Source organism: Equus asinus, chromosome 13 (genome assembly GCF_041296235.1).
Source record: "Equus asinus isolate D_3611 breed Donkey chromosome 13, EquAss-T2T_v2, whole genome shotgun sequence".
NCBI classification, from domain to species: Eukaryota; Metazoa; Chordata; class Mammalia; order Perissodactyla; family Equidae; genus Equus; species Equus asinus.
Genome location: NC_091802.1, coordinates 61,356,180 through 62,365,000, shown reverse-complemented (window position 1 = coordinate 62,365,000; position 1,008,821 = coordinate 61,356,180). Strand labels below are relative to the sequence as shown.

General features: G+C 51.3%; 19 protein-coding genes, 1 long non-coding RNA gene, 1 other non-coding gene and 1 pseudogene across 88 annotated transcripts; 11 read left to right on the top strand and 11 right to left on the bottom strand.

Moving 5' to 3' along the window:
• Positions 1-47,173: 47,173 nt before the first annotated feature.
• On the bottom strand, positions 47,174-71,170 carry LOC123276378 (uncharacterized). 2 transcript variants are annotated; one of them, XR_011493993.1, is made up of 7 exons: positions 71,089-71,170; positions 66,178-67,842; positions 57,626-58,051; positions 57,370-57,455; positions 52,591-53,078; positions 52,295-52,354; positions 47,174-50,988 (listed from the first exon to the last, which is right to left on the bottom strand). It is a non-coding gene; the product is annotated as an uncharacterized lncRNA (long non-coding RNA). The 2 variants fall into 2 exon arrangements; XR_011493994.1 differs by lacking the exon at positions 71,089-71,170 and adding an exon at positions 67,954-68,084.
• A 55,458-nt stretch (positions 71,171-126,628) lies between these two features.
• On the bottom strand, positions 126,629-141,542 carry METRNL (meteorin like, glial cell differentiation regulator). Its single transcript, XM_014862947.3, has 4 exons — positions 141,130-141,542; positions 135,507-135,892; positions 128,283-128,342; positions 126,629-127,111 (listed from the first exon to the last, which is right to left on the bottom strand). Exons 1-4 carry the CDS (start codon positions 141,288-141,290, stop codon positions 126,795-126,797), a joined length of 924 nt encoding a protein of 307 aa, XP_014718433.3. The 5' UTR covers positions 141,291-141,542; the 3' UTR covers positions 126,629-126,794.
• A 23,088-nt stretch (positions 141,543-164,630) lies between these two features.
• On the top strand, positions 164,631-318,155 carry B3GNTL1 (UDP-GlcNAc:betaGal beta-1,3-N-acetylglucosaminyltransferase like 1). Of its 23 annotated transcripts, none has more exons than XM_070483908.1 (14): positions 164,888-165,046; positions 166,586-166,702; positions 166,798-166,897; positions 190,566-190,702; positions 207,036-207,101; positions 222,303-222,359; positions 226,127-226,222; positions 266,959-267,054; positions 273,640-273,764; positions 283,089-283,224; positions 283,305-283,373; positions 283,727-283,801; positions 291,268-291,372; positions 318,021-318,155. In XM_070483908.1, exons 1-13 carry the CDS (start codon positions 165,011-165,013, stop codon positions 291,346-291,348), a joined length of 1,191 nt encoding a protein of 396 aa, XP_070340009.1. In that variant the 5' UTR covers positions 164,888-165,010; the 3' UTR covers positions 291,349-291,372; positions 318,021-318,155. The 23 variants fall into 23 exon arrangements, with proteins under 23 accessions (XP_044600261.2, XP_070340009.1, XP_070340006.1 ...); XM_070483905.1 differs by lacking the exon at positions 318,021-318,155 and adding an exon at positions 291,673-295,005; XM_070483907.1 differs by lacking the exon at positions 318,021-318,155 and adding an exon at positions 293,207-293,339.
• On the bottom strand, positions 296,515-490,797 carry TBCD (tubulin folding cofactor D). Of its 5 annotated transcripts, none has more exons than XM_070483903.1 (39): positions 490,279-490,797; positions 488,821-488,871; positions 474,150-474,247; positions 472,998-473,099; positions 470,457-470,603; positions 468,432-468,487; positions 465,321-465,453; positions 444,096-444,141; positions 442,488-442,620; positions 438,238-438,374; positions 436,748-436,808; positions 435,553-435,627; positions 430,200-430,294; positions 382,685-382,841; positions 372,427-372,484; positions 366,100-366,129; positions 361,238-361,323; positions 354,830-354,910; positions 354,313-354,386; positions 352,375-352,492; positions 350,755-350,836; positions 349,188-349,210; positions 342,750-342,781; positions 327,217-327,279; positions 326,228-326,304; positions 324,700-324,781; positions 321,502-321,620; positions 319,582-319,673; positions 318,733-318,873; positions 315,150-315,233; positions 314,451-314,609; positions 314,235-314,373; positions 311,960-312,081; positions 309,444-309,521; positions 305,160-305,249; positions 304,588-304,675; positions 303,165-303,274; positions 300,591-300,675; positions 296,515-296,790 (listed from the first exon to the last, which is right to left on the bottom strand). In XM_070483903.1, the coding sequence occupies exons 1-39, from the start codon at positions 490,460-490,462 to the stop codon at positions 296,776-296,778; spliced, it is 3,603 nt and encodes a 1,200-aa protein (XP_070340004.1). In that variant the 5' UTR covers positions 490,463-490,797; the 3' UTR covers positions 296,515-296,775. The 5 variants fall into 5 exon arrangements, with proteins under 5 accessions (XP_070340004.1, XP_014720516.1, XP_070340003.1 ...); XM_014865030.3 differs by having other exon boundaries at positions 350,755-350,815; positions 490,279-490,615; XM_070483902.1 differs by lacking the exon at positions 309,444-309,521 and having other exon boundaries at positions 490,279-490,611.
• On the top strand, positions 413,817-423,777 carry ZNF750 (zinc finger protein 750). Its single transcript, XM_014865047.3, has 3 exons — positions 413,817-414,481; positions 420,582-422,198; positions 422,339-423,777. Exons 2-3 carry the CDS (start codon positions 420,772-420,774, stop codon positions 423,048-423,050), a joined length of 2,139 nt encoding a protein of 712 aa, XP_014720533.1. The 5' UTR covers positions 413,817-414,481; positions 420,582-420,771; the 3' UTR covers positions 423,051-423,777.
• Positions 490,798-492,118: 1,321 nt separating the features above from the next.
• Positions 492,119-500,839, bottom strand: FN3K (fructosamine 3 kinase). 5 transcript variants are annotated; one of them, XM_014865087.3, is made up of 6 exons: positions 500,474-500,839; positions 498,299-498,450; positions 497,312-497,403; positions 496,881-496,963; positions 493,406-493,528; positions 492,119-492,516 (listed from the first exon to the last, which is right to left on the bottom strand). In XM_014865087.3, exons 1-6 carry the CDS (start codon positions 500,612-500,614, stop codon positions 492,178-492,180), a joined length of 930 nt encoding a protein of 309 aa, XP_014720573.1. In that variant the 5' UTR covers positions 500,615-500,839; the 3' UTR covers positions 492,119-492,177. The 5 variants fall into 5 exon arrangements, with proteins under 5 accessions (XP_014720573.1, XP_044600267.1, XP_044600264.1 ...); XM_044744332.2 differs by having other exon boundaries at positions 500,383-500,821; XM_044744329.2 differs by having other exon boundaries at positions 500,492-500,784.
• Positions 500,840-506,621: 5,782 nt separating this feature from the next.
• Positions 506,622-515,306, bottom strand: FN3KRP (fructosamine 3 kinase related protein). 2 transcript variants are annotated; one of them, XM_014865008.3, is made up of 6 exons: positions 515,064-515,306; positions 511,333-511,484; positions 510,863-510,954; positions 509,768-509,850; positions 508,147-508,269; positions 506,622-507,861 (listed from the first exon to the last, which is right to left on the bottom strand). In XM_014865008.3, exons 1-6 carry the CDS (start codon positions 515,211-515,213, stop codon positions 507,523-507,525), a joined length of 939 nt encoding a protein of 312 aa, XP_014720494.1. In that variant the 5' UTR covers positions 515,214-515,306; the 3' UTR covers positions 506,622-507,522. The 2 variants fall into 2 exon arrangements, with proteins under 2 accessions (XP_014720494.1, XP_070339995.1); XM_070483894.1 differs by having other exon boundaries at positions 511,333-513,989; positions 515,064-515,229.
• A 12,704-nt stretch (positions 515,307-528,010) lies between these two features.
• RAB40B (RAB40B, member RAS oncogene family) lies at positions 528,011-567,374 on the top strand. The gene is made up of 6 exons (XM_044745323.2): positions 528,011-528,284; positions 553,549-553,609; positions 556,196-556,256; positions 556,981-557,058; positions 557,827-558,049; positions 566,304-567,374. Exons 1-6 carry the CDS (start codon positions 528,143-528,145, stop codon positions 566,573-566,575), a joined length of 837 nt encoding a protein of 278 aa, XP_044601258.1. The 5' UTR covers positions 528,011-528,142; the 3' UTR covers positions 566,576-567,374.
• A 7,925-nt stretch (positions 567,375-575,299) lies between these two features.
• Positions 575,300-596,935, top strand: WDR45B (WD repeat domain 45B). 4 transcript variants are annotated; one of them, XM_070483893.1, is made up of 12 exons: positions 575,405-575,561; positions 579,514-579,588; positions 579,868-579,996; positions 584,784-584,885; positions 588,256-588,368; positions 588,859-588,946; positions 590,023-590,117; positions 592,543-592,733; positions 593,338-593,423; positions 594,418-594,519; positions 594,998-595,119; positions 595,497-596,935. In XM_070483893.1, the coding sequence occupies exons 5-12, from the start codon at positions 588,305-588,307 to the stop codon at positions 595,601-595,603; spliced, it is 855 nt and encodes a 284-aa protein (XP_070339994.1). In that variant the 5' UTR covers positions 575,405-575,561; positions 579,514-579,588; positions 579,868-579,996; positions 584,784-584,885; positions 588,256-588,304; the 3' UTR covers positions 595,604-596,935. The 4 variants fall into 4 exon arrangements, with proteins under 4 accessions (XP_044600249.2, XP_070339992.1, XP_070339994.1 ...); XM_070483891.1 differs by lacking the exon at positions 588,256-588,368 and having other exon boundaries at positions 575,384-575,561; XM_070483892.1 differs by lacking the exon at positions 579,868-579,996.
• Positions 596,936-616,860: 19,925 nt separating this feature from the next.
• Positions 616,861-694,410, bottom strand: FOXK2 (forkhead box K2). Its single transcript, XM_044745979.2, has 9 exons — positions 693,986-694,410; positions 645,554-645,748; positions 641,979-642,126; positions 639,375-639,521; positions 633,783-633,976; positions 632,780-632,955; positions 631,425-631,721; positions 630,995-631,204; positions 616,861-618,708 (listed from the first exon to the last, which is right to left on the bottom strand). Exons 1-9 carry the CDS (start codon positions 694,393-694,395, stop codon positions 618,512-618,514), a joined length of 1,974 nt encoding a protein of 657 aa, XP_044601914.2. The 5' UTR covers positions 694,396-694,410; the 3' UTR covers positions 616,861-618,511.
• Positions 694,411-714,240: 19,830 nt separating this feature from the next.
• Positions 714,241-714,312, top strand: TRNAM-CAU (transfer RNA methionine (anticodon CAU)). Its single transcript has one exon. It is a non-coding gene; the product is annotated as a tRNA-Met (tRNA).
• Positions 714,313-716,284: 1,972 nt separating this feature from the next.
• Positions 716,285-743,474, bottom strand: NARF (nuclear prelamin A recognition factor). The gene is made up of 11 exons (XM_014864978.3): positions 742,919-743,474; positions 741,659-741,739; positions 738,207-738,350; positions 733,616-733,748; positions 729,352-729,486; positions 724,325-724,443; positions 722,661-722,790; positions 721,415-721,478; positions 720,032-720,169; positions 719,600-719,757; positions 716,285-717,931 (listed from the first exon to the last, which is right to left on the bottom strand). Exons 1-11 carry the CDS (start codon positions 742,943-742,945, stop codon positions 717,690-717,692), a joined length of 1,371 nt encoding a protein of 456 aa, XP_014720464.1. The 5' UTR covers positions 742,946-743,474; the 3' UTR covers positions 716,285-717,689.
• A 2,903-nt stretch (positions 743,475-746,377) lies between these two features.
• CYBC1 (cytochrome b-245 chaperone 1) lies at positions 746,378-752,973 on the top strand. 6 transcript variants are annotated; one of them, XM_044744312.2, is made up of 7 exons: positions 746,378-746,712; positions 747,727-747,856; positions 748,699-748,740; positions 749,399-749,472; positions 750,152-750,248; positions 750,878-751,022; positions 751,475-752,973. In XM_044744312.2, exons 2-7 carry the CDS (start codon positions 747,772-747,774, stop codon positions 751,593-751,595), a joined length of 564 nt encoding a protein of 187 aa, XP_044600247.1. In that variant the 5' UTR covers positions 746,378-746,712; positions 747,727-747,771; the 3' UTR covers positions 751,596-752,973. The 6 variants fall into 6 exon arrangements, with proteins under 6 accessions (XP_044600247.1, XP_044600244.1, XP_044600248.1 ...); XM_044744309.2 differs by having other exon boundaries at positions 751,446-752,973; XM_070483890.1 differs by lacking the exon at positions 746,378-746,712 and adding an exon at positions 746,851-747,040.
• A 202-nt stretch (positions 752,974-753,175) lies between these two features.
• HEXD (hexosaminidase D) lies at positions 753,176-781,073 on the bottom strand. 14 transcript variants are annotated; one of them, XM_070483885.1, is made up of 16 exons: positions 780,934-781,073; positions 780,455-780,574; positions 779,509-779,554; positions 778,584-778,642; positions 777,761-777,973; positions 772,912-773,021; positions 770,934-771,021; positions 760,039-760,203; positions 758,589-758,772; positions 757,726-757,797; positions 757,090-757,285; positions 756,093-756,175; positions 754,691-754,769; positions 754,520-754,621; positions 754,237-754,326; positions 753,176-753,608 (listed from the first exon to the last, which is right to left on the bottom strand). In XM_070483885.1, exons 5-16 carry the CDS (start codon positions 777,842-777,844, stop codon positions 753,401-753,403), a joined length of 1,461 nt encoding a protein of 486 aa, XP_070339986.1. In that variant the 5' UTR covers positions 777,845-777,973; positions 778,584-778,642; positions 779,509-779,554; positions 780,455-780,574; positions 780,934-781,073; the 3' UTR covers positions 753,176-753,400. The 14 variants fall into 14 exon arrangements, with proteins under 14 accessions (XP_070339986.1, XP_070339983.1, XP_070339984.1 ...); XM_070483882.1 differs by having other exon boundaries at positions 777,761-777,899; XM_070483883.1 differs by having other exon boundaries at positions 777,761-777,899; positions 780,878-781,038.
• A 68-nt stretch (positions 781,074-781,141) lies between these two features.
• OGFOD3 (2-oxoglutarate and iron dependent oxygenase domain containing 3) lies at positions 781,142-805,586 on the top strand. Of its 2 annotated transcripts, XM_044744307.2 has the most exons (9): positions 781,142-781,281; positions 782,888-783,105; positions 786,444-786,519; positions 787,676-787,718; positions 790,354-790,418; positions 790,998-791,054; positions 795,672-795,825; positions 800,884-801,007; positions 805,258-805,586. In XM_044744307.2, exons 1-9 carry the CDS (start codon positions 781,208-781,210, stop codon positions 805,392-805,394), a joined length of 948 nt encoding a protein of 315 aa, XP_044600242.2. In that variant the 5' UTR covers positions 781,142-781,207; the 3' UTR covers positions 805,395-805,586. The 2 variants fall into 2 exon arrangements, with proteins under 2 accessions (XP_044600242.2, XP_044600243.2); XM_044744308.2 differs by lacking the exon at positions 800,884-801,007.
• A 15,082-nt stretch (positions 805,587-820,668) lies between these two features.
• On the bottom strand, positions 820,669-824,970 carry UTS2R (urotensin 2 receptor). The gene is made up of 2 exons (XM_014865135.3): positions 824,737-824,970; positions 820,669-822,422 (listed from the first exon to the last, which is right to left on the bottom strand). The coding sequence occupies exon 2, from the start codon at positions 822,336-822,338 to the stop codon at positions 821,184-821,186; it is 1,155 nt and encodes a 384-aa protein (XP_014720621.3). The 5' UTR covers positions 822,339-822,422; positions 824,737-824,970; the 3' UTR covers positions 820,669-821,183.
• Positions 824,946-836,948, bottom strand: TEX19 (testis expressed 19). Its single transcript, XM_070483934.1, has 2 exons — positions 836,229-836,948; positions 824,946-825,053 (listed from the first exon to the last, which is right to left on the bottom strand). The coding sequence occupies exons 1-2, from the start codon at positions 836,946-836,948 to the stop codon at positions 824,946-824,948; spliced, it is 828 nt and encodes a 275-aa protein (XP_070340035.1).
• A 51,220-nt stretch (positions 836,949-888,168) lies between these two features.
• Positions 888,169-902,288, top strand: SECTM1 (secreted and transmembrane 1). 2 transcript variants are annotated; one of them, XM_044745425.2, is made up of 6 exons: positions 888,169-888,306; positions 898,563-898,708; positions 898,901-899,215; positions 900,182-900,214; positions 900,431-900,582; positions 901,938-902,288. In XM_044745425.2, exons 2-6 carry the CDS (start codon positions 898,621-898,623, stop codon positions 902,070-902,072), a joined length of 723 nt encoding a protein of 240 aa, XP_044601360.1. In that variant the 5' UTR covers positions 888,169-888,306; positions 898,563-898,620; the 3' UTR covers positions 902,073-902,288. The 2 variants fall into 2 exon arrangements, with proteins under 2 accessions (XP_044601360.1, XP_044601361.1); XM_044745426.2 differs by having other exon boundaries at positions 888,244-888,306; positions 901,076-902,288.
• Positions 902,289-903,068: 780 nt separating this feature from the next.
• On the top strand, positions 903,069-906,255 carry CD7 (CD7 molecule). The gene is made up of 4 exons (XM_014864906.3): positions 903,069-903,373; positions 904,377-904,697; positions 904,940-905,073; positions 905,846-906,255. Exons 1-4 carry the CDS (start codon positions 903,298-903,300, stop codon positions 905,951-905,953), a joined length of 639 nt encoding a protein of 212 aa, XP_014720392.3. The 5' UTR covers positions 903,069-903,297; the 3' UTR covers positions 905,954-906,255.
• Positions 906,256-907,807: 1,552 nt separating this feature from the next.
• LOC106845067 (cardiolipin synthase (CMP-forming)-like) lies at positions 907,808-910,682 on the top strand (annotated as a pseudogene).
• Positions 910,683-952,392: 41,710 nt separating this feature from the next.
• CSNK1D (casein kinase 1 delta) lies at positions 952,393-989,611 on the top strand. 7 transcript variants are annotated; one of them, XM_044744261.2, is made up of 10 exons: positions 952,395-952,808; positions 959,142-959,252; positions 974,210-974,358; positions 974,890-975,118; positions 975,568-975,738; positions 976,239-976,387; positions 978,361-978,532; positions 979,269-979,408; positions 982,753-982,817; positions 983,993-986,142. In XM_044744261.2, exons 1-9 carry the CDS (start codon positions 952,733-952,735, stop codon positions 982,783-982,785), a joined length of 1,230 nt encoding a protein of 409 aa, XP_044600196.1. In that variant the 5' UTR covers positions 952,395-952,732; the 3' UTR covers positions 982,786-982,817; positions 983,993-986,142. The 7 variants fall into 7 exon arrangements, with proteins under 7 accessions (XP_044600193.1, XP_044600196.1, XP_044600190.1 ...); XM_044744264.2 differs by lacking the exons at positions 982,753-982,817; positions 983,993-986,142 and adding exons at positions 964,680-964,827; positions 989,269-989,417 and having other exon boundaries at positions 952,667-952,808; XM_070483873.1 differs by lacking the exon at positions 952,395-952,808 and adding an exon at positions 958,361-958,490.
• Positions 989,612-989,883: 272 nt separating this feature from the next.
• SLC16A3 (solute carrier family 16 member 3) lies at positions 989,884-1,002,163 on the bottom strand. 7 transcript variants are annotated; one of them, XM_014864821.3, is made up of 6 exons: positions 1,002,025-1,002,163; positions 994,525-994,681; positions 993,172-993,419; positions 992,524-992,667; positions 991,450-992,208; positions 989,884-990,664 (listed from the first exon to the last, which is right to left on the bottom strand). In XM_014864821.3, the coding sequence occupies exons 3-6, from the start codon at positions 993,392-993,394 to the stop codon at positions 990,402-990,404; spliced, it is 1,389 nt and encodes a 462-aa protein (XP_014720307.3). In that variant the 5' UTR covers positions 993,395-993,419; positions 994,525-994,681; positions 1,002,025-1,002,163; the 3' UTR covers positions 989,884-990,401. The 7 variants fall into 7 exon arrangements, with proteins under 7 accessions (XP_014720307.3, XP_014720299.3, XP_014720289.3 ...); XM_014864813.3 differs by lacking the exon at positions 1,002,025-1,002,163 and adding an exon at positions 1,001,402-1,001,528; XM_014864803.3 differs by lacking the exon at positions 1,002,025-1,002,163 and adding an exon at positions 998,765-998,973.
• Positions 1,002,164-1,008,821: the final 6,658 nt, after the last annotated feature.

The window sequence follows — 1,008,821 nt, the reverse complement described above, 5'->3', positions numbered from 1 at the left end:
GCGTGGCACTCGACCCCCATCTAGTGGCGACAGGCTGTAACTGCCCACCGAATTCTACCACCATGTGAAAAAACCACTCCTCTACCATCCAGCAATTTATAAAAGCTCCAGACCAGAAGGAAAACAATAAAAACACAGAATTAAGTCCTGAGGACTTGGAAATAGGTAAACTAAGTGAAAATGAGTTCAGAGTAGCTATAATCAAAATACTCAATGAGGTAAAGAGAAAGATAGAGAAACAAGCCAAGTTCTGGAGTTACTTCACAAAAGAGATTGAAATCATAAAGAAGAATCAAACAGAATTACTAGAGATGAAAAACACAATGGACCAGATAAAACAGAATATGGATTCCCTGAATGCCTGTGTAGACACCATAGAAGAGCAAATTAGCATAATCGAAAATAGACAGGCTGAATGGCTCCAGACAGAGGAAGAAAGAGAACTAAGAATTTACAAAAACGAGGAAAATCTCCAAGAGATGGCGGATTCAATGAGGAGAAGGAATTTAAGGATCATAGGAATTCCCGAGAACGGGGGAAAGGAAAATGGAGCAGAAAGTGTGCTTAATGAAATTATAGAAGAGAACTTCCCAAATCTAGGGATTGAGGGAGAAATGTGTGCAGAGGAAGCTTTCAGATCTCCTAGATTTGTCAATGTAAAAAGACCTACTGCAAGGCATATAGTAGTACAAATGGCAAAAATGAAAGAGAAAGAAAGAATACTCAGGGCAGCAAGATAGAAGAGAATTACCTACAAAGGAACCCCTATCAGACTTTCAGCGGATTTCTCTACAGAAACCTTACAAGCTAGGAGAGAAGGGAGTGACATATTCAAAACTTTAAAAGATAAAAATCTACAGCCAAGAATACTCTATCCAGCAAGAATAGCCTTCAGATATGAGGGAGAAATTAAATCTTTTCCAGACAAACAAAAGTTAAGGGGATTTGTAACTAAAAGTCCTCCACTACAAGAAATCCTCAAGAAGGCTCTCATACCTGAAAAAAGAAAAAAGGGAGAAAGGGGTCACAAACCACAGAGTAGGGAGACAGATGGATAGAAACAGAACAGGATAGCAACTATTCAACTACAGCATTAGGATAAAGGCAAGGAAACTATCAAAGCAAAACAATCTTATCACTCTAACTAAAAACTCATAACACGAGTTGGAATAAGAAATTAAAATAATAATTTAGGAGAGGAAGAGCAAAGGGACTAAATCAGTCTAGGCCAAGAAAGTAAGAGACCACCAGGGAACAGACTATATTATACACGAGATTCTAAATACAAACTTCAGGGTAGCCACTAAACTAAAAAACAGAACAGAGCCACAAAACATAAATAAGGAAAAAATCTAAGAAACCCAGCATAAGAAATTGCAGGATTAAATGGGTAGGCTAAAGCACACAGGAAAAGAAACGCAGGAAATCCAGATAATGAGCAACAGATTGACAGCATTAAGTCCACATGCATCAATAATCACTCTTAATGTAAACGGATTGAACTCTCCAATAAAAAGACACAGAGTGGCAAAATGGATTAAAGAACAAGATCCAACAATTTGCTGCCTCCAGGAAACATACCTCAGCTCCAAGGACAAACACAGGCTCAGAGTGAAAGGGTGGAGGACAATACTTCAAGCTAATAGCAAGGGAAAAAAAAGCAGGTGTTGCAATTCATATATCAGACAAAGCAGATTTCAAAATAAGACAGGTAAAGAGAGACACAGAGGGACAATATATAATGATCAAAGGGACACTTCATCAAGAAGAAATAACGCTTATAAATATCTATGCACCCAACATAGGAGCACCAAGGTTCATGAAGCAACTATTAACAGACCTAATGGAAGGTGTTAAAAACAACACAATAATAGTAGGGGACCTCAACACCCCACTCACATCAATGGACAGATCATCCAGACAGAAAATCAACAAGGAAATAGTGGAGCTAAATGAAAAACTAAAACAATTGGACTTAATAGACATATATAGATCACTTCATCCTAAAACAGCAGAATACACATTATTCTCAAGTGCACACGGAACATTCTCAAGGATAGACCAGATGTTGGGAAACAAGGCAAGCCTCTACAAATTTTAAAAAATTAAAATAATAACAAGCATCTTCTCCGATCATAATGCTGTAAGGCTAGAAATTAATTACAAGAAAAAAGCTGAGAAAGGCACAAAGATGTGGAGACTAAACAATACGCTACTGAATAAGCAATGGATCATTGAAGAAATTAAAGAAGAAATCAAAAAATACCCGGAAACAAATGAAAATGATAACATGCCATACCAACTCATATGGGATACAGCAAAAGCTGTATTAAGAGGAAAATTCATCGCAATACAGGCACATCTTAACAAACAAGAAAAATCCCAAGTAAGCAATCTTAAACTACACCTAACTGAACTAGAGAAAAAAGAAAAAATAAAGCTCAAAGTCACCAGAAGGAGAGAAATAATAAAAATCAGAGCAGAAATAAATACTATTGAAATGAAAAAGGTGGTAGAAAGGATCAATGAAACAAAGAGCTGGTTCTTTGAGAAGATAAATAAAATTGACAAACCCCTAGCCAGACTTATAAAGAAAAGGGAGAAAGCTCAAATAAACAAAATCAGAAATGAAAGAGGAGAAATAACAACAGACTCTGCAGAAATACAACGGATTATAAGACAATACTACGAAAAACTATATGCCAACAGAATGGATAACCTAGAGGAAATGGATAAATTCTTGGACTCCTACAATCTCCCAAAGCTTACTCAAGAAGAAGCAGACAATTTGAACAGACCAATCACAAGGAAAGAGATTGAAACAGCAATCAAAAACATCCCAAAGAATAAAACCCCAGGACCAGATGGCTTTCCTGGGGAATTCTACCAAACTTTCAGAAATGATTTAATACCTATCCTTTTCAAGCTATTCCAACAAATTATGGAGGATGGAACACTTCCTAACACATTCTATGAGACCAACATCACACTGATACCAAAACCTGACAAGGACACCACGAAAAAAGAGAACTACAGGCCAATATCACTGATGAACATAGATGCAAAAATTCTAAATAAAATTTTGGCAACCAGAATTCAGCAATTCATCAAAAGGATCATGCATCATGACCAGGTGGGATTCATACCAGGGACACAGGGATGGTTCAACATCTGCAAATCAATCAACGTCATACACCACATCAACAAACTGAGGAATAAAAACCACATGATCATCTCATTAGATGCAGAGAAAGCATTTGACAAGATCTAACAGCCATTTATGATAAAAACTCTGAACAAAATGGGCATAGAAGGGAACTACCTCAACATAATACAGGCCATATATGACAAACCCACAGCCAACATCATACTCAATGGACAAAAACTGAGCGTCATCCCCCTGAAAAAAGGAATCAGACAAGGATACCCTCTATCACCACTCTTATTTGACATAGTACTGGAGGTCCTGGCCAGAGCAATCAGGCAAGAAAAAGGAATAAAAGGAATCCAAATAGGGAGGGAAGAAGTGAAACTCTCGCTGTTTGCAGATGACATGATCTTATATATAGAAAACCCCAAAGAATCCATTGGAAAACTCTTAGAAGTAATCAACAACTACAGCAAAGTTGCAGGGTATAAAATCAATTTGCATAAATCAGTAGCATTTCTATAGTCTAATAACGAACTAACAGAAAAAGAACTCAAGAACACAATACCATTCACAATCGCAACAAAAAGAATAAAATACCTCAGGGTAAATTTAACTAAGGAAGTGAAGGACCTATATAATGAAAATTACAATGCCTTTCTGAGAGAATTGGATGACGACATAAGGAGATGGAAAGACATTCCATGCACATGGATTGGAAGAACAAACATAGTTAAAATGTCTGTTCTACCAAAAGCAATCTACAGATTCAACGCCATCCCAATCAGAATCCCAATGACATTCTTTACAGAATTAGAACAAAGAATCCTAAAATTCATATGGGGCAACAAAAGACCCCGAATTGCTAAAGCAATCCTGAGAAAAAAGAACAAAACGGGAGGCATCACAATCCATGACTTCAAAACATACTACAAAGCTACAGTAATCAAAACAGCATGGTGCTGGTACAAAAACAGGTGCACAGATCAATGGAACAGAATTGAAAGCCCAGAAATAAAACCACACATCTATGGATGGCTTATCTTCAACAAAGGAGTTGAGGGCCTACAATGGAGAAAAGAAAGTCTTTTCAAGAAACGGTGCTGGGAAAACTGGAAAGCCATATGTAAAAGAATGAAAATTGACGATTCTTTTTCACCATTCACCAAAATAAACTCAAAATGGATCAAAGACCTAAAGGTGAGACCTGAAACCATAAGGCTTCTGGAAGAAAACGTAGGCAGTACACTCTTTGACATCAGTATTAAAAGGATCTTTTCGGACACCATGTCTTCTCAGAGAAGGGAAATAATAGGAAGAATAAACAAATGGGACTTCATCAGACTAAAGAGCTTCTTCAAGGCAAATGAAAACAGGATTGAAACAAAAAAACAACCCACTAACTGGGAAAAAATATTTGCAAGTCATATATCTGACAAAGGCTTAATATCCATAATATATAAAGAACTCTCACAACTCAACAACAACAACAAAAAATCAAACAACCCGATCAAAAAATGGGCAGGAGACATGAACAGACATTTCCCCAAAGAAGATATATGGATGGCCAATAGGCACATGAAAAGATGCTCATCATCACTGATCATCAGGGAACTACACTGAGACATCACCTTACACCCATTAGAATGACAAAAATATCTAAAACTAATAGTAACAAATGTTGGAGAGGTTATGGAGAAAAAAGAACCCTCATACACTGCTGGTGGGAATGCAAATTGGTGCAGCCACTATGGAAAACAGTATGGAGATTCCTCAAAAAATTAAAAATAGAACTACCATACGATCCAGCCATTCCACTACTGGGTATCTATCCAAAGAGCTTGAAGTCAGCAAATCCAAAAGTCCTATGCACCCCAATGTTCATTGCAGCATTATTTACAATCGCCAAGACATGGAAGCAACCTAAGTGCCCATCAACAGATGATTGGATAAAGAAGATGTGGTGTATATATACACAATGGAATACTACCCAGCTGCAAAACAGAACAAAATCATTTCATTTGCAATAACATGGATGGACCTTGAGGGAATTATGTTAAGTGAAATAAGCCAGTTAGAGAAGAATAATCTCTGTATGACTCCACTCATATGAGGAATTTAAAAATGTGGATTAAGAGAACGGATTAGTAGCTACCAGGGGAAAGGTGGGGTGGGGGGTGGGCACAAAGGGTGAAGTGGTGCACCTACAAAACAAATGACAAACATTAATGTACAACTGAAATTTCACAAGATTGTAACCTATCATTAACTCAATTAAAAAAAAAAGAAATGATTCAGGCAGAAGAAAAATTTAGGTCAGAAATGTAGATCTACATAAAGAAATGAAGAAATTAAAGGTAAAATAAAAATATTTTATTTCTTATTCTTAATTAATCTCAAAGATAACTGCTTATTTAAAGCTGTAATAACAGTGCAGCAGGCAATTACAGCACATGGGCAAGTGAAACGAATGGCTGCCATGCCACAAAGGATTGAGGGAGAAAAAAAGGGAAGGAGGGAGAAGCTGAGAATGCCCTGGTCTGTGTTGCCTCCACTACATGAAGCAATACAGCTCCATGTAAAGGGGGACTTAGTTAAAAATGTATACTGCAAGCTCTAAGGCAACTACTAAAATGTCTTTAAAAGATATGACTGATATGCTAGAAGAGATAAGATGGAATCATAAAATTCTCAGTTAAAACCAGATAAGGCAGGAAAAGAGGGAAGAAGGAAACAAAGAACAGTGCGCAAAACAGTAAAATGGTACATACCAATCTCACTAGATCATCAGTCTCTCTAAGCATGAACAGTCTAAATGCGCCAATTAAAAGACAGACCCTGTGAAAGCGGATAAAGACACATGATCCAACACTGACGTCCTCAAGAAACACACTTTAAATATAACAGCTCGGATATGTTCAAGTACAGGAACAGAGACAAACAGACCATGCTAACACCACCAAGAGCTGGCGTAGCTATATTAATTTCAGACAGAGCCAATTTCAAAACTAGGAAGATACATAAGGATAAGGAGGGGCATCAGTAATGATAAAGAGGCCAATTCTCCAAGAAGGCATAGCAATCCAAATGTGCACGCACCTAACAAAACAGTGTCAAAATCTAGGAGGAAAACATTGATAGAAGTGAAAGGAGAATATACAAATCCAGGATTATATTTGGAGACGTCAACATTCCTGTGTCAGTAACTGATAGATCAAGAGGCACGCAGAAAATCAGGAGCAATGCAGTGCCTTTGGATGATTGACACTGTGACACAAACCCTAAGAGCTATGAGCAGCCAGGCTTCCTGCCACACAGAACTCAGGCCTGCAGCAGGAGCAAGGAAATCATTCACAGAGACTATCTCTATGTGTTAGAATTCTGGCTCTAGTTGCTCTAGACACTGACACATTCTTGTCTTTAGAGACTCTGAGACAGCCTAGCATTCGTATAACAAATAGTTTTTGTCAAATCAGGGAGTTGAGAGTACAGCACCTCTAAGGTGCTGATAACTGCTTTGCGGGGTCTCTTGCCAGGCTGGTGTGGATCCTCATGCTCATAAAATAGTAACCAAGTATTTACTCAGAATCTATCTGCATTAAGCACTATGCTGGCAACTGTAGAGGATATAGAAGGACTACATAGCCCATCTCTTCAAGGAGCACAGTACTGGAGCCAAAGCTAACACTCAAGAAACAAGAGAAGCCACCTCAGGGCCTGCAGACCATTCATTCGATTTAAGCAGCAAAAAGGAAAGAAATTGGTGCCTAGAAGAGGCAGTGAGTTCAAAGGAAGATCTTATGGATTCAGGCCAGTGTTAAACAATTAGTAATGACAACATATCATACAGAGAAGGCTGGATATTGGGAATGGAAAAGCAAGAGATAAGCTGTATTCTGGGTCTAGATGAGCAGGTAGATCAGTCACCAGGCAGGTGCACAGGGTCCAAACAAGACTAGCTAATAAGCAATTCTTATGTAACAGGCACTGTGCTAAGTTCTCCAAGTGTACCAGTCACAACTCTATTATAAGGTAGATACTAGGTTACCCCAATTACATAAATCAGGAAAGTGAAGTGTAGAGAAGAGCAACATGAGCCACCTGTAAATGCCAGGTGGGACCTCGAACCTGGGCAGTCTTGACTCCAGGGCCCAAGCACTTAACCACAGTATCGTGTGACTTCACACTGACTTATCTCTCATACACACCATACCAAAGGACAGACACGACAGCCAAGGTACGCACCTTGGCTAGATGAATCTAGCCCAAGGAGCTTCTACAGCCTCAAAGACTCTCCAGTAACAATGTGTTCAGTTGGGTTGTGACAGTGGCAACTACGAAGGTATATCACTTATTAAAAAGTTTTTATTGAGCAGCAACTCTAGGCCAATCAGTCTTTTGGAGACTAGAGACACAAAGATGAATCAGGCAGCAGACAGTCTAACAGACAAGCATCTCACTCACTACATGTGGGAGCTCCATAACGGAGGCACACATGGTGCCAGAGAATCACAAACAAGGGTGAACCAGGGCAATAAAACCACTCAAGAGGAATCAGGCCAAAAATGTTAATGAGAAGCTGGGGCCCAGAGAACAGCAAAACATCTAAGAGCAATACCTAGTGGAGCACACCTGAGATTAACATCAGGGAGCCAGTGAATTTCCTTTAAGAATAGAAAATCACCAGCAGGAACCAGACACAAAGCAAACTGACCACAAAGTCAGGTGGCAGTAGAACTAACACCAAACAAGGAAGCTGAGATAAAAAGTCATGCAGAGCAGGTTTCCAAACTACAAGACAGGGCAGCATGATGAGTTTGTGCATCAGCTGCCCTAACAGTGAGTCTAAAGACATCACAATATGGTGAAGTCAGCTAAGGCTCCAGGTCCACTCTCAGAGGCTTGGCTCTGCTCACACTGAGCAACAGTGACATTTTCATTCCATTTCTACCTTTAATTCTGGCCCCAGTGAGTGGACCAGGGCAAAGGGTTGGTTGCTTACCAGTAATAAAATGCCACTATGAGTCATAGGGTATATAGGTGGGAAGTCAGGTCCCAGATTTGATCTTTGGCCCCAGTCTAACAAGAAGCCAAGTCAGCTACACTGATGGTGACTTGGGAAATAGTATGAATGCCGAATTTCTTCACCTTTTTGACTAATACATGGGTGCGGGCAGCCATGGTGACCATAAGTGGGTGGTAATGTCAAAGTTGAAAGGAAACAGATATATGAAAAATATTGTGGATTCTGAATGACTGGAAAGATGTAGGCAGCCATAAGACTAGTCTTGGAGTTTTAAAAGACCAGTGAACTTTTTAGATGGTCCAATCTTTTACATGATCAGGTTGAAAGGACTCAATAGGTGGATACATAAACCAAATTGCCAATACAGAATGATTCCAAGCATTATTGTATAATTTTTTTTCTACTTAATCCCAGCCTGATGAACCAATGGTATTTTGGGCAAGCAGAGCAAAAAACTGGGAAATATGGCCAAATATATAAATCACTTGCATAGTTGTTTTAATAGAGTGAAAAGACCCAGAAATGAAAGGTCATTAGGGCCTGAGAGAATGATTCCAAAGCCCATGGTGAGAGCCTTTCATGACAGGCAGCCTTTCACCTTGGCCATCTGGCGAAGTGGTTAGCATTCAGAGGAGACTCCAGGGAGATGGAGTATCGACCATACAGCCCGAGGACAGACATAGGAGAACCAGTACAATCTATTCAAACTGCTGCTGTTAACAGCTTTGGTGGGTGGAACTTAAAAAAGAAATATTATGTAATGCTATTTTTTTTTTATCCCAGGAGTACAACATTCCTAGAGATTATAATGGTGACCAGAAGAGAGGGCAGCATGGGTAAGAGTAGGTCGAGAAAGGATGATGTGGTCCACAAGACTGTAACACCCTCAGTATGACTTTAAAGTGTGGAGCTGCTGATGTCTGATCAGGACCAAGCTGTTACTATATGCTTTTCCACATCCACTGCATTTAAAGGGTTTCTCCCCAGCACGAATTCTCTGATGTTGAATAAGGTGAGTGCTCTGGCTAAAAGATTTACCACATTGATTACATTCATACGGTTTTTCTCCAGTATGGATTCGCTGATGTTTAGTAAGGGATGAATTCTGAGGGAAGTCCTTCCCACATTCACTGCACATATAGGGTTTTCCTCCAGTGTGAATCCTTTGATGTTGTGTAAAGGTCGAGTGGGCAGTGAATGCTTTTCCACATTCATGACATTTATAAGGCTTTTCCCCAGTATGAGTTCTCTGATCTTGGGTAAGGTGTGTACTTCGTCTGAATGCCTTCCCACAATCATTACATTTATAGGGTTTCACTCCAGTGTGAATTCTCTGATGCTGTGTAAGAGATGGAATATCAGTGAAGGACTTCCTGCAATCACTACATTCATAGGGTTTCTCGCCACTATGAATTCTTCAATGTTGAATAAAGGACGAGTAGTCACTAAAGGCTTCCCCACATTAGTTACATTTATAAGGTTTCTCCTCAGTATGAATTCTCTGATGTTGAATAAGAGATGACTTTACAGTGAATGCTTTTCCACAAACTTTACATTTATAGGGTCTTTCTCTAGTATGAGTTCTCTGATATTCAGTAAGAGAGGAACTCTGGCTAAAAGCTTTTCCACAGTCGTCACATTTGTAAGGTTTCTCGCCAGTATGAATTCTCTGATGATGAATAAAATTTGAACTGTCACTGAAACTTCTTCCACATTCACTACAATTGTAAGTTTTCTTTTTAGGATTTCTTTGCCTTCTACTTGGAGATAGGTTCCACTTGACACTTTTCCCAAATGGATCAAGCATCTGTGGTTTCTCTTCTGAATGAATAATATGCTGTGGAATAAGTTTAGATCTTAGATCAAAACTTCTCTCAAATTCATTAAACTTATGTCCATTTTCCTCAAAGGATATTTCTTCATGGGCAACTACTACTTGCTGAAAACCAGTGGTTTGAGCAAGAGATTTTTTTGAAATTTTGCAAGAAGAGTTCTCCCTTTGCTTTTCTACCTTGGCCTCATATTCACAGGCTTATTCAGGTAAACATCCTTGAGACACATCCCCTCTGAGTCTTTCCATGATGACAGTGATGGCTGCTCACTCAAAACTGTGTTCTAATGGTCCTCTCTTTGGCATCCACTCTGGTCTGCAAATCTGAAAGGAAAAAACATATAAAAGCATCTTTCTGTGTTGGGTTAAGGGAAACTGCACTCAGGAGGAAGAAAATAACCTTACTAAAATCAATACATATTAAATAAACAGTCTCATAATCTGGAAAATAATAAGAGCCAAGGGAGTAGGGCTAAGTAGAGGCAGATGTGGTAGGAAAGAGGCCGGCCCAACAGGCAATATCACAAAGACTCTTAAAACTGCTTTACAGAAAAAGGAAAAGTGCTTTACAGATGTAAAAGTTTAACCTCCTCATTTTAAAGATGAACAAGTTTAGAACCAGAGAGGTTACGTGATTAACCTAAAGACACAGAGGCATTAGTGGGATTGTCAGAAAGAGAACTTGGGCTTTGCCCACTATACTGCGACAGTAACCTAGAGGCTGGGCAGAGCTTCAGTAAGAGAAGGGACAGACACTCAGTCAAAGTAAGGAGGGGGATGCACAGCAACATCAGAAAACAAGCAAAAAGCAGCAGCAGAGCGACAGCACATGGAGAGAAGCTATGAGGACTGTAAAAACTGCATCTGGAAAATAGTGTACAAGGACTAATAACTGAATAGGTCCAAATATGGGCAGCAGGACAGCAGAACTTAAGGCACTAATGAGAGCTCCTTGGATGACCTTTTAGGGATTCCACTCCTTCTAAACATTCACCCCTAAATCATACATTACAGATTTATTCCTCATCTGAATGAGTGCCTCCAGAGACCTCAACGTCTCACAGGATCTCCTCAACTCTCCCCTGGGTTGAGACTAATTTTACAGACTGGGAATCCTTCTCATGGGAAAAGAACATACGCAACAAAGTCACTACTGTCATCATTTAAATTTAATCTTTTGAAATTTTTAAAGCAGTAGCACCATCAGTGGTTAAAGCACATAATCTGAGTTTCCCAGAGTCCTTGTGTTGAAAGACAAAGGCTTACTGTGTCCTCCAGTCAACAGAAAAGACAAGATACAACACCAGAGAAGACTCCCACCAGACTCAGAGGGAGGTGTTAGACTGGCTGGAAAGGCATGGTCAGTGTTGTACAGCTGACGTAAGATCAGAGTGGACGTCAGGGAGCATCACTAACTAGAGGCAACAGCATTCCAGAAATCACAGACTCAGGAGAGGTTCCACCCCAAGAGAGATACTGAGGTAAAGCAGGAGAGAACTGCTCCTCTTTCCTCTCTAACGAATATAAACCTCTGAGAACACAACATGAACGGTCACCCACAACGTGGAAGCCAATACTCTGCTCCCTTAATCAAACAAGGACTTGGTACTCAAAAATTTTCAGCAAGTGTTAAACACATCTAAGAAAGCATTACAGTGTAAGGATAAATGTTAACTACTCCACCATCCTCCAAAGAACCATTGTTTCAAGTCAAATCTGGAGTCACCCAGCAAATCTTCTGGCAGACACTCACCGTCGGGGTCGCAGGCTGTGGCCAGAGATAAAGAACCTGGCCCATCGCCCAAAGCTGCCGTCAGACAGCGCCCGGCTCGGCTCAGTTCAGACTCCCCTTTCGACTCTCCTCCTGAGATCCCCCCTCCTCCCCCCTCCCATCTCCCCATCTCCTCCCTCCTCTCCTCCCTCTTCCTCCCCCACCCCCTCCACTCCTCCCCGCTCCGCTCCCTCCTCCCCACCTCCCTCCTCCCCATCTTTCCCATCCTCCCTCCTCCCTCCTCCTCTCCCGCCTGCCCCGCTGCGCAGGGTGCCCGGGCCTTCGCGGCCTCCGCAGGACGGCGGCTGGTTCTCCGCCGGACCCCAGCTAGGCGCGCCCGCGGCTCCCGGGCGGCACAAGGATGAGAACGCAGGGCTGGGCGCTCCGCGCCGCGTGCCCGGGCCGCACTGGCCTCACGCGAACCCAGGCTACAGCCAGCCCTCCCGGGACGGCGGCCAACCGGCGGCGCCCACGCAGTTCGGCCCTGGGCGTCCCAGGGCGCCCGACGCCGAACTACGACTCCCAGAAGCTCTCGGGCTGCGCGCTGCCGCTTCCGCTTCCGCTTCCGTTCTCAGAGACTTCCCTTTTTCCCAGAAGGCCCCGGAAAATCTCAGCTCCCGGGGCGCTGAGCCGGGGGCGGGGCGGGGGGGCCGGAAGCGTCTTAGCCAATCAGGGCCGCACGCCGGAATCTCCATGGGAACCGCCGCCGCCTGCTCCGCTCGGTGCCGCCGTGGGCGGGTGCTAGCCGAGTCCGCTCCTGAGGACTGGTGTGCGCAGGGCAGCGGCCTCCCTGCACCCGACTGCACAGGCCCTGAGAAGGAACGACAGTGCAAACGTTTACAGACGTTAGAGGACTCTGTGGTCCTTCTTTGGGTACTGCTTCTAACAAACTAATTGTAAAAAGACATTTTTGAGACAATTGGGGACAATGGAACGCAGACTCAGTATTAGATAACATTAAGGAATTATTGTTGAGTGAATGTCACACGTGGCATTTCTCAGCAGACACTTCAAAAGCCATCCAGAGGTTGTCTATGTTCTTTTCTGATCTGCCAAGAACTCAGGCAGCCTGGATGGTGGAGAGAAGAAGATGTGGAACAGAGCACAGTCACGAGGACTGCAGCCCCTCAGTCAATCAAGTCCCCGTCTCAGGGCCACTGCAGTGGCGGCGGGGAGACCCATCCCGCCGTTTATTCTCTCATTTTCTCTCTCTGGGCAAGCCTGCAAAGAGCGTGATAGCACTCCACTGTTGCTGCAAATGTTCATTTCCTGATTACAAATGCAAAAGCATGTTCATTATGGAAAATTTGGAAAACGCAGAAAAATATATGTAGAAAAAAGTACTAGAAGGAAATACACCAAACTATTGACAATGGCTGCTTTTGGCTGCAGGGATTAAAAGTGCTTTTTCTTTTATCCTATATACTTTTCTATATTTTCCAAAATTTCTACCATAAATCAGAATTACTACTTTATCATAAAAAGTTTTCTTAACATATTTTGCAATTTATAGGAAGGTTACATGACAAGTATTAATTCTGCTCGCGTAAAGTTAGACATAAGGCATGGAGGCAGACAGTGCCTCAGAGTTGATCACTAATAAATTGTGCAAAACTGACATAAGGCACAGAATATGAAGAAAGTATACTATCAATGACACTAGCAGATGAAAAATGGGAGAGTGCAATGCACAGTCAATACTGTAATACTTTACTGATGAGAAAAAGGGCCTAAGACAGTGCCCTGAAACACGATGGTGCTCAATAAATACTTGTTGAATAAAAAGAGACAAAAGATTTCAAAATAATTAACTTCTTAATAATTAATGTTTAATTGTCCCTTACTGTATATAACATGGGTAAAATACTCATCAATTTGTATATACCAAATAATACAGCACTGAAATATATAAAGCCAAAACTGAAGTCAATACAATGAAAAGCAGTCAAAAACATAATTGGATGGGAATTGTTACAATATCATTTTTAGTCCTTGTCAAATAAAAAAGACAAAATAAGGATACAGAAGGTGTGAATAACATAAAATTTCTAAATATAAGTAACAAGGTAAATCTAACATATATTTTAAGTAAGCCTTTTATTTTAGTATAGTATATGTCTTAATCCATTTGAGCTGCTATGATAGAGCACCACAGACCAGGAGCTTAAAACAGAAATCCACTTCTCACAGTCCTGAAGGCTGTGAAGTCCAAGATCATGACACGGGCAGTGGCAGCAACTGATGAGAACCCTCTTCTTATCTATAGACAGCGTCCTCTACTCGTAACCTCACATGGCTGGAAGGGAGAGAGTGAGGGATCTCTCTGGGATCTCTTTCATAAGGACACTAATGCCATTCATGAGAGCACTGCCCTCAAGACCTAATCACCTCCCAAAGGTGCCATCTCCAAACACGATCACACTGGGAATTAGGTCTCAAGATATGAATTACGGGGGAACATGAATATTCATTCCATACCAGTATGCATAGAGAAAGGTGCAGTTTGGTGAATTATCTCAAAGTGAACACACCCATACTATCACCTGGATCCAAAAATGGAATACTATCAGCACTCCTGAAGACCCCTCCCCAATTACCACCCCAATCAAAGGTAGCCACCATTCTGTCTTCTAAGTCATGGTTCATTTGGCCTACTTTGGAACTTTGTAGACATGAAATCATAACATGTCCTTTTTTGTGTTTGACTTCTTTCACTCAACACAAATGCCAGGACTCATCAATGTTTTGTTATATATCAGTAGTTAGTCCTTTGTGTTGTGGAGTTGGCATTCTATTCTAAAAATATACCACAATATCATTATGCTTTCTACATTGATGAGTGTTCAGATAATGGGTTTTTGGTTATTCCAAATAGTGAGGCCTTGAACATTCTTGTACATTCTTTTGGGTGGAAGCATTTTTGCTGGGCATATATCTAGGAGTAGAATTGCTGGGTGATAGGACGTGCCTTCTCACTAACATTTAGGCTTGTCAGTCTTTTCATTTCTAGTCATTCTGAGAGGTGTATAGTGGTATCTCACTTTGGTTTTTATTTTCATTTTCCCTGATAACAAATGAGGCTGAACACCCTTTCATGTATTCATTGAGCATTTAGATTTCCTACTTTGATTTGTAGTTCTTTATATATTCTGAATTTGAGGCCTTTGATTATTATTTGCTTTGCAACTATTTTTTCCTGCGACGTGACTTACCTTTTCACTGTCTTAATGGTGTGTTTTGGTGGATGGTAGTTCTCAGTTTTAATTGAATCTAACTGACTAGTCTTTTACTCTATAGGTAGCGATCTCTGTGCCCTTATAAGAAGTCTTTTCGTAACCCAAAGTGATGCAGATTTTGTCATATAGCGTCTTCTAGAAGTCTTATTGGTTTACCTTTTACATTTACATTTTAAATCCCCCCCAGAAATAACTTTTCTTGCACATGTTGTGAGGTAGGGATCAGGTTTCATTTTGGAAATACAATTTACCCAGGACCACATGTTGAAATATTAATCTTTCCGTGACTGCTCTGCAATGCTACCTTAGTCATAAATCAGGTGACTTTATTCTGTTTCATTGGTCTCTTTCAGGAGTCAACAAATTTTTTCTGCAAAGGGCCAGATATGAACTATTTTGGACTCTATGGACCATACATTCTCTGTCATGGCTACTCAACTCTGTCACTGTAGCAAGAAAGCAGCCATAGAAAGTATATAAACAAATGGACATGGATGTGTTCCATCCAATGAGACTTCATTTGTGGACAATGACATTTGAATTTCACGTAATTTTCAAGTGCCATAAAATATAATTCTTATTTTGATTATTTTCCACCATTTAAAAATGTAAAAACCATTCTTACTTTGTGGGTCACCCAAAGGCAGGTGGTAAGCCAGACAGCCATGAGCAAGCCACTGTTTGTCAACCTCTGGCCTATTTATCTCTCCATGAACGAATAACACAGTGTCTTACTCAATGTGGCTTTACTATATAAGTCTTGATATCCAGTAGAGTAATTTCTCCCATTTTATCCCTTTTTAAGCATATCTTGGCCTTTCTTGGCCCTTTGTCTTTATATATAAATTTTACAGTCTGTTTGCTGATTTCCACCAAAAGAAAAATGCCTCCTAGAGTTTTAATGAGGTAACTAGTGCTGGAAGAGGAATCTGGGGAGAAATGAGACGCTTTAAAGTTGATTTCAGAAGGTATTGCAATGCGGACGTGATGTATCCCCTTTTGTTGTCTCCCACAAAACTTTCTATAAAACATAAAATCACCTGCACCTTTGGAGATGAGTTCCCTTCAAGGCTAAAGGAAGACGGGTAGGTAAACAAAAGGAGCAGAACCACACCAGGTTGTGTGCAGAGGCAGGTCACAGAGGTCATCACCCGCTTTGCTGCAGGCTGGGGAGGCCCCGGCTGGTGTCAGCTGCAAGTGGGTGCTAGTGTTCCTCTATCATGGATGCCACAAGTCACAGCGCTTGGCACGGCTCACACCAACTCCACTCTGACGGCAGAGAAGCAAAAACTGACCCAAGGCAGGGCTCATGTGATTTGTCCTCCCAGCCCTCTTGGCCTCTGTGGCCATTCTTTCCTCCAACAGCCTCGTAAAATCACATAATTTGAGTCCCTATAGCTCAAAAATGGGCAGGAATGCTACAGTCATGCAGTTTCACTGCCTTCCCTCCGCCACCTCTCTAAGGACAGCTTCTGCTGGGTGTTGTCGCCTCTCATACAGCCTCTCCCAAGCGGGAACTCAAGGCTGGTGGTGGGGGTGGTGTCGTACACTCACACTCTGACCTTTTGGCGGCCTCCACCCTCAGGAGGCACCACATGGGCAGCCAGCCCTACACCCGAAAGCACAGCCCTCACCCCTGGAAATACATTCCACATTGCCACTCACTGCCCCTCAGCCTGCCCAGCAGGGGACAGATGGGCTTCAGAAAAGACTTTAGATTTTAAAGTGGGACTAAATCTCCTTAGAATGTTGGTTCTGCACTTCCCAGCTGTGTGACTTTGGCCCCACAGGTAACTTCTCTGAACCTTGGCCTTCTTAGCTAGAAAGGACAGAAGAATAATTCCAGTGTAAGCCTGTGATGATGGGTATGCCTGGTTACCCTGGGGCATGGCAGCTGGAGCTGTGGCAGGTAAGCAGGTACAAGGACCCAGAGCCTCTAGGTTCAGGAAGGAGACCCAGGAGCCCTGACTCTCACGGTGGGGGGACAAGTCCTGCCACTATCCCAAACTTCAGTTGAAGTCTGTTGTGCACTGTAGTGTGGATGCCCAGAGGAGGGAAGTCAAGGTGTGTGGAAGCGGAGCCGTGAGCCCAGGACAGAGGGTTCCGAGGGAAGACCGGCTCACACCCCACTTTCCTGGCACCTTGGGCCTGTCTTTTGTGCCTTGTTTACCAAACAGCAAATAGAAGATGGTGAAAGCCAACTCACAGCAGCAGTGAGGTAAGAAGTGGCAAGAAGGAGGACAAAATAGCCCTAAAAGACTGTGTTGGGGTAGCCCACTGTAGGAAAAACACACTACTGCATTCTCCTTCTATATGCTGGAAGAACATGGAACAAGCTACTGCACGCTGGAGGAACGTGGGACAACCTGCTGCATGCTGGAGGAATGTGTGTCAACCTGCTGCATGTGGGAAAACCTGCTGCATGCTGAAGGAACGAGGGTCTACTCACTGCACGGTGGAGGAATATGGGTTAACCTGCTGCATGCTAGAGGAATGTGGGACAACCTACTGCTTGCTGGGAGAACATGGGTCAACCTACTGTATACTGGAGGAACGTGGGTCAACCTACTGCATGCTAGGAGAATGTGGGTCAACCTGATGCATGCTGGAGGAACGTGGGTCAACCTGCTACATGCTGGGAGAATGTGGGTCAACCTGCTGCATGCTGGAGGAATGTGAGTCAACCTGCTGCATGCTGGGAGAATGTGGATTAACCTGCTGCACGCTGGAGGAACATAGGGCAATCTGCTGCATACTGGAGGAGTGTGGGACAACCTGCTGCATGCTAGGAGAACTTGGGGCAACCTGCTGCATGCAGGAGGGATGTGGGACAACCTACTGCATACTGGAGGAACGTGGGTCAACCTACTGCATGCTGGGAGAACGTGGGTCAACCTGCTGCACGCTGGAGGAATGTGGGTCAACCTGCTGCATGCTGGGAGAATGTGAGTTAACCTGCTGCATGCTGGGAGAATGTGAGTTAACCTGCTGCATGCTGGGAGAATGTGGGTTAACCTGCTGCACGCTGTAGGAACGTGGGACAACCTACTGCATGCCAGAGGAACATGGATCTACTCACTGCATGCTGGAGAACATGGTCCTTTTGCCTCTGTTGTTTAGCCAACTACCAGAAGCATGGGTGAGCTCCAGTGAAACCAGCAAAATCACTATGCTATTGAGCCAGCCCAAATTGTCCACCCACAGAATCAGGAGCAAATAGACAATTGTGTTAAGCTACTAAGATCTGGAGGGGTTTGTTAAGGAGCAAAAGCTGAACTAGCAAACAATTATCCCAACACCATTTAACAGGTCTTCTGCCCTTTCTCCCACGGATTTGAAATGCCCCCACCTCATTTAATATGTTTTTGCAGAACCAGGCATCTGTTCTGGGGACTCTGTTGTAGGCCCCCCAGGCCACCTTGTAACCCTCTGCCCACATGCCAGGTCCAGGTGCCTTCCTCTGGGAGGTCTTTGCACTTAACCCCTGGGGCCTTGGGAACTCACGGATTAGATGGGCCTAGAGTGCAGACACCACTCTCGATCTAAAATTTAGATTCTTGAATCTTTGAAAAGGGACTTCTTTACCTGGGATCCTTGGAGCCTCCAGGGGTGTTTTCACAAACTTTAATCTGTGCATTTTCCTGAGAGGGAAGCTTTTCCCTCATTTAAGCAGATTCTCAAAGTGTTACTTGACCCCAAAAATGTTGAGCTGAGCCTGAAGGAAACTGATGCGGTTTTGGATCAGCCCCTCGCTGGGGGCACTGGGTGGCAGCAGAGGGCAGAGCAAAGCTGAGCTCTGACTCTCAAGTGGCCAGGTGTGCCCTGCGTCCCCCTGTGCAGCAGCAAACAAGCTCTGAGCTCTGCTTGGCCGTTGCTGTGGTTTGTTGGTTTCTCCTGCCTCAAGCTGCGACAGGCAGGCTTTGGGCCCCAATGCCTGGCTTTGGTGAGGTAGACGAGGCTTTGGTAGAAGCAGCTGACCCTTGGGGTGGGGCCAGTGGCTGTGGGATCCTGGGTGAGTTACTTAGTGTCCCGGCACTGCTGTTTCCTGATCTGTAAAGGGGATCAGGATCCCTGACGGCCAAGAACGTTAACACGCACAGCGCCTGGCACACGGCAGGCTCTGAGCCCCAGAATTCGAATCCTCTTTCCTTCATTGTGCCCCAAGCTGCACCGCACCCTCTCAGAACTATGCCCAGCACACAGGGAAGAGGATCCCTCCCCAACACGCTCCTGCTCCAGGAACTTGGCACTTTGGGGTGCGAGAGGGGATGAGAACCCCCAACGCACTCAGTGGACAAGACGTGCCTAAGCCATTCTGCTCGTGCAGAAGCAGCACAGCCAACCCCAGTGGCCTAAACAGCACCCTACACCTGTGTCTGTCTTGAGGCTGCAGGACTCTGCACATCACACTTGGGCACCCAGGCTGGCAGGAGCACCCGCTCGGCACACAATAGCCAACACTTACGGCTGAGGAAAGCTTTGTTCTCGGCGCACAGAGCTAGTTCCTGAGGAAGCAGCTGGGTGGCCTGTGCAGCTGGGCAGGGGCAGGGGCTCAGGACATACCCCACTAGCAGAGAAACGGGCTCCCGAGTTTGAGGTTGGCAGCATGCACACTCCAAGCTCCCATTCACTAATTTACTCATAACTCATGTTACTGGGCACCTCCCATATGCTAGCCATCACTCCAGGTGCTGGAGGAGCTGGAGAAAAATGAGATCCCTGTGTCCTGGGAGCTTCGGTTCTTGCAGGGAGACAGATCAAAGACAAGAAAATAAGACGTGAACAGAGACACAAGTGAAGTGAGGGCCAGCCACACACATGCCTGGGGGCAGAGCTTTCTAGCAGACAAAGGGGATGTGCAAAGGCCCTGAGGTAGGGGTGCACGAGGTCAAAGTCTCTGGAGAGCAGTGAAGATGAAGGGGACAGCAGGGGCCACTGCGTGAAGGTCTCCTGAGTATGGTGAAGACTTTGGATTTCATTACAAATGAGATGAGAGAAGAGAGCCATGACCTGGTCTTTTAAAAACGATCCTTCTGGCTGCTGAGTGGACAAGAAGATGTGAGCAGACAAGAAGACAGTGGGGACGGTTGGGAGGCTGTTTACAATAATTCAGGCCCTAGTGAGGTGGCTTAGACCCGCGGGGGCTGGCGCACTGCATGACCGAGCAGTGGTGGATTTGGAACTGTGGGGACCTGGAATTGGCCACCCCAAGATATGTCTCTTTGGCATCAGGATTATTTGAGGCTGATTGCTTTTGATAAACTGGGACAAGGAAGGAGGCTCTGAGGAATGGAACTTGCCCTTTGTTAGGACACCTTTACATTTGTAAGGTAAATCTCTATCTGTAAACGTGCCTCCCTCTCTGTACCAGGAAGAAGAAAGGAGATGACCTTCTCTCTGGAAACTCTTAATCAATACCAAAGGCAAGGACTTAAATCTGCATTTTATTGTGCTTCTCTGGTAACCTCCTGTAACTGACTTCCCTCCCCCTCCCAACGTTGGCATTTTTTTAAGGATTAAGCATCTTTCCTTAGGCTGGGAACCGATTGCAGCTGACAAATAAAAATGGCAAGCAATAGGATATATTGGAGTATATGAGGAAGCCATTTGGTATAAACCTAATTCGGCCTGACTTTTTTTTTCAAAAGGGCCTGACTGTGGCTATTGAGCACGCATTGCATATCTGCTTAGACATTTCCTATGGCCAGAACAAAGGCCCTTGAGATGAAGGTGCAACTTCCCCCACATTAGCATTTCCTTAGGGACAAGCATTTTTCCTTAGGCTAGGAACTGATTGCTGCACTCACCTCCCAGCTCACCTGTGACCACCCAGCTGGAGACAACAGACTGCCACCCTGCTGTGTTCACAGAGACAGAAGACCTACCTGCTATTTCCATCAATCGCTGTGCCGACAGAGCAGTCTCACGACTATTGTAAAAGGGACATTTCAATCCTATGTGAAACATCCTCTTTGAGGGTATATAACCACCCTTATACCCCCACTTCTTTGGAGTGCTCTGTTCCTTTGTGGAAAGACTCTCCCGGGTTATAATCCTCAGATTTAAGCTCAGAATAAACTCACCCAAATTTTCACTTATAGATTGGATATGGATTATTTTCGTCGACACAGCGCTCATCTGTGACCACCCAGCTCCAGACGATAGACTTGCCTCCTGCTACGCCCACCGAGATAGCAGACCCACTACCTGCTGTGTCTATCAAGCACTGTGCTGACAGGGCAATCTTGTGACTATTGTGGGAGGGACATTTCAATCACATGTGAAACACCCTGTTTGGGGGTATATAACCACTCTGTGCACCCCACTTCTTCGGTGCCCTTTCTTCCTTTGGGAAGAAAGGCCCCGGGCCATGGTTCCTCATAAAGCTTTGTTTAATTTTCTCTTGCTATTCTGTCTCATGTGAATTTAATTCGTTCTCCGGCCAGACGAACCCACATTTGGGAAGAGGAAACGTCTTCCTCCCCTACAGAACACACTGTAAAAGCAGAGCCATCAGGACATCAAGGATGGTTGTGGGTTTTATGAGAAAGAGGCGAGTGGAATATGACACCGAGATTTTGGTCTGAGCATCTGGAAGAAAGAAGCAGCCACTTACTGAGATGGGAGGACCAAGGTTCAGGGGCAGATGGAAGGCCATGCTTTGGACATGATGTGTGAAAGGTGCCACGGGACGTCCTGGTGGAGAGTCTGCTTCAGAAGCAGCTGGAGCGGCTACAGGAGCACTGTGTGGGGAAGGCATTAGTGTGAGGGACAGACCACCCAAGGAGGTGAGCCCAGGGGCACCCCAATATCCAAAGGTAGGGGAGCAGGCACCTCCAGCACAGGAGCCTGAGGAGGAGCCAGGAGAAAGGGGTCCTAGGACCACGACGAGGGAGCATTCAGGGGCTTAGCACTGGGGCATCCAGCTCAAGGCACAGAGCTGTGGCTGCTATTCCCTCCTCTTGCCTGCCCCCAACAATGGTGTCCCTGCCCCCGCCCCCCACCCCCAGTTCTCCTGTTTCCCTTCTCCCCCTCCCTCTGCCTGCTCTGGTATTGGGTTTCTGGCTGCCTCCTGTGGTGCCCAAACAGGACAAGCAGGAAAAACTGGCCTGGTCCTGGGGGCACAGTGTCAGGTCTGCTTCTGGGCCTCCAGGAGGGGCTTCACAGCCATCCTCCTGGGAGGGGGTACAGTTTCGGTGTGGCCTCCAGGCTCTGTTATCTGAGAGCCTAGGTCTGCAGTGGCAGAGACAGCCTCAGGGGGCTCAGGAGGCCTCCTCTTGGGCCACCTGTGAAAAGATGCCAGGAAGGCACAATCCATGAAGAGCAAATTCATTTTGTTGTTTGGGTTTTTCTTTCTTTCTTTCTTTCTTTTTTTTTTGAGGAAGCTTAGCCCTGAGCTAACATCCACCACCAACCCTCCTCCTTTTTTTTTTTTTTTTCTGCTGAGGAAGATTGGTCCTAAGCTAACATCCATGCCCATCTTCCTCTACTATATATGTGGGATGCCTGCCACAGCATGGCTTGATAAGCAGTGCTAGGTCCGCACCTGGGATCCAAACTGGCAAACCCTGGGCCACCAAAGCAGAGCATGCAAACTTAACCACTGTGCCACCAGACTGTCCCCTGGGTTTTTCTTTTAAGAAAGAAGAAGAGATGAAGCAGTGTACTCATCTCCTTTAGAAACACACACGGGATGTACGTTGTTCTACAATGCTGCACAACCTAATCAACACAGCTGTTCTGGGCTCAGCGCAGAGCATGGAACTTGGGCAGGAGTTCTGAGGTGGAAAAGGAGAGTGAGGCAGACGGAGAATGCGATCGTGAAGGGGTGTCGGGAAACACAGCTCACACCTCCCAAAAACAGCAGAGCAGAGTCCAGCAAGAGGGACACGGACCCAAGGAGAGAGAGAGACAGGGCGGGGGGTGGAGGGAAGTCAGAGATGGAGGCTCCAAGAGACACACGGGAGGAGATGCAGCTCTTCCTGAGTCTCAGAATCTCAGACTTCTGGTTGGGCCCTGGCTCTGGATCCCTCAGGCACAGCGTGTCCACTCGTGGCAGGTTCTTTGACCTGTTGAACCTCCACTTACTTAGCTATAAAATGGGCCACTGTGAGTGTGGCAAAGACCCCTCCGGGACCAAGCTCCAGCCAGGCTCCCTTGCGCCCTCTTCTCCACCAGGTCTCATCCTTGGCCTGCTGAGCCCAGTTTTACATAGAATCCCCACCCCTGGTACCTAAGGGGACCCTCCTGGTAATTTCTGTCCCCAGCCTCACCTGCCCATTGGCTCTAAACGCCCACTCCGCCCTGTCGTACTGGGGGTTGAATTCAGTCTCTCCTCACTGCAGCCACAGTCTGGAATAAAGTCTTTCTTGCACTTCCTAACACGTGTCAGGCAATAATTTCTCCTTAACAAGGGTTGTGAGAGAGAATGCCAGTGCGTGCCAGGCAGTGGTCTGGCGAGGGCCAGGGCTCGGACCTCCAGCTCTCGTTGCCATCTGTGTGCTGCTCAGAGAGCCTGGGGTCCCTTCGTCTCAGTGACTTTGGGCTCTAGCTGTGTGTCCAGCCTAGAGAGGGCCAGAAGCACATGAAGGAACCTTGAAACAAAGGACAGACCTCCGTGGACAGACACCCTCGGGGTCACAGCAGGGCGCACGTCTGGGACCTTGGCAGACGGACATCCATGGCACACCAGCCTTTAGACACCAGGTGTGTTTCTTGAACTTGAGGTAAATGTGGACATGTCACCTCTCAGTACGAGTCCCATGGGCTAGGAAAAGTGAGGCTGAAGGCAACATCTCTCGTCTCTGTGCAGAATAAGGAACCTTTGGAAACCAAAGTGTGCTAAGGCAAGTTGCTACTCTCCTCCTGGGGCCTCTTCGGCCCAGGGGTGTTAGTCTGTGCTGAACATCCCCAGCCTCTAATCTCAGCCCTGACTGGGGAATTGTGTCGGGGAGGGAGGGTGTTTGACATCCTGGCCCGCCTGGCTAACCTGCTCTCCCAGGAGAAAAAGGTGCAGAGAATCTGTCTACAAGCAAACGTGTGGAGAATTGTGCTGCATCCACTTTCAGAACGGATGCGGATACTTATTGGACCTGAAACACACTCAAACCTAAAATCTACTGCGAAAACTTCAGCGCTAGTTACCAGTGATAGAAATGTGTATTCTTCATGGCAGGTTAATAAAAAATCCTAGAGCCCAGGCAGATAAAAATAAGCTAATAATCTATATTTAGGAAGCAGGAATAGCAGCAGCTGCAAAAACCTCCAGACAGCCCCCAGCACGGCAGAGCCCCTCCCTGACCGTAGAGAGTCCGAGTGTCTAGGGTACCCGGTCAGGATTCCCGGAGGATGTCTAATTAGTAGCCTACAGTGAGTGCCAGTAAAAGTGCCTTCCGGATTGTGAACACCACATTTTAGTAACACGAGTAACTGAGTAGTGGGCGGCCCTGAGACACTTAGAAATGAAAAGATGACAGAATAGTTCCTGAATGTCCCTAAGAAGGAAAGGACTTAGATTTTTAAATCAGCACTCTCTTAGTGTGCTCTTAAGGGAATATTTGTTGACTACATGATGAATAGAGTATATTTGCCTCCCAGTGGGTCACAGGGCTGCAGCCTGCACTCGACAGCTTAGTGATACAGTCAACTGGCTGAATGTCCCTCATCCGCAGGGGAGTGGAGGCAACCCTCCAGAGGGTTTTTCCTGAAGCAAGTGCAAAGCAGTTTTCAAAAGAGTTTTCTGTTGAGCTTGTGGTTTAACCGTGCAGAAAGAGAGTGTTCAAAGGAAAACCACCTTTAGGAAGCGGGAGAGAAACGTGTACGTTCCCAGGCTTTGGGTCCAGGGGCCCTGCAGAGCTGCAAGCAGCCCAGGAAGGCTGAGCCCTGTGGGGATGAGGTTGGGGCCGTTGGCCTTCCAGGAAGTCCTTTCACACGAGCCGTGGGTCTGGCCCAGGTGGCAGCAGGTCTCACATCTGCAGCGAGAGAGTGAGTGAGGCTGATAGGGCTTGGCTACGCGCAGGCTCTCTCCTGGCACAACCCGCAGGGAGGACCCAGCACAGTTCAGCTGGCCACACACAGGAACAGGCACCAGCAGCTACAGAGGTGCTTCTGTGGACCCCAAGTAAGTAATGAGGAGGGCAGGCCAACAGCCTCACAATGATGGTACAAAACAGCATGAAATTACTGTCTGGGCAGGGAAGGACAGCACCACTCGCCCCTGATCTCTCCATCTGTCAGCAGCTCTCACACGTTTGTGCACGCACACACTCAGGGCGCGACTTAAAACAGATTCCAGAAACAGCAACACGAGGAGAGAAGACAAAAGGAACCAAAAAGCAAGCAGCCACTAAGACTCTCCATCTGCTGCTTCCCACAGGGCCTGGGAAGTAATGATGCTGCCGCTCATGGTGCATCGGTGACCCAATCTTTTCATCAGACCAAAATGGGCAAAAACAGTCACCAGACAAGAGTGAAGACAAACCAGGAGACAGCAGTGTCTACAGCACATCACCCACCTCACATGCTTTCAGGCACAGCCTGTGGCCTGAGCTGAGGGTACATTTTAATCATCCCCAGACTCTTACATCTGGTGGCAGAAATCCCACAGAAAGGTTGAAGCTTGCAAAGTGACAGTGAGTTGGTCATTTAAGAAAATGCTGCAATGTTTGTTTTTCCATTAAAATACCAATTACAAATAAAAACATCAGATTGTGTCATTACTACAATCAAAAGTAGAAAATGGGCAAAACATTCAGTAATGTAGACGGTTTGAAAATAAAAGTTTCTTTCCAGAATCTGTGAAGTGGTTTAGGTGGCGTGTGGTGGGTGTAAAGTCACATCTGTGCAGAGCCCCTGGAAGAGGCCCCCCACCCAGGAGCCTCAAAAGGACCCGGGGGTAAGGCCCGTGTCACACAGGTACCAGCGTCTGTGCTCACTGGGGTCTGGGCGCCCAGCGTCCAGCAGATGGGAAGCAGCAGCGGGTCACAGAAGGGGTGGAGAGACAGGGGTGGAGAGACACCCAGGGACCACGTGGAGCCATGGGGGGAGGGGCCCTTCCCTCCAGTGGTCCTGTTTACTACTTCCAACATCAACCCCTGTTTTCTGATGTGGTGTTTTACCACAAAACTATGTTTTATAGGAAAAAGCCATTCTGAAGGTTTGGATATATGTTTGCCTTTAGATCCATCTGGAGCAAGCCCCTGCTCACGCCCACCAAGGGCAGGCTCGGCCACTGAGGGAGCAGGGAGCTCTGAGGGCCCTGGCTGGAGAAACATCGCACACCAGGACTCACAGCCAGCCAGGTGGGCGCAGGTGTCAGCAGGGCTCCTTGGGATGAAACAGGAGCTCAGAAGACTCAGGGATCTGGTAAGTGTGAGGGAGGCGGGAGTCAGGATGTGCAGAGCAGTGGCTTCTAAATGTGACCATGCCCCTGGTCAGAAACACATTTCAAATCATGAATGAGTGCACACGCACACACACGGACACGTGCACAGACACACACATATGTATGCACACATGCGTGCACAATGTACACATGGAATGCACAATACTTGTGAACACACTTGCATGTGCACAAGTAACATGTGCACAATACTCTTACACACATGTGCACACACAATACATGCAAGTGCACGTACATGCACACTCGGTGATAGAATCACTCATCACTTATGACTAGAGGCGTTGCTTTCTGTCGACCGGTGGGCATGTTCCCTCTGAGTCCCTCCATGCATTGTGGGTGAGAGCAGGTGTCACCTGAGGTGTGTGGCCTCCCCACGCATCTTCGTGGAGTGAGGGTCCAGGATGGCAGCTCCCTCCCCAGCACACACCCTGTGCCCAGCGTGCTGGGCCCTTCACTGGGTGATCTCACCTGATCCCATCACAGAGGACAAAGCCCAGGCTCGGACAGACAGCTCCAACTGCCCAACGTTCCTGAGTCGTTGCAGAGCGCCGGGCGGCCTTGGAGTAGCCCTGGGTGTGCTGCGACTCATTCAGTAGTTCCTTCTTTCTGCATAAACAAGCTACTGTGTCTGACGTTTCCCGTGTTGTGGATAACACTAAAGGAGATATCTCTGCACAAACCTTTCTGTACACGTTGGAACACCCTTCATTTAAGGCCCAGAAATAGGAATGCTCCTCAAAGGGTGGGCATTCTTAAATCCCTGCAGTGCGGCACTGACTTGCCCTCCAGAAAGGCTGGCTCAGTTTACCTTCTGTGGCAGACAAGAGGGGCCGTCCCACTCGCCTTTGCAGCCTTGGGTCCTTGCGGCCTCCACACCTCAACCCAGGTCAGCAAAGGATGGAGAGGCAGCATCGGCCTCAGCCTCAGGCAAGTCTGGGGCTGGAACCAACTGACCTCACCTCAGTTTCCTTGACTGGAAACAAGTGGGGATTCGGGGCTGATGCACGTCAGGCCCTAGGCTCCCACCAGCCACGGCCATGTTGCAGATCCTCCCACGGCCACTCTGGGCTTGCTGTTGCTGAGCCCCACCAGGTGGGAGCCCTGTCAGGGCGCACACCGCCAGACACCTGGTGCACCTCAGATTGCCTCACACAGGAGGCTGGGCTAGAAGAAAACCAGAAAAACTACCAAACTTGGCCTCTCAGACAACAGGCTGCTGCAGCCCCACAAGGGCATGCCCCAGTCACTGCTGGGCACACGGGTCTTCACTGAGTTACTCCCAAGCACTGGTATGCCTGTGTCCACAGGGTCCCTAGGTGGGAGGCTGTTGCCAGACTCCCCACTTATCACCGCTGAGTGCTGAGGGGCAGGGGTGAGTGGGGAGGGGACATCACCGGTGCTGGGCTCAGGGAGCACGGCTGGCTGACAGGTGTTGTTCAGGATCCTCTGCGGAGCCTCAGGTACCCTCCAGAGAAGAGCAAGGTGACTGTGGGGGCCCCAAGAGAGTGATTTGCAGAGCATGTGCAGGAGGAGGCCTGGCAGTGGGGGGACAAAGAACTGACCCTCCAGTGTCCACACATTGCAGCGGACGCTGGAACCCCAACAGCCATCCTCTCCTCCTTCCTCTGAACTCAAAAAACATTCTGAATTCCAAAGTGTGTCTGGTCCCAAGGGTTTCGGGGAAGGGACTGTGGCCCTGTGCGACACAGGGTACTGACAAGGGCCACAATTGTGAGGTGATGCTGATTGGGGAGAGAAAGGAGGCAGTGCCCTCAAAAGCCCCTTTGGTCTCCTCACCATCGCAGAGATGATCCACATCCGCCAGTGTGAGCTGGGAATTTGTCATCATAGCTGGAAGCACTCTGACAAACAAGCCACGCCCACATCACCTGGTTCCACGGTAAAGGACTAAGGTGCTCTTTAGCTGGCTAAGTCAGCCATTGGGGTACTGAGGATTCAGCATTCATGAACTGAAATTGGTGGAATCTTGGAATTATTAAGGGCTTTGATTCTGCATTACCCTAAAAAGTCTGGTTGCCAAACATGCTAATGAGTGCAAATCTCCTAGAGCACTTGCACACACGCACTTACACACCCAAATCACATGCAATAGTGTCCCTTATCTGTGGAGGACACATCCCAAGACCCCCAGTGGGTGCTTGAAACTGTGGATAGTACCAAGCCATCTGTGCACTATACATACCTATGATGAAGTTTAACTTATAAATTAGGGGTAGTAAGAGATTAACAACAATAACTAATAATGAAATGGAACAATTGTGACAATATACTGTAATAAACGTTATGTGGATGTGAACCCACCTCTCAAAGCACCTTCCTGGACTGGCCTCGCCCTCCTTGTGACGATGTGCAAAGGTGCAGCACCTACGGGTGAGAAGAAGTGAGGGGGGGATGCAGGCAAAGCTGATGGAGGCGCTGGCCTCTGATCACGCGCCGGGAGGAGGGTTGTCGACGTCCACGGGTGGATGTCAGGAGCAGACGATGTCAGTGTTCCCCGAGCACAAGCACAGTGATATCCACAGCTGACCTGATGACCAAGATGCAGCTGCTAAGTGACTAAGGGAGGCCGTGTCTGCAGTGTAAGCACATCAGACCAAGGGTGCTTCATACCCAGGCAAGACGGAACGGGTGGCATGAGATCTCATCAGGCTGCTCAGAACAATGAGCAATTTAAAACAGCAAACTGTTTATTTCTGGAATTTTCCACTTAATATTTTCAGATCACAGTTGACCAAAGCAGCTGCAAGTGAAACGTGGAAAGCGAAACCATGGATGGGGGGCTGTTGTACACACTCACGCATGCAGACACCCTCTCACATACATCCGTCCTCAGACAGGGACACAGTACTACTGAGCAAGCGTGGGGCCCCACATTGCATGTAGTCCTCATGTCAGCTTCGTCTCCTTCGATCCTAGACCGTTTCCCTGTCTCTCCTGGTTTTCAGCCTCGGGCAGCTTTGACCAGAACTGCTCAGGCACTTTGTAGAAAGCCCCTTGGTTTGGGTTTGTCTGATGTTTCCTCGTGTTTAGACTGGGCTGCGGGCTTTGGGGAGGAGGACACAGGGGAGGTGCCCTTCCCACCACATCGCACCACGTCAGGGTGCACACCACCATCACACTCATGGCGGTGATGCTGACCTCCACCCCTGCTAAGGTGGGTGTGCCAGGTCTCCCCACTGGGGAAGTTGCGCTGTTCTCTTTCCATGTTCCGTTCCTTAGAAGCAAGGCACCAAGTGCAGCCCCACTCAAGGGGGCAGCAGGTGATGAGGCTCCACCTCCTCAAGGGAGGAGCATCCAAGAGTCTGTGCACACGTTAAAGCCTCTGTAGTAGTAAGATATTTTGGGGAGATACTTTGAGACTATGCAAATACCTTGTTTCTCCCAGTTTTGGGGGGTTTTTGCTTTGTTCTGTTTTGAGAGAGAGAGAGATGAGAGAGTGTCTTTTTTCTTTTAAAGCTTCAGTGCATAGTTGTGTATTCTAGTTGTTAGTTTTCAGTTCTCCATGTGAGCCACTATCACAGCGTGACAACTGACAGCCGGGTGGTATGGTTCCACTGACAAACCTGGGCCACGGTGGTGAAAGTGCCAAATCTTTACCGCTAGACCACCAGGGCTGGCTCTCCTAAAGCTTTGCAAACAAGTTTTACGTTCATCGGTGGATCTTGCCTGCAGTGTTATTACTGTGGGGATCTGATGGTGATTTTTCTATCTCCCTCCCACATTGCTATACTACTCTAAAGGGTTTCTGTTCCCTTCTACAATTTTTTCTATTTCCTTATATGTTTATTCTTTGGAATTCATCTGTAAGGAAGATTTGTCCTTTTCTCCTAGTTTTTATTTATTTAATCATTTATTTATATCAGTACAAATTCACGGATATTTATTTTATTCTTTGGGTTACAATCCAATAGTTTTTTAAGCATTTCCTTACTTTCTGGGACTGGAAGGTGCTCCAGGTTCATTTTCTCTGCCTCAGCCCTAGTATCAGACATTTCTTCAAGGAGCCCTGGTCCCTTTTATCAAAGAAAGTATTTAGAAACTAAGGTGTGGGCATGAAGTGTGTCTGTTGCCACTGGGGTGGTACACGCGTCCAGGTCACTCAGAGGGCAAAGCTTGGAAATATGGGTGTGTGTACAGACCCACATGTACACATGTGGACATTGATTCTCTATCTCACTTCATGTGTGTGATGTTCACACCGATATGTCCCACCACAATCAAGCACCATGCTTTCTGAAACTCCCTCATCTGGCTGTGAGAAGCTTGCTCTCATTCTCTACCGTGTACTTATGTACTTGTGAAATCCTAGTGTACATTAAAGTAGGTTCAGAACTAACCTGTACCATTGTGGGAAGACATTTGGCAGCTGGAACTCAGTGTTTATGTAAAGGTGTTTTTCTTCTACAGTATTTGGTTGAAGTGCTGTTTTGCAAAGTTGCCCAGGTCAGCTCCTTTCTGCGCACTTGTTCAGTGAGGGTGTGTCCTCCACCCACCACACCAGATTCCCTCCAGCCTGCACCCCCAAGGCCCCCCTGTCCCGGTTGTTGTTGCTGTTGTTCATACAGTCAAGGTGACTCTGTGATGCCCTATGTGCATGAGTCACATCGGGCATCACATAGTCACATAGGGCACCTCCACTGCAGAACCACACAGAACAGTTCCATCACCCCAAAACTTCCAAAATGCAGCCTTTGGTGGTACACCTGTTACTGCACCAGGTTTGTTTTTGCCCATGGTCCAGAAAGCCAAACACTGAGATGACAATATTGCAGCAGAGAGAGGGTTTAATCACAAGGCAGCCAACTGAGGAAATGGGAGAACGAGTCTCAAATCTGCTTCCTCAAAAATGGAGACTCAGGGATATTTATGGGGTAGGGACAAGGTGGTTTGAAATGTGGAGAGAAGTGATTGGAGGTGAAGAGAGGTGAGGGAATTGATGATTTGCGCAAGCATGGTCAGACTCCATGTTTCTTCATAGGACTCATGTTCACAAAATGGTGGCATTAGCATGATCTGAATGTGGAGTTCTTAGCCTCCTGACATCAAAAGGTCACTTATCAGACATCTGTGTGGGCCAAGTTGATGAGTTGGTGGTCTCAACCGGCCTGAAGTGCACTAGGAGTTCTAATTCCCGAAAAACAGCTCACACACCCATTACCATGATGACCCAGGCTCCAGGGAGATGTTATCTATAGGAGCCTAGTGGGAGTCAGATAGCATATTGCCTAAATAGCACAGCTAACAATGGGTGGGTTAAACAGCTAAAAGTTATAATTAGTAATTGTAAAAAGGAAAGAAACCTTTAGTTCCTAGCTATTAATCATCAATGGCTAAGTGTTTGCTAGTTTCAATCCCCTCTATTCTTTTGTCATTCCTCATTCTTGAGGGATTTGGGGTCAAGACCAATCTAGCTACTTCCTGCTGAATTGGGGCATAGATCTGGGTTAGAGGAATGAAACTGTTTAGCACTCATTTGGAAATATTCTCTTGTTCCAGCTTCAGGTTGACATTTTGCATTATTAGAATTTTGTACCTTGCTCAACAGTTTTGGAACAACATCTAAAGGCACATTTTATAACCAAGTATCCAACCAGAAGGATAAGAAGTATAGACAACCCAAATTTTAACAGTCCCTGAAAAATAGACCTAATCCATTGGGGCCTCCCTCTGATCTCCAGGTGGGGCAGACATCTGCTTTCTCTTCCTGATGGTCCTTTGTTTTACTGGATGTGCATCAGAGACCGGAGCAATGGCCTATACCCTGATCTTTCAGTTGTCATTGATGATGGCCATCAGCATGGGCTCTCTGCCTGGGATCATCACATTCCTAAGGAACTCAGAGAAAAAAGTTATCAACTTATAGCAGCTGGGAGGGGCCACAGATTCTGTAGAGCTCGTCTGGGTTAGTTCACCAGAGGTCATTCAAAGTTACAATATGGTTTCTTTTCTACGACGTGGCTTCCCTTATGTCAGCCTTTTGTTGAGCCAGTATCACACCCATCTCCCCTCACTCAACTCCTGGCAACCACTGTTCTGTGTTCTATCCTTATAATTTTGCCTTTTCCAGGAAAAAAAAAAACAGAGTAAATACGCAAACAGCCTCTGGTGGTGAGATGCACCTCCCTATCGACCCTGGGAAGTGGCACAACTTGGGAAGGTCAGCACACTGGGGGCTGCAGCGAGAAAAGACCTCCCTGGCCTGCCCAGCTGAGACCTGGTGGGACTGGGCAGCCTCCCAGGGCATGAATCCCAAAGTCAGGCACCACACTGGAGCAACAGGGGATGTCCAGAAACGGCATCCACTGAACATTTGCCCTGGTGATGAGGATCAAGGCTGTTGCAGGGAGAGAAGCCCAAGGCACCCTGCCCTACATACCAATCTATATCATCCTCCAGGAAGCATAGGACGTCCTGACCTGATCTGACCTGATTCATGTCCCAAGTTATACAACCACCCAATAACAACACCCCACCTGCATTGATACCATTTTAATGACTTTTTTACATGATCTTTCCTCTGTCTTGTAAAGAAATAACTCACATACCTATGCCTTATAAATTTAGCCCTACCCTCAACGCATTGCAGCTCTTCCCTGCCCATGGGTCCTGCCCCCATGCTGCAGCCCTTCACCACCCATGGGTCCTGGCCCCATGCCTGCCACCCTTCACCGCCCATGGGTCCTGTCCCCATGCCTGCCACCCTTCACCGCCCATGGGTCCTGTCCCCATGCCTGCAGCCCTTCACTACCCATGGGTCCTGTTCCCATGCTGCAGCCCTTCACCACCCATGGTTCCTGGCCCCATGCCTGCAGCCCTTCACAGCCCACAGGTCCTGTCCCCATGCTGCAGCTCTTACTGCCCGTGGGTCCTGTCCCCATGCTGCAGCCATCCACTGCCCATGGATCCTGTCCCCATGCTATTCTCTGAATAAACAAGCACTACTACCAGACCTTGAGAATCCAAGAAATATTTCTTTCGACTCTTCAGCTTGTGGAGCTCGCATCACTGGGAGCAGCGAGGACACAGCCAGGCCAGGTAGAAACAGTGTCCTAGGCAGGGTGGCTGATGGCGTGAAGCCTGAGATCCCCCGGGAGCCACAGGGGTCCCAGTTCCCACAGAGACTGTGTCCCACCGGCCTACCCCCCTCCTCCTCGCCCTCTTCCTCACCCTGCCCTCCCGGCTCTAACAGGACACAGGTGTTTCTCATCATGTGCTGGTCACTCAGTTTCAGCTTCTTGGCTTTAAAGGCAGATGCAGGAAATGTGTGGCTTGTGTCACTCAGAACTGTCACCGACACAAGTTACTTTTCACTGATGTGGCCTCTGGTGTTTTCTGCTGTGTTTCTGGACCTTGCAGACACAGCCAGCCCCCACCTGACTGACCTCTGATGTGCCTCTGTGGCTCAGACACAGGGAGGGTGTTTACGGCCTGAAGCAGTGCCTCTCATTAACCACTCAACACTCTGAAATGCATAAAATGGAGCCATGGACCACCCAGAAGCTCCACAAGCACACGCCCAGCCCTGGCTGAGGTCTGCCTCCAGGAGTCAGCTCTGGAGGGAGCAGCGTGGATGAGCTCCCCTGGGCCTGCATCCCCCACCCTCCTCTCCTAGTCCAGCTCCTCACAGGCCCACAGGAGCCGGCAGGCCTTGCTGTGGGAGCAAGAACTGAGTCGGAACCTGGCAGCCGCTTCCTTTAGCTTCCCAGCAGTAGCACCTCTCAGCCTGTTTCAGGGATGTGGCGCGGAGAGGCTGGCTAAGTTGCCCAACATAGTGGCAGCCAGATGCTCTCTCTCCAGCTCTCTCTGCCTCTCGGTCTCTCTCCCTCCATCTCTCTCTCTGCCTCTCTCTCTGCCCCTCCTCCCACATCTGCTCCATTCTCCTCTCTGCAGGCCAGCTTCCCAGGCTCTTGGTTTCTGCTGCCCTCAGACTGCAGCTTCCCTGTCATGGATGTGTACAGACCATCCTCGTGCGGCTACACCTGGCCTCCCCAGTAGAGGGTTGTTGGCCACCCCTACCCCTGTCTGGTCATCCCCATATCGCTGAGTCCTGCCCTTCATTTTCCTCCTCTCCTCCCTCCGTGCCTTCATCCTCTGTACTGGCATGGGTGAAATAGCATCCTAACTGATTCCCTCCTCCCACCTTGCCCGTCCAGTCCCACACCAACTCACAAAAATGACCAGCCTAAAATTTAGATCGAGTCTCAGCCTGGCCCTGCCCTGTCCACCTGCTCCCCTTTCACTCACAGTCATAACGCAGCCCAGTGGAGGGGCCCCCGACCCCTGGTCCACCACATGCTCCCCTCACCCTAGAGGCTGGGCTGGTGTGGCTCCTCCGGGAAGTGCTGCAGACACCTCCCTGCAGCAGCATTTGTGAGAGGAAGCTGTGCGGGTGCTGGGCAGGCCACGGGAAGCCAGGCAGGCACGTCCTTCCCCTCATGGGCTCAGATCCTGATGAGAGAGACTGACAGCGGGCACGTGGCCAGTCAGTACAGAGCCATAGTTTGTAGAGGGTGGGCCCTGTGGAGGAGACCCCCCAGGCTGATGAGAACAGCGGGGGTCTCCCATCGAGTGAGGAGGGGACTCAGAGAAAAGGGGGACCTTGACCCTTCAGGTAAGGACTTTTATCTAGGGGAAATGGAAAGCCATTGAAGATTTCTTAAAAGGGACTGCATGACTAAATGTCTGTATTTATAAATAATATGGGAATAATTGGACATCAATATCCAAAAAATGAACCCTGACCTAAACCTCAAACCTTACATAATAATTAACTTAAAATGGACCATAGAGTTAAATATAAAACTATAAAGAACATTTCTTTTAGAAGAAAATGTGGAGAAAATCTTCATGGACCTGGATTAAGCAAAGAGTTCCTACACATGACATCAAAAGCATAGTCCATAAAAGAAAGAAGTGACAAATTGGACTTCATCAAAATTAAAAGCTTTTGCTTGGCAAAAGACAAGGTTAAGAGAAGGAAAACACAAGACACAGACTAGGAGAAAATATTTCCAAATCACAAATCTGACAAAGAATTGGATCCAGAATGTGAAAAGAATTCTCAAAATCCAACAATTAAAAAAAATAGTGGGGCCAGCCCAGTGGCATAGTGGTTAAGTTCGCATGTTCCACTTCGGGGGCCCAGGGTTCGCCGGTTCACATCCCAGGTATGGACATGGCATGGCTTGGCAAGCCACCCTGTGGTAGGCGCCCCACATATAAAGTAGAGGAAGATGGGCACAGATGTTAGCTCAGGGCCTGTCTTCCTCAGCAAAAGGAGGAGGATTGGCAGCAGATGTTAGCCTGAGGGCTAATCTTCCTCAAAAAAAAGAAAAATAGTAATCCAACTACAAATTGGGAAAGGATTTGAACAGATACTTCAACAAAGAGGATATATGGATGACAAATAAGCACCGGAAAAGATGTTTAACGTCATCAGCCATTAGGGAAATGCAAATTAAAACCATGACGAGAGACCATAACATACTTACTAAAATGGCTGAAATTAAAATGCCAACAATACTGAGTGCTGACAAAAATAAGCAGCAATAGGACCTCTCATTCATGACTGGGAAGAATGCAAAATGGTATGGCCATTCCTCTCTCTCTACCTATCTATCATCTATTCATCTATCATTTATCTCTCTATACCTATCTATCTGTCATCCATCTGTTGTTTTTTATCATCTATCTAATCCATCTCCATCATCTATTTATCTAATCTATCATCTATCTAAACTATCTACTGTCTATCATCTGTCTAACCTATATCTATCCATCTATCATTTATCTTATATATCTAACCTATCTATACCTACCAATCAATTATCCATCTGTTGCTTCCTATCTATCTATCTTCTTTCTATCATCTATCTATCTATCACCTACCTGTGTGAGCACAGCCAAGTCAACAAGCTCTAAAGTCACATCATCACATAGCATGTTTTCTGCTTCATTGTACATGTGTGTCTGTGTGTGTGTGTGAGAGAGAGAGAGAGAGAGAGAAGATGGGGAGTGGGAGCTGGAAGAGAAAAGACAAAGGAACTGTGTCAAACGCGGCTTTGTCTTGTCTGCCCCAAGGGCCTCAGTTTCCTCACCTGGAATGCAGATGTTCCAGTAGCTCTAAGATGAAAGGAAGGGGGAGGCAGGGCTTGGCCTTGCAATGAGGTGAGCGAGATGGTCCTTTCTAGGGGACCACCTGGCAGGAGAGGCTCAAGCACAGCACCAAGTGGTAACCTGCGTCACTAGCGAGTCTCGATTTAAAGGAGGCAGCAGGTGAAAATCATGGTGCAAATGTCAGCACCGGGGGTGAAATCTGGGATTTTTCAACTCCGAGAGGCATCCAGGTCAGGGAACACCCCTCCTCTGGGGCTGGTTGGAAACCAGTCAGGTGAAGTAATGAGTTAAATGGACTCAACAAAGTGTCAAGTTGCAGCTGAGTGTCCTGGAGACTGGCAATCTGGTTCAAACTTTCCTGTTTTCTAGGTGAACTGTTACTCTTTCACACTGCTGTCTTCAGTTAGAGTTAACTTTTTTAGAGAATTGGGTGGGGGGTGCTGTCACACGAGTCTGGGGGCTTGTGGAGCTGAGCAGGTGGGGACAGGAGTTCAGGCAGAGGGAGGCCAGAAGACTGGAGACAGAGAGACTGTGCAGCTTGGTGAAGAAGCAATGTACAGGCTCCAGTGGTATTCAAAGGTTACACTTATAAGCCACAAAATTTGCAGCAGGTTCCCCAAAATGTTTCTGTTCCGCCCTCTGCAGTCTGTGCACTGTCTCAGGGGGTCCTGCTGAGGATCGCCCCTTGGACTGGAGCTCAGGCCGCTTGTACCCTCCTCGGAGCTCCTGTGTGTCTGACATCAGCCAGCCCACCCTCTCACGGCTCCCATGACCCATGGAGGACACTCTGCTCACCTGGACACTTTTCCATCAAGGAGAAGCGTCCGCTTTGGGGCCAGCAAGGGGACTGGGCAGGCGGCTCAACGTCCAACCTGCCGCGCTGGCGCATCCAAGAGCGAGTCTGGGAACGGAGGCCCTCTGCTTCTGGCTCCCTGACTCTGGAAGTTGGGGCGGGGTCCCTGGGCTCCGGTCCCAACGTCGCCGAGCGCCTGGGACTGGTGCGGCGCAGGGCTCCCCGCGGCCGGCAGGCGGCGCTGCAGGTGCGCTCGGAAGGCCGTCCCCGCGGAGCCGGGTCTTGCGACTCCTAGCGGGGTCAGCTGCAGGGCAGAGGGCTGCACCCTCGGAGGGCGTCCGAGGCAGAGGCTGGGGCTCAGGAAAGCCCTCCACCGCGCCCGGGTCATCTTTTCCTCCGGGCGCATCCCGGATCGATGCTGCAGATGTGGTTCCACTTAAGCAACCTGGTCAACCCTGGATGCCTGTTTCGTGGATGAGAAAGTAGAGGCTCGGGTCGGGGCAGGACCCACGGCACACACGGGGCGGCAGGGGGCCGGGCGGGAGTCAGCATTGGCAGTGCTGGGCCCTGTGCCTCCTTCCCCGGTCCTGCCGTCTCAGGTCTGCCCGTGACCCTGGATCTCCAGCCTGTCCACCAGGCTGAGGGTGTGTGCAGGGCAAGGATGTGTGTAGGTATGTGTGTGACATGTGGGCATGTTCTCTGTGAGGGTGAGTGTGTGTGTGTGCTCTCGATGTATTATCTCTGTGTGTGAGCACGTGTGGTGAGTGTGTATCTCAGGGTGTGTGCCATGTGTGTGTCTGTGCATCTGAGTGTGCATGTAGTTCCTGTGTCTGAGTCTAGAAGCTTCATCTCTTCCTCTCTAAGATATTCAGGCAACTCGTCTCATAAATGCATCCACAATATGGTTCTAAGCCACTTCCCCTGCTGGTGGGGAGTGCCAGCGTCTACAGAGATGTCCCAGCTCTTCTTGTGACTTCTCCCTCTAAGACCTTCAACGCCACCCTGCTGAGCCTGGAGGAGCCCCAGGGATGGCGACTGTTCCAGAAAGGGGACGCTTGGTGGAACTTGGCAACATCCCTCTGCTTTCAGAAGTAGCAGTAGCTGCTCACATTCAGCAGAAAGTCCAAGTTGCCTCAGTTTTGAGGTCATGTGGCCAGGCTTCCGGAGCCAGAGGGCAATTCAGCTTAGGCTGCACCCCACCCACAGCCCTGGAGGCGGCCACATTGCGCCTCTGCCCACGCTGTAGGCGTGCCCAGCCCAGCACAGAGGTTCTGTTCTCCAGCTGCCTTGCCTGACCTCCTCGGGACGCCCCACCACCTTCCACCCCTGCCAGGGTGCCCCCGGCCCCTCACAGCTAGTGGGAAACACGGAGCATGAAAGTGGGGCCTGCAGAGCTCCCAAGGAGGCGATTGGGACAAGCTGGGCACCGGCAGCAGCTGCCTCAGTCCTTCCTCCCCAAGAGCTGGATGACATGGGAAGTGACAGCGATCCAACACTCTGGGTGTCTCCTGGGGAGGCGCAGGGGCCATGGGCACTGGCAGGTTGCCTGGAAAGGGTCTCCTCCAGTGAGAAAACTGGCTTCTCAATGAGTTATAGCTGCTGGAGGCACAAGTGGGGGAGAGGCAGGGGTCACAAGCACCATCTTGGCAGAGTCTTCCCAGCCTTGCCCATTCACATTCCCTAATGTGATGCTCATGGCCACTCTGGCTGGGCTGGGCCAGCCTTGTGTTATCTTCCCCTGGCTGGGAGCCGGGCGGGGCCCGCACTTAGGAGCTGTCAGGCAGCATGTGTAGTGCCAAGCCTGCCCTGTCCTGACTCTGATGGCTTCTGAGCCACCTTGTTACTCTCTGTGTGGCTTTGGGCAAGTTCCTCTCTGGACGTTTCTTCATCTGTAAAATAGGCATCATCAGAGCATCAGAGACGACGCCAGGTCAGGAGGGCAAGGAGGCTCTTCGCTGAGACCAGGCACAGGAGCAGCTAATTACAGGTGCGGAACGGGGAGCCCTGGCAAGGAGCAGGTCCCAGCGTCTGCCCTGCCTGACACTGCCCAGCAGGAGGGATCGGAGGAGACAGCCGCAGCACCACCCAAACACTGGCCGAGCAGGGCACTGCCCCGATCAGCCACAACCTCTGTGCACCCCCAAAGCTCTCCCCAACCCAGGTTCTCTGGTCTGGATCTGGGTGCCTTGGCTTGGGAGGTTTAGGAAGAATCACACCCCTTGTCCCTGAAGATGCCCTCTGTGTCTAGCGGCCAAGCATAGGCACCCCGAGCTCAGACATGCGAGATGTTTGATTCAGAAATCCGGGGAGGTCAAGGGTGAGAAACAGCATCTGCATCCCTGGGTGCTGGGGAGGGCGCCTCATGGCACAGGGGTCAGAGGCCAAAACCAAGTCCACGCCTGGAGGCAGGGGAAGAGGAGAAGGGTCTGGTTCATCCAGGAGTGGCTGCCTGCTGAGGGGCACACCCCACCTGGCCCCAGGAGACCACAGCCAGCCTGGACTATGACCCTGAATGCATGGAGCACAGGGAGGGGCAGGAGTGGGATGGGCGAGGGCACAGGAGCACCGGGGGTAGAGAACACAATCATCGCCCCTCCCAGGGGAGTCACAGCTGTGCCTCCGCATCCTGGGAAGTCGACAAGTCTCGCCTGCCCATTGGGACCAGCGACTCCATCCCACAGCCTTGCTGGGGCTTCGTGAGAGCGCTTGGCGCATAGAGGGCACTCAGCAGCCACAGCACGCCTGAGCCCCTCTGACCCCACCCCTCCAGCCCTAGGGATCCGGCTCCACCCTCTCTCTGCCCGTGGGCCACAGAGCTCGGTGTCCCCTGCCCCGTGCCCTGAGTTCACTTACTTGTCCACATGGCCAGTAGCCAGTGGGCACCTGCTGGGTCCCAGGCAAGGTGAGAGGGGCAGGGGAGGCCAAGAATAGACCCCTCCCCGGCCTCCTCACCTGTACGTGTGCATGTGTGTACGTACACCTGCTTGTAGGCAGATGTATGAGTGCATGTGTGTGCGTGTGTACACCCGTGGATGCATGTCAGTGAGCACACGTGTGTGTGAACACATGGGTGTGAGCGTGTGTGTGCACACATACGTGTGCATCCATGCTTATCTATGACAGTGGGGCCACGCGTGTGTTTGTGATGGGCTGGCAGGGCGGGGCTGCTGTCTCTCCCGCTCACTTTCAGGCCGAGCTGAGCCCAGCGAATGGCAGACTCTTCTCTCTTCCTCTGAGGGCCTCCCTCAGGAGGGTGGGTCTGGAATCTCCAGGTTCCTTTAGCAGTGAGACCCTAAAGTTCAGGGCACAGGGTCCACAAGCTTTTAAAGACATGAAAATGTTGAAACTCGGGGGCGGGGAAATAACTTTTATTGGCTCAAAAATATGAAAAGAAGACTGCTTTTGAGATTCTGTCTTCTCTCTCGGGACACCCCACAGGTGTCTGTTTTGGGAATTTCCTGGGAAGGGTGCCTTCCTAAACGTGGCTCCTCCCCAGCCAAGCTCCCTTCTCCCCTCACTGCCCCCAGGACCCCGCCCAGGAGGAGGCAGAGCCAATGCCCACCCACCTCCTCACACCTTCCCACTGAGCTGACCCAGACGCCCAGAGCGAGGCCTGAGGTAAGCTGTTCGCCCTCCCGCCCCTGCCTCCATGGCCAAGAGCCACGGGCCAAGAGGCCAGTGGGGACCCTCGTCCTTCCTGTTCAGGCCTGAGGCTGTAGAGGAGGCCCAGCCCAGCGCAAGCCCCTTGGGAGGGCCCCCCACCCTGGGGAACAGGCCTTGGTGGCTGCAAGCCTGGTTTCGTGTCCCCTTAGGGGCCTTTTGGTCAACTCTGAGCTGAGTTTTTCTCAAGCTTCATACTCAACACCGACTTGGACTCACGGCCAACAGCTTGCCTGCAGGCTCTGCAGCTCACTGGCTGGTGTTGGGTGGCCCTTACCCTCCCTGGCCTCTTCCCCCTCTGCCCCCACCCTGCAGGTGAGAAACCCATGGCCAGTTCAGGCAAAGGGTCCTCGGCTCATGCTGTGGAAATGCTCCTGACCTCAGCCCAAAGGAACTTGACGCCTGGTCCCTGCTCTGGCCTGCACCAGGTGCCCACAGCCAGGCCTCTCCGGGATGACTGCCCAGTGACTCAGGGCCGGCTCAGCCACCGGGCCTCCAGGGCTGCAGTGGCCTTAGCACCTGCTCCCCTGATGGGCAGAACCGCAGCCGCTACGGTCACAGCGCCTGGGCTTGAAGGCCCTCCGCGCCCGCAATGCTGACACCAGGCTCAGCAGCTGTGTGGGGCGGGTGTGAAGTTTCTGCTCAGCGCTTATGTGACCACATGGGTCTTGCTCCTCACAAGTGTTGCTGGGCGCAGGCTCTCGGGCGACCACCCCGACAGGGCACAGGCAGAGGGGGACACAGTCTCTGTACTGACACCCACCAGGCCAGCCAGCCCAGAGGGTCTGTCCCCAGGCCCAGCTGATGACAGAGGCCTTGCATGTGCATCTTTGGGCCAGGTCAGAACCAGGAGGCAAGCCCAGCTCTCAGCTACATGGGCAGGGGCTCAGCCAGCTCGGGGCCAGCTGTCCTGTCCGGCGGGTACCTCTGCAGGGCCGGGTGTGAGGTGAGCCAGAGGGCCCTGCCTCCCCAAACCCCCAAGGAGGGGCCTGGAGACCACGGACTTTCCTGTTGGTGGGGATGAGCCTGATTCACGTGTTTCCTGTGACAGCCACGACATCATCGCATCCGCTCCGAGAACTATTTTTAACTGATTTATGTATTTCTCATATGAGGAAGACATCAACTTCTGTTTCAGTTCATTTCACAGGAAAGTGTTGCAACCATGCTCAGCTCAGCAACATCCACCTGCAGGAGGAGCAGGGGAAGCCCGTCTGGGCCCGAAGTCTCGCAAAAATCAACAAAGCTGGAAATGTGAGGCACTCACTTTGAAAAGGAGGAAACTCAATAGTCGTCTCCTTCTGTAGAATTCTACGAGCTGTGTGCTTCTTTACATGCCTGGCTACCAGGTCCTGGCAGCGCGGCTGTTGCTGCAGACCCTCCCAGCACTGACCACGTTGAGCCCATTTCTGGACTTCGGACACTCGTCAGGGAGCCTGTGCTACTCTCATCCTTCAGCCGTGGGGATGGGCAGGGCTGCTGGGTGACCGAGTAGCAGAGGGCCACCTTCAACTGCCATCCTCAAGGCAAGAATCTCTTGAGGACCCAGTGGGCGGCCAGCACATCCCTCCCTCTTTCAGATGAGCAGAGGCTCAAGGAAGGGACCCACCGAGGTTGGCGTGCGGTGTCAGCTGTGGCTCCTGCCTCCTGGTTGAGCTCTGTCCCTCAGTGGCCCAGGCCGACCTGACGATGTTCCAGGCAGTGGGGGCCTGGGGAGGGTCCTGACTCAGTCCCCACAAGTCACACGCCCTCAGCTCCCACTCTCGGCAGGCCCCTCCTCTTCTCTCGCTTTTCTTAACCTCTCCCCTTACCCATTTTGGGCCAAGTCAGCGACCACTTCTTTACCACTTTCTTAGCCGGCTTGCCTGACAGACGGCTGTCTACCAGGAAGCACCAGCTACAGGCGGCTCTGAGCGGTTAAGCAGCAGCCGGAGCAGAGGGGGAGGACGGCCGGACCCAGTGGCTAACGGGACAGTCCCCGAGGCCTTGCAGAGGGCTGGGGTTGGGGGAGGGCTGCAAGGGGACAGTCCCGAGGCAGCACCAGAGACGCGGGGGGACAAGCAGAAGGAAGGCCGCACAGCCCGGGGTCAGCCTGACCGTGAGGGGCCTCCTGTCAGGCTGGTGTCCCCTCAGACCCAGACCCCAGGGCCCGCGGCTGGCTGGCCAGCCTGTGGGGAGGGCTTTCCCCTTCAGGAGCATGCAGGAGCTACTTGCCCACAGAGCGGGAAGCTCGTGCCACCACTGCCTCCCGCCAGGAGAAGGCTGAGACCCAGGTGCCCCGTCTCAGCCCCAGCTCCGGGCTCTCTCCTCACTTACGTCATTTCCAGCTTTCGGAGCCTCTCTGGGCTTGTCGAAGTCTGGCTGGCATGACCACACTGTGACTGTTTCCTCCTCAGATGCCCCAGCAGCCTGGCAGGCAGTCTCTGTGCTGGGGTTGCCAGGGCGAGGGGCCTGTTGTGTGCAGTGTCGGTCTCACTCTGGCTGAGATATGTGGAGGCCGCGGGTTTTCTCCCCGACCCCTGGCCCTACCCCACCCCCCTCTCTTCCAGAAGAAGCAGGAAGAGGTGGGGACCCCAGGGCCTGGGAATTGCTTGCAGGCTTCGCAGACCCCCAGGACCCGACATAGGCTCCATCAGACCTGCGTTGTTCACACAAAGGTGCTTGTTTAATCTGCATGCAAACCTTCTGGAGAAGAGGAAACTGAGGCTCGGACAGGCTCAGCAACTGGCCAGCACCCCCAGCCGTGAGGGGCCGGGCATGGCTTCCAGCCCAGAAGGCCCAGCTCCAGCCCCTACGCTATAATTTGTGTCCTTCAGGGCTCGTGGTAGCTAAGATTTAATGTGGAGAAGTGGTTCCACTCTGTCTCACCCCATATCCAAAAATAGACTAAGATTAAAGGCAAAAAGCATAATTATAAAAGCACTGGAAGAAAATACAAGAGATTGTGTGCACATTCTCAGCAAGACAAGCAAGATGCAAAATCCAAGCCTTAAAGGGAACAATTGACAAGTTTGACTACATAAAATTTGAGGACTTCTGTGTGATGAAAAAAACACCATTAGAAAGAGAATGTTAAGCAACAGACAGGGAACGAAAATCTGCAAGGTGAACACAAGTACTGATCCATCGCATGCAAAGAACTCCCACAAATCAGCAAGAAGAAAGCAAGAACCCAGGGGAAGAGTGGCAAAGGAGAAGAACAGAAAAAATACAAAACACCTTAAGGAGCCCAAGGAAATATTCAATCTCCACGTTGATCACAGAAATGAGACGCTGAAATGTGTTACCACAAGACCCAGTGCGGTTAGGCGAAGACACAGCCTGCTGTCAGGTGACTCGGAACCTCAACCATAACTTAAGAGCACGCCCCCGAGCCCCGGCCCCATGGGAGGACGTCTGGGCCGGGATGTGTAAGGCGTGTGTCTGCAGACAGCGGAGCCTGAGAACAGCCCCCGGGGACCCAGCCCTGAGCTTCCACCTTCCAGGGAGACCCGCCACCCCGGCCGGGCGCCTGCAGGGATGCCAGCAGGTGGGCCTGGAGGAAAGGAGGCCAGCCAGCCTGCAGACCCTGCGCCCGGCTGCCCTGAGGGGCTGTGGATGCAGCAGCATGCCCTGGACCCGGGGGGCCACCATCAACCCTGGTGGAGACACAGGCTGGAGAGCAGGGCCGGGGTCCTGGTCTGAGGGAGGTGTGTCCTTCCGCAGCACCCCACTGTCAGGCTCCCCACCCACCCCCTGGCTGCTTTGTTTAGAGTCCCCCATCCCACCTGGCCCTGCCACGCCTGGCTCCCAACCTGCTCCTGCACCAATGGGCGCCCCACTCTCCTTCCTCCAGCCTTCCTGTGGCCACCACCAGGCCACTGTGTCTTCCCTGTCCCTGATGTTCTGGACCTTCCCCGTGAACTGCCCTCCCCTCACTGCCTGCACCAGGGCTTCTGTGCAGTCTCTGCTCCATTCTCACAAGCAGCTGATGAGGAAATGGAAGCCCAGAGAAGGTAAGAGACTCAATGAAGTCACACAGCGAAAAGGTGGCAGATCAAAAGCCACGCCTGCCTGGCTACAGGGCCAGCAGACAGTTAGGGGTTGGCTCAGGGCCTTGCCACAGCAAGAGTTCGGGGCGCTGGCTCAGCTGTACTCTGCAGGCAGGTCCCCCATCCCACCACCCTGGCACTGTGAGGTGTGCTGGCCCGTCGTGACCTCTCCCACTCACTCCTCCCTCACAGGCAGGGCTGTGAGGCCATGGGGATCACACTTGTGTGGATAGCGTCACGCCCTTTCTTTCTGGGCTGACTTTGAATTTCAGGGAGCCACAGCCCCCCTGCATGCATCACATTGGAATGAATTGCGGTGGCTCTGCCTTCTGGAGAGTTCCGTCTCTAATTTATACTCACTATCAGCCAGTTATTTGATCCAGATGCCTGTGAAATGTGCTGTGCAGCAGGAACGTCCTGGCGGGGGTGGGCGGCTGGGCAGGGTTCCCGTCCATGAATCAGGGAGCAGGGTCCCTTCCCTGGGAAACAGCGTGGGATGTGTTCCAGGTGCTTTTCCCACCCCCAAGCCTTGGGCCCCAGGGAGGGCATGGGGGAGTGATGGGCGCCGTGTGGGCTGAGGGACTCGGGGCTGGGACGCCTTCTCAGCCTTCCTCCCAGGGCCTCGGGTTCCTGACCCCACCCAGGAAAAGTGAGGGCCCATCAGCCCAGGAAGGACCCTCTGCCATGGAGGGACTGCGAGGCCATGGGCCAGCAGAGGCCTCATTCCCCGCAGGCCGAGTACTCTGGGTGGCCAGACTGGGATGGCCTAGGGGCACTTGGGCTCCCTGTGTGGGGCCCCAGGGGGTGCAACATGATGCTTTGAGGCCACTCTCCATTCCTGCTCCCCTTCCCTCTCCAAGCTGGACCTCAGGACATTTCCGGAAGCTGCCCATCCCACGGCCCTGCTCCATCACCTCTCTCCCAGCTGACCCCATGGGATCTTCTCCATGGGCCAGTCACAGGGACACTGGACACCTGGACCACACAGCATCTCCTCTGCTGGCTGCCTCCCCAGGCTCCCAACTCACTCAGAGTCAAAGCTGTACCCACCATGACCCAGGGGCCAGCGTGACCCCCTAGACCCCCCACGGGCCTACAGGACCCCCCCATCCTCTGTAGTTCAAGGGCCTGCAGGACATCCCTCCCACTGCATTGACTGGGCCCGGCCTGCACAGCACAGCCAGGTTCGAGAAGGACATGCTGAGGGCTGCTCCCTCTGGTTGTCCCAGAAGCCGACCCCGACCACCATGGGGCACCGCTGCTTAGTGGACTGGGCTTGCTCTGTACATATTTACCAGCCGGAGAACAGAGGCCCCAAGGGTGCCCAGTGCCCCGACTGCCTGCTGAGGCCCTGTCTCCACCCACCCTGGACGGCTCCCTCCCTCGCTCCCTCCCTCCCTCTGAGGTCCCACCGTCTGCCCAGCTCACCCTGCCCATTGGACTACCCCCTCCTCACAAATGGCCCTGTCGCAGCAAAGTGTTTCTAGTCCTTGAAGGGTCCCCCACTGCCTCGATGGCTGAATCTTGGGGTGAATCCCTGGATGAGCTGCTGAAGGGCCTACTGTGCGCCCAGACCCAGCCAGACCAAGAGCCTCACACACGCAGCCCAGCCCAAGCCCATGTGAGGATCCCTCAGGGGCAGGGAGCAACAAGGGTGTAGGGCAGAGTAGGGGACTCTCACTGCCCTGCACGCCCACCACCCTTGCCCAGCACATTCCTGCCCCATGGGTGACGCTGGGTTCCTGTACCTCTGCCTCATGGCCTTAGTCCGCCCCAAGTCAGGACCCCAGGCCAGCTCACTCAGGGGTTCTCAGATGAGCCCTGAGTCTCAGAGCCACCAAAGGCAGGCCTGGTTTGGCCTGGCCTCAAATATGGCTCTGGAATTTTAAGAGCAAAATACTATTTAGGTTAACATGGGCCAGAGCCCATTTCCCTCCCAAACCAAGGTCCAAGGGGACCTCCCATCCCCAGCTAGGGGTGTGTCTGCAAAGAATGACCACAAAGTGGGTCGTGTCCAAAAGACACAGGCCGGAGGGAGGGGCTGGGAGGGGATGGGAGGATAGGGGAGGGGATGGGGGAGCTCCAGGGGGAAGTCTGGGGCACATGGTAGGCCAGGGAGCAGAGGACGGGGTGGGCAGCCTGAGCTCCAGGGCAACCAGGGAGGGTCCTGTTGGGAGCAAGGTGGGGTCTGGATCTCTGAGGACACCAGAGCCAAGATTCCCTCCTGAGGCCACGTGGACCCCTCCTTGTTCACAGCCACTGGGAGCCTCTGCAGTTCCTTCCTCACAGGCTCTGGGGGGCAGTAGACTCAGGCCAGCCCTGCGCTGCGGGAGGAGCCCATGCTGGCAGCCCTGCCCTGCCAGGTCAGGCTGCGGTGTGGCCAACACTGGCCCACGGGCCTAAAGGCCATCAAAGAGCAACAGACTGACTTTCCAGTTAAATCCAAACCCTGGCGTCCACCTCATGCTCCCCGTCCCCAGAGGAAGGTGCCCGGCCTGTAGCAGCTTGTCCCAGCCTCGGTGCAGAAACAAAGACCCCTGGGCTGGCAGGGCCACACCCCACGGCCACATCGCACCCCCACCCAGGCCCCTCCTGCACTCCACATGTTTCTCGCTGACACCCTCGGCTCTGTGACCCACAATCAGGTGGGTTTCTCAGCAGCCCTGACACAGCCTAAAATTGGTCTGGGGTCTCCCAACCCCACCATACCCAGCCCCGGAAACAGGTATTCCCCTGACTCACCTAGCCATTCTTGCAGACCTTGGGCATCACCCCCAAGGTGAACGACACCCTGCAATTCTTGGGGTCTTTCTGGGTCCTGGCCCCAGCTGTTCCTGGACCTCAAATCCTCTTCCATCCCAGCTAGAAAAACCCCCTCCTCTCCTGCACCCCACCCAGCCCCAGAAGGCCTCTTGCCTCACTGGGGTCAGATGCCCCCAAGGCCCCTCCTGGATCCTCAACAGAAAGTCTCGCCTCATGGGCCAGTGGTCTCACCCAGCTCACCCACGAGGGGCCCACGCTCACTGCAAAGTGGCTCAAGCTCTTCCCAAAAGAAAAGAGTGTCCACCCTGGACCCTCTAAACCTGACGACCCTTCACGTCCATCACCCAAGTTGGACGGGGCAGACACTGGGCTCTGCCAATATCGGGACACAGCTGGGGCCTCTCCGGGCCTGGGGCTCACAGGTCCTGCCCATGAGCCCTGCAAGGCACACTCAGGCCTACGGACAGGCATGGCGCCAGAGGAGGTGCCCCTTTCTCGTGTTGGCAGGCCCCAGGAGGTGCACTGACTCCGTGAGCTCTCGGGGGTACAGCACAACTGCCCCCCCGACCCTGTGGCTGCAGCTCTACCCTTCCAGCTATGGACTCCGCCCTGCTGCCCGCTGCTCCTTGGCACCCTTGAGGTCCCCGTGCAGCCCGGGCTCCGTGGGCTCTGCCCCATCCTGAACTCGGAAGCCCCCAGCTCCTGTCAAGGCCCCTTTCCAGGCAGCAACTCCTCCTCTCGGGAGTTTACAGGGTCACTTGGGGACAACCACAGCAGAGCCCACCGGAGCCCTCAGCCCTCCCACCTATGCAGTAGCCAGGGTCTGAACAGCAGCTCCAGGGCCCGGAACAAAGCCCGGCCAACCTCAAAGGAGTCAACTGGGGGAGCTGACACGGTCTCTGGAGCCTCTGGGGAGAGTGTCCACCCTTGGGACCCACCAGGAGTGATGTGGGCAGAGAGACCTGACCCTAAAGGATGAAGGCCTCCACACGCTTCACCTCCAGCGTGGGCAGTGCCAGGCTCCCAGGTGGCCCCTTCAGAGGGGCTTCAGGGACCCCAGGGACAGCAAGGAGGCCAGGGACCTGGAGCCTGGCCACGTCACAGGGTCTGGGAGGGAAAGTCCACCCCCACCGGCACTCTGCCCACCAGGCAAGGCTGACAAGGGATGGGGTTGGGCCCAGAGCTGCAGGCACACCCCTGCACAGAGGCAGAGCAGGGAAGGACTGGACCGCATGGTGGGCAGGGAAGGCCCCACGCAGGTCTCCAGGACAGGCAGCCAGGGAGGGTTTCCATCCCGCAAACCTGCCCGTCCTCATGGGGATGTACAGTTTTTATTTCAGGACATTCACATGTGTTAAAACAGGAAATGAAGTATATGAGAAACAGCATCCCCCGCACGCTCCCGGGGCAGCAGGCTCTTCCTGTGGCCTCAGCCCCACCCACCCCACAGCCCAACAAGGGACCCCAGGCACAGCCCATGCCCCATTCAATCCCCACATTCCTGGGCTGCTTTTTCTCTGAAGCATTTTAGCACACGTGCGTACACACACGCACGCACACCCATGCGCACGCACGCATGTGCTCACACACACACTGGGGTGGGCTTGGCATCTGCAGTGGCCAGTGCTGTGCAGGTTCACGGGGCACGCTGGTTAAGCGGAGGCGTTTGGGGCCCAGTTCTGACTGATTCTGAGCATAGCTCACGTGCAGAGGGTCTGGCCTGTCCTAGGCCAGGGACCCATCCACACTGCCCCATCCGGATCCACAGGCCAGCTGAGGTCTGCCCAGGGCCCCACAGCTGGTGCGTGCAGCTCTGTCCCACCCTCTAGCCAAGTGCCTGGGGACCTGGCAGGGGGAATGTAGTCCAGAAGTTTCCATCTCCCATAAATCCCCGTGGCCCTGGGTGTGACTGTATAATTGAGGCTGGTCACGAATGCTTGGAGGGTTATGTCATCGTGCCTCTGTGAAGTTGACGCCGCTAGTCTCGCCTCCCCTTCTGCTTGAGAAACACCATCAGGCACGCAGTTGCCCCTCTCTGGAGTCACACTCGCAAAGTGGCAGGAACGGCCACGCCTCTGGCCAAAGACCCCACTGACCGTGGCGTCCATCCCAGAGAGGGGCCTGGCCTCTCCCCAACACGCCCAGGGGCCGGCGTGGTGGGCTGGGGTCCTGCAGGCCCCCGGAGGGAGTACACTTAGGCCTCCTGTTCCAGTTCCAACTAGAACGTCCTGGAAGCTCTGTGGCCTCTGTCTGTGGTCAGGCTGCCCAGGCCATGCCCTGCTGCCTAAGATCAATCTTCGCTTGGCCACTGTTGGCCTTGGGTGGGTGGCTTTTGTGGACTCAGCTTCCTGCCAAGCCCTGGGAGGGAAAGCCGCTGCCCACTGCCCCAGGTTATGCCCCCATGGCCCACCGCCCGCAGCACATGGGAGTGCCCCAGCCAGCTCACAGCTGCAGGGATGGCCATCCTGGGGCCTGTCCTTGCCTAGCCCAGTCCTGCCAGGAAGGGCCTGGCTTTCCGCTGCTGAGGCCTCAGCACCAGGCGCCTCCATGTCCCTCTGCAAGAGGAAGAGGAGTTTACGAAGGATGGACAGAGAGGGAAGTAACTAGCGGGAGGACGTCCCTCGGCCGCCCAGCTTCCTCCCCACCCTCTTAGTCCACTATGGAGGGCCCTGCAGAAAGCACGTGCCTCATGGACCCTTGTCAAGGTCGACTGGGGTCAGGAGGAAGGGAGCTCCCCCAAACCAGAAACTTACCTTACAGGCCTTAACATGAAACAAACAAAATGGCTTTATTTTTCTTTCCACAAAGGCAGATTTTGCACCAGAAAAGAGGCCTCGCTCCCAGGAGTGCAGTTGACTTCAGAAGTTTGCTACAAACTAAAGATGTGACTCAAGTTACAGGTCCATGTTTTAATCCATCCAAAGGAGCTCCCACCCCTGGCTGCTGTCGTGTCCATCAGCCGCAGCCAGGACTCAGGCCAGCAGTGCTGGAGCCGGGAGCAGGGCCCACACCCCGGACCAAGGGGCGCAAACAGAGGCCCCAGAGAAGGCTGTGTCCCACGCAGCCAGGCCAAGGCGCAGGCTCCTCTCTCGGCCTTGTTGCTCTCTCTTTACTGCTTCCTTCAGCCTCACTGTGAGTGTGATGTCAGAAGTAAAGGGTCCCATCCCTTCAGTTCCTGTAATGCCACTTCCCTGCAGACAAACAGCCACTTCCAGTGGGGGTGCAAGGGGCCCCTTCGAGTTGGTGCTTTTTATGGTCTTGGGGTTGATGGTCTCTGTGAGACTGACAGGCAGGAAACAGGCACCAAGGGAAGTTCTTTGAGAGGGAGGTCCTAATCCCACTGGAAGGCAGCACGCCAGCAAAGAGGGGACACAGCCAGGAGCAGCCAGGCGGGGAGCTCTCTCTGGGGCAGCAGAATGGATCAGGAGGGCATAGCAGACAGGGGAAGCCCATCCTGGAGGTGGGGTGGGTAATGCTCGGGGCCAGGTGGATGCACGTCCCTTCAAGGACTGAGGTGTGCACGTGTATCTCATTGTATGGTGGATGGATGGATAGATAGATGACGGATTAGATGGATGGATGGACGGATGGATAGATGGATGATGGATTAGATAGATGGATGCATGCATACATGGATGGATGGATGGATAGATGATAGATTAGACGGGTGGGTGAATACATAGATGTTGGATCAGATGGATGGATATATTAGATGGATGGATGGATGGATGGATGGATGATAGATAGATGATGGATTAAATGGATGGATAGATAGGTGATAGATTAGATGGATGGATGGATGGATGATGGATTATGTGGATGGATGGATGATAGATGTAAAAGTGTAGGTATAGAAATTGTGGCTAACTGGACAAATGGACAGACCGAAGGAAAGACGGGTAGAGATAGATGTGTTGTGTGTAGGTTAGGGTTCCATAGGCTCAAAGGAGGCAGTGTTCCACAGTGACTGAAAAATTGGGCTTTGAAACTCAACAGACCTGAGGTCAAGTGTCAGGTTACTGGCAACATGACTGAGCACTCATCCAGGCCTAGTCTCCTTCCTTCTCATCTGTGTGGTGGAGATGCATATTTATATGACACTACGACCCACTGTGGCAGGTGCTGTGAGCCTGAAACACTCGGGCTGCACAACGAGGGGCTGAGGCTGCTGTCTGGCTTCTTACTCTTATCTCTTATCTGCCTGTGCACCAGACATTGTTCAAGGGCTTGGGACAAAACCACAAGAAACAGGCACAGACCCCTGCCCAGAAGGACACCTTCCCGCAGGGAGACAGGCGATGAGATCCAGAGGCCGTTTACAGGTGCTGGTGAGGAGCTCAGGCCAAGGCAGGCTGGGGTCGGGGGGAAGGGACTCGAAGGAGACCGGGGAAGCGTGTGCCTCGTTCCCACCCTGGCGAGGAGGGCCCAGCTGTGGAGCATAAGCAAGGAGGGCAGGGGAGGTTTGGGGTCCAGAGGTTCCTTAAGATCAGAAAGCACCTCAGATTCACTGTGTCCACTGTCCTGAGGAAATGGGACTCCAGACTGGCCTCGCTTGATCTAAAAAATAAAACCAAAAGAAAACAAAAAGCTACGACAGGTCTTGCCCACGGAGATATGGAATGAAACAGTGGGTGGGAGAGTTTCTCTGACGAGGGGCTATGAGGAGCCAGGAGAGAATGAGGAGGCCCCCATGAGGCTCACAAAGGCAGGTGGACAGACGGACCGAGGAAGTGCAGGGCCTCTGGCCTGAAGGAGTTTGACATGTGGAGAACACAGACACCTACACGACTTACCTCAGGACAGGACGGAAGGGGACTGAGCTGCTGGAGGGCTCCCAGACTCACATCTTCCTGGGTTCTCAGGACCCACCTCTAAGGAGAGCTGGAGCCGCAAGCTGAGTGGCAGGTGGGACCCTGTTGACATGGGTCAGGGCCGGCGCTGCCCACTTGAGTCAGAGTGTGAAATATCCATCACCGAGGCTTTAAAGCACAGCACAACGGCAGCTTTCACAGGCTGTGACCGAAACAATCCCAACCGTATTTTCCACAATCACCAACAGATGTTTAAAATTGGGGCGGAATCTCTAGGACCGAAACATTTCTCAAGCGGGGCCCTGGAGCGGCTCCAGGGAACTCACGCCCCGCGGCTCGCGCTGTTGTTCTAAGCGAGCCCTTCACGCGTCAGGAATGTCAAACACAGCTGACCTCAGCGCTCCGAACAGCCCTTGCTGTCCTCTCCAGCAGCAGGCCGGCTCCAGGGTGTTTGTCTAATTTAAAACAAACTATTTGGGCAGTATATTATTTCTCCAACCAAACAATATTGAAGCTGCATGTGCAACGTATTCCTATTGCTTCCTGCTGTGCTCTGGGGCCCTGGCTGAAGTGTATGCATTCGGCAAGCCTGCTCAGCACATTTAGCAAGTGAAAAAGAGATGATTGTTTCCTATTTCGCTGAGAAAATCGAAGTAATCAGAAAAGAACTTCCATGTGCTCCCACCGGCATCAACCCCCCGCCCCCACACACACAAGGGCTCCCACCCACGCAGACTCTGCAGCATGTGCTAGACCCAGCCCCTCCCCCGACACAAGGACCCAGCCCCAGGATTCTCCCGAGCTCTTGTCCAACTGCTCCCCTCGGCTGGGTCACTCAACAGCACTCGTGCTGTCCACTCCCACAGGCCAAGGACACCCCAGCTGCTACCCGTCTTTCCGCTCTTTACCACGAGTCCCTCAGAAACAACTCTTGCCATCTCCAGTTGCTCTCCTCCTAGTCTCTCCTGAATCCTCTCCTATCAGGCTTTTATCTCCCCCAGCGCACCAAAAACACTCTTGCTGCAGTCAGTGACCTTCACTTTGCTAAATGAGGAGGTCAGTCCTCAGCCCTCATCTTGGAGGTCCAGCAACATCCAACACAGAGCATTACTCCCCTTCAGGAAACGTTCTTCTTCCGGGTTCTGGGACTGCCTGTCTCCTGATCCTCCTGCAACACTGACTGTCTCCTTTGCTGGCTCCTTGTCAACATGCCCCTGTATTAGTTTCCTATTGCTGCTATAATTAATTAGCACAATTTTAGTGGTTTAAAACAACACAATTTTACTATCTTACAGTTCCGGAAGTCAGAAGTCCAAAATGGGTTTCATTGGCTAAATCATGGTGTTGACAAGATTGCCTTGCTTTTGGAGGCTCCAGGGAGAACCCACTTCCCTGCCTTTTGCACCTTCTAGAGGTGCCCACATTCCTTGCCTCAAGGTCCCTTCTTCCACCTTCAAATCAGCAATCTCATCACTCTGATCTTGCTTCCATAGTCACGTCTCCTTCTCTGACTCTGACGTTCCTGCCTCCTTCTTATAATGACACTTGTGATTATCTAGGTCCACCTAGATAATCCAGAATAATCTCCCCATCTCAAAGTCCTCAATTTAATCACGTCTGTAAAATCTCCTTCAACATATAAGCTAGCATATTCACCGGGCTTGGGGAGTAAGGTATGGACATCTTTGGGGGCCGTTATTCTGCTGACCTCAGTCTGCCCTCTGGTCTCCAAAGGCTCACATGCAAAATCCCACATGCAAAATACACTCACCCCATCCCAACATCTCCAAAAGTCTTACTCTTTACAATATCAAGTCTAAATCCAAAAAAAAATCTCATCTAAATCTAATGAATTCAAAAATCCCAAATCTCATCATCTAAATAATCTAAATCAGGGGTGTGTGAGGCTCAGGGTACAATCTATCCGGATGCACAATTCCCCTTCATCTGTGAACATGTAAAACTCAAGAAAGTTATCTGCTCCCAAAATACAACGTTGGGACAGGCATATATTGACAGTTATACACATTCCCACTCAAAAAGGGAAAAAATGGAAAGAAAAAAGGAGTTACCAGTCTCACAGCACACGCATGCACACACACACACATATGCACACATACGCACATACGCACATATGCACACATACACATATGCACACATATGCACATATGCACACATACACATATGCACACATACGCACATATGCACATATGCACACATACACATATGCACACATACACATATGCACACATGCACACATACACATATGCACACATACGCACATATGCACACATACACATATGCACACATATGCACATATGCACACATACACATATGCACACATACGCACATATGCACATATGCACACATACGCACATATGCACACATACACATACACACATACACATATGCACACATACGCACATATGCACATATGCACACATACACATATGCACACATACACATATGCACACATATGCACATATGCACACATACACATATGCACACATACGCACATATGCACATATGCACACATACACATATGCACACATACACATATGCACACATACGCACACATATGCACATATGCACACATACGCACATATGCACACATACACATACACACATACACATATGCACACATACGCACATATGCACACATACGCACACATACGCACACATACACACATGCACACATACACATATGCACACATGCACACATACGCACACACACATATGCACACATACGCACATATGCACACATACGCACACACACATATGCACACATACGCACATATGCACATATGCACACATATGCACACATACGCACATATGCACACATACACACATATGCACACATACACATGCGCACACATATGCACATATGCACACATATACACATACGCACACATACGCACATATGCACACATATGCACACATACGCACATACGCACACATACACACATATGCACACATACACACATGCACACATATGCACATATGCACACGTATGCACGCATACGCACATACGCACACATACACACATATGCACACATGCACACATACGCACACATACACATATGCACACATACGCACATATGCACACATACACATATGCACATGTGCACACATACACACATATGCACGCATACACATACGCACACATACGCACATACGCACACATACACATATGCACACATACGCACATATGCACACATATGCACATGTGCACACATACACACATATGCACACATACACATACGCACACATATGCACATATGCACACATACACACATATGCACATATGCACATATGCACACATACGCACATACGCACACATACACATATGCACATATGCACACATACACACATGCACACATACACACATATGCACACATACACATACGCACACATATGCACATATGCACACATACACATACGCACACATACACACATATGCACACATACGCACATACGCACACATACACACATATGCACACATACACACATATGCACATATGCACACATACACACATATGCACACATACACACATATGCACATACGCACATATGCACACATACACACATATGCACACATACACATACGCACACATATGCACATATGCACACATACACACATATGAACACATATGCACACATACACACATATGCACATATGCACATGTGCACACATACACATACGCACACATACACACATATGCACACATACACACATATGCACATACGCACATATGCACACATACACACATGTGCACACATACACACATATGCACATACGCACATATGCACACATACACACATGTGCACACATACACACATATGCACATACGCACACATATGCACACATACACACATATGCACACATGCACACATATGCACACATACACACATATGCACATACGCACACATATGCACACATATGCACACATACACACATATGCACACATGCACACATACATACGCACACACTGTGTGCACATATTGAGTACGTACACACACTCACAGCACATTCATGCACACACATATGCACATACATACACTGCACACACGTATTGTGTGAGTGCACACACAGCACACGCATGCACACATACAGACATATTGCACACATATACACACATACACACTGTGCACACATATACACAATACTGCATCAAGCACACATTCACACACAATACTGTGTGTGCACACACAAATCTCACAGCACATACAGACACATGACATTGGGAGCACACAAGTTGTCCACACAACATTGCACATGCACACATGCAGTCCTGAGAACACACATACGTAATATGCACATACACCACGCATATGTTATAGACAGCCTGTATACACACCAGATATATGTCAACATGCCCTGTGCATACACAGCACACACGCAAACACACACTCTGTACCCAGAGAGAAACACCCCCCATAGCACATCGCATGTGCACACCCACATGAACACCTGACTGTGCTCTGGGGTCTTGCCCCATCAGATCAGAGAAACCACACAAGCAGAATCCAAGAAGGGGGAGCCGGGAGGGGAGACGCGGGGCAGGACAGATGCCCAGCAGAGGAGGAATTGAAAGACTCAAAGCCAAAACACACCCAGGACCCGGTACTCCCCAAGCAGAGGCTGGAGCCCGGGAGGTCCAAGGTGCAGTCTGCACACCACTCAGAGGCCTGGACAGGGCAGCACGAACACCCCAGTGCTGGCTGCATGCCCCCCGCCAAGGAGGAGACGCAGGGACCCACCTCAGAAGACGCCATAAGGAGAGTAGGCTGCTGGTGGACGTCCCTTCTTTCTCCCGACCTTTCGTCCCCAGATGGCTTTCCTTTCTCTGAGGAAAATGGAGGGGAACAACCCTCTGTTGATTTCTCACCGTGTGCCAGGCAGCGTCTCTGGGGGCCCTCAGCCCTGCGCTCATCTGCTGAGCTCCCAGCAAGGCTTGAGTCCACTTCTGCCATGGTCCCTCCAAGTCACCAGAAAGGAGGAGGACCTGGGTCTCACCTCAGTCTAAGGACTGTTCGGAGGGAGAGGCCCAACCCCCGAGGAATGAGAGGTGGACAGGCATTTCCAGTCGACTCCAACACGGAGAAGCCCTGGCGTGGGACTCCACACGAGGCCTTATGTGGGGTCTGCACGGGGACACCAGACCCGCAGCCCGCTTCCTCCAAGGGCCTCGGCTGTCACCCAGCAAGACCAGGGTCCCGCCTCCTCCAGCGCCCTGCGTCAGGTTCTCCAGCTCCTGCACTTCAGCAGCCTCCGTGGCAGGTCACGTGTAGCACAGCACCCTCCTCTTCGGCTGAACTCCTCTTCAGCCGTGGGCTGTTTCGGGGCCGAAGCACAGGAGGTGGAAGAAGGCTGGACTTTGTTCTCACCACTCAGCAGCCACCGTCAGCAAGTCATCTAATCTCTCAGCCTCAGTTTCTCCACCTGTAAAATGGGCACCACACACCTATTGCATAGGCTTCGTGAGATAACTGAGACGGTGTGTTAGGGTCCTGCAGCTGTTGTAACAAATCACCGCAAGTGGGGGCTTAACACAAAAGAGATTTATTCTCTCAGAGCTCTGGAGGCCAGGGGTCGAGGGTCCAGGTGCTGGCAGGGCTGTGCTCCCTCTGACGCTCTAGGGGACGGTCCCTCCTACCTCTTCCGGCTTCTGGGGGCTCCGGGTGTCCCTGGGCTGGTGGCCACCTCCCTCCATCTCTGCCTCCATCTTCAAGTGGCTGCACCTCTTCCATCCGTGTCTCCACTTCTGTCTCAAATCTCCTCTGCCTTCCTCTTAGGAGGATACTTGTCACTGGATTTCGGGCCCACCCAGATAGTCCAGGATGATCCCATCTCAAGACCCTCAACTTAATTACGTCTGCAAAGACCCATTTTCTAAATAAGGTCCCACTCATAGGTTCTGGGAATTAGAACGTAGACATAGCCCTTTGGGGCCACGGTCAGCCTGCTACAGACAGTGTGTCACATGTTCCGTATGGAAGCATCCAGCAGGGACTCGAGGAGGCAGCTGCAGGTGTGGTAACAGCTGTTGTGGGTTGTTCCCAGAGCCCGCCAGCTCCACGGGGCAGGGGCACTTCCTCCTCCACCATCACCGGGGCCCCAGACCCCTGTCTGAGGGGGCGGCCAAACGGATGCTTCTGCTCGTGGGAGCTCACTCTGGCTCTGGGGATCGGGCAGCACAGGACCCTCCATCTGCTCCTCTGCTCCCCAGATCTGACACCTCCCTCGAGATGTGAGCTACACGAGAGTGGGGCCCACGGCTGGCGCGCAGCACAGGGACTCCGTGGGATCTGGTGCCCCTCCACCCATCCAGAGAGAGGGAGGACAAGGCTTGAGAAGTGCTGTCTGTCAGCATCCCCCACAAAGCTGGCATCCGCAGATAGACGCCTGTTTATCCCAGGTGCCGAGGAGGGACGCCCCTCATCACGTTTCACAGCAGACAGAGTGTAGCTCCGAGACACGGGGGAGCGCCTGCCGGGAGAGCACTAGCTGGCAGCACCAGGCCAGCCCAGCTCTGCGCTCTTCCCGCCCAGTCGGGCCAGTTCCGCAAAACAAGGGCTTGGGGAGCAGAGGGACAGGGCAGCTTGGAGGCCATGTCTTTGGAAACCTCGTCTTGTATTGGCTCAGCCCAAATCAGTTAGCCACTCCTGTGGCAGGCAGCCTGGCTTGTTCACAATTCTTCCTTCCTGCCCTCCCCAACATCGTGGCGTGGCCATGTGACTTGCTGTGACCAGTGGAACATGGGCAGGGGGACAGTGGGGCAGCTCTGAGCAGAGGTTTTGGAGGCACAACATGCTTCTGCTCACCTTCCTAAATTCCTGATCTGCCCCACGAGAAGGAAACACCCAGGGAAGCTGCTGCCTCTCCCATCTGGGCCCCAGAATGAGAGGCAGAGCTGAGCCGCACCTGCAGCCTGAAGCAGATTCCGCAGTTGACGCACAAACACATGAGTGGGAAACATTTTTTTCTAAACCGCTGGAATTGATGGCATCATTTGTTATACAGCATTATTGCAGCAATAGCTGACTAGTAGAGAACTTTGTGCCAAAAGTAGAATGCTGCCATAATAAAACCTAAAACATATGGCACTGGCTGATAGGCTGAGTGGTGAAGAAACTGTTTTAGAAAGTTGGAAAATAGCAACTTGTGTTATGTAATGGTAAAAAAAAATCACTAAAACTGATTCCTGCAATAACCTAGAAAACAGGAAACATACCTAATGCAGTTCTGGCTTTGGGTGAAGAGCTTTCCAAGCACACCACCAGTAGAGGGAATTCGTTGCTACCACTGCACTTGATAAAGTACCTCAAGAAAGAAGACGAGCTCGGAGAAGATGGGCTGACTTGCCGCAGACTTGAGAGGAAGGAGGAGCCAGAGAGCCAGCACTTGGAAGATGGAACCCTGAGACTGTTTCTTCAAACAATAATGAGCAAAGCTTAGGAGTATCTTGAGCTGGAAAAGCCCCTGGAAACTGAAGACCCAGCATCAGGGCTGGGGCTCCACGTGCAGACCACTCAGGTGATGTTCCCCAGTGGTCACCATCCAGGGTGACTGAAACAGGGAAACAGGGCCCTCAGAGCTTCAAAGATGCTCTGGGAAGTGAGCACCTTCGTGGTCTCAGAGTCTCACGCGGGGACCTGATCTCAGAGGTTCAGGAGCTGGAACGGCCCTTAGCAGCGGCTGTGTCTGCCATCCTGTTATGAAGGAAACACGCCGAGGGAAATGGAGTGTGAGCCGATGCAAAGACAATAACGGGAGGCGTGCCAAGAGGCGCAGCAGCGCGATCGGTGCCCGCAGATACTAGCACCTCTGCCCCGAGCCGCCCTCAGAGGCCTCCATTCTCACCAAGTGTTTTTATCTCAAACCCACTTAGCCAGGTCACCTGAAGCCAGATAAGGCAGAGGGTGTTCAGACCAGATCCTGGCATCCTTTGCCCCCACTCCTGTAAGGACGCCTCTGTTGGGAACCTGTAATTCCACACGTTGCCCTATGGACGGGGCTCATCCCGGGGAGGGAGGCACTTTTGGAAACCTTAGTCACTGTCTTTAGTCTGAGAAAAGCTGCGTGGCAAAGAAACTGTGGAATTTGAAGCCAGACCTCGTTCAAATCCTGGCTCTGCCACTTTACAGCTGTGTGGCCCTGAGCAAGTTACTTAAAGTCTCTGAGTCTAATATCCACCTACATGGGCCAGAACAGCTACCACAGCTAATCGAGAAATGACATGGAGAGGGCGAGAGAAAACGTGGGTACATTCTCCGGAAGATGCCTGAACAACTGGTCCATTAGAGGCCTCACTGGTGGTGATGGTGAAAGCAGAGGAGGAGGAGGCCAATGACGAAGACGACAACTGTGTCATTAAGGAAGTGAGACCGGAGCCCACAAAACCTCTGCCCTGTCATCATGCGTCACACTCAGCCCTGGCCAGAGCCGGTCAACGTGCCGGGAAGTCCTGACACGTCCTGGCCTCGTCACAGCAACGGACCTTGCTGGAGAAAAGGGGAGACCTCGGCAACTAGTGAAGGCCCAGGCTCAACCCTCAGATGGAGCGCAAGCAGGCCCAGGAACCGAGCCCGGAGGGCTACGTGGGCTGAAGCGAAGGGACGGAAGATGGGAACACATGCAGAGACTCAGCTCTGCCCCCTCAGGTGGCAAACAGCGGCTCAACTGTAGCGTGAAGAAGCATGAAACCTGCTTTCCAGGCATCACCATCCTCACAGCAGAGCCGGCGTTTCTCTTTGCTTGGAAAACAGAGTTTTAAATCAGCTTTGATGTTAGCAACACGATTATGTTAATCTGCCTATTTTGCAATCAAATCTGTCCCTCTGCTTCTCACGGCAAACGCGAAAGATAAACTCCAGCCCACTTTGTCCAAATCGTCACAAATTCAGGTGGGATCCGGTAGGATGCAGTGTACCAGGATTCTTCTCCCGGAGCTCTCTTGTCCGCATGGTGGACGGACACCCTCGCTCCGCTCACCCAGACTCCCCTTTGGGCTCACACCTCCCGCAGGTCTCAGAAGGAGCCTTCCCAGAGGGTAGGGAAGCTGGAGGCTTCGGCCTGGCCCTGTCCTGAGTCGCTCTCACTACTTCCTGTCCATGGATGGGGCTGGACCACAGCGAGACCATGTGCAGTGAGGCTGTCCCTGCCGCGGCCGGCCCAGGAAGCCCAGACACACTCCCTGTGCAGCTTGGGTAGTTCGTCTCTGCCCGGGGTATGTGCCCCTCAAACTGACTAGACCCTGGTCAGGCCACACGGGCCTGTGAACTCCTTCCTAGGTCACCCAGCCATCAGCTGAGCAACTGGCCAGGGCTTTGTCTTCCCCAGAAGCCCAACGTCTTCATATAAAACAAAGGCAACCAATAACTCCAGGACATAACTCAATAACCCTGTGGCTCCAGGCTGTTTGTCTCTGATGATCTGACCTTTTCTGGCCTGATGCCTGGTGAACTGCATCGGCTGAAGCCCTCTCTCAGCCCCAGGCCTGGGCTGTCTGGGCCTCTGAGACTGTCCACGCCAGGCCCTTGCTGTTATTTCCCCTCTCACACCCGAGGCGTGAGTCTGAGTGCGAACACGGGAGGGCATTGCTGCGTCCTGTCTGGGCTCTGTGCTGAGTGCTGAGGGGACATGCAAGCTGTCTCAGCCATTCTTGGAGGCTGCTGACGAGCATCAGTTCTCTCTCATCCATGCCTCTTGCGTCTTCCTCTCACTTACCCCCTCCCCCCGCCAATCCCAGCACACAGCCCCACTCAACAACAGCTGCCTGGAGGCATCCACATCTTGAAACTGTCCTGGTGCAGGAAAGGCCTGGAATGCCATGCTGGCCCCTGGGGCCCAGGGAAGACGATGACAACCACCACTGTGAGACGTGCAGGTCAGGGCAGCAACCCACACCTTCAGAGGACCTTCAAATGTCCTCCAGGGATGCCACAGAGGTGCATCTGGGTGTGGGTCACATGCCACAGGTGTAGAAAGCCAGGCCCACACCCCCCACACAGGACAAACCTCCTCAGCACAGGCTCTCGAGGCATCAGTCATCTTCGGTGCCTGCAGGGCCTCCGACTCCAACAGGAGTGAAAGGCTTCTTTGCTTGCCTGGGTGCCTGAGGAAACCCTGTCTAAAAGGTCAGCTCAGCAAGGAGCGAGCAGCCCCACTGGGCCGGGATGCTGGGGTCCCAGGTGGGCGTGCATCTGCCCCGTGGGGTGGGTTATACGTGGGTCCAGGGAAGCGGACACCTGGCATCTTGGCTGAGGAGTCTCAGTAAAGCCCCCAAGCCTCAACGTGACATGGGGGAGCGAAGATGCACGCTCCAGTGGAAGTCACCAGGTCCCACAGCCGTCAGAGACAAGACCAAGGGCGCCCCAAGCCTCAGGCTTTACACTGGCCCCGAGGTCTCTTCCAGCACACAAATGTCTCTAGCTGGAGGCCCCACAGGAATCTCGAACTCAAGACAGCACAGAACTGAATCCATGTCTGTCCCTTGAACCTGCCCACACCCGACCGTGTCGTTCAGTCACGTGAATAAGAGCTTCAGAGCCCCAGGGCTGTTCCCAGACTCACCTCTCCTCACCCACAGCCACCAACCCCAAGCCAGTCCTACCCCAATCCCTCTTGAATGTGCTCCATTGCTCCACGTGCCGAGAAGCCCCAGCCCCAGCTCAGCAATGCCTCCTCGGCCACTCACTCTGCCACGGCCAGCAGTGACCACATCGCAACTCTGTCCACCCCTCAGGGACAAGGCCGGATCCATCAACACACCTCCCAAGAGCCTCCTTTCATTGCCCTGCCAATTTTCCCTCTAAATACCCACTCTGGCCCTTTCCACATCGCCATCTGCGTTCCAGACTCAGAAACCCGGATGGCGACCACTCCTGATCTGCATGGCGTACGGACAGCTGCTCTGCCAGGACCAGGCGACCACTTCTTCCTACTCTGCTCTTCCCACGGTTCTGCGTCAGGGGGCTCAGCATCGCACCTCAGTCCCACTCCCACGCCTCTTTCCTGCCCAGACATGTTCTGACGTGTTTAATGTTTGACACTTTCTGTAGAACGTGACCAGCTGTTGTGAACGTGCACTGTTGACGGTCAGAGGCGGAGCTGTGCCGTGGACTCTCCTGCCGCCTCCAACGCCCTGGTGCAGGAGCCTGGACGGACACCCTGCTGCAGCAGCCAGCTCTGTCCTTCATCCAGCTGGCCTTGCTGCAGCCCCCTCAGGAGGCCCCTCAGGAGGCCCCTGGGCCGGGCCGTGGGAGGGCTCACCTGTGTCGCTGTTTCCGGAGGGGTCCGTCTAGTCCCTGCTCCTCCCCTTGGGCAGAGACGGAAGCTGCAGCTTTCTGTGGCACACACACTTCAAGTCTGGCAAAGTCGGGTAAGACTGGAGCCACGACACTCCCACCAGGCATCACTCGGCTTCCCGACCTCGTCCACCCAGCGGGGTGAACAGAGTCTCTGCTGCTCTGATCTGAATCCCTCCAACGTCCACTGTGCCCGAGGGCCATTTGCCGCCCACTGGGCCTTCTGCAAGTCACCTCTTTACGTCACTTGCCCATATCCGTGGGGTTCCTGTCTTATCTTGCAGACAGGAAGGAATTTCTTGTATGTTCGAGATGTCAGCTCCTAATTGGTTTTGGAAGTTGTAAATGCCTTGTCCGATCCGTCTTGGTGGGTTAATTCTGTGGTGACGCTTCCACCATCATCCTATTTGATCCCCACAAGTAAACGTAGCGGGGCCATCCCTAAGCCCACTTTACGGATGAAGAAACTGAGGCTCAGCGATGCTGAGTGCTGCTCTGGGTTCCTGCCGGTCAGGGATGAGGAGGCAGGTTCAGACTCAGCCGCCTGCTGCAACTCTGCTGGCCCCGGCCCTGTCCTTTCTCTACGGGACTCAGCTTCGTGTCTGTCTCCCAAACACAGTTGGTACCAGGAGCTCTGGGGCCAAGACGGCTGCTTCGTGTGTGGTGTCCGTGAGAGATGTCAGTGTGTGCAGAACCCAATTTTGGGAGTTATGAAAGGGCTTTTGTTTCCATTGAAGTGCCCAAAAGGTTACATTCAGTAGAAGCAGAATAAAGTGTTTTATACCCAGTGTCATCTCATCGGCTAGACGAAGCACTTCATTTTTCATTCTGATAGTGCAGCCTCGGTGACCTGCCCAGCAGGCCAAGGCCGTCCCGTGGCCTGCCACAGGGCCTGTGCCCCCCACCTTTTCTGGGAAGTCTGGGCAGATCTGAGTGCCAAGAGCCCTCCCCGGACAGAAGGCCAGGGCACCCGGTCTAACCTCCAGCCACTCAGGCACGGCCGTGGTGCAAGCTGCTCCACTGAGCACCATCGGGAGAGTCAGCTTTGCACTGTAATGTCGCTTCCCTCTTCCCCTCACCCACAGCCTCACCACCAAAGCGGGTCCTGATCCTGTGCCCCAGAAGGAAGTCACACCAGACAGCGGCCTGCAGTGTGTCCACGGGGAGTTGGCTCAGACTCACCACTTTTACTAGCAGTGGACAGCCGGGCAAAGCTCTTACAGGAGAAAGGGAACCTTCTGCACCAACTCGAGCCCCCTGGAGTTCCTGAGCCAGCCCTGTGCCAAGGGCTGTGAGCAAAGACACGGGCCCCATCTGGACCTCAAAGCCAAAACCAGCTTTCGTGTCCTGTTTTCTCCAAAGGCTGGCTCTTGAAAGCAGGGCCACCTCCCGGAAAACGAATGTTTTCCACCACACTCACAAAACATAATGACGAGTCTGGCACCCGGGCCCACACCACTCCCGGCCTGAGTCACTGGCCACCAGCCCTAGGGTGGAATGAAGAACAAGCTGGAGCACTTGCACAGAAGGCAGGTGCCACGCACAGCACGGGACCTGTGCTCACAGTGTGGGCACTTGTGAGTCTGTTGTTGTTAATACTCTTTAATGATAATAAAAAATAAGCCTTCCAAGAAGGAGAAGAGAACTGCACCCATCCCTTCCCATTTAGAGAAAAACAAATGAGAGATGGATAAAACCAGGAATAAACGTGCTTCAGGCCGCCACAGCTGTGAGTGTCTTTGCCAGGACGCTCCTCTGTCAGAAGACAGCTCACCCCGGAGGCAGAAGGGCTGGCACACGGGAGCCTCCTCGTGGCCCTGCATGGAGTCCGCTCCCCTCCGCCTCCCGAACAGAGGGGCAGGGCCGGGCGGTGGGGTGGCGGCCCTGAGGACGGTCACCCTTGGCCTCCTCTCCCGCCTTCCGGCCGGGAAACAATAACAACAGAGAGGAGCCAGAGGCGGGGCCCGCAGAGCCCCCCTGTCTTTGCTGTAATCGGGGTTTCGGGGTCATGACACATGGCCCGGGGGAGCCCAGGCTGCAAGTGCTATGGGGGTGACCAGCCACGGGAGCCCGCCAGGCTCTCTCGAACCCTGCATGCGTCGTTTCCCACAGCACGCACCCCTTCTCTCCTCCTCCGGGCCCTCCTTGCCCCGGCCCAGATGTTGGTCATTCCAGAGACAACCCAGAAGTGCCAGAGAACAACAGCGAACATCGACGCAAGGCTGCCGCTGTACTGACGCAGCCTCACAGGGTACTCACCTGAGCCCCACGGAAGCTCCCGGACGCACAGCAGGCTGAGCCCCAAATCCTCCCTGGGACCCGTGGACGGAGCTGCAGGGCTGCAGTGTCGCTGGGCCTGGGTCCAGGCCTGTCATAGGCCACAGGGTCACAGGCCTGTGGTTTGTCCTTGAGTGCTGAAGAAACAGGGCTGTGGGCCTGCGGGTCTCAGGGAGGGCACTCAGCGCCCACCCCGCCTTGAAGCTCCACCCATGCTTTCCCACACCTGCCCCAAGTGCCAGCCAGGAGCGGCCGCCGCAGACCTGAGGACCCAGAACCCAGGCCCACAGGGACGGCCCCTGGCCATGGAGCCCATGTATGGCCTGAAAGGCAGCCTGTGGCAGGCCAGGTTCCCAGAGTGCCAGCTGCCCAGGCATTGAGGCGATGCTTCCAGAGGGCAGGCGATGGTCAGGTCCTCCGAGAAGCAGCGCCGAGTCTGGTTAACCCTGCAAGGACTTGCTGGGGGAGCCACCTGTGAGAGAAACGGGGTGGCCGGGCAAAAAGGAAAGGGAAGGGAACAGGGCCCAGAGAGGAAGATGGGCAGACCTCCTTGGGGCGAGCTGCGGGGAGGCCCGGGGCCGGCCTAGCCGCCTTCCCAGCCCACAGGGCTCTCGTGCACATCCTGTACCGAGCGGCACGGCGCTGAGCTTCGGTGGCGGACAAGGCCACTGTCCTGCTGCCGGGCACGTTTGCCAGCCTTCGGCCTCGCTGCTCAGTGTCCAGAGACCAGTGCAGCTGCAGGGACGTCGAGGCTGGGGGCACGGCGTCCGTTTTCGCTGTTGACTCAGGAGCCACCAGGTGCAGCCGCAGCTCTGGCCCCTGGGTCTCATGTTCCCCTAAACCAACAATCCCAGAGGTGGCCCCAACTCCTCACCCATCCAGCTGGTTCTGCGTTGTCTCTGAGAGCCCCACCTGGAGTGGTCAGGCGGGGTCTGCTCTCACACCGGACCCCGATGGACACAGAAGGAGAAAGGCTGAGCGGCCCACGCAGCTGCTGGGCAGTGCCCAAGCACCTGCCAGGACCACCACGCAGGGCACTGTCGGGGGCCCATACGACACACGGCCCCAGACAGCGACACCTTCCACTCCTGCACCGGGAGCACAGGGAGGATGGCTGAAGGAGGGGTACGGAGGGCGGGTGGGCGGGAGACCCCTTCCCCGGACCTCACTCCAGGCTCCTGGATGAAGACCCTGGGTGCACCTCCCCGCCCCCACCCAGAAACTCAGTTTCTGAAGCTGAACTTGCAGAGCTGTTTCGGGCTGAAAGCGACAGTGCTGGAAAATCCCTTTGCAGAACGGCCTGATGGCTGTTGACCGCGGAAGGGACGCCCCTTCTTTGCCCCCAAGGAGCCCCCAGCACTGGGTGCTCCTGCCCTGTTAGCCATGCACAGACCCGAACGGGCTTGGAAAACTTGTCCCACTTCATCTCGCACATTTCTGACTCGAGCCAAACCCAAATTCTTTGGCCAAAACCCTCATCACCTCCCCAGCCCCCATGGCAATCCACGTGCCTCCAGGAAATGAAGTCCGCGTGTTTCTGAGTCATTTACACTTGCGTCAGCCAGACGAAGAGTGGTTTTGTCCCCGGAGACCCTTCTGAGCGACCCTGCCAGCCTCGTCCGGCTCCCTCCCAGCAGCAGGAAGCTCCTGTGGCCAAGAGACGTTGGCCACTTCGAGAAAGGCTCAGCAGAGCCGCACTGACGGAGGTGGCAGTGTGACGGCCGTGGGACCCGGGTGTCCAGAGCCCTCAGAGCTCACCCAAGGGGATGGTGGGTGACCTGAGATGAGGGGCCACACACCGCGCCCTAGAGGAAAACCGGCCCCCAGAGAGCTGTGACAAACCCTCCTGCACTTCTCTGTGGTCGAATGTGAAGTGAACTTGTCTTCTTTCCAAACCTCGTCTGTTGATTCTGCGAACATGCACCAAGCAACTACGATGAATGGGCGGTCACAGCCCTGACCCCTGACCGTCGGGGGAGGTGCTGCCATGGGTCGGAAACCCAAAGGCCCAAAGGAGAGAGGAGGATTGGGGGCAGGACCCCAGCCGTCTCAGGCCCGGGGAGGACTGGATGCAGATCAGTGCAGCCAGAGCTCTGAGCGCGGGGACGGGGGTGCGAGGGGTCCCCTCCCCTGCAAGACGGGCTGCCTGAGGGGGCGAGGTCTTCCCCGGGGAGGGGGCAGGGCCAGCACCGTCTCAGCCTCTCAGGCCCCGTCAGTGCCCAGTGTCCTGGCAGCCGGGTGGCTCAGGGCCCAACAGGGGGCTCAGTCACATTCTCTGACCACCTTCTCTGCAGATGGCTCCCTCTTTGACAAAGTCCACTCTACTTCCCGCAGCGTCTACAGGCTGTGCACAACACTTGGAGTTACGAAAACCGTTACTATAAATAAATTACGTACCTTAAAGAGTGACCAGTGACAAAGAAGCCAGGCCCAGTGCCTGCCAAGTCACTCCTGCACCCAGCTCTGCAGAGCTGAAAGTGATCCCCCTCGACCTCTGTGGTGCCCACTGTCCTTGAGGGAGCAGTGTCCCCAGCCCCTGGGACTCTGTGGCAAGAGCAGACTTCCTGAAGCCCCTGCTGCACCTTCCACTCACTGCACCTGTGCCCTGTGTCTCCCCACCACCCACGACCCCGAGAAGCCCTGGTTTCCTAGCCTGTGCCCCTGAAACCCAGGCATGGTGCCCCACACAGGACCTGTCCTCCACGGACATCCCAGTGTTGGGGACCCGAGTGTCCTGCTTCCTGGGGCTCAGACTCAGAGCCCCAAAGGGAACAGTCTCCACTTCCACCATGAAGCACCCTGCGGGGGTCTGAGTGATCCTGTGCTGCTTCACACAGGCCTTTGTTCTCAAAAGTGGGGCCACTGAGGGGTGCGCTAGACTGGCTGACGAGGCTAGGACCGTGGAGGCTAGGGGAGCCAAGGGCCCTGGGGGTTCCGGAGGACCCCGGAGTCCCAGCTGGACCCCACACCTTGATGGGGGCTGGCGTTCAGAGCTGTTTAGAAAAATCAAGACCCGTGACTGCCTCACTCCTGAACTCGTGCAGCCACTGCCTCACTAGTTGAAAGCAATAGGGAGCTTCCCACTGCCGGCCAGGTAAAGCTGGACTGGATGCTCCGCGTCCACGGGCCTCAATTCACATTTCCCCTGAACTGGGCAGGGGTGTTGGGGGCCCGTTGTCACAGGTGCTCGGCACAGGCTCAGCCTCACGTACGACTTCCTCACCAGGGTTTTGCCGTGGCGCATTTTCCAGTCTCATCCACAGGGTACAGCTGCATCAGAAGCAGCATGAGCAAGACCCTAAGTGTGCTCCCTCCTAGATGCAGAGGATGGGTGCCACTCGGCCGGAGCATCCTAGGCCTTCACATCACTGTCCAGCCAGTGGAGACTTTACTAATGGGCCACCTGCATTGAAGACCAGCCCTTGGCTGCTCTGTAAATAAATTCTCCCTGGATGTGGATCCCAGCCCTGGCTCAGTGCAAGATCTGATGGTTTTGACAAAAGGGTCTCCATTCAGAAGCATCACCTCTCGCCAGCTGCTATTTCACCATTAGAGATTTATTCCTTTGGCTGAGATGTGTCACTAATATTTCCTATGAAATGTAGGTGTCCAGACATGGAGGGCACCAGCATGTTATCAAGCACCAGCCCCTCTGTGGGCTTCATTTGACTGACACCATGCCACAGAAGGTAGAGCCGAGTGCAGAGATGGAGGCAGTGGCACAGTGGATGGGAAGAAGCCCAATGGTCAGCACAACTGGGTGAGAATAGTGAGAGCAGCAGACATCTTTGAGGTCAACAGACCTAACCTTTGAGAGACCCCCACAAAGCAGGAGAGGGCACAAGTCAGCTCTGGTCCCACCAGGCAGGAAGGACAGGCAGAGCAGAGAGAGCCCTGTGCGCCACAGTCTTTCTGCTTTCACTGGGAGGCACCGCGCACCCTGGCTGCCGAGATTCCTCAGGGACCCTCCCTCAGCTGACCGGCGGTCCCAGCCCACGTGGTGCGGCTGCAGAGGCAGCGGCCACGCTGTGTCTGTCAGCACCGTCTCCCTGAGCACATCTGCGGGGCCGACGGCAGGGCTTTCAGTGGCCGAGGGCCCAGCCCGTCTGCAGAGTGTTTATGGGTTTATGGCAGCCAAAGTAAACCCACGTGTGCGGTTACATAACCCGCTCAGCCAGCCTGAGATGCCCTCCCACCGCGGCCCTGGACAGCAGGAGCAACAGACTGGGCGCCTGCACCTGCGCCTACCGGGGGCAGGACGGTGGGGGTCACCCCTCCAGCCCCTCTGCGCATAGGAGGGTCAGGTCTTTCTCTGGGTTTGCTGCAAGGATGCTGAGGCTGCTGGTGCATATGCACAGCTGGGGAGGGTAAATGCCACACGCAGGCAAAGGCCGGTGAGTCCAGGAGGGAACAGACCCAAGAAACCGTCGTCAGGAAGCCCGGTGCAGGGCTGTGGGGCGGCCAGCGCCAGAAGGCCCGAGTCCACGCCAACCAGGCAGAGCTCGAGACAAGGTCCTGACTCGCACCCTCCACCTTCCTCCGGAGACTGGGCAAGGCCAGCAGGGAGCCACACATGTGAGTCACACACGCACACGTCCCAAGAGAGACAGAGACACAGACAGAGAGAGGGAGGGAGGGAGAGAGGACCCAACAGCCCCCAGAGCTGGTCCCACATCTGGGTCCTGACCCAAGTTTCTGGACTCTAACAGGAGCTCTGGACACAGAAGGACAAACCGGGGTCCTTCCTGCCTGCTCATTGCAGCTCTGCTCCCTGGTCCAGAACCAAGCAGAGGCACAACTCTGCTCCTGACTGTCCACCTCCGGCCGGACAGACAAAGCCTGGGTGATGCAGGCGCCCCACCCGGCCCCTCCCTGGCCCCTCCCAGGCCGAACCTGCCGTGAGCTCAGCGCTCCGTGTGACCATCTCCGCGCACAGACCAGACTGTGCCCCGCGGCTCCCCTTCCTGGCCCTGCCCCCAAGTGTCCCAGCTGGAGGAATGAGGCAGGGACACAGCCGCACCTGAGCGTGCCCTGGGCCAGCCCAGTGGAGAGCGAGGCCCTGGCAGGAAGCCCAGGAGGTGACCACACGGTGTCTGTGGGGGAAACGGTCTCAGTGGGCTGCAGCCATCGTCCCTCCTAACCCTGCATTCTGATGGTGGCAAAACAGCCCCTCCCTCACGGCCCCCCGAGCATTCACAAAGAAACCTATTTTATTCCACTCAGCGCCAAAGAGCAAAGATTTATTGAACAAACATTAACTACTTAGCATGTGAAAAAACAGAAAGCGCCGTGTGAGGAGCGCTGATGTGTGCTAGGGCTGGGCGGAGCGCCGGGCACCAGCGGGAAGCACCTGAACCCAGTCAGCCCAGCACCACAAGGGGCGGCTCCCAGGGAGCCCAGGGCACTTGAGGCAGAAACTCCGAGGAGACTCCAGAAGGGGGTCTGGTACCAGATTTTTCTTCCTTAAGACACAGAAAGTGGGGAGGGTGGGAGAATGGGGCATGGGTGCCACGCCCTGGCTTCAGCGAGGAGATGGGTGGACACTGGAGGGACAAGTGAGAGCGGACTTGAGGCCGACGTGCTGGTCGGGGCACCATCTCAGTTAGAAAAACGAAGGGAGTGAGGCTTCCAGGGGAGTGGGGAGAGGACACGTTCAGGGAATGAGGCATAGATCAATTTTAGTGCTTTTGTCCACGAAAAGTCAAATTTAAGGACTCAGGAGGGTGGGGATGCACTGTGGAAATGGGTAGTTACCGGGCGCTAGAGCTGAACTTCAGTTCCGCAGTGGGAGTGGTCCGGGGTCTTCGGGCAGCAGCTGCAGAGGAAAAGGTCCTTCAAGCCAGTTGGTCTCTCACGGGCGTGGAGGCCGGGCTGGAGGAGGCTGGGCTGGAGGAGGCTGAGCGGCCAGGGCGCCAGGTCAGGCCTGAGGTGCCGGCTGGCAGAAGGTGGAGGCCAGGAGGAGAGATGAGGGGGAAGGAAAGGTCGGAGCAACTTCAAAATCAAGACTAAGGCACACAAAACTTGATCCAGGAAGGACGATTCCACGCTAAAACTGTAATTTTATTCTGTATTATAGTCAGTTAAGAGAAAGAAGACAAAAGGAAATGGAAAAGAGAGACAGGAGAGGTGAGAGAGGGAAGTGGAAGAGCAAAGGAGGGGCAGCGGGAGCCGAGGCCCGATGGGGGGCAGCTCAGGAGGGGACGGCGCCCATCCCTCAGCTGGCTGTGGCCTCTGCTCCTCCCGTCCCTGGAACAGGGCCTGGCTTATCCTCTGTAGGTGTTTCTGCCTTTTACTGTTTTAATTAAACATTTTTACACTTTTTCTGGTTATAGGGGTTTCGCATGCTTGTATTCGTTTTCTAGGGCTGCTGTAACAAACTGCCACAAACGGAGGGGCTTTCAACAAGTGGAATTTATCCTCTCCCAGCTCTGGTGACCTGAAGCCTGAAATCAAGGTGTCCATGGGACCGTGCTCCCTCCAGAGGCTCGAAGGAGGGTCTTCCCTGGATTCTTCCGGCTGCTGGGGGCTCCCTGGGCTTGTGGCCACATCCCTCCTGTCTCTGCCTCCCTCTTCTCGTGGCTTCTCCCATGCATGCGTCTCTTCTGTCTCTTATAAGGACACTTGTCATTGGATTTGGGGCCCACCCAGGTTTAACCCAGGATAATCTCATCTTGAGACCTTAATTACAGCCACAAAGATCGTTTTTCCAAATACAGATCATAGTCACAGGCCCGGCTGTGGGGACATGGCCGTGTCTCTCTGGGGGCTGCCATCCCACCCGCCACAGTGCCTATTGTAGAAAACAAAAGTATGAAGAGGACAGTGTCTACTGCCCCAGATCCCACCTCCCCTAAGGACAGTTAGTGGCATTTTAGCATATTCCTCTGCCTTTTTCCTGTATATTGTAACGTGAGGGAAAGGTCCATATAGAATTTTACATTATACATTTTGAATTGACTTTATTAGGCATAATTTACATACAGTACGATGCATAGATCTTAAGTGCAGTTCCATGAGTTTCGACAAATGTATACACTGCTAAGCACCACCCCATCCACACACAGATGCTTCCCTCTCGCCCTTGGCAGTCACCTGCCAGAACCGGTGACAGGATTTTCCCATCATGCTTTTCCCAGTCTTGCTACAGCCATCTCCCTAATCTCAGACCTCTTCCTCCACCTGATTTTGTTGTGCTGCACAACATTCCATCATTCATTCTCTCGACAGTTATTTATTGAGTGCCCCCTAAGAGCCAGGCACCAGCTGGACTGGGGGTTCAGGGATGACAAACGGAGACACAGTGTCTGCTCCCGTGGAGCTTAAAACATGGCAGGAAGCACAGGGAATGGAGCTGGTCACAGCCCTTATGTCGGGCACCATGTTGTGTCTTGTTTCTCCGTTATAAACGATACTGTGAGAACGTGTTGGTGCGTAAATCTTTGTCCGCATCTGTCTTCCTCGGGATGGCTTATCAAGAGGAGAAGGAATGGGTCCAGAGGTGTATACTTCTTCCCAGAAAGGGGTGCCGGACAAGATTCTCTGTGGCCACAGTGGCCAGCACGCAGGATAAAAGGAAGGGCCTTACTGTTCTGCTTTGCATTTCTTTGATTACTGCTGAGCCCATTTTTTTTCATGTTTATCAGCTATTTGTATTTTCACAGCTCTGACCTACCCGTCTATGACCGTGCCCATTTACCTGCCGGGAAAAGATTGTGCTCTATGGGGAGGTAACTGCGGACTCCTGGACAGGAGACCCCTGCGCTGCGCCCACCACGGGTCGAGCAGGGTCACAGAGGCCCAGGTGAAGGTGGCCACCTGCTAACTCAGCCCCAGGCGTCAGCCCAGCTTCCCTCATCCCTCCAGGCGCCTCTGATGGGTGCCCCCAGCTTAGTGCCGAGGTAACACCGCTTGCCTGTTTCCCAGGGGCCACCCACCAAGAGCAACATTTCTACGACAGTAGAGACTTTGAGCGCAGAGCAAACAAGGAGGGTTGTGCGAGTTTGCCGTCAGCGTGACGAAGCCGACGCTGCGAACCGCACTGGCTGATTAGGCTGAAAGCCCGGTGTTTGGGTCCCGAGGTTCTTCTTCCCAGCCGCAAGCAGCGTGACCACCACATGGAAGACGTGCTGGATGATGGATTGTAAACAGCTGGGGGATCAGGCCTTCCCAGCCCAAAGGACAGCAAATCGAGAAATCCACATTTGACAAACAGATGATGAAGCAGGATGTGAACGAAAGAAGAGAAGGCAGAGCCGCCCTTGGATCCAGCGTTGAGTTGGCGGCAGAGGCAGCTGAGGCTGGGCCTGATCCGCACCCTCGGGCGCAGGACACCAGGCACCCGGCCTGCACAGCGGTTCCCAGGCTCCGGCCGCAGCCTGACCCAGAGGACCATGGCGGCCAAAATCCATCCCGAAACAGTGTGGATCTGGGCCACGCCCTTAGACAGCAGCCGAAATCATGGGGACACCAGGGAAACGCTCGAGAGAGGGGCGTCGCCAGAACCAGCCCCAGCACACAGTGATGCTTAATAAACGTTAGCAACGGGAGGGGGCCAGAGTGGGAAGGCAGAATCTAGGTGGAGCCACCTCATACGACCCCCCCACCACCGCTGGCCCCTCCTCTGTCCAGGCGAGCCCTCCACGTGTCCTGGGCAGGTCTCCCCACCCTGGGACTGGAGGGCACACTGAGGAGGGAGGGGCCACGGCGAGGGGGACTGGGAACTGGTGGTCACGAGAACCAGGGCAAGGAGCTCCCAGAGAACAGGGGGCGGGGTCCAAATAGCACAACTGAAAAGTCCAAGGGCTGGGGCTGGACGCCAGGGGCAGAGCCACCACAGAAAGGTGTGCCTGGAGCAGATGGAGTGGCCGGTGTGGAGTGGGGAGGAAGGGGCAGAGGCCACTGTGGATGTCTTGCTCACGGCACGTGGAGAACACGGGAGCCCCACAGAGGAGAGTGGCTCGGAGAGGGACAGAGGGACAAGGAAGGGCCATCATTAGTCTGGGCAGAGCTGAGCTTGTCCAGAGGGTGAAGAGATGGGCCATCCATGGGGCTGGCCTCGCAGGAGGGAGGGGAGCCTCTGCAAGACAAGGCCAGGGAGAGGTGTGGGGCCCAGGGAGCTTGGGGACAGAGGGACACCTTCTCCCTGAGACCAAATACAATCCTGCAGATACACCTACAGGGGTCGGGAGGGAATGCTGTGGAGAGAAGCCCTTTTTTTGCTCCAGACCATTCCATTTAAGTTACAGCCCCCTCCCCACCATCACTCTCAATTCCACTTGTGCCTCCCCCACCTGTACACAACCCCGTTCAAATGTAGGCTTGAAGAGGGCAGGTGACATTTTTCCAGCACCTGGAAGCTTCCTGACATACAGTAGGCACTCAATAAATGATTATGAATGAGTGAGTGAGCGAATGAAGAACAGCCAGGAAAGCTTGCCCTATAGGACACAAGACCCAGCATCTGCTATAGGGACGAGGATGGCGTGGAATTGGCCAATGGGGCAGAACAGGGAACCCAGAGGCAGCCCCACTAGCGGACGGAAAGCTGGCGCACGACAGAGCTGAAGTGCCGATCAGTGCACGGTACCAGGGAACTGGTTGTGCGTGTAAAAAAGAGAAACCGGATCCCTATCTTAAACCAAACACAAAAAGATTGCTTCCAGATGGATAAGCACTTGTATGTGAAAAACAAAACTTTGAAAGTAAAAGCTTCAAGAGAAGATCTTCCTGCAACGCAGGCTGGAAGGGAAAATCAAGAAGGAAAAGCTAAGTTCCACCACATCCCAATTAAGAACTTCATCGCAAGACGAAAGCAGAGTGACAGGCAGGTCACCAGTGAGGAGAAAGTGTCTGCAACCACCTAGTCGATGAGGGTTCGCAGAGAAACCACGAAGAGCCGTGAGTCAGGACTGAGGTGGTCAGGAGACCCAGAGGCCAGGAAACACCGGCCACCCGATATATTGGTGAAACTGACAATCAGGGAAATTGAGATAAAACCCCAGTGAGAGCATTTTAGACTCACCAGATTACCAAGCAGGGACAGCAGGAGCTCGCCAGCGCTGTGTGAGCCGAGTGGGTGCGGGGAACGCGGGCTCCAGTCGCTCTCTCTGTTACGTGGCCCCCCTGGGCGCTCACGTGGAGGGACCGTGGGAGAGTCCCAGTGTTCTTGAAACTCTCCACATCCATGGAATGTACTGTCTTCCCCCGTGTAGACGACTTTTAAGTAAATAGAAAATTCCATCCTTCTGATTAGAGAAAAATGAATTGACAAATAGGATTCCGATCTCCTATCTACACGGGTTTTAGGTACTTTATGTTGTGTTTCGCTTTTCCTTAAAGATGAAGATTATGTCTTCTTTATACTTTTATTCTCAGTACTTGCTGCATAATAGGTGCTAAATAAACAACTAGAGGCACTGAAAAGAATGGAGAATAAGTTCCCAAAAAGGCCGTCCCCAGAACCCCGTGACTCTGGAGGATTCCAGGTGAGTTGAGGGGAAATAAGTCCAGGGCTGAACCGAGTTGTCACTGACAGTGGGTGAGAATTAGTGAGAATGATGCTCATCTGTATAGACACACTTTTTTAAAAGCTTCCCAGTATACACATCGTCTTTTACCAGAAAGGTTTCTTGTTAGTTATGCTTTACTATTTTAAGGAGTTCAGTTGACATATTCAATAAGAAGCATGTTTATCTGAATCTCAGGTAAAAGTTGTCCCAGGAAAGGGCCCAGCTGCCCCGACCAGGGCCTGTGAGAATCTAGGATGCAGACAGGCACCAAGGAGCAATGGTGGGCACCCTGGGGCTGACTCACGTCTGAGCTGATGCACTGCCCCCACGTTAACAACAGCTCTGGGCCGAAACAGGGGCCACACACTAAGGATCACAGCGATGGTGTGACCTGTTCCTGAGGGGGCCCGGGGCCTGTGGGGAGTGGAGGCAGGGACCCCACTGTCACCTGCTGTCTGATGGGCCCCGGGCCTGTGGGGAGTGGAGGCAGGGACCCCACTGTCACCTGCTGTCTGAGGGGCCCAGGGCCTGTGGGGAGCGGAGGCAGGGACCCCACTGTCACCTGCTGTCTGAGGGGCCCAGGGCCTGTGGGGAGTGGAGGCAGGGACCCACTGTCACCTGCTGTCTGAGGGGCCCAGGGCCTGTGGGGAGTGGAGGCAGGGACCCCACTGTCACCTGCTGTCTGAGGGGCTCTAACCAGAGGGCTGGTCTGGGCACCTGGATTCCTGTGACATGTGTGGCTGCTGGGGGTTGAAGAGGTTCTGGAGCGGGAAAGGTGTTCTCATTAAGGAGCTGGAGGGTGGACTAGGGAGATGAAGAGAGGGAACATGCCAAGGGGGCAAGGAGCCAAGATTCCTCTTTGTAAAACCTGCCCCTCCCCCCATCAGGGGGGCCTCATGGACCTCACTGCCCCTTGCTCCCTGGGAGAGGACAAACAAATTCCAGGATCTCCAGGTGGTGATTCTCTGAGGACAAGTCTCTGGATTGGGTCCTAGAAGGCTCCGGAAGGCCCCTTTACGCTCCCTGACTCCTGGGACTCCCAGCAACTTCAAGGTGGAGGGAGCCCTTCCAGCCCCAGGGCGGGACCCCTCCTGATGCTCCATCCTCAGCCTGGGGGGCAGAGTGCGTCACAGCCAGCACAGTGTGAGACCCGTGGCAGACTGTCACAAGTGTAGAAATGGGAGGTTCCCTTGGAGGGGTGTGGGGGGGCGTCGACAGAGAGTGGGGTGGAGATCCGGTCCCTCCAGACCCACTGATGCCCCCACTCCCTAATGGAGGATGGGCCAGCACTGGGTGTGCTTGGAGGAGCAGTGAGTGCCACAGCTGGGGACCTGACAGGCACTGGGCATGGCACCAGCAGGCAGCAGCCCCACAGCCACCAATCTGCCTGGGCTGGATGTCCAGGGAAGGGGCAGGACAAGAAGGGGTGAATCTGGAAGTGGGGGGAAGCCGCAGGGCAACCTGCCCCTACACGGTGTCCACTGAGCTCCGTCTGCAGGTGGGTGACGGGTCCACGCCCTCGCACCCCTGAGGGCTGAACGGGACCGCAGCTGACGTCGCCCCCAGCACCAGGGCCAGCCACTCTCACACGCACTTTTCAAATCACGAATTTTAATCATACAAAAGTTCCGGGCAGGACACAACCAAATCAAGGGCATGAGACGTGTAAAAGGAAGAGGCCAGCCCAGACCTAACAAGAAGTGGAGAGAAATGGGGAACAGAGAGCGGGGTGGAGCCGCGACTGTCCCCATTAGCCTCTTGTGGTGGCGCTTTGGGGAAATAGACGGTGACGAGGACAATGCGGCTGGAAAAGCAGCCAGTGGGGAGGTGAGCAGATGTACCAGTCGGGTAAATATGGTGACAGTTCTCAACATTTAATAACCTCCTATTTTAGGTCACAATGGAAAAAATTCTTTTTGACAGTGTCTTCCTTACAGAGGCCTGGGGCTGTGAGGACTCGGCTCAGGAAATCCGAGGGTTAAGTCAGCCAACACGGAGTGTGCAGCCCTGCCTCCTCCTCCCCAGCGACCTCCACTCAGAGGGGACACCAGGCCTTCCCCTTGGGGCCAGGACCTACAGGGCCTCAGTTCACCCTGAGGGGCGTGGGCCTTCCCCTCAGTGTGGGGACCTGATGAGGCCTCACCCTGATGCCCCTGCTGGGCCCGTGGACACGCTGCCCATTAGCAGCCCCATAACACGTGCCCACTTCCCAAGACAGAGCCAGGAGCCCACTTCTAGAGCCAGACCTGAGGAGGGAGAGGGCTTTCTCGCTCTGACCCCGTCTCGGGCTGGGCCTGAGTCACGTTGCCTTCAAGGTTGACCTGCCAGCCCTGATCTGAGCCCTGTGCCAACCGTGCTCCGGTCAGTCACGCAGCCTTTTCCAGCTCCAGGCCACCCATCTGCCCGCCTGCTGCACGGGTGGGGCTCCTCTCCAGTTCCCACTCAAGTTCCCTCTCCAGGGACCCCCCTCTGAGTCTCAGCACCCTGTAAAAGCCTGCACAGAGGAATTAGGTCAGACCTGTCTGGACGTGAGGGGAGCCCAGCACCCCAGCATCGTTCCTTCTGCCATTTGTGAGGGGCTGGGTGGCCTGGACCACCTGCTCCTTACCCCAGACCTCCCCACCCTCCACCGGCATCACCATTGCCTGCCGCGTCTGCTCCACCCAATCCTCCTCCGTGAGCCCCTCTCACTTGCTTTGCCCTGGCTGCTCCAACCCTCGCGCTCCCTCCGCCACACTCCTCTCTGAGGGCCCCGACGGTCCCTTCACCCTCAGGTGCAGAGCTTGTCCGAGGCCCCTGCGCCCGGAGTGGGCAGCAGGAGACCCCAAGACGAGGACAGGGCGTTTTCCCAGGATCCCTGCCAAGATCAGGAGAGAGAGGGGGACCAGCCGACCGCAGCAGGTCCGGAGCCTCCTGCACCCCACGTTTCCACCCGAGAGCAGAGAGACAGTGTGCTGACCACCCTGGGATGTCCACAGTGAAAAGCTGTCAGCCCTCAGACACCCTCCCCTCGACCCTCCAGGACCCAGAGCCCCAGCTGTGCGTGGGGGGGTGGCATGCCGTCTCCAAGGTGGGTTGATGTCTGTCTGCACCTCAGTTAGTTCTGTCCCGTCTCCGGCACGAAGTCCCCAGCGGGTCCCAGTTGAAGGCTGGCGCTGGCTGCATCCACAGTGGGGGTGGGTGTTTGAACTTGGTGCTGGTCTCTGCTCCAAGCCCCAACAACGTAAGGAATGTTGGAGTCTGGGGTCAGAATGTAAACAAGGCGTTGTCACAGAACCAGCGAGGGCAGTGACCTCGCCGTGAACTGCAGGGTGTCCTGACGCCTCCCGGGACGTTTGTATCTTTGGTCTCGTGAAAACACACAGCTCAGCTCTTACAAATGCCAAGTTCGTGTCTTAAGCCAATAGCTTTCAAGTTCCAGAAAAATTGTTCTTTTTCTCCTGAGTTTTCTCTCCGCATGCGTGCAGCTCGTGTGAGCAGCCTGACCTGGGCCGTCCTGGCACGGCTGGCGTGGTTGTGTGAGGGTCGACAACATTACCATGACCTCTGTGTCTGCCTGCCCGGGTGGCTGCCCGAGCACCAGAGCAGGACAGGTTGTGTCCCAGAGGGAACCACGCGGCCCGGCCTCTGCCCCAGGAGAATGAGGCGGCAGCTTCGAAAAGGGCTGCTCTGCGGACAGGGCCTCCGTGGAGAGAGGGCTGTGTGCAGACGTCAGGAAGGGAAAGAAGAGGGTTCCGTGGAAGACATCCCATAGGAGGAAATCCAAGATCATTCGAGATTCGGCAATTCTGCCGTAAGAAACAGAAACTTTGATGGAAAAACACAAGCATGAGGGCTTGTTGAACGCAGCTCTGAGGGTGAGGGCGGGACGAAGCGGACTTTCACACGCTGGGAACTTTCTTACTGCTTCTGTTTCTCGGCGTGCATGTCTACTATACGCGTGCCAGAAGGACTGCCAGTGCAAGAGCTGCCGTGTGCGTGGGGCAGTTTGTCGGCCTGCAGGCCGCCTCACCGTCTTCTGGGCCACGGTGGAGACCATGGCGACCCTCATGAGTCAGGCACCTCCCAGGCCCCTGTGGAGCTGCAGCCTTTCCTGGGGAACACTCCCTCCGTTGCCCCCAGGGGAAGGGTGCCTTCCAGGTGTCAACCCATCTGAGATGGTGTTGCGATCCTGTCAGCCAGTTCGATCCTAACGCGAGGAGTTGTCCTCAATCACAGAACTGGAGTTTGGTAGGAGAGAACAGGAGTAAAGTGCATTCTGGGACAAAACTGAAGGTTCTGTAACTCAGCTCCAGGGAAAGAAAGCTGAACCCGACCCTGGATCAAGGGCAGGACTTCATGGCTGTCTGAGGAGGAGGGAGCTGAACCGTGGGGGACCCCATCCCCGTCCTCACAGTGGTCTCAGGCAGTGCGGTATCCTGGGGGCTCCGACTGCTCACCTGGACCTTCCTGGGCAGAGCTGTGTCCAGGGCCCCTATCAGAGCAGGGGCCCGACTAGACCCCAGCACCCGTGTCTGGTTTCCTCCATGTCTCGGAGCAGGGAGGCGGACGTGGCTCCCAGCGTGAGACGCTGCTCCCCGGGGGAGGTGGAAGGAGCAAGTGACTCAGCTGAGGTGCCTGGAAAGCCACCAGGCCTGTCACAGCTGTCACCACATGAGGCCACAACTCATCCCCCAGAGACACGGAGAGCATGGGGGGTGGGGCTCATGGCACAGTTGATGTGGCCCCAGTAGAACCACACGCTGCTGTCCTCTGGGGCCCTTGGGCACACAGCAGGCAGGACCCAGAGAGGGTGGGGAAACCAGATTGGGCCCCACTTGCTGCTGCCCCCACTGGGGCTCCACCGGGAGGTGCCCCCGGGGCTGCAGTTCAAAGCCTTTGTGGCCTGGAGCTCCGTGAGGACAGGGCCTGGACGGGCCTGGTGATGACGTTGGGTGTGTTACTTCGGCTTTGCATGCCTCTGAGCAAGACCGATAGACTGTCACAGAGCAGTAAGATTTCCTGAATCTCCCCAAACAGCTCTCCAAACTTGGGCGCCGGAAACCGGCATTGGGTGGGACCCACGCTCCTCATCTTTGAGTGAAAGCACGAGTCGGCTCTTGCTAAAGAGACGAGATGAGCTCTGCTGGCGGCCAGGCCTCCGACGGCCGTGAGCACCCCTGTCCTTGGGGAGCTCCTGTCCCTCTGTTTACGCCTGACTAGTCTGGACAGGAACAAAAACGTTAACAAGGAGCACAGAAGCCAAAGCCCACGTGGTTCCAACCAACTGGCGAGTTTGTGAGCACGTTCCCACCTGAAGCAGCATCCAGCCCTAGATTCTATTTGATTCAAATAGCATTTTCCTACAGCTCTCCAAGGCACAGGAAAGCAGAAAAGCAAAGATGTGAGGGTGAGCTGGTGTTTCTTATTTGCAAAAGGCCTCTCCCAGGTCTGACTGGGATTCCCGCTGCAGCCACTCCCCACGCTGGAGGCTGGGTCAGCGACAGTGAGTCAGGGCCCAAATCCAGGTGCCCCTGGACCCACGTGGGAGGAGGAACCCGGAACACCGCTGGTAGGGACCGGTCCGGCCTGTGCTCCCACCCGCTGGGTTGGCATCTGTGCTCTGGCCCAGCTCCCATGCCCAGATTGTGCCCCACAGGTGAGCTCCCACCACAGCCTCCATATCGCTACTCTGCCCCAGCCCTGCTCAGAGTGCCGTCCACACAGGGGACAGTGGGAGGTGCCTGCACCAAGGCACACTGAGAGTCTGTCTCCCTGTGGGGGAGGAGGGCGCCTCTGCCGTCCGTGTGGCTGCACTCAGGCCAGCATCAGAGAAAAACACTTGGCGCTTTCGTATCCAAGCCACATGGGGCATTTACTAAAGTCCAGGTAGGCCCTGGGTCCAGGAAGACAAAAAAGGGAGAGGCTAACATTTACTGAGCCCTTTCTAATGCCAGCCAGTGTGCCAGGTGTGTAGCCCTGTCCTCTCATGTGACTGAGAAGCCCAAGGTAGACGACCAACCAAAGGGAGCCACTGGGGATCAGGTCAAGAGGCTGAGACCAAGGCAAGGAGCTGGTGCTTGAAAGCAAAAGCAACAAGAGAGGAAGAAAGATAGGACACAAATTACCAAAATCAGGAATAAAGGAGGGGTCCTCACTACTGACCCTACGGTCATTAAAAGGAGCAAAAAGAACACCGTGAACAACTTCATGCCAATAAATTAGACAGCGTAGATGAAATGGACAGTTCCTAAAAAGACGTAAATTACCAAAACTGACTCAAGAAGAAGTAGAATCTGAATAGACCTATAAAAAGGAAAGAATTGAACTAATAATTAAAATCATCCCACAAAGAAAAGCCAGATGGCTCCATTGGTGCATTTTAGCCAATTTTATGAGAAGAAGTGACACCAATCCTCCACAAACTACTCAAGAAGAGAGAAGAGGAGGGAATACTTCTCAATTCGTCTGATGAGGCCAGTATTATCCTGATGTCATAGCCAGAGACATCACAGAAAAAGAAAACCATAGCCCAACACCTTTCATGAACATAGACGCAAAAGTCTTCAGCAGAACGTTAGCAAACCAAATCCTGCCACATATGAAAAGACTCCACGTCCAAGAGGGATTTCTATCTGCTTACAAGAGGGTATAACATCTAAATGTTGGTTAACGTCCAATATTTAATTAATGGAATATACCATTTATAGAATAAAGAGCAAAAACCACATGGTCATTTCAACAGACTGAGAAAAATAATTTGACCAAATCCAATACTCATCCAAGATAAAACATCTCCACAAATGAGGAATGGAAAGAGAACTTCCTCTCCTTGACAAAGGGGATCCCTGTAAAACCTGCAGCTAACATGAGACTCGATGACAAAAGATTGATAACACTTTTCCTCTAAGATCAGGAACAAGGCCAGAATGTCCTCTCTTGCGCTTCTATTCAGCGTTGCACTGGAGGGTCCAGCCAACGCAATAAAATCATCTGCATTAGGAAGGAAGGAGTGAAACTTCTGTATTTGCAGATGATCTTTATGTGCAATCCTAAGAAATCCACCAAAAATACTAAAACTGTATGATGTAATACGAAACTAAAGATCACAGGATACAAGATTCGGCAATATCACAGGATACAAGATCAATATTCAAAAATCAATTATATTTCGGTATACCAGCAGTTGCAGTTCTAAACAGTAGCAACAAAGCATAAAACTAAGAAGATAATTGCACTTAAAATAGCATCAAACTTTTTTAAAAACTTTAAGAATAAACTTAACAAAAGAAGTTCAAAATCTGTACACTGAAAACTACAAAGCATTGCTGAGAGACATTGAAGAAGATCTGAATAAATGGAGGCGTTCCATGGTCATGGATTAAAGGACTAGACATTGTTAAGATAGCAATTCTCCCCAGATTGATCTGTAAACTCAACGTGGTCCCCACTGAAATCCCTGCAGGCTCTTTTTGCAGAAAATGACCAGCTAATCCTAAAATGCATGTGGAACTACAAAGGACACAGAATACCAAAACAACTTTGAAAAAGAAGAGCAAAGTTGTAGGACTTACATTTCCTGATTTCAACACCAGCTACAAAGTGACAGTGATCAAGACAGTGGAACTGCTTTAATGATAGGTGTATAGTCAATGGAACAGAACCAAGAGTCCAGAAGTAAACTCCGACATTTAAGGTCAATTGATTTCAACCAAGGAGCCAAGGCAATTCAATGGGGAAAGGATAGTCTTTTCAACAATTGATGCTGGGATAATTGGATATCCATACGCAAAAAAGATTAACGTAGACCCTTTCCTCACACCATACACATACAAAAAATAACTCAAAAGCGTTCATAGACCTAAATCTAAGAGCTAAATCTATAAAACTTCCAGAATAAAATAGAAGAATCTTTGTGACCTTGGGTTAGGCAAAGAGTTCTAAGGGACAATACCAAAAGCACAATCCTTAAAAGAACAAATTAACCAATTGAACTTCATTAAAATTAAAAACTTTTACACTTCAAAAGACACCCTTGAAAAAAATGAAAAGGTAAGCCACAGACTAGAAAATAAAGATTATATATTTTACAAAGGATTTGTGTCTAGAATATATAAAGAACTCCAAAAACTCTATAACAAGAAGACAAAAAAACAATTCAATAATGGCAAGAGATTTGAGTAGGTATAATAAATGAATGGCCAGCAAGCACATGAAAAGGTACTCGACATCATTAGTCATTAGGGAATTGCAAATTAGAAACCACAATGAGACACTACTTCACATCCACTAAAATGGCTATAATCAAAAAGACACAATAATAAGTGTTGGCAAGGATGTAGAGAAACTGGAACCCTCATACATTCCTGGTGGGAATGAAAAATGGAACAGCCATGTTGGAAAACAGTTTGGCAGTTTCTTTAAAAGTTAAATATGAACTTACTATACAACCAAGCAATCCCGCTCCTAGGCGTCTGCTTAGGAGAAATGAAAACAGGTGTCCACACGAAGACTTGGACGTGAATGTTCACAGCAGAATTGTTCGTAATGGGCCAAAGCTGGAAGCAATTCAAACGCTCATCAGCTGCTGAGTGAGCGGACAGCAGGGTCGATCCACACCACGGAATCCAGTTCAGCGACAGAGGAACGAGCTCCTGACGGGCCCCAGATGGATGAAACTTGTTTGTACAAAAGACCACGTAGTGCATGATTCCATTTACATGAAATGTCCCCAAAGCTCAAATTTATAAGGACAGAAAGCAGGTCAGTGGTTGCCCAGGGTCGAGACTGGTATTGGGGATTGATTGCTAATGGGCATGAGGCATCTATTCAGGGTGAGGAAAATTTCTAAAACTTTCAGAGTTGTGGTAATTACTGCACAATTTATAAATTTACTAAGAGTCATTGAATTTTACACTTAAAATGGATGAGTTTTATGTGAATTATACCTCAGTAAGGCTGTTTATAAGAAGCAACATCAGGAACTCTGTGGACCAGCCTCGCTGCAGTTTAGAAGGAGGCACAGAGGAGGACGGGAGGAGGCTGGGGTGGCCTCCCTCTCAGAGGACTGACTCACAATAATTTCATTGTTAACGTCACTTTGAGCGCCTGTGTGCCACGTCTGGGTTAGCATCCCTCTTGAGGGTCCCTCCTCGTGGCCTGGCCAGTGCTGTTCACAGAACCCGGCACCACTCTACCTGGAGCTTCTCCATCAGGTGAGCCAACAGCTCACAGGAAATCGCTGCATGGCTGCTCAGACACAAGGCCAGTCCCCAAATCTCTGGGGACCCTGTGGGGTCCAATGAGCTCAAACCGCCTGTCACAGTGTCCAGTCCTGCCCCAGCCCTGCATGCACACAGTGGTTACAGACCCTCGGGACTGAAAGACACCCAGCCTCACATTCCTCTATTCCCTCCACAGCAGGAGAGTCAATCAGGCTTCTGTGGTCAACCGGCGCGTGGCCCAGGCAAGTGGCAAGGAAGGAAAACCCCAGAGTCAGGGCCCTGCCCACAGGGCCTGGCATCAAGAGGGGACCACGGCCTCATATCCTGGTAGCTCCTGCTACTTAGCTTTGTACTGCTGGGGGCAGTCAACCAGGAGTGGCCAGACCACCCCGGAAAAGGCAGGCACACCTGCATTACCCTTGGCGTACTGTGCCCCTGGTGCTCACGCACACAGGATATGGGTGGGCGGAGCCCCCAAGCAGAGGTTGCCAGAAGCCAAAGTCAGAAACACCAGAGTCGGGGCGGCCCAGTGCTCAGTGGTTACATGTGCACATTCCTTTTTGGTGGCCCAGGGTTCGCCGGTTCAGACCCCTGGTGCGGACATGGCACCGCTTGGCATGCCACGCTGTGGTAGGCATTCCACATATAAAGTAGGGGAAGATGGGCATGGATGTTAGTTCAGGGCCAGTCTTCCTCAGCAAAAAGAGGAGGATTGGCAGCAGTTAGCTGAGGGCTAATCTTCCTCAAAAAAAAAAAAAGGAAAAGAAAAAAGAAACACCAGAGTCCCCAGCAGGGGTTCCCAGGCCCCTTCTGAGCTGGGAGAGGGACTAAACCCCCAGCGCCTGGAGCATGGACGCCTCCTGCCCTCTGCAGCTGACTCCCTGGCCCACTGACCCCCATAGAGCTGTGGGAGCCACCAAGAGCCATGTCGCCCCCACGCCAAGAGTGGCCACCCTCAGCCCCCTGAGCCACTCTGCCAAAGAGTGAGTGCAGAGACCTCGAGGCCAGCAGCACCTACCAGGAGAGCCCGTCTGCCGGCCGGTGTGCGGCACCATTCCTGGCCGGTGACAACTCATCTGCAAGGACGGCATGACTCCTGAGTGCCATGTGGGAGGTTTTGGAGAGACGATTAAACTCTTCTTTTTTTCTTAAATTAAAAACAGAGAAGAGGAAACTTTCAAAATACATACAACACACACTTTGGTTCGTTGAGGTTGAGCGGTTAGGCAGGGTGCAGGAGAGACGGCAGAGAGAACAGAGGCAACGGCAGGCCGGGGGACCAGCCAGGCGCAGCTGGTTTCCAGAGGCGTTGGCGGCGGTGCAGCCTGCCATCCCCGTGCACTGGGGCTTCCCATCTTTGAAACGTTCACACGGATCCTCCAGGCCGCTCCAGTTCACCAGTTAGGGTTAGGTATTTGAGCTGTGGCCAAATTTACATCCAACTAGCTTTGATCCAGCAGCTGATACACAAAGCTTCTGACTCGTAATGCTGCCCAGCCACCTCCGCGGACACTGATGAGAAGGCCTGGGGGGCAGACGCGTTTCGTGCAAGTCGACTGAGCCACGCACAGACTGGTACCCACGCGTGCTGTCCACGGGGGAGGGCTCTGTTCCTCGGTTCAGGGGTCTGACCAAGGTCACGGGCAGCAGGCTGCAAGGACAAGCTTCTGATCCAGGGTCTTCTGACCAAGTTCGAGATTCAGCTGCTCCTCGTGGGACAGAAGAGATGGAACTGTAGACCCAACTAGCCCAGGTCTGCAGAGGCCCAACGCCGGGGAGCAGATCCACGAACGGCTTGCGGGTGTCTGAACCCGCTGAATTCAGTGTAAAAGTGTGCGTTTTTCTGGGAAGAGCATCTAGAGCTTTGAAAAGCTTTTTCTTTTCTTTTTAAAATTTCCCTTTACTTATATGCACATACAAGTAATTTTCGAGAAAAGCAGAGATGTCATCGCATCACAATACTGTCGATGATTCTTCAGTGCTGTCTGTTTCCTCTTCCATTTTTGCCTTGCTGATCCTCGTCCCGTCCACCACACCAACCCCAAGCGCTCCCCAGGTGAGCGGGTGCCCGTGCCTGTTTGTCTTGGTGCTGACGTGAACCGTATGTGGTGCTGACCAGGAGGGGAAGCAGGGAGGGTCTCGTCACCAACATCGTCAGCGTCGCTGATACGTGGTGATTATGAAAAGCAGACACACTTCCAGCCACTCATGTTATTGTTTTTAAATTCTCTACAGACAACGTACCCAATTGTGGTCCACATGGCGGCAGACTACACTCGTCTTGCCACCTTGGTAAAAAATGCCCACACACAAAGGTAGACAAATATATGAGATTTTGTCATCCTGTTTTTGTAAAACTATTTCTCACCCCTTCCATGTCCACTGATTTAGTTCTAGTTCCTGCTTTTTAATGGATGCATAAAGGATGTGTTGGGATGAGCTATTATTTTTCCACCATTTCCCCAATGATAGGATTCATATTGCTTTTTTATTGCTTCTTTACTCTTGAAGAATATTCCCTCTGGATGAGTGGGAATGTTCTCCCTGTTTCTCTGAGCAGGATTATCCTCCCCTGGGTACTGAGTCCTTGGGAGACTGGCCCAGAGGGGCGGGGGGCTCACCCCTGAACTTTGACGGCCTTCAGTTCTTTGTCCGTGAAAGGTTTTAGCTAATTCCCTTTTCCACCTCTTTTTCACCTTTTATTCTTAAAACAGTGAGCTTGCACAGGGGTAGGCCTTAATCAGAGTGTGTGTTCCAAGCAGAGCTGGGATGCCGGCCCCTCCCCAGCCCGTGACTTGAACCAAATAGAAAATCTCCCACTTGCTCCCTTCGATGCACCACAGATCACCCATCCCATCCCAGGACGAAGTGTTCACACTGAGGCTGGCCTGAAAAGAAATGTTGGACTTCCCTTTGAAAATACCTGAACTGGAAATTTCAGAAGACATGCAGCCCACACTCTGCCACCACATCATTCCTCCCCAGGGCCTGGGGATGGCCGGGGCCCAGCACCTCTATCTGTTCTCTCCACGAGGTCAACCTTATGACCAGACTAAAGGGGAAACCGGGACCAGACCCAGCCTGGGAGCCTGGCGCCACCATTGGTGCCCTCAGGGCCCCATCCCCAAAGCCCGGCCACCCCCGCCCGGTTTCTGGCTCTTTCCTTTTCCTCCTCATTTTCATAATCCATGCGGTCCCTCGGGACTTTCCCCGGGTTACTCAATGAAAACTTGCCGGGTGGCAGTTTCCGCCAGCGCAGAGTGGAAGTCGGGGTTCTTTAAGATGAAGTTGCACTGAGCTCTTGCCCTGCCTCTCGCGGTCTCTGGACTCAAGGCTCGCTGAGCCAGGTCTCCTCCCCCGGAAGTCAGGCACAGTCACGATTCTCACCTGTGAGGCCTTACACAGCAGTGCCGGAGCCCACACGAGCCCGCAGTCATGACCCCAAGGCGATGGACTGCGGAGGCTTGTACTGTCTTATAATTTATTATAATTAATTTATAAAGTTAACAGAAAACACGATATGAGACGTCAAGTAGAAAGCGTGGAGATCGGGATCTTGAGGGGGAGGAGGTGACGCAGCAGCTCCACAGGGGCTTCCGGACAGAGTACTAACGTCACACAGGAGACCCGAGTCCCAGTCTCCAACTCAGGACCTCTTGCCTCAGGAGCAGTACTGCTGCTGGAATGCCTTTGGGTGTGCTTGGTGGGAAACGGTGGGCGGCCTGCATGCAGCAGAGTATCTGGGTGACCCAGGCTCCTCACCAGCTCCTCATCTCTCCTCCTCCAGGCATAGGAGGCTATTGCTCCAGGCTTCTCTGTCCCGCCCTGTTCGTCCCAACTCCAGCCACTGCCCAGGACCCTCCCCTCCAACCCGTGACTCCAGCAACTTCCTGGGGTTTATTTTAAGCTCAGGCCTCTCTGGGGTAATGGTGTTGGTTCACACGAGGGGGTAAGCCCACTACAGGCATCCAGCAGCCCTAGGACCCTTAGGACGAGCGTGAGGTTCAATTTAGAAGAGAGTGATATTCTCAAGTCACATCAGAGGAGGGAGGAGAAAGTGACTCCAGAATAAGCTCCACGTGATTCCACAGGGTGAGGCATTAAGGGCCCTTCAACATCCCGGACTAATCTCTTCCATTTGTCTGGATCCGATTCAGACATTCTTAGGGGGTAAGTCACCCAGCGGAGCACCATTCACCAGGAAAAGCCCATCCTTTTTGTGTGTAACTACATCTACCCTCCAAGTTCCCTGTAATTCCGACATTTCAACCACGCGAATCACAGAAGGGGAAGTGAGAGCGAGGGAGGGGACGGGTGGGGCTTCCTGCGGGGGATGGAGAACCCTGGGTGGACCCTCCCCCTGCCCACGGCTGCCCCCCACTGTCATCACGGCCAAACCCCACCACCAAGATGGAAACTTCCAGATCTCAAGCCTGATGTCTACTCCTTTGAAGGAATCCGCGATCACTCGTTCCACCACGCGGCAGGGTGTTCTGGACAGGACTGACGTGCAACTCCCTAGAGGGATAAAACTGAGAGTCAGCTGTCCTGTTAAATAAAGCCAGTCACACTGTAGCTCCTGTTCAGGCTTCCAGTCACTGCCGCCTTGCGTTCTGTGCCATCGCCGCCGGCCACCCTCCTGGGGGCAGATGGGCCTCTGTCCACTAGGCGTGCGTTCCACGGAAGGCACTTCCACTGAGCGACCACGTTTCTGGAGCGGGCCCCTCTCCAGGTGTCTGTGGAGTGCTCCCACCAGTGCCGGAGTGCAGCGCGGTCCAGGCCGAGGTCGCAGCCTCCGGTCCAGCATCTCCTGGTCTGTGCGTGAGACTACGACTCGCGGACGTCAGGGCTTCCCGGGAGGGCTTTGGGGACTGGTCAACAAGGACTTACAGGCTTCCTGTCACTGACCCTGTAGGATCCAGGCCCCCAGGCTCCTCAGTGGACACTCCAGCCAGACCAAGCCGAGGGCAAACTCCAGACACCAGGTGGGCAGTTGGCCTGGGTGGCACCATGAGGAGACCATGCTCACTGCCACCGTGGCACATGCAGTCCAGAGGGCCTGGACTTGCTCCGCCCCATCTGGGCCTGTGGCTTCATCACATTCGGCTGGGATGGACAGTCGGGGTACAGAGGACTGCATGGCCCCCCAGCTCCTGGAGGTCCACATACGTGCTCGTCTCAGCTTAACCAACATCAGAAGCTGGGGCAACAGGCTAGGGTGGGAGGCACTTACTGATCTTCAAGTCTCCCAGCAGAAGACCAAGATCCCCAGGAGGGAAAAGACATGAGTCACTGAGACCCAAGAGGATCTGCTGACCACAGGTTGGGAAAGGGAAGGAGAGACCCCGAGAGGCCCCAGGAGGAGAAAGAGGGAGCTGGGGGAGACTGGCCTACTTCACCTGCTTCACAATCGGCCCACGATCTGCACTGGCGGGTGGGTGTGGAGCATCTAGGGGCACGTGGAATGAGGGTGAGGACTCAGGAGGGCCACACAGAGACCCCCCAGTGCCGGGAGGCCCAGCGCTGTACGTCCACCTCCGACACGCAGTGGCACTTGGCCAGACCTAAGTTAGAAGCAAGGCTAGGATTGAGGGAACATGATGCCACGAGTTGCTGATTTGGAAATTGAATAAAGTTGTGCGTGCAGCCCGTCCTGAGCCAAAATGAATGTGGGCAACTCATGACATTCTAAGAGCCACAGGCCCCTTGACTCACTTGCTAAGCCTGGGACCCTGAGAGGAAGCACCCAGCCTGCCTCCCGGCGTTTAGAACTCAGGCAGAGAGAGGCACACAGACACCTCCTTGCAGTTCAGTGGCAGACACCTGAAAAGCATGAAGAGCAGAGCAGTCCGAGAAGCGAAGCTGTCCTCGGGGTCAGGAAGGTCTTGGATGGGGCGCGGGGGTGGTGGGGGGAGGGTTGGTTCCCGAGCAGGCAGCATGTGTTCCCAGATGAGCCCCAAGAGGACACTCCTGGCGGGGAAGGGGCAAAGAGCACAGCGTCTGTGTGCAGCTCTGGAAGCCGGGGAGGAGGCAGCAGAAGACGATAAGGATCTGAACTTCACCCCCGGGTCAGAGAGCGACCAGAGAAACCCTAACCGAAAACTCGTTCCTCTCCAAGATGCGTATCGTGGCCAGCGGTTAGCACGGTTAGCACGCAGCCTCTGTGAGCCCCAGATAACGCTTCGAGATCTGAGCACAGAGATAACAACAGACCTCTTGTCTTCTGGTCATTCCTGCTGCGCTCCCCCAGCAGAGGAAGAAGAGACGCTGGTGAGCGCAGAGGCGCAGCAGGCAGAGCCATCGGCCGGGCCCTGGGAGATACTAACTCGGCTCCTCCATGCTCAGGTCTGCAGAGCAGGGACACGATGGGCCTGCTGCCCGGGACGGCACGGGGCAGACCAAGGCCAAACACACGCGCGGAGCCGGTGCGTGGCAAAGGTGGCTCCATAACGCCACGGAAAAGACGGACTATTAACAGACATTCAAACAGCCAGGTAGCCACCTCAGGCCAGATGCACGCCTTGCACAGGCCCCCTATAATTCCAAAAGGATCAGAAGTGTAACTGTTAGGAGCAGAACCCTGACAGCACTAGGGAAAATATAGGAAAAGCCTTTTATAATCTACAAAACCCAGAAGCCATAAAAGATGAAAAATTTTTACTCAAAAAAATTTTCTCCTGGCCAAAACAATGACCACACAAAGTGAAGAGACCAACGCACGCAGGCTATTCGTATCACAGACAAAGGGCTGATCTTCATGTACAAAGAGCCTCACAGACAGTTCACCAGAAGAGACATACAAACGGCCTTGAACACATGAGATGCTCACACTCACTCATAACAAGAGAAGTGAATATCGAAACCTCACTGAGAATCCATTTTTAATACAGCTAATTAGCAAAAGCCAAGAGTTTGACAGGCAGAACTGGGCACCCTCAAATGTTGCTGGCAGGCGTATCAAATGACACAAAGACTGATGGAGGGAGTGGTTCTGACCCAGCAATTCCACTTCTAAAAAATTTATCAAATCAACATAAAAAATAATGTTTAAAAAAGTACTTATGTTTAATGTTATTTACATCCTAAACGCATATCAGGGAGAAAACTGGTCAAATTAATTATGGCAGGTCCATACAATGGAACACTATGCATGTGTGAAAAAGAATGCAGGCTCTTTCTGTACCACTAGGAAAGACCTCTAAGAAATAAAGTTAAATTAAAAAGAGACATGCATCCCGAAGTGTGGGCTGTGCATGGTGGCTGCACAGGACGGAGAGAGGGAGAAAGAGGGATCTACAACGGAGACACTTGTCTGCCTGGGGAGTCTGATCTCTGGGCCTCATGAGATGGCCAGGCTGGGAGCCTGGCAGGCTGGGCACCATATGGAGTGAAGGCAACCCTCTGCCATGACCCAAATTCCTTTGCAACGAGCCGGGTCCAAGGACCCATCACCTAGGAAGCCGGGTCCCGAAACTGGACAAGAGTCGCTGAGTGGAACAGATGGCAACAGGCCCGACACACGGCACCAACGTGCGCATTCCACAGATCCTCTCCCTGTCCTGTGCTGGGATCCAGAAAACCCACAGCATAGCATCCTTGGAAAACTCTCACAACTGTCAGTAAATCCTAATGCAGACGTAGTCAACATGCCAGACCTCCGAGACTTCCGAGGTGAGAGGACCACCCCCGACCCCACCAAATCCCCGCTCAGCCCCGGGACCTGCCCCTTCTCCCTGGGCTCCCTTCCCCAAGCCGGCTCAGACGAGCGTGCAAGGTTGTCCGGGAGTTAGGACAAGCCTTGATGGCCTCGTTCCACGGCAGCGTTCGTCCCACGAGAGGTGTAGTAACCACGCCTGTAAGGCTGAAGCCGCTGTTGGGGCGTCCACTTCCCAGAGACTCGTGTTTAACCAGCAGATGGCCAGCCTCTCGTTTTGTCTGAGCAACTTAAGTCGTAGCAAGAACTCAACAAATACAGACCAAATGAATATGCTTCACAGAGTTGTTCTGGAGCCCCTGGAAGGTCTCCAGTACCCTGTGGAGGTCGGGTGTGGGACCACCCTTAGGCAGGACACTCCCGGACCCCACCCTTCTGGAGTAGCTGGGGTGGAGGCAGAGGCGTGCGTGAGCAGGGACCCCTGTCCCAGACAGGCTGCAGGGAGAGGGTGTCCCTCTGAGAGGAGTGTGGGGGCCTTTGGGACGACCACAGTGACCCCTCTCAGCAGAGGACCAGAGCAGGGTGGGCAGGCCAGGACATGCCATGGAGCGGCTTTGGGGAGAGGGCCCTGAGTGGGCAGCAAAGGGAATGGCCAGTGATGGGAACGGCCACAGTCCTGCCTGGGAGAGACCGGGCAGCCCCAAGCCGCCACAGAGCAGCCTCTCAAAGGACACAGAGCACCGTGGAGTCCTGTCCTCACTCATTCAGCGCTCTGAGGTCAGAGTCTGCAAGTGGCCTCAAGGCCAGCTGTGGGGCCGTGGTCTGAACAGGCCACAGACCAGCGGCCACACTTGGGGCCTGGCCGCCATCCGCTGCTGGCCAGGGAAGTGGGGCAGAGTCGCAAACATCTGTGTCGTGAGGGCCGCCCGCTGCCATGGCCACAGCCCATCTTCTGAGACGTCCTCCTCCCTCACTTCATTCTCTTCTCTTCAGTGACGATAGTGGGGCCAGCCCCGTGGCCAAGTGGTTAAGTTCGTGCACTCCGCTTTGGCGGCCCAAGGTTTCACAGGTTAGGATCCTGGGCACGGACGTGGCACCGCTCATCAAGCCATGCTGAGGCGGCGTCCCACATGCCACAACTAGAAGGACCCACAACTAAAAATAAACAACTTTCTACCTGGGGGCTTTGGGGAGAAGAAGAAAGAAGATTGGCAACAGATGTTAGCTCAGGGCAAATCTTAAAAAAAACAAAAACAAAAAAGTGCTGATAGTGGTGATGTTTCCAGTTGCTGCTTTGTTTTAAATCTTGGGGAGGAGGGCCCAAATTAAAAGCTAGTAAGCTTAAATCAGGCCTCAGATTTCGGGGGATGTTTAACTGGCCCAAGAAATTCAAAGCCAAAGAGGTGGTTTTCTGGATTTCTGGTTGAATCTGGTTCCCCTCGAGGAACCGGATCCCGTTGTGCAGCTGTGAAGTGGACCAAGTTATAAACCATACAACACAAATGCCTGAAAACCAGAGACAGGCTATTTCTGTAGAAACAAATGCCCAGGTGTCCATCAGAACACACAGGCGGTGTCACTCAGAGAACAGGCCCGGGACGCTGGTCGCCTCCCTGTGGCCAGAACCCTCCGCTTTCTTCACAAACACCCCAAACCATACATCTCACTGTGATGTGCCCTGGAGACAAGCTGGGATGAGCCTGAACCTCCTATGTGAACAGCTAAACCCAAGCCAGCTGGTGCTGACCTCTGACCCACACACTCCGCCACCTGCTCTGAGCTCCTGGGGTAAGAGAGTTCTCAGTGACTGTCCAGGGCAGGGGTGTGGATAAAGGGGACATGCACGGAGTCTCATGGCCATCAGCTCATCCCAGACACCTGGGCCAGAGCAGGTGTGAGTCCTGCTGATCCCGGAGTGCTGAGAGGCCCCAGCCACAAGTCACTTCACCCCCTCACCCTCAGTTTGTTATCTGTGCAACAGGACAGGGGCTGTGGTGAGGGGCAGACCCTCCCTGGCCACCGCTGCGGCTGTGTGACAGGGCCAGAGCTGCCTCGGTTGCCCCAGCATCCAGCAGAGCCGGGGAGCAGCGCGGGAGCCCCGTGCACGCTTTTTGCAGGAATAAATGAACGAGCGACCCGTTCAGACGATCTCAGGAAGCGCCTCAGACTACCGGCTTTAGAGCAGGCCTCACGCTCCAGCCGCAGGGCGTCGAGGCCCCAAGTCCAGGGATGCAGGCGCTGCAGGAGCTCGAGTTCAGGGCCCGCCCGCCCGCGGTGAGGCCGGCGCGGGGCGGGGGCGCGCGGACGGCGGGGAAGGGAGTGCGAGGGCGCGGTCCGGCCTGGTGGGTGGGCGCGGTCAGCTTTCCGGCCTGCGCAACCCCAGCAGACCTCCACGCAGACGCCCGCAGCCCCGCACGTGGCAGCGACCTGCCGACGCAGCGTGTCCCCGTGTTGCAATTTTCTGTCTCAGCACATTTCCAGCGAGCCCGCCCGAGGCCCGCGGCCGCACTCTCGGTTCTCCAAGGCCCCGGCTGCCGGCAGCCGCTCCCACGAAGCCTGTCTCCCCGAGACGCCCTGGAGGACGCGCCGTGCAGGCTTGGGGCGCAGGAGCGAGGCGCCGGCAGAGGACCTGCCCCGCGCGGGCGCCCGGGAGTCTGACTGCGGGGCCTGCGCATCTCACCCACGCGAAGGCCGGGCCCCACCTCGGCCGCCCCCAGCCTCCTGTCACGTCTGGGTGGGGCCCCATCCCAAGCGACAACGACCCCGCACCCCCCCTCGCAGTAGCACCCTACGCGGGCTCCGACACCCATCTCACGCGCGCGCAGGACGCAGTCGGCCCTACGAGGGCGGTGACTCAAACGTTTTCAGTATGGAAACTTCAGACATAAACTCAAAAGGAGAGAAAGCGGTATCGTGAACCCCAATGTCCCCATTACCCGACTTGAGTAATTATCAGCTGCAGCCTGCCTTGTTCTGTCTACACCCCATTCCCTCATGCTCTGCAAAGCAAATCCCATACATTGCATAATCTGTCTGCAAATGCTGCTGAAATATAAGGACTTTTAAAGAATTTAACCACAATATTATTATGACCTCACAATTTAGTAATCTTAAAATCAAATGAACAGTCAACTTCCAGAATTCCCCAATTATCACATTTCTTACAGTTGGTTTGTTATGGGGTTTTTTTTTTAGGGGGTTTTAAATTTTTCTGCTGAAGAAGATTAGCCTTGAGCTAACAACTGTGCAAATTATCCTCTACTTTATATGTGGGTCGCTGCCACAGCATGGCTGATGGACAAGTGGTGTAGGTCCATGTCCGGCATCCAAACATGCCAACCCAGGCCACCAGATCAGAGCGCACCGAACTTAACCACTACGCCATGGGCCGGCCCCTACAGTTGGTTTTTAAAAATAAATCAGAATGCTAACGTCTATAAATGGCAATTTGTTAACACAGCTAGAACTATGTAAATGACACTTTCCTCCCTCTTTGTTTTCTCGCTGAAGGAACTGGGTGGTTGCCCCATAGAATTTCCCGCATCCTGGCTTCCATGGGCTGCGTCCCAGGCTGCCCGACGTCCTCTTGCCTGGATGCCCACAGCCTGTGAAACCCACAGGCTGGCCAGGGTCAGCTTTGCTTTTCGCAGGAGCACGTCTTGGGCGTCACGCCCCCGAGGGGCTCCCGGGGTCTGCACGTGCCTGGTGCCCACCCATCAGCAGGATTTTCCTCTCAGAACCTCTGTCCTCTGCTGGTTACAGTACGTTCGGGAAAGGCTGACACACACCTGCTTCTTTCCTTCATTTGCCTATTTTCATGATAATGAGTTGGTTCCCAGCATCTTCCAAAGAAGACTGAGCCACCCCTTTTTTCTTTTTGCATGTTTTTTGGGTAGCTATGAACTCATGAAATGTAGCTTATTTAACATGTTTCAGCCTGTTTCAGTCATTATCCTTCCTGAGGGTCAGCCGTCCCGTGTGCGAGCAGCAGGGCCCAGCCGGTGGGCTGCATGTCCTTTTGACTGACAGGACCTTGGAGGTGAGGCAGGTGGTCCAGGCTCGCGTGGGCTCGCATACGGAACCACACGGACGTTCCCTACACTCGGCAAGTTCAGTAGTACTGGGTGAATGAGCGAAGCAGTACAAGGATTCTAGACAAAACCAACCAGCTCTCCCTTCTTCCTCTCGTCTTCCATGGGCTTCCGTCTGGGTTCCTGCAGACGCTCCTCTATCTGGATTTAGCAACATGTGACCTCCAGCCTCTCCTCCTTTTCAGCGTGTCAGCCCACACATTGCCCTCTGTGTCTGCTCCAGGTCACATGCTCCATTCTCAATGTTTCTGAGTTCCTGAAATTTTCCTCACAACAAAACAACCCCACGATTGGCAATTCTCCCTTGACAGCATCACTATGTGTCACCTGCCATGACACTCACTTCTGCATGTGCCCGGACACATGTGGGGCAGTGGGGGCGCCTGCCCTCACCCACTCTCCTGCCCCCGGGTCCTCCCACTGAGCCACTCTGACTCCTCTCCCAGTGTGACGCTCCTCAAGCCCTGGTGTGTGCTGGGGGCGATGCATCTGCAGAAGGCGTGTCTGGACCCTGGCTCCTGTGACAGGCAGCTCTCCGGGGAGGATCTCTTGCTTCTTGCCTTTGCTCTCATTCCCCCACTGACTTCTCTACTATGTTTTCCAGCTTTGAAAAGTTGCTTTGGTCACAGCCATTGTGTGATGAAAGTGACATACTTCACACCTCGTTAGTTCTTTGGCTTTGAGTCTGACAGTCTTACTCCCATCCCCCTTCCCCAAAGAGAGGTAAAATAATTTCCAGCATCTGCCAACACCACCTTTGACAGGAAGGCATGCTGCCGTCCTCGAGCAGTTTCCATTTGTGGGAAGGCCGTATGCATTCAGAAAGCAGAACTTCCCACCTTATCTTTCAAATGCAAAATAATCTAAGATCTGGGCTACAGGGTATAGCCTTCGAGCATCCTCATCATTTTGCTTAAAAAAAGCCCCAAAACACACGTGCGCACACTCACACGTGAGTGCAGCTCCCTGTCTAGCGACTGGTGGGAGGAGCCACATGGCTGCCCTCACGCAGAAGCGGTCCCTCCGCATCTCCGCACAAGGCCGTCAGGTGGTGCCCCCACCGCTGCGCAGCAGCTCGTGGCTCCCAGCGCCCTGAGCTATTTACAGCACACGTTCCTGTTTTCGGTTGCAGTTTTACCTGGACCCTGGCTCCGCGAGCTTCCTCTTCCTCTTTTCCTTCCCCGTGACATCCGCCCCTCTCTCTGTCAGGCAGCTTCATTGAGGGAGAATTCACACACCGTGAAAGCCACCATTTACAGTGCACGATCCAGTGTCTTCAGTACATTCATGAGGTTGTGCAACCATTGCCACTCTGATTTTAGAACGTTTTCATCACACAAACAGGAGACCTCATCCCCTCCCCCAGACCAGCTGCATGAATCCACTTTCCATCTCTGCGGATTCGCCTATTCTGGAAGTTTCGTACAAACATGTGGTCTCTCGTGACTGCTTTTTTCACTGAGCATCATGTTTGAAGGTCACCCGCGCTGCAGCGTGTGCTGGTGGCTCACCCTTCTTTGTGGCTGAGTAATGCTCCCCTGTGTGGATGGACCACGTTTGTTTATCCATCTGTCCACTGACGGCATTTGGATTGTCCCCAGTGTTTGGCTGTCATGAATAACGAACAAGTACCAGGTTTTGTGTGGATGTGTTTTCATTTCTCCTAGGTTCGTACCTAGGAGTGGAGTCGCTGGGTCACGGGGTAACTCCACGGTGAACCTCCGGAGGAACCACCAGACTGTCTTCCGAGGCAGCTGTGCCGTCTCACACTCCCAGCAGCGAGGATGGGCCTCCCCCGTCACCCGCACGCACAATGTCTGTCTGTGGCAGTGGCTATCTGACCGGGGGCAGGTACCGGTTCTCGGTTCTGTCCCGCTCACCAACTGTGCTCAGTTCTCTCGAGTCAGCGTCCGCCTCAGGGTGCCCAGGAGCCTCCTTTCTTCTCCGACTCTCCCCCGGACCCCTCTGTGCTCTCTCCCCCTTCTCTGACACGGGGCCTCGGGCCTGCTGCTCCTTTCTCCTGCCAGGCCTGTAGGCTCGCCTTCATGCAGCAATAAACTTCTGCAGATTTCTTTATTAAAATAATTAAGTGTAAATATTAAGAACATGCTTTCATATCAAATGCACACAATGGGTCACCCACACAAGTATGGATGACAGTTGACGTTCCACCTGTGGGCACAATCACAGGCAGGCAAAACAGCTCACGGGAGCACGGCTCACCCCTCGCAGGCCCGGTCCTGAGCTCCAGGCTCCACAGCGGTGTCTCCCAGCACAGCTGGAGAGCGAGGACGGACCGAGGAGGAAGGTCCTGGGTATGCAGTGTTCTTCCACTCCTCGGCCCTGCTGTCTCCAGCCCGTCCTTCCTCACTGTCGTGACGGTTCTCCGATTCTTTACTGGCTCCTCGTCATGTCCCTTGCCAGCAAAACAGCCCCTCACACCTCCCCATTTCCACCAGAACAAAACCCAAATCCCTGGGCCAGGCCTGTTTGCTAACTGTTGCTGCAGAACAAGAATCAGTGACTTACAACCGTGATGAACCTTCACTAACCACGCAGTTTCTCTGGTCGGGAATGCGGGGGCCACTCGTCCGCGCTGGTCTGGGTTCTCTGGCGAGGTTGCAGTCCAGCTGTCGGCACAGGCTGCAGGCTCATCGGGTGGCTCGACCAGGGCAGAGGCTCCCTTGCCAAGGCAGCTCTTCACACGGCTGGGGCTGGTGTGTGGGAGGCTCAGCTCCCCCGTAGACACCTCTCAAAGGCTCTGGAGCAGCCTACAACTTGGCGGCTGGCTTCCCCCAGAGCGAGTGACCTGAGAGAAAGCTGCGCGCAAGCTGCCCTTCCCCGCCCCGACTGCAGAGGACAGGAGCACCGCATCGGCCACGTTCCCCTGCCTGGATGGGACCACCACGTCCAGCCCACACCTGGGGAGAGGAATCAGGCTTCACCTTTGAGGAGAAGGGATGTCAAGGAATTGGCAGATATACCCTAAAACCATCATGCTGGGCACCCAAGGACCCCACAGCCTGTCCCACACACCTCCCCGGGCTTAAGGAGACTCACAAGGAACATTTGCATGCTGAAGTTTCTGACAAGTCTTGCAGGTAAGAAACCTGTTCGATTTTGTTCAGTTCCAAGTTTATGAGCACGCAGAAGACACAAGCCACACGTCAAGGGCCAGTGCTCTGCGAGCAGCCGCTGAGGAAGCCGACAGAGCTCCCAGGAGCCAGGCCCACGGCGCGCACGCAGGCCTCTCGACAACCGCGGCCAAGTGAGCGACGCCTTGGTCAGACACCATTTCCCTCTGCACGACCAGGTCACGCTCCAGAATGGGACCGTCCGCGCGACGACACCTCCGGCCGCCCCTGCTCCAGGTCACAGTCCACAGGGTGAACCGGACTCAGACGCAGGGGCCACCGGGGTTCTACAGCCAGCTTTGACCCAGGTGTGCCGTACAGCTTCCACGAAAACGTGCCTGACGCCCACATGCAGGCCCTGGGGCGCCCGGCCTCCTGCCCACTGCCCTCTGTTGGGTGCGTCCTTCACAAGCCGGGGTGGTCGAGGAGTCAGACGCGTGCAGGCTGAGCTTGTAAAGCAGTTCACCTGCGTGGCCCACGGAAGCAGCGCTGCTGTTTAAACCACATGCCGACCTCGGGCTCCAGCATAAAATGTGGAGGAGCTCTGTCCTGACCCCACCTTGTGGGGTGCCCGGCACCACTGCCCTCTCTGCTTCGCGAGCTGACTCTGGGCTGCGAGTCCAGGTTTCACTTTGCCCCTCCTCCAGCGTCACCCTACGACCTTCAAACGCTTTGGATCTGATCTTCCAAGTCTGAGCTGTCACTACAGGAGACCCACTCCCCACCAGACTCAGCCCCTCCCAGACAGCGCCCCATGTCTGCGCGGGCCTTCTCAGTGCCTTCATTCGTCTGCACTGACGTTCTCCCAGCCTGTCTCCAGCCACTCTGGGACAAGGTCTCAGTCCTGCCCAGGGTGAAAACCATGGGATCTGGCACCCCAGAATTAACCCCCAGGCATGGCTATGGCCCCCGGACAGCGTGCCACTTGATGCTGTCCTACCTGGGGCATGACGAAAGTGGGATCTGAGGCTGGTGAAAGGGGACACCGGCCTCTGAGGAAGGCTGTCAGGACCCGTGTGGGAACCCAGCTTACACGGGAGATGGTGCCACCTCGAAGGATGAGTGGGTGCTGCTTTTCCACCACTTCCCTCCCCCAGGCAGCGTGGGAAGCCCCCAGCGGCCCCACGAGGCCAGCTCAGGGCTCTGCTGTGTTTGCCCTTCTAACCCTTTTCTCAGGCCCGGCGCCTCCTTTCTGCACATTTGGTCAACAGTCCTCCCTCCAGGACAGCTTCCTTGGTGTTTGCCCACCGGCGCTGCCTGTCGGCTGTAGAAAGGGCAACAAAGCCACCGCTGTGAGCCACGACTGTCCTGGGCTCGCTTGGCCCCCATCCGCATGCTCGTTCTTAACTCACTTTAATTTGCTCTGACACCGTCTGCTTAGCCTGGAGTCTCCGGCCTCGGACGCCTGCGGGTCCAGCTCCACGGCAACCCAACAACCCCTCCAGCCAGTGAGAGCTCTGAGTGGCAGCAGGAGGTGCCACCAGAGACGCCCGCAGTGGCCCAGTTACGGCAGTTCTGGCAGAGCCTAGGGTCGCACGGGAAGCTTGCCGCGTCTGGAAATGTCCTGCTCGCCAAACTGTGGGTCTCGCCTGCAGAGTTCTGAGCTGAGCCCTCACCCCGCTCCAGGGCAGGCCCCTCGAAGCCTCCGCCAGCCCCGCGGGACAGCCTCTGCGTGGAACGGGTTCCTCCGCAGAGCTTCGGGGAAAGGAGGGCTCAAGGCAGCAGGGACCCCGGGTACTCGGAGGACTCATGGGAGGAAGACACGGGCCAAGAGCCTGGGAGGTCCACCTGCCCACTGCGTCCCACACCACAGCCCCCCGGGCTCACCTCTCCTCACCGCTGAGAGCCCCTCGGCCGCCTCTCGCCACATGCTGCCCAGGCCCAAGCCACAGAGGCCCCCATAGCCAAGCCTGGGGACAGTACCACTCTGTCCACATCGGGGTCCCCAGCACCCCAGCCCCCCGCCTCACCCCTTTTCCCTGAGGTTGCAGAGACCAGCCGTGTGGCCTCTGAGACTGGCCAGTGAGGTAGGACCCCAGATGTGTTCTCTCTGATTCTAGCTTCCTTGTTATTAGGTAGACATATTGCAAGTGGGGCCATAGGTGCAGCCCTCACCTTCAAACAAGGAGAGACAAAGAGAAGAGGGAAAGCGGCAGGAGCCGCACACAGAGGGAGCTATGCGAGGAGAGCCCACCACGCGCTGGACCTTCACAGCTTCCTGGGGAGGAGGGGTCCTTAGTGAGGCTCAGAGAGGCCAAGCCACCTTGTCCAACATCAAACAGCCTGTGAGTGGCAGCCCTGATGTGAGCTGAGAACCAGCCTTTCTGGCTCACGCTTCCCATTCGGCATTTACGGAGGCCAGACGCCCACCCTAAAGGGGAAGATGCAGACGGCAGAGGCCCCGGCAGAACTCAGACCTGACCATGTCACTGCCGCCCCGCACTGACCACGTCACCACTTCCACGAGACGCACCAGGACAGGCTCCAGCAGCATCAGGCACTGTGGCCACTCAGCTCCCCGTGTGTGGAACAGGCCGGCCAGTCCCAGAGAATGCCCGCCAGCCAGCAAGCCCTTCGAATCGAAGATACCACATCTCGGGTGTCCCCCTGGGAATCAGCACGGGGTGCAGTTTCAGGCCTCCAGGGCCCTCTGAGCTGGGTCCAGCCTCCCCGGTGGGGTTTCCCACTGAGCAGGGACAGAGCACTGGGCCCCACCAGGGCCTGCTCCCCTTCGGACTTCTAGCAAGTTCACGGCTCAGCTCGTGAGCCTGGGAAGAGTAGAATTTCCAAAGCTGAAAGGATTTTCTCTGCTACTTTCACACATTTTGTGTTTTTTAATGACACAGCAAAAACTGGATGGGGACTCGGGTCCTGGATAGCCCAGCCCTGAACAGTACTCAGAAAACCTCCCAGAAAATGCAGATCTTTGAGTTTGCCTAAACCATTGGGCTCCTATAACATGCACCAGGCTCCTCCCTGTACTCAAGCCTCAGCTGCTCAGATGTTCACACCACATCTGGCCCAGCCCCAGGGCTGCGGAAGCAGTTGGCTCCGACCCCAGCACGAAGGGCTGGAGGAAGATTGATGGCAGGGCAGATTAATGCACCCTCTGGGTAAGAGGCCACGTGAGGGTGAGCACAGTCCCCTCCTCCCTCACCGCCCGTCTCAAACGTCAGAAGATAATTCCCACAAGGCTTTTGGGGTTCCGGGGAGGCGTTGATTTGAGGCAGGATTCTTCTTTCTGCTGTCGCTTCCCTTTGTGAATCACGACTCAAAAGAGATGCGATTTTTCAGAAGAAAAGACTTCACAACAGGGTGAAGTGCCACCTCCAAGGCCATTTCGCAGCTTCCAGCTAAAGCCCGCCCCTGCCGGTGTGTGAGTTCTGGGGCAGCGCAAGGTGAATGCTCAGCCCTCGCTCAGGACGGTGCTGCTGGTCGCTGTTGATGGCCCTCTGCTGTGCACGTCGTCCCCGCTTGTCACTCCGCACTGACACACCGAGAAGCCAAGCCTCTCCAGCCCTGTCCAGCTTCTCCTTTCTCGACTGAGGGGACCCTCCTCCCGGGACGGGGTCACAGAGACCCCTGGCTCCTCGTGAGCAACGCTGGGAGGAGAAGAAAACGTCCCTTGTGCTTTCAGAGCAGTCAGGCCCTCGGGGACAGCGTGCTGGCCAACAGGACTCAGATGGGACCATTTGTGTTGTCAAGCTATGTGTGCAGGGAGGTGCCTTCCGAGTCTTACAAAGCAGTGAAATGATTCTCACTGCGCTTTGAAGTTGCACGCGCAGCGCAGAAGCCCTGATCCCTCCTGGGTACCCGACCTGCAGCAGAACAGGCGGCCATCAGGAGACCGGGCTGCTGGGCCTGGTTTTGTGGCTCAAACAGCCAGGGCTCCCAAACATAGGGGCCGTGTGGTGAACCATCCCCCAAAAGGGAACCCAAGCCCCTCCCCAACCCCCCAGGGAGACTGTTCCCTCTGGGACGTAGGGCAGCCCGGGGCTGTCATAGCGGAGCTGTCCCTGGGCTTGCAGGTGGCTCAGGCCCACTCCCAGCTCTAACCCACACGGTCCCCTCCTTTCTCCAAGCCTGACTATGTTCTCCTCTCTTCTGAAGACCGTGACTGCAGCCCTGGCCCACCCATCCGCCCATGAGCCCCACCCACACCTTCGAGACTTAATCATGTCCATCAGGGGACAGCTTCTGAATGATTTCTTGGGATTGCCATTTAACTCATACCATCTTCAATTCCACCTCTCACAGCCCATCAGCCCCAGGTGTGAGGGCCGTGCATGAGAGCAGCACTGGCACAGGCAGGCACTCAGAAAATGAATGAACACGCTTCAAGTTATTCTTAAATACAGTTATTTATGAAAACAGCATAAACCTTTATAAATAAAATAGATCACCTTAAGCCTAGTAAGTTTTACAAGGAGACACCTAATCACAGCTCCATTCCTTTCTCTTCTTCCAGTCCTGGCTCCCCCTCCTCCCCTCCTGGCCCCACCCCCTCCTCTCCTGGCTCCACCTCCTCCTGTCCTGGCTCCACCTCCTCCTCTCCTGGCCCCACCCCCTCCTCTCCTGGCTCCACCTCCTCCTGTCCTGGCTCCCCCTCCTCCTCTTCTGGCCCCACCTCCTCCTGTCCTGGCTCCACCTCCTCCTCTTCTGGCCCCACCCCCTCCTCTCCTGGCTCCACCTCCTCCTGTCCTGGCTCCCCCTCCTCCTCTTCTGGCCCCACCTCCTCCTGTCCTGGCTCCACCTCCTCCTCTTCTGGCCCCACCCCCTCCTCTTCTGGCCCCACCTCCTCCTGTCCTGGCTCCCCCTCCTCCTCTCCTGGCTCCCCCTCCTCCTCTCCTGGCCCCACCTCCTCCTCTCCTGGCTCCACCTCCTCCTCTCCTGGCTCCACCTCCTCCTCTTCTGGCCCCACCTCCTCCTGTCCTGGCTCCACCTCCCCCAAGAACCCAGCTGTGGGAGGGGCAGTGCCAGAGGGGAAAGGGCACATTCCAAGGTCACACTCCAAACCTACAGTTCTCTCTAGTGTCCAGTAAACAAAGGGGAGGTCTGCAGCCCTCAGGAGCTTTGGGGTTTGGCCTCAGGTAGCTCGGCAAACAACATTTTTTGAGGTAAAATCCACATATAAAATTAACTAATCTTAGCCATTTTAAAGTGTGTAATTCAGTGACATTTAGTCCATTCACAATGCTGTGCAACCATCACCTCTACCTAGTCCCAAATATTGTCATCACCCCAAAAGGAAAGCCTGTGCCCATTAGCAGTCACTCCGCAGCCCCCTCCCCAGCCCCAGGTGGTGACCCATCTGCTGTCTGTCCCTAGATTGGCCAGTTCTGGACACTTCATGTCAATGGGATCATACAAGGGTGGCCTTTGGGTCTGGTCCTTTCATTTAGCATCGTCTTTGAGGTTCATCAGTGCCATAGCACGTACTGTGAGCCATCCCCCTCAAGGGATGGAGCAGTGTTCCATTGTGCAGAAGTGCCACATTTTGTTTCTGGGAGCAGCTGGTTTCACCCTGGGACGTGGGCATCCCCAGCTGCTCGGCCTTGCCAGGGCGTCTGGCCCCACAGGCCTATGGATGGCCCCACTGAAGAGCGTCTAGAGGGGTCTGTGAGAGCTGGAGCAGGCAGGGAGTGTCTGATCATTAGCATCTGGGCACTGGATGCTTAATCGTGTTCCTGTGTGCCACTGACCACTCTGTTGAGGAACGTCCTCCATCTTGAGAAAGAAGAGCTGGCGTCTGGTTCTTATGACCGATGTTACGGAAATCGCTGGCGCTCAGCAGGAGGAGGAGCCAGAATCTGTCCTTGCTCGGTTCTGCCTTGGCCTGCCAATGGACAAAGGGTACAACTGCACATTCATCTGTGCAGGAAACAACCAGTGCTGAGTCTTCCTAAAATAAGCAACAGACACCAATGCCTTTGAGAGTGTGGAGGCTTCTAGGCAGGCGGTGGCGTCCACACGATTCATGTGTTGCGGCTCATGTCGGTTTTTCTCCCAAGGCACAGGGTGAACACACACGATCACACACCTTTCCCGGCCACCCGCCTGGGGAGCCCGTACAGGGATCAGGTGCCTCGGGCTCTGGAGCCTTCCCCTCCCTCCTGGGAGCTGCGAGTCTCCTGGTCTTACAGGTGTGATCATTGGTCTGACCAGGCCCCTCTCAAGAAACAGGCGGCTCCTCCTCAAGGAGAACGAATCTCCACCTGTTTCAACCCCAACCAGCTTCTCCCTCTGCACCTGCCCTGGACACCAGCAGGCGGCCTTCGTGGGGGACATGCTGCCCACGGTGGGGGAGCTGCATGTGAGGTTGTCCTGAGCCACATGAATGAGCTTTACGGCCCCCACACTGGGCCCAGCCAGAATGTCAAACAGTAACAAGCAGCCGACCGGCCCTGTTCCTGGTGATGTTGTCATCAGGCTTCTTGAGTTTCAAAGTGAGCAGCCAACACGAACAGGTGGGCGGATTGACCTCTAAGACAGCCTGGTGGGGCTTGAATATCTCAGGTGCACGATGCCCAGGACTGGGGAGGCCAGGAGGGGGAGAGGGAGTCCCCCTCCAGTGGAGCAGGTGGAGCACCAGGGTCTGCGTGGATGACAGTGGCCACGGTGACACCCCTGGGCCCTCAGCCGGGTTACGACACAGCCCCCACCCTATCCTACGGGGCAGCGCCCCCACCTCAGCCCTTTTCCCTGAGGTTGCAGAGACTAGCCGTGTGGCCTCTGAGACTGGCCAGTGAGGCGGGACCCTGGGTGTGTTCTCTCTGATTCTAGTGTCCTTATTATTAGGTAGACATATTGCAGGTGGGGCCATAGGCGCAACCCACAGTCAGACAGAGGCCATGGTCACAAAGTAGAGGGGCCTTTGGCAGAAGAGACTAAGAAAGACCAGAGCTGGACACCAACGGGCACGTGGAGGAGAGCAGGCCCTGCCCACTGCGAGGTGGCAGGTGGACGTGACGCCCGTGACCTCATCCTCCTCTCCCTCCAGATCCTTCTGTAGACCAGGAAAGGGCTTTGCAGCTCAGAAATGTTGCCAAGAGGCCATGGGAGCTGCCATGGCAACAAACTCCAGCACCCGGTGCCAGCCCGAGACCCTCAGGGGCTGTGGAGCACGAGGTCCCTGCCAGCCCCTCCGGCATGCGGCAGCCTCTCCACGCCCTGGGCTGACACTCCTGAGGGTTTGTGTGGAGGGAGGAATGAGAGAAGAGCAAGATGTTCACTGCGGCGTTTATAACGCGAGGAGAAAAAGGAGCTTAAACCCTAAATGTCCACCAATCGTATTTGTGAAATGACATCCTATGCAACCATCAGCTGTCGTTCCTGGTCACGAAAATAATGTCTGCAAGACATTAAATTTCAAAAGTCAAGCCAGAAAATGGTATACATCTTGTGGTTCTCATTCTGAAAAAGCCTGAGAACACATGTATACATGTACACAGGTGTAGAAAATGCTCTCCAACAACAGATTAAAGCAGACTGCCCTGGTTCTGAGCCGTGGAAACTCTCATGCTTGTTTTTATAGCTGGGAGAACAATAGTCATTTCCTGACTTTAGAAAAGGACCCCCTCAAAATCTGTTCTCAAAACTTGTTAAGGAGGGATCCCCATCCCCTAACCCTGGCAGGCCAAGCTACACCCTCCTGAGACACAGCATCAGTTATTGCTGGAGATTCACACACGCCCACACCTGCATGCACACCCACACCTGCACAAACATGCACACTCATGCCCACACATGCATGCACACCCACACCTGCACAAACATGCACACTCATGCCCACACATGCATGCACACCCACACCTGCACAAACATGCACACTCATGCCCACACCTGCATGCACACCCACACCTGCACAAACATGCACACTCATGCCCACACATGCATGCACACCCACACCTGCACGTACACGCACACTCATGCCCACACCTGCATGCACACCCACACCTGCACGTACACGCACACTCACACTCACACATGCACGTGCATGCCCACATGCACACTCACACCGACACGTGCATGCACACATACACCCACAGGTACATGCATGCCCACATCTGCACGTACATGCACATGCGCCCACACGCCCACACATGCTGAAGCCAGCTTTCAGTGTCTCAAAGGAGGCCAAAGCATGGGGGTGGGGAGAGGACCCCCCCCCTCCGCGAGGGTCCACACAGGTTCCTCCAGGGCCCTTGGTTCTGGCCCTCTCAGGGGCGTAGGGCCCTGGAGGGAGCATCTGGACTCCCACCCTCGCCCAGCGCCTCCCCTGGGTGCAGACCCCGTGGGCCTCTCCCTAAAGCCCCTTCTGCAAGCCTTCTCCTGTCCAGCATCGTAGCACATCGCAAGCCCTCCTGCTGGGTTGGACTTTGGGAAACTTGTGCTGCAGTCTGGCTACTTCTACTGCAACATTCTTGCCACGCTCCTTTCAATAAGAAAAGAAAAGGAAATTAAATGCTTAATTTAAGCATTTAATTTCCTTTTAATTAAAAGGAAATCGATCAACGTACTATCCACCCCCCGTCAAGAACTTCCTGCCAGAACGTACAGACACTGGAGAAACAAAAATGGCGCACGTGGCCAAGCCACACTCTGTGGTGAAAGGCGGGGACACAGAGGAAACCCGGGCTTGACCCCTGCCCAGAGGCTCCCCCTCCTACAGGCTGGGGCGTCCTGTCCCCACAGGTCCCAGCCCAGCAGCCGCCTTTGCCCTCTTCTCCTCTTGCTTTCAGACAACAGAGAAACATCAGATGAGGAGGGAACCCCTCACTCTTAGGCAGGTCTGTGGACCCCACGTGCACGAGGGCAGAGAGGCAGCGTTCCTCCCACCAAGCAGCGGGGTTTCAATCACAGCCTGGGCTGAGAGAGAACACCGACTCATTTGCTCATTTGCTGTCAGAGAAAAGAAACTTGGGCTCAGGATGTTGAGGCTGGAGAGACCCTGGTCCTCAGGCCCTCTGGGCCTGGGCCAACTTGGGTCTGAAGCATGCTCCGGCTGTCCCAAGTCCGGTGGTAGCCAACAGAAAATGAGGACATGTTAAAAGAGAGTAAATGTGTGTTGTTTCAGTTTGAACAAAACAATATACAGTGTTTGCATATCCTTGTTCGTAGCAACATTATTCACCATCGCCAAAACCTGGAAACAGCCTAAGTGCCCACTGATGGATGGATGATGAACAAAATGTGGAACAGACGTACAAAGGAATATAATTCAGCCTTAAAGAGGAAGGAAAGCCTGACACTTGTTACAACACAAATGAGCCTTGAGGATGTTACACTAAGAAGGCAGACACAGAACACAATTACTGTACAATTCCCCTCATATGAGGGCCCCGCGTGGGCAAATTCAGAAAGTGGATGGTGGGCGGCAGAACTGGAGGAGGGGAAATGGAAGCTGTTGTCTCGTGGGGACAGAGCCTCAGTTTGGGAGGATGAGAGAGTTCTGGAGATCGGCGGGGGCGGGGCGTGATGGTGGCACAACAATGTGAATGGACTTTACTCCGCTGAACCACACACTTTAAAACGGTTAAAATGGCAAATGTTATGTTGTGTGTGTTTTACCACAATAAATAAAACATTTTAAATATATATACGACCCCAGTTATGTGAGTACACACGCACACGTACGCGCAAACACACACACAGACATACAGCCTAAGCGATCCTGAAAGAAATGCACCAAAGCTTGGCAGCTGCCGGCTCTGTGCTGAGATAATGCTGCTTTCTCTGCTCGGTGCTGTGCTGTGATTTCCAAGTTTCTAAAAGGGGCAGGCGGCACTTTCACGATGGCATGGAAGTTATAACATGCGCATCTCTCCCCGACTGGGCCCACGCCACTAGCCTTTCTGCCGAGCTCCAGACAATGGGGTCATTCAGCCCCTCTGCCCGCTGCCCGCGCTCCGGTTCCCTCGGCCATAAATCAGCTGACGCTAAGCGCTGCCCTGCGCCCCCGCGGCCGCCTTTCTCCTGCCTCCTCCACGTCACGCCACCCACTCTCATGCAGCCCTGGTGTGGCCGCCCACACCCAGGCCCCAGAGGACAGTGACCCCATCAGGGGGTGGTGGGCAGGGCCAGCATCCTCATCTCTCGGAGGGAGGGCCGCCCTCCCAGCTGCGGCACTGCGCTGTCGCCTGGGCTCTCAGCAAGATAAACAGCTTCGGTGGCATCTACCAGGTTTATGTGCATATTCCCCAAACGCATAATTATCTTTCTACGAGGCACATTCTTGGTGCATTGCCATGCCTCCGTGCCAGAACCCAGACTGTCTTCCTGCATTCCTGGGCTGTGACACCACTGAGCTGCGGCCTGCTGCGCTGGGCCAGATGTGCGGGGAGCCGCTCGCTGTGCCTGGCCCAGCTTGGGGCAGGATGGACACTGCAGGCAGGGACGGCGGCCACAGGGGCCAGGGGCTGGCGAGTCCCCCACCAGTCAGAGGCCCCCGAGCCTGGCCTTGATACTTCCCGCCTGAGGCAGGACCCAGCCCAATGGTGGTCATTGTCCCGACAGCCCTGGGGTGACCGGCCTGTTTCCTGTTCTGCAGAAGAGAGGCCCACCATGTCTGAGGTCTGAGGGCAGCCAGCAGGACTGGGGAGGACCCTTCCTCCCAGCCCCGAGCTCCGCTGTGAGTGGCTGTCCAGGGGCTCTGGAGGGTGAAGCAGGAAGGGTGAAGACACGCCCTCTTCAGTCTGCTCTAGCAGGTGGATTAGGGCCCTCTGGGATGACTTGAGCTGACAAGCACATGGGGGGCCCACAGGCCAGGCGGAGATCCCCCCAGGAGCCACTGGAACAGCCCATCCCTGGTTCCTGGCAGGCTCAGACCATCTTCTGAGCTGCTGAAGGAGCCAGGAGAGGGGAGGCCTCTCGCCTGCACGTGTAATTTGGTTATTAAGGAGTCGCTCCTGAGCCACGTTACACCCAGTACACCCAGTACAGGTAATTGTTCCGAATGCTGGATGAGAATTCTGAGTCACTCCTTCAGCTGTGTGACCTTGGGCTAGTGGCTCACCCTCTCTGTGCTGTGGTTTCTTCCCTCATAAATGAGGACAACGATATCCACCGGGTGGTTGCGCTGCTAACAGAATGTGGGTCCCCAGTGCAGGCTGGGCATTAAGGTTCAGTCCTCGTAGTCAAAATCCCGTTTAGACAAAGGCAGCTCCGGCAGTTGATGGTTCTGGTCTGTCCAGTTGGAGGAAAAGGGGGCTGCCTGCCACGACTGTGAGCCTCACAGCCCTCTGACCCCCTGCCTCCCCCAGCTCCTGTGCTGGCCAAGTCCTCCGTCCACGTCACCAGCTCCGTCACTGAGTTCCTGCTCAGAGCCCTCCCGGAAGAAAGAGGGCGGCCACACAGCCTCAGGCCAGAGCCACCGACCCCTATTGCCAGAGCTCGAGTCAGGCAATGCAGTGACGGCTTGTTTTCTCTATTTTCTACTTTCTGACCTTTCCGCATTTTCCACAGCATGTTTGTCCTGTGTTGTTTGAGATTATGAAGCCATTTCTAAAATCCTCAGCATCCCCGTGTCTCCCCTCCTTAGCAAATCCTTCTCTGCTCCTCTCAGCCCCGCCCAGGCATGTCTCCAGGCTTGGCCGTCCCCCACCTCTGCTGGGGCGGCCCGCCATCCCACTGTCTCTCTTAGCGCCCGAGACTACCCCCGCTCACCTCTCACCATCCATCTGCGGGCTCCTCCTGCACAGCTGAGCCCACCTGGAACATTCCTCATTCTCCACGGGCTCCCTGGAGGGGCAACAGGTGACGGGAAAGGAGGAAAACCAGGCCAGGTGAGAAATTTCATCCTGCGCTCCCCAGGCCTCCCCTCCTCCATGACGGGGCGTCCTTTATCACCAGCCACTCTGCCTGGAGTCTTCTGGATCCTGCCCCCAGGAGGAGCCCAAGGAGCAATCCCAGGAGGAGTCCCAGGAGGTGTCCCATGAGGAGGCCCTGAAGGAGTCCCAGGAGGAGTCCCAAGAGGAAGCCCAGGAGGTGTCCCTGGAAGAGGCCCAGGAGGTGTCCCAGGAGGAATTCCAGGAGGTATCCCTGGAGGAGGCCCTGGAGGAGGCCTGGGGGGAGGCCCTGGAGGTGTCCCAGGAGGAGTCCCAGGAGGTGTCCCAGGAGGAGTCCCAGGAGGAGCCCAGGAAAAAACCCAGGAGGTGTCCTAGGAGGTGTCCCTGGAGGAGGCCCTGGAGGAGGCCCCAGGCTGAGCTGGATGAGTGGGGTGAGGAAGCATCTGACAAGAGCTCTGCTTCCCAGACAGCCCCTCACACCAGCCCAGGTGCCCCCATTAGGGGAGATGGAGATAGAGGGGACCCTACTCCCAGCAGAAGTGTCTTCCACCTCCTTGTCCTGTGTGGACCCCTCCCACAGCATCCCCAGACCCCTGGGCTAGCTGCGGACCTGATTCGGTTCAGGGTGTCCCCAGCCTGAGGACTCAAGGAGTCCTTGGCTCTCAGTCCTGAGTCTGGCAAAATCACAGTGGCAGCCCCTTCACCATGTCCTGTGCCACATTTTCTGGGGTGACACTGGCCTCTCAGAGTTGTTTTGAAATCTAGGGGTGCTGCCTTTGGTCTCTGAGCTGCCCAGAGCTCCCAGGCATCCGTGGATGATGAGCCCATGCCTTGGGGGGGAGCACCCACTGTCTGTCCACCATGGACCCCTGGCCTGGACCAGCCTGACCAGCACAGGCACATGGAGTGTGGGGTGTCTAGCCACTTCTTGAGGTCCCTCCACCCAGGGGCCTCACACACCTGGCTGCAGTCTCTTCCAGGTTCCCCCAGAGAGTCGCTGCACACAGGTTCCCCACACCCTGCGTCCCTCGCACACCCATCTTCATCTTCCTCCCCTGGGCTCAGGGACCCCCTGGAGTGCTGACGCCACTCCACTCAGGGCCTCGACAGGGCAATGACCAAATCTTTCTTGTAACACACGGGCCCCGTTCCCACCCACGTCCCGACAGCACAGGCCCACGAGACCAGGGTCGGACGGCACCACCTCCCCACCGAGACCCCCATAGCAGCCGCGGTCCAGCACCTGTTTCCACAAAGGATCCTGAAAGTCTGTTTCAATTACTCCAATTTTCTTCTCATTTTCTTCATGAGGCCTTTTAGATCCAGTACTTCTGGATTTTAAAACTGCTCCAAAGACTGTCATCCTGATGTGACCAGAAGCGGATAATCCCAGGGCTCTCCACCTGGGCCAGAAGGGGCACATCCCACAGGCCAAGGGTCCCATGTCCACACACTCCTCACTTAGGACTGGTCTGGCGCAAGCAGTTGTGCAGCCCGCCATGCCCACCAACGCTCAGTCCTGGTGAGAGATATGAATTGTCAGCTTCAGTCACTCACTGTGCCTGGCAGGGTGGGCACTGACCAGCCAGGGCCTGGGCGGGGTGGGGTGGGGGAGACATCCTGGTGTGTTTTCACGTGTGGCCTTGTCTTGTGCCAAGCCCACGAGCTCCCTGGCCACGGCTGACCACCCAGAGACGCTCTGCGACGTGCTCAGCGATTAGTCCACCTCACCCTTCAGCCTCTGAGGTCCCTGCAGAGCAGGGGGGCGGAGAGGGAAGAGGGGCAGGGGCGCAGTGGCGCAGTGGCATTGCTCACAACCCTCCCTCTGCCCTCACGGCCGCTCTCTGAGGCCAGTTCCGCTCTCCAGGAAAGGGTGTCCCTGATGGGAGAGGCCTGGGGTGTCCCAGGGCCGAGGGGGACAGTTGTGAGTTACCACGGACTCAGTTCTCACATCCGACTCCTGGGATTTCCCTTGTTTGGAACCTGAAGGCCCACAAAGGCCCTTGGCCAGAGCGACTATGACCACATGCCCTGGTGTCACCTTGGAACCACGTATGCGAAGCCGTTTCCATCCACACACAGTCGCTGGCTCAGACGGGGGCCTCGCTGCTCAGGGACGGGTCAGGGCACTTGACTGCCGTCTGAGGGGGACAGGCAGTGAGAGGGGCCTCCAGCCCCAGGCCCACTAATAACAGACTTGTGAGTCCATGAAACAGACCAGGAGAAGGTGCAGGAGCCTGGGAGCGGCAAGCTCTGGGGAGGGAGGACACGGCTGCCAGCCCCCGCCAGCTCCGAGCCACAGACTTTCCAGGAGGAGGACTCACCCTTCGGTTGCTCACGTTCCCGTGGCTGTGGGGCTCCGCCCTCTGCTGTGAAGCCAGCGTTCACACTCCTGACCCACCCAGTGCGCCTGGTCCCCACGGTGCCTCAGGCTGGGCCTCAGGCTCATATGAGGGACGCGGAGGCGACCACATTTCCCTGCTGACCAGCGGGCCTGGGGCATCTTGGGGGCCATCCCCGTCTCGTGGGCCCCCACCCACGCCAGGACCCTCAGGATCTGCCCCTCCTGGAGCAGGGACACCCCCATGATCTGCAGCCAGCACACTTGGGGGTCCCTCCACAGGAGGAGGGCAGTTGCCAGCGTCCAGCTGCCAAGGAGTAAGAAGGACGGTGGGCTTCACCACCTGCTCTCCACCCCAGACCCTCCCAAAGGGCGAGGCACGTTCACACACGACAAGACGCAGCGCATCTGACGGCTGGACCGGCTTGCTCACCCCTCGCCAGAACCGTCCACCACCTCATCGGGAAACGTCAGCCGCCCCTTCCTCGCGGTGGAGGCAGAAACGCCGCTCATGGGATCCGGGATCAGAAGAAAATGCTTCCACCTGGGAGTCGGTGGGGTGGCCGTGGGCTCAGCCGACTCTGCCCCTCACGTTGTGGAATTGTACAAGCTCATGGCTGCATGCGGTCCGTGTGCATCCCGCCTTTTTCTTTTGATTCGCATCAAATGCTAGTGTCAGTGGGTGTTTGGTGCAGGGGCAGGGAGTCGGCGAGGGACAGCCGTCCCCTCCACATGCCTGCAGGGGTGGGGGCCGAGGGCGACTCCTTCACGTGGGCAGAGGGGCAACTGCCCTGAGGAGGGCTGAAGGGAGGCGTGGTCCTCGCTGGAGAGTGGGCGGGTGCTGGGCCAGGAGGGCAAGCCCCAGAGCCTAGAAACCAGAACTTCTGGGAGAGACTGGGGTGGACAGATGGACTGCCTGGGGCTCGAGTGGACAGTGCTGACCCCAGCTTCCACCCACTGAGAGTGTGGACAGTGAGGCACAGACGCAACAGAGCGTCCCGGGCTGTGCACAGCGCCGCAGGCAGAGCCCCCCTCTCGGACCCCAGCCCCGAGACACCGCGGCTCCCTCAGGCATGGGGCCGCTCTGCTGCGCACGGGCTCCTTCTGGCGAGGCTGCAGTGGGTGAAGGAGACCCTGGAGGGTATGGCCCCGAAAAGACTCCTCACCCTTCCCAAGGCAGCCAATCTGGACATGGCCCCCAGGCCCACGAGAGATCCCCAGATGGGCTAGTACCCCACATGCCGCACTGCACTGAAGCTGGGCGCCGTGCGTCAGGAACGCATCTGCACAAGAGGGATGACAGACCGACGTGGCTCTCGGGACGGGGGATTTCATCACCCCCCCAGGGAGCCACCAGGGTGACACCCCCCAGGACCTCCATCAGCACGCATGCTGCCCTACAGGCCTCGTGGACCCTGCTGCTCGCACGCACATCCATGACATCAGGCCCAGAGCCACACTCCTGGCTCTCCTCCAGTCAATGCTGGGCCTGGCCCCTCGGGGATCGTCCTGCTTGGACCTCTCCGGATCTGTCTCGTCTACCCCCCAGCATCATGGGCAGGGTCCACATCACACAGCGGTCAACTCGGGCTGCTGCAGACCACTGGCCACTTGTCCAGCCCTAGAAGTTCCCTTCTCTCTGGCTCCAGCTGCCCTGACAGAGTGAGTGTCCACTGTTCGGAGCACCCGAGCTGGCCAGGGAGCGGAGGCTGGACCAGAGCCACTAATCGCGTGGGAAAACCTTAGCAGAAACCCAACCAAAAGGACTTCCCCTGAGGCCACACCAGCAGGAGAGACGAGGACGCACAGAACTTTGGGGCAGAAAACAGCGTCCCTGCCAGGTAGCCCATGCACGGGCGTCTCCTCACCCCAGTTCCTTATTCGGGGGCAATGGTGCCTGCAGGGCATGCCCTGAGCAGGACAGGACGCCCACCAGGGACCAGCCACCCTGCCCCCCACCCCTCCCACGTGGGTTTGGTCTCAATTCTCTGTTTTCTACATGAAGGCACCAGTGACTAACGAAAGTTTAAACCATAGGCGGTTCCCAAGGGCCTGGGACTGTCTGTGCCAAGGGGCGCTGCTCAAACCCCTGCATGCCAGGCCAGCCAGGGGAACCCAGGGAGGAGCAGGTGAGACTGGTCGGCAGGGCCCCCTGGGTGCTGTCGCAAGGCTGGGGCATCTGTGTGGCCTCCACATTTGCCCTCGCCTCTGCTGCCAGAAATGAGCCCATGAGCTGCAGCCGGTATTACCACCATCCTACTCGAGCATGGAGGAACATGGAGGCCTAAACCCCCGAGTCTGCACCACCACAGCCCCACCCCTCAACCTGGGCCTCCCCACGGTCACACAGCCTGGCTCCGGTGGGAGACGGCTGGACCCGTGGGGCAAGCAGTGAGGAGGCAGGGAAAGAGCGGCGCGGGCCCCAAGAGAGGGGCCGCAGTCCCACGAGGAAGCCCGTGCAACCCCAGCTGGGCCTCATCCCTTTCCTGGCTCCAAGGACCCTCCCAGCCGCCCCTCTTCCCGAGCTCCGCTCACTGTAGGCACAACACCTGCTCCAGACAAGCCTTGGTCTGTCTAGACCAGCCCACAGGGAAGGTCTTTGTCAGCCGCAGGTCACCTCTGACAGGTTCTGGAAGAAGGCAATCCTCAAGGGTCCTCCCAGGAGACCCCCCCCAAGGCATTGCACACCCCAGCACCAGCATCCCCGGGACCCCCTGCCCAGCAGCCAAGCCAAGCAAGCAGACCTGGGGCTGAGGACCACCACATTGGGGGTCCAGACAAGACCCAGGGAGAGCTGGAGAAGTCAAGTGTCCTGGGTGAGGGGGCACTGTGGCCGGATCTGGGCCCCTCCCTGCCCACCGCCCTCCTGCAGGGTCAGTCCCGGGTCCCAGCTGCCCCTGCAGAAGGCGGGAGGTGGGCGAGTGCAGCCCCGGAATGAGGACGCAGAGCCGGGCAGATTTCCGCCGAGCGGCTGTCGGGCTGAAAGCACGAGAAGGGGCCATCCAGGAAGTGTGGCAACTCCGCGGACAAGGTGGAGCCATGCGGACACGGAGCCCTGGAGGCACTTCACGAGTGGCCTCGGCAGAAAGCACAGCCTTGCGACGATTCCATGCTCAGGACCGAGGACGCTGAGGTGGACAGGGCAGAAATGCAAATGATACAGTTGGAGAGAGGTGGGTGGGTGCCGCCCGCCAGCGTCTGGACCTCCTGCTCCACGTCGTTCGTCTCACGGGCCCACGAGCATGGGGGCCCCCACCCTCATCAGTCTTCCTCCCACAGTGCCCCGTGGACCCCGGTCATTGTCGCCGTGACCTTACAGCCTGCAGGTGTCCCGCGATCCAGAGCGTGCCCTTGGTGCTCAGAGCCGTCTGCTCTCAGGGCTCCTGCTTAGACACTTGGGTCCAGCTCCGCGAGGCTGAGGGGAGAGGAGCAGTGTCCATTCTTCCTGGGCTGGAGCCAGCGAGGGCCTTGTGCTCCCAGCCAGGGCGGTAGGGGCATGTGGCCGGCAGAGCCTTCCTCCTGCCCTCACTCCGTAGGACCACTGAGGACTGCGATGGGGCCGTGGGGTCTCCCCACCTCCACCACTCCAGGGGTCGGCCAGGAGGCTGGAGGCCCCTGTGGTTCAGGTGTGAGAGACGACACGGAGCACACACAGGCACACAGACGCACAGACAGCCACCTGCCTTTGGCACCAAGATCCTATTTCCCTGCCTTCCCCTTCCCAGCCCCACAGGGAGCCCTCAGGAGTTTTTTGGGTCTTTTAGCATTTTTTCTCCTTGCCCCTGATCAAATTGATGACTAGGAAAGGAAGCGGTTTGGTAAGAAAACGCCTTCCGAAGATGAGATTCCAAATTCCCAGCCACGGCGACCCCACCGCACAGCCGTGCACCAAATAGCAGCTGTTTCTAGGAGACCCTGCACTCCGGGCAGCGCACCATGGCCAGCGTTGACACTGGCCCCCCGCCCCACGTGGCTACTCGTGCAGTGTAGCCCCTGAGCAGCCTGGGTTTCGCCTCAAGCCCCGTCAAAGCCCACGTTGTTACGTGTGTCCCCACCCTGGAACCTGACCTGGCCCTGCCTCCCAGCCCTCGGTTGGACGCTCACTGTGCCTGAGTGTGGAAGGACAGGCCAGACCCCAGCGGGTGCTGACCCCAGTGGCACCGACCACAGCACGAGTTGCCCCTCAGGAGGGGCAGGACCGAGCGCCTACTGGGTGCTAGCCCCCACATGTCGCGTGGAGAGCTGCGGCCTGGCCTCCCCAGGAAGACTCCCTGGGAGACGGATCCGCCCCCACAGAGGGCCAACATTGTCCTGTGGGAAGGTGCCTGGGGGAAGGGGGCTCTCCAGGACCGCTCGGGGCTGCTTCCCACCTGGACACAAAGGGGCAGCCCCACCGTCGCCAGCACCCTGCCCCTCCCCACTGCCATCTGCACACAGTAGGCCCGCACTCAGGGCTTGCTGAGTGGATGTCAGTTCACACCTCCAGGGTCTCACAGTTCCCCTGGAGCCTGAGCAGTTGCGCCCACGAGGCAGCTGCTAGAAGGGGTAGCCTGGGGGTGGGGCGGGCACCCAGGCCGGCTGGCTGATCTCACCTCGCAGGAGGCCCAGAGCCACCGCCTACGCAGGAAGTGCCCCCAATTTTACTCTGCAGAAGGGAATGCCGGCAGCCTGGCCAGGCCAGTTCCCACACACAGGCCTGAATTAAACAGTTTAATCAATTAGTGAGACGGACGCCTCAGAGTCAGCTGCAGCTCTAACGAGGGGCTCCCCACCCCCACCCGTGGGACCACCGGCCTTCTCCCGGGGCCTCGCAGGCAGGACACAGCCCCTGTCCTCCAGGCGGGCACAGCCCAGGAGCAGGGCTGGGAACCTGGCCCTGCAGCCCCAGCTGGACGTGCGGCCATGTGGTGCCAGGCCCTCCCTGCAGCCAGCTCTCCTTCCAGAGCCCAAGTGGCAGAGCCAGGAGGGACCAGAGGGCTGATGCAACTGTGTCCACTTGTGGATGAGGACACAGAGCTCCTGAGGACACCAGGTGTGATCCAGTGGGACTAAGGTCACAGGGAAGGACGGTGGGTGAGCCAGGACCCCCTCCCACCTCAGTGTTCCTCAGCCTTACACACACACCCACAGATATACACGTTGACACACATGTGGACACATGTACAACTGCGTGCACACACCCCTACACTGCAAGAATGGGGCCCTGTTCCTTCCTGAAGCATTGGTACAGGGGATGCGGCCGGGGCCAAGGCCGTCCTGCAGAGACTCGGGTCTGGAGCCTCCCCCGACTGTCCTAGTGGAGGCCCAGGGTCAGGGTCAGTGTGAGTGCACGTGTGTACATGCATGTGCATGTGTGTGAGCATTTTACATGCATGTGGCGTGTGCACATAAGCATGCATACGTGTGTACGTTGTGAGCACTACATGTGTGACACTTTGTGCAGCAGTGGCATGTGTACATGTGCACAGGTGCATGTGTCTCCGTCTCTGCCTCCCACTCGCTCCCTCCATCTCACCCCCACTCTGTGAGTGACCGGCTGCCTCTGCCACCACCTTACCTGGTGGCTTTGAGCACTGACCACACCAGCTGCGTGTGTCCTGAGAGCTGGATCAGACTTTTCCCAGCCTGCTTGGAGACAAAGGCCCTCCTTCACAGCATGAGGGATCCACCCCCTCGGGACAATTAGAAAGTCGCTCACATATGTACAACCGGGGGGCTGGATGCTTCAGAGCCTGGCTTTGGTGAGTAGAAATGGCCAGGGGCAAACAGAGCAGACCTTAGCCCAGTCGACGTCCTCTGACTTCCTGTCTGAGAAGAGGGGGCAGCAGGTCACCGGCCTCGCATACTGACCCTGGCAGTGATCTGATGTCAATCTCTTCTCTTCCTGGGCATCGCCATGGGATGAAAACCTGCCAGGGGGCCCAGGAGCGTGGGGTCAGGGCAGTGTGCTCACCCCATGGGGCCCTATGTCCCCCGACCCCGTGGGGAGACCCACACCCACACCACAGGCCACGGCTGCAGGCCCTGGCAATGCAAAGGGGGCGTCTCCGGAGCAGGCAGTTTATCAGGAGAAGCCTCACTCTCGTGAGAGGCTCTGACCGGACGAGTGGGTGTGGACCCCCCACTCCCCAGGACGTGCCCCACCTCATCCATGAAGGTGTCGTCTGGTCAGGTGGACAGTGGCCCTGGTTGGGGGTCCCCAACTGTGTCACTGATACATCCACATTGTCCTCAGAAGTGCTGAGGGCGTGGGGTCAAGGTGCAGCCGCCCTCGGCCTGAGCACTGGGGGCAGTCCCTGCAGTGACAACCCTCACCCAGCGGACAATGGGGGGGTTCTCAGGGCAGGAAGGTGCCTTCCCTCCTCCTTCCCCAAATCAGGGGGACGAAGGGCTGAGGAGCTGCTGGGAGGAGCCTTATCTTGGAAAAGTCTCGGCAGCTCTTGGAGCCCGCTGGGGGTAGCCTCAGAAGATGAGAAACGCAGCCCAGCCATTTGTGGGGCCGGATATAGTGCTCGGGGGGGAAAGTCCCAGGCTGGGCTCCCCACTGGCCCTCCCCTTAGAGCTTTCAAGGGAGTTATGCACCCTGAGCCCCAGCATCCTCATCTCAATGTGGGGCTACCCCAGGGGCAAACCCAGCCAAGACCACAGCACGGACCACCCTTTGCAAGCGGGACCCTCGTGTGCCAGAGAGGTGAGTCCAGGCCCAGATCCCCCGCTGTGCTCACACCTGCCCCAGTGTGGCTGTCCCAGCAGGGTCCTCCTGTGCCACCGGGCGCCCTTCTGACCCCACCCTATCTTGCCACGTCTGTGTCATGTGTGCAGGTGAGTGGAGGCTGGGTGTGGCTGAAACGCAGGACTGGGGCACCTGGGGGCAACAGGTGAGGTCCTGAAACCCAGCCACAGAAGAGGAGCTGGGGAAGGTGGGTGTCTGCAGACCTGCGGCGTGTCACGGAGAGGAGAGGGTGACGGGGACAGGGCCCAGGAGCACATCAGCACACGCAGGACCCACGATGGGCCGCCCACGAGCAAGAGGGTCCTGGGGTGCTGGGCGGAGGAGGCAGCCGCAGGTGGGCCCCATGGGGGGTGTTACTGAGGCCGGTGGGAACCACCTGGACTGGTGAATGTCAACGGAGGACCCTGTCCTCACTGCCTGAGTCGAGAGGGTGACTCAGGACAGGTGAGCCCAGGTGTGGGCGGGCGCGTCCCTACAGCGCTGGAACCACACCTGGAAGCAGGCGGCTCCCGCAGGGACTTTGAGGCAGCAAGTTACAATGTAGCTGGTCGGCAAAGAGGAAAAAATGCGAGATCACAGAGGGAGAGACAGACAGAGGGAGAGAGAGAGACAGCAGGAGACAGAGAGAGAGACAGACAAAGAGACAGAGACACAAAGGGAGGGAAAGAGCACAACCCCCTACAAATCGGTGAGGAAACCACACCACCCTGCAGTCTCCACCTCCTCGGAGTCACGCCCCCAAGTTTGAGATTCTGATGAAAGCGATGCACAGAGACACATAATGCAGCACTTTACACACAACTTTAGGGGGACCTGCCCAGACCCCTGACCCCAGGCAAGAAGGCTCATGGGGTCTTCATCTCTTCCAGCCGCTGTAACAAATCACCACTAACTCCTTCGGCTTAAACAGCATGAGTTTATCGTCCCTGGCTCTGGAGGTCTGAGGTCCCACAGGAGCCGCATGGGCTGAGTCAGGCGCCCGAGGGCAGGATCCTTCCGGAGGCTTGGGAGAACGCCTCCCGCCTTCCCAGCTTCTGGAGGCGCCCATCCCTCGCCTCACAGCTCATCCTCCACTTGCACAGCCAGTGTCTCTCTGGTTCTCTCCTCCACCTCCATCTTCCACTGCTCAGGACCCCGTGACAACATCAGGCCCACCACTTGACCCATATCTTGTCCCCATCTGATCAGCAACTTCAATTCCCTCTGCCATGTAAGGAAACACAGTCACAGGTCCCAGGGATGGGGTGAGGATTTCTTTGGGGGCCATTATTCCATCATCCACGATGGGTAAGGATGTGATCAGATGACAGACAAGACAGGGACCACATGCATGGAAACATGGCCCACCCAGCTAGGAATCAAAGAAACACAAATTGTCGACAGGAGACCCCGTTCTTCTATCACAGGGGCCAAGCAACTGTTTTCTCAGTGCTGACAAGAGCCAGAAAGCAAACTTTGTAAAAGTCATGTGGAGCTCCAACCCTCTCCCTGGCCCGTCCGCCACTTCCACCCCAGGACCTTTGCATGGCATGTCTGCTTCTCCCAGATACCAAGAAGGCCGTGACTCTCCCCACCTCAAGGCCTGGCTCAAATCCCACCCCAACCACCATTGTTAAAACTGCAGTTCTGCTGTCCTTGCGCCCCCACACTCTCCACCCAGGCCCTGCTCTGCCCCTTTTCCTTCAGCACCAGCTGCCACCTCACACCAGTACGACTCACATCTGTGGGTTTACACACTAGTGGTCCCCAGCTACCCCCGAGAGCAGGGTCCCAGTGCTGGAGCTGGAGGGACAGTCCTGAGGGTATGTCTGACTCAAAGCCCCATTCTTGTCTGTAGCGCCAACAGGGTGTGTGTTGGGCTTGCCAGCTTGGCCTGGGACATCACTGGGGGCCCTTGCCTGGGGGCCAGCTTGCCACCAGAAGCCAGGACAGGGGCACTCACATGTAGCAGTCAGAGGTTCCCCTGGGTCCCAATGGGCCACGTGGGTGAGTGTGGGCTGTGGCCAGACCCCAGGTGAACGCGAAGTCCCTCACACCTGTGGTCCATTCCACCCCGGCTCCTCCAGGCAGATACCTGGTGCAGGACCCTGGGCACAGGAGGGGCACCAGGAGATGAGAGCCTGCTGCCCACGGATGCATGGGGGGCCGAGGATCTCGGGAAGCAACTGCTTTTCCTGCTCTTGATGTCGATGGACAGGCCCGAACCTGGGGCTCCTTCCAACAGCGTCTGAGGAACGTCTTTAGAAAAAAGGGGTGTCCAAGGCCCCTGAGGCCAAGAGAAAAAGGATGTCGCTTAGGATTTGCCAGGAGGCTGCGTTTGCGGGGTCGTGCGGGGCCTTGGCCGGCCTGTGCCGTGCACCCGGCCCTGTTTGAGCTGGGAAACGCACAGGGAGGAGAGGAGGCTCGAGGCTTCACTCCCTACAAGTGGAGCAGTGAAAGGAAGAGACAGGAGCAGGGAAAACAGTGCTGCGGCGGGCCTGGGCTCGTCAGTTACAGCAGGACAGATGGATACAGGAGGAGGAGGGAGGGGTCAACAGGGGTGTGCAGCTTGGCAGGAGGAAGGTGGGATCTGGGGCACGCCGGGCCCAGACTCGAGGGCTCCTTTGCGCCTCCCCTTCAAGCTGTGGACGGAGCCACAGAAGGGTGCCCATGTCTCCGTCCACACAGTGACCGAGCAGGGACAGAGCCGCTGGTCAGCCAGAGTGCCCTCTGGAGATCCTCCCAGTGTCCAGCCTGGTCCCTCAGGGCTCCACAGTGTGGAGCCTTCCCCAAGGACAGACATGGGAGGGCAGGAGCTCTGTGTCAGAGAGCGGAATGGGGCACACCGTGGCCTCAGAGGCCCACAGGGGCTCTGGCAGCAGGAGGTCACGGGGCAGGGGCTCTGTGCTCCCTCAGAAAGGGTGACCCTTCCAGCCGCTGCCCAGCACAGAGCGGCCCTGGATCGCTGGGGTGCTCTGCTGTACTAATCTCGCAGGCCGTGGAGAGCAAGGCTCCTGCGTGCCAGCACCAGGCACCCCCCTGCAGGGCTGGACCCTCAGCACCAACCCCCTCCTGCCCCCCCTGCTCAGGGCAAAGGCAGGTTCCAGGGGGGGGACGCTTCCTCACCCCTCGAGCAGCCTCCACCCCAGCCAGCTCCAGGCTGCTGCCCATGGCACTTTTTGAAGAGCCCAGGCCTCAGGTGGGGGGAGTGCTGCTGCCCATTGCCATCAACACGCAGGCTCAGGCCCCCCGCCCCCCTCAGGCAGATCCCAGTGTCTCTGCGCCAACCTGAGGACAACCAGCCCAGAAACCAAAGCCTGACCTTCCGGTTCTGCAGCATCTGCTGCCCGGAGGCCCAGAAACCCCAACGCACCATCCCGGGCAGATCCAGCCCCGCCCCACCGTGGACCTGGCACGGCTGCTGCTGCTACACGCGCCCTCCTGGCATGGCGCGTCTCAACGATTAGCCACAGGAGGACCTGCTCCCAACCCGGCTGCCCTAGGTCCTCGCCCATGCTTGTACTTGTTGCGCAGGTGTTGAGCACCTGCTTCTTGTCATGACCTGCAGGAACCCACAGACCTGAGCCAGCACACACCTGATCAGCACACGCCTGAACCGGCGCACGCCTGAGCCAGGCCACATCTGTGTCAGCTCACAACTGTGCCAAGCACACCTGAGCCAGGGCACAGCTGAGCCAGGGCACACCCGAGCTGGTACACACCTGAGCCAGGGCACAGCTGAGCCAGGGCACACCCGAGCTGGTACACACCTGAGCCAGGGCACACCTGAGCCAGGGCACACCTGAGCTGGTGCACACCTGAGCTGGCATACAGTGCCTCCATGTGGCCACACGGTGTGCCCGAGTCTTCAGTGCAGCTGGTGCGTGCCCACTGACCAGTGCTGGCCTCTGCCAGGTCCCCCTTCGGTCTCAGAAGCTGCTCAGGAGAATCATCTGATTCGTAGATGAGGATGCAGGCTCACGACTGATCACCTGACACCCTAAAGGCCCCTGTACTGGGGTGAATAGTGTCCCCCAAAATTCACATCCACCCAGAGCCAGTGAATGTGAACATATTTGGAAACGTGGTCTTTGCAGACGTAATTAGTTACAGTGAGGTCACGGGGTGGGCCCTAAATTCAATCACTGGTGACCTTATAAGAGGAGGAGAGGTCACAGGACACACAGGGAAGAAGCCACGTGATGGTGGAACAGAGACCGAGCGATGCCCCTACAGGCTGAGGATTGTCAGCAGCCGCCAGATGCTGGAGGAGGCAGAAAGGAGCCTCCCCCGAAGTTCTGGAGGGAGCATGGCCCTGCCGACACCTTGGTTTTGGACAAGTGGCCTCCAGAACTGAGAGGATAAGTGTCTGTGGTTTTAAGCCCCCAGTTTGCGGTCAGTTGTTACGGCCGCCCCAGGACACTAACTCATCCTTGAGGATCTGGGGGTCAGCACAGACCAGTCCCCAGGTGTCCAGCTACTTGCGGTAGGCTCAGGCATTTGGAGGAAGCTGGGGTCAAAGGGCAGGCTCTGGGTCAACAGGATGTGGGGGGGTCCTCCAGGAAGGAGGAGGGCACATCTGGCTGAGGCCAAGTCACACTTTCTGGAGTGGGGGGGTGACAGCCACACTCAGAGCTGAGCCCAAGAGAGGCCCAAGGGGGGCACCCCACCAAGCACAGTGCACGCCCCACAGGGCCACGGCTCCATCAGACGCTGGTCCTTATTCTCTGGAATGGAAATAGCCTGCAGCCCAAGATGGCCACAGCTGGCAAAGCACATTCTTTACAAAGAAACAACAAAGCAGAAAAATAAATATTTGGCCCCATAGATTTCCGACGTAAGAAACAACTCTGAATGGTGCCCAAGCTTTGCAAAGCCTGGTGCGAGTGTCCGCGGCAGGTGACGGCCCCAGCACCCACCCCACACACCCGCCAACGCAATGACTCCAGATGCTTTTGAAAAACAGCACGAAATGACACACAAAGGCATTTTAAGACACGAGAGTTTGCTTCCTATGGACGTTTCTTTTTTTAAAAAATATATAATAACTTAGTTTGCATTTTACAGCATTTCCAATCAATCAGTCCTTGGCCGGGACCCTGTGGGGTCGGACGCGGTGTGTGCCTCCGTAGCTTGAGCACTGGGGCGTCCGCCGCGGCACCAGCAGTGGTCACTCCGCGCCCATCTCGCAGGGGTTCAGCCCCGTCTCCTCGGCGTCCCTGTACATCCTCTGGAAGTCCTTAAAGCGCGGGGCGCAGCCGAGCCGGGCCTCCCCAAAGTGCATGTGGCCGGTGAAGAGGAACTCCCCGTGCCCGGGCCTCACACCGCACTCCAGCAGCGTCGTGATGCGGCCCCGCCAGCCGCTGCCCTCCGGGGCGGGCTGGAAGACCCTGCTCTTCTGCCGGTAGAGCCGGCTCACGTGCAGGTGGATGGCCGACTCCTGCTGCTCCAGCTCATGGGTGACATCCTGGATGGAGCCTCGGACGACTGCGGGGGGAAGGAGACAGGGGTCAGTGGGGTGCCCAATGAGCAAATACTGGCAGCGGGTGGGCAGCGGGACCAGGAGCCGACCCTGAACTCTGTGTTCCAGGAGTTCTCTTAAAAACCACAATTCAGCTCTGGCCCAGTGGCGCAGCGGTTAAGTGCGCACGTTCCGCTTTGGCGGCCCAGGGTTCACCGGTTCGGATCCCGGGGGCAGACATGGCACCGCTTGGCAAGCCATGATGTGGTAGGCGTCCCACATATAAAGTAGAGGAAGATGAGCATGGATGTTAGCTCAGGGCCAGTCTTCCTCAGCAAAAAGAGGAGGATTGGCAGCAGATGTTAGCTCAGGGCTAATCTTCCTCCAAAGGAAAAAAAGCACAACTCACATGCATGAGGCTGCCCAGGGCTCGTCCCGCCACACAGACATATCAGGTTTTCTACCGAGGGCCAGCCACGTAAGTGGGGAAGACAGAAGACACAAATCACACTGTGCATCAGCTTTTCAAGTTAGAAGAAGAAAGTGACCACAGTCAACACAAGCTGTGTGGCACTTCCGTATCAGGATCGGGCAGAAACGCTGGTGTTTGGGGAGGAAGGGGACGGGAAGGAGGAGAGCAGAGTGGGCATGGGGACGCTGATGCCCTCCGTGCAGAGCAGAAAGTGACAGGAGCCCGCCCCACTGCCCTTGGTGCCCGGGGCTCAAGCTGGGTCCAGCGCCACAGCAGCGACTCCGCAAGCTCACACGGAGGGCTTCCACCCACCCGAGAGCATCTGGGCCAACATCACAAGCAGGCAGCTGAGTCCCTGACCTCAGCCTCAGCCCCACCGGGGCCTCGAACGCCGGCTGCGGTGGCTGTGGGGACGGGGCGAGGGCAGGCTTCTGATGTGAGGCTGGCACCAGGGACTTCGAGAGCGATGCCTCGTGTGCAAAGGGGTCCCTCAAATGGGAATTCCCAACACTCCCCCTGCTGTGTGCAAGCCCCTCCCCCAGGCCGGAGTCCTTTCTCCAGTGAGGAGGAAGCAAAGCGTTTTCCTACGATCACAGTCCAGAGAGGAGGGGGCACCGAGCCCAGCGCTTTCAGCTGAGTCTCCTCCCCCTGGAGAGTTTGGTACCAGAAGGTTCTCCCAGGCCCACCAGGGCCCCCCAACGAGGCAGGAGCCGGAGCACACTCACCGAAGTCGCTGGTGCAGACGGCCAGGAGCACCTCCGCATCGCTGCAGGGCCGGCAGGGGGCTGCAGGAGAGAAGGGGGTCAAGAGCGGGATCAGATGGGACTGCAGGGGGCTGCGGGGGAGAAGGGGGTCAGGAGCAGGATCAGACAGGACTGCAGGGGGCTGCAGGAGAGAAGGGGGTCAGGAGCGGGATCAGACAGGACTGCAGGGGGCTGCAGGAGAGAAGGGGGTCAGGAGCGGGATCAGACGGGACTGCAGGGGGCTGTGGGGGAGAAGGGGATCAGGAGCAGGTTGGGGGGTGTGGACGTGTGCCCTCATACAACCACGCCCTGTAGGTGCTCTGACGCCTCTGCAGCCAGGGCGCCCAAGAGCAGGAGTGAAAACGCAGCCTCGGCCACACGGCTGGGGGACTGACCGACTCCAGGCCCAGGCCCACCCCGCCACATGCGATGGGCGTGCTCCCCAACTGAGAGTGGGGTTTCCAGCTTGGCCCCACCTGGCTCGTTGGTGCAGCTCTACCCGACGAGCAAGCACTCGACTCTCGTTCAAATCACTCCTCAGTGCCCATCATCAATGCAAAACCCATCTGTGCAGACCCGAAGCCACGTGCCCTAACCAGCCCGGCCGAGAGCCACCCTTGCTCTGGCCTCTGCATCCACACCCCAAAAACGCTGGGCTCACCCACTCCCACATAGCCCGCTCCCCAGGGTCGCACCTGCCGCCGAGATTCTACGGGGGGCAAGGCACCGCCCAGAGGGACCAATGAGGCCACCGCTCTGCTAAAGGTGTCAGTGAACGGGACAGAGCAGTCGCCCACTGTGGCCATGGGGCCCTGTCCGAACGACAGGAGTGGTGAGTTCGAGTCAGAGCCATCAGCCCGGCCCCTCCCCAGAGCCGGAGGTCCTCCAAACACCTTTCACAGAATCCCTCTGAGACCCCAAATCCAGTGGGGCCGCTTCCTCCAACCAGACCAGGCCTGCACGGTGGGCTTCCCCCTGCCTTCACCAGACAGCCTCCGACAGGCGTGCGGCGTGAGAAAGGCTGGGGCCTCCGCGACTCCCCTCCAGGCACGGCACCCCTGTGCTAGGAGATGGATCTCGGAAAATGCAATTCTATTCTCTGGCTCTCATGGTGCACCTTTCAAGGCCTCTACCTCACCTATTTCGAGATTCTAGGTTTTGCCACAAACTCTCCTAACTCAGTAGGAGCTGCTGGTCTGAAATCTCCCTGGGACGACTCTCTCCCGGCCTTCGCACGTTCCGAGGGCCCCGGAACCTCCCTGGCCTTGGTGCCCACCGGGCCTGGATGGAGCTAACCCTGTCAGCACGCCTGGTGGGCTGCCCTTGCTGCCCCTGAACTGGGCTGAGCTGTCACTTGCCTGGGGGCAGCCCAGAGCCCCCGGAAGCAGCAGTGACTCGGGGGGCCCAGTGGGCAGAGGAGCAGGAGCTGAGAGGCCCGCGGCGCCCAGATGTGCGTGGACCACGGCGCCGGCACAGGGGTCAACAGAGACCCTGGGCTTTGCAGCGTCCTGGGCAGCTCAGGGTCTGTAGAGCCCTGGGCAGCAGACAGGCCTGGAGCACTGGCCCCGGCCGTCCTGCCCCAGGCAGGGGTGGACGTGCGCGTCCCAGGCCAGCTCACGGAGCGCCTGACTCACCAGCCCGCCCACTGCCGGCTGTGTCTATTAAGCTGTCAAGGAGCCTGGAGCAAGAACAGCCTGTCGGACGCATCTGAAGTCAGGCCAGTGCACCCGAGAGGCCGCGGTGCCTCCCCCACTCCAGCTCCAAGTCTTGGAGCCTCTGCCACCCGTGGCACTCGGCTCTCGTGTGTGGACCCCTATCCCTCTCGCCTGGTGGGGGCCTGCTGCCCACACAGGGCCTGACAGAGGCCTCTGCCCATCGGGAGTGTTGCAAAAGGGGACATACAGCACTGGGGGCATCTGAGGGGCCCATGCTCCACCCAGAGGCACAGTTCACTCTGACAGGTACTGAGGGGCGCGTGGCAGGGGTGACACCTCCCATCCAGGCCCAGGGGCCAGAGGCCCAGCTGGGGGTCCCCCTGTGGGGCGCGGGCAGCCTTGGCAGCTGTCCGAAGAGAAGGCGGGTCAGCAACCACAGTCGCTCATGGGCTCCCCTCAAGGGGCAGCTCCTTCAGGAGGAGCTGGAGCTGTGGGGTCAGGCCACACGCTGCTGAGGGTCCACAGGAGCTCCTCAGAAGCGTGTCTCAGGCTCCGGGTCAGTGACAGGCCCAGGCTCCACACCGTGATTGGACCCAGCCTGGGCATGCATCCTCAGGGCCCTAGAGCTCTGCCTTCTCCGTGGTCACAGGACCTCGGCTGACAGCTGAGGAGAAAGGTGCAATGAGCTGTCCCGGCACCTGGCTCCACTGCAGAAGGTGCGGGTACCCCGGTGGCCCCGGGGGAGGGTGGTCGGTAGCCTACAGACCCTCCTGCCAGAAGCCTCAGTGAGCTGAGCCAATACCATCAGCAGCTGAGCTAATGAAGTGCCGCCCTGGGGACTTCCCTCCTACAGCCTGAGCTTTACGCCACGCAGGTCACCTTCGCAGAAAATCCAGTCTGTGGACGCCAAGAGAAGCAATCTGGAAACGATTATTAATCGGGTTGGGCTCGTAGAGGCTGTGGAATGTGCTGGTGTCGGACACACCGCATCTCATTCCTTACGGGGAAGATGGGGGGGGCGGCGACAGGCTGGGCAGAATTCTGGCCCCTGGTTCTCGGAGGGAGGAGGGCTGGGGTGTGGATGTCTTAGGAAAATTACTCTGGAATGTGCATAAATGAGCTAAATGGAGAAGAAAAAACAGGGTCTGGGAGGCCCGCCGGGGCCCCCAGGCACCAGGTGAGGATAGCAGGTGCAGGCTGGCAGGGTGGGTGGGTGGCTCCCCTTGAGTCGGGCCCTGGGCACAGGAGGGGCAGCCTGACGCCCAGGAGAGGTCTGCAGATGGGCAGCTGGTCCAGGGGGTGGGACTGCCTGAGTGAGGACGACCAGGGGGACGCACACAATTTCCAAAGGGAAAACCGTGCCCGAGAGCACCTCGGAGTCTTGGACACAGCTGGTGACAGTGGCAGATGCCGCGTTTTAACAGGGAGCAAAGAGAAAGGAGGAGCAAGGGCCGGACTGGCCAGACTGTGGCCGTGGCCGAAGTGAGCTGAGGCCCAGCTGCCACTTAAGGCTCTCAAGCCTCCTTCAACTGTCCCAGCAACCACCACACTCTCCAGAGCTCCAGGCTGCAGGGTGGCGTCGCCCCGAGATGACCCACAGGGCCTGGCAGACTGGTCGTGTCTGTGAGGCCCACCTCTTGGGAACTCTGGTCTCACCAGCCACCTCCTCCTGCTGAGGAAGCTGGGGGAGGCCACACCCTTCCACCTGAAAGTCCAGAGATGGGTGAGATGAAAAATAATTATACAATAATTACAGTGGCTGGAGAAGCCACTGGTGCAGGGAACTAATGATCCTTGGAAAAAAATTAAGTTCTCTCCTTTTCTGTTTCCACGAAATAATAGGTTTCTTTTCACTTCTGAAGTTTGCTGTTCACCCCCAGGACCTACCAAGGCCAGAGGGCTCCTGACAAGGGCTCTGTGCCCCGGGCCTCCCTTCAGGATCTCTCGGCCCAGCTTGTCAAACAGTGAGTTTAAAGTGACAGGAAGATGATGCCCATCAGAAACTGTGGGACCCAGACCACCCACACCACACAGCACCCATGAGCCAGCAAGGGGAGGACTTGTGTGTCCATGGCCAACACAGGGGCAGCGGCCCTCTGCCCACCCCACCCTCCCGCCATGGGTCTAAAACGCTAGTCTTCCCCCAGGCACCTGATCACAGGGGCCTGCTCTGGGTGGCCACAGCACGGAGCCCAAACCCCAGAGCGTGGATGTGGTCACACCGGTGAGCCGTGCTACTCAGCTCCTGAGCAGAAAAGAACAGACCGGAACCCAGGGCCCACCTGGGCTGCCCAGGCAAACGCAGGAGACGGGGTCTGTCTCTGTGTCCTTGACCTCCTCCCTCCTCCACTCGCCACCCTTGAGGGCAGCCCTGCACGCCCGGCCAGGCTCCACCAGCAGACCTCAGCACACAGCCAGGTGTGGCAAAGGCCTCACCCACTACTTAGTGCATCTGGCCACTCGCCAGCCTTCCGTGTCCTGCCAGGTTGTTTCATCGCCAGTGGGAGGAGTGCTCGAGTCACTCAGGTGCCCTGAGGAGGCCCACGGAGCAGGAGGAGGGCCCTGGGGGCAGGTCCTGCCCTCCTGCTGGGCTCACCTCCCACGGCCCCCCTCCCCCTCTGTCTGTGCCCATCGGGGAGCAGCCTGCCTATCCACTCCCAGCTATGGCTGGCCTCCCCCCAACTATGGGTGCTTCTCGGTGCACATGAGGAAGCTGATTATGCAACATGAATGGACATGAGGCCAACACGCTCGCTACAAACGCTCACAGTGGAACCATCAGAGCCCCAGCAGGGGGGCCAGGCTCAGACACACACCTCTCGGCCGGGTCTCCAGCCCTGGAGCCTCTTCTTTCCCGTCAGCACAAACTAGAACCTGTGACTCATCAGGAGGGAGAGGTGAGTCTGCCCTAGCAGGCATCACTGGTCGCACTGCTGGCCGGCCGAGGGCGTGCGCTCACCTGGCGTCACGCCCCAGTTTCACTGAGGTCTCCCGCAGCCACTGCCAGAACAGGAGAGAGCTGGGAGCCACGCGCTCCCGTCTGAGAGCCCACCTGGCCCCGAGCTGGCACCGCTGCCAGATGGCTGGCACCGACATCCCACACGACGTCCCCATTCCTTCGGCATTAAAGGCTTACAGGCCCATCCCCTGATGACAGGCGAACACCCCGGGGAGAAGGGATACACCGCCTCCCCCAAGCCACGCTGCCCCTCGTCTCCCTTGGGGCGGGGGAGCTGGGCCCCAGGGAGGGCTGACACCTGTGCCCATTTCTGGTCCCAGCTCCAGAGCCCTGGGTACATTTGGGGCCCCGTCCTAAGTTCTGAGAGTCGGTGTGTCCCTGTGCTGCCCCGGCCAGCATCTGGGCCACTGGGCAGACGGATGCTCACCCCCCACCACCCACAGGATGCCTGGATCCCTGCGGGCCCCAGAGGGAAACAGACCCTCAGGGCTGGACAGGCATCTGTCGGGGGGCAACAAGGGAATTCCCAGCCAGCCCAACACCCAGCCTAGGCCAAGCACAGGCCATGACCAAATGGCCTATACCCATCACGCAGGGCCCCCTCCCCGCAACCCCACAGGAGCCCAGGGCAGCTAGTCACCCCACTATGGGCCATTCCCAAGCCTGCTCATGCCCCGGCCTGGAAACACGGAGCTGGGGGCACAGACCCTGCCCTGCGGAGCAGGAGCTGAGAGTCAGCCCAGGCTGTGACCGATGCCAGAAACAGTCTGCAAACACAAGCTTTCGGGCATGTGGTGATGAAGCACTGGTCACACCATGGCCTCTTGGCAAAAGTGGAACAAAGCTCAGGCCACGAGAGGACAGGTGACAGCCCCACGTATCTAAGACCAGCGGCATTTGATCAGCGAAGGAAGTACTACTATCTGCTCTGGCAGCCGGCCATCACCACAGTCAGAGACAGGGAATTTGGGGACTAAGTTTTTTCAGATTTTAATTGTGAATTTCTCTCTAGGCCCCCAGAGCGAGGCTGTGGTCTCTTCCCCCAGCTCTCCCACCCACCCTAATCGCCAGTGATCAAGATAGAGACTGCTCTGCTTAAAGTTTTATTTAGGTCTTGAGGTTTACAGCAGCTTCCAAAGCTACATTCCTGAGTGGGGTCCCACCTGGGTGGACAGCATGGGGGCGTGGTCCCACCTGGGCCGTCCCACGCTGAAGCTTTCTAACAGACCAGTTTAGTGTGAGAGAGATTTAACGTTTGGAAAACTGATCTAAGCGAGAACACAGAACAATGAAGTGTAGATTCACATTCAGGACGAAAGTCTAAATTTCAGATCCTAGCAGATCTGCTTCCCCCAGTGGAATCTTTTACCCACCAAAATGTGGAGACTAGACCATTCTGGGAATGGGCCACCCCTCAAACCAGGTGTCTCCGCCTCGGCCCTGCTCACATGGGGGCCACAGTGTGCTCCGTGCTGGGGCGCCCTGAACACTGTGGGTGTCCACACCTTGCCTGCCGGGCCTCCACCACTTGAGGCCTCCACCACCATCCCCGCCGGTCACAGGGCCCCTTCTGGCCTGGCGGTCCCTAAAAGTCAGGAACCCTGCGCCTGCTCATGGCACGAGGACTGAGACCTGCCCCTGTGAGGGCTCTCAGGGCCACGCGCTCCTCGGTCTCCACCCGTGGAACTTTCCGGAGATCAACACTGCCCTCCACACAGGGCCCTGCAAAGCTGTTTGCTCGCCTCAAAAGAAAAAAGGAAAGAGGAACCAAAGAGAACTCGCGTCTCCACGTGCACATGACATCCTTGCTGCCCAGAAACTCGCTCCAGATCCCCAGCAGAGGCGCCCACACTGTCCCAGCCACCTGAGAGGAGGGCCCGCGGCGGGGGGCTGCTTCACAGGACGCCAGGCGCCCGCTCCCCCACCTGCAGCCCCTCTCCCGGCATGTCGGTGTCTCCACGCCACACCCGCGGAGTCCTTACTGACACCCACCCACAAAATGCCTCTGGAACTCGGGACCAGCCCGCGGCTCAGGACGTCGCAGCGGCGCACCACCCTGGAATGGGAATCAGCCGGGGCTCCCACCTGACCCTCCGCATGTCGGGGCTGCAGCCGACACCAGAAACACTCAGCCAATCTGTGTGGCAGGAGAAACGGTGGGGCAGTTTGAACGGTGACAGCTTCCACTTCAAATCACAGCCATGACTAGTCCACGGAGGACGAGCACGTCAGGGCGAGGACCATGGCCTGCCACGGCTCTCCGCTCTGACCCGTGGCCATCATGAGGGGACGCTTGTCTGCCCTCTGCAAACATACTTCCTAGGAGACCAACGCTGTTTCGCCAAGTCAAAAAAACACCCAGAGCACCAATGGGACACCCTGCGTCCAACATCCACTGCACTGCATGGATGTCGCCAGGAGGGTCTGCTGGCACCCGCGGGGCCACCTGGGCAGACCCACCAAGTCTGAAGTGCAGGTGCGAGCAGCATTTTCACAGAGACTATGCTGAGGGGGGACGGGAGGGAATGTCACTGCCGGAGGACCAGGCAGCCGGTGCGGCCAGCCCTTCCCACCCCAGGGGACACCACTCACCTGACAGAGCATGCAGGTCCGACCCCACACGCCGGCTGGTCAGCTCATACTGGAAACCCGTGGTCCTCCTGCTGATGTCCTGCTGGGGCGTCGCCTCCACGAACAGGCCGCCCTGGTCGAAGTCGAAGCAGCGCACCTGGCCGAGCCCACGGTCCCCGTCCCGCACCAGCAGTTTCAGTTCTCCAGTTTTTTCCAAATAAATATTGGCCCCCGAGGAGTCCCTGAGGGGCTTGATGCAGAGAGTCAGGCGTCTTGAGGGCAAGAAGGTGTTGGGCCTCAGGTTGACGATGAGAGCGCCGGTGGGGTACATCCACTCCACAGCGCCCGCGGCACAGCGCAGGTACACCTGCTCCACCTCCTTCCTGTGCGCCTCGTGCGTCAGCCCACTGTGGAGGGGACACTGTCAGCCAGGGCCCAGCCCCACACGCACCCGCCCAGGGGAAGCCCACACACGTGCTGGCCCTCTGGCCCCTCCCAGCAGCCCCTCACCCACAGGCAGCCCGCGCCACCTCGGCCCTGCAGACGGGACCCTCTTCCCGGGAGGACAGCCGCACAGCTTCCCTGCCCACTCCCTCCAGTGCGTCTGCTCCAGAGAGCAAGCGGGCGGGGCCGGTGCTCTGATGCGTGCAGGTGGCACTTGGCTCCCAGGCCCTCTCGACACCCTGACATTCAGCATCTGCTGCCTTCAGGGCTGCAGCTTCGGGCACTCGTGTCAATCAGGGAGGCGATGGGTACAGGGGAGGTGAGAGTCAAGGAAGGAATGGGTCTTCCCAAACAGAATCAAGGAAACACCAGCAGGACTTTGGCACCAGCCCAAGTTCCAGAAGACCCAACGAGGGCAAGGCAATGATGGGAGATTCCCACTGAGTGTGGAAAACATGCAGCAGCTTCAGACTGCAGGAGGTGCCATGGGGCGCAGGGCACACAACAGACAACCTGATCCAGAGACTGGCTCCTGAAGTGCCTAGGAACATGGGCAGTTTGGGGTGAGCGGCCATCGGTGAGTCCGGCCTTGTGCCTTAGGCCTGAGTGTCACTTTCCTCAGTGACGACTTCACTGCTCTTCACTCATCGGCAAACCCGAAGACTCTGCACTGCCAGTTGTACTTTTAACAATAAACTAGAATGTCATCAAAGCGAGACACAAAAGCAAGGCGAGGTCCCCCACAGGGAGGGACACGAAGGGAACGTGTGGAGATGCCCCATACTCCCAGCGGAGTCCTCAGAGTCCTAGCTGACTCCACTCCTAACAAATGCTAAATCGGAAAAAATGAGGCACCAGGCTCGGGGAGACAGGTCTTGAGCAAAGTTAAGTTACGTTTTCAAGAAATTGAAACCATCAAAAACATTCAAGTTTCCCCTACTCAAAATTTTAATCTAAATGCCAGCTTGTGCTGGGGTGACGTCACAGCCACGAGCAGCCCTGGAACTCGAGCAGTGACTTCAGCTTCGTGTTCGGTTACATGAAATTTGGTTCTGATCAGACCTCAGACAGGTTCACCCACATTCTTAGGATTTTTATGTGGAATAAACAATGCTATATTCAGAGCCCTGGCCTGAGCGAGTTACCAGAAACCCTTTCTGCAGAGGAGAAAACACATAACACATGGTTTGCATTTACTGTTGGTGACTCACGCTCCGGGCCCTGAAAAACCTCACTTTTCATACGACGGCCAGCTGCAGGCTGGGGCTGCACAGTCATCCTGCAGACCACATCAGAGGGAGGTGTCAAGGAGGTGAACCCTCCTAACCCCGCTCCCCACCCCCACAAGGCCTTGGGTCACCAGCAGCCAGCCCAGCCTCCGATGCCTACCGGGGCCGCACATGCAGAACAGACTTACAAATTACAGTCAAATAACACTCATAAAAGCTCATCTGACACATACGTGGGGTGGGCATAATTATAGTGCTGGGTGAAAAAATTAGACTAAATGGTAAGTGGTGGCAATACACTCACAGACGTCTATAATCAGCTTTGCTCTTATGCAGCCAAAACAAACTTTATCCTAGTGTCCTTCCTCTCCTGTCTCCAGCCTCAAGGGGCAGTCGGACACCTGCCCCATACCTACGCACCAATCCTCAACTCTCTCCCACAAAAACCATCCTGTCCAAGGCTTCGCTTCCCTTTCAGTGGGGGACAGGGAGCCCTGGGGATCCAGAGAGTGGAGAACCCACACCAGACACCTTGGATACCTCTCAGTAAGTCACTTTAATCTAAGCAGAGGAAGGAGAAAAGGGGGGGGGGCCCATCTTCCACCCACTTCTCAGGCAGGAGCAGAGAGCCCTCATGGGACAGGTGGCCCACCCACGGCGGCCTGAGTCTGGGGGCTCCTCCCCTAGCACGCACAGATGACCATGTGCATCTTGTGGGGTGAACCTGGCTTCATTTATTACTAAGTCACTTGACTAAAAGAGGACCAGGAACTAAATGAAGGTGGACATACAAGAAATATGGCACCCCATTACTTCACCCTTTGACTGATGTCTTCACTGGCACACAGAGAAGGGTCCACGCCCATCCTCAGGGTGACTGTCTGCCACGGCTCCACCCACCTCTTCTCGAAGAGTCTCCTAAAACATCAAGATCAACAAGAACCCGACCAGGCACTCGCCCGGGCTGCTCACCTTAACCCAGGCTGTCAGCAGCGTGTGATAAGCAAGAGCCCCATTTAGACAAACACCAGCTCAGTCCAGAAGAACCACCAGCCCCTCAGCCTGGGGCCCACTGGGTCTCTGGGTAAAGTCAAGGACTCGGGGTCTATCTGGTTCCTATCAGAAAACGTAGTCACATCTCTCACGTCTAAGTTTCCGGCACCACAGCAAACGTGAAGAAACTTCTATTTATGCAAAACTGCTGGAGGTGCAGAAACGCACCCTGTCTGTGATGGTCGTCGATGACGTATTTTGTGATTTTCACGTGACACGCAAATGACACACTAACCAGGCAAAAATAACACAACTGCTTTCCGATGTTATCACAAAGCTAAAAGATGCGGGAAAAACTGCGGTCCTATTCAACCGTACGAAACTGAGATGACTGACTCAATCTTCGATTATCCAAACTGAATTAACACATTTTTCCAAAAGAGTTGGCAAGTGGCACCCCCAGGTGGACACACCTGTGGAGCACCTTCATGGGAAAGATGGCAAATTCCAGGTTGAGGTGGGGATGCGAAGGGGTCAGTGTGGTGGCAGCAGATCCCACCGCACGCACACCCCCAGCCTGGCTCAGACCTGAGGCCCGGGAAGGAAACCACAGTCTCCTGTTGACTCAGATCGGGAAGAGCCTAGGTCAAGCGGAAACCAGAGGCTCTGCTGACCAGAGCCATCTTTCAGGTCCCACATCGCAGAAGAGAGCCCTGCCCATAACAGTGGGAAAGTCCATGGTCCACCTTTATGACCCCTGCCTAATAAAGATCAGGGCGCTGTCCGGCCCCTGCGCAAGGGAGAAGGATTTCAAAACCTCCTACTTTATTGCTTGGAAACACCCAGAAACACATTTCAGCCTGTCAAGTGTGAGAGGCCAGTGTCATAAAGAGCAACTCCCCTCCTATCAGGGGATCAGAATCCACCCAGCATATCAGGGCTCGCACCACCCTGTGCTGTCTTTAGAACAGCTCATAAAAAGTCATAAATGCACGGAGTCAGCAGGCAAACCAGCACACCCAGGTTTCGAGAGCGAGCATCTGTCAGATGATGGTGAAGCATATTGGTGACGGGGGTGGGGGGGGCAGCAATTACAAGGCAAAGGGGTCTTATGCTCCAGGAATGTGGCCTGGCCCTGTCTCCTCCCCAGATCGCACCCGAAGCTCCAAAGGCCCCTGCGGCAGCCCTCTGCCCGGCTCTGCCTTTGGGCTGAGCGGAAGAAAGTGGAGGGAGTCCCTGACCAGGGGTACATCAGCAATGACAAAGGGAGAGGGGCTGCAGGCAAGCGTCCCTGCTTCCCCAGGTAGATAAGAGACTGCACGAGAACAGGAAGGGGGGAGACTCCCCCCCCCAGCCCCCCGCCGCCAAGGCAAACACCTGCTTGGTCCAAGAGCTAGTGGACCCCTGACCAGCTCTCACTCACAGCCCTCTCTGGGCTCCAGGGGAGGCATCCCCTTCCAGGCATACGGCCCTCTAAGAACCTGAAAAGGATGTCAGCTCCTCCTCTGGAAACTCAAGCTCACAGGGTGGGACTGGGTTTCTGTTTTTATCTGTTGAAGCAGGACACCCCAAGGCCTCAGTTTGGGGGTGCACTGATTCATCCAGCAGAGGCTGCAAACCAGAGACTTTAATTACTGGGGGGGAGGGGGGAGGGGAAGGGCAGCCCCAGCAGAGTGTGTCAGAGTCACAGGCTCCCAGCCAGCTCTGTACTGGCGCCAGCATTCTCCAGGCCAACCCTCCCCCAGCTCAGATCTGCGATCTGCCACTCGTGGCCCCAGCCTTAGCCTCTCCATCCCCGCTCTGCTGTGAGCAGGGAGAATTTCAGCTGCAGGGAGGGAGGGCACCACGCGCCCAACCTGAGGAGGCCAGGACCTTCGCTCTGGGAGGGGGGCGGGAGGGAGAGAGGAGCGGGATGACTGCCAGCGACCACAGAGAACTGGGTCTGTAAGTATCCAAGATGACCAGCGGCTGCTCTGCTGACGCAGAGTCCAGCGCACTGGCACAACCCCGACCTTCTCGGAAAACGGTCTTCACTCAGAATAACCCCGTGACACCCCAGCATGAGGTGTCTGCCAGCGGGAATCTTCCCAGCAGACATCATGGCCCGAGGGGCTGAGGGGGGCCCTGCTCCATGAGACACCCCGACACCTGGACCCAGGGTGGCCCCAGCCCACAGCGTTTCCGGAGGAGGAGAGGCGCACCTCCCTCTGAAAACTCCTGAATCGGCAACTTCCGAGACACAAAACTGGCTTCTCCAACTGCGCGTTGCCAGCGCGGGGCCAGGGCGCCCTCGGCGGACTGTGGTCTCATCCTGAGTAGCTGCGCCCTCATCTGAACACTCTGCCCGCGCACACTTGCGCCCTGCACTCTTTCTGCTTGTCACACTTCTGTTTAAAAAAGTCCTCGCTGCCGCGGCGGAGGGGCGTGGAGGGGGGGTCGCCGAGCCCAGCGCGCGGCCAAGGGCGGCCTGACCTTCACAGGGCGGGGGCGGGGGCTCCGGCTCGGGCCGGCCCGCACGCTGCCCCGCGCACAGGTGTCTGCCCGCGCGTCTCCACCCGCACGGACGCCGCCAGCGCTAGGGGCCCCCTCAGTCCACCCAGGCCGCCGCTCCCTCCCGCGAGCCCGAGTGGCCCTTCCCGCTCGGCCCTGAGCGCAGGCCTGGCTCCTCCTGGCCTGGGGCGGGCAACCCGAGGACCGAACCCCGCCCGCCTCCGGTGCGGGGTCGCGGGGCCGGCAGCCGAGACACCCGGGGACCCGAGTGGGGACTGGCGCGCGGCGAGTGGGCGGCCCGGCCGGACTGACCCCGCCGCGCTGCAGGCGCGCCTCCCCTGGGCGTCCTCCGGGCCAGGGCACCGGGACGCCGCGGGCTCTTTTGTTCTAGAACCGCGGCGGGGGCGGCGGCGACGGCACTCGGCCTGGAGCCCAGGGAAGGAAGGGAGCCGAGGGGACCCGGGGCCGGTCGCGCCGCGCGGACTCACCTCCCCTTCCAGCTGCACAGGTCGCTCGAGTACTGCGCGCTCGCGCCACCCAGCAGCACGGCCAGGAGCACGGCCAGCCGTAGGGGTCCAGGGCCCGGGGCGGGGGGCCGCGGCCACGGCTGCCCCGCGCGCCCCCCAGCCGCCCGCGCCGCGCCCCGCATGCTCTGGCTCCGGCTCAGCCGCCGGCCCCGCGTCCGCGCTCCCCGGCAGACCCTCGAGCGGCGCGGCCGCGGGCCGGGCTCCGAGTCCAGGCGGGTCACGTCGCGCGCCCCCCGCGCACCCGGCGCGGCCGCCCGCCCATCCCGGCCAGAGCCGGGGACTCCGTGCCGGTGGAGCTGCCGCAGCCGCCGGAGCCGCGCACTGCCGCCGCCGAGCCTCTGAAGTCTGCGAGTCCGCTGCCGGGTCCCGGCTCAGCTGCGGGGCGGCGCCCGCCCGGAGCCCACGCCCCGCGCGCAGCGACCCCGCCCCGCCCCGCCCCGCCCACGCCGGTCGCCCCGCCCCGCGCCCCCGAACCCCGTCCCGCCCCCAGCGCCCCAGTGCGCTCGGCTGGGCGCTGCGCCACCGGTGTCTGCGGCGTGTGCCGGGGGTGGGACAGGCCGGGACGCCAGGAGAGGAGGGCTCCGCGCGAGGGACGGGGAGAAGGGACCGGAAAGTAGCGTCCAGGGCGGGAGGGGCGGGGCAGCAGCGGGTCCCCGGCCCGGACGAGCGGGGGCGGGGAGAGGCCTGAGCCCCAGCGTGTGCAGACCCAAGCCGAGCGCCTGGCGGGCGGGTCCGTCCGCAGCGGCCGAGGCCCAGGGTGCAGACTGAGCCCGGAATGGACGTGAGCTGTGGCGTGGGCGCCTGGCCTGCCAGTTCTGTGTGACCAGCCTGACCCGTCGGGGTGTCCTGGCGCCCAACCCCCGCAGACTTTGTGTGTGCTCTGAGGAGGTTCTGCGGCCCAGGGGCGGAGCGGGGGCCACTGTGGCTGGTGGTGCGGCGGGCTCACTGCTGAGCTGCGGCGGACCCCGGAGCACCCACCCCACGGGGAGGCTGTAGGTTTGCTGGCCTGAGGCCGCCGCTCCTGTACGTCGTCGCCGCGAGCTCCCCGCACGTCCCCCGTCCCCGCTCTGGAGTGGGTCTGGCACCTGCCTCACCGGTCTGCGCTTGATTCTCGTGGTGAGGACCGTCTTGTGCGCTGGAGAGTTTTAGTAGCATCATGTCGGTAGCACTGCTCACACTCCCAAGTTTGGCAACCCAGACTGTTTCCAGATATTGCCAAATGCCCCTGGATGCAAAATCTCCCACTGAGACCCTTATTCTAGCAGGACCCGGCATGGTGACTACAGCGCGAGGAGAGTGGCTTCCTTCTCCGGGGCCACCATGTGCGTGACATCCAGTGGGGGAGACAGCGGGGACACCAGCAGCCCCAGCAGGGACTGGACAGGAGAGGCGTTCTCTGGCTTGGGGGCCTGACACCGGCACCAGGAGCTGGGTCTGGGTGGGGCCTCAATGGCCTTCCAGAGGATGGTGAGGGTGTACCAGGAGAGGGAGGGAGCCCTGGCACATCGGACTCTGGCGTTGGTCTGAGCTGCAGAGCCTCAGACAGCATCAAATGGTGGAGAAACCTGACCTGCTTTAGCATTTCTCTTCCAGCCAAGATGGATTTTAAGTGACCTGGGGGAGGGGAGTGACTTCCTGTGCCTGTGGACTTGCCTGTCTCACCTCTTCATCTGGCTGGAGGCTTGAAGTCTAACCCCAAGGAGAAGCCTGACTCTGCAGGGCCCCAAACAGCTCAGCTGAGAGGCGGCAGCCCCCGGTGTGCTGAGGTGGAGGCACAGGGTTTCCCTTGGAGGGTCTGTTTAGAGCAGCCCTGGAACTGAGCAGGTCAACCCACCAGCCAGAGCTGGAGCAGGGACGTGCCCAGTCGTCAACAGTGACGGCACGTGAGACCCAAGGTCAGCTTGAGGCCAGAGGGCTCCACCTGTGCGTTTCGGGCTTGGGGACTGAGCTACCCTCCCTGTGCCCCACTGGCATGTGTGCCTCTGCCCCTATCGCTGCAGGCACCAGGGTGCAGAAGTGCTTTGAGAAATGGGCCAAGTGAAACCACCGCCCAGGCCTTTGGGAGAGGAACCTGCTGGATACAAGTCTGGAAACTGCAGCCGCCTCTGTATGTGCTAAGTGTGTGCGCACAGCACGGCGGCCCCTTACCCAGCGCGCTGCAGGTGCTAAAGGGACCTGGCACACTGCACCCTTACAGACAGCCCCACCAGCCTGTGCATCCTGAAGGGCCATGTGGCTGGTCAGGGGCCAGGTCATCACATTGAACAAGGGGCAGGGGCAGCGTCAGGGCCCCCTCGTGTTGCAGACGCAGAGATTGAGTGCTGCGGGCCTGAGTGACCTGCTCAGGGTTTCAATACCCCCAGTGACGGCTGGACCAAAGCGGAGCTGCCATTTCTGGGGTGGCACAGAGCTGGTTCCCATCCCAGCCCCTGGGCTCTGTGACCTGGAAGGCTGCCAAAGCACCTGAGCCCAAGTCCACTTCCCTAAAACTAGAACAGTACAGTGGTGCTTCCGTTTGGCCAAACCCAACCCCTAGAACAGCCAGAGTGAATGATACAGCCTTTAGTGACAATGTATCAATACTGGCTCATCCATTGCAACAACATACACAGGCAAGAGTTTAGTAACCGAATCTGAGCGCTCTGGAGGGAGAACATGGGAGCTCTCTGTACTGCCTGCTCACTTTTTCTGTAAACCTGAAAAATCAAGTCTGTTAATTAAAAAACAAAAGCTAAGGTAATCGTGCTTGCCTGGCAGGGTTCTTGCGAGAACCCGATAGGATCTTGGGAAAGGCCTGGCCTTGCTGCTCTCAGACCCAGTCTCTGTGATAGGCCTTCCCTTCTGGGGACACAGGTACCTCCAGATTCCTGGAGGGTCCCTGAAGCAGGAATTTCCGGATTTCCCTCCTTCTGACAAGCTGCCAGCTGCAGGGTGTGGCCCCAGCTGCAGAACTAGTTCCCGTGGCTTCCTCAGCTCCTGGGGAGGTTTATACTCCAGAAATGCTCCAGGCCTCCTGGGCGTCTCTGCGCCCAGCAAGGTGGGGCTGCCGACCCCCCCACCCCAGCCCTGCAAAGCCACCTGCAGATGAAACATCCCCATGATGAGGTTCCTGGTACCCATGGTGTTAGGCTCCTGAGGGGCGTGTTACATTTGGGGCTGGAGCCAGCAGGATGAGGTGGGTCATGGCTGTCTGAGGCTGCTTAGCAATCACCCACCCAGCTTCTCCACCTAGGGCCCAGCTGGCAACAAAGAAAGACCAGAGGGATCTAGTGTGAACCAAAGGGTCCTTGCCAGTCACAGTGTGCGGGTCCTCCCAGGCGGGAAGGGAACTTGCCATGTGTTGGTGCCTGGGGGCACCTCTTGAAGAGGGTCTCTCTCAGTTCACCCAGGAAGGGGCCACAGCAGCCACCACCCCCCAACCCGTGGTGGGAAAGGAGCTGCACATGACGGGATCCCAGCAAAACCTGGGTGCTTCCTGCGTTCACAGCCTCCAAATGCCACAGCGACTGTCGGGAGGCAGGTGTGAGAGCAGAACCTGCTGGAGTCACCAAGGCGGAGCTGCCCTCCAAGTCTGCTCATGTCCCCACCCTGGTGACAGCAACTGAGGGGACTGGGCCCCCACCATCCAGTCCCATACCTTCCATGGCCCCATGAGACCAGAGTGACAGCACAGGCGGCAGAGTAACGCGAGGCTCAGCAATGACAGCAGGCCCCACAGCACAACTCAGCCTTATGAGGTGGCTGCCACGGAGGAGGCGGTGCTGCAGGGTGAGTGCCCACAGAGCCACCCGCCCACCCCACGGGTCCACACCAGAGCACATAGGGGTGTCCATGGCCCAGGCTCGAGTCAGTACCGATCTTCAGTCCCCATCTGTCCCTTCGCTCACGAAGTGTTTCCCAGGCACCTGCTGGGCACGTCTCTCTGATACGTCCAAGGGCTACAGCCCCTGACCTGGGCCGGCCTGGGACAGCAAGACGTGGCCAGGCAGGGAGAGCCCTTCCCCTCCCTGTGGCAGCAGCAGTGGCCTCCGGTCTGACCACGACCCACAGTGATGACCAAACAACATCTCTGGGCTCCTGGGCATGTCCCTGACCTGGGAGTTTTACAGCTCAAGCAGCAGCCCCTGTGTTTCATCTTCTCTAGTTGTTTTCTCTTCAGGTGCGCAGGAACCCATCACCCAAGGAACGAGACTTGCTGGGGCGGGGTCTGTGGGGCTGGATGCCCTTGCCCAGCCTCTGGATGTGGGTGGTGGGTGCACTTGGGTTCTGGCCCAGCCCCTCGCTGGTCTGGCTCACTCAGGCTGTGGGGTCAGGTCTGCTTCTGAGCCTCGGTGACCTGCAGTAGGTCTCCATTCCTGGGGAGACGCAGGGTCCCTGACATCATCACAGAGCCTGTATCAGGTCGAGTGACAAGCCTGGGCTGCCCAGGTGTCGATCCAGGCGTGCTGGTGCTGCCCTGGCTCTCGGCTTCTCGGGGCACCTCCCCGAGCCCTCTGCCCACGGAGTTCCCCACAGCATGAGTTCCTCCAGCACAACCACGGTAAACGCTTTTGTTTTCTGCCCAGTCCTGAGGTTTTCAAATGTGTATTGATGGACATTCTGTTATTCAAAATACCCGGTTGCCTGAATCTGCCCATGGAAACATCGACTCCCTCCCTTAGAAACTGGACAGTTCCAGAAAACGTTACAGGTTTTTCCCAAATATGTTCCAGAAATTTTCTCTTGGCGTTTGAGAAGTACTTCAGAGCTCGGCCAGCCTCACCCCCTGCTTCGCCCCTTTGTGGTTCCCAGGAAAACACCTGGACCCCGTCTGCCGAGGGCGGTCAGTGCTGGACCCAGCACCCTCCCGCTCCACCCGGCCCCGAGTCATTTCTGCCACGCGGCTTTCCCCTCTGAGGTCGTTGTTGCTGACCTTCCCAGAGGGACGTAATTATTGTAATTGTGTGAGATGACGGGTCCTGAGAAAACTCTTGTGGTTCCACATTTGGCAACTGCAGTGAGCAACGTGCAATTACGACGTAAAGCACCCGAGTGCCGGCCAGCCTCCACCCAACAACCTTCACCAAGCACCTCCTTAACCTAATTTGGTGGCACGTTCTGCTGTCTGTACAGCAAAGAAAAGTGAGAGGGAGAAAGTGGGCAGCCAGTTGGGCTGGGAGCTGAGTCGCCAGTCAGCCTAGGGGGCCATGTGCTGGGCGTGGGCTTCGAGCCCAGGCCGGCTGGCCAGATTCGTGACACGGGGTGGTACCTGCCCTGGGTTGGCTGGTGGCTCAGCAGAGAAGGACGGCACCAGTGGTATGATTATCCCTATGCCATCATTGGCATCATTTTCAGCAGCCACTTTGGGCCATCTTGGCCTGGGCAGCATCTCACTCTGCCTGGCTGTGAATAGACCACAGACCTCAGGGTGGTGAGCTGTGGTGACCCCACAGCTATCACACCAGCAGAAATGTCTCTGCGCTCAGATTTGCTCGAGGCACCACCCCACAAGAATGAAGCGTCCCCCAACCTCGAGGCCGCACCCCTCAGATATGGAGGGCCCCCAACCTCGAGGCCGCACCCCACAGGGAAGAAGAGCCTCCTGACCTCCATGGTCTCAGGAGGGGATGGACAGCAGTAAAAGGTGAATTTGTATGAGGAGGTGATGGCTTGCATCTGAGTAGACCCTAAGTGTGGCCAGTCAGATACACAGAGGCTGGGAATGTGAGTGACCATGTGCTGAGCCTGGCCCGGGTAGATCTGGGTACCTGGGCCTCTGTCCTCCAGGGGCTGACAGACCCCAGAGGCTGGGCTGGGTTATCCCTTCCTGAGCCAGGAAAAGGTGTAGGAGGGAAGAGCAAGGACAGGGGCTGGAATTGAGGAGGGAGGACGTGCCCCGCCAGCAGGGCCCCCAGGACCCTCCCACCTGGTGCTGGGCCGTGGAGAAGCTGGGTCTGCCCTGGTCTGTGGGGCAGGGCAATAATGTGGGTCTGATGGCTCCTGCTGTGCCCTGAAGAAGGGTGGTGTTAAGGGTCCCCCCGAAGCCCGCCTGCCAGAGTCCAGCCCAGCCCTGCACACCCCTAGGCCCACCTCATCTGAGCCACAAACTATCTTCCCAGGCCTGAGCCAAGGGCCAACCCCAGCTCCTGGGTGAGCAGGATCGCAGGTGAGGAAGACCGACAGGGTGGCCCTGGACCCTGGGTGGGCTCAGACCTGCGCCAAACAATCAGCACCACAAAAGCCTCACACCATCTATTTGGTGAGTGCGTGCAGTCCACGGCTCAACAACCTCCTCCTTGCCCACCTCAAGCATTGCTTCTCTGGGGAAGCCTTCCAGACTCGGGCAGGCGCCTCTGTCCCCGGCAGCCCAGCCACAGGCTGGGCCTCGCAGTGTCCCCAGCACATGCACCTTTCTACCACCTCACAGCTGCACAAAGCCTGCCATCGAGGATCCAATCACTGGGCTAGGATTGTCCCCCAACTCGGAGGCTCCAGCCTGCTGATATCCAGAGGGGAGGGTCCTGGCTGCCAGGGGAGGGAGGCAGGGGGCCAGGCACAGAGAACCTGCCTTGGTGCAAATGTGCCGGCTGCAACCTCCACATCCTCACTCGGCACCAGGCTCACTGCTGCCAGTAAGTGCTCCCATGCCCTCCCAGTAAATGCTCCCAGATCCTCCCAGCATGTGCTCCACAGGCCCTCCCAGTAGATGCTCCCATGCCCTCCTAGTAGGTGCTCCAATGCCCTCCCAGAAAGTGCTCCCATGCCCTCCCAGTAAATGCTCCCAGGTGCTCCCAGCATGTGCTCCATATGCCCTCCCAGTAAATGCTCCCAGGCCCTCCCAGCATGTGCTCCACATGCCCTCCCAGTAAATGCTCCCAGATCCTCCCAGCATGTGCTCCACAGGCCCTCCCAGTAGATGCTCCCATGCCCTCCTAGTAGGTGCTCCAATGCCCTCCCAGAAAGTGCTCCCATGCCCTCCCAGTAAATGCTCCCAGGTGCTCCCAGCATGTGCTCCATATGCCCTCCCAGTAAATGCTCCCAGGCCCTCCCAGCATGTGCTCCACATGCCCTCCCAGTAAATGCTCCCAGGCCCTCCCAGCATGTGCTCCACATGCCCTCCCAGAAAGTGCTCCCATGCCCTCCCAGCATGTGCTCCACATGGCCTGCTCCCACTCAACTGCTGGTTGTACCAGCCTCTGAGGGAAGGACGTAGATCCCAGCTGCTCCAGGAGGGAATGTCTGACACAGCAATTACCGTTTTATGTCCCACTTGCACATTTTGAAAAGTCCAAGGTTGCATGGATGCTCAGGTGCAGTGGGCCCAGCACAGAATACCGTTCCCTTCACCTACTGTCAGCGTTGCCACATCTTCATGTGTTTCCTGTGTACACATTCGTACATTTTCCGCTGAACCATTTGAAACTTACCAAAAATGTGATTCTTTGCCCCTAAGTACTTGAGGGGGAGCCGCTTGCCACCAGGACAACGTACAACACCATCGTGGTACCATCGGCACGCCACAGAGCCTCGCAGGGACACAAGATCCCTCAGGACAGTGAGGTCTGAATCGCATGTTCTTAGTTTTCCCCAGAACATCTAGTATAAGGAACAGAGCCCCCCACTGGGGCTGGGCCATGTGGGAGCCCTTCTCTGCCCTTGGCCCAGCCCAGCCCTCTGAGGGGTCACTGGTGGGTGCTGCAGCCCAGCGCTGGAGCCCATCATGCCTAGCTGGTGGCCTGGGGGTGCTGAGCTGACCACCCCATTTGCATCTGAATTCTCAGCCAGATCTGCTAACGGCTGGGTGTGGGGGTAAGAGGGACCCTGTCCAGCCTGCTGTGCTCCTGCACCCCGACATGGTGGCCTGTCAACATCTGTTAGCCCAGGAATCTGGGAGTCTGGAGCGGAAACACTGACACGGAGCGCTCTGGGCCTTCAAGGAATCAAGGTGTGAAATCCCCTTCCCTCTCCTGCCAAAGGGAGAAGGCAAGTCCTGCCGAGGCTGGAGGGCTGCGTGGCCATGCTGGACGAGCCCAGGCCCGCTGAGCTCTCCCCTCCCAGGCCCCAGGAGTGTTGGGCACACCTCAGCCCTGGGGGAAGCTGCAGGAGCCAGGGACAGGGGTGAGGGACAGAGTGGACGGTGTGGTCACTGCCCAGGAGCTGCCCAGCTGGACCGGGTTCTGCCCTCCGTGGTCCTGGCTGGGAGCCCCAAGGGCAGGCCCTCCCTGGGTCAGTTCTGGGCCACACTTAGGAGACAGCCCAGGTGGGCAGCCGGAGCGGCTGTGACACGCCGTCACCCGGAGTCTGTCAGGTGGGCCTCATCACCATGGGTGCAGTAAGCCTCCTCCCTCCCTCGCAGCCCTGGAGCGAGGCCCCCGCGGGCGGACAGCTCAGGGCTGCCCCCTGCTGGAGGGGCTGAGAGCAGGCGCGGGGACGGAGCCGGCCTTGGAGGACGCTGGGGGTCACCCCGCCAGGCCAGTGGTGCTTCCCCACGTGGTGGTGGGACACTCACGAGCCGATGAGCCTCACCTTCCCCGGGCCCAGGAGAGGGTGGCCCACAGGCCGGAGGAGGGAGGCCGGACCCTGCTGGGATGGGGGCTCCTGGGGAGTGGGGGCCATCACGTGGGCTTGGCAGACGCTGCAGTCAGAGGTCAGGGGACACAGGCAGGGGTCGGGGGAGGGGCAGGTGCTGGGACCTCATGCAGGGTGATGTGGGGGCGGGGCAGACGGCGAGAGGAGGGGAGGGGTGGGGAGGGTTCTGGGGGTGGCCTCCCGACATTATGCCTGAGGCTCCCAGGCTGGGCTCGGGCGAGACCAGCCAGGCAGGGACTTGAAGTCACCGCAAACTCGTTCTTCAGCCGGCGAAGCCGCAGTGCGACAGGCTACTCCTTCAGGGTTAGGGGACTCGGGGCTTTAGGGAGGCCCAGGGGGTGCCAGGGGGAGGGTCAGAGCCAAGGAAGCAAGAAGCTGGGGGGAAGCCCCCCAGCCCGAGCGCTCACCCCGCAGCCCCCACCGTGCCCCCCGCAGCAGGGCCCCCGCGCGCCCCTCTCCGAACGCCCCTCCCCCTGCCGTCTGAGGGGATTAATCCCGCGCTGACAGGAAAAGGTACAGGCCCCTCGGAGGCAGCTGCCACGTCAGACATGCTGGTTTGCCTCAGGGCCCACCAGGGAAGCCCCTCTTTACTTCCAGACTTTGTCAACTTCAAAAGTAAATTCACCTGTTATCTATCTCAAAATGAGTTTATTCAGGAATAGTCAAAAGAATCGCAATTTGGGGTGTGCGTGCCATGGGGAACCACAGGCAGATCAAGAGAACAAAGGAGGAGGTGCTTTTACAGAGGAAACGGGGGAGGGGAGGGGCTGCTCTGGAGGAAAGTCCATTGGGGGAGAGTGACAGTTCAGGGCGGCAATGCTTCTCATTGGCTGAGCTTCGGCATTTGTCGTTGGCTGGGCTGCGGTGTTTCTCATTGGCTGAGCTGCGGCGTTTCTCATTGGCTGAGGTGCAACGCTTCTCATTGGCTGAGCTGCAGCATTTCTCATTGGCTGGGCTGTGGCGTTTCTCATTGGCTGAGCTGCAGCATTTCTCATTGGCTGGGCTGTGGCGTTTCTCATTGGCTGAGCTGTGGCGTTTCTCATTGGCTGAGGTGCAACGCTTCTCATTGGCTGGGCTGTGGCGTTTCTCATTGGCTGGGCTGTGGCATTTCTCATTGGCTGGGCTGTGGTGTTTCTCATTGGCTGGGCTGTTGCTGGGTAGGGAGAGAAATCTTCCTTCAGTCCTAAAGTAGTTGTACTTCCTGAGAAAGATGCCACTGTCCTCTCTTCCTGTTTGGCGTCCTTGACCATGTGTGACTGGGGTGGGAGCTCCTGCTGCAGCCCTTCCCCACTCCAGTTTAGTGAAGGTTCTTTATTAATTTCCACAGACTATAACTAGATTCAAGTCCCAGCTGACCCTGGAAGGTGACCCATGAGGAGATGTGCTACATCCCAAAAGAACTACTTGAGTTTTGTAATTTGTGCCCTAATTTGGACAGAAGTCCAGGAATGTGTGTGGGAACGGATACTAGGGGTGTGGGGTAATGGTGGAAGGAAGATAAAGTTGGATCAGACCAAATCCAAAGAAGTTGATATGGTTGACTACACAGGGATTCTGTGTCAATGCGGCAGCTTAGGAAGGGCTCTGAACGTGTGGTGGCTCGGTTGAAACATAGACCAACAGGTGGCCCCCACTGAGCGGGTTAGAAATGCCAGAACTGCCTTGGTTTAATGTAGAGAAAGGGATGCAAAAGCTTAGGCATATTAGAATATTACAGGGGATTTGTCGCTTGAGACCTACTCATCCACGCTGAGAGGGTCCAGAAGACAGACCTTTCACCAGTACTTTCAGAAATAAATTTGTGAGGGAGCCCTGGCATCTTTGAGAAGTCTGTGATGGCTCTTCTCTGCAGGCCAGACCTTACAGAGGGAAACACTGCCAATCAACTGGGAAACATAAACCCACCACGGGTAACTGAACCCTGGGGTGGCAGGGGCCAAATAGTGGCACTCAACTGCCAAAGGCAAGGTGGGCACAGTGACTGCGATGGACAGAAGAGTCCAAGCAGCAATCAGAACAGTCTGATTTGACAGGCATGTGGCCTTGGCTAGTTCATCACGGCGTTCCTAGAAGTGAAACGGATAGGAAGCCTACTGATTCTTACTCGATCCATATAAGCAGAGAAGTTCTAGGTAAGTCAACAAAAGTCTAACTTGAATCATAAAAACAGAGAGTCAGCCCCTCACTCAATCCCCAGACTAGAGATGGTTTACAGACCCAGAATCCCTTGAATAAAGGGGAGGCCAGGTCCTCCTAAGGAAGGACCCTGGTACACTACTGAAAATTTATCCCATTAATCTTTCTCCTAGCCTTCCCCAAAGGAAACTATAGCTTTTTACCAGGGTAACGTGCATTGGGGAAAGGGAAATAATCAGACCTTTTGGGGACTACTGGACGCTGACTCTGAACTGATGTTGATTCCAAGAGACCCAAAACATCACTGGTGGTCCAGTCAAAGCAGAAGCTCATGGTGATCAGGTGATCAGTGGAGTTTTAGCTCAGGTCCATCCCACAGTGGGTCCAGTGGGTCCCCAAACCCATCCTGTTTATTTCCCCAGTTCCAGAATGCTTAATTGGAATAGGCACACTCAGAGCTGGCGGATCCCACATTGGTTCCCTGGCCTGTGGAGTGAGGGCCGTAGTGGGAAAGGTGAACTGGAAGCCACTAAAACTGTGTCTGTCTAGGACAATAGTAAACCAAAAGCCACAACACATTTCTGGAGGGACTGCAGAGATTAGTGCCCCCATGAGGGACTTGAAAGGTGTGGGCTGGTGATTCCAGTCACATCCCATGCAACTCGCCTATGTGGCCTGTGCTGAAGACAGGCAGATCTTGGAGAATGACATGGACTATCGTGAACTGAACCAGGTGGTGACTCCGTTGCAACTGCTGTACTAGATGCGGTTTCATTGCTTGAGCAAATTAGCACATCCCCTGGTATGTACCAGGCATGCAGCTACTGATTCGGAAAGTGCCTTTTTATCCATCCCTGTCCACGAGACCACTCGAAGCTGTTTGGTTTCAGCCTCAAGCCCAGAGAGACACCTTCACTGTTCTCTCTCAGGGGTGTATGGACTCTCCAGCCCTGGGACTCAATTTAGTCCGCAGGGACCTTGCTCACCTTTCCCCTCTACAGGGTTTCACACTGGTCCACTACACTGATGACACTTTGCTGATGGGACTAGTGAGCAGCAGGCGGCAACTACCCTAGACTTCCTGGTACGACGTATGCGTGTTGGAGGGTGGGAGATAAATTGACTAAAACCCCTGTGATATTTCTGGGGGTCCAGTGTGTGGGGCACGAGGAGATACACCCTCTAAGGTAAAGGATGAGCTGTTGCATCTGGCCCCTCCTACAACCAAAAAGGAGGCACAATGCCCAGGGGTCCCATGGCTTTTGAAGGCAACACGTCCTCATTTGGGGGTGCTTCTCCGACCTATTACTGAGTGACCTGAAGAGCTGCTGCTTCTGAGTGGGGCCCAGAACAAGAGCAGGCCCTGCAGCAGATCAGGCGAGCTGCTTTGCCACTTGCACCACGTGATCCTGCTCATCCAATGGTGCCTGAAGGGTCTGTGACAAGTAGGGGTGTGGCGTCCACCATGACCTCTGGCACATTCTGTGTGTGTTATTTGGGGAAGACCGTCTTTGCTCTGATCCACCCATTCCCCATCTGTAAATGGACCTGATGAAATCACGGTGTGGAGCCTGCAGGGACTGTGGGGTGGCCCATGTGGTGCACACAGAGGCTCAGGGGTGGGTGAAAGCCCCGTTTTCCTTTGTGAGTCGGGAGTACAGACCCTCCCCTCCCCCTGTGCTCTCTACTGTCCAGGCCTGGCCCTGTCACCCCAGGGCAGCAGCAGCAGCCAATGGAAACTGCTGGTGTCTGTTTTACCCTTGAGCAAGGAGGGGCCATGGGACGCTGGGTGCCTAGTCCCATCCTCACACTTATGGAGTGTGGCACTTTCTCATCGCCCCCCCCCCCCCACTCTGAGCAGCCACCTGCCTGCCAACTTGTGCGTGTCGTAGAGACAACGAGTGGAGAAGACTGTGATTGAGCCTAGAGAGCTAATTGGAAAGTTTTAAATCACACTTCTTAATTAAAAAGTGAACATGCTTATTGAAAAACAGAATTGTTCCGGAGGTATCAAGAGAAACAAGAGGGATTCCCCCTTCATCCTCCTGGCCCTGCCCCACAGCTGGTGTGTATCCCCAGTGTTCCCTTGGTGTTGCAGGTATGTGTGTGTGTGTGTATGTGAGCATGTGTGTGTTTGCACGCATGTGTGTGTGAAGAGTTATGCATGGGATTTAGTAAGCTGCGTAAGGAGCATCCACAGTGGCTCCATTTCACTTTAATCCCAGTGAAAACCCATAGGGCTTGTAGGGGCCATGAGGCTGGCGCTGGTGCCTGTGAGGCGGGATCTGGATTGCAAACTCAATTTTTAAAAAACAAATCACAGAGTTGGGGGCTGGTGGCATGTTTTGCTTTGTTGTGGTGGGGTTGTCGCCCTGGGGGACACAGTGCCCGGCCAAGGTGCCAGCGTTGGGGTACAGAGGAAAAAGGAGTCAAAGTCTGTTGTGTCAACAGGAAGCCCCTTTGTTGACGTCTTTGAGTTCTGTCTGTTCCCCCTCTTTCAAGTCCAGTGGAGGGCAGGCAAAGCGGCTGCCGTCTCCCTGGCGACCCGCCTCTGAATGTCCACAGTCTCCCTCCCGGGCGGCCGCCCCGCCTGCCTAACCCACGGTCCCTCCCAACTCTTTCTAGGGCCTTAGGGCCCCTGGAGCCCCGCAGCCACAGCAGGGCGCAGGCAGGGACCAGGGCAGGGACAAGAGGCAGCCCTTATGGTGCAGGATCTAGTGGGCCTGGGCCAGTCCCTTCTGCACCTCCTGGCCCCCACCACCTCCACTTCACAAAGGTCTCCTATTGGTCTCACCCCTCCTATCCTCAGGGCAGTTGCCAGAGTGGTGCTGCCCACTGGGCTGGGTGCAAGCGGGCAGGACCTGCCCTGGCCCAGGATGAGTTCCTGGAGGCAGGTGAGTCTGGCTCACCTTCAGGCCCACAAACCCTGCACATGGTGGGTGCTCAACAGGACTTTGAAGCAAAGAGTGGTTTTAACTCCAGCAGAAGTTTACTCAAAAGGCCCCGAGGAGATCAGAGTTCTGAGAGGCCCTCGGGGCGGGGGGAGCCCTGAGAAGTGCCCCTTGGCTGTTGAGGCCCTGCTCCTCATGACCCATGGCTTGGGTCACATGGGCCACGTTCTGTCTCCCTTATTCTATGCACTGTCTCCCTAAGAGCATGCACCCGGCGAGACCCCTTGTGGAGCCCGATTCAGGAGGCCGACTCCAGCCCTGACACCTGTGTCCCCGACTTGCAACAGATTCGAGAAGCCGCAGGACCAAGTGGTGTGCACAGGTGAGCAAGGGTCTGGAGGTGGCAGGAAGGATGGACCCTCGTCCGGCCCCAGCTCGTGGTCGGTGTCCTGGGGCTGGGCCAGCGTGTGGGGCTGCCACACACTGTTTCTAGCACCTTCTGAGGAAGGGTCTTCTCCGGCTCTCACAGGGGCCTGAGCGAGACCCTGTCATTACCACGCACACAGTGGGTGCGGTGGGCAGGGCCACTCGTGGCCTGTTTCCCAGCCCTCTGTGGGCGCCGTGACCCTGTGCCCTGGGCGACGTTGTAGGGCTGACGGTGCAGTGGGGTCTGGCAGCTGTGGGGGGCTGCGCTTGCGAACACACTCTCATCCGCTCTCGTCTTCCCTTGTTTTTTCCATTCTCCTGCTTGCACGTGTGATTTCCGTGGATCGTAAGCAGCTTCGACCATTTCCTGAGAAATTGCCATTTTAGGTGAACCGTGAGGATCTTTTCCTTCTGATGGAGGTGAAGTTAGGGAGGATGGCTGAGCTTCCAGCAAAGTCACAACGCCCTTCCCAAGTCTGGAGAGCCACCTGGAAACTGCCTCATCCCCGCCGGGCACCCCGCCCGTGGAAGGGAAGGTTTCCCTCAGTTAAACCCCGTGTGTCTCCTGAACTTCCAAAAATGTCCAAGCAGGAAGTACTAAACCTCAGAAAGCAAAAACAGCTGTCTCTCCTGAGACAGCCCACGCTCCTGGGGCCTCAGTTACACTTCTTGGCATTTCAGACCTGAGCCGCGCCCACCCAGCCCAGCCCCACGCCGTCCCCAAAAGGACTAAAGGGACGCTGTTCTTAGCTGGTGAGAGGCCTCTGTGTGTGGCTCATCTCCCTGAGAAGCGGTTTGAGGGGCCGACACGAATGACCTAACACAACCCAAAACAAGCAGAGCGCAGGGGCCAGTGGGCTGGGCAGACCTGGTCAGTGAGTGGGGAGGTGGGGCCTTGGAGCCAGCTCCGCATCCCCTCACACACCTGGGACCAGGCAGGGCCAGTGAGACAACGCCCGGGGCTCACAGTGTCCACAGGGTGAAAACAGCCATCCCCAGGGAGGAGGGCCCTGAGAGCCGGACGGGGTCCTCACAAGGGGGCCCTTATGTCAGAAGGAAGGGATGCCGGCGACCCCACCGTGCTGGCATTCTGCCACTTTTTGTAACGTTTGTCCATTTTAGCGGCTGACAAGAAGCTGATGCATAATCCAGTGACCTCACCGTCACCCCCCTTCACAGTCAGGGAGCAGGCCCTGAGAGTGCCAGTCACTCTCAGGCCCCATGCCGGGACGCGGGGCAGCCAGGTGCCAGCCCGCAGCTCCGCGGGGTCCTCCTGACCTGAGCATGTGAAGTGTGTCTGTCTCTCCACTGGCCCTCTCTGGGCGGCCGCGCGTGGCCCAGACCCTGAGGACAGAGCCTGGGGAGGTCACGTGTACTCCTTCACGGGGCCAGGGCCAGGACCAGCAGTGACAGGGCAGAGAGAAGGTCAGCAGAGTGAAAGGCCAGAGCTGAGGCTGAGAAACCACTGCCTCTATTGCCAACATTCTTGCTAGGAAGGAATGCACTCCTCATGGAAATGGAGACAGCGCAGAGGAGGGAATCCCACGGGAAATGGCAGTTGGTGACATTTCAGGGTGTCCTCACCAGGGTGAGGGTGGTGGGACCCAGCAGGAATCGCTGGGTCTGGACTCTGGGGCTCCTCATCCTGGACACAGCCTCAGAAGCCCAGACTGTGGTCCTTGCATCTATGCCCCATGGTGTGGCTGATAAAGGAGGTGTCTATAATTTGGGGCACATCCAGGCAGGGCTGGCCCTGCAGAGGTGATGATGGCCACAAACATTACCACCCAGAGTCACCATGAGACATTCTGGGCCAGGAAACTCTCCCAGGGTGGGCCAACCAGAAACAGGCCAGAGCCTCCAGTCACCGGGGAGAATGATGGGACCTCCACACCCTGGGGTGTTAGAGCGCCCTCGTCGCCACCTGCTGGGGGGCTATGCAGGCTTAGTCCTGTCTGTCCAGCCCCCTCCCTCTCCATAGGGTGCCTTCCCTCTCCCTGGGAGTCCCCTCCCTCTCCATAGCGTCCCCTACATCTCCATGAGGTCCCCTCCCTCTCTGTGGGGCCCCCTCCCTTTCCGTCGGGTCCCATCCCTATCTGTCGGGTCCCTCCATCTCCGTGGGGCTCCATCCCTATCCGTGGGGCCCCCTCCATCTCTGGGGGGTCCCTCCCTCTCCATCGGGTCCCATCCCTCTCCGTGGGGTCCCTCCATCTCTGTGAGGTCCCATCCTTCTCCGTGGGGTCCCATCCCTCTCCATGGGGTTCTATTCCTCTTCACGGGTTCCCCTCCCTCTCCATGGGGTCCCTTCCCTCTCCATGGGGCCATCAAACAGCCCCACGTCTCCCCAAGCACTGGCCATGCCCAGGCCCCATCAGTCAGCCACTGGTTCTTGCTGGGACTCAGTGACCAACCATGCCGGTTTTCTGAGGCTGAGGGGTTTTCAGGACCTGGGACTTTCAGTGCCAAACCCAGGATGAGTTGGGCAAAGTAGGTCTGCCAAAGCTGGGGGGAAAAGGCCTCTGACTTGGGGCGCCATGCTGGGAAGAACTTCTGCTGCTCCCAGCCCCCATCAGGCCTCCAGGGGAGAGTGGACTCCTGCCCACCCAGAGAGGCTGGCACGAACAGAGACAGGCTCCAGCCCTGACGATGGTGGTGGGGCCAGGGACCCAGCTGCACCTGAAGTCGGTCTTCCCACAACAACCAAGCCAGTTGGAACCAGTCCAGCCAGGATTCCTGACTCACACACCCTCCAAGTTGACACGTTGGGTGTTGTGCAGAGTGATGTCAGCTCCACATCTGACCGCCAGATTCGGCCCTCCACAAGAATGTCCCCCGAGGCTCCGCTGACCAGATCCTACCCAGACGCTTCCATTTGTCACCTTGCGTGTCCCGTTCACAGAACCCACTCCATCCAGCTGACCTTTCTCTGAGAGGCGATCATGAGGGCCTCTTGCGGAGTCCAGCGGAGTCGATCTACATGCCGGTTTTTCTCCCTGGCTGCCTCTTCAGCTCCCCCAGGATCTCCCAGCCCCAACCGCCCCCTGGGGCCTTTGCGCCCCTCAGGGATGCACTTTGTTAGTTCTATTTTGAAGGTGGACGTGAAAGCGAAGGGAGATTGTGACGAGCAGACTGGGATCGCCCCTCAAGCCCCTCACCTGCAGTGTACGTTGCTGTCCGGGCTCTCCACGTGGGCCTGGACCTGGCTGTAAATGCAGCTGCCCTGGGACGAGATGATTCGGGGCCTCCTGGGTGCCCAGTGGTCAAGGGACGTCTCTCCACAGCCAGGCCACTCCAGGCCACCCAGGGTGGCAGGTTGGGGCAGGACCTGGAAGGGCATGCAGGGGCTGAGTAGCTTCCAGCTCACCTGGGAGCAGCCAGGGGCAACTCAGAGGCACCAGCAGCGGCCTCCAGAACCTCCCTCAGCTGCAAGGGGAGCGAGGGGCCCACCATGGAGAGGCGAGGCCACATATGCAAGCTCTTCACCTGTTCGTGGCTCCGAGGTCGGGGCCTGCACAGCTCCACAGAGATCTTGTGCTGCTGCTCCCACTCAGCCTGCTGCAAGTCCCTGGCTCACCAACCCAGCCAAGACCCAGGTCCCAGTGCCAGGAAACCTGAAGCTCTCGGAGCGCCAGCATGGGGCCCCTCATCAATGCCTCTAACTTCTTTTAATGGATCCGCCATTCACAGATCTTTGCAGATCGGTAAATCTTCTCAGGAGAAAACACTAACTTGTTTTCCAGCCTGTGTGCCGCGGGCAGACGCAGAACAACCCAAAATCTCTAGGTGGGCTGGTTGCAAACTGGTGATTCGTTGCCTCACTGGTGGAGCACAAAGCTTCAGGCTGCGACGCACTGGCAGGAGCCAGTGTTTAGGAGCCTATGCCTTTCTTCCAAAGTCTGGCCATACCCTGGGTTGTATCATCATTTCTTGTTCTTCTGTATCATTAGTTCATGAAGCAAACAGTGACGCTGACAGGCTGGTGGAGAACGCGAGGCTTGTCCTCAGAAGACGTGTTCTAAAGTACTCCTGCATTTGAGTGTTTGTTTTTAAAAAATTAAACTTGTTCCTGTTTGCTTAGGGTTCTGTCCATTTGGATAGAATACTAAAGCTTTGAAATATGTACAGAACTGATGCCAACTGCCCTCACCGATCAACAGCTGAAGAGCTCCCCACTCAGGAGACCCTCCGTGCGAGCGCAGGTGCAGACGATGGTGGTCGGCTCCCAGGGCCCTCTGAGGGGCAAAAGGCAGCCTCGATACTGTTCCATTCACTTGTCCAGGGAACAGTGGGGCCTGTGCAGGGAATGTGAGAGAACAGCCCCCATCAGCTCCCGAGGAGAGTCCCCAGGAGGGGACAGCGTGAGCCCAGGGCTGCCGTATGGTCCAGGTCTAAGAGAAGTGCTGAAAACGCTCTGCAGCCCCAACACACAGGAGAGGGGCTGGATGGGGCGGGGGCAGGGGCACAGACCTGGGCAACATAAATTCTGAATTATCACCCGACTTTACTGTCCATGCTGATCAAAACAACCAGATAATCCGAACCAGCAGTTTACTTCGGCCAGCACACACCTAGTGTTTGTTGGCAATTTCTGTCCCTATCATGTGAAATTGAGTTAAAAAGCATTCTGAAGATTTTGAGTTATTTTGCTACTATTATTAGGTCTCCAACTCCATCTGTGTGTAGACACCATCTCATTCTCTGGATTTGGCTCCAGGGCGCATTATCCCAGCACTCATTCATTCATTCGCTCTTTCTTTCTTTCACTCATTCCTGAGCACCCATGCAGTGCGGCCACCTTTCCAGGCAGGAGGCTTCAGCTGGCAGAGCCCCATGGAGCTCCCTCCCCAGAGGCGAGGCAGAAGCCCTGCGGGGCATCAGGCACCGTGGTGAGCTGGCAAGAAAGGAGCGGGACCTGTGAGTTCAGGAGCCCTGCTACCTGACCGTGGGTCCAGGATGTGGCGCCTGCCCTGGAGGCAGCATCTGTGTCCACCTCGAGGGTGTGGAGAGCAGCTGGGCCCTCCCACAGCACCCTGAGGCCCGTCCTGGGAACCATCTTGCTCATTTCCTGGCCTCCCCTCCTGGCCCTGCATCAGCAGCCGGCGCACACCGTTGTTGGACTCTGCTGGCCCCGGGAAGCTGGCAGTGGCAAGAAGCCCATCCCTGCCCCCACGGAGGTGGCAGCTTAGGGGAGAGATGGTGCTGGGAGCACCTGACGGGAGGACCTGGTGCACTGGGGCGAGGGTGGTGGGGTCTCTGAGGAAGCGAGCTGTGGGGGAGGCCCTAAAAGATGAAGGCGGAAGTGAGCCAGTGTTTGGACAGGGCCCTTCACAGGCTGGGCTTCTATACACTGATTTCCCTGGCTGCTTCTCGCAGCTTAGTGCCCCTCATATTAGATGGGCCCAAGAGCCAGTCCCCGCAGAGAGGTGCTGGTCAGTGGTACTCACAGCCAGGCTGCTGTGAGGCAGGCCCCAGCTGCGCACGTCCACAGGATGCTGTCCAGAACTGCTGGCTCGAAGCTTTCGCTCTGCTTCAAGCAGCAACACGGCCTGCCACATGCTCACGCGCTGACAAGAGACATGAGGCTTCTGGGTCGGAGATCAAGGAGTTTGCTACTCACAGCAAAAGCAGTGCCAGAGGGCCAGCCTGCGTGCATGGGCTCCCCGAGCCAGCTCCCCAGGGGCGATGGGAATGTGTCCAGACAGACGCTGTGCTGCTAGGGGTACATGAAAGGAGAGGACCTCCAAGCTTTACGGCGGACAGCAAGCAGGCCAGCTCTTCGTCCTGGAGGGCAACATGGTCCTATGCCTCAAGGCTGCTCATGAAAGTGGCCCTGTAACCAGTGGCCAGGGCTGTGCATTCCCGGCATGCCCAGCTTGTGGGGAGGAGTGCGAGTGATCCCAGCAGGCATGTCCCCCAACAGAAGCCAGGTAAGGAAGCTCTGAGATCCAGCCTCAGATCTCAGGGTTCAGGGATGCAGCCCTGGGGGTCAGGGGATGACTGTCCCCAATTCAGATAGAGGTCACTGAGTTCTCGGTGGCTGCTGGATGCCATTCCCCCATCAGTGGGTCAGGGTCCTGCCTGCCCTTCAGGCCCTGGTGACCTGTGAGTGGGCAGTATCACTGCGTGGGGCCGGTCCTGGGCGGCAGGAGGCCTGCCTATGGCTGATGGGATGGACGGCTCCTCACGGGAAGGGACAGCTTGCGTTTCCCTCCCTGCATTCCTCAAACTCTCACTCTGCCCCATACAAGGGGAGCTACTGGGGTGGGGCCCCACTGCTAGACCCAGCCCCACAGTGCACACTGCTTCCTAGGCGGCCTGAGGGGGGCTCCTTGCTAACCTCCTGGCCAGGCGCGGCGGCCCCCAGCTCTGACACTGACCTCGGAGCACTGGCTGCCCTCCCTGAGGCCTCAGGCAAAGTGCTGAGGTCGCCTCCAAACCTCTGGCTTCTCCAGTCCTCCTCTGAGTTCTGTCAGACCTGAACTTAGCCAGGCCCCTTCTCCCGCAAATGACACTTTCCTGTTAATGTTTAGGAGGATGTCCAACTGGCCGCTCCTGGCCTCTCACCTGATACTGTCTGAGTCACGGCCTCAGGTGCTCAGGCACCAAACCCCTGCGCTGTGGCCTCAGCTCCTGCAGGTACCTGTCCACCTGTAAGTCACCCTGGGTTCGAGGGGCAGTTGGCTTAAATCACTTCAGGAGGACGCACACGTGCTCACTGGACACCGTGGCCACTGACGGTGACGCCTGGGGTCTGCTTCAAGTTCCCTTCGCCTCTCTGATGATGCATCGGCCCCTCGCACCTCCTGCTCAGCCCTTCCCATCTTCTTGGTCCTAACTCTGAGTCCAGCCGGGGCCACTGCACCCAGCTCTGGGCAGGCCCACCTGGCCTGCAGTGTGCTGTGTGCTCCAGGGCTCGGGGACACCTGTGAGACCCTGCAGTCACCACCCAGAAGTGCAGGGGAGTAAATCACCAAGGGGTGACCCCAGATGACAGCCCCAAGGGTAAGGCTTCTCTCCTTCGCGCTCAGGTGGACAACTCTCCAGGGCTCTGGGAAGGTCTGAGGTCCAGCTCCAACTGCCCATGTTGGGGATGCTGTCCACAGAGCACGCTGCCCTCGCCCCTCTCCTTCCCTGACCCTCGCTTCCTGGGATCAAAGACCCGCCTGTAAAAGCCCAGAAAGGCTCTGCTTCCTGGACTGAGGGGGTAGGCACCTAGGCCAAGACAAACATTCTACGTGATACTTGAGTGAGTCCATCAAATTCACACCAAATGTTTGCCCAGCTGTTAATTGAATGCTTCCTGTGATGGGAATCTCATTACTTCCTGTGGCTGGTAGGAAGTCCAGCTCCGGCTTCTTAAGTCAACACGGTGAGTCTCGACTAGCCTTTAAAAAAACAAGAGAGTGAGAGGACACCAGCCCATGTCCCACACTAAGATAGCTGGATACTTCCTCGTGAACGGATTTACTATTGGGGTGCTCTGGCCACCATGGGCAGCCAGTCTGCTCCAGTGTGAGCGTGCTGTTCTCCATGGTGTTGGGTGACCCCCGACCTCCCAGCAGCATCCACTGCTGGAGGAGGTTGAGCTAGAGCTCTGCTGGGATTTGTCCCATCAGGAAACTTGGAAAGGATGCTTGCTGAGAGGTCCTACAGCGTGGGCTATCAGGGAACGTCCGGTTGTTGTTGCTGAAGCTTGAACTCGCCCTTCACTGACGCACTCTTTCTGAGGCTGGGCCCAGTGTCCCCGAGCCCAGACCTACGCCACATATTTGCCTCCTACACCAACATGGTGAGAGGGCTGTCGGGGAGTTTTAAAATTTGGAGACCCTGGCAGTGGGCACTGAGTCTTCTGAATACAACCAGGATTCACCAAAAAGTTTGCATAAACGATTAAAAATAAAGTCTCATTGGGCGGGCCAAAAGCTGCCAGAGTTTTACATCACTTCCCCTTCAGGTGCCCTGTGGCCATTCATCTTTTCATTCTACCTCATGACCCCCTGGGTCCCTCTCCGGGGAGTGGGGGGGGGGGATGTCAGTCCCCAAGGCCTGGTCTCTGTTGAGAATTGTCCCACAATGAAGGGAATCATCTCAGGCCCTGGCCAGCCACAACTCTGCATTTCCGAAGTGCCTCTTGGCACTCTGAATGTTTGGAAAAAGCAGATTCCAACAAAATTATACTAGGGGGAAGGCAGTGAAGAGCAAGTTTCTGGCAGCAGATGTACAGGAAGCAGGACAGGAGCAGCCAAACCCAGTTCTGATATCATGTGCTGTGGTGCCCAACAGCACCTGGGAGCCTTATCTCTTCCTCCCACTGATTACTGGGCGGCTCCAGCTGAAAAGCAGACAGCATGTTCTGGGAGCAACAAGGCAACTTTGTACCCAGTCCTTTAAAGTGAAACTAATACACCAAACCCTGGAGAACTTTAGGTCCTTGGAAACAAATTCTCAGATGGCCTTTGTCCCACTGTAAATAACGTTGCATTTGCACTCACCCAACTTAAGAGTTTGCACTTGTACAATAGGCTTTACAAATATTGATGCAATTTAAGGAAAAACTACATTTGAAATGATGCTTAAAAGATCTTAAACAGAAGCTTGGCTTTGCTGTAATTGTTAAGTCTGTAGAATGATTTGCATTTCATCTTAGTTTTGGGCAGTAAAGCATTTCTCCTGGCAGTGATGGCTGTAAACTTGCTCGTCAGTTTAGATCAGTTGGGACAAACCCCAAGTGGGGACACTCTGTGTGTGCCAGCACCACAGTGCTAATCACAGCAGGTCACATTTGTTGAGCTCGCACGTGTGCTAGCACTAGTTTACCCAGCTTACACGAGTCACTGGGTGCCACCCCGCAGCCCTATTCCACCAAGAGGAGCACACCTTACTTGGGGTCACACAGCTGCCAGGATGCAGGCGGCACACTGGTGCAAGGTAAGAGATGGCTTAGGGGTATCAGGGGTCTTCACGCAGGAGGAAGTCACACACAGGCCGCAGTTTTCCTTGGAGGGAGGGTGTTTTAAGCCGTAAGCACTGTGGCCCCAAAGCCCCGGCCGCCTTCCTCCTGCTTAGAGAGGCAGAAATGAAAGTGGATGCCAGTGGGTGCACTAGGCTCCTGTGCCTGCACCATTCCTTGTTGGGGATGCGGGGGAGGCTGGGGACATGAGGGACATTGGGGATGTGAGGGACACTGAAGATGCTGGGGATGTTTGGGACGCTGGGGACGTTGCTGACATTGGGGACATTGCAGACGCTGGGGACTCTGCAGACGCTGGGGACGCTGAGGATGCTGGGGACGTTAGAGACATTGGGGAAGCTGGGGACATTGGGGACACTGCGGACGCTGGGGACGTCTCAGGTGTCCTGGTCTCCCGCCCCCAGGCTTCTCCTTGTCCTCCGCGCAGGTCAAACATAGTTCAAAGGAAATCACCGGCTTCCTTTAACCACACAACAGCAAGGGCACCGGGTTGGGCACAGCGCGGCGCCGTTCTCACAAACCCACCTTGCCCACAACCAGGTGTTTCTACAACATCGGACCTCACCGAGGAGTTCAAAGCTGACCAACGCAGTCGCCAGAAGCGGGAGGACTTCCGGGGTCAAGGAGCCGACAGAGGGCACGCGGGACCGAGGCGCCGACCGCGGGAGCTGCTCTCCCGGCGCTCGGCCCTTCTAGGCCGCGCCTCTCCACTGCCCGCGGGCCGCCGCCGGATCGACGTCTCTCTGCGCCAATCGGAGGCGGCCCCGCCTCGGCCCGCCTCCCAAAGAGCCGCCCGCGCACGCGCCTTAGCCCGGCGTGGGCGGGGCGGGCGGCCGAGGAGAGCGAGGCCATGGAGGCCGGGGGGCAGCCCGCTGCGGCCCACGTGGTAGGTGCCGGGGCCGCGGGCCGCCTCTGCCTTCCCCTCCTCCTCCCCTTCCTGACTCCCCCTCTTCCTCCTCAGCGCTCCTCCCCTCTCCTCCCCTCTCCACTCCTCCCCATTCCTCCCTCCATCCTCCTCCCCTCATCCTTCTCTCTTCCATCCTCTGATCCTCCCCTCATCTCCTCATCCTCCTCCCCTTCCTGACTCCCTCTTCCCCTCCTCAGCGCTCCTCCCCTTCCCTCATCCATCCTCCTCCCCTCCCTTTGGGGCCTCTGTGTCCCACGCCACTTCTCATGGTCTTGCCTGTGACGGTCTCCATCCAAAGCAAGGTTGAAGCACCAGCCGAGGAGTGTGGACAGAGATTCGTCAAGGCCCACCTTTGACAGAAATTCCCGTGTATTTTGTATTGTAGATTTTGAGAACAGTAAAAAATTCTTTCCCTTTCAAAAGTAATTCCAAAGTAAATATGTAAGTAATGGAGGGAGTTACTTTTGTGGGTAAGTAAATTTAGGAAGGGATGTCATTGTTGAATCAGGTCCTCAGAGTAAAGAACTTGACTGAATTATGTTTTCAAAGTTTGTATCGATGAGTTTTTCATAACCATATTCAGATTTAGTATTTTTAGAACCCTCTCTCCATTCTGTATGGATGTGTAGTGCACATACCTGTACGCGCGTTTGTGTGTGCACGCACACATGCATGGGTACACTCCCCTGGACCATCTGCGTTTCTGTTTCTCGCTTAGGAATTTGTCCGCTCCTCTTCATGAGGTATCAGGTCAGGGTCAGGACAGACGGTAATTTCTGTCTTTGGGTGTTCTGTGTTGCTTAGTGGGGTAATGTACAAAATGAGGACAATTCCTGTAATCAGTTGTTTTATTGGCCCTCAGGTTTCACTGGGCTTACTCCATACACTTTGGAAAAGTTTGCTTTATCTGGGCTCCATGAGAAAGGACAGAGCTGCGTGCTGTCCTATGCTAAGAGAGCAAAGGAGGAGAGGGATGGAGCGAGGTCACCTCCCAGTTTCTCAGCACCCCCCCTCATGCTTTGTTAAAGCTTGTGTGGGGGGACTTGAAAGGGTTTCTTTGTTGCAGTTTCTCTATCACCGCCAAGAAAAGGACCAATCAGTGATTTTCATGATTGGGCTGGAAGATACAGATGCTTGTTTCAACCAAAGTGATGATGTTTCTGATCATTGATGGGAAAACATAGGCATTTGTCTTGAATTGGGAAAATTTTTGTTGCCTTTCAGATTTTTGTTTCCTTTTCAAAAGCATCCAAAAGATTAATAGTTCAGGGAAGAAATCTCAGACATAATAACTCTCACGGAGCAGAAGAATGTGAAGAGTTTGGGGAGAAGGCATAGACACCTTTTCTTTGTTGGGGCATATTCTTTCCCTGGAAGCCCTGTTCTGGGAGATTTTGTAGATTGGGCCTTGCCCTCTGGAAGTGAGCACAGTGCCGAGTGGTAACGGGGAGGTAAACTAGAGCAGTGGAAGGGGGTTGGCTTTCACACTTCTTGTTAATCCACCTCTTGTGATTCCAGTCTGTCATCCTCCCAGTCCACAACGCTGAGGCCTGGTTGGACGAGTGCTTGAGGTCTGTGCTGCAACAGGACTTCGAAGACTCCATGGAGCTCTCGGTCTTTAATGATGCCAGTAAGGTATTTATGAACTTCCTGTTGATGATTTAGCCCTGGTGTAAGTCACCTTTGTTCTGAGGGAAGTTTCCTGACCTGCCGAGTCCTTGTGCTTTCAGGACAAGTCTATGACTATCATTGAAAAATGGAAAGTGAAGTTAGAAGATTCCGGTATCCTCGTGGTCATTGGAGGGCATGATTCTCCGTCCCCCCGAGGAGGTCAGTGACCATGTTTAGTTTATTATTCAAGTGTAATGAATCGTTTCTTATCAACTTGTATACTGAAATAGTTTATGTTGTTCAAATCCTGGGTACTTAACATTCACCACTCATTAGGAACCCAGCAGACCTGAATTTCTTATTCTTTGATAGGGATTTATGTAAGGCCACTACTCATTCTTTCCTTACTCAGCCTGACTAAAAGCTGTTGGGTGTTTTTATTTCTGGTGTGATTGATCATTATTGGTCACTTCTACTTCTTAAAATTTTTTCCTATACCATTAGATTTGTTTTTGTTCAATTTTTCAAAATCTTCTTAAAGAACCAGCTTTTGGTTTCATTGATTTTTCTATAGTTTTTCTTTTTTCTATTTTGTCTGTTTTCTGTTTGCACTCTGATCTTTATTATTTTCTTTCTTCTGCTTACTTTGGGTTTAATTTGTTCTTTTCATAATTCTTAAGGTGGAAACTGAGGTCATTGGTTTGAGGCCTTTTTTCTTTTCTAATATAGGCATTTAGTGATACAGATTTCCCTCTGTCACTTTAGCAACATCCTGAAAATTCTCATATGTTGTGTCCATTTTCATTGAGTGTCAAAATACCTTCTGATTTTCTTTTTGGTTTCTTGTTGGACTTATGAGTTATTTAAAGTTTTTTAGTTTATGAGTTTTTAGTTTATGAGTTATTTAGTTTCCAAACATTTGAGGGATTTTCCAGATATTTTTCTGTTGTTAATTTCTAACTTAATTCCTCTGTAATAAGAGAACATACTTTGTTTGGCTTCAGTCTTTTAAATTTGGTAAGATTTGTGGCTCGGGATGTGGCCTATTTTGGCAGATGTTCCATGTGCACTCAGGAAGGTTGTGTATCTGCTGGTGTTGGGTGGAGTTTTCTGTAAATGTGAGTCAGGCTGAGTTGGGGGCATTCTTGTATCAGCGAGGATACAGCAGACTTGAACTGTTTGGGTCGACTTGCTCTATCAGTTATTGAGAGAGATAGTGAAATCTCTGACTCTAATTGTAGATTTGGCCATTCCTTGCTGCAGTTCTATCCATTTTGGCTTCATGTATTTTGAAATTGTTAATATTTAGGATTGTGAAGAATTGACCCCTTCATCATTATGAAATAAACCTCTTGATCTCTGGTAATATTCTCTGCTCTGAAATCGAGTTTGTTTGCTATAACTGCTCTGGCTTTATTTTGACTAGTGCTAGCGTAGTATATCTTTTTCACTTTTAACCAATTTGTGTCTTTATATTTAAAGGGTACCCTCTCCCTCGTGGATTCTTGTAGACAGCGTATGGATCTCGCAGTTTTATCCAATCTGACAGTCTCTGCCTTTTAATTATGATGTTTACACTAGTCGTATTTAATGTGATTATTGATATGGTGGATTTGAGTCTGTCTTCTTGCAATTAGTTTTATATTAGTCACATCTGTTCTTTATTCCATTTTCCTCCTTTTCTGCCTTCTTTTGGATTAATCGTTATTTTTTTTATAACAGCTTTATTGAGATATAATTCACATACCATACAATTCCCCCATCAAAGTATACAGTCAGGTTTTTAGTATATTCACAGATGTGTGCAACCACCACAGTCAATTTCGAAACATTTTTTCACCTCAAAAAGGAACCTTGTATCTTAGATATCCCCCTCCATACCCTGTTCCCCCCAGCCCTACACGACCACTAATTCTCTTTCTGTCTGTAGATTTGCCTGTTGTGAACATTTCATATAAATGGAATCATATACTATGTGCTCTTTTGTGAGTAGCTTCTTTCATTTAGCATTTAAAGTTCGTGGTGTAGCATATATCAGTACTTCATTCTTTTTTGTGAGAGAGAGACCGTTTGTGTAGATATACCATATTTTGTTTATCCATTCATCAGTTGATGGACATTCGGGTTGTTCCACCTTTTGGCTGTTGTGAATGGTGCTAGTATGAACATTTGTGTACAAATGTTTGTTTGAACACTGGTTTTCAGTTTCTTTGGGTATATACCTTGGAGTCGAATTCTAGGTCATATTGTAACTCTGTTTCACTATGGAGAGTGAACTGCCAGACTTTTCCACAGCAGCTGTGCCATTTTACATTCCCAGTGCATGAGGTTCCAATTTCTTCACATCCTCACCAACAATTCTTATCTTTTTTTTTTTATAGCCATCCTAGTGAGTATGACATGGTGTCTCACCATTTCACTCCAGTTTGGATTTGCATTTCACTACTGACTAATGGTATTGAGCCTCTTTTTGTGGTTTATTGGCCATTTGTACATCATCTTTGGAGAAATGACTATTCAAGACTTTTGACCATTTTTAAATTAGGTTGTCTTTTTGTTTTTGAGTTGTAAGAGTTCTTTATGTATTCTGGATACTAGGTTCTGATCAGATATATGATTTGCAAATATCTTCTCCCATTCTGTGGGTTTTTTCACTCTCGAGAGTATTCTTTGATGCATAAAAATTGTAATTTTGATGAAATCCAATTTATTTTTTCTTTTGTTGCATGTGCTTTTGGTGTCATATCTAAGAAACCATTGCCAAATCAAGGTCATGAAGACTTACTCCTGTGTTTTCTTCCAAGAGTTTTATAGTTTGTGTTCTTATATTTAGATCTTTGATCCACTTTAAGTTATTTTTTGTGTATGGTGTGATGTAAGAGTCCAAACTCATTCTGTTGTATGTGGGTATTCAGTTGTCCCAGTACCATTTGTTTAAGAGACTTCTTTCTCCACTGAAAGTCCTGGTATCCTTGTTGAAAATCAACTGACCATAAATGTACGGGTTCATTTCTGGACTCTATTCTTATGCCAGTACCACAGTGCTTTGATCACTGTAGCTTTGTGGTAAGTTTTGAAATTGGGAAGCATGAGTCTTCCAACTTTGTTTTTCTTTTTCAATATTGTTTTGGCAATTTGGGATCCTTTGCAATTTCATATGAATTTTAGGATCATTTTTTCCATTTCTGCAGAAAAACCGTTGGAATTTTGATAGAGATTGCTTTGAATTTGTAGATCTCTTTGGGGAGTCTATTCCTTTAACAATATTAAATCTTCCAGTCCATGAACACAGAATGTCTTTCCATTGAATTAGATCTTCTTTAATTTCTTTCATCAATGTTTTATACTTTTCAGTTTACAAGTGTTTTGCCTCTTTGGTTAAATTAACTCCTAAGTGTTTTCTTCTTTTTTATAGTATTGTGAATGGAATTGTGTCCTTAATTTCCTTTTCAGATTGTTCATTGCTAGTGTATAGAAAAACAGCTGATTTTTCTGGGAGCTTGATCTTGTATCCTACAACTTTGTTGAACTTGCTTGTTAGCTCTCGTAGTTTTTTGGTAAGTTTTTTGTATTTAAGATCACGTAATCTGCGACTAGAGACAGTTTTCCTTTTTCCTTTCTCGTTCGGATGCGTTCTTGCTTTTCTTGCCTGACTGCCCTGCTGGAACTCCCAGGACAGCATGGAGCAGAGGTGGGAAGGAGGCCCCCGGCCTTGTTCTGACCCCGGGAGCTTTCAGTGTGCCCCTGCCGAGCGTGGTGCTGGCTGTGAGCCGAGGGAGTTCCCTTCTATTCCTAGTTTGTTGGGTGTGTTTTTCTTTATCGTGAAAGGGTGTTGGATTCTGTCCAGTCTTTCTTCTGCATCAGTTGAGATTATCATGTCGTTTTTTTTCCCTTCAAATATATTAAGATGGTGTATTATGTTGATTGATTTCGTATGTTGAAACGCCCTTGCATTACTGGGATAAATCGCACTTGGTCATGGTGTATAATCTTTCTAAAATGCTCCTGGATCAGTTTGCTAGTATTTTATTGAGGATTTCTGTGCACGTATTCATAAGGGGTATTGGCGTGTAGTTTTCTTTCTGTGATGTCCTTGTCTGGCTATGGTATCAGAGTAATGCTGGCCTCGTAGAGTGAGTTGAGTGTTTCCTCTTCTTGAGTTTTTTGGAAGAGTTCGGGAGGCATTGGTGTTACTTCTCTAAGTGTTTGGTGGAGCTCATGGGGGAAGCCCTCTGGTCTTTTCTTTGTTGGGACGTTTTGATTCCTGATTCAGTCTCTTTATTTGTTCAGATTCGTTATTTCTTCTTGAGTCAGTTTTGGTAGTTTGTGTGTTTCTAGAAATTCGTCCATTTCATCTAAGTTATCTAATTTGTTGGCATACAATTGTTCATAATATTTTCTTATAATCCTTTTAAGCTTCTGTTAAGGTTGGTAGTGATGTACCCACTTTCATTTTTTATTTTGGCAATTTGAGCCTTCTCTTTTTTCTTAGTCTAGTTAAAGGTTTGTCAATTTTGTTGATCATTTCGAAGAACCAGCTTTTGTTTTGATTCTCTCTGTTGTTTTTTACACTCTGTTTCATTTATCTCTGCTCGGATCTTTATTGTTTCCTTCCTTCTGCTAGCTGTGTGTTTTAGTCTGCTCTCCTTTTTCTGGCTCCTTAAGGTGTAAAGTTGGGTTATGGACTTGAGATCTGTTCTATGTAGGCATGTATAACTGTAAATTTCCCTCTGAGCACTGCTCTTGCTGCATCCCATAAGTTTTGATATGTTGTGTTTTCATTTTCATTTATCTGTAAGAATATTCTAATTTCCCTTATGATTTCTTCTTTGACTCATTGGTTGTTTAATTTTCACTTATTTGTGAATTTTCCAGTTTTCCTTCTGTTATTGAATTCTGGTTTCATTCCATTGTGGTCGGAGGAGATACTTTACCTGATTTTAACATTTTTGAGGTGTGTTTTGTGGTCTGACAAATGGGCTGTCCTGGAGAGCATCCCGTGTGCACTTAGGAAGAGTGTGCACTGCTGCTGTCGGGTGGCGTGCTCTGTGTCTGTCTGCTGGCTCTGGTTGGTTTGCAGTGCTGCTCGCGTCCTCTGTCACCTTACTGGTCTTCTGTCTCGGTGTTCTGTGCATTATTAAGGAGGGGTGTTGAAGTCTTCAGCTGTTAGGGTAGAACTGTCTACTTCTCCCTTCAATTCTGTCCATTTTTGCTTCACTTATTTCTTGTTAGATGTGTATAGTTTTATGATTGTTATATCTTCTTGATTGGCCTTTTTGACATTATATAACGTCCTTGTTTCTTGTAACAATTTTTAACTTAGAGTTTATTCTGCCTAATACAAACCTGATGTATAACCACCCCATCACTCGTTTGGTTACTAGCTGAATGGAATATCTTGTCCATCCTTTCACTTTCAGCTTCTTTGTACCTTTGGGTCTTGGGTAGACCTCTTGTGGATGGTATTGAAATGGATCGTGTGTTCTTTTAGTCCATTCTGCCAGTCTTTGCCTTTTAATTGGAGCAAGTAATCCATGTTTAAAGTAGTTACTAACAAGGAAGGATTTTTGCCATTTCGTATTTGTTCTCTGTATTTCTTTTATCTCTTTTGTTCCTCAGTCCGCCATTGGTACTTTCTTTTGTGTTTAATTGGTTGCTCCTAGTGTGCCATTTTGAGTCCGTTCTCATTTCCTATTCTGTGTATTTTCCCAGTGGATACTGTGGAGATTAAATTAGCACCTTAGATTTATAACAGTCTAGTTAGAATTAACACCAGCTTAGCTTCAATAGTGTGTGAGGCTCTGCTGCTGTCCAGCTCTGTACCTCCCACTTCATGTTGTCACAAATTACGTCTGTAGTGTGTGCCTACTAACGTGGAGTTATAATCACTGTTTGATGTATTTGTCTTTGAGATCATATAGGAAAAAATACAAACTAAAATTAAAGTAACACTGCTTTTATGTTTACCTTTATCAGTGTTTTCCGCTTTCTCTATGGCTTCAAGTTGCTGTCTGGTGTGCTCCTGTCACACCTGCAGGACTCCTGTCACCACCTCTTGTGGGCAGGCCTGTTAGTGAAGGACCATCTGCTTTTGTTTATCTGGGAATGCCTTAATTTCTCCTTCATTTTTGAAAGATGGTTTTGCCAGGTATAGAACTTCTGTATGTTGTAGGCCTAACAATACTTTGCTTGCATACTGTTTTATACAGTTGCTTTTTGAATCAGTTAACAGAAGAAAGGAGAAGAAATAAGCATTTATATTGTCTTTTGTAATAATTACCTTTACTGGTGCTCTTTGTTTTTTTAATTATTTTTATGGATTTGAAATACTCCCTGGAGTCACTTGGGGTCAATCTTTTTAATCTAAACAACCTACTTTAGTGTCTCTTATAAGGTGGATCTGCTAGTAGCAAGTTCTCCCAGTTTTTGTTTATCTGGGAGTGTCTTAATTTCTCCTTCATTTTTGAAAGACAGCTTTTCTGGATGGAGGGTTCTTGGTGAGCAGTTTTCCTCCGGCTGTGCTCCCCACCTTCTGCCTTCATTGTTTGTGTGGAGAAGTCAGCTGTTCATCTTATTGCGGTTTCCTTTTCTTCTTGTCACTTTGAAGACTTTGCTTGTCTTTGGCTTTCATCATTTTTGCTTGGCTATGTCTAGTTGTGAATTTTTTATGTTTATTCTGCTTGGAGTTCGTTGAGTTTCCTGGATGTGTAGATAAACTTTTTCACTACATTTGGAAAGTTTTCAGCTGTTATTTCTTGGAATGTTTTTTCTGCCCTGTTTCCCTCTCCTCTCTTCTTGGTGTTCCGGTTACACATATACTGGTATCCTCAGTGGTGTTCCACATTTCTCCAAGGCTCTGTTTTTGCTCATTCTCTTTTCTCTCTGTCCTTCACATTGTGTTATTTTTATCACTCTGTCTTCAAGGTTGCTGATTCTTCTGCCGATTTAAATGCAGCCTCGGCTGCATAACGGCACTCGCTCAGCAATGACGCATACAGGACAGTGGCCCCACACCATCTGGACCACACAGCCCAGGTGTGTAGTAGGTTTGTGTGAACATACTCTGTGGTGTTTGCACAATGACGAAGTTGCCTAACAACATGTCTTAGATGTATCCCTGTCACTGAGCGACGCATGACTGTGGGCCGTTGAGCTCCTCTGGGGAGTTTCTTATTTCAGGTATTAGACTTTTCAGCTCTAAAATGTCCGTTTTTTTAAGTAATTTGTCTTTTTTTTTTTTTTTCCTGCAGATTGGCACCTGGGCTAACAACTGTTGCCAATCTTTTTTTTTTTTTTTCTGCTTTATCTTCCCAACCCCCCCGTACACAGTTGTATATCTTGGTTGCAGGTCCTTCCAGTTGTGCGATGTGGGATGCCACCTCACCGTGGTCTGACGAGCGGTGCCATGTCCGTGCCCAGGATCCAAACCCTGGGCCGCCGCAGCAGAGTGCGTGAACTTAACCACTCAGCCACGGAACTGGCCCCAGTAATTTGTCTTTATATTGGTATTCTCTACTTGATATGACATTGGCATCCTGTCTTTCTTCACTTCTGTAGTCATGGTTTCCTTTAGTTCTTTGAACCTATTTGTAATGGCTACTTTGAAGTCCTTGTTAAATCTGACATCTGACGCTCTCACAGGACGTTTCTGTGTCTTCTCTTTACCTGGTGTCTGGGTCATGCTTTTTTTTTTTTTTGAGGAAGATTAGCCCTGAGCTAACATCTGCCACAATCCTCCTCTTTTTGCTGAGGAAGATTAGCCCTGAGCTAACATCCGTGCCCATCTTCCTCTTCTTTATATGTGGGATGCCACCTCAGTGTGGCTTGATGAGTGGTGCTAGGTCTGCGCCCAGGATCTGAACTGACAAATCCTGGGCCACCAGAGTAGAGCGTGTGAATTTAACCACTTGGCCATGGGGCTGGCCTCCTAGATTTTCTTGAGGAAATATTTCTTTATTTGCTGTATGCCCATAGGGCCATTTCCAGAGACTGTAAATGGTTGGTGGTTTGTTTTTTTTAAAATAATTTTCACCTGTTTTGCTGGGGAGCAGGCTGTGGGGCTCTCCATGCTGTTGTCACGCCAGAAGCAGAACTCCACTCAAAATTTTTTACGATTCTGTGTTGTCTCCATGGTTGACTTGTTAGCTTAATTCTTCATTTTGCTATTTTATTTGGGGTTTATAGTGTATATCTTCAATTTATCAGATTCAATCCTTCAAATGTTCTTATGTAACTTCACGTATGGCATAAGAGCCTTACAACAGGGTACGACCATTTCTCCCCTCCTGCTCTCCAGGCTGTTGGGGTCATGCACTGGAGTGCTACACGTATTGTAAACTCCACAGTAATTGGTGTTAACTTAGTTTATAAACAGTCAACGATCTTTTAAAGAGGTTTAAATAATAAGAAAGAAAATCACACGTTTACCCATATAGTTACTATTTCCAGTGTTCTTTATTTCTTTGATTAGATCCAGGTTTCCATCTGCCATCGTTTTTCTTCTGCCTGGAGGATTTGTAAAAACATTTCTTGCACAGTCACACATCACTTAACAATGGGACGCTCTGAGAAATGCATTGTCAGGCGATTTTGTCTTTGTGTGAATGTCACAGAGCTGTTGACACAAACCTCGATGGTGTAGCCTCTCCAACCCTGGGCTGTGTGGCACTGTTCTTGTGGGCCCACCATTGTACGTGCGGTCTGTTGTTGACCATGACGTTGTTCTGCGGCGCACGACTGTAGTGATGCTCTGCCAGTGGTGAGTTCTTTCACCTTTTCCTTGTCCTCATCTGGCACATCTCAGTGTAGGCTGGTGGGTCCTGTGACGGAGAAACCTCCTTGTCACGAGCTTTACCGCCTGCCTTAGTCCCCTGCAGCACCCCCTCATACAGGCGAGCTTGCCCCTCACATAACCCTTCCATGCTGCTTTTGTCCTCCTTCCCTCTCTCTTACTTTCCTTCTTCCCTTCCATCTGTCCTTCCATCTTCCTTTGTTCCATGCAATTCCTTTCCCTCTTCAGTGTGGACGAGGAGAAGAGAAGAAGGCCTGAGCTAGCTGGTCTTCTGTGCTGTGGGAAGAGCTGCTCCCTGTTCCCATGCAGGAGCCCCTGAACCTGCTGTTCATCGCTTCACAGTGACGGAGGGAGGGCTGGGCAGTCAGCTCTCCTCAGCAGTGCTGGAGGAGGCAAGAACAATCCAGAAGTTCCTCCTGGCTTGGCCCCTGGGCTGTGGTGTTTGAGTTTCCTCCCACACAGGGTGCAGCCTCCTGTCTCCCATACAGAGTCCTGCAGTTTTTAAGTTGGGCGCTCAGAGCCACGAGGATTGTCTTTTGCGTCTGTGGCATTTCTAGTGTTGGACTTCAGTGAGTGGGTGGACCAGCAGGGTTACTGGCTCACTGTCCTATCCAGCTCTAATAGTTTCCACGTTGTCTTGGATTTCCCATTTAGGCAGTCTAACCTGGAATAAATACTATCCTTTTGTTTCTTTTTTCTGATTTATACTTTATTTTTCACATTTTTTGTCAAGGTAGGAAGTCTGGAAGAGCCATATAGCATAACATTAGTGCAGCATCTTGGTGTCCTGACTCAGTGGCGTGATTCTAGTGTTTCCGTGTTAAGGATGATGTTTACTCTTGCTTTCTGAGAGGTACCTTTGTCAAGTTGATGTACAATTCATCACTTAGTAATAAGCCTTCAGAAAATGAGGTATCGGTATAGAATTTTATTAAATGTCCATTAGGTATCCGTTAAGGTGACTGTTTTTTTACGTAACATTTTTATGTAGTAAATTACGTGAGTGTTTCCCTTAACATGAGCCATTCTTGCAGTGTGAGAACAAACCAGCAGTGGCAATGGCAGTATTTTTGTACAATGGAGTCATTCAGTTTTCTTTAGGATTTTTGCATCTATATACATATGACAGATTTCAGCGGAGCTTCAAGACTAGACAGACTAGGAAGAAGGACTTGGCCACCTACTTCCAAAAGAATTGGCCATGAAACCCCTGTGAATAGCAGCGGAGTGTTGTCTGATAGAGCGCCAGGAGGTGAGAGGATGGTGCAGAAAGACCAGAGAGGGTCCTGCCCTGCTGTCCACAGTCAGGGTCACTCAACGGCACTAACAACAACAGTATGGAAAATCGGTCTGTAGCTCTGTGTGTGTGTGTGTGTCCAGCTTAGGGTGAGCAGAAGGCCTCAGACCTCCTGACATCACATCGTGAAAGCAGCAATTGTGTTGAGCGGTTCAGCTCCCTTGTCTCAACCTCCTGTAAAACTAGCCTTACAGACTGTATTTAGATGACAGAAAAACCGTTTACTCATTTTCCTGAATAAATGTCTGCTTTGAGTAATCACAAATTCTTTTTGAATATCAGCATGTGGTGAAAAGAAATTCAGGCATACGGAAAGGTCTCCGATGAAATGGAAAAGCCCCCGCCCTAGAAGCAGCCAGTGTCTTTTAGTTCTTCCTTGGTTTATTTAACTCGCGAGTGTCGGTCAGGACTTGCTATGAAAGAGGAAACGTTTGGCCCACTGAAAGTACTTCACACTTTCTCTTTGTTCTTCCCTCAGAGTTTTTGTTTGTTACGATATATTTGTATTGTCAGAGTTTATAATCTTCGCCTTCTGTTCTGTAACTCTTGTTGTTTTATGTGCTTTACTAATAAATGGATTCCAAGAGTTTAAACCTGGTAAAGACCTGCGTTAGTGTTATAAGTAAGTGGCTGTTACTCACTGTAGACCACGCAGTGGCTTATGCTCAGGGCAGGAGCTGAAATCCTCTGCTGCTGCACGTTGGGGTTCCCAAGCACCGGGATCCATAGAACCTTAAAGAGTCTGCTTATTCTCTCCTACTTTCTACCCACGTGCCGTTGTTTGTTTTTTTCTCCTCTTTTTCTTTTATTTAATTTTCTTTTTTTTTTTTTTGAGGAAGATTAGCCCTGAGCTAACATCTGCTGCTAGTCCTCCCCTTGTTGCTGAGGATGACTGGCCCTGAGCTAACATGTGTGTCCACCTTCCCCTACTTTATATGTGGGGTGCCTACTACAGCATGGCTTGCCAAGCAGCACCATGTCCACACCTGGGATCTGAACTGGTGAACCCCGAGCTGCAGAAGTGGAACTTGTGCACTTAACTGCTGTGCCACTGGGCTGGCCCCTTAATTTTCTTTTTATACGTTCGTTTTTCATTTTGCTGGAGTACTTCTTCAAGTAATTTTTCCATGTCTGGTATGTGAATAGTAAACTATTTAGAGTTTTTACATGTGTGAAAATATTTTCATTTTGTGCTTATGCTCAATCGACAGTTTGGCTAGGTGTAGAATTCTAGGTACAAAATAATTTTTCTTAGAATTTGGAAGGGATTGCCTCCTTATCTTCTGGTGTCCCCTAATTCTAATAATAAAGCTTATGTCAGTCTGACTCCTATGATTTTAAAGGTATCTTTTCTGAAACCAGCCCAGGTGATCCAGTGGTTAAGATCCTGTGCTCTCACTGCCACAGCCTGGGTTCATTTCCCGGTCAGGGAACCACACCATCCGGTTGTAGGTTGTCACGCCGTGGCGGCTGCATGTGGCTGTGATGCTGAAAGCTGTACCACCACTGCTTCACATACCAGCAGGCTCACCCATGGTGGACGGGCTTCAGCAGAGCTTCCAGACTGGGCAGACTAGGAAGGAGGACCACCCAGTTGGGAAAAAGTCAGCCACGAAAGCCCTGTGAATAGCAGGAGAGCACGTCTGATAGAGCACCCGGGGGTGAAGGATTGCGCAGAGAGATGGGCAGGTTCCGCGCTGCTGTCCACGGGGCACTGGGAGTGGAGTCAACTCGTCAGCACTAATAACTAGTCATTTCTGAAAGTGTTTTGAGCTTTGAAATTTTATGATGCTGGGTCCAGATGTGGTGGTGTTTTCATTCATCCTCATCCTCTGTTTTTGTGTTGAATGATTAGCTTGCATTCTTAGCTTTAATTGTAATATATCGGGCTTCCTTTAGTTTGACTTTAAAGTTTTCCTGTAAGACTTGGGAACAGTCTGCCTGCACAGACTGCTGGGATTGGAGGTGGGTAGGGCAGGTGACAAGTCTGGAGCTGTGGGCAGGTCCCATGGGTTCTGGGAGCCCTGTCTTTCTTTAAGTCGTGGTCCTCAGCCTGTTAGAATCACCTGGGGAGCTTTAGGGTTCCTTATGCCCAAGTCCCTCCCTGAGATGCTCTCGTGCCGTCGGCCTGGGGTGCACCCTCGGCAGTGGGGTTGCGGAAGCTTCCTGAGAGATGCTGAGGCACATCCAGGCTGAGAACATGGCTTAACGTATCCTCAAGATGCACAGCTCCAGCCCTCCATGGCAAGCTGGTCCTAAGGGAATCCTCTAGCTCCCAGCATACTTTGGGGGCAGACAGGCTGAAGGTGGGGTCCCTCTGGCCCACCCCCACGTGAGTGTTAGCTCTGCTTCGAGGCCCTCCTCAGAGCCGCCATCCTCAGAGGTGGCACATGACTTGCAGGAGCGCAGGCTCTTGGCAGCCGCTCCCAGCCTCTCAGGGCAGAGGGTGGCCAGTGGGGCTGTGGGGTGGGATTGACGCATTTGGGTGTCTTTTGATTGGTCAGTTTTGGGTGGTCAGGTGGCTCCTCGGGTGCCTGGATGGTGGCGCCTTCACGGAGGTCCTGCTGTGGTTCTTGAGGTGTGTGCCCCTCACACGAGCTCCCCTGGTTCTCATCTGAGGCCCGGGGCGGGGCTGCCACCTGGAGGACTCGCTCGTCCACAGCACAGCTGGGATCTGAACCCTGGGTCATCTTTCTAGAGCTCCCGGGGGTCCACCCTCAAACAGGCCAACCTTTCTGAACACTGGTTCCCAGTGGAGACAGTGCGCGGCTCCATGGGCGTGGTTTAAACGCGCCCTCCCAACTCAGTGCCACCGAGTGGGTGCCCGGCCTTTGCAGTTTCCTGCCAGTAGCGGGGCTTCTGGGCCAGTGGAGGGGTGTCGGGGGAAGTGAATTAAGGAATAGTGGGGTTTCAAAGAGTGAAACAGGAAATTCTCTCTAGGAAAGTGCTCCCCACCCTGCGTCACTTTCCTAACAAATGGCATCCAGTGTACTCTACTTAGGAAGGCAGAAACGCATACAAAATAGTTGTGAAAAAATTTTAAATTCAAGATAATTTTTGAAACTTGGTCCTTTAAAAAAAAGAAAGGTTTTTTAGAAGAGAGCTTTTTTTCCTGCTGTTTTAGAAGGTTCCTACTGAAAGACTGTCTCCTATGACGTCAGCACAGTAACCTCCTCGCCGGAGGGGGGGGTCTCTTGGGGTTGAGAGCAGCACGCGGATCTGCTTTCCCGGTGCAGCGTCCGAGGCTCAGAGGGATGAAGTGGGATTGGAGGGGCGGAGCAGAGCACTCAAGAGTGAGGGCCCTGGAGCTGGGCTGCAGGTTGGCTCCACTCCACCATGCCTTGTGCCTCAGTTTCCTTCTTTGTGACAGGCCGTAATAGAAGATGCTTGTCTCCGAGTGCTGAGAGGGTGAGATGAGCTCGTGTGTACGAGCCTGTGGGACAGGCTGGCGTGCAGAAACCTCAGCAGCTGCTCCATCGTCATCGCGTCTCATGCATCCGGGGACGCTGATGTTTTCCCCAAGTTATTTCTTGCTTTCATTACCTTTAGTTTGTTTGACAGAGAAAATGTTTTATGGATCACTTATTGTAGAACATCCATTTCAAGTTGATTCTGAGATGCATGTAAACAAATTGTGGGTTTTGAAACTTATATGAGCACCCTTTAAAAATATTCTTTAATTAAGGTGTTTGCGTCTTCCATAGTTGAATGAAAGTAAATTTAAGGCATTTTGATGACTGTTCTGATTGCTTGTCTAATCTCCATTTTAAGAACAAGTTTTGTCTTTCACAAAATGGTTTTTATAGATTAGATATAACTTAAGCTGTATCACACTGATATGTATTTGATCAATAACAAAAAAATTACTTGTAATATTGTGAAGAAATGAAGTCGTCCTGCTGTCTCATTGAAGTTGAGTGACGTTAATTCATGGGACTCCTGTATTACACATTAATGAAAGGGAGTTAATTTGACTATATCTGAAAGGACATATTTTCCTGTAACAATATTTTATTGAATAGGAAAAGTTATATTGACTGTTGGATAACATAGATCCAAAGTGTCTATTTTCAGGAGCACTGGGTTATTTAAATTGGATTAAGATTCATTTATTATTATTTCGTATCATAATAGAGCAAAACATTTCTTAATGATGTGGTCACTGGCTAAAATCAAAATAAAACACAATCGCAGCCTCTTCTCTCCCAGAGTGAGGAATGTTAATATCGCACCGAGCATGAGTTTTTCCTACTGTGACCATGACAACCGGCTCCCCTCACAAAGGGACAGGCCTTCCCAAACATCAGGCTCTGGCACAAACATTTAACTTTCTTCAAGGCAGTGATATTAAAGCAAATTCCTTGTCTTTGCCAAACACAAGATTCATTGTGAAAAACTTCCAGCTTCCTTAGGGAGATGCGTTTTCCTTCATTACCCAAATTCTTGGGTTCCATTTTTGCCCTCAAAAACCCACTCTCATAAGCAACTTTTAAACACACCTCCTGCTGATTTAAATGTGATGGTGGGAAGTCTCTGTGTGTCGCTTCCTGCAGGCAGCTCTTTGGTTCCCATTGCTGGGAGGTGTCTTGGGGCTGCCTTGCTTTGCAGTGATGATGGAGATTTAGCTGCGGCTGCTCCGCGGAGGGCTGCTCATCCGTGCCCAGAGGTCGGGGCCGGGCTCTGCCTCCCCTTGCTGCATCCCTTCTCTGCACTTGCTCAACCTGTGGTTCCCCGAGGTCTGGGCGTCTGCTCTCTGGTTTGGGTTGGCCAGGCTCTAGGATTAACGCTGGAAATTAGGCTGCTGCCTTGTGTGGAAACAGCCCTGCAGGAGCGCAACTCTCTGGTCAGTCTCTGATGGCCTGACGAAGCCGGCTTGTCGCTGCTGTGGGAGGCTGGCAGTGGGGCTGGTGGTGGGGCCCAGTCTGCTCAGACAGTGCCTGAGGAGCGGGAGAGGCCAGCGTTCCTTCCCGCTGGGAGGGCACTCTGCTCACAGCAGAGACCAACGGGGGCACGGGGGCACGGGGGCCTGATGCAGACGTACTTGGGCCCCAGGGCGACACGTCTTCAGGTCGCAGAGCATGACTTCCGGGGGGATGCGTTGTTTGAACTGCACACATCCGTTTGCTTTGGGTGACTTTTCTCGGTGGCACCAAAGCTGTAGGTGTCTGGTGACACGATTCAGGTGTCGGCAACCTCTTCTAGAGGAAGTCCCCTCAGGCTCTCTTCTTGGGCTAAATGCATCCTCTTGTCCGCCCTGCCCTCAGCATGCCGACTGAGCTTGCTTTGCATTATTTCTGCCTGCCAGTCCCTCTTCAGAGACTTTCCTGCCGGGACAGCCCGGTGCCCCGTTGCTCATCAGCGCATGGCTCGCGTCACTGGGGACACTGCCCCCCTTTACTCAAACCCCAGCAGCCGCGGTCCCCGCTCCACCTTGCGCTTTCGTGACCTCCCTCTTAACGAGCCTCCTGGCACTTTCCCAGCACTGTTTATTTGGCATTTGACGCAGGTTGATATTTAATTCTTTTTCCAACTCAGTTATAATCTCTTTGAAGGCAGGGATTTTTAAAAACATTTATTAAAATATGTACACACAGAAAAGTACCCATGTCGTAGCTGTACAGTTCAGTTAACTTTCACCAACGGCACGCCATGTAGCCAGCATCCTGCTGAAGGGCCAGTGTCACTGACCCTCAGAAGCCCCGTGTGCCCCTTCCAGTCACTGCCGTCCCCAGGGCTGCCGCTCTCTTGCTTCCTCACAGCACAGATGGACTTGCGCCTTGGCCTCCGGAGGTGTCCGCGTTGCACATGGCTTCTGCCTGTGCCCAGCTCCCTTTGCTCCACGGTTGTGTGAGTGCCCCCCACCTGTGTATGTGTCCCAGGCTTGTCCATCCTCGTCGTGGGATCTTATCAGCTGTCATTCCACTTTGGGGTTCTTAGACAGTCACGTCCTGGTGGGCGCGTTGCCGTGCTCGGTTGGGTCCCGCCTGGCAGTGGACTTGCTGGGTTGCAGGACTCGCATGTCCAGATGCAGCAGCAGCGACAGTGACTGCCACTGAAACGTGTGTTCAGAAGCTGCCCACAGAGTATCCACATCAGTGAACTCGTACGAACTGACCATGTGTGGGCCTGGCAGCCCTCCCTCCAGGTGATCCTTCTGACTTTATCAGTAGAGACTTCACAGAAAGTGCCTGCTGGTGTCTACTCACACCTGCCCTTTGGGACATTTTAGTTTTGTTTTTGTTTTTAGGAACTGTTCCCCAAGGCTTGGTTGGCACTGTACTCAATAACATGTGCGCGTCTGTTCCCTCCAGTGGGACATCTCGCGGGCGCACTGGCGCTGGGGGCCCTGGTCTCCCGTCCCTGTGCGCATGCTCGGTCATTGACTGGGCTGTGCTTCCCATTTACTCTTTGCATTTCTTCCAGAGCAAACCTGGTTTTTACTTGGAAGTGCAAGGTGTTCCCGGCTTCCGTATAGTATATGTCACACCAAGCTTTATGGAAGAGAATATCCTTGAAATGGAATTACAGAAGAGCTTTTCTTTTTCTTTTTTAAACAGTCGGATATTCTAAAAATCAAGCAATAGCGCAGAGCTCGGGGTCTTACCTTTGCTTTTTGGATTCTGTAAGTAACACTTTTTTCTGTTTAAAATGTATGTGTGTATGTTGAATAATTAAATGATGTTACTTTCTACTGTGGTTCTTGAAAATCATTATTCAATTAATATGTGATGATCAGACTTAAAAGTTAAGGTTGACAGGTAGTTCTGTTTAATTGCCACAGCACTTAATGAGTTAATTAATGATGAATAGGATTACATAAAATGCAAAATTGCCCAGCAGAGAACCATATAAACAAAAATGAAGATAAACTGGGAAGATGTTGACAAATACAACACTTAAAAAATTAATAGCCTTAAGTAGAAATAATTCATGCGAGTTGATAAGAAAACCAAGAAGAATGGGTGGTAGACAAATGAGGGCGTGGAGACTTCACAAAGGTGGGTGTGCAAATGACAGACTTTAAAAACTGTTAGATCATTGAAATCAAAGAAACAAATTAGGGAGATACTAAGTTTAAAAGCCAAATTAACAAAGTTTTCTGAAAATGGAGATACTCAGTGTTTGGAAAGTGTGACTTGCTAGTGTTGACAGCATAATCGTGCATTTTGTATCAAGAACTTTAAAAATGCTTATGCCCTGGACTCGTAAATTTCACTTGTAGGTATCTCTGAAATTCCGGAAAAGATTTATGTACAAAGAAGCTTCAGTGTTATTTACTGTGGTGACACTTTAGAAACAAGGTCGCAGGCAGCAGCAGGGTGGTGGGGAAGTGAGTGGGTAGATCTGAGAGGGAATTGCTGTGATGTTTCTAAGGAATTTAATCACATGACGAGTGATGTAACGGGTGGAGAAGGAGCGAATGATCGCATGTGTGGTGTGTCCTCAGCTATCGATTTTCTTTTTAATCACTTTAAAACACACTTAAGAACATTTATCTGTGTTCAGTGTTCCCTTGGGCTCCTCCAGGCCTGGGGTGCAGGTCTTCCGTGCATTCCTGGGGGTGCTGTTGACTTTCTCCAGGCCACTTCGGGCTCACGGTTTCTGCGAGTGCTGGATAAGTTCACATACGAACCTTCTCTTCATCTCGTGTTGACTCAGCCTTTTCCTTGGGGACCAGGAGCCTCTCACGAGGGCTTGGTCCGTGTGGGAGTCTGGGAGAGTCTGTGGCTGTGAGGTGGCCTGTTAACAGCACTACTCTCAAAAACAAACGCCAGCAGGGCTGCGATTTCCTGTCCTGCTGCTTTGGTCTCTTACATCTCTTCTCTTGCTCTTTTTTCCCTTAGACTAAAACTCCTCAGATTTCTCCATTTTCTTACACAGAACATTCATCTGTCCCCTCTCATGATCTCTCCCAGACCCTGCTTTGGGGGCTGTTTTCACACTCAAATATCCATCCAACATTTTCCTAAACGAAGACAGTTTCCACCAAAGACAGCTACACCTGCCATGTTGAAAACTGTGCTTTTTATGGCCTTTGGGTGAAGGGATATGGTAATCTTTTTTTCTGCTGAACATTGATTTTTCTGAAATATTTTACAAGGATCGTGTATTTCTCTCTAATGACAACAGTAAACCAGCATTTGAGTTTGTGACTGGTGGGAGGTTGGGATCTGCCTGTCCTCACAGTATCTTAAGATTCCCCCGTGCATGGGTCCCACGTGGAGAACTTGGTTTCCATTTTGGGCTGTCTTCGCAGTGTCTTGAGATTTCCCCAGTTTACAGGTCCCATGTGGAGAACTTGGTTTCCATTTTTGGCTGGGCTTTGAAGAAGAAAGGAGAAAATGCTGAAGGGACCGTCCTGTCTGCCGTCTCTCCTGTAGCTTTCTGTTTGTTCACCGAAGGGAAGGAAAGAAAAAGCATGGTGGAGAAGCAGGAAGTCCAATGGAAGTGTTGGAAAGCGTGGAGGTCAGTTTAGAACAGTGAGAACCACAGACGCAGGAGTCACCTAAATAAAGCTGGTGATGGCTGTCAGCGCAGTTGCCATCAACCACTGTCAGAAGGAGAAGGAGAGAGGAGGCTGGAGGACCACCGACCACTGTCAGAGGAGGAGAGGAGGATGGAGGACCACTGACCACTGTCAGAGGAGGAGAGGAGGATGGAGGACCACAGACCGCTGTCAGAGGAGGAGAGGAGGATGGAGGACCACTGACCGCTGTCAGAGGAGGATAGAAGACCACAGACCACTGTCCGAGTAGGAGAGGAGGATGGAGGACCACAGACCACTGTCAGAGGAGGAGAGGAGAATGGAGGACCACCGTCCACTGTCAGAGGAAGAGAGGAGGATGGAGGACCACAGACCACTGTCAGAGGAGGAGAGGAGGATTTAGGACCACCGACCACCCTCAGAGGAGGAAGAGAGAAGGATGGAGGACCACTGACCACTGTCAGAGGAGGAGAGGAGGATGGAGGACCACTGACCACTGTCAGAGGAGGAGAGGAGGATGGAGGACCACCGACCACTGTCAGAGGAGGAGAGGAGGATGGAGGACCACAGACCACTGTCAGAGGAGGAGAGGAGGATGGAGGACCACAGACCACTGTCAGAGGAGGAGAGGAGAATGGAGGACCACCGTCCACTGTCAGAGGAGGAAGAGAGACGGATGGAGGACCACTGACTGCTGTCAGAGGAGGAAGAGAGAAGGATGGAGGACCACTGACCACTGTCAGAGGAGGAGAGGAGGATGGAGGACCACTGACCACTGTCAGAGGAGGATGGAGGACCACTGACCACTGTCAGAGGAGGAGAGGATAGAAGACCACTGACCACTGTCAGAGGAGGAAGAGAGAAGGATGGAGGCCCACTGACCACTGTCAGAGGAGGAGAGGAGGATGGAGGACCACAGACCACTGTCAGAGGAGGAGAGGAGGATTTAGGACCACCGACCACCCTCAGAGGAGGAAGAGAGAAGGATGGAGGACCACAGACCACTGTCAGAGGAGGAGAGGAGAATGGAGGACCACAGACCACTGTCAGAGGAGGAGAGGAGAATGGAGGACCACCGACCACTGTCAGAGGAGGAGAGGAGGATGGAGGACCACCGACCACTGTCAGAGGAGGAGAGGAGGATGGAGGACCACCGACCACTGTCAGAGGAGGAGAGGAGGATGGAGGACCACGTCCCAGCCTGCCCCTGCTTGAAGTCGTGTGCGTGAGCCTCACGGAGCCCAGCTCCCCTCCCCCATGCTCGTTCAGGACCCCTTGTGGTGGCGTCCTTTCTCATTGGCCATCGTGTGAGCAGATCACCGTTGGTCTCTGTGCTTCGCCTTCTCGCCAGTGTCGGTGTCTTCAGCCTTGGTTTTGACCGTCCTCGCAGAAGTGAAGTGTGTTGCGTTTCAGCTTTAATTCACATTTCTCTGATGGCTAGTGATGCTGAGCACCTTTCCATGGGTCTCTTGGCCATTCCTAAATCTTCTTTTATGAAATGTCTATTCAGATCTCTTGCCTGTTTTTTAAAAAATTTGGTTGAATCTTTTATTATTAATGAGTTGTAAAAGATTGTGGTATATTCTGGATACAAGTCCTTTGTCAGATGTATGTATTGTGACTATTTTCTCCCAGTGTGTGGCTTGCCTTTTCCTGTTTTAGTGGTGTCTTTTGATGAGCAGAAGTTTTAAATTTAGATAAAATCCAATTTACTGATTTTTTTTCTTATAATTAAATCTTTTTTCTGAGAAATCTCTGCTTGCTCCACAGGAGAAGTTATTCTTATCTTTTCTTCCAATAGCTTATAGTTTTTACTTTTATATTTAGATCCGTTTCATGTGAATTTCCACGTATCTTGTCAAGTAGGAATCGAGGTTGGTTTTTGTGTGTGGATGATCAGGCACAGCACCATTTGTTGAAGAGACTGCTTTTCCCTGTTGAGTTGCCCTGATGCCTTTGTTGAAACTCAACTGGCCGTGTCAGTGTGGGTTTATTCCAGACTTTCTGTTCTCTCCTGTTTACCGCTGTCTGCAGTTCACTTGTCTGTGGGACAGTGTTCCACAAGCAGACATACTGCCTTACTCATCACTCTGCTGCTGGCGGGTGTTTGGTCTGTCTTTGCTTCTGTGAACAGCACTGCAGCAAGCACTCCTGCACGCGGCTCCTGTGCTACTCACAGAAGAGTTCCTCCCGGGGTCATGTCGGAGTGGGATTCCCAGGCCTCAGGGAACAGGCGAGCTCATCGAAGGAGAGATGCTGTCGGGTGGCTGCAGACATCAGCCCTCCCTGGCCCTGTGGGATCATCTGTGGACCCATGGCTCTCCAGCACGTCGTGTTGTCAGGTTCTTAAATTTTTGTCGGCCGACGGGAGTAAAGCAGGGCCTCACTGTGTCTTGATTTGTGCTTCCTGATCACGAATTGTGATGAGCACCATCTTATGTTGATTGGCCATGTCAGTTTCCTTTTCTCCTGACATGTGTTTGCATCTTTTTACACATTTTTCTCTTTCTAACTTAGAGAAGAGTTGCAAGGATAGTACAAAGAACTCTGTTTTTGTGGCCAGCCTTGCGTCCGTCACCCCAGGCACTTGAGTGTATGTTTCCTGCGACGGGGGATGTCTTCTCCGACCCAGAGCCAGGACATTACGCCCAGCCAGTTCGAGTTTCACCGGAGGACGCTGCTCAGAACTTGTCCTGTCTCTTTCACATCCTCAGTCTGGAACGTTGCACAGCCCCTCCTTGACTTTCCTCATCTTGATGTTTTCGAAGAGTCCAAGGCACTTCTCTCGTGAATGCCCCTCAAAACTCGATCTGTCTGCGCTTTCCTTGTGGCAGCGTTAGGCCATGTGTCTCTGTCCAGAATATCTCAGAAGGGTGCTGCCTTCTTCTCGTGGCCTCTGCGGGGGCATATGGTTTTGACTTGCCCCCTTCCTGATGATGCTCTCCGATCGCTTGATAAAGGTGGCGTGTGCCACGTGTCGCGGTTACGCCATGGGGAGCAGGAGCTCAGTGTGTGGCCCTCACGAGTGCTCCCATAACTGCCTCTCCTTTGGCCCAGCCTTTCCTGGAGGGTGCGTCTGGGTCTGTGGGGAACAGGCCTCAGCATGTCCTTGGTCGGGAGAAGACGATCATGGTCTGCCATAGTGCCAGGGTGCCGAGTGTAACTGCTGTGTTCTGACTCAGCAGGCCGTGGTGCCAGGGCTGCACCAAGTCCAGAACTTGACCACACACTGTACAAAAAAAAATGGAACGTTTGTGCGTGAAGAATGGGCTTGCGAGGCCCCTTCACGGGGCACCAAGGGTCCATTTTGACTTGTTAGCCACCTGGGGTGCAGCCTGGTGACCATCTTTGGAATCCAGGATTTATTTTGTTAGGAGTGATGACATCAGTGGAGACCCAGCTCTGTGCCCTCCTAGTACTGGAGTTCATTCATTCTGTGAGTCGGGACCTGCCATGTGCCGGGTGTGGCAGTAAACAAAACAGACCCACAGAGCGACGTTGGCCCCGTGGCCTCCGCTTCTCCCTGACAATGGCTGCTTCGCCTCCTGCTGCCCTCACCCACGCCCCTTGCTGCCTGTGCTCTGCTGCCTCTCTCGTGCCCTGCCTGGCCCGGCCTCCCCTCCAGCTTCCCAGCGATGTTCTCTCCCTTTTGTGGGTAGGGGGATCCACCTGCACCTGGGGAGCCTACCCCCAGCACTTGAGGTCGGTCACAGTGTGTCACCTTTAATATCCTGCGTCTCTTGTCCTCTTCTCTGTCTGCCTTCTCTGAGAGTGTCAGCTGTGTGCAGTTGGGATTATGGCCTGTTTTTCAGATGTTTCTGAAGCATCTGGACCATGCGCAGCAAATAGCAGGTACTCAGTAGATATTTGTTGAATGAATGAATGGAGTTTTGGGTTTCTGTGTTTAACTTTAAATAGTTAAGTTAGAGTGAATTAGATACTTTTATGGACTTACCTGGGAACCCAGTGATCCTTTGTGGCGCTATTTGCAGGGAAGACGATATTCTGAGTTTCTTCCTTAGGCTCTTTACAAATGAACTTTTAGAACCCGTTGGCCATAACACAGCTCCTCTAGGGAACTGTGCTCACTCAGTGTCTGTCCTGCACGCCGTTGTCTGGAAGCCAACAGGTGACTTTCAGAGATGTCAGAAGGGCCTTCCTGTGATGACCTTGGTGTCGCCCTCAGTCCCAGAGGTCTGAGAATGTCCATATTGAAGGAAAGGGAGTCACACACAGACCCCAGCTACTCCAGAGTGTCCGTCAGAGATGTTTCACGGAGCAGGAGGGGGCTTGCTCTTCCCTCTGGGAGATGGAATCCTCAGGAACAGACCCTGTAGGACCGAGAGGCGAAGCGGGGACTTGCTGTTGGAGGAGTGCTTGTGCGAGCGGGCTGGCGCTCTCCCACATGAGGGCGAGGCTCTGGCCTGTGGCCTTCAGACAGAGGACACTCGACACATGGCACACTGTGTGTCTGGGGCACCGTCGTCTCAGGAAGTTCCTGCTTAGGAGGGGCTGTCCATGGCCTTTCCTAAAAATGTGTTTTGCAAAGCTTAGGGGAAGGCTGTTTCTGTTTATTTAGGTCTTGAGTGTCTTTCATCAGCATTTTGTAGTTTTCAGGATACAGATCGTTTGTGGATCTTGTTAAGTTTGCGCTGATGTCTTTCATTTTCTTTGGAGCAGTTGTAAATGGACATAGTGTTTTTAATTTCTGTGTCCACGTGTTCATTGTTAGTGTATAGAAATGTGATTATTTTTCTGTGTTGCTCTTGCAGTACTCACTCACTGGGGTTTTTGGTAGATTCCTGAGGATTTTCTAGGGAGACAGTCATGTCGTCTGCAAACAGGGACCATTTTATTTCTTGCTTTCTTATCTGTTTGCCTTTTATTTCCCTTTCTTGCTGACTGCCCTGGCTGGAGCTTCTCGTCCTGTGTTGAGTAAGGACGGGAGAGCACAAGTCCTGCCTCCTCCTGACCCGAGGGCAGGTGTTCAGCCCTTGGCTGGTGCGCATGGCTCCAGTGGTAGCTGCTGTGTGTCAAGTTGAGGAGTTCTCCTCTGTCCCTGACTTTCTGAGAGTTTTTATCAAGAATTGGGGTTGGATTTTGTCAAGTGCTTTTTCTGTGTCAGTTGGGATTTGTTGGTTTTTAAACAGTTTGTTACTGAAGATTTATAAGATTTTTTTTCCATATTCTTGGAGTTTGAGAATTTTTCTGTGTGTGTCAGGAGTCATGCCTGGAATTTGGCGAGCTCTTTCAAAGTGTAGACTCAAGATTTTCTCAAATAAGGTTTTTCTATATTAGCTCTTTTTGTGTTCAGGAACCGGGACGTCCTGTTCAAATCCTCCGACAGAGAACAACAGCAACAACAACCGTGACCGTCCCGAGCACTTCCTGCCCGCCCAGGCCCCTCAGTGCCTGCGTACGGAACACCGTCTGCTCGTCTCCACACACTGGGTGGGTGCAGCTCTAGTCCTGCTTCCAGATGGGAGACTGGGACAGAGAGCTTAGGGAACTGCTGCAGGCCCACTAGAGAAGCCGAGTCCAGCCCAGACAGGGGCTCCAGGCTCCCAACTCTGAAGTTCTGGAAAGAGGACCGCAAATTAGAGAGCCAGGCGCAGACTCAGAGGTTGACTTCCAGGAAAGGAGATCAGCTCTTACTTTGTATTTAAAACTGCAAAATAATATTAGTATTTCAAAAACACTTTTTGAAAAGGAAAATAAATTGTCTTATGTTCTCATCCTCCATAGTTACATTATTTTTATTTTTCCATTGTTATTATGGACTTTATTCAAATATGCACAGGATTTTTATATACCTGTAAGCTTAATATAATATATAATTTTGTATTCTATTTATTTTGTTTTTCCACTAAGTAATTCCATATGCCAATGTAGTTTTTAATAATTATACGTTTTTTTGTTCCTTTTTTTGGGGTGAGGAAGATTGTTGCTGAGCTAACATCCATGCCTGCCTTCCTCTATTTTGTATGTGGCATGCTGCCACAGCATGGCTTGATGAGCAGTGCCATGTCCGAACCCGGGATCCGAACCTGCAAACCCCAGGGCGCTGAAGCGGAGCAGGTGAACTTAACCACTTGGCCACAGGCTGGCTCCATATTCCTTTTTTGATTTTTTAATTGAAGTATAGTTGACACAATGTTATCTTAGTTTCAGGTGTACAACACGGTGATTCGACATTTATGTACATTATGAGATGATTTCCACGCCAGTCTGGCAACCATCTGTCGCCATGCAAAGTTATTACGGTGTTAGTGACTGCCCGTATGCTGTGCATCCGTCCGTGACTGTTTCTCCTAGGACTGCGAGTTCGTGCCTCCTCATGCTCTCACCTGATCCGCCCCGACCACCAGGTTGTTCTCTGTGCCTGAGTCTGAGTCTGTTCTGACTTGTTGTTCGTTTGTTTTGCTTTCTAGGTTCCACACGTAAGTGGGAGCGTGTGTGTTCCTCTTTCTCCTTCCAACTTAACTCACTTCGCCTAACATCCTCAGGGTCCATCTGTGTTGTCGCAATGGCAGGGTTTCCTTCTTTTTCATGGCTGCATTGGCTCTTAATTTCTTCTTTTTTATCGTGTCTTTTCCTCTTGGGGTTCTTGTGTTTGAATGTTAGGTCTTATGGTTTGTTCTTTTCGATTCTTTGTAATTTTGCGTCTGACAGTCGACCTTCCAGTCCGTTGGTTCCCCTGGGAGCCGTGAGCACCTGCTATTTCATCCATTGCTTTCCCGAGTCACATACTTTGCTTTCAGTTCCAGGAAGCCTCTCCTCCTTTGTATTAGGGTGTCTGTGAGAAAAGACTCCTCTCCTTGTCTTTTCCTCCAGCAGCTCTGGGGGCTGCTGTTTCGCTCTCCTTCCTGGGTCCTCTTAGATGCGCTGATGGTTGACTTCGTTTGTTTATGGCTCTCTGCACCCTTGGAGGCTGGGCCAAACTTTCTGGGACCGTGGTGGCAGGTGTGCGAGGATGTGTGGGGTCTCTTCTCCTGAGTCCGGGCCCTTCCATCCATGAGGGGGTGGCCTCGGCTGGACCCTGGGGGAGGCCTGTATTCCAGGTGTCCTCGGTTTCTGGCCGGTTCTCTGCCAGCCTCGGGTGAAGAGAAACTTACTTGGCCGGCTTCTCCGTTCCTCAGTCCTCCTGGCAGAAGATCTGGGGGTGTCTTCCTGGTGCACAAAGGGCATGCCAGCCCTCCCCAGGGCACCTGCAGATCTGCAGACCCTGGGCACGGAGTCCCAGTCTTGGGACTGCTGCTGCCCCCTCCTCGAGCTCCTGGACAGTTGTGGCCTCCGCTGCCCTCAGACTGGCCCGTGTGCTTAGAGAAGGTGTCTGGTTGGGTTGGCGGGAACAGCAGCTCATCTCTGGCCTCGTGTTGCAGTGTCATAGTTGTCCTCCTAGTCCCTCTTCCGTTAGCATTGCAGTATCTGCTTATCTGGCTGCAGAAAGTGGCCCAGGCCATGCTCTGACCGTGGGAGGGCAGCACAGGGCCTCGCTGACCTTATCCAGGGCACCAACCACATCGAGGACGAGAGGCTGCCATCAGACTCAGCCCTCATAGCCTACTTTCAGAGCATGTGTATGAACACACTTAGATTTGCAAAGTCCTCTTCATTTCATAGTGGGGTCCACTGCCTGGACCGTCCCCCCCCATTCCCTCCAAGCAGAAAGCCCAGTCTCTACACTGAACAGGGTTGTATACCTAGTAGGCTTCGTCATCCTATGAATTTCGCCTCACTTAGGGATTCGAGGAATTTGTGGAGGGTTGTGAGGGAGCTTGTCCACCCACACCTGCCATTTGTCTGGTGGTGTGAGCTCTGCTGGCATCTCCTTGTGGTCCTGAAACAGTGTTCTGCAACTATTCACAAAAACAACAGACCACCTCCAACAGGTTAAGTTGAGACCGGGGATGCCAGCCTGGAAGGCAGCCCAGCTCAGCAGCTGTTGCTAAGTTGGCCCCAGGAGGATTCACATGAAGGATACAGTTGTGAGTGCTCGTGGGGTCTGTTGAATCTGTTGGTCTCTTCTCTTCCGAGCTTCCCAAGGAGAAGAGCAGAAGCGTTTTGACATCTGACGTTGATGAGATGGTTGAGTGGCCCAGTCTTGCAGCTGTGGGGCACAGAGGAGGTGGTGCTTGCGGGGAGAAGGTGGCCCTGGGCTGGGGTGCCCACAGGCTGCCTCACCACCGGGCATGTCGGGGAGCTCACCTGCAGGGGCGGACCATCTTGACCCGCACGTCATTGGCTCTGTGTCCACCCCTGTCCACCTTTGGCTCTGGAAGATAACAGGCCCCTGTGTCCAGCCACGTCCCGCCGTGCCCAGCCTCCATGCACCTCCAGGTCTCCCTTCACACGGTCTGGCTTTTTCTCCATGAGGCAGAAGGAGCTGGCACAGAATCCGTAGGGGGAGGAAGATCTTTTAAGTGACCGATTTGCAGGTGACTGGGGAAGTGATTCAGCCTCTTTTGCTGTCAGACATTTTGTCCAAACTGCAAGAAAGTAGAAATGTCAACTGATGTAGTGGTTCGGGGTTCGTGTTCCTGCTCCCCTGCCGGGTCTCCTGGGTGCCTCTGGGGAGGGGGTACTGTCGAGACGGAAGGAAAGGGACTGACACCTCCCACCATGCACCTCCTGGGAGTGCAGCATGAGACCTCACACTTCACTTTGGAGGCCTCGTGGGCAAAGCACTTGGCTGCAGGGTGTGGTGGTTGCCAAGAGGCTCCTGCATGGTGTTCTTCTCGCGGTACTTGGAGTGGCACCCTGGCCGGTAACTGACTAAACACAGAGGTTGCAGCCAGTGAGGAGTTTGCTTTTCCTCGTCTCTGCATCACATGCCCCTGAGTCTTATGTGTGACTTGCCAGTTTTAGCCTGGGGTCATGCAGAGGAGAACATTGGTGTCAGCTGTGCAGAATCTGCTACAATACATGTGAGGTCTGGGAGCCACGGCGGCTGGGGACGTGCCAGCCTGTGGCACTGCTTTCCCAGTCCCCCAGGCAGGCGCTGAGGAGCCGAGCAAGAGAGGAGCCGCTCACCCTGACACTGCCAGCGAAAGCAGCGTGGAAGCCCCACGAGACGTGCGAGAGGGGAGGTGCGGCACGTGGGGACCCAGACCCTGAGTTGCACCCTCCAGGCTCACATCTCACCGCTGTCCTCATTGTCCCTGAGGTGTTTCTCCTGTCTCGTAGCTGGTGGTGAGCAGGATATTGCACACGTTTCACGTGAGTGTGTCTGTAATTGAGGTGAACTCAGTTGTTTTCAGATCAAAGGCACTTTTGCCATATGTTAGAAGTCATATTTTCACTCTGTCTTCAACATTGTATCGTGGTGAACAAACATTCCCCTCCATTGAAGTAAACAATTGACACAAAACTCAAAGTTTTCTGTAGGAATCGTTTTGCAGACAAACAGCCACTTTGAGTGTGTTGGTGCCCTGTGAGCTGGGCAGGTGGTGTCACTCCTGGGAAGCTGGGTTGCAGACTTTGGTTCCTCAGAGTCTGTGGGGTTTGCCACCAGGCAGGGGCCGCCAGGAGGAGCGGTTTGGGTGGCAGCACTGCCCACCTCTCCCTCACCAGACACACACACTCCCTTTCCTTTCTGCCCTTTCTCTCCTCTTTCCTGAGAAAAAGTCGTGGGCTTGTGTTTCAGACCCGAGACCCGGAGTGGTTTTAGCTGGTTGAGGAGCAGGGCCACATGATTTTAGGGGCGAGTGTTCCCAAAAAGGCTCACGTTGCATCTGCCAAGAAGCAGATGATGCCTTTAATTGACAAGGTGGAAGGATGGGTGATCTTTTATTTGATGAGCAGCTGCAAATCAGTAAAGATGTGTATGTATAGACGCTTCTATGTTTGTTCTTTGGAAGAAGAGATATTCCTGTTCCTGACTCTCATGTTCAAAAAGGCTTTTCTTGAACAGAGGAAAGAGAGAGATGGTTGAGGAGGGGGCTAATGTGCGCCCTGAGGCATCTCCACATGGAGATGCTCACACTTCTTCCAGGTGGCTTCAGTCAGGTACACGAGACATCTTCCTTTGCTTTTTTGGCACCATAGTGTGTGGTCCTTGGCAAGCTTTTGCTCTTCTTGCCAAAGCCACTAAACTTGATTTTTTTTAAAGAGACTGATGCCTCAGACAGTAGTGGGCTTTTGAAATGTATTTTGCGTAGAGTGTTTTCATTTTAAAACTTAGGAAAGGGGGATGGCCTGGGCATTCATTCAGCTGTTCCTCCAGAGCACTCGCTCCAAAACCCTCTGCCCAGGGAGCGAGCTGGTTGGAAATTCAGATTTGGGACCCACTGCAGGCAGACAGACTCCAGATCTCACAGGCAGACTCTGCTAAAACAAGCTTCAGAGTGGTTCTTGTGCAGCCAGCCCTGGGCAGGATGGCCTTCCCCCTGGGAAGGAGTTGTGTTTCCCCAGCTTCAGGGTGGGTTGGGCTGGGCCTGGTGTTGCCTCCCAGGTGCTTGATCCACGGCGTTCCGAGCCCACCGCCCTCCCCTCATCTTGCCCATCACAGTGTCCAGCTCTTACTGCTCCTGTCCCAATCCCTCTGTCTTACTAAACCGTGGGCTCTGAGAGAGGAGGCCTTTCTGTCTGCTGCCTTCCGTGTCACTGTGACTTGCTGGGCTAGAGGGGACCTGGCCGTGCAGAGCCCCAGCCGAGGCTTGGGCTTGCAGAACAGGCAGCAAAAGTTGTACGGAAACATGGGCGTGGAATCTGCCCTGGGAAGGGCACGGCCTGCTCTACCCACATGCGCTCTGGACGGACCCCAGTCCTGCTCAAAACCGGGCTGCTCCAGGCAGTGTCTGCCTGCCCAGATTCCCTTCGTGCGCCTCCTCCTGCCTGCCCAATCTCTTGCTGCTGGTTGGAGAGGATTCTTCTTGTCCTCTCCTGCAATTAAAGGGAATTCCATTCTCCCCTCCCCTGAGACAGAGCAGGAAGCCTAGGGCGGGGCTCCAGGAGAGAAGGGGCGTGGCTTCAGGTGGGAAGGGGCGGAGCATGGGTCAGAGCAGGGGAAGTGGCGGGGCTCCAGGAGGGAGGGCATGTGGCCTGGTGGCACTTGGGTCTGGGTTCTGTTGGAGGAGCTGTCAGCAGAGGAAAATGCACAACTTGGATTTGTGTGTATTTAGTGAATTATGTATTTGATTCTAAATTATTTTTGTGTTCTTACACTGTAGTTATGACTATAGGAAAATCATATATGCCTTGATAGGCTCTGGAAGAACACTTAGAACAGTGAGCACAGTGCATTTTGGAGATGACGGTATTGCGTAGTACTGACATTTCTGGTGGTGTCGCTATGGAGCTTATGCAGTCAACCCAGAACTAATGGTATTTTTTAAAAGCATCATGGTGTGAATTCAGATTGAATTTTCTTTCTTTTTTTTAAAGATTTTATTTTTTTCCTTTTTCTCCCCAAAGCCCCCTGGTACATAGTTGTATGTTCTTCGTTGTGGGTCCTTCTAGTTGTGACATGTGGGACGCTGCCTCAGCGTGGTTTGATGAGCAGTGCCTTGTCCACACCCAGGATTCGAACCAACGAAACACTGGGCCACCTGCAGCGGAGCGCGTGAACTTAACCACTCAGCCACGGGGCCAGCCCCCAGATTGAATTTTCTTTCTAAATACTGACTATACTTTATTAGAGACGTTATATTTAAAAAATCAACTTGACTGGGATATTACTTCGATGTAATAAAATACACCCATTTTAATTGTAAATGCAGTGAGTTTGACAAGTGTATTCACCCGCATAAAAACCATCCCGGTTGACTTTGGACCGTTTCCATCACCCCAGAAAGTTTCCTTGCGTTCTCTGCAGTCATCCCCCGCTCCTTGATTCAACTATGGATGCAATTTCTTTAGATTAGTAGTCTAATTATCTAATATCTGTTCTTTCAATAGTTCAGGCTCTTCTTTCTCCTGTTCTAGAGCTTCATGTAAATGAAATCATCCAGTGTGCACTCTGGTTGGCTCTTAGCTCAGCAAGATTTTTAGATTTATGCATGTTCTTTCTCACATCAGTGTTTCAGCCTTTCTCAGTGCTGAGTAGGGTATTTCAGTGTGTGGGTAACCAGAAGTTGCTCATCTATATAGTCATCCATTGGTGGACGTTGAGATTGCTTCCAGTGTTTGGCTGTTATGAGCAAAGCTGCATGAATGAACCTTGTGTGCAAGTCTTGTCTTGGACATGTGTGTTTGTTTCTCTTGGGTAAATGTCTAGGGATAGAACTGCTGAGTGATAGAACACATGTATGTTTAACTTTGTAAGAAATTTGGAAACTGTTTTCCAAAGAGGATGAACCATTTACACCCTCACCAGCAGTTTAGGAGAGTTCCGGTTGTTCCATATTCTTACTAACACTTGCAATTGTCTGTCTTTTTAATTTGAGCCTTCGTAGTGTGCGTGTAGTTCTGTCTCATTGGGGTTTTAGTTTGCATTTCTCTGATGACCGTGTATGTCGAACGTTCATTGGGCGCTTACTGATCCTGCATATATCTTCCTGTGTGAAGAGCTCTGCCAATGCCACATTGTAGCTTTATAGTCCATGTTGTAATTTGGTACTATCAATTCTCTTGTTTATTGACTCCAGTATTTTTGGCTATTTTAAAACATCTTGCATTCTTATGTAAATGTCAGAGACTTTTTGTTAATTTTCACAAAATCTCCTGTGAGGATTTTGTTTGGAGTTATATTGAATCTATAATCAATTAGGGGAGAACTGACTTCTTTACCATATTTGAGTCTTCCCAACAAAGAAGATGTGTCCGTTAATTTATTTAGGTCTTCTTTACTTTATCTCAATGACCATGTGTAGTTTTCATAGCAGAGAGCTTACAGTCCTTTGTTAAATTAATTCCTTGGTATTTCATTTTTAAAAAATGTTTTTATCAACTTTTTTGAGATGTAATTCATGTAAAATCCACCATTCAAAGTGCACTATTCAATGGTTTTTAGTATATTCACAATGTTGTGCAACCATCACCACAATGTAATTTCCATCACCACAAAATAAAACCCTGTACCCATTAGCAATCACTCCTCACCCCTCCTCAACTCCCACCCCTGGCAACCACTAGTCTTTCTGTCTGTATGGATTTGCCTATTCTGGACATTTCGTATAAACAGAAGCATGCAGTGTGTGGTCTCTGTGACGGGCCTCTTTCCCTTAGCGTGATGTTTGCAAGGTTCATCGTGTTGTGGCCTGTGTCAGCGCTTCGTTTGTTTTTATTGTTGCGTCCACTGTATGGATAGACCACATTTTGTTATCCATTTGCCAATTGATGAACTTTTGAGCCTTTTCCATTTTTTGGCTATTATGAATAATGCTGCTGTGAACATTCTTGTGCAAGTTTTTGTGTGGACAGTTTCCACTTCTCTTAGGTGTAGACCTGGGAGTGCCATTGCTGGATCAGATGGTAACTCCACATTTAACATTTTGAGGAACTGCCAAAATGTTTTCCAAAGTGGCTATACCATTTTATTTTGTCACCAATAATGTATGAAGGTTATTAGATGTTTTTTGGTACTACTGTGAGTGGCATCATTTAAAAAACTTTGTAGATACAAAGGAATTAATTTACTTACCAATCTTGTATCCAGAAACCTTGCTAAATTCACTTTTAATTCTAACATTTCTCTGTAGATTCTTTTGGATTGTTTATGTACTCATTTTTCCCTCTCCATAATTTTTGTCTTTTCTTTCTTTTTTTAAATTGAATATTTCTTTTTCTTGACTTGAATCTCCAGTAAATTGTTTAATAGAATCATGATAATGGCCATTCCTGTCTCCTTCCCAGTCTCAAAAGAGAGAGCTGAAACCTTTCACTGTTGGGTATGTTGTACACTGTAGGTTTTTTCCATGTGTATCCTTAATAAAATTAGGTAAGTTCTCTTCCAAAAACTGAAGAAATATAGGATATCTTGAGACAGAGAAAGAGTCCTGGGAGAGGGTGGAAATGCTTCAGAAAGTGTCCTTGCTGTTCCCTTGGTTTTAACTGCTCCCCTCCTGCTGTGAGCTTTGTCCCTCAGTGTCTTCATTCCTCTGTGGTCGCGCCCTCAGGACTTCCGTCAGGATCTGTCCTTCAACTTAGCACCAGTAACACTTGTCTCTGCCACTTGATGGGAGGCCTGCAGTGTCAGGAAGGACGTGGTGTCTTCAGGGCCTCACTGGTCAGTGCAGGGTGTGCAACTGGCAGATATTTCCTACCAGTCTCTGGCTTGTCTTTTCACTTTCTTGTTAAATCTGTACCTAAATTAAAGCACAAAAAATTTAAATTTTGATGAAGCCCAATTTCTCAAATTTCCTTTTTATCTCTTGTGCTTTTGTTTTCATTTCTAAGAGTTCTTTGCTTAATTTAAGATCACCAAGATTTACTCAAGTTTTTTTGTGTGAGTTTTTAGTTTTAGCCCTTACATTTAAGTCTGTGATCTATTTGGAATTAATTTTTGTGTATGGTAAGGGTCCACATTCATCTTTTCCATGTGGTGATCACTTGTCCTCTCACTGTTTGTTGAAAAGACTGTCCTTTCCCATGGAGAAGCCTGCAGTCAGCCATGATTGCGGAGTTCTCTCTCTCCTCCCAGTTCTCTATTATTGATCTGCATGTTTGCTTTAGGCCAGTACTCTGGCTTTGTAGCAGTGAGTTTTGAAATCAGAAAGTGCAAGCCCTCCATCTTATTTCTTCCTTTTTTCAATTTCTGCTAAAAGGCAAGTTGAGATTTTGATTTGGATTGTGTTGGGTCTTTAGGTCAGTTTGGGGAGAATTGCTTAGCAATATTGAATCTCCCAGCCCATGAATATGGGATGTCTACCTATCTATTTAGGTTTTTAACTTCTTTCAGCAATGTTTTGTAATTTTCACTGTACAAGTCTTGTACTTCTGTTGTTGAATTTATACTTAGATATTTTATTCTTTTGATGCTATTGTGAATGTATTATTTTCTTAATTTTATTTTCAGATTGGTCAATGCTGGTATATAGAAATACAGTTGGTTTTTGTATGTTGATCTTGTGTTCTGTGACCTTTCTGACCTTATTAGTTCTAGTAGTTTTCGGTGGATTCTTTAGGATTTTCTAAGTACACACACGGTTTTACTTGTTCATTTCCAATCTGGATGGCTTTGTTTCCCTTTCTTGCCTGATGGTGCTGACAGACCGTCCACCCGGTGCTCCTCAGAAGTCATGAGAGCAGACGCTGCTCTGGTCCCCATCTCAGGGAAAGCCTTCCTCCGCTCACCATTAAGACATTAACTGCAGGGTTTCTGTAGATGCCTTTTGTCAAGTTGAGGAAGTTGCTTTTGATTCTTACTTGGTTGAGAATTTTTATCACGAGTGATCATTAGATTTTGTAAAATGCTTTTTCTGCATTCAAGATCGTCATGTAGTGATTGTTCTTTTTTCTGTTAATATGCTGTATGACGTTAATTGACTTTCAGATGGTAAAGCAACCTTGCATTCCTGGAATAAATCCCACTTGGCATAGTATATGGTCCTTTTCGTAAGTTCTAGCTTTTTGTCAGGGACTCTTTCATCTCCATTCATGTGGGATATTGTTCTGTAGTTTTCTTTTCTTGTGATGTCTCCTTCTGGCTTTGGTATTGGGTACAACTTAGCCTCACCGAAGGAGGTGGGAAGTGTTCCTGCCTCCTCCGTTTGCTGGGAGACTGAAGGTGAGAGATTATTTCTTTAAATCCTCAGTAGAATTCACTACTCATGCCATCTGAGCTTGGATTTTTTTTGTCGGGGGAGATTTTTTAATTACTAATTTTTTTTTTTGGTTTTATAGATCTATTCAGATTTTATATTTGTTGTTCAGTCAATTTGAGTAATTTGTGTCTTTCTAGAAGTTCATCCATTTCATCCAAATTGTCTAGTTTGCTGGCATATGGTCTTCATAGTACTCTCTCATGGTCCTTTTAACTTCTGTGGGCTAGTGCTACTGTCTTCTTTTTCATTCCTGACTTCAGTTATTTGTGTCTTCTCTTTTTCTTGGTCTGTCTGGCTCAGGAGTCAACAGATGACAGCTCATAGGCCAAACCCACGGGCAGCCTGTTTTTCTGTGGCCTCTGAGCTAAAAATGGACTTTTTATTTTTAAAGTGTTGTAAAAACAAAACAAAAAACAAAAAAGAATATTGACAGGAACCGTATGTGGCCCGCAAAGACTGAAATATTTACTATCTGCTCCTTTATAGAAAAAGTCTGTTGATCTGTGGTCTAGCTAAAGGCTTGTTAAATTTCTTGATGTTTTCAAAGAACCAACCGCTGTTTTAATTGATTTTCTCTATTTTTTCTTTTTTTTGTTTCATTGATTTCTGCTCTAGTTTGTATTTTTGTCTTCCTTCTGCTTGCTTTTGGTTGAGTTTGCTCTTTTTTGTTGTTTTTTAAGAAATCTTTCTTTGTTAATCTAGACGTTCACAGCTGTAACGTGTTCTCCTGGCTTTGCTTTAACTGCACCATGTTGTGTGTCATGTTTTCAATTTCATTCAGCTCATAATATTTTCTGATTTCTCTCATGATTTCTTCTTCAATCCACTGGCTATTTAGAAGTATGATGTTCATTTCCATAGGTTCATGGTAGATTTCCCAAACTTCCTCCTGTTTTTGATTTCTACCTTAATTTCTTTGTGGTCAGAGAACATACTTTGTGTGATTTTAGTCCTTTAACATTTTCTGACCCTCGTTTTGGGGTCTGGCGTGTGGTGCGTTGGGCTGGTACTCTGCGGTCGGTGTCCGCAGGGTGATGCTGTCACTTCATCCCTCACGTGCTTGCAGACTGTCTGCTTATTCTCATTATCGATGTGGCGTATTCAAGTCTCCGACACTGATTGTTGAATTGTCTGTTTGTTTCCCTCTTCCATTCTGTCCAGTTTTGTTTCTTTTTCTCTGTTGTCAGGTGCATGCATATTTACAGTTGCTATATCCTTCTGATGGAGTGACCCTTCTGTGGCTGTAAGATGTCCCTCTTTGTCTCTAGTGACGTTCTCTTGTCTCAGAGTCTGTGTTGTCTGGGATCCATGTAGCTACCTCATCTGTCTTGTAGGTGGAGTCTGCGTGCTTTATCCCTTTCTGACCTTTTACTTTCAGTCTGTCTGTGTCTTTGAACCTGAAGAGCATCTCTCGTAAATAGCACATGCGTGGATCTTGTTCTGTTTTGCTTTTTAAAAATCCAATCTGACAATGTTTACCTTTGATTCTTAGAGGATTGAGTTTATTCACATTTGTTATTTTTGTATGGTTGGATTTTGCCATTTTGCTCTTGATTTATTGTGTCTCAGGTTATTTTTGTTCCTCTGTTCTTGTTTTACTCTGTCCCTTTTTTTTATTAAATAGATATTTTCTGGTGTCTGTTTATAATCAGTTATTGGCTTTTAACTCTTTCTGAATTGTTCTGGCAGTGGTTGCTCTGTGGGGTCTTCCGTTGTCTGTTGTTTCATATGTCTGTCTTGTGTCCTGGTCATCTGTGTGTCCCGGTTCTGGTCTCCATGAGCTCATTTCAGGCCTTGGATGACCATCCATCCCCTCGAGGATTTTCCTTTGCTTCTTGGGGCCCTGGGAGAAGCCCCTCCCAGGACCACCGCATCCATCTCAAGGCTCCCCACTAGCTGTGTGTCCCATACACCCCTTGCCTTGGGGTGGTGGCCTGCCATGGCCTGCGCTAGAAAATGTAAGGGTCTGACAGCCCCACACACCCCCAACCCTGAGGGACCCCTGGCTCTGATTTCTGTCCCCTCCAGCCTCTCGGGGTGTTGGGAAGACAGTTCAGAATTCTAGCTGTTTCTTTCAACCTTCACGGCCTCGGGGCAGAAGTGGCTTGTTTCCTCTCAGCTCGTGCCTTCTCGTAGCTTTGGGATGGCCCAGCAGTTCCCCCTACCTGTTAACTCTGTTGCTTTCAGGACTTCTTATTTTACACCCCCTTCTTGGTTGAACACAGCAGGCACGTTTGTCTTCAGTAGCTCATCTGTCGCTTCTGCAGGCGGGACCTGAAGGTGTTGCACTTGGGTCTGGATCCTGCCCCAGCCTTACAAGATGAGTAGCAAGTCCTGGCGGATAACTCTCTTTGCGTTTACCTGCTTCTCCTGGGTAGTGTGGAGTTTGGGGAAGCAGAGTTGGGAGGTGATATATGGGTGTCCCTGCCCGCGTGCTGGGGACATGGCTCTCCCTGCGTGCTTGGGTTTGCTCCCTTCTCTTCCCTCCGGGGTCCTCCCTTAGGAGTGTGGCTCGCGAGGGTTGGGGTATGACCAGGTGACTTCCACCTGTGTCTTCAAACATCGTCTAAAAGCCAAGGGAGACTAAGAGCAAGAACAGCAGCAGACCGACTCTGCTTCTTCGCAGAGAGAGGCCTTCTTGGCTGTTGGCTGCACTTCTTCATTTGCAAGTAGCCTCTCCTGCACCCTCGCCGTCCTGGGCCTCTGTCTGCCTGCAGCCTTTGCCTGAACCTGGGTCGTCCTGGAGTCCACAGCCACACGCTCCCAGGACCGTCCTACACTCAAAGCTACTTGACTTGAAACTCCAGGTTTCTTTTAACTCCACATTTCTTGGACGAGATTAGCTTTTTTCTACCCAGTGTTTTTATGGTCAGAAAGGAAACAATATTTCATTCTGCATTAATGTTATTTTATTTTATTTTATTTTTTGAGGAAGATTAGCCCTGAGCTAACATCTGCTGCCAATCCTCCTTTTTTTGCTGAGGAAGACTGGCCCTGAGCTCACATCCGTGCCCATCTTCCTCTACTTTATATGTGGGATGCCTACCACAGCATGGCTTGGCAAGTGGTGCCATGTCTGCACCCGGAATCCAAACCGGTGAATCCCAGGCTGCTGAAGTGGAACGTGTGCACTTAACCGCTGCGCCACCGGGCTGGCCCCTGCATTAGTGTTATTTTTGTAATATATCAAAATTCTTTTCCCTAGGCTTCCAAGAACGTTTCTTAACCAGTTATCTTCATGGAACTTCAGTCAGGCTGGGAGTCTTGCACACTTTGGGGCAGACAAATACGAGGTATTTGAACCTCCTCCTGCAGTAAGAAGAGTCCGTGTCCAGATACCCTTGGGATGAAGACTGACGTGCAGACCGAGCTTCTGTAGCTCATGCTCCATAAGCCTCTGCATCTGTCCTTTAGGGCCCTCGCCTTTGCATTTCAAATGCCAGCTGACTTGTTCAGACCAGCTCTTGGCATTTGGCACCTCTGGGTGGCCTGGACCAGAGCAGGTGCCTTCCTGGGACGGCACTGTGGTGGAACTAGGCCTCCGGGGACAGGCCCACCAGAGAAACACATCCGGGCTTGTTATTAAAACATCACTGGGCTTTTCACATGTAATGAAGACCTCTTCATTCTCCCATCTTTCTGCGAAGTTTCCCCTTTCAGAATGCTGACTCATTGTCAAGGGTGCCTGTGCGTTCCGGAGCGGTCGGGCGCCTGTCGTGCTGTTCGCTGTGGGCTTGAATGGTGCTCACTGCCTTCATCCTTCAGTTTCTTGGCTTAGTGGTCACCGGGCGTCTTAAACATCCTCAGTGTTCTCTCTGTACTCATGGATGTTGACTTTATCCAGGCGCCCAGCAGGGAGCAGATTCTGGTAGAAGAGGTGATGGGAAATGATACTGGAATGTTTTTGAGAGCTAGGAATTTCTGGCAATTTTGCTTTTAGCATAGATCCTCGGACTGTAAAATTGGTTTCTCAGTTAATCCTGTGTTCAAATTTTAACCCAGCTATGTAATTGCTACGAGACCTGGGGTGAATTATGCAACCTTTCCAAACTAGGGTTTCTTTGGCTACAAAATGAGGATAATATTAGCTGCTCTGTCTCCAACTGTAGAAGATTGTGATAAATATCAAAAAAGAGAGAATGTGAGTGTTTTGTGAATGGTGAGCAAATTGAAAATACGATTTAGTCTTGAGCAGACACTTGCCGTTGAGGGCCAGCGAGTACAGGACTGGGCTGCTCTGGTTCGGGGAAGGTGCGGGGCGCCCCTCCCAGTGGACGTCTGGTGTGCTCATGGAGGGCAGGGTCTGGAGGCCAGAAGGTGGGAGGCATGGTTGTCCGGGTACTCCTCTGGGTTTGGAGGCTGTGGGGCTCGTCTGCGCCGTGGTCCTGCAGACCCCAAATGGCAGGCCACGTCCTTCTTTTGCCAGGCCCAGGGTCCCAGAGGCGGTTGTGCTGTGGGACAGAGACGACCCCCAACCCTAACCTAACCTGGGGCTTCCCTTAGCTTCTCGAGCTCCCTTTGTGAAACACCCCTTAGGGCCTGTGCTGGCCTGTGCCCTGCTGGCTAAGGAGACCCTCAGAAATTTGTAGAGTCCTGCATGAGGCTGCCAGACAAAGGAGCTGCTTTTCCAGAGTTTGATCAACAGACCTTTGCTTTCAGGGAAACTTCGCCCCTTTTGTCTCTGCCCTGCCCTTTGGGGCGTGAAATAGGTTGAACGAGGCATAACTTCTCTTTATCCTCCTTACACCCCGCCCCCTCTTCTGCTGTACCTCTTCAGTTTCCCTTATTAAGATCCCCAACCAGGGGTGACCATGCATGTGGCTGTGAGCTGCTCCTGGAGCCAGTGAGGGACTCTGGGTCTGGAACAGCAGCGAGTTCACGGTCGGCTCTCCGCTCCTGTTCTGACAGCTTCTTCTATCCACCTTCGGCTTCCTGCTGCTCAGGGCGCTGCTGGGCCTGCGCAGGTCCCTGCCTTCCTTGCCCTGTCCCCCTCCTCCTCCCCCTCCTCCTTGTACCTTCTCCCCCCACCCCCATCCGTCCTGCTCCATCTCCCTCCCCTCTCCTCCTGCCTCCTGCTGCCTCCTTGCATTCGCTGCAGATTTCCTCTCAGCTCAACTTGTCCACAGGTCATTTGATTACACATTGCTCATAAGGCCATTTTGCAGAAATAAGAGATACAAATACAAGTCTTTTATCTTATTGCTCAGTTTAAAGACAAATATCCTCCGATGACATTATCTTTGGTTCTCCTATTGGGTGTATTTGTACCTTTAAGTAAAACGCTGAAAGCTTTTTGATTGTTCCATCAACTTAAAGCACTGTTTTACTGTGAGATAGAACATACCTAGAGAATAATGCACACACACACACGCACTCTAAAGCTAGATTAGTAGGCACATATCTGTGTGACCACCACTGGGTCAGGATGGAACCTTGTGCCCCTCCTACCCCTGCAGCCAGTGCTGTTCTGACTGCCAGGGTGCTCATTTCCTTGCTTTTCTTTGTAGCTTGCATTACATGTGCATTTCCTAAATAAAATGGTTAATTTTGCTTGATTTTGCACTTGACATAAGTGGAGTGGTGCTGTGTGTATCCTTTTGTCCTGCTGCTTTCACGGGGCGTTGTGTCTGGAACATGTTACCTCGTGCGGAGCTGTCATTTCGTCTGACTGCTGCATGGATTTGTGCAGCTGCACCGTCTGTTTACCCCTCTGTGTCCGTGGACTTGGCTGTGCTTGATCAGTGCCGCGCTGCCATGTGTCTTCTGGTGCATGCGTGTGAGACCATCTGTACCCGTGCTGAAGTCCTGGGCCCCAGTGTCTGCATCTTTGCTTCGCTGGGCAATGCCAGCTGCTTCCCAGATGCTCATGGGATGCTCAGCCTGCCGGCTGTGCGGGACAGCCCTGCTGGAGTTGTCAGTGTTCTCAGTTTTCCCCGCTGTATCCAGGTCATCGTGTGTCCCCCCAGCTGGCAGGGTCATGGGTCCACCGGGCAGCGTCCGGGTCGCCTGTCCTGCTCTCGGTTGTCTCGGTTGCCTGTCGCCGTTGCTCTGAGTGAGTTTAAAGTGTGTTCTTCCCACAGGACGACGCGATGATGCCGCAGCGGGTGAGGCTGCAACATGAAGCTGCTGTTCGGCACCCAACAAGTGTAAGTACTGCTGTCCTTTCCTGTATTGTCGCTACCTTTTGATAAAATTGCTGTTACAGCTTTTTAAATTAAGGTTTTTCTTTAGGGTGGGAAGAGTCAGTTCATGGTGAGACTGCCCAGTCAGAGAGTGACTTGTGGCTGGCATGTCTCTAAACACTCACGGGGTTTTCCTTTGAAGGAAATTTGTCTCTGATTTGGGTGCCACTTGTTACTTTCAAATGGTTGCAGAGGGGTTTTTGGTTTTGTTTTGGTTTGTTTTTCACAGCATTTTAGAAGCTGTGCACCTTGGACATGAAAACACAGGTTGAGAGCTGGAGTGTGTCAGCACTTTAAAAAAATTGTCCTCATTATCTGGGCAGCCTCAGATTGCTGTTCTCATCTTCAGAACGGCTTCCAGTCAGCCCCCAGGAGCTAGGCTTTTCCAGGACCAGTCCTCCTGGGCACTCACTGGGCGAGGATTCTTTGCTCAGCAGGAGCCCCACATGGGGAGCGTCTCCCAGCCCCCTTGGACCTGGAGGGGCATCTCGGGCTAGGGGTCACTCAGCCATGGGTGGCTCGGGGTTTGGGTGGCCTGGGCGGCCAATCCCAGAGCTGGTGTCTGGTCACAGTGTCCACTGCTCAGATGCCTCTGCTGAAGTTTCAGTGGAGATGTCTTTGAATTACTGTGATGATCCTGGTTTTAGGAAGTATGAGAGAAACACCTGCGGTGTCTGCCTTCCCTGGTGGATGGCTCCCTCTTGCCCCTCGCTCCCAGGTTCTGCTCACCTCTGCTGCGGTGCCCTGGCCGCCCTGTGTACGCACGTGGAAGCTCCTGCAGCATCACGTGTGCACGAGCCCTGGGTCTGATTCCGGGCGTCGTTTAGGGCCTGAGACTCTGCGTTCCTTGCAGGCTCCCAGGGTGCAGGCAGGCTCAGGCCATACCCACCTGTTTGGGGCCCACCTGCCTGACCACTGGGCCTCACGCAGGAAAGGGCATGCTCCTGGGACAGGGTGCAGGTACAGACCCTTGTGAACGTGTTGTGAGTGATTCCGGAGGAAAGGTGCAGGGACACACCTCTGCAAGATGCACTTTCTCCAGGACATTCGATGACTCCCTGCACCTGAGATGAATCCATTCTCCTCCAATAGCCCTTGAGTCTGCAGCTCAACTGTATCTCAGCCCACTGATTTTCTGCTTCTAAGAAATGTAGCACCTTATGCTTCTTCCCCCGCTGCCCAGCCCCGTGTGACTCTGTGACTCGGGTGTCCGGCTGCAGCACCTGGCCGGCTGTGTAGATTCGTGTGCTCTGTATGGGCTGCTGGTGTCTTTTCACGGAACAGGGTGTTGTGCAGCCTTAAGTTCGATGCTGAAGACTCTCATTCCCTGAACTATAATTGCACTTACATGGCTTCAATTTAAACATTGCTAATGTAAGCGTGTCCTTGAAATACGCCTGTAAGAAGATAAAGGACTATGTCCTGATAGGCCGCTCCACATCTTCTTAGGCTAGAAGCTTCCAGAAGGCGGGATGTGTGGAGGTTCGGAAGCACCCAGTTGCACTTCTCTACTGAGGAGTGGCCCCTGGGCCGAGGTAGCGTCACGAGGGCCAAAATGTGCCTTGGGGCCTGGACAGCAGGGGTCTAATGTGACCAGCCCTCCTGGGGCTGGTGGAATCCTTGGGGCCCAGTGTCCGTTCTGTGGTCAGAAGCCAGACCAGCCCTCGGGGCAGGGCCCACAGCCTCTCCTCTGGCGAGTCATTGCCCTGTTGGAGGCCCAGCTGCTCAGCGCCATGGCCGGGCTGTCCTCCTCCCCAGTGACCGTCTAGTGCCCCCAGATCCACCTGGAGCATCTCACTCTTCCCAGCTCCCTCCCCGGGCACTGACCAGGGCTTGTGAGTTTGTACATATCCTTGCCTCTGGCCACTTGCCCCTTCACATAGGTGGACACTCTAGGCTTTGCCATGGGGACTCAGGGCCACCCTGAGCAGGGCTGGGCTGTCGTCCCTTTTCAGCTTGTGCTAGCAGACCAGGCTAACCTCTCCGTGAGCCACGCTCGGGTTTCTCCTGCTCTGTCAGTGGGTCCTAGGGCTGCCCCATGAGGCTGTGGGCGTGAGCTGAGGGAGAGGTTGGAGTGCGGGGGGAGTGACCCAGGAGCTGGCGACCGCTCCCACATGTGCCCTTTCCCCCTCATCCCCATGGCTGTGGGGCCACTTTACCTCATGCCTCGGTGGCCTGACAGTACTTGGCTCATAGTGGGCAGTTGTGGTCACTTGGTGTCCATGGTCAGGTCACCTCAAGTGGCCCACACCTTTGTGCCACAGGTGGCTGGCCTGGCCCCAGGATTCTGGGGTCTGAGCTGTGTCTGTGCCCCTGGGGCCACCCATCTCTGCATCACCATCTGCCACCAGCTTCCTCCAGAGCTCGGCAGGCTGTGCCCCTCTGGCTCCACTCACAGCCAGCAGCCTTGTTCCTCACCAGGTCAGGGGTGAATGGGGCCCCAAGAGGATTGCCCAGTCCTGTGTGTGTCTTCGTGGTCCCTCACTTTGGAGGATGTCACAGTGCCCCGTCTCTAGAGGTTGTCCATCCCCTGGGCGGTGTGTCTGACCTGAGTGTCCAGAGCACTTGCCACGTCTTGCTCACAAAGTACAGCAGGGCACCTGCAACACGGCGGTCAGCATGGTGTCCTGCAGAGCGTCTGACAGTGCAGACCTCACTGGAGGATGTTAAGTCAGCAGCAGAGGTGCCCAGGCCCTGAGACTGGCCAATGGGGCTTGTGAGCAGGAACGCGTCTTGTGGTGTCCACGGTCACTCTCCAGGGTCCATCTGCTGTCTGCAGGGGTACATGGGGACCTGACACCACATACTTCAAGCCTCCGAGGTGGCCTTAGTCTCTGCATTCTCTCCAGGGCATGATCTGGGGTTCAATTTACGCTCGGTGAACCCACAGTGAGGACGACTCTGGCCAGGACCATGTTGTCACATGATGCATGGCCCTCACTCCAGTGGGCCACGATGGTGCTAGCATCAGCTGGGACCTTGCAGGACCTGGCTGTCCCTTCCCTGGCCTGAGAGCCTGTGTCCTGTGCATCTACCTTGGCAGTGCTCAGTCTATCCTCATGGTACGGCTTCCCCTTCAGCCAGTGGGTCTGAGTCTGAGAACTGGCTTGGGTCTGGAAATGGTCAGGGGTCTGGACTGTGCTCCTGTGTGCATGAGCTCTCTGATGGCACGGGTTGAACAGTACCCATGTTGCCGCCCATTGGCCTCTCCCCATGGATGCACCGTGTCAGCCTGTGTTCCTCAGACACGCCTCCCGCTGCCTTCCTCGCCAGCTGCCGTCATGGTAGCCACACCCACCTGCTGCAGAGGGGTATGCTGGCCTGGCGGCTGTGCTGGAGGAATGGTTCTGTGACGGCACCTCCTGCTGGCTCGCTTGGCCAGCAGCTGCGACACACTGCCCCTTGCCAGCATGTCTCCATTGCCGTGGTCAGCAGTGTCCTTTCCCCAGTACTGGCTGGCTAGTGGGCCCTCTGGTCTCCTGCTCCTTGCTGTGTCTTCTGATTCCCCCCAGTTGTATGTGCATTTTACACCTGGGATTCACACGCTTTTGCCCAGTGCATGGAAGGAACGAGGTCCCTAAGCTCCAGAAAGTAGTGACAGCATCAGTGGTAATGCCCAAGCTCTGGTAGGTCAGAGAAGGCTGTTGGTGGCCGGCCAGTGCCCACCGTTCTGGCCTCCTGCCCTGCACTGCCGCCCAGGTCCCATGAGAACGCATTTCTTAACACCTTGCTTGCACCTTGCTTGCTTGCACGGCTCCATCCTGCGTGACCCAGCCGCCTTGTTCTTCCTGGGGGACTGGGCTCAGCCAGGACTTACGCCACACCATCGTGTCCCTGTGGTGGTCCACCCGTGGCTCCATGCTCTTCCAGCACCCGTGCATGTGCTGGAAGGTTGGTCCTGTGGGGCATGGCTGTCTCCGTGGGTCGGCCCCATGGGACTGAGTTACTGGGAGCAGGCATCTCGTTCCAGTCATTTTGTGTCTCAAATAAAAATGCTGTGTCTGGTCAGAACTCAGATGTTAGCTGTATGTTCCAGGGAATGGTTTTCAAGTGAAGGAGAAATGAATGCAACAAGAGGCAGGAGTAGGCTGGTGGAGGCAGGGGGGAGGCGGGAGGAGGCTGGTGGAGGCAGGGGGGAGGCAGGAGGAGGCGGATGTAAGGGAGACTGCAAGCAGCCCTGGGAGTGCTGCCCCGGGAGCCAAGGACTGAGGGGCCAGGTGGCATCCGCCGCAGCAGCGGGTCCAGGACAAGGGTGTGTAGGAGTCTGCAGGGTCGGCCTCGGGGGTGGTGGGCGGGCAGGTCTGGAATCCCTCGGCAGGCCTGAAGCCCACATCCACAGCTTCCTTGAGAGGCGCTTCACCTGGTCGGGTCAGGCCCGGCTGTGTCACCTGGGACAGTCACCATCACCCACAGTCTCTAGTTGTGGACTTCAGTCACATCTGCAAAGTCCTTTCATGGCACCACACAGGTGAGGGTCTGAGTGACTGCTGACAGTAGCCCCCAAGGGGACACAAAGCTGACTGTGACGAGGTGGCAGCCACATGTGGCTGATGCAGCCGAGGTCAGAGCTGGAGCCCAGTGCATGAGGAAGGTGGGAGGGGGTGCTGGGCGGCTGGGGACACGGGCACAGGCGTGTGTTTCTGAGGGTGTGAGGGCCGATGGGAGTGGGGGCGGATGCCCTCACAGGAGCTGCAGGCACCTGCCTTGGCTCACTGGCTTTCACGAGATTCCAAGAAAATCACGAGCCAGCAGTTTAAGAGGGCAGATAGGTGCAACTGTGGGCATGCGTCGCAGTCAGTTCCGCAGACTGCAGAAGTGCCTTCTAGAAGTTTACTGTCAGGGACTGTTTGATTCCTTACCCCTTTCTGGCTGGGAAGACCTCAGAAAATACTCTTACAGTGTGGGGAAGTCAGCCATTTCTCCTGGAAGCTGTGGCAGGAGACTGTCCGACTCTGGACAGTGGGCTTGACCTTGGCGCTGAGACCCCAGGTGTTGGGCAGCCCTGGATGACCCTGTGGGGATTGCTAAACCAGCTCCAGAGAGGGGCTGGTGGGATTTCTCGCTGACATGAAAAGAGAAGTTAGGTGCACAAACAATATTTTTTGGTCTGGCTCCTCTGTTGGGAAGAGAAAAAAGGATGAAAACAGTCCTTGTGGATGGATTTCTGTTCACAGTTTATGTGTACAGGGGAAATGCAGAGATGGGGTTTCCAGAAATTTCTCTCATTGGCTCTGATAGTTCCAGAGTGACAAGAGCTTCAGCCCAGTTTGCCCCAGTTTAAATGACACTTGACTGCCAAGCCAGCTGCTCGAACTAGTTCCCTCTGCTTGGAGCCATCCCTGCTCTCCATGCAGCCCTGGGGAGCGGAGGTGGCCGAACGCCCTCCTGGCCCTGTGGGAGACCGCTGTGCACCTGTGCGGTCGGGCTCTTCCTGTGTTTGCTGCGTCTTCCACTCAGCGTGATCTTCACATGGCTGGAAATGGCACGCGGCAGTTTCAAGCATTTGAAGTATAGTCTACATGGACGCTTCTAGAGAAGTTGTAACCAGAGTTGATGTTTTAGAGTGTGAGATACTTTCAGATACATTGGTTGCCATTTGTTTCTTTTTCATATTGAAAAAACTAAGCACGATTGGCTTCGTTTATGAAATTACTGTGGCAATTCTCCATGCATACATTCAAATGGACCGCCATATCCAGGGATACACAGGGGATTTGGAAAAAACGCAGGCTGTGTCAGTTCGTCTCAGCCTTAACTGAACGGCCGTGGTTTGCCTTGTGAAGCTCTAGGTCGGAGCTCTTTGGGCAGCCTCTGATTAAACTCACCTGGTGTTCTGTCCCAGCGTCGGGAGAGACGTGCATGTCCCTCCCAGCTGCGTGGAGACCAGCACCAGGCTGTTCCTCCCACGGGAGGGTCTGCAGCGAGGACTAGGATGTCATAACCGCCTTAGTGGCCCTAGAACAAAATCAGCTTTAGAAAGGTTGTCGCTGGGGACTGGGTTTTTCTCAGTAGTGACCTAAAATATCTTAATTTGCAGTTGCTCGTTGGTGGTTATGTCAATTGTATCGTCTAGTTTGTTTGGAAGGAATGAAATGAATGCCAGGTGTATGGTTGTCCTCGGTCATTTTTTTTAGGCCATTTACAAGAAAACCATTTAATTGTGAAGGAAAGGCCCTGGCGACAGCTTCCGTGAAGGTGCAGCTGCATATTTGCTGCAGGACTTCTGGGATGTGATGTGCTGGGCGTCCTGAGGCTGCTCCCAGGAGCATATCTTTCACCCACTTGTGAACTTTCTGGAGCGGAGAGCAGCCCTGGACAGGGGTTGAGTAGGGGCTGGGGGCTGCAGGCCTCGCTCTGGGCCTTCCCCATGGGGTCACCTGCGCCATGGCAAGCGGTGGAGCTGTGGGGCGTAGTTTCAGGAGTAGGGAGGCCAGTTATGGTGAAGGCAGGAGGAGGCAGGGTGCCACGGGGAAGTGGGAGCACCCGCTGTGGTGGGGGGCCTTCCACACACAGTCACGGGCCCTGCCTGTGGCGCCTTCTGGGCTGATGGCAGGACCTCCCTCCATCCCTGATGCCAGTGAGTCTCCAGGGGCTGGGGAGGGGCCGGCGGTGCCCTGGCCTTGCTCTGCATCAGCAGCCAGCACGGGGCCTCCGCTGGTGGGCGCCGAGTTGTGGGAAAGCTGGGCGGGGGGCAGGAGCCTCCATCTGTGGAACCTACCTCCATGGGGGAAGCTTGCACATCGTGTCTCCCAGGCGGGGAGGCTGAGGGTTCAGTGACGTCAGGACCTTTGTCTCTCTGTCTTCTCCACACGCTCACCGTCCACCCAGGTGCCCTCGTCGCCCCCTGTAAGAGTGGCTGCTGTCATCCCTCCCATGAGGAGCCTGCAGGCCTCGCTCACTGAGCGGCGCTGAGCTGCAGGCAGGAGTCTGTGGCTGGGGGCCGTGGGCACCTGAGGACAGTGCACAGTGCTTGGAGGGGACAGCAAGACACTTACTCGACAGGTGGTGGAGAGATGGGCGGATCCACTGTCAGCACCGCGTGCTGCTCTGAGGCTGTTATGAGCGCTGTCCTTGTCTCTGTGCCCCGTAGGAGCCGAAGGGAGTGACGTACAGGCAGAGGAGGGTCTGTGCACCATCACATAGGACTTGAGCCCCTTGGCTTGGCCCCACAGCCCACCCTCTGCCTCATGGTGTGGTAGACAGGCTGGGGAGGCCCCAGGTCTGCGATGCCCGTGGGTGGGGGTACAGATGAAGTGTGAGGGTCTCTGTGTCTGCAGCTGGCACTGGGCAGTGTCTGTGGGGAGGCATGGTGTGGGTCAGGGTGGGGCCTTTAGGAACGCCTGTTGTTTGGGAGGTGGGGGTGAGGCAGGTGGAGGAGGGGGTGAGGCAGGAGGAGGTGGGGGTGAGGCAGGAGGAGGAGGGGGTGAGGCAGGTGGAGGAGGGGGTGAGACAGGAGGAGGTGGGGGTGAGGCAGGAGGAGGAGGGGGTGAGGCAGGAGGAGGTGGGGGTGAGGCAGGAGGAGGAGGGGGTGAGGCAGGAGGAGGTGGGGGTGAGGCAGGAGGAGGAGGGGGTGAGGCAGGTGGAGGAGGGGGTGAGACAGGAGGAGGTGGGGGTGAGGCAGGAGGAGGAGGGGGTGAGGCAGGAGGAGGTGGGGGTGAGGCAGGAGGAGGAGGGGGTGAGGCAGGAGGAGGTGGGGGGTGAGGCAGGAGGAGGTGGGGGTGAGGCAGGAGGAGGAGGGGGTGAGGCAGGTGGAGGAGGGGGTGAGACAGGAGGAGGTGGGGGTGAGGCAGGAGGAGGAGGGGGTGAGGCAGGAGGAGGTGGGGGTGAGGCAGGAGGAGGAGGGGGTGAGGCAGGAGGAGGTGGGGGGTGAGGCAGGAGGAGGTGGGGGTGAGGCAGGAGGAGGTGGAGGTGAGGCAGAATGCTGGACGGATGGCGGCACGTGGCACCCTGCTGAAGACGGACTCGATTCAGAGTCCTGGGCTGCCAGTTGTCTGGGAGGTGAGGGTGCAGTGAGAAGTGGAGGCAGAGGGTGGCTCGGATTCTCCAGCCCAGAGAAGTTTCACAGGGTGAAGATCACACTGGAGAGCTGTCAGCACCTCCATGCGTGCTCCACATTCCTGCAAACGTCACACGTGGAGTGTACTTCTGTGCATTTAAGTCTGTGTCATGTGGCCTCCGCACACCCCCAGCCACGCCTGACACTCTGTTCCTGAAGAATGTGCACGCACTTGTCTGCCTCTGCTCAGTTCCCAGCCGGGGCTCCGTGCACGTGCATGAGCCTCACGGGATTGCGGTGCTGTGGAACTGCCCCACTGCCCAGTGGTGGTTGTTGGCCAGGTAATCAGAAGTCAATCTGTAAGTAGTCATTTTTTAGAAAAGGTTTCTGATGACAAGCAGCATTTGGGGGTATGAAATAAGGAAAACACTTAATCTAAAATATTAAAAAATTGCTTCCGTTCCTAAATGTATCCACTTTAAGCATTTTAAGGATTGGATCTATAAGACAAATAGAAGTTCTTAGTGAAATATAACTTTTATTTATATTTTATATTTTAGTGGTCTCTAAACTATTTGTAAATATAAATTACAAAGTATAATATGAAACTCTTTAAGTATAGTTAATTGATAAAATTATATGCCTTCCGTTTCTTTTTTTCCCTTTGTTTTCATCTTCAGGCCACAGTTCTGAAAGAGCTGGTGAAAAGAACCTTCTGGAGACCCCGTGGGGATGCTGGGTTGGGGCCTGGCTGCCCGCGGGTCTTCGTGGCCCTGGGTTCCCGAGCTCGTTTCATAGCCTCCCTGCTTGGTTGTGTCCTGGTCTGGGCCTGTGCCCAGAGTTCTCATTTCCACTAACTGCTGAGGTTGGCGAAGTTAAAAAACCCGGTGTCTCAACAGGGTCTTGCAAATGGATGCTCATTCTGGCCATGTTGGAGCCTCGCCACCCCAGTGGCCTCTCCTCGCGGCCCAGGAACAGTGCCCCCTCACGTGGCGCCGGCCTACTCCTCGCTGCTCCGCTGACCCCACAGGATAGGCAGTGGTGTACTTTCCTCTCCGTTTGTCGACCTGTCCCTCTTCTTCCTGCGCCTCGCGTGCTGTCTCTGCGTCGGGTTGAACTGCCGCCGCCTTCTCCCTGGTTCTTCTCCCGCTACCTTTGGTTTAGTTTTGTTTTACAGTTCCAGTCCGTCTCTGCTTTTGATTTGTTAGCTCTGCCTCTGTTCTGTTCTATTTGGTGGCTGGCCTGCGGTTTTCAGGGTGCCCCAGTTTGTCCTGCAGTAGGGAGGTGAGGTTGCAAACCCTGCTTCGGTTACTGCCTCCCGTCGCCTGTGTTCTGCAGCTCCTGTAGGCCTGCACGGAGCCGTCCCATGGACAGCGGTGTGGGGGCCTGTCTGCTGTAGGTGCACACGGGGTCTTCCCATAGACAGCCACGTGGGGGCCTGTCTGCTGTAGGCCTGCATGGAGCTGTCCCGTGGGTAGCTGTGTGGGGGCCTGTCTTCTGCCTGGACGTGTCCACTTGCGTTCTTCACTGGACATCCAGGCGGTTCCTTCTGCCCAAAGATCTTCCTTTCATCTTCTCTGTAATGTCAGTCTTGTTGTGATGACTTATTTTGGTGTTTGTTTTCTGCAAAGGTCTCTTTTGTCTTAATTGTTGAAAGATACAGTTGCCGGTAAAGAACTCTGGGTTGGAGTTTTTTGTTTTTCTTTTTTTTCTTTTATTGAGTTCATAATAGTTTACATCAATGTGAGATTTCAGTTGTACATCATTTCTTGACTGTCACCTCATAGGTGCTCTCCTTCACCCCCTGTGCCCCCACCACCCCCCTTCCCCTGGTAACCACTGAACTGTTTTCTTTGTCCAAGTATTTGTTTATAGTCCACATATGAGTGAAATTATCTGGTGTTTGTCTTTCTCAGACTGGCTTATTTTGCTTAGCATAATTCCCTCCAGGTCCTTCCATGTTATTGCAAATGGGATGAATTTGTCTTTTTTATGGCTGTGTAGTATTCCATTGTATATACATACCACGTCCTCTTTATCCAGTCATCAGTTGATGGGCACTTGGGTTACTTCCATGTCTTGGCTATTGTGAATAGTGCTGCCGCAAACATAGGGGTGCATATGTTACTTTGGATTGTTGATTTCAAGTTCTTTGGATAGATACCCAGTAGTGGGATAGCTGGGTCATAAGGTATTTCTATTTTTAGTTTTTTGAGGAATCTCCATACTGTTTTCCATAGTGGCTATACCAGTTTGCATTCCCACCAGCGATGTGTGAGGGTTCCCTTCTCTCCACACCCTCTCCAGCATTTGTTATTTTTGGTCTTGGTGATTATGGCCATTTTAGCAGGCATAAAGTGGTATCTTAGTGTAGTTTTGGTTTGCATTTCCCTGATGATTAGTGATGTTAAACGTCTTTTCATGTGTTTATTGGCCATCTGTATACCTTCTTTGGAAAAATGTCTGTTCATCTCCTCTGCCCACTTTTTGATCAGGTTGTTTGCTTTCTTATTGTTCAGTTGTGTGAGTTCCTTATATAGTATGGAGATTAACCCTTTGTTGGATATATGATTTGCAAATATTTTCTCCCAATTGGTGGGTTGTCTCTTTGTTTTGATTCTAGTTTCTTTTGCCTTCCAGAAGCTTTTTAGTCTGATGAATTCCCACTTGTTAATTTTTTCTTTTTTTTCCCTTGTCTGAGAGGCCGTGGTATTTGAAAAGATCCTTTTTAGTTCGATGTCAAAGAGTGTACTACCTATATTATCTTGCAGGAGTTTCAGGATGTATCTTCAAATCTTTGATCCATTTTGAGTTTATTTTTGTGTGTGGCGTGAGATAGTGGTCTACCTTTATTCTTTTGCATGTGGCTGTCCAGTTTTCCCAACAACGTTTATTGAAGAGACTATCTTTTTGGAGTTTTTTCTTTAACGATGTCTCTCTCATCTGGCGTTGGCAGCTTCTGCCGAGAATCGCTGTCACCCTTACGCTGGTTTTTGGTGTGTATGGGGTCTTTCTCTCCGACTGCTTCAGGTTTTCTCTTTCATGCTGGTTTTCAGCTGTTTGATTACGATGTGCAAGCACGGGACTTTGAAAGCTTTCCTCTGCATAGCTTGTTGAAGTCCTGGCATCTGTGGTATTGTTGTCTGCATCCGATTTGGAAAGTTTTGACCGTTCTCTCTCCAGGTGTTTCTCAGCGTCGCCCCCTGTCCACATGAGAGCTCATGTGCTGGAGCACGTGCTCCCACCGCAGATACTGGTGTTCTCTTCCCTCAGTGTCTTTTCTCTGAATGCTTCACTTTGATGAATTCTGTTGCCCTGTCTTCAGGGCCACTGGTGTGCTTCTTGTGTCTGATCTGCCGAGAAGCAGTCAGTGTTTCTCATTCAGATGCTGTAGTTTTCTTCTCTAAAACTGCCCTTTGGGGTCTTCTGCCCCTCTTGCTGTGCCCACATTTTCCTCTGCCTTTTTGAGCCTGTGGCATGTGTTTGTGATGCTGTCGGAGGGTCCTGAGCTGCTCTTCTCGCATCGTCTTTGTTGCTTCTGTGTCTGTTTGTAGGGACTTATTTTTTTCCTAGTCACAGGTTGTATTTTCCTGCTTCTTTAAACCTAGTAACTTTTGATTGACAGTCAAACCGTGGAAATTTTACATCCAGTGCTGAATTTTGCTGTTTTCTTTTTTAAAATATTGGATATTTATTCTCATGAAGTTAGGTTACTTGTAGTAAGTTAGATCTTTTCAAGGCTGATTTTAAGCTTTATTAAGTAGATCCAGATAGTCCAAGACCCATTTGGCCCAGCTCCTAAGGTGATCCCACCTCAGGGTTTCACCTGATGCCCCATGTGTTATAAGGTCTTCCTCCCAATGGAGGACCATGAGCTCTTCTCACACTTGTACAAGCGCACTCGGAGGAACTGCTCTGCCTGCTTCTTTTTGGTGCATCTTTCCCACCCTTTGCTGATTTCCTCTTGCTCACGTGCACATTGGTAATTAGTGAACACACGAGGACACCTGGTAAAGCCCCAGTGCTCTGTGTCTACAGCCCCCAGCTGTCTGCTGCCACGCCTGACCGATGCTCACAGCCATGGTCCCCCTGCACCCTCACCTCCGTGTCCTCACTCAGCGGGGTCCTGTGGGGTTCGCACTGCTCATTTCCAGCTCAGGGATCACAATCTTGGCTGCCTGTTTGGGGCCTGAAGACAGTAGTTTCCTTGCTTTGCTTGTTGCTCATCGCTCAGGCAGGACTGAGTGTGCTAACTGGCCGCGGAGGTGACAAAGCACCAGGATGAGGACACCCAGTCAGCCTCTTCTCCTGCTTTTGCCCCTTTTCTTGGCTGTTTTTGATTATTTGTCTGTATTTTTCCAGATAATCAACTAGATCCAAAAAAAGACTTGACAGCGAAGTCCTTTTGGGGAGTGTGCTGGATTTGTAAAGTAACTCGTGGGTGATCCACATATTCCTAACGAGTCTTATCTGGGAAATTGCTTCCATGCCAGATCTGACTTCTGCTTTTCGTTGTCTGTCCTCGTGCAGTTTTGTGTCTTCCTCAGTAAGCTGTGCCCATGTTTCTTGCCCAGACGTTTCCTCTCATGAGTTGTCTATTTCCCTTCCTTCCGTCTTCCGTCTGACTGTGCACAAATGGTGTTATTCCCATGTTAACCTTGCATCCTGCTGTCTCACTAAACTTCACAATGTTTGTATGTGTCCCATTGATTCTTCTGGGTTCCCAGGTACCAGCTTGTGTTGTTGCGGGTGGGAGGTTGTGCTGACCTCCGGCCGTGCGCTCTCCCCTGGTGCCTGTCCCATGGCCGCCGCCTGGCCTGCGTTGAAGGTGGATGAGACCGCTGCCTCTTCCAGTGGCGGGTCTGCTTCTCTCGCCGCCTCAGGCCGCAAACGGCTGTTGCCTCCGCTTCCTGGGGGTACCCTCCCGTCAGGGCTCTCGCCTCGTCAGACCCGCGCCCCAGGGGTCACTGCAACTCAGCACCGAAGGGGCTGTGTGCTCCCTCGCTCGGGCTCTGGCGCTCGCCTTGGCTTTGTCCCTGTGCACGCCTCACTGCCGGCAGCCAGCAGTGGGTGTGAAGAGAGGACTCTAAACTCTGTTATTTCCATGGTTTTTCTCACGATAGTCTTTCTGCTGCTGGTTTGTCGGGGCTGCAAACCTAGACATTCGTCGATTCACACAGAGCAGAAACAGTTCCTGTGCCCGCAGGGCCTCTGTGGCTCCGCACTTCTCGACCGGCCATCCTCTGCGGGCTACGCAGAAGCCGTGTGGCAGGCAAGGCAGGGAGGGAGGTCTGGGGACGCGGCTCTTGAAGCTGCACCCTGCCTTCTCTTCGGGAGCTCGTGCTTCTGTTTTCACAGTTTCCCCTGTGGCCTTTCCAGGCTTCCGTTTCCTCTGACGCTGGTCAGGGGGCTTTGGCCACACAGATGCTCAGACCTCCGCTGGGCCCCGTGTGCTCTTCTCCCTGCGGGGTGCCTGGGGGAGGGCATGATGGACGTGCAGCTATTTGAGTTCCTTGGGGCCACCGTCAGCCTCTATGTGGAGGGGTGGTGGCGGGATGAAGACAGAAGCTGCATGTGTGGCCAGTGAGGGGGTCCCATGCGGGCAGGGTCGAGGCTGTGGGCCACAGGTGCCTCTGGGGCCACAGTGGTCCAGGCACCTGGGTGGAGAACATGCTCCGTGTTGTGCTCACACCTGGGGTTGTGGGCTCATCAGTAAGTGAAAACCTGATTAAATCACACAAGGCATGCTCCTTTCTGTTTTTTTGTGATGACTGAAGAAGTGATTATGAAAAGAGAAGATTCTTATGCTCTGGCCAGCCCGTGGCTCTCGGATCCGCCGTCAACTGCGCAGAGGCTGACTTTGGAGGAGTGGATGGAGAGAGCGTGCATGCCCGCTGCACTAGGGTGCTGGCACACTGCCCTCTTTAGTCTTTGCAGCCGCCCCGAGGCCAGTGTTTTCAGCCCCCTTTAGAGGAAGGAACTGGTGCTGAGAGGGAGAATAAGTTGGGGCAGAGCCTGGCTTTCGCCCAGGCATCTCTGGCTGTATGTGCAGAGGGCGGAAGAGGCCAGCTGTGTCAACAGACCCCTCCCACACTGGCCACTGAGGGGACTGGCCGGTGTGCTTGTGAGGGGCTGAGGTGGACAGGCTGCGGGAAGCCCCGTCTGCTGCTCGAGGCACTGTTGCTTCCTGTGGGCTCAGCTGGGGAGTTCACCTCATTAGACACACTGGTCTATATCTTGGCTGCCCTCGTCTCCAGGCTCCTCCCCACAGGCCGGCACATACACACATAGGCATACGCACATATGTGCATATGCACACACTCATGCACACACACACACAGACACGCAGATGCACACTCTCCAGTTGCACCAAACAGCACTTGCTCCAGTGGGAGGCCCCAGCATCAGGCCAGGGGTGGTGGCGTCTCATGTTCCAAGGGGGAGATGATTCTTGCTTCTCAACAGGAAATGGTGAGCCACACTCCTCACCATCCACATTGGGACCTTAGGAGGGAAGAGGAACTAATGATAAGTCCACTGTGGACGGAGGCCCCTAGCAGACAGTGCTGTGTATCCTCCTGACCCTGGTGGATCTAGGGGAGAAATTGGGCTTCTGGGGTTTGTCAACCATCCAACCACATAGCTGATAAAATACCTCCTTCCAGCTCCAGTCACCACTGCTGTGTAATACGTCGTCCAAATTTAGTGGTGAAAGCCCGTTTGTCACGTGCAGACTTTGTAGGTCAGGAATTCAGAAAGGGCCCAGGAGGCAGGCTCCACTCATGGGGCCTTGGCTGGATGCCTGGTGGCGGGCACCACTTACGGGCCCTCAGCTAGGCATCCAGAGGCAGGTCCGGGTCGCCTGGAGGTGCATGTGCTCGCACACCTGCGGTGATCCTGGTGGTGGCTAGAGCTGCTCCACATGGCTGCGTGGGCTTCCCCACAGCATGGCGGCCAGTTCCAAGGACAGGTCCCGGGAGAACTAGCTGGAGGCTGACTCTCCTTCCATGGCCTCGCCTCAGAAGGGTCACGTAGTCTCTTGGTAGACCCCCTGCGATGGGTCAAGGATCAGGCCAGGGTGTAGTGGGGCAGGTGACAGTCACCGTGGCGGCCAGCCTCCCTTCTGTTCTCAGCACACCTTCTCTTCTGCTTTCTGACCTTTTCTCCAGCCAGACTGCCGGTGTGAGAAGCCCCCATTCACTTCAGACAGAGTTTCAGGATCGTGGGTAAGGATCCCACTGCAGGAACCTGTCCTTCTGTCTACCTGTTGGCAACAGATGCTTTCAAGGGAGTCAGCAAATACCGGTCGGAGCCTGGAACCACCGGCTTCTTCTCTTGGGAAGAAATTGGCCAACCCCGTGCCGGCACGTGCCCTTGGTTCATTCAGCCTGCGTTTATTGAGCACTGACTGTGTACAAGCACTGTGCGAGGCCCAGCTTTGGAGCATCTGAGGTCTCGTGTGGTGTAGGACATTGTGTGTGTCCCTCGTGTGCCATCACCAGCGAGGACGTGGGGCCGTGGGGGTGGCGGGGCCTCCCCACGTGGAGTCCGTCAGCTGCCCTGGAAACAGGGAGGCCTGCACAGCAGAGCTTGGGCCGCACTCTGTGCCTCTGTGACAGAAAAGGCCCTGCGTGGTTTGCCTTTGTCCAGCCTGTGGTCAGGCCAACATTCTTTTAAAACAGTGTTAAAGGCAGATAAAAACATCCTCCTGTTTCTCCCTCGTTTGTGGACAGTGCCCGTGGTGGCTGAAGTCACGAACAGCAGCCTGCCTCAGAAGCTCCAGTGTTGTGTTCTCTCTCACCTGCCCCTGCTTCCCGGCGTGGGAGCCACCCAGCATGCTTGTAGCTTTCACTAGAAGTCCGCGAAGAGGAGGGTGGGGAGGGGCCGGGCCCTCACTGCAGAAGTGGGGTAAATCAGCTCGTGTTCCAGAAAGAGCCGCGTCTGCTGACTCTCGCTGTGTGGCTGGAGGCAAAGTGCTCGGCATGGCTGGTGTGCACGTGGCCCGTCTACCACCGCCAGGTAGCTGTTCATGGCACGAGTCATGGGCTGCGGGGCCGCTGTTGATTTGTGGAAGTTAAGCCTCTTCATCCTTGTGTTTGGGAACAGAAATCTGCCTCCCAGCTTTTGATCAACGTTTTACCTTTCTTCCCTCAAAATCTTTTCTGTTCCGCAATCCAATGCAGTAGACAGTTAGAAAAACGTGTCTTGGTCAGATCAGGTGTGAGGGGACCTCCTGCAGGCAGAGCACTGGTTCCAGAGCCGCCTCCGTTTACGACTGTTTCAGTGTTTTTTCAGGAGAGACGGGAAAGGTTCACAAGACGAATTCAGCGAGATGTGAAACACACCTGTGGCCAGGTGCATCTTATCCCAACCAGAGAATGGAGATAGACGTGAAAAGACGTTTCTCCCGGGAGGACAGACGGACAGACAGCAGACACGCCCACGGGAAGAGGCTCGATATGGTGAGCCCTCAGGAGACTCATGAAAACCATGGCGAGACGTCAGCACACACACAGCAGGAAGGCTGGGATGAAAGCACGAGGATGCCAGGTGCGGGCGAGGGTACAGGCAGCCCGGGCTGCGCACACCACTGCTGGGAGTGTGGGGCTTTGTGGCCCCAGAAGACAGCTTGGTGGATTCCTAAAAAGTTAACCTGCAACCGCACACAAGCAACTGTCACTCTCCAGGACATTCGTCCCAGAGAACGAAGACTTAGATTCACATGAGAACCTGCATGTGAGTGTTCATGCAGAGTCACAGCAGATACAGCAGGGGTGCTGGAAACTGACAGCCCTGACAAAGAAATGGCGTTTCAGCTCCAAACTGGAGTCAGCCCAGGTGTCTGTATGGGGTCTGTCTGAACTATGGGATATTTTTCAGCCTGAAAAGAAATAAAGTATTGTCACACACAACAGCCTGCACAAATCTCAAGAGAATTATGGAAAAAGAGCCAATTCCAAAAGGGTACATCCTGTGCGATCCATTGACACAACATTCTTTTTTTTTTTTTAAAGATTTTATTTTTTTTCCTTTTTCTCCCCAAAGCACCCCGGTACATAGTTGTGTATTCTTCGTTGTGGGCCCTTCTAGTTGTGGCATGTGGGACACTGCCTCAGCCTGGTTTGATGAGCAGTGCCATGTCTGCGCCCAGGATTCGAACCAACGAAACACTGGGCTGCCTGCAGCGGAGCGCACAAACTTAACCACTTGGCCACGGGGCCAGCCTCTACACAACATTCTTGAAAAGACAAAATTACAGCATTGGGAAAACAGGCGCGTAGTTGCCACTAAGGGGGTGAGTGTGGCTGTGAAGGTGCCACGAGGGGTCCTGTGGCAGCGGGCACGCCCGTGTCGCTGCCTCAGCAGAGGTGGCGTGGCTGGTTTTTGGGACCTTGTCATTAGAGGGACTGTGTGAAGGATACGTGGGCTCTCGGTGTTATTTCTTACTACTGCATGCAACTCTACCATTTTCTCAAAAAAAAAGTTTAAAAAACCAACAGCGAAAATACAGGCAAGACCTCCTCACACTCTTCATTGGTGCAGCTGCACTAATGAGAGTTAATCGCCACGTGTGAGAGCGGCTGTGTTGGAGCAGGACGAGAAACCCAGAAATGGAGGTGTGACTTGCGACGATTTCTCCATAAGGAGCCTTGTTCAGTGACGTCCACCTTGTGGACCCCTCAGATGTCCCTTATATTTCCCTTGTTGATCAGTGAGGTGGGGAAAGCGTGGTCCTGGGGTCAGATGGCCTGTGAGCCCCTCACGGGGCTGCACCAGGGAGCAGGCTCTCTGCCTGCGGACACCCATAGCCTCCCTGGCCAGAAGGAGGGAGAGGGTTCCTCCTGAGGGGACCGCCCATCCTCTGCCTCGGAGGACCAGGACCCTGGACAGCCAAGCAGGGACCTGCCCCGATTGTCTGGCTGCCAGGACCCCGCCCTCCGAGCACGACGCTCAAACATGCTGCAGGGAGATGCTCCAGCAGAAAGTGCAGGCCCCCAAGGCATTGGTGGGATGGGTGGTGGGCCCCCTGGAAGTCCAGGCTCTGTTAGAGGAGCTGGCAGGGCTATGGAGGTCCATGGTGTAGATGTTGGGTGTGTGGAGAGGGAATTGTGTCCAAAGCCAGGAGGAGGCAGGGCCAGGCCTCAGGTTGAAGGCCGCAAGGAGGTATAAGAAAATAGGCAGGCCGGCCCTGGTGGCTTAGTGGTAGGTTCAGCGCACTCTGCTTTGGTGGCCCAGGTTCGGTTCCTGGGTGCAGCCCTGCACCACTCGTCTGTCAGTGGCCATGCTGTGGCAGCAGCTCACATACAAAGAGAGGAAGATCAGCAGCAGATGTTAGCTCAGGGCGAATCTTCCTCAGCAACAACAAACAAAAAGACAAGAAAATGAAATAGGTAAGTTATAGGGCAGTGTAGGAGGATTCTGTCCGGCTGGTAGGCACCTGTCTGCTGGCGCGGGGGGCTGCCGTGCAGCCTGGACACATTGAGGCAGCTGGCAGTGGGCTCTTGGCGCTGAGACTTCTTTTTGGTGGGAGGTTCTTGCCTTTGGGAGGCTGAATCGAGGATGTTTTCGAGAGATGGGACTTTTAGACCTGCTGCCCAGAGGCTGCACAGCCGTCTGCTCACCTCCACTCCAGTTACAGCTCAAGAACGCTCTGGAAGTAACTGGGCGTTTGAACCTGCATCTGGTCATTTTAATCCAGTGCATTGAATCGAGGAGTGCGTCTGGTGAGTTCTTCACGCAGCCAGAGCAGCTTGGCGTGGCTGCTGACACCTGCCCTGCGCAGGCGTCCGGTGTCCTGGACTCTGCCTGCCCCACACCAGGCCCATGCCCATCCCCTTTACTCCAGGAAGTTTCCCCAACCTGACCCGGATGCCAGATTTCAGCTGATTCCCCGCTTGGACGCACCAGCCTACGCCAGCTGAGGTGTGTGCACAGGTGTGTGCACGTGGCTAGCAGTGACCTCCTTTTGTTGAGTCCTGTTGCTCTTTTGCAGATCATAGGCTGCCAGGTGAGGAGGGAGCCCCCCAACTCCACCGAGCGATACACACGTTGGATCAACCAGCTAGCGTCCGACCAGCTTCTCACCCAGGTACGTCCTGCCCCGTCTGGAAGGTGGCCCAGGCCACCTGAGGAAGCACATCTTGTGTTTGCCTCCAGCAGCTCTCTGCCCACCTCCCGGGTACAGGGTCCTAGTGGACACCTGCTGAGAAAGGGGTCAGCGTTTCAGAGGAGCCTGGCCTGGGGAGGAGTGGGAGCAGAGGGTCTGGCTGGAGACTGGGGCGCGGGGCAGACGCAGCCCAGCACACAGGCCGAGGATGGTGAGTGGGAGGGAGGGAGATGGGCCCGGGGCTGGGCCTGGGGAGGAGGTGTTGAGGAAAGGCCCAAGTTTCTGGGCGGTCATCCCTGAGGCAGGCCGTGCTGGAAGAGGGTTGGTCTGGGTGGAGCTGGCCGGCAGGTGGTCAGGAGCTGGGAGAGAGGCGTGAGCTGAAATCAGACTAGAGACCACCTGTGAGGGGTGGGCGGCCGGGAGGGAGGCAGGAAGAGGTGCTCCTGGTCTCAGCTGCGGGGACGCAAGTCCTCGAGCCATCGATTGGCCCCTTTGCTGGACATCTGGGGATGCTGAACACAGAGGGGCGTTTTGACAGGGTGTCAGTGGACAACAGCTGAGCAAACCTCTGTTCGTCTACCTTTGAAAAGAAGCCTGTCTGCAGCCACATAATGCTCCACAGCAGTCACCCCAGGCAGACCTGGAACAGCTGGCGGCTGTGTGGTGGGCAGGCTGCTCAGTCTGCCTCTCAGCCTGGGCCCTGGCTGCCCTGCTGATGCAGACACCCCAGACTCTGTGTCCTGCCGGACCAGCCACTCCCAGGACGCCCCACACGCAGCAGGGCTGGAGAAATGTGCTCTGTGGGGGGGGTGGGTCAGGGGGAAGAGGGGAGTGGCCACCCCATGCCTGGCCTGGAAGGGATGCCCCGTGAGTGCCAGGCCTGGATCTGGTACTGAGGTGTCCACGTTGTGGATTTCCTGGGATCCTCACATACGATGAAATGCATTTTTCTAAACTCTGAATTGTGAAAACTGGTCTTGGTAAATGGACTGATTTGTAATGATAACTAGCTCCTAAAATTAGAGTTGCTTGTGATCATGGCACCAGATGTTCTGTTCGCTGAACACAAAAGTGATGCAGAAGAATGCCCTGAGAGTTGAACACTGCCCAGGACAGGCGCTCCCCTCTTCATGGTGCCGGGTCACGAACTCCTTTCGGTAATCCGAGTTACTCACCCTTCCCCATCAGCTTGCCGGATGCTGGAGTCACTGGATTTGGCTTCTGTTGTCAAACCTGCTTCATTGGTTTAGGTTCTGTTCCATAATGTGCTGATTCACACACAAAGCAATTTTACTTTTGGATTTACTTTTCACATTGGAGAAGACGAACATTCCATCAAGGGCCTTTTGTAGGTAAGAGGGGAGCTTATTGGTTTCCCAGAGGCTCCTAAGGCCGTAGCCTATGCGTGTGTGTCTGGCTGGCTCCACACTCACCCATGTTACGTGGAGCCCTAGAGCCGACAGGATCTGGTGGTGGTGGCGGGACCTCCAGGAAGTCACCTGGAGGTGCCTACAGATGTGGACAGTTACCATGGAGCAGAGGTGGCTCTGTGGCTGGGGCGCTGGGCTGCGGGCAGCCCGACTCCTTCCCGTCTACCCTGGGAAGTGGCCAGCCCAGCTGAGTGCAGCACGGTTCACAGACCCAGTGACTGGGTCGTCTCTGTGAGCATCTGGTCCCTTCGCAGTTGAGGAGAACATCCCTCCTGCGGCCAGGATGTGTGGAGTTCACGCAGCACATGGAGCCTTCTCTTCTCCAGGCTGCGAACCTGTGAAGGATGCAGCAGGCAATTTTCCCCATCAGACTTCTGTGATCCAGAGCCGAGAAGGCACTGGCGGCTTTGGTTGCAGCCTTGTGTGTTGCTTTTCTTCTTTCTGTTGGCATTTGGATGTAAGCAGCCTGGGATAGGCCGTCTCCATGCACGTGGAGTGAGGAGGGGAAAGTGCGGTCCTGGGGTCAGACAGCCTGTGAGCACCTCCTGGGACCTCCTGCCTGCAGACACCTGGGGCCTCCCCAGCCAGGAGGAGGGAGAGGGCTCCACCTGTGGGGACCGCCCATCCTCTGCCTCTGAGGACCAGGACCCCAGACACCCAAGTGGGGATCTGCCCTCCGAGCACGATGCTCAAACAGGCTGCAGGCAGACGCTAATCTGGTCCCCTCCTTGTGGCAGGCCGCCCCTCGGGGCTCATGGTTCTGGGACATGCCGCGTTTTACAGGCGTTTCCTCAGGACATGCGCAGATGGTTTCTTGGTTTTTTCTGGACAAAGTTGCAGCAGACTCAGTGGAGAGCTCCTGAGAGCTTTCGTATCCTACCTGGGAGTTAAAATTCCATGCTGAGCGTGAGAGCTGCTAGCCTCTGTCAGCCCAGACTGGGGGCGCACAGACACTCCTTGGACGGGCCGTGTTCAGCTTTGCCCCGCGGGGGGTCTTTGGGGACACTCTCCTCAGCCCAAGTTCAGCGCGTTGCTGCGTGGCGGTCACCCAGTGGGAGGAACTGCTGCGTCAGCTCTGCCCCTGATTTCTGGTAGAGGGTGTCACGTGGAAACCCTGTAACCAATACTGAGTGTGCCATGCAAACACTCATGTCCATTCCAGCCAGAAATGTGAGTCCCTAGCAAGCTGAGGGCTGATGGGTGGCCTTGATTGTGAAGCATCATGGAAATAATTGAGAGGGTCCTCGAATAGTGTTTTTCTTCAGCAAGTTAGGGGAAGTTAAAGTCTGAAGCTTCTCAAAATAAACTGAAGAAGGTCTCTCTTATTTAAGCCATTTCTCAACTGTTAGCAGTGCAGAAATAACACCACTGTCTTAACAAGGTGGGTCAGCCACCAAATCGGTCTAAACCACGTCACGTGTGTACGGTGGAGAGCAGCACAGTTTGGTGTGACACTTAGTGTGTCTACTTGAGATGTTTCTGCTCACCACATGCAAAGGCAAATCAAGTGCCATGAGTTAATGTTCTGCTGATTCCAAATAGACTGAAATGTGGGCTGTCTGTACAAATGGCCTGGGGCAGCTGCCATCCTGAGAACACACCTGTTTTATTCAGGCAGTGCCCACTTTCCACTGTCAGTGACTCGCTGTTCCCAAGGGACCTACAGCTCCTCAATTGGGGAGGGCCAAAGGCAGAGCAGGCCAGACCACCCCCCGCCCCCACCTCTGAGGCTGCCCCTGGGGGGTTCTGGCAGCTCAAAGGAAGATGTTGGGGGTCCTGGTGTCTCTGAGAAGGGGTTGGGGGACCTGGCAGCACTGAGGGGTGGGCTGAGTCCTTACTGAGGCCAGTGTTCGTGCAGTGGCGTGCTAGGCCTGCACTGGGTAACAGCAGGGAGGAGGGAAGCAAGCGTGCGCATGAGGGGCACTTTCTCCACCCGGCCCCACCGGGCCCACGTCCTCCTCCACCTCGGCTCCTGGCTGCCCATACACACTCTCCCTTGGGCATCCATGATCCTCGTGTCTTGCCCGGCAGGGCTGCTGTGGCAAATACAACAGCCATTTATTCCTCACTGTCTGGTGGCTGGAGGTCTGCCTGTCCTCACATGGTCTTGCCCTGTGCACACACGACAAGTGTCTTCCTCTTCTTGTAAGGACACTGGTCCTGTTGGATCAGGGCCCCACCCTTATGACTTCACTTAACCTCAGCTACCTCCTCGAAGGCCATACCTCCAAATACAGTCCCACTGGGGTTAGGCCTGCACCATGGTCTCTGGGGGACACAGTTCAGTCCATAGCACCAGGACACCCTCCTTGGCTCCTTCTCAGCCGCTGGTGCCCCCCCACCCCAGTCTGTGCGCCCTGCCCCCACTGGGCCCCACATGGACACAGTGGTATATGGACAGGGTGGCAGCCTCCCCTGCAGCCTGTCACTTCATGTGCCCTGCTCCGGCCACAGAGTGGGTGTCACACGTTTCCTTCATTTCCCCACAGCATCTGAACAGGTCGGCATGAATGTACATGAGGAAAGTTCACAACCCACGTGTCAGCACTGATGCACAAACTCATGGTTTATCCGGCATGTTAAGGATCTGGACAAGCTAAATGTCTAGATAATTAAAGTTTACCTCTGTGAGTCTGGCCTCTGCATAAACCAGTGCTCCCGAAGTCTGCTTGATCATAAAAATAGCTCAAGAATGTGAAAACCATGCAGATTCCTGATCCACTCCCATGGAGTTTCTGATTTAGTGGCCTGGGCAGGGCCCGGCAATGTGTGTTTCTAACAAGTGCCTGGATATTTTTGATGGAACTCGTTGGAAGTGTGTTACTCCTGACTCTGACCTAGAGGCCAGGCTGCTGGTACCTGCACAGAAAAACTACTTCCCACAGGATCATCGAGTTGTCTTTACAAAGTCTACCCAAGTAAAGGAGCTTGTGTTTTGGTATAATTTCATTCACGTACAAGTTACAAGAATGGCAGAGTTCCTGTGTGCCCTTCACCTCGCTCCCCCTTCCTAACATCTCACAACCACAGTACAGTGATCAAAGCAGAGGATGCGTGTGGTCCAGCCCTGCTGATTCAGCACAGGCCTTCCGGAGTTCACCCCTCCCTGGGAGGAAGGGGCTTCTGTGGAGTTTCGTCACGTGTCTGGATTAACACAAGCACCGTCAGGATGCAGGACTGTTCCATTACCCCGCAGAAACTGCCTCTTCAGCCACACTTTCTCCCAACCCCTGGCAACAGCGTGTCTGTCCCCTTTTGCTATAATTGTGTCATCTGAGAGAGTTACATAATGGAATCATACGCTGTGGCTTTTCTCACTCCGCATAATGCCTTTGAGATCTACCCATGTTCTTGTCTGCATCCCGTATGTGTATCATTCCTTACTTGTGTTGCCGAGGAGCATCCCATCATGCAGGTGCACCACCGCAGGTGTGTCCACCCACCCACTGCAGGACGCCGGGTGGATTCCACTTTGGGGCTGCCTCAAATGAAGCTGCTGTGAACGTTCAGGTCCAGGTTTTGTGTGAATGTAAGTTTTCACTTCTCTGGCATAAATGCCCAGGAGGCGTGCAGTCGTGAGTCGTGTGGCCTCTGTGTCCATGTGGAAATCTACATGACACTGCTGCATTATTTCTCAGAATGGCTGTGCCATCCCCCACCCTACCAGCATGGAGTGAGCGGCTGTCGTCCTCCCAGCCCTTGGTGTGTCAGAGTTTATTTGGAGCCATTCTGGCGTGTGTGTGGAGGTGTCTCTTCATTGCTTTATCTTGAATTTCCTTAAGGACTGGCGATACGGACCATCTTTCATGTGCTCATGCGCCATCTGTGTATCTTTGGCGAAGCGTCTTTTCAGACCTTCTGCCCATTTTCTCGTTGGATTGTTTGTTTTCCTGCTGTTGAGTTTAAGAGTTTCCTTTTGGACATAAGGCCTTGGTTGGATATGTGGTTTGCAAGTATTTTCTCCTAATCTATGGCTTTGCTTTTCATCCACTTAACAGAGTCTTTCACAGGGAATAAATTTTTAACTTTGGTGAAGTCCAACTGATGGACTTTTTTAATGGATGTTGCTTTGGGTATCAATGTGTAGGAATGCTTTACCTCACTCTGTGTCACAAAAATTTTCTCCTAGAAGTTTCACAGTTTCACGTTTTACATTTAGAGCTGTGATTCATTTTAAGTTGATTTTTTTTATAAGGAGCGAGGTTTAGGTCCAGGTGCTTGTGGGTTTTTTTTGCTTACAATGTCCAAATGTTTCCACACCATTTTTGTTGAGAATACTACCTTCCTGCGTAGAACTGCTTTTGGACCTTTGCCGAAAGCTCCTTGGCCATGTTTGTGTGGGTCTGTTTCTGGACTCTGACACCACTCTGCTGTGATTGCTGCAGCTGTAGCATAGGTTTGAAATCACTTGGTGATTCCTCCAACTTTCTTCTTGTTTTTCAAAGTTATTTTTGGCACTTCTAGTTCTTTTGCCTTTTCCTATGTGTGCTTTTTCCAACACTAAGCGATTCTCTAGTTCTGGGTGGACACTGGCTGGGTGTCTTGCAAATCTAACTCAGGCCTGACACTGTCCACCTGGGGTCAGCCTCAGACCCCCACCAGTTAAGGGCTCAGTTCTGATACTGTCTACCTGGGGTCAGCCTCAATCCCCACTGGTTAAGGGCTCAGTCCTGACACTGTCCACTTGGGGTTAGCCTCAGACCCCACTGGTTAAGGGCTCAGTCCTACAAGACTGTCCCCATTTCAGATGCCAGTAGCAAGTCCAGGTTGTCACCTGTGCTTCTGACCGACTGGCCATAAATTGGGGTTCCCATGACTGCCTCCTCAGGTTCAGTGAATTTGCTAAGGTGGCTCACAAAACTCAGAAACCTTTACAGTTTATGATAAAGGATACAGATGACTGATGAGATGAAGGCCTATGTAGAGGGGCTCCAGAAGGGTTCCAGGTACAGGAGCTTCTCCACATGGAACTGGGGTAAGCCACCTTCCCAGCCTGTGGATGTACTCACCACGTGCTCATGAGCTCTTGGTGTTCGAGTTTTTATAGAGCTTCATCTGCAGCCCCCCTTCCCCTTCCTGAGGTCAGTGGTTGGGGCTGAAAGCTCCAAACTCCTAATCGCCCGGTCTTTCTGGTGACCAGCTCCATCCTGATCCAGGGCCCACCTCAGTCACCTCGTTAGCATAAACTCAGGTGCGCTCAAAAGGGGCTCCTTGTGAATGACAAATTGTCACTCAGGAAATCCAAGTCTCAGGAGCACTGTGCCAGGAACTGGGGACAAAGACCAAGTGTGTTTCTTGGTTTACCGCAGCATTCTGTATAAATTTAGGGTCAGTCTGTCTGTCTACTAAGAACCCAGCTGGGATTTTGACAGGAAGTGCGTTAACCCTTGTAGATTGGTTTGGGAAGAATTGACAGCTTTGCTATGTTGAGTCTTCCCTCCATGAATGTGTCTGTCTCTCTGTTTGTTTAAATCTTCTTTGCCACCTCTTATTAGCATTTTGTAGTTTTCACCATTTTGGGAACAATTGTAAATGCTGTTGTGTTTGTAATTCTGGTTTCTGATTGTTCGTTCCTGACATACAGGAAGGTTTGCCAGATAGCTATAGCACTATTCCAATTCTCTGTTTCATCTCAGTTGAGCTTGGGTAGTTTGTGATTTTTGATAAATTAATCCATTTCATCTAAACTGTCAAATTTATGTGTTCAGAGTTATTTGATAGTATCTTTGTTATCCTTCTCATGTCTGTGGTTCTGTCATAAAATCCCCTTTTGTTTCTGATGTTGGTTATTTGGGTCCTCTCACTTTTTAAAGTCAGTCTTGCTAGAGGTTTGTCAATTTCATCGATCTTTTCAAAGAACCAGCTTTTGGTTTGATTCATTTTCTCTGTTGTTTTTCTGTTCTCAATTTTATTAATTTCTGCTCTTTGTTATTTCTTGTCTTCTGCTTGCTTTGGGTTTATTTGGTCCTTTTTTGCTAGTTTCTTAAGGTGGAAGGTTAGGTTTTTGTTTTGAGCCCTCTCTTCTCTAACATAAGCTGTGGACTCCCCTTTACACATGGCGTTAGCTGGATCACATGGGTTTATGTATTTCGATTGTTAGTCAGTGCAATACATGTTTAACTCCCTGAGGCTTCCTCCTTGATCCATGGATTCTTTACAAGTGTGGTGGGGCCACTGCTGAGGGGCGGGGCCCGCAGGCGCCTGCCCAACCACTGTGACTCTCAGGGAGGGGAGTTCGGCCTTGTCCCCATCCCACTTCCCGGCCTCAGCGGGTTCCTCTCCTGTCCAGCTCTAACCTTGATTCACGCTGACAAGGGGATTCTGAGAAACCCAGTTCCCAGCGGCAGCTGATTGACACAGCACAGTCCAGCATAATGAGATTTCTTTTAAGTGGAGGGGAGTAAATTATTCTGTAAGAATAACACAGAAAAACTTCCTAGAACCAAAGATGTGGGTCGCCAGATTAAAAGGACCCCTGGCACTAGCACAGGGAAAGAGAGAAGACCCACATCCAGGGTTAAAAACGGCCTTCGGGGGCCAGCCGGGTGGCGCAGCGGTTAAGTACACATGTTCCGCTTCGGGCGGCCCAGGGTTCACTGGTTCGGATCCCAGGTGCAGACGTGGCACCACTTGGCAAGCCATGCTGCAGTAGGCGTCCCACATATAAAGTAGAGGAAGATGGGCACGGATGTTAGCTCAGGGCCAGTCTTCCTCAGCAAAAAGAGGGGGATTGGCAGCAGATGTTAGCTCAGGGCGGATCTTCCTCAAAAACAAAAAACAAAAAAAAGGCTTTGGGCAGTTTGGAGACAAGAAGACAAAGGAGCAGGAACGCATGGAGCACATGGTCCTGGATTTCTCAGCAGGGGAATCTAGAAGGTCCTGGGGCTCTCATTTCAGAATTCTCCAGAAATGGTTTTGGAATGTCGAATTCTATGCTTAACCAAAATGTCAATCGTGTGAAAACATAATAAGGACTTCTTCGTATAAGGATTCAAAATGTTTATCTCCTCCAAAACCTCTCTCAGAAATTTAGTAGAAGTCACTCCATAAAATTAGGAAGCAAATTAAGGAGGAGGCAGATGTGAGATCCAGGAAACAGGCCTCCCAAAGTGTGGGAGCCAGCGCGTGGGAGCCAGTGCAGCGGCCAGGCCTCCAGACCCGGCCCTGGGGCTGGGTGTACGGAAAGAGAGCAGGGAGCACCTGCTGACTTTTTTTAAATCTGGGAAACGCTCGATTAGGGAGAAAGGACAAGGATGTGACAGAGGGCGGCTCCGGTTCAAGTGCTCGTGTGTTTAACCAGTTCCTATGCTTTGAATGAAACCCTCACAGCCCAGGGAATAGACGGGAGCTGAGAATAGCAGAAAGGTGGAAGCTCCTGTCGGCTGAGATGGAGGGAATTTGGGCGCATAACCTCTCTGACCAAGAGGAAGATGCTAAAGCAGCTGGGATAGCAGCGGTTCCTGTTTCTGTTCTGAGACGTCATCTGGGAAATCGAGGGGAACATTCCACCTGCCTGGACTTCCTGGGCCCCACACTCTGCTCCTCGTCTCCAGGAGGCTGCTGGGCTCGCTCTGCATGTGGAGGCCGGAGCCCCGGGAGCAAGTGGCCACAGCAGGGTTCCCTGCACAGTCGCTGTCCAGCCCAGCATCCCGTGCTGAAAACCACCAACTCCTGTGTTTGCCTGATTTTCTAGTGTCCCAGGAGGGACTAGGTTGGCCTCTGCTCTTTTCACAGGACCAGCTCCTCTCCCAACTCCCCTCCCCAGAGCTGCTCTGATCATCTCCTCTGTATTTGCTGATCCACGTGATTTCTTTTAAAAAAGAGGAAAAGGAAAACTTTTTTTTGTTGTTGAAAAATCTCAAATACACCAAGCGCAGAGTACTTCTCCCTCTTCCCCATCTGGCTGCAGCGCGTAGACCCCGGGAACCCCCCCCCAGCTTCGCCCCCGCTGTGGGCTCCTGGGAGCTACTCCCAGACCTCAGTCGTCCAGTTCGCCTACGGTCAGGTGTAAGAGTCCCTTCCGGGTTCTGATGCTCAGCGGGTTTTGGTCGCTGGTATGAGTGCTGGCTCATGCTGGCCGACGCTGTTCCCTCTTGATGTGAGATTCAGGGAGTGTCCGGGCAGCTGAAGTATCTTTGATTCTAATGGGAAACACGTTGCTAAATGTTCACTTGGTCCTTTCTTCAGCGAGTTGGCGTTTCTGTTGCTTAGTGTCCGCATCACCCCTGCGGTCACCTCTGCATCCAGCAGCCCTGTTCTGGACATCAGCGCTCTCGGTCAGCAGCACCTACCTCCCTGCTTCCTGACTGGCACTGTGGCCACCACCACTCCCCTCAGCTGTCCACCCTGCCCGCACACCAGCATCTGTGTGCCTCTCCAGAGTTGCTGCTCTTTCCTGAGAGGACGGGTCCAGCTCCATCCTGGCATCTAGGCCCAGGGGCAGGTCCCCACCCCACTCACCACCTCCAGATCCGTATCTGCTCACTGACACCACGGGAACTGCTGCCCTCAGAGGACCTCCTGCCGTTGCCCAGAGCTAAGGGCTTCCCTCCACAGCTTCCCCTGGGTACGAGTTAGGACCAGAGGGGACACGGGGGCCACAGCTCATCAAGGAGAGCCATACTTGCTCACTGAACAGAGCACTGTGGGGCGAGGGACACCCCACTGTGGGACCAGGAACACCCTCACTCTGGGCCACGGACACCCCCCGTGGGGCCACGGACACCCCAATGTGGGGTCACGGACACCCCACCGTGGGACCAGGATGTGCTTTGCAGATGTCAGGGCATCTCTGCTCTGAAGGTGCCCAGTCCACACTGAGCCAGGCTGGGCCTTGGGACTCTAGTGGGTGGCGGCTCTTCAGCCGAGCCACATCCTTCGCTTCCAGGGCTCTGCGTCATGCACAGGATTCCTTACCTCCTCAGCGTTGGCCACCCTGGTCCCAGAGGTGACTGATGAAAGTGCCGGCCACGGTGATCAGCTTAAGGATGCCACGTCATCCCTCTCTGTTGACAAGGACCCGGGAGAAGCAGGAGAGGATGCTCTTGAGCAGGCTGTGAGCCAGGCAGTTGGGGCCAGGGGGCTGATGGGTAGAGACGACGGCTCACCTTGTGGGGTCAGAAGCAGCAGGTGATGGTTGGAGGGGAGCACAGGCGGGCTGGACCCTGAGGCCGAGGGCTCAGGCCACTTGCAGGTCAACAGAGGACCCAGTAAGAAAGTCTCGATCACGCCTGGGCCCCTCACGGTCCATATGGCATGGGCACCATGGGCCCTGCCAGCTGCATGACCTCTCAGGTGCTGTTTTATTGTTCGTAAACTGCGAGGGTTTAAGCACAACACCTGGGCTCTTGGGGCTGACCATTCTGTGACCACTCCTTTGAAGATATTCAGCAAAACTAAAGGTAACTTTCGGCGGATTTAGAAGGGATGTGTGGCTGACTTTTGGTCCCAGTGGTTACTTCCCGCCTGCAGGAGCTGGGCCTCCCAACGCACAGGTGACACCCACTCGCACATCTTGCTCGGTTGTTACCTTGGTTTTGAGAGCTTCTCCTCCTTTGTCTAAGCAGCATCGCTCTGCAGCCAGAACTCACCAGGTTTGTCTAAAAAGATTAAATTTCACATACTCATTGATCTCGGTCTCTGTCCCTTAAAAGTTTGTCCTTCATATCTCAATGGTTTTTACGTACTTCTTATCAATTAACATTCATAAAATTTAAAAACTAACATATGTTGAAACAGATTAACCTGTATTTCTTCATTTCCTCGTTTAAAAGGAGTATCGTAAAGTGCTGCCTGTCGTTTAGATCCATGTGAACTAGCAACTTTTAGCATGTTAGAAAAGTGGTTATTTACAAACTTTTTCTAAACCTATTATTGAGAAAGGAAACTTTTTATTAATGTCTGTGTCTAGATTAAATCCAGAAACCCTAGGTTTGAATTTTGCATCAGAGTTTATTCTTGTTCCATGTGAGTGTTGAAATGTCAGAATACTGGGAAATTTGTTATCTGTCTAAAGATAGTATTTCAACAAATTAGAGTTTAGAAATAAGGATAATAAGCCACAGGAATCTGGAAATGAGTCATATAAACTTTGCTGTTTTTCTCTAAGATGAATTCATATCACTTCTTGGTAAGATGCAGCTAATGAGGTCTGTAAATTTCATTAAATGCTTCATTTTCTTTCCTTAACTCAGGGCTTCTCCTTTCTGAATAACAACTGAGCTCATTTTGAGTCTATAATCCTTACTTTTGTCTTCAAGTACTTAAAGCATTTAAAAGTGATCCATCCTTTCTGCACGCGCCTTTCTTGGCGAGGAAGGACTCTGCTCAGGACACAGGGTGGCCAGAGCTCACGGATGTGTTTCTTTGCTCCCTGACGTGATGCAGAAGATCTTTCACACTTATGAGCGACGTAGAATTTACTGTGCAGAGCGCGCTTTCTGTTGGTGGCAAACAAGGGGGAGTCCAGCCCAAATTCACAGGCTCCAGGGCAGGAGCCTGGGGACTCCTCCTGTTTGACAGAAAACTAGAGGCCGGGATTATCTGATTTTTCAGTTGCTGACACATCAACCAGAAGAGGTAGTGACAGCAAGAGAGAAAGAGGAGACAAAGTCGATGAATCATGGCAAAATAGAAGCTAAGGTGATCCAGGGGGGCAGCTCACCACAAGCATGGTCACCACTGAGCTCGCCACCCCCTCACCTGTGCTCTCCTCACCCTCACCTGTGCTCTTCTCACCCTCTCCCTGAGCTCTCCACACCCTCACCTGTGCTCTCCTCACCCTCACCTGTGCTCTCCTCACCCTCACCTGTGCTCTCCACACCCTCACCTGTGCTCTCCTCACCCTCTCCCTGTGCTCTCCACACCCTCACCTGTGCTCTCCTCACCCTCACCTGTGCTCTCCTCACCCTCACCTGTGCTCTCCTCACCCTCACCCTGTGCTCTCCTCACCCTCTCCCTGTGCTCTCCTCACCCTCACCTGTGCTCTCCTCACCCTCACCTGTGCTCTCCACACCCTCACCTGTGCTCTCCTCACCCTCACCTGTGCTCTCCTCACCCTCACCTGTGCTCTCCTCACTCACCCTGTGCTCTCCTCACCCTCACCTGTGCTCTCCTCACTCACCCTGTGCTCTCCTCACCCTCACCTGTGCTCTCCTCATTCACCCTGTGCTCTCCTCACCCTCACCTGTGCTCTCCTCACCCTCTCCCTGTGCTCTCCTCACCCTCACCTGTGCTCTCCTCACCCTCACCTGTGCTCTCCTCATTCACCTTGTGCTCTCCTCACCCTCACCTGTGCTCTCCTCATTCACCCTGTGCTCTCCTCACCCTCACCTGTGCTCTCCTCACCCTCACCTGTGCTCTCCTCACCCTCTCCCTGTGCTCTCCTCACCCTCACCTGTGCTCTCCTCACCCTCACCTGTGCTCTCCTCACCCTCACTCCCTCCTTTCCTCACCCTCACCCTGTGCTCTGCACACCCTCACCCCCGTGTATTTCTCAACTTTCCTCGTGAGCTTGGAACCGGCCTCCCTCCCCCCTCCCCCATGCCTGCCTTTGCTGCTTGACCCCAGCTGTGGCCTCACGACTTGCAGTATCATGTCACCTTGTGCACCCTCGGGGGCCCTCCCTCCTTCAGAACTATCTTTTCTCTTTCCCACAGTAGCCAGCGGAACTCCTCACTCCTCCACAGCCAGCGGCTTCCTCTTTCTGGTGGCTGTTGTTCAGCTCGGTTGTGGAGAGGTTTGTCCTCTCGTTCGCCCCAGATCTGCTGTGCTTGAAGCAGCTTTATGATTCATAACTGGATTCCCGAGCTGCATGATGCCTTCCTTCGTGATCGCCCTCACTTCAGCCGTCACACCAGGGCAGGGACGTCAGGTGTCTGCATTGTGCAGGGGTCCCCTGACCATCTTGTCAGTGACATCACAGGAGGTCTGGTAGGATCGCTGGGCTGTGGCCCCACACGTGCAGACGAGGTCTCTTATCCCTGACGGATTCTGGCTGCAGAGGGGAGCTGGCCTCATCTTTTCACGTAATACCTTTTGAACTATTTTTTTTTTTACAAATTCTTTCACCAACTGACACCTCTCTTAGTAAAGAGAACTCTGTCTAAAGACGTATTTTCTGGTCCAGAGGAAAGGATGCAGTCCTCACAGAAATACAAAGTAGGGGTGAGGAGAAGACAGTATTTGTGAAAATGTCACTGAAAACCCACTAAATGACTTCCCATACACTGGGACTCTGGGACTGAGGGTGGTGGGAGGGCTGGGGCCCCTGCCCAACGGTGAGGAGGGCAGAGCTGTTGTAACTAGCCTGGCCAGAATGGCCCCTGGGCCAGGCCTCGCCAGAGCGGGAGCCGTCAGGTGAGGAGCTGGAGCGCCAGCCGGACAGAGCCAGCTGCCAGCCTGTCTTTGGAGGGAAGGAAGGTCAGGGCAGAGGCAGGGCTCCAGCGTGGGCCCCTGGTGCCAGGGCAGAAGCAGGAAGAAAGTGTGGCCCTTGGCAAGGTGCAGGAGGCAGCCTCACTGATGAAGCCCTACTTCCCCTCCTGCCCAGGCCTGAAGCTTCGCTGGGCCGTCTCCAGGAAGAGGCAGCCTCTCACAGGGCGGCTGCAGGTGCCTTTGTGTTCACGGGTTTGCGCTGGCTCAGCTGTGAGGTCTGACACTGTACATCTGAGGAGCCAGCTGCTCCTGCCTCCGCGGGATGCAGGCATCGCCACGTCCTCACGGCCCAGAGCGCCCTCTGCTGGGTTCCTGCGCGTGAACGCCAGTGAACCCTCTGCACTGTCATCTGAGCAGCCGACTCAATTATCTGTAATTTTAATTTAGCTAAACATGTAAGAATGTAAAAAAAGAAAAAAAGGCAGTGAAAGTATGTTATGTCTCTTGGATCTATTTCATTTAGGTTCCAAGAATTCTGAGTTTGTTGGGGGCTGTCTCTGCAAGTTTCTGCACCTCATGTAAACATGGGGGAGAGATAAAGGAGGGATACTAGCCTATTTCAGGCTTAAATAATAGAGGCAATTTTTTAAACCATAATAACCGATTTTAATTAATGTGTTCTATTCTTTAATTCATCCATTCAGCAGAAGTTTATTTAATACAAACTAGGCAGTTCATCATATGGCAGGTGAACACTGGAGGATTTTCATTACTTGGCTAGCTGGAGAGACGCTGTAGCTCTTTCACATAAAATGCTGTCCCACAGCTACTACTCAGGATAACATCACACTCACACAGAGTTACAGGAACAAACTAGGCTGGAGATTCTTTCCACATAGAGGAAACCTTGTGTGTATATCTTTTTATTTCCATCCTATGAATGTAAGATCTGCAGCATTTCTGCTGAAGGAAGAGGTGAGCTCAGGTGTGAAGCTGTCCGTGTGGTCCTTTGGAGCACATGCAGGCGGTAAGTGGAAGGCGATGTCAGTATAGCAAGAACTCACATAGGTCCCTCGCTGTGAGACCTCTCCTAGCACGTTAACTGTGCCCCATCATGGACTCACGGTGCATGCAGTGTGCTCTAGAACAGGTACATGGATGACCACAGAGGTACGCAGAGCTGTCCAGGAAGCCCGTTCACTCCTCTGTCTGTCTCGGCTCAGTTTGATCATGTTCTCAGGTTTGGCAGTGCTCATCGTGCAGTCGCCTCTGAGTAGTCACATTTTTCCCTCATCTTCATACCTCAGCAGGCTCAAGCATTTCTTAGACCATCTTTTATCCATCTACTATCATCTATTTTAAAAAGGCAAAGTTTTATATTTACAATAATTTTAATTTATTAGTAATTAAAATCTCTTTAAAACTGTAGTAATATTTTAAATAGAAAAGCTAACTTTTTGTTAGTGCTAGGGATACAAATTTCACAGGTTTTGAGTATTTTGCACAACTCTTTTTTTCATAAGCCCGCTTATATATAGTATTCAGTATTGTGCAATGCAAGATTTTTCACAATTGTTTTAAATCAAAAAACCAAAAACTGTTCACCCATTTTGCCCACTCCCAGCCTAATAATCACCAACCTGTTCTCTGTATCTATGAGATGTTTTGTTGATTTGTTTTGTTTTTTTAGATTCCACATGTAAGTGAGATCATACAGTATTTGTATCTCTCTGACTTATTTCACTTAGCATAACACCCTCAAGGTCCATCCATGTTATTGCAAATGGCAAGATTTTGTTCTTTTTTATGGCTGAATAATATTTCCTTGTGTATGTACACCACATCTTTATCCAATTATTGGTCGATGGGCACTTAGGTTGCTTCCATGTCTTGGCTACTGTGAATAGTGCTGCAATGAACATGGGGGTGCAGGTGTCTTTTGAAGTTAGTGTTTTCGTTTCCTTCATATAAATACCCAGAAGTGAGATTGCTGGATCATATGGTAGTTCTAGTCTTCATTTTATGAGGAATCTCCATACTGTTTTCCATAATGGCTGCACCAGTTTACATTCCTACCAACAGCGCACAAAGGTTCCCTTTCTCCACATCCTCAGCAATAGTTGTTCTCTCTTATCTTTGTGATAATAGCCATCCTGACAGGTGTGAGGTGATATTGTGGTTTGTTTTGCATTTCCCTGATGATTAGTGCTATTGAGAATCTTTTCCTGTACATTTTAGCCATCTGTATATCTTCTTTGGAAAAATGTTCAAATCTTCAGCCCATTTTTTGATCAGATTGTTTGTTTTTTGCTGTTGAGTTGTATGAGTTCTTTATATATTTTGGACATTAGACCCTTATCAGTTATATGGATTGCAAATATTTTCTCCCATTCAGTAGGTTGCCTTTTCATTCTGTTGATGGTTTCTTTTGCAATTTTTATTTAAATGGAATCCAAAATTCCACTTCTCACCAGTTAGACCAGGGTGGCTCATGGGCCAAATCTGTTCTGTTGCCTGTTTTTGTAAATAAAGTTTTATTGGCACACAGCCACACCCACTTGTTTACGCATCCTCTCGGGCTGCTTTTGCAACACAGCGGCAGAGCTGAGTACCTGTGGCCCGCAAAGCCTAAAATAACAGAATCTGGCCCTTTACAGAAAAAGCTGGCCGACCCCAAGTTAGGCAGTGGTGTGGTTAACTGACCTGCGCCTGACTGTGACGTCAGCTGCCGTGTGTGTTCTCTGAGCTGGGAAGTGTCTGCGTCACTCAGGAGTCACTCCATCTCTCCCAGCAAGCTCTCAGGTAGATGACATTGTCAGTGCTGTCTTCCGTGTGGGGAAACTGGGGCCTGGCCGTGGGGTGGAGCTGGGCATGAAGGCGCTTGCTCTTCCCATGTGCTTATTTTTAACCCTTGGCCTTCCTCTTTTACATTTATCTTCAATTAATAATAACATTTTAGATTGTTTCAGACGTTAGAAAACACCCAGCATACGGGGCGGGTGGTTTCGGTCTGTTTTCTTCCTCATGCAGGTTCTTACCCTGCAGAGCTGTTGGCACAGACCCTGGGCCCAGGCCGGGGTCAGCTGTTGGGTGGGCCACACCCTGAGAGCTCCAGGGGGCATGGACAGCTGTGGTGATCCCACACTGTGGTCCTCTACAGTCCTGCTGTTGGGTGTTGGCATTTAGAATCCCGAGAGCCTAGCACAGTCATCTGGGACTTTCACGCAAGTTGCACAGCAGAGGTAGATGAAAGTATTTCCTAAGGAAACTCTTTTCTTTGAAATTTTAAAATTGCGTCACCTCCTCCCACCCCTTACTTGCCACACACACGCTGTTTAAAGGAAAACAGAAGCTTACTCAGCCAGCGTGTCTCTCCTTCATGTGCTTTAACTTAAGTAATTTTAAGGATGTGGCCAGCCCAGTCTGTTGAGTGGGTCAGCAGATAAATGCAGTCACATGCCACTCCTGGTCTCTGGCTCCTAACATGACAGTAACTATAGCTAATGCACTTTAGCAATTACAGAATTGTATGAGGACAGTCCCAGCGGAAAAGGAAAACCATACCAGGCGTCTGTTGTGTGTGAGCATTTGGTCACCTGTGCCCAAGCCCTCCCTCTGCCTGGGAGGAGATGGTGCTTGGAGGGAGATGCATCCGCCGGGATGAACCGTCTTCCATTCAGGAGAGAGAGATGTTCCTGTTACAATGTGCTGCTAAAACTCACCCGTCCTGGTCCCGCGAGCGTGTGCGGCTCACTCTTGTCCTGGCCTCCTCGTTGAGAAGGAGGCTTCTCGGGCATCAGCTGTGTGTGGTTGAATGGCCGTTCCCTGTTTGCAGTTTAGTACAAGTAGAGGATGAGCATGAACTGTCACTAAGGGTCAGATGGTCTGCAGTCTGGAGAATTAAGGCAGACAGGGACCCCTGAAATAAAAGGGAGGGTCTCATCATAGTTCGTGTGCTGCTGCTCGGTCAGACTGCTCAAGTCTGGGGAGAGCCAGCGTCCTGTGTGGTCGAGGTATCTGAGCATTAACATGCGTGTTCAAGGTGCTGGGGAACGCAGCCTCTAAGCCGCAGGCTGCAGGAGACCCTGGTGTCCTTGACAAGTGATGATGACTGTCAAAGACAGGACCAAAGTCAGGCTTGAAAGAAACCATCATGACGAGCCAGTTTGGCCTTTGGATTTTGAAAAAATTTGGCCTCTTCTGATGGGACCAAAAGAAATGGCCACCAGACTTGTGCTCTCTGCTCTTTTTTGTTCTGTTTTTATTCTTTTGTTCCCATTATCCTTTCAGATAGCACAGGACTGTGGAGCAGAGCCTAGTATGCATGCCCAAGCCCTAGATGAGGGTGCCCCCTCGCCTCCCTCGAGTTCGCTCCCTCCCAGGTCCCCCACTGACAAGACTTTAATGGTCAGAACAAAGCAGATCTGGTTGTCCTGAGTCCCTCCTGCCTGCTGCCCCCAGCTCCCACATGTCTGTGCACTGTGGATCCACAGGTGAGCCTCAGAGAGAGTCAGAGACTGAAGAAACAGTGCAGTTGACGAGGTGGGGGCTCATTTTGTTGTAACTTTTGGGATACTTCCTTCTACAGTGGCTCAGTGTCCAGAATTCACACGAGCTCAGCACAGCAGCTTTTCCTGGCTCCGACCACATTGATGTGTCGTGCTGAGTGGTGGTGGTGGTTTTAAAACAATACAGATTTATTCTCTTACTCACCAGGCTGATACCAAGGTGTGGGCAGGGCCAGTGCCTTCCGGAGCCTCCAGGGGAGAATCTGTTTCCTGCCTTTTCCAGCTTTTAGAGGCTGCCACGTTCCTTAGCTTTTGGCCACGTCTCTCTGACCTGATTCCATGGTCACATCTCCTTTTCTCTCCCTCCTTAAAAAATTTTTTTACTGTTATAAAATATATATAACAAAATTTACCATTTCCTGCATTTAATAGTTCAGTGGTACTGTACAATCACATTGTGCAACCACCACCACCATCTGCTTCCAGACATCTTCATCTTCCCTGCGAAACCCTGTCCCCGTTAGACGTAACTCCCACTTCTCCTCTCCCCCAGCCCCCAGGAACCTCTGATCTGTGTCTGTGAATCTGCCTCTTCTAGGTGTTTCATGCAGGTGGAATTTCACAGTATTTGTCCTTTCATTGTTTGACTTCTTCACCAAACATATGTTTTCAGAGTTCATCTGTGTTGTAATATGTCAGAATTTCATTCCTTTTTATGGCTGAATAATCTTCCACTGTGTGTATGCACTGTTTATACCACATTTTGTTTATCCGTTTGTGTTTTGGTGGAAACTGGGTTATTTCCACCTTTTGGCTGCTGTGAATAATGCTACTGTGAACATGGCCCTAGGTTGTCTGCGTCCCTGTTTTCCACTCTTTTGGTATAGACCTAGGAGTGGAATTGCGAAGATATCCAATGATAATTCTGTGTTTAGCATTTCGAGGGTCCGCCAAACTGTTTTCTGCAGCAGCTGCACCATCTTACCTCCCACCAGTGGTGCACGACGTGCCAGTTTCTCCAATGTCCCCGCCATCACTTCCTATTTTCTGGTATTTTTTGGTTTTTTATAGCTGGCACCCTGAGGGTGTGAGGTGGTATCTCGTGGTTTGGATTTACATTTCCCTAATGATTGGTGATGTCGCCTATCTTTTCATGTACCTCTTGGCCATTCGTATGTCTTCTTTGGGAAATGTGTATTCAAGTCCGTTGTCCGTTTTTAAAATTGAGTTATTTGTCTTTTTGTTGAATTATAGGAGCTCTTTATATGTTCTGTATACTAGACCCTTATCAGATGTGTGATTTGCAAATACTTTCTCTCATTCTATGAGACATCGTTTCATTCTCTTGATAGCGTCCTTTGAAGCAGAAAAGTTTTAGTTTTCATAAAGTCCAACTTACATATTTTTTCTTTGGTTCCTCATGCTTTTGGTGTCATATCTAAGAAACCATTGCTTAATCCAAGGTCACAGAATGTTTCCTCTGAGAGTTTTATAGTTTCAGCTCTTACATTTGGATCTTTGATCCATTTCAAGTTAATTTTTGTCTGTGGTGTGAGGTGGGGGTCCAGCTTCATTCTTTTGCATGTGGATGTCCAGTTTTCTCACCACCATTGTTAAGACTGTTCCTTCCATATTGAATGGTGTTCGCACCCTTGTCAAAAATCAATTGACTGTGTGTGGAGGGTGTATTTCTGGGCTCTCTGCTCTACTTCAGCATCCGTGTCTGTCCTTATGTCGATAACACACTGTTTTGATTACTGTAGCTTTGCGGTAAGTTTTGAAGCTTACCACATGGGAACTTACCTCATGGGAAATGTCCTTGTTTTTCAAGATTGTTTTGGGTCCCTTGAAATTCCGTGACTTTTAGGTTAAGTTTTCTTTCCTACAAAAACACGATGGGGATTTTCATAGGGAATGCACTGAATCCGTAGGTCACTTTTGGTAGTGTCGTCATCACTTCAGGAGCCCCGGCCCCACTCCCACCTCAGGGCTCTGGCTCCAAAACACACACGTGGCCTCCCAGGAACACAGAGCCTGGCCACCATGGGCATGACTTTATTAGGATTTTAAAGACGGTCTCTACTCAATGTGTTAGAGTCACAGTTTTTCTCTATGGGGGAAAAAATCACCAAAATGAAGTAGAAGTCTTTGGGAAAATATGATTATATATAATACTTTATAATAAGAGAGATGTTTACACCACCTTTCTGTCTTCCCTGCCTGCCGTCACTGAGGGCTGGTGAGGCACGCTGAGTTTGGGGTGGTGTAGACATGTCAGACCAAGCGCTGTGGCAGGAGGTGACATCCAGCTGGCCCTGGGCCCTCCTGGGTCCAGGCCCGGCTTCTGGCCTGGGCCTTCCCTCTGGTTCAGCTCAGCAGCTCATGATTCACAGAGGACGTGAAGTTTGTGGCAGGTCAGGGGCAGCACTGTGCATCCAGGGGCCCTGGGCTGAGCGTCTCATTTTGTCCCTGTTCCTGCGGAGGTTCCGCCATTGCCTGCTCTGTGTCCTGAGCACAGTGCACTCACTGCAGAGGGGCGATGGGTAAAGCCCCGGGAAGGGTCTCTGCCGAGCATCTGATTTCAGAGCATTCGCTTCCCTTGTCCCAGCCCTGATGTGCAAAACCCCAAATGTTCCTTTTTCTAAAAACTAGCTTTTGGGGAATCATTATATATTATACTACTTAAATCAAATACAGATTTCTTTAAAAGAAAAAGTGTTTCATTTAGGATAAATATTTTAAATGAAAACAGTCATAACTTATTAAAAGCTATGTCTTCTGGACGTTCTCTCATTTTAGGGAAGGTTTCTTTATCTGGCTTTTCTCGTTTGTTTCTAATCCTACCTTAATTGATTTTTAAAATCTCCAATCCTGGAGAGTTCATCCTGAAAGTGCTTGCCTAAGAATGGCATTTAGTGTCGCTGGGTCTTGACCGGAGAAGGAAGAGAGGAAATCAAGCAAGAGCAAGAACACGGCCCCGCGCCCCAGGCCCCACACGGTGACCGTCTCGTGGCGGAGCTCGGCGTGACCCTCTGCACGAGGCTGGGGACCAAGGGCACAGCCGAGGGCGGTGAGAGGGCCAGGCCCTTGGTCGCGAGGTGACTTGGGCTCATTGCAGGAGGCGCAGCTCATGGGACAAGGTGAGAGTCAGGCAGACAGAGTGGCCGCAGATGCCATGCGCCCTCCCCACCCCCGAGCTCTGTGAGAGGCGACAGCAGGGCAGCACCAGGCGTGGGGCGAGGACGGAGGGCGTCTCTCCTTGTTCTTTTTAGAGTGAGGAAACATTACGAAATGTTTTGGAAACTGTTCTGTCTTATCAGATAGGATTGGGGTCTCAGTAAGATGGAAAGCACGACACTTTACGGAACGCGTGGGAATAAGCAGCCCTGGAAAATTACAGGTTTTCTGCTCTCGGCGATCACAGGTAATCTGAAACGACTCCACGTAAATCCCTCAGCAGCTGTGAACGGGTGAGACAGCGCGAAGCTTGCTTTGTTGCATGTCCCCCGCCCCCCCCGCAGAGGGAAGTTGAAAAGATGAATTTGGAGATGAAAGCACACAGCAGAGAAAATCATTATGCAAGAAACAAGGAAAAGGTTGTCCTGAGTAAGAGCCACCCAGGTGCGAGCGTGAGCAGGAGACAGGCTCAGGCCGGAGAGTTAACTGGTCAGTGGTCCTGGGCAGGACTACCAGTGACTGCAATTTTTTTTTTTTTTTTGGCTTGAGGAAGAATGACCCTGAGCTAACATCCGTGTCCATCTTCCTCTGTTTTGTATGTGGGACGCCTGCCACAGCATGGCTTGATGAGTGGTGTGTAGGTCTGTGCCTGGGATCCAAACGTGCAAACCCCAGGTGACTGAAGTGGAGCATGTGAACTTAACCACTACTACACTGGGCCAGCCCCCAGACATGGCCTGTTTTTAGGACAAGCCTGAACTTGGCCATGCAGCCTGGCTTCTCCTAAAGATTGGGAGGGACCACAACTGCCCTGATTGGGTGAAGCCTGGGCACAGGGTGAGGTTGTGCGCCCAGGTCCAGCAGCCCTGGCCTGGGCCCTTCTTGCTCTGAGGGCAGTGGAAGGCTGGGTTATAACCCGAGGGTGCCCATTCCAACTTGTGTGGACCGGTGTGGACGAGTGTGGACAGTGGGAGAGAGCAGATGGGGCCACAGGACCAAGGGGCTGCCTTCCGCCTTCCCCAGCGGGCAGTGGTCCAGGTCATGCCATGTCATCTCACTGCAGCTCACCCCAGTGACTGTCCAGGTGCTTCATATGTGCTGACCGTCTACCCCGCCATCCCTGAAGCCAGTGCCGTTAGGAGGAAACAAAAGTTGAGGGGTCTGCCCAGACCCTCTGGAGAAGGCCCACATCCAGGGCCTCCTGCTGGGAGTGACCTTCCTCAGACTCACCAAGCCCAAGGGTCCTGCTCCCAGCTCCCCACGCAGTTCCGTCAGCAGCACCCTTGAGTGTGTCTCCTCCTCCCCACCTCACTTGCCCTCCTGACTGTCCCGACCCCCACTGCCCGTCCTTCCTGCCTGGGCGCCCGGAGGTGACGGGCTGTGTTCCCTGAGAGCAGAGCTCCAGGCTGTGCGCATGTCGGGGAAGCAGACAGGGCAGGGAAGCAGCCAGCCCAGACAGCCTCAGCCGGTCCACAGGGTGGGCCGCCAGCTGGGGCGGTGCTCGGTGCCCCCACAGCGGAGGTTCCTCGGCTTTGCCCCCGGGACGGGTGTAACCCTGGCATTTCTGGAGGAAGGGCATCTGTCCCCCGAGGGTGCAGCTTGAGCTTAATGTCATGAGAATGATTATTTTCTGTCATTGCTTATTTTCAAAAGCAAGAGTTGGTTTTATAATTTCTTCCACTAGTGATGGACGCGGGATTTTTCTGGCATCATGTTTGTTGGCATTATTGTCGACTCAGTGTGTCGAGACCCCGCAGTCAGCGTTCCTCGAGACTTGCACATCGTCACCGCGTAGCTACTCTGCTGAGCACCCGCTCTACAGCGAGGGCTGAGAATCTAAGAAAGTGGAGCTGCCCAGAGGAGCGTGGCACCCTTCAAGGCTTCCATGGGTGGGCTCCGTCTGGGTCAGCCCCTGGGCTGGGTCTCCTCCCTTCTCTCGTTCACGGGGGACATCTTGTGCCTAGGGTCTGGCTGCTGCCCTCTCGCTCATCTGCTGCCCCTTGTCCGCAAGTTCAGGGCCTTGTCACAGCCTTTGGTGAAAGCACTCCCATACACTCGGTCTCCTGACCCTGGGCAGATCGCATCCCCCTGCCAACCCCACCTCTCTGACTGGCCCAGGGACTCCCACACCTGAGGTCACTGCATGACCTCTGACCCCCGGGGGCACCCTCTGCCCCTGGCATTGCTGTGTCCTGCATCCTGTGGCTGAGTCTGACCTGGAGGGGGTTTCTGCTCCCAAGAGTTTCTGGGAGTTCCCATCTCCTGTGGCACCGTCGTGTGGTCTCTGATGGCCAACGGCGAGACAGGCAGGGTGTGGGGCGCTCCAGGGCTGGCAGGTGAGGAGGCACCCCTGACGGTCGTCAGCGTCCCCTTTCTGGGGACTCTAGTTGAACCATGCATGCGTGTCCCTGCCCAGGATGCTGCGTCAACCTCTGCCCTGTGCACTTAGGGTCCTTTCAGGCAAGCATGACTGTACATGGCCTCCCCACACCACCACTTCCCCGTCACCGGAGCATGCTCACAAGCCATGTGTGTCCACAGTGCACTGTGTGCCTGCATGTGTGTGCATGCGTCCGCACAGTGCATGTGTGTGCCTGTGCGTGTGTGCACAGTGCACTGTGTGCCTGCATGTGTGCGTTTACATGTCTGCACAGTGCATGTGTGCACCTGCACATGTATGTGCACCGTGCATTGTGTGCCTGTGCGTGTGCCTGCACATGTTTTCACAGTGTTTGTGCCTGCGCATGTGTGTGCACAGTGCATTGTGTGCCTGCGTGTGCGCCTGCACGTGTGTGCCTGTGTGCCTGTACGTGTGTGCGCAGTGCATGTGTGTGCCTGCGTGTGTGCCTGCACATGTGTGCTTGCGCATGTGTGTATGCACAGTGCACAGACAAGTGTGTTTCCCTCTAGGTCAGTTCCTCTGCCCCTCCCCAGCCAACACGTGCTGCTCCTGGTGGTTCACCTGCTCACCCACTGAGCATTGGTTAGGCCCATGATGAACCAGACACTGAAGCTAAGGCAGAGAGCAGGATGGACATACCCTGCAGCTGTGGGGAGCATGCCGCCAGGAGGCCTGAACGTGACAACCAGGACAGTTTGGGTAGTGCTGAGAACAATGAACGAGATACACCAACTGTCTTGTGGACGTGGCCTTGGAGCCTCAGAGGCGAAGGGAGGGCAGGGTTCTGGGCTGAAGGCACCTCGCTGGTGGGCTGACTGCTGGACCTGGAGGGCAGCACTAGGCCACCAGGAGGCTGTGCTCCCACGGCAGGAGATCTGAGGGGGCATTCTCAGGGCCTGAGACCCTCATCCTGGGGGGCATGCTGGTGCCCACCCAGCTGAGCTTCTGGCTGACGGCCACACCAGCTGCTCACCAGGCAAGGGAGCCACCTCCACGCCCAGCCCTGTCCTCTTCAGGGCACTGCCCGGCTGAGCCTATCCCAAGTTCCCAACCCCCCAACAGGAGCGAAATGAAATGGTTGTTCTGCAGCAGCTATGACTAGATGTGAGAGCCAGTCCCCCTACCTCCCACTACCACGGGCAGGTTTTTGAACCAGGAAACATGGTCAGTCGGCCTCCGTCTGTGTGGGATGGGTGTGACAGGAGGATGTGTGTGAAAACCGGTGGACTGAGCCACTGGCACTGCAGCGTGTTGTCGTGGAGGCACAATCAGCTCTTGTGGAAGCCTCTCCCTGCTCCTAAGTCCGGCCACAGCAGTCTCCATCCTGCGTCATCCCGAAGTGTGTCCTGTGCAGACATGAGACAGACCAGAAGGGCACAGACCACCAGGAACACATGTGCTGTGTGTGCATGTCCATCACAGGAAAGCCCATGGCAGATGCTCCTGCTCTCCTTGTGATGGCGTCATGAGAACTTGAGGCCACAGGGCGCTAACACTCAAGGACACAAGGGCGTTGTGAAGACTCAAGGCCATGGGGCACCGAGACTCAAGGACACGAGGGCATCATGAGGACACAGGGTGTCGTAAGGACTCAAGGCCACGGGCACCGAGACTCGAGGACACGGGGGCGTCCTGAGAACTTGAGGCCACGGGACACCAAGACTCGAGGACACGGGGGTGTCATGAGGACTCGAGGCCACGGGGCGCTGAGACTCGAGGACACGGGGGCGTCATGAGGACTTGAGGACACGGGGTGCCGAGACTCAAGGCCATGGGGGCTTCAGCATGGCCCATGTGCTGCTAGAGGGCCTCTCAGGAAATGGAGCTGCTTTTGAAATCTTCTGTAAACCCTAATTTCTCTTCACTTCAGGGGGAGTACCTCTCAGTCCAAGTGACTTCACATTTAATTCACAAATGCCAAATCCTTTTATTTTAAGTCAGTCTCAATTTTTTCATAGAAATATTTAAAAGATTGTGCCCAGTGCCGTCACCTGCCTGTTGGTGGCTGTGGTGTGTTCTTGCTTAGTCCCATTTAGTAGGTTACGTTCCAGCACCCAAGCCCCTGGGGAGCGTGCTGGTCAGCTGGGAGCATGGAGATGCCTGTCAGCCACCCGGAGCCTCCTCCGCTGTTGTCTCTGCTCAGGATTCGGGATGTGAGGCCTGTCTGCAGTTTTGTAAGTGTGTGTTATTCACTTCATTGAGAGCAAGGTTTCAACCTCTAGTGGTCGTCTCTTTCCTCTGCAGAAGAGTATTGTGCTAAAGCGTTAAGTCTACCGCGTTTCCATCTCCCCGGCAGCAGATGGGCCTGAGTCCTGGTCCTGGCGCACCTCGGTAGGACAAGACGGTGCCGGATCATGTGGGTGGGAAGGAGCGATGGCCCTGACTACGTCTGCCCGGCCTCGGGTGACCAGTTCTCAGAGACAGCTGGAGACGTGAAGGGGTGGCTGAGCCTTTGGTCCTCTGTTCTTCAGTCCTTCCAGAAAGTTCAGCTAAGCAGACCACCTGTGCACCCTGCTGGGGCCCTTTTCCTTTGGGCCCAGATGAAGGACCGTTGAGGACCAGCACGCTGACCTGTAATGAACATCTGCTTCGTCGAGTGGGCGTCTGCATGGGCCTGCTGCCTGGACCCTGGACACATGTCGTGCTGGGACACTCTGCAGCGTCCTCTGACAGCATCCGATGTTCCTCAAGGTTCACAGAACCCGGCACACTCCAGTCCCCTTTGCCCCTTTTCTGAAAGGCTGCTGGCATGTCTCCCGGAATTTCTAGCGATTCTTCTGTGAGCCAAGCCTGAGAGTTCCAAAGTGGAAGATGGGCTTTTGGGATGTGCGGTTTCACTAAGATTCAGTCTGAAGTTCAGATGTGCTTGGTGCCCAGGCTTCTCCAGAGCTCCTTCGTCGTGGTCTGCTATGCGGGGAAACAGTCAAGCGTGTGCTGGGGCCAGGGGGATGGGGACGAGGCCTGCTCTGGATCTCAGGTGACTGTCATTTTGGGGTCAGTGTGCAGCTCGCCCACCTCCTGGGAGCATCTCCCACCCCCACCTGGTGTGTGCCTGCCTTCTGGGGACATTTTGGTAAACTCTCCACATAGCCATACAGGAGAGATGGAGACAGCCCAAGCTGGCCAGCTGACCCCAGGCACACGGGCTGCACAGAGAGGATGTAGGAGGGTCCAGCAGAAAGTGAAGCCTGGGGCAGACTCAAACGGTCTGGACTTTGAAATCCCTCTCGACATACACACGCAGCTCCATCACCGGAGGGTGGAAGCCTCTTCTCTGAGGTGTGAGAGCACAGCTCTGACCAGTCGTGGGCTCACCAAGCCTGCGGGCACAGTCTTCAACATGGAAAAGACTGAAAAGTAAAAACTGAGCAGAGACATTAAGAGCCATGCTCCACAGGTTCCACAGACTTAGTCCAAGCAAGTTAAACAGACAACAAGGAAAGGGACCTGTAGTAACAATCCTCAGGGAGGGAAGGCATCAGAATCTAGAACTGCTATGATATGTATACAAAGTGTCCAGTTTTTAGTATGAGAATAAAACATTTTTTTATTTTGCAAAGGAGTAAAGAAAAATACTCCTCTTGCACAGGGAAAAGCAGCAGCAGCAGCAACTGTCCCTGAGAGGCCAGCTGCTCAGACTCCAGAGCAACTACTGGAGATATTTCAACAATTACAGGAAACAGGAGAGTATGATGATAATGACACAACAAGTAGAGTCTCAACAAAGAGACAGAAATTATTTTAAAAAACGACAGAAAGAAATCCTGGAGTTGAAAAGCGCAGTCACTGAAATGACACTTCGTTGGAGGAGCTCAGTGGCTATTTGTGACGACACAAGAAAGAGTCAGCACCGTTCGTAAGAGTGGAAAACTGGGGGTGGCCACACATGCAGCCTGGGACCGTCTGAGTGAGTTACGATGCATCTATGCTGGGGTGCCGTGCAGCACGGGGACTCGGCTTGTGCTGACACAGTGACAGGCTGCTGACAAGTCAGCATAAAACCTGGTAATTCCAGAACTTAATTTGAAAATAACTGCTGTTTTCTTTGTGTGAGTCCCAGAGGGAGAACTCCACTCCTGGACTTGGGTTGAAAACCAGATGCCTGCCAGCCTAGCCCCCAGGGAGAGCAGACCCCAGTGGGGGTGCAACAGGAGTGAGGGTGTGCTTGGGGCCACCCAGGAACACAGGCGGCTAAGGCAGGTGGGTCTGGGCCCAATGGAAGCAGGGTCAGCCGTGGGTCAGCTGTCGCACCCTCTCCACGCCCCTCACTGTTGACTTCTCTCTGGCCTTCCCGCTGGGCTGCGAGGCCCCTGACCCATCCTCCTTTGGTTCCGGGGCCTGCTTTGCTGCCTGGCAGAGGACGTACTCGGCTGAATCGGGAGCATGTGCACCAGCTGTACGTGTATTAAGCAGATTTCCCTATGCACCTTCCATGTGTGAGATCAAGAACCAGGTCCCATAAGAACATGTGTTCAGCTCAAAAACTCAAGAACACAGACTTAACACTGTCTGAGAAGTGTTTTCCTGGCACGTTGCCTTCCGTGTCTCCCCTGCTCGTCTCAGCCAGCAGTGGGCACAGCCGGGCGGTCTCCCCCACAGGCTCCGATGAGAACAGCGTCCTGCCAAGGACTCGAGGTGGTGTCTGCAACTCGGCCCTCAGGGAGTCTGCTCTAAACACGAAGTGGAAAATAGTCTTTACTTCATGCCAAATTAATTCATGTTGGAATGCATTAATTAACTTGAACAGGGTAAGAAAATAATACCTATGTATTTTTTATAATTTGCAGAATAGATTTTAAAAATAAGTCTGGTAACTTTCATGTCATTTCAAGCACTTGTATTTCATGCATGAAAAAACCCGAAAAGCTGTCATTAGGGAATTTCCAGGATATTCTTATCTTGATGTGCAGAGTAAGACAATTTCTAAAATACTGTCGTCTCCCATTTTTTGCTTCAAGGGTGATCAATACCTGGATTTTTGAGCACTTATTTTGGAGGTTATTTGACTTAAGTCAAGAATGACTAAAATAACTTGAACACATAATTCATGAAAATGGTCGAGTCATAGGAAATGAAAGATGTGTGATGTAAACTTGCACTTTAAGGATGGAAGGCGGGACCTGTGTGTGACAGCATCCAGGCAGCTCTCTGTCTGCAGCCGGCTTTGTGGTGAACGCCGCATCGCCAGCAGACTGAGTGTGATTCCTGCAGAGCGGGGCCGCAATAGCAGCTGTTGAGGCTCCCAGCTGTGCGTGTAGCCTCTGTCAACCTCGTCTTCTTGCCTCATCTGGAGCAGCTGGGCGGCAGGTGGGGGGGGCTGTCCCTGAAGCAGTCAGGAGCTGACCATCAGCTGGGAGAAAAGCCGTCAACCATGGAAAAAACACATGTATGCAACTGGGAAGGACTGGTCGTGAGTCCATGCTGAGCAGCTCACCCTGTCATGACCCAAATGCTCCTGACGTGTGGAATCAGTAGCATTTGGAGAGGCATTTTAACCAGGACCCCCTGCCCCCTTTAAATAGTCTCTCCAGGGAGGCTGCACATGTGTACATATACACACACACACACACATGCATACACATGCATAGGTGCAGACACACGCATATGCACAGACACAATGCACAGATGCAAACACACAGACACATGCACAGGCACATGTTCACAGATGCACACATGCATATGCACAAGCACACACACAGATGCACACGTGCATATGCACAAGCACACACACAGATGCAAACACACAGACACATGCACAGGCACATGTTCACAGATGCACACGTGCATATGCACAGACACAGATGTGCACACACATGCAGACGCGCATGTACACCCTCACACCCACGTGGCCCGCACAGCCCACATCCAGTGTGTTGCGTTTGAATTAGCTGTCTCACCACTGTGCAGGTGTGCATGCTCACTTTTCTTTCCCTCTCTGTTGCTCACAAACACATGTGCATGCTCCCACCCCCCCCCCCGCCCCCCGCCGTGTGCTCACCCTGCCCCTGTTTGTTGAAAAGCCCATAGTCTCCTCATTGGATAGTCTGAGCACTTTTGTTGACAAGCATTGGGACACATATGTGTGGGCCAGTTTCTGGACTGCTTGTGGATCCGTGCGTCCCTCCCCACGTCGGTCCCGATGATGCAGCTGCAGAGTGAGTCTAGAGCACGTTATGTAAGTGCACCAACATTTTTCTTTTGTAGAAAATATTGTCTGTTTTTTCCAATTCTCTATAAATTTAGACCCAGCTTGTAGATTTCTATGAAACATCTGAGATTTTGAGATTGCAGTGACCGTGTAGATTGATTGAGACGGCTGACGTCGTAACGGTTTCACCCAGACATTTTTTACTCTCAGAGTCATTTTATAGTTTCAGGGTTGTGCACATATTTTATTAAGCTTATCCATAAATATTTAGTATTTTTGATGCTATTGTATATGGTGTTGATTTTTGACTTTCCATTTCCAAATGTTCATTGCTAGAAATGAACGGTATATAGAAATACAATCAATTTCTATATATTGGTCTTGGATGCTGTGTCTGTGCTCGGTGTCCTTGTTAGTGTGGTAGCTTTTGTGGATATTCTGCTATCCGAGCATCTGTCAGACTGAGCAGAGCTCCCGTGCAATGCTGAGGTGCAGTGGGAGTGGGCTTTCTTGCGTGATCCCGATGCGGACAAAGCTCTCAGGTTCTCACCCGCAGGGAGATGTTGGCCATCCATCGTCAGGTTGAGTAAATTCCCTTCTCTTCGCATTCTGAGAGGCCATACCTTCACTGGGTGTTGAATTTTGTCTGATGCTTCTTCTGTGTCTTTTAAATGACCATGTGACTTTTCTCTTTATTATGATAAGACGGTAAATTGCATTGATTGATTTTTAACCGTTAAACCAAACTTGGTTGGTAGAATAATCACCACTTGGTGAGGATGTGGTGTCTGGGTCCAGTGCTCACAGCTGATAAGAGCTTTTGCATCTGTGTTCAAAAGGGACGTTGGTCTGTGGGTCCCTTGTGGTATTTTCGTCTGGTTTTGGTATCAAGTTAATGCTGACCTCACAAGAGGAGTTGAGATATGTTCCCCTCCTTTATTTTGAGGGAGCTTATGTGAGATTGGTGCTCTTTCTTCGTGTAGTTTGATGGAATGCACCAGTGATGGTTTTACGATGTGAATTCCAGTTTTTAATACATAGAGGGCGGGCTACTTAGACAGCTGTGTCTTCTGAGTTGTATTGTAATTTGTGTCTTTCAAGGAATTTCTCCATTTTTCTGAGTCATTGATTTTATTGGCATCAGCTTGTTAATAATGTTCCCTTACTGCCCTGCTAACGTCATAGGGTCTATAATGACTCACCTTCCTTCATTCCTCACATGGGCCATTTGTGTCTTTTAGCTTTTATTTTGATCACATAAGTTAGAGATTTGTTGATTTATTGTATTATTTTTTTTTTCAAAAATAAGCATTTGGTTTGATGGATGTTCTTGTCTGTTTTCTGTTTCATGGGTTTCTGCTGTCATGTCCATTGTGTCCTTTCTTCTCTTTGCTTTTCTGTCTTCTTAAGGTGGAAGGTTAGATCATTGATTTGAGACCTTACTTCTTTTCTAATACAAGCATTTCAAGCTGTAAAATTTTCTCTAAATACTATGCTGGCTGCATCCCACAATTTTGATATGTTATTTTCATTTGGTTCAAAATATTTTCTAAGTTTTTTTTTTTTTTTTTCCTTTTTGACCCATGGGAAATTTAGAAGTATGTTGTTTTAACTTCCAAATATTTCAAGTCTTGCCCGTGGCCCCCATGGCGGGCCCACCCAGGCTGGCGGCCGTACACGGCAGCACCTCAAAGGGAGCCTGAGCTCGGGGCAGCCTCCTGTCCTTGGGGCCTCTTGGTAGCACAGTTGTTCCACATCTTCAGGGGGACGCCCGCCGTGTCCTGTCAGAACAGTGGGTTCCCAGAACTCCCTGCCCCTCCCCTGGACCCAGGCCCTTTCCGCTCCTGCAGGCCTGGCCTGGTTCGTGCAGCGGGCGTGTGGCCCTGCCTCTCAGCCTATGGCCCCATCCAGCCTCAGCCCGCAGAAGGTGCCAGATGGTCAGCACAGGGAGGAGAGAGGCTCGCAGGGTCCCGCGCGCCCAGGCCTGATGCTCGGCCGAGCCTGGTGACAGCCCTGGCTGTCTGCTGCCCAGACCCCTTCCCCCTTGCCAGAGGTGACCGCCGTCCGAGTCAGTCTTTGCCGCCTGGGTGCATTTCCTCCTGCTTCCTTCATGGGTCTGCATCACTAAAGAGCGGATTGAACTGTTTTGTGGACAGTAAATATAACCACAAACGCAACCCAAAATGCAGCTTAAAAATCCTTAGTAGTTACATTAAAAAGGTAAAAAGAAGCAGATTAATTTAATTATACTAATATATTTTATTTAAGCTAATATATACAAAATACATATGAAAAATTATTTCAGCTTGTAATCAATATAAAAATATCAGTGAGATCTTTCACGTTCTTCTTTTCATACCAAGTCTTCCTGTGTGTGCCTCACTCACAGCTCATCCGTCAGTGGACACTCACTCACACGCCCAGTGTGGTTGGGCTCTGGGTCTGCTTTCTCTGGTCAGGCCCACAGCCGAGTGGAGCAGCTGAAACACAAGGTGTTGGTTTGCTGCAAAGTCAACTTGCCAGAAGATGCCCTGGAAGCTGAGTTTCTGCTTGTGATAGTTCCCAGATAACAGTGTGAAATCAAGTTTGCGCTGACGGTCAGGGGAACTCGTCAGCACATTCCTTGGGACTGAGGTTTTGTATTTGCTAGAAAATGCTGGCGTACAGAGAGCCTCGGGGCCCTTCCGTGCTGTTATCGATAAGGAGCCACCTGCCCGGAGCCATGTGGCAGGCCTGGCTATCGGGACCCTGCACAGCAGCTCCCAGAGCACTGAAACACACACATGCAGAAGGCGGGGCTCAGAGAACAGCCCTAAACCACTTCAGAAGGTTCCTGCTGGGAGTTCCTTGCTGGTGGCAAAGATTTTGTTGCAGATTTTTTAAGTTTGTCTCTGTAGTCAGGCCCAGCCACCTCAGCCGCGGGCACCCGCTGATCTGATTTCTGTCGCTAGTCCCTGCAGTTCCCATTTTTAAGATTTCACGTAAATGGAACCGTACATTATGGTGGTTGCTTTCTTTCACTCAGCAACTATGTAGACGTTGATCCACGTTGTTGCCTGTATCACAGTTCCCTCATTTAACTGCGGGGGGGGGGGTCCGATTGCACAGCCATCCACAGTGTCTGTCCAGTTGTTGTTGATGGACATAAGGTTGCTTCCAGTTTTTGTCTGTCTCGAACGTTCGTGGACAAGTTTTGTGTGGGCATATATTTTCATCTTTCTTGGGTACCTAGTGCATGGAAGGTCCCAGCACCTGCTCGACTGTTTGCAAAGTGGCTATCTATTTTATGGTCCCTTCTGCAACGTATAAGATTTTTACCAGGTATCGTCAGAATTCTTAATTTTTGTGTTGTTGAGAGTGCAGCGTATTTCCTTACAGTTAAAGTATCGTTTCCCTGTCTCTGGCATCTACCAACTAGATGCCAGTAGTACCCTCCTCACCCGTCACCCCCCACCCCCACCACAGGTGTGACCTCCAGAAATGTCTTCAAAAACTGTCACCTGGAGGGGGTGCTGGAAATGTCACCTTACAGGGAAAAGGGTCTTTGTGAGTGTGATCCAGTTATGGACCTTGAGACGGGGAGAGTGTCCTGGATACCCAGTGGCCCTAGATGCCATCACGAGTGTCCTGATAAGTGGGAGGCAGAGGGAGCTGTGACAGTGACGCACGAGGAGGCAGCCATGAAGGAAGCCGGGTCAGGGAGAGGAGACACCGAGCTGCCGGCTGAGGCGAAGTGGAGGGCCAGGAGCCAAGGCGTGCTGGTGGCCACCAGAAGCTGGGAGAGGCAGGCCCGCCCCCGCCGCCTCTGACTGGAGGGTGGCCTGCTGGCCCCTGGCCTCCCACTGTGAGACCCCTTTAGGACTGCTGGCCTCCAGAACTGTAAGAAAATAAATTTCTGTGGTTTTTAAGACACAAAGTTTGTGGTGATTTGTTACAGTAGCCACAGGAAACGAACACAGTTACTGAAAGAAATTACTACCTAAGTCAGTGGAGAGAGACGCTGTGCTCGTGGAAGACTCAGTCCTGCAGAGATGCCAGTCCTCCCCAGACTGATGTACACGTGCTGCTGAATCCCAGTGCAAATGCAGTTTGGTGGAGAAAGATAGAATCTTTTCAACGGAGGGTGCTGGAGCATTTGGACGTCCTAGTGCAACACAGTGGGACTTCAGATACCTCACACCATATATCAGAGTCAGCTCAAAATGGATCCTAGGACTAAAGGAAAAACTTAAATCTATAAAACTCGTGGAAGAAAACATGGAAGAATCTTTGTGACTCTGGGTTAGGCAAAAAGCTCATGGATGGGACCCCAACATCATAATCCATAAGAGAAAAAAGTGGGTAAATTGGACTTGATCAACATTTCAGTCTTCTTTCACAGACATTGTTAAGAGAATGAAAAGGCAAGCCATGAGGCTGGGAGAAAATACATGTAAACCATATCTAACAAAGGACTTGTGTCAGAAAGTGAGAGTTCTCTAAAGCTCTCAAGACTCGATAATAAGAAAACAAACTTCCCAATAAAAAACGGGCCAATGATTTGAACAGATGCTTCAGCAGGTAAGGTATATGGCCGGTAGGTTCGCGCTGCATCATTGGTCACTGGGGAAGTGTAAGATCCTTGGTGAGATGCCGCTCCGTGCTGTTGCCGTGTCTTAAATGAAAAGCTGGCCATCCCAAGGCTATGAACGTGTGGAGCTCCTGGGACTCCCACACACCACTGGTGGACTTGAAGAGATTCAATGCCTGGAAAAGAGTTCAGCGGTTTTTTAAAAGCTCAGCATACAACTGCCATGATTTCCAGCCCCGCCCGCCATGGGTATTCACCAAGAGAAGTGAAAGCGCTGCCCACGGAGACTTGCCTGAGTGGCCGTGGCACAGGCTGGGAACAACCGGCCATCGCTCAGCGGGAGAATGGAGAACAGCTGTGGTTTTGAGCAGACGTGTGGTCCTGAGTCAGGAGGCTCCACTTATGTGAGATTCTAGGAAGTACAAGCCAGTTTATTTGTGATAGAAAGCAAATCAGCAGCTGCCTGAGGGAAGCGGCCGGAAGATGGCGGGGGCACAAGGAAGCTTGGGGGTGCTGAGTGCTTCAGCGGTGTATACATAGGTCAGGTTTATCAATCTACACACTTAAAATATGTACAGTGTATTGCATGTCAATCCTGCCTCGGTAAAGCTGTGAAAAAGTCCCTGGAGTCCCCCGCATGTAACCGGGGAGCCGTCAGTGGGCAGCCAGGTATGTATCTAGAACTTGGGGGCCGTTAAGGGATGAGTGGTCAGTGCTGGCAGGATCCCTGGGGAGAGTCCATGGAGCAGAGCTCTGGAGACCCCAATGTCGGAAGTCAGAGGGGAGCAAGGAGGCCGGAGCGGAGCGGGGTGGTCTGAGAATGGAGGGTGTGCGCATCGTGGACTTCATGTTTGTGTCCCCCTAGATTTCTGTGTTGAAGCCCTGACCCCATAATGGGACGGAACTGGGAGGTGATCAGGGTTAGATGAAGTCGGGAGGATGGGGCCCTGCTGCGGTCAGTGTGCTTGTAAGAGACATCAGAGTTCGCTCTCCCTCTCTGCTGGTGAGAGTGCGTCGAGAAGGCGGCCGCGTGCAAGCCAGGAAGGAGGCCTCCCCAGACCCCGCCCCTGCCAGCATCCTGAGCCCAGGCTCCAGCCTTCAGTGTGAGAAGTTGGTGTGTGTTGTTGGAGCCGCTGGCCTGTGGTGCTCTGTGCAGCCACCCGAGCAGCTGAGATGGGGCCCATGAGCAGAGCCCGTCTGTATTAAACAAAACGCCAAGTTTCGAAGCTCAGGAGCCAAGTGGCTGTTGGTCACTAAACTCAGTCGTGTTAGTAGCACACACCCTGGCTGTCAGTAAATACCGTCATGCTGCTGATGCTGGGACTCTGGTCTGGGCAAGACCTTGGCCAGTAGTGAGGCACCCGTCTTGGAGGGGAAGTTGCTGGTGCCATACAGGAGGCTGCAACCCCGTTCCCAGCGTGGGGACCTTGCCCCTGGGGGCTCCTCAGACCTCACCTGGCTCCCCCCAGGGACCCTCCCGAGTGTCCCTGCCTGCTGAGGGTCTGGACAGCAGGCCACTGGACTGGCGAAGTGGAAGCCCCTGTCCTGGGCTGAAGAGCGTGGGCGGCACCCCTGTGCAGCAGTGTCCCCTGCACCCGGGGATTCCGTCTGGTCCCCTCTGATTGGATCAGGAGTGAGCGGGACTTAGGGACCAAGGTCTTCAACTCCTACAGATCCCCTCCTACCAGGGGTGCGCCTGCCCTTGAGGAGGCCTGCCCAGGGCCAGTGAGAAACGGAGTGTGTGTGTCAATGTGTGTGAAGGTATGTGTATGTGTGTGGTGTGTGCACACGTGTATGTGCACACTTGTATTGTAGGGTGTGGTGTGTAGATATATGTGTATGAGCACACGTGTGTATGTATGCACGTGTTTGTGCACAGTGTACGTATGTGTGTTTGTGTGTTGTGTATGTGTATGAGCATGCTAGTGCATGTGGAGTGGGGCTTTTCAGGGTGGAAGGCTCTGCTCCCTGTGCCGGGGGCCGTTCTGGGCTTCCTGGGACCCCTCCCTCTGGGGTGCTGCTGTCCTCCTCCTCCCCTGCCTCGGGTTCTGGCCCAGTCCGTCAGTGTGAGACTGGTGACGGCTGAGGGGAGGGAGGCGGGGGCCTGTCCCATCTGTCTCCTGCCCCCAGAATGCTGTGTCCTGGTCTCCAGCCGTCGCGGGCAGTGGGACCTCCAAGGCCCAGACCAGACATTGTGCGGCTGGCAGGCAAAGCCCAGAGAAGCCGGGAGACCCTGTCTGCCCATCCTGGGCCATCTGACCGGCCTGAGCCCGTGGGGGCAAAGGAGGCAGAAGAGTGACTGTGCCAAGGAACCAACCCTGAGTCTTGCTGACCTGTCCGACCCTGGGCCTGGCTGATGTGACATGGGGGCTGAGGGCTGGGAGGCCTGTCCTGGCTGCTCGGGGCACCTGACGTGAGTGCACCCGCCGCCCAAACGGGCCGCTGTGGAGGAAGGCTGGTCTTCCCCTGAGACAGTTCTGGTCAAGGCTTCTTGTGATGGGTTCCCGGGAGTTTGGAGGCAGGATACCCTCCTGAACCTTCGACACGGTCTCCTAAGGGCTCCACTGCATTCCTGGGTCAGCTGGCCGGAGGCCGATGGGGACAGGACCTGGGTGCCATCTTCCCTCAGGCCTCCCTGCTCTCCTGTGGACGGACAAGGAAGGGAGCCAGCCCCTCGGGTGTCAGGGTCCTAGAGGGCAAGCGGGAGACCCATGTGCTGAGGGCGCAGCTCACTCGGCCCCACTGCGGGCCCAGGTCGCTGCCCACTGGGCGCCTGCTGCACTGCGCTCTCCACATCAGGGCACGGGAATGGTCCACGTGACTGCATTTTAAAGGGAGACCAGCACTAGGGACTGCACATCCCAAAGGTGGTACTGAACCTGAAGTGAGTTCGCTCACCCGCTGCACAGCAAGCCAATCTCTGACACCAGGGGTGGTGGAAGAAAGTAGGAATTTTATTATTGCACAGCACTGAGCAAGGAGAGAGGGCAGCTAACGCTGAAATCCCAAACTCCCCGAAAAGCTAAAAGGAAGGATTTTTATTTGTGGTTTTAGGTAGGAGCATATGGCCTTGCTGGTGGGAGCTTTCTCACCAGCCTGTCTTTGGCCTTGAGACACTTGCAGAGAGGAGGGAGCCCGTGACCTTGCTGGTCAGCAGCTTCCCCACCAGTCAAAGAGACCCACTGTGTCTCTTTGCAGGGAGGAGATAGTCCAGGTGCTTGTCCTTGGCTGTGTCTGTCTCCATGGAGGATGGTGGATTCTGGAGCCAGGAAGCCAGAGAGTAAGCAGGGAATGAGTGTTTTGGTTTTAACCCCATATATGCTGGGTTTAATGTGGGGAAACTGATATCAGGGTCCGTATCAAAGGGGCTGTGGAAACCCTCTCAAGTCCCGTCCTGCTGGAAACCACAACCTAAACCAAACACCCAGCACGCCCAAGTGGCCCTGGCTCACGCCTCTCCCGGCTCGGCTGGCGTCTCCAGGTAGACCTGCTCCCTTCCCCCATCTCCGTGGGGACAGGGGCTCCCTTGCGCCTGGAGACCTGCTCTGAGAAATCACAGCATCCCTTGACTGCCCCACCTCATTTCTCCCCTGTGTCGTCAAAGAAAAATTTCCACAAATGCAGTTTCTCCCTGGTCATCTGGGGTCAGCATCGTTTCCACAGAGGGACGTGAGGGTCTGGAGTGAGCAGAGAACACAAGGGTCTGGGCTTCTGGGGGAGGGACCATGTCCACCCCACAGCTCCGGGAGCCCAGTGCATGGAGACGGCCCCAGAGCTGGTCTCCACACAGTGGCCTGTCCCCCCTTGTCAGTCTTCATGTCGGACAGTGTAATGGACTAGAGAGGCTGCTGGCCACTGCTTGCGTGTCTGTGTGTACGTGAGTGTGAGTGCACGTACATCTGTGTGCATTTCTATATAGTGAGGAACGTGTGTGCATAAGAGGTTTTTTTTGCAAATATGTGCCCTATCCTAGGCCTCATTATGTGTGGAAAAACCATTTAAACTAGAAAATATGTACTTTTAAAAAAACTAACATATGGTAAAATTCACTGTTTTTTCCTTTTTGTTGTACAGCTCTGTGAGTTTTAACACAAGTGCGTAGATTGTGTAACCACCACAACCTGGCTCATTTTGTTTAAAACGGTGATAAGTGTCTGGATGTCGTGCCTCACTGCACCAGCAGCCCACGTGCCCCTCGTCCCCAGCGAAGTGCAAGTTATAAAACTGTCAGACAGGAAGCCACAGGCATTTTCTGGGTTCAGAGAAAGCCCAGTGACCAGTAGACAGAGATCTACCGTTTCCAAGAACAGCCTGAGGTGGAATGAGCATTATCCCGACAGAAGGGCATGGGGTGGAATGAGCGTTATCTCAACAGAAGGACTCAGGGTGGAATGAGCGTTATCCCGACAGAAGGACTCGGGCTGGAATGAGGGTTATCCGGACAGAAGGGTCCGGGGTGGAATGAGCATTATCCCGACAGAAGGGCCCAGGGTGGAATGAGCATTATCCTGACAGAAGGACTCGGGCTGGAATGAGCGTTATCCCGACAGAAGGACTCGGGCTGGAATGAGCATTATCTCGACAGAAGGACTTGGGGTGGAATGAGCGTTATCCCGACAGAAGGGCCCGGGGTGGAATGAGCGTTATCCTGACAGAAGGACTCGGGCTGGAATGAGCATTATCTTGACAGAAGGACTTGGGGTGGAATGAGCGTTATCCCGACAGAAGGGCCCGGGGTGGAATGAGCGTTATCCCGACAGAAGGACTCGGGCTGGAATGAGCATTATCTTGACAGAAGGACTTGGGGTGGAATGAGCGTTATCCTGACAGAAGGGCCCGGGGTGGAATGAGTGTTATCCCGACAGAAGGACTCCGGGTGGAATGAGGGTTATCCCGACAGAAGGACTCGGGCTGGAATGAGTGTTATCCCGACAGAAGGACTCCAGGTGGAATGAGCGTTATCCCGACAGAAGGACTCGGGCTGGAATGAGTGTTATCTCGACAGAAGGACTCGGGCTGGAATGAGCATTATCCCGACAGAAGGACTCGGGCTGGAATGAGCGTTATCCCAACAGAAGGACTCGGGCTGGAATGAGCGTTATCCCGACAGAAGGACTCGGGCTGGAATGAGCGTTATCTCAACAGAAGGACTTGGGGTGGAATGAGCGTTATCCCGAAAGAAGGGCTCGGGGTGGAATGAGCGTTATCCCGACAGAAGGACTCCGGGTGGAATGAGGGTTATCCCGACAGAAGGACTCGGGCTGGAATGAGCGTTATCCCAACAGAAGGACTCGGGGTGGAATGAGCGTTATCCCGACAGAAGGACTTGGGGTGGAATGAGCGTTATCCCAACAGAAGGATTCGGGGTGGAATGAGCGTTATCCCGACAAGGACTCGGGTGGAATGAGCGTTATCCCGCCAGAAGGACTCGGGCTGGAATGAGCGTTATCCTGACAAAGGACTCGGGGTGGAATGAGCGTTATCCCGACAGAAGGACTAGGGGTGGAATGAGGGTTATCCTGACAGAAGGACTCGGGCTGGAATGAGCATTATCCCGACAGAAGGACTCGGGGTGGAATGAGCGTTGTCTCGACAGAAGGGCCCAGGGTGGAATGAGCGTTATCCCCACAGAAGGACTTGGGGTGGAATGAGCGTTATCTCAACAGAAGGACTTGGGGTGGAATGAGCGTTATCCCGAAAGACGGGCCCAGGGTGGAATGAGCGTTATCCCGACAGAAGGACTCGGGCTGGAATGAGCGTTATCCCGACAGAAGGACTAGGGGTGGAATCAGCGTTATACCGACAGAAGGACTCGGGTGGAATGAGCGTTATCCCAACGGAAGGACTCGGGCTGGAATGAGCGTTATCCCGAAAGAAGGGCCCGGGGTTGGCTGGATTTGTCCACTGATTTCCTCTTGGCCCCTCCCCCTTCTGTTCTCTGGTGGCCGGACTCCGTTGATCTGGCTGTAATATCTCATGAATCGTTGCATCTACCGAGAGGGGACCTCGAAATCGCTGGTTGCTCTCTGAATGACACTCTGTGGGAAATAAATTGCACACTGTGTGCCCAGCTGTTCTTCTCTGTTAATTCTTCCATATTAATTGCTTCTAGGTGTTCACCTCCCATGGCCCCACTGTCGTCATGCCCACCTGGTTCTGCTCTCGAGCGTGGTTTTCCCATGTGGGCCCCTTTGACGAGGGCGGGCAGGTAAGTGTGGGTCCCGTTGTGGATTCCTCCTCTGGGGTGGGAGGAGGCACTGTCACCTCCTCTGTGGGTCCCCGCACCCAGCCCTACCCTGTGGGCACTTCCGGGGTCCCGGGATTCGGAGATGGCCTTCCGTGAAGGTCTTCCCAGCACTTCTCCTGCCCTGCCGTGCTGAGCTGCCCAGAGAGCACCGTGTTTGTTTTGCAGAAAGCAGGGGATTTCTGTGTGAAGGCTGAGGACGCCTGAGTCGCACCTGCCCTGGCCCAGGCCCCAGGTTACCTCATCCTAGTCTGAAAGCTTTTTGTGGGAAAGGGTAGAATGTGGACGGTGTCGGCTGTGCTGCCTCTGGGTGACAGCAGGAGAGGAGCAACCCATCCTTCCCTGTGGGGGAGGCAGCCCCTGGGCATTGGTGTCCAGACTGAGCCTGGCTCCTTCCTCTGCACCCTCACCCTCGTGTGGGGCTGTCTCCTGCAGGAGCTCAGCTCACCCTGGTCTCTAGCCTCTGGCCTAGGAGTGGGGACCCAGCCGCTGACCTGCCCGCTCTTCCCTCGCCAGACAGTCTTAGAGTCCCCGCTCCTGCTCCCGATTAAAATCTAGTTCTTAGGGTCAGTTAGTTTATTTTCCCATGAGCCCCCTTAGATTGGCTTTGAGAACTTGAGGTCTGGTCCCCATGGGGGGAGACGGTGCACTGGGCCTGTCGAGGCCCCTCAAGCCTTCGCTGTTTTGACTTCTGATGAGGGCCCGTGGCCCCCCCCCACTGCTGGGCCAGGGCCAGGAGGGAGCCTGGATGCACAAAGGCCAACAGAGGGTCTAGGCCAAGGCCCCAGGGCAGGTGGTGAGGGCCCAGGCCACAAGCTGTGGGTGTTGACTCAGGCCCAGGCTCGACCACCTGCCCTGGGGCCTTGGCCACAGCCTTTCTCACTCTGAGCCTCATTCCATCCTCTTGACAGCAGGGTCAACTGTTCACCAACTGCATAGGAGCCACATGGACCCTCGGCTCCGGGCCAACCCCCTCCCTGATCCCACTCACATCCCTCTGCCCCACCACTCCCTCCCTGCCTGTTGTTCACACAGCCTCATTTGGAGGGAGAGGCTGGCCGCTCTGCCGTCCCCCACACTGCCTTGGCCAGACAGCCCCTCACAGCCACCCGGACACGCCCCCCAGGAGTTTATAAACAAGATCACCTGAGAGACCAGCCATCAGTGTCTGCGCCAGGGGCTGGCCGCCCAGCGGGTCTGCCACCATGCCAGGCTGCCACTAGCAAGGTCACACAGCCCTTGCGGCCCAGGATTGGCCCAAGCAAGGAGCGTTTCTGCCGTGGGCCTACTGCGCTCCTCCTGTCTCTGGCCGAGGTCACGCCTGGTGGACATGTGATTGCCCCGTTCCCAATTGACCTTCCCCTCTCCCCATGCAGCTGGGATGGGAGGCCTGGTCATTCTCTTGGAGGAGTCACAACTCACAATTTTAGCCTGTCGGGCACCATCTTGTGTTCCTGTTTCTCCCCAAATACACATGAGTGGAGAGAGCTTGTGCACGTGTGGCACCACCCTGCACCCAGGGATCCGGCCCCCACCCCAGGGACCCCCGCTTCACCAGGGGCTGCAGGGGCCAAGGCTTTGTTTTCCAGGTGGGGTGGCCTCTCAGCTTGCTTTCTCCCTGAAAGTAAGACAACAACGTGGGCAAAGGGACACCCCAGCAAGGCTCCCTAACTCCAAGCAGGTGCCACGAAAACCACTGCTCTTATTGGAGCTGAATCCAAGGACCTGCTGCTCATGGTCTCCTGCAGAAATGGTCACCAGGAGACATTCCATGAGAGACACTGCTTTAAGGATTTGATGCATCCTTAGATTCGGAAGCATGTCAGGACTCAGCTCAAGTTAATTCTGCCTGGAGAGGAAGCTCCTGGAGGAAAAAAAGGTGTATTCCCTCCTTTTGTACTAGGGCTCAGGGACCAAGGACCAGAGATCAGGGGCCAGAGACCAGAGACCAGGGATGAAGGACCAGGGAGCAGAGATCAGGGATCAGGCACCAGGACCAGAGCTGTGATGGGGTCATAGCTGGAGCAGGTGAGGGCTTGGGGCGTGAGGAGGCATGTCACAGATGGCAGCAGAGTTCACCGTCAGGACGAGGACGTGAAGTGTTCCCATGGTTCCTTCAGGCCCTCTCCAAAGAAACAGGCTGAGCTGAACAGTTGTTCATGGTGTGCCCTGTGAGGTAGACACTGGCGCCCTGAGAGCTGGGCCTGGGTGTGGGCACCGCCCCTCAACTCCTCCCTGGCCTTAGGGAGGCATCGAGGTCCCTCCAAGGCCTGTGCAGAACCACGGCTGTGTTTCGTGCCCTGTGGAGAGAAGGGTGCGTGCCCGAAGCAGGGAACAGTCAATGTCCAGGTGATGCAGCAGGGGTCCGGGTGGCAGCAGGATTCGGAGGATGAGCTGGCCATGGGGCGTGGGAACGGTGTTCGCGAGCCACAGGGCAGGACGGGTTTCTGGCGGGAAACGCACTCGCAGAGGCAGCGTGCAGAGGTGAGTCTGAGACTCGGAGGTGGTGTGATGGTGGCGAGGACGGCCTCCAGCCGTGGTAAACAGCCTCAGCTGCTGGGCCCCCGGGAGGCAGCCCTTCAGGCCCTTAAACAGGAAGAAAAGTTTTGTAGATTCAGAATGCAGCTCTGCTGAGGGCAGGCCTGGCCTGGGCGGGTCGGCCTGGAGGGGGCTGTCACTGCCGCAGGGGGACGGGTGGCCAGGAAGGACGGCCGCCCAGCACGACAGAGCTCCCAGACGAGCTTTCGAGTCTGCTGGGAAGCAGCCCAGGCCTGGAATTGCAGCACAAGGGTGCTTGCTGATTTTATGCGTTTCCACCCCAGGCGTGGCGGCCCGTCCTCGGCCGTCTTCCAGTGGCTGGTGTCTGTCCCTCCAGGGGCAGCTTTCTGGCCGGAGTTCTGTGGCTTCTCGTTATGTTTTAATTTGCGTTTCCAACATGACTAACGATGCTGAGCAATTTTTCATGTGCCGATTGGCTACTTGTGTGTTATTTTGTGGGGTGTCCAGATCTTATGCCCACTTTTAAGGGGGTTGTTTTTATTGTTGAATTGTTGGTGTTCTTTGCTGGGTATGTGGGGTGGGTGTTTTCTCCCATTTTGGTCTCTGAGATTTCCTCTCACTTCCACTTGTCCTGCTCGTCCCAAATTCTGTCCTGAGGACTTGGGAACGGTAGGATTTTGTCCACTTCATCCCGCCCACCCCGCGAGTCTGTGCTGGTCCCCCCACCCCTGAAGGCCCTGACCTTCTTCATGGGTACAGACCTCCTACAAGGCCGCACGCTCAGCCAGCCAGAGCCGGAAGCCATCACCTGCCCTTGTGTTTTAAATTTCTCTTGGCATTGAAAGAGGTCTCTGTCTTGGTCTAGAGGTGTCTCTATCCATCCTGGGCATTCTTCTGAAAGCTTTTCTACTCTGCCTTTTTTCAGTTTTTAAAGGTATTTTGACTCCCACCCATTGTCTATACAACAACCAACGAGCTCATTCTATTTCCCTCTTTCCCATCTCCTCCATGTTTTGCTGCATGATTTCCACTTGTGTCAGAAGATAAACATTCGTAGAGGCGTGTCCCACCCAGTCCCTCTCTTTGTGGCCCTAAGACTCTGGTTACATGCTGGCTGGATTCTCTATGACCATCTTCCATTTCAACAACTTTCTCTCTAACCCTTTTTACTTCTTTGATTATATAATTTTTATTTTCTTATTTATTTTCCTACATTTCTTCAGTGTCCTTAGTTTTATTCAAATCTGTTTTCCTTTGAGGACCTTGTAATTTAGTCTTCATCTCTCATATAATTTTCTCTTTTTCCTCTATTTCTTTTTTGAGTTTAGCCAACCGTCTTTTATTTAAGAGGTTTATTGGGGTATAATTCGCATACCATACGATTCACCTGTTACAACGTGCAGCTCAGTGTATTTTAGAAATTCGCAGGGAAGTACGACCATCACCACGATCTGATGTTAGAACCGTTTTGTCCCAAAGGAAGCCCCACGCCGTGAGAGTTGCGTCGTCCCCGGGTGGCTGAGCGCTCCCCTGCTGTCTTCAGGCCTCGTGCACATCTGCCTGTTTGGCACTGAGTCTCTGGCTTGAGAGGGGCCTCCTCGAGTTCTGCACCGTGTTCTGTGAACGTGCGGTTTCGTATGGAGGACTGTCCTCACGCGTCAGCTGCCCCATGGCTTGGGGTTTGGTGGTTGCTCTTGTTTTGGGGGAGGGTTGGGTTTGCATCCACGGAAGTGTTTGGTCTTCTGTTCTTCTGACACGGGCTCCGTGTGGGTAAATACGTCCGCCTGTGCGTTCTCCGCACTGTCGGGCAGTCCGCACGACTCCTGACTCGTGCCGCCCCCTCCGTCCCTGCAGTGAAGTGCAGCGGCTTTCCTGGAGTGTGTTGGGAGGGGCCGGGAGGAGGGGTGGTGTCTCCTGTCCTCCAGGAGCCTGGGGTCCCTTGTCACCAGGCCTTGGGGGTGCTCCTGCCCTGCCCAGCCACCTTCTCACCCACCGGGACCCCCTGTGCACCGGGGGCATGTCCCTCCCGGGGTGACTCCAGCTTAGAGCTCCCGTGTTCCCCCTGCAGCGTGGACACCCTGTCTCCATGGGGTATTTGCTCTCAGTTACCCACACCTTCCTTGACTCTCCAGGCCGCGTGGCCTTTTTCCTCCCGTTGCAGCCTCTGGTGCAGTTTCCAGCCAGTCAGGGGATCAGGGGAGCTGGGCTCTTCATGAAATGAACCGGCGCCTGTCAGGGAGCTGGTTGCTGGCACTGGGGCACTGGCCAGGTGGCGAGGGCGCTAAGTGGGACAGACCCCTTCACCTGCAGGAGCAGCAGTGCCCGTGCCTCCTCTAAATAAATCCTCACTTTTCTTTTTGCCAGAAATAAGGAAACTCGGAGGATTGAGTTCTTCCAGGTCATGAGAGGAGAGAACATCTTTCTCTCTTTCCTAAACCCATGAAGTGCTCAGGGTTAGTGTGCTCTTTAAAGGCGCCCTTGAAAGTGCAGAAAGTTGGAAAAAAGAAAAATACAGAAATCGCCGTGAGCCCATCACTCACAACTGCTTTGAGCTGCGTCTGCGTTCACTGTGGACAAGCTTCAGCAGAGCTGCGACACAGTTTTGAAACTTGATCTCCAACGTAGTGTTTTGTTGTAGATGTTTTCACATCGTCATGGTCTTTGTAAAAGCCACTTCAGCTACTGCACGGTACTCCACTGAGTCACTGTGCGCTGGTCTGCGAAGCCCCGGATGCTGGCAACGAGACGTCCGCTCCATGTCCTCGCAGGACCACCCTGCGATGGTGGGGTTTGTGCTGGGGCCTTTTCCCGGGTGAGCCCTCTCTGCCTGGCTCCCGTGAGGGTGACCTTCCAATCTCGGCTCACACGCCCAGAGGTTGGCGGTGGCTTATAAAATGACAGGGCAGACAACTTGGGCGCTAACCTCAGCGCTTCAGGGCTGACTTTGAGAATGAGTCAGGAACCTCGCGAGTCCGCTGCCCCAGGGGCGGTGCTCAGGCAGTGTCCGGGCCTGACCAGGAAGCCGTGGCTCTCTTCTGAATCGTCTTCGGCCCAGGAGCAGCAGACAAGCTGTGTTGGTATCGCTGACCCTGCAAACAGGCCCGGCCTGGGCCTCGGGAGCTGGCGAGGAGGTGCCATCCCACAAGGGTCCCGTCTCGCCGCAGGGTGACTGGGCCAGGCTCTGTGCCGCCTTCCTCTTGGAAACGGCCGGCCTGGAGAGCCAGGGAGCCAGGGTTAAGGAGCTGTGGCTTTGTTGGAAGCGGCTGTGGCCCTGGCACTGCCGTGTCTGAACCAAGCTCGGGGTTGGAGAGCTGGCCAAGGAGGCAGCACAGGCCGGTCAGTGAGCGATGGCCACGACACTGTCAGAAGACCAGCCTTTGCCTGGAGTGATGCATCCTGGCGACGTTGAGGCCAGGCACTAGCCGTCAATGGCTCCACCTGCTGGACTCACCTCAGCGGCTGCTGCTGGGAGCCAGGGGAGAGCATGGCTCAGACCCTTCTGCTCACTCGATTGTCGCTTTGAATGTAAGAAAGTTTGGGGGAGCTGACTCGCTGTCTGTTCTCAAGGCTGAGACAGGCTGGCCTGAGGGGCAGCAGGGCGGCCGCAGGCCCCGATGCCCGGCCCTGATGAGCGGAGGGCGGGCTGCCCCTTTGTTGTCTTCTCTAGACTCGGGGAGGGGGCCTGAGCTCTCACGGGACAGGAGCACCCATGTAAAGCTCTGCGGGCCCCGTCGGAGCCAAGCCCCTGTTGGCGGGTGCTTCTCAAGCTGGAGGCCGCGAGCAAGGGTCACGTGGGGCTTCTCTCGGCCCCTTTGGCGCCGTCTTGTCTCGTATGGTCACTCTTGCCCAGCAACATCCATGTGCTGGTGGCGCTGGCGTGTCACTCATGCACTGAAGCCCCGTGTATCGAGCTGGATGGCCTAGGACCCCAGGCGGATTTCCGTCTCCAGTCACCTGAGTTAGAGTGCACACAGAGCGCATGGGGCACGGGTGCATTTCCGCTGTGAGCAGAGACGCCGCGACAGTTGATGCTTCTCCTCCTGCCTGCAGGGTGTGCCCGAGGACCTGCTCTTCTTCTACAGCCACCTCAGGAAGGGCGGCGGGGTTGTCCGAGTGGACCAGAGCCTCCTCATCTACCGCTACCACCCGAAGGCGGCCACACACTCTGTCCTCGAGTACGTAGGTCCCAAGGCTCCAGACGCTGGGGGCCGGCCGAGGTCCAGGCCGGGGTCGGGGGCAGACAGGTGACCAGGCTGAGTCTCTGCCCCAAGGCAGGAAATCCAGAAGTATGGGGGGGCCTTCGTGGAAGGAGGTCATCTCCAGGTCTGAGGACCAGGGTCCCCAGAGTGGGGCCAAGTATCTCTTCTCACAGTTTTAAAGTGAGGTAGAATCCAGTGTGGCTGTCCTTGAAGTCTTGCTCTCGCTTGCTTTGAGCTGAGAGGACTCTCACGGTGAGCCCTGCACACCTCTGACTTGATGGCGGGGGCTGGGGACAACCCCCCCCGCCCCCCCAACGAGGGGAGGGCAGCCATGGACAGCAGTTAAGCCACACCCCGTACTTGGGCAGCACAGGGAGGCCATGCACTCCCTCTCTCCCTCTTTTCGTCAGGCACAGCCCAGGGGTCCCTCAGGCTCCGAGGCTGCCGGCCTGAGCCACTGTGGCTGGGTGTGCACTAGGCTGACTGCTGGGGACGGGCAGGAGAGGTGGGGAAATGCAGCAAGAGTGATGGAGAGTTAGTTTGAACTGTGCATGCGTGTGCGTGTGTGTGCGTCTCTGTGTGCATGCGTGTGCAGGTGCATGTGCATTTTACATTTTTCTCACAACTACAAGTGTGTGTTCCCCGTGGTGTCTCGCTGCCATAACACTGTTCACTTTGGGGAATGGGGAGGAATGGGCCTCAGACAGGGCTGTTGGTAGCGGATGCTCTGAACGTAAAGAGCTTGACACAGGATGTGTACTGGTGTTTCGGAAGGATTGGCGACTCTGTTCTTCCCCCAGAGGGCATGAGCTTTGCTGGAAGGTGTGGCTTCTCAACTGGGATCCTCTGTCCTGGGAGGGCTGATGTCCACTTACATGGAGGGTGCCATGTCCACTGTCACAACAGGTGTGATGCCATTTGTCATGTGTGGGGGTCCCAGATCCCAGCATCCATATCAACTTGGGAGGTCCTTTAACTCTGGCGCTTGTGTTGTTCAACATTAAAACTTAGCTTCTTTGTTTCCAGCTTTAAGCAAAAGGATGTGATTTCTCTTGTTGTTCGTTAAATCTGAATTTTGGTAGAAGAGCTCTCGTGGAACATTGTTGTTTGGGCATTTGTGTCATGAACCTGAGTCAATGCAAGTGCGATTTGCACACATGGCGAAAAGGTCATTTCGCAGGAGGATATAACAATCCTGAATGTTTTTACCCCAATCACAGAATTTCAAGATACATGAAGCAAAAACTGACAGAAATAAAGGGAGAAATAGACAAATCCACAATTGCAGTTGGAGATTTTAACTTCTGTTTCAGAAATTGATAGAACTAGGGGTAATCTGTACTAACCAACTTGACCTAACTGACATTTACAGAACGCTACACTCAGTGGCAGAGTCACCATTCTTTTAAAGTGCTAGATAGACAATAGTTTGGACCACAAAACAAATCTGAATAAATTTCAAATGATTGAAATCATGCAGGGTATGTTTTATGACCACACAGAATTAAATTAGAAATCAGTAAGACATGTTGAAAATCCAAAATATTTGGAAATTAAGCAACCAAGCAGAAAAAAATCACAAAAGAAATTCCAAAAATATTTAATTCAATGACAATTAAAATGATATGTCAAAATTTGTGGAATTTAGATAAAACAGAGTTTACAGTAAAATTGTATGGCTTTAAAAGCTCATAAGAGAAGAAACTAAGCAATTATCGAAGTCTCCAGTTTTAAAAGTTACTAAAGTAATATCAAAATAAACACAAAGTAAATAAAATGAAAGAAATGAAAAGTGAAAGATGCTGAAATTGAAAATGGACAGTCAATAGAAAAATACCAGCAAAACCGAGAATTGATTGTTTGAAATAAAATTGACAAACCTCTAGCAAGATTAACTTAAAACAGAAAAGAAAATACACATTACCAATATATTGAGAATGAAAGAAGAGACATCACTGTGGATCCTACAGATACTTAAACTATAAATAGAAATTAGATTAGTAATTTTAAAACTTTCCATAAAGAAGAGTCAAGCCAGATGGCTTTACTGATGTATCCTATCGAAGATTTAAGGAAGAAGTAATACCAACCTTACAGAAATTCATTCAGAAAACAGAAGAGGAGAAGGATCTTCTGGTGCTGGGAGGGAGGCCCCCGTTCACTCCATGAGCCCAGCTTGACTCTGATACCAAACTGCTGCAAGAACATTCCAGAAAATAAAATTGCAGACCAATATCCCTTGTCAAAGTAGATGTAAAGTCATTCACAAAATACTGCCAAACAAATATGATACACGTCAGGCCTCAATTTTTAAAAAAAGAAAAAAAAATTACCAAATCAAATTCACAAGTATACATGAAAGGATAATGTATCATGGATACAAGTCAGGTTCAAAAGTCAAAACTCAATTCGTATGATTTACTGCACTGACAGGATAAAGGAGGAAAGTCAGGTGATCAACCCAATGGAGGCAGAAAAAACATTTGACAAAATTCAATACCCATTACTAATTTTTAAAAAAATCTCAGCAAACTGGAAGGAGACGTTCTCAATCTGATAATAGCTACACAAACCTACAGCTAACCCCACACTTAATAGTTCAAGACTGAACGCTTTCCCTCTTCTTTTTTTTTAGATTGGCCCTGAGCCAACATCTGTTGCCAATCATTTTCTTCTTTTTTCTTCTTCTCCCCAAAGCCCCCCTGTACATAGTTGTATATATTGTAGTTGTGGTCCTTCTGGTTGTGGCACGTGGGACACCGCCTCGGCATGGCCTGACGAGCAGTGCCGTGTCTGTGCCCAGGATCCACACGGGTGAAACCCTGGGCCGCCGCAGCGGAGCACGTGAACTTAACCACTTGGCCATGGTGCCGGCCCAGCTTTCCCTCTTAAGATCAGGGGTCAGCAAGGTGAAAGCTCACGACTTCCGTTCAATGTTGTGACAGAGGTGAGCACAGTAAGACAAGAAGAAGAAAAGATACAAGCATTAGAAAGTGGAAGTAAAACTGTCCTCGTTTGTAGACAGCATGATTGTGTTTCATAGGAAATCAGAATCAATAATTTAGCAAGTTTCCAGGACCCAAGTTCAGGATATATATATTTACAGACACACACACACATACTCTATAGACTTGCAATGAACAATTTAAATATGAAGTTTTAGGGCCTGGCCCGTGGCCAAGTGGTTAAGTTCATGTGCTCCCCTTCAGCGGCCCAGGGTTTTGCCAGTTCGGATCCTGGGTATGGACATGGCACCTGCTCGCTGGGCCATGTTGAGGCAGCATCCCGCATGCCACAGCTGGAGGGACCCACAGCTAGAATATACAGCTGTGTACTGGGGGGATTTGGGGAGAAAAAGCAGAAGAAAAGAAAAGATTGGCAGCAGTTCTTAGCTCAGGTACCAATCTTTAAAAAAATAAAAATGCAGCTTTAAAAAAATGTATGATGGCATCAAAAATAAAACTTATGGGTAAATTTAACAAGGTATGTATAGCCTCTAAAAATCACAAAACATTGCTGAGAGAAACGAAATAAAATTATTATATAGATGGGAGATGTACCACATTCGTGGATTGGATGACTCAGTATTGTTGATGTCAGTTCTCCCCCAAACTGATCTGTAGATTCCATGTGATCCTAATGAAACTGATCATCTGATTCTGAAATTCACGTGGGAAATCAAAGGACCCAGAATGGCCTAATCACCTTGAAAAGAACAAAATTTGAGGACTCGCAGTGCCCAATTTTAAGACTTCCTCTGAAGGTATAGCAATCAGGAGAGTGTATCAATACATAGAGACAGACAAAGAGATCAATGAGACAGAGTCCAGAAATAGACACACAATTATACACCCCACTGATTTTCAACCACGTCTCCAAGGGCATTCAATGGGAAAAGAGAAATATTTTCAACAAACAGAAAACTGGATATCCTTATGGGGAAAAAAGGAATCTCACATCATATAGAAAAATTAATTCGAGATGGATCTAAGATATAAATATAGAAGCAGCTAAAATAGAAAGCTTTAAAAGAAAACACTTCAGGGAATATCTTCACAACTTTGGGACAGGGAAAAATTTATTAGCAAGGACACAAGAATCATTTAAAAATTGATAAATTGGACTTCATCAAAATTTGAAACTTTTGCTCATAAAACTTTTACTCATTAGGAAAATAAGTAGGCAAACCAGACTGGGAGAAAATATTCACAGTCCATATGTCTGACAGAGGACCAGTATGGAGGGCATACATAAAAAGAACCTCCACCACCTAGTAATAAAAAGACAATCTAATAACAATAGGCAAAATACTTTAACCAACACTTCACAAAGCAATAATATATAACTGGCCAATGAGCACATGAAAAAGTGCTCATTGTTCCCGTTAGAGAAATGCAAATTACACCCGCTACACACCCACTAGAAAGATTAAAATTACTGTCTGGCAATTCCACGTGGTGGTGAGGATGTGGCACTCCGGGACTCTCATGCACTGTTCTTGGGCGTGCAAATGGTACATCCTCTTTGGAAAACTGTTTGGCACTTTTTATTAATTAAATTGACCCCTGGCCTGTGAGCCAGCAATTCCATGTCTAGGTGTTTATGCAAGAGAAATGAAAACATTGCTCAACACATCACTACTGATAATAGCCAAGAACCAGGAACAACCCAAGTGTCATCAACAGGTGATGGATACACAGAGTTTGCTGTAATGGAGCGATCCTCAGCATTAAAGGAAACAAGCTACTGATGCTTGTAAGAATGTGCGTTAACGTCAAAAAATGGTGAAGAAAAGAAACCAGACACAGAAGCATGCAGACTGTGGGATTCCCCTTAGGTAACGTCTCTGGCAGGCAGAACTGGTCCACGGTGGTAGGAGCTGGAACCCTGGTTTCTCTGGGGAGCAGGCACAGGGGCTCTTTCTGGGTGATGGAAATACTCTGCATGTTGACGGGGTGGGTTACATGGGTACATTTGTCATAAGCCACCGACCCGCACCTACACTTAGATCCTTGCACTTCACTCTATGTTTTAAATTATACCTTTGCTAAAATTTTGTAAATGTCTGGTGCTTCTTCAACAAAGTAGCCCCTCCCCCACCATACTGGAGTTGGAAACTCTGGGTGAATAAAGTACTACGGTGGTTGTCTGAGCAGAGATCTGCAGGGCTATGAAACACCAGGACATCTGCAGCCATCCACGGGGCAGTGGGATGCCGGGATCTGCAACCTTCTGCAGGGCTGTGGGACGCTGGGGTCTGGAATCTTCCTCAGGGCTGTGGGACACCAGGGTCTGGAATCTTCGACAGGGCTGTGAGACACCGGGACATCCAGAATCTTCTGCAGGGCTGTGAAACGCCGGGATCCGGAATCTTCGACAGGGCTGTGAGATGCCGGGACATCCAGAATCTTCTGCAGGGCTGTGAAACGCCGGGATCCAGAATCTTCTGCAGGGCTGTGAGACACTGCGGAGGTTCTTATGTCCCCAGCTTGAGATCCTATGAAGCCGGTTAAAGTTAAGGGACTTTCTGTATGACTGTGGTGGTGACCACAGCGCCCTCCAACCTGTGGTGTGACTGTGGTGGTGACCACGGCGCCCTCCAACCTGTAGTGTGACTGTGGTGGTGACCACGGCGCCCTCCAGCCTGCGGTGTGACTGTGGTGGTGACCACGGCGCCTTCAGGCCGCGGTGTGACTGTGGTGGTGACCATGGCACCCTCCAGCCTGTGGTGTGACTGTGGTGGTGACCATGACACCCTCCAGCCCGCGGTGTGACTGTGGTGGTGACCACGACACCCTCCAGCCCGCAGCGTGACTGTGGTGGTGACCACGGCACCCTCCAGCCTGCGGTGTGACTGTGGTGGTGACCACGACACCCTCCAGCCTGCGGTGTGACTGTGGTGGTGACCACGACACCCTCCAGCCTGTGGTGTGACTGTGGTGGTGACCACGACAGCCTCCAGCCTGTGGTGTGACTGTGGTGGTGACCACGGCGCCTTCAGGCCATGGTGTGACTGTGGTGGCCACGGCGCCCTCCGGCCCGTGGCATGACTCGTGGTGGCCACGGTGCCCTCCGGCCCGCAGTGTGGCGGGTGTGCATGTATCTTGTAAGGACCAGGCGCAGGCCAAAGGGCTCCATGCCACACACATCCTCCTCCTGTTTGCACACCATAAATCTTCTACGTTGAAACATTTTTTTCCTTTTTGGCAGCGTGAGGCTTTGCCACCCACAGCTCAGAAGAGGTGATCTCAGGCTAGTTTCTGTGCCGGATTACAGTCTGTGCCGTGAGTGGGCATGCCTCAGAGTCGCCTGCTGTAACTGCCCCCTCAGGCTTGTCGAGCCTGAATCCCTCAGACTCTCGCACACAGCCCCCCGTTGAGAGTGCTCCCTGCTTCTGGCCTTTGCTTTAAACTGAGAGCCATCAATCCCACTCTGACGCCCCGCAGATGCCCGAAGGCATGAAGGAGCAACGCTCTGCCCTGACTCGTGGCCTCCTTGTCCCTGCCCCAGGCCCTGGCGGAGCGGCAGCTGCTCCACGGTTCTGCGTCCCCCGTGTGTGATGTCGCCCTGAGCACCGAGCTCTACGTCCTCGGGATGTTGCGGGCATGGTGGCGTCCTGCCCCTTCCCTCTGAAGCCCATGGTTGCTCAGCCTGAGGTCCGCCCTGGGCTGGTGGTCGTAGCTTGTCCAGCTCCGCCACACGCGGCCCTCATCTCCTGAGTCCTGCAGTCTCCTCCCAGCTCTCTGCCTCTGGTGCTGGCAGCCCCCACCACCTCTTACTCTGACCGCTGGGCCTGCTGCCTCCTGGTGCAGTGATGCGGCCATGACACGCTGCTCCTTCCAGACAGTTCTGGAAACACGACCTCTGGGTTTGGGGAACCCTGTGCCCTGGCTGCTGCACCCCCGCCCACGGCTGCACTGCTCCTCGCGGCTGGTGGAGAGCACGTCATGAGGACAGCAGCAGAGGCCTAATTTGGCGAGAACTGAGCACACAGCGGGACGGGCTGGGGAGGAAGGGCCACCGCAGGAAGCGTTCCATTCCCACGGTGCAGATGTTTTCCTGGCAGTTTCTCAACCTCACCGGCGGGTTGTGTGCCGGTGTTTGCAGGCTGGAGGCCACCCCAGAGGACGTGGCGCTGGGCGTGCGTGTGGCCTCTGGCACGTGTGCCTCTTTGGGGGCCTTGTTTACCTTTTGCAGTTGCACCCACATCCCCCAAATCTGTGCAGCAGGAGGCAGGGTCGGCCCATCCCTCCCCGGGGGCCCATGCGGGTGAGGCATCCTGTGTGTCTGGCCTGCTCCATCCCTTGGTTGGCACCACCCCTTGCCTGGCCCCTCGCTGCCCTCCCGCCAGGCTTCCAGCCACGTCCTGCCCGCTGCTGTGATCCCCTCGAGGGCTGCCCGGGCCATCTGCTTCCTCCTACACGTCCACAGAGCCTTGGGGCATTTTGATGGGTGTTTCATTGAATCTGCACCTCAAGTTGCAGAGAACTGACTGGTTAAAAAGAGAAGCACTTAGTCACGAAGGTGGCCGGACCCTGTGCCGACAAAAGTAACTCAAGACCAGGAACGGGAGAGGAAGCACGGAGAGGGGTGAGGCCTGCGCGGGACCCCTGGGGCACCCCCGGCACGTCCCTGCGGGCAGGAACCCCAGGACATGTCCCATCTGCCGGGCCCAGACACCCTGAACCCATGGACCCCACACGGTGCCCCATCGCTGGGGTTCCTGCTCACATCTCCACTCGGGGAGGGGGCTGAACATGCCTCTGCCCGAGCTGCCACCTCCCCTCCCCCTCAGGATTCCCTAGTCGCCTGGAACCCCCGGCCCTGCGCTCACGGCTCTTGTTCTTAGGCACGCCTTTCGTTTTCTCGGGCACTGCCAGAGCTGTGTGGCCGTGCGGGGGCGGCTTCCTCGGGTTGCAGTGTGTCCAGGAGTGAAGTGCTGATTGGCAGGATCAGGGAGTCACTCGCCTTCGCGAGCCTCTCTGAGCCCCCACGGAAGTCACGGCGCTCTGCACAGCTCTAGCTGAACCACTCTGTCTGGGATGGGCGGGGGCGGACAGGCTGCAGGGGACTCCCGCCATCGGCACCTGCTCTGTGGGAAAGCTGACGGGCGTCGGTTGCTTGCCCAGCACCAGCATTTTATTAGAACAGGTGTCACATGTCACCTGTCTGCGGCCCACACCCCACCCGGAGGAACTGCTCCATTGAGATACCTCGGGGGGCACCCGGAATGGGTGGTCACCATGGTGAAGGCACCAGGGCGAAGGCTGCCGCATGGCGGGTTCAGCACCCACCTGGGGCCCTGTGCTGGAGGAGACCAGGATGGGAGGTCCGACACCATGCTGCAGAGGGGTCCGGGCCTGGCCTGAGAACCACCTGCCCAGGCAGGGCTGTCATCCAGAATGCAGCTGTGGGCGAGTGGCCTGTCCCAGGAGGGGTCTGAGATGAGGCCCTGCGTGCAGATGTGCTTCCAGGGGTGAGCTGTGGGTTACACAACAGTGGCCCCTTCCTTGTGTACTATGGTTTCTCTGGGAGCGAAGGCTTGGGGTCATGTTTGGTCCACTGTGTGCCCACAGCAGTTCCCTCTTAACTTTCCAGATTCTTAAGTGATGGTTTCACGTCTGTGATTTAGGGCTGGAAGGGTCGACAGGCCCTTTCTGTGCATCTGACCCTATTAAACTGGAAACAGCTGGACATGCTGGTCTCCCTGTCGCACTTGGGGGTCAGGCAGCTGCAAGCCCAGTCACCAGACCTGGACGGGGTCTGCATGTAGCAAGGGGTTGACGGAGGGAGTCCCTGCCTAGAGAAGACGACCTGGCCGTCAGGGCACTGGCACGGGAAAGGAAGCCACGTGGAGGCTCAAGGGTCGTGTCCAGAGCCCTCTGCTCACTGTGACCACGTGGCAGGTGCCTGACGTCAGGGTGGCTTTGTCTCCCTCAGGTTCCCCAGGGTCTGTGCCTGGTATCCCCCAGGATTCCTGAGCACACGGATGTGACAACGGCACGTCCTGGGGTCTGTGTGGGGCCATGAGAGTGGGCAAGGCTGTGCAACCCTGGCCACACGGTTCTGGGTTCACGGGTTCATTTATTCACTCACTCATTCAGCCAGCAGCTGGTGAGCACTGGGGGCTGGGGGTGCAGATGTGGGCCTACAGGGACGGGGGTGGGGGGGACGAGGGCCAGGTGGACAAGGACCAGGGGGCTGAGCCCGGCTGGGCAGAGGGGTGGGGTGAGTGGGGAGGAAGGTCCGGGTGGTTGGCGGCTCCACCCACCTTGGTCCCACCCCCCCATTCCCCCGCAGGACCACCATCTGGACCCACCGTGTCCGCTTTCTGGAAGAACGGGCCCTGCCACACTGGGCTGCCTTCACCATCTGGAACGCAGGCAGGCAGGGCCGCCGGCTGTACCGTAGCCTCACGGCAGAGTCACGGCGCAAGGTGGGGCCCCCATCCCTCCCCTCTCCCCGCAGCGCAGTATCCCCTAGTGTCCCTGAGGCTGGTGTCCTGTGTCCCCTCAGGTGGTCGCCTTCTGTGATGTGGACGAGAACAAGATCAAGAAGGGCTTCTACTCCTACGAGGACTCAGAGGTGTGTGGGGCCCCCGGGAGAGCCCTGGCCAAGCTCGGGGTCGCCTGCACACACCCGGCCCGCCTCTGGGCCACCTGGGCCTGTGCCCGCCCATCCCCCACTGGAGAGTGCACTCAGGTCTGCTTCTCTCCGTCACCCACCTGGGGTTGGTTCTGGGGCGGCTGTAAGGTGACCAGGTCGGGAGGGTGGAGGCTGGGTCCAGCCCAGGAGGCTGTGACCTGGGTGTCCGTCTGAGCACGTCCAGCTGTGAATGGTGCAGGGGTCGTGGGCGGCACATGCCCAGTGTGACAGCCCTCCCTGAGGAACGAGTATGGGGCAGCGCGGAGCAGAGCCCACAGCCCGTCTTGTTTTAGGAAAGGCCCAAGCCCCGGGTTCCGATCCTGCACTTCCGGGCTGCACGGCCACCCTTTGTCATCTGCGTGAAGCTGGTGAGTGTCGGGCTTCAGCTATGGGGACATGATGGCCGTGTGGCTGGGATGAGCCCCTGGTCACGAGATCTCAGACGTCCAAGACTTGGCCGCAGCAGTCCATGCCCTTGTTCCAGGCCAAGCTCTTGTGTCACGTCCAGCAGGAGGCCCTGGGCTAGGATGGGAGGTGGTGACCGTGGCCCTGGGGGTCTGGGAGGGTGACCTGCACCAGGGTGGGGGACAAGGGACCACAGAGTCACCTCCAGCCAGGCCTGGGGCTGCCCGGGGTGTTGGGGGAGAGGCAGCCATGGCACCTGGTAAAATGGGTCGCATTTCTATAAAAGCAACACTTAGTGGAAACTTGTGGAGTGCCAGGCCCAAGGGAGCTCCCAAACCCTCAGATGCTCCCGCCAGCGACTCGATGTGCAAGACCCTGCAGAGCTCTAGGGGGATGAAATAGTCGCTGAGAAGCACCCCCGCTGAGGACCCCATCTCCTCACGAGTTCTTGTCATGTCCTCGCCTTCCCTCTGAGGTTGGCAGGCACTGGGGCCCGGGCAGGCTGTGCCCGTCCCTTGGCTCCGGGCTTTCCATCAGGGCCGCACAGCAAGAGGCCCGGGACCCTGTCTTGCTCACTGGGGTCAGGCTCCGCCCTGCCCCTGGGTCACTTTCTGAGCAGCATCCTGTGTGTGAGTGTCACGTGTAGCCGTCAGTGGCTCCGGGTTGTTTCCCGATGGCTATGGGACAGCAAGGCCGTGGCAGTCTTGTGACCTGAAGCAGACGAAGGGCCTCTGCCCCTCAGCGGGTCTCGGAAAACGCCCCCACGCACAGAGCCAGTGACAGGGTGACGCCACCAGGGGCCACTCGTGGGCCCGTCTCAGCCTTTCTGCCCAACGGGCTTGCTCAGGACCGAGCCTGTCCCTGTGGGCCACCTGTCCCTTCCTGTTGATTTTCAGGAGCTCGTTAGAGTCTGGCTCTAGTCTTTTATCGATCAGCGTGTGGGAGACATTTTCTCCCGGTTGTGACTCACCTTTTCACAGCTTCTTCCCGGAAGAATTTATCTTTACCACAGAACATTTATCAGCTTTTCTCTAGTGAGCAGTTAGTGTCACGCTCAGAAGATTCTTCCCTGTGGTCAGAATACATTCTCATTCATTCACACGTATTCACATAAGGCGTCACCTTTCACATGAGTCTAACCCAGCCCAACTACGGGGCCCAGGTCATGGGGTGGGGCTGGGCTCAAGGGTCCCCAGGAGGGCATGGTGGTCAATGGGTGAGCAGGCCATGCTGTGCTGTTGGGGGTCATGGGAGAACACAACGGGGAGCAGGCCACCACTTCCGGCAGGTGCCAGCCTAGGCGGGTGATCAGACTGAACCTCAGCGACCAGGGCACCCAGCCCGAGGCCTTCCTGGAGGCAGTGCTTTTGCAGAATGGAGGCAGATGCATGTTCATTCCGCTAGAGTAAGACAACAGCAGAGGACACAGGCAGGGCATGTGTCTGTGCCACTAGGCAGGACCTGCGAGGAAAGCCCGAGTGTGCTGTGGCGGGTAGGAGGGAGGCAGAGAGGGGAGCATCCTCTTCGTTGGTGGCTGGTCTGTTTAAGATCCCAATCCCCTTTTGCAGTGATGGGAATTTACTCAGAGCTTCTAATTGCAGTTTATGGTGTCATCCTGGCGCCTTCGTGGGGCTTGCGCTGGGGCCCAGCCAGGCCGGTCAGGGTGCACTGGTGTGTCATGCCAGGGTGGTATGTCCTGGTGGGGGACATCACCTCCCAAGGCCGTTCCCCCACTGGGCCGAGCTCAGACACTTGAGGACAGATTTCTCAGCCAAGTTGGTCAGGCCGGGATGGTGACCCCGAGGAGGGCCAGGCCATCCCAGCTCTGCCCCTCGGTCGAGGTGCCACTTTGGAGAAGTCACCCCACTGTGGGGAAAGTGGGTGTGAGGACGGCTGACCCCAAGGAGCCTCGTGCTAGGATCCGGCCCCTGGCTGGGGCTGCGAGGGCGGCTCTCTCTCACGGCCCCTACCCACATGGCTGGGGCTGTTCCTGTGTTCCAGCCCCAAAGAGTGAGATGATGAATGTGTGTGGTTTTAGGCTGCTCGATTTGTGGTAGCTGGTTACACGCAGCAGATAACTGATATGGACCCAAGGTGGCAAAACAGTGAAGAGAACAAACCTCACAGGCACCCCTGTCGCAGCTTGACGCTGTCATGAACACCTGCAGCAGTTTCCCTCTGGACACGTGTCCCCACGTCTCCTGGCTGTGCACCTGTCCATGGAAGCGCTGGTGACCGTTCAGCTTTCTGAGGAACTGCAGGCTGTTTTCCACGGCAGCTGCCCCACCGTACAGCCCACCAGCAGCACACACGGCTTCCTCGCACACCAGTTATCGGTGTGTGTTTGTCGCGGCCGTCCTGGAGGGCGTTTCACTGATGCTGAGTGATGTTGAGCGTCTCATCTATGCTTGTGGGCACCTGAACGTCTTCTTGGGAGAAAAGTCTCTGCAAGTCTCTCGCTCGTATTTCAGCTGGAAGTTTGTCTTTCTGCTGAGTCCTGACTTCTTCTCTGTTCCAGATGCAAGCCCCCAGTCAGGTCCATTTGCAAATGTTTCCTCCCCTTGTGTCGCTTGTCTTTTCACTCTCTCGATGGTGTCCTTTGATGTACAAAAGTGTTTAATTTTGATGAAGTCCAATTTATCTGTTTTTAATTTGGTTGCTCATCTTTTTGGTGTCAGAGCTAAGAAGCCATTGCCAAATCCAGGGTCATGAGGACTTACCCTGTGTTTCCTTCTGAGAGTTACAGCTTCAGCTGTTACATTTTAGGCCTTTGATCTGTTTTGAGTTGCTTTTGTGGATGGTGTGGGTGGGCAGCTTCCTTCTTTTCACGTGCCGTCCGGTTGTGTGAGCGCTGTGCAGCCAGGGAGCGCCAGCCCCGACTGGTCACCAAGGTTTTGTTCTGTTTGCCAGCTTGAACCTGTCTTATTTAACCACTGCTACCTAACAAACTACCACAAACACATTTATTACCTCACAGTTTCTGCAGGTCCTCAGCTTCCGGGTCTCATGAGGCTGTAGGTGAGGCGTCAGCCAGCACAGAGGTTCGACTGTGGGGTGGTCCACGCTCCAAGCCTCCTCGACGGTCGTTGATGGAAATGAGATCTTGAGGGTGCTGCACCAACATCCTTGGTGCTTTGCTGGCTGTTCCTGACTGGCTGCCCCCCCAGCATGGCAGCTTATTCTGTCGAAGCCAGCAAGGGGCAGGGTCTACAAGGGGGATGGAAGTGCCACCCCACGCCTGTGTGGTGTCCGAGGGCCAGTGCTGCCTGTACTCCAGGGGCGGGCTTACACAGGAGGTGGGTGCACGAGGCAGGGTCCTGAGCTGCCGGGCCTGCCAGGGGGACAGACCCGCCCTCCTGCGTTCTCCCCGCCTGAACCTCTTTCCAGCCAACGTAAGCAGAGTTCCCAGTTGCCAGGGGAATGAAAGGAATAATTATGCGGCTACGAGAAGCAGTGGTAAAACAAAAAGTTAAATTCTACAGAAATTATATCTCATTTTCAGAGGAGATGGGCTCTGCTGAGGGTCTACTTCTCAGGGACCCAGAATTGCCGTGAATCAGACCCCCCGTGAGACCTTCCCGGACAGCAGGCCTTGGTGGCAAGTGCGTCCCTTTCCCCTCTCCGTCGCCCACTTTGTGTCCTTGGAGGGTCAGAGACACAGTAGTTACCTGATTCTTGTATATCCTTCCCGAGGGAGCCAACACAAACACAACAAGTGGCCGCGTGTTATACATACTTTTTCTGTATTTTGCTTTTTTCACATAGCAATATATTTTGGAGATTCTTCCATGTAAATCCACTGGCGCTGTCTCACTGTTGTTACTGCCTTCTTAAGGCAGCTCTCCAAAGTGACAGGAAGCCAGCCTGTGCACCCTTGCCATGCGCCCGCCACCCAGCCGTCTCGTGTCCTCCACACTCCCCACTCCCCCACCCCTGTACTGAGGCAAATTCTAGCCTACTCTCGTTTGTTAGTGTTTCCCAGAAAGATGAAAGCTTAAAAGAACTACCATAATTCCACTATCACACCCAGAAGTTGCAAATATCCCGTGAGTGTCGAGATCCCCCGATTGCCCTGTAGACGTGTTTTCTTGTTGTCGTTTGTGTGCTGGAGCCCAGGCCCAGTGTGGCCACATGCAGCGTCAGCCCACGCGCCCTGCCACCCGCTCCACTCCCTCACGACTCGTGTGTGCATCGAGGCAGCAGGGAGCCTCGGGCCTGCTGGGCCAGGGTCGGTTCTGATGGGCGGGAGCTCCGGACAGAGTTCGAGGCTCACTCAGTGGTGGCCACACCCCTGCCCCCCGAGGGCTGGGACAGTTCTGTGGGGGAGCTTCTGGGGGACGCATTACCCCCAACTATGCTGCTGCGTGGGTGTTTCATCCGTTTATTAGCCAGTCCCTTATCGAGGTGCCTGTAGGCCATTCTTGTCGTTGGCTGTGAAAATCCTGCTGCAGTGAATAGCGTAATTTCGCTCAGGGGCTGTGCACGTGGGGGGAACTTCTAAAAGCTGCTGGTCAGAGTTTTGATCCCACAGCTGCCGCCCCGGAGGCTGTGCCAGTTTACGCTCCACCAACCACCTTCCATCGATGCTGCGATCAAACCCACCGTCTCCGCAGATCGCAGGTGAAAACAGTGAGGCTCCAGTTCCAGTCGGCAGTGTCACGCTGCGGGTCAGGAGGGCGTCTCTTCACATATTTATAAGCATCTTTTATTTCACTTTTTGTAAATTACCGATTCTTTTCACTAGCCCATTTTTCTATTGGCCTGTCAGTATTTTTTTCTATGCAATTACAAAAACAAACCTTTTGTGATAGGCCTTGCAAATTTTCCTCAGTGTGTCGTTTGACTAAACATATTTCTGCCATTTAGAAATTTTTTATTTAGACATAATCAAATTAATTGATTTTTTTCTTTTATGGCTTCTGGGTTTTCTTCATTCTCAGACAGTGACTCCTCATGGTGAAGTTGTAAAGCGCATTCTCCAGGTTTGCTTCTCAGGCTTCTGTTCTTTTGTTATTTCTTTGCTACAAGTGGAATTTTTCTTGTCAAGACTGAAGTAGGATGAAATCTCCTTTCCCTTTGGGTACTCACTTGTCCCAGTGTCATTTGGGGAGTAATCCATGTCTTCCTGGTAATGAAATGCCGTCTTTGTGTGCTGGGTACACATTTCCATCTGGAGCTGTTCTGGACCCTTGGTCTTGTTCTGCTGAGGTGTCTGTTTGCGTACCAGCACCATGACTTACTGTAGCTCTCCCACGTTTGCCATTTAGTAAGGCTGGTCTTCCTTCGTTATTCTTCTTTGTCAAAATTTTTCTCAAGTTTTTCTTCTTCAAATGAACTTTGTTATTGTGAATTATTAATACAGTCAGAAAACGGCCTAAACATGGCCCACCAGCTGCTTTGTGAAGGAAGTTTTATTAGAAAACAGAGGACACATCACCACAAAGTGCTCCCCTGAGCAGCCCCACGAAGGACAAGGCAGCTACCCGCCCAGCGGCCCGGCTGCGTCACTGCTGTGCTGTCCTCACAGCGTGCGCAGCGCTTCCCGGACCGCAGGCGTGGCTGCCTGTGTCTGCAGCTCGGCAAGTGGAGCCACACTTGTGTGCTCTCGGTCTCATCTGTCTCCTCCTCATGTTTGTGAGGCCGCGTGCCCATCCTCCGTGGCGTTTTGGCGTTCAGCTGCATGGGTGTCACCAGCACCATGCCAGCGGGCCTCCACGAGCCGGTGCCCATCACTTTGCTGTGCAGACATCCTGGTGCTCGCCCGCCGTTTCTCTGGGGTTTGATCCCAGGAGTAGAAGCTGGGTCGTGGGGTGGCCTGTCTTCCACTTCACGAGACAACGTCCCACGAGGTGGCCGGGCAGGGGGGCCCAGAGGTGGAGGGCCCAGGCCGCAGGCTCATCACTGGACGATGGGATTTCAGTTCCCCTGGCTGGGGTGCGGGGCTCTCACTGTGGCTTTGAGACGCCGTCTGATGCTGGTGAGGCCCAGCGCCTGCCTGTGCGGCAGGCACGTGGGTTCCTCTTGTTGATGTCTCCAGTTGGGTTCCCCGTCTGCCTATGGGATTGCCATCTTCTCCTGACAACCTGTAGTTCTCTGTACCTTCTGGATTCTGATCATCCGGTGGTTTTCTGTCTGGCCTTTTCACTCTCTTGGTGGGATGTGTTGGTCTAACTTCAGGAGGTTCTTCATAAGGAGCAGTCCCCTTCCCCAGTCAGGACAGGCCCCCCTTTCCCACTGGCCCCTCCATGAGCCCAGCTCCACCGGCTGTTGTAAATGACCGCTGGGCCACTCTGGGCTGGGCTGGGCTGGCTCTGAACCCAGGTGTGTTTCCTTTGAAAACTTGGGAGCAGAGAGAACGAGAGAGAAGGGGGCTTGAGAACGGTCGGCAGGTAGAGGACAGAAGGTGGAAATCTCAGGTGTTTTCCAGGTAGACTGTTCCATTTATATATTTCTAGCAATCCTGGTAGTAACGGCTGAGACCAAGGGTGGGCATGGCTGATTCCCCTTGTTGGGCCCAAGGACAGACGATGACACCCAACGAGGACAAACATGGTGGCCGCAGCACTGGGCCCCTCCCACATCCTGCTGGAGGCAGAGACATGCCCCTTGGGCCGTTCCTGTTTTGGGAGCCGAGTCCTGGAGGCCTGGGCTGAGGGACGGGCCTGGGAGCACGCAAGTGTTTGCCAAAAACCTGCCGTGGCCTCACACAGGAGGGCTCAGGGTCAGGGGTTAGGGCTGGGGTTGGGTGGCCTGGCCAAAGCCAGCACCGGTGGAGAGGCCACCCTGGAGCCCTGTGAGTCTGGCAACAATCCTGGGGTCACCTCGGGGACCTTATGGGGTCACTTGTAAGACTCGGGTGGAGCCTGCCTCCTGGGGTCCTGACCCTCCCTGCACGGTTCCAGCTCTGCCTGTTTGGTGTCAGGGCCCTCTCTCCACTGCAGGGCGGGGTCAGAGCCAGGGGGCATCCGTCGACAGCTGGCTGTTGAGTCGCAGTTTCTGTCCCCAGGGACCACCTCCGACGTCTGGCCTCTGCAGAGGAGGTGGGGGTGTGGGGCATTGTGGAGAATCAGGGTCAGTCGGCAGGAAGGAAGCCGGGTCTGGCCTGGGAAGGGGTGAGCAGGAGAGACTGCCCGTGAGGTTCGTTTCCTTCCCTGAGTCCCCACAGTGGGGGTCAGCTGCCTTCTGCAGGGAGGAGCTGAGGCCAGGCTTGGTGGGGGCGCTTCTGAGGACCCTCCCACTGGCCGTTTCCCTTGCTGGCCCCCCACCTTCTGGCCCCTCCCCTCTCAGCAGTGGAGCACTTTCTAGTGGACCACCTGACAAGTGGCCACAAGCAGCTCCACACCCAAGACCACCTCAGGAGGATCTGTGGGGCCTGCAGTGAGGACCAGGGGAGGCCTGGATCGAGCTGGACCTGCTGCTGCTCCCACAGGACCTCACAGGAGGTGCGTTTGAGGACAATCTGAGGTCACTGCATCTGCAGGAGGGCCGGGACTTCCTTCACTTCAGCTGATGGACCCGTAGCAGCTGCTGCCAGGTACGTACGAGGCCCCCAGCAGCCACAACCAGGGTGTGGGGGTGTCCTGCAGGTGAGGAGGGATCGAGGGTGGGTAGGGAAGGACAGCCCCTGCACCTGTGTGGGGAACGTGCCCAGCGGGAAGCGGCACCTGGATGCATCTCAGGCCGTCCTCCCCACGTGGGGCTGGCCCTTCACCTGCAGGCCGAGGCCCAGTACCTCCTTCTTGGGGTGTGACTCACGCGGGGTGAAACGCACGGCTGAGAGCACACAGCCTCAAGGGAGTGTGCATGTTCCTCCGACACGTGCATTCGCGTGTAGCCACTGCAGGCCAGACGCGGAGCAGTCCCTCTGCCCTCCTGGAGCCCCACACCTGTCTGTCACCCAGAGGGCATCTTCCGAGGACCATCCACAAGTCCGTCGCATCAGGGGCTCATTCCTCCCCTTTCTGCACGGCACCCTCAGGGTGAAGGAATCACAGTTCATTTATTCGCTGCCCTCCTGGTGGACACCCATGTTGTCTCCAGCTCTGGCTGTCACGAAGAAAGCTTCTATGCAGTCTGGACACGTTATGGCAGACCTGTGATTTCATCCCTCTTGGGAAACACCTAGGGGTACTATTACCGGGTCTGACTTTATTAGAGATGAGGACGTGAACAGAGACGACGTGAGAACAGAGGCTGTGTGGCAGGGTGTCGGCCCATCACCCGGCAGGCAGAGGCTCGAGGGGGATGGCTCCCTCTGCTGTGCCTGATGGAGGCCATGGGCCTGGGGAAGCTGGGTGGCTGACCAGAAGCGGCCGTCCTCGTGATTGGTTAGGGGGCACCCTGGCTTTCTCTGGCTGGTCCTAAGTTGGAAGTGGGGCAAGAACTAGAGAAGCTGGCGGTTGTTGACCACATTCTGGGTGGCTGCCATGAACTACTGCTTGGTTTCCTGGACTGGCCACTGCAGGCTGTGGGTAGCAGTCCTGTTTTTGTAGATGGTCTGGTGTTGCCCATTTGTACCTCCAGTCTCTCAGTCCCAGGAACCCCCAATGGCCCAACTCAGGCTGAGAGAACAAATCCCATCAGCCATGAGGATCAGCCTGAGTGCGGAGCTTCTCCTTAAAGGCCATAGGCTGCCCGTTGCCCTCTGCCTGTCTCCTCGATCCCAAAACAAGATCATCAATACGCTGTATCCTTTGCATCATGACAAGTCCTGCCGCAGTCAGTGCTGCCTGCCTGTGTGGGAACCCCGCTCTGAAGCTCACGTGAACGACCAGCAGTTGCTCGCCTGGTGGAGCGGCCTCACCGTGGAGCTCACGGAGTTGGGATTTCCAGCGATGGTGATTTACAGAGTCCGGTCTGCGTGCAGAGTCGCAGAAGACTCTTCCTGAAGCACAGGAGGTCTTGGTCTAAGGCAGGACGACCAGGTGCTCCAGCCACGGTGCCTGACAATCTGCTTGTGTGTTTGTTTTTATACTGCATGCTATTATTGTCCATCTTTTAAAATCCTACATGCTTTAAGAAATCCACCCATTTGGCCATTCTTCTTTTTGTTTGCATGGTCACTGTTTATTCTCTGCTCAGCATTCCTCCTTGCATCTGAGTCTGTTCAACTGGGACCGTCTTCCTGCTGCCTGGAGTTTATCCACTAGAACAGTGGTTCCCAACTGGGGCAGGTTTGCTGCAAGACTGCTGGTGACTAGGATGTTGCTAGACACCCTAGAACACACAGGACAGTCCCCACAACAAAGAAGTGTTCAACCCCAAATGTCAGCAGTACCCAGACTGAGAAACTAGCCATGCACGAGGGGCTTGTGTTGTCTGAATGTGACTTCATTCTGCACTTTTTTGAATGGCAGTTTTCCTACCAGGGTGGTGGTTATCCTCTCTCGGCACAGTGAAGATCTACGCTCTCAACTCCGCCGTTGCCGCTGGGACATGGGCAGTGCTGCGTACTGCCGTGTCGTCTGGCTGTTTGTGCAGTTTCCCTGTGATGCATCCCCGTGGGAGCGCCTGTCATTCTGCTGGATCCGCTAGCTCTGCACCTGGGGATTGTGCCCCCGCGACAAGTACGGGGCGTCTGCACCATCTCTTTCTGAGATCCTGTCACTCACAGGCCAGATTCTCTTTGGTGTGTCTTGACTTTGCTGTCACATTTTCCAGTTTTTTCCGGATGATTTCTTCAGATTGTCCGGTTCTCCAGTTCTCTCTTCAGCCATGTCTACTTGGTGGTTTAATCCATCCATTGAGGGTTTTTCTTCTAATGTCTTCTTGGTAATTTCTAGTCCTTTTCAAAAATGAATTCACTCTATCTATTTCCTGTCTGCTATTTCCAGTATCCTAAGTCTCTGGGTCTGGTTCTGTCAGGTCTTGCTCATGGTGCCTGTGTCCTGTGCGTTTGGGGGACTATGGGAGCGTGGGCTCATGCTCTTTTATTCCCTTCTCCCAGAGGGCTTCCGCTCGCCTCTTCTGCCCGTCTGGGAGCACCCTGCTCAGGGCCAGGCTGAGCAAGTTTTCCATGTTAGGAGTTTGGCTGACGGCATAGGCAATGTGGGTCTCCAGGAGAGGCTCCCTTCCCCAGCACCGGGCAGAGATGAGATGGAAGGGTCCTGTGGCCCTTTCTTGGAGGAGGACTTAGTTCTTGTTCACCCTGTTGCTGAGCACGCAGTGTTTAGGGCCCACCTTTACGGGGGTCTCCTGTTAAATGAAACTTCGTGGTCCGACTTGGGGCTCAGCAGATGCGGCCCTCAGGGCCTGCGGGCCCCACTCACCTGGAGGGCTTCTGCCTGTCCTGAGTGCTGTGCGCATGGCGGTCCTGCTTGCTCTCCTTGCCTCTACAAAGGCACTCTGCTCTCTGCTGCCCCTCTGCGGCCCTGTCCAAGGGGCTTCTTGACCACGTCCTCCACAAGACAGCAGCCCAGCACACTGTCCCGCCTGCTGTCTTCCCTCACAGCACTCGTGCTGTTTCCCACAATCCACAGTAGCTCATTTGCTATTTTATGCTTCCAGCTCTGACCTAAGTCGCGAGAGTCTGGGGCTCCCCACCGAATCCATCACTGGGACCCAGGTGGGCTCCAGAAACCGTGGCTGCATGAAGGAGGGTGGCCTAGCCACCAGGCACCTGGTTGGAGCGGGTGGTGACCACTGGGGCCTGATGTGCTGAGGGCGAGTGGAAGCAGCTGGACCCTATCTCCCAGCTAGTGGATGAGTCCAGTTTCCCTTGGGTGGCAAAGCTGGACCAGCATTAAAAGAGCATTGATGGGCCTACGTGGTGAACTGGCCAGTGTCCACGTCTCAAAAGGCCACTTCTCTGCAATCCTGTGGGGAGGTTTTTTTTTTGTTTTTTAAACATTTGGAAACACTTTTTTATTTTTTGCTGGGAAAGATTCGCCCTGAGCTAACATCCATTGCGAATCTTCTTTTGTTTTTCCCTCCCCAAAGCCCCAGTACATAGTTGTATATTCAAGTTGTGAGTCCTAGTTCTTCCATGTGAGCCGCCACCTCAGCATGGCAGCTGATGGACGGGTGGTGTGATTCCATCACTGGGAACTGGATCTGGGCTGCTGAAGCAGAGTGCACCGAACTTTAACCACTGGACCACCAGGGCTGGCTCTTGTGTGTGTGTGGTTTTTTTCAATTACACTAAAAACAGTTCATTTTGTTGCTTCTCAAAAGCTGCCTGCTTGCTTTTCTGTTGCCAAGGCCCAGATGCTGCTCTGCGGGCACCGTCTCCGCTGCCCCTGACAGATACGAACACAGGACCTTGTGGGGCAGCCCTGCAGAAGAGCCTTTCCACCAGCGTGGCCTCACGTGGCCTGTGGCTTAGCCTGGACACAGGCCACTGGGCCATCCAGGACCCTCACCATGTGACCTCTGCCAGTCAAGTGGTCTGTGGCTAATCTTTTGTCTAAAGTGGAAAACTTCCTTCTTTTCAAGAGGGAGGCATGTTTTTAGGCTTAAATGAAATAAAGTCAATCTACAAAGTTACAATCTCACACAAGTATGAGGTAAGGCTCTTTCAGGGGTTAAAAATGATCTGTCTCAGGTCCAGCCAGTGCAAGGCAAGCGTCGCCACAAGTCCAGCACTCAGCCTAGGCAGGAGAAACCAACTCCTGGTGAGGCTGCAACAGCCAGGATGGCACGCCCAGTGGCTGCCCCACCAAGTGGCCCGAGCTGGGCCTCCCAGCCCACGGACCTGTTGTCACGCATGTCCCGAGGGGCGGTCTGTTCTGCAGCCCAGGTGCACCAGCACCATCCTGGGCATGTGGCCCCCATGACAGCACAACCTGCGTCTTCACCTCAGAGGTGGACAAGGGCTGCTGCGTCCAGACCTCGGCCCACGGAAGAGCAGGGGCACCAGGAACCTAAGCTGTGCAAAGCTCCACAGCAGGCAGGCCGACCCTGCTGGGCACTCGGGTGTCTGTCTGAGACCAGCCACACGAGTGCACGGTCAGCAGGGAGATGCTCCCTGGCTCCAGGATCGGTCAGTGTGAACTCGCAGTGGACTAATAAGGAGAAGTGCAGCTTTTCCCAGAACGAACAAGTGAGCCGTGGCACTTCCCATGTTTCCCCTGAGAACCCCACATCTCGGAGGGTGTGCATGGGGTTCGGAGCATCCTCTTGCAGCAGGCATCTGTAAAGCCGCTGGCCGCACGCTGCTCGGGGCCTCCTGAGCTGCCAGACTATCTCTCATGTGTGGCTGGAGCTGGTCTCAGGCAGGATTCTAACATGCAGCGTGTGCTTTCTGAGTGTACAGAACTGAATGAAGGAGGTGATGTGCGTGCGGCACCCACGTGTGCTGGATGCCGGAACAGACTGGAGGTGGGAAGACAGCCACTCCTGCCCTGCAGAACCGACCCAGAAAAGAGGGTCTGGACCGTGCACGCCAGCCGCCCATCTTTCCAGCCCTGTGGTTCTAACTGAACCACACGTGTCCCCCGCACAGCACATCACAGCTAAGACCATGCCGGGCAAGGCCGTGGCTGGACGCTGCCGCAGCAACAGCACAGGAGGCTGCGGCCGGCCTGTCGCAGGCCTGGTCCCCCGGGGCCACCCCATCTGTGGGGGGGGCAGCACAGAGGAGGAGGAAGCCTGCAGCCCTTTCTGGCCTCTGCTTTACCCCCACCCGAGGCTGTCCAGTTGCCCTCACTTGCACCAGTGTCACACAGCCAGACGCAGAACTGCTCAAGACACGATTTTATAAGATTTTACAAGACATGGGCTCGTGATTAAGTCAAGATAAAAGCACCAACACCCCAGGTCACTCGAGCGCAGGACACGTGTGTGAAGCTGCCTCCACGGTGACAAAGTCCCTCGGCATATGCACCAGCCTGGGCCGCCCTCCGCTGGCCGAGACGCTGTGCCCAGGTTTTTTGTGCTGACCGTCACCTGGCTCCTCTTCCCGCCAGGTGGCCTCAGGGCTCCGCCCCCAGGACTGGCCTCAATGGGTGCTGGGCTGTGGAGGATACGACAGGGTCAGGCCGGCAGCACCATTTCCCCAACGTCCCAGGAGCCGTGTGGCCAACACAACTTCTGGGGAGGGGGCAGGTGGCTCCCTTCTGCTCTGACTCCACCCACCAGCATGCAAAACCTTCCTGAGGAGATGTGAGAACTGTGTTTACTGGCAGCCAATACTGCGCTTGGCCTTCACCCAGGAGACAGGAGTCATGGCTCAGCCGGCCATCTCCACCATGATCAGCGCCTGCCCCCTGCACCTGGAGGGGGTACCTATGGGCTGAGGGAAGGGTGGGCTCGGCAGAAAGTCAGTACAGCACCAGGAGGGGAGAGAAGGGAGAAGAGGAAATCATCTCAGAAACAACCACCGCATCACCAGTGCCTACAGGAGACGCTGGCACAGCGAAGCCCCTCGGAAGGAGAGAAATGGCAGGCAGGCCAAGAACACGCAGCAGGAGGCCCCTGCCTGGGGAGAGCCCAGGTCGGTCTGAGATAGGACCCAGGAAGGCGAGGGGTGCAGGGCCCAAGCTCCACGCCTGGCGCCACCCTTCCTTTCAACACAGACGACAGCCAACTGGACAGGGGACCACACAGCAACAGTCAGGAGGGGAGTGCAATGACAGAACTCCTGTGATCATCCAAAGAGAAGAAAGGAGGGAAGAAGTAGACGGTGAGGTCAAGTGGAAAACGGAGACGGCAGAAATAACTTCGATGAGCCTGACATCACACCTTAAATCTAAGTGGGCAAAACGCTCCAACCCCTAGAGCTCGTGGCAGTCACCTGCCTGCTGCTCACACGCAGCCTGTTCAATGTAAGAGCACACAGGGCTCGAACACGACATGGTCGAGAGAGACAGACAACACAAACACTAACCAAAGCGCCCAGTGTGGCTGTGTCAGGACCAGGGGGCTTCTAGGCATGAGGCCTCACCACAGATAGAGAAGACCCACCGGGAAGATGTTACCAACGTGAACACACAAGCACCCAGTAGCATGGCTCCAAGTGCATCACAGAAGTTGAGGAAAGTAAAAGAGCTGAGGAATCCACAGCACAACCTTCTCAGTAACTCACAGAACAAGCAGACGGGATACCAGGCAGGGTTGGGGAGCCCAGTGCAGCGCAGTTAGGAAGAAGCCACACAAGCTGAAAATGAGCCCCTTTTCTCAGCCCCATCAGAGAACCGAGGTCACCACCCCAAAGCTGGAGACAGGCGAGTCCAGGGAATCACAGTGGAGATCAGCTCCCCTGGAGCACAGGCCAGCCAGTGGAAGATGAACCAGGGCTTCATTTAAATGGTAATTCTGACAAACTGCTGGAGGCTGAGTGAACTAGCATGAGAAATGGGGTCGGGGGAGGCATCTTAGGGGGCCCCACACTGTCCTGGTTTCCCTCCAGGAACCTACCAGGTTCACCTGGTCAAGATCCAGAAAAGAACCCGCTCCTGGTTCTGGCAGGGAGGGAACAGTAGCCGCCGTGGTCCCCCCCGGCCGTCTCCAGGGGAGGGCCTGCCAGAGCCCACAGCGCCAGAAGGGGTCAGGGCCTCAAGCAGGCAGACTGGGGCCGCTGCGGCAGGGAAGGGGGCTGCCATGGGAGACCCTGGTGAAGGTCGCGGGCGCAGACCCAGGCCCACAAGGGCTGAGGTTTAATCAGAAGATTACAGAATGCTCCCCTTCCCCCGTCCAACCACATCACCAACTGCCTCCAGCATCACCATGGGTTCCAGCTGAAAAAGCTGCCAGACACAGACGCTCCGAGGAGGACACAGGGACGCCCACATCAAGGGCACCAAGGACAAGGACGTTGGAGGAATCGGAAGCTTTGGAACCTGCAGCAAACACTGAACAGAGTAACTCCAGCCAGACCAACATGAGTCCTCACAATAATAAGGCCCATTCACCACAGTTCCCACCACCCAGCACATGTCTGGCTTTCAATAAAAACTTACAAAATATGCCAAAAGGAAAGAAAAAGCAGAGTCTGAAAAGACAATCCTGAGCATCAGAACCAGACTCTGATGTGGCAGAGATGTTGGAACTACCAGACCAGAAACTTGACACAACTGTGATTAAGATCCTAAGGCTCTGAGGGGAGAAGTGGACGCCATGCAAGGACAGATGAGTAACATAAGCCGAGGTGGAAACTCTAAGAAAGAAGCAAAGGAAATGCTAGAAATCAAAAACACTATAACAGAAATGAAGAGTGCCTTTGAAGGGCTCATCACACAACCAGACATGGCCAATGAATCAGTGAACTTGAAGATCAGTCACTAGAAACTTCTCAAATTCAGATGCAAGGCCACCTCAGCCACACTCCTGGCAGGTTCTACTGTGCAAACTGACAAGCCAGTTCTCTAGGTGTTATGGAAACCCAAAGGACCAAGATCCATCTCTGCATCTCAAGCCCTAAAACTGACACCCATGTCTGTAGACACTGTGGTGCTGGCTTACGGAGGACAGAGATCCATGGAGAACTAAGGAGAATGGTGACGCACTGCAGCCAGAAAGGAGCTGGGTCAGCAGCATATGGAGGGACATGTCTGCTGACCTCCTTCACACCACGTGTAAAACCAAGTCCAGACAGACTTCGAACCTAAACATAAAAGGTGAAACAGTAAAGCCTCCAGAAAAAAACAGGAGACTATGGACATAAACTTGGAGTAGATAAAGACATCTTAAACGGGACCCATAAAAAAGTGAAAAGGGAAGAAATGGTGAGCTGTAATATATTAAATCTAAGGACAAGAAGGCAGCCCCTTGAGTGGGAGAAGATACCTGCAGTTTGCATGACTAGCAAAAAATCAAGAACCCTGACAAAGCGTGCCACCTTGTGACCAGCACTCACTTCTGCATGGACAGTCTTCCTCCATAAAAAGCTCAAACACGGTCTCTCCAAAGCCAGAGTTCACACCTAAGTCCAGAGGACACAGCCCACCAGGATGAGGAGAAGGAATGTGGGGACAGGGCTGAGAGCTCACTTAGCCCCTGGCGATCAAGTACATGCTGCTGTGACCTCCTCTGCAGCTCCTGCAGCACAGACAGACTGAAGAGAAAGTCCCAATTCTCTGCCAACTGCATACCCCATAGTCTGAAATCTCCCACTGACCACACAGAACCTGGAAGATCAGCTCAGGGCGCTGCCCTCTCAAAACCACAGATACAATGCACACACCAAGGCCATGGAAACGCAGAACTCGTGGCAGACAGCAGCAGGCCCCAGAAGACCCTGGGTGATGACAGAGTCCCCAAATGGGACAAGTGTCCAGGGAGGAGACGCTGGTGGAAACACAGAAGGACCAGATCAGGGTGCCGAGGAGGCCTCTTCCAACACGAGGGAGGCCACATCTGGGAGGAGAAAGCTCGGGCAACGCCACCTCCTCCGAGGGCTGGAGAGGCTGGGTGGCCACCGCCCCCAGCAGACAGCCTGTCCCGGGTACGGACGCATACCAGGACACACTGGAGACGTGCCAGCAGGAGAGGGAGTCTCCAGGAGGTGGAGTAGCAGCTGGCACACACAAGTGGGCTGGGCAGCCGTGAGCATCACCAGCTCCTTGTCTCTGCTTCCGAAGGAACAGCTGACTGGGAGGGGTCCCTGGGGGCCTGGCTCTCAGCGGGAAGTGGGGGGGAACGGGGGGTGTGCACATGCCTGCCGGCCTCTGCTCTGCATCTCTGGGGGTCCCAAAAGCCTGTGTGGACCCCAATGGGGAGAGGGGCAGGCAGTGTGGACCCAGGATGTTCCAGGCTCTGTAGGGGGTGGGCAGTGTGGACCCAGGATGTGCCACTCTGTTGGGGGCAGGTGGTTACCTTGGGGACCTGCTGTGGTCTGGGCACTCCAAGCAGGTCGCACAGGCGGTTCCGCTGGCCTCGCACGAGTGGGAGCTCCGCATCCCTGGGGAGGAGAGGGCAGGGCAGCTTCAGCCACAAGAAGGGTCGGCTCACTCGCAGCTAAGCCTGCCACCAACTTACACTCTGGGTAGACTTCCTGCCGGGTGCAGAAACCCCAAGACATCTCAGACCAGGGGAAATCAGGAACAACGGCTGCTCACCCCAGAACTCCAACTGGGCTTTGCCCCGACCCCTTTCTCGGAGATTGCAGGAGGAGCAGCGCCGCCCAAAGGAAGGGTCCACCACAGGGAGATGCGGCCGAACAGGCCCAAACAGGGAACAGGGAATGCTGGGACCGAGGGGGAAAGGGCGCTGCCTGGGGAGGCAGGAGAGAGGGAACACAGATTTTAATCCATGGGCTTTGTTAAGTTTTATTTGACTTTGAAAGCTATTTATTACTTTCATTAAAAATAAAAATTGAATTTGGCAACACCATAGAGAAATATTGGGCATTTTTTTAGACTGAAAAAACACATATAAATTTCTAAATCCTCTGGAATTTTTCTTACAAAGGGATTAAATTATGGGGAAAAGAGACCCTGTCCACCCCGACACTGAGAGGGAGGACGGAAGGAGTGGGGCACTGGGGAGGACCTGGGACCCCATGCGTGTGAATGGTTTCGGGCTCTCCTCACTGTCCTTTTCCAAGCCCAACATTTTAGGATCTGATTAAGAACGTGCCTCCACATTTCTATAGAGTTGACAACATAACAGAAAATGTGTCATCAGTGCAGAAGTTAAAATGTCACTCTCTCAAGAGATGTACAGGGCAGGCCGTGAGGGCAGACGGGCTCAGGCCAGCGAGACTTGGGCCTGAGGGCGGACAGGGTCAGGGCAGCCAGTCTCAGGCCTGAGGGCGGATGGGCTCAGATGAGTGTTCAAGCTGCTCACAGAGAGTGGCAGCACCCACGTCTTCTGAGACCCCGTTCCCTGTCCTGGAGCTTTCATTGTGGGGCCCCACGAGGATGTTCACCAGGACTCCCTCCTCGAAACTAAAGGTCTCCTTAGAAAACCTCGATGAAACCCTGTAACCAGAAGGCCCTTTTCTGTCCTTCTGGGCCACAGCGTCTCACGCCTGAGCAGGGGAGCTGGGCCGTTGGCTAGGGGCGGGAGCTGCAGCTGCGCGTGAACTCTGTGGAAAGCTCAGCCCTTTTAAGAACGTCACTGTTCTGAGGGGAACGCATCAGTTTATTGTGCATGCCTGTGCCTGCGTGAGCAGTGTGCTGGCCCTGAGAGAACCGGCACTGTCAGCCTGGGGTCAGCATGGGGCCTAAACAGGCCTGCAGCCAGACCTCTCCAAGCTTCCATCCTGTCTCCAGAATGGGGTGAGGAGAGTGGTCGCCTGTGGGACGGGGCATGTGCACATGTGAGAACACATGACGTGCGTGTGTGTGTGCCCAAGAGCGGCTATGCCTGGAACATACAGCACCCTGTGTCTGCCCCTCCCTCACCGTGACTGTCTGGTGTGGCTGGGGAACCTGCCGGCAGCCTCTACTATGCTGCCCGACACCGTCCACACACCTTTCTCCATCAGCTCCCCTCCCCCGACACAAGTCCTTCTCAACATGTTGTGCAAAGCCTACCAGGAGCCAAGAAGCCAGCAGAGATTGCAGGAAATTGTGCCTAAAATAAGCTTCAAGCCCACCTTTGTCTCAAATGACCCAAGAGAAGCTAATGGCCTTGGCTGCCCCAGGAAGGACATGGACATCTGGGGACTGGGAAGGGACGAAACCTTGTTCTTCCTGTTTCCTTTGATGTTTTTTGATTTCTGAACATGTCCACATGTGGTCTCTTCCACCAAGACTGAGCAAAGGCCCAGTGACCCTCCTCTGGGGCGAGTCCTGGGCACCTGCTACAGCTGCTTGAGGTCCTTCTGCTCCCCGGGGGGCCGTGGCTAACACACGTGGCAGAGCCCACAGAGGGAGCAACCGCCTCCTTTGCTGCACGCTTCACAGCATTTGTGACACCATAGTTTAGGGGGAAGAAGCTGCCACTGCCCTGAGCGACCTCGACCCCAGTAACAGCAGAAATGCTATGCCAGCTCCCATCAGCATCCAGAGCCGGCCACGTGATCAGTCGATGGAAAAGCAGCCCACAAAGAAACTGAAAATTAGCCCCTAACCAATCACTGGGCAGAACAACCCATCTTCCACTTAGAAAAAAATTACATTTGGGAGAAAATGATTTCCCTCTGCAAACTGCCCACCTGAACACCCACTCGTCCCCGTGTCCAGCCCTCACTGGGGCATGAGGAAGGGAGCCTGCGCTACAGAAACATGGACATGGCAGGTGAGAAGACTCGGTCACGACCACTGTGGGCTTCACCCGGCCCAGAGCCAAGGCCATGGAGGGCTGGGAGCTCGCCTTCCTCCTCCTTCCGGAGGGTTCTGCGAGGGACTGCAGGGACAGGAAGGGATGCCCCTTCACTGTGACGCGGCACCCGATGGAATGGCTGGCGTGTGTCCTGGGAGAAGGCGAGGGGCTGGCACTCACCAGGCCGTGCTGCTGAGCACTGCCATGACCTCATCCAGGACGCCCGCGCCCACGACGTCGCCATAGGTCAGCACCATCTCGTATACCTGGCTGGCCGTGGTCTTCCGGATCTGGACAGGACGAACGCATTAGTGGGAGGGGAACGCCCGAGATACACAGAACAGAACCAGCAGGACCATGTCCAGGGAATGGGGACATGGGGCAAGGTGGACCCCAGGACCCTAGGAACCCGCAGTCCGACTGAAACCCAAAGACATGTCCAGTGCAGCTGGTTCCAAGGAGGGAGCTGACCAGGACCCCAACTGAGGAGACCGTGGCCACACTGGACGCGGATGCACAAGAGGATGAGGCGCGTTCCAGGCGGGCCACCTCGTTCCCCACCGTCCCTGCAGCAGCCTTGTTGAGAACAAGCCGGACAGCCTCCAACAGGCCAGGCTGTCGTTCTGGCTGAAATGCTCCACTGACAACCCGTCCCTCATCAGAGAAACCACCTCCCCTGCTTTCTTTCTAGTTAGGCCTGCAGTGACGTCCAGGGAGTGCATGGTCTGAGGCCCCAGGCCAACTGAGGGCTCCTGAGGCCGCAGCTGGGTTCCTGGCCCCCATCTGAGAACCGCTGTGTCAGGTGAATCACTACTCTCACCTCTTAGGAAAATGTCATGTGGACTATTTGGAGAGTACTTTTTCAGCCAGTGGGAAATAAAATTCCTAGGAAACCTGACCACGGGCTGGGGTGGGGGTTTTGAAGGCGCTGCCCCCAGGTGTGGGTTGAGCCACTTCAGCCTGGGGTCTTCCTGGTGCCGTCAACTGGAGCCCAGGACCCTGACAGGCCGAGACCCCACCCAGAGTCCTGGTGCAACCCCTTCACCTAAGCTGGGGTCCCCGCTGGCATCCAGGGGCTGCGTTGGACCAACTGTGGGCAGGGTGGGGGAGGGACAGAACCGGGAGGGGATCAGGGGTCAGAGATCGAGAGTCGATGGTCCCACCAGTGTGGGGCACTTGCTGCGTGTCCTTCTGCTTTCCCAGTGCCCAGGCTCACAGACTCGGCTCTCCAGGGGCACCTGCAGACCTCGGCCCAGGAGGACACAGACTGCACCATGCTCAGGAGCCATTTCCATGAGCCGCAACCAGTGACGCCGTGGCCTCTGCTCCTTGAGGGGTGCCCGTGTAGGGCAGGACACCCCACCCCCTCACAACAGGCCTCGCCCACACCCAGGCCCCACTCCCTGCCCAGTGGCCACTCCGGAGCTAGCCACCTGCCCACAGCCACAGAGCATCTGGCCCTGACCCAGCACTAGCTTCCAGAACCAGTGCTACGGAGGAGGTCGTGACGTGTGACCACAGTGTCACCACGGGCAAGTCCAAGGATGGGCCGCTGGCCCCCCCACCGGCGGCTGAGCAGCAGGCTAACCACACGGGCACTCACCATGGGGAACGGGTGGCAGAGCAGGAGGAGCAGCTGCAGGAGAGCCTTCCTCCTCACCTCACCTGGGAACTGCACCATCCCACAGAACCTGCGGGCCAGAGGTGAGCACTGGGTGAGTGGCGCCAGCTTCTCACAGAGCGCCCCAGACCCTGGCGCAAGTGGACATGCTGACCCGGCCCCGGGGCCACAGAGCAGTGGGACTGCGGTCAGTCCGGCACCCTGGCTGTGTCTGGTTCACTCTGCAGATGGAGGCGCCTGGAATGTCCAGCTCTCCAGGGCATCGGGTCTGAGAACACCCAGCAAGGCAGGTCCCTCTGTCCAGGGGCTGGCCGCAGGGCAGGACCCCACTCTGGTGGGGCTGCTCGTCACCAAGGCTGCAGGGAGGCTGGGCAGGGCTCCCCTGCTCTGGCGGGAACTCCCACAGTGGCTTCACCAGTGTGGCTGGGCTGCCACTGGGACTATTCTGGGCTAACATCACCCACGACGTGACACAGCCTCGAGACTCCAACTCTGCTTCTCTCCCGCCGGAGCCGCCCTCCCAGCACTGTCCCAGCAGGGAATGCGAAACTCACACCCCGATGCTGGAGCGCAGCTTCTGCACGTCTCTGGACTTCCGGATTTCTTCCCTACACAGCGCCAGCAGCTTCACACAGAAGGGATGGCTGGAAGGAGGGCACGGGCGTCAGTGGTAAGCTCTCAGGGAGCACGTGCAGCTTGAGATGCGCCGAGTGGCATCTGTGACAGCAGCTGCCACCAGCGACCCGAGGCCATGCCCCTCGGGGAAGCTGTGCCAGGTGATGTCAGCCGGTGCCTGTTCAAGTGCCGCGGAGGACAGATACCCTACAGACCACCTCCCTTACCGCGCCCCAACCCATCCTCAGGGCCCTGATGGGAGGGCAGGCTGACTGCTGGTGCAGCCAGGACATGAGCAGGTCTACCCAGACGACCAACGCCCATGCCAGCACCAGCAAGGCTGCCTGACTCAGTGTGCACTGTGACCCAGTGGGCTTGACCAGGAGCAAGGGCGAGGAGGCCCAATCAGAACCAGCCCCGCTCCCAGGCCCAAGAAGATCAGGAGTGACAGGAGCGGGGCGAGCCAGGCACAGCCGAGGCCAAGTGGTCAGTCAGCGGAGGTGAACGTGGGGCCGGGGTGGCTAAGGCCAGCACAGGTCCCTATGAGAGGGACCCACTCCTCTAGTGTGGTGCTGCGGCCAGGGCACCACTGCCCCTGCCCCTGCCCGTTCTGGATGGTGGCGCAGGCTGAGGCAGTTCCAAGGGACCCCGCGGCTCCTCCTCCCCCATCTGCTGGCTGGAGGCTGGCCCAGGAGGCCTTAGATATGGTCAGGGTGCAGAACCTCGTCTCGCCGGGCCCCTGCGTGAAGGCACAGGACGGCCCCCCACAAGCAGGAAGTGGCCGCTGGCTACCCCACCACCCCCACCCTGCGAGCAGGAAGCGACCACCCACGCTAGGCCACTGCCAGCTCAGCGTCAGTGTGGACAGTAGCTCCCCCACCAAAGATGGTCCCAGGAAAACCCCGCTGTCCTCCTGGGATACAGTGGACCTCAGCCTCTCTTCCTCCACCGTCCACTCCCCACCCACCAGACGCCACATTCTCTCACTCCTGCTTGCCCTTCCAGGTCCTCACTGTCACTGAGAGCTGTCAGTGTCCCTCTCTGGCCCCCACCCCTCCCTGAACCCAGCTCCATCTGGCTTCTCCCCACAGCTCATTGAAACACTCATCAGGGACCAAGTGACCATCATGCTTCTGAGGGCCATGGTCACTCCCACCCTCAGCCTGTGTGACCACTCAGGACACACCATCGACAGCCCAGCTATGGCAGCCCCATGCTCTTCCACCTCAGCCTGCTTGTTAGCGGCCTTGCCATCCCCTCTGCTCCCCATCTTGCCAACAATGGGGCACCCACAGCTCCACTGGGGCTCTTCTCAGTCTACACCCCTCCCCTGGTCACCTGTCTGCACCTGCTCCCCTGATGACTTCATGAGTTCACACCTCAGTAGAAAGATATTCTTCAAGTCCCAAAATAAAACAGCTGCCTAGAATTCTGTACCCTCTGAACATGAAAATAAAATCAGAAAGCATCTGCCACCAGCAGACCTCACTAGAGAAATTTTTTTAAGACTGACCCTGAGCTAACATCTGTTACCAATCTTCTTTTTTTTTTTTGGCTTCTCTCCAAAGCCCCCCAGTACATAGTTGTATATTCTAGTTGTAGGTTCTTCTGGTTGAGCCATGTGGGATGCCGCCTCAGCATGAGCCTGATGAGCAGTGCCATGTCCGTGCCCAGGATCCGAACTGGTGAATCCCTGGGCCGCCAAAGGGGAGAGCGCGAACCTAACCACTCGGCCACAGGTCCAGCCCCATGACTAGAGGAAATGCTAAAGGATGTTCTTTAGGCAGAAAGAATACAATCCTAGATGAGGTGGGGGGACAAGATACAAGAGACAACGAGGGAAAAGAAAGTAGTAAAAATGCATTTAACTTAAACACTAACCACAGAAAACAGCAATAAGTGAAAATATAAATGCAACCAAACACATGACAATGATGTCCTGTCACTGCAGAGAAGTACATGGGCCGTGTCCTAACGCCCTTGGTGTTGTCCAGGAAGAGGACAAAATACTGAAAATGAATCCGAGGGCGTGACCGTGAGGGGAGCAGGAAAGAGGGCCAAGTCCCAGACAAGCTCGTGAGGGAGATGGAACGGTGAAAATGACTCGTTACCACACAGAACAGAGGAGGAGGAAGGGGAGAGGCACCACACACGGGACACAGACCCAGTGGTCACATGAGACACGGTGAGCAGTCCCGTGGAAAGACTGGCTTCAGATGATGCTCACAGACACAAACACGCACCAACAGTGGAAAAGGGAGGACGGAAAAAGGACAAAAGTCAAAAGAAGCTGGTGTAGCCACGTGAATGAATACAAGGCAGATGGGCGAGCTACGCAGAGTGCCACCAGGAACATAGGCCCTTTAATAACGAGACTCAGCCCTAACTGTGTGCACCAAGAGACAAAACTTGAGAATACACAAAGCAAAACTGACAAAAACTGCAGAAAAATAAGAAGATCTGTATTTGAGCAGGAGATACTTTCTCCTACCATTTTATTTTGAAATTATCAAAGCATGAAAACATGGTAAGATCTTAAACAGAATATTTAGCAAGCCAAGTCATGCAGTAAAGGGTCCCATAAACAGGTGCCCGTAGCCCCCAAACGCTGCTCTGACATTAGGTATAAGAAAGTCAGCGTGGGGCTGGCCCCGTGGCCAAGCGGTTACAGTTCCGCGCGCTCCGCTTCAGTGGCCTGGGTTTCTGGGTTCCGATCCCAGGTGCAGACCTACTCTGCTCATTGATCATGCCCTGGAGGCGTCCCTCATACAAAAAGTAGAGGAACATTGGACAGATGTTGCACTAATCTTCCTCAAGTGAAAAAAGGGGAGGATTGGCAACAGATGTTAATTCAGGGCGGATCTTCCTCACACACACACAAAGTCAGTGTGATGTACCATCAGCAGTGTAAAAGGGGAAACGCTTTGACGTTATCGAGGCTGCCAGAAAGCACTGAGGGTCCTGGCAAAGATGGAGTAAAGGGACCAGATTCACCCCCACCTGAAACAACTAAAACCCAAACAAAACTCACAAGACAGCATGTGGCCAAGGACAGTGACCACTGAGGTGCGGAGGCAACTGAGGTCAGCCTGCAACTGCCCAGTTTCCTGCCCGCCGGAGGGGATGCAGAGGGGACCGGGGCGGAACTGGTGCCACTCGAGTCTGCAGTGTGCTATGGTTTGCGGAGCACAGCACCAGAGAGGAGGGCGTCCTGGGGCCCTGAGGATCCACCTGAGCCCTGGTCAGTGTGTGAGCACAAGGCCACTGCCCCAGGCTGGGGCCAGAACCACCCAAAAGATGACAGGAAGACCCCAGTACACAGTGACTGTCACCACCAGCTGGGCAGAAAGCTCACAAATCCAGCGGCAGCGAACAGGGCCTGGGAAATGGAGGAAAACCAACGTGGGAAAGACGCCACTCCGGGCCAACCTGACAGTTTAAAAGCTGATTGCAGTCACCGAAACGTGCCCACAGGAAGCTCAAGCCCACCCCCAGGGGCCAGGCCGTCCAGCCCAGGGACCAGACCACAAGGCCCGAGGGCAAATGGAAATGGTCGGCACACAAGAAACAAGATGACGTGGCCCTGACAAGATAAACCAGCGCTGAGACCCAGGACGTGGGCGCTCATGCGCAACGAGGCTGACACAGTGGTGAAGTGTCCCTGTGTGCGGGCAGCTGAGGAACCCCAGACACGGCGGACGTGGGAAGCAGCCTTTCAGACCCACTCCCTGCGCCCACCTCTGGCCGGCCTCCCCGCGCACCGCTCTGTCCCACTCTGTCCTTTGTGGGCTCACAAGTCCTACTCCCACGCAAGTGCCAGATCTATCACCGCGACAGTCACACGCCCTCTGCCATCCCCCTCCCCCATCCCCATTCACCATCCAGTCCACCATCCACAACTGCCCTGACTGTTGGGTCCCTGGCAGCTAGGACACCTCACCTGCTCGGGGCTGTTTCCTACCTGGACGGCAGGCAGGTGCACAGCAGGAGCCCTGACCCCAACCGGCCCATCCCACCTCCCCCCTCCCCGGTCCAGCCCAGCCTCGCAGGGACAGCCGATTGCCTCTGACGGCGTTTAGTGTGCACAGAAACTGACCCTGAACCCACTGGAATATTATCTCCTCGATTCTGATCTCTGGATCAGATGACTTTTTCTTTAAAAGGTGAACTACGAGGCTTTACCAGGGAAACAGTGTGGAGCAGGAAAGAAAAGAAACCCTTACTTCTCCTCCAAGGTGAAGACGTCAAAGCACCCATTGGCCAGCATCTGGTCCAGTGTCTTCAGCAGCGGCACAGAGACCCTAAGGGGAGAAGACGAGCCATGAGAGCCCAGGTGCCAACAAGAGAGGGGGGAGGGCCGGGTGAGGGGGAAGAGAGGTGCACTCTGAGGGGACACGGCCTTGCTCATGTCCACTCTCCCAAGGCTGCACCACCAGACCAAACCCTGGCGGGACATTTTGCAGAAAGTGACAAGCTGATTCTAAATTTATATGGAAATGCAAAGGATCAAGAAAAGCCCGAAGAACTATGGGAGAAAGAACAGAGCAGGAGGGCTGATGCCACCCTGCGGTCAAAGCCATGGAGGAGCCAAGTGGTCAGAGCGGGGTGGTCCTGGGGGAAAAGGCGCAAAGATCAAAGCACAGAGTCCAGAAAGGAGCCCGAAGAGAGCAACTGGATATCCAACCGCAGAACCACAACGCTCTGGACACCCACACGCAAAACCACAAATGGACATAGATCTGTTCCTTGCATCATACAGAAACTAACCCAAAATGGACCTTAGTTTTAATAGAAAACTTAAAACTATAAAACTTCCAGAAGAAAACAAGAGAAAATCTTTGTGACCCTGAGTTATTCCAAGATTCCTTAGTTATGACATGAAAACACAATCTGTAAAAGAACAAGCGGATAAACGAGCTCATCACACTTGCTCGGTGAGGGGACTGAAGAGATGGAAAACAAGCCACGGACGGAAGATGATGTTTGCCAATCACATGGCTGACAAAGGACTCGTCCGGTATACATGAGAAAACCTCAAAACTCACCAGTGGGGAAAAAACCACCAGCCAGTTAACAAATAGGCGAAGGATCTGGACGGACCTCAGGAGGGAGGCCCTCCAGACGGGCCACAGGCCCCAAGGAGATATCCACATCCTCAGTCGGGGGAAACGCCTCGGAAGTCGCAGCAGACACCGGCCCACGCCCACAGAACAGCTACAGTCAAAGACCAATCACCCTAGCCAGGTGAGGACATGGCCCTGGACCTCTGACCCACTGAGCAGGAAGGTAAATGGCACAAGCACAGTGGAAGACGGCGGGGTGGTGTTTCAAAACATTAAACAATCACCCCCTACACAACCAGCCACTGCCCTCTTAGCATCCCCAAGAGGAAAGGAAAGATGTGTCCACAGACACTCACACGTGAACACACCACAGCTCATCTGTGACGGCCTCACACTGCGGACGACCCAGATGCCACCAAAAGAGGAGCAGACGAACTAAGCAGTGAGCACACAACACAACTCACCATCCGAGCAAAGTGCGCAGTGAGCACACAACACAACACAATTCGGCATATGAGCAAGTGTGCAGTGAGCACACAACATAACACAACCCAGCATCCGAGCAAAGTGTGCAGTGAGCACACAATACAACTCAGCATCCGAGCAAAGTGTGCATTGAGCACATAACACAACACAACTCAGCATCCGAGCAAAGTGTGCAGTAACCATACAACACAACACAATTCGGCATTAAAACGTGAGTCTAAAGTAACTACGCTGGACCCAAGGAGCCAGACACAGAAACAGCACACAAGGCATGATTCCATTTAAACAAAATTCTAGCAAGTTTCACCTCAACTATAGTGACAGGATGCAGACCACAGACCAGTGGCTGCCTTGGAGCTGGGGCACCATGGGGCAGGGGTTTTGGAGGGCCTGCAGGGCATGTTTGGGGTGATGGATGTGATCAGGGTCTTGACGTGGTGACAGCTGCATGGATGTTGACCTGAGTCAAATTATCACACTGCACTGGCACCGTGCACCTCGCTGACATCACTCACTCCTCCACACAGCCGTCTACAGAGGAAGGACCCTGGGCCGAGCTCCTGCTTGCTGAGAGCTGCGTCTCTGCTCCCCATGGCAGGATGGCTGCGGATGGCCTGTGTGAGGGGAACCTTGGCCATGTCACTGTGACCAGGTCCTGGCCACCCTGGGACAGTCAAGAACTGAGTCCAGGAACACCCCCCTTGGGGGCTGCAGGAAACACCTCCAATTCTGAGGTCAGGGCCCACAGGGTCTTCACCCCACTTTTGTGGAAAAGCAGTTACCAAAACACTGGCGCAAAAATGTTCAGAAAACAAGTGCTGTTTCTCACTGTGACATTCCCATCCTGGCACGCTACCATCTCCCCTGCTGAGTGGTTGTGGCCGTGTCGGCGTGCGTGGACCAGGGAGACGCCCACCTTGCGGAGCACACGGGTGAGGGCCGCCCTCCTCTCCAGGCTCACAGCCTCTGCACCTTCACTTCCAATGTACAAAACCCTAATCCCACCAGCTCAAATGCAGGCTGGGAGGGCCAGGGGTGACGGGCTGCCCGAGACCCCTGTGATTCAGCACACCCTCACCTGGCCATGTCCAGTTCCTCACCTGTGCCTGCCCAACCTGTCCCTTAAAATCCGGCAAGAACCAAGCAGACCGGGGGTCCGAGAGACCATCATGAAGAGCACCACCACTTACCTGTCATTGAGAAGGTTGTCCTCAAAGACCTGCAGAAGGGTCCCCCCGAAGCCCTCCAGGGCCTGCGGGTCGTGCTGAATCCCCTTCATGTACTCAAAGAGACTCTGCGTCGAGTACCGGACCTGCAGGATGGAGAAGCTTCTCGTAACAGCGACAACACCCCGCTCCCCTGGCGCCGGCCCCGGCTCGGCACCGATGACAGACTCAAAGGTCTGCCACGAGCTCAGAAGACGGAGCAACACACTAAGGATCCTGCCAAGGCTGGACAGATGGGGTGTGAGCGCGGAGCCATGGTGCAAACCCCTGGAGCGGACATGCTTCTCTCAAGGTGGTGGCACAACCCACACTCTCACTCGCTGTCACTAAACTTGCCGGAACAGCCCCTCAGCCAACCGCGGTGGAGACTGTCCATGGGGAGAGGTCACAGAGCCTGGCATCAAGAGTGACCAGTCGCTGTGAGACCCGCGCATTCCAAACACAGCTGCAGATCTGAGGCTCTGCTGGGCTCAGATGCCCCCACAGGCCCCACACCAACAGGCAGGGGAGCCGGCATGGGAGCGGGGCCTGTGCAGACCCAATGCAGAGCGACCCACACTGACGCAGATGCAGCCAAGACCAGGGAGCAGCGGGGGTCCAGGTGTCCCCGGAGCTGGAGGCCCACAGCAACGGCTGGCAAGAAAGAGAAAGAACGAGAAAGAACGTCCAAGACTCCAGCTCTGACCAAGCCCTGCAGCATGCCCAGTGGTCTGGGGGCCTGAGCACAGATACCGGCAGCAGGACCAACAACTCCTCTGTCTGTGGAGGCAGCTTCTCCCAGACTAATACCAACACCATTGCCCAGGCGAATGCCCAAGGCGGCGAGTCACCGCGAATGCCTAGAAGTGAGGGCACAGACGCAGACGCCCTCAGACCAGACACTGGCACAGACACAGCACAGGAGAACACCACCTGTTAATCTTTAAAGCAAAACTGCAATTACAAAGACGAGCCTACGATGAAAAAGCATGAGAGACAGACAGATTTCAGGACAAAGGAAACGTTTGATAATAAAAAAACTGCTGAAACCAAAAACTCAAAAACAGATTAAACAAAGCTGCAGAAACTTGTAGGCACCGGAAAAGTCTGAAGCCCAGAACAGACGGAACATGGAGGGGAAGGAGAGCACAGAGGAGACGCGTAGGGAGACACGGCATAGCATGAGGAGGCAAGGGCTCTCCAGAAGTGAGCAAGTGACCAGCCCCCACAGGACCGTGCTGACCTCTGGGGTAAGACTGCAGGACACAAGAGCAGAGCTGGCCGTGAAGACAGCGAGGGAAAGCAGGACCACCTGGGTAGGAGCGATGCGGCACAGCAGCCACTTGCATTGGCGACAAGGGACCAGAGCACTGGCGGACCCCCAAATCCTCAGACAAGAATTCTGCCCCCACAAATCACCTCCCGAGAACAAGGACCTGTCAGTGAAAACTGGGGGTGTTCACCCCGAGGGGCTTGAAGGAAAGAGCAGGAAGGAGCAGTGGGCACCGGAAAATCTAAACAGGTGCCATCTCCATGGAAACCAGGGAAGGGCCAGCCTTCCAGCAGGAACATTCCGGGAGGGGGCAGGACCAAGGAGAAGCAGACACTCCCCTGCTGATGTGCACACAACGCCTTTCGAAGGGTCCCATTTACAGTGTGTGAGGGCACCTGGGGTGCCAAGTGAGCAGAGCGGTGATGACAGAGTAAGGTAACGAAACAGCAAACAAAAGCTTATCCAGAAAAAAACCCGGACGGAGGGTCAAAGCAGCAGCTAGTGGCCAGACCAAGTCAAATTTGTTGATGACACGGACTGTGCACGTCACATGGTAGGAGCAGGGACAAGAGTGCCAACACCAAGACCACTGCCATCACGTGCTGGGACACACAAGTCCATCGTAACATCCTTGCACTTCCGTGTGTGTCAGATCTTCCTAAATGGGAAGTCCAGCCCACTCCTCAGTTTCCCACTGAAGATACCAGTCCACCCTCCTCAGAGGAAATGCCTCCGGGATCCTGCTCGGGAGCACACGGCCAAGGGAAGGAGCTGGACCCTCAAACCCAAAGCAAAATCCCCCAAAGAGAGAGAGAACCAGCAGAAGGAAGGAGACAGCAGCCTTCCCAGCACGCACTCCACAGCCTCGCTCCCACCCAGAAAGTACCAGTCAGTGCCGTCCCACGGAACCTCTTGCACTGCCCCACCTCCGGGCAGACGCCACGCAGAACCGCTCCCCCAAAGACATCAGACCAGATGCTTCCTCACCGTGGACTCCGTCAAGCCTCCCACGGACACAGCGAGCCCCAGCAGGACGTGGTAGCGGTAGGCGGGTAGCCCCAGGAGCCGGGTTATGCGAGGGAAAGCCTGGGATGGAGCGTTCCAGTTCACGGAGGCCATGTCAGACCTGCAAGAGAGCGAGCAGGCAAGCTGGAGGGGCCACCGTCCCCACCCCCGGGAACCAGGGCATGCAGGCCTCTGTACCTGGGAAAGAGCTCCTGCAGGTCTCCACGGTGGGGCAGGTGCGGGATGGGAGGGCCGTCGGCGTGCAGCAGTGCCATGAACATGCGGGCAGCATGTGCCCGGACCCGGTCGATCTTCTCGCTTGCCTGCTGGGCCAGGCAGCACATGACACGCTCACAGCTGCAAACCAAGAGCATAGGCCGCCAGCTCAGCTCAGCACAGCTGCCACCAGGGCTGCAGGTCGGGACCCCACTCCCTGGCTGGTCTGACATGCAAGGTCAGGTGGAAGCAGTGAGGACGGACAGGCCTCCAGGGCGATGCGTGGTGATGGGGCAGCAGGGGCTGGGGAGGCGCAGGACGGGGACAGGAGGAGGGCACTGAGTGGGGCGGGGAGGGGCTAAGAACACGAGATGGGGTCTCCACAGAGGCGTCAGCAACCGTGGCATCAGAGGGCATGGACCTCGAGCAAGCACTGTGCCCGAGAGAGACCTGGTCCAGGGCACCGTCGAGGTGGGATTGCCAGTCCCCGTGGGAGCAGGTGCTCAGGTACAGGGGCCCTAAGCCGAGAAGCGGCTCCTGGCCTGGCCTCACCCCAAGCTGGCTGTCCTCCAACAGGCCTGAGTGGGTTGGGGAGGGGGAGGCCTGACTGTGAGCCATGGGCTGTGGGGTCAGGAAGGGAGGCCGGGACAGAGACCCCTACGCAGGGGAGGACACACTCACACTTGGGCCTCGAGCAGCTCTGGCTGGTCCCTCCCCAGCAGAAGTGTCAGGTCCATCAGACTGGTCATGGCGGCCTCACGGACCCTGCAGAGACAAGAGGGATGAGCAGCCGGCTTCCTCCCAGGAGCGCGTGGCGTGTCCGCCACACTCAGATCATGGCGGTTGAGAAAATCGCACTTCAGTGGGAAACATCTAAGAAACAACTCAGGCAACTGGGAGCCTCCCTGAGGGAGTGTTTTCTCGTGTGGTTACGTAGCACAAAGACGTGTGTGACACCCGAGGAGAGACGGCAGGTCCCAGCACACTGCTGCAAGTGTACACAGGGAAACAGCACTGATATTTCACGGACCTTTAAAAGCACAATACACTCACGCTGCAAAGCTTTCTCCTGGCAAAGAAACGGAGGGTTTTTTGGCTTTCCCCAGGACAGCCGTTCGCAGAGCAGCTCTGGTGTGCTGCTGCCCATGTCCCGTCCAGATCACAACGTCCCCCCACTCGGAACAAGTCTGCTCCACGACAGCTCACATTAAAGCAAACAAAACTGATACGATTAGAAAACCCAAGACCACACTATTCTTGGCCTGACTCCAGAGTGAAAGCAGCATCTTAAACCTGGGACAGAGTGCACCCCACCTAGGCAGGGCACAGCCGGACCACGAGGACCAAAGGCACCACCCGCGTCACCAGGGCCAGCAGGTCCCACAGGCCCAGGCATCCACCGTCCACCAAGGAGTGAAAGCTGCATGCCAGGGAGACAGCTGTGCTGCTCAGATCTGAGAGGTGGGGCACGCACAGAGGCCCCAGCCCCGGGAGCGGGTGGGAGAGGCCTGCAGGGGCAGGGCTGCTTGGACACAGGCTGATGGGGCTGGACGGGCTCAGACACCAGCCTCAGCCACTGACCAGTCACTGCTCAGGACACCACACACACACACACACACACACAACCATGGGGAGGGGCCAGGGAGCAGGCAGGGCGTTGGGGAGGGACAACAGAGCGCTCCCATGGATGCCCAGCACTCACAGGGAAGGCTGGGGGGCAGGGAGACATAGAGGAGGGGCCTTGCCAGCTCCTAATGGGCAAGCACAGGGTGAGGTTCCAAATCTCCGGCAGCTGGGAGGACAGAGGTGCAGGAGGAAGAACCTGGGCTCCAAACCCAGGAGGCCCCTCCTCAGGCCATGGGCACAGCAGCCTAGGGCGTGGACAGGAGTAAGGGGGACCTCAGATCGGGGGCTCACAGCAACCACCCGTACAACATGGGCTTGCTGCTGCTGTGAGGAAATCCCACGACCCACAGCCTCTGCAATTTGAAGCCACAATTTCTGGATTCAGTTAAAAATTACAAGGAATATTTAAAAAAGAAAAAGATCAAGTTCTAAAAACAGAGAGCAGACAAGAGCAGACAGGCCCAGGACGACACGACGTTGGAGAGAGCACTGAGAGTCTTGACAGCAAGCACAAGGAACACACTGAAGAACAGGAGAGGAAACAAGTGAAGACGACGGAGCCTGTCCACAGAGAACTGGAGCCTCTGAGAAGACCCGGACACTCTCCGAACCCATGAGGCCAGGAGCCGCCTCACCGACGCCACAGCCACGGCACAGCCTGAGCTCCTGGGGATGGTGGGGCTGGAGCAGTGGCAGCTGGGGGCTTCTTCTGTTTCTTGTTTGCTCTGCTCCAAGGGCAGCACAGCAGCACAGAAACCCCAGTGGAAACCCACGGTCCTTCTACCCTGAACTGCGAGGAAGAGTCTGGGACAACTAGGGACACCAAGAGCAAAGGGGTCCCCTCAAGGGGCATGCCCAAGGAGGGGACCCCACATCTGTGTGGGAGCAGTGCCCACGTCTCCACCAGGACATGGACGACTGGACAGAACATGAGTGGCCACCCACATCGGGCGAGGCGGAAAGCATCCCCGTAAATGTTAGACCAGGTCCCCTGGCTGCTGAAGGCCACCAGCCAGCCCCTCCACAAGAATGATACAGGCCCAGGGTCTCCACAACAAACCCCCCCCCCCGTGTCCAGGACCCGCTCGAAGACCACACGCCACACAAAGAATCAGGGAGAGTGGCCCACTGTCCAGGGCAGACGAGCAAGCCCTTGTGGAGGTCAGACGGTAGTCACCGACACAGACCCCAAGAGGCGGGGCATCAAAGGGGTCAGGTGGCTGCGCTGCAGCCGCACCCAGAGAGCCAGCAAGCGGCCTCAGGATGGCCTCCTTGGGGACACGGGGCCGGGAAGTACGTGGCACCCCAGAGCGCTCCCACACTGCCACCGTCCAGGCAGACCCCGGGGTTCCAATGAGACCCTGATGAGTCCCAGAGTCTCTGCAGACACATGGGAGGTCAGCAAGCCCCGGTGAGGGCCCTGCCCCAAACAGCATCGGGAGGAGCAGAGGAAGGAGTGAAGCCGGCAGGGCAGGAGACACTCCTGATGGTGAAGAGGCAGGGGGGCAGCAGACACAGACCCAGCGGGGGATTTATCAACAAGATACAATATGAAATTAAGGTTTTATTGGAGAAACCTTATAGCATTGTGGAGACTGAATAAAGGAAAGAGCCAATGAAGCTGAACATAAATTCATAGAATCTATACAACTGAAGAGGGCACTTTGAATAAATGAGTAGGCTCCAGGATGTGTGGGACATCATGAAGTCCTACCGGGTAACACAATGTCAGAAAGATAATGGGCAGAGAAAATGTCTAGAGAAAAAGGAGTCAAAACTTGCCAAACGTGGGACAACACGCCCATCCATTTCTTTTTACTTTGAAGTTTTAACATAAAGCTTAACTTCTTTTCCCATCATCATAATTAAAAAATGAACTATTTCTGCTCGATGTGAGTGACATCTTTTTCTGTGCTCTGCCCACAGACAGGCGTCCTCATCACAGCCCAGAGACCGTGACAGAGAAGGTGAATAACACTCCCTGTGGAGTTTCTCTCGGCTCCTCCAACACAGCCACTGGGTCTCTTATTCACAGCAGAAGACAACCCCCAGTGAGAGGAAAGAAATGAACAAGCCGGTCTTGGGCCATGAGCACAGCCTCGTCAGCAGCCTCAGTTAGCTCAGCTGGCAGTTATCTAGGACTCCCCCAGGTAAGCCACAACGGAGGGGTGCTCCTGGACCGTGAGACCCGGGCACTGGAAGTCTGGTCTCCGTCGGGCAGGACTGATTCTGCTGACGTGCAGCTGAGTCCCTGGAAAACCAGCCTTGGCACAATTTCCGCCCAGTGCCCATCTCAGCCCTTCTCCAGAATGGCATGCGACCTCTCGCTCTAGACGGCTGCGCTGGGCTTGGCTGCATGAACTCCATTAGGTCAGAACTGGGCTTAGACAACGGAGTCAGCACCGTGTCTGTATTACACGAAGTGGATGTTTTCCCAGTAAGGAGCAGAGGCCGGGCCCCCAGAGGCCCTGCTGTCCTGAGAACAATGGCCCAGGCTGGACAGCGGCGGCAGATTACGCCCAGGGAGAAGCGACACGACATGGGCCATGGGCAGAGGCAGGGAATGCCCAGCTCCACCCTGGTACCACTCGCTGAGCCGCAGAGGAAGACAGGCTGTGGGACTGGGGAACACGCTTACCACGCCCCCACGTCCCCGCGGCTATCAGTGGTGTAATCCCTCAGACAGTCCAGCAGCGTGCGGAAAATCTGGGCAACATTCTCTTCACACACAACTTCATCCGGGCTCCCTCCTGCTTCCACACCGACAGTCTGGCAGACCCTGAAATTACAAATGTGTGAAACAGAGCGACTGGCTATGAAGCCATCCACTCTGTCCCGTATTTCACATCCTGGCAGCCTGACATGTCTTGCTGACAGGACACTCGGAACTGGACGGGGGCCTCGGAGGGGGTTGGGACTTCCAGGGCTCCTTCTGTGCAGACACACGCGAATGACGCTCTTCTCTGAAATCACATTTTCTAGTGTCTCCAGTTTAAAAGGTGCACAGGGAGGCCACTTGTGTCTGGTCCCCTACCCTCCCATCCTGGCAGATGGGGGTAACGTGACGTCGGGAGCAGCACAGGGCTGCACAGGCTGGTCCTCGGACGTGCTTGTGCAGGAGGGACGGGAGTGGGCATCCCAAGTGTGCACATTTGCAACACATCTCAGAGGTCAGCACACGCTGACGGGGTCACTCCTGGAGCTGGAGCTCATTCCCCAATTCCCCAAAGTAAAGAAGTCATCACAATACAGGTTTAATAGTCACTGTAATTATGACAAATAAAACCGTTAATGAGCCTCTGTGAGCCGGAAATGTTGACAACCCTCTGAAAAGAGAAGAAACTAGAAAACAAAAAACAACCTTAACTTCCAAGTGGATTCATCCCCTGAGACTGGGCTTCTAACACAAACCGACCATGAACATTCCTCAGCCTGCAGCTGCTGGCTTTGGGAGGATGAGTTTGGGAGGAAAACCAGTGGGACTCACCTCGAAATCGCCTTCAAGGCATCCCGCCGGGACTCGGCAAAGCTGACATCCTCGGGAGAAATGTGGGTGACGGCGCTTAAACCAGCTAGAACCTGAAGAGCAATGACGAGTCGTCAGCAGAACCGTCAACCCTGTGAGAGACTCACTGACCACACAGGTGGAGCTGCTCCCAGACGCAGCGCCGCAAGCCTGGCGGCTGTCCGTGCAGGCCACACACCTGGTGCAGCCCAGGAGGAATGCACAGCACAGGGGGGTCACCCCAGCACTTCCACTGTTAGGCTCCTGCAGCCAGGTCATCTCCACAGATGATGCCTTATCCTTGGCAAGACTGTGCCCCCCACCACCAGTGGCACCCCCTACCCCGCTGCTGAAGGCTGGAGGGTCTGGCAGAGGGAACGCTGGCCTCTGGAGTCTGTCTGCTACTCCTCGAAGGGCCAATTCCATTCTAACAGCCCCATGTCTCAGCTGGCTAAGTCCAACAGTGAGTCTTAGACAGTCTGTCCCCAACTCGTTAGTATGTAAGTTTATCCTTGCCACGGGTCCCAAGGTGTCTCAGGCAGGAGGCGGTGACACAAGCGATGGGCACCTGGGAGGCAGGGTGGCAGGACTGTAAGTGACACTTCAGTCGAGGGAAAGGGGAGCGTGAGAGTGTGGTGGACAGAGGCCGGCGGGGACTCCAGGGTAGGGCCACGGGCACCCACTCTCCTGGGAGCTCAGGACCCCAGTCAGGGTGTCAGGAGGGTGACAGATTACCCTGAAAGGAGACAAGCCAAGGACAGCAATGCTCAAGGCAGCCATGTCTCAGGGGAGACCCGAGGAGACCAAGGGGGGCCAAGCAGGAGGCAGAAGGGGGGCAGGGGGCGCACGCGGTTCCCAGAGGAGGGGCTCTGCAGACAGCGAACAGCATCCCCAGGGGTGAGGGCCTAAGAGCAGCCTCGGGTGCAGGCAAGACGGGCGAGAGGAGACGCAAGCAAGCCCACGCCTTCTGCTATCAGCCTTCACAGGGAGCTGGCAACAGAGGAAACATCCTCCAGTCTTTCGAGACTGGAGAGAGTGGGGCTGGCAGGGGCCCAGGCAAAGCCCGAGGACAGGAGGGGAGCTCTGTGTCCAGTGGCCTTGACTCCAGTGCGCTCTGCAGTGCGCCTGCTCCAAGTCCAAATCCCAAGACCACAGGCCCACAGCGTTTCTGCCCAAGCCGAGCTCTGCTCCTCCGCTCTGCGCCCCAGGCACCAGCATGAGGGTAAGGCTCAGCAGCCACAGGAAGCAGGACACCAGTGGTCATCTGTCCTCCTGAGGGCATGCAGAGACCTCCTCGGGCTGTGACAGAGGCTCAGAGCCCTGCCAGACGCCCGGCCTGCCAGAGGCTGGGGAGAGGGGAAGGCCATGTAGAGGCGGATCCTGGGACAACTACCCTCAGGGATGGGACGTATTTCCCAAGGAGGAATTCCTGGGGTGTAAGGGGCATTTGGGGCGAGGCCTCTGCACAGACCCAGCACCCTTCAATCGTGGCTACAGGGCAGGGCCGCGTCTCCAGATGAGGACAGAGACATTCGTTTCTGATGAAGATGACACTGGACAATGGACCACAAACGTGTCAAGGCAAAAACGTGTGCCACAGAGGCAGGGAGGGTCTCTCCCTCAAACACACATCCCTTCCACAAACTGGAATTTAGCTTTTCAGGGTCTCTCCTTTCACAGGAGGATGTTAACGAGGAGGTCCCCCGTTCCTTTGGTTGGTCCCTATTCCCTTTCTTGTGGCCACAGGGGCTGCTTTTCCGGAATTCCTCCCCAACCACAAACTCTGGATTTGTTGACCATCTGACCACCTCCTGCCCCATGTGTGGGCTCACACAACACCACCCAGACCTAACCCATGAGCCTGCACCGGGATGCCGCTCTTGCAGCCCAGCTCAGCCGTACCTGTTGGAGCCTGCCCCTCAGAAGGAAGCCGGGAAGGGCGCCCAAGGCCAGCGAGAAGCCACAGCGGGTCATTTCCTCTGGGCTCCGAAGTTCAGCAAGATACTGCGTTATCAGCTCCTCTGCAAAGAAGCAACACTGTCGGTTACTGACAACACATGCTCGTCACGCGTATTCCAGAAACACAAGCAAAAATGCTGGAAGAAAGGATGGAGGACCATTTGAGGCTTCTAAAGCAGATGTAGTTTCAAAATGGGATAACTCAAAACAGACTTAAGAATTTTTATTAGTGGTTTTGAGGTTTTCATAAGTAATTTTAACACATGATTTCACTCTTAGGAAATCAAATCTAAGAGGGTTTTAAGAATGGTCAATATAGAGATAATTTTCATTTTTATTCACTAAGAACACACATGCTTATTGGGCAGACGATGCGTCCCATCTCCTCAGAGACCAGAGTACTGCTCAAAGCCCAGGAGCAGACGCAGCTCCAAGCTGACACCACGGGCTCACAGGCTGCTCCATGGGGATGCCCTTGATGAGTCAGGAAAAGGGGCATAGGGCAGGGAGATGGGCTGCAGGAGAGTCCTAAGAGGGAAAAGTGAGTCAGGAACCGGAGCAGAGGCTGAGAGAGGGGAGCAGGCTCAGGGCTCAGGGCGGGATCGTGGGACTGTGAGGAGGGAAGTGGAACTGCCAGATCTGCTCTTCAAAATGCAGCTCGGGAGGCGAAGGGAGGCCGACAGCGCTGATGAGTCCCACCTGCTGTCACGAAAGACGTTTGTTGTGAGTGCTTAAACTTCAACCAACCATGACTTTTCAACACATGTCCATGAAAACCTCAATAGTGTGCTCCTCAGACCCTCAAATATTAGGATAGAAAACAATAAAGCTGGAGTCCACGTGCACATGCACTAGCATGATATCCTGGGTGGAATGCACGATGATACACATCAGTGGCAGCAGGAGAAGTCACCTCCATCCTCTTCACAATTCACTGAGTCTCAACATGTCAAAGGTTAATTTCAGAATCTGTTTTTATATATTCAGAGTGATATGATGTGGTCCTCTCTTCTTAAGCAAAAAGTAAAACATGACCTTATCATCCCAATGTTAAAAATAGACCAAATACAAAATAAGGTCACTGTCTCTTTATGTAATACTACCCACGTTAGTAAAGGGATACAGTAAAACAACACCAATGTGAAAATGATGCAGGGTCGGTGAGCCAAGGAGTCGAAAGAAAGATTTCTTGGACTCTCAAGGTCTGGCAGTACTGCTCTTTTATTTAGAGAATAATGTGGAATAGCATGGGGACAGGACCCACAGGCAGTAAAGAGCTGCTGCTGCAAAAAATGAGTTGAGGGTAGGGCTAAATTTAAGGCATAGGTATGTGAGTTATCTCTTTACAAGACAAAGGAAAGAATATGTAAAAAGAGTTGTTAAAATGGTATCAGTGCTGTAGGGTCTGGGTATTGGGTGGTCCTATAACTTTTAGATAAGAATCAAACCGGGTTAAGTAAATGGCAGAAGCCACAGCTTAAATATTATCTTCAGCTAAAGACAAAGGAGGATGTTGGGGGTGGGGGGAGGGGGGGGTCAGTTACATGAGGTTGCCAGACAGTGAACAACTTAAGTTCTTGACTTCCCCATCAAGAGTTTCCAGAGATAAGGTCATCCCCAATTCCTCCTGGTGCAGAGAGGAAGACATTCCCCACAGATGGAGACTTCCTTCACAAATGCAAATGTCTCTCATCAAAGGGCAAGCAAATTCTATTCCTCAGAGCCCCCTTCTCAAAGTAACCAGCCTAAAATAATCCTCGTCAGAAAGTCTGTCAGAAGATGAAATTACAGAATGTTTTCTTATTTTTGAAAAAAATCACAAAGTAGATTTAGACTATTGCACACATTTCTATACCCTTATTTAAAATAGTGTTTCACGTATATATATATATTTTTTTTTTCTTTTTTTGGTGAGGAAGATCGTCCCTGAGCCAAGATCTGTGCCAGTCTTCCTCTATTTTGTATTTGTATGTGGGATGCTGCCACTGCATGGCTTGATGAGCTGTGTATAGGTCCACACCCGGGATCTGAACCTGCAAACCCTGGGCCACTGAAGCGGAGCGCACAAACTTAACCTCTATGCCACCGGGCCAGTCTCTGGTATGCTTTTGAAACAACTGTAATATGTGTTCTGTAAAATGATATGAAGGAACCCCCAGGGCAACCTAACACGTGAATGTGAAGCGTTTTAATATAAAAAATGATGCTAATGAACTAGACCCTACAAACAGTATCATATGGTGTATCAGATAAACTCCACATAGAGGTGATGCTGGAAACCCAATCGACGCAGCAAGGCAGCTGCACGGACACTGTTTTCGTAAAGAGGAAAAGACCAAAATGTGTTAACACGTGAAGGACACTCACCAGGAAAACGCAGCCATAGTGGCTAGGAAAATTCTGAAAGCACATTTTACCATAAAACATAAAAGCCCATGACGTAATCACTGACATGAATAAAGACTCCAGGGAGACTCTAAGTTCCTCCTGGAAGCAGGAGGACCTGGTGAGACAGAAGCAGACACTTCTGAGCTGACAGACCTAGGGAACAAGGGTCAGAAAAGAGTCACCACGACAACAAAAGTGAAGGAGCTGGAGAACAGACACCAGGAACACAGGGGACAAAGGGGGCAGAAACACGTGGGATGGGGAAGGGTCTACATGGGGAAAGACAAGGAGCCCTCAAGTGTGACCGGAGCACCCATGCACAAAACGGGGAAGTTCACTTAAAAACCTAATTTAAGCAAACACTGCTAAAAACTAAGTTGATTTTACATAATTAACAGCAGCACCATGTCCAGGAAAGGCTGACGTGGTGCAGCCTATGCAGGACACGGCCTAGCGAAGCCACTTGTTCAGAGCAAAAGAGAAGCTCTGCACAGCTGGAGCACGCGAGAGGACAGGCCGAGGGCGCGACGCCACAACGCAGCCCCACAGCCCCCACCTCCGTGTCCACTGCCCACCGCCCATCCTTGTCTCTGCTGACCACCCGGCTCGGGCCCTGGGCTGCACTCACCTGCCCAGCACTCTCCCTCCCCAGACCCCATCCACACTGCCGCAGGAGGGAGTGGCAGAAACCCCCACCCTGCGCACCCAAGCTTCCTGGAGGGTCTGAGGGTCCACTGCTCCACATCCACTCACCCTGCCGGGCGGGGTCCACCTCCCCAGGCTCCTTCGTGTAGTACTCACTGCAGAGAGCGGCCAGGGCCAAGACAGCCGCATCCTAAAGCAAGGCAGAATGTGAGGGGGCCGTGCTAGTAAATCGAACAGAGACCTTGATTGTTTCTTCCACACAATACAATCCCACATCTTCTAACGTGAATAGTTAATCACAAAATGGAGCATGTTTTCTTTCCCAGCAGAATGAAGGATAAAGTGTGTTACACACCTGAAGTAACGTGGGCAAGGACTCTAGGCGAGCCGTGTACAGGCCTCATTTAGAGGAGTCAGGAGTTCAGGGGCAGTGGGAACGGGAAGGGGCTGGACGAGGAGGAGGGGCTGTGAGTTCCTCAGGCGCCAATCCCGCGGGCCACCAGGAGCCCCAGGAGCCGCAGAGCAGGATGGAGGAGAGCTGAGGAGAGTGTGGGGAGCCAACATGATGGTAGCCACTGAGCTAACGTGGCATACGGGGCTGCACAGGCCCTCTCCTCAAACCTCTGCTGCCCACAGAGGAGGAGCCAGAGCTTGGCATGGGCCTCGCGTGACCACACAGACAGCAACGGCAGACCCGCTGGGCTCCTGTGTTCCTTCTACTGCTACCCCAAATCAGGGAGCTGAGGCCAAGGCAGCAGGCGCGGGAGGGGTGCTGGGCTGGCAGTGTGGGGCTGTGAGCATGGGGAGGGCCCACAGAATGGAGCATCACACCAGATGTCACTGGTACCAATTAGAGCACTGCACCATGGCCACTGCCAGTGTGAATCAATGATGGATATGTCTTAAAAAGGAAATTTTGAAGCCCTGATCATGAGGCACTCACATTCAACTAGTGAAACTGTACTCGGATTCAACAGAATGATAAAATCACTTAAAAAAAAAGGACGTTGAAGACGCATCCTATCAACCCAGCAGAAATGCTAAGAGACACAGGAGGCTGGAGAGTTATAAAGGAGACCAGTATGTATTTCGTTTCTCCATCCTCAGTGTCAAAGCATAGCTGTCATCAACACCCAAGCTCTCATCTCTGGAAGGGGTTGAGTGTTACAGGTGTGCTGGTCTGAGGGCCCCCTGTCCTGGGACAAGACAGCAGTGGCACTCGGCCACACACACTCTCTTGCTTGCTCAAAATGACCGACACTGATCCGCGGGCAGATCTTGGACTGTGGGTTCTCATCTGCACATGAGCATCAGGTATGAAGATCCCTCCCTAAAATCCTACAGCTCGACAGGACACTGCACAAATTCAACTAACCAAATAGTTACTATCAATATATATAAAAATAGCTCCGAAGGTTAATATGATAAAACCAGAAATACTACTAAAAATTTTAAATATTCTGGTCACCAACAGCTGCATTTGTTTCCTTGATTATAATTACACAGACAATGCCATATAGAACTCTAAATATGCCATTTACCAGTTATCACACTAGTCCTTTCAAACAAACACTAAACACAATAATTAACATCACTTTCTGTAATGCAACAGTTGGAGAAATCGTGCTTCCCGCACCTTAATCTGTTGTTTAGAATGACTTGAAATAAGATGGAGATTCCTCAGAGTGTCATTTATCAGCCACTGCCAACCATCTGTTAAAGAGACAAAGAAATTTATTTACTCGATTAAGAATATTTAGATGAAATTACAAACATCAACAAACAGATCTCCTTCTGCCTCTTAAATCAAAGTCTGGAGGAAACCTACAGCGAACCCTCCCCAGGGCGTCTAGCATTCTGAAGGCCTCGCAATCTAAAGGGAGCAAGTCTTCTCTGGGCCATTGAAATGCCAAAACTGTTACACGGGACAACCTTTGTTCTTTTATTGCACCTGCAAGCCTCAGGTGGTCTTCTCCTGTACCTGCCCCTCAGACACTGCCCAGGGCCCAACAATAAGAACCCAGCAGTCAACTCAATTATACCCAACACGTGGCAACAAATGCTCAGTCTATCCAGTTTTTATTTTTTTTTCAGTCACCAGACTTCTACGGCTGCAGAGCAAAGACAGCCAGTGGTGAAGGTGGCCTAGGCCCCTTTCTTACTGCCTCACTGTGGCCAGCTGCCACAGAACACGGAGGGCTCTGGGCCTGCATGGGGGCCCAGCCGCTGCCGCGAAAGCTGGTTCTCGCACGTCCTGCCTGCGAGGCCTTGGCGCCTGCTGCCAATGCTGCTCTAGTCCCGTGAGCATCTATGCCACTCGGGCCTGCACCGTCCATCGGGAGAGGAACAGACAACAACGGCCAGCACTGGGCGCGGCTGTGACGGGCAGAGGCACAGCTAGGAGGTCTGAGGAAGGAAGGGAAAGATTCTCTTTTTTTTTGAGGAGGGAGGAGTGTGACAGACGCTCATGATTTACATTGGGTTCGTGTAGTAATTTCAAAACAAGGTATTTAATATCATGAGACTTTATCATCTATCCTAACAGATTCATTTTTACTTTTTAATTGGAAGTAGTTCTGGAAGAAAATGCTGCAAGGTGAGTTACTGAACAAGAAAAACACTTACCGATTACAGCATCACCTCTGAAGGGCATTTTGGAAAGGGACAAGTTTTCTATTAAAACGCACACTAGGAAGAAAAAGGATAAATTCAATGTCATTTCTCCAAAAGTGCCTGTCACAGCACCTACCCTGCTGTGTCTGAGTCCTGCACGTCCAGCAGCAAGCCCCCTCCCACTCCACATGCCTCAGTGCTGCTATCCAGCCAGCCCTCGAGCAAGCCCTGGGCATCTCCTCAGCTACAGACCCCAACACGAATCCCCAGGGACGAGTAGCGATTCAGAGGACTCATGGGCTAGCGAGGTCATCAACACCTACAAGTGACCAGGAGCTGTGGCAGAGCATTAGGCACCTGCCTGAGACGAGGACCACGGCGCAGTATGCTCACATGGGAGAAAAAGGGTCTCCAAGGATGGAAGAAGCACTCCTATCACAGGTGAGCACTGGGGGTTCCACCATGGGTCGGACAGGTGACCATCCTGGGGTCTGCCAGGGGCCAGACAGGTGAGTGCCCGGGGGTCCACCGTGGGTTGGGACCGAGTCAGACCAAGAGCAGGAGCTCACGCTGTCAGCAGAGAAAGTACTGCTTATTATCCACAGCAGGATGGTTCCTGGACTAGCTGCAGTGCTGGAAGCTCTGGTAAGCACCTGACTATGAATAACCCAGTGTCCATTTTTAAATCGAGAAATGATTACACTTCCACGGCAGAGATACAGTCCAATGTAACCAAGAGGTTACAGACCCGCCCGTTGCACAGGAAACCGGAAACATGGGACCAAATACCAGGACCCTGAGCTTCTGGCTGGCAGCCTCACCATGCATGGCCCGACGTCTGCATGGGGAGCCCAGCAGGAGAGGCCCACCCTGAGGGGCAGCGCCTCAGTGAGGAGGGGCAGAGTATGGCCATGCCCACCATCGGAACCACACCCAGGACCCGCCCTCCCCCCACCCCCGCCCCCCACCCACCTGGGACAGCCCCCTGTACTTCCCAGCAAGACACTCACGCTCCTCCTAAAGTGCCTACACAAAAGTCTTCTTCTTGAACTGCCCACACATAATACGGAAAGAGTGCGGCCTCTGCACCCGCCATTCCTGTTACACTAAAGTGAAAACAGCTTTAGTGGTTTTTCTCAATTGTATAAATTCATCTTTGTTGAAAAAGTTCTAACACTACAGAAAAATGTAAGATGGAAAAAGTTGCCACTGACATTGTGGCGGTCACCCCTTACTGCTCAGCTGTGCATGCGCCAAGTACCCCCAACACACCTCCACAGGAGCGAGCGAACACCCTGCCTTTGTACGGACACCCCTTCCTTGTAACCGAGCTCCAGCCTGGATCCGGGCACTAAGGTGACCTGGACGGCGAGCTCCCAGGCATCCTCCATGCTCAGAGGATCACACAGCCGTAGACACCACAACCACGCACTCAGGTGAAATGTCCATATTCTGCTTTGCCCTATTCTCAATTGGATGGGCAATTTTAAGAAGTCTTTGCAGCCTATGAATAATAATTTATCTTTCAACTGCAATACAAGTACGTCCTCTAAATCTGTACTTAGTCTACTGACTTTACACATGGTATATTCTTCTATACAAAAGCTTTTAATATTTATTAAACAAACATTATTTTCTCTTGCTAGTTTTTAGTAGTGGAACTACTGTCAATTCTGCTAGGTGGTTCTGTGCCAAGAGCCAAAAATAAAACAAAGAAAAACACACAGAAAAAAAGAGTCCTTCTGGGCCGGCCCGGTGGCACAGCGGTTAAGTGCACACATTCCACTTCAGCAGCCCAGGGTTTGCCGGTTCGGATCCCGGGTGCAGACATGGCACTGCTCATCAAGCCATGCTGTGGTAGGCGTCCCACATATAAAGTAGAGGAAGATGGGCATGGATGTTAGCTCAGGGCCAGTCTTCCTCAAAAGAAAAGAGTCCTTCCCAGTTCAAACTATCCAATGAAGTCTTACTGTGACGTGGTGTTTGGATCTGCTTTACAGTTCGGGGGGTCGGGGGAGGGCCCTGGAAGGAATATGTTCAGGGACCAAATAAAACAATAGTAGCAAATATGGGGACTCACTGAAGACGGAGGACAGACATGGGGCTCGTTACACTATTTCTCTTTGCTTCTGTGTAGATTTGAAAACTTCCAAATTAACAAGTTTTTTAGGAACAGACGTTATACTATAATGAATGTCTCCTGAAATTTCTTTGAATTTTTTTAAATTACATTTTTTGTACTTAAGATTTCAGTTAATCAGAAGTTTAGTTTTGGATGTGTGTGAGGTAGGGACACAATTTTACTCTCTTCCCCACGGCCATTTGGGACACTGTCATTCAGTCAATAAGCTACCCTCTTCCCCAAAGTTGGAAACGCCTTCTTTGTCACATATCAAACCCCATCCATATCTTTACACTGGAATCTATTTCTGGATTCTCTCTTCCATTCTATCAATCTCTTTGCCTGCTCCTAAGAAAATGCCATTCTGTTCTGAATAGTTTTACGGTATGTTTTAAGGACTGGAAAACCCAAGTTCTATTTTTTAAAATAACTTAAGAGATTTGACCTGCATATAAATTTTAAACGCATTTTATCAAGTTAAAAAAAACAGCACACAAAAAGATGTTCCACATCACTAGCCATCAGGGACGTGCAAATGGAACCCACAGTGACATGTCACTGTCTGTTTATCAGAATGGCTAAGGTTATAAACAGTGAGAGGACCAAGTGCTGACAAGGCTGCAAAGAAACTGGAACTCTCATACACTGCCTGTGGGAAGGTAAAATGGTGCAAACATTCTAGAAATCTTTTGGCAGTTTCTTACAAAACACATGGTTACCATGTGACTCGGCAATGAAACTCTTGGGGATTTATCCCAGAGAAATGAGCAGTTAGGTTCACACAAAAAGCAGTATGCAAATAGTCTTGGCAGCCTTATTCATAAAAGCTGGAATCAGCCCAAATGTCCCTAAATGGTTAAACTAACTCTGGTACAAGCAGACAGTAGGATAAAAAGGACAACCTATTAACACTGAACTATCCAGAGGGATCCCGGGGCATCCTTCTTATGGAAAAAGTCCAACCTCAAAAGCTTTCGTACCACGTGATCCCATTCACACACACTCTTGAAACGACAGACTGTAAAGACAGCCGATTAGTGGCCGTCAGGGGATGGGGGGGTGAACAAAAGGGGCAGCAGGAGGGAGGCCTTCGTGCTGAGCAAGCAGTTCTGCATCTTGACCAGGGAGCCGGTTATACAACTCTAAGCACGGCTGCATAGGACCAGACGCACACACACCCCATCCAAAAACACACGTGAAAACTGGATGAGTCTGTAGTCTAGTTAATGGAGTGGTACCCATGTCAATGTCATGGCTTTGACACTAAACTGTAAGATAAGATGCCACTGAGGGAAGCTGGGTGACAGATACAAAGGGCTCTATGCACTAATTTTATAACTTCCCATGAGGCTATAATTATTTCAAAATAAAAGGTTTTAAAAAGTAACAGACTAGGTAATTCAGACCAACCGACCAGCTAAGGCAACATTTTTAAAAAGACAGACAAAATTAAAAACAAACAGTATGTGCTTAAAGTCACTGGTTAGCTACCAAGGGACTAAAGAACTACAAGCCAACCCCAGGAGTGAGCACCTGCTGCTGGCAGCACCAGTGATCCCAGAGCAGGCACTCAAAACCCAGAGGAGGACCAGAGCTTCTCAGAGTCTTCAAGGGCTGGCGGGACCAAACCTGGAGACCAGAGCCACTGCAGGTAAACCAGGAAACCCCTCACAATGGGTTTTGAAGCCAAAAGACCAATCCCCAGACATAAGCATAAAATTCAGGGCACCTGGCTGAAGCCAGTGCTGAGCCCCTCCAATCTTGAAACGGGAGGGAGGTGCTCCAGGCGGCCAGCCCCAGGTCTCTGACCAGAAGCACACGGAAAGACTCTCTGGAAAAGGACACGTTTCCAGGCTTCAGTGTATTTCTGTAGATTTTCATACCCAACATCCAGACCTTTATAAACAGAACTACAGAAGCTCTAAGTAATGGTATTATTAGACACAGACTCTAAACTGTGCTTATCATGCCCAAAGAGGTAAAAGAAATGACTGAAAACTATGACAAGGATATAGAAACTATAAAAAAATAGAAATTCATAGAGACAAAAACACAAGAACTAAGAGTTCAATGGATGTGTTTAACGGCAAAGAAGACACCGCTGAAGAGAGAATTAGTGACGTGGAATATAGGTCAAAAAAATACCCAAACTAGAAAGGACAGTAAAAGAAGACAGGGTCAGGGACAGGAAGAATGACGTGAGATGGGCTGACTTACAGATGAATGGAGTCCCAGAAGCACAGGGGAGAGAGAAGTGGAGAAGAGCAATATTTGAAGAAGTAATGGCTGAGACTTTTTCCAAAAGTGACCCAAAAATTCTACAAAAACTACAGATTACAGAACCACTATTAACCCTAGAACCCCAAGCAAGATAAACACAAAGAAAATTCATTCTAGGTCTATCATGGTAAAACTATGAAAACCAAAGATGAAGACAAAATCTCCAGAGAGGCCGAGAAAATGAACAGATCACCTCCCACAGAGTAAAGAGTGGCAGATAACCTCTCAACAAAAAAGGAAAAAACTGAGAAGACAACAGAATGTGATCTTTACAGTGCTAAGAAATAAATGCCCAACTAAAGTTCTATACCCAGCAAAAATAAAGACATTTCAGACAGACAAATTAGAGTTTACTGCCCACAAACGGACACCACGGAGAACACTAAGGCGTGTCTGTTCTTCAGGCTAAAGGAAATGGTCCCCTGCAAGGTCAGAGATGCAGAAAGAGATGCAGAGTCTTTAGAAAGGTAAATATGTGGGTAACCTAATGAATTCTGACTAGACACCTGGACGACCTGACCTGTCAGGAAGGGGGCTATGGTCAGAGGACGTAACAGGAGGTAAGGTGTGTGTTGGGAGGGGCACCGGGGTCAGAGGGCGGACCTTCATCTCCCACTGGAGGAAGTGACCTAACACTGCATGTTCAAGCAGAATGCCAGGTCTTTACCCTGGCTCCTCAGTGACAACCTTCCACCACTGGTGGCAGATGCCAGCGCTGCTCACAACACGGTGGTCTCCCTGCCCCTCTGGAGGCACATGGAGGGACTGCACTTGTACAGATTGTGGAAAGTCTGTGTGGTCATGTGACATGCCCTGGCCAACGCAATGAGAGCAGCAGGAGTGTGGCTCCTGTGGGAGCACTGAGAGCCACATGCACTCTTCCTTCTCCACAGCCCCGGCCACGTTCCAGGCATGGAGTCTTTGTCAGCTGGGTCCCAAGGACGCAGGAGCAGACTCCCTGCCCTCAGCAGACTAGACGTGTTGCAGCATGAGCAGATAAAAAACGGGTTGTTTTAAGGCTCCCAAATTTGGGACAGCTCAGCGCTCCATCTCTCCTAGCAAAGCTGAGCTCTATTGCCCAGCCCCGCTTCTCACGGTTCTAAATGGTGAAATCTCACAGTGTGGCCTTGGCATACAGGCCTTCACATGAGCAAAAGGACGCGAGAGAGAGAGAGAGGAGAGGCCCTGCTCCCTCAGCCAGGGAGGCAGAGCTGGGTTCTGTGACATAAAACCACCTTAAACACACTGATCAGGGCTCCGTCGAGGATGCTCACTCGATACCGCTCTCCTTCTCCTAAGCAGCTTACAGACTTGTGTGAATATTCACAGCAAAGGCCAACTTGTTATTTTTCTGATATGTGAACAGAGGGTCTGCGATGACTCCCAGGTCTGAGCTATTGTTGCCATGAAACGTACAGAGAACCTCCAAGAGACTTGCGGTTTGACCAGAACCTCACGGCTGAGCGACATGACATTCTTGACAGTAGCGCAGAACTCACTTGCCCACGTTGTCAAAGGGCATAGGTGCATAAGCCAGAAGCCACGTGCAGCCTGTGCATCCACTCAGTTTCTCATTTTGGTGAGAGCCTTGGCTCTTGCCTCATTTAAACAAACACATCTAAAACTAAAGAAATGGAGAAAGTGCTGTGCAAGCACATAACTTAGAAATGTGGAAGCAGGTAAGAAAAAAAGGCAGCTGGAAGGATTGAAAGTGATGACTTTGGAGCAACAAAAATTTGGGATTAGGGGTGTGGGGCCAAGACCACTGACACTCAGCAGAACTATTTCACTTTCTGAACTATTTTTACTTAAATAAACTTGAAGGAAAATAATTTCCTACAAATGGAAAAACAACAATGAGGAAAAAAACCCAAGTTTACACCAAGGGATCATTCGAGGTCACCATGGAAGAAGAGCTTCAGAATGATCCCCAGGGAGGTTATTAAGGGGCCACTTAGGAGAGAGGTGTGGGGACGGGCCATCTCCAGGAGCTGTGACCTTGGTTGCAGGGTGCAGGCTGGCAGAGCACCCCCTGACCTCACTTTCCTCCCCTCCTCCTCCTCCTGCTGACCCGGCAGGAGCTCCCACCGACCAAACAGGCTGGAAGCCAGCAGGCCTGAGAGACGGGCAATGTCCCCACGATGCTCCCATCACAATGACCATCATAACGTGTCCCATGATGCCCCTCACAATGTGCCCCCACGATGCCCCCTCTCACAATGCCCATCACAACATGCCCCATGATGCCCCCCACGACGTGCACCCACAATGCCCCCCCACAACGTGCCCCCATGATGCCTCCCAGTGGGCCCGCCACTGTGCACCCCTTCCACACAGCCTCCTGAAGCAGAGGGCAGGTGGGGAGGTGGGTGCATGTCGGGGGGTGAATGGAAGCATCCACACACAGCCCCAACAACAGACCACACACCTCAGCTATCCTTCCAGGCAAATCCCCCAAGGATCTGGGGTGGCACAAAAACACCAAAATAGCAGAGAGGTTGCTTTTTTTATCTTTAAACAGTTCTGTGTCACAATTAACTCCTTTGGCACAGACAAGCAGTAGGTGCAGCCAGTAAACAAGGGCATGAGGGGACGGCCACCTTGCCTTGAGTCTTTGCAAATAACATCAGCAAGAAGCAGCCAAGACAGAAGGCACATCCCTGCTCCTCTGTCTCTTGAAGTGGCAATGTAGCCCCGGGTGGGGCAGGGCAGGGCCGACGGTAGCGGACGCTCAGTCCAGGGCACGCCACGTGGTGCAGACTTTGTGGAAAGCACCTCCAAGGCAGCCGAGGAAGGCTCACGGCAGGCGTGCTCCTTGCTCAGTCACTCCCGTCTCAAGAAGGCATTTCTCTGGAGTCCCTGACGGCTGTCTGTGGAGGCAGGCCAGGGCAACGTTGATGCCACAGCGCGTCTCAGACGCACCGCGTCTCAGCAGCAGTCACCGAGCCCTGGTAAAGCTGAGCAGCTCACCTGGTGGGCATGAAAGCTCCTAACAATGCGTTGTGAGAAGCCGTACACACAACGTGACCCCAATGCCCTGAGACACCAATCCGCATGGAGAGAAGAATGGCCTTCAGGGAGTCCCTAGGGCTTCCACGGTGGCCAGCTCTGGCTGCTGGGATTGTGAAAGGCCTCTTATAGTGAGCGAGGGTTTCTGTGCAAACTTCTGGTCAAATGCAGATGACACAACAAGCAGACCCACCACATGTGTAGGGGTGCGGGCAAAAGTCGTAGGGCCCGCCCTGCAGTCCCACTCTGCTCGAGCTACAAGCTGGAGGTCAGGGAGTGGACCCCTGAGAATACATGCACCTGACCCAAGCCGAGCCAAACCTCTAAATCCAGAATGGTTCACAGATCACGAGCCATCGATGACGCCCAGGGAGCAACTTGGAGTCATCTGGTGGCTGCACATCTGACATGCAGTGATGGAGTCCATTCCAAAAGCCACACGCTGACCCTGGCCCAGAGGCAGCAACTGCAGAGCAGACCATCTGTGGCTCCACACACTGGCCGGCAGAGATTTAGCGCACGCCTGTAGAGTTTATTTCCCAGTGACACCTGTCAAACCCATGAGAACACTGAGATGACACTGGAGACAGGTCCCATCAGGCTGGGGTGGGAGACATGGACAGAGACCGAGAGGTCAACTCAGTCCTGGCATATCAACTGCACACCCTGGAACTCCTGTCTGCCCTCCTCCACTCACTCCAAACAGACCTCAGCAAGTCTGCCCGCAATGCTCACTCACGTTCCCAAACTGCCTAGCTTGCAGCCACTCCTAAGGGAGGTACGGGACCTTGGGGACTGGAACCCAGCCCTCCACCCTTGGTCTCAGGAACTGACATAGGCCTCCCTTTGGCATTAGGTGGAATGGTCCACAACGTGTCCGTGGTTCCCTCCTTACGTTCATAAAGAAAATCTCCAGGGGACGTTAGCAACATGGTGGCGTGAGCTTACCCGGGACTCTCTCCCCTCCAGATTACAACCGAAAAGAGCAAGTGCTTTCCAACCAAAAAAAAAATCCTAATAACAGAAATCGTTGGAGACCCACAGCCGCCAAACGACGGAGGGCGGAGAAGCTGGAGCTGACCTTGAAAGAGCTGGAACAGGGTAGGAGAGAACTTGAATCGCTAGAGACTGGAATCGCTGCCACGGGTGCGGGGAGGGGCTGCACATCTGGGGATCGTCCAGGACTCCCACCACTGGTACAGTGGAAACCGTCTAATGGGGGAAAGCTTTCGCATGGGGGAACTCCAGCAAGCCAGGGCCCCAGGAGACCAGAAAGTGAGGCCTGATCCAATACAGGTCGGCTTGTGAGAGAAAGTGCTCCTCCTCTCCCAATGCAAGCTGCGCACCACCATTGGCTGAAGGAAGAGGGCTCAGAATGCAAGGCTCTCGACCCCCATCTAGTGGCGACAGGCTGTAACCGTAACCGAATAATACCATCATGCACAAAAACCGCTCCTCTACCATCCAGCAATTTACAAAAGCTCCAGGCCAAAAGGAAAACAATAAAAATAGAGAAGTAGGTCCTGAGGGCTTGGAAATAGGTAAACTAAGTGAAGATGAGTTCAAAATAGCTATCCTCAAAGGACTCAATGAGGTAAAGGGAAATATAGAGAAACAAGTCAAAGAGTTCTGGAGTTACTTCACAAAACAGATTGAAACTATAAAGAAGAATCAATCAGAAATACTAGAGATGAAAAATACAATGGATCAGATAAAACAGAATACGGATTCCCTGAATGCCCGTGTAGACACCGAAGAGGAGAAAATTAGCATAATCGAAGATAGACAGGCTGAATGGCTCCAGACAGAGGAAGAAAGAGAACTAAGAATTTAAAAAACTGAAGAAAATCTCAGTGAAATAGCTGACTCGATGAGAAAATGCAACTTAAGAATCGTCAGAATTCCTGAGGGCGTAGAAAAGGAAAATGGAGCAGAAAGTGTGCTCAACAAAATAAGACAACTTCCCAAATCTAGGGATTGAGAGAGAAACGTGTGTGGAGGAAGCTTTCAGATCTCCTAGATTTGTCAATGTAAAAAGACCTACTGCAAGACACACAGTAGTAAAAATGGCAAAAATGAAGGACAAAGAAAGAATACTCAGGGCAGCAAGGCAGAAGAAAGTAACCTACAAAGGAACCCCTATCACACTTTCAGTGGATTTCTCTACAGAAACCTTACAAGCTAGGAGAGATGGGAGTGACATATTCAAAATTTTAAAGGATAAAAATCTTCAGCCAAGAATACTCTATCCAGCAAAAATATCCTTCAGATATGAGAGAGAAATTAAATCTTTTCCAGACAAACAAAAGCGAAGGGACTTCGTAGTCACAAGACCTCCACTACAAGAAATCCTCAAGAAGGCTCTCACACCTGACATAAGAAAAAAAGGGAGAAAGGGGTCACAAAACACAGAGTAGGGAGACAAACAGATAGAATCGGAATAGCATAGCAAATATTCAACTACAGCATTAGGATAAAGGGAAGGAAATCACCAAAGCAAAGACAATCATCACTCTAACCACAAACTCACAACACAAGTTGGAATAAGAGATGAAAATAATAATTTAGGAGGGGAGGAGGAAAGGGGCTGAAACAGTCTAGGCTAAGGAAGTAAGAGACCACCAGAAAATGGACTATGTTATACACGAGATTCTGAATACAAACTTCAGGGTAGCCACTAAACTAAAAAATAGAACAGAGACACAAAACATAAATAAGGAAAAATCTAAGAAACCCAGCATAAGAAATTGCAGAAGTCAATGGACAGGCTAAAACACACAGGACGAGAAACAAAGGAAACACAGGAAAACCGGAAAACGAGCAACAGAATGACAGCAGTAAGCCCTCATGCATCAACACTCACCCTCAATGTAAACGGACTGAACTCTCCCATAAAAAGACACAGAGTGGCAAAATGGATTAAAGAGCAAGATCCAACAATTTGTTGTCTCCAGGAAACACACCTCAGCTCCAAGGACAAACACAGGCTCAGAGTGAAGAGGTGGAAGACAATACTCCCAGCTAATAGCAAACAAAAGAAAGCAGGTGTCGCAATACTTCTATCAGACAAAACAGACTTCAAGATAAGGCAGGTAAAGAGAGACACAGAGGGCCAATATGTAATGATCAAAGGGACACTTCATCAAGAAGAAATAACGCTTATAAATATCTATGCACCCAACACAGGAGCACCAAAGTTCATGAAGCAACTATTAACAAACCTAAAAAAAGATATTAAAAATAACACAATAATAGTAAGGGACCTCAACACCCCACTCACATCAATGGACAGATCATCCAGACAGAAAATCAACAACGAAATAGGGGAGCTAAACGAAAAGCTAAAACAGTTGGACTTAATAGACATATATAGAACACTCCATCCAAAAACAGCAGAATACACGGTCTTCTCAAGGGCGCATGGAAGGTTCTCAAGGATAGACCATATGTTGGGAAACAAGGCAAGCCTCTACAAATTTAAAAGAATTAAAATAATAACAAGCATCTTCTCCAATCATAACGCTGTAATGCTAGAAATTAATTACAAGAAAAAAGCTGAGAAAGGCACAAGGATGTGGAGACTAAACAATACGCTATTGAACAAGCAATGGATCGTTGAAGAAATTAAAGAAGAAATCAAAAAACACCTGGAGACAAATGAAAATGATAACATTCCATACCAACTCATATGGGATGCAGCAAAAGCTGTATGAAGAGGAAAATTCATTGCAATTCAGGCACTTCTTAACAAACAAGAAAAATCCCAAATCAGCAATCTTCAGCTACACCTAACTGAATCAGAGAAAGAAGAACAAACAAAGCCCAAAGTCAGCAGAAGGAGAGAAATAATAAAAATCAGAGCAGAAATAAATGCTGTTGAAACAAAAAACGCAGTATAAAGGATCAATGAAACAAAGAGCTGGTTCTTTCAGAAGATAAATAAAACTGACAAACCCCTAGCCAGACTTACAAAGAAAAAAAGAGAGAAAGCTCAAATAAACAAAATCAGAAACGAAAGAGGAGTAATAACAACAGACTCCACAGAAATACAATGGATTATAAGAGAATACCACGAAAAACTATATGCCAGCAAAATGGATAACCTAGAGGAAACGGATAAATTCTTGGAGTCCTACAATCTCCCAAAGCTCACTCAAGAAGAAGCAGACAATTTGAACAGACCAATCACAAGGAAAGAGACTGAAACAGCCATCAAAAGCATCCCAAAGAATAAAACCCCAGGACCAGACGGCTTCCCTGGGGAATTCTACCAAACTTTCAGAGAGGATTTAATACCTATCCTTTTCAAGCTATTCCAAAAAATTAGGGAGGATGGAACACTTCCTAACACATTCTACGAGGCCAACATCACGCTGATACCAAAGCCTGACAAAGACAGCACAAAAAAGGGGAACTACAGGCCAATATCGCTGATGGACATAGATGCAAAAATTCTCAACAAAATTTTGGCAATCGGAATTCAGCAATTCATCCAAAGGATCATACATCATGAACAAGTGGGATTCATACCAGGGACACAGGGATGGTTCACAAAAAATCAAACAACCTGATCAAAAAATAGGCTGGAGACATGAACAGACATTTCTCCAAACAAGATATACAGATGGCCAATAGGCACATGAAAAGATGTTCATCATCACTGTGCATCAGGGAAATACAAATCAAAACTACACTAAGATACCAGCTTACACCCATTAGAATGACAAAAATAACTAAAACAAATAGTAACAAATGCTGGGAGAGGTTGTGGAGGAAAAGGAACCCTCATACACTGCTGGTGGGAATGCAAACTGGTGCAGCCACTATGGAATACAGTATGGAGATTCCTCAAAAAATTAAAAATAGAACTACCATACGATCCAGCTATCCCAGTACTGGGTGTCTATCCAAAGAACCTGAAATCAGCAACTCCAAAAGTCCCATGCACCCCAATGTTCATTGCTGCATTATTTACAATCGCCAAGACATGGAAGCAACCTAAGTGCCCATCAACAGATGATTGGATAAAGAAGATGTGGTGTATATATACAATGGAATACTACTCAGCCACAAAAAAGAACAAAATTGTCCCATTTGCAACAACATGGATGGAACTTGAGGGAATTATGTTAAGTGAAATAAGTCAGATAGAGAAAAATGATCTCTGTATGACTCCACTCATATGAGGAATTTAAAAATGCGGACAAAGAGAACAGATTAGTGGCTACCGGGGGAAAGGTGGGGTGGAGGGGTGCACCTACAACATGACTGACAAACAATAATGTACAACTGAAATTTCACAAGATTGTAACCTATCATTAACTCAATAAAAAATAATAATTTAAAAAAAAAAGAAAGAAAACCTCTAAAACTACAACAGCTTATGAAGAAGCTTGTGGAGAACCTGCACCCTGCTCAACTGTCATAACCCGCTGGGGACAGAAGGGGCTCCCCGACCCGCCTCACCTAGGAGTGAGAACTGAGGGCACCGCTTTGAGGATGGACTCAGGTTTCAAGGAACATTGTTCAGCTTTTCTCCTGCTCCCTCCTGTCCGAGTTGCTTCCACCACCCCCAAAGTGGCTCTGGTTTTGTGCAGCTGTGAGCTCCACAAGGCAGGACTGGGTCTGTTCTGTTCATCACCTGGGGCCTCGCACAGTGGGTCCCCAACACAGGTGCTCACTTCCTGAAGCCTGCACACAGTGAATCTTCAAAACAGGTGCTCACTTCCTGGAGCCCATGCACAGTGGGTCCTCGACACAGGTGCTCACTTTCTAGAGCCTGCGCACAGTGAGTCCTCAACACACATGCTAACTTCCCTGCAGCCTGCAAACAGAGACTCTTTAAAACAGGTGCTCACTTCCTGGAGCCCACGCACAGTGGGTCCTCGACACAGGTGCTCACTTTCTAGAGCCTGCACACAATGGGTCCTCAACACATGCTGACTTCTTGGAGCCTGCAAACAGAGGGTCCCCAACACACATGCTCACTTCCTGGAGCCCACGCACAGTGAGTCCTCAACAATTGTTGATTGACTCAACAGATGAGAGGCCTCACCTCAGTCATCCCTGCTTCCCACAGGCATTCCTTCCCCTCGTCTACCTTTACCTTTGCCACTTTCCTGAGATGTTTCCACAGCAAGTGGCTTCACGTGAAGTCATTCCTGGCTTCACTTTCCATTCTCACCAATCAGCACCTATGTGGTGCGTGCTGGGGTTTACCCTGGTTCTCCTTGGCTGCTTTTATCACCTCTTGCTGTTAAATGTTTGTTGCCCATGCTTATACAGACGTGTGTGCATGCCCCCGCCCCCGCCACCAGACAGGCAAACACAGCCTTTGTGGGGTCTCCTGTACCTCCGAGCACGGTGACGTCACCTCTGGTCTACTTTGAAACAGCAAACACCAGTCAGTTCCTAGCGCAGAAGTGATAAGCATATGGAACAAGATGGACTACCTGCTGATGACATCGCTGTTCAACCTGATCCCAGGAGCCCACGACTTCTGCTTCCAGGTTTGGAAGTGCTCTCCTGTGTAGTCTGACTCACATGCAGAACAATCCTGGGGGCACAGACCCCTGCCCAGCCTCTGCACCAGTACAGTTCAAGACCTTCGCCACAACCGGCCACAGCCCCAAGAGGTACCGCCCACCCCCTCACTGCACCCTCACTCCCCATGCTCTGTCCTACCCAGACTCACCCCACACACACTGCCCACTGCCTGGAGGAAACACCTCGTTCCCCGAGAACCCAGCACACTTCAGCCGTGTGGCTGCTTGGAACCCCTGATACCCTCCCACCAGCCAGGACCATCCCCCTCTTCCCTGGGCCATCCCTCGCCACGCTGCTCCTCCTCTGACAGAGGAATGACATGCCAGATGCGCATGAAGTTACTGCTGCCATCTGAGCTGGAGACTGACTGGGGACAGGCTGGCCATGAAGAGCAGAACACAGGGCAGCACCGACGCCACAGAGCAGCATGTGGGAGGCCTGAGGTCTGGGTCCAGGGATGTTCCGGAAGCACAGGGAGACTGTCTCTGCAGTTGTTCCAAGGATCTGTACACTATCTCTACTGGGTCGGGGGGCTGCTGCCAGACTCTGCCACTCCTGGAGGGGCACAGGGGACAGACACAGCCCTGGGGGGACCGAGCTGGGTGGGGCAGTACATGGGAAGCAGGTCAGGAGGAACAGCAAGAGCCAGCGGAGCACAACGTTTCAGAAGCCAGGAAGGAAAGACAGACAGCCACACACACGGAAGGCCCCAGGAGGGGAGGCCAGGGCTGCAGTGAGCACCAGGAGTTCAGGCTGACCTCAGCAAACGACTTCCACCTAGCAGGAGGGGCATGCTGGCAAGTAACGGCTAGAGCTGCTGCCCACTTACCCACCAGCCTGGCCTTGCAGCATGTTAACAGGTCCCCACCACTGGCCCCTAGCTCACCAAGAGTACGTCTGTCACATGGGAGCCCACTTACCACCACCCCACCCTGCTCTGGGAGAGGGACTCTCCTGGACCTGGGCCTGCCAAATGCCAGGACCACCAGCTGATTAACGTCCACCAGACAAGCGCATGAGTCCTGGGTTTTCTAGTAGGTTTAGCTCAAAGGATTCAGGAAATCTAGATATTTGCTTCTTGGCATCATTTGAGTTCCCTGCAAATATTATATTTATAATTCAGATTATATTTATAATCTGAAAAATTGCTCTTTGCTCTACAGTGACATTTAGTTTAAATACTGTAATGAAGAGGGAAAGACAGCGACGTTCAACATTCCTAACTTTATTGCCCTCATGAAAGACAAATTGTGCCTCCGCTCACCCATCTGACCCCAGCCACCGCCAACCCTGTGGCTACTGAAATACATCAAAACCCCCAGGAGCGGAAGATGGGAGCCTCAAGTGGACGCACAGGAGTGGGAGCAGCGGAGGTGGGCCAGCGTCTCTGCAGGCCAGGCTAACGTGTGCGGTGGTAATTCTGACGGAGAAAACCACCCAGCCACTTGTTTCTGCGAAAGGACACACTCAGGAAAGTTCACAGTACTGAAAAAATTGAGGTAAACACCCTGGGACGTTTTCCTTCCCTCAACGGCAGGAATAAAGGATCGCCACCCGCACCCTGCAGCCGTCCATCATTCAGACCTACCTGCTTGTCTCATGAGTTCTCCTCCCAGACCCCTGAAAAGCAACGAGAACATGCAGGTTAAAATCTGATACTATACAAAACAACACAGAACATCATCACCATGTAACAGCTGTAAGCTCAGGCTTCAAGAAAAATGAAGATGTTAACTAGTTGCTTTTTTATGACAAGTATGAACTACTTTTTATGAAAAGATCTGAAAACACGTGCTGTAACCAGCTTCCAGATGTCTCGACTCCTAACTGGGGTTATTCTGATCTTCAGTTTTTACTGGATACAATCCTTACTGGGATTAATCGCATCATACACTCACACAGAACAAATTCCAAATACTGCTCAACCCTCACTCTGTAAGGACTAAAGGAATTTAAGACACCAAAAAGATACCATCATCTAGTCCAGGGAAGAGATCCACTAATGCTCCGTCATAAACAAAACCAGGAGAAGAAATCCTGCCTGTTCTAGATACCTAATTAGTATCTGACACTGACAACTGGAAATTGGTAAACAGGAATAAAGAAACACCCAGACGCGAAGACAGAAAATTAATTTATGAGACTCTGGCTTCTGCCCCAGAGAGAATAACAGGATCCAGATTTGCCCTCCTGCCTTAAACAACTAGAAAATTGGGCGAAATATATGAAACAAAGATTCAGATGCTGAAAAACAGAGGTCCCGGGAGGAGGAAAGCAAGCGGACGGAGCCCTAGGGTCCCAGGGCACAGCCTGAGGATGGCTCCAGACGCAGAGCAAGGAGCGAAGCCCAGGGGAGCCCCTGCCCTTCTGAGTCAAGGAGCTCGAGAGGGAAGGTGGGGAGGCCCAGGTGCTGGAATTTGAGGGGCCAGGGAGCAGCAGACAGACAGCTCTGGAGCTCCACAGGGGTCCCCTCAACCCGGGCGCTGACTGAGAGCTGAACGTGCAAGAGAAGACACTAGCTGAGCCTGAGAGGAAAGAAACGCTTGGAGGTAGAAGGCAGGACACTTTTGGAGCCCACATGGGGTGGGAAGAGCCCCCGGCAGCCAGAGCAGCAATGCCCGGTCACGCACGAGACACAGGCAGAATCCTCTCGAGGGAGCGCCGCAGCAGTCAGCAAGCTTGCCCTGGACCTGCCACAGGGCTTCAGAGCAGGCCTGGAAAGGACCCAAGGGAGTCCAACCAACCTAATGCCTACCAGAAAGCCACAGCCAGCACTGTCAGAAGGAGTGCAACAAGACCCAAGTCCAGCAACGAGAGCCTCATGCAGCCCGGCACCGACACAAGTGCGAGAAAACCCACCAACATAACCAGACACAGAAACGTCCAAGAAGACAGAGTCAGCACGCAAGGTCAATAAGACAGCTATTATAGGCTCCACATGTCCAGGAAGGCAGAGGGAAACAGGCATGAAGAGGAGAGAAAGGAAAGGTACAAAGAGACACAGATGGAACTTTAGGAAATAAACACGAATCCGAAAAGAAGAATGCAACTAACAGCAGTCGGAACAAAAACCAAAATAATAAAAAGCAAGAGGTTTAAAAGGATCTTGCTACAAAGAAATGCTGAAAGACTAAGAGGATCATGTAAAACTGACAGCGGAGTCAATTCAAACGAGCTCCTGTGGCCAAATATGGGACAATCTGAGCAAGAAAAAGAGTAACAATGATGCTAATGAATTACCACACACTGGGGGCAAAAAGCACCCACGAGTCTCAGGGATACATCAGAGAGAGCCGAGGGGTGGGACGGAAAGTTGTTCTTCCCACACAAACTCCAAGTCACAACGTAGAAAGAATGAGGGGATCGGACAAGCACCCTGAGTCAGGCAAGGAGGGAAGGAAAGCGGGGACTCAGACAGCCCAAAGCCCCGCACCGCTTCGCTCCCCAGCCGAGAGGACGCACCTCCCACTGGCTCATCTGATCTTCTGGAGGCCACCTGCACCAGGGATCAAACTCAGCACCTCCACTAGGGGACAACCAGACCAGCATGCACCCCGCGTGGCCAACACAAGTATCCACACAGCCATGCAGCCATACTGTGGTTACGCCAGACCTAACTGTGGAACAACCTGGCAAACCCAGAATGCAGAAGATTACACAAGACAACTGGCCCAAACTCTCAAAAAAGACCATCTCATGAAAAACAGAAGAGCAGGGACTGAACACTATCCAACACAGTCTGTGACGCTGAGCAGATCCCGGCTGGTGGGGGTAGGGGTGCTACGAAAACACCAGAGGACAACTGGAGGACCTGGCTCACCATGACGCCCGTGGGTTTGGTGCTGACACTGTGGTTGTGAAGAGCGGCGGTGCAGGTTACACAGAGAAGGCTCTCCCACAACTCATCCTCACGTTTCAGAGCTCAAACATCATGCCTACAACTTAGCTTCTGCAAAGAAAACAAACAGTACAGAGAGAGAAGCCCACTAGCTAAGACAAAGCAAACGGTCAAAATGTTAATAACTGATGAAGCCAGGGAAAAGGGGTACAGGTATTCTCTACACTATTCTTTAAATTTTGTTTAGGCCCATAATTCAAGATAAAACACTGGGAGTGAGAGAAAAGCAGTCCTTGCTACACCCTCTCCCAGGGAGCCTTTTCTGAGGACAGTAAACCACAGAGAACGCAGTTCCTAATGGCACTCAAATCAGTGAGAAAGCACAGGGAGAGCCATGCAGAGACGAAGGAGAGCCGGCGCCCTGGGGCCCACGGCCACTGCTCCCAGGACAGCTGGGCAGCCCTCACAGGACAACTGAATCAGGAATCTCCAAGGGGCCTCAGCTTTACTCACAGAAGGGACAGGCGCACACTCCCTGGGGGACCACAGCATGGGGCTGGGGCCACAGTGATAGCCCACCCTGGGGGCTGCCTCCGCGTGCCTCTCACATATACATCTCACATGTCCCACTCCAAGGTCAAGATCCATCTTCACTTGACTACATGAGCTGCCGTTTCCATTTACTCAGAGTCCACGTTGCTTTAAGACTTCTGTGCTTCTGTCCTGCAAATGACGGCCTGTCACCGCTCCTACAGGAGGGCCTGCCACTGCTGGGTGACATGCAGGGACTCCGATGTGGCCATCACAAGCAATAATGCCATCATGTACTCAAGTGTCACAGGAAATTCAACCCAGGGCTTCCAGAGCACCGGGCCCCTCAGAGGTGCTGGGCTTCAGAACTCGGTTCCCAGTGGGCCACGGGCACCACTGCAGCCTGGCTAGGACTCCCAGCCCTCCCCTTCTGCCCAACAGGGAATGAGCTTTCCCTCAACCCTGCTGGACACAGCGAGTGCTCAGAGCTCCCACCACGCACAGCAGACCTCCCAGCACAACCCCGCCCGGCAGGCCAGCACTGACAACTCACATGTCACAGGGACAGCACCCCATTAGCTTGTCAGAACCCCCAGGATGCTCTGGTTCTGCTTCCTTCCTGCTGGTGCCGGGGGCTCTGCGGTCACATGGACACACAGCTCTAGCCCCGGGCTGAACCTAAGGGGTTCCTCAAAGGCAGAGGAAGTTTGCTCCACAGCCAGGGTCACTTTCCGGGGAAGATGGAGGCCGTGGCTAGAAAGGTCTGATGCTCTGTCCCAGCTGCGGGGAGGTTGCCTCTGAGCCCCCAGGATGCTGTGCCGCACAGGAGTTCTCTGTGCACCTGGGCCTTGGGCCCTGATGGGTGGTCTTTGCTGGCAGGTGGGCTACACAGAATCAGCTCCACCTGATAAAAACCCTGGACATCAAGGCTCAGGTGGGCCCCCCTAGGTGGCAAGAGCCGTGCGTGTGTCCTGAGTGGCCGCTGGGAGGGTTCAGGGCCGCCTGCATGACTCCACTGGGAAGGGAAAATGGGAAGCTTGTGCCTGGTCTCCCTGGACTCTGCCCTGTGGGCCTCTTCTGCTGCTATTTAACCTGTGTGTGGCTGCAGTGGCCACAGCCGTTGAGTGTAACGGCTTTGCTGAGTTCTGCATCCTTCCAGCATGTCACCAAGCCTGACGGTGGTCTCAGGGATCCCCAAAGTCACAATAAGAAAACAATATTCCAAGGAAATAATGGGATTACCTTGGATATGAGAGCTCAGAATGAGTGGATGTGGGTATAACACCCACTTGCAACCAACTGCAGGGGTGACGTGACCTCGCTCCTGTGGTCACTGACTGGGGCCTCTGGCCGGGATGTGTGTGTGGGTGGCACAAAGTGGATAAACAATGCAGTGGCACCCAGGCCTGGGTCCCCGGAGAGCCACTGCAGCACAGGGAGGGTCCACGTCTGACTGTTCCACACTGACCTCACTGAAGAGTGTTATTGTCTATTTGTTCTTAAGATCCATCCCTAAAAACAAAGAGCACATGCACGTTTAGAATCTGTGAGATGCTGGCAGATGTCAGAAGCCTACAGCTTCCAGATAAAGCTGCGCCTAACACGCGCATTCAGTCGCCCTGTGGCGGCCATCTGCATGTGGTTCCCTGCCGGCTCTGAACCGTGGCTCTTTAGTCCAGTGAAGTCCAAGCCATTTCATCAGAAAGAAACGAACATGGTTTTATATGAGGGTGAGTTACTCCTTTCTCGCTGTTAAAACAGAGGAAATGCTGGCCGTGTCAGAGCAATCGCCGAGAGCAGCCTGCATCGCAGGGGCTCAGCCCCTGGGGGCTCCCGTGGGAATGGCAGCAGCAGAGTCCGCCCCAGGCCTACCAAGGTGCAGGCCCCTCCTCACAAGCTACCAAGGAAAGCCTGACCCCAGAATGGTCACCTTCGTGCTGAAGGCAGAGCCCGCCCTCCTGCCCACCCACAGTGAGTCCTGTCCGTCTGGGTCCACGCAAGGCTCCACCAGGTGCTTCTGGCCCAAGTCCACTAATGTGCACTCTGGCAGGAAGCAGAGCCGCAAGTCCCGGCAGACATGCACCTGTAGGACGGCACAGAGGCAGTGCCCAGCAAGCGAAGGCAGTCGCTGAGAGAGCCAAAGCCTGGCACACCTCCACACCAACCACGTCCCAGAGACACTCGCAGGATGTGGATGAGCCCTGCTCAGGCCTACAGGCTCGCTCAGCCACGGGTGGTCCGTGGGACAGGAAGGTCTGACTGTTAGTGGGAACGGAGGCAGCACCTGTGCAGTCTCACCAGGGACAGACTTGTCCAGAAAAGGGGATTCTGAAATAAAACAGGGGCAGAGACTTAAAGGAGACCAACTGTAGATGATAAGCACCAACTCAGAGCGGCCCCAAGTCAACAAATGGCAACACCAGCGACTACACAGACCATCCGGTTGGCTCCAGAGGGAAGACCCTGGCCTGAGCTCTGGAGAAGGGAGGCTGGAGACGGCGGGAGGCTGTCCGGAACACTGGAGGCAGGAGGCGGCAAAAATGAGAACAGGCTGATGCTACCCTACACAGTTACATTAAAAAGCCATTAAGAAAAACGAAAAGGCAAGCCAGAGACTGGGACAAAATTCTGGCAAACCATATGTCTACAAAGAGCTCACATCCCAAATACGTAAAGAAAACTGACACCTCAGTAAGAAGAAGACAGACCATGAAATTTTTTTAATGAGCAAAAGATTTGAACACTCACTGCATGGAAGAAGATAGAGGATGACCTGTCATCACAGGAGAAGATCAAGGTCACAAGTCACCAGGGAAATGCAAATCAAAGTGGCCCACGGGAACGCCTCCATTTAAGACTGTCCACACCTAGTGCTAACAAGAACACAGACAGCTCTCACCTGCAGCTGGTGGGAGGAACACGGCACAGCTGTTTCACAAGGTCTGTCAGTGTCTTAAAAACACACATGTGCCACGCGACCCAGCACCACCGCTCTGAGGGATTCACCCCGGAGAAAGGAAAGCACAAGTGCACACCAAGACTCATGCACCAGTGTCCACAGCAGCTTTACCCTAATGCCAAGAGCTGATACAACTCATACGTCCACCACCCGGCGAGCAGAGAAACACACCAAGCACATGCACACCACTGGAAACCACACAGCAGTGCGTGGGAACACACACTGCACACGCAGCAACACGGATGAATCTCAGAAACATCACGTGAAGTGAAAGAAACCAGACCCCGAAGACTTCATAGTATGATCCCATCTTCATGAAATTTAAAAAAGGCAGCGCCATGGTGACAGAGAGCAGATGGCGGGGCTGCCGGGCTGGGGGGGTGTCAGCCACGCTGGCTGCTCTGTCGTGGCTGTGGCCACATGACTGTCTGCAACCATCAGGACGAGCCAGCCTTACATGTCAAGAAACCTCAACAAAACTTAAAAATACCAATGCGACTTTTCCTATCTCTTGACTGTAAGCAGCGCTAACACCTGCACAATCAAAGAAGCTCAGTGCAGACATCAGGGAGGACGATTCAATAGTAGCCTCACAACTCAGCTGCTGAAAAGAGTGACCCGACCACCCAACCTTTACTGACAGTGCATTTTCTTCAATTAGACACAAATCATAAGAACTTCAGGTTTGTAAAGCTTACCTGTATAACTGACGATCGTAAAGCTAAAGATAAAGAATTGAAAGTTCTTTAGTTATGTAAGTTATTTGTGTTTTTAAAATAACACAGGAGGTATACAACATTAATGGGCATCAAACCAAGAACAAGGAGAAAATGGTACAGGAGGCGCCTCAGCTGGGCTGGCCTCAGAGCTGACTGCAAGACCCAAGTACGGAGCCTCTCCACTCCGTGAGGGCTCACCCCTCACTAGGCCCCTGACAAGTACCATCTCACCGAACCCTCACAACAGCCCACTTTCCCACTTGGGAGGGAAACTGAGGCACAGCCAGTGAGGGGAGCCAGGACTGACCCGCGTTCTGGCCCCAGGGTCCAATTCATAACCGTTCCCCGAGACGGCCTCTCAGGAAGAAAACTAAGCATTCCAACCCGGGTTCTGATGATCCTTTTTCTTCTGAAAAACTCAGAAGCGCCTCCCAGCATCGCCACTGCCATTGCAGCTAAAATTTACTGAAGGTTCACTGTGCCAAACTCCACGGACACTCTAAACGCAGTCTCTAATCCCCAAACGAGCAAGGACGTGGGCGTGTCGTTGCCCACACTTCACAGGAGGAGGAGCCCAGTCTCGGGATCTACACCACTGCCGGTGTGACACTCGCACACCCACACACTGGGCCTGAAAGTCAGATGTGAGCGCCAGGCTCCGCTTCAAAAGGGGGAGATTAAATAAGCAGACTAAACAGCTTTGCCAAAATCACAAACCGAGTTAACACACTAATAGGATAAGGGTTTGAAATCAAAACAGTGTATTTTTATACGAAGGGGAAAATCTGGAAAAATACAAAACTTCACGCAGAACAACAAACAGTAAAGCCGTTAAATCCTCGTGATTCTCATGTTTTCCTGTAACGTTAGCACCCAGAGCTCATACTTTACCTGGAGTCACAGATGCCTTTGAGAATCTCACAAACCCAGAAAAATACACACACCCTCTCCCCAGAGAAGTGCACCCAAAAATTCTGGGTGTAATTCAGACTCAAGATTCCCGCCTAGAGGCAGAGTTGGGAATCAAAGGGCTTCGTGCTTATCCTACGCGCCATCTCCACGAGAACAGGCCGCCTCTGCGACCAAAGGCAGGGAATGCGCCCTGAGTCGCTGAGCTCCCCCGAGGAGGAGGACGGCGGGCACCATGAGACATAGACAAGGACTGGACACGGGAGCTGAGTGCTATCTGCAACACCCAGACTACGCTGGCCATTAGTCAACTTCTGTCTTGCCCTGAGGACACTTTGGCCACATGAGAAGAAACTCTGAGAAGCTCACTTTCTCTGAGATTTCTTCCCATCCAGACAAACCCATAAGGCATCGGCCACAAGAGAGCAGCCGATGGAGAGAGCCGCTGTGAGCAGACAGAGCCCGGGTCAGCCAACAGGCCCCAGGACCGGTCCTCAGCGGGAAGCTTTCTGGTCATCAGACCCCAGGGCTTCACATGGGGCTGAGGAGAGTGGAGAGAGCTCTAGCGATCAGGTGGACACTGGCCAGGCTCCGAGAGGCTTCGAGAAAGGGGCACGCTCCAGCACTGCACACAGACCTGCTGGTGAATCTGCTTCAGGCCCTGCACCACTGTTTCATCCAGGTAGTCCGCGACGGGCCTGTGGAAGGTCAAGCACAACCTGTGAGAGGCGGAGGACAATGAGAACCAAGGAAGCCACGGCTCGGGCCTGCATTCTGTCTGGGGCCCGTCAGCTCCCCTAAACACCTGCAGGGGACTCCCCCAAAGCAGCGTCCACTCAAGGGGGTGATGGAAGGACCTTCACTGGAAAGCTCTGACAGAGGCAGCAGTCTGCTGACAAAGGAAACAGTCCTGCAACAAGGAAAGAAGGAGGCCAGCTTGAGAGCCGGGACCCCTGGGGACAGGGAGCACTGAGAGCCCTGGGGGCACTGAGGCCCTGGGGACGGGGAGCACTTGAGGGCCCTGGGGCAGGGAGCAGCCAGGTTCGCAGCTCTGGAAAAGAGACAGGACAGCTGAGCTGAGAGCAGGGCCTGTGGCCAGAGAGGAGCTCGCCCAGTGGCCCTTCGCCATCCTGTGAAGGCCTGCTCACGAGGCTGGCCCTCACTGGCACCAGAAACCTGGATCTCAGGAGGGTTCCTACCGTTCCCTAAACGATGAGGGTGGCTCCCTGCACCCACACTGCTTGTACAAAGCACGAGGCTTATGCTGAAGCCTGCTTTCCTTCTGGGAGTCTGGAGTTTTAGCACATACCAGACAGAATACCCACATGACCAGTCCCCCATGAACCCTGGGCACTGGTCCCTTGACCCTCCCTGGTGGGTGACATGGCATACGTGTCGTCACACTGCGTGCCAGCAAATGAGGTGCACCCGTGTGGCTGCACTGGGAGGGCAATCACGCCTGGTCTCCCCTGGACTTCTCCTCAGCCAGGTGAGCACTGCTGTGACGCCAGGTCCTCGGCCCAGCCCCCGGGGCCACTGCACCCACACAAGACACCCTTGAAACAGACCATGCTTGTGAGCCTGAGCCTGAGGCGAAAGACGACCAGACTCCGGGGCCCCTTGGTGAGAGGAGGGGTCATGGTGGTGTCTCACTGTCATTCTGTCCCCAGGCAACCACCCAAAGTGACACGACACGACTCAGTTCTCGCACTGAGTCCAAGAACCAGGTCACAGACATTACATGCGTCATGAACTCTCACTTTCGAGGAAAAGTCGGGTGGAGAGAAGAGTACGAAAAACTGAGTGGTTCTTCGCAAACGTCCTCACAAGCGTAAACTTCTCAAATGAGCCTGCATCGCGAGCTTATTCATCCACACAAATTTCACCAACGGAAAAAGTGCTTGGTGGAAACTTTTACCTCTATATTCTCTGATATTTTAAATTATGAAAAGTGACAAATGAACGAAGACTACTGACTATGTGAGCGACTCAGTACTGCCTCTGCCGTCACAGTCTGACTCACCACCTCAGACAGCGGGAGGCGGCCTGAGAGCACAGCTGCTTAACGCTCATGGCCATCAGCAGCCCCACCTGGCTCCCCGGAGGGAGGCTGCTCCATCAGAGGATGTGGCTTGTCAGAGGAGAGGGGACCACTGATGAACCTCGTCAAATAAACAGTGGGGACCTGCAGACCCGGGACACGGACACAAACAACAAACGCGAGTACCATGGGGTCCCGCGGGAGAGTGGTGCTCACCTGTCCTCCTGCACTGCCAGTCTGGACAGGCTGTGGGCAACCTCCGCACAGGCCAGCACTGCCCCATGCCGCGTGTGCAGGTCCAGACTCTGCGTCATCGACAGCAGACGTGGGAAGACTGCAAAGGACAAGGGCGGAGGACACGTGGCATGAACACAGAGGATAATTTGTAGACATGCGGATTCAGGATCCAAGGGGAGAAATGCACTACTGAAAGTGATCCTGTCAGGATCATTATTGCAACATCCAGGACTTAACCTCAAGTCACCAACATGCCACACTCCTCAGCGCTCGGAGTGAGCAGGACCTGACTGAGGACACCTCCTGCACCCCGAGTAGCACATGCCCTCCGGGTCCCCAGACACAGGGTGGGTGACACAGGTCGAGAACAGAGAGCAGGGAAAAAGGAAAACAGGCTGTTTCCAGGTCTTTGCTGTCATCAAGTGGGCAGAGCAGGATAGAGGCCGAGCCGAGGGTGCTCCATTGCACACGCGGTGCGCCCCAGCTCAGGAGCCTGTTCTCTCCTGCTTGGAGCAGAGGCAGCCTCTGAGCCTTCTGTGCTCTGGGGCCAGAGAGCAAGGCCACAGAAGCCTTATAGCCTGGCAGAAAGTGCAGATGAGGAGCCACCTCCACACTGGCTCTGCCCCGCCAGCCTGGGAGACTCACAGCCCTGAGCCTCAGCTTCCACAAATGCACAAATGCAGTGGAGGGTGTAAAAGCCAGGAGAGCTCCCACACACACACTCAAACCTGCAGCTGGCAGCCATCAGCGTTTAAGAATCGGGTGGGCCGGCCCGGTAGCGCAGCAGTTAAGTGCGCACATTCTGCTTCAGCAGGCCGGGGTTCACCAGTTCGGATTCCGGGTGCAGACATGGCACCACTTGGCACGCCATGCTGTGGCAGGCGTCCCACATAGAAAGTAAAGGAAGATGGGCACGGATGTTAGCTCAGGGCCAGTCTTCCTCAGCAAAAAGAGGAGGATTGGCAGCAGTTAGCTCAGGGCTAATCTTCCAAAAAAAAAAAAAGAAGAAGAATCGGGGAATCCCCTATCTTGGGGCCGCTGACACTTTTGACCTGGGCAGAAAGGATGACACCAAGCACCCCTTCATGCAGGCAAAGACTGTCCATTAAAGGCAAGATTCCCGAGTAAGGTTAATTAACAGACCACAAAGCTGAAAGGGCCCTTAGGGACTAAGAGGCCCCAAATCTTAAAGCCCCAGAGTGTAAAACACACACCTAAGAAAAATCAATAACTCTAAGTGAGGCACTATGATTCGACTACTAGTTACTCACTCTAATAAATGTCAGCGGGAATAAGTATAATTTTGAGGAATTCGTGTATTGTTCCCTACATTTGAACTATTCCAAGTAGAAAGGACAGGATGGGACACGTGGGCTCCTTCCTCAGTGATGACAGCGTAATCAATTCAGACTCGGCGGTGCTCCCCCAGGCTGATTCCACACTGACGAGGACTCTGAGGCACCAGTTCAAGCTCGTCCCACAGACGTTGGCGAATCACGCAGGAGCCACCCGGGAGTTAGGGAAGCAGCCTATTCTGTAGTATATTACACTATGAATTACTTCACTTGTTCTTTAAAAAAGGCTACTTCTGAAACGCGCATGATGCACAACACACTCCGTCCATGCCCCACTGGGACCGGCACCTGCCCCCAGGACACAGATGCGGTGTTCACAATGTCTGTCCTCGCAGAGGCGGTGGCAACTGGCTTGTGTCCTGTCCCGATTAAGCACAGACCAGTTCCGCATGCACTTCTCAGCAATAGAGAAACACGATGTTATCTCTAGCCCGCTAGGCCTCGACACCCGCAGGGGGCTGTGCTCAGTGTCCTGCCGTGTGTGTGTGCATGTCTGAGGTGCACGTGTGTGTGCGCGCGTGTGGTGGGAGAGGCACCCACGGGACAGCCAGAGCACACTCACCGTGAGTGGCACTGTACTCAGGCGCTCGCTGGGCCAGGTTAGACAGCGCCTTCGCCGAGAGCTCTCTGATGACCCTGGAGGGTGGGGACAGAGAAAATTGTTAGTTCCTTCATTTTGATGGTTCTAGCTTTATTCGACTCATGAAATAGAGGACAGACTGTATACACGAGTTGTCAACTGGCCCCTTAGTCAAAAGCACTAACGAAAATAAACACACAAACAAATGACTAACCTCTGACTGCAACAGAGGAGGAGAGAACTGACCAGAACAGAGCACAGAGTGCAGCCTGTCTCAGGACACAGCCGCCAGCCCCGAGGAGCTGGATGGCAAGGTGGGTCTCCAGTCTCCCACCCCAAGTGATTCAGAGATGCCAGCACTGGGCAGAGCCGTGGGAAAGCACCGTGAAGAGGACAGAGGTGAACGTGAGGAATCTCACAGGGCTCAAGTTAACAGATGGGAGGCACATTTCATATTTGCACAAATATTTCCAATCAGAACACATCTTCCAAAACCTACCCATCCCAGTGGTTGATCTTCATGGCAACCAGATGGTCTATCATGGGTCGTGTGTACTCAGGAAAGCCTGCAATAAACATGCTGAAAAAGACAATATCCAGAGACAGTGAGACGTGGGGGCACAAGAACTCTCACACACAACTAGTGAGAATGTGCTTTCAAAAACAGTTTGGCAGTTTTTATAAATATACAAAAATCCCCTTGGAAGCATTTATCCAAGAGAAATGAAGACATATGTCCACATCAAGACTTCTAAATGCGGCTTTATTCATCAGAGCTAAAACCTCAAAACAACCTTAATGTCTACAACAGGCGAACTAACAGATAAGCTGGAACAGCCACAGAAGAGAAGACAACTCAGCAACAGAGGAACCAGCTACCGACACACACAACACGCATGACTCTCAAGACCATCATGCTGAGCAAAAGAAGCCAGGTGCAAGAGCACATCCTTTCTAACTCCACCTGCGACAGTCTGTTAAGGCATCAGTGATCTACAGTGCCGGGCAGGGCGGGCCTGGGCCGAGGCGTGAGCCAGCGCATCTCGATGGAGGCGCTGGCCACCCAGGCGCACACCGCCAGCACCCGCTGAACCACACGCTTTGCACAAGTACAGATGACGGAGTGTGGATTATGCCTTAAAAATAAAAGTTACATCTCTTGAAAACACCACCTGAGAATTTCAACAAAATAATCTCCGAGTCAGTGAGGCCTAATTATGACCAAAACCCAGAGGCCACAAAGGAAGAGATCAGTACATTCAAACACATGACCAAAAAAGAAAAATGTGTGCCAGGAAAAGCATACCATAAACAAAGGAAAAGGTAAAACATCTGCAACTGCTACCGCAACAAGAGCCTTCTTTAAACTAAAGGAGTTCTGGGGCTGGCCCCGTGGCCAAGTGGTTAAGTTCGCGCGCTCTGCTGCAGGCGGCCCAGTGTTTCGTTGGTTCGAATCCTGGGCGCGGACATGGCACTGCTCATCAAACCACGCTAAGGCAGCATCCCACATGCCACAACTAGAAGGACCCACAACGAAGAATATACAACTATGTACCGGGGGGGCTTTGGGGAGAAAAAGGAAAAAAATAAAATCTTAAAAAAAAAATAAAGGAGTTCTTCCAGTCGGAAAGAAAATACCATCAGACATTCACAGAAAAGAAAACCCAGATGTCGCTCCAACACACGCTGCAAGGGTCAGCCTCACTCACGAGGGAAATGGAAAAGCCTTTGTCCGTCTGTCAGATGCCAGTCAGGAGGGCTGGCAGCCATTGTTGGAATGATCTAGAAGCATCCGGAAACACAGCTAGGGCAGCATTTTGGTGCAGCCTCTATGGACATTGACTGGTGCCGTCCAGGAAACTTAAAATGTAAATACCCTTTGGTCCAGCAATTCCACTTTTGTTAATCCTTTCAGATACAACCACACAGGTGACAAACGACTTGCACAGAAATACGCACTTCGCATCGTTCACAGCAGCGAAAGACTGGACAGAAGCCAACGGCCAGGCAGGGGGACCTGCAGACTGCACTTACGTCCAGACCTGGAACGCTCCGAGACGCAGCACAAAGACAAAAGTCCCACATGGGTGTTGTATGTAGCGCGTCGCAGACATGTCCGTATGTAGTGCAGACCTCTACAGCTGAGCGCCACTCTCTGACCCACCTGACGCTGGCATGACTCAGTTGCTCCAACACGTCCACGGCATACCGCCACTCAGCAGGATGGATGGAGTCAACACACCTACACGCAGGAAGTGAGCCGATCGCTCTACCAGACACAGAAGCCGGCCTCAACCCCAGAGGGAACCGGGAGGGACAGGGGATGAACCAGGAAGAGAGGCGAGACATGGTTTCCCCTGAACACCCCCTGCACCTCCTGAATTTCAAAGCACACACGTGTGTCACCTATTCCAAAAAATGCACTTTTACACCTCCTGCCTCTGACACACCCAACGCTCACACATATTGTCCCACCTGCCACACCATCCACACAGCCCCATCATGGACTTGGCCATCACCCACGCATGTCACATGGAAGCTGAGAGGTGGCACAAAGAGCCGAGAAGGGGGAAACATGATTTTATACAGATCCTGGTGGGGACGTGTGCACGGACATGTAGTGAACACGGGTGCCATGTGGACATGCGTGTGCCACAAGCTGTGAGGTCTGGGAGAGTCAGGTCAGGGAAAGTCTTTGCTCTGGATTTGAGAGAAAGCAGAGGCTTCTGCACAAGTGGGTGGAACGGAGAGCCCTCTAAAAGGCTACGAAATGCCTGCGAGGGAGTCAAGAAAAACAGAAATGGAGCCGTGACGCAACTCCAGTCCCACTTCCTAAGGGGCCCTGGTGCCAAGCAATAGACAGACTCGCCCCAGCCGGCGTCTGGAGCCGCACAGGATTCCAGAGAAGCATCAGAGAAACGACCAGTGGCCTCACGGGAAGAAGCCGGCAGAGGCAGCCGCCTGAGTTCTAGCCCCACCTCTGGTACCAACCAAAGGCTGACCTTGGAGAAGATGCTCTGCTGGAACCACCAGCCCAGGCAGTGCTCAGCACGCACTGTGAGCACTCGGGTCTGTGGAGAGGCCAAGCGTGAACCAACGGGGCGTCCACCAGTGGACAGACAGCAAGGGGAGCCAAGGCGAGCGGGTGGCGGTTGGGGCAGCAGGGCCAGGAGGCAGGGGGTGGGGTGACGAGACTGTAGGCAGATGACGAGGTGGGAGGAGGGGTCAGTGGGAGGCTCTCAAGGGTCCAGGAAGTGAGCTGGACTAAGATGACCTCGGAGCGGAGAGGTAGATGAGGACCGGTTGAGGGCCATTAGGGATGCAGATGTGACAGAACCAGGGCACCCAGCAGACGTGGGAGTGAGCAAGGAGAAGCAGAGCTGAGCTGCTGGGGACCGCGGGCGCTCACCGAGTCAGAAGACAAGGAAGCATTTCATGGGGGCCTGAGTTTGAAGAGCTTAACAGGACAGGAACACACAAGATTCCTAGAAAGCAAAATATGACAAAATGCCTTTAAGAAGGTCACAGTTCTGCACACATCAGAAATCTGTTAAAGAAATTTACAACAGCAAGAAGAAAAACCAAAAAGAAGTGCTAGCAACTGCAAGTTACGCCACAGAGAAAACAGCCAGCAGAAGCAGTAGTGCCTGGTGACAACGTCAAAGGCCAAAGGGCTGTCCACGTGAACGGGAGACAAGCCAAGGGACTCCTTTGCGTGGATGCCACTCGGCAACGGAAGGGACTGGACAACCGACACTCAGGAGTACGAGGAATCAATGATGCAAAGTGAAAGGACAGCACATACACGATCCCACTGACCGGAATTCTAGAAAAGATCAACTCGGTGAAAGACGGCGGCTAAGGGGCGGCTGGGGCACGAGGGCACTTCCTGGAGTGCCTGCAGCCGTAGTGACACATCTGCAAAACCCACATTTTAAACTGGTGAATTTTACTATATGTAAACTACATGTAATAAAAGAGGTGTGCAAAAATAAAGCTAATTTTTTAAAAAAGGTTTTGTCACGGGAACATACAGGATACTGAAAGGACAGGTCTCAGACTAGGAGAAACTACGTGCAGATCACGTACCAGAAAAAGGACTTGTATCCAGGATATATGAAGAATTCTCAATAAGAAGCAAAACAACTAACCCAATAAGTAAATAGACAGGAGATTTGCCAGATAAGCCCATGAAAAGATGCCCAGTGTCATCAGTCATGAGGAAAACACAAATTAATGAGTTCTTCCTGCGCATCCACTAGAAAGGCTAAAATTAAAGACGGACCCCACCAAGGGCAGGTGAAGACACAGAGGAATCGGAACTCTTGTTCAAGGCCAGAGGGCATGAAAATGGTGCTGCCACGTTGGAAAACCACTTGGCAGTTTCTTATAAAAAGTGAGAACCCAGCCATTGCACTCCTAAGTATCTAAAAAGATCAGTGAAAGCACACGGATGTTCATGGCTGCCTCGCATGTAATCACCCCGACAGGAGGCACCCAGATGTCCTTCAAGAGGCCAATGGACCAACAGACACGGTCATCGATGGCTTACTGGTCAGCAACAAAGGAATGAATGAATCGTTAACACACACAGCAAAGACGAACCTAAAATAGTATGCAGAGTGAAAGAAGCCAGGAGAAATAAATAAAAGGGTGCATGTGATTCTGTTCTCCTAATTCTAGAAAATGCAGACTGATCCACAGACAGAAGACACGGCTGCCTGGAGAAGGGGGTCAGGGAAACCTGTGTGGATGGGACTTCCATTATCTGGGTTGTGGTGAGAGTCGTACACGTCAGATTTATCAGATGCACACGTTAAATATGTACACTTTTCTGTGTGTCATCAGCACTTTAAGAAAGCTTCAGAAATGAAGATAAAGGTAAGACGTCACTGGTCTGCCCCTCGACAGCCTTTGCCCGGCTGCTCCCAACGTGTGTCTAAACTCCAGACTCCAGAAGGACCATCTGAGCATCAGCCGGTGCCTCCACCCAGACGTGTTGGGAGCCACTCACATTCAGCACATGCCAAGTGGAGCGCCCAACCCTCCCCAGAACCCACAGGCGCTTCCCCTCACTGGTGCACCCTGCTGCTGCAAGTGACCTGGACACCTCTGGCTCTCAAAGCCCCTCCAGTCTCCTGACAACGCCCACTCGCTCCAGCAGACCCACCTCCCGGCCCTGACCAATCCCCACCTTGGCAGGGGCGCGGACTTTCCTCTGACCATCCCCCAGCTGGTCAGGGCCACTGACCTTCCCCTGATCATCCACCAACCGTCCCCGGCTTCGTGAGAGCCCTGTCTTCTTGCCTCCAGTTACCAAAATGTAGCCACAGTGATGTTCAAAATGCAGATCTGACCATTAATCCGCGTTCAGTGACCTCAGGACAATCCAAACTTATCATTTTGGCTCAGAAGGCCCCCATGCTGGGCCCTGCTGACTCTGAACCCTTCCTTCCTGGGCTGTGCCCCCACACCAGGCTCCCTCGGCACATGATTCCCTCACCCTGCAATCCAGGCTGACGGCAGGACCCTGGGTGTCTGCCCTGCCTCAGGTTGAGGGGAGAGCCCCCCAAGCGCCCCATGGCAATGGGATACAGCCACAGACCCCAGTCCCCAGGACCACCGACGCTGCCCTCACAGACCACCTCTCGTCCATACTAAGTGCGCAAAACGACCATGAAAGGACACGCCCTGAGCAAGGTCAAGTTTTGCCAAATGTCTCTATGAAACGCAGACAACAAATTACAGTAAGTCTTAGAGCAGCTTAGAAACCTGAGTGACAAGAAAAACACGCCAAGGCTAAAACCACTAGTTATTTTACCACGAAACTCAGGGAAAGGTAGTAGATTCTCCACCTAAAATGTGTGTTTAAATATTAACAATCAGCGAAAACAAGAAATTACTGATAAGGCACAGAAGGCCATTAAATGCTGAGCAAGATGGGAAAGACACTAAAAATAGAGATGGTGGGTTCAGACAGATTTCTCTGGGAAAGAGGCCAAATGCTACATTTTTAAAAAACTCTGTCCATGCTGGCTATGGAGAAATGTGGTTTCTGCATGATCTGCAAAGGAGGTTGTTAGAGAGGACACACAACAGTTAATAATTTTAAAAAATGCATTGGGCATGTTTCTACTCCCAATTTAAGGCAAATAAATCACTTCATGAAATCATGCCCTGTTCGTGCTGGTGTTGCAACAGGTTAATGAGACGGGGGAAGAAACTTCCCCGTTACTTAAGTCTGTAAGTCAAAGTTTTGATGCGATTTCTGCAAACTGCAGTTAGGGATGTTAAATATTTATTTCTTGACCTGATTTCTCAAATACCTCTTTCTTACTCATCCACAACCCAGAGGTAACTTCAACTTGGGAAACACTATTTTACTGAACAGAAAAAGAAAGTCACTTGTAATCCATGGTTTCATCCTGAGAGACTCAATACGTTTGCGACACCCAGGGGGAAGCTGTCACTCAGACGGCAGTGCACGCTTTTGGCTCGTGGCTATTCTGTGTAAAGGACCAAGCCACCAACAGAAACAGCACTAATCAGATGGGACGATTTCAGAGAAAATGTTCATTTCGAGTTCCCACGCTTGAAACCCCTGTAAGAAGCGAGCAAACTTCTCACTCTCAAACCCCACGGCCCCCCAGGGCCCCGCCCAAGCTGCTGTGTCCCTTCAGATTAGCCTTTCTAGTTTCATGTAAATGGAACCACACCATACGCACGCCGTCTAATCAACCTGAAACACATTTCAGTAACAGCTTCCAATGCCATTTTTAGCTCTTCACACATAAACTGTATTTACTCTTAGCGGACATTCCAGGATGAAGAAAGAAAACGGTGGAAACTGACTTTTGACATCGGAATCAGAGAATGTTACATTTTGTGATGCCTATTAAACACTTACCTGATAACCAGGAAACAGTTGGATCTGTTACCAACGGCAAAGTAGTCTGCAGCAGTCAAAATATCAATTCCATGAGGGAAAGTGCCCTAACGAAAGAGTAGAAAAAAAGGATGAAAATGATATAAACGAGTAATGGCATTTCCAGAAGTTCAGTAACCACATTCATACACATTTACATTTACACAAAGAGTCACGATATAACACTAAGAGCTAAAACTACGACTACTTAACTGTGCCCACCCAAGAGCTTTCCAGTCCAGTCCCCTGTTGACCACCTATCCCAGGCTGGACAACATGCTAAAATTATTTGAACCACTTAAAAATATTTAATTTTTTTCCAAGCAACTCAAACATTTCAACTTTAAAATCTTGTAAGAGACCTTTCTTTAAACCACACAGCAGAAAGCGACATCAGGTTTTAACAGTATCAAAGTTACTGATTCCAGCCAACCTACGCCCCGCCCAGGAGAGAACCCCAGCACTCGCTCACAGGGGCGGGCGCCTGCCTGGTCTGTGAAACCCAGACAAGAGCCCGCCTACCACACAGTGGTCCGGACAAGGAATGAGGCCCGCAAGGGGGCCTGACAGCCGACACCCAGCAGCAGGCTCTGAAACGGGGAGTCAGGGAAGGGTGCCACCCACACCCACGACATTCTCCCAGTCGAGGCCCAGCCCCGAAGTCCGCAGGTCGCTGCTGATACCACTGTCCGTGAGAATATCTGAAGAGCTGTAGACAAAGTAAACAGTTTTCTAAAAAGATATAAACGACAAACTTACAACGGAGGAGCAAAAGCCTCACGACCCTCAACCACAGGAGGGACGCGAGGAAGGCTCAGGGGACACCCACCTCTGTCCCCCATCTCAAAGGGTGGAGGCTGGTAACGCCCAAGCCACGAAATGGAAATGGGCGGAAGCTCCCTCACATGCAAAGCAGGCAGGAGTCTGAACTCACGAGTCAATAAGCTGAGGGGGCTGCACCGCCATGTAGGACGATGCACACTTGCTGACATGGGAACAAGGTCAGAAACAGTGGTCTGGTTCTCAAGCGACACATAAAAGCCACTTCATCTCACAACCTAGCTAAATGCAGAAGAGAACCCCCCCGCCCCTCGCCATCCCGAGTGGGCAGCCTGGACGCCTGGTCTACCTGCTGTTGTCTTCAAGCTCTTGAGCCGACCCCGACCAGCCCAAGGTGCAGAGCCACTCTAGGCTGGTGCTCCTCCTCTGCTCCACCCACCACCCAGGCCTGCCCACTCTCCAGGCCAGCACTTGGATCCCTCCTAACACCTTCTATACTCTCCTCCATCCTGGCACCTCACCATCAAAATCTCACATCCCCAGGCAACAACGCTGTGCATAAACATCACCGTCCAAACAGCTCTGAGCACAGCAGTGGAGACACCACAAACCTGCGCCTCAGGCCCCAGCATGGACTCGTATCTAATCATGAGAGAGGAGAAGAGCCCACACCGACAAAGGTGCCGCATGGCCCTGGCAAGGCCCTGGTCCTGCAGCTGCTGCATGACTGAGACAAGGGCTACAGGCAACATCCAGAGGTGGCCTGGGACCAGGTCTCACCAGGAACAAGTGCCCACGGCTCACAACCAGGACAAAGCACAGCAAGAGGTCAGAGCAGGGGCTCAGCCACCCTGCGCCTCAGTTTCCTCAGGTGGAAAGGGGCAAAGGGAGGGCCTTGGTGTGAGCAAGCCAGCTGCCTGATCGGCAGTGACCACCAGAGCAAAGTCCTGGGGGCAGCGCTGTCGGCAGGGTTAGATGCAGGGTTAGCTCATCGCCCCTTAACTGACAGGAGGCCCCCGAGCAGAGACCACCTCCCCCCAGGAGAGACCCTCTCCCCAGGAGTCCAGGCGCTCAGCAAAGAAGGGACCCCCGACCCCTTCCCTGCTGCGTGGGGGTGGACAGAGCCATGCCAATTCTGGGGTCCGGACCTGAGTCTCCAACAGGCTGGCGTGAGCCTGGATGGAGAAGTCAGCCCTGCAGCCCTGGGCCCCCCACCAAATTCCTCCTGAAGATTTCCCTGTGCTTACAGTAGCCAAAGACAGCGTCTTGTGCTTGCACCACTGGAGCCAGGGTACACCCATCCGGGGCCATAATAACTTCACCCCAAATCAGTCCGGCACAAACCCGGGAGTGACGCCCCCTCCCCAGAAGTGCGTGCCTGTCTGCTTGAGTAAGTTTGCATCCTTCCTCTCCAAGGTTCTGCCAAGCTGCAGGAGGACAGCGCCGAGGACAGGTGCGAGCACATGCTGGGTCCACATGGGGCTGCACATCTCTCCAAGTTGTATCCCTCAAACACTTGTGCAGCTTCCCCTGGACCCCAGACCGCAGCGCATGCTGGCTTTACCCATAAGGTCAGTGTGTGGAGAAGAAGCCGAGGCGGGTGGGGACGTGCCCCCGGAAAGGTCAGCTCCTGGTTGCTGGCTTAAACTCAGACCACAGCTCAAGGCCTTTCCTCTCCCTGATGGCCACCCCAACCTGAGTGCCACATGCAGAGGACACAGCTCAAATCCGACCACGCAGGGACCAAGGCCGCCCCTGCTCCAGACAGCCCTTGCTCTTCTGGACTCGGGTACAGCTCTGGGGCTGGGCTGCCAATGGGCAGCTGCGGGAGCTAAAGGCCAGGGCGGGGGCCTTCTCTTCTCCTGGGCTCTGACTCCAGGGGCGACTCTGGTGCTCCCTTGGTCCAGCTTCCAGCAGGTTCCTTCCTAAGCACAGTGGCCACCCTCCCTGCGGTCCCAACCCTTGGCCTGTTTCTTCCTTGTCCAGCTCTTGCCTCCAGCCCGGAGTGGCACCATTTTCTGGAGCTTTCCACACCTGCCACCCTTCAGAGACAGCCGTCTTTTCCTAGGGAACAGCTTTCTCCTGAGTTTTCAGGCTCCAGGGAGACATGGCCTGAGTGACACCAAGGACACCGGGTCTCAGCTTCTCAAGAGTTTCAATGGAACACAAGTTCAGAAAGTGCAGGATGTGGGTTTCAGTCCCCCTAACCTTTCGAGACGACCCTGGCATCCAAGTTCCATTTGGACTCATGTTGGCACCACTTTCGCCTTAACTCTGCATTCCAGAGTGGACCCCTCACCTCCCCAGCTCGCCCCCTCTACCCACATGGCCACACTCAGACCCAGCTGTCCAAGCAGCACAGGTCGCAGAACCTCCGGCTGTGCCTCCCCTCCTGCTGCTCTGTCACCTTCGCAGGAAGGTCAGCAGGTCAGCCACCCGGACAGCCACCCCAACCAAGGCAGGCTCCTCACCTCAGTGAGCACTCACCGTGGCCTCACCTCCCCACGGTTGCCCTCCACAGCCTTGTCCCACTGGCCTGAGTCCCCACTGACTCCTTTCTCTGCTCCCACCTCATTTGCTGGGGAACCACTCACCAATACCAGCCCACGTGGTGAGAGGCGCCTCCCAACCTCGCCCAGCACCCCAGCCTCTGATCTTCTGCTCCCAGCCCAGCGATGTGCTCTCCTGACCCGGAGGCAAGGACCCAGAGGGATCGAGCCCCCAGGAGGATTCAGAACACCTCCGCTGCATGCAGCCAGGGGGCCCAATGGTCACAGCAGGCTCCAAAGGCCACCACACCCAGGAGGGAGACAGGAGGTAGAATAGCCCATCAGAACCGGGCCCCCTCCTCAGAGGAGCACAACATCCTAAGGCAAGCGCTAGAGAAAAGGCAGTGGTTGTCCACAGAATAGCAATGGCCGGCCCTGGAGGGAGGTTCAGAGCCACGGTTCTCAAAGTGGGTTCTGCAACCATGTTAGAAAACCTCCCTCTGGGGCCCCCCACCCGCCGACAACTGTGTGTGCAAGTTAGAGCCACCGGCACAGGGCAGGCCTCCAGGTAGAGAGCCTCAAACAACTGAGGTGCCCCCAGAAGAGCGCAAAGCAGCACATGCCCCCCCGCCAGCTGCAGAACCCCAGGCGGGACTTCCTCCTGCCCTGCTTCCAGGGGAATCTTCCCACAAATGCAGGCCCCTGGGTTGAAGACAGTGAGGCTGGTTCTGCTTCAAGGACCCAAACAGACACGGGGGCACCTGGAGGGCAGATGGGGTGCAGTCCCTGCTCGCGCATTCTCCTCCCAAATGTCCGGGCATGCACTCTTGGATTCTTGTGATTTATCCAAGGCCTCTCTCTCTGATACCCACCTCTCCTCGCCTCTCGGTTCCTCCCTCCTGAGCGAGCTCTGCATGGCTCCCGTCAGGTCCTGTGGCCTGACTTCCGTCCCCGATCAGCCCGGTGTCCCCCGAAACATGACCTCACGCACATTCTGCACTAGGCGGGCCACATGTCCTGGCAGGGGGTCACTGTCACACACAATGAATAACTAGAGGATAGGGGCCACCCCTCCCAGTCAAGGCTGACTGGTGATGAGAGGTTCAGGGCCAGGGGGTGCAATGATGCTGACAAGCATCAAGAGGGGATGTAGAGTTGATGGCTTCTGGAAGCTGGTTCCTACCACACGTGGGATGGGCAGGGGTCAGATCTCTGTCCCTGTGACGTCGAGCTCCACCACTTACACCTCTCCAGCACCCACAGGCAACTGCTGAAATTGGGTGGCCCTCAGCAATGTGAAAGGCACTGATTTCTGATGTGTGTATTTGTAAAATTACCTATACATTCAGGTTTCCTGTAAGACACACTACTAATTGTTAACACTTGTATCGACACTCACCTGAGTCATGTTATGAGCAAATCGGTGACCAGAAGTCACTGTTAAGTATTAGCTTATTCTAGGTAAATTCTTACCCACATCTAACAACCAAGAAGATGCTAAGTTTGCAGCTTCAATATTTCTACCTCTAAATCTACAGGAAGTTTTAAAATGAAGATTTTAAAAAGTGACCGTACCTGTCTTCCCACATTCTCCTGGAAAGCAGCCTAAGGAACAGAGAGAACAAACAGCAGGTGAGTTAGCTTTTGCAGTCTGTTGAACATCGGGAGATAGATTCAAAACAAACAAATGACCCATGGCTTCATCTTCTCAAATAAGAGCCCTCATTGTTGGTGATCAGAGCCTCGAGCCTCATTCCATTTCTGTGTCCTGGTGCTTTTTAAAACCACAATTTAAGAATTCGAGTTTACAAAATCAGGCACATCCTGGAAAGCAGCCTTCGACAGTGAACACTGAGCTCCACTCCAAGCCTCATTTAAGGTCCCAGATACAAAAGGGGAATAAAGCCACCCACACGGGTTAAATAGAAGCCCAGCCCCACATGATCATCCTGAGGACTCTCAGACTCCAGCTCACGTGATGGCGAATGCTGGAAGGGCCTGGCTCCTCGTGCAGCCAGCCCGGGAGCTGCCACAGCGAGTGCCCAGGCTCGCACCAGGCCCAGAGCAGGGCTGCTGAGACGGTCAAAATATTAACTCAGAATGAGGTGTTTCTGTGTGGACTTTCCTTAAAACGCCTCTTCACTTCCTTGGCGCTCCTGCCTCCTCCACTTCCACACCTGCCCTGCTTCGGTGTAACGGCCAGGTTGGCCAGAGCAGCCTGTCCAAGTGGTGACAACGGCAGGGCCTGCACAGCAACAAGCAATGGCTCCCTTCCCATTTATCACCCAGCTGGAACCTTCAACTTAGCTTTCCAAAAGCAGCCGGGGCTCCAAGCAGCCCAGACGGAGCTGGAGACACGGACACTAGCGACCAAATGAGGTGTCGAGTGCAGCTGCACAGCCGCCACCTCATTACCGTGCACCATCAGCACATGACGGGTCAAGACAGAAGTCAGGGCAGCAATGGCTTCAGGGACCACTTGGGGGGGGGGGCGTCCCCCCACCTGCAAATCCCAAAACCTTCCCCCGCGCCCACCAGCTCTCCAGCATGGAGGGGAAGAGCCCCCAGGGTCCCTGGGCTGCTCCCAGCCCTGGCGGGTGCACAGGATCATCCCACCTGCAGGCAAATGCATGGGCCCAGGCCCTCCTCACCTCAGTGACCACCGCCTGTGAGCAGGGGTGGCCTGGCACACGGAGAGCGTGAAACATTGAGCACAAACAAGAGCACAAACAGGAAAATGCATCTTTACCTGAGGAAGCAGCTTCACGGTAAGAGAAAAGTTATTCCCAACTACGAGGCACCCAGTTCTTACATTTTCAAATGAGCTTCAAACAAACGCATCTTCTACCTTTCACAGTTTTAATTTTGCATCTACTGAGAAAGCAAGGGTACCCTCGCATGGTGTTCAATGCAAAGAATTTCCCCCTAATTTTAAAGGATTTTAGTTTTAACTTTAAAAAGAAAAAAATATTTCTACTGTTTTATTTCACCTCTTCCCCAGTGTTCATAAAGGGATCAGCGCTTTGATTTCTGCTACTGCTCCCTGCAAAAATGTCTCATACTACAGTAAACAGAAAAGAAAATACAGAGGTTAATTTATAAGTACAGATTCAACAAAAGATTCTTACTGTTGACAAATAAAAATGTCAAGCAATAGGATATATTGGAGTATATGAGGAAGCCATTTGGTATAAACCTAATTCGGCCTGACTTTGTTTCTTCCAAAAGGGCTTGAGCACGCATTGCATATCTGCTTAGACATTTCCTATGGCCAGAACAAAGGACCTTGAGATAAAGGTGCAACTTCCCCCCACATTAGCCTTTTTCCTTAGGCTAGGAACTGATTGCTGCACTCACCTTTGACCACCCAGCTCACCTGTGACCACCCAGCTGGAGACAACAGACTGCCACCCTGCTGCGTTCACTGAGACAGAAGACCTACCTGCTGTTTCCAGCAATCGCTGTGCCGACAGAGCAGTCTCGCCACTATTGTAAAAGGGACATTTCAATCATGTGAAACATCCTCTCTGGGGGTACATAACCACTCTGTGCACCCCACTTCTTTGGTGCCCTTTCTTCCTTCGGGAAGAAAGGCCCTGGGTTATAATCCTCAGATTTAAGCTCAGAATAAACTCACCCAAATTTTCATTTATAGATTGGTTATGGATTATTTTCATCGACACTGTATTTCCGAGTCTTACAATTACTGCCTGTGGGTTAACATCAGGGCAAAAGGTGAAGACTCTTCAAAGAACCACTGAGCTTTCTACTGAGGCTCACGACAAAAGGAGAGAAACTACAGGAAGCCAGAGGAAGCTCTGAGCTCTCCCGGCAAACTCTTGAAACAACAAAGTCTAAAAGAGCCTGGGCAGAGCAGGAGCATTTTGCTCTCTCAAGACAGGAGAGGGGCAGGCCATCAGAAACCACCGACAATCAGGACACCCTCTCACTGGGCTCCTGCTCTGAGAGGAGGCAGCGCTGACCTCTGGTCTCACATTGTCCATCCATAAGATGGACATCTGGGCCGGCCCCACAGCATAGTGGTTAAGTTCAGAGCACTCTGCTTTGGCAGCCCGGGTTTGCAGGTTCAGATCCTGGACACAGACCTACACCACTTGTCAGCCACGCTGTGACAGCATCCCACAGACAAAAGAGAGGAAGACTGGCACAGATGTTAGCTCAGGGAGAGTCCTCCTCAGCAAAAAACAAAAAAAAGACAGACACCTACTGAGCTCCCACCGCGTGTCACCAACCTTGCCAAGCATGGGCGGCTGAGGAAGAGACAGAGGGCCAGCATCTGGGCACAAGGGCTGCACTGAAACCAGGCAGTGAGCAGGCCCAGAAGCAACCTGGAAACACCATGTGGTGACGTGTGACAGGAAAAGAGAACAAGATGTGGCCGGTGGAGCATGCTCCAGGATTGATCACTGCGTTTAGCAACTTGGATGCAACAGAGAAATGCCATCACTAAAGAGAAAACAGAAAAGCTGAAAAGACCTCTAGCAAGTAAAGAAACAGAATGAATAATTTAAAATATTTCCCAAGAAACAAAAACCAAAACAAGCCTAGATATTTCTACCCAACATTTAAAGTGAAACAAAACAGTACTGATCTTTTAAAAACTCTTCTACAAAAGAGAAGAGGCAGGAACACTCCCAGCTCCTTCCATGGGGCCACATGACCCTAAATCCAAAGCCAGACAAAATATCACAACCAATCAGAACTAGAGACCAATATCCCTTACGCATACAGACGCAAAATTTCTCAACAAAACTTTGGCAAACCAAATCCAGCAACATACAAAAAAAGGATTATACCGAGGTCAAGTGTATACCAGGAATGCAAGGTCATTTTAACATTTGAAAATCAATTAATACAATACTCCACATTAACAGAATAAAGGACAAAACCCACATGACCATCTCAAAATCTAACATCCTTTTGTGATAATAAAGAAAACCCAACAAACTACAGAACTCCTCAACTTGCTGAAGGGTATTTACGAAAAACCCATAGCTAACAGCGTCCTTGATGGTGAAAGATTGAGAGCTTCCTGAGATCAGCACAGGCAAGGACATCCACTCTCACCACTTCTACTGAACAGCGTACCGGCAGCTCCTCTTACCAGTGGGTCAGGCGAGAAAAAGAATAAAAAGAATCAAGATTGGAAAGGAAAAAGTAGACTTTTCTTTATTCACAGATGACAAGATCCTGTACATAGAGAACTACAAGGAACACACACAGGCCGCACCACCAGACCTGATAACGAGCTCAAAGGAAGAGTGAGGTGAAGGCTCCTCTGTTGCCACGTCTTCCTCCTAACAGAGGCGAGCTGTGTGTGTGGCAGCAGCTGGCCATGTCCGCCTCAGAGCCACTGCGATCCACAGCCTCAGGGAACCCACGTGCAGGGCTCTGGGAACCAGGAATCCACCTCCCACGGGCCTCTGGTGGTGCGGGGGCTCTGGAAAGCATGTGAAGAGGGTGACTCAGCCCTGGGCAGGCTCTCCTGCCGGTGAGCACAGAAGCCATAGCCTGAGCAAGGCAGAGCAGAAAGAACTGTGACCAGGATGCCGCCATCCAGGCCCCAGGCCCCTCTGCGGGCATCCTTCCTGTGGGAGAGAAACAAGCCCTCCCGTGCTCAGGCCACACTTGCTGGGATTTCTGCAGAAGCAGTGGGGTCTAACAGTGGCTGATGCAAGAAGTGCCCTCCCCATTTTAACAACCACTCACATGGGCACCTGGCCTGGATGGCCACACCACTGCCCTCCAACTGTCCTCTCCCACCTAAGCCGGTCCTTTCCCGGGATCCCCAGCCACTCCAGCCTGTGTTGTCGGCCCTCACCTCCAAGCGTGAAGGCCCCAAGCTTGAGCATGACACTAAGGACCCTAAAACATGTCCACACGTCAGACTGGCTATCTCCTGAGGGCACGGGAACATCCCCAGCATGGCAGTGATTCTCCAACACCCCACTTTCAGGACAGCACCTCATCTGTTGGAGGACGTCTGCGTGCACTTTGTGTTCCGCCATCAAGTCTTAGTTCTCACCTTTGACATAGCCAGGCACAAAGTCAACAACGTCTCCTACAAACTAAACTTTCAACCTGTACCTGCCCACCATCACTGCTTCAGAATCTCCCCCACAATGTCTCCTTCGGTTAATTTTTTTAAAACCTCCTGAAGTATAGCACACACACGGAAAAGTGCACAAGCCGTCAGCATGCACTTCAACAAGTAAGCACGAAGTGAGGACTTTAAGTTCCTTCCATACAGACACCTCACCTATGTCTGTCTCACAAACTTGCACAGCCTCTGCCTGGACCTCCTGCACCCGAGGCCCAGCTGCTTCGCTCACCTTCTACTAACAGACCCCCAATGATGGGTGCTCACTCCTCTCCTGGCACCTAAACACCTGCTTTCAGCCTCCGAGCCTGTGGGCAGAGTGCTCCCCAGCGAGGCCCTCTCTGCACTCGCCCACCCGTCCAGCTGGGGGCCAACTGCTCCTGAGACAGGAAAATCGGCCTCCCTGTGACGCAGTGGGAGCCCCCAGGCAAGGGGAGGAGGGCCTTTCCACTCCCCACTTGGGGACCTACAACCTGACCCCTCCAGGCACCCTCTCCATCCCCTCAGCCCAACCGTCCACAGGACCATTCACGTCACATCAAACGAGACCCACCACACCCCGTCTCTGACCACACTGCGGGCCTACGGAAACTCCTCACCAGTTGGTCCCAGCATGTCTTCAGCCAGCCTCTCTTCAGCTTACCTCTCAACTAGGCCCTTGCCTCCCGCTGGTCTCCTAGTCAGATAGTCGCCCCCTCAGCACTCTCCTGCTAACCCTGACTACGCTGCGGAGAGCACCAGAGCCCTCCCGGCTTCACCTTGCCCACCGCCCAGAGCCAGCGTCGCCGCTGCATCTTTCTCAAGTGCTGCCTCTGTGTCCATTCTTCACCTCTCAGAGCCTGCGCAGCTGCTTGTCTGTACCTAAAACTGAGGCTCTCGTCTTCAAACGGGTCTGCAGGCTCAGCTGCCAAGCTCTCTGCAGAGCCAGGGTCTGCCATTCCCTCACAACCTACATCAGCCCGTGAGTCTGAGCCTGATCTAAGTGACTGACCATCAGGAAGACAGCCACGCCTGAAGCTGGAGCACAACCATCAACATCCCCAGAGAACAACCTGGGGACACAGCCCTGCAGCCATCACCTGTCACCGGCATCCCCAGGAACCTCCCAAAGCCAGAGCTCAGGGCCGCAGCCTCGCTTTGTCGGAGAAGCAGTGAGGTAGCCATGCGGAGACTCCTGGTCAATGCCTTTAAGATGCAGCTGTGGAGCCGGTGAAAAGCTCTTTGCATCCGCAATGCCCCCCAACGTGACAGGGATCTGGGGAGCCAGGCATCAGTGTTCAAACACATCAGGCTATGCTGGCGCCGCCAGGCACATCCAGTGAGAGGCCCTGGACCGAGTGAAGTGACCACGTGAAGCCAAGCTGACCTATGCTCAACAACGGCTCCTCCTGAGGCTCGGAGCAGCCTGATCTGCGTCACACCACGTCATACTCACAGAACCCACCTTCTCTTTCTTCCTCAGAGCTCGGGCCACCTGGAGCTGTGTCTGGTCATCCACCTATGATGCTCCAGAGACGGCAGCAGTTCTCCGCATGCTTGGGGTGGGGGCATTTGATCCTGACCCACCCTTCCCAGGCTACCCAGAGGACAAGAACTGCACTCCAGGGCGTGGCTTCCCCAGGAGCCGCCCTCAACGGTTCCCTCATCAGCTCCCCTCATGTCACTCCTGCTGACAAGTGAGCAGCTGGGCAGCAGTGGGGAGAGCACACGGCTTGGTGGAGCCTCACGGTTCAGCGCCTGCCCCACACCGGTATGAAAAGGAACAAAACGGGGAAACTTACAGAGGCTGCTCTCCTGCAGGTTACACTGCGGTCGAACACTGCAGCAATCACCAGCGCACTGTGAAAAAGAGGGAAAATGACTAATTAAAAGGAAAGCTGCCAAAGAACACAGACCCTGGGAGACTGACGAGACGGCCTTGTCTTTCATTTGCTCATTCATGACCCTTCGCTCACTGCAGGCTTCGGAGGGACACTTGAGAGGGCACTGAGGGTGGCCACCCCTGAGGCTGATGAGAGCCACCCAACGGGGCACGCCTGAGCGCCATCCAAGGCTGCTGTGCATGGGGCCTCAGAAGCAGCCATGCTCAGCCTTCTCTGGTGGCATCTCATGGAAGCAGGGTGCCCTAGAGGTGGGGAACTGGCAGCATGAGGGTGGGGAGAATGGGCATGGCTGAAAGAGATGCTTCAGGGCCGAGGCGAGAGCCTTGCTTAGTGGACAGCAAGCACAGACAGAGAAACCACAGGCAGCAGCGGAGCCTCTTTTGCGGGAGCAGCCACCCCAGAAACCGCCCGGCCAAGCACAGAAACCAGCTCTCAGGGCTCACACAAAGTCCTACAGATGGCATGGCCACCCAAGCCAAAACACGACCACACTCAGAAGAAGCCTTCCCAAACCGGTAACATTCATCAGGCTTCATTTAAATCTCTCTTCCTTAGATCATCACATTTAATTGCTACGGATACACCAGAAAGTACTCATTTGACTTTGCATGGCTTTAGTGACAACAGAAAACAAAGGATTCAGGGCAGGAGTAGAGACCAAGTGTTGTTTCTAAGTGAAACTTGAGAATTTGCATCTCCTATCAGCCTACAGAGAAAATGTTTTGAAAAAGGGTATTTCAAGAGACACAGAGGTCACCTCAAAGGGATGTTGCCCACCCACCCACCTGACAGCTGGGGGCCTAACACTACCCCCACTCCTGTTTCTACATCTTGAACCTCTTCCTCCCACCCAGTTCTTGGGACACTCCAGGTGGCACACCTGCATTTTCTAGTTCTTCGGCCTAAGCAACAACTTCCTGAACCCAGTCAATCCCTCCAGCTGACCATGTCTGTGGACACCCCCGTGTCGGGCAGTTCAGTGCTCCCTCCCACAGACGTCCAGGTGCTAATCCCCAGAACCTGTGAACGTGGGGCATCACCTGGCAAAGGGGAGTTAAGGCTGTGGATGCTATTAAGTTTGCTGATCAACGTACCTTACAAGAGGGAAATTATTCTGGCAGACCCAGTGTAATCACAAAAGTCCTTAGAAATGGGACCACGAGGCGGGAGAGGAAGAACCAGAGATATGCAGCTTGAGAGGGACTCAGCCAGAAGCTGCTGACTTTGAAGGTGGAGGAAGCATCACGAGCCTTGGACCGAGGCAGCCTCTAGAAGCTGGAAAAGGCGGGAATCAGCTTCCCCCAGGAACCAGTCGGTTCCACACCTTGGTTCCAGCCCAGTGAGACCCGTGTCAGACTAGTGACTAGGGTCCCTCCTATTATCATTCCTTCTACCAGCCGAAGCTGAAAGCAATTTCAGCAAAACTCTGTTAACAGAAAGTCATTTCCTTTTCCTCTCTAAACTCTTTGTTATATCACAAACTATAGCCAAAAAGAGATTTTTTTTAAAAATCAGGCTTAAGGGGGCCAGCCCCGTGGCCGAGTGGTTAAGTTTGCACGCTCCACTTCAGCAGCCCAGAGTTTCGCCGGTTCAGACATGGCACTGCTCATCAAGCCATGCTGAGGTGGCATCCCACATGCCACAACTAGAAGGACCCACAACTAAAAATACACAACTATGTACCAGGGGGCTTTGGGAGAAAAAGCAAAAATAAAATCTTTTAAAAAAAAAGTCAGGCTTAAAACCAAAGGAAATTCATCTTACTTTAGGAAGAACATTTTAAAATTAATTGATTCTTTTTTTTTTTCCTGCTTTATCTCCCCAAACCCCCCTGTACACAGTTGTATACCTTATTTGCAGGTCCTTCTAGCTGTGGGATGTGGGACACCACCTCAACGTGTCCTGACGAGCAGTGCCATGTCCGCGCCCAGGATCCGAACCCTGGGCCGCCACAGCGGAGCGCGCGAACTTAACCACTCGGCCACGGAGCCGGCCCCTTAAAATTAATTGATTCTATTTCAACATCATAATGGCTTTTGTTAACAAAATATTAGAAATCATTAAACTGATCAAGACTTGCATTAATGTGATCTTATAATAATTAAAAATTATATGACTTGTTCTTAACAAAAAATATTTGGTATTTTATTCTAAACATATTCTCAGAATTAATGGAATCTTAAGTATTACATTTACATACTAAGAACCTTTTTTTAACCCATAAAATCATATCTAGGAAAAGAGATTAACCAAGAATTTCTGCTTTCCTTTTACATCTGACAAGAAAAATGTGGACTTTTGTCTTTATTGACTTTGAGTCCAGGTAATACTATCAAAAATTCACATTTTACACTGAATTCTTGAAATTTCCTGTCAATTTATTTGTTGTAAATTACAATTTTTAAATTATGGAACACTGATTAATGAGGAGAGAACAGAACAAATACAGAGAAGAAACTTAAAATCACCTGGCACCCTACAAGCTGGCCATGATCCCTGTAATGACTCACTGCTAAGTTATGAGTCAGTTTAAACAACTCCTCTAAGGTGGCCAGACCAAGAGTGTCCCTGGATCAGGCCCAGGCCCCCTCGGACTCCCAGGCCACCCGTGTGTGGACACTCTGACCCTGCTTAGGGCAGGCTGAGTCCAATTTCAACCGAGCTTTTCTTGGTGCAGCCAAAGCCACTAAGAAAAATCACAAGTCATGTTTTCTGCCACCCACCAGTGCAGTGCAGGTGTGCAGAGCAGTGAAAGCCATCAGGGGAGCCCAGTCTGAGGGTGCACCTGCTCTGCAGAACTGAGTAAAGACAACTGAGCTTCGAGTCTTTAAGCTCATGTCGCAGTTGTGCCAAAATATTAATAGAAGACTGTGTTTGGGTTCGTTTCTAATTTTGTTGTATGTATTACTTCCCTTCCCTCCAGCCCCCTCACCTAAAACCACAGCTGACAGCCACACGGAAGGGGCTTCACATTCTTTCTCACAGCTATCTGCTAGTCACCTGAGGGGCGCAGGCCAAGCTCGGGCCGCCCCGCCACCTGCAGGGCCCCTCTCACAATGAGAACCATGTGAAACCGTGCTCACACTCACCTCCAAGCACCCCTCCTCTGTGTTCAGCCTCAGGTGGGTCTGCGGAACCCCAGCAGCTCTAATTGGTCGGGCAGCTGTGGTGAGGCCAGTCCATACATCTCAGTCCCTGTGTTTGCTGGCCACAGAGCAATGATTCTTAAAGAGACTGTGTGTTATGGGAGCCCTAGAAGGGGCGCTATTTCTGAGTAACACGAAGCAGAAACAACTGTGCACGGCGCGCAGTGGTCTACCTAGGGCGTGAGATCCCTCCTGTCTCCTTTATAGCGAGGGCACACTGCCGTGTGGGCACAAGAAGCAGACCTCCCACACAGCTCACACAGACGGCAGGCGAGGCCGCCCAACACAGCCACACATGGGCCCAGCTCAGCCCCAGGCCAGCTCCGAGGGGACTGCGCGGCTGTAGCCTGCACACCTGACCGCAGGGCACTCAGATGGCCCCACCCACTTCAGTCAGGTGGGCTTCTGCACTCACAAGTAAATGGCTTAAAATAATTACTGGTTTATCTATATTTACCAAACTCTGCAGAACGCAGCAGAACAAATATAACAATGCCACTTAAAAAACACAGCTTTTAAAAGTATAGACTCTTACTTCAACAAATCAACTGTGCATATACTTATAAACGTAACAGGTTTTTAACATTGATTTGGACTAAATTTTTAAAACTATTCTAATTTCACACTTTCAGAACAAAACTGGCTTATCTAGAAATACTAGTATGTTTCAATTAAAAACAGGTATGACAATACTGGTTAAATAAAATACAAAAGCTCCCGAAGGCTCCCAATTTCCCCGTGTGCCTCAGAAGTTCTCCTCAGCAAGACCAGGCCAAGCATGAGTCATGCACTTTCGTTTCCCATTTCAGAGACTGGCCGGGCCGTAAAGAGCCCCACGGTGGGCCGGCCACACAGTCATCTGTGGGGCTGGAATGCGTCTCAGGTGTCCTTCCATTTGCTTTCGCTGCAGAAGTTTATGCGATACTTCATCAGGTTTCCCAACAAGAGAAATGGTCTACATCAAACAGAATGGACTTTCTTTCCTATCAGAGCGAGGGGAGCTGCGTGCCCTGACCTGCCCCAGCTCCAGGCGCCTGGTTTTTAGCAGGATCAGCAAAGAGCAGGTCTTCCCCCAAACTCAATCTTTGTTAGTTTGTATAATATTTTATAGCAATAAAAATCAAAATATACTATGTTTACCTTAAGTAACAGTAATCTAGTCATTTCAAAGGCAAAATTTTTTAAATATCAGACTAATAATTTATTATCCATCCACATTGTTTGAAAACTGTAAATCACAATTTTTTGAGTAAAATGCCTATGGCTGAATTTTCCTCCCCTAAGTCGTGAGAATCAAACCTCACACCAGTTAACACAGGATGAAACGAGAACTTTTACAGCATTTGTAAGTCACAGTAGAGCTGAAATGGAGGCTGAGAGGAGATTCACCAGGTGGACGGATGGGGACACTCTGGTCAGTAAACGCCACTTAACTTTTCTTGAAAACAGCAGGGTTATCTTCCCCTGGAAGTCTGCCCTCAACAGACGCTGAGTGAGAACAAGACGCTGAGTGAGAACAAGACGTAGCTTTGAGCAACACTAGCCACTTCCTGATTTTTTAGGACAATCTTGCCCTCGAGGAAGAGATCTAGGAGCCAATCCCCAGGCTGCCCACGCTGCTCTGCTCGCAGGGCTGGCTCTGCAGGCTGAGTCCGTGCTGCCCCTGGCGCGGGAGGGGCCCTGCAGGCTGATGTCAACAGGAGCTCGGCTTACAAAAGAGTTTCAGGTGAGGAAATCGGTAGAAGGTGACGGCCAACGCACATGCTGGCAAAAACGAGGGCTCTTTTTTTTTTTTTTTTGCAAATTACCTTTTGATTACTGGTGAGAAGGCATTTTCTAGATAATGCACAGCCATCCTGTTCCATTTTAACTTTGTGTGTCTCATTGTTCCTAAATTACACTTGGCTTTTCAGGAAGCCCTATTTACTTTTCCACAAAATAATTATTCCAGCTCTTAATCCGTCTGTGTATAATGCTTAGGAAATGCAGGTTTTCAAAACTTACCAACACTAATTCAAAACATGATTTAATTTACCTAAAAACTTCCTTTGTGACATTTATAAAGCAGACAGGATCAGCACATATTCACATGAAGAGGTGAAGAACAGTTCCTCCAAGTTCCTTTAGGAGAAGCGCACAACCAGCCCTGAGTCCACCCCCTTCCGTGCTGTCTGAGGAGGCCCCAGTGTGCCCTCCCTCCACGTGGGTGCCCTCGCTGAGCCCAGCCCTGCATCCTCAGCACTGCTACTGCCTGCTTCTTTTCACCAGACGTTCCTACTTCATTTACAGAATTACATGCTGATCTCAACTGTCTACTTTCGCAGGATCCACTGAAGAGTTCGTGAAATATGGTTAAAGACATCAAGATTTTATCAGGTGCCAGGATTAATGGGCTTAAAAGCTGACAATTAAACTGTGGTCACTTATTACAAACCAAGAGAGGTGGATCTCGAAGGACACACCCCAACCGATACTCCTGGGACAGGGAGGCGCGCAGCGTCCTCCAGGCTCGCCTGGCACCGTGACTCACCTCCCAGGCCCCTCCCTGCCCCTACACCTGCAGTCTAGGTGGACCAGGAAGGGCTGGTACACAGGTTCCCTCAGAACCTGCCAAACTGGACTGAGAAACCTGCCAGCAGGGCTCCAAAGGGCACTTGCTGACCCGAGCCTGGGACGGGGACAAGAGGGGCCTTCTCAGCAGAGACTCCACGAGGCCATGCACTCCAGGGCTAATTAGGAGAAATCAGAAAGGCTATGAAGCAGGAGGCTCCGGGCTGCCCTGCCAGCTGGTGGTTTCGGTATGTGTGACTCGCAGTAAACTCATTAGCAACCCTCAGGCATGCCCAGGAAGTCAAGGAAATTTAACCTCCACCAAGATCAAAGGACCCAAGTGGAACCATATGGGTTTCTGCAGACAGACGCTGGCCACCATCACAGGATAATTGTTCGCTGGCCCCTCAGGCCTGATACAGGTCTTAAAATAAGTCCCCGCTCAGAAAGGTCAGTGTCCTGGACACCCACCTCCATACCTCCCATTCAGTACAGACACAGCCATACTTACCAGACACACTGGCAGGCCCCCTGAGGGGATGGAGGGGTCCCCTGTAGATCTCCGCAGGACCCCCCAGGGGATGGCTCGGTCCCACCCTCTCAGCTACAAGCAGATCTGCAAAGTCACTTTCACTCTGACACGGCAGAACAACCCCGGCCACCTGCATGGGCCCACACAGTGCAGGAACTGGCCTCCTCAAAGCCCTCTCCCCTCAGGCCCTCCCACGGAAAGCGAATCACATGGCAGGACCCTCATTGTGGGGAGCCAGCTCAGTGGCCCCAAACCTGCCTTCCCTTTCCTGGATAGTGGAGTGCTGCCCTCCAGCCTCCATGAAGACTCGACCCACTTCAGGCTGGGATGCAGAGCTCCAACCGTGAGGGTAGCTTGGTCAGGTCACGGTGCAGCCTGAACAGCAGGCGTGTGTCCAAGGGTCCCCGGGGCAAGTGATCACCCACGCCTGGAGTCACAGAATCAGGCCACCATCTACTTTCACACCCACATCATGCTAAGGCCAGCTGAGAACTGATCAGCAACCCCTTTCATAGAGGGGTCTTTCGCTTCATGAAGTCACCATCGAGGTTCGTGCTGCTATGCTAAGTTCTGAAGCTGCAGAAGCAGAGGTTAAAGAGTGTCCCTCCCAAAGCCCAGGCCCAGGGCGAACCCTTCTCTCGGGCCCAATGCAGCAGTGGGGACACTAGGGCTTGGGACCATTTGCCAGGATCGTCTCTCTCTTCGAGGTGGCAGCGAAGAGAGACGCTCTGAGGCTCACACCTCTGGTGTGGTGAGACACTTTCCTGGGGCAGAGGACTGCGGGACAGCCACTCTCTCCAGTGCCGGCTCTGGATGTGCGGGGCTCCCACCCTCCAGGTGGGCAAAGCCTTACTCCATTCCAGTCTCCTCTGCCAACACTTCAGCCTTTGGCCCTGCTCCTCCTGTTAGGCTGGACCAAGGAGGTCCCTGGAGAAAGGAGAGGCACAGATTCCCTTTAAGTCTACAGCTCTCAGACGAAAGTGAAACTGAGAAAGGGCTGAGTCAGGATTATTTCCACCTTGAAACGAGAATGGGCACCTAAGGAGCCAGGCTCTCTTGAACAGTCGCATGTCTGCCTTCACAGTGGGTGGTCGGGGCTTCTCAGCAGAGGCAGTACCGTACAGTGGCGCAGAGACGGGCCCAGGCATCCGCCACGGCTCCAGGCCCAACCAGCACCATCAGCCCTGAGACTCTGGGCAGGCATCCTCGAAGCCCGGTACCTGAGGGTCACTGTAGGTATTAAACCAGTTTGCTGGTTTCCTGTTTAACTCAAGGGGCCACTGGGTCTCGAGGAGTGAGCTTGTTTTGCAGAAGAGAACGTCCTCAGGGAGGTGGCCATCACCAGAGGGCTGGCCCTCAGTAGCTGTTGAAGCCCGGAAGTCAGACTGCCCAGGGGCCTTTAGGGAGTGACTCCTTTGTCTCCCCGAAGCCCCTCAGCTCTATAAACCACCCCCACCCCGCCTTTCTGTTCTTGGGGAGGCAGATTTGGGACAACCCAGGCTCCCACCTACTTGTCTTGGCCAATTTGAATAGTCTTTGTCCATCTCAGTGTTTGGCTTGCTGGCCATCGGGCACGCGAACTTGAGGTTCAGAGGTTGAGTACCGTCCTCAGCGCTGTCCCTTGCTTCGTCCTCAGCGGAATGGGAATAACCCAGCACCTACCCAGCTCACAGCATTGCCGCAGAAACGGAATGAGACAGTAGCAATCTACACAAGTGTTATTGTCTTGTGACTGCTGATATAAACAATAAGAAAAATACTTTTTTTTTGCTTTCATTCTCTAGTTACAGAAGCAACTTCCAAAAAGTTGAGGAGCTGGACAAGAAAGCAGAGGAAGCACCTTCCCTAAAGCCGTACTAAACAACCAAGAAAGCCAGCTCACGGTCAGAACAATGGGAGAGGGGAACACACGCCCGCGGGCAGGGCCCCGGAGCTGGCAGTCTCCCCAGGCAGTCTGGCCCTAGCTCCCTGAAGAACAGGAGCAGACAGGGCCCTCGGGGAGGAGTGAGGGAGGAGGTGCAGGCACCTGGTCTCTGCCACCCTGGGCCTTCCCAGCCTCAGGCCAGCTGTTATCCACAACCACATCTGCACAAGACCACTGTCCCTCGCTCCGCCCTTCCCCTCCCAAGGGTGGACAAGAGTAGGAAGAGTCAGTCATCTTTACGACTTCCTTGGAAGTACGTTATCTCCTGGAACAGGGCTCAGAATCCTCAGGCTCCTCTGTGGGCTTAGCTTTGATGTAAGTCAAGATTGAGAGATACAGGCCTTGGCCACACTTCCTGGTCAGTAAACAGGCCTGAGGTCCCTCTCCCGACCCTAGAAATCTCTGGTGAGATGAAACACCAGGGAGAATAAAATGACGCTCCAGGCCCAGTGAACCCATGCTGGAGGAGCTGCAGGGGCCGGAGACCCTCGGCTGCTCCCTCACAGTGTGCTGCTTGCCAGGCAGAACCTGCAGCTGCTGCTGGCACTCAGGAACGCCTGGGTGGAGGATCTGGTATACCCCAGCTGGAGGAAGTGAAGGCTTCCGGGGCAGAGAGTAGGGCTGTGCAACTGGTTTGAGACCTGCGGGTCTCACACACACTCTCTTCAGGCGTCAGCATGGATCTCAGCGTGACATCTCCCAAAGGCTGTGGGACAGAGCTCCCAAAGCCTGAGCTTAATTTTGAAACCCATTTCCCAGTAAAGGTCGTCAGGTAAGTGTAACGCACCATGATTAATGCAGTGGCTACTCTGTGCTCAGCACCCTTCCTCTGGCTACTTAATAAACAGGAAATTAGACCTGACCTCCTTCAAGTCAAAGGAACTTATTTCAATCCAAACATAATGGATCAGAGTACAAAAGCTAACGTAAAAATTCACTACACTGGGGACACATCTGTTTTGCATTTTTCACAAGCAAAGAAACATCAGATCCTGAAAATGAAGCATGACATCACAGGAGCCGAGATGCCCTTGGGGGCTCAGCGAGGCGCACACATTGAAACCAGGGGGCCAAGAGCCCCAACACAAGCTCAGGAGCCCAGGCCTGCCGCAGTCTGCATGGGGTTCTGGGGGTGCCCCAGGCCTGCCACAGTCTGCACGGGGTTCTGGGGGGGGCCCTGGGCCTGCCACAGTCTGTACGGGGTTCTGGGGGGGGCCCTGGGCCTGCCGCAGTCTACACGGGGTTCTGGGGAGCCCCGGGCCTGCGGTAGTCTACACGGGCTTCTGGGGTGGCACCGTGCCTGCCGCAGTCTGCACAGGGTTCTGGGGGGGCCCAGAGCCTGCTGGTTTCCATTCTTTCACAGGAACCAGAGAAAATACACTTTTTCCTACCTCACAGAGCTGTTCTGAAGAGCACCGACTTTCATTTCAAGGGTCCTGACGATAAGCGTGCTAGTGAATGTTGTCACAAGTGGACATCTGTGTCCATAACAATTAGTAGGCTTAGGCTGTACAACACCTAGCCCCTCAACAAGAGCGTGAAGGCTTCCTTTCCCAGCGTTCCAGAGCATTCCCAAGGAACTCCTTCCAAGGTAAAGATGGTAACAGCTGAATTTCCAGAATTTCTCTCTCAGTAGAACAGACAGACTCACCTGATGGATTCACGTGTCGCCCACCTGTGTTTCTTCCTCAACCTTCAAGATGCAGATTACCTTTATCTAAGGATCTGCTAACCACAGGCCAGCCAAAGCCTCCAGAACATTCCTCCTAAACACTTGGTTTGAACTGCTTACCCACAAAAAAAGGATTATAATCCCAAGCTGCTTCTTTTTCATAGACCATCCTTTAAAATCATATAATTAGCTCACCAGTACTATTCCTGGCACATAACTTATGGGAAAGGCCCCATGCCGGCTGTCTCTCACACACACTGCCACCAGGAGGAGGCAATCCAGGGACAACAAGAGAGATGGATCAATCCTCCCACAACCCTAACAAGCTTTACCTCGAAATCTCGGCCACGAAGGGCTTCAGCTCCTGCGGCTCGTAGGCACGTGCAAAGGCCCAGCACACGTAGCAGGCAGCATCCCTGACATTGGCGCCCACACTGCAGGCACCCCGCTTCTCCTCGTAGATCAGCGCCTTCAGGATCACAGCGACAACTGGGCACAGGAGACAAAGACTGTGAGGACAGGACTGTGGAGGCAGCACGAGAGGTTTAAGTAGCAGCATCTGTTGTCACAACACGGCTCTGTCTGCACCTCACACCAAACAGAGGCGGGTACGACGATCCGTACTCCAATCCAAAGACGTTCTCTAAGTTATGACCCTGTCAGAAAGAAAACATTTGGAAGGACAGAAGTCCACCAACTCAAATCAAGTGAAAAAGTTTCTTAAGAGCTGCCCCCAAATTACACAAAAAAGTACAAGTTCCTACAGAGAGGCAAGAAAGTGCCCACTGAAGGGTACCCACGAGCCTGAGGAGGTTCGCGGAACGCAGGCGGCTGGCAGAGAGCAAGGAGAGCACCACAGCTCAGCGGGGCAGGAGGACGGGCCTTGTCAGCAGGGACACCTTCAGAGAGGAAAGTACATCTGAGCCCAGGGGACACCAGCCCTGCAGGCTCGTTTCACGGACCCTTAGAGACAGATCAGCTCCTAACTCTGTCCAGAAGCAGCTCCCATCTGAGGAGCAATCTCGTGGGGAGAGGAGACGGCTCGCTCTGCACAGAGGGCGTCTGTAAGCGCGGGGCCTCTGAACTGAGAACGAGGACAATAAAGTAAATCAAGCCCAGGGTTACTTCTGGGTTAACTTTAGGAATAATCTAGGTATGTTTCATTATTTAAATATCTGTAATATTTAGAGTAATCTGAAGTACATAACGGATTATCTTTCTGGGCCATTTGAAAATGTCTAACTGAATAATTTAATATTGCACACGTGATTGTTGATATAAAGGTACTAGAGAATTTTAAGACACCTGGTGAGAGTATTGGAATGTTTAAAGGAGCTAAAATTTTACCCTATTTATCTCTTAAATTTATTAGATTTGTGTATTTCAAGTACTTGGGAAGGGTTTGCTTATTAGAGACATATAAATTACTTAAAAAGAATAAAATATATTCATGCGTAGAGTTTAAAACGTATAAGGGAATTTAACTTCATAAATGAAATACACATTTTTTAAAAAGCCTCTTAAAATGACTATAACAGGAAAATGTAATAGAAAAAAGCTTAAGAACAACTTTTAATTTGCAACCCAAAAATAGAATACAAATTTTTTAAAAGTAACACTAAACAGAATTTTCTGAAAAACCAAGCCAAAAGTCTCAACTTACTGATCCAAAGCAGACAACGATGCTGCCATGAAGAACGCTGAACAGCCCACTCGGGTGTACAAAGAGCACTAAAAGTGAAAACGAGCACCTGTCCTCAGAGACCAAGTGACCACGTGTCCCTGCTCCCAGGGGCTGTGGCCCCGAGGCAGAACCGCTTCGGAGGACCAACATATGGGCCCATGATGCCACGTGAGACAGCGGAAGGGTGGAGAGCACGCCCGCAGCCTTTCTGGATGGGCAACCGCATAAGGTCACGCCCTTCGATCCGTGTACTCAGCCAGAGCCTCCCGATTTGGGCAGCCTTGCGCCTCGGGCCACACGTCGCTGACCTGGCAGAGGTTTCCAGGGTAAAACTGGGATGCAGCAGCTCCCACACTGGGGCAGGTGTTTCCTGCACCAATCGTCATTGGATTCTCAGACCCACGTGTGAGAGTGTGAGGTCAGTCAGCACAAGACAACGACAGAGACCAACCACTGAGCAAAGACGACAATGCAGCAACAGCCAGTGGGGAGAGAAACGGAATCACGGAACGCACCATGTGACCTGAAGGCAGCACCAGAGGAGACCAGTCCTTCCTGGCCGGGCTGGGCCCCCCTGCCCAGCACAGACACACCAGGTCTGACCCAAGATCCTGGTGCACACTGTGAGCACACTCGTTCCTCCAGCACCCCTGATCCTCACACTTCACACTCACACTTCAACCTAACAATACTACCACTGTGGTCTGCAAACAGTCTGAGAAAAGATGCTCCAGGTATAGATTTAAGACAAACGAAGCACCAACCATCTGCACATGCAGCCAGCACCACAGAAACTACCTTCCAGGAAAATTCCCTACATACAGTCTCAGGTGAAAAATCAAAAGAAACAACAGAGAGACTACGAATATTATACACAAATTTCTCCTCTGCCTTTTTGCATCTAAGGTTTTTGGGTTTTTTTTTTCTTGAGGAAAATTAGCCCTGAGCTAACATCTGCTGCCAATCCTCCTCTTTTTGCTGAGGAAGACTGGCCCTGAGCTAATATCTGTGCCCATATTCCTCCACTTTATATGTGGGATGCCTACCACAGCATGGCTTGTCAAGTGGTGCCATGACCGCATCCGGGATCCAAACTGGCAAACCCCAGGCCGCAGAAGCTGAACGTGCGAACTTAACCGCTGCGCCACTGGGCCGGCCCCAGGATTTTTGATTCTATATAAATAGCAAGAAAAAAATGGATTTGGTTCTATAGAATTTACTTTATATACATACAGTGATTATTTTCAATAAAATTATAAAATGTTCCCATATATTTACTTAAAATTACATAAAATAAATGTACTCCAAAATAAAAAGCTCAAAGACATCATGTTGTTAATTATATGCATCTCAACCAGGAGTGAGGAACTCAAGAAACACGTTTCCTCACAGGATTTCCTGAGTCTGGAGGGCACGTGCACGCAAAGGTTTGACAGAGCGACAGGATACTCCTGGGTGCCCACTGTGGACGCCGAGGTCACCCAAGCCTGGAGCTGGACACACTCCTCGTCTATGCATGCTGAGGACCCCAAACATGGACCCCACTCTCTTGCCAAGTTCTCATTTCTTTAACCCACAGCAGCAGGACACCCCACCAGGGATGTGCCAAAGGCCCCTCAAATTTCACACCCTCTGAAACTGAGGCTGTCTCCTCCACATGAACCACCTCAGCCAAAGGCCACACTATCCTCTGGGCACAGTTCAGGGCATGGCGGTCATCCCAGGGCCGCCCCTCCTTGCTTCCCCGCGTCTAGTCAAGGTCTGTCCCACCCACAGCAGGCATGCCTCTGCCTAGGATACCACCATTCCCCACCCCAGCTTCTCCCCACCCAGCCCCTCCATCACTACTGGACCACCCCCGCCACCACCCACTCTCAGCCTCTGGTCTATCCAACAACTCACTCCAGAGCAGAACAGGCCACACAAGCTGGCTCCCACGTCTGCCTCTTACCAGTCCCCAGCACCCCTACGCCAGTTCTCCACTGGCCTCACATCTCTCTTGGGCAACCGGGTGCGAGCCACCCCTCCCAGCAGCAAAGCACCCCGGAGCCTTCTGCACCTGGCGTCACGCCCTAGGAGTGCCAGGCAACCTTCGCTGAGCAGGAGCCACAGAGGTCTGCCTCCTTCAATCAGCACACCAGAAACTAAGCTCAGTTTTCTGAAAGAATAGCTGTCACTCCTTGCAAATGTCTAGCGTTTACCTTCGAAAAACATCACGTACACTCAAGACTCACGGAGCAAACAAGAGGGAACCACCATAGCTGCCGTAGCTAAAGTAGTTAAATCTCATTAGTGATTTTTAAATCATTATCTCAACTTGAACTAAACCAAATCTGTAATACTTAAAATCAATCTTCCGTTGTTTTACCTAGAAACATTCTTGTTTATCTGGAACTACTCCTAGTTTTCCAGTGTTATTCATATTCACTTTCTGCGCTAATGGGGAGCCTATTCATGGCCCAATGGATGTGAAAACTAATAGGCTGTGGCACCTTAGGAGGAAGGCACCATGGAAATGCAGTATCACTGCCAGATTCCCTAGAAACGTCGCCTGAACACAGCCACCCAGCCAGTTCCGGGGGAGACCACTCAGCAATTCTATAGCCTGAGGGAAATGTGGATGCTAACTGCTGAGTCCCAATTTATCGGTCCACTAGACAAAATCAATTTCAAAACAGACAACTACGAAGGACAGCGGTCAGCACTCGATGTCTACTTCAGGTAGACATCATACCCAATGACTACACTTAGCAGTGCTCGGTGCCACCTGGGAGAAGCCCACCTCCATACGGACACAGCCCCCAGCCCCAACCCGCTCAGGCCCCAAGGTCACTGAGCCGCTGTGGGAGCTGCTCCCATCACACCCTCAGAGCCTGACCCCAGGTCAGAGAGCCCAGTTGTCTGTTCCCAAGTCAAATGAGATGGTTTTCTTTTTTCCTTTTTTTTTTTTTTTTTTGAGGAAAATTAGCCCTGAGCTAACTACTGCCAATCCTCCTCTTTTTGCTGAGGAAGACTGGCCCTGAGCTAACATCCGTGCCCATCTTCTTCTACTTTACACATGGGACACCTACCACAGCATGGCTTTTTGCCAAGCGGTGCCATGTCTGCACCCGGGATCTGAACTGGCAAACCCCAGGCCGCCGAGAAGTGGAACATGAGAACTTAACCGCTGCGCCACTGGGCCAGCCTGAGACAGTTTTCTGAAGTGTCATTTTTGTGGCTCGTGAAGTTGATTAGTCATGAGGAAAAGGACACAAATTGCTGATTTGTGTTTATTCCACTAACAGACATCTGCCTCAACAGTACACAGACCTTCTCACAGTTTGACTGGCATCTATATTGTTGGGAAAATCAACAGCCTCATAGGTCAAAACACAAGTCCACCTGATGCACTTCTCCATTTCAAGAAGCTAAAAGAGATTGGTTTGTGAGTGGGCTGTGAGAGTGTACGCAAGGTCAGAGCAGTCGAGACGCCAGCCCACCTGGGCCTCTCTGGCCTCATTGCTATCCTACCTACCCACACAGCTTCACGGCCACAGCAGCCTGGCAGAGCCCCGTGGCCACCTTCCACCCCAGTCCTCCACAGAGAGAGTCCTCAAAGGCTTCATCCTGTCGTTATCCTGCTCAGAAACCTCTGATGACCCCTCCACAGCACCCGCAACGAACATAAGTGAAAGACACTCAAGTGCAGGAGAAGTGGCTGCCAGTGCCCTCCAAAGGCCTGCTGCTGGCCGGGGTCCAGGAGAGGACCAGGCAGTCACCGCCAGAGCAATAGGGGACGCTCTCCTCACAGGCCACTGGAGAGGATCTGATCTGCAGAAAGCAAAGCAGCCCAGAAGGAGAGAAAGCAAGATAATGGATTTCTTTAACAAGAAAATTGGAAAACAAGCCTGTTGGCTGTGACTCACGCCAAGGTGGCAGTAAGAGCTGTGACCTGGGGACAAAAGGATGGGGTTGGGCCTGCTTCTGCTGCTCCTGGACAGGGCCTATGGTTGCCACCTGACGTCTTAGGCCTTCTCCAATCTCTTCTGTGTAAAAGGATGCCCCGGGCTTCCAGCTCTGACATCCAGAGACCCGGAGGACAAGAGACATACCAGCCTCAGTGGCCATGCAGGCACCTGGGCAATCACCAAACTTTGGGAGGGAGGGATGGTATATGGAGTAGAAACAGTCTTTGCCCTCAACTTTTATAAAAAGTCATCATCAAAGAAAAAAATTCAAAGACTAACAACTCTCTAGATTCAACAGGTTTAAAATAAGGAAACTCTTCAAGAGTTCTGAACAAAAACCCTTCTCATAGTTCCAATTACACACTGTAAATGCATGTCAAATATATAAGATTCCCCAGAGGGCTTCCTTTTGGCAACTTGGAGTCCAGCAATGTAATTTAAATACCCTTCTCTCTAGACAGTATGTCATTTGTCTAACGCCAACCGCCTAAGGACAAACCAGCCTGCAAGGCGGGAGAAATGACTGAACCCCCAGAAGCCACAGCCCCAATGCAGGGCTGGCAGAGTATGCACCCAAGGGACAGGAGGAACCCAGGCATCTCTGCAGAAGTAGAAATAATCTGTCCATAAAAAAAATCATCACGTAGCCAGCAGAGAAGATATGTCTTTCAATAAGTAATGAATTACACTAATTTAAAAAACAAACTCATTGCTTAAGGCATTCACTGCATTGGGCTGCATCTCCCAGGATGCCCTGAGCCACATTTCCCAGAGTGCACTGGGCCACGTCTCCCAGGATGCATCAGGTGTCTCTCCAAGAGACCCTAGGAATGACATCTCCCAGGATGCACTTGGTTGAGTCTCCTGGGATGCACAAGAATAACATCTCCCAGTATGCCTCTGAGCCACTCATCACATGACAGGGCTGTGTGTGGAGACACACTCAGACCCACAAGCCTGCCTGCCCAGAGTCTAAGCCTGGGAAAGCACCAGTTTCCTGGAAGCAGGTGTGGCCATCACTACAGAACTTCCATTTTGGCCACCAGTACAAACAGCCATCATATCTTCCTCAAAAATACAGTCCAACTTGCTCAGGAAAAAAGCCAATGCTGAAGTTTCTAGAAGGCAAGGGGAAATGATGGACAGAGTATCTGGTTTCATGGACATTTTGGTTTTCAGTTCCCAGAGGACATTTCTGAAAAACTGTCCCAAAGGCCCTTAGTTGTCCTGCAGGCAGCAGTGACCAGTCTGGCAGCTGCAGCGTCCACCACTCTGCCCAGAGAGGGCAATGCAGACTTGTGTGCTAGCCTTCCTTGGGGGGTGAGGGGCTGGACACTGGGAGACCCTGGCCAGGGGCTCGTGTGCACAATGCGTAATGGAGTGGCATTCCCAGCATCATCCTGAACTACTGGGGGTGGGCACCTGGCCTGGGTGTCATCTAGTTCCACTCTCCCCCAGATGCCTCAAGCACAGGCACCCCTGCACAGTGAGAGCACCCACAAACCCCACTCCCTTTCCACAGGAAAGCCACATGACCATGCTGGTCCAAGAAACCCTCCCACGCCTCTTCCCTGACAACAAGACCCAGCCACCACTGCCCACGGTGCCGTGGCTGAGAGTGAAGGCTCAAGTGTCAAGAGGACGGGAATGGACGTTCCCTTCCCAGTGTGGACACTCCCTCCCTAGTGCCCTGAAGATCACACAAGTTCCCACCACATGTGAAGCAGACAGTGCAGGCTGAGTGGGTAGTGCCATGATTTCAATGCACATTAGCCACAGGTAAAGACCCTCCTCTCAAAGAGAAATGCGAGCACAGGAGAGAAGGAAGTTATGATTCAGGACAGGAGCCCAGAGTCTTACCTGAGGGCGGAACCTTCTGAAATGCTTAAGATGATCACAAAGCAAGAGTGAGGCAAAGGACAAGAAGCACCTGCTCTTTCAACTGACCACAGCCTACCCGCTCAGTCTCCATCTGACCACAGCCTATTCCGTCGGTGTTCAGGGCTGCTCCTGCCACAGCACCTGCCCGACGCCCTAGCCCACAGAGCCTAACCTAGGCCTGAACCACAGGCAGAGCTGGGCTTGTCCTGTGAATGGTTCAACAGCTTCCTCTGTTGACAAGAAATTAAGTCAGTGAAATAACACAAGTCCACTCACTGTCCCAAACAGTCAGAGGTTCTAGATTAAATCTATGTGACAGGTAATAAGGAATTTGGGGGACACCAGGGCTGCCTCCGAGCTGTCCAGGACACTGCGTGCCCAAGTCTGCACTGCTGGAGGGAAACCATCCAAACTGCCCACAGAACCATTACTCAACAAAGTGTAGGCAATGTTTCAAAGTGAATCTTTCAAAATAATTTGTCTGAAAACATTAAAATATCCTCTCTCACAATTCTCTGATGCCTCTTTATTCTAGTAAAAATAAATTGCAAATAATGAGCTTACTCTATGACCCAGCAATAGAACCCTTCCACGTTTATGCCAGAGAAATGAAGACTTATTTTCACATAAGAGCTTGTATACAAATGTTCACAGCAGCTTTATTTACAATAGCCAAAAATCGGAAACCATGTGGCTGTCCTCCCGTGGGTAACTTTAAACACACTGGCTCATCCGTAGCACGGAAGACCCCCAGCAACAAAAAGGAACAAACCAGTGGAACACAGCAGCCTGGATGAATCTCAAGGAAATTATGCTGACTGAAAACAGTCAACCTAAAAATGAGATATACTACATAATTCCATTCGTGTGACATTGCTGAACTGACGTATCATAGGAGAACAATCCCATGGCTGCCTGGGGTTGGGCTGGGGGAGGGGTGGTGTGGTTGTAATGTGGGAGGTGAGGGTACAGTTGAGTTCAGGGAGGCACCAGGACATCAAATAAATGTACAGTCTTGAGGGCCTTTGCTCCACTATAGCAGCATCTGTGAAAAACGTAATACAAGCATCCCACCTGCAATAACAAGAAAACTATATGTGAGGGGCTGGCTGGCCCCATGGCTGAGTGGTTAAGTTTTGCGCTCCACTGCAGCAGCCCAGGGTTTCACAGGTTCAGATCCTGGGTGCGGACATGGCACTGCTCATCAGGCCATGCTGAGGTGGCGTCCCACATAGCACAACAAGAAGGACCTACAACTAGAATATACAAATATGTACTGGGGGGCTTTGGGGAGAAGAAGAAGAAGAAATAAAGAGATTGGCAACAGATGTTAGCTCAGGAGCCAATCTTTAAAAAATAAAAAAACTATATGTGCAATACCTAACTTTAAGAAGAAATACCTAGAAACTCTGTGAAGTACAAACCTTTAAAGGAGACAGACTACTCAAGAACACAGCACCTCCCGGCAGAACAGCCAAGGTGCCCATTCTTCATAAACGAGGATGGAGGGCGGGTGGGGGAGAGGGGAGGATGCATAGTTGGGATAGTTGGGAAGCTAACAAAGTAATGAAAAGTCAGGCCAAACCACAAACTCTGATAAAGTGGGCAGCAAAGCAGGACTGGTTCTGGTGTACATTTCAGCACACGGTAAAGCTATATCACAAAACCACACGGTGTGAGGTCAGTGGGCAAGAACAGGGAGCCAGGAGCACCAGTTGATATTCAGGAGGCTTTAGAATATGGGCCTGGAATTGGGCTGGTTCCACTCTCTGAAGTTAGGGGCTCACCTCCAGCCCAAGCAGTAACTCAAGCCCACGCTACACAGTCCCCGCCAACTTCACAATGAGCACAGGTTCACCGATGTGTCCCTTCCCTGGCTATGCTCCACCAGCGTGTACCCAGAGATACACGTGACACATGCTCAGGACTCGCTAATGAACACAAGTCACCAAAGAAGCCCAAAGGATTAAAGCTCTTAAAAGGTAAAAGAAAAAAGCAGGCAAATGTTCTTCTGTTCCTAGGATGGGGAACAAATTTCTAAGAAATGGAAAAAATCCAAAGGAAGTTACTAACAGACATTACCGTATGCGTGTTTAAACTTCGGTAGATCAATACACTAAAGAAAGTTTCAAAGCAAATAAACTAGAGGTGAGTGTGATATGATGGATAAAGATGTGATGGCAATTACATAGAAAGAGCTCATACACATCAAAAACTATGAATATCCCAATGGAAAAAGAGGAGAACAGAAGATGAGGAAAGCTGAAAAGATACAAATGTTGAAAAGAAGGATGAACAAACCATTTCTGAAGCTCATATGGGCAGAACCTAATTTTGGACAACAATCCCCAGATGCACGTATTGAAGCAGCGGGCAGAGAGGCTATGACCTCGTGCGTCCTGGCCGTAGGGCTGTGGGCAGACAGTCTACAAGCTGACCCTGAACTAGCAACTCCGTTGCTGGGCACTGGTCCCGAGGAGATGGTGCAGGCACTGTCTGTGCACAAGGCCGTTCTCCGTGGAATCAGGAGAAGCCAGTGACAAGGCAGTAAGAACAGCTCCGCAGTTGGATGGCCACAGCAAGCCCCTGGCCCCAGACTTGATGCTGTGTGCCTTGGCCTCCTCGGGGCATGTCCCTAAGTTGTCCAGATAGCCTGCACTGCTGTGACCACGGTTTCTAACAGCAGAAATAAACCCCTGCTAAAGGGGGTGGATGTTTAAACCACGACAGAGCTATTCAATGCAATTCATGCTGCCATCCAAAATAATATAATGACATGAAGACACTCACAACCTCAACAAAACACTGTCGTCTGTCAATGACTCACATACTAAAATCTGATGATGATCATACTCACACTGCACCAGGCCCTTCTCTGACTAACTTTGGGAGGTAGGGACAATTTATCCATCCCATGGCAGAGCAGGGAAACTGAGGCCCAGAGCAACAGCCCCAGCTCAGCCCAGGCCTTGGCCTGCACAGCCAGCACCCCGAGCATCATGCTAAGAGACATGAGCTCGCCCACACTCACTGCCCCACATGCCAGAGCATCAAGAGGGCTGAATCTCAGGGAGCGAGATTTCAGGTCACCGCTGGTCTCTCTCTGTCACCATCCCAGATGTCCCATAATGAATATGCATGATCTTGCTGATCACTAAAGAAGGCAATAAAGCATTTCAAAATGCCGTGTTCTACTTTTCCACTATTGAGGCCCTGCTTGGCCACCAGGCCAGCTGAGCTGCAGGGGCAGGACTGCTGGAGGCGCCGTCTCTGGTCCACAGCCAGGGCCAGTCCAAAGGGTCTGACGCTGAGGTGGGATGGAAGAGTGGGAAAGGGTGGTCAAGGGCTTCTTCTTAATAGTAAACATATTTACTCCATTTAAAAATCACTCCTACATGGAATATGGATCAGAGCGGAGGACAAATCACAAAAGATCAAACATTAAAAACAACAATCCAGCACCAGCAGAGGTGACAAGGCAGACGGAAGGGTCTCCCACCCGACCCTCGGGCAGAGGCCGGCACAGGGGAAGTGTAGCCATGACAGAGAATACATGTATTGAGCCCCGATGGCTGACCACCTTCGAGGCCGGCGATTCCTTGTCACCTGCACCTCAACAGCGCCCGCCCGGGTTTGCATTGGGCACCTCTTTCCTCCCCTCGGCTCCCTGGGTGACTGGGAGGTTTAAGGAAGGTCCCGTACGTCAAAGCAAGCGCCTGGCACAGTAAATCCACTGTGCGACTGCGTGAGTTTCCTGAGCAGGTGCACTTTTCACCGGCACTCTCGGTCAGACTGTTGATAATAAACACCTGGCATCTATCTGGTACAGACATGGTTCTAAACTAACTGGTTCTAAGTGACCTTCAAGTAACCTCAGACTCAACATGTTCCACCATTTTACCTGACCTTCCATTGTGGGACACGACAAATCCCAGCACAATGCCAAAAATACAGACTTCACACAATTCCACGTCTACATAAACTTAATAAAGACATCAGTCAGGAAAGTGCTTTAAAAAAAAGAATTTTAAAATGTCACTTTTTGTGGACTGTACAATAAAATAACCTAAATAACTATCTTTCCTATCTTAAGGGATAATCCCACATCTTTCTTTAAAAAGCAACTGAAATATGCCAACATGCTGAGACAGAACATAACAAGCCTCTCCTCACCAGCGCAGGAGCCTTTCTGAGCACACAGCCTCCGTGCCCTGGGAGTATCCCGCCAGCAGTGCTGACCGCGGCAGCCCCCCCCCACAGGGTGGCTGGCACAGTCTGCCTCAGACACTGCTCAGCCCCACTTGACCCTGCAAGGAGCTGCCACTGGGGACAAGGTCAGGTCACGATCCTTAGCAGGGAACTAAGGTCACCCACCAACACAACACGGTAGGACTGAACCCTCTCCTACTCGTCCTCTGAGGTTTAGTCTGGTGTGACGTGTCCCCATCCCCGAAAGGATCCCAACCGCGTCTCATCTGTCCATCCAACACCCTGTAGGGCCTGTAGGGTCCAGAGGTTTCGGGCGGCCTGGCCTTGTCCCCAGACTGTGCACCATTTCTGAGCAGGCACTGCTTATTCTGTATCCTTGGGGTTTGCTCACACTGGCGCTCAGTCAAAGGCAGCCACATCGAACTGAACCCACAGACCTATTTCCATAAAGCACAAGCAAGCCAGCACCCCAGAATCAGAGCTCATTTCTCACAAGAAGATGCTAAGCATTAGCGGGAGCTTTGCTCCATGTCCAAGTTTTATCATTTAGCCACATTTTTCGAGTTCACAATGCCATCAGGGTGAGTGTGCGAGCCACAGGACTAGAGCACGTCCTACACAGAGAAAGCGTGAGCCTGAGCACACAGCGCCCAGCAAGGCCAGCTGGCGTCTTGGGTGATCTTGGGAAGGGAGGGCCTAGCTGTCACATCTGGTCACCCACAAACCCACGCTGCTTTCTGCATTTTCGGGTTATGGTGGAAAAGCACGACCTTTGGGAGCTCAGCTTTTTATAAGACCTGGGCGCTACGCTCCTCTCTTGTTTTCAATTGAACATGGCTAGTAGGTCCTAGGCAGGGGTCCTCGGCTCAGGCTGCCATCAGAGTGACCTGTGGTACTCCATAATCTGCTCTCAGATTATTAAAAATAAAACAAACAAAAATCAGAACAAGCCTTATTCTTTACAATGAAAAGATCATTTAAGATATCTCTGAAGGCCAAATGGACAGTTGAGAAAGTGCTTACATTAACACTGCTATGTACACGTCAAGACACAACTACACATAAACGTAACTACATGCAGTATCATGTTCGAGTCACAAATGTCACTCTGGATCCACTGTGTGTGCAACAGACAGGCACACTGAAGTCTGGCAGGACTGTGGCCGGGACCCCTGCCCTCAGTGACTGAGAGGCCCACCCCCTTAAACTGCACCTCCCCTATTGAAGGTCTCTTCTCGCCTCTTTACTCATGCCCACGTGTAGCCTTCTTGTTAAGGTGTAACATCTATGGTTGGCAGTTCGATACCTGTGGCTATGTCAGTCTCCAAGTGTTAGGTTGACACATAGATGACACATAGCCATCCCACACCTGTCTGTAAGCCTGGGGCCTCCTTCTCCAAGCCCAGCCCCTCACACATGGGCACACACAGGCCCCACACACAGCCCCTTCCCACACTCGACTGTCAACGCTGCCACCAAGTCTGTCTTGGAGGAGCCCAAACTCTACAGATGCCCCACTGAGGGTGAGTCTTACAATTCTGCTCATCCCAGTGAACAAGGGAAGAGGACTGAAAAAGAGTGGATGCGTCTTCCCATCATCTCCCCTCCCCTCAACAAAAACCGAATGTTAAACTAAGAGTTTGGATAAACTTGAGTTCTCCAATCATAAAAAAAAAATATTTAAGATACTCGCATACATTCAGTTTCTTTTTATTGTTTATTTCTACATATGATAAAGGCTCAGAAGCCCTTACCCATAAAGGCAAAATCTAAAAGCCCTGAAAAAAGGATTCTGGAATCTTCTTTGGCAGAAAGACCCGACCTGACATAATCACTATATAGTCTCTTCTACCTCGTGTGCATGTGGTCACACACTGCGTAGCAGAAATCTTGTTGTCTTCAGTCACAGATGCTACCCAGACCCCGCTGGTGGTGTTAAGGAATATACAGAACACAACCACGTTATCTTTCTGAAATCTCAAAAATTCTGAATTTTGAAACACCTCTAGCTCCACGGCTTTCAAACTAGGGACTGTGGGCTCTACCAGGAAGCATTTCTCACAAAGCAACTGGAAGATCTGAGGATTTCAACTTCTAAATGGTGAGAACGCGTGGGACAGCGTGACACTGACAGCAGAAGGCATCTGTGTCCACAACGTCAGCTGCCACTTCCACAGGAAAGGCAGGGAGGGCAGAGCTGCCTTCACTGTCCTCAAATTACCTGTCGACACGGTTGGAAGGAATCACGAGGGTGCAAATGTGCACACACTACTACATCCTACCTAGGGTCTAAACATTCAAGGCTCATGTGTTCAAAAGGCTATGGGAGAAACAAGAGAGTGTAAAGGCTCACTAAGGGGAAGGAAGCCGACCCCACGTCCTGCTGGCCTGAGACACCTGGACACCCACCTCCAGAGAAGCTGAGGGCATTCCTCTTCAGAGGGGCGCTAACATCTTCAGTGCCTCACAACTGAGGACACTGGCTTACGTTCTAGCCAACCTGTAAGTCCTGGCAGTTGACTTCCTCCCAATCCAGGGTCTGCGCCCACTATGCAGGCTCAGCAAGCACATCCGCCTCCCACACCACGCCTCAGCCCATGAAAGTCAACTATGGTCACCACCAAAGAGATGACGTGACAAATCTGTACACCTTGAAGACTGCCATCACATGCTGGCTGCCCTTTGGCAAAGTGGTGTGGCCAACTTTGAATACAGAAATCATTTCCAGAGTCCTAGTTATCTGGCACAGGGAAAAGCGAGTGCAGGTCCTGTCCAATGAAACAATTCCCCAGTGCTCCGAGGATGACACTTAATATGAGGCAAGGACGAGAGACGGCAACTGAACCTTCAAGAGGAGGTGCGAGGGCCTCCAGGGGGAAAACGGAAATGGTGGGGTCCCCAAAGTCTCTTCTGCCAGGCCTGCTCCACCTGCACCGTGATCCAACAGATAACAACTCGAACCCCCCATCACCACCACTCAACTGAGTACTACCCAACTTCTCTCCACGTGAGACTCGTGGACAAACTGACACAGCTTCACAGCAGCAGGCCTCAGGGACCAGCTGGCTCCTGAGCAGGGAGAGCCAGCTGGGGCCACAGTGCTGCTCAGGGCTCTTCAGTCAGGTCAAAGCAGGAACAACAGCTGGACCTCCACCGGAAGGGTCAACAGGGACCTGCCGCCTCCCACACGCACATGAGGAGGCCAGTGCGGAAGACTCAGACCCAAGCCAACCATCTTCACCATACCCAGGTGTTCACAGAACGAGTAAAAAAGAGCATGAAGCATATTTGTTGTCAAAGGTTAAATCCGAGAGAACAAAGATGGCTGAGCACCAACTTTGGCTGATGACGGCAGTCAGAACGACTTTGCCGGTTAAGATGTCTGCGGATTACACAGCAGGTTTGTATCCTGTGGATACAGTCCACGCTCCTTAACGAAATCAAGAAGTCAGCACCTTCAAAGAGGCCTGGAGAGCAAGTGAAGCTGAAAAGCACACAAAAGCTTCCTCATCTCCCACCCAAGAGGCCACAGGAAGACTCCCCAGAGAGGAGGAGCGTCCACTCCATGTTCAGGGCTGCTCCTAACAACAGATTTATGAAGAACTTTCGGTATCGAGAACTGTGAAAACTGTGACTATGGAAATGTCTCTAGGTTTAGTCCTGACGGCGCAGCTAATTTACTCGCTGTCGCTGAGTATGAGTCAGTGCACTTGGTCAGGCTTTTAACAGGCTTGAGAGCCACACCCGTGAGTGCTGGCCAGCCTCTGGCCCCTGCCCCCACCCCCCACACCCCCGCTCCATCACACAGCGCCTCCTACTTCTCCAAGAGCCTCCCGATTCTGTCCTCAGAACAGGACCTACCTTGGCTGCACTGGAGGCCACAAGCTGCTTCTCAGTGGGCATCAGAGTACGAGCCACGGGCAGCATCCTGACCGCACGCCTTGGAGTTCCGGGGCTCCTTCCCAGGCCCTGACCCCACGGCAGCCTCCCGTTCACATCCACCAGAGTAGAGCACACTGCCTCACACACAGTAGCTGCAAAACTGTTTTGTGTGAAGAACTGTTTCTCTCATTCTTTTTCAAGAACACACATACTTTGCAATTTTTTTAAAGTGCTTAAACCATTTCTCTAAGGAATATTTCCTTAACGTTTCACTAAAGCATAATCTTCCTGCATGTTTCTTTGTAACTGAAGGAAAACAGAGAGACCATCCAACCCTTTAAAACATAATTAGCATCTGCAGTGCTTTAGCTTCTCCAAACTTTATGGACACAAACAACACAGAGTCTAAAGCTTTGGAGGAAAAACTCTCTTCTCCCTCCCTCACCCACCTGTCACCCAGCCCAAGGTAAACATGACCAAGCGTTTGGTCTGGGAACAAGGCCAATGCCTGGACACTGAGTGGATGCCACAAGAAGGACAGAGACAGATGTGACTGTGGTCTGGTTCTCTTACCACCACCCCTGGGCTATTGGAACATCATATAGAGAAATTAAAACCCTACCCTCCTATCCTGAGGCTACCAGATTAACTAAGCCTCCCAGGGAGGGGTCGAAGAAAAGTAAGCAGCGACCTCCCACCCAGGCAACCACCCCCGCCGCCAAGCGGGAGCCTTCAGCAGACACTGCCAGCCGCGTCCGCCTCAACACACGGCACCATCACGCCAGCCCTCTGCCTAGCAAGGTGCCACCTACTGCACAAGGGTCCCAGGTCTGAGGTGGCCAGCTGGACATTTGTAAAGCTCCACGGGTGACCAATCTCTCTGCCACGGCGTGGACCAGCTGTTTTTAGATGGCGCACTTACACAGCTAATCTAACTCTCCGCTGGCAGTTTCTAAGCTAAAAGGAGCTGGCTGAACGTCACCCTATTGTCCTAAAAGTAAAATGAAATAACTGACTGCTTGGAAATAACCCTGAAGTAGAAAACAACCTTCTATACCCATATACCCTCTCTTTAGTGTTTTAATACTGAAAATCCGTACTTTCAGACATCTTCTCTAAGGTCAAAACATTCCAAGCCTTGTAAGTCTCCTCTCGGGCCTCATGCAAACTGTAAGGAGGCAGCGCCAGCTGTGCCTGCGACCTGCCTTCCAGAAGGAATGGGCAGGAGACACACCTCGTCCCCGCCAGGACCCGGGGGCCAGCCCTGCTCCGCAGAGCACCTACGGGCCTGCAGCTCACGCTGCCCGCTGACTCAGGGCTGTGTACGAGCAGCTGTCACCTCATCAGCAGCGGGTGACGAGCAGCACAAGGCCCGGAGCGATGCCATCAAATAGCCGTGCTCTCCTAGCACGGCTGGGGCCATAGTTTATTAAATTCAAACGAAAGAATGCCACAGGTACCCAGGGAGGCTGCCACACATTCAAGTATACAGCCCCAAAACCCTTCCATGAGAGTTGACCACCCTACTGACATCAGTGACACCACGTCCAGGTGCCCAGATTCAAGGGCACATCCACCTCACACACTGGAGCCCAGGGACCCAAGGACCCGACACAGGTGACAAAGGACAAAGGGACGGGCTTCTCACAACACCCCCAGAATGCGTGAACACCACAACAAAACAAGGTGGCTGAGGTTGAAATGTGAACTCCCAGGGGAGGTGACCCAAACCCCCTCAAAGGAGAACACCAGTGCCACGGACGCCCTGCCTGCAGCTGATACAATTGTTCTAGCACTTTCTCAGTCTTGTCAAGGCCAGTGGCATCTCCTGGCTCTGGGCCATCATGCTGGGTGCTGGCTTCCCAGCGAGGCCAGCCAGGCCTGAGTCTATGTTCTGCTACGACTCTTTCTTTTCAGGTGATGGAAGCCACCGCTCTTTGCAATCACATGCTCCCTGATCTCTGCACGACTCTCCTTTTCAGGGAGAGACAAAGGCTCCTTCTATCTCTCCACCGCCCCACCTAGCAGGCAGCACAGAACGAGGCCTGTCCGTCCTGTCCCTTTGCCAAAGGCCACCAGAGAGGGCGGGGGAGGATGTGAGCGTGGCGGGGTGCACTCCACCCTGCTCTGCTCTGCGCCGGCCCCTGGCGTATGAAACACCCACAGCTGATGACAGAGTGGCCCAAGTACAACAACTTGAAAGAAGTAAAAACAAGCGTTCAGGAGAATCAAAGGCTTACCCAGGAAGTCAGGGACCAGTTCTGCCACTGACTCACAGCCTAGGATCCCCAGCCATGGTGCCCAGACCTCCACTGGCCCCAAGAATGTCTATGGCAGGAAGTTTCAGAACTGGCAGACCCAGAGGACCATCCTGCTCGAGACCCCACCTTACCGAGCTGAGAGTCACTGGCCCTGATGTACAGATGCACAAGGCCCGAGGGAGAACACATGGCCCAACGTCAGATGGCCAGCAGGAGGGAGGAGAACGAGTGTGAAGATGACAGGCCACCAGTATTCTGCTTAATGACAAGCCTGCCACTGTCTTGAATCAAGTTACCACAAGAGTTTTCTTTCCCAGTTTCACCACCTGCTTATGACTCTCTCCCAGGGTCACTGCCATGGACAGCTAGGACAGGTGAGTTTGGACAGCCGTCTTCCAATTACCAACCAAAAGTCTCTAACAGCCCCACTGCCTAGCAGTCAAGGCTCAGCCACTGCCCAACCTGACCCCGGTGATCTCCCCCGCGGAACCTCCCCCAGAGGTGCAGACAACGGGCACTGAGACACGCCCTCGGGCATAGCTATGCCGCGCAGGGGGCCCACTGGCCTCATCCTCCCTTTGTCCAGAGGAATGGCAAGTAGCCACCACCACCAACAGCCCCTTCACCAGGACACATCCCCGGCGTTGGTGAGGAGATCTCCACCCTCACTTTGGCACCACAGTCCAAGCACTAAAAAAGCTCCAAAGCACTTCCCACTGCACCCTACAAAGACACAGGTTTCCAACTATTCTCGGCACATTCCCATTATTTGCACCCACTTTAGGGCTTACAGTTAAGATTCTGCGCTGCACCCGAACCACAAAGCAATTTCCATAACGCGGGTACAGCCTCGCCTGCTGGCTGAGAGAGAAACCTTCGTGTCTTACGTGGCGTGGCCGTCGGCGTCGCTCTCTGGACACCCAGCACGGACTCACTTCCCGGAACAGCCTGTGAGCCAGTGCTGTGGCCGCCATGAGCAGCTCTTCACCACCACACGGCACCTTCAGGCCGTCCGCTCACCACGAGCAAACACGCTGAGGGCAGAGCAGGCGGCCCCACTCCACAGAGCAGGACCACCACCAGCCTCACAGCCCCAAGTGGCCCCTGGCCACCCACGGCTTTCACAGGACTCGAGTGGGGCTTCCCGTGGGTCCACCAGGAGGCCGAGGCAGGGAAGCACCTGCACCACGGGGCCCACAGGTCAGCCGCACACCAAGCCGTGCACCCAGCCCAGGGAGACTCCAAAGGGAGCAAGAGCCTGTACATGCCAGTGCGTCACATGTGGGCAGTCTTCCTCCACGGAGCGGCAGGAACAGGAAAACAGGCCCAGAGAAGGCATGAAATCTCACCCCATGCACACTAAAAACCAACCTACATCATGTCCCGCGTCCACACGGCACACCAACCAGCCAGACGGTCCCCAGGTCAGTGTTACCAGGAGAGACGTCAGTGCACTGCTTCCACGAGCAAACCCGAAAGTCAAGGAAACCAGGATTCCCCAGCTGTCTCTCCCATACAACCCCAGTCAAATCAGCCAACCTGCACTGCAGTTTAAACCCTGAACAGCCTGCAGCTAAGAGAAACAGGTGACAAAACCAGGAAGACAGGGAAAGACATTTGGTAGGTAAAGGGTTTCTCCCAGGTAGCAAGATTTCTCATTAAAAGAGTCATAAAAAGACTTTCCATTAAAATAACATATATGTTCTCAAAGCATCTAAGATAAACTATGTGAACAGCTATTACTTTCTGAGCACACTGTATATAGCCAACACAAGCACATCTATATCACTTTATGTTCATAAATGTCACATTCTTAGTTTTGACCCAAACTATGAATTTCAACTTTTTTTGTTAAGATTTTTTTTCCTTTCTCTCCCCAAAGCCCCTCGGTACATAGTTGTGTATTTTCAGTTGTGGGTCCTTCTAGTTGTGGGATGTGGGATGCTGCCTCAGCGTGGCTTGATGAGCAGTGCCATGTCCACACCCAGGATTCGAACCCGTAAAACCCTGGGCTGCCGAAGCGGAGCGTGAGAACTTAACCACTCGGCCACAGGGCCGGCCTCTGAATTTCAACCCTTAAAAATAACAAAGATAGAACTGACACAAGAGGTTTTCTAATTTACATGGCTCCTATACACAAGTATAAATTCTAAACACATACCACTTTGACGTGCTTTCTACCTTCCTCCACTAAACTATGAATTCTTTAAATTCTAACTGAAGGATTATCAAACATTTAAAAACAAAACACTAAAGATTCTCTTTGAAAATCCATAAATACGCATGCGTGCACATATACACACATGCACACATTCACATGCCACCAAAAGTTGCGCGTATAAAGAAAAAAAGAAATAGAGAGTTAAAACAGTGGTGAAATTCTTACATTAAAAATGACATAATATGGGGTCAGCCCGGTGGCGCAGCAGTTAAGTCTGCACATTCTGCTTCTCGGTGGCCCGTGGTTCGCCGGTTCGAATCCCGGGTGTGGACATGGCACCGCTTGGCACACAATGCTGTGGTAGGCGTCCCAAATATAAAGTGGAGGAAGATGGGCACGGATGTTAGCTCAGGGCCAGGCTTCCTCAGCACAAAAGAGGAGGACTGGCAGTAGTTAGCTCAGGGCTAATCTTCCTCAAAAAAATAAATAATAAAATAAAATAAAAATAACACAATACAAATATACTATCAAGAGAATAAAAAGACAACCCATATAGAATGGGAGAAAATATTTGCAAATCATATATTTGATAAGGGTCTAGAATCCAGAATATACAAACAACTGTAAGAGTTCAACAAAAAAGGTCAAACAATCCAATTTAAAATGGGCAAAGGACTTGAATAGAAGTTTCTCCAAAGAGATATACAAATTTCCACCAAGTCCATGAAAAGATGTTCAACATTATTAGTCATGATGGAAATATAAATCAAAGCCATAACGAGATACCCACTAGGTTGGTTATAATCAAAAAAATGAAGAGGCCAGCCCTGTGGTGTAGTGGTTAAGTTCACGCACTCCGCTTCAGCAGCCTGAGGTTCACGGGCTCAGATCCTGGGCGCAGACCTAGCACCGCTCATCAGGCCACATTGTGGCAGCGTCCCACACAAAGTACAAGAAGATTGGCACAGATGTTAGTTTATTGACAGTCTTCCTCAAGCAAAAAGAGGAAGATTGGCAACAGATGTAAGCTCAGGGCCAATCTTCCTCACCAAAAAAAAGGAAAACAACAGGTATTGGTGAGGATGTGGAAAAACTGGAACACTGTGCACTGCTGGTGGGAATGCAAGATGGTGGTTGCTGTAGAAAACAGTCAGGTGGTTCCTCAACAAGTTATATGTAGAATTACCACAGGATCCAGCAATTCCCCCCCCAAGATACACACCCAAAAGAGACGAAAACAGGCGCTCACAGGCACCTGTGCACAAATGTTCACAGCAGCATTACTCACAGCAGATAAAAGGCAGAAACAACCCAGCGTCCATCAGCTGATACGTAAATAAACAAAATGTGGTCTATCTGTATGTTGTGAGCTAAACTGTGTCCCTTCCAAATTCATATGTTGAAGTCCTAACCCCCAGGACCTCACAATGTGACTGTATTTGGAGAGAAGACCTTTAAAGAGGTGACTAAGGTACAACGAGGCCAACATGACTGTTGTCCTTATAAGAAGAGAAGACCAGGACACAGATACACAGATCAAGGTGCAACGACATGAAGACACAACAAGAAGGGAGCCACCTGCAAGCTGAGGAGAGAGGCCTTGAGAAAAACCAACCCTGCCAGCACCTTGATCTTGGACTTCCAGCCCAGAGAACTGTGAGAAAATAAATTTCTGTTGTTTAAGCTGCCCAATCTGGGTACTTTGTTATGGCAGCCGGAGAAAACTAATACACTGAACAGTGGAATATTCTTTAGCAATAAAAAGAAATGAAATACTGACACAGGCTACAACATGATGAACTTTGAAAACATTACGCTAAGTGAAAGAAGCCAGTCACAAAGGACCACGTATTAAATGACGCTATTTATAAGAAATACACAGAATACACAAATCCACAGAGACAGAAAATAGATTAGTGATGGTGTAGGGCCGAGGAGAACAGGGGGTTTCAGGTGACAGCTAAGGGGTGTGGGGGTTCTTTCTGGGAGAATGCAAAGGTTCTAGAATTGATTGTGGTGATGGTTGCACAGCCCTGTGACTACACTAGAAGCCACTGGTTTGTACACCTTAAACGGGTGAACTGCACAGAACGTAAGTCACATCTCTACAGAACCATTAAAAAAAATCCTCTAGGTGGGTGTTATTATCCCAACTTATACATAAGTATACTGAGCATAGGTAAGTTACCTTTCTACTTCTACTTGGGTCAATTTTGATCAATTATATTTTTCTAGGAATCTCTGACCTACCAAATTTATTAGCAAAAGATCTTCTAATGTGTCATCCTGTATTCTGTCTTCGCAGGTCTGCATGGCGCCTGGATGGCAGCTCCCATCGAAACATCTGACACTGTCCGGGCGAGCTCCTCTCATCTTCTATTAACAAGCCCCAGCCTCCTCTCTGGGCTCTGTCTGTCCTCTTTCGTCCATTTCTAACGCTGCTTGCTCCATCTTCCCCTCACCCACTCTGCAGTCTGAGCCGCTCTTCTACCTGCCACAGCCTTTAAGGCGAGTGAGCAAGCGATTTCTGCCCAGGGCCAGAGCATGAGCATTTCAGGATTCGTGGGCCACAGGCAGTCTTTTTTTCTTTTTTAAACAACGTTTAGAAAAGGAAAACCCATTCTTGGCTCCAAGGCCATACCAAGGTCAGCTGGGCCCAAGGCCACAGTCTCAGGTTTAAACTTCCTTTCAAGTACACTACTGGCTGCACCTCCAAAGTTCTGACAGGTAACAGTTTAGTTACTGTTCATTTCTATCTTTCAATTTGTATTGTAAAATTTCTATTGGGATTTCTTCTTTGATTCATGTGTTATTTAGAAATCCATGTTTTCAAATTTTCAAAAGAAAATTTATGTCTTACCTTTGTTTTTCTGTATCTGACTTTTAATTTCATTGCTTTGTGGTCAAAGAATGTAGTGTATACACTAGTGATTTCTCTGGACTTTCTTGAGATTTGTTTTAGGGTCTAGTCAATGTGCAGTACTGGGAAGCGCTCCCCATGTATCTAAGAATGCACATTCCCCGACTGCTGGCTGCAGAGTTCTACATAAATCCACAGACCCAACCCTGTTATTTATGCTATCCGACCACAGATAGACATCTCCCCATTATTTTGTTTCCTAGTGGCCCTGTCCGCAATTGAGAGAGGTGTTTGAGCTCTCAGGAGCACACCAGATTTGTCCATTTATCTCTGCAGCCCTAAGGATTCTTGCTTTCCATGGCCTTAAGTATAATGCAGGCACCTGTGTCAGTCAGGGTTGATGCCAAGTGACACACCAATCTATGCAGGGGCCAGAGCTGACGTACCCATGGGGGCCGAGTGACAGTCTACACCATCTGTTCCCTCTGCCTCTGCTGCAGGGCCTGGTGTCAGCAGGACCTGGGCATGGGGAGGGGGCAGCAAAGACAAGAGGGACCCCTGAGCATGTGCTGCAACAACCCACGAGGACATGGTGGAGCCCGCACCCACCACTCCTGCCTCCACGTCATCAACTTGGAGAACGCAGACAAGCTGTGGAAGAGTTGGCACACCTCACTGCAGAGCTGCCAGCAAAGCAGCTCCATGTCCAGAGGGGCCAAAGAGGGGGACCCAGGGGAGATAGAGATGGAGGAGCTGAGGAGGGGGATCCAGGGGACATGGAGGTGGAGATGGAGAGAAAGAGGACCCAGGGAACGTGGAGGAGCCAAGGAGGGGGATATAAGGTGGGGGGGATATAGAGGAGACACAGGGGTCACAGCAAGGGACAGAGAAGGCACCTGCACCCCACAAGGCAGTCAGCAGTCCAGCATCAACACACATGGTCTATGAAAGCGCTGCCCCGGGATGTGCCTCATGGTACACGAGGCCGCTGCTTCACTGCGGCCTTCTATGTTGTGCACACCCTCTCGCAGAACCAGCAGGGAAGGGGATTCTGGCAGAGGGACCCAGTTTAGCTAAGCTGACATGACGCCAAAGCCGCAAGGCAAAACCTTTAGCATCACAGTGTGGAGATGAAGAGGCAAGAGTGTAAGCAAGCTGTGTGTCTCTGGACAGTCCTCCCAGGGTGACCATGAGGATCCAGAATTTATCTAGGTGCTGAGAACAATGTCTAGGACACAGCCAATGCTCCATGAAGATTAATTCTTACTTTAATTGTTATTAGTTTGATTACTGCTGGTAAGTACAACCTACAGAGTGTCTGGGAACACCACCAACCCTATTGGCTGAGGGTTGGGGTTTTGACACCCAGGCAGATTCAGGACAACTGGCCTTGGGCCTGCTGAGACCCTGCACAACTTTGGGCCACTCATGTGAAAGAAAGGACTACGCAGCTGCCAACAAGGCAGTCTGTTCCTTCTGGGGCTCTGGAAGAAGGGGGAAGTTTCCATGAGAAATCAAAGCCCCCAGCCCAGCCATGCACATCACCTTGAGTGGGTGGGAGCAGCCCAAGCTGAGGGGCAGTGAAGCCTGCTACAGGTTGCCCAGCTGGGCTGCCCTGGGGACGCAACCCAGAACCTCACTGCAGACATCTCACATGCCTAGTGAACATGAGCCAGGCAGGAATCACGAATTACACAGGAGAAGCATGCACACGTGGGAGAGCAAGCAGACGCAACCCAGAACCTCACTGCAGACATCTCACATGCCTGCTGAACACGAGCCAGGCAGGAATCATGAATTACAGATGAGAAGCATGCACACGAGGGACAGCGTGCAGACGCAACCTGAGGGTCAGAAGCTCAGGGATTCAAGAGAGCAGAGCCTAAAGACACACTCAACAGCAAAGACATGGAAGGAAGAATAGAAACCACAGCGAAGGATGGGGAAGCCCTGAGAAAGACCCAAAACAAATGTGTGGAAGTGAAAGAAAAGAAGATGCATTGCTGCGGATGAACTCGATGGACTCAGGACACACCAAAGAGAAACTGGCCCTGAGGGCTGAGCTCAGGAAGGGAGCAGCACAGGGCCACGGTGGGCAGCACGGGAAGGACCAGTTCCAGGAACCTTCTCCCTCACTCATCTTTTGTCTATATTTTATTGTTTTGTTGTTCACTAATGTTATCTGTAGCATGAGAAATAAAAGAAAGGAAAAAAAAACCTCTGTGTTAATTTTTCTTTATTTGTCCTAGTTCAATTTAACGAAAGGACTTCTGTACGTCCTTGTGAAAACACCCACAGGTCGACCTGTGAAAAGTGTCTTCTAAATACAAATTCAACAAAAGGAGGGAAGGAGCCACATGACCTGCTCCTGGAAAACTGTATAAGCTACGGAGAGGTGAGCAAGCGAGAATTCCGAAACACAAGACACTTTATTGTTGGGTGAGGAGAGGAGATGAGGTGAAGAAAACTGTGGGAATCCACAAAACTTGGCCCAAGTTCACAAACCTGAATCAGTTTCCCAGTCAAAGACAAAACAAGCCCTTAGCACAGGGTTTCGAGTTTCACTTGAGATGCAGAAGCCCCACCACGCTGGGAGAGGGAGAGCAGCAGAGCCTCTGCGGCCTGGGTTCCGAGACTCCATCTAAACACCAGGCGCAGCCAGCCTCCGGTCCAGCTCTGAGCCTCAGGTGCACGCCCAGCCATGAGGACTCCATCTCCAGGCTCAGCTCTGCTCCTTGCTTCACACATTCCCTGGGGGAAGGCGTTGGAAGGGAGGAGCCTCGGGAGCTGCCTGCCCACAGGGCACACACCCAGAAACTGCCAGACCCCGGTCCTCCCTCCCTCCCTCCCTCCCACTGAGCACCCAGCTCCTGCTCCAGGCGGAGGGTACTGCCCCCAGACACGGGACAGCCTGGGAGCAAGAGGGCGGGAAGCAGGGCTTGTGTGCTCCCCTCCAAAAATTAAAGTCCCATAAATTCTAAGAGTGGCAGCACTGGAATAGTAAGCAAATTAAAACTCAAGTAGTGCAATCCTCTCAGACTTCAAGTCACAAACAGGCCCTCCACTCATTCCTCAAGGAAAGTAAACATCCAACAGCAGACCCTGCCCTGAAGGCTCCCAGCCTCAGCTGCCTCACTGGACAGCCATGTTAGCTCTGCTTTCCTGTCTCCATTATCCAGTGTCTGATAAAGTAAAAGCCCACTGACACTGTCAGGGTTTTGTAAGCCAGAAATCAAGGGCATCACCTGAGAGAGACAACCTGCCTCACGAGCTCCATGGCCGAGTCCTCCAGGGAGGGACAGGGTGGGATAGCAGGGCCTCCAAGCACCAGCCTGACTCCCACACGCGCTTCAGGCCCCAGGCGCCAGCCTCTGGCTCGCCTTGGCTGGTCGGGGCCGCCCCCAGCATGGGTGGCCGGTGGGAGCACCCGTGGCGACAGCAGTGACTTGCTCCTGGGTTTCTGATCCAAGGAGACAGGGTCCAGGCCTTGCTGGTGGCCTCTGAGCAGCAGGAGCAGGGCCTGGGTCCAACACTGAGCTGACAGGCTTGCGAAGCACCCCAACCAGGCCAGAGCCTTGCTCTCAGTCTGCAGAAGGAACGCAGCTGAAAACCGACAGACAGACAGGCGGCAGGTACCAGCGGCAGAGCCCGGCGACACAGCTGTACCTCCTCATGCCAAGAACAGGCCGAGAGGGGCAGATATGGAAACAGCGGACGTCCCAGAGAGGACAAGGAGGGCAGGAGGGCAAAGCGCCACTGAGCAGGCACAGGTGCCTATCAGCAACGGGGACCACAGGGACACAGGTGCCCCAGAACCCTCTCAGAACCAAAGGTCTGGGTGCTTGCAGGGGCCACACCAGCTTCCTCGGACGGGCTCCTCACTACGGGGTCCAACTGGAAATGGATTCCAGTCAAGAAACCCCAGGAAACACATATTCCTCTGGAGGAGGGAGCACATAAAACCTGAGGTGCACAAAGTTGGAGTAGGAGCAGCCTCAGCACAGGGCTCGGTGGGCACCACGGCCTGGGGCAGCTCCTGAAAGAGGCAGCGTGCTAGAAGGAAGCTGGGAAAGGTCAGGTCCCAGCTCTGCTCTCTGCCCTCAGTACACCTCTCTCAGCAAAGGCTCAGGAGCACAGTGTGTGTGCGTGTGCACGTGGAAGCTGCCCTGCCCTCCATGGGCCTGCAGTCCATAGGAAAGCAGCCCCACGGTCTCCCGACCCACGTCCTCCCAGCGGAGCAGTATCCCGCCCACAGGCCGGGCCCCTCACATCTCACAGGACTCATGAGGGCAGAGACCCTGAGACACAGCCTGGACAGTGAGGCACCTCTCGGCCCCAGGAACCTTCCCAGCTCCCCTTCTCTTGCGACCTCCCTGGGGCGGAGCCCACAAGGACAGGACCTCACGGAGCATGTGTCAACTTCGACAACTTAACAAATGTGGTCGCAGCAGCTGGTTAGGGCTCACTTCTTCCAATGATCAGAATGAGACAGAGACAGAGATCATGCCTCCAACTTTTCTGTCTAGTCTTTATTTCCTTTCTCCTTTCCTCCAGATGCAGCACCCCAAAAGGAGTGCAAACAGTTAAAACAGAAACCATCTTGTACTTACTTAAAAGGTCAAAAACAGAAGTGACCTGTTTCCTTCATCAGAGATGTTCTGTCCTGCGATGCATGCCATTCCCACCATGCACACCCAACCACAGTGGGCCGTTGTGATCAACCTGTCGGAACCAAAGGAAGCCCACAAGTAGGAGCCCCAGTGCACCTTCCTACAGACAGAAGACTAAGGCCCAGGTCAGGGGGTTGCCCACGTCACAGGAGGAGGAAACAGCGGGGCCAAGACTTGATCTCAGCAGCCTGGCCACAGAGCACAGACATGAGGATGGTGCTGCCGAAAAGAACAGGGAGGGGGACAGTGACAGAGATGGGGACAGAGGGGGAACAGTGACAGAGATGGGGGCGGAGGGGGGACAGAGACAGAGATGGGGGTGGGGGGGACAGAGATGGGGACGGCGGAGGGACAGTGACAGAGACGGGGGTAAGGACAGGGATGCAGAGGAGGACAGTGACAGGGATGGAGAGGGGGACAGTGACAGACATGGGGATGGAGGGGAGACAGTGACAGAGATGGGGACAAAGAGGGAGACAGTGACAGATGGAGACAGAAGGGGACAGTGACACAGACGGGGACAGAGAGGGGGAGAGTGTCAGATGGGGACGGAGGGGGGACAGTGACAGAGATGGGGATGGGGACAGGGATGGGAACAGCAGGAAGACTAAGCTGCCCAAAGCCGTGAAGTCAGGAGCAAGTAGAGGAGCTAGCGGGACAGCTGCTGCATCCTCACCCACTGGGGGAGTAGGGCAGCCGCGACCCTGGATGGGCCTCCAGACCCAAACCTGGGGGCAGGGAGGGAAGGTAGGACAGCACGGCACAGTCTGATGCAGCAGCTGAACTCAGGCCCAAGAGCACCTGTGTGGGTGTGGCCATGACCCCCAACCCCCACACAGGCAGGACTGCCGCTCCCATGAGAGAAGCCGCTGCCGTGGCACCCATCCCTCCCCACACCCACAGCCATCAAGGCCTTCATGGCCAGGAGCCCCACCGTCAGCCACCCCGCCACGGTTCTGAGCACGGGGGTCCATGGGTCCGGTTCGCAGCCATCTGCATTTCAGATGGAGAGGCATGTCCCCCCCGTGCAGCCCTTCCACTATCTGGTGTGATTCTGCTGTTGTCCTCCAGGCTGGGCGACCTCAGCCAGGCTGCTTACCCTCTCTGTGCTGTCTCACTCTGCAAACCAGGCTCGTGAGAGAGTTCCTACTTCACAGTTGCTGCAGGATCATGTGGACTAATGCAGGAGAGTGCTCAGCACAGGGCTTCACACCAGAACACACTTAGCAAAGGCAGCTGCTGCCCCTTTCCTCCTCCTACAGATCTGACCTTCTTGGTCAGCAGCTTAGTCACAAGTCACAACAGCGGGCTGGAGCCACTCACAACAGAAGAGGACTCTTCTTTTTTAGGGCACAAGCTACAGGGTCAAGGAGGACGGGAGGGCAAAGCAGGGATGACCCTTGGGAGCCTGGACCGGACGCCGAGCCTGAATGGGAAGCGAGGTAACCAGACCCCCGATGCACTGCAGGACCCCCTTAAGCCCCAGATGTGCAGCTCCAGAGGAGGCGGCAGGCGCAGACTAAACCAAGGAGAACAGGAGCGCCGCTGGGGAAGCGGACCCTGGAACCCCAGCCCTGCCGCAGCCACAGTGAGCTCTCCGGGGTGGCCGGCAGGTGGAGGAGGCATCAGCCCGAAAACAGGAAACCTCTGTGGAAGAAACGAAGATGACGCAGGGAGAACCCACCACCTGCCCAGAGCCCTTGGAGAAGCAGGAGAGGCTACTGCACGACCACCGTAGGATGAGGCCCTGAAAGGAGCCCTTGGAACAAACAGGACTCTCGGAAACCAAGAACCACAACAGCAGGCAGAAGTACTTAACAGAAAGGCCAGAAGACAGAGCTAAGGAGCCTGAGAAAAGCGAGGGGAAAGGAAAGAACCCACAGGGCCCACTCCATGGCCTCGCGGTGAAGTTCAGCGGGCTCCGCTTTGGTGGCCCAGTTCAGTTCCACACGTGGATCTACAACAGTCAGCGCCTACACTGTGGCAGCGACCCACATACAAAATAGAGGACGACTGGCATGGATGTTAGCTCAGGGACGATCTTTCTCAGCAAAAATAAAAAAGAAAGAGCCCACAGGGAGAAACAGTTGTGTGTTAAGAATCAGGAGTCTCGGTGACACACAACTCTAGGAGAGGGCAACTCTGAGGCCAGCATCGCTGCCGCCTGGGGCCATCACTACTCAGCACATCTCTCCAGGAAATGTGCTTCTCAGAGCTCAGGAAACAGCACGCGAGATCTGCGCCCTTTGCTGAGTGTCAACTGTACCTTTAAAAGCAGCACCGTAAATGAACAGCTAGCCACACGCCTGCTCAAGTGTCCAGGGGTAAAGTGCAGGGACACCGGCACCTGACCCAGAAACGCAGCAAACAAAAAGGATGGAGGGCAGGAGCGTGGTGGACCACGTGGCAAAGCAGAGCCGGCACAATGCTCACTGGGGCACCCAGTGTTGGGCACAGAGCCATCACTGTCGGAGTCCCACAACTCCCAGAGAGTTGAAACTTTTCGTATTTAAATGTTGAGGGCAAAGAATCAGGAATCAGAATGGCATCAAACTTTTCCGCAGCAGCGCCAAAAGGTCGATGCACAGGGCCCCTCACGCCCTGCAGGTCAGGACACCCAGCCGGGGCTCTGCACCAAACCACCAACCAGGCGGAAGACACTTCCATCAACCAAGGCTCCAGAAACTCACCTCTCCACACTCTCCCTCAGGAGCCACAAAAGGGACATGTTCCCCACCAAAAGAAGGGGCCAGCCCAAGAGAGACGGCATGGGTCCACGAAAGAGCTTCCGACATAGCAGAGTGGCGCGTACCCAGGAGGGGGCACGTGGAGCCACAGGAGCCAGAGAGCCAAACTCTCGCTTCCCAAAAAGGGAAGCAACACCCAAAGCCGGAGGTAAACACCAACACATTCAGCTGAGAGTGGGAAGGGGCCCCATCTGCCAGCCTCGCCTCCAGTCTGGGCCAGCAAAGTCGGACAGCCTCCCCTTTCTGAGGAATGAAGCCTCCTCTTTGCTCTCTCAGGGGTCCTGAGCCAGGTAAGGCTGACCACCCTGCTGGAGAGGCCTCTAAGGGGGACTCCAGAGGGGAGAGAGGCCCAGCTGTGCCCTCCCGGACGCAAGGCAGGTGAGTGAAGCCACCTGGACCCTCCACACCAGGACCACTGCTGCTCAACACCACCAGTGCCCAGCCAACGCCCACGGGACACAAGAATCGCCTGGCCCGCCCACCCAAACTCCAGGCCCACAAAATCACGAGATGTAGTGGAACAGCGGTTGTTTCAAGCTGCTCGATTTGCGCGACTGTAAGAGGCACAGCAGGGGACCACTGTCTCTTTGTGACGAGACTTAGAGAGCTGTTCTCACTCTTCAAAGTATATGGATCTCTAATTTGGACAAAAGCAACTAATAACTTCTTTTTTAAAAGAATTCAATATGAAAGTAAAGCCAAGTAAAACCTTAAGTCTTAAATTGAAAAAAGAAAAAGAAAACCACCAGCATCTGGCCTGGGAAGCCCGACCCCACACCACCATGCCAGGCGCACCCCATGTGACAGGGCCCGACCCCACACCACCATGCCAGGCGCACCACATGTGACAGGGCCCGACCCCACGCCACCGTGCCAGGCGCACCCCATGTGACAGGGCCTGACCCCAGCGCACACCATCTCCTTTCCCAGTCCTCAAACTGACACCACAGGCCCAGCTCCCCAACAGTGGGGAGACAGTCACAGATTAAACAGCAAGCAGCTGAAGCAGGGGTCAGGGTGGGGGGAGATAAACTGCCTCGAAAATGAAATGTCTTAATAATTTATTAAAAAAAGGGCAGAGCCAGGGTGAGCAGAGCCGACTCCTGCTGGCAGCACAGGTCCCGCCCGCCCTGCAGCACGCTGGGTGCTGGTCTTGGGCATGCAACGGCAGGTCCCTGCGGCGAGGCGGCCGAGGCTGTCTCCCGCCCTCCCCACTCTCGAGGAGGACCAGGGACAAAGATTCCCAGACTGCCAGGCACAGGGCAGAGGGCGAGAGGCAACAGATCATCCAAGGCCCGACCAGGCCCTTCACGCGAGGACGCCACAAGCGTGGCCCCGTCAGAGGAGATGCACTTCCCTGCTGCCACCCACATCTGCTGGAGCTTCTAGAGGAAGGTCTCACACACGGTGTCTTTATCACAACACCAGACCTTTATCAGAGTCCAACCTCCACCCCAGTACTCCCTGCTCTAACCGTGAACACGACCCCTCCAGCCCACGAATGCCGGGGCAGCATTAAAATGGCATCCACGAGACTGAAGCCAGGAGCTTCCGGGAGGCACAGAAGTGGCACTTGGCTGGCCGGCAGGCGGTGACGCTGCTCCAAAGCGCTCGGTGGGTGCAAACACATGAATCGTAGCTGCGGGCAGGAGGAATATCAGGTGCATCTCTGCGCCCCGAGGGCTCAACTCCTACACTTAAATCCCTCCCACTGGGACAGCCGGCTCCAGTTTCAGCCAGAGCGAGCGTGAGAACAGGTCCTGCTCCCGGCACGGCAGCCACAGCACGGCTCTGACCTCGCCGCTCCCACATCGCCCGCCTCTGGTAAGTACCCACGATTTCTTCTCAAATTCAAGTTTTCCTTCCAAACTGCTCTCAGCTGTATCTGACACTCTGGCTCAGTGAATCACTGCCCGCCGTCTGCTCTGCCTTGCTCCGTTCTGAGGATTACTCAGGACCCAGCAGGTGCATCGCTGGAGCGGAGACCATTATTACAAAACTTTTAATAAGGCTTACACTTTATTCTAAGAATATGAACAAGTTTATTTGGAAATTAAGTCCTTATTTCTACCATAAAATTCATAAAATGTAAACCAAAACTCAAATTTATATTATTGCTTATCTGTTCCTCGCCTTAAAAATAAACTACAATAAATTTCAACATAAAAGAATCATATACATACATGTATATGATTAGACACTTGCTGATTTTAACTTATAATTTAATTTTAAAACTTTTAAAGTTAAAAAATAAGTATTATTTTCACATAAGCTTACAAAAAGAAACTCAACCAAAGAGGATCGTTATATATACAAAAAAGGGGTTTTTTCCCCTTAGAAGTTCCTCATAAACCTCTACGAGAACAATTACTTAACAAATTATTGGCTGAGACTGACCAAAGTCAGACTTCATTTAAGCAAATTCTGTCTCCATTTGTTATCCTAACTTTTACGTTGCATTAACAAAGTCCTTCTGAAGCTTAGCTATTGTAGGATAAACAAGGCAGGCAGGTCCGGCTCTGGGGCTCTGCTCACAAGCCACGCAGCCTTAGAGCTGTGTTCACTGTTCAGGGCTTATGTCTGTAACCTGGGGTCTCTGGCTGAAACTAGAAACAGCCCCTGTTGTTTTTCTGGGTCCATTCTTCCAAATTATATTCCAGAAAACTGTCTTTTTCCCCAGGTCCTGGATGTCCCGAAGTTTATCTTTCATTTTAAAGAACCGAAAGTCTGGGAGGGAGTGGTGGTTAATCACTGGAAAAGCTCAATTGGAGTAAAACTCACAAATCTCGTTCTTGCGACACCCCAGTGGGTAGGCGACAATGGCGTGTCCTTGCGTTATGCAACAGTGCCACATCACAATATTGTAATTACAGCATGCCCTTCAAAACGCTCTACCTGATGAGGCTCCTCGCCAGACAGCTGGACACCACCAAAGGACCATTACAGCATTAGTCCAGTTCACAGGTTAATCGCATGACGAGCATAGTTGCCCAGCCCATCACGGCAGTGTTCTATAAAGTTAAGCTATAATTACCTCTATTGTGTCCTATCAAAGCTTGAAAAAATCTTTCTCTTGTCTAGTTGTCAAAGTTCAAACTCCTTAGAAACTTTTAAAACATGGCAGCCTCTCATTCTTGTCCTAACAACTGGCAACATTAACTGTGCACACTTAGGACCCACCGAGAGACAAAGCACTGGCGAGTCAGTGCTTCCAAAGAAGCACACAGCCCAGTGGCCACCGAAACCACGAGCTGTTCAAAGCCTTGTGGGTAGCTGAGCCTGACGCCCGACGAGCGCGGCGAGCAGAGCCCTGTGGCAGGAGAGGTGAGCGGCCGGAGACGGCTCCCAGCTCACGGCACCTGCCACAGGCAAAAGTAAACCAGCCTAACACAAGCAGATGTTTAAAATGCTTGAAAAGTCACCAAAGGGAGGTTTTTACATAAAGCAGGAAACCCTCTGTGAAGGCTCACCCAGGCCCCGTGCATGCCTTTATGTCACTGCCCAGCGTCCTTCGCCTGCAGTGTGGACGCTGCACAGTGGCTCCGTAGTGCACAGCGAACCTGAGAGGGAGGCGGCGATGCCAGCGGCCGACTCCCCAGGTCGCATAGGTGCCTTGGAGGGCAGGGCACAACCAGCTGCCCTCGGAGGCAGGGAGAGGAGACCCAGGAGGGAGGGCGTGTGAGACGCAGGGCTCCCAGCACTCGCCACGGGTCAAGCAGGAGGGAAAGTAGGGCAACAGGCCGTGTCACAGAAACCTCCTCACGGTTAAGCTCACATCTGAACGCTAACACATGCTAACGCTGCAGTTCTCCGGCCCTGCTTTGTTAACCCTCACCGCCACAGCTCTCCCAACAGTGCCGCCTGAGACTCAGAGTGCCTTCCCAGGAAGGCCACATGCGACGCCCTCCCCACCTTTAGGAAAACTTCACCTCTGGGTGCAAATCTGAACTTACTGCAAACACTGAGAGTTCTGGATCAGACTCTTTTGGCAACAATACCCGTTTGTGGAACATTTACCACCAGCAGCTGCCAGTAAGCACTAAGCCCAGCAGGTACTGGACAGGCAGAGACTGTCACAAACCCTGTCTCCATAGACAGCAAGCCTGAGGAGGTCGCAGGCAGTTAGTTTGGGTTCCCTCGTCCATGTAAAGCTCAGGTGGGCAGGAGCAGAACTCACAGACTGACATCATCACTCCACAGGCTGCCCCATCAAGAGCTTACAAAAGCCTCAAGCGTCCCCCACTTACTCCTCTGACATTACTGACTTTCTGTAGCCGGGTGAGCCTGTCTGCCCTCTCCATCAGCGTGTGAAGCAGCTGTGCTCTCGTGTTTTAATTAGCAAACTGTGTAACCCTGAGAGGTCAGTTTACCCAAAGTTACTGAAACTACTATGACTCCATCACAGGCTTCCCTGCCAATAATTAAATCCCAGAACACTCTCACCTCCTGGAACGCCAGCAGCAAGGAAAGCATCCCCTGAAAGCCTGTTTACTGTCCTTGTAAGCTAACTGACCAAAACCAAACAGGTTAGACCAAAACTTTAGGCACAACATCATCTGATTAAAAAAAGTACATACTGGGGCCAGGCCAGTGGTGTAGTGGTTAAGTTCATGCACTCCACTTCCGTGGCCCAGGGTTCATGAGTTCGGATCCTGGGCACAGACCTACAACACTGCTCCTCCTCAAGCCATGCTGTGGCGGTGACCCATATACAAAATAGAGGAAGATTGGCACAGATGGCAGCTCAGGGCCAATCTTCCTCACCAAAAAAAGAGAAAAAGAAAAGAAATGAAACAATTAAAAACAAAAGTACAGGGGCCAGCCCAGTGGCGCAGTGGTTAAGTTTGCGTGTTCCGCTTCAGCAGCCCCGGGTTCGCCAGTTCAGCTCTTGGGTGCGGAGATGGCACCACTTGGCAAGCTATGCTGTGATAGGCATCCCACATATAAAGTAGAGGAAGATGGGCACAAATGTTAGCTCAGGGCCAGTCTTCCTCAGCAAAAAGAGGAGGACTGGAGGCAGATGTTAGGTCAGGGCTAATCTTCCTCAAAAAAAAAAGCACATATTAACATAAAGTAATTATTTCCCAAATCATTCTTTTAGGTAATACTATGATAACTTACATATAACTTGCCTCTTATAAACCTTTGAGGAAACTTAGTCAACATAGATTTATTTATATTTTTGTCTAAAAGTATCAACAACATTAAACATACTGCTTCTAAAACTAACATCAGCATTCTCTCAAATCTCAAAAGAAGTTTCGTCCACCTGCGTGTGCGTTTTGGACGCTGGGTGCGTGCCTGCGTCCACTGCTGGTATCGCCAGGGCTCTGGGCTCACACCTGATAAACGTTTTGCAACTGTCATCATTTTGATCATGATGCTTCCAGCTCCTGATGAAATCATCAGTTCTCAGGCCTCTGCCGTAACACATCCTATACAATCATGGGAACCTGACTTGCAGAGGTTCTCACGCCTTCAGAGTGAGGCAGCACAATGGGACATGCCAGCACAGGCCCCTCTGACTTATCTGGCTGGCCTGGCGCTGGCTGGAAGCGCTTCCTGACGGGAGGCAAGGAAATCGTGCTCTTATAGCCCAGAGCACACCTGGCCCTCAAGGTACGGACTGAACTCATAAAGAATTATTTTACATTTTTTCCCTTAGTAAGAGGGGAAATTAGAGAGACGCAAAGCTATGATTACATGTTTAATTTGCTCAGCTTTGACACTGCCTTGCAGCTCCTGTGGCCCCACGCGGTGGGAGAGGAGGGGGCCAGGTGAGCTGGAAAGCTGAAGAGCCCAGGTACCAGGTGCCGCGGGCCTGGCTCTGACTACCCGACACCCCACCAAAGAATGTCCCAAAGCAACCCCAGGGATCCCTCTCCCTGCTTATGGGGCAGACAAAAATCCCATTTCTCATCCAAAATACGTGCCTCGAAACCCCTGCTCACAGGGGAAGGCCACGGGCACCACAGAGCCCTCCCGTCTACCCACACCGCCTCCTAGTAAATAAACATGTCTCTGAAAGAACAGGATGATAAAACAGGTTAGCAGGCAGTTTGTAGGGCAGAGGCACAGTGTTTTTAAGAAATATGAACAAACAAGGAGAGAAACCAGTTTGCTGAGAATAAAATCAGGTAGCCTTCTCAAATTTAAGGTGTCCAAGTGAAGACTGACACCTGACTCCCCGGTCCTCATGCCGCCTCCTGCAGTCTCCCCATCACCTCATCTGGACAGGGACGCAGGGAGAGGCATCAGGAGTCACTGCATTCTATTCTGTGAAAACAAGTCTCTCGGAGTTCCCATCCGTATTTCTCTATTTTTAAAAGGCTGCTTTCCAGATCAATGTTTTAACCACCCAGTGTCTAGAAGGTGACACTTTAAGATGAAATCTCACAGGACTCACGAAAGACCATATGTGCTCGTTCCAGAAAGCAAAACCGCAACAGGAAACAGTTTTGTTTAATCATTTCCTTTTAGCTTTATTTTTAATGCATTTGAAAATATTTAGAAGCTAAAGACGGTTTCCTTTTTACCTTTTCTATGCAAAGTGAAGTGCGGGGCCTTATTCCTCACCCCTCCCTTCCAGCCTACCCCACTCACAGGCCTTCTCTAGACAGTCCCTCCAGGGGTTGGTCCAGGACAGGCGGCTGCCTAGGCCCTGGAGATCCTCCCAGATCTCACATCTTTCTTCTCAGCTTCAGTTATCACAGCAGAGGCAGCGCCCCAGGGGTATGCGGTGAGACCTCCTGTAAGCCTGAGTGGGGGGCTGGGGGGGCAGGGAGAGGAGGACCCTCGGGATGGGGAAGGCATGGGGAAGGCCAGACACACCGGAAGCCCCCCACTGGGTCCCAGGGCTGGGGGAGAGGTGCACAGCAGCGTGATAGCTCCCACTGGCCAAGGACCTTGCCAAGGATGGCCCAGGGTCCACTTCCTAAAGGTTAATAGCTGGGCTGGCTCCCCACCACAATCCAACCACCTCTGAAACAGGCGCCACGCCCTCTGGCTTCCTCCTGACCAGGAGGGCTGCAAAGCCTTAGTCCTGCCTTTGGAGGAAAGGCCAGGAAAGGCAGGCAGGCGTCCTGGGCCGGCCACACTCTCGCTGCTCACAAGCAGCTGTGCTTCCTGCCAGGCAGGGACAGGTCCATGAGGTGAGCAAAGGACACTGGGCAGTGAAGGAGAACACTTGGTCACTTACAGGGCTCCCAGACTCACCTGAGGGCGCCTCAAAACCATCTGAGTCTGCACAGATATAGCACTTCTATTTGCATTTGAGACAAGAGAATGCGACATCAATAAAGCTGACTTTTCATTTGGGATTTTAGAAGCAGCGGGTGGGAGCGTGGAGTACAACCATCTGATCTCACAGGGAGGGCCATCAAGGAGCACTTACTGAATGTTCCTGTCACACTTCCATTGTTCTAAGCGAACACAAGTGTGAGTGTGGCACACACGCACAAGCCCGGGGCTCCTGTGTACAGCAGTCAGAGCAACACGCTGTGACTGGGCCCCGTCCAGAAATTCTGTGGACACGGAGGGCAGGGTGGATCTCAGCGGTCACTCAGCCTCCTCGGGCCACAAGCTTCCTAGCATTGAAGGCCTCAGATCACAGGACAAAGGTTCTCAAAACTCAAAGAGTTACAGGAATTCTCAGAGCTGACACTAAACACTCCACACACCACATTCCTCTTGACCCCACGGCATTCTTTCAGGTCAGACTTCAGAAATCAGAAACATCCCGGGGAGCTGCCAGCCAGGTTACGAGTGGGGGTCAGTCGATGCTCACCTTGTACCTCCTACCCTCAGGAGGAAGAGGAATGAGGTGTAGCCTCCATTCCTCAGGGGTCTGTGGGAGGACAGGCTCGTCCCTCCTCAGCCCAGTAAGCCAGGACCCTGACACCAAGGCTCTGCTTCTCCATTGCAGCTCCCATCCCCAATCAAGCAAGACTTTCCTCGTCAGACCCACTGCACGCAGAGCTGGCTTCAAATAAAGTGCTTGGAAAAGAAAGCAAAGGAGAAGCGGTGACACGACGTTACAAACCACCAAGTCTGAACTAAACAGGAGCCAGCAGTGACCGGACGCCGAGACCCGAGCCAGACCCATAAAAAGGAAAATGAGTCTTCTCAAAGAGAGAAAACCAAAAAAGCCACATTATATCCCAAGGCCTCCAGGAAAACCCTTCAAGTATAAGTGTTTCCAGTGTCCCTTTACTTGCAACGAAAAGTCGCATCTCTTTAATCACATGAAGTACGGTCTTTGTAAAAACTCTATCACTTTAGTATCAGAGCAAGATCGCGTCCCCAAGTGCCCCAAATCCAACTCTTTAGACTCTAAGCAAACCAGCCAGCTGGACCCTGTGGCGAAGCCCACCTCCTCCAAGTCTGTCACAAGCGGGCTCTCACACTTTGACGCCAAGCTTCAACACAGCAAGGACGCCAAAGAAAATGTGGACCTGCACACGTGTGGGTCCCACACGTGCCCAGGACAGAAGCCTGCTCTCCTCAAGGAAGCAGTGCCCCTGAGTCCAGAAGCCACCATGGGCACCCAGCCCGCCCTGGAAGGCGTTGTGCGGCCTTCAGCATTTGTTCCAGTCGGAGAGCAGAGGCTGAAAGGCCCAGAGCACGTCGAGCCTCCTGCAGTGCTGCCCCTGCCCACACCCAGCACCAAGGCCACCTCCTTTCACACCAAGTCTGCATTCCACGCTCCCGGCTACCCGTGGAGAGCTGGCTCACCTTTCCTCCCACCTGAGTTTCCACATAAAGTTCCCCCTACAAAGGGGTTCGGTGCCGTCTCCCCGTACATGCACCCCACGATCCCGGACTACCCACCTCACTTCTACACGGAGCATGGACTGGCCACCGTCTACTCACCCTACCTGCTGGCTGGGAACTCACCAGAGTGTGACGCCACCCTGCTCGCGGTCTACGGTGCCCAAGACCATAGGCGCTTCCTGCCTCACCCCGGGCCGATCCCTAAGCACTTGAGCCCCTCTCCATCCACATATGATCACTACAGATTTTTCCAGCAGCACCACTCCAATCTGCCAATTCCGTACGGATTTTACAGACCAGAGTCTGCATTCTCCTCCTATGGTCTCAGACTGCCCCCCGTCGCTGGCATTTCACAAGATCAAAGCTCTCACCTACTGGAAGAAGCCGCTCTGGTCTACCCAGCCTCGAGTCCGTCCAAGTTAAACCCTCCCAACTCCCACAGAAAGCACACGGAGTTTGAGAAAGAAAGCCCAACTCCTGAGGCTAAAGACCCTTCCAAAGATGGGCAGAGGGACACGGAAGGGACCAAAATGAGCCCGCGTGCAGGGAGCGCAGCCACAGGCTCCCCAGGAAGGCCGAGTCCCACCAACTTCACACAGACAAGCCAGCCGTGTGCCGGGCTGTGCAGCCTCTCGGACAAGCTGGCCTCCAGCAGCCTGGGAAGGCTCCATCAACCCGAGCAGAGCCTTGCAGCCTTCAAGCCCATCAAGAGAAGCCCAGAGCGCCCACACTCCCAGGCTCCAGAGAACAGAGACGAGGCTCCAAAAAGGTAAGAAAATGTCATTTTCAAAACCTCCAAAGTAACATCTCTGGTTGTGCTCAATTAGCCGAGCTTTTACGTGCTCAAAATGCCTCACAGGTAGCTTTTCTAAGCAAAGTTCCTATTCAGCTTCTCTTTGCCTCTTCCAGCCTCAATGCTGTGAACACAGATGCCACGGCTCAGACAGGAAGCGCCTGTCATGGCCTAGAGGCCGCGCCTTGCAGCCCAGAGGATGGCTCCAGGATGGCCCCACTAAACCTCTCCAAGAAACCAGAGACCAGACCGGCGGCTGCTCACGACCCCGTTTACGAAGACTTCACAGAACTGCAGGATATGCCTCTGAACCTCTCAGTGAAGGACCCCTGCAATGCCCTGACTCCGAGGCCCTCCTTCCACAGCCCGCCACAAGAGGCAGAGCCTGCTACTGCTGCCCCAAAGACTGAGCCAGAAAGTTCTGGAGACGGGCCAGACCACACGGAGACAAAGCGAAACAGCCTTGACTCTGACGAGGCTCCATCGACAAGTCCCACAGGGAAGGCCCAGGGCTCGCGAGGAGCAGCCGACAGCAGTGACGAGCAGAAGCAGACGGCAGCCGTGGCCCTCTGCCAGCTGGCAGCCTACAGCCCAGGGAACGTCCGGGTGGGTGATGGGGAGCCCACAGCCCAGGGGTCTGCCTGCCAACAACGCTCCCCCACTCTCAGTGCCACAGGAAGCCAGGAAGCGCAGTGTGACCTCCGACCCAAAGGGCAAAAGAGGACAAGCCCAAGGGATGCAGGGAAGTCCCAGCAAGGCACTAAGAAGACGAAGCCGAGCGACACGGCTCGCGTCTTCACCCTACGGAAAAGAACACGGCTGTCCTAGCGCCCGGCTCTCCTAGGACGCAAAGGGCTGCAGCCGTGGACATGCCTTCTGAGGTGGTCGCAACAGAAGCAAGTCCTCAGCAGCGGCTTCACTTTTTCATCGGGTCAATTTTTACAGTGCAGCTTCTTTTTCTTCTTAAAAAAAAAGCTGCAATTCAGTTTTTGTAAATATTAAGCATGAATATTAAAAGGTGCTTCTACTTTTGGTTGTAAAAATATTTGAATGACTCATTCTAAGACTGATGAGTTAAACATTGGCTTTCGTTTTATAAAATGCCAAATGAAATGCATAGGACTAAAAGGTAACTCTTAGGTGTAGGCCATCTCATAGGAAATCTTTTAAAAATACTTTCCTATAAATATCTTAACACTAGAACAAATTGTTTTAACTGTTTTTCTATTGAATCTAATCTGTGTCTTAAAGTAAGTAACAATTACTGGAAAAAAATGCCAGAAAAAACATTTTAGGTACTAGCATTTAAGTGCCATGTGTAAAAACATTGTGATTTGTTATGACTGAATAATACACAAACATCAAGAGGCTATTTATACAAGTAATTTATTTCCATTAGGGAAAATGTACCACTGGCGAAGCTATTATCAACATATTTTATTTCCTTATAATGTTACAGTGAATTTTATGACTCATTTAGCCTCATTTTCCACTTCCTAAAATGATGTATATATTGCTAATTTTCCAATAAACTCATAGGTGAACTTTAAGAACACATGAGACAAATATAAACTCTGCGTTAGAGTATTTTGCCATAATAAACTCAAACAAAAACAGAATAGAGCGAGGGGGCAACTGAAACAAACTGAGAAAAAGGGTGTGTCTGTGTGCATGTGTGTAAAGTGTGAGCGTGGAGGGCACCTGTACGTGCTGTACATGCTGTGCTGTAAACTAGCGCAGCGACCCCAGGGCAACTCGAGGACTCCCAGGGTCTCGGGCACCTTAGGAGAGCAAGTCTGCGGGGCTCCGAGTCCTAAAACCTCTGCCTGAGAACCGGGAGACAGGCTTCCCCAGCCCCTCCCCAGCCCCCTTCACAACAGCCCTTCCTCCCACTTTCCGAGGGCCTCTCTCAGCCACGTGCGCCTGGGGTGTCAAGCAAGGGCCAAGGGGAACAGTGACTGAGGGGGGAACCCCTCCACGAGGCAGGTGGTCTGCGTCCCAGCTGCGTGTGCCCATAACAAGGCTTCCAGCACTCAGAGCTGAAAATTAGAATGTGTTAATAAGAATGTTTAAGTAAAAAATGGACGTGGAGCCTTGCCTCCTCCTAGGTACAAGCACTATCCACCAAGAGATAGCCTGAACTAAAAACCCAGCCTGTTAACAGCTGCATTTCAATAATATTTTCTGCTGTTTTGATCACCTTTGTACTAGGAACCAATTCTTTAAAAACTCAACCTGGAAAAATTTTAAATATGCAGCACCCCATGGCTGTACAAAATGTAACTAAGTTTCCATTCACAGACATCCTCTTGATGAAGAGACACGATGGGGAGATTGATAAAAGATTCTTAGGCACAGAAATACATTACATTAGGGGAAAACTCTCTGGGAAAAGTAAACGGAAATATGGGTTCAAGGAGACAAAGGATAAAATTCCTGTAAAAAAGAAGTCGTCTGTGCATTTTTAAATGGAGGGTGGTGGATTTCAAATGACTGTACTACCTGGCTTCCACTGGACTCTAAGATAACGCAAAAGTTTTATTTTAGGGGCCGGCCCAGTGGCGCAGCAGTTAAGTTCACACGTTCCACTTTGGTGGCCCAGGGTTTGCAGGTTCAGATCCCAGGTGTGGACGTGGCACCACTTGGCAAGCCATGCTGTGGTAGGCATCCCACTTTATATGTACTAGGAACCAATTCTTTAAAAACTCAACCTGGAAAAATTTTAAATATGCAGAGGAAGATGGGCACGGATGTTAGCTTAGGGCCAGTCTTCCTCAGCAAAAAGAGGAGGATTGGCAGCAGATATTAGCTCAGGGCTAATCTTCCTCAAAAAAAAAAAAGTTTTATTTTAAAATGATATTATTCAGGATGGCAAACAACACGCTTTGCAACAGGTTAATATCAACTTGTAAAAGGGAGGCAGAGTTTGTCACAATTCTTCTAATGTCTAGTGTCACCCAATGCCTCTAAAGCACCAGGGCAGCCACATAAGCCCCAGGACCCCATCCAAGGTGCACCCTCCAACAACCACATGCCATTAATCCAAAAGATATGCTGTCACAATGCAAAACCCACCAACACACATGCAGCCCTCACCAGCGCACCTGGGCTCCTCTGCTTTATACAGTAAGACATTTTCACAAAGAACAAAAACAGGATCCCTCTGCTTTCTGCAAGTCAACACGCTGCAGAAAGCAGCACCATACATCAGAGGAGGCGTTCCAGGCTCAGGACCAAAAGCCTCACACCCCACAGACAAGCTCTCGTCTCATGCTTTACACACACAAGAACATAGACCTTCCACATCAAGGGCCCAAAGATTCTGAGAACATTATGTTTTATAGCTCACCCAAAAGCATCGGGCATCATCTCAAGGGACAAGAAGAGGAACCAGGGACAGTTAATGACAGAAACAGTGCAGGCTGTGAGCCACGTGGCCACCAAGGAGGTGCTCACCCCAGAGCTCTTGGGGAAGGCAGAGGCCATCAGTGCCTGTGGATCTTCACTGTGGAACTGTGTGGGCCTATGGCGTGAAGACTGACCCTTCACAGAAGCCATCACCGGATGCCATCCCTCCAGAGGCCACAGGAACCAGCAGACTCTGTATCTTTAAAAGCACACTGGAGTCCTAGATCTTTCTAACAAAACCAGCTTTGCCAATTTTTTAACTGCGCTATCTTTCTGCATTCACGTATGACCCAACTTAAGAGCTGTAAGTTTCTAACCTCATACAAAAAGTAACAAACCCTCAAAAAGTTAAACACAGAATTATTGTATGATCCAGAAATCCTACTCCTAAGTATGTACCTAAAAGAAATGAAAATGAGGACTCGGATATGTACACACCAATGTTCATAGCAGCATTATTCACAATAGTCAAAAGATGACAAAAACCCAAGTATCCACTGACAGACGAACAGATAAAAAATGTGGAATTCCTATACAAAAAACAGCATCCAGCTATAAAAAGGAAAGAAATTCTGATACATGCTATGACATCAGTTAACCTTGAAGACATTATGCTAAGTGAAATAAGTCAGACACATAGGGACAAATCTTGTACAATTCCACTTACACGAGGTCCCAAAAGCTGGCAAATTCATAGAGGCAGACAGGTTGGTGGTGACTAGGGCTGGGGGAGGGAAGGGGAAGTCGCTGCTTCACGGGGGCCGTGTCTCTGGGACTATGAAGTTGCGAAAACAGATAGTGACGATGGTTGTACAGCACTGTAAATGCAGTGAATGCCACTGAATTATACACAAAAGTAGGCAATATGATAAATTTTTATGTTATGTATATTCAACATTTTTAAAAAATAATAACGTAGGGGCCGGCCCCATGGCCGAGTGGTTAAGTTCACATGCTCCACTTCAGCAGCCTGGTGTTTCACCAGTTTCAATCCTGGGTGTGGACCTAGCACCACTCATCAGGCCAGGGTGAGGTGGCGTCCCACATAGCACAGCCAGAAGGAGCTACAACTAGAATATACAACTATGTACTGGGGAGCTTCAGGGAGAAGAAACAAACAAAAAAATAATAACATATCAAAACCATTGAATTATATACTTCAGGTAAATTGAATGTTAGGTGAAGCATCTATCTCAATAAAGCTGAAAAAAGTTTTTAAAAGGATCCTTGAATTCCCATTGAAGAAAAAAAATGCTGACAACGACCTTTCTGAATAGTCTTTCCAGTGGCCCACGCGATTTACCCCATCACTGGTTTTAACCCTTCACCAAAATGCCAGGCTCGGAGGGAGGGAGGGAGGGCGGGTGGGCGGGGTGGGCTGGGAAGTGAAGCACGCGCACGTTCACTCAAGGAGAAGAGCGTTTTCATACAGAAAAGTAGAACAATTACTCCATGCACTAAGTCAAAGGCACCCCACTTCAGTCCTCACGTTTCTTACAGACTGGAATGTCCAATAGCTGGAAACCACACAAAGGCTGTAAATCAACAAAGCAGGGGGTCAGCAGGAGAGGGGAGTGCCCAGACTGCGTCTGGAGTGGGAGAGCACAGCCCCGCCCAGGGAACTGAGGCACACAGGCCTGTGTGGGCAGTGACAAAGGCAGGAGAGGTCAGAGCTCTGCGAGCAGTCAGCGTCCACCCACAGGAGCAAGCTGACCAGGGAGGAAGCACGGCGGCCACACCAGTGCCACCCCTTCTGGGGGAACAGGAATGCCTCTGGGGCTAATCTTGGCTCAAGGGCCCCCTAGGCCCAGCCGAATCCCCTCCTCAGACCACACTGCCCTCCAGGATCCCACCACTACCCAGCCCGGCCCCACAGCACAGGGGTCAGGCGGTGGCTCTGCTGGTCTTATTGGACCCATTCTTCTCTCACAGGCACTTCCCTAATAAAATCCCTGCAAATTGAATCCTGTCTTCACACCTGCTTCTTCTTGGAGGAGCCAGACCAATGCTACAAGACTATTCAAATGCTAGTTTTGGATAACGTCACAGAATATGGCAAAGGAGGGAGCTCCATGAATCAGTCTCTCTGCCAAAACAACCAGTAAGCTGGCAAAAACTGACAGAATCAACTTTTTCAGAGCTCTGGAATCTAATCAAGAACTTAGAGCAACCACAGAAGTGCTCAGTGAAGAAAGAGGCTACTGAACTCCAGCCTTTAAGGACACCTCTGCCGGGGCACTGGCAAACTGCCGACACAACGCAACAGAGCATCAGTAACCAAACACAACACAGAGCACAGCCGTGGGAAAAGCCACTACATGAATGACGACTGGCCTTCCACAGGCAACAGTAGCAAACACCTGAGGAGGGGGGACCCAACTGCCAGAGTTACACATTATAATACTCACAATGTCCAGGTTTCAACAGAAGAGTTACAAGTTATACAAAGAAGCAGAAAGGTATGACACATTCCCAGGAAATAAAGAAACTGACAGAAACTGTCCCTGAGGAAGCCCAGACATCGTCCTTATATGAGACAAAGACTCCAAACCTGCTGTCTTAAATATGCTCAGAGAGCTCAAGGAAACCAAGGGAACGCTGTCTGAACAAAGAAGCAACGTCAATGAGGAGGCAGAGACCACAGGGAAACGCACAGGGGCACCAGCAGGCAGGAGCAGCCAGCCTGCAGTGAAGACCACGGAGCAGTTCACCCCAGCTCACGTCTCACAGTCTCAGGCAGCAGCCTGGCACTCTCGTGCAGGCCACAACATCGTACACTCCCACTCTGCGCTGGTGGGAATGTAAATGGTACAACCATTTTGGAAAAGTTTGGCAATTTCTCATAAAGTTCAAGACAGAGTTACCCTATGACCCAGCAATTCCACTCCCAGGTCTAACCTGAGATAAGTGAAAACATGTCCACACAGAAACTTGTGCACAAATGTTCACAGTGGCATCATTCATAAGAGCCAAAAGGTGAAAACCCAAAGGCTCACCAACTGATAAATGGATAAAGAAACGTGGTCTAAATGGAATACTACTCAGCTACAAAACAGAACAAAATCATTCCATTTGCAATAACATGGATGGCCCTTGAGGGAATTATGTTAAGTGAAATAAGCCAGCGAGAGAAGGATAATCTGTGTATGACTCCACTCATATGAGGAATTTAAAAATATGGACTAAGAACAGTTTAGTGGACACCAGGGGAAAGGTGGGGTGGGGGGTGGGCACAAACGGTGAAGTGGTGCACCTACAACACGAATGACAAACATTAATGTACAACTGAAATTTCACAAGATTGTAACCTATCATTAACTCAATAAAGAAAAAAAAAAAGAAGAAAGAAACGTGGTCCATCCACACAGTGGAATGTTACTCACCCGTGAAAAGGAACAAAGGACTGCTGTTACGAGCTATAATATGGATGAACGTTAAAAACACTACACTAAGTTAAAGAATTCAGACACAAAAGACCACTCTTGTCCAGAAAAGGCGAGTTTACAGAGACAAAGCAGATCAGTGGCGGGCTGGGGCTGCGAGTGCTGGAGGAAGTGGGTGGTCAGTGCTCCTGAGCACAGGCTTTCTTTGGAGGACAATGAAAATGTTCTGAAATTAGGCTATGATGATGCCTGCACAACTCCGTAAACACATTACAAACCACTGAATTGTACGTTTTTAATGAGAGAACCTCACGGTACACAAATTATATCCCAAGAAAGCTGCTACGAAAAGAAGCAGAAAGAGTCAACAGGAACCACGGGGCCAAGAGCACAGCCACACCTCGGATGCCCACAGCCCAGTGCTGGTGAGGACACAAGGCCGAGCCCACTTTTGCACAGACATCTTTGTTCTGGACATAAGTCACTTCCTGGGGCACGTGGCGTCAGCGGTGACACACTCCAGGATGGGGCCCTCTCCAGCCTTTGTAGGTGTCCCTTCCTTCTGTCCACAGGGGCACTGCCAGGCACACCCAGGGATGGTCACCACCAACCACAACAGGGCTTCATGGGGCCACGGCCCCATGTCCCACCTCTGAGTGAGCAGGCCTGACAGCTGGGACACGTGGGCCCAGTTCTTGGGGGTTCCTCTGCACCCACCACGCTGTGCCCCCTCTCTCCTTCTCAGGCCCTCCACCCATCCCCTTGACAGCGTGGACCTTGTTCCCAGGGGACCGTGAAGTCACTCCAGGGGGCAAGCACAGCGGCAGTGCACACTGTGTTCTTACTGGGCCACAGCACCCCGTTTCACGAGGCTGAAAGCTGCTTCTTGGGAACAAGAAAATCTCAGACATCACAACAGTTCATGGCCCTCCACATCCAGATACACAGTGTATGAGTGGTACTAAAATGTCATAGCGGGGAGAAGAGGCAATCAATCAGGAAATCAGAAAAGGCCAATGTGAGAAAGAAAGCAAGACTCAGCCCAGGACGTTGCCCCCCAAAGGCTCGTGTCAGCAGCAGGGCAGAGGCACGCAGTGTGTGCACTGCGAGCCACACGGGGAGACGGTGAGAGGAAGTACCCGCATGCCACACAGTCTTGACAACGCAACGTGCCGCAGCTACTCACCGTCTACAAGCCGAGAAGGGAGCAACAGGCCTCTTCTGCCCAGTTCCGCCAACGCCAGACACCCGCCGTGCCAGGCGTTGTCCGTCTCCTGGAAACTGAGAGCACAGAGAGCCTGAGACCAGCGCACTGCTGCCAGCCCCCCACCCGCGAGCCTCGCTGAACCCATCCGTGCCAGCCCCGCGCCCTCGAGCCTCACTGAAACCCATCTGTGCCAGCCCCCCGACCCGTGAGCCTCACTTAACCCATCCATGCCGGCCCCCTGCCCGCGAGCCTTGCTGAAACCCATCCGTGTGTTTAAAACGCCATCGGTTACAGAAATAAGACACTCCAGCTCAACGGAAGGCGACTGCCCCATTCAACCCTTCTCTTCAGATTCCGACAGCGAGCACAGGCCAGGGTGGCCACACGCTGCCAGTCCTCACTGCGCCTCGCTGCACCCTTGGGCCCCAAGCGGTTGCCCCAGCCACGCGCTCCAGCGGACCGCACGCCCAGCCCCTCTCCCCGCTTAACTGTAACCTGAGGAAACTCGGGCCCCACAGCCCATCAGCAGAGAGCGGCAGGGAGACCTCCTCTCACGGTGCCCTGCTGCCAGCTCAAATGGCTAATTCAAGACAAGTAAGTCAGGATGAAATGGCATGTAGACAATTGTTTGCACTATTTGAAATACAAACTTTTAATAAACAATCGTAATGCCAACTAATCCAGTGAAAAGTAAAGTTTCATATTTAATAAAAATTTTCCTGAAGCACTTTGGACACTCTTGTTTAAAGGTGCAACGCTGGCACTACTAATAGTGAGAACAACTGTTTCTTAAGTTGATGAGAGTTGTTCTGAGAGTTTCCACACTTGGTTGGCAATATAAACATGGAAATGTACCTCCCCAAAAAGCAAGAGAAATTATAAGGCTCTTTCCTTTCTTTTTTTTTTTTTTTTTTTAAGATTGGCACCTAGGCTAACAACCGTTGCCAATCTTCCTTTTTTTTTTTTTTTTTAAGGATTGGCACCTGGGCTAACAACTGTTGGCAATCTTTTTGTTCTTTTCTTTTTTCTTTTTTCTGCTTTATTTCTCAAACCACCCCTCCCCCCGCCCCCAGTACACAGTTGTATATCTTAGTTGCAGGTCCTTCTAGTTGTGGGATGTGGGAATGCCGCCTCAACATGGCCTGACGAGCGGTGCCATGTCCGCACCCAGGATCCGAACGCTGGGCCACCGCAGCGGAGCGCGCGAACTTAACCACTCGGCCACGGAGCCGGCCCCGGTTCTTTCCTTTCTAAATAAATTAATTTGACGGCAAAAAAATGTTTAGGAAAACCAACTAAACTGCATTACCAGCTGGCAACAAGCCCAAGAACATGCAGGCAGGAGAGCCCAGGCTTGTCTGCTCACTCTGCGACACTGAGCGAGGGGCCCCTGCCTCATTACCTCCGGGGTCCTGTCCCGAGGTGATGCTGCTGGGGCCAGCAAGGAGTTAAACCGTGGACTGACAGAGACAGACATGAAAGCAGCCCCTTGGACCTCCCCAGCAACCTGTGACTCAATGCCAATTACAATTTTTTTAAGTTCCAAATGTTTTATTAAATGTCTGTCCCAAAGGCTGATTGACCATTTTGAAAATTTAACATGGGCACTTTATGTACTTTACAATTTTAATTGAAGAGAGATGCTTTGCACTTTTCTTAAAGACTTAGTAACACCTGGAAGAACCTGATAAAAGAAGAGCATTGTGGTGACTCAATTATCGCTAAAACAACTGCCGGTTACGCCAACATCTACTTCTAAACCAAAGGTGTGCACTGTCACTTGTCAGGGCTGTGAATAGGCTCCATCAGGCTGTAAAACACCTGTGGCCCAAGGGGGGACGAAGGGGGACGAGGGGACCATCATGTCCTGCCCACTCCAGGCAGGCACAGGGAGCCTGTGGGACTCAGCAAAGGTACCTCCTCCCTAGGGCACCTGCCGTGCGGCTAGACTTCAGCCCCGCCCGCCAACCAAGGCCCAACCTGCACAGCAGACGTGGACACAGACATGCAAAATACCCACATTAACACCATGGTATCGCTGAGCCAGGGAACGCAAACACACCGCCAAGCGGGTGATAGCAAGTCACGGCTCAAGACCCAAGCCCAGAGCAATCCCAGGAGGGGACAGGGTCTCAGAGGAGTGGAGACGAGAGACAACAGCAGAGCCAGGAGTAGGCAGGTTCCAGAGAGAGAAAGGCCAAGATGGGCTCAGGGACACGGGTCTCAGGACACCAGGGGCAACGGGAAGCAAAAAACTGACGAGAAGGACCTCAGAGATGACGGGGGGAGTGGAGTGGAGGGCAAGCAACCGTCCATGTGAAACAAATGGAGAAGACGCTCTAGGTCACCTGCTCATCTCTGCACCCAACGTCCCTGGAAGAACACAGGGGAAAGGGGGGGGCCTGGACGCTATGTGCAGGGGGTGGAGCAGAGGGAGGCGTGTCATCATCTTTCATTTTGAATCTTTAACTAAAATATTACCCAGTGAAAAACATCAACACGACTAGGCGAGAAGGGAAAGGAAGCGCGCTAATCTCCTGCTGAGACAGGGCGGCTCGTGAGGCCACAAGGCACCACCATAAGCTCCTGAGCGTCTCAGAGACTCTGCAAAGTCAGCAGGAGCCACAGCACACCCAGGACCCACCACAGGGACCCGGGACTGTGGGGCTGCAGTCCATCTGCTAACTAGAGGACCCAGAGGGCTTAGTTCAGACAGTAGACACGGAGGAACCCAGCAAGGCCGATGGGGCCCAGCTCCCCTCCTCCCTGAGGTACCCTGCTTCTGCCATGGCCTGGACTAGTGAGTCTGAACACATTACCTCCGGGGTCCTGTCCCGAGGTGATGCTGCTGGGGCCAGCAAGGAGTTAAACCGTGGTTTTCTAAGCAGTGGGAGTGCAGGGGGCCGCAGGCACTGAAGGCCACCTGCACGTTCACGGGATGGGGCACGGGATAGCCATGCTGCTCACACTGGTCCTATGGGGCCCCCATAAAGCCCCTCAGGGACTGGTGCAGCTCCACGCCACACACCCTGGTCCAGAAACACGGCAAGGAGTGAAATAACAGTCCCAGGAGTGGGATGTTCCTACAGTCAATGGAATTAACGTCCTGTTTCTGACCCATTTCAGAAAAGGCTGGCAGCTCACCACACGTCCCAGGAGGACACAAAAGGAGGGACGAGATCAGAGCAGCAGCTAGCCCTGCTGCCCCGCCTCATCTCACACCCCCTCCCTGGCTGTCCCTGATTCTCGGTGTCTTCAAACATCCAGTCTGCGGTTAATTCCTGTGTGTGCCTCGCTTTACAATCAGGTATTTCACACCCATGTGTGCAGGTGCTGTCCAGGGGGAGCCCATCTGCAGGTGCACTCAGGCCTCTGCTTGGATTCAGGGTGGCGGCCCCTTCCTTCAATGTCCTGCTTGTTGCTGTGAATGCCGGCCTGGGATCAAGAGCAGCAGGACCATTTCCACCCTCCACATCCTGGCTACAAAAATCAGAGGAGTTCGTTAAAATGAGAAGATAAAGGCCTAGAAGCATTTGGAGATGGAACTAACTAGGACAACTGAAACTAGATCATGATGGGACGGTCTGGAAACAGGACCACCATCTGACCAGAGCAGTCGTCTGAGAGCAAAGACATCCGACGAACCCTGCTGAGACATGTGAAGCTCAGACCCAGGCGGCAGGCGGAGGCGCAGCAGCCGGAGGAGAGAGGAGGCTGAGGGGCCAGGCAGGACGGGAGGCCGAGCAGGGACTCGAGAGGGCCCGTGAGAAGGGAGGGGAGGCGGCTACGTGAGGACAGCGTGAGGAGGGCTGGGTAAGACGGCTTCAAACGACAGAGGGAACATGTAGAGGCACTCCAGGGAGGACAGAGAACTGGGGAAGTGCCTGAGACCCACGGAATGCTGGCATCTGGGCCGGAGAGGATGGGCTGCAGGGAATTCCCACCCTCCAAAATCCCATCTCGAAGCCCTGCCCTCTCCTGTGGCAAGACGGTCTGCTGCAGCCACTCCACGGCTCCCGCTCAGCAGCCGCCCCGGATGCACACCACTGGCCCGGGGCCAGCTGGGTCCCAGCATGATCAGCATGCCACCAGAAAAGAATTCCAAGACACCGCCCTGTGAGGAGCCAGCAGAACCTCCACACAGACGGGGAAGCGCATGCACAAGAAGCAAATGCTTTCTGCCCCTCGTCTGTGGCTTCCAGAGGCCTAAGGAGGGCTGTGTTCCACTGGCAGAGAACAGCGAGTGGTTTCCACTGAAAACACACGGCCACACGCACAGTACTGTTCTGAAAAGATGGCCAACAGCTGACATACTGTTTCCTGCACCCCTCAAATGCCACGGAGCAGCTCGAGGCCAAGTGCAGGAAGCAGCCTGCTCCGAGAGAGCTCGCTGTGGGATGCTCGCAGAGCGATCTCGGCTGCGCGCGCGCGCGCGCGCACACACACACACGCACGCACGCACGCACGCACGCACGCACGCACGCACGCACGCACGCACGCACGCACGCACCCAAAACTGCTGACCTACAGCTTTCTCCACGCACAGTGGCAGCTCCAGAAGAAAAACAACCAGCTAATGAGGGCAGGAGTCAAGGAGGGGGCCTAACAAACACCACGTGTCCTCCACACCTGCTTCTGAAACCACATTAACTGGAGAGTCCTCAGGGAGCCCAAGCACTGTGCCTTCCGCGAGTGCGCACAGGCCCAAGAGACCACCTATGCTGCCAGGGACTCTCCCCTTTGCCCCTGGCCTGCAGGCCCCAGGCTCAGACCCCCAAAACCTGCCATCTACACATTCTGGCCCACCCCCACATCGTGGGCAGGCCACGTGCCACCCAGACACCAGACTTCTCTGAAGGGCCACAGGTATGATGCAACACTACCACACGTGGCTGTCTAAGTTTAAACCTGATAAAAGTAAATAAATTTAGAATAAGACCTCAGTCACACTAGCCCCTGTTTAAAGTCTCAACAGTCCCACGTGGCCAGTGGCTCCACAGAGTCAGATCTGGAACATGCCATCATCACAGGAAGCTCTCCAAGACCACGCAGGCCTGCATTTACTCCAGTAAGCACAGCATTCTCTTAGGGTAAATATGTGTGTGTATCTGTTCGAAACTGATTTTTCTTTTTCCTTAAGGTTTTTAAATGCAATGGAGTCTAAGCTGATAAAAGAAATACACTAGAAATAGCTACAGCTCTCAAATTTAACTTGGAAAGGAAAAAAAGGGGGTTTGGGGGCTCTGACAAACAGCTCCACGTAAAAGGATACGAGGAAAGAAAAGCCACTGCTTTTACCCAGAAACACATCCCCCTTTACCTCCTCACATACCTGAAGCAGTCCAGCACAGACCCGACCACGTCGTCCGCCAGCTCCTTGGGAAGCCTCCCAGCCATCCTACCGATGCTGAAAGAGAGGTCACGCTCCATCAGTGTCGCCAACCCCGCACAGGAGGCCACGCCAACCAGGAACCGCCCCAAGCCGTCTTCCTCCCCAGAGACAAGAGAGGAGAGGCTGACCCTAAGCCAGCCTCACCTATGCTCTGCCCCCCAGAAGGCCACCCCCATCAGGGAGCCCCACCACATGGACATGAGAAGACTACACAGATGGACAGGCATCCACACACATCTGAGGAGGACTGGGCCCCTGGGCTGTGCAATGCGTCGCTGCCAGTCAAAAGCACCCAGCACGGGGCCTCACTGTCACCCTGAACCCTCCAGACCCTCCGGCCCAGTGCGCCGCCCCACTTCCACGCTGGACGCCAACTGTGCTGGCTCCATCAGGCCACCAACATGGGATCAGCCTCCCCAGCCAGCTCCTGGCCAGATGCGCCCCGGGAAGCCCCACCCTCCCAGCCCCTCGCACTCCAACCAGACGTGCCCCTGGGCTCAGGGATCGGTGCTGCTGCGGTGAAGCCCTGAGTGTGCCCGTCAGCCCGGGTGCTGTGCATCTGGAGAGATGGGTACAGAGGCCTGGGGGACCTCAGGAAGGAGCCCCCGGCACTGCACCGCTCTACTCTCCTCCACAGCAGAGAGCACGGCGCATCTTCAATGTCCACTGTGTGCTTTGCCCCACTGGCCGCAGCTCCACAAGGCCTGGCCTGATGGGTGGGCCGCAACCCACACCGGACACCTCTGAGGCCGCTCCCCCAGGCACAAGAGAGGACAAACCAGCCCCCCTTGGGGCACCTGCTCGTACATGGGGGCCACACATACGTGGGCAAAGGGGGTGGGTTGTATGACAAGGACATGGAAGAGCAGGAGGTAAAAAGGCAATACAGCATGCTTCCACCTCTGCCTATTCCAACCAGGATGGCAGGAAAACAAAGGGGCCACGAGTCAACCACAGGCGCTATCTGCAAATTCAGAGCATAAAGCGAGAACATAAAGTAGAAAAAGATCATTCTATCCTGTAGAAACTTCTAAGCTATCCACTGCTCTCAAATCCCACAGGAAGTGCTGAGTGATTAAAGGCTCACCAGGTGGCCCCAGCCCAGCGCCTCCCCCTCAGCGAGCCGGACACCTACCCTTTGGCCGCAGACCACCGCACGACAGTGTCCTTGTCCTTCAACCCGACCAGCAGCTGCTCTGGAAGAACACAGGAGGCAGGGCTGTGAGCTCCACGGATCCCCCGCTGTTCACCATCCCCATGCTAGGTAAGTTCTTAAGTTTCCAGCGTTAGGAACCCACCCCACATGTCACTCGAAAGAGCACAGGAAGGGAATTAGACTAAGATCTTAATCCTAATTACAAGAAAGAACGTTTCCTTCTCCGTGTTTTTAAATCATCGTTTAAAGCCAATTTTTGTCTTTCTTCCTAAGAAGTAGATCCACCCCTCAGAGCAGTCACGGGGCAGTAAGCACCAGCAAGGGTGGAGGTCAGCGGCAACCCCAAGCAGGGGAGGAAGGCTTCCCAGAGAAAACAGTGCCTGCAGGAGGCCACAGAAGAGCAGCTCGATGGGGACGCAGTCTTGGAGATAGGCTGGACTTCAGGAAGAGCCACACAAAGGCCTGAAGGAAGTCGGGGAGTTGCCAGAGGCTTTGTGGTAAGGGGCTTGAGAGCCACAGTTGGCAGGAACCTTCACGAGGGCAGGCCCGGGAAGGCCTGACTCGGAGGAAGGACAGCAGCCTGTGGGTCCAAGATCTCTGGGACCAGGGCAGGCTAGAGCCCCAAGGAGGAGACAGCAGGTGTAGACAACTCTGGGAAGAAACCTACTGTGAAGGAGAGGAGAGTGGAGTGAGCAGAGAGCAAGACAGCACTGGAGGCAGGTAGGAGACCCCACCATGGAGGGGGGGCTGGGAGGGACACGAAGCAGCGGGTGGTGGGAGGCAGGAGAGACCAACAAGGAAGGGGTGGTCAGAGGCTGGCCCTGCTGGGTGAGGCCTGGTCCGCAGGGGAGGCGGGGGGGAGCAGGCAGGGTATGTAGGGCCCATCAGAGAGAGCCTCTGCCCTTCTCTGTGCAGAGGAGATGCCACCTCAGTGACAGGTGGGCAGGTGGAGAGCTCTGTGGGTTTGAGGTGGCAGGAGCACAGCAGGGTGCAGGTGGGGCAAGGCCAGGAAAGCCACCACTCCATTTCCCCAGGAAAATGCCGAGGCCACTGGCTGGACACAACCAGGTTAGGCGTGAGGAAAGCAGCGTGAGCAGGGGAGACAGCGTAGGGGCCAGAGACACGGGCAGGAGGGCGATGGCATCTGCCTGGGCTCTGACTCGCAGAGAGAGCGTGGAGACAGGAGGCTCGCACACAGAGGCAAAGTGTGGGGGATGCCAGGCTCCAGTGGGCGTGGAGGTTCCCGTACGGACAGGACTGGGCATCAGGACTGCAGGCCAGTGGCCACATGCTCAATGGGCAAGGAAGCTCACAGAAGGTCACGTGATGCTGGCACAGAGAGGGGCAGGAGGTGGTGCAGCCAGCGAAACGCGGTTTGGAGGAGCCAACGCCCAGAAGCGCCAGCATGAAGCAAACGGACCCCACCCAGACTGAGGCAGCGGCAGCCCGCAGCAGCAGACCCCTCGCACCTATGACACGCTCCACCTCCTCGGGGACGTCATCATCTGCATCACCATCAGGAGTCTCCGCATGTGTCTGGGGCTCTCTTCGACCCTGGGCACAGAGCTGCAGGTTAGCGGCCAATGAGCGGCAGCCTCGCTGGTACCTGCAGAAACCAAACACAATCTCAGACCTGCTGCCACCACCGGGAGCCTAGAAGACAAACAATCCTGATGACCAAAATTAATGATCTAGCACCACTTGGATGAAAGGACGAACACCTGTGACAAGTCCTTGTGTTGTACAGAGACAGGATGGAAAGTAGAAGTATTAAGTGTCGTCAGCACAGACTGCCAAGAAAAGACATGACCTGACAGCCACAGAGCGCAGATCTGAGTTCCAGACCACTGTGAAATCCCCACGTGCCGTAAGGTCTCCACAGCCAAGAGGTGGGAGATAAGGTGACAGGGAGGAGGCATCCGAGAGAAGCACAGGGAGGGCCCTCAAACAACCCACTGCCTCATCCTCACTCACACTGGCTCTGCCTTCTGGCCCAGCAAGGACTGCCCCAGGCAGAGGCCGGCCAGCCCTTCGTCACCAGAGCAACTCCCACAGGTGCTGCCTCCGGCACACTCTCCCAGTCCCCACCAACCACGGCCCTCCTCCCCACCCAAGTGGAGGCCACCAGCATTAACTCCACTATGGGCCGTGGAGGGCCCCCAGCACAGGCTGGCTCAGCTGTACAACTCTGCAGCCCCTGAACCGCTCGCCGCCTCAGTTTCCCCCCTGGTAAAATGAGGTCCTACACAGGGGCTACGACAAGGACGAAAGGAGGTGCATGAAGCCCCCACACCAAGGCCTGTGCAGAGAGAGGCCCACAGGCGCCACCTTCCCTTCTGGAAGGGCTGTGAGACACACATGGGCCTGACTCTCGGAGGTCCCAGCCCACAACAAGGCCTGGGCACAAAGGTCCCAAGTCCAGTCAGAGTGAATGCTGGGCACTGCGGTCTGAGGCCAATTCCAGGACGCAGACAACGTGGGCTTTGGAGACAGAACAGGAGACTAAAAGACCAGCCCAGACATGGTTAACTGTGGCCTTGAATGACTCATCAAGGCCTCATCTCTCCGGGCCTCAGTTTCCAACTCTGTGAAACAAGGACAGTGGCAGGTAATTCCCAGGTGACATTAAAAATTCATTGTTTTAAGCTGCTAAATTTGGGGGTACTCAGTTATGTGGCTGTGATATTATGAATTATAAGAAACATATATTTGGTCTTTGTCCACTTCTGGATGACATGTCTTTTGTTATATGGATGAGGTGACTTTGGGGAAGCCCTAAGGACAGGGGCTGGTCACTGGGGGAACCAACCGTGTAAACAGAAGGTGGGAACTTTCAGTCCTGCCCCCTAACCTCCAGGGAGGGAAGAGGGGCTGGAGGTTGAATCCATTGCCAATGGCCAATGATTTAATCAATCATGCCTGTGTAATGAAGCCTCCATAAAAACCCAAAAGGATGGGGTTCAGAGAGCTTCCAGGTTGCTGAACACACGCAGATTTGGGGAGAATGGGGCACCTGGTGAGGGCATGGAAGCTCCACACCCTTTTCCTATCTCTTGCCCTATACGTGTCTTCCATCTGGCTGCTCCTGAGTTATATCCTCTTATAACAAACCAGTAATCTAGTAAGTGAAATGTTTTCCTGAGTTCTGTGAGCCACTCTAGTAAACTAACCGAACCAGAGGAGGGAGTCGTGGAAACCTCCAATCTATACCTGGTCGGTCAGCCCACATGACACCTGGACTTGTGACTGGAGTCTGAAGTTGGGGCGGGGGGACAGTCTTGTGGGACTGAGCCCTTAACCTGTGAGGTATGACGCCATCTCCGGGTAAACAGTGTCAGAACTGAGCTAAACTGAAGGACACTCAGCTGGTGTCAGAGAACTGCTTGGTGTAGGGGAAAGCCCACGTCAGAGTTGGTGCTGGAAGTGGAGTAACAACCAATAACAGCACAGGGGGACATCGCCAGCCATCACAGGGCTGCTGTTGGGACCACGGAGCAGCCAGCACGACGCTCACAAGCCACAGCAGTCACCTGGCGGCAAAAGTCAGCAGCCTGCTATTCCTCCTCAAATGAGCACACACACTGGTCGGTCACAGGAGCAGTCCTCACCTCATGCTCAGTAACCAGAGACCTGACGACAGCTGAAATACGGCAGACTGGAGGCTGCCGTCAGACTCAGCGCTCTGTCACAAACAACCGCAAAACCTGGATAGACACATAAGCCCACCATTGGCAAGGCACAAGATGACAACCAAGGCTGGGCTACCATCCCTCAGAGCAGGGCAGCCCCAGGGGCCCCGACTTCACCTCTGCTTCCTCACCAAAGGTACTTTCTCCACTGCACACAGAAAAATAGAACCCTAGCAGAGAGCAGCAGTCTTGCCAGGTGGAGAAAACAACATTTGTGACTACTGAGACGGCTACTATTTGGGGACAGATGTTGAAGAAAAGGAGTTGCTGAAAAGGAACCCCAAAATTCTGCATAAAAATCCTGTTGGATCCTTGGGTGACCCCTAAGACACACGAGTGCAGGTCAAGACCCAGAAGCGCCATCAGAGGGCAGCTTGGAGGCTGAGAGCTGAGCAGAGCTCAGGGTCACGTGGCATCAGGGAGGCAGGGAGACGCGCCCGCAGAAGGAACTGAAAGGCCATGCGCTGGACGTGAGGAGCACGCTGCAGGAGGGAGGGCTGCACTCCAGGGAGGCAGAACTGAAAGAAACCCACCCTAGGGAGGCAGGAGGGGAGCAACGCCCGCGAGCCCCAGCTGCTAGGCGGGCTCACCCTCTTAAGGGGAAAACAACCAGCAGGAGAACGATACTAAAAGACATAACAAAACACGAGAAGATGAAATGAAAAAATACAAGAGGAAGGAAGATGAAAGAAAAAGAAAACAAACAGCGAGCGAGATGGTAGACTTCAACGAACCACGTCAACAATCGCAGTAAACGTACACGACATGCAGACTGAATGAAAGAATTATGATGCTAAACTATCTCCTTCCCACATAAATGTCTACAGCACTTGTGTGGTTACTTCATGTGTCAACCTGACTGGGTCACAGGGTACCCAGATATTTGGTCAAACATTATTCTGAGTGTGTCTGTGAGGGTGTTTTTCGCTGAGATTAACATTTAAATCAGCGCACTGAGCAAACCAGACTGCCCTCCCCAGTGTGGGTGGGCCTCATCCAATCAATTGAAGGCTGAAGAGAGCAAACAGCTTGATCCTCCCTCTAGTAAGAGAGTATTCTTCTTGCCTTTGGACTCGAACTGAAACCTGGGCTCTTCCTGGGTCTCAAGCCTGCCAAGTTTCATAAGACACCATCAGCTCTCCTGGGTCTCCAGTTTGCCAACTCACCCAGCAGATCCGGGGACTTGTCAGCCTCCATAATCACAGAAGCCGTTTCCTTAGACTAAGTCTCTTTATACAGAGACACTCAGTCCATAGGCTCTGTTTCTCTGGAGAACCCTCATTCAGTACCAAACATTAATTTTCCGTGGCATTCTGGAAACTAACGACAAACATTTACATAAAAACTTCATATAGAACGAGCTACATGCAGAACACCCAAAAGTAAAACATCACACACACCTCTGGAAGCTGCTGTAACTGGAGACAAAGGCTGAGCTGAACATAATTAAATAATTCTTCCCACCACGCATAATAATACTTGAAATAAAACTCAAGACTGTTAGAAACACAGTACCCCAAGTGCAGTGGAAAAGTCTGTTTCCAAGGGAGCCACTAATCCGAAAGCCATCTATTAATAAAGCAGGCCGCCTAGAGATTGCTAAGATGTCACTGCCACCGACAGGCAACGACAGCTTTGTTTTCGGAATAAACCCCAAGGAGTGAGCTTGTTTTCTCTGAAAGAAGCCTGCGATTCAGATCTATCATTGATCAAAATGGAGCTTTCCCCACAGCAAGTCCACGTTAGTAAAGTTGTATTGTACCTGAATGCCACATAAACACAAAAACAGGCTTTTCTTGTCATCACTCCAGCTTCGATTATTCTAACTGGAAGATGTAGGGTCAGAAAATAACGAAAAGGAAAACTGTTCCTTCCAAAATCAGAAACACTTGAGACTAAGAAAAACATGAAAGCAGAAGATACTCTTCACCCATCAGCCTACTCTGTCAGCCCCCAGGAAGACAGGTGGTCACCACACCAGCCACCGACAGACGCTCAGGCCACGCACGGCCACGGCCTAATCTACCAACCTCCACTTCGCCAGCTTCGGTTTCAGGAAGGTCAGGCCCAGCCGCTGCACGAGCTTCACACCGAGTTTGCGGAGCAGGGTCTGGTTGCTGTCGGGGAGCCTGCAGCCGTCCAGGCACTCGAGAACGGTGGCAGCTGTGAACAACAGCACATCAGCTCAGTGTGGTGGGAAGGGTGCTACACCATCTCCCAACCTGCACCCTCTGTCTGACACCTACCACATCAAAACCACAGACGGTTCCACAGGCCCCTCAAACGCAGGTGCTGGCATAAATCTACACTGAAGCCTCAACTCCATTTCACAGAGCCCCTCACCCCATGCCATTTACTAAGTGAGCTCGGGTCGCACCTCTCGACTTTCTCACTGTGAAGCAGCAAACGTGGAGGTTGGCAGAGCAAAGAAGAGCCCCAGAGAGCAGGAGAAGCCTTTCCAAGTGAAGAGAACAGCTTGTGCAAAAACACACAGAGGACTACAAGAGACACGCAAACGGAACTGGGGTTGTGTTGTTTTATCGTCGTCTCACACGGGACTCACATGGCATCACAGAGGAATGATGAGACCAAGGCATGAGGCTGCAGGAACGAGGAGGACCGTAAACCTGATGGGAAGGGTCTCCACGAGAAGGGAAATGGCTCGACCGTCCCTCCGCTGCCAAGGCTGTCTGGGGGAGTGAGGTGGGTGTCGGAGGGAAGCCGAGACCAGGAAAGTGCACAGGATGGTTTTTTGTGTGAGATAAGAAGAGAGGGACTTCAAGATGAGTTGTAACAGCATCTGAATAATTTCCCAAAGGACCCAAATGGGCGCAGTGACTAACCTGGTCTAACTGACTGCCACTCAGAACAGACCCGGGGTCCACGCATGCACTTCCTCCGAGGACAAGACGCAAACACAGAGTGGTCGCTGCTTTTTCTCAGGTGTGATAATGATGTCAGGGTCATGTTTTTAAAGAGTCCCTATCTTCGAGAGATACCTACTGAAAGAGCTGCAGGTGAAATGACAGGTGTCTGGGTGGGAGGAGGAGCACAGAAGAAACAAGAGTCCCCGTGAATTAAAGACCTGAAGCCTGTGAGAGAAATATGGGAGTTCATGACACCATTCTCTCCTCCTGTATACGTGTTTGAAATTTTCCAGAAGGAAAACTTTAAAAAAAAAATAGACTCAACTACTCAAATCTGAGTTATATATCTTCTAAAACATGGAACTCAAAGAAATTTCTCTTGGCCCAGGTAGTAAACCTCTCTGCAGCGAGAATCACTGCACTATTTTCATAAAACGAAGTGAATCTAAAATTAACAGAATGAGGCAAAAGGCAAAAGATGTGGCCATGGCTACAGGAAGAACACAGCTGGAGACCTAGGGGCTGTGTCAAGGTCACTAAGTCCCCCAGGATCAACACCCGGCAGCCAGGGCGTCAGGAACCCCAAGCTCCTGCACAAGGCCCAAAAGTCAGATTATTAACACACACAGCCACACAACAAACAAAAAGCCCAAGAGCCATGACAGCGTCCAGATCCAGCAAGTTCCAGACTCCTGCACCTACGAACAAGACGTTAAGGAGACACACATGATCACAACTCACAAAACACCCTCTCTTACAAACAACCCTTACCATAGGGTAAACAGTCTTCACGTTTTCCATGCTTAAATATTTGTGCCTAAAAAGAGAAAAAAAATGTTATTAAAATGTTGCAAATACATTTACAAATTTAAAACACAGATTATCAAAACAATTCATGGTATCTTCGAGAATTTTTATTCTAAACACTCACCACCAAATAACAAGAGCACAGTTTCTGCACACAATAAAGAAAGGGATTACAAGAGACTGGAGGGGAAACTTCCCAAAGAGGAAACGTAAAATCATAAAATCGGGAGGCAGTGAGAAAGCGCAATTCACTGTGGAGGACGCGGACCTCCCAGCTGACTGAGCTAGCCTCTAAGAAGGAGAGTAAAGAATCTCACTGGGTGTTTTTAATTACCTGTGTACAAACAAAGATACCAAAGGATAAAAGTTATAGTCGAAGCATCTCACACAAAAGTGAAGAACCCAAGCATTCCTTCTTGGTCAACAAATGAGAAAGGCATACATCCGCCTCCTCCTGTGGGGCCCGTCAGCACTGGTCACCTGGACCCACGGGACTGACGACCAAGGGGTCCTAGCATGAAGTCTCCAGTTCACTTGCCCTGTAACCAGTGACTACCTCCAAACTCGAAGACCTTGCAGGCCCTGAATTCTCAACTTGAAATCTTATCCTCTGCTTTCCAGTCTGGAAGACGAATGGGACAACTGACACAAGCCTCCAAGCCCCTTAAACAAAGAATCCCAGCGCTGAGCACTTTTAAAAGCAGCTAAAAAATTTCTCTTCCTTCAAAACTAGTATTTACCCAGCAAGGTGAGAACTGCCTCTGAAGGTATGTGGGCCCATCTGCTCTGGACCCCAGCCCCACACCAGGTCCTGACAGCCAGGGAGCGGCTCAGCAGAGGTGGAGGGGACTTCCCAAAAGCCCTGGCCCATGGTCTTTCACACAGAGACTAGAGGCCATCCGGCCCTGGCGTGAACAGCGCCGATGCTGAGGTAGGCTGGGGACATCACAGCACACAAGGCACCGTGCACTCTCCCAGAAAGGGGCCCCAGGGCTCCACTGCCTCTCCCAGCACCCGTCACGCAGCCCCGCCTTGGGAGCTCCCTTCTTGGGCCTGGACGTCTGGGAGATGCCCTGCAAAGCCCCCGGCAGAAGTCACGCTCTTCCACTCCTCCCTGTCCAAGCCCGAGACCCTGAGCGAGCCTCCAGTGAGGAAGCTCAGATACTTCCTTCACTCCACCACCTTTAGCGACCCCACACCACCGCCACCAAAGGAGCCACCCCACACTGTGCGAGGCACTCACAAACAGCAAGACAGGTCCTGCCCTCCACAGCCATGTGTGAAATGTCCCATATCACAACTTAGAAAGCCAGTCCGAAAACACCGACAATCTGTATCTTTGCAATTTGGGTGTATCACAATGGGAAGTCACCTGGATCCCGTAGCTTCTTCCTGGTGAATTTCTAAAGGAGTCAGGGAGATAGCTCGGTGGAAAGGAAGGAAGAGACTGTCCTGCAGCTGGATGGGTCGGGGCACAACATGAGCACCAAGGTGAAGCACCCCACAGCCCTCGGCACCCACTCACCCTCCTGCAGCTAGCGGCCATGAGAGCACACTCCACCCGAGCTAGAAGGGAGGAGTGGCCTGGCCATCAGCCTCCTGCCCACCAACTGCTATGATAAGCCCCATAGACAGGCACAAGGGACAGACACCTAACCTGATGGCCGCGGAAACAGTCTAGGACCAGGAGTAAGAAAAGAGTGGGCCACACCACGCGGCCCAGTTCCCGTCTGAGGGCAAGGCTCTCGCACCAGCCACTCTTCCCTTGGCTCTGCCACCGCAGCCCCATGGAAGCTGCAGACATCCACCTGGCAGCACACCTGGAGCCAGGCCAGGTTTTCAAACATGGACTCAGATGGTTCAGACCCTGACAACAAAGCTTACAGGACAGACACTTCTGACTTTAAAAAACCTACATGTCAAAGTTCACAAGAATAATCTGACAGTGACCTTTCCAGTTCTGAATTGCTATACATGCAAATCCCATGACAGAAAACCCCTGCCAAGGACAGAGGCTTCACTGAGGATACCACTTTCCCTCCAAGCAGGAGGCACAGGGCAACAGAGCTGAGCAGGGGGTGCCGGTGGCCCTTCCCTCAGGGCTGGCATGTCCCAGGTCACAGGAACAACATGCCCCTCAGAGACAACATGTGTGTCCAGGAACACTCTCCTCCCTGTGTTCTCAGGGCACAAGGCCATCCACACAGCCAGTGCCTCTTCACACAACTGGTTCCACACGAAAAATATCTGAAAACATTGTAAGTCCATAAGTTATAAAAACCATGAGGTTTCAATCAACTATTGAAAGTGATATTCAGTAATCGTACACTTAACAAAAACACAAATAAATGTCTTAGTATAAAAGTAATTGCTCGGGGCTGGCCCCGTGGCCGAGTGGTTAAGTTCGCGCGCTCCGCTGCAGGCGGCCCAGTGTTTCGTCGGTTCGAATCCTGGGTGCGGACATGGCACTGCTCGTCAGACCACGCTGAGGCAGCATCCCACATCCCACAACGAAGAATACACAACTATGTACCGGGGGGCTTTGGGGAGAAAAAGGAAAAAGTAAAAAAAATCTTAAAAAAAAAAAAAAAAAAAAGTAATTGCTAACACAAATTTTGCCAAATTTCCTAAGATCGTGAAACACTCAATTATACCAATAGCTGTTGATGACAGTGAGGAGAAAAAACCAGCCTGAAGATTTACTCTCAGCTACTGAAGCACCAGAACCACCGCTCAGCACTCTAATCTCTGCCCGCACCAACGCTCTGCACCCCGCTGCAGTCAACCAGAGAGGAGCCGAGCCAGGACGCGGGAGCCCGGCAGGCAGGCACAGTGGGCTAATCAGCAGAGATTCACATTTAAGCATTATTGAGCTCAAAGTGCGTAGCACACGTTTTCTTACAACGGTACTGAAATCAGAACCACCAACATATGGGGAATAATGATGTTTTCTTTTGTTTTAAAAAGAAGTCCTCAAAATGATTTGACGATTATGTGGAATACATGCTCAAGTATTTAGACGCAGTACAATGACTTAACTTAAAATAGTTCAACAACAAAAATATGTGTTTATTTTTATATATACACACGTGTGCACATACATATATATACACACATTTTATTCATATACACACACACGTGTGCACATACATATATACACACACATTTTATTCATATATACACACGTGTGCACATACATATATACACACACATTTTATTCATATATACACACGTGTGCACATACATATATACACACACATTTTATTCATATATACACACGTGTGCACATACATATATACACACACATTTTATTCATATATACACACACGTGTGCACATACATATATATACACACATTTTATTCATATATACACACGTGTGCACATACATATATACACACACATTTTATTCATATATACACACGTGTGCACATACATATATACACACACATTTTATTCATATATACACACACGTGTGCACATACATATATACACACATTTTATTCATATATACACACGTGTGCACATACATATATATACACACATTTTATTCATATATACACACGTGTGCACATACATATATACACACACATTTTATTCATATATACACACGTGTGCACATACATATATACACACACATTTTATTCATATATACACACACGTGTGCACATACATATATACACACATTTTATTCATATATACACACGTGTGCACATACATATATACACACACATTTTATTCATATATACACACGTGTGCACATACATATATACACACACATTTTATTCATATATATACACACGTGTGCACATACATATATACACACACACATTTTATTCATATATACACACGTGTGCACATACATATATACACACACATTTTATTCATATATACACACGTGTGCACATACATATATACACACACATTTTATTCATATATACACACGTGTGCACATACATATATACACACATTTTATTCATATATACACACGTGTGCACATACATATATACACACACATTTTATTCATATATACACACGTGTGCACATACATATATACACACATTTTATTCATATATACACACACGTGTGCACATGCATATATATACACACATTTTATTCATATATACACACGTGTGCACATACATATATACACACACATTTTATTCATATACACACACGTGTGCACATACATATATACACACATTTTATTCATATACACACACGTGTGCACATACATATATACACACACATTTTATTCATATATACACACGTGTGCACATACATATATACACACACATTTTATTCATATATACACACGTGTGCACATACATATATACACACACATTTTATTCATATATACACACGTGTGCACATACATATATACACACACATTTTATTCATATATACACACGTGTGCACATACATATATACACACACATTTTATTCATATATACACACGTGTGCACATACATATATACACACACATTTTATTCATATATACACACGTGTGCACATACATATATACACACACATTTTATTCATATATACACACGTGTGCACATACATATATACACACACATTTTATTCATATATACACACGTGTGCACATACATATATACACACACATTTTATTCATATATACACACGTGTGCACATACATATATATACACATTTTATTCATATATACACACGTGTGCACATACATATATACACACATTTTATTCATATATACACACGTGTGCACATACATATATACACACACATTTTATTCATATATACACACGTGTGCACATACATATATACACACACATTTTATTCATATATACACACGTGTGCACATACATATATACACACACATTTTATTCATATATACACACGTGTGCACATACATATATACACACACATTTTATTCATATATACACACGTGTGCACATACATATATATACACATTTTATTCATATATACACACGTGTGCACATACATATATACACACACATTTTATTCATATATACACACGTGTGCACATATATACACACACATTTTATTCATATATACACACGTGTGCACATACATATATACACACATTTTATTCATATATACACACGTGTGCACATACATATATACACACACATTTTATTCATATACACACACGTGTGCACATACATATATACACACACATTTTATTCATATACACACACGTGTGCACATACATATATACACACATTTTATTCATATATACACACACGTGTGCACATACATATATATACACACATTTTATTCATATATACACACGTGTGCACATACATATATACACACACATTTTATTCATATATACACACGTGTGCACATACATATATATACACACATTTTATTCATATATACACACACGTGTGCACATACATATATACACACACATTTTATTCATATACACACACGTGTGCACATACATATATACACACATTTTATTCATATATACACACACGTGTGCACATACATATATACACACACATTTTATTCATATATATACACACGTGTGCACATACATATATACACACACATTTTATTCATATACACACACGTGTGCACATACATATATACACACATTTTATTCATATATACACACACGTGTGCACATACATATATACACACACATTTTATTCATATATACACACGTGTGCACATACATATATACACACATTTTATTCATATATACACACGTGTGCACATACATATATACACACACATTTTATTCATATACACACACGTGTGCACATACATATATACACACATTTTATTCATATATACACACACGTGTGCACATACATATATACACACACATTTTATTCATATATACACACGTGTGCACATACATATATACACACATTTTATTCATATATACACACACGTGTGCACATACATATATACACACACATTTTATTCATATATACACACGTGTGCACATACATATATACACACATTTTATTCATATATACACACACGTGTGCACATACATATATACACACACATTTTATTCATATACACACACGTGTGCACATACATATATACACACATTTTATTCATATATACACACACGTGTGCACATACATATATACACACACATTTTATTCATATACACACACGTGTGCACATACATATATACACACACATTTTATTCATATATACACACACGTGTGCACATACATATATACACACATTTTATTCATATATACACACGTGTGCACATACATATATACACACACATTTTATTCATATATACACACGTGTGCACATACATATATACACACATTTTATTCATATATACACACACGTGTGCACATGCATATATATACACACATTTTATTCATATATACACACGTGTGCACATACATATATACACACACATTTTATTCATATATACACACGTGTGCACATACATATATACACACACATTTTATTCATATATACACACGTGTGCACATACATATATACACACACATTTTATTCATATATACACACGTGTGCACATACATATATACACACATTTTATTCATATATACACACACGTGTGCACATACATATATACACACACATTTTATTCATATACACACACGTGTGCACATACATATATACACACATTTTATTCATATATACACACACGTGTGCACATACATATATACACACACATTTTATTCATATACACACACGTGTGCACATACATATATACACACACATTTTATTCATATATACACACACGTGTGCACATACATATATACACACATTTTATTCATATATACACACGTGTGCACATACATATATACACACATTTTATTCATATACACACACGTGTGCACATACATATATACACACATTTTATTCATATATACACACGTGTGCACATACATATATACACACATTTTATTCATATACACACACGTGTGCACATACATATATACACACACATTTTATTCATATATACACACACGTGTGCACATACATATATACACACACATTTTATTCATATACACACACGTGTGCACATACATATATATACACACATTTTATTCATATATACACACACGTGTGCACATACATATATACACACATTTTATTCATATATACACACGTGTGCACATACATATACACACACATTTTATTCATATATACACACATGTGTGCACATACATATATACACATACACACATTTTATTTTTTATAAAAAAATCAGGAACACAGGGACTTCACAAGAGATCCTATAGAAATTAAAAGTGTAATACAGAAATTTTATAAACAACTTCATGACAACAAATTAGACAACTCAAAGGAAATAGACCCATTCCAAGAAAGACACAAATTACCAAAAAATGACCTAAGACGACACAGAAAATTTGGGGCCGGCCCAGTGGCATAGCGGTTAAGTTTGCACGTTTTGCTTCAGCAGCCCAGGGTTCACTGGTTTGGATCCAAGGCGCAGACCTACACATTGCCATCAAGCCATGCTGTGGCAGGCGTCCCACATATAAAGTAGAGGAAGATGGGCAGTGGATGTTAGCTCAGGGCCAGTCTTCCTCAGCAAAAAAAAAAAAAAAAAAAAGGAAAGAAAGAAAGAAAAGAAATATAAAATTTGAATAGACCTGTATCATGTAAAGAAATTTAATTAGTAATTTAGAATCTTCCCACAAGAAAACCCTAGGCTTACATGGCTTCACTAATGAATTCTAGCAAGTATTTAAGGAAAAAATAACAATATCCTACAAAAGCTTTAAGAAAACAGAGAAAAGAACACTTCCCAGCTTCACTGTATGAGGCCAGTGTTAGCCTGATAAAAAGCCAAAGACATCAGAAGAAAACCACAGACCAACATCCCTCATGAATGTGCACACAAAAACCCTTCACAAAGTATCAACAAGCTGAATCAAGGAACACGCTCAGCCAATGCTGCTCCACAACCAAAGGAGTTTACCCCCATTCGCATGGAATGTAAGTCTGGTTTAACATCCAAAACACAACTAATGTGATGTGCATATTAACAGAATAGAGGACAAAACACATACAATGACTTCAATAAAAGCAGGAAAAGCACCGGGCAAAATTCAACATGATGAAAGCTCTCAACCAACTCGGAACAAGAGGGAATTTCCTCAACATGATAAAGAGTACCCGTGAAAACCCACCGCTAGCATCACACTCAATATAAAAGACTGAATGCTTTCTCCTAAATCCAATAAGGACAAAACTCAACAAATTTTCAATGGAGCAGTGAGAAGACACTCCAGAGTAGAGCCTGGGGGGCTACAGGAGAAGGAGGAGCCGGCTGGCCCAGATGACCCTAGAGGGGCTCCAGAGTCAGCAGAAGCATGGAGTAGAACCTTCCAGAAGGGTAGAAGGGGGTCTCAGGCATAAACAGAACATATTAGAAGTAGACTATATTAAGGATTGATGAAGAAAAGAAAAAGATAAGCAAACTACAGGAAAATCAAAACTATACAAATTATGGTCCATACATGAAACAAACAACAATATGGCAGGATTTTGATCAACGGGAATGTCAGAAAGTAGAATCCAACTGACATTAGCACCAGGCACAAGACCCCTTTATAAGGACACTGGGACTGCAGAACAGAAAGTGAAACCCCCACAATGAGCAGCGTTATTCAGAATAACGTAAATGCTGTTGATTCTAAAAGTTACAAGCAATAACTCTAAAGACAAAGCAAAAGACTTTAGTAAGGATACAGAACAGAATGTAAATATTGTCCACTCAGATAACACACAAGTGAAGGCACAGCTGGCTGAGAGGGCCCAGCCCTGACGACGTCCCCTTACAGGGAGCAGGTGGGGTCTGGAGCACCCACGTGGAGGGCAAGGCAGAAGAAACAGAGGTCCGTCAGGTATCACAGCTACAACCGAGAGCTCCTGGAAAGAGCAGCGTCATCACCAATGCTGGGAGACGGCAGCAACGGAGTAAATGAGCCAAGCCAGCAACTTGAGAGAGGAAACCGTGAGTGAAGCCAGGCAAGGGGCGCACGTCACGTAGAGAGGGCAGCAGTCACCCTCAGAAGCCAGCGAGGTGTCTGAGAGGACGAGCTGCAGTGACAAGGGCAGGGCAAGGGACTAGCAATTTTTCAGTACAAACCGCCTGAATGGCTTGATCAGTCGATCTCTAACCAGGTGTGGAATAAAAATGTTTTTCATCCTCGATCTGCTGAATCTGCTGAGGGACCATCTGCACGTGTGGGACAGAGGAGCACTAGACCAACAGGGCACCAGAGGGCACCGGGCCTTCCCCGCCTGAGAGCCACGCAAACCACCACTGCACGCCTGCGTGACCAGGCAGGAGGGTCCCTTCTCTGAATCTGTTTCCTCAGTATACAAAACAGGGGCAATGACATCCTCTCTACTCCACTGAGCCACTTGGAGAATAAAACGCAAATGAACATAAAACACATTCATCAAGGAGATCAGAAATGTTTCCTACCAAGTAAATATAGATATATTCCTTTTGTCTGTCCAAAACTATTTTAAGAACTATTCCCTAGGGATAACTTAAATGACATACAAAATTAATTTACTCCACATAAATTCAAATGTGCCCAATTTGATATACTTCAGACAGAAATCATCCATTTATAGAACACTTACTGAGCAGAAACACTGGTCCCCTCTGTTCAGGGACTCAAGAGTCTGGGAGAGAGCCACCAAGCACCAAAACAGCCATGTGGATTCCGTGGGCTACGCAGCCTGACGGAAGTCCATACAAGGGGCAGTGAGACGCCTAGACACACCCAGGGCAAAGCAACTTCACAAAGAAGCTGTCCCTGCAGCCAGTTCTCCCTGAGAAATGCAGGCAATCAGTGAGAAGGCGGGACCCAAACGGGATGTACATACACAGCTGGGTCTGTGAGAGCATCAGACCTTCGGGGAGAAGCCAAGAGAGACAGCAGACAGGCAGCTCTGGGCCAGTTCAGAATGGGCGTCGGACTGAGGGTGACCGTCACCCACTCAGTCCAGGGGATCCCAGTTGATCCTGTTGCCCAGCTGAACTATGAAGAGAGCCTCCTTTTTCTCAAATAAGCAGTTTGGGTAAAATTACATGGTCACCCCATGTGGCAAGTCCTCTGACATGCCCCCCATCCAGAGCTGGGGTCCATGGGCCTATGCTCCCCTCCCCAGACCAGTGGGCTTCCGGCTGCTTCAACCAGCAGAGCCTGGTGGAGCGACGCTCTGACTGCTGAGCCCAGGCACATTCTGCGAGGCCTCCTGGCCACCTGCTGTCCCAACACTGCCCTGGGACACTCCCTCTGGGAACCCAGCTGCCTCAGTGGGAGAATCCAGCCACATGCGGAGATGCCACACAGGCACCACAGTCGACAGGATTGGCACTTCAAGCCATCCCACCATGTGGGCTTCTCAGCCAAGGCCCCCAGCATCTAGGGGCAGAGACAAGATATGTGCTGCTCCCTGGCTTCTCAGGACTCACAGAGCCACACGCAGGAACAATGGCTGCTGTCTGAGCCACAGACTTTGGGGTGGGTTTTGAGCCCCAGATAACAAACTCCCTACTGAGGAACCACGCGAGGGGCTGAAATTCACCCTGTGGGCAATGTGCTCCTGTCTAACCCTGGACAGCAGTAGCACGATGGGATTCCGCCCTGACAGACAGTCCAGGGGACACATGCAGGGAGAGGAACACTAAAAGATGAGGACTTTCCAGGAGGCTCCTGTAAAGTCCAGGTAAGCCGAGAACACCAACTAGGGCAGAAGGCCTACAGGGAACGGGAGGATGGACACAGTAGTCAGGACACAGGAATGACAGCACTCGGCACCGGTTAAAGGACTCTTTGGTCCCCTTCACTAACTAAGTAGTAAGAATTTAAAATACTTAATGCCAAAAATGTTCTCACATATGAGCATTGCTAATTTGCCAAACTCCTTATAAATCTAAATAAGAGAAAAGAATAAAGTAGTGACAAGTTTCCAGTGTCATTCCTCTGACAACTGGTGCTGACATGGCCCCACCACTGGGCCCGGGCAGACGTGACAGGCCTCCACCCGGAGACACCGGCTCAGGCCCTGGTGGTCCCCGCCCCCACCCAGAAGGGGCCAGCACCAAGGCCCAGTAGCCAGCCACTGTCTGGGCTAAGGGGGAACCGAACACCATCTTTTTATGGGCACAAGATGAGTTCTCTTGATCCCTGCACTTTTCCTGACCTTGAATCCCACAAGATAACCTAGGAGCTCCGTACATAGAAAGGGAAGTGTCATGGGAGTTACTGACTCTCCTGGAACGGACTCAGGAGAGCAAGAGGAGGAAAGGAAAGAACAAAAATCAGCGAAGACAAGGGCTTTGTTTTTGTTGGTCGTTTTTTTCCACATAAACATGGGGCCATCTTCACTGCCTTTCACTCCTGAGAGCATGTGGTCCAGTCAGCTGCACACGGAGGACAGAGAACTTCACCAATGGGAGCAAGTGGCCAGACAGAAACATTCTGGTCTTCTGATGGACTTGAGTACTCAGCCACAAAATGGGAGGTGCACCCCACTTTCATGGAAGCATAAAACACGGACCCACTGGAAACCACCAAAGTAATCATACCACTCAGAGAAAACAGCAGCACGCAGCTGAAGAGAAATGACCATCAGGCCTGTTTTTGTTGTTCCAGAAACTAGCACAGCGCAAGGTGCAAACAAAACGAGCCTCTCAGGAATCACTCTAAACCACCGCACCTCTCAATTGCTTACCCACCCAGGCTTGCTCTTCTGCAACGTGCAAAGCAGCTTCCCCTCCCCGGGGCATGTTCTCCAAGCCCATGACTCACAGGCTGTCAGCTGCTCAGGAGCAAGTCGGCCCGGCTGCCAAGCAGGAGATGCTGGTTTGAGGCTACCTGAAGGCACCACCAAGTCAAGGCCAAGAAAAGCAGCTCCACCCCAGGCCCCGGGAGAAAGGTCTCCCACACACCAGCTCTGTGCACTCATCAGTGCCCAGGAATTCTCCTGCAAGCTGGCAAGTGAGGCTCGTCCCGGCCTCTCAGGAAGACATGACATACACACACCGACAAGTAGACAGGATGGAGTTCAAGCAGAGTGAGCTCCCAGCTCCTGAGCCTTGTCCCAATGCTAGGGAGCGGTATCATGCCCCATCAAGAGTCATGCCACACACAAAGAGGACAAAATGTGTTCAGAAAGGACTCTCGGCACCAACAGAACCCATGCTCAGCTGGACGCATTCAGAGCTCGCCCGCGGCCCTCACCTGTGCCGCAGTGAGCCCCAGAGCCACACTTTTTGTGGAAGGCAGCACAGCCAAGGCAGCTCTGTGTCTTTCACATAACACCAAAGGCACCATACGGAGCAACTCTCACAGCGCACGCTCGAAGCTCCCCCTCCCAGGAGTTCAGAGGAAAAGAACCCTCCTACCACCACCTGACTGGAGCCAGTGCCTCTGCTGGCTTGCAAACACAAAGGTGAGGACAGCTAGCTCCCCGAGAAACAACAGGAAGCTGAGTCCAAGAATATAGAAGAACTGTCCTGAAGGTAGGCCCCTGCCGTGCTCCAGAAGTAGGCCCAGGACGGGGAGCCACACCTTCACAGGGGGCTGGCCGGCCAGGTCAGAAGCTCCCCTGGCCCCAGAGGAATCGGAGCATTTCTCCTCAAGAGCACGCCTGGTTCAGCTCCTCATCTTCCCTCAAGAGCACGCCTGGTTCAGCTCCTCGGGACTGCACAACTGCCGGGAAAAGAGGACTCTCCAAAGAGGAAAATTTAATTGTTGAAATTAAGTTTTCTATGGCTGGGATAAATGACTGATTAGAATCAGCTAGGACTCAGAACGAAAAAACTACAATTTCTGATAAAATAAATTGTGTCAAATAAATTATAAAGAATTTTAAGTAAACAAATATGTAAATAAAAATTAACATCATACACAAATGTTTAAGATTAGTGGTTACCAGAGGGGAAGAAGTGGGGGGAGGCAGAAAGGGGGTAAGGGGCACATGTGTATAGTGACCAATAAAAACTAGACTATTGGTGGTGAGCACAATGCAGTCTACACAAAGTGATAAATAATAATGTACACTTGCAATTCCACAATGTTCTCAACCAGTAAGACCTCAATAATAATAATAAAAATAACTTTCTCTAAAAAAAGTTTAAACGACCAAAATAATCACGTCTAGCTTTTACCTTCCCATAACGTGCTACACATTTACTCCATCTTACAGTGAAAGGTAAACGCAAACTGAAACCCCAGCCATAAACCCACGCCCCACCCCGTGAAGGGGACAGCCGCAAGCGCAGCTTCCGTACCCTCCCTCGTACGATGAGGCCACGTGGTGCACGCGGAGAGCCCAGAAGATGCCAGACGACAGTGACTTCCTGACTTCATCATTTCTGGCATAATTTCTATGTCGTTCAATCAATCTGCTCACAATAGAGTGTCTACTATCTTACTATTCGTCCAGCTCTTTTGAATGTTCTAAACGGCCCATGTGGTAACCATGAGCCCAACAGTAACTGCACTAAGATTCCCACTTAAACCACCACTCCCCAGATCCTCGTGCCTGGCTGCCTCTGTCAGGAGCTCTCAGGACTCAGGACATGGAGGAAGACGGGGTTCTGTTCCGGAGGGTACCCACCTCATGAGAGCCTTGTAAGACTCGTAACCTGGGAACCACACAAAGGTAAAACACTCAAGTGGCTTTCAATTACCCCCTTTTAAACACGGAAGATCTGAACGCCCCACCTTATGAGGGTCAGAATCAATCTGTAACAGCCACAACGACACTGTCATGCTGCAACCTCCATGACATGAAAAGAAAGCCCGCAGACAGGAAAGACTTGTAGGAAATGGGAAAACACGAGGACTGTCTTAGAGACACCCAAAATTAGGAGAACTCCAGTGCCTCCCAAATACGTCTTTGTTATTACCACTTACTTCAATTGCTAATAATTTCTGGATAAAGATAATCACTTCTGAATTAGTCAAGTACCAAAAAACACTGATTGCACATCTCCTATTTGCCTAACACAGTGACATATGAGATATAAAAAGACAATTTCTGCCACAGAAAACTGGACACAAATGAGCCGACATGAAATCTGTACAGTGCTCTGCCAGAGCAGAGTAGCCACAGGCTCAGAAGCAGCAGGAGAGGCTGGGGGACTCGGGACCCACAGCGGAACGTCCCAGGCAGAGCTGGCATTGGGATCGGCTCAGGAAGCGGCCTGGGCTTCTCCCCACGTGGGGAGGGGTGGCGCTCTGGCTCTGAGCCCAACAGGAGGAGGGGGCACCCCAGCCAAGAGGCCCACAGGAGGCCCCCTGCCCTCCGTGTGCAAGTGAGACACGAGGAAACACCAGGAGGCAGAGTGGGCACGCCTCGCCCAGGGACTAGATGGCACAGAGCCGAGCCCACTGAGGGGCTCCCACAGGGTGGGTGCCTGAGCAGTGCTGCCGAGCAGTGGAAACAAGTGCAGGACCAAGAACACCATCGAGGGAGCCGCCTGCCCTGGATCCACCAAGACAAGCCCATCTGACTGCACAGCCACCACTTCGACCCCTTCAGAGGATACTGCCCGGGTCCCAGCTCCGCCACTTCCAGCCTACACACCTCAGTGCTTGTCCCTTCCCTGGTGACACAGCGGCAGCATGCCGCCAGGACCTAGAGCACACACGAGGAAGTGTCAGCACAGAGCCCAGCACCCTGGAGTCCCAGGGCAGGAGACCACCACTGCTGTCCCTCCTTGGCCTGGCCCTGCCTAGCGCTTGGCACCGGCCGCAGGGAGACAGAGCACGACTGCCGCTGAAGGCCCCAGGGGGACCCTGCACAGACTGGGCCAGCTCCCATCTGCAGAGCACACTCTCAGGCAGAGAGCCGCACTCGAGGCCAAGGACCTCTGGGACAGGGGGGAGGACGGGCCACGGAGGGGGCAGCCAGGTGAGCACCAACCCAGGAGACATCTCAGAACCACCTCCCCTGGCGACAGGACTCGGGTGCCCAGCATCCTCGCTTGTTGCAAGGCCCTCACTACACAGGCTGAGGGGAAGGTGACAAGACAACAGACCCGACTCTAGACCTGCGGAAGAGGCACAACAGGCGCCCAGAACCAGGCCTCTAGAGCCAGGAGAGAAACCAGAATCTGAGCTCCAGGTGAACTGGGGGGAATGCCAGCCGCCCACAGACAGAGCCGGAGGGACACCCGCGTCAGAGGGAAGGGTGAGGGCGGCCTGGCACCAGGCACCTGAGAACGCAGCCCAAGGGCAGGCGGGGGCTGTGAGGCCCTCTGATGGCCTGCAATGAGGCCACAGGCCAGGCCCAACAAGAGGGACACCAGCCACGTGGCTCTGCACCAACCAGGCGCACAGCCCTCTGCGTCTGTCCTCTCATCTAGAGGCGAGGGGAGCCCTTGACCAGCAAGGCCCCTTCCCCTCCCAGTGTGGGCCCAGGCCAGGCTGCCTGCAAGCGAGTGCACGCCTGTCCAGCAGGACATGTCGCCTTGTCACACAGCAGGTGTGCAAACCACCCGGCCGGTGGAATTAAAGGCGTGCCACACACCACACAGGCTTCAACACGACTCGTGCAGTGCCGCAGCCCCACACAAAATGCTGAGTTGCATGGAATAAGACAGCATCAGAGCTGGCTGCTCGGCATCTTCCTTCAAACCCACGAGGAAAATGAAGGTACCTCATTTCACCTGAATTCTACAGGAGCACAGGAACATGACAGAAATGTACACACATTCCAAAAAGTGTACATATTCAAATGGTTACCATATTTTCCTCCACCCAAAACCCTGCAGGTGCTATGACTAAAAGCCCAATTTGCATAATCTGTCCTCTGGCCCAAGTGAACCTGACATGAACCGACAGGGGCCCCTCCCCAGAGAGCCCTGAGAGAGACCAAAGCCGCCCCAAGAAGCACCCTGACAACCAAATGGCCTCTTTCATCATGAGAGGCCACGACTTGTGCTAGTCAGCTCACACCACCCTCTGAGGCAAGAGTTGTTATTTCCCTCTCCGGATGGGGAGCGTGGAGCAAGGTCTTCACCTCCACCTGGGATCACAGGTATTGCCACAGCACGTCCCAACGCCCAGGACTGGCCCACATCCATCAGCCTCCCTCGCGGCAGCAAAGCGCCTAGGGCAGAGCCAACTGCAACATCTGCGGCCAGGACATGTGTTCCTGGAGCGTCCCACCAAACGCGGTGAGGGCAGTCTGCTCGACAGTGCTGCAACCTGAGCACCAGACTCCTTTGATTCACTTCAACGACTCACAGACCAGGGCAGCCTGGGCAAGGCCCCCGTGGCACTCAGGCGTGGGTGGGAGTGCAGGTGCCAGCTGTCCGTTGCTTACCTGGTGTTTAATGCTGTCGTTTGCAACTGTTCTATCCTTTAACAAGACGTCTGCCTCTGTCACTGACAAAGTAAAGGCAGCTTCACTGTGAAGGGGAGATGCGATCCTAACACTGATCACACTTTCACATGGAAAGCCCATCTCAGAAACAGAAGCGCTGCCCACCTCTCAGTCATCACAGGAAGCAGGCAGAGGAGAAAGTGCACAGTCATTAAACCTTCCACTGGGTGGTAAGCGCCAAGCCAGCATAGCACCCAGGACGCAGGCAGAGGTGCAGCACACTCACACAACCACCTGCAGTTTCTGATACTGCAGATTCCTTCCTTGAGTTTCCTCAATGTGCATTAATCCTAATGCTTAAACAGGACTAAACCAAAGAGTGCTTTAACACGGCAAAGGGGGGGCCGGCCCCGGGCCCAGTGGTTAAGTTCACACGCTCCACTTCGGTGGCCCAGGGTTTCGCCAGTTCAGATCCTAAGTGAGGACATGGCACTGCTCATCAGGCCATGCTGAGGCGGCGTCCCACACGGCACAACCAGCGGCACTGACAACTCGAGTATACAACTGTGTACTGGAGGGCTTTGGGAAGAAGAAGAAGAAGAAAAAAGAAGATTGGCAACAGATGTTAGCTCAGGTGCCAATCTTTAAAAACTAAAAAGGCAAAGGGGCCTGCTAGTGACATGAAGTTGCCAAACACTTGTTCCCCTTCCAGAGTTAAAAATCACCACTGCAAGAGGAACACCCTTCAGGGAAGAAACACTCAAAGCCCAGTTTCGACGGTACTTGTTACGAGTTCACCTGTTTCGCCTAACCCACACTAATGAACAGGTGGATAAAAACACAGCCAAGTGCATCAAAGGAAGCAGATGAGATCCTGAAGCACAATACACCTGCAAGTTTCATCATGCACAGCGGACGCCCAGCCTCTGCTGTTCAGGTCTGACAAGCCCATGGTGAAACCGGCTCCAGCTCGGGAGAGCCCAGCACCCAGCACAGCTTGCTCCTGCCCAAGGGCAGCAGTAGCAATTAGAGAAATGGCTCCCTCAAAAAGAGAAACGGAAACAAGACGCATGATCCAGAAAGACCAAGGTCTTCCCGAAGAAACACTGGGCTTCAGAAGGCTCTGGAAGGGATGCGCCTGGCCCTGGGAGCCCCAGAGGGGGCTGGGCCCCGTGGGCCGTGGCTTCACAGTAGTCTCATTCACCTGCTTGACTAGGCTGTTGCGTCAGGCTATTGCTCACTAGTGCTGAGGGCACATCTCTAGACAGCACTGCGGTGCCACCTGGCTGGGGGAGGGTGCACCTGCCTCGGGCTCTGCCAACAAACACGCAGGGGGGCCTGAAGCCATCAGGAAAATCTTTTTATTCCTCAGGAGGAAGAGAAAAAAGAGAGAACTCTCCTCCTCAGTGTGGAACTTGGAAATAAAAACAAGTGCCCACTCCCAGCTACTTCAATTCTGCAGAAAAGAATGCCACTTACTCCAACAGGTGGCAGGAGAACAGGCAGCAAGCTGGCCTGTCACAGTACTGGGTCTTGCTCTTTAACTCATGTGCCTCCCAGTGGGGAAGAAAAAACAGAAAACTTGCAACAATCTAGAGGCAAGGAACAAGATGATCAAAACATAAAAGAAAGGCCCAGGGGCACAGCAACTGCAGATCTGGACAGAAGTGGCACCTTAATGTTCTCAAGCTGAGAAGAGCATCAGAGCCCTGAGGACTGGAACCAAGGGACAAGGAGCAGCTGCAGGGCACCCTCGCTGGTGGGCAGAGCATGCAGGCCACCACTGCCTCTCCCAGGGAACCCGCCTCCCACCGCCAGCCGGGGCAGGGGCCATGCAGGATCCACCTGCCTGCAGGTTCCTGGGGCAGTTCACAGCTGGCTCCAGCCCTGCAGTGTAGGGGCCCTGGTGGCTCAGCTGCCCTGACGCGAATGCAGCAATGGCCCCTGGACGGCAACTGCAGGAGACCCTGGGAGCCTGTCACATACGCAGACTCCTAACTGGGAGAAGGTCCACAGGAGGACCACAACCACAGAAACGAGTCAGGAGCAAAGTGCCTACCCTCCCACAGCACCGCCCACCCTCAGGTGGGTCTAACTTCCACCCTGCGAGGCCACGGCGACTGACAGTTCCAGCTGCACTGTCAGCCCTTCCAGGCGTTTCTCCACACCTAAGACTCCTCACTGTGCCTCATGGCAAAAAATTAAGAATCCACTTACTCCCAAACCTTCAAATAAACCATCACAACCCCAGCCACCCAACCTTCACCAGAATTACCTAAAACACAGACAGCCTCCCCCAGGAGTTCTGCAATCCCAAGTCTGCAACCCATGCCTCCCCTCCCCTCCGCTCCACACTCGGCACCTTCCAGGCAGCCTCCCCCTGCACTGACCTCCATCACAGCCATTAAACTGGAAATCGCAACACAATCCTCTTTACGCAGCACCCCCACAGCTGGAACGAGAGCCACCGGGGCACACAGGCTGACACCTGCGTTCCACCAACACAACACGTATGCAGCCCCTACAAAAATTTTTAAAAGACCTCAGAACCACAGGAAAATACTTAAATTACGGTATTGTTAAATTTTTGTTCAAACCTATTACATATCAAAGGGACCTGAAAATATACGCTCAAACAAAATTTTATACACGAAAGATCAGATTAAACAACAAACACATAGAGACAGAGATTGCACTGGTGGTTACCAGAGGGGAAGGGGGGAGGGAGGAGGGCAAAAGGGGTGATTCGGCACATGTGTGTGGGGATGGATTGTAATTAGTCTTTGGGTGGTGAACATGAAGTAATCTACACAGAAATCAAAATATAATGATGTACACCCAAAACTTACATAATGTTATAAATCAATGTTACCAAAATAAAAAAAGTTCAGATTAGGATTATTCAACAGAGCTAAGAATACCCACACAATGGAACATCATCTGGCCATAAAAAGGAATGAATTACTGACACACACTGCGATGTGGATGAATCTTGAAAACATACTAAATGAAAGAAGCCAGACACAAAAGGCCAGGCACTGTACAGAATAAGCAAATGCACAGGGACAGGGAGTAGATTAGTGGTTTCCAGGGGCTGGGGAAGGGGCGGGGGGAGAGAGAGAGCTAATGGGTGTGGGCTTTCCTTTAGGAGCGATGAGAATATTCTGGAATTAGGTAGTGGTGGTGGTTGTACAACCTTGTGCACATACAAAATCATGACTGATTTATACACTTTAAAAGGGTGAACTGTTTATGGTACATGAATTATATCTTAATCTTTAAAAGCCACTGTACAGAGCCAGCCCTGGTGGCCTAGTGATTAAAGTTCAGCGTGTTCCGCTTCAGCAGCCCAGGCCCAGTTCCCAGGCATGGAACCACACCACCTGTCTGTCAGGAGACATGCTGTGGCAGTGGCTCACATAGAAGAATTAGAAGAACTTAGAACTAGGATATACAACTACGTACTGGGGCTTTGGGGAAGGAAAAAAAAAGAGAGAGGAAGACTGCCAACATATTTTAGTTCAGGGCTAATCTTTCGCAGCAAAAAAAAAACACCACATTGTAAAACATACTACATTTATTTACAGAATGAAAGGAAGCATGAACAGATATTACCTCAACAGACTACAAGAATTCAGGAAATGTTTTATTTTTTCAGGTTTCTTTTTAGGATGTCTTGAAATATTCTCATCCTTTGAATGACAATCCCTCCTGAAGACAATGGCAACATGAATAGGAAGAAACAGATGCAGAGAACATTTCTACGACAAAGAACAGGGTAGCAATTCCCTAAGCGGCCAAGGCCCAGCATTCGTTCAGGGAGAAAGGGCTTTCCCAGGCCCAGCACAGCACAGGAGCCCAGAGCTGCCATCTCCTCTCCTCTCGCATCCTGCACGCCCTGCCCTGGGTGATCACACCATGAGCCCCACTTTCCAGCGGCCCTCACACCCTCAACACCTCGTTAGAACCCACAAGAGCCAAGGAAAGCAGAGGGGACAACACCCAAGAAGATGACATCATGCTGAGTCACAGCCCCAAACGCCTCCATTTAAATGGAGTCCAAAATGCCCTGCTCTCCTGAAAGTGGGCCATCGGCCTCTCAAGCTTCAGAGACAAGGACAAGAACAAAGTCTCGCCCACAGCAGGTGAAGAGCAGAGAGGAGGCGCTGTGCCCACAATGACCAAGGGCCATGAGGGCCACGGGGGCTGCTCACTCCCAGGGGAGGGGAGGGCTGACCCAAGAGTTCAGAGAGCTTCATGGTGCGGCAGCCTCCCCTCCTCAAGAAAGCTAAACTAGATCTTTCCTCCTGGTTAGCACCAGAAACGGCAACTCTGGGGACGAGTAGAGCACATCGCCAGGAAAGGGAGAGCACACTCCAGGTGGGCGCCGTCTGTGTCGAACACAGTTGTCACCAACACCCAACCTCAGAATCCGAACAAAAGCAAACTGCAAATCACCTGCCTAGCGTCCTTGGAGCTGGTTCCAACAACACACTCTAACACAATCAAGCAGCAGGAAACCGGGGGACGCGCCCCTGCCTGCCCGGCCAGCTGACCTGGCTCCCCGGGCACCACTGCCCCCTGGCGGTGGCACGCAAGGCTGGCTCGGCCCACCTCTGCTGGAGCAGAAAGCCCAGCACCAACTATCCAAGGCCAGCCCTGGGTGGTAAGGCACAGGCCAAGGCAGCGGAAAAAAGAAACTGTGTTCACTATGCTGTCAGGGTTAAATCTCTGCCTACGTTCCAACTACTTCAGAACGAGACAAAGGGAAACAGAACTTATCCCCACCGTTTCAAAGGTTCCACAAGCTGACTGCTCACTGTCCCCGCCCCTGGGGCAGTGTTTACCAGGGCCTGCAGCGTCCCGTCCATGGTGATGACCCCCTCGATGGTCTGGAAGGAGGAGCGGGCCAAGGTGCACAGGCTCCAGTCCAGGAAATCCGCCATCTTCTTCTGCTTGACGTCAGGCCGGGTGACAAACCTGCCAGAAGGGAACAAACAGGTGACAGGTCAACCAAGGCCCCAACAGACGAGAACTCGTCCCTTACCAGCTCCCACATCCTCCTGTTCAGATGAGTCTCCATGCCAGGACGTCTGTCCTCTGCACTATGAATTATGTCCTCCTTCAGGAGATACCCACAACACTCCCCAATCCAAGAAAACAAGATGCTGCCCGGACCACGGCCCTCGGGGGCTGGTTCCCCACTATGATCTCTCTGAGGTCAGGCACAGGCCCTCCCACCCCCGTCTCCTCTCTCCTGAGGAGAGGCCTGTGGAATTAAGTGGGAAAGTAGGGTGCTAACTCAGTGAGATTGTGCTGTACATATGCAATGCAGTAAGGGTACAGAAAAAGACAACAGAAATACAACACATATACTGTGTATTACAATTACAAATGTGTCATTTTTCTATGTTCCAAAATTTCCAACTTCTCCACATGGAGCATACCTTGCTTTTATAATGAGACAGAAATATCTGCTTTTCAAAACTAATGTAATCAGTAAGAATAAAGGCATATTTTTCCACTGAAGAGTTTCTATAAAGGAACACGCCTACTGAAATGTCTTGGCATCAATGTAACATCATCGAGAGTTACACAAAATGCAGCTGACCTTTAAAGGTTCAGTTCACAAAGGGAAAGAGGTGTGGCTCCAGAACTGCAGGTGGTAAACGGGAAAGCATTCACACCTGACGGCAGAGTGGGTGAGACAGGCAGCTCCTCCATGAAACACCAGACTGGGGACAGACGCCACACATGCCCCATGACTTTAGTGTAACAACCCACCAAAGAAAGGCTGAGAAATATGCAAATCAGAACCTGGCACACATCTGCGACGTGCTACAAGGTGGGTTAACCCAGAGCAGCTCTAAGACCTCTTCCAATCACAGCACCTGCCCATTCTAGAACACACTGGAAGAAACGCTGCACAGCCCCGGCTGCACCTACAGCCTGCAACTGGCTAGCTCGTCCTCAACACGCTGAAAAACAGCACAACCATGAGGAATGCTTGCTCGTCCCAGCCACTAGATGGTGTGGCAAGGTCCCGTCAGCTCTTGAACCTGCCCCCACGCCACCCCGGATCTCTGGGATCACCTTTCCTGGAAGACACCATAGAGGGAATAAAGGTTTAGGGCTTCACCCCCCTCCCCACCCCAAAGGTGCGATGCTCCACAAAGTGAAGCTCAGCATAACTCTACCAAACCCTCAGTACTGCTAGTAATAAAAACAGGTATTATTTTTCATTTAACAAATTTGGCAAACATTTGTAAGATCACACAGTGTTGGTAAATATGGGGAAAAGGTGACTTTCAACTTGTTCAACCTTTCTAGTAACTGCATTTAAAAGCCCTAAAATGCTCATTCCATTTCTAGGAAGCAATCAGAATGGTACAAACCTTTATGCAGAATGTTTGTGACAGTATTAATGTTACTAACAAACTGGCAGGGCAGCAGTTACATGTCCAAGAGGAGGTTGGAGAAGCAATGAAATATTCACACGGTAATCACCTCTTGGAAGAAGACTGACTGAAGCTCCAGGGCTGACTGTCGGTACCCCATACAGTAGCCGGTACGCACAAGCGTGTGCACCAACATGCCCATGGACAGAACACACACCCAGAGAGTGGCAGGACAAAGAACAGTCACATCTCTGGGGGATGAAAGTCCACGTGAGTTTTATTTTGTACTTTGAACTCTTCTTTATTTTCCAAAACACACTTGATTTCTCTTACAATTAGGAGGAAACCGATAGGGGCTGGCCCAGCAGCACACGCACTCCACTTCAGCAGCCCAGGATTCGCTGGCTCAGATCCTGGGCACGGACCTACACAGTGCTTGTCAAGCCATCCTGAGGCAGGTGTCCCAAATACAAAGTAGAGGAAGACGGACATGGATGTTAGCTCAGGGACAATCTTCCTCCGCAAAAGAGGAGGACTGGCAGTGGACGTTAGCTCAGGGCTAACCTTCCTCAAAAAAAAAAAAAAAGAGAAAGAAACCCATAATGTTTTTCAGTCCTTGTCAAAAACATGAGAAGCCTCTATCCAACGAGCTTCCCTCCGCCAGGCGGAGCGTCTCGGGCAGGCTCAAGTGCCTCCTCCCCGACTCCTAAAATTGGCTTCTTACACCCAGGCTCTGCCCTGGGGTTAGCAAGTGCCCTCACTGCCCTAGGAATTCAGTGTTTCTCTTCCCACTCCGTGCAAGAAGGTCATACACCCAAGCGTAAAGTGACTCTCAATGAAGTGATGCCCATTTTCCCAATCAAAAATTCCAAGTTTTTTACAGCCAATTTTCAACTTTCACAAAGATAGAGGGGGAATAAAAGCCAAATTTTCTAATTTATTTACTCTATACACATATTTTAAATCACATGTCAAAGAAAAGATTAATTTAGAAAAACTGCTTTCTTCCATTTCCACATTTCACCAACCAGTTTACTCAGCTTTGAAATGCGTTTTTGGCATTTGGAGACTCCAGACCCACTCCTTGGTTCACGTGACAAAGCTCATCAGATAAAACCACCTTCACCTGTTTGAGGCACAACCTGGTTTTCAGTTAACATAAAATGTTTGCAGATTTTTATCTCAGGCTACAGTGGCCCAATCGTAGTTCCTGATCACCGTACGCCACTGCATACACTGCCTTCTCAGCGACTGTTAAAGGCCTAATTACCACACCCCAAAGGTGACGTCATACCCAGGTATACTGATACACCTTTTCTAAATCTGTGCTCCATTAATGGGCCCATCAGGTCACCCGGGAGCCCCTAACCGAGGCCTGATGCTCCCTCAAAGAGAGAGAGTGAGTTCTCAGGAGAGGCAAGACTTCCCCAGGCCCGTCAGCACAGTGTCCTCCTTTGAGGACCACACAGGTGACACAGAAGGTACGTAAGACAAACCCTCTTAGACCATGCCAGTCACAGACCAACCAACACGACCGCAGGGGGCCTACTGGGCACTTACTTGGACACGAGGACGGCAGCTGCATCTCGGGCCTTGTCACTGACCACCAAGTAGGACTGGAAGAAAGGACAAAGGACAGGCACTGTTACACCCACAATGCAGAGCTCAGGGACCTGTTCTGCTGGCTAATGCCATACTCAGTGGCTCCCCGAGAGCCCGGGTCAGGAATAAGCTTGTAGGCAGAGGCCAAATCCCAAATCTGCACAAACCACTCCTAAACTTGAGCTGACAGCTACGGCCACCAACCACTGTGCTCACCCTCAGGAAAGTGCCTAATCTACACACCGCACGGGATCACATACCTGAAACACACATTTGGGAAAACAGCAGAAAAATGGAAGCTGTCTGTGTTACCCAACTACGACAAAGAATCGCGGTGTGTCTGTGGGACACACTTGGGACCCATCAGCATCTCAGTGTGCAGAACAGTCAGGAGGCCCCATGCAGATGGAAGAGGGCTTCAGGTTCATACAAGTGACTAGCTGTTCTTGGGACGCCCACCTTAAGAGGTTTCCAGTTCTCACCTCAACTAACTTTTTTCCAAATGATACACTTACAAGATCTTTTCTCAGGGCAGGCTTTCTGGAGGACAATCCCATACAGATTGCCACACCTCAGACATGTACGGCCCCACGTGCAACCCCACTTAGGGGACAAGCACGAAGGGTACGCATCATCACACTGTTTCTAACAGAACACAGCCAGAAGAAACAAAACGTCCACTTGTAAGAGGAGACGTCACAAATCAGAACACAGTGGAGCACCTTTTCCCTTAAAGGTTACGAGGGAGACAGCTACTCACTGACTTAAGACATTCAGAATATCCTGCGAAGGGGAAAGAGGCCAGAGGACAGCAGGACACAACATGGGCACCGTGGAGTGCTACAAAGAGTGTGGGCTCAGGAGCTGGACTGCCTGCACATCTGGTCCAGCATCAGGAGAAAGGGGCCAGCTAAGTCACTGATGTCTATGCCGCTGCCTCCTCAGTCAAATGAGGAGAGAAACAGTCAAGTGCCTCACTAAGTTAACTGAGCTCATACAGGAAAAGTGTTCAGAACGGTGTCTGGCAGAGAGCAAGCACTCAGTGACTGCTTGGTATAGGTAAGTGTGGCAGGCTGACTCTAACACAGCCCTGTGTCTTCCTTTCAATGTGGGCTGGACTTGCTCCTAACCAAGAAAATTTGGCAAGCGGTTGGGGGTCACTTCCGTCATTTATAACACATTACTATGACTTCCGTCCTGCTCGCAGACCCTGCCCCTTGCTGGCTTTGACAGAACAAGCTGCCATGCTAGGGGGGCCACGCGGTCGGGAACAGCCAGAAAAACACCAAGGCCACTGGTCCAACACCCTCAAGATCTGCCTTCTGCCAATGACCATGAGAGCTTGGCAGTGGACCCTGCCCCAGGTGAGCTTTGACTGCTGCCTGGGGAGACCTTGATGTGGAGGGTCCAGCGAAGCCATAGCCAGATTCCTGACCACAGAACCATGAAATGGTAAATTCATGTTAAACCACTCAAGTCTGGGGTAATTTTTTACGCATAATCTGTGTCTGTATGCATACCATCCGCATCAGGAAAAGTTTGAAGAAATATACAAGTGTCACCCCTTAGCACTAGGATTTGACAGATTTCAATTTAATATTTTCCTGCCTCTCTTTATTTCCTAGTTTTCCTACATTATGTGTTATTTAAATAATGTTAAAAGTAAATTTAAAATGGACCTTTATTTTCTCTTATCAGTGCACCCTGAAACCTCTATTTCATTATTATGCTTAACAGAGTATTTGCATTATCTACAAAGAAATGAAATTTACTAAAGTCAGTCATCCTGACCCCTGTATGAATTATCACAATTCCCAAGTAAATTATGAAATGGAACTGTACGTCACTGAAAAACAGCAGCAGCAGTCTAAGAAGTATATAAATGTCAATAGGGTACCTGATTAAACTCTAATGCGCAAGAAACAGCAGGAGCAAGAAAGAGGACACTAAAGAGGAGCCAAACACTTGCACAATCACACTTACCTCTGCTATTTGGAGAATTCGGTCCATTATGGACATTCGAATCTGCCCAGGCTGACTGAGGAGGTTCCCGTCAAGGCGTGAAAAGTCGAAAGGGATCAAGCAGGTCACGGACAGCCACAGCAAAAGCATGTAGCGAGTCTCCCAAGTCTGAGAAGTTAAGTCAAAGCAAAATGACTCCTGTGTACAGAACGGGGGTAACCTGCATGCCCTGCTGGGTCCTGCTGCCCTCCCTCCCACTCACTGCCCTACAAGCCTTTCAGATGCTGCTGAGCTCAGAGGCTTGGGTCAGACCATCGTCAGCTCCTCTTGCACCCACACAGACCTTCGGTCATACGGCCTTAGCTGGCTACCTCAGCAGACAAAAGAAACAGAAAGAAAAATAGGAGGCTGGCTGGTGGCTCAGTGGTTAAGTGCGCACGTTCCACTTCAGCAGCCCGGGGTTCACCAGTTCGGATCCCAGGTGAGGACACGGCACCACATGACAAGCCATGCTATGGTAGGTGTCCCATATATAAAGCAGAGGAAGATGGACATGGATGTTAGCTCAGGGCCAGTCTTCCTCAGCAAAAAGAGGAGGAATGGCAACAGTTAGCTCAGGGCTAATCTTCCTCAAAAAATATAAAATGTCTTTTTAAAAAAAGAAAAGAAAAAGACAAATCGTAATACATTAGTGTAACAGCTTCTCTTCAGCAGCCCCATTCAGCATGCAATTGGCCTTTGAGAAAGTAGAAAATAGGGGCTGGCCCCGTGGCCGAGTGGTTAACTTGCACGCTCCGCTGCAGGCAGCCCAGTGTTTCGCTGGTTCAAATCCTGGGCACAGACATGGCATTGCTCATCAAACCACGCTGAGGCAGCGTCCCACATGCCACAACTAGAAGGACCCACAACGAAGAATATACAACTACGTACTGGGGGGCTTTGGGGAGAAAAAGGAAATAAAGTAAAATCTTTAAAAAAAAAAGTAGAAAATAGATAAAAAGATAAAAAAACAGAAGGCATACGAATAAAAAAATTCTCAACTTCCAGTAAAAGAGGAGGGCGCTTATTTTCAGTAGTCAATAAACCAACATTCCCTTTTGGCCCTAGAATCACCCACCAGGGGCATGAGGAGGAGAAGAGAAGAGCAAGGGGAGCGCTCACCCATGCCTTCAGCTAAAACCAGGCACATCCCCAACGAGAGAACGCACACAGGGGTGTAGGTGTAAACTGCGTGCTCCTCTGAATGCACCGCGCAGAAGCACCCGACGGCAGGCCCACGGCTCTCCTTACAAGGCCTACTTACAAGACTGGCCATCAGTAGCAGGCATCTGGGAACCTGGATCTCAGGAGGGTTCACACCGTTCCCTAAGTGCTAAGGGCGACTCTCTGCGCCCAGACTGCTTGTACAAACCACATGGTTATGCTGAAGCCTACTTTCCTTCTGGGAGTCTGGAGTTTTGTTATGTACTCAGCAGAGGATACCCACATGACCAGTCTCCCATAAAAACCTGGGCACGGGTCTCTACGACCTTCCCTGGTGGACAACATTTCACACATGTTGTCACAAGTCAGTGCCCTGTGTGACTCAGCTGGGGGAAGACTCCAGAAGCTTGCTCCTGGTTTCCTCCACACCTCACCCTATGTGCCTTTTCCCTTTGCTGGTTTTGCTATAATAAATTACAGCTGTGAGAATGACTACATGCCAAGTCCTGTGAGTGGTCCTAGGGAATCATGGAACAGGGGGGTGGTCCTGGGGACCCTCAACATGGTTATATTTCAAGTTACAAAAATTTGGATGGTGGGACCAGCCCAGTGGCATAGCAGTGAAGTTCACACACTCCGCTTCGGTGGCCTGGGGTTCACTGGTTTGGATCCCAGGTGCAGACCCACGCACCGCTTGTCAAGCCATGCCATGGCAGGCATCCCACATATAAAGTAGAGGAAGATGGGCACAGATGTTAGCTCAGGACCAGTCTTCAGCAAAAAGAGGACTGGCAGCAGATGTTAGCTCAGGGCTAATGTTTCTCAAAAAAAAAAAGAATGTGGATGGTGATACAGTTATCACCACACTGTATGTAGGCACCTTTTTTCCTTTTTAAAAGAAAATAATTTAAAATAACATATGTAAAAAGGGAAAGCCAAAAGAATAAAAGAAAAGGGGGGAGGCCAGCCCCATGGTCGAGCAGTTAAGTGTGCACACACTGCTTTGGCAGTCCAGGGTTCATGGGTTAGGATCCTGGGCACAGACCTACACACCGTTCAGCAAGCCATGCTGTGGTGGCATCCCACACAGAAGAACTAGAATGACACACAATTAGATATACAACTGTGTACTGGGGCTTTGGGGAGAGAAGAAAAAGAAGAAGACTGGCAACAGGTGTTAGCTCAGAGCCAATCTTCCTGACCAAAAAAAAAAGAGAGAGAGGGAGGGTGGGAGAGATACAAACAGCACAAGATAATAAAACTGAAGGAAGCATGCAATGAAGTTGCCAGCACAGGATTGGAGCAAACAGGGAAGAAAGAACAGGAGGGAGATGAGGAGGAGGAGAAAGGGACACTCACTTCATGGTCTCTGGGATTCTGATTTGTAAACATATCTAAAACAGGCTGCACATCAGCTACTTCATGAGGAAATAAACGAAGAAATGTTTTATATCCTCGAACCTACCAAATAAAAAAGACACTGAATTATTACATAATTACAAAATACAGACAGTAACAAAGTTTATCTTTTTCTTCTCATCAAAAATCCTTTACCACCCAATGATCAAAGAGACTCACATTAGATTACAGTGATACAACTTAGTAAGATTACACAATAAGAACACTATCTGCTTCTGACATCATTTCAAAAACATGTTCTGTCCCAATTTGACTAACAAATCTTGTATGTGGTTCATCAGAAATATACATATGTCACACAAACGAAAAAGTTTTGCTTCCACCTTGTTTATATGATTGCCCTCTGACATATATGAGGAAAAAGCACTCAAGAACCTCAAAGTTCCCCAAATTCATTAGGGCTTCCACAAAACGCAGTGGTACTACACCTTCAGGAGAGACCCTGCACTCGAGCCACTGTGCTGCAGAGAAGTGTGCACAGCAGCCCGCCTAGGGCGCTCTCTCAGAGCCAAGGGTCCCTCCCCACTATACAGCAGGAGCACGACCACATGAAGCCCCACAGAACCACAAACGCTGCCCTGAGACAGCAGAGTCACTCCCACAATCGAAACCACAAACGATAAGTCTGAAGGCCAGCACGTGGATCACCTGGGAGCTTGGGAGAATGCAGAATATCAGGCTCCCCGCAACCTATTCACTCAGAACCCACATTGTAAAAGATCCCCAGGAAACTCATCTGCACATTCAAGTTAGAAAAGTGCTTCTGTTTCCAACCACTTGTTTGCTTTCTCCTTGCAAGAAATTTTCCTGAATTAGTCCTATCTCTCCCTCACTCGCTGGCTCTTCCTTTCCAGCTAGGTGGTGCTTGGTCTATTCAAATGCAAGATGCTAAACATCTTGGACATTGTTTCAGCCAAAGGACCCCCTGGATCACTAACATCTGATCCCCAACACATGGTACAAAAATAATGAAACTCACAACTTATGATGTGGAGACCCATTTTCCTAAGAAATAAAATTTTGGAATGTAACTTCTGGATCAAGTACATTAAGAAGCATTCTGTCAACTATAAGGTGTTATGTAAATGTTACCTTGGTGATGATGTAAAGAAATTTAAAAGCCAGATGTACAAGGTCAGCTGAAGATGTCTTATCTTGCACTATATCCAACAATAAGTTCATCATCCATTCTAAGGAAAAACATATACAAAATATTTGCTATGAAACAAAACATCAATATGATATCAAAACAAGATGCTAAAAGAAAAAAGGGTTTATTCAGAAATGTAAGAATGGCTCAATATTAGTAAACCTATATAATTCAAGTATCAATAGACCAAAAGGAAAAACCACTTTCGTCTTAAGTTTCTAAAAATGCAGTACAGTTAACAGAGCATTCATTCTTGTTTTTAAAATGCAGGGAGAATATTCTTATTTTACAAAAATAATTCTATCTCAAATCAATGTCTAATATCATGCTTTACAGAAGATACCTGCCACAACTACTACAATTTAGCAATGATATGGTTCCAGTCCATGTAATAAGAAGAAAAAAAAGGATTTCCACTTCCAGTTATAAAGGAGTAACTGATACAGAATCGCCCTGCCACCAACAATGAAAACCAGAAGAGCAGGCAGTACATGGTAACAAACCAGCTGGGATCAACAGCTGCCCAGGCTGTCTACCAAGAGGTAGTTTTTAGAACTCAGTGCAGGGAGGGGGAACTCAAGCAGAGCAGAGATTGGGGCTGAAGAAGGCTAAGTCACATGAAATTTGCAGGGCAGAATACCAAAGAGGAAGCTGAGCAGAGAACAAGCTCCTGAAGTCTGCAGAGGGCCCCTCGAGTCTTTGGCTGAATCTCCACACGTGTGGGGGAAGTCCACACAGCCAGGCAACAATGACCATGGGAAGCACTGAGGCACAGAGTTCTCACAGCTCCCACAGGGCTGGCATCCAAATTCCACCAGCCAGAGTGCAGAGTCCTTGCTGAGTACCACAGCAACAAGAGACATTCCAGCGAAGTCTTTCCAGAGTAGTCAGGGTACACTAGAGAAAAAACTAGACCTGCCCTAAGAAAGCTTAAAAAGGATTGAAAAGATATACATGATCTGCAATTAACTAAACTGACTGCCAAACCTCAACACTCTTCAAAGACAAAAAAACTTAAAATACCCAAAAACATAACAATCACCATGTCCAACATCCTCTCAGAATTACTAGATATACGACTGTCTAAAATTACTGTGACCCCTAACAGGAGGAAAATTAGTCAAGAGAAAGAACCCAGAAATGACAAAGACAGTAGAATTAGTAGATATAGACTTTAAAACAGATACTACAAGTACTAAAAATATGCTCAAGGATGTAAAAGGAAACATAAAAAATACGAGGCAAGAAATAGAAGATGTTAAGAAACACAGAGCTTCAAGAGCTGGAAAAAATAAGATCTGCAATGAAAAATTAACTAAATGGGATTAACAACAGATTAGACACTACAGAAGAAAAGAGCAGAGAACTTGAAGACACAGTGATAAAATCTGCTACACTAAAGGGGGAAAAAAGAGACTAAAACAACTAAACAGCTGTGCAACAGTATCAAGTGTATCAGCATACGTGTAACTGTCCCAGGAGGAGAGGAGGGAAGCAAGGACAGTGAAAATATCTGAAGAAATAGCCAAAAATTTTCCAAATTTGATGAAACCCATTAACTGAAAAGGTTCAACAAACTCTAAGCAGGATAAACATAAAGAAAACTACAACATGGCATGTCATAATCAAATTCTTGAAAATCAGCAATAAAAAGAAAATTCTACAAGCAGCCAGAGGAAAAAGCACACATTACATAGAGGAACAAAGAGGAGAATGAAGACAGACTCTTTATCAGAACTAACACAAGGCAAAAGGCGGTAGAACCCTACCTTTTAAAATGCTGAAAGAAGAAACTGTCAACCTAGAATTCTATAATCAGCAATACATCTTTAAAAACAAAAGTGAAACAAACTATCAAACAAAAGCTGAAACAATGCATCTCCAGTAAATGTATACTAGCAGAAATGTTAAAGTAAACTCTTCAAGCAGAAAATACCATGGAGCCGGCCCAGTGGCACAGTGGTTAAGTTTGCACATCCCGCTTCGCTGACCTGGGGTTCACTGGTTTAGATACCAGGTGTGGACATGGCACCACTTGGCAAGCCTGCTGCCGAGACCAGCTGGGCAGCCAGCTGATGGGGCAGAGGAATGAATAGACAGAACACAGTCTATATAATAGATACAACACACTCTATATTATTTAATGGGACAGGGGACCATCAGCCTCAAGGACTGGGGTGACATCCCTCTGATCGCCATGGATTTATTTGCAGGCAAAGAAGTACAAACATAGCAGGAACTCACGCCAGCAGGGATATGCAAGTCAAAGCTCAGCAGTTCTAGTCTTCCCCCCTTCAATGTACCCCGGCCCTACACAAGGCCATTCTCTTAGGGAGTATCCTGGGAACAATCTGGCAAGTTATGCAGACGGCATTCCGTTCCTGCATGGACCCGGTGTTCCTAATCCCCTTGCCTTCATGTTTGATAAGATACTACCTTCCAGCCTTTGATTCCAAAGCACAAACAATCTAGCATAGTAATTTATGAGAATCAGCAGATTGCATATTTCTCAGTCACCCATTTTGTAATTTGTTCTTGCTAAGCTTAAAGCCTTGCAATAATGTTGCTATGCTCTCCGGCAACACAAGCCATGCTGTGGCAGGCGTCCCACATATAAAGTAGAGGAAGATGGGCATGGATGTTAGCTCAGGGCCAGTCTTCCTCAGCAAAAAGAGGAGGATTGGCAACAGATGTTAGCTCAAGGTTAATCTTCCTCAAAAAAAAAAAAAAAGAAAAGAAAGCACATAAATAGCAGATAGAAACTACAATCTACAAAAGAAAAAGCGGGAAATGTAAGTATATAAATAAATATTAAAGACTTTTTTCTCATTTTTAATTTTTTTGAAAGGAAACTGAGTGTGTAAAGTAAAAATTCTAACACCATACTGTAAGGTTTATAACACATACAGAAGTAAGATATATAACAAAGAACAGGAGGAGGAAATGAGAGAATCCTGTTGTCAGGTTCTTACATTATACGCAAAACAGTGCAACACCGTTTGAAGGCAGATTGTCATAAACTGAGGACATATATTGTAAATCCTAGAGCAATCACTAAAAAAAAGTAAAACAAAAGAAAGTGAGATCAGCATCATGGCAGAGGGAGCTCTCCCAGTAATCCCTTCCCTTCACCATGCAACGAAAAAGACATTCACACTCCAAGAGAGGACATCCAAACACAACACAAAAGACGTCGGAGAGACCCACGCAGCCATACGACAGAGGGCGGAGATGCTGGAGCCCCCCTCGGTGGACAAGGATAACAGAAAACTTCACACCCTCCCCAAAAGACTGGGATCCAGGACTGCAGGCAGCCTCTGAGAGGGAAGGAATGGGGGAGGGGACATTTGTTCACAGGAACATCAAGGATCCCTGAGGGCCCTTGCAGCCTAGGGGAAAGCCTGTACCGAGGTGAATGCTAATGCAGGGGTGACCTCATCAAGCCAACACCCCATGAGAGCAGATAGTGAGAGCAGAACAAGAAAACCCAGAGAACAAGAAGAGACAGTGCCCCTCCTCCCACCCACCCCGCACTGTGCCAGCCCAAGTGCCTGAGATCTCAGCTGAAGGCGGAGGGGTCGCAATACATGGCTCTTGACCCCACCCAGTGGCAACAGGCAGTAACTGTGACCAAATAATACCACGATGTACAAAAGAGAGCCACGCCCTCTAGCAGTATCAAAATTATATTAAATCTGCAGACCAGAGAGAAAATGACAAGTACCCAGAAATCAGTCCTGAGGACTCAGAAATATGTAATCTGAATGACAGAGAATTCAAAATAGCTATCATCAAATAACTCAACGAGTTAACAGAGGATGTAGAGAAACAATTCAATGAGTTCAGGGGCTGCTTCACAAAAGAGATTGAAACTATAAAGAAGAATCTACCAGAAATATTGGAGATGAAAAACACAATGGAAAAAATAAAACAAAATATGGATTCCCTGAATGCTCAAGTAGACATCATAGAGGAGAAAATCAGCATAATTGAGTATAGACATGTTGAAATGCTCCAGACAGAGGAGGAGAGAGAACTAAGACCAAAAAGAAATGAAGAAAGTCTCCAAGAAATATCTGACTCAATGAGGAAATGCAACATAACAACTATAGGTATTCAAGGAGAACAGAGCAGAAAGCGTGTTCAAAGAAATAAGAGCAGAGAACTTTCCAAACCTAGAGAAAGAGAGGGCAATCCATGTGGAAGAGGCTACCAGATGTCCTAAATATGTCAATGTAAAAAGACCTACTGCAAGGCATATAGTAGTGAAACTGGCAAAACTGAATGACAAAGAAAAAATAGTAAAGACAGCAAGGCAGAAGAAAATAACCTACAAAGGAACCCCTATCAGGCTTTCAGCAGATTTCTCTGCAGAAACATTACAGGCTAGGAGAGACTGGAAAGACATTCAAATCTTTGAAGGACAAAAACTTTCAGCCAAGAATACTCAATTCAGCAAAAATATCCTTCAGAAATGATGGAGAAATGGAAACTTTCCCAGATAAACAAAAGCTAAGGGAGTTCATAGCCACAAGAACCCCCCTACAAGAAATCCTCAAGAAGGCCCTCATATCTGGAAGAAAAAAAGGGAGAAAGAGTTTATAAAGCACAGAGTAAGGAGATAAATAAGTAGACAAAATCAGAAAATTGTAGCTATACATCAGAACAGGTTAGCGAATACTCAAGAATAACATTAAAGATAAAGGGAAGGAAAACACCAAAAACAAAGATAATCTTGTCATTTTCATCACAACCTCACAACATAAGATGGAATAAGATATGAGAAAAAACTTAGGAGGGGAGAAGGAAAGGGACTGAATCGGCTTAGTCTGAGGAGGTAAGAGGCCATCAGAAAACGGACTCTGATCCACGAGATTTTGAATAGAAACCTCACGAACCACTAGACAAAAACGCAGAACACAGACATAAGTAATAAACAAGGAGAAAACAAAGAAACACAACACAAAACACTACGTACTGAATGGGCAGACCAAATACACAGGATGAGAAGAAAGGAAGTGCAGGAGAGCCAGAAAATGAGCGACAAAACGGCAGCACTAAGCCCTCATCTATTGATAATCACCCTAAACAGAAACGGATTGGATTGAATTCTCCAATAAAAAGACAGAGTGGCGAGAAGGACTAAAGAACAAGACCCAACAATATGCTGCCTCCAGGAAACACATCTCAGCTCCAACAACAAACACAGGCTCAGAGTGAAGGGATGGAGACAATGCTCCAAGCTAATGGCAAACAGAAGACAGCAGGTGTCACAATACTTAAACCAGACAAAGAATATGTCAAGACAGGTAAAGAGAGACAAAGAGGGGCAGTATATAATCATCAAAGGGACACTCCACCAAGAAGACATAACACTTATAAATATCTGTGCACCGAACACAGGAGCACCAAAGTACATAAAGCAACTTTAACAAACCTAAAATAATAACACAATAGTAGGGACCTCAACACTCCACTCACATCAATGGATAGATCATCCAGACAGAAAATCAACAGGGAAACAGTGGAATTATATGAAACGCTAGACCAGTTGGACTTAATAGACATATACAGAACACTCCATCTAAAAACAGCAGAATACACTTCTTCTCAAGTGCACATAGAACATTCTCAAGGATAGACTATATGCTGGGAAAGAAGGCAAGCCTCCACAAACTTAAAAAGATTGAAACAACAACAAGCATCTTTTCCGATCACAATGCTATGAAGCTAAAAATTAATTACAAGAAAAAAGCTGAGAAAGGGACAAACACAGGGAGACTAAACAACATACTATTGCACAAGCAATGGATCAATGAAGAAATTAAAAGAGAAATCAAAAAATACCTGGAGACAAATAAAAATGAAAACGTACCATATCATCTCATATGGGATGCAGCAAAAGCCATATTAAGAGAGAAATTCGGGAGCCGGCCCTGTGGCTAAGTGGTTCAGTTCGCGGGCTCCACTTCAGCGGCCCAGGGTTTCGCTGGTTCAGATTCTGAGTGCAGTCATGGCACTGCCTGTCAGGCCATGCTGAGGCGGTGTCCCACACAGCTCAACCAGAAAGACCCACAACTAGAAGATATACAACTGTGTACTCGGGGGGCTTTGAGGGGAAGAAGGAGAAAAAACAAAAGAGAAGAATGGCAACAGTTGTTAGCTCAGGTGCCAATCTTTAAAAAGAGAAAAAAAAGAAGAAGGAAATTCACCACAATACAGGCTCATCTTAACAAAAAAGGAAAATCCCAAATAAGCAATCTCAAACTACACTAACTGAATTAGAAACAGATGAACAAATAAAGCCCAAAGTCAGCAGGAGAGAAATAATAAACATTAGAGCAGAAATAAATGCAACTGAAACAAAAAAGGCAGTAGAAAGGATCAATGAAACAAAGAGCTCATTATTTGAGAAGATAAATAAAAGTGACAAACCCCTAGCCAGACTTACAAACAAAAAAAGAGAGAAAGATCAGATACGAAATGAAAGAGGAAAAACAACAGACACCACAGAAATACAACAGATTGTAAGAGAATGCTATGAAAAGCTATGTGCCAAGAAAATGGACAATCTAGAGGAAATGGATAAATTTTTAGACTCTTACAACTCCCAAAGCTGAATCAAGAAGAAACAGACAAGACGTCAGCAACATGATGGCAAGAGCTCACCCGGGACTCTCTTCCCTCCAAATTGCAACCAAAAAGAGCAACTGCTTTCCAACCAAAAAAAATCGTAATACCAGAAATCGTCAGAGACCCACAGCAGCCAAACGACGGAAGGCGGAGAGGCTGCAGCCACCCTCAGAGGACCTGGAAGAGGGTAGGAGAGAACTTCGCTCCCTCCCCTAGAGACTGGAATCCCTGCCGCGGGTGCGGGAAGGAGCGGAGGAGAGGCCGCACGTCTGGGTATCATCCAGGACTCCCACCGCCAGTGCAGCGGGAACCCTTTAACGGGGGAAAGCCTACACGTGCTAAGACCCAATCAAGCCAGGGCCCCGAGAGACCAGAGAGCAAGAGCTGATCCAATCCAGGTCATCGTGAGTCAAAGTGCCCCTCCTCTCCCAACCCAAGCTGTGCACCACCATCGGGGATGAAGGCACAGGACTCAGAATGCAAGGCTCTCGACCCCCATCTAGTGGCAACAGGCTGTAACCGCAACCAAATAATATCATCATGCACAAAAACCACTCCTCTACCATCCAGCAATTTACAAAAGTTCCAGTCCAAAAGGAAAACAATAAAAATACAGAAATATGTCCTGAGGACTTGGAAATGGGTAAACTAAGTGAAGATGAGTTCAAAATAACTATCATCAAAAGATTCAATGAGGACAAGGGAAAAGATAGAGAAACAAGTCAACGAGTTCTGGAGTTACTTCACAAAACAGATTGAAACTATAAAGAAGAATCAATTAGAAATACTAGAGATGAAAAATACAATGGATCAGATAAAACAGAATACGGATTCCCTGAATGTACGTGTAGACACCATAGAGGAGAAAATTAGCATAATCGAAGATAGACAGGCTGAATGGCTCCAGACAGAGGAAGAAAGAGAACTAAGAATTTAAAAAACTGAAGAAAATCTCAGTGAAATAGCTGACTCGATGAGAAAATGCAACTTAAGAATCGTCAGAATTCCTGAGGGCGTAGAAAAGGAAAATGGAGCAGAAAGTGTGCTCAACAAAATAAGACAACCTCCCAAATCTAGGGATTGAGAGAGAAACGTGTGTGGAGGAAGCTTTCAGATCTCCTAGATTTGTCAATGTAAAAAGACCTACTGCAAGACACACAGTAGTAAAAATGGCAAAAATGAAGGACAAAGAAAGAATACTCAGGGCAGCAAGGCAGAAGAAAGTAACCTACAAGGGAACCCCTATCACACTTTCAGTGGATTTCTCTACAGAAACCTTACAAGCTAGGAGAGATTGGAGTGACATATTCAAAATTTTAAAGGATAAAAATCTTCAGCCAAGAATACTCTATCCAGCAAAAATATCCTTCAGATATGAGAGAGAAATTAAATCTTTTCCAGACAAACAAAAGCGAAGGGACTTCGTAGTCACAAGACCTCCACTACAAGAAATCCTCAAGAAGGCTCTCACACCTGACATAAGAAAAAAAGGGAGAAAGGGGTCACAAAACACAGAGTAGGGAGACAAACAGATAGAATCGGAATAGCATAGCAAATATTCAACTACAGCATTAGGATAAAGGGAAGGAAATCACCAAAGCAAAGACAATCATCACTCTAACCACAAACTCACAACACAAGTTGGAATAAGAGATGAAAATAATAATTTAGGAGGGGAGGAGGAAAGGGACTGAAACAGTCTAGGCTAAGGAAGTAAGAGACCACCAGAAAATGGACTATGTTATACACGAGATTCTGAATACAAACTTCAGGGTAGCCACTAAACTAAAAAATAGAACAGAGACACAAAACATAAATAAGGAAAAATCTAAGAAACCCAGCATAAGAAATTGCAGAAGTCAATGGACAGGCTAAAACACACAGGACGAGAAACAAAGGAAACACAGGAAAACCGGAAAACGAGCAACAGAATGACAGCATTAAGCCCTCATGCATCAACACTCACCCTCAATGTAAACGGACTGAACTCCCCCATAAAAAGACAGAGTGGCAAAATGGATTAAAGAGCAAGATCCAACAATTTGTTGTCTCCAGGAAACACACCTCAGCTCCAAGGACAAACACAGGCTCAGAGTGAAGAGGTGGAAGACAATACTCCCAGCTAATAGCAAACAAAAGAAAGCAGGTGTCGCAATACTTCTATCAGACAAAACAGACTTCAAGATAAGGCAGGTAAAGAGAGACACAGAGGGCCAATATGTAATGATCAAAGGGACACTTCATCAAGAAGAAATAACGCTTATAAATATCTATGCACCCAACACAGGAGCACCAAAGTTCATGAAGCAACTATTAACAAACCTAAAAGAAGATATTAAAAATAACACAATAATAGTAAGGGACCTCAACACCCCACTCACATCAATGGACAGATCATCCAGACAGAAAATCAACAAGGAAATAGGGGAGCTAAACGAAAAGCTAAAACAGTTGGACTTAATAGACATATATAGAACACTTCATCCAAGAACAGCAGAATACACGTTCTTCTCAAGGGCACATGGAAGGTTCTCAAGGATAGACCATATGTTGGGAAACAAGGCAAGCCTCTACAAATTTAAAAGAATTAAAATAATAACAAGCATCTTCTCCAATCATAATGCTGTAAGGCTAGAAATTAATTACAAGAAAAAAGCTGAGAAGGGCACAAGGATGTGGAGACTAAACAATACGCTATTGAACAAGCAATGGATCGTTGAAGAAATTAAAGAAGAAATCAAAAAACACCTGGAGACAAATGAAAATGATAACATTCCATACCAACTCATATGGGATGCAGCAAAAGCTGTATGAAGAGGAAAATTCATTGCAATTCAGGCACTTCTTAACAAACAAGAAAAATCCCAAATCAGCAATCTTCAGCTACACCTAACTGAATCAGAGAAAGAAGAACAAACAAAGCCCAAAGTCAGCGGAAGGAGAGAAATAATAAAAATCAGAGCAGAAATAAGTGCTGTTGAAACAAAAAACGCAATATAAAGGATCAATGAAACAAAGAGCTGGTTCTTTCAGAAGATAAATAAATCTGACAAACCCCTAGCCAGACTTACAAAGAAAAAAAGAGAGAAAGCTCAAATAAACAAAATCAGAAACGAAAGAGGAGTAATAACAACAGACTCCACAGAAATACAATGGATTATAAGAGAATACCACGAAAAACTATATGCCAGCAAAATGGATAACCTAGAGGAAACGGATAAATTCTTGGACTCCTACAATCTCCCAAAGCTCACTCAAGAAGAAGCAGACAATTTGAACAGACCAATCACAAGGAAAGAGACTGAAACAGCCATCAAAAGCATCCCAAAGAATAAAACCCCAGGACCAGACGGCTTCCCTGGGGAATTCTACCAAACTTTCAGAGAGGATTTAATACCTATCCTTTTCAAGCTATTCCAAAAAATTAGGGAGGATGGAACACTTCCTAACACATTCTACGGGGCCAACATCACGCTGATACCAAAGCCTGACAAAGACAGCACAAAAAAGGGGAACTACAGGCCAATATCGCTGATGGACATAGATGCAAAAATTCTCAACAAAATTTTGGCAATCGGAATTCAGCAATTCATCCAAAGGATCATACATCATGAACAAGTGGGATTCATACCAGGGACACAGGGATGGTTCACAAAAAATCAAACAACCTGATCAAAAAATAGGCTGGAGACATGAACAGACATTTCTCCAAACAAGATATACAGATGGCCAATAGGCACATGAAAAGATGTTCATCATCACTGCGCGTCAGGGAAATACAAATCAAAACTACACTAAGATACCACCTTACACCCATTAGAATGACAAAAATAACTAAAACAAATAGTAACAAATGCTGGGAGAGGTTGTGGAGAAAAAGGAACCCTCATACACTGCTGGTGGGAATGCAAACTGGTGCAGCCACTATGGAAAACAGTATGGAGATTTCTCAAAAAGTTAAAAATAGAAATACCTTATGACCCAGCCATCCCACTACTGGGTATCTATCCTAAGAACCTGAAATCAGCAATCCCAAGAGTCCCATGCACCCCTATGTTCATCGCAGCATTATTTACAATAGCCAAGACGTGGAACCAACCTAAGCGCCCAGCAATGGATGACTGGATAAAGAAGATATGGTATATACACACAATGGAATACTACTCAGCCATAAAAAAGGACAAAATCGTCCCATTTGCATCAACATGGATGGACCTTGAGGGTATTATGTTAAGCGAAATAAGCCAGAGAAAGACGAACTCTATATGACTCTACTCATAGGTGGAAGTTAACATATGGACAAGGAGAACTGATCAGTGGTTACCGGGGGTTGGGGGGGGGGGAGGGGAGGGCACAAAGGATGAAGTGGTGTACCCACAACATGACTAACAATAATGTACAAATTTCACAAGGTTGTAAACTATCATCATCTTAATAAAAAAATTTTTAAAAAAAAGATGTGAGATACATATATATACAATGGAAGACTACTCAGCCATAAAAAAGAACAAAATCATCCCATTTGCAACAACATGGATGGACCTTGAGGGAATTATGTTAAGTGAAATAAGCCAGAGGACAATCTCTATATGACTCCACTCATATGAGGAATTTAAACCTGTGGACAAAGAGAACCGATCAGTGGCTACCAGGGGAAAGGGGGGGTGGGGGGTGGGCACAAAGGGTGAAGGGTTGCACCTACAACACGACTGACAGACAATAATATACAACTGAAATTTCACAAGATTGTAACCTATCATTAACTCAGTAAAAAATTTTTTTTTAAAAAATTTTTTTAAAAAGAAGAAATAGACAATTTGAATAGACCAATCACAAGGAAAGAGATTGAAACAGCCATCAAAAGCATCCCAAAAAATAAAAGCCTAGGAGCAGATGGCTTCCTTGGAGAATTCTACCAAACTTTCAGAGAGGATTTAATACCTACCCTTCTCAAGCTATTCCAAAAAATTAGGGAAGATGGAACACTTCCTAACACATTCTACGAGGCCAACATCACTCTGATACCAAAGCCTGACAAGAACAACACAAAAAAGGAGAACTACAGGCCAATATCAGTGATGAACATAGATGCAAAAATCCTCAACAAAATATTGGTAACCCGAATACAGCAATACATCAGAAAGATCATATGTCATGATCAAGTGGGATTAATATCAGGAACACAGGGATGGTTCAACATGTGCAAATCAATCAATGTGATAGACCACATTAACAAAATGAGGAATAAAAACCACATGATCATCTCAATAGATGCAGAGAAAGCATTTGAGAAGATCCAACAGCCATTTATGATAAAAACTCTTAACAAATGGGGATAGAAGGAAATTATCTCAACATAACAAAGGCCATATATGACAAGCCCACAGCCAACACCATACCCAGTGGGGAAAAACTGAACACCATCCTTCTGAGAACAGGCACAAGACAGGATGCCCACTCTCACCACTTTTATTCAACATAGTACTGGAGGTTTTGACCAGAGGAATTAGGCAAGATAAAGAAAGAAAAGGAATCCAAGTAGGGAGTGAAGAAGTGAAACTCTTGCTGTTTGCAGATGACATGATCTTATATATATAAAACCCCAAAGAATCCATCAGAAAACTAACAGAAATAATTAACAACTACAGTAAAGTTGCAGGGTACAAAATCAGTTGCATTTCTATATTCTAATAAACAACTTTCAGAAAGAGAAGTCAAGAGTACAATTCCATTTGCAATCGCAACAAAAAGAATAAAGTATCTAGGAATAAATTTAACCAAGGAGGTGAAGGATTTATACAATGAAAACTATAAGATATTATTGAAAGAAATCAATGATGACATAAAGAAATGGGAAGAGATTCCATGCACATGGATTGGAAGGATAAACACAGTTAAAATGTTCATACTACCCAAAGCAATCTACAGATTCAATGCAATCCCAATGAGAATCCCAATGACATTCTTCACTGAAATAGAATAAAGAATCTTAAAATTCACATGGAGCAACAAAAGACCCCGAATTGCTAAAGCAATCCTGAGAAAAAAGAACAAAGTTGGAGGCATCATGATCCCTGACTTCAAAATATACTACAAAGCTATAGTAATCAAAACAGCATGGTACTGGTACAAAAACAGGCACAAAGATCAATGGAACTGAAAGCCCAGAAATAAAACCACACATCTATGGACAGCTAATTTTCAACAAAGGTGCAACAAACATACAATGGAGAAAAGATAGTCTCTTCAATAGATGGTGTTGGGAAAATCGGACAGCCACATGCAGAAGAATGAAATTAGACCATTATCTTTCACCATACACAAAAATAGACTCAAGATGGACCAACATCCCACAACTAGAAGGACCTGCAACTAAGATATACAACTATGTACGGGGGCGGGGTTGGAGAGATAAAGCAGGAAAAAAAAAAAGATGGACCAAAGACTTGAAGACAAGTCCTGAAACCATAAAACTCCTGGAAGATAATACAAGTAGTACACTCTTTGACACCGAACTTAAAAGGATCTTTTCAGACACCATGTCTTCTCAGACAAGGGAAACAAAAGAAAAAAATAAACAAGTGGGACTTCATCAGACTAAAGAGCTTCTGCAAGATAAAGTAAATCAGGAACAAAACAAAAAGACAACTCATCAACTGGGAGAAAATATTTGCAAATCATATATCCGACAATGGGTTAATCTCCAAAATATATAAAGAACTCACACAACTGAACAACAAAAAAATAAACAGCCCCATCAAAAGATGGGCAGAGGATATGAACATTTTTCCAAAGAAGATATACAGATGGTCAATAGACACATGAAAAGATGTTCAACATCACTGATCATCAGGGAAATGCAAATCAAGACTACACTAAGATAATTACCTTATACCCATTAGAATGACTATAATAACCCAGACAAAAAATAACAAATGTTGGAGAGGGTGTGGATAAAAGGGAACCCTAATACACCACTGGGGGGAATACAAACTGGTTCAGCCACTATGGAAAACAGTATGGGGATTTCTCAAAAAACTGAAAATAGAAATACCATATGACCCAGCTATCCCACTACTGGGTATCTAACCAAACAATCTGAAATCACCAATCCAAGGTAACATATGCACCCCTATGTTCACTGCAGCACTATTCACAATAGCCAAGACAGGGAAGCAACCCAAGTGCCCATCAACTGATGACTGGATAAAGAAGATGCAGTGTATACAAATATATACAATGGAATACTACTCAGCCATAAAAAAAGACAAATTCACCCCATTTGCAACAACATGGAAGGCCCTGGAGGGAATTATGCTAAGCGAAATAAGCCAGACTGAGAAAGACAAACACCAGATGATTTCACTCATATGTGGAATATGAACAAACACGTGGACAAAGGGAACAACAGTTCACTGGTTACTGGGGAAGGGGGATGGGGAGTGGGCACAGGGGGTGAAAGGAAGCAGTTATGTGGTGATAATCAAGAAATAACGTACAACTGAAATCTCACATTGATATAAACTATTATGAACTCAATAAAAACAAGAAAGAAAAAATTATCAGTATGAAGTAGGTAACAAACAAAAAAACAATGAGAAACAAAAGGAACAAAGTCATTTCCCCTTACTCTACAGTTAAGGAAACCCAAGCCTCAGAGTCCCCATCTGTAAAACGGACATGACCACAGAGGCACCCAGAGGCAAACAGATTAAAGCCCTCATGGGAGCAAGAGATGTGTTCTTTCCACAGCAGCGAGGAAGACAGTAGCTCAAATACACCTGCCCACGGCCTAGAAAACACTTGGAACTCACACCACTATCACAGGTCACTAAAAGCAACCCGCCAGGCCCTGCTAACGAGTAAGACCTGGTGCTTCACCTCGACACAAAACACACACACACCTTAGCACCACACAAGGCCTGTGTAACCATGTGTGATGGAATCATCAACATCAACATCACCAGCCTCTATTCTTACCAAGGTGTGGGTCCAACAGGTGAGGCTGCTCCTGGTATTTGTCCATTATTACTAAAAAGAAAAACATGAGCATTAACATCACTAAGGCAAACGTGCACATGAGCCCCGGAAACCCTTGCGTCCTCCCTGGCTGACTCCTCTGGCGGGCAGCTCCTCTTCCCCAGCCCACAGGCCACCTGGGGGGAGCTCCCCCACGGCCCCCCAGGCTTCTCAGGGCCACTGTGTCCCGGCTTCACGCTCTTCACTTGCTCAGCACACCTTCCCCTCCGGCCTCCTCTCCCACCTCCTCTGAACCCTCCCTCACTCCTCCTTCCTTCCCTCTCCCGCCAACAGCCAAACTAACTCCTCCCCTTCATTGAACACACACACACCTTCCTCTCTCTTAATTCTCCCTCTGCCAAACACACCCAAGCAACGTGCCCTCCGGCACCGCCTCCCAAGCCCTCACATCACCCCGTCCTAAACCTCAGGCAGCCTGATGCTACTCCTACCCGCTGCTGGATGGAAGTGCTCCCGTCAGACCCACGGACCGCTGCGCCTATGGCAGCCCTCATCTGCACAGACCTCCACACCTGGCCGTTTCCCGGGAACGGTCCCTGGCTGTTCCCTCGCTCTCAGAACAGTTCTGTGCACAAGATGCTGTGAGTGCTAACGCCAGCGGACACCCAAAGAAACGCGCGCAGAGCAATCCAGCAACTAGCCCAAGTGGCAGCGGGAGGATTCAAACCCAGGGACGAGCTGCCAAAGCGGACGCTCTCTCCACTCGGCAGGCCACACTGCGCCTCTGCCGCACTCTGAGAGCCGTCATTGCAAACCGAGGGAGACAGAATTATGAAGAACTTTCCTCAGCTGAAAGGGTCCACAAAGATGGTTTTACCGAAACCCTACCCCACCTTTTCCCTACCTACCTGCCTCCCTGCGGGATCCTAGGGAATGGTCTGGAAGTTGCCCGTCATAGGCAACTGCAAAGGTCTGCCCAAACGTGGAGAATTTAGACGAACCCAGCAACCCACCGTGAGCGTTACCCGCCACGCCGCACGCCTGCAGAAGCGCTCGGCCCCGGGCTGCGCACGTGGTCTTGGCAGGGCCACGGGCGCGTCCGCCGCTCACCACTGTCTCGGAGGAGCCGTGTGCTGTGGGCCCAGGACGGGGTGGGGCGGGATGGAGGCTAGGGCCGCCGCGGACGTCCACGCCCCGCCCTCACCCCGACCTCCACACCACCCACGCTGCCCCGCGACGACGGAGGCGAGAACGGGAGGAGCCGCCGACCCAGGGGAGGCCGCCCTTGCACAAGTACGGCTCTCTCAGGTGTGCGCCCGCCAGGCGCCTCTACCGGCCTGGGCCACCTCAGGGGGCACGGACCACGCAGGGAATGTGGCAGGGTCCAGCCCTGCCTCCTCCCCAGACCCCCGCGGACGCGCGCTCGGGCCCCTGCCCCCGGCCCGGGTGGACGCGCACCTCGGAACCGCTCCAACGCGCCCTCTCGGGCCGCGCGGTCGCCGAGGACTGCCCGCAGGCGGCCGAGCAGCTCGCGCGTCTCCGCGCCGTCGCCGAACGCCTCCAGGACCCCGCCGCGGGCCAGCGCCCCCTCCTCCGCGCCGTCCTCCCGCGCGCCCGCCGCCGGCTCCTCGCTCAGGGCCATCCTCGGAGCCTGGGCCCGCGCAGCACCAGGATGCGGATGCGGGACGCGAGAGGAGGATGCTGGACACGGGATACGGATGCGGAACGCGGGATGAGGCTGCAGGACGGCCGCTGAGGCAAAGGCGGCGGCAACCGGCGCCAGCCCCGCCTCGCGACCTCCGACCTCGCGCACCGGCCCCGCTACGGAGCGCGCCGGCCGCCAAAATAGTGCGCGCGGAGGCGGTGCCGAGGCCGGGTGGGGTGGGTTGTGGAGGACCCCAAGGCCGCGTGTCTGGGGCGAGACGGAAGAGGTGTGCAGGCGGAGCCCGCGGGTGGGGCGGGGAAGACGGAGCCTGGACGCGGCGGTGCCCGCTCCTGGTGGCGAGGACGGAGCTGGGGGCGGAGTCCGCGGGAGGAGTCGAGGAGGGGCGCGGGCGGAGCCGCGGGTGGAGTCGAGGAGGGGCGCGGGCGGAGCCGGGGGTGGAGTAGAGGAGGGGCGCGGCCGGAGCCGGGGGAGGAGTCGAGGAGGGGCGCGGGCGGAGCCGCGGGTGGAGTCGAGGAGGGGCGCGGCCGGAGCCGGGGGAGGAGTCGAGGAGGGGCGCGGACGGAGCCGCGGGTGGACCCGGGGGCGTGGACGGAGCCCGCCGGTGGACTTGTCACCTGTGTCTGAGCCGTGGGCGGGTGGGAACCGGTCGGGAGCGGAGTCACGGAAGGGGTTGGAGGAGGAGACCCCAGGCCCGTCCCAAGCGCGGCCCCTTGACCATGGGCCCCGCAGCCCCGGCCGGTTCCCCTGCCCGCGCGAGCTACGCCCGTCGCATCATCGCGTCCGACAAACTGTGGGCTCTGCGACGATGGCTGGCTGTGTTTGGAAGCCGTCAGACATTTGGAAGGATGCGTTTGGGGTGGACTTCTTTCTAGAACGTCAACGGGCTCACCTGTCTGTAGCGGGAACGGTCTCTTGAGCGCGAGGTCCACTAGACAACCACACTTTGCAGAAAAGAGAAATTTGAGCTCGCATACCGCCAGGAAAGAACTGGTGGTTTTGCAAGGAGTGATAACGGCGTGGTCTCCTGTCTTCAGAGACGCGCACGTGGATGGCCGCAGACCCCGCCCAGGCGCCGCTTGCCCTCGGGTGACCTCTTCCACAGCGACGTCCCCGACATCTGGAACAAAGCAGCCACCCTGGACGCTCCAGGCACACCCCACTGCCCAAGGCACTCTCTCTGCCTTCACTCCTTTTTTAGACAGCGGGAAACAACAGCCGAAAAGTGGAGAACAGGAGAGGGGCTGCGCAGCGGCTGCGGCCAGAAGGCCGGATCCCCACAACATCCGGGGCCTTCCTTCCATCTGTCCCACGGCAGTAGGGGTGAACTCGGAGCTCTACTCCGCCCCAGAGGTGCTACTCAAGAGGTGGGGCCCATCTCATGGTCCCTAACTCTGCCTGAGCCAAAAACAGGAGCCCCGAGTCCACAGGGGACACGACACTAACTTCTGCCTAAGCAAACCCCAGATCTGTATGAATTTCTATAAAACTACCATGAAAATAACCAAATTCCCCCCAGATTATGATGCGTAGTGAGCCTGTGGAAGACTCTTCGGTGCTCTGGACCCCCTGTAAATTAGCCCAACCGCATGGAGGATAGAGACGCAGGTGAAACTAAGACACAGCAGTCCCATCCCTGAAACCCCGAGTGGCTTTATTCGTCCCTGAAGCCGCCTCTGGTGTTGCCGCCCCGGTTACTTGAGAAGCTTCCTCATGGTGCCCAGGGACGGGCTCCTATACTCCCGCCCGAAGTGGTTCCAGTGGTTCAGGTAGTTAAAGAGCTGATAGAGCAGCAGCCGCCTGTCGAACCCCGGAGCCTTGGGGATCTTCCGGTGGTAGGCAGTGAAGAAGGATCTGGGAAAACCCCCGAACATCAAGGCAATTGCCAGTTCAAACTCGGAATGGCCATAGAAGGAAGCAGGGTCATAAACAATGGGCCCCGTGTCATCCTCAGCCACATTTCCCGACCAGAGATCCCCGTGAAGAAGGGCCGGGACAATCTCGAGGCCGCAAAACAGATCCGGGATCTTCACCTAAAAAATAATTATTGTACACGGAGTTATCATGAGCCTGAGCCACAGTCTCCTCATCCAATACTTGGAAATAAGGCAAAGATGACCTCGTGTGTGTTCCGGGTCCAACCATGGCACCGCCTACCAAGCACAAAGATAAGGATCCTCTGACTGCAGGGGAATGTAAGTTTGTCTTACTATTTACAACTAATTTAGGTTCAGGAACTCTACAGTACTAATGATTTCCATACAGTAGAGAAGAGAACCTCAGAGGTTACAGTCTTATTGTCCTGTAGAATAGGAACCATACAACCTGAGTGGAGTTCTTGTGTGCGTAACTTCGCAAACTTCCTCTACTATTCTTTATTTCACAGCACATGTATCTGCACCTCTTTGCATCCTACTGGTTACTTCATTAATGAAGTTAATGAGTTAAATAAACTTTCTTTGATGCATCCTCACCTGGATTGATGTGAGTTGTTTTTAACATTTTGAGAGTTATGTTTTGAAACTAGTCACTCTAGGGCATCTGCCGCCCATAACTGCTCTAAGAGGTGAGACGTTTGTGCTTTGACAGAGAAGGAAGAATGGAGCAAGCATGGATAAGAAAGTAATAGTAAATGCCACCATTTACAAGGCACCTACATTCCACATGAGCAAAGTCTGAGGTTTAAGTGCCTGGTGAGCTAGTGGGTGAGAGGTGCACTCAGGGGCCAGGTATGTCCTCAGGTCCCACCCTCTTCCCAGGCTCAGGCCAACAGTCAGGCCCTTATGCATCCACGACTTAACTAGTTCTGCTTCAGGGCTCAGTGGTCCCTAATCTGGCTCACTTCTACCAGAGGGCCCCACATGAATGTGGTGGGCTCATAAGAGGACAGCCCCTCTCCCAGAGGATAACTGCTGTGCCCACCTGTAGCTGTGACCAGAGTTCTCGTGCCTCTCGGTCAGCATAGTCTTTCTCAATGAGGTCCAGCTGTGCCTGGAGCCGGTGCTGGGTGAAGAAGGTCGGCCAGTCATCCTGCCACTCATTCACCTGGGCAAGAAGGGAAAGGAGGCTGGTGCTGTAGCTGGGACCACAGGACAGCGCTAGACGTGGAACCTGCCTAACCCTAGAGCAACCACTAAGAAAACAGCAAATATTGCAGTTAGCCAACAAAGGGGAGAAGACCAGATCATCAAAACACTTAATTATTCCAAAAGAGAGCAGGTAAAGAGGAAAAAAGGAACAAAGAATGGATAAGACATAAAAAACAAATAGCAAAATGACAGATTCAAACCTAGCTGTATCAATAAGCACATTAAATGTGAATGGTCTAAACACCCCAATTAAATGACATAGATCAACAGGTTGGAAAAAGAAAGCAAGACCTGATTATAAGCCGTGTATGAGAAATGCACTTTATATATAAAAACAGAAAGCAGTTAAAAGGATAGAAAAGATACGCCATGCTAATACTAGCCAAGAGAAAGCTAGAGTGGCTATATTAATATCAGACAAAGTAGATTTCAAAGCAAAGAATATCAGTATAAAGAAAGTCATTTCACAGTGGAAAAGAGGTCAACTGATAAGGACATAATAATCCTAATGTTCATGCCCCCAATATATGGCAAATAAGCACATAAATAGATGCTCCACATCATTGAGTCATCAGGGAAAATGGAACCTCAGTGAGATACCACTTCACACTCACTAGGATGGCTATAATTCTTAAAAATGGAAAATAGCAAGTGTTGTGAGGAACTGGAACTCTCATCCGTGGCCGGTGTGAATGTAAAATGGTGCGACCACTTTGGAAAATATTTTGGTAGTTTCTTAAAAAAAGTTATAAATATGAACCTAGCATGTGACCTAGCCATTTCCCTCCCAGGTATTTGCCCCAGACAAATGGAAGCATTTGTCCACACAAACTCTTGTACGTGAAGGTTCACAGCAGCTTTACTTGTGAAAGCAAAACCTGGAGAGAACTGAGATGTCCATCAACAGGTGAATGGATAAACAGACTGTGGTTTATCGTACATGGAACGGACTTTTGACACATGCAACAACATGGATGAATATCGAAATGATTGTGCTGAGTGAAAGAAGCCACACCAAAAAAAGAGGAGATACCATATGATTCCATTTATCTTAAATTCCACAGAATGCAAATTTATCCATAGTGACAGAAAGCAGATCAGTGGTTGCCAAGGGGCAGGAGGGAGATGTGACAAAAGGGCGCAAGGACATTTTTGGAGGCGATGGATCTACATACTGACCTGACCGGGTGAGTGGTTCACGGGCATGTACATATGCCAGAACTTACCAAATTGTACACTTTAAATAGGTACAGTTTATTTTATGTCAATTATACCTTAATAGAGTTGTTTTTTAAAAAAGGATGCAAAGCTTACTTTATACAGAGGGTCACTTTGTGAAGTTCCTTAGAGGAGGAACTTTCCAGAGATCGGACCTGATCTCTCTGGCCAGCATCCTCAGCATGGAGACACTCCCTGTGCTGGATGCTATGGTCGCTTTGGCCCTGGGTTCATCCCCTTGGTGCTAGGTGCACCTCGAAAGCAGGTGGGGAGGCCCCCTCCCCAAACAGCCTGATGTGCACGGGGTGGCAGCCCCTCATTCCCCATCTGCCTGCCCTGGCCTCCAGAATCCAAGGCTCTGTCTTAATCTTGGATGACCAGGTCATAAAAGACATAGATTGAGTGTTGAGAGCTGGAGACCAGTGCTGGCTAGCCCAATCCCTCCAACTGCAGAAAGGGACCGTGATCCCCTCACCCATGGAAAGATCTGACCTTCCCCTGAGCTGCCAAAGGCAGGGCTACCTGGGGACACAGCTGGTGGAAGGACCCAGCCTTCACCATGACACAGGGGCAGGCTAGTGTGGCACGTAGGGCCCACGCTCTGAAGCCAGACTGGGTCAAATCCTGGCTCCTCCACTTACTAGCTGCATAACCTCAGAAGCATCATTTGGCTTCTCTGTGTATCAGTTTCCTCATCTATAAAATGTGTCAACGACATCATAGGGTTGCTATGGCAACTGGGTGAGTTGAGTAAGATAAAGCACTTAGAAGGGAATCTAAGTCGGGGCAGTAGTTCAATGGAGCCAGTGGTCCCAACAGGGCTTAGCGCACTAGGTGTCTGAGAAGCACACAGCCACTACTCAGGGTTGCCCCACCATGGCCGCAGCTCCCCAAGCACCCACTCACCCCTCCCACAGGGCAGGGAGCCTCCAGGAACTTGGGGCTGGTTCAAGGCGCTACATCCAAGGCCATCTTCTCACAGCTCGAGGAGGCAGAGCAGGTGTCCTCCCAGGTCGCTCACCCCTTCCTAGCCGGGGTGCAGCTGATCTAAGTTGGCTACTTGATCCTAGAGTCTGAAGGGGCACTCAGGGCCACCCGTGTCCCTAATGGACCAGCCCCATTCTCATCTGCTGCACACATTGGGGCTCTGTGCACTTCATTCCTCGGGTCTTGAAAAGCCACTGTGTGAGGTCAGCCAAGTCTTTGGAGACCTCCCAGCTCTTAAATTCAACAGCTGAAGCAGGACAAGGCATGCTCAGCTGTGCCTGCCTGGGACCACTACGACTAGCTCCAGACAGGTGTGTGACCCTCGGGCAGCCAGCTTTAGCCAAGGTTTAGGGGGTCCTCACAAGCCTGGTAAAGCACCATGTGCAGTTCCAGGGACCCCAGTTGTGAGGCCTGCCCCTTGAATGGGATCCCTAAATCTGCCTCAGGCTTCCTCAGGATCTTACCCCAAGTGCCCTCAAACTGGGAGAATCGCCCTCCACCCACACGAGGGAGAGACACAAAAGGCCATGTATCGTCTGATTCCATTTACATGAAATGTCCGGAACAGGCAAATCCGCAGACAGAAAGATTGGTGGTTACCAGTGGCTGAGGCAAGAGGAGTGGGGAGTGACTACTAATGGGTCGTGGTCATTCTGGGGTGATGAAGATGTTCTGGAATTAGATAGTGGTGATGGTTGCACAACCTTGTAAATATGCTAAACACCAATGAGTTGTACACTTTAAAATAGCAGAGTTTATGTCATGTGAATTACATCTCAATAGTGCTAATAATTTTTCAAAGGCCCAAGGCTGAGTGACCAGGACTTAGTTCCTGACATCCCGTGCTGCCCCACCCCACCTGCTTCAGTCCCCCACACTCATCACGTATCCTCCTTTGCACCTGCTGTTCCCTCTGCTTGGAATGCTCTTCCCCACGGCTCCCACCCACTCCAGGCTCAGGTCATCTGCTCTCCCCATCCCAGCTCACACTTTGCTTTCAGAAATCAGGTGGTCAATCTTCCTGGTGCCCAGGGGACTGACACTCTGCCATATACAGGGGTGAGATGACCACTTAGCAGGGGCATCCTCACCCAGGCACTCACCTGCGGGATGAAGCCGCAGTACGTCACCGTGTGGAAGCCGAACTTGGCCACATACTGGGGCTCAGCACCCTCAGCCCTCCGGCCTGTCGGTAGAAAGAGCTGCTTGTCTTTCTCTCACGTGCCAGACCTCAGCAGAGCAGCAGGACAGGCCTGGCTGCACTGCTAGAACGTGGGTGGTCTGAGGACGTGCTGCACATGGTAGCCGTCGGTCAGCACACGGATCAACCAGGCCACTCCCACCACAAGCACACTGGACGGCAGGGCTGGGTGTAGAAGGGGTCATGAGCCAACTCTACCAGCTCGTCAGCTCCATCAAGGTTCTCATTTAACAATCTCGTTGTCATACTGCAGTGTAATGGGAGATGGTCACACCGGCATCCATCCAGGGTAGGTGCAGCCACGTCAGGGACAGGAAAGCAACCTGAACATACCCACTGTGCTCGCCTCCTCCTTCCACTTCTGCCTCAGCCTCTGGTTGTAAAGGTGCAAATCCGCCATCTGGTCTCCAAGTCTTGATGCCTGACTGAGGGAGGAAGAAATGCAGCCAATTAAAATGAGAAAGAACAACCAGCAGCTAGCACATTCCATGTTGAGAAATGTCTTAAATACCTTAAAAACTACTCCGCATTCTTTAACAAGCGGGAAACGAGCTGCAGGCAATGACCCTTTCCAAAAACAAAATCAGCAGGAGAGGGTAGGTGGGCTTCAGCAGAAGCCTTAAGGGGCGTGGGGATTAAGGGACAAATGCCTGAAAGTGGAAAACCAGCCCCCAACTTTGGTAGAAACAAATGTAAGTCACATATAAGAAAAGACTGGGATGACAATCCAGCAGCAACAAGTCAGCAGTGGCTCGTCCCTGCTGATGGAATTACAGGTGGTTATGTCTTCTCACATGAGTTTGTGTTTTCCACTTTTTTCTTTTACAATGAATATACATAACCTTAATAATTAGAAAAAATGTTAAGGACTTCAGATAATTACTAGATCAGACCTCGCTCTGCCCAAACTGAGCTGGCATGGGTGCACTCTCCAGCACAAGGCAAGGGATGGTTCAAACACGCTTCTTCTATGCAGCTTCACTGGAGTCAGACTAACCTAACACCAGCCCTACACCACCAAGCAAGAACTCCTCCTTACCACTGAGAATGGCGGTGCAATTCCTGGCCCTGCCTCTGGTAACTGGGCCCAGTTATGCGAGCAGCTCAGCAAGAGGCTGCTCCTTCTCCCGTCTCTGTCTGTCTAACTCTCTCTGTCTCTCCCTCTTTCTCTGTCTCTCTGTCTGATTCTCTCTCTCTCTCTCTGCCTCTCTATGTTTCTGTCTCTCTGTCTCTCTCCATCTCTGTCTCTGTCTCTCTCCCTCTCTCCATCTCTGTCTCTGACTCTCTCTCTCTCTCACACAGACACATGCTCACGCTCACCTGCTCAAACTCCTCATCTTCAGATGCTCCATCACAAAGGCGGCCCCACCTCCTGGCAGGTCAATCACCTTGATGGGCCGAGGTGCCCGCACCAGGCCAGTGCTCCGGAGGGCCTCCAGGCTGGCCATCTCCCCCTCAAACATCTGCCGGGCCTGCGTCCACAATACTGCATGAGCTCGGACTCCAACAGTGGCCTCTGCAGCCAGGCTGTGGCTCGCAGCCCTGAACAGAAGCCACCGCGGGGAATCACAAGCACCAGGACCTTCAGTTTCTGAAAACTGGCTGGGAGCCAGGCACTGGCGGCTCAGGCAGTGGGTGCAACGTGGCCCCCTTGGGATGGGAAGGGGATGCAAGGATGAGGCTGCACCTGGGGCTTGCAGTGAGCAGGATGCTGACATCCCTGCAGCGAGTGCTTGCTGTGAGAGGTGAGGAAGCACAGGCTACAGAGGGAGGTTCCAGGAGTGCTGGGAGTACTGTGGGGTGCCAGGGGGTGCAGGTGGGGTGCCCCAGAGTACGGGTTAGTGGAGGGGCTGGGGCTAGGCCTGGGTCCCCTTCTGGCTTACTCGACCCCTCACTGCCTCAAGCAATTACAGCAAGGAGGGGTGGCATGCTGAAGCAACTGGGGCACATGTTTGGGGCAGGGGAAGGCGGGGGCTGGGAGATGGGCTGGGCCTGGCCTTGGGTCCAGGGCCGGTCCTCAGGGACAGCACCCAGCAGGGCCTGGGGGCTGGGAAGGAGCTGTGCACCCAGCAGAGAAGACGATGGGCCGCTCCCCCAAGCAGCAGAACAGCCTCCACTGGGACCCAGGGGCCTTCCTATTTCTAAAACACTTCCCACAAATATCCCAACTTTAAATTAGGTGAACTCTCACCTTAGGTAGACTATAGCTCAGTTAAAACTGCACTTAATAAAATGGTTTCTAAGATCTCTAACTACAGACTTGCATGTTTAAAAAAGTTAACCATCATGAACGAGACCAAAGCATCTATTTCCACACAGGAAAAGAATGCCATCCTTTAATGCAAAGCACCTGACAGGAAAACCAGGCTAACTGCCAACCACACCTGGAATCGTGGAGCAGGGGCTGTCGGCGCCCCGAAGGCCTCACCTGTCCCTGCTCTCCTGCACTGACTGCGCGCTATGGTGTGCCGGCACTGACAGTTTCAAGGGTCGGGCCTAGAGGAGCTTCCCGGGACCAGCTGTGAAGGTTCCAGCACTGACAGTTTCAAGGGTCGGGCCTAGAGGAGCTTCCCGGGACCAGCTGTGAAGGTTCCAGGACAGCGTAAACCCTGAACCCAAAACTGCTTCCCGGAGGTGGGGCTTACCATTTTGACGGGTTTTAGTTCTGAAGTCAGATTCCTCAACCGTTCCCTGTGCCAACAGCTCAGGGATGCTGGACCAACCCCAACCACTCATCCATCCCAGAGGTGGGCAGGGCTGCAGGGGGACTGGGAGGGGTCACCCCCCACCACTGCCACACCTCAAAGGGCCACAGCCCCCAGAGCACGGCCCAGGCAGCACAGCCCTTGGCACCTGGGTGCTTTCCTCATTTGTAAGGTGTTATAGTTTCCATATTTAGTTAACAGTAATATTTCACGCAAGCCATGGAAACCAAACAAAAGCACAGACTGTGAATAGAGGGAGTGTTCCCCTGGCCCTTGGGGTCCTTCTTGGGGTCCTGGCCTCCCTCCTGACTCTTCCCACCTGCTGAGGAGAGCCCACGGGTGCGAAGAACCCGAGGCCAGCGCTGGGTCTCGAGGAGGGGCAGAAGTAGCCGGACTCCAAACCTCGTCGCCCCCATGCTTGAGGGTAGAGAAATTAAAACAACCAACCAAAAACTCCTGTGCATCCATGCAAAAGGAAATAAATGAATCCTGCAGCAGACAAAACCCCGGGATCCCACAGAAAATGCTTGGGCCCTGCTCGCCCTGGAGGTGCCAGCTCCACAAGGCCACGGGCAGGCTGCCCCCGGGCTGCGAGTGCAGGCCCGGCCCAGGAAGAGGCTACCTTGCCCCTTGTCCCGAGCCCCTCCCCCTTCCCCTCACCCCTACCCCTACCCACTCCCCTCATCTCTTCCCACCCACCTCCACCCCAACCCCCTCCTCCTCTCAGCCCGGCGGGGCCGGCTCAGGCCGCGGTCGCGGGCGGGGGAGTGGGGAGGGTTGGGGGGTGCACCTGCGTCCTGCGGTTGACCTTGACGAACACGGGGCCCGCGTCCGTGTCGTAGGCGCGCCCCTCGCTAATGAAGCCGGCGCCCGGGCTCCCGAAGGCGCGCAGGGTCGCGGTGCGCAGCTCGGTGCGCAGCAGCTGCTCCATAGGGGCGGGGGACGTGGGGACACGGGGGATACTGGGACCAAGGGGAGGGAAACACGAGGACGAGGGAGGGACCCGGGGATGGCGCAGACGGCCCAGCCGGGGATCGAGCTCCGGCTGCCAAGGCCGCAGTCCGCGGGGGAGGGGCCTGCGGGCTCGGAGCACCCGGCCACGCCTCCCGGGCAGGGTCCACCCTCCGCCTGTTCTCTCCCGGAGTGGGGCAGGCGCGCTCCCCATGGGGGACCGACCCAGCTCTTAGAGAGGGAGGGACGAGGTCTCTGATAGGAGGACTGAAGCGGGTGGTGCCCTGACCATGTACCCACACAGTGTGCCCTGACAGCCTGAGGTGGGGTCCACCTGCTACAGGCACTCCCAGAGCCGGGCTGGGCCTGACATCCCTGCACAGAGGTTCCGTGAATCCTGGCAGGGCCCTGGCCCAGACCCCTCCCACCCGGCTGGACACAGGACACTGTCCAGAGGAGACGAGGCTGTCCCTGGGCAGCAGGTCACAGGCCTGCCTGGGTCTCACACTGTCCAGACAAGGCTGGGGGTCTCATCATGCCCAGCAAGTCTCCAGGTACTGCCCAGTGACACCCGTTGCTGGCGCTGGGTTTGCTCCTCAGGGTGCCTGGTGCCCATCAGAGATAGAGGCTGCTCTGGGGTTTCTGATATCGGGCAGCTGCCCCTGCCCCAGGTGGGACTCCCGATTACAGAGACTGGCTGCCTTGGGAAGGGAGCTTCAAAAACACACACATGCCCATGTGCACACATCTATGCACTGGCATGTACAAGGTCATTGCACAAGAGCAAGTGGGACAGGAGAGATTGTACGGCCATCTGTCAGGGGCATGTGCCCTTCCATGTGTTCCTCCTCCTAGCTTTCTTCTCTCAGTCTAGTGAAGCCCACCCTGCTACTGGATCTTGGGAAAGGACTCATGAGCCTGGCCCTCCAGCTTCTCCCAGCACCCTGGGGGAGACACTGGTCTTAACTGAGCCTCCTTCCGGGCCTTGGGCATGGTTTGCCCAAGCAGGGTCTGAATGTGACGGGTGGCAGCCAGGCAGTGGCACACCATCTTACTGGTCCCGAACCTAGGTATTTGGAGTCACTCCCCAGGCCTCCCAGCATCCGTCTGAGCAGCCCTGGGTCCGAGCGCAGAATCCTCAGCATGAAGACACATGCCAAGAAGAGCATTTTGACTCTGCATACTGGCGCCACCCTCCTCCCAAACCTGCCTTAGAGTTCTGGTTTGTGGTTGGGAGCTCAAGTGGGAGATGTGACTCAGGCACTTCCAAGCTGCCCTGTGAGCTGTGAGTCCCCTTCCTCACCACGGCCAGTCTCCTCATTCTCCCGGTTCTCCCAGAACCACAATTATGGCTGCAAAGATGCAGAAGGTGCCTCTCAGGCACAGCTGGAACCCACACTCAGGGAGCTGTGACAGGAGCTCTCAGGACTCGGCATCGTTAAAGGGAAATGTGTCTGGGAGGTGTGGATCTGGGTAGTGGGACAGGCCGAGGTACCAATGGGGTCACTGTGCAGAGGAAGGACTCTCCTGCTTACTCAGATCCCCTTACTGTGAACACAGAGTCAGTGGCACTGAGAACGAAAAAGCCCGCAGCCAAGCAACAGCCCATTGCTCCGTGTTGGGGGAGTCTTGGGGGGGGGGGGGGGCGCTTGTAACGCTGCTCAGAAAAGGGGCCCAGGAAGGCAGCTGAGGGCACGAACCCCAAGGCCATCACCACAGCCCAGTCTGAAATCAGGCAGCAGGGTAGGGGATGGGGTCCTGAGGCCCTGGCTGAAACCTGGAGCCAATGGACACTGTCCAGGTGTCACCGCTAGTCCGTCATTCCAGCCTCCACACGGAACTGCACTGGGACCACGCCCCCTGGGCAGATGGTTGTTCTCGGAAAGGGACGGGAATTCTGCCACTTCAGAATTCAGAGATGGCTGTGATCCAGCTGCTTTGCTACGCCCACCACAGTCCCCCAGCACGCCAATCCCTGTTTCTGAACATATTCCAGTGTGTCCACATACTTCTGCCACAAGGAAACCCAGGCAGGGAGGCAAGTTCTCATGCAAGAAGCTTTTGGAAGCAAATTTCAGTGGGAGAACATGGGGAGGATAGAAGCAGCAACCCTCCCAAGTGGGGAGACATGCACCAGACGCGCTGAGCAGCACTTACGGGCAGGCAGTGCCCCCAGGAAGCTCATCTCTGACACCCCGTGGGTGTCTGGATCTGAAGCTCAGGTAACGTACCCAAGCCCCCCCTGCGCTGGTCTTCCTGATGCCAAGTGCAGAATGGTTTCCATCACACCGGAGTGGACTGTCCTGAGGTTTTTAAGATGGTCTGTAGTTCCTAAGACCTCCACTAGGATCCCCCATGGAGATAACCCACGTCTAATGTGATGCAGTGTGAAAACGTCTGTTAGTTTCATGTCTGTTTGGAACAGAGGTAACTTTGTCTCGGGGTCAGGTACACTGCTCTCTGTAGAGAATTGAGCTTCTTTTCCACACTTGCATTTTCCTCCCTTATTTTGGCTGTAATTACTCAGATTCTCTTTGGTATTTTCTGTTTGTTTGTTTGTTTTGTGAGGAAGACTGGCCCTGAGCTAACATCCATGCCAATCTTCCTCTATTTTATGTGGGATGCTGCCACAGCGTGGCTTGACAAGTGGTGCTAGGTCCACACCACGGAGGATCTGAACCTCTGAACCCCGAGCCGCCAAAGAGGAGCACATGAACTTAAACACTCAGCCACAGGGCCAGCCCCACTTAGATTCCCTTTGAATCCCAAAGTATGCTAAACACCATTTCATAAGAGAGTCCCATCTGCCTCAACGGTTTATAAGTGTCCCTCCAACGCTACCCTGCAGACATCAGCCTCAAGACAGCAGAGTAAATGGGAGGCCTCCACGGCCACCAGGACCCACCTGTGAGGGGCTTGGTGCGCCAAAACACAACCGTCACAGAGCCTCGGCTTTTGTGTTTAGGGGCATCCATCCAGGGTCAGACCTTGTTCCACAAGAGTTCCCACAAGAGTTCCCTCAGTTCTCTCAGCCCATGTTTTGAGCCACAAACCTAGAATGAGCCTAAAAGAGATCTCAAAATCCAAGCCCTGAAGATACACACTTCACCCCAAGACAGCCTTCCTGGCCTCACCCTCATTCTGCTTAGACCCCACTGGCTATATGATTCCTGGTATTTCCAAAGCAGCAGGTCAGATTTGAAGGAGGGAAAAGTGAGCGGGGGGAAAAGGGAACAAAGGGAGATGAGTAACCAAGACAAAGGGAGAAGTCTCACATGAAGTGTTAATAATAACAATGATGGGCCAACAACCGAAGGGGGGATCACTCAGCCCTCTGCACCCAGGACCCCATAAAGGGCAAAAACTGGGCGGGCACAGCTGGCTGAGGCTCCTCAACACGAAGCAAACGGCCTGAAATGTTTTTAAACGCACGGAGGGAAGCAATGTAATGACTGATTCCAGTGAAGACTCCAATCAGGAAGGCAGTAAAGTACATCCATAATCCTCGTTTAAGGGAGAAAAGCCCATGTTTCAGTTCCGCTGTCATCAACAGGATGCAAAATGAAAAGCTTTCAGGTGGAGAACTAAAGTGCAGTTATCTAGATTTACTTCTGTGGAAGGGCTGATACCCTGACAGGAGCAGATATAATGAGGTATTTTCATACAATAGTCTCATTTTCAGTAAGAAATAAGTACGACCACCCGAGATGAGAGCTGAGGGACCTGGACAGGCGCTCGGGGCAGCGGCCAGCCCCCTGCACCTCCTGCCTCCGAGGCCTCCTGTGATGCTCACGGCGGGCCCAAACAGCACAAACCTCTCCCCGCTCTTCTGCACAACCAAGGGGCCTAGGTGCTGTATCCACAGCTTGTCCCTATGGGTCTAGCCAAACCTCCCCATTATTTCAGATGTCAGCAGGCCACTCAGCAAGGACAGGAGGCAGGCTGCTGTCAGGACACCAGCATACAAGTGTCCCGTGAAATTATACCTCTAAATCAAAACCTCACTCCCCCCGCCACCCTCCACCGATCCAGAAGCCCAGAAAACAGATGCTCATCCTCATTTGGTATGTGCACAGAGGGGCTTTCATGGAATGGAACAATCCACAGCAACTCTGGGTGGGTCCATGGAACTTTGGGCTTGAGGCTTATAAGATGCTGGCGACCCTTTATCCATAAAAATATATATATATATATATAAAATTATGAATACAAAATTAGGTACCATACATACATATTTGCTATAAACTGCAAAGCTTAGAAAGCCAGAAAGCCCTGCAGCACTGTGACCACTGTCGATCAGCTCAGTGCCTGCCAAGCTTTCCCCACGTCTCCACCTTGGCTGCTCCCTCGCCCACGGCCTCCCTGAGATGCATGCGGTAACACTTCTCCCTCTGGAGGACTGAAGCGTTTTCCCGGATACAGTTTGGGAAAGCTCAGGCCTCAGCTCTCATCCCCAGTACCGCTATGCTGACATAGAAGTGATGTTCAGGCCCCAGAGGGGGACGTTGTGGGGCAGAATCAGCCATTCCCTGTACCTGGCACAGCACCCAAGAGGACTCTCTCAAGAGGGGGTCCAGGCCATCCTCCTTGTCAGGCAGCCCAGCATCCTGTCACCTGCTCCAGTGACCAGCAACCACCAAACCCAGCGGGGACCTGCGAGCGACACCACCGGGAGCCAGAAAGCACCCTTCCCCTTGCCACTGACTTGTGGTTCTGCTCGGGGCACTCATCTACTTGATGGTTCGTGCGAATTTGGGAACATGAGATGGAGAGCCTTCTGTTAACATTCTTGAACTGAACAAATACACGTTCTATCCAGCCTCTGCCCTCTGACCTTTCTGCTCCCACTTTAACCACTGAAGAGAAGGAGCCCTGGGCAGCACCTCCCAAAAGGTGTCAGCTGCAGAACAGTTATCTCTTGGAAGACCTCAGGTCCACCACCGCGGAAACCAAAACCATCCTGGAAACCAGTCTGTTACCAACACAGGGGAACAGGGCAGCACCCGCACATCGGAATGAAGCTGGCTCATGGCATCCTTCCCTCAGAGACAGTTACCAGTTTCCCCAGGGGGTAAATAGGCCAAAATCTTGGAAAACAGTAGTCCAGGTATCACCATGTCTGAAACTCCCACAACCACACGCTCTTAACAGTCACAGTCCTCTCTCCCTTCCCACAGAACCAGAACTCTGAAGGGACCAGTTCTAATGGATGAAGATGTGGAATATACACACAATGGAATACCATAAAGAAAGACAAAATTGTCCCATTTGCAACAATATGGAAGGACCTGCAGGATATTATGTTAAGCAAAATTAACCAGAGAAAGACAAACCGCCATATGATTTCACTCATGTGGAAGGTAAACAAACACATGGACAAACGGGACAGATTAGTGGTTATCAGAGGGGAAGGGGGTGGGCGGTGGGTGAAAGGGGTAAAAGGGCACATATGTATGGTGACAGATAAAAACTAGACTATTGGTGGTAAGTATGATGCAGTCTATACAGAAACTGATATGTAATAAGGTACACTTGAAATTACACAATGTTATAAACCAATATGACCTCAATAAAATAAATAAATAAATGATGTCAGAAAATGAAAAAAATAAATAAATAAAAATGAAGGCATCAGTTCTGCTTCTGAGTCCCACTGAGGTGCCCTGACGTGTAATAGAGAAACAAAAAGCAGACAAGAGAAAAAATGAATCAGTCCCCTTGAACTCCTCGTGAGACCACTGGTGTCGTCTCTGATACTGATGTGCCCCGAGCCCAAAGTCGGACCCCGGAGGTGGCCACCAACTGGCTTCTTCCCCGAAATGCAATTTGACAGTTACTTTCAACCTCCCTTTACTGTTTCCCAAATCTCGCAGGTGACTGAGAACAGCAGTTAAACTGCACCCGAGTCAGATGTTAGAAAGTCCTCAGGCTACACTGCCCTTAGTTTGAAGCTCTGTGCTTACGAACAAAGTCAAGAAAAAAATTGCTCTTTTAAGAAACAACAGTTGTACTCATTTATTGTCACAATATATTACAAAGGTTTCTTGGCAAACAGCTAAGATAAACATTGAATTATGATTTAAATGAGCGAAATATACAGTCTCGTGCATCACTGAAACCAGAGTTTATTCAAATTTTTATGCAAAAGGGTTTATTAGCATCAATGCCATTCATGAACATTTCTCATCGCTGCAAGACTGCAGGAAAGGGAATGGCTGGCTCAGCGCTGGTTTCGTGTGATGCAAAGGAATGACAACTTGCCAAGCCTTGGCAGACGGCAGACGAGACGGAGGGCTGACAGGAGCAATTCAATGGCTCCAGAGGCTAGCCATTTGGTCACTCCCAGAATCAGTTTCCAGACCTGCTCAGCCCGTGGCAGGGTCCAGAGGTAACACCGAAAGGACAGGGAATGTGCCTGATTTTGGAACTGGTCATTGTAAGATGCTCCTAGTAAGACGGTCACATGTCTAGACCCAAACATCAGCACCTCTCCTGGAGCTGAGACCGTGGGGCTGGTGGGAAGGGCCCAGTACACAGGCCACTCCCCATCCCCACCTTTCGGCAGCGGCATGGTTCGACGCAGCCCACGCTCCGCAGGTGCTTCCGTTCACACATTTCGAGTGCGGTTTTATCCAGCTAGGAAGTCTAACAAGGCGTACAACTTTAGGATGACAAAACCTTTCTTCTGAGATATTACATACTTTACAAGGCTTGGAGAGTTGGTCTGAAGCTACTGCAAGTGTGTGAAGAAATGAGGAAGAACCCCTGATGGAGAGGGCTGTGGAGGAACGAGAGGGACCGGGACAGGCACCTGCTTAGGATCTGGTGCTCCTGAACTTGAGGCCCCACACACTCCCCACAGAGGCCTCCCTCCAGAGAACTGCAAGCTCATTTGGTGAGATTCCTCATGATGCTGAGGGAGGACCCTCTATACCCTGATCCGAAATGATTCCAGTGGTTTAAATAGTGAAAGAGCTGATACAGCCGAAGGCGCTTATCAAACCCTGGAGCCTTGGGGATTTTGCTGTGGTACGCAGAGTAGAAGGAGCCACTGAAGCCCCCAAACATGCCCGCTATGGCCAGCTCATACTCCGAGTGGCCATAGAAAGAAGCAGGATCAAAAATGATGGGCCCAGAGGAATCCTCTGCTACGTTTCCTGCCCAGAGGTCCCCGTGCAGCAGGGCTGGGACGATGTCCAGATCACGGAACATGTCAGGGATCTTCAGCTGCAGGGAGGAAATGCAGGCTCAGCGAGGTGACCAATACGTGCGGGAGGGATGCAGATGCTTTTCTAAGTGTGGTCCACAAGCCTGAGCAGAACGTGGCACACAGATGCATTCGGACACGCACAGCTCACACACGGTGGAGAGACACCAACAGCCGCCCTCCGGGCTGGCCCCACCTGCCGCCTGTCCAGACCCAGACCCACAGGTGGCCGCACCTGCCTTGGCACCCCCCTCAGTCAGGCCTACAGGGCATGGTGGGCACAGGGCGCGTGGGGTTCCACTCACCTGCAGAGCAGACCAGAGCTCACGGGCCTCCCTGTCCCCAGACCCCTTCTCCACCATGTCCATCTGGGGCTGAATGCGCTGCTGGGCATAGAATTCAACCCAGTCCTTCTGCCAGTCATTCACCTGCACGGGCCACAGAGAAGGGAGAAAACAGAGCTCAGAGGAAAATGGGGTACCTGAAGGAGGTACCCTAAAGTGGAAAGGGCTGGTCATTAGAGGTGCTACTACAGGGATGGGTGTGAAGGAGTGGGCGCTGACCAGGCAGCATGGGGCCTCTCGGATATGCTGGGACCTTAGATCCTGTTCCAGGAGCAGTGGGAAACAAGGGGGCCCTTGCCACTGAGGAGCAGCAAGCACTCTGAAGAGCTCTAGGACGTTTTCTTTCAATCTATACTCACAGGGGAGCACAGAGGCCAGAGGTGCTGGCCTTCCCTGACCCCTGGGGCTCATTTCTGACCATCCACCTGGGCATGGAGGACCCCTCTTCAGTTTCTCCTGAGCAGCCAGCCCTGCCCTCTGCAGAGAGTGATAACATGAGAAGCCATGCAGAGCCCCATTCAAAAACACCTCTGAGAGAGGATATCCAGGCCAGAGGTGCTGACCACCCAGGAAGGAAGCAAGACAGACATTCACAAAAGCAGAGCAGCACAGTGGGCCGTATGTGACACCAAATGACATAATATCATGCACAAACACACGTAATCTCACACATAGGCACCCTCACACACCTTCATGTGTGCATCCACAAATGTACGCATACATGCAACACACACAGTGAGTTACAGGCAGGAGAAGAAGGAGAGGGCCAGCTGAAGCCCCCCAGCACAGCGTGGAGCAGCCAGGACCAGGGAGCCCCAGCCCTCAGCCACTCGCTAACCAAGCAGGTTCCTGGACCACCTCCTACAACATTTCAAAATCTGAATTGTGTCTGCCACACCCTCTGCTCCCAGGAAATCCCTGCCAGCTTTCTAGATTCCTCAGTATTCCTTCTCAGAAGCCACCTGCCTTTCCTGAGAACACAGCCACCATCCAACCCACTCTGTCTTTGCTGGGCATCAAGCAGAACTCCCCAGAATGAAATTCCCGGGGGACCAACCTTAACACCATAAATCTAGAGTTACAACCTTTTCTTATGCTACCTTTGAGAGCTGACTATGTAGAATTAGACATGTTTTAACTTTCTAATTTTTTTTCTTCCTTCCTCTCCCCAAAGCCCCCCAGTACATAGTTGTATGTTCTAGTTGTGGGTCTTTCTAGCTCTGCTGTGTGGGACGCGGCCTCAGCATGGCCTGATGAGCGGTGCTAGGTCTGCGCCCAGGATCTGAACTGGGCGAAACTCTGTGCCACTGGAGCGGGGCCACAAACTTAACCACTTGGCCACAGGGCCAGCCTCTAAATTTCTGATTTTTATCCACCTTGAAATCCAGCATCCTAACTTGCTGGTCCTTCTCTGTTTCTCTGAGCTTACCCAGCATGTGAGGTACGACAACCTCTTAAAAATTAGCAAAGAAAAAAGGGAGGACTTTTACCACATTTCACCAAAAAAGGGAGAGGGTGTGTTTTCCCCAGCTGTTTCTAAAGAGTCGACCTGATTGGGAAATGGAGGCAAAATGTTGCTCACCTGGGGGAGGTATCCACAGCACGTCACCACATCAAACCCGAACTGGTCCACGAAGGGCCGTTCCACCTGCCCGCCTCCTTTCCCTTGCAAGCAAAAGGAAAACAAGAAGGATGCCTAGTTCCTTGCCCGCTCAGGCCTGCTGCTGGAGCTCAGAGCAGCTTGGAGGCCTAACCTCAGTGCACGCTTCTTTACCCTGTTCTCATCCAGAGACAAATGAGGGCCATGGTCTCCACGGACTCTCAGGACCCAGGAACAGAGCCTGACCTGTCACACTTAACAATCCAGGATGCCCACTACTTCCCAGGAGAGGCACCAGAGGATGCTCAGAGGAGCAACAATGTTGCGTACAAAAAAGGAGGAAAAATCCACCCCATGACCCATCAGAAAAGGAAGGCCTTCCATGGCCAGCTTAGCATTTGCCATTCGTGAAAGACACACAGCTGTGCTTTGAAATGGTCTCATCATTTGCAGCTCCCAAAGTCAAAGCAAGTCCTGCAGGACTAAGCCACATGTGACTTGGAAGGGACAGGCTGTCTGTCCAGCACAGCAGATTCTCACAGGACAGGAGTCTGCCCGACCTGTTGGGCACAGTAGGTTCTTGGTCATGTTTCTGGTGTGTCAGCTACTCTGCCTGGCAGAGTCATCCTATGGGCTGCGCAGGGCTTATGAGAGGTCAAAGGAGGGGACTACTGGAGGACACCTCAATGCTAACGCCACATTAAGCTCCAAAGGGTCAAGTGTGAGGCTGTCAGTTTGAGCCTCACGTCTCACTTTCCTTAGGGGAAAAGGCACTGTATAGAATGCCAGAGAAACTTTGATAGGCTTTCTTCTGGAGAGTGAGAGGTAAAAGGAACCAAATGTGATGAGGCTTCAAGTCCAGGAAATATTTCCTGTCTTTCAAATGCCTCTGCAGGACAGGACGCTAACTGCACCCACTGTGTGCACTCTACAAGCACGCAGCATGGGGTCGACATTCCTCCCTGGCATCAACACGGGTCTGATCCTCACACAGCCGTGGCACAACCACACCCACGCACCCATACTGGCCAAATGTCCTCCATTCGAGGGTCCCTCGGGGCCCACACAGCCCCATACCCACTGTGCTGGCCTCCTTCCGGAGCGTCTCTCCAAGCTTCTTGTTATCTAGGTGTAGATCTGCTAGCTGGGCTCCAAGCTTTGCAGCATGACTGTGAAACCAAAGGCAGCAACTAAATGCGTGACATAAATGCAGACAGACACCCATCTGAAAGGCCACAGGCCACACGGAGCAGGTCAAACATCTGAGGATACAAACTCTATTTTGGTGAAGCAAGGGGGAGATGAAGGGCCCTGATCATTTGACAGCCCTTCCCAGCCACCTCTGAGCTTGCAGCCAGGTCCTTGCCAGCACCTCACCTTGAGAGAGTCCCTTCCTGTTTGCCTTTGGCTGCAGAACCCCTCAGGCGTGGGGTCATGGGTTCCTCACAGCACATGCCTCAAAATTATACCCCCACATACAAGCTCCAGGCATGAAGGAACCACTCAGAGGAAAAACAAAGCCAACCAGAGGGAAGACGCCAACACACCTGCTGAGATGGGACATGTCCAGGTGCTCCATCACCAGCATGCTGCCGCCTCCGGGCGCATCGAGAACCTTGATGGGTCTGGGCACTTTCACTGTGCCTGTTTTCAGGATGGCCGTCAGACTTGCCATCTCCCCTTCAAACATCCTCTTGGCCTGTAGAAAAACGACAGAGGAGCGGGGAGAGGAGGGAGAGCAAGAGGCCGCCTGCGGATGTGCTGTGGGGCCGCGTGTTCTCAAGCACCGCACTGACACGGACGGCTGGTTGGCTTTTTGGTGGCGGAGAGGGTACGTTCGAGGCTGCACTTTCTGGTGCTGGACCCCATCTCGATGCTGTCGCCGAATCCGAAGTCGCTCCACAGGGAGGAAAGTAGAGGCTCCTAACTAGCACCTCACTAAGCGCCTGGCACAGAGCTGGACTGTGAACGTGGGTCATCCTCACACAGCACCTCAACCACAACCCTGCCCACCTGGCCCCTCGGGTGCAGGTCGCCCTCCATCCACACGTGCCAGGAACTTGGCGTCTCTTTTTCACCTGAATGGACCACAGGGTTCTATGGCATCTCCTTCTTAGCACTGAAAACCATCTCTTCTCACCCCATTTCCATCCTGCCCAGAAGTCCTTGTTTCCTGACTGCCGCAACCATCCTCCACCTGGCCTCCCTGCCCCCACTGCAGTGACCACCAGAGAAGGCAGACCCCACCCTGAACACACCCCAGCTACCAACCCTGTCCCCACTGCAGTGACCCCTAGAGAAGGTGGACCCCACCCTGAACACACCCCAGCTACCAACCCTGCCTGCTTCCTGCCTGACAGCCCCACCTCCCTACCCTCATCTGGGCCCCCCCACGGGCTCCGCCCCTAACTTGCATGCACACCCCCCGACCCATGCTCCTGGATCACAGCTTTCTTTCAGTTCCTCAAAGACCCCTGCCTCCTCCAGCCTGGAAGCCCCCCAAGCAATGTCACCTCTGCTCGGAACACTATGCCCCATCTTTTACCAAGTCAGCTCCTTCCTTGTCACGCTTCAGATTTCAACTAACATCGGTTTTGAGTTCTCAGAGAAATCTTCCCTGACTTCCCAGATGAGATAATTCCTCCCCTTTGAAGTATCTTTTCCTTTTCTTCAAGTAAAGATGCTACAGAAGCACATGCAGAAAAATGCAAACTCGGAAACACCCAGCACACCGTGCAACTGCTGCCCGATCCAGAGACTGGACACTCCCGCCCAGAGGCTGTTCTCTTCCCCAGCCACCCCCACCCCCACAGCGCAGACCTGTCCTGTCTGCTTTGTCATTCTAGGCACAGGGGCAGATGGCCTGGCTTCTCCATCACATTGGTGCATCAACAGTCATTGTTTATTCTCACAGCTGTAGAGAGAGAGCTCTGCCGTGTGAATATTCCAGAATGTGCTCATTCAGCTCCTGCTGATGGACAGCTGGGCTTCCAGTTTGGCACTACCACAAACAGTGCTGCCATGGACTTATTCTTATAGTTACTAACTCTGTGACCTCGGGCAAGTTACTTAAGCTCTCTGTGCCTCAGTTTCCTCATCTGTAAAATGAGGTTAATAACTACCAATTTCATAGTTTTGCTGTCATGATTAACGGAGTCAGCAGCTAACACGTACATCGTCCATTCTAAACACTTTTATAAATATTATTATCTAAATTATTATTATTATATGGAGAGCCAAAATCACAGAGGACAAAGAACAAAACTGTCTTAAGGAGAATTTTCAGAGCATTCTCTTTAGAAGATAAAGGGAAAATAACTGGGCCCTGGCCACACTCCGTACGAGAGCACCATTTGTGAGAGTAAAGCAAGGGACAGAACTTTTAAAATGCAGGGAGACGCGAAGGAGGATCTGTGAACCCAGCCAGAAGCCAAGGCTTCTCGAAGAAATACCCACTGCTACATGGTCCTGAGTGTCCGACTAACCCTAGGAACACTGCCACCAGGTAAAGTCAGCATCGTGCTCCCAAAGATCTAGAACTGAGGGGCGGAGTATGACACAGTGTGCAAAGTGCAGATAAGAATAATCAAGAGGAAAACAACCTAGACCAGGTCAACTCCAGCAGGGGTGAGAAGGAAGACAGAAAGAGCAACAAGGTAGTCTTCTCTTAGAAGTCTGGAGGAAGGTAGAACAGAGTCCCTTTTCCAAACAGCCAGCAAAGGCAGACTCCACGGCCAGTGCATCTGCATAACTCACACATTCCAAAGCATGCTAGAAACGACATGTTTGGAACTATTACCAAAGGGCTAGAAGGAACTCACCTAAGGAAGATCAGCGAAAAGAAAATGGCCTTTAACCACGAAATAAAAAGTGAGTAAGAACACAAAGAAATAGCAGCAGCAGAACAAAGCTTAAAAAGCATCCCTAAGTGGTTCCATTTTAATCATGGAAAATACTTGCTTCCCCTGTAATCAACACCAAGTTGTGAATTATTACAAATGCCAGTGAAGGTGGAAATACAGACATAAAAAGGATGCACGCCACAAAAGAGGAAAAACCCACAGACGCCCTGCCGCAGGAAGTCAGGAAGGACACACCGCTACACTGGCACTGCCTGGGGGCAATCGACCTAAGGGTAACTTCGAGGACGAACAGTTGGCAGATGCCTCTAAAAGGGATGTACAGGACCACACGCAGCTGATCTCTGCAGAACAAAGAGGAGAAGGTTGGTCTTGAGAGAACAGCAGCGCTTCAGAAAGAGATCATCCCACATCGTGGAAGGTGGGACACATTTCTGCAAAGAAAATTAAAATAGGGGCCAGGATGATTTCTAAGGAAGGAGAAGAGCACGGCCAGGGTGTGTGACCCGTAGGACTAGGTTCTGGGGTGAGCACCCTCAGCCCCGTGGAAACAAGGCGGCGCCCAGCCCCGCGCTGCCTGCGCCGCCAGCCTGGGCCTTCAAGCCGACAGTCCTGGAGTGAACCCACCCAAACTGGACAAAGAAGGGCCCGCAAGAAGCAGACCGAGCACCCTTCGGCAGTGAGCCCCCGACCCTCCGCGGGCCCCGGAGCAGACTCCACGTACAAACGGACGCAGAGGGCGCTGCATCGGACTGAATGTCGTGTCCCCCAAAATTCCCATGTTGAAGCCTAACCCCGACGTGACGGCGTTAGGCGGTGGGGCCCTGGGGTGGAGCCCACGACGGTATTCCCGAGGACGCGGGGAGAAGCGCCTCTGCGTCCCGGACGGGCTCACCAGACTCCGAACCCGCTGCGCCCCGATCTTGGCTTCCAGCCTCCAGACCTGGGAAATAAACGTTTGCTACGCCCGAGTCTAGGGACAGTGACAGCAGCCTGAGCGGACCTGCCGGGGCTACCGTGTGTCCCATCACTCAGACAGGGTGCGATGTCTGCAGGTTCACAAGGATCCCAGGACAAGGGCTTCTCCTACACGCCCCTCTTCAAAACTCGCCATAAACAACGGATTTTCCCAAAGTAGCGGCCACACCAATCACGGGGACAGCGTGCACAGCATCACCGTCCATAGTGCACGATCCCCGCTGCACTCGGGAGGCTCGCGGACCCTGGACCTCGGACCTCGGACCATCGACCCAGACCCCGGACTCCAACTCCGACACGGACCCGGGCCAGGACCCGGACCCTGGACCTCGGGCCCCAGACCCCGACCTGGACCCCGACCAGGACCGGACCCAGGACCTCTGACCCCGCCCCCGAGTCCCCTGCCCCCCCACCGCCCCCCCGCCCACGGCGGCCCTGACCTCCGCCTTGGGGTTCACTTTCACAAACACTCGTCCTCTGTCCGTGTCGTAACTCTGGCCCTGGCTAATGCACCCGCCTCCGGAGTGACCCGTGGCCTTGACGGAGCCGCAGCCCAGCTCCCGCTTCAGCAGCGCCTCCATGTTAGCCATGTCCAGGCCGCAGCCCGCCTCAGGCAGCACAGAGACGCTGCGACGGCGCGGGAACGCGCGGGGATTGGGTGAGGGGCGGCAGGGGGTGGGACCGGGCCACGGAGGCGCGTGGGGATTGGATGAGGGGAGGGAGGGGGCGGGACCGAGCCACGGAGGCGCGCCGGGACTGGGAGACGGGCGGGGCTTAGCCTGGAGGATTGGGAGAGGGGTGGGACCGAGTCTCGGGGACGCGCGGGGATTGGGCGAGGGGCCGGACGACGTCGTGGTTGGGGCGGGGCACCGCGGCCCCGGGCCTTGAGGCCCTGGCGGCCCTTCGCGGATTGTGCTCGTCCTGGCTGTGCTCATGACGTTGCCTTTGACCTGCCCTTGACCTTGTGTGGCCCTTGCCGTGGCCTGACCTTGCCCTGACTCGGCTCTTCCCTGGCCCTGACGCTAAGCCTGCCCCTGCCCACTGGCCTGCCCTTCTCTGGGCACAGAGGCTGCTCCAGCGGGCCCCCCTCTGCCCCCTCTGCCCTTGTCCCGTTTGCCAGGTCTCTGTCATGTCCTTCAGTCCGAGGTCAGCCAGAGGGTCACCTCACAGGGGCTTTCCCCAACCTGGGCGTCTCCTGCAACACCTCTGGGGGGCTATCTTACTCTTTTTGTTTTGCACACGATTATCCAATGCTAATTCTCCCCACGACTGAACAGAGACTTGAGGGCAGAATAAAGTCTGCTTTGCCCCGTCTTGGTCGGGTTGTCCAGAGAAACTGGACCAACAGGATGTCTGTAGGGAGAGAAATTTATTTAAAGGAACCAGCTCTCACAGTTGTTCAGCTGCAAGACCAAGACCTGCGGGGCAGGTGGGGCCCAGGGGGAGCGTTCTGCGGGCAGAAGTCCCTCTCCCTTGGGGAGGTCAGTGTTTGCTCTAGTCGGGCTCCCAGCTGGGTGGATGAGGTGCACCCACACCACAGAGGCTCTACTCAAAGTCCACCGATTCCAATGTTAATCTCATCTAAAAACACCTTCACGGAAACATCCAGAGTAATGTTTGACCTGTAGACGCAAAATAACCAGTCATCATTCTATAGGTAAGAAAGATAACGTGAGTTTTACTTGAGCCAGAATAAGGATCACAACCCGGGAAGGCCTCTTCCAGAAAGGAAGAAAGCATTCCAGGGAAGCGAGGTCTTACAGCAGTAAGGAGTACAGTCTTACACCTTTTTAGAACAGAGGACTTACCTTAAACACGCCTAGGATACATATTCATCAAAGTTTCAGACAGCTGTTCAGTTGCAAATCTGCAGGTCACCACGACCCTGATGTCCGGGAAAGGGAACTTATCTTCAGGAGTACTAACACGAGCATTACTGGTACTGGTGTGCATAGGAAGGGAAGTATGCATTCTTGTCTTAAAAGAATGCATTTGGGGCCAGCCCAGTAGCATACTGGTTAAGTTAGAGTGCTCCGCTTTGGCAGCCCAGGGTTCACCAGTTCGATCCCGGATGCAGACCTACATACCGCTTATCAAGCCAGGCTGTGACAGGCATCCCACATATAAAATAGAGGGAGATGGGCACAGATGTTAGCTCAGGGCTAATCTTCCTCAAAAGAAAAAAAATTAAAAATAAAAGAGTGCATTCTTTTACTTTGAGATAACGTTTAATGCAGTCTTTACTTTAATAGTTAAAGCAGATGTACAATGTATGTTTCAAAGACCATAAGTCAGATTTTTTAGTTCAAGATGAATGAGTGTTAAACCAGAATAGCTACCCTATACCTCAATATGTGAAAATCTCTTGTCAGACCAAATATCTGGGCACCATGCCCCAGCCAAGTCAACACACAAAATTGACTGTCAGATTCCCATTGTTTCCCAATGCTTAGCAAGATGCACAATGCCAGTCCTGGGGTGGGCATTCAATAAGAATGTGCTAAAACAATGAATGAATGATAATTGCAGCCTTGAAGGTTGAAGATTTAAGGAATAAGAGCAGATGAAGAAAGTTCTATCTGCAGATTGTTTGGACCAACCTTCCTGCTGAAGGTAAAACGGAACCTCTTAATCTCAAATTCGTGTGCCCGATGTGCAGTAAGCCAAACACTGAGACATCGGTGCTTGGAGATGGAGAAGGCTTTATTCGAATTGGCCAAAATGAGAAGGCGGGAGCTTAGGTGCTCTCAAATCTGCCTTAACAAGAGAAGAGAGCAGGGAGGATTATAGAGCTAAGGGGTGTGGCAGAAGGAGTTTCGCAGAAACAAAGGGGTAATCCCAGTTTCTTTCTTTCCTGATAAGACCCTTGGGCAATCTGACTTCTGGGCAGCTGGGAGCTGGTTATCTAGTGATCCTTGAAGGCATTCTATTTTTTCTGTAAAACAACTTCATAAATCCATGTGATCCTTGAGTTATACTGCCTCAGGTTAAACAGGAAAAATAGCAAATTGACAAGATTAACTTCTTTTCATAACAAGATCGAAAGGTAATCTTATTGATATTTACAGTAACCCTCAGGTACCCAGCTTCAAAAGCTACTAGAAATGATGACTGAAATAGTTTAAATACATTTTAAAAGCATTGAAGAGATGACAAAATAGCAAGGAACATTAGCCCAAATTCTAGGTGATGAGAACCCAGAGTAGTAGTAAGCAGAGGTCAAAAACTGCTTTTGCCTCACAGACGCCTGCTGAAGCCAAGGAACAGAGTTCCTTCTTTAGGGAAGGGGGTGGGACCTAAGTAAGAGCTTAGGGCTAGGCCAAAGTGGGCGTGTATTGGGAGAACATCTTCCCCTAAATCTGGGACCCCACAGGGTTACACTCTCAAAAGAAGGATGAACTACAAGTAAATATGAATAGGAACCACTCTAGAGTCTGCTCTTGCATGGATTTGCAGCCCAAATTCACATCACTTGATTATCCAAAACACTCAAGTCGATAATTTTAAAGCAGATAGGGAATGGAACCCCCACCCCAGTATTGGGAGATGCAAACACAAAACCTCCCCTGAGGACCATGTCTTCCTCCCAGACAACACAGGACAATGACAATTATTTCTCGAGAACAATGAGCATCACACAGTCAAAAGGGACCAAGTGTTACAGACTGAATGTTTGTGTCCTCATAAGAAGAGACACCAGACTGCCCTCTCTCTCTCCTGGAGCACACAGCAAGGAAAGGCCATGTGAGGACACGGCAAGGCAGCCATCTGCAAACCAGGAAGAGAGCTCTCACCAGGAATCAGCCATGCCGGCACTGTGACCTCGGACTTCCAGCCTCCAGCACTGACAGAAAATAAATTTCTGTCGTTGAAGCGCTCAGTCTGTGGAATTCTGTTTTGGGAGCCCAAGTGGACCAATAATAGACCAAGCATACAAGGAAGGAAGATGCCACGAATGTCTGCATAACAGACAGTGGATAAATTCAGGTGTTGGCATTATCAGATGCACATAATGGGATAAACTATGCCTACTCTGTCTAAAGAGAGAAAAGCCAAGCTTGAAAATATCTACAGGGAAGAAGAAACTATAAAAAGTGACTAAGCAGATTCTATAAAGAACTAAAAAGAGCTTTTAGAAATTAAAAACATCATAATTAAAATTTAAAAGCCTAGTGGACAGGTTTAAGAGATCAGGCATGGATGAGAGAATTAGTGAACTGGAAGATGTCAGAGAAATTATGCAGAATGTGGCACAAAGGGACAAAAAGGGAAATGATAGGTGAGATTAAGAGACATGGAGAATAGTGAGGTCTAATAGACATTTAACTAGGTTTTTAGGGCCGAGGCCATACATAAACAGAAAATGGCTGAGAATTTTCTAGAACTGATGAAATATGCCAACCCTCAGATCCAAGGTCCCCCCAAAATCCCAAGCTGGATAAATTAAAAGAAGTTCACATCTAGAAATATAATGGTGAAATTGCAGAACACCAAGGAAACAAGAAATCTCTAATGTAGCTATCAAGAAAGTCTGAGTACCTTGGACAGACTGACATCCGGTCTCCCAACGTGAATACTGGAAGCCAAAAGACAGTGCAATGATAGACTATGACCGCCCAGGGAAAATATGTTTTCAAGGATGAAAATGAAATAAAGACACTTTTCAGACTGAGAACAATTTGCCTTTATTTCTAGTGACACTATTTTCTACCAGCAGACCCTCCTACAGGAAAGAATAAAGGCTGTTTTCAGCCAAAAGGAAAGTGACTGCAGGTTTTAAAGCTGAAGTGCAAGAAGGAGCAAAGAGCAAAGAAAGTGGTGAGAAAATCTAACAAAATTGATTGTACAAAACAACATCTTATTTGATTTTTTGAAAAGAGACAATTTTTTAATAATTATTTTTTGTATTTTAATTTAAAGGGGTAAATTGTTCTAAAGTCTTTGTGTTGTTCAAGAGAAGGGTAAAGGTAATGATTATCTTTAGTCTTTCATAAATTAAATATGCATATTGTAATTTCTAGCATAAGGACTAAAAATAGAGAGTTTATAATTTTTCTATTAAAAGAAAAAAAACTAATCCCAAAGAAGGCAAGAAAGAAGGGAGTAAAAACCACAGACCAGGGGCTGGCCCAGTGGCATAGTGGTTAAGTTCACGATGCACTCCGCTTCGGCAGCCTGGGGTTTGCGGGTTCAGATCTCCCATGTAAGATATTCGCATTTGTCCCTTGCCTGCTTCTGGGGGAACCAGCCCCAAGAGAGCAGTTGCTGTCACGCAGGAGGGAGGGTATCATATTGGGGAGGCATTTGAGAGGGTTCTCGTGCACTGGCCACACTGTACTTCTTGACCTAGGGGGTGATTGATAATTTGTGTTCACTTTATAATTACTTATTAAATGGTACGTGTGTTTTCATGTACTTTTCCACATGTATATGGCATTTTACCCTTTTATTTATTATTTATTATTCATTTATTTATTTTGCTGCAGAAGACTCACCCTGAGCTAACATCTGCTGCCAATCTTCCTCTTTTCGTATGTGAGCCGCCGCCAGAGCATGACCACTGACAGATGAGAGGCGTAGGTCCACACCCGGAAACCAACCCAGGGCCACCGAAGCAGAGCAGGCCGAACTTAACCACTATGCCACCGGGGCTGGCCTACATTTCACCATTTTAGAAAGCAAAATTGAGCAGATGAAAATCTACAAACAGTAGTAGATGAACTAACTGACACTTCAGAGGACAGTGGGGAGAATTAAAAAGTATTCCAAAGGCCAAAGGGCACGTGATTCACAACCCCTGTGGAAGGTGGCACCCTAGCATGCAGCCTGCTCGCCTGTGGATGTGCTGTCTTTCTTGGGGTCTTAACCACTTTATTTTTTAATTTAATTTTTTTAACTTTTATTTACTTATTTTTTTTTGTGAGGAAGATTGTCGCAGAGCTAACATCTGTGCCAATCTTCTTCTATTTTATGTGGGATGCTGCCACAGCATGGCCTGATGATCAGAGCTAGGTTCCTGTCTGGGATCCAAACCTGTGAACCTGGGTTGCTGAAGCAGAGCTTGGGAACTTAACCACTACACCACCAGGCCAGCCCCATTGACCACTTTAACTCTGTGCCATGAGCACAGAAGTTTTCACTAGAACTATGCCACCACTAATTAAGGTTTTGTGGAGAAATTATTTTCAAGAGTGAATTTTATCCAGCTGATTTAATTCCTGACCTCAATGAACAGTTTATAAATTATGTTTTCGATTTTCATTTGAATGAAATAATTTTCATCCTATCAATTTAACTCTTCAGTCCATTTTTTTGGTCCACATAAGATTTTTCTGACTATGCACCTACCATTATGAATGCTCTCTTGAGGCTATTGTTTCTACCGAGTCTAACTTTCCTGAGTCAAATATAAAGATCTAAATTCCATCATGTGCTGTTTCAGCCAATGTCATTTAAAAAAAATCTGTGTTGATATTTGAAACAAGAATATTAATTATGTATTAGATAAAAGATTGATCAGTTGTATGTGTTTACCCATCCATGAGAAAATGTTCCCCAATTGTTCTGTGGTCCAACACGGGATCATGGCCTTGCTAACCCAACACTTCCACACATTTCCAGGCACTCTGTGGCCTGTGGGTCAAATGTCCTGCTTTGTGGCAAAGCGCCCTTGCCATCTCTCAAGTTTTCCTTTCCTCCGGCTTCTTCTTCATCTTCAAACAGGGTTCTCTTCCCTGTGCCCTGAGGATGGCTCCAACCCCTTCTCTAGGACCTTGTCTGCTGCTCTGCCCATGGTCTGCCTTGTGCTTGGGTACGTGTGCTTACATGCTACCTGACCCAATTATCCCCCCCTCGGTGGCAAGCCTCGAGCTCACTCCTCACGGCCCAGGACATCTGAAACTGAACCTGGTGCACACTCAGAAAATGTCTGGGCAGCCAGGTCAGCCAGGTCGTTGTGGTGGAGGCCTGTCAGCAGTGTGTTTTGGACTCATCTCTCCCTGTGATGACCCAGGGTTCACAGTTTTATGATGGCCCGTGATGTGCCAGTAACATAGAATGAGTTAGGCAGCATGCTGCAACACCAAAAGTTAAACAAAAACATGTTGGACCACAGTGTGTGTGTGGGGGTGAAGGGTGCCCAACAGAGTCTCCATGGATGCTCCACAGGGACGGCCAACTGATGACATCACAGCACTGCCTGTGCACCAGCGGCTTCCCCAAACACTTGTGAAGTGCGCTGCTCACAGACTTCTCACAAGGAACCATTCTGGCTTAAGAAATGGGGAAGGTGAGGCCCAGGGAAGGCGGTTGCTTGCCCAAGGTCACCCAGCTGGGAAACAGTGGAGCCAGGATTCCACCTCAGGCAGATCTTTGAGTCCCTCTCACCTCAGAGTCTGCAAAACCAAGTTCCTAACACTCCCCAGGTTGTCCTATGGATTCCAGACACTAACCGTGACAGACAGGAGCGTTCTGTCTGCCCCTGGCAGCGTCACCAAAGCGGGTGGTTCTCAGGGGTACCTCAAGGGTCTGCATTAGCAGGAGCCCTTTCCGTCCTAAAGGTTGTGCCTGTCTGCCGATATCCTACCACCCACTTCACCTTTACACAGCCAGTTAGGTCCCTGCCTCCTGGCTGAGGGCCATTTCTTTCCGAGGCCTCCTGCCTCGCCAGCTTCACAAGTCCTAGGTGGGCTCAGTGGGCCTCAGGAGAGCAGGGTGGGTGAGAGCACCCAAGGTGACTCCCTCATACCCCAGAGAGTGACCATCCCTGCTCAGGCCTTTGACAGGTGGCTGACCCACCCATGCAGCCCCTCTTCAGCTCCGCCAGCCCCAAGTCCAGCGCCCTCCTTGCAGCCTGCATCTCCCCTTGCCTGCCTCCTGCCTGCAGGTCTCCATCAGGTGCCCCAGAGACCCTCCCTCTCGGGCTCTGCCACTGACCTGTCCAGTAGGGGTCAGGACCGGAGTCCAAGAGGGAGAACGGAGAGTGCTCCACCCTCCTCCCCGGCTGGGCTAGTTGTGTGTGCCTTACTCCCCAGCAGGTAGACCCAGCATTGCTCCCGTTGTGCAGCTTCAGAGCACCGGACTGTCATTTCAAGAGTGATCATATTGGCGCAAAATTTAATTCTTATCCTAAGGCTCTCTCCTGGGCAAGCGAGGAGGTTTTCCAGTCCCCCAAACACCGACCTGAGTGCAGGAGCTGGGGCAGCTCTGGGCCAGAGAGCCAGCAGGGCGCTGTCTAGGAGGAGGGGGAGGAGGGGGAGGACGGGGCAGCCGGACGGCTGCAGGCCGCGTCTTAGCTGGACTGACCAGCACAGAAGTGTCTAGAGCCCCGTGTGAGAGCAGGTGTCCTTCCTGTCTTCTCCCCCATCCCCTGGCTGGGCCTGGAATGAGCTGTCACGAGAATGACGATCATGGCTACTGTCTGTGGGAGCCGAGAAGTGACAGTGCAGAAGCAGGAGCCCGGCCTGGGGGTGGCGTGGGAAGGACTCAAGCCTCGGGGCCTGGAGGCTGGGCAGGGGGTGGGGCAGCGGGTGGGGCAAAGGCAGGGGATGGGCAGAGCGGGGGGTGGGGCATGCTGTGGGCCGGGCATAGGGCAGGCGGGGCTTGAGTGGAGCAGTGGGGGCGGGCTTAGACAGGGGGCCACGGGGGAGGCGGGGGAGTGGGCGGAGCACCGGCTGGGCGGAGCTCGGGTGGAGCACTGGGGGCGGGCTTAGACAAGGGGGGGCACAAGCGAGGCTGGGGCGGGGGTGGGTTGGGCGGAGCATCGGCTGGGGGGCTCGGGTGGGGCTTAGACGGAGCCGTGACGTGAAACCTACATTAAATGGATTTTTTCTGTGGCTCTGGTACTTGATGCGACTTCCATGAGGTTATGGTTTTGGTTAAAATGAATTTTCCGTGGCGGAAGAACTGGCACGTTTGCTGTGAATTCCTAGTGAGTCATCCGCAAATATACACCAAGTGTGAAGCTGCGCTCAGCTGTTAGTTTCTATTTACTTCTTGTCAGCAGGGGAGAGAAATAGAAGAGTTAATTGGTGTGTGCAAGTGCCTGGCTTTGGGGAAAATATGTTCAGTCCCTTTTTAGTTCCTCAGTCTATTTTTATTTGAACATCAGAGAAGGAAACTTAAGAAATGCTTTTCCATAGTCAAAGGGATAAAAACTTCACTTCACGTAAAGAGATTCCTTGCCTATCACCTAAGCATTCCTCCTCCCCTCCACCTTCTACAGTAGGGGACCCCCCAAAGGTCTCTAGCCTGGAGACCACACTGCACAAGACCACACAGAAACCAACCGCAGTGCAAACTGGGGAATGAGATCTATGCTTCAGAAAAGAAACCTCAAACTGGTACATATAGTTACTGTATGACCCAGCAATTCCACTCCTATGTGTAAACTCAAGAGAAATAAAAACAGACATTGCACAGAAACTTCTACACAAATGTTTACAACAACTCTATCCACAATAGCCAAAAATGGAAACAACCCAAATGTCCATCTGCAAATGGATGGATAAACAAAATGTAGTCTATCCATACAATGGAGTGTTATTCAGTTTTTAAAAGGAAGGAAATTCTGATGCATGCTACAACATGGGTGAACACTGAAGACATGCTAAGTGAAATAATCTAGTCACAAAAGGATGAATACAATTCCGCTTATATGAGGTTTCAGGAGTAGTCAAATTTATAGACAGAAAGTAGAACGGTGGTTAGTAGGGGCTGGGAGGAGCCGGGGATGGGGAGTAATTGTTTAATGGGGACAGAGTTTCAACTTGGGGAAGATGAAAAAAGCTCTGGTGATGGGTGGTGGTGATGGTTGCACAACAAAGTGAATGTGCTTTCACACTCTGAACTGACACTGAAGTGTGAAACTGAACTGTACACCAAAAAAACAGGTAAAATGGTAAATTGTATGTTGTGAAACTCTTTTAAAGGAAACCTCTTTTAAAATGGAGCCAGGAGGCCAGAAGGGGGAGCTCCCACCCCTACCACTCATTGTCAAGCGCAGACCCCAACAGGAAGAGCACACCTTGCGTTTTCCACCAGGAAGAAGCCTACTTTACTACCCCAGCAGGAGGAAGACTTTCTCCTTGCCCAGCAACAAGCCCAGCCAATGGGAAACCGCTGCAGCTCAGCCAATTGAGGAGCCATCACAACCTGAGACCCTGCCCTCCTCCAATGGACTTTCACTCATTCCTGACCCTGGTTATTCTGTAAAATAATGGTTCCTCTCCTGTGTTTGCCCGCCTTGCCTGTGGTTTTGCCATACCTTGCATGTCCCAAGTTGCAATTCTTTGCTATTCCTGAATCAACTCATTTTGCTAGTAAAAATAACTGGCTGTTTTATTTTTAAAGTCAACAACGTAAAGTATATTTCATGACAATTTAAAAATGAAAACAGAGGAAAACTGGGGCTGCGCTGCTGTGCAGACCAGCTCCAGTGACGGCAGCTGCAGGGAGGACCTCTGACCATCACAGTTTCTCTGAGACCCCATTTCATCGGTGTCGGTGGGAATAACAAGCCCCATCTCTGAGGGTTGTTGTGAGGTTAACACGGGCGAACCACAGATGCCCTGAGACTCTCTCACTGTCCATCCACCACGGGCCTGGACCACTCTAGATCCTTATGTAAGTGAGCAACAGTGAGGCCATCTTGTTTTGCTAAATAGCCCCAGCCCCTCCTCTGTGTGACTACTTGTTGCTCTGCACGTACTTTAAAGAAGTCACATGCTCTCCTGATTTATGGCCTCTGCTGACGTATGTACTCCTTGATACCTTGATAAATTAAAACTTTGTTCTATGAGTTTCTCTCCAGAAACAGGCTGACCACAGGCAGGAAACACACCTACAAGGTATCCATCACAGCTGACAGAAGAATGGAAGAATGTGATGCCTGGAGCCTGTCATGCCTGGAGACCAACATCCCTGGATCCCCTTCTTACTGTCCATTTTCCTTATAATAAACTGCCTCAAGATTCTGTAATTTTTGAAGATGAGTTTTTGAGACATTAGTCACCTATCTTCCGATTAGCCAGCTAATCTAATTAAACGTTCTTTCTCGGTCTCTAACTTGTGCTTAATTGGCTCAGATCGCAGCGAGCAGAGCTAGCCCATTGCTGGATATCACTCACTGCCTAGTCTGGACAACCCGACCCCTCTCCACCCCGTGCATGACCATGGGCCAAACTTCCTCCCCTCTCCCCTGGTGGAAACTGAAAACAGTCATAACTGGCCAGGAGGTGCCTATGGGAGCCGGCAGGGTGGAGGCCAATGTCCAGAACACGACCTATTCTCATCTCAAGGCAAGTGACTGCCACGGGGAAATCAAATCTCTCTAAACCAGTGGTCCTCAACTGCGTGTGATGAGAGGAATCTTGCACCCCCGCCCCAGGGACATTTGGCAATCTGGAGACATTTTCAGGGGTTACAACTGGGAGAAGGGGTGCACTGGCATCTCCTGGACAAGGGTGAGGGTTGCTGCTCAGTATCTGGCAGTGCACAGGACAGCCCCAGCACAGAGAATGGTCTGGCCCCAAGGGTCGAGAGTACAGGGGTTCAGACACCTTGCTCTAGACCCCAAGACCATCCAAGGGCCTCAGGAAAGGCTGGCTGAGGGGTAAGCAGGTACCCACATCCCAGTCCAGGCTTTCTGGTGGGCAGAGCTCCACACACCAAAACTCATTCCTGCTCTGAGTGGGCCCAGAGCCCCTTACCACCACGGGCCATTGTTGTGGACTCAATGTTTGTGTCCCCAAAATCCATAGATTGAAGCCCTAATTCTCAATGTGATGATACTTGGAGATGGGGCCTCTGGGAGGTATTTAGGGTTAGATGAGGTCATGAGGGTGGGGCCCCCATGATGGAAATAGTGTTCTTTCAGATTTACAGAGTCGGGGGAGTGTCCCACCATGGAACCAGCCCCAAGTGGCTAGGGACTCTCATGGTGGAGACCCTTTCTCCTTTGGCTTATGAAACAAACATCTCTGTTGGAGACACCTCCAGGCACTGTTTGGTGAGCCTTATGCTTATCCCAGGGCAGGAAGACAGAAATCCATATGTGGATATAATCCTCTTCTTAGGTGGTTATTTTTATTTGGACCTTCAGGTGGCAGTTGTCATGTTCTAGCTGAGCTGAGACCAGCTTGGAGGTGACTGCTGCCAAAAGATTCTGAGATTCAGGACGTTGGGCACGGGAGAGAAACAGGCAAGGTCTCCTCCCCACGGTCGTCTCCATCCCACAGCTGGGAACAATGAGGGTGGGCTGAGGGTTTCCTGACCCTTATCCTAGAGTGAGGCTGGACATGCAGGGTGGGGGGTCCAGCAGAAGGAGGTATCCCACCTTAACTAGGTATTTGTTAAGTGGTTCACCCCTGATTGGGACCGTGGAACTGAGCTAAAGATGGGAAGAGAAATTCCCCTGAGTTTTTGGGGTTTTTTGTGAGGGTGGGAATGGGGACAAAATGCCACCTGCCTCATATTTTTCCACTGTGTCTACTTTCCATCCTATCTTCCTCTGTCTTTGCTTTTTTTACAGAGGCTTCACCAGTACCTAAACCAACTAATCAATCAATAAACAACAGGTATCGCAAACTAAACTAGCATTCCAAAGTAATCTTAACTTCAACAATCGCTTTTGTAATTCTTCTTCCATTCTCTCTCCTCTGTGCCCAGCCCCGGAGGAAGTGGGGTTGAAAGCAGGTCCCTGCACGCGCGCAGTGGGCCCTCCCGCACGCTGGGTGAGGGGATGAGGCGGGAGGCCGGAGCCGCTGGGCCTGACCACCAGGCCCCCAAGGCGGCGGGCGTCTCCGGAGAGTGGGCGCTGCCGCCTGGACTCTGCGCGCGTACGGACGCGCCCCCGGTCAATCTTGGAGCGCAGAGGGCCGGCCCACGCGACTGCTTCCTGGAGACGGAGAGAAGCCCACCTTGTCTCCTACCCCCGCGCCTGCACAACCCGTGCACGGCCGCACACACAAGCACCTGCAAACGTAGGCAGACGAACGCGCGCGCAGAGGCACACAGATGCACACACAGGCACGCACGCACACGTGCTCACGTACACAGGCGCACGCGGGAGTGTAAACACCCGGCCCCGCCCCCTGCTCGCCCCGCCCCTCATTGGCTGCGGGAGCAGCGTCCCCGCCCCCTGATTCCTCTGGCCCCGCCCCATCTCGCCTCGGGGCCTCCATTGGCTGTGGCTGTGGCGTCACCGTCCTAGGCCCCGCCCCATTCCCCGCCTCCCATCCGCTATTGGCGGCTGCAGCCGTGTGGTCTCCAGACGGGCGGGTGGGTGTCGGCCTGGAGGCGGAGACGAGAGCGACATGGACAGGCAATTCAGCCAATGAGCTTGCGCTGCTGCCCTAGCAACTGCGGCCGGCCAATGGCGGGCCGGGGCGGGGCTGCGCGCTGTCAGTCGGCAGGCGGCGGGCGGCGGTCGCGGGCGGCGGGTCCTCGGGGCCCCGGGTGCCCGGCCGCCCCTTTTGCGCGTCCGCGGGCCGGGCATGGGCGCCGGCGCGGCGACGGCACGATGAGCGGCTTGGGCAGCCCGGTGCGCGCCTACGACTTCCTGCTCAAGTTCCTGCTGGTGGGCGACAGCGACGTGGGAAAGGGCGAGATCCTGGCGAGCCTGCAGGACGGCGCGGCCGAGTCCCCGTACGGCCACCCGGCGGGTGAGCGCAGGCCGGGCCGGGGAGGAGCGCGCGGCGGGCCGGGGAGGAAAGGGGCGCGGGCCCGGCTCGGGGGAGCAGGGCCGGTCGGGGGGCGCGCCGGGCTCCGGCTGGCCTGTCTCGGTCTGGGTCGGCCCGCGCTACGTGGGCGGCCCCGGCTGCGCCGCCGTTCCGCGCGTGGGGGACCAGGCGGCTCGTGGGGGCCCGGACGGGCGCACGCGGCGCGTCTCCATCCCCTCGCCGCGCTCTGCGCGCCAGGGGGAGTGGGCGGCTGGGCAGGGCGCCGGGTCCTCCCACGTTGGGGTGACTGCGAGGCGGAGGAGAGCGTGGGGTGTGGAGAGGGGGCGGCGGGGCGGCTCCGGTGGCCCCGCAAGGAGGACAGAACACGCAGGGGTGCGGAGCGGGCGAGAGGGGATCCGAGCGTGGGTCTGCTCGCAGCGGGTGGTGGCTCTGGGCGTGGGTCGGGTGGAAGGGAAGGGAGAGGAGACACAAGAGGACTAGTCCGGAGGCTTCTCCAGGGCTCTCGCCATGTCCAAGGGGTTCCTCGCCTCGGTGGACAGGCCCGGTAGGGCCGGAACCCAAGTGACCCTCGAGAGTGCGTCCTGGGGCGGAGGCAGGGAAGCACCGACCCGAGGTGCAGGAGAGTGGGTTCCAGATCGAGGGGAGGCCAGAACGCCCAGAGCTCGGGGGCAGCGGACAGTGGAGGTCCCTGTAGTTTGAGTTTTGAGAGCTGCAGCCCCTGAGAGGTGGTAGACCCTACGACGGAAAGAAGGGCAGGAGGAGAGGAGAGGAAAGTGCGGTGGGCAGAAACCTGGGTCAGCAGGCTGGAAGAGACTCAGGTGGGTGTCCGGCACGCGTGCATACACACAAACACACACCCCTACACCTGTCTTTACCCACCACAGTCAGCTTTGATGGTGTAGATCCGAATGGCTGTGGAAGGACACCTGTGTCCTGTCGTCTCAGAGGCATGAACCGCCGTGCGGCTGTGAGTCTTGCCTCTTTGTCTCTTGGGCTTGGAGTCTGGTTCCTGGGGAGCAGAGGAGGGCAGCCCAGGAAGTGAAGTCTTGATGTCCAAGCCCGCCTAGGTGTGCTTCCTGCCCTGACCAGGCAGGGTAGAGCTGAGAAGACAGGAAGTGGGGAGGGAGTTGGGGAGAGTTTGAGATGACGGACATGAGCTGATGATGAGAACTGGGGCTCATCCTGAAACTGCAGTGTATATAAGTCACTTGGGGGTCTTGGGAAAATGCAGGTTCTGATTCTGATTCTAGAACTGTGTGGTCTAAGATGACGCCATTACCCACATAAATTTAAAGTAGTTAAAATGAAATGAAATTAAAGGTTTGTATTAAGCACATTTCAAGTGCTCAACAGCCACGTGTGGCCAGTGACTGCGGTGCTGGACAGCGCAGCTCTGGAGTTGAAGCTCCAGGAGAGCAGGGCCTTTGTTCCTCCACAGCTGGGTTCTCAGGGCTCAGTGAATGGATGGGCCACAGCAGAGGGGCGGTCATCAAACACCCAACACATAAAGCAAGGTTTCTTTCTTTTTTTTTTTAAGCATAGTGCTTTTAAGACTGTGCTGGAGGGAACAGGCTCTGGGACATTTTGAGTTCTTAGTAGGTGAGTGATGTGGGGCAAATAGGGGGAATGTGGACAAAAGGTTTGTGAAACTTCCTTGTGGTTGGTTCGAACCAAGGCTTGGGTATGCTTCTGTTGCATTTCTTTCATTTTGTTATATGCTGAACTGAGGCCTTTTAGAAACAACTAGTTAATGCTTTCTTCTAAAGTTTTTTCCTTGACACAGAGGGAGGATTTAGGCTAAAAAGACACTCTCCACAAAAGGTTTTGTTGTCAGTTTGGCTTGAGACACTGCAGAAGGGAACAGATATCATAGATGTGCCCCTTGTGGGTTTTTGATTTACTAAAATATTCTTCTAGGATTAAGAAGAGAGATTGTGAAAAACTGTAAGAAGTTGGAATCATTAATTATTATTGTTTTTTTAAAAAGACGCATTTCACTTTGAAACAGTATCCGTGCTTCTGGCATTGAAAGATGAGGTCATTTTCAGCTTCACATTTCCATCCCCCTCCACCCACCGCCTGAGTCTTGAGCTTGTGATATTTTTACATGGCCCAGGTTTATAACACTCTCTTTTGTATTGTAGCTGCAATGCCCACAAGTGCTCAGTAGTAATTCAACATTTAGGTGGACTCAGGGCTCACCACTGGTCCTTTTCCATTGCTGTATCTGAGTTCTTTGTTTTGCTGTCTCCCTAATTAGCAAGATTTCATTTTCAGTCCTTTCTTCAAGAAGGGCATAAGTATTTCCTGAGCTTTTTATTTGGGGGGGGGGAAGATTAGCCCTGAGCTAACTACTGCCAATCCTCCTCTTTTTGCTGAGGAAGACTGGCCCTGAGCTAACATCCATGCCCAGCTTCCCCTACTTTATACTGGGACGCCTACCACAGCATGGCTTTTGCTAAGTGCACGGTGCCATGTCTGCACCCGGGATCCCGGCGAACCCCGGGCTGCCGAGAAGCGGAACGTGCGATCTTTGCTGCTGCACCAGCTGGCCTCCTGAGCGTTTTCACGTGTGAAAATGTCTGTTCATTGTTTTTATCTCTGAATCGTATCTTGGCTGGGTATAATAGTCTTGATATTTTCTATCCCTCAACACTTTGTAACTATCATTCCGCTACCCTCTTTGTTGTGGGGAAGCCTGAGGTCAGCTGATTTTTCCCCCGTTTGGGTGATTTCTCTTTTCTTCATGAATTTCTGAAGAATTCCTTCCTTTTGCCTCAGTTCGTTCGCTTAACCAGCCCTTGTCTGGAGTTGGATGCTTCGTTGAACTTCTGGTACACTGTGTACTCTTTGAATTTGCAGATCTTTGTTAATTTCAGGGAAATTTATGTCCTTAAGACATTTTCTGTTACAGTTGTTGGTGTTTCTGCTTCAGGGACACAAATTGTGTTAGTCTCCTATTGCTGCTGGGCAGATTGCCACAAATTTAGTACCTTAAAACAACACAAATGTATTACTTTACAGTTCTGCGGGTCAGAAGTCAGTACAGTCTCACAGGCTAAAGTCAAGGTTGCTTTCCTTCCTGGAGGCGCTAGGGGTGCGTCTATTTGCTTGCGTTTCCCACCTTCTGGCACTTGTCCCGTTCCTTGGCTCGTGGCCTCTTGCTCCATCTTCAAAGGCAGCCCTGGCAGGTCAAGTCTTCATCTCACGCATCTCTCTGATACTGACTCTCTGCCTCCCTCTTCCACTTTCAGAACCCCTGTCATCACATTGGGCCCCTCTTGATAAGCCAGGATCTTCTGTGTATTTTAAGGTCACCTGATCGGCAAACTTAATTCCATGTGCAGCCTTAATTCCCCTTTGCCCTGTAATCTAACATATTCATGAATTCTGGGGATTAGGACGTGGATATCTTTGAGGGGCCATTATTCAGCCTACCAGGCTGATTATCCTTATGTCAGACTCTTTTTATCTGTCTTTGATATCCATTCCCTTCTCTCTAATTGCTTTGATCTTTTTGTCTTTCTCTTCTGAATTTCTTTGGTTATCTCAAGGCTTTCCTATTTGTTGGTAATTTTTATTTTAGTAAACTATTTCTAACTTATTTGTTAAATCAGTAATGATTTTTTTGGTCTCCAATCTTTTCCTTACTCTTATAATTTTTCTTTTCTTCAATTTTTAAAAATTTATTTTTAGGGGCTGGCCCCGTGGCCGAGTGGTTAAGTTCGCATGCTCCGCTGCAGGCGGCCCAGTGTTTCGTTAGTTCGGATCCTGGGTGCGGCCATGGCATTGCTCCTCGGACCACGCTGAGGCGGCGTCCCACATGCCACAACTAGAAGAACCCACAACGAAGAATACACAACTATGTACCGGGGGGCTTTGGGGAGAAAAAGGAAAAAATAAAATCTTAAAAAAAAAAAAAATTTATTTTTAAATTTCTTTTAAAAATGCATTTCATTACAGAAACAGTCTTTTAACTCTCATTTTGCCAACTTCATGTTGTTTTTGTTTTTGTTTTTTGAGAAAGATTACCCCTGAGCTAACATCTGCCGCCAATCCTCCTCTTTTTGCTGAGGAAGAGTGGCCCTGAGCTAACATCGGTGCCCATCTTCCTCTGCTTTATATGTGGGACACCTATTACAGCATGACTTGCCCAGTGGTGCCGTGTCCACACTGGGATCTGAACCGGCAAACCCGGGCCACCAAAGCAGAACGTGCACATTTAACCACTGTACCATCGGGCCAGCACCGACCAACTTCATGTTTTTATTAAGCTGTTCTCTTGCCTGAAGTAAGTGGAGTGAATTTCCTTCTGTTCGTTGTTTCCTTTTAGGTTGTGTTCATTGTCTCTTTTTCCTTCCTTTTTAAACTTTTTATTGAAGTATGATGTACATATAGAAAAGTGTAGATATTACAGTTGCATAGCTCCATGGATCTTCATAAACCTAACACACCCATGTAGCCAGCACCCAGATTAAGAAACAGAGCACTGACAGCCCCCTGGGGCCTCCCCCCGTCACTACATAGCCCCTTGGTGTAACTGCTGTCCTGACTTGTGACAGCACGGGTGAGTTTTGCCTTATTTATTCTGTGTAAAAGTGGAATCACACAGTCAGAGCTCTTCTGTGGCTGCTTCTCTTGCTCTCATCGTGTGTGAGATTCTCCTGTGTCGTGTGGCTGTGGGCTGTTTATTCTCGAGGTGTATAACATCCCTGTGTGAATATACCGTGATTTATTTATCCATCCTGCTGGGGATGGGTATTTCAGTGGTTTCCCATTTGTGACTATTATGATTAGTTCTGTTGTGAACATTCCTACCACATGTCTTTGGTATACGTAAGATGTGTTTTTGTTGGAATATGCCAAAACCTGTAATGGCTGAGCATTAGATATGCACATGTTTAACTTCAGTGGATACTCCAGAAATATTTTCCAACATACACTCTCACCAGCAAAGGACAGAGTTCTGGCTGCTCGTATCCTCACCAACACTTGCACTTGCTCTCTTTTGCACTCCTGCCATCCTGGAAAGCGTGTAGTTGAATTCTCGTTTCTCTGATGACTAATGAGATGGCACATCTTTTTGTATGTTTATTTGGATTTCATCTTCTGTAAAGTGTCCAAGTCTTTTGTCCATTTCTTCTATTAGGTTGAATTTTTTTATTGATTCTGGCTCTGAGTCCTTTGTCACAAACATGTGTTGTGAAGACGCTCTCTCATCGTGTTGCCTTTCACTCTTTTGATAGTATTTTTGAAAGAACAGAGGCCCTTAATTTTAACATAATCCAGATTATGAATGTTTGATGGCTAGGATGTTGGGTCCTTTTTCTCAAATCTTCGCCTGCTCCGAGATGATGAAGATATTCTCCTCTCAAAGCTCTACTGTTCTACCTTTGATGTTGGTGGCTGCTTTCCAGCTGGAATGAAGTATGAAGTAGGGGTCAAGACACACGTTTTTCCAGTTGGATATCCATTTGGAGAGACCCCCTTCCCTGCATTGCCCTGTGGCCTTTGTCACAGTCCGGGGGCCACAAAACCTCCATCTGGATCTGCGCCGTCATCTCCCCGTGTGCGACCATGGGGGAGGCTTCCTCTCCTGCTGGTGGGTCTGCCCTGCACTGCACGCTGTGAGGCGGCATCTTCCCTGCATCTTGCTTAGGCCGAGGCAGCTCCTCCTGGACATGTTCTTTGTCTGAGACGGTCTGGTGAGGCCTGGCTTCTCCATCCTGAACCTACAGTTGGAGGACGGGGGCCTTGGATTCCAGACCCTGTGCTGCAACCTGAGCATGTGGGCAGGAGCAGGAGAGTGCATGTGGGGCTGTGCGGACCCCTTGCTGAGGGGCCCACTGCCTGGAGGCTGTCCTCTATCCCCATGGGTGACGCCTCCCACTTCTGGTCCTTGGGTCCCTGCTGGCCCTGAGCCTCACTTCCGTGTGGTGGCTTAGTGCTGGTTCAGCCTCCTCCCCCCCCGGAAGTCCTGCTCTTCCCAGGCCAACATGGACAGAAGAAGCCTCGACAGCCTGGCTCTCGGAGAGGAGGCGAGGTCAGGGCCGCAACCACTCTGCCTCTCTGCTCATCGAGTGTCCCTCCCTCGGCACTGGCTGGCCGTGCTCCTGGCACCAGGTCACCGATCTTTGCTTCTCTGATTGCTGCGTTCCCACATTTTGCTCCATTCATTAGCCATGGGAGAGGGAGGTGGATCAAACTGACACTAAATGCTACAATTGCTTGCCTCCCAATCTTTTTCCAGCATGAGGCTCACTATTTTCTCTGACTGCTTTCTCCTGGCTGTTTCTCCAGCTTCCTTTGCCCTGCAGGAAAATCCCATATTCCTTTCTCTGTTTATTTTTGCTAAGAGCTAATAATAATAACTTCCACTTTTTGATAGTGCAGAAGGATCATCTTGTGAGATAGGTTATATTATTGGGCCCAGAGAGGGTGAATAGCTCCCTCAAGATCACATAGCATGTGTGAGAGCTGCAGTGTGGACGGGTGGCAGGCTCTGGGCTGTGCTCCTGGTCACCACCCTCTGTAGCCCCTCTGGTTCAGAAAAGTCTCCGAGAAGTGGCTTTTCTTCCCCATGAGGAGTGTCAACATTTCTTTCCTTAAAGTGGCCCCTTCTCGAGGGTTTTCTCCTTTTGACTGGGCTCTGAAGAATGTTCCACCGGGAGGTGTGTGCGCTCTCCCACTGCCTTCCACAAGGCAGCAGACGGCGTGGATTTGCTGATTTAACAGCTACTCTACCAGTTTCCCTTGGCAACCACTTTAAGATTTAAAACAGGACTTACAAAGTCATCGCTCTCAATTTTGAACTGAGAGTTGAATGGTGTTTATCCCACTTCCTTACGGTGTCACTCTTTAAGGTGGGGATGGCCTTCTACCTCTTTACCTCCCATGGTACCACTTCCGAGGACACAGTAAATGTCTCTAAAGCATTGGGTTTTTAAAATTATGTCATAAAAGCTTCCATGTATTTGAAAATAATAAAACTGCAGATCAGCTTTTCTCTTTAAAAGCCCTTAATTCAGCCCCATGTCCTGTGGGGTCTCCTGCCTGCAGTGGCGACTGCCCCTTTAGTCTGACCTTTAACCTCTGCAGCTGCCAACCCAGGGCGAACCTGATTTGGGATGACAGGCAGGGAGGGGCTCAGAACTGGCAGCTGAGTTTCTGCCCAGGTCAGCTCCTGGGACTGGAGGCCCACCCACCGCCCCGTGTTCTCCGTCACTGGCACCAGGCACCGCAGTGGCTGCAGAGCTGGGCTGGCACAGCCTCGAGGTTCTGCCTTGGTCCTGCCTGCCCGGCCCAGGAGCACAGGTTAACTGTGCCGGCTGTTTGGGGTGAAGAGAGGAAGCAAGGTGCGTTGGGAGTGGCTGACACATCACTCAGTGTTTGTGGGCTCACTTGCCATTGAGAGGTTTCTTTGAACCTTTGTTTGAAACTTTCTTCCCAGGCTTCTACAGCTTAACTGGCTGCAAAGAACAAATTGTATATAAGCAAAAACTGAGGGGAGCTGCAGTGCCCGAGGAACTTGGGCCTAATGGTATCAGAGATGTAGGTTTTATCAGCTCCACGAACAAAACATTTAAAAGCTGGTCATGATAGGAGATAGCAGCCCCCAGTCCTGTCTTCAGGGTTCACCTTCTTCAGAAGTGAGCTCCATTCAGCTTGCCGCCTTGGAGGCCTCCACTAGAAATTCTCCACGGGACCTGGACCTCTTCCTCCTCCTCTCCAGGAGCAAGGGTGCTCGTCCACCCTCTTGTTGCTGGGGAGCACCAGTGTCCCCTGAAGCTGGTCCCACTGTCTGCACCACGCTGGCTTAAGATGCCGTCAGCATTTTGGTCAGCTGCTCGGCCGCTGCATGGTCAGAGCATCACTGCCCAAGAACCTCACTTTGGGGTTCTTTATTTTTTGCAGGGAAAGATTCGCCCTGAACTAACATCTGTTGTCAATCTTCCTCTTTTTTCTCCCTTCCTCCCCATAGCCCCAGTGCATGGTTGTACAGCCTAGTTGTTAAGTCCTTCTAATTCTTCTGTGTGAGCTGCCACCACAGCATGGCTACTGACAGACGGGTGGTGTAGTTCCACAACCAGGACCAAACCGGGGCCACCAAAGCAGTGAGCACTGAACTTTAACCAGTAGGCCATCAGGGCTGGCTCCCTTTGGGGTTCTTAAGGTGTGTCACTGCTCCTTGTAGACAGAGCCACCTCCTCAGTTCCAGAGATGCTGCTTGCCCTAACTTCTGTAAGGAACTGAAGTTTTTATCATCTGCTATGCCGTTCCCTGAACCACCTTCCTCTCGCTGCCCATTCCTTTCCCACCAGCACATACTCGTGCCTGCAGTTTGGCACGTGTCTCCTGGCTCATGAGTGCTTCTTCCATCTTGTTGGAGTGAGAACAGGGCTGCTGGGGGACTGGGGTTGGCTCTCAGGGTTCTTGGGGAGAGCAGCTGAGATTAGGTGTACCCACACTAGAGTTTGAGAGATTTTTCAGTTACAGATTTTTGTAGAGAAAACAATGCTATCCTTTCAAATACATTACACAATCATATGTATATATCTTATGTTTGCATATATTTTACACATATAATATATACACATATATAATTCATACGTGTATATATGTAAATACATATACACATATATAAGTTCTTTTCTTGAAGATAAACCCTGAGCTAACTACTGCCAATCCTCCTCTTTTTGCTGAGGAAGACTGGCCCTGAGCTAACATCCAGGCCCATTTTCCTCTACGTGGGATGCCTACCACAGCATGGCTTTTTTGCCAAGCAGTGCCATGTCTGCACCCGGGATCTGAACCGGTGAACCCCGGGCCGCCGAGAAGCGAAACGTGCGAACTTAACCACTGTGCCACTGGGCCGGCCCCAATTCTTTTATTTTTATTCCTCTTTGATTGAAGGCAAGAACTCTGATGAGGTTTATCAGTGAAGAAACAGGTTATCTCATTTGTTTGGTTCTGTTAATACGCAGAGAAAGTCATTAAACATGAAGCTACTTGTGCAGTCCTTTAGATGGTGCTGTTTTTTTCACACACTCTTTGCCTCTCATGAACTTTATCATCATAATCAATCACATTGCTGAAGACTTAGCCTGGTGGTTTGTTTTCTCTTAAGTGGATTTGGCATTCCAGGTCTTAACCTCTTTTTAACATAATGTGAAGTTTAGAATTCAGTATCCAGGCCCCTGCAGTGTTCAGGCAGGCCAGATGTGGGTCCTTTGTTCATGGGGAACTTACAGCGTGATCTGTGCTCTGAGACTCCGCCGGGTAGAGAGGGGGAGACGGAGGTTCCTGGAACCACGAGATGGGAGACGTGCAGGGGCCCAGAGTCTCGAAGGCACCTGCTCTGTGCTATTAGTGCAATGCTGGCAGGACAGGGTGGGCTGGGGGGCGGGGTTGCTGCCCAGCTGCCCATCAGGGCAGGTCCCACCCCCGGCAGAACCACGCAGGCCATCACAGCTGATGCTGGGGTTTCCTCACTAAAACGGAACCTCAGGCTGTTTTTTGGTTTGTGCGGGTTGTGTATTCCAACCTCTTGCAGCTAGTAATTAATAGATTACCCTCTCCCAAACGTAACTCAGCCCATGAATTTGAATCATGTTATGACTTGCGACAGGATTGGCATTTTGTTTGATCAAAAGTAAAAGCAAAAACAAGTTTACAGAGGTGGAATCATAAATATACATACTAAACTCTAGTTAACCCTAATACGTAAGCCTAAAAGTTATCATCTTAATAGGAGAAATAAATTGATAAGTGTGAAGAATATTAAGAAATTCTCTCGGGAAGTAAAATCTGTTTCTTCTGTTTCGAGTGATGGGCACATTCCAGAAGACAGGCCCCTGTGGCACAGGTGTGGGTGTGGGTGGTGTCGCGCTGGTTTGACATCTGAGGGAGGCAGAAGCCACATTGTCAGCCCTGAGGCTCAGTCCTGTGCCGGCTGGGAGCCCACCCTCGACCCCTGAGCGTCCCTCTCTCTGAGCGTTGGACAGGGGCAGGGAGTGGGGGTGGCTGGGTTGGGGTGTTGAAATGTCTGCGGGATGGTGTGTTCACTTCCTAGGACACTTCCTGCGGCAAACTGCCATAAGCTTGGGCTTAAGACAGCAGACGTTTATCCTCTCGCCGTCTGGAGGCGTGAGTCTGAGGTCAAGGTCGGCAGGGCTGCGCTCCCTCCAAGACTGCAGGGGAGGCTCCTCCCTTGAATCTCCAGGCTTCTGGTGGTTGCCCTTTTGGGCCATTTGAACAAGGGCGGGAGTTGACCTTGAAGCTCTGTCCCCTGAGTGGCAGGCAGCCCCCCACCCCCCCCACCTTCCCCAGCAGGTGACAGTTAGTGGAGGGTGGGGGCTGCTGGGAGGTGGTCCCTTGCCATCCTGCAAGCCCTTCCCTTGACGCTGTCTTGGGGCATCCCATTCAGCCCAGAGGATGAGCCCCTGGGTGTGGGGGACCTTGGAGAGACGCAGGTGCTGGTGTGGGGTCTGGGGCCACTGAGGCCTCCGTGAGAGCGTCACCTCAGCCCTGAGAGCTCGGGGCCAGCTGGTCATGACGTTCCATGGCCAAGCTGAGCCCATGCCGTGGCGGTGGCATCAGGCCTGGTCCAGCTGAGGAGGAGCTGCCCTCTTCTCTTAGACTCAGGGCATGTGGTCACACAGGTGTCCGGCCCTCTGACCGGCCTCCCGTGGGCCATGAGGGGCTGGCCCAGCGTGAGCCAAGGAGGCAGCTCTGGGCTCTGGCTGCTCTGCCCCCCACGGAGCCTCCTGGCCCCCCAGACCCCTTCTCAGAGAGGGGGCCCCTCCTCTGCCTTCCATGGACTGGGGCCCTGGTGGGCCACTGCGTTGGAGTCCCCACCCTCCAGGACATCTGCCGCTTCTGTGGGCTCTTCAGGGAGCCAGCTCCCTAGTGTTTTCCAGTTGTCCTTCGATGATGACAGCTCTGCAGAGGCTGCCCTCATGCAGCGCGTTGGGGGCCTGCATGTGTCCTGAGCCTTCCCAGCTGTCCCCGCTTGCTCCCCCTCTGCCTGCAGTGACGTACAGGTGACCAGGTGGTGCTGCCAGCAGGCGTCCAGCCTCTTGCCCTCTCTGACGCTTAGTGTCCTGAGAGCACGGTTATTTGAGACAAAATAAGGTCCCTGGCATCTTTCCGGCTAATGCAGAAGGTGGCTCCCGAAGCTCAGGGCAGCTCCTCCTAAACTCTGCAGCACAGACATGGACCGGTGGGCCGTCTGGTTTTGGACAGTCGCTCAGCCGGGCGTGATCACAGTGACCAGAGCCTCTGTATGTGCTCCAGTGAGGTCCTTTCCCCGCACATGCCACGTGGTCTCAGCTTCTGCTGCCCCAGGAGAGATGAAAGGAGAGTGAATCCACAAGGGCTCGGGCTCCTAAAGACAGGAGCCACCTCAGCAGTTGGTATATTTAGCACAGGAAAGCTGCTAACTGAAACTTGGCTTCCCTAATGAGCTCTCCTGGCAGACTGACCACCAAGTGCGCGGAGCTTCCCCAATAGGAGGCAGTGGAGGCCTGGAGCTACAGTGCCCCACGGGGCAGGCGGGCAGCCCCTGGCTGGAGCGGCCTTGCAGACTGGCTCTTGACTATGCAGACACGGTGCTGATAGCATCAAAAACCATGCACTTTAAGATAAAAGCTGCCACCCTTGTTTTTTTTATGGAGGACGGCAATGCTATCCCAGCAGTCTTGCCCACATGGTGACAAAGTCAGGTGGGAGGGAGTTGAGGAGGATGCTGGCAGGAAGCCCCTCCTGGCCTGACATGGCCATGCCCTGTTGTGTCCTGAGGTCAGGTTCCAGCGGTGCCACAAGTTAAGGGTGACCCCAAGACCCAGCGGGGCAGCCCCATGATTTGAAGGTGACCTGGATGCTCTGAAGTGTTGGGAGTCTGGAAGGAGGGAGCCCTTGTCTGGCCACACCTGAATGATGGTTAGGAGAGGTTCTCAGTTACTCCCCAGTTTCACTCATGGTGGGTGATGTGCAGAGGTGGCGGGTCCCACCCATATCTGGTTGGTAGGGCTTGTCCTCACTCTGGGAATCACAGTGTTCCTGGACATAGCGGCTCAGCGCAAAACACTGGCCACTCAGGGCCAAGTCGGTGTGACAGTGGTCCTCTCCCTGCCAGGGAGGACCTGGGAGAGTTCAGCCCCCAGAGTAGGGAGTGAGCAGTTCAGGGCAGCTAAGAGTGGGGAGCTATGTGGAGGAGCTGGACAGCCAGGCACGAGGAAACAGAGGCACCTGGAATGTGCCCCATCTGGGGGCACCTGGGTCCCACCACTTTGCTCTTTCAAAGAGAAAACCCAGGAAGGAGGAACGTGCAGAGAACAGACCCTCGTTTTCACAAAGGAGATGGGGCGGATTCTGCAGGGAGAGAATTGGCGCTAATTTCAGTAACTACTCTCACATGATGAGAATCCCACTTCAAAGCCCTATCTGAAACGGGACTCACCTTTAGAACCACTTAGAAATGCAAGGGAGCCCCTGGAAGAGCTGGGCTTGGCTGCAGGTGAAGCTTGGCACCTGTCCCAAGCCCCGTGGTCTCCCTGCTTCTCCTGTCCTGAGCCCCTTTATCCAGCCCTCCCCACCCCCTCATTCTGCAAGGCACCCTAACATCTTCCAACAAAGTGCCCTTCTGATCTGAAAAGCCAGGGAAGGACATATGTATAGACATTTTGGTGTGTGGTGAAATTCACATAATAGAAGATTAACCATTTTAAATTGAACAATTCAGTGGCGTTTAGTAAATCCACAATCTTGTGCAACCATCACCACCACTTTCTAGTTGCAGATTATTTTCCTCACCCCACAAAAGGAAACCCCATACCCCATTCCCTTCCCTCTCCCCTCTGCCCCTGACAACCACCAGTCTGCTTTCTGATATTTTAATTCCACATAAGACACATTTCTCAAAAGTCAGGTACTCAAAGATGAATATATTTGTAAATGATAGTTGACCAATATTTAGACCATAAGAGAATCCTCTTCTGTGGCAGCACGCACTTATGTCTGCTCACTCACGAAAATAGAACTAAGCAGGTGGTGGATGAATTGAAATAGATTACTAAATTATTTATTCATCGTGCGGAGCTAAAAGTCGTGAACCACTTGGCATTTGACGGTTCCGTTTTTTTTTAGGAAGGCTAAAATTGTATCTCTTCTTGTCTCTGTTATTCTGACTCACTCAGTGAGCATTCCAGTAGGCTTTCTTCTAGAAGCTTTTGTGTATTTTTATTTTATTTTGATGGACAGAGTTCCTGCTGAATTAGTTAAGTGCAGCGAATGTGAATTATACCTTTTGATCCTAATGCTGACACTACTAATGTCAAAAATGTTAGGTTCTCATGAACCCAAATGCAAGGTGATACGTAACACAGTCAGAAGGGCAAACGCAATGAGAAAAGAACAAACATGTAAATGGGAGAAAACATTGCGGAGAATAAAGGAGAATGGTTAAGTAAATAAGTTTATTAAAAAAGAGGTTCTTCTCACGTGTGACTTTGAGCCCGGCCATGAAGGGATGTGGTTTCGGGATTTCTCGGTGGCAGGTGCAGCTGTGTTAGAGGGTTTATCTTCTAAGCCCTGGAAGGACCCAGGGGTTTGGGGAAGCATGGAGCTTGTGCTGAGCTGAGGCCACTGCTGGCAGTGGGCACACAGACTTCAGGTCGTCGTGGCAAGTGTGTTCTACCCAGCAATACAGTCGCCACTCATGGTAGGGGAAACTGAGGCACGGAGAGTGAGGAAGTCACTGGTCATCAGACTGGGATTTGGTCCTCAGCATCACAGAGCTCCTCCCTGTAGGGGCTTTGCAGTCCTACGCCAGGGCCCTGTGGGGACCCGGTGGGTTTAGTCCATCTCCATCCCCGAGACTCCCACCTGGCCAGAACGACCTACATGTCACATGGGGCAGTGTTTTTTCAAGCTTTATCCCCCATTCCGCCTCCCCTGTCCTGTCCCCAAATCTCGGTTACAGGGATAAAAGATGGTGCTATCTATGGGAGTGGGTCACACAGTTGAACAGATGGAGGAGGAAGGTCGCAAGTCACTGCTCTAAAGGAGGTGCTGAGGGGCTGGCACGGTGGCATAGTGGTTAAGTTCTTGTGTTCATCTTTGGCGGCCCAGGGTTCACAGATTCAGATCCTGGGTGTGGACCCATGCACTGCTCATCAAACCATGCTGTGGTGGCATCCCACATACAAAATAGAGGAAGATTGGAAGGGATGTTAGCTCAGGGACAATCTTCCTCACTAAAAAAAAAAGAAGAAGAAGAAGAAGAAGAAGAAATTAAAATAATAAAGGAAGTGGTGATGGAGACCACACGGGCCTGAGCTGTTCCAAAGCAAATCAGATCTGGGAGAGCACTTCCTGGTCCCAGGAGTCAGGGGAGGTCCACCAAGAAACAGGTTATTCAGCAGTGTTCTAGCAGGAGCTTCCACCTGAAGAAGTCATGGAGTTCAGTTTTGGTCATCATGGTTAATAATTAAATCAGCACTGTCGAGTTGGATTTTCTTTTAAGTACTTGTTACTGTTAGTGAAATTCTGGGATGTGGAAGTCATGGTACTTTGCTTGGGAAGATGTGAAAGTGCATCTTTTGTAGCTTTTCCCAGGATTTAGGTGTCAGACCTTCTCTGTCTCTCCCTCCAGTCACCATGCTTCATGGGTTTTCCATCAGACAGGACATTTTTGGTGCAAACAAAAAAAGTCAATCCAAGCATGTTAAGCAGAGCAGCACTTATGGTCTCACGTCACTGATGAGTTGAGCAGGTGTCGTTTCAGGGATGGCCAGATCCCGGGGCCTGAACCATTCAGGGTTCTCTCTCTATTGCTCTTTCTCCCCACACCTGCTCCCTGCACACGCCCCTTCTCTGCTGCCTTCTGTGTAGGTTAATTCCCAGATGTGTTCTTTTCCGCCTGGTGAGGAAGCTGGCCACCAGCAACTCCAAATTATATGATCATTGCAAGTTCTGATGCCAAAGTGGAGAAAGCAATAAAGAGACCTTCCCTCCCACCTAGTTAGCCAGTCACTCTCCAGTATTTTCAGGTCATTGGTTTTATATTTTTTTCATTGTTGAGAGTTACTATCTGCAGGCAGACAATAGGAGCTGTGCAGACATGACCGGAAGCAGAACCTCAAAAGGGAGCAATCCAAAAATAATAAAGATCTTGGAAATTAGAAACATGATGGCAGAAGTAAAAATCTCAAAGAAAGGATGAAAGATTACATTGAGACCATTTTCCAGAATGTTGAGAAAAAGAGAGAGATGCAAAATAAGAGAAGATAAGAAAATTAGAGAATAGCTTCAGGAGGCCCAACGTCTTATTAATAACACCCCAGAAAGAGGAAGCATGTAAGTAATTCAAGAAAGATTCCCTGAATTGAAAGATTTGCATCTCCAGGGTTGAAAGAGCCTATCGTATGGTCAGCGCAACAGTGAAGATGCCCCATAATAGGGCATGAAATTGCAGAGTGCCAGGGGCTGGAGAAGACCCTCCAGCCTTACAAGAAGAAAGACCAGATGGCATTCCAAGGGTAAGAATCAGTTTGAGACTGCTGGGAAGATGAGGGTGTAGGCGGACTCTAAACTCCCCTCCTCCCACGGACACAAGGTTACAACTACTCTTGGAACAGTGACCCTGAGGGGGAACTGGAAACTGGATAAAAAGAACCCCCACAACAAGAAACAACACTGAGTGAGGTGGAAGAGGCAGAACTACCTTTCTGGAGAGGAAAAAGCCACATTCTAGCCACAGCCCTTCATGGCTGGGAGCAGTGTTAAGGTACGAAGTGTTCCCTGGAGGAGCGGGGGATCTGAGCGGGAGAGCTTTGCCACTATAAGCAGCTTTTGAATTCAGCACAATAGAGATGAGTGTCATAATATCTGGCTTTGCTGGCTACTAACAACAATGGAGAATGCCCCCGGGAAAGCTGTTGGACATAAGAGAAAGAAAAGCCTGCTCTTAAAGGGCCCACATACAAATTCACCCATTCTGGAAAGCAACACAAAATCACCAGAAAGAAAGGTGCACAGTCCTTTGGTGAAAGAGAGGCTCTTGATAGGCTCTGGTGCATCTTGGTGAAAGGTGAGACCTCCCCAGGCTGGGACCACCTCCCCAGGGACTGAGACATTGGTGGCAGCCATTAATGTGACCTAGTGCAGGTGTGCTGACACAGATGCTGGCAGATGCCATTGGAGTTCTTCCCCTGGCCTGTTAGCACAGGGGTCTGCCCCACCACCAGAGGACTGATTTAATCAAGCTCTGCCAGGGCACGCAGCCCACCCTAGGGACTGGCCCCACCTAACAAGCCCTCAGGCAACTTGTGAACCTGCACTGGTGGAGTGTGGGGCCTGTGCAGTGGGATGAGTGGGTCTGCCTCTGTGGGGCAGGGCAAGCACGAGGGCTGGGCCTGTGTTGGTGGAGTGTGTGGGGCCTGTGCAGTGGGATGAGTGGGTCTGCCTCTGTGGGGCAGGGCAAGCACGAGGGCTGGGCCTGCATTGGTGGAGTGTGTGTGGCCTCTGCAGCAGGGCGAGTGAGTCGGCTTCAGTGGGTCAGGGTGTGTGCATGGAGCAGGACTGTGTGGACAGGGTGTGTGGGCCTGCAGGCTGTGGGGCTTGTCAGCTGCAGCAGACTTGTGCTTCTCAAACAGCCATATAGGGGATCGGCCCCACCTTCCAAAACCTGAAACAATTGTGTGCTCCTGTGCCTGGGGCCAGCCCCACCCAGCTGCACTCCTGAGAAAGCTGACAACAACCTTGCAGGCCAGAGGCCTAGAACAATTGTGAGCCACTGAGCCTAGCAACCAGCCATGCTGGGGGCCTATTCACTTAACAGCAAAACTGCAGCAGGAATGTGCTATTAGACCTTGCAGCCAACTGTTCTGGGGCTCCCCCTGCCTAATAACATTGACTGAAGGGACTGTACAGCTGCAGTAGCTGAGACTTATGACCAGCCAGCCAGGGGGACAGCCTAGCCTCCACATGCACCTGCAGTAAGAGCAACCCTGCCATGACAGAAGGACACACGTAGCCCACACAGGGGACATCCTGGAACATTTGGAATTGACGATGACAGGAAAGCACACTGCTGGGCCTCGTAAGGCATCTCTTACATAAGACCACCTCTCCAAGATTGGCAGACACAGCTGATCTACCTAATACGTAGATATAAGCACAGAGAAAGAGATAAAGTGAGGAGACAAAGGAATATGTTCCAAATAAGGGAATAGGACAAATTCTCAGAAAAAGAACTTAACATAACAGAGATAAACAATCTACCTGATCAAGAGTACAAACTAATAGTCATGCTCACTGATCTTGGGAGAAGAATAGATGAACACAGAACTTCAACAAAGAATTGGAAAATATAAAACAGAACCAATCAGAACTGAAGAATACAATACTGGAAATGAAAAATTCACTGGAGGGACTCAATAGCAGAGTAGATGACACAGAAGAACTGATCAGCGAGCTGGATGAAAGACTAGAGGAAATCTCCCAAGCTGAATAGAAAAAGAAAGGAGAATTAAAAAGGATGAAGATAGTCTAAGGGACCTCTGGGACAACATAGAGCACACTAACATTCATATTACAGGTGTCCAGAAGGAGAAGAGACAGACAAAGGGGCAGAGAATCTATTTGAAGAAATAATAACTGAAAACTTTCCTAACCTAAGGAAGGAAACAGACATCCAGATACAGGAAGCACAGAAAGCACCAAACAAGATAAACCCAAAGAGGCCCACACCAAGACACATTATAATTAAAATGTCAAGAATTAAAGATAGAGCCAGCCCTGATGGCCTAGTGGTTAAAGGTCAGCACGCTCCGCTTTGACAGCCTGGGTTCGTTTCCCAGGCACAGACCTCCACCACTCGTCTGTCAGGAGCCATGCTGTGGCAGCAGCTCACTTAGAAGAACCAGAAGAACTCACAACTATACAGAACTATGTACCGGAGCTTTGGTTGTGGTGGTGGGGGGAGAAAAAAGGAGGAAGAGTCACAATGGATTTTAGCTTAGGGTGAATCTTCCCCTGCAACAATAATAAAAAAAGAAAGACAGAGAATCCTAAAAGCCACATGAGAAGGGAAACAAGTTACATACAAAGGAAACCCCATAAAGCTATTAGCTGACTTCTCAGCACAAACCTTACAGGCTAGAAGAGAATGGCACAATATACTCAACGTACTGAAAGGAAAAAAACCTACAGCCAAGAATATTCTACCTGGCAAGATTATCATTCAGAATGGAAGGAGAGATAAAGAGTTTCCCAGACAAGCAGAACCTAAAGTTGTTTGTCACCAATAAACCAGCCTTACAAGAAACATTAAAGGGACTTATTTAAGTGGAAAAGAAAAAGACCACAAATAGGAATAAGAAAATTATCAAAAATATAAAATAAAATCACAAATATACAGTGAAGGTAGCAGATCAACCACCTCTGAAGCTAATATGAAGGTCAAAAGACAAGAACACTAAAATTATCTATTTACATGATAAGAGGTTAATGGGTACACACACACACACACACACAAAAGAAGTTAAATATGATTGCAAAAACATAAAATGTGGGAGGAGCTGAGTAAAAGAGGAGCACTTTTAGCAAGAGATGAAACTTAAGAGACCATCAACTCAATATAGATTGCTATATATGTTGGTTGTTATATATGAACCTCATGGTAATCATGAACCAGAAACCTACAATAAATACACAAAAAATTAAGAGAGAGGAACCCAAACGTAATACTAAAGAAAGCTATCAAACCACAAAGGAAAGGGGAAAGAGAAGAAGAAAGGAACAGAGAAAACTACTAGAACAGCTAGAAAAAAAGAAACAAAATGGCAATAAGTACATACTTATCAATAGCTACTTTATCTTTTTTTTTTTTTGGAGGAAGGTTAACCCTGAGCTAACATCGGCCGTCAATCTTCCTCTTTTTGCTGAGGAAGACTGGCCCAGAGCTAACATCCGTGCCCATCTTCCTCTACTTTAAACGTGGGACGCCTGCCACAGTATGGCTTGCCAAGCAGTGCGTAAGTCCACACGGGAGATCCAAACTGGTGAACCCCAGGCCACCGAAGTGGAACGTGCGAACTTAACCACTGCACCAGTTGCAACAAAAAGAATAAAATACCTGGGAATAAATTTAACCAAAGAGGTGAAAAACCTGTATACTGAAAACTATAAGACATTGTTGAAAGAAATTGAAGAAGACACAAAGAAATAGAAAGATATTTGGACAAAGAATCCTAAAATTCATATGGGGCAACAAAAGACCCCAAATTTCTAAAGCAATCCTGAGAAAAAAGAACAAAACGGGAGGCATCACAATCCCTGACTTCAAAACATACTACAAAGCTACAGTAATCAAAACAGCATGGTACTGGTACAAAAACAGGTGCACAGATCAATGGAACAGAATTGAAAGCCCAGAAATAAAACCACACATCTATGGACAGCTTATCTTTGACAAAGGAGCTGAGGGCATACAATGGAGAAAAGAAAGTCTTTTCCACACTTGGTGCTGGGAAAACTGGAAAGCCACATGTAAAAGAATGAAAATTGACCATTCTTTTTCACCATTCACCAAAATAAACTCAAAATGGATCAAAGACCTAAAGGTGAGACCTGAAACCATAAGGCTTCTGGAAGAAAACGTAGGCAGTACACTCTTTGACATCAGTATTAAAAGGATTTTTTCGGACACCATGCCTTCTCAGAGAAGGGAAACAATAGAAAGAATAAACAAATGTGACTTCATCAGACTAAAGAGCTTCTTCAAGGCAAATGAAAACAGGATTGAAACAAAAAAACAACCCACTAACCGGGAAAAAATATTTGCAAGTCATATATCTGACAAAGGCTTAATAGCCATAATAGGTAAAGAACTCTCACAACTCAACAACAAAAAATCAAACAACCCGATCAAAAAATGGGCTGGAGACATGAACAGACATTTCTCCAAAGAAGATATACTGATGGCCAATAGGCACATGAAAAGATGCTCATCATCGCTGATCATCAGGGAAATGCAAATCAAAACTACACTAAGATATCACCTTACACCCATTAGAATGACAAAAATATCTAAAACTAATAGTAACAAATGTTGGAGAGGTTATAGAGAAAAAGGAACCCTCATACACTGCTGGTGGGAATGCAAACTGGTGCAGCCACTATGGAAAACAGTATGGAGATTTCTCAAAAAATTAAAAATAGAACTACCATACGATCCAGCCATCCCACTACTGGGTATTTATCCAAAGAGCTTGAAGTCAGCAATCCCAAAAGTCCTGTGCACCCCAATGTTCATTGCAGCATTATTTACAATAGCCAAGACATGGAAGCAACCTAAGTGCCCATCAACAGACGAATGGATAAAGAAGATGTGGTACATATATACAATGGAATACTACTCAGCTGTAAAACAGAACAAAATCATTCCATTTGCAATAACATGGATGGACCTTGAGGGAATTATGTTAAGTGAAATAAGCCAGCGAGAGAAGGATAATCTGTGTATGACTCCACTCATATGAGGAATTTAAAATTATGGACTAAGAACAGTTTAGTGGATACCAGGGGAAAGGTGGGGTGGGGGGTGGGCACAAAGGGTGAAGTGGTGCACCTACAACAGAAATGACAAACATTAATGTACAACTGAAATTTCACAAGATTGTAACCTATCATTAACTCAATAAAAAAAAAAGATATTTGGGTGTTCTTGGATTGGAAGAAGAAACATAGTTAAAATGTCCATACTTCGTAAAGCAATCTACAGATTCAATGCAATCCCTATGAAAGTTCCAATGCCATTTTCCACAGAAATAGAACAAAGAATCCTAAAATTTATATGGAACAACAAAAGACCCTGAATAGCCAAAGGAACCCTGAGAAAAAAGAGCAAAGTGGAGGTATCACACTCCCTGACTTCAAAATGTCCTACAGAGCTGTAGTAATCAAGACAGCATGGTACTGGCACAAAAACAGACACACAGCTCAATGGAACAGAATCGAGAGCCTAGAAATAAATCCATACATCTATGGACAGCTAGTTTTCTCTCTCTCTCTCTCTTTTTTTTTTGAGGAAAATTAGCCCTGAGCTAACATCTGTCACCAGTCCTCCTCTTTTGCTGAGGAAGACTGTCCCTGAGCTAACATTCGTGCCCATCTTCCTCTACTTTATATGTGAGACGCCTGCCACAGCATGGCTTGACAAGCAGTGTATAGGTCCGCACCAGGGATCGAGACTGGCGAACCCAGGGCTGCTGAGGCAGAACGTGTGAACTTAACCACTGCATCACTGGGCTGGCCCATGGACAGCTAATTTTCAACAAGGAAGCCAAGAACATACAGTGGAGAAAAGAAAGTCTCTTCAATAAATGGTGTTGGGAAAACTGGACAGCCACATGCAAAAGAATGAAAGTAGACCGTTATCTTACCCTATACACAAAAATTAACTCAAAATGGATTAACAACTTGAATGTAAGACCTGAAACCATAAACTTCTACAAGAAAACATAGGCTGTACACCCTTTAACATTGGTCTTAGCAGCATAGTTTCCAATACCATCTCTGACCAGGCAAGGGAAACAAAAGGAAAAATAAACAAAGGGACTACATCAAACTAAAAAGGCTCTACACTGCAAAGGAAACCATCAACAAAATGAAAATATAAACTAACAATTGGGAGAAGGTATTTGCAAACCGTATATCTGATAAGGTGTTAATATCCAAAATATATAAAAAACTCATACATCTCAACAACAAAAAACCTAATTAAAAAATGGGCAAAAGATCTGAACAGACATTTTTCCAAAGAAGATATACAGACGGCCAACAGGCACATGAAAAGATGTTCAACATCACTAATTATTAGGGAAATGCAAATCAAAACTACAATATCACCTCATGCCTGTCAGAATGGCTATAATTAACAAGACGAGAAGTAACAAAGGAACTCTCGTACACTGTTGGTGGGAATGCAAACTGGTGTAGACACTATGGAAAACAGTATGGAGATTCCTCAAAAAATTAAGAATAGAAATACCATACAATCCAGCTATTCCACTGTTGGATATTTATCCAAAGAACATGAAAACATGAATTTGTAAAGATATGTGCACCTGTGTTTGTTGCAGCATTATTCACAATACCCAACTCTTGGAAACAACCTAAGTGCCCATCAAGAGACAAATGGATAAAGAAGATGTGGTATATATCCACAATGGAATACTACTCAGACATGAAATAGATGAAATCTTGCCATTTGTGACAACATGGATGGACCTTGAGGGTATCATGCTAAGTGAAATAAGTCAGAGAGAGAAAGTCAAATACCGTATGATCTCACTCATAAATAGAAGATAAAAACAGCAACAGACAAACACACCGATAAGAGATTAGATTCGTGGCTATGAGAGGCAAAGGAGGGAGGGAGGAGGGTGAAAGGGGTGATTCGGCACACGTGGGATGGATGGTAATTAGTCTCTGGGTGGTGAACGTGATGTAATCTACACGGAAATTGAAATGTAATGATGCACACCTGTAATTTATATAGTTATAAACCAATGTTACCTCAATTTAAAACAAAAGGAATCAGTTTGACATCTGACTTCTCAACAGGAGCTCTGGAAAGTAGACTTTAATGGAACAATGTCTGCACATTTCTTAAAGAAATTATTTCCTACCTCAACTGTGTGCCCATCCAGACTCAGTGAAGAGTGAGGGCAGACCAAAGACAGTTTCAGACGTGCAAAGTCTCCAAAACTATCTTCCGTGTACTCTTCTCAGGAAACAAAAGGAGAAAGTAAACCGAGAGAGAGGGAGACGTGGGATCCAGTGGTGGAAGAAAGGAGGGCCCAGGAGAACCCACGCCCCAGGCCAGAGGGGAGCTAGACAGCAGCTCTGGACAGACGACCCAAGAAGGTGAAACACCTCAATGTTTGGAAGTTCTGAGAGGAGATTTAGATAACTGGGGGACGTTATAGGGATGACACCGTGATGAATGCATAAAAAACTAAGCAAATAAGCAAAAAGGCAATTTTTAACTCCAGTGAAGAGAAAAAGTTGTACACAAAGCACAAATAAACACAGTATACCACATGGTTCAGCTGTGGATAGTGTTTACTTGCTCATATTGATGTAAAATTGAATATTGATCTAGCTAGAATAGCGTGGTAACTATACGGTGTGTGTGTGTGTGTAAGGTGGGGAGAGAGAATTAGAGATGGGGCAGGGGTATGTCAGTGAAAGAGGACCACAGCTTCTCCTTCCATACGGGACGTTGATCAACGCCTAAAACTGAAACGTCAGGAAGTAGAAATATAAGTATGTTGTTTACAAATTTGGAGATACATAGCAAAAACTGATTAGAAAACGTTAAAATGGGAAGTGGAACACTGGGGTTGGGCACGGATTGGGGCCTGCCGTTTTCCATGCTCAGTCTTCCAGAATGATTTGAAACCTGAAACCATACACATCTGTGACTGATGAAAACAAAAACCAAATGTAGTTTTAAAAGCGCATAGGGTACTTTAAAAGACCACCAGGAATGAATTCTTTTATATTTATGAATTTTTTTTTATTGTGGACCTAAAAAATAAGTACATGAGGCCACTTTCTAAATCAGCTAACTTTGTTGTCACCCTCCCCCATGCACTCAACCTGCTTTAAAGACAGGATGCTTTACGATGCAACAGTCTTTTTCTTGGGGCTTTTTGTCGGGGAGGAGACTGGGGTAAGCTAGTCTAAGCATTCTGGATCTTTGAAGGGAGCATACACTAAGCTGCCTGAAAATGACACCCTCTTTGGGACTGCATTTCAGAGGAGCTTGTCTTCTGAGCCTGTACTGGTCGCACTGGAAGGAGAGCTTCTAGGATTCCACATCCGTTCCAGGACCTTCTCCAGGGTGAGGCCCTCACACGGGATTTCTCCCTTCATTTCCCTTCTGCCTCCTGTCTGTACTTTCCCTTTAGATTTATAATTCTTGATTCAGCTTTCCTTGACAAGACGTCCACAGTCTGGTCACATCCCAGAATGTTTTCCAGGCTGGTCTTTTCTGGGTTTGAGTGCTTGAGCGACATCCCTCAGGAGGTCTGCAGATGAAGGAAACTGGGTACTGCAAAGCCGCGTGGCGCGGCGCGGCGCCACTCAGCAGTGTGGATTCCTGTGATTGTAAATTGTGTTGCATATATTTTTCGGAAGGAAGGACTCCTTTCTTGCTTTCTTGGTCACTTAACAGAAATGCCATCTCTCAGTGACTCCGTCCTCCTCTCGTCAGTCCAGCTGAGTGTGTGTTCTCATCCAGGGACCTGGCAGAAGTGATCCGGCCACTCTGAGCACAGGCGTGGTTTCTCAGACAAGCGGAAAACTGGTTTCTGGTGGAACTAGAAGGAATGCTTTACCTTTTTACAAGTGTTTATTGCTTTTTCTGATTTTAGAAGAAATGCATGCTCATTGAAGAAACTTGAAAATAAAGGTTGGGGGGAAAAAAAGGTAAAAACTACCCAGATTTCACAACCCAGAGATTTCTAGTTTCCAGTTGGGGTTCCTTACAGTGTCCCCCCGACATGCACACACACACAACACATGTGTTCATCTTTACATGGTTGAGATAATTCTTCCTATCTACACATTTTTACTTTACATTCTTAGTGTGACAGTTTGGGGGAAACTATCTCAGTGTTTCAGCCCAGGAGTGCAGCTCAGGTGGGGCAGTCCCAGGACTGCCAGAGTGAGGACGGGAAGCAGCGTCAGCGGACACGGGCATAAGCCGGCTCCTACAGCCTCTCGGCAGACCCGGGGCCAGCAGGCCACGCATGGGCTTTGCAGGCGCCACGAGGGACCCGTGCTGCAGTGCCATTCAGGGGCCGACGTCCAAGTCTGTGCCCCTGACTCCTGCTGCCCACCCCTCAGCAGCGGCCGGTGAAGCCCGGGCCTCGGGGCTGGTTAGGGGCCCGGCTGGGGGGCTAGAGGCGGCGGTGACAGGAGAGCAGGGCTGGAGGCCTGGCTCCGTGGAGCGAGCGGCAAGGTTGGTGGGAGGGGGACCGAGCAAATCTGGGGAGATGCACAAGCAGAGTTAGGTCCACCGCCTTCTAAGCCGTGAATCTGCACCGGTGAGAAGTCCTTTCTCCTCCCAGGGCGAGGGTTTCTTTTCTCCAGCGCCTTTTTAATTGGGAATGCCTTTGTGGGAGAACTTGGCAGCCAGCCCGGTGTCAGCTGCCCCGACCCTCTTCCGCAGGCATCGACTACAAGACCACCACCATCCTGCTGGACGGCCGGCGGGTGAAGCTGCAGCTCTGGTGAGTGGGGTCCCCCGCCCGGCCCCCCGCAGGACTCGCTGGGCAGAGGAGAGGCCGTCAGAGCGCCCTGGTGCCTCCTGCGGGAAGAGCCCCTCCTTCAGCCCCTCCTGACTCAGGGGCTCCCCAAAGGAGGCAGAGATCCGGCTGTCTGGGACCCACGGGGAAGGGGAACCCCAGGACTGACCCGGGCATGGGCCTTTGTGGGCCCCCGAAGTCTGTCCAGAATACATGGCCTCATTGAAGGCTGCCTCCCTCTGCTTCTGCTGCCCTAGCGCCAGGAAGGGCCAAGTGCCAGATAACCAAGACCTAGGATGGGAGGGTGGGAAGGGGCAAGAGGCTGGGGTACCGCCCTCCACCCCGGGCTCCGGACTGGGTCTCCTCCTCAGTCCCCCTGCTGCCAGGCAGTCCTGGTTCCGTCCGAGATTCTGGTCACATCCCTGACCCTGCCCATCCAGCTCCAGATTGAGGGGGGGCGACCTAGGGGTTTCCTGCTGTGACCAATCCCTGGGCTGTCTCCACCCCCTGTGGCTTTCCTGACTACTGTCACCAGGCCCTGTGTCATCCCGTCTCCTTGGCTACCTGCTTGGCTCTCTTCCCTCAGTGGACCATGACAGACCACTCCCCAAGCCACATGCATCTCCAGTAGCTGGAAGCCCCTTCTCCTACCATCTCCCGACCTGCCCTTCCCAGGAGCAGTCAGCCCCCAAGGCTGGCCAGGGAGCCTCTGCCCACTATATCCCCTCAATGCCCCCTCCCTTCCCACTGCCCAGCCCCAGGCCCTCCCGCTTCAGGACATTTAGGGCTGTGGTCAAGTCCTGCCCCCCGATCGGCCCGTGTCTTCTCTGAGCTGCGTCGCTGTGGATCAGCAAGGTTCGGCCGTCCATTCTTACCCATTGTCCTCCGGCTCCTGCGTGCTCTGTCTTGCCTTGTCCACCCGACCCTGAGCTCTGGAGGGCCCAGGGCTTATTCTCAAGTCTCTTCTCCCTTTCCCCCTCCCTGGAGACCCCCTTGGGGCCCCACTTTCAGCCCGGATTTGCCCTGGACTCAGAAGGCTGCAGGAAGCAGCTGCTCCACATTTCCTCCTAAGTGTCCACTCGACATCTAAAATAGAGCTGTCATGGCTCACGATTCCATTTCTCGTCCGGCAGCCCCTATTAGTAAATGCCTTCACCTCCCATAGTCGCTCCAGCTGGACTGGGGTCATCCTCAGCACCCGAACGTGGGGCCTTTGCCTGGGTGGTGGCTAGAAGAGGGCCTGGGGCAGGAGGCCGGGGGTGGGAGGGCTCGCTGCCAGTGCTGTGGGAACGCTCCCATCTCAGAGAGACCTCCAGGCTCCTGTGCGAAGCCCGGGATGGATCTCAGGCTTACTCTCATCCTGCCCTCTCCTTGCCACAGACTTCCTAGCAATTTCCATCTGCAGGCAAAGCCTAAACTTCGAGGTTCTGTTGGGGCTGATCCCCGAAATCTGATCAGTTTGCTTCTCAGCACACAAGGTGCTCGTCCCATGCCTTTGCTCTCGGTTGGTACCTCTGGCCCCTGCTCTCCTGAGTGGTGGCCTGAATGGGACTCAGAAGGCAGGGGCGGGTCACCACCTGCAGGTGACGAGGAAGAAAGCAGCAAGGCCGTGCTGCATCTCACTGTTTGTACGTGCGGACACACCTGGCGTGCAGGGCAGGCCCACTGGGGACTTCTCGTCTCGGTGGGGTCACCTGTTCATATGGGCGCATTAGCTGCACACGCAGATGTGTCCCCATTGCCCTTAGCGAAGATGCCGGGAAACGGCATCCGCTGGTCCCAGAGCCACTGCCACGGGCACAGCCTGCGGTCTCAAGCCCGGGCATGCGTTCTTCCTTCTCCTGCTCTATGTGCCGGCCGCGTCAGTGCCTTGTACTGAGGAACTCAGGCGTGTGTCTCACGGCTGACTTGATGTGATCAACTTATATTTCAACTGGCAGTTGAGGCATCGCCAAGTCCTTTGGCCTATTTTTTCCCTGGTGTAGACTCATTTTCCTTACTACACAGCTTATCTCCAAATTAAACAAATTTCTTAAAACCTAAATTAGATTTATTTAAATGTCAGAATTATTATGTTGAAACCCATCACTGTTTTCATTAGTTTGACTTTATTTTATTTATCTTTTGGCAGGGGAATCTTCCTCCTCTTTCCTTCCCTTCTCCCCCTAAAGCCCCAGTACACAGTTGGGTGTAGTTGTAAGTTCTCTGGTTCTTCTGTGTGAGCCAGCACCACAGCATGGCTGCTGACAGATGAGTGGTGTGGCTCCACACCCAGGGAACCGAACCTGGGCTGCCAAAGCGGAGCACGCTGAAGTTTAACCACGAGGCCATTAGGGCTGGCTCTCTAGTTTGACTTTTAAAATGACAGTTAGAAAAGAGAATGAGCCCAGAAGGACATCCCAATGTCCAGATCACTCAGGGGACAACGTGACTGTTTTGTTGGGGTCTTGGACCTTCATGAGTTGGCCGCCAGCCAACGATTGTAAACGCGTTGCTGTGGCTCCCAGGGTGAAAACACTTGTCGGGACGAACCAGTGATTTCTTCTCACTTGTCTCCAACGTCTCTTCTAGGGACACGTCTGGGCAGGGAAGATTTTGTACCATATTCCGCTCCTATTCGCGGGGCGCACAGGTAACATTCCCTGAGCTGGGAGGTCAGACTGACTTTGAACAATAACATGTGGAATGTTCTTTAATGCACACTTGGAGGATGAGGCAATGAAGCTCATATATAAATTAATGAAGGAATCTAAAGTGTGTCTGTGCATGCATACGTACATGCACAGGTGTGAGCTGTGAGCATGCATGTGCATCAGTGCGGCGCACACTTGTGTTCATATGTGTCCGCACGCACACGTCTGTGCACGTCTCTGTGCTTGCACATACACATGCATGCATCTGAGTCTTGTGTACATTCATGTGTGCATGTGTGTTCGTGTGTGTACGTGTGTGCATGTGTGTTTGTGTGCATTTATGTTTATGATTGTGTGTGTGTGTCTGTGCATGTTCACGCGAGTGCTCCATTTGGGTGGTGGGCTCTGCTCCTCGTGAGGTGGGGATCCCTGCAGCCCCCACGTTCTGTACCCCTGGAGCAGCTCCTGGATGTGGGGAGCTGATTTCTAGTCCCTAACTCCCCTTGACATTGGAGGCTTATCAATGAGCTTATGAAATATCAGCGGAAACAATCATAAAACTGCTACATTTGGTAGATTAATCAAAATAACATGTTTTGTGTTAGAATAAGTAACATGGTTATTTAGCTGGTTGAGTCCATGACGAGCAGCCCACGCGTGGCAGTGCAGCCCAGTGCTGCGCCTGCAGCTGTCTCGTCAGGTAAGCCTGTGCCTCACCCCCAGGGCGTGGTCCTCGTCTACGACATCGCAAACCGCTGGTCCTTTGATGGCATCGACCGCTGGATCAAGGAGATCGATGAGGTATGACAGCATGCCAGAGCTCCCTGCGTGTGGGCTTGCGAGGGTGTGGGGGCAGGGGCGGGGCATGGGGCCAGGGCACAAGGCTTCAGCAACAGGGAGGCAGTGTCACCTCCCGGCACAGGGTCGGGCCTCACTTGGAGTCAAGGCCCTGCACGCCGTCAGGCACCACAGCTTGCCCTGCTGTGGGTGGTGGGTCGATGGTGGTGACTGGGCTCTGCCTGCCGCACCCTGACTCACCCAACTGCCAGTGGGGACGTGGAGCCGTCAGTACCAAACCCACTGTATTAGTGTCCTGGGGCGGCCGTAACAACTGACCGCAAACTGGGGGCTTAGAACCACAGACACTTATCCTCTCAGTTCTGGAGGCCACTCGTCCAAAACCAAGGTGTCGGCAGGGCCGCGCTTCCTCCAGAACCTCAGGGGAGGCTCCTTCCTGCCTCCTCCAGCGTCTGGCGGCTGCTGACAATCCTCAGCCTGTAGGGGCATCGCTCGGTCTCTGCTCCACCATCACGTGGCTTCTCCCCTGTATGTCCTGTGATCTCTCCTCCTCTTATAAGGTCACCAGTGATTGAATTTAGGGCCCACCCCGTGACCTCACTGTAACTAATTACATCTGCAAAGACCCCATTTCCAAATATGTTCACGTTCACAGGCTCTGGGTGGATGTGAATTTTGGGGGACGCCCCTCATGCCAGTACACCCATGGAGCCGACAACAACAAAAGCTCCTACAAGTAACCATTTTCCGTGCCTTTCTCTCACCCCTCAGCACGCCCCCGGTGTCCCTAAAATCCTGGTGGGAAACCGCCTGCATCTGGCCTTCAAGCGGCAGGTCCCCACGGAGCAGGCCCAGGCCTACGCGGAGCGCCTGGGCGTGACCTTCTTCGAGGTCAGCCCTCTGTGCAATTTCAACGTCACTGAGTCCTTCACGGAGCTGGCCAGGGTCGTGCTGCTGCGGCACGGGATGGACCGGCTCTGGAGGCCCAGCAAGGGTAGGTGCCAGTTAGGGTCACCCCATGGCCCCCCAGATGATGATGGTCTGCTGCCCAGGACCCCCCTCAAGGCCACTGGATCCATTCTCGAAGAGTAGGTGTATTTAACCTGAGAGAAATCATCCTTACAACTTTGTTGGAAGGCTCACGAGAGGCTTTTTTTTTTAAAGATTGGCACCTGAGCTAACATCTGTTGCTAATGTTCTTTTTTTTCCTCCTTCTTCTCCCCAAAGCCCCCCAGTACATAGTTGCATATTTTAGTCATGGGTCCTTCTGGCCCCGCTATGTAGGACGCCACCTCAGCATGGCCTGGTGAGCGGGGCTGTGTCCACACCCTGGCGAAACCCAGGCCACCGAAGCAGAGCATGCGAACTTAACCACTCGGCCAGGGGGCCGGCCCTAGAGGCATTTCTGAAATCTGTACGTGGGCAGAGGTGAAGGCGTTCATAAGTGAGGCAGCCACAGGCGTCAGTGGCAAGGGGTCAGCACCTCCTCGGGCAGAACAGAGGAACCAGCCAAGGCAGTGGCTGTGAGAGGCTCCTGCGCCGCGCTCTCCCGCGTCCTTCACATCGAGGGTTGGGGGAAGAGCATCTCATGTTAGGAATGATTCACTTGCAACTTATTTTGTTTACAAAGAAAGGAACTTGAGAAATAGAAGTGCATAGAATATTTCTAATATAATGAAACTTGCAGCTGGAATAGACTATTCAAATTCCTCAGTGTTCATATGCCCCAAACTGTATGCGCTGACCTTCCATCTGCATTGTGTGAACCTGTTGTGACACAGTGCGGCTGGCTGTCACTGTTCTCCTCTGAGTAACTTGTCAGCTTACTTCTTTTAAGGGACAAAGAAGACGAATCTATATTCATGGAATTGGGCAGCATAGAGTTGACTGACAAAATGCCATTCTTCTGAACCAGGGGTTCTCCCCCTCGGCACTGCTGTCATTTTGGAGGGCGTGGTTCTCCGTGCTCTCTGGGATGTGCTCACCCCTGCTCTCCCTGTCTCCCAGTTGTGAAAACCACAAATGTCTGCAGACATTGCCGAAAGTCCTGGGGAGTCAAAATCGCCCCCCATTGAGTACCATGGTTCTGAAAGAGCTGCTTGTTGGGACCTTGATTTTATCCTGGGCCAACCCGCTGGGCCGTCCTTCTGTCTGCCTCCTGCAGGGCTGAGGTGCTGTGGCGACTGCACCAGGGTGGGGATGAGATTCCTGCTCCCTCCTCAGCCAGTCCCCTGGAGCCCCACTCTCCCCTGGGCGGGGAACCTGACTCACAAAGTGCACGGTGTAGGTGAAACGTAAATTACAGCATTTGCTGGTCAAGTGTATTCTCGAGTTTGTCTCTGTAAAGCTGATAATACATGTTTTTTTGGTTAGTTTGTTTTATTTTTTATTATTTTATTGAGGTCATAATAGTTTATAACATTGCGAAATTTCAGTCACCATATATACGTGCCACTTTACCCCTTATGCCCACCCACCAACCACCTTCTCCTCTGGTAACCACTAATCCGTTCTCTTGGTCCATGTGTTTATCTTCCACATATGAGTGAAGTCATGTGGCGTTTCTCTTTCTCAGTCTGGTTTATTTCACTTAACATAATACCCTCAAGGTCCGTCCAGGTTGTTGCAAATGGGATGATTTTGTCTTTTTTATGGTGGAGTAGTATTCCATTGTATATATATACACCACCTCTTCTTTATCCATTCACAGTTGATGGGCACTTGGGTTGCTTCCATGTCTTGGCTATTGTGAATAATGCTTCAGTGAACATAGGGATGCATAAGTCTCTTTGGATTGTTGATTTCAAGTTCTTTGGATAGATACCCAGTAGTGGCATAGCTGGGTCATATGGTAATTCTATTTTTAGTTTTTTGAGGAATCCCCATACTGTTTTCCGTAGTGACTACACCAGTTTGCATTCCCACCAGCAGTATATGAGTATATGAGTATATTTTCTCCACATCCTCTCCAACATTTGTTATTTTTTGTCTTGGCGATTATAGCCATTCTGACAGGTATAAGGTGATATCTCATTGTAGTTTTGATTTGCATTTCCCTAATAATTAGTTATGTTGAACATCTTTTCACATGCCTGTTGGCCATCTGTATATCTTCTTTGAAAAAATGTCTGTTCATATCCTCTGCCCATTTTTTGATCAGGTTGGTTGTTTTTTTGCTGAGTTTTATGAGTTCTTTATATATTTTGGAGATTAACCCCTTGTGGCATATATGATTTGAAAATAATTTCTCCCAGTTGGTGGGTTGTCTTTTTGTTTTGTTCCTGGTTTCCTTTGCCTTGCAGATGCTCTTTAGTCTGATGAAGTCTCATTTGTTTATTTTTTCCTTTGTTTCCCTTGGCTGAGTAGACATCGTAGTTAAAAAGATGCTTCCAGGGGGCTGGCCCCATGGCCAAGTGGTTAAGTTTGCGCACTCCACTTTGGCGGCCCAGGGTTTGGATCCCGGGTGCGGACATGGCACTGCTCATCAGGCCATGTTGAGGTGGCGTCCCATGTGCTACAACTAGAAGGACCACAACTAAAATATGCAACTATGTACTGGGGGGATTTGGGGAGAAGAAAGCAGGAAAAAAAAAAAGGCTTCTAAACCAATGTCAGAGTGTACTGCCTATATTTTCTTCTAGGAGTTTTATGGTTTCAGGTCTTACCTTCAAGTCTTTGATCCATTTTGAGTTCATTTTTGTAAATGGCATTAAGAGAATGGTCTACTTTCATTCTTTTGCCCGTGGCTGTCCAGTTTTCCCAACACCATCTATGGAAAAGACTTTCTGTTCTCCATTGTATGTTCTTGGCACCTTTGTTGAAGATTAGCTGTCCATAGATGTGTGGTTTTATTTCTGGGCTTTCACTTCTGTTCCATTGATCTGTGTGCCTGTTTTTGTACCAGTACCTTGCTATTTTGATTACTATAGCTTTGTAGTATATTTTGAAGTCAGGGATTGTGATGCCTCCAGCTTTGTTCTTTTTTCTCAGGATTGCTTTAGCAATTCATGGTCTTTTGTTACCCTATATGAATTTTAGGATTCTTTGTTCTATTTCCATGAAGAATGTCATTGGGATTCTGATTGGGATTGCGTTGAATCTGTAGATTGCTTCGGGTAATGTGGACATTTTAACTATGTTTATTCTTCCAATCCATGTGCATGGAAAATCTTTCCATTTCTTTATGTCATCATCAGTTTCTTTCAATAATGTCTTATAGTTTCCAGTGTATAGGTCTCTCACCTCCTTAGTTAAATTTATTCCTAGATATTTTATTGTTTTTATTGTGGTTGTAAATGGGATTGTATTCTTGAGTTCTCTTTCTGTTAGTTCATTATTAGACTATAGAGTTGCAACTGATTTTTGTAAGTTGACTTTGTACCCTGCAAATTTGCTGTAGTAGTTGATTATTTCTAATAGTTTTTTGATGGTTTCTTTGGGATTTTCTATATAGAGAATCATGTCATCTGCAAGCAGCGAGAGTTTTACTTCCTCCTTGCCACTTTGGATTCCCTGTATTTCTTTTCCCTGCCTAATTTCTCTGGCCAAAACCTCCAGTACTATGTTGAATAGGAGTGGTAAGAGTGGGCATCCTTGTCTTGTTCCTGTTCTCAGAGGAATGACTTTTTCCTTATTGAATATGATGTTGGCTGTGTGTTTGTCATATATAGCCTTTATTCTCTTGAAGTACTTTCCTTCTATACTCATTTTATTGAGGGTTTTTTTCATGAATGGATGTTGGATCTTGTCAAATGCTTTCTCTGCATCTATTGAGATGATCATGTGGTTTTTACTCCTCATTTTGTTAATGTGATATATCACATTGACTGATTTGCAGATGTTGAACCATCCCTACATTCCTGGAATAAATCCCACCTGATCATGGTGTATGATCCTTTTAATGTATTCTGTATTTGGTTTGCCAATATTGTGTTGAGGATTTTTGCATCTATGTTCATCAGCAATATTGGCCTGTAATTTTCCTTCTTTGCATTGTCCTTATCCAGCTTTGGGATCAGGGTGATGTTGACCTCATAGAATGAATTAGGAAGTGTTCTGTCTCCTTCAATTTTTTGGAATAGTTTGAGAAGGATAGGTATTAAATCTTCTTTGATGTCTGGTAGAATTCTCCAGAGAAGCCGTCTGGTCCTGGACTTTTATTTTTTGGGAGGTTTTTGATTACTGTTTCAATCTCTTTACTGGTGATTGGTCTATTCAGATTCTCTATTTCTTCTTGATTTAGTTTTGGGAGGTTGTATGAGTCTAAGAACTTATCCATTTCTTCTAGATTGTCCATTTTGTTGGCATATAGTTTTTCATAGTATAATCCTTTGTATATCTGTGTTATCCATTGTAATTTCTCCTCTTTCATTTCTAAGTGTATTTATTTGAGTCTTCTCTCTTTTTTTCTTAGTGAGTTTGGCTAAGGGTTTGTCAATTTTGTTGATCTTCTCAAAGAACCAGCTCTTAGTTTCATTGATCCTTTCTACTGCTTTTTTGTTTGTTTGTTTCAATTTCCTTTATTTCTACTCTAATTTTTATTATTTCCCTCCTTCTGCTGACTTTGGGCTTTGTTTATTCTTCTTTTTCTAGTTCTGTTAGGTGTAGTTTAAAATTGCTTATTTGAGATTTTTCTTGTTTGTTAATGTGGGTATGAATTTCCATCTTAGGACTGCTTTTGCTACATCCCATATGAGTTGCTATGGTGTATTTTCATTTTCATTTGTCTCCAGATATTTTTTTATTTTTCCTTTAATTTCCTCAGTGATCCTTTGGTTGTTCAGTAGCATGTTGTTTAGTCTTCACATATTTGTCACTCTCCCAGCTTTCTTCTTATAGTTGATTTCTAGTTTCACAGCGTTATGGTCAGAAAAGATGCTTGATATGATTTCAATTTTCTTAAATTTATTAAGGCTTACCTTGTTTCCCAACATATGGTCTATCTTTGAGAATGTTCCATGTGCACTTGAGAAGAATGTGTATTCTGCTGTTTTTGGTTGGAGTGTTCTATAAATGTCTATTAAATCCATCTGGTCTAGTTTTTCATTTAATTCCACTATTTCCTTGTTGACTTTCTGTCTGGAAGATCTGTCCATTGATGTAAGTGGTGTGTTGAGGTCCCCTACTATTATTGTGTTGCTGTTAATTTCCCCTTTTAGATTTGGTAATAGTTGCTTTATGTACTTTGGTGCTCCTGTGTTAGGTGCATATATAAGTGTCATGTCCTCTTGGTGTAGTGTTCCTTTTATCATTATATACTGCCCCTCTTTGTCTCTCATTGCCTGTTTTATTTTATTTATTTTTTCTTCTTCTCCCTGAAGCCCCCCAGTACATAGTTGTATATTCTAGTTGTTGGTCCTTCTAGTTCTGCTATCTGGGACACCACCCCAGCATGGCTTGATGAGTGGTGCCAGGTCCGTGCCTAGGGTCTGAACCAGTGAAACCCTGGGTCACTGAAGTGGAGCATGAAAATTCAACCACTTGGCCATGGGGCCAGCCCCTCGTTGCCTGTTTTCTCTTGAAGTCTACTTTGTCTGATATAAGTATGGCAATGCCTGCTTTCTTTTGTTTGTCATTTGCTTGTAGAATCATATTCCATTCCTTCACTCTGAGTCTGTCTTTGTCTTTAGAGCTGAGATGTGTTTCCTAGAGGCAGCATATTGTTGGGTCTTGTTCTTTAAGCCATCCTGCCCCTCTGTGTCTTCTGATTGGAGAGTTCAATCCATTTACGTTTACAGTGATTATTGATAGATGAGGGCTTAGTGCTGCCATTTTGTCTCTTGTTTTCCGGTTGTTCTGTATTTCCCTTGTTTCTCATCCCATGTATTTCCAACTGCTAATTCAATCTGGTGATTCTCTATGATGGTGTTCTCAGTTTTCTCTTTATCATTTCTGTCTCTGTTCTGAGTTTTTGTTTAGTTGTTACTGTGAAGTTTGTATAAAAGATCTCATACATGACAGTCCATTTGCTCATAGCCTCTTATCTCCTTAGTCTAAGGAGTTTCTGTGTCTTTCCTCTTCCTTGTCCAAGTTATTCTTGTCATGACTTACTCCATTTTGCATTGTGAGTTTGTGATTAAAATGAAGTGATTATAGTTATTTTTGATGCTTTCCTTCTCTTTATCTTTAATGTTATAATTGTTTGCTAACCTGCTCTGATAGAGAGCTGCAATTTTCTGATTTTGTCTGCCTGTTTATCTGCTTGCTCAAGGCTTTGTAAACTCTTTCCTTTTTTTCAGGTATGAGGACCTTCTTGATCATTTCTTGTGTTGGGGAGTCTTGTGGTGATGAACTCCCTCAGTTTTTGTTTATTTTGGAAAGACTGTATTTCTCCATTGTATCTGAAGGATATTTTTGCAGGATAGAGTATTCTTGGCTTAAAGTCTTTGTCTTTCAAGATTTTGAATATATCATTCCATTCTCTCCTAGCCTGTAAGGTTTCTGCTGAGAAATCTGCTGAAAACCTGATAGGGGTTCCGTTGTAAGTTATTTTCTTCTGCCTTGCTGCCCTTAGTATTCTTTCTTTGTCATTGACTTTTGCCAGTTTTACTATTATATGCTTTGGAGAAGGTCTTTTTACATTGATATAATTAGGAGTTCCGTTAGCTTCATTTTACATGTAATTCCAGCTCCTTCCCCAGGTTTGGGAAGTTCTCAGCTATTATTTCTTTGAACAAGCTCTCTTCTTCTTTCTTCCACGCTTCTCCCTCTGGAATACCTCTGATCCTATTGCTGCATTTCCTAATTGAGTCGGATATTTCCTGAAGAATTTCTTCATTTCTTTTTCGTCTTAGTTCTCTCTCATCCTCCACCTGAAGCATTTCTATATTTCTGTTCTCTAAATTGCTAATTCTGTCCTCCATAATATCAGCTCTGTTTTTTAAGGATTCCAGATTTTTTAAATCTCATTCATTGTGTTCTTCATCTCCAACATTTATGATTTTTTTTTATACTTTCAATCTCTTTTGTGAAGAATTCCCTCTGCTCATTAATTTTATTCCTGAGCTCACTGAACTGTCTTTCTGAGTCTTCTTGTAACTGGTTGAGTTCCTTTATGACAACTATTTTGAATTCTCTGTCACTTACGTTATAAATTTCTGTGACTTCAGGAGTGGTTTCTGGGTGCTTGTCATTTCCTTCTGATCTGGAGCATTAATGTCCTTCTTCATGCTGTTTGATGGGGTGGACTTTTGTTGCATAGTGGTAGGATCTGGTTGCAGATTCCACTGCCCCCACTGGGGTGGAGCAGGAGCTGCACTGTCTGAGCCCACTGCCACCCCTGCCCATTGTTCCCATTCATTGGAGGCTGTGCTGAGAGGGCTCTCTGCATCTGGCCACTGCTGCTTCACACACGTAGGTGCAGGTGCTCTGGCAAGGGTCGTCTGCCCTGGCGGACTGGCAGAACTGATACACCAGGCAGGATGGGGGGGTGCCTTCTGTCCCTCCCACACTCACACTCTGCACTCACTGGCTGCCCACCTGGGCTGCTCAGCTTGATTGAGGGCCCCCCCCCCCGACTGAGCCACTGAGTGGGGTGTTCCCGCGGGCTGGGAGGCAGCTCTGAGAGTGAAAGCATTCCCGTGGAGGGCTGCCCTTTCCCCCTCCTCTCAGAGTCGAGTGCTGGCCACTGTGTGAGGTCCCGTGCCCTAGATCACTGCTGCTGGGGAGCAGGAGGAGATCCACTCACCTCCTTCCACTGCCTCCCGGGGTTCCAGCACCCCCACCTTCAGACGTTTGGCTGCATGGATCTCTCAGATGTCTGTTGTGTTGCATGGGTGTCCACTGTTGGTTCACGAATGTCCTTTTCGTTATATCTTAGTGGGGAGAGGCTAAGGAAAGTGCTCCCTTTGCGTGATGCTGACGTCTCTTAATAATACACGTTTTGGTGTCAGCTATACAACTGAGAAAGCATGTCTCCTGAAGCCTTGGTCTCTAACCCTGAACTGTGGTCATACTTGAGTCCTGGAGGAGATCTCATTGACCATCACCAGGAAGGGCAACTCGTCTCTCAGACCCAGAGAAAGAGATGGCAAGGGTCTCAAGTTTGGGGGCAAACTGAGTTTGATGAAAGCAGGACGATCTATCTCCTACCTGCCAGGTGCTGCAGGGGGTGTTCAGCAACAACATCCTGTAGTCCACCCAGCCCACAGTCCTGGGAAAGGAGGGCAGACAGGCATGCAGGCTGCCATTTCATTGGCCCTGTGTCCAGGACAGCAAAAACTAAACACAGTTTTCTTTTCTTTCCCAAGTACTGAGCCTGCAGGACCTGTGCTGCCGAGCAGTGGTGTCCTGCACTCCTGTGCACCTGGTGGACAAGCTACCGCTCCCTATGGCCTTAAGAAGCCACCTCAAATCATTCTCGATGGCCAATGGCCTGAACACCAGGATGATGCACGGCCGATCCTACTCTCTCACTGCCAGCTCCACTCACAAGAGGAGCAGCCTCCGCAAAGTTAAGGCCTCCCGCCCACCCCAGAGCCCGCCCAAACGCTGCACCAGAAATAGTTGTAAAGTCTCCTAGAAAAGGCACAAGACAGACACAGGCTGGAATCTCCAGGAGACTCTGAGCAGTTGCACTGGGAGACGAGAGGCCATTCTAGATCCAAGAGACACCTCCCAGTGGTGACCATACCACTCCCCACAGTGAAGCCCGTCCTGTGGTTCGACTTTGATGTTTCTATGTGGATGTGCATGAAGCTCCTGTTTTAGACTTGTGTTTATAAAGGGAAAGTTAGTTCTCTGCTCAACTCTTGATAACATCAAATTTTGAATGTCACTTATATCATGATTGCAGTGTAACTTTTTCCTTAAAATAACTGCTTTTATAAGAATGGTGATATGTGTGTGATGAGTATAAATTCAAGGGACTCTGAAAAGCAATGATAGATAAATTAGAGTCATCAACGTGATGAGAGGGGCTTTTTGTAAACCTCCTTTTTCACATCAAAGCACTAATTTATAAAATGCTGCAGACACATTAGAGATTATGCACAACAGATCTGTCCGGCTGTGCATGAAATGGGTTTGATAAAGCTTTTGCTATGTTATTTACTACGTTTTGGGATTAATAAGTGATTTATATGCATATTTTTCTGTAAATCTACATTTTTTTTTGTATAAGATGTTCCACAAGTTATGAAGCTAAGGGAAGAAAATGCCAAAGATATCTCTTGTTATATTGAACACAGCCACAACATAGGCACTACAGATGCAGACTGGCAAGGAAAGTGTCACTCAGAGCTGTTTCGTAAGGAATGAAGTGAACACTATTATTTAAGAAAATGTTTCTCAACAATAAAATGTGTACTTGTTTCTTGGTAGAGTTGCCTCTGGTTCTTTCTGATGTGGGATATTTATATAGCCCTTTATTTCATTTGCTCTATTGCCTGTTTCAGGCGCCACACATTAGTGCTCGTACTCAGCGTTGGTAACAAGCCTTCACTCCTGAACTGTATCATCTATTGAAAAAGATTCCTTCTCCTGAAAAGAGACGTCGGGGCAGGAAGTGGGAAGTGGTAAGGAGTGGCACTCCAGCGTGCGCCTGTCTGGTAAGATCCTGGAGAGGAGCCCCTGGTGTGCTCACAGACGTCCTCAGGCTCTCCCCCAACAGACGAGGTCCTATCACCAATCACAAGTGACACATGAAGGACGGTGCTGACTTTGCAAAGACCCCGGGCAGGGTCTCTCCTTCCTGGTTGTACCTGCTAGACATCTCTCTGTGGCAGCTGGAGGCTAAAATGAGGGATAAAAATAACGTGAAATGAGAAAACACCCAGATGTCCTCAGTTTCTGTTAATGATTTATGGATTTTCAGAAATTTAAGGGACCCTAGAATCGGGAGCATCTCCTTTATTCAGAGATGGTGGAACCGAGGCCCAGAGAGCAGAGTTGAGCATGGCCACCACTGAAGGCCTGGAGCCAGGCTCGGGGTTGTCCAGCCCCCGATGGGGACAAGTGTCCATGGGCGAGTGGACAGCAGGTAAACCCTGAGGGGACAGTACCTCACAAGGGGCTGCCGGCCTGGGAGGACATCCTGGCAGGACCATGGCACCTTCTCTCGTTGGGCAGTGGATGGAGAGAGCAGAGAGAAGAAGGGCCGGCCCACTGACCACTAACAGGGACGGCCACGGTGCGCAAGACGGGCTGTCCTCTGACCTGCAGTGACCAATGCAGGGTCAGCCAAGGTGGGGCATCTCTCTCCTGCATGTGCGACCAGGAGAGACATAGGAGAGGTCCGAGGTGAATGAAAACCCCACGCACCTCTTCTCCTCCGTCCGAACAGCACACTCTTGAGACCCTGAAGGGAGGTGAGAACGCACCTCCCTGAGGCCGATGCATGATGATGGGCTACTGGGAATAGACCCCCTGGCCGCAAGGTTAATCCAGGCCAAATAGGGCTCTTTTCCCCTTTCTACTTTCTTTGGAAATGGACTCCTCAGGACTACCACTGATGTCCTAGAAGGAATAAGACAGTCCTCTGAGCCTCTGTGACCGAGAGCCCTTCCAAGGGCCTGGTGCTTGGAGCGCACAGGCACCCAGAGGCCTCAGCCCTCCAGAGACGAAGGACACCAGAATCTGGACAAGGCAGGAAGGAGCCGCCCAGCAGCCTCCAGAGGGAGTGCAGCCCTGTCCACAGCTGGATTTCAGACTCTGGCCTCCTGGACTGTGAGAGGACGAGCTCCTGCTGTTTTAGGTCCCTAGTTTGTGGCGCTGGTTATGGCAGCTCCAGGATACTCACACAACAAGGAAATAGTTATGCTTCACAGTGGAAAGTGCTTAGCAGATCAGAGCGGCATTTCTGTGAAATAAAAACAAACCCGAATGCGGAACATATTAAGTAGAACTATACGTGTTTTGGTGGTGAACATACAGAAAATATAATGAAAAGTAAACAGAACCCTAGAGAAAGCTGCTCTCAAAGTTTGTCATTTTCTTCCGTGACCCTCGCTGCCAGCAGAACCACCCACAGTATAAACACGAGCCCCAAACTATGTCCCAGGTGTCTGCAATTCTCTTTTCAGGCATCTAGATTAAAAATGTAACGTGTACAATTATGTTTTCTATTGCCCTGTGAAAATTCCTGCAATGCAGAATAATTTCCTAACCACAGAGCTTACAACTTTGATGAGGAATTATCTAGGCAAATAGTGAATCTGGAAAAAAGGCCAATTACAGGCTTGATGATACTTGTTTAGCCAAAGAGATGGAGATGGAGACGCCTCCCTTTGCTGGAGAACTGCTTCATCGAGGTAACTGTGGATTTGAGAAGCGAAACGAAAGCTGCGTGTATTAGGGGACCTGGGGAGAGGTGTCCAGCTGTTACGGGGACGGGATGCACCTCATCCCAGCCAGGAGGGTAGGGTGGTGAGCTGGGCACGACCCTGTGCTCATTCTGTTCACTCCCCACGACGTACATGTTCTTGGGGCCTCCAAGGGGCGGGGGTGTTCTCAGTGTGCTGAGCTACTGAAGGGTGTTAGCCAAACAGTAATCTGGGTGAGGCTGAGCAGAGTCTCAGAATGAGACAGCTGTTGCTGTAGGATGCTTCTGCCAGGCAGTGGGCAGACGGGGTTGGTGGCTGGTAATGGGAGCAACTTCTCCATGCAGGCAGGCGGGGGCCCAACATGGTTCTCTGCCCTGGTGAGGGTCAGTGCTCCCTGTGGCAGAGGCTGAGCTGTGTCCTGGGCTGGCTCTGCCCCTCCTCACCTCTGACCCTTCTTCCTTGACCAGCCTGAATACGGGGCCGGGGGCTGGCTCCATGTGTTCCTGCTTTGATGGAAGATTAGGTCTGTGCCCTCTTTCTTCAGATCTTTGGATTCTCACACACCTTTCTTCTCAAAAAAGGCTGGCTCCTGCCAGTGAAAGTTTTGGCTTTTAACACTACTGTCCTTTCCTTGCCTTGAGTCCAGAACTCAAGAGCAGAATACTGCTCTTTCACTCTACTTTCCCGCTATAACCACCGAACCTGCCTGGGTGAGGAGGCCTCTGAGTCACCGTGGAGAGGAAGACAGGCAAAAAGGAAGAGTTCCAGAGTCCTCCCTGCCCCAAAGCAGCTGCTGTTGCTCCAGCCTTCACCCCGCCTAGGTGAGGCAGCCCAGAAGTGCTGTTGGTGCCATCAGCCAAAGACTACCATGAGCACAGCAGACTCACTGCAATGAGGGAGACCTCGCACTTCAAGAAACGGGGGGCATCTCTGTAGGAGGGTGTTGGAAAAGACTTAGGGTAGGGCCTGTCCTGGGCGACTGGGGAGTGCTGGAGGAAATGCACTTTGCTCTGTGTTTAAAGCTGTCATGGTGCAGATTCTGAGACTGCTATCTTAATAATTCTTATCTAGAAGGTGGGAAAGCCGAGCAAAGTGAAGCTGTCGTTGGTAAGAAGTGGCAGACGCTCAGTCACCAGGACGGGCGTCTCGTCTTCGGCTGACTTGGACACTGCCCCATTCTGGTGTGTGTTCATGTGGGGTCCTGCTTTTGTCCTGCCCTGTCTTCCTGTGTGTGTCAAATCTCCCTCTGCTATCCTCTTATAAGGACACAGGTGATGGCATTTAGGGCACATCCACGTAATGCAGGATAATCTCCCCATCTCAGGTCCTTAACTTAATCACATCTACAAAGATCCTTCTTCCAAAATAAGGTAACATTTACAGGTTCCTGGGACTCGGACCTGATATCTTTGAGGGCCATTCTTCAGCCTGCCACATGCTATACCAGATTACGAGCTTTCATGGCTTAAAATAATACACATTCCTTTTCTTACAGTTCTGGAGGTCAGAAGTCCAACACAAGTCTCAAGGGGCTAAAAGCAAGGTGTTGGCATGGCTGGTTCCTTCCAGAAGCTCCAGGGGAGAATCAGTTCCAGGCTTGTTCCAGCTTCTAGAAGCTGCCAGCATTCCTCGGTTCCTGGCTGCACCACCCAATCTCTGCCTCTGTGGTCACACTGACTCTTGTCAACTGAAAAAGTAAATCAGACAGTTGTTTTACTCATAAAACAAGTTTATTTGGGAATAGCCAAAAGAATTGCAACTCAGGATGTGCATGCTATGGGCAACCACAGGCAAATCCAGAGAACAAAGGAGGAGCTGCTTTTACAGAGAAAGGGGGGAGAGGGAGAGGCTGTTCTAAAGGAAAGTCCATTGGGGGAGAGGAACAGTTCAGGGCGGCAATGCTTCTCATTATCTGGGCTGCTGCCAGGTGGGGAGAGAAATCTTCCTGCAGTAGTAGAGTACCAGCCATGCCTTTCAGTCAGTGATGGCCTGCATATAGGATGGTGGTCCCATAAGATTAGTACCATGCAGACTAGGTGTTGTGGGAATTAAAAAAAGAAACTGTAATCAAATCGAAATCGGGAAGGCCTGTAGGGGGAGCTCTCACCCCCATCACATGTCGTCAATGTCACCAACCAGGAAGACAGGACATTCATATCTCCAGCAGGAAGTACAACTACTTTAGGACTGAAGGAAGATTTCTCTCCCAAACCACCAACAGCCCAGCCAATGAGAAATGCTGCAGCTCAGCCAATGAAAAACCCCACAGCCCAGCCAATGAGAAATACCACAGCCCAGCCAATGAGAAATACCGCAGCTTAGCCAATGAAAATCCCCACAGCCCAGCCAATGAGACACGCCACAGCCCAGCCAATGAAAAACCCCACAGCCCAGCCAATGAGAAATACCGCAGCTCAGCCAATGAAAAACCCCACAGCCCAGCCAATGAGAAATGCCACAGCCCAGCTAATGAGAAATGCCACAGCCCAGCCAATGAGAAATACCACAGCCCAGCCAATGAGAAATACCGCAGCTCAGCCAATGAAAAACCCCACAGCCCAGCCAATGAGAAATGCCACAGCCCAGCTAATGAGAAACGCCACAGCCCAGCCAATGAAAAGCCCCACAGCCCAGCCAATGAGAAATACCGCAGCTCAGCCAATGAAAAACCCCACAGCCCAGCCAATGAGAAATACTGCAGCTCAGCCAATGATAAACCCCACAGCCCAGCCAATGAGAAATACCACAGCCCAGCTAATGAGACACTCCACAGCCCAGCCAATGAGACACGCCACAGCCCAGCCAATGAGAAATACCGCAGCTCAGCCAATGAAAAGCCCCACAGCCCAGCCAATGAGAAATGCCACAGCCCAGCTAATGAGAAACCCCACAGCCCAGCCAATGAGAAACACCACAGCTCAGCCAATGACAAATGCCGAAGCTCAGCCAATGAGAAGCATGCCGCCCTGAACTGTCACTTTCCCCCAATGGACTTTCCTTCAGAGCAGCACCCCCCTCCTCTGTAAAAGCAGCTCCTCCTTTGTTCTCTGGATCTGCCTGTGGTTCCCCATGGCACACACATCCCAAATTGGAATTCTGTTGGCTATTCTTGAATAAACTCATTTTGAGATAAATAACAGGCAAACTTGCCCTGTCAGTTGACGGTGTGTAGTAGGCTATACCATCTAGGTTTGTGTAAGTACACTCTATCATGTTTACACAATGTACCTCCTGCTGGAGATGCAAGCGTCCTTCCCTTCCTGTTTGGTGTCAGTGACAATGATCTGATACGGCGTGAGAGCTCTGCCTACAGTTCTTCCCCACTCCAGTTTAGTCCAGGTTTCTCTTATTAATTTCACACCTTCCTGCCTCCCCCTTATAATGTGATTACATTTCAGGCCACCTGGATAACCCAGGCTACTCTCCCCATCTCAAGATCCTTAATTTAATCCCATCTGCAAAGTCCCTTCTGCCATATAAAGTGACACATTCCCAGGTTGCAGAGATTAGGAGTGCACATCCTTGGGGTCCATCATTCAGCGACCACACATGCCCCTCCTCTACTGGAGATTATAGCTCTCTTGCCCCCAGGAGTAACCACCATCTCCAATCTGTATAAACCATGCCCCTGGTTTTCTTCATATGTCTGCATCCACATACATATGTATCCGTACACAATAGGTTGTTGAGTTTGCCTATTGTGAGCTTTGTGAATCCTACCATAGGTATACTTTTGCAACTTGCTTTCTTTGTTCAACATTCTTTTGAGATTCATCCACCTGGACACAAACGGCTCTGGCTGTTCCTTTTCATGCCTCTGTGGAATTGTGTGGTGATGGACGCCACAAACTGTCCATTGCTGCGTGGATGGAGTATATTTGATTCTCCACAAGTGGCTAAACTCCCCTGGCCTTGCACTGTATTTTTCATCTTTTTTTCCCAAGCCTTTAATAACCCCATAATAGATAGAGACATCTCATGGGTAGCCAGTCCCCAGTGGAGACACTCCTTGCCTCACAGGGGTACTCTGAGTATTCCGAGGGAATTCTGGGAAGTGTTTCTTTCTGTGGCCTATATTGTTAAAATATTGCATGGTATTTTTCCTCTTACAAATAGAAAGTTGGGTTTTAATATGGAACATATGTAACACCTATGCCCTCTATCCCTGACTCAAACCCCAGTCTGCCCCCCAGAGCTGAGAACGTGCCTTCCTCTCTCCCTCTTAGGAAAGGGTGAGGATCCTAACACTCGTTTCAAGTTCCTTTTCCTGTCTTCCACCTGAAGACTTGTGAGCTATCAATGGGGGTGTGTTAGTTTCTGAGGGCTGCCAAAAGGGTCCCAGAGGGTTGGCTCAAACAAGGATGTCCATGTTCTCACAGTCAGGGGCCCTAGGGCAGGTGCCCCAAGGCCTCTTCCCACTGTGTTTGGTGGCTCACAATTCTTGGCATTCGTGGTGTGTGGCCATAGCACTCCAATCTCGGGCTCTGTTGTTACATGGCTGTCCTCCCCAGTTTTCCCCCTTCTCTTCTAAGGAGGACATTTGTCATGGATTTAAGGCCCACCCTAAATCCAGGATGATCTCATCTCGGGATACTTAATTACATCTGCAAAGAATCTCCAAGGAAGGTCACATTCACAGGTTCTGGGTGGACACATCTTTTGGGGGCCACCATTCAATCCACTCCGGTGGGTGATGCAGCTTTGAGCTTCCCGGTCAGGATGTGATGGTTGTGGTGAGGGGATGTCCTTACTGGTGCCCCCAGCCTATTGCAGCCAAAGAAGGACTTTGAGTGAGGTGAGAACTGAAGTTGGCCCGAAAGGTGGCCCTCAGGGAAATCAAGGAAATGCTGAGTCTCTCCACTTCCCTGAGGGCCTGTGTCAGTGAGGTCACCATGGGTACCTGCACACTCTTGCTCCACAGTAATGACCAGACAAACGAAAGCAAGACCCTCTGGCAACAGGGTTCTTTCTGAGTGTGTGGGCTGCGGTGAGGAGCCCCAGGTCTGCCATTAGATCCTGGCCCCTATCCCAAACCGTGGGCCGGCTGCCTGTCCAGCTTCCCCAAGCCGGGCCAGCCTGCATTACCCCCATATATGAGGAACCCAGTTATTCAACAAACTGGAGGCACCATCTGCAGCACAGAGGGAGAGCTGCTCCGGCAGACACCGACCACACACTGGAAAGGTCTCTGCCCTGGAGGGTGGACCAGCAGCCCAAGTGTGCAGATGGAAGGGCAGCAGGCGGGTGGGAAGGGGGTGCTGCCTGGAATGCAGGTGTCCAGGTAGGAGGGAGATAGGAGACGGGAGAGTGAGGCGGGAGAGCAGAGGGCTCTCTGGGCAGGAGACCCCCAAGGCCGGCTGCTCCTGCCTCCATGGCTGCTCATGTTAGATTAGAGCAGGACCATGGGCCAGGTCCTGTGTGTCCCAGGGGGCTCTGTGTGTCCTGAGGGTGCTCAGTGCCCTGGGGGTTCTGTGTGTCCCAGGGGATTCTGCATTCTGGGGGGTCCTGTGTCATGGGGGTGGTTCTGAATGGAGAGGCTTCTATACTTTCATATACTTCTGTTTGCTGACTTGTATACATTTGGCTATTTTTGTGTACATTTTACTTCTATATGTGTTAAAAACCCCGTAAAGTATTACCATTTTCATTTATCTTTCTAATCGATTTAAAACAAGAAAACTCTCTTACACTTACCTAAATTTATATGATTTCTTGGAGTCGGGGGCTGCTGTGGGCCCTGCCTGCTCATGAGGGGCTCCAGGCTCGGCGGCCTCTTTGAATCCCCTCCCCTCCCGAGGGTGGTCGTCCTCAGGCTCAGCTCCGCCCCTCGCAGGCGGTCCCCGCCCCCAGACGCGCCGCGCCCTCCTCCGCTCAGGCCCCGCCCTCCCCCGCTCAGGCCCCGCCCCGGGCTCGGACACGCCCTCCTCAGGTCCGCCCGCCCCCGGACGCGGCCACGCCCCCCGTAGACCCGGGCCCGCCTCCGCGCACGTGACGCTCTCGGCGCTCGCTCCCCGCCCTGGCCGTCCGCGGGTGGATGCGCCCGGCGCTCCGCAGCGCCCTGGCTGCGCGCGCACGCACGGCCGCTCGTCGCTTCCGGCCGCGGCGGCCTCCGCGCCGGCCTGACGGGACCCCAGCCCCGGCCTCCCGAGCGGCATGAGGCGGTGAGGGGCGGCGGCGCCATGAACCTCCTGCCGTGCAACCCCCACGGCAACGGGCTGCTCTACGCCGGCTTCAACCAGGACCACGGTGAGGGCGCCCCGCCGCGGCCCCCGGCCCCGCCGCCTCCCCCGGGGCGGGCCCGGTCCCTCCGGCCCTCACGCGGACAGACGGCGGGCGATCCCGCGGAGCCCCGCTCCTGCGCGCCCGGCCGTTATCGCCGGGCCCGCGTCGGCGCCCCGCATCGGTCTCACCGGAAGCCGTCCGAGGCGCGCCGCCCCCGGCCGCGCCTTTGTTCGGTGGGGTCGGAGCCTCTCCGGCGGAGGCGCGGCCGGGGCTCGGGCGCCGCGGGCTGGAGCCGCCTTGCCCGTGCCGGAGGGCCTGCGGGCGGGCCGAGACGCGCGGCGGCTCCCGGGCCGGCTGCCGAGAGCCCTGCGCGGCGCCTGCGCGGCCCGTTCCTGAGGGTCTGCGCCGCGGGGCCCGCGGGGCGAGGAGGGCGGCCTGGCGCGCCGGCCGGCCTGCGGGGTCGAGTCGGTGTCACCGAGGGGCACGGCGGGGACGGTGGAACCTGCGCCAGCCCGAGACAGCCGGTGGTTCTCGCCCATTGCGCGCGGCGGGCTCTCGGGCCTTCGGGGCCGTGGAGGGCTCCCGGAGGCGGCGGCGGGCACACCGGGAAGGCTGGAAGGGGTGGCGGCCGCGGCCGGGGACCGCAGGCGGTGTGGGTTCGCTCGCGCTGCGGGGATTGCGGAGGAACGCGTTTAGGATCCGGGAGGTGTGCGTTGGGGGCACGATGTAGGACATCGGGCAGTGTGTGGCTGAGCGCTTGGGTTCCGATTACTGGAGGAGGGCTGGTGGGGTTTTTAAGAGGTTCTGGTAATATGTGAGAACTCTTTAAGGACTTAATAGGGTTGTGACAACTCCTTAAGAAACGTGCTTTCAGTGAAGAGTTGGTCGGCTGATAGTGATGGAGGGGAGAGAACTGTAAAAACTCCTGCGGTGACTTTCGCGTCTGTGAAAGCAGAAAGATTGAACCCATTTAATGCAAGGACATCATTTTTATATACCTGCCTTAACACGAAATGAGGAATCTTTGTGTTAAGCTTCAGTATAATAATTGAGGCTCATAATGATGCTAATTATTTAAGAAAGCGGTAAAGTTTATAATATTTTTATAAAGGTTTCATCAAAGATTGTTTTAAAAAGACAGCTTCGGCTTTTAAAGGGATGTATTTCAGTTGTCTGAAAAATGCGCTTTTGTAAAACTAGCTTGTTTCATTGTAACAAATTTTGAGTAAAGCTTACAGTGTTTTCGGGGAAAAAAAATGCTTGTTTCCTTAAGCTTTTGGTTACCTTTAGGTTAATTTCCTGTGATATAAATTTATGCCAGATGCTGAGTTGATTACATTTTGCTTTTACTTATACTGATTTTTAATTTTTACTCTCGGCGCTTTTAACACTCTCATTGCAACTTTAGGCTTAGAAATTATTATTATTATTTTTTTGGAGGAAGATCAGCCCTGACCTAACATCTGCTGCTAATCCTCCTGTTTTTGCTGAGGAAGACTGGCCCTGAGCTAACATCTGTGCCCATCTTCCGCTACTTTCTATGTGGGACGCCTGCCACAGCATGGCTTGACAAGCCGTGCCAGGTCCACACCCGGGATCCGAACCGGGGAACCCCAGGCCTCTGAAGCGGAACATGGGCACTTAACTGCTGCGCCACCAGGCGGACCCAGAAATTATTATTATTATTGTTATTTTTTTTTAAGATTGGCACCTGATCTAACATCTGTTGCCATTCTTTTTTTTTCTTCTCCCCAGAGCCCCCCAGTACGTAGTTGTATCTTCTAGTTTTAGGTCCCTCTGGCTCTGCAATGTGGGCCGCTGCCTCAGCGTGGCTTGATGAGTGGTGCCATGTTGGCACCCAGGATCTGAACTGGGGAAACCCTGGGCCACCGAAGCAGAGTGGGTGAACTCAACCCCTCGGCCACGGGCCCGGCCCCACAGTGTAACTTCTGACAGCAGAGATGAGTTTTGCCTGTCTCTGCACTTTCTTTTTGTTTCTGGCTTTTTTATTCAACATAATGTCTTTGAGATTTTTTTCCGTGTTGAGTACAGATGGTTCTCATTGATGTATAGTGTTATTTTGTGTGCATGTATCAAATTCTTTTATCCATTCTACCACTGGTGGGCATTTGGGTAGGTTCCCCCTTTTTGTCTATCACGAGTATAATAGTGCTACCACAAGCATTCTAATAGATGTCTTCTGGTGAACGTGCGTTGTCGTTTCTGCAAGGCATGTGTACCTCGGAGTGGACTTGACAGCTGTAGTAGATAGTGCAAACAGTTTTCCGAAATGGTTGTACCAGTTTGCCCTCCACCAGCAGTTACTGTGCCTCTGCCCCACCTCACACTTGGTATTTTCCATCATTTTGGCCATTTGGGGGAGTGTGTAGATCTCCTTGTGTTGTATTTGAGATTGTATTTGCACTTCCCTATTTTGTATGTTTACTAGCTATTTAGATATTCTCTTTTACGAAATGTCCAAGTCTTCTGCTAAGTTTTCTATTGGGGTCTGCTTTTCTCTTGTGTATTTATAAAGATTGTATATTTTTATATGTCTGTCCGAAATATATGTGTTCTGGTGAAGACAAATAAGGTAGGTGCAGGCTTAAAATTCAGGAAAGATGTAATAGTTGACAGAGGAAGGAAAAAGATTCAGCTACTGTATTGTGTCTGTATCTTCTGAGAAACAAAACTCTGATATCTGTGTCCAGATTACATGATTCCAGTAACACAAAAAGGGAGTTGCAAACCAGAATAAGTTATGAGATAATAAGCAATGTGGCACTTTCGAGTGTATTTCAGACTCCAGGCTAAGATAAAGTGCATTTCAGAGCCTGAAAGTTGATTGCAGAACACAGTCTCCAGCTCGCTGGGTAAGTGTCATGGGTCCTTGAATCTGTCGTGTTCTGCAGTTTTTAAGTAACTTGGACAAAAAATAGAAGCACACTTTTCACCTTTGGAAGGGTGGCTGGTAGAGCAGAATAATTGGTTCCAAAGCTGGAAATCAGTAAGATTGTCATGCAGACTAGTTGTGTGCTTGCTGTGAGGGACCAGGCTTTGCAGCGTGTCTTATGAAAAAGAATTGGAGAGTTTGGCTTTTGTCCTTCCAGCCACATGAGCCAACAGTCAGACATGGTAGCGTTTAGGGAGGTTAATGTGGTCTTGGGTTGCACTTAAGGCAAATGGAGTCCAGGTCATAGGATCATCTTCAAACTTGAGTGCTTCCTTCAGCTCCTGACAGTTCCCTTAACTGGACCATTAACAACCTGCTGTGTGACTTGGAGATGGTGACCCGGGTCACTGGTGGCCATGACAAGGGTTTAGGGAGTTAGGATTATTTACAGGAGAGAGTTGAGGTCACGGGAGACCTCAGAGCTGCCATCTAAAAGACTATCCTGGGGCAGCCCTTTGCTCTCTTTCCCCAAGCCAGAGTGTCAGCACCTGCTGGGATTGTGGCTGTTCTCCAAGAGACATGGGCTTTCTTGTTCATCGCTGCCTCCCTGGGACTTGGCACCTGACACACGGTGCTCGAGAGATGTGTTTGGAACAGGCAGGCCATTATGTGGTGAGCATTACGAGAGGCCGGTGTTGAGGGAAATGTGCAGTGCCAGAGTGGCTTGTGGAGGTAGCTGGTGAGCCCCTCCTCCTGGAATGAAGAGTTCAGGTGGAGCCTGGTCCTCAGGAACACCAGAGAAGGGTCCTGAAGTGGGAGGTTGGAGTGAGTAACTCCAGAGACTCCTTTGCATGTTAAATGTCAGACCGAGAATGTGCTAGGACGTGTACATCATTTAATAACAGTCTGTGAGAAGAGTAGTTGTGGCGTGTGCAGACAATGTCTGTGGGGCCTGAGCATCCCCAAGAGTTCTTAGGAGAGGCCACTTTCTCCAGACCCCTTTCTTTCCTTTTGCAGCTCTAGGTCTGGGGTCCTTAATGGAGACCCCAGCAAGGTGATTAATGTGTTTCTCTCACACTTTAGGATGCTTTGCCTGTGGGATGGAAAATGGATTCCGAGTCTATAACACTGATCCACTAAAAGAAAAAGAGAAACAAGGTAAGGGGTAACTGACATTTTATAATTTCTCCCCTTTCCAGCCCTCAAAGAGTCTAAATTTTATCTTGCAGGTAGCGGGGGTGGGACGGCTGGTTGTGAGAAGTAAATGGGGTTAGTGGCCCTCCGTCAACTTGGATGGCGCAGTCTTCCTTTCGCCGAGCTTCTCGGATGCTGGGCTCTGTGCGGGGATAAGTGCTGACTCAGTGGGCGTCGCCCTGACTCTGATTTCGCCAGTGAATTATCAACTTTGGAACAACTCATGTCTTTTCCCGTCTTCAGTCCTTGCTAGCTCTACGGGAAGAACAAGGTGTAGTTGATGCAAGCCGTTGTCACTCTTGCTGTTGAGTGTAAATTGCAGAGAATTCCAATGATGGATTAAACTGCAGCATATGGGACTCTTAACTCTTGGTAAATGACCAACACTTAGAAAATATTATTTGTAGCAATAAATTATAGTTGCTTCTGTTTACTTATTTCAGTGTCTTAAATTATGTTTTCATGGGATACAAGTTTTCAAAAGCTGGAATCAGGAATTTTATTGATAATAACAGTGGTCCTTTTCCCATTTGACAGGAAAAAAATACTAAATTTACAGGTAGAATTTTTTTTTCAATTTGTTTTTTCCTCCTACATATTTTTCTTAAGCTTTTGTTGTCTCCCAGTCCTTACCTGCTGGGAGAATCAAGCACTGCCAACAGATGAACAAATCTCGGATAAATTACAGAAAAGGAACAACATCCTTTTTCTTCCTGCAGTTGTGGTTTTCGTTTTTATTCAATGTGCAAGTTACAATTTCTGATGCTTGAGCTGTTTCTCATCTGTAAGAGGAAGTTGCGCATTCTGGTGCTCCACCAAACATCCCCCTTCCATTTTAACAACTCGTGCGGCAGTGGAACCCCTTTGACAAGTGAAATCTTCCTCACAACCCTGGTATCTAAAGCAGTCAGTGTTGCTTTATATCTGGAGTTGATTTTGTAAGATGAGCTCTGCAACTTTCATTTATTAGAGAAATAAAGCATAGCCTGGTGGTTAAGGGCTGAGATTCTAGACCTGAATCCTGGCTCTGCCCCTTACCAAGTTGCTGTGTAACCTTGGGGAACTTCCTCACCTTCCCTTGGTCTCAGCTTCTTTATGTGTAAAGGAGGACAACTGCTTACCTCCCAAGGTGGTTGTAAAGATGAGTGGATGTGTAGAACGCAGCGCCTGGCCCACGTTAAGTGCTCTGTCAGCTTGTGCCTCCTGGTTTGTTATAGCGGTAGCAGCAGTGTTACTCTAACGTGAGTCGGTGGGATCAGTGAGCGTCACAGGCATGGTGGGAATCTCCCATCAGTCTTCCGGGCATCTGGCTTCTGTTTGTTTTGGTTGCATAGTGAATTAAGACAACTCTACTTTATACATACTTAGGAAAGTTACAAAGTATTTTGAAACAGCTTGACTTGTAAATTTCAGGATGCTTTCTACTTAAGTTGACCCAGAAACTTAGAGGAATTGTAGATATTAGTTTCAAAGTTGAATCATTAGCGTATTAACAACTGCTTCCTAATTAATGAAATGTTTACAATAAATTCAGGATTTCTTATAAAAATAAGTTAGACAAGAAGCATCTAAAACTCCTAAATTCCAGAAAGGTTTGCCATCATTCTGCTGTAGTGCACGTGTTGTTCACTCGTGCTGCTGCGCTGCACTGTCTGAGGCAGGCTGTCCTTGAGTTTAGTGGGTAGTGAATTTGGTGCAATGCTTTTTGGTGATGCATTGTAAGAAATTCACCCACATGTGCTTGTAGGTTCATCTGCTATTACATTTCTGGCAACTTACAACTCAACCATAGAAAACAGGCGGAAGACTTGACCTTGTTCCTTTTTTATCTTCGTGGTTTGCTTTCCTAAATGAGGAAGGCGGTTTGCCTGCATTGCAGCAGTCATTCCAGATCTGGGCTCTCGGCCTTGTCTCCTGGGACTGTGGCACTGAGTAAGGAGACCGCATGATTGGCCATGAGCAGGAGTGCCTCTCCCAGGCGCGCCCACCGCTGGCAGGGACTGGAAGCTGGTAGTGCCAGGAAGCTGTCTTGAGGATCCCTGAGCAGCTTTCTCCCACCTGCCTCTAGGGTGTTGTAGGTCCTTCATCTGATGCACGGCTGGAGTGGGTTTTCTCAGTGGTCAGAGAAGCATTGCTCTGCTCCAGGGAGAGGCCTGGACTTGCATAGTGCAGCCTGTCTTGGGTGAATTCCTCACCTTCTCTTGATCTCGGTTTCTTTTTCTTTTTTTTTTGCTTTTTCTCCCCAAATTCACCTAGCACGTAGTTGAGTATTTTAGTTGTGGGTCCTTCCAGTTGCGGCATGTGGGGTGCTGCCCCAGCATGGCCTGACGAGCGGCGCTATGTCTGCACCCGGGATCTGAACCGATGAGACCCTGGGCCGCCAAAGTGGAGCGTGTAACCCAACCACTCAGCCATGGGGCCGGCCCCTGTCTCAGTTTCTTTATGTGTAAAATGAGGACAACTGCCTACCTCCTAAAGTGGTTGTAAAGATGTTGTTGTTGTTTGTGCTTTTTTGTGATAAAAAGAAAATAACATGAAATTTCCCGGCCGTTTTAAAGTGTAGAGTTCAGTAGTGTTAAACGTATTCCCGTTGTTGAACAGACCTCCAGAACTCTGTTCATCTTCCCAAACGGAAACTCTGTCCCCATTAAACACTAGCTCCCCATTCCCAGCCTCCCAGCCCATGGCATCCACCATCTTACTTTCTGTCTCTATGAATTTGACAACTTTAGGGACCTCATGTAAGTGGAATCATACGGAGTTTGTCCTTTTGTGCCAGACTTATTTCCCTTAGCAGAATGTCCTCCTAGTTCATCCATGTTGTACCATGTGTCAGAATTTCCATCCTTTTTGAGGCTGAATATTCCATTATATGGGTAGACTACATTTTATTCATCCCTCAATAGAGGTTTGTGTTCGTTCTACCTCTTGGCTATTGTGAATACTGCTGCTATAAACGTGGGTGTGAAAATATCTCTTGGGGATCTTGCTTTCACTTCTTTTGAATATAAACCAAGAAATGGGATTAGTGGATCATGTGGTAATTCTATTTTTGAGTTCTTGAGGAACCACCAAAATACTGTTTTCAGTAGCAGCTGCACCAACAGGACCACGTCCTTGTCAACACTTGTTATTTTCTGATTTTCTTGATAGTGGCCATCCTAATGAGAGTGAGGTGATATCTTATCATGGTTTTGATTTGCATTTCTCTAATGTTTAGTGAGGATGTGGAAAGTGTTGAGTATCTTTTCATATGTTTGTTGGACACTTGTATATTGCCTTCAGAGAAATGTCTGTTCAAGTCCTTCGCCCATTTTTTAATTGGGTTATTTGATTTTGTTGTTGTTGTTAATGTTGGGTTGTAGGAATTCTTTATATATTCTGAATATTAACCTTTATCAGGTTTATGATTTGCAAATATTTTCTCCTGTTCTCTAAGTTGCCTTTTCTTTCTGTTGGTTGTGTCCTTTAGTGTACAAAAGTTTTTGAGTTTAATGTAGTTCTATTTGTCTATTTTTGCTTTTGTTGCCTGTGCTTTTCATGTTATATCCAGGAAATCATTGCCATGTCCAATGTCAATGACCAATGTCCAATGTCATGAAGCTTTTTGCCTATGTTTTCTTTTAGGAGTTTCATAGTTTTGGATCTTATGTGTAGGTCTTTAACCCATTTTGAGTTAATTTTGCGTACGGTGTAAGTTAAGGATCCAACTTCATCCTTTTGCATGTGGATGTACAGTTTTCCATTAGCATTTATTGGAGAGACTGTCCTTTCCCCCATTGGGTGGTCAGCAATTACTTAGTAGCAGGTTATTAGAAGTTTCACTGAGCTCTAGTCTATTGCAATCCATTAATGTTTTCAGGAGTCTAAAGGCCAAGACTAAATGTTGACTGGCAGTTCATCTTCCTACTGAGTGGTGAATGAGTTTGTGGGAACCAAGGTAGTGGCCTCAGTTGCTGGAGGTGGTGTCCTCTGCTGCGGGGTAAAGAAGCCCTGGGCTTTTATGCATCTGAAATCACACACCTAGCCGCGAGAGGAGTGCTCTTTAAGGAATGGACCGTTGTAGTCATTTGGGTTTGGACAGTGGCCACATCCTATTAAAGCCAGAATTACTTTGAGGTAGCTTGTGTGTCAAAGGACTATTAAATTGTTTATAAGAAAAGCTGTCTTCACTGTGAATAATATTTTTTTTTTTTAAGATTTTATTTTTTCCTTTTTCTCCCCAAAGCCCCCCGGCACATAGTTGTATATTCTTTGTTGTGGGTCCTTCTAGTTGTGGCATGTGGGACGCTGCCTCAGTGTGGTTTGATGAGCAGTGTCATGTCCGCGCCCAGGATTCGAACCAACGAAACACTGGGCTGCCTGCAGTGGAGCGCGCGAACTTAACCGCTCGGCCACGGGGCCAGCCCCTTCACTGTGAATAATATTAAATATATAGTCCTTTCTAGGGTTTCTACTAGGCCTTGCATTTTAAGTTTCTTATAGACCGAGCTGATGAACTTTGCAATCATCTTGTGCAGCTATGCCTGCATAGGTGGAAGTTGATTCTTAGGTTACCTTCTAATTTTCAGAGGTTTTGGCTCCTTACTTGCCTTCTGCTGTGCCCAGGAGCTACAGTCATTACCGACCAGAGTGCAAGGTTGGAGGAAGCTGGGTGGGGCAGTCCTGCTCTGCAGCATAAACCCCTCAGAGCCAGGTCTGCTTCTCTGAGCCCCAGACTTCTCATTGGGCTTCCTACTGCCTGCCTTCTGTCGTGGAGGACCTCTGAAAATTGGCTGACATTTCCCTCAATGTAGTTCATGAACGTTTTTGAGCATTTCAGACTTCAGTGGAAGAGGTGTTTAAGAAGATAAAAAGCTCGACTTCTGCAATGAAGCATTTAGCATGCTTTTTTAGATTTTGCTACCTACATCTTAAAATATGAATTTAGGTATTTCATAACTTCTTAGGATGCTCTGTGCTCAGCGTTTATTCATGAAAGCACAGTTCATGATGACGGGATGCAGCCTGTAGCTAATTATTTTTCCTAGGTGGTCACCATTCTGGTTTCTGACTGTAGTTAGATATAAATTGTGATTAAATATCACATGCTCAGTGTTAGGTTTTCACTTTTTTTCTTGTAAAATATATATACTAACTTCTTTTTAATGTCATTTCAGAATTTCTAGAAGGAGGAGTTGGCCATGTTGAAATGTTATTTCGCTGCAACTATTTAGCTTTAGTTGGTGGTGGGAAAAAGCCGAAATACCCTCCCAACAAAGGTAAAGTTCTTGTGCATTTAATACTCATGCCTCATGTGTAGCAGTGTCTGGAACTTTAGAATATCTTTGTGTCTTTGGCCACACTTGACATTCCCTGGTAGTCCTGTGAAGTCTGAAGGACTAAAGCATCCACAAAGAGAGCATCTGGTCTCTGCTGTTCCCAGAAGAAGAAACGCCTGACAAGGGTCACTTGTTCTCATCAACATAGTTGCCTGCTTTTCAGTTAATTTGGAAGTGGGCGCATGCCATGCCTCTGGACCCCATTTTGTTCTGGGTATTCTCCTGTGGGTTGACATCACAGATGTGACGAGTGCATTTTAAAGCAAGATATAGGGAGATTACTTTTCTTACAAAGAGCAGTTGACCTCCAGAAACACTACTTTGGTTGCCATGTAGAACAAAAAACCAACTTGGCCCTAGGTTTAAGGACATTGTTTTTGGTAAGTGTGTGTAAGTCTGTGTGTGTTCAAAGAGATTGCAGTGTGAAAGATCTGGTTCTTTTTAAGTAAGGAAGAAACAGAAAACTTTACCAACCACAGCTGTGTGCTTCATGCCTACCAACTAGATATTGGGGGAAGAGAAAGAAACCCAGGAAAGGAGGATAGAATGGCAGAAGGGTGGCAGGTGGATTGGGGTAGTGGGTGGAGACAGATCCAGGGGGCCTTGAAGACCAGGTGAGGGTGTGGTCAGGAAGGCAGTGCTGTCAGATCTTAGGAACATTCTAGTCTAAAGCAGTGTGTAAGGCTGAGTGAAGAGACACCAGAGGTTGGAGGCAGAAACGGGAGCTGTTGTTCACAGGACGGGGTAGGGAGAGAGAAGCAAGTGTGGTCATCAGAGTCAAAAGCTGGAGATGGGTGGAGGAGGATGAGGCCTGAGAAAAGTCACTGGGCCTGCTAACCTGGGTGACCACTGGCGGCCGTGGAAGACTGTTGAGTTGGAGCCCGCTGGTAAGTGACAGGTTCCACAGAGGATGGGTAGTGGCAGAGAAGGTGGAGACTGCGCTCTTTCAAAGTTTGGTGGGTAGTGATGAAAGTCTCCCAATAAAGAGTGAAGACGAGGGTGGGACGTGTTCTGGGGGGTGCCCTGGGCAGGAAGAGGAGCTGGAGGTCTGCTTGAGATAGTGCAGTGGGGTGTAGCCCAGGCCTGACAGGAAAGTGAAGAAAGGCACAGAGTTCTAGATGAGCCTTGACAGGCTTGGGGCCCAGGCTCACAGTTCTCAGTGGAGCCTAATGGATTCTATGAACTGCCCTCAGGTGAGGGGTCACCCTGACAACCCCTCCTGAACAGCCGAGCAGGTGTGTACAGCCCCCCAGCTTGTCGTCACAGGCTGAAGAGCAGAAAGCCCAGGGTGCTGTCCGGATCATTGCCAGCATGGCCCAGATGAGCAGCACCTGTGGCTGTGAGTCCTGCAAGAGGCCACCCAGAAGTGACATGGAAGCAGCTGTGCTTGGAGAGAGAACAGGGGCGGGTTGTGCAATGGAATAAGAATTACTTTAACTGGCGTCTTTGGGGATGGGCAGAAGTCCTACTGCTGGATCAATTTTTGTCTTGTCACGAAGAATTTTATTGATCATTGATGAGGAAGGGAATCAGGAGCCTGGTGTGTTGGCCTTCCCTTGCCCCTACCTATGGCACTGTTAGGAGAGTGCCTCCCTAGGGCTCTTCCAAGGGAACAGTCGGACTGGATAATCTCTGGGGTCTCCTTCACCTGTAACATCTTACTCTCCATAGGAAAATTCCAACAAGTGAAAGGGTCTCAAATTTTATAGAGTTAGAGGAAAGCAATTTTCTAACATAAAATTTTGAGAAAAATTTAAATTTACTTATTGTAGAGTGCTAAAGGCAATTTTAAAATAAGAATTTAGTCTGTTTAAGCTTTTGTAAGATTAAAAATGTTTTTTTTCATAATGTCAAAATTCCTTCATGAATTTACTCTTAATAATTACAAATAAAGATACTTGCTGTTGAACTGTAAAGAGTCTGGCATCTTTGGTTTCTGAAAAACAGAATAAAACAAGACTGGAGGAGACAGGCTGTCACAGTGAGACCAGCTGAGTTCTAATGGAGACTGTTCAGGCAGAGCAGAAAGCCCTTTTCATTTAGTCAAGAGCTTAGAGGACAAAGGAGAATTCTAGAATTACTGAATATAGTCTTGCATCACTTAATGACCGGGACATGTTCTGAGAAGTGCGTCATCAGGCACTTTCATCGTTGTGAGAACATCACAGGGTGTACTTACACAAACATAGGTGGTGTAGGCTCTACACCAATGCTGTATGGGACTGTGGGAGCACTGCCATCATAAGGGCCTGTCATTGACTGAAATGTGGTTATACGGCACATGACTGTATACCTTTTGCTATCAGGAGCTGTATTAAAAGACACACACACAGAATCCTGCATAGCACATTTGAACTTTCTGGCACACTGCAGGAAGGCAGCTCGAAGACCTTGGAGGCCAGCGGAGTTTCCCCCCCTTTACAAATGGGGAATTGACGGTCAATCCAGGTTAGGTCCTTGGATTTTTCTCTCTACCCAAGCATCGCATCTGGTCACTTTTCTTTTGAGAACAAGAATTTGTGATGCTGCCTTTGTTGCTTCATCACGCCTTTTCCAGAAATTTCTGATAATGGAATTCACCCGATTTGTGACCCCCTTGACATGGCTCCTCTGGGATTCTGTCTGGTTTTACATTTGCTTTCCATTAGACTTGTTGGTGTGAGGCAGCGGAGCCAGAGGAAGTGCGCTTCCGAATCCCTTTACAAGTTCAGCAGTACGAGTGTCCTTTGCCCGGAGGTTGTGAACATGTGGGCTTTGGAAGGTTATTATTTTCGATAAGAAACTCTATTGACCTAGTGATTCTTCCACTTAATATCGTGTTTAGTGCATTTAAGGAGGAGCCAACTTTAGAGGTTTGTTGAATGAAGAGATTTATCAAACAAAGATGGTATTTTAAAGGAGTAAGAAGAATAAAATTGCTTCATTTTTGAATGGTCATAGATTTTAATTAACCTCTTCAATAGTAAGTACATTTTATGTTACTTAATAAGTTTGGTAGTTCTTGCAGGCTGGTATTAAATTATCTCTTGATTTGAAACTTAGGTCCCTTAGTCCATTCTGTCAAGACTTAGGCCTGAATCTGGCCTCCAGGACTTGTGTTGGTCATGGTGTCAGGACTTGCAGGGAAACATTCGTTCCCTCCCTTCCTTGGTCACCTTGCCCCTGACCTGACTGTGAGGGAGACTCACCTTCCCTCACGTCACACCCTCCATGGATGGCTTTCCTAGTAGAGAAGATGGGAATGGGTGGATACCCCACTCCCCATGCCTCTTCCCAAGCACAGTGCTGGTCGCCATTCCCATCCTCACAGGTTATCTGTCAATTATCTCAGCCCTTTGGATGCAGACTACTAATCCATCATGATAAAATATTGCAGTGTGAGCAAGAAAACGCGACAGAAGACATTCCTGAGCTTCAGGAAGAGTAAGAACAGTCAGGGTGGGGTTGAGGTCCCTGGCCCTGGTTTTTATCCATCTAATTCCACAATAAAACCGAAACCTTTTTCACACTTAGTAACTATGGTTAGGCTTGCCTTGTGGCTCAGTCAAGTGAAACCTAGGAAGGAGAGGTAGGGAGTTTGCCTGAAAAGAGGAGAGATTAGAGCATGTATGAACGCGTGTGTGTTTCAGAGAGAGACAGAGATTGACTGCCTCCGGTGTTGAGCAGGCGTGTGAGTGCTGGAAGAGGAGGAAGGGGAGGGAACAAGTGAGCTCTGGGCTGCCAGAGAAGGAAAGGTGTGAGTTGGAGGTGTTCTGAGACCTGGGAGGGAGGGGGACCGTGGTTCCTAGTGGGAGAGCAACATCTCTACCTGGTCCGGTGTTTGTGGGGTCAGGACTCCTTCAGAAGTGGCCTTAACGATGCAGCACTGTAGCCTGCCTATTATTGTGTTCATAAATCCTTTCTGACATTTCAGTGATGATCTGGGATGACCTGAAAAAGAAGACGGTTATTGAAATAGAATTTTCTACAGAAGTCAAGGCAGTCAAATTGCGGCGAGATAGGTATGTTTGATATCTGATTCTCAAAGTGGAATAGTCGCTTTCTCTGAAGGTGGCTGAAATACTGTATAGAAGGAAGAAAAGTGTTTAGGAAAATGATGTATTAAGATGTGATAACTAGTTAATAACCCAAAGGACATAAGGATTATTTATGTGCCACAAGGAAGATGGTGAACTTTACTGGCTTTCAAGGATCTCTTGGAGGCAAGTAATCAGTGGGCATGGATGAAAGGGGCCTGCCATGGACCAGGCCCTTGGCTCTCAGTCCTTCAAGAGAGCTGGCCCCATCCAGCAGGTGCAGACGAGGACACAAATTTTGGACCTTGAATTGCCTCACTCTTAGTCCATGCTTTTCCAAATGCTGCTTCAATACATATTTTCAATGTGAAAGTAAAGGAAAATTCAGAACCTCCTGTAGTGAGAAGGTGTCATTGAACCTCACCTGTTGAAAGTAGCAGTTTTCTCTCACCCATTGCCTTCATGGTGTTTAAGAGAATATAGGAGTTTTTCCCAGTATTTTGAGCAAGATAGAGCAAAGCTTTATTAATCTGGATTTTAATCTGGTATGATTTACATGTTCTGCTCAGCTCTAGGAGGACAAAGGGTGTCAACAAGGTGAATGTAAAAAGGGGTCTGTCGTGCCCCGTTCATAGGTAGGTTTGTTCCTTCCAGTAATGTCAGTATTTAGGGGCCTTTGATAATGCAAATATTGGAGCCAAATCAAGAATCTTCTACTTCCCAACATTTCTGAATGATCAAGACATATCTGAAAGCATAAGAAATAGAATTTCTGCCCCATATGTTCTACTTGGTTCTTACTCTAGAGGAAATATTTGAAGATAATGTGTCTTCAGACCTCAGAACGGTCTGTTAGCTGGCCTCTACGCAGGTGCGAGGAGCATGCCCATCAGTGCCCTGCTCCAAAGACCTCAGCTGCAAGGGGCCCTGGCTAAAGAACAAATGATCCTTTTGTGTATGGTGTTGCAGTGTTTGAGTTTCAAAATGATAACAAAAATCACAAAATGTTTTGAGTTTCACTTTTGGAGAGAGGAATTCTGATTGTATTTTTTTCTTTACAGAATTGTGGTGGTTTTGGACTCCATGATTAAGGTGTTTACATTCACACACAATCCCCATCAGTTGCACGTCTTTGAAACCTGCTATAATCCTAAAGGTAAATTCAGAGAAGGAGGGACGATGGAAATTGGCTTCCTCGTGTCCAGTCCAGACAGGGATGCAGATCTGCGCTGGGTGCCTTCTCCTCCAGGCAGGTCTTTATCTGAGCAGCTGGCGTCCGTGGGGAGCGGAGTCCTGAGGCGCATCAGGGCTTTCTTCTTCCACACCCTTCCCTAGCTCGCTCTGCGTCTTCTTGGGTGGACTGTCCACAGCCCGGCCTCCTGGGCAGTTGTCCTGAGACCTGCCCTCTCATCAGAGTCGTGGGGGGCAGGCTTTCACCAGACTCTTCCAAAGTCAGCCATTCGGGAGCCCTGTGGTGGGCCCCAGAATCATGTTTTCCTTAAGTTCTGAGGCATTTCCTTCCCTTTTTCTTCTGGAGGGAGGATTGCTTGTAGCTGACTTTGTGATTCATTATGTCATCTTAATTTCTCTTTAAAATTTTTGTCTTTTTCTCCCAGCTTTATTTTGGTATAATTTACATAAAACTCATTTCAATAAATTTTATTTACTGTAAACAGTTGTATAACTACCACTACAGTCAAGACAGCAGTCCCATCACCCAAAAAACTTTCCTCGGGCAGTCGCCCACCACCACGTTTTGCTGTGTTTGGTGTCTTTCTCTTAGTATTGTTTAGATTCCTTCATGTTTTTTGTGTATATTATCATTTTGCCCCTTTTTATTGCTGAGTACTATTCCATGGTCTGGATATACCACAGTTACTATCCCCACCAGTTTTTCTGGCTCTTATAAATAGAAGCTGCTATGACTGTTCACGTATAAATCTCTGCATGGATATATTTTTCATTTCTCTTGAGTAAATACTGAGGAGTACAATTGTTAGGTCATGTTGTAACTATATGTTTAACTTTATAAAATACTAACAAAGTGTTTTCCAAAGTCGCCTTATATTGCATTCTCATAATCAGTGACTTAGGAGAGTTCCCATTGCAGCATATCCTTGTCAGCACTTGGTACTGTCCATCTTTCTAACTTTACACGTTATTGTGGCTGTGGTCATAGTATCTCCCTATGGTTTTGGTTTACATTTCTCTGGGGACCACTCATGTTAAGCAGCTTTTCATATGCTTATTGCCATTCCTATGTCTTCTTTTGTGCAGTGTCTGTGACTCTTTTACCCATTTTAAAATTGTTTATCTTATTATTGAGTTGTAAGAATTCTTTATACATTCTACATAAAGCCCTTTGTCATACTTTGCAGATATTTTCAGTTAATCTGTGGCTTTTTGCATAACAGAGATTTTCTTTATGTTTCCTTGCAGAAGTTTAATAGTGCGTGTTTTGTTTGTTTGTTTGGTGAGGAAGATTGGCCCTGAGCTAACATCTGTTGCCAGTCTTCCTCTTTTTGCTTGAGGAAGATTTGCCCTGAGCTAACATCTGTGCCAATCTTCCTCTGTTTTCTATGTGGGACAGCACCACAGCATGGCTTAGTGAGTGGTGCATAGGTCCGTGCCCAGGATCTGAACCTGCTAACCCTGGGCCGCTGAAGCTGAGTTTGCGAACTTCACTACACCACTGGGCCGGCCCCAAATAATAGCTTTTGATCCTAAGTTAGGTCTTTGAGCTATTTCAAGTTAATTTTTTTATATGGCATGAGGCAAAGGTGCAGATCTGTTTTTTTCTATATAGATATCAAGTTTCTAGTAACATTTGTTAAAAAGACTATTTTTTCTGCATTGAATTACCTTGGTACTTTTTTTCTGATCCTATAAGTGTAAATGATCTGTGTTTCTGTCCTTATATACCATACTGCCTTGATTTCTGGAGCTTTAAAAAAATTCTTGAAATTAGGTAGTATAAGTCTTGCAATCTTGTTTTTCTTTTACAAGAAATTTTTTTGACTGTCTAAGACCTCTGCCTTTCTTTTCAGCTTTATTGTCGATGTGTCTCTTTCTTAAACAAAAGCCTTTGGAGGTTTTCGTTGTGACTGCACTGATGGTAGAGGAATGTGAATTCCAGCGCGTGATCACAGCACGTGCTCCATCGGCCAGGGTTCTGGTTCTCCTTTGCAGTGGCGCACTGTCTTATGCATCTATTGTCAAATTTATTCCTAAATATTTTGGTCTTTTTATGCTATTGTTAATGGAGTAGTTTTTAGATTTTACAATTTTGCATTGTCAGTGGCTGACATGACGAAAGACAGACATTTGATAAAGTTTATTCAATAATAAGTTCAGTAAATGTTTCCAATTATGAGATGGTCTCCTGGGAGGTAGCTTTGCTTGGCCCTCTGATACCCTTTACAATGAAAAGATCTTGTGACCGATTTAAATAGAAACCCGTGAATAATTCCTGTTATTTTCTCTTGGGAACTGGAGGGCAGAGAGCAGATTTTGGTTGTGTGGCAGCAGAGGCTCTGAAGGTGGTTTTGAGTCCTTGGTGGGTTTTCTCTGTCTCTGTTTAGGCCTCTGTGTCCTGTGCCCCAATAGTAACAACTCCCTCCTGGCCTTCCCGGGCACACACACGGGCCATGTGCAGCTTGTGGACCTGGCCAGCACCGAGAAGCCGCCCGTGGACATTCCTGCCCACGAGGGCGTCCTGAGCTGCATTGCTCTCAACCTGCAGGGAACAAGAATTGCAACGGCATCTGAAAAAGTGAGTGCGTGTCGCCCCTCACTGAGGTCGTGTGCTCCCATAGCTGCCCTCGCACTCCTTAGGACTGACTTGTGGCCTCTGCAGGAAACCAGTCCTTCCCTGAGGATTCTGACTCCCCGCAGGTTCTTGGCTACTTCTCTCAGGAAATGAGTTGTGGTTGACATAGATGGTCCAAAAGCCGTTTTATTTGGTCGTGCCTCATCTTTTTGGCAGCTGAATTACAGTCTTAGCGTCTCTATCTAGCTGTGGGAGTTATAAATAAGATGCTGTTTCTCTAGACAATGAACTGACATCACTCAGGGAACGGGTCAGCCTGGGCCTTGTGTTCTCTTGGGGCTCCACCAGGGAGCCGATGCATGGGCTTAGTGGAGGCTGATGCCCGTGGACCTGGGCCCCAGGTCTCCCTCACTGCCCAGTGCTGTTGGACTAAAGAGTCACCAACTTGTCCTCAGGTAGGACAGAGGGAAAGGTTGAGTTTTAGATCATGAGGGTGAGTTGGGGAAGGGTTTTATGGGCTAATGGGTTTTTGAATATAAATCATTTCAAAAAACTAATTAAAAAGTTGTGAATCTTTGATAATGAAACACTTCACTGTTTTTCAAAGGGGACCCTTATAAGAATATTTGATACTTCATCAGGGCATTTAATCCAGGAACTACGAAGAGGATCTCAAGCAGCTAATATTTATTGGTAAGAGTGAACATTTCGCCCTAGAGAAGGCCATTGCTTTGGGCTGCCTGGAAATGGGTGCTGTGTGATTGGAAGGGAGTCATGACCCCCACTGTGAGGTGGGCGGAGGCTGCTCTGCTGTTAAGGGGTCGGGTTTCAGCTCGTTTTATTATTACTAATTTTGACTTTTTATTATGGTAATATATACAAAAGTAGAAAGAATATTATATTAACCGCTGTTAACCCATCACTCTGCTTTAGTATTTATCAGTATTTACAGTTTTATTTCATGTCTTCACTATCCCTTCAGCATAGTTTTCTGTAGTATTTTAGGGCAAATACTAGAGACCTTGTCAGCTCACCTGTAATTCCTTCCGCCTCCTTTGAGAGACTGAACTACCTCTCCGATAATTGTTCCACACCCCCTGGTGTCTGTTGCACTGAAGTGGCTGGACCCCAGCTTGGGCAGGATTTCATTCGTTGCATCTGTGGTCTTTGCAGGTGTTGAGCAGCATTTGGGTCTGAGATAAAAACGTAATTAATGTATGAATTTAGAGAATGTGCCTGTGGGCCCTGTGGTGAGCGGCACGCTCTCCTGTCTGTCTGCTCTCAGGGCCTCTCCAGCCAGAGCAGGTACCTGCCCCAGACCAGGGATGCCCACCTCCAAAGGGGTAGCCTGCGCCTCGAGGGGCCAGGCTTGTGGAGGAGGAGTTTTTCTCACCTGAGTGGGTAGCCTCAGGGACCCTGGGGTTTCAGAGTCGCTCTCCATGCCACTCAGCCTTGTCAGTGCACCCAAGGAGGGGCCCAGCTGAGAACGCTGGGTCCTGTCCACCTTAGACCTCTGGTCCATGTGAGCACTGTTGGCTGTCTAAAGAGGGGGTGGCTCTTAAAATTGCTGTCTTGAATATGGGACTGCCGGGGTTTGAGGCGTGAGCTCGCATGGCTTGTTGCTGTGGTTGGAGCTGGGCTCTACTGCATTCACACAAAAACCGAGTTGCTTCTGCTTTCTCGGCAGCATTAACTTCAATCAGGACGCTTCCCTCATCTGCGTGTCCAGTGACCATGGCACAGTGCACATTTTTGCTGCCGAAGATCCAAAAAGGAATAAACAGTCTAGGTAGGTTTCCCAAAGTTAAAAGGAGTGTCATCTCAGTGTGGGCAAATTCAGAATTAAGTCACAGTCGGGATCTCTCTCATCAGCCGTTCATTTGATTCTTTGAAAATCAGTACAGAGTATTTGATGCTACAACAGTGACATCTTTACTCCCCTGTTGTTGACTCTTAGAAAATGTCTGATGAGGATCCAGGCACCTTTCCATGTTTGAGAACTTGGTCCTGAACTCCAGTGGCTGTCCCTGTGTTTAGAAAACTGACTTAGTGGCAGTAGAAACCTGTGCCCCTTCAGGTGCTAATGGTTTCTGGTTTTATTATAAAGCCATTTGCAAAGACTTAGTTTTTTCATGTAAGAAATAAAAAAATTAAAAGCAAAAACAGATGTTAGATCATTAAGGCTAAGACTGTATGAAAGAGAGCAGTGTCTTTTTAACTTTGTTAGGTGAATGTAACGTCCTTCCTTTTCTTCCTTGTCCTCATAGTTTGGCATCAGCCAGCTTCCTTCCAAAATACTTCAGTTCCAAGTGGAGTTTTTCCAAGTTTCAGGTTCCCTCAGGCTCTCCATGCATTTGTGCCTTTGGAACGGAGCCAAATGCTGTCATTGGTAAGTGGTCCTTTCAAGTCAGGATGTCCCTCAGCACCACACCAGCCCCACCAGCTGCCCCTTCCTCTCTCTCTCCTGGGGGTGCAGTGCATCCCACTCAGGGTCTGCACAGCCATTTGTGATGTTATCAGCTCCCTGCCCTCCAGGGTTTCCCAGGAAATCGTTGGGACAGATCATTTGGTTTTTGAACTGATGACCAAAGAGGATTTTTTCGTGTTGCCAACACTCCCAGATTAGTTGGGACTCTTGGCCACATGTGTGAGCCCCTCGCCGCCCACAATCGCTTTGAGTTGCTGCTCAGCTCAGCTCGGTGAGGGCTGCTTGCTTTTAACTTTGGGAAGAGACACTTGAATAAAATGGGTCTCCTTCTGTCCCAGCGATTTGTGCAGATGGCAGCTACTACAAATTCCTCTTCAACCCCAAGGGGGAATGCATCCGGGACGTCTATGCGCAGTTTCTAGAAATGACCGACGACAAGCTGTGACTCTTCACCAGGAGTGCAATCAACACCCACGGCCGATCACCCCCAAAAGCGCTGAGTGTGCCCCTCAACTTCCTGGGGCTGGTGCCGGCGCCCTTGGGCCTTGTGGGTAACAGGCTGGAGGGACTGTCTAGGGGACCTTGGTCTCAAAGCCATATGTGGTTGTCTGTTTTCCTAAGCAAGGCTTCCCATTTCCAGTACTAAAGAAGCATACTCACCAGGGCACTACAGACACTTGAGTGGCTCTGAGCAGCTCGTGCCCGACTGCTGGCTTGGTACCTTTAGTTCAACCGTGACGCCAGCGTTAGTGGTTCCACCGCATCCTCGCACCTACAGTTGAGGGCTCCATACAAACTTAGGGACTGGGTTAAGAAAAGGATGGATAAATTGAAATTTGTTTTTGGCAGCAGAGTCCATCATTTTTACTGAGTCTATAATGGGGAAATGAATAAATCTGTAAATGTTAGTTCTTACATTATAACCAGATTTAAATAGAATAATACCAGCAGCTGGCCTTAGAAAATGAGAAAGGAATTCCTTCTCCCATCTGAACCTGAAGGAAAAAGACAGTGTATTAGAGAACACAGGGTGGGTGTTTCCCATGTGAACTCCGTGTCGTGGTCGTCTCTGTGCCTGTGGTAAACCTGTGGTTTGGTTGTGTGTGCACATGTCTTTGTGTTGGAGCTGTTGGATTTGAGGCTGATGCCAGGCCACCCAGTGAGCAGAGCGCTCTGGGCGTCACCTGTGGTCTCCTGGTGAAACTCCGGTTAAAAGCTTCCCTGTTACACGTAGGGAACAGAGTAACGCGCAAACTTTGAAAACCTCGTCATAGAAGAAAGCGTCACTTAGCTTAAAGGATGTGAAGGGAAGCGTCCGCCGTCCCTCCAGAGCAGCACCTGGTTTCTCGGCGGGAGCGGGCACCTGCCGCTCCACCTGCTGTCTCTCCGTCTTTTTCTCTCCCCAGCATTTCTAAGAATAGCTGCACACTAACATTTCGAGAATGAAAGGCACATCACGGTTTTTAAGATTTGGTAACTGAAATAGGTTATGGGCTCTCTATTCTTAGTACTACTTGAGTTTATATTTAATTTTCTTAAACTACCTTTAAAGAAATTTAATTTTATGGTTTTGATTTTAGGTTGCAAACATTTAAAATCTGCAGCAGCAAGTTCTCCATTTTGCCAGTTCTTTTACTGTCATGTAATCAACTAACTTTGTATGTGGATTTCGATGTAAAGTATGCATGTTACTTTTATGTGTATTTAATCATGAAATTTAATTTTGCACATTTATTTGTAATGTTTCTTTTAAATAAAAGTGACTAATTTTGTTGTACTCTGTACCTGTCAAGGGAAAAGAATTGTATGTTACAAAGCCAAACCCCTAGTTTTCACAGCGGTTGGACTGTAGGCCTCGGAACACCCCATGTGTCTGCGTGCCTGCACTGTCCAGGCGGCAGGATGCCCTGCCGCACATGTAGGTGTTGGCCTGGCCTTCAGATTCCTGCCTGTGGAGCAGAGGTGATGAGAGGAATGTTCAGGCATTGTTTCGTCCGTCAGGCAAGCTCTGCCCGCTGTCCCTGGGGGCGAGCCTGGGCTCACTTTGGGGGCGACACCTGTGTGGTCTTGGGGCCGCCCCGTTGATGTGTTGACTCATCTGACATTTTAGCTCTAACTTTCAGTAGGTGGGTAGGAACGATCCTTCACATTTATATGATAACTAGTTTATACTTTATCCAAATGCAATCCCTCTAGTGTATCCAAATATACATTAAACTAGGGGAAAAGGCCTATAAAGAAGGTGGATGTCTCAGTACAGAGACAGCTTCGGATTGATGAGGAACGCAGCGCAGATTCAGGGGCTTGTTCACTAGCCCTGAGAGAGACCCATCCTGGACAGCCCAGGAATGCTCCCGCACACCCTGTTAGAGTCCACAGTGTGGGAGCAGGCCCTGACTCCGCCCCTCGGGGCATAGCCTTGTCTCCTTTGTAAAGTGACAACACAGGTGAGGGAGCCCCCACCAAGGGGCGCTACAGTGGCAGTGGAGGCAGCCTCCAGGGTCAGCTGCAGAGCCGCCCCGTCTGATGTGCTATGAGGGCTCTCGTTTGTCCCCTCGGGGCTTCCCCTCCTGGGGACAATGAAGGTACCACGTCTCATCTGGGAAATGCCCAGAGGAGGCTCATGGACAGCAGATCACTATCCACCCTCCCCAGGCCTGTGCTCATCACCTCCATTTACCACCCCAGAAAGATGTCTGTGTGAGCAGTGTCCCTGGTGTGAGTAGGCTGTCGGGCGAACCTTCCATGGGTTCATTTAGAACCGAGCAGCAGACTTTGTTTTCAAACTAATAAGCATTGATTTGAAGCCTTACATAGAGAAAAGGGATTGCTCTAAGCCAGGGCTGCTGCCTTCTCCAGCTCCTCACTTTGTTGAGTCCTGCCAGCCCCTGAAGATGGAGGTCAGGAACACAGACATAAAAGTCTCTGTCCAGGGGCTTCCAGAAGCCTCTGCTTGGTGGCTGGGTTGGACAGCACTAGTGGTTTATTTTTCCATGAAGTCTCAACGTAAACATCCAGTTATGCCCCAGACAGCACAGCTCACCAGGCTTTCCTCTGGGTTCTCCAGGAGGTGGGTAAGGAAGGTTCTTGGCAGTGCTGTTCATCTGCCCTTCCCGTCCACTCCTCTAATGCCTCTAATAATGTCTGCAGAGGGGGGACAGAGTCGCTTGGCACCCTGCAGCCTCCCTCCTGCTTCCTGGGGCTCATCTGTCTCTTAGTCCCCTCAGTGGCATTGTTGAGGGCACATCCCTTCTCAGAAGCCCTCGGTTCACCACGGCTGGTAGGGTGATGCCGAAACACGAGGAGCCCACTCCCCTCCTTGCCACCAGCTCGCACTGGACCTCTGCAGCTTGTATGACTAAAGGTTTTTATGTTTGCGTTTCCTTTCTGCAACCAAACCAAGCCTCTAGATACCAGAGACGATCTCCTAAGACTTGGTCCCAAGCCTCTTCAGTTCCGTCTGCAAGAGGCATTTGACTGATTTCAACACTTTTTGGAACTCGTGCTGAAATTTTGCTCCTCAGAATGGATCAGAAAATACTTAGGATCAAAAAACAGAATGTTCATTGTAAAATAGAAAAGGACATATAGAAGAATATAAAGTTGGAAGCAAATTGCCTTGAGTGCCACCTTGAGAGAGAGCCCACTTTTGGGAAGTCCCATGCCTTCTTGGGACTTCATGGGTTGAGGTTCATAATTTTCAGCAGCATTACAGGGGACCAGTTTTTAACTTTTTCAGAACTCATGAATGTATCAGGCAATACTTTAATTAATTGCCCAAAGATGCTTATTTGTATTTTTTGCTATTATAAACATTTTGGAAATGGAAATCCTCGTGCATACATGTTTACACACTTGGCCCACTGTTTCTTTTGGATCATAGATCTGGAGTGCCCAGGCCAGAGGGTCTGCATGATTGCAATCAGTACCTGTTTGACAGGTCCCCCTGCCACAATTCTATCAACTTAAACACCCAACACCAGTTTCCTCACATCTTCACCAGGACCAGGCCCTGTGCACAATCTTTGATGGAGAAAAAAGATCTCCAATTTCTAGTCAGGTTGGACATTTTGGAATACCTTTGCTGGCCATACATAATTATTTTGTAAACTGCTTATTCATGTCTTTGCCTATTTTTCTGTTGGTGTAGTTTCTCTTTTTTCTTATTTGTAAGAACTTTTTATATAATCACCGTTTGTCATTTTTTTCCACTTTGTGTTTATTTCAATCTGAGGATTTTTACTTAGCGCTATATATATATACACACACCTTGAGTTTTTATGTAGCCTCATCTATCAACCTTTTTTCTTTATGGTTTCTGATATTGGTTCTTGATTAAAACCAGCGTTTTTCGTTGGGTACTATTTTAAGGGTTTGTTTTCACAGTTCACTCTAAGTGAGAGTGATTTTGAAGCGTGTCACGAAGTAAGGATCTTGTTTTCTTCCTGCACCAGATACTAAAGCATTACTTAAACAGGGTGACCCTGATCTTGGTGTGCCCCATGTTGTTCTGGTTTATGCCACTGTCCTGGTGTCTCATCTGAGCTAGCACTTTAACACTCTTAAAAGTGTGCTGGTTTAGGGGCTAGCCCAGGGGTGCAGCAGTTAAGTGTGCATGTTCCGCTTCGGCAGCCCGGGGTCCACCAGTTCGGATCCCAGGTGCAGACATGGCACCGCTTGGCAAGCCATGCTGTGGCAGGCGTCCCACATATAAAGTAGAGGAAGATGGGCACAGATGTTAGCTCAGGGCCAGTCTTCCTCAGCAAAAAGAGGAGGATTGGCAGCAGATGTTAGCTCAGAGCTAATCTTCCTCAAAAAAAAAAATCTGGTTTGGATGAAAAAGTATGCAGTTGCCCATTGTAATGCCATTTATTAATTGATGCATCATTTATCCACTGACTTAAAATAATGCTTGAAGAACTAAATTCCAGGTATATGGCTCTGCTGATCTTAAACGTTCTTAAGCATTTTTTCTTCCAGATGAACTTTAAAATACCTGGAATAATAACAAAACAAAATTTTACTGAAATTTCAAAAATGAAAAATGATTGTTTTTTAAGTGCTAAGGGACAAAATGTATCAGGATTTAATCAATATTTTCTTCCCAACCCTAAGGTGAACAACATATCTTAGTACCATAAATGTACTGTCATTCATATTTGCTTATTTTTAAATGACATTAAGCTATTCAACTTACATAGAAAGAAGCTATAAATCTTCTTTTTGTCCTCCCTGTGTTCTGTTTCAAAATGATAAGAGCTATTTTACAAAATTTACAATTTGGAAAACTGATATGTTTACATGTGGGGTCTTTTTGTATTTATTATGCATGGGGCTTATTGAGCTTCTTGAATCTGTAAATTTATGTCTTTCATCAAATTTATGAAAATTTCAGCCATTATTTCCTCAAATAATTCTTCTGCTATTGTCTTGCTCCTTTTAGGGTTCTAGTACACATATGTAATACCTTTTATATCGGCCCGCTCACTGGTCATTGAGGCTGTTCATATATATATATTTTTAAAGTATTTTTTCTGCTTTTTCTTCAAATAGGATAATTTTTATCTATCATTGACTGTCCCTATTAATGACCTGTCAGTGCCCATTCTGCTTTAATGCCTACATAAAGTAGTTTTAATTTCAGATGTATTTGTCAGTTCTAAAATTAGTTTCTAAGTCTTAGCTAAGCTTTTTCATTCGCTCATTCATTTTTATATTTACATCCTTGTGTGTATTTCTAGTATGTATATTAAAATCTTTGGTAATTCTACCATCAGGGTCTTCTCAGAGTAAGTCTCCATTGACTTTCTTTTATTCTGAGTATGAGTCACATTAACTTGTCTCATTGTCTGTCTTATACTTTGGGGTTGTATCCTGGACATTGCAAAAATGGTACTTTGTAGATATCATGGGTTCTGTTATGTTTCTCTGAAGAATTTAGATTTTTTTTTGTTTTAAGCATTTAATCATAGTGAACTCTAACTGCATGCTTAGTCGCCTTTGGTGTGCATGGCAGGGCCGAGATGGGAGTGGGGCCCCTGAGGCACTGAGAGCACACAGTTCAGGGAAGCACTCACTCTTGGGTTCACACCGTTGGAAATGGTGTGTAATCTTGTCAAATGGTCATTCTGCATCTATTGAGATGATCATGTTTATCTTTTGCTCTGTTAATGTGGTGAAGATTCAACCAACTTTGCAAACCTGAGAGAAACTCCACTTTGGTCATGGTGACTTACCCCTCTGTTATTATTCAGTTGGTATTTAGTTATTGCTGAATTTGAACTACTAATATTTAAGGATTTATAAATGTGTGTGTGTGTGTAAGAGATACTCATCTGTAATTTAGTTTTCTTGTCATGTCCTTGCCACTTATTGGTAGCGTGGATTTCAGGTTAGTAATTTTGTGGTTTTGGCATTAATTTTAAACTATTTGCTTTATGCAACAGCCACCGAATGGTAAACCTAGAGTGGATTTTAACAAAAGCAGAAGTAGAGCTGAAGGACTGGGGTGATACCTGGCACATGTGGTTTTTATAGCTCTGTCCAAGAGCAGCACCACCATCTTTGGACGCCATGAGTTCTCACCCAAACATCGGCTCTGACTGAGCCCACCAGATACTGGCGGCACTGTCAGATTTTCACCCTGCTCACCAGCCAGATGGAGTTCTGTCATCTATGTGGGGTCTTTATGATGGTGACTTGAAATCTTCTGAGGGATGTGAGCTGATGAGGACTGATTATCTCAGTGGAGATAATGACAGTGCAGGGTCTGGCTGGATGCTACAGAAGAGGGTGTCTTGGTGACCTTCAGAACAGACACGTGACTACAGAGGAGTCACAGCGTGTCTACCTGATTCCGCACGCACAGGAGGGGCTGAACTTGATGTCCGTGTGTCCAGCTGTCAGCTTTTGTACCGACAATGGTCCAACCATCCTGTGCCCACTGGACATGACCAAAAGATCGCTCCATTTCAGCAGACAGGAGCTCACTACCAGTCAGCCTATGATGATCAAGGCCATCTTAGCCTGTAAGCAAAAATAAGAGCCACCAATTAGGTTAACTCATTTATTTGCAAGAATGTACAAGTTTCTGTTCTCAAAATTGAGACCAAAAATAAGTTACTTTTCTAATTCTGAGGAAAGAATTGTCTACTGTTACTCCATTTAAAAACTTCATGGGGGCCGGCCCAGTGGTGCAGTGGTTAAGATCACGTGCTCTGCTTTGGCAGCCCAGGGTTCATCAGTTTGGATCCCAGGTGCGGACATGGCACCGCTTGTCAAGCCATGCTGTGGCAGGCGTCCCACATATAAAGTAGAGGAAGATGGGCATGGATGTTAGCTCAGGGCCAGTCTTCCTCAGCAAATAAAGGAGGATTGGCGGCAGATGTTAGATTAGGGGTAATCTTCCTCAAAAAAGAACAGAAACCAGAAAACTCTTTGTGTTAAAATCGCTGCTTTAGGGGCCGGCCCCATGGCCCAGTGGTTAAGTTCCCGCACTCTGCTTTGGCGGCCCAAGGTGTCACCAGTTCTTATCCTGGGCGCAGATGTGGCACTGCTTGTCAAGCAATGCTGAGGTGGCATCCCACATCCCACAACTAGAAGGACCCACAACTAAAAATACACAACTGTCTACCAGGGGGCTTTGGGAGAAAAAGGAAAAATAAAATCTTAAAAAAAAAAATCACTACTTTGTATTAAACATTCTGCTGTCTTGAAGGTCAGTGCATGTGTCCCAGAGGACACTATTCAAAGCTTTCCAAAGATGGTCCCCAAGGGAGCAGTGAGAAACTGTTAGCACCTGGGGGCCTAGGCCACCCACAGCCCTTGTTGCCTCCCAGAGACTACTTCCATCACCCCCCAGGAGATGGGAAACCCGTGGTTCAAGATCACCATCAAGAAGAGATAGGGCATCTTCCTGAATCTGCTCTGGGGAAGTTCCCGTGCCCAGTTTTTTTGGTTTTTTTTTTTTTTTTTCCACTGGGGAATGGAGACACTCCAAAGAAAATGAAACTATGCTAGGGTTGGACTATAATGTTGTCCTTGGTATCCACAGAACAAGGTTCTTCCAGAGTTGTAGTATGTAAAATTCTGCTTCAAGGAGCTTTTGGCTGTGAATGTGACGAGGTCTAGACAGCCGAGATGGAAACACCCTGCAGTGGTCGTTTCTCCCGATTGTTCCATGGACTTGATGTGCCTGACTGGATCACACGCAGCGGCTGCCCAGTCTGCCTGGTGTTCAGGGGAGGAGCTAAGGTGGCCCGGCAGACTCCCCCACCTGAGGGGAGGGAGGGCATGTTCTGCTTGGGCCGAGTGGATTGCAGAGCTTGTCTGTGGACATGGAACCTGCACATCACCTGGGGGCATATGTGCGTCTCCCATCCCCAGCCAGAGTCCAGGGAGCCTCAAGGGAGCAAGGGTTAAGCTCCACTGTCCTTGGCAGAGGAAGCCACTGAAGCAGCAGCTCGCCCGCTCCAGTCTGAGAGCCTCATGAACTTCTCCCTGTGGCCGCGCCGGGGCAGTCTGTCGGTGTTGAGCTCACCTTCCAGATGAAACTCTTTTTTTAATTGTGGTAGGACACACGGAAAATTGACTGTTTTAAAAGAGCACAATTCATGGCATTAAGTATGTTCACAATGTTATGCAACTGTTAACTCTGTCTAGTTCCAGAATGTTTTCATCCCCCCAAAACAGAAACCCCGTGCCCACAGTGGTCACTGCCCACTCACCCCTCCCCCAGCCCTGGCAAACTCCAACATCCTTTCTGTCTTGGGGATTTGCCTGTTTTGGACATTTCATATAAATGAAATCATACATATGTGACCTTTAGTGTCTGGCTTCTTTCTCTTAGCATCCTCTTTTCAAGTTTCATCCACAAGGTTAAAAACTGCCCTCTGTTTTAACCATTGGGTCTCTAAGGAGAGAAGGGTGCCAGGACGAGCCAGCACTGGCTGCCTGGCATGGGAAACACACTCTGCGTGTGTTTTATTTTCAGAACTACCCAAGCCAAGTGAACCACCAGCCCCATGCTCAGGGGTAAGATGCTCAGGCCACCAGGACACACACCTAAGGGCCCAGTCCTGTTCACCAACAGTAACTCATGGCAAAAGGGATAATGTTAGCTTTATGATTTGTTTTAAAATTCACACGCACTCCCTTTTTGGGGGTGTGCACAGTGTTGTGATTTTCGACAGATGCATGGAGTTGTGCAGCTACCGCCACAATCAGGATGTGGACAGCCCATCGTTCCACACAATTCCCTGGTCCTCGCTCACCCACGACCCGCCCAGATCCTGGTGACCACTGATTCATTCTCTAGAGTTCTTTTTCAGAATGTCATAAGTGAGACCTCAGAGTGTATGAGTTTCCTAGGGCTGGTGTAACAAATTACCTGAATTGGGTGACTTAAACCACAGACAGTTATTCTTTCATGGTTTTGGAGGCTGAAAGTCTGAATCTCAAGGTGTTGGCAGGGTTGGTTCCTTCTGGACACTCTGAGGGAGAGTCTGTCCAGCCCCTCTTCCAGCCACTGGCAGTCCTTGGCTTGGGGGTGGGTCATGCCAACCTCCGTTGTCACACAGCTGTCTTCCCTCTGTACGTGTTTGTCTTTTCTCCTCCTCTTATAAGGACACCCATCATTGGCTTAGAGCCGCCTAAGGACCTCATTTTAACTTGATCACATTTGCAAAGACCCTATTTCCAAATAAGGCCGAATGCACAGGTACCAGTATTAGGATTTCAACCCATAAGGTCGAGTGTGCAGCCTTTGAGTCTGGCTTCTGTCACTCGGCACAGTGCCTGTGACATGCGTCTGTTGTTGTATCATGGCTCACCCCTCGAGTTCCAGGCAGCCTGCCACTGAGTCACTGTTTGTTCACCCTTCAGTGCTTCAGTGCTGACGGACACTGGAGTGTTTCCAGACTTGGGCCCTTATACATAACGCTATTAACGTTCAGATAGAGGTTTCTGGGTGAACATAAGTTTTCATTTCTTTTTGGATAAATTATCAAGAGTGAGATTTCTGAGTCGTAGGATTTAACTTTATGCAAACTGCCAGAGGGTGCCAGCGTGCTGTGCTGTTCTGCATGTCTACTGGGACAGCAGCAGCGGGTGTGCCCCTGGCGTGTCACAGTATGAGAATCTCAGTTGCTCAGCATCCTCACAACGTCAGTGCTCTTCTGAACCCCTGGAGATGTGTTTTCTGCCACGTTTGGTGGAATTTGCTAGTGATATCTGGACTTAAGTGTATTTTATTGAGGTGACGTTCACCTCACATACAATCAATCAATCATTGTAAAGTGGACAAGTTAGTGGCACTTAGTGTATTCACAATGTTGGGCAGCTAAGACCTTTCTCTAGTTTCAAAACTTCTTCCTCCAAAAAGATACCTCTGGGCCGGGCCTGGTGGCCTGGTGGTTCAGTTCAGTGTGCTCCACTTCAGCAGCCCTGGTTCAGTTCCTGGGCGCAGACCTACACTGCTGGTCCGTCAGTGGCCATGCTGTAGTGGCGGCTCACGTACATACAAAAAGAGGAAGATTGCCGACAGATGTTATGTCAGGGTGAATCTTGCTCAGGAAAAAAAAAAATGAACGACCCACCTCATGCCTATTAAGAAATCACTCTCCATTTCCCATGTCCTCACATCTCCTGGTAACCACTGATGTGCTTTCTGTCCCTGTGGATTTGCCCACTCTAGATAAATCATGTAAAACTAACTATACACTATGCAACCTTCTGTGTCTGGCTTCTTTCACTTTGCATAACATTTCAAAGTTCACCCAAGTTGTAGCACATGTCAGAACTTCATTCCTTTTTATTCTTTTATTAAAAAATTTTTTTCTTTTCTTTTTTTTTTTAAAGATTGGCACCTGAGCTAACAACTGTTGCCAATCTTCTTTTTTTTTCCTGCTCCCCAAAGCCCCCCAGTACATAGTTGTATATTCTAGTTGTGAGTGCCTCTGGTTGTGGCATGTGCGACACCACCTCAGCATGGCCTGATGAGCAGTACCATGTCCACGCCCAGGATCCAAACCCACGAACCCTGGGCTGCCGAAGCGGAGTGTGCAAACTTAACCACCCAGCCACAGGGCGGCCCCGTGGTTTGCAGGTTTGAATCTACAAATATTTTACCTCCTTGGTTAAATTTGTTCCCAGGGATTTTATTTTTTGGATGCTCTGATAAATGGATTTTTTTTCCCCGAGGGAGACTGGCCCTGAGCTAACATCTGTTGCCAATCTTCCTCTTTTTGCCTGAGGAAGATTCACCCTGAGCCAACATCCATGCCAATCCTCCTCCATTTTGTATGTGGGTTGTCACCACAGCATGGTTGCTCAGGAGCGGTGCAGGTCCGTGCCTGGGAACTGAACCCTGGCCACCAAAGCAGAGTATGCCAAACTCAACCACTAGGCCACGGGGCTGGCCCCCAGGAATTGTTTTAATTTCCTTTTGGAATGCTCATTGCTGGTGTATAGAAATACGACTGAGTTTTCTCTTCATCTTGTACTCTGCAACCCTGCTGAATTTGTTGCTTAGCTCCAGTAGGGTTTTTTTGTGTGTGGATTCTGTGGGCTTTTCTGTCTATACAATCATGTCATCTGCAAATAAAGATAGCTTTATTTCTTCCTTTCCAAGTTAGATGCCTTTTCTTTCTTTTTCTTGGTTAATTGCTCTGGCTAGGACTTCCAGTAGAATGTTGAATATTAGTAGTGAAGGCAGGTGTTCTTGCCTTGTTCTTGATCTTAGAGGAAAAGCTTTGTCTTTAACCAATCAGTATGACGTAAACTGTGGCTCTCTCTGAGTTTTTCCTGCTTGAATTTTGCTGAGCTTCTTGGGTGTGTAGATTCATGTGTTCATCAAACTTGGAGAGTTTTCAACGATTTCTTCAAATATTTTTTTCTCCCCCTTTCTCTCTTCTGGGATTCTCATAGTACGTACGTTGGTATGGTGGATGGTGTCCCAAGGTCCCTTAGGTTCTGTTCACTTTTTTCCGTTTCTTTCTTTCTTTCCACTGATTAGCTTGGGTTATTTCAATTAGCCTATCTTCAAGTTCACTGATTCTTTCTGACGCCTGTTCAAATTTGCCGTTGAACCCCTATAGTGAATTTATTTCAGCTTTTGTACTTTTCCGCTCCAGAATTTCTATTTGGTTCCTTTTTTATAATTTCTCTTTTTTGATTTCCCAATTTGTTCATACAACATTATGAATTTTTAGTTCTTTGTCCATGGTTTCCATCAGCTCTTTGAGCATATTTAAGACAATTAATTTAAAGCCTTTGTCTAGTAAGTCCAAATTTTGAGCTTCCTCAGATGGAAACAGTTGATTTCCATCAATTTTTTTTCTTGTGAATGGCTCAGTTTCCTGTTCCTTTCTATGTTTTGTAATTTTTTGTTGACAACTAGATATTTGAATATTGCAGCATGGTAAGTCTGGACATCAGATTCTCCCCTCTTCCCAAGGACTGCTGTTTTTGCTTGATGAAGGCTGTAGTTGTTCTTTTCTTTAGCCACTTTTCCTAACTGTTTTTTGCAGAGACTCTATTTCTTGTTATGTGTGGTCACTGAAATCTGTTCCTTTAGTTTGTGTTCAGTTAATGTTTTGTCAGAGATTTCCTTAAATTCCTGGATCCAGTCAATTCTGCCTTTTTACATCTCCTCGACTCATGCTGCCAGGGAAGCTGCTTCAACTGCAGTGATTGAACTTTTGGAGGAAAAAGTCCCTCTTGTCCACCTTGGCTGCCTGCCACAGGACTGAATGATGGCGGATGGTAGCTGCTACATGAAATGCCAAAATTCACTGACATTTACCAGCCTTTCTTTATCAAGCACTTCCCTGGATGTTGCAAATGTTTGAGTAGATTCCACAGTTCCAAAATGGTTTATTAAGACAGTTCTTGCAAGCTCACTAGTTGATTTGGTGGGGGGGACCCATTCCTGGAGCTTCCTACTCTGCCATCTTCCATGACATCACTCCCTAAGTTTTCTATGTTGCACGGTTTTGAATTACAAATTCAATTTCTTTTAATAAACAAGCCTATTCGGGTTATCTGTTTCTTCTTTAGTAAATTTTGGTAGTTTGTGTATTTCAAGCAATTAGCCTATTTAATCTAAGTTGTCAAATTTATGAGCATAGAGTTTTTCATAGGATTCCTTTATTATCCTTTTAATGGGTATGGGTGTGGTAAAAGGCCTGAAATTAAGGTTCAATATTATGTGCTGCCTTGACATTTGGTTCAGTTGGGAAGGCCTGGAATGGCCTAACTTCAAGCACCACCCCCCCCGACCATTCTACTCCCATGACAAAGTCCCCCAGCCAAACAGCCCTCCTTATCAAACAGAGCAGGTGCAGTTCCTGCTCATCCCTGAGAAGATGGTGCAGTTCCTTGCCAGCCCATGGAATTATTCAAACAAGCCAATCACATTCTCCCGTGGGAACAAGGGGCCCCCAACTCTTGATACTACAAAGCCTGCTCCCTACAGCCCCCAGGGGTCACTCTGTTCCCAAGTGCAGCCCCATGTGGCCCTGTTTGGCCTGAAGTGTCCTCCTCCCTCAGGCCACGTGTGTATGTGACTAATAAACCACTGTCCATCTCATCAGTCCAGTGTCAGTGTTGTGTGTAGCCTTCCCCATACATATAGGGCTGGAATCCCTCCCTCACTAACGGAGTAAAAAGGCGAACAGAACAACAGAACTTGTCATGACATCCTGGCTTTCATTCCTGATAGTGGTCACTTGTGTCCTTTCTCTTTCCTTGGTCATTCTGGCTAATTTGTTGATTTTTTTCCCCAAAGAATCAGCTTTAATTTTTCCCCTCAATTGTATTTCTTTTTCCTATTTTATTGACAATTTGCTATGAGTTTAGTTTATTCTTCTAGTTTAAGGCAGAAACTTAGATGATTGATTTTAGGTCTTCTAATAGAAGCATCTAGTGCTATAAAATTCCCTATAAATACTATTTCAGCTGTATTTCACAAATTTGATGTATTTTCATTTTCATTCTGTTATAATTATTTCCTAATTCCCCTTGAAACTTTCTGCATGATGGGTTATTTCAAAATATGTATAATTTCCAAACATTTAAGAATTTAAAAAATGTTATTAATTTCTAATTTAATTCCCTAATTGTCAGAGAACATACTATGTATGATTTTAATTCTTTCAAGCTTGTAAGGTTTGTTTTATGACCTAGGATTTGGTCTACACTGGTGAATGCTCCATGTGCACTTGACATGAATGTGTATTCTGCTGTTGGATAGAGTGCTCTGTTAATGACAACTGAATTGGTCAAGTTGGTTGATGGTGTTGCTCAGTGACTTTGTATCCTTGCTGACTTTCTACGTGTTTTTACCTAGAGAACAATATCTAAATATAATGTGGATTGATCTGTTTCTTCCTTTAGTTCTATTGGTTTTGCTTCATTTATTCTGTTACGTCTTCTTAGAGAACTGATCTCTGTATCATTATGCAATGCCCTTCTTTATCCAGATGACCTGTGCTTGGAAGTCTGCTCTGCTTTCCTTTGATTGTGTTAGCATGATCTTTTTCACCATCCGTTTACTTTTAATTTATAAATGTCTTTATATTTAAAGTGGGTTTCTTGTAGACAACATGTAGTTGGGGCTTGTTTTATCTATTCTGATAATCTGTTTTTTAATTGATACATTTAAACCAATGAGGTTCAAAGTGACTACTAATATAGTTGGATTAATATCTACCACATTTGTTACTGTTTTCTATTTCTTGTCCTTGATTTTTGTTTGAAAATTATATGCCTAGGTATAGTGGTTTTTTTGGCATTTATTCTGCTTGGTGTTCTCTGAGCTTCCTGGATCTGTGGCTTGGTTTCTGACATTAATTTGGAGAAATTCTCAGTCATTATTGTTTCAAATATTTCTTCTGTTCCTTTCTTTCTTTTCCTTCTGGTCTTCCCATTACATGCATATTACACCTGTGTAGTCCCACAGGCCTTGCATATTCTGCTGTGTTTTTTTTCACTTTTGTTCTCTTTCCACTTCTGGAGGTTTCTATGGATACATCCAGAAGCACTGAGATTCTTTACTCAGCTGTGTCCACTATTAATAAGTCCATCAAAGACATTCTTCATTTCTATTACAGTGGGTTTTTTTTTTTTTAATCATTACCATGTCTTTGGGTTGGTCTTAGGATTTCCAACTCTCTGTTTCCCCTGCCCATCTGTTGTTGCATGCTGTCTACTTTATCCATTAGAGCCCTTAGCATATTAATCATAGTTGTTTTAAATTCCCAATCTGGTAACTCCAACCTCCCTGCCATTTCTAGTTCTGATGCTTGCTCTCTCTTCAAATTGTTTTTTTCCTTTTAGTTATGCCTTGTAATTTTTCTTGACAACTGGACATGATGTAGTGGGTGAAAGAACTGCAGTAAACAGGACTCTAGTGATGTGGTGGCAAGGTGTGGGGAGGGGAAGCACTGTACGTTGATGATCAGTCTCTTTTAGTGAGCCTGTGCCTCTGGACTGTGAGCTTCCCACGGGTCTCAGTTTTGTCCTCGCCCGTCAGGTGGGAGAAGATGGTTAGGCGGGCTGTTTCCCTTCCCCGGTCAGTTGGGCTCTGGTGACCCAGTTTTCCCAGAGGGCCGACCTCGTTCAGAACGCAGGACTCTGGCCTATTTCAAGATGGTTCCTTCCCATCCTCTGCTTTTTCTCCAGTATTTCCTGTGAGAACCAGGTTGAGCTCCTGTGAGGAAAACTCACAAAACTGTGGGGAACCCCTAGGACTGGGTCCCCCTGGAGTGTTTAACTGAATTGGCCCCCAGCAGTTCCTCAATCACTGCTCAGGCTTTCCTGGCCCAGCACTGGTCCTGTGATGGTCTCCACTCCTGCCTCCGCCTGTCTGACTCTCCCATCCTGGGGCAGCCGTTCACGCAGTGTCCTTACCACTCCTACAGATCCAAAGAGGAGTTGACTTTTCAGGCTGTTCAGCTGTTCACTGGTTAGGACAGAGTGGTGACTTCCAAGGTCGTTAATGTGGAACCTGAAACTAAAGTCCTGCTTCATTTATTTTGGGACTCTGTTGTTAGGACTGTCCTGTTCTTGGTGGGTTGAGGCTGCATCATTGTGCAATTTTCTCCTTTAGGTTTGGTAATGTTGCTTACTCTGCAGTCCACTTTATTTGACGTTGATACAGCCGCTCCCACTTTCTTTGGATGTGTTCGAATCCTTTTACTTCTAACCCAGGCATACCATTGAAAGTAAATTGGGTCAAAATTTTTAAATCTAATCTGACAATCTCTTTTACTTGGTGTGTTTAGACAATTTACATCTAATGTAATTATTGATATGATTCTACCATATTATTTTTCGCTTGTTTCCTTTGTCCCTCTTTGGTTTTTCTGTTCCCTGCCCTCTTTTGTATTATTTGAAAATGTTTTAGCATTCCATTTTAATTTTTTTCTATTGGCTTTTTCTTTATCTTTGTTAGGTATTATTATTAGTGATGACAATAATTATTACTAGTGGTTACAATACACAAAGCTCACTTTCCAGGCTACTTCAGAATTAGTTTTACCACTTCAAGTGAAATGCAGAGACCGTACACACCTTTGCCTCCCTCCCTCATACTGTAATTTGGTCAACATATACTACATTTACAAACACTGAAAGCCCTGAAGACAACGTTATAATTTTTACATTTAAAAGTCAGGCACATTTTAAAGAACTTGAGGAAGAATTAGTTTATTCTATTTGCCCAGATATTTACCATTTCTGCTGATCTCTTTCTTCATGCCTGCAGTTCTGAGATCCTCTCGGCTATTATCCACCTTCCACCTGGAGAACCTCCTTTCGCATTTCTTTCTGAGCAGCTCCACTGGTTAAGAATTCTGTTTCCCTTCACCTAAGAATACTTTTATTTCATCTGCATTTCTGATAGTTTTAATGGGTATAGGATTCTAGACTGAGTTACTTTCAGCCTTTAGAACTTTCCAGTCAAATGGGCTCTGTGGTTTCTGATGATAAATTGGTAGTTATTCAAATTGTTACTTTATATATGAGTCACTTTTCTTTGGCTGCTTTCAAGATAAAAAATCTTTAGTTTCAGCAGTCAATGGTGCGTCTTGATAAGGTTTTCTTTGAGGTTGTCTATTTGGGGTTTATTGAACTTTATCAGTCTTTAAATTTATATCTATTGCCAGATTTGGGACATTTTCAACCATTCTTTTTTTTTTTTTTTCCCCTTTCTCCCCAAAGCCCCCTGGTATATAGTTGTGTATTTTTAGTTGTGGGTCCTTCCAGTTGTGGCATGTGGGACACCACCTCAGCATGGCTTGATGAGCAGTGCCATGTCCACACCCAGGATCCAAACAGGCAAAACCCTGGGCCATCGAAGCAGAGCGTGCAAACTTAACCACTCAGCCACGGGGCCGGCCCCTCAACCGTTATTTCTTAAAAAAAGGGTTTTTTACAACGTCTTTCTTCTTTTGCTGGGAATCCATTAACACATTCGTTAGAGGTTTTTATACTGTCCCACTAGTCCCTGAGGCTTAGTTTGTTTCTGTTTCCAAACATTTTTCTGTCCATCCACTAAATTTCTCATTTTTTTTCTCCCCAAAGCCCCAGTACACAGTTGTATATCCCAGTTATAGGTCATTCTAGTTCTTCTGTGTGGGACGCCGCCACAGCGTGGCCTGATGAGCGGTGTGTAGGTCCATGTCCAAGAGCTGAACCCACGAACCGCAGGCCGCTGAAGTGGAGTGCGCGAACTTAACCACTCAGCTGTGGGGCCAGCTCTCATTTCAGTTATTTTTAAATTCTATACCTTGTAGTTCAAGAGCATCTGCCCTTCATGGAGTACAGCTGTAATAATTAGAGCTATAAAAAGCTCTAATGTTTTTCTGATTATGCTAACATATTAAAGTTGGCATGTTAATTTTCTTTTCTCTTTAGAGATTTCCCTGGCCCTTTGTTGAGAGTAATTCTGTATTGTATTCTGGACATTTTGCATATTATGACACTGAGGCCTATTAAAATCCCCTATAGGGGGCTGGCCCTGTGGCCAAGTGGTTAAGTTTGCGCGTATGCTCTGCTTCGGCGGCCCGGGGTTTTGCTGATTCAAGTCCTGGGTGCGGACACGGCACCGCTTGTCAGGCCATGCTGAGGCGGCACCCCACATCCCACAACTAGAAGGACCCACAACTAAAAATACACAACTATGTACTGAAAGGCTTTAGGAGAAAAAAGAATAAAATCTTAAAAAAAAAAATCCCCTATAGAATTTGCTTTAGCAAAGAAATAATCTGGCTGGGTTCAGACTGCAGTGCAGACCTGCCCTCTGGCTGTGGCTCTCATGTCCGTGACTCTCCCAGCCTGTGCAGTGCTGGTTGGGTCTACACTGTGTGTACTCCTGGGCCCAATCTATATGGTAGTTCAGTTAGTAAGGTCTCTGCTTCCTCAGATCAGTTCCAGGCACGTACTGCAGCTCAGGGTGAACCCAGGATGCCATCTATGGCTCTAGGGGCTCTTCCCCTAACTTCCTCTTTGCCATGATTTCTCTCACACTTTCTGCTTCCCAGGCACTTTTCCTGGTCCTTTGGCTGCAAAGCTCAGGTTCTTGCCTCCCTGAAGTGTTGCACACTCCCTGTGACCAGGTCTAGCTTGGGGCCAAAGCGGTGAGAGAAAAACAGAAGAAGTGACAGGGATCCTCCCCAGCCCCCCTCCCCCTCTTTGGACTGAAGATGCCCCATGTCCCAATTCCTCTTCTCAGAGTAAAGGGCTTGCTCCGAGGCCTCAGTTTCCCCAGGGCTGCTGCGCACAGGTGTGCAGCTTCACGACTTCCCCCACTGTCTCGGTCTCACACGGCCCCTTCCCAGTGCTCTGGCCACGGTGAGAGGGGAGAGGCTCTCTTCTCTTGGCTCTCCTGATGGTCTTCCTAATGCATGGTTCTGATACTGAGGTTGTCCTAGAGTCTATGCCAGGAAATACAAAAGGGAAAAAAGCCCCAGGAGAACATCACCATTTGTTCTTCCAGTTTTTATTCCCCTGCCCAAATCTGCCTGCTGTCTGTCTTTCAGAGGACTGAGATGGCTGCTTTATTCATTCTGTTGATGGTTGTTAGCTGTAACCACTGAGACACGCCACTGGGACCTCTGAAGGACACTTCTAAGATCAGGAGATTTATGCCCACAGGTTTAGTCATCTCATCAGAAGTCACCTGAGACCCATGTTCAAATCTAATTTTGTATTGCTGTAGACGTACACACAGAGGGGGAGCAACAGGTGTGTCGATCCAGCGCAGTATTCGACGACATCTACAGCCTGTGCAGGGCTGCAATCTAAGTCAGTATACACCATGAGTTCCCTCACCTCCCTCCGTTTAGGCCTGAACTTACTACAGCATGACCACATAGGTTCACAATATGCCCCCATGTGCTCGTTACAGAGGAAATGTGGCCCTAAATGTGGGCCTCCCTACAATAGTTAACAAGGCTTTTGCTGTATAAAAACCTCTTTCCAGAGCTGCTGAATTGTTTCCTGTATCTGAAGGCCTCCTCCCCTCAACATCTCTCTTTCTGGATAAAGGTAGGTTATTCTCTAGGTTAGCTGTCAACTCTCGGACTCGGTTTAAATTCAACAAGGTGAACAGAATGAATTACCTGAGTAGCTCTTCCTGAGACAGAACGGGGGAGTTAAGACCTAACACATCTTAAAGCATCTATTCATACAACATAGACAACAGATCTGGAAACACAGGCATGAAATGGTCTCAGTGCGCGATGAGCAGTTCTTTTACGCCAATGAGAACTGTTTTAAGTGAGGCGTCAGGGCAGGGAACAAAACACTCCATGGGAGCCCTTTGTCTGTGAACACTAAATCGTAGCTTCATTGAGCTCCCCAAAGGGCCTTGGCCATTGTTTTCAGTCCTCCTCCTTCCCTTTACTCCCCGGGGGAGCACTAAATGCTTTAGCAGCCTCAGGACTTCAGCAGTCCAGACCAGACTTTCGCGGCTGGACGAGCAGCGCTGCAGGGTGGGAACTTGAGCAGCCACGTGCCTCTTCAGACAAGATTTCCGTCTCACAGGAGGATGTGTCTCAAGTTGTCTGCAATGATCTTGATTCTTAGGTTGAGGGGCAAGTCTGCAGAAGAAATGGTAGTGACAACCACAACCTCAAAGTAAGTATTGAAACTCCAGTGTCAGAGATAAAAATCAGCAAGACTTTGTTACCACCGCCTGCAACCCCATCCTTTCCAGTGGTGGAACCTACTCTGCTGTCATGACGGCAGCCTCTTCGTACATCCACTCTGTGCGCCAGGCCTTTGGCATGCTCAGAAAAGAGCACACAATAAAAGAGCAAAAAAGAAATGCCTGCTTACATTTATCAAAATGACAATGATACTCTGTATTCAATTAAAATTAATAAAAATATTTTATTGAATTTCAGGTCTTGGTACTTTTAAAATTTCAAATTGTTGCACACAAATCACCACTATACTTTCTAGAATAGTGGAGGTTAGGACTTGAAGATTGTCACTTATCACCTTGTGTCACATAGCATAGAAATCCCAAGTCCTGGCCCCGCCCCACCCCTTCTGTGACTGCCGTCTGCTCTGTTGTTCTAGCGAGGGGCGTATCGAAGGAGCTACTGATGCGAGAGGAGGGTCATCCCCAAACCATGCACAGACACCTTGGAATGCACCATGTCACGTGGGTCGTATGTGAGTTTACCTTTTGTATTTTTGTTTGCTTCAGGGCAAAGCTGCTGAAATGAAGTTTCTAGTCCCTCGGGGTGCTCAGAAGTTTGGCGAAGGTCAAAGTAGAGACTCCTTGGAAGAAGACACTTGGGAGCTGCCAGTGGACTGCTGGGAGGGGGTCCAGGGCAACACGCCTGCTGACGTAGCACCAGGCATCAGGCAGGAGGCAGGGACACGAGCTCAGTGACTCCTGGTGTGTGGAGCGCCTTTGGGAATTCACAGCTGAATTGAAAAAACTTAAAAAAAAAAGTGATAGCTTGCTAATCCATGGTTTTTTCCTGCCATCTCCTTGATATTCTTAAATTTCTATGTGCCAATGAATGCGCCAACTGAATAAGGCAGTGAGAAGGGAAAAGGAAAGAGACACCCTCACCTGTGAAAAAGGCACACTCCAGCTGCTGACAGCAAAAAACTATTCTTTCCTCCTCTTTAAAATTTGAGAACTGGGTATTTTTCTTCTCTATCATCTCAGCAGAAATCCCTCCAGACCCATAAAGTCTAAGTTTCAGGCTCAGAAGTAATGAACCGATGGACTGGGCTTACGTGGGAGCATCTCCTCGAGTCTCTGGATGGTGAAGGTTCCCTGCTGTGTGGACATGTCTCCAGGAGGATGCACAGCGCGTTCCCACTGGGGTTGTCTGGTCCATTCACCTACCTAGAGCTCATGGGCAGGGGCTCGCGGCAGTCATGACCAACAGGTCCGCACCACTCAGTGGAGTGACCTGACCCCCCACACAGGACACAGCACAATCTGAATTATTTGCAAACTGCAAACCTTTTGAGTAAAAAGACAAATAAAAATATACATTCCAAGGTATCCGTAAAGTGCCTGGAAGATGGAGATTGCTGCCCTGAAGTGCTCTGATCCATCCGTGCTTCAGTCTGCGACCTAGATTTTGCTACTGTCACACAAATGGTCTCATTCACATGATGGTTTCATTTTTATTTTTTAAATGGCTGAGTTATAAATCCAGCTAGTGTGCAGTAATTTCATAATTTTTAATATGCATTATCTGCAATAACATTGTGACAGCTCCATACTGTGGATTGACACACAATACTTAGAACAGATTTATCATATTTGGTCTTTAGGTAAATAATAAATGTTTTAAAATTGCCTAAATATACCATTCTGAGCTGTTTCATTCCACCAGGAAAATACAGGTTTTTTTCCCTCTCTTAAAAAAAATTAAATACCAAAATAACTACATTTAAATAAATAACGTTATGATGATGACATTTAAAAATTCACAATAAGGCCAAAGCCCTCTTTCTGTTTGCACGGCTGCTCAGCCCTGACCCCTGGAACACTCTGGAAGGTGAGTGGTATTCTTCTGGAGGAGCGTGGGCTAAGGCCTGTGGGCCTCTCGCTTCTCCTTGTCTCACCTTTGTTTCCTTTCCTCTCGCTTTTATTTTTTGTAGGAGAGAAGTCAGCCTTAGTATGGGATTCAGTTCTGAAAGGGTGAAGGGAATTTCCTATTACAAATCAGAAAACGACCTGGATGGTTCCAATGCTTAACAGAGGGCACTTGCTTCCGAGCCCCTTGTGTTAACACGCAGCTTCTGCTCCACCCCAGCAGCTGCTCTCACCATCAGTGGGGCAAACGCAGTGTAGACAGCTGGTCGGGCGATGCCGAGAGCTGGTGAGGGCACCTAAAACAACAGACGTGCCCCAGAGACCTGTGACATTGGTTTGAAAGGGTGTGTGATAAAAGACTGAATCTTTTTCCAGACGAAAGAGTCGTAGTTCTGTCGGGAGACTTGCTTTACTTAGAGTCAACACAAAGAACAAACAACAAAAAGGAGCAAGAAAGAGAACCAGTTAAGTGCAGCTCCACAAGCCGCGAGGCCAGCAGGAGTCCGGAGTCCTTTCCATCGTGCTTCTGTGCAGCCTGCGGGTATCTGTCTGTCACCGTCCGTCACACTGAAATGGAGGTGGATTAAATTCATCTGGCACCTGCTCTAACAGGGACAATGCGCATGTCACCAAGTAGCTCCATCTGAACTTTAACAGGACAGACAAAAGTAAATCATTCCATAGGCTGAAAACAAACAACAAAAACAAACAAAACTACGTTGTTTCTTTTCCCCAAATGAAATCACACCAACGGTCCTGTGTGATTCCAAAATTTCCAGAGTAGAAATGGAGTGATCTGAAATGTCAAAGACCCCATTATTTTGTAAAGAAAGAAAGTACACCTCAAAATATTCTAATTCCACATGTGAACAACAAAATACTGTCTCATCTACCAGTGCCAGCCCCTCGGGTCCTCTGAGGGCGGCGGGGGCTCCTGCCCCATCCCCTCGTGGGGGCCCCGTCCCGGCAGATCCGCTTCGCACCAGGTGCCGTCCTCACTCAAGGACCGTGAGTCTTTACTCGGAGTTAAAAGCTGAGCGCAGGTGGGGAGACACTGCCAGAACCAGGTTTTGTTGCATGTGTTCTGTTTGGGTCTGATTTCTGTCTTTAAATTAAGGAGTTTTAAGGCCGCCTGGGTTTTGTGTTTTCAGTGCTGAGGTGAAGTCCAACCGCAGGGCCCTCTGCCCACCGAGAATGCGCTCTGAGCCTCGGTGAGAGGCAGTGTCTCCTTTTGGCACCACAGAGTTGATATTAAGGTAAGACAAGCTCTCCTGGTCACTAGTTCTGGATGCCCTTCTCCCTCACGGCTGCCGGCGGTGTGTCCACACTCAGGGCAATGACAATGCTTTCGCCATCCTCAGTCTTGACTCGCTTCAGCTCCGGCTGCTCTGACTGGTCACCATTCTGGCGCTTTGTGGGCAGAGAGGCCGACGCCGACGCGTGTGTCGCCAGCATGTGCAGGGGACTTGCCGCTGCTGCAGAGAGACAGTGAGTCAGACCCCAGACTCCAGGGTGAACCCTCGTCCCCTGTCAGGCCCCCACTGGCTCCACGCTCTGCCCAGAGGGCCAGCTTCTCTGTGTGACCCTGCATGGCCTACAGTGGCCAAGGGCACCAGGGCCTGGATTGGGCCCCTGGAGACAAGACACCTTGCAGCAAGTTAACTGTGTGATCACTGGGTGTTTTGATTAACAGTTGGCATCTTTTTTCTTAGTTCAAATGTTGTGCTATCTTGACAGAACCCCAGTGGAAACTGGGGTCAGGGTCAGGGAAAGGGGGCATAGACAGCCGACGGCTTTACTGATGAGGCAAAGGGGCTGCCACCAGCGTTCTCCCCCACGCAGTGGCTCCTCACCCCTGACTTCCATGCTGATGCTCTCGGATCACCTCACACAAGAGGAGGGGAGCAGGGCACACGGCTCGGGCTAACCACGAACTGCAACAAGAGCTTGTCTGCGCCTGTTTCTCTCTATGGAGTTTACAAGCAGATATGTGCCCACGAGCCCCTGGGCTGGCTTCCTGGCTTCTCTTTGGCCCCATCTCCCCTGCCAAACCCTTCCTCTCTCAGGTCTTCATCATGGAGGGACCCTCCCTCCTCGTGGGCTTACGTGGGACTTTACCAGCTGGGCACAAGGGCCTCTACCACTCCCACCTTCACCTGTCCCATGCTCTGCACAACCAGGCAAATTCCAGGAGATGAACAAAAGAAGGGTCAGACTACATCAAGATAGTGCCACTTCCTCAAAGTGAGAAGGCAGGAGTAGGCTGGAGAGGAGGCCTGGAGCCACTCCACACAGGCTCAAGGAGAGGGGTCCTAGGAGGCACAGCATGCTACATGACCCGCCCACATGACCTGGAGAAGCTGCATCCTATCCAGGGAGACTGTGCGCTCCCATCCCATCCCCTCGTGCCCTGAGGGAGGTTTAGGACCAAGAGATGGCCTGATGGGAGTCTTACCCACAGAGAAAGATGTACGTGCACAAAAGAAGCCTGGAACAGCAACCCTTGTCTCCTGAACATGCCTGAGTCCCTTGGTCTGACACAGACGCTGTCCCGCCACACTGATCTTACTAAATTAGATGTTAATGCTGTTGCTGGTGGAAGTCATAAATAGGTTTGCTTTGTGTGCTGCCTAAGAGTTTTCAGCATGAGTTTACACCAAGCTTTACAACTCTAGGTATTTTCATTTTAATACACTGCTTTGGCTGCCACAAGGGAACTGCAGAATTTCCTCCCAAGAAATGGAACTTGAAGCTAAGTAAAGAGATGACGCAGGGTATGCAAAATGAGAGAAACGTGAAGTCACGAGACACCCTCTGAGCTCCAATCCTGCTACGAGGCCAGTGCCTCCATCCTCATCTCCAGATTCAACGCCAGCCCAGAGTCCCAGTATGCTTTTGTGCAGGGACCTAAAATTCACGTGGCTCAATTACACCTCACTAAAGCTGAATGAAAAATCGCATGGCAATGCAAAGGACCTAGAATGGCCACAACAGTTTATAGAAAAGAACCGAATGCAGGACGGACACAGCCTGACCTCAAGACTTTTTATAAAGGCACAGCAACAAGGACGTGAGGCGCTGTCACGGATGGCACACAGATTCAGGGAAGAGAAAGAAGCACTGGGAACAGACCGTCTGTCTATGATCAAGTGACTTTGGACTCAAGTGTCAGGGGAATTCAGTGGAGAGAGGAGAGTCTTTTCCACAACTGGGGCTGGAACAACTGAACACCAATTAAAGAAAAAAGAACCTTGGTCCTTACTTACTTTATACAAAATTTCACTCAAAATGGGTCACAGACCTAAATCTAAGAGCTAAAACTGTAAAATTCCTAAAACAAAGGATAAAATCTTAGCGACCTTGGGTTTGAGAAAGATCTTTTACGTAAACTATGGGGAGGAAAAGGGGCAGAAACTCTATAGAAAAAATTGACAAACTACACTTAATAAAAATGTAAATATTTTGCTCTTCAAAAGGCATTATTAATGAAAACAAAAAGCCATCCACAGACTGGGAGAAAATATTTGCAGACTATACATCTGACAGAAGACTTGTATCTAGAATATGAAAGAACTCATAACTCAGTCAAAAGGAAACAACTCTTTTTTTTTCTTCCCCAAAGCCCCAGTACATGACTGCATGTGCTAGTTGTAAGCTGTCCTACTACTTCTCTGTGAGCCGCCACCACAGCACAGCTACCGAGACAGGTGGTGTGGCTCCTCCACCAGGAAGGGCACCTGGGCTGCCGAAGTGGTGAGTACCAAACTTCAACCACTAAGGCCATCAGGGCTGGCTCAACAACTCAATTTTTAAAATGGGCAAAAGATCTGAACAGACATTTCAGCAAAGACATTCAGACGTAAAATAAGCACACAGTAGGATGCTCAACATCAGGAATCATTAAGAAAATACAAATTGAAGCCAATAAAAAAAAACTAGAAGAGCTAAACAAAGACTGGCCACACCAAATGCTGGGGAGGATATGGTACCACTGGAGCTTTCGTCCATGGCTGGTGAGAATGGAAAACGGTATAACCACTGAAAAATGATTTTGCAGTTTCTTAAAAAATTCTATATCTACCATATGACTCAGCCATTCTACTCTTAGATATTTACCCAAGAGAAGTGAGAGCATTTGTCCACTGGAAATAAATTAAAGAACAAAGTGGGTAGACATGAAGAAAAAGCTAAGAAAGTGACAATGGGATTATGCTCTCTCCTGCTCCAGGCCTCACTCTCCATGCAGGTCCTTCTGTTCTCTGTCTCTACCTAGAACCTGGCAGGAGGGGCTGCTGGCCTCTTGGGTGCATGGTTCCCAGTGGCTATGAGACCCAGCAAGGACGTCCCTTGGGAAGGAGGAGAACTGCCAGTCCTATCAGTGCCCTGAGACGGGGCACCCAAGTCCTGATTTCATCGTCAAGCCTTCCCCAAACCAAATATGGGAAACACGGCCGGGGAAGCAGAGCTGATGAAGAGGCAAGACAGAAGGATGGAGCCACCATGGCTGCCCTAGTAAGTAGGGAGAGAGGGCATGAAAAAGGAGTCAAGCTCTAGAAGACAAGCTGGCAACACAACCCCAGGGCTGCACAACCCGACTGACCTTTCAACCCACCCTGAAGAAAATCAGGGCTACCCCTTAGTGACTGGTGACTCAGTGCCTCCAGGAAGGTGCAGAGGAGCACGGAGCTGGGATGGGGAGAGGGTGTCACCCCCTGAAGAGCTCCTTCCCAGTGCCCCGCCTGTGAGGATATGCAGTGGCCGCTGCACACCCTGCTCGGCTAATGGAATGGCGTGGGGCCACCAGGATGAGCCACCAGCCCAGGAAGGAATTCTGCAACTTAGACCAACCTTTCCTGTGCCATGACTCTGAAAAACATCAAGTTGTGGGACTCTTTGGACCACTTTCCATCTGCTCTTTCCCACACTCACAGGGACCTCAGGCATCGCTGCCATGTTGCACAGTCATGAGACAACACCTGTCCAACTTGATTCTCACTGGACTAGCTATGGACAGGAGAGACCTTTCAGATCCTGGCCACCTGGGTGACCACAAAGGAGTGGCCTTGACTTCATCTGCTTCATCTACCAGGCCTGTCCTGACACTGGCTTCATACTCACTGAGGCCCCTCATGCGAGACACAAGGGGTCAGAGAGAACATCCTTTTGGGCAGCCAGGCCTGAAGGGGGCTTTGGAGGCCAAGGTCCTCCCAAACATAAGACCAGCCCAAGCGCTGATGCCAGATACCCCGGAGAGCTGTTAAGCCTCCAGCCTTGAAAGGACAGGTCCCCTGACCTAATGTGGCTCTGCGCACAGCCATGCCTTCAAGGAACAAGGGCACCCGTGGCTGGACCCTGGTTAACGTGGGGCTGATGATTCCATCTCCACTGTGTGTTCACTCATCTGTTCCTTCATTCATTCACTGAAGAGTAAGTGCTGTGTCCCCCTTATGAATAAGGGCCTGTGTGGGTGCTGGGGCAGTGCTGACATGGAGCCTGCGGTCTTCCAGCCGGACAGACACACCACACTTCTGATTATACTCTCTCAGCCCTGTGGCACATGGCGGAGATACACAGAGAACCATGGCCTAGTTGGAGGAGACGCCTCACAAAATTCTGGCTTACATCAATGTTACTTCAGGCTGTGAAGCTGTTGTAGAGTCAGAGCAGAATGTGAAGGTTAACAGTCGGCCGGGGGCAAAGGATCAAAGCCTGAAAACCGGTCTGAATGGAAGAATGGGACAGCATGGTGGGGACAGGGCAGCAGAGAGTAGTACCTGCCTGTCCAGGAGGAAGGATCTGGGGACAAGGCTACGCTCCAGCAAATAGAGCATCACTTTGGTTCCTCAGCCATGCTGAGCACTGTCTCCCGCTAACGGTGACGTGCAAACCCTTAAGGAAGGAGACAGAAAGAAAATGAAACAACCAGGGCAGGAAGGAAGATGCGGAGCAGGACAGGTTTCAGCATGAAGAGGTGGCAAATGCAGCTGAGAGGACGCTCCAGGCCACATGGAACAGATGGGACACTGGCTAAGCACAGTGTTGGCCCAAAATTCCAAATGCTATCAAATGACAGAAAGCAGTTTAAAAAGGTCACATAACCATAAGCATGCTAGTGAACCAGACGTGTGCATGAGTCTTGGAAGCGGAAAGCAGCCAGATCTGTGACCAAGAAGCCAGAGCCGAGAGCCACCTTGCAGCTGGACTCCTTCCACCTCTCCATTCCCCGTGAGCACTGGGGGCCGAGGGCCATAGAAGGGTCACCCAAAATGCCGGACTTTCTTCCGTGTACCTTTTAAACAGAAGCGGCCCATGCCCTCCCCACACTGGAGGCAGCAGTACCTGCAGCTCAGGGCAGCGCTGTCCTGAGCATAAGCTGGGTGCATGCCTGGGGCAACAGACTTCCTTTCCCAAAAGTGAGAGGGCGGTTGTGATGACGTGTGCACGCTGCTCCATGCAGCCCTCTAAGAAACCACACAAAGCCCCCTGGGAAGGCCAAGCAGGCCCCTGGGGAAGCAGAAGAGGGCACAGTCTTCTCCATCAGGATGCTCAGCCCTCAGACACACAGTGCGTCAGCAGGCAGATGCAACTGCAGAGGCACCTTCCAAGGGTATGCCAGCGCTGTCCTGACTCCTCTCACCCCCCACCCATGCACCAGCGTGGTCTACATGCACAGGCAGGGTCCTTCCTCTGCCTGAAGCATGTTACTCCCTGCCCTCTCCCAGTGCATCCTCCACCATGGCTCACAGGCCCCTGCGTCCCACAGCAGCCTCCTCACGACTGTGAACATCCCTGCAATGGTCATCTTGTGCTCAGATGCTCACTGGTCTCTGATGCCACTCGCTTGCCACATCTCCCACATCACTGGCCCCTGGCCCTGCACTTCTCCTAGCCAACTGACTGTCCTGTTCAGTTTCCTATCTGTGTCCTGTGATACGCTCTCCACGAGGGCAGGGACTCTGCTCCCATCTGGGAACAACACATGGACACATTTCCTGCTACGGCCCAGCACCACCTGCTCCTAAGAAATGCCTGACACAGACATGAGTGACTCAGTGCCCAGAGCTGGGCAACGCGAGACAGGAGACCAGCTTAGGAGGGCCGAGCCTCTGTCCCAGGGGAAAGACAGGGTGGGGTTCCCTAACCGATCAAGACACACCTTGGTTTATGTGTGTTTCTGGTTAAAGACAATTTATTTCCTCTATACTAGTGCTTCATTAACACTGAACTCATGCCTGCAGGAAGCTCAGCTAACAGTCAAGTCTTCCCAGATGACACTTCACAGCCTCCTGTGCCTGAGCACTAAGGCTTTGCAGTACTATGCTTGGGGGTCATTTTAAATGGCAAAATCACCAACAAACAGCACAAAACATGAAAAAGTAGCAGTGACAGACTGAGAAAAGGATGCATGTTCACAGTACAAGAGCTGAAACTAGGAGGAGGAACATCCCTGTGTCCCACCTCAGCTGGGAAGCAGCAGGTCCAACTCAAACGTTTTGTTGCTCTGCACATGCCCACAAATGACTGGGAAAACGCAGAGTACTGATTTGGGAGTTACAAATAAATTTCAGTGAGCAGGCGAAACTTGCAAATATAAAGAATCCACAAATACTGAGGATCAACTGTGTAAGATCAGCTCCCAGAAGTCCCACAGAATGTCAGCCTCAGATGGGTGGGTGCCACAGATGCAGAGCTGCCCAAGGCTACACAGCAGCAGGGGGTGGAGGCAGAATGAAGCCCTGGGGCAGGGGTGGGATAACGACAGCACCCCCTCAGAACAGATGGTTCTGCCTTACTTGGTGAACCCATGTGAGCCTGAGCCGAGCCCCTGGAAGTTCCCAGTAGCAATTCCCTGCACACCAGCCCCGGGGATGCACAGCGCAAAAGGCTGTGCTGGTCGAGTGGGTACTCTGCTTGCTCCAACTACAGCCCTGCAACTGATTCCTGAAGGAGGTTGGGGTGTAAACAGGAATGTTGGGCTAAGTCAACAGAGCACCCCATGCAGGTACGAAGATGTGGGCCACCCCCAACTGTCACATCCAGCCCCACAAAATCCTTTTGCCTCCTTAACCCAGAAAAAAAGCATCCAACACAATTCAACACCCTTTCATGATAAAACTACTCACCAGGGGCCGGCCCCGTGGCCGAGTGGTTAAGTTCGCCCGCTCCGCTGCAGGCGGCCCAGTGTTTCGTCAGTTCGAATCCTGGGCACGGACATGGCATCGCTCTGAGCCACACTGAGGCGGCGTCCCACGTGCCACAACTAGAAGGACCCACAACTAAGAATATACAATTATGTACTGGTGGGCTTTGGGGAGAAAAAGGAAAAAAATAAAATCCGTAAAAAAAAAACAAAAAAAACCTACTCACCAAACCAGGAAAGAAGGAAAATGCCTCAACATATAACAAAGTCCATCTCTGACAAGCCCACAGCTCACATCAGCCTCAAGTGAAAGACTGGCTGCTTCCCCCTCAGACGGAGAACAAGACGAGGACGCCTGCTCTCCCCACTGCTACTGGACTCCGCATTGGCGGGCCTTGCTATGGAAGGCACCCACATGGGGACGGAAGCGAGACTCTGCTGGCAGATGGCATGTTTCTTATAGAGAGGAAATCCTGATAAATCCACATACAAAAACGCCCAAACCATAATAAATGAATTTAGCAAAGTTGCAGGGGACAAGATCAACACGCAAAAATCAGTTGCATTTCTATACAACAGAAATGAACAATGTAAAAAGGAAGGTAAGAAAATAATTCCATTTAGAAAAAAGAATAAAATAGAAAGAAATATGACCAAGACTTAAATGCTTCAAGATCTATATAGTGAAAACTATAAAGCAGTGTTGAAAGAATTTAACGAAGACCTAAGTAAACAGGAAGACATCCCACGCTCACAGGTCAGGAGACTTCACACGGTTAAGACGGGGCCCACAGACGGCTGCGACCCCTACCAAAGCCCCAAACGCCTTTTTGCAGAAACGGGAAAGCTGATTCTAAAAGTCACATGGAGTTGCAAGGTATACAGAATAGCCAAAACAATCTTTAAAAAGAGGAACATAGTTGGAGGACTCACACTTCTTGGAATCAAAACTTCCTACAAAGCTACAGTAATCAAAATAGTGCGGTTTTGGTATAAGAACAGACGTGAAGATCAATGAAACAGAACTGAGAGAAATAAATCCAACAGAGGTCAAGTGGTTTCCAACAAAGATGCCAAGACCATTCAATGTGGAAAGAACAGTCTCCTCAACACATGGTGGCAGGATAATTGGATATCCACACGCAAAAGGACGAAGTCAGGCCCTGACATCACATTATACACAAAAATTAACTCAAAATGGATCAAAGACCTAAACATAAGAGCTAAAACTCTAAAACTCTTAGTAAAAGAAACATAGGGGTAAGTCTTCATGACTTCAGGTTTGGCAATGGATTCTTAGACATGACACCAAAGCATAAAAAACAAAAGGGAAAACAGGTAAACTGAACTTCATCAAAGTTAAAAATTTTTGTGAATTAAAGACACTATCAAGAAAGTGAAAAGACAAACCTACTGAATGGGAGAAAATATTTACAAATCATGTATCTGATCAGGACCCAGTATCCAGAATATATAAAGAGTTCCTACAACTCAACAACAAAAAGACAAATGACCTAATTAAAAAATAGACAAAGGACTTAAATAGACATTTCTTCAAAGAAGATACACAAATAGCCAATATACACATGAAAAAAACATTCAACACTATTAGTCATGAGGGAAATGAAAATCAAAACCAGAGTAAGTTATCATTTCACACCCATTAAGATGGCCACGATCAAAAAAAACCTGGAAAATAAGTGTAGGTGAGGATGTGGATAACTCAGAACTCTCATAGACCATTGGTGGGAACATAAAATGTTGCAGCCACTGTGGAAAACAGTTCAGTGGTTCCTCAATAAATTAAACACTGAATTACCATATGACTCAGCAATTTCATTTCTAGGTATATACCTAAAAGAAATGAAAACAAAGACTCGAACAAATACTTGTACACGAATGTTCACAGCAGCACTATTCACAATAGCCAGAAAGCACAAACAACCCGAATGTCCATCAACCAATTAATGAATGAATAAACAAAACGGAAACATAGGGGCTGGCCCCGTAGCCAAGTGGTTAAGTTTGAGTGCTCTGCTGCAGCGGCCCAGGGTTTTGCCAGTTCGGATCCTGGGCATGGACATGGCACCGCTCATCAGGCCATGTTGAGGCGGCGTCCCACATGCCACAACTAAGATACACAACTATGTACAGGGGAGATTTGGGGAGATAAAGCAGGGGGAGAAAAAAAGGAAACATATTCAGCCATGAAAAGAAATGATGTACTGACACACTACAACATGGATGAACCTTGAAACATAATGCTAAGCAAAAGAGGGTAGATATGAAAGGCCACGTATATATCATATAATTCCGTTTATAGGAAATATGCCGTATAGCTAAATCCACTGAGACAGAAAGCAGATCAGTCGTTAACGGGTTGGGGTAAGTGGGGAGTGACTGCTAACAGGTACGAGGCTTCCTTTTGGGGTGATGAGAATGCTTTTGAACTAGTTAGAGGTGATGTTTTTCAAAACATTGTGAATGTACTTAATGCCACTAGATTGTACTATTTTAAAATAGTAACCTTTATGTAGATTTCACCACACACACACACAAAAAAGAAAAAAGCAGAACTATTTGAACCCTAAGGAGACAGTGAGTATAAAAGAATTATTGTTGGGGCTGGCCTGGTGGTGCAGCGGTTAAGTGCACATGTTCCGCTTTGGCAGCCCAGGGTTCACCGGTTTGGATCCCGGGTGTGGACATGGCACCACTTGGCAAGCCATGCTGTGGCAGGCGTCCCACATACAAAGTAGAGGAAGATGGGCACAGATGCACAGTCTTCCTCAGCAAAAAGAGGAGGATTGGCAGCAGATATTAGCTCAGGGCTAATCTTCCTCAAAAAAAAAAAAAAAAAAGAATTATTGTTAATTTTAAAAATTAATATGGTATGGTATGATAATAATGGTACTGTGCTTATATATTAAAAGAGAGTCCTTATCTCCTAGAGGTGCATGCTGAAATATTAACAGATGAAGTAACATTATGTCTGGATCTGGATGGGGAGCAGATGGAGAAAAACGGAATAAGACTGGCTGTGAGTTAATTTCCAGAATGTCTGATATTTTCAATTTACAACAAAAATATTAAAGCTTCTGATTTTCAAAGTTCATTAATAACAGGTACTGCTTTCCTTTCTCAAGAGTGACTTTCAAGGGTGACGGAGGTCAGAGTTAGGTCATGCAGCATCCCAGCACCACCTGACACTGTTTCCAGGAAAACCATGTCCAGAGCCTCCACTTGCCACGTCATCTTTCTTAAAGCTCACCTGCCATCTCCTCCTCTTTCTCCACAGCCTCTCTCACCCACTCAGCTGGGCGCTGCCTTTGGGGATGAAAACACTGGGATAGAGCACGGAACACTGGAACAGCTGCAATGGCCAGTGACGTGACCCCGAGTTATCACTGACTGGATAATAAATCCTTTTCCAAGCCAAGTGATTTCTAAGTAAAAGACTGCAATCAAGTTGAAGGAAAACTAATCAAATTTCCCACTAACAGATAATTTAAAATAGTTTTTGCTAAAAGGTGACTGCAACTAGGACTTTCAGCATTTCTTCCAGTCTCCCTTCTAGGTAGGAACAAGGTCTGAGGGCTGATGCAGTAATGCCTACAGCAGTGATTTCAAGGATAACAGATAATTGTGTGCTTTTCTTTAAAGCCCTGAAATATTAGGAAATGCATCTTTAATACAATTTTAATATTTGATTTTATGAGAATTACATTTTTGCTTTTGCTCAATTCTGTAGTAAAAACAACTGATAAATCAATCCTTATAGTCACAAACAATTAAATCTGTAATATTTTAATATTTTTTTGTTGCAGAAAAAAACATGCTCAGTAAGACTTCCAAGAATAAGTCTATGGCATTAGTATGAAATCAGCAGGAGGTAGGAATGTGTGAGACTGAACTACAACAGCAGGACAGCCTGTCTGTCTGCGTGTTTATACGTGGGTAAGAGCATCAAACTAGGGCAGTATTCAGAGCCAGTAGCACGTGCAAAAGAATGAAGTAAAAGTTTTGTTTTTTTTTAATTGTAAGACATCAATATTTTTAGTAGGGGAAAATTTAATCCCTTGTTTATTAAATTTATCATGAAAAATTTCAGATAGCAACTTAAACATGTGAAAGGGATACAGATTTTTTCAAACTCTTTCCAACAGACAGGTGGACATAAAAGGCCCCTGACCTGCACCAGCGGTTCTCAGACTACCTGGAATGTGCCAGAAATGCACATTCTTGGGCCCCAGGCCAGACCTGCTCAGTCAGGGATTCTGAGAGGGAGCCCTCGAGTGATTCTGAGGCATATGACATCTGGGAATCACTGGCCCACACCATGGCTTAAGACTAGGAAGAACGACACTGACCAGAAACGGACCATCCATCTCTCAGTGCCACCTGCTTCCAGCCGCACGTATCAAGACCATCCACGACGACGAAGTGGTTCAGACACAAAAGGAGAACAAGGCCCACACTACTCGTACTTGCTTAGGAGACACAGGGCTTGAGGAGCAAAGCATTTTAAATGGGCAACTGACTGCAAATTTCTCAATTTAGCCACACGGTGTGTGTTAGCTATTACTTAAAAACAAAAAACTCTCAGGAAGTTAGTCTTCCCCAAAAGAAGATCCAAATCTTGCTCTGCCATTAAATTTGGGGAGCGGCAGGGCGGGAGCCTGAATCACACGAGGTAATGCACGTCTTGCGGACCCCCGTTCCTTAAACAGCTCAGTGAGGATTTGGAAGTCAACGGAATGAAGTCTTCTGTTCCCTACCCTCTTTCAAAGAAAGGGTTGATGCCACAGAGAGCTGGTTTTGGCCGGCAGCTTCTGATTTTACTGCTTGAGGCCCTGCAGGTCCTGGGATTGGGCCAATGCAGCAACGCGATGGCCCACACATGCGGACAACAGCACTCCAGAGGCCGGGGCGGGGGCCCTCAGCTAAAACGACTGGATGCCAGCCCCAGGACCCACACACTCGAGCTGACTGCACAGCCAGCCAGGACTCTCCTGCTCACACTGCTTCACGGGGCTGGGTAGGGGAGGTTCTCTCCCTGTTCGTCTAAAAGCCAAGCTCCCTCAATCTGTTCCATCTTCTCTACTCATCTACATCAGAACATTCGTGGAGAGCTACGTGCACAGGGCTCCAAAGGACTTTCAGAGCGAAGAGCACGGAAGAGCAGTTTTCTCTCCTTCCACCGTCAGACACACTCTCGAGCACATCACCACTCCCAGGGGAGAGCACCGTCACTGGATGGGTCAGCTGTGACACCATTCCTAGGGGACATTTCAGAAATCAGGTTCCACCACCCAAACCTCAGGTTGCTTTAGGCCACACCCAGGTATCTATAAAAGGCAGGGATATTTGTCTCTCTCTAGGTATTTAGAAATGCTTATCTCTTTCCAGATGGCTCCTCTAATGGGAACCCCAGGAGAGCCCATTCCCACAACTGCTTCCTCGGTGTCCTACAGCTGAGAAATACAAACATTCCCTCAGACAAAAAATTAAAGTTGTAACAATCGGAATCAAAACACTGAACACCACCCTTCATAAAAAGGGGAGCCAAGGATCTTGGCTCTCAGTACGAGCGCCCAGTTACCCGTGAGGACACTGCTTACCACTGTTCACCTGGCCGTGGATGGCGGCGGGGATGGGCACCACATGAGTCCCGTTCTGCGTGACAGTTTTTATGGGTAGCTGGTGCTGACCTAGAGGTGCCTGCTGCACTATGGTGACCGTCTGGACAGGGGTGGCCTGTGATGTCTGAATGATCCGGCTAGCAGCACCTAGCGTGGCATGGCTAATCGCAGGAATAGGTTCTACTTTCACTGAAATTAAAAAAAAAGTAAAAAAGAAGAAATGACACCACCTAATATTACTAGAAAGCTTATAGAAATCTCACCAGTTTAAAATAAAATAATCGGGTGGCTAGCAGATCTGCTCTAAAACCAGGCTAAGTAACATGTTAGGGAGGAGTTGGGATGAACAGGTCTGCTGGGTTTCTAAGAGCTTGAAAAGCCGCCTGAAGCACGTGCTTCCGCTGCTCACCTTTTACTTCTCTGTGATCTCCATTCTCTTGCGGCTCTGCCTTAGGAGGGGCCAGCACAGCTGCCTGAGTGACCACGGTCTGCCCGGCAACAGTGTATGTGTTTGCTGGGGCCAGTCCGCCCACGCTGGTGACAGACACTGCTGGGATCTGGTGGACAACGTGAACTGTCTGCACGACGGGCTGCTGGGAGGTCGAGGTGGTCACAGGGGCGGCAACAGCGTAGGTGACGGGCTTGATCGTCGGAGGCAGCTGCCGTTGCACAGCGATTAAAACGGGCTGACTAGACAGAGGTGAGCCTGCCAAGGATGAGGAGGAGGGGAGCAGAAATGAGGCTTCGAGTCCCATGTTCCTCCAACCAGAGTTTCCCTGAACCAAATAGCTACAAACACTCACCAACCACACACAGGCTAGTTTAACAAAACAGGACACAGTCCCCTGCTACCTTGTAATGGTAAAGTCACTCATGATGAGAGAAATGTATTTTAATGGGGCTATTTAATTTGTAAAAGGCTAAAAATGCCATCTGCTCCATCAGATTTCTTACAGTACCTCTTCCCACAGTTCTTTCCTCATGAAAAAGAAAACGTCAACATAGGATATGGGAACAAGCTGCCCACGGAGGCTCAAACGAGGGGGCCACACTCCCCTGGGATCAGTGTTCATCTTACAATGGGTGCAAGAGACCTGGAAAGTTCAGAGACAGAGTTGGGCCTTTAAAAGCTCTGCCAACCAACCTCTACTCTTTTTCGTTTGGGCTTGGAGTAAGGAAGACACACCAATGGCAGGAGCTACAGATAGGGCGGGGCTGGGGGGTTGGCTAGCGTGGCCAGGAATTCCAATATATCAAAAAGCACATTTTGCCAACCAACTAGGAACCATAATAGAATTAGTTTGGATACATTTTCACACTACATATTTTTAAAAGAAACTCCCCAGGGCGCACATTTTTATCCCACATTGTGACTTTATAAGTAAACTGTGAAATGCTCATCTATTCATTAAATGGACATTATTTTTGCCGCCAATCAATGTCTAGTTTACCTAATTTATCTTATCTCTTTTTGGGAGAAGTCTTTGTCATGGATTTTTCAATGATAAAGCAACTAAATGAAAAACATGTTAATTCTAAATTATTTCAGGTATCTACACACTGTCACATAAAAGAATGTTCACTGATTTTCTTAAACATTCACAGTGCTATTACTTTTTCAGAGCCTAAACACTCAGGTACTGAGCAGAAATTTCAGGTACAAGGTATGAAGGAACAAGGCCTCTTGCTGTTTCGTTTCTGACATGCCCCGCTCACGCGCCCCTGACCGCCCCTCGCCCACACACTCGCCCTCTGGCGTCTCACCTGGTGCGCTCTGGGCAAACCGAGCCTCCTGGATGACGGCCAGTTTGGGCTGTGAGGCGCCAGCCTCGGGCTCCAGGGGGGCCGGTGAACCTTCCCTCGACAGGCTCTCAGGGGTCTGGGCGCCACTGGAGTGAGCAGACAGCACTCCAGCGTGATTGGGAGAGGCTGGGGCACTTCTGTGTTACCAAAAAGAAGACAGTGGATTTACACAGGTAAAGCACTCACAAAGCTGCTTCGTCGTTTTAATAAGCGTATTTTGCAAAAAGGGGTGTAATTTGTCTTCTGCCAACCAACTACAGTTCCATAAGTCTTATTTTCTCAGAGAATGCCTGTCACCTGAGACGGACAGGCAGCAAGATTTGCTCAGCTGTGACAAAGCCACCATGCGCCGGGGCACCGCTGCTCCACGCCCAGCGCAGGCCGCACAGCCACGGAGCTGGACTGGCTGCCCTCTCTAAGTAGCTCCCGTCCACAGTCAGGCAGCAGGAGCTGGCAGTGTGCGAGTCGGTGAGGCTTAAGACTTATGTTACGGTCATTTCTTTTTTTTGTTTAAAAACAGTTTCTATTAATGAAGCTAAAAATGTGTAATTTTAAAATCAGGCAATTAATATTGTATAAATCAATCTTGAATTTAAGCAGCTAAAAGTTAGCTTTAAAAAACTTTTCAAATGTGAAGGGAAAGGAAAAAACACTCTTCATCAATGTGGTAGTGTTACATTGCCGACTCATCATATTAGCAATATGCAACGAGTTCAACAAAGTAACAGTTGGCACACGGGAATGGAGTTTAAAGTAAAATTTCAAAAACAACCTGAATTGTTTTGGACCACTAGAAACAAAAATACATGTGTAGCATCCAAGACTTTTTTCAAATCCCCATCCCAACATTTAATCATAATGCATTTGGTAGTTTCTTCATTTTCAAAAGGAAAATTTACCAATACATCACAGGTAAATTGACTGACCATTAAGTGAGGTCTTTTTGTTTGTCTTTTTTCCTTACCTAGATGAGAGCGGTCCCAGAGGGGTTCTAAAGCAAGGCACGCCCCTAGGCCGTCTTTTCCTAAAAGCCTGCTCTATTAATTTGCTTTCAGAGGCAGGATCTATCCTCCAGAATGAGCCTTTGCCTGGTTCTTCCTGGGAACGTGGTACTTTGATGAAATAACGATTCAGAGAGAGATTGTGGCGAATTGAATTCTATGAAACATAAAAAAATACGTAGAATTCATATATTTCTTTGCTGAGAAATAAAAATGTGCCCCAGTTTTAGTGCCCTGCAAAGCAGAAACCTAGGTGTTGGGCTCCTGCAGAGGGCAGAGGTTTAAAAGGACCACTGCGCTGGCTGGAAGGAAGCAGCCCTCTCCCCCGGGGGGTGGAGGAGCTCTTGGGCTGTGACCCCTCCACAGGAGGGAACCAGAGGCGGCCACATGGCTTCTATGGAGGAAAGGACACAAGGACAGAGGCACTGTGAATAACATGGGAGGAGGTTCCAGGGGGCCAGGAAGGGAACTGGGGAAGGGGAGGGGTGAGAAATCCACACCACATGGAAAGAGGCTATTTCCAACAGGAAAAATGTCAACTTCCATCCTTTTTCCAGGTAGGAAACCAAAGACTATCACTGGTCATTCGACCTCTCCCTGTTTGGAGATTAACAGAGTCAAGATAAGCCAATCCTTTAAAATACTTTTTTGAACACAGAATTAGCTTACAGAATTAGCTTACAGAATCGGTCATGGCCATTTAAACAAATTAATCCAGTATAAAGTATTTTGCAAACCAACGAAACAGAAAAATGAGCCAAAGATCGAGAAGTAATACTGACATTATCTTCTGGTAATAGAGCACTTTGCAAAATACTTCTATGAACAATTTTTATTTGATCCTCACAATAATGTCTAGGCACACAGAGAAAATTTCTCTCTCAACTCCCACTCCATTCTTCTATTACAAAAAGCTCAGTTCAGGGTTTATAGACGATTTGAGGAAAGCTCCCCACTGCAACCCGAATAACTGTTGGGGGCAAACCTGATCCTGAGACCCCCCCCCCCCCGAGAGGTCAGGAAAAGCTAGATAAAAGTCATGTGTTCAGATTATTTCATGCACTTAATGTTTAAATTTAGAATTCATAAATTAAACTATTAAAGTTTCAAAATGGTAATAACTCAAGGTGAAATTTTGGGCTATCCAAAAATCATTTCTAAGTTCCCAAATTAACCTTCTAATAGAACTGCTAGCCACAGTCAGAAACGCTGAATTGCCAGAGGTAGCTCAGAAATCAAACCAGGTCAAATACTACTTTACACCCAATCCAAGTGCCTGTTCAAGTGCCACACCAGTCACAGGCCACAATCAGCACTGTTAACACCTGTGGACATCAGTTACTTCATTGGCAACATGAAGGGGCTGGCTAGCTTGTGTCTGTGGTTTGTGAAATTATTTACAAATAAGTGTATTATACGAGATTTAGAATGTTTTAACAACCACAGATACTTGTTATGATGTTTCATCATAGAGTTTGGCTGACAACCAACCAATACCGTTCTATCAATTCCTCCAGAAAATCAAATTTGCCTGTTATTGGTGCCCCGTCCAAGAAAGAGAAGACAATCCTCCTCCAACTGCACTCAGACCTTTTTAAGTTCGAAGCAGAAGGTAGACTCCAACACTGGGGACTGCGAAAAGCAAAGTCAGACGATGACACCACAGGATACTCCCACTGTGAGCAAGGCAAGCCTTACAATGGCACATGAGGGTCAAGATCTCCTCTCACTGTGCTGTGGGGCCCTGGCTACCCTGCAGGAGCTCAGGAGTGACCACAAAACCGCAGTGCAAGACAATGTCCGAGGAGGGAGGTGACGAGTCCCTGCGTGAAGACTGAGGTAGAGTAGGTTCGTGTACATGTTGTCAGGAGGAAAAAGGGAAGTCAGCACAGTGGGAATCTGGAGGCAGGAAGTGCTGTTTCAGGGGACAGGGCACTAGGATTTCTACCCACTGATAAAGAGGGACAAGAGCAGGGTCAGCAACGTTGCTGTTCCATTACCCCTTACACCACCGACAAGCTGTAAAGTTCTTAGATCAGGGATTGCTGTTTTCTGTTCTGAAAACGTAACAGAACCCAGTCTGTGCCATCATAATTGGGTCTAACCTCTTCTACACTCTAGCGACAGTCCCAAGGGCAGAGAGGCCCAATTTATAAATGGTCATCTTTGATTTTCCAGCCAACAAGACTCTAGAAAATATGAGGAAGTAATAAGAGACAGTTAATGCAGACACAAACAGAATGAAGTAACTATATTTCTAAGGTAATTTAAGGCCTTTGTAATTTGATCAAATCTAGCTACATATATTAAAACCACAGTGATTCAGACTCCAGTGATTCAAAAATTATAAAGCATTCACAGAAAAGATGGGTTATTACTCTTTAAAACTAAATATGAAAAAAACAATCTACAATACTGAGTACTTTCTCTTTCCCCTAATTCCCCCAATTGTGGCTGTGTTCCAGAATCTGCAATTGCTAAGCACCAGCCCTTCCCCTCTCCCGTCCCTGAAGACTGACTGCAGCTCAGACCCCTCAGCTGAGGAAGGGGAAAGATGCAAAGCTGGTCACGTGTGCTTGTTCTGTGCTGTCCTCCCTGCTCTGTCTGTTAATCCCACTCAGCACTGAGCACTCTAGAGTGTATATTTTGCAGAGTAAGCACTTGTAAAGAAATTTATGAGAAGGAAACAAGTCAAGTATCTTCCAGAAGTAGAACCCATGGTGGGTGGAGAGCACCTCCTCTATATTAAGAAACCAGCTCTGGTCCTCCCAGAGGCCGAGAGCCCCAGAATTCTCAAACTTTTCACAGTCAGAATAAATACCTCACTTCTGGGCTAGGTAAAATTATAAATGATAAATCATAAGAAAAGAAGACATTTGAGCATAAATATACAACCAAAGGAAAGAAACAGGCCATCTTTCCAGATAGGGCTACTCAGATCCTCTTGTTTTATCCTAGAATTTCCTCTGGATTAATCAAAAGCTCTGCCATGGGGAAATAGTGCAAATCACCAGAAGTCAGCCTGAAGGGCAGCTGCAGACTTCCATCTAGTGCTTAGAAAAAGTGTGGTGGGAGTCAACACACGTGCTCCTGGGACCTGATGCAGAGCCCAGGCTCAGGCACCCTGGGCCTCGTGCTCTGAGCAGCCCTGCCCCACTGCTGCGGCCTCTCCCACCTCACAGGCTGTTTTGGGGGCCGGCCAAGTGGTTAAGTTTACACGCTCTGCTTTGGTGGCCTGGGGTTTCGCTGGTTTGGGTCCTGGGCACGGATATGGCACTGCTTGTCAGGTCATGCTGAGGCGGCATCCCACATGCCACAACTAGAAGGACCTACAACTAGAATATACAACTATGTACTGGGGGGCTTTGGGAGAAGAAGGAGAAATAAATCTTAAAAAAAAAAAAAAAAAAAAAGGGCTGTTCTAGTTAAGAGTTTTTTTTTCCTCTCTGAGGAAATGGGAATAAGGTCTTACACACACAGAGACATTAAATGCAGTCACTTTGGGAAGCGCAGCTCAGAGAATCTCATGACAGAAAAAGGGGACATGCAGGTCAGTACTGGGGACAGCTAAGGACTGCTGAGGACAGAAAGAAATCGAGAGTGCATGTCCATAAATTAAAGGGAGGGCTGGAGCAGGAAATCCCTTTCCCGCTAAAAAAGCTGCAGCCAGGTGTGAAATGTCCCAGGAGTGGCCTTAGGCAAGCAAGAGGTGCAGAGTCACTCTTATGGACCCTGATCTAAACAGAAAGGAAGATGTTTCAATAAAATCAAGTGTTAATGATAGTTCAACAGAGAGGTGTGCTTGACTTGCAGTTACATCTGTAACTCTCTGCTGAGTGGGCTATGAAGTCACTTCCAGGAGCCAGGAGAAATCAGTGCACGTGGGGGTCATGTCTGAGTGTTGCTCTCTGTGACCGTGGCCCCTGCTGAACTAACTCTCCAGCAGACGAGGCTAGATGGAGGTGGTCCCTAAGGCTGGCCTTCAGCCTCCAGACTTCTTTAGCAAGAAAGCCTTGAGGTGCCTGGAAGCAGTTCTCAAATAAACGGATGTTGGCAAACACAGGAAATGTGACCAGAAGGGAAGCAGGCCACTGAAAGTCGCCAGGCTTTTCAGAAATACTCATTCCCATAACGCCCAGTGAAGTGGCATTTCAAATCATCAGAATTCTGCACACACTGAGCTGCACTTAATTCCACCGCACTCCTCAATAGAATACTCTTGAGACCGTATCATTCGGTTCTGCTTCTTTTGTTTTACATTTTCTTTGAAGCACAACCTCACTGTTACAAATTAAAATATGGTAAATACCACTAGGATTTATTGTACAAAGTGTTAAGAGACCTGCCTGACAGCTGGTTTTGGAAGTTCTCTTCAAATCCAGCATCTTCCTCAGTGCCAACTAAGAAATGCTGCCTTGCTGTGAACAGGGAGGTAGGCAGGGCAGGTGCACACATTCCAGGCCAGGAGGGAGGCTGGGTCTTATTCTGTACCTTCCACAACTAAAGACTCTTATGCGACTAAAGACTCCTTACAAAGGAAATATTCAGGATGTGATTGGTAGACTATTTTTATTACATGTTTATACATCTGCAGGTAGAAGAAAAAAGTTTTTACCCCCACCCCCATAACAATTGATAATGGTTATAGTTCAACAGAAACATTTTTCATTTTACTCACTAAGCCTCAAAGGAATTCTGTAGCCATTCCTGATTACTTAATGAATTCAAAATTTATAAATGTACATTTCTCCTCTCATTTGTTATGCTTTCAATACTTAATATTTCAAACTTGCCTTTTATGTACTGTCTGAATTAGTGAGGCTCTACTGGACATCCAGTAAATGGCCACATATAACACAGATACACAGAACAAGAAAAAATCTACACAGTGTAAAGGTTTAAAAATTAAACTAAATGAAAAAGTTAAACAATGGAAATATTATGCACTGATTTAAAAGTGTCCCCTGAGGAGGCACGGGTTCCCTAGACAGTCTGGGACGGGCTGAAGCCCAGCTGGACAGCAGGAAGGCTCCCCAGTTTAAACAGGGCAGCACTGCACTCATCTATTTTATACACTGGCCAACTGGAGAAGATGGCTTTTGAAGAAAGCTGTGTGCAAGCTTCAAAACTCTATGTACATCATCAGATGTAGAGAAGGAAGACAGAAAAATGCTGAAGTAAAGGATGGGATGGGTTTTTAACTCTCCTTCATTTCAGATGTATGAAATGAACAGCACTGGTTGAAGAGGAAAATCTCACCCCAAGTCATGCCTTCCCTCCATGGAGACCACGACAGTAAAAAATGCAGATTGAGATTTTCTTCTAGAACCACTATTCCTTCCGCTTTGCACTAAGGAGGTCAGAACAAGCCTAGCAACAGCAGGCCTCTAACACTTGTTCATCTCTTAGCAAAAGAGAATCCCACTCATCTCATTCTACCATCTTAACCTGTCCCCAAGTTAAATAAAACAGCAGCTTATTTTCCTCTCAGTTGTCAATCAGCATCTGTAAGACATGTAATAGAAATACTTAACAACAAACTGAAATGTATTTACCTGCCAGCCCTTGTCCGCAGTCCTGTAGTACGGATAATTTTTAGTGATGTGCGTATAAATTCCATTTAGGGTGAGTTGTTTATCAGGAGCCATCGTAATTGCTTGTACGATTAATTGTGCATAGGAATAAGGTGGCTTTGAATCATCCTGTATTTAAGTTAAAAAAAAAAGAGAGCACTGAAGTTATCAAAATTTTTACTAAAATTCAGGATTCTTAGTGTTTTTAAGTATTCCTGTGATAATGCTTAATTTACCTTAAGTATAATTTGACTGGAGAGCATTTGGAAAATCTGGACGAAGAAAGAGGAAAAAACGTACAGTGGTGTGAAAAAGAGTATTAAAACCACGTAAGGAGAAAATCCAATGGCAAAGTTGAAAAAACTAAGAAAAAGAGCAAAGTTGTTTGACCTCAGCAGAGTCCAGGGCAACACTCATTAAACCACGGCCAGAGGCCCGTCCCATGGATCTAACGGTAAAGTGAAGAGTTGGGCAAGGCCAGTGATGGTGAGTGATGGAGTGAGTTGACGCTCCCTCCCAGGCCCTGGTGGGGTCCTTGTGTGTACAAGGAGACGGGCAAGAGTGCTCCGCACTGCAGGGTCAAAGTGATGATCACCCAGAACCACCAATGTCCACCAACAGAGGAGCTCCTCACAGAAGGAAACCGCATCCAGAGGTGAGCACCAGCCAGACGCAGGGTTCCTACACCGGGGTCTGAGGCCCTTGGGTAGGTACTGTTCTAGTGTGCAGGGCTGCTGTGCACACCAAAGAAGGCTAGCACCCCTGGTCCCAGCACACTCAAGGCCACCAGTGGCTCCTTCCATTGTGATGCCTCAGAACCCCACACACATGTGCACAAAGCCCACTAGGGGGTGTACCTCTGGTTGTGAACTGAGAAATGCATGTATCAACACGGATGAATGGCAAAAGGGGCAAAAGGTAACGTCAAATGCAAATAGTAAACTGCAGAAGAATACACTTAAGGTGATACTCCTCACATGAGGTTTAAAAATGAACAATTTAGAAACTGTTCTGGGATAGATACAAATGGAGTAAAACAATAGACAGGCAGAGTACTGATGGATGGATAAGGAAGAAAGGCAGACGTGCCGAGGAAAAGAACGCAGGCTTCAACTGCACAGGTCATGCTTAGTCCTGACAGCCTGTGATGAGTACATGCTCTGTATAGAAAGGCTGAATCACCTACAATCCCAGCACCTCACTTTTAAAGAGCTAATATTCCCCAAGCACGTAGGCCAGGCTCTGCCCTGTTTGCCCCACGAGTGGGCACACTCTGAGTTACAGGAAAGGGCCAGGTGGAGTGGCTGAGCTGGAGTCTGTGCCAAGGGCAGAGCACAAAGCCTTCCTCATTGGGCTTGTGCTGTTTGATGTGTATCCTTGTTCTCTTTCTTCTATACATTTCTAAAAACTTTTTTTATTGAAAAACATAACACAGCCAGGAAAGCCCCTAATACACCTGCATCAGAAGAAAACGAATTTTTGTAAAGTAAACATCACTACAGTCAACACTGGGTCAAGAGAATACAGCCTATATCTCAGAAGCTCCTATATGCCCCACTGGCCCACAGCCTATACCTCCCAGAGGCCACCATTATTCCTGACATTTTATAGTAATCACAATCTTGCTATGATTTATTAAAAGTTTTACCATCTAGGAATGCATTCTGAAACAATACAATTTAGTTTTGCCTGATTTTAAACAGGAAAATGGACAAAGGTGGACTCCTACAGCAGGTGCCCCTTTGTGCCTGTGCCCCTTGCCCACCACCCTGTGTGCAAGGCTCCTAGCTGCTGTAGGCAGATGGTGCATGGCTATGACTTAGTCATTCCCATGGCTGTACCATGTTCTATAGCGTGAATATATCACTTTTTATAAATATGTAAAGTAATACCATGCATAGTTTTGTTCTCTTTTTTCACTTAGCATTAAATTCAGAGCATATCCATATCAGTAAATACGTTGCATAATATTCCCTTATTTAATCATTCTTCCCTTGTGGAGCACTTAGGTTGCTTTCAATTTTGTTTTATAAACTTTTGTTTGAGACTTTCATCCATTTCCTTTAGACAAAGTCCTAGAAGGGGAATTACTGGGTCAAAGAATAAAAGTATGCAGGGTCACAGTGTGGACCATCAACAACTACTGTCCCAGAAGGGCACTAATGTGCCCCTTAAGGGGTGTGTGTGTGTGTGCACATGTGCGTTCAACCACCTTTGCGTGCACAACCTTCAGCATTTGGGACAGCAGAACTAAACTCCAGGAAAGGTTTCCTGGGACACAATGCAGGTCATCCCATGAGGACCAAGAGGTTCTCATGTACTCCAGTGTCTGCTCCGCTCTCAGCAGTTTGGCCCACAGCCGCCACTGGGGAGAGCCCAGTGCTGAATGACGGAAAGAATGCATTTACAAGACCCCAACACTAAGAACATGGTCTACAGTGACTCCACAACCAGACCACATCTGTTCAGCTGTGCACGTCTCAAAAGGCCCTGGTGCTGATGTTACTAGACATGCACGCAATGAAGTGAGGACACCTGGCTACATCACAGCCCCCCGGTTCTGTTTCAAGGCTATAAAACATTTACCTTTGGGCTGTCTCCACCTGAAGCTTCCTTTTCATTTTCTGGCTGTGAGCTGTCGGCCATTAAATTGAGGTCAGATGGTATCACACGGCCCATTTTGTATCCCGAAGACCCCGCTCCCCGGGGGCTGGATGGGCAGGAGTTTGCAGCACTGTGGACGAGGAAAGGTTGTTCCTATCAGTCTATTATAGTGTATACATCACACTGTGCTTCAATAACTGGCTCGAATTTCAGGGAAATCAAATTTAAGAAGAGACTATCAGTATCATCTATGGAAAAATGGACTCACTCATACTCTGTGAAATTTAAGACCACCTCAAGAAACACGTGGAAATTCGCTATTTGTTTCCATGTATCATCTCATGTAATCAGAAAACAAACTCTCAAAGGAGCTGGTGGCTCACTTGTTTCACCAGTGAGGAAACTGAGGCTCAGGATGGTTCCAGAACTTACCAAGGACACAGAGCACATGATCTGCTCATCCCCTCCCCACTGGGGAGCTGAGGACAGGCTGTGACAAAGGATGTGGCCTCCAGCTACACCAGAAATGTCAGGGAGAGTATGGAGAGAGGGGGAGGGCAGCCAGACTGAGAACAGGTCGTGTGGAAAGGGGATGAGGCCATGGGCACAGACACACATGCAGGCTGCAATGAGCCACTGGGAACACATGCATCAGATCAGTAAGGCAGCACCCAGAAAACAGAAGGAGGAACCCATTTTTAAACACACAGCTTTTTTTCAGAATGTAGGGCCGGGGCGCTAGGAATGTTCTGATTCTTGATTCTGTGATTACAGGCCATGTTCGTTTGTGATAATTCACTGAGTTATACATTCAGTTTACGTTCCCTTTTCTCAACAGTACAGGCACATCTCGTTTTACTGAGCTTCGCAGATACTGCATCTTTTACAAGACGCCCCACCAGCAAAAAGATTACAACTCACTGAAGGCTCAGATGATAGTTAGCATTTTTAAGCAATAAAGTATTTTCAAATTAAGGTATGTACACTGTTTTTTAAGACATAATGCTACTGCACACTTAGACTACAGTATAGTACGAACATAGTTTTTATGTGCTCTGGGAAACCAAAAAATTTTCATGACTTGCTTTATTGCAATATTTGCTTGATTGTGGTGGTGTGGAACCAAACTTACAATATCTTTGAGGTTGGCCTGCATCATACTTTAAAAAAGAGAATGAACTATTGAAATGGAAGGATACCAGGATAAGAATGCATAAAAATCCCGTAAGTTACAGAACAATACGTATAGTCACAACTCATTTGTATCTGAGGGAAAAAAAGACAAGTATTACAAATGTATACAAAATTTCTGGAAAAAATATCTAAGAAACAGTAGTTACTTCCAAAACCTGAACTGGAAGGAGGGGCCCAGGAGGTGGAGAGGGAGGGCCCTGAACCCTCTATAGCACCTCTTAGACTCCCTACCATGAATATGCACCATCAGTATACACACTCACCCATTAAACAAGTGTTTACTGCATGCCAGGAACAACTCTTAAAGCAATGGAGAGAGACAGGAATGAGAAAGACAGCAGGACTGCACTCACGGACCTCACGCTTTAGGATCTTAAAAACTAACTAATATTTAAAAAGTGTCAACCTGGGGAAGGTGAGTGACCTGCTGGCTGGAGGATGGCTTTGGAAAGGCAAGTGTGCACCACCCATAAGCTGCTCACAGTCAGGCCTCCACTCTGCCATCTCACCCAGCAGAGGTGTTACATTTGTCAACACTGCCAATAACAAGAATGTCAAGGGGTGTGGTGGGGGGACAAGCAAGGAAAATAGGGTGAAAAAGGAACAGAGGGTGAGGAGAGGCTGTGTCAGGAGCTGATCCAAACTACAGTTTCCAACCACCAACCCCAGTCCCTGAATGCCGAGGGAACTTTCTGTCTCCACGCTGCTTGTCCAGTGCCTCGGTAAACCCACCTCCAAGGTTGCTGCTCCTATTATGAACTGCTATCCCACTTGCTAAACATGGGCTTTTGAGCTCCTCTGTGAATTCCGCATACTTTCCACAAAGCGCTGAATAAAAGCCTTGCTGTGGCATTGCTGGCTCTTGCCTACCCACTAGCATTCTTACTATCTGGTCCCTTTAGTCACATGCAGACGACTTCAACCAAGTGAGAGAGACAGAGGCAGCTTCCCCAGCAGAGCAGCCACAGGAGAAGGGGCCTGATGTCAACAGCAGCTGCATGCCCACAGCGCCAAGTAGAGGACAGTAGCCAGAGCCCAGCAGGCCACTACCTCCATTTAACCAATAAACGCAAGACAGACACCTTTCCAGAAGGCCTACTACTGATGCTGGTTTTTAAGATAAGAAACAGAAGTACCAATACAATACTAAAGGCATAATCCAGAGCTGCCAGAGTTCTCTTTATGCCCTCACTTCGCTCTGCCTTACACAGGGGCAACTTGGGAGGACAAGACAAACCCTTCCCACCTCCAAGCCTCACCCTGTGCATAGACCTGGACAGCAAGAGCCTGACTCCAGAGAGAAGCAAATGTGTTCACGTCAAGCCTAAGTCTAACATTACTTACAGCTAAGAAGACGCCCAAATACACAGCCACTCTTCTAGGAGTCAACAGAACATAAAAGGATTGATCCATCTGAGCCTTGCCCCACAGTCACAGGGGCCCCGTGGTCACAGTGGAGCTCTGCTTCAACCACAGGCCGCAATCTAACTCACACCAAGAACACTGCAGGGTCCCAGGACTGTTCTTCACCCGACCCTCCGCTCCTGTCCTGAGAGCTTGGCACAACCTGACCGTCATGCACTGGCTCCAGGTTCCGCTGTAGAAGCCACCTCCTCTGCTTCCTGAGGCACCCAATTTCTCTTAAGATATCACGACAAACATAAGTGTGTCACTTCACTGTGGTCAAACTCATCAATCCAAAATACAAATCATCCAAATTTACATGAAATTGTAGCATATTAAAAAAAACAAAATTTTTTTGGTATGAAAATGAAAACCTATCTCAGACTTTAGATCAATATGACAAATTATCTGCCCCTTCAACTTATACTCAAATAAAAAGAGTCCATAAGTAAAAACCAGGAACATTTGGGAATTGTGTTTCATAACACAAGAAACTGAGAGCAGACAGTGTTTGGAAACTGAATGGTATTTTTTTCCTGCTTTTTCTCCCCAAACCCCCCTAGTACATAGTTGTATATTTTAGTTGTGGGTCCTTCTAGTTGTGGCATGTGGGATGCCGCCTCAGCATGGCCTAATAAGTGGTGCCATGTCCGCGCCCAGGATCCGAACCAGGGAAACCCTGGGCCACCCAAGCGAAGCACATGAACTTAACCACTCGGCCACGGGGCCGGCCCCCTAAATGGTATTTTAAGTGCCCTCAGTGTCTCCTTCTCCAAGTACATCCAGCCCCAGAGAACGGAGAAGGCGCTGCTGTGTGCTCCTGACTGTCACTGTTACTTATGACGACTTCCAAAAGTACCCAGGAAGAATGGCTGAAATTTGGACATGGTCATGTACATCACAGCATGCATGTCCCCCAACCCCACAGTGACTCCCACCCACCACAGAAGCTGCCATACCTGATGGTTCCCGTGGGGGAGGGGAGGGGGCTGATGAGGTGGGCCATGGTGTCTGGAATGTTGATGGTCAGGGGCGAGATGTGAGCCTGCACAGGCTTCACCGGGGACTCGGGTGCCTCCTGCTTCTCCCTCTTCTCGCTGGACAGGGCAGTGAACGTTATCTTGATGTTTGTGCTCGGGAACCTGAACGTGCACCTGCAAAAGAAAAGTCAACTGTCAGTGCCCATCTTCTGGACCAGAGGACTAGGTGTCCCACCTAGAGCAGGAAGCAGAGCCCTCGTGTCCCCAGATGCACTGAAGCCTTGTCTTGTGTGGAAGAGTCCTCCAGAAGTCCACTTTAAGCTCATCTCACGTTACGAGTCGCTTAATGAATGAAACCACAAATGTGGCATTTTATGACTTTAAAATATTAGTAAACAAAAATATTTAGACCAGCCAAATAAGAAAACAAAAGTACAGTAGACTCAAAAAAGATTCAAATACCACTTAATGTGCATTACTCCTTTTAAAATAATTATACAAATATGTTTTAGGTCATACAGTAGATTTAAAACCACTTAGTATGCATCATTCCTTTCAAAATAAATATATAAATATATCTGAGCCAGTAAGCAGCAGACAATTTTGCAGCTATTTCTTATTTAAGAAAGAAAAATCATTCCTTTTCTTTTACAAAAATCCTATCACCTTATTCACTGAGCAAACAAGAGCCAGAGATAATAAATGTCAGGGGAAAAGATTTAGAATTTAACACTCTGGTTCACCTTTAATGTAGCTTGTTTGACATGACTTAAGTATATTTATTAAAAAAAAAAAAAGTACTGCAAGGCAAACACCTTCAAAGAGTAAAATTTTAAAAAAAGCTCTGTAGACTCATGGTCTCTGAGTTGAAATTTCACACCCAGTTAAACACTTCCTGATTTGTGTATATATAAAGGGCCAAACAACCTGCCATGGTGCTCAGCTGACCTCAGTGTGGCCACTCTGGAACACCCATACAGTGGTCAGCTCTGTCCTCCTTAGGTGCCCACGAATGAAGGGTCCAGCACGTGGAGGTAACACGTTCCTCCCAGTTCCAGTAACATGTTTAAGGTGATATTTCCTAACACTTTAGCTGGGGCAAGAAAGGATGCCACTCGGCAGGGTTTTAACACTGGCTGCCTGGCATCCCCGCTCCCCCACTCTCTCTCCTTTGAATGCACTGCCAGCAGGTTCCCTGCCCCTTTACTTCCCTGTAAGGCTCAGCCAGTTAGTCCTCCACAGTCTCAGTGGACAGAGCAGAACCTGACAAGCCACCACCTCCTTCCTGAGGTCCGGCACCCACACCCTTCCCTGTTCCACCTCTAGGGGCTCCTTCTCAATCCTATACTGAACTCTCCTCCTTTACACTCCCAACACCCAATGTCCCAGGCTGAGATTACAGCTTCTGGGCTTCTCCATCCTCATTCACTCCCTGGACAAGCTCATCCAGGACTGTGACCTTCAATTCCAGACACACCTGAATGACTCCAAAATCCACATTTCCTGTACTCTGGAACGCATCTCCCACTGCTTTCTCCATGCCTCCCTGTGCACGGGCCTAGACCTGGTACTGGCTCCTCCCTAGCACCCTGTCTGGCAGTGAGTGGCATCATCCAGGTGCTCAGGCCAGAAACCAATACTCGTCCCATCTACCTGCTGGTATCATCAGCTCTCACCTTCAAAACACGCCCATAATCAGAACTGAAAACATCCGCTCTGCCAGACACCCTACTAAGATACTGAAAAGACAAGCCACCTTCTCACCTTGTTTACCTTCTAGGAGAAAACTTTTACAAATCACAAATCCCACAAAGAAGTCGTATCCAGACTGTAAAGAAGATCTAACTAAAGACAAAAGTAAGAAAACAAACAATCCACTTAGAAAATGGGCAAAAGACTTGAAGAATACTTCACCAAGAATATACAGATGGCAAGTAAACACATAAAAAAAGACATTCCACATCACTAGTCGTTAGGGCAACACAAATTAAAGCTGCCATGAGACACCACTAAATATCTATTAAAATGGGTAAAATTTAAAAGACTGACAACACCAAGCAATCGTGAGGATGTAGAGAAATACATCTCTCTCACAGTGCTAGTGGGAAGGTAAAACTATACAGTCACCAGGAAATCAGTTTGGCAGTTTCTCATAAGTTAAACATACACGTATCATACAACCAAACAACTGCATTCCTGGGTATTTACCCAGGAGAAATGAACACCTACATTCACACAGAAACCTGCACACGAGTGTTTGAAGCAGCTTTATTCATAACAGGCAAACACTGGAAATCAATCCAATATCCTTCAACGAGAGAACAGCTAACAAACTGTGGTTCATCCACATGTGGGAACATAACTCAGCAGAAAAGGGGAACGAACTATTGATACAACAACCACTTTACAGGGTATCGTCCTGAATGAAAAGAGCCAGTCCCCAAAAGTTACATCCTGTATGATCCCATTTACATAACATCCTTGAAATGACAATCACAGACTTGGAGAGCAGCCAGGTGGTGGTCAGGGGTTGGGGGAAGGGTGTGTGGCCCCAAAGAGGCTGCCCCAGGGAGTCCTCTGTATGATGGATCTCTACCATCAATCTCTACCATAATATGGTTCTGTGACATGTTGTCACATGTACATGTCTGCATGTTTACCATAATACGGTTGCACAGACCTGTACATGTGACAACATGTCACAGAATGACAAAGACACACCAAAACCCAATGCATGCAGAAAACAGTGGGAAAACCCATTATCTCTATAGTCCCAAACCACTAGTTCCCACACCTCCACCTCAGTCTGCTCCTCCGCAGTGGTTCTCAGCCCCCAGGGACACTGGGCAGTGTCTGGAGACATACTGGCATCAAGTGGGTGGAGGCCAGGCAGGGATGACACCAACACCTGTCGACAAAATAATCCATAACCAATCTATAAATGAAAATTGGGGTGGGTTTATTCTGAGTCAAATATGAGGACCATATAGCCTGGGGCCTTCCCTCCCCGAGGAAGGAAGGGCACCAAAGAAGTGGGGTGTACAGAGTGGTTATATACCCTCAAAGAACATGTTTGACAGCTTATTGAATGTCCCTTTTGCAATAGTCACAAGACTGCTCTGTTGGCACAGCGACTGATGGACACATCGGGTGGCAGGTCTGCTGTCTGGAGCTGGGTGGTCACAGGTGAGTGCAGCAATCAGTTCCTAGCCTAGACAAAAATGCTTACCCTTAAGGAAATGCCAATGTGGGGGAAGTGGCACCTTTATCTTAAGGCCATTTGTTCTTGTCTTTGGGACATAGCAAATGCTTAAAGCAGATATACAACGCATGCTCAACAGCCATGTCAGGCCCTTTCGGAAAAACAAAGTCAGGCTGAATTAGGTTTACACCAAATGGCTTCCTCATCTACTCCAATATATCCTATTGTTTACCATTTTTCTTTGTTACACCCCACTGCGCATGGACAGCCCCACCACAGAGAGGAGATGCCCCAGGCATGTCCCAACACCTCCTGCCCAGTCCTTCTCTCAGGTTCCCACCTAGTCTGTTTGCACCCAGGAACCAGAGTTGAGTTTCTAAACAGCAAGATCTGCAGGTGGTGTTCAATGATACAAAAGGGCCATCCCTCCTGCCCTCAGGCACAGCCCCTTCCTTTATAAGGTCCCTTGAGTGCCGTCCTTCCTCTGCTCCCAACTCCCCAGAGGCTCCCACCCAACTCTGGGTGGGTCAGACCCCATGCCCTCACGTCTTGTCCCTTCCTCCCCTTGCTTGCTGCATATGGTTCCCCTCCCACACCTTACCCACCTATCCAGAAGCCTTCCCTGACCGCTCTGCCTTGTTCTTCATTTCACTGTGGCCATGTGACCTGCATTTGCTTACTGTCACCCTCAATGGCATGCAAGCTCCATTAGATCAAAGCCCTTCCCTGCTGGGGTCACTGACATAACCTGGAGCCCAGAAGAGTCCCTGGTATATATACAGAGTAGGCCCTCAACAGACACTTGCTGAGTTAATAAAACAGGGCCCAGTTTCATATATTAAAAAGGTAATTAAAATAAGCAAATCACATGAATAAAACAAATGAGAAGCCCACAACTGAACACCTTGCAACTGCCTCATCACTAGCACAAGATTTGAATAATCAACTCTAGGCCTAGAAAAGAAGGCAATTAAGAACCGCACTGGCCAATAAATTTTTAGCACAACACATATGAAAACCATAGGAGTAAGGATAAGTTTCCTCCTTTTCCCTCCTAGGTAGACGGCAGTTTTTGTTTGGATTATCCAATGTTCTATGCCCACAAAAACTCCACTTAACATTCCTGAGCAAGCTGCTGTGTCAAATGGGAACTCAATCTGTTCCTGAGAAAGCCAGGAAGGGAGGTGAAGGCCAGGAAGGGAGGTGGAGCCCAGGGGCTTGCCCGTCCTGAATTGCACCATGGGAAAGATGGGACACCAGCAAGGCCTGGGTCACAGTGATGAACAGACGTGGGAAAATCCACATGGCCTGGGCACCTTCTACACCTTCTTGGGTTTGAAAATAATGTAATATAGACACTGATCCTCTTATGTATAACAAGGTCTATTCTACATCCTTGCAAGTTATTAACTGAACCAACTAAAACCAGGAGTGAAAGAGAAACCTCCACTGGTGTTTAAGCGAAAGGAAACAAAAGAAGGAGCAAAGAAAAAGAAAGAACCAGTAAAACAAAAGATGCCAAAATGCTTCAAGCTGCACCACAAACAATACTGTTGAAAGCCTTAATTGAAAAGCAGTGGTGTCATGCTGGGACCCACAACATGCAGCAACAATTCAGGAGATTACTGTGTCTCCACTAAAAACACAACGCCAAGGTCAAAAAAGCTATCCAAAGTCTGCCAAGAGCAAAGATCAGAAACAATTTGTGTTAAGTGGCATTCAATGTTTGTTTTCAAAGAAAATGGGTCAGCTGCCAGGTGTTTCCATCCCACTCAACCTGACCCCCTAGCTCCAGACAAAAGTTACTTACAGACTCATCCACTGCATCAGGACACAAACTGCCCAGTACATACGGTGGCAGTCACCTCTGAGACAGTGGCAGGAAGGCTGGCCTGGAAATAGGGTTCTACCAGGATCTCTGAGCCACCCAAGGCTCCAGCCAGGACTCAAGCAAATCATCTCCTGGGTCCTCCTCGCAGGGAACCAACCAAACACAATTAACACCAATCTGTTACGGTGGCATAACAGTGGACCCAGGGGCAGAAACCAGGTGGGACATCGGCAACGCTCTCTTTCTCATTATCACAAGGGGGCCCTGCCCTGTGTGTAGACCCTAAGCAAGGCCAGCATGGCTCTGCTCTCCTTGATAGACTCTTTACACAACGAGAAGACATAACTTAGGATCACGGGCCAATGGGTGCCCTTTGGGAGCCAAGGAGCCCAGTAAGACAGAGAGACAGGGCCTTGTGAGCCAGTAGAGTTTTGGAAGCAAGTAACTGAGAGAGAAGGAAAGATGAACAAGAATAAGCATCAAGAGCGTAACTTACGGAAATCAAAACTTGCTGAAAAACTGTACTTATCAACTTGTTGTTAGTGCCTTTGGGTTGATCCTAACTCCCGGCGACCCTGTGGACAGCAGGGCGGAACCCTCCCTGGTCTTTTGGCACCATCCTCTCACCTTCCAGCGCTCTATGAGACAACGCTCCACTGCTAGTCATAGGGTTTTCACCGTCAATTTTTTTGGAAGTGGGTGGTCAAGTCCTTCTTCCTAGCCTGGAAACTCCAGCGAAACCTGTCCACCATGAGTGACTCTGCTGGTATTTGAAATACCAGTGGCATAGCTTTCAACATCACAGCAAAAGGCACACAGCATGACAACCAACAGACAGGTAGTGTGGTTCCCTGACCGGGAAATGAAGCTGGGCTGCAGCGATGAGAGCACAGGATCCTACCCACTAGATCATCAGTATTTATCAATGTTGATGCTAAAGATACTTATTAAATCAAATTGATATGGTACTACTTTGCCATAGAGGTGAAAAACCACACAAAGTAAAAGTAAAAAATAAAATTAAACCAGTGAACCTTGAGTTAAGATTATCTGTAACACCCTTGGCAATGATTTTTTTAACCACATACAAGCAATTTGGGACAAAAGGTGTTTATCAAATCTGAATGGAAGCAAAACTGTTAGAGGACATGCCAGGAGACTGGGTTGTCATCCCCAAGACATTGTCTGTCAGGCCCCCGGTCCCTATGACACCTCTGACAGCTCCCAAGCCTCTGTCATCACCCACTTCACCAGGAAGCCTGGGCCGTCAGAACAAGCTGTGTCACCTGGCACGCGGGCCTCCAATCCTGCAGAGCAGTGACCTCTCTGTGTCTGTTTCCTCATCCACAAAACAGAGATGACAGCATCTCCCTCTTAAGTGTGTCCTGAGGATTACTTCAAATATATTTATCAAACATTCAGATGTTTATTAAAATAGGAACTTCAGTCCCAATTCAAGATGTCAATACTGACTTTTCCTATGGATGGGCATCTGTTGCCAGCTGTGCTGTTTGTTCCACTGCCACCCTGAGAACTTACAGAAAGCCCAGCCTCAACCAGAGGAACAGCACACACCCCTGCCCGTCCTCCAAGCGCTGCAGAAGCAACACACAGCACTGTGCACAATTCCAAGAGGGGAACAGGAGAAAGGTGAGCTCTTCTGTCTCCCGGTATTTATTTTTGCGTTTCACAAAATAGGACCACACTCTCCAAGCTGGTTCTCAGCTTGCACTTTCCCCAAATGTCAGAGTCTGGGTACACAAAACCCAGCAGACTGCTGCCTTTGGGGCAGGGCACCACCACATGGAGGGCATCCTTCCTTTGTGCCTGATTCTCAACATTTCTAATTAAAGACAACCATCGATGCTGTCACATGGTCACCTCCACAGCACAAGCAGCATCTGTAAACCTTGAGCTCCAAAGGCACACGTGGCGTCTAACATGAGGCAAGGTGCTGTGAGGCCCCCTGCTGACAGCCTCTGAAATACAGTGTGCGAGAGCATCCTGTCCTGTGTCCTGGCCATCACTGGACACTGCTGCCACCAACTCCACCCCATGGACAGGTAAAAATGGGATCTCTGTGTTTTTATCTAAGAGTCAACATCTTCTCATACATGTATGAGCCATGAAACAATTAAAAGCTACCCAGGTATCTTGGTAACTTTCTACTTTTTTAATCTGGGTTCTGATTACATTAGTGTGTTCCTGTTTGTGAAAATTCATTGAGGTATACATGTATGACATATGCACTTTTGTGCACATATAGTATACTTCAATACAGAGGGGTTTGTTTTGATTAAAAAAGCCATCTGTGTAGATGGATATAGAAATTAGCAAAATGTCAATAATGTGACAGAGGGTTCACAGAGTCATTTTCTATACTTTTGTGCTAACAATGGCCCATTTCTTTACCTGGATTGTGATTACATGGGTACCTATGTTATAATTATAACTGACTTTTCTATGTAGGTTATGTTCAAAGCAAAATACATTAAAACTGTTCTCAGGGGCCGGCCCCGTGGCCGAGCAGTTAAGTTTGCGCGCTCGACTGCGGCGGCCCAGGGTTTCACCAGTTCAAATCCTGGGCGCGGACATGGCACTGCTCGTCAGGTCACGCTGAGGCGGCATCCCACATGCCACAACTAGAAGGACCCACAACTAAAAATACATAACCGTGTACCGGGGGGCTTTGGGGAGAAAAAGGAAAAATAAAATCTTTAAAAAGAACCAAAACAAAACTGTTTCCAAATTCTCTGCAGAGTCCAGGTAGCTAAAAAACCCTTGTTCCTCTTTAGGGTGAGTGAGTGACTGCTGCTTAACTTTTCTAAGTTAGAAATAAAAAACAGTGCAATAATTTTGATTAGTTGTCTCATGAAACTAAAAAGAGCAGCAAAACACGAAGCTGAAGACAAACCCAGGTGAACGGATCCTCCTCGGACCTCTGAGTTCCTCATACCACCGCCAAGAAGCCTGGATTTCAGGGCTGGAAGACCCATCATGTCTGTACACTGGTCCACTTGCCTGCACCAGCTCCAAGCTGGCCAAAGCCCAAGGTGGCCTCTTCCCTAGCCCAGCAACCGACTCCCACGAAGCACTTCAGGTCAGGGTGAGGATGTGAGTGCCTGGAAGATACTGGACTAATGTGCAAAAGGAATGGCATGCTGCCATGTTCACACTTCTTATCATCACAATACCTAACATGGTGTGTTCTTAAAAATAATTGCTTCTGAAAGATCTGTAATGAAGCTCAGTATAAGAGTATGAATCTATTTATGAGACTATGAGAAATACGACAAAATAAAAAAGGAAAGGTAAAGATTAAGATTAAGAAAAGCAAGCCAGACAGCAGAAACTGGAATTGCAAATCCCTAAGTACAAAATAACCAGAAATGTGACTCACAAGAGAACAGCCTAGGGTGCTGAGCACCTGAGAAAGCGTGCACCTCTAACCCCAAATCAAAACTGAGGGTGGTAACACCACTGTTGATGGTTTCAAACTTATGTGAAGGACCCTGATAAAAATTACGTTTCCTTTACCTGAACAAATGTTAACAATTTTAATACAGATTCAGAGCTGCAAATATCCTTCTCTCACCTCTCTCTGATTCTCCTGCACTTGGTGAAAGACAGTTTTCTTGTTGGAATGGAAACTCTTACACATGAGACCTGCACACCAACAGCTTGGGTCTAAAGCTTTGAATTTACAGATTCCTAAGAAGCTGTAAGGACTCTGAAGACCTGTTATGTACAGAGCCAAGCCTTGCTGCAAACTTTAACATCACACAGCCATGCAGAAACAAGCCATATTTAAATATCTCTAACCAAATAGAAAGTTAAATTTAGTGACGTGTGTATGCAAAATAAGTTCACCAATTAACCGATTAGTCAAATTCCTGCATTCCCTACAACCAGTTTTCAAAAAAGTGTATCAGAGCTGCTCACTACACATAACCTACCAACGTGATAGGGTAAATGCCCCTTTCCAGAACAGGCTCTTGACTACAGGAGCTTCTTTAAGCAATGCCAATGGCATGTGCACTTTTCAAGAGCTCATTACACATTCTGAGGTTGGGAGGCAAACAAGTCCAGCTTCTTCACACCCATACCCAAGAATCTGGACCTCATAAATGGAGACCTACAGGCAGACCCCTTGTTTCACACATGAGGTCACGGACCTGGAGGCATCAAGCAATAATGTCTGCCAGAAACCTGGATAACCGAAGCCACCCACTGTGGAATCAGGCCACTTTAGAGGTGCAGCTGGCCTCAAGAAGAGGTTGGTTCATGTGCCCTTCACCCTAGAGATGAGGAGACGAGGCCAGGAACTAAGGAGGGGAGAGGCAGGTCCGGCCCCCACAGTGCCACTCTGAAACCTAAGTGCAGCAGAGCTGCCTTCGGCCTTGGCACCCATGGACTGTGGAGGACAGCCAGCGCATAGCATCCCCCAGCCTCCTGACATCCTTCTCTCCCCCGGCACAGCTTACTCAGACAGACGTACTCCCTGAGTTGGAAAAATCTCCCCATGATGGGGCTCCATTTCTGCCTACTCAAAAAAACACATCTGAATACAAATCAGAGGGGCTGGCCCGGTGGCACAGTGGTTTAGTGCGCACGTTCCGCTCTGGCGGCCCGGGGCTTGCTGGTTCAGATCCCAGGTGCAGACATGGCACTGCTTGGCATGCCATGCTGTGGCAGGCATCCCACATATAGTAGAGGAAGACGGCACGGATGTTAGCTCAGGGCCCGTCTTCCTCAGCAAAAAGAGGAGGATTGGCATCAGTTAGCTCAGGGCTAATCTTCCTCAAAAAAAAAAAGAAAGGAAGAAAGAAAAGAAAACAAATACAAATCAGAGTCATCAGGATAACTCTGGAGTTGCTCAGTTTTTTAAGAGTACTTCAGAAAATTTAACAAACTCTTTACAATTTGTTATTTTACCTAATTCAGGGACCTACACAGCACCTACTCAGTCTGGTGCCCTGCAGATGAGGAGACCACTCTAGAGGGAATCAGAGTAACTGCAATGGTGCAGGGGAGAGACCCGCAGACACTTCCCTTACGGTCACAGCACAAAGTGGCAGCAGTGTCTCCACTGTGGGGCGCTGAGAGGATACAACCTCACCCCTGGGTTTCCTGCTAAAAATAAGTAACCCAGATCTCACCAAGAGGAAACATCAGACAAATCCAAATTGAGGGGATTCTACAAAATAAGTGGCCAGTCCTCTTCAAAAACATCAATGTCACGGAAGACAGCGAAAGGCTGAGGAACGGTCACAAAGGAAAGGAGCGTTTGATGCAGCGTGAGCCTACTCCAGAAAAAGGTCCTGTTTTTCTTTTGTGATGAAGGGCATCAGTAACGGATCGCTGAACTCTAAATAAGGTCAGCAGGTTAGATCCCAGTGTTACGTCAACACTACTTGGTGTTGGTACATGTGCTGAGGTTATGGTACAGAGTTTTTTTAGGAAATAACGTGGAAATATTTTACTGGTAAAAATGCATCATGTATGCAATTTACTTTCAAAATTTTTAGGGGGCCAGCCCCATGGCCGAGTGGTTGAGTTCGTGTGCTCCGCTTCAGCGGCCCAGGGTTTTGCTGATTTAGATCCTGGGCGCAGACATGGCACTGCTCATCAGGCCACGTTGAGGTGGCGTCCCACATGCCACAACTAGAAGGACCCACAACTAAAAATATACAACTATGTGCTGGGGGGGATTTGGGGATAAAAAAACATTTCAGAAAAAAAATAGATAAACCAAGTGTGGTAAATGTTAATATTTGGGGAATCTGGGAAAATGGGAATTGTCTGTTCTATTTTTGCAACTTTTCTATAAGTCTGAAGTAATTTCAAAGAAAAAGAAAAAAATGAGGAAACTTTCAAAACACCCAGCGCAAAGCTCGATGACCTAGGCCGTGCCACTCTGGATGTGGCTGGGCCTGGGCCAGGCTGGGAGCTATGTGTCATCAGCTATGATGAGGTGAGCACAGACACACTGTTTGGAAACCATTTTTCTCTTCCGGTGTCCATCTGTTTATATTTTACAGAAGTACCAGTCCATGACAGACCAGACCTTCACCAGGGACAGTCTGAGAGCTTTGCTCTGGAACACACTCTCATCATCATCTCTCTTCCCGTGGAAGTCTATGGCATTTCAGAATCCCATCAATGGGGCAGCCTGGTGGCATAGCGGTTCACATGTTCCACTTCAGTGGCCCAGGGTTCACCAGATCCTGGGCTCGGACCTACATACCACTTATCAAGCCATGCTGTGGCAGGCATCCCACATACAAAACAGAGGAAGATGGGCACAGATGTTAACTCAGGGCCAGTTTTCCCCAGCAAGAAGAGGATGATTGGTGGTGGATGTTAGCTCAGGGCTAATCTTACTCAAAAAGAAAAAAAAGGAATCCCATCATATTCTAAGGACGATTCTGTGAGACACCTGACACAGTTATGAAATGTCACCTCACTGCAAGTCTCAACTACTCCTGACCCTTATCCAGGGCCACTGTGTGTCCCTAATGGGCAGCCTGTGGGTAAGGACGGAAGTATGACCCCAGTTTGTATGTACCCCGGGGTACGCAGAACAGTGTTAGGGCCACATTCACACATGTGACCCTGAGGCCTCTGCACTCTCGTTCACCCAGCACAGTTGACGTCTATTAAATCTACATCATCCCGTCACTGGGCTTCAGAATTATAACTCAACAATGTGTGGTTTGTGGTGACACCATACTCTGTACCTTGGATTTCCCCTCCCCTTGGAAGAATATTCATCCCATCCTAAATGCAGCAATATTCACACAGAACAGCACCTCCCAAACCATGTTTCTTCAGCACAGCACTGAGTGACACACTCAGCACAGGCTGAATGCTGCTGCAGTAACAGACAGCCCCAGATCCCTGGGTCACGACGAAGGTTTGTATCAAGCTTCTGCCATTCGCCCACTTTGTTAGAGGCTGCTCTGCTCCACATGCCTTTCACCCAGGTTGAGGAGGCAGCCCCATTTAGGACATTGCTGGTCTCAAGACAGAGAAAAAAGACAGAAGGAAGGAGCAAGTCCCATGGTCATGCCTGCAGTCAATGAGCAGGAGGGGCCCACAGGGAGGTCCTCCCCCACATGATACCACTTCCCTTGTGTTAGCAGTCCCAAAGGATGTCTGCAAAATCATTTCAAATCATTTCACCTATGCAATTAGCCACAGTCACTAAGCTGAGTTGCTGACCTGTTCTCTAAGGGAAGAAATGAGAGGCTAGCTACTCTAAACTGTTCACCTGTGACAGCTGACAAAGATAATCTAAGGGGAAGAGGAAGAAAATCCGACAGTTTAATCTCAGGATTGGCAAAGGAAAAGGCTGCATTAATAAAAATAATGTGTTATACAGAGTAGATAGAGTTCTGAGGCCATCAGTGACTTGGCATAAGCAACAGTGATCACCAAGAAAATGGAGGGCAATAGAATCTTCATGTGCATTTGGGGAAATGTGTGGACAGTTACAATAACAGCGGACTGGGAGGTAAGACTGGGAAGGAGGAAACCAGTGAGGAGGTTCCCAAGGAGCCCAGGGTGTGTGGGGTTCACACCATACAGGGCAGTGACGACAGAGAGAGGGCAAGGGGATCAACTGGTTTGAGAGAAGGAAACGAATGGCCCTATGATACACTGACAAGTGCGGGCACTGAGGGGAGAAGACTGTAAGATGACTGGGTCCATGTTTCCGGCTCACGTGACTAAAGGAACATCAGTACCAATTACTGAAATAAGGATGGATGGAGTGGATGAGAAAAAGGCCTGTGGTGTGACAGTTGAGTGGACATGGGATATGTGAAGTGCCTGTTACCTATCATCACCCCAGGGGCACGCCCAACTGGCCCTCAGCGAAGCCTGGACGTAGACACACCTCAGTGTCCTAAGCGTAGAAAGGGCATGTGCACCAGGCGATGGAAGAGAAGCAGCAACTCAGTCAGCAGGTCTGGCAGAAGAGAACTGCCTTCGGGACTCAACGGAGTATTAGCACAAAGGAAGAACACTAACACAGCATTTAAAAAAGTTCTAGTCCCAACTCTGCCACAACGGCAAGCCACGCTGCTTCTTTTTTATCTTCTGCAAAAATAGAAAAAAAATTCCTCTTCTTTCAAAACCCTGTGGAGGACTGAAACCAAAGAGGCATTTTGGCCTATATATACACACACATATACTTTCATCATTCTCTTCTAGCTTCCTCTAATTTATGAAAGAAATATTGAAACATAGTACAATCTTTCATGACTAGTAGCCCTTGATTAATCAGATTTGTCAGTGACTCATAAATTACCCCCCACCCAATGGTGCCTTTTCCATTGCACTAGGAGCAACACACCCACACCGCCGGTCAGTCCTGCTCACAGCCCAACTCTGAGCTGAGGGCCCGAGGCTGCCACCATCATTGGTGTGCAACAGCCGAGAGACTGACGGGTGCCCCCTCACCCCAGAAGGGGGTCTGTGCCCAGCTCCGGGAAGGGCTGTGCTGCTGCTTGGAGGAGAAAGCAGTTTTGAGAAGCCAGTGGAGATTTAAAGTGCCCAAGTTACAAGGAAAGGCTTGACCAAGTTTAAGACAGTTTAGGACACTAAAAAATATACTGGAAAAGAAGTCCGAAACCACAAATAGTCCATATTTTTCTTTGTCATTCTTCAGCAATAAACCTCAAGCAACACCTATCAGTTCAGCTTCAACTTCTCATGCTGCAAAATGCTAATTTTCTATGAAAACTAATAAACACAACAGTGTTATTATTTTTATTTTGTTGTTGTTGAGGTTATGATAGATTACAACATTGTGAAATTTCAGTTGCACATTATTGTCTGTCAGTCACCTTACAGGTGCGCTTTCACTCTTTGTGCCCACTGCCCACCCTGCTACCCTCTGGTAACCACTAAACAGTTCTCTTTGTCCATGTGTTTGTTTATCTTCTACATATGCGTGAAATCATACAGTGTTTGTCTTTCTCTATCTGGCTTATTTCGCTTAACGTGAAACCCTGAAGATCCATCCATGTTGTTGTGAATGGGACAATTCTGTCATTTTTTTATGCCTGAGTAGTAGTCCATTGTATATATATACCACATCTTCTTTACCCAATCATTGGTCTATGGGCACTTAGGTTGCTTCCATGTCTTGGCTATAGTGAATGCTGCTGCAATGAACATAGGAGTGCATAAGTCTTTTTAAATTGCTGATTTCAAGTTCTTTGGATCGATACCCAGTAGTGGGATAGCTGGGTCATATGGTATTTCTATTTTCAGTTTTTTGAGAAATCCCCATACTGTTTTCCATAGCGGCTGAACCAGTTTGTATTCCCACCAGCAGTGTATGAGGGTTCCCTTTTCTCCACAACCTCTCCAACATTTGATATTTTTTTGTCTTGGTTATTACAGCCATTCTAACGGGTATAAGGTGATTATCTTAGAGTAGTCTTGATCTGCAGTTCCCTGATGATTAGTGATGTTGAGCATCTTTTCATGTGCCAATTTGCCATCTGTATATCTTCTTTGGAGAAATATCTGTTCATATCCTCTGCCCATTCTTTGATCAGGTTGTTTTTCGTCTTTGAGTTGTGTAAGTTCTTTATATATTATGGAGATTAACCTTTTCTCGGATATGATTTGCAAATATTTTTTCCCAGTTGGTGGGTTGCCTTTTCGTTTCAATCCTGGTTTCCTTTGCCTTCTAGCTCTATAGTCTGATGAAGTCCTACTATTTTTTCTTTTGTTTCCCTGGTCTGAGAAGACATGGTGTCCGAAAAGATCCTTTTAAGACTGATGTCAACGAGTGTGCTGCCTATATTTTCTTCTAGACGTTTTATGGTTTCAGGTCTTACCTTCAAGTCTTTGATCCATTTTGGGTTCATTTTTGTAAATATATACCACATCTTCTTTACCCAATCATTGGTCTATGGGCACTTAGGTTGCTTCCATGTCTTGGCTATGGTGAATGCTGCTGCAATGAACATAGGAGTGCATAAGTCTTTTTAAATTGCTGATTTCAAGTTCTTTGGATAGATAGATAGATAGATAGATTTTGTAAATGGCATTAAGAGAATGGTCTACTTTCATCTTTTGCCTGTGGCTGTCCAGTTTTCCCAACACCATTTATTGAAGAGACTTTCCTTTCTCCATTGCATGTTCTTAGCTCCTCTATCAAAGATTAGCTGTCCATAGCGTGCGGTTTTATTTCTGCGCTTTCAGTTCTATTCCATTGATCTGTGTGCTTGTTCATGTACCAGTACCATGCTGTTTTGATTACTATAGCTTTGTAGTATATTTTGAAGTCAGGGATTGTGATGCCTCCAGCTGTGTTCTTTTTTCTCAGGATTGCTTTAGCAATTCAGGGTCTTTGGTTGCCCCATACGAATTTTAGGATTCTCTGTTCTATTTCCGTGAAGAATGTCATTGGGATTCTGATTGGGATTGCATTGAATCTGCACATTGCTTTAGGTAGTATGGACATTTTAACTATGTTTATCCTTCCAATCCATGTGCATGGAATGTCGTTCCATTTCTTTGTGTCGTCATCAATTTCTTTCAGAAAAGTCTTGTAGTTTTCATCATAGAGGTCCTTTCACTTTCTTGGTTAAATTTATTCCAGGATATTTTATTCTTTTCGCACAACTGTGTTTATTAAAGCAGGCCACGTTATTTTAACGTTTGTTAGGTTTAGCACGAATCTTCTAACAGGACCCTCAAACACCTGTTTCAATAAGACACCTGCAACTCGGGCTCAGACAGTGGCTGAAGACTCCAGTCTTTGAGTGAAACTCTTCTACTGCATGTTTTACTTCGAAATGACTCAGAAACTATACAGCTTATGAAATAAAGCTTTTACTTACAGACAAGGCCAGCTGCAGGGGCATGTGGCTTGTGTAGGTGCACAGGCGCTGTGCTCAGAGGGTCTGCAAGTGAGGTTTAACACTGTACTGCTACAATTTTGAAATCCACAGTAATTTTATCTTTAAATCTGTGTTTTGTGAGGCCCAACAGGACAATGGAGTCTGACCCAGGGCTTGGAGCCTCAGCTCACATGCATCTTGACTTCCAAATCCTCTTTCCCCCAACCATGCTCTGTCCCACATGCAGCCCTGACAGGGCCACCTTGGGCGCCTGGGAAGGTCTACACTTGCCCTACAAGTATCCCTTTGCCTAAGAAAGCTTGACATTAAATAACATATAAAAACACCATGGCAGGTTGAGAGAAAGACCACAGAAGAAATGAAAAGCTCTTTTCCTGCTTTCTTAATCTGCTTTTTCACTTTGCACTGGACCCCACCTGTTAACAGAGCTGACCCTGTACCCTAAGATAACTAAACATTAGGAAATGGTGCTTTTCCATAGGCGGAGCTGCTTTTGTATCCACAGACCGGAAAGCCTCGATTCCAGAAACATTCCTGACCCAATTCAGGGAGCCAGTGTTGGGTTTTCCAGCAACACATGTGACCAGCAGCTTCACAAGTGGCTGCCCACTGCTCCCGAGGTTTCTTCAGCTAGGAGAAGAATTTTGTTTGCCGTTCCCTTTCCCCCCACTGACTGCACCGCAATTACATTCATGAAAGTCCGGGAAAGAGCTGCCGTGTCCATGACGTGGTGTGGCAATCTGCTGTTGGGGGAAAGGTTGACTCTGAAGAGCACATCCATTCAAGATCCTGATGCCAGGCAGGCGTGACAGCGGCACTGGGTATTAGTATGGTTGACTGGGATGCTTTGTGCTCCCAGCAGCCTTGTAAAATATAGTACAAACTCTACTTCAATTTTCAGTACGTGATTTTCAGTCATTCAGGACGTGTTCTAGACTAACGAAGATTTCCACTAGCGGTGAGAAATGATCCCACCAACCCTCTCTCCTCTGGATCACAAAACAGCATCACAGCCTCTTGATGCAGATGGTAGGTGCCGATGGAAGCAGCAGACAACCACACTGAACTACAGCAGGTGCTCAACGAGAAGCAATTACTCCTCTGAGGTAGGACTGCTCTTGAGATTACTCTACCCTAGACTTGCCCAAACGACACTCATGTGAAACCAAAGCAGTCTCTCTAACAAACACATACTCACCCAGACTGAATTCATAGGAGAAGCCGTGGGGCAGTACCTCCTTACTCTACTCAGTTTATAGCAATTCCTTCTGCTAATGCAAAAGAGCATTATTTTTTTATTGAACACATCAAAGTGAAAAATTAAGCAGGAGTCACTATATGAATATATACAGTATATGAATTAATATACCACCAAGAAATGAAAAGGCAAGGGACAGAATGGGAGAAATATTCACAATACATTTATCTCACAAATGACTTTTTCCAGGATATATAAAGAACTCTTGCAATTCAATAATAAGAACACAACCCATTAAAAATGGTCAAACAGACCACCACCAAAAAGATACAGGAATGGCTAACAAGCATGTGAAAAGATGCTCAACATCATTAGTGATCAGAGAGATGCAAATCAAAACCACAATAAGATACCACCACATATCCAAAGAATGGCTAATAGAAGAAGACTGACGAACACCAAGTGCTGATAAGGACACAGGGCAACTAGAACTCCCCCACACTGCTAGCAGGGATACAAATGGTGAGACTGCTTTGGAAAAGTCTGTCAGCTTCTTAGTAAAGCCACTCCACTCTAGCGCATTTGGCCAAGAGAAATGAGAGCATCTGTTCACACAAACACTAGTTTACAAATGTTCCCAGCAGCATGATTCATAACAGCCCAAAGAGCAAACTGCCCGAGTGTCCAGCAAGAGGTGAATGGCTCAACCAGTGGTGGTACACCCATACCAGAGAATACTTCTCAAATACCAGGCAACAATCACAAACGAAAAACTGTCCACACAAGCAACATGGATGACTCTCAAAAACATCTTAATCAAAAAAAGCCAAACTGAAGAGTATACACAGCATGATTCAATTCATAATAAATCCTAGAAAAGATACAACTAATCTACAGTGATGGAAAGCAGATCAGTGATTGCCTGGGTCTTTCAGTGGGGTGATAAGGCTGACAGCAAAGGGGCAGGCGGAAGATTTTGGGGGAGATGGAATTATTCTATTATCTTGATTGGGATTTTGGTTACTCAGATGTATACATCTGTCAAAACTCTTTGAAACAGATCCTTAAAATAGCCTTGTTTTATCCTATGTAAACTATACCTCAAAAAGTGTTTATTTAAAAAGAAAAATTTAATCTGGCAACAATATATTCACATATGTATAAATTATATTACTGTAATATATATATATTACTGTAAAATATTGCTGTAATAAAATAGAAAAATAGCAACCAAACAGGATAAGAAAAATAACCAGACGTATATTTTCTTCCTAAACTCTAAAAGACCACCTCAATCTCTTTCTGGGGTGCACACATTCACTTTGGAGATTAATGTACTGGAGAAAATTTCACTTTTGTTTTACCTGTGAGGTTCGAAACACAAGGACTATAACACCTAGGATTGTGAGGGTTTTTTTCCCAGTTTTATTGAAATATAATTGATGTAACATGGTATAAGTTTAAGGTGTACAACATAATGATCTGACGTATGTATATAGCTCTTCCTCGACTTATGATGGGATTACATCCTGATAAACCCAACATAAATTGAAAATACCATTAAGTCAAAATGCATTTAATACACTAATCTACCAAACATTATAGCTTGGCCTAGCCTAACTTAAATGTGCTCAGAACACTCACATTAGCCTACAGTTGGGCAAAATCATCTAATGCAAAGCCTATTTTATAATAAAGTGTTGAATATCTCATGTAATTTATGGCATATCGTACTGAAACTAAAAAAAACAAAAAAAGGATGGTTGTAAGGGTACAAAATGGTTGCAAGTGTATCGGATGTTTACCGTCAGGAGTGCGGGCTGACCGGGAGCTGTGGCTCACTGCCACTGCCCAGCATCAGGAGAAAGCATTGTACTGCATATTGCTAGTCCTGGAAAAGATCAAAACTCAAAATTAGAAGTATGCTTTCTACTGAATGCACATCACTTTTGCACCATCGTAAAGTTGAAAAATCATTCAGTCGAACCATTTTAAGTCGGGGACCGTCTGTATATTGCAAAATGATTACCACAATAAGGTTAGTTGACATTCATCACCTCACATAGTTACAATTTTGTGGGTGTGTGGTGAGAATCTACTCTCTTAGCAACTTTCAAGTACATAATACAATACTGTTAGCTACAGTCACCACCCTGTATACTACATCCTCAGAACTCATCTTGTAACTGGAAGTCTGTACCTCTGACCACCTTCATTCATTTCTTCCACCCTGAGACTGTGTTTTTTAAATCGTTAATAAGACTGGCAATTACAAAGTACTGAGTTTCTTATTAAAAGGTGAGTTTTTACATGTTTGACATTGGGGCAAGGCATTTCATTCTTAGGGTATTTTATAAAAAGATTAATTCCCACTTTACGGGTAGAAAAACAAAGCATAACCCAGAAGGAAAGTTCAAGGTCTGCCTTCTGAAACAGGTAGTTCTGACACGATGGCACTCTCCAACACTGCAACAAATACGTTTCAACTTCTCCTTTATCAAGTGAGCTGCACACAAGAGGTGTACATTTGTTGAATCTGCAGGGAAAAGTCTTCTTAAAACACTATGCTGAATGACCAATAAGCATGTGAAAAGATCCTCAATATCACTGGTCAACAGAGAAATGCAAACTAAACCCACAATACCACTACATACCCACTAGAAAACCTAAAATAAAAGAAAGAAAACGTTAATGTTGACAAAGCTGTGAAGCCGCCTGAACTTATCTTACAGTGTCGATGGAGTATAAACTGTACCAAGTGTTTTCCAAAGTGGTTGCACCTATGAAAGCTGAACATACACATATCATGTGAGCCAGCAGAGCCACAGAGTCAAGGAGCACACCCACATCAAAACATGGCGACAGGAATCTCAATAAAATTTTCAACTAAAAAAGTCTTCCAACTTAAAATCTATGAAATACTCATAGCATTATCCATTGTAATAGCCCAAAATAAAACTACCTAAATGTCCATCTATAGCAGAATATCAAATTGTGGTATATTCACATTACTGAACACTTTACAGCAATGAGAACAAATGATCCACAGCTAAGTACAAAAATACGGGCTAACCTCACATACATTTTATTCAGTGAAAAGCTAACACCACCTCCTGAAGACTATTCTGTATGATTCCATGTATATGAAGTTCAAAAGCAAACAAAACAATCTACGGTTTAGAATTTAGGAGAGTGGTCCTGTAGCTGGGAGGGACACAAGGGGGAGGGGAAAGCTTCTGGGGCGCTGATAATGCAATGTTTCTTATCTAGGGGCAGATTATACCGTGGGTTCTCATCCAGCTTCCAACTTAGGATCTATCTGTGCACTTTCCTGTGTGTAAATTACACTGAAAACAAACAAAAAATTGTGGAGGGTGACAACATTAGAGACCAAGTGAGAAACTATTCCAGAAGTCCAGCTGAGAAATCACTAAGTTAAGAGCTATGTAGAAGAAGGACGGGTAAGGGACAGATTTGAGAAATGCTCAAGTGGCATGAACAGGACAGGTAAATAATTCCACACATTCAGAGAAGCAGAGGAGACTGAGGAGAGGGTGAGTCCATGGTCCTGGACGGACAACATCAGCTCACAGGAGGGGAGGAGGACACTTGAAGCAGACAGAAACAGCAAGACTGCAGATTCTGAGCTGGAGGTTCAAAGCCGCTGAGGGAAGCCACCCGCGAGCATAATGCTCCTCATATCCCCACCACAGTGACCGACCTTCAAGTCGCCTCTATGCCAATACAGGTCTACAATCCCTTGCTCACAAATTTTAAAAAGCAAACAGCTCCAAAAAACCTGACCTGAAATCGTCTGGCAGTCAATTCTGACCTAAATTGAGAAGGAGCTGATTAGAGCCTTTAATTATCCCACTTAGAATATTTATGTGTTTTCCAAAAGAAATTCTAATGTGTTGGATTAGAGGGTTCTGGGATTGTGAAATAATATACATTACACACATTGTACTATTTTTCTAAAATCCAAACTACTCTGACTCTGAAACACCTCTGCCTCCACGGGGTTTGGGTGGGATCTGTGGATGTACTGCCTGCTGACCTAGGAATGGTGCCATTTCCCTAAGAATTTCTCCAGAAATATTCTGATTTGTTTAAGGGAAAATCGGATGGCTTACATCAAAAAGAATAAATCCATTAAACTACTGTCCAGAGTAGAGTATCAATTAGCATTATTGTTGTTGTCATTAACAGGCAATAAATGCACATGGTATAAAATTCAAGCAGTGTCTGACTCTCTGCTCACCGCCATTTCTCCAGCTCCCCAGTGTGGTGCCCCCACAGGAGGCAGTCACAAAGCACCCTTAAAAGAAGCATTTGTCTACATGCAAAAAGCCCTTTTCATCTACTGCCTCCCTGGTAACTAGAATCCCACTTATGGGTCATGTTTGACCCTTAATAATCTGATCCTCCTCCATAAATGACCAAACTGCAATGTGTTTTTTAAATCTTATTTATTTATTTATTTTGAGGAAGATCAGTCCTGAGCTAACCACTGCCAATCCTCCTCTTTTTGCTGAGGAAGACCGGCCCTGAGCTAACATCCATACCCATCTTCCTCTACTTTATACGTGGGATGCCTACCAAATCATGGATTTTGCCAAGCGGCGCCATGTCCGCACCTGGGAATCGAACCTGCAAACCCCAGGCCACCAAGTAGCGGAACATGCGCACTTAACCACTGCACCACCGGGCAAGCCCACAATGTTTTTTTCTTTTTAAAAAGATACTTCAGGGGGCCAGCCCAGTGGCATAGTGGTTAAGTTCACTCACTCTGCTTCAGCAGCCTGGGGTTCACAGGTTTGGATCCTGGGCGTGGACTGATGCACCATTTGTTAAGCCATGCTGTGGTGGCATCCTACATACAATAGAGGAAAACAGGCACAGATGTTAGCTCAGGGACAAGCCTCCTCACCAAAAAAAAAAAAAAATACTTCATCAAGAAATTCTGACACATGCTACAACATGGATGAATCTTGAGGACATTATGCTAAGCGAAATAATCCAGACACAAAAGTACAAATACACTATATGATTCCATATGAGGTCCCTAGAGCAGTCAAATTCATAGACAGAAAGCAGATTGGTAGTTGCTGGGGATGGAGGTGGGAGCATGTGGAGTTACTGTTTAATGGGGACAGAGTTTCAGTTTTACAAGAAGAAAAAGGTTTTGGAGACGGATGGTGATGATGTTTGCACAACAATGTAATGTGCTTAATACGACTGAAAAACGGTTTAAAAATGGTACGGATGGTAAATTTTATGTGTATTTTACAATAAATTTTTTTAAGGGCACTTACAAGTGTGTCTGGAACACAGTAAGCACTCAATAAATCTTAGCTATTGTTACTTTCTTTCTTTCTTTCTTTCTTTCTTTTTTACTGAGGAAGATTTGCCCTGAGCTAACATCTGTGCCAATTTTCCTCTATTTTTATAAGTGGGTTGCTGCCACAGCATGGCCACTGCCAAGTGGTATAGGTCCATGCCCAGGAACTGAACCCAGGCTGTCAAAGCAGAGTGTGCTGAACTTTAACCGCTAGGCCACTGGGCTAGCCCTCTTTTTTTTCTTTTAAAGACGTTTCATCAAGAAGTAAGAGGACAAGGCAGACTGGGAGAAAATATTTGCCAAAGACACACCTGATAACAGACAAGATATACAAAGAACTCTAAAATACACAAAGAACTCTAAAACCTCAACCTGTAATAAACCATATTAAAAAATATGCCAAAGGCCTGAATATGCACCTCACCAGTGAAGATACACAGATGGCAAATAAGCACATGAAAAGATGGTCCACAGATGTCATTAGGGAAACGCAAATTAAAACAATGAGATACCACTACACACTATCAGGATGGCTAAAATGCTGGACACTAACACCACCAAATGCTGGTGAGAATGTGGAGCAACACCAACAGCTTACTCATGGTGGGAATGGAAAATGGTTCAGCCACTTTGGAAGACATTTGTCAGTTTCTTACAAAACTAAACATACTCTTACCATACTATCCAGCAATCAAGCTCCTTGGTATTTACCCAAAGGAGCTGAAAATACATTCCGTACAAAAACCTGCACACAGATTTTTACAGCAACTTTATTCATAATTGTTAAAATTTGGAAGCAACCAAGGTGTCCTTCAGTAGGTAAATGGATAAACTGTAGTACATCCAGACAATTGAATATTATATAACCAGCACTAAAAAGAAATGAGCTTTCAAGCCATGAAAAGACACGGAGAAACCTTAAATCCATATTACTAAGTGAAAGAAGCCAATGTGAAAAGGCTCCATAGTGTATGATTCCAATTACATGCCATTCTTGAATAGGCAAAGTTATGGAGACAGTAAAAAGATCAGTGGTTGCCAGGAGTGAAGCGAAGGATAAACAGATGGAGCACAGAGGATTTTTAGGGCCGTGAAACTATTCTCTATGATATCATAAATGTAGATACATGTCATTATACATCTGTCCAAACCAACACAACACCAAGAGTGAACTGCAATGTAAACTATGGACGTTGGGTGATTAGGACCCATGGATGTATGTTTCATCGACTGTAACATACATACCACTCTGTTGGGAGCTCTTGACAGTAGGGGAGGCTGTGTATGTTTGGGGGCTGGGGATATGTGGGAAATCTCTGTACCGTTCACTCAATTTTGCTGTGAATTTAAAACTGCTCTAAAAATAAAAAACATCTATTACCAAAAATAAGACATTTCAAAATATTATTCTGGGGGCCAGCCCCGTGGCTGAGTGGTTAAGTTTGTGCACTCCACTTCAGCGGCCTGGGGTTCACTGGTTTGGACCCTGGGCGTGGACCTACACACTGCTCGTGAAGCCAGCTGTGGCAGCATCCCACATAGAAGAATCAGAATGACCTACAACTAGGATATACAACTATGTACTGAGGCTTTGGGGAGGAAAAAATAAAAAGGAAGACGACAACAGATGTTAGCTCAGGGTCAATCTTCCTCAAAAAAAAAAAAAAAGAAAAAATATTTATTCTGATAGAATGTCCGGTTTTATTTAGCTAGCATTTCCAAATAGTTGAAGAGGGACATAAATTTAGAAAATACTGAACCACTGCATGATAGGAAATGACCTCTGACTTGTAGCTCCTAGGGAGAATGAGCCAAGGAGGCCTCGCTGCAGCCAGACCACAGGTACCCACAGGCATGAGGGTCCACATTGGCAACATTATGTCTTTTAAATCCTCTCAAGAAGTTAAACTGATTCCACATGTCCTTCCCAGGTAAATAACCTAGAGTGGCCAAAGACAGTTTTAAAAGGAATAAGTAGGAAAAAATAAACCACACACAACAAACCAGGCACAGTCTCTACACTGGCTGACAACCCCTGGCCACACAGCCCCTCAGCCCCCCGCATGCAGGCTCCTTTTCCATTTCTCACCCTCCTCACCTCCTCAGAGCCCACATGAGCTTTAAGACACAATGCAGTTTAGATAGTAAGTTAAACAAGATAAGACCATTTTTCAGAAGATTTTGAGTGTCATATCTGGTTGTCACACAGGTTGCCAATTTGTAACATACAGGTGTAATTCAATAAATAAAAAATTTAAATTGGCAGGCATGCAGACTCTACAACTACTTTTTAAAATCCTAACTCCATAAAATTGTTTATTTCAGGAGTACTTTCTTGACGATTTCTTCAGAACACACCCTTAACCCTTCTCCCTACGACAGAGGCTGGCCCACCCACTGCAAACTCCACTGAGAGCAGGGACCATCGGGGAGCCACAGATGCTGCATAGCTGCACATGCACCCCAGCGTGGACCCACCACCTCAGAAGATCACATGTCAGCCCTCGAAGGGGCTGCTGCACTCCAGCCAACATAGTATTAAAAACTAAAGGCCTTTCCACTCAGCAAGCCCAGGCGCCAAGTGCCAGGAAAGCCATTCACTGCTCTTCTATTGATATGTGTCCTCTGCTGTCACTCTTGTTGGTCAGCATAAAACAATGACAGAATATAAGACAGAATGAAGTGCTAATTTGGTAATTATTTTGGAAAATGTGGATTCCCTCCCTAAGGTGCCATGGAGAAAGAGATAAAAGAAAGGATTTTGGCTGGAACCCTCATGGCTGGTCCTGGTTGGAGAGGATAAGGTCAGTGGGGGTCCTGGGCAGGTTTTGGGACTAGAGAGCGCCACCCCTGGGGAGAGGCATGGGACTCAGTTACAGGAATAACCATATTCCTCTGGTATGGGCAAGCTGAAGAGAGCAGGAAGGCTTCGCCTGGATTTGCTGCAGAGGGACACACGCTTACAGCAGAACAACAAAAACAAGGGGAAGGCTTGGAGAGAAGACATGAAAGTTAAAATCAAACTGCAATGTCTTACCTCCAATTCTCAAAACTGTTTCAAGTGGTCTAGCCCATTCCAAAAGGGAACACGGTCAGTTCTGTACTTTGCTATTAGCTAGATACGGTTATTTCCTGAGTCATCTTTCCAAGATTCAACCTTCCCTGCCATGTACCACCGTTAGTGTTCCTGAGCAGATCCTAAAGAGTCTACAGTCATGCTTCCATATGTTAAACACAGGTCACCTGAGCAACCCACCATCCAAACACCTTTCCTGTTTGAGGGACTCCCCAGGATAAGCACTGTCAGGGTCCACCTCCCAGTACAGCAGCAGAAGGGTGCAAATGCCCTCTCCTGCTGCCCACAGGCCCTAGAGCCTGCGCCTGTGACCCAGTCCCTGCCAAATCAGTAAAATCATGGTGGGCTATCTACAGAAAAGGCTATTAAGAACCAGTGCCTTGAGCCTTTGGCCCAGTCAAGACACTGCGAACCTACTGGACCCAGGACTCTAAGGCAAGTATATTGCACAGTAACGACATCTACATGCGCTGCCAGTTGAGCATCCCTGGGAGAGCCAGCGTCCGCAGCAGCAAAGTGGGGTCACACACAGCAAGGGCAGCTCCTGGACCTGCTGGCCAGATTAACACTGTGCTGAGGGCCATACGCGCCAGGGCACACGAGACCCTGAGAAGGACCCACACAGGCCACGTCACCATAGATCACAGAGAAAGCTCACACAAACTCAAACTAAGGCACAATCTACAAAACAGCTTCCCTGTGTCTTTCAAAACTGTCAACATCATCTGAGACAAATAAAGGCTGATTAAGGAACCTAAGGCTCTGAGTACTAAGGGGTGAGACAACTGACCTAGTCTTGTCCTGGAGGGGACTTGGGACCAGGAGAGGCAGTAGTGGGGCAAATGAAAACAGCAGATGGGGCACGTGGACTAAATACAAGTGTCATATCAATGTCACTTCTCCTGAATTTTGTAACTGCACTGTAGTTACATAAGAGGATATCCTTCATTTAGAAAATACTCTCAGTACTATTAGGGGTAGTAAAAGTAGCTAATAAATGCTACCTACTCTCAAATGGTTCAGAAAAACGGAATAGAATACATAAAGGGAAAGAGAAAACAAAAGTGGCAAAATATTAAAAATTGATCAATATACATAAAGGATATGTAGGAGATCTCTATTATTCTTGTAACTTTCTGTAAGTTTAATATTATTTCAAAATAAATTCTAGTAAAATGAATACTGAAAAAAGATACATTTAGAATGTTAATTAAAATTTTAACAAGTACATACAGTTTTTCCTGCTACCCTTTCGGAATTTTCCATAATAAACATTAGTTACTTCTATAAATAGAAATTGATAATCTTTACTAATATTTTACAGTTACATAGTATAAAACATCTTCAGAAGTCTGGGCCAGAAAGGGATTCTACCAAGCACATTCTCCCATAAAGATCTTTGCCTTTCCGCTGATTGTTTCGAATTCTTCTTTGAGAGACAGAGGGGGAAAGGATGAGAAAGGAGCGCTCTCTGATATTACTAATAACTCTAAAATAACCCAGGAAAAAAATACAAAAGGAAAATGTCTTACCCCAGGGCAAGCATTTACCCTTCAGTAGTCTATGAATATGTTAAAAAGGAGGTACGATTAAAAGAAAGAGTGCTGCTAGGAATGAGATTTCAGCAAATGAGACCTTTTATAGGTGCATTCCATGAAATCTATGATGTTCCTCCTCTAAACCTCTTCTTAGTAGGATAAATGACCCACATGATAAAATAAATGGCATTACATCCAAAACCATGATTTTATTTTACTCAAGTACTGCTGCCTTTTCTATACTTCTATGTATAAGCAAAAAAAAAAGTATGATTCTTTGCAGTTCATCTCAATGTAACTAAATTTAAAAATTTAACATTTAAATTTATATCCAATTAATAACTTATTCAAGCTGTAGTTGCAAATTTAAAATAACAATAATTTCAAATAAACCAAATTTAAATATAGATATGTGATCCAAAATTCAGTCAGTTTTATAGCTGTAAAAGCTTCAATGCTTCTCCATTTCTGCCTCCCACACTCACATCAAGCTTTCCACTTCAAAAAGAAATCCCATAGCCTCCCAGTTTAAAAAAAAGTGTTTTCCTCTCTCCACCACAAAATAAACCAGGAAAGGAAAGAAAATGAAGATTCTCCAGGACTCAGCATTACCATGGGCTGGGTGGGCTGTGAGACCCTCCTGAGCTAGGGGGACAAGTCCTTTCACTGGGCTGTCCGTGGCTGAGCCTGGCTCAGGGAGAAAATATCCTAAGTCTGGTGGACGGCTGTTTTCATTTTTCGTTTGCTGAGGAAGATTAGCCCTGAGGTAACAGCTGTGCCCATCTTCCTCCAGTTTATCTGTGGGTCGCTGCCACAGCATGGCTGATGAGTGGTAGAGGTCCAAGCCTGGAACCCAGACTCGCGAACCTGGGCTGCTGAGGCAGAGCACGCTGAACTTAACCACTACACCACAGGGCCAGCCCCACATAAAACAGGGTGCAGAACACTTTGCTCTTTTATTTTCTACCACAGCATGATACACAGAAGAGCCCCCTACAGCAGCAGCCCAGAGAGCAGCTTGCTGCCTTTCACACATCACACATGCTGTGTCCTCGTGCAGAGGATGGGATGAGAAATGGGTTCTGGGAGAATGAAGATAACCGGTAGGACGGAAGACTCCGGGGGATCTTTCGTTTTGCAAAATGAATTTAATGGTGCTACATGTCTTCTAATACTTTTAACAAAAGAAGAAGAGAACATATAAAACTGGAAACATGCATTTGACAAAGGAACATCATTTCTAAGAATCTAGCAATTCAAAATTCAATTACAGTATTGTTTACAATACCAAAAAATGGTTAATCTAGATGTCGAACAATAGTAGATAGTAAAGTAATTCACAGCATGTCCAACAGAGGGAAGTTCATGCAACCAATTACAATGAATGTTTAGAAAGAGTTAAATACCATGAAAAAGAATAAGGTCAATTGAAAAAAGGAGACAAAATCCTACCTATAATAGGGATCTCTACTATTTAAAAAAAAATTCAAACCTATTTATAGAATAATGCATATGTTTGGTGTTAACAGTGGCTGGCTGTGGATGGTGGGATTATGGTAATTTTTCCTATCCATTTTGATAGTTCCAAATGTTCTATCATGGCATTATTTTATATTATTTTAAACTTTATAGTATTTTCATTTTATTTATTTTTTTTGAGTTGATAGGTTACAATCTTGTGAAATTTCAGTTGTACATTATTGACTGTCAGTCATGTTGTAAGTGCTCCCCTTCACCCTTTGTGCCGACCCCCCCATCCCACCTTTCCCCTGGTAGCCACTAATCTGTTCTCTTTGTCCACAGGTTTAAATTCCTCATATGAGTGGAGTCATAGAGAGATTGTCCTTCTCTATCTGACTTACTTCACTTAACACAATTCCCTCAAGGTCCATCCATGTTGTTGCAAATGTGATGATTTTGTTCTTTTATATGGCTGAGTAGTATTCCACTGTACATATACACCCCATCTTCTTTATCCAATCATCTGTTGATGGGCACTTAGGTTGCTTCCACGTCTTGGCTATTGTAAATAATGCTGCAATGAACATTACAGTATTTTTAAATAAGCCTTACTTGATCATTTAAAAAAAGACTACCAGCAGGGCCAGCCCGGTGGCGCAGTGGTTAAGTTTGCACGTTCTGCTTCAGTGGCCCAGGGTGCCCCAGTTTGGATCCCAGGGGGCAGACAAGGCACCGCCTGGCAAGCCATGCTGTGGCAGGTGTCCCACATATAAAGTAGAGGAAGATGGGCACAGATGTTAGCTCAGGGCCAGTCTTTCTCAGCAAAAAGAAAAGGATTGGCAGCAGATGTTAGCTCAGGGCTAATCTTCCTCAAAAAAAAAAAAAAGACTACCAGCATGACACCAATTCAATTCAACAAGTATCTGAATTTCTTGAAAATAACTTTCCTAACTTGGTACCAAAAACTCTAGCCCACAGTCCCACTCAACAGTCAGCTGGCAGTCAGCCCTCAACCAAATGCCCAGAGCCTGATGCACTCCAGCACGAAGAATCTTCTGCAACCAACTGCTAAGTTTTACATTCTTTTTCCTAAACAGTGCTAGAGTGCCTACCAGAAGCTGCTGGAGAGGTTTTTCAAAACACACACACATATGCCCACACACAAGCAGATGTACACCCCCTACACGGCCCCCTACCCCAGTTAACCAGTCTCTGAAGGGAGAGAGAGGCCTAAGCCCAGGATTTTTTTAAAAAGCTCTCCATGTGACAGTGATGCCCACCCCTGGTTAAGAACCAAAGGTTGGAACAAACCAACCTGGGCCCTTGACATCCACTTCACAGACCATCCAGTGAGGGCCTGAGCCAACCAGGGCTCTGACTTCACCCCACGGAGCCTGCTGGTTACTGACTGCCTCAGGCTCACCACAAGTGGGGCTTATTGGGGCTCGAAGCACTGAGATGTGAGGGCCAACACATCACTAAGATGACAGTAATGAAGCCAACAAGGGGATGCGAGGCAGACACAATCCTGTGCCTTCCACTCTTCCTGAGGAGAGGGAGTGAAGTGGGAGTGGAGTGTAAAGGAAAGAGAATCCTAAACCTGGGCAGAGGCACCTTGACAACAGGTCCCACAAGTCTGAGACAACTTCTGTCAGCATATTCTACCTGCTCCTTACTAGGTTTACCACCCAAAAAGCTGTGCTTTCAGCTGATGTCAAAACTGGAAAAACCAAAGAAATCGATGCTTTAACAAAATCCTGGGGGATTTATCATTGCTTCAAATTCAACACATCCAAAATGAAATCCACCCACTTTCTGTTGGTTAGGGCAGCTATAAGGCATGGGTTTACTCCCAGGGCCTCCCTGAGTGCCACATGCTGCCTTCTAACAAGGACTTGGTACCACTCCTCACTCTCGTGGTCCTGACGAGGCTGCAGTCTCAGTACCCTATCCACTGTGGCCCGTGGCCCAAGCATAACCAACTGGCGTGCTTCCACCTCTTCTTACATTCTGAAATTGGTGACTTCCGGGAGGGCAAGCTGAGATCCTTTCCCTCCTCCCTTACCCTTCCCGCCAGCCAGGAGGAAATCCATGTCTTCAGGAAGAGAGACTAAGGACATCACTGCTGACGGCAGATGGGGATGGGACATCACAGGCCCTGAGAAGCGCCTGAGACCACCTCAGTCTATACTCCTCCATGGTGGAGGAGCTTCTGCTGAAGCAGAATTCCAGCACTCTACAGGTCAAAAGGGGCCCACAACAAGAAATACTCAGAACGAAGAAGGTGCAGTGAAAAATAAAGGGCAAAAACAGAAAAAACACAAGACTAGAATATTAATGCCAGAAGGAAAACATAAAAAGCATTCATGCAAGTCCAAAGATCCCACTATCCTCTCCAACAGGGCTTAGCATTTGCTCTGCTCAGATTATGCCAACAGCATCCACAAGAACCATCAACTAGAACCTAGAAGTCCACCTCATTCCCACACTTCCCTCACCCCTTAATCTGCCCACCACACCATCCTGCTCCCTCCTTGCAAGAGCACCTACAGGTGCCTGCTCACCCACACTCCCCTGCAGCCAGGTATGGCCATGAATCCCAGTGCCAGGAGAGAAAATGCACAGGAAGCACCCAGGACTCCAGGAAGTGCCCATCCTGCTACCTGGAATGTAGAGGTAATGGCTGGGGCTCTGGTGGCCACCAGGACCATGCAGACAAGAGCCAGAGTAACTATGTATTTTTAAAATGAGAGAGAAATAGGCGCCTGCCCGGTGGCACAGTGGTTAAGTGTGCATGTTCCACTTCGGCGGCCCTGGGTTCACCAGTTCGGATCCCAGGTGCAGAGATGACACCACTTGGCAAGCCATGCTGTGGCAGGCATCCCACATATATAGTAGAGGAAGATGGGCACGGATGTTAGCTCAGGGCCAGTCTTCCTCAGCAAAAAAAGAAAGAGAAAGAGAGAGAGAGAGAGAGAGAGAAATACATTTCTATAGGTCCACAATCCCTCACCCACAATTCTGAAAGCCCCAAAGCCTAGTTTTACTGTTATACGGCTGACCACAAAGTCTGATCTGACCGTGGGAATGTGCATGTTTCTCTGTAGAAACAGGACGTATCTGATGGGTAGCACTGTTCAGCTTTTGCGAGGGATGCCAGGGGCTGAGTTGTACATAATCACTGAGTCACCCTTCTACAATCCCAAAGCATTCATAATTCCAAAAGATCTCTGCCCCATGGGTCTGCGTAAGACTCCCGGAGGCCTGCCTCCTGGTTAAGCCCTGACAGTTTCTGTGTCTGGTTGTGAGTAGTGAGACCCAGGCCTGACTCCACAATCCATCTCCAGCCTCCCTGTCCTCAGGCACAAGCCCCTCGTGTGGTCATGGGATAGCCCTCCTGCTCAGATGGCCAGAGCTCCTTGGCTGGTAAAGTCAAACTCCCTGCCAGGCAGGGTGTTCCCCAGCCTTGGGTCCCCTGCCCATCTGTCCACATACGCAGCTTTCTAGACTGCGCCTTACTCCAACTCCCCCCAGCCTCCCTGCCCCCACCCGCCCCCTCCCACAGTGACCACATCAACATTTCTGCCTCCCCCCAAGGCAGGGCCACATTTCCTTGACTCTGGCACCACAGCCCTGCATGAAGGAGCTCAACCACTGGACTCTCAAAAAGGGAAAGAGTTTCTTCATATACTCATGTTCACTGTGAAGGAGAGACTTGAGATCAGGAGGAGATAACATTTATATTATAATTTAAGGTACTGACCTCTCTAAACAACAGAGGTGCCCTTCAGCCCTGCCCCCGCCTCGCTCCCCATCTGAAGTCCCCTTGGGCCCACCCCAACCAGAACAAGGACAGGTGCCCAGAAATCTGAAAAAGACAGTTACTGCAGGCTGGGAGAAGAGTAACCTTGAACTGTTCAAAGCATGGATGCCAACAACAGACAGGATGGTCTAGGGCATAATTAGGAAAGGCAACCCCTTCTTTTTTCAAAAAGGAAAAGAAAAAGCTTTCTTTGCCTGTGTCCACAGATAAATATTTTACCATAAGCCCAATAACTGAACAATTTATTTTTGATGAATCCAATTTTCCTTGCTAATCAGAAAGTCACAGAACTAAGGCATAAAATTTTCATCAGATTGCCCTATGAGGGCAATTCAAACAGAACACAGAAACCTCCACATGCAGGGGACATGCGGTATTTATGCCAATAATTGACTCCACATTACTTCTCACTCCTCCTTTAGGGGAGAAGAGCAATCCACAGATTTTTGAGAATCAGAAATTATTTTTAAAATATTCATTCCTACGAACTGACACACGGTGATGTTACTGACAGGCGCAGTTGCCACAATATGTGGACACAGCCTATCCTAGGGACAAGACACACACAGCATTTCAAGAGAAGACTAACTGATATCCCATGTCAAAACTGTAATACAAAGTAAGAAACCACCCACGTGTCACCACAGCTCTTCAGCCTACTACACGACGTACACAGTCTGCTTCACAGCCACAAGGCAGTGCCACCAGGTCTAGAAGCCACAGAGTGCACTTCACTTGCTACAGAATACGAGTAACTAATATGCCTAAAGAATAGACTGGTCTACATTAGGACAGTCAACTCTCAGATGTAACGTTTTCTTATTAAACAGAAGTATATGCACATTAAAGAAACTTTTTAAAAAGGAAAATAGAAAGTCAGCCCATGACGCCCATTTGGAGACAGGCATTCCTACCATCTTAGTGGTGTTTTAAATGTAGAGATGCATCAGGTATGCCACACACAAATACTTACATTTCTAAACAGCGGGATTACACACACTGTTCTTTAACTTTTCCCACAAATATGGGAACTTTCTTCCATGTAAATAAATACATTATAATAGTTATATGGTATTTCCTCAAGTAGAGTAATTTACATAATCTAAAAGCCAAAAACAGATTAGATAAATCAGTGCAATTAAAAATTTATTTTGGGGCCAGCCCAGAGGCGTAGCATTTAAGTTCACATGTTCCGCTTCGGCAGCCCGGGTTTCGCCAGTTCGGATCCCGGGTGCGGACACGGTCCCGCTTGGCACACCATGCTGTGGTAGGCGTCCCACATATAGAAAGTAGAGGAAGATAGGCACAGATGTTCACTCAGGGCCAGTCTTCCTCAGCAAAAAGTTGAGGATTAGCAGCAGACATTAGCTCAGGGTTAATCTTCCTCAAAAAAAAAAAAAAAAAAAAACAGAAAAATAACAACAAAAATTTATTTCAGTTTCACCTGCAGATTTTTCCCGTCCTCCAATTAATCGCTTCTTCTTGACCTTAAGTAGAGTTTAGTGGCTAAAAACAATGGCAAGAAAGCTGGACGTGGGTTCGAACCTTAGTTCCACCATTTCCAAGCTGTGCAACTTTGAATTAACACCCTCCAAGCCTCCATCTCACCTAGAATAGGGATAAAAATCAATTCAACAGAATTCACAGGGCAAATGAGAGCAGGTGAGTGAGCACGCCCCAACAGGGCACTGCTGTCCCATCCTCATCACCACCTATAGGGAAGAATTTCACCCTCCCCACTGGCAAGCCATACACATGGCAACATTTTAGAGAGTAGTGGGTTTTTTTGAGGAAGAGTAGCCCTGAGCTAACATCTGCTGCCAATCCTCCTCTTTTTCTGAGGAAGACTGGCCCTGAGCTAACATCCGCGCCCATCTTCCTCTACTTTATATGTGGGACACCTACCACTGCATGGCATGCCAAGCAGTGCCATGTCCAACCCCAGGACCCGAACCGGCAAACCCCGGGCCACCGAAGCGAAACGTGTGAACTTAACCGCTGCACCACTGGGCCGGCCCCATGGCAACATCTTAAAACATGTCTAATAATCTAAATGTAAAATTATTTCTTACTTTATCTTAAAGCAAAACGTCCTTCCTAAGACTGCAGGTATCAACAAAGGTTTCCTTAACAAAATCACTATTATGGTCTTGGCTTTTTGCTGAGAGATTGTAAAGAAAGAGAAATCAACACTTCACACAGGATAAGACCACTAAAGAATTTCATATTTCTTTATTCAAAGAATAGACCCTAACAAATACTAAGAATAGCCAAGATGGACTTACTGAGAATGAATGAGAGTCTGACTTTCATGTTATTTTCCACTCAAGGCAATTTAGAAATTTTTTTCAAACTCTCACTTTAAAAAAATGGGACAAAAATTTGACTTTATTCAAATGTTGTTACATCACTAAATCCATGAAAAAGAACTGCTATTATTTCATACTCAGTGAAAAATGATAAAAGAATCTGAATTTTCACTCAAAGGAACTGGTCATGGGGAGGGACATGAGCAAAATGGCTCAGGAGGAAGCTCCAAGCTCTCATTCCCCCCAGCACACACACAAACATTGGAAAACAAGCAGAAACAGTCAGAACCAATTTGTGAAAACTATGCAAAGCAGTCAGAAGTCTGCAACCACCAACTGCTCAATCAGGAAAGAGATGCCACGGAAGGGTAGGGAGGCTTTAGATGCTGCTGCCCTTGCCCCACTCCCTCCAGCAGGGCAGTAGTAGGCCTTGGGTCTTAAAGCATAAATGGTCTTAAAGTGGTGGCAGCCTGGGTTGCAACATGCAACTGTATCCCTGGTTCTAGGGAGCAGAGTAGACTTTATTCAGAACTCATCACGTACGCCTGTTCTAACCTGTCTGGGGGCTACCTGAAGAACGACACAGGCACTCCTCTGTGTCTCACCTAACTCAGAACCCAGGCTGAAAAGGCTCAAAAACACTGCAAGTCCAATTAACAATCCTCAGAGCCTTTAGCAAAAGATTACATTCCAAACATGCAATACAGTACCTAAGGCAAAAGCTGGGGAGAGTTTCTCTGGGAAATTAGGACATTCAAAACTAACAGCGCATACCAGGAAATTCAGAAAGTCACATACATGGTCAGGCCAAGATGCATGCTCATACAAGACCTGAGAAGACCCTGGGCTCTCACCTTGGGCCAATCCCTAAGCACAGTGCAAGTCTGATCAAGAGCTGAAGGAGGGCCCAGGCACAGAGCCAACATGCAAAGACTGGGAGATGAGAGATCTCCTGGTGTTCAAGGAAATCTGTCAAAACACCAGCTGAACACAAGCTATAAAACAGGACTTCAGGGACCACACTGTCAAGTCTCTGCAATAATAGTATGGGAAAGTCACTAGGCAAAAAGGACTCCTACAGCCATCAACAAATAAAAAACAGCAAATCCTCAGGCAGGAGGAGAATCTCATTTCCAGAGCTACTATATTACAATAGTCAAACATCCAGTTTTCAACAACAAAATCACAAGGCACACAAAGAAACAAAGTATCACTCAGTCAGAGGAACAACATAAATTAACAGAAACCATCTCTGAAGATGGTGAGATAGAAGACTTGCCAGACAAAGACTTTAAAATAACTATTTAAATATGTTCAAATTATCTAAAGGAAAACACAAAGATCTAAAGGAAACCAGGAAAATGATGTATGAATACAACAGGAAGGTCAACAAAGATATAGAAATTATAAGAAGGAATGAAACAGAAATCCTAGAGCTGCAAATTTCAGCAAGTGAAATGAAAAATTCACTACAGGGGTCCAACAGCGTGTGTGAGCAGACAAAAGAAAAGAATCAGCAAACTTAAAATAGGCTAATTGAAATTATAAAGTCCGAGGAGCAGAAAGAAAATGAAGAAGAATGAAGAGAGCCTAAAGGACTTAAGGGACATCAACAAGCAGACCACCATAAGGGAGTCCCAAAGGAAGTAGAGGGAAAGAACAGAAAGACTGCTTGAAAACATAATGGCTGAAAATTACCCCAAATTTGATGAAAGACAAGGAAGAGCTCAACAAACTCCAAGTAGGATAAACTCAAGGGACTCACATTGAGACATTATAATCAAACCACTGAAAGACAGAGAGAGAATCTTGCAAGCAGCAAGAGAGAAGTAACTTGTCACATCCAAGGACTCTCAATAAGGTTAACAACTGATTTCTCATCAGAAACCACGCAGGCCAGAAGACAGTGAGATTACATTTGAAGTGCCAAAAGAAAAAACCATATCAATCAAGAACTATATCTGGCACAGGCATCCTTCAAAAACAAGGGAGAAATTAAGACATTCCTCAATAAAAGATGAGGGAGTTCATTTACACTAGACCTGTCAGAGTCCATTAGGCTGAAATGAAAGATCAATAATGAAAAATCACTAAACAGTGAGGAAATAAAGATCTCCAGTAAAGGTAAATACATGAGAAAATATGAAAGTTAGTATTGTAATTTTGGTTTTCCTACAAGAGTCAAAAGACAAATGCATAAAAATAATTATAAATCTGTTATTTGGCACACAAAGCATAATGAAGAAATTTGTGACGACATAAAAGGGAGGAGAAAGGAGATGTATAGAAGGAGCATTTTTGTATATTTCTAAAGTTGATATCAATTCAAAATAGATCATTTTAAAAATAGGATGTTAAATGTATACGATGTTAAATGTAATCCCCATGGTAACCACACAGATCATATCTTAAAAATATACACAAAAGGGAATGAGAAGAGAATTCAGAACAGTTCACTACAAAAAATCAACTAGACATAAAAGGAGGAAGTTAGGGAGGAAATGAAAAACAAAAAAGCTGTAAGATATAAAGAAAACAAATAGCAAAATAGCACAAGTCTCTCGTTATCAGTAATTACTTTAAATGTAAATGGATTAAACTCTCCAATCAAAATACTTAAGACAAGAAATTTAAAATTTTTTTCCTTTTCTTTTTTCTTCTCCCCAAAGCCCCCCCAGTACATAGTTGTATATTCTAGTTCTAGGTCCTTCTTGCTGTGGCATGTGGGACACCGCCTCAGCATGGCTTGATGAGCGGTGCCATATCTGCGCCCAGGATCTGAACCAGTGAAACCCTGGGCCGCCAAAGCGGAGCATGCGAATTTACCCACTTGGCCACAGGGCCAGCCCCTAAAATCTTTTTCTTTAAAGAAAGAATATTAACATTTATTCAGCAACTCTTCTGTGTCAAGCAAAAGGGAATCCACACAACAACCCCACAAAGTCAGTTCGGTAATATCCTTGTTTACGGAGGAGGACCCTGGGGTTAAGAGATTAAACAGTGTGGTCACAAGGGGAGGGGCTCTCACCTCCCCTTGGCCCAGGTGGTGCTGTAACACTGTTCCAGTAGCTTGATGAGCATACAGGGCCTACACTGCTCATTCTCAGCCCACTCTCAACCTTTTCTATGTGGAGAGGTTTGTGAAGAATAACACACTGAGGAGAATAACAAGCAACCTCTAGGATGTAGTTCTTAAGTGAAGCCCCTGGAAAGTTGGCCTCCACAGAACAGAGAGGGGATCTAAGATTGACCTAGCACCTACTGGACACCCGGAGCTGAGAGACACTCAACCAGCTTTCTCAGTCAAGCTTCGCCTTGACCTACAGACAATGCGACAACTCACAAAGGTTTGTCAGCCACCAAAAATCAGTCAGCAGCCAAGCCAGGATGCAGTTCCAATGGCCTGAGGTGTCTCCCAACAACTACAACCAAGGCTTGGAGCACTATACTCTAACATATAATGGCATACATGTAGAAGCTATTCATTTAGCAAATAAAAGTGATGAATTAATCACCAGTGCCAAATACTAAAGTCATTTTTAAAAACCATTTATGAAAGCAAAGCTCTTCTCATTAGAGATACACAGGAAAAGAAACCCCAAACACTGAATGCCTGGTTACTGGAAACCCACAGATTTTATAAAGAACTAGATATTTTTCAGAACTGTGACCAACAGGTAAATTTATGTCAATAAGAAAATGCACACTCTGAAAAACAACTTTTGAGAGAGAACAAAAGAAAAGATCAATGGAAAATAAAGTATTGCTTTTGGGGGTGCTATTTTCAACTAGTTTGATAACATTCTATAAGAGGAGACAGGGAGGGGAAGTGAATGCTGTCAGGTCACTGAAGTCAAATCAGGACGGGGGTGGGAGAAAGGGTTAGAGTTGAACGACTTCGTTAGGGACAAGGATGTGCTCTAGTTTGGGCAATCCAGGAGGGTCGCCCCAGACAGCTGCAAAAGTCCTCAGCCAGAAGGACCACCAGGAGCCACATGTGCCAGCGCCTGTGCAGATGCTGTGTGGGAGAAGCGAAGATGAGCAGCACACCTGCAGGGACACAGCCAAGACCAGACCCACCTTGTCTAGCATCAAGCAACACTAAAGAAAAGAGAACTGCTCCAGGACAGACCTATAGCGGTCTGACATCCAGCATGACAGCAGTTATGTAGCCTGCTGCACGTTATCAGGACATTTAATTCAACTACAGGAAATTCTGTTCTCATGTACCCAGGCTTCCCCTGCTCCCTCTCCATGTTATGAGTCATCGTTAAATTTTTTAAAAAGTCATAATACAAAGATAAAAAGGCCACTTAGGATAGTCTACCATCAATACAAACAAGAAGAAAAGTAGGGGGAATTGTAGAATCGAAGAGTGAAGTTAATTTTATTTAAAACCATTTTAAACTGTTTCAAACTGTTTCCTTTGGTGCAATATCTACCAAATCCAAACCTCGCAGCCTACGTCAAACAAATACACCAGCACACATTTGAGTCTTAACAAGTACTGGCACTACTCAAGGTCATCGAGGGGTCTTGGGCCACAGTCCCACAAAGTGCACAACTAGAGGATGAACCAGCCCAGCCTACGCAACACTTAAGTGCCACGGTACAGGATGTGAGTGGTGTTTGACTACACATGTGGGCAAGCTCAGAGGGAGACTGGGCAAAGTGGAAACAGAAGACTCAACGAGGAACCGGAAATGGACAGTCTACTCCATTTAAGCGACATCCTCCTCTACCCAGCTCAAACGGCTGTAAAACTGGTGCTCATAATCCTAATATCTTCCAACAGTTTAAAAATGGCAAAAATGTAATATTTTATTTATTTATTTATTTAGAGGAAGATTAGCCCTGAGCTAACTACTGCCAGTCCTCCTCTTTTTGCTGAGGAAGCCTCGCCCTGAGCTAACATTGTGCCCACCTTCCTCTACTTTTTATACATGGGACGCCTACCACAGCATGGTGTGCCAAGTGGTGCCATGTCCGCACCCAGGATCCGAACCAGCGAACCCCGGGCTGCCGAGAAGTGGAACGGGCGAACTTAAACGCTGCACCACCAGGCCGGCCCAAAAATGTAATATTTTTAAAAGATCACCTATGGGGGCCGGACGGGGCTAAGTGGTTAAGTTCACACGCTCCACTTCGGCAGCCCAGTGTTCAGATTCTGGGTGCAGACATGGCACCGCTCATTAGGCCATCTTGAGGCGGCCTCCCACATGCCACAACCAGAAGGACCCACAACTAAAATATACAACTATGTACTGGGGAGATTTGGGGAGAAAAAAAGCAGAAAAAAAAAAAAAAAGATTGGCAACAGCTGCTAGCTGAGGTGCCAATCTTTAAAAAAAAAAAATCACCTATGCACACAAAATGCAATTATACTCTGAAAAAGACAAAAAAAAAAACCAAAAAACCCACCAGTAAGTCTCCAATTTTCTTGTTTAGGGTTTTCTATATCCCATCTGTTCAAGTAAGAGTCAAAAGATGAGTTTCATACAGCCCATTATGAGTGACTAAACACCGTGAGAAAACAGCATCTGGCAGCAGTCTTTTACCGTGTGGTTGTGGTGACACTAATGGCGTATTCCCGCACATCATCAGTTCACTCTCCAGGGGAACCAAACCACAAAAAACGGGAACAACTCTACTACAACAACTCAACGTCTTTTTTCCCATTAACCATAAATGTGTTCAGAGTAATTTTATCAACCTAACTAAAGCCAATGGACATGCACGAGAGCACACACTCCAAAGGGGAGATTGTTAGGCTACCCCTCAAAGCACTGAGACTGATCTTACAACCAGGGAAGGTTTAGGATCATGTTCTGTGAGTGCCCTTCCAAAGCTGCAAAGGGAGTGATTCCACACCAGGCCTCTCCACCTCAGGCTTTGTTTTACAAAGGTGCGCGCCCCTGAATTTGAAACAAATGCTTTGGTAGTTTAAAGGTTTTAAGCAGGCACCACTTATAAGAAGTTATTAAAATTCACCACTGATAGGACTAAGAGTCACATCCCATTGTTATCAACTGCTAGAGTACTGTGCTCCAGGGGGTCTCTACTTCCCCACTATTGACATTTAGGGTTGGCTCATTCTCCATTGTGGGAGGGACTGTTCTGTGCATCTAGGATTTTTAGCAGCATCCCTGGTCCTGGCCCACTAGATGCCAGTAGCACCCCCCTCCTAGTTGCGCCAACCTAACATGTCTCTAGATATAGCCAAATGTCAAGGGGTGGGAGAGTGCACCCCAGTGAGAACCACAGTTGCACTCCGATACCTTTCACTGGATAAGACACACAAGCATTCTGCCCCAAAAGACAAACTGCAGCAAAAGCCAAATAGTGTCTAAAATCCCTCCAGAATCCTCAGCAGAGCACCCTCCCTATTCCTATCAAAGCGGCTGAGACTCGAGACCAAACACACACTCTAGAAACTGATGTATGCTGAGAAAGACAGTTTTCTAAAAGGGGCTTCCTAGAACAGTCATAAGACCTCGTCACGGTGCTCAAACCGCTTCAAATCATAGAAATGGCAATGTGCCCCTTAAACATGCCCTGGTGTATTGTGTTTCATTAGCAAAATCAAAAAATCCTCGTTGAAAACTGGGATCAGAAATGTGGGAGCTGACTTACTACATTATCATTATTTAAGATATTGTAAACTGCTCCAAAACCCAAACATAAAAGAAAACATGAGTTCCACAAAAATGCTAAACAGATATGAATACTATCCAAAATGATAACTGTTTTCATTAAAAGCTTCCTTATTTTAGAAACCCTCTTTTCTTCATTTTCCAAAAATAACTTTCTCCTCAGCAAACTAAGAATTGTTGCATTTTCACAATGGAAAAATCTGCTCTGTTACTATAATAGCTTCATCTTCTGGAGTATTTCCACCAATTATGCATGAAACTATGCTGTACTTCTGAAACTGTGGATCTAGATGGGACCTGCTGGTAAACAGGGGACCATAAACGGAGGGGCCACGTCTGACTAGAATCCCATCACTAGGTGATCAGCACTTGAGAATGTTCACATAACAGTACTGTCCTAAACCAGCAGTCAATGGGTACGTATATTTTGGGTATGTACCAAGTGATGATGGCTCTGGGCCATTTCCAGGGGATACAAACACATACAGGACCTGGTCCCCACCTTAGGAGACCAGTGCAGGAGAAAGTCGAGCAACAAGATGAATTTACAGCATAAGAGGATGAGGAGGGAACATTTTGCCTCCCAGAGCCTGACAGCAGAAGGGGCTGCTGACAGGCTAGTCCTGACAACAGGCTCCACGACCTACCACTCCTAGGGGTCCTGAGCGCCCGTGCCCCCTGGAAGGCGTCCAGGTGACATTCAAGGACCGCAGGGAAGCCCAGCTTCAGGTCCTCAAGTGTCTCCAGAAAGAGACCACTCAAAAGTATATGTGGTTCGTTACACTTCAATAAAACAGCAGTTTAAAAAGAAAAACAGTACAAGCATACCTCGTTTTACTGTGCTTCACAAATACTGCATTTTTTACAAATTGAAGGTTTGTGGTAATCCTGCTTGACAGCAGGTCTATCAGTCCTAAAATGGACAAGTTTGAGGTGTTCAAGACTTCAGTGGAGGAAGTAAGCGCAGACGTGGTGGAAACAGTAAGAGAACTAGAATTAGAAATGGAGCCTGAAGATGTGACTGAACGGCTACAATTTCACGACAAGACTTCAACAGATGAGGAGCTGCTTCTCATGCATGAGCAAACAAAGTGGTTTCTTGAGATGGAATCTACTCCTGTGAAAATAGTGTGAAGACTGCTGAGATGACAACAAAGGGTTTAGAATATGACATAAACTTAGTTGATAAAGCAGCAATGGGGTTTGGAAAGGATTGACTCCAAGTTTGAAAGAAGTTCTACTGTGGGTAAAATGCTATCAAACAGCAACATAGCCTACAGAGAAATCGCTCGCGAAAGGAAGAGTCAATCTATGCAGCAAACTTCATTACTGTAATTTCAGGAAATTGACACAGCCATCCCACTCTTCATCAACCACCACCCTGACCAGTCAGCAGGCATCAACGCTGAGGCAAGACCCTTCACTAGTAAAAAGATTAGGACTTGCTCAAGGCTCAGATGATGGTTAGCATTTTTTAGCAATAAGTATTTTTAAATTAAGGTATGTACATTGTTTTTTAGACATAATGTTATTGCACACTTAATAGACTACTATATAAACATAACTTTTATATGCACTGGGAAACCAAAAAATTCATGTGACTCGCTTTATTGTGACATTCATTTTATTGCAGTGGTCTGGAACTGAACCCACAATATCTCTGAAGTAGGCCTGTATATTGTGAACTGCAAAGTTCTTCGATTAGACAGAGAAGCCATCATTAATTTCCGAAACAATAGCCTTGCTGATGGCATTAATGAACAAGTATCCTTCAAATCAGACCACAAAAGGACATGACTTTTAACTAGTTCCCTTTCCTGACTTTGTACCCAAGGCAGAGGCACTTTTCTTTTTCCCCTAAAACAAGGAAGGTTTGTGGTGAAGCTGACATGTCAGAACGAAGCAGAAGCAGAAGCAGAAGCAGAATGGAGGCTTCAGGGGGGAGGGCAGCCGCAGACGGACCTCTCCCAGGCCCTCCTGCTGAACAACACAGACCTGTCCCATGGTCTGTCTTTATCCTCAGGTCCTTGAGGGGAGGGGGCAACTTCTCAGGGCTAAAGGAACTTCAAACGTGACTCTTGATCAACTTACTGCGTGTGTGGACCTATGAGCAAGGTGAAGAGTGCTGGCCCTTGCGACATTTCCATCCTCTTGTCACACTTTCTGTCACATTAGATCCTCATAGGCCCCTCTATACCAGGCCACTGCGATGGACAGAACACATGAGGCCCCTGATGTCCGGCAGGGTCACAGGCATGGTGCTGTGTCACATAATGTCAGACAGCTATCATCCTGGTGTTACAAGTGAGGGAACTAAAACTCAGACCGGTTAAGTGGCAGAGCTGGAATCTGGCCCCAGTCTGTCCAGCTCCCAGAGCTCATCCTCGCCATCTCCTCATACAGTTGGTTGGCACACAAATGACTGCTGCAGGTGACAGCTCCCATCACGCAGGCTTGTTTCTCAAAATGCGTTAAAATTCCAACTATTTTAAATCTAAACCATCTTAAACTACTCGCTAACTAAAGATTAAAGTGAACGACTTGAGTTTTACCACTGCAAGAACTACTACACACTAGGTGAAGCAGAAGTAAGCTGGTTGTTGGGTTATTTTTAACTTAATAAAGTAACCATTACGGTAAAACAGCTGCACTGTGTTCTCAATGTCTACAAATCAGTGATAAAAATGTATCTCAATTTACCAAAGGAATGCACATTGCAGTTTTTAAAGAAAAACACATAGTGGACATTAAAAGTTATTAATTTGTAGGCTGAGCACTTTTCGAAGTGCAAAGCGCTTCCACCCCTCTGCTATGGATCTGCCATTACACGTCCCCCACTCCTGGGTCCTGGAATCCAGCCACCCTAGACCCTGGTTCTTAGCTCTGCTGACAAGTGCTCAGAGTCTCAGAAGGCGTTTCAGCACAACTCTGTGGCCCTGGGACTAGAAAACACGCCAGACCTCACTAGTGGCTCTGCTCAGGTCTTCAAACAAGACATCTCTGTTTTATCTTCTCCTACTGGCAGCTCTATCCTCTTCACATCTCATCCGGAGCTGCTCTTTGGGCACTGGGCCTCGGACACATCTCTCAGTGGTTTCTTCAGCCACCTCACCCTGGTGATAAACAGCGTTTCCATTCCTCCTAATCCTGCTCTCACCTCCGCCCGCCTTATAATACCCACCCTCCACCTCACAAACACTTTTTTTTTTTGGAGGAAGATTAGCCCTGAGCTAACTGTTGCCAATCCTCCTCTTTCTGCTGAGGAAGACTGGCCCTGAGCCAACATCCATGCCCATCTTTCTCTACCTCATACGTGGGACGCCTACCACTGCATGGCTTGCCAAGTGGTGCCATGCCCGCACCCGGGATCTGAACTGGCAAACCCCCGGCCGCCAAAGCAGACCGTGTGAACCTAAGCACTGTGCCCCCAGGCCGGCCCCAACACAAACACTTCTTATACCCCCACTCCCTCCCTGCTCTCCAGCCCCACACCCGGCCTCCTTCCTCATCCTCCCAATGGTCCTGTTCACTGCCCACGAATCCCCATGAATGTGACACTGCAGGTGGCCTTCTCCTCTTTTGGCACTCTCCTCATTCCTCTCTTTATGTTACTGCTATTCTTTGAGAACCTCAGTTCTGCCCCGTCTCCATTTCTGAGCAGGACCAAGTCACTGCGAGTTCCTTCAGTTCTTTTCTTGGAGTCTCCACATGGAAAGCTCCTGAAGCCACTGTCTGCTTGCCCCTCTCCAGCTCTCACCTCAGAGGATGCTGTGTCTGATTTAACGAAACAGTCTTCAAATGTGACATTACTGAACTTAATCTGCAAGTGAAAATATCCCAAACAAAAAAAGGTGATGTTGCTGTATCACTAAGTGATAGGCAGTTAATTTAGCACAGGAACAAGATTACTTTTCTAAATAAACACAATTGCAGTTCTGCATGTTAACTAGTTTTGGGCAACAGTACATTCAACTTCTTCTATTTATGTTGGTGTATTAGTATTTCAGGAGCTTACTGATCAAATCTTGTCAGATTCACTCGACGTTTCCAAGTATAAACAACTGTTAAAGAGTTGTTTATTTTTACTTATAAATTATACCTAGTTTGCTACCATGGCACCAAGATCTTCCTAAAACACTTTACTGCTCACTCAGGCCCCAGACCAGGTCCTCATGAGGACCCTGTCCTCCAACTGGACATTCTTCACTCTATTGCTGACCACTGTGGAAATGCTCCCCTACCAGGTCCAAACCTCATGCTCCACAACCCACCCCAAGGTCCCTTCCAGCCTGAATTTCAGCTTCCACAGGGCCGGGTTGCCGGCTCAACCACACCCACAAAGCTACCTCCACCTGCCCACTTCCAGGAGCCCCATCCAGGTGGCCCAGGGCTCTCCCACCGAGCCTACCCCACAGAAGCCCCACCCTAGTCCCAATAACACCTGTGCTTCCAACAAGTCAGACACTCCCAGAGAGGAAAAAATTGCATTTCTGTACAGAAAGCCCTGCATATTTGGCCAAAAATCAACGATTTGTGGAAATCACTTGTCTTCTGGAAAACCACACACCCTGATACTCTTGTGCATACACAGCACCCCTCTACACACCAGTCCACACTGGGCATGGGGCTCACCAACCACTGTGGAAAAGGCACTTGTATTCAGATCTTACCCAAACCACTTACAATACTCACGACAGCCAAGGTACAGCATTACAGTCCTCATCTTTCCCTATTCCCCCAAATTAATACATTATTTAGTATTAACAAAATGATGAACTACACCTTAAGTCTAAATTACTTATGTACTCTTCCAAATTCTCTTTTTGTAAACTTTTAATACTAACTACAAAATGTAAACTCACTTTACAGTTGGAATTAGAATAAAACCACTGTCATTCAAATAAGAGACCAACCATGGATCGTCACATTTTTTTAACTCTACAGTGATTTTCAATTCAGTAGGCAAATCTGAAATAAGCAATATTTCAACCTCCGCATAACTGCTCTAAATTACATGCACTTTCAAAGGTATACAACTTGTTTTTTTAACTTAAAAGAACTTGTAACATAACACTGAGTTTAATTTCAAGAAAAAGATTTCTAAAACAATTTATCTACCTTTAGCTCTACAGAGTTTATTCTGTTAACCTGTATCTATTACCACCCTACACCAAATATTTGTGTAATGATGCCCTGCAAGAAGGCGGTGCTGCAAAGTCCTACTAGTTACCCACTTACTTCACACTGTAAAAACGCCAAAAGCCCTTCTGTGAAAAAAACCACGCCCCTCTGCCAGTTCAGGCAGAAGCTCCCAGGCCCATGAGAAGTCGGGGGCTCGTGGCAGCCTTGCGGGGCCCAGGGACTCTTCCCGTGCACAAGCTAGAGGTGAAGGTCAGAGGCCCAGCCTCCACCCCACTGTCTTTCTTACTCATCTCTTCCACAAGGCTCACTCTACCCCTCAAAAAGTCTGAATATTGCTCCCTCCCGAAAGGTCAACTTATTTCCATGTTTAACACCTCAACACAAATGGTTTTGGCTGATTGGTAATAAGAAAATTTTCTTTAAACTTCAAAATCCTGAGTAAAGATATAACATCTTTTGTTGTGGACATTAAAAGTTATTTGTAAACAACAAACCAACAGATTGAAAAGCAACTGTCAGGGCCCTACCATCAATTTTATGTAGTCTACACCATAAACACACATCAACAGCGTTTCGGCTTGAAAACAACATTCTTTGCAATGCTCCCATCAAGGCTGAAGGAACTAGCTGGTGCAGCTTTGCAGCCGTCTACGCAACAGCACAGCACTCGGGGACAACGATCAAGGATTAAGAAACGCAACAGCTCTTAGCATCTCCAACTACGGAAAGCAGTTAAAAACCCCATTTTGAGGACAACGGCTCTACTTGCAATGATCTAGAAAGGAGCCCCCGAGGAATAATTAGCATTTCCTAGAGAGCAAGTGTGTTTTTCAAGCCGAGTAAACGATAATGCCATAAAACCATAGAACTAAGCTGAATCGTTTTGTAACAGACTTGACAGTTCCCCACGAGACTCAATTAACACTCTATATGACCTTACAATAACTTCTAAATAATCAACTGACTTCTAAAAAAAAGTTATAAGTATCCAGTTTTCCCAAAATTTTAAGGCTCAGAGCACAGATTTAAAAATTCATCATGCTTGAAGAGTTTTCAACTTTTACGTTACCAAAAATACAACGGGGGAAAAGAAGTCCTTGTAGCTTAAAAAATGCACTCCTGAAATAACTCATTATTGAAAACGTATAGAACAAAAAGGAAATAAGAGACACTCCATCACCAGTCAGGAAGATACAGATTTTAGTCTCGGATAGCTCCAAGGGCTAGACTTCAGCGCCTGTTCTGTACCACCGACACGCCGCTTAGGAAAAATACATGCAAACTCCCAGAGCGCACAGACGACTCCAGAAAACCTGGCCACGTGCACGGCCGCCCGAGCCTCCAGCTTTGGGAAGGTGAGGGTAGGGGGTCGCGGGCAGGAATCCTGGCGTGGGTCAGGGGCGTGAGGGCTGGAGACTGGGGTCAGTGGGCTGGGATCTGGCCAGGATGATGGGTCGGGGTCCGGTCAGAGGGATGAGGCCAGGGGTCGTGGCCTAGATTCTGGTTGTGGGAAGGATGGACAAGGCCACGGTTCAAGGTCCGGCTGGGGTCCCGAATCTGGGTCCCGATCTGAGTCCTACTTGCAGGCAGGACCGAGGCTGGGAGTCACGGGCCGGGGGCTGGGTTCTGCCTGGGGGTCAGAGATCACGGTGTGGTCCCGGTGGTTCGTGGGCGGCGGGTCTGGGGCCCGGCAGTCGACCGGGGGGGTGGTCACCAACTGCGTCTGACTCCCGGCACCGGGCCCCGGCCTCGGTCCTCCGGGCCGTGGGTCGGCGCCGGTCTGGGTCCTGGGTCTGGGTAGGTCGGGGTGGCGGGCCAGGGTCTGGGCCTGCGTTGGGGTGAGGGGTCGTGGTCCTGGTCCCGGCGCGGGTCGGGGTTCCGGGTCCCCGGCCAGGCCGCAGCCCCCGCCCGCAGCCCCCGCCCGCCCGCGCGCCGGGCCGGCCCCACTCACACGCGCGGCAGCTGCAGCGGCGGCGCCCCGCGCCTCTGGAACACGCCGTCCACGAACACGCCGTTCTTGCCGAGGCAGCGCAGGTAGAAGTCGCCGCCGGCGTCGGGTCCGGGCTGCGCCGAGGGCTCGGGGGCCGCCCCGCCATGGCCGCCGCCCGGGGGCGTGAAGATCTCGAGGTGGCGCCGCGAGATGAAGCTCGAGTGGCCCATGCTCACGTCCACCGAGCCCTGCGACGAGTTACGCCCGATGGTCACCGAGCGCTTCTTCATCAGGTACTCGAACTCGCGGCCCTCGAGGCGGGCCACGGCCCAGCCGCCCGCCGGGGACCCGCCGCCCGCGCCCCCGCCGCCCCCGGCCCCGCCGCCCGCGGGAGGCCCGCCCGCGCCCGGGAGCGCCGCGGCCGCCGCCATGGGCCTGCGAGGCCCGGCCGCCTTCCGCCGCCGCCGCCGCCGCCGCCACGGAGCTGAGGGCCGAGCGAGGCCGCCGGCCGGCGAGCGACGAGCGGCGGCGAGGGGCGGGACACGCGCGGCGCGGCGCGAGCCGGCGCCGGGCCGCTGACGGACGGCGGCGCCCGCCAATGGGGGCGGCGCACGGCAGTGGGGCTACCGGCGGCGGCCAATGGCGAGGCGCGCCGGCCCAGCGCCGCACGTCCAGCCGCGGCGCCCGACGCAGGCGCGGCTCCGGGCGGCCAGGAAAACGCGGGGCGGAGCGCGGCCAGCCGCGGAGCCGCCGAGCGGCCGGGGGGCGCTGCGCCCTCGGTCCCCGCGGGGCGGCTGGGCCGGCGGGCAGGGCGAGCCCGCGGACCCCGCACAGCCTCGCGCGGAGCTGGACCTGCCCCCGCCAGGCGTAGTCAGTGTCTCCGGGCCCGCACGCACACAGCAGACACGCTGTGCGCGCTGCAGCTCAGCTAAGCCATTGGGAGACCCCGAGCCAGGGTGTCGGCGGCTCCGGAGCCCGACCATCGCGAGAGCGCGCGGCCTCCCGGGATGCGCACGCGCGTCGTGGGCCGCGGCCGGGAGGCGGGGAGCGGGCGGGAGCGGGAAGGAGGGGGATGCGGGCCGCGGGAGGAGGGAAGGCGGCGGGGTCCCGGCGCGGCCCGCCGACCCTAGGGAAGCGCCGAGGGAGCCGCCCGTGCGGCTCGGGCGCCGGCGGAGTGCAGCGCGGGGCGGCCGCGGCGGAGGGCCCGGGCGGGAGCCACGTGGGCCGCCCCTATGTGGAGACTCACTCTAAAGAAGTGGAAACTCGTGTGTCCCTCTGAACGTGCGTTTCCATGTTTTATTTCCCCTAGATGTGTTTGCATTGACAGTGCAAGTTCCTGCGGTTCAAACTGCTTTGAATCGTGGGTATGCCGGCGTGTCCTAGACAGACACAAAATCGTCTCATTAAATATTCATTTATATATTGGAGGGATTTTGAGGTGGTGTTGGGACAGGTATGGAAATGCTAAGTAGGGAAACCTCTCATTTAAAAACAAAACACAGTCGATCAAAAGAAGGAGCTTGTGATCAAGTACAACCAGTGTTTCAAGTCACTGTTGACAGAGTGACTGTGGGATGTGCCGTCCCGGTGCTCTGTGCCCTCGCCTTGTGCTGAGCGCACACAATCCAGGACATCCACCACTCTACCTGGCTTTCGGGAGCTTCCTCGTGACGAGGTGGTTGGTGTGTGGAGTACGTGCTGTGAGCTCTTACCAAATTTATACAGGGCTCCTGGGAAGGCTCACTTCCTTTTCACATGTTTTCATCAACACTGTGTCCACCCTGTGCACGGAACTCAGGCCTGCAGATGTAAAGAGGATGAGCTTGTAGCATCGCACTGATCTCTCTCCATTATGTCCCTACTATGTAGACACAGGCACCTTGAAAAAAGATGGGCAATGCCAGGCTGTGTGCAAGTAGAAATAGTAAGAACCACGCAGTTCTGAGAAGGGAAGCAGTCACTGAGCACTGGGACAGTCGGAAAAGGCTCCAGAGCAGAGGCAGGGTTGCACCAGGCCTTCCATCCATTCCGAATGCCCAGTAAGCATCCATGTCCACCACGCATAGGCTGGGGCTGGACAAACAGCAGTGAGCAAACCAAGCACCATGTCCCATCAGCGTGTGTAAAAGAAAGAAACAAGCAGGCGAGCCCCGTCATGACTGAGGGGAGAAGCAGCACCAGAAGATGCTCACGAGGTAGGCAGTGTCGCTGCTCTTTACATCAGGAGCGAAGGAAGAGATGGAAGAGACACACCCAGACCCAGGCTTTACAAAGGATAGTTCTTTCATCTGGGAGAGGTGTGCCAAACATCTAGTACATGCTGGACACGGGTGCAGGAAGACAGCTGAGAGTACGACCAAGGGGCCCCTGCCTCGTGGTGCTTATGATCTGGCGGGAAGACCCACAGCACACCTGTGAATTAGTACCGAAGAGCGGCACGTGCTGTAAAGCGGAGTGAAGGGACCAAGAGGTGGGCAGGAAGGCCAAAGGAAGAGACGTCTGACCTGACACCTGAAGAACATGCGCTGGAGGCCACAGTGACCTCTGGGCAACACACAAGGGCAACAGCCCTGAGGCAGGGAGATGCTTGGTGTGTCAGAGCCGTGAGCCGGTGAATGAGGGGAGGAAAAACAGCTAGGGAGTGTTGCACAGGGCTTGCTACCTGCTGGGCTCCACGTTAAGTGAAATGGGAAACCACTGGGCATTTCAAGCAGCATAACATGATCCGATTTAACTTTAAAAAAAAATCAACGTGGGGCGGGCCTCATGGCCAAGTGGTTAAGTTTGCACGCTCTGCTGCAGGTGGCCCAGTGTTTCGTTGGTTCGAATCCTGGGCGCGGACATGGCACTGCTCATCAGACCACGCTGAGACAGCGTCCCACTTGCCACAACTAGAAGGACCCACAACGAAGAATATACAACTATGTATCAGGGGGCTTTGGGGAGAAAAAGGAAAAAAATAAAATCTTTTAAAAAAATCAACCTATTTGCTATATGGGACAAAATTGAAAACAGGTCCATTTGTGTCTCTTGTGATGAGTCAGACTACAGAAAAGGTAGCTGGACCCACTGTCCTCAGAGCTTTTTACATATGTACCCAATAAACTAATTTTGTGAAAACTTGTAAGCCCCCACCTCTAAGATAATAGCCAAGTTTTCCATCATGTTTAAATAGTTGCAATGGGTGTAATTTCCCAAATATTATAAATACTGATTTAAAATAAAGCCATGACCCAGAGCAATCAGGCAAGAAAAAGGAATAAAAGGAATCCAAACAGGGAGGGAAGAAGTGAAACTCTTGCTGTTTGCAGACGACATGATCTTACATATAGAAAACCCCAAAGAATCCATTGGAAAACTTTTAGAAGTAATCAACAACTACAGCAAAGTTGCAGGATATAAAATCAATTTACATAAATCAGCATTTCTATACTCTAATAATGAACTAACAGAAAAAGAACTCAAGGGGCTGGCCCCGTGGCCGAGTGGTTAAGTTCGCGCACTCTGCTGCAGGTGGCGCAGTGTTTCATTGGTTCGAATCTTGGGCATGGACATGGCACTGCTCATCAAACCACGCTGAGGCAGCGTCCCACATATCACAACTAGAAGGACCCACAACGAAGAATATACAACTACGTACTGGGGGGCTTGGAGAGAGAAAGAAAAAAAAAAAAAAGAACTCAAGAACACAATATCATTCACAATAGCAACTAAAAGAATAAAATATCTCGGGGTGAATTTAACTAAGGAAGTGAAAGACCTATACAATGATAATTACAAGGCTTTTCTGAAAGAAGTGGATGACGACATAAAGAGATGGAAAGACATTCCACACACATGGATTGGAAGAATAAACATAGTTAAAATGTCCATACTACCTAAAGCAGTCTACAGATTCAACACCATCCCAATCAGAATCCCAATGACATTCTTTACAGAAATAGAACAAAGAATCCTAAAATTCATATGGAGCAACAAATGACCCCGAATTGCTAAAGCAATCCTGAGAAAGAAGAACAAAGCCGGAGGCATCACAATCCCTGACTTCAAAACATACTACAAAGCTACAGTAATCAAAACAGCACGGTACTGGTACAAAACCAGGTGCACAGATCAATGGAACAGAATTGAAAGCCCAGAAATAAAACCACACATCTATGGACAGCTTATCTTCGACAAAGGAGCTGAGGGCCTACAATGGAGAAAAGAAAGTCTTTTCAACAAATGGTGCTGGGAAAACTGGAAAGCCACATGTAAAAGAATGAAAATTGACCATGCTTTCTCACCATTCACCAAAATAAACTCAAAATGGATCAAAGACCTAAAGGTGAGACCTGAAACCATAAGGCTTCTAGAAGAAAACGTAGGCAGTAAACTCTTTGACATCAGTATTAAAAGGATCTTTTCGGACACCATGTCTTCTCAGAGAAGGGAAACAATAGAAAGAATAAACAAATGGGACTTCATCAGACTAAAGAGCTTCTTCAAGGCAAGGAAAACAGGATTGAAACAAAAAAACAACCCACTAACTGGGAAAAAATATTTGCAAGTCATATATCTGACAAAGGCTTAATAGCCATAACATATAAAGAATTCACACAACTCAACAACAAAAAATCAAACAACCCGATCAAAAAATGGTCTGGAGACATGAACAGACATTTCTCCAAACAAGATATACAGATGGCCAATAGGCACATGAAAAGATGTTCATCATTGCTGATCATCAGGGAAATGCAAATCAAAACTACACCAAGATATTACCTTACACCCATTAGAATGACAAAAATAACTAAAACAAATAGTAACAAATGTTGGAGAGGTTGTGGAGAAAAAGGAACCCTCGTACACTGCTGGTGGGAATGCAAACTGGTGCAGCCGCTATGGAAAACAGTATGGAGATTCCTCAAAAAATTAAAAATAGAACTACCATATGACCCAGCTATTCCCCTACTGGGTGTCTATCCAGAGAGCTTGAAGTCAGCAATTCCTAAAGTCCTATGCACCCCAATGTTTATTGCAGCATTATTTACAATAGTCAAGATGTGGAAGCAACCTAAGTGCCCATCAAAAGATGATTGGATAAAGAAGGTGTGGTGTATATATACAATGAATACTACTCAGCCATAAAAAAGAACAAAATCGTCCCATTTGCAACAACATGGATGGACCTTGAGGGAATTATGTTAAGTGAAATAAGCCAGTTAGAGAAGGACAATCTCTGTATGACTCCACTCATATGAGGAATTTAAACATGTAGACAGAGAGAACACATTGGTGGCTACCAGGGGAGAGGTGGGGTGGGGGGTGGGCACAGGGGGTGGAGTGGTGCACCTGCAACACGACTGACAATCAATAATGTACAAGTGAAATTTTACAAGTTTGTAACCTATCATTAACTCAATAAAATAAAATAAAATAAAATAAAGCCATGACATCACTTCTTAAATGTATCACATGGACCCTGAATGCCATTGTGATTTGAAACCCACTATCATACGTTTTATAAACAATCTCGTGGTTAACAATAAGGAGTTTTATTAAATCCTTTTCTCCTAAATTCATTTCCCTTCAAATTCCCCCACAAATTTTATTCTGAATACAATAAATGTTTATGCTTGAATGTAATTATTCATGACCCTTATTTTTTATCCCTGGAGAGAAACAGAGAGACATACATATATACATACATATATTTATCTTGCAATTTCCTGTGAACATAAGTCTCATGTTAAAAACATTTGAAATTCATGTTAAAAACATTGAATTAGTATTACGACTATTGTTAACACATAATTGATCAAAGCAGTTTAAATATATACAAGTTTTGATTAAGACTAAAATGTTGAGTTATATTGGATATCTATCTCTAAATAATATGTCTGGGGCTTTTTCCCCACTTGACAATTAGTTCATATATCCACTGATGAGAATTACTAGAATGAAGCAAGGTACAGAATCAATTGATATCCCTGTTTTTTCGTAAATGTATAACATAAATAAACAGAACTAGAGGAAGTTTAATTGTAGCAACCTAACCCTATTCTTTGAACCTCTTCTGATTGCAGGTGCTACATGACAGCAGAACAGAGACTGCAGAGGCCTCGCAGGACTGGGAGATGCTGGAGCAGAGACAGGAGATCTTGGTGCAGCCCAAGCAATTAGTTGAGATTCCAGAAAGGCCACACCCCAGGAGTAAGGGCTACACACCAGGGGTAGAGGAAAAACTAAAGTATCTGAAATGAAGAACTTTTTGAATTTGCTGAGCACCAGACTGGATACAGCTGAAGAGAGGACTTTTCAACTCAAGGTCACATCAATAGAAGTTGCCTGAATCAAAACACAGAGAGGAAAAATGAAAATAAGAAAAAGGATAACAGAAAGGAATATTAGAAACCTGGAGACAAGATCAAATAGTCTCACGTACATAAAGCTGGATTCCCAAAAGGAAAGGAAAAGAAAATGGAAAAGAAATATTGAAAGAGAAGAGGTATAAGAGTTTTACGAATTGGTGAGAATTCACCAATTCACAGATCCAAAAGGTTTAGCAAACCCCAAAGAGGACAAATTCAAAGAAGAACACATGGAGACATATCATAGTCCAATTGCTGAAAAACAAAGATAAAAATTCCTAAAAGGAGACCAAAAAAAAAAAAAAAAGATACATTACATTCAGGGAAACATCAATAAGAATGACAGCTGACTTCTTGTTAAAATCAATGGAAGCGAGGGCCAGCCCCATGGCCTAGTGGTTATGTTCAATGTGCTCCACTTGGGCAGCCCAGATTTGGTTCCTGGGTGCAGACCTACACCACTCAGCAGCAGCCATGGTGTGGTGCTGTCCCACATACAAAATAAAGGAAGATTGGCACAGATGTGAGCTCAGGGCCAACCATCACGAAAAAAAAAAGAAAGAAAGCAATGGAAGCAGGAAGACAAAGAAATGACATCTATAAAATTCTAAAAGTTAAACAAAAGTCATTGAGACCAGAATTCAATAGCTAACAAAAATGTCCTTCGAAAAGGAAGAGTAAGGAAAGACATTCTCAGGTAAACCAAAGCTGAAAAATACTGTCACCAGAAGACCTGACCTTCAAAAAAGTACTACACGAAGTTCTTCAGGCCGGAGGAAAATGGTCCCATGTGCGGTACCAGATCTGTACCAAGGAGTAAAGAATACCTGAAAAGGTGGCTGTGGGGTAACTGTGAGATATTTAAATAATTTCTTTAAAAGATTATTGAATGAATGCCTGAAGCAAATTTTAAAATAACACCTTGTGGGTTTAGAGCAGTGCTGTCCAATTCAATTTCCTGCCATAATGGAAATGTTCTCTTACGGCGTCTGTCCGGTACAGAAGCCACCACCTCATGATGCTCTTCTGCACTTCAGATGTGGCTAGTGTAGCCAAGGAGCTGAATTTTAACGTTATACTTAATTATAATTAATTTAACTTCATATTTAAAGATTTTTTTTCCTTTTTCTCCCCAAAGCCCCCTGGTACATAGTTGTATATATTTTTTAGTTGTGGGTCCTTCTAGTTGTAGCATAACTTTATATTTAAACAGCCACATGTGGCTAGTGGCTACCAAATTGGACACTGCGACCTGTAGAAATAACAAACATGACAAGAAGAGAACAGAGTAGGAGGGGAGGCAATGTTTTTCACTGTTTTAAGGTTCTTACATCATCGATGAAATGATACAATATTATTTCAAAGTGGACTTTGTGAATAAGTGAAGGGTATAGAATTCCTATAATTATATATAAATTATATATATAAATTATATATAATTTCTACATCAAACACTAAAATAAATAAGTATAAATATATATTACATATATTGTTATATACAATATACATATATCAAAAAATACAGTGGAAAAGATAAACTGGAATTTTAAAAATAGGTGAGTAATCCAATAGAAGGCAAGAAAGAAGGAATAAAGCAGATGGAACAAATATAGAATAGCAAGGAGGTGGCTTCACACCCAACTGTGTCAATTATTACATTAAATGTAAATGTATAGAACACTGCAATTGGAAGTCGGAGACTTTGAGGCAAAAAAAAAAAAAAAAACACCTAACTTATGAGTTTACAAAACACACACTTTAAATCTAAAGACTGAGACAAGCTGAAAGTACAAGGATAGAAAAAGAGATGTCACCCAAATATGAGTCATGAGAAAGTTGGCCACGTTAACATCAGGCAAGGAGACCTCAAGTTAAGGACTGTCACAAGAGGAGCAGCCCATAATGGTGCAAAGGTCAACTCATCAAAACGCAAGAGTCCTAAGTGTATTGAAGAACGTAACTTCCAAATGTTGGAAGCAAAATTTGACAGACCTAAAAGAACCCACAAATATAGGTGGAGATTTTAACACTTCACTATGTAATTAGCAGAACAAGCAGGCAAAAAAGTCAGCACGGCTCTGGATTTGAACAGTGTTATTAACTAACTCAGCCGGTTATGCTCCGTGGAAATGGCTACCTGCTCTCCTCACCACAGCTCTCTGGCAGTCCCGCTGCATCATATGTTGGCAGAACAGGAAGGAAAAAGGAACCGAGGAGGAGTCTCAGGCTTCCACCTTGGTCTTTCCACTAACTACTGGGGATGTGGCCTGAGGCCCCACCATCTGGGCTGCACCTCAGTTTCCTCCCCTGCCAGAACAGCCCTAGCTCTGCTTGCGCTCGGAAGGCCCTTCTGCTGCAACCCGCCATTCTGAGGAGGCTCTGGGGGCTAGCCCGCGATGCTACCCCATTTGAGAACACTTTCTAGAAGAAAACAAGATTCAAACAAGGCCTGACCTCTTCAGTGTGTGGAAATTAATAAAGAACATTCACTAAACCGGAGTGGGGAAGGGCTGCAGGGGGAGCTCCCACCCCAGTCACACATGGTCAAGGACGCCAAACAGGAAGAGAGGACAGTGGCATCTTTCTCAGGAAGTACAACTACTTTAGGACTGAAGGAAGATTTCTCTCCCTACCCGGCAACAGCCCAGCCAATGAGAAACGCCACAGCCCAGCCAATGAGAAACACCACAGCCCAGCCAATGAGAAATGCTGCAGCTCAGCCAATGAGAAGCGTTGCACCTCAGCCAATGAGAAATGCCACAGCCTAACCAATGAGAAACATCGCAGCTCAGCCAATGAGAAGCATTGCCGCCCTGAACTGTCACTCTCCCCCAATGGACTTTCCTCCAGAGCAGCCCCTCCCCTCCCCCGTTTCCTCTGTAAAAGCACCTCCTCCTTTGTTCTCTTGATCTGCCTGTGGTTCCCCATGGCACGCACACCCCAAATTGCAATTCTTTTGACTATTCCTGAATAAACTCATTTTGAGATAAGTAACAGGCAAACTTGCTTTTTAAGTTGATAAGTGTTTGTGCCAGAGCTGTCCTGATTGGGGACAGTGTTATCAGAATTGTTTGTTATTCAGTTAACAAACCCTTGTGCAGCATTCTCTGCATGCCAGCCACTGCTTTAAGGATTTTCTGGATATTGACTCAGGCTGTCCTCACTAGACACCTCTAGTTGATAGATGCTCTGACTGCCCACAACGGGAGGCACAGAGAGGTTAACTAACTTGCCTGCATCAGTACAGCCAGTACTGCTCTTCACCACTTCACTAGGAGAGGCAAAAATAAGGCTTCCTCTGAGTGCCACTCACAATAAAAAGGGGTGCTTATTATTGTTATAATAATTGTGAATTTTGATATTCTTTAAGAAACTTCAGCATGAAATCCAGCACTGCAACTGGTTTCACTTAACAAAACACTATGAACCACTTGTGGTTAAAAGTCCTGTGGTCTTGAGAATATAACACCATGTTTCATAATTTTCCCTACTCAAAACCCCTCAGAGGCTCATAGTCATACACCAGAGGAAAGCCAGACCCAGCAGTGTGCATTTCCTGCAAACAGGGGTCCTCCCCATCCAGCTCCTGCCCAGTGTTCCCTGCTTCTCCCCACTGCTCCCGAGTGGTGTGCATGACCTGTGCCTGCCCAGCCACTTGGCTGTGCCCTCTGCTTACCTGTGCCACCTCCACCCCAAGCACCACCTGCCCCATTGTTCGCGCATTCCACCTTTGTTCATAGCACTCCTGCCTACACCCAGGTACCTTCTTCCCCACCTATCCATTCCCTCCTCCTGCACAAAGTATTCCCTGTTGTGGCAACTCTGCTCACTCTCTCTCCAGGACCCAGGACTTCCTAACTTGTGTATGTAACAGTTATTTGACACTTAATAATGTATCGCCTTGTGATGTTTCTTGTTGCCTTCCTTGCATTGTTATTTACTTTCTGTACTGTTACTTTTCACACATGTATGTCTCATCTCCCTGCCTCTATTATGAGTAAACACACTGACAGCAGAAACCTTGAGTTATACATTTGAATCACTCACACTGCCATGCCCATAATAGACGCTCAGTACGTAGGTGTCTTGTGAAATCATGTGACTCCATTCATCTGACTCAGGACTGTCAGGTGCTGCTTCACCTCTGTCCTTTGCTGTGGGTACCCTGCCCATTTGGAAGAGATGGAAGTAGCAGTTTCAATTGCACGGAAGACAAGGAGACAATATTCTTATTTTGACCAAGCTTTCAGAGAAAATATAAGGTATAGTCATTAAAATATGGCCCTCCTGATAATCAGTACCATAAATTCACAAAGTATTATCATGGATGTAAGCACTATATTAAATAAATAAATTTCACATTCCTTGTTTTCTTCTTTACAGAAACACAAATACTACAGTATTAAAAGGATCATACTACCATAACCTTTCTGCTACGCAGGATTCTGAGAAGAATGAAATGCTCTATTTGGTCAAACCTCCTAGTCTCTGAAGCGGGAACATGGCTGTACTTGTGTTCCTACCACAACAGCCCCACAGTACCAGGCAGGTTGTAGGTATTTAATATATTTGTCAAATCACTGAACTGAATTGAAGTCTGCTTGATAAAGAAACCCAAATTTATCATATGATTATGAAGTTTCAAATAGTAATACAGTCAGAACAAACTGACGTTAAAACTTTACTGACGCGAGTTCCTCTTCCTGACAATTCAGGAGGCACCGCAGGGTCTCGAGGTGCCCATAGTCATAATTACAAATACCATTTTTTTCACTGTCAGGGTATATGCAGAGAAGTACCTGTCAATATAGAGTTCACCCCAACTGGGTTAATTAACTATGTTGGTATAGATAACTAAACAAAAGTAACATATTCTTGAATATTGATTTGCTAAGTTGGTATTATATGCCGACTGATCTATAGAGTCAATATCATCCCAATCAAAACACCAGGTGGCCTTTTTGTAGGAATTGACAAGCTGATTCTAATATTCCTATGGAAATACAAAGGACCTCGGATAGTCAAAACGATCTCCAAAAAGAACTGAGTTGAAGGATTTACAGCTATATGAATATAAATTAATAGAAAGCTATAGTAATCAAATGAATATAAGATGCTTTCTCTAATTCAGCTTTTAAAGGGAAGCTAATAAAATATAGTAATCTATAGCTATAAACCATAGCTAATAAAGCTATCGTAATCAAAATTGTGTGGTGTAAGAATAGACAACTCATAGTGCAGCCACTATGGAAAACAGTATGGAGATTTCTCAAAAAGTTAAAAATAGAAATACCTTATGACCCAGCCATCCCACTACTGGGTATCTATCCTAAGAACCTGAAATCAGAAATCCCAAGAGTCCTTTGCACCCCTATGTTCATCGCAGCATTATTTACAATAGCCAAGACGTGGAACCAACCTAAATGCCCAGAAACTGATGATTGGATAAAGAAAATATGGTATATATACACAATGGAATACTACTCAGCCATAAAAACGACAAAATTGGTTCATTCGCAGCAACATGGATGGACCTCGAGGGTATTATGTTAAGCGAAATAAGCCAGACAGAGAAAGACAAACTCTATATGACTCCACTCATAGGTGGAAGATAACATATAGACAAGGAGATCTGATCGGTGGTTACCAGGGAAAAGGGGGGGTGGGGGGAGGGCACAAAGGGGGAAGTGGTGTACCCACAACAAGACTAACAATAATATACAACTGAAATCTCACAAGGCTGTAATCTATCATAATCTTAATTAAAAAAAAAAAGTACAGAGAAGAAAAAAAAAAAAGAATAGACAACTCAGCAAAACGGAATAAAAGTCCAGAAATAGATTTCCATGATACAATCAATTGATTTTCAACAAAGGTGCCAAAGTTATTCACTGGGGAAAGGGAAGTGTGACGTAATCAATCCGTAGTTGGTCTCTGCTCCCAGTTCCTGACACCGAGCTCCTAAAGCCCTTGGAATTTCCTGAGTGACAGGAGCATGTTTCGTTCTAAGGAGGTGACTCTGGGTGCGCTCGGGGATGGCGGCTCGTCACCAGAAAGATGAAGCCATGATTAGAAGTTGGAACTTTCAGCCCCATCCCCCACCCTCGAGGAGAGGGGCTGGAGTTTGTGTTAATAATTGATCATGATTATGTGATAAAACTCCCATAAAAATCTCTAAACTCTGGGGTTCAGAGAGCTCCCAGCTTAGTGAACACATCCATGTGCTGGGAAGGTGGTGAAGCCCAACCCCACAGGGACAGAAGCTCCTGCGCTCGGGACACTTGTGGACCTCACCCTATGTGTCTCCTCATCTGGCTGTTCATCTGTATCCTTTAGAATATCCTTTATAACAAACCAGTCAACATAATTAAATATTTCCCTGAGTTTTGCAAGCCATTCTAGCAAATTATTGAACCTGAGGAGGGGGGTTGTGAGAACCCCTGATTTGTAGCCAAGTCGGACAGAAATGTGTGTATCCCGGGGACCCATTACTTACAAATGGTGTCTAACATAGGATGTGTAGGATGGAGCCCAGATTCCCCACACAGGGCCAGGCCCCTTACCTGGCCCTCCTGCCCCTCACATGCACGCCAGCCCTCTGTGTGCAAGACCCTGCTCCTGTGGCACCTCCACCAGGCACCGTGACCGCCTGCCATGCCTCGAGGATTGCTCCTTCCTCAGAGTGGCTGTGCTGCCTGCCGCCTCCCTCCCAGCTTGCAGTCTGGAACAACCATCGTGCACGCATGTGTTCTCCTGCCAGGACTCAGCCCTGAGGTCAAGCGCCTGGTCAGCCTTCACATCTGCCTGATGCAGAGTAAGTTTGGGAAAGTGACATAATGTATGAATGATTATTCCAATCGTGGCTGTTTGTTGGCTCATGCAGAAACCTTTTCTGAGCTTATGTGAAGCTCCGAGGATCAAGATGAAAACCCTCCTGGGGCTGGCCCCGTGGCCGAGTGGTTAAAGTTCGCGCGCTCCGCTGCAGGCGGCCCAGTGTTTCGTTGGTTCGAATCCTGGGCGCGGACATGGCACTGCTCGTCAGACCACGCTGAGGCAGCGTCCCATGTGCCACAACTAGAAGAACCCACAACGAAGAATATACAACTATGTACCGGGGGGCTTTGGGGAGAAAAAGGAAATAATAAAATCTTTAAAAAAAAAAAAAAAAAAAGATGAAAACCCTCCTCATCCTGGGGGGTCCCCGGTTTAGGGATAGGGACAAGAGGAGAAAGCAGACAGTTGGAACATGCGCATGACAGGCAATTGTTCTGGAGAAGACTCTGATGGTAACCAGCAAAGCTGTAAAAATGTAAACGGCCTTGACCTGCCAGCCAGCCATCCGAGAGACTAGCTATGGAAACAATCCAAAATAGCTTTAAACAAAACTCTGTTCAGTGTAAATCCATTTCAGAGCTACATCCATAGGAGACGCTGCTTCATTTAGCAAACACGAAGATGAGAAAACAGGGGTCTTGCCTCTAAAAGCGAGTAACAAAAAGACACATGCCACAATTTTAGAAGTGGGCAAAGGTTTCTCATGCTGGAGAGTAAATTACAGATAAGCAAGGAGAGGCTGGAAGAAACCATGTGGTTCTGGACTGGAGTTGGAGACATCAGTATGAACTCATCTCAACCTTCACATAGATACAGAAACAACTAAGATTGGTCAGGGTACACATCCATGTTTCCTAGCTCTGTACCCTGAGATGGCTTAGAATCAGGGACACGCCGGTAGCCACGAGCACACCCAGATCTTGTTTCTAACACCATTCCCCAATAAAAGAACCAAGGTGTCTTGGAGAAACATTAAGAAACTGCCAGACTGTTTTGTGAAGTGGCCACACCATCCTACATTCCCACCAGGCGTGTGTGAGGGTTCCAGTCGCCCCACATTTTCGACACTTGGTGAGGTCAGCTTTTTCGAGCACAGCCACTCCAGAGGGGGTTGCATTTCCCCAGTGGCTAATGATGCTGGGCTGCCCACGATGAAAGCAAGGGTCTCTTGGTCACTGGTGTTGTTTTCAGGATCAGAGAAATGTATGCGTATGTGCTGAGGGGGAAGGTTGGACATGTGAGGGGTCAAGGTCTCTGCCTCCCACGGGGAGTGGAGGGTGTGGCGGGAGGAGCTGGGTCTCCAATGGCAAGAGCTGAGATTGCGAGATCAAGACTATGGCTCTTACTGCTACTGCTGCTCCTACTAACACTAGGCCACTTTGGTCATCCTTTTTAATTTCTTATGGTACCAGATGCTGTGCTGGGCACTTCACACGCGCTGACACATCAATCCCCCAGCCACCCCCGGTGACTCGATGACCCTCATGGTGGGAGATGAAGCCTGGGGCTGGGGGTCACCCAGCTGGGGTTGGACCCCTGGCTGAGGGGGGCTGGCTGGGCAGGTCCAAGGCCCAACCCTGGGGCCCCAAGGGCAGGGCTATGTCCACCTCCCATCCACCTTCCCTCTGGGAAGTGCAGGCACTGGAGTGGACCTGGGGATACGTGGAGGAGGGTGTAGGGGGTGCAGGTTGGGGTCTGCAGTCCCTTCAGCCCAGCTGTGCTGTGGCTAGCTGCCTGAGCACTTGCCTGGCTGAGGGTGCTGTCCTCCAGCCCCACACACCAGGAGCACACCGGGTCGGGGAAAACGAGCTTTGAAATACTGTGAGTCGGCACCCAGTCTGTGCAACATCCCCCCTATATCAGACATCCCAGCCGAGAGAAGGACCTGTACCCTGGAATGCTGGTGGGACGGGAGTCATCTCATGGAGGAACGTATTCCACACAAGTAGCCCTATCCTTGCAGCAAACTTTCCCCCTTATTACAGTTCCTCAGAAGGCCTGTGCTGGCAGGGCACACACCTGCACAGCATCACTAGTAAGCGTGAAGTGCAAGAAGTCACATCCTCGTAGCGGACATTTCAGATCAAGTCTTAGCATATCCAAAGCACCTTGTCCTGACGATCTGGAAGTTTCAGAAGGAATAACACTCAATTTGGTAATGACAGAGCAAAAGGGCCTGAAGAAACGCGTGTTCCAGTGACACATCCCCCAGTAAGTCACTGTCAGTGGTGCACAATAACTTACCACACAAGCAGGGAGGTCAATACAACACAGGGGCAATTTTAAATGCATCTGAATGGCACTTGTGTCTGCTCTAATTCAGATTAACTTCGCATACTTTTTAGAATTATTGATCACATCAAAATTCAAACACGACCAGAAGGAAGTATCTTATGGAAGGAACAAAAAAAAAGAAAATTGAAAGAAAAAGTTTGGTAGAAACTTCAAAATATCAAAAGCATACACGACGGAAAGTGAAAAGACTAATGGTCAAGACCACATGGGAGAAGAATCGTGAGACCCAGGAAAACAGGATGATGAAAATGAGCATCAAACGAAGGACGTGAGACCTGGGCCATCCCTAAACAGCAAGGCACAGAGAAGGACACGGTGTGACAGGCAGGACACGGTGGTGGGCCCGGACCACCGATGCTGTGATGGTGACCTAGCTGTGGCTTGCGGTGCTGCAGGATGCCTGTTCCCATGAACACAACGCCCACCCTGGTTAATGAAAAATGGGGCTGTTCAAAGTTGTGATCCTGTGTGCAGACAACCAACTGAAACGTACAGCAGACAAAAGAGAAGCTTCTGGAAACATGGTGGAAGGATCATTTTTAACAGGAAAACTGCTACCCGGTGTTGTCTGCCCCGAGACTAAGCACTGCCAGTCCAGGGCTTTTGTCCAGACAGACAGACTCCTGTCATGAGCATCTTCAGAACCCTCAGGAGCCACGAGGCCTCCCCAGAGGGAATGAGGGTGCCAGGTCACACACTGCGGACACAGCTCCTCAGAGGCTCCACGCAGGGTGGCCTCCACTCTGTCCTGAGCTGACAGGAGGCCGCGGCTGATGTGACCCAGGTCCAGGGGCACCCTGAGGTCCCGCTGAGGACAGAGCCCTCTGACACCTGGAGTCCTGCAGCCCATTGGGGTTCAGCCCAACCTAAGAGTGACCCTCGGAGTGTGTGTGCCAGTAAGAAGGCAAGGCTGACAGCCTCTCTGAACTGTTAACGATCAGAAGGGAAATTTGACTGACGCTGTGGTGTTTATCAGTGTTCATCGTCTTTACTGGGAGTTAGTGCTCACTGGTATTCACCAGTGTTCATCCGTGGTTATCGGTGTTCATCAATATTTACCAGCATTTATCGGTGTTCATGGCTATTTGCTGGCGTTCTTCACCATTTCTCAGTGTTCATTGGTATTTGCTGGTGTTCATCAGTATTTATCAGTGTCCATTGGTATTTACTGGTAGTTATTGGTGTTGATGGGGAGTTACTGGTGTTCATAGGTAATTATTGGTGTTGATCCGTAGTTACTGGGGTTCATCGGAAGTTATTTGGGTTCATCGGGAGTTACTGGGGTTCATCGGGAGTTACCAGCTCCGTAGGCCTTGCAGCCGCTCGCGCTGCTTCTCTGGTTCTGATCAACACTCACTTCATACCTATTTTCCTTTTCTTCCTAAAAACGGTGCTCCGAAGTGCACAGGCTTGAGACCCCACCCACCTGCCCCGGAGCCGGGCCGCCCCGACCCGGAGCCTGACCCGGGCCTGCGGGGTGCGCGGAGGCTACGCTGTCCCCGGGGGGAAAGCCGGAAGGAAATCAGCAGGGCCGCGGAGGGGGCACCCTGATGGCGCCCCGTTCCCCGACCCGCCACGCCCCCTGACACTGTGGCGCCATCTCTGACGCCGACCCCGCCGCGCCCCTCGACCCCGCCGGCTCGCCCGCTTCCCCGGAACCGACCACTTGGGGTTTGGACACGCCCCGCGTCCCGCGGCGCCAGGTACGCACGCGCGAAGTGCGCCCACTAGCGAGGGGCGGGGCGGCGGCGTGCCGACGCTGCGACAGGAAGGACGCACGAGCATGTGACTTGAGGCCCACGTGACTGGTCGCCCACGTGGCCGGTGTCGGGGGACGGCTGCCACGCGCGGTTGGAAGAACTCGCTGCCCTAAGCGGGAAGGGTGGAGCCGAGGTCGCGTGGGGGCCTCTGCTGCTGTCTTCGCGACGGGCACAGGGGGCTGCGAGGCGCTGGGGATGCGGGTGCCTCACCGGCTCCTGCCTGCGAGGTTGACGGGACTGAAAGCTGGAAATGCGGACGTGCTCATCACGAGCAATGGGGCCGTGTCTGTCAGAAGCGAGCAAAAAGTGCTCGTTTTCTTTGCTTCTGTAACCTCACTTCTAAGACTGTGTTGAGGAAATAGGCTCTGACACTCCTTTGTAGGGCCACTGCCTCTGGATGGTGAGGTACTGGAAAGAAAAATAGTTTCCCCTGAGTGAGGGGCCCATTGCCTGTTGCTGTTACTTTAAGGCGCGCCTGAGTTGGCCAGGAGCGGTGTTGTGTAGGGTGCAATTGATACCAGACCTCTTAATCTCAAATTGGAGTGCTCGATGCACAGTAAGCTAATCACTGAGACGCTGGTGCTTGCAGATGAAGAAAGGTCTATTGGAATTGGCCCAAACGAGAAGGTGGGAGGATACTTTCTCTCCAGGCTGCATTCGCAAAAAGAAGAAAGCAGGGGTTTTTGTAGAGCTAAGGGGCTTGGGAGGAGGAGTTTCAGAGAAAGAAAACGGAAGTCCGTGTTTATTTCACTCCAGCTAAGCCATTGGGCACTCAGACTTTTGGGCTTCAACAGCCCCTAAGGGCTAGTTATCTGGTGATCATAATGTCCTTGAAGGCATTCTTTTTCTTCTGCAAAACAAGCTTATAAGTCCTTGTGACCCTTGAGTCACCCCAAAGGTTGAACAAGAAAATAGCAAATTAACAAGATTAACTTTTCATCTGTGTCTGTGTTGGGAACAAGGTCAAAGGGTAGTCGTGTTCTTATTGAACATTTACAGTGCCCTCAGGTACTCAGCCTCTCAGTGACAGTGGGGATCCCCAAGGGAAAGCAAATAAGCCCAGGTCCAGAATTGAGGTCTATTCCAATGTGGCCTTGCATGGCTCCTACAGGGAAAGGATCAGTGAATCACCTGCACTCAGGTGGCTGGCTGCTCTCTCTCCCCCACAGCCAGTATAGGGATTCAGTTGGCCACTAAAATGTGTAAGCAGAGGTCATAACCAGGGCAGCCTCTGGGGGAAAAAAGGAGTCCATGTTGTTGAGCCTGGGCATAGTTTCCTTCCCTGTCTCCACAGCCATTTTGGTTGGAGGGTTAAGCAAGCATCACTAGGTTGGCTGGAGAAAGAGTGTGACGGACATGTATAGATTCCCTTGTCCACCTGATTGAGCCTTTCCCTCAGGGGAGACCTTCTGATGAGCTTTCACGAGGAAGGTGAATCTTCTCAAATTCTGGGCCTGTTCCAAGAAGTCCATCTACACACCTCATCAGCCACACACCTCATCAGCAAGGCTCGTTGACACCAATCCTCCAGTGTGGTCTTATCAAGTCCCTGCACTGGGGCATTGAAGAGATGTGCTGCTCAGAGGGGTTTCCACTGTCTTCTCCTGGTGGTCACATTTTTGCCTCTAACTGTGCCTGTCTGCCTGGATTTATCAGGCACAGCAACAATCCTTTAGACCCTGTGGTGGAGATTCAGGCTCACAGTGCAGCCCTATGGGTGCATTTAAGGGAGCCTCACCTTCCACGGCAGCTACCAGTCAGTCTTGCTGTTCTGAGCCACGGGCTGCCCCTTGTGCCCTGCTGGCTGTGTCACTAATGCCCGCCAGCTGGCTTTGCCCAGGCCTTGACTTCAGGTCCTCTACCATCTTCACCCTCCTTTCAATGCCCTTGGCAGTTGTGGTCATACATCTGGGGTTATAGTCATCTCCTGTAGTTCTGAATGACTTCTTTGCCCTCCAAATCCATCCACCTGTATCTTGCTCTTCCCCAAGATCAACAGGAAGCTAGAGAGCAGAGTGACTGTAGCCAATGGGAGGCACTGGCAAGGAGATTAGAGGTGGAGGGGAGAAAGGCTGGGGTATTCCTCAGCTCTTTCATTCCTGGCTGTGGGTTGATGCTCCACTAAGGAAAGCCACAGCTTCTGTTTGGTGCCCACTCCATCAGTTTCAGCTCTCAAGGGTCCAGGAACTATTCCCAGGCCTCCAAATTCTGACCGCTCAGTGCTGTAGCTAGTATTGGAGTGCTCACTGCCCCATTGGCTTCCTCTAACCCTGCTCATACAAATGGCTCAGTAAACGGCCTGCAGCCATGTCCTTGAGTTTCCTGGCTGATACTCATAGTTTGACCCCTGAAGTTTCAGTCTCTGTGCTGCTTTTCCTGGTGCTTCTGTTGCCTTGAAAGAGGAGACACCCTACTATCTGCAGTGGCAAGTTCCATGGATGCTTTATACGTGAAAAGGTTCAACATGAATTCAAAAATATTTTTTCCCCAAAGGATTTATATCCAGAATGTTCTTGGGGGAACAGTTTCTACCTCTTTGAAATCGTAGGGTTTTATTTATGTTTTTCTTCAATTTATAAAGGTGAACAGCAAGATTCCTTAACACTAATTTTAAACAGTTTTATGTGGAAGAAATGCCTTCCTTGGCGACTGGGAAGAAATAGGTCAAGAGAAGCAAAGAATTAAAAGGAGAGTTTATTCATAATTGAGCAAATTAGGAGTCATTTTCAAATGCCGGGGAGAAATGTTTTTGTTCTCTTTCAAATCCAACCACCACCACTGCAGTACAGAACCTGTTGCCATTGTCCAGGGACACACACACTCTGGGCTATGAAGGTTGTAGTTCTTGAGTTTTTAACAGCAGAAAAGAACATGAATCCAGAGATTTCTCTCTGAAAGAAGTTGAGCAAGGGAAAGCAAACGTTTGCTCTACTCGTAAACAGGCACCTCATTTGGGCCCCTACAGCAGCTTGCCCTCCCCAAGGGAGGCCATTGGACCTGCCTCAATCAGAGTCAGGCAAGCACCACAAAGTGCAGCAGAGTGGCGCAGCGGGAGCGTGCTGGGCCCATAACCCAGAGGTCGATGGATCGAAACCATCCTCTGCTATGAGCTTAACTTTTCTGCTTTTGGGCCCTGAGGAGCAAAGTGGGCAGGGCTTGGCCTCCAGACCTTCCAGTCCCCGTGTTCTCATCAGGGCATGCAGGAAACACAGCAGCAGCAAGTTCCATGGTGTAATAGTGAGCACTCTGGACTCTGAATGCTGTGACCTGAGTTCAAGCCTTGGTGGGATCTGTGAGCTCCTTTTGTCCCCTGACTTTGCCCCTTTTACGTGTGTGTCTGTGTCCTGCATGCTCAGGCCAAGGGTGGCCCCACAATAACTCCAGTGATGCTTAGTTCTATGGTGTAATGGTCAGCACCCTGGACTTTGAATCCAGTGGTCTGAGTTCAAGTCTTGGCTAGAACCTGTCTGCCCTGCGGCCTTTTGTGACCCCCTCACTGGGACAGTCCCAGCCCCTATAGGGAGGGCTGCGGAGCCTGGTCTTTTGAAGAACAGAGACCCGCCCCTCCCAGCCCCCTGCCCTCCCACTGCGTCTCCAGGTGAGGACCCAGCTCTGCAGCTCCCTCCCTAGGAGGAAGCACGTTTGGAATTTCCTCCTCTCTTTGTTCTTTTTAATGTCCATTTTTTCTCTCTAGTTTGGCTTTTAAAAAAGGAGACCAACAGGGGCTCATACTACATGTATGGTTCTGAGATCTCCCTGTCAATGTAGGAATCGAGTCTGTGTTTCAACCGCTGCAAATCCCGTCTGCATATAGCATTACTTAACCGCGCTCACAGGCGCTCTGTCTTAGGTGCCGCACTGTTGACTCTTGCCGCAAACCTGCTAAAGGATGCCTTCCGGGGCTCGCCAAGGGCCCGAGGTGGCCCTATGGTGGGGAAGGGTCCAAGAGTAAAACTGCCTGCAGGTGTGCCCACTCTTCTCATCAACACCAACACTCTATAGGTCATTTGCCCATCTACTGAGCAAAACCTAAACCAATTTGTAACTATATGCTTACCTGCATGTGTGTATGTGTACATATACAATTTGCATTTCAATTTTAAAATAAGACTTCGGTCCTGGCACCTGCCCTCCTTGTTTTCAAAACATACAGCTTTTTTCTTATTCTCAAGTACAGGGTGCAGCCTCTGTCTGAAAATGACACTGTGCCCTCCACTTCCCTGGGCCTGAGTTGAGGGCTCACTGCTTTAGACAGCGCCTGCCATCCCTGACCGGGAGCGAAGCTAACATGTGTGTGGAAGGAAGTGCAATGTAAATACCAAGGTTGGGCCCCTGAGGTGAGGGAGGCCATGTCTGGTGGCCACGTGGCCTTGGGCAAGTGAGCTGCACGCCTGGGCAGCAGCTCCCCTCGCGTGACCTAGACTGGGGTGTGGAGGTCTACGTCTTCCCACTGCAGGGGTGTCCAGAAGCCCCTGCTGCTCAGCCTTGGGCCAGGGAACAGCCTCGAGTCAGTGGCATAAATAAGAGCCTGCAGACAGGCAGTGCCCTCGCTCCACACCCTAGGCTGGTGTCAAACTGATGGTGCGGGCAGTGGATGAGCTGCAATCCTATCTGGCAAAGCTGGGAAGGAAGGACCAGTGTCTACAACGGCTGGAACTGGCCCAGGCTCTCAGGTCAGGCGGAAATGGAATAGAGAAATCTGGGCTGTGATATGGTACAAGGAACAGGCACTGGAGAGCAGAGCCATCATCAAGATGGCCAACACACACACACCTGGATGTGCTCATGACCTGCTGGAGGCGCGAGCAGCACTGGAACTCGGCTGACAGCCTTCCTGGAGAGAGCTGCCAGGTGCGGTGTGAATCTGGACTTACTCTGTCTCCCTCCCACTCTGGCTCGCCCAGCACTGCTCACCAGCAGACACTCTCTCCGTGTATGTTACCAGCCTGACCACCAGGCCCCCTCATTCCGACTGCTCGTATGCCCAAGTTATACTGACGATCCAGTCTCAGAGCACACAACAGCCCCTGGCTGAGGAGAACTGCATCTGGCTCAACGCAACTCTCCACAATCAGACACACTCTTCAACTGTTTATTCCATGATCAGTTACCATAGAGGATGGAAACACAAGTGTATACAGATTGAAAGCAAAAAATACACAATTTCACACAATATATCCAGTTATCAACCCAGATAGGTACAATACGATACGATGAAGGAAACCTAACATGCTGAGGCTTTACAGCATCGAGGGGTTCAAGATGAGCGTCATCACTCATGATAACAAAATCCAAGTGCTTTGAAAAACCCACTCGAGGCCTATTCACAGATGCTTCATTTCACACGCTGAGCCCTGAAGGGGAGTTCCACGATCCTGCAGCTTTCCAGTCATCTGCTAGCCCTTTCCATTTAACTATTTGTGGGCAAACTGCTCTCTTCTTTCTTTAAGGCAAGCTCACACGAACAGTATGAGCAGGGCGAAGGGTCCCATCACAGAGCACAGAGGGCTTCACGGAGCCCAGTTGGGCAACTAGGCCCACTGTGAGGGCAAAGGACCACGGGAAGGAGCTGGGGGGATGCTGGGCCATCAGGAAGCTGTCTTACCCACCTTCTCCTGCCTGGCCCCACCCAGTGGGGACTGATCACACAGCCTGGCCTGAGTGGGTGGCCTGCCTCTCCATTCTCCATCCTTCATCAGTACTACCCATCACCCTTGTTGGGCCTCCCCCGCCCCGAGGTGAGTTCAACTTAAAGACAACGTCAAAGTGCGAGTTTGGGGCCGAAGTCCCTAGTGCCCACAGGGCCCCAAGTTAGAGGGTCTGGTCCCAGGGGGGTGGCTGCTGCTGCACTCTGGCCACTCCAGCAGTGAGGAATGTGGCCCACTGTTGCCAGAACAGATTTTTTTCAAGAAAAGTTGGAAATTCAGATTTGTATGAGCCCCCTGATTCCAAAAGTTTGCAGGTTATACATGTTCTGGCAAAAACATTTTCAAGAACACAAGTAGGTAAAAATAAGAGCCAAGCGGGCAGAACATGGACTGCAGCCTCACAAACCCGCAGCCTGCCTGCTTCCTGTCTTTATTTCCACATCAAATCTCTGAGGCACATGAATCAGAACTTCTGGGGTCTTAGCTCTTCACAGGACAGTTTTTGGATTTTTTTTAAGCCTAAAAGACAGTAGTCTGTCTCCATTCTTGCTCTTTGGGATTTTTTCAGTCTTAGGATAAAAGGCTACTCAAACTGGGAAAATCCTTCTCTCATGTTAAAATATTCCGATCACACACATATTTAAAGATAGCACCACATCAAGCTGAGTGAGGGAGCTGCCAACAATGGGGACAGCAGAGAATTCTGAAACACCAAGTAACAGAAGAAAAGCCGAGCTGTTTTCTTCAGGTGGGTATCAAGTCTCTGATGCCCACACTCAGTGGCTCCTCCCTCTTCGGGCAGCTGACGGGGCCTGCCTCCCAGCCTTCTTGACCTTCACCACTTGATGTCTCGGCTGTTAGCGGGGTGCCCCGGGCCCTGGTACGCGGTGTGCAGGGCTTCCTGGACCCTGGGGGAGTCAGCTCCGTCCAGCCACTCCTGGTACAGCTCCTGCACTCGGGCGCTGGCTTCCGGGGCCCGCACGGGGACATCTGCATAGATACCTTCCATCTGCCGCAGCAGGGCCTTGTCTGCGCGCCCATCCTCGGTCTGGGCTTGGCCTCTGCCATTTAAGCATCCTGAAAGACATGCAGGGAGCTTACTCTTTCTCTCCTTTCGTCTTAAAGAGAAGATGGTTCTGGAACAGGAAAGGAATGACAGTGGTGCATGACATCGTGTGGCCAGAGCCTGGAGCTGGGCCCTGAACTCTCATGCCCCCTGAGGCCTCAAGAACCCCAGTCACAGGCCCACCGTCACGAGTGCTTCCTATTCTCACCTATTTATATCACCCATTAAATGTTTTCACCTAAAACTGAAATAGCTTGCCAACCTTTTAAAACTAGGTAGCTATTATGCAAACCTGGATTTGTTTCTCTTAAAATTTATCAAAACCAGAAGAGCACAGAAACTGTTAATGACCAGCTAAACTACTGGCGTCTGCATAACGCCTTAGAGCGCCAGCCGCCATTGGGCTGCACTGGGGCACCAGGGAGGATGCAGACCCAGGAGCCTGTACACCCACACACTGCGGCTTGAATAAAGAATATGCCTCCTACGTATTGGTGCTACTTACCCTCAGATGTTAGATGATGTCATGATTATATGATAAAACTTCATTTAAAGTAAATGGGACCAAATGTCCACCCTGGCCAAGCCTGTCTCCACTTGTCCCTCAGCAGCACCCAAGAGCTGCACTTCTGACCTCATGTCTCAGCGACACGCAGCCGTGCAGAGGACTCTGCCCACTCTCCCAGTGAGCCCGCTGCTCCCTGGTCTGCCTCTCTCCTAAGAACACCAGCCCTGGATCCCCAGTGGATGCTCTAACCACAGGGCACAGGGGCTTCCCACCCAGCCCCCACCCCGACTGGCATGCTGATGCAGATACCCCCCACCCTGGATGCCCTGCGTGGACTCCTCGGCCCGTCTCACCTCCTGTCCGCTCTTCTGCTCAGGCCACAGACTCTGCCCTCTGCGCCCCTGGCCCCTGCAGCGAGGTCTCCAAGGCTGCGTGTTCCCCCAAAGCCAGCGCTCACCTCTTTACTTCCAGTGCCCTACACCCACCATCCCCAAAAGCTCATAAGCCGTTCCTCTCTACCTACGCTCCTCCCTCCACTGCAGCCTCGTCTCCTCGAGCTCCTGGAACTGCCCACCCGGTATTTCCACCTGAGTATCTCTTGGGCACCCACTACGCAGAGTGGCATGTCCCTGATCCACTCTGAGTCGGCTCCATTGCCACCTGTGGGGCCTGGATGGACCACCAGGGGCCACAAGCTGCATTCCTCCCCGACACCCACACTTACTCCACCAGCAAGTCCTACTGGGGCACCCCCACCCAAGCCCCTCTCATTGGCCTCCATCTCTCACATGGTCCTCCTTGTCACTCAGGGACAGAACCTGGCTGGAGGGCGTGGTGGCCATTCGAGCCCCCTGGGCCAGCCTCAGGTCCTGCGTGCCTCAACTCTCACGTACCAGCTGCCACACGAGCCAGCCCTCACCTGGTACTGCCTAAGCAGTGCCTCTTCTGTAGGGCCACGTCCCCAAGGGATTTCCAAGGGGACACCTGACTGCCTGCCCTTGTCTACCACATGGGTGTGAGGGAAGAAGCAGGACTGTCATGTTACAACTGCTATGGCAGTGTCCATGCTCCCACACAGCTGCTGGAGCTGAGCGAGGCTTAGGGTGGCCAAGAAGGGCCCATTTCCCACAGGGCTGTGGAGGGGTCTACTCAGCCCAGCCCCATGTCTCACCCCCGGCACAGGCGAGGACCTCCACAAAGTGGTACGGGGACTTGCCCTTCTTCAGTTTCAGGATCACATTCTGGATGTTTCGAAAGCCGTACGCAGCAGCAAAGCGTAACAGAACCTCCCCATTCTTTTCAAGGGTGACCTCCTGGAAGTCTTTGTTCCTATAAAATGAACAAAATGGATCTGATCTATAGAGTCCTTCCTCTGTGGCTGGAGAACATTTTTCTGATCTAAGTTTGGAAGTCAGCAAAAATAAAAAGTCTGTGAATAAACACAGAAAAGGCCTTTTGGTCTTGACTAGTGTAAACTCCATAAATAGGACAGTCTCCCCCAACATGCACATGCACACAGACACACGTGGTGGGCTTGGAGTGATCCGCCCTGAAGGGCGGCGCTGCCCACACAAGGAGACAGACGGCTGCCCATCCTGCGCACCTTAGGGTGCGGTAGGTGACCTCCCCCACATCCTCGTTGAACAGCTCCTTGGCTGCGTGTCTGAAGACATGTACCAGGCACCCATCCGAGCTGGCTCCGCCGTGGCGTCTCACCTCCTCCTCCTTGCAGTCTCCAAACCTCACCAGCAGAGAAAAATGACAGCAAAAAGTAAATCAGGTTTCCAGTTTTAGGACTCGAGGTTGCCACATGAACATGAAATCCTTTACAAATATTTAAATTTTGGACAAAGATCTCATTCTTTTTCTTTTTTTGAGGAAGATTTGCCCTGAGCTAACATCCACAGCCAATCCTCCTCTTTTTGCTGAAGAAGACTGGCCCTGAGCTAACGTCCATGCCCATCTTCCTCTACTTTATGTGAGACGCCCACCACAGCATGGCTTGCCAAGCAGTGCGTAGGTCCACACATGGGATTCAAACCAGCGAACTCCGGGCCGCCAAGGCAGAGCATGGGAACTCAATGGCTGCGCCACCGGGCTTGGCCCCAAAGATCTTCTCATTGAGCTTTACTGATCAACACGAAACACCCTTTGTGGCCCAGTCCAAGACAGCAGGTGGAGTTACACTTGGCAGTGCTCACAAGTCATTCCTTTCCTCTGCTGCATGTGTACCAAGGTGCCCCTCTGAACCTCATGACTGGGGACAAGACTAGGAGCCTGAGGGCCACTTGGGAGCCCGCTGGTCTGCACCACGGCTGGGACGAGGATGCTCGGTCAGCCCGGGCCCCAGCGCAGGGTTTGGCCAGGGCACTTGAGTTGCTGACATCTTGTGAACCTCAGCTGGCCTTCCCCTAAAGGGCCACAGGCAGTCCTGATGTCACTCCTGGGAGGACCCACAAATGGACGAGGCGTGCTCTTGGAGGGCCGAGGGCACTGGACGCAGCAGGAGCGCTGGTCATCAGTGAGGGTCACCACCAAAGGCAGAAACCCCGCCTGCAGCTCTCAGTGCAAAGGGACCCAAGGAAGCCACTCTGTTTCCCTGGAGGTGACCTGCCCTTGGGGAGGTCCAAACTCGGAACATGGGGAGCAGATAAAATTCAGAATGGGAGGATGCTGGTACGTAAGTGGGTGGCCCCTATATCAGACCCTGGAAACCTGACTGCCCGCAGCCCTGGTGAATGGCATCCCACACCAGGGTCCTGCTCACATTTGATTCAAGAGCCGGGAAAATGGCCAATGGTTGTGGTGGGGCTGTGTGACGACACAGGAAGTGGCACCCTGGGTGAGAGGCTGCCCCATGCCCACATTTCAGTGCAGCTCATGTCATGGCCTCATCATAAAGTAGGGAGGCCCTGGGACGTACGCCCAGTAGAGCTCACACAGGAGGCCTCACCTCAAGATGCCCCTCTCTGCAAAAGCGACTTACAGAGTGTCCACGGCAGCATCCTTCACTGAGACGTCACTCTGCTCCATTATCTGGACAATTTCACCTACAGACAAATAGGAGGCATAAGGTGCTACGAAGGACACACACAGCCCAGGCCAGTGGGACATCACGCCTCCTCGAGAGCGTTTCTGACAATGATTTTCTTCTCTGTAGGAAATTCTAAGTTAAGGTGACCATGGAGGTCCTCCCTCTCACAGAAAGCAGAAGCCTGTCGCAAGTGCAAAGTAACATTAATAAGATGGAAAATGCTAATAAAACCTAAAAGTCTAATTCCTCTTTCCACCCTTAAAATGAGAGATCTTTGCAAATAATCTCTCCACGTTTCTGTTCCTAAGTGGGAAGCTGCTGGGTATAGTAGCTTGGTGGACAAGACGACCACAACCCACCGGCCACATGTCCAAGACGCTTATCTGCCTGTGATCCCCTGACTATCAGAGCCCCTTCTGTGTTTCCCTTGACACCAGGCTCCTGAGAAAACCCTGAGAGCAAAAGTGACTCTAAATCAACCCGTGGCATCTGGTGTGCAGAGGTGACTCAACATCTGTGAAAGAGAGTAAAAATCTATTTCCACACTCAGAAAAGGACTGAATGTGATTCTTACGAAACCCCCATGTGAGATGAGCTGGGACCCTTGCCCCGTTCCTCAGCGGTGGAGGGTCAGTTGGCTGGGGCCCTCCCTGCCCCTCACCCCTCCTGTCATACTGTCCCCCAGGAGCCTGTGCCGTGGAGGCCATTCCATGGCATCCATGTGCTGGAGCCGTAGGTCAAGGGGAGCTGCTGCCCTCGAAGGCTGCCCAGAGCCGGCCACTCTGCCTCAAGTGCCCCTGGCCTGAGCGCTGTGGGGCCCTGTTTTCGGGGCCCTGTTTTCAGAGCCCGTTTAAAGGAAACCCCTGGGTTTCAACAAAGACTTTAGCTGTCCCTCGACCGACTGCAACGTTTTCTCAACGGCCCTCGGACACCAGGAGTCAGCTCACGCCAGCAACAGAGGACCAGCCGCAGGCTCTCTGCACAAGCCCCGGCAGGGCCACCGTGGGGGCCACCGGCAGTGTTAAAGGAGTAAGCGTGTGCTGCCCACTCTGCTCTGTCTGAGCAGTCTCGCAGTCGGCTTGTCAGAGGAGACCCTCCATGTTGCGTGCGTCTTTCCCACACTGCCTCCCGTCACCTCCTGAGGTCCTGCTGGCGACCAGCTGGAGGCCCCCAGTGCCCAGCCCTGCCCTCCTCTCACCTGAGGTCAATACGCAGTCAGCACCCCGTGAACTTCGCAAAGCTGAAGGAAAATCATCTCGGAGAGCCTCCAGTTTCTTGTCATAGCAAGGGGCCACAACGACATGGAAAATCTTGTCTGGGGACAAGTTCTGTGAGAAAGAGAAAATCTGTGTTCTGGGCCAGGGAGAAGTAGAGGGCAGCTTAACGTTGGCACCCAGAACGTGCCTGGTGGGAGAGCACCACCCCCATCCCTGGCACTTTCTTGGGCACCAGGGCTGCTCTGGGTCCCACAGACCAAGCTCCTCGCTGTACCCGCCCCACAAGCCCACTGAACAGCAGCACCAGGTCCACACACGGCACCGCCTCACTCCAGACCAGTGAGGTGTAGAGGCAGGTTCACCCCAAGAATCCGTAAGGCCCAGAAGCCTGGAACCTCACGGGAAGAAGCTTGGAAAGCTGAGCCTGTTTCCTGCTGAACCTATGCGTAAGGTGATCAGACGTGGTGAGAACAAGCCACTGCTGTCCTGTTACTGAAGGCCTGGCCAGTCTACTTACAGACTTTCCAGAAGCTTTTCAAGTGACACCTTCCTGTGCCGCCCCCTCTGTGCCCATGGCTGAGCCAGAATCAGTGGCAATACCAGGAGCTGGCAGTTGCCGAGTGACGTTCGTGGTGGCAAGGCCTGGGTGGAAAGGCCTTACTCAGGACACACGCCCCACATCACTGCTTGCCCGGAATCGAGCCTGACCATCCCTCAGCAGTGCTGCGGGACTGCCCAGCAGCATTCAGGGCTGAGAAACCCCTGGATTCCCCAAACAGTGGGGGTGCAGCAAGAGCAAAGTTCCCACAGTTCCTTTTTCTGTCCCCCATACTGAACACACACACTGACATCACATTTATAATTTGCCAACTGTGGTGATTTTACAATTCAACCAGGCAAAAAGGAAACATTCCCTATGCATGAACTGATAACGTTCCAAAAGCCCATGTGGCCTTTCTAAGCTGGCTTCAGGTGTTTGGAAGATTTCCACTTTCGCTGTCCTCTCGTCCCCACAGCACCCAGCCACGATTGTTCCCTGGAGGGACTTTCAATCGGGTGTAGAGGACTGTGGGGAGCGGCGCGGCTGCAAAACTGGAGAACAGACCCCAGGACGGGGACCATGGCATGGGCAGCACTGGGGGGTCAGAGCACTCCAGGAGGAACCAGGCCTGGCCACAACCAGAGCTCCCAGAGGCGGCCCCAGATCGCATGTGGGGCTCTGAGTAGGGGCACTGAGAGAAGCAGGGACAGCACAGCGACCAGCTGAAGACAGGGTGCCACACAAAGGAGGGGACCTGAGGCAGCTGAGGGCCGTGGAAAGGAGAACTCATGGGGCCTTTAGGAGCCGGGCTAGGAGTTTTCCTGTCCTGAGGACAGAAGCAGCTAAGGGAGCCGGACACCTACTTGCCCTGGGGCCTGTGGTCTGTGGGAGAGGCCAGGGCAGAGGCTGCATGGGACTTCCTTGGTGCCAGCCTCACCAGGGGTGAGGCCCAGGGCCCCCCGGAGCAGGGTGGGCAGTGCTTCCACTTGGCCTGGGGCTGAGACTACCCTGGCTGTGCTGGATGGGAACCTCCCCCAGCCCTCCCTCCCCACCACCACCTGTTTCCTGACCTGCATGCTGCCCTCTGGGAAGAGAGTGGCTTACCTGCCGTCTGGCGAAGTAATCCTTCACTAGTGAGCCCATGATCTGCTGGGGAGACTTGGCGGTGCAGAGGTGGGGGGTGACGGGGTGCCCCAATACCCGTTCCGCATACCGGACCCAGCCTGGAGAGAGAATGGTCCTGTGTCAGCTGGTCATGGCTGCTTCCTCCCACTTCCCGGCACATGCCAGGGATTCTGAGCTCTTCAGACCCACCCTTCACCCTGGGGTAAATCTGGGACTCCTCTCCTTTAGGTCTTGCCAGGAATGTACAACAGACCCCTCCCCCAAGCAGCTCGGGCTGGGGAATCCCGCAAGACTGGAACCCTGGATCAGAGAGGACAGAATATGAGAAAGTAAGAGCTGGGGCAGCAGGTCTCCCAAAAGAGAGGAGTTTCGAGGAGGAGTTATGAGGCTGCACGGTGCAAGCTCCCCAACACCACTTGCAATGTTGTTCTTGCAGCCAGGACAAGTGGCCACAGCTTGGATGGGACCTGAAAGCCATGAAACCCACCCAGCTTTATTCACTTAGTGGAAATTAATAACCCAACAACCATCCACTTTTTACAGCAATGAAACATGAGAAATGCACACTCCTCAAGTGATTAACTATAAACAGCACAATTTGCAGTGTGCCCACTACGTGCCCAGCTTGGCTGTAAGCATTTCTGGCCAGAGTCACCGACTCCCACTGTGCCTTGTTAGGGGCACTGCTGCTATTGTGGCTTCCAGGGGTGGACACAGGTCAGAGAGGTCAGCGGAGCACAGAACCAGCAGCTTGACCTACAGGAGTCATGGCCTGCTCTCTTGTCCTGCTGGGCACGGCCTGGTGAGGAGAGCATCTGGTGACACCTGCTGACCCCACAGACAGGCGTGCACACCACCACATCCCACTGGGGTGGTGCAGAAGGCTGGCGACAAGCTGCCGGCCAGACCCTGGGGTGGCCACCTCCCTGTGCCCATTCCTGGCAGGCAGGAGCAGCAGGCACCAGTCAGACAGACAATCCCATCTGGGCAAACTCTCACACCACAGCCGTCACTATATGCAGGCCTACACAGGCTTGGGAAACATCCATGCTGACCCACGGGAGCCCTGAGAGAAGCGCTGCTAGAAGACGGCCCCCTCGCCCCAGCCTCTGCATCTGTGCGCGCAACAGTTTATTCAAAAGAAAAACCACCAAAAACAATGGAGCACTTGGGGGTCCAGGGCCACTCCCACTGCGGGTCTGGCCTTGTAAGGCCCCTGCCCACCCTGGTCTCAGCAGCAGTGCCAGCTCCTCCTGACACTCTCTCAGGCAGATTGCGTCTCTGTGCTGTGGGCGAGCTTGCTGCCTGCTGTGAAGGCTTTGCAGGCCACGGGAACCACACAAGATCAGGCAAATCCCAGGCGGCAGGACCCAGGCCCACAGAGACCTCTGGCCAGGGTGGAAGAGGGCTGAGCAGTACGAGGAGGAGGGACAGGGATCCCAGGGACCACAGGTCCCCAGCTCCTGAAGTGAGACAGGCTAGCGCTTCCCCAAGGACACCTCTGATCAGGAACTTGTGGCTGAGCACTGGCCAGGGGCAAAGACGCCGACCTGTGGCCTGGTCAGCCTTGCTAGCTCCCACATCCTATCTGGGGTGCTGGCACTTCTCATGTGACCACCCACCTCACCTCTTCTCAGTGACCATCTCTGAAAGCATGGAGGGTCATGTGCTCAGGGTAGTGGATGGGCAGGAGGTGCCCAGTCGCTCTCCAGACACCCTACTGGGGTTGAAGAGGTTACCTCCCATAATTCTGCTCAGTGCTCGTGGCGGGGTCAGGAGAACACTGCGAGATTCTCAAAGCCCCTCAAGGCCTACAAGTCGCATCCAGAAGCTGAGCAGCTCAAAGGTCCCTTTCCTATGCTAGGCCTGGGCAGAGATGCACTGGCAGGGTGGCATTCCATGGGTTTTGGGGTAGCAAGGGCCACCCAGATGTCGCAGTCCTGGCCTGGACACATCACCATCAATCTGTCTGAGGGAGCACACCAGGTGGTGGTGGGCCCTGCACCCCAGGACATAGGCACCCTGTGTGAGGAATCTATGCCAACAAGCAAGCACAGAAGGGCCCACGGTCCCAATTTCATGTGCCAAGTCAAATCATCTGACCTGGCTGTTGCTTTAATCTCCTTAAGTTCTCAGAAGGAAGCAAAGATGATAATGCCAAATTATAGAAAAGACTTAATTTTGAACCAGATCTCACCTCATCTTCCTTGAGAGGTAGCAGGAACCTAAAAATAGTTAGTTTTGACCTGCTTTGATATAAAGAGCTCAGGAGGAAAATACATCATTACCTGGGAAGAACGTTCTAGAAGCTCCAAACCTATAAGTACAGTAGTCCCCCCTTATCCACGGTCTCATTTTCCAAGGTTTTAGTTACCTGTGGTCAACCTTGGGCTCAAAATATTAAATGGAAAGTTCCAGAAATAATTCACAAGTTTTAGATGGCATGCTGTTCTGAGCAGCATGATGAAATCTTGAGCATCCCCCCTGGGACATGAATCATCTCTTTGTCCAGCAGATCCACACCATATACACTACCCATCCATTAGTCACTTAGTAGCCGTCTCAGTTATCAGATCGACTGTAGTGGCATTGCAGTGCTTGTGTTCAAGTAACGCTTACTTTACTTAATAATGGCCCCAACGTACAAGAGTAGTGATGCTGGCAATTTGGATACACCAAGAGAAGCTGTAAAGTGCTTCCTTTAAGTAAAAAGGTAACAGTTCTTGACTTAATAAGGAAAGAAAAAAATTGTATGCTGAGGTTGCTAAGATCTACGGTAACTTTTATTACAGTATATTGCTATAATGGTCCTATTATTACTATTATCAATCTCTTATTGTGTCTAATTTATAAACTGAACTTTATCATAGGTATGAACGTATAGGAAATAACACAGTACATCTAGGGCTCATTACTACCTGTGGTTTCAGGCATCCACTGGGGTCTTGGAAGGTGTCCCCCGTGGATAAGTGGGGACTACTGTAAACAGCCCTGAAGAGCTCAAAGAGACACTGAACACAGCAAATACCAGGCTGGATCACACAGGAGGAGCTGGTCTGAAGCAGGAGAGGGGACTGAGTGAGGAGACGGCTCTGGGACCGACCTCCTGGGCTCTCCACCAGCACTGCGATCGCTCTGCGGGCAGAGGACTTGCTGGTTTCCGTGGGAATCAACCACCTGCTTGTTACCCACATCAGTGGGTGAGTTCCTATCAGCTAGTGGAGGCTTTCCTCTGAGGTTCCATCTCAACAGGGCCTCCCACACAATGCGTCCATCGCTATCTGCTCATCAGTATCAAGAGAGCACAGGAATTCCTCTCCATCCTGCTGCCAGGAACATGGGCAGAAAACCAGAGAAACCCTGCTCCAGGGGCACAGGTCTAGTTTGGGTCATTTTACATTGCCGCTTCCTTGGCTGGGCAGGACTGAGCCACAGTGACTGGCTGTGTGGCATCAAGTGATGGGCCCCACAGGAGAGCACTCAGACCTGGTGCTGGGACCCCAGAGGCAGGGCCACTACACAAACACCAGGTACACTTCCGAAGGTCACTGAGAGAACCAGGCAGTTCCCCGAGCCCTCAGCTGTGCACATTTACCCGCTGGCACCTGCACAAACACCTACAATGACATAAACCCTGAAGCGGACACCACAGCAAATCTGCATGTAGAGTCAGTTTATACTTAGACCTTGTATACAGAAACTGCCTACCAAGCCCAGCAGAGTTGGGAGCATCCATTTGTGAGTCATTTTTCTAGGAGAACAAACCATATGCTGGAAACAAGTCCCATCTGAAGTGAAGCACATTCTGCGAGGCTGTGGGCTGAATGACACGGCTCAGTTAATGAGTCAACCCATGCGGCCTCTTGGACAGATGGCGAATTTCCTCTTCATGGTTTTATAAGTGGATGAAAAGTATTTCCAAATTCTAAGCAACCATAATGTCAACATTCTATTTTATTACAGCATAATCCTAATGATTGATGGGGTGACATGCAAAATGCTAGAAAAATTTAGAACCATGGTGAGGGAAGGAGGTGGGGGGATAAACTCAGAATAGAAACATGAACAAAAACCTAAAAACTTTATGTAGCCCACACCCAGTTTGGACAGTGTAGCTTTCCTACGCTCTCACAGACCTGATGTATTTAGAAATAAATTTTCACTAAATGTCCTTTACAAGTATAGCACTTCCTTCCTTGTTCCCTTATGCAGGATCTTTAAACATTTTCTTATTCCGAAATTTTCTATTTGTCAAGAATTAAAAAGCCTGTGATAAATCTTCCCTATACCTCAGGCACGAGACGCTTTAAACTAAAACCAATTAAGACTGGTTTAAAAAGTGCTCCTGGATGGAATCTGAGTATCAATTTAAAGACATGTTTTAATTTTGTGATTTTTAAGTTGGCAAAATAGTATTGCCATATTTGGATGTCTGAAATATGTCATATTTTTAATAGAAAATAGATTTACTTTTTTTTTTTTTTTGAGGAAGATTAGCCCTGAGCTAACATCTGCTGCCAATCCTCCTCTTTTTGCTGAGGAAGACTGGCCCTGAGCTAACATCAGTGCCCATCTTCCCCTACTTTATACGTGAGACGCCTGCCACAGCATGGCTTGCCAAGTGGTGCCATGTCCGCACCCGGGATCCGAACCGGCAAACCCCGGGCCGCCAAAGCGGAACATACGCACTTAACCGCTGTGCCACTGGGCTGGCGCATAGATTTACTTTTCTCAACACATAATATGATTGTCTCAGAAACTTTATAAACACGGATAAACGAAGATAAGAAATTAACACTCAGCTGTCAGGTCTCCCTCACCAAACTACCCAGAATTAGTGAACATGTTGGTCGACATAAAACTGTGTATCAGGCCCAAACTTCTCCCTCCTGGTCTGTGAGGCCCACTGACCTCTGACCTCATCCACAGCCCAGCTTGCCCCCAAATGCAGTTCCTGGGAAAGGGTGCCTCAGGCTAAGGAGGCGGCGCTCGCCCTGGGTGCTCACCGGGACAGGCGGAGGTCAGCATGGGTAAGGCCGGCTCCCCCTCGCTGTGCTGGTGGTAGCGACGCACAAACTCTCTCTGACTCTCCAGGATGCTGAAGTCCGCGGCAATTGTTGTATCGAAGACGTAGTGCACCCCTGCAGGAAAGAGGGGTGTGTTCAGCCTCACGTCACATGTCACAGGACCGACTCTCAGCGTCTGAAAACTCCAAGAGACCCACGTAAAGAGAGATGTGGCAGGCAGCTTCCGGAGCTGTTTCCATCACCCGGGACTTCTCTACCAATGGCTGCATCTGAGTATAGGACCGCACACTTGACCTTTTTTCCCAAACAATAGTATGTATCATTTTTCACATCAAATAATTTGTTCTCTCTTTCTTCCTCTTTTTCTCTCTACGTGTATATCTATACAAACACCTTACAGTACTCCATACGTAAATTAGTGGAATATTTTAAGTTACCAGCAGCATTCTCTTCCAGTTCACTGCCTAAATTAAATTTCAGTCTGTGACAGTCCTTGATCTCTTCTAAAGAAAAAATAAAAAGAGTACATAATCTGAGCACACCATTATGATGGTCTCAATTTTTTTAATAGACTTTTTTTTATTAAGATTATGATAGTTCACAACCTTGTGAAATTTCAGTTATACATTATTGTTAGTCATGTTGTAGGTACACCACTTCACCCTTTGTGCCCTCCCCCCACCCCCCCTTTCCCCTGGTGACCACCGATCAGATCTCCTTGTCTATATGTTAACTTCCACCTAAGAGTCGAGTCATACAGAGTTCGTCTTTCTCTATCTGGCTTATTTCACTTAACATAATACCCTCAAGGTCCATCCATGTTGTTGTGAATGGGACGATTTTGTCGTTTTTATGGCTGAGTAGTATTCCATTGTATATATATACACCATACCTTCTTTACCCAATCATCAGTTGATGGGCACTTAGGTTGGTTCCACGACTTGACTATTATAAATAGTGCTGCGATGAACACAGGGGTGCATGAGACTTTTGGAATTGCTGATTTCAAGTTCTTTGGATAGATACCCAGTTGTGGGATGGCTGGGTCATAAGGTATTTCTATTTTTAACTTTTTAAGAAATCTCCATACTGTTTTCCATAGTGGCTGCACCAGCATGCACTCCCACCAACAGTGGATAAGGCTTCCTTTTTCTCCACAACCTCTCCAACATTTGTCACTCTTGGTTTTGGATATTTTTGCCATTCTAACAGGTGTAAGGTGATATCTTAGTGTGGTTTTGATTTGCATTTCCCTGATGATTAGTGATGATGAGCATCTTTTCATGTGTCTATTGGTCATCCTTATATCTTCTTTGGAGAAATGTCTGTTCATGTCCCCTGCCTGTTTTTTGATCGGGTTGATTTTTTGTTCTTGAGCTGTGTGAGTTCTTTATATATTATGGAGATTAACCCTTTGTCGGATAAGTAACTTGTAAATATTTTTTCCCAGTTAGTGGGCTGTTTTTTGTTTCAATCCTGTTTTCCCTTGCCTTGAAGAAGCTCTTTAGTCTGATGAAGTCCCATTTGTTTATTCTTTCTATTGTTTCCCTCGTCTGAGGAGTTATGGTGTCTGAAGAGATTCTTTTGAAACTGATGTCAAAGAGTGTACTGACTATACTCTCATCTAGAAGACATTGTTTCAGGCCTAATCTTTAGGTCTTTCATCCATTTTGAGTGTATTTTTGTGAACGGTGAAAAAGAATGGTCAATTTTCATTCTTTTACATGTGGCTGTCCAGTTTTCCCAGCACCATTTGTTGAAGAGACTTTCTTTTCTCCATTGTAGGCCCTCAGCTCCTTTGTCGAAGATTAGCTGTCCATAGATGCGTGGTTTTATTTCTGGACTTTCAATTCTGTTCCATTGATCTGTGCACCTGTTTTTGAACCAGTACCATGCTGTTTTGATTACTGTAGCTTTGTAGTATGTTTTGAAGTCAGGGATTGTGATACCTCCAGCTTTGTTCTTCTTTCTCAGGATTGCTTTAGCAATTTGGGGTCTTTTGTTGCCCCATATGAATTTTAGGATTCTTTGTTCAATTTCTGTAAAGAATGTTATTGGGATTCTGATTGGGATAGCATTGAATCTGTAGATTGCTTTAGGTAGTATGGACATTTTAACTATGTTTATTCTTCCAATCCATGTGCATGGAATGTCTCTCCATCTCTTTATGTCGTCATCAATTTCTTTCAAGAAAGTCTTGTAGTTTTCATTGTATAGATCTTTCATTTCCTTGGTTAAGTTTATCCCAAGGTATTTTATTCTTTCTGTTGTGATTGTGAATGGGATTGAGTTTTTGAGCTCTTTTTCTGTTAGTTCATTGTTAGTGTACAGAAATGCTACTGATTTATGTATGTTGATTTTATACCCTGCAACTTTGCTGTAGCTGTTGATTGTTTCTAATAGTTTTCCTATGGATATAGGAAATAGTTTTCTTTGGGGTTTTCTACATATAAGATCATGTCGTCTGCAAACAGCAAGAGTTTTACGTCTTCATTGCCTATTTGGATTCCTTTTCTTTCTTTTTCCTGCCGGATTGCTCTGGCCAACACCTCCAGTGCTATGTTGAATAAGAGTGGTGAAAGTGGGCACCCTTGTCTTGTTCCTGTCCTCAGAGGGATGGCTTTCAGTTTTTGTCCATTGAGTATGATGTTGGCTGTGGGTTTGTCATATATGGCCTTTATTAGGTTGAGGTAGTTCCCTTCTATACCCATTTTATTGAGGGTTTTTATCATAAATGGATGCTGGATCTTGTCGAATGCTTTCTCTGCATCTATTGAGATGACGATGTGGTTTTTGTTTCTCATTTTGTTAATGTAGTGTATCAGGTTGATTGACTTGCGGATGTTGAACCATCCCTGTGTCCCTGGTATAAATCCCACTTGATCATGGTGCATAATCTTCTTGATGTATTGCTGTATTCGGTTAGCCAGAATTTTGTTGAGGATTTTTGCATCTATGTTCATCAGTGATATTGGCCTGTAGTTTTCCTTCTTTGTGTTGTCCTTGTCAGGTTTTGGGATCAGGGTGATGTTGTCTTCATAGAATGTGTTAGGGAGTGCTCCATATGATGGTCTCAATTTTTATGTTGATTTTTAACTATCTTTTTCTTAATAAATTTTTTTTATTGGTAAATAAACTTGAGATGAAAGAACGTAATTTCAATAATTACAGTAAAATAAATTAAGCAAATAACTTTAATATCTGCAGCCAATCTTAAAGCAGCCATTGAAAAGAAATATTATAAATATCTTCAGTGTCATCTTAAAGTACTGTTTATTTTTTAAAAGTTTTCCCCTAAAACAGGGCCTTTCACCATGAGAAGATACAGCATCTAATAACTCTGACCTTTGGTAAAACTAGCCCAACCGTAGTCTTTGTAAGGCTAAAGCACAGAGCATAATTTAATGAGTCCAGGCTTGTAGCTGCAGCTTAGTTTCGGCTGTAGCATGTTGTGTGCTGAGAAACAGCTTCACACCATGAGCGCCAAGGAACAGCGAGACTGGCAGGTCAGTACTGCAGATGTTTATTCTAAGCGTCATCTTCTTTTATTAGTAATTCCCAATGTATTGATGTCTTTAAAAAGCCAATGTGGAAAAATAAAAACTGATATTTGGGAAAGAGCTCAAGTTCCTCTCTTGTTGATGGACATGCATGCAGGTGCTCAGGCTGTGAGAACTCCACTGGGGGTGGGGGCAGTTTTCATCTGACAACAGATGATACAGAGGCTTTCCTACTGCTATCTGAGGCAGCGTCACGCCAGTGTTCATTCGCACTTGAGTCCTCTGATGGTGTTTTAGACGGCTACCGTTCATTCTTCACACAAGGGACACAGCCCATTCTCTTCCTGTTCTGCTCTTCAGAGAGCTTCCCAGGAAACCAGATACCAATCATTTCACACGTGATTCTCCATCACATGAACACCCTCATGGCCCCCATGAGCCAGGGTGCCATGACACTGCTCAGCAAGTACAGGAGTCTCCCAGGTGTCCCTGGCCACCCTGTCAGAAAGTGGTCAATTGCCGCTCCTGGAGGGGCCAGCCCCAATTGTAACAAAACACCTGTCTGCGTGGCAAGGGGGTAAGTGACACCAGCTTACTCTGGGTCAGAGGCGGGTCCTCTTATGTTCCATGAGACTCTCATGGAAGTTCTTATCTACTCTCTGCCCTTGAAAATGGAATTCTAGAGATAAAGGGCGGTTAGAAACTCCAGTTACAAATTCACAATGACATCAAAGACGCCTCACCAAGACTTTTGAGGAAGCCAGAGAGTCTTCGGGATGCATCAGTCACACTGAGGCTGAACTTAGCAGCAAAATAAGGCAGAGACTGAGGACACACCGACACCGCCAGTACCTTGTGCTCTGAGGTATTGCATTTCTAGGAGAAATAGAGAAGAATATCAGATGTGGTGATCATATAATGAGTGAAAGCAAGACAATGAAAAATCCAGAACCAAGAGAAGAAAATAGATGTTCTAAGAAAAAACTAATACACAAACACTGGGAAGCACAATTAAGGAAAAAGGAGAAAGAAACTAGGATTAAAAAGTGGGACATCCCAATAGTTAAAAACTATTTTATATCGATAGGTGGATAATTTTAAAGGAAAAACATAAATTGCAATATTGGTCCATAAATAACTGAAATGATCCAAAAACAATAAAAAAAAATACATATAGGTATCTCAATTTAAAAAAACACACATCCTGAAATGGCATCCAGAGATCTGTCCCCTCAGAGGCCTCAAGCCCACAGCACTTAGCGGCAAACTGTAGCAAATTTTTAAGGAGTGGATAGTTCTCACCTTCTATACACTGTTGTGAAAAAATACCACACAAACAAGCATGAAACCACAAGTCTATCAACAGCCCGAAACCAAAACTAGACCCTGGCAGCTCAAGAACCCCCTAGAAAAACAGGAACAAATTGAGTTCAGAAGCATGGACACATCACAGACACATGAGACATAACCCAGGAAAGCAACGTGAGCAAGGATGTTCTCGTTAGAAAGCCACAGTCACAGTGTGTCCAATCCCTAACCTGGATATTAGAGAAGACAGGATTCTCCTGCAGTGGCCCTTCAGGTCAGAAGCTGCTGGCCAATCAGGACAAGTGGAAACCTGAACAGCAGGATTCAGGATTTGGCAGCAACGTCTCACCGCGGCCTACCTGAGGACTGGTCTGGTTCAGTCACCGAGACCCACCTCACAACTGAGACGTGCAGGCCTAGGCTGATGTGGGAAAGCGAGATGATGCTGAGGCCACCTGTCCCTCTGGGCGGGAGCATGCCTTCACACGATGCCTGGGGAAGCCCCGGCCGACAATGCCATTGGGGTGCCAACCTGAAGCAGGCTCTCACAAATCCCCATGATGCTCTCAGCAGCTGGACAGGGTTTCCGTAATTTGTGGCTGACAGCACCCTAACATTAAGTCGGAAGCGGGAAGAGGGGTGTGAGTCCCAAATGCTGACGGAAGAGGTAGGGCAGAGGGTGGTCTGCTGCCAGCTTCAGGAGCCAGTCAGGGCTTCCTGTCCCTCTGCCTGGTGCCCTGCCTGGGATATGCCCAGGGCCACTCCTCACTGCATTCTCACTCAAACGTCACCTGCTCTGAGCCAGAGTCAGGGCTTCCTGTCCCTCTGCCTGGTGCCCTGCCTGGGATGCCTCCAGGGCCCACTCCTCACTGCATTCTCACTCAAACGTCACCTGCTCTGAGGGAGCCAGAGTCAGGGCTTCCTGTCCCTCTGCCTGGTGCCCTGCCTGGGATGCCTCCAGGGCCCACTCCTCACTGCATTCTCACTCAAATGTCACCTGCTCTGAGGGAGCCAGTTTGTGACCAGGAGGAGACCAGCCTGAGTCCAGAGCTGGGGGCGGCAGGGCAGAGAAACAGAAACTGCTTTCTTCCTGACGACAGCCCTCTCAGTCAACCCAGAACCTCTTACTTGTAAGCTTTCAGTTTCATGAAATAACCATTTCCTTATTGTTTATGCCAGTTTAAGCTGGATGTCCATTATCTGCAGCTGAAATGCTGACTGATATGGGTATCTACCAGATATTTCTGCAAACACGTATTTAATAGTAAAACTTTATAAGCATTTTCACTGAAGTCTGAAACAAGTCTGAAACCACTGCTACTTGAGATGGATTTAAAAGGTCCTAGACAATATAATCAGAAAAAGAAATAAAAGGTATCCAGATTGGAAGAGATAAAATTTGTTATTTGCAGTCACTAAACCTAGAAAACCTAAGACTATCTAGGAAACGATTAGAATATTAAGTTTACAAAATAACCATATGCAAAACAGACATGGAAATCAATAGCTCTCCGCATACCCACAGCAGTCAACACTATAGAATGCAGTGAAATAAAATGTAATGTATGTAACAGAACAAGAATAAAATCCCAATCACATCAAAAACAAATGACAGATACAGAGAACTGAGGAATAACCCGACACAAACACTTATAGGGAAAATTACAGACCTTCAGGTCACACACAATAACTAGAGAGACAGCCCACATTCATGGATAAAAAGACTCTATAAGGGGGCTGGCCCCGTGGCTGAGTGGTTAAGTTTGTGCGCTCCACTGCGGCGGCCCAGGGTTTTGCCGGTTTGGATCCTGGGCGCGGACATGGCACCCCTCACCAGGCCATGCTGAGGCGGCGTCCCACATGCCACAACTAGAAGGACCTGCAACTAAGATATACAACTATGTATGGGGAGGATTTGGGGAGATAAAGCAGGAAAAAAATAAAAGAAGACTGGCAACAGTTGTTAGCTCAGGTGCCAATCCAAAAAAAAAAAGACTCTATATGGTAAAATATAATTTCCCTCCAAGTTAACCTATAAAGTAAATACAATTCCAGTCAAAATTCCACAATTAATATAGAATAACGTAAGATTAGCCAAGAAAATTTTGAAAAAGCAGAACAAGAGAAAGATGGGCCCAACCAGGTATTAGGGCACAATACAGAACAATTTCAATCAAAATAGTGTGGTACAAGCATAGGAAGAGAAAAAACACGAAGAGAAGATAAAAGAATCAAGAAATAGAGTCACGTCTCTGGGAATCTGGTTTATGACAGAGGTGGCATTTCAGATCAATGAAGAGTGGAAGATGTTGGGATAACTGGCTTTTTCAAATGCAAAAAAATAAATTCTAACCTCACACCATACTAAAATAGAAACTGCAGAGTGTTCAAAAACAGAACTTTAAAACCATTAAAATAAAACATATAAACTGCATGTCTTACAGTAAGAAAGGCTTTCTTTTAAAAATACAAATTAAAAACTATTAAGGAAAAGACGGAGTTCTACATAGTTCCACGAAATTAAATAACTCACGTGTGACAGGCGACAGACACAAACCCTAGGAGAGAAGAGAGAGCCTGGGAGAAAATACCTGCAGGGCGTGCGGCTCGAGGCTGATGATGCTGTGCAGGGCAGCCGGAGCCCAGGCCCTGGGCAGCCTCCCGGGCCAGCTTACCCCTGGACTGCTCCATGCGACGGAATAACCCTCCAAGTTGTTAAACGCCTAAGGCCAGGGTTTTGTTACCAGCAGCTGAATGCAATTTTGAACTAATAAAGACTACAAACAGGCAGCGTAAAATGTAAAATATCAATGAACACGTCAAAGAGCTTCAGTCTCACTAACAATCAGGAAAATACAAATGAGGTACTTTCTACCCATCAGATTGGAAAAATATTGTGAATTTGATTATCAAGTGTGGTCAGGATAGCTGGACACGGGTATTCTCACCCATCACTTGTGGGGGTATAAGGGGAAACAGCCACTTTGAGGGCATTCAGGCATAAACTATTGACAGTACAGAATGAGAAGTCTGCGGTAGGAAGTTGTGTTATAATTTAGCCGACTTTGTTGAATCTAGTAAAAACAGCTAAAAATATTTTGTTCCAGGAGGACAAGGGTGAGCAGGTGGTGATGGGCGTTCACAGTGTGCACAGTAATCGTGACCGACAGGTGAGGGTCTCCTGCTTCAGCTTTCATCCTGCTCCTTGCTCATGGACCGCCCAGCTACTCACACACCAGGAAGGACACACTCAGACACAATTAACGCTGACAAGAGAAAGATACATATTTCTATCTGAAGTTCTGACAGAAAAATGCTGGATGACGTACCCAGGAATGTGCCACAGGAGTGGGTGGCAAACACTGAGAAGACCGCTTGGTTCTATCCTGACACTCACGTAAACCAGCCTCTCTCAGGGACTCTGCCTTGTCCTGGCACACCACATAGTACCTAGACAGCAATGCGGGCTTCATGCAGCACCTACAAGGCTGTGGGGGTCAGAGCTCTGCCGCGCTGTGCAGAGTGGGGCTTGGGACACTGGCTGGGAAGCGGGGAGAGAGCAAGGGCAAACCGAGGTTCGCTCTTCAGCCTCATCTGCCTTCACCTTCCCTTTCTTTCCCTTTAGGAAAGCCGTTGCTGGAAGCCATGCAAGACTGAGTAGTTCTGTGAGGAGGTCTGCATGGACAAGCCGAAGGTGCCTAACCTTGCCCCAGCCTCTGAGGATGCCCCAAGGGCAGAATTGTGTCAGCTCAGCCCTGGTAACATCCTGTGACCTCGGGCAGGGGGGAGGCCTCCCCAAGCCAGGAGAGCCTAGTCAGTGGTGCCAGCCAAGCTGTGGCCCATCAGCGAGGGAGCATGACTCTGGTTCCGATGGGGAAGGGCTCTGGGCAGGGTTGACTCTGGCAGGGGACACAGTGCCAGGGCCAAGATGCACACCCGCTGTCCCAGCAGAGGCTACTGTGCCTCAGCTTGACCTCCACCTGCCTCCCCCAGCCACAGTGCCACCGAGCGCCCAGGCCACCATACCTTATTAAGGTTCAGAACGCGGAAGAAGTCCTTTGCATTCTGCTGGGAAACCTGGACTCCTTCCTCTGCAGTCACACAGCTGTCACACGCCAGGCAGTCGCTCAGAAATATCTTGGCATCAGCCAACTTATGGAATTCTCCTTTCTACAAAAGAAAGATGATTTGGCCTGATTCTTGAACAAAAACTTTTTTTTTTAAAGACTGGCCCTGAGCTAACATCTGTTGCCGATCTTCCTTTTTTGTCTTTCTCCCCAAAGCATCCCCACCCCGTACACAGTTGTAGGTTCTTCTAGTTGAGCTCTGTGGGACGCTGCCTCAGCGTGGCTTGATGAGCACTGCCATGTCCGCGCCCAGGATCTGAACCAGTGAAACCCTGGGCCGCCGAAACAGAGTGCGTGAACTTAACCACTTGGCCATGGGGCCAGCCCCCAAAAACTCTTTAACATGCACTTCTTTAAGGAGTAACAGCATAAATGCTACATAGGAAACTGCAATGATCTGGGGGCCTGGCCTGGCACTCCAGGTGCTGGATGGACACAGGGTGTGAGTTTCAGTCCACGCTATCAGGTAGTCACAAAGATGACAATGCAGGGTGGAAGCAGGCCAGCACGGTCATGTGGTAGGAGGAAAACCAAATTCCCGTGTCCTGGGAACTGGCTCAGTCCTTCTCCTCCTCCCTACATCCCCTCCTCTGTTGCCTCTGGAGGCTCCTGCTCTCGCCTGCTTAGCACAACCTGGATGAGCTCCCTCAGTCCCATGGCTCCCCATGGAAGCCTACAGCTGGCCTCCCCGCAAGGCTCAAAACTGGCCTAGTTCACCACTGGTTCTGGCACTCCACGGGCAACAGGGTCCTCACACCACCCAGAACTGAGCTGTGGATGCCCAAGCCTGCGTCTCAGTAAAAGTGACTCAGCTCACGTGGATACTCAGACTACAAACCTTGGCATCCTGTCCTCTCCTGACTAGCACCTGAGCCCTACTCCCCTGCTGCAGCCACCTTCCCTCAGTGGCGGAGATCTGCCAGAACACAAGCCACACCTCCTCTGCTCAGAGGTCCCCGACAGCCTGCGGCCCTTGGCCCGTCACTCTGCCTGGCTCTCACTTCCAGCTGCACTGGCCTCTGTAGTAAATGCCTGGGCTCCCCTCTTGGCCCTCACCTACTGCAACAGCACCAGGCACCACCTGGCACTTATGTGTGGCGTCTCCTCGGAGAGAATGCCAGCTCTGAGGGTGCGATCCTTGTCTTGTTTCTCAGCACCTCCAGAAGGCCCCACATACTGACAGTGGTCAACAAATATTTGGTGGATAAACGTATGAACATTCTGAAGCCTACTGGAGCCATTTCAACAAACTGATGAAAGCTCCTGACCGGTGTGCATTTGTTTTTCTTTCATATGTGATTTGGTAAGAGGTGGCTCTGGGTGGGCCTTCCTGTCCATAGCACCTCTGAACAGGAGCACATACTGTCACCTCCCTCCTCCCCACATGCCAGAGTGTCACTGTGCAGCGCTCACCCTGGGATCTCACTCCATTGCAGATGCACCTTCAGGACAAGTGAATCGGGCCCAAGAATTTGCACTTCTTTTTCTTTTAAAAAAGACTGGCACCTGAGCTAACATCTGTTGCCAATCTCTTTTTGTTTGGTTTTTTCTTCTTCTCCCCAAAGCCCGCTAGTACATAATTGTATATTCTAGTTATAGGTCTTTCTGGTTGTGCTATGTGGGACGCCATGCCAGCATGGCCTGATGAGCGGCGCCACATGTGCACCCAGGATTCGAACCTGCAAAATCCTGGAAATCTCAGGCCACCAAAGTGGAGCACGTGAACTTAACCACTCGGCAATGGGCCAGCCCCCAAATCTGCCCTTCTAACAAGTTCCCAGGTGGAGCCAGAGCTGCCGCTCCAAGGGTCGGGAGCACGTGGCCTGGCACACACCTGGTGCCTAACAGATACTGTTGCGCTGCACTGAGAATGCTGCCTTCACTGCCCCTGCAGAATGCCCACATCCACTCTGTGCAGCTGCACCCAGCTGGGCTTCCTCCAGGCCTGCTGTGCACCACCTGGCCCTTTCTTCTGCAGGCTCTCACCCCTCGCGTTCCTTCCTCTTTCTCCTCCTGCTTCCTCCAGACACCCATGCTGCAAAAGCCTGCCCACCGCCCCTTCTCTCCAATCAGCCTCACTTCCCAGAGCAGCTGCCTGGCTGCCACCACCCGCCTCCCCCCAGCACTTCTCCAAGCTCTGCTTCCAGCGGAGCTCTCTCCCTCCCAAGCTCCAGACAGACACCCTGAAAAGCTCAGTGTCAACGGAGCTCAAAGTGCACTGAACCCTCTTTCCTGCTTCTGCCACTCTGACTGCCCCCCCAGATGCCCCCAACACTCTCTGTCTCCCAAGTGGTTCCCTTCCATTCTCCCCCTGCTCCAGCCAGCTTAAGCCGGCTGCCTCTGTCACCTGCCCTGAAGCATATATCTGCTCTATCTCCTTGGCCAGACAGCCTCAGGGGCTCCCACCAACCCTCCCTGTGCACCCTCCACTCTCACCACCCCTCAGGGCCCACTCCAGGAGCCTCTTCCCTGACCTGCTCATCCTAACAGGATGTCCACCCACTGTGTTGGCAGGGTGCCCACTTAGGCAGTGTACACACGTTATCTTGCTGTCACCACAGCCCTGGGAGGGAAGTAACCCAACTCCCTGTGTCACTGATAAGAAACCCGGGGCTCCCAGGATTAGGTGTCCAGCCAAAACGCTGCAGCCAGAAGGCAGGCATGGGAGGCCCCAGTCGCCCTGGGTGCTGGTCTCGTCCCCTGTGGCTCGCTTGCTAAGCCCTGCAGTTGCTAGGGCGCAGAGCAGTGCCGGTACACCAGGGAACCCAATCAATGCCTGTCAGGCTAAGTGTCACATTAGGACTAAAACAAAGAGAAAACTTGCGACTTGCCAATTTCCCATTTGTAAAATCAGTACTACTGCCTGGTAAGGGAAGAAGGGACTTTAACCTCCCCCCACCACACCCTCCTCTCTGTAAAACGGGGACAACAGGAGGGCTGACTTGAAATGCTTGTTCTGAGCACGAAATGAGATCACACGTAGAAAGCACTTGCTCTAGTGCCCAGTTCAAGGTATGTACCCAATAAACAAAAACCACCACTGCTGGCTAAGGAGGATTTAAAAGTTCAGGAAGTAACCTAGAATGGACTTTTCATTAAAAACAAACTGTAGGTTTAAATATTACACCACTATTTCTAATAAATGACCAATCTTACCCTGAAGGAAGGTTGTGTGCCTTTGACCGACTGACCTGCATGTGTCTGGCCCCTGACAGGGGCACTGCTTTAGCCTTTGCTCTCTCACTTCTTTCTCAGAGCAATGATGTGAACGGTGACGTGAGCCCGCAAAGAGGAGAAAAACAGCAACAGCCATTTACTTTGGGCTGATACAGAACTGAAAAATCTACTTGCCTCTCCATTCTCCTGGGCCGGACTCAGTACATCGACTGATGCATTCTCTTGGTCATCGGTTTTTGTTTTTTTACTACATTCCTTGAAAAGGCAAAGGAACACGTGAAAAAACAACTTTTAATCTGACTTTCTCAATTAACAAAATGTACATACTCTCCGACCAATTAACTATGTCTAGGAATCACTTCTACAGAAATATACGCACCTGTACTTGTGGAGACACCCGCGCCCCCCATATCTGAACTGTTTGCAAGTTAAAACTAGAAGCAATGTGTCCTTCCATCAACAGGTAAATTAATGCTCTACTACCTGGACACACCTATACTGAAAACACAGCGAGCCAGGATTACGTGTAATGCTCTGAAAAGTTATCTTCTGTACCACGTTAAGCCAAAAAGAACAAGCGATGGAATATTTATGCTACGATCCCACTTTTGGAAAACAAACAACCCCCCCGTGCACGCACTACACGGTTCTTATCACAGCCTGGAAACAAGGGTGGAAGGCTATCACAGTCAGCCTGGTTACCCGCCTGGAGAGGACCTGCCCGTTGCCTTCCCACCCTTCAGCACTGTTTTGTCACCACAGGTATGTAAGTTCCCGGAAAGTATAAAAACCCTCAAAAACTTTTCTGACCATTGTATCAAGCGTTCACATGGAGAATGGTGTTTGCTGTGACAGCCCTGAGTGGTAACAGAGATAGGTTACCTCTTCCGGCTTTTTTTTTTTGCTTCAAGAATATTTTGAAAGGCTGGACAAGCGCACTGAGGAGTAGAAAGACCAGTCCGCACCCGAGGACACCGTTAGCTCGAGGGCAGCCGGAAAGGTGACCCGGCCGCAGGAGCGCCGCACACCCGGGAGGAGCGGCTGGCGTGCGCGCCGCGGCTCGTCTCGAGTAGACCACCCCGCTGCGGCCCTCCTCCACCCATCGAGCCGCCTCTGGCGCTGGTGGACACAGGACCGAGTCCGAGAGCCCCGAGGTTTCCGGTCAGCGAAGCGGTGCCGACCGAGGGGCCCTCGAGCTGCGGACCCGGCCCACGACTGCGGTGCGCCCCCAGCGCCCGCCCACGCTCCCGACCGCGAGCTCCGGGGACCAGGCTCCGAGGGCAGGCACCACACAACCCCGAGCCCCCGACCTCGGCCGCGACCCCTGACCCCCGCCCCGGGACCCTGACCCTGGCCCCCGGCCGGACCGAACCCCCAGCAGCCCCGATCCCGGCCAGACCGACCCCCGGCGCCGGCTGGGACGTAGGGGCTCACCTTCCGCGTGCAGTGCTCACACTTCATCTGGAGCTGGGCGGGCGGGAACCGGGACGCGCGCTGAAGGAAGCACGGGAGACGCGGTCACCGCCGCCCGCTGCCCGCCGCCCTTTGTTGTCGTCGCCCCGGCGCGGCCCCACCCCCAGCATCTCCCCTCGGCCAATGAGAGCGCCGCGAACGGGCAAGCCACACCCCTGAGCCAATAGGAGCGCGCGGAAGGCGGTGCGGCTCCACCCTGCACGGCTCTGCCTAGGCCAATGGGAGGACCGAGAAGGGGCGCGCCGGGCCCCGGAGCCAATCGGAGCGCGTGGGGGCGGAGCGTGGACCGCCTCGTCCCGACGCCGCGGAAGCCGGGCGGCTTTTCGTGGAGATCTGCCGGCCTCGCAGAGCGAGCGAGAGGATGGTCCCGAAGGGGGCGAGCCGGGGTCGTTCCGGGGATCTCGAGCCCGTCAGCTCGGGGCCGGACACGCGTCTCCCTCCCTGTTCAGGCCGGCGGAGACAGCGCCTCTCCGGCCCGCCGCCATTGCCGTCCCGAGGCGTGTCACGTAGGCCGGGCGAGGCGGCAGTGCGCACGCGTGTGGGACCCGGGCCCACGTGGCGCGCCGAGAGCACGAGGGCGGGTGTGAAGTGGGTGTCGCGGACGTCGCCGTCCGGTCCCACCTCTTACCCGGCCCTAACACTTTACAGACAGAATAAGCGTTTCCCGAAGGAACTGATACCACGTGTAGGGTCAATTGAAACGCGAAGGCTGAGCTCTGTTAATTATAAACATTTTCTAGCATCAGAGCATGCTCATTACAGGACAATCAAAAATGGGAGACTTGCCTGGAAGAGTTGAGTGGAACTAAGAAAAGCAATTTGTGGGTGACTTTATCTTTATGGAACACCAGAAGTTCTCAGGAATCGCAGGAATAGACCCTTTGTTCTCCCTCCTAACCCCAATGACAGAGGTCAATGAAACATTTAAGGGTATTCCAGGGGCCAGAACTTCACTGTGGTCTTCAGATTTTTTTCCTTTTTTTTACTTACAGAGCTTTGGGTTCATAGAGGTTTTTACAAATGCATCAGTTCGATTCAGGAAGTCTTAACTGGCTGCCAGATTAACTCTGCATTACTCAAATCTGTGTCAGCACCTCTCAGAAAATATCTTCAATTTTCAGCATGAATAAGAGGATAATTTTAGGTTGTCATATGTATGTATTTTTTGTTAATGTGTTATAACCACTATACCATTATCATGTGAGAAAAGCAGATTACAATTAATTTCATCAAATGTGTGATACAGAACCACTGAATCTCAAGTTTGTGTCCCTGAAGTGCAATAACCCAGTCACTGAGACATTGGTGCTTGGAGATAGAGAAAGCTTTATTCAAATTGGTCAAAACGAGGTGTGAGGATAGGTTCTCTCAAATCTGCCTTAGAAAAAGAAAGCAGGGGATTTTATAGAGCTAAGGAGCTTGGGAAGACAAGTTTCAGAGAAACAAAGGGTAAATCCATGTTTCTTTTACTCCAGCTAAGCCCTTGGGCAGTCAGACTTCTGGTTGTCAACTGCAGCTGAGGCCTGGTTATCTGGTGATGGTAACTTCCTGGAAAGCATTCTTTTTTTTCCACAAAATAAGCTCATAAATCCTTGTGACCCTTGAGTCACCCCTCAGATTCAACAAGAAAACAGCAAATTAACAAGGTTAACTTCTTTCCATTTGTGTCTGTGTTGGGAAAAAGGTCAAAAGGTAATCATGTTCTCATTGAACAGTTACAGTAACCGTCAGGTACTTGGCTTTGTAGGTACTTAGTGTCGAGGTTTCTCCAATCATCTTGTCCGGGTTTTTTAGTTTAAATCAGGATCTAAATAAGGTCCAATGTGTTTATCAGACTGTATTGCAGTTGGCCTGTGTTTCTTAAGTCTCTCTTTTTAAAAACACTTGTTTTCAAATAACTTGAGGCTCACTTAGAAGTTGATAAGATAGTACACAGAGTTCCCAATCTTACGGTTTTTGTTTTTGTTTTAATCTGTAGTTTCCATGCACATCCCTCTCTTTCTTCTTGCATATCATCATACAGAAATCAGGTTGTTTGTCTGCAGGGTTTCTGGCAGTTGCTGACAGCATCCTTGCGGAACCCTCTAGTATACCCTTGTCCTCCGAATTTTCAGTAAAGTGTAGTTACAACAGTCCAGTGGTTTGATCACAGCTTAACTTTTTTTGGAAGGACCATTTCATGGTGTTGTATAATTCCATCAGGAGGTTCTACTATCTTACTGTCCTTTTTGTGATGTTAATTAACAGCCATTGATGACATTGCCAGATCCATTCATTTTTTAGGGTATTTTAATCCTACCATTTCTTCTTCATTTATTATTAGCAGGAATACTTCTATAATGAGAAATTCCTCTCACCCACTATTTGATTACTCTGTTGTAAATTTTATAAAGAAAGGCAAGATAAATGCTTGATTTCTTCCCTTCATTAACTGGTCAAAAAGTCCAAGTTTGTTTCTCAACATCCTCCAAAAGTGAACAAAGAATTTAAAAACATATTATGAATTATGGACTTAAACCCCTGAGGATTTTCAGTTCATTTAAATTATTGTTCTTATTGATGCGCAAATCCTTTTTCTTTCTTTTTTTGGCAATGAGATTCTCTTCAGTTAGGCTCCTAAATTTTTTGACAAGACGCTAATAGTGTCTTTGCTTTTCGATACATATCCTTGTACATTTCTTGCTTCAGACCTGAAATGAAGTCTTTTCTCTAAGAAGCTTTTAGTAGTAAATGGTATTTAAAAAACAGAAAATGGGTACTAGAATTGCTCATTGCTACTGGATTGGTCATTGTTTCTAGGACTTTTCAGTGGACAGCATTGGGAAATACGTACATTTTACAGACAAAATACATTATGAATTCACACTGGTCGTTCTAATTCAAATCCAGGAATGCAGGGTTCTAATTTATTAACCTCTTTCATCTTAAACCTGTGACTCCATCCTCTCATGCTGAAATTCCTGATTCCCAGAGGCACCTACATAATATAATATACTCACTTGTATTGTCTCACATTACACACATAAAAAGTCTCAGACTAACAGCGTTAACTCTATTATGCGTAACAAAACCACTACATTTTATATATTTCAAACCATATTTATATATTTGCACCTTTCTTAACTATAGTATCCGTACACACTTTTTTCCGTCCTTTTTTCACTCAATAAACGCTGCAGACGACTCCATAGTAATACACAGAGATATTCCTCATTCCGTTTTCATAGCTGCATAACACGCCGCTGTGCGGGTATATGTATTCGACAGGGTCCACAGAAAGAGAAACCACACAGTAACTGAACAGAGTTTAACACAAAGAACTATTAAACGTAACCGGGGATCGGGGCAAGAAGGGATTGGCCAGTACGAAGTACACGGGACTACAAAGAATCTAAGAATAGGAAGAAACCAGGCGTGACCACCACTCCCAAGGCTACGACCGACCAGCCCGGGCTGACGTCTGGAACTTGGAGGGGACTAGCTACGGCTCACCGGACCGCAGGGAAATCGCCCGCACCTGCACTGCCGAAACTTCCCGGGAACCCTCCCTATTTGGGAGGTGCCGCCCACCCGCCCCCGGAAGTTGGTGTTCTCCCCGCCCCCTTCCCTGCGTTCTCGCCGCCAGAGTGCAGCCATTTGGACGATGCCCCGCCCCCGCCCCCGACCCCGGAAGTCGGCGGCCTCCTCCGCCGCCTGCAGCCCCGACCTGCCGCCCTGCCCGCGCTCGGGCCCGCGCCCGCCGAGTAGCGTCGTCGGTAGGCGCCCGGGGCCGTGCCGCCCTCCGGGCGGGGGGGGCGGCGGGCTGGGGGCTCCGGGCCTGAGCCCCGCCCTTCGGGAGCGTGGTGTGGAGACTTGGCCCGGGTCGTCCTGGGGCCGCGAGTTTGGCGCCCGGCCGGTGACGCGGAGGGCCAGGGCGGGCAGGGCGGCCGGAGGGGTCGGGCGAGTCCGCCGCAGGCCGGCGCCCCTCGCCCAGGCCTGTGCCCGGCGTGACCTCGCCCGCGCGGACAGCTTGGACGCGCGTGGAGACAGAGATGAGTGACGTCGGGGAGGGAGCCGGGTGACGGACCAAGTCCCAGGATTCCTGTGTGTGGTTTGAATCCACTATTTGTGTTAGAAGTCTGACTTTACAGGGCATATCTGAAAAGCTCCCAGAACCGGGTCCCTGGAGCCTGCGTTTCGGGTTTTGCGGTGCAGGGCGGGACTCTCCATGTGGAGGTCAGTCCCCTCGGTGACTGGTTCGTGCAGCGATGCTCCAGGGCCTCCTGGACCCTCCGCCGGGTGTGGCCTGCTGTCTCAGCAGCTGGCGGAGACCGCAATGCTGGCTTTCTCTGCCCGGGCCAGTACAGACTCACGCCACCATGAGACTTTCAGTTCCCTTTCTTGGCGGAGGCCAGCACAGGGAAATGAGGGCGTCCTGGTAGGTTCTGGTAGGGTGCCGGAAGCTTGAAGGCTGCTGGGGACTAACGGTCTCTGGGAGACTGAGGTTTCCAGGTAAGACAGGCGGTGAGCGAGCGCTTGTTGCCGCTCTGCGAGTCTGAGCAGGGCGGTGGCGCCGGTGCAGTCAGGCTGAGCAGGGAAGGGCCTTCCTCACAGAGGAACGGTCCCTGGGGGATTGAGTGACTGGCCCCACCACAGAGACTGCGGTCAGCACAGCCTGTGTGGGCCTCGCTGGTTGGCCAGCCCCGGCTTCCCGTCCTGATGAGGAGCTGGGTGCTTGTCTGTGGGCACCGGCTCTAGGGCTCCAGCTGTTTCTGTTTGCCCTTCCCCAGCCCCCCTGGGTCTCCTGTTGAGAGTGGTGCTGGAACGTTCCAGGGATGTACATGCAGGTGGAGACGCGCACCAGCTCCTGCCTCCATCTGAAGAGGGCTCCGGGCATCAGGTCCTGGTCCCTGCTGGTTGGTAAGGATTTCCATATTACTCCCAAAATTAAAAATCTAACTTCAAAAAAGGATGAAAATGAAACTCGAGTTTTCTTCCTTTGTTTTACTGCCCCCAAATGTAGCAACTGTTTTATTTCTTTGCATCCTCCTAGGTCTTATCCTGCTTTTACAGATGATGCGAGTCTCTTTTGTGTGTGTTCACCACTTAACATCCTCTCATTAATGATCTGCTTGCTCTTCTGAGCTCCCTTTATTTCTCTTTTTACTTGCTTTCATACACCTGGTCGCAGGTGTCAGTGATTCATCTCGCAGGCCCACACAGTGGTGCAGTCCATTTTGCCTCTTCCTCAGGGAAGAGTAAGTGTGGGAAGGTCGCTGTCCACGGAGGGTCCTGCACTCTGGGCAGCTGCCCTGTGTTGGTTGGACCAGTGACGTGAGGAGAGGGGCCACTGTGCCTCCAGCAGCCTCTGTTCTTCTTCCCCGTGACCCTGCACGTGGCCTCCTTCCCGTTCCACCTCACGTGCTGTGTTGTGATTCTTTACATAGAGTCTTATCTTCATTCCACAACACGTGCTTTTGGGGTAAAATGCACGTCAGGCTTCTCTGTCTGGTTCCCCAGTCAGCTCTGGAGCCGTGTAGTCCGATGTATCCAGTGAATACTGGGAATGGCATATACCATGTTTCTGAACGAACCTCCTGGCTGTTTCCCCCATTTCTGAGCCTGATAGTATTCTATTCTCCTGCTCCCCACCCCAGCCATCCCTGGCAGTGGGAAGGGCCTGCTTGCCCAGGGCTTCTGGGAGGAGGTGGGCCCTGAGCTGGCAGTGGCCCAGTAGGAAGGTGCCCCCTTTCTCTTTGCAGGCATCTTGTCCATTGGCCTGGCTGCTGCCTACTACAGTGGAGGTAAGGTGTATCATCTGCCCCCAGTAACCTCCTTAGCTGTTTTGAAAATAGAGAAAAGAAGGGAAACTTGTCATTTGTGACCCATCAAGGCATGGGCTTTGGGATCACTGGCGCCTCTGCCTCCTGATGGTTCACAGCTGCCCTACCTCTGTGAGCTGGTGTATTCTTCCTCATGTGCTCATCCCTTGCAGCCTCTGTCACTTACTATATCTCGAATATTCTCTCGTGTCGTAAAATACTCTTCAGAAAGGTGCTCTGTCATGTTTGCTAAGGTTCCGTGGCAGGGGATGAGCCGCGCTTTCAGCCATTCCCTGTAAGCATTGCCACCTCTCCACCATCGCAGAGCATGCCATCATTGGCAGAGACCAGTCAGCCCCAGCTACCTGTCTTGAGTAGACACCCAGAAGGAGGGCTGCGGGCAGAGATGGCGGAGCATATCTCGTGTGGTCCTGAGTGACAGGCGAGGCCAGCAGTGCCAGAGGCAGGGAGGGGTGCCCCATGAGGGGGTTCCTTGCAGGCATGGGCAGTCAGCTGGGCCCCAGATGTCACTTTGCCCAGTGTGTGGGAAGCTGCCGTGCTGGGGAGGGGGGACCCCCCGTGGGCACGTTGGCCTCTGCCGCTATCCCTCACCCAGCTGCCTCCTGTGTTTGCTCCCCAGACAGTCTGGGCTGGAAGCTCTTCTATGTCACAGGCTGCCTGTTCGTGGCCGTGCAGAACCTAGAGGACTGGGAGGTAAGGCCACCACAGGTGAAGGTGCTCGGGTGTTCAGTTCCCAGGTTTCCCTGCAATGGGAATCACAGCAGGAAGAAGGTCCCGGGGACCTAATGCCATTGTCCTGAAACTTTAACTTAGTGGTTTCTGGTTGGCTGGACTCGACCCCCAGGACGTTGCCTGTCTGTGACCATTCCTGGGCCAAGGAGTGCTCTGAAGTTGTTTTTCTCCTAGCTCTTCGTGACTGCTTTACCCAAATTCTTGGGTAAAAGAATTGGGTAGAAGGCTGGCACCCTCCCCTGGCCCCCGCTTCGTGAGTCCTTTGAGCCACCTGGCCCAGTGCTGCTCTCCATCCTCTCACCTCCATCCCCTTGTTTGGTGACCTTGGCCTTTGTACTTACTTCGTCTTCACTCACAAAGAGGAGGGAGCGTGTGCCTTGATGCCAGGCTTTCTCATTACAGCCTGTTTCCCCGGCCGAGAGGGCCTGGCTGCAGGGGTTTGGCTCTGGTGGAGCAGCACTTGAGGGTCCTGACTGGGGTGGGTGGGGAGGATGAGGGGCCACCCCCTTCTTGACTGTCTGCTCTGGCGAGGGTGGGGACGTAGTCAGCGAGCCTGGGCCCCTCTCTGGAGGTCTGTGTGTGGTCAGCTTGTGCACAGAGAGGCCAGCAGCTGAGTGACCACGTTCTGCTGGTTTTCCAGGAAGCTATCTTCAACAAGAGCACTGGGAAGGTCGTGCTGAAGACGTTCAGCTTGTACAAGAAGTTGCTGACTCTTTCCAGAGCAGGCCATGACCAAGGTCAGGCGTGGGGAGTGACCAGGACATGGGGCATGGTGGGCGTCAGGAGGCTGGTTACTCCAAGCTGGACAGAGGGCAGCGAGTGTCTTATGTGTGATGGTGGGGACTGGGCTTGAGGTCTGAAAATGGGCTGGATCCAGCTGGCTGCTCAGTGACCAGAGTTATGTCCCGCCTCATGGACATGCCCTGGCCCAAAGAGAATTGCTGGGCAGCCCCCACCTCAGTGACCAGCCACTAGGGACCAGGAAAGCATTTTTCAAAAGTTGGAGAAAACGAAGCAGAAAGATGGGCAGCATCGTGCTCAGCTGCATGTTAGACTGCCTGTGAGAGAATGGGCTGGTTTTTCAAGGTGGTGATGGGTCCACTGGATGTTCTTTCTTACCTAGACTGGACTTTAACCGGCAGCCACACAACCCTGCACTGTGGTCACTGACCTCTGACATCTAAGGTCAGGGTCTCGGCTGTTTTCTGGGGTCCATCCTCAGGCACAGAGTGACAGACGCTTTCTGCTTCATGGCAAGCGTGATATGGTCTTGTGCAGAGTGGCCCTGAAGTGACTGCGTCCAGCACACAGGTGGGAGGGGCAGGGTGGGCAAGGGACATTGCCACTGACTGGCCCCCGCCCACAGTGGTGGTCCTGCTGAATGACATCCGGGACGTGAATGTGGAGGAGGAAAAGGTCCGCTACTTCGGGAAGGGCTACGTGGTAGTGCTGCGGTTTGCAACAGGCTTCTCCCACCCCCTCACCCAGAGCGCTGTCATGGGCCACCGCAGGTAGGCCGAGGACAGGTGACTCGATTGGCTGCAGCAGCCTGCCTGCGCCTCTCGCCCATCAGGTGGCCCTCACAGTGGACCACCCAGCACGGCAGGGCACGGGGAAAGGACTTGGAGGATCCTGGGGGAGGAGGCGCAGGCTGGGGGGCAGGCCTGCTGCCGCCACTGTGGGAATGTTGAGGGTCCTCACAGGGACAGAGAGAGGACAGGGACTCAGGTCCCCATGTGGGGCCAGGGACGTCAGGGGACCCCACCCCTGTGGGGACATAGGGCTGGGCTGGGGTCGGGTGAGGTGGGGATCAGGACAGAAGGTGCTGGGTCCTGGTGGGGAGCCCTAAGGGTGCTGGAGGTGGGTGGTCCAGGATGAGACTAACGCAGTCTTCCTGGTTGTGGGGTGGCTGTCACCTCTACCACGGTAACCAGCCCTTCCTCCTGGTGCTGGCCTGGCCCAGTGACGTGGAAGCCATTGCCAAGCTCATCACCACCTTCCTGGAGCTGCACCGTCTTGAGAGTCCCGTGGAGCTGTCTCAGAGCAGCGACAGTGAGGCCGATGGCCCCAAGAGCCAGAGCTGACACCCATGGAGCTCCCGGCCTTGACTCTGACGGCACCTCAGCAGGCCTGATGGGCTGCCGGCGAGTCTTCTCCTCAGTGCCTGCCTGTGTCCCTGGAAGCCCCAGGGTGGGACCCTCAGCCGTTCCTGCTGCTTGCTTCTGCCCTCTGAGCAAAACCACAGGCTGGACCTTCTCTGCAGGCTCCAAGGTGTCCAGGAAGCCATGGGCCTTGGATCTGCCTCTTGGAATCAGATGGCCCTGGCCTGGGCAGTGTGGCTTGTGAGGGTGATGGGTGGCGTGGCCCAGTCTAGACAGACCCACCCCACAGCTCACCAGCCATGTGGGGCTTGAGCCTCTGAAATGACAAGGACGCCCCAGTCGCCCAGGGTGGGCATTCCTTCACTGAGACTGAGCACTCAGTGGGGAGGGAGGTTTGCAAGCACCGGATCCCACAGGAACTCAGCTCGCAGGTTACAGCAAGGCTAGAGCAGGTGCCTGTGGGGCCAGCGGCTGGGTTAGGCTCTGATGTGGGCGTGTTGTCCCCAGGAATCCCAGCATCTCCTTCCCCACTCAGCATCCCCTCCCTGACGGATGTCCTCACTGGTCGGAAGTGAGGTACTTGCCCCCAGGCTGCCAGCACACAGGGCAGATGCCAAGGGGCCCACCTGGCTGTGTGCGCCGCGGCCACTCCTGAGGCCTCCCCAATGCACAGACCACTCTACCTAGATGGCTCGTCTTGGATCCATCTTGGATTACAGCTGGGCCGTCATGGGGAGCACGCTCTCCACTCTCTGCCCTCAGCCTGGGCAGAGGCTGCTTGGCAAGAGAAGAGCTTATTTCTTCTTGCCTCATGCAGTGCTTAAAAACCAGGATCTCTGCTTTAGAAATCTGACTCCCAGCTTCTCTGGAACCCGGGGAAGGCCTGGAGGCTGGGCCTGTTTGTGTGCTGCAGGAATGGGCTGGCTCATGGCTGCCCTTCAGCAGGGCCCTGACGGCTGCAGCCACCCCCATGGAAGCTGGGCATCAGCCAGCTAACCCGCACCTGCCCTGCTGGTTTGGTCCTGAGTGGAGATGGCTTTCTTTGAAGGCAGGTCCCTCTAAGGTGTAGCCTGTGCTCAGAGAACCTCTGAGTGGGGACCCAGGAGGCTGTGCCCCTGGGAATGGCCTGGTATAACCAGAATGTCACCCAGATGCAGGCGTCTGAGGCCCCCTGGGTGAGAGTAAGGACAGCATTTCTAGGGAACTTGAGAAAAATGAGATCCTCTCCTTTCTCAGCGGTGGCTACCAACCAGCCCTAGCCCTTAGTTTGGGGATGTGGTCATTTAAACATGTCAAAGTTAGGCTTTTAAATGGTTACATCTGAAATGCTTTTTTTCTAAAATAAAAAGGCAAAACGCTATCACTGGTTTCTGGAGTGCTCATCTCGCGGGCTGTAGGCTTTGAGATGAGGGGGAAGGAGTTTGTGTGGCCGGCTCCCCTCCCCTGGTCTGGGTTGTTTCTGGGCTGCCAGGGCGAGGCGGGTCCTGGGACCACTGTGAAGGCCTGACTGCAGCACTGGGAGCCAGGGAGTACGAGTCTGTTTCAGATTCTCTCAACATGACTGCTAGCTCCTGCTCTTTTTATTTCAGAACTCAAGTCCCACATGCAGGTCATCACTCACTCCCAGGGGCCTTTTTCTCTGTGTTTCCACTTTTCTTTCCCCAGCGATAACTGTCTACCCTGGGTGCTGCCTGCTTGCTCACTGTCCCGGGCTCAACAGGAGGCAAGCGTCAGGCCAGATGCAGCTGGACAAGGGTGCAAGGAGGCCCACGATCGGCCCCCTCCCTTCAGGGGTCTTGACTCGTGTCCAGGCCAGGGCTGGCCAGTGAGGGTGGGGGGCCAGCCGCCTCACTGAGGTCCTGCAGCAGACCCTGCAGCTGCTGCAAGCTGGGGTACACGTTCTCCTCCAGCCACTCTTCCACGGTGTCCGAGTAGAAGACACGCTGCAGGGCGGCCTCCAACTCCCCCACGAGGGCACTCCACCTGGCCAGGAGACTGAGGACCACACACGGCAGTGGGCCCACCGAGTGAGGACCCCTGGGTGACAGCCCAGGCCTACGCACTCTCCACTCATGTCCTCAACAACCCCAGGGGTCAGTGCAGTTCTGTACCTCAGTGAACCCATCCGTAAAATGGGGCTATTAGTGCCCACCTCACAGGGCTGGTGGGAATGACAGTGACTGTCACATGAATAACATCTGAAACTCGAATGTGCTTTATGACTGGCTGGCAGGGTTTTTCTTGTGCATGAACCTGCTGACGGTTGACAGCACCTTACACTCAGTGGGACAGGCTGCACTGGCCTCAGCTGGGAGCCGTGAGCCAGGAAAGCACCGGGGAGGGCTGGCTGGCGGGGACTCTGTTCCTGTGGTACCAGGAGGGCGAGGGGCACAATGAGCCCTGGATGCCATCGGGGCATTTGGCGACCTTCACTCTCGTGGGATCAGAGTGCCTTAGCTTTTCTCTGCTGGAGGGCACAGCTGATTCAGCAAAGTTTTCACCCAGGAACCCCTGGCTGCGATGCCTAGAAAGCTTGTCTTAGCGCAGAGCCGATCGACACGGAAAGCCGCCACCTGGTGGGAGGCCGGGCAACCTGGGTGGGCACTGTCTGGTGGGGGGCTACCTGAGGGCCTGGGGCTGGATGTGCTGGATCATGACCGGGTGGATGAGCTTCCGCCTGCGATGGAAGGGGCTGAACCAGCCGGTCACGTACCTGGGGGCAAATCCATGCACCTGGTCAGCCCGCTGCAGGTGGCCTCCGGTGGTTTTTAAATAATACCTTTGAATAAAAGTCTGGTAGAAGTTTTAAAAAGTCGTTTCCCCACTAGAAAGTCTCCATGCAGGATGGGCTGGCCCATGCCCTGTCCGGTGCGGGGCACAGTGGCGGCTCGCCCCTGCCCACTCACCTGTCCCTCTCCAGCAGTGCGTCCACGGAGCTGCGCAGGTGGAGGCTGACTTGCGTGATGAGGGCGAGGATGTCGCTTCCGGGGAAGGAGCCGGCTCCTTCCCTGCACAGAGACGCTGAGCTGAGACGGGCCCAAGCGTGAGGGGAGAGGCAGGGCTGGGGTGTGGGGTACCTCATAAAATCAGTTATTTCCAGGCTGGAAATCCCTAGGAAGTTCTCCACTCTTGCTTTAACATCTTCAGCAAAGCCTCCTGAAACCAACCACAGACAGAGGCGGTTGGTGCAGCCTCTGGAGAATGGGGAGGAGGCCTGGTCGGACCTCCAGGCCCTCAGGCTGTGGGCTAAGTGACCGAGGGGGTCTGCCTGCCAGGGCCGGCCAGGCACGTGCCAAACCTAAAGAGACCTTGGGGATGGGTGAGCCCAGTGTTTCTCATTATGCGTGTGAAAATGTGTTTGTGGTGTTAAAAACTAATGGAAATGGAAATGAGATCAGCGTGGCCAGCAGCATCTCCACCCAGGAGATGACTGCTGAGATGCCATGTGGGGTGACCTCGGCCTTCCTGCAGGCAAGCCCAGACCGCGCTGCCTGGCCACTGCACAGCCGCCCAGGGATCATGCAGTGGTTTGCAATCGCAGTTTCTCACACAGTGGAACACTCTAGGGCAACTGAAGCAAACCAGGGAGGCGCGCAGGAACCAGAGTGAATAAACCTCCAGGTCAGGGCGGGTGAGAAGCACCCACCAAAGGAGGCTAGTCACAGGCTGGCAGGAAGCTGAGAACATGCAGGGGCCACATGTGGAGGCAGAAGGTGGAGGCGCGTGGAAGGGCTGCCAGCTCCCGGGGGAGGAGGAGCTGAAGTCCACGCCACTAGTGTTAACACGTCTCGGTTATCTGCTGTGCCCTTCTCTAAATGGTTGAATACTGACACTCAGAAAGAGTAAAATGACAGGGTCTGCCGTCTCTCCCTCCTCTGGGCCTGCACAGCCCTCCTTAAGCAGCATGTGTTTCCGTGCCCCGCCTTCCTAATGCGTTCAGACATCTTTCTGCGCCAACACCACGCACACCATCATCTTAAATTCCTACAGTCCCGGAATTTAAATGTACACACTTTATTTACCCAAGCCCTTCCACTGATTCCTGACTTCTGTCCTAGTCGGTGCTCTAAGGAATGTCCCCACATCTCTGCCCCGTGTCCCGCTGCTCCCGCGGGTGACCTAGAAGTGGGAGTGCTGGGGTAAGGTGTTCCCCTGGGCCCGCACAACTTGCCAGCACTGGGTGTTTAGGACATTCATGCAGCAAAGGCGGAACCTCTTCTGTACCCCATCCATGATGAATTTCTTTCATGGGTTCACTATGTCTGGGGGGCTCTTCCCCCAACTTACTGGCTTCCCTTAGGTTTAGGTTTGAAGATGTGGGGTGGTTGGGCAGCTAAGCTGGGCTGGTGAGCTCGTCCTCCCCAACCCATGAGGAAGACCCTAGTCCAGCCCTGAGGAGGCGGCAACTGGGGGCATCGGGCACTCGGCCTCTGTGCCTCCTGCCCTCCTATCTTCCTGGGAGGAGCAGGGGGACCATACCATGTAGGAGTGACTGCAGACAGACGGCCAGGGACGGGATCCCCACGGGCAGCAGCTCGCACAGCACGGAAAAGTGGTCGTACCTAAGTCCACAGGAGAGGGGCACTCAGCTCCCGCCGCCCTGTGCCCTGCAGCCGATGCTTGCACACTGTTCACTGCACTACAGGACAGGCAACCAGAAGCTACTGCAGTGCCGCTGCTGCCTCTGGAAATGTCCATGGGCTTTCCAGTGGCTGGCAGACACACTTGGACCTTGCCCAGGAGACCCCGCCTGGGGCTTACTGCTCTGCGGTCACCAACCTGAAGTCCTTAATGAGTTCAGCTTTGTAAGTGAGCTTGGAGCATCTGCAGGACACAGGCAGGGCCTGGAGCTCGCCTGCAGGGCCCTGCCTCCGGCTGCCTCCTGCTGGTTCAGGGCACTTGCCCTGCCCTTGGTGCTGCGGCCACCTGGCCTCCCTCTCCGCCACCCCAATCACAGGACAGGACCTGTGGCCAGGACTTGGCCCAGGACCAGGGGTTCATTTGTAGCTCTACTTTTCAAATGGTGTGAAATCCTGAAAGAGCCAAAATCTGCCCCCATGGCGTATGTGAGACGCAAACAGGCATCTGTGGCCTAGAGGTGAGGCTGCAGACCTAGAGGTGAGGGTGCAGACACGTGTGTGGATCACATAGCGGTGTGGGGCCAGGAGGGCCAGCGTGCTCTGTGGACCTGAATACCCTGTGCGGCGTCCCCTCTGCAGAGTTTGTTGGGAGGCCCCAGGGGTGTGAGGGGCCCAACTCCAAATGGCTTTTTTGCGCAGCCACCGCTGCTCCTTGGGGGCCCAGGCTCCTCCCACACTCTCCTCAGAGTGCCGGCCCCTACCACTCAGCCAACCTTGGGAAGGACTGAGGCTGAGACTGGACTGGTGAGGAGGGCAGTTTGTCTGGGCACGGGAGCTGCCTTGACCCTCCCTGGACAGGCCGGCCCCGAGAGCTTCCCTGGGCCCAGGGGCCTTACCTTTGCCAGCCTGTCAGGACGATGCCCTGCAGCATGTCTGCTGGGCCACTGCCGGCTACCTGCAGCCACTGCACGTGGTTTCTGAGGTGGTGCTCGATGGGGGTCAGGGCCTGGTTCACGCCCGTGGCCCCTTTGAAGGCACTGGCAGCCCACAGCTGGGAAAAACCACACTTCCGGTACTTTTCCATGAGGAGGGCTGAGTGAGAAAGTGAGGTGTGGCTGGCTTGGGTCCCCAAGGGGCTGCAGCCGCCAAGCCCTGAAACTCGGATATCCAGATACCATGCTTGTCCAGACGGAAAATTGGGAGGAGCCCATGACTGCCCGGTTTAGTTCTGGACAGGCTTAAATCCCGGTGAGAGGAGAGAGGCCAGCTGGTTACAAGTGGCCCCTGGTTCACTTGTTCATTAGGAAAACACAGAGAACGGCCATCCCATGAGTGACCCAGGTGGCAGGACATGTGCTGAGGGCCCGCTCCCCCAGGGCCACAGTGGGAGGAGGCCTTCGGTGAAGCAGAGGTAATTCACAGAATTCTAAGCCAAGCAACTGAGGCCCCTGCATTCCCCTCAGCTGGGTAGTTGGGGCTACAGGGTCTTGGGGGCCAAGACAAGGGGTTTCCCCTGGAAACATGGTACTGACCCTTGCCATGGATGTCCAGGTCGGCTCCATAGTCCCAGAGCACAGGCTCCACCAGCTGTGGCACCCCCGACGCTGGGGTTAGAGAGAGGCCATGAGCACCAAGACCCACCCAGAACACCCTCCAGCCCACACTTCTTGAGTTAAAGTGGAACACAACCCGTCTGTTTCAGGACACGTGGGTTTTAAAGTACAGACTCCACACCGTGCCAGATTTTTGGCAGTAAATGTCACAGCCACAGAGCCAGCCAGCTTTAGAAATGACTGGACTCTGGAGTTCTGTCATGGGTGAGCCCCAGGCCGTCTGTCCCAGAGCTTCCTGCGAGGGTGGACATGCTCTGTGTGCTGCGATGGGAGCACTAGGCCCAGGTGCATCAGGAACACCAGTAAATGGATTTAATTCTAATTAATCTTAATTACAACCCAAGTGGCCACATGTGGTAGTGGCTGCCTTGAGGACACACAAGCCCTGCAGAAGCGTGAGCAGCTCCGCGGGTCTTGGCTCTGGGCCGGGGCTGTGAGTGGACCATAGGGATGTGAGACCACGGGGACTAGGAGTGCCGCTGCTTCCCTCCACCAGTGGCTCGTCCAGCAGCTAGTGCGAACCTCAGCCACGGCCCCCTTCAGGGGTGGCCAGTGAGGTCATGTGAGGCCAAGGCTGCCAGAAGCATTGGACACCCTCAGGGCCCATCAGGACCCTTTTGCCCCCCACTCTCCCCTTCCTCCTGATGTCCAGGGCCTTGTGGCTGCTCTCTGGTTCAGACGCGTCACTTCCGTACTCCTGCAAGATTCTAAAATGTCTTTCAGGGGAATGGCAGTTTTGTGTGAGAAAACTGAAAAAGTGGTTCTAATGGGGTTGTCTGGACCTGAGAGCTGGTCCTCGGGGATGTCCCGCAGCATGTCGTCCCACACCAGGGGCGTGGTGGCAGGGTGCCGGGCCTGCACGTGGCTGGCCACCGCCTTCACATGGGACAGACACAGTTTTGCTTTGGTGTTCTGCTCCTGCTGCAGCCACTGTCTCGAGGCCTCACCCTCTCCAAGGTAATAGACCTGGAGGGAAGACACAGGGCAGGTTTGCCTCCAGATCGCCCTCCTCACCCACAGACATACTTGGGAGAGACCAGAGTTCACGCCGTGGCCTGAGCGGAGGAGGCAGCAAAGGGCGACCCTGCCTTCTTCACTGGGACCTAAACTGCCGTTCGAGATCTCCTGTGAACGTTCACAGCAGCTCTATTCACAACAGCCAGGAGATGGAAGTCGGCCAGGTGTCCACCAGTAAGAGGATGGTAAAGAGTGTGCTCTCCTCATACACTGGAATATTACTCAGCCACAAACAGGAACGAACCACTGACACATGCCACAATGTGGATGAAGCTCGAAAACATCACGCTCAGTGAAATGAGCCACAAAAGGCCACATACTGCATGAGGCGGCCAATCCGTAAACACAAAGGAGATGAGTGGCTGCTGGGGGCTGGCGGAGGGGGCTGGGGAGTGGCTGCTAAGGGGTGTGGGGTTTCTGTTTGGGGGAGGAAACGTCCTGGAACTGGACAGAGGTAGTGGTTGCACGCTGTTGTGAATGTGCTTAGAAGTTACTGAATCATATGCTTTCAAACGGTTATAATGGTAAATTCTGTTCTATGTATTTACTACAAAAAAAAAGATTTCCTCTGAAGAAAAAGATCAAGCCCTGGGGATAAAACCTGCAAATCCCCATCCACCTCAGGTCCAGCTGTGCTCAGCCAGCTTGGAATCTTCCCCAGGCCTGTCTGTGTTTCTCAAGAAGGGGTGAAGCAGAAGGGTGAGGGGTGGAAGCCACGTCACCCGGCATCCTGGGAACTGCCTTTCCAGCTAGTGCGCCATGGCTGCAAAGGCCCACCATACAAAACTGCATTTCTTCAGTTGGAAGAAGTAACCAGCCCAAACTCCTGCCCAGGGCCAGCCCTGAGGCCGTGAATTTGCCTAACTGGGGAGTGGCTCTGCTGCTGCTGTGGGTGTAGGCAGGACAGCCATTTCGGGCCCAGCCCATCGCTCAGCTGACCTGCAGGGTCCGTGTGGGGACGGGAGAGTCTATGCCCCGCCCATGCCTTGCTTGGCTCTCCAGGCTTGCCCGTGCGAGGTCACCTGTCAGCTGGGATGAATGCCCTGACCAGGGAACATCTCCTCAGCCAGCCCCTCTTTACCCTTTGGGATGTGGACTATTGCTTCTATTTAAGAGAAGAACCCATGAAGCAGGAGAAGGTGACTGCTGCAGAACTAGGGAGAGCACGCCCCACTGGTGAGGCTTAAGGAGTGGAGAAGCAATGAAGGCACCTACCTCGTCACAGCCGATGTGGAGCCACCGGGCACTGGGGTGCAGCTCCATGATCTGGTCGATCATGGCTCCCACCAGTGCCAGGGACTCCGCCTCATGGGGGTTCAGTGTGTTGGGGAAAAGTGCCACTTCTCGGAGGTGAGTGAGAGCCTCGTGCTTCAGCACGAACTGTGGAGAGAAGACAGGAGGGGGCTCAATGACACTGGGGGACAGAAGCTTGCACCTGAGCTCCGCGGCAAGGAGCCACTCTGAAGGAGACCCACAGCTCCTGCCTGTGAGTCGCCTGAGCCCTGACGGCTGGGGCCTGGGCTTTGTGGTTTAAACTTACCGTGTCTGCCCAGTCTTGGCAGAGGGGCTGGGCATGGCAGTGTGGGAGGGGTCAGGGCCAGCCACGGGGCTGTGCTGCGGGAGCAGCAGGGAACTGAGCCATCCAGCTGGCTCATCATGGCTCGTGGCCCTTCACTCTCTTTGATTCTAACTGGGCTGAGTGAGAAGACTGGAGAGACAGGATCAGTCACATTCAGAATGACAGGCTGGGAAGACTCCCCGCTGGAGTGGTGTGAAGAGGTTGGCAAATCCTCTCCCCAAAACAAGGATGAAATGGAACCATTAGCCAAAAGCAACCATTTCAGGGCTCTGGAAGCCAACCAAAGGGGAACAACAAATGGGGAAACATTTGTGGGAGAGTCAGCATGACTGCAGCTAAGAAGAGAGGTGCTTCGAGCAACGTGGTGGCATGAGCTCACCCAGGACTCTCTCCCCTCCAAATTACAACTAAAAAGAGCAACTGCTTTCCAACCAAAAAAAAAATCCTAATAACAGAAACCATCAGAGACCCACAGGAGCCAAACGACAGAAGGTGGAGGGGCTGGAGCTGCCCTCGGAGAAGCCAGAACGGGGTAGGAGAGAACTTGGCTCCCTCCCCTAGAGACTGGAATCGCTGCCACGGGTGCGGGAAGGGGCAGTGGAGGGGCTGCGCGTTGGGGATCATCCAGGACTCCCACCGCCAGTGCAGCGGAAACCCTCTAATGGGGAAAGCTTTCGCGTGGGGAAACCCCAGCAAGCCAGGGCCCTGGGAGACCAGAAAGTGAGACCTGATCCAATACAGGTCGGCTTGTGAGAGAAAGTGCCCCTCCTCCCCCAACGCAAGCTGCGCACCACCATTGGCTGAAGGCAGAGGGCTCAGAATGCAAGGCTCTCGACCCCCATCTAGTGGCGACAGGCTGTAACCGCAACCGAATAATACCATCATGCACAAAAACCGCTCCTCTACCATCCAGCAATTTATAAAAGCTCCAGGCCAAAAAGAAAGCAATAAAAATAGAGAAGTAGGTCCTGAGGGCTTGGAAATGGGTAAACTAAGTGAAGATGAGTTCAAAATAGCTATCCTCAAAATACTCAATGAGGTAAAGGGAAATATAGAGAAACAAGTCAAAGAGTTCTGGAGTTACTTCACAAAAGAGATTGAAATTATAAAGAAGAATCAATCAGAAATACTACAGATGAAAAATACAATGGATCAGATAAGACAGAATACAGATTCCCTGAATGCCCGTGTAGCTACCATAGAGGAGAAAATTAGCATAATTGAAGATAGACAGGCTGAATGGCTCCAGACAGAGGAAGAAAGAGAACTAAGAATTTAAAAAGCTGAAGAAAATCTCAGTGAAATAGCTGACTCGATGAGAAAATGCAACTTAAGAATCGTCAGAATTCCTGAGGGCGTAGAAAAGGAAAATGGAGCAGAAAGTGTGCTCAACGAAATAAGAGAAGAGAACTTCCCAAATCTAGGGATTGAGAGAGAAATGTGTGTGGAGGAAGCTTTCAGATCTCCTAGATTTGTCAATGTAAAAAGACCTACTGCAAGACACACAGTAGTAAAAATGGCAAAAATGAAGGACAAAGAAAGAATACTCAGGGCAGCAAGGCAGAAGAAAGTAACCTACAAAGGAACCCCTATCACACTTTCAGTGGATTTCTCTACAGAAACCTTACAAGCTAGGAGAGATGGGAGTGACATATTCAAAATTTTAAAGGATAAAAATCTTCAGCCAAGAATACTCTATCCAGCAAAAATATCCTTCAGATATGAGAGAGAAATTAAATCTTTTCCAGACAAACAAAAGCGAAGGGACTTCGTAGTCACAAGACCTCCACTACAAGAAATCCTCAAGAAGGCTCTCACACCTGACATAAGAAAAAAAGGGAGAAAGGGGTCACAAAACACAGAGTAGGGAGACAAACAGATAGAATCGGAATAGCATAGCAAATATTCAACTACAGCATTAGGATAAAGGGAAGGAAATCACCAAAGCAAAGACAATCTTATCACTCTAACCACAAACTCATAATGCAAGTTGGAATAAGAGATGAAAATAATAATTTAGGAGGGGAGGAGGAAAGGGACTGAAACAGTCTAGGCTAAGGAAGTAAGAGACCACCAGAAAATGGACTATATTATACACGAGATTCTGAATACAAACTTCAGGGTAGCCACTAAACTAAAAAGCAGAACAGAGACACAAAGCATAAATAAGGAAAAATCTAAGAAACCCAGCATAAGAAATTGCAGAAGTCAATGGACAGGCTAAAACACACAGGACAAGAAACACAGGAAACACAGGAAAACCGGAAAACGAGCAACAGAATGACAGCAGTAAGCCCTCATGCATCAACACTCACCCTCAATGTGAACGGACTGAACTCTCCCATAAAAAGACACAGAGTGGCAAAATGGATTAAAGAACAAGGTCCAACAATTTGTTGTCTCCAGGAAACACACCTCAGCTCCAAGGACAAACACAGGCTCAGAGTGAAGAGGTGGAAGACAATACTCCCAGCTAATAGCAAACAAAAGAAAGCAGGTGTCGCAATACTTATATTAGACAAAACAGACTTCAAGATAAGGCAGGTAAAGAGAGACACAGAGGGCCAATATGTAATGATCAAAGGGACACTTCATCAAGAAGAAATAATGCTTATAAATATCTATGCACCCACCACAGGAGCACCCAAGTTCATAAAGCAACTATTAAGAAAACCTGACAAGGACAGCATGAAACAGAACTACAGGCCAATATCGCTGATGAAGATAGATGCAAAAATTCTAAACAAAATTTTGGCAACCCAAACACAGCAATTCATCAAAAGGATCATACATCATGATCAAGTGGGATTCATACCAGGGACACAGGGATGGTTCAACATCCGCAAATCAATCAACGTCATACACCACATCAACAAACTGAGGAATAAAAACCACATGATCATCTCAATAGATGCAGAGAAGGCATTTGACAAGATCCAACAGCCATTTATGATAAAAACTCTGAATGAAATGGGCATAGAAGGAAACTACCTCAACATAATAAAGGCCATATACGACAAACCCATAGCCAACATCATACTCAATGGGCAAAAACTGAACCCCATCCCCCTGAAAACAGGAACGAGACAAGGATGCCCTCTATCACCACTCTTATTTAACGTAGTACTGGAGGTCCTGGCCAGAGCAATCAGGCAAGAAAAAGGAATAACAGGAATCCAAATAGGGAGGGCAGAAGTGCAACTCTCGCTGTTTGCAGATGACATGATCTTATATATAGAAAACCCCAAAGAATCCATTGGAAAACTGTTAGGAGTAATCAACAACTACAGCAAAGTTGCAGGGTATAAAATCAATTTGCATAAATCAGTAGCATTTCTATACTCCAGTAATGAACCAACAGAAAAAGAACTCAAGAATACAATACCATTCACAATCGCAACAAAAAGAATAAAAGACCTTGGGGTAAATTTAACTAAGGAAGTGAAGGACCTATATAATGAAAATTACAAGGCCTTTCTGAGAGAATTGGATGACGACATAAGGAGATGGAAAGACATTCCACGCACATGGATTGGAAGAATAAACATAGTTAAAATGTCCGTTCTACCTAAAGCAATCTACAGATTCAACACCATCCCAATCAGAATCCCAATGACATTCTTTACAGAATTAGAACAAAGAATCCTAAAATTCATATGGGGCAACAAAAGACCCCGAATTTCTAAAGCAATCCTGAGAAAAAAGAACAAAACGGGAGGCATCACAATCCCTGACTTCAAAACATACTACAAAGCTACAGTAATCAAAACAGCATGGTGCTGGTACAAAAACAGGTGCACAGATCAATGGAACAGAATTGAAAGCCCAGAAATAAAACCACACATCTATGGACAGCTTATCTTTGACAAAGGAGCTGAGGGCATACAATTCCTTTTTAAGGCTGAATGGTATTCCAAGTGTACAGACCATGTTTTGCTCTTCCATTACCCATGATGGACCCTTGGGTTGACTAGAGCTGCTCTTTTGTTTAATGATTTCCTGTTCCTTTTATGGATGATATTCCTTCCTTTATCTCTTTGGAAAATCCTAACCATCCATATTGTCGGGTCTTTTTCAGATGACTCCATCATTTTCAGGGAGCCTGGGACCCTCTGAGCACTGCTCCCCACTCCTCGTTAACAGAAAAGGACCCTGAATCATGCTGATACCAAAACCTGAAAAGGACACCATGAAAAAAGAGAACTACAGGCCAATATCACTGATGAACATAGATGCAAAAATTCTAAACAAAATTTTGGCAACCCAAACACAGCAATTCATCAAAAGAATCATACATCAGGATCAGGTGGGATTCATACCAGGGACACAGGGATGGTTCAACATCCGCAAATCAATCAACGTCATACACCACATCAACAAACTGAGGAATAAAAACCACATGATCATCTCAATAGATGCAGAGAAGGCATTTGACAAGATCCAACAGCCATTTATGATAAAAACTCTGAACAAAATGGGCATAGAAGGAAACTACCTCAACATAATAAAGGCCATATACGACAAACCCATAGCCAACATCATACTCAATGGGCAAAAACTGAACCCCATCTCCCTGAAAACAAGAACAAGACAAGGATGCCCTCTATCACCACTCTTATTTAACATAGTACTGAAGGTCCTGGCCAGAGCAATCAGGCAAGAAAAAGGAATAAAAGGAATCCAAATAGGGAGGGAAGAAGTGAAACTCTCGCTGTTTGGGGACAACACGATCTTACATATAGAAAACCCCAAAGAATCCATTGGAAAACTTTTAGAAGTAATCAACAACTACAGCAAAGTTGCAGGATATAAAATCAATTTACATAAATCAGTAGCATTTCTATACTCTCATAATGAACTAACAGAAAGGAACTCAAGGGGCTGGCCCCATGGCCGAGTGGTTAAGTTCATGCGCTCTGCTGCAGGCGGCGCAGTGTTTCGTTGGTTCGAATCTTGGGTGTGGACATGGCACCGCTCATCAAACCACACTGAGGCAGTGTCCCACATATCACAACTAGAAGGACCCACAACGAAGAATATACAACTATGTACTGGAGGGCTTGGAGAAAGAAAGCAAAAAAAAAAAAAAAGAACTCAAGAACACAATACCATTCACAATAGCAACTACAAGAATAAAATATCTTGGGGTGAATTTAACTAAGGAAGTGAAAGACCTATACAATGATAATTACAAGGCTTTTCTGAAAGAAATGGATGACGACATAAAGAGATGGAAAGACATTCCACGCACATGGATTGGAAGAATAAACATAGTTTAAATGTCCATACTACCTAAAGCAATCTACAGATTCAATGCCATCCCAATCAGAATCCCAATGACATTCTTTACAAAAATAGAACAAAGAATCCTAAAATTCATATGGGGCAACAAAAGACCCCGAATTGCTAAAGCAATCCTGAGAAAAAAGAACATAGCTGGAGGCAACACAATCCCTGACTTCAAAACATACTACAAAGCTACAGTAATCAAAACAGCATGATACTGGTACAAAACCAGGTGCACGGATCAATGGAACAGAATTGAAAGCCCAGAAATAAAACCACACATCTATGGACAACTAATCTTCAACAAAGGAGTTGAGGGCCTACAACAGAGAAAAGAAAGTCTCTTCAACAAATGGTACTGGGAAAACTGGACAGCCACATGTAAAAGAATGAAAATTGACCATTCTTTTTCACCATTCACCAAAATAAACTCAAAATGGATCAAAGACCTAAAGGTGAGACCTGAAACCATAAGGCTTCTAGAAGAAAATGTAGGCAGTACACTCTTAGACATCAGTATTAAAAGGATCTTTTCGGACACCATGTCTTCTCAGACAAGGGAAACAATAGAAAGAATAAACAAATGGGACTCTATCAGACTAAAGAGCTTCTTCAAGGCAAAGGAAAACAGGATTGAAACAAAAAAACAACCCACTAACTGGGAAAAAATATTTGCAAGTCATATATCTGACAAAGGTTTAATATCCATAATATATAAAGAACTCACACAACTCAACAACAAAAAATCAAACAACCCGATCAAAAAATGGGCTGGAGACATGAACAGACATTTCTCCAAACAAGATATACAGATGGCCAATAGGCACATGAAAAGATGTTCATCATCGTTGATCATCAGGGAAACGCAAATCAAAACTACACTAAGATATCACCTTACACCCATGAGAATGACAAAAATAACTAAAACAAATAATAACAAATGTTGGAGAGGTTGTGGAGAAAAAAGAACTCTCATACACTGCTGGTGGGAATGCAAACTGGTGCAGCCACTATGGAAAACAGTATGGAGATTCCTCAAAAGATTAAAAATAGAACTACCATGTGATCCACTGTTCCACTATTCCACTACTGGGTATCTATTCAGAGAGCTTGAAGTCAGCAATTCCAAAAGTCCCATGCACTCCAATGTTTATTGCAGCATTATTTACAATAGCCAAGACATGGAAGCAACCTAAGTACCCATCAACAGATGAATGGATAAAGAAGATGTGGTACATATATACAATGGAATACTACTCAGCTGTAAAAAAGAACAAGATCATCCCATTTGCAACAACATGGATGGACCTTGAGGGAATTATGTTAAGTGAAATAAGTCAGATAGAGAAGGACAATCTCTGTACCACTCCACTTATATGAGGAATTTAAACCTGTGGACAAAGAGAACAGATCAGTGGCTACCAGGGGAACGGAGGGATGGGGGGTGGACACAAAGGGTGAAGGGTTGCACCTATAACACGACTGACAGACATTAATATACAACTGAAATTTCACAAGATTGTAACCTATCATTAACTCAATAAAAAATTTTTTTAAAAAAAAGAAGAGAGGTGCTTCTTGCCTGGGTGCTCTCCTCCCCGCTCAGGGCTAGCTGTGGGTGAACCCGCCCCTGGGGGCCATTAGTAAGGGCAACAGCCTTGCCTGAACTCTGCGGTCCCCATGGGGTGAGCTGCCCCTAGAACAGAAATGTAACAGGTGACCCTGGAAATGAGAGTGCTTCAGAGGCGACACCTGCCCTCCTCACATCCCAGCCGACTGGGGGCGACATGCGGGGGACCTGAGAGCGCTGGGTGGAGAGCAGCCACAGACTGAGAACTGGCTGAACTCTGAGTGCCCCTGGCCCCGGCGGCACAAGGTGGAGCCTTACAGGCTCAAGGACAACCTCGCCTACACCCCGGCTGACCAGCAGCAGATTAAATCCTGACCCTGACAATTAAATCCAGGCAACTTACAACCAGCTGCAGGGGAAAAGGTCAGCTTTGATACAACATATTATCTGAAATGTCCAGTTTTCAACCAAAAATTATGAGATGTGCAAATAAACTGGAAAGTGGAGCCCAGACTCAGGGAACAAACGAGTCAATAGAAACTGATGCTGAGTGGGCCCAGGTGTTGGATTTATCAGAAAAATTATTGCAAAGGAGCTATTATGAATATGTCCCCAGAATTCAAGGAAGCTCTATAATAATGGAAATGACAATTCCATTTCATGGGCTCAGCAGCCAATTTGAAGGTATGCTGCTTTTTTTGGTGAGGAACATTGGCCCTGAGCTAACATCTGTTGTCAACCTTCCTCTTTTTTTTTTCTCTGCAAACCCCTAGTACATAGTTCTATGTCCTAGTTGTAACATCATTCTAGTTCTTCTATGTGGGGTGCTGCCATAGCATGGCTTGATAAGTGGCGTGTAGGTCTGTGCCCAGGATCCGAACTGGCAAACCCTGGGCTGCTGAAGTGGAGTGCACAAACTTAACCACTCGTCCACAGGGCTGGCCCCCAGCTACCAATTTGAAATGTCAGAAGAAAGAGTTAGTGATCAGGACAGTAGATCAACAGAAATAATTCAATCTGAATGACAGAGAGAAAAGGTGGAAGGATATGAACAGAGCCTGAGAGACCCGGGGGCAACACCCAGTGAACCAACATATGTGCAAAGGGAGTCCCAGAAGAAAGGAGACAGAGAAAGGGACAGAGAACACACTTGAAGAAATGGCCCAAACCTTCACAGAAGTGAAGGAAAACAAAAATCTACAGATCCAAGGAGCTCCGCAGACCCAAGCAGGATAAATGCAAAGAAACCCAGGCCTAGACACATTGCTACCAAACTGCTAAAAGGCAGACGCAAACGAAAATCTTGAAAGTATCAAGGAAAAAAATAACACATTTGGGAGAACAACACAATTAATGGCTGACATACGATGTTCATGGATTGGAAAACTCAACATAGTAAAGAGGTAATTTTCCCCCCAAGTTGATTTACAGATTTAACACAGCTCCAGTCAAAATCCCAGCAAGGGCTCTTGTAGATACACAGACAAACTGATTCTAAAATATACATGGAGAGGCAAAGGAACTAGAGGAGCCAAAACAGGTCTGAAAAAGAACAGAGGTGGACGAATCTCACTACCTGGTTTTAAGACTCAGAATAAAGCTATAGTAATCAGGAAAATGTGGTATCAACAGAAGGACAAACGCACAGACAACCGGACAGAACAGAGTCTAGAAGGAGACCCTCACAAACACAGTCAACTGATTTCTGACAAAGGTGCAAAGGCAAGTCCAGATCCCAAGTTTCAAAGAAAGGACCGTCTTTCCCACACGTGGCGCTGGCACCGCTGCTCATCTCAAGTGGCTACATGCCATGTGCAAAAAACAACGAGCCTCAACCTAAACCCCACACAAAAATTAACTCAAAATGGATCCCAAGTCTAAATGGACAATGCGCAAGTGGCAAACTTTAGAAGAAAACAAGAAAGGTCTTCGTGACCTGGTGACTGGCAAAGTTCCTAAAAAAATGACACCAAAAGCATGGTTCATCACAGAGAAAACTTCTCAAAATTAAAGGCTTTTGCTCTTTGAAATACACTAAGAGAATGAAAAGACAAAGTACAGGCTGGGAGGAAATATTTGCAAACCACATATCTATCAAGAGACTTGTATCCAGAATACACAGAGAACTTTAAAACTCAACAGTTCAGAAAGTGAAATGGGCAAAAATCTGAACAGTTATTTCACCAAAAGGGATGTACTGATGGCAAATGAACGCATGTAAAGGGCTTCCTACAGAAGGAACCACCCCAAGGACATCTCAGTTTTGGACTTCTGGCCTCTAGAACTGTGAGAATAAATTTCTGTCGTTTTAAGCCACCTTTCGTGGCCCTTTACGATGGCAGACCCAGGAAACAAATCCACCCCAAGAGCAGAGTGAGGCACTTAAGGAGGCGGAGTGTGGTCTGAGCAGGCTGTGCTGGGAGATCAGCCTGCCTGTGGTGTGGAGAAGGAGTGGAGGGGACAGGGTGACGCTGGGAGACCTGTCAGGAGGGTTTTCTATAGGTGAGGCAGCAGTGTAGACAAGGAGGGTGACAGCAGGATGGAAGCAGTGCTGACTCAAGACACAGAGGAGCAACGGCAGCCAGCCGGGCCTGATGATGGACTGGCAATGCAGTGGGCATGGGGGTGCTGGGGACAGTGCAGCCCCTCCCTGAAGCTGGAAGGGGCCTCTCAATGCAGCTGGAGATGGGGGTCTGGGAGTCACTGAGGACAGGAAGGGGAAGCAGGGGCGGAATTGGCTTTGTCCAGAGAAAGAGTGTGAAATGGGAAAAAAGTGGCCTCGAGAGGAGCCATGAGGACTGCTAAGTCCAGTGGCAGCTACAGGACCGCACACAGTGAACAGAGGGCTCGGGCGTGGCCAGATGGAGAGCGTGTTGGCAATGCCAAAAGCCAGTGAGAGTCAAGAGAGGACTGAAACTGTTAGTGGAATTAGTGACTCAGAGGACACCGCTGGCCTGGGGAGGTGCTTTGTCGGGGATGCGGTCCCCGGTGATGGAAAGTGACAAGCCCAGAGAGCACAGCAGGGAGAGTCAACCAGGCAAGCGGGGGACTGATTATGGGAGGGAGTCCCAGAAGGCACCCAGAACACGAGCACAAAGCACGAGAAGGCACGCGTGCCCCAAGTGAAGGCAACTCCTTTATGCCGACAGTGAATGAAGACTCGGGGGAGGACCGTCCTAGAGCTAACGGGTGCATTCGATAGAGGGAAGGATGGAACCTGACAGCCTGAGATCAGCGCTGTCTCTCACTGCTTCCTGCTGTTTGATGCGGATGTGAGAATATTTTTGAAGATCACACAGGAGCTTGGGGAAATATTTCCAATATTAAGTGAGAAAAGGACACAGAGAAAACATACAGCATGTTTTCTTTTCTTAATGTTGCATTTTACCTCACACAATAATATTTCGATGAATACAAGTTAAAAAGGAAAACAGCCAGCCTGCAGGGCTCCGTGGGAGTCACCCCCCCCCCACTTCCGGCTCTTTTCCTCCCTTCCTTGGACAGAGGGCACTTTGACCTAGAGCTCTGTGCTCTCGGGCTTTCACAGGACAGGGGCTTCTGGGAGCAAGAGCCTCTCCGCGTGGCCCTGAGCTGCTCCCTGCCTGTGGCTGGCCACTGCTTGTGCACCTGAGCCCCACCCCTGGGCATCAGGTGACTTCTGTTCCTCTGACTTACCTCCATGTGTCCAAATGTCTGTACCAAGGGAATGACCTCTAGGTTGTTCAGCGTGGCCAGGTGCAGGATCTCTTTGATTTCAAAGGGGCTAGAGACAAAGATCAGCCAGAGAGGCTCAGGCCAGCTCTCGTTCACACTCCAGCTCCCACTCACGCGCCCTCCCTGCCCATCCTTCCTCATCAGGTTCCTGGAGCACTCTCCCGGGGAAACTACTAACTGAAAAGCTCAACAGATATTCTTAAGGTTTCAGAGAAGGCTCCTGCTCTAGAACTTGGGAAATAATGCCCTTTATGTCCTCAAGTAACAACTCACTTTTTACGCACTATTCTAACCCAAACTTTACAAGAGGCTGAAGTCACTTTACAAGAAACTGGGCCACACAAGGAATCAAGTTCCAGAGCAGGGGTCGGCAGATGGGCTGGAGGGCAAATCTGCCCACCTGTTTTTCTACAGCCCGCAACCTAAGAATGGTTTCTACATTTTAAAATAAAATAGTTGAGAAAAGTCAAAAGAAGAATATTTTGCGACATGTGAAAATTATATGAAATTCATATTTCAGTGCAAACAGAGTTTTATTGGCACACCCCCACACTCACTTATTTACATCTGATAATCTGTGGCTGCTTTTGCCCCACAGACAGTTATAAGAGAGACAAGACAGGCCACACAGTCTAAAATATCTACTGTCTGGCCCTTTATAGAAAAAGCTGGTGATCCCTTTAATAGAAGAAAGAAGAGTTTCAAGATTCCGGTGGAGTGAATTCACCCCAGTGGAATGAATTCACCCCCGTGGGAGTTAGCATCCCCATGTGTGAACGGATAAAACCCTCTTAGGTAGCTGCTGTAAGCATGCCTGAGGGAGAAAATGCCCGAGGTCCCTCCAGGCCAGCACTCTGCTACCCACGCCATCAGGGTGACATCCTGGGAAGGGCTGACGTCCCACTCCATCATGAGTTGTCAGTTACGAATTTATCTCAATTTCTGTATGTGTTTGAACCATCTCTTAACTTAATCAGTTCTATAAGTATTGATTATATAAAGGTCTGTCTTTACCCTAAATATACCTTTTTCAAGCTTCACAGGAACCCCAGCACCTTTTTCACTTAAAAAAACAAATGAACAAAACATGTTCGTTGTAGGAAAGAAAACAGAGCAGTATGAAGAAGACAAAAGCCATGGGCAATCTCCCCATGGTAGGGGCACTCTGGTTCATACCTTTCCCGCCTACCCATCCAGGCACATGGGGCATGCACATTTTGGGGAGTTCTGACACAAAGAGCCAAACCGCCCTCCAGAAGGGCTGCACGGCTTTGCATTCCACCAGCGGGAGGTCAGCTCTTTCTCACCCTCGTGAACACAGAGCACTATAATTTTTTTAAAAAACTTCACCAATTTGGTAGCTAAAATGGCATTTCACTGTTGTTTTGATTTGTTTTATCATCATACGCTTCTTGGTATTTTTATTTCCTTTTTGGGATCTGCTATTTAATGTCCTTTGCCTGTTTTTCTTTTGGATTGTTGATTACTGATTTCATGGACACTGTAACCTTGAAGGCAAGTGGGGTGTGCCCATGAGCACAACATCTGATTTCATTGATTCTGACCCTCTCCCCTTTAGTCTTCACTTTCCCGATGAGATCCCGCCTGTGGCCGTAAAGAGCAGCCCTCCTTCCCCGCGTTGACACCTGTCACAGTGCTCCCTAGGCGCTTCACCTGCAGATGAGGACACTGGCCGACGGACACACAGGTCCCAGCTTTTCCTGGGGGGGTCACAGCTGAGGCTTACTCTCTCTCTTAAACATTTCCAAATCCTCCTCAGTGAATGTGTTTTATTTTTGTAATTACAGACAGGCATTTAAAAAGACTGAAAAGCACTGTCCCGCTGTTGTTAAAGCCTCGCTGCCCTCCTTGCATCTCCAGGCCACCGCCCATGCCCACTCTGCATCTGCTGCACACAGTGTCGCCGTGCTGGGGGTACCTGTATGCGTGCTTGGCCCTCAGCAGCCTCAGGTGGCCCTCGTAGGGAAACATGTCTTCATACTCAATGAGGAGGCCGTTTGCACCCAGGGCATGGAAGAGAGGAAAAATCTGGGGGGAAAACAGGGATGTCAGGAGGAAGTGACTATTTGAACAAAAAGTGACATATTTGCAGCATGTGGACCTTTTTTTAGCTTATGGACATGGATTGTAGGTGATATTTGTATTTTTTCTGGAAACTTTTAACTGGAATGTGTACTTTTGACACAGAGGGGTGGGGGGACTACATGCTGTAAACTGGAGCTCTCTCTAAACAGCAGTGATGGTGGCTTAGCTGGGGAGGGCGGGCTGGGCGCTGAGACAGACAGCCCTGCTCCAGACTCAGGAGCAGCTCCTTGTCCGGCTGCGACGCAGCACAGGGGAACCTTCTAGAGCACAGGGAACTGGGGGGCACAGGGGAACCGACAGAGCTCTGAAGGGCTGGTGGTGAGTGCCTGGAAGGCGGCATCGATGAAGGAGGTGGAAGAGGGAACAGAGGAGCGGCAGCTCTGGGGGCTGCTCGTGGGCTTCTCCCCCAGTTCTCCCCGTGTCTACTAGACACAGCGCTGAGATTCCTTCTAGTCCGGCGTCAAAACCAGGGTGAAGCAGAGCACATTGTGGGCGTGACTCCCTGCAGATACGTAAAACAGCAACCCATCTCCACGAAGGGCTGCTGCAGGCTTTACATGATTTAACCATCTCGTCGACGTTGCTGCCAGCGTTCTTTCCCCAAGGATACGGGAACATTCTGAAGCATGCTGGACGGAAGGAGGAAATCTGCCTGGGATTGAAAATTAGCTGAGGATAATGCATAAAATGGGCAATCACTGACTGACTGCACATTACTGAAGGAGGCAGACTGACTGTGGAAAGGAGCTGGCTAACCCGGTCAGACACGTGGGTAAACAAAACACACCGTTACGGTGTTTTCCTCTTTCCCTTGCATTTTTGCATCTGGTTTCCTTTTCAGCCTTGACCATCTGACCACCTGTGGGCCTACTGGGCAATTCTGTCCTCAGGGTTGGTAACAATCCTCTGTACACAAACGCAGGGGTATCATTTGATGAGCTCCTGTGCATCTCTCACCAAGATTTGACGACAGCCAACATTTTGCCAATTTTATTTCACCTAATTTCCACCTTTCTTTCTTTTTCTTTCTTTTTTTTTTTTTTTTTTTTTTTGAGAAAGCTTAGCCCTGAGCTAACTGCTGCCAATCCTCCTCTTTTTGCTGAGGAAGTCTAGCCCTGAGCTAACATCCATGCCCAGCTTCCTCTACTTTACATATGGGACGCCTACCACAGCATGGCTTTTGCCAAGTGGTGCCATGTTCGAACTCGGGATCCGAACCAGTGCACCCCGGGCCACCGAGAAGTAGAACGTGCGAACTTAACCACTGCGCCATCAGACCAGACCCCACTTTTCTTTTTTGACTGGAGTATTTTAAACCAAATCCCAGATGACATATCTTTTCACCTATATATCTCTGATTAAGACATTTTAAAAAGCATAACCACAATACCATTATCCCATCTAACGAAGTAATTCCTTAATCTCATCCATGTTCAAATTTTCCTGTTTCTAAAATCTTTTCACACATGGCGTGTTTGAACCCAATCCAGACAGGGTCCATACAATACACTTTTTTGAATGGATCTGTGAAGGTTCTTTCGATTTGCAACAGTCCTCTCTGCTTTTTTTTTTATTTGAAATTTACTTGTTGAAGAAACAAGGTCATTCGTTTTGTATGGTTTTCTAAATTTTGGAATTGATGGATGGTAATCTCAGGATGTCCCTCAGTGTGTGTGCCTAATTCCCATTCTTGTGCATGCTAGTGGTTAGATGTGAAAGTGCAATTAGGTTCAGGTTTCATTCTTGTGGTAAGAATGTTTCACAGGTGGTTCTAGAAGGCATAAATTGGCTGTCCCACCAGAGTGATTTTGGGCTGATCACTGGGTTCAGGGGGCATCAGCGAGATCCACCCCTTGAACTTCTGCCTAAAGATTTTAACAACCACTGATAGTTATTAGTTAGCTGGCATTAAACAGCAAGGTGGTGACTTTCCAATTATGCCAACCCTTCTGTGAATATTGGCTGGAATTCTTCTTTAAGGAAGAATTTCCTCTCAGCAGTTATTGGGTTACTCCAGTCCTAATGCTGCAGCTGCAGGCTGTTCTTCAATAAATTCACTCAGTTCTTGGATGTTTATAATAGTTGGTCTGTGGCTTTTATACTTGAAGGTCAACTTGGCTGGATACAAAATCCTTGATTCATATTATATTTTCTTGAGTATCTTAAATATATTTCTCCTTTATCTTCTGTCATAAAATGTTGCTGTCAAAATATGTGATGACAATCTGATTTTCTTTCCTTACACATGATTTGGGCACACTTTTTCCTGTGTGCCCAAAAGATTTTTTTTTCATTTTCATTTTCTTTAGAGTCTGACACATTTACTACAAGATACCTTGGTGTATATCATTCTAGGTAAGTTCTCCAGGTACACGGCATGACTTTTCAACATGCAGAGTCGAGTAGTCTTTAATTTCAGGACAGTGTCTTTGAATTGTAGTTTCTTAGCATCCGTTCTGCAGCATTACTTTGGGTCTCTTCTTTGGGAACTGTTGAACATTGAAAACATGGACACAATATTGGGCATCTTCCATCAAGAGGTGGTGTCTATTCCAAGCCTTGAACCTGGGCTGACCTTTCACTTGCTTTATCAAGAGTAACTCTGGGCCCCCAGCAGCCCTGCAGCGTCTGCTCCCACGCTCTCGAAGCACTGCCCTGCGACCGCCACGCTGAAAAGAGAGCTGGCTCAGCTTCTGAGAGGACAAGAGCCCACCTGGAGGAGAGGAGGCCAGGCAGAGGAGAACCAAGGTGCCAGCGGACAGTCAGCACAAATGCTAGACATGAGGATAAGGCCATCTTGGACCACCAGGCCTTTCTAGTTGTCACGGGACTGCAACCACCCGAGGAAGCCCAAGTCAGACCAGCAGAAGCAGCCAGAGAGCCCACGGAAACAGGAGGAATAATGAATGGTTGTCTTAAGCCCCTAGGTTTGGTGTGGTCTGTCCATTATCTGCAGCAACAGATAACGGAAACAGGAGCGCCAGTGACGTCTCAGTTGGATCTTTGCCCATCTTCTCTATCAATTTGTCACAGTGCTTTTTCTTTCTCCACTTTTTTTTTCTTTTCTGTCATTTATTTCCCAATACTGTTTTCCATGGTGTCTGTTTACTTTTGTTCTTCTGGTTTAGTCTCCATTTCTGACTTTTTTCTTTTTCTTTGTCATTCATTCCTGGGTCAATCTTTTCACAGCCTCCTTTTGTCTGGTTATCATGTTTCTGGGCTTTTCCACATCTGTTTCATGCTGTTCTTTCACAGCGTCTACCATTTTCTTAGTATCTTTGATCTCATTTTGAAGTATTATGGTAATACGGAAATAACAGCTCATCTGCTCTGTGGTCACATGTTCCTGGTACACCCTCCTTGTCAGAATGCTACTCAGATCATCATCCTCTTTTTTCTTACAATGCCTCTGTATGGTATTTAAGCACCATCCTTTTCTGTTGCTCAAATGAGATCTGTTTTCTTGCATTTTTAAGAACAGGTTCTGGTGTTTGGGATGGAGATGGGCCAGCCCAGGCTCCCACCTTCATTGTCACGACAGGATTAGCAGCTGTGGACTCTGTGCAGCTACTTCGTCTCTGCCTCCTCTGGATCCCTTCCCCCTGTAGCTGAACCTTCTCCCTCCTTCACCCTCGGCATTCCTGCCCAGCTCAAGGTGGATTCTTTTCCCAGCAGTGAGTCCTTAGTGTGGGGCTCTGTCCTTCTGGAGGTATTTCTGAGAACCTCGGGCTTCCCCAGCACTGTCTTTTGAATCTTTTTGAACACCTCCGCAACTTGGAGCCACTGACACCTTCCCAGCATCTCGCTGACAGGAGACCTTGACCTGAGGGGCCATGGTCGTCAGAATAGTCGGAATTCCTTTCTCTTTCCCCCACCACCTACTGCTAGCTGCTGACCCCAGCGGGTGCTGTGCTGTCTGCTCTGGCCCCACCCACTCGCACTTAGGAATTCACAGGGACACCCTGATACCTGCTTTTGTTGAAGAGCACTGCCATGACAAATTACCACAAACTGGGGGGCTTAAAACACTAAGGCCTTATTCTCTCAGAGTTCTAGAGGCCAGCAGTTCAAAATCAAGGTGCCGGCAGGGCCGTACTTTCTCTGAAGCCTGTAGGGGAGAAGCCCTCCCGGCCTCTCCCAGCTTCTGGTGGCTGCCGGTGATCCTTGATGCTCCTTGGCCCATGGATGCATCATTTCCTGTCTCTGCATCTGTCCTCACCTGGTGTCCGCCCTGTGAGTCTTCACATCCTTCTCCCTCTGGGCACGTCTCCGGGTCTCAATCTCCCCCTCCTTATAAAGGCGCCACTCATGGGCACAGGGCCTGCACTACTCCAGCAGGACCTCCTCTTACGTCACTGACATCTACAAAGACCCGGATCAGGCCCCATTGGCAGGTCTGAGGGACTAGGATTTGAACATCTCTCTGGGGACACAGTTCAGCCCACGGCGAAGAGGTTGTGGCCTTCTGCCCCTTCTGTTTTCCCTTTGGCTATGCTGGTTGTTCTGTCTGTTTTGTGAGGAGATTTGGGGGAAATTCAGAATCTGTGTTGCTGCCACCATCATGCCCCAACCCAGAACCCGAGGCTGTGCTCTAAGCACACATCTCTACAGAACATCGTTCACAACGTCAAAGGCCAACCCCGAGGCAGAGGTGAGTCTCGAGAGGCAACAGGAGCTCTTACCTCCGAGAGGTACGAGACCTTTGGCGGAGCTCCTTTAAGGTCCAAATGAACTAATCGCATCTTAAACGGTGAGGAACCGGACATTTCACTATTTTTTGTGAAGGTGTATAACAAAAATCTCTTGTCTGGGCACTTCTTCCTGGTGGAGAAATGCAGAGTTACAAACGAGCGACGGCTCCTTCTGGCCTTGCCCTTCCACTTTCTGTCTCAGTTCTGAAATTAAGCGGGAGGAAACTCATTTCACCAACATGAAAATGGATCAAGACGCCTTGCTCCACGTTCAAATAGAGGGACCTCTGCCATTTAGCTGTGATTTGCCCCTAAAACAGAACAGCATTGGTTTTCTTATAAGATGGTTGTGATCTGTAATAACAAGAATGACTGTTAAATAATTCCATTTTAAAGATCCTCTGAAACTATACATACTGCGCCAATGAAACAGTCAGCAGATATTGCTAAGCACTTTTCAGCTCCCACGATATGGTGTTTCTGTTGAAAATTTATCCTCAATTTTATTTTACTTTGGATAGCATTAAAAATAATTTACATTTCTAGAGCTCAAGTCAGCTTGGTTGTGTGGAGGAAGACACTGCAAAAAACTGCTCAGGTGACAGGAAACTGTCTAGGATTTAAAATAAGCCATTGATAATCTGAAAAGCAAATGAGCCACAAGCATGCCAGGCTGACTAGTTCATATTAGACTAAAGGAAGTGTCTGGATGATGAGGAGGCAGCTGGGAGATTGTGAAATCTTATTTTTTTTCTCTTAGAAAAGCATAACGGACTACATGGGAAAAGGAAAGAGAACCGTGTCATGTACTCACCTCCCTAATGCAGACTGCACATTCCGGGCAAGGAGTAATAACCCTTGACCTTAAGGAATCTAGAACACAGCATGGGAGATAAAACAGATGCACACAGAAACCAATCAGTTTGATTTTTTTTCTTCGGTGAGGAAGATTAGCCCTGAGTTAACATCTGCCACCAAACCTCCTCTTTTTGCTGAGGAAGATTGGTCCTGAGCTAACATCTGTGCCAATCTGCCTCTATTTTATATGTGGGATGCCTGCCACAGAATGGCTTGATAAGCGGTGTGTAGGTCCAAGCCCGGGATCTGAACCTGTGATCCCGAGGCTGCTGAAGCAAATCACACGAACTTAACCACTGTGCCACTAGGTCAGCCCCCAATCAGTTTGATTTTTTTAAAAAATAGATTATATTCAAGACAATCTCAATGACAAAATTCTTAAAGCAATTAAGTACAGTACCAGCTGAGAGGTGGATGAGTTTTATGAAAACGCATTCTGAATAACTGCAATACTCTTGGGGCTGGCCCCCTGGCCGAGTGGTTAAGTTCGCATGCTCCGCTGCAGGCGGCCCACTGTTTCATTGGTTCGAATCCTGGGTGTGGACATGGCACTGCTCATCAAACCACACTGAGGCAGCATCCCACGTGCCACAACTAGAAGGGACCCACAACGAAGAAAATACAACTATGTACTGGGGGGCTTTGGGGAGAAAAAGGAAAAAAATAAAATCTTTAAAAAAAACACAAAAAACTGCAATACTTTTAAAGCTGAACTGTTTTAAAATCCTACAAAGCAAATCTATTTTCCATGGAAGAGATTTAAAAGAAAAATTTCAAGCCAAGAGATCTGCATTGGCCACGTGTGCAGCTCCTTCTATTCTGAGAGAAATCCTCCTGTCATTCCTGTGACACTGGGGTGACAATGAACATAGCCATCTTACCTGCAACAGACACAGAGTTGTTTCCCAACACAAGATTCTGCCAAATCTGCAGGAGAAGGAGGAGAGAAGTCGGCATTCCATCTCGTTATGAGTGTGTAATTGCTTTGATTCCCTCCTGCATGACGTCTAACAAGTGAGATTATTTCAAGGACTTGGGTTGGTGCTAGCCCCGTGGTGCAGCAGTTAAGTTTGCACGTTCCACTTTGGTGGCCCAGGGTTTACCGGTTCCGATCCCGGGTGCGGACATGGCACTGCTTGGCAAAAAGCCATGCTGTGGTAGGCATCCCCCATATAGAAGTAGAGGAACATGGGCATGGATGTTAGCTCAGGGCCAGTCTTCCTCAGGAAAAAGAGGAGGATTGGCAGCAGTTGGCTCAGGGCTAATCTTCCTCAAAAAAAAAAAAAAAAAAGGACGGGTCAACTGCCGCTATTATTATTATTTTTTTTTTGGTGAGGAAGGATGGCCCTGAGCTAACATCCATGCCAATCTTCCTCCATTTGTAAGTGGGATGCTGCCACAGCATGTCTTGATGAGCACTGTGTAGGTCCACGTCCAGAATCCAAACCGGGAACCCCGGGCTATGGAAGCAGAGCATGGGAACGTAACCACTAAGCCACTGGGCCAGCCCCGTCACTATTCTTGATCAGACTAACAGTAGATGTCCAGTTGTCCCTGATTCCTCGGGGTTTTTAGGTGGGTTACCAAGAGCCACTCAGTGGTGTCTGATCTGCACTTATTTTCCCAATGTCAGGTCCCACGATACGATGTTTCTGTCAGACAGATCTCTTTTTTTATGGTCCAATGAATCTAAGAGAGTTTTCTTTTCCCTGAGTATCAGTAAATTCTGCACCTTCTTCAGACACAATACTCATGAATGAACTTCACTGTTAACTCCGCCATTCAGAATCTTAGGTATCCTGACAGGGTTAAGACCTTACTTCATACCTACTGGAAGGAAGGTTCTGCAGGGATATTGGAAGCTGTAAAGACGCAGCAGGGCCTCCAGAAGGTACACGTGTACTGAGCGCCAATGGGTACCAGCGCCTGCAGGTGTGGCACGGACCCCTGGAAACAGGGTCGTGAACACCCTTCAGAGAGGGTCCTGGAGGCCCTGGAAGGGAGATTTGGAGACCCCGGGAGGAGGACGGGAGACCCCGGGAGGAGGATGTGGAGACCCCGGGAAGAGGATTTGTAGACCCCAGGAGGAGGACGTGGAGACCCCAGGAGGAGGATGTGGAGACCCCGGGAGGAGGATTCGGAGACCCCGGGAGGAGGATTCGGAGACCCCGGGAGGAGGACGGGAGACCGGGGGAGGAGAATGTGGAGACGCCAGGAGGACGAGAGACCCCGGGAGGGTGACGAGGAGACCTGAGGAGGAGGATTTGGAGACCCCAGTAGCGCGCGCACAGCGGGCGAGGACGCACTTCGGCCGGACGGCTCCGCGGCGCGGCGGGCTCCAAGTAGGGTGCGAGGAGTCCGGCCCTGCGGGGTGCGTTGCGGTCCGCGCCCAGGTCAGCCCCGCCCTGCCTGCTCGGCGCTCGGCCTCCGATTGCTCGGGCCTCGGCGCCAGCCTCGGGGTCGACGGCCGAGCGCGTCGCTCTGTTCCCGGCCGCGCCGGCCTCGCGCTTCGTCTCGCCGCGTTCGTCCTGGGCCCGGGGCGTCTCCCGCGTTCGCTCTGGCTGCGCGGCGGCCTGACCGATGGCCCCTCAGCGGAGGGGCGCGCCCAAGGCGCCCGAAGGCAGCGGGGCGGCCGAGCGCCGGCGCCCGAACGGGTACCGGGCGGCGCGGGGAGGGCAGGGGCTGCAGTGTGGGCGGGGCCTGGCCTTGGCCGGCGGGGCTGCTGCGGGCCGGGCGGGGCTTGGTGGGCGGTGTCTTCGGTGGTGGGCGGGGCCTCCGTGGGGGCGGGGCCGTGGTGTGGGCGAGGCCTGACCGTGGTGGGCGGGGCCTACCGGGGGTGGGGGGCGGGTTTTGTGGAGGTGGGGGTGGTCTGGCTGACGGGGCTGTCCCGTGGGCGTGGCCTAGCCAAGACAGGCGGGACCAGTGCTTGGGCGACTGGGTTGCGTAAGGGGTGTGGTCACCAGGAGGGCGTGGCCTACAGAATCCCACCACGCCGGCGTCCTTGGTCCACGTGGCTGTGCCAGGAGTAGGGAGCACGTACTGCTCAGCTCAGCTCGGAGCAGGTGGCCCGGAACTCCGGGTGGGGAAACCCTCCCCGAGCCCCTCCTCCATGCGTACAGAAGGCTCCACGCCGGCCTCCTGCATGGGGACGGGGCTTCGAGCCCCCATCATCTCCTCCCTGTGTCCTTTCCTTAGCTCTGTGCACAAGAGAGCTCACGGTTGATGGCCCCATGAATGAATAAGTGACCATGTCATCACATAGCCTTTGAGGGGATTTTGCCTAAAGCTTTCAGAGCCCGGTGTATTTGAATCACTCCAGGACAAATCACCGGGTGGTGGTGCTTGCCCCATTGGCCACGGACCTTGCCCCAGCGCTAGAAAGCAGCTCCTGTCTGTTTTTGCAAGATTTTCGGGGTGCAGCTTGAGCCAGCTTGCCCTGAAAAGGGGTGCTTATTTTGAGGAGACCCGAGGGGAGTGTTGCATCTGGATCTGGCCCAGGAGACTGTTTCTTCATCTCTTGTTTCTCTGCACCTCCCTCTGCATCCCTTTCTGTCTCAGCAGCCAGGCTGTCTCAAGGAGAATGCATTGCCCACAGCTCTGCACTTGCAGGTTAGGGTTCCAGCCATCTGCTGCTGACATGGGCTGGCAGTCTCCCTGATTGAGAATTCTTAGGGAAGAGAAATGACGAGCCCACTGGAGTCAGGTGTCCACCCCGGTCTAATCAGAGAAGGCCAGGTGGGCTGGAGGCTGGACAGCAGTTCTAGGTATGGGGATCTTTCTGAGCTGGGCAGACCCCCCCCCAGGGCATCTGTGGTCCCTATTTAAAATGATCATATATCCACCCCAAATAGTCTGACTATGCCATGAAGGACACCGACTGGCAGCTCCTTTTTTTTTTTTTTAAGATTGGTGCCTGAACTAACATCTGTTGCCAATTCTTTTTTTTTTTTCCTTCTCCCCAAAGCTCCCTAGTACGTAGTTGTATATTCTAGTTGAAGGTCCTCCTGATTGTGCTATGGCAGCTCATCTTGTTCCCCAAGGGGCACAGTGAGCCCTGCCTGGTCAGATGGGCGGGGGCCACGTTGCCCTGGATGTCCTCCCAGGCTGGTGAGTGCCCCTGGAGTGGCTCTACAACAGTTAGTGTAGGAACAGTTTAAGCTAGCTGTAACTAAGCGTGGGTGTGGTCTCTGGTCGTGGTGGTCAGACTTTTCAGCATACGCAGCTGTGTTTGGGTGACCGGGTTGTGTTTTCTATTCTCAGCATGAAGAATGTCCGGGCACCAAGGGAGACGCAGAGGAAGTGGCTGAGAGCCGCCACCCTGGGGGCCTGTGCTGCCCTCACTGCACTCTTACTCTGGGGCAGTCTAGGGGGCGATGATGGCGTCACTGAGGTCCTGGCTCACCGCAGCGAGGTCCTACTGGGCAGGTTCATTGAGGTGCCCTGCTCCGAGGACTATGACAGTCACCGAAGGTTTGAAGGTACGAGGTGCAGTGGTGATCCCGGAAAGGGCAACGCGTTAGCATGAAATGCCTCGCATTCAAAATGCATCCCTCTTTTGCTACAATGAATTAGTGGGAGTCAGGTTGAAAGTGGGGTGTATGTGGCAGGGGAGGGAGCAAACAACCTTTCCCCCCGCTCCAGATTGGTTAGCCCACACCTGGGCTGGGAAGTGCAGGTGTTTTAGGTCCTGCACACGGCCAGGCCCACAGGTCACTGTCCAGGTGTGGCTGGCGTTACACTGACGTGTCCCACATTGTGGGCACTGTCTAATGGAAGAAACGGTTTGCCTGGAGGGATGTAATATAGTTGGAAAGGTCGGGATGAGAAAGATGAAACCAGAAAAGGCACTGGTTGTAGAGTGTGCTAGAGTGTTGTCACTGCAGAAAATGTTGCAGCAAGGACCATCACTACCAGACACCCTCCCCACAAGGCTTGTGTCCCATCTTGGCACCCACCTGATGTGGGCAGGAGGAAGGAGTGGTCAGCGGCTGGGTTAGGGCCTTGGGGGTTGTGCCCAGAGGAGGCCAGAGGCGGAGCCCGTGTCAGGATGAGTGGGGTTCAGCACCCTGGAGAGCGTGCACCCCTCCTTGATTCCGCTGGCTCAGGCTGAAGCCACAGGAGACCCTGCTGCCCTCTGCCCTCCTCTGGCTGCTGTATTTTCGTACACATTCCCTGCTGCCTGGATGCTCTCTCAGTTTAAAAAACCTAGCCTGAGTGACTGGGTTTCAAAGACAGAATTCAGTTTGTTTTTTTTATTCAGAGCAATGCTTTGGACTTGAACCAAGAAAAGATTGCCAAGTCCTTCCACCAAGGGGCGCCGGTGTGATGCGCACCAGCGAGTTTAACGGTCAGGGGTGGAGTGTAGTTCACTTGGCAGGGATGAAGGAATAGGGGTGTCCTTTCCCCTGTCAGTGGTCAGGAAAAGGAACGTGTTCTGTTGTGTGGATGCTCTCTCTGTCTTTATTGACTTTTTCCCTCTAATGTCCCAGCTTTCAAGAAAATATTTTTCAGTGGTTAGGACTGAAGATTTTCTTCCTACCTATTTAATAACATTAAAACAACATTTTTATCAACATAAAAACAGTTGGAATGAGGGGGAGGGAGGAATGGGAGTTAGTGTTTAATGGATACCGGGTTTCAGTTTGGGAAGATGAAGCTCTGGAGACGAGTGGTGGTGATGTTTACACAACACTGTGAATGTAGTTAATGCCCCTGAGCTGTACACTTAAAAATGGTTAAACAGTAAATTTTGCGTTATGTATGTTTACCACAATGCAAAAAAATAGCTGGAGTGTATTTTCAAGCCTCTGGACGCCCCCCTTGCCTGCCCCCTCTCCTCACCTAGGCGGGAGAAGCAAGGAAGGGACCGTCATGCTGGAGGGGCTTCTAGTTAGGGCAGCAGGCTCCTGGTGAGGCTGAGAGGCTCAGCCCACCCTGGGCGTGTGTCTAGTCGGTGTGTGTTACTGCGTGCATTTACACCCACATGTGTGCGCTGACATCGTCAACTTTTTCACCCAGATTATGCTCTTATGCTTATTCACATTGAACACGTTGTGTAGCTGCTGGATTTTGATATTTCAAAATCCGTGGGGTTTTGGCGCTCTCTTTCTTAAAATTGATTTCTAACCTGAATGCGTTGTAGCTGGATAATGTAATCTGTATGATATAGATCCTTTGATATTGGTTCAGACTTTCCTTTTGACCTAGTATGTTTTTGTTAATGTTCCATGTGTACCTGGAAAAACGTGTTTTCTAACAATCACATGCAGAGTTCCATATATTTCCCCTAATCCCAGCTCATGTGCACAAACTCTCCATGCCCTCATGGATCTCTGTCCCCTTCGTCCGTCAATGACCAGGAGAGGCAAGTTAGAAGCCCTGCTATGGTCGTGGATCTGGCAGCTCCTCCTGGCTGGTCTTTCCCTGGGCTGCCTTGTGTCTGAGATAATGTTGTTTGGGGCTGTGTCACACTTGCCTTCCTGGTGCATTGTCCCTGTTGTCACTGGGTGCCCTCCTTTCCGTCTAGTGACTCTTGTCTTAAAGCACATTTGTTGGATGGACATATTGCTCCCCAAGCCTCCTTTGGTTATCATATTTGCCTTTACTTTCGACCCATCTATGTCATTATGTTCAGGGAGTAACCCTGATAGAAAGCACATGTCTGGCTTTTTGTTTATTAATAAAAATGCCTATATCAATAGGACTGTGTTTGGCCCCATGGAACTGAGGCAGCCCTCCCCTGATGACCCCCAAGTAGAACTTTATTTTTCCCACAAGACCAGGCCCAGAGGAAGGCACCGTAGGCCAGCCTGGAGCCCTCTGAGCCCCCCGGGCCTGAGCCTCTCAGCACATGGCTCATGTGGTCCCAGGACGCTTGCTCCACCTCCAGGTACAGGGCTCTTGTTCCAGGCAGGAAGAGGGAAAAAGGATGAAAAGCTAAAGGTTAGCCAGCCCAGCATGTCCTGTGAGTGTCTCAAGGCTCCATCTCGTCAGCCAAGACGTGTCTCATGGTGCACCTCCTGTGAGGCAGCTGACGTACCTGGTGCGAGGGAGCCGGCCTGCCCTTTGTGCCGAAGCACGAGGAGCTTGTTGAGCTCGTCCATCTCTGATGCTCTGCCTCGTCCTGCACCAGCCACCTCGACCCTGGCCCTGTCCACCTGACCCTAGCCACAGCCACCTGACCCTGGCCCCGGGCACCCCGATGCTGGCCCCATCACCATCCGAGCTTCTCCACCCTTTCTGTGAGCAGCTGCAGGTCCCGGGTGCAGAGAGCTAGAGGGAGTGTGGGGTGGAGACCCTGACGAGTGCCTTTGGCAGCAGCATTTGCCAGGGTACCTGGGAAGGGACAGTGACTAGAACTGAGCGCAGCTTTGGTCCTCCAGGAGGGACTTTCTGACAGGAGCTTAGGAATGCGGGACCTGCGGTCAGTGATGGTTCTATGGTGCCATGGGTGCCACTCGGGGGTGGCTCTCAAGCTGTCTTCCCAGGGGTAAATAGAGTGCCAGGAACTTCCTGAGAGACCTGCCTGGTGCAGGCCACCAGCATGAGGCACACCCAGTGAGATGTTGACATGTCCCTTCATGGGACGCATGTATACTGAAAAGTCACTGTTGCTTATCTGAAATTCACATCTAACCGGGTGTCCTAGATTTTATTTGCCAAATCTGATGCCCTTAATCCTGTGGAAGGCGAGGCCTCAAACCACAAAATTCTACTGTCCCTGGGGAGGGCCGCCCACAGGTAAGTCCTCAACAAATGCGTTGTTGTCAGGATTCGGCGTGGGGTCAGTGTCTCATCCTGGCTCGTCTCTTTCCAGGCTGCTCCCCTAGGAAGTGTGGTCGGGGTGTCACCGACGCCGTCATCACCAGGGATGAAGCCCGGCGGATTCGCAGGTGAGACGCATCTCTGAGCTTCTGTCTCAAGCAAGTGGGAAAGGGTGGCTGTGGGGCAGAAAGCAGAGAATCGCTACTAAAAAGATGTAAGGAGTTCATTTAGAATTCCGTAAGAATTTCTCTGTGTGCTTCCAAGGGCAAAGGTGGGCTTTTCCAATTTCTAGAAGGAAAGGCTGTTGCCCCCAGTGATATAGTTGCTGATGGAACCTTCCAGAAGCCCAGGCTTTCTCCAGGGGAAGCCATTGTGACCCCTACAGGAGGTTGGTGAGATGCCGCCCCCTCAGCTATTGGGGGAGCCCTATGGACACTGGCAGCAGCAGGGAGTCCCTAGGCAATATCCCCTTCTCCTCTCCAAACTGGTTAGGGTCAGCCCTTCAGCCAACCAGTGTGACTCATGACAGAGCAGCGAGTCCTGCTTGGAAGCAGTGGGCACTGGATTTTTCCTCATTGAGATTTCAAAAACAAGACCTTAAAGCTTTGCCTTTCTGACAAGTTGTTCAGACACAAACTGTGTTTAGGAATATACGCCAAGTGGAGCCACATCTGCCCTCGAGCTGCTGTCCACCTCTGCCTGTGAGTCGAGCCTAGGGTCCCAGTGGGGAGACAGGCCTCCTCTCTCTAGATAACACTGTAGAGTCTTCCTGGGGGGGTGGCCACTGGCGTTAGGGATTGGTCCATCCCCCAGTCAGTTTCCTGGGCTGCCTCAAAGCATCTGTTAATGGTGCTAGAAGCTCTTGCGTCTTCAGTGACTCAATGGTCCTGCCAGGTCTGGCACAGGCCACCACGGCCTCTACCTCATAAGCTGGTGATTACCAAGGACAAGCGCCCCGTCCCCTGGCTGTGATGAGCAGGAGAGGGGCCCGTCAGCCCAAATGGACCCACTGGGAGTAGTTCAGCCATTCGACCCAGCCGCAGGTCTCGATGCTAAAGATGGAAATTAAGCCCAGTTGTTCCTAAACTATGTCATGTTGTTAACAAGACAGTGATGAAATATTGGCATTTACTCACTTAGCTTTGAAAGTTGAGACCTGTGTTTATATCATAAACATTAAGTAATCTGTTAACATTGCATGAATCGTGCTAATTGAAATTTGCCTAGATATAGCATAGGTAATTCTACTGACTAAATTCTGTCCTAAAATGATCTTCCCCACAGCATAGCGGAGAAGGGGCTGTCACTGGGAGGATCCGATGGAGGGGTGAGTCACGTGCCATCTGCTTCAGTTTTCTTTTCCCTTTGACTTTGCTCTCCCGAAAGGGGAAGGAGAGGGCAGCTGATGTGCAGGGTGCCCCCAGCCCCACCATGGACAGGCCCTGTATCCTCCCCAGCATCGACCACAGCAGCCACGTTCAGTGGCAGGGAGAGTGTTCCCTCTCTTCCTGGGTTCCCAGCTGGCCTGATTCAGATCATGTTCGCATTTTAGACAGCTGGGCTGGGTGGGGGCAGGCGGAGGAGGTCAAAGGCCAGGAGCTGAGGAGGGCGAGTTAGGAGCCGAATGAGGAGGATGACCAGCCTTGGAAAGAGGAGGGCCAGTGGCAGTGGGAGGGGCTGCAGGGAAATGAGACACACCTGCTTGGTGGAGCTCCTCACCCTCCCCAGCGGGGGCCCCACTGACCCAGTGCTGGCCCTGGCGCCAGGTGTGAGGCTGCCGGGACCCAGTGCTGGCCCCTGAAAGATGCATCCACCAGAAACTGTGTGTGGGCCCTTCCTTGGGAAAAAGGTCTGCAAATGTCATTAAGCTAAGGATCTTGAGATGAGATGATCTTGGGCTGTCAGGGTGGACCCTAAACCCAGGGACGAGGGTCCTTATAAGAGGAGGGCAGAGGGAGATTTGAGACAGAAGAGGAGAAAATACGGAGAGGAGAAGCCACAAGATGGAGGCAGAAGACGGAGGGATGTGACCACGAACCAAGGGACATCTGGGGCCACCAGAAGCCGGAAGAGGGAAGGAAGCAGCCTCCCCTGGAGCCTTTGGAGGGAGTGTGGCCCTGCCGACCCCTGGATCTTGGATGTCTGGCCTCCAGACTGTGAAAGGATAGATTCCTGTTGTTTGAAGCCTGCTGTTTGTGGCCATTAGTTACGGCAGCTGCAGGGAACTGAGACAGGGCCAGTGCAGCCCTGCGTCTCACCTGCTTCCTGTGCAGCCTCTGGGTGCCCTGGCCCCGAGGGCACCTGACGTGAGCTCCAATTCTCGTGTGGCTCCCTGAACATGGACCCAGCGTGTGGAACTGTGGGAAGATGCCTCTCTCTATGTAGGTTTGGTGATGGCTGAATTACCGTCACAACACAGACTCGAGTCAGTCTACACGTGTGTTTCGAAACCCCTAGGGAGATTAATTCACAGACTCTGCTAGAATTTTTAAGTGTTTCTATGATTATCCACATAATTTTATTCTGCAAACTCTTTTAAGTTCTGAAAATTAAGCTCCTCCTTTTATTTCAGTTTGGTTCAGTTCAGGGGGAATATCTATTAAAAACCTGTTTGTGCCTGGACTTGTCTTCTCTTTGCTCAGCATTCACTCAGGAAGTTGTCTTGTGGTGGATTAACCAGGTTTGATGCCTGTAAATTCAGTTAACTTTTTTTTTTTGAGGAAGATTAGGCCTGAGCTAACATCTGCTGCCAATCCTCCCCTTTTTGCTGAAGAAGACTGGCCCTGAGCTAACATCCATACCCATCTTCCTCTACTTTATACATGGGATGCCGCCACAGCATGGCTTGATAAGTGGCGTGTAGGTCCGCACCCGGGATCTGAACCGGCGAACCTGGGCCGCCAAAGCGGAACGTGTGAACTTAACTACTGCGCCACTGGGCCAGCCCCTCAGTTAACATTTTTTATCCCAAATTATGTTCAAGCAAACCCCTGGGCTGGTCTCTGCATCAGCGAGGAAAGACAGCAGTTCCTAGGACATGGGGAAGGACCCACAGAGGCGGGGGCTCGGGGGTGGAAGACACTTGGCAGTTTATTGAAAAGTTATGACCCAGCAAGTCCACCCCTAGACGTTCACCGAGAGAATGAAGTGTCTGTCCACACAGACTTGTCCACAGCAGCCTTACTTGTAAGAGCCTGAGACTGAGAATAGCCTGCATGTCCGTCACAGGTAGCTGGACCAACAGGTTGTGGCACATTCAAACGAAATGATTGCTCCTTGGCAATAAGATAGAACGGACACTCGATGCCTGCAGCCACGTGAGTGAATCACAAAGTGGTTATGCTGAGCGAAAAGGAGCCAGGCCAAAAAAGAGTACAGGCCCCCATGGTTCCATTTACCTAGAGCTCTAAAAAATGTACATCAATCTTGTAGGGCAGAAAGCACATCCGTGGTTGCCTGGGGATGAGAGGGGTGAGTGGAGAGAGGAGGAGGACTACGAAGTGGTGGTGGGAAACTTGGGGTGAAGGATGTGTATCATCTTGCTGGCGATGGTGTTTCGCGGGTGTACACTGACATCAGAAGTTACCAGACTGAACACTTTAATCACGGCAGATCATAGTGTGTTGGTTATACTTCAGCAAGGCTGCAGGAAGAGGGGAGGGGAGGGAGGGATGCGCTTCAGCTGCGAGAGTTTGCAGATGTATCTGCAGGGGCTGTCTTTGGCCCGTTTTCAGGACGTTAGACTAAAGGGTTTGGTCTTTGCTCTTTAGGGAGCAGAGAAAGAGGTCGTCCTACACACACCCTGGGTCCAACTTTTCTTGAAACCCAGCAGTGTGCATTGTCTCCCTGACCTGGGCTGTATGTGGGATGGATCTTGGTGACTCGTGCTTGACTTCAGGGCCCTAAAGCCCGCTCACCGCGGCCACAGCCCTCACCCTTTGCCCTACAAATGTCTCTTCCAGGCGTCCATCCTGGACTTGCACTCGGGGGCCCTGTCTGTCGGGAGGCACTTTGTGAACCTGTACAGGTGAGAGCCCGGAGGGGCCGCGACCCTGACTGTGCGGCCTGACCTCACGTCTCCGTGCATTTCTTAGCTGGGGACGCCTGAGTGAGGTTTGTATTGGGCCTGAGTGGCTTCAAGTCCTGGGTAAACTGTGACATTAGCTGTCAGGGACACGAGCCAGGCGAGGACCAGAGGTGTGGCTTTCTCTGGGGGCCTGTCTGAGGGGCAGGATCCTTGTTCACCACGCATTAGGGAACGGTCTGGTGCTGCACTGAGGGCTTCCTGGGAAACTGAGACCTGCCCAGGGCTGAGAAATGGGGTCAGAGGAAGAGATGGGAGAAGCGAGAGGCAGGCCTGGCTCCTAAAGGTGCGGGTGGCCACGGAGCCTGCAGAGTCTGATCCTCCCAGCCTGGAGAAGTGCCACCTCCCTCTGCCAGGTGGGCTCCCACCCTCCCTCTGATCACATCCTTATTGTAGAAACAGCGCAGCTTCCAGATGAGGACACATTGATACTCAGGGAGTGCTGGTTAGCTGGAGGAGAGACTGAATTTAAAGGAAAAATGAATAAAATGTTACATTTGTTAACACTTTATTTTTTCACAGGTACTTTGGGGATAAAGTACAAAATATCTTCTCAGAAGAGGACTTCCAGTTATACCGGTGAGGAGGAGAGAAATGGTGAGGTCAGACGTGGTGGGGGGTGCTGTGAGCGCAGGGGCACAGGGCTCCCTCTGCATTCTCTGCAAGCCAGGCCAACATCTAGTAGGAGTTACTGGAACAGCCGTGGATGTTAATTGGTTAGTAAGTGGTGCAAAGGGCAGCACCTGCCTCGGTGGCTGTGGATCCGGTGAGATGATTCCGCTCACATGACCTCGAGGAAGGTTACAGGCCAGGAAGCAGCTTGAGCGGAGGTCACGTCGCCTCACGTCCTCCTGGGCCTGTTCTTGGCCCCTCATGACAGCTCACATGTTGGGGGTGAGACCACTCCAGTGAGGGCAAACCCAGCCTCGAATGGGCCGGCAGCTCTTGTAACGGCCCTAAGAGCCAGCCCAACACTTGTAGAACCAGAGTACAGCGTGACGCCAAGGAATCAACACCAAGACAACCCACCCGTCTGCCAGATCCTGTTATTTGTGTGTTTAGTTCTGCGCAATTTTATCACTTGTGTGGGTCGTGCAAGGACCTCACATTCAGGGTCCTGAATGTTTCAGTCACCACAAGGACCCCTGGTGCCTTTTTATAACCACAGCACCTGTCCTCCATCCCTAACCACCAGGGGTCATTCTTACCTTAGCCATGTGGCCTGGAAACACAGCTGCTGCATCCCCTTTATCACGTTTCCAGGGAAACAGCTGGAAAGTGAAGCAGCTGCTGGTCCAGAGAGAAGGTTTGATGACCTCTTTACGCACAAGTAGCAACAGCAATAATTGGTGCTGTCAGTTGATGCCACACTCTGATGTGGCTCAGTGGTTTCAGCCTTGGGTGCTGGGTGTCGTGAGGCAGTGACATCTGACCCGCCCTCGGGGCCCCTGGAGCCAGGCGCTGGGTGGCTTAGGGGCCCGGTCTGTGATCACCCTGTGACTAGTGCTGCTGGCCTCACTGGTTGATTTTTTTTCACTGTGGTGGTTGTTCAGTAGAAAGTGTGCAGCACTATTTCGATATTTTTTTTTTTTTTAAAGATTTTATTTTTTCCTTTTTCTCCCCAAAGCCCCCTGGTACATAGTTGTGTATTCTTCGTTGTGGGTTCTTCTAGTTGTGGCATGTGGGACGCTGCCTCAGCGTGGTCTGACGAGCAGTGCCATGTCCGCTCCCAGGATTCGAACCAACGAAACACTGGGCCGCCTGCAGCGGAGCGCGTGAACTTAACCACTCGGCCGCGGGGCCAGCCCCACTATTTCGATATTTATGAATTCAAGGCTTTATGAATGTAAAAATGAACACTCAGAATGAAGGGAAAACAGAGGATTTTATGTCCTGTTTGAGTATCATAAACATGAATCCCCTGAACCTACGGAGAGGAAGGGATGTCGGTCTCAACCACAACCTGGGCTGTCGGGGGTCTCGCACAGATCCCGGGACGCCTGTGGCACAAGGCAGCATGAGCAAAACAGAGTTTGTATTTCTGGAGCAAAAACTAAGTTGACTGTTGCAACAAGAAGCCTGAGTACTGTTGCCAGCTGTGTGAATGCTGGATGCAGACAGCGCTCAAAGGACAAGTAAAGGGTGGAAGCGCTAAACGCGGACTCCATCAGGACACCCGTCATGTTCTGATAAAGTTTCAGATTCAATAAAGATCTGTAATAATCAAAGAGGGAAAATGAAAGGAACGTCACCAGTAAAATATAATTATTGTTTCACATGATAAAACATGATTATTAAAATAATTAATAACTAATAATCAACCAATTAAAATAAACAGTTAAATAAAATAATTAAAACTTCCAAAAATATATTATCAAAAAGTGTTTGTAAAGTAGATGGCTGTGTTTAGAGAGGACCACTAGGATCTTTTTTTAACATCATGTATTCTATAGTTAAAACTGAGCATTTTGAGACATGGGACATTTTGAGACAAGACTATTCCCAACACGGGATGTCAGTGTGATCTCATTTATGGTCTAGATTGTCAGAAAATGTATTTGTTGAAACAAGAGAGCAAAGTTTTGGGGGGAACTCTTAAGTCAGTGACATCTCAGTCATCAGAGGAGCTGTGCCTGTCTCCCATGAAAGGATTCTGATAATTCACACAAAATGCAAAATACACCACTTTGTCAATCTTGTGGAGCTGGAAGGAACTGCGTCTGAGATCAGCTTTAAGGCTAATGTTCAAGGCCAACGTTTCAGTGTGAAATATTCCCTGAAAACCGCCTCGGATTGTTGTAGGGTTGGTCAGTGTACCGCCAACACTCGGGACCTTTTCCTGATAGTTTTATTTGACTCTAAGTTACTGTTTCTGGCTTTTTCTGGATAGCGCAGAAGGTGAAACCACCAAATTGCTTCCAGTTTTTTCTTGGTTGCTATTTGTCACCTGAACACTGGGGAGAACGTGCAGTGTGATGGGCAGAAGCCAGAATTGTGAAAACTGGCTGACTGTCCTTGTGGGCACCCTGGCGCACTGGACCCACAGGAGCCGTCATTGTAACGGAAACCGAGAAATGGGAGGCAGGCGTATCCAGCAAAGGCAGAGCTCTCTCTTTGACTTCCCAGATGGAAATGTGAAGTTGGTGTGGATTTGACAAGTTGTGAGGGTCACTGACCCTGTGGAAGTAAAGGGAAGAAGCTAGCAAAGAAAGCAGAAAATCACGTAGAAAGGTGGTCTGCCATTTGGAGCAAAACTAAGCATCAATTCCAAAAGGAGTCTATTAATTATCAATGCATCATACAAAAAAAGAGTTTGTTGTTTGATGAAAAAAGGGAAGACTATCATGAGCTTTTAAATTCTTTCAGTTTGTTCAACTCCAAAACTTGGCTGAATGCTGTTTGCAAAGCTTCGAGGCCTGAAGGTGAACAAAGGTTAAGAAAATTAAGCCAACTAAATAAATGATGTTCCCATAAAAAATGTTTATGACCTAGTTGATAAGAGGTACTGAAAACGTAATACCTCATACCCTACTGAAGGGGTGGAAACACTTTGAATGTAATTGTTGGTTCAGCAGAAGGTCCATGAACATTATCATTGATAGTAAGATAAAGCTTCCACTTACTGAGATGACTTTGAGGGGGGTCCCTAGAAGAGTTTGATGCATCCCCGGCTAGAGCCCTTGCCTGGATGGGGGCACCCTTTAGCCAGTGACATGCATGTCGAAGGATCAGCCAGTTGTTTGGAAATGTTAGACTGATTCACGTACTGTTGTGCTCAGGCTGTACCACTGGGCACATGGTTTTAGGACCTAGTTTATTATGTTCCGTAGGTGAGCAGATATGTAGGTACGTTTATGTGTGCAGACATCTTTCTAAGTAGAGGTGTGTGTGTGTATGTAGCTGTGCTGTGTGTACATAGGCAGGTATGCACGTGGGTGTAGTTTTGCATGCAGGCATGTGTTGTGCATGTGTATGGGATGTATATTGGTTTGTATTGTGTATGTAGGTATGTGCACATGTGTGTAGACAAGTATGCATGTAGGTAGCTATGTGTGTACATATGAGTGTAAGTACATGCGCAGGCAGGCATGTGTATACGTGTATGTACACGCACCCGCACATATAGCCAGGTATTGTGTGCATATGTGTACAGGCATGGACACATGCAAGTGGGAATGTGTGTGCACATGCAGGTCGGTGTGTGTGCGTGTGTGGGTATGCACATCTGTAGGTAGGTGTGTGTCCAAGTATGCATGTAAGTGTGTGCACGTATGTATGCATGTAGGTAAGTATATGCATACAGGCCCGTGTGGGCATGTGCGCATGTAGGTGCAGCTGTGTAGGCAGGTATGTGTGCACGTGTGTTGTAGGCATGTGCACACATAGGTAGACTTATGTAGGTGGATATTTGTGTACGCATGTACATTTGTAGGTTGGTCAGTGTGTGTGTGTTTAGGCATATGTGTATCCATATTTATGTACATAGTAGGTAGATATGGGTGTATCTGTACATATGTAGGTAGGTATGTAGTTATATGTGTGCACCTGATAGATGTGGGCTAACCTGTCCAGCAGCTCCCCTGCTTTCTGGCCTCCCAGAAAGAGTTGCCTCCCTGTAGCTCCATGGAGCCTGGCTCTGCTGGTAGCTGCAGTCCAGGGAGGGGCTGGTGCCCCCACCGTGGATGCTGATGTGGTAAATTGTACCCTAGAGCACCTTGCCACACAGCTGCATATGTGTGGCTTGGAGTTCAGCCCCCCTGACGTGCCAGGGAGGGGCCAGCGTCTCCATGGGGCACCACCCGTCTGCTGTGTTGGGCTGTGACCATGCACAGTGTATCCCTCAGTCCAGGGCCAGGGTCCTCTTCCAGGCCTCTCTGTGCTGCTTGGGAATGCATGGGCCGTGTGCGGAGTGCCACTTACCCTGTATTGCTGCTCCTGTCTGTCCCCACAGACACTGCCCCGGGCTGCCTGGTACTGTGGTCATTCCCACAAAGAACTGGTCCTCAGCTTCTTGGTCATGCACTTGATATCCCATCACACATGCGCGGGATGCTGTGTGCGCGTCTGTTCGTTGTTCCACCTTCCTCCAGTCGTGTCTTTTTGTAGCAAAGTGCTGTGTGGGCTCTGTGGGACCCGTGGAGACTTCTCTCCTCTGAGGCAATGCTGCTGCAGGTGACGCGTGTGTCCTCTCTGCAGGGATGTGCGGCAGAAGGTCCAGCTCGCAATCGCCCAGGCTTTTGGCATCAGCGCATCCTCACTATACCTGACAAAGCCCACGTTCTTCTCCCGCATCAATAGCACAGAAGCGCAGACGGCTCACGACGAGTACTGGCATGCTCATGTGGACAAGGTGAGTCCCGCTCTCCAGCATGGCCCCAGCAGGAGTAGAAGGGGGAGCACACCTGGCTGCCCGAGCTCGGCTGTGTCTGGGTTTCCAAGCATCTGTTCTTCGGCATTTCTGTTTTTAGGATTTTAAACGTCTTTCTCTTTGATGATTGGGGTGCACGCTAAATCTAGTTGACACAGTTGAGGAAATAAAATGTGTTTCTTGTGATGGTGACAAGAAAAGATACTGAAATGCACGTTCCGAAGAAGTGTGGGGTCAGTTCCCATCCTTTGTTGCTTGTTCACAAATGCACAGACTGTCTCCACCCAAGCTGTGAGCTTCACCAGGTGTCACCAGACCCCCCTTTCTGTCGTCCACACAGCCGCCAGGTGGTCTCCCCGTGGGCCTACATCCTCTGGGAGGCCCTCCTTCTCCCCACTTTTCACGGAAAGATCTCTTGACCAACGGGACTGTCTGCATTTCCCTCTTTCATCTTTTGTTCTTCTTTAGACACAGTCACACCTAATCAGTGATCTTGATCAGTCTTGATTGAAGCTGTCTCTCCATCTAATCGATGGTCTTGATCAGTCCCGACTGAAGCTGCTCCCTGTCTAATCGATGATGTTGATCAGTCCCGACTGAAGCCTCTCCCCCTCTAATCAATGATCTTGATGAGTCTCGACTGCAGCCTCTCCCCGTCTAATTGATGATCTTGATAAGTCTCGACTGCACCCTCTCCCCATCTAATTGATGATCTTGATGAGTCTCGACTGCAGCTTCTCCCCCTGTAATTGATGATCTTGATCAGTCCCCACTGAAGCCTCTCCCCGTCTAATTGATGATCTTGATGAGTCTCGACTGCAGCCTCTCCCCATCTAATTGATGATCTTGATCAGTCCTGACTGAAGCCTCTCCCCGTCTGATTGATGATCTTGATGAGTCTCGACTGCAGCTTCTCCCCCTGTAATTGATGATCTTGATCAGTCCCCACTGAAGCCTCTCCCCGTCTAATTGATGATCTCGATCAGACCCGATTGAAGCCTCTCCCCCTCTAATCGATGATCTTGATCAGTCCCGACTGAAGCCTCTCCCCGTCTGATTGATGATCTCGATGAGTCTCGACTGCAGCTTCTTCCTGTCTGATTGATGATCTCGATGAGTCTTGACTGCACCTTCTCCCCCTGTAATTGATCTTGATCAGTCCCGACTGAAGCCTCTCCCCGTCTGATTGATGATCTTGATCAGTCCCCACTGAAGCCTCTCCCCGTCTAATTGATGATCTTGATGAGTCTCGACTGCAGCCTCTCCCCATCTAATTGATGATCTTGATCAGTCCTGACTGAAGCCTCTCCCCGTCTGATTGATGATCTTGATGAGTCTCGACTGCAGCTTCTCCCCCTGTAATTGATGATCTTGATCAGTCCCCACTGAAGCCTCTCCCCGTCTAATTGATGATCTCGATCAGACCCGATTGAAGCCTCTCCCCCTCTAATCGATGATCTTGATCAGTCCCGACTGAAGCCTCTCCCCGTCTGATTGATGATCTCGATGAGTCTCGACTGCAGCTTCTTCCTGTCTGATTGATGATCTCGATGAGTCTTGACTGCACCTTCTCCCCCTGTAATTGATCTTGATCAGTCCCGACTGAAGCCTCTCCCCGTCTGATTGATGATCTTGATCAGTCCCCACTGAAGCCTCTCCCCGTCTGATTGATGATCTCGATGAGTCTCGACTGCAGCTTCTCCCCTTGTAATTGATGATCTTGATCAGTCCCCACTGAAGCCTCTCCCCGTCTAATCGATGATCTTGATCAGTCCCGATTGAAGCCTCTCCCCCTCTAATCAATGATCTCGATCAGTCCCGATTGAAGCCTCTCCCCCTCTAATCGATGATCTCGATCAGTCCCGATTGAAGCCTCTCCCCCTCTAATCGATGATCTCGATCAGTCCCGATTGAAGCCTCTCCCCCTCTAATCGATGATCTCGATCAGTCCCCACTGAAGCCTCTCCCCTGTACTGCAACCACTTCCTGCTTTGGCTCGCCAGCGCCCCCGTGTGGCGCCCAGGGAGATGTGCTGTGGGAAGCATCTGAGGGCTGTCGGCAGTCGCCCCAGCTGCGCGTGCTCAGGGGACCAGGTCGATCCCTTCTGTCTCTGAGGCTTGAACAAAAGGAGGCGAGGTGAGAAATCAGCAGATCTGTTTGGAGGAGCAATAAGAGCAGGTGTGGACAGCAGCTTGCAGCTGAGGCTTCTGCTCTGAAATCTGGTCAGACCTTCCGGTGTTTGTTTAATCTCGACTGACTGAGCTTGATGGAGGAGGGGCCACATGTGGCCGGTGAGGAGTTGAATATGGTTAACGAAACTGAGGAACCCAAAATATAGTTAATTTGAGTTAACTTAAACTGACGTAGCCGTATGTGGCCAGTGGCTCCCGTATGGGCCAGTGCGGTTCAGGGGGCTTGGCCAGATTCAGGTTGGGGGTGTGGGACTTCCAGCATCACCTGGGGGCACACAGCCTCTGTTCCCCTGTCCTGGGGGCTTAGGGATTAATCATCAGGTTCAGATGTCAGCCCGATCCATCCGTGATCAAGGTCCCCATCTGCTCTCACCTCATGGCCTTAGCAGCCATTGATCCATTGAGAACCATCCATTATTTCACTAGGGGACCAGGGTGAGACCTTTGGTGAAAGGTAATTGTAGACATTGCAGAGGAAAAAACAAGGTATTACAGACTGAGGGCAAAGAGGTGTGTGGAGCACAGATAGGTACGCCCAGTGTGCGGAGAAGCGAGCCCCGCACGTGGATGGAGCTCTGGAGAAGCTCCTGCAACAAAGGAAGAGCGGCCCTCTGTGCACCAGGAGGATTCGGTTCAGGAGAAACAACACTGAACGTAGCCATCAAACATCAAAGGTAAGGAAGATCTCTTCAGGCAGGAAAACGAGTCAACAGTGGCGATCAGGCAGCCTCAGACATCCCCAGAGTGATGCTCAGAGCCGGGAGGCCATGGGGTGGCCTGCAGGACCCAGGGCAGCCTGTCCAGCCATGGGGTGGACGTGCAAGAAGACGTCCTCAGATGTGACAGAACCCCAGGAGTGGCATCCACTCCTCATCTGCAAAGCTCTCCAGCCGCCACCTTGGGAACAGATGCCAGGCAGAACCCTGAGGGCCTTTGCCGTCCTGGTCACCCCACCTGTGTTCGTTGACCTGACCACCTGCATTCACTTGCCTCCCGACTGCCCGCTCCCCCAGGGCACTGGTTTTTGTGGAATTCCTTTGAAGTATCTGAGGGGGGGACGGTGGGTAGGAGAGAGGCTCTGGGACCCCCCTTTTATGTTTTTTGCGGCTCACGTACGGTTTCGATGGATGTGAGGTCACTGCTGAAGCTGTTTGAGAAGCACTGCCCCGAGTGGTTCGCAGATTCACGTCACTTTGGTGTTTGGTGAACTGATGCTGGATGAGGGGGCCCAAGATGGGGTCTTGGTGGGGGACATGGGGCTGAGCCCAGGTCTTGTAGAAAGAGTCCAGCCCCACAGGTGACGTGGGGCGTCACACAGTACCATTTACGAGAAGGTGATGGGCATGGACCGAGGCCACGTGGGTCTCGGTCACCTTGGCAGGCTTGCTCCCCTCCCTCCTGGTCAGCCCCGCTCCTGTCAGGAGATGACCATTGTGATGGTGACAGAGAGTATAGATGATTGCCGGGGGGGTGAAGAGCTTTGCACTTTCTGAGCCTCGATCAAAGGTGTCACGTGAGATTGGTCTGGGGCTTCTGTCTCCTATTCCCATGATGCCTACAGGTGTCAATAAAATCATTTAAGAGTCAATATTTCTAAATCCAATAGCTTAGAAGCAGGAGTCGAGGACTGGTATAGACTGTCAAGTCCACTTCAGAAATCTAAATGAGATTTTAAACCAAACCTTAAGAATCTTGCATTGAAAACACCTTGCTGTGGTGCCCTGACCTGCAGTAAGTCCTGAGGCCTGCAGATGAAGCTGTGAAATGACCTCAAGGGTCCGTAGGAAAGAGACCACAGCCGCCTCCAGTTTACGCTCCTCACTGGGCCCAGGGGGTCGATGGCCAGAGGGTCCACGCTAACGTGAGCCCAGAACCCAGACCCCATGCCTCGCCTGCTGCTCTGCACTGCCCACATGGTCTTCCAAAAGAACGTCCTCACAGAGAGCGCCAGACACAAAGGACAGATACTGTAGGACTCCAGGGGTGTGAGGTCCCTGGGGGAGTCACACTCAGAGACAGAAAGTAGGATGGGGGACCAGGGACTCGGGGAGAGGATGGGAGTTGTTGTTTCATGGGGACCGAGATTCAGTTTGGGCAGATGAAGAGTCCTGGAGATGAAAGGTGGGGGCAGCTGCAAGACAGTGTGAATGGACCTAAGGCTGCTGAGCTGCACACTCAAAAACGGTTAACAGGGGCCAGCCCCGTGGTCGAGTGGTTAAGTTCATGCTCTCCACTTCAGCAGCCCAGGGTTTCGCTGGTTCGGATCCTGGGCGTGGACATGGCACTGCTTGTCAGGCCATGCTGAGGTGGCGTCCCACATGCCACAACCAGAGGCACTCAAAACTAGAATAATCAACTGTGTACTGGGGGCTTTGGGGAGAAGAAGAAGAAGAAGAAAAAGATTGGCAACAGTTGTTAGCTCAGGTGCCAATCTTTAAAAAAAATTACTTGAAAACGGTTCAGATGGTAAATTGTATGGTATGTGTGTTTTACCACAATTTTTAAAAAGCTTGAGGTCGCCCCACATCTGAAGACAGAGCGGACGCACTTGTCATTGCGGCTTGTTCCGTGCACTGACATGGGAGGCGGGCCTGCTGGTGAGCAGGTGGCTTGGCCACTGTCCGGAGAATCACCCCAGCGGACTCTTCTGCGCACGCCCTGCACTTGCCGCCTGTGTGGGAACATGGCTGTTCGGCCTTTGAGCTGTGTGGGAGCCCCGGCAGAAAGCATGATGTGGGCTCGACAGAGGTTTTTCTGATGTTGTGAAGGCCCCGAGTGGCTCATTTACGAGGCCCACACATGTCGTTTACTCTGAAGGGTGACGTGCTCCCCTGCTCCTTGCCCGCAGGTGACCTATGGCTCCTTTGACTACACCTCGCTGCTGTACCTCTCCGACTACCTGGATGACTTCGGCGGGGGGCGGTTTGTGTTCATGGAGGAGGGGGCCAACAAGACAGTGGAGCCCAGAGCCGGTAGGACACGCAGGTGGTGGCCCTGGGGCTGTGGGGCGGGGTTCAAGGGAGCGATGCTGCATTTATGGAGCGCCTGCTGTATGTCAGGCGGCCAGCAGCTGCCTGGATCCACCCGCGACACCCAGGAGGCCCATTCCTCAGAAGGCGAGGCAGGCTTGACTGTGGTCACTCACTGCATCACAGCAGAGCGTGTTCCCAGAGCCTGGCCCATGCCCTGTGTGCAGGTGGTCCCACCACCGTCCCCTGCAGTGGGCCCCTGCTCTGTCCCTTCCCAGAGGGACTCAGCAGCTTCAGATGAGGTGATGCTCCCAACCTAATAATGCCCATAGCCACACTGAGCACCAGGGCCTGCCTCCCTGGACCTCGTAGTCCCAGAGCCTCTGCTGCCCCCAGGACAGTGCGGACACTCTGCACTGCCCAGTGAGCACGTGTTGAGTCAATGAATTGTTCCCTCCCTTCTTGAACTTTTGGGGAAGGTAAGCCCAGGTCCTGGGGGAGGGATGGGGAGAGAAGGGGTCTCCCGGGGGGCTTCCTGAGGGGTAGCCCAGGCCTCGGACCAGCCGCAGCTGAGACTCACAGACAGAGCCCAGCCACTTGGCTCCCACCTGAGCACCTCAGACTACACTGCTGCTTCACCTGCTGCCGTGTCTCACCTGTCCCCATGGCATCACCCTCACCTGCTTACTGGCCATGGAGCTGGCATCTGCTCCCGCCTAGTGGCAGCCAAGTCAGACAGCGAGGCTGTCCACTTGCCTTGGTTCAGAATGTTCTCATGGGCCGTGGGGCAGTCCTTCACAGTGGGTCCAGACTGTTCCTCGAGTAGCCCTCAGTCAGACATGAAAGTAGCTTGGAAATGAAAAGGCATAGAAAGGAAATTAAACAGTCCAGGGGTACTCCCCTCCATCAGTGGGGTGAGTGCAAGAGGGGTGCAGCCTGGCGCAGGTCAGCAGGTGGAGGGGCCTTGACCCCTGCAGCTGTGAGTGTTGGGGTAGGGGGATTGGAGAAGACCTTGGGCCCCACCCTGTAGCTAGCAGATCAAGAGCCTGGGGGCAGAGCACTGTGTGCAGGGTGCGAGGGCTGGAGTCCATGGTGTGGGATGGGGTCTGAGGAAGCAGTGCTGGTCCTCCCGGCGGTGTAAAGGACCCCTCCACGGAGGCCGAGTGGGGATGGTGATGGGGCCTGGCATCGCTGCTGCTCTGGAAAATGGGATTGGAGGAGACTGGGGGTGAGTGAGACCTGGGCACCCCATCTGGGGCTGACCTGAGCCGTCGGGCCACCTCCCTGGGAGCTCAGGCAGAAGGGACGGGCTGAGTCCTCAGGGCTGGTGCGTGTCCAGTGGGTGTTTGATGGTCAGGACTCGGCCTCAGTGCCACCTGCAGCCGAGCTTCACCTTCGTTTCTGACTTCACCTGCTAAGATGTCGACACGTGACCGACTTTGGATGCTCCTGACACTAACTTCAGAAATTTTCAGAAATCCAAGCACAAGTGTGCATTGTATTTTATAAAGATATTAAAATCCATTTGCGTTTCTCTAACTTCATAAAAATGGGCTACATTCACGGAAACGGTGGAGTTGGTTTCAGGGGCTTCTGTCGAGTCCAGATGCCGTCTGCTGGTCAGGGGCTCTGCTCCCTCGGCGTCTCCTGCTCGGCACTCCTCCCCGGCCCTGGTGCTGAGTCCCAGCACCACGTGCTCCTTACTCTTCCACTGGTGCCGACACTTTAAGGAAGTGGATGATAAGCTAATAGTTGTTTCCTGAAGAAAATAAGAAGCCACAAAGCACCTTTTTCTGAACACTGAAATGTTTCCTGGTTGTGGAGCTGGGGGCTACTGTACCATCAGACAGTCAACGGCCTCAGTAAAACTACAAGCCTGTCTTTGCTTTCACCTGTGGGGGTGGGTTCCCAGAGCTGGCCTGCCGTCCCTGCTTGGGGTGATTTCCTCCCATCGGCTGATCATTTCTGTGCCACTGGGCTCCTCCAGGGCATTGCTGTAGTACCTATCACTATTTTAATTACTGTGGGCTTTTGAGCTGTCAGACTTAGGTGGAGAGCTTAATTGCTGGTTCATTAAAAATAAGAAAGGGCCGTAGGGAAAATTGTAGAGCCTGTGCTGGCCTTTTCTGTACAGGTTTGCTTGGGTCAGAGAATTTGCATACCAAGTAGACAAGAGGTGAGTCAGCGATGTCATTTCGTGACATCAGCCTGTCCAGTCCCAGCCCCGGGGTTCAGTAAGGCGCGTCCGTCACTGCACATCACCGGGAGCGTGGCCTTTGGCCTAGGGAGGGCGATGCACGCGGCTCACCAACAAATAAGGATATGTCAAATAGCTGTCATTTTTCTGTAAATAGCTTATTGTCTCTTGTGGAAGTTCCCACGATGTGTTGTATTTTCCCGCTTACTTATTCTGTCTGGCGCTCTCCCTCCTTCCTGTAGACTAGGTCTCCACCAGCTATCATTTCTCTTCAGCCTTTAGCGTTTCTTGCAGTGCTGGCGATGATGTCTCTGAAAATGTCCTCGTTGTACCTTTTGTAAAGGATATTGTCACTGGCTATGAAATTCTGGAGTGATGGGACTTTCCTTTCTCTTTATAAATGGGCCTGCTGGGGCTGGCCCGGTGGCACAGTGATTAAGCTCTCACGTTCTGCTTCAGCGGCCCAGGGTTCGCCAGTTTGCATCCTGGATGCTGACACAGGCATCGCTTGTCACGCCATGCTATGCCAGGAGTCCCACATATAAAGTAGAGGAAGATGGGCATGGGTGTTCACTCAGGGCCAGTCTTCCTCAGCAAAAAAAGAATAAAAGAAAGAGGAGGATTGGCAGCAGATGTTAGCTCAGGGCTAATCTTCCTCAAAAAAGAAAAAAAGAAATGGGCCTGCTTTGCTTGGTTCCACTCTTGCGGAGGTGAGATCTGCATCACAGCTTTTTCTCAGGTGCCTTTTCTCTGCTGCCTCCAGACTCACCTTTTCGTTTCATCAGTTTGACTCTGACGCGCCTCCATGTGGATCTATTTGTATTTATCCCACTTGGGGTTTGCTAAGTTTATTGGATGGAAAAGTCAAAGTTTTTCATCACGTTGGGCAAAGTTTTGGTCATTACTTCTTCAGGTCATCTTCTTCTGCCCTGAGATTTCTCTCCTCTGGCCTCTCTGTGCAGATGGGCCTGGCCGCTTGTGCCATGTCTCAGGTTGGACTAAACCTGGAAGGAACTGAGGACAAAGTGTCTTAGAAACATAACCCTCGGAAGGCACTGTGAGTCCAGATTTCTTTGGGGAAGCGTCTCCTTCCTGCCGGGCAGCCAGCTGGCCTGGAGGAGGGCACAGCTGCCACGTCAGGTCCCGGGAGTCCCCGGCCCACACCCAGAGGTGTCCGTGGTGTCACAGTTTCTGGGTGGGGTGCGGTTCTCTGTGGCAACCAGGAAGCAGCGCACGTCTGGGGCGGACTTTACTCCTTTCCAGAGGTTTAGAGTCAAGTTACAAACAGGCGAGGAAGCATTGGAGTTCCTGGCAGTGACTTTTGAGGGGAAGTGAAACGGCCACACAAGGTGGTTTGGAGCCAGGCCGCATGGCGGGAACGTGGAGTCTCTGGACCCTGGGCTCCTCATCCCTGACGACTTTGTGACGTCAACTCACTTGTCGTAAAGACTTCTACAGTGGCCTGTGTGAGGCCAGTTAAATCCTGAGGCAGAGACGCGGAGTTCTCTGAAAACAACGTGGACTCTCGGAGCTCCTCCCAAGTCTGTCTGTTGTCTCCGCGGGGCTGGGAGCTGCTCCTCCAGCATCTCGTCTTCACTTGTCCTTCCTGACCCCGTTAAAACATTGTCTTCACTCTCCGGGTTTCGTTTCGTTCGCATGTGATTAGAAATACGATCCTAATGTCCGACCTGAAAGGCTGTGAGAGGCGGGCCCGGGGAGATGACGAGGCTGTCAGGGCACCCTGGGCAGGCGCACAGGACCTGGTCCCCAAGTCTGGGCTCTCCCCACCACGGAGCCCCTGGGGCGGGGCGGGGGCGCCCTCATCCCACGTGGAGGGCTCGCCTGCTGGCGCTCTAGGTGCTGCTGGTCTTTCTCCCCGACCTCCTCCCGCTTCCTGCCTCTGCCCTTCCTGGAGCGGGTGAGTGCTCCAGCTCTCCTGGTTGGTGGTGTTGATTTGTTACGACTGTTGTGTTGGGGCCGCCTGAACGGCAGGTCCTCTGAAGCCCATGGCCGTGTGTGCCGCCTCTGTGCTCACTTCTCTCTCCTTCTCTCCCAGGTCGGGTGTCCTTCTTCACCTCGGGGTCTGAGAACCTGCACCGGGTGGAGAAGGTCCTCTGGGGCACCCGCTACGCCGTCACCATCGCCTTCACCTGCGACCCCGACCACGGCATCGCAGACCCAGTGCTCACGTAGCCCACGCGGCCCGCGGCACCCTCCCTGAGCATACGCCCCAGTCCCTCCCATTTCAGCCCATTTCCATTGAACAAGGTGCCTTACAGATCATCCCGGACTTTGATTTGCTGTTTCAATTTCGAATCATTTCCTCTGTGGTTTCAATCATTTTTCGTCCGTGAGTAAATTAAGGAAATCGGCTTTCCTCCCCGAGCACCCGCGTGCTTGCTTTGATGTGCGCTTGGCGACAGGGGCCTGGAAGCTGGCAGCGAGCCGACACTCCTCCTTCCTCAGGATGGGATCCCGGTGCCCCAGGTGGAAAGTCCCGTTTGTGAACACACTGAAGAGTCATTCTCCTGGCCTCATCTGAATTCAGAGGCCACCTGGCCCATTGAACATCGGCTTGAATGTGGACGATGCCATGTGGGGCCAGCAGCCTCCACTCAGGGAGGCAGAATCTGCAATCATGACAACTCTGGAGAAGGTTCTGTAGAGAGCGTGGCTCTGGGAGGCAGACTGGGGCCCAGGACCAAAGACACCAGCGATGCGAGTCCTGTCTGACACAGCATCTTCTGGAAACCAAGCCAGTCACACCCCACTCAGGCATCTGCAAGTGCCCCCCGGCAGGGCTTGGAGCTGAGAAGGCGGTTAGAGGGGCAGGTGGGGGCAGCAAGAGTTTGTCCCCCAAACTGTATGTATAATCTGGGGAGCATCCACAAAGTGGTAAGACAGACAAAGTAGAAATAAATTGAGGCCAAGGAGGAGAGAGCACCAGTGGACCAACGCTCACTTCCCCTTCTGGCCCCGGGCACACCCAGTCCCGTCCCAGGGTTTCTCCACCCATTGACGCTGGAAAGACCGGAGTTCTGCTTCCTGATCTTGATGTCTCAGGACCAAGTGTAGGGCCGTGGCCAGCCCTCAACTCACTTTGTATGGACCCCCATTCCTCCCCGGAAGGGGCCCTGCAGGCTCCTGTTTACTGTCCTGCCAGCCCCTCCACACTGAGGGGGCCTAGATGTCCCCGCCGGCCAGCACGCTGTGCCCCGTGGAGTGGCCAGGAGAGTCTGCGGCCAGGTGACCAGGACGATGCCTGAGCTCTGTGCCCCGCAGATCTCGAGGCCCCACCTTGACATTCCTTACGTCTTAGTACCTTAGAGGCCAAGCAGACAGTGGGGCTGGGGTGCGGTTGGTCCCCCATTCCTGCGCAGGCCAGTGGGGGCCCTGGGAGGGCTGGGGCTCTGGGAGGCGCCTTCCCCAGTGCAGGCTCCTCTCCACCCTGCATCGTGGGGGTCGTGGCTACCACCCCCAGCCCAGTGGACATGAGAGGCGGGGGCTCAGAAGCCTGCTGCGGTCACACAGCTGACCGGTTACTGGCTTGAGCCCCTGCCCCTGCTGGCCGTCCCTGGGTTAAGGGGACCTGGGGGCCTTCACCTGCCTCCTCCCGCGCTCCTGAAAATTCCAGTGCACGGGGAAGAGGAGGGGAGAGGGAGGGGAATAGGGGAGGCGGGCACTGTCCAGGGTCTCCACACCCCCAGGGTGGTCCTTGGACCAAAGCTTCATCCCCAGGAAGAAGTGGGCCACTTGTTTACACCTGCTGCCCCCTGCCCAGGGTCCCTGGCCCGCCCTTACCTGTGGGGGCTCTGGGGGCTGGCAGGGCTTGTGACATGAGGGGGACATGGCAGTGAGGGGGGGCAGCACAGTGGGCCCTCTCCTGTGCCCGTCTCTAAGCGGCCAATGTGGAGTGGGTCAGTTGTCCCCATCAGCCCCCCACCCCCCACGCCCTTCCCACCCCCTGGAGCCATTGCTAAGGCCTCTCATCCAGGTTGTGGTCTTTCCTCCCAGGGTGGAGCCGGGGCCTGGCTCAGACACGCGTGTTCAGGGGCTTCAGGCACCAAGCCCCTCAGAGGGGAGCCCAGACCCCTCAGCCCCGGTCAGGACCCACCCACAAGACCCCATCTAGCGCCCCAACCTTGCTGTCAGCTCAGGCACTCTTCCCCCAACCCCTAAAGTCACTTACCCCAGGGCCACCTCCCAGCCACATCCCCTGCAGGGAAGGCTCCTGGCCGCCAGCCGCCTGCTGCCCCCTGCCCGCCAGTGGGGCACACAGGGTCCAGCTGAGCTCCACCCAGCTGCCCTGGGCTAGGGGGAGGAGGGAGAGATGCGGGAAGGGGCAGGATAGGGGGTTGGAAAGCTGAGAGCAGAAACAGAGGTGCCCCCCACCCCCATCAGGCCCCAGGCCCAGCCCTGGCTCTCCCCAGCTCCTGGGGAGAAATCTCAGCAGGGCGGCCAGCACAGAGGGGCCACGCCCGGCAGCCTCAGAGTTCACACTGACACATAGTTTTGGGTTGAGACACAGGCTCTGGGCTTTCAATCATGCTCGTGGTGTCTGAGGCCACGGAGGGCAAAGGGTGGCCACGACCCACCGAGCTGAGGGGCACCCAGTGCTTCATGCTCGACCCCTGCCTGTGGGTCTCATGTGACCTGAGCAGCCCCTCGAGTCCCAGTTCCTCAACTCTGAAACAGGAATAAGAGAATTTAGTAAAAGAGATAGCCTGGTGGTGTGCTCGCCTAGAGGGAGGGCAGAGAGGGGCTGGAACACTAGACCAGAGCCCCCAGGCCGCCAGCCACCAGAAGCTACTCCCCACTCTGACCCCACTCACCACCCAGGTTCACCCTGCCTCGGTCTCCACAGCTGCAGGTGGGGAGAGGTGCAGGACAGAGCCGTCCAGCCTGTGGGCCTGCCCTGGGCAGCTCAGGGCACAGGCTTCCCTCTAGGGCCTGGGCCGGTCCCAGGAGAACTGGCCCCCTGTCCCTGGAATGGGCCTGGGCACTCAGCCCTCCTGGAAAGGCGAGAGTCTGGAGCTCCTGGCTGCTGGCCGTTGGCAGACTTGCTTCCTGCTGGGAGCATCATCTGTCTGGAATTCCAATGGATAAACCTGCCTGTGAGCGTGGCCCTGGGGCTCCTGGGTCCCCAGCTTGGTGGTTTGTGGGTGTAGGGGTGCCCAGGCAAGACTCTGGCCAGCCCTGCCTCCCCCTAGGAATGGGGGTTCCCACCTTTTCCTGCTGGCTGAGCAGCCCTCCTTTCTCATGCCTGGTGGTGGGGTGGGGAAGGTGCCCCACATCGTGGGATGAGCTCCAATGCTTTCTCCAGGGATGAAGGAGCCCCCAGGTAACCCAGGTGGGATACACCTGTCTGCTAGGCGTGCACAGGTGTGGAATCAGGTAAGAGCTCAGGTCTCTGCAAACCAGCACAGGTGCCTCCTGGGCAGGGCCACATCCCACTCCACAAGCACGTCACTGTCATCACCCATGGCCCCAGGCGCTGTCCCCAAGAGCTTCATTTGGTGAGGACAGTCTCCAAAAGAGACTCCAGGCAGGTAAACAGTGGTGTCCACTGGTTGTAGGTGCAACTCACTTCCCAAAGAATGAGTTCCTGGGAAGATTAGGAGTCCAGGGTGTGTGGGAGTGTGTGTTTCTTTGTTGATAAATAACTTACACAAAGTCCATGCGTCTGAGCACTGGGGCCTCCTCCTTGTAGCAAGCTGAGCTCTTCCTGCCCTCTCTGCTGGGGACCCAGAGAAGGTGGGAGGGTGGGGCTCCACAGGCTCCTGGACTGGGCTAGGCCACTCTCCCGGGGCCAGGGAGCCTGAGATAGGCCTGTTGGGCCCTGTGGCCCAGTTTGGGGGCTATGAAAACCCCCATTGCCCTGCAGGGATCAGCAGCTAAATCCGGCTAAGCTTGAGGGGCCTGGAGACTGACCCGCGCGGGGCAGGAATGTGCCTGCGCCTGGTAAACCCATCATCTGTCACCAGGCTCCCATCCCAGATGCCTGCCCGCCCACGTCCAGAGAAGCGAAACCACTGGCCTGGCTGTGAACTTGTCCAGCTTCTGGCACCGTCTCCACCTTCCACCAACTCCCTCCACCACTTCCGGGAAGACAGAAGACAATATAAGAAAGGGCAGCAGGTCCCTAGCTGAGGGACACAGTTCATTCAATCATTCACTCCCCACTGGGTGCCGGGCCCTCCACTGTTCTGTTGATGGGCCCACAGCCTGCCTGGGACACCATCCCTGCTCTAGGTTTTTGCCCCGGGAGCTGAGGTGGGGAGCTGGGGAAGGGGGTGGAGGGGGATGGGGATGGGGGGGAAGTGCCCCCAGGCCTGGCACTCGGCACCTCTCCTGATGCAGCTGGACACCCAGTCCCAGCCAGCCCCTGTCCCCGTGGCTCTGCTGCCCAAGGTCTTTCAGAGGAGCTTCATGCCCCCAACTAGCAAAAGCCTCTCCTACCCTAGCCCTTCTCCCCCATTAACCCAGCTTCAAGGGAGCTCCCGTGGACCTAAGTCTGAATTTACGAAACATTCAATCCAGGCAGAGTTAGTGTTTCACAAGGGACTTCCTGTAGCCCCCTGTGAAAAGGATTTCATTCCGGCGACCAAAGACCCCGAATTGCTAAGGCAGTCCCGAGAAAAAAGAACAAAGCTGGAGGCATCACAATCCCTGACTGCAAAGAGTACTACAAAGCTACAGTAATCAAAATGGCGTGGTACTGGTACAAAAACACACACACAGATCAATGGAACAGAACTGAAAGCCCAGGAATAAAATCTCACATCTACGGACAGCTAATCTTCAACAGAGGAGCTAAGAACATACAATGGAGAAAAGATAGTCTCTTCAATAAGTGGTGTTGGGAAAACTGGACAGCCACATGCAAAAGAATGAAAGTAGACCATTATCTTTCCCCATGTGCAAAAATAGACTCAAAATAGACCAAAGACTTGAAGACAAGTCCTGAAACCATAAAACTCCTGGAAGATAATACAGGTAGTATGCTCTTTGACATTGAACTTTAAAGGATCTTTCCGAATACCATGTCTTCTCAGACAAGGGGAACAAAAGAAAAAATAAACAAGTGGAACTTCATCAGACTAAAGAGCTTCTGCAAGCCAAAAGAAACTAGGATCAAAACAAAAAGACAACTCATCAACTGGGAGAAAATATTTGCAAATCATATATCCAACAAGGGATTAATCTCTATAATATATAAAGAACTCACACAACTGAACAACAACAAAAAAACAGCCCAATTAAAAAATGGGCAGAGGATATGAACATTTTTCAAAAGAAGCTATACAGATGGTCAATACACACGTGAAAAGATGTTCAACATCACTGATCATCGGGGAAATGCAAATTGAAACTACACTAAGATACCATCTTATACCTGTTAAAATGGCTATAATCACTAAGACTAAAAATAACAAATGTTGGAGAGGGTGTGGAGAGAAGGGAACCATCATACACTGCTGGTGAGAATGCAAACTGGTGCAGCCACTGTGGAAAACAGTATGGAGATTCCTCAAAAAACTAAAAATGGAACTACCATATGACCCAGCCATCCCACTACTGGGTATCTACCCAAACAACTTGAAATCAACAATCCAAGGTAACATATGCACCCCTATGTTCACTGCAGCACTATTCACAATAGCCAAGACACGGAAACAATCCAGGTGCCCATCAACCAATGATTGGATAAAGATGTGGTATATATATGCAATGGAATACTACTCAGCCATAAAAAAACCAAAATCATCCCATTTGCAACAACATGGATGGACCTGGAGGGTATTATGTTAAGCAAAATAAGCCAGACTGAGAAAGACAAGCACCATATGACTTCACTCATATGTGGAAGATAAATAAACACATGGACAAAGAGCACAGTTCAGTGGTTACCAGGAGAGGGGGGCTGGGGACAGGACACAGGGGGTGAAGGGGAGCACTTTTATGCTGGCGGATAAGAAATAATTTACAACTGAAATTCACAATCACGTAAACTATTATGAACTCAATTAAAAAAAAAAAGAATTTCATTCCCCAAATGCACCCAAAGTACAATTGATTCCAGGTAGATGCAGATACAGAACCGCTCGTACCTGCTGGTGAAACCGTTTCTACCAAAAATAGATGCACAACCCAGCAGTTCCACACCTGGGATTTACTCAGAGGAAGCAGAAGCACAGATTTATATACTAGTGTTCATAGCAGCTTCATTTGCAATTGCCCAAGACCAGGCCCACATGTCCATCTATGGGTGACAGACGGTGGTCCATTCATCAGTGATGCTTCTCACGATGGAGAGGAATGAAGCACCACGCCCTCCACAACACGGTGATCTGAGAAACAGACAGAAGACAGTGGGCTGAGGGATCCCATTTGTAAGAAGTTCTAGAAGCAACAAAACCCATCGAGGTGAGTGAGGAGGTCGTGGCTTCTGGGGTTCATTGGGGGGAGGGTCCTGGGGGCCCTTTTGGATGAGTGGAGCCCATGGCTGTGTGTGGGCAGGCAGCTGGGCCCTCGGCTCCCCCAGCACCTTTAGGTCCGTCTCCCTGTGATGTGGGGTAACATTGTTGATATTTTCAAGCATCTGCCAAGCTTTTATGCATACCTGCACACGCAGGTGTGCACACAGCCACTCAAACACACCAGAGCCACACACATATTCACACACGTTTGTTGTACATAACACTTGGGATTACATCCTACAGTTTCACGTTTCCCCTTTACCGAGGTGCCTTAGATCTATGCCACCAGCGAGCTTTCACTACTCCATCACTACTCTCTGAGAACACCGTCTCCCCCCGTCACGACCCCGTCAGAACTTACTAACACCTGGAACATTCCAGGGTGTCTTTGATTTTCAAAGTAATGCTGAAATGAATGTCTTTGTACATAAATCTTTATCCACATCTGATTTTTGATTTAAGATACAATTCTAGGGGCTGGCCCCGAGGCCGAGTGGTTAAGTTCGCGCGCTCCGCTGCAGGCGGCCCAGTGTTTCGTTGGTTCGAATCCTGGGTGCAGACATGGCACTGCTCATCAAACCACGCTGAGGCAGTGTCCCACATGCCACAACTAGAAGGACCCACAACGAAGAATATACAACTATGTACCGGGGGCTTTGAGGAGAAAGAGGAAAAAAGTAAAATCTTTAAAAAAAAAAAAAGGATATAATTCTAGAAGTGGATTACTGGAGCAAGAGTTACAAACATTCACCTGCTTCTTGATGAGTAATGCCAACTTTGTTCCTGAGGGTGTCATTTCTGTTGTTCTGCATTGGAATTTTAAATGACTATGGAATTGAATTTATCAGTCTTTTCCTGGAAGGTTCTGGGCTCTAGGTCTTGCTTTCAAAAGCCTTCCCATTCTTTACGTTAGAAATATATTCACTGTATTTTCTTTTCATTCTTTTATGATTTTATGGATTTTACACATAAAATTCCATCTGTATTTTACTTTGCTTAGGGACCTGCCATATGTTTCCCCTGGTGGGATGCCCTTCCCTCCTCTGCTGATGCCTCATTCCCTGGGGGGACCCTGGACTCTGGTCTGTTTCATTTCTGAGCCCAGCCCGCCCTGTATGAGTGATTACAGCCACAGAGGACGTGTTAACACCTCACAGGAACTGGCACCTTCGTTTCTCAGCTTTCCTGACTGTTGTCTTCATCGTTTTTCTAGGTGAACTGCAGAAGGACTTTTTTCCAGTTCTCTCCCCAAACCCTGTGGCCTTAGAGCACAGGCACCCAGAACAAAGTGGTAGACAGAGACCCTCCCTCCAAGATGGGGGGGCAGGTGGGATGGGTCAGCATGTCTCGAAGGAAATGAACATTGCAAACTGTCCTGGAAGCTTCTAGAGGACCAGGAGCAGACAGAAGCACCCTTGTGATGGACAGCAGGGTGGGAGGGTCCTGAGGCAGAGGAGGGGGGTCCTGGAGCAGAACCCAACAGGGGGTCCTGGGGCAGACGATGGGGGCAGTCCTGGGCCAGTGGTCAGGTGCTGAAGCCAGAGCAGTAGTGCTCCACAGGCCGTCATGAGCACGAAGTGTGGCGTTGCGGTGGGCTGAGCTGGCCTCAGTGTTTTGCTTCCTCATCTGCAAGTCCAGCTGTTGGGTGGATGACATTTAAATGCTGAGGGACCTCGTCCATCACCCTGAGCGTCCCTTGGCCTCCATGTGTTCATCCATCAGCCAGCCTGACAGCCCTGTTGTCCCCACTGCTGATGGCCATGACCCTGGAAGCTGGGGCTGGACCCACGCAGAGGTCTTCTCAGCTCATGGAGTCCAGTCCTGGCCAAGAGCACCGGCCACTCCTCCCCCTGCTCCCACTTCATTCTCTATCCCCTCCTCTCCCCTTCCTCCTCCCCTCCCCTCCTCTCTTCCCCCACCCCCAATCCTTCTCCTCCCTCCTTTCTCTTTTCCACAGCCCCCCCAACCGGCCCCTCTGCCCACGAAGGAGGTGGCCCCAGGTGAGACCTCCAGGCTTCGGGATCTCAATTTGGGTCTGATGTTTCTAGAGTGGACAGTGACCCTGTCATGATTTTCCAGAGTGGTGGCCTGTGTCCCTCCCTCCCTGGTTACATTGAAGTGGCGCCATGAACAGCTAGCTCTTCTGGTGCCCTGCTAGGTCCTGGGACTCAACTTCCTCCAGGCGCACGGGGGAGCAGAGGCCAGTGCCATCATCCAGGGCGTCCGGTGCAGGCTATGGAAGCACTGGGGACACTGGCCATGGTGGAAGTGCAGGCTGTGGGGGCACTGGGGGCGCTGGCCATGGGGGAAGTGCAGGCTGTGGGGGTACTGGGGGCACTGGCCATGGGGGAAGGAGCCCAGGCCTGAGATTCTGGGGCATGTGGGGAAGGGACAGGATGGAGGCAGGCGAGCAGCCCACGCTGGCACCTGCAGCACGTGTGCCCATCCCAGGGAGGGCCTGGCAGCCCAGGACAGGGCCCGGCAGCCCAGGACAGGGCCCATGACCTGCAGGCCCAAGAGCTTGTCAGGCTCCAACCGTGGTTGGGGTTTGGAGGCCAAGCTTGGAAGGCCCCAGAACCCAGAGTCAAGCATCCACCTGGGGCTTGTCTGGCCCTGTTCCCCAAGGTGTCCACACTTCCCCACATGGCATCCACACTGCTCCATGGCGTCCACACTGCCCCCATGGCATCCACACTGCCCCCTACTGCGTCCACACTACCCCCCACCACATCCACACTGCATCCACGCTGCCCCAACTGCGTCCACACTGTTCACGGCTCCAATGTGGGTGGGCTGTTGTCTGTGAGGTGCTGTGGGCACATGTGGGTCCCAGCCCAGGTGGGAGATAAGACTGAGGCTGTGGGAGTTTAAATATCAGACCAGGGTCATGGGACACACAGAGGCCAAGGGTCCATGGTCAGAACCATGAGTGGAGGGCAGCAGGAGTATGCACAGGACTCAGGGGTGCTCACTGTGACCAGGATATAGCAAGTCCCCTGGGGCCCCGTCCTCTTAGGGAGCCCAGGGGCTGGAGGTCTCCAGGGGGCCAGCCCTGCCTCTGTCCTTGAAGTTCTTCTCGCTCAGCCAAGGAAGCAAAGGTGAGCCCTCAGCATGCAGCTCTCCAGGCTCCCAGCTCCCTCCAAGTTTTTCTCAAGCTCTGAGAGCTGGGAGTCACTTCCTGGGTCCAGACTCTGGCCCATAGCAGCCCTGGGAGGTAGCGGCCACCCGACATGCGGAGGTCAACTTCCCACCTCTTCTCTGACACCAGGTGAGGGCTGATCCCAGGTGAGGGCCTAGATCTTAGCACCAGAAGTCCTGAATCCTGGGACACTCCTCCAGGGCAGAGCAGGACCAGGCCCAGGTTTTCAGCCTAAATCCACTGGACCAGTACCCACGTTACCCTGGCTCTGTGCGGCACTGGGAAGGGATGCTTTGGCTCTTGGCTGCTGTCTAGGGTACACCTGGACCATCCTGGGCCCACAGCCCCCAGGTACTCCCTCATGTCTGTTCCCTCCTGGTGTCACTCACCTCCCAAGGAGCCCCCTACCCCAGGCTGACCCTTCTGGCCTCCTGCCCCAGCCTCGAAGGCCACTGAGCCCCGCCAATGGCTGCCCTGACCCCACTTTCTGAGCCTGGCACTATGGGATATGTCGTTGGTTACTGTGGTGTTCCAGCACTTGGAGCCCCCAGGCCCAAGCCTCGCCCTCTTTGGGGCTCTGGTCTCTAGGCCAGTCTCAAGCTTTCTGGGGGGTCTGAGACCCTAAGACGCATGGCCTGAGGTGTGACCAGATGTTCGCTCACAACCAGGACATAAACGCTGCATTGACATGGGGCCAAGGACCCAGCCCAGGGCTGCTCACTCCCCTGCGGCTCCTGGACCCATGCCCCACACCCACTCCCGGGCATCCAGCCCTCTGGGCTTCGGGTCCAGACCCCGCAGACAGGTCTCCCTTCTCCTGGACAGCACAGCTTGTGCCCTCCCTCCCTGAGTCCGTTTCTCTGTCTCTCACATGAGTGCCCATGCTGCCGGGGAAGAGGTGTGGCCCTCCCTAGTCTTACCCTTTCTTCCTGCAGCAGCACAGAGCAGTGCCGCCCACCTGGACCCTCTGCCCAGGCCCCTGCCCACCCAGAGCTATCCCCACCCCTGCCCGTTATCCTGGGAGGAGAGGCTGGAGGGAGGACAGGAGCTGGAGACTCTGTCTGGCCTTCCCATGACCAGCAGCCTTGTTGCTGCATCAAAAATTCCCCGCAGGACACGAGAACGGAAAAGGGAAAAACGTGTTTCAACTGACAATTACCACACCCAGGAACGCATGGCCCCCCATGTCCCCAGGAGCTGGCCGAGCAAGCAGACAGATCCCAGAGCCCGTGGGGGCAGGCCTGGCCCAGGCCACTGAGCTCCCAGGCCCCTAACAGCCCTTAAGAGGCTCCAGCAAAGCCCTGTGATCTAAGCTCCAGGTAGCATGAGGGAGTCACAGAGAGGACCCACTGGTTCTGAGCCCTCACCTTCCCTTGAACTGTTGGAAAAGCCTCAGCACGCAAGCAGCCCCCCAACTGGCTCTGAGGCCAGCTGGGCCCATGGATGTGCCTGGTCAGTGTCTTCCCCAGCTAGGGGGATAGGACGGACCTCTTCAGGGCCTTCCCTGAGTCAGGGGGAAATGGGCAAAAGAAATTTAGATGACCCATAGAACCAAAACGATCCATAACGATGATGACCATGATGATGTCCCTTTCCCCTGAGGGCCCCTACCCAAACCCCCTCCCCCTAATAGATGTTACCAGGTGGGGAAACCCCAGGTTCCCAGGACAGAACCAGGCAAGGGGACTGGGCTCACTCCTGTTGGAAGCTGATGTGCCACAGATGGGAAGGGGCATGTCCTGCCTCCACTGGCGAGGGGCCCAGGGCCCGCCCCTCCCCCAGCCTGCGGACAGCAGAGTCCTGGCACCAACCTCAGCCAGTCAAGCAAGGCCTGCGGCCCCCAGCCTTGCAGGCACGTGCCTCTGAGAGACAGTCGCCATCAGAGCTGGCCATTATTAATCCAAGTTTACCCAGAACAGCTGCTGTTATGAAAACGTGCCTAGAGGGAGGACAGCGTTGGGAGGACGTGGAGGAACGGGGACCCTCACGCACTGCTGGAGGGAGTGTGGGATGCGCAGCCATTTTGGAAAACAGTCTGGCAATCCCATAGGAGCCAGTGCCTCCACTCAGGAATCTCCCCAAGAGAAATGAAAACATGTCCACACAAAGACGTGTACCTGAGTGTTTGTATTAGGGAACAGGACGGGCAGCTCAAGTGACCAGAGCTGATGATGGATCAACAGTAGTGGGTATTCGGCTATAAAGAGGAACGAAGCGCTGACCCACAGCAACATGGACGGACATCTACAGTCAGCTGACTTCAAGCAAAGAGGATTATTCTCTATAACTTGGGTGGTGGGCCTCACCCACTCAGTTGAATGCCTCAAGAGCAAAAACAGTGGTTTCCTGGAAAAGAAGGAATTCTGTCCCAAGGCTGCAGCATCAGCTCCTGCCTGAGTTTCCAGCCTGCAGGCCCACCTACGGATTTCAGACTTGCCGGCCCCACAATTGCGTGAGATGATTCCTTAAAAAATCCTTTATTATTCATATACATGTCCCATTGGCTCTGTCTCTCTGGAGCACCCTGACAAATGGGTGTCCTAAAATTGCACTGTGATAACGGCTGCAAAGCTCCGTAAATGGACCGCAAATCATTAATTGCACTTTAAGAGGGTGAATATTATGATGTGTAATGGCCTCAATGAAGCTGTAACTGTTTGAATAGCAGCAGCCTCACCCCGGGGCCCTCCCATGTCCAGCTCACCCCCGTCCAGGCCCCCCAAGACCTGGCTCATGCCCTGGCTCAGACCTCCCTTCCTCCTGTCCGGGTTCAAGCCACCCAGACCCTCAGCAACCTCAGAGCCCTGGGGGGGCCAGAGTGGGGTCTGAGGGTCTGGTGGGGGTCCCAGCAGGCAGAGGATCCCTCTGTAGGACCAGCCTTGCCTCCGAGCAGGGAGGGAGGCCTGATGAGGCCAGAGAGCCGGGCAGGGTACCTGATGGGCTGACAACTGTGGGTCTCTAGCCAGACAAGGCCTCCATAAATCACCTGGCTTCCACTGAGTCAGTCCTGGGTGCCAGGGAGAGGGGAGAGGAAGGGGCTGTGGGCGGTGGGTCCCGGGAGGCTGGCGGGGCCACAGGAAACATCTGGGAGTCTCCACGTGGCTGTCTGTGGATGTGAGTGTACATGTGTGAGAGCGTACACACGTGTGAGTGTCGTGTGAGTGTGTGCGTGTGTGAGCGTTTGCCTAACGTGTTGAAATGCTGAAGCACACTGGATGTCATCATGAGGCTCCCTGAGAGGTGGCAGGAATGTGGGCACTGCCAGGTGGGGGATGAGAGGGGAGCCCCAGCAGAGCATCCCCAGCTCCAGCCGTGGTGGCTGGAGGTTGGGGGACAGGGGAGTGGTGGAAGGGGGGTCAGCCAGGGGAAGCCAGGCCAGGAGAGGCCATGCTGGGACCTGGGACCAGGGGCTGGAGGGGGACGAGAGGACGCTCGACGGACGCTGTGGGTGGGGTCTGTCTGGGAGGCAACGAGGAGGCCCCTGCAAGGAGGACCTGGATTTCATTTCTGACCAGACCTGAGCCATGTGGGTTGTGGCCGGCAGTGTAAGGCCTGCGGGCCCAGCGGCCTCAGCCTCTGGCTTTCTGGACCTGAAGCTTCAGCCCTTTTGCTGGGCCATCCCTCCCTCCCTGATTCCCCCAGGCCTCAGGTGAGCCTGCCAGCTCCAAACTGGCAGAGGGCTCCCCACAGCAAGGGTACGGGCGCAGCTCCCTTAGACCTTTGTGAGCCTGGCTGCGTCACTTCCCCAGTCTGAGCCTCTCCCTGGCCCCTGGGACAGCAAGTTGGAGACGAACCTCCCTGGGTTAGGAGGAGACCCAGGAAGGAGCTTGTGCAGTGCGGGTACCCACCGTCCAGGCTCAGAGGGGTGGGAGAGATGAGAGCTGCTTGCCCCACCCAGCCGAGCCCCAGACTGTCCCAGGTATGGGCAGGGATCCCAGGGTCCTGGGGCTCAGGGCCCAGATGGACTGTCCTGGGACAGCCGGCCCGTGCTCGGGGGTCTGTGCTGTGAGGCTGGAAAGGCAGGCTTGGCCTCGCTCAGCTCAGGGCCTGGTGACCAAGAGGGACAGACACACAGATGGAAGGAGTCCCAAGCTCAGCTAAGCAGAGGCACAGCTTGTCTGCCTGGGGCTGGGGCCTCTCTCCCCGGGGCCACCATCTTTTACTTCCAAACAGCCCCTGGTCCCTAGCTTGGCCTGCAGGAGCCCGCCCCATATGTCTTCCCCTGTCCTGTCTCAGGGTGGCCACAGCCCCCCAAGTGTGACCATGCATCCTGAGAGGGAAATCACTGCCCCCAGCCTGTTCTTCTCCTCTTCCTCAGAGAGTTTTGTGTGTGTGTGTGTGTCTATCTCCAGCCTCAACCCTTTCCCGAGGACCCGCAGGCTCACCCCCAACATCTCTCACCACCGACTGCCTGTGGTCCCCCCCCCAAGGAAGGTGCCTCCCTCCATAGTGAGTCTGGATTGTTCTGTCCAGGCTGCCTCCCCAGCCAGAAGCCCTCTGGCTCCCACTGATTCTCCAGAATCTTGGCTGCCCCACTGCCTCCCACTACTGCTCTTGCCCTGCTTCCCCTGACCCCTGAAACAGGGCCCTCCTAGACAAGCCTCCCTGCCTATGCACGGCCTCACCCCACTATGTCCCTCCATGCCCCACCACTGCCTCAGATAAACCCCTGCCCCACCCCCGACACTCAAGGGCTCCTGGGTCAGGACGCGACCTGACTCTAGGTTTCATCTCCGCCCCCCACACCCATCACGGGAAACGGTACTCTGCCTGCTCCCTCCTCTACCCCTTTGCCCCCAAGTTCCCTCTGCGTGCTGCCTGGCACACCTGGGTGTCCCTGGAAGCCCAGCCTGGCACCTTAGGAAAGTTAACCAGGATGCTCAGTCTCTGACACAGAGCATGTGTCAAGGCAGGTCCTAAGTTTGGGGTCAAAAACGTAGCTTCCTCAGCATCACTCCAAGAAACGGTACAAAGAACATATTCACATGTGCAGATGAATAGGGGCCGTGGGGGTCCTGGTCTCCAAGGTTGGGGCCTTCTCAGCACATCTTGGAATCAAGACTCAGGAAGCAAAGATCTGGGGTCATGGTTACAGTGCAAACTTCAGGCCATTCTCTTCTGAAAACATTCGGGGTCCCAAGTGGGGCCAATGGTCTCAGACTCAACACCTAGGGGCTGCCGGTGGGGGTCTCCACCTGCCTGCACATCAGAACCTGGCAGGGCCCTGAAGGGGGTCCAGGTGCGGCCCAGGCTGGGACCCACCTGTGGGGCGGGAGCTGAAGCCACGACGCGGAGTGTACAGCTGCCAGGGGGGGTAGGGGGTGAGGAGAGGTCCAGAGCCTTCCCCGAGAGTGAGCTCTCTGAGGGTAGGGCACGGTGGCCTCAGTGTCCCCAGGAGGCCCAGCTTGAATGCTGCACATAGGAGGCACAAGATAAACTCTGATGCCGTGGGTATGATCCACCTCCCAACCCCTCCACCCCCCACCTCCCACCACGCACACAGAGCTGGGAAGGGAGAGACAGATGAGCTGCTAATGGGAGAATTCTGGCTCACAGTTTCAGTTTGGGGGCTGTGCTGCTGCCCTGGAGCAATGGCCCCTCTTCCCTGAGTAAGCAGTGGCTGGTCATTCCCTGCCTCGCCCGGGGGCCTGGCTCAAGCTGGACGGCACCCACCCACTGCGTCAGGACGGCCGGACCAGCCACCAGCAAAGGCCTCAAAGGAAGATGTGTGCCCACCAACAAGGCTCTTCCACCTGCTGTCGGGGGACATCCTGGGGGCTTCTGCTGGGTCCCTGAAGATATGGGTCCTCCACCCCTTGACATCCCACCCCAATGCTGAGGCAGGACAGAAGCACAGAGCTTGGAGTTTATTGTTCCAAGTGCTGAAGCTGTGAGGAATGGAGCCACACAGGAGCCGGGAGGGACTGGGGCTGGGGACACAGGGGCTGAGCACTGGCCAGAAGAGGGGGGGGTCCCGTGCAGGCAGCTTGTGTACCCGCCACGAGTCAGGGTGGGCACTGCCTGGGCGCTCACGTCCACTGCTATGGGTGGTGAAGACCTTACTCACCATGGTCTTCAGAAGCTGGTTCTGGGCCTGAGGCTCCTGTTGACCCTCAGGGACGGGCTGGGAGTGGGGCTTCTGGGCATTATGAGGAAGGCGGCTGATGGAGCTGAAATAAGCCACGGAGAAGGGAGAACAGGGAACTTTCCAGAAGAGGACTAAGGAAGTGGGGCAGTCAGCCGGGGGCAGTGGGGGGCTGGGAGGGGCTCCAGGCAGTGACCTGGGCTCTGGGACCTCTCCCAGCAGGCCTCCAGCCACCCCCTACCCCACTGACCCCAGTGCCATGTGGGGCCCAAGGTCACTCAGGCACAGACGCCCCTGGGAGCTGCCTGGGACAGCATGACGGTCTCGGTGGCCTGCTGGCTGGTGGAGGACAAGGAGCGGCCTGAGCCGCGCTGGAAGCGGACTCGGCACTGTGGGAAGCTGCCGGCGCCCGCGGGCCCACAGGCGCCCCTGGCCTGGAGCGAGCGCAGGCGGAAGTCACGGTAGTTCTTGGTGAGCAGCGTGTAGAGGAAGGGGTTGACGCAGCTGTTGCCGTAGGTGAGGCAGGTGGTCAGGTAGTTGACGATGCGGGCGGTGCGGGGCGTGAGCAGCTGGGCTGCGCGGTACTGGGACAGGAGCTGCCACAGCCAGAAGGGCAGGAAGCAGGCCCAGAAGAGCAGCACGATGCCCAGGATGAGGTAGAGCACCCTGGGGTTGGGCAGCCGCCGCGTCTGCGTGAAGGAGGCCCGCTGAGACAGCCAGTAGGCCCGGGCCAGGCGGACGTAGAGCAGCCCGATGACCACGCCGGGCCCCACAATGCTGGTCCCGAAGAGCAGCGTCAGGTAGGCGCGGTGGGCATGCTGGCCCCAGGCCGGCAGGCAGAGGCTCTTGTGGCCCCTGTGGACAAGCCGGATGGCCAGCATCATGGGCAGTGCCAGCAGCAGCGCCAGCAACCACGTGCCCAGCGCTAGGACCTTGCGGTAGCCCTTGGAGCGCTGCACCGCGTCCAGCGGCCTCAGCACGGCGGCGTAGCGCTCGCTGCTCATGACGGTCAGGGTGAAGATGCTGGCGTGCATGGTCAGGAAGTCCAGGCTGAAGAGGATGCGGCAGCCCACGTCGCCAAAGTGCCACTCCTTGGTCACGTAAGTAGCCACGATGAAGGGGATGCTGAGCAGGTAAAGCAGGTCGGCCAGCGCCAGGTTGACCACGTAGATGTACATGGGGGCCGAGGCGTGCAGGAAGCGGAACATAACCACCAGCGTGTACACGTTGCCTGCCACGCCCACCAAGCCCATGGCCGAGAGCACCACCCCGATGGCACCTGTGGCCACCAGGTCCTCTAGGGAGCTGGGCGCTGTCGGGCTGGCCCACGAACTGTTGAGGGATGCATTGGGGCCACCAGGCAGCTCAGGCACAGTGCTGCCTGCTGTAGCCAGCTCGGGGAATCTGCTCGCCGGCTCCGGGCTCAGTGCCATCTCTGCTGCCTCACACGGGGCTCCGGGCTGGGGCGTGATGCTCCTTTGGACACAGACGGGGCATCTGTGGGCAAGAAGCTCGTCCTGCAGGAGAAGATGCCCATTAAAGATGCCCAGGAGGCCATGTGAGGTCACACTTCCCATCAGGTTGGGGGGCCTGCAGAGGGACGGGGCTCACCGACTCCCTCCTCCCCCTGGGGACTCCCTACTCAGAACTCTGTCACTCTGCCTCGTTTTCCCCAGCTACCCAGGGGACCAGAGAGCCACCAACCAGCTGCCCCATGGTGTGCCCCAGCTGCACCTCCACCTGGGGCCTCTGTGGTTGACTGGACTTTTCTGAAAACCAGTGCACAGCCCCTGGGGGGTGGGGTCAGCAGCAGATGGAGATGGGAGTCCTCCCTGAGTCTCACCTTCTAGGTGAATGAGCAAGGGAGCTGTGGGTACCGAGTCCTTTCTCCCAATTTATTTCTCGTGTACATTTTAAAAAATATGTTTTCTTCAGATTGCAAAAGTATTATAGGCTGACTTTAAAAGTTTAAGTAGGAAAATATGTGTGGTGAAGAAGGGAAAGCCCTTGCAATCTTCCTTTATCCATATGAGGAAAACGAGCTTTCATTCCCACCTCTTACTGTCCACAAAAATAATTCAAGATGGACTGGGGACCTGCATGTAATGAAATCAATCAACCAGGCTTCTGAAAAACACATGAGACTCTCTGCACGACCTTGGATAGGCAAAGATTTCTCAAAAAGGAACAAAAAACACTAACAATAAAAGAAAACACCGATCAAGTGGACTTTATTAAAATTACGAACTTCAGTGAGAGAGTAAAAATGTAAACCCTGAACTGGGGAAAGATTGTCAGAGACAGATAAAAGACAAAGGACAAGTAACATGTCAAAGAACTACAAATCAATAAGACTAACAACTCATTCAAAAAAAAAAAAAAAGACAAGATTTAAACAGGAACTTCTCAAAAGAGGATATCCAAATGGCCAAGCAACACATGAAAAGATGCTCGACATCGTCAGTCATCAGGGACTCGCAGATCAAAACGAATGCACTCCCACCAGGAGGGTGGGACGCAAAGGGCAGACAGACACCCAGCGTTGGGAGCACGTGGAGAACTGGGGCTCCGCTTTACTGCTGGTGGGGCTGCAAAACGGTGCAGCCGCTTTGGAAAGCAGTCTGGCACTATCGGTAAAGCTGGACTTGTGCACGCCCTCCCACCCACCAGTGCCACGCTCAGGTTTGTACCCAAGAGGAAGGAGGGCAAATGTCCACAAAAAGACAAGAGCAGCTTCATTCCTCATACCCAGGAGCTGAGTCTACTCAAACATCCACACATGGCAGCGCAGATAACAAACTGTGACGTCTCTGCAGAAATGCTCCTCAGCCGTGAGGACGATGGAAATATCCTACAGTCAACAAGGTGCGGGAAACTCATACACTATGTTGAGCGAAAGAAATTGGACAGAAAGACAACACACCGTGTGATTCCATTTATAGAAGTTCAGGGACCGGCAAACCCGACAACACAGAGGAGGTCAGAGCACGGAGGGTGTCACCCCAGAGGGGACCCTGCAGCCCCCTGCTGGTCCTGATCTGGGTGGGTGGTGACACAGGCATAGACACATGTAAACACTCATGGAGCTGCACACCTAAGATCTATGCTTACTGTATGACGACTATCTTCACAAGAAAAAAGAGGCCTAAAACGTGGGAATACTTCCACAGAGAGGGGAGGCCCCGGTGCCGCCTATCTCCTCCCAGCCACCGATAATACCGGCTCCAGGCTTCTCCCTCCGCTCCTCCAGGGTTGACAACGATGAGGATAAACTCGAGACCGTCCCTCCAGCCGATGCCCGGGCAGACCCTGGGGTGCAGAGACGCCTTCCAGGCCCCTGTGCCCACGAGATCCGGCCCAGCCTCTGGTCTGGCGAGGGGAGCTGGGGGTCCTACCGGCCAGAGGCCCCTGTGCAGGCTGCGGCCGCGGGTCCCGGTCCCAGAGCCCTCCCGCCCAGCGCTGCCCAGGACCCGAGCTGGGGGGCGCGGGATTCCCCAGCCCGAGGCGGCTGCGCGCCTCGGGCCGCGGCGGGACAAGCGGCTGCCGGGGGCCGCGCCTCGGAGCACCGGAGAGAAGCGAAGCCCCGCCGAGCCCGCGCGCACCTGCGGCTTCCCGGTCCTCCCTCGGTCCCTCGGTGCCGCCACCTGCGCGGATCGCGTCCCCCGGCCTCCCCTGGCACTGGCATTCCTCTGGCCGCCCTGGGGCTCGAGGAGGGCTAAGGGCGCGGGCGATTCCGCTGGGATAGTGCGGGTCGGCAGGGAGGGCGCCTCCTGCCCAGCGCCCCCGACCCCGCGCTCCGGCCGTGGCACTCGCGGCGCCCTGCTTGCTCACCTCAATAGCCGGGGCAGCAGGATGTCGCAGCCGGGGGTCGCGCTCAGGGACGGCCGCCTCTCCGCTGCACGTCTCCAAACGCTCTGCGCGGAACTTTCCCGAGGGCTCCGCCCCGGCCGGGCGTGCAGAGGGCGGGGGCCTCCCAGGGGCGCGCGGCGGAGGGAGCCCGTCCGAAGGTCCCACCAGGAGAGCCGCGCTCCGAGCCCAGGTCACTGGTCGCCGCCGCCACCTGCCCGGCCGCCAGCTGGGAATGCGCCGCGGCCGCGCGCCAGCGCCTGGATATTAATAACCCGGGGCCGAGGCTCGAGGGGGCGGCGCTAGGGGAGCTGGAGGGACGAGGGGGGCAGCGCTGGGGCGGGCGGGCGTCGAGGGTAGGGCAGTGGGGAAGGGGTCGCGCGGGGAGAGGTCGCTGGGGGCGCCAGGGCTTGGAGAGGAGAAGGTGCCGAACCCGAGGTGGGGCACCTCTTGTGGGACATGGACCGGTCACGTCGCCGCTCCGGCCCCGGGGGCCGTGTCCGTGGGGTGAAGCCGCCTCCCTCCCGTCTGCCCTGGCCAACCCGCAGCCTCTCCGCGGGGTCTCTGCTTCCCGCCTTTGCTCCTCTGCACCAGCACACCCCAGCTGTCAGTGAAACCCTGGACCTGCCTGCCCGCTTAGCGCGCTTAGTGCGGGGGACACTAGGGGGGCGGGGGACGGGGACGAGGCAGGCCGCGACCCTGTGTCATTAATGACATTCACAATGTTGTGCAGTCATCAGCATTTCCAAAACCTTTTTCTCGCCCCAAACAGAAATTCCGTCCCCATTAAACAACTCCCCATTCCTCCCTCCCCCCAGCCCCTGACAACCACGGTTCTCCTTTCTGTCTCTGTGAATTTGGGATATTCTAGGAACCTCAGGTAAGTGGAATCATACAGGATTTGTCCTTTAGTGTCTGGCTTCTTTCACTTGGTATAAGGTCTTCAAGGTTCATCCACACTGTAGCACGTGGAATTTCCTTTTTAAGGCTGAATGGTATTCCAAGTGTACAGACCATGTTTTGCTCTTCCATTACCCATGATGGACCCTTGGGTTGACTAGAGCTGCTCTTTTGTTTAATGATTTCCTGTTCCTTTTATGGATGATATTCCTTCCTTTATCTCTTTGGAAAATCCTAACCATCCATATTGTCGGGTCTTTTTCAGATGACTCCATCATTTTCAGGGAGCCTGGGACCCTCTGAGCACTGCTCCCCACTCCTCGTTAACAGAAAAGGACCCCGAATCACGCTGATACCAAAACCTGACAAGGACACCACGAAAAAAGAGAACTACAGGCCAATATCACTGATGAACATAGATGCAAAAATTCTAAACAAAATTTTGGCAACCAGAATTCAGCAATTCATCAAAAGAATCACACATCAGGATCAGGTGGGATTCATACCAGGGACACAGGGATGGTTCAGCATCTGCAAATCAATCAACGTCATACACCACATCAACAAACTGAGGAATAAAAACCACATGATCATCTCAATAGATGCAGAGAAGGCATTTGACAAGATCCAACAGCCATTTATGATAAAAACTCTGAACAAAATGGGCATAGAAGGAAACTACCTCAACATAATAAAGGCCATATCCGACAAACCCATAGCCAACATCATACTCAATGGGCAAAAACTGAACCCCATCCCCCTGAAAACAGGAACGAGACAAGGATGCCCTCTATCACCACTCTTATTTAACATAGTACTGGAGGTCCTGGCCAGAGCAATCAGGCAAGAAAAAGGAATAACAGGAATCCAGATAGGGAGGGAAGAAGTGAAACTCTCGCTGTTTGCAGACGACATGATCTTATATATAGAAAACCCCAAAGAATCCATTGGAAAACTGTTAGGAGTAATCAACAACTACAGCAAAGTTGCAGGGTATAAAATCAATTTGCATAAATCAGTAGCATTTCTATACTCCAGTAATGAACCAACAGAAAAAGAACTCAAGAATACAATACCATTCACAATCGCAACAAAAAGAATAAAATACCTTGGGGTAAATTTAACTAAGGAAGTGAAGGACCTATATATTGAAAGTTACAAGGCCTTTCTGAGAGAATTGGATGACGACATAAGGAGATGGAAAGACATTCCATGTACATGGATTGGAAGAATAACCACAGTTAAAATGTCCGTTCTACCTAAAGCAATCTACAGATTCAACGCCATCCCAATCAGAATCCCAATGACATTCTTTACAGAATTAGAACAAAGAATCCTAAAATTCATATGGGGCAACAAAAGACCCCGAATTGCTAAAGCAATCCTGAGAAAAAAGAACAAAACGGGAGGCATCACAATCCCTGACTTCAAAACATACTACAAAGCTACAGTAATCAAAACAGCATGGTGCTGGTACAAAAACAGGTGCACAGATCAATGGAACAGAATTGAAAGCCCAGAAATAAAACCACACATCTATGGACAGCTTATCTTTGACAAAGGAGCTGAGGGCATACAATGGAGAAAAGAAAGTCTTTTCAACAAATGCTGCTGGGAAAACTGGAAAGCCACATGTAAAAGAATGAAAATTGACCATTCTTTTTCACCATTCACCAAAATAAACTCAAAATGGATCAAAGACCTAAAGGTGAGACCTGAAACCATAAGGCTTCTGGAAGAAAACGTAGGCAGTACACTCTTTGACATCAGTATTAAAAGGATCTTTTCGGACACCATGCCTTCTCAAAGAAGGGAAACAATAGAAATAATAAACAAATGTGACTTCATCAGACTAAAGAGCTTCTTCAAGGCAAATGAAAACAGGATTGAAACAAAAAAACAACCCACTAACTGGGAAAAAATATTTGCAAGTCATATATCTGACAAAGGCTTAATATCCATAATATATAAAGAACTCTCGCAACTCAACAACAAAACATCAAACAACCCAATCAAAAAATGGGCTGGAGACACGAACAGACACTTCTCCAAAGAAGATATACTGATGGCCAATAGGCACATGAAAAGATGCTCATCATCGCTGATCATCAGGGAAATGCAAATCAAAACTACACTAAGATATCACCTTACACCCGTTAGAATGACAAAAATATCTAAAACTAATAGCAACAAATGTTGGAGAGGTTGCAGAGAAAAAGGAACCCTCATACACTGCTGGTGGGAATGCAAACTGGTGCAGCCACTATGGAAAACAGTATGGAGATTCCTCAAAAAATTAAAAATAGAACTACCATACGATCCAGCCATCCCACTACTGGGTATTTATCCAAAGAGCTTGAAGTCAGCAATCCCAAAAGTCCTGTGCACCCCAATGTTTATTGCAGCACTGTTTACAATAGCCAAGACATGGAAGCAACCTAAGTGTCCAGCAACAGACGAATGGATAAAGAAGATGTGGTACATATATACAATGGAATACTACTCAGCTGCAAAACAGAACAAAATCATTCCATTTGCAATAACATGGATGGACCTTGAGAGAATTATGTTAAGTGAAATAAGCCAGCGAGAGAAAGATAATCTGTGTATGACTCCACTCATATGAGGAATTTAAAATTAGGGACTAAGAACAGTTTAGTGGATACGAGGGGAAAGGTGGGGTGGGGGGTGGGCACAAAGGGTGAAGTGGTGCACCTACAACATGAATGACAAACATTAATGTACAATTGAAATTTCACAAGATTGTAACCTATCAATAACTCAATAAAAAAAAGAAAAAAAAAAGAAAAGGACCCCGAGTCCAGTCACTCTTGACTCAGGAGAGTCTCTCTGTCACCCCACCACAGCTCATGAGCAAGGGGACTCACGGACAGGTCTTGCTCTCATCCTCTCCCTCTGTGGGCAGGTGACTGGCTTTGTCGTGTTTGGGCCCATCTGCTGCCTTTGGTCCAAACACTCTGTGACCTAGGATATGCCTGGGTCACAGAGAGAAGCCTCCAGGAACACAGCCTAGGGTCTGCTGCTGAGGTCACTGAGCAGCCCAGCCTGACACCAGCCCTCAGGCCACAGACCAGGACTTACAGGTGACGGAGGACAGCATCATCCAAAAGTGTAGGTCAGCTCACTGCCCTTCTAGGAGCAGCCTTGGTGCCTCCTCTCCTGGTCGTGGCATCCTGCAGAGCCGCAGGCCACGAGGCCCATGACCTTCTCTCCATTTGCATCACGAGGAAAGGACAGATGCCATCCAGCATGCATGCTGTACAGACATTGCAGTCAGTGGTGAAGGGGCTGGACTGTCCTCAGTGTGGGCAACAAGGAGTGGGTAGAGTGAGGCCCAAAGCTGTTGATAGCTGGGGACATCCCCTTGAGGGGCACTGTCAGGTAGACACCTGAGAACCCTCTACTGCACAGGTGACCTTGGCCTGGACCTGAGAGGTGCTCTCTGCTCAGCCCAGAGCCGGGGAGGGGTGGGGGGGGGGGGGCGGTGAGCAGGGCTCCTGCAAGAAACTGAGGAATGTCTGGGGCTGCTACTGCCCTCTGGGGAAGTTGGGGCCCCCACCCCTAAAACCTAGTGTGCTCTGTGCAAAATTAACTGCCCGCCTGTGACTCACTTTATGGACCATTAAATCATAAATCATAATCATCCGGCTCCTACTTTCCACACATGTGACTTTAAAGCTTCGCTCTGCACATAATGGGTTCAAAATATTCTGAAATGATCATTTTTCTGCAAGAACTTGTTTCCAATTGTATTACAAGGTTCCACGGAAGATAAGCTTCCTAGACAGAGTCTGGCCTCATGGGTCTCTTCATAGGTGTCCATCCAACCCAACTACAGACGCCTTAAAGAGGCACATCCTGTCACTGCTCCCCCTCCCCCCCAAAAAGCCACGGGGGAAGGTAAAGAGGAGTGGACAGGACCAGGGGTGGGGAGTGCAGGCCAAGATGCACCCTGACACAGTCCAGGCCAGTCCCGCCCATGGTGCCCAGCAGAGGCTGCCTGGAGCCTGCCCAGGGCCGTGGGCTCACTGCACTGCCCACGGTAAGGGCATCTGCCTGGAAGGAGGTCCCCAGCGGGGACACACCTGCTGCCCCGCAGTCGGCAGGTTCAGGCGCCGCAGTCAGCGGCTCGCCATCCTTTTCCAGGAGACCCTTCCCTTTGGTGCTGCTGCTCCGATTCCTGCTGTCAATTTCTGAAACTACAGTCTTGCCAGTCCTGGTTCCACACACCCCCAGATCTGAGACCCAGCTGGAGGGACGATGCTATCAATCAAACCAACTAAAACATTCGCAGGTCTCCAGCTGGGGGCGGCCCCTGTTAATGAGCAGAGAGCCCCAATATCTGAGCAACCCGAGGGACTGAGGCGCTAAGGCCGGCACGGGGCATTGTGGAGTTCTGAGTGTTCCCCCACCAACCCCCGGGCTTGGGACGGCTGACACGCAGGGAGAGTGAGGAGCGAGGACAAGTTTCAAGTACATATAACACTGTCTTCAATCAGAGTCCACCCTTGGGGGCGACCTGGGGAAGCCACGTGGGCCCCTGCCTCCTAGAGAGGTGCTAGGGGTCCTAACACTGCAGCCTGCCTGGTCGCAGGGGTCCACTTAGGCTGGGTGACCTGTGGAAAAGGACCCCAATTCAGGATGCATGAAGCCTCACGTTCTGAGTGAAGAGGCTGGATGCAGAGCCCCCGAGAGCCCTTTCAGGGATTACAAAGGTGGGAGTCAATGCTGGAGTGAAAGTAGAAACCCCAAGAGCTCCAGATTTCTCCTGCAAACAGTACTAGTGAGGCCACGTGTCCCCACTGTGTCTGAGGGTCTAACCCCACGTAACAGTACAGAGGCTCCTTTCCCCTCAGCGTGGCCACCCCAGTCCTCCCTGCCTCCTCGGGAAATAATGAGGTCAAGGGCCCTGCCTCCTTCCTGAGGCCTATCAGCCCCATCCATGAAAACAGCAGTGGGGTACCCCTGCCCTGAAACTAATGAAGGGGCTTCTGTAGCAGCCAAAATCCAAAGGGGTGGGGTCCCTTCTCCTGCCGGTCTCCTGGGGACTTTCTTTACCATCATCACCATCAACTTCATCCCCGTCTCCATCAGCACCGTCACCACCACCATCATTTTTACATTCACACAGTGCATTACACACACCTGGGTACCCCGATCTAGACCAAGTGACAGTCTTCTTCCATACTTGCTTCACACTGTTTCCGGAAACAACACATCCCTAGCCTTCCACATTCCCGTTCTCCTCCTTCCCTGGAGGCACCATTGCCCTGACTTTGGAGTGACTCAAACTTTTTTTTGACCACGTCTTTTGCATGTGCGATTAATAATGTGCTTTAAAATTTTCCTAAGTGAGACTGTATTGTTACCAAAAGTTCAGTCTCTGAACTCAGTGCCAATCTAAATAAGGAGAACAGCGTTTTGGGTGAGAAGGAAAGAAAGCTTTATTTTCTTTGCCAGGCAAAGGGAGCAGCAGCCAGCTAGAGCCTTAGGAACTGCTGGCTCCCCATCAAGAAGTGGGTAAGGGGTTTTAAAGCTTGCGAGGAATGAGGCTGCTTGTAGAGAAGGAGCCTGTGGCCTTGCTGGCTGGAGCTTTCCCACCAGCCTGTGTTTGGCCTTGTGAGGCTGCTTGCAGGAAGGAGAATGGTGACATAAGGGAATCCACAGGCGGGTATCCTTGGTTGTCTGCCTGTGTGGTGGATGGTGGATTCTGGTGCCAGGAAGTCAAGGAGTAAGAAGGGAAAGGGGAGGAGTGCTTTTGGTTTTTACCCCCATATGTGCTGGATTTAATGTAGGGGAACTGATATCAGGGTCAGTATCAATACAGTGCCTATCCTTTGCACTTTTCTCTTTTCTCTCAACCTGAGAGATGAGAGCTCATTCACCTCTCTGAAAGGCTCTGTGGAACTCCACGCACATACCCCAGGGAGCCCCTCCACTCCATTTCTAGGGCCAGATCTGACCAGACAGAGTCAGGCAGGGCTCTGGGCTGGACACAGAGAGGCCAAAGAGGTCTGGACTCCAGCTGCCTTGGTGTGAATCTGGGTATCTTCCTTGTCAGCTGTGTGGCCTTAGGGGAGCTACCACACCTCTCTGTGTGTCAGTTTTCTCATTGGTAAAATGTAAAAAAGGTCAGGATAGGGCCGTCTTAGTCCTCAGTTGTCTTCTCCAACTAAGACAGAAAGTTCTAGAGAATCCTGAGAAATGTAAAGAGATTTCTGTCTGCAGAGTGGGGCAGGGTCCCTTTTCTCTGAAGCAAGCTGCCTCTACCCATGTTGCCCCCAACAAAGGAACCGTCTCTGTGGCAGACAGTTTACAGAGACACTTGGTCCTTCCTGCAGGGTTTCCACCAAGTGCCCAAGGTCCAGACACCACAGGCCACCCTGGAAACGGAGGCTCCTCCAACACACAGTTGCCCCCCACACCCTGGGGAGAAGGGCTCAGACTGGTGTAGGCCCCTCTGGGACGGGGGGAGCCGCAGGCCTAGTTGTAGTCCATAACATGGACACATTTCCTGGTAGTGTCAGTTGACATGTTCCCTGGCCTCTCCCAGGGCTGAGAATGATGTCAGCACATCACAGTAGATGTCTCTGGAACGGGCTTGTACCGCAGAAGGCAGAATGCCACACACCCTGTATTCACCTCGCCTCCCTTTGGGCCCCTGCCTTCTCTGTTTTGCACTCTGTCCACCTCTTGCGTAGACCACTCCCCCCAGACCCACGCCAGGTCTGCACATATGGGGCCAGGGCAGCGTCACCTGACAAGATACAGGATTTTCAGTTAAATTCAGGTTTCTGATCAACAATTTTTTTTTTTTAGACTGGCAGCTGAGCTAACAACTGTTGCCAGTCTTTTTTTTTATTTTTTTGCTTTTTTCTCCCCAAATCCCCCCAGTACACAGTTGTATATTTTAGTTGTGGGTCCTTCTAGTTGTGACATGTGGGACGCTGCCTCAGCATGGCCTGACGAGCGCTGCCATATCCATGCCTAGAATCTGAACCAGTGAAACTAAACGCTGGGCCGCCAAAGGGGAGCGCGCGAACTTAACCACTCAGCCACCAGCCCCAACAAACAATTTTTAACACTACTTGGAACACCTGCGAGGGGCATCCCTCCACTCAAACCTGCCCAGGCTGTGAATATAAATGAGCGTAATTGTTTGTGATGCAGCTTTGAAGAGAAAAGAAAGCCACCGTGTAGCTGTATGCAGCTCAAAGGCCAGCATTTGCATTAACAGCCAGAATTGACAGTAGCTGTTTTAAGCAAACAAGTGGAATAATTCACATTGAGGTGGTGTCTGGAGGTGGGGGTTCTTCACGGTCCTCTGGGAAGTGAGCGGACGGTCATACCTACCTTCGGACAACGTGCTACAACTTTCACATTTGACTTTTAAAAATTAAGCTGAGAGGCCAGCCCGGTGGCGTAGTGGTAGGGTTTGTGCGCTCTGCTTAAGTAGCCCGGGGTTCGTGGGTTTGGAGCCCGGGTGCACACCCACACACCGCTCATCAAGCCACGCTGTGGCAGCGTCCCATGCACAACATAGAGGAAGACTGGCACAGATGTTAGCGACAATCTTCCTTAAGCAAAAAGAAGAAGATTGGCAAGATACTAGCTCAGGGTCAATCTTCCTCACACACACACAAAAATTAAAATAAACTAAAATTAAAAAATTGGTTTGTCCCACAACTAGAAGGACGTGCAACTAAGATATACAACTGTGCATGGGGGGGTTTGGGGAGATAAAGCAGAAAAAAAAAATTGGTTTGAAATTCACGTTACATAAAATTAACCATGTAAGTGAACAATTCAGTGGCATGTAGTGCATTCACAACATTGTGCAACCATCACCTCTGTCTAGTTTCAGACATTTTCATTACCTCAGAGGAGACCCTACACCCATTATGCAATACTTCCACTCCCCCTTTTCCTCAGGGCCTGGCAACCACTCATCTACTACTTTCTCTATGGATTTCCCTATTCCAGACATTTCATGTAAATGGAATCATACAATATGGGGTCTTTTGTGTCTGGCTTCTTTCATTTAGCATCCACTTGCATAAACCTTTTTGAGGTTCATCCATGTCGTAGCATCTATCAGAACTTCATTCCTGTTTACAAATAACGTCTCATTGTAGGGACATGCCACATTTCATTTATCTGTCCACCTGTTGGACATGTGGCTGGTTTCCACTTTCTGGTGATTGTGAAAAGCGCTGCTGTGAGCATGTACATACATGTTTTTCCTTCATTTGGGTAGACGCCTACGAGTGGAATTGCTGGGTCAGATGGTAATCACACGTTACTCTTTTGAGGATACATTTGATCATACTTCATTTTCACCATAACCTTGTGAGTTGGTGTTTTTCCCCAATTTCAGATGAGAAGAGCTGAGGAACCAGCTATAGCCTCATGACTCAGGGCTTGGGCTGCTCGCTCCTGACCTGTGCATCCTGGAGCCCTGCAAAGCAGCTGGGCCATCAAAAAAAAAAAGTCTGCCCAAAGCAAGGGTTTGCTGGAATAATGAATAAATGCACCGTTTAACCCGGAGGGACGAAGAGAGGAGGGGATGAAGGCAAGACCACTCTGGGTGCGTTAGGGAAAAGAGCCACGTGCACGTCCAAATACACACTCCAAGTCACCAAATGCTCGCAGAATTACGATGTGTTGAAATGTTTCGAACGGCCACCGCATTAATGCCTTTTCTGTTTAATTAGCATCAGAAAACTTCATGACTTAACGCCTGGAGACTCACTTCTTTTTCTTTTTTTTTTTTAAGGTTTTATTTTTTTCCTTTTTCTCCCCAAAGCCCCCTGGTACACAGTTGAATATTTTCATTTGTGGGTCCTTCCAGTTGTGGCATGTGGGACGCCGCCTCAGCGCGGTCTGATGAGCAGTGCCATGTCCGCACCCAGGACTCCAACCGATGAAACACTGGGCCTCCTGCAGCGGAGTGTGAGAACTTAACCACTCGGCCACGGGGCCAGCCCCTGAAGACTCACTTCTGAAAGATACGTGAGAGGAGGACTGCCCTCAAAATTTGATGAAAGGACCTTACTGCTGCTGTTGATGCCTAACACCGCAGTAAAACTCCCCAGAGCAGCCGTTAGACCTGGATCCTCCAGTGAAAGGGACACAGCACATCCTTCAATCACTGGAAGGCTGTGCCAGCTAGAATCCACCAACAGACTTTGGAAACCTTGAAATGGGCCATTCACAAGAAGCAGCTGCCAATTAAGAGCTTCTTCCCTGCCCACCACACCCTGATGACCAGAGGTCCAGAGCCCTTCTTCAGTGAGTGTGCCTCTCCCTCTGTCTCACGAACATTATTAGCATCCTTTACACATGGTTCTGTCCATAAATTTTTCAATGTCAGGGGCACAAGTTATATTGACCAAGATCTGTTTGACGACACACTCTCATCATTATTCAAAACATGGCCCTTCTTTATTTAAAGCATGTGAACGTATTTTACAAATTGAAATGAATACCTGTGAAACAAACTCCCAGCCAAAAAACTGACCAGAACAGTCACTGTCCTGTGCTACTCCCACCTTCTTTCCCCTGCTCACAAGGGATTGAAATCTGTCAGGTGGCTAAACCTGCACACTGAGATGACAAGGCCAATCAACTAGGACGAGCTGAGGGATGACTAGCACAGGGGTTTAATGCAAAATTCTTATAGCTTCATTTAACTAAGTAACATACAAAGAAACACGAACTGAACAAACTGCATAGAACCCCACCGCAGACCACAGTCCCCACTGACAGGGTCCTGGGGAGCCGCAGAGACCATCCAGGCAAAGGCAAGCACATTTCCCCGTGGCCGCCAGACTCTGGGGAGATCCAGGGACTCAGTGTCACACTTGAAACGTCCCTCCCCATGGACAGGGCAGGCCGCTGCACAGGTCCGTGTCCTGTTGCCACTTCACATGCTGCACAGCAACCACTCACGAGGCACCTCCTGGAGAGCGTCACATTCCTAACTCCGTGACATTTGACACAGAAGCACTTCTCTCCCAGTTACAGGCATTTGGGTGCCTCCCCTGAGGCCGCCACAGGTCCCACTTCTCAGTCCCCAGGACACTCCCCATTCTTCCTCCACACCCACAAGTCCCCATCCTTTGCCAAAATGCTCCCCTGACCATCATGAAGGGGCAGCTGCCAGTCCTTCCCAGTCTCAGGCGTCTGGGGGCCGCCAGAACAATGTGAACACTTGGGCCTCAGTCCCTCAGTCCTGGGGCCCTGGGCTGAGACGCTGGAAATAGGGCAGCTCCCCCAGGCCCGAGGCTCTCCCCAGGCCCTCTGGACCCACTGCTCCGGGTCTCAGCGGTGCTGGGATCCCTTCCTTGGGTGGAGGACAGAGACCCAGATGCTGGCTCCCCCTCCCGGACCTCCCTTTTGGTCCAGGGTGAGTAAGAGAGGATGGTGAACCCCCTCTTAAGCAGAGCTGTGTCTGCAGGGACCAGCTCTTCACTCTGCCCTGGAGAACAGGATTCCAGAACGCTCAGCTTCCACCTGTGCAAGTCCTGCCCGGGGGCTGCATCCTGGAGCCTCACCGCCCACACCTCGCCCGGCTCCAGCAGCAGCTCCCAGCACCCCTCCGAGGCCCGCACGGCCCACGCCGGCGTCATCTTCCGGAAGTAGACGGCATCGTGGCAGCCCACCATGGACACCACTTGCAGGTCCCCTAACCAGGCCTTGGCCTCAGCGGGGTCCACGGCCCGGGTGGTGCCCAGCTCCAACACCATGGGCTCCCCGGGGTGCAGGTCCAGGCTGAGAAATCTCTGCCACAGAAGAGGGGGCGATGGCCAGTGCAAGCAGGTAGGGAGGCCCCCGAATCTCCAGGGAAGGCCCTGGGTCCAGTCAGCATCCTCAGGACCCAGGCCCAGGGGGGTCGCATCCTGAGGCTCCAGCTCGGTGGGCACAAAGTGGTAGTCCAGCCCCACCTCTTCAGACTCCTCAGGGGCCGACGCCAGGCTGCCCGACCCCCACGCCGCAGACGGCCCCTGCGCAGGCTGCCCCTGGCCCTGCCCCCAGTTCGACCCCGGGGACGCCCCCTGCGGAGGTTCCGCCTCGGCGAGGTCCATCAGGTCAAAGTCCCAGTCTTCATCCTCCCAGATGTCCGACTCCAGCAAGTCCCTCAGGTCCAGAAAGGCGGTCTTGAAGCAAGCGAAGCACAGCCTCAGGTGGCTGCCGTGCTGCAGCTGGTACAGCCAGGACGCGTGCAGGCAGGACATGCCCTCCCCCGCGTGCCGCGCGCTGACCGGGGGACACATGTCGCTGCCCGCCCCCGCTCGACCGACCGCGTGGACGCAAGAGCGGACCGGCGGGCACCGTGGGGACTGCAGGGGGTCCGGCCTCGGGGGCGGGGGAGGAGGGTCAGGAGGGAGAGGCGGAGGAAGGTGTTTCTTGCAGGGGAGTCCGTCGGGAGCGGGAGGAACCGGTCCTGATTCCACGGGGACCTGCCGGGGCTGGGAAGACTGAACTTCCAGAAGTTTCTTCAGCTTGTGCAATTGCCCTGTCCTCCGGGGAGCTGCGAAGGAGAAGCCGGGGAGGTTCAGGCCCTGGCGGCAGGTGGGAGCAGACCCCGCAGGCCGGCAACCCGTGAGGGGGCTTCAGACCCGCCCCGGGAGGCTCCGCCTCTGCGCAGCTCCGGGGCGGGGGGGGGGGGGGGGGGGGGGGCCCTCCCCGCCCACCCCGGGACCCCTGCACCCGGTGGCCCCCCGAGACCACCCACGGGAGCTGCGCCTGGACGAGTCCCTGCTGGGCCACGTGTATGCTGCGGCCTCCACCCGCCCGCGTCCCCCAACCCTCTCCCACCCCGGTCACAGGGCCTCACCAGGCGGGCGCCGGGGAAAGAAACACCCACCCCCTGCCCCGGAATATAAAGGGCCAACTTCCCATGGTGCTCTGGGCGCATCTGCATATCTCCCATGAGCCTCAGCCACCAGGACGTGGAACTGCTGAGTCATCCCCCCAGGAGCGCCCGGCCCCCCAGGGCAGGCCTGTACCCCACCCCCCCCCCCCCCCCGCCTGTCCCCCGCGTGGTCGCGCCTGAACTTGGTTCCTCTGAGCGCCGAGGAAGCCATTTGCGCCCCTCTTTCCCTCTGCAGCTTCTGAGACGCGCGGGCGAGCGTGTCCCTGTGGCCACCGTCCCTTCGAGGGGCCCCTGGGGACCTGCCTGGTCGCGGCCCAGCCGTCTGGCTGAACGTGGGTTCCGTCTTGCCGTCTCTTGATCGAAGGTTCTTTACGGGTTTTGGAAACCCACCCATCGTCAGTTATTTACGTCCTGTGCACGTTATGGTCTGTCCATATGGTCGAATGTGTCCATCTGTTTTTAGAGAAAAAAGGGTTTTGGTCTTTGTAAAGAACATCTTCAGTTCCCCTAGACGACACTGTTAGTTTCTTGTATTTTCATCATATTCTTTCACATTTGTTTGCTTTGTAATTTTTCGTTTAAAGGTAAGTTGCTTCTGTAAAAAAATATAACACGAGTATAGATAGATGGCTTTTTAAATCATTTGCCAAATTAATCAAGTCATTCAGCCTTTCCTTCCAAATTCCCCGATTAGTGCATCCAACTGCACCTGCCCGGTCCCCCCCAGGACGTCTGACAAGTGTCCCCAAGGGTACAAGTCTCTGTCTGGACTCCCGGTCAGCAGCTGGGCCTGTGCTGGGCAGTGCCTGCAGGGGAAGGCATAGCCTGCCTCTGGAATTAGATGACAGCAACGTTCCTTGGATCAGTGGTTCCCAAATTTTTGATCAACAAATGGCAAGCGATAGGATGTATTGGAGTATAGGAGGAAGCCATTTGGTGTAAAACTAATTTGGTCTAACCTTGCTTTTTCCAAAGGGGCCTGACGTGGCTGTTGAGCATGCGTTGTATATCTGCTTTAAGCATTTGCTACATCTCAAACACAAGAACAAACGCCCTGAAGATAGAGGTGCAACTTCCTCCACATTGGCATTTCCTTAAGGATAAACATCTCTCCATAGGCTAGGAATTGATTGCTGTGCTCACCTGTGACCACCCAGCTCAAGACAGCAGACCTGCTCCCTGCTGTGTCCGTCAGTCCCTGTGCCGAGGGGGCAATCTCGTGACTATTGTAAAAGGGACGTTTCAGTCACATGTGATACATTCTCTTTGACGGTGTGTAGCCACTCTGTACACCCCACTTCTTTGGAGTGCTCCATTCCTTTGTGGAAGGACTCTCCCGGGCTATCTGGTCCTCAAATCTGGCTCATAATAAACTCACACCACTTTTGATTTATAGATCGGTTATGAATTATTTGGACTGACATTTTGCTGCAGTTAAAATTCTCTTGGGAGTTTGAAAGTCCCAGTGTCCATGTCACAGCAAGTGGCAGACACCCTGAGGCGACCCCCAGTCAGTCTCACTCTCCCCACGATTGAAGGTGGAAACCGTGACTTGCTTCAGACCAATAGACGTGGCAAGGGTGATGGATGTCACTCCCTTGACTATATTAGCATATATATGCATTCATTATTGTATCTATTATATGTAGTATACATTACATTTTATATCCATACATACCCTCATGTATTTATCTATATTTGTACACATATGTGTCATGTATATGTACTTACACACACACATGTATATATATACATATGCATACTCCAAGCAGACTCCTGCTCCCTCCCACTGGTCTTGAAGAAGGAATCAACCCTGCTGTGAACTGTCGGTGGAGGTTGGAGCTCTGGGGAACCTGGCCCTTGCCTGCTGAACAGTGACTGGGACGGACCCAGTTCAGAGGGACGGTGGCTGCCTCGGGTAGTTTGGAAGAGCATGTGGAGTTGGGGGTCAGGGGAGGTTCCATGACCTGCAGGGATTTCGTGTGTCCTCTCTCTGGCTGCTCCCAGGGCTGGGACACTAATGAATAATAGTGATGCTCCTGGTGAATTCTCACTTGTCTGCCAAAACCAGCAAGCCGCCACCTCCCTAGCTTCACTTCTGGTCTCTCTACACACTTTTATCATCGCCTGTATTGCTGTGTGTAATTCACTTGTTTTTCTGTTTCCTCTCTGGGCCAAGTACCCAGAGGGTATGGCTGAGTTGGACTCGGGTCTCTGACACAGAGAAGAGACTCAGGACACAAAGTGAAATCGTCAGGGGGACATTTTCTTGTTCCCCTTCTCAATGTCCAGGGTCATCAGGCCTCGGTTCCACCCTGACATCTTGGTGGCAGAGCCTGTGCCTCCACTCTCACATGCCCCCAGCTCCCGCCTGCAGCAGGTGAACAGAGCTGAGCCCGGGAGGGTCATGTCCCCACAGCAAGGATGCACAGAGCTGGCACGGGAACCGTGGCCCATCAGAGCCTCCACTGCCCAGGCCCCCTTTGCCCACCTCATTCTGGGGTTCACGTTTCAAGGGGCCTGCCCTCAGCCCCAAACCTCAGTGGCTTCTGCAGTTACTGTCATGACACATATTTATTCTAGGAGCTTAGGAGAACATAGAAATCCGTAAAGAAAATTCAGTAACTCCCAATACCATCACCTTGGCTCATGGCCTCCAGGGTCCTGGTGGGGCTGGGCCACCCAGCTCTGCTCGCCTAGCTATGAGGTGAGCGTGTGTCAAGCAGGGAAGAGTGAAGGCACTTAAACACCGGGAGAGGGCAGCCCTAATCCTCCTCCCCTTCTGGCACTTCAGATCCACAGGGATCCGTATGATCTTGTGACCCAGAGGACAAAGACTTGCTTCCTGCGGAGCTGTCACCATCCACTCATTCATGTTTCATTGCTCCATCCTCTCACCTGTTCAACAGGTGCTAAGTGGGCGCCCCTGGTTCTGAGCACTGAAGCCTTACCAAGGAGCACTAGTGGCGTGCCAGCTGCCCTCTCAGGAGGCACAATCGTCAGAGGAAGGAGGTGGAACAAAGGGCCAGCACCGTGCTGGGACAACAGGGACCAATATTTTGAGAGCAGCTGTCCCACATCGGTCAGCCGGAGAGGCTTCTGAGAGGAGTCCCAAAGTGGCCATCCACCGTGGGACGAGTGTGTGTTTGTTCTCTAGGAGTTATGGAGACCTGGGCTCGGCCTCCCAACATCCACACCCTTCAGAACACTCGGGTTGGGCCTCGTGAGGAAGGATCTAGAACTTCCCATAGCTTGGGGCAGCCTCAGACCTGTTTGTGTAGGTCCTCAGGTCCCTTCATCAAAAATGGAGGCCCAGGGACGAAGAGAGTATTGAGTATGGTGCACGAGACAGACAGAAGAGAATGCATTATTCATGACAGGAGGATCACAACGGGAACCTACGAGAGGTCAGAGAAAGACGTCGACGTTTACAGGAATGAGTTTAAAATTGCAGAACAGCATGTCCATTTTGGAAACTGGGAAATAGCATCCGTGCCCAAAGGTAGGTTTTCATCAGGACACGGCCAAAACCGTGGAATGTTGCACACCCACAGAAAAAAAGTTTTTGAAGAACTAATGTAAAATCATCAGATCTCTTAAGTGAAAAGAAACAAAAGCAGGTTATAAGATCAAGTACACAGTGTTGCTTTGATTTTATGAAAGAAAAAAGTCTGTGGCCATGTGTGCAAGTGCTGAGTGTGATGTACACAAGTGGGTTCCTGCCTGTGTGAACATGTGTCAGGTGTCACGTGTCTGTGCCCCACGTACGTGTGTTGGGTGCCACGTGTCTGTTGGCATATAAAGAATGATGGGAGAAATACACCCACATCAGCTGAGAGTATCTCTGGGTGGTGGTATTGGGAGTTATTGAATTTTCTTTACAGATTTCCGTATTCTCCTAATTTCCTAGAATAAATATGTGCTGTGACCAGACCTTCAGAAGCCGCTGTAAGCCCCTGGAAGTGCTTCGTGAGGAGTGGTGGGCTCTGTGCCAACCCCTCCAGGTTGGACTCTTGGGCCCAACCTTCCCCCCACCCATCTCCGTGGGCCGTTCTCAGCACCCGCCCATCGGGCTCCATGAACTGTGACTCCTCCTGGGCAGGCGTCGGTCCGCCCTCCACACTTCCAGATCCCCACCAGGGGTGGGACAGAACACTGGGGTGAGGGCTGTCACCATGGGGCCACAGCAGGGCTGGGACCTCCTTCCTGGGGTCTTCCACTGCCCAAAGCCCTTTGGGGGCTGACTTGAGAGCCCCTGGAATCTCCCTCAGATTCTTTTATGTCAATGCTTGTGGATGTCCGAAGTGTCCATCCAGCCCCTGCGTGGCTGCGCGTGCCCATCAGCAATACCGTTGCCACGGTTACTTCCAGGCAGCCGAGGCCCTGTGCCCAGCTACAGCAGGCATGAGAAGAGCCAGATTCAGGGTGAACATCCCCCCAACAAGTGAGCATCCTGTCTTCCCGGCGTCCCCGGTGACCGTCTCCTTGTGCAGTGACCACCAGCCCCGCCCTAGTCGCACTTTGCCCAGGACGCATGGCCTCCCGGGTGCTGCCCTCAGCCACGACTGCCTCCTCTTCAGGGAGCACACTGGAAATGGGGCATCTCCGTGTCCATACTCCAGAACCCCCAGAACCATCCAGGCAGAAACACATTCATCTTGTGTGAGTTTCCTGTGGCTGCTGAACAAATAACACAAATCAGGGATTTAGAGCAGTGCACATTTATTCTCCACGGGTCTGGAGGTCTGAAGGCCAAAACGGGCCCCAGGCAGGTTCTTTCTGGAGTCTCCGTGGGAGGCCCTCTTGCCTTTTAGCTTCTGGAGGTGCACACATCCCTTGGCTCACAGCATCTTCTCTCCTCGCTGACCTCTGCTTCCGTCCTCACCCCTTCTCTCTGTGACTGACCCCCTGCCTCACTCTTATAAGGACCCTCTTGAGGTCATTGGCCCACCCTGAATCCAAGCTAAACCCCCATCTCAAGATCCCTAACTTAATCACACCTGCAACATGACTCTGGCCATGTAAGGTGACATATTCACAGATTCTGGGACTAGGATGTGGACACCTTTGGGGACGTTGTCCAGCTGATCACAGACCCCATCCTGTGCTCTTGATGGTCCCTGCCTCGCTCTGGAATTCATGGAAAAAGCCTTTTCTCTCAGCACACATCAGAAGTGCCCCGGCTTTCTCCTCAGGCTGGTTGGCAGAAGTCTGCAGGAGCTCAGGGGACGGGCCCTCAGCTCTGTGAGGCTGTGCCCTGCCCCCTTACACCCAGGCTTAGCGAGATCCCACACGCATGTCTGACAGGGGTGGGAGATGGGACAAGGAATTTGGCATTGTGGGAAGCGGCTTCTCAAAGTCTCAAAGCTCTGCTCTGCAACAATCGTGTGGATCTGACCCTCAATACCAGTGCTGAGGGGCTGCCGGGACCGGCTCAGGCCCTATGCCTGCAGAAGCCACTCAACACCCTCAAAACCAGGGCCAGATCTGGACTTGCCAGGCTCTCTGAACTTCTGGATAGGCAGATAAGTCAAACTGGGGGAAGAATACGGGGTTACCAACCAAGCTATCTTTCCACAAAAGACATTTTCACACCAGAGGTTCAAAGTCCATAGTTTCCGATTAAAGAATTTTAAGTTGAATAAATTTCACTTCAGGAGAAGCTCCCCCTTATTTTTCTCATTTAGCATCAGAGGAAAGGGACTTCCCATCAACCAGAGTTGCCACAAAATGGCTCCGGAATAACCGACCGACGCACTGAAGAGAGTGAAGGGAGAGAAGAGCGTCCACGGTGAACTGGAGCTGTCGAATCAGACAGACAACCTCCGGCTGCAAAGCACATTGTCTTGAAATGAAGAACTTGTTTAAGAGCAGGTTTGATGAGCAGGTTTGAAGAACGGGTTTAAGAGCAGGTTTGATGAGCAGAAGACAGAACTGGTGAACCTGAAGATGGGTCAATATCAGAACCGAGGCACAAGAGAAAGTAGGACAGGACTTCAGGACATGTGGGGCACGCTCAGAACATCTAACAAAGGAGGAACTCAAGCCTTGCAAGTAAAGCAGCTGCCCCTGGGGGCTCGCGGGGCCGGGGGCTCGGGCTGCCTGCTGTACACCCCACAGCAGCTCTGGACGGAGGGGGGCATCCAGACGTTGGTCTACCCCCGAGGGCAGCGGAGGCCAGAGCATGTTCAGGGGAGGAAACCGCCCTCACCCAGATGGTGGGACCCTCGCTCTGTGAAAGGCCTTTACCCTCCCCGGTGGGTGGGTGGGTGTCGGGGCTACTGACCATCGCGCCCTGCCGCAAGTCTTAAAGAGCCACCACCTGGAGAGGCAGCATCCTCTGGAAGATGCCCTCTGGAGCCAGCTTCTCTTCACTGAACCTCACTTGCCACTGAATTTAGTGACACAATTGGAAATAGGTTCCCTTGGAAAAAATTACTGTTCCCCTGCATAATAATGCTCATTGCATGTGGAGCAAAGCTTTTAAAGTCACATTGAATGGGAAACGGGGTTTTTCTAGTCAGTAATTCTCACTGTGAATCACAGGTGGGTGGAGTCACTTTAGCACAGAGCTAGGTTTTAGGGGCAGCCACCCGACAACCCTGCAGGCAGCAGCAGTTCCTCAGTTTCCCACAGGACCCTGGCTCCTCCCCCTCCCCGCTCTGGGCTGAGCAGACAGCCCCACTGTGTGGATGCTCGGGTCCTCCCAGGTCCAGACCAAGGTCACCTGTGCCGTAGCGGAGGGCTCTCAGCTGTCTCCTATCCATGTGTCCATCCATGTGGGGATGCCCCCGGCCACCAGCCCTCAGCCCTCTGGCTTGCTCCCTCTCCCTTCATCCCTCCCCCAACTCCCCATCTCCTCATCCCCTGTCACCCCCTTTCAGGACAGCTCAGCTCCTTTCCTACTGACCACAGGGTCTGTCCAGCTTGCACACTGGACTGGCGTCTGTCCCTCCCTTGGTGGAGAGAAGGCCGTTTGCATGGGGCCTGCGGCTCTGCAGTACATCAAGACCAGGAGATGAGTGACCAAGGCTGCTCCTAGAAGGGTAGGGAGCTGACTGACGCCTTTGGGGTCTGAATCCCTCATTCCTGAGTCTCCCACGAGGGCCTGAAGCCCATAGCTCTCCAGGAAGCCACACCTGGCACACGGTGCGGTCACAGCCATGACGTGCCCGTCCCTCATCCCGGGCTTCGTGTCCTTCCTTGACCAAGTACTGTGTCCTTCCCCATGCAGCCAGGTCATGGTGCTTCACGGACCCTGTCTCAGGGCTGACCTGACATCTCCATGTCGGCTCACAGGCTCACAAGGGGTGGTGACAACAGGGACCTCAGCTGGGGGACGCGGTGTGGTTTTCCTCCCTGGAATGTCAGTCCTGTGTCCACGAGCACATTTCCTCCCCTCTCTGGGCTTCAGTTTCCTCCCCTGAAAACAAGGCCATTATAATCCCATCTCCTAGGGCTGTGGGGAGGGCGGACGACTCTGGGAGGATGGTGGGCACACTCCCTGGAGGAGGGCGGAGGCTCGGGGTCCAGGGTCTGCTTGAGCGGGTGGAGGCATGGCCTTATTTGGATGTCCCTAATCGAAACCAGAGAACCAGTGGCCTCTTCAGATGAACCCCGAACTCATGTAGGTCAGAGGCGGGTGGGCTCAGGGCCCCTCTGCCCCACGCTCCTTGTGACAACTTGTAACAGAGCCGTCTCCTTGAGGGGCCCAGAAAGTCGGGCTTCTGAGCAAACATTTCCTTTGTCTCTAGTTCTCACCTGTCTCCGGCCCCACATCTGACGGGATAACCCTGAACAGTGATAGCGTCTCCCTCCCACGTCAGGCATTAAGAAAGGACTGCTACCCAGAGGTGCTCAGGGTGACACCAACCACAGGGTGCACAAGCCACTCGTGCTTCCAAGGGCATCCTAACAGCCCTTGAGAGGACCGTGAATTAACCGAAGCCCCGTCGGCTCGCGCCAAGGGGACTCTCAACGCACGTCCACTCCGAGGGGCAGCAGCTGAGGAAAGGATGAAGCCTTTAACCGATTCCAGCCCCCGCCCCTGTTCTCGCCGTTTTCCCCTCGGAGTGTCGAGGTTCCCACGCTCGCTCCTCCCTCACTCCCCAGGGGCCTCTTTCCAGTTGGGATCTCAGCATCGACTCACTCAGCGCCTCAGCTGTCCCTGGCGGCCCTTCCCTGGAAACCCCATAACCCAAGTTCTGTCTGTGAGACAGGGCCTGTTAGTATCACTTAACAGTATAATTTACCTCGTTCTATTAAAACACAAACTTTCAGCCCCAAATCTGACTCTGGCGGGTAGACTTGGCACAAAGCGGTGGACGTTTCTCCCCACCCATGTCCAAGTCCTCCTACAATGACACGAGTACCTGGATATTGGTACCCATTTGAACCGTTCCCACCAGGACTTAGAATCCACCCATCCGTCCATCCCTCCACCCATCCACTTGACAGACATCTGCCGAGTGCCCGTCTCAGGTTAGGAAATCCAGTGGTAGAAAAAGGATCGTTACCCGCCCTAGAGACGACACATTAGTGAGGAGAGACATGATAATCTCAGCAGATAAACATCCCAATTTCAGAAGGTCAAAAGCCCTAGGAGGAAAATCAAACGGGGAGATGTCCTGGAGAGCGTGGCTGAGTCGTGGGACTTGTTTCTGTCCTGTGTGTGTGTGTGGACCCTCCATAACGAGGAGCCTTTGTCCCCCAGGATGCCTCCAAAGCCTGCGCTGCCCAGAAACTGGAGAGGACAAACGGCCTGTTTTGGGGAAAAGTGTCCTTCATGGTCAAACCTCTAACCAGCAGCGGCTGGAGATGGAAAGGATGATGGGGCCATGACTGGAGGGGGCTGGGGAGCTGGAGGTGGAATTGGCCAACAAAGACCAGCCCTCAGAACAGAAGGGGAAACAGAGGCAGCTGAACTACTTCAAAGGGTAAGATAAAAACAAATGAAGACTATCACTTGCACACACTTAAGTGCGTATAACATGAAAGTGGAAATCCAAGACACTTGCTCTTACTTCAGATTTATTACGGGATCAAAATTTAATGTCCTATGGAAGTATGTGGCTCGGAGGGAAATTGGAACTTGGTACTGGAGGCCCCGCTCGACCCCAGTGCAACCCCAGGTGGGTGGAGAGACAGAAACTGATGGCTCTGTACACTATGTACATTATTTTACAATAAACTCATGAACTTTCCTCATTTTTATGGCTTATTTGGAGTCTTATATTAGCATCAGTTGGTCAGAGAATTGTTATTTATTCTTGTCTTCACACCTTTCTGTTTCTTTTAGAAACACAACTCTAGTTTTAAGGGGCAAGTCAGTAAAAAAAAATATAAAAAAGAACCAATAGGCAAGCTTTCAGAGCACCTCTGTTCTCCATGGTCCCTGGCATGTCCCATCGCCTCGTGGTCTCCCTCGGCGTCAACAGGCAGCATCTCTCTGAAGAGCTCTCCATAGTAAATTTATGCCATAAATAAAACCATCCATCTCCTTCTTCACTGTCTGTGAGGAGGAATGAGAGGAGAAAGCCCATAAAAATGCAATTGCCTCTATTGCTGAAACGCTTCCTGCAAATACTGAGACTGGAGTCGAGGGCTGGACTTTGCTTTGTAATATCAGAGCAACAGTATAAATGTTTGTTTAAAATCCAAGCACTTGGACTTGGTTAGAATATGCAGTTATCCCTCCTAGTCGTCATTGTTACAACAATTTTCAAGAAGGTTCTATTTGGTGAGTCACCTGATTATCTAAACACACTTCTCTTTCTTTGAGGGCTTGATTCTAACTGGGTCACCTGCCCCCAGATCCAAGCCCGAGTGGGCTAGATGGCTTCTCGGGTTGGGCGGTTTGGGCACGACTGGCCGTGCTTAGATCAGATTCCCAGACACGCTGGAGGAGCCTGTGCCCAGGAAAAGGCGCCCGCCCAGGCTGGCTCTGAGCTCGTCCAGGGGATGCAGAGGCTGTGCCCGGGAACGCAGTGGGTCGATAACGCCTGCATGGCTATCCTGAGGACAGAGGTCACCAAGCCAGTGAAGAAGCAGGAATGTGTCCACGTCAGAAACATCTCTGGAATGTTCTCTAAGCCTCAGGAGATGCGCAAGTCCTCATGGATGACATGAAGATAACTCCTGCTGTAAGCTCAAAGGAGCACCCAGTGCTCAGAGGATGCTGCACAGGGCATCGTCGCTTTCCTCTCGAGGGTCTCTGCCAGTGCTCTGGCAGTGGGGCCCCTTAAGCTTGACCAAGGCAGTCGCCCTGGTCCCCTTCTAGTCCATCAGCTTTGTCCACACTTGTCCACTCACTCTTTTCAGCTTCTCCCCCTCACCCTTCTCTACGGCAAGAGCTGTGTGTCCTGGGCTGATGAGGATGGGCTTTGGAACATGGGCAGGTCTAGGTGCCAGGTCTAGGCTTTGGGCCCCACTGGCCTCCAGGTGATGACTTCGGCCCCTTGAGGCCCTAATAGGTTAGGAACATGAGGCAGGACCAGGTACACATTTGGCAGTTTGTGGCAGGTTGGGGTGTGTGTCTGAGAAACAGGGTGGGGTGATGGGCAGTTGGGTGGACCCTGGCTACGGGGAGTGCCTGTGGAGACCGGCTCCGGTATCGGTTAGTCTAAGACCAGGTTTGCTCGGAGAGAAAGGAGGGATAAAGGGGCCTAATGTCTGTGAAAACTAACCTCACCCAGTGGTCCAGGCGCTGGTTCTTAAATTGTTTATTGCCTTTTGGAATCATCTGGAGAGTTAAAAAGACACTGATGCCGCGATCTCACGTGAGAATTCTGACATAACTAGAACGGGGCAAATGTTCATTTTCTGTTGCTGCGTGACAAATTAGCAAGCTTAGTGGCTTAAAACAGCACAAATTTATTTTCTCATAGTTTCCAAGGTTTAGGAGTTGGGACACACCTTGGCTGGGCCCCTTGCTCAGGTTCTTACACAGCTGCAACCAAGGTGTAGCCGGGCTGTGCTCTCAGCTGGCAGAATTCATTTCCTTGCAGTTGTAGGACTGATGGCTTCTGCTTTTCTGGCTGTCAGCTGGATGCACGTTCAGTCCCAGAGGCCACCCACAGTTCCCTGCCACAGCTCACAGCTGTTTCCCTCTTCAAGGCCAGCAGGAGACAGCAAGAGCTGGTTGAGTCTTATGTAAATTTATGGTAATGTCATTGCAGGAGGGAGGCCCCTTTGCCGCATAATGCACCCTTATCGAGGCAGTGACATCCACCACATTTACCACTTCTTTTGGTTGGAGGCAAGTCACAGGCTCCACCCTCAATCACCAGGAGGATGTGACTCACTGGGGGTCACCTTGGGTGTCTCTGCCACATGCTATAATTTGGGCATTGGGACTCTTCGAAGTTACCAAGAAAGTTTTAATGCGTAGCAAAATCTGGGAACCAGTTATCCAAAGACCTTTGCTGTTGTCTAACTCTGGAGGCTGGTTGTGTCTCCTTCCTGCAGGCACTGCCCAATCCAGGCCCAGCTGCTGACTGAGAGACCAGACACAGATTCTTTCATTCTGGGATACTTGTCAAACATCTAGGGGGAGACGTCACCAGTGCAGTTGGATACATCTGTCAGAAAAAAGGACTGAATTACCTGATTAATTTGGCAAATCATTGCAAAAGCCATCTATCTACATTCTTATATTATGAATAAAAGCAACTTCCGGGGCCAGCCCCGTGGCCCAGTGGTTGGGTTCATGCTCTGCTTCAGCAGCCCAAGGTTTCGCCAGATCGTATCCTGGGTGCCGACATGGCACTGCTCATCAGGCCACACTGGGGCAGCATCCCACATAGCACAGCCAGAGACACTTACAACTGGAATATACAACTATGTACTGGGGGGCTTTGAGGAGAAGAATGAAAAAAAAGAAGAAGGGGCCAGTCCGGTGGTGCAGCAGTTAAGTGCACACATTCCACTTCGGTGGCCCGGGGTTCACCGGTTCAGATCCCAGGTGTGGACATGGCAACACTTGGCAAGCCATGCTGTGGTAGGCGTCCCACAGATAAAGTAAAAGAAGATGTTAGCTCAGGGCCAGCCTTCCTCAGCAAAAAGAGGAGGATTGGCAGATGTCAGTGTGGGGACCTGGAAATGGCCACCCCAAGATATGTCTCTTTGGCATGATTATTTGAGGCTGGTTTCTTTGCAGACAGGAAAGCAACTGAAAAGTAGAACTTGCTTGCCCTTTGTTAGGAGACATTTACATTGTAAAGGAAATCTCTATCTGTAAAGGTGCCTCCCTCTCTGTACCAGGAAGAAGAAAGGAGATGACCTTCTCTCTAGAAACTCTTAATCAATACCAAAGGCAAGGACTTAAATCTGCATTTTGTTTACTGTACTTGTGTGGTAATCTCCCATGATCAACTCCCCCTCCCAACTGTTGGCATTTCTTTAAGGATTAAGCATCTTTCCTTAGGCTCGGAACTGATTGCTGTGCTCACCTGTGACCACCCAGCTCAAGACAATAGACTTGCCTCCTGCTACGCCCTCCGAGATAGCAGACCCACTACCTGCTGTGTCCATCAAGCGCTGTGCCGACAGGGCAATCTTGTGACTATTGTAGGAGGGACATTTCAATCATATGTGAAATATCCTATTTGGGGGTATATAACCACTCTGTGCTCCCCACTTCTTCGGTGCCCTTTCTTCCTTCAGGAAGAAAGGCCCCGGGCCATGTTTCCTCATAAAGCTTTGTTTAATTTTCTCCTGCTATTCTGTCTCATGTGAATTTAATTCGTTCTCTGGCCAGACGAACCCACATTGGATAGAGGAAATGTCTTCCTCCCTACGTTAGCTCAGGGCTAGTCTTCCTCAAAACAAAAAAAAAGAAGAAGATTGTGAACTTACCGTTTTGCCACCAGACCAGCCCCCCCCAATTTTTTGGAAAGAAGAGAATAACATATTTGACTATATCTAAAGGACTCTACACAAGCCTTTGTTTTACAAAGTGTCTGTTACCCACATGAATACAGTCAATTCATCTTTGACAAAGGAACAAAGGCAGTACAGTAGAGAAAAGAAATCCTTTCCAGAAATGGTGCTGGAACTAGTGGACATCCACGTGAAAAACTATGAATCTATTCACAGATCCTTCACCAAAAATTAATTAATCCAAAATGGATTACAGACCTAAATGTAAAATGCAAAACTATGAAACTCCTAGGAGAAAATCTAGATAGACCTTGCGTGTGGTGATGACTTTTTAGATACAACACCAAAGGCTTGATTTATCAAGGAAATAATTGATGAGCTGACCTTAATTAAAAATAAAAATTTCTGGGGCCAGCCTGGTAGTGCAGCAGTTAAGTTCACACATTCTGCTTCGGCAGCCCAGGGTTCACCAGTTCGGATCCCGGGTGTGGACCTACGTACTGCTTATCAAGCCATGCTGTGGCTGGTGTCCCACATATAAAGTAGAGGAAGATGGGCATGGATCTTAGCTCATGACCAATCTTCCTCAGCAAAAAGAGGAGGATTGGTGGCAGATGTTAGCTCAGTGCTAATCGTCCTCAAAAAAATAAAAAACAAAATAAAATGTATATAAAAACTTCTGTTCTTTCAAGAGAATGAGAAGACAAGCACAGAGTGGGAGAAAATATTTGCAAAAGACACATCTGAAAAAGGGCTGTTATCCAAAATATACAAAGAACTCTTAAAACTTAACAGAATACAAACAACCTGCTTTAAAAATGGGCAAAACACCTGAACAGACACCTCACTAGTCAAGACAGACAGATGGCAAATAAGCATGTGAAAAGATAGTCCACATCATATGTCATTAGGGAAATGCAAATTAAAACAATGAGATACCACGACACACTATCAAGATGGCTAAAATCCAGAACACCAACATCACCAAATGCTGGTGAGAATGTGGAGCCACGGGAACTCTTAATCATTATTGGTGAGAACGCAAGATGGTTCAACCACTTTGGAAGACAGTTGGAAGGTTTCTTACGAAACTAAACACACTCCCACCAAATGATCCTTGGTATTTACTGAAATGAGTTGAAAACTTACGTCCACGCAAAAACCTGCACATGGATGTTTACAGCAGCTTTATTCATAATTGCCAAAACTGGGAAGCAGGGAAGTCGCCCTTCAGTAGGTGAATGAATAAATAAACTGTGGTACATCCAGACAGTGGAATATTTCAGCCTAAAAAGAAATGAGCTATTAAGCCAAGAAAAGACATGAAGGAAACTTTAATGCATATTACTAAGTGAAAGAAGCCAATCTGAAAAAACTACACACTGTATGATTCCAATTATATGACACTCTGGAAAAGGTGTAATCATAGGCCCATTTAAAGCCAGTTCAAACAGACCCCATCTCTTATCAGCAAAGTGATTAAGGATTGTCTTTAGGAAAATCTGCAAAGTCACATAGTCAGAGCATATACAGAAAAGGAATCTTGACCTGAAATGAACACAGAACCAAAGATCCTCCTCCTCATGGAACCACCAGACCAGGACACGACCAGAACTCAAAAGTCAGACTCTTATCTGAAGCGAGGGCTCCCTCATTCAGGAAGATCTGGTGTGAAAATTACTTCCCCACCTCATTGTAAATATTTAGAACCCTATCATAAAGGTTTAGAACCTCATCATAAAAGTTTAGAACCTCATCGTAAATGTTTAGAACCCTGTCATAAATGTTTAGAAGCCCACTAATGAAAGCCTGTCCCACAGGCATTTCTTCATGCCAGCCTATTTTTCATAACCTCTCAAATTTTGCCCCAAATCCTGAATTGGGGAGATAGATCTGAGGGCACAAGCTCCCGTCTCCCTGAAGATGGATCTCACAGAATAAAGCTGATTTCTCCTCCAAAAGATGATGCCGTAATTAACTGGGTTTTTTTTTTAATGCACGTGGGGCAAGAGAACCTCAACTTTGTGTAGTAACAAAGGCAAAACTATGGATACAGTGAAAGAATCAGTGGTTGCCAGGAGTGGGGATGGGGACAGATGAACAACCAGAGCACAGAGGATGTTTAGTGAAAACATTCCATATATATCCTAATGCTGGATACATGTCATTATGAGACATGAACCAGCCTAACGAGACAGGGCCGTCCGCACAGTGCCCAGCCTAACAAGATAAGGCCCCTAACCAATCAGCAACCCAGGAGAATCAGATAGAGACCACCCAGATCCACATGGTGCAGCCTTGGGACTTTCCCAGGCTGACGCATGGCCCTAGCACCCATGAGTCCCCTGAAGGTGACTCTAGCCCCATTTAGCATGGTAAAAATCACACCCAGGGGTGGTGAGTTAGCATGCTAATGATACATGCAATGCATGTGTGGCATGTTGAACAACAGTGCAAGTGCAAGAAAAACTCCACCTCTACAGGCCGTGACAAGGGACTCCTCCCCAGCCTTTGCCTAATAAAAAGCCCCACAATCCCACTTCCTAACAAGCTGGTCACCTGCCCCTTTCCTTTCTGCACACCTCCCTTGTGCCTCCCCAGTGCACAGACTAATAAACTTCTACTTTCTACTCCCGTTTGTTGTCTCTCTTGATTTCTATCCTGGGGGACAACCAACAAGAACCCAATGTGCCGGTAACAATTATACTTTTGTCCAAACCCATGAGATGAACAACACCAAGAGTGAACCCTATGTAAACCACGGATGTTGGGTGATAATGTGTCCACATAGGTTTATCAATTGCTACAAATGTGCCACTCTGGTGTGGATGTTGATAGTAAGAGAGGATGTGCATGTGTGGGGCAAGGGGTATATAGTGTTAAAAAGAATTCAGCTCAGTAAATTTGAAGGTTTAATTGGCTTTATTAAGCGATTCACGAATTGGGCAGCATCACACCTAGCAACTAGAAACGTGTTTCACGGGGTTGTACAAAATGGAAGGTTTTTATAGGAAGAAGAGTGGGGCAAGGGAGCTATTAGCAAAAGAAAGGATTACCTTTAAGCCGGACATCTCCTCCTGGTGGAAGGGAACAACAGGGTCTTTATTATGTAGATTGCTTCTTCCTGGGGAGAGTAAGGCCCAAGTGACAGATTACTTTAGGGGCTACACCAGATAAGCGCAGACTGGCTGATGAAGATGACATCTTTGGGAGAGGTTGAAGCTGCCATAAGCTCATGTGTTAAATCCAGGTTTGTATCGTTGGCTTTGGCAGAGTGATGCCATTTGGGGCCTGTCGTTTTCTTAACAATAAGAACCCTCTGGGGGCCGGCCCGGTGGCGCAGTGGTTAAGTTCGTACTTCCGCTTCTCTGCAGCCCAGGGTTCACCGGTTCGGATCCCGGGTGTGGACATGGCACCGCTTGGCAAGCCATGCTGTGGCAGGCATCCCACATACAAAGTAGAGGAACATGGGCATGGATGTTAGCTCAGGGCCAGTCTTCCTCAGCAAAAAGAGGAGGATTGGCAGCAGATGTTAGCTCAGGGCTAATCTTCCTCAAAAACTTTCTGCTCAATTTTACTATGAACCCAAAACTCCTCTAAAAATGCCTGGGCATGGGTCCTGAGGATGCTGACTGGACCCAGGGCCTTCCCTGGAGATTTTGGGGGGCTCCCTACCTGCTTGCACTGGCCAACGCCCCCTCTTCCATGGCAGAGATTTCTCAGCCTGGACCTGCACCCCAGGGAGTCTATGGTGTTGGAGCTGGGCACCACCCGGGCCGTGGACCCCGCTGAGGCCAAGGCCTGGTTAGGGGACCTGCAAGTGGTGTCTGTGGTGGGCTGCCACAATGCCGTCTACTTCCGGAAGATGACGCCGGCGTGGGCCATGCAGGCCTCGGAGGGGTGCTGGGAGCTGCTGCTGGAGCCGGGCGAGGTGTGGGCGGTGAGGCTCCAAGATGCAGCCCCCGGGCAGGACTTGCACAGGTGGAAGCTGAGCATTCTGGAATCCTGTTCTCCAGGGCAGAGTGAAGAGCTGGTCCCTGCAGACGCAGCCCTGCTTAAGAGGGGGTTCACGATCCTCTCTTACTCACCCTGGACCAAAAGGGAGGTCCGGGAGGGGGAGCTAGCGTCTGGGTCTCTGTCCTCCACCCAAGGAAGGGATCCCAGCACCACTGAGACCCGGAGCAGTGGGTCCAGGGAGCCTGGGGAGAGCCTCGGGCCTGGGGGAGCTGCCCTATTTCCAGCGTCTCAGCCCAGGGCCCCAGGACTGAGGGACTGAGGCCCAAGTGTTCACATTGTTCTGGCGGCCCCCAGACGCCTGAGACTGGGAAGGACTGGCAGCTCCCCCTTCATGATGGCCAGGGGAGCATTTTGGCAAAGGATGGGGACTTGTGGGTGTGGAGGAAGAATGGGGAGTGTCCTGGGGACTGAGAAGTGGGACCTATGGCGGCCTCAGGGGAGGCACCCAAATGCCTGTAACTGGGAGAGAAGTGCTTCTGTGTCAAATGTCACGGAGTTAGGAATGTGACGCTCTCCAGGAGGTGCCTCATAAGTGGTTGCTGTGCAGCGTGTGAAGTGGCAGCAGGACACGGACCTGTGCAGCGGCCTGCCCTGTCCATGGGGAGGGACGTCTCAAGTTTGACACTGAGTCCCTGGATCACCCCAGAGTCTGGCGGCCACGGGGAAATGTGCTTGCCTTTGCCTGGATGGTCTCTGCGGCTCCCCAGGACCCTGTCAGCAGCAGTGGGGACTGTGGTCTGCGGTGGGGGGACCTGGTTTCCAGCGCTGGCTGTTCTATGCGGTTTGACCGTTCATCCCTGTTTCTTTTTATGCTATTTTTTACTAAATGAAAGTATAAGAGAAATGAACAGCTAGTTGAAATCCCAGGCGTGGTGTGTGGAAATTGGGACTCAACACACAAAGATACATCCACACTAACTCAGGTCAGTGTCCACCTGACAGGCACATGCCGCACAGACCTTTGGGTGTGTGGGACATCAGTAAATTGTGATGTTGACGTTTCACATCGGTGCAATGGCGGTTCTGTGATTGATCCTGGAAACCAATCACTGTAAACACTTAGCACCTGCTGTGCACCGTGCGCTGTTCCTCGCACAGGGGGCATATCAGCACACAAAACAGAGCTCCCCGGGCCGCGGGCTCCGCTCCAGGAAGGAGGCATGATAGAAGACGTGGCTGAGGATGGAGAAGATGGTGAGCGAGGTGTCAGATGTGCCAAGGGAGGCGGGGCCTCTTTAAAATAGACTGTCCCGGGGACCACAGTCGACCTCCTGTCACTTCCACCCACCCCTGCCTGTCTCATTTGCTTTGTCCACCTGCTGACCTGTTGGTGGCCTCTGTCCTTCCAAGCGACCGGGATGCTGCAGTGTGGAACCCAGGTCTCACGGGCACTGGGTAGATTGAACCCCTGCGTCACTGTTCACACACTCTGGGTCATCATGCACTTGGAGACTGTCTTTTCAAAGATCACTTTTTTTGTTGTTTGCTTGTTTAAAAAAAAAAGCATATTCGTTGTCTAAAATTTAGAAAATGGGTAAGCAAATGAGAGAAAAATTAACATTGCCAGTGATGCAACCCCGAGAGAGTGCTGTCAGTATTTGGTGTGTCTTGTTCTGTTTTCTCTGCACATAATTAGAATTTTTTGTTTAAAAAAGGTTTTGAAGGCTGATCTCTGCATGTTACTCTGAAACAGGAAGAATGGCTACAGGAGAGGCAGGAAGGAAGGGCTGGGCACCGACATGCAGCTGTGGTCAGCACTGTCCTAAGCCCTCTGGGGACACATCTCAGCAGAGAGGACAGTGGGCACTGCCATCTTGTCAGCAGGCTCAGAGCCTGGCTGAGGTCTCGAGTCCCCTTTTCCCCTCGTGTCTGGGAGTCTCTCTGTGACTTCTGCAGAGGCCTCAAGGGTCTGTAGACAAAGCCCCTGAGCAGGAGAGGAATGCATGAGTGTGGGAACCAGAGCCCTTCCTGGAAGGGCACGGGGCTCTCCATACCATCCTTGCCATTACAGCCGAACATGGCTGCACAGAGCCTGGGTTTCCAGGGAGCTGGGGCCAAGTTAGGGAGTGGAGGAGGTGGTGCAAGACCCCCAGAAGCAGATCCCCTGACTCCTGGGGGATTTTCTTCACCAACGATGGCAAGGACAGAAACTGCCCTGTGGAGTTGCCAGGGGCCTTGGTTTGGGGAAGGGTCTTTGAGACAGCTTCAAGCAGCCCCATGGGCAGAGTCGTGGGACACTGGTATCTCCTGGGAGAGGCCAGGGGCAAACCTGAGAAGAACAGTGGTCAGGAAGCTGGAACCGGGTTTGAGTGCACCAGGGCGTCCCTCGCACACATTTGCACAAAGGACCGTGCGCTGACCTTGATGACCCACATGTAGCGCTTGGAGCTCCAGCCCAGGGTCCCACAGCCATGTGGACCACCTGGGTTCGCTGAGTGTCACGTCTCATAATGCCCCGTCTTCAGCAGACTGGGTTTGTTTCCCTGGCATGGAGCAATGTTGGTTTTTTTTTTTTTTTCAGAAGGTGTACGTGGGAGGTAAGCAAGTGAGACCTGCATATCTGCAAATGTCCATCTCACCTCACAGCTGAAGACCACCTCCTCTGCAGGGGGTTCTGGTTTCAGACCATCCCCGCTCTGAGTGTTAGGTGAGCAACGCCCGCCCCCCACCTTGTGTGTGGGGTGGGGGCGGCTGTGGGCCCACCCTCTTCTCTGGTAGGCGCCTGGAGTGTTCAATTTGCCAAGGTGAGCAGGGTCGCTGTGGGCTGAGTGCGTTTCTGAGACAAAGAGGAAGACGAGTGCCTGGAGCCGGCAACCCCTGTCCCCACCGTCACTGAGCGCTGTCATCCCCTCTCTTCCAGTGGCAGGAAGCTCAGTCTGGTCACCTCCAGGAAGTCAGGTTGTTACCTCCGCCACAGCCCAGTGCGTCCCCAGGGGTATTGGTCAGGGTCCTCCTGCTCCTCCTGCACTAGCCTTGGGCTGTCGGTGCCGCCCCCTCAGCTGGGTCCACAGTGCTGCCTCTGGCTCCTGTGTCAGCCTTTTCCAGAGACGCCTGGAAGTCTGGGTGCCTTTGGGGTTGGGACTGCAGGCTCGCCTGCTGCAAGATTCCCAAGGAGGCTCACATCCCCTCCAGCTCCCTTCTCACTCTCTCCCTGTGCCCTGGGGTCCAGGAGGTGGGGGTAGGCACCCAAGCAGTCCTGTCCTCACTGCCACAGCCTGCAGGAATGGACGCTGCACTGTGCTCCGGGCGGGGGTCCCCCGGGCTCCCTCAGGTCACTGAAGGCCTGAGCGGAGCTGTCCTCTGCCCTCCCACCATGCCACTGCGGCAGATTTAGGGTTCGCGCCTCCACATTACACGGATTGCAGGGGGGTCCCGATTATCCAGTCTGAGCATGCTGATCTGGATGGAGCCTCCCTCGCCCCACCTGGGAGGTGGACGGCGGCCGTGGGGGCAGAACTGTTCGCCACAGGCCCCTTTGCTCAAGTACACCAAGTAAGACGAAACCTGGGGCCCTTCTGGTTGATTTTCCTTTTTTCTCTTGACAAATAAAAATGGCAAGCAATAGGATATATTGGAGTATATGAGGAAGCCATTTGGTATAAACCTAATTCGGCCTGACTTCTTTTTTTTTTTCCTCCAAAAGGGCCTGAATGGCTATTGAGCACGCATTGCATATCTGCTTAGACATTTCCTTTGGCCAGAACAAAGGCCCTTGAGATAAAGATGCAACTTCCCCCCCGACATTAGCATTTTTCTTTAGGCTAGGAACTGATTGCTGCACTCACCTCCCAGCTCACCTGTGACCACCCAGCTGGAGACAACAGACTGCCACCCTGCTGTGTTCACAGAGACAGAAGACCTACCTGCTATTTCCATCAATCGCTGTGCCGACAGAGCTGTCTCACTACTATTGTGGGAGGGACATTTCAATCCTATGTGAAACATCCTCTTTAAGGGTATATAACCACCCTTATACCCCCACTTCTTTGGAGTGCTCTGTTCCTTTGTGGAAAGACTCTCCCCGGTTATAATCCTCAGATTTAAGCTCAGAATAAACTCACCCAAATTTTCATTTATAGATTGGATATGGATTATTTTCGTCGACACTCTCATCATCCCACAAAATGACATCTCCTTGAAAACACACATTAAATGAAGCTAAGGGGGAAAAATGCCAAGAATTAAACATTCTGGGTGGATCAGAGTGATATTGCACTGGCCTCACCCTCAGCCACCAGCCGCCTGCCCTCCATGGAGCAGGCTTGTTGTCGTCTGTCATCTGAGCGACAAGCTGAGCTTGACGAACAACACATTTTTTGGTTAAAAATAGCTTTAAATATGTATTTCTGTTCAGCCTGTTCATGTTGAAGAGCAAAACCACCTTGTACAGAGTAGGAGCTGGGAGGTTCCCACGGCGACACGGCAGAGGCCTCCTTCCCTCAACCTCCACTCTGTGAGGGTCCTGCTCACGGGCCACAGGCCATCCTGCCTTGGGGATGGCTGCCACACACGTGTGGGCGGTTCTCAAATCAATCCCACTGTGCTGTCACCACCATGGACCCTGCTGCCAGGAGCCGGGGGACACTGAAGGGACACCATGAGGGGAAATGCCTGCCAGGCACGCAAATGGCCCCACAAAGGCAGCATGGCCACCCCTTTCTCTTGGCACCACTGGCCCAGGGGGTCCTGTCTGAGGGGGTGGGCTCAGGCAGGCTGCCAGACAGAGGGACAGAGGCCTCCCTTCTCCAGGGAAGACAGGGAAGGCGGCCACCCCTGGCCCTATGGAGAGCCCTGCACAGAGGAAGGGGCGTGGTGTGACTGCCCCTTGGGTGTCGGGGTCCTTCTCACCTGTCTTGTCCTTGTTGCGCTGGGTGTGCCTTTGCTTAAAGACTCACACAAGCACGTAAACACAGGGCTGAATCACACCCATAAATCTCTGGGTGGTGGAAAGAAGATTATGGAAACTGGGGGCTTCCAGGTGCACCTGACCTACCCACTCGCATCCCTGGGGATCCCGGGGACAATGGGGAGCGGGCCAGGGGCCTGCAGCATCGCTTTCCAGGCCTTGGATTGGGGCACTGATTTACCGTTTGCCAATGGCACCCCCTTGTGGCCATTTCAGGCTGCGTGGACTCTGGCGCTTCCCCAAATCGTTGTCTCATGTAAAGGAGCCCCAGTCCCGGGCCTGGCTCCAGGAAGAACCAGAACCAACCAGTTCTTTAGAGCTTCCCAAGAACTCCCAATTCTGTGATTTGCTCTGGCCTCTGTTTTCTGATCTGTGAAGTCAGGACGGTGGACGTGGGCTCCCAACAGCTCTTGGGGTCCTGAGTCCTCTCCTGGCAGAGACTGAGACCAGGCAGGGGGTGCACCTAAGCCACTCCAGCAAGCTCCCTCCCTCGCCTCAGTCCAGTTCTGCTACCTGCCCCAGCCCTGGAGCCCCCTGTGAGTGTGCACTGGTGAGTGTGCACGTGTGAATGTGGGCGTGCAGTGCCTGAGTGTGTGCAGACGTGTGCGTCTGCTGATGGGCACATCCTCGGACCCTCGGAGCAGGGGCCTTAGTTCCTGAGTGCCCTCCCCCCAGCCACATCTGAGGAATGGACATAAACAGGAAGAGTCGATTAGTAATCGCAGGACTTTGGGGCGCAGAGGGCCTGGCCCCAAAGGCAGGGACCAGGCAGTTAGAGGACTGAGAACCAGACGTTGGCAGAGGTCACCTTTGGGGCTGGGATGACATGGGACATTCGCGTTTTCTGCCTGTCTGTGTTTTCCATGGCTTCTAAAATGCACTTGAACTACTGTGGAAATAGGAAACCAACCCACTGTGACATTCTCACACTGTCTGCAGCCGTGTCTGCAGTCCAGGCTGGGCAGAGCCATAGAGAAGCATCAAGAGTAGCCGAGGAGGTGACCCAACCAACCTTCCCTCGCAGGTAGAAAACTGAAGCCGGGCAGAGGTGCTGTGAGTGGGGGGCCAGGGGGTGCCGGGCGCCCTTACTGTGCTGGGCTCTGTTGTCAGCCGGCCCCGAGGCTACCCAGACAGGGGCTGAATGAGGCCCCAACCCCGATGATCGTGGTGTCATCGAGGACTGTGGGATAAGTCCATCTTTGCTTGTTGTACCTCCTTCTGTGACAACTGAGATTGTTCCCAATAAGCAGGCTGTGGCTGGCAGCATCGACTCCCACAAACAGACGGAGGAGCTCCAAATCAGGCTCCAGACCTGGTCTTTGTAACAAAGTTCCAGAAATGGTCATGCTTGCCCGGGGCTCACACTGTGCCAGGCCCTGGACGACATACATGCACATATGCAGGTGCGTTCAATCCCAAGCCAGGGTGAGGCCAGTGCTGAGAGGTCTGGCTCCTCCTCAAGGGTCTCAGGCCTCAAACAGCCGAGTTCATGCCAGCCTGACCAGGCCCAGACCCCCCACGGCTGGGTGAGGTCCCTTGAGAACTGAAGAAACTCAAGGCGCTGTGTCAGAGTCCAGGCCACCACATCCCAGGTCAAAGGTCACCCTCATCTGCAGAACGTCTGTGCAGCCCACTCAGGACCTGACGTTGACTGGCTTGTGCCCCAGGCATCTCATCCTGAAAACCATGTGCTCTGAGGGGAACTGGAGAGAGGCCCCAAGAAGTGGAGGCTGCCTGTGGACGCCAGACACAATGCTCATCTCATGTTCAAAGGGTTTGACTCCAGGGTCATTCTGGTACGGCTTAAAACACCCTACCCCTTAACATCTGAGCTTTTTGAAGATGCCAAGCAATGTGGGAAAGTGACATGCTGTCCCCGCGGCTGGGTCTGGCCTGCCCGTGGAGGAGGTGATGTACCACGTGGCAGACACCCCAAGCTCTGCCCTCTGCTAAAGCAGAAAACTCTGCTCCCATTTGAAAAGCAGGAACTCTAGATGTTTGACTCTCAGGACACTTAGGCTAAAAGGCAATGGCATCCTCAGCGCCAGATGACACAGGAAATCTGTGTGGACGTTAACATAAATTCCCAAGTTTAAAAGTCTTTTATATCAATGGTTTGGGGACCAGGACTGATCTCTTAGAAGACGTTAGCCCGATTCTCAGTTTTATAATTAGAAAACCTCCAAGAAATATACTGTTAAGCTCATGCCCATGGTCTACAGATCTAAGTGGTGTGCAAATCCCAAAGGCAAGCTGGTATTGCTACAGTCGGGGAAGCGAGGGGCCAGGGACATGGTGGGGGAGGAGGTAATGGAGTCACTCTGATTAAAACCAGCTGTTTCCCACGCTCCACATGGAACCGGCCCCAGGGCCTTGCTTGTGAGTAGCTGGGGAAGGAAACAGAAGATGCCAAGAGTGGAGACCGGACAAGGAGGGGCTCCGGGTTTATTGTTCTCTCCATGTGTGGCAGTTGGACTTTTTCCGTGAAGAAAGCTCTGTTTTGGACATCAGCCTTTCTCAGGACATCAGCCCAGGGTGAGGATGGTGCTGTCCTCCTGTGCCTCCTAGCATCTCTCCGGTGGGCGTGGGGGACCTGAGTCAGGACCCCACAGACATTGGATGGCGCATGGCTGTGACCCCGGCCAGAGCTGGGCGTGTGCACACAGGGAGCTTGGGCATACCCAGCAGAGGTGGGTTTGTACCACCCCCTCAGCTCCACTCAGAGCCAGGCGCAGAGGACGGGGGAGTGGGCCCTGCTCAAGGTCAAGGGCTGCTGGACACCCAGCCCATCGGGCTTTTTTCAGATGTACAATTCCATGGCATTTAGTGCATTCATAACATCGTGCAACCACCACTATCATCTAGTTCCAGAACATTTCATCACCCCAAAAGGCATCCCTGTACCCCTTAAGCAGTCATTTCCCATCTCCCTCTCCCGGCAGCCATCAGTCTACTTCCTGTCTCTGGATGTGCCTGTTCTGGATGTTTCATATAAATAGAACATACACTATGTGGTCTTTTGTGTCTGGTTTCTCTTACTGAGATGTTTTCAAGGTTTGTCTGTGTTGTGGCGTGTGCCAGTGCTTCATTCCTGTTTAAGGCTGAGTAATATTCTGTTGCAGGGATGGACCATGTTGTGTTTATCCATCATCAGCTGATAGACATTTAGGTTTGTGTACATTTTGGTGGGATATTGAATGATGCTGCCGTGGACATTTGTGTGCCAGTTTTTGTTTAGGTATCTGTTTTCAGTTCCTTTGAGTCCATCCCTGGGTGCTGGGTTGTATGTATGATAATTCCAGTCTAACCTTTGGAGGAACTGCCACACTCTTTTCCACGGCGGCTGCACCATCTTACATTCCCACCAGTAGTGCACCAGGGTTCTGCCTCCTGGCCTTTGCTCAGACATGAATTTCTTCAGGCATCCAAGGCTCTGATGGAGGATGGAGATGACCACACAGAAAGGACATGTTGGGGGCTGCAGAGGAACCAATCCCTCAACACAGAACCAAGGAGTCAGAGAGGCCACGGCACCGGTGGAACAGACAAGCCAAGGCCAAGCGGTTGGTTGTGGGATGTAGAGAAATGCGAGGCCGGTGGGGAGCAGGGCCAACAATGAGACCACATCACAGCACTGGCTTAAACATGTGCATATTTGAGAACGGTGGATGCTGTTTTGTACCCCACATTTTTTGGGTGAACTGGTACACAACAAGTGCGACATACTGCGTTGTTTTCACCTGACACTTCAGGCAGTTGTTTGACCAGAGTTGGGTGGGAGGATGGCTCATTGTTATCAGCTTTTCTTTTCCACCGATTTTGGACACTTGTGTTTCAGGAGGAGGAGAAAGTTGATACTTTTGGAATAGGCTGCAGAATTCTACATTTCTGCTCTGTGACCTTGAACTTTTCACTCTGATCCCACCAAAGAATCTCGCCCTGACACCTCCTTGTCTGCTGAGCCCCTTCCACACCTGTGTAGTTGGACTGCTGTCACCAGAGTGTCTCAGCCACCTGCCGGCGGGACCCCTCACACACCATTGCCTTCCCTGTGGGTACAGCGCAGCTCACCTGTGGGCCAGGTATGGCCTTGAGGATCCCCTAAGGAAGCCGTACAAAAGGATGTCACAATATAGTGACCTGGTAGGGAAAGTCCAGAAAGAAAAATGCCAATTGTTGATAGAGCTAGGCACAGGGTATGTGCTCAAAAACTGCTTCACGGCTTAATGAATGGAATGAAAACGCTACCCTTAGCTGCAAGGGTTCTGAGTATTTCATGTCTTCAAGCACAATCCTTTGAATTTGCCAATTTTTTTACAGTGAACATGTAGTTGCACCTTTGTAATTTTTAAAAATTGGATTTTTTTCTTTGTTCACTCAGAGAGTCTTGGTCCTTTCAGGCTGCTATAATGAACTACCGTAGACTGGTATGAACAACAGAGAGGTATTTCTCACCGTCCCGGAGGCTGGAAGTCCAAGGTCACGGCGCCAGCAGACTCTGCGTCTGATGGGCGCCTCTTCCTGGATCGTAGACGGCATCTTCCCACTGTGTCCTCACACGGCAGAAGGGGCGAGGGAGCTTTCTGGGGTCTCTTTCTCAGGGCACAGTCCCATTCATGCAGCTCCACCCTCATGAGCTAGTCACCTCCCAGTACATCACCGTAGGGGTTAGGATCAACATATGAGTTTTGGGGGAACACAGGCTCATCCCGTAGCACAGACGGGAAGCCCTCACCCTGTGTTGATGCTCTTTCTGAGTCTCCCAGGCGCTTAGTCGGTGACTCACGGAGAATTTGGCCCAAAGTCGTGAGCAGCAGTAGCACTTTTGGTGGAAAGCTTGCTTAGCGTCCCACCTGTTTTATTATTAATGACGTAATTCCAACTCAGGGCTGGGTTTCTGAATAGAAGGAAGAAAATTTACATTTATTTCACTTGTACTATAGCTCTAAATTAACCAATACGGAATTTTTTTCTTTGAAAAGTAAAAGCATTGGTTTGCTAACTGACAATGAATAGATGGCTTTAGAAAGGTGCACCAGATGTGGGGATGGGTGAGTTTTGGGAGGAGAGATGAAGAAAGTTACAAGATGACAGCCAGGGCCGGGTGCTGGCGCTGGCCAGTCCAAGGAACCCCAGGAGAGGCTTCTGGAGGGACCTTTGCTCTCCTCTTCTTCCCTGGCACCTGCAGCTCCAGGTCCCTGTGTGCAGCCTCAGAGGCCTCGGGCTCTAGTATCTTCCATCCCTCCAACCACTGGGCCCCAGAACTGAAGTAGAAACCCAAATCCCACTTTCCACTATGGGAACAGGATAAAAGAGGCCCCCAAGGGAAACAAAGTCGGAAGGCGTCAGCTCTAATGAAAGTGTAGGGGAAGTGGGAGAATTCTCGCCCTCCCTCCTTCTGGTTCTTAGGGCTGGTCAAACAATTAGAAAGGCATGTTAGCAGGAGAAAATAAAGTTTAATAATATGTGTACATGGGAGAAACCCAGGAAAACTGAACAACTGACCACAATGGGCAAAGATGCCCCCTTAAATGTCATCTCAAGAGAGGATGTTGGGGGTGGTGGTTTGGGACTCAAAGGGGAGGAAGGCAATTCACCTGCAGGTGGAAAAGAAACGTTTGTTAGACAACTGTTTGCTGAGCCCCCTACAGAGAATGTGGCCTGAGAGACAGAATTTCGATAAGATGGTCTTGTTGGTGCCTTTCTTATCACACTTATTTCGCATTATACTGTAGTTATCTCGTGGCATTAGCTCCTTCCTGGATCAGGCCTTCTATCTTAAATTCTTTTAGGCAATTTGAGGAAAGGCCAAATGTTATTCCTGAGTCTTCTGAGCCTTTCTTGTCTTCAGCTTGAAATAATCCCTATACCAGAGTGGCACATCTTGGGGCCGCCTGCCCTGAACCCCATCAGTTCCCTCCTCTGAAACTTCCCTGGAAGTTTCACGTATTAAAGGCTGAACTGATGATTGTGGGGAGAAAAATTGAGTTAGTAGCCAAGTGCTAAGAAATCTGCAAAGGGAGAAAAGAACATAGATTAGAAGGAGGATAAACAGGCAGGAGAGAGCAAGTTGTAACACATTTCCCACACTCCATTAAACCAGTTCCCCAATCCTGGAAATAAGTCAATCCAATAAAATGTGTGAGCCTTGTTTATCTGATGGAAAATGTCGATCTTCTCTTTTAACAGATGTAAGCTAGACACTACTTGCCCTGTTTGATTCACATAAAAGCAACATTTTTTGCCGATGATTGCATAAGGCCCTCCTTGCTGGGCAGTCAGTATGATGAGGATTATTTTAGGCTGGTTACTGTTAAAAACTGCAGATGAAAAGGAGGCTCTGAGTAGTGGAATTTGCTTGCCCTTTGATCAGAGGCATTTGCATTTGTGAAGGAAGTCTCCAGCTGTGGGGGGTATCTCCATCTCTGCACCAGGAGGAAGGGGGGATGAGCTTATCTCTAGAAACTCTTAACAGGGGACAGCAAAGACTTAAGTCTTGGTTATCGTACTTGTCTGGTAACCTCATGTAGCTGATTCCCTCCACCACCGACATCCTCCTTTGTCTTTAGCTGAGGATAATATATAGGGTGGTGGCTTCTGCCATTTACTTAACCCGGTTTGATTCTTATCTAAAAGTTATAGGACCACCCAGTAACCAGACCCTAGCGGTACTGATACCATTTTAACAAGTCTGTTTACATATTCTTTCCTTTGTCTTGTAAAGAGAGAACTCACATACCTATGCCTTAAATTTAGCCCTGCCCTCAACCCGTGTTTGCAGCAGCAGCTCTTTACTGCCCATGGGTCCTGTCCCCATGCTATTCCACATTATTCTCTAAATAAAAGAGAACTACTGCCAGACCTTGAGAGTCCAAGAAATCTTTCTTTCGACTCTTTGGCTCACGGACCCCACATCAAGTGTATCCAGAGCACGTTGATTTTGGAGTACCGCAGAGATTAGGCTATTAATCTTGGACTGGAGTGATGCAGGCTTGACGAGCCGAGGAATCGAAAGAAAGATTTCTTGGACTCTCAAGTTCTGGTAGTAGTGCTCTTTTATTCAGAGAATAGCATGGGGACAGGACCCAGGGGCAGTGAAGGGCTGTAGGCATGGGGACAGGACCCAGGGGCAGTGAAGGACTGCAGGCATGGGGACAGGACCCATGGGCGGTGAAGAGTTGCAATATGTTGAGGGTTAGGGCTAAATTTTTAAGGCATGGGTACATGACTTATTTTTACTAGACAAAGGAAAGATGATGTAAAAAGTCATTAAAATGGTATCAGTGCGGGTGGGGTCTGGTTATTGTGTGGTCGTATAACTTTAGAAATGAATCAGGTCATATAGATCGGCATGTAGGCCAGGACACCTGTGGCTTCTCTCCCTGGGGCAGCCTTGATCCACATCGTGGAGTATTTTCACAGTTTGCATGGTGGTGTTGAACTCTTATTCCATTACCACGGAGAGATTTAAGATCGCTTTTCCAACTCGTAATCTCCAAAGCTGGGGGATAAGACTCAGTGCTGAAAAGAACTTGGAGTTGTGATACACAAGCAGATTCTCCACGATTTCCCGATGGGCACGCTTATGTGGCACAATCTTATGAACAAAGGAACCCAAGTTTGCAATGTGGCTGGCATTTAGTGTGGAGTATTTAGTGACAGAAGGGGCCAGGCATCCAAGTCCACAGCGTCCTGACCAATAGGGTGGGAATCCTTTATATACTTTGTCGCCACATAAGATAAAAAGACCAGTGTGGTTTATAGACAAGGTTAGAACTGAATCTGTAGTTCCCATGGTCTGGAATATTCCATGACCTATGCCACTGGAACTGTTAGTGCCTAAGCATCTCCATTTTCAATGCCTTCCTGTCAATCTGTGAGAACAGAACAGATTGTGGAATAGCTGGCACAGAAGGCTTGCAGTGTGGTTTCAGCAGCTATAAAGCCTGGTCCTGTCACCTGACTGAGTGAGTCCAGATTTTTGATCCACACATATATAGTTCATGGCACTGGGCAGCTTAACCATGTGGGCAGCTGCAATACTCCAAGCTGTACATGGGTGATTCGTAAGCCGTCCAGAGCATTTGGTGATTTGGCAGATGTTTGTGCCAAGGGGAGCAGTGTTGGAGTCACTTATGACTCCCTTGAGAGGTTTGAAGATGCCACCTGTGGAATCCAACCACAGAGTTTTATTGCAATGTTGTCCCGGTATGTCACCCAGGAGAGGTCCAGTATCACGTTTACTTTCAAAGCAGAGGGAAAAACTTTCACCTATTGTCTTTACCCGGGCAAGGGAGAGTCCTGGAGCTTCTCCAGAGGTTTTCTGGGGCCCCAGTGTCTCACCAGGAGAAGAGGCAGAGTGAAGTTTCCCTTGTCTTGGACACCAGACCGTGTCGTTCATGCATCTTCTGCACTTCGTCCACCAGGTGTTCACACCAGCAGCAAGAGAGGCCAGTTCAGGTTCTTTGTGCTAGCTAGCTATTGACATGACCAATAGTCAGATTGATTAGTTCGTGTGGCCAGGGTTTGGTAAACGGCATAAGGGGGGTATTTGCTCTGTGCTTGACCTGTTGAAAAAGAGAAGTTAGTAAAAACAAGAGACAGGTTGGAAAAGTGCCCATAGTGGAGACTTAGAGAGAAGTAGGATAGAGACCTGTGCTCTCCCTCAGCCTTCTAATAAATGATTAAAAGGAGTATATATTAATTAATAGGTGTGTGCGTGTGTGTGTGTGTGTGTGTGTGTGTAGGGAGTTTTAAAAAGTAAGGGGGAGAAAATAGGTGGAAGTGAGTTTTCTTGATCTGTGATCTTGGGAGAAGATGTCTACCTCGTGATGGCTGCTTCTGGGCCCTGGGTATTGACTGTGGAAATCCTTAGTTTAAGGTCACCTGTGGGGACTGTCTCCCAGGTGTCTTGAGCGCAATGTCCCGGATCTATTTAGGCGTGGCTTATACAGATCCAGGAAGATTTTCCTTTGTTTTGATAGCAGTGTAAGTGGTCAGTAGGGCTGCATAAGGTCCTTTCCAGCGAGGTGACAGTGCACGTTATCTTCTAAAGACCTTGGTGTACACCCGATCTCCTGGTGCCAAAGGACGACAAGGTTTGTCGGAAGGTGGGGGCCTTCTTTTACTTGTTGACGATATGCTTCAAGCATACTAGTTAATTTTTGTATATAGCTAGTCATAGCCTCAAATTGTTCCATCCCATAATATTCACTTAATCCAAGGATGAAATGCTTAGAGACACCAGTAGGTGTCGGGTGTCCGAAAACTACTTCAAAAGGAGTCAACCCATGCCTCCTATTTGGAGTATTTCGAATCTTTCTAAGGGCCAAGGGCAGAGGTTCTGGATATTTAAGTCCAGCTTCTTGACAGATAAAGTCCTTTTTATGTCTAGATTTTTACATTCTACTTGCCCTGATGACTGAGGGTGATATGGGGCATGAAATTTTAATGAGTACCCCAGAATTTTTGTAAGCAAGTGGTTTACCTCTGCTGTAAAATGAGTTCCTTGGTCTGATTCAATCCATAAAGGAATGCCACGAGGAGCAACTTCAAGTCATTCATTTCTTCACCACGGTTGTGGCATCTACGTGTCTAGTCGGATAGCATTCAGTCCATGCACTAAACACGCGACCGTAACCAAACAGCCTAAAGCTGGGGCAGGGCCATAAAGTCCATTCGGAGCCCCACAAAGGGCAATGTGGGCCTGGGACAACTTCCTGGGGTCTGCTAATTTCTCCCAGAAGCTTGGTAAGATTTGCAAGTAGTGCACTGGGATATAATTTGGTCAGAAATGTTATGGGTGCCAGGGCAAAACCAATTGTCTTTTAGTTCCTTAACTGTCCCCCATTTGCACATATGTTCCATATGGTGGGAGATAAGTGCAAACCAAAAAGTCAAAAGAAAAGGAGCTACAGGAAGTCCCTTTGGCCCAATATATAATCCATCTGGCAATTGTCTGGCACCCTTTTGTATCCAGTTGTCTTTTTCAGATTGTCGGGCATTTGTCTGATAGTTAATAATGTCAGTCAGTGATAAAGGCAGGTTTAAAAGTTGAGTGGAAAAAGGATAAGGGGATCTGTTGTGCACTGCATGTTTAGCAGCTCTGTCAGCCCTGTCATTTCCTAAAGATATGACGTCAGTCTCCTTAGTATGGACTGAACAACGAACAATGGCAATTTTGGAAGGGAAGAGGATAGCTTGTAATAAGGCAGCAATTAAGTGTCCATTAGCAATAGGAGTTCCTGCAGAAGTTAAGAATCCATGGGATTTCCAAATTGTGCCAACAGCATGGCAGACTCCTAAAGCAGATCTGGAGTCTGTGTGAATAGTGGCAGTTTTTCCTTCTGCTAATGTGCAAGCTCTAGTAAGAACTATGAGTTCAGCAACTTGGGCTGATTTTACAGCGGGCAAAGAATAAGCTTCAAGCGTTTCATGTGGGGAAACTATGGCGTAACCAGTTGTTATGTTTCCCCAGAACTTTTGTTTACAGGAGCCATCACAAAACAGAAGTGAGTCTGGATTGTCTAAAGGGATGTCCGAGAAATCCTCTCGTGGCTTTGACACCATTTCTATAGTGCTAGGCAATCATGTGGGATGGAGTGAGGCTTTCCATCATCAGGGAGGGGCAGTAAAGTAACTGGATTTAAAGTGTTACGACGATGTGACATGATGGAAGGGTTGGTTAAAAGAGCCTGCTCATAGGTTGTCTGTCACCGTGTAGAGAGGTGTTCTGTCATGTGAACTTGCAAAATAGTGGACACAGCATACGGAACATTGAGATGAATGGGACAGCCTAATGTTAAAGTACTGGCTTTGTCAATCAGGGTGGCAGCTGCAGCTACTGCACGTAAGCTTGGGACATACCCAACGCCACAGGGTCTAGTTGGCATGAGAAACATGCTCTAGGATGTATTTGAGAGGCAAAGACTGTCCTAGGATGCCTGCAGCAATTCCGTTATTTTCATGACAGTGTAGATGAAAAGGTTCATCAAAACTTAGTAAGCCGAGGGGCTGGCCCGGTGGCTCAGCAGTTAAGTGCGCACGTTCCACTTCTGGGGCCCGGGGTTTGCCAGTTCGGATCCCGGGTATGGACATGGCACCGCTTGACAAGCCATGCTGTGGCAGGCGTCCCACATATAAAGTAGAGGAAGATGGGCACGGATGTTAGCTCAGGGCCAGTCTTCCTCAGCAAAAAGAGGAGGATTGGCAGCAGATGTTAGCTCAGGGCTAATCTTCCTAAAAGAAAAAAAAAAAATAGAAAAACTAGGTAAACCGAGAGCTGGAGGCGTGGGCAGAGCTCATTTTAAGTCTTCAAAGGAGTTTACTGCCTCTGAAGGCCAGGAAACAGGCTCTGTAGTGATATCCGGAGAAGAGCATATAGGGGTTTAGCAAGGGCTGCAAAATTAGGAATCCGTTGGCGGCAGTAACCAGCTGCTCCTGGAAATTTGGGTAACTGTTTCTTCATTTTGGGGAGAGAGATGGACAAAATTGACTCAAGGCGTTTGAGGGTGAGTTATGGAATGCCTTGAGATATCTCACATCCTGAGTAGGTCACACTCGTCTGCACCCACTGAAGTTTAGATCTGGAGGCTTTATGGCCTCGTTCAGCTCGTGCCTTCAGGAGGGTGAGGGGTCTGTGAGGGCTCCCTGCTCAGTTTGATTACAGAGTAGAAGGTCATCCACGTATTGAACAGGAGTGGAGCCTTGCTTGAATAAAGGCTGCAGAATCCAAGTCAGCTTTAAGGACTTGGGAAAATATTGATGGGGACTCACAATATCCCTGAGGTATGGGAGTCCGTGTGAATTGTCTCCCTTCAAATGTAAATGCAAAAAGAAAGTGTGAGTCAGAGTGCCATGGGATTGAGAAGAAAGCTGAGCAGAAGTCAGTGCCTGGTAAACCAGGCTGCATCAGCAGGAATTGAGGCCAGGATGACAGCTGGATTGGGGACCTCAGGATGCGGAGGAGTTACAAAAGAGTTTACGGCTCTGAGGTCTTGTACAAATCTATAGATTTGGTTCCCGCTTGAGCTAAACTTGCCTTGGTTTTTTACTGGCAAGATTGGAGCGTCACAGGGTGAGGAAGTAAAAAACAGCAAACTTGTTGCAAAAGGGAGTCTGTTACCGGTATTGGGTCTAATGAGAGTGGGTGTTGGGCTACTGATGGACACAGTGCATTCTTTTTCCAAGAATTGTGCACAGGTTCTTCACTAAGCGAGGGGGTTTTCTCCAGGGGTCATCTGTCCTGTCTGTTAACTACAGTGTAATCCTGGGCTGGAAGAACACCCTTCAGCAGCCAGTCAAGATCTCAGTGGGTGGGGTTATGAACAGCCACTAATCTTTCTAATGCCTCTCTAAATTTGGTAGGATCTTCTGACGATGGAGGTGAAATTGGCAAACAGCCATTGACGATTAAGTATCTAGGTACTAAAGTTTTTTTTTCCTTTTTGCAATTACTGATTATAGCTTTTAGCTGTTTAACCCAGCCATTGTTAACTGTGCTGCTGAGGCAATATGCTATCTGACTCCCACTAGGCTCCTATAGATAACGTCTCCCTGGAGCCTGGGTCACCATGGGAATGGGTGTGTGAGCTGTTTTTCAGGAATTAGAACTCCTTGTCCACTTCAGGCTGGTTGAGACCACCAACTCATCAACTGGGCCCCTGCAGAAGTCCGATAGGCGACCTCTTGATGTCAAGAGGCTAAAAACTCCACCTCAGATCATGCTAACACCGCCATTTTGTGAACATGGTCCTATGAAGAGGCGTGGAGTCTGACTCCGTTTGCACAGATCGTCAACGACCTCCCCTCTCCTCACCTGCCATCAAGTCTCCACATTTCAGACCACCTTGCACCCACCCCATAAACATCCCTGAGTCCCTGTTTTTGGGGAAGCAAATTTGAGGCTCACGCCCTCGCTTCCTCACGTGGCTGCCTTGTGAGTAAACTGTCTCTCTGCTGTAGTCTCATCGTCTCGGTGTTTGGCTTTTTGGGTGGCAGGCAAAAACAAACCTGGCTCGGTAACAGAGGCAGGAGAGTTTTGTAATTCAATAGACCGGCCCCTGTCCAGGGGACATGAATTCTCTGCAGCGGAGGTCCAGGCTACATCCACAATGGACACTGCATAGAAACCCCTGAAGCTGGCAGAGCCTGATAACAGAGCCCTGGAAAGGAGGACGGCTTACACGGGACAGCAAAGCCAGGTTTCCTGCCTTTCCTGGCTGTTTCTACTAAATTCTCTTCCTGGCTTTCAGCATTTACGCAAGTAACCTGTATGCCCCTTGCTTAGAGGTCAGGCCTGAGAGCCTCCTGTAAGTCTTCTGGAGAGAGAGAAATTAAAATAGGCAGCTGAATGCCTTTTGCAGAAGTTGGAATCCTAGGATGTAATGGAACTGGCTGAGGAGCCAAGTCCTGAAGGGGAGGGTTTGAACCAGGGGCCCAGAGACCCAAAAGATCTTCTGGGGAATCAGGGACAGGGAGCTGGGGATATAGAGGAGCACAGGAGGGAAGAACAGGGGAATTTCCATTAAATTTGCGTTTTAATCTTTTATCTAAGTCTGACTTCTCTTGTTTCATGTTATTAAGAGATTCCCTAAGGCTAGCCATCATACTTTTTGGCGTTTCCTTTTCAATTTGATCTTGCCATAAATACCAATACAGCAGCTGCTTGTGATGAGAGCTCTCTAAAATATTTTTCCAAAATAGGAGTTTTCCCAATTCAAAAGATCCATCGCCTGGCTATTGATGAGTAGGATCTCCATTTGTATATTTATTCCAATAGTGACTCAACCCAATAAGGCTTTTTAAGGAAAGACCTGGAGGTAACTTTTCAGGCTCAGAATAAATCTTTACCATGGATGCAAGAGGCATCCCTGGAGAGGGCGCAGATGATGTAACCCCGTGACCACAAAGGTAGAGAAAGGAAAGAACTTCATTGCACAGGTGGTAAGGGTGATGCAGTGAAAACGGTGTCTCCAGTCTCCCCCGAGAGCGTTGGACGCCTCCAGGCACAGATCCCCTACTGTATGACACCAGGCAGGTGCGACTGGAATAGGATTTTTCCAGCACTATCAAGCAATGAAGGTTGAGACAACAAAGGCCCTTTATGAGAAACTCGCCTGAGAACTTGGCACAGCCAGACCGAGAGAGAGCTCAGAACCCCCGTCAACTGGACTGGTGATGGGGTTCAGGGCAGGCCGTCCCAAGATGCGCCACTCTGGTATGCAGATTATTTCAAGACAATAAAGGCTCAGACTCAGCAAGAACATTCGACCTTTCTCCCCTTACTGCCTAAAACAAATTTAAAATAAAGGCCTGTCCCCAGGACAGGTCATCACCATAGATAACTCTGGGTTCCAGTAGACTAGGAGGATCCTTGCTAAGCCCATTCCTATCAAAGTCCTATTTACCAAACATTTGCTTTTCCATTTCCATGTGGGTTGCCTTGCTCCCTTTTGAAGACCCAAATCACTACCCCAAACATCCTCCTTGTCTGTAGTTGAAGATATTTAAACAGGCAGCCTCGGCCAGTTGGCTGAGTTGCTCAGTTTTCCCGAGCCTCTCTCATGTATACCTGTTATAAAGCTTTGCTTAATTTTCTCCTTTCATTCTGTCTCATGTGAATCTAATTCATTGTCCAGCCGGAAGGACCCAGAGTGGGTAGAGGAAATGTCTTCCTCCCCTACACTGGCCACCAAGGTGCACCCTGGTAAATGCACCTTCTGTATGGTGGAGACCAAGGAGAATATTCTCACTGGTCAAGAAGCCAAGTTCTCAGGACATGGAATAAGACGGAAGGAAAAACCTCATCTGGTTTTTTTTCTTATATGTGCAATGACAGCTTTAGCTAAGCCTTGGGTCTCTTGGAGCCGGAATAATACCCAGGAGGGGGGTGCCATGGGGTGGGGATCGTGTGTGCTTTACAGAGTGCCTCATCGTTGCACGGACGTTTTCTTGAAGTTGGCGGGGGACCTGTGTCATCTACCCCATTCCGCAACCAACTTATCCTTCCACAGGCAACTCCTTGAGGTGGTGAGCTCACTAATGGCTCTTAACTGCTCCACCTGCACTCATCAAATTTGCGGCTATTTTGGCTTCCAAGATGCCCTTAGCAACAGCTTTCACCTCATATGCATATTAACCCACAGCCAAGTTTGTCTAAATAGATGCCAATCAGGTGAGACCGAAAACTCACCAAGCTGGTGGGGCCAGCCCAGACAACAGGCTTATAGGGCCTAAGCCTGCTTCCTACCCTGTGGTATTTCCTTCTTATGACACATGACACAAAAGTCAGAGACAAAGGAGAAAACTGACTATCTCTGGGAGGAAAAGGGTCAATAAAACCAAGAGTACTCTACCAAATTTACCAGAGTCACACAAGAAACTAGTTTCCCAAATATTTTCTCCTGCCAACCTAAATTTAGAAAGAAAAAAATTCTCACCACTTGCTTCCACCGGACCCCACAGATAGAGATTCTGGGAAGCTGAGAGGGTAAGAAATCTTACCTTTTGCCGGCTTTTGTCAGGTGACCCAGGATCTCCTCATCTGCAGTGGTCCCAGGAGGAAGCAGGTCTTCCAGCTGGAGAAGGCAAATTGCCAGCCAGTGGGGATCCTGCCGACAACGCCAAAACTGTCGGGGAAGTGGGAGAATTCCCCCGCCTTTTCCTTAAGGTTCTTAGGGCTGGTCAAATAATTAGACAGGCAGGTTAGCAGGAGAAAATAAAGTTTAATAACATGTATATGTGGGAGAAACCCAGGAAAACTGAGCAACTCGCCACAATGGCCAAAGATGCCCCCTTAAACATCATCTCAACTAAAGACAAGAGAGGATGTTGGGGGTAGTGGTTTGGGACTCAAGGGGGAGGAAGGCAATTCACATGGAGATGGAAAAGAAACGTTTGTTAGACCACTGTTTGCTGGGCCCCCTACAGAGAATGTGGCCTGAGAGACAGAATTTCGATAAGATGCGCTTGTTGGTGGCTTTCTTATCACACTTATTTTACATTATACTGTAGTTATCTCATGGTATTAGCTCCTTCCTGGATCAGGCCTTCTGTCTTAAATCCTTTTAGGCAATTTGAGGGAAGGCCACATGTTCTTCCTGAGTCTTCTGAGCCTTTCTTGTCTTCAGCTTGAAATAATCCCCATACCGGAGTGGCGCATCTTGGGGCCGCCTGCCCTGAACCCCATCAAAAGGAAAACCACGTAAAGTCTTCTGTCTTCTGGGATGATGTGCCTCGGTTTTTCTGGAGCTGAGCTGTGACATGTCTGCTGTGTGTCCCAGGGGAAAAAGAGAGAGCTCTGACGCCGATCAGCCCTTGAAGCTGGGGACCCCTCCCTCTCCATTTCTGGCCACCGGGAAGGCTTTCCCGCTGGGTGAGCCGGCCTTCCGTGGCTGCCGCAGAGCTGATTGCCCCCACCTGAGACGGAGATGTCCGACACTTCTGTGGCTGCCAGCTGTGTGCAGTGTGGACAGGTGTGTGGCAGAGCTCACAATCCCTGGCCCCCGTGTGGTCCAGGAGCAGCGGCAGCTAGTGGGCAGCGTGGCATCCCAGCTGCCCAGACCTGCAGAACCAGCACCTCCGTGTGCCCAGGTACCCAGGTGTGCGCAGGTGGGAGACCGGGTCGTTCGCACCAGGTACTGTGCTGAAGTCTGGTGTTGTCTCCTTTACTTACAAGCAGAGGGTCTCCTCATCCCTTTGGCAACGGCTCATTTTAAAACTAAAAGTTCTTCTGAGTGTTTCTAAACCTAAATCTGCCACAGAACTTTATTTATCACTTGATGCCAGGAAAGCAGTGACTGCCCCCAGACCCCCACACCTGGGGGTCCGGTGAGTGTGAGTGTGTGTGGGTGAGTGTGTGTGCCCCTGTCGGTGCAGGTGTACATGTGTGAGTGTACACGTGAGCATGTGCATGGTGAGGCTGCGCGTGCATGTCTGCATGCTCACTAGTGATACTCTGAGGCTTCCATGTGTTTTGTTCTGGGCAGGCGGCCGGAAGGGGCAAGAAGAACTGGCCCTTCCTCCTGGGTTGGCCGCCTGCCTCCTTGGGCTGTGTCCCCACTGCAGCCCACTCAGGGTGGTTTCTCTGGGCGGTCACCTCCACTTTCTCAGGGTCCCAAGCATCCTCAGTGGTCGGCTGTGGGGCAGGCGAGCTTGTACCTCACACTTGAGTGTGGAAGCGGCGTCTGCCTTGACGACATTCCGTCTGATCACATCCCCTTCAGAGCTCCCTCCTCCTGGAACTGGAGCTCTTTCCTGAACATTCATGCTCACACCTGCACCTCCCACAGTCACGTGCACATGCTTGCTCACACCGAGATACCCACACCCACTCCTGCCCAGATGTGGGAAAGCCAGAGGGTTTTACCCAGAATGAAACATCACCCCACCCACCCCACCCCCTCCTGGCTCTGGGCTGAGGTTTCCTTGGATGTGCCCTGGCCAAGCACAGAAGCCTCTAATGGCTGTGCTTCTGGCCGCCTGGGGTGCCACTGGGCCCCCTGCAGAGCCTGAGCCCTCTGCCCAGAGGTGACCCTACCCCCCTACCCCCACCACCTGTGCTTAAAGAAGGTCTGACAGGACCCAGAGAACCAGGATGAAAGAGCAGAATTGTGCAGTCACATTCCTTTTCACTATCTGCCTGACCTCTGGTTCAAACCACACTCTGAAAAGAATGAAAAGCCCCCCACCATGGTCCCTAAAGTAACCTAAGCAAATGGTCTGGGGTCTGTGAGGCTGACAGAGGTTGTGGGGAAGATGTTCTGGGGTTGGGAGAACCAGGGCTTCACTGAAGGGGCTGCATCCCGCCCAGGTGGGAAGTCAGGAGGGACCAGGAGGGTTGGTGAGGCTGCGGTGGGCGTGAGGCAGTGGAGGTCGAGAGGTTGGCGGTCTTGGGAGGGGCAAGGAGGTGTTTTCCTGAAACAATCTCCTTTACCTGGCTCTGGCCTGGGAGGGACAAGCTGAGCTGAGGACAACGGTGATGGTCACCCAGGCCGACTGATGAACATCTATGAGTTGGAGCAGAAGAGCACTTCCCATGCGCAGAGCCTTCCTGACCAGCTCCAGCCTGCCCCCTGCCCCAGGACTCCGCTGACGTTGCACCACTGGCTCCCAAAGCTGTACAGGTGACCATTAGACAAAAGAAGAAAAAGAGAAATGTCCCTTACGTTGATGTCTTTAACAAGAGCAAAGTGTCCATCCAGATCTGGGCTGGAAGGAGACAGTCTCTCCCAAACTCCACGAGCCTACCTTGCAGACCAGGGGGTGCGGGCAGGAGTGACAGCAACAATTGCAGCCAGGGCAGGTGAGCCAAGTGTGGGCTCTCCATGGGTGCACTCCACAGGTGGGGCCCCTGTCAGCCTGGGCCCCTGAGGGACAGGAGCAGGGACACCCTGAAGTCCCCTTCTCTGAGCAGAGGTGGTTGCTTGTGGAGGCCAGATGAGGAGGTGATCACAGAGCACCCCCAAAGCCGTCACAGGGAGCTGGCCCACTGGGACCAGGATCCTATCACCTACTGGTTACATGTGGCTGTCTGTGTAGACACCTCCCTCCCCTACATGCCAGCAGCCAGCAGGCCAGGCATTCATCGAGGCCAGCACCTGCACACCAGCCTCTGGTGATGTGGGTCTGCTCAGTGCAAGCAGCCCCTGGGGCCCAGCACCCTCGAGCATGCTGACCCCGACCTGCCAACAAGGGGCCAAGTGCAGAATGAGACCCCCTCCCTGGACGGCAGCCACCCCAAAGGCCAGCCTGGATGGGCAGGGGCCTCCTCAGATGACCCTGGTCCCCATTGGCCCTTGGCTCTTGCACCAGCACCTGCCTCCTTGGGCAGAGCAAACACCAATTTTTCCAGTTCTTTCTGATTTAAGGGCTGAGGGCCGTGGACACCTGTTGGACCACCCCTAATTCCCAGAAAGGGTTGACCCGGCTTCCAGGAAGCTGGGCGACATTTGGGGCCATGCAATGGGCCTGTAAGACACAGCAGGTAGCAGGAAGCAGATGCCCAGGCTGACCCAACCCTGCTGGGCAGAGATTCTGCTCCCTGGGAACCTACAAGGAAGTGACAACGGCTGATGAGGATTCCCGGAAAAAGGAGAACAGGAATTCATCCTGCCACCGTCCCAACGCCGGCGGATCTTCCTTCACGCCTCCCGGACGTCTCGGCTCTGCAGCAGGACAACGGTGTGGGGCACACAGAGGCAGAGGCTGGGCTCCTCCTTGGGCCGGCTGTTCTGTTCCAGGTCCTCCACGCAGTTGCTAGCTTGGCTTCCAAGTAGGGACAACCCTCTGCCACAGGACAAGTGCCCCCCCGAGCAAGCCAGCCAGGGATGAACAAGTGACGAGAAAGTCCCATATCCAGATGACTTTCTAGATTCCTGGTTAGTCTGTTCCTTTATTTTGTTTTATTTTTTGCTGAGGAAGATTAGCTTTGAGCTAACATCTGTGCCAATCTTCCTCTATTTTGTTTGTGGGCCACTGCCACAGCATGGCCACTGATGAGTCGTATAGGTCCACACTTGACAATTGAACCTGAACTGCTGAAGCGGAGTGTGCTGAACCTAACTACTAGGCCACCAGGGCTGGCCCAAGTCTGTTTCTTTAGGATCAAACATTCCCCACATTCCTTTAGCCCTGAATCTTTTTCAAACCCTTCATCAGCTGAACCAGAGAGGTGCAGCATTCAGGCAGTTTGAAAGGCACTTTGGAAATCCAAGAACAAATGGAAATTAAGTGGCAAACGATCCACATGGGAAAGGGTGGAGGGAAGGGGCCACATAGTAAGGTCTTATCTTGATGTAAATAGAGTTGTAAATTCTGATTAAACCTGGATACCATCAGAAAAGCACGTTTTAAGACTTGTGGTTCAGTGTCGCAGAACTTCCCGACGTTCTGGGCGTGGGGGCCCCCATTCCCGAGGACCGGGCTTTGAGACAGAATGCTCGAAGGGGTCGTGTTTAGAATATATTCAAATGGATACATTTATTTTCTAACTATTATTGGTTTTACTTTGTTAAAAATTTAAGAGTATCTGTTAGAAGTACAGAAATAGTATAAAATCCAGATAACCACAATAACTATGAATGAAATAAATTGCCCTCTAAACACACAGGATGTCTTATCTGGCTAAAAAAAAAAGGATCAAATAAAAATCTGCTTTATACCATCTACAAGAAGGACAGCTAGAATAAAAGACACATACAAGTTGAAAACAGGGGCCAGCCCAGGGGCGCAGAGGTTAAGTGTGCACATTCCACTTCGTTGGCCTGGGGTTCGCTGGTTTGGATCCTGGGGGTGAAGACGGCACTGCTTGGCAAGCCATGCTGTGGCAGGCATCCCACTTATGAAGTAGAGGAAGATGGGGACAAATGTTAGCTCAGGGCCAATCTTCCTCAAAAAAAAAAAAAAATTGAAAACATCTGATTGAGTTAGAACGTGTCAGTAAAGGCTAACACAGAAGAGGGAGCAGCAGGAGTAAGAGCCGTCACCCAGACACCATCATCAGCGGTGCCCCGGCTTCCAGGGGGCCCCTCCAGTTTGTTAAAATTTCAGAAATAACAGAAGTAAAGCCAATAAATCACTGAAGCAGTAATTAGTGAAAGCTGATTTTGCACACACCAAAAAGACAGTTCCCGAACTGGGAGCATTCGAACCAAAACATGGCAGGAGGCTCCAGGTGTATCATTACCAAGCAGCTGAAGCAGCGAGGAGCCCGGGACTGTTATAAAATTGGAATATTCCTAGGTGATAGGGAATTTGTCCGTGGTTACCTCCCATCAACCTCAGAGAGAGTTCAAGTTTGGCTCATGACTTTCAGAGGCCCTGGCAAGAGATGCCCCAGGTCAAGGTAGTCTTGCAAAATAAGCTAAATTCAGCTTTGCTTGTATGACTAAACTCATTTTGTCTGCTCAGGGAATCTTCGAGGCTGGTCTTCGTTGGTCTTTGATTTTACCAAGTTGCTCCCCAGATCGGTCCAGGCATGTGTTCAGCTGGCGGGCATCTCAGGGACGTCCCCGACCTGAGCGCAGCCTTGAGCCTCTAGTGGCTGAGAAGCTCCCAGATCCTCCAGGTCAGTGCCCACCGCGGGTCTCTGGGGAAGGCCCCTCCCCAGCCCCTCTCCCACAGAGGCGGACCCCAGGGCCCTTCCTCTTGACCTCCATTTGCAAGCAGCCCCTGGCAAAGGTCTTTCTCATCCCATCTCCTGGGTCCAGCTGAGGAGCTTCCCTGATCAGAACCGCACATTCTGAGATGCCTCCCGGAAACTCCATCTTCTTCCCAGGGGGCTGGTGGCGGGTGTCTCCCAGGAAGGGCCTGGTATCAGAAGGAGCTGCTGTCTCTCATCCCAGCCCGAGGCCTGGGGGACCCGCCACCCTCGTCTACCCTGTAGTTAGTTTGGGGTTAGAGTCTTCCCAGGGAAGTGTCCGGATTCTTGATTCTCAGGGATTTCTGGGAATTGGAGGCAGGGGATTTCTGGAAATCGGAGGCAGGCAGCCAAAGGGGGAGGACAGGGTGCAATGTCTCCTCCCACTGCCCCCCCCCCCCCCAGCCCCGGGTGACTCAGGGTGAACAGGGTGAGGGAGGCGTCAGAAGCAAAAGCTGTAAGTTACCCCACCACATGGCTGCAGGGCCGGGACTGCAGGGGTGGGACCGTCTCCTCTCACCCGCCCTATGCTGGCTCCCACTCAGCCCCCCGCAGATGTTTATTGCATAGACGACAGCTGAGCTGAGACGGAATCCCCAGTGTTGGAACAGTCGTTTGAAGAAACCAACAAATACTTAGGACATAAGAAGGAATGTCATGCTGCCAAAAACACCAAGAGAGGATGCCTGGCCTCACAGGCAAGGACCCTGAGGGGTGAGTCTGAAGGCCATGCTCCTTGCTGGTGACCTGCACCCTGACCCCCCCCAGCGCTCCCTCAGGGCTGGTGCAACCAGGGTTCAAGGCCAGGCCCCCAGGAGGGGCAGAGCCACTGGCCACATCCTCCTGCTGTCCGGGCCCTCGGAGAGGCTGAGTGGGCTCAGGGACATGCTGCCCTCGGCTGGACTCACGCTCCTGCTGTCCCCAGGGGCCCCCTCATCTGACTTGTCTCGCTGGGAGTGGTGTGAGATGAGCCCTCACAATTGCACACCCAGCTGGGCCAAGTCTGGGGCAAGACACTCACACCAAGCTCAGAGGCACCAGAACAAGGGGGTCTTCTGTTTGGGGACCAGAGGGAGGCTGAGCCAGCCAGCTAGGGGAATGCAGGGGCTCTCTGTGCCCAGGTGACAGGAAGTGGAGGAGGTGAGAGCACCTGTCCGTTCCAAGGACACAACCTCCTCGGACTGCCCAGGGGATGCCTCGAGGGGCATCCAAACAGTGGACAGTCAGTGCTGCCGGTCAGCATCTCACAAAAGGGCCCATAACTCACTCAGGGCACATGGAGGGACAGGGCCACCAACCTGGTCACTGTGTCTCCCTGTCGTCATGTAAGTCAAAGTCACTGTGCTCATGAGCACACCAGAGTCTCCCCTTGGGGCACCATCACAGGCTATTTGCAGCTTTCTGTTGGTCTACATTTCGTAGATCTTCCACAGTGAACACCTTATCACAATAAGGAGGAGAGAGAGCTTTAATGTTTAAAACTACCAGAGGGACGGAGGCAGATGTGTCCTGGAGAGCCGGCCCTTCTCCTCACCAGTCCTCCCTTCCCCTGCCAGGCAGAGCTGCCACCCCACTGGCTGCCAGCCACCCATCTCTGTTCCTGGTGCGCCCTCAGGAAGGTGACACCCGGGTGTACTGGCCGGGCGCCTCCCCAAGAGGAAAGGATGTGGGCAAGAACAGTTCTCGCCCCTGGTCCAGTCAACAGAGGCCCAGCTGTGCCGGGGTCCACGCTTGCCCTGCTCCAGCTATGGCTGGGACTGGGCTGTGAGGTACCAGCAGGGCACCAGGGACCCTGGAGAGAGCTGTGGGCACAGCCCTGCAGGACTGCCCATCCGGGACTCGTGGCCACCAGTGGGCCCCCAAACACACCTCATTATCGTCCCCTCAGATGCTGCCACTGTGCATCTGTAAAGAGCTGACGGGAAGACAACTGGAGGAGTAAGGTTCTCTGGACAGTGTCACCAAACCAACAAGCAAGGGCAGGGCCTTGAGTGCACGGATGTGTCCCCTGAAGCAGCAACAAAAATACCTCCCAAATTTAGTAAGAAATGTGAAGCACTTAGGTCAGTAAAATCATATAATATTCTGAAGAAAATAAAAGAGAATTCAGATAAATAGAGGGAGCTTTCCTGGCCTTAGCTGGGAAGGATTATATCAGAAACGTGATTCTTTCTCAAATGAAGCTATAAAGCCTGGAAAGTCCCAAGAACATTGATGGGCGGGGTGGCTCAGGACAACACAACCAGACGTTTGAGTAACGCGGCCATTTCAGGAGGAAAACAACACACTGAGTTGTGGATTCCATCAGAAGCAGACATATCAGATGCATCAAGAATTTTAAATTTGTCTTAAATTTTAAAACTTTTAAATTTTCTAAAACAGATGAATTATAATTAGATTAGGTTCAAAGAACAAGACCGAAAATCAGCAACAACAAAGAACCAAGCAAAAATCTAAGATTAAAAAAAAAAGCTGAACTGAAGAACGTTAGAGATGGATAAATAGCAGCCGGGTGCTGCCGAGGAGCGAGATAGCAGGACAGAGAAGTAGAGAACTCGGGTGAGAAGCCTCCTGGAAGAAAGAAGGAAATGAGGATGAAACGGATATGACGTGATGCACTGAAGAGTCCAGAGAGAGAACAACTAAAGTAAAGGAGAGGAAGGACTTGGAAGAGGAAGGAAATGCAATTCTTTCTTTTTTTTCCTCCCCAAAGCCCCCCATTGCATGGTTGTATATTATAGTTGTAAGTCCTTTTGGTTCTGTGTGAGCTGCAGCTGCAGCATGGAGACTGACAGACGGTGGTGTGGTTCCATGACTGGGAAGCGACCCTGGGCTGCAGAAGTGGTGAGAGTGCTGAACTTTAATCACTAGACCATCATGGCTGGCTCAGGAAAAGACGCTTCTTGAAATTAAAAAGAAAGAAAGAAAGAAAGAAAGAAACATCTCTGTTTGAAAGGCCCCACAGGAACCAAGGAGAGGAAGTAAGAAAAATGCTTCCCTCCCCTAACACATCACAGTGAAGTGTAGGCATACCAAAGACAAGAGAAAGTTCTTAAATCTTCCCCAGAATGACGATGTGTAAAGGAACAAGAACTATCCGATTCTTCCTCAGCTCCTCTGGATGCCAGACGACACTGGAATAGTGTGTTTTGAAAGTATTGCAGGAATGAGAAGCCATGACTCTAGAACTGTATACCAGCCACATGTCATCCAAACGTGCAGGTGTATTTAAACCCACCCTCACGTCTATGAACCCACAGAGGCTTTGCAACCCAGAGACCTGCCCTAACACAGGAAGGTCGGGGGCCCAGAGACACCAGCTGACACGTGTGGAGCGAGGGTGACCAAGCGCCCTGAGAAAGTTGACTGTCCATAATGAACAGAATTGAAGTCTCATTGCGTCAGCGTAGCATGGCTGTTGGCAGGGGTGGGGGCTGCCATGGACCAAAGGATGTGACGGTATGCCGCACTTCTTGTCTCGCTGAGGGAGAGGTATCGACCTCATTAAAAAAAAGAAGACGGGCAGCTCCGGGGCCGAGTGGTTAAGTTCACGCGCTCTGCTGCGGCGGCCCAGGGTTCGGATCCTGGGCGCAGATATGGCACCGCTCATCAGGGTACGTTGAGGCAGCGTCCCACATCCCACAACTAGAAGGACCTGCAACTAAGATATACAACTGTATACGGGGGGGGGGGGGTTGGGGAGATAAAGCAGAAAAAAAAAGATTGACATCAGTTGTTAGCCCAGGTGCCAATCCTTAAAAATATAAATAAATAAATAAAATTAAAAAAAGATTGGCAACAGTTGTTAGCCCTGGTGCCAATCTTTAAAAAAAAAAAAGAAGAAGAAGAAGATCAGGTTAACAAAGACACTTAGAAACAGTGGGATAAACTGCAGTCATGCCCTGACGTGGTAGAAACAGGTCCACAATTATCAATAAACTGATGAATGGAAGTGGCCCCACTACCTGGTGAAAGTCAGAGATTGTCAGATTGGATAAAAATCTAGATATTTTCTGCTTACAAAGACGTACCTAAAGCATGTGGACACACAATAGCTGAAAGTGAAAGTCTGGAAAATGATCTATTGGAAATATTCTAACCAAAGAAAGATGTCGTTGCTCCACTGATAGTAGACAAAAGAGACTTTAAAACAAATAGGGTGATTAGGGTAGAGAGGGTCATTATGTAATGATAAAGCCTCCACTTACCAAGAAGATATAGCAATTTAAAATATTTTTCATCTAATAAAATAGCTTCCAAATATATGACTAAAGATTGCTAGAACTACAGGGAAAAGTTGATAATCCCCCAGCAGAGAGAGAGATTCCAACCCACCTCTCTCGATTACTGATAGCTCCCACTGATAAAAACCGGCAAGTGCATAAAGGATCTGTACTACACCAGCAACCACCTTGACACTTAGCACTGCTTCAACCATCAGAGAACACGCGCATTTCTCAGGGACACACCAGACGTTTACAACAATCCATCAGTGTGTGACAAGTCGGGTATGCACAAAACAGCAACAGTTTCAATGGGGGAACCCAAGAATGAAGAGAGAAGTCAGAATGAAGTTACAAATTGGTTACAAAATGAAACATTTTAGTGCCTCTGGAATATGAAGGACACCATGCTGGGGCAGCCCTGTGATCAAGTGGTTAGAGTTCCTGGCGCTCCACTTTGGCAGCCCGGTTTCACCGGTTCAGATCCCAGGCACAGATCTACTCCACTGGTGAGCCATGCTGTGGAGGCATCCCAAATACAAAGTGGAGGAAGACTGGCACAGATCTCAGCTCAGGGTGAATCTTCCTCACCCAAAAAAAGAATACGATGCTGAATAACTTTTTCTGGTTAAATAGGAAGTCATAAGTGAAATTGACAAAGTCCTAGAACCGAAAGAAAATGAAACTCTGGGCATCACACGTGCAGCAGAAGCCGTGATTCATGAAAATAGAAGGTTAAACATCCCACAGAAGGAGAAAGGCAGAAAACGGAGGAGCTGAGGGCCATCTGAAGAGGAGATTTCAGGACTGTATAAAAACGGGAAAAGATACGCACATTGGAGGTGGGTGTGCACTTGTATACACACAGATAAATGTCTAGAAAGTTATAGAAGCAAGCGTCCACAAGCTCTTCCTCTGCGGAGTGAAAGAGGAGCCGCAATGAGACACCGCAGGTTGTTTCACTGTATCTTCTTATAACATTTGAGTGGTTTGTAAGGCTTCTGTATTAGTTTCAAAATAAACAAACTAGTTTCATTTTCAAGATATGTAAATACTTTATCAGTGTGTGTATTGGCATCAAACTCCCAATGGCATCTCATTGCATGGGGAGGAAAGACTCTGTGCCCTCAGCTGACATTCAAGGCCCCTCCCCATGTAGGACCCTCCTCCCCTCCTGCCTGAACAGCCCAATGCCCCAGGGACTTGGTGGCCACAAGCTGCCGCCAGGAGCCCCTGCTGAGAAAGAGAACCTAGGAGAAGGAAGGACTGATTTGGGATGTGGCCCCAGCGACAAGCCCTTCTTTCCAGCCCAGGGGATGGCATGGGGCCCGGGGGACAGGCATGGAGGATGTGGGGGCTGGCATTTCGGTCCCCAGTCTGGGTGGGGCCTCTCTCTAGTGCCTTGTTGGCCCTCTGGGTGGGGCCGAGCTTCTGGCCTCCGTGCCCTCTGTGGGGGTGCTGAATTTCACACTAACCACAGCACATCTTCCTGTGAGGACAATTGACTTTGAGTTTCATCTGCCCATGAGGCAGCTTTTGCTTCCTTGGAAAGTCCCAGAGGACTTTGATCTGTTTTGCCCAGATCCAGACCCTGGGGCACTGGCTGACCTTCAGGTCCCAAGTCCAGCTGGTGAGGTGACCCCTCTCTGTCTCTGACCGCCTGGGAGGTGTAGACGCTCTTCCTGTGGGGTAACTGGGACGTTCTGCCGTGTCCTGTCTGGGCTCCTCCTCTGCCACCACCAAAATTCAAGGATTCTCCAGAATTTGGTTGTGTCCTCTCTTCTCATGAAAGTGGGGCATCACCCACCCCCGATACCCTCACTGCCTGACTGACAAGAACTTGCCCACTCGAGGGCCCACAGCCGTGGGGACCTCTCCCCTGGTGTTCCAGAGACACCTCTTTGTCCCTTACTCCACTCCACCCTGCCAGCGTATCACCGTGGGTTCCAGTGCAAGGGAATTGCCCATATGCTGGCACTGGGGGCCACCAGGCCCTCTACCCCACATCCAAACTGCCATTATCTGTGGGTTCTCCTGCCTCCATGCGCCTCTGGGCCTTTCCCACCCAGCCACGGACACACTAAGGACCTCCAGACTTGCTGCCCCCCATCCCGCATTCCCATGGGCTTTTGGAAGTGCAGGTCTGATGAGAGGCATCCCTGCCCATCAGCTTCCCAGGTCACTCTGCTTGGAGCCAAACCCATCTTTTGGCCCCTAGCCCACCACCTGTCCTAGTCCCTCTGCTGGAACTCTCTCCCCAAGAAGCCAGGCCAGGCCCCTGCTCCTGCTCCCATGGGGTCTCCTTGGTCCTTGTGGTCATCTGACTCATGGCTCTGCTGCCCCAGGTGTAAGCTCACGGGACAGGAACTGTCTTCCGGCTGGATCTGCACACTAGCCCCTCTGCGATGGGGAAGCTGAAGCCTGGAGAGTTCAAGCATGTTGGTCAGTGGGAGTGACAGGTGTGGACGAAGGACAAGCAGCCACCTCTTGGTCTGTACTAATTACAGCTGGGCCCAGGCTGGCAAGCCACGGAAAACTGGGGAGGCCGGACACAGACCAGAGATTCAGGATTCAAGGCTACAAGCCGCTTCCCTCCAGCGACCTGGAAGACAGAACCAGTCACAGAGTCACAGGAGGAGTGAAACCAACACCTCCCCCCTGGCCACCCAGGTGGCTCATACACCTGCCTCCCTGTTCCCTCTGTCAGGGACTCAAAGAAAAATTTTCATCACGGTGACTTTTACAATAAGCACCAAAACGATTTGTACCTGAGGAACAAACAAATCTGGTAATGAACTCCCCACTTAGCATGCTTCTCCATGGTTGGCGTGTGTTGGCCTCCACCCTCTGGGGATGGCCTCTCACAGGCAGGCCTCCGGGACGCCTGAGTTTGTCCACAGTGTGTCTGCACACCCACCCAGTAGGACCCTCAGTGGGGAGCGAGCTGAGAGGAGGGGCCCCTCAGCTCAAGGCCTAATTCAGGGCAGTTCAACTTTCTGCCGCGTACAGGCTCGGGTGCTTACTGCCCTTCACTCTTGTCTGCTCGCCTGGCGCTGCCTCCACACGGACCCACCTTGCATTTCCGACAACTCTCAGCCTTAACAGGCTCCTGCCGGCCCTCAATGGGCTCAGGGGGCCCGCGGTGTGCGTGCACGTGTGGGGTCCTCGCAGGGACGTGAACCCACCCAGCTCTGCAAAGAAGCATCAGCGCTTGAGCGTGGAGAGCTCCGGGCATCAGCTCTCCCGGAAGAGTGCCTCCTGCTCTTTTCCTGTTTTCTTTAGAAGGACAATCTAATGAAGTGTTTCTAATAAAAATGTAATAAGGAATTCTGTACCAAGAAAGTCATAAACTTTTCCTGTGGACTCAGGGCAGTTCTTGAGACTCAAGTGATTTCCCATAACTCGGGTTTCCCTCTATCTCGGACCTGGTGCCACACCTCCCGCGGATCCTGAATCGTTAGTACTGCCGCCTCCTCCCCTGGCTCCGCCCTCGGTGGCTCAGTTTTCCTCTCGGACGGAGAGGAGGGAAGAGCACAGACAAGCAGCGGCTGCCAGTGAGGAGGAGCCGCACGGGTCAGGAGCAGGAGCGCAGGTGAGGGGCAAGCGGGCAGGGAGGGGAGGCCAGGAGGGGCGAGGGACATGGTGGGTGGCTCAGAGGTTGACAGAGGGACTCCGGTGTTGGCGGGCTCCGCATACTTGGATCTGCAGGGATGGAGACTCGAGAGAGTGGAGCTCCCCGACCCTCACCCGCTCTGGCCACTTTTCGCTTTAGAGACGTGGCCCGGAGTGCTGGCCGGGGTCCATGAGCCAGGGGGCTGGGGGTGCAGGGTGCGTGCCAGGGGAGGGGTGAGGACAGGGGCTGCAGGTCGGAGAGGGGACCTGTGTCTCTGCAGGGTACCCCCAGGCTCGACTCTTGGAGGGGCGGAGAGGTGGCATCTTGGGCTCCCCAGGTCTTCTGAGTCTGGACAGAGCCCCCTCCGGCCCCTTGACCACAACTAGGGTGAAATGCATTCAAGTCCAGGCCCAGTGCCCCCCGGTGGCACTCACCCTCGTGTGCACCCGCAGGGGCATGCGCACACACTCATGGGCACTCACGCTCGCATTCCCATTATGCTCTCACACGTACTCAAGTACACACAGCACTTGCGCTCACAAACATTTGTAAAGCAGAAATGAAATGCCCAAGACTTCCCCTAACCAGGGAGAGCACTCTACAGTCCATTTCCACATTCTCCTTTCATTTTTGGTTTGACCGCAGCAGCAATCTCTAAGTTAAGTTCACCACCGACAGCTGGTTAATGATCTGCAGTTTGAAAACTACTTTCTGTGCCTGTGGGTATAGGAGCCAGAGCCCTCGGGAGACCTCCTGTCTGGGGACAGTGACGGTGAGGGTGATGGGAGATGTGCTTCCAGCCACAGGGGCCAGGACAGGGCTGGCATGGGCAACCGGACTGGAGGTGGGGAGGCGGCTTGCCAAGAACAGGAGGCAGCCAGGCAGGGGGGACAGCCTGTGCAAAGGCTGTGAGGCAGCAAGGGTTTGCTTGTACCCTGGCCTGAGGACTACTGGCCCAGCTGGGGTCCCCTCCTGGCGATAGCAGCAGGGACCAGGATATGGGCAACAGCACCCTGGACAGGGGCGTTTCCTCCGCTGAGCTCAGGCTGGGGCTCCACAGCCTTAACAGGCTGCAGCTGTCTTCTTGTGGTGGTTCGTCACCTCTCTCTACAGTGTTGATGAAAGGCCACCTGGGTCAGTGTTGTGCGCAGCCTTTCCATGTAAACATCAGCGTAGGTACCTGAGGCCCCTGAGCTGCAGGAAAGCAGCACCAGCTGCTGGAGTGCTGTGGGAATGGAGACTGGCGCCAACCAAGGAGCCTCTGTACCTGGCCCCAAGGACACCCACGCTGTCACAACCCCGGCTCCCTCAGAGTTCCCAAAGTCCCATAGTGGGCCGAGGTGCTGGCAGCAGCATACACTTTCCAAAGTGTGTCCCTGATTCCTGTAAGTGAACAGCTCCCAAATCTGAGAGTCATCCTTGGTCAGGGACTCTGGCTGTCTCGCTGGGATCTTAACGTATGCAGATACAATTCCTGTGTTGGCGAGTTGGGAAAAACCTGAATTGCTGCCTTTGTTTCCCACCTCTCAGGTGTTCTTGCCTTCTGGTCCTGGCCCCATGCACGCAATCTTTCTGCTTCTCAATGTCACTTGCCCTGTCGCACCCTGGCCTCTCTCTCTGGTTTTTCTGTCCTTTGCAGCGTTGGCTACAAGTGAGAGACTCAGGCAGAGCAGCAGAGACGGCAGACTTACAAACACATTTGGATTTCAGATAATGAGTCACTATTTAAATATAAGTATGCCCCGAACATTGCGTGGAACATATACTACAAAATGATCGGTCACGTATCTAAAATTTCAGTGCACCTGGGCGTCTGGACTGTGCCCGGCAAGCTGAGGGAGGAGGCTGATTCACTAGAGTGGATTTCCCCCTGATAAATTCCCTGCAATGACTGCATGCTGCTGCTCACGGGGTGGCCCTGCCGCTGCCACGAATCCTAGGCCGCTGCCCAGACGGAGCCAGGCCCCTCACAGTCTGCGGACTCAGTGGCCTCCTGAGGGTCCCAGCAGAGGGTAGAACCAGTCCCGCCACTTTCCTCCCCTCGGCCTACCCCAGCATCTCCTGAGCCCTCGCAGTTCAAAACAAGGACAGTAGGTTTCCAGGCCCATCTTGGAGGTGCTGTGGCTTCATGCCAGTGGCCCACAGGGAAATAGCTTGAGCGTACTCGCAGTGGAAAGTCTGGAAGTCTGGTGCTGTAGCTGGAAGCACACCCTCCTCTGCGCCTGCCCGGTGTGGGCATGCTGGGCGGTGGGCTTGGCGGAGTGGGTAGCTCCTGATAACCTTTCCAGGGCAGTGCTCTGTGCAGACCCTTCACCTCCTGCCAGACCAGGGTCTGGGCCTGTCTTGTGCTGGTCTCAGCCTACTGACAGAGCCTGGGGGCACTCCCCTGGGCCCAGGTTCCCCTTTTGGAATCAATGTTGTGGCTGGACCAGCCCACAGGGTTCTCATTATGACTGCAAGACGCTACTGCAAGATGCTCTCGGTTGCTCTCAGCAATAAACCGTCAGGAAACTTCGAAGACAAGGTTTACGATTCACAGGCCTGGAGAGTACACAGCAGGCCAGAGACCACAGCAAGGTCTCAGGAAGAGTGAGAGAGACTGTGGGCCTGGGGTTCTACTTTTACTGGGGTCCAGGGTGGGGACATAAGGTTTTGCAGTTCACTCTTTTTTGAAGAAGAAGAAGAAGATTAGCCCTGAGCTAACTACTGCCAGTCCTCCTCTTTTTGGCTGGGGAAGCCTGGCCCTGAGCTAACACCCATGTCCATCTTCCTCTACTTTATATGTGGGATGCCTCCCACAGCATGGCATGCCAAGCGGTGCCATGTCCGCACCCGGGATTCGAACCAGCGAACCCAGGGCCACTGAGAAGCAGAATGTGTGAACTTAACTGCTATGCCCCCTGGCAGGTCCCTGCAGTTCACTCTTTATTGTTGAATTTAAAACATAAGGGCGAGAATTAAGGCATGGGAAGGGAAGGACAAGAGGCCACACAGCCAGTCATCTAAGTCACCCAGAAATCTCTGGAGCAAAGGAAACTTGTGGGAGGATCTTTATCTGGTCTTTCTGCATCTACTGAAGATAGAGACAGCCGTGTTTGAAGCGGATCCCTTGGAAGTCAAAGCTTAAGCGAGCACTTGCATTACAATTAAAAAAACCCCAACTGTCAGGGCTCACATTACAAAGCCGCTGGGAGCTGGGACCTGGAGGAGAGGGAGGCCAGAGAAAGATTCTCCTTCCTGCCACCCTCGCCTCCCACTGGGCCCTCTGTGGCCCCAACCCTGCTGGAGGTGAGAGGGCGTGCACGGTGGGCCCACCTCAGCAGCTCGGTGCTGACAGCTGCAGAGAGAAAATAGACCCTCCGCTCGGCTGCTCTTAATATCAAATGCAGAACAACTACAGGATCTTGGGGCAGTCAGGGGCCGGTGGGGGCAGGCCAGTGCACATAGCCACCGCCCAGGCAGGAAGAGCTTGGCCCGGCATGTGCAGCTGACCCTCGGGGCCCTCCAGGACTGAGTCACTGAGGTTTGGAAGCCAAGCAGGCCTCTGCAGTGGCGAGTTCCATCATCCACTGGAGAGCTGGCCAGGGGCACAGCTCTCCGTGCTGGGTAAGGAGGGATGTCCCCCACACAAATGGATAAATGGATGACAGAGTCAGCAGGCCAGATGGGAGGGGTTGGAAATAGCATTCTGAGGGGCCTCTGGTGCCTTTGACTCCGTGCCCAGACAGTGGCCATTCGTGCCTCAATCACAGACTGATAGTCCAAAGTCCCTGGCAGCACTTCCAAAACAGTCTCAGAGACATCTCCTGACTTCCAGGTAAGGGCGGGATTCCCCGGGAGTGGGAGTGGTGGCAGAGGCAGGACGGTGCAGTGAGCAGGGAGGGGCGCCCCCAACTGGCAGACCTGGCTCCCCTGCCAGTCACCTGTGGGTCTGGACTGCTCAGTGGGCAGCTGTGCCGGTCACTGTCCTCACAGACAAGCCTGGATTTGAGCGTTGGTGACCGAGCATTGGGCCTGGCTCAGATCTAAGCCCAGGTCCAAAGAGAAAGCGCCAGGCCATTGGTCAGGGCTAGGTGGAACCTAGCAGAGCTGTAGGAGCCCCAGACAGCTAGGGCAGCAGGATGTGTGTGAAGACATTGGAGAGCTTCCTCATCTCCAGCCCCATTCCGTCTCTCTCCAGCCCAGCTGCTTTCATCTCAAATCCAGCTCTTGGCAGGCAGCTCCCCCTGTGCTCTTATGAGGTAGAAGTTTGTGTCTCTCTTTTACAGATTTGGCTCAGATGAGTTAAGACTTGTCCGTGGTTCTGGGCCGTTTCTGAATATCATGCCCCAAAGCTGGAGATGTCCCCAGCCCCAGGCTCTGACCCTGCTGGTGGGGAGCCCAGCACAGCTCTATAGGACTGCCCTTGCTGGGGGTTGCTCTGCGTTTTTGGTGGACTCCTCCGCCCTTGAAGAGTCCGGCCTGAGGGAGGGGGAGTCCTAGGTCCTCTTGTTCTAAAAGCGTGGACCTGACATTTGGCCCCAGCCCAGGGGGAAGCTGCGGCCCCCTCTGCCCGGTCCTTCCTCCGTTCCAGGACTGGAGCTGCCCTGAGCAGCTGTTCTCAGTCCAGAACAAGGGACCTCCCCACCTCTGCCAGCACTACAGACAGGCCCTGGGCGTGGAGCTGGCTGCTACCCCCTGCTGTCCTCACCACAGGGGTCTGGTCAGTCTTGTGGCCTTTGAGACTTCTGGCGCTGGGCCAATGTTCTTGCCCATCCAGATGCCGATGAGATGCACAGCTGGCTCTCCGTGCCACCCAGTGCCACAGGGGTTGTGATGGAGGCCATAGCACCAGCCCAAGGTGGATGCAGTGGGGGAATCTAGAGGGGTGGGACTCGGGTATCACTGTGTCCAGATTCTGGAACCACCCAGGGGCTTTCACAGTGGGAGGCAGGACCACAGGGAGAGCGTGAAGAGCCATCAGGAAGTGCCTGTGGCTGAGGACAGGGCTGTCCGGAGCCTGGGGGAAGGTTCAGAGGAGGCTGGGGGCTTTGGGCACCGGGAAGAGGAGGCTGGCACCCCTGCCAGCTCTCAGCGGGAACAGACACTGGCCTCCCTCTGAGAACATGACAGAGGATGGCCAGGGGCCACCTTTCTAGAGGCTGCACCCCTACGGAGGCCACCAGGTAGTGGTAGGGGTCCGTGGCACTTCCTGGTTTAGTTGTCTTGTGGTCATTTCATTGCGTACTAGAAAAACATAGGTATATATAGCACGTCCATCAATGACTACAGATGCGCATTTCTCAAGGTAAGGCTAAAATAGGTAATAAGGTTTTAAAAATGAGTCAGTGTAAAGTAACTGTTAGGATTTCAGGGTGTGTGGTGTGGTGAAAACCTCGGTGGCTGTCAGCTGGGGAGGCTGATGGGGCCGGGGGTCTGGCGGGGCTGACCTTATCTGGGGAGCTTGCCCCCTCCACCCTGGCAGGCAGACAAAATGCCCCAGAGCAAAGGGCAGCCAGGCCAGGAATGATTGAAGCTCAGGGCCGGAGCACCCACACCCCCACCCAGGGGGCCTTGCCCTCGAAACTGAAGGTTGGCATCCTCCCGGAGCAACAGCTAGACCTCAGACCTCAGCCTGGCTTCCACCCTACCCCACCCCCAAGGCTGGGCTGCCTTCCTTTCACTTGTCAGCACACACCCTCCCTCTCAAAGTCCAGCTGAGCAGGTCATCATGTGGCACATAAATACGTCTTCACTGAGGTCACCACCTCCCCGTGTCACCTGGCCCAGGTGAGGACCAAGGCTGACCTTTGACCTATCCAGCTGGGCTGAAGTGGCCTACCCAGGGCCCACTGCTGCTGGGACTGACCGAGCCCTTCACAGTGAGGAGGCTGCACAGGTCCACAGGGATTGAGCCCCTGCTGTACACAGAGCGTCTACTGCAGCATCTGTCTGTCGCCATGTCTGCGTGAAGTGAGGCCCTCGCACACACAGGTTCGCAGGCCCAGGACTGAAACAATCCGTCCAGTCATTTACTCTCAAGCAACAATCCAGGAAATTTACTTGAAACTTGAAACACGAGTCTAAACTTATTCGGAAGGATAAACACCCCATCACAGTGAGGACGGTGTGTGAGGAGGATGGTCCGACGGGGAGGGCCTCCTTCTGGATGCTGCAGGCCCCTGGGCCCCTCCCTTCAGGGAGGACACGCCTGCCCTTCCTGCTGAGTCCCGAGGTTGCTGTGATGGAAATAAATGTGTCTGGACAGAGGATTCGGGGCGGTGTGTCTGTGCAGCTGGGCATTTGGTAGGTGCGCCGGGCCGCCAACAGGAGGCTCTGCAGCTCACTCCGTGCCCAGGGCACAGGGGTGGCCACCTGGGTGGCGTTCTGGTTTAGGTTCCTTGGATGTGAATCCTCCGTGCAGCCCTGAGGACACCTGCCCACTGGCTCAGGTATGCCTTCACCTGTCCTGGCAGGGCTGGAGTCCTGGGGATCAGCGTGCTGCCTCCCCGGGAACGTGTCCTCCCACATCTCTGGCTGGGGGCGAGCTTGGCCTGCCTCCTCCTGCCCCCAGAGACTAGGGAACCGGGACCCGCACTGGACTGCTGCGGAAGTGTGGACGCCAAAGGCTGTGCGGAGGTCGGCCAGAGGCGGCAGAGCAGAGACAGCTGTGCGTCTGCTGATGGCTGAGGGACAAAGGTGGTGTCCTCTGAGGCTACTACGAGGGAGGTGCAACCCCATGGAAGCCCTGGATCCTGTGACAAGGGAGCAGCCCTGGGAAGTCCCTGGGAGACCCAGCATGGGCAATTGCGACACCTCTTTCTAGAACCTTCCATCCACATAAGGTTTCCAGCAACATTTAATGGTGATGAGCTGTTTATGCCCAATCCTGGCGACTGCTGACAGGTCCTGAAACTGGAAAGGCTGCCACTGGACTGTATCCAGCTGCGAGGTCTCAGCCTGTTTTGCATTATCTGAGCAGGTTCGGGCAGGATCAGGGCAGCCGACCCTCTCCACTCAATCACCAAATTCCTGGTTCGGAGAAAAAAAAGTTGATTAAAATTATGTTAACGTTCTTGTGGAAAACAAACATCTAAGGAAAGACTAACAGAGCAACAAGGGAGAAGCTGCCTCCCCAGGGTGAAGATAGACCACAGACGGCTTGAAACCCGTGCCAGTGTCCTGCGTGGAGAGGCCCATCAGCAGGTCCCGAGCGCCCTGTGGGCCGGGACAAGGAGTCTCACTCAAGCAACGCCTGGGGCGCAGTGTGCCCTCCTTAGGAAGACACAGAGCCGGCCGTCACACGTCCATGCAGAACGACTGTGCCGTGGATTCAAGATTTGAAGATAAAAATAGATGAGATTTGGCCATCCGTGGATTCCCCACAGTCTGGGAGGCCTTTTCCAAAGGACACTTTAGACAAACAAACAAAAAATACTTTTGAAACAAAACCTTGAAGTTTTCAAGGAAGAGACAGACCAGACATACCATACAAACATGCAGAGTTTTTATTCCAAAAACGATCAAGGGAGAAATGAGCGACTGGGGAACACAATTGCTTCACAAATGACAGTTTCTTTAAGACATGAAAGTCTTGTAAACCCGTAAGGAGAAGACAGACAACCTCAGAAAGATGGGCAAAAGGTTTGCAAAGGCAGTGACAACACGGAAACCCAAAGAGCCAGTAACAGGATGAGATGGCCGGTGCCTCTGCAGTCGGGACACGCCTGTGAGGCACAGGGAGTCTCGTGTCACCTGGAGAAGCTTAGGTGAGGGGGCAGGCGGCACTGGGGGCTGTGGGGAAGGGGCGGCCCTCACGCAGTCGCTGAAATCGAGCACCCCCAACGCACCACAAAGTGAGAACCAGATGCAGAGAAATGGACATAACACGACCCCAAAATGCTCCCTCCATGTGTCTGGGGTTTGTGCGTGATTATGTGTGAGTGAGAAGGAAGCTGGGTCACGTAGTCACTGGGGCACAGTTGTGGGGTTAGGGGAGGGAACAGTGTCTGCATGTCCTGGGGCAGCCGTAACAAAGGACTACACAGAGGGGTTCAAGACAGCAGAAGTTTCTCATTTCACGGTTCTGGGCCAGAAGTCCCAAATCCAGCTGTTGGCAGGGCTGTGCTCCCTCCAAAGCCTCCAGGGCAGCATCCTTCCTGCCTCATCCAGCTTCTGGTGGCTCCAGCGTTCCTGGGCTTGTGGCTGTATCAGTCCACTCTCTGCTTCCGTCGCCCCGTGGCCTTCTCCCTGAGTGTCTCTCTCTTTGTGTTTAAATTCCCCCTTTTTATAAGGACATCAGTCATATTGGATTTAGGGCCCAACCTACTCCAATCGACCTCGTCCTAACTAATCATGTCTGCAAAGACCCTATTTCCAAATAAGGTCACATTCACAGGTACTGGGTGGACATGTCCTTTGGGGGCCACCATTCACCCCAGGACATACGGTTCAGAGGGAGAAAGGAGGGAGGATGGGGGGCGGCGGAGTACCTGTGATTAAGTATCTCATCTAATATGATTCCACTTACGTAAAACCACATGCATGTGCGTGTACAAGAACACGCTTGAAAGAGGGGCCCTGAGTGTCCACTGCCTCTCTCAGGTAATGTCTTCCCGGTGGTTCTTCCATCCTCGGCTGTTCTCTGTCGGTTGCTATTGTTTCACAAACGTGGTACATATATCATGAGAAAAAAAAGCTGCCCTCCGGTAACAATAAATCAGGAACAGAAACAAGTCTAGAAAATCAAACAGAGGAAGCCTGGAGGCAGCAGCACCGGCCACACCAGCTCAGAACCGACACACCCGGGGAAGCTGTGCTGGGGAAGTCTGCCCCCAGCGTGGCTGGACGGGACTCAGCCCCCCGGGTGAGTTGCATCTGTGATATCTCAGGACCTGCAGCTGTCTCCTTGCAGCCGGGTCACCCAGGCTGGGCAGACAACATCGCAAAAGGAGGCCCACCTACCCTTCCACCCCATCCCCTTGCCCAACTGGAAAAAAAAGTAAAAACAGCTGAACTCAAAACCAAAGGGTCCCAACTCTATGACATTCCGGAAAAAGCAAAACTATGGAGACAGTAAAGAGATCAGGGACACGGAGGGGGACACGGTGTTTTCAGGGCAGTGGAATTAGTCTGTGTGATACCACAATGTGGATACATGTGTCCAAGCTCACATTATGTCCAACACCAAGGGTGACCCATAATGTACACTATGGACTTTAGTCAATGATAACACATCAGTACTGGCTTATCAATTGTACAAATGCACCATGCTACTACAAGACACTAATAATAGGAGAAACTGGGGTGCCAACATAGGGGAATTCTCAGCACTTTCTGCCCAATTTTTCCGTAAACCTAAAACTGCTCAAAAACAAAAAAGTCTGTTATTATTTTATTTTTATTTTTGTTGTTGTTGAGAAAGATTAGCCCTGAGCTAATATCCGTGCCAATCTTTATATGTGGGACACTGACACAGCATGGCTGATGAGTGGTATAGGATCCAAACCTGCGAACCCCGGGCTGCTGAAGTAGAGTGCACGAACTTAACCACTAGACAACACGGCCCCAATTATTATCATTATTATTAATCAAATGGTCAACAAATGGTCTGGCAAACAATTTTAAAATACTTTTAAATAGTTTAAACGCATCAGGATAAATGGCAGTTTCATGAAGGCCGAGTGATCCCAAGAGCCTGAGATGGGCCTGTTCAGAGGAAGTGAAAATCCACGATTTCCGGATTCTAACGCGTGACTTCCACAGGAAGACTTTGTTGATAAGGAAATTCAGCAAGTGGACCAAGTATCCCTAAGGAGGCCCTGAAGTGAAGCTGGTGCGCCCAGCCACAGAATGTACAAGGGGGGTGGGGACTGGGGGCATCCAGGGGGTCTTAGGACAGTGTTAATGCAGAGTGGGCCCCAGAGTCTATGTGGCACCAGCCGTTTCCATAGGACACACGACGCAGGCCGTTTTGCAGGTTTTACTATGAAACTGGAAAGATAAACCCAGATTGGGGGTGGAGGGGCGGGCGGTTATCTCCCAGTGCCTTGTTTCCTGTCTTGTTGGACAGTGGCCAGCACTGTGCACATTATAAAGGCACCAAGAAGGGCGGGCGGCAGGCTGCACGGAGAAGGGGTGGGCGGGGGCTCCAGCATTCACAGACCCCTGCCTGCCCCTGCCCAAGCTGCAGCCGCTCCCGCTCACTTCTGCAGCAGCCCGGGGGGCCTCTGACCCATCGGCTTTCCTTCCTCCAGGGAGTGTCCCAAGAACCGTGGAGGAAGATGCTGAACCCCTGAGGCCTGTCCGCTGACCATGCTGACCTTGGCATCCCCTGTCCTCCTTGCTAGGATGCTCTGGGCCCTCCTGCTCCTGGATGCCTCCTTCAGTGCTCAGAAAGGAAGTAAGTCTCAGGGTCCCACTCTCTCTGCCGGGGGGGTTCAGTGGGGGCAAGGCAGGGATGGGGGCAGCAGACTGAGTTCAGGCCCAGGAGGGGCCGAGGCCCCAGGGAATGTCAATAACCCCAGGGCGGGCAGTCTGTGAATGTTCTGAGCCCCAGCCATGACCCATGTGAGTGACCTTCCCCTCCGCACAGGCTGGGACAACCCTACCTGCACCCAGGGCGTGGTGTCTGTGCCCAGGGGGGCACGTGCCATGATGGCCTGCAACATCTCCAACCCCTTCTCCAACATCACCATCTGCCTGAGTGTGGCGGCAAGGACGGACTGCCAGTATATCTTCAGGAATGCCCCCCAAGGAAACATCTCTCAGGATGGGTGGCACCTGTGGGTTCAAGGAGGCATGGCACAGCTTGTGATTGAGGACGCCTGGGACAATCAGTCTGGCCAGTACAAATGGCATCTCCAAGGAGGCCAGATAAACGTTGGAATCACCACCCTGAATGTCTCAGGTGGGGGAGGGGCATCTCGACCCCCCAGGCATTTTCCTGCCCGCCCCCCAGGGGCTCAGCAGTGGCTGGGCTGGGAGGGCAGGCCTGGATTCCAGCAAAACGAAGCCACACAAAGCTCTGCCATCACCCAGAGACCCCGTGGGCCCCTTGCCTTCTCCAGCAGCACCCCACTCCCGCAGCCTCACCCTGGGCGCCAGCCACCCAAAGAGCCAGCACTCTCCCAAGACCAGGACCCCTCTCTGACCACCCCCTCCCAGCTTCACCACTAGCTCCCCTCGCACCTGTCCCCGCACCCCCTCCAGGACACGCTGGTTACATCTAACCTAACGGCGCCCCCTTCACCCCCTCGTGGCCACAGTGACCGGCTACCCTGCTCCACTCACCAGCCCCTCTGCCCTCTCTCCCGCCCCCTCACTCTCGCCCAGGATCTGGCTACTTATTTGATTCACTGAGGAAATGGAAGCAATTAGCAGAGAACATCCCCAAGCTGCCCTCCCACCTCCCCCTCACCTCTGGGCCCCCCTCCATGACCTCCCACAGGATCACAAGCCCCCTCCCCTGGGCTGCCCCTGCATTTGGGCCCTGGATGTTCCCCGACCCCCGCCTGCTGCACAAGGGCAATGACCTCTAAACCCTCCTCTCCACCCCACTGCTCCTCTTCCACCCCTTCCTTTGCTGTAAAACTCAGCAAGTCTCCACCGCCCCCCACACCCGCTTCTAACCCAGTCATGGTCACCCTGAGCACTAGGGGCAGGGAGCAGTGGTTCAGCTTTGCCCCCCGCCCCCAGGGGCAGGGAGAGGGGCTGAGACCCGTGCCCCACACTGGCCAGGCCCTGGGAGGGGGACCCAGTGAGCCCTTCATGGACTCCTGTATCCAGGTCTCATCTGACACCTGGGACTGGGGGTGGGGACTGCACCAGGGCTGGGCCTGGACAGGCCCCTAACCTGCCTGTGTCTCCTCGGCAGAGCCCCAGGACCCACTCTTCACACCTTACCCAGGTGGGTGTTTGCTTCCTTACCCCGAGGTGCAGGTGAGGAGCCTGTGCCCCCGGAAGCCCCCTCGGGTCTCCCAGCCCTCTGTGCCTGGCACCCAGGCCCATCCTGCACACCCCATCACCCCTCCCACTCTCCCACCCTGGGCCACGGGAAGTGATGTCCCCTCCCAGGTTTGCTCCAGGAATGCATGATGAAGGCCTCCCGCCCACTTTCCGGCAGGCCCAGAGTCGCCACGCCCCCTGCATGAGGTGGGGAGCCAGTCTGATATGGTCTTTGTCATCCCCGTCATTGTCATCCTCTTCATCCTGGTGCTCAGCATGTGGGCCTGGTGCAGAAGGCGCCATTCCCTGAAGCTCTCAAATATTCCGCAGGTACGAGGCCCTGCTCCTTGTCTATGGGCCAGCAGGGGGACTGGGTGGGGGTCACCCCGGACTTGGCCTGGACACTCGGCCGCCTGGCCTTGCACCCACCGGGGCTAGGGGGAGGAGTGGGAGTGTGGGGTCCCAAAGAGCCAGTGCCCCTCCCCAAGAGGACCCTAGCTGGCTATGGCAGTCCCAGGCCCAGAACTTGGGTACCCCACTCCCAGCCAGGCCTCTGGTTTCCCATTGTCCCTCAAGCCTCACTTTGTCCCCAGGGTGCCCGGGAGGACAGCATGGGTGGGGAGGCTGCACTTCCTGCTCCTTCCAGGAGGCCTAGGATGTATGGGGGCGGGGGGGGGGGGGGGGGCGGTGCTGCATGTGCGTGAGCGTGTGTGGTGGGTGTGTCTGTGTGTGCATGTGTGTGAGTGTGGATGGTGGGTGGGTGTGTGCCTGAGTGTCTATGTGCACTGGTTTCTGCTCACAGCTGTCATTTCTCCCTCCCCAGAGGGGTTGGTTCAGAGCCCCAGGAACATGGGCCCGTTGGGAGGGTGATCCAGCCCTCTGGGCATCTGGCATCAAGCCCCAGGAGCCCCACCCTGACCCAGAGGCTGCCAGCACAGGGTGATCACAGCCCCAGCAGTGGAGGCCTGCTTGTCCCTGTCTCCCCCACCCGGCTGACAGATACCTGTGAACCCATCAGCACTGGTCTGCTGGCCCGGAGACCTGCCCAGTGTGCGGTCTTCGGCAGCGGCTCTTTCAGCCGAGTGAGGACTCTGGGTCCCACGCAGAGAGTGGACCCAGGGTGAAGACCGTGGCCTCCTGGGAAGGCAGGCCACGCAGGCCCTTCCCACTCCGTCCTCAGCAGCTCTCTTGGCTCCCTCACCCTTTGGCCAGAAATGCAAAAATCTAAGTTCCAGAGCAGTTGACCTGATGGGACGCTCTCCCTCGTGGGCCCGCCCACTGCGGGCGGTGGGTGCCTCCTGCGCGCGCTCCCGCCCCAGGAGCAGGAGGGGCACGCGGGTAACCTCCAGACGCGCCCGGTTTTGGTCTTAAGTGGATCTCGGGCACGCTCCTGGCGTTTGACTACGAGCAGGAACAGGTTTTGGGGACCCTGCTGCCAGCAGCGGCGAGGCCCAGAGCGGGGACGGGAAGCCTAAGGTGGTGCGTCGGCCCCCACCACCAGGGGGCGCAGCCGCGGCGCCCGCCCTGAGGAGACCCACGGGCGGCTGGGCGGTCCGGGCGGGTCCCACCCGCGCCTCCCCCGCCCGGCTGCCCTGCCCCGTCCGCCCTGCTGGCCCCGACCCATCCCACACCGGTTCACGCAGCAGTATTCCTAATTCCCGTGCATTCTTACTACATACATATAGGGCTTTTTCGAGGTGAATAAAATAAGCCAAGCGGGACCAGCCCCGTGGCGGAGTGGTTCAGTTCGCGCGCTCGGCTTCGGCGACCCGGAGATTCGCTGGTTCGGATCCCAGGCGCAGACATGGCAGCGCTCTTGAGGCCACGCTGAGGCGGTGTCCCACGTGGCACAACCCACAACTAGAACATACAACTGTGTACTGGGGGCTTTGGGGAGAAGAAGGAAAAAAAGGAAGATTGGCAACAGATGTTAGCTCAGGTGCCAATCTTTAAAAAAAAAAAACCAACCAGTAAATCATCAAATGAGCTGAGAAATAAAATATTTTTTAAATGGAAAACATAAGAATCTAAAAGAAGCTGCTTCATGTCTTAAAGTGATAAAGAGTCCTGAGGCGTTTGAAAGGTACTGACATCTGGAAGCCCCTGCTCACTGTGAGGAACCACAAACTGGAGGCCCCATGTGGTGCCTGGTGACCACTGCGACCGCGGGCATGTGCCGCCGCCGGGCAGGCCTATCCCAGAGCCAGGCTGACACCTGCCAGACACAGTGGGCGCCGCACCAGGGCCTCCATGCTCTGCGGGCTGCAGAGATCTATTCTGTCTCACTGGAAACAGACCAAAAGTGTTGGGGCAGATAAAGTGATATCTAAGGTCGTTTTATTGTTGATCTCAAGGTGGGAGGGGCCCACAAAAGTCCTTCTGCTCCCTGCACACCCCAGGCAGGACACCTGGAAGGAAATATGGCGTCTGCATTCTCACAAGGCCCTCGAGGCCCTGCTACCCTCCCCCCATTCCACCCCACCCCACCCCCGGCCCCATCCTGCCCCAGTGCTGCCGGGTGACTGATGTGATGAGCCAGATTCCTGGGTGTAAATCAGGTTCCAGCAGAAAGTGTCCCAGAGGACGAGGGCAGCTGGAGCCTGACCCGCCCCACCCAGGGGGCCCCCTTGTCTTTCTTCTAATCCTGCCTCCTATCCCCTGGCCTCACCCTCTTCTCTCCTCTCCCCTTATGTGCCCTGTGGAGACACAGCAACGGTGAGGAACCAGGGCAACGGGTCACCCTGTGGGCACCCAGTGAGGCAGTGGGACTCAGCCAGGTCTGCCTCCCCCCGCCCATGGCTCCACCTCCAAGAAGCCCTCCCCCCAAGTGTCCCAGCCACCACCTGCCGCCCTCTCTGCCTGCCTCCTACTCCGTCTCACCTTGCCTGGACCCCTGGGAGGTGACCTTTCATCAGGACTTTTGGGGTGGGGCCTCCGAGGCGCACACAGTTGGGTGCTGCAGACAGGAAGAGACTTGCGGCTGGCTGTGAGGGATCCTGCCTTTTGCCTGCCGCTGGGTCCACGGTGGGTGGGGTGGCAGCAAGCATGGCCCCGGGGCTCTCTCTGCTCCCCTTGCTCCTGGCCCTTGTCCACAACCTGCTGAGGGCCCTGACCGCCCAAGGTAAGCGCTTCCCAGCTGCCCTGCTGCCCCTGACTCGGATGCTCCTTCCCAGGAAGAGGATGGTCCGGGGATGCTGAGCATGACCTTCCCGCAGAGCCCCCCACAGACCTTGAACACCTGTCACAAAACAACGAGCAGCGGACGTTGGTAACGTCTGGGTGCAGAGTCACCAGCTTCGAGCTCTCTTTTCTCTTTACCTGAATGTCCAGATTCTCTTCTACAGTTAGCAAGGTGGCCTCTGTCATGAGAGAACTCTGCCCTTTAGTTTGCTTTTTAAAACAGATACATGTGTGAAGTTCTGCAGTGAGATGGAAAGGCCAGTGACATAAAGTAGGGTGGGGGGATCAGCCGGCACAATTCTTGTGCAAAAAAACAAAAAAAGGAGAGAAAGAAAGAAAGAGCTGCAGAATTTAGTTTGGGGAGAAGCTGATGTTTGCATTAGGTTAAGGAAGGTTTGCATCTGCACCAGGAAGCTGGTCCCGCTGCTCCCCAGCTGGGCAGAGGGGGGACGTTTCTGGTGTCCCACAGACAAGACAGGATGTGCCCACCCCACAGAGCCACCAGCTCCAGGTGCCTGGAAACATGGGGAAACTGAGGCACCAGCGTTGGAAAGAGAGAGGGAGACTGACAGTGCCTCCTGCTATCTCAGGGACTGTCCTGGAAGGGAGGGAGAGGGTGTGGAGTCAGGGAGAGTGATCAGAGCCCCCCAGGGGAGGGCCGGCTGTTTGGAAGGAAGAAGCCCAGCTCCACCTTCCCTGGAACTTCAGGGTGGGGAGAGGTCGCAGATGGCCCGGTCCCTGTGGCCCCTTCAGCACTCAAGTGTAGCCACTGGGTGCTGGCGCCCTGAGCTGCTCCAAGGCTCCCACAGGGTGCCTCGTCCAGGGTGATGTGTCAGCAGCGGGCTGTCCCAGGGCCCCTCCGTCCCACCACCGTCCCCTGCAGACAGACAAGTCCCTGCTCCTGCAGCCAGGCAGGTGGTGACGGTGGCTGGGCCTCCCTGCAGAGGTGCAGCAGTCCCCTCCCTACATAATCGCCCCAGAGGAGAGTTCCATCAACATCACCTGCTGCACCAGCGGGACCCTGCTCGGGCTCCACCTGAAGCAAAGTTGGCCGAAGCCCAGCAACGTGATTTATTATGAGGGTGAGAGGAAGACTACCGTGGACGAACGGTTCTGGGGCCGCATCACCTTCTCAGGGCCACGAGACAACTTGACCATCACTGTGCACCACCTGCAGCTGGCTGACACCGGCATCTACACCTGCCAGGCCATCATGGAGAACATCATGGAGATCCAGGGCCCCGGGACCTCAGTTGTGGTGACAGGTAGGGAGCGTGCCACCCCAGGACCATTCCACCTACATGCTGGCCAGGCTGGCCTCTGCCTGCCACTGTCTAGGGACCTTCCCTCTATACTTGCTTGAGTGGTTCCTTCCAGCTCAAGCCTGCCTCCTCCAGCAAGCCTCCTGGATTGTCCCCCACTCCAGGTCCCCTCCCTGCCCTGAACCCCAAAAGCTCTCATGGAATCCCCCACCTGCCAAGTGCCTCTCTCTGTTCCTTCTTCCCAGACAAACTGTCCCAAGCAGTGAACACATGCTGGGAGGCTCAGCTGATACACACTGCCCTCCCCACGGCCCTGGCTGTGGGCTTCTTCCTCATCGGGCTAGGACTGGGGGCGGTGTGTGTGCTGAGGAGGACCCAGGTCAGTATGAATGCCCCAGCTGTTACCTGTGTCCCTATAAGCTGGCTCGTCTTGGAGAGCAGGGAGGGAAGAAGAGTGGTTAAGCCAGAGAGCTGGCCAGACGGGAAACCCCAGCACCCACCCGTCCCCTCCATCAGGCTCCCCTGGAGCTCCAAGGGTTTGGATGGCAGGGTGGAAGGTGGGAGGGAAACTCAAGAACTGGAGCCCAGACCAAGTCCTAAGGATACAGGGCGGGCCGGGGCCGGGCGGGGGTACCGGGAGGATGTGCTGCTCAGTAATTTAAGGGTGAGGGTGGGAGGAGGGTCCAGAGAGACGGGTCAGAGAGCTTGGGGATGCCTGCGTGTGACTTCCTGTGTGATGTGTGCGTATGTGAGAGCGCATGTACGTGTGAGCGTGTGAACGTGTGCTGCAGGTGGGAGGGGAAGGGGGTGACGGAGACAGGGGCCAGGAATCGGCCAGTTCTGCCCCTGGTCCCTCAACTGTTTGCCCCTCACCCCCGCCCTTCCCCAGCTCCACGAGCTTCTGGTCCCCGTCCAGGTCCTTGGGGGCAAGGTCACTTCCAACCTCCCTGCCACTGCCCCCTGGGCTGCCCCACCCCCTTGCCCAGGCCTGGGGCAGCTCAGGACAACTGAGGGGCGGGCTGCAGGCCCAGAGGCCCTGCGGCGTTTCAAGGCTAAAATCTAAAGGCTTCCTAAGGGGGTGTGCGTTGAAGAAAGAGGGTCCCCAGAGGGAGCTGGCCCCTTGTAGGGAGACGACAGGCTTTATCTTTCAGATCAAGAAACTCTGCTGGGCCAGTGATAAGAACTCGGTGTGTGTGGTGTACGAGGACATGTCCTACAGCCGCCGCAACACAGTGTCCACCCCCAACCCGTACCAGTGAGCCCCGTGGGCCCCCTGGGCCTCCCTCTGCCCGAACAGAGCTCCGGGAAGACCAGCGGAGCCAGCGCCAACGCGAGGGCAGCTTCCTGCAGCAGTCAGGCTCTGGGCACCTCCTCTGAGAAGTCTTCTTTGGCTGCCTCCTGCCCTCCTCTCCCTGCCCAGCTGCCCCTGGCTCCTTGAAGCTACCAGGGAGAAAGTCTGTCTGTCTCTCTGTCCTGCTGCAGCCAGGGGCAGCAGGCAGCTTGGTGCGGGGGGGGAGAGGGGGCAGCCACTGCCAGAAATAAAGTGCTTCTCATCTCCCTATTCTGGCCCCAGTGTCTGTTTCTCAACCAGCTCAGAGTGGAGGAGGGAGAGGCCTGCCTGGCACCCTCCCCAAGGGTCTCCTAGGACGTTTGCAGCTTGTGTGACTACGTGTGAGAAGAAGAGAGAGGAAATGGGCACTTCCTCCCTCCAGCCTGGAGGGCGCCCCACAGGCTGGAGCCCTCACTGGCCCCCCTCCCGCCCTTCCACCTGCCCACCCCGACCCCCACCCCCTTCACCCACCCTCACCTGCCTCCACCACAGGGTAAGATGGGGATGGAGGAAGGGGAGCTGCAGCCGTGACCTGGGTGTCCTCACAAGGGGCCGTCCCTGTGTGCGCTCGTAGGAGGGGTGCGGGAGGTGGAGCCGTGGGGAACTTGCCTCCCGGTGGGCAACAGTCGCCCGCCTGCGTAGAGTGAATGGTGACGGGTGTCCTCCTGGACTCTGGGTCAGAAGCAGCAGACTGTGCTTCCTGCTCCACCCCATCCTGTACCGAGGAATCTTCCATCAAAGTTGCAAAGACAAAACGAACACAATCGGCGGCTCGGAAACTCCTAAGACCTGTCTCTATAAAATCACTACGGAGATAAATGACGTGCATCTACAAACTCAGGGAGGGGATGTTTGAGAAATAATTATAGAACAAGGGCTAATACGTTTAATTTATAAAGAGCCTTATCAATCAATGGGAAGAAGATGAATACTTGGATATGAATGTACAAACAGCAAAAATGACTGATGGACATAGGCAACCATTCAAACTGCTAGTTACCAATGGAACATCAACTGAGATGAGGTAGCCGTTCACCCCCTGGGTTTGCAAAGATTAAAATGTTATTCAAGTATGAGGTCCCTTTTACTGGGAAGTCCCACTTGTAGAATTGTATCTTCGGGAAGTGATCTTTGGGCACAGAAGCAAATCTACAGTAATATCGAGCCAGCCCTGATGGCCTAGTGGTTAAAGTTTGGGGTGCTGTGCTTCAGCCACCCAAGTTCAGTTCCCTGGGTGTGGAACCACACCACCTGTCTGTCAGTGGCCATGCTGTGGCAGCGGCTCACATAGAAGTAGAAGGACTGACAACTAGAGTATACAACTATGTACTGGGGCTTTGGGGACAAAAAAAGAGAGAGAGGAAGATTGGCAACAGTTGTTAGCTCAGGGTGAATCTTTCCCAGCAAAAAACCCCAAAACTACAGCAATATCCATTGCAGTGCTGCTTTCAATACAAAAATTAACTGAAGAATGACCTAAGTGTCCCAATAAGAGAACTGCTCTATTGATTTTGGCGCACACATACAGCAGGCGTTGAAATGGCGCCATGAAGAATCTAGCTCCACCAGGATCTTCACAAGACGCCACGAATGGTACAAGTTGGGTGCAGAATGTGTGTATGACCCCACATTTATAAAATACACATGGGTGTACGTGGTTGTGTAATTACGTTGCTGTGTTTTTATGTCTGTACCACTGACATACTGGAAGAACAGACAAGGGATGTTGACACTGGTTCTCTCTGGGTGGTGGGATGTGTGTTCGCTGGGGCAGGGAGTCACCATGACCTCTCGGGCCTTGATTTCCTCATCTGTAAAACAAGGGTACTGGCTGCCCTGCCTGGGGGGTGCCGTGAGGGCTAAGTGAGATACCTGGTGAACCCTCAGAGCAGGCCTCCGCAGAGCAAACGCCCCATCAACTGTGTGGCTGTGGACCGAGACCATGGAAGCTGGAGGCAAAAGCCTTGACTGTGAGGGGAAAAACTTGGAGGAACAGCCCCCACCCTAGGCCACAGCTTTGGGGGTTTCCCCGGGGGTGGGGGGCTTTCAGACTTCAAGAAACAGAGGTCAGCCTGGCCCAGGATGGCCGAGCGCAGCAGTGGAAACACCTGAGGTCATTGACTCCTTCCCACAGTGGCCCCCAAAGCCCAAGGATGGCCACTGAGCCTCCCGTGAAAGCCAAGCTTCCGACACAGGAGCTAGCCAGGGAGGGCAGCCATCAGGGAGGGGGTCGGCAAGGTGGCTAAGGGTTCCGGGAGGGGTATTCAGCCTGCCCAGAGGTTCACCCCCTCCCCACTCCAGGTTGTCTCCCAAAATCCCTGGACCAGACCTGGGCCCCCTCAAGGCTCATGGCCCGATACCTAGCGTCCTGGGCAGGGCAGCCTCTCCAGGAGATGGACGGCCAACTGGGCCATGTCCACCTTTTGTAGCAGGGCCAAGCAGCACCAGAGCCAAAGCCAAAGTAACCAACATCCTCAGAGTACAGGAAGCAGGAAAAAGGAGTCATCAAAGCGTGCATGTGGGAAAGTTAGGGATGAAACTATAATTGCTGACCCAAGAAATAATAATGGAATGACCAGCACGGGGAAGAGGGCTGTGGTCCGACTGAGAAAGTATCCCAGAAGGAAAAGAGAGAGAAAGAAGCCTGAGAGACACAAGTAATAGAAGGAGAAACACATCCAGCCAGGAGAGACAAGGAACCCCACACCTGGACTGTCTGGGGACTACAAGTCATCAAAAGCAGAGAGAAATCTTAGAGCCCAGATGACATCAGACTTCTCAATGACTGCTCTGAATTCAAGAAGACAATGGAATAATACCTTTAAATATTGAAAGAAAAGAACTTTGTACCCCAAATGTTAAATTATTGTTTCAATATAAGGACGTAATAAAGATATTCTCAGGCATACAAGGTCTTAAGACACTCCGCCAAGAGTTGACTTTGAAATTGCTCTTGGAGGCAGTGTTCAAGAAGAGACCCAACACAGGAGAAATAAGAAGCAATCGAGTAACTCGGTAGAGCTTACTTTTGTCCAAGAAACAATGACCAAAGAAAATAAACATACAATGTAAAATCTATGTGCAAACTATATACCAGTCTAGAACTAAAATTCTAGATAACACCAACACAACAGAGAGAGGGAGGGTGGAGACAAAGGAAGTGAGAACATGCTGAGGCATTTATCTTGTGAGGAGGAAAGCACAGATGAAGACAAGACTAAGAAATCAGTCTAGGTAAATGGACAGGGACAGGGCTTAAGGGAAGCTTCAGTAAGAAACAAAGCAGCACACACCGTTTAAAGCAGCAGAAAGAGCAGTCCAGTGGATACAGGAAAGGAGGAAAAATAAATGCAAAGAATGTGTAGCAAGAGGAAAATAGGAAATAAGATAATGAAATAAAGTCCTGATTCAACAATAGCTATAATAGCCCTAATTACAGTAATTACAATTGCAATAATTATACAATAAATACTTTTACAATAAATGTAAATGGGCCAAACTCATCAGTTAAAAGACAGTCTCAAACTGGATTTAAAAGAAAAGACTCAGTTGGGGTTTGAAAACTAGTAGCCAAGCAGCCGAGGTTCTCTGAGATTTCGAGGCCTCAGTGGAGGAGGGGCGGGCCAGGGCCCCAGGCTGCAGAGCTCTCCCCACCCGCAACCCCACCATACTGGCTTCACACCAGCCTGTATGAAAACCCATGGACAATCCTGAATATATTGTCAATGATAACAATTGGCTTGGCCCTAGTTTTGGGCAATTTGATTATTGAAGTGGATTTGCACATTGCTCCAGGAGTTTTTGCTTTAGCCAGGCTAGCAGATTTGTTGGATGGATTTATTGCTTGAAACTGCACCAATCAGGGGTCGGCCCCATGGTCAAGTGGTTAAGTTCACACGCTCCACTTCAGCAGCCTAGAGTTTCGCCAGTTCAGATCCTGAGTGCAGACCTAGCGCCGCTCCTCCAGCCATGCTGAGGGGGCGTCCCACCTAGCAGAGCCAGAAGGACCTATAACTAAAATATACAGCTGTGAACTGGGGAGCTTCGGGGAGAAGAAGAAAAAAAAAAGATTGGCAACAGATGTTAGCTCAAGGCAAAAAAGAAAAAAAGAAAAAAAGAAAGAAACAGGGCCAATCAAAAATCAGCTTTGGGACATGCTCTAACCACTTGTTGATAAAAATACTTATCAGTATCTTATATGTTCACTTGTCCTATGCAGACCTTACTCCAGTTCCACTGACTGGTATGATAATTTCAAGAGATGCAATGTTGACTGCTGCTGTTTTTTATGTCAGATATCAGACTCTTCCAACACCACAAACACTTTCTAAGCGTTCCAGTCCTCGCTCTGCCACTGCTAGGTTAAAACTAACTTTCATCAGCAAAGGAAATAAAAAGGTCCAGTTATCTTGGTGACAGCTTCTTTGGCAGCTCCAGTTTTCGATTGTGCTGACAGCATCTATCTTCAGATACAGTGGATTTTTACAGTTTTCACCACAGTTGCATCAGCTTACAGTTATTATCATTATGGTCAGAAAACTGTTCAGGTGATAAAAGGCAGACGAAATTCAGCCCTCGTTGTTAGCGAGGAAGCAGTATACATCATCGGTGGCTGGTGGACATCTCCACGAGTTTCCCTGGCTTGGTGTTCAGCTTGAAAAAGGACTCATCAGAGCAAACCATGTCATCAGAATTTAAGTAATGTGCATTGAAAATAAGTTTGATCATGGGTGTATGCAAAATTTCCAATGTATTTTTAAATACAAACAAAACTATCATTTAGAATTTTTTATCTTAGGTTTCTTAATTAATTTATAAGGTACCAATTATTCCAATCATTGTCAGTCATTTTTTACTATGTTTTTTTAAAAAGTTCTGGAGCATGGAAGCTGAAGAGCTGCCACTTCTCTTTAGTAGAATTGAGATTGCTCACCAAGCACTAGGGAATTTCCTGAGTGTAAATATATGTCCTACACAACTTGGCTACACAATTTTATGTTTGATTTTTAGATCTGTGTACACACTAACAGTTCATGTGGTTAATATTTGATCATTTAGGATAATGACCATAAAGGTAGCTTAGTGGTGGATGAAGTAAAAACTCGTAAAGAGATTTAAAATGCAGTAAGTTTTGAAAATAATAAGTAAGATCAAAATAGAAGGTATTGAAGTTCACATCCAGTAGGCTTCCAGCCTCTCAGGTGCCTAACAGTTTATGTATCAGGATAACAAGTAAGAAAGGTAGCTGAAAACACGCCCACCAGCTACACCATCCGAGAGGCAGCAAGGGGCATCGTGCCTTCCCACTGTGTTTCTAACGCAGCCGGGCTTGCGTGATGTTGGAACCGGTACTCATATGTTATGTAAATAATACAAAACTGGATAACGTTCAAAGGCTTTTTAAACGTTGGGAAATCTTTTGTTAAGATGTTGAAGGAATAAAAGAACTGGGGAAAAAAAGAAAAGATTCAATATGTTGTCCGCGAGAGACACACGCTTTAACAGAAGGACACCAATAGGTTGAAAATAGAAGGACGGAAAATATATGAAAAGCAAACATGAACCAAAAGAAAGCTGGAGTTGGGGCTGGCCCCGTGGCCGAGTGGTTAAGTTTGCGCGCTCCGCTGCAGGCGGCCCAGTGTTTCGTTGGTTCGAATCCTGGGCGCGGACGTGGCGCTGCTCATCAGACCACGCTGAGGCAGCGTCCCACATGCCACAACTAGAAGAACCCACAACGAAGAATACGCAACTATGTACCGGGGGGGGGCTTTGGGGAGAAAAAGGAAAAAATAAAATCTTTAAAAAATAAAAATAAATAAATAAATAAATAAAAAAGAAAGCTGGAGTTATCAGTCCTATTTTCTAACAAGATAGGAGTACTGGTAAAAGCAACAATAGAACAAAAATATGTAATCAATGTGAACATCTATGATTCTAAAAATAAACAGGCAAAATATGTAAGGCCAGGAATGATGTGACCGCTGGGAGAAACAGATTAACCAAGGGTTAAACTCAAGTTTTTTTTTTTCAGCCGGGAAAGTTTGGTCCTGAGCTAACATCTATTGCCTATCTTCCTCCCTTTTTTTTTTTTTTTCTCCCCAAAGCCCCAGTATAGCTGTATATCTAGTTGTAAGTCCTTCCGGATCTTCTGTGTGAGCCGCCACCACAGCATGGCTACTGACAGACGAGTGGCGTGGTTCCACGCCCAGGAACCGAACCCAGGCTGCTAAAGCAGAACACGCTGAACTTTAACTGCTAGGCTGTCAGGGCTGGCTCTAAACCCTAAATTTTAACGTGTCTCTTCAGATCTGAATCGTGCATTAGTTAATGTGGAATTCCACACTCATCAAACAGAAAAGAGGCATTATTGTGCAGCATATGTGAAACTTTTTTTAATGATCATTTACTTAGCCCTGGGCATCTGAGGAGGGGCAGGAGGGCTGCAAGTTATCCCAGACCATCAGAAGGGGCCTCTGCCAGGGACCCAGCTGGAAGGCCATGTGGTCACCCCTCAGCACCACCCCAGGCTCACCTGGCCCACTTCATGCAGGGGCTCCCGGGTCTTGTCCCAGCTCAGGACAAAAAGCCCCAGGATGTAGCTCAGGGAGACAGCGTTGCAGACATCAGGTGAGGAGTACAACACACAGGGCAGCAGCACAGAGCGCTCAGAGGTGGGAGAAGCCGCCCAGCCCAGTGGAACCTGAGCTTATGCAAATCGAGGGGGCACTCTAAGGAAACAAACACGAAATCACAGCTTCAGAAGCAAATATTTATTCAGAATGAGAAAAGAAGTTACAAATTTTAAAAAGCGTTAAAACTATCCAGGAATAACAATATTTTTAAATTAACTGACACGAGGGGCCAGCCAGAGGGTGTAGTGGTTAAGTTTGCATGCTCCACTTTGGTGGCCCCAGGTTCGCAGGTTCGGATCCCAGGCGCAGACCTAGCGCCACTCATCAAGCCATGCTGTGGTGGCACCCCACATAAAATAGAAGAAGATTGGCAATATTGGCACAGATGTCAGCTCAGCACCAATCTTCCTCAAGCAAAAAGAGGAACATTGGCAACAGACGTGAGATCCTCCTCACACACAAAACAATTTAACAGACACCAGCAATCACTCTACTTTTTGCTACATAATTTCACTGCCTCCTCAGACAACTGAGATTTTGTGACACCATTTTCTCTGTGAGTGGGATGTCCTCAGCTAACTGGGGATGCACAGAATGTGTGTCTCTGCTCCCTACAAACACAGCGATTCCAGGAAATTCTATTTTTCAAGATTCTCATCAAAAAAGGAAAAAAAGGGGGCTGGTGCAGTTATACTTGCGTCGGCTGCCTTGTGGAGCGCAGTCCTAGAGGTGAAACTGTGTGCTTTGGCAGGTGTGGATGAGCCCCCAGGTCTCCACTGACAATGTCACGCTCCATACCTCCTTCTTTGGCACCGCTGCCACCCAGCCCACCAGAGGACACGGGCACCGCTCAGTCCACCCTCCCAGTGTGCACCTGTGTGTCGTGAAGCTGGAGAGCTGGCCCAGGAGCAGTGGGTGTGCCTGGAAGAAACCTGTATTAGTTTCCTGTGGCTGCCATAACAAATTACTACAAAGTGCTTAAAACAACAGAAATTTGTTTTCTCACAATTCTGGAGGCCAGAAGTTCAAAATCAGATAGGCTGGTTCCTTCTGGAGGCTCTGAGAAAGAACCGGTTCCAGGCCTCTCCCAGCTCCTGGTGGCTGCCAGCGATTTTTGCATTCCTTGGCTTGTGGCCACATCACTCTGCTCTCGGCCTCCATCCTCATGTGGCCTCCTCTCTGTGTCTGCAAGTCTGTGTCCAAAGTTCTCTCTTCTTATAAGGACACCACTCACACCGGATTGAGGGCTATCCAGGGTGGCATCATCTTAACTTGACTACATCTGCAAAGACCAAATAAGGTCCTTCACAGGATGTGGGTGGACATGGATTTTGGGGGACACCATTTGCTCCAGTGCACCAGCCCTCTCCCAGATAACTAGCAAAAACTTCATCCACTCTGAGCCACTGCATATCTGTAAACAGACCGCACTAAACCCAACCTAATCCGTCCCCAGCCCCACTTCCCCTTAGCCAGGCTGCAGAGAGGCTCCAGGCCAGCCTGAGGCTGCCTGACAGGCAAGCACAGTGGAAGAAGAGGAGTGGACCAAGGTGGTTAAAACATCTTTAGCAAATTTTTCACCACACTTGACCCTCAGGCATTGGCAGGGGCTGAGGCCTGAGTATGGGGAGCTGCAAGCAAGCACCGGCCAGGGTGGTTCCTGGAAAGGGTGCCCCCTCACTGCCCTGGCTGAGGACTCTGAGGCCTGCAGGCCTGGGGGACACAGGAGTTCCCTCCCCCACACCCCTCCCCTGCAGGCACGGAGATGAGCAACTGCTGAAATGTCAGTCTGCCCGCAGACACCTGTTTGTCTTCCTACCACCCAGGCTGTGGTTCCCCCAATGAGGGCTGCTGTCCGGGTGCAGGAAGGAGCAGCCCGCCTGCAGCATCCCCCACCAAGTTCTCACACCCTCACAGACCTTGCACGGCCCCCAGCTTTGCTCAGTCCTGCAGCTCCCCATCTTCCCCAACCCTCCCCACATTGCCCTCCCCCCATCCCACCCAGCACCACCCCATCCTCCCCAACACCCACGGCTGGGGCAATAGCATGAGTGGTGCCCACATCCAGGTACCGTGTCTTCCACAAGCCTAAATCAGGTAACTGGCAGGTGAATAAAATATATTCTCCCCTAACCAGCACCACCTTCGCAACAAACACCCACAGCCACCTCAAGGCCAGGGCCAAGCTGGAGTCCCCGCCTGGGGGTGCTGAGCCCCAGTGTGGGTCCAGGACCCCTGTGTGCCCTGCCCTGCCCCCGGTGCTGCCCCTGCCTGACCGCTGTCTATCTGCAGTCCTGGTGACCAGGCACCCCACGCACTGGGCACTGCTCCCACCTCCACCAGAGGCCCAGGTCTCTGGAGCCCTTTGCCAGCCCTCTCCAGCTGCCATTTGTCTCCTGACAGCTTTTCTTTCCCTGTTCCTCCCCCACTTAGTCACCTGGCCAAGGATGACATCGCTCTGCAGATTCTGATCACCCTACTGTTGGGTAGACAGCGTCCAAGGCCTCTCCAAACTCCCCTGGTCTCCCAGGGGACCAACTGACCACAGGCAGGCAGCCTGCCTGCCAGATGATGCCCAGGTCCTTGGGCTCCCACAGTTCCTCAGACACCCCCCCCAGCATCAGCCTCTCCTAGCCTCAAGCGGTTAGTTTCGCTCAGTTGTCATTTAATGCATTTAGTCCTCACTGGGCCATGTGGCCCTGCCAGCCCATTTAACAAAACCAAGCCTGGGCCAGGAGGAGCTGGCTGGGTGACTAGCCCTGGGCCACCTCGATCCCCACCCTGATGGATGGCCCAGAAAGGAGGGCTCCCTTCAGGGGACACCCCAAACTCCCTGTGGAGGTCCTGTGGCCCCAGCCGGACAAGCATTTCAGGGACAGCATCAAAACTGCTGCCCCCCAACTCAGACAAGAGCAGCCCATGAGGTGGGTGGGGGCTCCACTTCACTGAAAGACCTAAAAGAGGCATCTCCCCATTTGACAAATGGAACCTGGGGACCCAGAAGGCCAGTGACACAGTAAGTGGCCAAGGCAGTTCCCACACTGGGCCTCAGGCCCCCCACACCCCCAGACCCGGCAGTGGAGACCCTTCCTCATGGCTCCCGGGAGCAGCGGCCTGCACCCTCTCTGTGCTCACAGCTCGGCACAGTCTCGGGGTTTCCTGAGTCACAGATCAAAGCCTGCCAAGAGATCATGCAGGAAGATGCCAGAAAGCCTCCGGGAGACCCTGTGGTGGGTTCCTCTGAGTCATCATCTTGCCCAAAGCTGGCACACTGCTGGGCACTGCTGTGACAAGAGATCAGCCAGCTTGGCATGGGGGTTCTCAGGCACTCTGCGCCAGATTCGGCTCGCGGGGTCCCCGGGTCTTTGCGGGCCCTCTGGGCCGCAGCCGAGCTGAGCTCAGGGGATACCAGATGGAGGAGGCCTGCTCGGGGATCTGGGAGAGGCCCCCAAAGGCCAGAGGACACGGCCCACCTCATCTGTGACCCCTCAGGGCACCCATGACACTGGGCACTGCCCACAGGGACCCAGCCCAGACCCATAGCTCCTCAAGGCTGAGTCCACCAGGCAGGGCCTGCGGTTTGATGCCACGAGAGGCCGGGTTCTCTATTTCTCTCCTCTTTCTCACAGGGGGCAGGAAGACCACATCCTGCCTCTCCTCGGACGCTCTCTCTATCCCCAAAACCACCATCTCCCCTCGGTCTGGGTCTCCCACCAGGTGCCCCGCTGGCTGGGACACCCTCTAGCCTCTCCAGGTTTCCCCATCCCATTAGATCCCCACCTTATCCTGGTCAGATGGAACTTTCCGGCTCTCTTAAAGGCTAAGGCATCCCACAGCTGCTTAGAGGCAACGTCTCCTCTCTCATCCCCTCCCTGGGATGCTGCGTGTCCCCCAGGTCAGCTCTCTAGCACTCGGGACCCCTGCCTAGACCTCTCACTCCAGCGTGAGGGCTCCAAGGCCACCCCTCCTTGACTCACCTATTTCTGTTCAGGGTCCCCTGCTGCCCCGACACCCAGAGGAGAAAACCTCCCCCTCTTCACCCAGAGAGCCCGCTCTGAGTCGGATCTGCCCCTAAGATGTCACCATCCCTGCTCCCCGGTGTCTGGACGGAGCTCCGATGGCCGCACCCAGTCCATTCTCTGCACCCACGGCTGGGTGGTCCCGGCCCACTGGTCCTGGCCCCTGCCCTCCTGCCTTCTCTGCCCAGCACCCTGGGCACCGCCCACATCAACTGGCCACTCTCTAGTGGCTCCTAGGACCATTTTCCGGGCCTGAGGCTTGTCCATCCACTCCTGGGGACTCAGGGGCAGGGTCCAAACAAGGGAGGGGCTCTGAGGGGCGGCTGTGACCAAGGCACACCCTGCACATCCCTCCACACCTTTGCCAGACCGTGCCCTGCCTGCGACTCCCTCTCCTCTGTCTGCTGGAATCCTCAGGGCCGGCCCTTATTGCCCACAGGTGATGAGCTCCCAGACAGTGTCCCAGCACCAGCCTCATACAGCATGGTGGCTGAGCCGGGGATCCGAGCCCCTGCAGGAACCATGGGGCCCTAACCCATCCGTGTTCACACAGCGGCCACTGCCTTCCTGCGGAGCCATACGATGCCTAGCACAGGGCGGCCTGGGCTCCGAGGAGGGCCGCCTGCCCTCTGGCGGCAGGATCCAGGCAGTGGCAGGGAGCCGGCCCAGCTAGCATTTCCTGGCTGACACACCAAGGCCTGGAAGGGAGCGCCAAGTTCATGGAGTCCAGCCGCTCAGCAGATGGGGAAACTGAGGCCCAGAGACGGCAGGGGGCTTTGACAAGAGATGGAGTTCCGCCCCAGCCTCGAGGAGACTTCCTCAGTAGGCTGGTTGTGCGTCGAGGACAAGTAAGACGGTCTCACCAGGCTGTCACCCCTCCCAGAGAAATGAGCAGCCCCACAATGCTCCGTGATGGTTTGGGGGTCCAGGGTTTGGGAATTTTAAAAACCAAACAAGAGGCTGGGAGTGTCAGGACCAGCAGGGCTCACCCCGCAGAGTCAGTGATTCGGGGAGCCAGGCGGGCAGAGGGCAAGGAGCCAATTTCCTCAACTGAGCGAACTCTCAAAATCAGCAAGAAGGAGCGGAATGAGCAGGCAGGTCTCAAACAAACGACGTAGATACGCGTGAAAATGCTCAGGCTCACTCTCAACTACAGAAACACAAAGCACCGCCACCAAATGCAAGTTTCACACAGGAATTAGCAAAAGTTTCAGAAATCCGTAATACAGTGTTGTCAACGGTGTGGGAAGCAGAGCCTCTCACACACAAGGTCTTGTTCACAGAGAAGAAACAGGGGCCAGGTTCCCCAGGCAATGCCAGAAGCCAAGCCCTGGGCTGTCCACACAGGCTCATGACTCCGGCCACGATCAGAGGTGCTGATGCACCGGAGAGGGCACTTGACCCCACAGACTGGCGACGGGTGGAGAGTCGGAGCACAGCACATGTCGAGGCGTGGGGGCCTGGGTGTGGGTCTGTCAGGGCAGTGGGCCGTGGGGAATGGGACTGTTGGGGATGGGACCATGGGGCCCTGGGGGCCACCGGGGCCTGGGGCAGTAAGGCCATGGGGGTGTTGGGGCTTTGGGTTCAGGGCATCACTGTTGGGTTCATTTCACAGCAGTCTCTGCAGGGGTCTAAGCCCAGCCTGGATGAGGCTGCACGCTCGGGACAGCTCCTCAGTCTCCGAGGGCAGCTTGGGCGACTGCGGTGGCCCCAAGACTTGCCTGAAAGGAAGGACAGCAGGTGTGCCTGGCTCCATGTTGAGGGCATCCACTTCCCCCTGGGACACCCACCTCATCCAGGCTGGAGGCTTCCCTGGTGGGGCCCAGCTGCTCATGGTGCCCCCTGACCTCCACCTCCCCTCCCAACAACCCCCACCCCCCCTCAGCCCCCAACCCCTCGCCGAGGGCAGGAGGCAGAATGCCGGGAGCAACTCCCTTATTTCATCTAAACCTCTAAGGGCCTCCTGGAGCCTCTGCTCCTCTGAACAACCCTCCCAGACCCACTCAGCCCAGAGCTTGGCTCCTTAGACAGTGTTGGGGGATTTTAACGTCCCTGCAGTCGACCTGCCTGCAGGGCCTGAGGTCACTCCAGGCTTTCCATTCCTGGAGACTCCATCTGGGTGTGAAAAATTCTGTAATGGTGAAGTCCTGGGCGTTAAGGCCTGTCACCAATGTCAAGGGTCTTAACAACAGCGGGGGAGGCCTCTCTCTTTCAATCTGGTTTTCGATCTCCAAGACCTCCAGCTTGCCCCCCCAACCCCGGCCCCTCTGGAGGGAAGTGAGGACCTCTCCCGCTGTGGAGACTGTCTCCCCAGGCTGCAGCCAGCACTCTGCAGAATGGACGGTTTGCTGTCCCTTCCCAGACACTCTGCTCCAGGGCCCAGAACCCCACTGCCCCTCGCCTCTGACCACCTCTCTTCATCCGGCTGTTGAGAGGGGTTCCAGCCAACACCTGAAAAGAGGGCCCATCTCCCAGCCCCTGTGGGAGGGCAGGAACCTGACTTGGACCAGCGCAGCTGGCAAGCCCAGATGGGCTTCACATCTACCAGCCCCTCCCTGCTTTCGTAATTTTTCACCTTCCTGACTCTGTTGAGCCGTCCTGGCTCCCTTCGGCCTCATTCTCCCTTTAAAATGCCCCGTCAGCTCTGCGCAAGTCTGGACGGAGCTCAGCGCTTTCCCCACTGGCAGAGTTACTGAACCAAACCTGCTTTTACTGCTTTGATGAGCATCGAGCATGGGCTGCATGGATATTTTGAGGCCCTGGGTGCCTCTGACATGCTCACAGGGCAAAAAAGGTAGCTCTCCTTCCACACACTTCGTCCTGCCCCGACCTGTCTGCCCACTACTCCCCTCTGGGGATTGACACTGCCCTGGACAAAGGCCTGGGGACAGCTGTGGGTCACACTGAGCAGAGTCACTCAAAGATGCCACCCTGCTTGGGCTGTGAAGGGGCTCCTGGGGGATGCTGCTCCAGCTGGAACACCTGGCCAGCCCTGGGGGGGCCCTGCCGGGGCTCTGGAGAATGGGTGCACAGTGGGGGAGCACAGTTCTCGGGAAGGCTGGCAGCTGACACTTGCTGTGGCTCCAGGTCATGGTAAAGACTCGGCTCTGCTGGGTCGTCTTACCTCACGGCTTCTGCGTACAGTAGGGCTGAGTGTTTCCATGGCTAAAGGTCATCATCCCAGCCCACAACTTCCTGGTAGATGCGGCCAGCGCTCACTAGTGCAAATCTGGCCAGGCAGGGGTATTTCAGGGGAATCCTCTCCTCAAAATAAGCCTCCTGTGCCGACACTCAGCCGGCCCCCACACATAACCTGCCCTCCCAGAAACACACACACAGCCTGTCCCCTCACAGAAACATACACACAGCCTGTCCCCCAAGCCTACTTCCCCTTGACAAGCCCACTTACCCCCTACAATATGTCCCCCCACAGACCTCCTATGCATGTGTACCTGCTCCCCCTTTCACAATGCCCCCCCAGCCCTATATGACTCTCCCCACAACCTCACCCCTCTCAGCTGTTTCAGGCCAACACCTGGCCCCCACTCTCGCCACCCAGCCACCCACTAACCACACCCCTCACCCCCCCCATTTCCCTCCACACACATTCCCCATCACACACCCCCACACCCCTGCCCTGGGGATCAGAGGGGAGGGGCCTGGAGGGTCAGGCATCTCTGGCCCAGCATAGCACTGGGCGCTGAGGGCGGTCCTCACCCCAGATTACAAACAATGTACAAAGGTAAAAGTAAAAGGATGATAAAAATCTTTATTAGAAATTTTAATAAGAATTTAAACATAGAAACCCTCTCTGTATTTGTGTCAAGGACGTTCTGAAGCACAGACATCATAAAAGATGGATGAATACTGTCCTGGGTCCTTTTAGTCACACGAGATGGTCCAGGCGCTGGTCCCAACTGTGGTGAACATGTCTGTCCTGCTGAAGGACTGACTGGGTGAGAGACGTCCTCTTCCCTCACTGACCCTTGCGTGAGGATGCTCTGTTTGGGACCTGGTCCTCTGAAGATCGGCTCTCTCCCGCCATCACTGGAGCCGGCTGCCTGTCCCTCCTCCTTCCTCTCTCTCTGTCAGGCTCCTTCTCTGTGCCTTGATGGGCACAAACGGAAGATTCTGAACCCTCACCTGGGTCTCAGGAGAGCTGGGTCTGCAGGCCCCTCTTACTCCAGTCTTGAAACAGGGTGGTACTTTGGGCAGCCCTGTGGGAAACTGAGGAACCAGCGAGGGTTTCCTTCCGGCAATGGCGTCATCCTTCCGTTTACTTACTATTGTAGTCATTGTGGTCACAGTGGGGAACAGTTGCTGGGTAATGACGAAAGAATTCCCAGAATGATGAAGGAGCAAAATGTCTCAAAATATAGAAAAAATGTGACAGGGCCTGTGGGCTCACGTGGTAATTGCAAGATAGGATGCTCCTTATTCTCTTTAAAAAAAACAAAAGTAACTTTGTGTTCTTTGTATTTTGGAAGACCTCTAAGAATTAGTCACGAAATACCAATCCTAAAGAGTTAGAAATGCTTACTATGTGGAAGGCTAAAAAAGGCATTACAAAACTAACATGGTTCAGAGCCCCCGATGGCAAACAAGGGTTCACGCAGGAAGGAACTGGGAAACCAAAAAGGAGTGCAGGCGGGGCGCGCGGGCGCAGGATGCTGGGGGTGCTCAGGACAGAGAGTCGGGGCAGAAGGGGCAGGGGACAGGACGGGGAGGTGGGCAGGCTCCCCCAGTCCTCTCTCCTGCCCGGGAGCCGGGGGACAGCAGGGGTGGAGAGTGCCTCTGGCCTCGTCCAGCTCCACCCAGCTCCAGGCACCCGCAAGGGTCTCAGTCACCGGCTGCAGGGGCGACAGGGGTGGGGCGACCAGGGAACATCCGGATCCCGGCGCCCGCCAGGGGGTGGTCCTCGGAGAGGGACGCCAGGAGGGCAGGCGGAAGGAGGGGACAGGGAAGGCTTGGGGGAGGCGGGAGAGGGGACCGTGGGAAGTGAGAGCGGGAAGTCGCGGCCAGAGTGACCTGGTCTCGAGCGGGGGCGAAGGCAGCGCGGGTCGGGTCCCTCCGGCCGCTGTGGGGGCGCCTTTGAAGTGGGGGGCGGTCCTGCACCCCCGGACGGCTGTGCGCCCGCGGACCCCCACCCCCACCCCCGCAGCCGGGGTTCCTCGGAGGCCCGCTCCCCAGCCCGGGGCAGAGAAAGGGTCTGGCCACCCCCCCCCCCGCCCCCTCCCCACCGCGACCCGCGAGTGCGGCCGCTTCAAAGCCCGCAGAACCCAGTCCTTGGGGTGGAGTCAGGGGCGCCCTCGGGGGGCCCAGTGCCCTGTGCGGGGAGGCCGGTGCGGGGGAGCTGCCCTGGCGGGGCTCATAGGGGCACAGAGTCCGTGGGAACTTTCTCATGAGGACTTCGCAGGGTCCCAGATTGGGTGGGGGCAGAAGAACCGACCCCACTCCAGGCGCAGGTGGAAGACCAGGCGGGTAGTGTGCCCACCAGGGGGTGGCCCAGGCCGGCCGTGCCCTCGTCTGAAAGTGGAGGTAAACGTACCCCCCGCCGAGGGAAGCTAAACTAAACACGCTGAGCCCTGCCCAGGAGGGGTCCCGGTGGGGGTGGTTCCTCCAACTGCGCTTTCTCCGAGAGGCGCACTTTAAATACGAGGACGCAGGTGCCGGGAAGTGAAAGGGTAGACAAAGAAACCGTGCAACAGCAAGCTAAGAAAAGGTCACTTAATTGTGAAACGTTACATTTTCCCAGAAAGATCAGGAATGAGGCAAGATGCCCAGTCTCACCCTTATAATCCCTATTTTAGTCAAGGTTCTAGCCGTTGCAAAAAGCAAGGGTAAGGAAGAAAAGGCAAAAAGATGGGGAAGTAATAAATAAAACTCTCATCTTTAACGGTGAGATTAAGTAGAAAATCCTAAGGAATCTACAAAAAGGAAAACTGGTAGAACTAACTTAGCATTTTATCAAGGATCTAACAATTGAAAGTAAAATAAAAACATTAGGATCTAAAAAATAGATTTTAAAAAACATGAAATACTTAGGAATACTTTTTTTTTTTTTTGATGAAAGACCTGTACAAACACTTGTGAGAGACATTACAGACGACCTAAACGTGTGAAGAGATATACGGTAGTTATGCACTGGAAAACTCAATGTTGTTCAGATCACATTCTGCACAGACTGATCAAGATTCCCAATCTTACTCTCAGCTAGATTTCTTGTAGAAATTTACACCCTGATTGTAAAATGTATATGAAAATGCAAAGGACCTAAAATATCCAAAACAGTCTTGAAGTTGGAGGTCTCACACCACCTGTCTTCAAGACCTGGTATAAAGCCACAGTGATTAAGACAGTGTGGTACTGGCCTAAGACTGAGTGACGGGTCATGAAGCAGCTCACAAATTCCAGAAATAGCCGCACGTTTACATGCCATTTGACTTTTTACAAACGTGTCAAAGCAATCCAGTAGAGAAGGACAGTCTTTCCAACAAATAGTGCTAGACTAACAGGACATCCATATGGTAGAAAATGAACCGTTTGTCACATCGTGTACAAAAGTTAATTTGTGACAGGTCATAGACTTAAATGTAAAGGCTAAAACCATAAAGTTTTAGAGAAAAAGGAAAATATCTTCTTGACTCAGGGACAGGTGAAGGTTTTTTAGAAGGTCACAGGAAGCAATAACAGTAAAAGAATAGATAGATAAATTAGACTTCATTGAAATTAAAAATGTCTGTTTTGAAAAGACACCGTTAAGAAAATCAGTCAGCCAGCCACAGAATGGCAGCAAATATTTGCAAAGCTAATATCTGACCAGGACTGGTACCCACAATATATAGGGAGCTCCCACTGCTCTGTAATAAAAAGTCAAACAACCCCCTTGAAAAAATCCACCCTACTCACTTTTGCTTTTCTTTATTTTATTTTTTTTAGAAAGATTAGCCGTTAGCTAATATCTGCTGCCAACCCTCCTCTTTTTGCTGAGGAAGACTGGCCCTGAGCTAACATCTGTGCCTATCTCCCTCTACTTTATGTGTGGTGCGCCTGCCACAGCATGGCTTGCCAATCGGTGCCACGTCCGCACCCGGGATCCGAACTGGTGAACCCTGGGCTGCCGAAGCGGAACGTGTGCACTTAGCCACTGCGCCACCAGGCTGACCCCATCACTTTTGCTTTTTTGACTACATTCGAAAAAGGGCTAGCCAAAGCATGGACACAGCAGGGTGTGTCTTTTATTTTCTGTTCAGTGAATACCAACTGTCTTTTATGGAATCAAGTCCATGGTTTGGAGTTTATTATCTCTGGGCCTTTAGGCGGAGAGCCAAGCAGCCCACGAGGGTGAACTGGGAGATGTCATGTACTGAAGGACACGAAGCAAAGGCATCCAGATGTAAGCTAACGTATTACATCTCTAGGCAGAAATTGGAATGTGTGCTTTTTCAGATGTAACATTTTAATTGCCTACATGATAGAAGATTAAGTAAAATGTACGCTAACCTTATTACTATTACTTATTAACCTTATTACTTATTGCTATTGTCAAATACCCTCCCTGCAACACGACTAAAGCTAGCAGAGGGAGGGGTGCAGCCCAGAATTATGAGAGTCCTAGAAGTTGTCTGTAGCAGTACTATTTGCAACACAGAAGTTTAGGTGGTCCCATTAGACCAACCACACTTTTGCTATCTTAACCAAGAGTTTTAAGCACAGAGCTGGGTATTTGAAAATTCCTTTTCTGTATAATACATTTAAAATGCCCTCCTGGAAATTATCTGTGATACTATATTTCTTTTTCTTTTTTCTTTTTTTTTTTTTTGAGAAAGACTAGCCCTGAGCTAACATCTGCTGCCAACCCTCCTCTTTTTGCTGAGGAAGACTGGCCCTGAGCTAACATCTATGCCCATCTTCCTCCACTTTATATGTGGCTTGCCAAGCAGTGCCACATCCGCACCCGGGATCCGAACGGGCGAATCCCAGGTTGCCAAAGTGGAACGTGTGGACTTAACCACTGTGCCCCCCGGGTGGCCCTTAGTATATTTCTAATAAAATGCCACTGTTGGGGAAATTTTTTTAAAGGTCAACCAATTTAAAAAAGTGGCCAAAGATTAGTCCTTCTCTAAAGAAGAAAAACGTGCTTAGTATCATTAGTCATCAAGAGAATGCAAATTAAAAACACAATGAAATGCCACTTCACATTTCTGGGAATGGCTACAATTAAAAAAGAAAACAAAACAAGTGCTGAGGAGGATGTGGAGAAACTGCAACGTTCATACACTGCTAGTGGCATGCAAATAGAAACAGCCATGGTAGAAAAAAGATCTGTCAGCTTCTTGTAAAAATAAACACACTCCTATCCTTTGACCCAGTCCTAGGTAACCGCCTAGAGAAATAAAAACACATGTCCACACACAGACTTCAAAAAGAATGTTTGTAGCAGCTTTATTCATGACGGCCCAAAACTGGAGACAGCCCAAGTATCCATCAATAGAGTGGACAGACACACTGTGATGTGTTTAAAAGGGGGCACTACTCAACAATCAAATGGAAACTACTGATTCGTGAAACAACATGAATGAATCTCAAAAACCATTATGTTAAGTGAAGAAGCCTTACACAGAGTATGTACTGTATGATTCATTTAGATGATCTCCTAGAACAGACAAAACTATAGTGGAAATAGCCAGAACAGTAGATACCTCTGGTCCACAGGGGTGGACAGCGTCAACTTAAAAAAAAAAACAACAACCAGTTCTTTTACCAAAATGAATTTATTCCGGAATAATCAGAAGAATTGCAATTCGGGACATGCATGCTATGGCAGACCATAGGCAAATCCAGAGAACAAAGGAGGGGAGCTGTTTTACAAGGAAAAGGGAGAGTAGAGAGGGGGTGTAATAAGTGGAAGCTCACTGGGGGGAACTGGGAGTCCAAAGTGTAGGGGCTTCTCATTGGTGGGGCCGAAGCGTTTCTCACTGGCTGGGCTGCTCCCAGGTGGGGAGAGAAATCTTCCATCCTCCTGCTGAGTAGGGAAGTAGTTCTACAGCCTGTCAGAGATGCAAGACTAAGTCTCTTCCTGTTTGGTGTAGTTGACAATGTGAGATGGGGCATGAGAGCTCCCTCTACAGGCCTTCCCCACTCCAGTTTAGTTAAGGTTTCTTTTATTAATTTCTACACTCTCTCCTTTTCATTAAGATCTTTCTCCGAAAGCATTGCTGATCAACAGTCGGGCTCACTGCACGTAGTGGTCTTGTCCCTCTGTGCCAGGAAGGACCTTTCCTGGTTGTCGTGTCCCATGTTGGAGGGAAAGTGCATAGTAGTTGGAAACCATTTAGGCCACAGTTGAGTAAAGGAAGGTTAGGAAGGAGAACTCTCAGGCATTTCCCATCTAAAGTCTATGTTTCTCCAAGGTTGTAGGTGTTTCATTTTATAGGTACAGAACTTCACAATAAGTGTACAGAGTAAGACTAAGACCAATACTCCAAGGCCAGTCTGCAGGACCGTTCTAAACCAGGAGCCCAGACCTGAAGGCAAGCAGCTGAACCAATTAAAAGACAGTGGATTGTCAGGTGCAATTGCTTGTGGTCACTGTGCTTGCTGTTTAATCTCATGTAACTGGGTCTTCCCAGAGGCACTTGTCTGTGGGCACCAGGAGGTGTTTGCCACTGCACAGATGCCTCCTTGCTCAGCAAGTAGATAATCAGGGGTTATATGATTATCCAAAACTGCCTTGACCCATGAGTCAAGCGACCGTTGCTGAGCTGAAATTGCCTTGGCTGTGGAGTCAGCCAACTCCTCTGGTGTCAAGGAGAGATTCCTGCTCTTTTGTTCATTGACACACACTCTGATCTATGGGAAGCTGGTAGTTTGGGTGCCCAAGGGCAGGGGGTTTATGAAGTTCTCCTTTAAGACTTCGAAGGCTGTGCCGTCCTGTTCTCCCCACAATCTCAGGTTGTGGTTCTTGTTTTCTAGTGAGACGTACAAGGGTTTGGCCGTAAGAGAAAAATTTGGAATCCAGTTTTGGCAGTAGCCAGCCAGCCTGAGAAAACCTTGGAGCTGACGCTTAGTTTGGGGTTTGGGGAAGCTCAGGAAACCATGAGGCCTGTCTGGATCTAGGAATAGCCCTTGTTCTAAAATCAGGTGCCCCAGTACCAAATCTGGGTTTGGGCACACTGCAGTTTCTCCTTGGCGACCTTGTGTCTCTTTAGGGCTAAAAGCTTTAGTGAGCAGATGCTGTCTTCCTAGGAGGAGGCCTGAGAGGGAGAACAAGGAAGCCAATTGTCTACACACTGCAACAAAGCAGAACCTCTAGGAAAGGACACCATCCAGACCCACAGTCAGATCCTGTGAAAAGTCAGAAGGACTTTCAGTAAAGCCCTGAGGCATCATTGTCCGGGTGAATTGTTTTCCTTCCCAGATGAAAGTGAACAGGTACTGGCTGTCCTCCTCACCTGGGACATGAAGAACATGCTGCGCAAGTTGGTCATGGTAAAGAATTTGCTTTCGGGTGGGATAGATGCCAGCAGCGTATGAGGGTCGGGAGCAACTGGGTGCCTAGGGAGGACAATGTTATTTATTGCTTGGAGGTCCTGGACAATCTCCATCCTTGGCCAGTGGATTTTCTTGCAGATAAATCGCAGTGTTACAAGGACTGGTACAGGGGATACAGGGGCCTCCCCATATCCCCTGGGCCTTACAATCTTCTCTTACCGGCCCAATGCCCTGGAGGGCTTCTTTATTTATAGGGTATTGATTGATTTTAGGGAGAGGCTTTGAAGGATCCATTTGAATTTTCATAGGAGGTGCACTGTGGATTCTGTCGATGTCAGTTGCAGACCTTGCCCGTAAGGAGGGTCATGACTGATCTAATAGGGATAGACGGCTAGTGCCCTTAACATTAGTCTTAACATCATCAGAGATAGAGCCCATAAAAGATGTTGTAGGGTCAATGAATTTGTCCAGTTCGCTATTTTGGTTGCTGCTGTCACTGCTGCTATCAAATTCTAGAATTATTTCCTCCTTTTGGGCGAGAGAGACACCAGTATGGTATTTCCCCAGGAAATCTCAGCCTAACAGACAAATAGGAGCGGAGGAACTAAGGAGAAAAGAGTGAGTGTCCCTCAGAAGGCCCAAACAAAAGGGTTTGGTTTAGAGACGGGGCCTGTTGAGGCTCGTCTGAGACCCCCTCCCCACCTGAGCGGTCTCAGTACTCTGAGGCAGGGGCTGTTTAGTAACACTTTGGGGCTGAGCACAGAGAGCATGGCTCCAGTGTCAGCACGTTCAGGGAAAGAGTCACCCCCAATCTGGAGAGTGGTTTCCCCAAGTTGATTAGGGAGAAGCATTGGGAAAAGCCCCTGTGGTTCCTCAGAGTCCCATCATTGGGGATTAGGAAGGCATTGGAGGGGCTGGCCCGGTGGCTCAGCAGTTAAGTGCACATGTTCCGCTTCGGCTGCCCAAGGTTTGCCACTTCAGATCCCGGGTGCGGACATGGCGCCACTTGGCAAGCCATGCTGTGGTAGGCGTCCCACATATAAAGTAGAGGAAGATGGGCACGGATGTTAGCTCAGGGCCAGTCCTCCTCAGCAAAAAAAGGAGGCTTGGCAGATGTTAGCTCAGGGCTAGTCTTCCTCAAAAAAAAAAAAAAAAAAAAGGAAGGTATTGGAGCAGTTGGTTAGGGGACTGAAAACTCCTGGAGTCTTTTAGTTTACAGCAGCCCTTTTTCTAGTGCCCTGGCTTTTTACAGTAATGACAGAGACCAGGAAGTTTCTGGTTCTGTCCAGGGGCCTGCAGAGGTTGAAGCTGAAAATTAAGGATTTTTGTGGTTCTATTTTTGTTGCAAATCTTCTAGGGTGTGAGTAAGCAAATTTGCTCGACTGACCAAACCCACAATGGACGTGGTCTTCCATTCCACCTGAGTCTTTTTCACTGCGAGGGAAAGGTCCTCGTTCCGCCCATTAACAAACAGAATTAAAAGCTACTAGAGTGGATTTAACATCCCTGAGGAGGACAGAATTTTCTTTGGAAGCGATCTGAAGCCCACTGTAATAGTTATGAACAGGTTCATCAGGCTTTTGTGCACAAGCCTGAATTTAGTTCCAATCGACAGGCTTGGGAAAAGATACTGTGATCAGAGTAGCTGGAGATTTCCAGTGACTGTTCTAGCATCTTTCCAAAAGGTAGAGGTTTGTTTTTCTAAGTCCCTTTCAGGATGTTCTTATCAGGCCAGCTTCATCCAATGTTGGGCCTGACCTTCACCAATAAGTATGTGGATTATTTGAGATAAATCCGAAAACCCCAGTTGACTGGTCTGAACAACTATACTAAATTTAGCAAATCTGTGGGGGGTCTTCAGTTGCTTTTGGGAAATCCTTAACTATGGTGTACACTTCAGCTTTAGTCCAGGGAACATAAGAAATATGGGGTTTCTTTGGACCCTCCGAGAGTTTAACTTTAAAGGGCGGTGTTCAATAGCTTCAGAGAAGAAAGGAAGTTTGGCAAGAGGATTAGAATGGGAAGCAAAGGGTATAGAGGAGGTGGGGTGCTGTGCAGAAGGGAACGGGGAAGGTGACATCGGAGTGGGGCCTGATCACCACATGGGTGCTAGAGTGGAACCTGAGACAAGAGCTGGCGGGGACAAACAAGATGGCACCTGAGACAAAGGTGTCAGGGGAGGGGAACTCAAGAAACATGAAGCTTCAGAAGCTGTTTTGTTCTCCTTTAGTTGTTTGGTTGTCTCTGTTAATTTACATATGGTGTTTTGCGCCATATCTTTAAATTGCAGAGAGGCAATTTTAATGTCCTGACTATGTTTGGAGGCCTCTAGGTAGCAATTAAAACAGGCATCCCATTCAGTCTGTTTAATTTTAGAGCCGAGGCCTTCTCATTCAGTTCTGAGAAAAGCAAGTTTGGGGAGATCCAAAATTCCCCATAATGGCCATTGGTGTTCTAAGGCAGTTTTGGTTAAATCAGTCCATTTAGTTAAAAATGTGCATGAAGAGGGGGGCTGGCCCCGTGGCCGAGTGGTTAAGTTCGCGCGCTCCACTGCAGGTGGCCCAGTGTTTCGTTGGTTCGAATCCTGGGCGCGGACATGACACTGCTCATCAAACCACGCTGAGGCGGCGTCCCACATGCCACAACTAGAAGGACCCACAACGAAGAATATACAACTATGTACCAGGGGGGCTTTGGGGAGAAAAAGGAAAAAATAAAATCTTTAAAAAAAAAAAAAAAAAAAATGTGCATGAAGAGGGACAATAGTTCTTAAACATAAAACCAGTCAGGGTCCCAGAAGGAGGGCTGTCCTTAGAGGATTTAGATGACGGGGATCCCATTTCTCACATTTTACCAAGGACAAGAAAAACTTCCAGCTAGCTCAATTCCAAATATAACCTTACCAAAGCTTCAGCACACTTCTGAAATAAAAATAACCGAGAACCCACCAAAGATGAAGCCTTAAGGCAGAAAGCACAAAGCTTTTCACAATCCTGAATAAAGTCTGAGAGCTCAAAACACAAGGATAGCAGATCTCAGAATCCGAGAGGAGACTTATCAAGCTGAAAATAGGTGGCAACACTCTGAAGCCATGAGCAGAAGGGGCTTGGTGTGGCTACCTCACTGGATTCCAGGGGTTGTCATCTCTCTGGGGTTTCCCCCTTCAGATCCCCTTTCTGATACCATTTGATGTCAATTTTAACATAAAATAGCCAGTTATCTTACCAGCAAAATGAGTTTATTCAGCAATAACCAAAAGAATTGCAATTTAGGATATACAGCTATGGTAGACCACAGGCAAATCCAGAGAAACGAAGGAGAGGAGCTCGCTTGTAGAGAGAAAAAGGGGGAGTAGGGAGGGGCTGTAATAAATGAAAGTTCATTGCAGGAAAGTAAGAGTTCAAGGGTGGCTGTGGCTTTTCATTGGCTGAGATGCAACAGTCTCTCATTGGCTGGGCTGTTATCGGTTTGGGGGAGAAATCTTCCTTTCTCCTCCTGAGTAGTAAAGTAGTTTACTTTCTGGGGAAGATGCAAGCTGATAAATAAATGAAAAGCAATAGGATATATTGGAGTATATGAGGAAGCCATTTGGTTTAAAACTAATTCGTCCTGATCTTGTTTTTCCAAAAGGGTCTGATGTGGCCTTTTGAGGATGCATTGTACATCTGCTTTAAACATTTCCCATGTCTCAAAGACAAGAATGATGCTCTTAAAGATGGGGAGGTAACTTCCCCCCATATCAGCAGTTCTTTAAGGATAAGCATCTCTTCATGGAAACTAAGGATTAATTACCAACCTGCTGTGCTCACCTTGTATCCCCTGACCTGCTGACCACTGGCCTGCTGCGTCAGCTAAGCATCTCGTGACAGTAGTAAAAGAAATATTCCTGTCATATGTGATGTATGCTCTTTGTTCCAAGACAGTATATAACCACTCTGTACACCTGACTTCTTTGGTGCCCTTCCTTCCTTGGAAAAGAAAAGCCCTGAACTATAGTCCTCAAATCTGGATCATAATAAACTCGCCCCAATTTCGACTTCTAGATCGATTATGGCTTATTTGCGTTAACAAAGCGCACTTCTCTTTCTGTTTGGAGTAACTGACGACATATGATAGGGCATAAGAGCTATCCTTATAGGCCTACCCAACTCCAATTTAGCTGTTTCTCTGTTTCTCTCTCTTTTTTTGTTGTTAAGGAAGATTGGCCCTGAGCTAACATCTGTTGCCAATCGTCCTCTTTTTGCTTGAGGAAGATTGTCACTGAACTAACATCTGTGCCAATCTTCCTCTACTTTATGTGGGATGCCACCACAGCGTGGCTTGATGAGCAGTGCTAGGTCCATGCCTGGGATCTAAATCCATGAACCCTGGGCTGCTGAAGTGGAGTACATGAACCCAACCACTACACCACCAGGCCAGCCCCTTAGCTGGGGTTTCTTTTATTAATTTCACAACATGGAATGGGAAGGGCATAAGGGAATTTTCTGAGGTGATGAACATGTTCTAGTCATCTAGAGAACATCTTAGATTACACAGTTGTATGTATTTTCTAAATCTCAGCAAATGCATGATTAAGATTTGTTCACGTCATTGTAAATTTAACAATAAAAATCTATAAACAAATACTACCAGCTAATGATATGTGTGAAGTATTTTGGGCGTAGTGTAGAGATATTTGCAATTTAATAATATAAAAATGATATATTCATTGCAGCATTATTCACAATAGCCAAGACTTGAAAGTAACCCAAGTGCCCATCAATGGATGAATGGATACAGAAGATGTGATATATACGTATATATATATGTACAAGGGAATACTACTCAGCCATCAAGAAAGACAAAAATCTTCCCATTTGCTACAACATGGATGGACCTTGGGGTATTATGCTAAGAAAAATAAGCCAGACAGAGAAAGGTAAGTATTGTATGCTCTCACTCATATGTGGAAGATAAACAAATACATAGATAAGGAGAACAGATCAGTGCTCACCACTGATGATCAGAGGGGAAGGGGGTGGGCGAAAGGGATAAAGGGGCACACATGCATGGTGACAGGTGGCAACTAGACTATTAGCAATGCAGTCCACCCAGAAACTGAAATGTAAGAATGTACACCTGAAATTTATACAATGTTATAAGCCAATATGACCTCATAAAATAACTTAAAAATATATATATAGATCTACCATATGGTATAACACAATGCACACCTTCAAACCTACATCCAGCTCCCAAACCAGAGCGTTCCCAATCACCCGCATCTATTCGGGTGCTGCTCTCCCCCGATCCCCAAGATGTTCAGCATTTTCTTGCTTTAAAGGTTTTTCCCCTAGATTATGTTTTAACTGTTTATAACACGTTTACATGTCTAGCAATAAGACGGACTAATGGAGGCAAAGGTTAATGCCCGACTCCGTGCGGTGTTCGGTGTCAAATCACTTCAAAGTCGCTGGGTTTGAAATTTTTCATTAAACAAAACCCCTGAAGGGCGGATGAGCACGTCGGGGTGGCGCCACGACAAGATTGTTACTCCTCTTGGTTGTCCATATTGGACGACCGGTTTGTCCCTGGCGGAGATCCGCAGACCTGAACTTCCAGCGCCCTGAGCGGGGCCGGCACGACCGAGGCCCTGGAAGCTGTAGGGACACCGACACGAGGTCCCGGCTGGCCCACCGCGCCCGCCGTCCCTGGCCCTCCCGGCCGCCGTACCCGGGACCTCTCGCCGCGGGCCCAACACCGTCCACCCAGCACGTGACCAGGCCTGGCCAATCACAGTGCCATAAGTTGCGCCCTCGGCGATTGGACCAGGGCTAGGCACGTGACCTTAACTGGCCAATCAAGGCCCACAGATGTCTATTTAAGGCGGAGCCGCTGTCGCTCTTTGGAGGGTCTGTGGTTCGGTGCTTTGGGTTTCTGTGGCGCCGCGGAGGCAGCGTGACGGAGGGGCTGGGGATCCCGAATCCGATGCCGGATCAGGGTTGTTGGGGGTGGTCAGCCCGACGTCCCGTGCCCAGGAGACATGTTTACGTGTGAGTCTGGGCTCTGGTCACGCAAAGCCTGGTCATGTGGCCCCGCGCCCGCGACCTAGGACCCACCCGGTGGCCCAGAGACAGGCGGCGCGGGCGCCTGGGGACCACGCCAGGGCCAACCCCGCAGAGCCCGACACGCAGTCCCGAGGCCCCCACGAGGTGACAAGGACGTGCCCCTGGAAGGACCGTGGGAGATTGCCAGATTGATGGCAGGATCATTATTGAGATACAATGCATTTACCATAAAATTCATTTATTGAAAGTGTGCAGTTCAGTGGTTGTCAGTATGTTTGGAGTTGTCCAGTCATCCCCACTATCTAAGAAACCCTGTACCCATGAGCGGTTACTCTCCCTCCCTTTCTCCCCAGCCCGAGGCAACCACTAATCTATTTTTGCTCTCTATGTGTCTACCGATATTGCGCATACTAAAAATATTTCTTGTTCATCTGAAGTACAAGTTTAACCGAGTAGCATGTATTTTTATTTGCTAAATTGGGCCCCCCTAAGGAAGTATCCCAGCACCCTCACCTGGAGAGGAGACCCCAGAAGTGACCCAAGCCCAGGATCATCTGTCCGTAGGACTTACCCCCGACATACACACACCCCTCCAGATTTCCAAGAAAACGGAACTCCAAAGAAGCAAGCAGACATCAGAGTCAATCCCTGGCCGGGCGTGGTTCCTCGAGGACTGCCCCTGGTGCAGCTCTCCAGGGAAGGTACAGGGGCTCAGGCTGCAATGCCGGGAGAGGGACAGTTAACAAGGGTGATTTTAGGTCTATCAGGCCCCAAAGATCTTTCATGAGTATAACTTTTCCACATTCCCTCTTTCCTTTGATGGGGTTCAAAGCAGGCTGCCCCAAGATGTGCCACTTTGGTATGGGGATTATTTCAAGCTGAAAAGAAAGGCTCAGAAGAGGCCGGCCCATGGCCGGGTGGTTACGTGTGCGTGCTCCGCTTCAGTGGCCTGGGGTTTCGCTGGTTTGGATCCTGGGCGAGGACATGACACTGCTTGTCAAGCTATGCTGAGGCAGTGTCCCACATGCCACAACTAGAAGGACCCACAACTAAAAATGCACAGCTATGTACTGGGGGGCTTTGGGGAGAAAAAGGAAAAATAAAATCTTTATTAAAAAAAAAGAAAGAAAGAAAGGCTAGGAAGACTCAGGAAGAACATTTGGCCTTCCCTCAAATTGCCCAAAAGGATTTAAGATAGGAGGCGTGATCCAGGAAGGAGCTAATGCCACGAGATAACTACAGTATAATGTAAAATAAGTGTGATAAGAAAGGCACCAACAAGACCATCTTATTGAAATTCTGTGTCTCAGGCCACATTCTCTACAGGGGGCCCAGCAAACAGTTGTCTAACAAACGTTTCTTTTCCATCTTCACATGAATTGCCTTCCTCCCCTTTGAGTCCCAAACCGCCACCCCCAACATCCTCTCTTGTCTTTAGTTGAGATGACATATAAGGGGGCATCTTTGGCCATTGTGGCGAGTTGCTCAGTTTTCCTGGATTTCTCTCGCGTATACATATTATTTAAACTTTGATTTTCTCCTGCTAACCTGCCTTTCTAGTTATTTGGCCAGCTATAAGAACCAGAGGAAAGGGGTGGAGGGAATTCTCCCTTGTCCCTAACACCTCACTTTCTAGTTCTCTCTGTATATTTCGAAATACTTCTATTTGTGTATTTCTTAAGTCTCAACATTTCGGTTTTCTTGTTTTTAACCGTTTCCCACAGTTTCTCAATAATGCTACACTGGTCTTTCTGGGTGGCTCAGCCTCCCTTGCTCAGCACTTCCTTCCTCTGACCTGGAAGTTCCCGAGGTGGGGGGACTGTGACTGGTGCCTCCCCTTTTCTGACCCTGCCTTCAACAGAAGAGTAAACTGAGGCTCGGAGGCTCCACCCAGCTCACCAGAAAGTAAGGGAGCCTCTGCAGCTTGCACACAGCCTTCCAACGTCGCAGCCAATTTCCTTGTTTCTCTGAGGGTGGAGTTCTCACACCTCAGGTCATGGAATATGAACATGATTCAGGAGTGCAAGGCCCTCTCTGTTTTCATCTATTTATATTTTACTCATTCATTCTCTGCTCTCATTCCCCTGACCCCATAGGCAACCACAACCCTAGATGTGTGTATGTTTTCTTTTCATCTCAGGGGGTGACAGATTTAAATACACAGTCATTAAAATCATTAGCAAGCTAGGAATAATGGAGAAGCTCTTTAACTTCTTATGAAAATAATCAGGAGCCTAAGGCACTTTTATTTTTAGTACAGATTTAGATTTACAGAAAAGTTGTGAAGATAGTACAAGTTCCCATATACCACATATCCGGTTTCCCTGTTAATAACATCTTACATGAGTATGGTGCATTTGTTAGAATTAATGAACCAATATTGATACGTTATTACAAACTAAAGTCCACACCTTGTTCCATTCCCTTAGTTTTTAGCTAGTGTCTCATTACTCCTCCAGGAGCCCACCTCACATCCAGTCATCCCCTCTCCTCAGGCTCCTCTTGGCTGGGATGGTCTCACACTTTCCTGGTCCCAATGACAGCGACAGCTTTGCGGGGTGCTGCTCAGGGACTTTGCAGACTGTCCCTCTGCTGGGATCTGTCTGATGCTTTCTCATGAGGAGCGCGGGCTTGCGGGTTTGGGGGAGGAAGAGCACAAGGTCAAGTGCCTCCTCCTCACGTCCCGTCAGGGGTCCGTGCTCTCTCGGGACTCGTCTCTGCTGACGTGACCTTGGTGAGCTGGCTAAGGTGTGTTTGCCAGGCCTCCCCTTGTTCTTTCCCTCCCCTTCCGTCCTGTGCTCTTTGGGAGGGCGTCGCTCCGTGCAGCCCATGCTCACGGAGTAGAGAGTTATGCCCCTCCCTAGGAGCAGAGCGTCTGCATACGTTATTTGGAATTCTTCTGCACAGATTGGTTTCTTCTCTCCGTTCATTTATTTATTCAGTCATTTTTATATCAGTGTGGACTCATAGTTATCTATTTTTCTTTGTTTTTTAATCCAATACTGTCCCAGCTTTAGCCATCAGGTGCTCCTTCAGCTGGTGTTCTTTAACATAACCCCTGGTTGTAGGTGGTGGTTGTTGTTGTTGTTTAATTTTGCTTTTTTGGGTTTTTTTTGCTGAGGAAGATTCACCCTGAGCTAACAACTGTTGCCAATCTTCCTCCTTTTGTATGTGAGCTGCCACCACAGCATGGCCACTGATAGCCGAGTGGTGTAGGTCTGCACCTGGGAACCGAATCTGGGCCACTGAAGCAGAGTGTGCCAAACTTAACCACTAAGCCACCGGGCTGGCCCTGGTTTGGTTTTTAGCACTTCTTTACTTTCCAGCTGCATTAGTCAGCTGGGGATACCGTCACAAAGTGCCACAGGCTGGGAGCTTAAACAACAGGTATTTATTCCTCACAGTCCTGGAGGCTGGAAGTCCAAGATCAAGGCAGGTTGGTTTCTCCGGAGGCCTCTCTGCTTGGCATGTAGACGGCTGCTTTCTCCCTGTGTCCTCACGTGGCCTTTCCCCGTGTGCTCACTCCTGGTGTCCCTTCCTCTTCTCGTAAGGAGTCTGGTCCTATTGGATCAGGGCCCCCCCGAAGCCTCACTTAACCTCAGTTACCTCCTTGAAGGCCCCATCTCCAAATTCAGTCCCGTTGGGCGCAAGGCTTCACCTGTGAATTTTTTTGGTGGGGGGGACTCAATTCAGTCCATAGCACCAGCACTGTAAGATGCTCCAGGATCATCTTGTATATTCACTGTCCCAGTCCTCAAACCAGCCATTTCCCCTGGAGCCCTGGTTCCTTTTATTGGAGAATGGTGTTAGAGACCAAGATCTGGGCACTAAGTATGCTTGTTGCTACTTGGTGTCATTACTTCTCAGCTGACAGAACAAGGAGAAGTCTGTGTGTGTGCTAATCCACATATACACACACGTTGGTAAATGTGTCTACGTTTTCCATAAGAGTCCATATTAAGCATGAGTTCCTATTGATGTCTTCAACTCTAACTCATCACCTTCTGGATCAATCCACCTTCCCTCTTGTTTATCTGTAAACTCACTCCATCAGTGAGAACCCTGGCTCCCAGTATCCCCCACCCCTGCACTCAGGGCTCAGCTCCAGTGCACATGGACAGTGGTTTCAGAATTGACCAGTAGGCCGTGGGAAACAACTCTCCCAAGTACAGCACAGTCTGTGTGCAGTCCCCGCGCCTTTAGTCTCACAGACCCCACTCATCTCCAGGTGACTGAGGTCAGCACCTTCCCCAGCCCCTCAGTGAGGAAGTTTCATACATTTGTGATGCAGCTAGATTCTTTTGTCATTCCATCCTGAGACCACCCTCCCATCTCCTAAATGATTCTTTTAAATTTGCATATATTAAGGCTCATTCTTTCTGCTGCACAGTCTATGTGTTTTAACAAACGTGTGATTTCATGTATCCAGCATTACAGTAACGTAAGAATAGTTTCACTGACCTAAAAATCCTTCTATCTCCACCTATTCCGCTCTCTGTCCCCCAACCCCTGGCAACCACAGATCTTTTTATTGTCTCCATAGTTTTGCCTTTTCCAGAATGCCATATAAAGGGAATCATACAGCATGGAGCCATTTTCAACTGGCTTCTTTCACTTAGCAACATGCATTTACGATTCCTTCATGCCTTTGTGTGGCCTGGTAGTTCAGTCCTTATTGCTGAGTAATATTCTGTTGCATGGATGTTCCAGTGCCTGTATCCACTCATCTGCTGAAGGATGTCTTGCTTCCTTCCAGTTTGGGGCAATTATGAATGGACCTGCTGTAAACATTCACATGAAAGTTTTTGCGGGGACATACGTTTTGACTCATAGTTGATGAAGTAAGAGCACATCTTAGTTCGGGCTCCTCTGATGGAACACCACAGACCAAGCAGCCTGAACAACAAACATCTATTTCTCACAGTTCTGAGGCTGGAGGTCCAAGATCAAGGTGTCATCAGATCCAGTGTCTGGTGAGAGCCTGCCTCCCGACTTGCAGAGGCATCTTCTCGCTGCGTCCCCGCACGGCGGAGAGCAGAGAGTGAGAGCTGGCACTCGGGCCTTTTCTTATAAGGGCTCTGATCCCGTGTCAGGGCTCTGCTTTCATGACCTAATGCCTCCCAAAGGTCCCGCCTCCTAACACCATCACACTGGGGGTTGAGTTTCAACATAAGAATCTAGGGGGGACACCAGCATTCAGCAGAGAGCAGAGCACGATTGCTGGATCATTAGCCTCTGGGACTGTGTGAAACATCAGTGTCACTAGGTAGCTTGACCTGGTCACAGTCTTGGCCACCGCAGTTTCTCCATTGCACACACAGGTGCTGTAGGCTTGGGTGTCTAACCTACATCACGTGAAGGAAATGCTCTTCTATTTCTGTTGGGCTAGGAGCTTTTTAATCAGTAACAAAATAGGTGAAATCTACTGTATTCAACACAAGTGTCAAATGCTTTTTTTTTGTACCTATTATTAATCATAGGATCTTTCTCTTTTCCTCTATTAATGGGATGAATGGCATTGATACGTTTGATATTAAACTGGAGAAACCCAGACCAGGAGGTCAATTTCCCACTTACAATTGGGTCCAGTCACCTAGTATTTTATTTCCGATTTTTGCACCGACGTTTCTGGCTGAGACGGGCCTCTCAGGCTCTCTTGATTGGTCTTTGTCTGGTTTGGAGCCGCAGTTGCCCACGCCTCATGCAGTGAGCTGGACACATCCTACTCTTTTCTACTTTCTGGAACATTTTCTCCAAGACAGGAATTAACTGGTGCCTGGAATTGGGTGGGACTCGCCTGGGCTCCAAGCTGGGGAGAGAAGGGCCTGACAACCACTTCTTGATCTATTCCTGTTCTTTTCTTCTTTTTGACCTTTTTTTTTTTTTTCTCATTTTATGTTTTTCCAGGAACTTATCTACTTCGTTCAGGTTTTCACTTTTATTAGTTTATGTGTTCCTGATTCTCCTACTTAGAATCTGTACTGTGTCTGCAGTTATTTCCTCTCCTGAGTATTGGGTCTGCATCCTCTCACTTTCTCTGCTTTCTGCCAGCATTCGTTCATGTGATTCCTCTTTTCAAAGAACCAGTTTTTGGTTTTGTTCATTTTTGCTCTTCCCTCCCTCTCTCCCTCCTCCATTGATTTCTGCCCTTTTTAATTTTAATTTTTTCCTTCCAATTCGTTTGGGTTTGCTCTGAATTGATCTGTATTTCTGGAATCTATGTTTGGTTGGAGCACAGCTATTCTGGAGTCAGCTGCCTTGACCACCTCAGCCCTTTTTCGATGTCACCACGGTTATTTCCAACAATCCCAGCAGCTCACCTTTCCCAGGATGCTCGTGCATCCTGCCTGCAGACAGTGCTAGATCCTGCCTGGCCGCCACCCCTACCCACCCTGTGCTCCCAGACCAATGTTGTGAACCCCAGTTGACAGTATTCCAAATCTAGCCTTGATTTGACACCGGAACCCTCAGCTCCTGTTCCAGCACACAGGACACCCCACCAGGAGGCCTCCCAAGAGAACACGTTTAGGGTTGGCCAGGGCTGGGTCACTTGACCTGACTACCCTCTACCAGCTGAGTTGGTGGGGTCTCCACACTGGAGGAGGCTGCTGGGGGGGTCCCTCTGTCATCAGAGGCCCTGTCCCTCACCCCACCAGGGATGGCTCTACAGGCCCTTTGGGATGTGTGGTAGGAGCCCCAAGCAGACCTCTGAGGCCTTGGGGAAGGGGTGCTGGGGAAGTGCCCGTGGCTGCCAGCTCACTGGGTGGCAATCGCAGAGGATCTGTTCACCTGGGCAGGTGGGGCCCCCAACAGAAACTCAGCCCAGTGACTCACTGCCCAGTCACAAAGCACAGCCGGAGATGCAGAGATCAGAGGTCTGAACATGAGGGCTGGGGGCCAGAACTGGGCTCTCCCAGGCAGCCTGGCCACGGGGCACACAGTGTGGGCCACGAGAGAGGTGAGACCACCAGAGGCCAGGGACGGGCATGATGCTCCCAGCCTTGCCTTGGCAGGCCAGCAGCACAGCCCATCAGGGAGGGGCATCTGGGGGTCACCTCAACTCCTTTCAGGCCAGGCCAGAACCACAGATGCTCCAGTTGTGTGGGCATCACCCTACCCAGGGGCCACTGTCCCTGGCACCTGGGATAGCATCTACAGCCCTACTCATCCCCATTGATTTGAGAGGGGCTCTCTGGAGAGGGGTGTGGGCCGGGAGGCAGGAGCAGGTCTAGACCCTGACTAGAGGACAGGGGCCACCCCTCTGGCAGGAGATGATGGTGGACAGAGGATGGTGGGGCTTAGGCCTGGGCCAGAGGCTGTAGGGCAGAGGTGAGAGGTGATGTGGCCAGGAGAAAGGCTGCCAGCAGGTGAATCACCACCAGAGACCATTCCATGTGGGCCAAGCAGGGTTGGGGGCAAAGGGACGCTGCCCCCAGACTCCAGAAGAGTTGCAGGGAACTGCTTTCTGGCCAGGAAGAGGGAGTGGGGCCACTTTGAACCTGTTTGAGTCCACATGCCCTGGATGACAGTGGGGCAAACTCCAGAAAACACCTGCTATTCACGGGCCCACCTGAGCCAGCCACTCAGGCTGGAAACCACTCCCTGAGGCCAGGGAACAGGTAGGGAGACACAAAGAGGGGGCAAGGAGCTTGGGTTCAAAGGTCAGAGCTGACATGCTTTCATGGCAGGTCCTGCCCAGCCCTCTCTGCTAGAGGCACAGTGGGCCCCTGCTGGCCCCTCTGTCCCTTCAATCTGTAAATGCTGAGGACCTACTATGTGCTGTGCAAGCAGAGCCTCTGCCTCCTGGGAGGCTGGGGGTGGGGCACAGGGGTGCCCCTAGGCTGAGTGACGCAGTGCTGGGCCTTGTAACACAAAGGCCAAAGACTGGAGCCACTCCCAGCCCAGGCGGCCAGTCCCCTCGTGGCTTCCGGTGGGTGGGGGAAGGTCCAAGCGTCCAGTTATGGGAGACAAGCAGCCCTCACTCCTGCAGCTCCGAGGCTCGGGACTCCAAATGTCAGATCTGAACCAGCTCTGTTCAGGGAGAGAGGCCCCTGCTTTGCAGAGGGACAGGTGATGCTCACCCTTGTGGATGTCCTCAGGGCCCCCCTGGGGCTGGCACAGTGGAGCCCTTCCATCCACCTGGTCTCCTGCAGGCTCACACCCTCATCTGACCCAGGTAAAAGAGCTGTGCAGGAGTCAGGCTCACCGAGGCCTCCGTGGGGAGGACAGGGACACTAATCGGGGGCTGGGCTCAATCTGGGCCACGGGGTCTCCCCCTCGGCCCCTTGACACCCGAGACCAGATCATTCTCTGAGCACTGAGCCCTCGGAACCTGGCCAGCGAGACTGAGGAACTGGATTTTCACTTGTATTTAATTTTAATAATTTAAATAGCCATGTGTCGCTAGTGGCTGCCTCCAGAGCAAATGCCCGTTGGTGCTAGAATCAGAGCCCAGCCCTGGCCTCCACCCCAGCCTAGCCTGCGGGAGGTTGAATGGGGGGCACAAACTCCCTTCCATTTCCCTCCTGGTACGAGTCGGGGCTGCCCGCCTCTGCTCTATTAGTCATAGGGTTGGCACAGAGCACCTGGAAAGGGAAGTCTGCTCTTCCCAGCTCCCACGGGTGCCTCAGTCCAGACAGGACCCTGGGTGACCCAGCATTCCTGGAGTTCTCTTCCACCAGCGGCTGGGTGCTAACTGGGCAGGACACACACACCATGCGCACACACTCACACGCGTACACACCTGCATGCACACACGTACACATGCACGCTGCTCTCACCCCTGGGAGACACCCCGCCAGGTCCCACCACAGACCCTCTCGGCTGGCTCCCCTCCCCCAGGCCAAGGTCACTTCTCCTTCTTCAGATCTTGGAGGAAGGTCATCTCCCCATGGAAGCCTCCAGAAACTGCAAACCGCAGCCCTGTGCCCACCTGGTGTCTGCTTGAAGCCAGTCTGGGCCTGTCTGAGTAATTGCTGCTCACTTTACGATAGTTGGCTTGTCCATCCTCACTCTCCCAGACAAGGACTCAGTTGGTGAATTTTGTTAAATATGGGGATAATAATTAGTGCTGGCCCTGCCTCCTTGGCACAGGGCCACAGGTCCAAGGGCCAGGGTGGCCCAGTGGATTAGAGCAGGAGGCGACTGTCCGGCCTGGGCACCATCAACTGCTGTGTTGGCAAACGCCACAGCTGCTGCCTGCATGACAACTCGTTTCCCGAGTAAACAGTAATTGTATAAACAGCTAATATTTATACAGTGATTGGTTCCAGGCCTTGTTCTGAACTGTGCATATGGTATCCCTATTAACTTTCTCCACAACCCTAGGGCTTCAGTGCTATTAATATTATCCCTGTTTCGAAGATGAGAAAGCAAAGGCACAGAGAGGTTGAATTACCTGCCCAAGGTTGCATAGCTGGTGGCAGAGCAGAAATTGAAACTTGGGCACTTAACCCTTGAGACCAGACTCCCAGCCACTGCCTTTAAAGGTGGTGGCTCCTCCACTCCTGTGCAGTCCTGCTGGTCACTTGTACAAACCATGGGCACGAGATTGGTGGGGAGGGAGGAGACAGAGGGTACTTAGCTGAGCAAAGATGTGAGACAAAAACATTTTAGGTAGAAGGGGCAGCATGTGCAAAAGCCCAGGGGCAGGAGATGCTGATGCACTCAGGGAACTGCAGGTCATTCTGGTGGGGGCAGTGAGGACCCTTTAAACCCCAGCAAGGAATCTGGGTTTAGTCCCCAGGGCTGATCTGTGTTTTTTTAATTGAGGTAAAATTCACATAACATAAAATTCACCATTTTAACCATTTTAAAGTGTACAACTCAGTGGCTTTTTGTACATTTATGATATTGTCTAATCCTCACCTCTACCTAGTTCTGAAATGTTTTCATCATCCCAGATGAGAAGGGAACCCCTCGCCCATCAGCACTTTCTCCCCAGCCCCTAATCCGCTGTCCCTGTGGATTTGCCTATTCTAGACATTTCACATAAATAGAATCATACAGTATGAGGCCCTTTGAGTCCAGCTTACTTCACTTTAGCTCAATGTTTTCAAGCTTCATCCACATTGTAGTGTGTGTCAGAACTTCCTCCCTTTTTACGGCTAAATAATAAATATCCCATTGTATGGACAGACCCCATTTTGTTTATCCATTCATCCGTTATGGACATTTGGGTGGTTTCTACTTTTGGCAATAATAATACAATTATGTGTAATATAATAATATAATGCTGCTATGAACGTTTGCGTGCAGTCTCTGTGTGGTCAGACGTCTCCAGTTCTCTCGGGTGGCACCTAGGAGTGGAATTACTGGGTCATAAGGTAACTCTACCTTCACCTTTTTGAGGAAGCACCTAACTGTTTTCCAGAGTGGCTGCATTGTTTTACTTCCCACCGGGAGCGCTCGAGGGCTCCCACTCTGGGCCGACATTCAGCAGGGCAGGGTGTGCACGGGATTTGAGCTCTGGAACCATCTCTATGGCCATGCTGTGGACACCAGGCTGGGAGGAAGTGAGACCAGTTGTCGAGGACGAGCTCTGATCAGAAGAGGGGGTTTAACTTCTTGCTGCTGGCCATGGGGAGCCACAGAAGGTTCTGGAGAGATCATATGTGGCTGAGAAAGTGGTAAATGAGTGCATCTGACCTGGCAGTTGGGAGCTTCTGAGAAAGGCCCAGCCCCCGGCTGTGGCAGTGCTGAGAGTAAGAATTGGGGCCTCCCACTGCACAGCCTGGGGGACCTGAGAAGGTGCAGGCAAGTCCGGTCTCTGTGCAGCCCCGTGCCCACCACTGGATGGTGGGGTCCCAAGGACACAGCAAGAAGAGACAGGCTCAAGCGCACGGTGTCCCAAAGGGGCCTGGGACATCTGTGAAATAGGTGACTCTGCTTTTGTTGAGAGCAAGCGGGGCTGGTCTCTTGGTCTGTGTCCCCTGAGGCAGGGCCCCACTGTCCCCACAGGCCTGGTGCTGGCCTGCTGCCAAATTGTGACCCTAACTCCGAGAGTTCCCTCCGCCTCTGCATAGAGGGGAGAGGGGCGGGGCTGGGAGCAGGCTGCAGGCCTGACCCCAGGGTGGTGGTGCCGTTGGGCTCTGGGCCTCGCCCCAGGTTTAGTGGGAGTCCAGGCGGCTTTTGAGCAGAGGGAGAGGAGGGCCGATGTGTGGTGCAAATCACTGGCCCTGGCAGCCCCCGCTCTGCTGCAGTGGGATGAAGAAGCCCACCCCTCCACCCCAGAGCTGGACTCTGGCCTTCAGGGGCAACTTGACCTGCTGGCTGGCATTTCAAGGCCAAGGGGGGTTTCCATCAGCCAAGGGCATTTGGAGGAAGCTCAGGGAGGGGCAGATTGGTGGGGGGGGAGCACTTCCTGGGGGACCAAGTCTGGGTGGGCTGCTCTCCCCTTCCTCCGTCCCCTGGCAGTCGCCTGGTAGGAATGGGTGAGAGCCTTGCCCTTGAGAAAGGAAGTGAGGGCCGGCGGAGAGGATGGGGCACTCGACCTCCCTCCTCCCCACCCCCCACCCTCTGTGGCGGCATCCAGGCCCGGGCTGGGGGCTCTAGGAGCACCCCTACCCAGTTCTCAGGGCCGCATGTCACATCCGGAGCCTCCCTGCATGGCCCCCAAGGATGCATTGTCCTGATGGCAGTAGAGCCCCTGGATGCATCAGGGCCCCCAGCCCAAGGGGACCCTAGTGGGGAGTTTCTTGTCCCCACTTGCAAGGCTGAGAAGAGCCACTCTTGGGCAGTTCTTTCACTTGCTCAGAGGCCCCAATACGCTGTCCTAGTGCTGGTCACCACACATCCCCAGCTCTCTGTCTACGCTTCCAGGCCCCTGAGGTGGGGTGGGGCCACTATGAATTGTGTGCAGAAGTGCCCCTTGTCCCCGTCCCCGGCTGCCCCTCCAAGGTCCTCTCTCTTCTTCAGACTCGGCGACTGGCTGCATCTGAGATGCTGGCTGCTTCGTCTCTCTGGGCTGGTGAGCAATGGACAAGCAGAGCCCCGCCCAGCCACGATGGGCGCGGAGCATAAGCCAATTAAGCAAGACATAAATTCCCACTGTTCTCAGTCCCTGAGGGGCTGTTTGTTATGCAGCACACCCAGCCTGGCCTGGCCAGGACAGCCTGTAACTAGCTGATCCCAAAGTATCCAGTGCTCAGGGTGGCTGCCTGGAAGGCACTGGGCTGGGGATTCTCGGGTGCCCTGCTCAGACAGTAGAAGAGCATAAGTCTCAGTCCCCAGGTGGGGCAGATACACCTGAGTCCCATGGGAAAGCCCTACAGAGATGCTGAGGGAGAGTTTCTGGTGCCCACCGTCTGGGGCACCCACCCACTTTCCCCATCCTTCCTCTGACCCTGACCACTAGGGTAAAAAGGCAAGTTGGGGAGATGGAGGCACCCTGAACCTCAGGCTGACCTGGGCCGGGTGGGAGGCTGGACCCAGAAGACCTGGGAACAGGCCGTGGTTGCGGACTGGTACTTGGATCTTAGTAAGTGAAGTGACCAGAAGCTGTGGAGCCGCCCAGGAGGGAAGCCTGTCAGGGCCTGGAAGGGCAGTTTTCTCAGGGGAGGCTGCTTCCTGCCCAGCAGCCCAGGCTTCTCTCTGCTCCTTCTCCCCCACCTTGGTCCCTCCCTCAGAGGCCCCGAGGCACTTTACATTCACTTCCTGATGCTCACAGAGGGTTCTCTCCTATTACTTGAAAACAAGAACCAACTATTTTCCCCACCAAAGCACTCACTCCTCACACCTTCCACCCTCAATGAGATGGGGTCTGTAGAAGACATTTAGCCCCTCCTCTCCCCTCCCGCTCCCCAAAATGAGACCTCTGGAAAGATTCTACTCCCCCCACTCCTGCCCCCCAGCTTCCGAAGTTTTCAGTGCTAGCCTCCTGGTAGGGTGCCTGGCAGCCACCCTCTCTACATCAAGAATCTTTACTTTAACGCTTACTTTCCCCAGTTCCAGAGAAATGATCATTACCTGTTTTCACCACGTCAGCACACATGCAAGTATATGTACACACACCCTATATGTATGCACACATGTGCACATGCGCATGCTCGTGTGTGTGTGGTGTCTTCATATCAACGTGGTGCACGTGCACACATTGCATGCATACTTATGTATATACACGGGCACACATGCAGGTGTGCACACATGCATACATATGGATATAGGGGGAGAGTGGCAAGGACCGCTCACCACTGCTCTCCTCGTCCCTTCACCCTCCTGTCCTGAGATCTGGGTTCTGCTCATTCTTGTTTACCAGGAGGCCTCTCTGGGCCCCTCCTGGCTGGGCTCAGGGTGTCCACCCGGAGACCTCTCTTTGCCCTGCCAGACAGGTGGTGTCCGTGCTGGGCACGTGAGTCCTGGGAGCTGCCCCGACTGCCCAGGGATGCTTTCGGCAGGCTTCCGATCACACAGGGAGCCCAATGCCAGTCTGACTCTTTTTCTTTTGTCAGCAACTTCTTTTTGAGTGAAGATGTGAGCACCTCTTCTCTACCTGTGGAGTTTAGGAGGGTTACCAGCACGGGCTCTCTGCCTCTTGCCTGGAGCTCGCAGACCTCTCATGCCTGCAGCCTTTTTGAGGAAGATTAGCCCTGAGCTAACATCTGCCACAAATCCTCCTCTTTTTGCTGAGGAAGACTGGCCCTGAGCTAACATGCGTGCCCATCTTCCTCTATTTTATATGTGGGATGCCTGCCACAGCATGGCTTGACAAGCAGTGCGTAGGTCCTCAGCCGGGATCCGAACCGGCAAACCCTGGGCCACTGAAGCAGAACCTGCAAACTTAGTGCTGCGCCACCAGGCCAGCCTCAGCCCTGGATCTTTCTTCAGCTCCGGGAGCTGTCCAGTGATCTGTCCAACGACACCAGTCTCGCTCACCCACCTGTCCCTTTGCCCCTCCTGGACTCCTGTTTCTGAGGAGGTCTAAGCCTCTGGTCTTTCTCCTTGTGTTCTGCATCTTCTCCTGCTTTTCCTCTGATGTAAGGGTGTTCCTTCCGCCTGGACGTGAAGGCTGCTCACTGATCTCATTGATGACCACCCCCTCCTTCAGTTCCCTGGCTGATGTTTTTCTAGTTCAGATGCCAGGGACCTCGGCTGCAGGGAGTCCTCTCTGCACTGTGTGTCCCTGTCTCCTCTGGCTTTCTCCGTGGGGGATGTTGTTCGCACTCTCTCTTCTGGCAGCTCTTCCTCTCTGACTCCTGGGCTAATCGTCTTCCGCTTCCTTTGTGGGTTTATTGGTGCCTGGTCCAGTGGTAGAGGAGGCATCTGCGGCCCCCCAGGGGATGACAACAAAGCCATCATCCTGACTTTGGGCAGGTGGCTGCGCTGGGCTTGCCAGAGCCAGCATCTTCCCAGGACCCCTGCCTTCTCCACATGCAGCCTTGTCCACATGTCTAGGTTACAGAGTCAAGACACAAACAAGCCACAAGACCCAGGCAGACCACACAGTACCGTTGCAGCTCTCTGGAGCTCTTGCACCCCGGCTGCGGAAAGCAAGAAAGACTGGAGCCATCGGAGTCACGGGGACTGCTGAGGGGAGGGGCAAGAGAGAGCAGGTGCTGACGGGGAGGGAGGGAAACCTTCCAGGAGGAAGGACCCCAAGTCACCTCCTGCCAAACCTTTTAGGATAGAGATTTGTCTATACCAGCCTATCCACTCCTTCTTCTCCCCCCTCTCTTTTATTTTGGCCCATAGGTTTTTAAAAAATTTGTGGTAAAATACACACAACATACAATTTACCATTTTAAGCATTAACTGTACAGTTCAGTGGCATTAGATACATTCACTTTGTTGTGCAGCCGTCCCCCCACCCATCTCTAGAACTCTCTCAGCTTCCCAAACTGAAACTCTGTCCCCGTTAAACAATCCCCATCTCTCCCTCCCCACCCCCACCCCCCGGTAACTTCCACTCGACCTTCTGTCTCTGTGAATGTAGCTCCTCTAGGTGCCTCACATAAGTGGAATCATGCAGGATATGTCCTTTAGTGTCTGGCTTCTTTCACTTAGCATAATGTCTTCAAGGTTCATCCATGTTTAGAATGTGTCAGCATGTTCCTTTCCTTTTTAAGACTGAATAATATTTTATCATGTGTATGGACTGCATTTTGTTTATCCATTCATCTGTCCAGGGACACTTGGGTTGTTTCCAACTTCTGGCTATCCCATTTACTCTTGAACCTCTCTTTTTGCTGCTTTTGTTAAAATCATATGGAATGGGACCGGCCCCATGGCTGAGTGGTTAAGTTTGTGCGCTCCACTTTGGTGGCCCGGAGTTTCGTCAGTTTGGATCCTGGGCGTGGACATGGCACTGCTCATCAAGCCGTGCCGAGGCAGTGTCCCCAGTGGCAGAACCAGAAGGACCTACAACGAGGATACACAACTATATACTGGGGGGCTTTGGGGAGAAGAAGAAGGAAAAAAAAGATTGGCAACAGATGTTAGCTCAGGTGCCAATCTTTAAAAAAAAATCATATGGACTATTTCAAATTGCAGCTGCCTGCAAAATCTAGAAATTTTAACAGGACAGCCTCTCTGGGCCTCAGTTTCTGCATCTTGCAAGGCTAATCTCTAACAGAACAACCCGGGTCAGCATCCCCATGGTCTGGTGAACAGCAGGAGCGGAAATGAGGAGACTTTCAACCTCTGGGGGTTTGCATGGGAGCAATGCGAGGACGGCAGCAGCTGGGATGACCTTCTCTCCAGGGTACGCCTGAGCCCGCGGCACAAAGCTCCTCCTCAGTGACTCTGGGCTGCCCACAGCTCTGGCCAAGGGGAACCCACAGGTGATCATGATTTGTGCAAATGACCCTGTCCCCGCCCCCCGCCCCTATTAATTGGCTCCATGGTGCTGTGCTTGGGCTTGCCAGTGACCTGTGACCTAGGGTAGAAAAGAACTGTCCAACCAGGACCAGCCAGTTACCTTCTCTCACAAAGCTGAACAGAGTGACAGTGGGGAGCTCAAGGGACAGAAACTACTAGAAGCCAGAGCATGCCAGCCAGAGGAGGAAGGACAGCTGAGCCAAGCAGCCAGGAGGTGCAGGGCCATCATGAGAGACAGCAGCGAGGACCCCACAGTGGCTCCCGTCCTGTGTCCAATCCCAGGTCAGGCGTCTTTCCAAGGACACACACATGCATGCGCCTCTCGCTTCTGGAGACTGGAGTGTGCACCTGCCTCCTGTCCCTAGGGGGTCTGATGGGAACCCTTGGCATGAGGCCAGGATGGGAGAAGGAAGATGTGCCTCTCAGGGGGCAGGAAAACACAAACCTCTGCAGCTGAGGCCAGCCCTGGCCAGACCTCGGAGAGCGGCACAGCACACGAGCAATGAGAGCATAGCCCTCCATTCATTCACTGGGCGTGGGGGACATAGCTATAGGGCAGGGGCTTCTTTTGAGGGGGTGATGAAAATGTAAAACTGGCGATGATTGTGCACTTTCGTGAATATACTAAAAACCATTGAGTTGTACAGTTTAAATGGGTGAATTGTGTGGTATGTGAACTATATCTCCACGAAGCTGCCCACACATGTGCACAGACACACACGGTGGCAAGCACGGGGAAATCATGCATGCCCAGGACAGGCCGGTCTCAGCCCATTTCCCTCGGCTCTGCTTTTACAGAGGATGGAGGACGGAGGACAGTCCGGGAGTCTGCTCCCCTCCCATGCCTCTTCGTCTGTCCAGGTGGTCACAGGGAGTTTGGGTCACAACGAAGGGGACAAAGTATTTGGAAGTGCATTAAAATCAGGTGCCGCCTGGAGTGGGAATGGTCTGCAGACATGCGGGATCCTAGCAGAAGCACAGCAGGGACACGTATGGGTCTGTGCCAAGAGTCCCGGGGCAGGGCGAGGGGTGGGCCCGAAAGGCCTCCAGCCTCCAACCCCCCAGCCTTTTGGGTGAGACTTTCCCCCTACTGCAGTTTTGGATTGAAATAAAAAGAGCCCAGGCAGGGGCAGAGGGACACCTGCCCAGTCGGGAAAACACCTGGGGAGTCCTGGCTTGTGCAAATTTTGAGGGACAAGATGTCACAGGCCAGCACCCTTGCCAGCAGCATGAGGCTGGGAGTGGGCAGTGAAACGCAGCCGGGGGCCCAGCCGAGGGAGGCGGCCCCAGCAGCGAAGGCAGGGTCTGGGCCTTGCAGTTCTGTTTGGGGATGGCCTGGCCTAGGAGCTAGGAGTTCATCTACGTGAGTCATTCATGAAGCCAGAGTTTACTGAGTGCCTGCTACGTCCAAGGCCATTCCCAACAACAACACGGGCGTGTGTGAGAGCACAACAGGCTTTCTCCCTTGCTACTCCTGGTCCTCAGGCCACACTCTGAGGGAGGGTCTGGGGAGTGATTCTGGCCCTTCTCATGGTCACAAAGTGAATGGCAGAGCAGGAGAAGAGAGTGGCTGGCCGCCGCCGTCAGCACAGAGAGGATTCTGACCCCAAGAGTGTGGAGGCTGGAAGTGGGGAAGCAGCTGTCCGAGCGCAGCCTCTGCAAGCCCTGGCCCTGCAAGGGTACTTCACACATGGGAAACTGAGGCACACACAGGGACACTGTAGTCGCAGGGGCAGACCACCTGCAGCACAGTGCTGGGATATGGGGGCCTGGAACCCTGGCACGGGCCCCTGGTGAGGCCTCTCAAAGACAGTGGCTCTGTCCCTGCCCAGGCCTTTTCTGACCACTCCCTGTCACAGCCGTGGACTGAAACACAAGCAAGGACTTTGGTCCTACTGTCTGCCGGTTGTCCTGACCAACTCTGAGAACAAACAGGTGAAGGAGGCAGAACCGGAGGGCCCAGGGGGCAGCTCAAAGAGCTGTAGCTTCTTTTTGAGAGAGGACACCAAGGCTCAGGAGGAGGACCACTGGCGAGCAATCAGCCCAGGGCAGCTGAGGGAGTGGCCGATCCAGTATTTCCAGGAAGGGGGTGTCAGGCCCCTTTCTGTTTCCCGTTTACACTCGTGGCTTTCTCTGGCAGGGGAACTGGGCACTGTTTATCAGCGAATGCTGCCAACAAGGCTATATTTACTAGTTTGGCAAAATCCTCCCAGCCCTCATAAGACAGAGGCTGGGCTGACTACTGTGCATGGACGTGGGGTGTTCCCAATTGCCCACCATTCATTAGCGACTGACCCTGGCTTGCTTTGTGCCTTCTCTCTCCGTCTCCAGGAACTGTTTGTAATGCTCAGGAACTGACGCTATGCCGGTCTCCCCAACTTGACCTCCAACTATTTTCTGGCAGGGGCTGCACCACTGAGGCTGAGTGGTGGAGAGGGAGGATTTGGGAGTGGCGAGACCACTGTGCCGTGCACCACAGGAGGGCACTCACTCTGCTGTATTAACAGCTGGTTTTATGGTTCTTTCTTTTTAGCTGGGGTGGGGGATAGCCCTAGAGAAGCACCCACAGGAAAGTCATTCCTTCCTGGTTTCCATGCCTCTCTGGGGGACTCCCTTCCCAGTGATTGGAATCAAGAGTTCAGATCTATGAACCTGGTCACCAGCCTGAACTTGAACATTCTTGCTTTCTTTTGCAAGGAAGAACATTCAGACTCAACACAAAGTAGAGAAAAACATTGTCTCACTCTCCAGGCCCATGGGACTGGAGAGGCAGGCAGTCCGGGCTTACCCTTTGAAACCCTGGTAGCTTCCCCTTCACCTTTCAGGTGTGACAGCAGGCTGAGCTGCAAGCCACGGACTTGGCACAGTAGGACGGGAGAGGAACCGCACAGTAGACGTCCCCAGCCAGCCCCCGGCCACCCCAAGACGCCCGTGCACCCCAGTGTCCCTTGTGGCCCGGCCTGTGTCCCTCCAGCCGCCGGACCAGGAAGGGCGGCCTCCTCCTGGAGAGTCCCGAGGCTGCGGATGCCAGGGTCCTGGAGCGACGGGCTCGGCCCCTCTCGTGCCCTCCTGCTAAGGGCACTGCCTGGAGGCCTGTCCCAGGCCTGTCGCGAAGAGCCACTGGCTTCCTCCTGTGTGGGCAAGCGAGCTCCCTACGCGAGCACGTGGAGCCTGCATGTGGGACAGGGTCGGACGCCGGGCTCCCGCCCCCGGCCGCTCGCGGACAGAAGGGCAAAGCGACAAAGGGTCTCGCCGGGGTGCGCTCGCCCCCGGCCCCGCCCTTCGGGCTGCGCGGCCCCGCCCCTCGAGCTGCGCGGCCCCGCCCCTCGGGCAGCGCAGCCCGGCCCCACCGGGTTGCTAGGGGAAGTGACGTCACAGCGCGATGGCGGCGGCTCCTTTAGGCAGCTGAAGGGGGATTCAGGCCCGGGAGATCCGAGTCCATCCGCGGCGGGGAGAGGGCTAGCGGGGCCGGTGGGGCCCGGAGCAGGGGCGGCGGCGCTCGCACTGTCCCCTCCGCCCCGTATTGAGGCGCTGGGAGCGGCGGGGCGGCCAGAAAGCCATGGTGAAAGCGGGGCCGTGAGGGGGGCGGAGCCGGCAGCCGGACCCGCAGTAGCGGCAGCGGCGGCGCCGCCTCCCCGAGCTCAGACCCAGGAAGCGGCCGGGAGGGCAGGAGCGAGCCGGGCCCGCCGCCGCCGCCGCCGCCATGGAGCTCAGGGTCGGGAACAGGTACCGGCTGGGCCGCAAGATCGGCAGCGGCTCCTTCGGAGACATCTATCTCGGTGAGGCGCCTCCCCCGGGCCGGGCCGGGCGCCGCGGCCGCGGTGGGAGCCGGCCCCGCGGCACCTGCCCCAGCGCGCCGCGCCCGGGTGGCGGTGTCCCCGCGGGCGGGCGCAGGCCGTCGGGCGTCGTGCGGTCCCGCGTCCTGGCACGTGCGGGCGGGCGCGGGAGCCCAGGCCGGCGCGAGGCTCCCGCGTCCCCCGGGCCTGTGCGGCCGTGCGCTGGGGCCGGCCGGCCCGTGGGCCCCCGACGGCGGGGCGGCGCTGCGTGGCGGCTGGGGACGTGTCGCGCGTCCGAGCTCGGTCCCGGGCCCCTGCGCCCGGCCGGGCGTGAGTCAGGCGACGGGCCGAGGTCGGGGTGAGGGTGCCGGCAGGACGAGGGGCGGGGAGCAGGAAGCCCTGCCCGCGCGCCTGCCCCGCGGCTTTGGAAATTCGCAAGGTAGAGCCTAAAAACACGCGTGGGACTCGAAGGTTCTGGATTGTTTCGGGTGTGCAGTGAGAGAATACGCGCACACACGTGTGTGAGGAAAGGTGGGCCTGAATCTGAAAGTTGGGAATTTCAAAATAACTTTTCTGCAGTGTGTAAGTCGTTGCCCACCGCCTGGGTTTGGGGAGGTGCCGCCTGGCGCGCGGTGGGTGTGCAGGAGGACTGGCGTCGGCGCGTTCGGGGGTCCGCGTGTCGTGTGGCTCACAGCCCCTCTCTGGCGTTTTGTTTGGGCGGCGCACCTGTCAGGGGCTCGGGAAGAGCTTCCGGTGTGGGCAGTGCCTCGGGCTGCGCCTTTCGGACGACCCAAGGGTGTGCGCTCGCCGCCGCAGCCGTCCCTCTTGTCATCTGGAGGAGACGCAGGGCTGGGGGTGGCAGCGCTGAGAGGAGTCGCCGTGTTCGGGTCGTTCCTAACTGCTTCCGGCGCCTGGTGACCCCACTGGGTAGCCCGGTCACTGCCATCGGGGAGCCGTTGAACCTATTCTTCTGCCTCACTGTCTTGTTGAGTAAGAAACACTTCGGAGACATTTGGAATTTACTATTTAAATATTTATATCCAGTAGTCAGCCGGCTGCTTTCTCAGCAGCGTTTTGGGAGGCAAAGTGCTGGGTAAATGCAAGCTGTTTGCCTTATTTATAGAAGAATAGATTTTGGCAGAAGTTTTAATCTAGGACTTAGGAACTGTACTGAAAGGCCAGTCCATTAGCCACTCTTACGCAGGGATCGGAAAGTAGACATTATGAAACTTCTCGTCCTTTGGTCTGAGACCTTGCCAGACAGCTCTGTGCTTCGGACAGTCGCATCGTGGAGCGGTTGTCACCGAGTATTCACAGAGGTGTGAGCCCTTCTCGGGAGTGGGAGCTTTGTGGGGGACCCTCTCTGCTTATTCACCGCTGCGTCCTTCATGCCTCCCCTGGTGCTGGGCACACCGGTAGCGCTCGATGCAGACAGGCTGACTGGTCCCAGAAGGGTCTGTGCTCAGTCTCCTTCGGCTGTGTCCTGAGGTGGGTGGTCTGTGGCTCCGGGCACACACACAGCCCACCCATCGGCGTGCACTTAAGAGTCTCTTGTGTGGGGTTGGGCACATCCCATCTTCCTCAGTCAGTATTGGCTCTTGGCCCACAGGGCCGTCCTTTCAGGCTGCGCACGACCTCACCGAGAAAATGTGAAGTGATCTTGTTAGCTGGAGTAAGGTTTGGCTAGAAAGGTGGATCTGAGGAAGCTCACCATATACTGTTGTTAAGGGTCAAAGAGACTGGTCCAAAGACCATGGGATGGATCGAATCATCTGTAGCATAGCTTTTTCTATTTGTTTAGGCAACTAGTCAGGCATTAGTTAAAGAATTGAGTTGTGATCTTGAAAATTGGTGTGTCCTACGTGTTCTAGTTTGATTACAATTAAAATCATTTCTGCTGCCACCCTTTTGCTGTTGATCAGAAGGCCTTGACTCCTCCAGGTAGGTTCACCTTGTTTTGAGCCTGGTGTTTGGGGTCTTGGATTTCTGCCTGGAACTTTCTGTGCTCTCAAGACGTTTGAAACTGGGAGTAGGGAGGGCTGTCCTTCAGCTTGCCAAGAGCCTCATCGACCAAGAAGGCCCAGTATTGGTCTGCCTTCCCAGTGGCCTGCTGTGCTGACATGGTCATGCGGCACTGTGCACTGCTAGGTTATTCCAGTCCTTCCCCAAATTGCCCCTTCAAAGCAGGGCGATATCTTGGGCTATTTCTCTAATATCTGGGCTTCAGGAAGTATATGTACTAGACTTGAGCTACCACAGACCCCAAAACGTGCAGTCTCTCTCCTTGGTCTACCTTCCTCTAAGCTTGCCAGATCCGGAAGGCTCTTGGGAAAGGCAGGCCGGGAAGGCCTCAGAGCTCCCATACCTTGTGCAGCACACACTTCGGACGTCACTGCACTTGGAATTGCAGGCGGCATAAGGCGAAGCCTGCTCAGCCCTGTGCCGTCCTCAGCTTTAGCTTCCACGTGCTTGTTCCCCCTTGCTGCTGGAGCTGGTGTGTTTGAGGCAGTGGGAACCAGAAGTTCTTTCACTTTGCTGGCAGTGTACCTCATACATTTGAAAACAAAGGGAAAACCAGTGATCTTAATGTGGACCGTGTGTTTCAAACTCTAGTGTGCCCACTGGAGCTGAGGGGAGAAGAGTGTGTGCGGGCAGTGTGCCGGGGCCCAGGCTGTGTGGTGGTGCCAGCCGGCACAGTTGCTATTCGGTTCAGCTGGTGTTCGTGGAGTGCCTGTGAGGCGCCAAGTGCCAGAGGGGCAGCATGAGCCCCCTGTTCCCATGGAGCTCTGTTCTCATGCATGTCTTCTAGAGGCAGACAGCAGGGTCCTCGGACCCCACCCTATTCGTGATTGGCAGAACAGGGGTTTTCTTCCTGCCAGCTGGTAGCATTTGTACTTGATCCTGTTGCTCCATCACTTTATCAGAGCATGGCTTGGTCCATCTACCTGTTACCTGGACGGACTGTGTGGTCTGACTTCATGATGTACACAAAGACCTTTTGGGAGCTAAAGCTTACTAATCTCTTCACGTTTGATTTTCGTGTTTTCCCCTTGCTGACTTTTGTTTCTCTTCAGCGATATCTAGCAAGACACCTGGCACGCCGTAGGAGTTCCAAAATGGTGGCTGGCTGGCTGGCCAGGAGAGGAGAGCAGGCGCCTGTCCTCGCTGCAGCTTTCATTGTCATCTGCCTGCATTCTTCGGGTGGTGGCCTGAACATTTTTAATGAGAAGTCATGGTCCTGCATCAGCTGCCTTGTCAACAGCTGCCCTGTGAGGAGGACCTTTGCCCTGCTCTTCTGAGGCCTCTCCCTGTTTCTTCATCGATGAGACAGTCCTCAGTGGGAGTTACCTTCCTGGCCCAGATCAGGGACAAGCTTGGGATTAGGTGCTCTTAATTGACCATCTGCCTTTGTCTGCTCAACTTGAGGGACATAGTTTTCTTTTCCTAGGACCAGCATGGATCTGTGTCTAAACATAGATGAACATTTTGTCTTGTGCGGGGACTCTTGTCTGGTTGGGGCTGTTAAGCTGCACAGAAGAGTTGGGGTTGTTGGGAGATCAAAACCCCTCAGGAGATGCAGACAGTGTAAGTGAATCTGTACACGCTACTTGGTTTTGACTTGTCCTGAACCTGGAACCCAGAGCTCAGTGGTATCTTCTAAATTCTTGTTCCTCATCTAGAAGTACATACTTCTAAAAGTTACCTGTGGTGAAGGACCAGGTTTTGTAATTTCCAATCTGTTGGAGACGAATACTTCTGTAAAATAAAATTAAAATGCTGCAGCATGTCATGTTGCTGTTGGAGCTCTGTGGTGCTTCCTCACTGTCCTGTATTTGTCCCTCTGTGGACTGGTGGCAGTTTGAGGACTAGACTTGGAGCAACACCACCAGTGGAGCACAGGGGCCATGGTCAGCCTGGAGCAGGGGCAGGGCTGGAGGGCTGCACGCTGGTGGACCTCAGTTTTACTCAGTAGCCTGTGAAGTTTGGTTCCCATGGAATGCACAGAACTTGAAGCTCTGCTGCTTGGTACTTCTCCCGTGGGCTAAGACCTCCCAGACGAGTGTGTGCTAGAGGCCACATCCAGCCTCTCCTCTTTGAGTCATCAGACTTGGGGCAACCTTTGCATCTTCTGTGATCCTGCAGAGGCCTGGCTCTGTTGCTCGTGTGATCCTGTGGGAGGACTGGAGCATTGATAGGAGGATGGAATTCATATTGTGTTCCACAGATGCCTGTGATCGTTTGTCCCCAAGGCTGTTAGTATTGCCAGGATGACTGTCAGACGTTAGCTTTATCAGCCATGGTAGAGTGGAGCTAGAAATGTTCTCTTCCTTCTGGAAGGTGCTAGTCTGGTAGATAGCCTGCATGGGCCCAGGCTGTCTTGTCATTGAGGCCCTGCCTCTTGACAAGGCGGCACTGCTGACATAATTGGAGGGGCAAGAGTGCTCCCCCCAGAGGCTAGGCTCTTGCTCTGGGGAGCAGGGAGTTGCTGATGTGATTAGTAAGATGAGTCATCCCTTCTTCCTGGGCTGGCGAGTTCAGTTCAGAGTTCCAGGTCCTCACAGGAACTCTGAGTTCGTTTTTCATTTGCACAGTACATTTAACGATGAAGTCATTTCTCTTGTAATTGGATAGATTGTCCCAACTGCAGGCAGGAGGAACAAAATGTATTGCCTGTCTTTCTTCTGAGTGCCCAAAAGAGTCTTTGTGGAATGATAAATGAAGTTCTTAAATCTAGAATGGTCACTGGCAGTGATCAAATGGTGGTTATTCCCATGGAACCCTGGTATCGGCAACCGGTTTTGGATCCAGGCTCTCTAGAAAGGGCCACACTCATGCAGCCATCTGAGCAGACAAGAGGAGACTGTTGCTCTGGTTCTTGGGCATTTACTGGACACATGACTTCCAGCAGGCAGCCCTCCTGAAGATGTATCATTGTTGTAATGCTTGCCCGTTTTACTCTGTGTTTTGTCTGGGAATCTCAAAGTGATTTGTAACCATTTACCCACACATCTCCACAACTCCCTTGTGAAACAGACTGCAGATCTCCCTGCTAAACTCAGATGGCGAGAGAAACTGAGTCGCCAACGACTGGCCAGGTTGCTTTGCACAGCACTACAGTCTCCCTGGGAAGGACATGTCCTGGGTTCTTTCTGGGCTGCTGGAACCAGTGTTAATTCATTCACAAATAACTATACTGCTGGGAGGGATTGAAGTGTTTTATACTTAGAAGGAACCTCTGAGGAGAGCAAGAGGAGAGTTGGGTATGTTCTGCGTGAGACTTCTTTCCCATTCTCTCCAGTTAAAGCTCCTTGAGGAAGGTCTTGTAGACACAGCTTTGGGTCAGATCGGAACTTGAGCATTGGTGGCATTTGTGTGCATCCTGGAGGGGTGGTGGTTGTCACGTTTGCAGTTTCTTACTAGAGTAAAGCAGAAATACAATGATTTTTAGATAAAAATTTTAATTTTGCCTTTAAACTCATGGGCTGGTAATTGGGAGGTATTTTAGCAGGAAACTGAAAAAAGCTGTGTGACAGGGCTATGTTGTATGGATATAGTTAGGGCTTTGAAGACAGAGTTCACCCTCCTGGTCTAGCATCAGGAAGAAACGCCCAGTGATGTCCTGTCCCCAGGAAGAGAGGGGTTTGCTGAGCCTCCCTGGGCATCCCTTGGCCTGGCCTGTGATGGGTTAGTAATGACTTATGCCACTTTGTGGGAACCAAGCCCACTTGAGAAGTGCTCTGACTGTTGAGATGTGTGTGGCTCAATACCCAGTCTAGGTGAGCTGAGGCTGTGTGAGTGTTTGATAAAAACTCAGCCCTCCGTCTAGAGAAAGGCTGACACACACCCAAATGGGCCTATTGGCAGCGTGGAGAAACGGATGCACACAGACTGTGGTGCAGGAACACACAGAGTTACCCTGGGACTCCAAGTCTGGCCTTGGCTGGGTAAATGCAGGGGTGACCAACAGGCTGGGTAGGAAGGTTCAGACCAGAAAAGATGAGAGTCCTAAGGAGAGAACTGCATTATTGGCCTGTCTCTGGGTCCGGTCACCTAGTGACATTATCTGAGGGGGGACATGGAAGTGGGTGATGGAATGCCACATATGACTTCCTGTACATATCAAATACTTCTGTTTTAAAAAGTGAAAATAAGGGTAATTTTCCACAGGGGTTTTTCGACCACTGACACCATCTTGTGCTGGGAAATAGAGAGCATCTGTTGTTTGGTCCTTGGTGGAAGACTCAAATGGTGCTTATTGTTTCTCCAGCGTGTTGTAGCATTGGGCTGGGTGGTAGACACCAGATAATTAATGTTTGATTTTGTTTCTTTGCCAAGGTACGGACATTGCTGCAGGAGAAGAAGTTGCCATCAAGCTTGAATGTGTCAAAACCAAACACCCTCAGCTCCACATAGAGAGCAAAATCTACAAAATGATGCAGGGAGGAGGTATGCCATTTACCTGTTAAGAGAGAAAACCAGGGTTGTGTTTGATGAGGGGGAATGTGTTGGGAGGCAAAGCCTCTGGTTTATTTTGGGAAAGAGAGGGAAACGTCCACACCCTGGTGCAGTTATGAGTCTGCCTTCACATGCTGAAAGGCCTACAGAGCCTCATTCAACAAAAAGAAACGTGATTTTATGCTTTTTGCGTAAGCGCTACCTTCCTTAGCTTCACGTTACCTAGTAGTGTCTCTGAACTCAAGAGTTTGTATGAATTTTGATTTTTCCAGCACATTGCTGATTGTCGTGCCTGCCACCTCAGTGACACACTTTGCTTACAGCTTTGGGGAGGCCCCTTCAAACTCGGCTAAGTGAAACAAGGGGTTTGAACTCAGTGACCTCTGCAACCCCTTCCAGCTTAGTTTCTGTGAAACCCCCGGGCCTAAGGGGATGTGATGTTGGACGTGCTCATACTGATCACAGTCTAACTTTTGGAATTCTGTGGACTTCAAAATAGTTTGGCCAATGGAGCAGGAGGGGATGTTTTTGGGGTCTTAGAGTCCTGAAGACACTGCAGCATGATGAAGGGCGCATCCGGCTGCTCTGCAGGGAGCTCAGGAAGCTCCAGGCTCTGCCCTGAATGTTTTGAGCTCTCTTCGGAAGCAGGGCTCTGTGTCTGAAGAATGACTGTGCTGCTTCCTCTTTGGAAACCCTTCAAGTCAGAAGCCCCAGTGGTGCTTTCATAGTTGGAGGGGGTGCTCTTAGCACTTTGCTGAGGGAAAGCTTGTCTTCATAGTCTGTATGAGCCCTTTTGTCAGGCGGAAAGGGAGAACTGGTGATTTGACTTTGACGTCTTTCCTCTACAAAAGCAGTTGAATGTGTGCTGCAACTAGAAATCAGTGTTTCTCAGTTTACATGGCACAGTGTCCCTTTAGCAGCAGATACACCTCAGGGCGATGCAAACAGTTCTGTGGGGCCCATTGCAAAGGAGGTGTCTGGTGCATCCTGTCGCAGGTTTCATGGGACCAGAGAAAGCTGTGGGCTCTTGACTGGCACATGGGGATGAAAACTCCCTGGCCCCTGTGGTCCCAGGGAGAGGTCAGCAGAGGACCCAGCCAGTGAGCTTGCCCTCTGGTGGCCCACAGCAGAGGGCAGGCTTCTCAGGCATTCAGGACATTTGCACAGCTTTGAAGGTGGTGACGAGTAGAACCGAGTGACTCAGGTTGTGGCCTTCATGTTGGGGAACAGCCTGGTGCTGGGGGTTGAATGAAATCTCCCAGCTTAAAAGCCTTGTTGAGTTTTAAGGAGCAGCATCTCTGTGAGAACTCGCAAGCTGGGGGTGCCCAAGGGCGGAGGCAAGGAAAATGGCCCACTGAGGCCCTGGGATAGGAACTGGTTCAGCAGACTGAGATTCTGAAGTGAAGAGTTACTTGGTTTAGAACAAGATTTCTCAACCTCAGCACCATTGCCGTTTGTTGTGGGGACTGTCCTCTGCACGTAGGATGGTGAGCAGCATTCTAGGTGCCAGTAGCAGCCCTCTGCCCTAGTTGGGACAATCCAAAATGTCTCCAGATGTTGCTAAATATCCCAGGGTGTGACGTTGCTTCCCATTTTGAACCCCTGCTTTAGGATGTGAAGGATCACTTGCTCTCTTGGTCTTCCTGTGCCTCTTCTCTGGGATCCCAGAAACTCACCAGGATTCCAGAAATGGACCGTCTCCTGTCTGGTCGTTCCCCACACATAGATCAGATTTTCCTCCTATTTCAGATCCGCACTTGGTGGGTACCATCAAGATGTAAAGATCTCTATTTTAGCAAACAGGTTATGTCCAGGAAAGCAGAGTATATAATTCTGGTAGCGTTCTGTGAACTCATTCTAATGGAGATTAAGCTTGGACCAGCAGAGAGGATGTAGGAATCCCCTCTGTCCAGAAACCTTTTGGCTTTGCTGTTGACCAGCCTTCTGCATCATGTCTCGTGTGGGTGCGTGCAGACCACTTGTCACTATAAAGGGGCACAAGTATCTTTAATTGTGGCTCATCTTTTTATGCCACGTTCTGGGCTTACCTGCAACTGGTGACACTGCTGGCATCGTAGGAGAAAGTTCAAAGCCAAGAGGCTGCCTTGCACTCTCTAGGTTGTAGTACAGGGTCGTCCAAGATGCTGCCTGGATGATGGTGGTGTGCCCAGCTAAAGAAACCTGCTGTGCTCGGTAAGCCAGTCTGCCTAGGGGAGGAGTTGGCATTAAAAAAAAACGCATATTAGTGTCAGGTATTGTTAAAAGTGTTTTTTACATTCATTGGCATGTTTGCTGCCACAGTAGTCCTGTGCAGTAGGTGCCGGTCAGCCTCGTGTCACGAATGAGGAGACTGAGGCACAGATGCTGTGGAACTTCGCAAAAAACACAGATTTGAACTTGAATGTTGTAGTGTTGTAGAGGGAGTGCAGCTGCCCTCTGTGGTGGTCACTGGTCAGGAATGTGCCCCAGATGCTTCCACCTTCCACAGATCTGGTTGGGACGATAGATAAAAAACCTGAAATAGCAGAATTTAAGTTTAAATTTAAATTACTTATGTTGGTGAAGGACTTGGGTAGACACCAAATTTTTATCAAAACGGAGTGGACTACCAGGCAGAGCCGGGGGGCCAACTCCTCTTTCCACTCCTGATGCCCCAAAAGTAGCTCCACAGTACTCCCCCTTCAGTCTGTTTTGTTTACAGCTGCTTCTGGTCGAGGCTCATGGTGCATGTTGGGTATGAGAGGGGAGTGTGTGCCCTGTGTATACAATCTAGGCCAAAACTGAGGGAGGGGCTCTGCCCTGAGGGTAGGCGAAAACGGGCAGTTTTACCTGAGTTCACTTCTGTCCTCTTACACGCCTGGTTGCTTCCCACATTTTGTTTTAGGCAGTCATGGTCTGAGATGTTTTACAGTACCAAAAAATACACATAACACTTTGGTATCAAGAGTGCTAAGGTCGGGGCCGACCCAGTGGCCAGTGGTTAAGTGCGCATGTTCTGCTTCAGCGGCCCGGGGTTCGCCGGTTCAGATCCTGGGTGCGGACATGGCACCGCTCATCAAGCCATTCTGTGGCAGGTGTCCCACATATAAAGCAGAGGAAGATGGGCACGGATGTTAGCTCAGGGCTAGTATTCCTCAGCAAAAAGAGAAGGATTGGCAGCAGACATTAGCTCAGGGCTAATCTTTCTCAAAAAAAAAAAAAAAAAAAAAAAAAGAACGCTAAGGTCAACCTGCGTGACCCCCGCCCACCTGAGAGAGGCAGCAGGACACCCTCAGCACCCCTACACCTGGCCCAGTGTTTCCTCCAGGGGAGAAGCACACGCTGAAGTCTGTCTCCCCCATGCCCTTGCCTAGTTTGTTCTTTCTTTATTTGCTGAGCTAACATCTGTGCCAGTCTCCCTCTATTTTGTGTGTGGGATGCTGCCACAGCATGGCTGTTGACAAATGGTGTAGATCTACTCCCGGAACTGAACCCAGGCCACTGAAGCCGTGCGTGCCAACCTTAACCACTAGGCCATAGGGCCAGCCCTCATACCATGCGTCTTTTTAGTACTGAAAACTTTGGAATATATGTCATACAATCTTACTGGATGTAGTCTACAACTTTCCTTTTTTGACCCAGCATGTTCCTGAGATTCCTCTGTGTTGGCACAGTGTAGTTCAGTGATTTTCATCGCTGTATTCTAAACAGTTCTGTCTGTTGTAAGGAGCTGTGGCTTGCTTCTGGTTTTCTGCTGTGAGGGACAGTGCCTCGATGATACCCTAGTCCATGTCTTCTGGTACACAACCTAGAGTGGAATTGAGTTTTGTGGAGTGTGCAAATGCTCCTCTGGCAGAATGGCGCCAGCTGCTGTAGTGTGCATAGGGGTGTGTTCCAAGGTGGTCACACAGGTTTATCCTCCCCACTGCCTGGCATCAGGACTCCTGTTGGGTCCACGTCATCTTCAGCCTCACCATTACCATTTCTCTCCACTGTGGCTTGGGATGTCCTAGCTAGCACAGAAGACAAGGTGGGGAAATTTAAAGAATGAGGAGGGAAAAGGAAGAAATAAAACTGTTACTTGCTCATGATATAATTTTTTAAATTTTTGTTTATTTATTTTCTTGAGGACGATCAGCCCTGAGCTAACATCCGTGCCCATCTTCCTCTATTTTATATGTGGGACACCTGCCACAGCATGGCTTGATGAGCGGTGCCACGTCTGCACCCGAGATCCGAACCGGCAAACCCCAGGCTGCCAAAGTGGAAGGTGCACACTTAACCGCTGTGCCACCCGGCCGGCCCCATGATATAATTTTCTTACACAGGAAAGCCAGAAGATAAATTGGAGAGTTTACCCAGATAGCTAGCTTAAGATGAAAATATAAAATCAGTTCATTACACCAACAGTGGTAAGTTAGGAAATGTAGTTCTTGGGCCATCCCGCTGGCGCAGTGGTTAAATTTGCATGGTTTCGCTTTGGTAGCCGGGGGTTCGCTGCTTCAGATCCCGGGTGCTGACCTACACATGCTTATCAAGCCAGGCGTCCCACATAAAATAGAGGAAGATGGGCACGGATGTTAGCTCAGGGCCAATCTTCCTCAGCAAAAAGAAGATTGGTGGCAGATGTTAGCTCAGGGCTAATCATCACCCTCCCCCCCCAAAAAAGAAAATGTAGTTCTCCCCCCCCATACCAGTAAGTATTTACTCATTGCATTTTCCCAGGGAAAGAGGGGATTCAGGATTTCACACACAGCTTCAATTTCTAGCAGTAAACATGAAGTTATGTTCATCTATCTCCTAGTAAACAATCTTGTGGCTGCTTTGACATAAGTTTCTTACACCTGCATAAAAGTTTCTGAGTGACTTGGGGATACAGTCATTTTCCCTTTCTTGGCCTCCTGACCCCATTTTGTACATGGGAGGCCCCCCATTTCTTCTCTCAACCCTAGGATTAGAGATTAAAGTAGGTTTGATCATCCAAATACAGCAGTGTGTTTGATATGAATCACGTCAAGGCATGCTCTTGACTCAAGAGGTTGGGAACAAAGGATGGAGTGTTTCTGGCGTCTTCAGAATTTTTGCACACATCATTTAGGAGTTGTGGGGACATCCCACAAATTAAATATGTGTGTGTATGGGCTTTTTTTGGGGTGGGGGGCGATGGAGGATAGAGGGCGGGAATAGGGTAGGAGTCAAGTTTTTAGGATAGAACATCTGGTCCAAAACAGGAAATAGGGGAAGGAGCCACAAAAGAAAAGATGGCTCAGACACCTGCTTCAGGACACACCCCGAGCCTCTGTTTCTGGTCCTTTGCCTGGTGCAGAACCTTTGTCAGAGATGCTCTGGCTATTTTTTTCTCAATACAAAAAGTTTATGAAGAATAAAACCCCAGAAGAACATGGAGAAAGACCAACATGTTCTATCTGTGCAAACTAGGCCGCCTAGTGATGAGCAAATCAGTGGCTTGTGAAGTCCTCCAAGTCCAACACACACTCACTAGAGGGGGCAGCTGTGAAGGCGACAAGAATCCAGGATCAGACTCATCACCCACTGCCTTCCAGTGCATTCGCCCTGTTCCCACACGGTGAGTCACAGCACGTGTCCTGAACCCTTTATCTCAGCTGCAGGACACTTGCCACTGGTGCAGCAGGGCGGGATGCTGGCTTCTGGCACCCTGGAGAAGCCCTTGCTTGTGGTCTCTCTGTAGGCCAAGGCAGGAGAGCCCAAGGAGAGATCCTTGCTTCAAATAACACCCCTGGGCAGCTTGGGATGGGTGTAGAGGTATCCTTCTTAAAACCTGTCCTGACCAACAAACACTCATAATCCCTGTTCTGTTGTAGGCCTGGCCCAACCCAGTGATGGATCTGGTAGATGAAGTGAGTCTGTCCTGGGATTGGAGGTCCAGAAAAGGAATCCTTCATCACCGTTGTAGACAGCTCTCATGTAGCTGTGGCTTCCTCTCACCGCCTTCCTCTGGCCCTGCCTCTCCTGACCTCTCTGCACTACCTTTCCTGCTCAGACTAATTCCCAGTCTTCCAAAAGGAGGAGATCAAGTCATGAGGCACCCCAGTTAAAACCTAGTCTCCTATGAAACATTGAGGGTTTGGGAGAGAAGTCGGCTCTAATTGACAAAAATGAGGTGGTTCAGGAGGGTATGGTGCTCCAAATAGTAGTCCTCCATGGCGATAAGACAGCAAAAAGGATTGCAGCTGTGTGGTCCTGCAGCTGCTGCCAACTCACCCCTGAGGTTGCTCATGGACCTGAGAACAGTGCAGGAATGAGGGCCTTGGACCAGAATACACAGAAATAGAAAAGCATAATGTTTATATCAAGAAAAAGTTAAAATGCACAAGATTTGTCATTTGCACCTGGCCAGTGTGGTTGAGACCGTGAGAAAGTGGGCCCCGAGGTGCAGTTATCCAAGGGAGCAATAAACCGTGTTGGCCCAGAGCGGAGTGGAAGTGAGCTTAGGAGCAGCAGGACTGTAGCTGTTGCCCCAATCACCCCTTTTGCTGCTCGTCTCAGCCCATTGCCTGGGGCACTTGCCAGCATCGTCCCCTAAGAGTGGATTATGAGGAGACTGGCGGTGGAAAACCCTGCCTCATCCCCGAGAGTCCTTCCCACAGTGTGGTGGTGTGTGGGTTGGGTCCATCAGTCTGGTCTCATGCTTTTAATCTTTTCACTCTGATGTGGGAAGTGTCATTACTACATATCCTTTAAAAGGAAAACAACTTCCCTGTCCAGGCTACTTTCAAAAGCTGGAGATTCTGGGGGTGGAGGCTCCAGTAAAGCATGCAGGTTCTGGAGGGATTCCCTGAGGCCCTCAAGTGTGCTTGCGCAGAGCCTGGTTGGAGTTTCTCTGCCTTACCTCCTCCCCCTCGAGAGGGAAGAGGGGTGATGCTGTGGACCTGACCGGAGAAGTGTGGCAGTACTCGCTTCCCCACTCTTCCCCCCTTTCTCCACTGCTGATGGATGCAGAAGGAGAGCCCCACCCACTGTGCTCAGTTCTGGGCCTTGTTGTAGGGCAGGGCTGTGGATCTCTTCGTCTGCCTGAAAGTAGGCTAGCTTTCCCTGGCAGCTGGGGCTGCCACATGGCTGATGCTCTGGCAAAAGGGGCACTTCTTGGGCTGGGATGGCAGCTTGGTTCCTTGGCATGTTGGTCTAGACCTCCACAGCTAGAGTGCCCGTCTCCTTCTGTGTGTGTTCTGCCCCTTTGGTGCCTCTCACTCCCAGTACAGAAAACCTCCAAGAGCTGGTAAGATTCCAGGCCTTGGTGGACTTCTGAAAGGTGAACTCTGTTTCCTCGCCCCACTTGGGGCTCTGGAATCCCTCCGTGTGCAGCTTTCTCTGGGGCTCAAAGACATCCACTGGGGCGTTGAGTGTGACCCTGGCGCAGTGGTCGTGGACAGGGAGCTGAACCCCGTGTGCGCAGAGACCCACTTAGGGATGCCAGTGCCATACGGCAGCTGTGGCTGCTCCAGTGCCTTGGCGTCGCCACCTATGAACTGCTGGTTGGATACAGAGCCCTCCGTCTGCTGAGCCCCAGTTGCCTGGTCAGGCGGCTGCTGGCCCCAGAGAAGTCCAGAGGCCAGAGTGTAATTTTTTAAATACTGTGTTTACGATAGCCAGTAAACCCCTAGCTAATAAGGTATCTGAGGGCGGGCCGGGTGGCGCAGCGGTTAAGTGCGCATGTTCCGCTTCTCGGCGGCCCAGGGTTCGCCGGTTCGGATCCTGGGTGCAGACATGGCACCGCTTGGCAAAAGCCATGCTGAGGTAGGCGTCCTACGTATAAAATAGAGGAAGATGGGCGTGGATGTTAGGTCAGGGCCAGTCTTTCTCAGCAAAAAGAGGAAGATTGGCAGTAGTTAGCTCAGGGCTAATCTTCCTCAAAAAAAAAAAGGTATCTGAGAATAAATCTTTAAGCCAGGTAAGATGTGTATGTAGGAAGTTTTAAAACTTTGTTGGAGGACACTGAAGAATTCTTGAACAAGTGGAGACATTGTGTGTTTCATGGAGAGGATGACTCACTAAGATGTCACTTCTCCCAAAGTTGCTTTAGGGTTCAGTGGAATTCCAGTCAAAATCCACAGGGCTTTTCTTCCAACGTGACGAGCTGACTCAAGAATTCACAGAATAGCAAAGGGCAGAGACTGAGTAAAATATTCTTGAAGGAGGGCATTTGTCCTGCAAATAACAAAACTCACACAAAGTGCCTGGAAGTAGTGACAACCCAAAGCAGTGAGCACACCTGGCACCCAGATCATGGTTTCTAGGTATCGTTGCCCAGTGAGAGAGGCCCAGGCTTTAGGGAGAGATGGCTGATTCCAGGGAGGGGCAGGAAGAGAGAGAGAGTCTAGAACACGTTGTGGCTGAAAGGAAACCGTCGGCACCTGTCCACAGGACACAGGAGCAAGCTTGAAGGGCGTCTGTTGGCAAACTTTGGGACAATTAGAACCTCAGACTGAATAATGATTACAGCACATGGGAGGAGGGCGGGAGACTTCATGAGTCTGTAATACTACACATGAGTTAAGCTTCACAGAAAAATGCAGAAGGAACCATCAGAAATGGAAGAGCCTCAATTTGCAGACACTGTTTTATTGATTGGTTCAGGTGAGAATTGTTGGTGGATGCAGATAAGGGGAGCAGGGTATTGACACTACCCTCAAAGCTTCATCCACAAATTACTTAATAATGAAGGGAAAAGTATCTTGGTGTAGAAATCTGCCAGATAACCTTATCTGACAAGTGATCAGAACCAGCAGTCACATCAAATCCAAATTGAAGACTGTTCTGCAAAATTGACCTGAATTCTTCAAAAATGTCTATGTGATGAAAAATTTAAAAACTCTTCTGCGCTTAAACATGATAACCACATGCAGTGTGTGGTCCTAGATTGGACCCTGGGTGGAAGGAAAGCTGTGAAGGATGCAATTGGGGAAATGTGAGTGTAGACTGTGTGTCAGTCTTGGGAACATCCCCATGGAGTCTGTACAGACGTGGACTATAGTCCTGTTATTCCCCACACACACACACACACAGACACAGGGAAAAGGGCCTTAGAACTGACCAGAAAGACCAGAAGTGTGCACAGAATTGGGACTTAAGCAGAAGTGTTATGGCCAGTGGGAGAGGGGCCATGTGAACACCATGGTGCTGAGGATGGTGGGAGTCCCGCTTCTCCTTCCCCAAAAATCCACTTCCAGATGGATCAGGGGACTTCAGTGCGAAGAGTGAAACTGTAAAACATTTTGATTTTTTAAAATCAGCTTTACTGAGGTGTAGTAAACTACATGTATGTTAAGTGTATAATTTGATAAGTTTTGCCACATGTTTACCCTCGTGAAACCATTACCATAGTCAAGATAGTGAATGCATCCATCAACCCCAAAAGTTTCTGGGTCCCCCCTAATAATCCCCCACCCCCACTCTCTGTCCCCAAATCACTGCTCATCTGCTTCTGTCACTATAGATTACTTTGCGTTTTGTAGAGTCTTGTATAAAAGGAGCAGCATTGTGTACTCTTTTTTTTGAGATTTGTCCGTGTTGTGTGTATCAGTGGTTACTCCTTTTGGTTGCTGAGGCAGCCCTTGTGTGAACGTGCCATGCTTTCTTTATCCCTTCACCTGTTTGTGGACGTTGGGGTGGTTTCAGGTGTCAGGCATGCCAGACAAAGCTGCTGCAAGCTCTTGTGTAGATGTTTGTGTAGATGCTTACCTCCTTTTATCTTGGGTAAGCATCTAGGAGTGGGATGGCTAAATCAAAAGTAAATGAATGTTTTACCTTTAAAGGAACTGCCAAAATGCTTTCCAAAGTGGTGGTACCATTTTACACTCCCACCAGCAGATTACAAAGGCTTTGAGGGTTTGTGTCTTTCAGCTGATTTGTCTGAGTTACTGAATTTACTGGCATAAAGCTGTTTATAATATTTCTGTTAGCCTTTTAATATCTGTAGAATCTAGTGATGTCACCTCTCATTCTTGCTATTAGTCATTTGTGCCTTCTATTTTTTTTTCCTGATGTGTCTGATTAGAAGTTTATCAAAAATCTCAAAGAACTAGCTTTTGGTTTCAGTAATTTTTTTCTGTTTTCTATTTCATTGGTTTCTGCTGTGATCTTTTATTTCATTTCTTACACTTACTTTGGGTTTAATTTCCTATTTTCTTTAGAAGCTGAGATTATTCATCTGTCTTTTCTAGTAATAAACGTTTAGTTGCCATAAATTTCCCCAAGTCCTACTGTAGTGGCATCTCATAAATCCTGATAGGTTGTGTTTTCATTTTCATTTGGCTCAGAATGCTTTCTAACTCCCCTTTTGATTTCTTCCTTGATCCATAGGTTATTTTGAAGTGTATTATTTAGCTTGCAGGTATTTGGGAATTATCTAGAGAGCTGTCTGTTATTTATTTCTAATGAGTTCCACTGTCTTCCAGAACATACTTTGTATAACTTGAAACCTCTTAACTTTATTGAGACCTGTTCTCTGTCCAGAATGTGATCTGTCTCGGTGAATGCCCCCGTGTCCTTGAGAGGAGCGTGTGTTCTGCTGCTGAGGCAGGAGGTTGAAGTCTCCAGTCAAACTGTAGGTTTGTCTGTGTCTGCTTGCAGTTTTGCTTCATGTTTTGAAGCTCTGTTGTTCGCTGCATAAACGTTTAGAAGTATTCTGTTCTCTTGGGAAGTTCATGCTGGCATCACTGTGAAGTGACTGGTGTATGCCTGGAAACGTTCTTCTCTGCAGTCTGCTGTGTGCGATGCTGATGCAGCCCTTGTGTGTTCCCTTCCTACTGCACTGTGATACGCTGTCCTCCTCCTTATCACTTCTTTGACTCTCAAGGGTGTTTATTGTCGGCAGCGTGTATGCTTAGTCCTTTCTTTTCTGTCTAATCTGAGAAAGTATGCCTTACTTTTAGTGAGATTAATGACAGGATTAGGTTTGCTCTGTCATCTTGCTGTTGGTTTTTGTCTTATGTGGTCTTTGTTTCATTTTCCCTCCTTTTTTTGCCTTCTTTTGGATTAAACAAGTATTTTCTTACGTTTCTTAATTTTTCTTAGGATTAGCTCCTCTGTGGCTTATTATACCTATCCTTCTTTTGTTATTGTAGTGGTTGAGTTAGAACTTATCATACACATCTTGAGCTTACCACAGTCTGTCCTCAAGTGATGCTGTGCCACTTGATGTGGAGCACAGGAACCTCACACGGGTGCACTTCCGTTTCTCCCTTCCCAGCCTGCATGATGTTGTCCGTTTACATTTCTGGTTATAAACCCTACGTTGCATTCTTATGTTTGCTTAAACAGTTAGACCTTTTAAGGAAATTTAAATAATTTTTAAAAATCTTACGTAGGTACCTTTGTTGTTATTTCCAGTGCTTTCCATTCTTTTGTGTAGGACCTCCTTTAGTTTGGTGTTATCTACCTTCTGCCTGAAAGACTTCCTTTAACATATGTAGTGGTGCAGGTCTACTGGGCATTGATTTGCAACTTTTTAATATCTGAGAATGTCTTCGCTTTGCTTAGGTTTCTTTTTTGCAACCTGTACTTCTGTAGATTGCCATTTTTTTCCTCAGTACTTGAAAGATGTTCCTCCTCTGTGTTCTTATGTGCTTCATTTCTGACGAGAAGTCTGCAGTCATCCTTGCCTTTGCCACTCTGTATATAATGTGTCTTCTTGTTTCTTTCCAGATATTCTCTTTATCACTAGTTGTGAGCAATTTATCGGATACCTTGGTGTAATGTTCTTTATGGTTCTTGTGCTTAGGATTCGTTGAGCTGCTTGGATTGACAGGTGTATTGTTTCCATCTGGCTGTTCTTCTGATAGGATTTCTCTGCCTCCTCCCTTGTGTCTCCTCTCTTCAGGGCCTCCAGTTGCATAGATGTTAGGGGGCTCATAGTTGTCCCCACAGCTCATTGAAGCTCTTGTTGGCTTTTTCACTAGCTTCTGTTGCTATGTCTTCAAGTTCACAAGTCTTGTTTTCTGCAGTGTCTAATCTGCTGTTAATCCCACCAAGTGTAGTTTTCATCCTAGATGTTGTAGCTTTCATATCTCCCTTGCCATGCCTGTGTTAAACTTTTCTGACATGGAATACACTTATAATTTCATTGCCCTTCCCTGCTGCTGCTAACATCTGAAGCAGTTTCAGTTGATTTAGACACTTTTTCTCAGTGTGGATCATGTTTTCTGCTTTGGGTGCCAGGCACTGACTTTTACCTTCTTTTTTTAAATTTTTTTTGAGGAAGATTAGCCCTGAGTTAACATCTGCCACCAATCCTCCTTTTTGCTGAGGAAGACTGGCCCTGAGCTAACAGCCATGCCCATCTTCCTCTACTTTATATGTGGGACGCCTGCCACAGCATGGCTTGACAAGTGGTGCGTAGGTCCATGCCCGAGATCCAAACCGGTGAACTCCTGGGCCACCGGAGCAGAATGTCTGAACTTAACCACTGCGCTAATGGTCTGGCCCCTGACTTTTACCTTCTTGTGTGCTGAATATTTTAATATTGCACAGATTCTTCCTCAGCTTAGTTATGGGATGGAGTTACTTTATCTTCAGTTTTTGCTTTTCCCCTAACATGCTCAAGGCAGGACTGGGGCGTCTGGGGGCTCACATGGATTGTTTCCTGTCTTTCAGGCCTTGGTGTCATCATTGCCTTGTGTTTCCCATCTTTTCATCTGTTCTCTGTTTTGTTTTCTCTTTTTGGGTATTGCAAATGTGAGGGTAAATTGGGTCCCCATTACTCCACCTTGGCTGGAAGTAGAGGTAACTTTTAAAAGAAAATAATAGCATCTCTTTCTGACTCTGAGTTCAGGAAGAGTTTGTTATGTAAGATAACCAAAAACATAAAGGAAGAGGTTGATACATTCATCTTTCTTAAAATTGAGCACCTTTTCTCATCAAGAGACTCCACAAGAGAGTAAAAAACATGCCATTAACTGAGAGAAGATATCTGCCTCACATAGAACCAAGAATAGTTTGGTATCTAGAATTTATAAAGAACTGCCATAAACAGGAAAAGGTCACTCTGATAGAAGAAGTTGGCAAAAGACATGCATAGACATTTCAGAGGAGAGGAAACATGTATGGCCAATAAATATATGGAAAATGATCCAAATTGAGAGTTCAGTGAGACACCATTTATACCCACTTGATTGATAAAAATTAAGAGATCTGATGGAGATCTGATGATACTCTTGCATTAACAGGAACTCATTCATCGCTACTGGGAGTATAAAGTGGTTTTTCCTTTTTGGAAAACAATTTGACATTATCTTGTATAGTCAGATAATTTGTACCCTGTGTTTCTAGGTATGTACCTGGGAGGGGGGACTAGATGTTAACAAGAATTTCACATAAAAGAATTTTCAGCAGTGGACGTATATAAGAATTTATCTAACAGCAGTGTTCGTAATAGGAACAGCAAACCTAAACAATCCAAATGACAGAAGAATAGATGAGTTGTGGTGTATTCACCAAATGGAATATTATGCAGCATACATACTTATTTTATTAAAAGCAAGGAAATGATAAAGTCATGGGTAGTCTTCATCGGGGGAGCACAGGAGTGGGAGAAGAGCAGTGTGTAAAAGCAGATGCAGTGATTCGGAATGTGCTGGGTCTGTGTTAGGTGGTGGGCTTACAGTCCTTTGTTACATTGTGCTTTATAACTTCTGTATTTGTTAAAGTTGTTCTCATGTAGTGTATAAAATATGTATTTTAAATAATTTTAAAAATGAAAGAGTTGCCTTCTTTATCAAAACTTGCTATAAAACTAAACTAAAAATTGTTTAGCATCTTATAGTGCCAGAAAGTAAGGCAGTGCTCAAAAGAAGCGAGCAAAAGCCTACGTGATGGGTGTTGAGAGGACACAGTGGCAACTGAGGAGCCCCTGTGGCCAAGGCTGGAACACTTTGAGGAAAAGAATTAAAAAATGCAACTTTCAGTTATTACCCAAAGTGTATAATAAATGTCCACGAGTCCACACTGAAATAAATAAATAAGGGAGAGAAGACCAATCTCTCGCAGAATTCCAAATAACGTATGCAGACGCTCTGCCCCTAGGGAGGGGCATAACTCTCTACTCCGTGAGCGTGGGCTGCACGGAGCGACGCCCTCCCAAAGAGCACAGGACGGAAGGGGAGGGAAAGAACAACAAGGGGAGGCCTGGCAAACACACCTCAGCCAGCTCACCAAGGTCACGTCAGCAGAGACGAGTCCCGAGAGAGCACGGACCCCTGACGGGACGTGAGGAGGAGGCACTTGACCCTGTGCTCTTCCTCCCCCAAACCCGCAAGCCCGCGCTCCTCATGAGAAAGCATCAGACAGATCCCAGCAGAGGGACAATTTGCAAAGTCCCTGAGCAGCACCCCGCAAAGCTGTCGCGGCCATTGGAACCAGGAAAGTGTGAGACCATCCCAGCCAAGAGGAGCCTGAGGAGAGGGGATGACTGGATGTGAGGTGGGCTCCTGGATGGGGTCCTGGAGGAGTAAAGAGATGCTAGGTAAAAACTAAGGAAACGGAACAAAATGTGGACTTCAGTCTGTAGTAATGTATCAATATTGGCTCATTACTTGTAACAGATGCACCATACGCATGTAAGATGTTAGTTAAGGGGAACTGGGTGTGGGGTGTGTGGAAACTCTGTGTTTTCTACCTGAGCCCCTCTCTTACCTGCATTGCCTTCTCTTTGCTTCGTTTGACCACTCCCCTGCCCGTGAAGTTGGCCTCACATTCTCTCCTTGTGTCACTTCTGACTCCTACCCTCCTGACCCTTGTCAGAAAACTCTGTCTTGTACTGTTGGTGACAGTGTGGAGCACAGGTGTGTCAGGGTCTTCTGACCCCCACCCTGCCCCCACTCGCCCCCTTGGTACATAGGAGGTGATGTGACATGTGGCCGCCTGTACTTGGTACATAGGAGGTGACGTGGGGAGGCTGCCTGTACTGAAGCACCTCTTGCTCTCTCTCACAGTGGGCATCCCCACCATCCGGTGGTGTGGGGCGGAGGGGGACTACAACGTCATGGTGATGGAGCTGTTGGGACCAAGCCTGGAAGACCTCTTCAACTTTTGCTCGAGGAAATTCAGTCTCAAAACTGTCCTGCTACTTGCTGACCAAATGGTAAGCGTTGGTTTTTCTGAAGTGACAGAGCAGTGGGGCACTCAGCACATGCTTGGTTTGAGTGGACAGTCTGATAAAATACTCCAGCTGTTCTCATAATTATGCCTGTTAGTACACAGGGAGAAAATGAAAGTTCATTAGCCTTTACCATAGGATGACGACCCAGGTGTGGGGTTTGGAGACCCACCCTCTCGGCACGGCCTGGTACCTTCACGCATGGGGCCCTGGTTACCTCAGGAGCGCATCCTTGGTTCCTGATGGGAGTTTGTCTAGTACAGATGTTGTCTGGTAGCAGCTTTTCCGTCAGGCTGCTCTCTGTCCAGCCCCTGAGAGCTAACAAGAGGGAAATGCCCAGGCCTGTCGAGGGGGCTGAAGGTGGTCAGTTGAGTGTCCTCCAGATTATTGAGTTACTCTGTTGGGCTAAGGGGTACAGAGCATGCCCAGGCATGGCCCTTGCTCTGCAAAGCAGACTCCTTTTCCAAGGCTGCCCCTCTGGGATTTGAGCTTTCACCACTGCTTCTCTACCTGCAGATTAGTCGTATTGAATACATTCATTCAAAGAACTTCATCCACCGAGATGTGAAGCCAGATAACTTTCTTATGGGACTGGGAAAGAAGGGCAACCTGGTCTACATCATAGACTTTGGGCTGGCCAAGAAGTACCGGGATGCCAGGACCCACCAGCACATCCCCTACCGTGAGAACAAGAACCTCACAGGGACGGCGCGGTACGCCTCCATCAACACGCATCTTGGCATCGGTGAGCCCGTGGGTGGTGGGGTCTCCTGTGCCCCTGGTCCCTGACCTACGCTGCCATGGGCATGTCCATCTCTCAGCTCAGGGAAAGGCCAGCCTCTTGGGGGACCCTGGGAGTGGTCAACATGTTTGATGTGGAGGCTGTCATCAAACCTTTGTATCGAAGGTTTCAGGGAGGCTTCAGGGACTGTGGAAACCTTGTTTTGTGAGGTGTGGTGAGGCAGGTAAATGATGGACTTTCTAACAGCTGTGACACTGACGGTGCTCGTCTGGGGTGTTGGAGAATTTCCTGACAGCACGTCAGGGGCAGCTTCTGGTGAAACCAGAGAATCCGTGTATATTTTTTATGATTTTTAAAGTTCATTTCCGTAGTAAGTGTCTGCCTGGGGCCTTTTGCTTTGCTGCTGCAAGTGCACATGTGCCGTCCTTGATCCATTTCCCTTCTCTTTCCAGAACAATCTCGAAGGGATGACCTGGAGTCACTGGGTTATGTGCTCATGTACTTCAACCTGGGCTCTCTGCCCTGGCAGGGGCTGAAGGCTGCCACCAAGAGACAGAAGTACGAGAGGATTAGTGAGAAGAAGATGTCTACTCCCATTGAAGTGTTATGTAAAGGCTACCCTTGTGAGTTCTCGAGTGGGTGTGCCGAGCCGGCCCCCTCCCTCCTGTGGTTTCTGTGGGAGGAGGGTAACAGCAGCCCCTCCTTTCCTGGCATATTTCCCCAGTGCCTCTATGGGAGGCTGTGAGGCTGTGGGAGGCGAACAAGGCAGGCAGACACATACACACACAGGCTGGCTCCTGGAGACCCCTCCTGACCCTGTTTGGTTAGGAAGGTGGAAAGCGGACAGGTGGCCATAGCTCAGGGAGTTCCCTTTATTTTTGTGGGACTGCCCCTAGGATAAATGCCTCAGTTGAGATTAAATTGTGCCCTGTGATGCTGAATTTTCTGAAACTTTGTGAAACTTTCCTGAGGCCTAGAGTCTTCCAAATGTAACAAGTATTTCAGTTTCCCTCTCTCACACCCTCAGTGTATAGCAGTGGATGGTAAATGGTAACGTTGACACACTCCACGTGGGTCCACGTGGGATTATTACCTGTTAGCTCTGCGTCTCCTTGTTTTGCAGCTGAGTTTGCCACGTACCTGAATTTCTGCCGTTCCTTGCGTTTTGATGATAAACCTGACTACTCGTACCTGAGACAGCTATTCAGGAACCTTTTCCATCGCCAGGGTTTCTCCTATGACTATGTGTTCGACTGGAACATGCTCAAGTTTGTAAGTGGCACTGTCGACTCACTCACTTTTCAGTATGGAAGGAGGAACAGCCAGGTCAGCAAAAGGCTGCCAGTGGCTGACGCGTCCATGGCTGTGTCTTTTGTGTGGAGCCATGCTATCCAAAGTCTGGGTTCTGAAGGCTAATTCACTGCGCTGGGGGAGCCGAGTGTACCTAGTAGGGCCGTGGCCTATATTAGGTTTGCCTGAGGGCAAGAGCAAGATGCCCGTCGAGGGAAAGCAGAGAAGGCACCACGTGGCCACAACAGGAGTGTTGGGTTCAGGGGGTGTGGGCAGCCAGGGGCCACTCGTAGAGTGTCCACAGGTGCACGTCTGCCCAGAACCAAAGCTCTTACTTGAATGCTAAGTTGTCTTTAGGTGAGAGGTCATTTTATCATTGTCATCAATCCTAAGAGCCTTTGACCACCTGTGATGTTGAGGCATGGTGCTCACATGTTGTTGGTGCAGGAGGGTGTGGCCAAGGCTAAGGGCTCCCACTGGTGGGGTGGGAACCTGCTGCCTCCTCCCTCTGACTGAGTGACCAGGCCTCTGAGCTGGGTAGGTGGCCTGGGGAGGCGCTGCACCTTATGTCTGAGTTTGGCCACCCATCCGTGAGTCGGTTTTATGAGTTTAAATAATTAATCTTTGGATACCACTGCCAGAATTTGGTTTTTTGGAACTTCCACTTCCTGTTCTTCTATTTAGTTATGAGTTTAAAACAGAAATTGGAATCTCTCTGGGGCAACAAAATCTGATGGAGGAGCAGACCTCCTCTTCAGAGGGTGTACAGTAAGAGAAGGCCTTGTCCCACACAGCCTTGCGGGTGCATGGGTGCCCATACAGGAACCAGGTGGTGGCAGTGGCTGCAGCCTTCGTGAATAGGGATCCAGTCGGAAGAGCCAGCCTGACCCAGACCTGGTCTGTGCCATCCAGGGCAGAGCCAGGTGCTGGGAGGAGAGTGCCCTGCAGGACAGGGTGGCTCAGGAGCCAGGCCCCTCTGCTGCGTTGGTCTGTAAAGGACAGCCCTGGTAGTGGTACTGCAGATCACCCAGAGTCTGGACATCAGGGTGGACCTCCTGCCAGAGCCACTTGAAGCTGCTGGTTTTAACGTTGTCATCCCTTTTAGCAGGGCTCAGCAAACCTTTTCTGTAAAGGACTAGATAGTAAATAATTTTGACTTTGCAGCCTGCACAGTGTCGCAGCCACTCGACTCTGCATCGTAGACGGAAAGCTGTAGTAGGCAGTGCGTAAGTGAGGAGGCGAGGCTATGCCAGTACGACTTTCTTTGCAGAAACAGAGGGTGCTGAGTTTGGCCTGTGGGCTGAAGTTTGCAGACCCTTGCCTTAGAGCACTGGTGGTTGCGATGTAACCTTTAGCGTGATGGGTACCTTAGCCTAACGAGTTAAAATCAAATCCCCTGTGCAACTGGTTTGTTAGTCACTGAAAGCATAACTAGCTGTTTGTGCTGGGAGCAAACCTTGTTTAGCAGTGTCCACCGCACGGGCCCTCCCAGGACAAACCCGGCTGCGGGCCTCCTCGTCACATGTGTGCATGATGTTGCTGGCATCACCACGATGCAACAGTCGCCATGGGCCGTGAGTCTGGGCGCTGGTTGCCACCACTCACACCTGCTTCTCAGACTCCCCCAACTGGCACCATGTTGGGCCTACCTCTGACCTCAGACAATTTCCTGTCGGTATCTGAATGTTCACAGAGAAGAGGGTCACCCAGCTGCTGCTGGTGTTTGGGGTTTTAGACAGTGCTGTGGTGATGGAGTGGGGGTTCCCCTGCTGTGTTGGAAAGACACAGGATGCCTCATCTTGTTCTGACTTGCTGGTTTGCTGTGGGGAGCTTCATGGGCAGTGTTGTCCTAGATCCCCCTGTTGTTTTCTTGAGTTGCAGGGGGTAGCCAAGGGCCTTGGGTTGTTTTTCACCAAACCCAGTTCAGTTCTGATCTTATCCTCTTTCCTTCTTAGGGTGCCAGCCGGGCAGCTGACGATGCTGAGCGGGAACGTCGGGACCGAGAGGAGCGATTGAGACACTCACGAAATCCAGCCACCCGTGGCCTCCCTTCCACAGCCTCAGGCCGGCTGAGAGGGACACAAGAAGTGGCTCCTCCCACACCCCTCACCCCTACCTCACACACTGGTGAGTGGCCCACTGCTCACACCACATCCCCCTGCCCCTCAGCAGACGCTGGGGGCCTTTGTGTGTTGGTCGCTCTGGAGACTCCAGCTGTGTGACCTAGTCAGGAGCCAGCTCTGTGCACAGAGTTGGGGCAGCTGCAGCTCGTGGGTGACGCCATGTACATCCTCGTTCATGTCAACTGTTGTTCCTGAGGATAGACTGGTCAGGGAACAGCCTGGGACAGTGCCTTTGGGAACATTCATTTCACAGGACTTGGTCTCTTGAAGGATTGAGTTGCCTGAAAGCTCTGTTGCTATTGCTTCTCCTCCTTCTCATGACACAGATTCCTCCCCCAGAAACCTCTTGATACCCATTTCCCCTTCCCCATCTGTGACAGTCATCGTAAGCATAGAGGCCTGGGCTGCCCTTCCACCAGACGCCTGATACTTTGCTCCTGGGAAGGTCAGCCCGAAGCCACGCACTGGTGTCCTGTGGTTCTTCGTGGGCCCTGCCCACTGATGCTGACCTAGAAATTAGGGTGCAGGCAGTGCTGCGTCGGCTGGGGGCCAATCACCTGTTGCTGCCCTGAAAATCTAGTGAGATGAAGTCTGGTGCCCAGCCCGCCCACAGCTTATTCTATACTGATGCTGAGGCAGGTGAGGGTCCTTGTTAGACACAGCTCCCAAGGAGAGACCCCCTCATGCTGACTGTGGGGCCGCATTTTGAGACCTCTTCCCCCTGTCTCCCCCTCCTTCAGCTAACACCTCTCCTCGGCCTGTGTCGGGCATGGAAAGAGAGCGGAAAGTGAGTATGCGCCTGCACCGCGGCGCCCCTGTGAACATCTCCTCGTCGGATCTCACGGGCCGACAAGATACCTCCCGCATGTCCACCTCACAGGTACGCTCTCTCAGCTCGCCGAGGTCAGGACGCTGTGGGCCACCGACTTCCTCGTGTTCGGACTAGTCTCACGATCTCCAAGCAGAGTAGGGTGAGGGTTTTGGAGGGTTTCTTTCCTCCCTCCCCTCTTGGTGTTCAGCCCATTGGTGGAGAACCTTAGAGACAAGCTGTGCAGGTGAAGGGCTCAGCTCCCCACCTGTGCTGGGGCAGATAACAGGGCTTTTCTCTTCTGTTGCCCTCTGTGTGGCCCCCCAGCCCCAAGCCGGCCTTAGAGGCCCTGCAGTCTTCCTTATTCAGACTGGAGACGCCACACCTGCTTGCACCATTTGTCTGTCATAGGCACACCCAGCCTTTGAGACTGTTTCCTCATTCTTGTTGGCCAAGGCACTCCCTTAGAGAGCCTAGCGGGGCGGGGGTTGCTGGCAGTCACTGTAAGGTGGCCTGGACAGAGGCTGCCCAGGGTCTGGCGATGTGCTGTGAGGTGATCGTTCCCGTCTTTTGATGTCCCTGTCTGTCTGCTCTCTCCGGAGGCCAGTGTGCTCAGAGAAACGGCGTGCTGCATGATGGAGGTGGGTGGGCAATGCAGGCACAGGCAGCCTAGGCCCAGCTGAGCGAATCTCCACCACTTCCTCCACCCACATCCTCTTCCCACTCTGGCTTTTGTAGCTGCTGTTCTGCGTTCGCTAACGAGCCTCTCTCACCAGAACAGCCCTTTGTGTACATGCTGACTGTTTTTCTCAAATAGTTTTCAGGCTCCCCTCCACGGGCTGGGTGGGGGGCCTTGGTAGGTCAAGAACTTGGCCAAGTGGGGCCTTGGTAGGTCAAGAACTTGGCCAAGCTGGGCCTTTTGTTCTGCTTCAGTGAGCACCCTGTGGGTGTCGGTCAGGTGGGCAGCGTGGGTTTCAGGAATGCACTGGGAGCACCTCTCTGGTTCACTGTGAGGCCTCTAGTTTAGGAGTTGGCCCCCAGGCCCTGCTGCCGGTGCTTGCTTGTCACTGGGTGCAGCTTGTAGCTGCATTGAGTGGGTTGAAAGTATTCGTGGGGTCTGTGAGGACTGCCTGGAACCTCAGTTCTGCGTGTCTGGCTGGTCTTCCGGCAGAGGAGCAAGGTGTGCCCAGGCAGAGGGAGGGCTCCTGACCACCTTCTTTTTAATTAAGTGACGTGAATAGTTTTACCAAACTCTTCTAATTTACTGATTATTCTACTGGAAATGAGTTGTTTTTCTGCAGTAACTTTTTTCCCAAAGAGACTGAAGATGCAAGTAGTTTGAATTGTGGGACTTTGAGGGGTCTAGTCAGGGTAATGAAACTGGGCCTCTTGTGGCACCCGGCCCCACACCCTTCCTCCCTCGCCTTGGGACACAGAAAGGGCTTAATGGGTTTCTTCCCATGCGCCCTGGAACCCGTGAGTCAGCAGTTGGGAGCATGTCCTGGGAGCAGTCTGCCTGGCGAGCTTGGCAAGAGAGCCCGGGTGTGTGGCCCCAGAACACCTAAGGCAGGGACAGCTTGGGCCTGTAGATGCTGGGGACTCTGTCTAGACTTGACATCTGCATGTCAGGGGCTCAGCTAGCAAAGACTAAAGAAGGGACAGGCTTAACTTTTTTTTTTTTTTTTAAGAAAAGTAAGTGTCTGATGGATTTGGGATCACTGAAAGAAATGAAAGAGTCAGAAAGTCCTGTGGGTGTGGGACAGTTATGGGTCCGAGTCCAACCTCCTCTTTACCACGTGGCCAGCCTTGGCCCGCTGCCCCCTGAGCACTGACCACACACAGTTCCGAGGTCCTTCCTGTGAAGTCTTACCCAGCTGAGGCGAGCTTAGAACTTGGAATCATACATCTTTGTTCTCTTGTGCTCTCCTTTTGCTTTCCATATGAAGAAAAACAATGGGGGTCTAAAATGTAGCTAAAAGTCTCAGAGAGAAGCGACTTGGGGCTGTTTCTCTCCAAAGAAGCACTTTAGCTTTTGTCACTGGTCACCCTGAAGATTTTCTTAGAATCTTCAGGTTCGGGACACAGCCCTTGGGGGTGTGTCCCCACTACACCCGTCCTGGGAACGGCTCTTTCCTTCGGGTTTTCCTGGTCACCATGGGTGCTCTTCCTTAGGAGACTGTGAAAGGCTCTTGGCCCTCCAAGGGTGTGATCCGTGTCCCTGCAGGACAGCAAGAGGCTTAGCCCAGGGGCTGCCCCCCGATGTCTTTCCTGGTGGTTTGGCAGTTATAGAGCGAGTAGGGTTGCTCCAGCTTTTACGATCCTCTAGCCTCCATTCACACTCATGCCTCTCACAAAAAGTGAGGTGAAAGTGGGAGCATCAGTGCGTCTGTCAGGGGGAGCTGGAGACGCAGGCACCGTGCATGCAGGCCCCAACACAGCGCCTCCTGTTGGCTTCCTCCATGGCTGCTGTTCCTTGGTTCTTTATGCCCCTCCAGGAGGAGGTGGTACCTCCTGTGCAGATGCACTAAGTCCAGGGAAGTAGTTCATCGTCAGCAGTAAGGCGCTCAGAGCCGCCAACCGGCCTGCACCCTCTGCAGCTGGGTGTGGGCAGGGGCCGTTGACACCCGTGTCCCTTGTCCTGACCCCGTGGCACTCAGACTTTGCAGGAGAGTGGCTACTCCTCCTTGCCCCTACTTGCTTCTCAAGGGCAGCTTGTGCTAGATCAGCCCTCGGGCCACAGTCCCTGCATTCCCGACCCTGGCTTGCAAGTTCAGCCTCTTCTGCTAGAATGATGTGGAGCCTAAAGGGCATCTGGTGGGTGGCTCTATTTGCGGGTTTTTTCTCTTTGTGAGAAGAAAGGGCCTCATCAGTCCAGCACTGTTGATAAAACGTAATACTAGTCCCTGGTGTCAATTACTCCTTTTGATTTATTTGTTTTAATCCATCCCCCCACAGTAAGCTTCATAGCTCCATCTTCTTCCTTGTGTCAGCGAGGAAATGTGTCCAGTCTGTGTGTCACAAGGAGGTGGCTGTCCTCCCCACCTGCCCAAGCACAGGCTGTTCTGAGCAGTGAGCAAGGCCTTGCGGAGCCGTGAGTGCTGAGAGCTTTTGTAGGGGCTGCCGTCTGGGCATCAGATTCTCTTACTGTGTGAGGAGTTAGAAGGGGTCTGTCCTGGTCCCTTGTTGGCCTCATTAATAACAGGTTCATTCTAGAGGAGCAGCAGTGGCTGCAGGGGCCGCTCAGAGAGGGGCGAGGCTGAGCTCCTAGGCAGTTCTGGGGTCTCCTCTGAGGCGGCCCTGGCCAGTGGCGGTGGACCTGGTTGAGGTGAGGAAGCACTTGTGGAAACAGGAGCGCCTTACATGCTGATCCGGCTGGCAGAACCCTTACCAACAGCTGTCTTTTCCCCCCACCTCAGAATAGCATTCCTTTCGAACACCACGGCAAGTAGCTGCACGTCTCCCCGTTGGAAGGCAGCACTGGGTGAGTGTGCTCACGTCGGGTCTCACAGACAGCAGGCACCGGGGCGGGGTGGGGGCCGGCCACCCCTCACCTGCCTGTGGGAGCACGCAGGTGGGTTCGGGCTTGCATGCCAGGTGCTGAGGTAGAGCGAGGCCCCTCTGCCCAGGTCTCTTCCTCATGTGGATTCCAGAGCAGCTGCAGTCAGCTGCCCAGTCTGGGGGCAAAGCAGACCACAGAGAGTCCCCAAACAGGGTGACCCCAGGACCCTGCCCACTGTGCGTTGGCCTTTGGTCCCCACGGCAGTCTCAAGTCGGGAGTGCGTGTGGGGAGCAAGAGCCCAGGGCTCTGCACTTGCGCTTGGCTCCAGTGGCCCCAGAACCCTCGAGCCGCTCTGCCCTGGTGTCGGGATGTGTCATGTCGTGCTCCACTGAGGGGGCCGTGCTTGGTTGGGGTCTTATGCTCTTGCTGCGTGAGGCTCCTGATGGTCTCCGCCCGTCCTGGCTTTGTCATCTCTCTTCCCTTTGCATTTATTTCTGTCTTCCTCGTTTTGTTTTTCTTTTCGAACTTGGTCTCTGCCCAGCATCTCGTCCACGCTGTCGTCTATATTAACCCATCAGCCACAGCCACCTGCTCCCTTGCCGTTGGTGCATGGCTGGGCGTGCAAGCTGTCTCTGTCGGCTCCACCTTCCAACCAAGGGCTTGCAGCTTCGGTCAGGCTCAGTGCCGCTATGAGAGACCTGCTGCAGTTTTAATATGACTGCACTCTTGGAAACATCTTGATGGGAACTGCTTGTCACGTCTTCCCCAGAGAGGAATCCCAGTGCCCACAGGGAGCCTGGTCCCTGTTTTCAAAACACCAGGTTACTTTCCAGGAAGGAGGCTGGGAGCCAGTATCTCTTCTCCACTTGGACTCTGGTCCGTCGTTCATGAGCTTCTTGGCTCCACAGCCACCAGGCCTCCTGGCCTGCATGCCTCTTCTTCCTTCCCCATCTTCCTGTCATTTGTTCTGCTGAGCACACATCCTGGCTGCAGAGGGACCTTCTGGAATGGCTAGGGGTGCGGGCGTCCAGTGTGGGGCCAGGCGGCATCGGTATCCCCTCTCTCCCAGGTGCTGTCACTGGTGTTTTGTTCCCAAGACTGACCGGCCCTTTGCTCTGGCCTCATGCTGACCTTCTCTTGTGCTTTGGCTCCGACAGATTCCTGGTCGGGTGGCTCCCAGTGGTCTTCAGTCTGTCGTGCACCGATGAGAACGCTCCTTTCTGCTCTGAAGGGCACACACAATGCATGGCTGATCTCCTCTTACAATGGCTTTCCTAGTGACACGCCCCCGGTCTAGAACCGAAACGCTAACACCGGGAGCTCTCCAGGCCACCCCCCAGTGATGCCCGGGGGGAAACAAAAGACAAACTAGACCGACAGACTCCCAGCGCTGCTGTCGCCAGGGGCCACCCCTGAGCCCCCGCCGTGAGTGAACTCGGGTCTGACGGGGCTGGGAAGAAAAGCAGAGTGAGAGACAATCGCAGAGAGAATCAGACTCCCATCCGCGGGCCTTTCAGTTCTCCCTCCAGTGGTGGTACGCCCTGCTCCCTGACGAGTCTACTGTAACTACCGATCTTCTACTTGGTTAAGACAGTTTTGTATCATTTTGCTAAAAATTATTGGCTTAAATCTGTGTAAAGAAATCTGTTTTTTTATTGTTTCTTTCTTGTCTTTTTGCGGTCTTAAAAAGACGTTGACTTTAAAGAGTCCTGAAACAGAGATGCTGCCGTGGAGTTCGTGTAGAGTGGAGTGAGACGGGGCGTGGACCACAACGCGGATCTCAGTGATCTGTGCTTGGTGTCTTTGTTGTGTTGTGCGGTCTGCTGTGCAGAGGGAATTTTCTCATCAGAAATTATCACATGTATCCGTGTATGTAAGTAACGTGTGTGTGCTGTGTGTCTTGTGACCTCATTAACCTAGTTTTGGCTGTCACTCTCCCTTCCCCACCGTAAACTAAAATGCCTGCGCAACACGGACCCACTAGGATTCTTGGAATCGTCAGAGCAGTTAGCAAGGGCACGGCGGGTGCTTCCCGGCAGAGCAGCACTGCCACCTCATCTTCCCAGACATGGCAAGAAGGAGGCCGAGCACTGAAGACCACGGAAGTCGATGCTTTGTGTGTGTGTCACTGAGCCCTCAGGAGAGGGTTGCCAACCAGGAGACGTCGGACCCCTCCCTGGGGTCGTGTGTGGTGGTTTTGGTGGTGGTCGTTGCCTCAATGCCTTTGAATTTGAGAATTTTCTAAACAGACTGTAAATATCACCCATGCAGATTGACCCCTAGTCTGTGTTAACATCTGTTAACCAGGGACGTGGCCGGCCGCCCCAGGTGCCGGGTTTGCCCAGAAAGGCCAGCGGGGCCAAGGGAATCCACTCTGAAGTGCGAAGAAGTGGGGGACTTGCATGACCTGATCATCCAGCAGGGTGTGGTGTCATGCACTCTCATGACCTTGGTCGGGACGTAGTGAACCCCAGAGGTCAAGAAGTGGGGTGGCGCTGAGTCTTGCCACAAAGATCCTGAGGTGGCCAGGCTCCTGGGGGTTTTCCTGAGATGCTCTTCACTCCTCCCTTCACCCTTGTCTTGTAACAGAGGCACCAGGTGGTGGTAGCAGCCAGTAGAAAGGAGTCCCCCATCTCGGGAAATGAGGTGCAGTATATATTCATAGATACTTTCATGTTTCTTCTGTCACCCCACTGCAGAGTGTTCTGTTTGAAAACTGGGGCGCTCATAGGAAGGTAGGGACCTAAAAGGTATTGGCATCTGTAAGTTCCCTTCCCACCCCCAAAGTCCCCTGGCACAGGAGTGGTGTGCGTTGATAGTGCAGAGTGTGGCTGTCTGCTGTTTTCTGTATCCTGAGTGGGCTATTGTGTAAGTGTTTTGGGGTGTGGGGACTTGGCCAGGTGGGGCTGTGTCTCTGGAGTGCACAAGGAGCTTGGGTGGGTCAGAGCGAGTTTGGGGCTTTCATTGTGGCCCCATGCTACCTTCAGAGGTCGGCTTCCCCATCTTGGTGAGGTGTTAGCAGCTGCAGCCCCCCCATGTAGTGTCAGAGATGAGACCGGGCAGCCTTCCCACATTCTGCTTCCAGATTTCGGCGTGAAATTGCCGGATTCCATTTGGAAGGTGGGCTCTGATCTTGAGTCCTCAGCGGTGTGCTTGTGGACGGTTGTTGTCCTCCCAGAAATGTAGTGGAGTATCTGTATCAACCTGTGTATCGGTGGCCAGTCTCTAAACTACGCGTTTGTGTGAACACTGTGTGTGTGTACTTGACCACCGTGTAAATAATAAATTCATGATGACTTCTACCTTTTCCCTGCCCCTGCCATGTGGTCTTTATTTCATCAGTTTGAGTTTTCAGTGTGTGTGGATTAACCACATGAAAACTTAATTTTCTGAGAATGGGCGTTCAGGTCTGTCCTCTCGCAGCCTGCTGGTGGTGGTGTGAACCAGTTGGGAGCAGACAGAGTGAGACTGGGGATATGGTGGGGACACAGCTGCTGCTGTCATGTTTCCGGAGCTGACACCCGTGTGGGCCATGCAGACACACGCGTCCACTTTGGGGTTTCTGAAGATCTCCTTTCCCCTGGCTTAATCACTATGAAATGGGCCCCTGACCTCCATGACCCTCGGGGCAGCACCGCCAGAAAGTATTTCTGCCTGCTGATTTTCTGGGGAGTGGACAGTGAGGTGCTGGCATGATGCCGCATTCCTGCTGCCCACGAGGGGTGCACACGGTTCTTGTGAGGTGGCTCCCAGTGGGCCCCTGTGTGGACCAGTGCTCAAGCCTGTCGTTCCCCCACTACTATGATGTCCCATGCCTAGGCACTGTCCCCTCCCCTGGTGTGGTCCTCAGCAGCAGTAGGCAAAGCATCTGAGAAGGCAGCATCTATCTGTCTGCTGTCAGTTGTGCCCATGGCCTTGGCTTCCGTCTCCCACTTGAGTTGCTGAAGCTCAAGAGCCCTGCCCTCCCCCGGCCCAGCGAGCTCCAGATGGGCCGCGCTGTTGACAAGGTGGTGAGGGGCAGGCGGCCGCTGGATACACCTGAAGAGACACCTCCCTGGAAGCTACCCCTCTCCTCCACAAGCTTGCAGGCTGCTCTCCTGCATCCCTTCTGAGGTCTGACTGGGGGTCCCTCTCAAACTCCTAATCCACCTGCATCTGCTCTTGAGCTTCCCTCCCCAAGCACTATGCCCTGGCAACTGTGGCACTTCCTGGTCCACATCCACTTGATGCTGGAGCCTTCTGGAACAGACTGGCCTTGTATGTGTGAGCTGGAGGGAAATTGGTGGCAGCCCCGTTGAGACATGCATTCCTGCCCTTCTGCCCCAAGGATGGGAGGGGCAGCTGTGTCCCCACCTCCTGCCCACTTCCCTCCCTCTTCTGCCTCTCTGGCTGTGCCTGGTAGTCCCTGGAAGAGAGCCAGCTCTTCCTTGTCCCATCCCTTCTCACCTTGCCACTGAGACCAAGAGGGTGACCCCCAACGCCTTCTGCTCAGAGCCAGCCCATCCTGTTCTCTGGCCCCTTGGTGCTAGGAGAGCACTCACCACCTCTGTCTTCCTTACTGGGGTCACAGGCTCACTGCTCAGGATGAGTGTGCTCTGGGTCCTGGCCTGGCCTCCACCTCCCACCCTCCCCTAGGCTTCACCCCCACAGAGGGGTGCTTGGAACCCCTCCTGGAACCCCTGTGTTGGAGGAGGGGACCTGTCTTGCTGTCCTGCTCCTGCCTCCTTCTGGTGTGACCTCTGAAAGTAGTGCCTGTCTTTGGCGCCATCCTACTTGTAAAGGTGTGTTTGAGGTTACAGGGGAGTGTCCGCTATGTTCTGTGTCCTTGAGGATACAGTTTAGGTGCTGGGAAGAACTGGGCAGTCCCTCAGGAAACCCCATGAGTGGGCCTTGCAGGTCTCAGCAGCTGCTCCCTGGAGTGTCACCAGCAGGCCCCTCGGGCAGCCACAGAATGGCAGGGTCTGCCTGCCTGGCAGGCCCTTTCTGGTCCTGTCCCCAGGCTCCCCCAGCGTGGGCCCTCCATGCATTTCCCAGGTGTTCTTCTGCATACACCATTACGTGTGTGTGTGTGTGTGTGTGGCAGGTTCCCCCAGCTCTGGCCCTTGCTCGTGTACCCCTTGCCTCTGATTTAGAGTGATGTGTGCACCCTCTGAGGAAGGGAGGGGCCGAGGGACCCACTGAGAGTGGCCTCAGCATAGTGTCTGCGTCAGTGGTGGTGAGGGAGTCTTCATAGGATGCTGGGTATGAGTCTCCTTTGGCAGGGATGTCTGGAGGGTGAGGGGCAGCCCTGTCCATGGTCACCTGGTCCCCTAGAGTACTGACTGCTCTCCTCAACTCCTCTTAGGGCCCTTGGTGGCCACACCTTCCTGAAGACAGGAAGTTCTCTGTCTCCATGTCTTGGGCACAGCTGGAAATATTTGGAACCAGAAACCTAGGCTGACAATATCATCTGCTCACCCTCTACCCCCAATCCCCAGTCTGGGTAGAGCCCCTGGATGATGTAACCAGCTGATGTTGTTGCTACTGGCAGGGCCAGGGGTGGCCTTGGGTCCATCTAGCATCTCCACCAAGGTGCCGGCTAAGGGACAGATGGGCCCATGTTCCTGAGGCCCAGAGAGGGTGGTGGAGCTCTTGCCCACCCTGGAGTGCAGGGACTCCAGCCTCGGTCCAACTGTGGGGTCCCAGTCCAAGCAGAGGAACCTCAACATGTTGACCATCTCAAAAGCACTTAATAGTGTCCCCAGAATATGACTGGGGGATCGCTGGTTTGGGTGCAGGTGTGGGGACAGGAGGGAACACCCACTTCCTGTTGCTCCTGGCTGGCAGGGGCTGAGGCAGCTTAGGATGAGAGTGAGGGGAGATGCCAGTGGAGGGTACTGGGCCCTTTCCAGGGAGCCTGGGATAACTCCACATGACCAGCAAAGCCGGTGTGAACAGCCCCAGCAGGCCCTGAGGGATGGGGGGCCGCTGGGGAGAGGTGCGTGGGCAGGCTACCCTCCACCTCCCTTTCCCTCCCAGTCTCGGGCTCAGGTAGGCAGTTGCAGAGAACACATTTGGGGCCAACCCTTTGAGAGCTGACAAAGGAGGTGCCCCGGCCTCAGCTTCGCCCAGGGGCTGGCCTGAGGGCTTGGCGGCCCAGACTGGCCCACCTTACCGCCTTACACAGGGCCAGGAAAGCACACGCAGGGCTTCATCTTGATCCTTGTGACTACCAGCACCACCCATAGCCCCATCTCCTGGCAGAGGGGACGGAAAGACCAGAAGGGGCAATGGGGCGGGTGCCCAGAGCCAAGGGACTGCGCCTGAGCTGCAGGAGCCTGGCTTCCCTGCAGAGCCTGATGGCTGGGTGGAGGAGGGGGAGCTGCAGCTCCCTCACGGCCATGTCTCCGTAGCTGGGCCGGAGACGTGAGCTCTCCCTTGCTTTTCATTGCAGAGGAGCAGGGACGTGGCATCTCTCCGGCTGCATGCGGCCCGCCAAGGTGCCCGCTGCCGTCCCCAGCGCCCGCGACGCACCACCTACTGAGGCGGCCCCAGCGGCCTCTGACCGGGCTCCCAGCCACGCAGGCCACTGCTGGCCACAAGGGCAGGTGGGTGTGAGGTACCCGGGGCGAGGCCAAGTGGGGCTGGACCAGGAGGACGGGAGCAAATACCAGCCCTGGGTGCTGACCATGTAGGGCCACTATCAGCCAACTGAGGGCTGAATAGATGGAAACCAGGAAGATCATTTTGTTTAAACACACACACTAATGAACAAAAATCACAAGTATGTCTCAGCTTAGTGCACACACCTTGTAGGGGCTCCCAGCAGGGGCCGCATCCTTGCAGCACAGTGACCTCCCCTGCCGGCACCAGGGCCCTTTGTGAATGCTCTGAGCTCTCTGGGGTCCAGCAAGGCAGGGTCTAGCCCAGCAGTGCTTAGAAAGCTGACAGGGCTGATGAGGACCAGAACCACTATGTAAAAATAACCAGGTTGTTGAGAAAGTGAGATTCGGGGTGAATGATCAGATCACTATCCCCACGGAGAACAAAACCCCTGCACCTCCTGGCAGACATTCCTTCCGAGAGTCTCCTCCCATACGCAGGTTTATTTCAGACCTTCCAGAAGTGAAGAGAGGGAGGCCGTGTCCCCTAGAGGCTCAGAGAGGGGTCGGCTGGGGCATCACATGGGAGAGCAGGGCAGGACGGGCGCGGGGAGGGCCGACTTGGCAGTGCCCACCCCGCCAGCTGTCCCAGCCCTGCCCCTGATTAAAGTAATGTTGTCTCTGAAGTGGGGGTTTCTAGGTCCTTGAGTCCAGGTGGGCCCTGGGCTGCTCTGGGGTCAGCAGGCTGGGTTCCTGGTACAGACGGTTTGTAACCTCATGGCTTGGCTTCATCACAGATCTGCTTTGGAATGACACAGTTCCCACCCTGCCACCTCCCCCGAAAAACATTGATCAGGTGATGGTCAGCTGCCCAGGCAGCCAGCGCCCCACCGACAGCCCTGCCCAAGCTAGTCCTGTTTGTGAAATAAATATGAGCATTGACAGTCTCCATCCAGTTCCCTGCACCCCTGCTGGCCTCCTCGGCTCAAACGCTTGTTTCCGGGGTGTGAACGACCTCCCCATTTTTCTCAGGCTCTGCCTTCAGGAAGTGTTCCACCTCCCGTGAGTCCACTCTTACGTCTGCGTCTGGGGGGGGCTTGTGGTGCTCCTCCTCCTCCGCAGCCGCCTTGGGCCTCCTACCGATGCAGAAGAAGTTGCCCAACACCAGCACGAAGGAGGAGGTCACCACCTCGGCCCCTGCCAGGAGGAACACGTACTGGTAGACGTGCGTTGCATCCAGGAGCTTGCCTGCAGAGGGAACAGCGTCAGCTCTGGCCAGAGGCTTCCACTGAATCTCCCCCATGCCCCGTGGTGTCTGGGCGTGGGTAACGCGTCCTCCACAGTCACTGGCTGCCTGCTTGGCAGTGCACTACCAGGGACAGCCCAGGGACCTTGAGGCAGAGTTCTGGCCTGGCCCTCCCCCACCCTCTGGCAGCGCAGACCCAGAGGCTTAAACCAGAGTGACTTTGAGGAAGGTTTGGATCCTCGTGGGTACAGGTGGCAGAGTCTCGGGGTGGGGGCCTCGTCCAAGGCACCTGGGGGGATCCAGCCCCATTGCCCATTGCCGTAGGCCCGTGAAGGACCCCAGCACCCTGAGACAGTGAGGGTTTGGGCACCTCCCCACCCCTGCCCCCTGGACCCTTCTGTCAGGGAGAGGAGCCAGAGGGCCAAGGTGCAGCCCAGGTGCTCATGGGGTTCTGTGGGGGCGGCTACAGGGTCAGCTGGAGAGACCCAAACCCAGGTAAAGAGGCTTGGCTTGGGGCTTGGGCCAGGCTGCTTCCCTAGTCCCACCATTTTAAATTCCACTCCAGTGCTTGCTCAGCCTTCAAAAAGAAAGGCGAAAGTCCAACATGACAATAGCTGGCTCTTGCCTCACCCCAAAGGGGCGGCACCACAACTCTGCCCCAGGCCACCACTTGTCCCCAGGGCCAGGGGCAACACCTCCCCCCGACCCCCCCAGATTTGCACTTGCTTCTGACACCTGCTGATCTATGCTATGAAGTAGCAAGCCCCAGCTCTGCAACAGCACTCACCTCCCGACGGGGGCCCAATGAGCACGGCCACAGCCTCCAGCAGGAGCACAAGACCAATGGCACTGGAGAATTTGTGGGTGCCCACGATGGCCATGAGCACTTCAAACTGCAGGGCCCCCACCATGCCGTAGGAAATGCCAAAGAAGATGCAGAAGACCACCAGGCCACCGTAGTCACTGGCTGTGGATCCCGTGAGGTCGGTGAAGCCGTTGAAGAACATGGCAAAGCTGAAGAGGTAGACAGAGTAGGGCCGCACCTTCTTGAGCCCCGTGATGAAGCCAGCGGTGGGCCGGGCGAAGATGTCGATGAAGCCCAGGATGGTGAGCAGGAAGGCAGCCTGGGTGTCGGGCACGCCCAGGTCCTTGGCATAGCTCACCACGAACACAGGTGGCACAAAGAGCCCCAGCACCATGATGGAGGCGGCCACAGCGTAGATCACAAAGCCACGGTCCCTGAAGACACTCAGGTCCAGCAGCCGCCTGGATGGCCGCTGGGGCCCTGGCCTCGAACCTGGCTTGGGCGCCTCCAGGGGCCTCATGAGCGCAGCGCACACACAGCAGTTGAGCAGCAGGCCACCCAGGATGAGGAAGCCACCCCGCCAGCCGTAGTGGTCCTGCAGCAGCTGCCCCAGGGGGGACAGGGCGCACAGGAACACGGGGCTGCCTGCGGCTGCAAGCCCATTGGCCATGGGGCGCCGCTTGTTAAAGTAGCGGTTGAGCATGATGAGGGAGGGCTGGAAGTTGAGCGCCAAACCCAAGCCTGGAGGAGGGGTGTGCAGTTAGGTGTCACCCTGCCTGTCCAGCCCCCCGCCCTGCCTCTGGTTTTCCCAGGCACAGGCTCCAGCCTGAAGGGTTCTGTGTGTGTCTGATGGGGTCGATGTGAGGAGACCCAGTGTGTGTATAGAGCAGAGTCCCTGTCACTGACTGACGCCCAGGAGAGACAGAAGGGACTGAGGGACAGGACACCCCACAGCTGCCCACCCCTGGGAGGCCCTGCTCTGGGCATACTGCCCTGTTCTCCATCAACCTGAGTCACTGCCACCCAGCCACCATGGGCCGCCCTGCTCCCACTCACCGGTAATGACCCCCGTGGTGAGGTAGAGCTGGATGATGCTTCCGCAGAAGGACGCAGACACCATGCCCAGGGACGCCAGCAGGCCTCCCGCAAGCATGACGGGCCGGCAGCCAAAGCGATTCACACACACGCTGCAGAGCGGGCCTGGGAAGGACAGCAGCTGAGGGGCAGGGCCGAGTCCAGCCTCGCCCCACAATCACTGAGAGACCTGCCCCAGGCAGCGGGCCTGGGCTGGCCCTCCCCTCCCGACACCCCATGCCCCAGCTCAGCAGACGCAGCAGGAGCACCGTGGACACCAGGTGCCCAGGGAGCATCACACTCGCCATCTTCCCAAGCAAAGCAGGCTTCAGCGGAAGTTCCCCATTAGTGGTCTCCTTTCTGGTTGGCCTGTGCAGGCAGCAAGAACTAACCATCTGTAAAACCTCGTCATCTGGACTGTGTACTACTGTGTGCAGATAGAGCCCATTTGGACAGGGTCCCAGACACCCTTGGCCTGTGCCCAGTTTGGTCCTACAGGAGCCCCCAGAGACCTAGACTGCAGACAGGGGGATGCACTGGCCACCCCAGCCCTCTTGCCACGTGAGGCTCTTGACCCGAACTGCATGTGGTGATCCCCCACCCCCTGCCCTGGGCATGATGGTCCCTCACCTGTCCCGTACAACATGGCCAGCAGGATGGAGGAGATCCAGGCTGTGTCACTGTAGCCGATCCCAAACTCACGTATGAGCTCCTTGAAGAAGACACTGACCGCCTTGGGGAAGGCGTACGAGAAGCCCGTGATGACAAAACAGCCCAAGAGGACGGCCCAGCCCCAGCCCCCATCCGGAGCCTTGATGCCAGTCGGGCCCTCGTCAACCACGGCCCCTCCCATGGCCAGGAGGGCTCGTTGCACGTCCCTGAGAAAGAGGAAGACAGGCTGACTAGGTTGTCAGGCCACCCAGCAGCGCAGGGACAGAGAGGCACCTAAGGGCTGGGCGCCCCTTTTTTCAGGCCTCAGCCCCCTGCAGGAGCCCAGCTGTGGGCCAGCTGGCTGCCCGTGCTACCCGAGAGCCCTGCCTCTGGCCCTCACCCACCTGGGGTGGCCAGCTGCAGCCTCCCCTCCAGCCCCCTCCGCCCTCCTCTGCGCAGGCCTGGCCTGCCCCCACACAGCTGGCTCTAAAGGGCAGTGGCTTTTTTGGGCTCAGTCAGGTCTCAGGTTACCTCCTGAAGAGGGCAGACCCCAGTGGCGAAAGCAGCCCGCCCTCCCCTGTGTCGGGAAGCAGCCTCCACTGCAGCGGGTTCTGGCAGCCAGCACTTCCCGTCCCCTCAGGCGATGAAGCAGGCCTCAGCGGGCGGGTTGCATCTGAGAGGGGACCTGGGGCCAATCTGGGGGTGCTGTCTCTTGGACCTAAATCTAGATGTGGCCAGCCTTGCTCTTGCACCCTGGGGAACCGGGCCTCTGATCCTGTCCACTCTGATCCCACTGCACCCTTAGGGAGAATCTGAAGAGGGGGAGGCTCTGCTGTGCCATGGACGGAGTAGGGGCAGTGGGGGGCAGCCAGACCAGGGAGCGGACAGCAGTACAACTGAGGAGGCAAGTGGGGAGGACGGGCCTTGGGGAGGAGAGCCCCCTGGGCAGGCGGGCACTAGGGCCAAGCCCAGGTGGAAGGCGCCTGCCTGCTGCTGGAGTCTAACCCTCTGGTGAGGGAAGGGCGGGCTTCCATCCAGCCCCCTGCAGCAAACCATTCTGGCCCCAGGCTGCCAGGGCTGTCAAGGCGAGGAGGGAGCTGGCTGCACCCAATGCCAGCCCCAAACCCCGCAGCAGCCCAGGGTTGACTTCCCTCTTTTAAACCCCAGGAACTTAGCTCATCTGAGGCACAGTAACACGGAACACGGGGCTAGACTTCCAGCTGGAGACCCTTCCCTCCCCTTCCTTCTTCACCCCCACCCTCCAACTGAGGCTAGCTCTGGAAATGCCGTGATCCCAGAGGTCAGCCTGGGGGCCTGGTCCCCCCACCTCACCAGATAGAAGCTGTTCCAAGGAGAGAGTCTGCCTCCCGATGCAGGTGTGGGGAAGGGAGGACAGTCCTGAGACCTGGGGCTTGTTCAGTCCAGCCTGCTCCGCTGCCCACAGAAGCACGGGTCTCTGCCCACCGGCGGTGCGCTGTAAACCAGCTCTCTGGGGGAAGAAAAAGCCCCGGTGTATAGCATCTGCCAACTCTGTGGTGTAAAGACTCCACCTGCGCTGATGCCTGAGGACTTCCTGACTCGGAGAGCCTGGTGCAGGCAAGCCTGGTGATGCCTGACAGCCCCCTTCCTATCGGCCCACCAGCCCGCCCACTCGGGTTTCATAATCTGTCCTGCTCCACCCCCTGCCCCTTTTCCTCAGTTCCTCCTTGACCTGGCACAGCCCCGCTGCATGGCCCATTTCTGCATCTAAGGATACACAGAGGCTGGGACAGGACTCTGGAGTGAGGACAAGGGCCTCTGTGCCTGGGCGATCTGAGCACAGGTTCAGTGTGGAGGGCAAAGGAATGTGGAAAATGAGAACCCCTCTCCTAGCCTCCAGACAAGCCTGAGCGTCCTGGCCACAGGTGCTGTGCCCTCTGGGGGACCCTGATTCAGTGATCTGGGGGGGATCTGGGCTCTGAATCAGTAGTCTTGGGGGGATCTGGGCCCTAATTCAGTGATCTGGAGGGGGATCTGGGCCCTGATTCAGTAGTCTGGGGGTATCTGGGCTCTGAGTCAGTGATCTGAAGAGGGATTTGGGCTCGGATTCAGCAGGTGTGTGTGTACGAGGGTGTTTTTTAAAGGGGCTCCTAGATGATTCCAAGCAGTAGCTGCTGTCTGTGAGCACTACTGTTTGATGATTGGACCCCCAGGGGCCAGCTGGCTGTCAGGGTGATGACAAGGCAGACACAGCCCACTGGAGCAGAACAGTGGCCCTACCCCCTCCTTAGGCTGGGCCGGAGGTGCACTGGTTCCCAGCTGGGCCAGGGCCACAGGCGCCACTTCTGGGTAGCGCAAGAGAAGCTCTTGCCTCTCCTGGTACCTAGACCCCAGTGTCTTCAGGCCCTGCCCACTGCTCTTTGCCCCGAGTGCTCGGAAGGCTCCTGGACTTCTGTGAGCAAGACGGGGGTTGTCTCTGAGGCCAAACGCTGAACAGCCGTCCAGGGGATACAGTTAGCTGAAAGGTACACTGGGTGCCCCAACCAAGGGAGCCCCCATCCTCCTACAAACATGTCCACAAACCAGTGACCTGGCACAGCCCCCCAGGTGGCCCATTTCTGCACCTAAGGCATACATAGGACCTGGGACAGGAACAGAGTGAGGACAAGGGCCTCTGTGCCTGGAGGATCTGAGCACAGGTCCCATGTAGTCCCACCCTTGTGGTCTCTCCTCCAGAGACCAGCCTCGACTGTGCAGCCATGTGCCTGAGCCTGGGATGAGACAAAGGGGCAAAGTCATCCTTTGGCCAAAACACACGAGGGGCACCAAGGCAGATGTCCCTACCCACCTTATTGTTAAGTTTAAAAGGTCTCTGAGGTATACACAGCAGGGTAACTTTAGAAAAAGCAAAAAACTAAAAAATATATATTTTAGGAATACAGTGTGATGCATTGACACTGTATAAGGTAGAAAGCACAGTTCTAAGGTAGAACCCCAGACCCAGGACACACGACAGGGGTCACTGTCATGGAGGCACTGAGGGGTTGGCTGTCCTCAGAATCCCAGCTTGTTTTCGGTTCTGGGCTCATTCATACACATTTATTGCACTTTTGAAAATAAATCAAGTGGGATGTGCAAAGGCCAAGGAGGGGAGTGTGTCTGGAACCAACAATTAGAAACAGGCCAACTCTGTATTATACCAAGGTCACAAAACAAACAGGGCCTCTCTCTGAGGTCTCCCTGCTGTGCCAGCCATGCCTGGCGCTCACAGGCGGAGCCCCAGCCTTCGAGGCTCCGTTCTCTGCTTGTCCGCTGCCTGCTGTGGCTGGGCCCTCCCTGGAGGCTCCCAAGGTCCCCAGGAGACAGACGCTGGCTGCCTGTGAGACATGGGGTGTCCCCTGAACTAGCATCTCAGAGGGTGAGGAGACGGCGGTGGGTGCCAAGGCTCAGAGGCCAGGAGGGTACAGCGTGTTCTGGGACCTGTGTTCTGGGCAAGTGGCTGCCATGTGAGGCTCACGTGGGGAGGGGCCCATCCTCTGCGTCTGGACCAAGGCCCAGCATGGGCACTTCTCCCACCTACCCCGGAACCCCAGAGGCTCTTCAGACACTGCTTTCTCCCAGCTAACCCCTACCCTGGGGTGCCAGCCACATTGAAATGGCACCCCCGCCCTGTTCGCCCCACCTTAAAGTGAAGTTTCTCAGCAAGGTTTCAGTTTGCCAGTGGGGGGTGGTGGGCAAGCAGGGAAGAAGGTAGGGGCTGCGGCTCTAGGTGTGGGGCAGAGGGATTCTGCCCAGCAGGGCTGTGCATGTGTTTGGGGGCAAGGGGTGTAAAGAAGGGGCTGGGATTTCCAAGAGCCAATCGGCCTCATCAACCCCTTCCACACTCGGGGAGGAGGGCCACCAAGGCACAGGCTGACTCATGTTCCAAGGAAAACCCTGCCCCTGCCCAGGCTAGACGCAGGGTGGGAGGAGTGGCCCCCCTTGGGGGCTGTCAGGGACCCTCACTGCAGGGGGAGGCAGCGCCAGCAGGTCCGTGTTACATGCTGACCCGCTGGCCTTTCAGTGACATTTACCCTCCCAGGGAGGCATGCAAACCACGTCCCCAGCCCAGAAATAACCCGCCCTCTGGGCCTCAGAAAGCTGATCTACCAGGTAGGGTGCGTGTGCCTGCTTCTGGGTCAGACGAGGCTCCAGGGGCTGCCCCCGAAGGTCCCGTCAAGGTCCCACAACCCCAGGCAGCTGAGAGCTGAGCAGAGGACGGCAGGAGGAGGAGTGTGCCACAGGGCTCCCTAGGAATGACGTTTTCAGCAGACCACACATCTGAGGGTCCACTGTGCCCTCCCAAATCGGGCCCTTGCAGCTGCTCCCTCATGGATCCACTGGCTGTCTGGGTGAGAGTCCCAGCTGGGGTCAGGACTCGGGACCTCATTCTCCTGCATCACCCCCTCTCACCAGTGCCCCCTTCTCTGCTTACACTCAGCCCAGCTTTGAATTCCATCTTGGTGTCCACAGTGCCCAGCCCTGCCAGCTCCACATCTCCACCTGGAGGGCTGGCGCAGACCTTGCACAAACATGTTCCCAGTATGACTCCTCACACTCCCAGCTCCTGGGGCCCCCCTTCTGCCACTCTGCTCCAGCCCACAGGCCCGCTGCCATCCCCAGTGCACCCTGGCATGCTCCCCCTTAGGCCTCTGTACTGGTGGTGCCCTCACCCACCTCGGCTCTGTGGTCCATCAGCCGCTGGGTTCACTGTGGTGGCCCTGGGCCCTAGAGCCTGCAGCCTGTCCCAGAGGCTTAGTAGGTATGCCTTCCAGAGGAGGCTGGCCAGTTATCTAATGGACTTCCAGTCCTTGGAGGCCAGCTCTGGGTGGGCGGGGCAGGAAGGGGGCAATTACATTCCTTCCCGGACTCTTGTACCACCAGGCCTTGGAGACATGCCTGAGCAACAAGGAAACAGCCCCAGTGTGGCTAGCACCTGGCTCCTCTTGAGCCCCGAGGCCCCTGAAGCCCAGGGGCAGGCAGTGGACAAGAGGTTGCTGTGCCCTCAGGAGAAGGGGGGGCTCCCCGTTTCTTCCTTCCCCAAATGCCCCTGTTGTGCAAACAGGTCCAAGATGTCCTCCCCCACCAGGGGCACAGAAAGCACCACTGCTCAGAGCACCTGGCCTCTTCCCAGGCTGGGGGCAGGACCCCAGGTGCCCATTGCAGCACTGCCCCCACCTGTGTGCAGAACTGTGACTGGAGGGAGGTGCCTGGGATTTTTTCTGGGGAGGTGGGAGGTGGGCACCGTTGTAGGGTCTGTCCCAGGCCTGCTAAGCCCGACCTGGACCCTCTACCCCACCTGCACTGACCCCACAGCCCCCCAGTGCATGCCTGGTGTCCCAACAAGCTCCCCAGTGGGCTCACCTCTCCTTGCAGGGGCCAGCGAGGCAGAAACACTGGCCTCATTCGCCAGACTGGACAGTGTGCCCCAGAGCCAGCCCGTCGCTCTGAGTCATTCTGCCTTCCAAAACCATCCCCCATTGTGACAAGGAGTAGACCATGAGCAAGTGGCCCTGGGGACGTTTCTGGGCTTACCCTGTCAGAGCCCCCTCACCTGGAAGACTCCGAGGGCAATGAGGAGGGGCCAGGAGGCAGTGGAGGCTGGAGCAGGCCCCAGGCCCTCTCCTCCAGGCCTGGACCCTCCACTCTGCGTCCACGTGGCCACCTTGTCCCATTCCTCATCTCCCTGCAGCCCCCGACCATAAAGACAGTGCCCTAAGGTGAAGGCCAACAAGGGAGTCTCTGAGTCAGCAAGTCCCACGGCCAGGAGACGCCTCTCCCACCAACACCGGGGCTCCCAGCTCCCACCACGCCCCCACCCGGCCTGCCGGGGGGCAGGTGGGAGAGAGGGAGGTGGCTGCGGAGGACAGGAAGGCTGGGCGGGGAAGGAACCTGAGCTCAGAACCCTGAGCTCCACCCACCACGCCCCGCTTCCGGCTGGGCAGGTGGGGGTCGGCTCCCACCCGGCAGAGACGGGGTGGGGTGGGGTGGGGGTGGGACGCGAGCACGCTCCGCCCGCCCCACCCCGGCCGCTCGCCTGGCCGCGGGACGTGGGGGACGTGACCGCGCCGAGGGAGGAGCCGCCGCCGTATTGCCTGGAGTAGGCGCCCTTCCCGTCCGCTACCGTATTGGCCGGCGCGCGCGATCCACGCGTGGGGTCCCTGGGGGCAGCGAGTCCCGCCCGCACTGGGCTCCAGTGGACCCGCGCGCCGAAGGGAACCGTGCGGCCTCTCCCGACGCTCCCCTGGGGCGGGACTGGCTTTACTTTCCCTCTAGAGGGGCCGGGCCGAGTAGGCGCGGCTTGGGCTGGGAACGCTGACTGAAGACTCCGGGTCTCTGGGACCGGCGTCCCCGCGCGGCCCATTTCACAGATGAGGACTGAGGCCGGCACGTCTACCCTCGCCGAGGCGACGCCGTGAGCAGCCCTAGGCCCTGTGCGCTCCCGCCCCGCCCCTGCGTCCCGGCCCAGTGCCCGGTGCGCCTCAGGCCTGATCGGGAGGCGCCTCCGACGGACGGATCGATCGCTCTGCGCAGCGTCTTCTCCACTTGCCACCTCCCAGAAGGGCCAGCCTGTGGCCCTGGGGTCGCCCTTCTAGGCTTCTCAGATCCAGGGGATGGCACTGGCCTTTCCCCTCCACACCAGCCAGGTCACTGTGGGGACCCGCCCTGGAATGAGTCTGGCCTGGCAGGGGGGACACGGCCTGGCAATGAGTGGGACCCCCTGGGCCCCCGTCCACACACACTCCCGGGCCGCTGCTCTGGGGAGCACAAACATCCCCTCGTTGCTTCCCCTCCAAACTGAAGTGTCCAGTTGGAGTCAGTGTTGCCTCCTGGGTGTCAGGCCCTGCCCAAGGTCACACGGGGTGGTTACAGAGCCTGCACTGGGACCAGGCTCCCAATGCCTACCCCAAGGTGTGTCCACACCACAGACTGCTGGGCAGGAAGGCTCCACACCTGCTTGGGCACTGCCACCAGTGCCCTCAGGGCCCCTCTGGGGACAGACGTCCCACGATGGGATCCAGTCCTCAATCACTGCTTGTCCCCAGGGGCCCAGTCCAACCTCCATGACACACTCATGCATCTGTCCCTGTCCCTCCCAGCACCCACCTGGCCTAGCAAACCCTGGAGCCTTCGGAATGATGCAGGGGACCCCTGGAACCCACCCATCCATTCAGCACCCACCCTTGCTCTTTGGCTTTAGACAAGCCCCTCAGGCCTGGGTGGCATGGGAGAGGGTCTGGCTGCCATCTGCTGTACCTCAGACCACCCAGCCTGGCCATGGTCATCACACAGTGTGATCCTGTCAGCCCAGGCACCTCCGGAAGTGCAGCTCAGCACCTCTAGGACAGAAAAGCATTCTGGCCCCTAGGCTGCCCCTTTGTCCCTCACCAGACTCCAGCTACCCTCAGTGGCCACCACCAGACTAACTGCTTCCCTTCCAGTCACATCCAGGTAGGTGAGTTATCAACCCACTTTTCAGATAAATAAATTGAGGCTCTTGAGGCCCCAGCTGGTTTTCCCATGGGCTAGGGGTCTGAGAAGCGGGTGAAGCAAAGCCAGGGGTCCAGCCTGATCCGGAGGGGGCCCCCACCTCTCTGCCCCGGTTATGGGGTGGAAACCGTCGCCCGAGGGCAGGTATGGGTTAGTGAGTGTACGGGCGGCAGCGAGAAGCGGGAGATGATGGAGAGGACTGCCGGCTGGAAACCGCCCCCCCGCCCCCCAATTAGCACCGCCGCCCTGAGCGCACGTGTTCCCACTCCCTTGGGGAGGGGGCCCGGGCCCGGCGGCAGTCCCACCAAATATAGCCCGCGCGCCCCGGCCGCCCGCCACAGACCGAGCTATTTATACCCGGGACCAACTCGGAAGCCGGGTGCAGTAGTCTTGGTCACAGTCCAGCCCCCGAGGGCCGCCCGACGGAAAGGCACCGGGGCCGGCCCGGGAAGGCGAGGTCGCGCATCCCGGGTCTGAGGGCACGAAAGGGTGCAGCTGGTTCCCCGGGGCCCCTCGATGGGGGCTGCTTGGAGTGGGGGGCTCGTCTGTGCCTCGGGCGCCCCAGGACCAGGAGAGTAAGGGGTGAGGGGGGCGGAAGCGCGGACCTCAGAGCTGCCACCACGCCGGGCGCGGACTCAGCGCCGGGGTCCGCGGAGGGTCCCGGCCCGAGGCCCGCGCCAAGCATCCGGGCCGCGCCTACCTGCCGCCGCTCGCCGCCGCGCGCTTCTGCCCGCCTCGCTGCCGGGCGCCGCGCCGGGGGCGACTCAGTTCTGGTCGCTCGCGCGGCACGTCCCCCGCGCACGTCACCGCCGCCTGGCGCCGCCCCTGCTCGCCCCGCCCGGACCCCGCGCCGCCGCGGAAGGGGCGCCCCTAGGGCTCCCGGACGGCGCGTCCCCAGGGCTCCCGCCGGGCCGAGGGACTCCTGCGCGGACCCCGGCCCGGAGACTTGTCTTCTCGCCCGGCCTGGCCCGCGCCCCCCGCGTCCTCGGACCGGCCCCCGGTCTCGCCTCGCCCTGGCGCTGGGTTGGGAGCCCCGGCGCTCAGCCCCCTCCCGCCCCTTCGTCTCCCCCTCCGTGGGCGCTCTCTTCCTTCCGCCCCAGCTCCGGTGGGAGCACGGCCGGGTCCCGAGTGCTCCGGGGCAAGGATCCCCTCGCCCCTCCACGCCCAGGCCGCGCCCTTTGACAAGTGGACGCGCTCACACCCACCCGCACCCCGTGCCGCGAGGTGTCCACGGACCCCGGGGGTTCCTGCCTCCCGGCTCGACTCTCAGGCCCACAGGCCTCCTTCCCCAGACCTCCCTGGGATCTGCGCCCCGATGCAAACCTCCACTTCCTCCTGGGTGCGAACGGTGGCGGCTTCTCCTGGCCTGGGGAGCGGGCCTGGCCCCCCTGAGCTGCCTGGGTGATCTTGGGCAAGGCTGTCATCCTCTCTGAACTTCCGTTTCCCCATGTGGCTCCGCGCGCCTTGCGAAGCCAAATAAAGCCTCTGCCCCCGGCCCTGCGCCTCTGCCCCTCCCTTCATTCGCCCAGAACCTCGCCGGCCCCCCAGGCGCTCCCCGATGGCACGCCGAGCCACACCCGCCCACGGGGGAGGGTTGATCCAGGTGGGTCCTAGGCAGGGTGCTTGGAGCCTCATCTTTCTCATCTGCCACGTGGAAAGAGCTAAGGTTTGAGGAGGCTCCAGGGTGTGTGGCCTTTGGTGGCCTGGATCAGGACACCACTTGGTGGCGGCCACCAGCCAGGACCACAGGAACACTTGCCATCTAACCAACTTCAAAATGACACCCCAAGTCTCCTGGGGCTGCAGGAGGCTGAGGCATTGGTAACTCTGACTTATCAGGAAGATCCCAGCTCCTCCAGGATGTGGGTGCAGAGTGAGCATCGGTGGAGGAGTAAGCCTTCCAGGGGCCTGTGGAGGGGAGCACATTAAAGAGCCGGGGCAGAATGGCAGTATTGGCCTCTTGGTCCAGAGTCCACCATCCAACTGCCTTCTGAGATGCCAAGACAACTGAGGCCTTCTGCTTTTTCTTTCGGATGGTTAGAGACCACCCCCCACCTGCCCCCTGTGAAAAGAGCCCTAGCACTCCTGGAGTCTGGGCCCAGTCTGGTCCCCCACCCCTGCCTTGGGCCTGACCACCCTCACCCCAAAATGTTGTGGAAATCGCCACCTAAGCATGCGCATGTGAGGGAATGGTGAGCAGAGCCCAAGCCTCCAGCACCGCTCGGGGGCTAAGGACTCCCTGGACGAAGACCCCACTTAGTTGGCGTGGACCCTGGGTTTCTCTGGGGCCTTTGGGGGACAGGGGGTCCCCACAGGGTCTCAGCAATCCAGCCCAGTCCTAAGTGGTACCCCCATCTGCCTGCACCAGCCAACACCGCTGGGCTTCCTCACCAGCTGTAGGTACACAAGGGTGGGTGGGCATCTGAGGAGGAGGTGAGGCCTCGCAGCACTTGGGTCAGGCCGGAGCCGCAGGAAGGAATCCTCCACCCATGGTGGTGCTTCCTGCCTCTGGCAGGGCAGGGCACGACCCTCCCCTCCCTCAAATTACTTAGATGCCCACCCTGCCCAGGGCAGGGTCCCTCCTGCTGCCACCTGGATGCCCCACCCCAGGTACTGAAGATTCCTCATGGGTGAGACCTGTGCAGCCCTTGGCCCCTGACTCCCACCCCCAAACCAAAGAGCCCAGAGTGACCAACAAGGGGAAACAGATAGGGCTGGGATGGCTGGGGTCTCCCCGCCGCCTCTCAGTCTCCCTAAGGCTAGACAGCTGGGTCTTCTCTGAGCTCCAAGACCTGGGAAGACCCTTATGCCCCAACCCAGTGATCTGAGGGAGTACCTCAGGTTTGGCCCTTGCCCCCCCAGAAGGGGAGGAGCCCCAGGGTCCAGCTGGGAGAGCTGGGGGCAGTCATCCAGGGACACCGTGGTCCTGCAGGAGGCCGGTGGACAGGACAGTCCCCCAGACTCAGAGCCCCCCAGGCATGGTCTTCCGTGGACATGGGCCACCCAGAGCTGAGGAGGGACTCCCCACATCACATGGGCATAGAGGGCAGACTGCTTAGGCACTGGTTTTCCAGTCCCCCCACCTGAGCAGAGCATTCTGGGGCGTGGCTCTGACTGGGGGTGGGGTGGAAGACCCGGAAGTGGGATGGCAGGTGGGCCCGTGTGGGAAACCAACTTGCTGATGATCAGAGGAAGGGTAAAGAAGGCTCACTCCAGGGCCTCGCCTGGGAGGGCCCTGCAGGGGAGGGCCGGGAGCCTCTGAGACCTGAGACCCTTGGCCCCACCTCTGAGGACTCTGGCATCCCCTTAACAGGGGCAGGTTGCCTCCCTACTTCTGAACGCTCAGCCTTCAGAAAGGCTCCATTGGGGTGCCTGGCACTGGGGGGCACCCCAGGCCCTGTGTCTGGACCCCAACTCTAGGTGGCCAGGCTCCGTTGTGCACACAGCCTCAGGGGGCACCTTCAGGTTTGAGTTGAGGTGCCTTCCAGAGGGGATCTGAGCAACCCCCACAGAGCTCCCCCTGGATGCTTCAGTCCCCTTTCCAGGGTCGGGAGCCCTGAGCAGACCAGGGAAGTTGTGAGTGCAATTCCGTGGTGCAGGGGAGACCAGGGGCACCCACTCCAGACCTAGCTCCAATGCCTGGTCCTCCGCAGTGGCCTGGGCCAGCCCCCAAGCCCAACTGCCCTTTTCTGAAAGGGAGGGGGTGGGTGACCTGGAGAGATGCAGCTGTCCCTGGTGAGAGGGTGGTTCCACCAGACTTCTTGGACCTGCTCCCGGCCTTGCCCTCCCTCACAGTCCACCACACTGCTGCCAGTGCCCCCACCTGCCCCGTCCTCCCCTCCGTCTCCTCAATTCCAGTTCCTAGAATTGTTGGAAGTCACAGCTGCAGGTCCCATCAGGCCCTGGAATGTGCTTTGAGGGGCTTCTAGGGCTATCCTCCACCACTCTCCTGCTGGCTGCAGCTCCTGGGGGCCACGCTCCACCGTCCCCAAGAGCATCCCCTGCAGAGGAGATGGGTGTGGAGGAGGTTGCATCACCTGCCTCTGGTCCACGTCCCATCTCTGTTTTCCGTGTGCACCCAGACAGAGGATGGGAGCAAGGCTCCACCTCTATCTCTGAAAATGATCGTGAAAATCTGGAGAGACTTCCGAGGCCCAGGGAGGGTGGCAGCACAGGCCTCCTGCTCCCACCCAAGGCCAGATCCCAAGCGCTAGGAAGCCTTCCGGGACCTGATGGAACCATGCAGACCCCCCATCCTCGAGCCCTGAGAACCCCTCACTGGACTCCAGGCCACCCAGCTCTGCTGCGACCACTCCATGGACAGGATGGGGGCCAGGACTGGCTGGGCCTGGGGAAGAAAGCTGAGTCATGGGACAGCCATTCCAGCCAAGCCATGGTCCCCTGCCCTGGGGTCCTGGCTCCTTAGGGACCTGGTGGCTCGACTGTCACAGCCAGTTCTCACTCTTACTCCACGCCTGCGGCCACACTTTCCCTGACTGCTGGATGGAGAAGCCACCCTTGCAGATGACTGAGGCCAGCGGGTGGTGGGGGGTGGCCGAGGACCCTCCCCCAGCGGGGACAGCCTGGCCCTTGCAATCAGTTCAGGCTCACAGAAAAATAAACATATTAACCCCTCGGTGGCCCAGGCTGTGGGCAGAGGCGGAAACAGGCTGCAGAGGCCAGACTCCTGCCCTGTCGGCCAGCCCAGCCTGACTCACCTGCACTCCCCACCCAGGGCGGGTGTTGGGCATGGGGGTGAGGGTCTGTGGAGGGTTGAGGGGTCTGTGCGGGGCTTGAGGTGTCTGTGGGGGGATGGGGGTTGTCCGTATGGAGTTTGGGGTGTCTGTGGAGGGGTTAGGGTGTCTGTGGGGGAGTGGTCAGTGCCTGTGAGGGTCGGTGCCTGTGGGGGAGTTGGGGTGTCTGTAGGCAGGTTGGGGTGTCTGTGGAGAGGTTGGGGTTGTCTGTGGGGGAGTTGGGGGTTCTATATGGGTGTTGGGGGTGTCTGTGGGGGGGTTGGGGTTGTTTCTGGAGGGGTTTGGGTGTCTGTGGGGGAGCTGGGGGTGTCTGGAGGTCCGGGGTGTCTGTGGAGGGATTGGGGTGTCTGTGGGGGAGTTGAGGTGTGGGGTGGGAGCACGTTGGAGTGGCGGCCGGCTCTGGCTTGCCTGGTGAGTGACCCTCTGACAGCCATTGACTTTCCCCTGAGGGGCCAAAAGCAGAAAGCATGGGGCTCTGAGCGGGAGTTGGTGCTGGGGGGCCTGCTGAGCCAGAGCCATGAGGAGACCGAGCGGTACCCGGTGAGCTGGCCAAGGTCCGTCAAGAGGGGGCCGCCCCAGCTCCCCACTCCTCCCCTGACCCTGCAGCAGCCCTGGAGGGAGGGTCCCATCTGGGAGGTGACTAACAGCAGCACAGCATAAGGAGCTGAGTCCAGGGACGGCTGACTTGGGCAACTGAACCCCTCTCCTTGGTGGCCACAGTGACCTCTCACCCATGTCTCTGAGAGACAGAAATGGGACAGGCTTGGTGTCGTTACCAGAACATTCAGAACCCAAGCTCAGTGGGGTCGCTGGGCAGATGTGCCCGAGTCTGGTTGAGGTGGAACGAGGGAACGTGGCAGAGTGGAAAACGGTGTTGGGGGCCAAGTCCAACTTGGGGGTGCCTCTGGACCTGACTCTCCAGTCTGTGAGGTGGGTGCAGTGAAGCCCACCTGACCACTCCCGGGAGGGTTTAAAAGTCCTGCCCTTTTCACCTGTTGGGTGCACCCTGCTCTCCTGGCCCACCCGAACACCCCCGTTTTCCTCCCGTCTCCAAGGCATTGCCTCTTCCCGCCCCATCATCAGGCCAACCCTGGGCAAGCCCAGGCCGGGTCTCCCACAGTGGACGACAAGCACGTCAGCCCTCCCACAGTCCCACAGTCCAGCGTCCAGAGGAGACCTGCGCCACGGCGCCTGAGGCCCTGCCTGGCTCTGCATCTCCCTCCTGGCTTCATGAAGCCTGCTCTGGTGCTGCATCAGCCCGGCACCCCCTCCTGCTCCACCCCTGGCCTCCAATGAGGGGCCAGCTCAGAGGAAACTTCTTCGGGAGAGCCCCTGCCAAGAGAGGCAGGACTCAGCGCATACCTGAGCTCAGATGTGGGGGCCAGGGCCGGATGTGGGAGGAGGGAGGAGGCCAAGGTCTGGCTGGGTGCAGACCACACAGCTGTGGGAGGTAGAGAGCAGGGGTGCAGGGGAGCAGCAGCCAGGCCACAAGGCTCCTGGGAGTCTTCTGTCCGCCCTCTTCCAGGCCTCCGTGCCTTTGCACATGCTGGGCCCTCTTCCACCTGAGGCCAGTGAGCCTGTGCTGAGGATCTGATACTCAAATCATGGGGCCTGGTAAGTGGGGCACGATCCTGGGCAGGCCGGGGTGGGTATGGGCTGTCCCCTAGGCTTGGTACTCAGCCATGGCTTCTCTTTTGCAAGGAGCCTGTCAAAACAAAACGGTGGTGTCAAATGTCCTGCCACCATCCCCCCAATCCGTAGCCGGGGAGCCTTGGCTCTGGGGGAGTCCTAACACGAGGAGATAAAGGTGCCTGGTACCAGGGTCCCCCCTCACCCCCGAGAATTGTGTTCATTCTCCATTGCTACATAAGAAATCATCCCCAAGACTTAGCAGTTAGAACAACAAGCATTTATTATTCGCCTAGTGTCTGAGGGTCAGGAATCTGGGGTGGCCGAGCTGGGCAGTCAGGGACTCTCAAGAGGACCCGCTTCTAGGACAGCTCACTCCCATGGCTGTTGGCTAGGGACCTCAGTTCCTCCACGCATGGGCCTCTCTGTAGGACTGCTGAGTGCCCTCCCACCGTGGCAGCCGGCTTCCCAGAGTGAGCGTCCAAGCCAGGGAGCCTTTGTACACCTAGTCTCGGAAATCGAACACCATCACTCCTGCAGCTTTCCATTGGTTTAAGTCACTGGGCCCCTCCCACACTCAAAAGGTGGGAACTTGGCTCCACCTTTTGAAGGGAGGAGGATGGAAGAATTTGGAGGCCCCAGAGGCTCCCAATACCCCGCCCTTGGCCCTGGAAGGAAGAGGAAGGGGTAGCAGGTGTGGAGCAGGCTAGAACTGCTGTCAGGGCCGCAACCACCGGTCCCCCTGGGGAGGGGGCTGACATTCCTCCTTCCCACCAGCCTGGAAGCCTCCAGGCAGTGCTTTTCTAGGTGGATCTCAGCCCATGGGGATAATGCTGCAGAGGGAAGGCAGGGCAGCCGGGCGGGAGCCCTGAGCTCCAAGGCCTGCCCAGCTGCAGGGCGAGTGGACTTGAAACCCAGACCTGAGGGCTATGCAGTACCCCTCCACACACCCCTCCAGCCCTGATGTTGGGCTGCAGGACGCAGCCATGGGGGCCGCCCCTTCACCTCTCCTCCTGGGCTGTCCCCAGCCCCTCCCTGGGCCTCAGGAGCAGCACCTGGGGGTTCAGGGGGGGACGGTGCTGCTGCCCTCGGCCGCTGAGAACAGCCCAAAGGGCACAGACGCTGCGGTCATCCGAGTTTTACTCAAGCCGTCGTGTTTCTGAAGGCAACGACCACGGGAAGTGCTCCCAACACAAGGTGAGGTGGAAGCAGGATGCAAAGTGGAAGGCGAAGTAGGTTCAGGATTTTGCTTTGAGAATCATGCATCGGCCTGGGCAGAGACAGAGTGCATGCCCCACGTGGCTCAGGGAGGGCTATGTTCCATTTTCTCCTCCATACCTTTCCAGAATTTCCCAGTTTTCCTGCAGGGAATATCTATTACTTTTTGTTGTTATTGACTCCTTTTTTTTTTTTAATTGAGGCAACATTCACATAATATACAATTCTCATATATGGTGCACAGCTCAGTGGTTTCTAGTGGATTCACAATACTGTGCGACTCCAGCTCCCTCTAGTTTTAAAACTTTTTCATCACCCCATGAAACCCCAAAAAAACATCCCACTCTCATTAATTAGTCATTCCCCATTCCTTTCTCCCCCACCCTGGGAACCGCTAGTTGGCTTTGGGTCTTTACGGCTCCGCCTGTTCTGGGTATGTCACATGGAAAGAATCGTTCAGGAGGTGGCCTTTCCTGACCAGCTTCTTTCACTTAGCGCAGCCTTTCCAAGGTTCATCGT

Bases quoted from the DNA above. Each gene is read 5' to 3' on its own strand.
- FN3KRP (XM_014865008.3), bottom strand. From the start codon at position 515,213: ATGGCTAACATGGAGGCGCTGCTGAAGCGGGAGCTGGGCTGCGGCTCC. The intron at 511,485-515,063 runs GTCAGGGCCGCC...GTTTTTCTACAG, and splicing joins AAGTGAACCCCAAGGCGGAG to GCCAAGAGGATGTTTGAAGG. The intron at 510,955-511,332 runs GTGTGTTGGCGT...TTGGTTTCACAG, and splicing joins GACATGTCCCATCTCAGCAG to TCATGCTGCAAAGCTTGGAG.
- CD7 (XM_014864906.3), top strand. From the start codon at position 903,298: ATGGCCCCGGGGCTCTCTCTGCTCCCCTTGCTCCTGGCCCTTGTCCAC. The intron at 903,374-904,376 runs GTAAGCGCTTCC...GCCTCCCTGCAG, and splicing joins GAGGGCCCTGACCGCCCAAG to AGGTGCAGCAGTCCCCTCCC. The intron at 905,074-905,845 runs GTCAGTATGAAT...TTTATCTTTCAG, and splicing joins GTGTGCTGAGGAGGACCCAG to ATCAAGAAACTCTGCTGGGC.
- CSNK1D (XM_044744255.2), top strand. From the start codon at position 952,733: ATGGAGCTCAGGGTCGGGAACAGGTACCGGCTGGGCCGCAAGATCGGC. The intron at 959,253-974,209 runs GTATGCCATTTA...TCTCTCTCACAG, and splicing joins CAAAATGATGCAGGGAGGAG to TGGGCATCCCCACCATCCGG. The intron at 978,533-979,268 runs GTGAGTGGCCCA...CCCCTCCTTCAG, and splicing joins CACCCCTACCTCACACACTG to CTAACACCTCTCCTCGGCCT.
- UTS2R (XM_014865135.3), bottom strand. From the start codon at position 822,338: ATGGCACTGAGCCCGGAGCCGGCGAGCAGATTCCCCGAGCTGGCTACA.
- ZNF750 (XM_014865047.3), top strand. From the start codon at position 420,772: ATGAGTCTTCTCAAAGAGAGAAAACCAAAAAAGCCACATTATATCCCA. The intron at 422,199-422,338 runs GTAAGAAAATGT...TGCCTCTTCCAG, and splicing joins AGAGACGAGGCTCCAAAAAG to CCTCAATGCTGTGAACACAG.
- SLC16A3 (XM_014864803.3), bottom strand. From the start codon at position 998,885: ATGGGACAAGGTGGCCACGTGGACGCAGAGTGGAGGGTCCAGGCCTGG. The intron at 993,420-994,524 runs GTGAGGTGGGGG...CCTCTTTCTCAG, and splicing joins CTTGGAACAGCTTCTATCTG to GGACGTGCAACGAGCCCTCC. The intron at 992,668-993,171 runs GTGAGGGACCAT...TGTCCTTCCCAG, and splicing joins GGCCATGTTGTACGGGACAG to GCCCGCTCTGCAGCGTGTGT.
- SECTM1 (XM_044745425.2), top strand. From the start codon at position 898,621: ATGCTGACCTTGGCATCCCCTGTCCTCCTTGCTAGGATGCTCTGGGCC. The intron at 899,216-900,181 runs GTGGGGGAGGGG...TCTCCTCGGCAG, and splicing joins CACCACCCTGAATGTCTCAG to AGCCCCAGGACCCACTCTTC. The intron at 900,583-901,937 runs GTACGAGGCCCT...ACATACATATAG, and splicing joins AGCTCTCAAATATTCCGCAG to GGCTTTTTCGAGGTGAATAA.
- TEX19 (XM_070483934.1), bottom strand. From the start codon at position 836,948: ATGTGTCCCCCGGTCAGCGCGCGGCACGCGGGGGAGGGCATGTCCTGC. The intron at 825,054-836,228 runs GTGAGGCTCCAG...CAGCTCCCCTAG, and splicing joins AGCCGGGCGAGGTGTGGGCG to CGCCGCCCCCTCGAGCCTCG.
- CYBC1 (XM_044744309.2), top strand. From the start codon at position 747,772: ATGTACATGCAGGTGGAGACGCGCACCAGCTCCTGCCTCCATCTGAAG. The intron at 747,857-748,698 runs GTAAGGATTTCC...TTCTCTTTGCAG, and splicing joins GTCCTGGTCCCTGCTGGTTG to GCATCTTGTCCATTGGCCTG. The intron at 751,023-751,445 runs GTAGGCCGAGGA...CACGGTAACCAG, and splicing joins GCTGTCATGGGCCACCGCAG to CCCTTCCTCCTGGTGCTGGC.
- RAB40B (XM_044745323.2), top strand. From the start codon at position 528,143: ATGAGCGGCTTGGGCAGCCCGGTGCGCGCCTACGACTTCCTGCTCAAG. The intron at 553,610-556,195 runs GTGAGTGGGGTC...CGTCTCTTCTAG, and splicing joins CGGGTGAAGCTGCAGCTCTG to GGACACGTCTGGGCAGGGAA. The intron at 558,050-566,303 runs GTAGGTGCCAGT...TTCTTTCCCAAG, and splicing joins GCTCTGGAGGCCCAGCAAGG to TACTGAGCCTGCAGGACCTG.
- METRNL (XM_014862947.3), bottom strand. From the start codon at position 141,290: ATGCGGGGCGCGGCGCGGGCGGCTGGGGGGCGCGCGGGGCAGCCGTGG. The intron at 135,893-141,129 runs GTGAGTCCGCGC...TCCCCTCCACAG, and splicing joins CTGTGCAGCTGGAAGGGGAG to TGGGCTGACGCACGAGGCGC. The intron at 127,112-128,282 runs GTGAGTGTGCTC...TTCCCCCCGCAG, and splicing joins CGTCTGCACCAGCGACTTCG to TCGTCCGAGGCTCCATCCAG.
- FOXK2 (XM_044745979.2), bottom strand. From the start codon at position 694,395: ATGGCGGCGGCCGCGGCGCTCCCGGGCGCGGGCGGGCCTCCCGCGGGC. The intron at 633,977-639,374 runs GTAAATACATTT...TATGTTTCATAG, and splicing joins CTGCGGACAAGGGCTGGCAG to AATTCAATTCGCCACAATCT. The intron at 618,709-630,994 runs GTAAGCAGTGTC...GTCTCTCTGCAG, and splicing joins CCACGGCCAGGTGAACAGTG to CAGCGGCAAGTCCCCTGCAC.
- B3GNTL1 (XM_044744324.2), top strand. From the start codon at position 165,011: ATGGAGGCCGGGGGGCAGCCCGCTGCGGCCCACGTG. The intron at 166,898-190,565 runs GTCAGTGACCAT...TTTTGTGTTCAG, and splicing joins TTCTCCGTCCCCCCGAGGAG to GAACCGGGACGTCCTGTTCA. The intron at 283,374-283,726 runs GTGTGTGGGGCC...GTCTTGTTTTAG, and splicing joins ACTCCTACGAGGACTCAGAG to GAAAGGCCCAAGCCCCGGGT.
- FN3K (XM_014865087.3), bottom strand. From the start codon at position 500,614: ATGGAGCAGCTGCTGCGCACCGAGCTGCGCACCGCGACCCTGCGCGCC. The intron at 498,451-500,473 runs GTGCACCCCCCA...TTGTGGACGCAG, and splicing joins AGGTCAACCGCAGGACGCAG to GCCCGGCAGATGTTTGAGGG. The intron at 496,964-497,311 runs GTATGTTCAGGT...TTCTACCGACAG, and splicing joins GGAGGAGGCGAGCACAGTGG to GCCGGAGGGCTGAGGGTGCT.
- OGFOD3 (XM_044744307.2), top strand. From the start codon at position 781,208: ATGGCCCCTCAGCGGAGGGGCGCGCCCAAGGCGCCCGAAGGCAGCGGG. The intron at 787,719-790,353 runs GTGAGTCACGTG...TGTCTCTTCCAG, and splicing joins TGGGAGGATCCGATGGAGGG to GCGTCCATCCTGGACTTGCA. The intron at 801,008-805,257 runs GTAGGACACGCA...CTTCTCTCCCAG, and splicing joins GACAGTGGAGCCCAGAGCCG to GTCGGGTGTCCTTCTTCACC.
- WDR45B (XM_044744314.2), top strand. From the start codon at position 575,495: ATGAACCTCCTGCCGTGCAACCCCCACGGCAACGGGCTGCTCTACGCC. The intron at 575,562-579,513 runs GTGAGGGCGCCC...CTCACACTTTAG, and splicing joins CGGCTTCAACCAGGACCACG to GATGCTTTGCCTGTGGGATG. The intron at 592,734-593,337 runs GTGAGTGCGTGT...TGTTTTTCAAAG, and splicing joins TTGCAACGGCATCTGAAAAA to GGGACCCTTATAAGAATATT.
- TBCD (XM_070483903.1), bottom strand. From the start codon at position 490,462: ATGGCCCTGAGCGAGGAGCCGGCGGCGGGCGCGCGGGAGGACGGCGCG. The intron at 430,295-435,552 runs GTATGTGAGGAG...CTGTGCTCTCAG, and splicing joins TCTGTGCTGGACTGCTTCAG to TTTCCAGGAGACGGACAACG. The intron at 300,676-303,164 runs GTGAGTGCCAGC...TCTCCTCCCCAG, and splicing joins GTGCTCAGCAGCACGGCCTG to GGATGCGGAGCTCCCACTCG.
- HEXD (XM_070483879.1), bottom strand. From the start codon at position 777,844: ATGTCCGGTTCCTCACCGTTTAAGATGCGATTAGTTCATTTGGACCTT. The intron at 757,798-758,588 runs GTCCAGACAACC...CTCTAACCCCAG, and splicing joins CCCCGAGGACCAGCTCTCAG to CGTCGGGGGTGCCACAGCTG. The intron at 754,327-754,519 runs GTGAGTGGGCAG...ATTTGCCCCCAG, and splicing joins GCACTGCTGGAGAGGGACAG to GTACGTGACCGGCTGGTTCA.
- NARF (XM_014864978.3), bottom strand. From the start codon at position 742,945: ATGAAGTGTGAGCACTGCACGCGGAAG. The intron at 741,740-742,918 runs GTGAGCCCCTAC...TGCCTTTTCAAG, and splicing joins GTGAGCACTGCACGCGGAAG to GAATGTAGTAAAAAAACAAA. The intron at 720,170-721,414 runs GTAAGTCGCTTT...TCTGCTGGTGAG, and splicing joins GATGCTGCCGTGGACACTCT to GTTTGGAGACTGCAAGGAGG.